Source organism: Notamacropus eugenii, chromosome 3, assembly GCF_028372415.1.
Source record: "Notamacropus eugenii isolate mMacEug1 chromosome 3, mMacEug1.pri_v2, whole genome shotgun sequence".
In the NCBI taxonomy this organism is placed as follows: domain Eukaryota; kingdom Metazoa; phylum Chordata; class Mammalia; order Diprotodontia; family Macropodidae; genus Notamacropus; species Notamacropus eugenii.
In genome coordinates, this window is record NC_092874.1 from 44,234,997 (window position 1) to 45,176,062 (window position 941,066).

The 941,066-nt window shown below is 39.1% G+C and overlaps 3 protein-coding genes, 2 long non-coding RNA genes, 1 other non-coding gene and 2 pseudogenes across 22 annotated transcripts; 3 read left to right on the forward strand and 5 right to left on the reverse strand.

Moving 5' to 3' along the window:
• Window positions 1-9,452: 9,452 nt before the first annotated feature.
• LOC140532674 (uncharacterized) lies at window positions 9,453-44,702 on the forward strand. The gene is made up of 3 exons (XR_011976616.1): window positions 9,453-9,638; window positions 18,686-18,787; window positions 44,623-44,702. It is a non-coding gene; the product is annotated as an uncharacterized lncRNA (long non-coding RNA).
• LOC140532673 (uncharacterized) lies at window positions 43,344-68,206 on the reverse strand. Its single transcript, XR_011976615.1, has 2 exons — window positions 68,126-68,206; window positions 43,344-44,769 (listed from the first exon to the last, which is right to left on the reverse strand). It is a non-coding gene; the product is annotated as an uncharacterized lncRNA (long non-coding RNA).
• Window positions 68,207-107,993: 39,787 nt separating this feature from the next.
• On the forward strand, window positions 107,994-154,143 carry CTNNB1 (catenin beta 1). Of its 4 annotated transcripts, XM_072651437.1 has the most exons (17): window positions 109,927-110,205; window positions 143,059-143,119; window positions 143,228-143,363; window positions 143,570-143,797; window positions 143,992-144,245; window positions 144,388-144,626; window positions 144,710-144,911; window positions 145,455-145,599; window positions 147,286-147,389; window positions 147,471-147,809; window positions 148,513-148,671; window positions 150,488-150,607; window positions 150,698-150,848; window positions 150,938-151,059; window positions 151,632-151,692; window positions 152,876-153,096; window positions 153,366-154,143. In XM_072651437.1, the coding sequence occupies exons 4-16, from the start codon at window positions 143,578-143,580 to the stop codon at window positions 153,082-153,084; spliced, it is 2,325 nt and encodes a 774-aa protein (XP_072507538.1). In that variant the 5' UTR covers window positions 109,927-110,205; window positions 143,059-143,119; window positions 143,228-143,363; window positions 143,570-143,577; the 3' UTR covers window positions 153,085-153,096; window positions 153,366-154,143. The 4 variants fall into 4 exon arrangements, with proteins under 4 accessions (XP_072507536.1, XP_072507535.1, XP_072507537.1 ...); XM_072651435.1 differs by lacking the exons at window positions 109,927-110,205; window positions 143,228-143,363 and adding an exon at window positions 107,994-108,108; XM_072651434.1 differs by lacking the exon at window positions 143,228-143,363 and having other exon boundaries at window positions 109,759-110,205.
• Window positions 118,711-120,020, reverse strand: LOC140532677 (actin, cytoplasmic 1). The gene has a single exon (XM_072651438.1). It carries the CDS (start codon window positions 119,902-119,904, stop codon window positions 118,777-118,779), a length of 1,128 nt encoding a protein of 375 aa, XP_072507539.1. The 5' UTR covers window positions 119,905-120,020; the 3' UTR covers window positions 118,711-118,776.
• A 5,616-nt stretch (window positions 154,144-159,759) lies between the features above and the next one.
• ULK4 (unc-51 like kinase 4) lies at window positions 159,760-833,953 on the reverse strand. 14 transcript variants are annotated; one of them, XM_072651418.1, is made up of 39 exons: window positions 833,401-833,945; window positions 828,688-828,867; window positions 823,675-823,774; window positions 818,350-818,489; window positions 812,542-812,701; window positions 809,720-809,821; window positions 808,127-808,210; window positions 802,367-802,442; window positions 799,345-799,440; window positions 788,205-788,320; window positions 787,970-788,042; window positions 786,278-786,365; window positions 783,045-783,149; window positions 781,132-781,192; window positions 774,214-774,395; window positions 770,879-770,925; window positions 767,969-768,047; window positions 715,981-716,088; window positions 715,131-715,211; window positions 689,009-689,092; window positions 672,291-672,452; window positions 666,486-666,668; window positions 646,749-646,876; window positions 618,035-618,168; window positions 616,156-616,277; window positions 615,908-615,964; window positions 602,045-602,096; window positions 601,847-601,941; window positions 576,845-576,896; window positions 576,602-576,746; window positions 548,559-548,651; window positions 479,124-479,172; window positions 456,804-456,839; window positions 426,783-426,888; window positions 383,856-384,022; window positions 373,562-373,660; window positions 319,081-319,266; window positions 162,918-163,006; window positions 159,760-160,102 (listed from the first exon to the last, which is right to left on the reverse strand). In XM_072651418.1, the coding sequence occupies exons 2-39, from the start codon at window positions 828,823-828,825 to the stop codon at window positions 160,036-160,038; spliced, it is 3,942 nt and encodes a 1,313-aa protein (XP_072507519.1). In that variant the 5' UTR covers window positions 828,826-828,867; window positions 833,401-833,945; the 3' UTR covers window positions 159,760-160,035. The 14 variants fall into 14 exon arrangements, with proteins under 14 accessions (XP_072507519.1, XP_072507521.1, XP_072507520.1 ...); XM_072651420.1 differs by lacking the exon at window positions 833,401-833,945 and adding an exon at window positions 833,180-833,268; XM_072651419.1 differs by lacking the exon at window positions 833,401-833,945 and adding an exon at window positions 832,906-833,163.
• Window positions 297,106-297,209, reverse strand: LOC140497901 (U6 spliceosomal RNA). The gene has a single exon (XR_011964907.1). It is a non-coding gene; the product is annotated as a U6 spliceosomal RNA (small nuclear RNA).
• LOC140531003 (ataxin-3-like) lies at window positions 609,808-610,606 on the forward strand (annotated as a pseudogene).
• LOC140531004 (E3 ubiquitin-protein ligase RNF126-like) lies at window positions 818,506-822,464 on the reverse strand (annotated as a pseudogene).
• Window positions 833,954-941,066: the final 107,113 nt, after the last annotated feature.

Sequence of the window (941,066 nt, forward strand, 5' to 3'; positions counted from 1 at the left end):
AAATTAATACAAGATATGTCCAAAAATATTTACACATTTATCTACATATGTATAAAAATATTATGGAAACTGAAGGGATGCTCATCAGTTGGGGACGGCTAAACAAATTGTGGTATATGAATTCTACAGAATATTATTGTGCTGCAAGCAATAATAAAAGAGATGGTTTCAGAAAAAACCCGGTAAGACTTGGAAGAACTGATACAAAGTGAAGTAAGCAGAACCAAGAGAACACTTTATACAGCAATGTCAATATTGAAAGATAATCAATTATGAAAAACACATAATTCTGATGAACACAATGACCCACCACAATGCCAAAGGACTAATGATGAAACCTGCTATCCATCTCCAAATAGAGAATTGATGAACTTAGAGTGCAGATTGAAACATATTTTGTTTCTTGCTTTATTTTCTTGTTGTTATTTTTTCTGGAACATGATTAATGTGGAAATTTTTTTACATGAATCTAAACATATTTGTAATGGGTTTTGTTTTTCTTCTCATTGGGTAGGGGAAGGTGTAAAGGTAGGGAGAGAATTTGAACTTAAAAAAATTAAATGTCTCCATGTTTTAAATATAATATAATATGCTATATATGTGTGAGTATAGAAAATATATGTATAATTTATTACATGTTTATATTTTATATATAAACATATTATAATATATAAATATGATATAATATATAAATGTTATAAATTACATATAAATACATATAAATGTCTGCCACCTCCCCATATGCTGCAACCCAGGTAACTGTCTTCTTTACTCGCTTCTTGGTCTGTGCTCTACTCACACCATATCTACTCAGAGGGTAGGTCAGCATTAGTCTGTACTAAAGATTAAGCCACTTGGAGGAAGCTGACTTAGTTTAACAAGGTTTAAATCATGCCCAGTGGCAAACTCCTCAGATGTAGGGGGGTTTTTTTCATTATTTCATGATTATCTAGTACAGTGACTGGATCATAGTAGGTGCTTAATAGTTTTTTTAATTGGTTGGCTGGCTGAAGGGATGGGAAAAGTAAGGATTACTTCAATTCAACAAGACCAGTCACCACTAAACTAGAGGGAAAGGTCCTTCTTGTACCAAAATGGTCATATGATAGTGGGACATTCGGCAGTACTGTTTGGCCAGTGCCCTGTCTTATTGCTAAAGGGCATTATGCATCCTGGTACTATTCAGTTAAGTCATTCTTCAGAAATGCTTAAAGTCCATTGTGTCCTTCATCTTAAAGGAACACAAGGCAGCACTTGGGTTCCGTCTTCTCAACTATATGCAGGCAAAGCTCCCAGGAGAATCATTGAAAGCTCTGCCTGTGTTAATATGACCCTGAGTCAAATCAATGCAGAAAATTGAATTTCTTTTTTTTTTTTTACCCTTCAGGATGTCAAAACCTGCTGCTTTCTCACTCTTTCAGCAGAGTCTGCCAAATGGAGGAGTTGGGAATCTTACATTCTAGACTTTCTAATTTCCCACTGACTTGTGACATGTCCTTGCTCCAGTCAAGATCTCTGGCCAACCTCTCAATCTCTGAAAGGTAAAAGAAAGAAAAATAGCAGCTGACACCTCACAACCTTAAAAGTGAGAAAATGGATTTCAGAAGCATCTTCTTCCTGTCATGCTGTGTACACTCCACATGGCATCCTGCAGAAACATACACTTCCAATATGTAGAGGATAGACAAGAGAGGAAGAGAAAAATGTCATCTCTCTGCCTCTCAGAATTTAGCACTGGCTTAGGAGATGTCCACATCCACAGCATATATATATATATATATATATATATATATATATATATATATATATATATATATATATATATATATATATATGTGCTACATATGTATGTATATGTACATATGTGTGTGTAAATGTGTATACATAAAATATGTAAACACACACAGACACACACACACACATATATATATACACACACATAAGGGAAACAAGGACTCCATGAGGTCCAGGTAAGGAGGGAGTGCATTTCAAGGATGGGAGACATGTGAAAGATATGGAGAGGGGATAAGTGTCCTCTATGAAGAATAGACATGTATAGACAAACATATACAAATCCACTCCCAAAGGAAGAAGACCTACCACCTGTCAGTATGTTCCAAAGAATGTGCTACTGGGTTTGAAAGGGGAATCTATATATCATATATGTATATCATATTTAAGGTATTCTAAAAGTCTTAGTATAGTCTTAAACTATTAAAGCTTAAAAGTGAACTAAGACTGTGCTTGTGTGTGTACATATAGATATATGTGTGTGTGTGTCTTCTGTCCCATTGGTAGTGGATATAAAAATAGAGCATATATAGACCTACATATAACTAGATTCCATATAATTTTAAAGTGATAAGCCCACTTTTAAAACAAATCTGTAAGTCTAAATCCTCCACTGAAGTCCTTCTCTGATATTTCTTCATGATGTGGAGATGATCATGGGTTTTTGGAGGCTATATCAGTGGAGCACAAGCCAAGTAAACAATCTTTTATTAAGCACCTACTGTGTGCCATGTACTGCACTAAGGGCTAGGCATAAAGAGAAATGCAAAAGCAGTTCCTACCCTCAAGGAATTTACAGTCTAATTGGGAAGGGTCAACATGCAAAACACTGTGTACATACAAGGTATATACAAGATAAATCAGAGTTCATTGAAGAAGGAAACTCTATAGGTCCTTCCACACTGGGAAGGCTTTCAATGGCTTAGTAGCAGGTTGCTGAATAGCAGGTTATCTAAATTTGGAGAGACCCATCATTGGAAACTTGGCTGCTGTTGAGGAATTCTTTTGGTCAAAGTAATTCATACAAGGAATCAGTTAAGACAAAGGAAAGTCCAGATGCATATCCATTCAAGGAATATTCATCCCAATTAAAAAAAATTTTTTTAATTTTGGTAATATTGACGTTTACCTCCAACGGAGTATTTTCCTTCAAAGTGATCTGCTTTAGGAGGTCAGATACAGGTTCCAACAAGCATGCAATTACTCATAATATTTTTGGAATCCTCTTTTAGAGTTGCCTCCATCTTCAGTTTATGAGGCACATGAGAAAGTCTATCTCTTTACTTTACATGTCATTTATGACCCAAAGCTGTGTTCTCTGGCTTGATCACCTACCATGGACACAGACACTTAGTTCTAAATAACTTTTGGCTATTTCTTCCAAAAAAATAGACTCTTGAAGGATGAAAACTTGCCATCTACCAGTATGTTCCAAAGAATGATACAGCTGTTTCAGCAATTAATAGACTTAGGGCTCTGGCTTTATGGTTCAAGGTCATATTCTTCAGACATTTTTTCCCATATCATTTTGGTTTTTAGCTATTCATTTTGATTAATGTCCACATAAACAAGTTTGGGATTTTACTTTAAGTCTAACCTGAGTTGAATCAGCAATAATGTCATGGGGGTGGGGAGAAGAAGAAGAAGAAGAATTTGTTGTTGTTGAATCATTTCAGTTATGTCTGACTCTCCATGACCCCATTTGGAGTTTTCTTGGCAAAGATACTGGAGTGATTGACCACTTTCTTCTCTAGCTCATTTTACAGATGAAGAAACCAAAGCAAGTAGAATTAAGTGACTTGCCCAGCGTCACACAGCTAGTAAGTGTCTAATGTCAGATTTGAACTCAGGTCCTCCTGACTCCTGGGCCAGCTCTATCCCTTCTGCTACCTAAGTTCCATAATAATAACAATATATTATCGCCAACATTTTTGTAGCACCTACTATGACCAGGCACAAGGGTAAGTGCTTTGCAAATATTATCTCACTTGATCCTCATGATATCCCTGCAAGGTTGGTACCATTTTACAGTTGAGTAAAACTAAGCAAACAGAAGTTAAGTGATTTGCTCAGAGTCACACAGCTAGTAAGTGTCTGAGGCTGGATTTGAACTCAGCTCTTCCTGACTCCATGCCCAGCAATCTATCCATAACTACATCAGGTGCACCTGGATTGTATATTATGGTATTAACACTAGTGATATTACTGTTCATTATTGGCTGATATTATATTTAAAGAGGAAAAGGGAATGCTGCCTTCAGATTCAGAACTCTGATGGCCAAAGAACTGTCAACTTGCAGGATAGGCTAGCCAGCTGAGCTAAAGCAACAAGGTAACCTGAGGGACAAATAAGAGATGGTATGAACCATGTGGGTCAAACTATTTATACTCAACTACTCTGGAGACAGGCCTCAACCTTGAGCTCAAGAAATTTGGGAATAAGGATGCCTCTAAGACTACCAACCCTTCTTCTAAACAATGAAGTCATCATCAAAGAGAGCAACCCTTGTTGAGAATGTAATTACCATTCTTCCCACTATCAACATCAGTCATTGCCCTCAACAGCTAGGTAAGCTGAAGAGTCTAGCACAGAGCAGAGTTCCACAAACCACTGACCCATTTTCTAGCTCAGTACCCACCTCCGATTGTCCAGGAGAATAATCCCTGGGGAGAAGGAGCCATCCCTCCCAACCAGTGCTGACCAATTGCTACCAATGCACCAGGCAAGCAAACCTAATTGAAGCATCAAAGTCCCCTGAGAGAGGGGCAGGAAGCAGCATGGGCCACCATCCCAGGAATCAACCCTTGTGGGACCAGGCAACTGCTCCTGTAGGTACTGTGATCCCAACCTCCTCAGCCATCATAGGTACTGAAACCTAGGAAAAGAAAATCCTTTATACCCATGTTTTATCATTGTGAAACAGCATTAAAGAAGATTATTGCCATCTGCTCTGTGCCTGCCCCCTAGGGCAGGACCATGAGGCCTTTCCATCTGACTTGCATCTGAAGCCTTCTGCACGTGCTGCATTCCTCATTAGAATGTGAATTATTTGCAAGAATCTACTGTGTTGTTTTTTTCTTTGTGTCCAAAGTGTTCCGCATATAATAAGCACTTAATAAATGCTTTTTAAAAATTCATTCATCCTTAAAACCCAAAATATAATTAGTTTTTAAAATAGAAGATAGTACTAAGGAAACCCTCTCTGTTCTTTATGAGTTTGAACATTCGCCAAACTCTGTGGTTAACATTAAAAGTAGTCTGTTTAGACTCTAGACATTATAAGAAATATTTTATGTGATCTTTCATCTACCTAAAACCTCACAACATATACTTTACTCTTTTCACGAACAAAGAAGTTCATGGAAATAGAAAGACAATATGATATTTTAGACTCTGCTTTGGAACCTCCCTGGGTGCTGATGGGTGAGCTCTCACCTTATCGTGTCTGGAATCAGGCCTTCACATCACTCCCCAGGCAATATCTCCACATTCTACTACTGTCCTTCCCTATATGGTGAGATTTTCCTTTGTGTGTCATCTCCCCTTTCTCTTAGAATTTAAATCTGATAAAAGCGGGAGCTTGCTTGTCTTTATTATATTTGCACTCCTAATTCTTAGAATCATGCCTGCTATAAGAGACATTCCAAAAGTCTGTGCAATTTTAAATTTTAGTGGTCTACATTAGCTTCAATAGGTTAAAACTATCTCTGTCTCTGTCTCTGTCTCTCTCTCTCTTACACACACACACGCCCCTATCTACCTTACTTATCAGCTTATCCACTTCAAAATAGCTTTACTATATTTTTACCTCAGTAATTTTGTCACAATCTAGTACAAAACAGAATTTCTAAAGACTTGAAATTGAATCTAACTCAACCTATATCTTAAAAGCAGTCATAACAATAAGTACTGTATTTAATTCCAGAACCAGTGAAAAAATCAAACTTTAGGCAAGTAAATTAAAAAGGAAAAAAGAAAGAAACCCATGACAATGGTAAAGCACTTCAAGTCTATGCCATATGAAGACTGGTTGGAAGGGCTAGAGATGTTTAGCCTGGAACCGAAAAGACTCAAGGGGGAACATGATTACTGTCTTCAAGTATCTGGCATGTGGAAGAAGGGTTAGCCTTGTTCTGGTTGGGCCTAGAGGGCAGAACTGTTGATGGGTGGTACTTACAAAGAGTCAAATTTAGGCATGGTATGAAGAAAAACTTCCTAATATTTAGAGCCACCCAGGAATAGTATGATTGCCTTGGAAAGCAGTAGGTTTACTTGAGGAACTTACACAAAAACCAGGTGACTAAATGTCACGTACATTATAGACAAGCACCTTTTTCAAGTATAAATTGGACAAGGTACCTGAGGTCCTTTCTTACTTTAATTTCCAAGATAATCTCTTATTAGCACTGTTTTTCTTTAGATTCTGAGGATGAGGAACAGGATGTCCCTTCCCCATTTCCTAGCATATTATTTAGCACAAAATAGGTGTTCATTGAATGAATTGATAAAAAGATATTCTCCTTTACATATAAAGACAACTCATCTAAGTTAATATTTTAAAAGTGAATACATTTTAGTAACTTTGGGGCATAATTAGGAATTGTTTTTCTGGAATGATTTGACTATGCATATTTGTTACTAGGGTTTTGTTTTTCTTTTCTTTCTCCAATGGGAAAACGGGTATTCATTTTAAGTTCCTTTCCAGTTGAGATGATTTACTACAGATCCATTCACTGTTCCTGTTAACCCAAATCACCCATTTGAGATAGCTGTGACCATAAACTAAAGGGAAACAAAACTACCCCTTATCAGAACTGGCAACTCTAAAGTCCGCAATAGTGACATCAATAGATCATCTCTACCTTTTCAGTCAAATCAACCACTTTCTAGCAGATTTCAGAGTGTACATTGAAGTAGATTCAGGGGACTATAATAATGGCCAGCTAGGAATCAGCTAGGAATGCAAATGGTTTCAACGAAGCAAGATGATTTCTTTTAAAAATCTTTGCCCATTTCAATAAGTTCATAGTTATTTTATACATGCCTTTAATAAATAAATACGAATTGAATCAAAATGACCCAAGATGCTTTTTACTCTTAGTCTAGATGCTATTAGAAAGATATGGGGAAGGTTTTTCAGGACAGTGTACTTTGGGGACATACCTACATATCTATTTTATACTTATTTTTTCCTCTTATTTTCTTGGATCATTGTAAAAATTGGTTCTATTTTTTTCTTCTATTTCATCACTGATTCCTGTCCTCAATTTTATATTTTATTACTCATTCCACAGAATCCACTAATTGGATTTAAAGCCAGCAGCAACTTCAACTCCTTCATTTTAGGGGGTAAGGAGATCAAAGCTCAGGGAGATCACATATGGCAAAGTCAAAAATCCAACTTCTGTCCTCTGACTTTTGCTTTTCCCACTTTGCCATACAATCTTCTCAGCTTTTCTTCTCAGATTCTTTTCCCCAGTATGCTCTATGCCCTCCTTTTCTGTATTTAGCATTTGTCTATTTTCAATGCATTAAATTTTTTTTTACTCTTCACATTCATTCTAAAACCTTTAATAGGCAATGTTTTATTCTAATTCTTGACCTCAAGTAACAGAAATGCACTCATATCTACTTCTAATCTGTGGGGTTTATTGATGGCATGCACATTATTGAGGAAACACCCCCAAAATTGGCCACAAAGATGTGTGTTTCCTCCTTTGCCAAACTGACAATAAAATTCTTTCTAAAATTTTTTAAGTTTTGTTCTCCACCAGCACTCCACATTGTCACTTTTGGGTCCTAATCTTTGTGTAGTTCTGACAAATGTTCCAAGGTAGAAAGAGTTTGTATGGTTTTATGTTAAAGGACTCCCTCCTCTGTATCATCAATTATCTATATCTATATATATATCTGATCATACATGTAGAGATGGAAAGAACCATAAAAACTACCCTCTTTGCAGGTGAAGAAACTGAGGCAAAGAGAGGTAATGTGATTTGTTTGGGGTTATATAGCTAGGAAGGGTCCAAGGCTATTTTTGAACTCAGGTCACCTTGAGTCCAAGTCCAGTCAATCAATCCATAAGCATTTAGTAAGTGCCTACTATGCGTCAGATACTGTGACAGGTACTCAAGTACAAAGAGGGAAATATTCCCTCTTCTTAAGAAGCTTATATTCTGTGTCCTGTCCACTACACTGAGCTGGGTCTCACATCATATCCCTTCCCCTTCTCCTCAGAATACTGTAAGAACCTCAATGTCAGGCATTATTATTTTGTCTTTGTGTGTTTTGTGCCTAGTACAGTGCCATACACGTAATAGACTTGCTAAACTGAACTGAATTTTTTATACTAACTACATGTCCTGTTCTCAGTGTAATATAGGTCATGTTGAATTTCAACAAACTCAAGAAGAACTTTCCAAATTCTGTAGTCAAACTGGGATTTTGTTTCTATTGAATATTGCTTCAAATAAGTAGGCCATCAACCAGACTTTCAAAATCTTTGACTCTTCCTTCTTTACTGCCCAGATTCAATAAATCACCAAGTCCTGATAGTTCTATTTCATCTCACATTGATTTCTGCCTTTTCTTTCCATTCCCACAGCTACTACTCTATCTCAGATTCTTCTCATCTCAGACACAGGTAAAAATGATAGCTGGTGTTTCCTTGAGATGACGGTTTACAATCCCCTTCCCTTACAATAATTTTATGATACAAGATATGCAAGTATTTTGTAAGTGAGGAAACTGAATTTCAAAGAGCTAAAGTGACTTGACTATGGTCACATAGCTACTCAGTATCAGAATCAGGACTCGAATCCAAGTTTTCTGTGTCCAGAGCACTTTTCATTATACTGTCCAGTCTGGATATTTATTTAAATTTTTATTTATTTTATTTATTTATAGTTTCCCTGCCATTCTCCCCCATTCATGCCATCTCTTAAACTACCACCAGAATAATCATCCTATTTAATCAGCATTCTGATCATGGCACTCTCTCTCTTAAAAACCTTCAATGATTCCCCAGTGTCTACACACTGAGGTCCACAATCCTTGTTCTGGCATTCCAGTCTTCCATCATCTGGCCCAAGCTGAGACTCCACCACTTCATGGTGCAAGCCCTTTACTTCGGCCATTCTTCCCTAAGGTCTCCTTTGCAGATTCTTGTACCTCAGCTCCAGCCATCGCCCCTGCCTAAAATGCAGAGAAGATCAAACTAGAGCATTTGAAGCCAGTGTCAGTCAAAACTCATATGGAAATGAAGGTAAAGAACATTTGAAATTGACTCAACATTCAATGGGAAAATTGGAAGACACATAGAGGCTTATATAACATATAAATCACCTCTGAAATAATCTTACTAATGTACAACTGTGATCACATCACTCCTTCACTCAAAAAAATTTCAAGCCTCCTATTACACATTTTTAAATGTTTTTTATTGTCAACATCACAATCATCAATAAAAAATAAACATTGTAATATACAAAAAAACAATAAAGGGGATTGTTATAAGGAACTGGAAATTTTTGTTATGTTACTTTAAAAAAGAACAAACTTAGTTGAATATCCCACAGAGACGATAGGTACTGTTACTGTTATTGTTATTTGTTAGAATCTTGAGAGACAGGAATTCTAACTGTAATTCTGTAGTGTTACTGTCTATGGCTCAAGGGAGACTGAACGAGACACAGAAGAAAGGATAAAGAGAACTTCTATCCTGAAAGAACCATTTTAATTCTTATAAGGAAACATGAAGAAGAAAAAAACTTATTTGGTGATGTGAGAGAATTGAATGGTAGGACTATGTTTCCAGAACTGAGAAGTCAACAATTTTAATGTAAAGGTGACTTTGCTTGTGATCTTTCTCATAGCTGATTTATTGTGTCTATGTCTTTATTGGTGTTCGTTTCACTGTTAATAAATAGTCTAGTCATAGAAATATGAGCAAATAATTAGTAGAAAAAAAGTTTTTCTAGTTAATTAAATGAATAATATTTAATAAACTGGGTTATGAGAAACTGGTTGATATAGTAGATAGAATGCAGCACCTAGAGTCCAGAAGACCTGAGTTCAAATTCAGCCTCAGACACTTACTAGCTGGGTGGCCCTTGGCAAGTCATTTATCCTATTTGCCTCAGTTTCCTAATCTGTAAAATGAGCTAGAGAAGGAAAAGGCAAACTACTACAGTATCTTTGCCAAGAAAATGCCAAAAGGGTCACAAAGAATCAAACATGGCTACAGCAACTGAACAACAACAAAATAAACTGGGGGGGAGGGCTCAAAGATAATTTATTTTATTAATGAGAAAGATGTTACAATTTTGATAATAAAGTAGAACTGTCCAAATATCCTCCTTCATTTCCTTGGTCCATGGGATGAGAATGAAAAAAAAATGTGCCAGCAGAAAGAAGAATGATCACTCCACCTTGGTTCACATGTGAAACTAGTAACAATAAACCTTTACTACAAAAGTATATGCAGACATATTAATTTTAATAAGGAAGTAACAAAATTGCTCTATTTGTTTGATCTTTTGTATTTCTTTTTATATTCCACTGAATGAAGTATAATTGCTGATCTTGATAGTCAAGACCCTCTATAATTTAATTACAATCTATCTTTCCAGCTCTATCTCCCATCTTTTTTTCTTTTGCCAAGCTAGATTACTTTCCACCTCCTCCATTCTCAACCTGTCCTCTCCTATCTCAGTGCTTCTGCTTATGCCCTTCCATAGAACCACAGAATTTCAGAAATGAGATTTCCTCCCTTCTTTGCATTTCAGATTTGAAAAAGATCTCAAAGGAAATTTAATTCAACCCACACTTGAACATGAATCCCCTTGACAACATCCTGGAAAAAATGATTTATCAGCCTCTGCTTGAAAACTATTCCAGAAGCAACTTATTCCACTTTCAGAGAGCCCTAATTGTTAGAAAGCTTTTCCTTTTCTCATTGAGTTAGAATATGCCTCATTATCAGCCCTATGGTCCATCTCTTTTCCTTCAAGGCCAACTCATGTGCCACCTCCTCCATGATGACTATCCTGTTCTCCCCATCCCCCAAATGGTCATAATCTTTCTCTTCTACAATTTTCCATGCTACTTTATCTAGACTTCTCTTCCTCACTCATCTTACTTTCCCTTGGACCATAGTTACTTGTACTCATGCTTGTTTACTACATGAATATTTATTATTTGAAGTCAAAAGAGGAGAGACTATCCAAGTATAAGCAGTGTTCAACAATGTCTAGTCATAGAAAGGTGAAAAAGAAAAAAAGATCAGGGCTGAGTCAATACTTTAGCGAAGTAAAATAATTATGAACCATACAGAGAGATGTTTCTATCCAGGATTTGAGTTGCAACTCAGATAGCAAGGAACTACAAAATGTGCAGATGGTACAGAGATGAAGGTATCCAATGTAGAGTACTCATCCCAAGAATTTAGCAGGAAGGAAAAGTAGACAATAGTTTGAGGGGAAGGAGGGATCCAGTGATGGCCTTTTAAGGATAAGAGGGATCTGATCATGTTTGTAGGAAGGTAGGAGGGGAAAACAGTAGATAAAGCCTGAAGATAAGAGGGTGATTGATAAAAATAAATTCATTGAGGAAATGGGTGATGGGATTAATAGTAGTAGAGGGGTTAACCTTGGAAAGAAAACAGAAGTCCTCATTCTCTGCAACTGGCACCCAAATGTTGGCAACCATGAGATTTCAGGGGAAATTGATAGAAGTTTTCAGCATTTTGGGTGAGTCCCTTGGAGCCACACAATGCTGGCAGGCATGGATAGTTTGCTACTTCCACTTTGGAGCGAATGTTCAAATCAATGAGATAACAGATTTATTTAAGTATTGAGCATCTGAGAGTGTACATATTGAGTATCATAGCAGGAACTAAGCTCTTTAAGGGCTTATGTTCTATTTTATTTGAATATCTGTTGCCTAGCACTTACATATCACAATAGACAGATGAAGGGTCTATTCACCAATTCAGACTGCAGCCCTCTATAACTTTGCAGGTAAATTCTTCCAGAAAAGGGTTCTTAACATGGGACTTATGACCTTTAAAAAAATTTTGATAAGTACATGTCGATATATTTGATTTCCTTTATAATCTTATATATTTTATTTTATGCTTTCAAAAATGTTTTGAGAAGGGGATTCATAGGCTTCATCAGACTGCCAGAAAAGAGCATGACATGAAAAAAGGTTAAGAACCCCTGGAATATGAAGCCTCCTGAGGTACAGAGACTTATTTATGGTCAGTAGATGCTTAGTGTCAACCATGGGTTTGAAGAGCCTAGGTCTTCATGATCCTAAATCCAGCACTCTACTCACTAAGCCCTGTTTGCTTCAAACTTTGCCATGACAGTTACTTAATAAATATTCATTGAATTGATTTGAATTAATCCATTATCACCTATATTCATATAGCAAAGAGCAAAGTCCTGAGGGAATGAGACACAAGACTAAATTTTGATGTGTCTAACAGGAAGAGGGGGAGGAAGAAAGTGGGAGTTGAAGCTAGGATGTTATTTGATGAACCTAAAGAGCATATGGTATTGAGGGTTCTTACAGAATCAGAGGCCAACATGAGAGCATATGATGTCTTATAGTATTAGATGGAGGTCAGTGCAAGACCTGCTTCATCTGTTTCACAATTCCACTGGCCTTGATGGCTGGATTGTTTTGTCCACTTGAGGGAGAGGGAAAGGGAGAAAGGGGGAGGAGGAAGAGAGAAGAGGGAGGGAGGGAGGGAGGGAGGGAGAGAGAGAGAGAGAGAGAGTCACCAATGAGGAGAGGAGGGCTCTAGGACAGAGGCTTTTCTAGGATGGCTATGTGCCAAGGGAGGAGAATGAGGTAGAGTTCGGAAAAAGTTAAGAGTTCCAGTAATTTCCAAGGTGACTCAGGTTTGAGTCCCCAGGGTCTACATCTCTAAGCTGCATAGTTTAATATCCTACAGTATTCTAGCATAGCCTGGGCAGCTCCCCAAATTTAACACCTGAATGAGCAAGAAAGAAAGGGGAAAAGGAAGGAAGAAAAGAAAGAAAAAATCTTCTAGCCCCATCCAAAATAGTAAATGAAATCCGTATCTCTGATGGTTGGCCCAGGGATATTTTATTTTCACTCATTTGTACCAGGCCTTCAGAGACATGAATTCTCAATCTTTATCTCCTCACAAATATTAAGTGGGAATTAAACTGCTGGTGTGAATGATGGTGATTGTTTTCTCTGAGAAAGGGACGATCTCATTTGGAGAAAGGACAGACCAGGCTTAGTGCATAGCTGACTGCCATGGTCCATAGAGAAGAGATTAGCTCCTGGGGCTGCCTGTATGGCAATTTTGTCTCCTTTCTGAGTTGACCCTTCGCAGTTTGATGGTTTCTCCTTCTGATTTCCCCATGGGAATGTTTTTCCTTTGGGAGGTCTGTTCCATTATGAAATCTGGACCTCTGTGATAATGTTACTCCCCTCACCCACTCCACTTATATTTAAGAAAGCAAGGCTAACAGATAAAGAACCAGAGTTCTCAGGGTCTCTTTATTTATGAACCAAACTACTTTGAAGTGATAAATAGAATCCTCTGGGAATGGTCAATCCATCAACAAGCATATATTAAGCACCTACTATATACTAGGCATTGTGGAAGGCACTTGGGATACAAAAACAAAAGAGAACAGTCCCATGCTCGATTGGGCTAGAAGTCTTTAAACATTATTTGAGGTTTTAGCTTAGCATTTAAACTACGTACTCTGGAAGAATAAACATAGTATATGTGCAAGGTGAATGCTGCCTGCTTAAATTCAGCTCCTAGGAGGCATTGATAAATATCTCTGGAATCTTGTCCATCCCTTTCCAAGGGAAATTTGGAATCCTGCCTTGAGAGAAACAAAAGAAGGGGTCATAAGGTTCGTCAATCTGTTCACCTCTGAGAGAGGGGGTACCAGACTAGAATTATATCTATCTGTCCCCCCAAAAGTATTGTAATCTAAGAGCACAATTGGTTCAGAACAAAATTCTGTTTTTCTGATTATTCTTAAGGAGGGGAAGACAGTACACCCACAAGCTTGGATCCTTCCTCCAAACACTGGTTATAAAAAAAGACCATCATAAATAGCAAATAGAGAGTAAGCCCATTTTTCCAAGCACATAGCAAATAGAAATCAGAGAAGTCAAATACATTAGCATATAGGAGACAATATAGAAAAGTGAACGAACTTTCCCCTCTGGGAGTGAAATTTCTCAGTTCAACGAAGAGAAAGGCTCTTGATCTTATCCAAGGGGAAATTCCCTGAAGTCTTCAAGGAGGCATGCTTGAAATCAGGGACATGTTGAGGAGCCAAATTCACCTACATGTCTGAGAGATTTTTTTTTCTTTTTCCTCCCTGGAGTCAGTCCTAAACAGTCTGGAACCATCTGTGTCTCTCAAAGAAGCAATGAAAAATCTTTCTCCTTTCCAAAGCTCCCACATCTCACTCAAACACACAGCTTTGGTGCATCAATGCTCCTTCCACCAATTAGAAGACTCTCATGCAAAATGATCCAGACTTCAGCATTAATTAAGCACTTACTATGTGCCAGGCACAATGCTGGAGATACAAAAATAAGCAACCAAGTCCATTGCCTGACTTTAAGGTGCTTACATTTTAATAGGGGAGGCAAGATGCAAACAAATATGTGCAAAACAAGCTATGTACGGATAAATAGGAAATAATCAAAAGAGGGAAAACAATGGAATTAAGAGGGATTGGAGAATGTTTCTTGCAAATGATGGGATTTTAGCTGAGACTTAAAAGAAATCAGAAAGATCAATGGCAGAGCAGAGGAGGGAGAGCACTCTAGGCCTGGGGAACAGCCAGGAAAAATATCTGGAGCCAAAAGATGGGGTTTCTTGTTGGTGGAGATTGGTATCACTGAATCAAAGAGTATGTATAGGGGAGTAAGGTATAAGAAGAGAGGAAAGGTAGAAGAGGGCTAGGTTATGAAAAGCTTTGAATGCCAAACAGGGAATTTTGTATTTGATCCTGGGGGGTTTGAATAGGGAGCTGACATAATCAGATGTGTGTTTTAGAAAAATCACCTTAATGGCTGAATGGAGGGAGAGACTTGGGGCAGACAGATCCTCCAACAGGCTAGTACAATAACCCAGATATGAGGTGATGAGAGTCTGCACTAGAGTTGTGGCTATGTTAGGGGACAAAAGGAGGTGAATGAGAGACATATTGCAAAGGTGAAATTGGCAATAGCTTGGCAATAGATATGGTAGGGCATGGGCAGGGTGGGGTGGAGCAGTGAGGAGTCCTGGATTGACCAGTAAATTGCTCTGTACTGTACATCTTATTTGAATGTTAACAGGCATTTATTAAACATCTAATATGTTCCAAGCACTGTGTTAGGTGCTGAAGCTAGAGACAAAAACAGGACAGTGCCTCACCTTAATGAGCTTATATTCTGTACTATGGAGATTATAAGAATATGGAATATGCACTTCTTACCTCAAGGAGATTAAAATATAAAAGGGAAGGGGAGCAGTACTTGAAAAATGTCCAAAGGTGTAGACTAAGGGTTTGAGAGTCCAGAGAAGGGTGGTTATCAAGGAAATCAAAATAAAGAGAGTGGCATTTCATAACAGCTAGTGCGTATAGTACCTACTATGTGGTAGACACTTTTACAAATATTATCACACTTGATCCTCACAACAATCCTTAGAGGCAGGTACTATTATGATCCCCATTTTATAATTGAGGAAACTGAGGCAAACAGAGGTTAAATGACTTGCCCAAAGTTACACAGCTCAATATCTGAGATCATATATAAACTTTGGACTTCCTGGCTCCAGACTCTGCCCACTGCATCCCCAGCTGCCATAGCATTGGGTCTTGAAAGCTGGATAATAAAATCATTGTGTCATAGATCGCTACAACTGGTAGAGATCATTTTGCCCAACTCTCTCATTTTACAGATGAGAAAACTGAGGTCCAGAGAAGTGTGGTGGTTTTCTATCTGTGATTTTAAGAAAGTAACAACTTCTCTGGGCCTCAGTTTCATCTATAAAATGGGGAAATTAGATGAAATGTTCTCTAAAATGTCTGCCAGCTCTCAGTCTTGTAACCTGCAGCTAAGGTGGATTGTATTTATTTACACATATTCTTGGTCTGTTTCCTTATGCCTTTTTTAGTCCAGTTTCTCCTACTCCTCCTTCCCCAGTTAGATCATAACTTCCTCCAAGGCAGATGCTGTGTTTTCTATTTCTTTTGTATATCCCCAAAATACTTAGCACACAATGAGAGCTCAATAAATGCTGACTCATTGCCTGACTTCCTAACTTCAATATTTAAGGACTAAGGCCATTTTTTTCAGGTCTATAGTTGGGGGGGAGGGGAGGGGAGTTTTCTCAAATTACCAAGTAAATGAAGTCTTAGCTGCACAAACCAATCCCTACCCCACACCTGATGAAAGCAGCCAAACTGCAAGTTCTGTCACTGGGGACTAGTGCCTGAGAATGAGTGATTGGGACCCACTTTGGGCCTAATAGGTAAAGATAAAGGGAAAAAATACAGTGAAAGATCTCTGCCATTATGCTTCTTTTTAGCTGTGTGATCTAGAATAAGTCACTTTACCTATTTAGGTCTTAGTCTTTATATTTGTCAAAAATGAAGGGATGGGACTAAATGACCTCTAAGAACCCTTCTAAATCTAATTATGGAACAAGTTTTTTTTAAAAAAATCTACAATTACTATTATTGGAGACTCTCTATGGGCATGTCTGTACCTTGGTTTCCCCTTTTTTTGTTAAAGCCTCCTAATCCTTCTTATGAAAAGGACTCCAAAACAATATTATACTGGTATTATACTAGTTAGAAAGTAGAGTTATGTACAGATGATTATTTAGAAGTATTTAAAAGCTTGCAAGGTTTCATGGACCTCCAGGCCTTTTTCAAGTGCTCTGTGCCTTGCCTTATAGCATGAAGGTCATTCTCCAAATAATATTTACAATAGATAAGTAAACACAAGAATTTGAAGAGGGAGAAACCACCAAAAGCTAGGTGATCATCAAAGGCTTCCAGAGGGACAAATACCTGAGTTGAGGCTCAAAGGAAGTTAAGGATTCTCAGAGGTAGAGGGGAAAATGGAATGTTTTCCGTGCATGGGGTGCAAAAGCACAGAGGTAGAAGGTAAAATACCAAGCTCAGGAAACTACCAATGTATTTGTTGGACTAGAATGTAGTGTCTGAAGGAGAATAATGTAAAGTAAATCTGGAAAAATAGTAATGTAGCAGCCTCTTGACTTTTACTTCTGACATGAATTAGTAATTATCCTATGATATTTAAAGAAAAGCTGACACCTCTCCAATGGTGTCACATTAAAATCAACTAATTATTTAGCAGAGCCTACTTTGGGGAAGTTGGTACTAGATTGAGAGGGGGAAGATATAGGCTTAATAGGGAGATAGAGAGGTGGAATACACAATCTTTGCCCTCAAGGAGTTTACAGACACCTTCTTAGATCGATCTTGGATCACTGCCCCTCATTAACTCACATTCCAACCACACTGATCTACTCACTGCTTCTCATATGTAACATTCCTTCTCCTACCTCTGTGCCTTTGTAATGCCTGGAATAATTTCCTTCCTCACTGCTGCCTCTTGTAAACCTACTTTTTCTTTAAGATTTAGTGAAGTTTGCCTGGTATGTGAGCTCTCTTCGAGATCCCCTATTGTGAATACCCTTCTACCTCCTCCAAATATTTTGTGTTTATATGTGTATACTTTATAGAGGGCACATGCAGTGATGGATAGAAATCTGCCCTAGGAGACAAGAAAGACTTGAGTTCAAGTTCCACCTCTGACACATACTAGCTGTATGACTCTGGGCAAAATCAAACAACCTCCCAGTGTTCTAGGCAACTCTCTAAGACTAAAAGCTGCTCGCCTGCATTGGCAGAGAGAGTTGTCTCATCTGGGAGTCCTCAACAGCTATGAAATCACAGGTCTGGTCTCTTGTACTTCGGATTTATTCATTTGTGTACATTTCTGTCTCCCAGTAGAAGATAAGCCCCTCGAGGACAGAGACAATTTCATTTTTGTCTGTTTCATTTTCACCCTTGTCCTTCCAGGACTTAGATTAATGTCTGACACATAGTAGGTACTTAATAAATGCTTGTTGGCTAAAAGAGGTTTCCTGTCATTTCTCTCACCTCATTTCTTCAGTTCAAATACCCTTGCTAAACTCTCCTTCCTTTCCCCTCCACAGACTAGGATTCACCCAAGAAGCATATAAATCGTATATAAACGTGTATGTACATATATATGTACGTGTGGATATACACTCCCCTCTATGTAAATATACATGTATGTAAATAAACATATACACATGTATGTAGAGAAGGAGAAAAAAGGGCAGAGGAAAAGGGAGAGCCCCAAATGTGGAGTCAGAAGACTTAAATTACCGCCCCATCTTTCTCTTTTTTCTGTCCCTGTATATGTATTCATATTTATATGTATATACACACAGACAGACATACACATATGTTTTATATGTGTATTATATATACATGTACACGTATACACACATACATATGAATATCATTGCTTTATTCCAACTGGACATTTCAGAGACTGGCAAGTAGAATCCTGCCTTCCAGTCTATGAAAAGAAAAGGATATGTTCACACAGGTCTGTTAGAAAGAATTGTCTTAGGTAATCATCATTCCCACTTGTTAATTACATGCAAGGTTTACATTAGTGTTACTGGTCGAGATGGGCATGGTGCTGCCAAGGAAATAAAAACTAACTCCAGTTTTTGCCTAAGCCTTGAGCCAAGTCTGAATTTCCACGAAGATTGTAACCATTTTTTTTCATTCTTCATTTTCACTTTTTTTTTGTTTTTAGTGTTTTACCTTATAGTATCAGCAATGGCTAAAGATGGAAGTATGAGACTGAAAACTGTTCCCAGATACTGACCAGGGGCCAAGATGAACCAAGCTTCCTAAGGTGATAGTTAAAATGTTCTCTGCTACACTAAGTGGGGTATCCTGCCAAGCTAGGTAGGCCCTTTACAGGTCCCCCAGGACAGGAGGTTTCATATAACTATGAAAAAATGACATCATTGATGACTAGCCCCTATGAACAGAACACTGGACAAAAAGGAATCATCATAGCATCCAGATCCTGAAGGGGCCCTAATCGATCATTGAGTCCAATCCTTTCATTTTACCAAGGAAATATCTCAGACTCAGAGAGGTGAAAATACTTGTCCAAGGTCACATAGCTAATAAAGCTAGTGAGTAGCAAAAATATGAATCTAAGCTGAGTCTTTTGATTCAAAATTCAGTGGTCTTTCTCTATTTTATTTATTGTAGTAAATAAAAAGAACAAAAGAGGAAGGGAGGGAGGGAGGGAAGGAAAAGAAGGAGGGAGGAAGGAAGAAAAGGAGGGAAGGAGAAAGAAGGAGGGGAGGAGAGAGAAGAAAAGAGAAGGGAGGAAAGGAAGAGAGAAAAGAGTTATCCTTAGTAGAGTGGTGAGATCATTGGACCCAAATGAAGCAGTTGAACTAGATGATCTCCTAAGGTTTTATAATAACAGGTTTTAATCTCATGAAAGGAAAAAGAGGACATGGAAAGAAGATTGATGTGTGTTCAGGTGGCTGAGGTACAGCGGACAGTGGAATGTGGGGACCCCAGACTTAAGTGAACGAGAAAAGATGAGAGGAGGCTCCCTTCCCTCTGTAGGCAAGAAAGGATTCGGTAGAAAGGCTGGTTTAGTATAATTTCTAAATTTAAAGGTAAAGTAAGGGAAGAGATTTAGCAGAAGAGGACCTAATTTAGAGATGGAGGTGAAGCTTGGCAGCTCCTGGGCAGGTAGGGATAGGAATCATAGTGCAAACAAGCCAATTTCACTTAAGTTAAATATTTATAGGCTCATGAAAAGACCTTAGAGATTGCTTAAGTCCAACCCCCTCATTTCACAGAGGAGGAAATTGAGGACTAGTGGAGAAGTGACTGGACGCAAAGCTCAAAGGGCAGACATGGGACTTGAACCCAAGACTCTGATGGGTCTTTGTACCACAGAATAAAGTTAAGTATCTATTGTGTGTAAGACACTGGAAACAAAAGGAAGGGGAGGGAGATGTGAGATTGGGAGGTGCACCAATAAATATGATATGAAGTAAAATGCAGTAGGGACAAAGGAGAGACCCAACATAGACTCATAGGACCATAGATTTAGAATTAGAAGAGATTACAGAGGCTCTCTAGGTCAGGAGTGGGAACCTACAACCTCGAGGCCACATGTAGCTTTCTAGGTCCTCAAGTGTGTCCTTTTGACTGAATCCAAACTTCACAGAACAAATCCCTGTAATAAAAGGATTTGTTCTGTAAAGGTTGTTAGTCAAAAGACCACACCTGAGGACCTAGAAGGCCACATGTGACCCCAAGGTCACAGGTTCCGCACCTCGATCTAAGCCAACTTCCTCAAATGAGGAAACTGAGGCCCAATTGCACAGGCAGTCAGTGACAAAGACAGTATTCGAACCCAAGAGCTTCTGATTTCAAATTTAATGTTCTGTGTACTCCGCTATGCTGAATAAAAGTCACCTGTAGTCAGGGAAAAAGGACAGACTTAATGGAGTAGGTGGCACCTGAGCAATACAGGTAGAGAGGATAAAGTTACAGAAGCAGGAAAGTCCTAGATCAGATCATGAAACAGAACGAGCATGGAAGGAATCATGGAATTCAGAAATGGAAGACAATTAAGATACATTCTAGTCTGACCCTTTCATTGTACTGTTAAGGGAACTGAGATCCCAAGAAGCGAAATGACTTACCTAAAGGTGGGATATGAACCGAGGTCTTCCAATTCCAGACCCACAGATCCCACAATACCGTACCACCTCCGTAATCCTGCCGATCAAACAAACTGAGGTACACAGCTAGCTAAGAGCCAAGTGTAGTGAGGAAAGCCCTGAGCTAGAGATCAAGAAAACTGGATACTTGTCCTAGTTCTGCCACAGTTAAGCAGTGTGACCTTGGGCAAATCACTTTCCTTCGGGTTTTAGTTGCCTAAACTGTAGAAATGAGAAATGACGAGAAGGTGGGACTGGGGAGAGGCAGTATGGTATGGGAAAGGCAGTTTAGTATAGCAGAATCAGACCAGGTGGTGGAGTCAGAAAAGCTGAACAAATTGATTGACCTCTTTGGGCCCCACATTCCTCATCTACAAAATGAAAGTACAGGACTATTTCCCCTAAAAAGTCCCGTCCGGCTCTAGACCAGTGATCCTATGAGCTCTAAGGTCTTTTCCAGCTGCCAGAATATTCTACAGTTTAGTGTCTCTTGTTTAGCACTAAAAAGAAAGGAAGGGAGGAAAAAAGGAAGGAAGGAAGGAAGGAAGGAAGGAAGGAAGGAAGGAAGGAAGGAAGGAAGGAAGGAAGGAAGGAAGGAAGGAAGGAAGGAAAGAAATAAAAAGGAAGGAAGGAAGGGAGAAAGAAAGAGAGAGAAAGAGAGAGAGAGAGAGAGACTCACTAGAGTCTGGTTTATTTTGCAATTAACAAAGGATAAGAGGGAAATGGAGGGAGGAAAGCTGGAGAGAAACTTTGACTTTTGGGATCTTGGCCTGGGGGCCAGAACACAGAGCACCATACCCAGGAAACATTCTGCAAGCCCCTCTTGTATCTATCCCATGAGCAATCCTCCCAGAGCCTGTTAAAACCAGTCCCTTTCATCTCCTGAATGCCTTTCCAGCTTGTGCAGCAAAAGCCCACCCCTGCTGGGATGAGAGGGTCGGATGAGAGGTGCAGGAGCCCTCAGACTCCAAAGAAATAGCTTTGCTCCTAGAGCTGCGGGGGAATCTCAAATGAGCAAGACTGGGCTCTGCTGGCATCTCTGCCTGCAAAGCAGGCTTTCCTGAACCACCCAGGCTCCAAGCTGGCCAAGCCACTTGTAAGTAAATCGAATACACTCTGACAAGCCAAGTTAGTCCAACCCAATCTCCAAGGCAGCTTTGAAAACAGTCCCCAATCCCCTGCCCCATCCCCAGGGAAGGGCTGCTGACTTCATTCAGTGTGCAGCCAGTGGAGTGGGCTGCTCCTGCAGGAGGGGGAGTTTGTGGGGGGAAGAATAATAATAAACATATGTGGGATAACTATTGGTTAGTTATTTACAAGCTTGTGCCAATGAACAATCCATTTTTTTCCCCCGAGGGAGGAGTAAGGTCCATTAAGTGGCTTGCTGGCTTCTAGAAGTGACTTGGAGTTTAGTATAAGTAAATGATGAGGAGGAGGAGGATTTACATGTTGCTTTAAGGTTTCCAAAGTGCTTTGCAATCTTCATCTCATCTAGTCTTCACAAGCCTACAATGCAGGTACTATTATTATCCCTGCTTTACAGATAAAGAAACTGAGGCTGGGTAAAGTTATGTGACTTACTCAGGGTCACAAAAGTGATTGTAATCACAATCATAAAAGTTGCTGTTTATTTATATGGTGCTATAAGGCTTGCAAAGACTTTGTCTGCAATATCGCATTTGAGCTAAAGAGCATTTTGGTGATGTCAGTACTCAAGCTGGCAAAATGGAGAAAGTTCAGGACTTGGAAAGAGGAAGACCTGAGTGTGAATTCTATACTTAACAGCTGTGTCATCCTGGACATGTCATTTAACCTTGTGGAGCCGTTAACCTCTCTGATCTTTAGTTTGCCCATCTGTAAAATGGGGATAGTAGTAATAGTTTCTGTTGTAGGAAGGGGAAAGTGCAGTGGATTTGGAATCAGAGGTCACCTCCAGCTCTAGACTCCATAAAATGAGGTGATGTAAACAAAGTACATGTAGGTGGTGCACAAGAGTGAGACCTAAGTTTGAATCCTACCTCAGATACTTACTAACTGTGGGATCCCAGACAAATCATAACGTCTCCGTGCCTCAGTTCCCTTATTTGTAAAATAGGGATAATAGTAACACCTATTTCAAGAGTTGTTCCCAGGGCTAAATCAATTAACATGTATAAAGCACTTTGTAAACCTTAGAGTGCTATGTAAATGCTAGCTATCACTATTATTATTAAAACAAAATATCAACATACATCATGACTGGTGAACCTTTTCTGGGGCAAGTGGGTAGCACAGTTGCTAGAGCACTGGGTTTAGAATCAGAAAAACTTCTCTTCATCAATTCAAATCTGGCCTCAGACACTTATTAACTGGGTGGCCCTGGACAAATCACTTAACCCTTTTTGCCTCAGTTTCCTCATCTGTAAAATGAGCTGAAAAAGGAAATGACAAACCGCTCCAATATCTTTGCCAAGAAAAACTGAAACAATACAACAACAACTCTTTTTCCACAGATGAGAAAAGAGGTTAGATGACTCCCCGATGGTTGTATAGACAGCAAATGTCAGATCCAAAATTAGGAGCTGGGGTTAGGGTCAACATTATAATTTCTACAAGATAGTCTGTTTTGAAGCAGCAGATAGATATGGGATAGCTAGTTGGCACAAAAAAAGGTATGGCCTGCTGGACTTGATACTTCAGGTTAGTACCTGGTTATGCCCAGGTATCCTTCGGAAGGAAATAGAGGAAGGAATAAAAATGCATAGAATAATAATGATGAATGGCAATTACATGAAAGATAATCACACATGATGCATTTTAAGGTTGACAGAGCACTTTTTAACCAATTAATAACCAATCAGCAAGTGTATTAATGTGCTAAGTATTATGCTAAGGTTGGGATACAAATGAGAAGCAAATCCAGTGCCTGTCTCAAGGAGTTTACATTCTGATGGTAGAGAAAAGATGCCAGTAAAACAGACAACTCGGGTGTTATCATTCTCATTTTACGGATGAGGAAACTGATGTTCAGAGAACAAAACTGTGCAACTTGCCCATGGTCACACAGTTAATCGATATAAATCACTATTATAGGTTCACACTTGGAACTTATTCCAAAAGTTCCCATCATCCATGATATTGTCCTGATTCAGAAACAGGAATCCAGTCTGAGTCTGTTCAGTCATTTTTCAGTCACATCAGACTCTTTGTCACTCCATTTGGGGTTTTCTTGGCAAAGATACTGGAATGTTTTTGTCATTTCCTTCTCGAGCTCATTTTACAGATTAGGAAACTGAGGCTGAAAGGGTTAAGTGACTTGCCCAGGGTCACACAGCTAACAAGTGTCTGAGGCTGAATTTGAATTCACAACACTGTCCTCCTGACTCCAGGCTCTATTCACTGTATCCCCTAGCTGCCCTGGTTTGAGTCTGTTTACGAGTCTTGTTTTTGTTGTTTAAAATACCTATTTTTAATTAATTTATTTTTAGTTTTCAACTTTCATTTCCACAAGATTTTGAGTTCCAAATTTTCTCCCCATCTCTCCCCTCCCCCTACCCTAAGACTGTACATTCTGATTACCCCTTCCCCCAATCCACCCTCCCTTCTATTACCCCCACCGCTTTTCTTATCCCCTTTCCCTTCTATTTGCCTGTAGGGAAAGATGGATTTCTACATCCCATTACCTGTATATCTTATTTCTCAGTTGTATGTAAAGACAATTTTTAATATTTGTTTTTAAAATTTTGAATTTCAAATTCCCTCCCTCCCTCCCCACCCACCCTCATTGAGAAGGCAAGTAATTTAATATAGGTTATACATGTGGTCATGCAAAACACTTTCATAATAGTCATGTTATGAAAGACTATATTTTCCTTCATCCTGTCTCACCCCCCATTTATTCTGTTCTCTCTATTCACCCTGTCTGTCCTCAAAAGTGCTTGCTTCTGATATCTCCCTCCTCCAATCTGTCCTCCATCATTGCCCTCTCTCATCCCCTTACCCTCTACTTTCCTGTAGGGTAAGATAGACTTCCATACCCAATTGAGTGTGTATGCTATTCCCTTCTTAAGCCAAATGCAATGAGAGTAAGGTTCACTCTTCCCCTCTACTATAAAAGCTTTTTCTTGCCTCTTTTAAGTAATATAATTTACCTCATTCTATTTCTCCCTTTCTCCCTCTCTTAGTATATTCCTTTCTTAATCACTTAATTTTATTTTTTTACATAACATCCCTTCATGTTCAACTCACCCTGTGCCCTCCAACTACTCTAATACTTAGAAAGGTCTCATGAGTTACAAATACCATCTTTCCATGTAGGAATGTAAACAGTTAAATTTTAGTAAGTCCCTAATGATTTCTCTTTCCTGTTTACCTTTTCATGTTTCTTTTGAGTGCTGTATTTGAAATTCAAATTTTCTATTCAGCTCTGGTCTTTCCAGCAAGAATGCTTGAAAGTCCTCTATCTCATTGAATAACCATCTTTTCCCCTGAAGTATTATACTCAGTTTTGCTGGGTAGGTGATTCTTGGTTTTAATCCTAGCTCCTTTGACTTCCAGAATATCATATTCTAAGCCCTCTGGTCCTTTAATGGAGAAGCTGATAAATCTTGTGTTATCCTGATTGTGTTTTCACAATACTTGAATTGTTTCTTTCTGGCTACCTGCAATATTTTCTCCTTGACCTGGAAATTCTGGAATTTGACTACAATACTCCTAGGAGTTTTCCTTTTGGGATCTCTTTCAGTAAGTGATCAATGGACTCCCTCAATTTCTATTTTACCCTCTGATTCCAGAACATCAGGACAGTTTTCCTTGATAATTTCTTGCAAAAATGATGTACGGGCTCTTTTTTTGATCATAGTCATCAGGTACTCTAATAATTTTCAAATTATCCTTCCTGGATCTATTTTCCAGGTCAGATGTTCTTCCATTGAGATATTTCACATTGTCTTTTATTCTTTCATTTTTTAAAGGTGTATTTATTTTTAGTTTTCAACATTCATTCCCACAAGATTTTGAGTTCCAAATTTTCTCCCCATCTCTCCCCTTCCCCCACCAAAACACCATGCATTGTGATTACCCCTTCCCCCAATCTGTCCTCCCTTCTATCACATCCCACCCTTCCCTTATTCCCATCTTCTCTCTTTTCTTGTAGAGCAAGATAGATTTCTATATCTCATTACCTGTATTTGTTATTTCCCAGTTGCATGCAAAAACAATTCTCAACATTTGTTCCTAAAACTTTGAGTTCCAACTTCTCTCCCTTCCTCCCTCCCCACCCATCCCCAATGAGAAGGCAAGCAATTCAATATGGGCTATACATGTGTAGCTTTGCAAAAGACTTCCATAATAGTCATGTTGTGAAAGACTTAACTATATTTCCCTCCTTCCTATCCTGGACCCCATTTATTCTATTCTCTCTTTTGACCTTGTCCTTCCCCTAAAGTGTTTACTTCTAATTAGTCTCTCCTCCCATTTGCCCTCCCTTGTATCATTGCCCCACACCCCCCATCCCCTTTCTCCCCTACTTTCCTGTAGTGTAAGACAGATTTTCATACCAAATTGAGGATGCATATTATTCCCTTCTTAAGCCAAATGTGATAAGAGTAAGCTTCACTTTTCCCCTCTCACCTCCCCCCTTTTCCCCTTCAGTGAAAAAGCTTTTTCTTGCTTCTTTTATGAGAGATAATTTGCCCCATTCTATTTCTCCCTTCCTCATTCTAATATATTCCTCTCTCATCCTTTAATTTTATTTTTTTAGATATCATCCCTTCCTATTCAGCTCACCCTGTGCTCTCTGTCTATATATATACACACACACCTATATATATATATATATATATATATATATATATATATATATATATAGGTGTGTGTGTGTGTGTGTGTGTGTGTGTGTGTGTGTGTGTAATCCCTCCAACTACCCAAATACTGAGAAGAGTTTCAAGAGTCACAAAATGGTTTTTTCCATGTAGGAATGTAAACAGTTCAACTTTAGTAACTCCCTTATGATTTCTCCTTCCTGTTTACCTTTTAATGCTTCTTTTGATTCTTGTGTTTGAAAGTCAAATTTTCTGCTCAGCTCTGGTCTTTTCATCAAGAATGCTTGAAAGCCCTCTATCTCATTGAATGGTCATCTTTTCCCCTGAAGTATTATACTCAGTTTTGCTGGGTAGGTAATTTTTGGTTTTAATCCTAGCTCCTTTGACTTCTGGAATATCATATGCCAAGCCTTTTGATCTCTTAGTGCTGAAGCTGCTAGATCTTTTGTCATCCTGATTGAATTCCCACAATACTCAAATTGTTTCTTTCTGACTGCTTGCAATATTTTCTCCTTGACCTGGGAACTCTGGAATTTGGCTATAATATTCCTAGGAGTTTTTCTTTTCAGATCTCTTTCAGTAGGTGATCGACATACTCCTTCAATTTCTATTTTACCCTCTGGTTCCAGAACATCAGGACAGTTTTCCTTGATAATTTCATGAAAGATGATGTCTAGGCCCTTTTATTCATCATGGCTTTCAGGTAGTCCTATAATTTTTAAATTGTCTCTCCTGGATCTATTTTCCAGGTCAGTTGTTTTTCCAATGAGATATTTCACATTGTCTTCGATTTTTTCATTCTTTTGGGGTTTTTTGTAATTTCTTAGTTTCTCATAAAGTCATTAGCTTCCATCTGCTCCATTCTAATTTTTAAAGAACTATTTTTTTCAGTGAGCTTTTGGACCTTCTTTTCCATTTGGCTAATTTTGCTTTTTAAAACATTATTCTCCTCATTGACTTTTTGGACCTCTTTTGCCATTTGATTTAGTCTATTTTGAAAGGTGCTATTTTCTTCAGCATTTTTTGGGTCTCCTTTAGCAAGCTGTTGATGCACTTTTCATGATTTTCTTGGCATCACTATCATTTCTCTTCCCAATTTTTCCTCCACCTCTCTTACCTGACTTTCAAAATCCTTTTTGAATTCTTCCATGGCCCAAGACCTTTGCATATTTATTTTGGAGTTTTTGGATGCAGAGGCCTTGACTTTTATGTCTTCTTCTGATGGTATGTATTGTTCTTCCTCATCTGAAAGGATGGAAGAAAATACCTGTTCACCAAGAAAGTAACCTTGTATAGTCTTATTTTTTTTCCCTTTTTTGGGCATTTTCTCAGTCAGTTACTTTACTTTTGAGTCATTTGTCAAGTGGAGGGGTAATATTCTAGGGACCTGTAAGTTCTCAGTTCCTCCAAGGTGGCACAATCAAAGGTGCTCTGGTCTGGGAGCAACCACAAGCTTTTCTGCCCAGGATCTGTGAGTAGAAGTCCCTCTCCAGAGCCTCTACCAGATCCACCAGGCCAGTGCTCCTCCTCATCCCAGGACTGCCACTCAGAACTGAGACTCAGATCAGCTGCTCAATTCCCCCAGGGTCTTTAGCCCGAGGGCTCCAAAAATGAATGCTGCTGCCTCCCTGGGGCCAGGGCCAGACAGCATTCCTTTCTCTCCAGGTGAAAGCGCTTTCTCACTTACCTTTGAAGCTATCTTTGGCATTTGTGGGGTGAGAAATCTGGGAATTGCAGCTACTACCCATGATTCCACACCCTGCTCTGGTCCCCTCCATGTAGTGCTGTGTGGCCAAGGTTGTGCTGCACTTTGCTCTGAGCCCAATGCAATAGACCTTTCTTGTCAGCCTTCCAGGCTGTCTTGGGCTGGAAATCTTACTCTGCCTTTTTGTGGCTTCTGCTGTTCTAGATTTTTTTAGAGTCACTTTTTACAGGTATTTTATGGGCTATGGGAGGAGAGCTTCTACAAGTCTGTTCTTCTACTCTGCCATCTTGGCTCTGCCCCCTATTTTTTCATTCTTTGGGTTCTGTTTTATAATTTCTTGATTTCTCATAGCTTCCATTAGCTTCCATTTGCTCCATTCTAATTTTTAAGGAATTATTTTCTTCAGTGAGCTTTTGGACCTCCTTTTCCATCTGGCTAATTCTGCTTTTTAAGATATTCACCTCAGTAGCTTTTTGGATCTCTTTTGCCATTTGGGTTAGTCTATTTTAAAGGTGTTATTTTCTTTAGTATTTTTGGGCTCTCCTTTAGTAAGCTGTTGGCTTGTTTTTCATAACTTTCTTGCATTACTCTTGCTTCTCTACCCAATTTTTCCTCTACTTCTCTTACTTGATTTTCAAAATTCTTTTTGAACTTTTCTATGGTCTGAGACCAATTCATAGTTTTCTTAGAAGTTTTGGATATAGGAGCTTTGACTTTGTTGTCTTCTTCTGGTTGTATATTTTGATCTTTGTCACCAAAATAAGATGCCATAGTCTGAGTTTTTCTCCTGATATTTTCTCATTTTCCCAGCCAATTACTTGACTTTTTAGCAATTTCTTAAGATAGGATCTTGCTTCCAGTGTGGAGGGTATACTGTCCCAGTCTTCAGGGATTTTGTGCACCTGTTTTCAGAGATACTTCTAGGGATCCACAAATTTTCAGCTCTTCCAAGGTTGTATGATCAAAGAGGAGGTGTTTGCTCCTTTCCTGGCCTGTGCTCTGGTCTGTGAGTGACCACAAGCACTCTTCTGTGTTGGAAGTGTGAGAAAAATTCCTTCTCCATTTCCACCACAAATTCTGCCAAGCCAGTGCTCCTCCTCACCCCAGGACCACCACTCAGGACTTTTACCCAGATCCAAGCAGGGCAAAACAAGAGAACCCTGCCTCAGCACCAGCAAAGAGATCCCTGCAATTCACCTGTCACCAGCTGCTCTGATCCCTACGTCATCTGTGGGCCGGGAGCAGTTGCTGCTGCTGCCACCACCACCTTGCTTTTCTCTCATCTGAGCCCTAGAGACCTTTCCCATCGACCTTCTAAATTGTCTTTGGAGTTTCTGGGTTGAGAAGTCTGAAAACCACCTTAGCTGTGGGTGATCCAGTGCCCTGAGGCCTGTTCCACACTGGACTGCACTCTGCTCCCAGCCTTGCACAACAGACTTTTCCTGTTAACCTTCCAGGCTGTCTTGGGCTGGAAATTTATTTCACTGGAAATTTTGTGGGTTCTGCTGCTCTAATATTTTAGTCATTTTTACAGGTGTTTGGAGGGGTTTGAGGGAGAGCTCAAGGAACTCCCTGCTTTTATTCCACTATCCTGGCCCTATTCCCTTGAAATGCCTGGTTGTAGGTCTTAAAGAATAAGTGAGTAAACCAGGGCCTGGGCAGGTAATCTTCTGTCCAAGTGCTTCCCAATCTTACCTTTCCTTCCTTCCCATCAGGCTCAAGCCCTCCTTTCTCCTTGCTGGGCTTTTCAGTGTGCCCCAAACTTGCTCTTGGCAATAACTCCCTCTTCTGACCTCCTATTGTCCTTCCAGTGGCTATCCTGTTGCATGCTTAATGCCTGTTACTTTGTGTTAGCTCCTGGGTTTTTATGTAGACATTTTCTCTCTTAGCCTTCATGGTCAAGCACTTCAGAGATTGGGACTGTGTCCTCCTGTGCCCCCAAGGTCTAGTCCAGTCTCCTCTGCCCTGGACTCTCTCAATAAGTGTTTGTTGATTGTGTTACTGAAATGATAGCTCAACATCCTTTGTCAGGCCGGGCTGATGAGTTGATATGTCTTCCTTGATGTTGCTTATTTGTTACAAGAAGGGGCTTCTATTTGGAGTAAAGAGGGAGTTTGTGAATAGTGAAAGGGACAGAAAAAAAGGAGAAAGTCAAGAGTTAAAGAAACATTTGAAACACACATATACAAACCTCACATTTAAACAGCATTTATCATTGCAAAGTGATGATGATGTCAGTCAATGAGGATTTATATATTTTTTAAGATCTTACTAAATGCTGGGTTCTAGGGGGCTGGAAAGACAGACAACTGAATGTTTTACACGTGTTTCATTTAAGTCCTGGGAGATCGCAACTCCACATTTGATTATATCCCCATTTCACAGATGAAGAAACCCGGGCTCAGAGTAGTTAAGTGACTTGCCCAGGATTGCACAGGCAATAAGTGTCAGGGGCAGGACTGGCCTCCAGGTTTATTTGTGCCTATTTTATCAATGAGCTGTTATATGTGAGCTGTGACAAGTGTGACAAAGCCAATAAGTACGTGACCTGGGGCTTGTCTTTGGTGTGCAGAAAACAGCACTTAGGAGACAGCCAGAGATTGTCTTTGGCAGCACCCATGGGCCCTCACATGATACCCTTCTAACCCCACAGAGCCTTCATTTAGATTTGCTGTCCCTGAGCAGTCCTCAGGCCCAGGGCTTGTCCCAGCCTTCCACCTACTTCCATTATCTGTTTAGCTGTTTCTCAGTGTGACGTTAATCTGATAGCATTCCCTCTCTTGTCTGTTCTCATCCCTCTTTCTTCTCTCCCCTACCCATTCCTTTTCTATCAATTCCTCTCCCCTCTTCTCTTATCCCCTCCTCCATCCCTTCTCCTCTCCTCTCTTCTCCATTCCCTCTCCCACCCCTCTTTCATTTCTTCTCCCCTGCCCCCTCACCTTGCTTCTCCTCTCCCTTCTTTTCCCTTCCTCTCCTTTCCCTTCTTTTCTTTTCCCTCCCTCCATCGCCTCTCTTCTCCATCCTCCTCTCTTCTCCTCTCCTCTTTTCTCCATTCTCTCTCCCCTCCCTTATTCTCCTCCTTCACTTCCCTTCCTCTGTTTTCCTCTTTTCTCCTCTCCACCCTCTTCTCTTCTCCCCTCCCCTTTCCCTCCCCCCTCCATCTTCATATTTGTGATGCTGCTGATGAGGACAGAAAGGACATAGACAAGTCTTCAATGGAAATATTAGGGGCAAGTGAACCCTTCAGGCACCCCTCACTTAACAGTCTGGGGGAGGGGCTATTTGATCCCCTGGGGCACAGAGAAAGCCCAGCAGCTAGGCACTGCCACTATGAACTAAGCCCAGCCTGAGCTTCCTGCCCTTTCCTCCAACATCTCTGTAGTTTGATGGTTTAAAACCTGGCATAGATGAAACTCAGGTCAAGGTTTTAACCCTCACTTAGGCCAGAGAGCTTCCCACTGTTGCATGAACACAGACTCTACTCTCCAGCCAACCAACTGATATTACCAAAATCCTTTGTTCACTGAGAGAAAAGCTCCATTTTGGGCCCTTTCTTCATGTACAATAGGTGGAATTTCCTCTTTTTCAGGTCAATAAAAGTAGAGTAAAAAAAGAAATCAACAAACCAAGCCCTGAAATGACAGAGTTTAGCTGGAATGAACTTGAAAACCTGAGGCAGGATTGGGCCATGGGAAGACCACTGGGCATTAGGAAAGGGGGGTGACCAGTTAAAGGGCTTCCAGGTTGGGGAAGCCTTGGGCTTTCTCTCACACCCAGAGCCAGCTGAAAGTGTGTGCTTTTGGATATCTCTGTTGTGGTCATTCCTTCCGATTTTAGATGGCTATAACATTGTGAGTTTCAAAAGGTCCTGAGAGGGAGCCATTAAGAAGTACAGAAGGGAGGCCATACACGGTTTAGTAACCAGGCAGGGGAGCTTCAGGGCAGTTAGGTGGCACAGTGGATGGAGTGCCAGGCCTGGAGGCAGGAAGACTCATCTTTCTGATACCAAATCTGGCCTCACCAGCTATGTGACTCTGGGCAAGTCACTGCCCCTATTTGCCTCAGTTTCTTCATCTGTAAAATGAGGATAATAATAGCACTGATCTCTCAGGGTTGGGGGGAATCACATGAGATTTTATCATCATCATTATTGTTACCTGCCTGCCTCCTACTTAGGGGGAAAGTGGAGATCAGAAGATTGAGCGGCAGTGTGATAAGACAGATGGAGTTCATTTGGAGTTAGGAAGTTAGGTCCAAATCCTTTATTTGATACTTATTAGCTGTGTGAGGCTAGACAAATCCCTTCATCTTTCTCAGTCTCAATTTCCTCTTCTTAAAAAAAAAAAAAGTGAATATCATGGGAGCCAAGATGGTGGAATGATCCATAATTGCTATCTCCCTCCCCTTGTTGACTTTGATGAGCCCAGAGAATATCTCCCAGGGAAAATCCCTGGAACAGTGGGAGCAGCAGAAGGGGGAAACAGTCTCTTAGCCCAGGAGGTTAGGAAGATTGCTAAGGAGTGTCCCTCTTGCTGTGCCTGAAGGGGACCAGGGCAGGACCAGTGCAGGACTGGAGCTGTCCCAGAAAGCCCCACCTCAGCAAATGAGGAGGAGAGTCTGAGCTCCAGGGGGGTGGAGCCCCACAATCATCAACACCAGGACCCCAGACTTGCCTCCACACCCCAGGGGAATGGGGAAGACAATAGCACAGATGCAATCACCAAATAAGGGATTTCCAGACCTTCCTGATGAAAAGGCCAGGGTTCAATAGAAAATTTGATCTTTAAACACAGGTCTCAAGAGAGGCAAAAAAAGGTAAACAGGAGAAAAAAACTTGTTATCCAATATGGGCAAACTGTTTACATCCCTATAAGGGAAGATGATACTTGTTAATCTTGAGAACTGTATATGTATCATGAAATATAAAAGGGATATACATAAATAGAGGGAACAGTATAAAGTAAATGATGTCATGATAAAAATGTGATTTAAGAGTGTGAAGGGATTCTAATGGAAGATGTGAAAAGGAGGAGTCAGAAAAAGGTAAATTCCATCACGGAGAGGCACAAAAATATATTACACTAGAGAGAAAGAGGGGAGGGAAATGAGCATTGTTTGAGAGGTACTCTCGTCTGATTGGGTTCAAGGAGGGAACAACAAAGTTAAGTATAGAAATACAACTAGCTCTATAGGCAGAAGGAGGAGAAGGGGGAAAGAAAAGGGAGGGGAGCCTAAAAGGGAGGGAAGAAGTAGTAAGGGAAAAGGGGATTAAAAGGGAGGGAGGATGAAAGAAGGGAGGGAAGACTGAGGGAGCTGTGCTCAAAAATTAAAACTCTATTGTGGAGGGGAAGGAGAAATAAAAGCATAAACAGGGGAGGGGGGAACGAGGATGGAGGGAAAGACACAGACACTAATCATAATTGTGAATATGAATGGGATGAACTCTTCCATAAAACAGAGATGGATAGCAGAATGAATTAAAAATCATAATCCAACAATATGTGGTTTATAAAAAACACATTTGATACAGGAGCATACACACAGGGTAAAGATAAAAGGTTGGAGCAGAATATATTGTGCTTCAACTGATCTAAAAAAAGTAGGGGTAGCAATTCTAATCTTAGACAAAGCAAAAACAGAAATAGATATAATCAAAAGAGATAAGGAAGGAAACTATATTCTGCTAAAAGGCACCACAGACAATGAAGCAATTTCATTACTAAACATATATGCTCCAAGTGGTATAGCATCTAGATTCTTAGAGAAAAAGTTAAGGGAGTTACAGGAAGAAATACACAGCAAAACTATACCAGTAGGGGACCTCAACCTCCCCCTCTCTTAATTTGATAAATCTAACCTCAAAATAAACAACAAAGAAATTAAGGAGGTGAATGAAACTATGGATAAGGTAGATATGATAGATCTTTGGAGAAAACTTAATGGGGATAGAAAGGAATATACCTTTTTCTCAGTGGTATATGGCACAAATACAAAACTTGACTATGTACTAGACCATAAAAACCTCACAATCCAGTGTAGAAAGGCAGAGATAGTCAATGAATCCTTCTCAGATCACAATGCAATAAAAATTATATTAATCAAAGGCCATGGAAATATAAACCAAAAATTAATTGGAAATTAAACAATCTAATCCTAAAGAATGAGTGAGTTAAACAACAAATTATAGAAATAATTAACAACTTCATTCAAGAGAATGACAATAATGAAACAACCTACCAAATTTTATGGGATACTGCAAAAGCAGTTCTTAGGGGAAGGTTTATATCTTTGAATGTCTACATGAATAAAATAGAGAAAGAGGAGATCAATGAATTGGGCAAGCAGCTGAAAAAGAACAAATTGAAAATCTCCAAGTAAACGCCAAATTAGAAATACTGAAAACCAAAGGAGAGATTAATAAAATTGAAATTAAGAAAACTATTGAACTAATAAATAAAACCAAGAGTGAGTTTTATGAAAAAAACAATAAAATTGATAAATCTTTGGTCAATTTGATTTAAAAAAAGAAAGAAGAAAACCAAATTATCAATATCAAAAATGAAAAGGGTAAACTAACCTCCAGTGAGGAAGAAATTAAAGCAATAATTAGAAATTACTTTGCCCAAATGTATGCCCATAAATTTGACAATCTAAATGAGATGGACGATTATTTTTAAAAAATATAAATTGCCCAGATTAACAGAAGAGGAAGTTGAATACTTAAATAAACCCATCTCAGAAAAAGAAATCGAACAAGCCATCAATGAACTCCATAGGAAAAACTCTCCAGGGCCAGAGGGATTTACAAGTGAATTCTATCAAACATTTAAAGAACAATTAATTCCAACACTATATAGACTATTTGGGAAAATTAGCAAAGAAGGAGTCCTACCAAATTCTTTTTATATATGGTTCTGATACCTAAATGAGGAAGAGCCAAAACAGATAAAGAAAATTATAGACCAATTTCTCTAATGAATATAGGTGCAATAAGTTTAAATAAGATATTAACAAAAAGAATACAGCAACTTATCACAAGAATAATACACTTTGATCAGGTAGGATTTATACCAGGAATGCAGGGCTGGTTCAATATTAGGAAAACTATTAGCATTATTGATCATATCAACAACAATACTAACAGAAATCACATGATTATCTCAATAGATGCAGAAAAAGCTTTTGACAATTTGACAAGGTTTTTCCTATTGAAAACACTGGAAAGCCTAGGAATAAATGGAACCTTCCATAAAATAATAAGTAGTATCTACCTAAAACCATCAGCAAGCATTATATGCAATGGGGACAAGCAAGATGCATTTCCAATAAGAACAGGGGTGAAACAAGGATGTCCATTATTACCACTGTTATTCAATATGGTATTAGAAATGCTAGCTGTAGCAATAAGAGAAGAAAAAGAAATTGAAGGAATTAGAATAAGCAAAGAAGAAACTAAGTTAGCACTCTTTGCAAATGATATGATGATATACTTAAAGAATCCCAGAGAATCAAGTAAAAAACTATTTAAAATAATAAAAAACTTTGGCAAAGTCACAGGTTACAAAATAAACCCATATAAATCATCTGCACTTCTATATATTACTAACAAAGCCCAGCAGCAAGAGATAGAAAGAAAATTCCCATTTAAAGCTATAGTAGTCACTATAAAATATCTGGGAGTCTACTGCCAAAACAAACCCGGGGACTATATGAACACAATTACAAAACACTTCACACAAATAAACTCAAATCTAAGCAAGTGGAAAAACATTAGCTGCTCATAGGTAGGCCAAGCTAATATAATAAAAATAATTCTACCTAAATTACCTAAATTAATTTACTTATTCAGTGCCATACCAATAAAACTATCAGATAATTATTTTCTAGAACTAGAAAAAATAATATCAAACATCAAGATTCATCTGGAAAAACAAAAGGTCCAGAATATCAAGGCAATTAATGAAAAGAAATGCTAGGGAAGGTGGCCTAGTTCTACCAGATCTCAAATTGCGTTATAAAGCAGAAATCATCAAAACCAGTTGGTACAGGCTAAGAAACAGAGGGGTAGACCAGTGGAATAGGTTAGGCACTCAAGACACAGTAGTCAATGAATATAGTAATCTACTGTTTGGTAAATTCAAGGACCCCAGCTTTGGGATAACAACTCACTGTTTAACAAAAATTGCTGGGAAAACTAGATAATAGCGTGACAGAAACTGGACATAGACCCATGCCTGACACGTTATACAAGAATAAAGTCCAAATGGATACATGATATAGGTATAAAGATTGATACTATAAACAAATTAGGGGAGCAAGGAATAGTGTATTTGTCAGATTTATGGGGAATGGAGAAATTTATGACCAAACAAGAGACAGAGCACATTATGAAGTGCAAAATGGATAATTTTTATTACATTAAATTGAAAAGTTTTTGCACAAACAAACCCAGTGCAACCAAGATTAGGAGGGAAGCAGAAAACTAGGAAAGAATTTTTGCAACTAATGTCTGTGATAAAGGATTCATTTCTAAAATATAGAGAGAACTGAGGCAAATGTACAAGAATACAAGTCATTCCCCAATTGACAAATGGTCAAAGGATATGAACAGGCAGTTTTCAGAGGAAGAAAATAAAGCTATCTATAATCATATGAAAAAATACTCTAAATCACTATTGATTAGACACATGCAAATCAAAACAACTCTGAGGTACCACATCACACCTATCAGATTGGCTAACATGACAAAACAGGAAGATGATAATGTTGGAGCAGATGTGGGAGAGTTGGAACACTAATTCATAGTTGGTGGAGCTGTGAGTTGATCCAACCATTCTGGAGAGCAATTTGGAACTATGCCCAATGGGCTACAAAACTGTACATATCCTTTGACCCAGCAATATCACTTCTGGGACTCTATCCCAAAAAGATCATAGAAGTGGGAAAGGGTCCCACACGCACAAAAATATTTATAGCAGCTCTCTTTGTGGTGGCCAAAAACTGGAAATCAGGGGAATGCCCATCAATTGGAGAATGGCTGAACAAGTAGTGGTATATGAATGTAATGGAACATTATATTGCTATGAGAAATGATGAACAGGAAGACTTCAGAGAAGCCTAGAAAGACTTATATGAACTGATGCTGAGTGAAAGGGGCAGAACCAGGAGAACTGTGTACACAGCAACAACCACAGTGCATGAGTAATTTTTCTGGTAGACTTAGTACTTCATTACAACATAACAACTTTAAAAATTTCCAATGGACTCTTGAGGCAAAATACCTTCCACATCCAGAAAAAGAACTATGGAATTAGATCATAGATAGAAGCAGACCATTTTCTTTTGTATTATGTTTTGTTTTGTTTTATGATTTCTCCCATTCATTTTAATTCTTCTATACAACATGTATTTAATAGGAATGTATGTGTAGAACCTATATAAGATTGAATGCTGTCTCAGGAAGGGAGTGGGGAGGGAGGGGATGAGGAGGAGGAAGAAGGGGAAAAAAATCTAAGACATATGGAAGTGATTGTCAAACAGTGAAAACAAATAAAATAATTTAATTTTTTGAAAAAAGCAAATATCAACAGAACTTACATCATAAGGTTGGTATGAGAATCAAATGAAATAATGTATGTCTATTTTGAAAACTTTAAATAAATATTAGCCCCAAGCTTAACACATTCAAAGAAGAGGCTGTCTTTGAACTCCTCAGAGTCTGAAGTAAAAGTGGTTTAGGAATTTAAGGGGTCAAGTTCAAATCTTAGCTCTGTAATTTACTACCTGTATGACCTTGGCAAATCATTTAACAATGAGATGGAGGATAGAGCACTGGGTCTGGAGTCAGAAAGATGGGTTCAAATTTGACCTCAGACACTTATTGACTTGTGACTCTGGGAAAGTCACTTAACTTCTGTTTTCCTCAGTTTTCTCATCTGCAAAATGGGGATAATAATAGTACTTACCTCCAAGACTTGTTATGGAGTTTAAATGAGATATCTGTAAAGCACTTAACATAGTGACGAACTCATGTTCCTTTGTTCTCCTCTCCCTTGTAAAATGAAGGCTAGATGACCTGGGAGTTCCTTTCTAGCTCTGAATTGGTGATTTCATAATTCTACAATGCTTAGCCACACATACTGAATCAGGTTGCAGTGTTAAACAGCCGGGCTTGTTTCTGTTCTGCACTGTCCCTCCCACTTAATTTGTTTTCTGACAAGAGGAAACAACCAATAAAAGAAATTATCCCTTGGTTTTTATTGTTTCCTTACTCCTCAAGTGTTGTGTTTGCTTTGTCTGCTACAGAGAGAGGTGAAAGAAGGGGGATGGGAGAAGAGAAACTTAACATTTTATAGAGTCTCCCAAAAATTCCTTTGGGGCTCAGCAGAAGAGATCAAGGACCTGACGAAAACTTCAGCTACAGGGCCGTTGGAGTCATAGAATGTCAGGGCTGGCCGGAACCTTCAAGGCCATTGGGTCAAAGCATTTATTTTATAGATAAAGGCACTGAGGACTTGAAAAGCTAAATGGTCAGTCCAAAGTCACATAGGTGCAGAGCTATGACTATAGCTCTAGACTATAGACTATAAACCCCAAACCTCCTGTCTTCCTGTGCAGAGTTCTTTCCACAATGCAATGACTTTGGTTTGTCAATAATAGTAAAGATGAGACTGAAAATAAACAGGGAATCTGCTTTATGTGTTTACAAAGTACATTCCTCATAAAAATCCCATGGTGCCCGATTTGAGGAAGTAACTGTCCAGACAGTAACAATTAGAGAGACTTCAGAGGAAGATAGTCAAGATGCGATGGGACTAAGATCATTCCACATGAAGATCACTTGAAGAGATGAGACATTTAGCCTGAAGAAGAGAAGGCTTAGGAAGGGTAGGAAAAATATCTTCAAGTATTTGGAGAGCTGTCCTATGGAAGTGGAATTGCTCTTACTTGACTTGGTCCTGTTGGACAGAGACAGCAAGAACATGCAAAAGCTTCATAAATTCCTAAGGATACTTGTCTGATACTTGTCCTGAGGATACTTGCCTCAAAATGTAGTGGGACACCCTTCCCCCATTAGAGGTCTTCAAACAAAGGCAGTTTTGTGCTATGTGACCATTTGTGATTCATGTCAAAAGGACCTTGACAGATGAGACAATTGGGCTGAATATAATATAATGAATTTCCATAGGGATAGAGTTAAAGTCTTAGACTTGGGTACAAAAAATCAATTTCACAAGCACATAATGAAGAACGTATGGTTAAGTAGAAGTTGTTCTGAAAAAGAATTTGAGGGTTTTAGTGGACTACAAGCTCAATATGAGTTAACATATTGACCACTAAGTTGGTGGTCAAAAAAACTGTTGTGATCTTAGACTAAATTTGGAAGCAGAGAACCTGAGCTCAAATCCCAGCTCTGCTACTTTGTGCCCTTAGGCAAATCACTTAGCCTTTCTGGGCTTCAATTTCCTCATCCATAAAATGATACATACTATGTAACACTGGGGAAGTCACTTAACCCTGTTTGCCTCAGTTTCTTCATCTATAAAAGGAGCTGGAGAAGGAAATGGGAAACCATTCCAAGATCTTTGCCAAGAAAATCCCAAATCAGGTCATAGAGTCGGACACAACTGAACAACAAAATGATAGTTATACTGTATAGCCTCTGAGGTCCCATTCTATCTCTAAATCTATAATCTCATGAAGTTGTAAGGAGATTTCTGTTTAGTGTGAAGAACAACTTCCTGTTAGAGATATTAAAAATGGTGTGGGCTGCATCTGGACACAGTGGTCTAACACCCACATGACTGGTAAATGAGGAAGTTCAAGCTTAAACCCAAATTTCCTTCCAAATGCAGGGCTGCTTTTCACTATCCCAGGCTGTATGTCACTGATCACTAGATCTGTGCTGGGAGGATTTAGGTAGAAGATATAAATGAAGGTGATGGATGTCCCTGAAGATGAAAACCACTAACTGACTTCTAGTTTCTTCACCAATTCATTGTCGGACTTCAAGTATATTGTTTAACCTTCTTTTCCATCTGTAAAATGGGGTGATGTCTATTCCTTCTTCCTAGAAATATTATTTTGGGGAGTTCCCAGGAACAAAAGTATTGTGTTGGGGCTAAGGGGAGGGGACTTAAAAAGATTAGGTCACTTGTGGAAGATTATACAACGAACAAGTGATAGAATCTGGAATAAAATCTGGGTCTCCTGAAGCCTAATTCAGAGTTTTTCTACTGAAGCACTGTACCACCTAAGAACTCTCCACTGCTTCTTGTATTTTTCCCCAAGCAGAAAAGAATCCCAGAATATTAAAATCCATCAGTTTAAATAACCAGCCATACTCAAGTGAACAGTTTTTGAAAATTTAGGAGATTTATCTGTGAAAGGTCCCCTCAATGTATGTACATAAAGCATTTTACAGATCCTTAAAAAAATCTCTTACAATGCCATGTGTGTCACTTCTGTTCAATGAGTAGAGCTGTTGAGATCCAAAGCTCACTATCATCATTTTTGGCCTGGGTCTTTCATTTTCTTTTGTTTACAGTTTTGTTTTGAGGAAATGGGGGCTAAGTGATTTGTCCAGGGTCACACAGCTAGTCAGTATCTGAATCCAGATTTGAACTCAGGTTCTCCTGACTCCAGGGCCCTTGCTCTATCCACCACTGTGTCATCTAGCTGCCCCATGGGCTCTCAGTCTCAGAGGGTGGTTTGTATGCTTATGATCAACACCTATCTCAATATTAGCATTGGCAGTGATGGTCCTTTCAGTACAGGTTCACTGCTCTGAGAGTTGGCTGAAATGATACCAGGAGACGTGCATCAGAGACCCATGGAGAGTTTTTCTCTTTGGTTGGGTTTTTGAAGCATGAGTCTTCTTGGCAAGATTTAAGAACCTGAGTTCTGACACACAGTTGGATGGTAATAATTGCTTACTGTTTTAAAATATTTTAATTGGCATGTTTTTTAACAGTACCTTTATCTCCCAATGTGTCCCTTCTTCTTTCCCCTCCTGGAGAGCTTTCTTTTATAAAGAAACATAAAAAAGAGGGGGAAAGCTAATTCAGCAAAAACAAATAGATTTCGAAAAGTCTGACATTATATAAAGTTCTTCATACCCAAAAATAGGGTAGGAGGGCTTCTCTTATTTGGAAAGTCCCCAAAGCTTCACTTTACTCCCTATTCTCTGAATGTCTCCCCCACAGCCATGGAGAAACTTCTGCTATGGGGTCCCATTGTCTTGACTAATGACTGACTTTCCTGGACCACAGTTTCAGGAAAGCCCCAGGCACCATGTTTCACGTCACTCCCTATTTTCCAGTCATGTCCTCCACAGCCTCAATGTTCTGCAACATGTACCCTCCCCTCCCTCTTTTCCATTCCAATTCTTGAACCATGAACCATGATCAAGTAAACACTACCAATGTTCCTAGATGGGGTGTATTAATCTATTTTATAGCCCCATTAACCATATCTGTAATATCCTGGGTCAAACTGCCCCTTCTTCCTTCCTATTTCCCTTTGTATGTAGTATCTCCCACCAAAATGTAACCTTCTTGAAAGGAGGGGACTGTTCACTTTTATATTAATATCTCCAGAAGCACAGTGCTTGGCACACAGTTAACACTTAATAAATGCTCTTGGGTGGGGTAAACATGTGTATATGATTTAGCAGTACTCATTTCCAACTGTTTTGTTGTTCTTGTATCTTACGTTGTTATAGTCATATGTATATTGCTTTCCTGATTGTTCTCTTTGCTTCACATCAGTTCATATCAATCTTCCCATGCTTCTCTATATTCATCATATTGGTCAATTATTGGATTAGAACTCAAGAGCACTGCATTGTCAATGCAGTGAAGTGACACTATCTATATGAGGTTCTTGGTATTCACCTTGATAAAAGACTCAAGAAACAAGAATCCTAGGGAATAGAGAACCCAGGTTCTTGAGTGATCAATTCTTGACACTCCCCTCCTCCCCCACCTATACCATTGAGGGCCACATATTGGTGGGACAGAGACATTGAAACCACAGTTCCCACACTTGGAATGGTAAAGGCTAATGGCATTCCCCTCACCCAAAAGCTTAGCACAGTTCAACCTTGCGCCTGCCTACCACCATTACCATGAACAATGTCATTCCACCCCCACCCCCTAATGGAAGTTATGGGTAAGACTTTGGGTATGGAACAGCAGCACTCTCCCATGAACATGGTTGAAAAGTCTGACACTAGCCCAACTCCATCCCAGGAAGGGGAATGATTCTAACCCTAACCCTAAATGACAGTCTGCTACAAGACTGAAAGGTCCTTGTAAGAATTTAGAAAAAGAGCACACAGTATTTCAGGCTGTAACCCTGCTTAGCATGTCCCATAGAGCTTCTAGCAAGATGATGGCTCTTAATTGAGCTTTGTAGAGAAAGACAGTAAAAATGGCACAATAAAACTTTTCTAGCTCATGATAGCATTTTACCACCACTCTGCAGAATAGAAATAGTTGACATTTATACTGCATGTTAAGACTTGTTAAATACTTTCCATTCATTAATCCTTGCAATTATTAACCCCATTTTAGAGATGAGAAAACGGAGGTTTAAATGACTTGTGAAATTTCCTACAGGGTCAGAGATGGGATTCAAATTTAGGTCTCAACCCCCAAACTTAATGCTCTTTCCACTAACCCACACTGCCTCCCTGTTTCCACAGCTTCCTAGAGCCAAGGTGTCCATAAGGCAAAACACCTAGTAGACACTTCTCAGATATTTAAGGATTGCTTGATCTATAGCAAAAAAAAAGAAATGTTTTCCATTTAAAATAGCCAAAGGTGTACATGAAAGTGGTTTATACTAGAAGTGGTCATGATGCCCCAGGACCTATCCATTCTCCAAAGTTCATGCTTCACCCAGCCTTCCTCACCCATGAATATGAAAAGAATGATGTAAAAATATTGATACAGTTCATGGAAGTGGTGGTATGCCTTTTCCTCTGACAATGACTCAATTCTGAGTCTATCAGTGGGGAGTGTCTCATTTCAATATGGTGCTGACTAAAGCCAGGGTTTCTTCTAAAACTACACTTCAGTTTTACTTCATTCTATTGCACTGTCAGATCCTTCATTATTACCAGTAAAGTAAAATCTGGTCAACTTGTCCTATTCCTGTTCCATACAGGTTATAGAAACCTCTGGAATAAGCTAGATTTTTGTTAGCTCATTTATTCAATCATTCATTCAATAAATATTAATGCCCACTGTGTACAAAGCACAGTGCTGGGTATTGGGTTGGAGGAGGAGATACAAAGAAGCAAGAGATGAAATCCCCACCCTTCAAAAGTTTACAATCTAGCAGAGAAGTCACAACATACATCTCATGGTTCAATGGTAATGTTAGGTGGTATCAATAAATGAATCAATCAACAAGCATTTATTCAGGTTATATTATATGCTAATCATTGAATATGATTACATGCCCCCAAAAGCAAGAGAGGACATAATGTAGGAATTGAATTTGGGCTTCCTAGAGGAAGTGAGTCTTGAAATAAGTTGGCAGAAGGCAGAAATGAGCAGGTAGTGAAATCTAATGGTATGGAGCAACGTGAGCAAAGGTCGAGAGTCAGAAATGAAAATAACATGGGGAAATAAGTCTGATACCATGAAGGGTTCACATAGAGGATTTACTAATCTGACACCATTGAAGATTCACATGGAAGATCTCTGGAGATTAACTGGAAAAATGGGTCAAGGCCAAATTATAAAAAGTCTTGAATTCCAAAATGATGAATTAAGACGTTATCCTATAGGCAATGAGTTGTTGAAGGCCTGTGAGTGGAGGGACCACATAAGAAAAGAGGCACTTGGGGAATGCCTTTCCTATTTAACCCACTACTCTTGATGATGACTTTCCCCTCAAAATTCACATGGCACTTTGTTTTGTAACTTTATAATGCATTTATTATACGTCCTTACATTTAATCTGTATATGCCCCATTAGATAATAATAGTAATAATAGCTAAAATTCATATATTTATGTATACTGGGGGAATTGGTCAATGGGATTCCCATCCTTTGAGAATGTAGAGTATTCTGCCTGATGCATACCTATATGGAGGCTAGGTAAGCCTGCTCCCAGGCATGAGTAATGGAAAGACCCTGTTCTTAGGCTGTAGAGTGTTTTACAGATATTCCATGACTGTTTCTGAAAGTATTGGGCACATGGTAAAGACACTTTTGATTGGCTGCTGAGTTGGAAGTGGGTCAGCATACAAAAGACTCCAGTGGGGAGGCCAGATTCACTCTCCTTCTTGACTATGTTCAAGTGAAAAGTCAAGGATTGCTATAGGTCTGTAATTCTCTCCACTGCTGTAACTATGGAGAGAGATTGGCTCTAGTACCTATTCCCTCCACCCTAAGCAACATGAAGCCATAAGCACTTGATTGTTTTTGCTCATGGCCCTGTTTTGTCTTTCCATTACTGCCTTAGGTAAAGGAGTATTGGAGATGGACTGAGAAGGCTGTCGGCTTGTGAGCTTTGAAAGATCAGTACTGAATCCTGCTGGCATCTTCTATGTTCTTCATTATTTCAGGTACAGGCACACATCTGAGACATTGCAGGTTCCATTCCAGACTACTGCAATAAAGTGAGTCACATAAACTTTTTAGTTTCCATTTACATATAAAAATGTGTACACTAGTCTATAAAGTGCACAATCATATTAGGTCTAAAAAATATAAACATACTTTAATTAAAAATATTTCATTGCTGCAAAATGCTAACCATCATCAGAGCATTCAGCTGAGTCAGAAATGAGAACAACATGGGGAAATAAGTCTGATACCATGAAGGGTTCACATGGAGGATTTACTAATCTGACACCATTGAAGATTCACATGGAAGATCTCTGGAGATTTAACTGGAAAAATGGGTCAAGGCCAAATTATAAAAAGTCTCGATGTTGATGGCTGTTCACTGATCAGGGTGGTGGTTGCTGAAGATTAGGGTAGTTGTGGCAATTTTTTAAAAGAAGATAACAATGAAATTTGCTGAGTGTGTTGACTCTTCCTTTTACTTGAACCCTTAGAGGCTATTGTAGGGTTATTAATTTGGCCTTATTTCAATATTGTTGTGCCCCAGGGAATAGAGAGGCCCAAGCTGAGGGAGAAAGAAGGGGAATGTCAGGTCAGCGGAGCTGTCAGGACACATATAACATTTATCGATTAAGTTTACGGTCTTGTATGGATGGTACATGGAGCCCCAAAACAATTACAATTGTACCATCAAAGATCACTGATCACAGATCATCATAACAGATATAATAATCATGAAAAAAGTTTGAAATATTGGGATAATTACCAAAATATCACACATAGACATGATGTGAGCACATGGTGTTGGAAAAAATGGTGCCGGTAAATTAGCTCAATTCAGGGTTGCCACAAACCTTCAATTTGCAAAAAACACAATATCTGTGAAGCACAATAAAATGAGGTATATCAGTATTTAACTTTGGTTATTTTCCCTCAGGAAACTTTACTTTTCCTTTCTGAAAATCACATTTTGTTTTGTACTTTTTTTTCCTCCCATAGTAGACAGATTTTTTTTAAAGCACAGATAATTTTGTTCCCTTTCTATCTGTATCTTAGAATTGTTTCCCAAGAGACATATCAGAGAAGCCCTGGTTATTTACACTTTTGTGTTTTTCTTTTCCATTTCTTAATTTTTGGAAGTGTGAAGTGCTTATCTACATTGGCCTGGTTTCATTCCCTACTTGACACTTTTATTATGAAAATATTGTCACAACTTGTCCTCTGATGAATCATATTGCCAAAATATGCCTAAGAAAGTTTTGAATGCTGTCATGTGCATGATTGATTACTATATGTTAATACATGAAAAAGTCATTGGCAATTTCCATGAATTGAATTCATGTGTATTGTTGACATTTTTTTGTTTAAGCACAGTTTAATCCTATAGAGCATTTTTGTTATATTACAATTTATTGTTTATATTAACATTTGTGTGTTGATATGGGGATACCTAGAAAAATCTCTTTAAAAAAGGTGAGATTTGAGGTAATTGAATGGTTTCATTGCATATTTACAATTGAAAAGCATGGAAGTCTCTTAATGTTAGCGGTAGACTCAGACCTGAAGAATAAGGACATTTTAGGAATATTTCACATTTAGAAATATGAAAGACTTGGACCAATTAAAACCCTAAATGTTAAGGCAGAAGAGACAACTCAAAGTCTTTCTAGTCCTACCTGAGAAATCTGACCATGGGAAGGGAAGAAGGAAGTGATTAAGAATTAAATGCCTACTACGGTACAGCCAAGAGCTGTACTAAATATTTTGTAAATATCTCATTTGATGATGGAGACCTCCCTGAAAAATTGAAAGAAAGGGAACAGTACTTGGGGACTATATCTCAATCTACCGCTTGAGGAAGAGTAACTAGAAAAACAGCGGGCCACACTAGGCAAAGAAGAGCTGAATGTTGCAAGGAAATACAGAATAGTCATCCATCAATGAGTCAGCTGTGACTGTGGTGCTTCCTGTGGGAGATACACACCACAGATTCACAGCCAATAGTTTTCTGGTTGTGTACAATGTCTCTGGAAGGCTTGGGTCAGAAAGGTAATAAAGGGTCTATGACAATAGAAGATGCCCAGAGATACAGAAAGGAATGAGATCAACAAATAATATGAAGACAGCCTTGGTAGATGTGAATAATTTCATTGGTACACAGTCAAATATCACTTCTATGAATGCTCACAAACATTTCGTGTATCATATCATCTGATCCTTGCAACCACTTTATGAAGTAGCTGTTATTATTACCCTTGTTTTTAGAGATGGAGAAACTGAGGCCAAGAGACCTTCATAATTTGTGCAGAATCACACAGGTAAGTGTCAGAGGCAGGACAATTTAAACCCAGGTCCTCCTAACTCCAAACTCAATTCTTTCCATTGTACAAAATTGACTGTGAGTATCCTATGGGCAGAGCCTGAAACTTATCTAATTTGTATACTTAACTTACTGTTTAGCACAGGATTCTACATACAGTCGGGGAATGATAATTTTTAATAATTGCTTCAATAAATTTAAAATTAATCTGTCAGAAGCATATAGGATAAAAAAAAAGGACACAGGGTGATTTGGAGCCAAGAGACTGGGACACCTTCTAGGAAGCTGTTCCAGTAATCTAAGTATGATAATCTGATCCCTGTTTATGAATATCTGGGCTAAGTTAGCAGAGCAGGTGATGGAGGGAGGTTTCTTGTCTTAGACACTCCCATGAGAGTAATCTAACAAAGCAAAGAGAGCTGGGTAAGTGACCAAGTTTGATTCCATTATAACTCACTTTTATATAGCACTTTATTATCTCACTAGAGTTTTACAGCTCTGAGAAGAAGGTTCCATCTTTGTTGTTGTTCGCCCTTTGTTTTTGAAAAGGACAAGTGATATCATGGGGTGATGTCTTGACTTGTATGTGAATTAGATTTAAGGGAGACAGAGTTGTACCAAGTCATCAGCCTCACTTTCTCTTCCAGAGTCATTGAAGTTCAGTACTAAGATGACTGGCAGTGGTCCAGGAGAAAACTAGGCTCAGCTGTCTTTCTCTATCTCCTTTTATTTCACCAAAACAAAGTTTGCAAAGGCTGAATATGCCTTTCAGGTGTTATAGACTGGACCCTTTATGTTCAAGTAATATGAGTTCCCACTTTTATAGATGAGAAAACTGAGGCTCAGAGAGTTATAATGATTTGACTAAGATTACCCAATCAGTAAATGGTAGAGCCTGGATCCAAACTCATGTCTCCTGACCTGTGAGCCAATGGTTTTTTTCCTGTACTCTCCTATAGTTGCCTCCATGACAGACTTCTGAAAACAAAGATTTGTCAGAAAGATGGACAGACCACTCTCCTGGTTCTACAACCCAGTTCAGTCCTACTTGGGGAAAGTGTAGGTCTTGCTTCACTGGTTTAATCTCATCCAATCCAGTCCTCACTATTAAGATGGAATACTCAAATATAAGAGGAGGATGGCAGTAGAAGGTAAAAATCAAGAGACCCTGGGGGAAGGAAGTCATCATTGCCCCAAAGTTAGAACCGCCCTCTGTTCACAAGATAAAAATCCAAGCTGATGAGTAGGAAATTCAAGCTATCAACTTGAGCAAGATAAAAAGAAATGTTCAGCATCTTTCCAGGGTTTTATCATAGAGAAAAAAGAAGGTGAGGGAAGTTGACTGGTTCAAAGATTGTTGTTTAATGATTTGATTTCATGGTCTTTGTGTTATTTAAGTACCATTCATCTTCCTCCAAATCTCCAGCGGGAGTTTCATTTGGGTTGGCAGCTCTATTTTCTATCGACCTACCAGATCAGGCAAAAGGTCTATCTGACCACTTGTCTAGAGGAAGCACAGAAGAGCCATTACAGCTAGAACCACCAGGTCTCTGTATATCTCTTTCCCTAGAAGAATTATGATACTCACTGGAGCTGATTTTACATCCCAAACACTTGTCATATTCATTCAGGGAATAACCCCTGTATTGATTTTCTCCACATTTAGGTCTGTTTCATTCTCTCTTGGGATAACTTTGCCATGCGGCCAAGGAAGACTTCATTAAAGTGATGAGGGTATTTGACTTGTGCATTGACCTTACATGACAAACAAGACCATGCACAAAATCCCACACACAGCCATCCTGTTTATCATTAATACCTACCCCAACCCCCCTTCCACTCATTATCTGTTGCATTAATGTACCTTTACTAAGTGCAGCATTCTAGCACAGGTAGTCTTACAAAGCTAATCACTCTAAGCTTAGGTGGATATAGTCCCACCAAGTGCTTCTTGACCACTCTTAGAGTTACTAGAGAAAATTTCCAAATATGTTCTTCATGTACATGTAGTTTTATTCTCAAATGAGAGATAGTCATTTCACTCTTAATAAAGAGGAAAAATAAAAAAATCCAGGGAATTATATGGTCAATCAATAAACACTTGTTAAGTACCTGCTATGTTCCAGACACTGTTAAATACTAGGGATACAAAAAGAGGCAAAAGATAGTCCCTGACTTCAAGGAGCTTATGTTCTAATGGGAGAGACAACATGCAATCAATTATATACAAAGTAAGTTATGTACAGGATAAATAAGAAATAATTAAAAGACAGAAAGCAGTGAAATTACCAGGGGTTGGGAAAGGCTTCCTGCAGCAGGTAGCATTTTAAGAGGGACTTGAAGGAAGCCAAGGAAGTCAATAGTCAGAGGAGAGAGTGTTCCAAGCTTGGCAGACAACCAGAGAAAATACCCCAAGCCAAGAGATGATCTTGCTTGTCAAACACCCAGGAGGGCAACTTCATTTGACTGAAGAATATGTGTTGGGGAGCAAAGTGTAAGAAGATTAGAAAGGTAGGAGAAGGCTTTGAAGCCTTTGAATGCCAAACAGAGCATCTTGTATTTGTTCCTGTAAACAATAGGTAGCCATTTGTTATTGAGTAGGGAGGGTGACATGGTCAGACCTGCATTTTAGGAAAATCACTTTAGGGGTTGAATGGAGAATGGATTGGAGTGGGGACAGACTTGAGACAAGTATACATACGAACAGGCTACTGTAGTAACCAAGGTGTGAGAAGATGAGTGTCAGAGGAGAGAAAGGAGTATTCTAGAGACTTTACAAAGATGAAATCAGCAGGTTTTGGCAACAGCTTGGATATATGTATGAGTGTGTGATTATATAAGGATGGAGGGAGGGAGAGAGACTCCTAGGTTTTGAGCTTGAGGGATTGGGTCAGAATTGTGAATGATGTAAAACAGAGACACCTTACTAAAACACTAAGCCAAAGCATTGTGCTCAAGAACCCTGACTGCTATAGGAATGGACCAAGTGACAAGGCCCTAGAAGATGTACCAAAAAGTTCTTAGAGTCATAAGGTCACAGATTTAGAGCTGTAAACAAATCAACAGTCATTAGTTAGCAATGCCAAACATCGTGCAAGGTGCTAGTAATGCAATGACAAAAATAAAACTGTTCCTGCCCTCAAAAAGCTTACCTACTGAGTGCTGGTTTGTCAGAACAGTGCTGGCTTGTCGGAACTGGAGGCGAGGTGGTTATGGAGAGGAAACTCAGAAGTCAAGTAACTGGCTGGGAAAATGCCCAAAAAAGGGGAAAAAATAAGACCATAGAAGGTTACTTTCTTAGGGAACAGGTGTCTCCCCCCATCCTTTTGGATGAGGAAGAACAAGGCATACTATCAGAGGAAGTCAAGACCCCTGCCTCCAGGGCCTCCAAAGGGCACTTAAACTGAGCTCGGGCAATAGAAGAGCTTGAAAAACAAGCTAGCAGCTTACTAAAGGAGAACCAAAAAAATGCTGAGGAAAATAACAGCTTTAAAAAGAGGCTAACTCAATTGGAAAAAGAGGTCCAAAAAGTCAATGAGGAGAAGGAGGCTTTAAAAAGCAGAATTAGCCAAATGGAGGAGAAGTTTCAAAAGCTCACTGAACAAAATAATTCATTGAAAGAGAGAATTGAGTTCAGGGAAATGAATGACTATGAGATAAACCAAGCAGTTAGAAAACAAAACCAAAAGTTTGAAAAAATAGAAGAGAATGTGAAACATCTCATTGGAAAAACAACTGACCTGGAAAACAGATCTAGGAGAAACAATTTAAAAATTATGGGACTACCTAAAAGCCATGATCAAAAAAGAGCCTAGACATTATTTTCCATGAAATTATCAAGGAAAACTGCCTTGATATTCTAGAACCAGAAGGCAAAATAAATATTGAGAGAATCCACCAATCACCTCCAAGAAACTCCTAGGAATATTGTGGCCAAATTTCAGAGTTCCCAGATCAAGGAGAAAATACATGACAAACAAGACCATGCACAAAATCCCACACGCAGCCATCCTGTTTATCATTAATACCTACCCCAACCCCCCTTCCACTCATTATCTGTTGCATTAATGTACCAAGCAGCTAGAAAGAAACAATTTGAGTATTGTGGAAATACAATCAGGATAACACAAGATCTGGCAGTTTCAATATTAAGGGATTGAAGGGCTTGGAATGGGATATTCCAAAGGTCAAAGGAACTGGGACTGAAACCAAGAATCACCTCCCCAGCAAATGTGAGTATAATACTTCAAGGGAATAAATGGTCATTCAACGATATAGAGGACTTTCAATGATTCATATTGAGGAAAAGACCAGATCTGTATAGAAAATTGACTTTACAATGCAAGAATCAAGAAAAGAAAGAAAAGGTAAACAGGAAAGAAAAATCATAAAAGACTTTCTAAAGCTGAACTGTTTACATTACTACATGGAAAGAAAATATTTATAACTCTAGAATCTTTTCTCAGTATTTGGGTAGATGGAGAGATTGTACATACATACATATACATACACACACACACATACACACACATAAAGAATACAGGGTGTGTTGAATCAGAAGAGATGATATCCACACACACAAAAAATAAAATAAAATAAAATAAAAATTAAGGGCTGAGAGAGGAAAATATCGGGAGGAGAAAGGGAGAAATGGAACAGGGCAGGCTATGACTCATAAAAGAGATAAGAAAAATCTTGTTCAATGGAGAAGAAAAGGGAGAAGGGGAGAGGGGAAAAGTGAAGCTACTCTCTCCACATGTGGCTGAAGGAGGGAATAACATGCTCACTAAATTTGATATGCAAATCTATCGTGCACCACAGGAAAGTAGGGGAAGAGGCAACAAGTGGGGTGAGGGGAATGATAGAAGGGAGGGCAACAGGGAGAAGGGAGTTACTAGAAATAAACACTTTCAAGAAGGGACAAGGTCGATTGAGGGGGGAAAAATAAGAGGGGATGGAGTAGGACAGAGCGAAATATAGCTGATATTGCACAACATGATTATCATGGAAGTCTTTTGCAAAATGACATATATTTAGTCTGTGTTGAATTACTTGCCTTCTCAGTGGGCTTGGGGGTGGGGGGGAAGGGAGAGAAGTTGGAATTCAAAGTATTAGCAACAAATGTTGAGAATTTTTATTGCATATAATCGGGAAATAAGAACTAGAGGGAATGGGATATAGAAATTTATCTTGCCCTACAAGAAAAAAGAGAAGATGGGGATAAGGGAAGGATGGGGTGTGATAGAAGGGAGGGTACATTGAGAGAAAGAGTAATCAGAATGCAAGGTATTAGGAAGCAGGGGGAGGGGAGTGATGGGGACAAAAATTGGACATGTTACAAAGTGAGGTGAAAGCAGTTAGTATTAAAACAATTGACTGAATTAATTACTGAGAATAAATCAATGACATCCTTAGTTTGGGGAAAAGAAATTTAGTCTAAATTTCCTAGAGGAAGGTAACCTCAGGTAAAATTTGGCATTGATGGAAAAGTTAAGGTTCTAATGGTAAATTTGATTTTATGATTGATATTTAATCAGGGACTAGCACATGTATAGAAAGACACACAAGCCACTTAAGACTTGCCTCAAAAGATATTCCTTAGCTAAAGTGAAATTATAATCACATTTGAAACCTGGTTATTGGAACTTGCTATTTTTAGATGCTATGGGACTATTAAGTGACTGTTCTTCTGAGTCTAACTTCAGGTATAGATAGCAAGAAAGGTGGTCTGAGCCTCCAATCCATGATGCTAGTAAGACTGAGAGATGCTGGTTGAACTGCAAAAGGTGATCTCATGGGAAGGGTGGGAGAGCAGCTGTTCAGCCTGGGCTGAGATAGGATTCTCCTGACTCAATTTCCCCACTGACACCTGGCAGACTGTAAGCCTGACTGAATGCAAGTTGACAGTCTACTCCTGCTTGGAACTGACATGAAGTTGGGGAGATATTGTTTCCCTGAAATGTCCCTACTCTTGGTGGCAATTTCCTATAGGCAAAAGGTTTGTAAGCTTCATACAAGATCTATTAAATTATAGATTGGTAAGGGAACATCCGAGGTTAAGTCTAAAATTAAGCTATTAGGCATAGGACTTTAGACCAACAACAATAAGTTAGGGTCCTTTAATTCTTAGTAATACTGTGGAGACAATTAAGTCAAGAGCTTGTAAAGTTAGCAAACAAATATTATTTGTGTCTCAGTTGGTTAATGTTTAAAAAAAATTCTTTTGTGGTCCATATTGTAAATGCTTTAAAAAGAAGTATCACCTGACCAAAAGTTTGAATTGTTTTATCTGTTATAAACTGTTAAAAATCAAAAATAAAATTTAAAAAAAAATCTTGCATACTGTCCAAAAGAATCTTAGATGTCACCTGGTCCAACTGCCTCGTTTTGTAAATGAGGAAATGAGGTTCATAAAGATAAAGTGACTTACCCTAGGAGGTTTAGGTAGAAAGTAGCAAAGATAGAGATTGTTCAGTTTGAATTTTCAAGTGGATCAGCAGGTAGCCACACTCTTCTTTCTATTACTCCCCATCCCCCAACAGAGAAAAGAATGTTAAAGAAAAACTACAGAATGAGTTGGTCTCATGATACTTCCCTAGAAAGAGTTTTCTTCCAAAGTTTTCTTCCCTCTTATTGCTTTCATTTTAAAACTAAGGGAAAAGGCAAAATGGAAGATTACATTTGGGGAGGAAGTAATGGTGGCAGATCAAGACATGTCTAACATGAATGCAAAAGGCACCAAAGAAACTTTTAAAAAAGCAATAAAGAAATACAAAAATAAAACTAAGGGAACAGAGTGAAAACTTTAGAATTCTATGTTGAGCAAAGACTTTCCATAATGAGATTCTTCTTTAATGAAGATGAACATGAGGTGTTGCAAAATGCCTTTGGAATGCTTGACAGGAATGGAAATTATTGGATGGGGTTCGAAGGTCTTGTGGCATAAACCATGGCCCCATCATGTCTTTTCTAGGGAGCTTTCTCCAGCAGTAACAGAAATTGCTAAGGTGCTGATTCAGAGAGGGTCCTCCAGTGTCGTGGAGATGATGGTCACATGGTGAGCCCATCTTAAAAATCAGTATGTGGCAATTAAAGGTATTTTCCCAAGAAAGGATTTTTTTTCATGGGCCCTCATTTCAGCATACACTAAGGTTGCATTATGTTTTACTTTGGTTTTTTTTTAAATAGAAAATCACCATCAGAACCATTTCTCTACCATAGTATAGCTTAGGGACTACAGCACATAATAGGGAAAGTTGTGGTAAGTGGCTAGCTAAAATAAAGCCTGTTGTAGGAAAAGGCACACTAATACACTCCTTAGTGTGACTGAGTTGGCTCAGTATTCCTGGAAATTAATTTGGAACTACATAAGAAGAATTACTTAACAGTACATCTGATTTTACAGGCTATCTCACAGCTAGATATATAATCCAACCAAGACAAAGTGGAAAAAATGACAGTTTCATATATACCAGAATATTAATAATGCTTTTTTTAAAGTAGGAAAAAAATCTTGGAACAAAGTAGGTCCCCGTTGATTGGGCTGAATTGAATGACTGAACATAGAGTGGTATATGGATATGTTAGAATGATATTATATTAGGAGCAATGAATGTGAGGAATTCAAAGAAATTAAAAATAACCTGTATGAGCCCCTACTGAATGAAGATAGCACAGTCAGATCAATATACAGTAGATATTATGACTACAATAATGTAGCGGAGCAGTAGATACAGCAGGCCTGGAGTCAGGAAGACTGCTCTTCTAGAGTTTAAATTTGAACAGTAAAAGACAACAGAAGTCAAATAAATTGTACTGATTAACATTTGTTGTAGATTTCTAATGTTGGAATATACTTCCTCTATGAGAAGATAATAGGATCTTTTGAGCTTATAGTCTATAGGAACTTCAGAAGTCATCTAGTCCTAAAGTGGTGGTGGCCTAAGGTACAACATACTGTATACTCAGTTGGAAGTAGTAACTGTATCAGACAGTTTTACTTAACTGTTTTTATTGTTGTAGTAAGAAAAGAGTACAATGGCGCAGGAGGAGCCTGTTGGGAAGGGATTATGGTGCAAAAAACAAAAATGCTTTAATAAAGTCTAAAAGTCTTCTGACAGTTGGTGCTGGCAGAGGATTTTTGCATTCTAGAATCCTGGAAGGCTTTGCAAATGAAGTTTCTTTTTTAGATAAAAGGGACCTTAATGGAGGTTAGTAAAAGGAAGGGCCTCACCAATCTAATATGGTGCAACTGGAAGGATTTTGGTTCAGAGACAAATTATCCTACCTGACCTCTAAGGTCCCCTCCTAAATCTGAAATTCTATGAAATTTTTGTGGATTCATAGAAGGCATCCCTACGTTGCAAAAACTTATAATTTTATCATTAGATATTCACTTCTTTGGGCCAGTTAGGTAGCACAGTGGATACAGTGGGCGTGGAGTCAGGAAAACTCCTCTTTCTGTGTTCAAATCCAGCCTCAGACACTTACCCTGAGCAAGTCACCTACCCCTGTTTGCCTCAGTTTTCTCATCTGTCAAACGAGCTGGAGAAAGAAATGGCAAACCACTTCAGTATTTTTGCCAAGAAAACCCCAAACAGGGTCCCAAAGAGTCAGATGTGACTTAACATTCATTCTTTCAATCTTTCTTGAATAAATATTTTTTTAATCTAAAAGGGTCTCCTATCAATATGGACATCTTCTAGAGAACCCATTAAGTTGTTACCAATGAGGATTCATTCACTGGGGACCACTTTCTAGCCGGGATGACTGAATGAGAACATGTGGAAGACAGACTTGAACTTACTTTACTTTCTCTAGGTGCTGTTTTTGCTTTATTTCTCATTCTTCTGAACCTTGCCATTAGGGAAGAGTTCGGGAAGTTACTCCAGAACATCCCCCCGCCATAAGTCACAAACACTATGCACTCACATCAGCCTTATTTAGTAAGCCAGTGTAACACAGTACATAGGGACCTGGAGTAGGACATAGGACATTAGGAGATAGTTCAAATCCTCCCTCAGATATGAATTAGCCATAAGGCTCTTGGGTAAACCCTCAATCTCTTGGTCTCAGTCACCTCATCTGTAAAATGGGAATAACAGAGATTTGTTAGGATAAAGTGATATAATACACAGAGAAATACGTAAACAACACCTTTGCATGACTTTTCGTTCTCTTAAGCCTCTTCATGATGTTCCTGATCCCAAAATTACATGTAAAATTTAGAAATGATCTGCTTGGCAAAGTGTTGTAAAATTTTAAGTCTTTTTATAAGTCTTAAATACAAGCTACTATTATTGTTACAATGTCCGCACTTCCATACTCTCAACTAAAATTCCATGACTATGTCTTACTTTCTTACCCAAGGTAGGGAATAATCCAACAGCAAATCTATCCAAATGGAATATATAGATATGCTCATGGCCATGAATGATAATATAAGAGTCAGAACACCAGGTTTATGTATAGATTCCTGAATTCTAATCTTTATTTGAAAAAAAAAAGCAAAAATTAATTCAGGCAATTGCCATTTTATAGTTGGGTCATATCTAGGTTGTTCCCTCTGTAGGCATTAGGGAAAACACTGTTCAATTGAATGAAAATATATCCTGGCACCTGATCTGTCTTAAGAGAAGTTTGATTTAATGAGCTTCTTTCTTAGGTGCTCCCACAAGTTGCCAATACCACACCAGTCGGTGAAACTTAACCTTTCCCAATGAGCCATCATTTTCCATTTGAAGTAATATGCCCACAAAATTGCAGTTAAAGTATCCAACTCCTCCCTCTGACAAGCATTTATTGAGCACCTGCTGTATGCACCAGCAGCGTTCAGTTCCATATTTGACCTGCCTCATGTAATAATATTGGGAGCAGCTAGGTGGCTTCATAGCACCCAGAGCACAGGACCTGGCGTCAGGAAGACCCGAGTGCTAATCTCATCTCAGACACTTAATAACTATGTAAATCTGAGCAAGTTACTTAACCTCTGTTTGCCTCAGTTTCCCTATCTACAAAACGGAGATAATAATAGCACCTGCTTCCCAGGGTAGTTGTAAAGATCAAATGAGATAATACTTGTAAAGTGTTTAACACATTGCCTGGTTCGTAATAAATGTACTATATAAATACCAGTTGTTTTTATGGTGATGACGATGACTAGGCACTCCCAGAAGAGTGTGGGAATTCTTATTAGTCATTGACTCCATGTCAATCTATACTGTAGGTGGAAATACCCCCACTGATGAAACAATTACATCTAACACACAGGAAGAGCTTATTAATGTTGGTTGATTCCAGATACACCGATATACTGGGGTACAGAATGGTAGAATCTTGTGATCTAAGAACCTCAGGAGTCATCTAATCTGACCCTTTACCAAAGGCAGAAGCTCCAGTATATACAACATTCCTGGTACATTGGCATGCGACTCCTGTTTGAACACCTCCAGTGACAGGGAACTCATTACTTAATAAGACAACTCATTCCATTTTGGAACAACTCTCATTGTTCAGAACTTTTGCCTTATATTGAACTCAGATCTACTGGCATTTATTTCTCACTCTATTTCTCTATTCTGGGGTCCAGCAAAATATATTTAATCCCTCTTCTGGTGAGATAACCCTTCAAATATTTGAATGGAGATATGAAACAACCCCTAAAATTATGTTTGGGGCTCTCTCCTCCCACCTTCATACATCTTTTCAGTTCCTTTGCCAATTGAAAACCAATTATTTTGGATTCAGTCCTGGAATTGAACTAATTTGCATTTCCAGCTTTTAAGTAGAAAGGTCAAAAGAACTGACCAAGAAGCATTTATTATGTGTCTGTGGATAAGGGTTATAGACAGACTGAGAACACATATTTACCCATATAGGAATATATACTTCAGGTTTTATTTAAATCTGCTTTTACTTTTCAATTAATTAACAAACATTTATTAAGTTCTTGGTATGCACAAGTACAATGCTAGAGACTAGGTATACCATGACAAAAATGAAACAGTCCCTACCCTGAAGGAATATACATATTGTTGTCCATCCATGTAGTATTGGAGAAGTCTGGAAGAAGTAGAAATCTAAGAAGGCATTGGGTCAATCATGAATCGCGATGAAGATCTAGATTCATGAATCTAGATCTAGATCCTACCACACTCCTTGGGGTGGCCCAAACCAGATTAAAATGTAGTTTCCATATGATTTTAATGTGTTGACACTTTTTTTTTAAAGAAATGTATAAACATGTGGTTTTCTAAGTCAATATCAGGGCCTCAGAGGTCCTTATGTATGACCCCATTTCTACTTGAATTTGACACGACTGATCTAGAGAATTCTCATGTCCTAAAAAGTTCACTTTAAAATCCTTTTAGAGCAACGAGAATCTAACTTATTCTCGAAGGCGGTGCAACAAAGGATAGAAGGCAGAAAAATGTATAGCTCATCTCTTCCAACCACTCCAACACCTTGATTGGAGTTGGTTCATGCTTTCAGTTCAAAACTAGTCAAATTGGAGTTTATCCCAATTCAAAGGAACTTTTGAGGAACCTAGAAACATAACTCTATTGATATTGCAAGGAACCTCAAAGGTCATGTAAGAAAGTAGAAACCCTCCTTTAATCTCTGTATCCTAGATGCAGAGGATACAAAAATGAAAAACAATAGTCTCTCTGCCCTTAGGGATTTTATCATACCTTAGCGTGAAAATGACTGACACCAATGTGTATCATAAAGATTAGAATGTAATAAATACATAAAAAAATCAAACAGACAAATGAAAGGTTGGAGAGGGGATGATCATGACAAGCTAGGGGCACCAAGGAAGCTATGCTAGGAAATGGAGATTATGTAGGAAGATAAGGCTAACATTTTTATTATAAACATCTATCAACAAACACAAATATTTAAGTATTATACAAAAGAGAACAAGAAAAAAGATTTCAAACAGAAATATAAAAAGGAGAGAGGAACTGCAAAAGCCAGAGAGATGTGAGTCCATTCTAGATGCAAGAAAGTAGTACAGATGTGGGGGGATATGAATGGAAAGGAGAAGGGAGGAGCATTTGAAAAAAGTTCAACTTGATTGGAAATAGAGTGATGTGTAGATTAAAGTTTGATTGTCAAAGGCCTTAAATACCAGGTTACACAGTTGGCATTTTATCTGGTAGGATATAGAAGATTGATCAAGGTCACTGAGCAGATGTATGAATTGTTCAGATTCACATATTAAGAATATGATTTTACCCTTGCAGGCAAGAATGTCTTTGGCCTTTCTTTGTAATCCCAATTTTGCCATCCCAAAGTACTACGCCTGGCACACTATAGGCACTTAATAAATGCTTATTGACTGACTGATGTTGGCAATGGTATGAAGGCTAGATGAGAGAAGTGGGATCAGTTAGGAGACTAACAAAACATTTCAATGAGATGAAACAAGGGTCTGAAATAAGGCAGTAGAGCTCTATATGTGAAAAAGATCCCTGTCAAAAGTTACTTAGCCTCTCTGAGACTTTGTTTTCTTTGTTTTCAGTGAGAGGAGAGTTTCAGTAGGTCAAAAGGAAGTATGGATGAATGGATAGATGGATGGATGGATGAATGAGTGCAGCAGAGTGTAGGCAGCATGGCTAGGAGATGACCTGAAAGAGTAGTCTGGTGGGATGGAACCCAAGGCTTCCAAGATCCCTTTTAGATCTACTATTCTATGGTTTCATGAACAGGATGGGTGGAAGCCCATCGTCACTGCTGGAACAACAATTGCAAGGAACTTCCCTTTTGCCAATGAATCATTAACTAACTTTTCCTACAAAGACAAGAACTTTGCACTTTCACTCTTGATTCCTTTCCAGATGGTCTCAGGCTAAAACAACTGACTTCTCTTACTCCTTGGTTCATAATTACAAACTTGAGGAAGGTTCACCATAACTGAAATTGTAAAGCAGGATAAAGTTCACATTCCTTGTTTCTCCTCTGTGACCCTCTACCTCACTTCCCTACTCTTTCTGGCCACCTTTCCTCAAATTCCCACTGCTGGATTTTAATAATGGCATTCAATACCACAACCCAAAAAGCAAATCAAACCAAATATTGGTGCCCAGTATTGCTGATAGTAGTCTAATATATAAGATAACTATGAATGTCTATCCTCTGTATAAGGCCAAGAGCTATTGCCTAAGGTGATTGGTCAAAGAATCTGAATAATTTTCAAAAAAGAATAGCGAACAATCAACAACCACATGAAAGACAGCTCTAAATCAGTATTAAGAGAAACACACATTTAAAACAACTCTGAAGTTTCATCTTCACATCGAACAAACTGGCAAAGATGGTTTTTTAAGAAGGAAACAGTTGCTGTTGGAAGGGCTATGAGAAGACATGTGACAAATTAACACTATTAGTAGAGCTGTGAAATGGTCCTACCATCCTGGGAAGCAATTTAGAATTATGCAAGAAAAGTAACTGAATTGTTTATAACCTTTGACTTAGATCTCACTACTGGGTCTATATATCAAAGACACAAATAAAGATGCCATATAGATCAATATAGGGGCAGGTAGGTGGTACAGCGGCTAGAGTGGCAGGCCTGGTATCAGGAAGACTTGGATTCAAATCTGGTCTCAGATAGTTGCCAGCTGTATCACCCTGGGCAAGTCACTTAACTCTGTTAGCCTCAGTTTTCTCATCCGTAAAATGAGCTGGCGAAGGACATGGCAAACCACCCAAAGGAGTCATGAAGAATCAGACAGAACTCAAATGACTGAAAATCAATAATATACCAATATATACACACATATATGTCAGTATAAATAAATCGATGTGGTATGTGAATGTAATGAAATAATATTATACAGCATTAATAATTATACTAGCTAGCATGCATATATTGCTTTAAGATTTGGGAAGCTCTTTACATATGTCAATTCATTTGATGCTTACTATAACTGTGAAGTAGGTGCTATTATCTCCATTTTACAGATTAGGAAACTGAGGAAGAAAGAGGTTAATTGACTTGTCCCAGGTCACAAAGTTAATGCCCGAGTTAAAGATTTGAACTCAGGTCTTCTGACTACATGCCCTGTGCTAGATAGAATATCTGTCTAATAGATAAAAGACTACAAAGAATTTAGAGAAACAGGGGAAAGAAATTCTGTTTGAATGAATGCAGAATGAAATGAAATGCAGAATGAAGAGAAACGAGAAGCAAGAGAACAAGATTCCCAATGACTAGGCAACCCATAAAAGGCAAGAAGACATAGTCAAACTCTAATTATAATGACCTTGGTCCCAAAAAGCAAATAATGAAATATACTTCCCTTTATATTGTAGAGAAGAGGGGTACTTTGGAATGGAGCTGTCTCCTCCCATTCCCATTTAGACTTCCACTCTCAGAGAGATGCTACAATGGAAAGGAATTCATAAAGTAATTCACACTGTTTGTTACCTCTTTAGAAGCAATTGTACTTTGCAGAACCCTGTTCATAGCAAAAGAATAAATCTCTAACAGTGATATTTCAGTGTGACAGGAAAATGGAGGAGAAATTACAGAGGGATTCGACGTTTGGGAATAACAGGACATTTCATACATGTGTGTATACATATATACATATATATGAATATATATAGGTGTTCGTAATCACAAAAAAATTATACATATTAGAAGTTACCCTAAAAGTCCAACACTACTTTTTTTCTAGATGAGGATACTAAGAGGTAAAGAAACTTTCCCATTTTAAACCCAGATTGGACATGGCCTCTGACTCCAAGGCCTGGGCCTTCTTCATTTTCCAAGATCGAATAATCCACATGCTGGTATTTGAGGAAGCTTTATTTTCCTGAGAGCCTGATGGCTGAATCTCTTATTAGGGTTTAGAGAAAGGTGTGCAAGGAGAGAAGCATATTCATTCCTCAAACCCAAGTCAGACGCTGAATGACAATGTGGTTATTTTTTGAGTGGGCACAGCTTTTCTTCTGACTATTTATAATTCTAGTCTGTCCAAGGATTTTTTTTAAATAGTTTGAAATAATGTGCTTCTTTTTTCTCTTTTTAAAGAGAATTAAATGGTAATATTAGAGGATGGGAAAGAACTGTTAGCAATTTACATATTTTAGAAAATCACAATCTTTCCCCCCCCCACCCCAACTTAGAAAGACTTATCTGTAAACAAAATTCATTTATGCCCATTATTTCTCTTCCATTGAACTGTAACAAGGCTTTTCAGAAAAGATTCATTTTCTCTTTCAACAGAAGTTAGTTTACTTTTTTAAATCCTGGTGTTTGCTTTCATCTAGTTTATGGTGAAATATTTTTAAAGCTAAATTGTCTTTTTTAAAAGTTACATCCAATTATCCAGGCAAGACACTGAAAAGGTCACTATGAAGAAACAAATGCTCTTCCACCACTGCCAGACCCACTTTCTTCCCAGCCCCCAAACATTTCAAATTAATCTTTAGTACAAGATTTTAAGAAAAAATTGGAAAGTTTATAAGGTAGCATTTTTTTTTAAAGTCCAGGCCCACACATACCCTCTGTAGGCAATAGAATTAAGGTGGGAATCAGAATTAGTAAAGCTAGGAAAAAAACATCAGGAGTCTAGCTAAGCAGTACATCTTCCTAAAGAGACGGATGTGCTAGTAAGAGTTTAACAACAAACTCTGGGAAGAAATAGCCACCCAATAGCTAACAGTTAAATTTAACATTTTCTCTTTCACTTTCTTAAGCCTATACAACAACAACAAAAAAAGGAAAAACAATAAAAAGGAAAAAAAACCAAATCAATCCTGATTTGCACCATTTACAGATTTCTGAGGTATAAATGCCCACACAGAAAAGTTAACCTTCAGCTTGCTTAACTCTAGCCTGGGCTTGAAGCAGCTTGGGACAGTGGAAAAACACCCCCTTTAAAGCAGAAGACAGGGATTCAAATCCCACTTCTCATAATATTGATATGACAATGTCTGTAGGTCTCAGTTTCCTCATCTGTCGAATGAAGAGGGTAGATAGCCTCTAAGCTCCTTTCCAGCTCTAAATTGGTGGACAAGACCTACTTTCAAACACCTCCTTTGACACCCAATGGTGGTGTAGTAACAGGCAAATTAAGCTCACCCCTTTGAAAGTTTGTTTCGTCATCTATAAAATAGTGGTAATGATATTCCTGTTAAGTAGCTTACAGGGTGGTTGTGAGACTCAACTAAAATATTGCTTGTAAAGTGCTTTGTATTTAAAGTGCCAAATCAATGTCTGTTTATTATCATGAGCAGCAAAACCTAGAAAATACATAGAGAATTCCTTTAGGAGAGGAGACTTTGTTTTGTTACCTTTATAGTCAACATATTATGGCAAAGAATCATGAATATTGTGCTAGAACTGGAAAGAGTTAAAGAGGTCTTTTTTTCCAAGTCCATCATCTGCACGTGGAAGAAGCCAGTCTCCAGAGATTCAGAGACATGCCCCAAATCACACAGAGCTGGGTAAGTGGCTGTAAGGACTGGAATCTGAGTTTTCCAAGTTCAACACTCTTTCCATTAATAACAGTAGTGAACGAGGGTGGCAGCAGCCTAGCACAGTAGGTAGAAGGCTGACCCAAGAGTCGGCTAAACCTAGGGTCAAATTCTGCCTCTGACATTCTAGCCGAGTGATCCTGGACAAGTCATTTCAATCTGTAGTGCAGCCAGCAACTCTCTAAGATTTTCAGTTCCAGGAATGTTTCCATTCTGCATTGCTGGAGAGAGTTTGACCACCACAAGTTCTCCATACTGATGAAAATACAGGTTCAAACTAAAATAATAATAGCCAGTATTTATATGGGGTAGCTAGATGGATCCTGGAGTCAGAAAACTCCTCTTCCTGTGTTCAAATCTGGCCTCAGACACTTACTAGCTGGTTGAACCTGGACAAATCACTTAACCCTGTTTGTCTCAGTTTTCTAGACTGAAAAATGAGCTGGACAAGGAAATGGCAAACTACTCCAGTATCTTTGCCAAGAAAACCCCAAATGAGGTCACAAAGAGTTGCACGTGACTAAAAAAAATGACTGAGCAAGGTACTTAATAAATGTGTATTGATTGATATCTGCCCAATAACCCAGTGAGGCAGGTGCTATTATTATCCTTATTTTATGTACGATAAAAACAGAGAGGTTAAATTCAGTACAACCTGATGAACATTTATTAAGTACCTATGCTGTGCCATATAGTTCATTAGAAAATAGTCCTTATCCTCAAGAAGCTTATAATCTGATGGTGTTGGAGAGACAACACACAAAAAGAGGCAGAAAAAATGGGTCCCAATACCTGCCAAAAGCCATTTTGTTCCAAGGAGTTTAAAACAAGAAGACCAGCACTTTCAGAATGAAGTGATCTGAGAGTCCAGGTTCTGCCCCTAAAGAAGAAAGATATTGAGAGGAGTTTGATACATTACCCTCCAATCAGAAAGGAGAGGAGGTTTAGGGAGGTGATGTTAATCAAGGCTTGAATAGGCAGCCTGGTGATTGAGATTAGAACTGATGAGTTTAAGCTGGAACAAACATCTTGTTTCATGGAGTTGAAACCAAACAAAGCTGTGGATGCTCAGTGATTTCCTTATTGTCATTCAGTTGGCAAGTGATAGAACCAGGATTTTCTTATTCCAAGACCTGTGTACTTTTCATTACACTACACCAAGCTTCAACTAATTCAATTTTAAAAAAAGAAACCCCAAACATTTAATTATCTAGTGAGTCTAAGGCACTACACTAGGCTTTGGGGATAAATTGCCATTGCCTCTAGGATAAAATATAAACTCCTGTGCCTGACATTTAAAAGCTCTTTGCATTCTGGCTCCAGTCTGTATCTCCAGGCTGATTTCCCATTACACCCCCTGACACACACTATACACTCCAGTCAGACCAGTCTTCTCGCTGTTCACTTTACACAACATTTCCTGCTTTCATGCTTTTGCTCAGGCTGTACCTCATGGCTAGAAAGCTTTCTCTCCTTTCCCCTGCCTCTCGAAAGTCCTAGCATCCTTCGGGGCTCAACTCAAGAGACCTTTCTTGCTTAATTGTCCCACTTGCTAGGTCCTATACCCCCTGCCCAGATCCCCATATACAGGAGTTCCCTATACCAATTAAACCACAGATCTGGTCCCTATTCCCTTTCATAGAGACAATGGGGATATACCCTTGCTTCAGGCCTATCACTTCAACTTCTATGCAAAGGATAGACCTAAGTAGAGAGAAACTTGAAACTAGGTTTCTGTGACTATCACAGGCACCTGATTTTCCCTAATGGTTTCAGATAATGTTTTGTTTGTTTTGATTGGGAAGCAGATAATAATATTTTTAAAAGAACCCTCCCACCCAAATCCTCCCTGGGTTTGGGAGTTTCCCCAGCCTGGCTGGGGCCAGAGTAAGTGAACTATAATTAAGTTGCTAAGATTGTTCCCGGTTATGCTAATGTTTCGTTGAGAAGAGCTCATGATCTGGAGCTGAAGGTCTGTAGTGATGACTTTTCATCTGAAGTGAAGAGGTTCCAAAAGAGTGGAGATTGGGTAATGAAGTTTGGGATGCTGAAGGGAGAAAGGAGATTTGGAAATTGGCAAAATGGGAAGAACCTCATGGCTGTTCGATGTTCAGGCAATTAGGTGAATAAGGAGGATGGAGTTTTATACAAGGAAGGAAATGAGGAGGTTTAACCCGGAAATGAGAAAATTTAGGAGGTACATGATTACCACCTTCAAATACCTGGGCTACTCTCATGTGAAATTGAACTTGGTCTGCATAGCCACTGAGGACAGAATTAAGAGGATTTGGGAAGAAGTTAGGGAGATTTAGGTTGGATGTAAGGAAAAACTTCTTAATCATTATTAAGAAATTATCCGGAAACTGGAATGGGCAGTATTGAAAAGAAATTAATCCCCCTCTCACCAAGTGTCTTTAAGTAAAGTCTGGATTTTCACATATTGGGGATGTTTCAGAAGGGATTCTTGGACCATTATATGTTGGAGAAAAAGGGTCTTGGGGAGATTATGTGATTCTCTCATTCTATAAACTCTTATGAAAGAGGGGGAATGAAGAAAATGAAGAATGGAGCAGGTAGGTGCATTTTGGAATTTAGGGGACAAGGCAATGTCTCTCTTTGAGTCTGATAAAGCAAGAGAAATCTGGTTAGGGTTAGGGTTGTCCAAGAGGAAAATGCTATAAGGGTCTCTTGCATAAAGAAGAATATAAGCAGAAGTGTCCTCTGAGATACAGAGCCTATGGGATTGAATTTCTTTTCATCCAGAAGCATTTTTATTGTAATGATCCATACTTTCCAGAGGGCTGGTAGAATCACATAAAGAACCCTGAAGTTGGGCAGGAATCTATGGACCTATCCTACCTCTGATATTGACTAACTGGGTGACCATGAGCAAATCGTTCAATGTCTTAGCTTTGGTTTCTTTATCTGGAAAATGGTGATAATCATACTTTCAGCACCTGCCTCATAAGATTGTTGTGAAGAAAACACTCTAAGGATTTTTAAAATTCATCTGTCCTTTCTAGTACCCTTTCATTCAAGGAGCAAAGTTTTAAAAATTAAATAAAACAAAGCTCTCAGGGACATAGCTTCATACTCTGGCAAAACAAATTCCCACATTAGCCATGTCCAAAAATGTACTCTCCTCCTGCATTTTAAGCTCATCACCTTACTTTCGGGAGGTGAGCTGAATGTTTCATCCTCAGTCTTTTGAACTTGTGGCTTGTCATTGCATTGACCACAGTTCTGAAATCTTCCAAAGTTGTTTTTCTCTATGTTGTTCTCATTGTATAAATTGGTCTAGTTCTGTTTACTTTCCTCTGCATCAGTTCACTGAGGTCTTCCCAGCATCCTCTGAAATTGTCTTTTTCATCATTTCTTATTTATTATTGTTGCTGAGTTATTTTTCAGTCATGCCCAACAATTTGTGACCCTATTTGGGTTTTTCTTGGCAGAGATACTGGAGTGGTTTGCCATTTCCTTCTCCAGCTCATCTGACAAACGAGGAAACTAAGTTAAACAGGGTTAAACAACTTGCCCAGGTTTACACAGTTAGCTAGTAAGACCAGATTTGAACCCAAGCAGATGTCTTCCTAACTCCAGGCCCAATACTCTAACACTACACCACCTAGCAGCCCTTTCATTTCTTATGGGATGGTAATATTCCTTTACATATGACACAATCTGTTTAGCCATTCTCTAATAAGAGGATATCCCTTTAATTTCCAATTTTTGGTTACCACCAAAAGTGTTTCTGTGAATATTTTATCACATGTAGCTGAATTTACTTTTTTCTTTGATTTCTTTGGGGGTATAGGCAGGGGTGTCCCGGAGTCAACTTTTACAGGCTCTCAAGAACTAATTGTTAATTTTCAGTGTTCAGCATTTTGCACCTTGGTAACAGGCAAGTGCTACAAAACAGGGCTTGATTTATTTTTCTGTTGATTTTCTAGACATAAGAAAGTGATGGAGGAGATTCAATATTAATACAGATTAAACTTAAAAATGTCCTGCATCCTATTTTTTTTTTGAGAGCAAGTTGTTAAATATTTACTAGCATGCCCCTGGGTATAGTCCCAATAGTGGCATAAGTGGGTCAGTGGGTACAAGCAGTTTGGTAAATTTCTCAGCATAGTTTCAGTTGCTAGAAAAGCACTTTGTAAACCTTAAAATTATTACTAACTTGGGAAGAATTTCTGATTTGTCTGCAAGGGAATTTGGCAATTCCCTCCACCAATCCCACATGTAAGTGTTTACCTGTCTATGACTTTGCAGATAAAACCTTAGGCGTTGCCCAAGACCTGGAGAAATCATATTACTTGCCCAGGATGATGTAGCTAGTATATGCAGTAGGATAGGAGCCCAGGACTTTCTAACTCCAAGCCCAATAATTTCTCTGCTGCGCCAGATCACCTCTATAAACTTGGTATTCCCCTAGTAGAGAGATTTTACTGCCTTTGAGTCATTTTCCCAGGTGTAGTGATGGGCTTCCCTCAACTATCCACCCCCTCCTATATCCTACCCCGCCCCCCATCATCCAAAAACGGGTAACAGGTAAAGTGGGCCAAACTCTTAAATAAAAGCTAAATACCTTCTCTAATTAGCAGCTTTCCTCAGGGGCTAAGGGAACCTCATAACTGACCAAGATGTTTGTGTTCTAAACTGAACAGAGGAAGCCTCATTAATATGACCTTTCCCACATTCCACATTTAAAGGAAACCAGTCAGGCTTTGGCTCTCGCCGCAATCTGCTGTCCATTTTCTAACTCTGAAAATGCACTCAAGCCGTGAGACGATAGATTTGAGATCCTATGGAAAAACTCTGATTTCTTGATGCACAAACCTCTGGGAGATTTGCAAAGATCTTTTCTAAGAATGGGCCCCAAAGAGACTGATCTGTGAGAGCTAGAAAAAAATAATGCTATTAAGAGCTGCCATTTTGGAAATAGCAAGTGTGCAAGGGTAGGAGATTGGCTAACAAGAGTGGTTCACCTCAGAAGAAATGCTGGTCATTCTTTCATCAAGAAGTGGGAAATGGGGGCTATTGCAGTCACCCTTATTTAAAATTGCCATATTAGCCCCTCTTTGGGCATTACACTCATTTTTCTTGGGCTCTGGGAGAATCTTTAACAGAGAATCTTATCTCAAGATACTTGTAAACTAATTGTAAACAGGCCTATGGACTCACTGTCTTGTCTGGGCAGACGTTATTCAGTTCCTTGGCCAGAGAAGGCTTCTAAAAAAACAACTTGAGAGCTCCCTTAAAATCAGTGTGGAGACCTCATTAAAAGTGGCAAACCCATCTGTGCCTGTAAGCCCAGGTAAGAATCGGAGCCACAGAGACACAGCTCTCTGGGGAGTCCTCACATTCATTGTAGTTATTCTCCTGAGGATTCTGAGGCTGGCTGTGATTTCTCTCCAAAGGCAATGTATCCTCTACACAAGATTTGCCTCCAAATGTACAGAGAGGGGTGGGGAGGATACAATCCCCAAGGAATCTAAGTCAGGAGGAAAAGAAGGGCTGGGGGAGTATGGTGGCTTTGTAACTCTCACTGCAGTCCTCTGAGCTAGGCCTCACTTCTCTCCCCCAGGAGCAGCTGGCCCTCCTCATAATCTCCAGTCATTTTTATCTCCTTTCAATTCTCCAGAGGCAGCTGAATCTTGAGATCTAGCATGAATCCTCTGGAAAATCTCAGGAGGATAGGCAAACCCAAAGTTAGGCTGTAGAAGCAGTATTTCTAAAGTAGAGATCTTTTCTCAATTAAAAGATTACTAAAGTGGATTTTCTGCAGCAATGTAAAGTGGAGAGTTCAACTGAACTTGGAATCAGGAAAGTCTGTCACCCAGACATACCAACTGTATGATCATGGCACTAATCTCTCAATTCCCTCAGACAACACCCTAAGACTACCAATTGCAGTTAAATTTCTAATCTGCATCACTGAAGAGACTAGCTGCATTTAGATTTCCCTATAAGAGGTTCTTAATCTGCAAACTTGGGTTTAAAAAATTTTTTATATCTCTATTTCAATGTAATTGATTTACTTTGTATATTTTATGTACTCATAAAACATTCTTCTGAGAAAGACTCCATACACTACCAAAGGGATCTATGTCACTGACAAAAATTTAAGAACTACGCTACGTGGATGAAATCATATCCTTCCTCCCCCAATCATTTTTCTCTCTCTTTTAAAAGCATGTTTATTTTTACTGTCTTCTCTATAGAAGTGAAAAATTATGAATTGCATAAAATCTAAGTATATTAAGTTAAAATCAGCCTGACACTAGAAAGAAATATACAATATTTAGGTGGGAGAAAAATTTCAATGCAACAAGCCTTTACTAACTACCTACTATGAGCAAGGTGGTATATTAGGCTCTAATGTAGATGGTGACCATATAAGTGAAGAGGGGACAGATTCCAGAGATGTTATGGAAATAGAATGAATAAAATTTGGCAACTGATGTTGGGTGGTGAGGGAGATGGAAGAGTCAAAGATTGACGAAGGTTATGAACCTTGATGACTGCAAAGATTGTGTTGCCTTCGACAGGGATGTGCCTTTATAAGAAATGAGCAATATGAAGAATTCAGAGAAACTTGGGAAGGTTTATATGAACTGAAGGACAGCAAAGTAAGCAGACCCAGGAGAACTCTTTATACAATGTCCACAATAAGGTAAAGGGGGAAATGTTTTGGAACTTTAAAATTCTGATCCGTGCTAAGACAAGGACTTATGATGAAAAATGAAAGAACTGATGGAGTCTGAATGTACATTGGAGCATACTTTGTTTTAAACTTTATTTCTCTCTTTTGGGGGGGTGTTTTCTTTTACAACATAATTAACATGGAAATATGTTTTGCATGACTGCATATGTAAAACCTATATCAAATTGCTTGGCTTTTCAAGGAGGGGAGATATACAAGAAAGAAGGAGAGAATTTGGAACTCAAAATTTAAAAAAATGTTAAAATTGCTTTTACATGTCATTGGGGAGAAAATAAAATATTAAAGATTATTTTTAAAATTCTGATTATTACAACCATCAATTTTGACTTTACTTTCATAGAACTAATAGCAAAACATCCCTCTCTTTAGCTGGAAGAGAGGTGAAACATCACATGTGCAGAATGAGGCACGCATTGTCAGACTTGGCCAACGTAGCTACTTGTTTCCCTTAACTAGACTTTGTTCCAAGGAAGGACTCTTTGATACAAAATGGAGGGAGCAGAAGGAATCATTAGGAAGTCTTGGTAATATTAACCTCAAAAAAGCATCAACGAAACATTTTTGGAAAATGGGGAATAGAGATTTTTTTTTTCTTTTGCCTAATGATCTGAGGCAAGGACGGAGACACTTGTAGGAGTTTGGAGATTACTGAATCTTAAGCAAGATGCTTTTGGCATCATCGTCTCCAACACCAATACAAAAAAAGATATCCATTCTCATCCCCCTCACAGGAGATGTAAGGAGAAGCTAGGGCAGTGCATCTTGTCCAAGAGAAATCTTTAGAGAGAAATGTTACAGAAAGAGGTTGTATTCAGTCTAAACACATGCATATGGAAGCATCTATTTTCATATTTCCCAGGGCTGCCTTATTCCTGAAAACAAACTAAAAAAGTCTAGCAAACTGCTTTACTCATCTTTCCAGCTGCTCTATATCTCTTGTTCTGTTTTTAAGGTCAGGGAAAAAGCACAACAGTGGTTATTTAGGGAGTACCTCTGAAGAGATAGGTGCCATTTTTCAAAGCAGTTACAGCAAATTCAACATGTGTAATTTTGCTCTCACAATGAAACACATACGAGCTACACTTGAGGATTCAGGCGGCAAGCGATTTGAAACTATTTGGCAGGCAATGTCTATTAGGTGGGATGGCTGCTTCTGGCATTCCACAAAAGAATGTGATCCCTCAAGACCTGGAAACTAAATCTTATGTTTCAAGGGTTTCAGCTGAAAAGCCAGGAGGTCCAAATATGAATAGCCATTAAAAATGTCATTGCTTTTCATTTATTTTTATTTTTTAAGAATTCAGATTTTTATTCAACATGTGACAAAAGATAGCAAAAAAAACCCCCAAACAAACAATGTCTATGTCATTGGTTAACTCCTTGAATTCTTCTTTCTGTACATTTTCTTTCTTCTCCTGGGTGAGGGCAGGTATACCAGTAACAGCAGTACCAGTTACTGGGGCAGATCTACCAATTCCTATATCAAAAGTGAGGTTTCCAGTATTTGCACTGGAAAAGGTCTTTACAAACAAATCAGGCCAGAAAAGTTCAGCATATACACCTGCTACTTTAATAAGCCCATTAATTTTATCATCCCTGTGACCATGACATCATCATTATGAAGGATAAGGGTGGAGGAGATGCAAGTGAGCTCTGAGATGCCAATTTCACAAGCTGAGGGGAGCAATGGTTACTTAAAGCAGAGTTTGAAGTGAGGCTTCACCCAAACTCCTGCAAGGAAGGACTGAGCACCTTATAGGCAACTGAAGAGTACACATAGTTTTTAAAAGACCCACCCTGTCCAATTTTTTTTTTCTGAGCTTCAAGTTTTCTGAGTTTTCAAGCATGGTGACCTACCATGAAAACACTCCAGAGTATACGGGAATAACTGATGATGGGCAAATAGATGAACTTGGGATCATCTTCCTGGGTCAGTTCTTTGTATCCTGCAGATAATTTAAACTGGCCAAAATCTTATATTCAATATATATACTATCCCTATGTCCCTAAGGTTTAATTCCTGAGTTGAGTGAAAATCATATTCTGCTTTCTGAATACATAGATCCTCTCATTCATTCTGTCAGTCCTATAATCCAAAAAAATCATGATGAATCATGATCACTATTTATATAGAAATAATTTTCATTAATTCATCCAAAAATCATGAAAATAAAGGGCAAGCATAGCATAATGGAAAATCTGGAAGTTAGAAGATCTGGTTTAAAAGTCTGACTTTGGGAACTAAGAAAATTGTAGAAACTTCCAAAAGTGACTTGACCTCTTATGAATTTCAGTTTCCTTTCCAATAAGTGGGGATTATAATATGTACCCTATAATATGTACACCTCATAAGGTACACCTACCAGCTAAGGCATATCATAAGCCAAGAGCATTCATAGGTGAAATTCATATATGAAATATATTTTTACATTAAAAAGGCCTTGCTTTATAGATTTTTATAGCACAAATGAGCATAGAACTTTGTCAGACATTTTCTACATCTATTAATATAATCATATGATTTTTGCTTTGTTTCAATGATTCTGTTTTCCTAATATTGAACCATTCTTGTATCCTTCCTTCCTTCCTTTTTCAGTAGGTGGAGAAAAATTTAATGCTTACAGTTTAAAAAAAAATGTTTTAAGTAAAAGAAATGGAGGGCAAAAATGCCTAAGAAGATAATGAAATCCTGATTGCTAGAGATCTGTAAATATTGGTTGGATGACCATTTTTGGAGTATATTGGAGAGAGGATGTTTGTTTAGGTATGGGTTGGAATAGATAGCCTTTGCAGTCTCTCAATTCTGAAATGCTGTGATTTTATAATGATCTACCCATATAGCAAAGGCATCCTTGATGAAAATCTGAGAAGAATACATCTGGTTTCAAAATTTCACTGTTCCACTGTTGACCAAAAGGTTTGAGGAATACAAGATCTTGCTGTATTTATATTTCTTGATTACAAGAAAGAATTTGCATTGGTAAAATGAGACACAGCCTCTAACATTCTCCTCCAGTGGAAGCCTCTCCTCGATATGTTAATTTTAATGTAATTGTTTAAGATCATATAAGATTTCTTGAGAAAACGCAACCACAGACATAGCTATTCAAGGACCCTCTGATAATTTACATCAAGGCATTCATAAAGCAGGAAGATGCATGCCTGATAATAGTATTTTTCCTTTCACAGTGGATATCCCAGGCATAGTTGAAATAAAAAAGGAATTCTTCATAGCTGTTGAAGCCTCCCAGATGGTTCTGTTTGTAGATGAGAATGTGCTGATTGCGTCAAGTCCCAGAATATTACAAGGTGTCCACAATAAAAGAATTTGCTCTATAAAGTCATATCGAGGGAGATGAATGGAAAAATTCCTAATGTCTGTAGACTATGACATTAACTTGAAAGATCGATAGTGTGTACAAAGACACTGTACATACTATACATAGAGTGGGGAAAGGGCATTCCTCACAGAATGAACAAAGGGAAATGAGCATGAGTGTGTTGAAAGGACAATGAAGGAGACTAGCCTGACCCTAGGCATGCATAAAGGGTGAGGAAACATAAGCCCAGAGAATACACACCCAGCTCACCGTTTGTGGATGCTCATGAGCATGGCTGACATGGGGGAATCCACATGGGTGAGTGATAGGAGATACTGTTATCCCAGTACCTGATACACATTAATTTTTTGTCAAATGAATTAATGATAAGATGGGGACCAACTGTTTCTTTGAAGTAAAGAATTGGTATTTTGTCTTCTAGGCAACCAGGAACTACTAGAGGTTAAACATGGTATTTTAAGAACATGCCTGGTATGTGAGATGGATTAGAAAGAAAAAAAAAGACTGGAGAATTAGAAGACCATTTAAAAGTCTATAGTTATTGCCAAATATGAGGTAATGATTGCTTAGACTAGATGAATTGCTATGGGAATTTAGAGAAGGGTTATTTCAAGCAACATTTCAAAGGGGAAAAAAAAAAATCAAAGACCTCAGTTTTCTTATCTATAAAGTGGGAATAATAAAAGAACTTACTTGACAAGACTGCGGTGAGGATCAAATGAGATAAAATAGGTGAAGTATTTTATGAACCTTAAAGCATTATGTGAATGCCAGCTGTTATAATAATAGCACCTACTTCAAAGAGTTGTTGTGAGGACCAAATGAGTTAACCCTAAAATGCTTCGCAAACCTTGAAGCACTTCACAAATGCTAATTGTCGCCATTATTATCATTGCAGCAATTATTCTTGAAAGAACAGGAGATCTGGCATCCAAATGCCTGGGCGCAATCTATGATTCCACTACTGACTTCCTATGTGTCCTTAAACACATTGTTTAACCTCACTGAAATTCAATTTCTTCATACATAAAAATGAAAGGGGTAGATGCATCTCTCCCTAAATCCCATAATTCTTCACTTTCTAGGTTGAGTAACTAGAAGAATGTTTCTATCACTGATGACCGGGGCAAGAAGGTTATGTCAATTTCGGACAAATTGAAATTGACATGATAGCAGCCATAAGAGTCCTGCATTTGAAATCAGAGATCTTGGGTTTGAAAACTTTACTCCGTTACTTCCTACCTATGTGGTCTTGATCAATCCTGTGGGCCTCAGTTTCCTCATATGCACAATGAGGAGACTGGACTAGATCACCTCTTAGGCTCCTCCCAGCTCTAAATCTGGGATCCTATCCACATCACATAGTTAAGGGGAGATTATTAGAGCATAGATTTAGAACTGGAATGGACCTTACAGGCTGTTAAATCCAATCCATTCATTTTATAGATAAGAAAACTGAGGACCATAAAAGTTAAGTGACTTGTACAGGTTCACACAGGTAAGCCAAGGGTAGAGGTGGGATTTGATCCTAGGTCCTCCTGACTCAAAGTCCAAAGGTCAGAACCAGATGAACGTGAATGAATGAACAAGCGTGTATTAATTGCTTATTATATGTCAGTCATTAGCTTAAGATCAAATGTCATAGTAGAGTAGAAAGAATGCTGAACCTGAAATCAGGAAGGTGACTAGTATCTGGAAATTGATTTATACTTATTACATTATCTCCAAAGCATAATTACTAATAGTTCATATTCACAAAGGGCTATATGCTTTTCAAAGTACACAATAGACAACAGTGTATTTGGTCCTCACAACAGCTCTACACCAAAGATAGTGAAAGCATTATTGTACCCATTTCTAAATGAGTAAACATATATTTATTATATTAAATATATCAATATGTTTATTAATATTAGTAATGGAGCAATAATCCATAATTGAGCATATACTATATTTCTAATGTAATTTAATATATTATTATGTTTATCCAAGATAATGCAGCTAGTCAGTAGCAGAGCCAGAATCTGAACCCAGGTCTTCTGATTCTAAATCCATGTCCTTTCTAAAATACCTCAGTTTACTTCACAGAGTCTTGATTGACATTTTGTAGGCACAAGTTCTTATCCCAGCTCTCCCACTAATTGTTCTTGGTCAAATCATTTTATAACTCAAGGTCTCAATGTATTCATTCATAAAAGGGGGGATGGAATGATCCACTCCCAGCTCCAGTATTCTGGGATATTAGATGATGCTATGAGACAAGATTTCTCTTTGTGAAGAGAAAGAACACAAAGTCAAGTACTTAGTTCTGAAGAATGCCCCCACTTAAGAGGTAGAAAAGGGAAGCAAGAGAAAGAGCATCAGAGAAGGAGTGGAAGAAAATGCAGCATCACAGAAACTACGAAAAGTGTTTCAAGGAATGACTGGTTAAATAGTTGAGAATTCAAGGAAAAGGTAATGGAGAACAAGGACTAGGCATGAAGTCATTGGTTTTGAAAAGTAGGGTAGGTGATGATCTTTGAAAGATCTCAGATGGTGAAAAGAGTAGGAAGAAAAGTAGGAAGTATAGACAGGGGTGGGGAACCTGTAGCCTTAAGGCCATATATGACCCCCTAGGTCCTTAAGTGTGGCCTTTGGACCAAATCCAAATTTTACAGAACAAATCCGATTTTACAAAACAAATCTACCAGGGTTCCCCCCTCCTTTTGTAGCACAGGTTTAAACTGCTTTTCCCCTTAAAGGGAACTTAATTGACCCAAGGACCTAAGGTTCAAGTTATGGGTCTCTTGATATAGCTTTCAAGTTGCCTCTGGCCATACGGACCTAGTGTTTTGGCCACCTAAAGGCATAAAAGAGGTACAGTCCCGTGGAGTCAGGTTCCTCAGACTTGTCAGATGTCCCAGGGCTGAGCAAATTGCCACACCCTGTCCTGCTGCCCTGATATGTTTCCATAGTGCTACGTATCTACCCAAACTAAGTGCTGGAAAATCCTTGTTGAATATTCTTTCTATGCTACAGCTAACGTTTGTTAACCATTGAATGACCCATGAGAACCTCATTTTATTCCAATATTAAACCTGAACTTGAGTCAGACCCACCCCTAATACCTTGGTTATACAGGTTGTAAGTGAAAAGATCAAGAGACAAATTCATATCCTTGGTCTCCATGTTCAACTCTTGTTCTGGTTTCGTGACCCTCAACTTGTTCAGTTGTCCCTATATCTATAGAAATCACTTAGCAATCTCCCAGTTGTCCCTATAGGCTGAAAAAATGAAGGGCGCTGCCTTCCAGCTGTGTCTGGGCCTAGGAGAGTTATCAGTGTTCTCCTTTCACACCCCTATCTGGCTTACCTTTTGTTCCTCACCTTGAAACTGAGATAATCAATTTCCCTGGAAGTGGGGCAGGGGGTGGGAGGGACTTTCCAGGGTATGATAGCAGCCCTGGGTATGACTCAGAGAAAAAAGGAAGTGCTTTACCTGAGGTAATTCAGTGATCCTTTGCCTGGGCTTTATAAGTGTTGTAAATAGTTACTCCCATGTATGCTTAGGAAAGGTTTGTCATACATCCACTCAGACCATTGCTTAGTTCAGTTTCTCTCCTCTAGGGATCACTTTTCCTGGATAGCAGGAAGAGGTGGGAAACATTCCCATTGTCCCTAGGTTTGTCTAGAACAGGTTGAAAAGTAATCAGTGACAGCAGTATCCCTGGTAACTCATTTTCATTTTTACTTGCTACAATCCTATCTTTCCTTTTAAATAAATTATAATTAATTATAAATAATAATCTTGTATTCACATATGCTTTAAGGTTTACAAAGTATTTTATGCATATTATCTTGCCTGATTTTTTTTTGAACAAGCCTAGGAAGTAGAGGTTGTAACTAGTCCCAGTTTAAAGATGAGAGGACTAAGGCTCATTGAAGTTCTGTGATCTTCCCAGAGCCATACAGTAAGTACCTGAGGTGGGATTTGAACTCAGATCTTTCTGACTCCAGGTCCAGCATTCTACTCACTGAACTAACTTACCTACAGTTTCTTAATTGTTTTTTTCTTGTTTGTTTGGGTTTGGGGATTTTTAGCATGAATCCTTTGGTGGTCTGGCAAAGTCTATGGACCCCTTCTCACAATAATGTTCTTAAATGCATAAAATAAGATATATAGGATTATAAAAAAATCAGTCATATTGTTATAGTTATCTGAATTTTTAAAAAATAAGTTCACTTTCCTCAGGTTAAGAACTTTTGCTCTAGATTAATCAGAAACAAGGGCAAAATGTTATTAATAAATGATCCTATATGGTATAATCACATATATGGTATAGATGATATAGCTACATGATACATATATATGGTATATGTGGGGTGCATGTATGTATACACACACACACATATACCAAAATATATGGTATAATCCATTCAAACTAATTTCTAATAATCAAGAGCATAAATTTTTTTTTAGTTAAGTTGTTTTTTTTTTAACATCACATTGTAGATAGCAACCTTTGTAGAGGAATTATCAAAGGAAACTCAGCCTGTTTAGCCTGAACTTTTCCCCCTTTATTATTTTGGTAACACTGTTTTTAAACCTCTTTATAAATAGACTGGAAGCTGGCATAAAAATTATTCGCATTCAGATCTTTTGCGTGGAAATAGACTTATTGTGCCAGATACGATACATATGTGGGACCTGCTTAGCAGTAGCAATTTGACAGTTAGAATTTCTTCCAGACTCCTGGAGAACATCACATATATTCTCAGTCATAGATTTAAGACTGAACTGGATGTTACAGGCCATTCAATCCCTTCACTTTTAGATGACGTTAACTGAGGCCCTGAGAAGTAAAATGACTTGTTGGACATCACACAGCATATCACAAAGCTGAGATTCAAACCCAGGCCCTCCAACTTCAAATCCAGCATCCAAATATGTAATTTAAGGGCTATGTTTGCAATGAGCATTATGGGTTAGTGAAGAGAACACAGGATTTTGGAGCTAGTTCAATTTTTTTTTTCAGTCATCTCTGATTCTTTGTGATCCCATTTGGGGTTTTCTTGGCAAAGACGCTGGAATGGTTTGTCATTTCCTTCTCCAATTCATTTTACAAATAAGGAAACTGAGGAGAACATAGTCAAGTGACTTGCCCAGGATCACACAGCTAGAAAGCATCTGAGGCCAGATTTGAACTCATGAAGGCAAGTCTTTCTAACTCCAGGCCCAGCACTCTGTGCATTACAGCACCCCATAGCTGCCCCATTTGGAGACAGAAGACTTGGGTTTGAGTTCAAGCTATGATGGTTACTAGGATGATGAACTGGAAAGAGACTGGGAGTCAGGATATTGAAATCTAACCCTCACCTTCCCACTTTACCTTGGCCAATTCACTTACATCTTGGTTTCCTTATTACCAAAATGCAGGGTTTGGAAGAGTTGCCTTCTAAGATCCCTTCCAAATCTAACAATCTACAGGCCTGTGAACTGTCTTGGCATGGTTCCTGTTGTGTTGGGTATCCGTAATAGGCAAGGGACAAGCAGACCTCCAATATAACTGAGATTTATCACTACAGAAAGTCCTCTTTCCAAAACTCCAGCCTATAATCACACTGTGGTCTTTAAATAAATTCCTTCAAGAACCTTCAAAAGGTTCAAAGAACTTCAAAATTAGAATGGATCAAAAGGATTGTATTGCTTTACAGTTCCCCTAGAGGTATATAAGCATCCCTACCTCCTCAGCTTGCAATCTTTTAACCACAAACATATACCCCTTTCTGAAGCCATCTCTGTGTTGTGCTAGTGGGTAGAGAAATACAAGGTGGTCCTGCTCCAGCAAGTGGGCTGGCTAGGGAAGGCTCTTGCTTCCTTCACTTTGTGGCTCTGATGAATTGTTATGAGGCATAGACAAAAGATCAATGCCTCTTGACTCTAGAGGGGAGATGACTGGTAGTTCTGCTGTCGCTCGGTCAACTGGGTGTAATGTCTTTTAGCTTAAAGCAGAGGAGATACAGGGGAGGATGTGACAACTGTTTTCAGGTATTTGAAGAATTAAGATTAGACTTGTTTTGCTTAGTCCCATGGGCAAAACTGGGAGCAACTGGAAGATGTTGAAAGGAGGCAGATTTAGGCTTGATGCTCAGGAGAAAAAACAACTCTTAAGAATTAGGGCTATCCAGAAAGGCTACCATAGGAAATGATGGGTTCCCTCTCTGTTAAAGTCTTCAAATAGTCAGGCATGATGGTGCATGCCTCTAATCTCTATTACTGGGGAGGCTAGGGCTGGTGGATTGCTTGAGCTCAGGAGCTCTGAACTACAGTAGGAATAAACTTAATTGGGAGTCCGCATTAAGTCTGGCACCAATAGGGTGAGTGCCCAGGAACAGCAGGTCACTGGAATGCCTAAAGGGAAAACTGATCTGGGTTGGAAAGAGAACAGGACAAAGCTCTTGTGTCAATTAGTAGTGGGATTAGGCCCGCTCATCCATTAGGCTTGCCCATCCAGTCTGTGGAAGAGGATGAAAGAGAAAAAAGTAGAAGAAAGAAAAAATAAAGGAAAGAAATAAGAAACTTCGAAGAAAAAGAAGAGGCTGGATTTATTGTATATGTTTATTGTATATGTTATAAAGGGAAATTTTTATTTATATTTGGATTAAACTGGATGGGGTTTCTTTAATCTCCAAGATTCTGTATGACACGTAGGCCCACCTATACTCTAGATATTGTAAGACATGACCCTGATGACCTCAGTTACTGTAGCAGGAAACCTAAGTTGGTCTAGCTCCATAATTAATAGCAAAAACTGACTCATAATGATGAGCAAAGAGCAGATGTAGACAGAGTTACATCTAGGTTACGTTCCTGTTTGTCTTGTAAGTATTTCTGTAAAGTCCAGATGAGTATGGTCAAAGTCAGTTTTGAGCTCTTAGTAGTTCAAGTAGGACTGGCTCATATCATTGAATATATTGACTTACACTTTGAGTAATGTTGGCCGGTGTTGGCATCCTTAGAAATCTGTGATGATGATGATAAATTGCTGGCTTTTACATAGTACCTTGAGGTTTGCAAAGTGCTTTCAAAATATTCCTTCATTTTATCCTTACAACAACCCCAGGGGGTTAGGTATCATGGTTAATATACCCATTTTATAAATGAAGAAACTGAGGCACAGAAAAGTTTAGTGGCTTGTCCCAAGGTGACATAGTTAGTAAGTGTCTGAGACTGTCATTGAACTTAGATCTTCCTGAATCTAGGTGTAGAGCTCTATGCCCTGTACTACCTTTGAGCTTGACCATTTTAATGTTTATAAGGTATGATTATAACAGCATTAATTGTTTTGCTGCCTGCAAATTCTTGAAACTCCACTAAGCTTAATATAGACTTATTGTCAGAAATTAGGTTGTCTGGTAATCTACATGTTTGTAAATAAATGACACTGAGCTGTGATTGACGGAGCAGGGAGTTACAATGAAACTAGAAATATTGAGAGTCATTTCAAGAAACCTACCAAAATCAAGAAGTTCTTTCCTTGACCTGGTCCAAGAAAATCTGTATGTATTCTTGGTCATTTCCTAGAGAAGATTTGATGCCTTTGGCAGTTTCTAATGAATAGCCTAGCATATTCAATATTCCTTAACAGTCTCATCAATAGCAAAGCCATTTCCAGGGTATTGGATGTAGCCTCTGGATAATAGTTTCCAGTACATAATTTTGAATGAGCTATATATAATATGGTCACAATAATATAATGATAAACTGCTTTATATACCCAATGAGAAGCACAGTGACTGCAACATGATAAGCATTTAATAAATATTTGTTAATTAATAACATGATTTCTCTATAAAGGGTATTCTTTGTGGGCAGATAACTCAAGATGAGTGTTTCTGGGTAAATTAAACTGCTCAGGCAGCTTCTGAACTGGCTCCTCCTTCCACACCCAAATCAAGATCCAGTCCAACCCGAGATCCCACAGGAAAAATGGCAATTTTATTAGTCTAGGTGGATCAGGAGATTTTTTCCATCATTAGAACTTACAGTTGAGGTGGCAGAGAATAAAACACAGACTACAGTGGCAGGTTGTCAGGACCTCGGCTTTCAAAGATACTTTTAGAGTCTGTGAAGGAAAAAGTTGAGAATGTGGCCAACATGCTAACCTCTTACTCAAATGGAATTGGTGAGCATACCACAGTCAATGGCAGTGAACAACTCACCCTTCTCATGATTCCAACTATAACTTGCTCCTTTCGACTTTGGTCTAGATTTTCACTACACTTCATTCTTGTCCTCCCTATTTGGTTTGTTTGTTTCAGCTTGGCCCCATGCTCCTGGTTGTTGCATCAACTTGTATGTGCTTCCTAGTTATGTTATTTATGGCCTTTTCAGTTTGGCCTTTCTTGTAGAAGTCATGCTCTCTTCTCCTGGAATAAGTCATCTGTCTCTTGGTCAATTTATGTATGTTCCCCTATGTCTGTGGCATGACCCTTAATAATAAGCAACTGGTTGGTATATTCTATGAATTTTATGGTGCTCCAGTGCCATCTGCCATTTTGCAACTAAACACAGCTCCATCACCATAAGAGGAAGACTCTTATGTCTGTGTCTAGAGTCTGTGGAAAAACTATAATTTATGTTGGTCATAATGATTCATAAGTTACTAACAGCTTTACATTCCAGAAACTACCCTTATACTAGTGAGTCTAACAGCCATGTAATACCCTTTCCCAGAAGGAAATGAAATGGATCAGCCATAGTTGTTTTGTGTAGGTGTATGCGTGTGTGTATGTTTGTGTATTGCATATGTGTGTAGGTGTGTGTATACTTAAAAAAACTGGTAAAAATAAAACATTTCTTGAAAAGATTCTGAATTTTCATTTTGGTTTTGAAGTAGGTGTTTTACCAATCACATGTACTTGGTGGGGTATATATCAGGATCATTGATGTGGTAGCCTCAAAATGTTCACAGAATCATAGGATCATTAGGCAGCTAGGTAGTTTAGTGGTGAGAGTGCTGGGCTTGGAGCTAGGAAGACCTGTGTCCAGCTATGTCCTCAGACACCTACTAGCTATTTGTCCCTGAGCAAGTCACTTAGCTTCCACTTGCATTAATATCCTCAAGAACGAAAAGGCAAACCACTCCTGGATCCTGCTAAAATAATCCTATGGACAGTATTGTGCTAACGGTCCACAGGGTCACAAAGAATTAGATACAACTGAACAACAACAGATCTAGAATTAATTTCTCAAGCAATGAAACTAGGAGCTCCCTGAGGATGGAGACTGTTTTGTTTTTGTATCCTTAGCCATTAGCACAGTACCTGACACATAGTAGGTGCTTAAATATTTATTGATTATGTGACATCTTGTTCAACTCCCTTATTTTAATAGATAGTAATAGTTAAAATCTGCATAATGCTTCTTTGCAAAGAAGCTCATTTGAGCCTCGTAACAAGTGTATAAAGTAGGTACTAATATTATCCTCATTTTAACAGATATGGAAACTGAGACCTAAGGAGGCTCAGTGATTTGCCCAGGGTATTGCCCCACACTTATTAAGAAGCAGAGTTGCAATTCAGACCTAGGTAATTTGACTCCAAATCCTGTGCTCTTGGCACCATGCCACACTACCTTCTATGTGGTGAAACGATGTCTTTCTTAAATCTCTCATCAGTTCCTCTTCAACTGAGATCTGTCTATGAATACATCCTTTGTTGAGCTCTTGATTGGGATGTCCTCCAAACAGAGTACCTGTAATCCTAGGAAGGGCTCTCCATGCCCTCAGAATTTTCCAATTCTTCAACAAATTCTGAACTGGAGGCACTAAAAATAGAATGTTCCTCAGTGTTTATGTGGCCGTCTTCAGAATCATCATCGGCAATCAGCCAGTGATAAGTCTGAGCAAGGTCAGGTGTAGCAAAGACCTCTCCCTCCAGCAAGAACAGCAAGGAGCTGATTGACTGCAGACACTGCATGCGGATGTTGCTTAACGGCAGTCTCTATCCCCTGCATCTTTGAAATGGTCCGCCAAACATCAATGTAACCCTTTGCAGTCTAAGCAGCCATGTGCAGATATTACGAAGCACATGGCATTTCCTGTGTTCTGCTGACCCTGATGGCAAGAGCTCTGTGCCTGTGTGTTACAAACAGCATTGCTATTAGAAGCCCTTCCTTTCATTTCTGGGACATGTAGTGATGTCTTACTGGCTACGTCCTTGCCTTGTATCCTTATAAATGTCAAATTTGGTTCAGTTAAGGGGCACAACAGGAGGGCTTCATCAAAAACTCCACATACAAGGTAATTCAGTGACATGTCATCTAAGAAATTCCCCCAAATTGCAGTGTGGAGACAAATGGCACAGCTCTGTAATGATACCCCACAGTGCCCTTACCAGGCTGTGACATTTACATCTCCAAACAATGACATGGTACTGGTAAGAAACAGCCGTTTCAAAAACTCCAGGAACTCATCAGATGTGTTGGTCTTGGGTGGTGATGATGGTGGGGATGGTGGTGGGTCTTATTAAGGGTATATATCTGAGCTCTTTTGACTGGCAGGAACATAACATTTAGGGTCCACAATCCTATCTATTTCAAGAAAGAGAGTCTTTCTACGTAACAATTTTAGGAAACAGGTTAATTGACCTGAAACACCTCAGTGCCCCCAAAGAAATCTTTTTAGGGACTGGGCAGCTAAGGATACATACTTATTTATGAGAAGTATTTAAGACTAGAGTTACACTGCCTGTTATAATGCAACTTAGACAGGATCCCTAGTTCTCCATCTGCAAGTATTGGTAGGTTTTGGTTACGAAGGATGAGCTAACTGAACACAATAGAATTTTATCACTGTAAAAGTTCTTCTTTGTGAGACCTGATTTTGGAATCACACTATTATCTTCAGTGTAGTGATATTTCCCAAACTAACTTGTCATAGTACTCTTTAGGCCTTAAATTCAAGGGCAGAATCCAAAAACGCTAGTCTGATTTGGAGGAAGTACTAGGGATGTAGAAAATCTTTGAAAATGAAGCAAGGTAGGAAAAACTGTGGCACAAAATTGAGGACATTTAGCCCCTTTTCATACTGAAAACTGTTTTATCTAAGTATTTTATACAAACATAACTTTATATTTAATAGTTAAGAAAGGAAAATAGTATTAAAATCATGAAATCTTTGTTCCCATTGTGCAGAATGCCTGGGTTCAGCAGAACACAGCTTTGAAAACACCAAACTATTTTAACTACTGAAGATTTTTTTAAAATAACATCATTGCTATGATATACCACAGTACATTCTGGCATTTATAACTAATATATTCCTAGTGAGAAGTAATGCTAAAATTTACAGTAATAAGTGATTATAGTAACCTTGTGTATGAGAGAAGTAAATATTTAAGCTTTGGAGACAAGAATACACTACTTGGTAACATTTTGGGGGAAGACTAGAAAACAGTCTGACAGAAATTGGGTATTGATCAATATCTTACACCATTTACCAAGATATGGTTAAAATGAATGGATGACCTAGATATAAAGGGAGATCTCATAAGAAAACCAAAAGAACATGGAACCCATTACCTATTAGACTAACAAATAGAAGAATTTATGAATAAACAAGAGCTAGAAAGCATTGCAAGATGTAAAATGGATAAAGATATGACCATAACCTGAAACATTTATTAAGCGCCCAGCACAGAGAGCCTGGCACATAGTAAACATTTGGTAAACATTTGTTGGCTGATTTGTTGAGGAGAAATGATGTGGAAGAAAGCAGCTGGGGGCTGGAGTAACAGAAGATGTAGGAATGGAGTGGAAAGGCCAGTGGAATTCCCACCATCTATTGAGGGCAATAAAAAAGGGATTCATTTAAAAAATATTTTTATTGGTTGTTTACTACATACTACTGGGTGCTGTTCCAAAGGTTACAAAGACACAAGACATGATCCTTGCCCACACTGAGTTTGCTACCCAGTCAATGGAAATGCCACTAAGCCACGTAAGTTGTTAGGGAAGTTAAAGCTTCTTTGACTCTCCAGCCATCTCTACCCCTGTGAACTTGGAGGAGGGAAAGATCACTATAGTTTAGACTTTAGGGTTCTCAGTTTTTTGCTTATGTAGAATCTCTCTACATAATAATTCTAGGACATGGGCTGACTGACATCAAACACCTAAATATCCCAAGTAACTATTTTATAAATGGATCAGCTGTCCAGAAAGAAAGGCTTCACCAAGGAGGTAGAACTTCAGCTGTGTCCTTCATAAAACTGAGTCAGATTAGGGATTGGAGAGTAGGTCTTCTGCTTAAGAATGGTTCAAAAAATACACATCTAACAGGACAGCTAAGTGGTGCAGTGGATGGAGTGCTGGAACTGGAGTCAAGAAGACTCATCCTCTTGAGTTAGTGGTGTGACCCTGGGCAAGTCATTTAACCCTGTTTGCCTCAGCTTCCTGATCTGTAAAATGATCTGGAAAAGGAAATGGCAAACCATTCTAGCATCTCTGCCAAGAAAACCCCAAATGGGGTCCCAGAGAGTTGGATACTACTGAAAAAAACTGAACAACAACTACACGTTTTTGGAAGATTTTAGTATAATCTAACTGGCACTCTCCTTTATGCCGATAATCTTTGAAGGGACACATTGAGATTCATTAAGAATTTAGCAAGGATAAGGTTCACATAAGAATGCATCCCTTGCTAGTACCCATTCACAAAGAAGTGGAAAATGCTGCATACTGGCAAAGTATCTTTATATTATGCCCAGAATCATGAGGACAAGACCAAAAGGGGTCCTGGCCTGAGATAGGGTAGCAGAAAAGAAAAGGGTACCTGGTATGCACACCTCTATGATAATAGCCAACATTTATGTAGTGTTTACTATATGCTAGGCACTGTGTTAAGTGCTTTGCTAATATATAACAATATGTAATATTGTTACAAATATAACCGTACAAAACATATAGCAATCCTATAGGGAAGTGGTGTCAAACTCAAAGATATATGGTGCCACTGACCATAAGTATCTGTCTGAGTCACATATTGACTTAAAAAAAACACATAATAACATTATCTATGAGGTACATTTTTATTTATTTTGTTAAATATTTTACAATTGCATTTTAATATAGTTCGAGTCCTAATCAAGAGTATTGCTGCCACATTGGCCCATGTTTGACACTTCAGTTTGGGGATGCAATTATTAGTTTCATTTCACCTCAATGGTCTTGGGAAGAAACTCTAATGGGCAGTAAATTCAAAGGAACAATATGGCCACCATACACCTGGGTACAGGACTCTTAAAGAGATCTCTTATTTGTAACATTTAATATATTTAAGATCTCTCATTATAATCATTGTTATAAGAATGTCTGATAATCCCACAGCTGATTCCATTAGGTGGTACATCCATTACAGAATGCAGTGGAGAAAGAATCTTGTTCTAAGGAGGGTGGAGCCAAGAGTAGAAGCAGAGATCTGCTGCAGCTCTCCCCCCAAACCCCTCAATAAACCTACAAAAACCAGAAGCCACAAAATGACAGACTGAAGCAAATTTCCAGCCCAAGACAATCTGGAAGGTCGACCAGAAGGATTTTTTGCACCATTCTGGGAATGGAGTGCAGTTCAGCATGGACCACACTGGGGCAGACTGAGAGGGAGCAGGCCTTAGGGGATTGGATCTCTGGTGGCTGCTGTGGATTCCAGACTTCTCAATCCACAAATGCTAAAGACAGCTTCAAAGGTCAGTGGGAAGGGACTTTCACCTGGCTGAGAGGAGAGAGCGGTCCCCACCCCAGCCCAGGTCCCTGTCCCAATCCCAGAGCAGCTGTAGCTACTGCTGAAGTGGAGGCTGCTTCTGGAGTCCTCCACTTAACAAAGCTCAAAAGTCAAGTAATTGGCTGGAGAAATGAGCAAATGGGAAAAAGAAACAGATTATATAGATTTTTACTTTCTCAGTGAGGAGGTATTCTCTTACATCATTGGTGACAAGGAAGATCAAAACATACAGCCAGAAGAAGACAACAAAGTCAAAGCTCCTCTATTCAAAGCCTCCAAGGAAAATATGAATTGGTCTCAGGCCATAGAAGAGCTCAGAAAGGATTTTGAAAATCAAGTAAGAGAAGTAGAGGAAAAATTGGGAAGAGAAATGAGAGTGATGCAAGAAAATCATGAAAAACAAGTCAATAGCTTGCTAAAGAAAACCAAAACAAAATGCTGAAGAAAATAACACTTTTAAAATTGGACCAACCCAAATAGCAAAAGAGGTCCAAAATGCCAAAGAGGAGAAGAATGCTTTAAAGAGTAGAATGAGCCAAATGGAAAAAAGAGGTCCAAAAGCTCACTGAAGAGAATAATTCTTTAAAAATTAGAATGAAACAAATGGAAGCTAATGACTTTATGAGAAATCAAGAAGTTATAAAACAAAACAAAAAGAATGAAAAAATAGAAGACAATGTGAAGTATCTCAATGGAAAAACAACTGACCTGGAAAATGGATCCAGAAGAGATCTTTAAAATTATTGGATTACCTGAAAAAAGAGCCTAGACATCATCTTTCAAGAAATTATCAAGGAAAATAGAAATGAAAAGAATCCACCAATCACTTCCTGAAAGAGGTCCCAAAAGGAAAACTCCTAGGAATGTTGCAGCCAAATCCCAGAGTTCCCAGATCAAGGAGAAAATATTACAAGCAGTCAGAAAGAAGTAATTCAAGTATTGTAGAAGCACAATCAGGATAACACAGGACTCGGCTTCTACACTAAGGGATCAGAGGTTTTGGAATATGATATTCCAGAGGTCAAAGGAGATAGGATTCAAACCAAGAATCACCTACTCAGCAAAACTGAGTATAATACTTTAGGGGAAAAAATGGAATTTCAATGAAATAGAGGACTTTCAAGCACTCTTGTTGAAAAGACAAGAGCTGAATAGAAATTTTGACTTTTAAATATGAGAATGAAGAGAAGCATGAAAAGGTAAACAGGAAAGAAAAATCATAAGGGACTTATTAAAGTTAAACTGTTTACCCTCCTACATGGAAAGATGATATGTGTAACTCATGAGGCCTTTCTCAGTATTAGGATAGTTGATATGTGTGTGTGTGTATATATATACACATATATGTATGTATATACACACATATATGTACATATATATGTATGTGCATATATATATATATATATATGAGAGACAAAGGGCACGGGGTGAGTTGAATATGAAGGGAGGATATCTGAAAAAGAAAATTAAGGTTTTAGAGAAATGTAATATAGTAAATCATCTCACATAAAAGAGGCAAGAAGAAAACTTTTATGCTGGAGGTGAAGAAGGGGAAAGTGAGAGGGAATAAGTGAGCCTTCCTTTCATCAGATTTGGCTTCAGGAGGGAATAACATACACACTCAATTGGGTGTGAAAGTTTATCTTACCCCAGAGGAAAGGAGGGGGGAAGGGGATAAGAGATGGGGGATAACAGAAAGGGTAATCAGAAGCAAGCACTTTGGTCAAAGGAGAGAATTAAATAAATGGAACAGGATAGAGGGAAATATAGTTAATCTTTCACAACATCACTGTTATGGATATGTTTTGCATGACCACACATGTATAACCTTTATCGAACTGCTAACCTTCTCAAAGAGGATAGGTGGAGATGGAGGAAAGGAGAGAACGTGGAACTCAAAGCTTTAAAAATGAATATTAGAGGTTGTTTTTACATGCAACCAGGAAATAAGATACATAAGCAATGGGGTATAGAAATCTGTCTTACCCTACAGGAAAATAGAAGGGAAGGGTATGGGGGTGGCGGAGAGATAGAAGGGAGGACAGATTGAAGGAAAGGGCAATCAGAATACATGCTGTCCTAGGTAAGGGTAGGGGAGAGATGGAGAGAAAATTTGAAATTCGAAATTTTATGGAAGTGAATGTTGAAAGCTGAAAATAAATTTATATGAAAAAAATAAGAATCTTGTTCTAGGTGCATAAGATACCTGAATTTGATTGATCACAAAAATTCATCCAGAGAAATATAACAAAGAGAGAAAAGTTAGTGTTTTCTTCTTTTCGTTGCCTTGTAGAATTTTTTTTAAATTCAATGAGCTAACATATAAAGTGCTTGTAAATTCCAAAGTGCTATACAAGATGTCCCAAAAGTTGTAGTACAGTTGACTTTTTGGACACCTGTATAAATGATAGCTATTATTATTTTATTAAGAGATAGTTCTTAAGTGCCTACAGTGCATAAGGCATTGTGTTAAGTGCTCTTCCATATTTAGCAGTTGGGGATTAACTTCACAGGGCAGCTAGGTGTTGTAGCAGATAGAATGTTGGGTCTGGAGACAGGATGACCTGAGTTCAAATTTGGCTTCAGATACTTACTGGGCAAGTGACTTAGCCCTGTTTGCCTCACTTCCTCATCTGTAAATTAAGCTGGAGAAGAAAATGATAAACCACTACAGTATCTTTGCCAAGAAAACCTCAAATAGGTCACAGAGATACAGACATGACTGAAATGACTAACAGCCACAAAAAAGGTGTTTTTTACAAAGAGTAGTCAAATGCCCTGTTAGTTACATAAGGAACTCTAGCACCTTACCTATAAAATACTACTATTATCATCATTACTATAATAGTTTTCCATAATCCAACAGCAAGAAGCAGGCACAAGTGAGGGTAACTAAAATTTACAGGACCAGTCAGAAAACTCTGTAGAAATGAAGAGCTATCAGAAAAGTCCCCAAGCATCTCCATTTACCAAGGGAATACATGACATCAGAGTGCAATTCCAACTGCCCATTCCAGCATTGTCTGACTCAAGAGAAAAGCAGAACAAATAAGGAGGAAAAGGTCCTGTTGACCTAGTCTGGCTGCCTTAATGCATCTGCCCTCTGTTTCCTACTTCCAATAGAAAGATGAAGTCAGATGTTTACATGACTTTTGACTTCCTGAGCTGTTCCAAACTAGACAGGGCAGTGGGTGGGGTCCGGGTTCCTCTTCCTGATCACTGATCAGCATGCTAAGCCCCTGAAATCATGGTATATCCCCAAAACCAGTCTTTGCAAAGGAAAAGAAAGTCATTCTTTTCAACAGTGGTTCAAATCTTGAGTTTCCTTTTAAAAAAAACCCAACCTTTCATTCTTAGAGGTGAGAAGGCCAGGTGACTCCTACAATGAATAATGAAATGTTTTTCAGAAATAAATTGGTGAGGTTATCAGAGGATTTCTTTATTACCAAACTTTCCCCCACCCACCTAATTCTTCCAATGAAATGGATAGAAATGAGAAAAAGGAGTGTTTTCAACAGAGGTTTATCCAGGCAATTAAGCACAATTCTCTGCAAGTAATTTTACTTTATACAAATAAGTGGATGCCCTTTACAGACGTAATCAGGTGCTGGAAGTAAACGTTGACTTGAGAAAGTCTCTCAAAGGAACCTAACAGGATAAGAATAATGCAGGGAAAGGAATACATTTACTGAACATCACATAGTCCCCATTAGGAGATGTCTATGATCACATTATTACGTGCTTTGTCTTCAAACAGAGACTTCTCTGCCTTTTCCACCTATAAGCAGAAAAAGTACTCTCTATCCTCATTATCAGTCTCTTAGCTCAGATTCTCCCTCTGATGCGCCGCTGCTCCTTTTCTTTGGCGGTCCCACTATTTTAAGATCTATCACTGTCACCTTTGTTGTAATAATGTCTTATAATCCCGCTGCTGGTTGACACTAAAGAAGAGTATTCTGATGAGGTGGGTGGAGTGTACCTGGGAAATTTCTTCGTATATAATATATACGAGTCCCTATTGTCTGAATCCCAAACTAGGAACGTAAAGTTTACAAAGATCAATTCATTTGTAAAGCCTATTTGAGAGGACACTTTATTTTCTTGAAATTGGAAATATCCTCGAAAATTCAGTACTTTTGGTCCAGAAAGACAAGAGATGTGCTGCCCCAGTTTTGAGCCTTAGGGCAGATAGAATAAATAAGAAGATTGGAAGGATGAGGAAGGGGCCCAGTCACATCACTCCATTTGTTTCTCTTGACCCAGGCCTCTTCCTGAGAAGGCCAAAGAGGTGAGGAGCTCAAGACAAAGATAATGAACTACTCTGAAAGGCTCTGGCTGTGACTTGTTACCATGGTCTACTTCTGGGTGCAGGAGGGAGGGAAATGGCAATATTTTGAGGACAGGAAAAATATCATGAGGATAGATGACTGTATACAGTAAAAAAAGAATTCCATTCTTTTCAAAGGGTATTTCAAAATTGATATGATTACATTTTAATAACTTTCGCTTATTGAAAAATTGAAATTGAAAAGTTACTGAAAAATTGAACATTGAGGAATTACTATTTTTATCAGGAACATAATCATCAATAAACATGCACATCTCAATATATGATGCACAATAGAAAGTATTGCATAAGAAACTCTCAACTTTTGTCACTTTTTTTTAAAAGATTACAAATTAAAGTTAGTAACCAAAATGCATTGTTTTATTCCCAGGCTCATACAATCATGGTTGTAAGGCTGGAAGGAACCTAAGAGGCCATCTAGACAATCTTTTCATTTTGTGTATAAGGTACCTGGGGCCAAGAGAGGTTAAGGGATTTGCTCAAGGTCACGTAGGCATTAAGTGTTATGAGTCTAGATCTGGACCCTTTCTGAACTTCTTTTTATATCTTGTATATTTTTACAATGTTTTATTGGTGCTCTAATTTATTATTTTTGGGAAACCATTAATTCTCATTGAAGGGAAAATTAGAGGTAACTAGGGAGAAGGGGGATTGTGGGTAGGATGGGAGAAAAATGAGAGATAAATGTTGTTTGTGTTTCGTGCAAGATTAATTTTAAATGTCTCTAAAAGTGGGATTCTTGCTGGCTTCCCCTTCTCAGATTTGGCAGACCTGTAGTTTTTTGGAGGGACACTTAACTAGACCTAATAGAACTTTGACCACCTTTAGGTTCTACCTGTTTCTAGATCCACTTTCTAACAGGAGTCTGTATCTCAAATATAAGGGTTCTTAACTTGTAGGTGTTGTCAGTGCCTCTGGCAAACTGGCAAAGCCCATGGACAAATTTTCAGAATAATGTTTTAAGCAATTGAAGGAAACAATAGATTTCAGTTAGCAGTTAACAAAAATAAAGAAGTAATTTTTTCCTGTGCATGTTCATGTGCCCCCTGAAATCTATCCATGGACCACAGATGAAAAACCGTTGCTCCAATAGAAAGAGCTAAAGATAGTGCCAAGGTTTAGACCATGGAGTATAAAGTGATCTCAGAAGCCAAGAAAAAAAGGATCTAGAATGAAAGGGTAGTTCATAAGTGTCAAATACTGCAAAAAATTCTAAGTAGGAGAAAGATGGAAAGAAGCCATGAGGCTTGATGAGACAAACCACTTGAGAGAGCAGTTTTAAATAAACTGGTAGGATTTTGTGGAGTAGTGGGGACTGAACAAAGTACAAGAACAGGTGAGTGGACAGGAAGTTAAAAAGTAGAGATATCAATCAGAAACTACCTTTCCAAAAGTTTGGTGGTGGAAGAGTGATGAGATTTTTTTTTAGTGGTATAGAAGCTTTGAGAGAATGGTTTGAGGGTTTGTCTTTGTTTTTGTTTCTAAGGTTTAGTGATACCTGACTATGTTGTAATGGGTAAAAATGGCCAGTGACTGAGAGATTGAAGATGTGAGGGAGCTAACCAGGAGGAGTCAGGGATTAAGGTAGATATGGTAGCATTAGCCTTGCCCATGAGGTAGGGACAGCTTTTCTTCTGAACCAGAAAGGATGTAGAAGAGAATGGGTCAAGATACTGAGAAGTATGGAATGAACAGTTGAGGGAATCTCCTGACTAATGACTGCAATATTTTTTAGTGAACTAGGAGTAAATTTTTCAACTCATTGCCTGGCATTCAAGACCCTTTCCCATGCAAATGCCGCCATCGCTTTCAAGTCTGATGTATGCTATGTAACAATGTGTACAATAAGTCAGCAATGACTTCTTTATACTTTATAGAGCTTCTCATTGGTCTCTTGTGCACATAACGCGTATATATTTTCTATTATAGTCATTTCTACGTGTCATAACTCCTTACTAGAATCTAAGTGTCATGAGGATAGGGTCTATGTCTTATCTAAACTCTGTACTGCACCTAGCACCTTGGAAAGAGGTTTTAGCACCCAGCATGTCCTTTAAAGCCATGTTGGCTTTAAATTGCAATTGTACGTCACAAGGGTTGTGATTTTAGGTTTGAGGGTAGGGGGCAGGTGTGTGACGTTGGCTATAGGGAGCGAGAGGAAATGGAAAAGAGTGGGGTAGGACGGCTAAGTTGCAGTGATTTATTTATATACAATTTTATATGTACTTATATATAATTTATATATTTATATAATTTATATATAAAAATTACATGTAATTTATATATACATGTAAATTTGTGATGGGTGAAATCTTTTTTTTTTTTAACTATCTCCAAGCACACTCAGAGTCTGGGAGAAGAAACAGAGAAATCAGATGGAAATCAGGTGACATAGTGGATAGAGTCCTGGATTTGGAATCTGGAAGACCCAAGGTTCAAATCCATGTTGGAATATCTTGCCTTAGACACTTAGCTGTATGGCCCTGGGGAAGTCACTTAACTCTACTCAACTTCCTCCTCAATGGAGACAAGATCATCTACTTCACAGAGTTGTTGGAAGGATCAAATGAGATACTATATGTAAAGGATTTTGTAACCCTTAATAAGCTATAAAAATGCTAGTTATTGTGTTGTTGTCACTACCGTTAGCAAGGATTGATGACTTACAGGTTTAGAATGTGGTAAATTTAGGGAAGCAAGAGATTTTTTGGGTAATATCCAGCAAGTTATAAAAATGCCTGCCCCTATGGTCAAGAATAAGTATGAAGGCAAGAGACAGCAGGGAGGGGGAGATGGACTGGGAAAATACGAATGGGTCAGAGAATCAGAGAGCAAAACAAGATGCAGTATGAGTGAGGAGGTGGGAGAAAAAGAAGGTTAAGAGGTTGTGGTCAGAGAATTGAATTTCAAAATTCAAGATGACCAACTTCATGAAAAGGTAAAGTCAAAGTGTGGTCTTAGATTCTACTTTCTACTTATCAGTATTTGCCTGAAATTGGGAGGGGGGGATGCAGCGGAATATGGAGCTAGAGGTCTTTGGGATTGAGGAAGTGGAAGAACTATTTGGTTGGAGTCCAACAACATGATACTAAAAATCCATGGATGAGGAATATGGAACAGTAACCTCGTTGTTGTCCTTCATTCTCGAAGAGGACCAAAATGACATCACCATGATAAAGTGAAGTTTCAGTATGTCTGACTATGGCTGATCAGACCAATATGAGCTCAGAATGCTCTACCACAGGTTGGGCACAGATAGTCCAGGTGAACATTTGGGGTGGATACTCCAAATTTGCACATCCTATGTTTACTTTGTGCTGTCTCAATTCAGCTTTGCTCATACAGCACAAGACCCTTTCTGATGTGGGTACACCATTCTGAGCAGTCCTGTGCCTGTGTCTTTCATGTCGCACAGTCAAATCTAAAGTTCTTGAAAGAGACCTTGAGAGTGTCCTTGTATCACTTCTTCTGACCACCATGAGATCACCTCCCCATGTGAGTTCTCCACAAAACAGTCTTTTTGGCAAGCGTACATTTTGCATTTGAACAACATGGACAGCCCATCAGAGTTGTGCTCTCTGAGACATAGTCTGAATGCTTGGCAGTTTAGTTCGAGCAAGGACCTCAGTGTCTGGTACCTTATCCTTCCAGGTGATCCTCAGAATCTTCCTAAGACAATTCAAATGGAAATGATTCAGTTTCCTGGCATGGTGTTGGTAGACTGTCCATGTTTCACATGCATATAGCAATGAGGTCAGCACAACAGCTCTGTAGACCTTCAGTTTGGTAGTCAGCCTAATACCTCTTCTCTCCCAGACTTTTCTTTGGAGCCTCCCAAACACTGAGCTAGCTCTGGCAATGCGTGCGTCAGTCTCATTGTCAATGTGTACATCCCTGGAAAGTATACTACCAAGGTAAGTGAACTTATCCATAGCATTCAAAATTTTTCTCCATTTGTTGTAACCTATGGATAGGCAGAGGGTAGCAACAAGGATGGGTGAGCATGAGATCATACAGTTTTATTAGAAAAATGTGATGTCAGGAGGACAGCAGAATGGTCTGGAAGCAGCAAAGGGAAGCAAGTAATCTCCTAGTCCTGGGAGTGAGGAAGAGTGAATGATGAGTGAGCTCCCAGTGGAGGTTTTCAGGGATATCATATCTTCTGGGAGAGGGCCCAGAGTTAGAAAGACTCATCTTCCTGAGTTCATACTTGGCCTCAGACACTTCCTTGCTGTATGACCTTTAGCAAGTCACTTAACCCTGGTTACCTCAGTTTTCTCATCTGTAAAATAAGTTGGAGAAGGAAATGGCAAACCACTCCAGTATCTCTGGCAAGAAAACCCCAAATGGGGTTACAGGAGAGTTAGATATGATTGAAAATGACTCAACAAAAAATCTTCTGCAAAAAGAAGTTTCATTCAGAATGAGGAGCTGAAAGAAGCTTTTTGAAGAAAGATTTTAGGACCTAAGGGGTTTTTTTAAAAATAGATTGAGGTCATGTTTCTGATACATATTGACTGTGTGGCTTTGGATAAATCATTTAACCCTTCATGCTCTAGGCAACTCTTACATAAGTGGCAGAACAGTTGCTGATTTGCATCAGTAGAGAGAACTTCTTCTTTTAGGAGCTTCCTACACAGATAAAAATCACAGGTCTGGACTTCTATACCCTGTAAAATTACAGATTGTAGTTACAAAGGGCACTCTTGAATGGGCCAGATGAAGAGCAGGTGGGATTGCAGCAGGCCTGGGGAAAAGCAGAATTGACTTGAATAGGAATAACCCTTTGGAAAGGGGTTTTAAGGGCAGCTTGAATCTATGCAAATGTTAGAAATGTTGGGGATGTTCTTGGTTGAGTCTTCCAATGCTTAATAAATTATCTATCCAAAAGAGATAAAGTTACAAAGATTGATTGGCAAGTGATGGAACCACCAATCTGCAAATAGGCAGACTAGCATAGATTGAAAGGCATTTTCTATCTTGAAAAAAAAGATCCACGACTTTCACTGAGTTCTTATGAAGTGAGTTAAAAGCAATTACAAAATGATAAAGTATGGGTTAATAGTTTTACTACAAACTAATAAAAACTTATCGAATTAAAGAGAAGTGAAACTTTCATGAAATTAGTTGTTTAAACTGCTTTTTTTAATTCTTTTTTTGTGTTTTTTAAGCCCTGAATCTAATTTCCACAACTTCAAGGCAGTCATTATCTGACAGTGGACTGGTCCTACATGGGAGCCTCAACATACATTCCTGCTATCATCTGAAAGAAAAGGGACATGACAGCTTATCCTTTTGTCTGGATCTTGCCCAAATTGATTTGGCAGGAGAGCTTGAGGTTTATTTTTCTAAAGGATTTGCTAATGGTCAACAAATAGAATGTACCTATTCCCTTTAAAAGAGAGAAATGTAAAGCTCTGCATTTCAGTTTTGAAAAAATCAATTAATTGCACATGTCAAGTATTGAGGAAGCTTGGCTTTTAAAGCAGTTTGTTCGACAAAGACTCGTTTATTCCCATTGACCAAAACCCTAATAATGGAACAGCACCACGTGGAAACTGGCTGCTGAAATAGTTAACATAATCTAGTTCCACCGTTCTCTGCAATTATCAGGCACACTTGGAATGCTATGCTCAGTTTAGGACACTGCATTTTAAGAAAGATATTGAGAAACCAGAATGCATCTAGAGGAGGGCATTCAAGTTAGTTATGCTGTTAAAACTTGCCTTAAATTAGGAATAATTGAAGGACTTGCAGATATTTAACTTAGAATACCAAAGGGAGACCTTTACTGGACTTTGTGAGATGGCTGTGGTTCAGAGGTAAGAGCACTGGATCGGAAGTCAAGCAAATGTGTTCAGATGCTGGCTCTAACATTTATGTGCTGGGTCAGTCTTGGAGAAATGATTTACCTGCTCTGGGCATCAGTTTGGTTGTTTGGTTTTTAATCTGAAAACTGAGGGAGCTACACTACTAACATGCATATGTATAAATATACGTATGTGTGTGTGCATTATATGCTCTCTCTTTCTGTCTCTCTGTCTGTCTCTCTGTCTCCTCCTTTCTCAAACTCCCTTTCAGCTCTAATTTCTCTAATCTTGCATCTGTCTTAAATATTTGAAAAGCTGCCATATGAAAGAAGTTGCTGTATGTTGATCCAGAAGGTAGACCAATGGGTAGAAATGACAGGGAGGCAAATTTTGGCTTTTTTATATAACATGGCTGTCTCAATGTGGTTCACAGGCAGGCAAGAATAGACTTTTATTACCTTTCCTTCCTCCCCCCTCTTCCCAGTCCTTTCCAAAGGAAATTTCATTCCTGTCTGAAGAGAAAGCAAGAGGGTAAGAGACCGGCTACTCTGCTCTCCTCAGACAGAAGGGGGGACCTGTGCTAGAATTTTATCTGTCTAGTTGCCTTAAATATTATCATTCTAGGGAAAGTGTTAGATTCAGATTAAAATCTTGATTGCTACTGCTTAATGGGAAAGGATGCAGGGCTAAGCTCTATGTCCAAGACTTGACCCTTTCCCCACCAAATGTCAATTTCCCAGTAAATATACATAGCAAATAGCAAACACAAACAAACAAAAACAACCTCATTTAGCTAAGTCAGTAACAAAAGAGATATTAAAGAAAATATACAGACGAGAATATATTCTAGACAACACAGAGTGAAGGGGCCCTCCCATTAGGTGTAAGATAGCTCAGCTCAACCAAGAGAGAGATTTCTAGATCTCACTCAAGGGGAAATTCCCAAAAGTCTCTAGAGTAGTAAGCTGAAGATAAAGATATAATGGAGATTTCCAGATCCTCTCATGTTGGCTTCTTCTCAGATTCCTTCTCTCCCTTCCGTGACCTGAAGAGAGGTTGAAAGGAGTCTCTTTTTCTCCTGAAGCTAGAAGGTAGAAGAACCCAGGATCTTCTTTCCCATTCTCACTAACCCTGGCCTATTCAGACTGATTGAGTAATCAGTCTCCACCAATAAGGAGAAAGTCCTGTACAATGGGCCCTTTGAGCTAAGGGTTACATGAATTAAGGAAAAAATCCTATCGATTACAAGTGTCCGAAGAAGAATGCTGCATCTAGAGTTAGAAAAGACTAGACTGGCTTGAATTCGATCTCTAACACTAGCAGTTGGGTGACCCTGGGTAAGTAATTTTTTTTCTCTAAGGCTCATAAAATTGGGAGAATACCACCTGTCTTATTTACTTCACTGGGTTGTTTTTTGTTTATTTGTTTCTTTTTAATATCTTATTTTTTAATTACATTAATAACATTCTTTTTAAAAACTTTGAGTTCCAAATTCCTTCCTTTCTGCCTCTCCCACCTCCTTGAAAAGGCAAAAACAAATTTACCTGGATTATACATGTGCAGTCACACAAAACAAATGTCCACATTAGTCATTTTTTTTAAAGAAAATGCAGACCAAAAAAAAGCCTATTAAAAAAATAAAGAAAATTAAAAATATTATGCTTTGATCTGAATTCAAATTCCATCAGTTCTTTCTCTGGAGGTGGGTAGCATTTTTCTTCATGAGTCTTTTGGATTTGTCTTGGATCATTGCATTGCTAAGTCACTCACAGCTGATCACCGAAAACTATTCCTATTACTGTGTATGATGTTCTCTTGGTTCTGCTTACTTCATTATGTATCAGTTCATGTAAGTCTTTCTAGGTTTTCTGAAATCATCTTGCTCATCTTTTTCTTTTCTTTTCTCTTCTTTTCTTTTCTTTTGCTTTTTTGTAAATTGTTAAATGGTATTTATTTAGTTTTTTATTTCCCCTCAGTTACATGTAAACACAATTTTTAACATTCTTTTTTAGAACATTGAGTTCCAAATTCTCTCCTTTCCTCTCTCCCTACCATTCCCCACCCCATGGAGAAGGCAAGAAATTTGATATAGATTATGCAAGTGTGGTCATGCAAAATATATCCATAATCTCACTGGGTTATTTGGAGGAACAAATGAACAAAAGTGTGTATCTTAATCACAGAATTCCCAGGATTGGAAGGGATCTCAGAGGTCCTAACTTGCACATGAAAAATAGTTCCCTACAATATATGTGGCCAGAGATCATCCAACCTCTTTTTAACAACTTCCAAAGCAGGTGAACCCACTACCTCCCAAGGCAATCCATTTCACTTCGGGATAGTTCCAATGCTTAGGAAGTTTTTCATTACATCAGTGTTTTGTAAACTTTGAAGTTGGACATAAATGTCAACTGTCATGATAATCTTTTGACAAGTAAAAATAACAACAATAAACCCCTCCAATCATAAGGAGGCAGCGTAGTACAATGGAAAAAAGCTCTTGATTTGTGGTCAGAGGACCTTGGTTCAAATCCAGGCTCTAATGTTTACTAACTGCACAATCTCAGGTGAGTCGTTTCATCTGTCTCCTCATCTTTGGAAAGAGAAAGTTGAACTAGATGACATTTAAGGCAGTTCCTCTCTGGTGCCCATTTTCCTCATCTGTAAAATGATGGGTTTGGACTAGATGATCTCTCAGGTCCTTTCTTGTTTGAAATTTATAATCCTTTGTATTCATATCTGTTTTGGTTGTTTAAGAAGGGATTCTTACTTTTGGTGGAATGTTGGGCTGTTTGACCCCTGCGGTCCCTTCTAACACTAAGATTCTATGATCTAGTTGATTCTTAACACACAAGTATATGTAGCTGTTATATTAAAGCTGAATTACAGTTTTAGATATCTCTTCATCATTGCTCTTTTTATGAACCTTTTTTGTCTTTATATTTTCCTGGAACATAACCTGTGATAACTTTTCTTAATTTACAACCATAGGAATATGATAAGAAATATTCACCTTTTATTAGTGGCTGTGAACATCCTGAAATCAATCAATCAATCAATCAATCTATCTATCTATCTATCTGTTTATCTTTCTATCTCTCTATCTCTCTATCTTTCATTTCTCTCTATAATCTCTCTCTCTCTCCATATAGATATACACACACATGGGTCAGATACATTTGTAATCCATGTGTGTTCAGGTACAGATTTATATTTTATATGGATAAGTGTACATATACATGAAAAGATGTCAGAACCATTGTTTGTGTTTATTGTTCTGAATGGTTTTGATATAGCTTTTAGTGTAAAATTTGCTGGGGGGAAGGGAAAATATTTTGAACAGCAATGACTGAAACTCCACAAATGAAAGTATGTTCTCTTTTCCCCTACAAATTCCTCTTGCTCATGAACCTATGTGTTTTTAGTGAGCTGAGGGATAATCTTTCATTTGTATGGGACAGCATAATCAACTGTCATGAAAATTACTGACAAATCTCAAAGGAGTTGTAGGTAGTGGGAGATGTGTAAATTATATAGTTGTCAACTTTTTCCATTTTTATCAGTCTACTGTATTTTAGTGAAAAACAATGTGGTCTTTCTTTATTTCATTCTTTTTTTTTAATTCCAGAGTTTCCTCGTTATAAATTTTGAAATATGAGCAGGCTTAAAAATGGGTTATGAGGAGAAAGCTTCAGTGTAAACAAAAGGAAGATGGAGTAGCATTCTTGTCAGTCACGCAGTGAGAACTCAGCACAAACAAATCTACATTGCATCTACACATAGAAACATGGGCTGACTTGGAAGTCTTTGTCATTAGCTTAAAAGATATTTAGGAGATGAAAAAAATCCCTGCAGAGGATGCACACACACACACATACACACATACTCTTACACACACAAACACATATGTATATGTGTATATATGTTTATATACACACATGTACATAATATACATATATGGTATATGCATACCCAGGTGTCTATGTCTGTATGTGTGTGTATATGTATATATATATATATATATATATATATATATATATATATATACGTATTCACATATACATTTAAATTTATTATGCATTTTACTTTGTGGCACTGGTATAGCATGGGATGGGTTCCACATAATTGACCATCCCCTTCTAGAACTCTGGAAAATCAGAGCAAAGAGTTAACAAAATTGGCATCGTGCTGGCAATGACATTTGTCTTTTCTTTGAAAGTCTAGTCTGAGGACTTCCTTCCTCACCCTCCACCTCAGAGAAGTTTGAAAAACCATGAAAAATAGAATGGTCAATGATGGATTTCATTATTTTCAGTCACACTTAGGAGAATCAATAATTAACCACCAATCAAACCCAACCATAGCTCATGGAGCTACAATGAAAACTATTGTGATTTTTCCCTTGATAGAATCAAGAATGTTCACTGGGAAAAATCGGCTGGGGATGTAATCTAAATTTGGGAGTCCTTCCTTCAGAAGTATTTCGGGGGAAAAACTGGTATGCTCTTTCCCTTTTTTAAAAAAATAGGCTCAAAGTTATTTTTACCAAGGATGCAAAATGGACAGTTGCTTCTAGGCACTTTGGCTCCTTTCTTCAGTCTTCTACCCTTGTTATCTTGCTGCAATGTGTTCCTGGCATCTACTTGCAAGGTAGTCATCGACCACTTTTCCATAAGCAGTAGCATTTGTCAGCAGGTGAGAATAAAATTCTCTTCACCTCAAGGAAGATGGCTAAACTGTAAATACATCTTCCCTCTCCTTCTGGCATAAAATGAACAGATGATCCCCAAATCTATGAATGATAGTGACTGCTTAGCATTTCTGGATTTTCTTTTTATTCTTTAGCTAAACACATGAACACTTAAGAGCATCTACATTTTTTTTTAATCAGCAGAGCTCTTCAAAACAATAGGCTAGTTTCTTTGAAATAACTGTCACATATGAATATTCCAGTTAGGACATCTCATAAAGCCTCCATATGTTAAAAAAAATTCTATACATTTCTATCATGGATATACAACCTTGATTCCATACATATGTGCTAATGGCTAAACCATTCTTTTGGGGGGGGGTGGTGGAAGAGAGTAATGAAGGTAGAGGTAAGGAAGAGGGGATGCTTTTTGGACAATAGGCATGTAGAATACTGACAATAACAGGACATCTTGTTTTTTATTTTGTTTTAGCATGTGGGGGGAATAATAATTGTATTCAGTCTTTAAATGGCTTGGGTTATGCAGTTCAGAGCACAAGCACCTGCAGCAAATTAATTTGTTGTAGCACATTAATTATCTCATAGCTTCTATTTAGGCTGCAGCTGTTGCTATTATGTTAATAATATTTTTTTATCACCACTGTATACAACAGGTTATGGCAATAATAGAAATATCTCTGGGGGGGGGGGATTTTTTTCCTCCCTTGTTTTCAGTCTTTTAGTATCAGTAGAGAAAACTGAAATTTAGGCAAACAAGTCCCGAAGTGCCTTCTAATTTTGTATTTCTTAACTGATTTGTAAGAGAATGGGCAACTGAAATTAGAAAAGAATAAGCCCACATCAAGATGGCGCGTGCAGAATTTGTGAAAGCGAAAAAAGAAGAAGAAGAAGAAGAAAAAGAAGCCCACGGAACACCGCAGTGCTGGGGTGGTGAGTGTTCAGATGGGGGCGGGGAAAATGCTGCAGTTTTCATGAAATAATAAGGTGGAAAAAAAAGGCATACAAAGAGTAGGTTTTTCATTGTTTGTAAAATATAAACACAGATGAATTCTGTCTTTGGTTTGTTCATGCTTTTCACTCTGCACAGCAGGGATGTTCTTAAGAAGTTGCCCTCTGCGAAATTTCACTAAATGGGAACCGTGGACCCTGCATGATGTGATTATGATCACACCAGCCACCCCTTTTACATAATTTTTTGTTTAAGATCCAGTAAGACTCCTTGTTTTTAAAATATAGAGACAAATAGCCATATAGATATATGTGTATGTGTCGATTAGACTATGTGGTTTTTGTGTCCCTACAGTCAAGTGTGAGCTGAGACTAAAACCAGTGATATCTCATCTACAAATCTCAATGGACTCAAAAAACAATATGAAAATTTTTAGCTGACAAGAACATGTCTGCTGCCTGCAGTCACTGCAATAGCTCACCATGTTGCCTACTAACCGAAAGATCAAAAATTATCGATTTCATGGCGCTGCGTGCTCGGGATAGAAAGGCTACTTTAAAATTTGCATTGTTTAAGAAATGAATTAAAAGAAAAGGATCATGTTTTTGGAACACTTTGGAATCTAAAAATGGCTTGATGTTTTAATCTTATCAATGATTTACTATAATTCTATTATTTTTGGCAGCTGGAGTCCAGAAATGATTTTTTTCCGATGAATTTAGGATTTTGCCGCAGTATACATCTGCAGTCCCAGAATCCTCCGGTAAGATAATCCTTCTTGCGATGGGGAAACGCCTTTAACCTTTTCGTGAATGAAAAAATCTGCAACCATTTTGAAATAAAAAGGGGGCCAGAATCATGATTTCTAAGGGATGGGATGATATTTATCTGGCACTTTACAGATACTCAAAAATCCTCACCATTTTGTGTTTTATATATCTTAGGCGATGTATCCATTGCTCATCCTCTACTGTCAGTGGTGGTCATAAATATTTACTCGTTGGGTCTGACTAGGACTGTTGTTTCACTTTGCTGAAGAACTAGGGGCATGAAGCAATGAAATGTGCTGTGTTTTCTTTGTATGGTTATAGAACTGCCATTGCTGTTGCCGCCATTACTGCCATCCCAGTTACCATCACCACCACTAGGATTCTTTCTCCCTACGGTGAAGACCAAACACAAGTTTTCACTGTAACTCCTCATTGAATTTGTCCAGTGGATTCTTAGATTACTCCTGTGTATGAGTGTAGTCAACAGTCTAGTTTGATAAAGGGTATTTACAACTACTTAGTCTGCTCAGCTGGAAATAAATCAAAAGATTAAACTGAGCCCTGAGATGATGTATTGCAAATCAAAACTCATGATCCATACGTAGCCCAGTTGGTGATATGTTCAACGAAAAGCTTATCCTGATGGTTGCTTAATGTTTTCAGTTTTGCCATAAAGCAAGGACAAGGGCAGTTTCAACAAGGAAACTTGGCCTTCTATTCCATGCAGGCTCAAGTGTTTATTGGCAAAGCCAGGATATGGTCTTACTTTTGCATTGAATCTTAGTATTCTTAGCCTTCTTCATTTAGACATTAGGGTTGGAGTGCTGCCCATAGGTAAGGACCTGGGGAAGACAGGCGAGAAGGAGGTCACGCCTTGGTTGCTGGTGTTATTGATTTCTGACTTGATAATTCTTTCCTCTGTAAGTCTGACTAAATACTGGAAATATGCACTGACTTAAGGTATACAATGTAAAGAATTAGATGTCTTTTTAAAATATAGATAGATAGATAGATAGATAGATAGATAGATAGATAGATAGATAGGATGTTTATTTCTATGAGATTTAACTGTCCAGGCTCAAAACGGGTCTTTTGCTCATAATGTTGGCTGAATTAATGTTTATTTCTTTTATTTACAAAACATTCTGGTTATTCATTTGCCTACTGGTGATTAAAAGACACATGTTTTAGAAACAGAAAGCTTTACACTCATGTTCCACTATAACTACTGCTTGATAAGCCAATAATCAGATATTACGATGACTAATGCCTCCATGGTGAAATCAGCTGGAGACATTTTTGGTTTCTATAAACACACCCTGAAATTCAGAACTTAACGGCTGCTGAAGATTCACAAATTGAATTAATTTATGTCAAATACAAGGGACTGACTCTAGAACAGAAAAGTGAGTAAAAAATGAGAGTCATGTGTATTTCTGAAACAAATGTGCATAGTCAATAACAATAACATTTTAGTATCACTTATTTGACTGACTAATCTTATATTTTGATCCCTGATATTCTCCCTACCATGATAACAATATCTATCTTCATTCCACACGCTATTCATCTCATATTTTCAAGGAAATAATTGGAACTGCTACTGTCAAATTCAACTAACTTGTTTTACTGTGATCATGAACAATGGTTCTTTCATAATTGGAGTTTGATTGAGACAAATAATCACTTACTGTGTCACTGCAATGTTTCTGATTTATATTAAAAATCAGTGTTTATTTAGGCTCAAGAATTGAAAACCATATTTCTGCAGTTGGACTAAAATACTCAACTTGCAGAAGCAGACCATCCATTTGTGCACCTCTTTGGAGAACAAAGTGTAAGTGTGTGGGTTTTTTAGCTTTTAAATGGCAATAAAAGGAAAGAAAGCCATTTCTTTCAATGTAATAGCTTGCTGCATTTAAAAAATGATAAACATGTGAATGGCATCATTTCTTTTAAAAATCATTTGGTATTTATTCAGTAGTTTTAAAAAATTAAATCATAATTAAGCAAATTAATCATAATGTGTATATTTAGCCTGGGATTTAGGATCAAAGATTTGAGAACAGGATGTTTGATTTGTCTTAAATTGTCAGGAACTTTGCTACTTTAAAAAATTTTAAAGGAGTAGCTATATTTTATATTTTGCTCCACTGGAATTATGACCAATTAAGTTTACCTTAATCTATGATTTATGCTTATCTGTTCTTTAGCATCTGTGATATTATGAGAAGAATCTATAGAACTCCCTGCAAAGTCACACAGACAAACAGGGAGAATATTGTTCTAAGCAAGGGATTTAAGTCATTATCTGAATATCATCTTTGTAGTTAGGCTTTCTCCATTGCAGAAACATACATATATTTGTCTGAATGGTATTTGACATAAAAAAAAGAGAATGTGGCAAAATTGTCTTTAGTGCAGTCACAAAACAGATTTATTTAAAGAACAAATCAGCTCTGAAAGACTGTGAAACTACAAAAACTATACCATGAATTCATCCCGGGAAAGTGAATAACTAGATTTCCAGAGTAATACCTATACGCAAAGGCCCATTCTTTGTGAATGCATTAATTACAGCTATTCTATATAGCCACTAAGATAACCTTTGTTGCTTGTCTCTGTGTTAAATGAGGAAAAAAGCTCAAGACAAAAGAAAAGTCATTCTATCATATGATCAAGCTTTGACAAATACATTGTTAGATTACTAATGCATCTCCATTTTTTTTCCTTGAAAATGCCCCTAATTTCAGCCTGTCAGAACAAATTAGAGAAGATAGGTCTTTTGGAGGGTGTGTGTATGTGAGGGGATTAGTAGATTTTGTTTGAAAATAAGTAGAGATTGCATATTAGGCGGGGATATTTGTAAACTACATACTTGAACTTCTTAGACAAAAGGCACTACAAAAATTCACACACACACACACACATACACACCCCTAAACCCACAAATAAAGCCATAGACATGACAACACATTTCTCAGCACAGTTGAACTAAAGTAAAAAATGGAATTTTGTGAATGATTTTTAGGAAAGCAAATGTAATTCAAAGATTATTTTAAGTTAATCCATAATCCTAAATTATACTTCGATAGTTGCTATCAGTAAAGACATAGTGAACTAGGACTTCTTGATTATTTAAATAATAACTCATGTCTCTAAAGTAGGAATGGAAAATGGTTATTATTTTGAAGGTGTGCCTCACCAAATTATACATATCTGCAGAAAAAGAATACTTGTCTTATCCAATCTGTGTTCCAGAGGCTGAAAGATGAAGTACTTTTCCCTCATTCTTATAGATAACTGGTAGTCTGTGGGAACAGAATATTGTATTGTATTCTGTATTACAGGTCAGACATGATGCCCTATGGGTTTGTTGAACTTGGATTTGACTTAAAAGTTGTTTTTTTTCTTTTTGGTTAAAATGGAGGGTTCTTGGGGGGGTATTGGAAAAATAACAGTGGGATAGAAAATATCAATAAACCGTTACAAAAAGAACATCTTATAAAATCAGCTTCAGGATGAAGGGGCCTCCGCAGGATTTTCCCAAGATAGTCTTTTTTTTTTTGTCAGGGAACATTACATAGGCACAATTATATCATTTATATGTAATATATAATTATTACATGTGTGGATATTTTTACACATATATGTAATAATTAGATTAAATTGTGTTTGAGTAATCACTTGGTAAATTAGATCAGTATGGGCTTCTCAAGTGGCGCAATTTTTTTTTAAAGAAATTCTTTGGGAGTTATCTATCTTGGCAGTCTACACCGATACATTTCCCTAAAGGCGAAAGTTATCTTTTGCATTGTGCTGTGGAGAAACACCCTAAATCACACCTGAAGGACCCAAATCGAGAAACCAGTTGCCCTTGAACAAGTGTTAGCCAGACCTTGAGAGGCTGGTGCCCACCTGGCTCGGCCAAGCGGGGAGGGGGCGTGAGGCCCCAGCCCTTCTTTGTCCGGATATGCAGCTCTCGCCTTCCCAGTCCCACGGGAGGGAAGGAGGAACCCAACTTCCCTCCAAGCACCTTCCGCGTTCCAGCGCCTCCCAGGGCAGGTAGAAGCCGCCTTCCTCCCCTCTGCCTGGCCTGCTGCGGAGGCTGGCTGGGGTATGTGCGCACTGGTGGCAGAACGCCGGCTGAGGACGCAGGGTACGAATTCAGCCTAGACGCTCCTTTTGTCGGCCTCCTTGGAGTCCGGAGCGCTGCCCTCGGACGCTCCTTCCCCTCGTCCACCGAATTAGGATTCACTAGAAGGGGAAGCGGGGGGAGCAAAGCCTGCCCGGCGGCCGCGGAGCCTGCAAACCCCGGGAGAAGGCAAGAGGGGCGTCGGGGGTCGGGTTCTCCGTCTAACCTGGCTCCCTCGGCCCAAAGCGAGCAGAAGTAGCCGGGGGAGGGCATGGGGCATGTACCCCCACCCCGGCCAAGCCTGGCATCCTTGGCACAGCGAGAGCTGAAGCAGCAGGGCGCGGGCCGGAGCCTGGAGACAGCCCTCGCGCCCCGCAAGTCTCTCTGCTCACTCCCAGATACCCAAACATTTTTTCCATCAAGCAGTCTGGCGGGTGGGGCGGGGTGGTGGAAAGTGCACTTTGGGGAGGTCACATCTTGTTCGGCCAAGAAAAAGAGGGTCGCCTGTGGGACTCGCAAGAGAGATGGAGCAGGGGCGCAGGGAAAAGTGAAGGATGCTAAGCAGTTGTCTACGGAGAAATGTCTGATTGGATGAAAAGAAAGAAAGAGAGAAAGAAAGAAAGAGAGAGAGAAGAGAAAGAAGAGAGAAAGAGAAAGAAAAGACTTGAGAGACGGAGAAAGAAAAGAAAGCTTAAAAGGAGAGGAAGATAGGAAGGAAGTTGAAAAGGAAAGGAAGACTTAGGAAGAGAAAGAAAAAAGCTTTAAAAGAGAGGAAAAGGAATGAAGGAGGGTAGAAAGTTTAAAGGAAAGGGAGACTGGAATAAAGGACGAAAGGAAGGAAAAGCTTCAAAGGAGAGGATGAGAGGAATAAAGGGGGGAAGGCAGGAAAAGAAGAGGGTCGTGGCCCCCGAGGCATCCCCGAAAGCGCAGGAGGGCTGGAGGGGGTCGCTGGCACCCCCGCCTCCGGGCCTCCCCTGCGCTCCGGCGGCTCAACTTCCCAGAGCATCTGAGGGGGCCTGGCGCTAGCGGGGACCCCCATTAGCGCCCCCGTCCGTGGAGCCCTCCTCCTCCCGCTCCCCCGGCTTTCCCCCTCGCGCCCCCGGGCTCCTCGGGATGGGGCGCGGGGAGTGCAGCGCGCGCTAGGCTCCGGCGCCGGGCGCGCCCCTGGGCCCCGGGGTTAAAGTAGTATTTTCCCCACCCCAGAACCCCGGGGGCGCGGAGTGCCCCGCGGACCCCGCGCGGCCCGAGCCTCCCGCTCCCATTGGGTGGAAGGCCCGAGGATGGCGGGTGCGTTTATTTCTTCTTAAAGTTAGACCTTGCAGGGAAAAGGGGACGGGCCGGGGCCAGGAAGGCCCGACAGTGTGGAGGGGGGCAGCTGGGGAGGGATTGGGTTTCCATTGTGTGCCGGGGTCCGCGCGGGTTGGGGGGGTAGAGAAGGAGAAGGCGAGTGTGCATGGGAGGGGGGGCCGCAGTCACGCCACCGCTGCCCCTTTAAGGCCGCCCTCCCCCTGCTGCCCCTCCCCCTCCTCCCAAGAACTAGTCTCGGGCTCCCACCTCGGGAAGAGGAGGCTCCGGGCCTCATCACACCCCCGCCCCTTCCCCAGATCACTGCACCCCCACGCTGTGGCTACGCTTGGCGGGGCCGCGGCCTCCGCCCGCCCCTCCCGCCGCCGCTCGGGGCCCGGGGGTGTGGGCAGCGCCGAGGCGGCAGTCCCCGGCCCCCGCGGGCGTCCTCTCGGCCGCCTCCCGGCTGGCTCTGCCGCGGCAGGGCGTGGGGACTATTTTCCCCGTCTTCCATCCCGCCCCTCCCCCTCCTTCGCTCCCTCCCCCGCGCGGTGGAACGCTCCGCGCGGCGCCGGCGGCTGCTGCGGCCTCGGCGGCAGGATACACGGGGTCCTGCGCGCCGTATAAGAGCTCCGTGTGCGGCGCCATTTTAAGCCTCTCGGCCCGTGGCAGGAGGAGGATCCCGTGGAAGGGAGCCGGCGGAGGCGGAAGGCGGAGGGCGCTGGCGCTGAGGCGGCTCTGGGCGACGTCGAGCGAGCGGAGCGGAGCGCGGCGGGGCAGCAGCCGGAGTGCGGAGGCGAAGGGACCCCGGCGGCGGGCGGCGGCCGTTCCCCTGAGGTGCTTGTGCGCTCGCTCTCCGGGGCGAAACTTCCTCGGAGGCGCGAGCCCCGAGTGGGAGGGAGGGACGGGCGGCGGGGCGGGGTGGCGTGGCTGGCGGGCCCGGCCCGACCCGGCTCGGTTCGGCCCGGCCCGGCTCGGAAGGCTGCGGCGGGCCCGGCCCCGGCCCGGCGAGGGGCGCATGGATGGGGCTGCCCGCCTCCGGGAAGGGGGGTCGAGGGGCCGCGGCCCGCCGGGAGGGAGCCCCGGGGCCGGGTCGGGGGCGGGCAGCCTCCCCTCGGTGGTGGACCAGGCGCGCTACGGGGAGGGGGAGGGGGCAGGGACCTCTGGAAGAGAGGGAGGGGTATCCTGGGCGGCAGGGGCTTCTGGAGGAGATGGGGGGCGCGCTCTGCGGGGGGCAGAGTCCCGATGTTCCTGAGAAGTGGGAGCGTCGGGGATCGTGCGGGGGCTTTCTTACTTTGGGGTGGGGGTGCCGCCTCTGGATCCAGCCTCAGCTTTTGCAGAGCTCGGCGGGGAACGTGGAGGTTCCGCTCCCCCAGAAGGGTTCGTAGTTCTGAGAACCGTGGACTTTGCGGGCCAGTTTGAGGGGTTCCTATTTGCTAGCAATCCGTGGGGAAGGGGGAAAGTCTGGTCCTCTTGGTCAGGGCTGGGATGTGAGAAGTGATTTTTCGCTTCAGATCTGTGTTTTCTTTACGGAACCGAGAGAAAGGTTTCATATGTGTATATACATATACGTACATGTTTTTTATTTTAAAAAGAATAATATTGTGTTTGTGGCATTTCACTACTATGTGGATTTGAGCAGCACTCCTACCGGAGATGCTTTTTCTGCTACATCTGGCACTGGAACATGAAAACCAAGCAACTTTTAATCTGAGCCAAACTCAGGAACAGCAGAGATTTTAGGGTTTGCTTACTTGGGTGCTACCCGACTGGTTTGAATCAAATAGAATCTGATATCTATCTACCATTAGGCTTCGTGTCTTTATTTTGTTTCCTAACTGATTTAGGAATATTTGTGTCGTTACAGTAACTCCTAACTTTTAAAGCTTTTTGTGGTGAGTTGAGTTTCTTTTTCTTTTCGCTACTAAATTGACCAAGTGAAACTTGATACAAGGCAACTTCTCTCAATGTTTTGTCTAGGGTAGAGACTGTTTCGAAAGGGATTTGGGAAGGAAGTTCCCACAACAGGCTCTGTGTTATCAACTATATACTTAACATTTTTCTCCAGCTTGAAACGCTTCGCATTTCTGTGTAATGGTTTTCTTCGTTTTCTTCTCTCTCGAAATATGCATTGTTCCCTACTTTGTATTTTACAGACATCTGTCTCCCCTCCCCCAAAGTATGTGAGTGGTGCATGGAGTGAGAGGCTCGCTGCTGGTATGCGGAGGTCGGCAAAAGGAAATCTAGGAGTGGTTTTAGTGAAATGAGAGCTTTGTAGACTAGACATAAACTTGGATACTCGAAGGTTTCTTTGAGACAGGTTTTAGTCAGAAGCAACGAGTTTTCAGATTTTAGTTCAGTGAAGTTATATCTTTTATATGTAGTCTTATGATTTAAGATATCACTCAATTATTCTGGTTCAGTCAGTCTTGGGTAGGTTTGATGATTTCCAAGTGTCTTCAAGTTTTTTGCTTCAACTTCACTGAAAAAGCTTATTGGATATCTTGTGATGTTAATGGTGCAGTCTACTGGTTGCTTGAATTAAGGAATTAATTCCATTTGTACTTTAATGAGACTTAATTTTTACTTTGGAATAATAAATCTTTTGATACATTATTTTAAAGCAAAAATTGCCACTCACAGGTGACTGGTGTTTTCTGTTCCTGTTTCTTTTATACTTTCTTCATAACAAATTAGATCAGGATTTCTTAATTTTTGAGTGTATCATGGATCTCTTTGGCAGTTTGTTGAATCCTATGGATCGCCTTTCAGAATGTTTTTAAATGCACAAAGTATATAAGATGACATAGGAAACTAGTTGTTAAAATATACTTATAAGAATACTGCCAAAAAAAGTTTATAGACCCTAGGTTAAGAATATCTGCATTAGACTATTTATTTCTGAGGTGAGTGATTGATCAATGTTGCAGAATAAAAGATTCAAGGCTATTATGGCAATAGTCTCATTGAGGAACTTTTAAAAGTTTGAAATTAAATGTATTTTCTGAAAGTTAACTGTAGAAACTACTTAAATATGAAAGTTTTGAGAAGTAAGTTTAGCATTTGAAATCCTCATAAAACCCACTAAAAACTGCCTTGACTATCCATTTTACTACTAGGAGATCAGCTCAGGTTCTTAATGAGGCTTAATTAAGGGACTAAGAGGGTTCAACAAAGCTGTTACTAATATTTGAGAGCCTCGGGTATATACATAAATACTTTGTACAAAAATGATTTTTTAAAAAGTTGTGACTTCATTGTTGTGGGAACTCGACAGATTGTAAACCCCCTTCTGTATGTATGGATTGCTATTGCTTCCCTTTTCTTCTCCCTGGCCTTCCCCCCACTTCGGAGAAATTTACCTGGTCACTGTCTGATGATTTAACTCCTAAGAATTAAAGATCTTGCCCTTCTTACTTGGTGCCCTCCAAGTCACAGTGAGCCAAATCATTAGTGAGCCTTAAGTGGAAGCTACCAACATGAATCTGTTAAGGTTTACTTCGTAGTTCCTCTTCTCACTTCAGCTTTTGGTCTTGTTCACTATACTTGGGAATGCCTCCAGTTGTACAATCTCCTGCTTAATATACACCGGCTGTGTTTCAGGACTTAATCCCACAAACACTGAACAGGTATCCTGTGTAGAATATGCAGAGAATGGGATATGATGAGAATGTCCCTGCCTTCAAGGAGCTTACATTGAGGTAGAGACCTAGTCGAAATATGTTTTCCAAGATATACAGTTAAGATTTTGTAAGCACTGTCTTTATGCAGTACCCTACCGTATTAGATTGTTGAAGGTATTTCATGCCATTTTATAGTTTAAGAAACTTGAAACTCAGACAGGTCCAAGGTTGCACGGGTGTCAGAAGCCGAATTGAAACCAGGTTTCTCCTGACTTAAAAGTTCACAACTCACTGTCCTTAAAATGAAGTCCAAGACACTTCTGTTATTTGGAGCTGCCTCTCTGGACCCTGATTCCCATCTGCCCTTTACGCCGTGCTCAGCACTTTGAGGTGATAGTTTTGTCCCTTAAACCTTTTTCTTAGGTCCACAATCTGTTTTGTATTTGGGTGTGTCATACCCATTAGACCTTGAGAGCACTGTTCTATTTAGTTTGTTTCTCCCTAGTATCTGCCACTTAGTAGGTACTTAATTTTTGAATGAATATTTTGTTGAAATCATGAAAGCCCAGCTCCTACTGCTAAACAGCTGTTACTGGTGTTAGTAATGGGAGTAATAAACTGTGGGACCTCCTCAAACATTCATGCTCCTGTCTGTAATCCAGTGGTGACTTAAGATGAATTAGGAAGCTAGGAGAAGAAGGCTAATGGTAACAAATTTGTAGGGGTTTAAGAATTAAAAACATTTGAGAATGACCATTATTATACAGTTGGCAAATTTAAAGCTCCCAGATAGCACAACCTAATGAATTTAAGAATAAGTATGGGCACTTATGCTACATTTAGGAATATAACTGTGCTAGTATAATTTAAAAAAAAATTTTTTTGAATACCAATCAGGGCATATTGAAACCCAGTAACACATTTGTTAAAATTTGTCTTATATTCCATCAGTATGTTTGCTGTTATTCATTAGAAGAGTAAAATTAAATTTGTGTTTTGTATATTTGACTACAGAAGGGAGAAGACTACTCTACTCACAAGCTAATGGAGCCCAACTAAGTTGCTTTCTGAATTTCATTTTAAATTAAATATGAGCTTGGTAAAATGTGAACCTAAGAAGCTTTTTTGGAAGACAAGAATATCAGGTTTAAGGAACTTTCTGCAATAACTAATAGTAAAAATTGACACTTGTAACAAGATGTAATTGTATATAGAAGTCAAATGACCCCCAATAAAATACTAGCCACCTGTCTTGTAGCAGACAACTGTAACAGTTTTTTAATTCAGTTGTATTTACATAGTTGTTTTCCTGAAATCTCTTGGCTGCTTCTAAAGTTGGAGATGTAAATATGGGCAAAGTAACTTGTTACTAATTATTTGCTTAAACGACTTTCTATTCCTTTGTATTTCCTTCTATGGGAAAGGGTTGATCTGAAACTTTTAATGTTTAAATTATTCATTATTTGAATTCTGAGAATAACTTAATTGAACTGGAATACATTTATCTGGTACTTCGTTTTGAACAAAGCTTTTTCTTAGCTCAGACCTGCAGGAATGATTTTAAAGCTTTGCCTCCGCCCCCTGTTCTCAATTTCAATTATGAAATTGAGAACAAGCATCATAGTTGTCACTACATTTAGGAATATAAATGTCTATTACAAAGGAAATTTTTTTGTTGCTTAACAGGCCAGACTGCATTAGAGTTTTTATAGTCCTTGGAGACTTAATACCATTTCATCTGTCATCTTTGTTTTACTGTTTATCCTCATCCTTTAAGAAGAGGGGGAAATGTTGGGGAGATTAATTTTATTAGGACCATAGTCTCTTAGGAGGGATAGAAATTTCAGTGTCAGGTCCTTTAAGCATATTTATTTCAAGTAGGCTAATTGTATATGTTGGAATTTTTATGGCCTTATGTGAGGGCCCTTATCCTTTCCTCTCGTTCAGGTTGCTGTAAAGTTGAAAGTATTATGCTTATTTGTCAATGTGGGTGCCCTCCAGTGGCCAGAATAATATGTATTTTTAAGAAGGTAGGTGTTTAATAAGCTGGTTTGTCATGAACCTTTGTACCATTGAGGTCCTATCAACAAACTAAATTGAAATCTGTAAAAGCTACTCACTAAAATCTGATTTTTAAGCATTTTAATTTTTATTCTGTGGTAGTAGCTGTTACTTTTCCTTAGACCAAAATGTTAGCTGTGAAACTTAATACTCTAAATATTTCCATGTGTTATAAGTTCCTGGTAGCTGAAATGTTAATACTCATTTAGACACTCTCAAGTATTGCTTCTCTTGGAAAAAGAAGATCTAAGGTAAGAATTAGGAAGTTTTTACCCAGATTACTCAATAAAATAGACAACTTTACTTTAGTAGAGCTTAGTCTTCAACTCTAATTCTCTTATTTTAGTAAAGAAAAAACTTGTAAACTGCTTGAATTAATTACACATATAATACTAAAATATTCTCAAAAGCTAATAAGTTAATTTCTACAAAATCAGTTGCACATTAGGATACTCAGCATGATTAAAAACCAAAAAAAAGCTCGAGTAAAATTACATTTGACTAAAAAAAAATTGCAAAATGCCTGTTAAGAAGTAGGCAAGATACCCAAAACAGTATGAATAAGCTATGGCACCTCAGTTCCTAATACTGTGGGAAATGATACTATATGCTTGTTTTATTTTGGTTATATTTTATTTTAAAGTCAAAAAATTTTAAAATATTTCTCTAGTTTCTTATGTAAGATTTCATGCGGTTCCTAGTAAATGTTTTATTTTTATATTCAAAACAGAATCATTAGCTAGCAAAATTAAAGGTTTGTTTAAATTAACCTGCTTTTTTTTTTTTGGTTTAGAAATATATCAGATTTCCACATTGTGAAATAATTAAACAGCAAAGTCTAGATTGTGGAGAGTCATTTAAATTTAAACCATCCTACTTGATGAACAATTTGACTGTAATAGTGTATGTCCATATGTAAGGTATGACTAAAATAAGACTGCTTTTACAAACCATGCCAAATAGATGTTATTTTTTTATAGGCATAGATAGTTATTTGCTAGTGCTGATTAACTTGTGTTATGTTTTTCAGTATAACTTTTTGTGTGTGCTGTAAGAAGAAGACAGAGTTAAGATGATGTAGGAACCTTATAAATAAGAGATATAGCAGTTCTTGTTGGCAGACTGAAATCTAGGTTCATAGTGAACATGAAGTGATCAACTTGATATTTTCTTTAGGTTGGATTGTGGTAGTCTAGGAGGATAGGTGGAAAGAAAGAGAAATTAAATCCTTTTCTCACCAGTCATGTTTTTGAAAGTGGTGTGGCTTGGTGCTATCCTTGCTATTCTTGTGTTATCCTTGAAGCCAAATAGAGGTTGGTTAAAATCCTGCCTCTGGCACAAAATGGACATGTGACCACAGGGCAGTTTTAAGCTTGTAAATTGCAGAGCCTTTGACCTGTATTGGTAGAATGAGTTGAAAGATTTGTAGAAAACATTCTGAAGTTGTGCTATATTGCTTTTGTACAGCCTTTGAAGAAATAATGCTGCTCCCACGTTGAGTTTCTTTTAGTCCGTAATTTGTATCTGGCCTATTATTATATAACCAAAATGTTTACTACTGTAGCAATTGTGTATTATAGGAATAGGGACTGTACCTGTGATTTCATTGGTGTAGGGTACTCTGATGAGGAAACTTAGACCAAGGCTGTGTCTGCACCTTCTCTGCAGTATAGTCTTAGTTCACCCTGTACATTGAGAGACTGAATGTCTTCCAACTCCACCTTCCTAGCTTTGAAGTGTATTCTACCCCACTACACTGCCTCTCATAAGTCTCTTAAATTTGTGTGCTGAACCTTAATTATAAGACCTTAGTTATAAGAAATGTCTTTGTACTTGAATTGGGCTTATATTAACATTACTTATTGGAGACTTAGATTTCTTATGAGAATTTGTTATAGTGTTTTCCTAAATAGAAGGAGCTGTTCAGTCAACAAGTATTTGTTTTTATATACATCATAGCACTTATTTGCTTCTCAGCTGCGGCAGTCTTTTTTGCATAGCAGTATAGTTCCATATGATAATTTATCTTGATCTAATGGTATAGAGCATATAATTTACCGTTTGATTCAGGAATAAGGGAGAAGATAACTTGGGGTGGAACTTGCTGTGAGCTTTCTTTTAAACCTGTTCTAAAATTCTACTTATATTCCCAATATTTTCCAAAAACAATTTCAAGACTATATGAGCCACTTGAATTTTAGTTTTTGATGTGAGCACAGATTATGTGAAAGACACTTAAAATGGTTACTACTCGGTGTGTTTTATAGAATTCCAATAAGTCATTAGGCTAGCAAACATTTTAAACTACCCTTTCCTGAGATTTGCCATGGATCTTGCCAATTTTTACCAAGACTATCTCCTTAATTTCTCCCCATACCATTTGTTTTTCTTTCTTCAAAATTTAAGAAATTCATAATGTAAACAATATTACTGGAAAGTATTTTATGCTATGTTTCTCAGGTATTTTTATCAACATTAATTTGCCTGCCAGCCATTTTGCTAATTGAAGATGGATTTAATAAGGATTGGAGCTGGAATGGACCCAAAGAGGTGAAACATTGGCCAGATAGTGACCCATGGCAGAATGTTAGAAACCATGGACTGTATGTGACCTATACACTCCAAAATGCAACCCAAATCAAATTAAAATGTAATTGGGAAGTATTTAACAAAATAAGATTATAATAAAACATAGATTAATTTTATATTTTAAAGCTATGTGATCCACAGGGACCCTTATGTATTCGTTTAGTGGCATGGCACCTGTTTCTATTTGAGTTTGACACCACTGGCCTAGAGTACCTCTGTGTGGCAACCCATCACAGTAGTTTAAAAATATAACCAATTACACACAATTTTTTTTTTTCTGGGTCTACTATGTACAAGGCACAGTGATGCTTTAAGAATTGTTTGTAACCTGCCAAACTGTCCTTATTCTGAATTAGTAAGGCTGCAGTGTACTACATAAGCTGATATGTCCCCAGAATTTATAGTTGAAATCTTAAGTATAAGGTGTTGGAAATATTAGCCCTGCTGCTTACCTTATTTTTTTTTTTTTTTTTTTCTTTAACGTGTGCACTTTTATTTGAACTGGTCTTAAGTCAGTGTACAGGTAAAGCTCCTCCCCTCCCCCAAGTACTGGCACCAATCTCATAAAACTCGCAGGGAGACTGTGAAGTCTTGTCTTCATTCACATCTATGTTGGGGGCAGGGAGGGAATTTAGGGGGCCATTCAATATGGCTGACAATTTAAAAAAAAAAAAGGAACAAGTATTAAGGCGGAAGATACAAAAAGTTTTTTTTAAAGGATTACATTAATTTACATGTAAAGCAATACTAGTACCTTCCCCCTCCCCCCCTCCCCATCTGGATTTGTTACTCAGCTCATTACAGAGCTAATTTCTCTGTAACAATGCATTATACAATATTTGGAATGACTATTAAAAAAAAAACATAAATGTACAATCAAGAGTCCTGAAGACGCACTGTAGAACTTTGGGGATGTTTGCCTCCAACATACTTAGACTGCTCATCACCTTCACCGTTCCAGTTTTTAAATCCTGAGTCAAGCGCCAAAAAAAAAAAACAAAACAAAACAAAACAAAAAAAAAAAAACAAATAAAGCCATGCCAATCTCATCTCTTTTTTTGGGCAATTATCATGTCACACCCTTTTGACAAAAAAAAAAAAATCAAAAAAAAAAATCAAAAAACACACAGTCCATTTAGAAGCATTTGCGGTGGACAATGGAGGGCCCAGATTCATCATACTCCTGTTTGCTGATCCACATCTGCTGGAAGGTGGAAAGAGACGCCAGGATGGAGCCTCCAATCCAGACAGAATATTTGCGCTCAGGTGGGGCAATGATCTTGATTTTCATTGTGCTGGGAGCTAGGGCTGTAATCTCCTTCTGCATCCTGTCGGCAATGCCTGGGTACATGGTGGTACCACCAGACAATACGGTATTGGCATACAAATCCTTACGGATGTCAACATCACACTTCATGATAGAGTTGAAGGTAGTTTCGTGGATTCCACAGGATTCCATACCTAAGAAAGATGGCTGGAAAAGAGCTTCTGGGCACCGGAACCTCTCGTTGCCAATGGTGATAACCTGACCATCAGGGAGCTCGTAGCTCTTTTCCAGAGAAGAGCTAGATGCAGCAGTAGCCATCTCCTGCTCAAAGTCTAGGGCGACGTAACACAGCTTCTCCTTGATGTCACGCACGATTTCCCTCTCAGCTGTGGTAGTGAAACTGTACCCTCTCTCGGTCAGGATCTTCATGAGGTAGTCCGTCAGATCACGGCCAGCCAGATCCAGACGGAGGATGGCATGGGGAAGGGCATAACCTTCATAGATGGGCACAGTGTGGGTCACACCATCACCGGAGTCCATCACAATACCAGTGGTACGACCAGAGGCATACAGGGACAGAACAGCCTGGATGGCAACGTACATGGCTGGGGTGTTGAAGGTCTCAAACATAATCTGAGTCATCTTCTCTCTGTTGGCTTTGGGGTTCAGGGGGGCTTCTGTGAGTAGCACAGGGTGCTCCTCAGGGGCCACACGGAGCTCATTGTAGAAAGTATGATGCCAGATCTTCTCCATGTCATCCCAGTTGGTGACAATACCATGTTCGATGGGGTACTTCAGGGTCAGAATACCTCTCTTGCTCTGAGCCTCATCCCCCACGTAGCTGTCTTTCTGGCCCATACCCACCATCACACCCTGATGTCTGGGGCGCCCAACAATGGAGGGGAAGACGGCCCGAGGGGCATCGTCTCCGGCAAAGCCAGCTTTGCACATGCCAGAGCCATTGTCAACAACGAGAGCAGCAATGTCATCATCCATGGCGAACTTGGAAGTGGCAAGTTTAAACCCTTAAGAGAGAGAGGAGGTGGTGCCGCACCTGGAGGCAGGGGAGGGCGAGTGCACGCTGGGTGGGAGAGCTCACAGCTCTGCTTACCTTATTTTTTAAACAACTTTTTTGGGGAGCGGGGTAAGAATTCCTACAAGGGAAAGTAACACATGAACAAGTTGCTTTCATTTTAATTTCTCTTTCTGTTCTAAAAGCAGCTAAGAATAGCAGACAACTGATAAAGTAACAAGGAACCTTCGTAGACTTTGGATATTTTAGTTTAACTTGGGAAACTTTGAAGATAGTTATCTATTTCAGTCAATTTAGTGAACTTGCTTACTATAATATTAGTGATACCACTTGTGTATTTTAAGAAGTAGTGTAAAAATATCGTAACTTTATGTCTTCACAAAACAGTAGCAGCTTTTCTGGAAAATAAAAATGTAGCTTTCTTGTTACTCATTTTTAATGATCTACGCTGCCCTTTCTCATCACAACATAGAAGATAATATAAATACTACTGCTGAGGATGATTTGCGAACTCTAGGGCACATGGGTTGTTTTATTACATACAATAGAAGATTGTGGACATTATCATTGTGAACCAGGCATTGTCAGGTGAAATTATCTTAGCTTAATTTTATAGTAACATTGTGTATTCTATACTTAACAAATCATAAAAGCTTTGTAATTGGAATTGAACATTAAAATTTTTTGAGAAACTAATTTTTATACCTTTAAAGGTAGATTTATTTCAAGAGATCAATGAATCTCAAAATCATAGATTCACAAAATTTTAGAAGTGAACATAATTTTAGTGATCTAATCTACTTGCCTCATTTTTATATATCCCAAATCTGAAGTCCAGAGTTGTGAAGTCATTTACTTAAAATCTAGTTACCAGCAAAGCTGAGACTGGACACCAGGGTTCCTGATTGTTCTGTTATTTTATATCTACTATTTTGTTAGAAGTTTTTGATTTATAACAATTAACTGATGTTTAAGCATTTCAGAGAGATTGTTTGGTCCTATACTAACTGGAGTTTGGTGCGATTTTAAACAGATATTTATAAAAAGTAATATTTTATGAAACCGTAAGCTTTTTTTTTTTTTTCCAAAGGTCTTGAACATAGTGAGTAGTGTCTAAAATAACCTGTTCAAGATATAGACCAAGAAGTAACCATCACACTGGCTTCTGTGAACATTCTTCACAGATTAATTTGTGGAGGAATAATTTCACATATTTTTGGAGTTGTGAAAGACTGATAACCCAATATTTTAAAGATGCTATCCTTCAGCAAAAGGACAAGAGAAAGACTTCATTTGCAAATAGCATGAACAGTTTTTAGATATAAAAATCAGAATCACAAAGTTCAGTCACTTGGGAAAGATACTATTTAAGTTTTAACTTGAGTGATTTTAAATATCAAATTAATAAATCTGTACAAAAGGATTTTTAAAGAAGGGATTGATAGAACTTATTTTCTGTAGCCCTTTCTATGTATCTTAACATTTTTCTCTTTTTAAAAATTGGTTTAAAGCATTTTAGACTAACAGGTAACATGAAATTATTTAAAACCTAATGTGATAAACCTCTTTTATTTAAGGCTCATACCTGCCCTACTTCTAAGAAAGATTTAAGACTTACTTATTAAAATAATAAAATTGGAAGAACTACCAGATGGAAGCAGCTTAAGGAGTTTTTAAATGCATTTTAATTGGTATATATTATTTACATTTCACAATGTATCCTTTCCTCCACCTTTCCCAGAGATTTATTCCTTATAACAGGGAACAAAAAAGAAAGGAAATCTCAATTTAACAAAATTAATTTACAATATATGCTGTTCCCCATTTATATTCCCCTTCTTCTGCAAAGAAGGGTATAGGGTGACTTCTCAAAGCCCTTCTTTGGGGCTTTGGAAGAAAATGTTTATTAAACATATGTCATGTGCTGTGCTGCTAAGTATGTGACAGATATCTCATTTGGTCCTTATAACAACCCTGGAAGATAGGTGTTGTTGTGTTATTCGCATTTCTAAGATTTTTTTAAATGCCTTTCCCAGGGTCATATAGATAGTAAATATCGGAGGCCAGATTTTAACTTGGGTCTTCCTGACTTCAGGCCTAACAGTCTCTCCACTGCATCACTTAGCTTGCCTTAAGCTTAGTCATTGTTATTTCATAGCTTTCAGGTTTGATCCTCCTGTTTTCATCATTGTGTGCATTGTTTTCCTAGTTCTGCTTGCTTTGTATATATGCTTTCCCATGTTTTTCTTGAGTCTTTTTTTTTTTTAAACAGTACAGTAGTATTCCATTACATTCATGGATCACAACTTGTTTAACTGCTTCTTAGTTGATGGGCATCTACTTTGTTTCTAATACTTCCCTACCATAGAAAGTGCAGTTGTAGTTTTATATCAGGGCTAATTAAAAGAGAGGAAACAAATAGAGTCATAGAAAAACAGCAATATGCTGAGAGAGGCATGTGGGCACATAGTAACATTACCAGCTCATGCATGGCCCTTGGTTATTTATTCAAACCTTTGATTATGTGTTCTATGTGTCTATCATTTGAGAGGCAGTCAGTGTCACACAATGACTGGGGCTGATCTGAAAGATCAGAAGTCCTGCTTCTGGAAAGAACCTTGATTTCTCTGGACAACTCTCAAGCTATAAGTTGCAGAACAGGTACTGAACCTTTCTTTCAAGGAGTTCCTGATAACAGTGAAATCACAGGTTCAATACCTGTCTTCATGCTTATGATCTCAAAAATGGAATTTCACACTCTCTTACGGTTTCCCTTGTGTGCCTAATGAAATTAAGTCACAGGCTAATTTCAATGTCTCTGCCCTAAAGCAGTCGTCATTATTTTATTTCCTACGTTGTACTTTTTAAAAAATGAATTTGGCTTTAAAAACTTTAATGACACTTAATATTAGGTTATAGAAATAGTTTGTGTTTTATCAGATTTTGTTTCATAAAAGGTGACTACAAATGAATAAAATTTGATCCATAATGCATAACCTAAAATTAATATGATTTCTTTATAAGTCATAATGTGTACATTTTTAGGCTTTGGAAAATACTCTTTTTTATTTTGAATGGTGATTTCCCTTTTCCTCCCTCTCCTCTGTTTCTCCCTCCTTCCCATATAAAAGAAAAGCCACAACAGCTCAAGTCAGTTACATACCTTTTCATGATTCATGATTCAAACTGGTAGTTGAAAATATTTTAACTTAAGATATTATTTTCCAAAGTTTAAGCGAACCTTATAGTTAATGAAATAGAAGGAATTAAATTCCTCAAACAAAAGTCTTTCTGATTCCTAAAGTATAGGTCAGTGAATGTTTTTTCTTTTCCTTTTTATCTCTACCATATAGCACAATGTCTGGCACAAGGTAAGTGCTTAATAAGTTTTTGCTGATTGGGTATTTTAGGTTTAAGATCATACAAAAAATTATTTGCTTATTTGTGATTAAGTGTATTACTGGTTGGTGTATAAAAGAAATTGTAGCAACATAGCACCCTCTGTGAATTTGGCAGAATGAGGATTAGGTGTATCAAAGGGTATATGTTTTTTATATATATTTTAGGGCTGTCATACAAACTGTCTTTGAATCAGAGGAGCTAGTGTCACTGTATGTTAGAGGAGGTGGTTAGACTACTTTACATTAGACCTAAAGGTGAACTGAAATGAAGGCGTAAGAACTGAGCTAGAAGCAAGTAGGTTGAGAAGTCACTTATCCCAGGGTCCTGAGCAAGATAAGGGTACCTATTTTCTGCTCCGTAGTTTAGCCTTTGGAGGGAGGCTGAGAAGCAGTCCTCCAAAGTGTTTAGTATACTTAATCAGTCTTTGTAAGTCTTGAAAGCAGTCACATTTAAATTTAAATACAGTTAGAATAGGTGGGCTATATAACTGAACAAGAGTCACAAAAACAGGAGTTTTTGAGGACCAGAAGTCTTGGGCAAGGTATTACCCAGTAGGTATTAAATAAGACTCTTCCTAAGGGAGCTAGCCATTCAGAAATGGATTGTACTTTTGGGCCAAGGCAGTTCTCAGCTTTTGCCTCTCCAGTCCAGTTTTGAACTCTTTGAAATTAGACTAATTTCTGCCTCTATCTTTCTATCTCCTGCATCAAGCATAGTGAGGAATACTAGCAAAAACAAGTGTTTTGTAGATTTGATTTATTGAACTCGATGTAAACTTAGTTCTCTCTTTTCCTAGAAACTGAAAGAATAATCTAAGGGAATAGGGACAACAGAATGATCTGGTGGTAAACAATGTTTCAACTGTGTTTATGTACAATTAGAGTTGTCCCAACACAATTTTTACTTTGGTAGAGCAAAGTAAATTTCTCAGGGAAGGAATGGATTCACATCTTTCATTCATCACATGCAAAGTACCATTTGATATGGTAGAGAAACTGTGTGTTTGAGTTTTTGAGAAGCTTAAAGTAATTTAAAGAATTAGGGTATTGCTAGCCTTACCTCTTAGGTAGAATAGAAGATTCATTTAGCATTGGCAACTAATCGTTGATCAGTAGGAGAGGCCTAATGAAGTTTATTGTCCGTGTAAATCCAAGATTTAAATGTTCTGAGAGTACTTTTGCTAAGTCTGTTGAACAGTATACAAAATTGGAGTTCAGGCAAGAGGTGAAACGGGTGAAGAAAGCATTCAGATTAGGTTTTAATAAACTCCTTTGAAATGTATGTTAACACCTCTTTTAATATTATGAGCCATGGAAGAATGTTGAACCTTATACTATCTGTGTATAAATATTAGGTGATTAACATTGTAGTGAAGCTTGCTAGAAATGTCAGTTGATGTTCTTTTTTTATTAAAGACATAATTGTCGCAGACTGCCCAAAGGTTTATTTAATACCAAGTAAACTGGTTCAGAATTGTAACTGGTTTTAAACTGTACCCATGCGTTAAAGGGATAGGAGTTAGAATGTAATCCAGTGGTTTGAGGAGGTAAGGGTGTAGTAAAACCACTTGTCTTTGAAGTTTTCTTCATATGAATTCCATATGTATAAGGGAGGAGGCACTGGAGTGTTGGAGAAAATTAACTGCAGACTTCCAAATGGAGTTCCATTTCACTGCAGTGTAGAAAAGTGCTGATATAGGCAACTGTCTTTCACAGTCCCTGAAAGAATGCAGTCAATGTGTAACTTATACAACAGTTTAGAAATAAAGCTAGAAACTTTAAAAATAAATTCTATTCAGTTATTCTGAGCAAGAGATCATGCCTGGAAAGTTAGGCTTTTTTGCAGTTTCTTTTTTATTATTATGGTGGTTGTTTCTTAATTATTGAAATTGAAACTTAGCTCTCTTGCTCTGTAAACTTTATCTAGAATCACTTTTCTGTAGGAGTGATGGCATACAAAGTTAAAAATAATGCTCAAGTTAGTTTATATCCATTCTTATTTTTGCTATTAAGGATCATAAAATTTATCTTGTCAGTATTGTGGAGGCTTATGTAATTTGGAGACTATTGAGTCTCCAAATGTGGAGACTATTGGGTCATACAGAATGATAGACTCTGAAAAAGAGTAAAAAAATAGGAAATATACAGGCATGGAAAAAAACAGCCTTAAAATAGTAGAATCATAGGGCCACTGGTTATATTGTGATAGGATTGAGTGTATAAGTTACCATGAGACTGAGAAAGTTGGTAGGTGTCACTTGGAAGGTAATTCAGATTAAATGTAGCCCAAAAGACTTCATTTGCATGCTATATGAATGGGATGTTACTAGGAATTGACTACTAACCAAGCAACCATTATAGTACTTGTGGACTACCCATGATACATGAAAGGAGGGTGTCTTGAGAGGAGTTTTTATAATAAATAGCACTAAAGTCAAGTCTCTACGGTATTTTGGTTTGTGTGGTCAGTTTTTCCTGAAAAATTGTACAAAAACTAGAATATTTTGTAGAAGATATTTCTGCAAAATAAAGGATTCTTTTGCAATGTGATAAATATTTTATTTTTTAAAAGTTTTGTAAGTACCTTTTTAATATGAAATTCAGTTCCTGATATCCTTCCTTATAATGAAACAGGCAACCTAACCTAACAAAATACCTGGGTTTTGCAACATATACAACTTTATGCCCTTGCAGGCCCCTACTTCTCTACTTAGAGAAGGAAAATGTTTCATCAATAATCTTTTAATTTATCTTTGCTAAATTAAGAAAGCTCAGTTATATAAGGTGCAAATAAGACACATTTCTATAATGAGATTTCCTGGCACCTAAGTCATGCCCTATTTTATTGAGCAAATTCCTTGGACTTCTTTATGAGAACAACCTAGGGAAATCATAGCTCCTTTTTGAAAGCAAGAAGCTTCTTAGCTTACTGTAATTGTCTTAAGTAAAAATGTGTTATTTTTTTTTACAAACAAAAAGGATTTATATTGAGCCTTATTTTTTATTTTTGAAGTATTGTGAGTCTAGTGAACTAATGTGTAGACCATTACCTATTAAAGAAATGTTAGAAGTTGGGGTAAATGGGAGAAGGGTACTAATTTATATAGAGCAGTAAACACCATTTATCATTAGGAGAGTCAAGTGATCTGCATATATGCCAGTCAGGAGTGTCAGTCGGGGAAGGGGGTCTTCATCTACCCTGCTGTAACATCACCCCATCCTTTTTTTTCCAGAGTAGATTCCATTCAACAAATACTTTCAAACCCCTTTGAGATTACCTCCCATCTACTCTGTATGTGTAACTTCGTAGTTATTTATATGTCTCCCCCATTAGAATGTGAGTCCCTTTAGGGCAGGAACTTTCTTTACTTAACTAAGTGCTTAATAAATGCTTTTTGATTGATATAAGAACATTTCCATTTTATATAGGTTATTTGGAATCATGGGAGTTATCAAAATTAGAGTATATCTAAATGAAACGAGTTATAGAGCAAACTGAATGAGCTTTCAGGGAAACTTGAAAGTATCTAAGGGGACAGGAGTACATGACTTGATTTTTCTAGAACTTGGACACAGAAGGATGTGGCTATCTTTACTGGAGAAAAACTGCCCCTAAACTAGCCTACGTAACACAGTATTTTTGAAATGTCAAAGAATTCAATATTTGTCCTCACCGTTTTCAGGGAACTTGACCACATACAAGCTATCTAATGTAATTACTTGGAAAATTTGGTCATTGAGATCATAATATTGTAAGAGAGCATCTAGATGATAGTTGTCATAGTTAATACTTGCAGGTTCCTAGTTCCCTAAAGTGTTTTTATCTCAAATATCTGGTCTCGATGGGTCCTGAAAATAAATTGAACCCTTTTTTTCTCATTCAGATCTCTGAGGATAGAGCTAATGTAGCAGTTTTTTTAAAAAAAAACAAACCTTTCTGGATAGTGCTTCTTATATACTAAGTAGTATATTTTACCACTTGTTGGTAAAAGTTGGTAGCCCAAATTTTGAAGTTAAAAAGTGCTTGAGAATTTTTGAGTGTTATAGTGTCATGCTACTCATGGTGCATACATCATATATTGCTTTATTAGCAATATGAATGTTTATTGCTGTGAATTATCTGGTTGGGTTCACTTTCTAAATCTTTAGTATACCATCCATAAACTAAAGAATTACAAACAAGTTTCTGTTTTGTTAATGTGATTTCATCATGTAGGCACTCCCTCTGCTGACAAAGATCTTGTAATTCCTCCACACATGTGCTGTACTTTTTCATTCTTTTCTATAAGTCTACTCAATAGAAGATTCATCCCAGAGCATAGGAAGCTTTCTTGGGATCTCAAGGATTTAAAGCTGGAAGAACCCTTTGGGATCCTGTAGGCTTTCCCTCCCCTCCATATTTTGTAAATGAATCTCAGGAAAGGTAAAGTGACCTGTCACACAACTAATAAGTGGCAGAGCTGGAAGTGAAACCCACGTTTCCTGATGCCAAATCAGTATTCTTTCTATAATACTACCATACATTTTTTTCTCTATCTCAGAGGTTCTGGTGTGCTACTCCACTTGTCTCTAATACTTGGTATGTGACCAGCCTATTGCCATTTTCAGAAATATGCAGTCATATAGAAGGGAGCTCTGTATATCAATAAATTTCTGATTTTAAAATTAAGCATTAATTCTTTACATTGAAACAGAGGTAATTTTTAGCTGACAACATATTCTTAATACGTAGAAAATGAATTTGATATATTGTACCCAGTAGACCACAGTATTAGAAAACATGTATAAACTAACTGCCTCAATGATAACCCAGTTTGAAGACAAATTTGATTGAGTAAAAACATGGTGTTAAGTGAAATGACATTCCACAGAGACTGTTAGCTTGGTCTCTTTCCTGGGTATTTGCCAAATGTTATTATATAGGGTTTGTTAGATTTTTGTGGAGATGTCATGTACTAAGAATGTAATATGATGGTTAGGGCTGCATATAAACTAGTGTGTATAATGAAAATAGTTCAGAGCTGTGCCTTAAAATTTGCAAACTGCTTTCTTTATAATAGCATATTTGTTTAGGCCTAACAACAATCCTTCTAGATTGGGATTGCAGGTATTACTCCTATTTTATAGATAAAGACCCTGAGGCCCCTGGAGGTTGCTGAAGTTTTACCAGGCCCCACATAGCTTTTCATTTAAGGTCATCTTCCGTTAGTTAATATCCTGAAATCTTGTATTGCTGTTCTAAAAACAAATAAAAAGCCCCTACATCTATGCCTGTTTTTTTAAAATCCTTTTTATTGATACATTTTGTTTTTCCTCAACAGATATTTTCCAATAACTCTCCTCCCTTCCCTCTCCTCCCCCCAAAAAGAGAAAGTTATATCCTGGACTAATAATACCACTTACTTTCTGCTCTTCATAGTTTATTGATTTAAGTTAAAGTATGTGTGCTTTACCTTTAATAGTATGATGCCCACATTGTCTGTTGTATTTGCCCCATGTTTTGTCTTTTACTATTTTTCTTTATATTAAAGCAAAGGCTTTAAATTGAATTTCTTAAATAAATTTCCTAAATTTATGATTTACATAACTGGATCCATATATAATAAATATAGAATATTGTCACTTTAATAGAAAAATATAAATGAAAGAAGAAAGCTTAGTTATAGAATGAACAAAAACCTTGCAATCTAGTTGGTTTGTTTTTTTGGTTTGTAATAGACAAGTTTAAAAATTAATTTGAAACAATTTGAAATTTACAGTTGTGGGCAAAATCTGTAGTTCTGAGTAAAGTTAATTTCCATGCATAGATTTGGTGATATCTTTTGACTTTTTTTGGATTCCTTTTTTGATTCCTTGTTTTTGTCTGTATTCTGGTTAGTTGACTTGTTATGGCGCTGTTTTTGCTATATACTGCAGTTGCATCCTGGATTAAGTAGGCTTTTATGGACCCATCTTTAGACGTGGACCATTTTGTTATTACTTTGGTGTATCTGTAATCTAAAATATGGGGCTTTTTCTTCCATCAGTATGAATTCTAACTCTCATCCTTCCCTCTGTGGTTTTGTTCATATTCTCCCTAGGATATCTACCCAATGTGCAAGATATCTTCCTCTTGTTCTTTTTACTTGTACTCTTGAGAGTTCCGGGTCAGCATTCAGGCTTTGTATCTGTTATCTTTTGCTCTCTCTATGTGAACAGCCTACCTTCTTTTTTAATCATACATTTCCTAAATAGTATTTTTTATTCCATTTCTTGGTGGCTTAGGTCACATTGAAATAGTGTCACAGCCTACATGTGTCTGCTTTGTGTTTTTCCATTGACTTTTAGGTCACTTTCAGCTTTGATTGTGATCTTTTTAAGATTTGTAACCATCCAGTATCAACTGGAGAACATTTGTGTTTTACATGGGCTTTTTGTGTCAAGGAACAGGTTGGGATAGCTAAAAGAATTACACGTTTCTCCAAATGTATCCTTCCTGCTTTTTTTCTCCTTTTCTGTTCCGAATGCAACTCATCAGCTTACCAAATAGATACTCTGTGTGTGTACTTACGTGTATGTACATGTGCTTGTGTACACATATGTACACAACTATTTGTACATATAGGGTCCCTGGATAGAATATTAGCCACTTGAGCTCCTGTTTCATTTTTGGCTTTGGAACCCCCAGACCTACAATGGTGTCTTGTAGGGCCTTATGTAAGCACTGAAGAAATGCTTATTGAATGAATAGATTTTGTTCTAATAGTTAAGTTCTAAGCTGTATTAATAAAGCAAAGCTATTTTAATAGGATATATTTACTCATTCACTAGATAGTTACTTAACTACATTATGTTATTGATGGTAAAAGATTATTCCAAACTCCTAACTATATTTTACAATAAGTTTATTCCTAAATTTTAAAAGGTTTATAGTATAGGAGAAATAAAAACTACGATAAAACCTCGCTGGGTTTAATTAAAGAATGTGTGGAGAGTCTGAGATGTAGAGTATATTTAAAGAAATGTAGTTAAATCCCAAATATTTTCAGCAACTTGAACTAGGCTAAGTGCATTACCTTCTAAATTCTACTTAATACTCTGGTGACCAAAGGGATACCCAACTCCAGTCGCTTGCCACTTAACTGTTCATGTAACTCTTACCACCTCACTTAAGGCCTTCTATCACTTGAATTTTGTAGGCTCTCCATTCTCTTTCCTCTCCAGTCTTTTTTGACACAGTGTTGCTAAAGTAATCTTCCCAAGATAACAGGTCTGACCATGTGACACATTTGCTCAGGTAACCTTATTAAAGACGTTATGATAAGATAGAAAACTGAGCCCTCCTTGGGAAAACCTCCATAATCTGGAACTAACCTCCTTTCCAAATCTCACGTCTTTTTTCCTGCCAGACCAAACAGTATTAGGTATGCCTTAAAAAACTAAAAAATGTATCTGTTAATCTCTTCATTATCACAAATCTTCCCCCTGCCTTGAATCATTTTGTTTTTATCTCTGCCTTTCAGATCCTTGATCTTCTTACAAGGCTCAGCAGAAGTGTTGCACCTTCCTGACCTGTTAGTGCTCTTTCCTTCCTAAAATTCCTTTTATGATAATGGTGTTAATTGGCATTTATGTAGCAAGCACTCTGAAGTTTGCCGGGTGCTTTATATTGATTATTTGAGCCTCAAAACAGGTCCTACGGGTATTAATTATTTTCATTTTACAGATTGGAAAGGTGAGGTTTAGAAAGATTACGTGGTTTACCCCTAAGGCCATGCTACTAGCAAATGTCAGAGGCATGATTTTAAGCCCTCTTTGGCTCCAAGTCCAGCATCTATTATCTATTACACCACGATAATCTAAACTTCTGGAGGGCAAATAAGGACTGGTTTTGTTTTGGTTTGCCCTCACAGCCAATTACTGTGTTGTACAGATAGGCATTTAATGTTGACTTGTAATTAAGTTCCACAGTGTCATGATACTGAATACCATTTCCATAGCTCAGCCTACCCTGCTTTAAGTTAGTTATGTTACCAATTAGTGGGGGCAAAAATGAAGCTTGACTGAATCATCAGCAGTAATGTGGAAGGAGTTGGTGGCGGCAACATCTCTACCATTATTTCATTGATGTGAAAATACAGACTTTCCTCATAGATATATCATTTTACAATTATGTCATTAAGGTAATTAACCCTACCATAAAGTTAGAAATTTGCTTGAGTCCAAGCAAGGTTCCCCAGTTGCCCTAAGCAGCTCTATAGCCTTGCTTGATTTATTATTCTCTTATCCCTACTTCTCTTCTTTTCCTATTCAGGTGGCTCTGGCTAGTGGTTTTGTCTTCCAGCCTTGTTCCTGTGGTCCCATCTTTCCCTGTTCTCCAGACAAACATTGTGTAATGTTTTACTTTTTCAGACCTTAAAAAAACACCTTTCAGTTGTTGGCCCAACCTTTTAGCAACCTTCCTCCTTAAAAAACAGAATTGATTGTGGGTTTTTATGTTACAAAGGAGTAAGAGCTTACTGGGCATATTGACCCACATAGTAGTGTAAATTTTTCTTATTAATACTTGAATTTGTATTGAATTCTAAGAACTTTTAAAAAACCTATATACTATTTGTTACTAGCGTTTCATTACTCATTCCAACAGTTTTAACATATAAATGTCAGATGAAAATATAATGTTAACTTGCTAGTTGAGATGGTATTATGCATCGCTAACTAATCAGAATTGTTGTTGGCCTGCTTAGAGAATAAAACCTTTTAAAAGTTAACTTTTAGAGAGGCAGATCATTTAAATTTCTCACAGAATTAAGATAATTGCTAAGGCAGTTAGTACTAAAACATGGCTAAACCACCATTAGTTTTGATTTTTGTCACCCCACCCCCCATTATGCAAGCTGTTGCTGCCAAGACCTTTGCAATATCTCCCAAATACAGCTCCTTCCATCCTCTGACACTGCTTCCACCCTGGTGAGGGCTTTTATTACCTCACAACTAAACTGTTGCAATAGCCTGGTGCTGGTTCTGCCTGCTTTAAGTTTCTCCCCAGTCTAATACACCCTTCATTTCAACCACTTACGTGATTTTCCTAAAGCACAGGTCTGACCATGTTACCCGCTTCTCAAACTCCTGGAGCTTCCCATCTGATGTTAGAACCAAAAAAATGTTCTGCTTGGCATTCAAACCCTTCATACCGCCCCCCACCCCACCCCACCCCGACTTTTCTAATCTTCTTTCACCTTGTGCCCAACCTGTACTCTTTGATCGAGTGACACTGGCCTCCTGGCCGTTCTAACCAACAAGACCTCCATCCTTTCGCTCCAGGCATTTTCTCTGGCTGCCCTCAATGCCTTCTGTTGTGCCTGCTGACCTCTCTGACTTTCTTTAAGTCCCAACTAAAATCTACCTTCTACTAGAAGCTTCTCCAACATCTCTTAAATCCAGTACCTTCCTTTTTTGTTAATTATTTCCTATTCATCCTGTATATAACTTGCTTTATATATATGTGTTTGCATATTGTTTGCCCCGTTAGATTGTCAGCTCCTTGAGGGTAGGGACTGTCTTTTGCTTCTTTTTGTGCAAAGTAGGTGTTTAATAAATGTTTGTTGATTTGATTTTAACTTAAGCTATAAGAAATTGTGATATCATGATCTGTAGTTTGTGTGCAAGAAATGCAAAGTTTTAATTCATTCTAATTTCAGTGAACTAGGATATGATATATTAACTGTGTAAAAAATCTTAGTGTTTGATAAATCTAAGAACATAAATTAATGGAAGAACTCCCTATATGTTAAGAGCTACTGGCAAAATTGGAAAGTTAATTGGCAGAAATTAGGTTTAGGCTAGCATGACATACTGTGTGCCACAATAGAATTTTGTAACATGAATATAAATGGGTCACTTCAAAAAAAATTAGTATTAAGAGATACATTTCACAACTATTCCTGGAAGGGAAGAGGATTCTTAATGGAACAATAGAAAGAGCTGGTGATGAAAGACAAAGGGCTTTTTGAATTAGTTAAAATGAAGTCTTACCAAAACAAAATTCAATGAAGATAGAATAATAGGAGATTTTTCGAGGGGGATTCAGATATTTGCCTCATATATGCTACTAATCTAATATCCAAGATGTTCAGAAAATTGACATATGTAAAACTTTGCAGGAGTCATTCTCCCAGTAGGTAGATTAATAGTTTTCAAAAGAATGGCAAATTCTCAGATCATATGAAATCATGCTCCAAATCACTAGTGATGAAGAAATTAAAATTAAAACAACCTTTGAGGCTTCACTATATACCCATCAAATTAGAAAAGATGAAGATGGCACTCAAAAAATGGAACCTTTTTGGTGGGACCTTGAGAAGACATTAAAACATCTTGCATTCTTCCAGCCTTCTAAAAACCAAAGTTGTTCATATCTTTTCACTCAGCAACCCTATATAGTCTTAAAAGTCCATAGACAGCAACAAAGAGTCAACATGTTCAAAAAAAATTCATAATGGTGTGTGGGATGGCTCAGGTCCCTACATAAATCAATTACTCAGAGGCCTCTCAAAGTGATGACAGAAAAGAGATTTATTCGATTCTCGAGAATCTGGACAATCCTACAGCAGTTCACCTGGAGTAGGAAAGCCGAAGACAAAGAAAAGGCAGTGATTTATATAGAGTCTAACGCAAGTCCCACCCCACCCCCCACTGACCATTATTCTCATTAGCTGAGAATATGATCTTATATTCTAGACATGAAATCTAACCAATCCCTTTTGAAATGAAGACATTGAAGAATTAGGTAAACTTTATCCAATCATTGAGACCCTAATGTACTACACAGTTTTATATCCTTATATGGAATTATTCTGTTCTAAAAATATAGTAACCCTGAGCCTCTCAGTCTTACCTCACCCCTGGGAGAAGAACTACAATCTGAGAAGTCTTCACTAAACCTATCCCACTCAATGGCATTTTTAATTTTAACAAAGTGGGGTACCCATTGATTAGAAAAATGACCAAACAAACTGGTGTGTGAGTGTAATGGAAACAACATGAGCAATTCACATAAACCAGGAATTTGTGAAAACTGAGAGTCAAGCAGAACATGAAGAACCATAAACACAATAATTACAATAATGTAAATAAAGATTGCTTAAAGGAATTCAGACTAAGTAATTGTAATAACCAATCTTAGAGTAGATACAATATATTCTCTCTTAGCAGAAAGGTGGGAGACCATTCAGAGTTAGAATGCTGCCATATATTGTGGGCTACAGTCACTATATAGCTTGTTTTTATTTAATGCTAGTTGTAAGAAGGAAGGATCCAGTTCTGGTGGTAGAGGGGTATGACTGCAATAAGAGAACGAGGCATCCATGAGCCTTATGGACCAAAAAAAATTCTTTTTTAAAATCTGTTTTTTATAATGATAAAATGCTGCATAGTAGATGGTGATTTTTCCCTAGGATACGTTATAATTAAGAGTTTTGTTTTGAAGACTTACTGACTTTGTATCAGATGAATCATGGATATAATCAACACTTTTCAGACAAAAATAAACACGTTAACAGAATACCTACATAGTTTACTAATAAAAGATTGTTTAGTGTCCAGCAAATTGAGCAAAATTTAGTGGATATAAGGGGTACCTTTGTGCTACATGTACACCAGTAAAGTACACAGGTTAAATTTCTCGTAGTTGGTTTTTTAATATAATACTGCATAGTTTATATGCATAATATGCATAGTTTAATATAATACTGCATAGGTGGAATACATATTATAAAAGGATAGATAGTTGTATGGCAAAGTCTGGCCCCCAGGGGCCTTTTTGATTGGTTTGCCATGTCACACAGCTAGTTTGTATCTGATGTAGAACTTGAGCTCCATTCTTTCTAATTCATATGCCAGTCCCCATCTACAGGTGTAGTGTATTGAAAAACAATGCTGTTGTGTCATAAATTTGATCAAAATTGCATCTGGCATGTAGGCTTACATGTCTAAATAAATTCTCACTGAATTAAAATGCTAGTTATACTAATTTAAAAAATTATTGGTTTTATATTTAGAAACACTTTTGTGTGATATGAATTTGCCAAGGGATCTTTATATAATAAAGGAAGTCTAAGGAAGTTTGAACTGATTCCTTTTCCCATTAATAAACAAAAGCATTCTGTTAATCATTCTTATCTGCAGTAAACTTCATCATCTAAATCAGGAATCGTAACCCTTTTTTATGTCATGGACGCATTCTGTGAAGTCCTGAGAAATAGGATATTTCAAGTCCCTTGAAATTGTTCCAAACACCTTATATTCAGAATAATAGACATTTCAGTAAAATAGCTTATTGATATCTTTTGGACTTATTTTTGTCTGCCCCAAATCTTTACCTTTAAGTAAAAACTGGAACTGAATTTAATTTTAACTTAAACCATAAAAATTTGTGAGATCAGTATCTGTGTTTTAGGTGTAAGAAATGCAATGTTTTAATGCATTCTAATTCCAGTGATGGAATATGATATATTAAATACTTTCTAAAGTCTAGTGAAGTCTGTGAACCCATTCTCAATTATATTTTTAGGTGCATAAAGTAAAATATATATGATTATAAAAGAAATTGGAATAGAGGCAGCAAGGGCCTCAGTGGATAAGAGTACTGGACTCAGGAAGACCTGAGTTTAACTACATAGACATTTACTGTCTGTATGGACCTGGGTAAGACACTTAACCTGTTTACCTCAGTTTCCTTTTCTGCAAAAGGAGGATAACAATAACACCTACCTTGTAGGGTTGTTGTGAGGATCAAATGAGATAGTTACAAAGTGCTCAGCACATAAAATGTTACCTATAATTATATAATGACCAGTACATTAGGAAAAACATGTTTATAGATGCTACGCTTAAGACTTTATCATCTGAATATTTGAAGGGCATCACTGAAAGCTTTAGTTGTAAGAGTTGAGAGAGCAGAGGCTCTGGTACTTTTGTTTGATCTTTTCTTTCCCTATCTTTCCCCCTCCTCCATCTCCTTCAACCTCCCAGGGGCAGGCATGAGCACACATGGAATCAGGAAGAGCAGAGTTGCAATCCAGCTTCAGGGATTTATTTGCAGTGTGACATTAACTTCCTGTGCCTCAGTTTCCTTCATAATGTTAGGATAATGATAACATCAGCGATTAACAATATCATTTTAAGGTGACAGAACACTTTTCACACAGATTATATTTAACTCTCAGCAATCCTAAGAGGCAGGTGATATAATTTATGGGCAGGAAAACTGATGCTAAGAAGTTAAATGGCTTGTTTGACCGTGATAATACAGTAAATGGCCGGACCAGGTCTCCCCACACTAGTCTTAAGTTTAGTGTTCTTTCCTTTGCTGTACTATTTGCTTCTTTTAGCATAGGTTTGTGGCTTCACTTAAAATAGAAGAAGAGATATGATAAAGTGACCTTTGTTTTTTATATGAAAAGTTAAAACAAAACCTGATGTAATTAATTGTGACAATCTGATATTATGATCTATTGACTGACATATCTAGCATTTATTGACCATGGGCTGTAGTAACATTTGTAACATAGTAACATTTGTAACATAGTAACATGGGCTATAGTAGCATTTGTAATGTAGTAATATTAGTAACAATTCATGAGAACTACAGGGAGGAGGAGCTAGGTTAAAAATCCATTCTAGAGGTTAGACATGTAAAGCTATCTTGCAATGTTAAAAAAAAGAGTTTGCAGAATTCTCAACAAAGATCAAGTTGTCTTAATAACTGCAAGTTGCCTTGAGGGCTAGTGTCTTGTCTTTTGGCAGACTGACTAGTAAATACGGAAGTATAAGAAAAATAACAACTTAGTTGGCAGGAATTTTCCGTCCTACACAGTATAATCAGTCATCAATGAAATTAGAGACAACTTTCCACTTGGTGAGAGGTGTTCATTTTTATTGTTCTCTTCCTCCCCTTCAACCTCTTAATTTAGGTAACACAGAATTTGCAGTTGTTTGAGAATGGTGGGTTTGAGTGCTTAATTATATTAAGTGGTGTGTGTGTGTGTGTGTGTGTGTGTGTATATATATATACATATATATTATTCCATTAATAATGTAGACAAGGAAATATTTAATGAGAAAGAAATGCTTCAGCATTTGTGTTTAAAGGGGTCTCTGAACTGATTTTTAAAAAATTTGATAGTTATATTTTTATAATTGGTTTCCTTTGTAATACAGTGCATTTTATCTTGTGCATTTGATATACTGCATATGTTATTTATATTGGTGTATTCAGGGACTCTGTACAAAGTACTATCCCTTTTATATATGTATATTCTGTCTAGGTGACCTCATCAGATCTCATTGGGTTCAGTTATGATCTCGGTAGATGATTCTCAGATCTATATTCATTTACAGTTTGCCACCTGAACTGCTTGCACCACCAGCTGTCCTTTGGATTTTGAACTGAATGTCTCTGAGGCTTCTCAAACTCATCATGTCCAGACTAGATCTGATCTCTTTCAATAAAACAAAACAAAAACCTTGCTCTCCTCCACCCCCCTTGCAGTTTCTTCATTTACATCAAAGACCCACTACCATTTTTCTCGTCATCAAGTTTACAGTCCGGTAGGCCTCCTTAATTCCCCACTCTCTCCATATAACCAATCATTTACCAGAATTTATTTCTTCTCCCTCTGCCCCTGCACAACCTGCCACCATCCTAGTACAGATTTTGATCGCCTCTTGCCTGAATACTTGTTGTAAATTCCTAATTGGTCTCCCTGCCTTCAGGGATTTTCTATCGCCAAGCCATCTTCTAAACACAGCTTCTAAAGTGATAGTTTAAGGTGTAGGTCTGACCATGTTGCATCCTTTTCCAATAAATTTCAGTAATTCCTTGTTAGATCTAGAATCAAACTGTTCTGGCATTTAAAGTTCTTTACAATATAGCTCTAACTTATCTTTCCAGTGTTATTCCTATATTCTTAACATTCCCCCAAACTGACCTATTTTTGCTGTTCCTCCTGCCCAGCATGTTAGTGCTTTTACATTCCTAGAATGTGCTGTCTTCTCACATGCTGCTTAAAATTCTTATTTTTCTTCAAAACTTAGCTCAAAAGCTGGCATCTGTATGAGGCCTTCCCTCAAACTATCACTCATCCCCCCACACACACATTGTGTGTGTGTGTGTGTGTGTGTGTGTGTGTGTGTGTGTGTAACCCTTTTGGAAATATAATGCTTTAACGATTCCTTATAATAACATTTTAAATACATAAAATATATAGGATAACAAAGGACACCAATTCCTGAAATATAATTACCAAAATAACCCAGCTTAAAAACCTCTTCTTACAGAATATAAGCTTCCTGAGGGCAGAGACTTTTTTTTGTCTCTACATAATAGTGCCTGATGTATGATGAACGCTTAAGAAATACTTGTTGATTGAGTTGATCCATCAGCATGTTAATAAATTTCTGTTTCCCCCATATATAGTTGACAAGCGTTTCAGTATATTAGTTTACTTTTGTTGCCACTAAGTGAATACAAGACACTGAGCAAATCACTTTGGGTCATAGTTTCTAATTCTGTAAAATTAGGTCTGTGAGCATAGAGATCAGTCTGGTCCCAAACCCTCATTTATTATGATCTGTACTTGTATTTTTATTCTTGATCTGATAGTTTAAGTAACAACTGATGCTTTTGCTTTCTTAAGTTTGCTGGAATAATTGGCTTATTCTTTTGTTGCTAGCGTTAACAAGCACTTCCAAAGGATATTTGTTAAAACTAAGCCCCCTAAAACAAGAAATCTAAGTTCTTGAGTTGAGAGCACCAGTTTGAAGTACTCATTTTATGGTGATGGACAGTTTTTGCAGTGTTCTTATCCTCTTCCAAACTTAATTTTCTGTCGTTCTATCATTTCTGTCAAATCACAATTATTTTTTTTCTAGGTCTTATCTCCCCTGCTACGGTTTACATACTTTTTGAAGGCAAGAAACCAAATTCTTTGTATCCTGACCTGGCTTTAATTTAAATGTTTAATTGGTTTAGCTAGAGGATGAAAATTCAACAAACATTTATTTAGCACCTGCTGTACTGAGCTGTGCTGAGAAACTGGAAATGATCAGCAGTTTAGATAAGATATTATTCCTGATCGCAGAAAGTTTATTAATCCATTTGGATCAGTTACCCAACACCATTATAAGAAAAATAAATTGGAAGAGCAAAAGTAAAATGACTGGAGGTTCTCGTTTTGGTAGCATGCTGTTAGCATGACGATAATGGGCTATCTGATGGAATTTGTAGGAAATATTTCAAGGTTATCTAGGTTTACTGTCTAAGAAAACTCAGAGAAATAGTTCTTGTTGCCTTTGTCACCTAAAATAACTTTTCTTTTGTGAGGGTATTTTAGTTAGCATGATCACCTAGAAAGCTTCAATTTCATAAAATAAATGGAATTGCAAAGGAAACCGATGATGTTAAAATATAGTTATCAGAATTTTTTTTAAGTTCACATAATCCAGATTAAGAACCCTTGATCATTTCTGAAGTCCTGCATTCTTGAGTATGTAAAGGTAGTAGGCCCATGCTAATGATATAAAAGATAGTCTGACCTGGCCTTTATGAATTAAAAAATAAGAGAATTCTACCAATGATAAGAATATCTTCAAAATCATTGCATTCCATTGACGGAGGGGAGAATGCCCTGTACAATGAAACTTTTTTTTGCCTTTTCTAAAAAGAAACTGAGTGACCCATGAACCACCCATCCCTTATTAGTAGATAATGCTTTCTCTTTAACTGATAACCAGTATACATATGGCTCTAATGTAAATGTCATGAAGATGAAATTTAATGAGTAGAGGTTTCATTTCTGGAACAGGGTATATTGATACAATTTTTAGTCTGTTCTATTATTACTATGTTCTTCTGATTCCCCAGTCTGAGCCTTGCAGTTAATTTTATTTTTATTTTAAATTCATATTGATATATTTTGTTTTGACTCAATATGCATCACACATTTGTGCTTCTTCCCCACCTTGCCAGTAAGCCATCCCTTGTATAAAGAGAGAGAGAGAGAGAGAAAACAGGTCAGAAAGACTAACCAGCACATAACTGACAATACATGCAGTTACATACACTATAGTTATCTGTGTCTCTAATTTTAACACTGCTTAATTTAGTACTGATTTGTTGACTTTATCCTAAGTAGCAATACAGAGATAGTTGAATTGTCAGTATGTAATCTGGAAATAAGTTGTAGTATGGTTTTGAAATAGTTTAAAATGCTAAAAATGATTTATACTGAGGATGTGAAAGTTTTTTCCATTGCAATTACATAATTTAATTTATCTGTCTTCATTTTCATGGGAATTTATTCATAGGGAGATATTGTGAAGTAGCATTCTATTTTCGGCATGGTGTCCTGAACCTCTTCTCCACCATTTTTGTACAGAATTAAATCCAGGTCTTGGGTAAATTAGTCCATGCGGCAATCCAGTTGACAACATGAAAAGTTTACCCAATGATTTGGAGTAAAGTTACTACCAGATAGATAGAAAATCAGAACAACAAAGAAAATCAGTACAGGGTTGGGTATAGATAAGAAGAGAAAATGTTAGTCTATTAGAAATTTACCAGATTTCTTTGCTTACCTGAATAAAAGGGTATTTGGCAAAAAGTCAAATTTGAAATAAAAAATTAGCAGGATAGACAAAATTGTCCCAAGAGAGGTTGTATAGCAGTATAAAGGTTACTTCTCCAGCATCTAGGGCAGGATGTAGGACTTCGGAACACTTGAATTCAAATTTCACCTCAATATTTATTTAGTTGAGTAAACAAATGATGGGTTTTTTTCTCCCAGTCTGTTTCCTCATCTGAAAAATAGCAATAATACCTATAGAATCTACCTCATGTGATTCTTGTGAGACTGCAAATGCTACCCAACTGTCAGTCAACAAGCATTTATTAAGCATCTACAATATATATCAGGCACTGTGCCAAGTGCTGTTGGTGTTAAAGATGGGGGGGGGGGGGTATGGAGATGTCAGTGTTCTAGTGTGTCTCTTGAACATGGTGAATATGAGGTTTCAGAAAGTGATGGATATGTTAATTAGGTTGTTAATTAAAAACCAAATACTAAGTTTATGAATTGGAAGTTTTTTCTATTGAATGATATTTATATATTAATCTGTTTAGATTCAGGTAGAAGTATCTAGGTTTCCTCAAATTTTTATGAAATTTAAAATAGGATAAATATATTAACAAGGTAGCTTTGTTGGGTAGAGTGAGGAAAACACTCATTAAAACAATCATTGAACCCAGAAAATGGAAAGTGACATGAGTTGAATCCGCCCTATTAGGCAGTTTTGCTTAATTGTTTCTAAGGGGGTTAGGGAGTAATGCTTGAGGTGTTTGGAAGTAGCTTTTGGGTTTATGTAAATAGCGGTTCTGTTTTTAAAAGTTGCTGTTTTGGAAATTACAAAATGTTTTTATACCTATTTGACTTTTTAAAATATTTTTGCAATAGCATAAAGGTGGAACTGTAAAAATCTCCAGTGAATCTAGCTTTGAGAGTAGTTCTTTTTAATACTAAGTTTGAGTTAGGTTAGTCATGCTTAATTATACTTTATTATTGAGCATATTTATTATATAAAAGATATTTGTGCTGAAGTTGAGAATGAAGGAAAAATAGTATAAAAGTAATTTAAGTTGAAAACCATGTAGTCAAAGGAACTTTAAACTGCCTAGTTGTGTTCCTGCACCTTCATAACTTAATCTTTCCCTGGATTCTCAATTTTAATTTGTGGATTCTATTTAAGTGTCTTGACAGGAGGATTTTTTTAAAGCCAAATCAAAATTGATTTAAACATTAAAAAAAAAAAAAAGCTAGATTTTGTGGTATATATTTTCACCTGGAAAAGAGAGCAGAAAACTCCACTCACCAAACTGGAGAATTGCATGCTGCATGGAAAAAAGACTGAAAAGTTGGACGTAATCTGGGGAAAGGAACTAATAAGCTATTAGGAATAGAAACACTTGATAACTATTTCAGGTATTCATTGATGAACTTGATAAATCATCATTAATCTATTGTTCACTGTGGGTAGAAATAGTTATGAATGGCTCCCAACTTGTGACTTGGGGTCTCATTGGACACACACACACACACACACACTCTCTCTCTCTCTCTCTCTCTCTGCAAATGAGGAAGCCAAGGCCTGGAAAGGTGAAGTACATTGTAGAGGTTCAGAGGCTCGCAATAACAAAACTGGGTGCCGATCTCAGCCCTGTGATCCTCAAGTGCAGTGTTCTTTCCGCTATGCCACACTGACTCCCAGTTAGTTCTAAAAATCAATTTATACTGTAGTGAAGAAGGAAAGGAGGAATAATGTCACCTCCTGGTGAGATCATGAGATTTACCTTTTCCTTCGCTTATCCCTGAGGTCAGAGTATAAAGACTTTGAGGGCAGAATTGTTGGGTTTTTTGGGTTACTTCCCCAGCACCTAGAGCAGTGCCTCCTACATGGTAGACACTTGATGGCAAATACTTGTTGCTTGAATTAAAGTCTGAAAAAAACAGGATATTTTGAGTTAATTTCATGAGCAGTTTTTGTGGAGGGACTAAAAGGGGTCATTATCACTTATATTTATTTAATTTATTATACTAATTTATTATAAATACATTTCAAGTTAAATTTACACCATAATTGCTTTTGGCAAACATTTCTAATGGCATTTAATTAACTTTTTAGGGTCTGTGACGTAGAATAGGCCAGGATTCTGAGAACACTGCAAGGACGATGGCCACTCAAGGTTTGTGTCATGAGTCTTCAGTCACTCTGTTTGGGGCTCTGCTTTGTTGCCATTAACCCAGTCTGGCTCAGATCCCCTTGCTTTCCTCTCTCCCTGCTTACTTGTCAGGCTGCCTTTTGCTCCATTTTCTGCTGACCAGTACTAATGGCTTGGTGAAATAGCAAACAAACAAGCCACCAGCAGGAATACAGTCTGGATGACTGCTTCTGGAGCCTGGATGCAGTGCCATTCTTCCATTGATTCAGTGAGTAATTGTTAGGTGGTCCCCCAAGGACTTAACACGTCATCACTGAGCTGATCCTGGCTATTACTCTGTTCTCCTTGGCTGTCTTTCAGATCAGACTTTATTTCTGAAAAAAATTTCAATGGGCCATATCACAAATATTTTCTGTATTTGAAGTAAACTGTTTTAAGTGATTGTAATATTCCTTATTATTTCATTTCTTATAGCTGACTTGATGGAATTAGACATGGCGATGGAGCCAGATAGAAAAGCAGCTGTTAGCCACTGGCAACAACAGTCTTACCTTGATTCTGGAATCCATTCTGGTGCCACAACAACAGCTCCCTCCCTGAGTGGCAAAGGAAATCCTGAGGAGGAAGATGTAGATACTACCCAAGTTTTATATGAATGGGAACAGGGATTTTCTCAGTCCTTCACACAGGAACAGGTAGCTGGTAAGTAAAGCACAAGTCATTTTGTGAAAGGCATGAGATTTGTTCTGTTAAAGGTGGAGGGTGTGATAGTTTCAGTGCTTTAAATTTTGGGATTAGGAAAAGGGGATTATATTCTGTTGGGACTTGAACTTCACAGTCAATCAGATGGAATTTTTAGTAGTGAATGGTGACTTTTGACTTGATGTATTTTTCAGATATTGATGGCCAGTACGCCATGACCAGAGCGCAGAGAGTACGAGCTGCCATGTTCCCTGAAACACTGGATGAGGGAATGCAGATCCCATCCACTCAGTTTGATGCAGCTCACCCAACAAATGTTCAGCGTTTGGCCGAACCTTCTCAGATGCTAAAGCATGCTGTGGTGAATTTGATCAACTACCAGGATGATGCAGAGCTAGCTACTCGTGCAATTCCTGAATTGACCAAACTGCTAAATGATGAGGATCAGGTAAAAGAAAATACAGGGCAATATAATTCTGAGATTAACTCACTATACTTAATTAAGAATCAGGTGACTCATTCCAAAGTTTACTTTACTGCTTGTCAGAATATTTGAGGACCAAAGCGATTTCTTTTGCACTTTGTTGTAGGTGGTAGTTAATAAGGCTGCAGTTATGGTTCACCAACTGTCTAAGAAAGAAGCCTCCAGACACGCCATTATGCGCTCTCCTCAGATGGTATCTGCTATTGTGCGCACCATGCAAAATACAAATGATGTAGAAACAGCACGTTGTACTGCTGGAACACTGCACAATCTTTCCCATCACCGTGAAGGCTTACTGGCTATCTTTAAGTCTGGTGGCATTCCTGCCCTTGTGAAAATGCTTGGGTAAGACAGCCTGGGAAGCACATACTTGTAAATGGAAATGCAAAGAATTATAGGAATACTGATAGATTTTGTTTTCTTCCCAGCTCCCCAGTGGACTCTGTGTTGTTTTATGCCATTACGACTCTCCACAACCTTTTATTACATCAAGAAGGAGCCAAAATGGCGGTGCGTCTTGCTGGTGGGCTGCAGAAAATGGTTGCTTTGCTCAACAAAACAAATGTTAAATTCCTGGCTATCACAACAGACTGTCTTCAAATTTTGGCTTATGGCAATCAAGAAAGCAAGGTAAATCCAAATTTAGTGCTTCATATGGGAAAATTTGGGCTATAAAGATTGTAGAAGGGAAGGCTGTGCAAAAAGCCCCTAGACTAGGTAGGAGCCATAGCAGATAATATTGATAGAATTTGGTGATGCATGGGAAGGATCACATCACCACATCAGTACCACGTACCTGTGTGTGATTATTGTATTTACCTTAATGAACTGAAAGTGCCACTGACCTAGGGGGTGAGAGTATCGTGCATGTGTGTAAAAGAAAACATAGTTTTGATTTTTCTTTCCCCTTATAATGAATCCTGGTCAGTGTTGTGATATATTTCTGGACCTAAGTAAGATGGTTTACTGTTGTGTGATGTGAAGAAAATAGAATTCCAGAAGCAACTGATTTAGTCGAGGTGAGAGAAGGCCATGGCAAAAAGATAGCACCCTTATTTGGATAAAATCACAAGATAGCCTTCAGCTCTATATGGTCACACAGGGGGGCTGATCTTGACTCTTTCTTATACTTATTAGGCTTCTGCAATTAAAAATACAACTTTGTCTTCCTAGCTGATCATTCTGGCTAGTGGTGGGCCCCAGGCTCTGGTAAATATAATGAGGACTTACACCTATGAAAAACTCCTGTGGACCACAAGTAGAGTACTGAAGGTTTTGTCAGTCTGCTCTAGTAACAAACCAGCTATTGTGGAAGCTGGTAAGTATATTACAACCCATCTGGGCAGGGTTTCTGCAACTTGTTTTAAACGTGTAATTGTTGGGTTTTGTTCTTATATCCCCACCTTATATCTCCCTTTTGAATCCTTGCTTGTAACAAAAGTAAAACATTTAGACTAAATCAGTTGACGCAGTTGGTGTCACTTCCTACATCTGGCAGTACGTATCCTGACCCTCACCTCTACCTTGAGAGGTGGCTTTTCTTTTTTTGTTCTCCAGGACAGATTATTCATGATGATTTGTCAATTTGGTCACCTCTTAGGGTTGTCGTTCCTATCATTGTAATCATCATGGGCTTTGTTCTCGTGGTTCTCCCTTTACTATTTCCCATCACACAAGTCTTGTCCTCGCCTTTTCCCTCACTGTGATGCTGTTCTTATCTGATTCATATTATCAGTGTATTTGTCCATTCCTCATTTTCCAGGAACATTTTGTTTCTCACTTTTTCTGTTATAAGGAGTGTTGCTGTGACTTTTGTTATACATATAGAACCTTTCTGTCGTTGATCTTCTTAGGGAGTATGTTCAGTAGTAATATCACTGGCCAAAGAATATGAGGAGTTAAATGACTTTTCCTTGCATAATTCCAAGTTATTTTCTAGACAGGTTGAACCAATTCACAGCTCTGACACCATTCTTTCAGGGTGTTCTAAAGTTATTGTTCTTACAGTAATTCAAGTAGCACTTGACCTCAATGGATGAAAAACAAGATTTTTGTTAAAATTGCATCATTTCTGTTCGCTACCTTTAGATTTTTGTAGGTTAGTGAGAGTAAAGTTCTTGATCATTCATTATAAAGTGACACTTGAAACCACTAAAATTATTTGAACTCTTAATTTTTCATTCATTTAACAAATTTATCAAGTGCCAGCTACATGAAGATCACAGGTGCTGCTAAAAAGTTTTGGCAGTTGAATTTAAGGAAAATATTTTTAACCTGCTTTATGATGTAGTTTTAAAAGATACATTTATATTCTTTTCTAACCATATTACTTGTAAGGTTCATTGTGGTTTGGGGTGTTGTTTAGGAATTTTCTAGCACCTTTATTGTGTGAAGTTTGAATTAAATTGCAAAGAGAATTCTGTTAGCAAAAAGTATATTGATGGTAGAGGTACCCAGAAAAACACTTAGAGAAGCAGGGAGAAAAGACCAAGTTTTTTTTTTTCCTCATCTCAACCTTCTACTTGAAACTGAGAAGGAAAAAAAAAAAAGAGGGTACCAGGTGAGCCAGGTCTGAGAGTTTTCTGGTACAAAAGTAATGGCTTTGAGATAAAGGGTCCTGTCCTGTGGCCCCATGCAAAATATTCCTGTGTTGTTTGTCTGTAAGGTTCCTGCTTTGTTTTTCTTGGGCCTCTTTATTCTTGACCACAAATAAAATAGGAAGGACTTTTGAATGTTTCCAAAAACATACAAGAAGCCAGAGAGTGAACCACTCACTGAAGAAAAGTATTTTAGCATAGAGATAACAGGGCTAAATGAAGAAATGACTTTCTGAAGGAGGTGGGAACAGATAAGACATCACCCTTTTCTGAGATAATGGAGTTGGGACTTTTGGAGGGTGATTTGCTCAAAGGAAGACTGCTAGTTTAGTCACTCAGATCCTCTACTAACATTCAGCAGGGAAAATAATCAATTCTGAAACTAGCAATTTATTTTTGTTTTCAAGGTGGAATGCAAGCTTTAGGACTTCACCTTACAGATCCAAGTCAGCGTCTTGTACAGAATTGTCTCTGGACTCTTAGGAATCTCTCAGATGCTGCGACTAAGCAGGTAAACCCTTTGCTGGACAGCAGTAGAGTTGTGGCTTCTTGATTGATGAAGACTAAATGTCTCCATTTTTTATTTCCATAGGAAGGAATGGAAGGTCTTCTAGGGACTCTGGTTCAGCTTTTAGGCTCAGATGATATAAATGTTGTCACCTGTGCTGCTGGCATCCTTTCTAATCTCACCTGCAATAACTACAAGAACAAGATGATGGTGTGCCAAGTTGGTGGAATCGAAGCTCTTGTTCGCACCGTTCTTCGCGCTGGTGATAGGGAGGATATCACTGAACCTGCCATCTGTGCTCTTCGTCATTTGACTAGTAGACACCAGGAGGCTGAGATGGCACAGAATGCTGTCCGCCTCCATTATGGACTCCCAGTGGTGGTTAAGCTCTTACATCCACCATCTCATTGGCCTCTAATAAAGGTAAGTGATAATGATGTAGCAACACAAACCGCTGCAACAGTAAGGACTGCTGTTGTATTGGTCAACTGAATTGTAAGTGGTAGCATAGTACATGATGGTATATTAGAGGCTCCCAAGACCTCATTTCTAGTCCTGGCTGTACTGTGTCTAACCCTGACCCTTTTTTGTCATTTATAATGTAGCCTGTTCTGCCTGCCTAATAGGGCTGTGAGAATCAAATAACAAGGTTGTCAGAGAGGAGGTGTGTTTTCTAGTCTTAGGTGCAGTACTTCCTGTGTGGCCAGGGGCGAGTTACTTATTTACTCTTGAGTCTTAATCTCCTTGTCAGTAAAATGAAGATAAGGTTTTTACTACCTACCTCCCTAGCTCTTGAGAAATAATGCCTTTTCCAAAATGCATAGAAATGAGCTGTTACGTCTACAGATTTACTTTTACAGATGTAAGAGTTTATGAATCTTCATAGTTTCCAGTATAAGCTATTTAGGTTGACTGGTACCGTTAGGCCTCAGAGAAACTTTGAATAACAGACATTTCTTAGACGACAGAGTCTTTAGATTGTTGTTTGGAAACATGCAATTGTTTAGCTTGCCTGTTTTATTTTTTACTGGTTCTACTAAGTCTTGGAGGTAGCAAGGAACTTAAGGATAAGCATATATAGAGAGAGCTAATTTGTTCGTTAATTCTGTAATCTCCTTTCTTGCAGGCTACTGTTGGTCTCATCCGAAATCTTGCCCTTTGCCCAGCAAATCATGCACCTTTACGTGAGCAAGGTGCCATTCCTCGGTTAGTTCAGTTGTTGGTGAGAGCACATCAGGACACCCAGCGCCGGACTTCAATGGGTGGGACACAGCAGCAGTTTGTGGTATGTAAATTTTAAACTTAAGCCAAAAAAAAAAAAGATGCTTAAATATTACAATAAGTTTCGACAAAACAAAGAATAAAATCCCAGATACAATGTTAAAATTCATATTTCTTATGTTTTTCCAAAGGTGAAAAATCATCATGCATAGTCACACTTTTTACCTGATGAATAGCTTTGTGGTGAAAGTGGGGAAAATGCTGAGAGAGCCTAGGTTCAAATCACAGCTTGCCTTATTACTACTTAGTGTGACCTTAGACAAATAATTGAAACTCTGTGCTTCAGTTTCTCCTCTGTAAAGTTGAGGGTATTGGACTAGACTGTTTTCAGCCTGCAGACATCTGTCTTAGTGGAAACCATAGTACTCAGTCTTCTTTAGCCATTGGCTTTACTTTCTTTGCTGTCTCTTCTTCAGGAAGACTAATGACTAAGAACATTTGTGTTATCACTCTCCAAAGGAGAAGCAAATGAGCAATAAAATGGCCTTGAATGTTGGGCACAGTAAGAAGGGCAAAGGTCATTCTTGAATAATTGAGTAACTATAAATTAAGATAATTTTATTCTTCTATGTTTTTATTCCCTGAGCTTCACTCTGTGCTATCTGAAAAGCATTCTCCATCTTGGGTCTTTGAGGGGTTGTAAATAATCTTCATAGAAGAACATTAAAAAAAATCAGAGCATAATTGGACCTAAATGGAGAACCATGTAGAGCACTCTATTCTACACCTAGGCCTTTGCTGTCAAGTGTGAGGTCTTTATACACGCTCAGATGGGCCTTTGCCTCTGATTTAATTCCGAGATTGAACTTCCAGTTTCCACCAGCGTTCTTAACTTTTTAATAAGGATGTAAGTCTGTTTCCTGGCTCGGTTTCATCTGAAAACAAATGTGCTATCCCTAGGAAGCATTTAGGGAACATAGGTTGCAAGTTCTTAATTTAGATGATATTTTACTAGAATAAAGATGATATTTTACTAGAATGTTAAGTTTACTTGGAGCTTTGTTGATTCATCTGTGGTGTTGAGGATACCAGGGTTTAGAGTTTGTCTCTGTGATGTTTTTATTTTTACTACCTGGATGATCCCTGGCAAGTCTTATCTGGAAATTGGACCAGATGACCTCTAAAGTCTCTTTCAGCTCTAAACCTAGGATTCTATAGTCCTTTTAACAGATGCTGCTAAAAAGTTACAACAATAAAATAGATTGCTAACCCTTTTTTGCTAATGAAATACATAAAATTCCAGAGGTTTGGGGCAGTAGGGAAGCAAAGGGGGTCTGATAGAGAACAAACTCTAGAATATAGTGTTATTGGTCATGCAGTCAGTTTAGTAATGACTAAGGTATATTATTGGCAGATTTAATTTTTCCTGTCTGAAATGGAGAATCCCAAAATGGGTGTAATGTTTGGAAGAATTGAAACAGTTTGAGAAAGGGCTACTTTGTTCATAAGATTTCTTGTCTGCATTTTTTTCTCTACTGTCTTATGGGAGAGGACTCCAATCATTCTAGAAGTATCTTATCTACAATCTCTTTATCAGAGGCCATACATATTGGCCAACACTATCTCTGGTATGTCCAACTTGTAAGAGTAGAGAAGAGTATTGGAATGTGTGCGGAAGTAGGTTGCTTTTGGATACAATGACCTTGTCTTTTGATTAATTTCTGAGTTAGGAGAACTTGATTCTGTACATTATGGTTCAGACTGTCTCCAAGAATAAATGCTGAAGAATTGGCTCCTTTTCATTTGAAGGGTGTCAGTCTACCAAGTTATTGCCAATCTTTTAGTGAGGAACAAACAAGCTTTTCTGCACTCTTTCCTAGGAGGGAGTTCGTATGGAAGAAATCGTGGAAGGTTGCACTGGAGCCCTTCATATCCTTGCCCGCGATGTCCACAACCGAATCGTCATCAGGGGTCTAAATACCATTCCACTGTTCGTGCAGGTAGGTTGACGTGCAGTGAAGCACCATCACTCTCTTCCTCCATCTCCCTCGTCGAGTACTAATAACAGAGTTGTACATTTCCACCCATAGTTGCTGTATTCCCCTATTGAGAACATCCAGAGAGTGGCTGCAGGGGTGCTTTGTGAACTGGCTCAGGACAAGGAAGCCGCAGAAGCGATTGAGGCTGAGGGAGCCACTGCTCCTCTGACCGAATTACTGCATTCGAGAAATGAGGGTGTGGGTAAGTGCAGGAGTGACTGACTGGGAGGAGAAGTCTTCTCTCCAGGTCAGACCAGACTCTGACTGATGATCCGTGTTCCTCACCCCCAGCTACATATGCAGCTGCTGTGTTGTTCCGGATGTCTGAGGACAAGCCACAGGACTACAAGAAGCGTCTTTCTGTCGAACTAACCAGCTCACTCTTCAGAACTGAACCAATGACTTGGAATGAGGTAGCACAGCTCAGCAAGTAGCTTTGGTATCTCCATACCACAGACACAAAAATGAGCAGTCCCTGCTTCTGTGGGCACTTAAGTGCATACAGATTAATATAGTAAAAGGTGATTTTGAGGCTAGGGAGAGCACTAACCACTGAGGCTCAGGAAAAGGCCTTAAGAGGTGGTATCGTGGCATTTGAGCTAGAGCCTTAGAGGCTGAGGGGAGCAGAGGGATGCATGCCAGGCTTGGAAGAAGGGGGTGGCAGTGAATTTGAATGTCAGTTGATGCCTGACTCCACCAGTATTCTAGCTTTATTTACTTATTCATTCATCTGTTTATTTATTTGTTTTGATGTAGTCCTTAAAGAAACTGTTTTGAAAAAGACTTGTGGTTTAGAAACTGCTTTGAAAAGTTCTAACACTCAGATTTTTAATATTAAGCCTCTTTAGAACCATTACACAGAAATACTAGTGCTATAGTGCTAGTTGGACGTCTTAAAATTCACTAGGCAGTGTACCTTTTCTATTTTCTAACATGGTTTATTTGACTTTGTAGTAAGAGTTTTATTTTTCTTCTCTTGCTTTAGACTGCTGATCTTGGACTTGATATTGGTGCCCAAGGAGAACCCCTTGGTTATCGTCAGGATGGTATGTGTGTGTATTACTCTGCAAATTTCAAATCAAGCTAAATTCCCAATCCTTAAACCAAAAGGAACCATTTCGGCAGCTTGGGAAACTTAACTCCCCTACCCCATCATCATATCTGGTAGCTAAAGTACTTTTAAATCTTTGGGGTTACGAGCTGATAAAATCTTTCCAGTCCAGGAGTCTCTGAGCTAGCCACATTTCATTTGAGTGAGAGAATAGCAAATTAAGCATATGTTGATTACCTGCTGCTTTGCTAGGCAGCATTTTGGCAGCAGGGTATTACTATTCTGTCCACTGCTAGTTTGCCTCATTTTGTTGCACTGTGCCCCCTTTTACTACAAGCACATTGGAAAGGGAGAAGTAGAAAAAAAAAAGGGCTACAGTGTTCGGATATTCTAGATGATTGGATATATTCTTGGTGGCCTTGACCTTGGTTTCCGTTTAAAAATATCAGTTACTTGATAGTGGAGTGGGGGAGTACATTGACATTATAAAAGAGGTAAAATTACTGTTCTTCATTTCATTCTTTCTGAAAGTTTAAATAGTGAGTTAAATCACATGAGAATTTGTCAGGTTAAATGTATCCTTTATCTCTAAAGAAACCTTATGAGAGGAATAAAAGATTAGAGTACCTTATTTGAGTAGTGTTTCTGTATGCATTGTTCTGCTTTTAGGGAATAGGATGGCATTTGGAAACCTTCTTCCTCTCCCAAAAAAAAAAAGACCTCAGTATGTAGCCATGAAGCTTTATCTGGTAGTTCAGGAGGGCCGGCCAGTGGCCAGTCCCAGGTTCTTCTCAGCAGCTTTTAGGGATTCCCCCCAGTAAGATGGTGAGAGTTCTCTCTAATAACTTGTGCCATAATTGGTTCTCTGTACCTTTCTTCCTCCTCCCCCACCACCCACATGGGAAATTAAGTCACTGTTCAGAACCTGTCTGGGCCCTTGGGGTACAGACTGATGACTGGGGTGCTCCTGACAATACGAGGCTTGTCTGCACAACCAAACAAGACTGTCCCATTCAGAACACTGGAACAGCTGCTTAAAATCAGTCCCCACAGTGCTGCTTGGCTGAGCTACAAACTAGGTGGCTCAAAATACTGTCTCACTTCCTGATACTTGCACCCTGTGGATATCACTCACTTGGGCATGAACATTTGTTGGTTTTTTTCTTCTGCTTTCTTAGATCCTAGCTATCGTTCTTTCCACTCTGGAGGCTATGGCCAGGATGCCTTGGGGATGGACCCCATGATGGAACATGAAATGGGTGGCCACCACCCAGGGGCTGATTACCCAGTTGATGGGCTTCCAGATCTGGGACATGCCCAGGACCTTATGGATGGGTTGCCTCCAGGTGACAGTAATCAGTTGGCTTGGTTCGATACTGACCTGTAAATCATCCTTTAGGTAAGACGTTATACATTTGGGTAAAATACTGTCCCTACAGACCCCTCTGTGTGGATTCAGTTGGTAGGGAGGGAGCAGTTTCAGTATATTTGTGACTGCTGCAGTAGCAGAGGAGTAGAGTATCTTGAAGGGCCTGTCTTTGAGTGTTCTCAGTTTTCTGGTCATTCCATGGTCCTTCAGTGTCTTGTACCACAGCATTTTGCAATGGACTCTCATGGGTAACATTTGCTGTTTTAAACATTAATAGCAGCCTCTCTCTCTCTACACAGCTGTCTTGTCTGAGTGAGCTTGCATTGTGCTTGGCCTGTAGAGTTGCTGAGAGGGCTCGAGGGGTGGGCTGGCATCTCAGAAAGTGCCTGACACACTAACCACGCTGAGTTTCCTATGGGAACACTTGAAGTAAGCTTTTTGTTTTGGTCCTTTTTGGTCGAGGAGTAAGAATTACCAATGGATTTTGGGAGTGACTCAAGAAATGAAGATGCACAAGAATGGATCACGAGATGGAATTTATCAAACCCTAGCCTTGCTTGTTAAAATTATTTTTTTTAATCAATGTAATGGTACTGACTTTGCTTGCTTTGACAGTAGCTTTTCCTTTTTTCCTTTTTTTTGGGCAGTAACTGTTAGTTTTTTAAGTCTCGTAGTGTTAAGTTATAGTGGATACTGCTACAGCAATTTCTGATTTTTAAGGATCGAGTAATGGTGTAGAACACTAACTAATTCATAATCACTCTAATTGTATTCTGAATAAAGTGTAACATTGTGTAGCCTTTTTGTATAAAATAGACAAATAGAAATGGTCCGATTAGTTTCCTTTTTAATATGCTTAAAATAAGCAGGTGGATCTATTTCATGTTTTTGATCAAAAATTTTATCTGGGATATGTCTGGGTAGGGGCCAGTAAGAACTGTTATTCGAAACCTTGTATTGGACAGTTTACCAGTTGCCTTTTATCCCAAAGTTGTTGTAACCTGCTGTGATACAGATGCTTCCAAGACAAAATGCAGTTATATTAATGGTTCAGAATTAAAGAAAACTTTTAATTCATTCTACTGTGTCACGTTGTTTCTTTAGCTCACATACATCACTTTTCAACCTGTCAGAATGGTTTATGTAAGTGATAAGTACGCCTTTTTTATTTGAAGGAAAACACAAATGTGCTTCAGAGAATGGTTTGTCCAAAACTTAGTTGTAATTAAAATGATGTCAAACAACAGTTTGAGTGTGGAACTGGAGAGCCCAGAGTGGATTATATCAGTGCACATATATGCCATACATGCGTTGTTATGGGTGAGAGCAAAAGGGGTTTTATGTGAAAGTCTTCATGGGATCTCTTCTCCCTCCAAAAGAATACCTCTGAATGGATTCAGTGCTAGTGATCAGGGTATAATGCTGCCACGATTTTAGCCTGCCAACATGATCCAGTAATTTGCACAAGCCCACCCAAATGACATGAAGCTTCTCTGTATTTAGAGACATCTGGGTGTAAGTGCATGTAGCTTTCAAAAGTGAGATGGTTATAAAGCTGAAAGCTAGTTTTTTTTTTTTTTTTAATCACATGACTCCATTCTATTAGCTAACACAGCTACAACAGCTTGGAATTCAGCTTCTGGAGCCCCCCCATACTTTATTGGGGGAGGGGAGCAGTGATACTTGGAAGCTAGCCCTTAATCTTTTGCAACATGATTAGTGATATGTCTAAATAGTATATTAAAGAACAGATGTCTTCCTCTTTTTTTTTTTTTTTTGATAAAACCACTAATTGTAGAATTTGCCAACTATGTCAAATACAAGAAATCAAGAGGATTAGATGCTATAGCCATAGGGATTTTAATTTTGTAAAATAAGGGTCATAGTGATGGAAATGGCTTTAGTAGCTCAAGTTTTCTGTAATGCTTTAAGGCTTGAGCAAGTCTTTATTACATATGATCTGCACAATAAACCTCCAGATTGTTGCAGATGTTATCCCCATTTCACAAAATGGACAAATTAACTTAAGGAAGTGACTTGCCTAAGGTGACAGTAATAGACTATTAAAACATTAACAAGAGACAGCTTGTTATAACATCAAAGTGGCTGTGGTTCAAATCAGAGGAGGTTCTCAAAATACATCATATATGTGCTTTACATTTATAACGTCCTAGCTACCTGGCTTCCTCCACAAAAGGCCTACTTGCTATTCCCCATTGTGGAATGAAGGAGACACTGAGTCTTCAAAGTTGTGCTGGCGGAAGAGACACTCCAGCTGGGGATTCCAAGCAGGAAATGTTTCTGGGACAGGCCTAGCAACTTATCTTGAGGACCAGACTAGCTTCAGTTTTGGAGATATTCATTTCCCTGAAGGATTGCCCCCAAGCAACATAATGAAATTTATTGATGGATCCTCAAATACAGGAATGCACCTGGTCAAATCTATTTCTATTTTGGAGTTAATACTATTAAGTAGTAAGTATATAACGCAAACTTCCCCATGTTTTCCATATTGTACTTGAAGCTGCTTTGATCAGTGTACTGTTATTGGTTAATAGGACTATTTATTTTCTAGGCCTTGTCTAGATAATTTCAGTGTCCTGTTTGCAAAACAAGGGAAGACATTTTTTAAAAAGCCCTTCAATGCTACACAGAAACATTAAGATGGTTGGTGAGGGGGAGGATGTGATTCTTCTCCACTCCCCTTTCTCTTACTCTTCCTTCCTTCCCCACTCCCTACAAGTCTTGAATTTAGCAAATGGGAGGCAGCCCAGGTTTTGCTGGGATGGGACAGTGCTTACCAGAGCCTTTCTGGCTGTGAGTTACTGTGCTGACCTCTCAGTCATGAGCCAAGCTGAACAATAAGTAGTCTGTGTAGTATGTGCTTTTCTGTAATGAACAGACTAGAGATCTAAGACAGCACTCAAATAGCAAGACAGGATTGAGAGCCACAGGAGTGAAATTTTTCTGCTTGTTAAGGGACTGTCAGTTGGCATGTTCTGTATGTGTCTGTGACCTCTCTGGCGGTAATAGGTATTTTAAAGAGAAAATGATGGGTAAGATTTGGAAAGCATGGTCGTGATCCTGCTTTACAAATACACAAAACCTTATTGAGGCCTCTGAGAGTCCCAGCTCTAGTCTGATTACTTTAGGTCTTTGAAATGAAGACAAAAGAGAATTTCTTATCCAGCCTAATACTTTTTTTACAAGTTGTGACTGAATGTTTTTGGGCTTTGGACTGTGAACAGAGTACAGTGATGAAAGTTGGTCCAGTAGCAAAACTGACTTTTCAAACTAGCTCAAATCCCATTATAACTTCACAAAGAAGCCATATTTGGTGCCCTAGGAACATGGGTAGAACTGATATTTTAGCAGTCACCTTCCTAGTGTGCAGGAGCCTGCAGAAAAATCACTGTTTCCAGCCTGTCACATTGGCAAGTGAGGAGAATGAAATGCCAAGTGCAGCCAAGGCCTTGCCTTAAGGGAGGGATGGTCATGGACAGTAGATTCTGAAGAGCTGTTTTCTCATGTGGGCAAAGGAGCAGCTGATGAGGTAGACTCCTGGGTAAAGCCAAGGTAGGTTTTAAGAGCATGACTTGAAATCCATTTCTCATGATTTCCACAGTGAAGGTCAAATTGCCACATTGACTTGTTTGGGGGTGAGAGAAGAAAGACCATGGATCACCGGACCCTAGATTTTTGAGCTGTAAGGGAGCATGGAGGCCATGTAATCCAATTTATTAATTTTTTACACAGAAGAAAGGGGTGACTAAGTGGAAGAGAAGGGATTTGAATCCAGGCTCTCTAGCCCCCAGACCCAGCACATTCCACTGCACCACACTGCTTCTTTGTGGGGTAGTGAAAAGAACTCTATTTGGAGGCAGAAAGACTTGAGTTGGAATCTGTCACCATGGATTGATCCCTCAGAATCAGAATTTGAGAAAAGGATCTTAGCACTCAGAAGATCACGGGTCTAGAACTGGAAAGGACCTTAAAGATCCTCAAGTCCAACCTCATTTTACAGATGGGCAAACTGAGCCCCATCATAGTCACATGGCTAGTGAGCATCTGAGACTAGATTGAACCCAAGCCCTCCCAATGCTCCCATAGCCACACTGCCTTTGGTTGGAGGATTGGCTAAAAAAGTCCTTAACTTTCCTAAAGCAAGTGGACTGAGCCAAGATTAGATGCAGATGCCAGTACAGGCCGCTTCCCTCATCTGTGAAATGGACATTGTATCGGTAAAGCACTATTACCAGCAAGATGAGATCAGTGCAGAGAGAATTTGTCAAAAGCAGGAAGAATGTACCTGCCCAAGGTCACAGAGCATCTGAAGGCAGGACTCTTCTTTGGGTCCATGCTAATGTAGTAGTATTAACTGTTACAGCCTCTGAAATGCCTGTGGCAGAAATGGTGTGTATGGGTGTTGACTAGAGGGGTAGCCAAGTGCGACCTACAGTGGGGGAGGACAAGGACTGTGGAAGTCAAAACCTTCCTGAGACCTTGGACAATTGTTTAATGCCCTTGAGCCTATCTATAAAATGGATCAGTGAAAATAGGTGGCCCACTCACCTCCAACTTTAGAACTATGGTTCTTTAAGAGGAGCGTGAGAGGAAAGTGTGTTACACTTTTAAAATCAATTTTCCTGCATGCTTAATTCTTATTTTCTTCCTTTATACCTTCACCCATACAAGGTACTTTCGTTCAGACTCTTCCACCCAGTGCACAAGGCCTCCGCCTCTGAGACAAAGCCCAAGGTAGAAGACTCCTCTTTCCCCCGCTAAGGTTAGGAGGGATCCTACTTTTTGGCACCAGTTTCATTCCTTCACCATGGTCTCACGTTCTTCTCCATCACATTTGTGGGGGAAGTCCCTGACCACAATGTGTTTAGTACAAAGTCATTCTTTGGTGTTCTCTAGACAAGGGATTGGGTTAGAAGGGAGAGGGGAAAGCATAGTTTATGAAAGAATGGGGCTGGTAAGTATATGTAGCTTTATTTTTGTCATTTCAGGCAACTCCTGGGAAGCCCAGTAAGTCCATCAGTCTCGACAGGACTACACCCAAGCCCTTTTTGAACAACATTGTTTACTCCTCCCCCCCCCCCTTCAAAATATCCAAGGAAAGGGAGCTTACTGCCTCCTATGGAAATAGGTTCCAAGCCATAGCCCCTAACACATAGAAAGTTCTTCCAAATGTTGCTCTCAACTCTCTTGTGGCTGTGGAGAAGTGCTCACTGTTATGGGCATATTAGGTCCCTTGGCATATTTTAAAAGTGGTGTTTTTTCCAGCTTCCTTCTCCTTCCTAATCTTACCATCTTCAACCCAAGCAACTCCAAACCGTTTGGCTAGTTTTCCTGAATTTGAAGTCTAATCCCTTCCCACCTCCAGCTCCTGGTTCCTGGGAAGACTGCACCATGGGCACAAGGCCCTAGGATCAGGAAAGGGAGAAGGCAGAAAGTAGACAAGCAAGGAGAGACAATCTGAGAAAAGGGATGAGGAAAGTGGCAGAATGTGTTGCTGGTCACATGACAAGTTACTCAGACCCTCTTTGTACCTCTCTAATCCTCTTCATTATTTTGACTCTTTCCCAAGCTCTCCATATTGTATCCAAGTTGCTGAGCCCCACCCTTGCCGAGTTGTAAGGAAAGCCCAGAAATGGCCAAGCCTTAGTGCCTATGAGAAACATGGCATCATCCTAAACATGGTGATGTTGGCTTTTTATTAGAACCAGGATCACCACAAAGAAAATCTGCTCCAGGAGGAAACTGGCAACAGTGAAGCTGTCCAGCTCCACCTAGTCAGTATTTCTCTCAATTCATTTCAGAATCTGGTCTCTGCCTTGTGTCCACACATGCTAGCAAAAACTCTGGCTCAATTCAAAAATTAGTAAGATTATTTTCTCTTCATCAACGAAGCTTCCTCTCCAGTGCAACCGCAAAGTCTCCCTTAACACCATTCTTTGAAGGCCTCCAATCCCAGACACCCCAGGATCACCAGCTAGCTGCCCAAGCAACAGGTCTTTTGTAGGGAAATTAGTGTTAGGTTCTGCATTTCCTCCCCAATGAAAGGCCAGGTACTGACCTCTGAACCCTTCCAGCATCACCCTGCTCACAAGTTGCCACTGCTGTGAATGGAATGTTTGAAGCCTGCAGGTGGTAGGAGGCGGGGTTTAATATGCGATACTATCTGGTTTAGCCAAAGACAGTATTTTCAAGTTTAGATAAAAAGTTCCAAACATCTCCCTCTTTTATGAAAGCTTATGATCTAACTTAAAACTAGGAAGTACCATAATGATCATTTAGCACAACATTTTACCTTTACAGATGCCCCTCAGTGACAGACAGGAGGAACCCAGACCCAGGCCTCTCCAGTACCATTACCTGCGCCTGAGTGAGTGAGCACTCGCTATTTAAGCTGATACTTCCGGGCAGAACAAAGCCAGCAGACCTTGCTCTGGCATTTGCTTTGCTTTAGGCAGACGTGTATCTGTCTTTGCATTTCAGTGGAGTTTAACACACTCCTCAGAATTCATGGAATCCCTTTATCCCAGAAAAGAAAAACGAAGTGGGCAAGTGAAATGGGGGAAAGATGAGAGGCTCCAACAGATTTAAAGTCCTGCTGAGGAGCTGCTGCTGCCTGATCTGCTGTTGCACCTGTCCCCAAGGAAGGAAGGAAGATCTCAGACACTGTGCTGGGGATGCCACTGTAGCAGGCCGACTTTATTTGCTTATAGGATTCATGGGTATAGGAGGCCAAAGTGGCCCTCTATGTAGACGACTGCACTTTCCCTTAAAAAATGAGCAAAACACTTTCTGAATCCATTCTGGATGGCCCAGAGGCAGAGATGACCCCTGAAACCAGGTGCTGGTGAATTCAGGGAAATACAGCCCAACATCAGAGGGGTAGGTCCTTGTCCTCCAGGTACATCAGGCCAGGCTGGCCCTGCTGGATGACCCTCTTGGCTGCCTTCATTTTTGGTGTCCAACTATTTCGAGGATTTCTTTAGCCAGGGAAACAACAGTGTTGTCATGGGGGCTGGAGGAGGAAAAAAAAGGCTTATTAAGCATATTCCAAGTCAGTCAAGTCTGGTTCTCCTGCTTTCCATGTTCAGTCTTGTCCACGGCACCTGAGGGGCTGGCTGACTGATTCCAAGGGCCTCCCTCACATGCAGCGGCAGATCAGAAATGTCTTGGGCAGAAAGGAGAGGGTGTGTGAGAACACAACTCACCATCCTTCTTTGCTGCTGGCTGTGTGAGGCTGACCACAGGGCCCCCAGCACTCCTGCCTGGCAAAGGCTCTGAAGCTGCCTGACACCTGTGCTTTCATTTAGATGGTGAATCCTGAGAGCTCAGGAAGTGCCCAACCAATTCTGCCTTTGTAAAAACCCAACCAAAGGCACCTCCTCCCCTCGCCCCCATTTGCTGGAGGGCTGGCTCCTGTGACTTTCTGACTGAGTCTCTCCAGAGTCTGGGGCCTCTCCTCTCCTCTTGGAGGTGTGGATTTGCGATTAGCAGTTTAAAATGGAAACTTCGTTATTTGAGCACATTGTTTGAAGCAGATTCAAACCCATGCCTTGACAACTGCTATCAAAGAAAGGATGAAGATCAAATGGCCCTAACTCTTGAAGTATAAAATTAGGCCGGGGCCCCCAGCTAGTCAGAAATAGCGCTGTGAGCCCAGCACCAAAGGCCCCCTGGCAACGCCAGGGCTCTGGCTCTGCAGTGAAGGGGACGGCAGAAGAAAAGGCAGCTGGCATTCTTGCTGCACTTATCAAAGTTCCTGAGAGACAGCAGGAATGCATTTGAACATGGCTTACAGTCCAGTTTAAACAAGACATTTGGTAGGAAGCCTGCTGGGGAAGTCAGGCCTAGTCTTGCTGCTACCATTCAGCCAGGAGCTCCAGAGGTGCAGACCCATCTAGAACCCTTGGAAAGACAAATGAGCATTACATGTCTAGCCTCGTGCCTCTTCAGGGTCACCTGCCTTCCAATCTCTGTCCACCACTGCCCTCCACATAATTTCCCTAAAGTACTACTTTCACTCAATCGTTGCCGTACTCAAAATCTCCCTTAGCCTAGCATTCAAGGACCTCATGATTTGTCTTCCTTCTGCCTCTTCCCTTACTTTGGAAGAACAAAACGAAAAAATTCCTATTTTATTATAAATTTTATCGTATCATTCCATTTCAGTGTGAACGTCCACACTTCTTCCCCCATACTGCACTTCACTAGCCTGGCCTATGTGCCCCGCACCTCTTGTCAAGGCTCCCTTCAGACAGAGCCTGCACCTCACACCTTGATTCCCTCTCCATCCTCCCAGCTCATGGCTCAGCCTAGTTCAGGTATGCAGGACTTCTCTGACCTGCTAGATTGTCAGGACGGGGCCCCAATACCCAAACAAAATCATGTGTGTATGTGAAGCGCTTGGTGATCTTCAAACTGTCATACAAGTGTCATGGTGGGTGTGGGGGGGCGGTAAAGCAATAGCAGTTGTATCATCTTTCATCCCTCTCAGCCCCCCTGCACCCAGTGACCAGCACATCATGTCTGCCCACGTTTTTCTTGCATCTGTCTGGAAAGTGGTTTGCCATTACCTGGTAAGAAGCTGCACTCAACTGGATACAATAAAAATATTTCCTTCACATCACTGTTCTTTTCATAAAGAAAAATTCATTGGAAGGTGCATTTAATAGGATAATCCAGGATTTTAAATAAACTTCCTCAACATATAACTACCAAGCAGATGTTGAGTCAGCTGAGAGGAGCAAGCAAGGCCTGACAGGGGAGGAATGCCGTCCCGGGGAGCCAGAAGAGCTGAGAGCAGGTGGCTTCAGTCTCATTCAAGGAACATCTAGTGAGGGCCTGCCCTCTGCCAAGCTGTGCTAAACCCTGCCCTCAAAGACCTTACATTCCACTGGTAAAGAAACTGCGCTGCTCAGAACCAAATACTTCCCAATACACCAGCCACAGAAAGAATCCAGAAAGGCCTCTGGAGGAGGGGACATATGAAGGGCAAGGGCTGGGACCAAAGTAGGAGGGCATTCCAAGCATGGAGAATGTCTTGTACAAAGGAACAAGATATTAAAGGAAGTACTTGCCAAATCTGTCTTCCCTGTTGCCCAGGGATCAAGAGCTCAAGTCTAAATGCTACAATACTCTGAGATCTAGCCCCTACCCCCACCTGCACCCCCTACCCCTACCTGCACCCCCTCTCCCAAGCATGATCCAGAATTTGGGGGGAGGAAAAGGCCCGATTACCAGGCACCACAGAAACATTCAGGCTATGCACTTCAGTGAGCCCTGGAGATGTCGGACAAAGTTTCAGAGCCCAATGAAGGTACTGGATGTGCTGCTACTGTACCAGGTTCAGGAAGCACAAAGCCATCACAAAGGACATAGCTCTACAACACGCCCAGTTTGTTTAGGCCGTGTGTGCAGCTTGGTGAGGAGCCCATAGAAACCCACTCCCTCACATGCGTGCCCTCATTTCCATTTTACCGCTGCCAAAGCAAAGAACCACCAGCCAGTAAACCCCTCACCAGAACTCAATGAGAAGGGAGACCCTTAGAAAGACCCTTTCACCAGCCTGGCAGCCGAAGCAGAGCTTGTGCAGGCCGAGGGCTGGGCCTGTGACATTCAGGGCACAGACAATAGGGCCCGGATTAGGTTAGATTCTCTCCTCTCCCCACTGGCCTCCCTCATTCCTGCCCTGGAAGATCAAAGTCCCCAGTAGGAGCTACAACAAAAGCTGGATTGCTCAGGAGAGATGGGGAGGCTGCTTCGGAGGGCTGGGGCACCCCGGGGATGCAGCCTGAGCACCTGGAAATTCCGGAAAGCCTCAGGGGCCTCACCTGCTGGGTGGGGCTATGGTCTCCAGCAAGAGGATGAGAGCAGCACCATCCTTCTTCATGCTCTCCAAGTGCTTCTCGTTTGAAGTGATCTGGAAAGAAAAGAAAAGGTTTTCACAAGGGGAGCTTGGGTGAGGGAGAGAGGAAAACAGGTCCCAGCAGTGCGTGGTTTTGATCTGCTTGTGAATATGAAAAGAACTGAGGTTTGTGAATAGCCAGGTGGGCTACTCCACCCCAGGTCCTGACCCACAGCCCCCAAGAAAAGCTCCTCCTGTAGCCCTGTGGACTGCGGAACCCCCGCTGGGGTGAACAGCAGGAGTGGTCCCCAAAGAATCCCAGGACCCTCTCTCATCTCCCCAAGGATCGGTAGGGTCTATTTTGTACATGTTGTCTCCCCCAGCTAGACTATAAGATCCTCAAGGCCAGAGACTGGATTTCCCCTCCCTACCCACCTGCCCCCACCTAGCCCAGGGTCTGCCATATAGCAGTAGGAACTTAAATGATTGTGGATTCTCGTTGACCCTTGTGGGCTCCAACATGGGACTTGATGTTCCTTAGTTCTTGCCTCCCAGACTGTTTGGTGCTCGCTGCTCTTAAAGAGACATGAGGTATTAGTTATACTTGATGACAAATAACTCAATTTGGCCACAAAGATGGATAAAGGGAAGGAAGAGAGGAGGGGAAGGTAAAAAGAGAAAGGAGGAAAGACAGGAAAGGAAAGGAGGGCAGGAACATCACCTTCTCCTTTCTGAAGCCACCAGCTTTGCTGACAGCCTTGCAGCAGATCAAGCTCTCTCTTTTATTGGTAATAAATAGGCAGATAAGATGGTTTCTTTGACTTGGATTTGAAGTCCTGGGATAATCTTAGGATCAAGTTACTTCCACAGGAGAAAAAAAATATTCAGTCTCATCCAAAATGGATCATTTTAGCGTCTAACTGACTGCCGGATATGAGTAGATGAAGAGAGGTCCATGTGAACTACAAGTGTTAGTCCTTGTCGGGGTCCAGGACCTGGAACCTTAGGGGCTCCTGGGCCTGGGCACCTCATTTCTTCCCCATTTTTGTTGCTGTTGTGTTCGTCCTTTATCGCTACCAGAGAAAGGGTGATATGACTTGCAGTTGACTTTGTTTTGAGTGAGGGAGGGCTGTGCAAGGCTAGGTTTGTGGTGATTCCCCTTAGGCTATTATAATCACGGGGTGATAAAGGGGGGGATGGTTTAAAAGGAATGCGGGAGAGGACACAGATCTTTCTGTCCCAGGGTCCCCTCTGACAGCTCTTGCTTTTCTACTGTGAGAACCTTCCATTAGACGCTGCAGCTTCTGTGGCTTCGTGGGTTGAACTTGTGGTTTGAACACTGAGCTTCAGAAGCCGCAGGATCAAAGGCCAAGTCTGAGTGGGGCCTCCTTCACTCTCAGTCAGACAAACAGAGCTCCCCATAATGGCTCCTGCCGAGAGGGAGGGAAAGCAGGCTTCGAGAAGGGGCTGCCAGGTAATAGCTTTAAAACACCTTCTTCCATGGATTTTTTAAAGGTTTAATCTAAGTCCTCCTAGGAAACATCGTTCTGTTGGGGCACGTGGTAGATGAACCAGCAGCCAGACCTCATGGGTCTGAAAGGCAAAGAGTGGGCAGGGTCTGTTTCTCAACTTCACACCCATAACAAGCGTGTGCGTGTGTATGTTATTTCCCACAAGAGAATTGGATCAATGGATGGCATTTATCCTATCTGTAGAGGTTTACAGCAGAACCTCTAGACTGGGTGACTGCTAAGAGATGAATGGTAATGATGATAAAAAAGTATGTCAACAACTTATATTTGTTATAACATTTTGTAGTTGACAAAACACTTTCACTCTCACTTGATAAAAAGGAAAACGCAGCATGGAGAATCAGCCTCTGTCACCTATGGGCTGTATAACCCTGGGCAAGTCACTCAACAACCTCACTCGGCCTCAGTTTCTCTATCAGTAAAATAAAGATTATAATCTTTATACATCTCACAGGGTTGTGGTGAGAATCAAATGAAATTAATATAAAATACATTTTAAAACCATAAAGCTTTATGAAAATAAGTTACCATCATCATCTCGGTGACATCATATTTAAGGCATTCATTGATCAATTTTTAAGATATATTAAGTGGTGAAGATTCTGAGAAAATGGAAATCATTGCAGATGGCGCTAGTCCCTCCAAGGGTTCACTGAGAGCCGCCAGCCCAGTCTATCCTTCTTAGCTCTTCTCCTGTCTGTGTGACGATGGTCTCCACCTGCCTCAAGGGTACTGGTGAAAACCCCAGAAGGCAGCTGGCAGGAGATGCAGATAATAACCTCCAGCAAGTCACATCACAGCCACATAACTGAGTGGGGTACTACAGAATATAAGGTCCCACGTGTTTACTGGTGTTGATTACAAAAGTATTTGACCTGGTCAAGCAAAACTTGGTCTTGACCCTACCCCACCTCATGCTTATGTCAACATCATGGTTTGCACAATAAACACACACAGAGATCATTATATCTGAGTGCCAATATCAGATGAGGCCTAAAGGAGGGAGACAGATGTTTGCCAGCAATGTTCTTCACTGGCAGGGAGGAGATCCTCAGAGAGGGGAGCTCTCCTTCACCTGGAAGCACCTGTTTGTGGATGACATGGTGGATGACATCCTCCTCCTGGAGGAGCCGCTAGCAGATCACATGGGGAAAGCAAGGGATGGGCAGTGCACAGAAGTCAGTGGCACTTCTGTCTTCAAAAAATGCCACAGAACAGCAACAGTAGGCCCCGAATTGAGTGGGAGGAAGGAGGAAGGTTAGATCACAATTAGGACACTGCAGTGCTTTCAGTTATCCTAAATTCCTTCTTGCCCCAAAGACATGGCTACCACTTCCTCCCCTCCCCCGTGCCTACATCCAGGAGGGGCCAAGTTTTGTGAGGTCAGGCACTGTTTTTGTCTTCATTTCCTCCATACCTCGCATGATGCCTCACATACGGAACATGACTGTATACCTAAATTTAACTTTCACATCACTTCTCCCCCCAGGAAAGCTATACATGGATAAGAGCAATGAAATACAACAGTCTCAGGACAATAGAACTATAGGCAGCCCAAAGGGCACTGAATGGAAAGATACATGGGCTAGGTGGAACTAAGATGGAAGAGTAATAGGAAGCAATACAGTAAGTTTCGCCTCTCATCTCAAAAAATCTCTTCCAAAGAGATCTAGAAAATGACTAAATCTTGATGGGAAAATCCAAGGAAAAAAAATCACAGTCATTTTCCAGCCCAGGTTGGCATAGGGAAACAGATAACAAGGTCTGTGGACACTGGGGACAGGGTGTGGCCTGGAGTGGCTATATAGAGTACTCTAGTACTCAGGAAAAGGCTTTTGCACTAGGGCAAGAGGAGGTCCCAAACCCATCCCAGGGCACCCTCAGACTAACAGTGGAGCACTGTGACAGGAATGGTTGTGATTTGGAAGCTTTGCTGCCTACTCCCCAGTCCTGGGGCATAGATCCAGGCAGATCTGTACCCAGGGGCAGCGTTCCAGGATAAGGAGAAAGAAGCAAGTCTAGGAGCAAACAACAGCAGTGTGGCTCACACCCCCAGGAGCAAAGCAGGGTCTCAGTTCCAAATTCTAACCTAGTTGGAAGCCTACAGAGGAATAACCAGGGCAGGAATCCAGACCAAAGGGAAACTTAAAAGTTCTGTTCCTCTGAGTCAGCAGAGCTTCCCAGCTGACTGATAGCAATGCAGTCTAGCAGCATCTACTGCTTCTCAGAGTCAAAACGAGATCAGACACTTGAAGAGTTCAGACAAGGGTAGGGGACAACAGTGAGGCTTTGGCCTGGATCAGAACACTTTGGGAGTACTGAAAGCTTGCAGGTTCCTAGCCTGAGCTGTCCCTGAGACTGTAGAATAACACATCACTCCAAGAAAGCAGCAACAAGAATAACTCAGACCATCCTTCCAGGGGTACACAGAGCCCTATCCTAATATCAAGTCCAAAATTAGGAAGCAGCCTATAAAAACTAGTAAGTAAAAAGAAGAATCCCACCATAAAAAAGCTTTTATGACAGGGACACTCAAGACACAAACCCAGAAGAGAGAGAATGACTTCAAAATATCTAAAAACAAAGTCTCAAAGGAAAACATAGCTTGATCCTATATTCAACTAGAATTTCTGGAGGAGATGAAGCAAGAGTTTGGGTTTTTTTTTTTACTGTTTTTTTTTTATCAATGAGCACTAAAAGAAAACATTGGATAAGAAATGAGAGCTACAGAAGAAAGAAATAGAAAAGAAATTAACAGCTTGGCACAAAACCTTGCCCAGGAAACAAACTCCCTGAAAATTAGAATGGTCCAAATAGAAGCCAGTATGGGACAACTGTGGGACAACAAGAAATATTAAAGCAAAGCCAAAAGACTGAAAAAGAAACAGAAGAAAATGTAAGGTAAGATACTACATAGCAAAACAATTGACCTAGAAAACAGATAGAGAAGAAAAAAATTAAATTAGTGGACTATCTGAATGCTATAACCAAAAAAAAAAAAGAAAAAGAAATCTTAGAACGTTCCCAAGGTACATTAGAATTAGTGAGCAAAGTGGAAATAGAAATAATTCACTGGTCATCTCCTGAAAGAAAACCTCAAATTAAAACTCTCAGGAACACTGTAACCAAAATCCTGAGCTTCCAGGTCAAAGAAAAGATACTGCAGGTAATAAGAAGGAAAGAATTTAAGAACCAAGGAGCTAGTAAGAGTCACTCACCATTTAGTATCCACTATCATAAAGGAGTGAAGAGCTTGGAATATGATATTTCATAAAGCAAAGGATATATAGGTTTACAGCCAAGAATAACTAACTCAGAAAAACTTAGTATAATGCTACAGGACAAAAAAAATGTACCTTTAATACAATAAAGGTTTTCCAAAGATTCTTTATGAAAAGATCAGATGTGTGTAGAAACCTTGAAGTTCAAATGAAGAAATTAAGAGAAATATAAATAGGTAAACATTAATGAACAGTCCTAAGAGACTAAACAAGGATAACCTGTTTACATGCAAATATGCACAGATAATACGTGTTCCCTTTGAACCCTGTCATCATCTGGGGGCCAGATGATGGGAGTCTAATTAGACGAGCCCTAGAAGTGGTTCTGTTATATTTTGATAAACAAAGAGAAAGGAACAGGAAGAGGAAGGAATGTACTAGGGCGAAAAAAGGAAAGGAAGATGAGGGAAAATGACAACATAACCAGGGTGCAAAAGTAGATATTTATACACATACAGAGGAGGGCATGGGGGGGGGGGGAGCAGCTGACGGCTGAACCTCACTCTCATTTGAACTGATCAAAAGAGGAGAGAATACATACATACAGAGGTGAGTACAGACACACATCTCACTCAAGAGATAAATAGAGGGGAAAGGGGAGAAAGGGAAACTAGAGGGAGGACAGATTACAAGAGGAATTAAGCTGAAGCAAAATAAATTCTACCTAAGGATGTTTAAAAGTATTTAGAGCTGTTCTTATGGCAAAGAATGGGAATTTGAGGGGGTACCTGTCAATTTTGGAATGGTTAAATAAGTTTTGGTATATAAAACTAATGTGCTGCTGTTGTTAGTCATTCATTTTTGAAGAGGACTGGTGACATCACGGAGCAATGATCTGTGGGTAAACTGGATTGAAGTGAGGCAGTGTTGCACAGAGTCTTCAGCCTTGCTCTCTTCCAGAGACACTGAAATTCAGAAAGTAATGAAAGAAGTTGGTGTCAGAGAAACCTGGAAAGATCTGTATGAATGGATGCAGAATGAAGTGAACACAGTCAAGAGAACAATTTATACAGTGACACCAGTATGATACATGGCACCCTTCTCCTCAGAGAGATGGTGAGGAGGGCTCAGAGTACAGAAGTAATAAATAGATATATCTGTATTTGTGTGTGTGTGTGTGTGTACATTATTATCTAGAAGACACACTTAAGACTGACATTTTTTAGTTCCCCATAAATTCTTTTGCAGTACTGCCTGGGAAAAAAAGGCTTAGGAATTTATTTTTGGTTCTTGTACTGATTTTTCTCATATTAAGTTTCAATCTTGTTTATTTCCTTAGTTGTACTTGTCAGAAAGTTCCCCACAAGTAGGAGGCATACAGTAAACATTTGCTGAATGAATGAAGGAATGAAAAACCACCTGAGATCATTAGACCTACATAGGACATCAGAATTAAGGGCAGACATTATACTCAGGATAACCAGACCGCATTACCTTGGGCATGCTCAGCAGGAAGCATTGGCATCATTAACTTCTTGCTCCATTTTGGAGTGCCAGTGAATGATAAAGATGATGGAAGTATTCGTCCAAGCGAACAAATTCCCCATTATCTTTGGGTTCCAGACTGGAATTTACTTAAGCTTGAATTTGCTGACCATCAACAAAACTAGAATAATAAATAACTAGAAGGTTACATAGTGGGCCTGGGGTCAACAATCCTACCCTCCTGATAAGTAATTCTCCCATTCTGGAATCTCCTGTGAACCACTCAACTTTCCTGGGACTCATTTTCCCTAGTTAAGAAATTATACTAAATGGCATCACAAAAAATGAAATGGATGATATATCTAAGAGACCAGAAATGACTGCTTTGGCACAAAACAGCTGGAGTGGGAGTTATTTCTAAATCAGCTTTTCATTTAAAATCAGACCACTGACTTCTTCAACAAAGATCAAAATCAGTATTGAATTAAAAGAAAAAGGCATGCAATTGAAACGTTCTAACCTGCCCCTTTTTAAACAAGCTATTGGTACCCCAAACTGGCTTAAAAGAACAGATACTGACACTAGTACATTCTCCTAAGGAATATCCAGCTATCTCCAGTCATCCTGATTCAGATGGCTCTGGAGGAGAAGTGAGTATGGTGACCTGCACAGCTATCCCTCCCTCAAATCAAAGTCATGTCATCATTACTCTGATGGCCTGGTCTTCGGCAATCAAGGACGAACACAACAAGTGGTCAGTGCTAGCTGCAAATGATCTCTTGTTCAAATGTACCAGTTCTATTCATTTTATCAGTGATCTGGTCTAGTTTATATCTCCCTTAGTTTGCAGGAGAGGCTGAACATTTCTCAACCATCCACTCAAGTTGATGGGAAGGTCACAAGGATAATTAAACTACACTGGTTACTCTGTCGTGCATAGGAATGTGCTTGCACCTTGTTTGGAACCTAACCCATCTCTCTGAGTGTGCAGGTGACCAACCTCCAGTTCAACTAATGCCAGTGTGATTTCTGCAGAGATTTGCATTTTAACAAGCTAGAAGCCAAATTTGTTCTGAAATTATACCCAACTCAGAGAGTTCAAAGGGCTGACATCTGAAGATGCCAGTGGCAATTGTATTCCAGTCTTCCTGAAGGTGCACTCCCCAAATCAGGAACCATCTCCTCTGGGCTTTGACTTCTGAAGCTTTTGACAATATCAACCATCACTTCATCCTGGCCATTCTTTCTTCTCTTGACTTTCATGACCCTGCTCTCATTTGGTTCTTCCAGTCTGATTGCTTTTTCTTGGTAATCTCCTTCGCATAATCCATATTTTAATAAAAGTACTGCAAGATCCATCCTGGACCCTCTTTTCTTCTCTCTCTACACCTTTTCTTGGTGATCTCATCAATTTTCATCTCCATGTAGATGATTTATATCCAGCCCTAACCTCCTTCCTGAACTCCAGTCTTGAATCACCATTTCTAAAACTATTTGTTTCTCAGACATCTCAAATTCAACATGTCCAGAACAGAAGTCCCCTAAAGCTGCTCATTTCCAAACTTCCTTATTTCTGTTGAGGGCACTTCCATCCTCCTAGTCACCTAGTTTGGCAAATTCTGGCATCTTTGACTCTTCACTCTCCCACATCCCATATACACTAAGTTAAGTCTTCTTGAGCGACTCACAGTCACTTTTCAGTCAACTGTGACTGTTGGTTTAGTCTGTCATAGAAAAACATCTTGGACAATCTGGCCACTCTTTCCTCTGTTTTCATTAAGGGTGTTCCCAATGCCTGCACTACTCATAGTGTCAGAGATCATCAAAGATGGCGAAGCCCCAAGGCCATAGTGTACATAATGTTCCTTCTTGAACAGACACTTCTTTTAGAATGTACCTGACAATTCATTCTCCAGCCTTTGCTAAAAAAAAAAATCTTGAGTGAGGGGGAGTATGCAGCTACCCCTAGGCCAGTCCATTCTATGTTTGGATAGCCCTGTTGTTTAGGAACCTTTTCCGTGCACAGAGCTGAAATCTGCTACTTGGAAATTTCTACCTGTTAATGCTAGTACTACCCTCTGAGGCCTGGGAGACAAATCCAATCCCTTTGCAACACAGAGCCCTTTCAATATTTGAAGACAGCTATGTCTAATCCAGGCTAAATAATCTCTAATTCTCTCCCTACGTCTTTCCCTTCTTCTGGCTAAATATTCCTTGCTCTTTCAATTCAGTTTCAAAGTTTTTTCCCATCCCAGCTGGCCACCTCTGGATACTCTCCAGTTTAATGATGTCCTTCTTACAATATGGCATTTGCAACTGAACACCATATTCCAGATTTAATCTGGCTAGGGCAGAAGACAGAAGAACTGTCTCCTTATAGTCCTGAATACTATCTGGCCTAAAATTGCATTAACTTTTTTGGTTGCATATAACGCTAACTTACCTTTTAAAATGAAAATATTATTTAGCCAGATCTTTAGTTCATTATTTAATCATTTTTTTCAGTCATGTCCAACTCTTTCTGAGGCCTTATTTGGGATTTTTTTGGTAAAGATTTGCCATTTCCTTGTCTGGCTCATTTTACAGATGAGGAAACTAAAGCAAATAAGGTTAAGTGACTTGTCCAGGGTCACCCAGCTAGTGTGTGTCTGAAGCCGGATTTGAACTCAGGAAGAGTAGTTTTTTGCTGACTCCAGGCCCAGTGCTCTATACACTATGCCATCTAGCTACTCTTTAGTTTAGAGGCAACTATGTGGTGTAGTGGATAGAGTGCTGGATCTGGAGTCAGGAAGACTTAGGTCTTCCTTAAGCTTAGGCTTAAGTCAAGCCTCAGACAGTTCCAAATGTGTGATCCTAGGCAAATCACCTAATCTTTTGACCTCAGTTTCCTCAACTGAAAAATGAGGAAAAAAACAGAGCCTACCTTTCAGAGTTATTGTGAGGATTAAATAAGGTATCTGTAGAGTACTTAGCACAGTGCCAGGCATACAGTAGATGCTTCATGAGTGCTTATTTCCTTCCTTCTTTACTTTTCCACCTTTTTCTTGGAAAGTTGGTAGTCTACATTTCTAATAAGTTTCATTTCTTTAGATTCATCTCAAAATTCATTCCAGTCTGTCAAGACTTTTTAGATTCTGACTCTGTCATACAAGAGATTCCCTTTATTTCATCTAAGAATTTGATAAGTATGCCAACTATGCCTTTGTCCATATCACAGATTGCAGAGATTCCCTGATGATTCCCCTAGAGATGGTCTGGTTGTTTGATGAACAAAGCAGTTGCTCCTTTTAGGGTCCAGCCATATCAGATCCAAATATACCTGGGCACATGCTAATCTATGATGGGGTGCTTGTGCCTGGACTCCAATTCTGAGATCACACTTCTCCCTAGCTTCAAAACACTATCCCTGACAGTTTTCTCCCCAGCCCAAGGACACTATGCCTAGCAATAACTCATGAGTGGGTCCCAGTAAGACAAACTATCTTTCCCCACAATTACTCATAAGTAGGCCCCAGTAAAACAAACTATCTTTCCCCATCACAAGAACAAGCTGACCTCTGAAAAAATTCTCTTGTAAAACAAGACTATCTTGTAACCACAGAATTATTAAGTATTGATTTCCAAAGTTATCATAGTCAATCCAGAGGTCAAGCTATAGACATCAATTCTCAAAGCTATCTTACTACAGACATAACAGACCAAAACACGCCTGAGAAATCCCTTCCCCTGGTTTCCAATAGTGAGTGACACCTGTGACCAAGGCTGTAAATTATCACCTGATTAGCATACCTGCCAGATAATCCACTACTTTTCCTGTATAAGTTTTAGCATCATTCCTGTTAAGTTGCAAGTTCCTTAGGGAATGCAGGTTCTAAGGCGTTCTACCCACCATATTATTACAATTTACATTTATTGCAATAAAGGTTTGCCACTTGGACTTAAAGAATGTTCCAGCCCATGAATTCATTCCAGACAACTCTCTCCAGTACTCCAGTCCATGAGGGGTCCATGAACTCACACCCTCTTCAAACCTTATCAGTCTAGTTGATGCTTCTTTACACTCTCCATGAGGACAGCATGAGAAGCCTTGTTAAATGCTTTGCTGAGATCTATGTAAACTATCCCTGCAGCATTTCTCTGATTTACCAATCTCATAACCTTGTAAAGAAAAGAGGAAATGAGGTGAATTTGCCATGACTTACTCTTGATGAACCCATGCTGGCTCTTTCTTACCTCAGTTTCCTTTTCTAGACTAATTATCCCTTTAGTACATTCTAGAATTTTGCCAGCAATCTAAGGCAAGCCCACTGGTATCATTTCCAGACTCCAGTCTCTTAAGTTTTTCAAAATCAGAACATCTGTTCCTCTTAAGTCTTATACTACCTTTCCCATTCTCCATAATCTTTCCAAGGTAATTTATAGTGGCTCAGCAAACACATCTGCCAGTTCTCCTAGTCCTTTGGTATCTAGTTCATTTGGACCTGGCAACCTGAACTATCAAGAGTAGCTAGGTCCTCTCTTAATATCTCCCTTTTTATTTAGGATCTAAAATTCTCATGACCATTTTTTTCTGCTATCCTTTCCCATCTACATATTCTGCTCATTGACAGAGAAAGATACAGTAAAAGTTCTCTGCTGTCAATTACTTTGCTGCCATCCTCTCCACCCCAAGAAGGGGTTCTAGCTCATCTTTAAGCCTCCCTTTCCCCAACAGAGCTTAAAAAAAAACAATAAAACTCTTGGGTCCTGAGGTCGTGGTGTTCATTTTCTCTGAGATGTCAAAGAGTTAGCCAATCACTTGCAGTTATCCATCTTCTAGAAGATGTTTTCTATTTGGTGTGTCTCATTTTATTGGTCACAACACAATCTGCCTCACTTGGGAGTGGCATGGGACAGTGAAAAGAGCTTTGACTCCAAGACTTGACTCCACAGTCTGAACTCCTGAGTCCTGTTCTCTCTGATACTACCTGTGTGACCTTGGGCAAGTTACCTGACCTCTTCAAGTTCAGACGTACCATCTGTAAAATAGGAGGACTGAACTAATTTATTAACCTCTGTGGTCTTTCCCTGTTCTTGACCAACAGAGACTTAGAGAGTCTGACATTCTGAACTTTTTGTGACGAAACTTTTACAGAAGTGAAACAAGTAATCAGAACTATGAGGTTTTATTCACATCGATTCAGTGTCTTCACCTAAAAGGAAATGATGACATTTTCTGAGTGACTATAAAAATCGTAGCCCAAACACAAAGGCAGAAAGACCACATTCCTTTCCGAGAGTTACCTGTCCACTGCCGACCCAAACCGCACACACAATTTAATCTGCATTTAGGTTTCCCAAGGCAAACATGTCTCACTGTAAGCTAACTGATAAGGACACAGGAAGAACACTCCCAAACTCACAGTCAGTTTATGCTTTAACTGGATAAGCAGAAGCCAAAGGGTTGAATCTTCTCTTCTGACCACCCATCCCAACCCACGGAATGTTGGTCTACTTTGGTTGGAGACAACAACCACATATTCGGTGACATCATCAGGAGCTCTTCTTTTAATTAAAAATGGAAGTAGATCTCAGTTTAGTTGTACATTCGTGGAAATTTAATAAGAATTTCAAAAAAGTAGGTTTTTTTTTCCAGGAAGTTAATAACTGCACAATCGATTTCGCTTGTTCATCAGTTCTGCTTAGCTGGTATAAGTTATAAAGGACAGCATAACTTATATGCAAATATCATTACTTAAAACAGAGACTCACTGCTCAGGTAATAAGGGGGGGGGCATGGCCAATCCACTAAAGTGGGGGGGAACCCCCAGAAGGTGAACCAGTCCCAGAGACCATTGTATTTCAGAGCAAAAGAGCTTCCTGAGGTTGGAGATGGCATTGAAGGAAAATTCAGGCTTCCTCCTTTGATGCTTAGGATGCTATGACACAAAATTTGCTCTAAGTCCTTTCTGAAAAGACAATGGTCTGAATTTGTAGGACCGAATTCTTCAGTGCTGGGAATCCCAAACAGTTTTCCACAATTAGTCACAGCCTGTGGATTTTTAAATTTTCAAGCGGCTTTGAAATCAATGAACCTGAGAAGTGAATTACTCTCTCATCCCCTGGAGGGTCGGGTTTCTTCCCACCCTATTAAGGGTTCTGTAAAGAGATGGAAATGCACCTTCCAGGGAGGAACACCCAACTACATCCAAGATAATGTGATTTTTCTTGAACTCAATACTTATGTTGTTCCGATTCTCAAAGTTCAGACTCTCTTTATGCTGGTACCTGCATGAAATTAGAATCACTGCATTTATTTTCTTTGGAGCTAATCTGTTTCAGGGTATGTTTTTGTCATGTTTTCATGTGTTTTGCTTTTTATTCCAATGTCATTACCTGACATACTGCTGCAATCCTATTAAACCTTCCCTTGGAACTAAAGGGAAATCATTAAGCAAAGCAGATGGACCATTGAGTGTATCTGACAACCTGATGCCCCCACCTCTGTTCTCTGAGACGAAGATGGGATACTAACATTTGTATAGAAACAGTGAACGTTATTCTTAACGTCCTGAATGGGTGAATATTAATTCATAGCTAAGTGACATTTGGAGAACTTTCTCTGACTTGTTACAAAACCAGAAAGGATTACAATATTGTCACATGGTTACTATCTTGAAACAGGATGAGCTACCAGTAAGGAATTCAAACCTGTCCTTGCCACCTTATAATTAGTAAGAATGTTACTAGTAATCAGTTAGTTTCTATTTACCCAGGAGGAGAAGGTTTGACTTCGTTTGGCAGTAAGTTAAAGCTTAGATTTCAGGATCCTATATTGTCTGATGGGACATCTCCACCCGCAATCCCATTAGCATCTCAAACTTGGCATGTTCAAACCATGGCTGCCCCCAGCCCTCCTCCCAATCTCCCTATTCCTTCTATTGAGGTCCTCTTCCCAGTCCTACAGGACTGGAACCTTTAATAGCCTCTCCTTCAGTCTTACCTCTACTACCTGTCTTATACCTGACCTCTTATCTCCTCCCACAGCATGAACACCTTTGCTCAGGTCCTTACCAAATCCAAGACCACAGGAGAAGCCCTTCTTGTGGCCTCCCTCCTTCTAGTCTTTCCCTTCTTCTAACCATCCTACTCACATTGAACTGCCAAAAATCCTCCTCCTAATGCACACATCTGTGCCCCCCCGATGGCTTTCCATAGACTATGATCAAACACAGACTCTTCAGCCTGGCACTTCAGGTTCTTCATTGCATAGCACAAATCCATCTTTCTAGATTGACCTCGCTATATTCCCCTTTGGATGCCCTATCTTCCACCCACATCGTCCTTACTGTTCCTTGAATTTGGCATTAAATCTTGCCACCATCACTGTACAAACTGTCCCCTATTCCTAGAATGCATTCTCTCCTCAAGTCTTCAGCCTTGACTGGATCTTCAGGCACATGCACAGAGACTTTGTCTTGCTTTCTGGGAAAGTCATGAGTGGGAAGTATGTGGGCGAGACTATGGAGTACCTGTGGGTGCTGTAACTGGCTCTGATGGGCTGACCACTTGGAAAAGAGCAGGTTCTCTGGGTGTGGGGGCACTCAAAGGGCCAGGCAGCTTGGATCACCTCCTCGGCAGCAGCTATCTCTGGGGACTCCCTTGCATGTGGCAGCTACTGAGAGGAGGGGAGCCCATACCCACAAGCTGGCAGGCACTGCCTTAGCATCCCTGCGCTCAAGTCTAACTTGGCAGTCAGTGCAATATCAATGGCCCCTGGAGCACGAAGTGACATTTGTGAGTGATCTTTGACACACTGGCCCAGTAGAATCCTTGGTAGTGAACTTGGTGGGACTGATGCTATGTAGGAGCTGAGCTAAAATGAACCTACTCTCTGAAGAGACAAAGATGATGTGGGGGAGGGTATGTCCTGGAAGTACTGGGGGAAATGGCTGCACTTTATTCTTATTACATCTTTGAAGTAAATATTCCCTTGGAAAAGCTCATTGATTTGAAGTGCTTAAATGTATTTGAGGCACTTGGAAATGACCCCTAACAATGAGGAAGAGAGGACCACAGCTGGGAGTGCAGGAATTTGAGCTGCTGGAGGTTGAGAAAGACATCCAACCAACCTGTCAGGGCAGAAGGGCAGTTAAGAGTAGCTTGGTTCCCAGAGAGTGGGCCAGAATGTACCCTCTACATTTCTTAAGTTCAGATGCCACCTCCTTGGTGAAACTTTCCCCGTTCCTCCAAGTTGCTATGTCTCTTTCCCTCTTCAAATTACCTCAGACGATACATTTACTTATCTGCATATACGTTGTGTTCTCCTTCCCCCTCCCCCACTCCACCCCACTGTGAAATGTGAGCTGTTCAATTTTTGAATGTATCCCAGTGCCTAGCACAGTGTCTTGAAAACAACAGACAGGTGCTTATTAAATGTTTGTTGGATTAAATTGAATTGTTTAGTTGCAAGATAAATTCTTTTTCAAATTGGTTGAAAATGTCTGCGCATATCAAAAATACACACTGCAGCAAAACATTGTTTTCCAACTTCCTAGATTCTCTTTCTCTGCTACCTGAGTACTTTCCCAGGATGCACTGGGTGCTATCTCTATAAGTAGCATGTAGGACATGGTTATGTTGCCTAGCACACGACTGACGAAGGCTAGATCTCTGGTGAATCATACTGGTGGAGAATTTGTTGTTCACTCAGATCTCTCCTCATGCATGGGTATTCATCAGCAGCAAGTGTAATCATTTCTTTTAAAAAAAGGCAGGCAGTACTTGTATAGAATTCTATGATTCATGCTTCCTCTGGTTACCTCAGGCCATGGAAAGGATCCTAGAAAGCCTTCCCCTTCCATCACACTAATTCAGTATCTCAGTGGGTGAGGAAGACCACAGCTCTAAACTTTAAGCTCCATATTGTATCCAATGCAAACTTCGGATTTTACAGGTGCAAACCAGCAGTTAACGATCTTGGTGTCCCCTTTCTGCAAAACTGAGCTATGCCCCGGCATCCCATCATTTTTAAAGCAGAAAAGGATGTTTCAAATCATCCAATCCAGTCGCCGCATTTTACGGATATGGAAACTGAGACTCAGGGAAGGTGTGTGATGTGTGTCTACAGTTCTTTAGGGAGTCAGGGGCAGGGGCTCAGTTCTCTTTCTGCTAATTCTTAAGTTGGAAATTCTTAAAGTCAGAAAATTAATATATTTAATAGAAAGAAATTTAGTTTAAAGAAAACAATATATCATAATTTACTGAAGCAGTTTCTAGGACTTCCATCTTTTGACTTGGGAACCTTGTGAAATTCTTCCTTCTAAGTCTGCATATTTATTAATTTTCTGTCTTTTGGTTGAGGCTGGTCTACTTGGGTGCATGTGTGTGTGTGTGTGTGTGTGTGTGTGTGTCTAAGCACACATGTATGTGTGTGGCAAAAGAAGATGAGCCAGTGTTATGCTTCTCCCACCATAAGCTCTTCCCATCAGGTGTGGGTAGCATCACCAGACTTGACAAACAAGATGAGACTGCCAGCGGCTGGCTGGGGCGTTCCAGGTGCTCACGGGCACGTGTCGTTACAGACATGGAGCTCATACACAGCAGGCTTAATTCAACTCAATGGCCTTTAGATCTCATAAAGGCATGTAAAGACAAGCAGGTCACCATGACAACAGATCTACTTCTGAGAGTTTACATTTCAAGAACTAACCCTACCCATCCAGTCCCTCTGTTTTGCTTTCCTACTGTATACTTTGTCTCCTCTTCAGTTGGTTGGTTTTTGTTTTGTTTTTAATTTTATTATGTTTACTGTTAGTTCAAAGCAATTTCAACCAGCAGCTTAGTGAGACATGCCATCTCCCCTCAATGTTAACAGTCAGACTAGACTCCAGATGGTTGTGATGGGATCACTGTATCGCACCTGTGTTTGCTACCCACTGTTGGAAGTGTTCTTTCCAGGTGGCATGCCTCCCCATGACAGAACCAAGATATTGAGAGGTAGACAGGGTAAGACATGACTTTACATCTTTCTATTTGGGCCCAGACAGGTTTCCTTGATGAACAAATCACTCTTTTCCTTTGTGTATGTTGACACAGATGCCTTTTGGCCTGGATAGAGTCATTAGAGATGTTGGAGAAGCCCCATAGGAGTCCAGCTCATCCATCCCACACTGTTTTTAGTCCTTTGTTTACAGTGAATTCATAGGATAAGGAGATTTACAATGGCAAGGAACTGTAGAGATAATCTAGCCCCAGGGGTTTATGGAACCTCAAGAGGTCAATAGATATAATTTGGGGATTCACGGACTTGGATGGGGGAAAGAGCATCTTTATTTTCAGTAACCTCTAAGGAAAATTTAGCATTTTGTTCCATTATGCACAGGGGCAACAAATACAGTTTTGAGAAAGGGTCAATAGTCTCACCAGACTGCCATAATACAAGAAAGTTTAAGAGCCCCTGACCTAGCCTAAGACCCTCATTGAATAGATGAGGAACCTGAGACTTAAGGAGGTGACTTACCCAAGGTCACTCAATGAGTTGCGTAGTCTGGATTTGTCTGACTCTAAATCCAATGTTCTTGTCACATTTCTGAAATTCATTTTCCCCTTTCTTATATCCTTACTTGTCAAGAAGCCTCCTACTCCCAGATCAAGTGCTCCCTCCTTTTCCATAAAGCCTTTCCCAATTTCCTCCAGGCCAGGAAGGGCCTGTCTCCTAGACCTCACCTGATGACTCTTCTCTATCATTGAGAATCCTTCAATGGCTTCTGACTGCCCACTAGGAAAAGCACTACTGAGTCAGTCCAAGGATCAATATCTTCTTTAAGGCAGGCTGTGGGGTCAACCTACCCTTCCAAACTTATTCATACTCTTTCTTTCAGTGTGCTCCTTCCTGTCCCCTATACACATCTTGTGCTTTTGCTTATGTTGGAGCTTTTTCTTGAATTTCAGACCCTTTCCCTTCCCATGAAGCTTTTAAAAACCATCTCGAATGGAACTTCTGCTGGGGAGCATTCATTGATTGCCCTCATCAGTAATGACCTTTCCCTCCTCAGACCTCACTTAGCCCCTTTGCTCATGCTTCTCTTGAGCCCTTATGCATCATCTTGTACATCACAGTGGATTATAAAGTGTGAGTGCATATCTGTGCCTTATCAAAATTTTATATATCTCTTAGCACCTAAGGAAGGAAGGAAGGAAGGAAGGAAGGAAGGAAGGAAGGAAGGAAGGAAGGAAGGAAGGCAGGTTTATTAAATACCTATTTTTGTGCCAGGCACTGTTCTCAGCATTTTATAAATATTTCCTTTGATCCTCACAACAACCTTGGGAGGTCAGTGTTATCTCCATCTTACAGTTCAGGAAACTGAAGCAGAGGTGTGAGGTGGGGGTGGTTAAACGAGTCACACAGCCAGTAAACATCTGAGGCAAGATGTGAATTCAGGGCTTCTTAACTCCAGGCATTGCGCTCTATCCACTATGCCACTTAGTTTCCCCAATAGGTTCAACACACAGTAGGCACTTGATAAATATTTGTGGAATAGAATTGAAATGCACTAAATTATCATTTATCATAGCAGTTATTTGTATGTGGGTCATATCATTCTATATGTAAGCTCCATGAAGGCAGGGACTGTGTGATATCTGATGTTTCCCAGCATAAACAGCAGACACGTGACATGTTTGTGCTCATCCACTTCTGTTTTGGGGATCCGCTTGTCCCTTTCTTTCTTTCCTCCTTTCCCTCCACTCCTGCCCAGTTCTCTGCCCCTGTGCCCATGGGTACACTGTGCATGGTCCCTGGAAAAGGCACATAGAGAGGGTTTAATGGGTATGGTTGCTTAGAAGCATCCAAAACAAGCACTTATAGAGTGGAAAAAAGAGTTCTAGCTTCTCCTCCTTTGTTTCAAACTTTCCAATGCTCTCAGCTCTCTGCAGGGCAGTGCAGAGATCCTTATTGCCCTGAAGGTGTTAACCACTACAGCCATTCCTAATCATTCTATCCAGTTTCAGAGTGTTGAATATAACAGAGCTGGTTTGGGAAATCTCCTTTGGCCTCTTCTAACCAACTGGCTGTGATAACTGAGTCCACAGTAAGTGTGGAAAAAAAATTCTTAACTGGCCAGAGGCTCCAGCTGAGTGTCTCCTGAGGGAAGCATCAACCCCCTGAAATAGACATGCAGTGCGGTGCAGTAGATCCCACCATGGCATGGACACCACTCAGAGTGTTTGAGAAGAAGATGATGTTGAAGGCAGACTGATGGAAGCAAAGAACAGAAGAGGATGTGCTAAAAGAGCATGTGGGGGCTGATTAAAGAATACCAGCTGGACAGATGATTCAGATTATTACTAATGTTTAAGAAAAAATAGGTGGGGGGGGGCAGCCTTTGGCACTTAAGAAAATGAGGCAACAAGAGTGGTGTGAACAGATGCTTAGTAAGTTCCCCCCATTCACTATCAGTCAATCCTTGCATATGACAACATTGATACACAGTGCAAGACTGAGGTGCCCAACCTAAGGTTCTGTGGCTATTGAGCATTTTGTGGCAAGGGATCTGGCTCAGAGCTGCTTGGCCTTTCTGAAGAATCATTGAGACTACAGCTACATGAACTAGCAATTATTCTTTAGGGACACAGAAGTACTACGAAAAGCAATGGGCTTCTTGGGCTGGATAACAGCACACTGGAATAGATTAAGAATTAATTGAATCACCTGGCTTACCAAGTTTTGATGTGGATGATAATCTCTAGTAATAAAAGCAAAAATAAGAATACTGGTAATGGTTACACCTCTAGATTATTATTACAGTGTGCCAGCACTGTGCTAATGCTTTAAATTGTTATCTCACTTGATCCTCTGGGAGACAGGTGCTATTATTATCCCCATTTTACAGATGAGGAAATTGAGGTAGACAGAGGTTAAGTGACTTGTCCAAAGTCACACAGCTAGTAAGTGTCTGAAGCCAGATTTGAACTAAGGTCTTTTTAGTGCAGTGGAGAGAGTACACGATTTGGAGTCAGAAGACTCATCTTCCAGAGTTCAAATCTGGCCTCAGCATTTACTAGTTATGTGACCCTAGGCAAGTCACTTAACACTGTTTGCCTCAGTTTCCCCCTCTCTAAAAAGAGCTCAAGAAGAAAATGGCAAACTACTCCTGTATCTTTCTTTGGCAAGAAAACCCTGAATAAAGTCATGCAGAGTCAGACATGACTGAACAACAAAAACTTCTTGTGTTCAGGCCCAGTGTTCTATCTCCTCACCACCTAATGACCTGGATAATCTCTAGTGGAGTACCTGTTCAGGTTAACATTTTGATCAGTTCCTGGATGAGGGACATGAGTAACCTGACTCCTTCCTCTTAGCAATTCTCATCCATTTAAAAAATGTCTATAAGACAGGAAAGTATGTGGAAGAGTTAACACATAAGGTGACAAAATAAGGATTTCACAGGATTATTTGAGGGCTCAAATTGAGGAATATAAAATTATTAGTAATAAAAGTAAATTCTTAAATTCAGATGAAAAAATCAATGGCACAAATATCTAATAGCGAAGATAAAGCCAATGAAAAATTCATGTGAAAAAGACATAAGGGTTTAAGTGGACTGTAATTCAATATAAGTCAATCTAAGAGTGGAGCGTAACTCAATATAAGTCAATATAACGGACACAGCAGCCACAACTGAGAATGCAATTTTAGGTTGAATAAACTAAAGGAGGGAGGTCATAGTCCTGCTGTACATGAACCTAGTTCAATCGTATCTAGACAACTGTGTGGAGTACTGGATTAGTATGCTTTAGCTCAATTTAGTGAACATTGATTGATTGCATTTATCTTTGTTGGAAATGACATTGATAAGCTCACCTCGAAGGGTAAACCATGCTAGTGAAGGGATTAAAAAGTGTTGGTAGAAGAATATGAGGATCCTTGGACTGAAGAAGAGAATATTTATGGGGAAAGTTATCTGTCCCCAATGGGGAACCCACTACTGTCAAAGTGGCCAAATCTAATTTTGGACAGCAAAAATAGCAAAGAAAGCCTCTAGCGTCTTCTCTGACTAACCCTCCTCTCTGAAGCCAGGTGAAGTAAGCCCGTTACCCATGACAGTTGGCATTTATTGAGCACCCACAATAGGATCTCTGCTTCTTCCATTAACATCATGACCTCATTCTCTCCTGTCTTTTTTTCCTGTTCCACCAGTCCTCCCACTTCTTAGCTTCTTCAACAAAACAAAATTAAGATGATCATCTCTCATTCTCCTTTCTCAACCCATGTGGAGGCAAGATGGGGGAGGGGCCAATGGAGGAAAAGAACTGGTTTCAAAGGACAAAAAAAGCTGGCTAGTTATTGTCCCGTGAATAAATATATAATGTTTAAACATACTGGGAAGAAGCAAGAAAGAAATGAGTGCAATTCCCTCCTTATCACATTTTAGAACAGAACTTTGTAACAAAAGATTTTTTTTTAATCAGGCACAAAATATTCAGAGAGGCATTTAGAAGGATGGAAAGATAGACAGACAGATGCCCAAAGATTCCTTTAGTACCAGTATTCTTCCATGGACACTATTGGGCAGGAAGATAGAGAATGTCATGATCTTGGGAGGATCAAAATTCAAAGTAACCCCAAGGTTCCTTGGTGGGGAAAAGGTTACTTGATGGGAAAGTGCATAGTGGGTGTGTGGAGTGTGCCCAAGAGGTGGAAAAGGACAACGGCTGGAAAAGAAAGTGAACTCTTCATCAGCGATCAACAAGCATGCAGTAAGCATCTATTATATGCTCCAGGCACTGTGGTCAGGATTGGAGATACAAAGACAAAAGCTAGACAGTCCTTGCACTATGTGAGTACTTGGAGATTTTAAAAGCATCAGAAAGTCAAGAAGCATTGTCCACATTCAGGCAATTTTCGCTGTCAAAAATCAGTCAATCAGTGCTTACTCCCTGCCAGGCCCTGTGCTCAGGGGAGGGTCTGGTGTATCAGGAAAAGTTTTCTGCAGAAGAGTCTATGGAAGGACAGGGACACAACCATGTTGGACGAGAAGGCAGAGCAGGGGCTTCACATCTGCCCCAACTGAAAAGACAGATCCATCAAAATGGGAATTTATAGACAGCTTTACAAATATCATCTCACCTGATCCTCATAACAATCCTGGGAGGAAGGAGCTGTTAGTGTCCCAATTTTACAGATGAGGAAACTAAGGCTTGGAGAGGTTGGAGATCTTGCCCAGGGTCACCCAGTGTATAAGCTATCTAAGGCAGAAATTAAATGCAATCTGCCAGTCTATAGGGGAATCTGGGCGCGCACTTAGAGACAGAAATAGGAATTTCTCTTGGCATACCAGGTTCCTATAAAATTAGAAAGATAGGCAGGTAGCAAGCATTTACTACACATTGTATGAGTGTATGTATGAATGGATGGATGGATGTACTATATACGTATGTATAATGTCTTCTATTCTAGGCCCCATGCTAAGTGCTGCAGATACATATACAAGCAAACAGAAGGCATCCCTGCACTCACTGAAGAAGATAAGCCATGAAAGGAGCTGACATGGGGGATAGTAAAGGTGCCCAGAAGGAGGCACAGAAGGCAGAGTCAGAAGCATGGTCGGCCTAGGCCCTTCCCAAAATGGAGGCCCCAGGAAGAAGTCACCAATGGGGCTGGCCAGGAGGGAGGACGTTCCAGAGTGGGAAGGCCCCAGGCACTGAGGGAAGAACCAGGGAAAGAAGGGGAGGACAAGGAAAGGGGACGCACATTTATTAAGCATCTACTGTATGCCAGGCTCTGTGCTAAGTGCTTTTTACCAAGGTATCTCATTTGATCCTCACAACAACCATAGGAGGTAGGTATGATCATTGTCCCCATTTACAGTTATGGGAAGTGGGGCAGACTGAAGTGAAGTGACTTGTCCAGGTTCACACAACTAGTAATTATCTGACGCCAAATCTGAACTCAGGCTTTCCCGAGGCCAGGACCAGTGCTCTCTCAACTTATGCCACCGAACAGCTGAGACATGATGGTCAAGTCCAAAGACTACGGATAACACTACGTAAGAGAAAGAAATTCCAAAAGCCAAAGAAAAAAAATGACTTCATTTTACATAAGAGGGGTCTGACTCAGAGATTCAAAGGATCAGAGTTAACGCAGACCTAGAAAATCATCCCCTTTGATAGACTGGGAAACTGAGGCCCAGAGGGGTGAACTCCACCTTCTCAGTCTCATGACCACCTGGTGCTACTCTGTGCTTTTTATAGAGGTTTTTATTTTGATTTTCACTGGCATCGTTTGTGTTTTCAGCTCTTAATTTCCTAATATTTATCTTCTGCATGTATACACATATACACACAAAAATACACATGTACACATATGTAAATAAAACATAATTACCTGTATGCAGAGATATGTGTAATATGTCTACACCTATACATAATACCCAGAGTCATTTCTCATAACAAAGAAAATAACAGAAAGCAGAAAAAAGCAGTTCAGTCAAACTAACCAGCATCAATCCAACCAGACAGTATCTGCATGGATGCTGTGTTCCGTACCCGTAGTTCCCCCTCCTCCCTGACAAGAAGAAAGGCCATGTTCTCAGGTCTTTTCTTTGGGACGGGGTGCAGCCATCACAATCGCATGGCACAGCAGGAGGGTCTTTCCATTCGCACTGTTGTAGTTGGGTATGTTACATCCTGGTTCTGTTCCCTTCCATGGCATCAGTTCATACAAGGCTTGCTTCCCCTCATGCTGCTCCTTTGAAACCTTGCCTGTACCTAAGACCACCCCCAGAGCTCCCTTCATCAGATGATGGAGTACAAGAGCCAGCTTGTGGGTTGCTAGAAATTAAAAATATGTTCCAGGGACTAGTCCAGAAACACAAACTCATAAGTTTCTTGTCATAGGGTCTGAGTGCTACCTTTACCTCCTGGCTGGCCCCCAGAATTCAGATTAAATGTATTTCTATGACTCACTAATGATAAAATAGATATCTTAGAAACCCTTTTCCAATGAATATATCTAGGATAAACAAAATCATCCAAAGTGAATCATACAAACGCACACAACTCCCATGAAGATACAGCTTGAAGGAATCCTCAATAGTCTTTGGTCCAACTTTCTAATGAGGACAAAGTGAGGCCTCCACAGGGGGGCAGAGTTCCCCAGGGTCACAGAGGCCAGGGAGGTGAAGTTGGCCTAACTAGCAGCTCTCTAGATTCCTGGTCCACTGATCTTCTAGCCATGTGGCTGTATCAGTCACTAGGACAGTCACTGGCCTATCCCAGTGCAGTGGCCACCATCAGTCATCCTCTGGTGGAAGAGCAGGACCAGTATGGTGTCCCTGGATTTGAGTTTGTTCCGGAAGAGAACCACTCAGGGAGGATGAATTTCCAAGTGAATGAGGATGGTCCCAGCCTACCCTTAGATACTTCCCTGTCTTTGGAGTTTGGAAATGTAACTTCTTCAGGGTATAGAACTTCTAGAACTCCCTACACTGAAGCAAGTGGCACAGTGGACAAAGTGCTGGACCTGGAATCAGATCTGAGTTCAAATCCAGCCTCAGACATTCACTAGCCCTGGACACATCATTTCACCTTTGTCTGCTTTAGTTTCCTCATCTGTAAAATAGGAATAACAACACCATCCATCTCTCAGGGTTGTTGTGAGGATCAAATCAGATGCCTGTGAAGCTCTTTCAGATCTCTTCATTCCTCTTTAAACGGCCTAAGGCTGCCTCTCCCCGGCCCTCTCAGATGAGAGCCTTGCTTTGTCTTACTGAATAAATAAAGGCCATTTGCCAAGAGCTCTGTCTTCTCCACTCCTCCTCATTTCACATGTCCCAGATCCCTTCTGCCACTAGCTCCTCCTTCATGCCAGTCTCCCATCATGAGGTGGCCGTTCTTGCCAAGGCTAAGAGCACAAACCATCCCGGTTCATGTCATCTTCCCCCAAGAGAATTCCCCTTGTATCACCCCCACTCTCCTGCTGATCTTCAGTCTCTCCCTGTGTGCTGGCGGCTTCCCTACTGCCAATAAACAAGTTCACGTCTCTCCCATCCTTAAAAACCTCTCATTTGACCATCCATCCCCACCAGCTGTCATTCCATGTTTCTTGTCTCCTTATGAAGGCAGGCTCTAACAGGCGCCTTCCCCTCCTTTCCTCTCACTCTCTTCTTGGCTTCCCATCTCATCATTCAATCGAACCGACTCTCCCATGATTTCTTAACTGCCCATTCTAATGGCCTTTCTCAGGCTTCATCCTTCTTGACTTCTCTGTGGCCTTTGACAGTGTGGATCACATTCACCTTCATTTTGGGTTGGGGGCCCCTACTCCTTCCTGGTTAGGTTGTTGTTCAGTCTCGTCTGACTGTGTGACCCCATTGGGGGCTTTCTTGGCAAAAATACTGGAATGGTTGTGCTGTTCATCTCCAGCTCATTTTATAGATGAGGAAACTGAGGGAAACTGGGTGAAGTGACTTGTCTGAGCCCACATTGGAGCTCATGTCTTCCGGACTCCAGGCCCTGCACTCTATCCACTGTACCCTAACTGCCTTGGTTATCCTCCTCCTTAACTGGTTGCTCCTCCTCAGTCTCCTTGGCTTTGTCCAGGTCATGGACACGGCCCAAGAGTGTTTCCAGGGCTGGGTCCTGGGCCCTCCTCCCTTCTCCTCTATCCTACTGTACATGGTGATCTCACCAGCTCCCACTGATTCCATTATCATGTCCAGCTCTGCTGACCCCCAGTCTTACATCTCCAATTGTTTTTTGGACATCTCAGACTGGATGTCCTACAGATATGTTAAATTAAACACATCCAGAAAGGAATTACCCATGACCCTTTTTTCTCCTCCTGAATTCTCTATTATTGTTTTTAATGTAATGTTTTATTTTTCTCCACTTACATATTACAACAAATTTCTAGCATTTTAAAAAAAGTTGTGAGTTCCACATTGTATCCTTGCCTTCTCCCCTCCCTGAGATGGCAAGCAATCCAATATAGTTTATACACGTGCCATCATGTAAAACATTTCCAGGTTCTTCTCTATTCTCACTGAGAGTCCCACCATCCTCCCAGTCCTTGACTCACCATGTAGGTGTTATCCTGGGCTCATCACTCTCACCAACCCTCCTCTATCTCCACATCTAATCTCTTGCCAAAGCCTGTCAACTGCCCCTTGACAACACCTCTTACACATGCCCCTTTCTCATCTCTGCCACTACCACTGCCACCACCTTGGCACAGGCTCTCATCATGTCACATTTGCACTATTCAAACAGCAACTGTAGGGGTCTCCACCACAGGTCTCTCCCACCCCAGTCCAGCCTCCACCCAGATCTGATCGTGACAAAACCCCCTGCCTCTCCCCAACTCCCCCTTCCCAATTAACTCCATGATTCTCTATCACCTCCAGGACCAAACATAAAATTCTACATTTGGTACCTGTCAGTCCTAGACCTATACCCCATCCCCCACATCCCTGCAGTGACCCTGAATAAGACACTCCATTTCTCAAGACCTCATCACCTCCTCCTGGCTTCTTTCAAGTCCCACCCTCTTCAGGAAGACTTTCCCTAATTCAAATGCCTTCTCCCTGTTGATTCTTCCAGTTCATCTCGTATGTGACTTGCTTGAACATTGTTATTCTCATGGTGTCTCCCACCATTACACTCTGAGCATCCTTGGCTCTATGTCCCTGAAACAAAGTAAGTGCTAAATAAATGTTTGCTGACTGACCAGTGAACTTTATGTACCCTAAAGCCTGACATAGAAACTAGCTATTAGAATGATCACTTAGAGAGCTGTTGGGGGCACTAAGAGATTCTAGGATTGACCTGTAAGGAACAAGACTAAATAGCATCTGGGGGGGCCCCCAAAGCTAGCCCTCTTTTCACCATACAAGGCTGCTTCTCAAATATAGTTATAATTTTTCTGGCTGGATTTGATTTGCAAAATGTCGATTCTGGAAGTAAAAAGAATCCTGAATTCTTACTTTCATGTGAGAGAGATTTCACTGCACTACAGATATCAGCTAGACTCCTGAAAGGGCAGGGACACAGTGCTCTGGAGGGCCCAGGAGGGACTGTTAACACCTCATCACTGGTGCTTGCTGAACTGTCTCATACAATCCAGACAAATCCAGAAATGCCAGCCTGGATGGACGGTCCTTCCCCAACGTGGCAGTGGCATTTCTGATCCTCTTAGTTGAGTTAAACTCTGTGGAAGCCAGTCCCCCACGTGTCCTGATGTCTTAGTGACTGACAGGGACGGCTGGGTTTATGACTTAATGATCACATTTGCTACCTCTCCAGCCTACGTTCTCACTGCCTACAATCCAGGACAATTCGAACAGACCTGGACTGGCTTGTCCAACCTCTTCTCATTGGCTGAGTTTGGGTCTCAGAGGGTTGTCTGCCAACCTGCTGCTGTCCTCTTCTTTACCAAGCACAATTCCAGGCACGGATGAACACACAAACCACTGAGATTCTATGCTGCAAGTACACGAACAAAGGAGTTCAAAGCTAAGGTTAAAATAATATAAAATCATGAAGGGTGAGAACAGTGGATGGGACAGATCCCTCCTCATCACGGGCACGGCACGATTCTATCATGTCTCATGAACACATCCGTCAAGCCAAGAGTGGACAGGTCAGGCCCTCAGACCAGAAGCTATCTGTAAACCAGGGGAAAGGGCAAAGGATGTGCATATGTGCATGCCTGTGGGTTGGAAAAGCAAACTGTTATTATAGGAGGGGCCATGCAGAATATTCTACCTGTACAGCAATATATGCATATATGTATACATGTACGTGCCTGTGTGTTTGAAATGCAATCTGGTATCGGAGTGGCCATTTAGAATATTCTACCTGCATACATACATGCATGTATATATGTAGATATATACATGCATGTGTGTTTGAAATACAAGCTGCTATAACTGGAGGGGCCATACAGAATATTCTACATGCATAAACACACGTGAATATATGAGCCTGTATATTTGAAATGCAAGCTGCTATTATAAGAGGGGCTAAATATATTATTATACACATGTACGCATATATATACATATATATGTTTGAAATGCAAGCTGTGATTATGGGAGGAACCATATATGACATATTTATGTGTATATATGACATTTATATGTATTTATACACGCATGTGTCTATATTTGTACATGTGAGTATAAGTAAGATAGTGGGACTCCAAACTGAAAAGTTGTCTGTCCCAAGTTGGAAGACGATGGAATGTCCATGACTAATAAGATAAAATCTGGAACGATGACACCTTGTTTCCTGTAAAGACAAAGTCCAGTATGTGACATTTTCTATTGACTGGGTAGAAAGGGCATCCCCTCTATTAAACTTGGTCTGTGTAACTATGGGAAGGGCAGAGAAGGCAGGGAACTCTGGGTATTCGCTCCTTGTCTGCTTCCTGCTGGCAGCAGAAAAGGGGAGACAAGGGAAAGAAACAAGAAGTTAGCCTCCTGCCTCTGGCCCTGCAGGGCTCCCCCTCCTCCCTGTTTGCTGTGTTCCTTGGTCTGGAAACTCCTTACTTCTCTCTTTAGACAGCAGTAACAACATGGAATTTACGGAATAAGACTTATTTTTAAAGTTGGTTTTGTCCAATGGAGGGTATGCAGAGGTCAGTCAGTCAGTGAATAATCATTTATTCAGCACCTACTATGTGCCAGGCCCCGTGCTAAGTGCAGGGGATACAAAAAGAGGCCAAAACCAGTCTCTGCTCCCTGGAAGCTCACAATCTAAGGGGGAGACAATATGCTGATGATATATACATGCTAATATGTATACCATGCTAACGTTATATACCAAGTGAGCTCCATACCGGATCAACAGGAAATATTTAGGAGGGGAAGAAAGAGCAGAGAAATAAGAGCATTGGTTTTCCTTTGATTCTGAGTATTTCTCTTCACTCCTGTGGCTGCTTTTGTAATGACCAGTTATGTTTCAATATGTTCATACCCTGGAGCCTTTCACGCACAAGGTAAGCAGTTTCTCCCAAGAAAATAAATATATCCTAACATGCAGTGCCCATTCTGTGACTCAGCAGAGTGGAGAGCTGCCTATGACTGGCACAGGGGGTTGATGGGAGGAACAGACACTTATTGGGTTTTGCATTGGAAGCCTTGGGATCCCCTCTTGGCAAACCTCAGTTTCTTCTCTAGTAAAATGACCACATGGTATGCAGAGAACTGACAAAGCCCCTAGGGCAGAGGGTGGACTCTCTGTGGGGAATTTATGGGAGGAGGGTCCAGAGTTGTACAGGATAAGCAAGCCATAGAGGTGTTGCAATGTCTATTTTTGGAAGGAAACCTCACAATAACAAGATCACAAATCTGTGGAGCACTGGAGCATATGTGCCTAGTTTTATAGGGCTGCCAGGGAGAGGAAAATGCACTATATAAAAATGCAAGTTGTTATCATATGGGCCCTACAAGGGAGCCCTGGTTCCCAAACACCTGTTCCCACCGGCTCACTCCAGTGAAAAGCCTGGGTTTAAGGCACTGAAGGATGGAAGAGAATGGGAAAGCTACCTTAGAGAGTCACCAGAGAACAGGACTCCAAAGGGGTTTGGATGGGGACAGGAAGGTCAGCAAAGGTCTGGAGAGCAGGCCCAGACAAAGCCTATATCTGGACTCCTAGGCAGACTGGGGATTGGTTGGGGGGGGGGGGAGGGAAGGGAAGCAGTGGGGTGTGCCCACTTCACATGTTCTCCTAGGGCTGGTCTATAAAGATGCATTCTTTATGAGTAGAGAGCTATCTGATCATTAGCAGTGGCCAATTAACCTGTGGCCTATTATGAATTAGCAGTGTCATTAAATTAAGAAACTGTCTTTGAGGAGCATGTCTGTACAACAAGCTCCCAGTACAGGTTAAAGATATAAAAAAGGTCAGGTTAGCTCATTGTCCCAAGTAGTCACTTGGGCAAGACGTAGGGCAAAGCATGAAAGAGGGAGGGCAATGAAGCAGAGGAGGGAGAAAGAAGTTTGGTTTGGTGCACAGGGGGGCAACTATTTCACCTCTCTGTCTTCTCAGTTAAATAAGGAGAGGGGTTCCGTGTCAATCACTCAAAAATAGCAGACTTGGATAGGTAAACTTTCTCGGGCTTCAGGGCTGGCCCTGGGCAAAACTGCATGGGCAAAGCTTGGTTTACCTTGTCCCTTTGTCAACTGCCTTGCAACTCTGACTTCTCATTTAACCTCCCAAGCCCCACTTATGCTGTAAAAGCTTTTTCCTAGAGTCTCCTAAGAAAAGACTCCATTTAGACAGGTATATCTAAGTGGTATGCCGCATTCCAGACTTATTCTTGGCCCCTATTCCCCAGTCCATCAGTGAAAGGTACTCCACTCAAGAGCTAATGGGTGACATCTAATTACCCCTCCCAGTAAAACATCTGCCATTTAGCAAAAAGATCCCTCTCCTCCCTCTACTTCTTGCTTCAGTCCATAGGGATGTCTAACAGGCAAGTCTCTGACTTTCAAGTGGACAGTGGAGACAATTCTGATTCTTAGTTTTCTTCTCTCAGGAGAGGTGCATGCCCGAGCTAGAACTGGGTTAATAACAAGGCAGAGAAGCAGAGCTGTAGACAGGAGGAAGCGAAGGTGAGCAGGCAGAGTGGCTGCAGTCTTGGTAAGCAGTGAATGTCTTCCTTATTCCAATGGCTTGATGACCTCTCAGAGGACCTGTTCAACTTCCCATGTGATTCTTGCCCATGAGCTCCACAGAGGATCTATACCCAGTGGCTTGGCAAGACTCATCATAAGCCTTCCTTGGGGTTACGGTACCCTCTTGTGCTTGTGGACCATTTGGCCTTTCTCCCTCCCACTGGAGGGCTCCCTCACCTCCTTTTTCAAAGCACACATCTTCCTTGGCAACTCTTGGGTGTAGATCAGACTTGCCCCCTGCTTATCCCTCTCAGTTATCTCTCCACTGCTCTGGGTCTCATCTAGCACTTTAGTGATGAATGCTTCTCAAAATGGCAACCATACAACATCACTGGGAAAATATGCATTAAAAGAAGATTTGTTTTTGTTCCAAAGAGCACTTTGGGATCACTGAAAACACTGCTATCCTCCAAATGCAATCCAACAAACTCTTCCTTATTAAATTTCGGGTCCAAATCATATAGCCAACCAGCAAACAAACATTTATTAAGTGCTTACTTAATAAATCAGGCACTATACTAAGCACTGAGAATAGAAAGGCGGGTGAAAACATACCCTGCCCTCAAGGAGTCCACAGTCTAATGGGAAATATGTGTCTACACACACACACACACACATATACAGATATCTTTTTTCTTTTCTATTTTACGGAAAGGTTCACATCTGTCAAATTCATAATTTAGAAGAAAGGTCAAAATAAGAAAGTAGGCAGTGATCGCTGTTCTCCCAACTGCCCTGCTGAGTAACAGCATAATTGGTGATTGTTTTTTCCTATTAAAAAAATCATCCCCTCCTTGAGCTGAGCTCTAATGGAGTTCCTTTGTCCTCTCATGACTGTGCTGTTTCCAGCAGGTAACCTCCTTGGCTGCTCATCTAGACATCATCTTCAAGTGTGTCATTTCAACATCCTCATCAGAGATCCAAGTGTTAAGTATACAAATGGAGTAGTTCTGCTCTCACTGATGATGAAGATAGATTGTTAGAGAAACACACAGATCGGCTCCATTTTTCTGTTGTCCTGCCAGTCCAATCTGTACATCAAGAGCTAGACCAGTCTGTTCCTGTGTTTTCCCTTATAGTGCTCTGACTCGCTTACCCCTGACTTGATGAAATTTATTTGTCTGTACTGTGTACTACTGATTAGTAGTAAGTCTTGCTCCCTAGAATTTCACACAGCACCGAGCACCATACGCTATCATGCGTTATTTTATATGGTAGTTATATGTTTGCATTACATCTTTTTTTTTTAATTGTAAATTCCACAAGGAGATCTGAACTTTGGCTGTCCCCAGCACTTCTGTACACCGTGAAGCAATACCCACAAATGTGGAATTGGATTGAATTGAATTCATAAGTAACTTACTTTGGTCTAGTGCTGGATTCGTGTTTTCATCAATATGAGCACAACTCCACATATGCAGACTGTATTCATCATTAAGGATTTGTATAACAGGAAGAGAAGGCAGGCCTGTCATACAGGGAAATTGAGGGACTACAGATAGTCCATGGGCTCCATTGACAGATACCCTTGGTATTGACAAGATCCAGAGGAAGACCTCCAGCACATTGGGTGACTCCTTTATGAAGGATTTATGAAAGGCAAGGACAAGAATAAGACAAGAAGAAAAGGGGGTCAATAGTTGCTTCGCAGTAAATCTCCTTTAAATGCCTAAGAGGTCTGTGTGCTATCATGGAGAGCAGAAGAAGGGGTAAAGTGAAGAAGCCCTGTATTCTCCTTCTCTAAGGCAAACTGGGGCTTGGGACTCCAGGTAAATAATTCAAATCAATAAATGTTTATTAAAAATCCCTGCTTTATGTAAGATGCAGTAAGATGTAAAAAAACAATATGGCCCCATCATTGTGGAGAAACGTTGGCAACCTGAAACCTAAAGGGAATAAGCCAGAACCTGGACTTACTGGTGGGAGAAAACAGTAGCATTTCAAGGGCAGGAGGTCTGCTGTATCTTTTGGCAACATGAGATGCTACAGCTCAAAATCAGAAACATAGACTCTGGAAGGAACCTCAGAGTTTGCTGCTGTTTTTCAACTGTTTTTTCAGCCATGTCCAATTCTTTGTGATCCTATTTGAGGTTTTCTTGGCAGAGATACTACAGTAGTTTGCCATTTTCTTCTCCAGCTCATTTTACAGATGAGAAAACTGAGGCAAACAAGGTTAAGTGACTTGCCCAGGGTCACACAACTAGTAAGTGTCTAAGGTTAGATTTGAACTCAGGAAAATGAGTCTTTCTGACTCTAGGTTCCACATTCTACTGCGTCACCAAGCTGATACAATTCTCTATTTTACAAGTGAGGACACTCAGACACTGCCATGTGGTTTTGAATGCGTAGCTAGAAGTTTTTCACTAAATGAATGAAGAAAATAACCTAAGAAGGAGCTTTCAAATAGCAATGATGCTACATGGTCTTTCCAAAATGGCATCTCCTGCCGCCTTCCTACCCAGCACCTCTGGAGCAAGTCTACGTGGGAGGGTGAGGGAGGATCCTGCTTTTGAGCCCTCTAGGGGAAGGGGAATTTGAGTTTTGGGTTTATTGACACCTAGGGGCTATTGAATACATAGGGTTCTTTCCTATTTTGAACTTATACATTCTCTTCCTCTTCCCAAAGAAAAGTGGGAGGTAGGAGAGAGAATGGAACGGATGTCTAAATCCGACCTCTGAAGGAGTAAGTCTAAACACCACTAAATCTCTAGGGACTTTATGTTCCTAATTTGACAATTGCCATGGAGATACAGCTCTGAATCGCTGTCCCATGGAGAAAGAATGAAAGGGTCTTACAGGTAGATTGGGCTCAGTCAGTGTGAAAGAGTTTGTAAAATGGGAGTCCAGCTGCTGCAGCTTTTGGTTCCAGGCTTTGTGATACCTTTTTATGACTTTTTGGGGCTGTCAAATGCTTGCTGAGACATGCTAAACTGCATTCCCACAGTAGACAGTGATGTCTTTCTTCAGAAGGTAACTCAGTTTTTTTCTTTCAGCTGTGATATCCTGGAGTACTTTTCCTCCCCACCTACAGTTCTTACAAAGCATTTTCCCTGTCGAGTATGTTAGTTCTTCCTTAACTCACCTACTTTTTCTTCTTGGTGGGTGAATTTACTGGTCCTAAAGGAGAGACCCCTGAAGCTACGTACTGACTTGGTCACTCTGCGAGGAGGATCCAATTAAATTTCTGCATGGAATTCTACCAATCCTCTTCATTTTCTATATACAGCCTGGCTTAAATTAAGAAATGGGTGAGATAAGGCTGTGGAGATGTGGCTCAGCCCAAAGATCTGTGTCTCAAAAAATGGCCAGTGAAACGTTAGCTCTTGGAGGGAAGGGGTGGTTTTGTTTTTGTATTTGTGGTACAAGCTCCTGGCAAACGGTAGACACTTAATAATTGCTTGTTGAATTGGACCGACTAGTCCCCTACTCCTCTGACCTCTGATAGAAATTGTCATTTACATCACTAAGTGATTTTATATACTGATCCACTGGGACTTCTGCCTTGCCAAACATTTTCCTGTTCATGACCCATTTGAGTCAGAAATGCAAGCAAGGTTTATTATCTTCCTGTAAAAATAGTTCTGCACAGGTTTAAGAGTAGATTGTGATTCTGAAGACATTTTTGATGAGCACATTACCTCCTTATTTGGTGTTTAGAGTACAGTCACCACAGACAGGGTGTTCCCTGGAAACAGGTGATTTCATCCACCTTCACAAACTTCATTAATAATTTAAGGCAAACATGAACCTCATCAGAAAAAAAAAAGGCAGCAGATGATACAGTCACTTCTTTATGCACATCCCTTGAATGAAAAGTGATTGTCTGGTCTAGGTGCTTAGATGGTGGGAAGCAGCTAGATAGTGAAGTAGGCAGAATATCTGGCCTGCAGTCATCTTAGGGAGATCAAATCCGGACTCACTTACTAGCTGGGTGACCCTGGGAAAGTCACTTAATGCTGTTTGCCTCAGTTTCCTCATCTGTAAAATGAGTTGGAGAAGGAAATCTTTGCCAAGGAAACCCCAAATGGGGTCACAAAGAATCAGACACGACTAACCAACATATGAAGGAAAAACCTGTCCTAGGAGATTTTGGTGGAATTCAACAAGAAGGGCCTAGTACGTATATAGCACTGTGTTTGATCAGGTGTAATTCTGCTCAAATGGCACATACTATGTCAGATATTAACTGGTACTGTGCCAACCAATATGGCTCAAGACAAAAGCCTTCCTCTGAAATAGGAATAGAGCTCTTCAGCTTTTTGCATCAGGACCACACCTACTCCCTTTTGGTAAACCGGGGAAGTCTATGGATCCTTTCTCAGATTAAAGTTTTTAAATGCATAAAATAAAATAATAGTGAAATAGAGCAGGAAGGCTAGAAATGCTTCATATATTTAAAGCTAGAAGCATCTGCCCATTAGCCACCACAATGGTCTTACCATCAACACTTGAGTTGCCAAGCACATCACAGATCCTAAACTGGACTAGGACTTTCTATCAGACTAGCCTAGCTAGGAGAGATATAGGCAAGGATAGAATATAGGCTAGGACAGATATAGCCTAGGATCTAGGCTAAAAAATTGGTGGACTTATGCATGGGTGTTGGGGGTGTAAGCTCAGTTCCATGTGGACAGTCTCGGGCAGGTAAAAGTGAGGACTTCTAAACCTTAGAGTTCTCATGAGGCCCCCCAGGGAACAGCAGGGAATTGAGGTGTGAGACTGGGCTATCTCGTGCATTTCCGCCTCTTCCCGTGGGAAAAGTGCTGGGAAAGAGCATCCCCGCCCTCGAGATTGGCCCGAGGTCTGAGCACACCTATTGTTGTTTAACAGGCACGGTATTCAGGTGCAAATTATGCGGCAGGAGAGCTTAAGTAGGGTCAGGAAAGCCTGAAGGCGCTCTTAGCGCTGAGGGGCCCTTAGAGGACAGAAGGCCCCTCTTCCCTCTCTCCTCTCTTCTCTCTTCCCTCTCCCCTCTCTCCCTCTTCCACTTCCGCTTCCATTCTCTTACTGTAAGATCTTTGCCTCCTTGGGAGATTTCTCTCTCCTCAGGAAGAGTTCCCCCTGCACATGTAACTAAGACCCTGAATAAAGCCTAACCCTTGTTCGACTCTGGAAAGTCTCTTCTCTCATACGTTTATCGGGTTTGGCCAGCCGAAGACCTGAGATAGGTAAGGTAAGACTCGGGTAGCCCTTAGGCCTCTAGGCCTGACACATGGGACCTAGAATCCTTTGGTATTACTAAAAACTCATAGTAATGAGTCTTGGAGGTCTGGACCAACTTCAGTTTTCAACTGTGATACATGTGAACTGTATTCCTAAATGCAGGAGGTTCTGACAGTTTTGGTGTAGTGTAAAGGCTTCCTGTAGCACTTCTGCTTTTGGAATACCCAGTTTAAAGCTTTTCTCTCACTTAATGCTCCATGTGTCTGTGAGACAGAAGGATGGCAGGGGAAAGGGACTTGGAAAATGGATAAGGAAACAAGCAGAGGAGCTTTGGGATTCAAACTGAAGCTGCCCAGCTGGTGGCTGCCAGTATTCCTGGGGCACACTGACATCCCCAAATACAATGGCACTGATGGGCACAGAGTTGCTTCTTAACCACTGTGCACCAAAACAACCTGTTTGTTTCCATGAGTGTACAAGGCAATGTACATGTACATGTACAAGACGGAATAATCATGGAGTCCCATGTTGGAGAATGGCAAGAAAATGGTAGCTGGCAACACTGGTTGATAAATGGCTAATGTGGTAGTGATGAGACATCTCATTTCCTCCTCAAAAGAACATTAGAATCCTTTCAAAGACAGTTGCTGATACTTCATTTGCAGTTTAAATGATGTCTGTGATCTTGTCAAGTCTATGATCCTCTTCTGTGGAGTTAAGATACCTACAAGGCTTTGCCTCTTCACCCCAGCGGGTCAGAAACAATTTGCTACATAAAAGAGCAATTTTAAAGCATTTTCTTGGGATGCAATAAATAAATAAATAAATCCAACTTTGGTATGCATTTTGCTTTTAAGGTATTTGTCTTATTTGACCTAATATTTAGATACCTTTGTGGTAAATGATCAAGCATATGGAAGCAAAGTATTAAATCACAAGATCAAACTTAAAGAGATTACCTAGAAGATCAAAGCTCCTCCTTCCTCTGTTCTTATTGCAGAAGTGTCTGGCAGAGGGGGAAATCACTTCTTTCAAGAAATACCTTTTTCAAAGAAAGATTAAAATAACGCTCTTAAGAGAAGTCCCAAAGACTGGGAGGGTGAAGGGTGGGGAAAAATCATGAAAGGATTCAGAGTGCCTTTTTTCTGCCAGCCCAGGCAAGTTATTACTACCGGATGGATACAAACATCTTAAAGTTGAAAATACAATAAAACAAATGGCAGCTTTCAATTAAATTCCATTTCGGAGGGACAGACACCTAATATCTACAGACACTGATGGACTTATTTAGCATGAACTTTCCTGACATGTCTAAGGTTGAGAGGGATGGCGCCAATTATGGAAACCTGAGGTGCTTTCCCCTGACCTCTATTCTCCAAGCTCCACTTGACTATTGCTAGCCACTCTCATCAGGGCCCTACTCTGGCTGAAGCCTTTGGTGGCTTTATTGTTGGCCATCATAGTTAACTGTGGCTATCCCTTCATCAGCACAGAATTTATTTGTAACATTAGTATTAACTGAAAAAGGCCAAGACTAAGATCTCATACACTAACTATAAACAAAGGACCAGAGACATATGATGTCCAACTCTTAAGGCTCAGATTCTTTTCTTTATTAAAAGACCATGCAATAGACTTCTAGGTCATGTAAGCAATGAGATGGAGGACTATGTATTTTCTCTGATCCCTGCAAACCTTCATGGGTCTCTCAAAAGAATAAGATAGGACAAGAAAAATTAACACCATAATGCAGAGAATAACAGAGAGAGAACTTAGCAAAACCTGTGAACATAGGAAATGAAATGCTGATGGAAACAATTCACAGATCACCTCCAGAAGAGAAACCCAAGGCTGGACACTCAAAGACACGTAGCGATTAAATTTAACAATTCAACTCAGAAAAAAGAGGTTCTATAAGAGATAAAAAAAAAAAAACCTTTCAAATATAAAGGAAATGGGAATGACCCAAGACTATGGTGCACCCACCAGAAAACATAGGAAGCAATGGAATGTGTTCTGTAGAACAGTGGAGCTCAGGATACAGTCTGGGGTGACCTCTCTGGATAATCTGAGCTTAATCATATATGAAAAAAACTCAATAACAAAAAGGCAGTTGATACATTTTTAGAAAGAAAACCAAACCTGAAGAGGTTATTTGCTTCTGGAATTACCCTAAACAATAGAAATTCAGGAGGAGAAGAAAAAATGCAACAGCCAAGGATAGCAACAGCAATAGAGTGATGGCAGAGAGACTAGCAAAAAACTTTTTTCTAAATGTACAAAAAGAGACAGGGGTAAAGGTGGGGAAGTCTGGTGGAGGTAACAATGAAGAGGTGGGCATAGGGTATTATGCACAGAACCTGATGATATCCTGCTTAGAGCTGAATCAATGTGTGTGTGTGTGTGTGTGTGTGTGTGTGTGTGTGTGTGTGTGTGTGACTGCATTACAACATGGGAAGGTACGTAAAAAGGAAGGCAAGGGAGCAAAGGATAGAGAGGAATATGTGATGTGCTGGGGTCAAACCAAGGGATAGCAATGGAGAGAAGGTGACCTTTGTGGTCTCAGAAAGAGAAGACTTTACAGGAAAATGAGTAAGGAGGAAGGGGGGAAAGAAGGAAGGAGACCTTATTTTAATGGTAGGAGTGGATTCCCTAGATGGATGAAAACTGCTCATTTATACTAGAGGGCAAAGTGAAAATAGAAGGAATCTACTTATCACCTCCTCAAAGAATCCCCCAAAAGAAAAGTCCAAGCAATGTCATAGCCAAAATCCAGAGCCTCCAGGTCAATAAAATAAATGACACTGCAAGAAATGAAGAGTTCAGGCAACAAGGAACTACAGTGAGGATCCCACAAGATTTGGTAGCAACTATCATAAAGAAGAGAAAATATTGATATATGATATTGCTAAAAGATAAACGAAGAACAACTTATTGACCAAGGCTGAATATAATCTTACAAGGGGAGAAAAATGACCCTTTAATAGAATAGGAGACCTTCAGACATTCCTGATAGAAAGATCAGAGATGAGTAGAAACTTTGAAATGCAAAAGCAGGAGACAACTGAACCTAGAAAGGCAAATACATTTGAGCAATTAGAAGGGCCTAAACTATGATGAAGTACTTAAAATATAATAGGGGAAGAAGAGAGAAATGTCTCCTTAGAAAACTTATATGTTCCAGAGTCACAAAAGGAGTTGAGAAAAAGAGAGCTTGGGGATAATTTGGGTCTGTTTGGGTGATTTGAATAAAGGAAATAAAAGAAAAAAATGATATACTAGGGAAATAATTAAGAAGGGGATGAGACTTTTTTTATACAAATATGCAAACAAAGAAGGAGGAGTGGAGGAAGGGGACAGTATAGCAATCTCACTCTTATCTGAATTGGACAAAGAAGGGTTTGGATACAGACACATCCATACATACTCACACACAGAGTTTGTATAAAAAATATGTCAAACTTAATAGGGAAATAGGCAGAGACAGGAAGATGGGAGGAGAGGGCTTGAAAAGGGAGGAGAGAATGGGGTGGGAATAATCAGGCTGTAGTTTGTCTTTCCTTCAAGAAGAGGACCATGATATCAGGCAGATGATGCCATGACTTGCAGCTGAATCAGATTTGAGTGAAGGAGGGCTGTGCAAAGTTACCAGCCTCACTTTCTACTCCAGAGTCATCTGGGGAAGGCAGGGATTAAAAGGTAAGAAAGAAAAGATAATGAATAGTGAACTGGGTCTGAGAAAGGGGACGAAAGGGTGACAGAAGAATAGAAATAGATCTTATCAACTATATAACATCAGTGTTAAACACATTCCTTCTCTTTCACTATCTTCTCCATCAACAGGCTAGCAAAAAGAGTAAGAAAAAGTACAAAAGTATAGAATAAAGGGTAATGTACAAACTGACAATCATTATTACGCATACAAATGGGCTAAAGTCACCCATAAAATGGAAGAGAATGGCAGAATGGATGAGAAGTCAGAATTCCCCTAATACATTGTTTACAAGACACACTGGCAAAATAAAGATTCACAGAAGGTTAAAATAAAGGACCAGAGCAGAACTTTTTTGTAATTCAGAACAACTCAAAGAAACAGGGTAATCAATCATGACTTCAGGCAAGGCAATAGTGAAAATAAGAAACTGTTAAATAAACAGTGAAGCTACATTATACTAAAGTCACTACAGACAGAAGAAGAAAACATAATATCCCTAACTGAGATATTTGTACTGCATGGCATAGTACTGAATTACTTAAAGGAGCAGTTAACTGATTTGCAAGGAGTAATGGGCAGTAAAGTTATAATGGCTGGAGAAATTAATGTATTGCAGTCAGACCTAGACAAATCATAAGTTAAATTAGAGAAATTAAGAATTTGAATAGAAATTTTAAAAAGTTAGCTCTCTGGTTATTACTGGATGGGAAAAAAAGATGTTTCTTAGTTTTTGTATGCTATCTTTACAGAAGCTGACCACGTATTAGGACATGAAAAGCTCATAAACAAATGTAAAAAAAAGAAGCAGAAATATCCAAAACAATCCTTTTTGTCCACAATATAATACAAATCACAATCAATAAAGGGCCTTTGAAGAAAGGATTCGAATTTAAATGGTGACTAAATAATTAAAACTAAAGAATTGGTAAGTCAAAGAACAAATCAGAGAAATAATAGAAAATTTCATCAAAGAAAATGACAAGACAGTGGAACAAAACTTTCTGAATGTAGCCAAAGTCATGTATAGGGGAGACTTTGTGATTTTTAACATCACCTTCATAAACAAAAGAAAGAACAGATGACTAAATGGAGCAGACAGCTAAAAAACTCTAATAAAAAGCAACAAACACCTAAAAATAGAATTTTGAAAATCAAAGAATTTTAAGATAATTGAAAAAAAAACCTCACTAAATAGATAAAACAATTAGGAACTTTTTTATGGGGCGGGGAGGGGGCAGGGAGAGATGCCAAATCCAATAGCTGATCTGATTTCAAAAAAAGGAAAACCAAAATGTCAACATAAAAACTTTCAAAGAAGAGTTCACAACAAAGAAAAAAGAAAATTATTTAAAATTTTACTGAATTAGATAACAATAAAGTAGATAACTTAAATAAAACACATGAATACTACAAAAACATAAGGCCCATTTTAACAGAACCAAAAATTGATAATGAACAAACCATTAATGAACTTCTCCACAAACAAAACAAAACAAAATAACAATTCAGGACTAGATAGATGGATAAGCCAACTATATTAAATCCTCAAAAAACAATTAATTTCAATGTCGTATTTCCAACAACGACAAAAAAAAAAAGGAAAATAAGAGGCCATATAAAATCCCTTCTGTAATATAAAGAAGGTCTTAATTCCTAGATCAAGAAGAAACAAACTAGAGAAAGAAAAGTATTGGCCTAAATATGGATAATAAATGTTGATCTAAAATGTAAAATTAACTATTATCAAAGAAAAAACATGTTAAAAAGATTATATACCATGACCAGTTTGGATTTATGGCAGGAATTAGTGGCTGTTTCAATATTAGGAAAACCATCAGCATAAATGACATTATTAATAACGAAAATGAAAATCACACGATTATAACAATTGCAGAAAAAGCTTTTGACAAAATACATCCATTTCTAGTTTAAAAAAATTGTTGAAAAGCATAAGAATAAATGGACTTTTCCTTGATGAGATAAACTGTAATTATCTAAAACAAAGAGCCAGTATTACATGTAAGAGAAAAAGATCTGCTGCCTTTCCAATCAGATCAGAGGTAAAGACAACTGTCATTACTAGTATTATTTGATATACTTCTAGAAATGTTATCAATAGCAACAACAAAAAAGAAATTTTCTTCTCAAGAAAAGGAAATTGAAGAAATAAGTGCAGACAAAGAGGAAGTACAATGATTACTCTGTGAAGATATTATAATGGGCTAGTTAAAGTCCCACAGCTTCAACTAAAAAAATCAACTGAACAGTTAATAGTGTTGGAAAAGTAGCAAGATATAAATCTACAACAAACATTAGCCTTTTTAATATCACAAGTTAAGTCTAGTCAAGAAGCACTTATTAGGTGAGTGCCAGGCTTTGAGCTACATGCAGAGAATACAAATCCAAAAAGTAAGAAAGATAATCCCTGCCCTAAAGGGGTTTATACTCTGGCTGAGGAAAATGACACATAAAAGGAAGCTAAAAAGTGGGGGGTGAGGGAGTCCTCCATGGGGGAGGGGGGTGAAGCATGTTGGAGAAACAAGTTTGGAGAGTCAGACTCAGAGTCCAGAGAGCAAAAAATGAGTGAACATGGTGGGCTGTGGGCACTTCTTTTGAAAAGGAGGCTCTGGAAAGAGGTGACCAGTTGGAAGCAGGGGCTACTTCCAGAGTGAGAAGGCCACAAAGGTTGAGGGATCTCCCAGGGTAAGAAGGCTACTTACTGGACATAATGGAGAGAGTTGGGGAGTTCTGAGAATCAGTAGAACTTGGAGAGAAACATTACCATCAAAATGTTGCAGGACAAGATAGAAAGAAATTCTATCCAAAATACACAGAGAGTTTACAATAAAATTAAGAGCCTACCTATCAAGACAAAAACAGGAATTGTATGAAGACAACAATAAAATAATCTTTACAGAACTAAAGAAAGACATACTTAAATGGAGGGACAGTAATTGTCCATTTATTTGGAGAAACAAAAGATTTTTTAAAAACCCTTAAGGGAAATAATTTAAAAAATGGAAAAGAGGACCCCATAGGATCAAATCCCAAACTATATTGCAAAGTGATAATCATTGATATTATTTGGTACTAAATAGAAAAAAACCTCAGAAAAGTTGATTGGTGGGATAGATCAGATGCACAGCATCCAGAAAGAAAAAACCCACAGAAGCATATTGTTTGATAAACTTAAGGATAACAGCTACTGGGGTAAAGACTCAGAATTTGACAAATACTTCTGAGAAAACTAGTGGAAATTAGGTATAGATGAACATCTCACTACTTAGTGAGTAGTGAGTACTCACCACCATGTACTATACCAAGCTCCCAATGGATACACATCCTACATATAAAAGGTCAGTCACATCAAAAATTAGAGCAAGATGGAAATATACACCTTTTAAAGACAGGGCATGAATTCTTGATGAAACAAAGGATAGAAGAAATGATAGGAAATAAAATGGGTCATTTCAATTACATTGAATTGAAACACTTTTGCATAAACAAAATCAATGAAATTAATCTTAGAAAGAAAACACCTGGGGAAAAATCTTTGCAGCAAATTTCTCTGATGAAAATCCAATATCCAACATATATAGGGTACTGATGCAAATATATAAGAACAAATGCCATTTCCCAATAGAGAAATGGTCAAAAGATATAAAGTAATTCTCAGAAAGATGAAAAGCAAGCTTTTAAAGATATTTTCAAGAAAATTTCAAATTTTCAATGTTTCAAAAAACTACAAATGAAAACTGCCCACCTCTATTAGAACCAGAGGGCAGAATAAAGACAGTCTCTACCAATCACCTCCTGAAGGGAATATAAAAGTCCTACACAATGACAATGTCAAAATCCAGAGCTCCTATATCTAGCATTCAGAAAGAAGCAGTTCAAACACCAAGGAACTACCCATCAGGTTCCTTGCAGGTCTATTATAAATGAGGAGAGCTTGGAATATGTTATTCTAACAGGTAAAAGACATAGACTTACAACCAAGAATAACTTATCTTGCAAAGCTGATTATAATCAAAGAGTGGGGGGAAATGGATCCTTAATGGAGTAGAGAACTATTAAGCATGTCTGGTGAAAAAACTAGAACTGAGCAAGAATTTTGAAATACAAACACAAGAGTATGGAGAAACTGAAAATTAAATTTGTCTGAGGAATTGAATGATGACATAGTACTAATATTCAACTGGGTAAGAAGAAATAATTGTACTTTCAGAACCTTAATATCTTCAAAGTGTACAAAGAGAGTTAAATAAGAAAACCAGAGGTTCTGGAGGGTAGACTGGTTTTGTTCTCAGAGTTTAAGAGGGGAAAGAGAAAGGAATGTAAAAGGAGTAATACAATAGTGTAGAAGTGATGAAGAAGGGGGTGGAACTTGCTATTTCTTATAGCTGAATTAAGATACATGAGAAAAAGAATATATAAATATGGAGGAAGGGATGAGGGGAGTGGGAATAAGATGAACCTCACTCTTACCTAAGATGAAGGAAGGCTGAAGATGCACAACTACATGTGCACATGCACACACACACAGAGTATGGTATAGAAATACATCAAATTCAATAAGAAAACAAGTAGGGATGGGGAGGGTATTAAAAAGGGAGGTTAACACTGGGGAGGGAACAGTCAAAAACAAAATAAATTTCTTGATCCTGAGGGGTAATTAAAAACTGGGGGACAGGATGGTGGTGGGGAAAAAAAGCAAAGAACTAGAATATAAGAGGGGGTACTTTAGATTGCCTCAGATAAGTGGCTAAACGAATTGTGGTATATGAATAGAATGGAATATTATTGTCCTGTAAGAAATTATGAAATAGATTATTTCAAAGAATCCTGTATAGTATGAATTGAGATAGAACAAAGTGAGGAGGAATCAGGAGAAAAATTTATATAAGGAGACCAATATGATAAAGAAAACTAATTTTAAAAACTTATGAACTTTGACCAATGCAATCTTCAACCATGCTTCTAGGGGACCTGTAATAAAATACTCACCCCCTTACAGAATGGTGAAGGACACAAGGTGCAGAAAATACATTTTTGACATGGACACGGCATAGATTGGTTTTGCTTGGATTATTTGTGACAAGGGTTCTTTCTCTGGGTTTTCATTTTGGGCATGGGGTTGGGGAAGAATTAGCAACAGTAGCGCTCCCTTCAAAAAAAGGGGGGTTTGCCATAACATTTTAAAAATGCATAGAAGAGTACAGAAAGGAAATCTGGAAGTACAGACAAATTTTTGTCTGTAAGCAAGACAGTTTTGAAAGTGACGTGTAAACTTATTGTACACCCTTTTTTTAAAAAAAAAAATCAAGTAATATGAATATAGCGGATTCTATGTGAAACTGTGAATCTTTTTTTATATTCTGTTGTATGTATGGAAATGATGCTTTTTCATTTTTGTTTTTGGTGGTTAAGTTCAGAATGAAAAAAAAAAACATGAAAAAAATGTTCCAAAACACTGGAAATAAGAAAAAGGCAAATTAAAACAACTCTGAGGTTCGACTTCACACCCATCAGACTGACCAATAAAAAACGTTAAATAGACAATTCTTGGTGGGGTGGTGGGAAAACAGATGTACTCATACACTACTGAAGGAACAGTAAATTGATTCAGTCATTTTTGGAAAGCAACTTGGAACGTTCTTCAAAAAGTTGCTTTAACTGCTCGTACTCTTTGACCCAATGATACTGCTACCAGGCAAATACCTGAAAGAGATCGAAGACAGAAAAGGCTTACAGATACAAAAGTACTCATAAAAGCTCTTTTTGCTATAGCAAAAGAACTAGAAACTAGAAAGATGTCACCTGAAGAGTTGAATGGTTGAGCAAATTATGATATATATGAATATTATGAAATGTTACTGAGCTCCAAGAAATAATGAAAGGGATAGATTCAGGAATACCTGAGATTTGCACGAACTGATGTACAGTGAGCAGAGCCAGAACAATGTAAGCAATGACTACACTGAGGTGAAGAACAACCTTGAAAGACTTCAGATTGTGGATCTATGCAACGATCAATTCCTTCCATGCTTCCAAAACACTTCCTGATAGGTAATGGATGCAACTATTATGCAAATTTGGTGTATTTGACTATGCTTATTTGTTACAAGGGAGGGACAGGGAGAGTGGTGATAGTAATGCAAAAAGAAGAAGGAGAAGAAGGGAAAATGGAGAAGGAGGAGGAGGAAGAGGAGGAGAAGAAGGAGGAGGAGGAAGAAAAAGGAGAAGGAGGTGGGGAAGAAAGGGGAGGAGAGGAAGAAGGAGGAGGAGAAGGAGGAGGAGGAAGAGGAGAAGGAGAAGAAGAAGAGAGCTCCCATAAAACATTTTTTAAATGCAAAGAGAACAGAAGGAAGTTTAGAGGGAGACATAAAAAAACAACAGACGTTTAGAACTGATGTGTTGAACTAACTATATGCTTTTAGACAACAAGCTGTGCCTCACAGAGAATTATGGATCCATATGCAATTCTCTTTTCTCTCTATATAGAAATGTTCCAGTTTGTCCGTCTGTCAAGTTCAAAATTACAGAAAAAACAATTTTAAAAACCAGTCTGCCTAGGAGTATACCAGATAAATGAATTGAAGGGCAAGCCTCCCAGCTGAAGAGTTCTTGAACTGAGTCTTTGTTTTAAGAGCTCTTTTATTTTGTTAAAACAAGATATAATGAAAAATTGACAGCCAAATGATTCTCTTTGATATTCAAAGAAAAGATGTCTTAAACCCTTACCTCACCCATTATCCCTAGCCCCACCCAGGACCTCCTATTTAAGGTGAGGGATGATAGATTTAGAGTCACAAGAGAACCTAGAAATCTCTTGGTCCAGCTCCTTGATTTTACAGATGCAGAGGTTGATGTCCTTGCCCAAAGTCACCAAGGTGCTAATCAGCATGACCAGGGTTTGAACTCAAGTCCTCTGACTTCCCATCTTCTGGTCATGCTGAAATGGCAATGTTTCTTGAATTCCACTACAGTAAACCTTGACAAACAAAAGTGCTGGGTCAGGAGTCAGAAGATCAGGCTTCCTTCCTGTTCCAGGTTCCATGGCTGTGTGAGTTCAGGCAGCGTCTTAGACTTGAGTAAGCCTTGGATTTTTCATGTGTAAAAGACAGGGTTGTACTAAATGAACCCTAGCATTACTTCCAGAGTTAAATTTAGGACTTTGGGTTATTATGACAAGACAGAATGACATGCTCTCTATTTGCTTTGACATCAGGTACTTTGTATGTAGGCCGCGCGCGCGCGCGCGCGCGTGTGTGTGTGTGTGTGTGTGTGTGTGTGTGTGTATGTGGACTGGCACCAGGCTGTGCTGAGAGCCATCCCACATGGAGCACATGTGGGTGTTATTTCTGGTCTGCTTTCCCAGTAAAGAGGAGGAGCCTTCCAACTGAGCACCAATGTACACCTGGGAACAGATGACTTTGGACTTTTTCCTGCCTAACCAAAAATGAAGGAGGACAGATAATCTCAGTCTCTCCATCTGTGGTCATGAACATGAGCCTCTTTGGTCTCTTTGGGTTCATTTCTTCCTGCTCTTAAGGCAAAGATCAGGATGGGGTTGCTTCCTTGTGAGTTTAAAGAGATTGGGAGAGTAAGCCAGTGGTGTGGAGCCAAGATGGTGGAATATCCCAACATTCCCCTCCAAATAACTTTTAAATAACACCTCAAATCAAATTTTGGAGTGGCAGAGCCAACAGAGACTTTTGTCACAGGGAGACATTTTTCTAGCCTAAGAAAACTTAGGAGGTTCTGCAGGACAGGTCTGTAATACCAAGGTGGGCACAGGCCTGGAGCATGGCAGAAGCACTAGCAATAGGCATTGGAGATGACCACAATGACAGCAGCAACAGCAGCAGCTTCAAGAGCTTTGTTGGCATTGGGTGCACCTGGCACTAAATGGCAACTTTACTGACCACAAACAGTTCTGAGTCCCAGTTCTAAGGTGGAGAGAAGAGCTTGTGATGGATCACAATGGAGCAGAGACCTTGGTCATAGTTACAGGGCCGAGAGGAACACCAGCACTTATGACTGCAGGGGAGCAGGGGCCCCTCCTGGGTAAAGACCAGAGCACAAACCAGGAGAGAGGAAGTAGTGATCATGATCTCAGACAAAGCAAAAGCAAAAAATTTGCTAATTGAAAGAGTAATATCAAATTTTCTTACAGCAAGTTTCTCTGATAAAGGATTCATTTCTCAAATATATAAGGAACTGAGTCAAATTTGTAAAAACAAGAGCCATTTCACAATTCATAAGTGATCAAAAGATATGAACAGGCAGTTTTCCAAAGAAGAAATCAAAGCTATCTATAGTCACATCAAAGAGAAAGGCACATTAAAACAACTCTGAAGTACTGCCTCATACCTATTAGAAATGACAAATGCTGGAGTGGATGAAAGAAAACAGGTATATTGATGAACTGTTAGTGAAGTAGTGAAGTGATTCAGCCATTCTGGAGAACAATCTGGAACTAAGACCAAAGGGCTATAAAACTGTATACACTTTGATCCAGCAACATCACTAGTAGGTCTGTACCCCCCAAGGGATCAAAGAAGGGAAAAGGACTTACATGTACAAAAATATTTATATTAGCTCTTGTAGCAAATCTTCCAAGATTTGGAAATTGAGGTGCTGCTCCTCAGGTGGGGAATGCCTGAACAAGCTGTGATATATGATTGTGATGGGATGCTGCTATGCTAGAAGAAATGGTGAGGGGGCATGGTTTCAGACCAAGATGAACTGAGGTAAAGGGAAGTGAGAAGAACCAGGAGATCATTGTGCACAGTAATAATAACGTTGGAATGATGATTCACTGGGAAAGATATGGCTTTCTGATCAATACAATGATCTAAGAAAATTCCAAAGGATTCATAACGAAAAAAAGAACGGATGAACTGAGTGCAAATTGAAGTATATTTTTTTTGCCTTTTTTTTTGATATGGCTAATCATGTTTTACATTGTTTCACATATAACTGATATACTGATATTGTTATATATTGATAGCATAGTGTTTGCGTTCTTGTGGTTAAAGGAGGGATAGGAGGTTGAAAGGGAGAGAATATGAAACTCAAAATTGGAAAAGAAACAAAAGGTTAAAAATAAATAATAATTTTTTTTAAAAAAAAGAAGAATAAGCCACCAGTAGTCTAGGAGATGGTGTCGAAGTCAGATTTTACAGAGTTGAGCCCAGTGAAGAATGAAGCCCTGAGTGACCCGCTTGACCCAGTGAATCAAAGGCAGTCAAGAGTGAACACAGTAACTCCCCCACTGGTTATGCTGCCTTTGAAAGTGAAGTTGGCAATGTGAGTGCTTTGTAGCAACTGCTTTAAGGCTGTACCCATGTCCCCCAGGGATTGAGCTAGCATGGGGGAAGGTGTTATGGGAAAATGTTTTACAACTTCTATCCTTGCTATATCTTCTCAGTAAATATCCCTCTATAAAAGCTAACTGATTCAGTGATCCTGTGGTGCTAACACTGGGGAAGGAGGTATTAACTGTAATTGGTGCTTAATAAAAAGAACATACCAGACTTTGAACTGTGGCTAATAACATTACAGAAAGAAGCTCCAATCCCTCATGGGCATGCCTAGTGCTCCGAGAAGGAGATTTGGTAGCCAGTCTTCTGGGGTCAGTGTGAGTGTGAGTTGGGAAAAGTATCCACATAACACGCATGGGCTATATGTATAAGCAAAGCTAATAAGTTCTAACCTGGTATTTCAGACATTTTCTGGGCAGAATGAGGATCTTTCCATGGTAAGATCTGGCACAACAGTCACAGAGAGCACTTCAGTGTTCAGAGAATGTAAATACTCCCTGCATGAGGAATGGGGAAAGGGAGTCTGGGGAGTAAAACAAAGATAGAAGGATGAAGGAAACAGGGAAGGATGTGAAATGAACTCCCTAGAGAAGCATCCAAATACCAGGACCAGCCATTTGCCTGACAGCCTTTCTATGCAGCCCTGTTTATGGGATCTTTATGAGCCCCTTTGACTTGCAAGGACAGATTGAGAAACACAAATTTTGATTGTTGTGGAGGTGAACAGGAAGGAGGGGAAAAAAGAATAAAATACACGAAATGCAGCAAAGGGCAATGCGAGACAAGCAGTCATGGCGAATCAAAGGGAAAGAAGAAGAAAGGAAGGTGAGTCTCCAGTGAATGGCAGGTAGGAGTGGAATGAGAATTTGCATATTTGCTGTTTCTGCTCTCCTAAGTAAGGATCCTAACGTCCCCTGGGCACTTGGTGTGATTCTGGGGTCTGAACCCACCTCCCCCTCCGTGTTCTGATTCTCCATGTCTTCAAGGTCTTCTGGATAAGCTACAATGCCAACGTTCTTGTCAGGACTTCATCTCCGAATGCTTTCAATTAGAGGGACCCGTCCCTTCTGGCTCCCAATCCTGAAAACTTTTTGCTTTCCAAAGGAGAGTCTGACACAATGGAATTTGATTTGATTACAATACACACCTCATGAAACACGATGGTGATAAGATGGAGATAGGTATGAAATATTCCAGTAGTAAATGCAACTAAAGGAGGCCAAAATGATAATTTTGTTTGAATTAGTAAATGTAAGATCATAGGATTTTGATCTAGAAGAGATTTTGAAAGTCATCCTGTCCAGCCTCTTCCATTTTCACAAATGAGAAAAATGAGCTTCTAAGAGATATAGAGACAGTAAGCAACAAAGCTGGGATTTGAACCCAGTTCCTCTGGTTCCACATCCCATGACCTTTGCCCCCATAGCATGAGAAGAAAGAAAAGATAGGATGCTGAGCTGAATTTCATAAAGAATGAGATAGGAAAAACGAGTGAGGGGGTGGGGAGTGGGAAAGAGGGCAGAAAATGAGAGATGTGGTTCAGTGAAGCAGCAATGAAAGGAAAAAAGATGAAGGAGAGGAAAACACTTTTCTTTCTGTGAAAAGATGAATAAAAGACATAGTGTCTAGCATACTTGGCTTTGTTATTCTTTTGAACTCAAAGACAGAGAAAAAAAGACTGGCCAGTGAGAGGAAGGGAGGCTGTGATAGCCAAGAGGGATACAATTTCCTTCTGGCTCCAGAACTTAAACGATGTGATGAGAAACAATATGATATTTTGTTTTGTTTCCCTGTCCTGGGTATGATGCAGGCTGTGTGTGCTGTAGGAATGATGTTTATCTCTATATAGATTTTTCTTGGTCCAAAAATCAGATGCAAATTAAGACCATGTCAGGTCCCAAGGAGAGAAATTTTGTGGTTGTAGCTTCACCAAGCAGAATATGACCTATCTGTGACTGAAGGAAAATATATTTTAAATTTTAGATTCGCCTCTGGTGCTTCATTTTCTGAAGACATTCAAATTCTCTTGGGAAGCAAGAGAAAGAATTCTTGAAACTGCTGATTTCTAAGCAGGAGACTTGGGCCTCATGCATCTGAACTATTCTCTTAACCGAGTACTTTTTTGATAAGAGTCCCTGGCTCTACTGGGATTATATTAAACCCTACCTAGATCCAAACTTGTTAATCCAAAGTCATACAATCATTGAATCAGAGAATTTCAGAGCTGGAAAGGACCTTGGAGATCTCGGGGGAAAGTTCCACATTGCGGGTTAAATCATTCTTATTCGACATACTTGTAGCTTTCCCCCCTCATTGTACAGTGTGTGTGTGTGTGTGTGTGTGTGTGTGTGCATCTACACACATAAATATATGTATATAGGTATACACACATATGTATGTTACATATGTATGTATTTAAACCATGGTCACAGGATACACTGATAATAGTAAAAACTAGATCAGGGCTGGGGAACCAATGGCCTCAAGACCACATATGGCCCTTTAGGTCCTCAAGTTCAACCCTATGTGGCCTTGAAGCTGCAGGTTCCTTACCCCTGCTCTAAATGCTCAGGACAGATACTAGGGGGCAAATTTTCTACTTTTATTAAATTTTGTTAAATGTTTCCAACTGGATTTCTTTTAACTCTGGCTAAATTTCTTGCAGACCTTGACTTTAAAGGCCTACATTAATTTGTTTGCTTGGACTAAAAGTCTTAGAGCAGAGGTTCTTAACCTGGGGTCCAGAGATTGTCTGTGTATACATGTTTTGGGGGAGGAGTCCATGAACTTGGATGGGAAAAATGACACCATTATTTCAATAAATGTTGTTTCTATTGTGATTTTATATACTTTATTTTATGCATTTAAAACACTGCCTTGAGAAGGGGTCCATAGACTTCACCAAACTGCCAGAAGAGTCTATGATTCAAAAAAGATGGGGAACAGTCACCTTAGTGGATATTTCTGGATATTCCTCGTTGAATCTCACTTAAACTAGTTACAAGAATCTCCTAAAGAGCCGCTGTGCCTCTAGTCTTTCCCCTCTCCAGTCCATCTTCCACACAGCTGCCAAAATAATCTTCCTAAGAGATGGATCTCAGTCCCTTGCTCACAAACAATCAGTGATTCTCTATTGCCCCTTGGATAAAAACACATACCTAAGACTCTTTAAAGCCCGGCACTGAAGGGCCTCTACAAGGTGGCTCACCCCTACCTTTTAGTCTCATTCCATACTGCCTCCATTTGTGCAACCCATGTTCCAGTCAACCTGGACTAGCAGCTACTTGTGACCTTGACATGTTGTTTTCCATCTATGCACATGCAAACAGGCTGCCCCCCCATGCCCAGGATGCCTTCCTGCCCCTAACTCCACTAGTCAGCCTGCTTCTCTTCCTTCAGGGGTCAGTTCACATTCCACGTCTTCCATGAACCCTTCTCTATTTCTCGTGCTCTCTGCCCCCTCAGATAATCTTGCATTTTTCTTATCTGTGCACAGATTCCATACCCCCAGTAGAATATAAGCTCCTGAGGACAGGAATAGTGTCGTTTTGTTTTTGTTTCCCCACCTAGCACATTGCTTGGCACAGAGTAGGCATTAATAAGGGTTGGATTGAATTGAATTGCTCTAGTCTGAGTCAGTATGATTTCATAGAGAGAAAATTTCTCATGTGTGAACTCACAGACTGTGATCTATGATAAAAGGCCATTTTCCTTACATAGCCTGAAAATTAGATTCATAAGATCTAGTGCTGGAAGGGAGTGCAAAAGCAGTCTAGTTTAATCCTTTCCTTTTACAAGGAGGAAACCAAGTCCTAGGGAGGTTAGGTTACTTGTCCAAGGTCAGACTTGAGCCTAAACTGTCCTTGGCAAAAGGCCCCGCGCAAAAATTCAGTTTTAGGATGAATTCACAGACAGATGTGAAACAGCACTATTCTTTTTTTTTTTTTTTATTTTCCTATTGAGTATATTTTCACTATAGTCATGCTATGTAGTCAGACTAAGATAAATGAAAGAAATCGTATAACAAATCAGAACATGATACACAAACACATACACATACACAAACATGATCAAACAGCACTACTCTTAAATGGTTTGTCGACCCAGTTTGTCAACACTCGGCCCAAGAGAAAGGACTGGACAATGTGTTCGATGGATTCCCTGAGCCACAGTCTGTTCTTGAAAAGGCAATCTTCCTTTGAATAATGTTGTCCAGCTCATCTAACTCATGAAGATATGAAAATAGTGAGGAGAGAGAAATGAGGCAAAGATCCCTTTGGGTAGCTCATCCATCCCAGTTCTCAGGAGTGCAAGGCCTCTGTCTAGTTTTGGTAGTGCCTACCTAAAACATCGGTGGGCTGTCACTGAATTAAAAATTCCTTCCTTCCTTTCCTTTATTCTTTGTCTTCCTTCCTTCCTTCCTTCCTTCCTTCCTTCCTTCCTTCCTTCCTTCCTTCCTTCCTTCCTTCCTTCCTCCCTCCCTCCCTACCTATCCATTTGGTTAGCCTGAGCTATTATTCTGCTATGTGGTGACTTTGATAAGTCAAGTTACTTGCAGTTGGATGCATCAACTGTCCCCCATCCTGTGATAACAACCTCCAGGTGAGTGAACAGAACATTTGAAAATTATGACCATTACTTACTGCTTTTATAGTTTCAGGTATTTAGCAAGGAAAAGCACACAATGCACTAGAGTAAATGTTCAGACCCTAGGAGGGATAGTACTGTGTATTCTCAATTAAATTTTCAAAAATATTTGAGCCCTATGTTCTTGAAAAAAAAATTGTCTCCATGAGTTTCCCTCAGAGAATTTTCTCTCTTGAAGATAATAACAAAATAAAAAGTAACTTATTGTTTGGCACCTGAGTACGTTGAAAAAATGCTCAGGCTAAAGAAGAGCTTCCTGACTGAAGTAGCTTAAAAAAAAAGAACAAGGCCCAGAAGAGCCTTCTTGAAAAGGTTGTGGAGGGCTCTTAGAACAGAATCAAGAACCACAGCTGATCTCATACAGAGGCCAGACTCAATGGAGAGGCTATGCCAAACTGACGACCCTCCACTTTTAAGATGAGGAGATTTTCTGATATTCTGATGACCTGATGGTTAAACTTCTCTGGGCAACAGAGAGGAAACAAGTCCTTTGTATATTCTTTCCAGGAATGGCTGTCTCTTATGGGACATAAGAGAAATAATAAAAAAAAAGTACTAACAGACATTCATGTAAGTGATCTAAAGTGGGTAAAATGTTTTATACAGGCTGTCCCAAAAGTCTCAGTGAAATTTTGAGCTATTAAAGCTTGTTTGTTCAGTCACCTCCGACTTTTTGTGTCCCCATTTGGGGTTTTCTTGGCAAAGATACTGCAGTAGTTTGCCATTTCCTTCTCCAATTCATTTGACAGATGAGGAAACTGAGGCAAAAGGGTTAAGTGACTTGACCAAGATCATATAGCTAATAAGTGCCTGAGACCAAACTGGAACTCAGACCTTCTGACTCAAGGCTATGCACTCTATCCATTGTCCTACCTAGTAGCCCTTAAAACCCTACATAGCTTATTTCATTTTAGCCTTATAACAAAGCTGTGAAATTAACTGTAGGTATTATCATCTCCCTTTTACAGATGAGGAAATTGAGTTTCCAAATAAATGTCAGAGGTGGAATTAAAACCCAAGCCTTTGCAATTCCACATCTAGCATGTTAGTCACCACTCCACGCTGTCTTTCACCCCAAAAACACTGTAGGGAAACCAGTTTGGGAATAAATGAAAACAGTTGCAAACCTCTTTTGCACAGATAGAGCTTAGGATATGAATTTGGAAATCCCAAACATTAAATCAAATTCAATCATTAGGGAACTGGGTGACTTTGGGAAAATGTGAGTTTCTTTGAATTTAACTTCTCCCAACTGAAAAAAGGAGGATAACATTCTTTTTATTATTCTCTGTGTCACAAGGACACTGGTAAGTTTCATTAGCTGGTGACTTGAGATCTTGCAGTCAACAGCATTTCATAAATGCTCATGAAGACAAATTCACATGCAGTATTAGTATAGACCAGAGTAAATACTATGTCATCTGCCTTTTTACTGAAATGATTGCAGAGCTCCAAGAGAAGTCTCCTATGTTTGTCTTCCTATGGTATGAAGACCTCTTCATTTGTTGAGAGAGAATAGTTTACTTAATTTTATAGAACCTCAGTTTATTCATATGTCAAGTGGAGTTAATAAGCCCCTTCCCAAAATCTATCCACTTCCCAGAGGTGGCTATGCCAGGTATGGAAATTCTCTAAGCAAACTGGTAGTTGTGGCTCAGTCTGCCTGGGAACAAAGCAGGAAGAGTTTGGAAGTAACTAATGGGCATTGGTCATGTCCGGGCAGAAAAGAGTAAAATGTCTGATTGATTTTAGAAAAAAAAAAAAACTTAGAGATGAAAATGGTCATTTCTGATTGGATTTTAGAGTGATACCTTAAGCAGGGGAAGGCTTAGAGAGTACCTAGGTATGAGCTGTAGGCTAGAGAGACAGTCTAATTCCAGAAATCAGAAACCAGGGAGAGAAGAATGTAAATGGAAGCCAAACTATGACTTGAGGAAGGCTAGAACCAAGCCTCTCCCTCAGATTCTTCATCCAGAGCATCAAGAGTCACCGAAGACCCAAAGGATGGCTGCCACCCACCAAGAATGTGGCTCGGGAGAACCTGAAAGCTCACAACACATTTCTAGGTTTATTTGTTTCAGCCCTCCCTATTCTCTCTTAGTCTGTCATGCCTTAAAACATTGCCAATGGCCATTATCAGGAAAAGCCTCTGATGCACGAGAGGCAGGTATAATACAGTAGAAAAAGATGAACATAGCTATGTATGTGAATTATAGCTTATGAAGGTGTGCATCTAGGAAGTTTATTTTTAAGGGGAACATTTATTAAATACTCAGTTGTAAAGAATATTTTTATTCGTTATACTAAAGAAACTACAACAACTGAATTTAATTTTCTTAAAATTAACAACTAAACTTTACTTAGAAATGTAAACTTAAAAAGTGAGACACACTGCCAATTTTTTTTTTTGCGTTGGTGATAACCAGCTGTTTAAAGATACAATTTTCATCGTCTTTATCTTTAACCAGATAATGAACATCATAACCTAAACAGACTAAAACAGAATACGATTTCTCCATCTTTTTGTCTTGGAGAATGAACCCCCACTCATCAGCTCTATGAGGGGAGTCTTGAGGGCTAAGGAGATAAGATTATTATTTATACTGATTCCTTGGAGGGGCCATGGGTCAGGCTGAGCAGTCTGAGACCCAGAGAGAAGACAGTGTAACTAACAACAGCTCTTCACTTTGGGGTGAGGCTCAATGGAGGAATAACACTGGTGCTTCCCACCATGGGCAGTTATTTGAAGAGTATGTTGATGAGACATCATTTGGTTCCTCTAGACCAAACAATCAAGTTGATGAGAAAAGTAGAGAATGAGGATGGTCCATCATCAATCTAGGTAATCATGCTACATTGTAGTGAATGTATGACCTCATTAGTCCCTAAGGATGATGCAAATACTTCTGCTCAGTGATGATCCTCAGACCAATCTGTGTTCTCCTTAGATCAGTCTGGAATCATCCCATGTGGGCATTTGCAAACAGATGATCCTGGTCTTCTCCCCCCATTATTTGAGGAAAAGAAACCTCAGTAAAAGTAAAATGCCATATCTTCTGTGGTGTGTATTCTAACCACTTCTCCTTTTTGTACCAATTGGCTTAGAAATGTCTTTGATGAGACCCTATTTTATTTCTAGGAAACATGCTCAGTGTAGGCTGATAAGGACCTTTAGATGACAGAAACTGCTAAGCTAACACATTTTGGGGAATATCTGCTATCAGGTCATCAGGCTGAATGCTTGAAGAAGAACTACACCACCCTGAACAAAGAGATGCAGAAACTGCTTCTGGTAGTCATTACTGTTTATTGCACATAACAGAAATGAAAAATGGCATATCTTCATTTAAGTTCTTACCTGAGGAACTGAAAGTATTTATCCTATTATCAACATAATGATTCTAAGTGTTTGTTTACTTATTTGTATGTTGAGTAAATTTCTACTCTCCCTTTCAGGGAGACCCTACACACGAGTCAAAACTAAGCCTTGAGTGACCCTTCTCCCCAGTAGTCCTTCCCCCTTTCCAGGGTCATAGCTTCCTAAGTCAAAAAGTAAAAGAAACAGGAACCTAAACTCTCTTAGAGGCCAGTATCCCCAAGGACTGTACCTGGCCTGGACCATGGGCAAAGATCCAGAGTAGATGGGCCCTTTAATGGAAGGGAGAGATCAGTGACCCCACCTACTGAGGACTAGCAGTGATTCTTTATTGTTAGATATGTAAACTACTTTGTGAGCCTTAAAATATTACATACATGTCAACTGTTATTATTTTTACTCAATTCTAGAAAGAATTGGATTGAGGTTGAGGGGTATTTCTTTTGAGTCTTTGGGGGAAATTTTTTTAAATAAGATGTTTTGCTAGTTTTACAAGTTTAGAAGAGATTCATCATTTAGCCAGAAGATCAAGGCCTCATCAAATCACAGACTAAGAGCTGTACAGGACCTCCGAGATGCATTATGTGATACTGATCATAAAAAGGAAAGGCAATACAATGAGGTTAAGTAATATCTGTACTCCCATAGGGCAAAAAGAATGAAAAATGTGCTAACTATAGAAGCAGATCCCTGACCACACAAAGCAATAGCCTTTGAAGACTTAATAAAGAGGGCTGATCCAGCTGGGAAAGGGCAGAAAAATTATACACGCGTAAAGAATCTGGATATTTCATGTAAAAGACAGGGATTAAATGTTCCTACTTCCTAATATGACTAATAAAAGAAAATCTACTTATGAGTGTAACAGATCCCCCATCCCATCAACTTGGAGTATAGGTCAATATTCTTTGCCCAAGGGTCTCCAGGGGACCAGGCAAAACCTTGAGCACGCACCACTATTGTCTGCCTGCTTCTGGCTACATATGATATGGCTGTGTCGAGTCCCACCCCCCCTCCCCATTGGCTAATGAATTGGAAAAGCCGATTCATCGGCCAATGGGGGGACTCCGTCCAGCAACGGTTCATCCAGTCACTGTCCTAGTTAAGCAAATCTAAATAGTATGAAAATAAAGCAATGGAAATTTGCTTTTCTGAGTATGAAATTTTGTAGATTGTGATTAACTTTGCAAAGTCAGGGAATATGTGACTAGAGAACTAGACCCTTTCTACAATCCCCATTCTCAAAATCCCCTAAAAGAGGAATAATGTGGCAAAGACAGAGCAACTACAGCTGAATTCTCAAGAAAGTGAGAAGCCTGACAAAGTAAGAAAGAGCCTAATGAATTAGTCTGAGAAGATAATCCTCCATTTACTCAATCAGCTCTCCTGTCCCCATTCCCCACTAGCCTCCACACTCCAGCAAGGAACACAAACTAACCCATGTGCTTGTGTCCAGGAATTACTACACAGAGTCTCTGCCAGCACCCTCTACCTCTTCCTCATTGAAACATACTCCATTGAAACAAGCAACAGGCAATGATTTTGCCCAGCAATGTGAGGAGGAAAGCAGGGAAATAAGACTTTTACTGTGCTATAAGAAAGGATAAATAAGATGAATACAGAGAAACAGAGAAGGATTCATCTGATGCAAATGAAGTACACAGACTCAGGAAAAAATACTTATGATAACGGCGACGTAAGTGGAAAGAAAAATCAAAGCAAAATAACCGAAATGGAATTTTGAGGAATTATGATGGTCAAGCTTGACCCCAAAGGGGAGACAGGAGATAACACCTATGTCCCCACTCTTGCCAAAGTAGAGGTTCATAGGAATGGAATATTGCATAAGACATCGCATTTTTTCAGAGTATTTATTGGTTCTGCTGATTTTTTTCACTCTAAAAAAATCATTAAAAGCGATAGTTGGATTCTAAGGTACAACCTCAAGCCCATTAGAGTGGCTAATATGACAAAAAAGAAAATAATGGATGTTGGAGGGGATGTGGGAAAACTGGGACACTAATATGTCATTGGTGGAGTTGGGAACTGGAGAATAATTTGGAACTATGACCAAAGGACTATATAACTGTGCACACCCTTTGATCCAGCAATATCACTAATGTCCATATCCCCCAAGAGATCAACAAAAAAGGAAAAGGCCCTCTCTGTGCAAAAATGTAGTGGCTAAGAATTGGAAATCAAAGGGATGTTCATCAGTTGCAGAATGGCTAAACAAGCTGTGGTATATGACTGTAATGGAATATTATTGTGCTATAAGAAATGACAAGCAGGATGATTTCAGAAAAACCTGGAAAGACTTACATGAACTGATACAAAGTGAAGTGAGCAGAACCAGGAGAGCACTGTACACATTAATAGCAATACTGTTTGATAAAGAACTGTGAATACTTAGCTGTTCTCAGCAATACAATTATCCAAGACAACTCCAAAGGACTAATATATACCTCTGAGAAAGAACTGATATTGACTGAATACAGACTGAAGTAGGCTACTTTTTACTTCCTTTCTTTCATTTTTTTAGTTTAAGTCTTCTTGTACAAATGACTAATGTGGAATTGTTTTACATAATTGCACATGTACAACCTATATCTGATTGCTTACTAACTCAGGGGGGTAGAAGGGGAAAGAAGGACAAGAGGAGGGGAAGAAGAGAAGGAAGGATAGAATTTGGAACTCAAACTTTTAAATAAAAATGTTTAAAAATTAAAGAAAAAGGTGATAGCTGGGTGGAATGCAACAACATGAGGAAAATACAGAAAATGTAAAAAAAATAATAAAAATCTATTTTAAAAAAGGTAAGCAAGTTTGGGAAGGAAACATGGAGGCTAAGCAAATGTGATTTAAGGATTAGATGACAAAAAGATTATGTAAGGTAGGTAATTTAAGGGGAAGAAGAAACCCTCTATCTAGCATGACTGGGTTCAGTGGATTTTGATAAGAAGTAAAGTGAACAGGAATAATGCAAGACAATTTCAGGAAAGCAATCAGTTGGTGAAGACACTCTAGAGGAGGCTGGTAACAAGAGAAAAAAAGAAGAAGGGGAAATGATATAACGATAGATTAATAAACAAAAGCGAGTTAGCTGTGCAGAGAGAAGGTCCAAGGGAGAACAGGCATAAAAAGCAAGGTTTACTTAGAGATGTCATTGAAATGAGTCAGCTTATGGCAGGAAGGAAGATTTGCTCCAATGGTGAACATTCAATAAACAGGATTTGTGTTCTTAGACTTGTATTCAAACAAAAGAAGATTAAGGAAGGCAATGGGAGAATGCTTTGGAGTTCCTTCTAACATAGCTTTGGGAGAGAAATAAAGGAGGGAAAGTGTATGGAGGAACGGATCTGAATCTGTGAAGTAGAAGCATAAAGGAGAAAATAAGCTTAAGAAGTCATGGAAGGTAGAAATACCATAGCTCATCCAAATGAGAAACTTTTGGTTAAGGGACATGTCAATTACTGGGATGCTGAGATCTAGACCTGAGAATGAAGGAGAGGCTGATTATGGAACAAACGCCTTTTGGGAGTAGTTACTGGGAAATAAAGGAATGGCCACTGAATGGGTGCTGGGTAACAGGAAAGGTTCTCTGGAATTAAAAGGCAAGGATAGGACTATAAATGACCCCGCTATGGGGAATTAAAGCATATAGGGACAGCCATAATATGAACAATTTACAAATAAGAAATCATAAAAGGATTGATGAAAAATATTCAGGACAAAGAAAATTCTCATTAAGTAGGAAGGAAAATGGAGACTCGAGAAGTTAAAGAAGGGGCTAGAACAACCACTATTTTCATGATTATTATTCAGCACTTGCTAAAATGTGGCATGTAAATATGAATAGAACTTTACTAAAAAAGGAAATTATCAAAAGACTGGTTCTGCTGAAGTAGAGAATACGTTGTTATAAATAATGAAATTTTCCATTTTTTGAGGAGTCCTCTATTTGTACAAAGCCTCAGGGGAAAAAAGCCTCATTTGAAAGAAAAAGCCCTTCAACCCACACGAATTAGTGAAATGTCCACAAAGCACTCAGAGTTCCTACAGATGATCACAAATACATACATATGAATACAATTAATTACTATTAGTCTCAGCCAGGTCTTTCAGGCTCCAGTGTCGTTTGCTGGTCCTGCTTTCAAGAGTGCTGCCTTTGCCTCTTTTGGAGGCAAACCCCAACCACTGACAGATACGAGAGCTAAGTGATGTGTAAGACAGAGGTCACTGGCAAGAAAGCAAGCAACGGGGAGCAAGGCAAACTGGTTTGGCCCAAGTCAGTCTCCAGAGAACCCCAAAGTGATAGGAATCTCTCCTCAATGATGGCAATCTATTGACAGAAACCTATTATGAGAAGGGAAACATTTCTCAAAGGTGTAGTATCTACCACCTTTATCATTTGTTAATGGTTTATTGGAGCACTGACTATTTTTTCCTCCTGGTCCAATGAAAATGCTATTAGGAATGGATTTTTTAATGGTGTTGAAAGAAAAGTGCATAAAGGCACTTGCTAAGAGCTGTACCATCTGGAAATAGCACAGACCATGGCAGTTTGCTACAAGATGTGTTGAGCCCAAAATTCATAGTTTCTTTTCTCTCTCTTTCCTTCCTCTCTTTTTTCTCTTTCTTTCCCTCCCTCCCTTCCTCCCTCCCCCCTTTCCTCCCTCCTTTTCTTTCTTTCAACTGGAACAGAAAGAGAAAAATGTTCAATATCTACCTATGCTCCAAAGCATGGTCTTTGTGTGTATATGGAAAGAAATGGAAGGAGATAAAAGAGAAATGACAGACCTGGAATAGGATGGCACCTTGCCATGTGCAGAAACTCCATTAAACGTTAAAAGGTAGATGGAAGAGAACAGATGCAAGGTGTGACAAGGTTGGAGATACATAAATACAGCGAAAAAATTTTAAAAGTATTCATGGGAATCGATGAGCATTCAATTGTCCACATGCATCGCTACTCTGCCTATGCTATTTCCCTGCCAGGTTTCTTTTTGTGAACCCCTCCCCAACCTCAGTTTTCTAACTCTTCTCTTGGGAGAAAAATCAAATCAATATTGCTATGTATTCTGGGAAGATGCATCATCCAACTGCCCTGTGTCTCCATTCATTATCTCCAGTCACGACCTTGCACCCTAGTAAGTGTTCTATCTCTCTTTTAGAAAGTAAACTCATTGAAAACCAAAGAGATATATATATTTTCTCTCTCTCTCTCTCTCTCATATTTTTTACTCCTAGAGCTTAGCACAGTGCCTTATATGTAGTTGTTGTTGTGTTTGTCTTTCGTTTTCAAAGAAGACCATGACATCAGAGAAATGATGACATGACTTGCACTTGACTTTGTTTTGAGTGAGGGAGGGCTGTGCCAGGTCACCAGCCTCATTTCCTCCTCCTGAGTCATCTGGATCCTTACATACAGTAAGCACTTACTGAATGGCTTTACAAAATTCATTAATAACACTGGTGAACAGAAATACTGAACCATAGTAGTTACTGTATATAGCAGGCATATACTGTTTGATGGGATGGGCTTTGAAAACATCCAATCAGCCAATGATTTTTAATTATCAAACTGTCAACAGTAAATTGACAAAGTTTTTCTTCCAAAACAGAAAATCCAAAATGTATCTCTGGGGCAGGCAGGCTTGAGAGGGACTGATAACAGGTAGTCTTAGAAATACTTTAGCATTCTGGTCACACTTGGCTGAAGTTGGATACATCACAGAGGACATCCTGGAAGGAACCAGGGATGGTCCTGTCAGAACTCTGTGTGCGCAAAAGTTAAGATGAATGAACAATTTTGTAATCTGATTAAATTAAAAATGTATCAGAGAAATGAAAACCAAATTGGGTAAAAAATAGGCAAATGGAAATTCTTCCACAGCAAAGGTTTTGTCTGTCTATTGTTCTGTTCTGTAAAATCACAGGTCACCAATGACAAGGTAGAGGAAGTTAAAAAATGGAGAGAAAATCGTGGACAGGCATTTATTCATGCCAATCTCCTCCATCCTGGTATATCTCCTCTCCTCTCTGCCTATTCAAATCCTACTCACATTTTAAGTAATTCCTCCACAACTCTGGTCCATGATATTGCCTAACTTTTTAACCTGTTGTAACAACAACATGCACTTATAAATCAGTTTGAGGTTTGCAAAGTCCTTCACATATGTTAACTTCATTTGATCCTCAAAGTCTAACCTGGAAAGTAGGTGTTATTATGCCCATGTTACAATTGAGGAAACTGAGGCTAAGGGAGGTTCAGTGACTTGCCTAGGGTCACCAAGATACTAAATGTTTGAAAATGGATTTGAATTCAGGTCTTCCTGACTCCAAGTCGACCTAGTTTCCTCTTACCAGTCATGATCCTTCCCTAGTTCCATTTCACTAAGTGAATTGTTGGTGTGGCATGGGGAAAGACTACTATATTTAAGGTCAGGAGACTTTCAGAAGACTTAGCTTCACATGTTTACTAGTTATGCAATCCTGGACAAGTCTCATAACCATGTAGAGCCTCAGTTTCCTTATTTGTAAAATGGGACATCAGGAGATGGGGAAAGGGAAGATAATACTTATACTCCCACCTCTCATCAGGGTTGTTGCAAGAAAGTGTTTTGCAAAATTGAGGGCGCTATATAAATGTGAATTATTATTATTTTTGTGCTTCAACTGGATTTAAATTCCTAAAGGGCAGGGGTCACTGCTTAGATTTACTCCTGTCTTCCACAGTATGCAGCAAAGTGATTAGCTTGTGGGAGGAGCTCAGTTGCTGTGTTCCTGTGTGAGGACCTAGTCAAGGTCACAGCCATGGGACTGAGATGGTATGCCTGAGGCCAGCTTGCACACAACATCAGCAGCAGCATCACTCTTGCTATTCTTATCATGAAGATGCAAAGATATCCTAGCAGGGCTGCCCAACGGTGCCAAGGAGCTCCTACGAGGATTCTTGTGTTAAAGAATGACAAACCACCACTGATGGCAGATCACCAAAGAATCTCTTGTCCTTTCCATCTATTTCTTTTAGGGGAAAGGCATAAGCATAGACAGTTAACATGGACCTACTATATAGTGACATCAGACCTCCATAGGCTCCATATGGAGACATAAGCTCTTTACACATGGAGGTTCACTGTATGATGGGATATGTAAGTGGGGCCTATGTGTGTAGATGAACGGGTCATCTAGATAGGATTCCAGTTTTATTTGTAGATACAAAAAAAGCTTAAGGGAAATCTTTTTTTTTTTTATTTAACTTTTAACATTTATTTTCACAACATTTTGGGTTACAAATTTTCTCCCCTTTTATCCCCTCCCCCCCCCAACCCAAGCATTCTAATTGCCCCTGTGACCAATCTGCTCTCTCTTCTATCCTCCCTCTCTGCCCTTGTCTCCGTCTTCTCTTTTGTCCTGTAGGGCCAGATAGCTTTCTTGACCCCTTAACCTGTATTTCTTATTTCCCAGTGGTAAGAACATTACATTTGATCCTAACACTTTGAGTTCCCACTTCTTTAGCTCCCTCCCTCCCTACCCCTTCCCTTTGGAAGGCAAGCAATTCAATACAGGCCAAATCTGTGTAGTTTTGCAAAAGATTTCCATACTAGTTGTGTTGTATAGGACTAATTATATTTCTCTCCATCCTATCCTGACCCCCATTACTTCTATTCTCTTATGATCCTTTCCCTCCCCATGAGTGTCGACCTCGGATTGCATTCTCCTCCCCATGCCCTCCCCTCCATCCTCCCCCCCACCCTGCTTGTGCCCCTGTCCCCCACTCTCCTGTATTATGAGACAGGTTTTCCTATCAAAATGAGTGTGCATTTTATTCTTTCCTTTAGTGGAATGTGATGAGAGTAGACCTCATGTTTTTCTCTTGCCTCCCCTCTTTATCCCTCCACTAATAAGTCTTTTGCTTGCCTCTTTTATGAGAGATAATTTGCCCCATATAACTTCTCCCTTTCTCCTCCCAATATTTCTCTCTCACTGCTTGATTTCATTTTTTTTTTAAGGGGGGGCGGAGCCAAGATGGCGGAGTAGAAAGACGCACATACACATAGCTCCGAACCCACAACCCACAGAACGGCTAGAGGGGACCAACCCACGGTGAATTCTGCACCCAGACGCCACGGAATATTGGAGCGAGGGAGATTTCTGTTCTGGAGAGACCTGCAAACCTCTCGCGGGGGGGTCCTTCGCGCTGTGGACTGGGCGCCGGGACTGGGAGCTGAGTGCAACCCTGCAGCGGCCGCGACACCGTGAGGAAAAGATCCAAACGGGCTATGGGCACGAGATATCCTGCGGCCATGTGGGTCCCTCCACCCACAGAGGGACCTGCAAACCTCTCGCAAAAGGTCCTGCAGCCGGGACATGCGGCGGACGCGGCTCCGAGAGGTACAGATCCGAGCAGGCTTTAGGGACGGGATCTCCAGCGGCGGCACAAGCCCCCCCACCCACAGGTGACGAGGGTCGGTGAGAGAGTCTCTTTGGCGGGTCGAGAGGGGAGTGGGGTGCCCCCATGGCTCGGGCCCCCCCAGGAGATAGAAGCTGAGAGGCGGCTGCAGACAGGGGCTCCCCAAGCGGGCGGGAGCCTAGATCCATTGTGGAAGGTCTGTGCATAAACCCCCTGAGGGAACTGGGCCTGAGAGGTGGCCCTGCCCCGACCTGACCATCTGAACTTAATTCTCACACTGAATAGCAGCCCTGCCCCTGCCAAAAGCCCTAAGGCAGGAAGCAGCACTTGAATCTCAGTCCCCAAACGCTGGCTGGGAGGACCAGGAGGCGAGGTGGGTGTGAGGAGAATATTCAGAGGTCAAGCCACTGGCTGGGGAGAATGCCAAGAAAAGGGAAAAGAAATAAAACTATTGAAGGGTACTTTCTCCGAGAAAAGACACCTCCTCCCTTCCTTTCTGATGAGGAAGAACAATGCTTACCATCAGGCAAAGACACAGAAATCAAGGATTCTGTGTCCCAGCCCACCCAATGGGCTCAGGCCATGGAAGAACTCAAAAAGAATTTTGAAAGTCAAGTTGGAGAGGTGGAGGAAAAACTGGGAAGAGAAATGAGAGGGATGAAAGAGAAGCATAAAAGGCAGATCAGCTCCCTGCTAAAGGAGAACCAAAAAAATGTTGAAGAAATTAACACCTTTAAAACTAGCCTAACTCAATTGGCAAAAGAGGTTCAAAAGGCCAATGAGGAGAAGAATGCTTTCAAAAGCAGAATTAGCCAAATGGAAAAGGAGATTCAAAAGCTCACTGAAGAAAATAGATCTTTCAAAACTGGAATGGTACAGATGGACGCTAAGGACTTTATGAGAAAGACAGATATCACAGAACATAGCGTGAAGATTCGAAAAATGGAAGATAATGTGAAATATCTTATTGGAAAAGCAACTGACCTGGAAAATAGAATCAGGAGAGACAATGTAAAAATTCTGGGACTACCTGAAAACCATGATCAAGAGAAGAGCCTAGACATCATCTTCCATGAAATTATCAAGGAAAACTGCCCTGAGATTCTAGAACCAGAGGGCAAAATAAATATTCAAGGAATCCGCAGAACACTGCATGAAAGAGATCCAAAAAGAGAAACTCCTAGGAACATTGTGGCCAAATTCCAGAACTCCCAGGTGAAAGAGAAAATATTGCAAGCAGCTAGAAAGAAACAATTCAAGTATTGTGGAAATACAATCAGGAGAACACAAGATCTAGCACCCTCTACGTTAAGGGATCGAAGGGAATGGAATAGGATATTCCAGAAGTCAAAGGAACTAGGACTAAAACCAAGAATCACCTACCCAGCAAAACTGAGTATAATACTTCAGGAGAAAAAAATGGTCTTTCAATGAAATAGAGGATTTTCAAATTTTCTTGATGAAAAGACCAGAGCTGAAAAGAAAATCTGACTTTCTAACACAAGAATGAAGAGAACCATGAAAAGTTGAACAGCAAAGAGAAGTCATAAGGGACTTACTAAAGTTGAACTGTTTACATTCCTACATGGAAAGACAATATTTGTAACTCTTGAAACATTTCAGTATCTGGGTACTGGGTGGGAGTACACACACACACACACATGCACACACGCACACATACATAGAGACAGAGTGCACAGAGTGAATTGAAGAGGATGGGATCATAGCTTAAGGGAAATTTTGAACATTCAGCAAAGGCCTTTATAGAAACCTCACTCATATTTTCCTTGGTTCTCTTCTTGACTGTTCCTAATCCTACCCTAGACTGCTGCCCAGGCTCTTATGAGCATTAATCAGAACCTTTGGGGATCCTCTCTTTGACTACACTGATGGACTGGAAGCCCTTGCCTGTTCACGGTGTCAGAGCAGAAGACAAATGACTTCTGTCCTAGGATCAGCGGTCACAGCCATGCTGCTATTCTTACTCCCATCGGTTCCTTTCTTTGCTGATCTACCTGGACATGGTGTCCATTGTTCCCCTCAATCTTTGCGTACCTCCTAGACTCTGACCTCTGTATTCCTACCTACATCCTGGGTACATTAGAATCACCCATTTCTCCTTAAACTCACCAAGCTTGTGGTTCTGATCTGCTCTTGGTCTAGACCTATCTATTTATGTACCAAGACCTCTATCCCTGTCATCCCTTGGTCTGAAATGTTCTCTTGCTGCCCATAATCCTAGCATGACAACTAAATCTCCTCTGGTTATAGATGGTGGAGTGATGGAACTGGGTGTGTTGGGAGGAGAAAGACTGTCTTAGGTATTGCTCTGAAATTTATCACTGTATTTGTTGAGGGGGAAAAGGAAGTCTGAGTCATGTATGGTAGGTGACTTGGACTGGATTAGGGTCCCATCAACCTGTGAAGAATGACAACGAAGTGTGTCTCATATGATCTCATATTCCTGAAAACGAATCCTAGAAAGATCCAATAAATGTAACCCTCTCAGGGAATACGTCTGACCCAGTAAGCTCAGAGAAAGGCGCCACCATCTTATCTGACTCCTTTAAAGCACCATCCTAGCACAAGGCCACCTCTAGTCATCCTGATCTATATCAGGCCACTGGACCCAGATGGGTCCAGAGGAGAAAATGAGGCTGGTGACTCTGCACAGCCTTCCCTCACTTAAATCCAATTCACTTGCATGTCCTGGCGTCACATCCCTGATGTCATGGTCCTCTTGGAGAATGAAGGACAAATAACAGCATCTCCATAGGACAGTTCTCTATCTTTTTTGGCTTTGGGGAGTGAGCAGCTACTGATCTGAAAGAGGGTGACCTTGCTAGCACAGACACAGGCCAAGAGAGGTAAAGGCTGGCAAGGCTTTGGAGAATGAAGTTTTCAGATAACCTCTTGACTCATCCCAATAAATAAAAGCATAAAAGTCAGTTTATTGTAAGCACACGACCCTGAGGAGCATGGGCTGGGCAAAGGAACAATGCCTTACACCAACATTGTAAGTGCCAGAATGTCAAAGCCCCAAAGTGCCATTACTACGAGTCAATAAATTCGAAGGTTACAATTCGTTCCAAAGCACTTTGCTTTAGGTATTTATATTGACTAAAAAAGTTACCCAGCACTATGAAGGGCAGAGACCAGCATCTATCATATAACACTGCTAATGAATGTAAGAATTAGGTATCCAGAAAATGCATTTATTACATAACTGATACAAACCAACTAGGATGCAGTTTGAAAGGCACACGACTGAACTGAGCACAGGAGGAAAATAAACTTGTAACACTAGCATACACACGCCAGTCCAAACTATTGAGACAAAAGATAAAACACAGGGCTACGTGGACGTGCATTCACAAAAAAGACTTGCCTTTCGAATTTCCCAAGAGATGTACTAGTTTGCATTTTTGCTGATAAGAAGAGTCAGAATGGGAACTATGAGAAGGAAGACATAAACTTTTTTTTGCAGAACCTGGAGATATTCACATTTTATTCAACCATAAACTAGTCAGGTACCACAGAGAGACTTTCATCCCCCATTGAGCTTGTTCTCCACAGTGACTGAGTTTTTCTGTCTTTAAATACCAAAGCAAACAAATTAATGAGCTGAATAGGGAGGGTGCTCTGTGGACATGTGGGGCTCTCCCATTTCTAGACACAAATGCACAATTTGAGTAAGACTAAGTAAGGTATTCTGGAGTACACATCCCAGCTGTGACACTCACGCCCTCTGTTGTTCAAGATGACACCATTTTCATTGAGTACCTCTGCTTTCCTGTTCCCAACTGGTGATTAGGAAAGAGAGAACTCCAGGGAGGTTGTGAAAAGTAATACACATCAGTGGAAATTCCTTTGAGAGTGGAGCATTCGTGTTAGAATACAGGAACTCTCAAGCCTTACTTAGTTGCCTTGAGAGGCAGACAACTCTGTGAAACACTGTACAGCTGATCCAGAGGGTATCGGGGGTGGATCTCTTGGAAAAGCCAACAGAAGCCAGAGGGAGTCCTCTGCCCCATGAGGATAGTACAGGTTCCAGAGCCAAAGAGGACATGCTTTGGGTAGCATTTGCTGCATTTCTCTGCCTAGGTGAAAGCCTCGGGTAAGTTCTGCATTTAGATACAGCACAGTCAGAATGACTGGGGTTCACACCGTCTCTGCAAAATGGCAGGAAGTCTGACTCTGGGCCTCAAGTTTCATTGTCTGCAAAATGGGGTAAAAAAATCGCACCGTGGGAGAGTTTAATTGCACTCCCCAGATTGTGGGAGCCACTGGAGTTGTGGAACATGGAAGTCACAGTCCTCACAGGACTCCTAAGGCTCAAATGAGACAATGGATGGAAGGCATGTGGCTAATATTTAAAGCACTACGTAAAGGCCAGCTGTTATTGACTTCTGAAAGGGAGAAGGGCTCTGGCAATCTTACATGCTGCTATAGGACTTGTTATAGAAATACCCACATCTGATCTGCATGGCAATACATGCTGGGTATTTGTTTTACTAGGACTTGTTTTTAAGGAGAGTAGTAAATATTATTGCAAACACAAGATCTAAACGTGGAGAAATTTTCCCTCAATGTTTATTTGTGGGAGGTAGCATTTAATGTAATTGTATTGGCTTATGAGAGATTGGATAATAATAAATTGCTGACAATGCCAAACAGGATAGAGCTTGACAATAATTTGCACCTATTTCTGAACTGAAATGGTGCTTTAACTGCCATTTACTCTGTGAATAATACAGATTAAAAACAAGGGTTGCTTTGACTATCACAAATAAAACTTCCTCAGCTACACATGCAAAACCCAAACTGGAAGTTAGAGGCCGGAAGTAACACTCAGTGACTCAGGGACAAAAGGCAGCAGATAGGATGTAAGGTTATAAAACAGAAAGGGTCACTGCAGTGATGAGAGAATACAGGAGCTGCCATCTTGGTCCTTCACTTCCATTCAAACCCTGGCTTACAAGGTTGCTCAGCAGTGCTGGGGTCAACCTCCTTACTTGTAGTCTTGGGCTCATCTCTTTTTGCTTTCTTCAGGGGCTTGCCTCTTTGATTCCACCCCCTTGTTCTCCTCTATTTTCCCTCTAGATTAAAAACAACAACAACAACAAAAAAAAAAACCCCAAACAAAAAACAGCTCAGTCTGGCACTGAAACCCCTTCATAGTCTGGCTTTGGCCTATCTCCTTTAGAGGCTCACCACACAGACTTTGTGTTGCAGGTAAACTTGCCTATTTGCTCTTCCCAGAACCTGGTGTTCAATCTCCTGCCTCTAGGCTTAGCCTCAGTTTCCTCATATATAAGATAGGGATAATAGATTTCCGTCTACTAACAGGCCTGTTGGAAGGATCAAATAAAGTTATATAAAATATGCTTCTCAGAGCTAAAAAATTATATAAATTCTAGTTATTAACAATGGAATCTTTAGCTTCCTTAATGCAAAGTATCACTTCTCAGAAGAAGACCCTTCATGGTCACTGCCTTCTCCTTCTTCAGATCATCTACAAACTTATTTCAGCATTGTATCCATCTAAGAACATAAGGTTCCAGAGGGCAGGAGCCATTCTAAATGTTGGTTTTATGAGCTCAACACTTAGCACAGTAGGTGCTTAATTGATGCTTGTTTTATTGAACTCCTGAATATGTGAGCCAAGAAAAGGGATGTTTATTTAAATTTAAGAGTAACAGTAACCTGGGAGCAGTTACAGGAATGCAAGCAAAAGGTCACCAGTTCCTTTCTGCCCTTCCAAGGGTTAAGTGAAAAAACATGGTGCTGGTCTTAGCTCTGGTTAAATTTATTGAACCTAATTTAAATATTGAGAGGGCTTGTGGGAGTCCCGATGAAGGGTGTTGCTGGGGATGGGTACAAAACCTTTGATTTCCATGGTGAAGGGATCTTATCACAAAGAAAGGACTCTTCTCTGGAAGACTTCTCCTGACTAGGGTCTGACAAAGAGCTGAAAAATGTGTTAACTGATTGGCCCAGGGCAGGTTTTGACCAGGGGACTCTCATAAAAGCCTGGAGAAGAAAGCTGGATGCAGCAGCCTCAAGAAGCAGCAGCAGCATTCGACATAGACAGGAGCAGCATCTCTACAGGGTAAAGGTCAACAAGGGAAGACAGAGAAAATGGAGAAGCAGCCAAGAGAGGGACAACAGTGAGGCATTATGGTTTTCTGGGAATCTGTGCAAGTCTCTGCTTCTCTGCATATGGAGGATTTTTTGCCTTATTTGCTTAGGTAGTCTGCTTAATTGTCTCCCCTATCCCCTTTTGGCATTCTTGGCTTAGTTCAGCACAAAGTAATACAACTGTTGGGGCTCAGAGATATGAAAATGAATAGATCCTCCTAGTACCTGGGAACCTGAGTGTAGGTGAAGTGGGAGTAAAGGGCTACATAAAATTAAACAATGAATTGTTAAATAATAATAAAGAACAGTGAACTGGGTGAGACCATCAAGGAAAAGATGGAAATATGTACTACTACCATATTTTTTTTAAAAAAAGAATTAATAACAATGGTAAATAATACTATTAGAAAAAGCTAAAATCTGCCTGCCATGCACTGAATATCATGTTTGCCTCAGAGCACTGTCCTAGAGGAATGATAAACATTTAAACTCATAAATCCTGGGCTTATCCCTAAAGAACGAATGGTGTGAGAAAACAACAGAGCTTGGTGGATAATGTATCAAGAATTGTTGACAGCATATTTAATCTAAGAACTGGAAAAAGCAGTTCAGTTGGGTGACAAGTGAATGAGATGGCCTTTTACCAATAGAAAGTACAGTCAACAGAGAAGTGGTAAATGGATATGAACATACAGTTTTCCAAAGAAGTTTTTTAAACTAATAGTGACCACATGAAAATATATTCCAAGTCACTAATACTAAGAGAGAAACAAATCGAAACAGCTTGCAAAACTGGAAAGGACCAGACAAAAACCAGAAATAGTCACTGTTGGAGGGGCTGTGGGAAGCTAGGCACTTTAATGTTTTTCATGAAACTGAATTGACCCAACCTTTCTGGATATCAGTTTGGATTTATGTAATGTAAGAGCCTAAATGCTTTATCTCCTTTGCTTCAGTGACCTCCAAGGAGGCCAAAGAAAAGAGCAAAAGTTCAACATATACCAAAATGTTTATGACAATGCTTTCTGTCATAGCAAAACACTAGAAGCAAAATGGGTATCAATCAATTGGGAAATGACAGAGAAAAAAAACACTGTGGTATTTGATTATGATGGAGTATTCCTAAATAATAAATAAGAGGAATTCAGAGACATGTAGGAAGATGTATATATACCAATGCAGAATGGAATAGCAAAACTAAAAATAGATAATACAATGTAAATCACTAAAAGGCATGTGAATTCTTGAGTGATTAAAGAATCAATGAGAGGTCCAAAAAACAGATAATGAAGCTTATTTTCCTCTTCATTGCCTAGAGTCAGGGGACTGTTAGGGACAACTAGTGTATACACTTGTCAAACCTGTACAACCCGAACAATGTATAAGGATTTTAAAATTTTAAATGGTCTACTTTGTTTCAAGAGAGGGATCAATTTGAATTTTGTATCAGCCAAACTGCTTCACATGTTCCCTAGTAACTTTTACTAAGCAAGGTATAATTTATGTTCTTAGGTTTTATCCTTTTCTAGTCTGTTCTACTGGTCAACTTTTCTATTTTTTAACTAGAATCAAAGAGTTTTTAAGGTTTTAGTTTTACAGTACAGTTTGACTTTCAGAAGTGCTTTATTCCTAGCTTTTTCATTATTTCTTTGAGATTCTAGATATTTTGTTCCTCCAAATAAATTCTGTCATGTTTTGTCTGGCTCTACAAAGTAAACCCTTGGTAGTTTAACTGGTAAGCACCCAAACTCTAAGTTAATCTCACTAGTACTGTCATTTCATTACATTGGCATGTCACTGACTACAAGGAAGGTCCAGTATGGAAGAGGGATGGAGATTTGCTTTCAAAGGGGAGGGTAAAAATAACTGGGATGTAAAGACATTAGTAAGAGGTATTTTTGTAAGGAAAATGCAAATACTGTTGGAATATTTATTGTGAGGTATGATAGAGATAGTTGCAGCATTTGGGGTTTATAAGTCAGCCTTCTACAGGCAGAAAGCCACAAACTTCAGCAAAGTTGTTTTAAATACTTTATTTATATAGAGGTGAGAAGCAGTCTGGCAGAATAGACCAAGAGCAGCCTCTCTTTGTGACCCTGGACAAGACCTCATCTCTGAGGGCGTTGGGGAGCTCTCTAAGACTACTAAGTTCCTGAACAGTTAGTTACTGATGTCCATTGGTAGCTGGTTTCCCCAATGAGAGTTCCTTATACTAATAATAACATAGTGCTGGTCCCAAACAGAACAGTTAGGTGGTGCAGTGAATTGAGTGCCAGCCCTGGAGTCATTTAGACTTGAGTTCAAATCCAAACTCAGTCTCACTTCCTAGCTGTGTGACCCTGGGCAAGTCACTTAACCCTGTTTTCCCCAGTTTACTCATCTGTAAAATCAGCTGGAGAAGGAAATGGCAAGCCTCTCCAGTATCTTTACCAAGAGAACCCTAAATGGGGCCAGGAAGATTCAGACGCAACCGAAATGAATGAACGACAACAATGGACAGAAGTCAGGAGAGAGCTGTATTCAAATGTCAGCTCTGATACTATATTAATATCCCTGTGACCCTGGACAAGTCACTTGAGGTTCCCTGTGTGTAAAAATTCCAAATCTTCTGTTTTGCAATACTTGAAATTCTCATCACAAATATGGACCCCAGTCATTCAAACTCTAAGTCTTGGCAAAGGAATCTTTTGAAGAGGATTCAGGCACTCAGGCTGAAGGGTTGCCAAGGTTGTAAATTGTGAAGTGCTATGGAGATGGGAGTTCTCATTTTAGTAGCAAGGCTACATTTCAGCATAAAGACAGAATACAGTAAGTAAGCTCATTCTCTCAACAAACCTTTCATAAGCATCTACTTTGAACAAGATACTCTGCTAGGTTCTGGGGGAAAAAAATAACTCATAAATAAGAAAATAACTCATAAATAACTCCCTACCCTAAAGAGGTTTGTAATAGAGTAGAAGGACAAGTACATGTACACAGATAACTATAAAACAAATGATAATATATATGCATATGAGGAGTTATAAGGTACAAAAATATCTGATGCTCAGAACAGAAGCACTCCTTAGGTTTAATTTAGGAAAAATAATCTACTCTAACACACTTCTATGGTAACTTCATTAAACTGTAAGTAGCCTAAAAGAATTAATACAACTTTCAAATTTTCTAAATATGAAATAGGGTAGGCATTGAAAGAATCGGGTTATTGGCTTACGTTATTCTGTACAGAAGCATCCTCTACTTGGTACTTACTAAGCACATTTACAAAAGGGACACATTTCAGGAAATATATTCTTATTTAAATATATTTAGAAGACATCAGTGCAGTTGGATGGAGGCACATTAAACAAAACTCTAGCCATTGAGCACTGAATGCCATATTTGTTATGATACCTCTCCGATATGATACGACATCACCAAACAAGAAGGGAGAGAGGAAAGAGTTTGAGAAGCGCAATGTAGAGGGAAGGGCCTTGAACCTGGGTTTGAATGCTGCCTCCCCTATTTACTACCACCTATGTGACCACAGGTCAGGAACTGTATTTCTCTGGGTCTCACTTTTCTCATTGCAAAAAGAGACAACCTTGGGGGCAGTTAGGTGGTGCAGTGGATAGAGTACCAGTCCTGGAGTCAGGAGGACCTGAGTTCAAATCTCACCTCAGACACTTGACGCTTACTGACTGTGTAATCACTTAACCCTAAGGCCTCACCAAAAAACAGAAGGAAAAAAAGATGCCAACCAGCTCTATGTACTATGATCCCCATAAAAATTAATGTATTTCCAAGTATTTCTAAAGAGGAGATCTGTTGCAGAAGGGCTGGTTGGGTTTGCTCTGGTTCCAGTTAATCAAGGTTCTGTTGCAGAGTTAACTTTTAAACCAATAGTGTACTATATGATTGACGATCCTGGTTGTGTAATTAATAAATCTTTTAGTAATGATCCTAATAAATCTGACATATCCAATTTAGACAGACACTACTCAAGACACAGCTAGAGCTGATGGTGATCAGTCAATCATACTGAGATTATTAGAAGATCTGGGAGAGAAAACGTGATAGCATTGAGTTATCTAAAGAGTGTGTAAGATCTTGGGTTAAATCTTTCTATGAAAAACTGTTTGGGGTGGTGAACTGATAGAACATCAACCACAACAATGTTAGTAGACTCACATCCTGACTGAAGAAGTCATCTGGGCATCTTTATGTGTGATGTTTGTCCATATATTTTGAATATGAGAATAATCAATGTAAGGTAATGGCTCCTTAGATAAAAGGGGACTCAGCCATCTGGACGTCTAAATGGGTGGGCAGCATTTGCAAGTAAGTATTGCATGGATGCCACGAAGGAGGCACTCACTTTGTTGATCAGACTGAGAGTTTGTTTCAGTAAAGGGGACAAGTGATGATGATTTCAAGAACTGCCAAACAGAGGATTGGTCTGAGCAACATCAAACAGAACTGATACAGCTCTGAAGTCATATGTTCTTCTCAAATGTTCCTAAGTTTTTAGATCAAAATTTGCCCTTCGAAAAGTGCTCTAGCTACCAACAGGAAGGCCACAGGTGATAACAAGTCCCGGGAATCGTTTCAAAAATAATAAAAATGCAGGGGGAGGAATCCCAGAGTTTTGTGAATGATGGAAAAATTTGGTGGCAAGGAAATGAATATTATGCTAGAACGAATGCTCCTTTCTTGATGTAAGTATGAGACATAAAATGGCAAAAAATGAAGCAATCATCTTTGGTAGCAAAGAAAAAAATCTGGCATGAATATCTACAGTGTTATAAGGGATACAATCGTTTAGCACCTCAGAAATGCACTGACGATGTTTCTACAAGAAAACAGAATTTAGAGCTGGCAGGGAACCTACGAGGTCATCTAATCCAATTTTCTCATGGAATGAGGAAACAAGCCCAGCAAGGTTAAACTCAAAGGCAATGAGGTAGTGGTGCCAGAGTAAGAATTCAAACTGAGGTCTTCCACCTTCAAGAAGCAACATTTTGGAAAGTTTTTTAAAGTTATTTTTAAAATAATAAATAAAATCCAAATGACTTCTCTCTGACTAAAGTAACATAGGAAAAATTCAGAATCTTTAAGATTATCTAAAAGATTTTTCTTGAAACTGGAATATAATGAGACAATCTCCACCAAAGGAATAGGAGAAGACTAAGTCAGAGAGAAAAAGAAAAATCCTATTGAGAAGTCTCAACACATTTAAACAAAAATGAACAATGTTATGATTGTTCAGTGAGTCATTATAATTTTAAAAATTATACTAGTGACTCTGATGATAATAACCTGGCTTATTAACTGATTCTGGCATTGTCTTATACCCAAGTTTTGCGTAGAAAGACCTTCCTGCCTCTAAGCACATCAGAGGAGTAGGTGACTAAAGGACTTTTAAAGAACGTCATGCTTCTGAGCATGAATTGGGATATTTCACTTTGCTTAAAACTGATGAGATCATTGAAGGAGGCAAAACTCTAGGGAGGCTATTAACAATTTAGCATTTCCAGTTCATGCTGGAATGTTAATTCTACTTACTAAAGGGAAAGAGAGAAATGGTGTTCATTAAGATTAAGATCTTGTAACTGCAGAAATGTGTAACTATGAAATTTATAGTATGGCACATTTACTCTAAGATACAAATGTCTCAGCAGAGTCAATCAGGTTATTTAGGTCTCAGCTGGGTTCCTTTAACTTATTACTTTGCAAAGAAATGCAGTCAGCATCTTATTATTCACTAATGAAAGAGAACATTGGCTTGAGTATCATAAAATGGTGGACAAGCTGCAGGGCCCTCCTTTCACAGTAGTACCTGAAGCAAAAGTGTCCCAAGAACAAAGATCCAAAGAGGTATGGATCTAGGAAGGGATCTCAGGGAATAATCTAGGATTTTAGGAGGTAGTAACAAAGGGACTAGAGAGTGCTGGTCTAACAAACAGTAAAATAACACTTTCTAATGTTCACAGGCTACGGTTGTCATTCATCACACAAATGATGGGAATATGCTGATAGTTTTCCTAATATTGAACCAGTCTTGCATTCCTGGCATAAATCTCACCTGGTCATAGTCTATAATTCCTGTGACATATTGCTGTAATCTCTTTGCTAGTACAAACAAGCTGTGGGATGTGATTGTAAAGAAATATTATTGTGCTATAAGAAATGACAAACAGGACGATTTCAGAAAAGCCTGGAGAGACTTGCATGAGCTGATACAAAGTGAAGCAAGCAGAACCAGGAGAACGTTGTACACGGTAACAGAAATACTGTTTGATAAAGAACTGTGAATGACTTAGCTATTCTCAGCAATACAATGATTCAAGACAACTCCGAAGGACAAATATATACCTCCAGAGAAAGAACTGATATTGTTTGAATAGAGACTGAAGCATATGCTATTTTTCATCTTCTTTCTTTCATTCGTTTACTTTTACTCCAGTCTTTTTGTACAAAATGATTAATATGGAAATGTTTTACATGACTGCAAATGTATAACTTATATCTGATTACTTACTCTTGGGGAGGGGGCAGGCAAGAGATGGAGGAAGGGACAGAATTTGGAATTCAAAACTTTAAAAAAATGTTTAAATTGTTTTAATATGTAATTGGGGAAAAATAAAAATAAACATACATACACATATAAAGAAGTGATAGAAATAGAGTAGAAGGAGGGAAGCATTTGAAAGAATGATGCAGTGAAAAAGAAGTAACAAAACAAGTAAAGGCAGAAAGGGAAATCAGCTGGAAAGCAGAATAAATGCAGCAGGGAGATACTGTGATCACTAGCTACGAAACCCCCAGTTACCCAAATACTTGGGAAGTGTCGCTAGGTGCCAGTTCTCAAGGGTGAGCACTGTGTTTCTAAATAGAAGCTCCTTATGGCTATTTCCACATCCTCTCCTTTGATGTTCTCAGTGACCTGACACTGTAAAAAATAAGTAACACTTGGAAAATACAAATTGACTTTCTCTGACCTTGGAAAGGGAATTTCAATTTCCTCTCATGGTGAGCTCCACCATAGTGGTTTCTAACCTACCTCCCATCTATTCAAATTCAGGCCCATTTCTTTGGAACATAGGCTTGAGAATACCAAGCCATTTGGCATGCGCTTCCATTTTTCACATCAGGTGACACACACATACACACAGCTGATTAAGATGATAAATAAGCAGCCTGGAGGATTGACTAAACTCCCACCATAGACAAGTGGCCCTGGCCCAGACTCACTGTTCTTCTCCCTGGTGTATGTAAATTAACCAAACTGCAGCAACCAATTTTCTCCAGTCAAGTCCTCCATTCCCCTAAACAACAAATTACTGATTTTATTACAGTGTGAACATCAGAATAAATGACTGACTGAACGGGGCGGCAATACTGAAGGAGAAAATTTAATAAAATCTTTTAGTAGGTGTTTTGATTTATCTGGCAGCACAATGCCGACCAACCTACATACTGGTGCTCTGCAACATGCCAAAATGAATTCCAATTACTGCAGACTTCGAAGGAAGATTTATTTTCAGGTTCTAAAGTTGGAAAAGTGGATATCAGCTCTTCCTCTTTTCTATCTGTTTACAGTAATCTTACTGTAATGGAAGGAAATGAGTTCCAACATTCAATTTCCCTCCCTCACCCCTCCTGTGGGTAGGGGGCCACTGCAGTTTCTGTTGCTTTGCCCACCGTGCCAGCTATCACAGGACTAAGGGGGAATTATTCATAAATTCAAAGGGAAACAGCAGCTCTCAACTTCTTTTTCTTGCCCCTTGAGGGATTCCTAATGGGAGACAGAGAGGTAATGGAAGACCACATGCCGAAATGCAATGATCCTTGAGCTATGCCTTTCTTTTGGTTATTGCCAGGCATGATGGAAGGGGAGGAGGGGGAAGGGAGCATGGTTAGTCTGGGACAACTTTTATTTTTATTTGATTGGGGCTTAATATAAATGACTCACAGTTTGCAAAATACTCTAAAGCTCTGATCCAGTGAGTTGCTTATGCTTTGAACTGGCTCATTTTTTAACTGGTTGTTTGAAGGTCAGTAAAAAGCTATCTGGGCTTAGTTTGGGAATCTACAATGTAGCAGGATTATCCTTTTTTAGTTCATTGTTCACTTTACTTCAATCCCTTTTGCTAAGTTGATGATGATGGGGATGATACATAGTAAAAGGAAAATAAAGAACACAAAATATTTTGTGTAAGCATTATCATCTCGAAACATTTGCATAGAGACTACTGTGTTCTTGACCTAAAATCTAATGGCTGACTCCCTGACTCCCCATACAAGCAACAGTCAGCATGCACCCAAGGGGGAAGGTGTGTGATGTCTTAGGGAGTATAGAAAAACAACTTGGACAACATTGATTGACAGGTTTATTCAACCACAAAAAAATGGTGCTTATTAGCATGGGTATGTAAAGAGAATGTGGCAGCATCTGGGGTGAAAAGGTCTTCAAGGAATGGCATTCTGGCCAATTCTATAAGATTACAAGGGAAACTCAATTTCCTTTCACTTTACCACAAATTGATTTTATGTAGGAAGAAAGGTAGATGTAATATTGCTACTATCCAAAATGGAGTCAGGCTGCCCAAACTAACAAACTTATTTTCATAAAATGTACCAAAGGGGTGCTGCTTTCTATTTTCACTGCTATCAGGAGCGTATGGACTTTATCAATGAAACAACCAGCCCAGGGGATAAACATCCAAGATCACCTTTGTGGGCTCTTCTTATAAAATCAAGTGTCAGAAGTAGGAGGGACCTTAGAGGTCACCTACTCCTACTCTCTTATTTTAGTGATGGTGAGATAGGTGATCATTTATAGATGAAGGATAAAAGAGCGGACATGATTTGCCCAAGGTCATACAGCTAGGAAATAAAAAGCCTGGATTTTAAGCCACCCAAGCACTCGGATTCCAAATTCAGTGCTCTATTTTACATTCTGTAGTCTAGCTTTAGAATTCACCCAATCCAAACAATCAAGAACCACATTGCACCTTAAATGGAAAGCATCACCTAATAAATTTAGTTATTAAAAGCCGGTCTATAATAGTTCCTATCATGGCAAAGTGAAAGACTTCTAACTTCGAAAGCCCAACATAATGGGCCTATGTCTGCTGCAAGGAATCTGTTCTTAGTGAGACAGCTATCTCACATAGTATCTATGTTTAAGGTGGTGCTTAGCTTGAGATCTGGTCTGATAACAACAGGCAGCAAGTCTAAGCTATGCTTTCCTAGCTAGATGCTGCCATTTTCCCCACTGGGCAAGTCACTTGTTTTAAGTTTTCCTGGAGAAGAGCCATTTTCAATGTTAGGGATCTAGTCCACATCTGTTCACAGATAGCTCATCCTCTGACCAAGCTATCTAGGCCCAATCCGCTCTTGAACTACTTTTAGGATTTACTTCTCCAATATAACTATTTTTTTTTTACAGCCTTCTCTTTCTTTTTTTTTAAACATCTTGAAATTTTCCATGGACTTTAATTGATCTCCCTCCTTGCCTCCTGTTTCTTCTTTTTTTCCTCTGGTATTGTAAGCTTGCACACCAGGAGCATTTTTCCCCAAGCTCTCACAGTTCCATTAACTACCCCATGGGTTCCTTTCAAAGAAGAAGAGAGGTGTTAATTAGGGTGGTAATGGCCACAGAAACACCTTTTCTCATCTCTGGAAGAATCAGAGACTGCTGGAAACTCGGCATTAGTGTGAAAAGAGGTTGGCAGCATAAAAAATTCAACAAACAAACTCTCTTAAATAAAAGCTTTCCTTCTTTACAAATTTCACTTGTAAATGGTCTTGGCTACGACAAGCAAGACCAGATTCAAATGGCCTTGGTTCCGAGTTTCTGATTTTCTCCATTGGTTCTTAGACTCAGAACACTTTCTGTTTCCTTCTTTCTTTTCTTAAGTAAGGTCTTTGCCCTCAATTTGAGGGGGTAGTGGTGTTTTTTAAAGTGAAATCCCTAATGTAATTGGAGACAGAGACTAGGACAATTGAGTCTTAATATCTTTAACTAACCATTTATTATACACAATTCTCGATGTCTATGAGTTTCTGAAACATGATTTGCGAAACTATATTCAGAGTTTTTGCTTGACTCAGACAAAGTTAAACTAGAAAGAAATCAGAACCAAAAAAATGTCTGAAAATGGCACTATTTGGGAAATAGTAATTGAAAAAAAGTAGCACAGCCAGCCTGTTCAGTAGAACGTAAGCTCCCCAGGACCAATGATGAAGCAAGCTACCCCTGTTGTGACAGAAAGGTGATGGACTCAAGATGAAAATGAGACATAGAGTTTTGGACTTGGCCAACTCAGGAATTTGTTTTTCTTGACTATATAAATATTTATTATAAAGATTTTGTTTTTATCTTTTTTGTCCACTGAAGGGAGGGAGGTGGGAAGGAGAGAAAATAGCTTTCTATTAATTGAAAAAAATTTTTTTTAATTGAAAAGAATGTAAGCTCCTTGAAAGCAGGTATTTTTATTTTGGTCTTTGTATCCTGCAGCTCTGAGAACAGTTCTTTGAACTCTTGGCAGAGATCTAATATATTTTTTTAATCTGAATTGGTTGAATATCTCTGTACTGAAGGTGGAGGACACTTAAATACACAGGTATGGTGAAATTAATTTTTTCCTCTTCTCCTCTGCCCAATTTGGGGGAACATTTATTATTAACTATCTGTTAGGTGTCCAAAATGTTCTAAGCACTGTCACAAAGGAGCAAAGTGAAATCCTTACCACCTCGTAATGACTTCACATCCAAACTATATAGAGTTTGGTGTGGAGACTTGCATACATGTAAACCCAGCGGGGCCACACACACACACACACACACACACACACACACACAGATGGATGTGTGTGCATGCCCTTCCTAATTTTATGCTATTCTCTCCTGATTAACACTGAAGATTTAAAGAAGGGGAAGTGGTGAGAGAAGTAGAAAAGGGTTTTTGACACTGCGTGAACAGCCTTGGTCCAATGAAACACTAAGCTGGACGTTGACTTATCCAGGTCATTCATCTGTTATGTGACAGTTTAGTGTCTGGACTTTCCCAGTAATCGCTTTAAAAATATTCACCATTGTGCTATTACTGCTAATGAAATTTACTCTTGTTTTTTGCAATTCTTCAATAATGTGACTGATTCTCTTGGTGCAGAAAGAAATGGACTGTGTATGGAGAGGCTGAGAAGATCATGTGGCTACCCTCCCAAACACAAGTGGGACACAAACTAGAGAGAAGGGCATGAATTGAATCCATTGTGTGAATCAGGAATTAATCCAGAATTGACAGTTTTCTGGTCAAGTTAAAATTCTCTGTCTCCCAGGATCTAGGCAGTGGATCTCCTCATCAAGTGATACTGCCCTCCACAGGAAAGGAAGTTTTTCCTTTAAATTTATCAGCCTTTCTTTCAACATTTGGTCATCACTCAGTACTTCTGAACTAGACCATGGCAACAACTTCTCAAATGGGCTGGGACTTTGGACTCTCCCCTTTCCAGACCACCCTTCAAACTGTTGCCAAGGTAGTTTTCTTAATGTACACATCCCTTCCCTTCTCAAAGGCTTTCCATGGCTCCTGGTTCCCTTTGCACTGGCTTTCTTTCTTCATGTCCTCCTTCAAGATGCAGCTCAAGAACCATCTTGTACATCAAGCTTTTCCTCATCCACATTAGGAGCTGTCCTTCATCCAGTACAATCTTGAATCTAACGATTTGTGTTTGTTTTTATTACATTTATTCTGAACGTGCTTGTATTCTGGGTGTTCCAAAAGTCAGAGGGAAGTTTAGTTCCTGAAGCTTAAAGTTCTTGTTGCTTTTCCCCAAAGAATGTAAAGCTCCCTGCTGGGAAGGATGGTTTCACTCACCGTAGTTATATTCCCAGTGCTTACCACAGTGACTCCCACATAGTGGGAGCTTAACAAATGTTTGCTGATCAATAAGAAAAGAACAGAAATCTTTCTCTTGAGAGTCATGGCCCTTGACAATCTGGCTCCCACCAACCTCCCCAGCTTTCCTTCACACCACTCCCTTGGCATGGCCTGTTTCAGACTCAATGCACTTAGCTGCTCCCCAATCCTATCCAGCCTCCACGGCTCTGCTGGAACCCTTCTTTCTGTCCAGGTCCAGCTTCAGCCCACAGACCAATTCTACCCCAAAGACCTTTCTGACTCCTCACTCCAGAAGGGCTGCCTCCCTTGCTCCTGAGTCTCCTACCTCTTGTTGAGACTTCTGCATCTTTTGGAGAATCACAGGGTCACAGAATCCTAAGAGCCTAGAATCTCACGGGCCCACTGGCAGCTGGGATCTCAGAAGTCATCTAGTTTAGTGGACACAAGACTGAGAACACCTTCTACTACATCAGAGGCTCACAGAGCTAGAGCTGGAAAGGCTGGAGAGGTCATCTAGCCCAAGGCCACAGTGAGGAATGGCTTGCCCAAGGTCACCCAGATCATGAGTAGAATGTCACATTCAGGTCCTAGGATATCAAATTCAGCATTCTTCTACTGCACCCTACTGTCTCAACAATCTTTAATTAAGGATCTCAAACGAGGAGGGAACCATCGTTTCCTGAGGTTGCCCAGTCCACTTCCAGAAAGCTCTAATTCTTAGGAAGCTTTTCCTCATTTAAGTCTAAATCTACTTTTTCTGGAACTCAGACTTACAGAGCTCTTTGTTCTACTTTCTAGAGTCAAACAGAACAAGATAGTCATCCTTCTTCCACATTTCATACTTTTAAACACTTGGAGACAGCAAGTATTGCTTCCAAGCCTTCTCTTTGAGGGGCTAAACACCCCAAATTCCTCATGTGGAATGATCCTGAGGCCCTTTACCATTCTGGTTATCCTCCACTGACCCTTTCCAACTCATCAATTTCCCTCAGATATGAAGCTGAAGACAATACTTCAGCTGAGATGTGACCAAGGCCAAGTAGGACGGTACTCCCCATCCGCCATTTGGCATACAGTGCTTCTATCATTTAGCACAAGAGCACATGAGTGCATTTCTCCTTGTGTTCTGAGCTAGGAAGCCTTGGTTTCCAGTGCCACCTCTGGCAAGTGATGGCCATGTGACCTTGGGCCAATTACCCTCTCGCTGTTGGGTCTAAGCCAATCTTTAAGGTGATCGGGTGCAGAGAAAGCACCTACCTACGTGGGTAGAGGGAGTTTCCACACAGAGAGTTCCCCACATTGATCAAGCCACAGGTCTAGGCAGCTGCAGAATCACAGATTTACAGTCCGAAGGCACTTGAGGAGCCAAGGAGGTCAATCCCCTGATTTGATAATAAGAAAACTGAGGCACTGAGGTTGTTCTGCTAGTAAGTACGTAGCAGGAGTAGGATGTGCAAAGTTTTCCTCCATCACTTACCTCTGCGCTGCCTTCCCTGCTGGGTCCCTAACTTCTAGAGGTGTGCATTGCACACAACAGTTACTTAATCACTGTTTATAACCTGCGCAGCATGGGTGTTAAATACTACCAGGGCATGTTCTGCCCTTGCTACTGGGTACCTGACCCAGGAATGTTGTTCCTAAGGCTCTACTGTGGCCCCTTGGTCATGGCACCAGACAGGCACCTGCAGATATTTTGCTCACTTGAAGAAGGGCTGCACTTTACAATTCTGAGTTGAAAAGACATCAGGCACAGAAGAATAAAAACAAATGATCCTCTATCCAAAGGAGACAATTACTCAGCCAGGTGAAAATCTCTGCATAGATATAAGGAGAAAGCTAGGAATCAGTGAAGCTTGCCACAGTTCCATTAATGTTCGTGATTTTTTCGAACCATAACCTACAATTTTCTGACAGTTTAAATGATATGTTTTTCATTAAGGTACAGCTTGCCAATGTGCTCCCAGCCCCTGGTGAATAGGGATGGGTTTAAATTTAGCTACTGTGCTAATAGACTATTCTGGAAAATTCCTACATTCAGGCCTTTTCTGAAGAACAAACAAACACCAGCTTGGTAACTTAAGGAAGTGTTCCATTTGGGACTCCTAGAGACTGTGGCTAAGTTTTTAGCTTCAACTCATAGTAAGGTAGAAATATCTAGAAGGAGCATGGGGAATTTCAGAAGTAAAGATGATCCCCAGGAGGGCTATGGGGCGTAGAAACAACTTTTTCAAAACTGAAATAGAAATGCTTCAATGGTCTTTTAGAGAAAAAAAAAAGAGTTTGACTCTGAAATGAAATACAAAAGAGGAGAACAGATTTCAAATTATTATGCAAACCAGACACTTTCAATGCAAATCCAACTCCAGGTATTACATTTATAAACTGAATTTTTAAAAATTATGTTGATATCTTGATAGAAAATGGCTTCCAGTGAATGTCACACTAAATTTACATGTAAAAATTACATGTAAAAAGAGGAAATGCTGGCACAGGGGAGTGGACTTATTGGTAAGAAAGGGGACTGAAACCTTTAAAAAATGTTTTCTAATAGAAAACAAAGACTAGGTGTTTGACCCAGGTGGTTCAGCCTGCATAGTAATAACCTGATGTGGCCACATTCTGAATCCCTTAGCAGTCTGGAGTAAATAAAATCCAAAGCATTCTGAGCATGAGAAACAGCACTATACTTACAAATTAATAGAGACAACTCTTCAAATTAGGTTCTTGAACACAGCTTTGCAACTAATTCCTGCAAGAATTTCATTATTAACTGAAGTAAGCTTTCGACTCCCTGACTGAAACGCCTGGCTGCTAAAATTCCCAATTCTCTTCCTCAACTGCATTAGTAACCCTTTGTTATAAACCTTATTACCTTTAATTTGGGGACAGGAGGGGGGGGCTAGAGAAAAGTTGAATCTGCAACCTTGTACAAACAAGGACACACACACAGAATCAATGTTCTTATTCTAGCTTATCATTACCAGGGAATCAAGAAGATAGGAAAGTTTCAAGAGGGGTTTCAGATCTATTCCTAGTTGACATCGCAAATGTTTAGGAAAATCACTGTGAAAGAAAAAGCTTAATGCAGGTTAAAATGTCAGTGGTCATCTGGAGAATAGTCTTCATAAATATTTTCAGTTGTTTTCCAATGAGACTTTCTGGAAAACATAATGGGGGTTCTCCCCACTTTTCTCTCTTTACCTAAACTATCCTTGCTTCTGGAGAAGGCGAGAAATCATTTCTGGCTGAAAAAGTCTTACAAGTTAGAGGACACTAAAATCAATGAATGTGAAATGGCTATAGTGTAGTATTTGAGAAATTTGAGCTTTAAGAAAAAAAAATCCTAATGATCATCTATTCTTCATTCCCATACTCATCTCTACTCTGTTATTTTCTCTGAGTTGAAGTCTGTGACCTAGGCTGGAGCTCCAGTTTGATGTCTCTTTTGAGTAAGTTCATAGAAAAAAGAGTTTGGGAATGGACATGGAGATGCTTTGGGGAAATCGGGCCTAACCTTCCTTCCCCCTTTCCATACTCTCTTTCAATATTTTCCCTTGTTCCTTTGTCCTTTTCTTACCAATAAAACCATCTTTACTCCCCCCACAACCTGATACAATTCTAAAACAGATACTTGTTGGAGGGAGAGATGGGGCAGTTTACAGAAGAGTAAATCCTAGTTCCTGGTTTATTTGCTAATTGATATTTTCATTTTTCTCAGCACAATGCTAGAAGTGTATTCTTCAAGAGGCCTAAAAACGGCTTCAGTAAGTATTTTTTACCTCACTATTGATCACTAGCTTTTCTTCCCATTCCATCTTATCCCAGACTTTCATTTCCTGGTGTACTCTTTTGTCCAGAGAGAGGCCTCTCACTCCCAGGCATCCTCAGAAGTCTGAAGTTTGTGCAATTCTCTGCATCCCGGCACATGTGTCCTTTTCATTGAGGGAAGCTGTTACCATTTTCCTGATTAGCATGGTAATTAACACCTTTTTCATATTGGAACAAGCTAGTAGACACCTTTCAAGTACAGCAATTAAGGAAATAAGAAGCGGCTGTTTAGTCATTCTACAACAACCACACACCTTTAGGGTGCTACAAGGCAAGAGGCCAAGAGGCCTAAGCCAGCTTGGGTGCAGGGATGACATAACCCTTATGATGATGGACCATATTTACAGGGCGCCATCCTGCCCTGGCATCCTGAGAGGACACCAGGGCTTGGGAGAAAAGTGAAGGCACTTTCAGCTCAAGAAAGTAGGGTTCACTGCTCATCATAGCTGGAAGAAGCCTGAATAAAAATATTTTCACAAAGGAGAAAATGTGAAGAGGAAACCCCAAGAGTATTTCCCTCTCTGGTAGTGAGACTATTAAGGGGAGTCTAATGGGACCAGAAGGAATCTGCTGTAGATACTGGTCCCCCTCTTCCAAGTTCTTAGAAGAAAAGCATGTATATGAGCTCAGTAGGGCTAGAAAGTTGAGAACTCAGCCAGCTTTCAATCCCTTTAAGACTTTTACATGTTAAAGTGAATAACCCATAAGCACACTGGAATGAGTTTTTCAGACTCCAAACCCAGTGCCCCATCCATTTGACCAAACTGTTTCCCATGTTAGTGTTTTCATGCCTGGAATGTGGTTCAATTTGGCAAACATTATAATGTTCTATACTAGATGTAGACGATAGAATGACAAAAATTAAATGGTTCCCTGCCCTCAAAGGGCTTATGTTCTACCAGAGAAAACTAGAAGGGAGCATAGGGATAGATGGTCTAGAGGAGAGCTCAGGGACAGAACACAGACACAGTATAGACAGTAGGGGAATGAATACTCACCCTATCCAGGCTGATTACTAAAATCCTTCAAGGATCCATTCAAATGTTCTGCGCTTCATGAAGTCTTTTCTGCGCTCGTCAGTCAAATTATAGGATTCAGGGTTGGAAGGTTTATTAAAGATCCCTGATTCCCATGCCATCATTAAAAAAACAATCTAAATTTTTCTTTTTTCAATTAACATGCATTTTTTTCCCTCTCACATCCTTCTCCAAATCCAACGTGTCCCATTCATTTTAAATATGAGGGCCTTGAAGTTTAGGAGGATGAAACAGCTTGTTCTAGGTCACAGGTGCAGTAAATAGCTGAGTCAGAATTGGAGTTTACATCCTGTGACTTTAGGGCCAACATGCTTTCTTTTCTCCTTTTCTTTTTCTCTAGCAACTCTTTCTACTACTTCATACTAGTGGAAGTGATCTTTCTTTCTTTGGATCTTACGTACCTCCTGACACTTTTCTCATTTAATAGTCTGCATTTTTGTTATTCTACAGTTATTGTATATCAACGAGCAGAGTAGACATTGTAAAAATACCAAGTGAACGCACCAATGAACATTTTAAAATGGGGGCAGTTCCTCTGTTTTTCCTCATAGGAGTCAAGGATAAAAATCAGACAGTGCAATGATGAGACTGTATTCTTCAGTTTTAAAATAGCAAACATCAGTGATGGGAAGGAAGAGTTTTATTTTGGGGGGAATGATGAAGTTAAAGAATCTGACTCATCTGACCCAGCAGATGAAGGCTTTTCCCCTGAGTCTGTCAATTCTCCAATTGTTTAATTATGATATTTCAGTTTCATCTCAAAGACCCATAAAGCTTGAAGGAATGTAGGGTGTTTTCAAGGCTACCTTCCCTACCCCTCTTTATTCATTTAGGTGGGAACAGGATGGCTATAGTATATGTACCCAGTTCAGAATAAGTAACATTTCAGGCCTCTGATGAGTTCTGGATTATTTAAATAACAACTATGACTCTTCAGAAGGAAAAGCCTTGATTTAATAAAAGGGAACATATGCAAGCCTTGGTCGATAGTATCCATTAAGGTGTGAAAGTAAAGAAAAAGACAAAGTTAAAATATATAAGCCGGTAAAGGCCCATTAAAAGACAAATGCCTAAACCCCTGCTCCTGAGCTTGTACTAACACGAAGATGTTTTAGATGAATATCACACTAATTGGCCTTCCCTACATAAGCTCTGTGGTTGTGTCCAGACAGCTCCATGTCTCTCTCCCCTGCAGCTAAGATATATCTCTGACTACACTTCTGCCTCTGAGTCCTCTTATCTCCTTGGCACCCAAAGGTCAAGCTAGAGAGAAAATGGTGAATTTAGCCTAAATGGTTGTCACATTCTATATTTCTTTAGCTCTTTGACTATAATCTTTTTAGGAGGTGCAGTGGATAAAGCGCTGGGGGAAGACTTGAGTTTAAACCTAGCCTCTGTGTGACTCTGGGCAAGTCACTTCACCTCTGCCTGTCTCAGTTTAGCACCGACCTCCCAGGGTTGTTGTGGGGATCCCACGAGTCAATATGTGTTAAGTGCTTTGCCAACCTTAAAGTGCCAGATACATGTCAGCTATTCTGCCAAATTGTTCTTGGCTCAATAAATAAAAAATCTCAGAAAACCTGAGTTCAAATTCTAGTTCTTCTACTTAATGCCCATACAAGCAAATCATTCAACATCTCAGTTTCCTCATTTGTAAGATGAAGGAGTTGGGCCAGATGACCCCTTAGGCCTGATCCTGATAGTCAATCCTATGATCCTCTGATACCTCTCTTTCTTTCCCTTTAGTTTTTCAGTCAACTCCTCCCAGTCTAATGAAAGGTGGCGAAGCACAAGGCACAAGGGTGCTGGACTTGGAATCGGATGGCCTGGTCACTGGGCCATGCTATTTACAAACTTCACCACCTTGGACAAAATTAACTTAGCCTGTCTGGACTCCCAATACCACATTTGTAAAATGAGGGCACTGGAAAAGACAACCATCTCAAGCTCCATGCAGTTCTAAATCTACGATCCTTCACTGCTCCTATGGCCAAAATAATTGGCTCACAATTAAAACGACTATTTGATTGCTTCCTGATATGAGAATAAAGACTACCCGACCGTCTCTCAGAACCTAGCTTCCCAATTTAAAATAAAAAACCTTTTCTTGGCTGCACAATCTCTGCTGGCAACATGCAGCTATGCTATGCTCATCTGCACCCTATTGTTGTTATACATTCAACAGGCACTCCATGGTCATATTTAAGAGCGATGGTTCAGGCAACCCAGTATAGTAATGGAATGCAGAATTAGAGAAGAAACTGAATGAGGCTGTAATGATGTTTGCATTGCCAGAAATGAGGTAAGGATTCATTCAGGGGCCGAAGCTGTTGCATCACATGGGACCAAAAAAACCTACAGAAGCGAGTGATGACGGCAGAGGAGCTGATGAAATCAGACCAAAAATAAACTTCTCTACAGGGGACATATGCCCTATACACTTGCATATGCATGCATCTGCCTTCCCTTGAACAACCATAATTTCCTCGAAGGCAAAGAGTGTTTCATTTCTGCCTTTGTATCCCCAGGGTCCAGCTCAGTCCTTGACATGTATCAATCAATGAGCCTGCTCCATGCCTTGCTCCTCTCTGGCCTTTCTCCATCCCCTGCAGACCCCGAGTGGTGGTTTCTTCCCAGAAACTCTATTTTGGGGACAGCGCTCAGGCCAGCTACATCTCCCTTCCTCTCCCACTCCATGTCTACCTCTCTGAACTTCATTCAAAGAATGAAGCAATCCCTGTTTGTAAGGGGCTTATTATTATTTGTACCGGGGGAAGTCACAAGAGCATTTGAAAGCAGAGACAATATAAATATAACGTTGATAAACACAAATATATATTAGAGGGAGGGTAGTAGAAGAGGTTGGTGCTTGAGCAAAAGAAGGACTTGATGAGGCAGAGTAAGTCAGGAGCATATGACAAACATGAAGGCATGAGGAGGGAGATGGAGTCTGCTGGCTGACTACCAGAGAGAAGACCAGTTTGGCCAGATTACAGTGTGGGAGGGAGACTAGAAAGGTAGGTTTGGGGCAAGAGTGTATAGGGTTTTAAGAGCTAAACAGAGGAGTTCTCATTTTACTCTAGAGGCAACAGGAAGCCATTGGTACTTGATTGATTAGGGAAGTCACAGAGTTTTAGCATTTAGGAAAATGACTTTGGCAGCAGTGTGTAGGATGGCCTGGAGAGGGGAGAGACCTGAAGCCAGGAGAACAATGACAAGGCTATCTGGGTCCGATGTCATTGGGGCCTGTTCTAAGGCCATGGCTGTGTCAGTGAAGGGGATCATACAAGAAGTGTTGGGAAAGTAAAAATGATAGGGTTTGACAACCAATTTCAATATCTGGGGTGAGTGCAAGAGAGTAGTTGAGACTGAGAGTCTGGTGACTAGGAAGCTGGAGGTATCCTTGACAGTAATAGCAAAGTTAGGAAGGGAGAATTTGTAGGAAAGCTGGATTCTGTTTAGGTCATGTTGAGCTGGAGATATTTCTGAGACATCCAGTCTGAGATGTTCAAAAGGCAGCTGGTGAAATGGAACTGGAGCTCAGGAGAGACTAGGGAATAATCTGCCAGAGCGCCAAAAGATTGTGAGGGTTCAGTTGAGAACAGATTAACATGCACTTGGGGGTTAGTCAGCTGCAGTCAGTAGTTCCTGAGTAGGAGTGGGGGAGGGGCATGACCAGAGTACTCCAGGACCGAGATTAGTGAGGAATGAGTAGTGAAAGGACAAAGTGAAGTGACTAACTATAGGACTGGGATTGGAAAGGGAGGAAAGTGATATCAGAACAGGAGCAGTGAACTGAGGAAAGTCCTGAGGGATGAAGGGACTAGAGGTGCCTAAGAGGGAGAATGGATGCAGGAGAGGTAATTGACAACCAATAACTATTTAGCAAGTACCTATCGTATATGCCAGATACTATGCTAAGCACCAGGGATACAAAAGGAGGCAAAGACAGTACCTATCTTCAGGGAGCTTACAGTCTATTGGGTGAAGCAAGATGTAGACAACACAAGCAATCCTCATCTTTCCTGTTCCTAGAAAACTAAGGAAAAGTCAAAAATTTGAATGCTGATACAGTGAACCTATGGGAAACAGGGTGTTAGATTCCTATAACCAACCAAAATTATAATCTTTCTCTAGAGACTGCTGAAAATAGACTTTTCTGCATACAATTCTTTATAACAAAACATTAATTCTGATAAAATGCACTTTTCCTAACACAGTAACTATGAAAGAATTCATAAAATGCAGTATCACTGGAGTTTATTGAGTGGGGGGCTAGGGGGTGATGAGATCAGACCTGTGCTTTAGTACAATCACTTTAGTGACTGGCGGATAGATTGGAGTAGGGAGAGACTTGAAGCAGGCTGTTGAAACAGTCCAGGCATGAGGCGATGAAGGTCTGCACCAGGGTTCTGGCAGCATCAGAGGAGAGAAGAGGGTGGATTCAGGAGATGCTGCAGAGGTGAAATCAACAAGCCTTGGCAGCAGCATGGATATGGCAAGTGAGGGATAGGGAGGAGTCCAGAATGATCCCTAGGTTGTGAGCTTGAGGGACAGGTAGGGTGAGGTAGCCATCTACAGTAACAGGAAAGGTGGGAGGTGAAGTTTTGAATGAATTCTGTTTTGGACACACTGAGTTTCAGATGTCAACTGGACATTCAGCTTGAGAGTCTGAAAGGCAGTTAGAGATGCAAGATCTGAGGTCAGCAGAGAAACTGGGGCAGGATTGATACAGTAGAGAATCATTCATATAGAGAGGGTAATTAAATCAATGGGAACTGATGAGATCACCAAGTGAAGTAGTATAGAGGGAAAAGAGTGCCCAGGCCAGAACTCTGAGGGATGTCTAAGAGGGCAAGATCTGGATGAAGATCCAGAAAATGAGACAGAGAAGGAGCAGTCAGATGGATAGGAGGAAAACCAGGAGAGAGCAGTGTCCTGATTACCTAAAGAGAAGAAAATATCGAGGAGGAAAGAGTGACCAACAGGGCCAAAGGCTGCAGAGAGGTCAAGGAGAAGGAAGATTGAGAAAAGGTCACTGGATTTGGCAACTAGGAGATCATTACTAACTTTGGAGATGGCATTTTCCCTGGGATGATAAGGTTGGAAGCCAAATTGCAGGAGGTTAAGAAGAGAGTGAGAGGTGATAAGAAGTTATGATCAGCCAGAGGTTTTAATTAGGGAATTGGAACACTTGGGAGTAACAGTGAGATCTGGTATGAAACCATCCTTATGTGTGGCTGAGATAGTGTGAAGGAGCAGGCTGTGATTTAAGGAGGCTGAGGAATTGGGAGATCTAGGTGAATATTCACATCTCCTAGTATAAGGGCAGGAAGTAAGAAGGAGAGGAAGACAGTGAGCCAGTGGCTAAATTCCTCTATTACACTGTATTTACTTAATACTTGTTGATTGAGTGATTAAACCCTAACATTGCTCAAAGAAATGGAAGTCAGAGGTGGGCCAAGTGCAAAGGAACAAGGGCAGGATTTGGCCCTATCAGGCAGGCTGAGGAGAGAAGCTACCTCTTGTGAAATGCACAGGTTCACTAACACAAGTATGGCAGCGATAGCGAAGTAACAGGATGCAGAGAATCATTAGTCTTCTGAATAGAGTCTGCTTATTTAATATCTTAAGTCAGGTCTAATAATATCGAAGAGGAGTTTCAGCTCATGACTGTCAAGGTCATTAATAAGTTCTTGAAAAACCCATCTTAGTGACTAGGTAATTCAGACAAAAGCAAAGATTTTCTACCTTAAAATTACCCAGCAAATTTTACTTCTGTAGATCTGACCAGTACATAGCAAAAGCAATAAGTGATTTGTAAGGCCTGTTATCAAACCCATCTGGAGAGCTGGGGTTCAGGATGCTCTTTTAGGATAATCACTGAAGAATATGGCTGTGAAAATGGAAAAGACTCAAAGATAGCACATGATAGTAAAGTAAAATCATAACGGAGATAGATAGACACTGTGGCTTTTTACAGCAAACCTACTCTACCTTCAGAAAATGGAGGCTGCTTGGTATAAAAATACTTGTTTATCGTGGCATAAAAATGAGTGTTTCATATTAATATTAATAATTATTAATATTCTGTGCTTTAGGTCTTTGGGAAAAAGTAAAAGATAAGAATAAAAATGATTTCTATAATATCTTTGTATGCTTGTTTCCCTACATGTGGTTGACGGAAATGATACCAATGTGAGTGAATTCATCTAGCCGCCCTCAATGAGTTTGAAGCAGATGAACTGCATCTTGGGATACTAAAATAACTTCTGGATGACTGCTGATCCACTGTGATCTTTGAGGAATCATGGAAAATAAGTTTTATAGACAGTACCAAGATTTTAAAAAAAAGGAAAGAAAAATTTTGTTTGTGTTTTTCCTCAGACTATGGCTTGATGTTAAATTCCTGGAAAAATATTCGAGCACATTATTTAAGAAGTGGTTTGTAAGTACCCAGAAAGGGCAGAGATGCTTATTTTGAGCTGGCATGGGTAATTACATAGAAATCAGAGAAGACTAACTTTCCTTTTTCTGACAGAATAACTAGATCAGTATCCATGAAGGATTTCACAATCACAGTATACTTAGATTTTAGATAGACACCCAATAAAATTCCATAAGGTAGCCCTGTAAATAAAATGGAGAGGTGATATGATATAATATGATTAATAGTACACTTAAGTGGATATGGTGCTAGGTGACTGACCAAACTAAAGACTAGTAATTAATACATCCAGGCCAACTTGGAGAGAAATCTCAGTATTCACGTCTGTATCCTAGGCAACATTCCATTAAATTTTTTTTTTATCAATGATACGGATGAAGACATAGATGGGCATGTTGATCAAACATGTAGATGACAGAGCTGAGGGAGACAGCCAGTCTACTGGATGGCAGAATGGGGACCCAGTACTGTTTGAGCAGCTTGGAACTCAGGGTTGAAGTGGCCAGAAAACAGTTCAAGGAAAACAAATCTTGGGGGTTTCAGTGGATTTTGAGTTTGATGTGAATTAACCTTCAGCCTCATTAATAGCAGCATCCAGAATAAGAAACAATGGATATAAAAAACAACCAACATATAATGATACTAATGACAAAAACAGATGCAACAGAGTCAGCCCCCATAGCCTCTCCTGGACCACCTGACAGTTTGTACCTCCTTCTCCTACCTCTCATTGGGCCTGCAGACCTTCACAACCACAATAAGTAACTGGAACAATTCTCATTCCCTCTGCTCTTTTTCCTGTTGTTTAAGGCACCTCCCTTCACCTTGCAGATTACAGATGTGCCGTTCCAAAATCAGTATTAGCTGGGTGTCCAGGTATTAACATTCATAATAGCACCAATCTGCTAATTCATACATGGCTCTAAGCTGTCATGATCAGCCACAATCTATCATCATAAAAATGTTTTGCTGAAATATCTCCAACTCCCTGATTATTTGCCACCTCTTCTGCCTGCCTGTCTATTTACTGAGTTGCTGAGAGGCTCTAGCACCAGAGTACATATCTATAGGATAATAATAATGATAATAACAAAATAGTTACACAAGAATTTTCACTAGGTCAGAATGTCTTAGATGCCAAATCTCAAAATTCATAGAGAAAATAGGAACATGGACTCCCCTCTATCCACTCCTCTCCCCCACCCCAAAAAAGCTACTGAGTCTGTTGCAAAATCCACATTTAACACCTCTGGACAATCTTATGGTTGTGGTCAGGCAGCAGACTACACAGAATATCTAAAGCACAAGCAGGAAAAAATATTTCTAGTCATTTTATCATGAATTCCTGAAATGATTTCCTCCATGTACTCTATCTTGCATTGAAAATCAGAAGGCAAGGAAACATATATCTGGGTAACTTCTGCTCAGCAGAGATAAAAATACACTATCTCCAAAAAAAAATCTTTCCTGAAGGGAATGTATAAGATAATATCAGAGACAGAACAAACTTGGAGGAATATATAGAGATATTTCATGCAATGAATGCCACAGAATAGAGAATCACTTAGTTAAGTGTGACTAAGACATTCCCAAATAATCTCTAGTTAACACAAAACCCCAGCCCCTGGCTTTTTGATAAACTCCAGTGGCTCCCTATTACTTCCAGAATCAAACGGAAAATCCTCTCTTGGGTTTTTAAAACCCTTTACAGCCTGGCCTCTTCCTGTTTTTCCAGTCTTCTTAAATCTCCCTCCCCTCTACATGCTCTGATCCAGTGGCTCTGACTTCCTTCATGTTCCTTGCAGAAGATACTCCCTCTCCTGACCACCTGCATTTTCACTGGCTATGTGCTACACCTGGGCCTCTCTCCTTTCTTCTCGCTTCTTCACTTCCTGGGCTGCCTTCAAGTTCCTGCTAAAAATCTCACTTTCCAGAACAGAGGTGGGGAACCTGAGACCTCGAGGCCACATGTGGCCCTCAAGGTTCTCAACTGTGGCCTTTTGACTGTATGAGGCCCTCTAGGTCCTCAAGTGCAGCCCTTGATTGATCCCCACACTTGAGGACCTAGAGGGCCCCATTTAGCCAAAGGGACGCACTTGAGGGCCACATATGGCCTTGAGGCTGCAGGTTCCTCACTCCTGTTCTGGAAGAAGCCTTTTCTTCTCCTCCTTAATATCAATCCCTTCCTTTTGTGATCATCTCCAATACAGTCTGTGTATCTTTTTTTTGTACTTAGCTGTACATTTGCACATTGTCTCTTCATCAGACTGTGAGTTCCTTGAGAGCAGGGACTATTTTTGCCTTACTTTTTATCCCCAGTGCTTAGCATAGTGCCTGGTATATAGTAAGTGCTTAATAAATGTTTGATATCTTGACTTTTCTGGGAAGATCTAAATTCTTTTTTTGGCGGGGGTTGGGGGGAGGCGAGTACCTCTAGTTCCCCTCCCCCTCCTAAAGCTATCCCCCCCACGAATAAAAACAATTTTTAAACAGACAATAGCATAATCAGGCAAAATAAATCCACATATTTGCTGTGTTCAAATTGTATCTCACTCTGCTCCTTGAACTCACCTCTTTGTCAGGAACTGGAATTTTTTTTCTTCAGTGAATAAAAGTCTATTTTGTCTTATCTCTTATCCTTCACCAAGGAAAAAGGAAAGAAGGTAAAAACCTCATGACAAATGTGCTTAGTCAAGTAGAACAAATTCTTGCACTGGTCATATAAAAAAAAAAAATGTTTCATCCCATACCCTAAATCCATCCCCTTGCAGTCAGGAGGTGGGTAGCGTGCTTTATGTTCTGGACTCCTGGGTGGCCATGACACTGATTAGCATTCTTAGGTCTTTCAAAGTTATTCTGTTTTTACAATGTGTTGTTAATGTACAAATTGTGCTCCTGGTACAGCTAACCTAATTCTGCATCAGTTCACACAAGTCTTCTGGGGCTTTTCTGAAACCAATTTTTTTCCTCATAATACATGCATAATAAATTTCAACACAACAATGTTCTACTACATTCACATGCCATAATGTAGCCATTCTCCAACTGATGAGAGCCCCATTAGTTACTACTTGGTTTTTTTTGCCACCACAGGAAGAGTTATTGTAAACATTTTTGTATGTATACGTTCTTTTCCCTTTTTTTGATTTCTTTGGGTGTACAGCCATAATAACGGTATATAAACATTAGTGACTTCTAGGGCTTAGTTCCAAATTGCTTTTCAGAACAGCTGGACCAATTCACAGATCTACCAGCAGTGCACCAATGTGCTTCCTTCCCATGGCCACTGCAACAACTGTAATTCTTTTTTATTATTTTTGCCAATTTGATAATTGTGAAGTGGAACCCTAGAGTTTTAAAAATGTGCTTCCCTCTTATTTTTCATGATTTGGAGTATTTTCTCCCATTCTTTTTGAAAGATTGGATTATTTTCCCTTGAGATCTGACTGTTCATATCCTTTGACCATTTATTTTTGAGGGAATAGCTATTATTCTTATATATTTGATTCATTTCCTTAGAAATCACAGGTACTAAAACTTCATTAAGGAAACTTGATATCAAGACTTCCCCCTCACTTCCCACCCCTACTCCAGTTAACTGTTTATCTTCTAATTTTAACAGCTTTGGCTTTGTGAAAAATTTTTGCAATTTTATGGTAATGAAAATTGTCCATTTTATCTTCTGATTCCCTATGTCCCTTACTTTATCATGAACTCTTTCCTTACCTTATAGTTGTGAAAAATGTTTGCTTCCATGCTCTTTTAATTCACTTAGAATGTGACCTTATATGTCTCAATCATACTTCCAGTTGGAGTTTAGGTCCAACATTTCTGTCTAAATCTTATTCCTATCCTTTCTGGGGATGATGTGAATTAAGTGCTTTAGAGATTTCACACCATCACAGAAATGTGAGCAAATTCTTACAACATGACATTATTAGCCATTTGGGAGAAACAGAAGCTTTCAAGATTAAAAGTAAACTGAAAAAGGTGTGTTTATAGCATTGGTACATAATAAGTTCTTTATAAACCAAGGAAGTTTCATAATTAAGCCACTAATAACACTTTTAGGTATGTTCATTAAGGGTGGAGTTTCAAATGAACTTAATTTGAATCGGGAGCCAAAGCCCCAAGTGGTGTCATGTTGACTAATGACGACTTCATCGCAAAGGTGGTTTAAGCAAAAAAGAAGCAGAGTTCATGGCGGGGTGTTTGGAGAGTGATCGCAGGGATTATCAGCTACTCATGATGCATTTGCAATATATTACTCTTTATTTTCAAGAGTTATTTACTAAACCCCTAGTGATGTGGATAAGACTCTCCCCATCTTAATATCATCATCAACTAATTAGAATCTACTTAAGAAGACATTTAAAGATAGCCTGATGTTACTAGGCAATTGGCTGGCAGTACGAGAGCAACAAAGCAAATCTATGGAAAAATGACATTACATACTGAGCTCTCATTATCCATAACCATACTTTACCCCCAACAACCAATCCTAATGATACACAATGGAGGTCCCTTAAATCTTATAATCATGTTAAGTATTTGTTAAGAAAAATCACAAAGGACCTGGAATAACCCCAGAATACAGATCTTCCCCTCCTACTTCTCCTCTCTTCCTCCTCCTTCTTTGTTTAAAGCATCTATCCCAAAGTTTCTGAAGACATATGAATTTTGAAAGACTTCTATTGCAGTAGCCAAAACATAAAAATACACCATTTTTTCTATGGTATAACAAAGCCACAGAGAAAATAACTACACTTGAGGAGCACCTTAATGTCATTATAACAGGGAACTTACAGCCTTTTGTACTTGCTATCTCATTTAGCTTCCCATGGAAAAAAGAAGAGGGTAAGTGGGAGAGAGATGACAGAACATATTTGGAAGGAATCTTGAACAAGAGAGTCGAGAGACCCGAGTTCTATCCCTGGCTTTGCCACTAATCAGAGGAATGGCTTTTGACAAGTCCCTCTAAATCTGATTCTCAGTCTTCTCATCTGTAAAGTGAAAAGTCTAAGTTTGATGGCCTTCAGCCTCCATTCCATGTCTGATGCAGTATGATCTGAATGGAAAAAGGCAAACAACCAAATAAAGTTAAGTGACTTACTAATGTCTCTTCAACTTTCAAGTGGTCATTAGTGCAAAATAAATCTCCCTCAATCATGTTTTTCTATAAAAAAAATATTAAAACAACAGCAAAATCCCTTAGATATTTATCCAACAGTATACAAGTCCTATTATGCAAAAAAAAAGAATTATTACTTCTTTGATGTTGAGGGCCTTATTCCATGATATTGAGCTATTTCAACCCTACATACCTATCTCTTCATTATCTTTCATGATTTTTATGCTACCTAATGTCACTATGTTATTTAACCTGTAAGTAATGTGTTTGGAATTCACCTATTAGACTATAAAGATTTTGATATAGTTGTAAAAGTAATATAATTTCAAACGTATATTTTATGTTTTTACTTTTCCTTCCCCAACGCTTCACTCCTAAATCTACTATAATAGCACTAGCTTCTAAATCAGCATCCAAAAAGTGAATGATTATATATATCCCATGGGGCCCCCAATTTGTGTATTTTTCTTAATTAGGACATACTGATGTAATGGGAATAAGTATGGTGACCTTTCGAGATGGTGCCATCATCAGCCTACTGGTCCTGGCATATTGAGAAAGGCATAGAAATAGTCTAAAAATCCACTTATTCATGTCTACTTGCTATCAATCATCTCTCTTCGCAAACATCCCATAATTTGCTCCTTTCCTTGGCAATGGTTTTCTTTTTTTGTAGCAGGCCAGGCACTGACTCATTTGTATAAGGACTCTCTAGAGACTTTTTTGTAGGTCAACCTCAATGGAGTTCTGACTTGACTTTGGTGGGTCTTGGTGTGGCTCCTCCTTCTGTGGTGCAGGCTGCTACCCTTCTATGTTTTCTCACCCTGGGAAATCCTCATTTATATTCTGTCACAAATTGTCTACCCACTTTCCATCCTCTCGCTTTGTTAATATTTAGAAGGTGCTTGTGTAACCTTCTGGCTTTTTATCTGTTCACGCTCCTTCTTGATTAAATACTGGCTGACTCTCTTTTTCCAGGCACACCTTAGACCCCTTTTGATGTTTCTTATGCTGTTGCTTGCATATAAGACTTCCCTGGGAATGCCCTGGGCCTGGTGTCCACCACCACTCACCCCTCTTTCCGTTGCTCTTGGGTCACTTGAAATTTTTGCTCTTTTTTTGAGCCTGTGGTACCTCATGATTTCATCACATATTATATATCACAACATTAGCACTGAGAAAATAGGCTTCTGCAGTAAAGTGAGCATATAAGAGAGGCAATGTGGTGTGTAGCAGAGTGAATGCCAACCTGAGAGACAGGAACACCTGAATTCAAGTCTTCCCTCCAATAAGCAGTGGATCTGTAATTCTAAGGAGGCACAGTGCATAGAGTGCCTGGCCTGGAGTCAGGAAGACCTGAGTTCAAATCTGGCCTCAGATACTTACTAGCTATGTGACCTTGGGCAAGTCACTTCACCTTGTTTGCCTCAGTTTCCTCACAAACCACTCCAGTATCTCTGCCAAGAAAACCCCCCAATGGGGTCATGAAGAGTCAGACAGGACTGAAATGACTGAACAATAACAGCCACAACCCTAAGCAAGTCAATGAACTTCTTGGGGTCCTAAGCAACTCTCTAGGACTAAAGTCACAAAACAGCTGTTTATCTCATCAGTCAGAGAAGTTTCTTCATAGAAAGTTCCTCATACCAATGAAACTTCAAGTCTGGATCAAAGAATACAAACATTATCAGCTCTTACACAAACAGGATAGAAGACACCTCATTGGGGAAGCATTTTGTTCTTCTGAGGCAGATACTTTAAAACACAGATGCCAAATGAAGATAAAAATGATATCAAATTCTCCTGATGTCAAACTCTCTGTCCCCACAGAGAGCAATTATGAAATGAAGACATAACAATTTCTTTTCCAAGAAAAATGAACAGATGGCGGGATCTCACGTTCTTAGTAACTGAGTTTCATGACCATGATCTATTGTAGAAGACAACCTACAGAAACTTGTCTGTCTGCGTCTTATGTTTTCATCAAGGGTACCATCAGTGAGTGCATAGACCACTGTCCGATTTTAAGGAAATGAAAAAGTAGGCAGTTATCATTAGTTGTTAACGTATTCTTAGATTATAAGCTTTATAACACAAAACCAAAACACGTTCTGCAGGTATTTTTCATTCTTTTAGAATCCTTCCATCTTTGACATACCCTGATAACAAATTCCTGAATATGTTTAAAATTTTGTCACCCAGCACAGACGTCTTCAGCGTGAGTCTGTTCAGGCTCAGTCACCATTCCCAACTTCATCACAATAAGTACAAAACTGCTTCCTCACATCATGTACCAAGTACTCAAGTGGCAGAGTTCAGATATAGCAGTTCCACCAACATCACAAAAGAAACCCTAGAAACTTTGTGCCATTTCAAGTCTGTTTTTCAGTCTTTCATCAGGTTTCTTCTGTAATGCTCCCAGGAGAACCTTTCTTAGCCAAATCTCATACTAAATTCTCTGTCAGCCATTTTTCCTTTAGTTACTTTTTGCTGTTTTTGAGGAAATATTTCCTGCTCATATCCTCCTTCCTGATATTTTGTAAGTTTGTATTCTAAACTTGTATTCCTTTTGACTGTCATATTTTTCTGCTTAGCAAAGAGATGTTATTTATTTCCTTCTATACACCTCTCAAAAGATACCATATATTTAATTAAAACAATTAAATTATGTTAAATATTTCTTTTAGTGCCATTGGAAAACTAGGAATAAGATTTATTTATAGGAAGGAGATGGAGTATGAGTTAATGTTCCAATGCCCCTACCATTGTTGTTACTGTCCAGAATGGGAAGCAACAGGAGAGGAAGGTGTCTTGGTGTGTGAACAACTTGTCTTGGTTTTGGCCTCTACCAGTCTTGGAAAGTTGTCTGATTTCATATCACTGACAAAAAGTAATTTAAAAACTACTAATATCTGGAGGAAAACACAAAAAAAGACATCCACAGAAAGTGTTTTTATTATGAAATGTCTCAGAGTATCTGAAAGAAAAAAACCCAGTTACTAAGAAACCAAGGATCATGCTAATCTAGAATTAGGACCAAAAATCTGGTGTTCTGGTTTTCTGGTGTTCTAGAGGCAAAGAAAAAGTGGTTTTTAAGCTTAGTAACTCTACAGAAATATAATCATAGCTAAGTACATGTAGATGTACTAAAAGCTGATACCTGGAATTGTTAAGATGATGAGGAAAAAAGAGGATTGATAGCCATTAAACAATGATAACTATTGCATCCACAAAGCCCAAAGAAAAAAGAGGACAACTTCATCCAACTTCATTGTTACACAGATGTCAAATGAAGATAATTATGATAGCAAGTTCTCCTAAGGCCAAACTCTCTGTTCCCACAGAGAGAAATTATAAAATGGAAACATACCAATTTCTTCTCCAAAAAAGTTCCCACATTCACCTTCAAAATATCATCACTATTTTCCCCAAAAGGCTAAAATGTAATACATACTCTTCAAAGAAGAGAAGTAAGGAAGGGGCCCAGATTCCCAAAGAGGAAGGCACAAAGGCCTCTCTAGCTCAACATCTCTGGTCCTGCCTTAGGGCAGGAAAAGAATATCTTCCTAGACAACACAATCTCCTGATAATCAGTTTCCTGGTACCTTGTCAACAATATTTCCTGTGGGGGGTATAGGACATTAGGTACAGGGTTTCCCCTAAACTTGGCTCTAATCATGTCACTGGTCTGCTTGATGAATTCTAATGGTCCCCTCTTGTCTACAGCAGGAAATAGAAATACCTGCTCAGCTTTTAAAACCTTTTACCACTTATCTTTTCAGCCTTGTTTTATATATGACTTCTCTCTTGTATTTGGTGATCAAGTCATACTATCTTTCTCTCTATGGCTCACCCAGCTCTGCCATCTCTCCCAGTAACTCTGTGCTGGCTGTGCCCCAGGGCTGGGATGAGCTGCCCCTGCTCCACCTCACAGCATCAAAGCTTTTTGTTCCTTGAGGAAGCATCTCAAGCCCCACCCTCCAGGTAAAGCCTGCTCTGCTACCTAGGCCAGCCTGCTAGCACCCGTGTTCCCAAATTTTCTTCCCTTAAAGACCCTGTACTTATGTTGTATCTACTGTGGATGTATGTGCTGTGTGTGTATATTATATATATACACATATAAAATATACACGTATCCACATGTATATGTATATATGTGTGTGAGCGCACACATGTATATATACATATGCACACACACAAAAGTGTGTATATAATACATGGCCTATACACACATGTACACATATGTATACATGTGCACATATACATATATATGTATGTACATATATACACATACATACATGTATGCATAGTCTCTCCCAATAGAATGTAAATCCTTGAAAACTGGATTTATTCTCTGTGCATACACAGTGGGTACTTAATCAAGACTTGACTGATGGATTCAGCTGGTGTGCTGGCACTACCAGCTTGGTGAGCTTTGGCTCACTGACTCACAGAGCTGGGAAACCCTGACTGTTTGCTTCCCTACTGGATGTGGGGATGATATGACTGACCCTAGGCAAGTCCATCTTAAACTTAGTTCTGCCTGGGAAGCTTTCCTACCTTTGCCAAATCTTCCACTAAACTGATTTTCCCTGGAGTATTTTTGCTGCTTTATGTTTACAAATATGAAAAGCCAACAGGTGTTCCCAAGGGGAATGGCAATGTTCAGGAAGAAAAAACAACAGTTTTTGGAGGACCAGAGAGGGGAACAATGTTCTCCAGCCTTCACATACAGGTGGGGGCAGCACAGTAGGTGGACAGAAAGTTGGCCATGAGCTTAAACTGTGTCTCTGATGGCCTGGAGAAGGGGAGAGCTTCTTAGACTAATGAAATGACAGGTCCAGTCTTTATCATCTCTGTTATATGTGAGCTTGAGCAAGATGCTTCACCTCCCTTGGCCTCAGTTTCCTTACCTGTTAAATAAACCTGTTAAATAAACCTGTAAAACCTGTTAAAGGACTAGACCAGATGGATTAGTTACATTCCTACATTTCCTCATCTTCTTGACTAAACTCTATGAGAAACCTGTCGATGCTCACCGTCTTTACTTCTCCCCTTAGGAAATTCTAAACCCTCTGAAATCTGGCTTCTGACCTCCTCTTCCCAAAGTTATCAATGATCTCTTAATTGCCAAATCTAATGGCTTTTAGAGTGCTAGCTTTGGAATCTGGATAGACCTGGGTTAGAATCCTGCTTTGGACACTAGCTATGTGACCCTGCAACAGATCACTTAACCCCTCTCAGCCTCAGTTTCCTCATCTGTAAAATGGGGAGAATAACAGCTCCTGCCTAACAGGTAGTTTGTTTCCAGGATCAAGCGAGATGAACCGTTATTGACCTCTGGAAAACCTTTGCCTCCACTGATCACCTTCTCCTGGATATTCTCTCCTTTCTAGGTTTTCATGACAACGTTTTCTCCCAATTCTCCTCACATTTGTTGGACAGCTGTTTCTCACCCTCCTTTGCTAGATCTTCATCTAGGAAACCCCAAGGCTCTGTTCTAGGCCCTCTTTTCTCTTCCCTTTACCCTATCTTACTCAGTGATCTCATCAGCTCTCATGAATTTGATTGCCACTTTGTGGAAGTGGCTTAATCTTTCTCCTGACATCCAGTCTGTCACTCATCACCAGCTGCCTTTTGGACATTCCAACTCCACGTCCTGCAGTTATCTCGAACTTAGGATATTCAAAACACAACTCATCATCTTCTCACTTCCCTCCCCCAAGCCCTTCCCTCTTCCAAATTCTCAGTTAACCTGTGAATATTCACTGAGAGGGATAACACCATTATGTCATTATCTGTTATTAATTCAAGCTGAATTAGTCCAAGGGATTAGCTAGCCAATTGCAAAATGGAAGGAACAATGTAAATTTTGATGGGGGGAAGGTCGGGAAAGGGCTGAAAAATGTGCCAGCATGGGTGCTGGGCCGTCTGGGGAGGGAATCCTTGGAGGAACTCTGGGAAACATGAGGGCACTGAGCCATAGGGTTGGTGGAGGTGGGCACTAAAAAAGGAGAAGGATGAAATAGGCAATCAAATGAAGGGCTTGCCTTGCTGGCCAATTAGGTCCCATCCAGTTCAAGGAGGCTACATTCCTAAGATGCAGCAATACTAAAGACAAACACTACCTGTTCTGCTCCTTGGCCATGAGCTCTGGAGTAGGGGGTAGGAATGGGGCAATCCAGCGGACGTCAGAAAGGCTCTCCCAGGATGCTCAGTAGACAAATGTAGCTTTTAAAGGCAGCTACTGAGTTTACTGCATACTTTCTACTTTTTGGTAGGTCAAATTAGTCTTAATGGTCAGAAGGGTTGAGAAAAGTTGCTCGCTAGCTTTTGCCACATTGGTAAACATAATTTTAATAAATTTATAGGGGCATTTACCTCAAAAAAGTAGTCTCCACCCAATTAATGCATGAAAATTGACATAATATTCACCAAGAAATAAAAATTAAAAAGAGAAATGCCATTCACAATTTTAGCTAAACCATCTTCACACTTTCTCTTTAACATTGTTCCATGCTTGCTTATACCAATTTGCATAATTAAATTGCTAGGAGCATGTGTTTTAATTGGGATGGAAAGTACACATTATTTCTACTGTGTTAAAATTATTTGATGTTTGATTGAGTTTTTAATGTTCAATGTTCAAATTATTGAGGAGTGAAGTCATTTTGTTTCTCCCCCCCTTCTTTTTTCAGTCCATTGGATGACAAGACTTTTAGATGTTGTTCCAACTCAAAAGGTAGAGAAGCGAATAAGAACAGTAGTAGAGTCCACTGATCTTGCTGGCAAAATTGACACAGATGTCCATTTCCAGGGCCACGCCCTATTTTGTGCCTCAGTTCCTATCACAGTAACAGGCTGGGAAAGGGAAGCTTCATGGGGCATGCCTGAGGTGGCATCCTTTGGGTGAGGAGCCACCACACAATCAGTGCTCTATGGGGGAAAGGGTAAGAAACAGCAAGGATTCTCAAGAACCGATCGATTGGAGGATCACCAAATACAAACACGAAGCTGTCTTTGGGGAGAGGAGCATGTAAGGGAGTGGTCTACTAACAAATAAATTCCAAGACATTAATTAGCAAAGGATCCTTTGGCAGCTGAGCTCACAGGAAGGCAGTGGGAGACTACAGAAACTGGAAGCTGCAAGCCAAGAGTAATCATTATGCTCCCCCTTCCACACACAAACGTTGTTCTGAACCTCAGGGAACTCTATCAGTCACAAATCCCCCTTTTCTGTCATCTCTGGGGCCGTTCTTGATGCCTCGCAGTTGTCGGTGTCTGCCTCTACAGTATTTCATATTTCTTTGTGCTGACCCTGCATTTATGTGTTTGTGAAGCCCCCAGTAGAGTGTATGCTTCCTGAAGGCAGGAGAGCCTGGTATCTTTGAATCCCTACTGCCCAGCACTGTGCCTTGAGTACATGAGGTGACTAATGAAGTTTTGTTGATTAACTGAGGCTCAGAAAGACAAAACAAGTGGCAGACGCATTCCCCTCTTAGGACTCAAACTACAAGGCCCTTTTCACAGTCTTATGTTACCTGTACAATTTAGAGGGAGGGGGGCAGGGGAATTTAAAAGACTCAAGGAAGCTGCTATAATAGTTGAAGAGGGCGATAAGTAGAAGCTTCTTAAATAAAAGTTGAATAGGATTAATGTGGTGGCAGCATGCAGAGAGCAGGGCACAGACAGGGGAGATGTTTCATGGAGAGAACACAAAGGTAAGACTTTGGTCCAGGTCAGGATCTGTGGTTATTCTCATGGGAGACAGGGTGAATGGTGGTGGTTAGTTAGTAAACATTTATTAAGCACCTACTATGTGCCAGGCACTGTGCTAAGGCTGAGTGTACAAAGAAAGGCAAAAAAAGTCCTTGACCCTCAAGGATCTCACGTTCTGATGGAAGAGACAACGTGCAAACAACCATCTACAAATAAAGTAGTTACAGGATAGAGTGAAGGAACTAGCATTGAGGGTGAAAATGCAAAGCTCTTTGTGGAAGGATTTTAGCTGAAACCAGGTAAGCCAGGAGAGGGAATTTCAGGAATGGAGAGAGAGTCAGTGAAAATGCCCAGACAGAAACAATGGGGTCAAGAGGAGAAACAGTTTTAAGGAAAAAGCTAATTAAATTTGGTTTTTGAGTTTTGGGTACAATTGGTAGAGGCCCTCCAGTTGGAGGAGGTCTCTCACCCTCAACTCCTCTCCTACCACCAACAGCCTTCACTCCTACGACTGTAATGCTTCATTACGTTCTGCCCTCAAATCTTTTTTTGCTACTTCACCCTTGACTTTCCACCACAAAGACCCAGGAGTCTTCATTAAACCTATCACTTGATGTCACTCTGATTGCAGAGTCACTGAGTTTTACTGGGGGTGAATTCTGAAAATGACCAGACTTCACTCACTACCAGTTTTTAATATAACCTCAGCTGTGCTCCCATCTCTTGGTGGCTCAGCAATCTCTCTACTCTTATCTCCTCTTTATCCCATTTCCCACAGCATCTGTCCAAAGCATTTCTTCTCTACTCTTCACTCCCCCTCCCTCTGCATTCCTCACCCCACTCTCATCTGCCTCTGTCTCTCTCTCTGTTTCTCTCTCTTTCAAACACACACACACACACACACACACACACACACACACACACAGTACTGCATTGGTGTCTAAAGACCTGGGTTTGGAACCTGGCTATAATAAAGACTTTCTTTTTGCCAAACTTTTTGCCAAACTCATAAAATGAGTTTGGATCAGGTGACCTTTCAATTCTCCACTAACTCCCCATCTCCACAGGTTTTCCTTTCTTTTGCTATAAGTAGCAGGGCAGTACAAAAAGCAGGCGCCCACTCATAATCTCTTGCTTTTGCTTCCAGATGGGCCCACCTCCTTTTTCTGATCAGACATTTCCTGGGTGATATCAAGCTATTTCCTCCACACACCCCCTCATCAGTAGTATGCTACAGCTTTCTTATGCCCACCACAGGGTCTCTCTCCATTGCTCTTTGGGTCACATGAAATTTTGATTCTTTGGAGCCCATGGTGTAGGGGCTTCAGTGCTTATGTCTTGGAGAAAATTTAAGGATGTGTGATTCCCTCTATCAACAGATTCCACCTAATCTACATGTTAGAAGGATCTTTTTGTCCAACAATTACTGCAGCTGAAAAGCTCATGAGTGCAGTGTGCCTGGAGGGGAGCCTCTCCACACTGAACCAGATCAGCCCTGGGAGGGCATGCAGAATGTCCACCCTAGGTTCATGCCCAAAGCTTTTCCAGCTTGGCAGCACTCATCAGAGCTTGTTCTCCATTGTCATGGCTTTGGAAAAGCCAAGGGCATCTCTATATTACAACAAAGTACACAGAGATTTCCCTTTTCCCTGGAATATAATGATACTAAAGTCATGGGTTTTTGTGTTGGAAGCAGCTTGACAACTAACTGTTATGAAAAAAAAAGATCAAGAGAAGTCTCTAACTTTGGGGAATTAAAAAAAAAGGCATGGGGGAGAGGCAGATAGCCAGGCTTCTATACAACCTGGTAAGCACTGCAACATAACTAGCCATGGCAGCACAAAGTCATAGAGAAAGAGGCCGAATGTGATGCTTGAGGAAAGGAGATGGATGAGACAAGGCATCCTGGCAGGACTGAAGAAGCTAGACTTCTTAGAGTACTTGGAGAACAATGAGCCACTGGATAAAAGGACCTGCTCCATCCCTCTGGGGGATGCCATGCACCCTATGTCTAGAAGCAATCAATCACCAAAAGAACTTATTAAGTGCCTACTGTGTGCCAGGCACTGTGCTAGGGGCTGGGGATATAAGTACAAAGAATGAATAGTTTCTACTTGCAAGAAGCTTACATTCTGATGGGGTGGGGGAACAAGTATATATTTAAGTACATATTGTAAAAACATAATGCAAATAAATACAAATAAATACAAAGTAGTTCAACAGAAGGTAGTTTGGGACACAGGGGACTAGCAATTGGGGGTATTAGAAAGTGACTCACACAGAAGATGCTGTTTAAGCAGAATCTTAAAGGATGAGAGACCTGAGACAGAGATAAGGAAGGAGGGCATTCCAGGCACATGGGACAGTCAGTTTAAAAGGCACGGAGGGGAGATGGGGCCTCTCGGAGAACCTGTCTTCTCACAAATGTCTTCCAATTTGCTAACGCCTTCTCTGGTATATGGTGGGAGGGAGGGAACTTTCCCACTTTATTTCATGTCACTACTCCACGTGCTCTGTTCTAGTCAAACTGCACAAATTGTGCTTTCTCCCCAAACCTGTCCCCTCTCACCTCTGTTCATCCCTTTGGTAGCTTGCCATGTCTGGAGAACATTACTACCTCACCCACCTGCTGAAATTCTTCTTTCTTCATATTCCATCTCAAGTGCCTCCTCTGTCTTCCTAGAGCCCTCTGAGATCTCTCCAGTTGAAATGGATATTTCTTCATCAAATTTTCCTAAAGGAGTCTCTCTGTTTCTCTTTGGCCCTAATCTCATTCAATTTGTTGTCTACCCATCTATATGCTCCTTCCTTTTATATATTAAACTCCTTGAGAGCAGGGCAATGTCATTTTACATCTGAATCCCCTGTGTCCAAAACAATACTTTAAACACTGAATAAAAGCTTGTTTACATTTAGGTGATCAAATGGAGGGAACTGAAGGGATGGGGAGGGCTGGATCCTGGAGAATTCTACAGGAAGTACAATTTGGGTTCCTGAATGAATACCAGGTCTGGAAAATCACACCCATGGGCATTCCTCCTACCATCTCCTTACTCTGTCTCCTTTGCTCTGTCTTTCTTCAGGTCATGACTCATAATCATGGGTGTCCCAAAGGGCTCTATCCTGGGCCCTCCTCTCCTCTCCCTCTATACTATTTCAACTGGTGATCTCGTTAGCTCCCACAGATTCAATGATCATCTCTGTGCTGACTTCTAGTCTCTTATCTCCAACTGACTAACGGACATCTCAAAGGAATATTCCATAGATATCTCAAACTCAATACCTCATTATCATTTCAGAACTTCCCTACCATTTCCAGGGTACCACAGCCTCTCAGTCAACCAAGGCAGTAACCTAAATATTATCTTTGACTTATTCTCTTATTCTATAGATCCAATTTTTGGGCAAGTTTTGTCCATTATATCTTTTTCTATCTCTTGCTGAGTGTTCTCTTTGCCTCTAGTCTCTCTCTCTCCACATCAGTCTTTCCTCTACTCAACTGCCAAAGGAATCTGCCTAAAGCACAGGATCATGTCACACACAGTTCCCGCCACCCCCAATTCAATAGACTCTAGTGGCTTGCCATCACCTTGAGAATCAAATGGAAAATCCTTTGCTTAGCATTCAAAGTCCTTCATAATGTAGTCCCCTCCTACCTTTCCAGTCTTCTTATACCTTACACCCTACCATCTACTCCGTGGATAGAACACTGGTATTGGAATCAGGAAGATCTGAGTTCAAATTTGGCTTCAGATACTTACTAGCTTTGTGATTCTGGACAAGTCACTTAATTTCTGTTTTCCTCAGTTTCCTCAGCTGTAAAATGGAGACGATAATAGATCTACCTCTTGGGGTTACTGTGAAGATCAAATGAGATAATACTTATCAAGTGCTTAGCACAGTGCCTGGTATATAGTAGGCACTAAATAAATGCTCATTCTTTTCTCTTCCTTTTCCCTACTCAGTGATCTAGTGACATAGGTCTCCTTGCTATTCCTTATACAAGATACCTCTTCTCCTGATTTTTCATGAGCTGTTCCCTGTGCTTGGAGTTTGGAATTCTTTCCTTTCTCACCTCTGCCTACTGGTTTCCTTCAAATCCCAGCTAAAATCCCACTTCTGGCTCTCACTGATTGGCCAACAATAGGTCCCATCCCAAGCCTCACTTGGTCATTTTTTGGGCTCTGATGGCTCAGAGTGCGTGTAAATAGCAATTGTTTCTGTTTTGGCCAGAAACCCTGAGGGTCTTCACCTCCAAGATTGATTTTTTTTTTTGACTAGCCTTTTCTTACCTACCCTTAATCTGGGCATTGTCTCAGTAAAACTGTGAGCTATTAAAGACCTTAGTTTTAAAATGCCAAGGTTTCCCACTGCATCCTGGGACATCTCCAGTCATCCTGATCTGTATCTTACCACTCTGGAGGAAAGACTGAGGCTGGTAACTTTGCACAGACCACCCTCACTTAAGTTCATCTGCAAGTCATGGCAACACCTTCCTGATGTCATGGTCCTCTTCAAGAATGAAGGACAAACAACAAAATCCCACGTCCTGGAAAAAGCTTTTCGAGACTCCCCTAAATTCTTATTGACTGACCATGCCAGTAGTCACTTTGTCCTTGTTAAGGACCATGTTTATACCACAAATAATCCAACACATAAGTAATAGTTTAATGGAAGGAATAAATGTGTTTTGAGGATTAGCTTCATATTATTTTTGGAAATGAAGTAGAATCCAAAGCTTTTGTAAATTAGAATCATAAATCAGAAAGTGGTTTCCTGAACTAATTATAAAAAAAATTTTACCCTATACTAAAAACCAGGGAAGTATAACATTTTAGCAGATGTGATAAATTAAGCATTTGTTAGGATGCATTTTCAAAACTTCGATTATTTCTACTACACCTATTCCACTGAGACTTGGAACAGTTTTTGCCAATGTGGCAAAATCTCAGAAGAAATGAGTGGATACGATGGTGTGCCCACTCCACAGTTCTCAGTGAGTCATAGAGGTGGACATTGAAAGAGACCAGACATAAATGAGTAAGGGCTATAAATTAATCTCCTCCATTCTTGTTTGCACATTTATTCTTCCTAGTCAGCTCATGTACAAACAGCATGCGATCACAAGACAATATGGACTGGGGAGACTGGGAGGTTAATCCTGCACTCTAATCTCACATCCTCATCATGAGCCACCATTGAACCTGAAGCTTCTAATGGATTTCTTTTGTATGTTTTGCAATCAAAGCTGATTTTGAGGTTTCTAATAATTGGGATGTTGCTACTGTTATTAGAGTTAAAATCATATAAAAAAAGTACACAAGCAGCGATTGCCTAATAAAGAGCCCTATGAACAAAAAGAAAACTGCTGACAAGCTTTAGTCTTGTTTTAATTTGAATTCTCATGAGTTCCCATCACATTTTAATTGTACATAACAATAAATAAGCCCCTGTCACTGGAAGCTTCTCAAATAGCCTAATGCTAATTATCATTCTATTTTCAACCACATGCCTTATGAAAAGATTACTGACAGGGACATAAACTGAAAATAACGAGCTCTGCGAGCACCATGGATGGCGGGATGCCGTATGTGTTCTTCCATTTGGTTTTACGCAGTGGATACCAAAGGCATTATCACCCATTTAAGATGACACTTTTAAAATCACAGGATTCTATCCATTACAGTCCAAGTTTGATAAGATTATGTAAACACACACACACACACACACACACACACACACTCTCCACTGATTTCATTTCAGGATTCTCTAATATGTCAGCATCTTTGGAAGGCAAGGTTTACTATAAAAGACAGACTAACTGGACTTGGAGTAAGGAATGTCTGAGTTGAAATCCTGCTTCTGGTACTTACTAGTTGTGTGACTTTGGGCAAATCACTTCACTTGACTCAGTCTCAGTTTCCTCATCTGTACAAAGGGGGTACTAATAGCAAGTACTTCCCCAGGTAATATCTGTGAAATGCTTTGAAAACTTTAAAGTTCTATATGAATGTTAGGTGATGATGATGATGATGGTGGTGAGGAAGAAGATGACAATGACAATGATAAAGATGAACCTGCTTCTCCTTGACTCATTTGCAAGTAAATATAAACGGAATTGCTACATAGGGACCCAGTACCAAGTAATGATTCCTAGCTATACAGACCCCAATGGAAGGACGACGGGTCATTTGGATGGCTCTGGCTCTTTTTAAGCCTGACCTGGCCTAGCCTGTCAGGCCCTGACCTTCACATCCAAAGAGCTTTTACCATTCATGTGGATGACCCCTCTATTAACAAGACTCCAGATAATACTTACTTCCATGACTGGTCTGTCAAGCAAGGCACACGCCATGTATCTTTCATTCTTACTTGGGACACATGGCATCTGAATTCACAACATGGTTTTCTGTCTCCAGGGCCGTATTCTCTGCTGTGGCCTCTTGCCTGTATTACTCTCTCAGGGGGCTCTTTCTTGACATTTGGGACTTCAAACTTACCTGTTTCTCAAAAGCTATGACATCTCTCCCTCCTATATTCGCCTTTACAGCAAAACTGGAATTCACTTTGGATACTTTCCATGTGTTTTTGTTTTGTAATACAATGAATTTTCTTTTCCCATCTCTGTCAAGTGTAATGAAACCCTCTCCCCTCCAGGAAAGGCCCAACCTCAGGTGGGGAAGCGTGGGTGGTGGTGGGGAGTAGGAGTTTACAGACATTATCACTGGAACTGAAGCAAAGTCCCATCAGTACAGAGGCCAAGTATTAACAAGGGGAAGGGCTTTAAAACAGTCCTTTAGGGATAGGAGACTTTCTTCTCTTGGGGGAGCGGTGTCTGTTTACTTGGAAATAGTTCAAGATAAGGGTGTGTGCATTAAATTAGGATTTAGATGAGAAGTCATAGATCAGTAGCATTTCAGCCCTGTTACTTGCCTCTTGTTTGACTCTGAGTGAGCTTTCACTCAGTTTCCTCATCTGTAAAATGAGGGAGTTAAACTACATGACCTTGAAGGTCCCTTCCACTTCTAAAGCTAGGATCTTAGACTCTGCAGAAAAGGGGATCAAAGGGCAAAGTTGATTGGGGTCAGGGATCCTGGCTGCCAAGGGCCCCTTCAGAGCTCCCAAAGCTGCTCTGATAATTGATGGCAAGCATACCAAAAAGGTCACCAGTTTTCCCCACTCTTACTAAAGAACCAGGGATACTGCCTAGAAGGGGGATGCCATTATCGCCACATTGAAACCATTTAGTGAAAACAGGGCCCAGGGAAAGGCTAAAATAGGGTGGACGTATGTGGCAGAGTTTTTCCTTGGACGAGGGGGCAGCTTAGGCTCCCAGTTCATTTTTTTTCAGGCTCTGAGACTGTATTAATTAACTTGCATACTTTTCACAATTACTGAAATAAGAAGAATAAAAACTTAATAGAAGAATAAAAGAATAAATAAAAATAAAAACTTAAAGGGCACATAACTTGGGCAGGGAAAATATTTTCAATTTAAAAATAGAAGAAATATGCCCATCAACACTAAATCAATCAGGCACTCTAAACTCTTTGCTACTCAGAACACTTATTTTCAAAGACACTCTCCCATTTTCTTCTCCAATGGAGAACTCTGACTTCCCTGAAAGGGTGTGAGCCAGTGATTTGGGTCAGAAATATGAAGGATAAGAACTGTGTCAAATATACCCATGTAAATATAGTGCTGCTTTGTATGAGCTTCAAACTTTAAACTGAACATGCATAATAATTCAAGAGTTTGTATTCTGGACTTATCTTCAAAGAACTCCAATTAGAGCTTTCAGTAATTAAAATTCAATGTTATTTTTTTCTAAAAAAAAAAAAAAGATGAAATATTTAGAAAAGGCCCATCCATGATTCAAAAGTAAGGATTTATTCCTCCTTCTGAATAAACAGGCAGTAAATCCAAATGCCATTATGACTGCTGTTTTGAGTTCAAAGAGAGTTCCCATAACTTTAAAGTTTATCTAAAGAATAATGATTTGTTAAACATAACAAGTTAACTCAGTTTTACAAATGAATAATGCTTTCAAGTCTTCAGTGACCAGAATATACATGTGCATATTAACCATTTTATAAAAATGATCATGACACCAGTGTGGTTATTTGTTGCTGAATCCTCTCCATGACCCCATTTGGGGTTTTCCAGACAAAGGTATTGGCACGGGTTTGTCATTTCCTTCTCCAGCTCATTTTATAGATGAGGAAACGGAGGCAGAGTTAAGTGATTTGCCCAGAGTCACACAGCTAGGAAGTGTCTGATGAGTCTTCCTGATTCCAAGCCCAGTGCTCCACCCACTGTGCCCCATGAAACCATAAAGTCTTCTATTTTAAACAATTTATGTAAAAATCTCATATTCTAAAAAAGTGACATCAGTACACATAGGGCCTTCTAGAAAAACAAACAAAAAAAAAAACCAAGAAACTCTTATATTCCATGGAGAATCAGAGAGTTTTACAATTAAATAGCAAGGCTTCTAGAAGTAGAAAACAGTGAAATCATCACCCATGGTGATCTAAAAGTAGCTGTCTATTGTGAGAGGCTTCCAGACTCCTTCCCCTTCAGAGTGTGACAATTTTATTGGGAAAAAACTTGCTGAGGTATGAAGGGAGGTGAGAAATAGCTGAGACAAAAGATAAGAGGATGACTAGAAACCTGCTGGGAGAGGCAATAGAAAGGAAAGGTCACATGAAAGGCAAGATCCTGGAAAGAAGGACGAGCCAAGGAAGAGGGAGAAGAGTGGATTTAATTAATTTAAAAAGAAAACACAATGGAGAAGGGAATTTAAAAAGAGGAGCAGATGCAAGAAATAAACTAAAAGGAGATGGTTTCTTCAGGAGGGAGTTAAACCTTCATCTCTAAGATACATATTTTCATTTGCAATACTCTTGGGGCTACATAGAGCAGTGCAGCAACCATGATTTCTGCTCCTAGAAACTTGGATTCTAAGAAAGACAACGCTCATATACTTAGCAGATTGATGCATTTAAAAGCGAGCATACAAAACCCAAATAACAAAAAAAGAAATAATGTATAAGTTTTTTAAAAATGTGATTCTCCAACAGATTTCCTTCCTTCCTTCCTTCCTTCCTTCCTTCCTTCCTTCCTTCCTTCCTTCCTTCCTCCCTTCCTTACTTCCTTCCCCTCCTTGGCCTTCTTCCTCCTCCTTCCTCTTCTTCTTCTTCTCTCTCTCTTACACACAGCCACACATGAAATACAAAAGGAATTATCCCTTTACTATTAGCCTATGGACTCTGTAGTGGTGCATCACCTGTCAATTGCCTCTTTTCCTCTGTCCCTTACCTCCCCTCTCCCCATTCAAACAACTTCCCACCTATTAGTCCTTCCAAGAACAGATAATTGACTCATGTACAGGGGTCAGAAGATGGTAATGAGGGTCTGACCCATGTGAAAAATACTTAAGCATTTCCTTACACAGAAATGCCCAAGAGTCTATGGAGAATACGTGGCATTTTCTAATGGGTTTCATCAGCTAACAACAAGGTAAAGGGGAGGTTCTTTGATTGGCCGTGTACCTCTCAATTCTGGGCACTTCCTCATAGCCTCAGTCCTCTTGGGGAAGCTCAGCGATTTCTCCCCTTCTGACCAGCGAAGGTTGTAAAGCATTCTACCTTGTAAATTCAGAAGGTCCCCAACAGAGTCTCTGTCTCCCAGAATTTCAGAGTTTGGTTTTGTGACCAGCACAGCACTGATGTTCCCAAGATATAAAGGGAGCAAAGCATGTAATGTCCCAACATTTCAGAATCAGGGTTTGTGGAAAGAAGCGACCTTTGGGACCCAACTCAGTGGCAGCTGAGAGAAGGAGGTTCTTCTAGTCATGATGCCACTTTTAGGTGTAAACCTGATGGGACTAATGCTGTGTGGGAAATGATCTGAGTTGAATCTACTCTACCTAAAGACTAAGGTGTAGGGAAACCATGCCCCTGACTGAGGTAGTGGGGCAAATGTTTATTATACTTCATCCTTGCTACATCTTCAAAGTAAATATCCCCTTGCTAAGGGGTTACATGAAACAGGAGTGCTAGTCTCTGGCACCTAACAATGGGATGAAGGAAGCGGCAAGACAAAGTCGGGGAGGGGAGGTACACAAGGGAATGCCAACTGAAAAAAGAGCAAAACCTCAGCGTTGGGAACTCTGGAAAGCTGAGTGGAGATGTGAGAGGTGGATCTGCAAGAGGGAGCCAGAGCCCATTGGTCACGCAACTCTTCCACTTTTGCTTATTCTGATTCTGATTCTTCTCTTAAATCTTCAATCCCCTAGGTATTTTTTTACTGTTTGTCAGCCCTTCTTTGTACTTAACCCTTACAGATCAGTCTTACTCTCTCTTATTCTTTCCCTGATAACTATACTCATTCACTTTTCTTATGCTTCAGTTTTTGGGATATTTACAAGTTGGATGATCTTTTCACCTTTGGGGTTTTTTTTTTTTTACCTTTCAGGAATATTTCAAATGCCTCTTTTATTAAATGTCCATCATCTTTTACTGATAATTAGGCCATATTTTGTAGGATATGACATTTTGTGATGCAACTGGAGCTCTTTTCCTTTTCTGGGATGTCTTAATACATCCTCTTCAGCATTTTTTTGTGGATACAGAGTAATGATAAGTTATGCAAATTGCCTTTGCTTTATGCTGGAAGGTCTCTTTCTTGGTTGCTTGCAAAATTTATTTGTTAATGCAACTGCTAAATTTAACTACTAAATTCCTTTGGAGTTTGTAGCACGGTTTCTTTTTTTCCCTAATAATAATTCTTCGAATTTCCCCATATTTTGTAGTCCATATTCAGAAGCTCTGGAATATATTCTTAAATAATTTCCTCCATCAGGGAATCCATGTGTTTTGCTTTTTTACATTCTTGTGGGAGACCTATGATCCTTAAGTTACTTCTGTGCATCCTGTCTTCAAGGTAAGGAGCTTTGGCTGGTGTAGAATCCCTGTGGTCTTTTAACTTTATTGCATTTTGTGTGTCTTCTGCCAAACTTTCCTCCAATTCAGTTTTTTGAGCTCCTAATTTGTTTCTTTCTCTCAGAGTTCTCTTTGGTAAAATTCTTCATAATATAATTTAATTTTTCCTATTCTTTTATTTGTTTTTTCAAATTCTGTTTTAGGAGCTCTGATTTCTGTCCTAAATTCATTACTAATATTTTTTTTGAAGAAAAAATCTTTTGAACCCTTTTGGACTTGCTTCTTGTTGTCCTATGATCTCCAGAGGGTACACAGGATTCCCTCTTTCCTCAGATAATACTGGCTTATTTTCCTTCATGATAATATTTGTTCAATATACTTTGTTTTGTTATTTTTCTACTCTTTCATGGTGTATTCATATTCTTTTCTGTTGGTTTATCTGGTTTTTATTCAGGTTTTCCCCCTTGATTTTTCTGTATTTTAGTTATTCTCTTGTTTTCTGGTGCTAGTTTTTGGATTTTATCTTTTTTCTTTCCCTTTTTCCATTTACTTCTACTCCAACATGCCCCCCGCCCCCCCTCATTAGACCTCCTTTCCCTGGGCCAGGCTGGGGAGCTGGGCAACCTTGACTGCTTTATAATTAAGAAAAATGGGAATTGGCCATTGCTGAATTCCTGCTCCAAGTAATTTCTGGAAGGAATTTGCGTTTCTAGTCCATTTTCCCTCTGATGCTCAGTTCTATAACCTGTGGTTCTGAGCAACATGCTGGACAGAATCAATGTCCATCCTTTCTTGAGGAGTTAGAAAGAGTCACTGCTACAGGGCATCCCTACACCTGGACATTGAGAAACAAGGCTGCAGTCCTGCTTGTGCATACTGAAGGGGGCATGTAGAGACAGCTGTAGGTAGGGATAGTGAATGAGAGCCCTAAGCATCAAAGACTTCTATGGTAATTCCTCAAGCTTTCCCTTCATGTGGATGGACAGGATGGGGACAGTCTGGATTTTTTGTTTGTTTGTTTGTTTTTAATCTTGGATTCAGCTGTAATTGTTCTACATGGGACGCATAAGAGAGGCTGGAGAAGTTTATTAGAAGCACTTATTGAGCATTGCTTGTCCATGAGTGAGCTTTCTTAAAATATGATGTCAGTGACTATGTAGTAGCCACCTATAAGGAAAGTCCCCCCTTACCCATCCATTCTCAAACAAATAGTTCACAAGCTACTGAAAGGCTGTTCCCCTTCAAGTTTTGTACAGAATGAGAATACGGCCCTGAATTCAAATATCCTATTTTTCCTACTTCCAAGGTCTCTGACCTTGGGATTCAGGTCACATCATCTCATTGTCTGAACTTATCCTTAATGGTTTATACTATCCCAGTGAAAGTTCATGGCTCAAAAGGCCATATACCTTTATTTCAATATCTTTCAAGAAAAATAATTTTTCTTTAAATAATCATACTTTTCTCCTATAACTAAAAGAAATTTCATTATAGTTTTACTGCCAAGGCTATACTTATCTTTTTGAAAAATGAGATATAGATTATTTTGGCCATCTTGCCATTATTAAGTATGGAAATAAATTGTATTTGCCATTCTATGGATATATTCCCATTTATACTGTAAATATATAAATTTTGTATAATTTAATACTTTGATAAATGAGAATGGTAAAATCATTTCTTCTTGAACACATATCATTTCCATATTTCAAGCACAGTTGCTATTGATCATATATAACTTTCCCATGTTTGAGTTTAGAAGATGAAGTATAAACTTTAGTACACGCAGGGGAAGAAATTTCATTCAGTCATAGCTTTCTGGCCTCTGTCTTCCTTACAACAGTAATATCTATGGTTCTGGAATTATCTCAGGTTTGAAAAAGTCTTCCTCTTAGGCCAGACTTTCCTTCTACTTGGGAGGCTGTGGTCAGAACAGGACAGGCTGGCCCCTGCAGCCAAAGCCTGGTCCTTAGCTTAGGTTCTTGCTTTGAACAAAGCTTCCCAGGGCAGAGGACTGTCCAGCTTCCACAGTTTGGTGATCATCTAAGCCCAGGCCAGGATGAGCTTAAGAGGAGACACAAGGTCCACTGCCTCATCCAGACCTTTGTCTGCATTTCAGCTCCCAGTTCTTTCTTCATGACTCAACTCTGGTGACTCATTTCTGCTTAACCCCAAGAGGAGACCCCTCCCTACACCTGATGACTGACTCTTAATTGACCTTTGGTTTCTCTAGAAAGGGACGTAGTAAACAAGAAAGTCTGATGACACCCAGGGGTCAAACTGTAATTCCCATCATCTCCCTTCCAGAAAGACAAATACAGACGCAGGAAAGGTGATTCTAGACTAGTTAAGGAAAATAAATTCTGAGCATTCTGGGAATCTGGCTTGATGTTTTCAGAGAAACCAGAAATTACACAGAAAGAGGAAGACTATGAACAATGTGAAGAAAGAATGCTGTCCAATGGAAAATCATCTCAGGAGTATTATTGAATACTAATAACGTAATCACAGAATGATTATTTAATAATATTCTGGCTGTGTACTATATTAACACAAAACCAAAGTTTTACTCTGACTTACAATATGAATAAGAAAAGAGTGATATTCCAATTTTGAACAGAAGTCTCTGGACAGTAGCACTAGATCAATAGATGTGGATCAGAGAGGACAGCTCGGTTCCAGCCACTTTAGAAGCTATCTGTTTCTAGAAGAGAGCGTCCCAAAGGGAAGGGTCTGGCCACGAGCCACACAAATGCTCCTGAACGAAAATTCATGTTGTGACTCCAGCCATTCCTTTGATGCTCTTCTCAACAGCTCACATAAGTAAATGCTCCCCTTACCCAATTAACCCACGTAACAGGCAAGCTGTAAGAAGCTCTGTTGTATCAAGTCAGAGGCAAAAGCTTGGCTACCCCTTTCTCCAGGATGTCATTTGATATTAGTATCTTGCATAAGAAGTGTGTTCCATATCCATCACCCTAATTAGATGATTTTTCCTCTTCCTCCTCCTGAGTTCCAGAATCAATCAAATATGTAAACCAGGTATGAAGAATGTCTAGATCTATCTATTGAATCAACCAACCATCAAGGTAACCATCTAGCTAAGACTGAAGTGCTTGAAGTCACTGGATGAAGTCAGATGATGGAGATATACTGGGATTGGCTGACATAATTAGATACACTCCCTACAAAACTCTCAAGGTAGTTGTGAGCATCGAATGAGATTATTTGTGACAGGCTTAGCACAGTGCCTGGGCAAATAGTAGAATCATTATCTAGAGCCCGGAGGGGCCTCAGAGACTGAGCTTTTAATTTTTACCGATGAGGAAACGCAGGCCCCGTGACATGTCCAAGGTCACAAAGGGATTAAAAGTCAGGGGGTCAGAGTGTTTAATCTTCCAGTAGATGGGTATTTTCACAGAGGACCACTCCTAAGTATCAATCACCAAACACTATGCCAGGCACTGTGCAAAGGAGGTGGGATGCACAGGCTTTACCTTCAAGGAGCTGACATACTATTAGGACAGACACCATGTAACTATATACACCAGGAAGTATATGCAGAGTAAATACAGGGTGAGTATTTGGGGGAAAGGCAGTAACATGGCAGTAGGGTAGGGGTCAAAATAGACTTCATTTTGAAGGGATCACTAGAGTAGAATTTTGAAGGAAATGACAAGAGAATAAGCATTTATAGGGTGCCTACTATGTGCCCAGGCACCAGACTAAGCATGTCACAAAGGATCTCATTTGATCCTCAACCTTGAGAGCTATGTGTTTATTATCCCCATTTTACAATGGGGTAAACTGAGGCAAATAGAGATTTCTTTTTTTTAAAGTAACTTGCCAAGGGTCACACAGTTATCAAGGGTCTAACTTGAATTCAGGTCTTTCTGACTTCAGGCCCAGTGCTTTATCCTCTCTTCCAAATTGGGGAGTCAGCCCATGCAAGAGGGTGGTGACAGGAAACAGAGGTTATGTGTGAGGAGCAACAGGGAGGCTGGCCTATACAATATGGGAAAGAAAGTCATCTATCACGAGTGTACTGGAGGTGTGGATGCTGGAGTCAAGCTGTGATGAGCTTTATCTGATTCTACAAGAAATGTGGAACTAGTAAGGCTTATGGAGCAGAGGAGAGATTGGAGAGAAAGGAGATGAGGCAGGGAGACCAATCTGGAGATGACCACAACTGTCCTGGTGAGAAGCATTTAGAGTCTGAATAGGGATGATGTTTGCAGAGAGAAGGAGATAGAGACAAGAGATATCATGAAGGAAGAAATAATATGATTAAGCAATTGATCAGATGTGTGGGGGAATGAGAATGAGTCAAGGATAAGAGTGAGGTAGCAAATGGTGAGGCTCTTGACAGAAATAAAGAAGTTTGGAAGAAGGATAGGTTTGGGGGAAAGATAACGAGTTCCACATTGAGATGCCTACAGAATACCTAGTTTGAAATAGCCAATCAGCTCCTGTAAATGAACAACTGGAGCTCAGTAGAGAGATAGGACTTGAAAACCTGGATTGGGGACACACATCATAGATCCTTGGGAGCTGATAAGGTCACTGAGTGAGAAAGTTTAGAGGTGACACACAAGAGGATCCATCATTGAGCCTCTGAAGTGGAGTGCATCTAAAGTTAGGGGCTTTGATGCACATGGTAATCTAGCAAATGAAACTGAGAAAGAATGGTCAGTGGTAAAAGTAAGGGAGGAGAGAGCCAAGAAAAAGGAGTGTTATGAAAGTTCAAGAAGAAGGAGTATTTAGGAGAGGGAGATCAACAGTGACAAATAAAGAGAAGAGAGGACTGAGAAAAGGCAGCCATACCTGGCAAGGGAAAGATCACTTACAGCTCTGAAAGAAAAGTTTTAGTTGAATGATGAGTGGAAGCCAGAGTGCAAAAGGGTGAGAAGTGAGAGGAGAGAAGTAGAAGTGAATGGAGTATATCGCGTTTTCTAGGAGTGTGGTTGCAAAGGGAATGAATGACACAGGATAATACCCTGAGGGCGTGGTGGGGTCTACTGGGGATTTTCAGGATGAGGGACACTTAGATGTGCTTGCCGAGTGCAGGGAAAGAGCTAGCTGGCAGGAAGAAAATGAAGATTGAAGCAATGTATTGTTCATGTTAGAATCCCGTAACATTGGCTGGATGGAGGACAGGGATTTGGGGAGCAATTACACCTTCTTATTACTGGATATAATAATACCTGATACTTATATATCACTTTTTGAATCATTTTACCTGCATCATCTCAGAGCCTGACAACAACCTTATGAAGTAGTTACTACTGCTCCTATTTTTGCAAATGAGGAAACTGGGGTTCAGAGGGTGTGGTCACCATGGTCAAATAGCTACTTAGGGTTGAGATAGGATTTGAGCTAAGAATGTTCTGACTCTAAGCCCAGTACCCTCTCCACTACCAGACGGCCACTCTCCCTGCTTAAGACTGCCCTTGGACAGAAGTATAAAAACCCTGCTTTGAGTCTCAACACCATGTCATTCAATGATACCTTAAAGGTATCACTTTTTTTTAAAGGCTACCCTCTAGAGGAGAGAAATGTAACTTTTCATGGGGCAAATTTTCTGTGCAGCATTCACAGTTATTCTGCTCTTCTCAACAATCAAGTACATTGCTATTTGCTAGGATTCTTGTTCAGAAAACATACTTTGTGAGTTGTCAAGTCAAGCTGTATGATCAGTGTAGTGCTTGTATGCAAATAGGAAGATATATTCTTATACAGCATCATAGAAACTAATCAGCTAGGCATTACAACTCAGAGAAAGCATCTGCCATCTGAAATTTAGGACAATAATTCACAGCCCATAGAACAGTACATTGCCCAAGATTAAATTTGCTATAAATTTATAATGATTTCATATAAAAACATTGCATTTTCACAGTTTCAAGAAGTGACAGGATTGGGCTTCTATAATGTGTAACTATCATTGCCTCATAATTCAGATTTTTTTTCACTTCATTACTGAAAGTGCTAAACAAAACACTGAGATTAAAATGTCAACAAACTTGGAACAGAAGTTAGGAACAGACATTGCTTGCCAACCCATTCTAACTGGAGGGTAACTCCATTACACATTCTGACGCCTCATCATCTTCACTCTCAGGTAAGATTTCTTGATGCTGAATCCAAATTTCTTATGTTCCATTTTAAACTATTTTTTAATTGCTCTGGCCTTAGGGGAAGGGTGGAAGAGGAAGGGGAGAAACAGGGCACCATCCTCCATATCTGCTCATCTTATTTATTCAACAAGGAACAAAAACCAACCTTGGGAAAACCACTTTACTTCATTGGGCCTCAACTTACTTGTCTGTAAAATGAGATAGCCAAACCAGCTGGCCTCTCAGATCTTTTATAGCTCCATCTGTGATCCTTATCTCTTCTGAAATTTCTGTTCTGGGGTCCCAAATTCAACTGTGTGCTTGAAAACCAATACTGAAATTTCACTTGGATGACTATTTACCGGGCTTTTAACAGTCATACTGTCCCCAACCACATCCTTATCTGTGGCCAGCTGCCCTGTAAAACCCTCACCCCTCTAAGCCTGGGCTGAATCATCCACCAAGGAATACTGAAATAGTGAAAGATGTGAGGTAACCCCACAGGAAGGCAGACAGGCCTATTCATGCAGAGATCCAGAACTTTCTTTTTCCTGCTTTATCTCATTTTTCCCTCTGGTTTTGGTCGTTCCTTCTTAAGGAGGGTTCTTGATTGCTGAATTAGGATTGCCATATTTAAAGTCTGGAAATTTGGGCCCCTCACACAGAAGATTCAGAATGGATAGTCTTGGTTTTTGTTATTTGTGGAATAAATAGATTCAAAGCCACTTGTATTTGCATAGGCAAGGTATCACTCTTGCTCTGAATCCAGATTACTTTCTATTTCCTTTTGTACTTTTCTAAATTGGATCGGAGCCATGTGAAGAATTAACTTTTAATAAGATGAATAGTTAAACTTTGCAACTGGGGCTCTCCTGAAAGTTTGGAGGGTTACTGCATATTTTGTGGCATTTTCAAAGTCTCTGATAACAATCTACTAAGATCCCTCACGGACACAAGGATCCAATCAAGCCACTCTGATTTCCAAACTGGGCTTCTAATTCAGTTTCTGGGCCTCCAAGGGTCACCTGAGTGTAGCTACCATGTATGATTTGGGGGAATTCCTTTCCCTGAGCTTGAACACATTCTCAGCTCAAGAGAATCCTGAGAAATGAATATAAATAATTGGAGAGCTGAAAGCTAAAAGGAATATAGTGAAAGGCTTCTCAATCAAAACAAGATGATGCAGTGAGGAGCTTTTTTTCTTGCTGAACTGCACTGCAGTGAAATGTTTTCAAACAAAAAAAAAATCAATACACTAAGCTTCATGAGATAAAATGTGAATTAGATCTTTTGTCCACTTCTTTGCAAGATTTTCCTGTATCACAAGGGCACAAAGCCCTTGGCTTCTAAAACCTGAGGCCTCTAACTCCTTCTTATAGCCTGTAGTCAAAGAAAAAATTAGATGCGACTGACCTAAGATGAAAGGATGGGGGTGAACGAATCCACCCCGCAGAGGAAATGAAGGATTGGAATATATTCAAAAACCACCTCTGATGACTTCCGGTTGCACTTCCAATATGCTCATGGTAGAGATCAGGGAGCTGTATTCGTCAGTCTTCAACTTTGGAACAGCATGCTAATAACTTCAAGTCTAAAAAACTAAAAATGAAGTTGAGGAAGAATGCAGAAGATCCTAATCCCAGCTCTGGTTCCGTGGCTGACTAGTTGCAACTCTCTTCATCTCTCTGGGGTTCAGTTTCCTCATAGTGAAAATGAAAGTATTAGTCCAGATGGTCCTCTAATATCTTTTCTTGGTTTTACCATTTTACATGTCAATGTGCTCATTCACAAGTACTATTTTCATTCTGTGTCAGTAGAATATAAGAGTTGTTTTGTTGTAGCTTTTAAAAAAAGTACTTTTTTGTGTTTTATTAATTTGTTTGAGAAGTCTTGGGGCAGAATTACACACAAAAGAGTAATCAATTAGGAAATGATTAATAATTAACACGGGAGTCATTCTTGAATCGCCTGTCTGTGTCTAGTCAGACTTGGTGGAGTAAAGATCAAAATTAATGTAGAACTAGAAGAAAATAAAAATAAAAAAAAGACATGGAATGCAACATGAAGGTGATCTGTTTAAATAAGTTATTGATGCCACTAAAAGGGAAACGGATGGAGGAATGGATATCAACACTGATTACAACCACGGCAACCGTTCAGAAGAATATAACTTCACTATAAAATTTTGTGAAGAATGACGAAATATTATGAGCAGTATCACCTGCAATGAAACATCAGAAGGAAAAACATGTTTAAGGAAAGTGTGGTGACAGATCCTATTAAGCAAATGAATGTCAAGGGCCTTTGAGGATGAAATTGTAAGGAAGACAACGTTAACTGATGAAGAATGGAAAATATTTACAAAAGCTTTTATGAAAAGCATTTCCTTTTACAATGAATAATGGAAACATCACATTTAGAATCTAACATCACAATCCTAAATGTGTAGTCTCAGGAAAAACCGCAGAAGAAAAAAATGGGAAGAGCAGCTAGATGAGACCAAACATACACAGAGGAAGCCCATGCTGGAGGTCACTCTATGATAGACTCTCAAGGCATCTTAAAGAGAAGAAAATACAAAAGGCATGGGGGAAGACCCAACTGAAAGAATATAAATTACTCCTGGAATGTATACCTACCCTGCCATTTAAGCATTTTTTTTTTGTTAGAATATTTTACAAATGCACTGAAGGTACAAAAAGATGAAAGTGTTAGGATTACAGATTTAGAGCCAGTAGGGATCAACAGACAGGCTTTCTTGAATGATATTCCACAATAGACAGAATCTCTCAAATCAGTCTACTGATGGAAACATAGGAAAAAATACAAGATCCTCCTTTTTTTGCCTTATAGACTATTAAAAAACCCACAAACATTTGATGCAGTGGCTACAAGGCTTCCTTACTGACTCTCCTCCAAAAAGGTGTCTCCAGGCATATACCCAAAATCCCATCAGCTTGAAAACAAGGACAATAGAGTCAGCTTTGCTAGATGATTCTTGTTGTTAGATTAAAATCAAGTATAGCACAAAATAAGAGAAGGGAGATCACCAAAGGTGTTCGCTACCATCATGGAGAGGATCTGTTACAGAGTTCAGATCAATGAAGACTCTCCATACAGGGAGAGGTCCTCTGGATTTCCCATTTCAGAACAACACTGTACTAGCTGCTCAGACTCCAGAACACTGCAGGGCCTTACATATAAGCTACATAAACATTCAAAAGTTAGGCCTAATTACCCAGACAGGAAAAAACAAATGAAGAACACAGACTGATAGACTGTTGGACAGATCACCTATAAAGCTCATCCATCAATTCAGGTGTCTTATACAAACACTGAAAACAGTCAATGAATTGGGACAAAGATTGAAGGGAAGGAAGAGAGCAATGAGATGGACTGACTTTGGGAAATTGTTCTCATTCTTTTAATCTCTTGAAGCTACCCCTTGAAATAAATGTCCATCTTTTAAACACTGACATACTTCTGATGGTGATGTAATTTGGTTAAAAATCACAGAATGCCATGGATTCCAAAAAATTGAAGCTAAAGATGACCCCAAAGATACTGGAGAGGTCCATGGTGGGTGTGAGCTTTCTGTAACACACTGCAAATGAGGAATGAGGCAAGTAAGGCAGTGTAGAGGATTCAAAAGATAAACATATGATTATAGGGGGAAAGGATGAATTAATCATATAGTCAGTGAGGGATGACTTATGAACTGCCTTATGATCCACCAGTAAGCACCGGAGAGAATGAGCTCAGGGTTCCCAGCACAGCAGGTGGACTCTTGGAAAGAAAGAAAGATAGGATAGCCAAGCATGGATGGGATGGGATCTGCATTGCTAGAAGGAATACCCACATGTATGAGGCCATAGTTCATTTGTATTAAGAGCATAATTGGCTTTAGTTCTATTTTGTTAAAATGTGTAGCACAATATATTTAATGTTTGTATATGATTTTATTTCTTACTTTCCTTTATGTGATTATTTTCATTGATCATTTTATTATTAAGTTTAGAATGAATTTTTAAAAAGAAGAGTATATTGTATTACCTCTTTCTCTGATATCAGTGTCTCATCAGAAGCCTTAAACTATGAGATTGTAGTTCAGGCATCAGCTCCCACCTGGCAAGAGCTTGCTCAAACTGTAAGGAGAAAGTGAAGAGCTGGACTTGTAAACCCAAACCCATCAAGTCCAACATTCCAAAGATGCCATCTTGACCTGGTGGAGTTTGAACCCCACTTATACTCATCTGGTTTCTTTCCTAGCAATTCTTCAAATTTTTACCATTTCCTTGACTTCCTTGTTCTTTCCTCTATTTCACCCAGACCAGGAGTCTTAATTTCCTCCTCCTCCTCTCATCTCAACAGTTCTCCCAGCCACAGTACTCTAACATCATCATCATCACCATCACCACCACCAGCAGCCACCATTCCGCAGCCCCATTCTCCAAGTCAGTTCCTTTTCCTGTCCCTGCCTCCCTCTGCCCCATCTCACTAGGCACATATCTGTCATGTCCTCTCACCCCCTCACTGCACTTTCATCCCTTCCTTATGGTTCTCCTCTCACACACCTGGGTTCTCTTCACTGCTTTCATCTATTATTTAGCTCAATCCTTCGGTGCCCTCCTGATTGTCTCTTATTTCCCTGTTGCCTGACAATTACTCCTGATTTGTCATAAAATTAGCATCTTTAAAATGCACATTTGCATTCATGTGTGGAAGGCACCTTTTTATCTATGGAGAACATATTACAGGTGAAATGGACATGTGACTTCAGGAGGGTGATATTTCCTGGCAGAGCCATCAAAGTGAAGCAGGAGCAGCTACTTTCAGGTGCTTTGATCCTGGTCTGAACATTTCCCAATGCTCTGTGACACGTGGCTTCTTTGACTATCATGGGAAGCAAGAGTGGACAACAGAGAGCAGGAAAGAAAGTTCAAGGAGTGGAGCCAGGAAAATTAGAATAACATATTTCAGGCCTACAAGAGCCCTTAATAACTATCCATTCCCACTCTTTCATTTTGCAAATGAGGAAAGTGAGGACCGGGGTGGTTTGTGAATTGCTCTGCAAATCAGTGGCACAACTGTAGTCCATCGGCCCCAAAGAGCACCATCCGAAAGGAGGAGCTGAGTGGCATTCACTCACCACGTCATTCAACAAATATTTGTGAAACACCTACTCTATGCAAGATTCTGAGGGAGATAAAAATAAGAAGATGTGGTGTTGGTGGCAAACAGAAGGCTAAGGTAGAATGGTGAGACTTCAAAAAAAAAAAAAAAGAAACAGACAGACCAGTCTGGGAGGGATGGGTGTTTCTCCACTATTTCAGGAGGAAACAGGGCAATCTGATATAATAGTAAGAAAAACTGTTCCAGAATTACCAGCAGGTCTTGTACAACCAATCGCTATCCCGTGTGGTCAAGCACGAGAAGATTTAAGGAGGGAGGGCTTAGGATGCAATCCCATCTGCCTATCAGTACTTGTTTGCCATGTTTAGGACAAAGTACTGGGAGGGGACTGGGGAGTACAGATGAGGAGAGCTCTAGTGAAAGGGCGAATCAGAGATGAGAACTCCAGGGAAGGAAGGAAGTTCAGAGATGATCTAATCTCACCTCTTCCCACCCCATAAACACACCTTGGGGTACCCCACTCTTAGCTCGGCACCCCACCTAGGGCCCAGCAGAAAAGTTCAATTCTTCTTCCACTATTTAACCATTTGAAGGTTGAATCACATCACACCCCCTTAGTCTACAGTATTTTCTTCTTCCAAAGTCGAGTTGTTGATAAATGCTTCTAAATTTTATATCAGAGGAAGAACAAGACAATTTGGTGGTGCTATGGATAGAGAGCACTGGGCCTGAAGTTGGGATGACCCGAGTTCAAATCCTGCCTCAGACACTTCCTTCTTGTGTGACCTGGGGCTGGTCATTTCACCTCTGACTGCCTCAGTTTCCTTATCTGTGAAATAGGAATACCAACAGTACTTAGTCCCCAGGGTTTCTGTGAAACATTTGTAAGACATTTTGTAAATCCTAAAGCGCTATATCAACGTTTTTATCATTAGTATTACATACTAAGTAGAGAAATGCCTAGAGTTTAGTTTCCCCTTTGATACAGTTGATAAATAACCCTCATCTTTTAGTCTAAAATGCTTTGTCACAACTTCTCAATGTTAATACTTAATTTAGAACGACTAATTAACAATTTTGTAGACTCCTACCTTATCAGATGAGTAGTTACCTTTTGATAACACTGGGTTCCTTCTCAGCATCTTGGCCAAGATTCCTTAGATTCCTTCCTTCCCTCATCAATCTCCAAACACTCCCTTCTTCCTGTCATTCCTCCTTTTTGCTTTTTGCAAAGGAAGGAAGGAAGCATTTATTAAGCACCCACGATATGCCAGGTATTGTGCTAAGTACTTTATAAATATTCTCTCATTTGATCCTCCCAACAACCTGGGAGTTAGGTACTACTATTATCTTCATTTTAGAGATGAGAAAATGGAAATAGACAAAGGTGAAGTGAGTGTCTGAAGCAAGATTTGAACTTAGGTCATCCTACCTCCAGGTCCAATGCTCTATCTACAGTGCCAAGGGCACAGCTATCCTGCCAATGACCCCTCAGTCTCCCTCACCCCACATATCCAGTCAACTGCCAGGTCCTGCTGACTCTACCTCTATGACATCTGTCTGCCGGTCCCCTTGTCCCCACTCATGCAACCACCATCATGGTTCAGCTCCTCGTCCCCCTGCACCCAGACTTCTGCTCTTGCTGTCTCCACTCTCTTTCCTTTCCAGTCCCTTCTCCTTCATTTCTCAGGTTGCCCAAGTGATTTCCCTACAGCTTAGGTCTGATCGTGTCATTGTCCTGCTCACAAAACTTCATCTCTCTCTACTATCTCTGCCTGACCTTCCCAGGCCCAGGCCTCCTACACCATAGCAGCTCTCCAAATAGAGATCAACTACATCATAGACTTCCTCAAAGTCTAGATCTGAGTTCTGACAAACTATTGGCTTTGCCTGCTTGTCTCAGTATAACTGAGACCTGTTAAAGACTTTAGCTTGAAAAGGCTAAGGTCTCCCACCGTAGGCAGGACCATCTCTAGTTGTCTTGATCTATATCTCACCTGTGGACCCAGATGGCTCCCGAGGAAAGAGTGAGGCTAGTGACTTTACCAGCCTGCCTCACTTAAATCCAAATCATTTCCAAATCATGACATCATCTCCCTGATGTCATGGTCCTCTTTGAGGACAAAGGACAAACAACAGCGACACAGCACAGTTCTCTAGGATGGGCTTTGTCTGAGTCTCCCTCTGTGGTGACAGGGGTGGTGTCCTTCTCCACATCTAAAATGTAATGAGAGGCAGCAAGATGGAGTGCCAGACAGTGGGCTTCAGAGTTGGACAGACCTGGATTCAAGTCCCACCACTGACATCTAGTAGCCATATAGCCCCCACCTCAAATGGCTTAACCCAGGCGTGGGGAACCTGATACCTCCTTTTATTAAGGCGATTTGTTCTGTGAAGTTTGGATTCAGTCCAAGAGCCGCACTTGAGAGCCTGGAGTGCCACATATGGCCTTGAGGCTTCAAGTTCCCCATTCCTAACTTAACCTCTTAGTGCCCCAGGCAACTCTTAAATTGCTGATTTGTATTGGTAGAAGGAGTTTCCTAATAACAGTGGAAGTAAAATGAACTTTCAGTGGCTTAATTATTCTTATTTGCCCTTCATTCTCCAAGAGACAAGCGGCTTAATCATTTGAACCTTTAAATGGCTTTGTTGTATATTAAAAAACAGTCACATTAATGAATGAAAATTGATCATTAGCAATGAATTGTCAAATACTTTCATTTACTAAAGAAGGAGGTCATTTTTTTTTAAAAAAAGACTGCTCTGAGAAAACTTTTGAGGGCTTAAAGAGTCATCTGATCCTTGATTTGTGAATATTTTATAACAGGGCTACGATGTAGATTCAAGGCTTTGAAAACCAGTAGCCTGGGTAATGCCTGGATACCGCAGACTGGCCTAGAAGGTCAGTTGAAAGGGACCTAACGGATCATCTAATCTAGAAAGGTTCTTAACCTGGAATCCACAAACTTAAAAAAAATACTTTGATAACTCTATTTCAATATGATTGGTGCCCTTTGTACCTATGTATTTTAGTTTTCTATATTTTAAAAGCATTATTCTGAGAAAGGACTACCAAAGGATTCTGCAATACAAAAAAGGTTAAGAACTCTCTAAGATCTAGTTCAATCTCCATCTTTTACAGGTGAGGAATACTACTAATTGGTTGCTGAGACTTTTAATGACACCATTTCCAAGTGTTCTTACATGTCACTGTGGCCTTGATGGGCAGCCCAGTTCCTTTCAGGCCAATGTAATGGTAATGGAGTAGGCCACCCTCCACCAGGCTTCAGTTCCCTTCCATCAAGATGCCAGGCAACAGAAGCCTAAGAGCCCTGCTCCAGGTAACCACAAAGTCCTAGAGTCACTGATGAGACTGATACCTGAGGCTCCTGTTCTCTTCGGTCAAGTAATTAAGCCTAACAAGACAGCAGAAGCTCCTTGGGGAAATGGAGAGATACCTCCAGTAATTGGCAAACAGGCACCTGACTCCCCAGAGAATGGGGATTATGTGCTGGCAGCAACGAAGGAGTTAGGAAAGGGTCAAGAGACTTAGGGAGGCCAGATGGGATAACCTATTTTCATGCATAAATCATGAGCAGCTCTATTTACTGTTTGGCTCAGGGTTGACTGAGATACAAAAAGGCTGATCCATGGTTTTTGGGGATGCCAGCCGACAGAGCTCCTTTTGTGTTTAGGAGAAATGTTGCTGAGTCAAGGCTTGTTTATCCATTTTATACTCTGGTTCAAATAAAGCTGACGAGATTTTTGAATCCTATCAGAAAAACTATGAAAAATATACATAATGTACAGTACATGCTCCTTTTTCCCTTCACCTAGCACTAAGCTAGAAGGGCCTTATGACAATTGTCTTTTTGTCTGTATATCATCCAGACAAAGGGAGATGACAGAAAAAGAGAGAAGTGCTTGGGAGAAACACACTGGCATGGACTTTCTATCTAGTCTGTTTCTAGTATTTCTCCTTTTCAGTATTGCTAAGGATGTATTTAGGTTTCTCAGTTTTTCCTTTTGTGACCTGTATACTGGTTAAACTAAGACCCATTACCAAAATGTTGGAAAAAGAAGGGTTATTAAAAACTACTGCTTAAAAAAATTCTGACTATTGAATCATTAACAAATCTAAGCATGATAAAAACAAAAAAGTATTCCAAAACTTTAAGCAAATGTTCCTTTGTCCTATTTTTAAAAGTCAGCAGCAGGCCTTCCAGAAGCAAATGCAGCAGAGAACACTAATTGGAGTGATACTTCCCTTTCAGGATGTTGCACACCACACCAGGCCCACTGAGCACAAGTGAACACATTCTATGTTAGAGACACAGTGGATTCTGGAGACAGAACGTGAGAGACCCAAAGTCCTTGGGAGACCAAGAAACAAAGGAAGAGTCACGGCTCAGAGTTAGCTCCCTGACATACTTATGTTCTACTTAGAAGCTGGACAAAGAGCTGTCCTAAAGAAAGGGAAAGAAGAAAAACTCTGAGGATATCTTGACAGTATGTGGCAGCCTGTCATGAGCTTAGACACCAACACAAAAGGAAAAGGAGGCAAATGGTACAGACAGCATTCTGGCTAAGGCCTTCATTCCTCAGGTGCCCCATGAGTCCGGACCACCACGCCAAAGCTCTTCTTGAAATGGATATGGAAGCTAGCAATCTAATCATACTACCTAAAGAAAAAAAGAGGAACATTTTTTAATCTGATTTATTCCTTTTCCCTGTGGCATTTTTGGGAAGAAAAGAAAAAGGAAACAGAATAACTCACAGGACTTTCATTCCTCAGGGACAGAGGAATGAAAGGAAAGACCTGGGCTGAATTTGCTGGTTCTCTTTTTTGGCCCAGAAGCTCAGAGAAAGGGGGTGAGCCAGAGTCCGTCAATTTTCATTTCCTTTTGCTATCACTGCTGAGTCCAGTTACTTTGAAAACTGGGTGACAAAAATGTTCCATAGGAATCTAACTCTCTAATGCCATTCATGGTTCACTGATGTAATATTGAAGAAAAAGAGGGGTATATTTGATCCAGCACAATTAGGCTTAATCTAAATATTGAAGCTCTGTTTTCTGTTACCCAAAGGAAAATAATGCCTTGTTGTGGATCCTCAAGAACTACATCTCCAATACATCAAAGGCTGTGAACAAACAAGTCTCAAAAGGAGAGCTGCAAATTATTTTTTTTAAATGACCTAAGTATTTGACATTGATCACTTGGAAAGGTTGGGAAACAGGGAAAAAATATGGTAAGCTTCACAAAATTGCATCCCATCCTTGTGCAGGGTCCACACTAATCTCTGTAACATCCTAATTTTATTATATGAGCTGCTGAAGGGTGGACAAGAGGAAGAAACTATTAACAATCATAGGAAGGACTGCTCCAAATCACTAAAAAGAGAAATGCAAATTGAAACCATTTGGGGTTCACCTCACAGCCAGCAAATTGGTAAAGGTGACAAAAGATGGGACAGACTCTAATATTCTGCTGCTGGAACTGTGTATTGACCTAACAGTTTGGGAAAACAACTGGAATTGTGCTTTAAAAAGAGACTAAAATGCCCATCATCTCTGACCCAGAGAATGCATTGCTAAGCACATTCCTCAAGAGTTCCAAAGTCAGAAAGACAAGTCCTCGCTAAACACCAAAATATTCATAGAAACACTTTTTGTCATACCAAAGAACTGAAAACCAAGCAGGGTTTTCTCAACTGGGGAATGGCTAAGGAAATTGTGATATATGAAAGTAATGGAATATTCTGCTCTATTAGAAAATGAGAATTTGGATGAACGTGGGAAGACTTAATCTGAAGTGATGCAGAGAACAATGAAGCCAAACCAGGAAAGTAATATACCCAATGTAAAGAGCAACAAAACAAAACTGTAATACAACGATAATAACAAAGTTTGAACCTGAAGAAGAGACGAGAAAGTATCTGTCCCTTTTAACTGGGGGGGGAGGGGAAGGGGCACGATGTCGCATCTTCTGTTTGGTTTGCTGATTAAAAAGAAATAAAACTTCTCACTGTTACAAGGAAAAGCTCTTTACACAGGGAGAACATGCATAAATGAATGTGATATAAAAACAAAACACATCAAAAAAACCAACAAAATAAGAAATCTAGAATCTCAGCTTACTACAGTACGAGAAATAAGAATACAAGGGGAAAAATTATGTTCTTTGTAGGCCCTTATAGTCTAGGCTTGTTATCAATTAGATTAAGAACTCAAGAAGCCTCTTAAAATGAAGGCCTTTCCTTCAATATCACAAACTTTAAGCAAGACTGTCTCCTAGTTGGACCCTGATAGTCTTTATCCTAAACCTCTTGGTCCTTTGCAGTTGCTATGCACAGCAATATCAAATTCTTTGACAGAAAGTTTATATTAGTTCAGATTTTTAATGATAATTTTTTCAAACATTAAAAAATTTATATAAACATACTTTTAATTAAGGTACAGTGAAGTCTACACATTAAAAACTGAGGACTTTATTCTGGAATATGAATACCTTTTAATTCTATAATACTTCATATACATGTATATGTGAAGGGGTATGTATGTATATATGTGTGTGTATATACATATACACACACATATATACATATACACACATACATACACATATACATATGGTTGTTTGTCCTTCATTTTTGAAGAGAACCAGTGACGTCATAGGTGATGCCTGGCATTGTGGGTGAGGCAGAGTTGCACAAAATCGTCAGCTTTACCCTCTCTCCCAGAGTCATCAAAGTCCAGGGGCAGGACAAAAGCTGAGACACCTGGTGATGGCCCCAAGATGCAGTGAAGGCCTCGGTGTCTTTGACGTCTGACAGTGACTGTTTCAGCTGTTGGAACAAATTGTTCTCATTCACCTATTCTGCCAACAAAAGTCTTCACGTGTTTGGGGTAGACATCCACCAAACTTACCAATGGGTATGAGGTCTGCTAGTTACCCTCAACCTGGTTTAGTCCATTTGCTGAGATGGTTTACCAGGGTGTGGCCTCTGTGCATGCTACAGCTTCTTGGAGCCACAGATGAGAGTTGATGCCAGATGGATGCCAAAGGATGCCAAAGGTGGATGAGCAGCCCTCACACCAGAGGTGCCAGAATGAGAGAGAGAGAAAAAGGGGAGGAAAGAGTGAGAAGGAGAGGGGAAAGAGAGAAGGAGAGAGAGAAATATATCTTATATTTTACCTAAATATAGTAGGGAGAGGAATAGGGAGTAGAACTCTTGATTCCACTGGTATGGAGAAGTCTTAGGTGAAGAAACTTTCAGGAGAGGAAAGTACAAATAGATGTGAGCCCCCCTCTCTCTTCATCCCCCAAATCTTTAGCTGAATGGTTTTAGAAAGTTGTCTAGAACACTGAGAGAACTGAATTGATCCAGGGCACATAAACAGTTCACCTTTCTAGCCACTACCCCACACTGTCTGTTGATCCTTAGAAAAAGTATATAAAGCTGTCATAGGCACAGGGACCAGCTGGCTATAAGGACCTCCAATAAAAATGTCTGAAACTATCAACTATCACACGTTTGAGAAGAAAAATTTATTTGCTTAAAAAATTTAAAATACTTAAGGATTCAAAGTTACATATTTATTTTATTAAAATAGCATGTTTATGGTTGAAGTTGAAACTTATGCTTACTGTGTAGCTAAATGAAGCAATTTAAAATATTGGTTCTTTTTCTATGATGTTTATTAAATAACCTAATACCGCTTCCAAAAATATTCTTCAAATAACCCTGATTAGCTTTCTGAATACAAGATACTTCCCAATAATATCATATATAATTCCTCCAATTATTAAAAAAAATAAAATTATTCAGTTTTTTGATGTCACAAAATTGACCTGAAAATAACATTAAAATAAAGCACGACTTTAAAATATAGAGCAAGTGCCTTCTACAAATGAAACTCACATCTAACTTTAAGTAGTGAAGAAAATGTATCATGGCTGTATCAAGTAAGAATGTGCTTCTCTGAAGGAAAAAAATGAGCAAAAGTGAATCTTTCTGATGAGTGATTTTAATCAGTTTTCTTTCAGTCATGTTTGCGGTACTTTAGAGATATAAGATGTTTTCCATGGAGGTATTTATGTCCCTTTGTTTATATTACCTGCAGTTTGATAAAACAAGACATTGAATCCTTTGCCCCTTTTTCTTTCCCAGAGGGCCTCATCCCGGGAGGCCACCACCACTCTTCAGCCTACCACCCCAGCTCCCTGGGCCTCTCGGGCTCCACAGTCACCTGCTTTCCTATCACGGTGCCCACAGGGACCATTTCTAAGCTTCCCATTCTTCCTCAGGTTCACAACTTCATCCCTACCTCTCTTCCTCTTGAGGTTATTCATTGAGCCTCTGGCTCTCCTTTGAGTTCTAGCCCTGACTCTCCAACAGCCTCAGAGATACCTTCATCTGGAGGTCACCCTGCAACTCCAAACTATGTGAGCTGAACCTTCCCCCCACCAAAACCCCTGACACTTTTCTCGCTAAATTGTTTTGATGGTTTCACTCTCTTCCTAGTAACTTAATCGGGGCTCAAAGTCTTAGAACCTTCTAAGACTTATTCCTCTGCCCCACATCCCATTCTCCCAATTCCATCCCCGTAATGGCTCCCAGATCTCTCCTCTCACCTCTCAGCTGAACAACTGTAACAGTCACCTAATGGTTACCCTGCCTCAAGTCTCTCCTCTCTGTAATTGGTCTTTCACACTAAAATAATAAAATGTTAAAATAATTGTGTGTGTGTGTATACATATATATATGTCTAAGTATGCCATTTCCCTGCTCAAAAATCTGTAGGTAAGAAAAGATCTCAAATTATGCTATAAAGTGGTAATATCAAAATGATCTGGTACTCAATAAAAAGAGAAGAAATGGAACAGAAATAGCAATTTAGAAAGAAAAGTAAGGCATTAAATGTTTCACAATATCCTACAATAAATTCCAAATGTATCAGTGATTGAAATAGAAAACATATATATGAAAAGTGATACCATTTATAACAATAATGGAAAGTAGAATAATGTTTATCTATTGAACATATGGAAGAAGTTTAGAAGACTAAAGAGATAGACTTGATTATATAAAAATGATGAGGTTTTATACAGCAAAAAAGTACTTAACTAAAAGGAAAGAAATAGATTAGGAACAGAATATATGTGGTAAATGTAGCTGATAAGATCTGGCATCCAAAGTCTATGAAGAGCTGACAGAAATTTTATAAGTGTATGATCTACTTACAGAAGGTTAAATGGTCAAAGCATATGGACTGGTAGGTTTTGAAGAATTACCATTTGCCTAAAAACAAATCTGAAAAGGCTTAAATTTCCTAATAAATATAAAAATTAAAAGACCTCTTGAGATATATCCATTAGCAAACACAGTTTAAGGTGATAATGTTCAATGTTGCTGGGACTACAGAGAAACAAATACACTCACAGCTCTAGAAGAAAGAGCTATGAATAGAGATGATTATTTTGGAAGTAAATCTGTCAAAATACAAACAAAGCTACAAAGCTGATCAGACCCTTTGACATAATGATCCTGCTGTTAGAACTGAGTCTTGAAGATGTTAATAAATGGAAAAGAGACTACACAAAAATATTAACATGAGTTTTATTTGTAATAAACTATAAATGATGCATATTGTAGTGCTTGAGGAATGGCTAGAGTGCATTAATAATATCAACATAATGGAATATTACGGTGCCATGAAGAATATGAAGAATATAAAGAAATATGGAACTATGTAAAATGACAGAACTGGGAAAGGAGAATTAGACCAATATACACACCAGATATATGAGAAGTGCACTGTAAACTTTAATGCTCTGTATCAGTCACAACTATTATAATTACAACTTGCAAGAAAAATATCAGAAAAAGATCTGGAAATAAACGTCGCTATGATCTTGTGAAAGATAATGCATGCATTTCTTACTTGAATAAACTATAAATGAAGATAGTTTTATATTATAATATTTAGCTTATTTATTATACTTAATTTTGATGGTGATTACCAAATTTGTAATAAAAACATTTTTTTAAAGAAAGATTTATGTTTGAGTCAGAATTTTGAGGACTTTTAAAAACCTAGAAGTAGTGGGGAAATATGGAATGTTTTTGAGGAAGTCATGGTCATACCTGTGAGTTAGGATGAATATTTTTGCAATGGGGTGAAGGCTGGATTGGAGAAGAGAGAAACTCCCATCGGGTCACAGCCTAACAAAATCCCTCCCTTCCTCCAAAGCCCAGCTTGGGAACCATCTCTTCCATCACACCTTCTCTGCTCTTCCCCCTCTCCTCTCCTTATTTTCCTAGGGCACTTTGCCAGACTCCCTTCTTTCCTTTATTCCAAGTCTATCTTGTAACACACTTATTGGAGCTCAGGCTACAGACCCCATAATTCAATTATAATTTCCTCAAGGGGAAGCATGTTTTTACATATCAGCCCTTAGCATACAACATCTGGCATACAGTTCGGTGCTTAATCAATATTGACTCGGCTTCACTTAGATTTTGGTTTCTATTGGCTCAGCTCAGTGAATTGCACACAGCACACACCATTAATTGAAGTGCATGGAATATCTCAAAATGAAGCATTTATGAAACATTTGGTTGGTCTGACTGTAGTCAAATGGTGATTAATTACATGATCACAAAGAGGGCAGGGACAAAGACTTCCACAGTCCTCTGTGTATGATAGGTGTTTAAATGCTTGGGGAATGGGAATGAATACTGATTCAAAAGAGATGAGATGGGCACACAATGAAAAAGAACATTAGTTCCACTGGGACAGCATCAGGAAATAGAAGAAACAGCTACCAACGTCTGGGGCCAATGGCTAATGCTATGTCGAACAGCAAGGCTTACCTACAATTCAGTGTGCCCTAAAAGTCTTAGGGAAGTCTGAAGTCTTCACAGCTTTAAACTACCCTGAGATTTTTGGGACACGCTGTTGTAGCACATGTCATAGGATCACAGATCTATGGAGCTGAAAAGAGATCTCAGAGGTCACTTTGTCTGATATTTTCATTTTACAAATGAATAAACTGAAGACCAGGGACGATAACTTGCCCAATATTGTAGGGTAGTGTGAGGAACGAGATTTGAAAACAGATCTTCTGACTCCAGGGGCAATGCTTCCTTCACTCTTCCAGGCTACCCCTCTTCATACAGGTTCAACTCTACTTCCTAAATTCCTGACATAAGGTACAATTTCTGCTTGTACATTTTCAGAGACAAGGAACTCACTCCTTACAAGACAGTACATTCATTCCATTTTTGAACAGTCATAATTACTAAAAATCTTCCTTCTATTGAGCCAAAATCTGACTCCCTGAAACTACTTGGGCAGCTAGGTAACACAGCGGATGGAGAACCAGGCCTGGAGTCAGTAAGACCTGAGTTCATATGCCCAATGGTATATCAAATATAAATGCACATAAAAACATGCATACCGTTTGACCTAGCAATACTAATAGGTCTATATTTTAGAGAGAGAAAAACAAAAAGGTAAAGAATCAATATGTGCTAAAATATCTATAAAAGCTCTTTTTTATGGTGGCAAAGAATTGGAAATACAGGGTGCCCATCAACTGGGGAATGACTGAATAAGTTGTGGCAAAGGATTGTGATGGAATATTATTGTGTTTTAAGAAATGATGAGCAAGATGCTCCAGAAAAACCTGGAAAGACACGAACTGATGCCCAGTGAAATAGGCAGAAACAAGGAGAACATTGTACATGGTAACAGCAATACTGCATGATGATCAACTGCGTATGACAGCTATTCTCAGCAAAATAATGAACTAAGAAAATTTTAAAGGACTCATGATGAAAAACGCTATCCATGATCTTCAGGGAAAAAACTGATGGAGTCCAAATAAAGATCAAATCACGTTTTAAAAATTGTTCCTCTCTTTCTTTTTTTTTTAGGTCTGTTTTCTTACACAACATGAATGTTTTGAGTGACCATACACATATAACCTACATCAAACTGCTTGGCTTCTCAATTAGGGGGGAGGGAAGGGAGAGAGAGAATTTGGAACTCAAAACCAAAAAAAAAAAAATGAATGTTAAAAATTATTTTTACCTGTAGTTGAGAAAAAATAAAAAATTAAATAAAAAGGAATACCTGAGTTCAAATCTGACCTGAGACACTTACCAGCTGTGTGACCCTGGGGCAAATCACTTAACCTTGTTTGCCTCAGTTTCCTCACCTGTACAATGAACTGGAGAAAGAAATGGCAATCTGCTCCAGTATCTTTGCCAAGAAAACCCCAAATGGGGTCATGACGAGTCAATTATGACTAAAATGACTGAACAACAACAAGAAGAAGGAATAGTGTGTGAATTTAAAAAAAAAAAAACAACAACCACATTTTGATAATAGTACTTCAGTACAGTTGGTTTCTTTATGTATTTAAAAATAGTATTCTGAGAAGGACTCCACAGGTTTCATCAGACTGCCAGAGGGCCCCATCATATGACAGAGGCTAAGAAGCCCTGTTCTAGAGCTATCTAGAGTAAGTCTTCATCCACATGGCAGTCCTTCAAGGATATGAAAACAATTTTGATATCACTCTAAGATTTATCTTCTCCATACTCAATCTCTCTACCTCTCCCTTTTCTTCTCCCTCTCCCTACCCATCACCCCCCATCATTCTCTCTCTTTTAATCTGTCTACTACTGTCATGACTTACAGACCCTTCACCAAACTGGTCACCCTTAGCCTGTCAACACATCTCTTAAAATGTGGTACCTTGAATTAAATCCAATCCTCTGCAGAACTAGTGCAGAGAACAGTGGGAATCTTATCTTGTCTCAGCTTGACAGGAACTTCTTTTCCATTAGCCTAAGTTGACGTCAGCCTTTTTTGTCAGCTCTACAGCCCATTTTTGGTTTAGCCTAAGCCTGCCCGCCCAGCAGGTTATTTCACATCCACTACTGTTCGAACAGGTCTTCTGAGTCCCTGCCGATGGCTCTTTGAAGCTAAGAGCAGACTTTTACATTTGTCCCCATTAAATGTAATAGTGTTAGTTTGGGCCTATTGCCACAGGTTACTGAGGTATTTTAAAATCTCGATTGTGTGATCCAATACATTAGTTATCCTCCCAAACTTCATCATCTGCAGCTCTGACCAGCTCTCCACTATACTCCATCTAGATCACTGATACAAATGTTGTGTAGGTTAAGGGAAACGACAGAGTCATCCAACAATATCCCATCCAGGCCCAAGGCCTCTGGGGTCTCTGACCTTCAGTTCCCTCATCTGTATAATTGGGATCATGATACTTACAGTACCCATTTTACAGGGTTATGATGATGAGACAGAGACAATGCAGGCAATACTTTCTGTAAAACATGAGCCACAATATGTTAACTACTTTATTATTTTTACTGTTGTTCTTAACCAGACCATCATCCAGCCTGTATTTGTCTAGTCCTACTCATAGGGACATCACACGAAACTCTGTCCTGTGCCTTGATGAAAACAAGATACACTAGGCCAGCAGTGTTCCCTGTCCTGACAACCACTTTTGTACTTCCATCAAAAAACGAAATTAGATCATTTAGTATAACACTGCTTCCTTTTCTAAGTTTAGTACTAAAGATATATACGGGCAACTAGGGGGTGCAGTGGACAGAGCACTGAGCCTCGAGTCAGGCAGATTCCTCTTTGTGAGTTCAAATCCAGCCTCAAACACTTACTCACTGTGTGACCCTTGGCAAGTCACTTAACTCCTCTGCCTCAGTTACCTCATCTGTAAAATGAGTTGGAGAAGGAAATGTCAAACTCCTTCAGGATCTCTGCCAAGAAAACCCCAAATGCGGTCATGATTGAAAACGACAACAAATATGCACATACATACATATGTACACAGTCATACACTACAGAGTGGTGTCATTGACATCAAACTCACTGATCAATGATGGCGATCCAAATTGACCTCGCCTCTTAAACTTTTAAAAAATTAGAATATTTGCCTGGTTCCAGTCTTCTCACACTCGTTCTGTTCTCTGTGTTTTCTCATATATTACCAATGATTCCACAACCATATCTACAACTCTCTTTGGCATCTTGGGATAAAATTCGCTCAGGTCTTAAGACCTAAAGTCATTTAAAGGGGATGTTATTATTAGCTTCTCATGTTTGTTTATGTTTATTACCTGCACCATATGTTCACATTTGGAAACAATTTTTATTGACAGAGAAGATGAAAGCAAATAAGAGTTTAGTCATTTTGCTTTCCTTTTGTCATCTGTTGACATGTACTTGCCCCAAGCAATGAGTCTCTCTCTCTTATTTTTTTGTTTTATTTTTCATTCTGAACTTAAAACACAAAATAAAGGCATTTTCATACATACAGCACAACCCCAAAAGAGGATTAAATACGAAACCCTGAAGTTCTATTTCATGCACCTTTTTTTAAAAAAAAGAGCACATAATAAATTCCACCCTTTAATTGCCAAACTGTCCTGCTCATATGTACTTCTCTCTGAACTCTTTCCTGTTCTCTTCCAGGCATTTCTGGAAATGTTTCAAAGGCAATTTTTTGTTGGCATCTCCACTGCTAACCTCTTTGTCCCCTCCCTCCACACATCTCCTCAATAAAAAAACTAAAAGTTTGCGTGTGGGAACCTTGTAAAGCATAAATATAGCCAAGCAGAAGGAATTGACAAAGGGGTCATGTCAAAAATGCATCTGTCTTTCTACACTTTAAGTCCGTCACCTTGGTTAGAAGACAGGCAACATGCTTTAGCCATCAATCAGCCTTAGGTGACATTGGTGGTCAGTGAGTGGATCAAATTTCTCAGGTCTTTCAATATAATTTTTCCCATGGTTCTGCTCATTTTACTCTGCATCAGTTCATACTACCCAGCATCCTTTGAAATTGTTTTTTGTCATTTCAATTCAATTCAATAAGCACTTATTAAGCACCTACTATGTGTCAGCCTCTGCACTAAGATCTGGGGATACAAAGAGAGGCAAAAGATAATCCCTGCCCTCAAGAAGCTCACCATCTAATGGGGGAGACTATTACTTCTGGTGCAACTGAATAGCACTGCATTTATACACCTCACTTTGCTCTGTCATTTTCCAAAGGATAAGTATCCCTTCATTATTAAATGTACCACAAAAAAACAAAACCACATTTCTTTTAAGATATTGTATAATTTAGGATTTTTACTAAGTTAGATTGGCCTTCCTAGTTAATGCAAATTAGTAGGGTTTTACTGGGGGGAGGGGAAGGGGAGGTCAGACCTGTGACCTCATCTGTTTAGGGAATTCCAGGTATGGAAACTCTCTCCATCAGTGCACATCAGCTATTCTGTAAAAGTCTTAGAAAGCTGTGAACAAAACCTATGAGTGAGTAGCAGCTCTCCTCCTGCTCTTCCTCCTCCTCCTTGTGTTCCACCCTCAAAAGCTGCCTTTTTTCCCTCTGGGTTTACTGGCTACATTTCTTGCTCAAAGATCAAGCCTTAAACCCAATTCACTGTGGAGCTCATAGACTGGACAACAAGTTCCAACCCCACCCCCACACCCCCACCAGAGAATGAATGTAATTACTAAATAGTAGTTGTTTCTCTTTTACCTAGGAACCCTGAGAGTCTTCCCCTCCCAGTTTGATTTTTTTTTTTAACTAAAGGGGCCATCCCTTGAGCAACTACTTAAAGAAGTCAATTTAATGAATGGGTGTATCTAGCTCAAAGTGAGAATGCTCTAAGAACTTAGCCTAAAAGGAGCAGGGTCTCATGTTGCATTCTGGGCCATCTCCAGTCATCCTGATGAATAGCAGGCCACTGAACCCAGATGGCTCAGGAGAAGAAAGTGAGGTTGGTGACCTTGCATAGCCCTCCCTCACTCAAATCAAAGTCAACTGCAAGTCATGTCATCACCTTGATGCCATGGTCCTCTTTGGGAACAAAATACAAACACAAGAAAGTTGTCAAGGCCAAGGACATCAAGCTCAAATAGAAACAGGGGTCACTAAACCATATATAAGGATCCCACTGGGCCACATACTGACTTAAGTTCTAAAATGTAATATTATTTTTATTTTATTGTTTTGTTTTATTTTTATATATTTTGTTAAATATTTACCTTTCAGAAGTCCTTGGGAGTGCTGTGGCCTGGGGGACTGATAAACTGAGTGTTGGCCGATGTCATGGTCATTATGTGTCACACACAAGATTTGAACCCATGTCTTTCTGAGTCCATGGGAAAAACTGTTCTTCATACTCCACTTCTATTCAAATTCAATTTTACTATAACATTAAAATAATAAACTTCACATTCCTTTAAAGTGTCACGAGGAAATGCCACAAGACACAAAATATCATATTAACTGCTAGTGAATAAACAAGTTCTGTTGGATTTGATTTTTGACATGCTGGGGGCTGTTTGTGTTATGTTAATCATTTCTCCTCATGATACTGACAATCCATATTTCAAAAGGAATTATTTCCATATCACCATCATCATTATCATTGCTGTTGTCATCACCATCACCACACCTTGAGATCTGCTTCATCTTGTCACTTGATGCATTTATAAAACAGTACTTTATTTTAAGCAGTGGATTAAAATTAGTCCAAGCTATGAAATGAGCAGACAAAAATCTATTTCCCCACCCAAACTCTCAGGGAGTACAGCCTTTAGGAAGGGATTATTTCCATTACATTTTCATTAGGTACTGGCCAAAGAGCAGTAGATCATGTTATTACAGAGACTGGAAATGCAATGGTTTGAGGTTGCTAAGCAACACGACAATGTTAAAGGCCTCTGTATCTGTGATCTCTGGAGACTCTCAAATTTCATTAAAACCTGTCCCTAACGATTATACAAAAGACCCTTGTGAAGTTCATAAACAGGCAGAGTGAAGGGATGAAAAAAAGACATGTCATTAAAACTTTGTAGTTACAACTAAATATTTTTGAGTAATCGGTTAGTGATACACACACCATTTCTACACAGTATATACTGATATATTTTACACACATGATACATACATGTGTACACACCTATATACATACATGTATATCTGTGTGTGTATATGCAAATATGTATGTGTGTCTGTGTGGGGAGAGAGAGAGAATCAAATAGTGTGTGTGTGTGTGTGTGTGTGTGTGTGTGTGTGTGTGTGTGTGTAGCCCTCTGTCCACACAAGCCTTATCTTCTGGATGGTCAGCCCTGTGCTGCATGCTATGTAGACAGAGGGAGACATGACTCTTAAATGGTGTGAAAAGTGCTAAGCCAAATGCTGCCCACCTACCATAAGTGTAAGTGGGTTGCAGACACTCTTTGGGAGAGAGACAAGGAGAAAGGAACTCCACAGAGACAGGAGAGAAAGAAAGGCTTTGAATGGTTGACTGCAACTCTCTGAGTCACAGACATGTATGGGAGCCAGTCTCACACGTTTCTTAACTTCCCGGGTCTATAATTCTAGACACAGCTGAGAGCACATCTCCCCTGCATGAGGCTGAGGTTTCACCTCCCTCCCAGATGAAGACTCCCCTACTATTGGGCATTTTCTGTATCTTCTAATCTATAACACACTCTCCAACTTCTGTTTGCCACTTTGCTTGTTATATACACAGGGGTTTTCTTCCTGCTGACTCTGTCTTCTCTGGGATAACTGCTTTTGTTGGGGAGGGTCTAAGCTAAGGGTTAACTTTATCACCCATCAGGGTGACCGGGGAAGGACCTTTCCTTGGGACTGCTTGCTTAGGGCCTCCCTTCCCCAGTTAGGTCCTCCTCTGACTCCCTGACAAATGCACATGTTCCTAAGTCATCTATTCAGTCTATCCAGGAACCACTTGAATATATTTTGGTAATCCACACAAACAGAATATTATGTGTGGGCACATAGGTAACACACTGAGCATACTAAGTGAAGTTCTATTACTGCAGATAGCCAGGAATCAATCAGTGTGTAATTATTGAGTGCCTGCTCTATGCTGGGTACTGATAAGGCACTGGGAAGACAAAGACCAAACAGTACTGTCCTCAAGAAGCTTATGTTCTATCATGAAAAAGAAGAGGAAGAGGAAGGATGAAGATGTTTTTCACATGAAACAGTGCAGGGAATTACAACGAAGAATACAAGTGGTTTTGAATGAGGATCTTGGCCATTCCTTGAATGAAAGATGCTACTGAAATGGCAGAGGGAAAGGGAAGGCAATAAGCATTTACATAGCACCTACTATGTGCTAGGTATGGTACTAAGTACTTCCCGCACATTTCCTTGGGCTGTGAAGTGAATAGAGCACTGAGCTTAGAATAAGGACGACTCATCATCCTAAGTTCAAACCTGAATGAGCTGGAGAAGGAGATGGCAAAACCCCAAATGGGGTCACAGAGAGTCGGATACTACTGAAACGACTGAACAACAACAACAAATTCTCACAACAACTCTGAAAGGATGGTGCTATTATCCCCATTTTACAGATGAGAAAACTGAGGCAGACAGAGGTTAGGTGACTTACCCAAAGTGTCTGAGGTCAGATTTAATTCATGTTTTCTTGACCCCAGACCCAAAGCTCAATCAAATGTGCCACTTAGCTTCCTCTAGCATTTTTTTTCCATGAAAATCAGTACACACATTTTTGTGGGTTATGATACTTTGACAGAATATTTCTGGGGGAAAGTCTAGCCATAATGTCAATATCAATAGAAAAATTAATTGAGGAAACAGAAGATGAAAGAGGAATTCTATCCAAGAGGCACATCGACAATTTGCTCCTGGAAGGGCTAACGTTTAGTCAACGATGCTTCTGAGGCCAAGGTCACAGCTGCGAACTTTCTATAGGTTACCTTTCCGTTCTGGGGTCCTGAACTGACCTCCTAGTCCTAGTTAATTTTTCTGTAACAACCGCTGATGGTCCTAAAGGGAGACTGGGTCTTTAGGGTGTGGGTGTCTCAACATAAGCCTTTTCCTTGGATAGAAGAAAGAGCAAGTCAAATTTTATACTCTAGTTATATTTTTATATCTAAGGAGAACTCAAGAGGAAAATATTGCCTGGTATATGACATCAGTGACCTACTAGGAACTACTGAAACAGTGACTAAGGTACTTGGAGTCTGCCAGGCAGTGCAATGGATAGAGTCCTGTGCCTGCAGGTGGAAGACCTAAGTTCAGTTCTGGCCTCTGATACTCCCTAGCTAAATGACTCCTGTACAATTCATTTAACCTTTGCTTGCCTCAGTTTCCTCAACTGTAAAATGGGGAGATAATAGGAGCATCTACATTCTAGAGTTGTTGTGAGGATCAAATGAAATAGAAAATTGTCAAGTTCTTCCTAAACCTTATTATTGTTATTACTAACTAAAACAAAAAGGTAGAATTATGTAACTGAATTACAGCATGAGAAGATTTCCAGCTGGAAAGGGACGCTCTGACCGTCGAGTCTACGTCTCCCTCCATTCTGCAGATAAAGAAACTGAAGCACAGACAGGTGAAGTGCCTTGCCCAGAGCTCCACAATCAGGTGCTTCTTACCTCACAATACCCCCTGCTGCCTGTCTCTTTATCATCATCCTGCCTGAACCCAAAACTTTAGGTTGGAAAATAAAAGAGGTCAGATTGCATCTTGAAATGTAGGCTGTCTAACAGCATGAAATTGAAAACCACTCTCAGATAAATATTTTAAAATTGCAAAGGAAATATCCATTTTTTCATCTCTAGTTTTGTTGACTAGTCAGAAAATGTAGATCCTAAAAATAAACAAGCAAAACTATTTGAAATATTAAGTCTGCCAAAACTGATAACAAGCTTCACTAAGCAAACCACCTACAAGGTATTCATTTCCTTCAACAGAATTAAGGGTTTAAAACTATTTTTGAAAAATAAAAGTAGAAAAGATTTAATTCAAGTGTTTACTAGGTTAGAGACCAAAAAGCAATTTGGGGGATCATTCTTCACATTTTGAGGAATGGTTTTAAAACTACCTTTTCCTTTATATTTAACAATACTTTGAATATTAGTAATTTTTAAAGAAAAAAACACTTCCATGAATGATACACCATTAATGAGACCCCCCCCCCCCCATCATCAAGTAGATCTGCATTCTAAACACTAGGGGCTGCACAGAGATGCTCATGATCTTGCCATAGGGGTAGACCATCACTAATAATACAAGGAAACTAGCTGGATTCATCTTAAACAGACTTTACTGCATTCCGGTGACCTGCAATTACTATCATTTGGACAGGATGATAACCCCCGATGAATGGGGATTTTCAAAGTTTATCATAAATATCTGGGTCGCTCTTAAGTGAGCTGCAAAAGGTGCTTTTGATTTCTGTGGGAGTAGGCTGAAGAGTCATGAAGCTAATTCTAGAGATCTTAGCATATGGTTAGCATCCTTACTGGGTTAGGCTCTCACTGGAGTGAAGCTGTATCAGGAGGGAGAAAGCATTCTAGCAGAGGCCTCTTCTTTCCTGGGGGCAGGGACACTGGGGCTGTATTGACTCCTTAGATCATCTTCGCCACCATGATCACCACCATCATTATAGCTAACATTTACGTAGGTCTTTAGGTGCTATTGTTATCCTCATTTTACAGGTGAAGAAACTGAGGTAGAGATGGATTAAATGACCTGACCAGAGTCACACAGCTAGTAAGTGTCTGAGGCAGGATTCTGGATTAAAGTCTTCTTGACTTCAATGCTCTATCAATGGCACACCCCTGATCTAAAGATCAGTTCCTTTAACAATTTACAACACAAAAATTTATTGGAATGTCTGGGAAAATACTTCCTAGCTTCTAATGTCAGGGATATATCTGCCAAAGTTCAGTGTTTCTAACCTGATGCTCCTTTATGCCCTACAGGCTCATTCTTCACAGTAACAGGTCCTACTCTTTTCCATTATTAAAATTTAGGCTTTTGTTTTCCTTTTTTGCTTAAAAACTCACAACACTCATCAACTTCAAAAAAGAAGTAGCACAGATGTTTCACAGGATAAACTTTCTGGAGAAGCATTAAGTAGAGAAAGAATGAGAGTCAGTTCTTCCAGTGGCTGATTAACAGCCCTAAGCCTGTGTTATTTTACTTCATGTACAGGCTCTTACAACAAGATGTCTCCCATTCATACATCAAGAAAATTTAATATTTCTTGGAAGATATAACAGAAATAACCTTACTCCATACTCCCTTCCAAGCACTCTCCAATTTGTCAAATCTGGCCCAATTTATGTCTCTCATTCTTTTATGCATCTTTGCACTGCCTGTCCACTATGCCTAGAATTTTGTCTCCTCACCTCCTACATCAGGAGAGTCACTTTTCACTGTCAAGGAGGACATCCAATTCAGAGTCTAGTTCAGGGAGGTTTCACCTTGGATGGTGAGGCCCTTCAGATGTTTTGTTGACAGATGACATTATGCTAGGAGCACAACACCCCAAAGATATGGGAAAGCCTACTGGAAGAGGTTTGGAAACATTCAAGGGAGTTTTTGGCCTGTCCATCCATACTGGAAAGGGCAAGTGGATGAAGAATCTACATTGCCCAGATTTCAACATGCACTTCCAACTGAGTGTATTTCTGAGACAGAAAGTCCAGACAGAAAATCATTTGGATTCAGAGTTGGACAGGAGGAGAACACCATGGAACCCTTTACAGAGATTATAAAGCTCCTTTTCTGACCTCAAGACTCCCCCAAAGAAAAGAGCCCTCTTTTCAATAATAATGTTTTATAGGTGCTGCCACTATGGCAGTGAGATATGGAGCACCACTGCATCTGAAGGACAAAAGACTAGTTATCACACAGAGAGTCATGGAATTGTGCATGGTGTGAGTGAACATGACACCACATGGCAGGCTTGACACTAGTACTTTCTTAGTTCAGGCTCAGTATCAGAACTCTCACAAGTCACTGAAGTGTGACCAAAAGGAAATTTCCTTTGCCCTAACAAGAATCCTGATGTGCAACAAGGCCCCAGTGGCCCTTGGCTTCTCCGAATGGCCCCATTCCTCTCTCCCCCCAATATCCATATGGAAATGACTCTGGTCAGGAGGGCCGCTGGAGTGGTCTTCCAAAGTCTACCAAGTTAGAGGGATCCTGACTCCATTGGCTGGGATGTTTCATGCCCCTTAGGGGACCAGGAAGCTGTGTTAAGGGAGGAAGAGCCAAACAAGTCCCAGGAATGGCTTTGTTGCCTTCTAGGGAAAATAGACTGCTTTATAGGGAACCCGGGAGAAGCTGAATCCTATTAAAAAACATATAATCAGTAAGGAACTCAAAGAACAAGAGTAAAGGGGATAATCAAACGGACTGCATAGCAGGAAGAGAAGATGGGCTGGTCACAAGTGAGGAAAAATGGGTAGACAGTCAGAGTACTCCCCTGGGGTCCTTACAGTGTCAGGAGAAATGGAGGAAGGCCCTTCCAGCACCTTGGGGGACCCCTTGGGATGAGCTTTTGGGAGATGGGTAGGCATCTCTGATGAGATCCCAGATATATTTGAGTATTTGAAGATAACCAAGCATTTATATAGTCATAGTTGAAAAATGAGCGTGAGTCTGGTCAGTCCATCAATAACCCTCTCTTCTGTATTAACTCAAGAAACAGCGCTTTGACCTTCCAAGAATGGCCTTCAAATGCAGGTAAAAGGGATGGCTGGGAAAGCCCTCGTTCACATGGAGTTCATCCCATTCTTTCATGTTTTATAGGCTTTCTACCCTGAAGACAGGTGAAGACTTGCTCCACCTTGGCATCCTTCTTCTAGGGGAAAAAAGTCAAGTTGGAATGCCTTTAGGAGAAAGTTAATATATCAACTTAGCTAAGTTGTGAACCAATCTTTAGGAGAAATGAAAGATGTGGTGAGATTTGCTGACAGTCAAAAGCTGTGTGGTGTGGAGAGGCCTGAAATCACAGACGAATCTTTAATGCTGACCTGCTCCTGACAGGCAGTGGCTCCCGCTCCAAGCCCGGTGTTAGCTTCTGACACAGAGGAAAGGGGAGGTTGTCCACGTTGATGACCTCTCATTGACCGAAGCCGAAGAGGTGGCATGATTCTTGTTCAGGATGGTTCCATGTTTGAATCTGTCTCCCATGAAGCCTTCTTTAGCTCCATAGGATACAGATGTTCAAGCCCAAAACAAGTTAGATCCATAGAGAATCAACTTTAAGCTGCTGAGCAGCTAATTCTGATTAAATTCCCCATTGTTACTCAGGGAAAAATGCATATTCATGACAAAAGGTCTTACGTTGAGGTTCTTTGGGAAACTTGGAGATCATTAACAAGTGTTCTGTTATATTGTTAAAGGCAGAATATCATAGTTAGAGCACAAGACCAGTCAAGAAGGATATTATATAAAACATATCTTTCTCATATTGATGATCAAAGTTGGAAGACCTATTTTTCTTGTAATTATCAGCAAAAAAAAAATGCAGTGTCTGAAATTTCTTTTTTGGGGGGGTAGGGAGAAGAGATTTGCAATTTTAATAGAAGGAATACATTATTTTTTGTAGTGAAATATAAGGCCAACAAATCATGGAACTTTCATCACCTTAACTGAAAGTGATCTTTTTAAATGACATGACTGTAATGACTCATCAAGCCTAATTCCTCCTAGGGCAGTTGGGTGGTGCAATAGATGGAGCCCCAGGACTGGAAGACAGGAAGACTTAATCTTCCTCAGTTCATATCTGAACTAGACACTTACTAGCTGTGTTTCCTCATCTATAAAATGGGCTGGAGAAGGAAATGGCAAAATTGCTCCAGTATCTTTGTCAAGAAAACCCCAAATGGGGTCACAAAAAAGTTGGACATGACTGAAATGACTCAACAACAAAACAGGTCTGTTCGGGACCACTGAGGCCCAGGTAAAGAGGAGGAAGTCTTTGACCCCACTGAAAATTTCCAAGAAGCCAGCATAACTTCCAATCCAGAAATGCATGTAAATGACCTTTCTCTCTCCATTTATTATCTTTCCTTCTTACTGACATATGTTAAAAAAATTTTTAAAGAAAAAGAAAACTCTTGTAACGTACAAAGTCCAGTCAAACCAATCCCACGCTGCTCTTGCCTTGTCCTGCGTCTTAAGCTCACCGGCTCTCTGGCAGGAGGTGAAAACCATGTTTGGCCTTTGGTTCTCTGGCCTCGGGTCTTCCCCCAACTCCTTCACCTGAGTTCTGCTGTCCTCAAAGCTGCTTTCCTCTGTAGTACTGCTATCGTTGTGTCCCCTGTTCTCCGAGCTCTGCTCACGAGGAGTAGGGTGTTCCTGGTGGCAGCGCCTGCTTGGACACACTGGCGCAATACCTCGTGGAGCCAACTTTCTTTCTCCAGCCTTGCGCGACTTGGAGCTGTAGGTGTGACACGACTGCTTAACTGGGAAAACGCTCCCATAAGGTGCCGATGCCTGCTCTCACCTTCTGGCCTTTCAAAGCAATGAAGGGCTTGATTTTTCACTTGGCCATGTTCATGTCAAAGAGTTATCTCGGACGGGGGATCTTAGACTCTTCACTTTTACATCCTGCATCTCAAATTCTGAGATCTTGTTAGTCAACTACCAAAAAAAGGCTGCGTACTTAGTAATAAAGCAGATTCTACTTAGCATTCTCCTTACCTCTCATCAGGAATTGGGAGGATGGATACCCTTATTTTCTGCCTGATTAGTTTTAATTTACCTTGTTGAGATACTACTGCTATACAGCCCAAGTTATGATCTTGCATATTTAGCTTAAAATTTAGGAGACTCACGCACTTCTGTGTTAGTGAGGCAAGTGATAACTACAAGTATATATTATTCAATTAATAATACCTATGAACAAAAATTTAGAGAGAGAGGGATTCTCTATTTATCATTAGGGGTGGCAAATGGAATTTACTATGAATTGACTGAGATTTGTCTGCCATTTTGTTTAAATGGTTGCAAAGCTCAGTTTTGAAAGAAGTTTGAAGAAAGGTAAATCATAGTGTCGTGGGTGTCTGATGCTTGTGTAGACACCATTAGTTTGCTAAGATGGCATTATCCATTGGAAGGCTCTAGGGAGCTGCTTCCAAGAGAACCATGAATATTGGAGCATGTATAAATATTCTACACTGGTTTACTCCTTTACTAGAAAGAGCCTTTTCTGCCCTGGCTATATAGCTGGATTTGTATATGTCTTTAAACTTATCAGCACCAACTGGGTCTTTTGATGCATTTCCATTTGGGGGAGCAAGGCCCTTCACTCACTCATGAATGGTGAGACCATATGGTAAAGGATTGGGCTGCGGAAGAGGCTAGGGCCTCCTTGTCTGCTCTTCTTACACTAGATTATCTGTCTCCTGAGAAACAGATCTAGGTTCTTTGCCTTTTCATTCGCTCTTTTCCATCTAGGTTCTCTAATTCAAGAGTTTCTATTTTAAAAGAGTTTCAAAGACTAGGCCTGCAAGTCACAGAGATCTGGGAATCCAGCAGTCTAGGTCAGGTGTTGTGGTCATCTTAACATCAATGCTCTAAGAAGCAAGGTATAGGGACTTCAGTTCTGCAGAAGCTAGCAGGAATTCTGGATTTGCATGTGAACTTGGTGGAACCACTGTTATGTATCAACTTAGCTAAGTTGTGAGCCTAAATATGATCCAACTCTTTCCCACAGAGAGCTGGCATAGGGTGGGTATTATGTCTCTGATAGGTTGAGAAAATGTTTACACTCTGTTCTGGTAATATCTTTTAAGCAAATTCCCTTGGTATAAGCTATTTATGTTAAAGAGTAAGAAGGACCTTGAGATGCTAGACTATTGATGCTGGGCTGGCAGCAACGCTCAGAATCCTGGGTCTTGATAACTCACCCTCCCAGACTGTGAAAGAGCTAAGGCTGGCGATTCTACTCCCTGCACCCAGAAGATAATGAGCGAAAAGCTCTAGGAGGCAGATCTATTTCTTTGGGGCCATGTGACCTCAGCAGGGAGGAAGAAGGAGATCCTAAAGTCTGACCTGCAGGTGAATGAAGATTTCTCTCCTAGATAAGAATGTAGCACAAACCCCATCTGCTGCTGGCTCATGTTGTTTAAAGACACTAAAAGTTCCCACTATTCAACCAATGGAAGAAAGGTCCTCCCAACCATGAGGTAGGTTAATGCAAACTGTCCATGCATGCTCCAGCTCTCTGGAGTCTTCCACATGGCTGACGCCATCTTACCAAACTGCTGGTTTCTGCAATGCACTAGACACTCATTACAACTGGACCACACACTTCAGAGCCAGAAGGAATCATGTAGTCCAATATCCTTATTCATAGGAGATGGAATTGAGGCCAAGGCAGTAGAAGTGACTCACTGAAGGTCACCCAGATAGGAAGCTGCAGATACAAACCTAGGTCCTTTGACTTTGAACCCAGAACACTTTCTCTTACACCAGGCTGTCTCCCCAAAGATGCCACAATCAAAATGCTGCTATTCATGAATCTAAGTGTGACTTGGAGGGCAGATGTGTGACTGAGAACACAGTCACAGCAGGGAGCCACAGAAGGTTTATGAGAAGGATTGCAGTGTCTCATCCTCTCTCCAATGACCACAGTCCAGTTGGCACTGCTGTTCCTGCTGTGGTGCTGTCTTACTCAGAGTGGGATATCCCACCATCACTGCATCCCTGGGTGGGCAGAGCCTAAACTCCAACACTGCCACTGACGGCTGCATTTGTTTAGCTTTACTGTTCCTTCCTAGCAGTACACTACAATGCTGGAAATAATGATTCCAAATGTAATCAAAGCTGCCCCTATGGCCACTGGGCAGTTAGCCACACACCTATCCAGGTAACCTGCTCAGTCATGGCCAGCCTCACAGAGCACAGATAATGAACTGACTGCACTTCCTAATCTCACTACTGCTGATCCAGTCATGTTGTTATGAATGGTATATAGACAATGCTCATGAAACAAACAGAAAATCTTATTTACTAGTGGTTGTAAAAATGTTAAAATACTGAAAAAAAAAAAAAAGAATTTCCAAGCGTTTACCACAGATAGTTGATTTGTCACTATTACAGGTATTCTTCAGATGACTAACCCAGGCATTAGAGGGCCAAAGTGACTTGTGTGTACCGCATGGGGTGGTGCTAGGACAGCAATTGGAACCAAAGTCTTCTGACTCTAGAGCCAGGGTTCTATCTAGATAAGCTTATCAAACAAACAGGTGATTCCAAACTCATATTAAAGGAAATTCCGTTTTGCAACATAAGGCTACACAAATACAGGCACTGAAAGGATCTGTCCTTGACTTACCAGCCTTTTGATGACTCTCAGTAGCAGCTTTTGTTCCTTGGGATCCTTCTTGGACTTCAATAACTCAGCAAAGCTGTCCATATTTTCTGGAGACATACTGTCGGCATTGTCTCCTCCGTACAGCTGCACTAACACAGACAAGCACCTCGATGAAACCTCAAATACCTCAGGATCTTCACTGGGAAGCTGAAAAGAGAAAACAAAAGCCATGTTTAAATTTCGTGTAAGATCCAGGCCTTGAGATTCCATAGGAAATGCACTGACTTGAATTGATGGTGGGCGGGGCAGGGAGGAAGCAGAATACGGATGAGGGGAAGGCCAAGCAGAATTACAGCAAAGCGTTTTTGAATATTTTAAAATATGAGTTTCTTTTTAATCTAGGAAGGCCAGGCTAAATACATACTAGCAAGTTAAATCCTGAACTGGCCCACTGAATAAGGTGGAATGAGATCATTTATGGTAGCACATCAATTCTACATAGATACCTCTTCAAGTGTATTTCACATTATTTACCTTCCTGCCTTTTCCTCTGCTACCCCAACAGACTACTTACAGGACATTCCTTTTTTACCCTCAGTGAATTTCTCTTGACCACAAAGCCTGAGTTTCTTCCAAGGCCCAGTTCAGGTACCAGATTCTCTGTGTCGCTTGTCTTCCCTCCTCAAAGGATCGTGTATTTACTTATCTTTGTACATGTCACACATGCCAGTGGTAATGGTAATAAATAAAAACAGCTGATATTCATAAAGTGTGTTTTGTCCTGGGGGAGGGATCTTCCACATGATACAGCAGACCCTTGGAACCCCACAGGATGAGGGAAAGCCATTTTTACCATGCAAAGTGGAGGAGCAATTGAGACTGACTCTCCTCAGCCTTCTCTGATCTCTTAACAGTGACCCACAATTAAATGTGGGCCCCAAAGAAGGAAGTTCCTTGGGGTGGGAGGCATCCCTCGTCCCGCAGGGAGGGTCTTTGTACTTCTTGCCTCAAGGCCCCACACCTGTGCGTACAATTGGTTTGTGAATCATTTTACATACACCATCTCATTTTACCCTCACCACAACCCTGTGAGACAGGTGCTATGATGATCTCAACTTCACACATGATAATGATGACAATAGCTGGTGTTTATATATAGTTTGGGAAGCATTCTATAAGCATTACCCTATTTAATCCTCAAAATAGCAGTGACCTAGGGGATGTTATTATCCCCACTTTTACAGAAGAGGAAACAGGCTAAGGGAAGTGAAATGATTTGTCCAGGGTCACAAAGCTACTAAGAGCTGGGAATTCAAAGGCTGAAAATTGGGGATTCCAGCCGAGCTAAGTCAAGAGCTTTATCAACTGTTCCACAGTTATACTTGAGAGCAAGGCACTGAATATCCAGGACTTAGACATAGGTGATGGACACAATTAAAAAAAGTTAAGTTGAATAAAAAGGCATGGAAACCATTTGTTCTGCTACAAACACATTTTCTTATAGTCTTGTGGACCTCACATTTGTTTAGAAAAACCTTTTCCTAGCTGGTGCAAAAATACATTTCAAAAATACATTTCATGTCCAAATTAACACCAATCTGGATGTGATTGTGTTAGAATAAGAAATTATAAAGAAAGGATATGTTTTAGCCACATTGAATCAAATTGAATACACATAACCAAGATTATGGAGAAAAGGTTAACTGCTTATCATCTGAGATATGACTATAAAAGTAGTGAGACTGGTGATTTAATAAACAAACTGGAATTTCCATATCCAATGACTAATGTCCTTCAGAGTAGCCACCATGCGAAACTAACACTTATTCTCATGATGACAGTACTCAACACATTTCTGTAACATCAGATATCACAGTCTTTCTCAAATGCCTTAGTAGTGATCTACTTATTTTGTAAGAGTGAATTTAGAGGCGGAGCCAAGATGGCGGAGTAGAAAGACGCACATACACATAGCTCTGAACCCACAACCCACAGAACGGCTAGAGGGGACCAATTCATGGTGAATTCTGCACCCAGAGGCCACGGAATATTGGAGCGAGGGAGATTTCTGTTCCGGAGAGACCTGCAAACCTCTCACGGGGGGTCCTTCGAGCTGCGGACTCGGCGCCGGGACTGGAAGCAGAGGGCAGCCCTGCAGCGGCCACGACACCGTGGGGAAAAGATCCGAGCGGGCTATGGGGACGGGATCTCCAGCGGCCACACGGGTCCCTCCACCCACAGAGGGACCTGCAAACCTCTCGCAAAAGGTCCGTCGCGCTCGCAGAGCCCAGCCCAGACCTGCGGCGGCTGCGGCACCGAGAGGTACAGATCCGAGCAGGCTTCAGGGACGGGATCTCCAGTGGCGGCACAAGCCCCTCCACCCACAGGTGACGGGGGTCAGTGAGAGAGTCTCTTTGGCGGGTCGAGAGGGGAGTGGGGTGCCCCCATGGCTCGGGCCCCCCCGGGAGATAGAAGCTGAGAGGCGGCTGCAGACAGGGGCTCCCCAAGCGGGCGGGAGCCTGGATCCATTGTGGAAGGTCTGTACATAAACCCCCTGAGGGAACTGAGCCTGAGAGGCGGCCCTGCCCCGACCTCAGCACCTGAACTTAATTCTCACACTGAATAGCAGCCCTGCCCCTGCCAAAAGCCCTAAGGCTGGAAGCAGCATTTGAATCTCAGTCCCCAAACGCTGGCTGGGAGGACCAGGAGGAGAGGTGGGTGTGAGGAGAATATTCAGAGGTCAAGTCACTGGCTGGGGAGAATGCCCAGAAAAGGGAAAAGAAATAAAACTATTGAAGGCTACTTTCTTGGAGAACAGACATTTCCTCCCTTCCTTTCTGATGAGGAAGAACAATGCTTACCATCAGGCAAAGACACAGAAATCAAGGATTCTGTGTCCCAGCCCACCCAATGGGCTCAGGCCATGGAAGAGCTCAAAAAGAATTTTGAAAATCAAGTTAGAGAGGTGGAGGAAAAACTGGGAAGAGAAATGAGAGGGATGAAAGAGAAGCATGAACAGCAGATCAGCTCCCTGCTAAAGGAGAACCAAAAAAATGTTGAAGAAATTAACACCTTGAAAACTAGCCTAACTCAATTGGCAAAAGAGGTTCAAAAAGCCAATGAGGAGAAGAATGCTTTCAAAAGCAGAATTAGCCAAATGGAAAAGGAGATTCAAAAGCTCACTGAAGAAAATAGTTCTTTCAAAACTAGAATGGCACAGATGGACGCTAAGGACTTTGTGAGAAAGACAGATATCACAGAACATAGCGAGAAGATTGGAAAAATGGAAGATAATGTGAAATATCTTATTGGAAAAACAACTGACCTGGAAAATAGATTCAGGAGAGACAATGTAAAAATTCTGGGACTACCTGAAAACCATGATCAAAAGAAGAGCCTAGACATCATCTTCCATGAAATTATCAAGGAAAACTGCCCTGAGATTCTAGAACCAGAGGGCAAAATAAATATTCAAGGAATCCACAGAACACCGCATGAAAGAGATCCAAAAAGAGAAACTCCTAGGAACATTGTGGCCAAATTCCAGAGTTCCCAGGTCAAGGAGAAAATATTGCAAGCAGCTAGAAAGAAACAATTCAAGTATTGTGGAAATACAATCAGGATAACACAAGATCTAGCAGCCTCTACATTAAGGGATCGAAGGGAATGGAATAGGATATTCCAGATGTCAAAGGAACTAGGACTAAAACCAAGAATCACCTACCCAGCAAAACTGAGTATAATACTTCAGGAGAAAAAATGGTCTTTCAACAAAATAGAGGATTTTCAAATTCTCTTGATGAAAAGACCAGAGCTGAAAAGAAAATTTGACTTTCAAACACAAGAATGAACAGAACCATGAAAAGGTGAACAGCAAAGAGAAGTCATAAGGGACTTACTAAAGTTGAACTGTTTACATTCCTACATGGAAAGACAATATTTGTAACTCTTGAAACATTTCAGTATCTGGGTACTGGGTGGGAGTACACATACACACATGCACACACGCACACATACATAGAGACAGAGTGCACAGAGTGAACTGAAGAGGATGGGATCATATCTTAAAAAAAAAAATTGAAATCAAGCAGTGAGAGAGAAATATTGGGAGGAGAAAGGGAGAAATTGAATGGGGCAAATTATCTCTCATAAAAGAGGCAAGCAAAAGACTCATTAGTGGAGGGATAAAGAGGGGAGGTGAGAGAAAAACATGAGGTCTACTCTCATCACATTCCACTAAAAGAAAGAATAAAATGCACACTCATTTTGGTATGAAAACCTATCTCACAATACAGGAAAGTGGGGGATAAGGGCACAAGCAGGGTGCGGGGGAGGATAGAGGGGAGGGCATGGGGAGGAGAATGCAATCCGAGGTCGACACTCATGGGGAGGGAAAGGATCATAAGAGAATAGAAGCAATGGGGGACAGGATAGGATGGAGGGAAATATAGTTAGTCCTATACAACACAACTAGTATGGAAATCTTTTGCAAAACTACACAGATTTGGCCTATATTGAATTGCTTGCCTTCCAAAGGGAAGGGGTAGGGAGGGAGGGAGCTAAAGAAGTGGGAACTCAAAGTGTTAGGATCAAATGTAATGTTCTTACCACTGCGAAATAAGAAATACAGGTTAAGGGGTCAAGAAAGCTATCTGGCCCTACAGGACAAAAGAGAAGACGGAGACAAGGGCAGAGAGGGAGGATAGAAGAGAGAGCAGATTGGTCACAGGGGCAATTAGAATGCTTGGGTTGGGGGGGGGGAGGGGATAAAAGGGGAGAAAATTTGTAACCCAAAATTTTGTGAAAATAAATGTTAAAAGTTAAATTAAAAAAGAAAAAAGAGTGAATTTAGAATCCAAGTCATTAGTCAGGTCATGTGAGTAAAAAAGGGATAATCAAGCTGATTAACACTGTCTTGCATTAAAAACATGTGTAGTTTGTAGGGAAAGGTCAAACACATTTCTTCCAAGGCCCTTCTTCCACATCTCCCCTTCTGCCTTCACTGTACTTTCTTTGGTAACTGCCCAACAACCAGTAGAAGCTAGTCAGATCCCTGACATTTCTCCAATCACCCACCTCCATCCAGCTGCCCAGGACAATTTGTTAAACTGGTTTCAAGGGACTCTAAATTCCCATTTGTCTGGCCTACTTATTTTGGAGAAGAACTATAAGCTGGTACAAAATAATATTTCAAAATTCAGTTTTTGAGAACAGAGAAAAACTAATGATGACTGCAGATGCATGGACCAATTCAGATTTTTTAAAAGACCCATTGTGAAGACAGAAGTAAAGGCAAGGAATGAAGAGTGAATAGCAAAGAGTGACCTGGTCTTCTGAGAGTGGTATCTGGGTGCAGATGTGTTGAACAAGCTATGGCTGGTGAAGAATGTTAAGGATTAAAAAGGGATTTTCTTTTTTTTTTTAAAGCCACATGGAAGGTCCAAAGAAAAGAATCAAAGAAGATATAGGACCTCTGCTCAGTGAGGATGGGATAAATAAGGAGAGATCACAGCAAAAAGGCAGAACTTCCTGGGCATTTTCAAGCCTCCTGGCCTCCTCCTTCTCCCATTCCCACCAGAATTCAGACCCATATCCCTGGGACCCAGATTTTGATGGATGAGCTTTCTCCTTATCTTACCTGGTCCCAGGACCACCACTCTACTTCCCAGCCATCTTCAAAACCATGCTTTCCTCACCTGCTTTCCTTGCTTCCCACCTCGTGCTTCTCCTTTAAAATAAGCTCCTTGAGGGCATACTCTGGTTTGCTGCTATTTATTATTTCCAGCACTCCAGGCAGCACTTGGCACACAGTAATGAGTTTCCATTTCATTTCATTACTCAACTCTTATTTTAAAAAATGCCAACAGAGGATAGAAGAAAAATGGCTAACAAGAACTGAAAGCCAAGGTAAATGGGAAGAAAAGAGAATGCCTCAGGGCCCACAATGACTCTGAATCATTGCATTTCAGGACACTGGAAGAACTGGCAGATGTGATCACCAGGTCACTGGCCATATCCTGGGACAGATTATGAGGAATGATAAAGGCATTGGAGGGCTGACAAAGGGCAAATTTTTTCATTTTTTAACAAGAGAATGACTTTCATTCCTAGAAAAAAAGTCTAGAATGTATTAAAGCTCTGATGAATACCTTGAAAAGGAGGCAGTGATTCCTAAGAGCTAGAAAAGGCCAAGCTAGACAAACTTCTTTTTTTTTTTGACAGAGTAATGTGACTGGTACATCCAAGAAAAACTAAGGATACAATATCCTTAAATTTTGATAAAGCTTTTGTCATGATTTATTGATGGGGGCAATACAGACAGATTTTGGTAGTATAAGAGGTAAATTCGGAAATGGTTGAATGACCAGAACTCAACAACTGGCTAAAGTCTACTTAGAGGGAGGTCTTTAGGGATTTTGTCTTGGCCTGTGAAGGTCAACATTTTCATCAACTGCTGAGACTGAGGCATGGGAGGAGTTACAAAAACGTGCTGGATAAACAGTGAGAATCCATAAAGATTTGGATAGGCCAAATCCAGTAAGATGAAGCTTAGTAAGAAATTTAAAGTTCAATACTTGGCTTCCAAAAATCAACATCATGAAAACAGAATGGGTGAGGCCTGGCTATACCGGGGCTCATGTAAAACATTTCTGGGCCTGTTTGAGGCCTGCCATGGGAACAGAGCCAGCTGCCCGGCTCCTTGTTGCTCCTCACACACAACTCTTCACTTCAATCCATCCCCGACTCAACTGCCAAAGTGGTTTTCCTACATCTGACACATCACCTCCTCCTTCTCTACTCCCTTTTCTTACTAAACAGACCCCAGGGCTTCCTGGTGCCACCAGGATCAAATATAAAACCCTTTGCTTGACAGAAGAAGCCCTTTTCAATCCTTTCCTCCCTTTCCAATCTTCTCACATTTGATGAGTCTCCATAGACTCCTACAATCCAGTTACACTAGCCCACTGGCTACAGGTCTTGATCGGGTGCCTTTGGGTCAGCTCTCCCTCCTGTCTGGAACACCTCCCCATCTCTGATTCCCAGATGGACTTCTTGGCTTCCTCTCAAATCCCCCCTTCCGTAAGAGGCCTTTGTTGGTTCTGCCCTGTACCACCCCTCCCCCAGCACCTGCCCACACACATATAAGGCATACACATAGTTATTTGCATGCTGTTTCCTCCACTAGAATGAAGGCAGGGCCTGTTTTTGCCTTTCTTTGCATCCTGGTTGCTTGACGCCAGGGGCATGCTAGAGCCAGCTCTGACCCATGTAAGAAAGATTATTAACTTTTCAGTCTGAGAATTTATAATTCAAGGTTTGTTTTATTGTTTTGTTCATTGTCCAGACTTAGAAAGTATTAATTATTCAGATTAAACTTAAAAGTGTATGTACATACATTTTTCTTTCAGAGAGCCCCAGGTGTGAACATTTACCAGTACACTTCTGATCGGCACAATGTCTGGCACACAGTAAATGCTTAATAAAGGCTTTTGGACTCACTGGTTTAGAGGACAAAAAAGTGAAAGCTCTCTTAAATGATATTAACAGAGGAAGACTGTCCCATCACCCCATCAGGAGCCAGCATCTTTGGAGCCTGAAATGGACAGAGGAAGAAGCTGCTCTTCTGCTCCTTGCACCTATCTCCTGGCTTGGTCTGTTCCTGCCCACTCCCTCCACTGGTCCCCTGGCCTGACTGCCATTCCACTGGCTCCTGCCTAAGCAGCCTAAGATTCTAAGAGGATTCCACTCTAAGGTCAAACCCCCAAGAGCACTGATAATGGACCTGAACTCATTGCTCAGTGATTAACACACCCACTGAAGTCACTGAACCCCTGGCTGCCCCACTGACCACTGCCTTATTCCTATCCCCCTTAATTCACCAACCTCCCTTTCTAAAGCCACCCTCCCTTGTCCTGTGCTCTCTGGAACCTCCCTTTCACCTTAAATCTCTCCCCATCTCCCTCCTTCCATCTTCTGGCTATCACCAAGGCCTGGCTCTTTCCTCACAGCATAGCTTCTATGCCCATTTTTTCCACAAGTGATAGAACTTTCCCTCATACTGGTTGGGGTGACCGAGTTGGAATACTCCTTGCTTCCCACTGTTACTCCCGAGTCCAATTTCTATCCCCATCACTCAGCAGCCTCTCCCCCTTTGAGATTCACTCAAACCACAGCAACAACCCAATCAAGATTCTGGTGGTTGTTGTGTACCAGCCTCTAAATGACTTCAGTGTCTGGTTCACGAACTTTCTCTCCTCCCTGACTCTGCCCTCATTCTAGAGGATTTCAGCACACATACTGGTACTCCCTCAAACACTCAGACTTCATAGTTCCTCACTATTTTCCTATTGACCTATTTCTCCGCTCCACCCCAGCTTCACAAAGACATGTTGCCATCACTTGCAAATGCACCATTTTCATGTTCATGAACTCTGAAATTGCTTTATCTTTTCACAATCTGTTGTCATTCCACCCCTCCCTGTGCCTTGCAACACCAAAAGACTTGTAACACAGGTATTATTCCCAATCTTCCTTTTCAACACATTTCCCACCCCAGTTCTGTCCATTTTACCTTCATAACAATTTCTTGTAAATGCCTCCTTTTCTTCTCTGACGCTGCTACCACTCTGGTGTAGATCCTTAACACCTCAGACCAGAATTATCTTAATAGCCTGCTGACTGGTGTCTAACCTCAAGTTTTCCCCACACCAGTTCACTCAGTTATCAAACTGATCTTCCTAATGCTCAACTCTGATCATGTCACCCCTTGATTTAATAAACTCCAAAGGTACTCCCCTCATCAAATGTAAAATCCTCCAGGCCTTTCTTACATTTTAGACATTCTTGCAACATACTCTCCTCCATGAACTCTACATTCCTCTGCCATTGGATCTACATGACATTCTTATCACTTACTTCCAAGCTTTTTCATTGGCTGGTTCCCATGCCTAGAATTCTTTTCTTTCTGACCTCTAGTCTGTTTCTTCCTGGTTTTCCTTAGGTACCAGCTAAAATTTCACCTTCCACTGAGAGTCTTTCCCAATTCCCCTCAATGCTAGTTCCCTCCTTCTGTTAATGACTGCCACTTTATCCGGCTGAGTATTTTGTTTGTAGATGGTTGTTTGTATGTTGTCTGTCCCTTAGACTGTGACAGGAACTGCCTTTTTTCTTTCCCCAATACTTGGCACAGTACCTGGCACACAGCAGACCCTTAAGAAATTCTCACTGACCATCTGAGGGATGTGGATTCTTAGTCAGATTTGGGTTGAGTTACACAGCCTTTGAAGTCCCTTCCAACTCTATGATTTTGTGGCTGTGAAAAATATAATTTATCAAGGGAATAGAATCAGACTGAGGAAAACTGTTTGCCATGCTTGGAGGGGTTTGTTTCTTTCTTCTAAAACATTTCTCTTTTATGTGCCCTCTGATGGGGTAATTCTTGGGTTCTCAGATCATCTAGAAGGTTAGGAGCACAGGAGCAGCATAGGGAAGGACAGAGAGAAAAGAACTGATGTCTGTTTTGGGGGACAACAGAATTCCAGTGCAGCGAGGTTTTTAATCATATCTAGCTGATCAGTCTGCAGTCTTTTCCTTGGCGTTCTTCTAATCCTTTTTGTTTTCCACAGACAAAAATAGGTGAGCAACAACGTGAATTTTATAAGTTCAGAAAGCTGGCATCTTACGGTGGGCAACGTGTTGTGAGAGCTGGTGAGTGCATACACATGACATCATTTCCTGTCACAGGTTTTCAGAAACACGGATGGCTTCAAGCACCACTTGACCTATACTGTCTAAGCCAAAGAGCGAAAGCTGGGAATGTTGATTCAGTCCTAACATTTAATTTCCTGACTTTTATCTATTTAAGACAAAACTGCTTTGTTAGTTGAACATCTGCTGGGTGTAAATTTCCTTCCTTTGTGTTTGTTTAGAAATTAAAAGTAAGAATTTGAAATATTGCCTGTTTTGAAAATCCTTATAAGGTCCCTTTGGGAACCTATGAATACAAGTTAAACTTTCTCTTTCTAACTACAGGTCACACACACACACGGACAGAGAGAGAGAGAGAGAGGTATATGTCTATACGTGAGTATATGTAAACATACATATGTTATACACACATGTGTGTATACGTGTATATGTATGTATGCACATATTTTAAATAAAGACTAAGCTGACATGAATGAAGTTTTGGCTACCCCTCACAGAGCTGTACAAAACCCTGAAGGTCAGGGACCACACGTGGCTGTCCCATGAAACTGTGCAGTGCACAAGCCTGGTCTTGTCATTCCAACTGGTTTTATTCCAACAGGACCATCATTTGTGCTCTTAATAACCAATTCCCTCTCAGTTTTGTCCTTCAGTTCTTCTACATAAATGCTTTGTGGGACCAAGAAAGGTAACAACCTGGAAAGAAAATGTCTCTGAAAAGAACCTGTGCCCTGTGTTCAGTTTCTGTCATGTGACTCTCCTATTCAAAGCCACTCCAGGGGCTTTCTATTGCCTCTAGGATCAAATAAAACCTCTTCTGTCTAGCTTTTAAAGTCCTTCATAACCTGGTACAGTGGATAAAGTTAGGAAGACTCACCTCCTGCCTCAGACTCTTCCTAGCTGTGTGACTCTGGGCAAGTCACTTAACCCTCTTTGCCTCAGTTTCCTCATCTGTCAAATGAACTGGAGAAGGAAATGGCAAACCATTCTAGTATCTCTGCCAAGAAAATCCCAAATGGGGGCATGAAGAGTTGGACATGACTAAAAATGATACCACCACCACCATAGCCTGGTCTCATCTGACCTTTCATCCTCACCACCTATATCCCTCCCACTCTGGCACTCTGCCTTCTGGTCAGACGGAACTTCTCTCTGGGCCTCATCTATCTCCTATCACTTTGCATTGACCATCTTCCCATTCACAAAGAACTTTCCTTTCTTTGCCGTGCAGCTCTGGTCCCATGTTCTGCAGGAAGCCTTCCTGACCCTCCCAACTCTTACTGCCCTCCCTCTTTTAATCACTTCCTTTTGCTTTCTATTTATGCTGCACTTTCTATGTATTATACAAACCCTTGTCTTCTCTACCACTACAGAGTAAGCTCTTTGTAAGCAGGCAACATTTCTTTCTTTTTTTTTGGACTTGCATCCTCAGTGCCTGCCACACAGTTGGTGCTTCATAAACCCTTGATTGATTGATACCTCTTACTTCCCTGGCCATTCCTTCTTTGTTTCCATTTCCATCATTCTGTCTCTATAAACGTTTCCTAACTTGGAAGGCATGGCCATCTGTTTGGCTGTTCTTAAAAATGCACCCTTCTCATGGCTTTATTACTTTGCTGAAGATGACTTCCAAATCTACATCTCAAGGCTCAGTCTCTTTTCTGAACGTGAGTCCTACAGATCTTACTGCATGCTAGACGTACTGCTGTGGAAGATCAACTATTGCCTTAAACTGAGCTGACCATCTTTGCCTCTCCACTAGCTTCCACTGGGGCCTTCCTGATTTCAGTCAATGACACATACGGTCCATCTTCTAGCCCTGAGAATTTGCTGTTATCTTTTATTCCCATTCATAGTCTATAGGATATCAAAGGGTCATAGATCCAACATCCTTATTTTACAGATGAGGAAATTGGGGCCCAAAAAGGCAAAGTGACTTGGGGGGCAAACAGGGTCACAGAGCTGATAACCATCTGAGGAAGGATTTGAACCCAGGTCTTACTAACTCTAGGTCTAGTCATCTTTCTACTACACCATTCCTGCACTGGATAAATCAAATATAGGGGAGTGTTCTGATAGACTTCAGATGCATGACAGAAGTAGCCTTGGTTGAGCCTATACTGTGTTCCTCAAGATTTAATTGGTGAAACAGTATGTCTCGAGAGGTATTCAAACAAAAGATCTTGATCAAGGCTATCTCCTCAAGCAATAGCAAAGACCACAGTGGAGAGCAGGTGGTTTCATGTTTCTTTAATGAACACTGTGGAAAATATTTGTCCACTGGGAGGCGATGTGAATCCAGTGACCTCCAATACTGCTTTTTTCTGTAGGATTCTGATGTTCCTTTCCACACAGTGCACCCTTACTCAAAAGCCTTTAATAATTTCCCATTGACTTTGGATAGTTAGCTGAAAACCTCTTCTTGGCATTTAAAGTACTCTCCAATGATGATCCCATCTCCTCCCATCTTGCCTCCCACGATTCACCTGTGTTAACAGCTTGGGCCTGGCTGTTCATTGTCCCCTCAAGACACCATTCACAATGGGGGGCAGGATAGGATGGAGGGAAATATAGTTAGTCTTACACAACACGACTATCATGGAAGTCATTTGCAAAGCTACACAGATATGGCCTATATTGAATTGCTTGCCTTCCAAAGGGAAGGGGTGGGGAGGGAGGGATGAAGAGAAGTTAGAACTCAAAGTTTTAGGAACAACTGTCGAGTTCTGTTCTTGCTACTAGGAAATAAGAAATACAGGTAAAGGGGTATAGAAAGTTATCTGGCCCTACAGGACAAAAGAGAAGATGGGGACAAGGGAACGAAGGGATGATAGAAGAGAGGGCAGATTGGTGACGGGGCAATCAGAATGCTCGGTGTTTTGGGGTGGGGGAGGGGAGAAATGAGGAGAAAATTTGGAACCCAAAATTTTGTGAAAATGAATGTTAAAAGCTAAATAAATAAATTTAAAATAAAAAAAAAAGGTACCATTCACAGTCCAAAATCTGGACCACCTGTTACCCATTCTTAAAAGCTCAGCTGAAGGCTTGACTCTTGTGAAATCTTTCTCCATCACACCTCCCTTCAATGGCAATTTCCCCCTGGACTTCTTCAGTAATGATTGTACGCATCACTTACATTTCCCTTAGTGTGCACTGTTATTTACGTTGGTTTAATTTAATTTAAGCTCCCCAGTTCCCACCTCTTTCCCCTCACACCCCACATGAGACAGAAAGGTCCTGTAACACAAGATCTCAACAGCTTGGAAACTCATCTAGCTCAATTCCCCCATTTTACAGATGAGGAAACTGGGGCCCAGAGAAGTTAGGTAGCTTGCTAGAGGTCACACAGCTGGTGAGTATACTCAATAAATATTTATGGATGATGAAATGAGGGTTCACAGTACAGCTACATTTCATGGGTAATAACAAAGAAATGTCTGCTATGAGGAGGGAGAACACGAAAATGGAGGAAAGGATCGGTCAAGACATCTGGACTTGAAATGAGCACAGGGCACAAAACGTGTCCTCCTCCTCATTAGCTCAGAACTGGTCTAGCATGTATGTGTGTCTGCTTACATCAGGGAAAGTCTATAGAAAGCCAACTAATTTCTTGAGAAAGAAGTCAGCACAATATCCAACAGATAAAGCAAAAACGTAAGAATGAATCAAAGAAGCCTATGAGAGAAGATAAGCATAATGTTATCAATGTTCTGCACCAAACCAAATATTTTTATGATTATAAATTTCAAACATAATAGTTCACATTGATATAGCGCCTTTTATAATACTTCTCTTATAACAATGAAGTATATGTGCTTATATTTCACAAGGTATCTTGGGGTTTGGAAGCTGGATTTTTTTCTTCCCTATTTATCCATTCTATCATTTTTTTTCCTTTGAAAACCTGGGACAATTAACTCTTTTGTCTTGTGTAGTTTTCATTTATGATTTCTCTAACGACAGCTCTGGTAAAGCAGGCTTTGATAAAAACCCACTGGGATTCAAAGGGAGCTACTTGACTGTGCCAAGTCACTCTGGCTCTCACTGGTTCCAGCCCAAGCCTCATTTGCTACTTGTTCAGGTTTTGATGGCTCAGAGTGAGTGCAAACAGCAATCGTTTCTGTCCTGGCCAGAAATCCTGAGGTTTCTCCTCCCAGACTGATTCTTTTGAGAAGGCAAACTAGGCCACCCTTTGTTTCAATTCTTACCTAGCCTTTAATCACTGAATGGGCGTTGTCTCAGACAAACTCAAACCAAGACCTGGGAAAAACCTCAACTTAAAAAGGCCAGGATCCCCTACTGCACCCCGGCCATCTCCATTCATCCGGACCTATATCTTGCTATTGGACTCCAATGACTCTGGAGAGAGTGAAGCTGATCATTTTGTGCAGCTCTGCTTCACTTAAATCCAATTCACTTGAAAGTGAAGATACCCTCCTCCCGTCATTGGTTCTTTCTGAGAATGAGTAACTAACAACAAACAACAATCTTACCACAGCCTCGTGAGAAAGGTGATGCAAATGTTATTATCTTCAGTTTACACAGAAGGAAACTGAGGCCCAAATAAATTAAGTAATTTTTTTCTACATGATGCCTTTCCTGACCCTTGTAGCTGCTAATGTTCCGCCTCCAACTAACCTAGTAGTTACTCTGAAAATACTTATGCAAGGTTTTCTCTCTCATTAGTATGTAAACTTCTTGAGGGCACAGACTATTTTATTTTTGTCCCATGTGCACATCATGGAGGAGGTGCTTAACAAATAACTGATCTAATTAGTAAGGTCAAAGGGCTACTTAGTAGTAGGGTCAAGACCTGAACCCAGGTCTTCTGATTCCAGTTCTAGGTCTCTCTGCCTATGCTTTGTCACTTCAGACCAGGCACCTGAATAGCTTCTGCAAGTGTCCGATATTGAGAAGTGTCTTCATACAGAATTGATATTAAGTCTAACAAAACTACCGGGCCAAGAGGCGGGATTGGAGCAGGACGACTGAGCAGCAGTAAGGTGGCCCATGTAGGACAGCTGCCACAAGAGTGCGCAGAAGAAATGCTAGGTGAGCTCAGGGGAGCCACCCTTCAAATACAGATATGGGAGTCTACAAACCCCTGGCTTCTGAGAGGCCTGCAAAGTGTGAAGAACCAGCAGCTGGGGGGACCAGACGCTCTGCAAAGGCAGAGAGTGGGCAACCTTGTCACAAGGCAGCGGTGTAAATGGTTAAAGACCACAGCAAGAGCAGTAAATCAAAGGATATTTGTCACAAAGATGCAATGTGTCAGAAACTGCTGATTTGCTCTCAATTGTTTCAGCAAAACCCCTTACTACACAAGGAGATGAGGAGTTTGGGGACTAATTATTTGCTTAATGGGTCTAAAAGCACAGAATGTCTGAATTGGATCATGCAGGTCAACCTCTTCACTGTACAGATGAGGAAGAGGAAGGCTAGAGAGACAATGGAATTCTTCAAGGTAATCCAGCTGGTTAGCACAGAGGCCAAGATGAGAGAAGCCACGTAATCTGTCTGGTTTAAAAGGCAAAGTGTGGTCTAGTGGATAGACAGCTCAATTGAAGAGCCAAAAAGAGCCAAGATTAGAGGCTTGCCTCTGACCCATACTAGAGGCCCACATGTCTGAGGCTCTATGTAGCAGTACAGTAGCTGATCCATACATAGTGCTAAATGGAATTACCTTGCTGGAAGTTCCCTAAACTAATGAAATCTCCCCCCATAAAGAAGTCCTAGTTATCAAAGCACCAGTCTTCTAGGCCAAACTGAATGTCTTCAGAATTCTAAATCCTAAATATAACAAACCCTTACATTGATTTACAGCTTTACAGTTTACAAAGCACCCTTCTCACAGGAATCCTGTGAGGGAGTTAGAAATGTTACTCTCTTGGCTTAGCAAGGTCACGAGCCTTTTTTAAGGTTCTATGGCTAGAGAGGTAAATGGTCTTCTAAACTCTGGTCTTCCCATCCAACACTTTCATTCTGCCCCTATAGTCCCTTCTAAGAAAAGGTGTCCAGTAAGTAATTCAGGCTGTTCTCTGACATGAAGCTTGGATCCTGCACTGGTCAGTTTTGTTGTCTCTCTGGGTCACTTTCCCTTATATAATAGGTGGTTGCTGTATGAATGGTTCTCTTGGAGTTGCTTATTTCATTCTGCTCTGTAGGCTCATCACTGAGATACTCTAATCCAACTCTCTCATTTTACAAACGAAGAAACCTAGGTTCACAGAACCTGTTCGAGTTCATCCAAATCTTTCCAAATTTCTCTGAATTCTTTCCTCTACCTATTTTTAGAGTTCAGCAATGTGCTATTAAATTCATACTGCAGAGTTTCTTCTGCCATTTCCTAACTGATGGGAACCCATTTTGTTGCCCTTTTGCTGCCATCAAAGGGCTGCTATAAATGTTTTGTATTTATAGGATTTTTCCCTTTGCCTTTGACCTCCTTAGGACATATGTCCAGGAGTCAGGCTACTGGGCAGATAAGAGTTTAGTGACTTTTCTAGGACTGTTATTGTTTTGATTGTTTTCACTGAATCTCTGGAATTCACATTATCATTTGAAAATCAGGCAAAATTTGCCTCCTCTTTTACTTATTCTTAAATTCTCAATTTCTTTTTCCTCTCTTACTGCTTTAGGCAGTATTTCTGTAACCATATCAGATGACAGGGGTGGCAGTGAGCATCTTATTAGAAAGGCTTTTAGTGTTTCTCCATTACAAGCTGGATTTTGGATACATATTGTTTATTGTACAAAGCAAAGGTCCATGTATTATTAGGCTTTTTAGTGTGTGTATATTTGAAAAAAAATCATGAGTGGAGAGGTATATTTTGTTGAAGGCTCTTAAATTGACATAATCATGCACTTGCTATTGCTTTGTTATTAATCTGATCTATATTCATAGTTTTTCTAACACTGAAGTATCCCTGCAACCATATATAAGTATATCCTGGTAGTAGTAGTAGTAGTAATAATAATTAATAATAATAACTAACATTTATATAGTGCCTTCTCTATGCCAGCACTCTACCAAACACTTTGACAAATATCCTCATAACCACCTGGGAGGTAAGGGAGATTATTACCCCGGTTTTAAAGATGAGGAAATTGAGGAAGGCAGAGGTGAAATAGCTAGTGAGTATCTACAGCTGGAAGCGAACTTGGTTTTCCTAAGACTCTTTTACTAAACTGTCATTCATTATTCATTATTGATATTCATTCGTGAACTCATGCTCTTAATTTCTTTGTTTCAGTATGTTGTAGAGCTGATCTGTTATCCTGATCAGCTTTGTTATTTTTTAAGCAGTAAGAAATAGTTTTCATTCTGGTTTTGTAACATAGTGTGGAATCTGATACTTCCCTCTCCCCTTTTCTCCCACAGTTTTTTTTTTATTTTTCCTTTGAGATTTTTGATCTTTTCTTCTTCCAGACGAATTTAATTGCTATTATTGTAACTATCTTTGTCTTTAAAGGATCAGCAGATAGACTGGTGTAATACTGTACAAATAAATTAATTTAGGTACTACGGTCACTTTCGCCATATTGGCATGGCTTCCATGATGATGAAGATGAAGATAGCTAGCGTTTATATGTACTTTAAGGTTTGCAAAGACTTTAAAATAATATCTCATTTTGTCCTGACAACACTCCTGCCCTGTAAGATAGGTGTTGTGATCATCATCCTCATTTTCCAGATGAGGAAAGTGAAGCTTACAGAGGTTAGGTGACTTGCCCAGGGTCACACAGTAAGTGTCTGAGGTCACTAGCCCAGAGTTCTATCCATTAGGCTGCCTTCCAATGCTCCTTCTACCACAGTAGCCATGCTATATAATCATCTTTTATTAAAAAAAAAAGAAATGTCATCTCCCTCTGTCAAAAATCCAACACCCTCCTTTCAAAACTGTCTTAACTCGTTACTTAAAGAAAAAACTCAAGACATAATCTTTTACATAGTTCTCAGTAAAGTTAAGACTAAATTAATAACCACACCATTACAAAATCAAATAACAATTTAACGTTAATTTAATTTAAGAATCTTTCCCACATGGCTACTATCCAAGGCTATCTATGAAGCCACAGAGGGGAGCTTAGTGTGTGTCAAAGGAGGAAACATCCAAAGCTGATGAAATGATATGTACTTGAAGGATTTTAAAATCATACAATTGTAATTCATAACTCTTACAATGGAAAGTATCTATTTCTCTACTCTGATAATTAACTCTTTTCCCCCTTCATCAGAATGGGAGTTAGTATGCATTCTCTTTATATGGATTCTGAATATACTTATATTTATATGTCTCCTTAGTTAGAATATAAGCTGCTTGTGAGTGGGGATTCTACCATTCTATCATTAGGGATATCTATCCCTAATACCAAGTATCTTGCATATAGTCGATACTTACTTGTTGATTGATCACCGGCTTAACTGGGGGAATAACTGGGTGAACTAGTAATAAGTAACTTAACAGGGTAAATAACTGTCCCATGGACACACAGCTAGTATGTGTTAGAGGCAGTATGTGACCAAAGGCTTTCCTGTTTCCAAGGCTAACCCTTTGTCCCTTTTAACCCCATTGTTTCTCATGTTTTTGTTGTTAATGCTTAGTTGTTGCAGTTGTGTCTGACTCTGTGACCCCATTTGGAGTTTCCTTGGCAAAGACATTGGAGAGGTTTGCCATTTCCTTCTCCAGCTCATTTTACAGATGAGGAAACTGAGGCAAACAGGGTTAAATGTGTCATACATATGTCATTTGAGAATTAGAAGAGAATGAAAAGCAATGAGAGAGAATAAGGCACTTAAACTTGTGAATTACTGAAATCGATATTGATTTGAATAAAAAGCTTGTAAAGAAAACGAAACATGTCTTTACAAGATATTATGAAAACTCCTTTCTAGAATATATTCAAGTATATGATAAGTATCAGTAAGTGTGAACTAAGATAGGAAAAATCTATCTGGAATGAGGCTACATCTAAATATTTAGCATCTAACATCTAAAATCCTTTTAAGGACAACTCCCCTTGTTATCACATTACTGTTAAGTTAGAGGTTATTTAAAAAACAAAAAATAAATTACAATAAAATAAAATGTCTAATTTCTGAGAAGCAACTCAGTTAATTATGTAGATATTTATGGCCAGTAAACTGGCCACTTGTTTATGACTTCTCTGGCATTGATGGTACATGTATCAAAGAAAATTACAAATGGCTACCATTCCTGGTTCCCTTTCATTTATTCATTGAAGATACCAGCATGGAATAAAAGAGGGTAGAGGGTTCTAAGAACCACATATTTTTAGATTAACCAAAAACATTAACTCAGTTGTTGATATTCTAAAGGTGAGATGCTATCCCAATGATCTATTGGTAGACACCCTTTTAGAGGATCTGAATCATATAACTTTTGACATTCTTACAATGAAAACAGAAGACAAAAGAGTTGTACAGAGCTAAGTGAAAACAATGAATGACTGCTTCTCCACAGGGAGGCAAATAAGTTGGTGAAATTGGTTTTATTATGAGTCCAAAGGCAAAAAGAAACATCATTTCATTTGATATTTTATCATCTTGCCATTAAGTATTCATGACAAGTATGTGTAAAAGGACCCTATGAAAATAACTAGAGTTTATGTGTCAACAAGTGTTGTAGAATGAGAAGGTAAAGAAAGTCTATGAAGAACTTTACAAGATCCATATTAAATCAACATATACTTTGATACTCAGTGACTTAATTCAGATGTAGATATAGTGAAAAATAGGTTGGAAAACATGATTTGGGTGTTAGGAATGAGAGAAGTCAAATGGTTACAGATTACAAAGAAACCTCACTTACACATCATGAATAATTTCTTTTGAGAAAAGACTTGAGGTGATAGGCAAGGCAAGATTTGAATAACATCACAAAAATGAAATTATTTTTATTTTAAAAAATAGGAGATGACTTATTACTGATACAAGAGTCCTTCCTTAATCAATTATATGTGTATAATCAGACCATCAACTTGTTAGAGCAAAGATTAAAATTAATGCAAAACTAGGAGAATAAAAATGAGGAAAAAATGTTTCATCACACCATTAAACCAAAGTCAACCGAATCTATTTAAGCAAGCTAATGGCACTTTGAAAAAAGTGAACTAAATTCAGAAAAGGCTATTAATACCACTTAAAACAATTCCCTCAAGAAGTTTTGCTGATTACAAATCCAGTGCCCTAGCAAGAAGACTCAAAGAGCCCAGAAACTGCCACTGCTTGCGAACCCTTCCTCTCTAACAAGAGACTGATGACTGATCAGGGCAAAAGTAGATTAGAATCTAAACTCTTTTGTGAGATCTCCTAGAGAAGGGCAGCATAAGCACTATCACCTCATAAAATACTGAAAAATGAAAGAAAGAGAAAGAAATAGAAGGAGCACTTCATGAGAGCCAAGTCATCCATCCTCGTTGCTCCTCTTCATTTGTTCAGTCATGTCTGACTCTTGGTGACCCTATGGACCATAGTACTCCGGGCTCTTCTATCCGCCAATACTTCCCAAGTCTGTCCAAGCTCATGTTCATTGCTTCTATCCATCTCACCCTCTGCCATCCCCTTTTCCTTTTGCCTTCAATCTTTTCCAACATCAGGGTCTTTTCCAATGAGTTCCATCTTTTCATTATGTGGCCAAGGTATTTAAGCTTCAGGATTTGTCCTTCCAATGAGTAGTCTGAGTATTGACTGATTTGATCTCCATGCTGTCCAAAGGACTCTCAAGTCTTTTCCAGAGCTACAGTTTGAGAGAACTGATTCTGTCGTACTTAGCCTTCCTTACAGTACAACTCTCACAGACATACATTGCTCCTGGAAAAACTAAAGCTTCGACTATGTTGACTATATATATATGTGTGTATATATGTGTGTGTGTGTGTGTATGTATTATTTGACTGTAAGTGTATGCTACAACCAGTGATGCTGAAGAAGCCAAAGCTGATCAGTTCTAAGAAGATCTACAACATCTAGAAATAACATTAAAAAAGATGTCACATTCATCATAAAGTATTATAATGCTAAAGTAAGAAATAAAAAAGATAGTTGGAATAATAGACAAGTTTGGCCTTGGAGTACAAAATGAACCTCAGCAGAGACTACTAGAGTTTTGTCAAGATAACTTTCTGATCACAGCAAACACTCTTTTTCAAACAACCAAAAGGCAACACTACAAATGGATATCACCAGAGAGTCAATATCAAAATCAGATTGATTATGTACTTTGCAGGCCAAGGGGCAGGAGCTCTAGATAGTCAGAACAAGACCTAATGCTGACTGTGACTCAGAGCATGAGTTTCTTATTGAAAAATTCAGACTTACAATTGAAGTAGGGAAAACCATCAGACCATACTGATATGATCTAAATATACATCCCTTATGAATATGAAGTAAAAGTGATGAACAGATTTAAGAGATTAGATCTGGTATAGATAGAGTGCCTGAAGGACCACAGACAGAGGTTCACAATACTGTATAGGAGGCAGCAACAAAAAAAAAATAATCCATCCTAAAGGCGTTTAAAAATGTAATTGAAAGAGGACAACAAAGAATGGAAAATTTCTGAAATGATTTTCACCCTCAAAGACTGAAAAGCTACCACATTTCAACTCTTAAAATTACAGTCCCAGATGTGTTCCTGAGGGAAAAAGGAATTGGGACTAAAGAAAAGAAAGATGGGAAAAGTAACAGGAGGAGACTGAAAATATACAGAGCAGGCTCATCCCCTGAGAGAGGATACAATTTTGAAGGAACTAAAGGAATTGATTTACAAGCTATATAGAATGTACTAAAGGCATGGGAAAAGTCTTGGACCTTATCATTAGCCACAAAAAGGTGACAGAATATTAATAACCATCCACCCACATAACTATTTTTTCATTTATACAAAATTTTAATCAAGATAATTTATGTATCGAGGGTATACTTGATAAGGATACTAGAAGGAAAAAGGTAAGCTTTTATAAACAATATTTCATAGTAGTCCACATCTTTAAAGAAACACAACTGATTGAAAAGCATGAAGAATATAAGACCCCTACTCTGCTTATTGTTTGTTAAACATAAAGAAAGCATTTGCTCTAGCAGATAAAAGACTCTGTAACAAGGCATCTCCAAAACGTATATGAAAATTTCATAGTATTCCTTGAAAGATATAACAAAATAAATAAATAACATTCAGATGATTAGTATCAAGTGAGGCATAATTCAGGGAGATGGAAGCCAAACATTTATGACGTTGCCAAGGAGAAAGTCTCTCAAAGCCTCAGCTAATGAGGAATTCCTCGTAGATGGTAAAGCCCACCACATGTTCCTGTTTGTAGATGGCATGGAGCTGACTGAATCAAGGTCAAGAACATTGCAGAGACTCCCAAAGGAGATCCATAAGTCCTCAAGAGTTTGGCCTATCTACCTAGGAAAAAACAAAGTGGATGAAGAACGCCTATTATCCAGACTGTGATAAGGACTACTATAAAGCTTATCCATCAGTAAATATATCTGGAGTCAGAATTTGCAAATGAACAATAAGTTGGGCCCAAAATGAAAAATGAGGAAAAAGCAGGCTGTGTTACTTTGAAGAAGCTTCTCTGTAGTGACCCCAAACTTTTCCCTGAGACAACAATTCATCTTTGCAATATCAATATCCTTCTGGTGATATTGTATGCCAATGACTGCGTCATGAAATGTGAAAATCTCTGAAGAACTATAGTTTAGGGTAATCTAAAAGGCAAGGGAGAGTTGCATAATGGATGCGAGTAGACTCTATCACATTATAAACAAGGAAATAATCAGGAAAAGTAAAGTAAAGCATGTCATCAGCTAAATGTAGGACTGGGGGAAAAACTGGCTAGCCACATAGTGAGATTAAAGGATAATGAACAGGACACATCCTGTATTTAATATTTCCACAATATTAAGAAAAAGCAAGCAAGGTTTTCAGCATGTTTGGGTAGATGCTTTGTGGTAAATTTATGGGAAGACATGGATAAGAAGTGAACAGGATGAGCAGGCATGGTGGATGGTGTGTGCATTCAAAAATTCTTTACAATACTAAAAAAAAATTTGTTAACATCGAATTTTCCTTTTATCATTTTTATGTCTGTTTATCATAATAAAGTATGTGAAAATCATTTTCATTTACTGTAAGTTGGTGAAAAGCACTAGTTACCTCCAAAGAAAAGAATGAGCTAGCTAAAATATTTTTAAAAGATGAGACATTATGCAATTTTATAAAATATTGGTCCAATATATGCTGCCTAACAGCCTCTCTTTCTGAAAGTTTTCTTTTATATTGCTGGAATACATTTAACAAGATGCAATATCTTCAAATTAGACTGCCAATCACCACTCCCCTGTATTGGCTCACATTACTCTTCCTAAAACTCAGCTAAAAAGGCACCAAGAAAATGGCATTAATGTGTCATAAGCTGATAAATGGTGCTGCTTCTGGACAATCTGGCTGAATAAAGTACTTGATCACCCACAGCCTTGACATTGACCTCTTCCCCTGAGAAATAAGGATTCACTTCTGTCTCAAGTGACCCTCAGGCAGAGAATGTTCTTAAATGTGGGGATTTTGAAGGAAGAAAAATGGTCACTACCTTTATCGATCTCAATACAGCCTATCAGTCACAGACTCCCAGCACCTCGAGGATTAAAAGATTAGAAAAAGTGAAAGTCATTGGGAGGATGAAGCTGATCTTGACACCACTTCTGGGAAGCCCTGGATGGTTCTGACTCACTTTCCTAATGGGCCTGGGACACTATTAGCTGCAGGGAAAAAACCCAACTTTGCAGCATCAACAAAAAACTGCAAGTCAAGAGGCTCACATACTAGGCTTCACCAATCCATTTGTTAATGACCTTAGAATTCATTAATGGTGTTTTCCCAGCGGTGGTGGCAGAAACATCATCGAATGTGTTTTTCTTAGCAAAAGACAGGAGCAAAGCACGTATTTAAAAAATCCTTTGTCAGTCAATATGGAATGAACTAGAAAAAAGAATCTACTGAAGTCACTAACTTACAGTGCTTTTTAGAGGGCAAATTTGCCAACTCTGAAAACAAAAACATTGAGTTTTGTGGAGAAGGCAATTTCTTCTTGTTTCTGATGTCAAAGTTTAGACCTGACCATCTGTCAGCAATGGCTAAACAATTCTGAGCTCTTTTTCAATCCTCCTTGTGTTCAGGTGGAGTTAATTGATACTGGATGGCAAAGGCCTGTTTACTAAAGCTGATGTGAAGGAACTAATGCCTCCTCATAAAGGTGCCCCATTAGTGAGTGGAGGAGAGGAAAAGTTGTCTAGATCAGTAGTGACTACAAGGGGGCCATATTTTGTGCAAGAGGGGCAATCCTGAATTTTTATATATCAAGTCCTATTTCTGCACTGACTGACTGACATTACAAAATCTGATCATTTGTCTCTCTGGGGAAAATGTGTGCCTGAGAGCTAATCATTTAGTCAGTCAGCAAACATTTATGAAGCAATTACTATATGTCAGGCACAGGGCTAAGGACTTGGGATAGAAAGAAAGGCAAAAAGACATCCTCTGCTTTCAAAGATCTTATTTTCTAATGAGGGAGGCAGCATGCAAACAGATAGATAGATACAAGATGTGTCCAGAGTAAGTGTATCAGATCAATAGGGGAAGGCATTAGCAGGTGGGAGAATTTGGAAAGGTCTCCTGGAATAACTCAGATTTGAGTGGAGATTGGAAGGAAAATTAGCGAAATTAAGAAGTGCGGGGGTAGAGCATTTTGGGCTGGGGAGTTGGGATGGAGAATGTCATATTCTAGGAATTGTAAGCAGGCTACTGAAGCTGGATCACAGAATATGTGTCTGACTTACTGTGCAGAAGAGTATGGTAGCCGAGTACAATGCCAATTTTTAAAAGCACCTATTATATAAGTACTTAAATAAATGTTCATTGATTATAAGGTCGTAAAAAGAAAGACAGTGAAACATTGCAAGTATCAATTCATAAAACAAAGAATGGAGGGTAAAGAAATAAATATTGGCAAGGGATTCCATTAAGCAAAGTCATCCCAAGGGCACTTAAGTATGACTTTAGAGGGAAGACAACAGATGAAAGATGGAAATGATCCACAAATATTTTTATAACAAATTTTTCACCATTAAGGAAAGGGGAGAAGGCAAACAGCGACTCTAATATCAGAAGTGATTATTTTCATTATTAGTATCACATTTGATAATGTACTAGGTCCATCATATAACATAATGGTACATAACAAGAGTTTCCGTTATGAAAAAATGTATAAGCAGCAAAAACTCTTAAATACAGGGTTTGATGATTAATTGGATGTATGAGAAAAGGAGAACAAATAGGAGAGGATAACTGTAAACTGTGCAGATTGGAAAGATGGTGGAAGGAAATTCAGAAGGTAGGTAGATATGAGAGGCGGGAGAGATGATGTGTTGTATTTTAGACATGTTGAGGTTGAAACGTTTCTGAGATATGCAGTTTGAAATGCCCAAGAGGCAACTGGTAAGGCAGGACTGGAGCTGGATCTATGGACTTGGGAGTGAACGTATTTGATGATTAAACCCATAGAGGTTAATAAAGTTATAAAATAGAGAAAAGCAAAGAGGGCTTAGAATAGAGCCTTGGAATTCACAGGGCATACTATAGAGATGAGGACCTCCCAAAGCAGACTGAGGAGTGATTTGACAGATATAAGAAAAACCAGGAGAAAGTAATGTCATGAAAACCCACAAAGAACAGCATATTCAGAAGGCGAGAGTAGTCAACAGGGTCAAATACTCAAGAGATAATGAAGAATGAGAACTGAGAAAAGACGTCAGATTTGGTATTTGAGATCACTATTAATTCTGGACAGAGAAATTTCAAGTGAGCGATGATGCTGGAAGCCAGATTTCAAAGGGTTAAGAAGGGAGAGAGGAGAAAGTTTAGACAAATGAGTAAAGTGGGGTTTTTTTCCTAAAAGTCTGAGACAATGAGGAGAACTGAAGGTCTCCTGAAGGGTTTTCAAAGTTGGGAGAGTAAGGCATTTTGTTAGGCAGGAAGGATGGAAGAAGGAGACAGGAAGAGACTGAAGATGAGGGGTGGGGAAACAATCTGATAGGGAAGGTGAGAGGGGATGGACTCAAGGGACATTAAAAGGGGTGGTTTTGCAAAGAGAAGGGTCACCTTGTTATTAGAGAAAAGAATATAGAGAGGACAAGTAGGGCACATGATGTTAATGGGTTTTAAGATTTAAAGAGCAGGAAAAGAAAGAGCTCTCAGCTTATGGTCTTGATTTGCTCATAAAAGTAGGAGATGAGGTCCTTCCTCATCTGAGTGGGGTGGGGACAGAGAGATGTGTGGGAAATTTGAGAGGTGAAGAGAAGTTTGGGCAGAGCTTCTGTGGGGAGAGAAAGAGAATCAATTCGGGGAGCGAATGGGTCTTCGAGCTGCTATGAAGGCCTGAGTGAGGTTCAATAACATTACTCTGTACTGGACAGAGGCAGTTCTGTCATCTGATCTCCTGCAGCTCCATTCCACTGCCTGCAAGGGGCATGGAGGACATTGTTGGCAGCATTACAGAGAGCCAAAGAAAATGATTAGGAACCATGAAATGAAGGAAGTGGACTTCATCAGGGGACCCTTGCCCATTGACCTGCTGCTCATTGACCTGCTTTGTATTCTCAGGAATGTTTGTACCTGTGTTATAATCTCCACAACAGCACTCAAGCTCTTTTAGAATAGGAAGAATAAGTTACTCCTTTCTACACAGCATGCAAAAAGCTACATGGGCATATAGGTGATAGTGCAGCCTGTTATTCAGTCATTTTTCAGTCATGTCTCACTCTTCGTGACCCCATTTGGGATTTTCTTGGCAAAGATACTGGAGTGGTTTGCCATTTCCTTCTCTAGTTCATTTTACAGATGAGGAAACTGAGGCAAACAGGGTGAAAAGACTTGCTCAGGGTTACAGAGCTAGTAAAGTATCTGGACTTTAGGAAGATGAGTCTTCTTCACTCTAGGACAAGCACTCCATGCACTATGGCACTGCCAAGCTGCCCTTTGACAGTACATACCTCTTTTGGAAAGAATTAATGAATGAAAGGTTTAAAGAAGCACCAAAATTAGGAGAGAGATAAAGAACTCAGATTAGGCAAACAGCACAACCAACCTGGGCATGCTTTCCAGTTATTTTTTATAAAGGGAAGGCAGGCCCTAACTTAAGAAAAAGTATTGACTTAAAAAACCATCAAAAATAAATTATTTATTCAGGTTATAAAATGGTTCACAGTAGGGTTTCTTTACCTAGCAAAATCTCTTCATCCAAGGTGCAGGGCATGACAAGGAGATACATGTATACACACATGTGTGTGTATATAAATGTGTAGTTGCATGTGTGTATATATTACATATATGAACAAACGTGTGCATATACATGCATGTCGCAGTTGTATGGGTATATATTGTATGAAAACACATATACACATATGTATGGGGGGGGAGACAGAGAAAGGTCCTGGTTAGTGCAACAATCTCATGAAATAGTTGTGTTATTTGAATTCACAGTGCATATTGGCCTGGAACGAATTACCATATTTTACATAACTATAATTTCAAACAGCACAAATCCAAATACATGCAAGTACTTCATGGGGCTCATTATTCTCACTAACAGGACGTACATAGCTGTACACAGAAATAAATATATACAAATACATGTTTTATATACTGTAGGGTTAAATAAAAAGAGCTTTCTACATACTCTACCCTCTTACTTCAGATGAAAAAGGCACCATAGACAACAAAGCAATATCATTAATAAACATATATACTCCAAGTGGTACAGCATCCAAATTCTTAGAGAAGAAATTAAGGGAGTTACTGCAAGAAATGGACAGCAAATTATACTAGCGGTGGGACCTCAACCTCCCCCTCTCTGAATTTGATAAATCTAACCTCAAAATAAACTAGAAAGAAGTTAAGGAGGTGAATAAAACTCTGGATAAGGTAGATATGGTAGACCTCTGGAGAAAACTGAATGGGGATAGAAAGGAAATATCTTTTTCCTCAGCGATACATGGTACAGACACAAAAACTGACCATGTACTAGGGCATAAAAACTTCACAGTTCAGTGCAGAAGGGCAGACATAGTAAATGCATCCATCTCAGATTATAATGCAATAAAAATTATATGTAATAAAAGTCCATGGAAAGATAAACCAAAAATTAACTGGAAACTAAATAATCTAATCCTAAAGAATGAGTGAGTTAAAGAACAAATCATAGAAACAATCAACAGCTTCACTCAGGGGAATGACAGTAATGAGACAACCTACCAAAACTTATGAGACACTGAAAAGCAGTTCTTAGGGGAAGTTTTATATCATTGAATGCCAACATGAATAAAATAGGAAATCAATGAATTGGGCATGCAGCTTGAAAAAGCTAGGAAAAAAACAAATTGAAAATCCCCAAGCAAATACCAAATTACAAATACTGAAAACCAAAGGAGAGATTAATAAAACTGAAATTAAGAGAACTATTGAACTAATAAATAAAATTAAGAGTTAGTCTTATGAAAAAAGCAATAAAATTGATAAACCTTTGGTCAATGTGATTGGAAAAAAAAAGAAGAAAACCAAATTACCAATATCAAAAAATAAAAAGGGTGAACTCACCTTCAACAAGGAGGAAATTAAAGCAATAATTAGAAATTACCCAACTGTATGTCCATAAATTTAACAATCTAAATGAGATGGATGAATATGTAAAAATATATAAATTGTCCAGATTAATAGAAGAGGAAGTTGAATACTTAAATAACCCCATCTCAGAAAAAGAAACTGAACAAGTCATCAATGAACTCCCTAGGAAAAAGGACGAGGGCCAGATGGATTTACAAGTGAATTTTATCAAACATTTTAAGAACAGTTAATTTGAATACCATATAGGCTATTTGGGAAAACTGGTGAAGAAGGAGTCCTACCAAATGCTTTCTATGATACAAATATGGTTCTGATACCTAAACGAGGAAGAGCCAAAACAGATAAAGAAAATTATAGACCAATTTCCCTAGTGAAGATAGATGCAAAAATTTTAAATAAGATATTAGCAAAAAGACTACAGCAACTTATCATGAGAATAATACATTATGATCAGATAGGATTAATACCAGTAATACAGGACTGGTTCAATATTAAGAAAACTATCAGCATTATTGATTATATTAATAGATGCAGAAAAAGCTTTTGACAAAATACAACACCCATTCCTACTGAAAACACTGGAGAGCATAAGAATAAATGCAGCCTTCCACAAAATAATAAGCAGGATCTATCTAAAACCATCAGCAAACGTTATATGTAACAGGGATAAGCTAGATGTATTTCCAATAAGATCAGGGGTGAAACAAGGATATGCATTATCACCACTGTTATTCAATATGGTACTAGAAATGTTAGCTTTAACAATAAAAAGAAAAGGAAATTGAAGGAAGTAGAATAGGCAAAGAAGAAACTAAGTTATCACTCTCTGCAGATGATATGATGTTATACTTACAGAATCCCATAGAGTCAAGTAAAAAACTACGTGAAATAATAAACAACTTTGGCAAAGTTGCAGGTTACAAAACAAACCCAGATAAATCATCTGCATTTCTATATATTACTAACAAAGCCCAACAACAAGAGATAGAAAGAAAAATCCCATTTAAAGCTACAGTAGACACTAAAATACCTGAGTGTTTACCTGCCAAAACAAACCCAGCGACTATATGAACACAATTACAAAACACTTTTGACACAAATAAAGTCAGATCTAAGTAAGTGGAAAAACATCAGTTACTCGTGGGAGGACCAAGATAATATAATGAAAATTACAATCCTATCTAAATTAATTTACTTATTCAGTGCCATACCAAACTACCAGATAATTATTTTCTAGAGCTAGAAAAAATAATATCAAAATTCATCTGGAAGAACAAAAGGTCCAGAATATCAAGGGAACTAATGAAAAGAAATGCTAGGGAAGGTGGCCTAGCCCTACTAGATCTCAAATTATATTATAAAGCAGCAATCATCAAAACCACTTGACACTGGCTAAGAAATAGAGGGGTAGACCAGTGGAATAGGTTAGGTACTCAAGACACAGTAGTCAATGAATATAGCAATCTATTGTTTGATAAATCTAAGGACCCCAGCTTCTGGGATAAGAACTCACTCATTGACAAAAAATGCTGGGAAAACTGGAGAAGAGTGTGGTGGAAACTGGGCATAGACCCATGCCTGACACCATACACAAGAATAAAGTCCAAATGGGTACATGACCTAGGTATAGATATTGATACTATAAACAAATTAGGGGAGCAAGGAATGGTGTATTTGCCAGATTTATAGAGAATGGAGAAATTTTTGACCAAACAAGAGATAGAGAACATTATGAAGTGCAAAATGGATAGTTCTGATTACATCAAATTGAAAAGTTTTTGCACAAACAAACCCAGTGCAACCAAGATTAAGAGTGAAGCAGAAGACTGAGAAAGAATTTTTGCAACTAGTATCTGTGATAAAGGTCTCATTTCTTAAATACACAGAGAACTAAGTCAAACGTACAAGAATACAAGTCATTCCCCAATTGATAAATGGCCAAAGAATATGAACAGAAGAAATTAAAGCTATCTATAATCATATGAAAAAATGCTCTAAATCATTATTGATTAGAGAGATACATATCAAAACAACTCTGAGGTAGAATATCATACCTATCAGATAGGTTTACACAACAAAACAGGAGAATAATAAACACTGGAGAAGATGTGGGAGAGTTGGAACACTTATTCATTGTTGGAACTGTGAGATGATCCAACCATTTTGGAGAACAATTTGGAACTTTGCCCAAAGGGCTACAAAAATGTGCATACCCTTTGACCCAGCAATACTGCTTCTAGGACTGTATCCCAAAGAGATCAAAGAAATGGGAAAGGGTCCCACATGTACAAAAATATTCACAGCAGCACTCTTTGTGGTAGCCAAGAATTGGAAATTGAGGGGATGCCCATCAATGGAATGGCTGAATAAATTGTGGTATATGAATGTAATGGAATACTATTGTGCTATAAGAAATGATGAACAAAAAAGACTTCAGAGAGTCTTGGAAGGATTTATATGAACTGATGCTGAGTGAAAGGAGCAGAAGCAGGAGAACTTTGTACATAATCACAACCGTAGTGTGCAAGGAATTTTTCTGGTAGACTTAGCCCTTCATAGCAATGCAAGGACCTGAAAAATTCCCAATGGACTCTTGGGGCAAAATGTCTTCCAAATGCAGAGAAAGAACTATGGAATTGGACTGCAGAATGAAGCAGACCATTTTGTTTTGTGTTATGTTTTGTTTTGTTTTCATGGTTTCTCCCTTTCATTTTAACTCTTCTATGCAACATGACTAAGATGAAAATGTATTTAATAAGAGTGTATGTATAGAAACAATATAAGATTGCATGCCATTTTGGGGGCGGAGCGTGGAGGGGGGGGAAGAAATCTAAGATATATGGAAGTGATTGTAGAAAACTGCAAACAAATTAATTAATAAAGAAAGAAAAAAGGAGGGTCTGAGCACTGGGAGGTAGAACTACAGGAGTGTCATGGCAACCTAGGAAGGGGAGATCATCAAAAAAGGAAGGGGTTGGGTCAATATTAGAAATATAGTAGAAAAGGTACAGAAAATGGTGACTGAGGAAAGGCTGTTGACTTAAGCAACTGAATCATCTACTGGAGACTAATATAATGAGAAGTGACGGATGAGCAGCCAACAGTCATACTCAATGTTCAAGCTTCGCCAAAACAACATACAGAAGAATAAGGAAAATCAGGTGGGTCAAGCAAGGAACTGTGAAAGAAACCATGGAGAAGGAGAGTCCAAACTTGAACTGAAGTGACCACAGTGAGATAATGAGAAGACTAGACTAAAATTAAGACAACAGAAGAAAGCAGAATAGGGAAACCAAGGCTCTAAACACAAAAACAGCCCAACCCAGAGGATTCTATCCAAAGTTGGGTCACTGGAGAGATAAATTTTTAAGTCAGGAGGACTTTGTCTCTTTTTAATGAGATGCCAGGCTGTGATGACCATGTATAACCTGATGTCTTCAAGGACCAATTGCTAAGTAAGCTGGAATCCTGACATTAACAATGATTCAAAAATTATTCAAAATTTCACAATTATTTATATTTTACAATCAATTAGCTTTATTACTTACTATGTAAATGATAAAGTATCCTATAGTGTCATTTTGAACAATACAGGAAAGTTATTTCAAGATAAGAAAATTCCTTTTTCGAGGAATGCATAAATAACATTAATCAAAAGTACAGCATACAAGGGAAAGAAAATGGAAAATGAGAAATTTTAGAGTATGGAGGGTTTTCAAATTCTGAAACAGACAAAATATTTTATAATATGTTCCATGATGATGAAACAATAATAATACTGATAACAAGCATTTGGATAGCACTTTAAGGTGTGCAAGAGCTACATGTATTTCCATTTAATCCTCATAACAATGCTGTGATGCTGTAGGTGTCATTATTATCATCCCCATTTGACAGATGAGGAAACTGAGGTTGAATGAGGTTAAGCAACTTGCACAGGATCACAAAGCTAGTTAGGGCCTGATGCAGGATTTAAACTAAGGCTTTTCCTGATTTCAAGGTCAACGTTGTTCACTATGCTAAATAGTTTAAATAATTCAAAACCTATTAGGAAACAAAATCATACTAAACTAAGAAAATCTTTATTTCTAATTTGGAACTAGGAAATACCTGACATCACAAAGGTTAACACAAAACTAATTTAAGGCTTTACTTCAACAGAATAAGAAATCAGGAGAGTTTCTTCCAGTGACTATAGATTGTCGTCACCAATTACTATAATTGGAAAAAATTAAAAAAAAAAAAAGATTGCCTGGGGTTCAGCTCTTTCCTGATGAGCTGCTTCAAACTTCGGGAGATTTGGTCCTCAGAAAACAGATACAGTCCATCATGGGATCCCAGTTTGAAGGTCTTCCTTCTTGGCAGGGTCTGCTATAGAGCTTGTCCTCTGCTAGCATAACCTTGACAACCCTGGATCACCTCTATGCCCTGATTGTGACCAGGGCTCTGGTGTAAATTTAATCAGCAAGAACTTCATCTCCTGAAGATTCATGACGCAACATCTTCATTAGAATAAATTAATACTTGTCACTCACTCACTCCAACTGATAACATGGTTAATAGAAAAAGTGGAGTGTTTCTCTTAAGTCATCCATCTTCAGTAATTTCTTAACCCCAAAGTACTTTATTTTTTCTTCATTCCATGTAATGTTCATGAATAGAAAGGCACTGCAGGGAATGGGATCATGTGAGCTGAAGTGGCAGTTTTCACAGTGATAGAGTCATTAGGACATCTAATTTTGAAGCTCCAATGAAATTGTCTGAATGGCCCCAAGAGTGCATTATTTCAACACATTAATGAGGTTATACATAAAGGGAGTTTATTACAGTAAGAGATGGATGTTCATTAGATCAGTAATATGATTACCAAACATGCTGTACAGGCAAAGCCTCTGGGAGCCATTGATGAGATAATTTTACAAACACTAAACAAAACAAAAAAGCAAAACAGCATTCTCAAAACTGCCAACTTTACTGCAAGATAGTGATCAGTAAATATCCACACTATTAGAAGAGACTTTTAAAAAAATGGCACATTGCAATATTTCGGGCTTTTAAGGCAAAAAATCCAGACAGGTTTGCTGCCCGTTTTCATGGCCTTGAGAAGTACCCAACAGTCTAATTTGTCTATCTGATATTTGGGATAATGTTTTCCCCCATGGAGCCTCTATACTATTAGACTGATGGGAAGAATGCAGGAAACTAATAGAGTTAAAAGCACAAGGCATCCAGATGCCTGCTGCTGCAGGGATGTCAATAAATGAAACATGGGGTGATTGAAACTAGACTCATTCCTTTGCTAACCTGGCACACACAATGCACAGAATTAACAAGTGACCATTTATGTTGGAGGCGCTGTGCTTTTGTTGCTGCTGTTGTACTTAGGATCTTTCCTATCTATGTTCTATTGCTTACCAACTGATGCTTCCCAGGCTGACACCTCTGATGATCTCCAAAGTAACACAATTTCACATATTTTTCTTCTGGCTCACACTTAGGAGGCAGACATACTAAACAACAGAATTTACAAGCTAAAATTAGATCAATGTGACCTTGAAGTTTAAAAGAAAGGAAAGGCACACACTCTGTTTTTCTTCAACATTTCAGTTCTAAAGGGATGACTTTTTCCCACTCCAGAAGAACCTGTATGTAGAAATCAAGATATATCCTGATCTGATTTGCTACCAATAAACAAATGAAGAACAACAACAAAACCTGTAAGAGGACAGAGGGACAATCACTCCTTCCTGAAAAAGTTTCCTTCTTGGAAGACTCTAGCTATTGAAAAAAAAGCCTGTTCTACCCAAATTATTGCAGAAATGAGGCTTCTTCATGACAAGTAGAACTTTCTCAACATAGCCCCCATTCCTACAGCGGGCATGGATCAGAAGAGCACCATTTTCCTAAATTCAGTTTTACTAAAAACAAATCAAGATGCTAATCAAGGAAATGGCATTTGCATAAAGGAAGCTTATGAGGCTTTCTCACTGGCTAGCACCCAAGACCATGTAATAATCAGAGCTCCAAAGGTTAATTTTGGCCCACATACCAGCTATGAAGCCAAGTTCACATCGCATTTGGCATTTGACTTTTTCCCCAAGCACAAAGTGTCTTCCCAACAACAAAAGAGATGGACAGAAAATGAAAAACCCAGTCATTCCAGGAGCCACTTCTCCAGAAGCAGGTACACAGCACTACACACTCAAAACGTCTGGATGTCTGTTAGGATTTGTGGCTTTTCACCTAGCACTTTGGGCAAAACACCAAGGTCTATATTTAGCCCCTGTGTGTTTGCTGAGTATTTAAGGACAAAGTGCTGTAAGTGGAATTGGTTATTAAACTACTTGTCAAAAAAGAATCTAGCATAAAATGCTCAATTATTCTCTGAAAGATAAATGAAGGGAAGTGCTGATCACTGGATTAAATATTGAATTTTCTGTATTTGCAATGTTTCCGCATGATGGATTTTGTAATTATCTCTACCTTCACGTTCTAACAGCTTTGTAGTTTCATTTACATACAATTTGAGTTTCTTATACTTGCCTCAAGTGTGTCTTGAGTCATGAGCTAAACTGCAATTATCAAAAAGTCATTAGCTTATTTATATTTTTTCTTGAATTTTCCTCATCAGAAAGAGAGATAAGAATTTGTCATTCAGTTGTGTACAATTCTTCATGACCCTGTGGACCACAGTAGGCCAACGATGTTCATGGGGTTTGCTTGGCAAAGACACTGAGTGGTTTTCCATTTCCTTGTCCAGTGGATTAAGGCAAACAGAAGTTAAGTGACTTCCCCCAGCGTTATGTAGCTAGTTGAACTCAAGCCCGGTGAGATAAAAATAAGTTAGTCAAATAATGTTTAGTAAGACAATATCCATATTATCCTTCTTAAAAATGGCCACCTCATCTGTTGCCTTTGAAAGCACATGACCAAATGAGTGAAATGCATGTTTGTGGCTACCATGCCCTCGCTGTTGCCAGAATACCATTTCTTCTCCTCAGACATCTGTGTAACAAACTGTTCTCCTTAGCACTTGGGTCAGTCATGAAAGTCTTGGGTTCTACAGGGTCACATGGAGTCCTTTAGCTCAGCCTCAGGTAGGACAGAGGCTGAATTCACATTAGTGCATTCCATGAGAACCACAGATTCAAGAAACATGGTATACTTAAAAAAAAAGAAAAGAAAAGTTATTGATCCTCATTCTTTTGCTGCTCTGTGTGTGAGAGCTCAGAATCCCAAAGTGGGCAAATAACAAAGCCCTCAATGTGGAATTCAGGATCAGAATGTGAGAGTTGGAAGAAGCCTTCAGAAGTCAACAAGTTCATCTGACAGATGCGGGTATGAAGGTAGCTAGGTAAAGCATAGGTCATGAGTGGTAAGCAGCAGAGTCCAGAATGGAGCTCAGGCCCCTTCTTGGGTTTGACTTCCTCCTCTGCAAAATGGGGGGGCTTGGGTTTGATGGTCTCCAAAGTCCACCAGGCTCTGAATCTCTCTGAGTCTATATGCAGAAGATCTCCCAGCTGTAACCCCACAGGATGCAGAGACTTCAAACCTGGTGCTTATTCCACTGTACCACACTGCCTTGTCTTAATTTCAACAGCAACGAGGAAGGAAGGAGAGAGTGGAGCAAGGCACATGCTCACGGAGTCTCAACTGCTTGGCAAAAGCAGACTAAAGCTCCTTCTTAGTCCCCACTTAACATTACTGTCTACTGACCTTTAGCTGAAGAATGGAAAAATGATGACTCTGTGATTAATGATTTAAGGTCCCTTCCAACTCTGAATCCAGAGAGCCCATGACCATGAGCTTGCCACACACTGAGCAAAGGATGGGGAATTCTGAACTGGGAAGGATCTAGAATGAGTAGGGGTATGAGAGATCACCTCATCTGACTCTCTCCCTCACACATCTTGAAGAAGGGAAACTGAGGCCCAGAGAGGTTAAGTGACCTGCCCAAAGTCACAATGCTTGTCCATGGGGGAACCTAAATCCAAACTCACATCTTCTGACCCCACACCTACTAGTCTTTCTTCTCCACCATGCTGTTTTATCCCTTTGTAGTTACCATGGTATCTTCAACATTAAATGAAGTAAGAAATACATATGAAATTCTGTTATCTTGATGAGTCTCAGGGCTTAGAACCCTTAAATTTTAGATTAGATATCTTTGTTATATATTTCTTGCTATCTCTGAATGTGCTCAAAATATAGAGACTGATCCACCTCCACTTTCATTTTCTCATCTACTACCCTAGTGCAGAGCACAATTAGACACACAATCATTCATTCCCCAAGAGGCCCCTTGGCTGGTTCCTTTGTGTCTCTCTTGGAACACAATTTGCCCATACACCGAGGAAGACAAACCACAATGGCAGCCCAAGCTCCTCCTTTGGTCCTATTTCCTCACACTCACAACTAATGTCTACCTACTTTTAGCCTCCAAGGCTGTATCAAGACAGGAAAAGATTTCATAACACCAATTACACTTTGGATAAAATTCACAGTCAATGTTGTTGACTCTCCTAAGTATAAATTTGGGAGAGCAGGCACTGATTTCCTATCAATGAAATTAACCCAATATTCAGGGAAGAGTGGTAGCAGGTGGTGGGGGAGGGCTGAGATCATCTTCACTTAAGTAGAGCACTTGGAGATCTGGTTAAAAGTACAAAGCACTTTAGATAGACTATCTTTGGGGATCTGTAACCAGGAAGAACTGAATTTAAATCCAGCCTCAGACACTTATTAGGTGAATGATCTTGGACAAATCACTTAAACTTTGTCTGCCTCAATTTCCTCTTTTGTAAAAGGTGGATAATAATAGCACTTAACTCCTAGGGTTACTATGAGGATAAAAATGAAGCAATATTTGTAAAGTTTTTAACATGGTATCTGGCACATATTAGGTGATTAAGAAATCTTGTTAAATTTAAATCTAAAAAACAAAAAAATACCAAGACCTTCCCTGTACCTATCTCTTAATCATAACACCTTCCCCATGTTTCTGTCCAAAGATTCCCACATACAGATATTGAATGTACTTTCCCTTTTCTGTAACACGACCTCTTCACTGAGTTTTTTCTCCCTTTCCTTAAAATTATAGGTAAGATATGACTCCTTTGTTGTCCCATCTTCAGGGAAGGCAATCCCTAGGCTTACTGTCTACAATTTCAGCTGCCCAGAAGGATCCCTTAGGCTAGGAGAGAGATGCTCACAACAGGACTTCTAGGATGATACCCTAGAGATGAAGTACAGGAGCTGGACACACATAGGGGTACAGGAGAGAAGGTGAGGCCAGAAGAAAACAGCAGAAATGGAAACACAAGAGTGAGAGCGACGTGGCTGCTACAAGCAGGCATGGAGAGCTTCACAGGGAAAAGGAACAAAAGGAAAGGGGGGTGGAGAGGGTAATTAGATTTACCCAAGTGGAACCTATTTGGTAATTGAATTCTGTTGGATACCTTCAGGCATGGCACAACACAGCACCCCTCGCTTGCATTAAGCCTTGGGAGGAATGTACTCATTATTAATTAAAGAGTCTCTTCCCATTGTCAGAAAGTCCACCAGAACTGAAGTGAGCCTTCCTCCAGAGCCCTCAATAGAGCTTCCTGAGGTGGAAAGGTGTGGGAAAGCACAGTGAGCCATGCTGTGACACTGAGGGGTTACCAGAGAGAGCAACAGAAGACTGAGGCTCCTAAGCCACGTGAGGACCAAGGGCAAGAAGAACTTTGTGATGAGCTGCAGACAATGGGCAATCAGGGTCCAATGTGCCAGGGCCAAATACTAGCTGTGCACACTCAAAAGGCAATGTGATTTCTGGGCTACAGGAAGAGACAGGAGAAACCATTTTTACTTTTTAGATGGTCATAGAGAATGACATAAGGGCTGCTATGTGATGCCATAGTGCACAGAGCCCTGGGCCTGGAGGCAGGAAGACACCAAGTCTGGAAGATTCCCTTGACTTTTTTTGAGAATTGAGACATTTGATCTTCTCCTGACCTGTAGCCTCTCTGCCATCCTCTGAGTACAAACTGCCCTGACTGCAAATCTGGCCTCAGATATTTCCCAGCTGTGTGACCCTGGGCAAGTCACTCTACCCTGTTTGCCTCAGTTTCCTCACCTATCAAATGAGCTGGAGAAGGAAATGGTACACCACTCCAGGATCTCTGCTGAGAAAACCCCAAATGGGGTCATGAAGAGTCAGCCATTGACTGAAACAACTGAACAACACATACGTGTATTTGTCTCCCCCATGAAAATATAGAGATGATTTCATTCTTTGAAAACATGTCTCTAGTGCCTAGCAAATAGTAGATACTTAATAAGTGCTTTTTACTGGCTGATGATGATGATGATGATAATGATGAAGTAACAGGAGATATCAGGAAAAAACGGTTCACATTGATATTGCTTATAGACACTGGAAAACCAACAAAGTGAGAGGAGGAAAACTAAAAAACGTGTTTGGGCCGTACAAAAGTAACAGTAACTGCAGGCGCTTCTGTGGACCACGACTGTTTGCGCCTAATCACTACATAGCTCAATGATCATTAGTACATCATGAAGTGTCAGAGTGGCTGCTATCATTTTTATTTGATTACAGTTGTAAACTCTACACATGTGTATTCGGCCTTTGCAATTTGGTGCTAATGGAGCTGGTCTCACAACTTTACAATATTCAGGAGGGCACTGGATGGCATCCTTCAGGATGAGCACTAGTAGGTTCTGTCCCTTCTTTGTGATGGCACCAATGAAGATGATCCTTCTGGAGCATCTCAGAAATCGGTCACATCAAAACAGGACAAGAGCAGCCCCAGACCTGCTGCTGACCCTGGGATTCTTCTGCTCCTCACTGGGTTCTCTAGTTTAGCAACCAGAGTGAGCTACCATGGGCCTCTGAACATAGGAGAAGATAGCTGGGAACAGCAACGACCAGCAAGAGCTCTATGCCTGGATTAACTATGAGAGTGGGCCTTGAGACTACAGGATCACAGGTCTTGAGTTTACATGTGCTTAGAGACCAATAATCCAAGTCCCCCATTTTAGACATGAGGATGTAGAGGTGCAAGGAGGTCAATGAACTGATCAAGGTCACACATCCAGCAAGGGGCAGGGGCGGGGCCTTACGTCAGTTTCTCTGACTCAAAATCCAGTGGGTTTTGTCATGTTACTTCAGAGAAAGATCTGGTTCAAATTTGATTTGAAAAAGTTTTTAACAGTAAGCAAAACTTTCTTGCTGATGAATGTCTCTCTGGATTAGAGGAGGATGAGTGAATGTGGGTGAGTCCAGGGACACTCTTCAAAAGCCCACACCTCCTCTAACCAATGGTACCCTCTTTAATTTCCAGACTGATGACTGTGTATTTTGTATGACCCTACCGTATCTCATCTCTGGTCTCAAAGAGGGTGTGGCCCTATTCCTAGCTGTTACCAATTGCTCATTTATGGATCTTGCTCCATCAAGGAGAAGAGCAAGGGGAAGGAAATAAACATTTATACAATACTTACTATGCACTAGGCACTGGACTAACTTTACAAATCTCTTATTTGTTCTTTGTAACAACTTTGGGATGTAGGTAATATTATTATCTCCATTTTAGAGAGAGAAAATTGAGGTAAATGGAAGTTAAGTGACCTGTCCAGGTTCATCCAGCTAGTAAGTATATGAGGCTGAATTTGAATTCAGGTCTTCCTGACTTTAGGGCTGGCACTCTATCTTCAAGTTGCCCAAAGAACATGAAAACACGGTTTGGAGTTGTAAGACAGAGGGAAAGGTGGAATATTAAGAAATCTGTAATCAGAGGAATCTTAGGGTCCAAGAATATGGAAGGAGAACATCTGTGGATGATGACAGGGTCAAGGTATATTGATAATCTCTGTATGTTACTGAAGCTGAGTGGGGAGTAGGAAATGAGTAAATTAAGAAATTGAGAGGTTAGAGGATATGTATGTTGAAATCCATTAGTAAGAAGAGGGCAAGAACGGAGAAAAAAGACTTTTAGCCAGGCTCTGAATTCATTGAGGAAGGATGGAGAGTGCCCTGGAGACTGGCAGACAACAGCCATCAGAATCTTGATTGAATGAGAAAAATGAAGTGAAGGACAGGTTACTGAGTGATGGCGGTAGGAGAGTCTGGATTTGGCAGTGGGACACAAAACATATTCCAACTCCTCCACTGACAGTGAGTCAGGGCTGCAAAGGCTGACCAAGGAGGCTGGGTCATCAGGAAGATCCAGGTTTCAGGGGTGTGAGAAGATGAAGGGAGCAGGAAATGAAAAGATTTAAGAAAAAAGCAAGTTTGTTACCAATGGAGGAAGCATTCAAGACAGCACAGTGGAAGGGATGGGTAGCTTTAGAGAGGGATGTTGGTAGGACTGGGTTGAGGAGCGCAGGGGTAGAACAACGGCAGCCGAAGTTTCAGAATCACTGCAATGGGGAGCATAGGATGATGTGAGTGTCAGTCATTGAGGAATGATCTCTGATAAATTAACATTGCCTATAGGGGTTAATTCTTGGGATGGAGTTATCCCAGGGTATCTAATAGCTGTATTTACCTGGGACACAGACAAGAGAGAGGTTGGGGGAGCAAAAAGGATGCTTGGGCATCAGGAACACATCAAGGCTGGAGGAGGCTGAAAAGGGTAATTGAAGCACAATCAAGCAGAGACCAGGAAGCCCTCTTGGACAGGCACAGAAGGACTTCCCATTTCAGGACTCTTTCCAACAAACTACTATAGTTTTCAATGGCTCTCTCCAACTTAACCCAAACCTTCCTTCAACTCCCACTCTCCTCTTTTCAATTCATGCTAGTTTCTGAAGATGGCAGGTTAGTAGTCCTTAACTGAAACTAGGTTCTAATGTTCTGATCTCCTCCAGAGAGACTCATAGGTAGAAAAGTCATCATTTGGGGAAGTGTACAGACATCAATTACTAAGAGAAAGATAACGTATTTGTTTAATCATTTGCCAAACTGCATACTGAAGGGGCCAGAATGCTCAGTAACTCTCTATGCTTCTGTCATGGTACATGTGAGGACCCCATGGCAAGAGAGGAGGCCATAAAAGTTACCTTGTCAACAGTTCTTGGCAGTAAAAGACATTGCTCTCAGAAAGTTTGAGGAAGGATAGCTCTTGAAGAAGCTTCAATATTGCTTTATCCTTGAGTCTAGCTCACTAATTTCATAGATGTTTCTATGAGTTTACTTGGTAAAACAAATCATGGTGCAAAAAAGCAGGTATTTGTACAGAGTTTCACCATTAATAATAAAGGTTTTCACATGACTTAAGAGGAAGGTTCCAGCTCGGTAGTAAATCCCTGATGTTATTCTGAGATATGAGGAGTAGGAAGAACATTGTCATTTTACTCATAAACTAAACAAATTTGTTCTGTGCATCAAAACAGAAAGACATAACTGGATTGAGTTCTACACAATTTTAAAGTTACTTTTGTAGCCAAAGTCACACCTTATTGGTCAAGTCCTTAAAGTTAAGAAAAATTCCATATTTTTATATAACGATGAAGAGTGACAGGTCAATGTATGCATTGGCTGTCTCGCTCTAGGGTCATGCTCTCTAATCAGTATGCAGCAAGCAAATACTCTGGAACTCTGCTATTTTATAATACCTATGGCTTATGCTATTGGGTGTCTGAAAGTGTATAACTACACAACTGATCATCCAGAAAGCCTCCTAAAAGCTTCTCTGTAAGAAAAATGTCAAGAAGACTGGATAGAAAATGGCTGAACTAGGGGAATTCTGCAACAGCATCAGGAGGAAGGGTAGAGTAGGTCTACAGCTTTCTGGATGGAAAAGAAGAGCAGTACTTTATTACAGCAGTCCAGGGGATCAGAAGAAGCCAAAGATGCAGCAGAGATTACTAATATTTTCTCTTTTAAAAATTTATTTGTTTTCAACATTCATTTCCACAAAATTTTGAGTTCTAAATTTTCTCCCCATCTCTCCCCTCCCCTCACCTCAAAATGTCTTGCATTCTGATTGCCCCTTCCACCAATGTGCCCTCCCTTCTAACACACTCCTCCCTTCCTTTATCCCCATCTTCTCTCTTGTCCTGTAGGGCAAGATAAATTTCTATACCCCATTACCTGTATTTCTTATTTCCCAGTTGTATGCAAAAACAATTCTCAACATTTGTTCCTAAAACTTTGAGTTTCAACTTCTCTTCCTTCCTCCCTCCCCACTCATCCCCACTGAGAAGGCAAGCAATTCAATATAGGCTATGTATGTGTAGTTTTGCATATGACTTCCATAAAAGTCATGTTGTGTAAGACTAACTATATTTCCCTCTATCCTATCCTGCCCCCCCCATTTCTTCTATTCTCTTTTTTGACCTTGTCCCTCCCCAAGAGTGTTTACTTCTAATTGTTCCCTCCTCCCATTTACCCTCCCTTCTATCATCTCCCCCCACCCTGCTTATCTCCTTCTCCCCTACTTTCCTGTAGTGTAAGATAGATTTTCATACCAAACTGAGTGTACATGTTATTCCTTCCTTGAGCCAAATGTGATGACAGTAAGCTTCACTTTTTCCCTCTGAACTCCCCCCTTTTCTCCTCCATTGGAAAAGCTTTTTCTTGCCTCTTCTATGGGAGATAATTTGCCCCATTCTATTTCTCCCTTTCTCTTCCTAATATATTCCTCTCTCACCCCTTAATTTTATTTTTTTTAGATACTATCCCTTCCTATCCAACTCACCCTGTGCTCTCTGTCTCTGTCTGTGTGTGTGTGTGTGTGTGTGTGTGTGTGTGTGTGTATAATCTCTCCAACTATCCAGATACTGAGAAAAGTTTCAAGAATTACAAATATTATCTTTCCATGCAGGAATGCAAACAGTTCAATTTTGGTAAAAACCCCTTATGATTTCTCTTTCCTGTTTATGTTTTCATGCTTCTCTTGATTCTTGTGTTTGAAAGTCAAATTTTCTGCTCAGCTCTGGTCTTTTCATTAAGAATGCCTGAAAGTCCTTTATTTTATTGAAAGACCATTTTTTCCCCTGAAGTATTATACTCAGTTTTGCTGGGTAGATGATTCTTGGTTTTAATCCTAGTTCCTTTCACATCTGGAATATCCTATTCCAAGCCCTTCAATCCCTTAATGTAGAAGCTGCTAGATCTTGTGTTATCCTGATTTTATTTCCACAGTACTCAAATTGTTTCTTTCTAACTGCTTGCAATATTTTCTCCTTGACCTGGGAACTCTGGAATTTGGCTACAGTATTCCTAGGAGTTTTTCTTTTTGGATCTCTTTCAGGAGGTGATCGGTGGATTCTTTCAATATTTATTTTGCCCTCTGGTTCTGGAATATCAGGGCAGTTTTCCTTGATAATTTCATGAAAGATAATGTCTAGGCTCTTTTGTTGATCATGGCTTTCAGGTAGTCCCCTAATTTTTAAATTGTCTCTCCCTGGACCTATTTTCCAGGTCAGTTGCTTTTCCAATGTCATATTTTCACATTATCTTCAATTTTTTCATTCTTTTGGTTTTGTTTTTTAATTTCTTGGTTTCTCATAAAGTCATTAGTTTCCATCTGTTCCATTCTAATTTTTAAAGAACTATTTTCTTCAGTGAGCTTTTGAACCTCTTTTTCCATTTGGCTAATTCTGATTTTTAAAGCATTCTTCTCCTCATTGACTTTTTGGACCTCTTTTGCCAATTGAGTCAGCCTATTTTTAAAGGTGTTTTCTTCAACATTTTTTGGGGTCTCCTTTAGCAAGGTGTTGACCTGCTTTTTGTGATTTTCTTGCATCTCTCTCATTTCTCTTCCCAATTTTTCCTCCAATTCTCTTACTTGATTTTCAAAGCCCTTTTTGAGTTCTTCCATGGCCTGGGACCATTGCATATTTATTTTGGAGGTTTTGTATGCAGAAGCCTTGACTTTTACGTCTTCCCCTGATGGTAAACATTGTTCTTCCTTATCCAAAAGGATGGAAGAGAATACTTGTTCACCAAGAAAGTAACCTTCTATAGTCTTATTTTTTTCCCTTTTTTTCGCATTTTCCCAACCAGTTACTTAACTTTTGGGTCCTTTGTCAAGAGTAAGGGTATACTCTGGGGACCTGTAAGTTCTCAGTTCCGCAAGGTGGCACAATCAAGAGAGAGGAGTTACTCCCTCACCTGGTTAGTGGCTGAGTTTCAGATTAGCTGCTGAATTCCCCCCAGGGGCTTTAAGCTGAGGCTCCACCAATGCCTGCAGTGGACACTGCTGTACTGCTGCTGCTGCCTGGGACCAGGGCTAGGGGAGGACCCTGCTCCCTTGTCACAGAAGTGAAGAAGCTCTCTCACTGATCTTTGAAGTTGCCTCTGGCATTTGTGGGTTGAAGTATCTACGAACCTCCACTGCTGCCTGCTCTGGTCCTTACGGTGTGGCACAGCCAAGACTGGGCTGTGCTCCGCTCTGCTTCCAGTGCAACAGACCTTCCTGTCAGCCTTCCGGGTCACCCTGAGCTGGAAATCTCCTCCACTCTGTCATTCTGTGGCTTCTGCTGCTCTAGAATTTGTTAAGAATCTTTCTTTGCAAGTATCTTATGGGCTATGAGGGAAGATCTAGAGTATGTGCATCTTTCTACTCCACCATCTTGGCTCTGCCCCCTGATTATTAATATTTTCTAAACAGATGAGTGAAAAGCACTAAATTCTGGGACAAGTATTTATGAAGCTAAATGAGGATAAACCAATACAGGAGAGTCAAAGCCAAGAAAGCAGAGTGGCAGGAGGAGGCAGGGGAGCTGAGCTCCTGCCTATAACTCCTGACCTGCTGGGTTCCTGATTGGGAGAGCCAAGAAAAACATCACAGGGAGCCATTTTTCTAGCCTGAATCAGCATGAAGAGACAGAGAGAGGTCTCTGAGGTCTACAAACAACACGTGGACCATTCCCACAGAGAAACTGAAAAAGGATCAAGGTGCTACAACAGGGAAAGAAGAGCTCCCAGATCCAAAGAGAGGAATCTGACCTTATGCGGAATGTAAAAATGTTGAGACACTAAGCAAACCAATCTGGGAGCACTGAAGCCTGCAGACTAGACCAAGCTGTCTCTGAGAGTCTGGAATGACATAATGCTCAACACTCCATCAAAGTAGCAAGAGAAACCAAGAGGACACATGCTCAGCCCTGACTTCCTCTAGAAGGGCACAGATCCAAGAAGTAGGCTGGAAAATAATCAAAGTCTCCGATCAAAAGAGTAATAATAGTGGCAGGGATGCTCAAGAACTAGTCTTAGAGGGAAAGAGTGCCTCCAAACATTGACAAGCAAAGTTTCAAAGGAAAATATAACCTGTGCACAATAGAACTCCTAGAAACTCATTTCATAGAAGAGGAAACTGAGATAGAAATGGTGATGTTTAAGTCATGGCAGTAGTAAGTGACAGAACCAGGGCCCTCTGGTTCCATTCAAATTCCTCTTTCCAATGCATAATTTTCCCACCAAGACTAAGAAAACATAGTTCAGATAAATTGCACAAACCTAGTAAGGCCAAAGAGAGCTTGGCTTCCCAAATGGGCCAGGTAGTTTGCTTCTTTTCCATGACCCAAAACTTAGGGATGTGTGTCATCCATCAGATGGGGTAACAGGCACCTGGATGCTTCCGTTAATGGCTGCCCAAATCAAAGCACATGATGAAGGAAGCTGTGATATCATTTTCATAGTCCTAGGATATCACATTTCTGAAATGATTTGAGAAAAAGCCATTATTTAGTGGCCCTGAACCCGAATAACTCACCTTCTTAGGAAAATAAAGTACTTAGCAAACACTACTTAGAATGTGTGGGAGAAAGTACCTCTTTTCACAGAAAAAGCTCCAACCCTCTTCTAAACTAATTTTGCTCTAAAATAGATTCAATCTCAGGTTATCCAGTAGGATGCAATCATTGATAAAGGCCAAACAGGAGTGAGTCAATGGAGAACTGATGAGAAGAGGAGTAGTTTAGTTACCTGGACTAAGTAGGAGTTAACATTTAAGTACACATTCCGGAGACTAGTACTGCACAGATTAGGAAGAGGAGTGGGGTGAGGTCTTTTTTTTTTTTTTTTTTTAAGAAAGAGTAAATGAACAAAATAACAAAATATGAGTGATCAAAACTAAAAGAGAAAGACAAACTAAACAGACTAAATAATATCCTTGGACACAAATCTTCAAAAATGAAAGCAAAGAGTGATGTAAGAAGACTTTCCTGGGTTGCAAAACAGTAGAATCAAGGCAGGGTGACCAGTTTAGAATTTTCTTTGAGAGGTAAATTCACTTCAGCTTTTGCACAAACTGACAGGAAGTAGGAGTTTTCTCATGGTAGGATTTGAAGTAGGTCACTTCATCTGCCTGGGCCTTGGCTTCCTTATCTGTGGCTCCTCATGATTACTAAGGTCTCTTCTGGCACTCACAATCTGTGGGTCCTGGGACAGCTATCACTATAGGATGTAAAAAACAAAATCCCTCTTCACTTGTTTTTTTATTTTTACCATCAGTTCATTTTTTACTTGTATCCCCAATGACAAGCACAGGGCCTGACACATATCAGATGCTTAATAAATGCTTGTCTGATTAATTGTAGTCATTAATAATAATAAAAAAAAACTTTTTAGCAAACCTCAAAGGGGACAGCTTATGAGCGTACTCTGGCATAGTAGAAAAGGTGGAGAAATTGAAATGGTTTCACTCTGCCATGGGCCACGACACAGAGGAGCTTAAGTACTTAGTCTTTCCTGGAAATATGAGAACAATTCTCTTTTCTTTTTTCCTTCCTTCCTTTCTTCTTTTTTGGGGGGAAATGAGTGGAAAGTGGGTTATAATTCACCTCTTGAAATGCATTAATTATCTGGTAATAAAATAACACCCCAGTGGTATAGGTTTGACTCTCCCTTAGAGAGCTCAAGGAAATGTAATATTTAAGTCAAAACAATTACCTTGGCGTATCTTTTCTTCAGGGGCCATGGTCAACCTATTTACTCTAAATTTGTCAGGTCTTGCACAAATGTCTTAACATAAAACACATTGTGTGTATTATAAATACAGCTAATAATTTGTGAGTAAATAGATTTCAATTTTTTTTTCAGAATAATCATTTCTACTTTCATAGAATCATATCCCTAGAAGAATTCTTAAGAGTCTAACTAGTTCCTTCCTCTTCCCTTAGGCAGGATTCCACCAAATCATCCTAGATAAATGAAAATGAAGGATTGTCTTTCCCTTTCCTCCTCTACCCCGTCCCCGTAGGGAAGGAAATTCCACCTTCACACTGTAGCTCTTCTAGTTTTTGACAATCTTTGTAAAATTTATCTTTTGTATGTATGTGCCCTAGTTAGGCTCCCAATAGGCTTATTACAATTTTTCTTTAACACAGATGTAGCCATAAATATTTGGCATTCTGTGCACTAGAAGAAGTATACCAAAGTTCTCTCTCTTGATCATTTAAAAGCCTAATTAATTCAACTATGATACATAATGCAACCCAGATTACTCAAATGAGGTATTTTGTGAAGCCACTTGAATCCTAATACAAGAAATGATCTGCAAAGGGGTACATCCTGGAGATGCATTTTCTCTAAGTATCAGGTGGTCTTATTAGGTTATCTCTCCTATAACATGGGTCTACTAATATGAACATTAGAGATAATATCGTAATGAGATTTCAGAGGGAATGCTCAGTAGAACAGGTGGATTATCAGTACATTTTGAAGGGAAAAGGTAATAAAGGAATGAGGATGGACATTATGGGAATACAACCCGAACCAGGTTAAGTGGCTGACAATCCTGGCTCTGACAAAGACTAACCATCTGACTAGGAACCATCTGTTTAACTTCTCAGGCCCTCAGTCTTCTCATCTGTGAAATGAGAATGGTAACATTAGTACTGCCTACATCACAGTGCTGTGTTGTGCAGGAAGAACTTTGTAAACCTTAACTTACTATACAAAATGCCTTGCATCTGCTTTCCAAGAAAAGCAGTGCAGCACAGAGGAAATTTACAGAGCACTTGTTAACTGGGCCCAGAGTTGGGCCCATATTTGAATAAAACGACAAGAATGGGCAGACTACATTTGGAGAAAAATGCAATTTTTTTTAAGGACCACAAACATCCTCCTAAAACAAAGGCCCATCATTTTACAACCAATATTTTTCAGGTGATGTTGTAGGAATTCAAGTTAAGGGTCACTCAAACAACAATGGAAAGGCACAGGGTAGATTGAGCAGGCTGCAATAAATTGTTTCATTTTTTCGGTCATATCTGACTCTTCATGACCCCATTTGGAGTTTTCTTCGTGAGATACTGGAGTTGGCCAATTCCTTAACCAGCTCATCTGATAGATGAGAAAACTGAAGTAAACAGGGTCAAGTGACTTGCCTAGGGGCACACAGCTACTAATGGTCTGAGACCAGATTTGAATTCAGAAAGATGAGTCTTCCTGAGCTGCCCTTGCAATACATTACAAACAAGGAACTGTGAAGGAAGAGTGGTGTGAAGGAAGTCCACAAAGATATGTATGACAAAGAAAGATGATGTCCTGTGGCAACAGCTAGGGATAACTAATGGACAGCTGGGGTACTCTATTGGTATGTTCAGGATGTCAGAATTTGAGAAAGATCCCTAGAACATTAAATGGATGTTCAGTAGCAAACAAATGAGAAGACAGAGAATCCAATTCAATGCCAAATCTTGTCACTTTTGCCTTCACAATACATCTCCTGTGTGTCACTTTCTCTCTACTCATACCACTGTCACCTTGGTGCAAGTTCTCATCACCTCCTGCCTGGGCTATTACAATAGCCTACTCTGGTCTCCTTATCACACAGCTTCCAAGGGAATCTTTCTAAAGTGCAGGTCTGAACATGTCACTCTCCTTCTCAATAAACTGTGGTTCCCTATTACTATGATCAAATAGAAAATTTTCTGCATGGCTTTTAAAATCATTTACTACCTGGTTCCTTCCTCTACTCTTCTTTCTCCTTATTCCCCTACACACACTCTATGACCCAGTGACACCAGTCTTCTTGCTCCTAGTTCCTACCCCCCTGACTCCAAACATTCCCCATGGCTGTCCCTCATGCCTGGCATTCTCTTATTCTTCATCTCTGCCTTCTGGGTTCCTTGGCTTCCTTCAATACTCAGCTCAAATTGCACCTTCCGCAAGAGGCTCGTTCTAGTTTGCTCTCCCTCCTATGAGCCTGTTTCCCACCCACCTTGACTAGTGCCTCCCCTCTGAGATTCTCTCTCATTTACACTATGTTTATGTATCCCAAAGTTTTAACGCAGTTTTAAGCTTTAATAAAATTAAAACTACACTACGATATTTGGGATATAATAAAGGTATCTTGTAATGACACAATTCTCTGCATGTTGCCTATCACATTAGAATGGGAACTGCTTGAGGTCAGGAGCCATGTTTTTCCCTTTCTTCACCAACACTTAGCACAATGTCTGGCACACAACAAGTGTTTAATAAATGCAGCTTCATTGACTGACAAAACGCATTAGCATAAATAAGTTCCAATTTGCATGGCAGGAAGAAGTACCCATAGTTAAGAGATCACAGACCCACTTGAGTATCTGGGTATCAGTGTTGAGAGTAATGATGGTTTTCTCACTTCAGAAGAACACAGAATAAATTATCAAGGGAAGAACCCAAAGACCTACATGGAAAGGGCAAAGTGACAAGAGGTTGGGTTGGAAAAAAGCCTTATTGCAAAGGAGAACCTTGACTGAAGGTGTTATTGGAAGGTAAGCAGAGCACCTCCTGGGCAGATAGGGCAGGAGAAAGCACATGAAAAACATGATTTGTTTTATGAAGGGAAGTGGGAAGACCCATAGTTCTGCAACTTGAGCCACATGGACAGAGGGCCCCAAAGGGTGCAGGAAAGCTCCTGAAGGGCCTCACTGGCTTTGGTATTGAAATGCTTAGGAGGGACAAATATAAAGGCATGATGAAACATGGCCTTTGTCTTCAAGGAGCACAGAGACTCACAGAATATAATGTAATGTCCCAATACATAAATTATGTCTAGAAGTGCTGTGGGTCATAAGATCCAATTCTATCTAGTTCAGTAAACATCTCAATGCCAGCTATGTACCAGACACCATGCTAGGTGCTGAAGACACCAAGATAAAACTGGTGCCACTCTCCTAAAGGGTTAGGATCAGGAACCTGCTTAAAGGGATTCAAACTTCTCATTTTTCAGATGAGGAAACTGAGGCCCAGCAAAGAGGAATGACTTTTGCAAAAGGAGCCAGGACCTGAATCCAGCACCTTCTCCACTGACTCTCACTGCCACACGTGAAAGAGTCATATGCAATTCCAGAACCTTGGATCTCACAGCTTTGGTAATGGAAATAAATGGCAAAGGAGGGAAACGAATGAAAAAGCATTTATTAAGTGGGCACTTAGGCACCGTGCCAAGCAATAATGATACAAAAACAAAAAGAGAGTTCAGGAACTCACATTCAAAAGGCGGAGACCACCAAAAGGGGAGAGACACTTTGTTCAGGAAAATGGTCAGGATGCTTAGTGGACCCAAGAGGAATAGGCTGGCATGGTTCCCGAACTGGAGGAGGTAGGCTTAGGAAGAAAGGTTACGTGCTACTATTGCAGCCAGCTGGGAAGGAACAGAGTGAAGGCTGGCTGCTGGGCTGTCCTGAAATGGTGGTCCAAACAGGAGGAGGCCCAAGGGAGAATGACCTGCCAGGGCAGGGGTCTGGTGACAGAATTCAGGGAGTTGGTGAACTTGGATGGGGAAAAATGCACATTTTAATTTCACTCTAACTGAAAGTTAGGATTTCTTTCAATTATAAAATATATATATATATAAAATTCTGAGAAAGGAATAGGCTTCCCTATATTGACAGAGGGGTCCATGACACAAAACAAAGTTAAGAAACCCTGCTCTAGGGCAAAGTCTCTGGTGTAGAAACCCAGGTGGTTTGTGAGACAATGAAAAGGCTCCACTGAGCTCCACTGGTCCAAATCCTCAGGAGACACCTCCAGGTAAAAACGGCTCCATCAAGCCCCTCCATGTTCCCTGAGAGCCCACGGAAAATGTTATGGAGGGGCTTGGAACCCTGTAGTTTTGTAGCCATAAGGAAGACAGTGTGATGTCAGAGAAAGAACCCTGATAGTCTATTAGGAGTCCACTAAAGTGGGAGCTCCTTAAGGGTGGGGATGGGTGAGACTCTGCCTTTGTGTCCCTTGCATAAGGACTTGAGTGTTTGTTGAAATGAATTGAATAAGGAAGGTGGAAGTGCTGGGAGAGTGTTTTTAATTGTCAGTTGGGTCAGGCATGAGTCCATTTTGCATATTTTGTTAAATTAAATAAGACCAGTCTTATTAGAAAATGAAAGAATAAAAAATCATTAGCAAGGGACTTAAGAGAAGTAGACTAGTCCTAGCTCTGATAACAATCAGTTCTATGAACTTTAAGAAGTATGAGCAACAAATTGAAGTCAAAAGACCTGAGTTCTAATCCTGCCTCCATCATTTAAAACTGATGTGACCTTTGGGCAATTTATCCAAACCCCTCTGAATCCTGGTTTCTTCATCTCTGAAATGATTAGACTGGACAATCTTCAAGTTCTTTTCTTGCTCTAAATACAAGAGCCAAAGCCACCTCAGCCCTCTGAGCCTCAGTTTCTTGTCTGTAAAAGGTAAGTGGCCTGGATGATTTCCAAAGTCTCCTCCAGATCTCAAATGTGATGGGATCTCTCCCGTGTCTGGATGTGAGCAAAGCAGGGGTTTACGGCCCTGGGTAGTCTGACAATGAGGTCAGGTGAATGCTTGATGGTCTGTGATACCAAATGGGAGGCAAAATGAGCTTTGGAAGAGAAATGTAAAGATTAAATTGTACGTGCTTGCTCATGACCTGAAGACACCGCCCTCTTTGACCCAACCACCTCGAAACCACGCAGGACGATTTCCAGCTCTGCACTTTAGGGGAACATCCGTGCCTGCTTAACAAACAAGCCTCTCCTGCAGAGACATGCCCATCTGCTCCAGGCTCCCAGAAAATACCAGCCTCGTGTCTCTGTTCTCCCTCTACTTCAGAACCATCAAGCCGCCTCCCAAGGCAGCACATGTTCTGCTCCAGGGTAGAGAATCCAATCTCCATTTCAGGTGCCCTGGGTTGCTCTGCCGCCAGATTTTTTCCCATTAATGGTCTGTCACGGTTGTTAGGCTTACTGAGAAAGACACTTACTCAACAAGCAATTCTGAAAGACTCTGATTCTCTGCTGCTGCTGCTGCCACTGCGGAGAAAAGAGAGGGCCAGCCAACTCCCTCCCAGCCTCGGTCCAATCACTTGAAGGATGTAATTAAACAGGGTAATCAGGGTAACTATTACAAACACTGTAATCAAACCTAGGTTCATCAAAGCCAGTTTATGCCGCAGATCCTGGCATAATGGAGGCATGTCTTAATCAGTTATATCTCTTAATTAAGTCTCTTAAGAAATTGAATATAACTATATAAAAGGAGGAAATAAAATAACTCCTTCCCTTCCCCTTCTTGAAATGGAAAAGCTGTGTAAAGCACATGTGGAGGTGGTTCTTTTTTTTTAAGAGATGGTTTAATTTTGTCCTTGAGACAAGAGGGAAAAAGCCCTTCATTCAGGGTTGATCCTTAAAGCTGGCTGCTGTGTGTGCACGCCTCGGCTCTGCCTCCAAGGAAGTGATTGCAATTTATCCATCTCAAACCCTTCCCTTTGGCGAGAGCATTTCAAGAGCTGGGGGATGCATACAAGGCAGCAAGTAGCTCTTTCAGCTCAATACCATGTCAGGCAGAAGCGGAGATCAGTTCTACATTTTTCTACTTTTTCCTCAGTCAGTCATCAGTGAAAGAGACCCTCCAATGTGGGCATCATGGAACAAGAACTTACCTACTAAACTAAATGCCACAGTCACTATAACTCAGGTCATCATGATGAGCCCTGATGGAGAATTCCATCGGGAGGGGAAGTAGAGAATGTGTTGACCACAAAAGTGATTGTGAGGTCAACTTGAAGCTAAATTATATTTTTAAAAAGCCACCAACAGAGGATAGCTTCATTTGGTTTACAGTCTGTGTAAATAAAGATGAAGGTTTTTTTTTTAATTAGATACGTTTCTGCAAAGAGAGGCAGTAGAGTGCAGTGGGGGTAGCAAGCCAGTTTCAGGGTCAGAAAGTCCAGGGTTCGAGTCCCTCCCATGATACAGACAGACTAGCTGAGGGGCCCTGGGCCAATCTCGGTGCCCCAGGAAACTTACTGAGAATACCAGTTGCAACACAATTGTGTGTCTACATTGGCTGAAGGGGTTTCTTCACCAGGATCACCATAAAACAACAAAAACACAGGTCCAGATCAAAAAACACACATTTTACTCTAAAGTATCTTGTTTGAAAGTCACTAGAATCTTCTTTCTAGATACATAGCTAGCCAACTCTTCTTCTCACAGTCATTAGATATGGCTATCGCTCTGGGGAGGGGCCCAGGGTGGCCCCTCTTAATTCTCCTCCTGGCTGACTTCAACATGATGCCCCCCACCTCTTCTGCATGTGTCCACTTCTCCCATTTGAGTGGCAGCTTCCTGGGGGCAGGGACAGTTTTTCTTTTGTGTGTTTGTACCTCCAGCATTCAGCACAATTCTGGCACCCAGGAAATGCTTCATCAATGCCTGTTACTTAGCAAGCAGAACAGGATATGAGACACTCTCTGATTCAAAACTTATTTCTATGATGATAATCTCTGTGGTTTTAAAATATTGCAGAATTTTAGGCTTTGCTGAGTCGAATTTCAGAGAGTGCCCAAGAGCCCACAAGCCCTGCCTTCTGCCCTGCTGCTGCTCTCTAGACAAGAAAACCTCTCCATCCAAGAGGTAGCTATGCTGAGAGCAGGGACTCTCTCGCTTTTCTTTTCTATCACCAACACTTAGCATAGTGCTTGGCACATAGGAAGCACTTAATAAATGCTTTTTTATTCTTTTATTTATTCATCAACACGAAGTAACAAAGAACTTGGTTTTGGCTAAAGTCTGAAAGAAAAAAAAACCCCAACACTGAAGCCTGTGAAATGAAAAATATGAACAAATAATATTCCCAAAGGCTGGGGGTATGGGGGAGTTCTTACCAGCTGAATAAGCAAGCTAATTAGGTCTGTCAGAGGTTTATTAAGGAGCAAAAGATCTTCAGCAGCCTGAGTGTCCCCTCCTGTACCGTTCTTCTGAGCCTTTAATGAGAGAGAGAAAAAGAATGGTCACCTTGCTGCATGCTCGGCTTTTAGATACAAGTCAGGTACATTGGGTGGTACAAACTGGAATGGGAACAAAGAACTCAAAAGGATGACATTCATTCTTAGGAGCAAGCAAACAGAGGTTATAGGTGAAATGTTGTTGTCCACCGTACCCATGAGAATGAGGAAAAGAAAATTTAAGTATTTTCATCTAAATATAATGCAAACCAAATACGTATATCTTATTGAATATACCCTTTCTGTACACGCAAACACACTGGAGTAATGGGCTGAATAAAATCCAAAAGTTATGTTTTACACATATACATTATACATACTATTTTATGTGTATACATTTACACACAAATACATACACATACATGTAGGTGTGTATATGTATACATATATATAAATACACACGCATATATATACACACACCCACACACACACATAAATATTGCTGTCCTGATTAACTTCAAACACATATCAGTTTACCTTTAGTAGGACGGACAAACGAACAAGAAAATCAAAAGTAAAGGGCATTTATTTTATCTCCATTCTCATTGAAATGTTATAGTAAATACACAAAACTCATGGGGGCTTTTGATTTCTGAACCTGAATTGAGACAGAAGAAACATTTACGTATTCAGCATGTAATTCTTAGTGATTATACATTCCATTCACATTCTCTAACCATGTTTTCATTTTCTCTCAGAAAAGATCAATCCATGTTGGAGCACGTAAGGCAGCCATCAGGGGGCACTGTCTCAGCTCAGCAGCTGGGACTAGAGGTGCCCTCTCTGCAAAGCTGATGGGTTCACTGCTTCAGGCTGAATGACAGCATTTCTAGTGTCCATTTTCCTTGATTAAAGATACTCAATTAAGAATTAATTTTCATGGAAACAAAGTAGATGCCCATGAACTGAAGGATGGCTAAACTAATTGAGGTCCATGTTTTAAAACACCGTAAAAATAATTAACATAAAGAGTTCACAGATGCATGGGAAGACTGATATGAACAGACGCAGAGAACATGATGAAGAACCAGGAAAACAAAATATACACTAACAGCAATGGAACAATTGAAAGTGAATGCTAACTATGACAGCCTAGTCTGGCTCCTTGACAAGAGGGATATTGCATGAACTCTGTGCCATGATTGTTGTGTTACTTCATTTTGCTGAACTGCTTTTGTTTCATCTCCTTCTTCTTGGTCACAACAGATGACCCACTGGGGAGGGGAGGGGAGAGAGCATCAATCAACAGAAGTGACGTAAAAACAAACCAAAAAAGCAGTTCACCTGATAAAAGAAAATACGTCTTCTAATTTGGAACCAAATGAACTGATGATACCTATTAGTCCTCAACGTCTATCTATATTTTCCATTGGCCTATTAGCTTATGTCTGAAATGACATCAGAAAGGCAGAGATTTCTTACAGAAAAGACTGTGCAGTACTAACCTAATTCAAATCTGATCAAATCTGATGATCAAATACTTTTAAGTATGGATAGCTGGTCAATCTAGGCATTTCCTTTCTGAGGATATGAGTATGCAGAAAAAAGCCCAGGGTGCAAAAGTGTGAAAAGGACTCACCAATCCTTCCAAATCATTGCCCTACAGTCTGTGCAGAACTGACAGTTGACTCATAAAGCCAACATAAAAACTGACTGCCTGTGCATCTGCTCCAAAAAGTTTTCCATCCTGTCAAGTGAGCTCAGTTACTGGTAGGGGTTTGGTCACCCACCCACTCCATGCATGACAATTAAGAAGAGTCTGGGGGGCACAAAGATGCTTGGAGGTAAGCAAGCCCCTGTTGTGTTCAGGGCAGAACACAATTGGGCTCATTAATCTAAAGAAAAAAGACTACATGACAGAAGGAGAGGAAATGTTTGAGACCCACCATTTCAAAAGGCTCCTTCTAGAGACTCAGGCTCAGTCAGTGTCTCAGAATGCACTGACATCATCTATCCCTGCCCTGATTTGGAGGAGAGGGGGGCCTTTTCAGGATCCCCTTTCTGTCTTCCTACTTATGTTGCTTTTCTTTATCAACGGGAAACATGAATGAAAGTAGGGGAATGAAGAAAGAAACCGTAAGGACACAAACATCACCTGAAGTTCTTGACCTAATTATCAGAGCTAGAGTTCTAAGAACTGTAACCTGAATTGGCTCCCTCCAAGATACACAAGAAAGGATCTGCAAAGAGATTGTGATTCAGGTTGTGAAATCAGTGGGACATCATAGATTCATGGTAGTCCTGATGATGAAGGCTGTGGACTGTCCAATACTTAGGGAACTCTCCCTGGGGCCACTGTTAAGGAAAGAACTCTGGGCCTGGAGTCCAACATGCAAATGCCATTGCTTGTTTTCTTGAAGAACTGGACCCAAATCACTTCCTCTTTGGGGAACTGAGATTGCACAGAGCCTCGATCACAGGAGAAGCCTACCAGAGCCTGACTCTCCTCTCCTGATTGCAGATACAAGTCATGCCTAGCCAGCCTCATGCTCAGGGGAAGCTTGTCCTGGGCTGCTTCCACTTTCTCAGCTTCATACTTGGAGCAGTCGAAAACCTTGTTCTTCCCTCTAATCCCTAGTATCTTGTTCACTGAATTCTGTGTCACCATTTGTAGATCTAACCCTCAGGACCCTCCTTCACAGCCAAGACATGGTGAGTGTAGGAAGGATTTCTTTGTTAGGAAAGACTAAAGAGGCAAGGAAAGGGAGGGAAATACTTAGAATACTGAAAAGTTCTCTACCTAAGCCATAACTGGGGAGCACTTAAGCTTCATTATCTCCCTAGGCCTTCCTGGACAAGCTGGCCTAAGGCCTAAGGTCTCATTCTCCCAGGAATGTTCTAATCTCCAATTTTGGAGTGTATCCTCTCCTCTCCTCTCTTGTGGTTTAATCTCAAATAATGCTTTTTCTTTCCAGAACCTTCTATCTAGGTAATTTAGTTCACTGGGAGCTTTAAAAATATTCACATATAGCCTAGGCAACAAGGAAATCTATCAGTGCCTCAACGGCCCTCAATGCTCTTCCATCTCCAAAAGGAAAGTTTATTTCCAATAACTCACCAACAAAAACAAGGAGGCTGTGCAATATAATGAAGATAGCTCTTGACTTGGAGTTGGAAGGATTAGATTCAAGCCCTGGGTCTATCAGTGGTAATGTAGGTCAATCATTCAATCTCTTTGGCTTTGACTTTCTCCATCTATATTATAGGAATGGCATGACTGATACAACCTATCTCTTAGGATTGTTAGGAGAGAAGCACTTTGTAAACTTTAGGTGTTATACATACATACATACATTCACATACATATATATGTATATGTATGAGTTATTCTTTATCACTTCCAAAAATAAAGTCTCTTCATGGCACAGGGGTCCCTACTGTTGGACAAAGAGTTCAGGGAAGTTGAAAATAAAAAGAAAGGTCTGATCTCATTTATAACAAATTATTCATGGCAATAGCGCACACACGTGTGTGTGTGTGTGTGTGTGTGTGTGTGTGTGTGTGTGTGTTTTAGCAAAGAACTAGAAACAAAATGGAGGGTCCATTGATTGGAAAATCTTTGTAGTTGTGATACAACAACATAATGGAATACCACTGCCTCAAGAAATCATAAATGATTAATTCAGAAGAACATGAAAAGATTTGCATGAACTAAGTAAAAAGAATAAAACAATATACACAATGGTGTTAGATGGCACAGTAGGAGGAATGCTGGGCCTGGGATCAGGAAGACTCAATTCCCTGAGTTCAGATCTGGCTTCAGATACTTCCTAGCTGTGTGAACCTGGGAAAGTCACTTAATCCTATTTGCCTCAGTTTTCACATTTGTCAAATGAGCTGGAGAAGGAAATGGAAAACTATTCCAGTGTCTTTGCCAGGAAAACCTCAAATGAGGTCACAAAGAGTTGAACACAACACACAATAATGACAATCATTAAATGAAAAGAACCACAAACCACAAACTTTTCTCCCTGGAAAGATGAAAGACAATGGGTGGACCAGGCCAGACTCAAGGCCGTCAGATGTGGCTGACAGGTCAGGTAAAATTAACGTACAATTCTCTCTCTCTATTTCTGTCTCTATCTTGGTCTCTCTCTGTCTCTGTATCTGTCTTTCTCTCTCTCAAAAGGAAGGGTTCACAGGGCAGTGAAAGAATATATGAAGAAATGACCAATGTAAAAACGAAGGTCATCATTAAGACAAAAAAAAAAAAACCTCCCCTTTTCCCTCTGGTGCAACCTTTTAACCTGCTGAGACAGTTTCCGAATCCTGACTCAGTCACATCCGGTGCATGAACTTCTGCTTCCAGCTCTGTGTCTTCCACATGTTGGAGCAAGCCATCCCAGTTTTTAATCAAAGTCACTGCCATAGAGTTAGAAATCTTTGGACTCAAGCCATTAACAAGCACATGAAAGAATGTTCCAAATCACTGCTCATGAGGTTATTTGAGATGTTACTTGTAAAGGCATTAGTTCAGTGCCTGTCACACAGTAGGTTCTATGTAAGCCCATCTCCATCCCCCTTTCCCTAATAAGGAAAACGCAAACAAAAAACAAAAACAAAAATTCTGTATAAATTAGCAAAGATGACAAAAGACAGAAATAGTTGATACTGCAAGTTTTGCTTCAGAAGCAAAAGCAAAATGCTCTGTTTGGCATTCAGACCTTTATAACTTACGCATTTTTAAAAGAAATGTTCACTTGTTGACTGCAGATAGGCACAGAGGTACGTATTTTAGAGGACTTTGGAATTAGTATAACCATTTTGGAAAGCAAATTGGAATTATACAAATAAAATGACTAAAATGTTCATACCCACTAACCCAAAGGAGGTCAATAATAAAAAGAAAGTTTCCAGATTCACCAGACTATTTATAGCAGTACTCTTTGGTGAAAGCAAATAACTGGAAACAAAATAGGTGCCCATCAGTTGGGGAACGGCTAACCAAAAAGTGGGGTTTCAATATAACTCAATACTACTGTGCTATAAGAAATGACAAAGATCTGTACAAACTGAGGTTGAGTGAGACAACAAAACTCAAAAATAAAGTATGCACAAGGACAGGACAGAAAAAAAGAACCCCTCCCCCCATCAAAATGAGCATTTACATAGACCTACATGTGCCAGGCACTGTGCTAAGCACTTTACAAATATTATCTCTTTAGATCTTCATAAATTCCCATTTTACAGATTAGGAAACCGAGGTAAAAAAAATCAAAGGTGAATGTAGTAAAATTATAAAAAGTATGGATAGAAAGCAGAGCTATGAGAAGACAAATTTACCTCACCCTTTCAAAGACGAGAAAGTCCACAAGTATGTTACACATTGTATATATTTTTAAGACTTTTTTGATGTATTAATCATTTGGACTGATTTTTTTTCTTTGTTTTGTCTTTTAAAAATATTCTTTGGGGAGACTTGGAAAGGATACTGGGGAAAACCATGGGGATATAAAAAACAAAAGATATCAATAAAAACATTTTTTTAAAAAGCCATAGGCCATGGAAAGATTATACTAACACCCTCTCCCCTAAGTTGACACCAACCCATTAGTCATCCCCACTCTCTCATTAATCTTCAATCTCTCCCTGTCTCCTGGCTGCTTCTCTATCGCTGGGAAATATGCCCATGTCCCCCCCATCCTCAAAAAACTCTCCCATGATCCATCCAACTCTAATGGCTGTCATCCTGCACCTCTTCTAGCTTTCGTACCTAAACCACCAGAGATCATCTCAAACCAGTGCCTCTGCTTCCTTTTTCTTCTGAAATCTGGTTTCTGACCTAATCATTCATCTGAAACAGTTCTACACAGTTCCCAAGGAGTTCTCACCTGGCAGTCTGATGGCCTTTTCTCAGTCTTCCTCCTTGAGCTCTCAGCAGCCTTGGACAATGCTGTACCTTGTTTCCTCTTTGATACTCTCCCCTCTCTGGGTTTTCCTGACATTGTTCTCTCCTGGCTTTCCTCCTCCCTGACTGCTCCATCAAAGTTGACTCTGCTGGATTTCTGTCTAGGCTATCCCTACTAGCCTTGGGTGTCCCCCAAAGTTCTGCACTGGTCCTCTTCTCTCTTCCCTCCATGTTATTTCTCTTGATGGATCTCATTAGCACCTGCAGATGAGTCATCTTCTCTATGCAGATAATTGTCCAGTCCTAACATCTCTCCTAATCATTGATATCACATATGCACAGGAACATCTTGAAATGGAGGTCCCACAAATCTCAAATTCAACATGTCCAAAAGTGAACCCATCATGTTCACCTCCAAACCCTCCTCCCTTCCCCTTCCTAACTCTTCTACTACTGTCCAGGGCACTGGACTCCTGGTTCACTTTCACCTCCTGTATCCAATCTATCCCTAAGTCCTGTCATTTCCACCTTTATAACACATGGCTCCTTGATTCCTATGACACTTTCACCCTGGTACCAATTACCTGATCACCCCATTTCTAGATCATTTTAACAGCCCTTCTTGTGGGAATCCTTTCCTTGAGCCTTTCTCCTGCTCTAGGTCATCTACCACTCAGCTATCAAATCAATCTTCTTGAGGAGCAGATCAAACCATATTGCTTCCCTATCCATAAACTCTAGTGGCAACTTATGACCACCAGGATCAAATATAAAGCCCTTCAAATTCTGGCCCCTTCCTACCTTTCCAGTCTTTTTATACCTTATTCCTCTGAGATCAGGGCAGGTAGGTAGTATGATAGATAGAGCACCAGACCTATAATTAGGAAGATTCATCTTCCTGAGTTCAAATTCAGCCTCAGACATTTCCTACCTGTGTGACCCTGGGCAAGTCACTTAACCCTATCTGCCTCAATTTCTTCATTCCTAAAATGAGCTGCAGAAGGAAATAGCAAACCAGTACCTTTACAAAGAAAACCTCAAATGGGGTCATGAAGAGTCAGATGTAACTGAAATGACTGGACAACAACAAACCTCTGAGATCCAGTGACCCTGGTCACTGACTGTCCCCCATGCCTGGAATGTTCACCCTGCTCTCCTCTCTCTGTCTTCCTTGACTTTCTTCAGATCCCAGAAAAACTCCCTCCTTCTACCTTAATGAGAACACCTTCCTTCTAAGATGGTGTCTCCAAGTTATCCCTTGCATATTTTCTTTGTACATTGTTGTTTGTGTGTTGTCTCCCCCCACGTAACAATAAGTACCCCAATATACACAGGAGGACCTCCTATCACAGGTTCTTAGATCTGCATTCATAAAAAGAAAGGCAACTTTTGAGGGGTTAACAATCACTTCAATCAAGCACATGTATCAATCCTTTAACTTTTATCAAGCACATATATGATTCACCTAATTCAGGGGAGTTAGCACCTCAAACTTCAAAGAAAATACAGAGAAATTAAAGATCAACCGACATGATTTCCTCTGCCTGAATTCAAGAGACAGTTGGACCCCAATTGTCTGATCATAGTTACCAGAGAGGGAAGCACAACAGCGACTTCCCAGAGTCCTCCTCTGGCCAAACAAACACTCTTACAAAAACTAAGCCCCAAAGTAAAACCTCATCCTCAGAGTCTTTATAAACTTTTTAGAGCCAGAGGGCATCACATCCTTAGAGAACCAGTGCCTCATTAACAAAAAGTGAACCTTCTTACAAATCTTCCCAGGCCTAACAATGGATGGGAAAGCTCCTCCTTAATCACATTCAAATGGAGGCATTATACTTCTTGATTATACTAAAACAAAAACAGCAAATGATCCTACTTTACTTGACATTACACCCCAGCAGACTGTGAGATCCTGGAGATCAGAGACTGATTTGTTTTTTTGCCCTTCTTTGTATCCCTAGAACAGTGCCTGGAACACAAAAGGCACCACAGAAAGGCTTGTTGATTGACTGACTGGAAAGATGACCCACCCCACCCCACCCCACCCCCTTCCAATGTAGATTGGAAACTCCTCCGTAACAGCAGCACTGAGAAGGTAAGGGTCAGAGATAGGATTTGAAAAAAATTGTAGGTGCTTAATAAATGCTTGCTGACTTGCTTTAAAAAAAAAAATCATTATTTTTTGAGATTCACAACATGCTATGGTGAAGAGTGCTGAACCTGATCAGTCAGAACCTGACACTTACAAGTTGTATGAGTTTAGAAAAATCACTTAACCCTCCCAATTCTCAATTTCTTCATTTGTAAAATAAGACTAATGCCACTTATACTACTGACCTCACTGCACTGTTTCAAGGAAAGTGCTTCCTAAAGCAGCAAATTAATATGCATCATAACTTTGATCATAATTGCAAATGTTTTGATCCTATATAAATGTTTGGTAACGTGACTGTGAAAGCTGGTTTCTCCTGCTCCTAGGCTTCTTCTATCCTTGGAATGGTTATTTTTTCAAAGCAAATGTAGGTTACATTAAGGAAAATCTTAGCTCTGGGTCTTAAAGAAAGATGAAGAGGAGACATGGTTTTAAAAGCATTTGCAGTTCACTATTTCAGGGGAATGTGTCTTGGACGCACACTCCATCTATTTCCCCAGCTACCATTCCTCATAATTCAGTCTTAAGTATTTATCTTGGTTTCTTTCAGGGCTGGCACCAGGTATCATGGTTTCTAATGGAGATCAAAGGCAGCTGTCAGGGACATCAAGCGGAGTATACAATAAACATGATGAGGGGGGATTCAGAAAGGTAATTAATAGCACTGCATTCTGTAATTGAGTTAAGGAGAATGAAACATGATTAATTCATTACCAAATTTTTATGAATAAATAAAAAGGAGCATTTTTGATGAAGGCAGGAAAAAGATATTCATGAGTGTCTTCCTAATCATTTACACAAGGAGATTTCCATTGTTCTGAGGTCCTTCGGTTTCTGATCCTTTTCATCTACAATCTACCTGACAATCTTTCATTAGGAACATCAAAGCCATTTTTGAGAGGAACTATCTACTGTATCACAAAGAATTTACAACCTCCACAATGGGATCAGATACAAGAAATGATGTACTTTAAGAAAAAGAAATATCTCATTGTGCTAGTGTGACAGGTAGTGGAAAAAAAAAGCCAGCAGAAATCTAAGTGTTCATGAGTACCTGAAAATTTTTATACAGTTTACTTAAAATTAATGTAGAGATGTGTGAAAGGGAAAGTTGGGTCATTTTCATCAGTCTCTTTTTAAAAAATAAATGATTGTCAAATATTCAGCATCTATAAATCTACCTTTCCTCCCCTCCCTCCCCTGGAATTAGGGACCTTAGGTGGAGTTGCTTACTGTATTATGTTATGCAAGGAAGTTACCAGGTCCAAATTAGCTATGGTAGGAACTATTTTTCTTAATGGGGACCACTGTAGACTAAACAAATATCCTACATATCTAGTGTTAGCTCTGCTATTGTGAGACTTGGAAAAGTATTTGATCAATCTGCTTTTGCTTCTGAATCTAAAAAAAAAACACAAGAAACCTGTTGTTTGTCATTTGCTACTTCAACAGGAAATTATAAGGAAAAATGAATTAAAGTTCTAAATTCTAAATGACCAAAACATGGCAAATGGTTTTTAAAAAATAATATCATTTGGCAATTACTGTTGTCAGTCTGAGCATGGAAGTCTAGTCTAGTTAATCACTGAAAATTTGATCATATGTTGTTAATTGTCAAAGGTTACAGTGTTGATCCCCCAAATGGGCCAATCATTTCTGTTTCATAGCCAGACTGCCCTAATCTCTAAATCAAAATTTCATGCCTATGGTCACAAGAGGAAACAAGTGAGAGAGTATATAGATTAATCAATGGCAAACTATTGCTACTAGCAAATCAACTCTGAGTGCACATCGTATGTGTAGGAGGTCAATGGGGCAATATCTGTGTGGAAAGGACAGGGAGGCAAATACTCCCATTCCTCCCAGAGGCTCCTCCAAGACAGTCCTGAGCTGGAGGTAAGGTGGCTGCTCTGTCCCAGCGTGGGATCATTAGGGGCTAATGGTCAACCATGGTCAGCAGGTCTCCCTACCCTTCTGCTTCCTTCACTTCCCTTCAAAATGATACAATCAGGTATTCTCCTGACGGTGGCTATCCAATAGAAGCCTATTCTTTCTTTCGCTTTAGAGTCATCTATTCTCCTTTCAAATAAGTACATTTCAAAAGAAGATCCAAAAAGGAGAACAAGAAAAGAAGAAACAGTATTGTACCGCACTCCTCACTGGCTGGTTACCTGGAGCGCCATCCGAACCACACCAGACGTGTAGACGAGCATGCAGTGCAGAATGTCAAGCAGGGAAAACAGCAAAGCACTGGCCGTCTTGATGTTGTTTTTATTATCCATGTCCAGGTACAAGGCTGAGGTTTCAATTAAAAGGGTGCGTATATGACGGACCAACCCTGAGGGGAAAAACAACAGGAAAATTAACTAGATATAGACATGTCACCCCTGCAGAATGAGGCCAAAGACGCCATGGAGAGGATGTCACCAGAGAGCTACCCACTCGGAATTTGAAAGGGCAAAGGCAGAAACATGAGGTGCATTTGGGGGAAAATGTGTTAAGTGAGGAATTACACTAGGGAAAGTTAAGAGGTAAGATTAGTGAAGTAAGTGGGGAGGCAGCTTGTGACAGAAAGGCCTTGAAATGCAGACTTCCAGATTTTATTGTTTTAGCAACAAAAAGATATTTTTTAAGTTTGAAAACAGAGGAATGTAGCATGGCAAAACCAGGATTTGATAAAGATTGCTAGATGAATAGAAGCAGGGAATAGGAAACTGAGGATAAGGAGATAAGCTAGGAGTCCACTGAAATTGTCGTGACCTATTGAGGGTGTATGTTAGGGCAATGTGGCATTCAGAAACTCCATGGTGGCTTTGATGAGTAAAGCAGCAAGTGCAAAGCAAGATGGGCAAAAGCAAACAGTCTTCATTTTCTGTCCATCTCCAAGTTCACGAGCACACTAGGATTAATCTGGTGACTGAAAAGCTCAAAGACAATGCATTATTAATGAAAGGAATTAGTATTAACAAGGAAAGAAAAGAAGGTAAGGAGGGCATGGGGGAACGGGAGGAAGGGGGGTAGAAGGAAGCAGAAATCATACTTTGTTAATCCCCCCCAAAATTTCAAGGATTATTTTCTTTTCCTATTCAACTAAATCTCCACATACAATCACATACAAAAACAGTTATTTTGAAATAGTTTTGATGGGCTCCAGGAAAAGCAAAATGTTAATAATGTGTACAGGTGCTTCTCAGTTCTAGCTCCTGTGCCATACTATACTAGCTGTTTCTTAAAATGAGTATACAGATCCCATGGAAAGTTATCCTTAGAGACACCATAATTCTTAACATATCAGATGTTTATCTAGTCATTAGTGAACTAGATAAAATAGGATAAAGTTAGGTTATACAGCAGACAGAACACAGGATTCAGAATCAGGAAAACCAGAATTCTGATCCTGCCTTAGACACTCACTAGCTGTGTGACCCTGGGCAAGTCACCTGCTCTCAGCCTCAGTTTCATCTGTAAAATGGGTTAACGATAGCCCCTATCTCGGAGGTTTGTCATGAGAATCAAATGAGATAATGTCTGTAAAGCACTTCGTGAACCCTAAATGATGGCTATTATCATCATCACCATTAGTATTCATGTGATTGTAACTGATGATACTGACATGGTGTATATTTATGTAATGCTACTAGGAAGAAATACTTCTCCCACTGCCAGTAATAATTGCGGGTCTAACAAAAACCAAGTCGATGACCATTTCACCAGAATAAATTTTAATAAACCTAGCTATGTAGTACAATAAAGGGAAGACTATCATTACTAACAGCCTGAAAAAATCTATGTTGTCCAAAATTTTTTTTTTAATTAAATTTATTTATTTAACTTTTAACATTCATTTTCACAAAATTTGGGGTTACAAATTTTCTCCCCTTTTATCCCCTCCCCCCCTCAAACACCAAGCATTCTAATTGCCCCTATGACCAATCTGCTCTCTCTTCTATCATCCCTCTCTGCCCTTGTCTCCGTCTTCTCTTTTGTCCTGTAGGGCCAGATAGCTTTCTATACCCTTTACCTGTATTTCTTATTTCTTAGTGGCAAGAACATTACTCAACAGTTGTTCCTAACACTTTGAGTTCCAACTTCTTTACCTCCCTCCCTCTCCACCCCTTCCCTTTGGAAGGTAAGCAATTCAATATAGGCCAAATCTGTGTAGTTTTGCAAATGACTTCCATAATAGTTGTGTTGTATAGGACTGACTATATTTCCCTCCATCCTATCCTGTCCTCCATTACTTCTATTCTCTTTTGATCCTATCCCTCCCCATGAGTGTCGATCTCAAATTGCTCCCTCCTCCCCATGCCCTCCCTTCTATCATCCCCCCCACCCTGCTTTTCCCCTTATCCCCCACTTTCCTGTATTGTGAGATAGGTTTTCATACCAAAATGAGTGTGCATTTTATTCTTTCCTTTAGTGGAATGTGATGAGAGTAGATTTCATGTTTTTCTCTCACCTCCCCTCTTTATCCCTCCACTAATGAGTCTTTTGCTTGCCTCTTTTATGAGAGATAATTTGCCCCATTCAATTTCTCCCTTTCTCCTCCCAATATATTTCTCTCTCACTGCTTGATTTCATTTTTTTTTTAAGATATGATCCCATACTCTTCAATTCACTCTGTGCACTCTGTCTCTATGTATGTGTGCGTGTGTGCATGTGTGTGTGTGTAATCCCACCCAGTACCCAGATACTGAAATGTTTCAAGAGTTACAAATATTGTCTTTCCATGTAGGAATGTAAACAGTTCAACTTTAGTAAGTCCCTTATGACTTCTCTTTGCTGTTCACCTTTTCATGCTTCTCTTCATTCTTGTGTTTGAAAGTCAGATTTTCTTTTCAGCTCTGGTCTTTTCATCAAGAATGCTTGAAAATCCTCTATTTCATTGAAAGACCAATTTTTCCCCTGAAGTATTATACTCAGTTTTGCTGGGTAGGTGATTCTTGGTTTTAGTCCTAGTTCCTTTGACTTCTGGAATATCCTATTCCAAGCCCTTCGGTCCCTTAATGTAGAGGCTGCTAGATCTTGTGTTATCCTGATTGTATTTCCACAATACTTGAATTGTTTCTTTCTAGCTGCTTGCAATATTTTCTCCTTGACCTGGGAACTCTGGAATTTGGCCACAATGTTCCTAGGAGTTTCTCTTTTTGGATCTCTTTCATGCGGTGTTCTGTGGATTCCTTGAATATTTATTTTGCCCTCTGGTTCTAGAATCTCAGGGCAGTTTTCCTTGATAATTTCATGAAAGATGATGTCTAGGCTCTTCTTTTGATCATGGCTTTCAGGTAGTCCCATAATTTTTAAATTGTCTCTCCTGGATCTATTTTCCAGGTCAGTTGTTTTTCCAATGAGATATTTCACATTGTCTTCCATTTTTCCATTCTTCTCACTTTGTTCTGTGATTTCTTGCTTTCTCATAAAGTCCTTAGCCTCCATCTGTGCCATTCCAATTTTGAAAGAACTATTTTCTTCAGTGAGCTTTTGAATCTCCTTTTCCATTTGGCTAATTCTGCTTTTGAAAGCATTCTTCTCCTCATTGGCTTTTTGAACCTCTTTTGCCAATTGAGTTAGGCTAGTTTTCAAGGTGTTAATTTCTTCAACATTTTTTTGGGTCTCCCTTAGCAGGGAGCTGATCTGCTGTTCATGCTTTGACTTCATGTCTCTCATTTCTCTTCCCAGCTTTTCCTCCACCTCTCTAACTTGATTTTCAAAATTCTTTTTGAGCTCTTCCATGGCCTGAGCCCATTGGGTGGGCTGGGACACAGAAGCCTTGATTTCTGTGTCTTTGCCTGATGGTAAGCATTGTTCTTCCTCATCAGAAAGGAAGGGAGGAAATGCCTGTTCACCAAGAAAGTAACCTTCTATAGTCTTATTTCTTTTTCCTTTTCTGGGCATTCTCCCCAGCCAGTGACTTGACCTCTGAATATTCTCCTCACACCCACCTCGCCTCCTGATCCTCCCAGCCAGTGTTTGGGGTCTGAGATTCAAATGCTGCTTCCAGCCTTAGGGCTTCTGGCAGGGGCAGGGCTGCTATTCAGTGTGAGATTATGTTCAGGTGCTGAGGTCGGGGCAGGGCCACCTCTCAGGCTCAGTTCCCTCAGGGGGTTTATGCACAGACCTTCCACAATGGATCCAGGCTCCTGCCCCCTTGGGGAGCCCCGGTCTGCAGCTGCCTCTCAGCTTCTACCTCCTGGGGGGGCCTGAGTTATGGGGGCACCCCACTCCCCTCTCGACCCGCCAAAGAGACTCTCTCACTGACCCCCGTCACCTCTGGGTGGAGGGACTTGTGTGGCCACTGGAGATCCCGTCCCTGAAGCCTGCTTGGATCTGTACCTCTCGGTGCCGCGGCCTTGGCAGGTCTGGGCTGGGCTCCGCGTCTGCAGCGCGACAGACCTTTTGCGAGAGGTTTGCAGGTCCCTCTGTGGGTGGAGGGACCCGCGTGGCCACTGGAGATCCCGTCCCTGAAGCCCACTCGGATCTTTTCCTCTCGGTGCCGCGACCGCGGCAGGGCTGCACTCAACTCCCAGTCCCGGCACCCAGTCCGCAGCGCGAAGGACCCCCTGCGAGAGGTTTGCAGGTCTCTCCGGAACAGAAATCTCCCTCGCTCCAATGTTCTGTGGCCTCTGGGTGCAGAATTCGCCGTGAGTTACTTCCCTGTAGCCGTTCTATGGGTTGTGGGTTCGGAGCTATGTGTATGTGCGTCTTTCTACTCCGCCATCTTGGCTCCACCCCCCTATGTTGTCCAAAATTTAACCACTAACACCTGTCATATCAAGTTGAATGAGTCAGTCTATGTGTTTTTCTAATGATAATCAACCAAAATCTGGATATGAAATTTACCAGCACTGAGAAGATAAAAGTGGCAAAGCCTCTCTTGAATAAACATATGGAGAAGGTGACAGGAAAGTGACTGACAACTGACTCAACCTAGAACTCTCCTCCTCTGTTCAAGGGTTAATAAAGAGCTATCTACAAATTTAAAAAAAAAAAAAGATTAAATGAGAAAAAGTAGATAAATGGGTTTTGAACTAGGCATGGAAGACAGTCCACAATGGCAGGTGATTTTACATGTCACTAGCCAGACACACAGACATCACTAGACATACCCATCTGGAGCAATCTATTGGAAGGATCACCTTTAGGAAAAACAGAATCAAAAGGCTGGAGCAGAGCTTCAGAGGTCACCCTCTTTTTCTTTGTAGTTTCAGGAAGTCTAGGACCATTCCTCCTTACCGAAGCACAAGCCAGGCATGAACCAGGGAGTTATAGAGAAGGGCTTTTGTGCCAACCTACAGTTGGAAGCTGTCTGCAAAGTAACACTCAACACACATCGAAAATGTCCTTCAGTGAAACTGTGGGTTCTTGGAAGACTGAAATAATCCTCATGTGACCTACTGCACTGAGCTGTTATAAGGGTGAGAGTCCTAGCCTACCATGACTTACTAACATTATTGTAGTGATACTGAACAGCTGGCACACCAGACTTCTGTATCAGTTATCAATTGGCATTAGTCAGTTAACAAGCATTTATTAAGCACCTATGGTGTGCCTCAGGCACTGTGCTAAGCAGAGAGGATACAAAGAAAGGAGAAATCTCCATCCCTGAGCTCAAGGAACACATATCTAATGGTGTAGACAACAATGTCAAAAACTATCTATACAAGACAACACACCACAGTGTAAACAGAAAGTCATCTCAGAAGCAGGGCACTAGTGTACAGTCAGGAAAGGTATGAAAAAAAGCCAGGAGAGGAATGTTTAGAACCAGGAAATCCCTGCTTCTAGCAGCAAACTATAATCCAGGGATCAAAATGGGAACCTGGAATCACAGATTCTGAAAATTTTCTTTCCATGTTAAAAGATATACATTTTGTTTTTATATAAGGGGAATGATGAGGAGAATCTGGGTTGGTTTAGAAGGAAGGTGGGAGTGGAAAAGGCCTGGTTTTGCTTCCATAGGCCCAGTTACTCAGGACTGGTGAAACGTATCTTCATCTGGTATGAAAGGAATGGAACAGGATACCAGATGCCTTTGTTTTCTCACACTGAACCAAGGATGGAGATTTGTGCAGGGTAAGAATAATATACCGAATTTATTTTTTGTACTTGGGAGATGAGCTCCAAGAAAACTATCCTTCATTTAAAGAAAATAAAAACAAAAATGGGAAGGAGGCTTATCTGAGGCTCAAGCTGCAATCAATCAACAAGCATTTAGTAAGTGCTTACTATGTGCCAAGCATTCTTCTGGGCATTGAGGAGATAAAGACCAAAAAAAAACCCCAAAATGAAACAATCTTTTCTCACTAGAAGCTTGTCTGTTATACTACCATCACAAAAATGTTGGCTGTAGCTTTTGAGTTGGGAGAGAACTCAGAGGTCATCTGGTCGATGTCCCTCATTTTATAGATGAGAAAACCAAGGCCAAGAGGGATAAAGTGACTTGTTTGCTATCAGATGGGTAGTAAGCTGCAAAGCAGGGTTTGGACCCAAGTCCTCTGACTCAAGTCTTTACTTTCCCTAATGAACAATATGTACTTTCTTAAGAAGAAAAACAAAATTTGGAGACACATGGCTCAAATATTCTTCAAAGGGGGAAAAGTATACAATGGTACTACTAAGAGGTTATAAAACTGAATCTAGATGATGTTTTTAATACTGTAGACTTATCACAGGACCACAGAATTAAGAACAGAGAGGGCCAAGTCATCCAGAATGTATCCCACATCCATCCCCTTAGGCTGCCATCACTTCTTGTCTGGATTTGCAATGGCTTCCCGCTGTCTCTCCTGTCTAAGCCATCCTCCACACAGCTGCCAGCTTACTGGCATGGGCCAATCCTGTCACTCTTCTTCAAGAAGCTCTGATATTCATTCCCTCTTGCCACTAAGACAAAATACCCACTTTTCTATTTGGCTATTAAAGCCTTTAGTTACTGGCTCCAACCCATCTTTGCAGGGTGATTCTCCATCATGAGCTCTAAAGTCCGGCTCAACTGGCCAGCTTGCCCCTCCTCTGCCCTCTGTGTGTTTGCTTCGAGCATCCCTGCTTCCCTCCACCTCACAGAATCTCAAGCTTCTTTCTAAGCTCAGAGTCTAGCTTTTCTGAAGGTTAAACTCAAGTCCCATCTGCCATGGGAGGCCCTTAGTTGTTAGCCTTCCCCATTCTCAACTTATTTTGCATTTCCTTACCTGTCTACACATTATGTGCCCTTTGCAGAAAATAAGGTCCTTGAGGGTAAGAGTTACTTTTCCTTTTCCTTTTATCCCCACAATGGTATAATGTCTTTTACATAGTAAGAACTATTTGTTAAAATGAATCACCAAAATGTTTGTAATTCCTGGTGCTAAGTCCAAATGTGAGGAAAGCAAGTAGATTGCAGACCTGGAATTTCCTAAACATGAAAGAAGTTTATGTTTTATTTTATAGAGCAGCTTTTTTTTCCTATTCCTATCCCCCCCCAAAATTTGAATTTAAGCATGTAGATCAAAACACATCCTTTTGCACGAATGTCCTGAGAAAGCTTAGTACATATATATATATTCATATATGCATATATGTACATGTATACACACTTACAAGCACATACATACAGCACAGTCAAAATGCATGACCAAAATGGTGCCTGGGTTCTTACATGATTAACACAAAATTGGATAATCACCTAGGTCCAGAGAGAAAAGAAAATAATCACTCTGACCTTTTCCAAGTATATAATTTATATCAGATACCTTCTCTTGAAAGTTATAATGTCCTTATCTGGCTAAAAGGAAATGAAATGGGGAGCCCTTGAATTCCAGTCATGCAAACATGTTTTTTTGCACGTGCCCAAAGACAAGCTCAGGTATCATACTTCAAGAGATAAAAACTTTGGATAAAATCAATTCAAAGGCAGAATTCTGAAAGATAACCACGAGAAGAAGAATAGATTACTATATACTGAGGATACCAACATAACCCAGAGGTAACTAGAGGAGAGTAGTTTAGAATTGTTACATACACAAATCTTAAACAACATTATCACTGAGAATCCTAGTGAGAAGGGGTGGATGTTGATTTAGGAAATAAAAATTTTGAGGAAACATTACTTTTCTGCTTACCTAAAAGATAAATTTCATGCCTTTCATTTTGATCTATGATTTTAATCAGCAATATTAAAAGCAGTGGCTAGCAATATCTTGAAATGTCACTTCCTGGGAAGTCGATAGTACAGGATAAAGAGAGTGAAGATACAGGAAAGCAAAAAAAAAAAAAAAAAATGTAACAGCATATCCTTAACCCTGACATCAACTACCTCATCTGGGGCAGGCTGGCTGATTCCCAGTCCATATATCCGCTGCTTCCCAGTCAGTGGTACATAGAGCTTGGTGGGGAGCCTTTATTCTTTTATGTTTCATTCAACAAATGTTTATAGAACATCTAATGTAACTGAAATCAAGCCCATTGGCCTAGATGAAAATTTCTTTTCTTTTTTGAAAAGAAGAATAATTAGTATTTTAAGGTTTGCAAAGTATTTTACAAACATATTTCATCTGATCCTCATAGTACCCCTGAGAGGTAGGTGTTTTTATTTTCCCACCTTCACATTTGAGGATACAGACATACAGTAGTTAAGTGACTTGTCCAGGGACACATAGCTAATGTCTAACATTTTCCCTTCTTAATTCTTGTAGAATTGCTTGCATTTTTCAGGATCTTTCAAACATCACTGACAGTGGCTAAGCAATCACATCCACTAGCTTTTTTTAGTACCTGAAGATAGTCATATGGATCAGGTGGCCTGAATTCAATAAGAGGGAAAACAGATGTCTGTCCTACAGCACATAGGTGGTGCACTGGATAGAGGATCTCTCCTGGAGTCTAGAAGACCCAAGTTCAAGATGGGCATCAGATATTTGGTAACTGTGTGACCCTGGGCTGTCACTGAAGCTTTGTTTGCCTCAGTTTCCTCAACTGTAAAAGGGAGGAAATAATGGTCCCTACTTCCCAGGGTTGTTGTGCCTGGCACAGCAGGAACTTAAAAGACACTTTTTCCCTTCCCTATGATCTTACTTCTCCTGGGCATCAACTTCTGATTAATCATTTTTTCTGTTGTCATTCCAATGTGAAGGTCAGTCTCCTTTGCAAAGAAAAGAGAAACCAAAGGAGGACTGAGCAGATCAGACTCCTCTCTGTTGGCAATTATCAACACTCTATCCACTCCAAGCAAAAGTCCTTGCCTTTCTTAGATCCGTTTCCTTCCAACGGAGCCAAGAAAAGCTCCCTTTCTCTTGACCTCTGCTTCCCTCTCCGGCCTCAGCTCATTCTGAGCATCAGTGCTGCTGGTCCCATTTCTTGTAGGACCATTCCACACTGTTCCATTCATCTACTATTGTCTGGCCTTGCTTCTATCTTCTCGATGTGCCTTCTTAAAGAGGTTAGGTGGATAAGATGTCATCGAGTTAAAAAGAATCTCAAATGCTAGTTAAAGAGTTTGGAGGTTATCCACTTTATAGCCACAATCAAAGTTTCCCATGCTCAGGGATTTCATTCAATATGAGGAGCAACAAGGGACAGCAGGATAGGCAGCTTGGGAAAATACATAAAAAACAAAACAAAACATTGGTCTTTAAGTAAAAAAGACATAGATTTTAATTCCTAGGCTTTTAATTCCTAATACTGGCTAGCTGCATGACCCTAAGCAAATCATTTAATCTTCCTTCTCTTATATGAAAAAAAGTTGCATTAGTTATGAAATGAGAGGTAATCTAGTGCTGAAAATGGAGGTCTGGCCTTGCAGTCATGAAGATTTAAATTTAATTCCTGCCTCTGACACATACTGGGCATCTGTCTCTACAGTCTAGAAGTTACAGAAGAAATGCCCATGGACTGGCAAAGAGAGTTTGCACACTGGGAGTAAGCCCCAATGATGGAGCCAAACCAAACCAAAAAACAAAAAAGCTCAACTTTACAAGTGTATTGGGTAGAAAGATCTTTGGAAACCTTAATGTTCTAGATAAATACGAGTTAATGACAATTCCAAGACTCATGATGGAAAATACTGTCCACATCCAGAAAAAGAACCATGGAATCTGAATGAAGATTGAAGCAGACTATTTGTTCTCTTTCTTTTGTTCATTTGTTTGTTTCTTCTTCCTCGTGGTTCCTCCCATTGGTTCAAATTCTTTTTTATAACACGACTAACGTGAAAATATGCTTAACATGAAAATAGAGGGAGAGCCTATATAAGTTTGAACACTGTCTTGGGGGGGGGGGGGAATTTGGAACTCAAAATCTTATAGAAGTGAATGTTGAAAACTAAAAATAAATTTAAAAAAATAAAAAAGGACCATCAAAAATAAATACGTATAAGTTAATGTTATTATGAAAAAGGCTCTGTTCTAGGTAGTACAGAAGATAGAAAGAAATGTAAACGCCCATGCATAGAGCCTGGCACACAGTAAGAGCTTAACTGAATTAAAAACAATCCAATCCTGGCTATTAAAGTCTGCTTAGGAGATAAGAAATGCACATAAGAAATTGTAATTCAAGGTAGTATTTGACAAGCACTCCCTAGGTTATGCAGACAGTAAGTGCTACAGGAGTCCTGGCCATACCCCGCTCAGATGATCAGGAAACATGTCATGGAAGGGACAAGATTCCTTTGGTGAGCCCTGCATACCTCAGCCCCACCTACTCTTCTGGTCTTTGACCACCTCACAGCCCCCATGGTGCTGCCGGCTCCAGTGGTCCTGGCTCCCTGGCTGTATCTTAGACAAGAACCTCCACCACTTAGCGCTGGGCATTTTCTCTGACCATGTGTATGCCTGGAATGAACTTCCTCCCCATCTCCATATCCTGGCTTCCCTGGTTACCTTCAAGTCACAACTAAAATTCCACCTTTTTCAGGAAGCCTGTCCCAAGCCCTCTAAACTTTAGCACCTTCCCTTTGTTGATTATTTTCTACTTATCTGGTACATCATTTGTTTACACTTGGTTGTTTGAATGTTCTTTCTCCTATTAGATTGAGAGCTCCTTGAAGACAGGGACTGTCTTTTGTCCTTGTTTTTGTATGGCCAGACAGTGCCTGGCACATAATAGGTGTTTTATAAGTGCTTACTGAGTGAGTGAATAGGGAACATTTCATAGGACCATTGGATCACAGCACTATAGCTAGAAGGTGTGGGTCACAACCCCATTTGGGGTCATGAAAAATTTAGCAGCAGTAAAAGGTTTCTGAATGCACAACTATGAAAAGTTAACTAAAAATCAAATGTGTATTAAATCCAAGGTGTTTCTGACAGCCCTTTAGGGGCCCTCAAACGTCTCCAAAACACGAAAAAATTTAAGAAGTCCTGCTCTAGTCCACCCCTTTCATTTTAGTGATGAGAAAATAGACTCAGAGGTGTCAAAAAGCTAGTAGGCAAGTATCAAAGTATCAAAGGCAGGAGTTGAACACAGCCCTTTCTACTCCAAGTCTAGTACTCCCTCCACACTATGACACAGCAATGGGAAGGCTGGGAGGGGAGGTGACTCATGCAGAGAGGAGACCCTGAGCAAAGGTGTAAAAGGTGAGGTATACTGGTGAGACTGGAGTGGAGAACAATTGAATCTTAGAGTTGGAAGGGCCCTTGGAAATCACTGAGTTGTGCCAAGGGAAGAAGGCAGATCCTAAAGAACAAGTTATCAGAACTATGTAAAAGACAGCAACATAAAACAGCAATAAAACTCTGGCTAAACACCACTGAGGACGCTGGCACTGCCCAGTTAAAGTGACAACACAGCTTGCCTTTCTTCGGACAAATGTGAGATCACCAAAAGCTGACTTACAGCTACTATTTGTTGTAAGCCCTTAGGGTTTGTGTGTTTCTCTGTAGCTACAAACAAGGCTCTTCAATGACAAAGAAATGACTGAATCTAAATACAGAAAGGCAAAGCTGGCATTACTGGAGTCTTCCAGAAGAAAACTGGCAGAGTAACATGGGATTAGATTCTAAGATATGGTCTGTCTTAGACATGATCACAATCATATCCTTAGACTGTAAGCTTTGGGGGGACAGGGGATGTTGGTCTCTTTTTGTATCCTCTCCATTTTAGCATAGTGCCTGGCACATAGTAGGCACTTAATAAATGTTTATTGATTGATTGACAGCAACAATAATATTAATATCTATTATTTATATACCAAGCTAGTCTGAAAAATCATTTACAAACACATTATTGCATTTCTTCATCACAACAACTCTGGGAGGTTAAGAGCTACTATTATCCCCATTTTATAGATGAGGGAGGTAGAGGTTAAAATGAGTAGCCCAGGGTCACATAGTTAGTAAGTGTCCGAGACCACATTGGATCTCCAATCTTCCTGACCCCAGGTCCAGCATTGTAGCACTCAACTTTTTTTCAAAATGGACAAAACTTCCACTCCAACAATTGTGCCTTCTTTTCTGTTGCAAAAATAACAAAAGACGGTTCCATATGATAAGAAAAATGAGACCTGAGCCAAGAAGCTTCTCTGTGTGTCCAAACTTGCACGCTGTCATGCCCTGTAACTCTAATTTAACAGATCTGGAGATGGCATTATAAATAATAGAGTATATTTCCTGCTCATGCTATTGCTAATATTTTCTTTAAAATGGAGATTATAACTTGTCTCCCAGGAACACTGAAAGGCTTTAATGAAGGTTAATGAAATGTTTTGATATTCTTGGAGAAAAGTTTCATGCAGAAGCCTGGATGATAAAGATGGTAATGGGCTATTATTGCGCATGTCACTTTGGAAGCCGACAATATGGGCCTAAATGAAGAAAGGACTTTTTCATGGCCAAGTGATTTCTGTCCAGTCAAGGGAGCAAAGTTCTTGGGATTTCACTGTTATTTTCTTAGTTTACTCTAAGAGGTGCCATCACTGGGAGTGCCATCACAGGAGGCAGGTTGTGCTATATTGAGATCACCCCAAATGGCTCCACCAATTTGACTGGCAAGTGAATTGAACCACGACTGGAAAGGTAACAGGGTGGTGAGGAGTATTCAGGCAGAAGTAGTTACAACATGCAGAGCTGTTCCTTGCGAGCCTGCCACTCTGATAGGGGGTCCTGACCTCTAGAGGTCTTTTACCCTCAGGTTGTCCAAGATGACATCGATGGTCAGTACTGCTGTCAGAGCAGCACCATTGGCTGGACTCCTTCCTTCAGAGAGACCTGGAGTTCACCAGGACCACCCTAGACTTAAGCTCCAGATAAATGTTTCACTGGGGGCAAAGGTCAAGGGCCCAGATGTTTCCCCTAAGGCTTTGTTTGTAGTATTGGGGTGAAGGGAGTCTGTTTTCCAAGAGCTTCAGACAAAACAATCAAGTTCTGCCCCTCAGGGTCCTTATCCTGCCCAGTAACAAACCCCTCCACCTCACTTCAGGGCCACTGCCACTCCAGCCATCATCTCTACCTCCTCTCCACTGGAACCTTGAACTCAGACCATGGAACCATCCAACCCAGGTTCAGAGAGCTATCTACTTTGGCCTTACCTTTTTCAGAATCAGGCCTTAACTTTATTTCCCATTCACTAGCTCCCCTCAAAACTCCCCTCCAACCTCTCCTCCCTGTAGTGGAAGCAACACTGGGCCTGAAGTCTGGAAGACCTGAGTTCAACTCTAACCTCAGAAACTTACTAGTTGTGTGGCCCTGGGCAAGTGCCCTCAACCCGTTTGCCTCAGTTTCCTCATCTGTAAAATGAGCTGGAGAAGAAAATGGTAAAAACCACTTCAGTACCGTTGCCAACAAAAACCCCAAAGGGGGTCACAAAGAGTCAGACATGATTGAAAAGACAAAACAACAATGGGCCTGTGGAAGTATTTGGTAAATGCTTTGGTTTTAAACTCCTCAAAAGCAAGGACTATCTTTTGCCTCTTTTAGCATCATGCCTAGAACACAGTAGGTACTTAATAAAAATTTACTGATTATCTTACCTACCTGCCAAGCCTCTGATAGTCACTTCCTGATACATGTCTAAAGTGTCATCTTTACCTCCTCTGTCACTGAAGGGGCAATTCCTCCATTAACACAATCTGACAAATGAGGAGATCTGGCAGTCAGCTGATGATCAGGATTGTCAACACTGGTGAACCTGACCGATACCAAAAAGTCTATTGTGTACAAGTTTGCCCACATGCACGCATGCACACACACACGCACACATATACGTCAGTAGGACAACCACTTTTCCCTAACTCTTGCTCTGACTGTGCTCTGCTTACTGGTACCATGATTGACAACACTGAAATTGGGACCTGTGAGCCCTGGCTTATCTTCCCAGCTCTGCCACTAACTAGATGTCAAGTGATTTAACCTTGCGGCTCCTCAGTTCCCTCATTTGTAAAATGAGGGGAATCAGAAAATTGTTCATTCATTCAATTAGAATTTCTTATGATCCTGAAGGTCTCTTATCCTTTGAAGGTCCTATAATTTTATGATTCTCACAGACATTTCATTGGATCATGGGATTTAGATGAGACTTCAAATATAATATGGGTCTTTGAATGCATCTTAGAGATGAGGAAACTGAGGTCCCAAGAGGTTAAGAAGGAAGCAGGATTCAATCAGGTCCTCTGACTTTGAACCCAAAGCTCCTATTACATCATAGCTGCCAAACACTAAAGTAGGCCTGAGGGAGATGTGGGGGGCAGCGTGTCCTGCCGGCAGCCATCAAACTGTACAGAACTGGGAACTGCAGCCAGTGCTCAGGGCTGGAGGAGGTGGTGAGGGAACGCTTGGATCAGAAGCTGGGAAGCAAGTGGACCTCACTCAGATCATCTTCTTCCTGTCTTGGCAAGATGAGGGGAGGGTAGAGAAGGCCACCCTGGCAATGTTGGGCAGAAGGAGCAATCCCAGCAGCACCTGTGCTGGGGGAGAAGCTTTCTACTCCTTTTCTCCTTTTCAGAGGCAGGGGAAACATGGGTATAAGAAAAATGCCTGGTTGCAGAAATTACAAAACCAATGTCGCTACAATGGTCCCAATACAAAATTTAGGGTTTCCAGAAAAGCGATTAAAAAAAATAAATCATAGAGGCTGTTGAGTTAGCATGGTTGTGTCACAGGGCACACTTCACCCTGGAACAAACTGGCTTCTGCTTATCCAATGTTCACAAATCAGAACCCGCCACCAGAACCAAACAGCCTGTAGCTTAAAAGGCCTCCATGTAAAGCATAAAAATAGTAGATTATCCTGATTCTTTTTAAAAAATAATATTCCCAGGGACAAGCTGCTTGGTAATTTCAGCTAAACATAAGAAATTGCAGGATTCACCTAGAATGAAAAATCCTAGAGTGGGAACCTGGTGAATCAGGGTCAAAAATCCAATAAGTCTTTGAGTATTATCTCATCCATGTGAGATTAGGAAACTCTGTCATCAACACTTTCAGAAAACCACTTAAACTTAGAGAAGTAGGAAGATTCCAAAAATGACAGCGTGAGGCTTTCCAGTGCAAGTTTGGAGCCTTCATTTAAAGTCAGCATTTCCTCTAAAGAAAATGACATTTTAATGCCATAATACAGAATATAATCCTTCATTATCTGCCAAAAAAATTAAAACACATTTCTACCTTTGCCTCACCTTCCTTTTAGCTGAATCTGTGAAAGGCCAGATTTAAAATCGCGGCTTCTGCTCTTAACTCACCCTCGCCCCCACCTTTCAAAAATGTATTAAATTCAGATCTAAGTAGCTCTAGCCTTTGGAAACTCTGCTGAATACTGGTCACCAACTGTCACTTTTTGCAGTTCAGTGCAGAGTGGTTTAAATGGCCTTAAGGCAAGTTCCCAGAGCTAATTGTTCCATTCTGTAGCTCAGGAATCTTTGGGTTGAAAATAATGACTGAGAAATCTCAAGTTTTAGAATAACCCTCAGTGACTTTAAGATAGTCTTGTGTGGCAAAAATAATAACAATAAGTGTCAGCAATCACCCATAAAATATTACCAATATCACATTTAAATATTTTATGGTTACAACTGTTTCTTATTTTTCACAATAATCCTGTGATGCAGGCAGTGAAAGCATTATTATTCCCATGAAACAGATGAGGAAACTGAGACCCAGAGAGGTTTAAGTGATGGTTCCATGGTTACAGAGTATGGTTACCCAACTGGAACCTGAATCCAGGGTTCTTGGGTTCCAAATCCATTGCTCCCTATGCACCATGCTGCCACACTAGAAAATGACGGTGGAAAAAGTAAAGTTTAGTATTCATACACATTTCTGTTTCACAAAGGATGTTTATGTCCTTTAAAAAATGTCATACATTCTCTCTTAAGAGAGAAGAAGAGAATTTTGTTTTCCAATTCTAGACCAGTTCGAAAAATCTGGATCAGTTCCACAAATGACCACCACAAATCAGTCAGACATTTCATTTTTAGAGCATCATTCCTCAGGAGCTATTACAGTCTTTGCACAGCTGGGGATGATCTGATATTTTAATAAGTATAGTCTGGACAAGCCAACGAAATTGACAAATGGTAACTTGCTTTTCAGTCATAAGGGTGAAGCCTTCATATTCTCTTTGAGCCTTTCATTTCTTCTTACATCCAATCAGAAAATCCTCTCCACTCTACCACCTCCTTGCATTTACCCCATCCCACATTCCTCCTGCCACCACCCTGTCACGGGCCTCTATTAATATATCCCTGGACCACGGCAATGGTTTTCTAGCTGACTCTTCTGCCTCTGTTCTGTTCCTCTCTCATCCATTCACCATGAAGCCACCAGACTCACCTTCCTTATTCACATTTTGGTCAGATCACTTGTCTATTGAGATATCTGGAATGGCTCCTACTTCCTATCCTCTGCCTGGCATGCCCAACCCTTCAGAATCTGTAACCATTTCCTTTTTCTGGCCTTATTTTCCAAACCTTTTCTCCACACAGGTCATGCTTCAGTCAGCCTGGACTGTCCCTGTCCCCTCCACATACCATGTACTTTTTACTCTCTGTACCTTTTGATCATGGGCTGCCCATAACTCACTCACTGAATTTTTAGCCATTCCTTAAAATCTACCTCCAAAGCCACCTCCTCCAGACAGTGGTCTGGGATCCCTGCTGCATCATTAGGAAGAAGGAGCAGCCCATGACCAAAAGACTGAGAATAAAAGGGACATGATGTGTTGAGGAACAGCATAGGCCAGTCTGGCTGAGGCATACAGTGTGTGGAAGGCAGTCAATCATTTGGCAAAATAAAATAAAAACCAGTCTCCTAAGATACTACAGAACGGGGGAAAATGAGCTAAGTACAACAAGCTCAGAAAATGCAACCTGGGGGCACTGAAGGACAAATGAAGAGAATCCAAGTAACGAGAGGGGAGATCAGAGGAGACAGTAAAGTCATCACAACATAGGAGATGAGTACCTTTACCCATTTACTTGTTTTACCCAGTAGCTTGGCACATAGTCGGTGCTTAATAGATGTTTGCTGATTGACTGAAATGGCACAGAGTGAGGAGAAAAGAAAATGACAAAATACTGTCATAGTACCCAGGCCTTCTTGGGAAGAATATATGTGTGTATACACACACACACATACGTATACACATTTACGTGTGTGTGTGTATATATACACACACACAAATATATGTCTATTTCTGCTTCACCAGCATCTTATTTTACAAACTCTATTTTAGCAATTATTCACAGCAGGACAATTATCTGTGACAATCTTCTATTTCAGCAACATCTTACAGCATTAGTTAATTAACGTGCCATTCACAGGATGTGTGCATTTCAACTGACATTACTGAAGATGCAGTGGCATATTATAAATGCAACCCAAGGACTGCCAAGTGAATGACAAAAATCAGTAGGGAATACATTTCATTTTTAGTTTTACAGTGGAAAAACAAACATATATTGGAAAGTTAGGAAAGAACTGATAAGCTAGTTCCACATATTAAGTGACTGCCTGATTTGAGAAGTTACTTTTGAAATTAATTTGAGCTACAGAGGGACTACATTCAACTCACTTAAATATGAACATTAAAAGGATGACTAGAAATAAAGGAAAAGACAAAAGAGGAGATGAAGAAGATAGGCAGTTGACTAGTATAGGGTTTGAAATACAACCTTATTACTAAGAAGCATTTATTGATCTTTCCACAATCTTCAATTGAGACATGACTCTGGGCTGCTGGGTGCTTGAAAACAGGAGACATTACCAACAAATCATATACAGAGGCAATATAGTTAAAAGTTAAACCACACTGAGTACTTCTCAAGATGTGTGTTAGATACACATATTTGTGTGGATGAATATATAAAATATATGTATATTTTACATAAATATATCATGTGTAAATATATAAATACATAAATATATGTATATTCTAAATATATGAATATATTTTATACAAATATATGGATATATTATGTATGTATACATAAATATACCTGAGCATTTGGTTGACTTGGAACAGTTTTATACAATGGAAAATACTTATAAATGGAGTGGGAAATGAAAGACTTTGTTTTACTTAGCTATTCTGGAAAGGGTCCTGAACAAGATCAAGTTTGAAAGAAGTCTTGATTCAGAAATTCCAGCAGATAAAAGAGCTTTTTAGTTAGATTGGAATGTTTGGGGGTGAGATATTAAAAAACAAGGTTGAGAAAAAGAATCTGTTTCTTTAACAAGTTCATTTGGGGTGCCCTCTCACCTTTTCTTTTCTCTTTCAGTAACTATGTGCATTCTTTCACCCTTTCTTCTCTCAGTAGTAATGCTGGATTATATTCTATAAAACAGTACTATTTTATCTCTCTTATGCATATGTGTATATATATACACATATATATGTGTATGCATGTATATATATACATGTATGTATTGAAATAGATACAGAGATGATTTAGTTGTTGTTCAGTCATTTTCAGTTGTGCCCAACTTTTTGTGACTTCAACATTTGGAGTTTTCTTGGCAAAGACGCTGGAGTGGTTTGTCACTACGTTCTCCAGTTTATTTTACAGATGAGAAAATCAAGGCAAACAGGGTTAAGAGACTTGCCCAGGGTCACATAGCTAGTTGGTATCTGAGGCTCGATTTGAACTCAGGAAGATGACTTAGATATAGACATAAAAATCTGGTCTAGACTTGTGATTCCTCCTAGTGTGGAAACTGTCCCCCTCCACCAATGTATCAGCAAATCCTTTATAATTTATAGCCTTTAAACAGCTGTCTGGGAGCATCAAGAGGTTGAATGACCTGCCCATGGTCACATATGCAAAGTATCAAAGGAAAGACTTTAAAAAAATTTCAAGTTGATTGAACATAAACCTTTTTCTGCATTTTCCCCTTATAAAAAAATCAGCTATTTGTCACAACCAAGTAATGTAATAATCTTATTTTATTTTTATAAAATCATACCAATAAAGTCATATGCTAATGCTAGGCAATGTGGACAATATATTTGAAGGGCATGAGACCATCTCAGTCACAATTAGCCACAAGAGGGTAATATGTAATTCATAACAAAAATGCAGAAATATATTTCCAAATGTTAAAATCTTAGAATTTTTTTGAGTTGGCAGAAGTCAAGTTCCCATAATTTATGTCATGGGCACACCCAAGAGAAAGATTTAGAAAGATTCTGGTAAGGGCTAGATGTAGCTTGGCTGTGGTGTGGTGGGCTTGAAGTTAGGAGACCTGTATGTGACTCTCACAGTGTACATTCTCTAGTCACATAAGGTAGGGTAAATGACTCAACCCACCTCTCTGGGCTTTAGCTTCTTCATTTCTAAGATGGCCACAATAATGTTTTCACTGTCCAGTTCACAAGGTGATTATGAGGAAAATGCTTGGTAAACTAAGGGGGTAAACCACAAGTGAAACTGTGTTACATCATAATCATCTATAAGAATTTAGACTTAGGAAATCAAATGCTAGAAAGAAAATATCTCAGTTGAGGAGAGGCTTCTTGTGTTCATCCTTCATTGCCAAAGAAGACCATGCCATCAGAGAGATGATGACATGACTTGCACTTGACTTTGCTTTGAGTGAGGAAGGGCTGTGCAAAGTCACCAGCCTCACTTCTCCAGAGCCATTTGAATCCAGTGACCAGATATTCATCAGGATTACTGGAGATGACCCAGGATGCACTGGGAGACCTTGGCCCCTTGGGCCAAAGTCTTTGCAGGTACTCACTTAGGGTGAGGTAATGCCCATTCATTGAATAGGCCTGTTTAAGAAGTAGCCAGGGCATGGCCCCTTTAATGAGACCAAGAAAAAGAAAAGACATCACACTAGGAGGGAAAGAGCAACAGTTACTAGTGATAATCACTCTAAAGTCAGGATGGTCCAGAAGAGCCCTTAGGCAGGGGCCCATTGGTGTCCCAGCTTCAGAGTGCAGTAGGTTTAAGGTTTTGGGAGAGGGAGAAGAGGAGCCAATAAAAAACCCAAGTCAACTGGGCATCTTTTGGCCATTCAAATTTACCTTTCTTTGGAGAGGAGAAGGAAGGGGAGGGGGAGGCAGACAGGAGAGGAGGAGCTGAGTTACCCAGACAGCTCAGTCCCCATTCAGTCAGCTGCGTCTACTCACAGGATTGTGTTTTTCTTTTGTTGTTGAGAAGACCATGCCATCAGAGAAATGATGACATGACTTGCATTTGACTTTGTTTTGAGTGAGGGAAGGCTGTGCAAGGTCACCAGCCTCACTTCTCCTCCAGAGCCAAGATGGAAGAGTAAGGCAAAGACTTGCCTGAGCTCTCCTCAAATGCCTCTAAATTACTTTGAATAATGACTCTAAACAAATTCTAGACACAAAAAGACAGAGTGAAACAATTTTCCAGCCCAAGATAATTTAGAAGGTTGGCAGGAAAAGTCTGTTGCACCTGGGTGAGAGGGGAGCACAATCTCGCAGAAGTGCAGACTGGGCCCCAGAAAATCAGGAACAGGTCTCAGGGTGATTGAATCAGTGACAGCAGTTGTGGCTTCCAGATCTCTCAGCCCACAGATGGTAGGGGGATCAGACAACAGAGCAGAAGGAGATTGACAGAGGTCTTTCTGCTGGCACCAGGGCTAGGACTCTATTGCATCACCTAAACATGGATCAGAGTCACAGTCCTGGTGAGGCTCTTAGTCTCAGGGCGAGGCCAAGCACTAGCACAACAGAGCTTTTGAACCACAGGAGAGCAGGGACCCCGGTCACAGTTCCAGGATTGAAAAAAGTGCTTTTGGTCACTCACAAACCAATGCATGGTCCAGAAGAGTAGCAAAAAACACCACTCCCTAGACCATACCACCTTGGAAGAGCCAAAAACTAACATGTCTCCAGAATTACCTCTGAAAATAGCTGCAAAAAACCCTGAAGCTTGGGACAGTGCCCCCTCCACTTGGGAAGCAGAGACCCACTTTAACAACAAGTTAACAATCAAGAAATAAGCTGGAAAATTAGCAAACAACAGAAAAAATTCTGACCATATAAAGTTATTATGGTGACAAGGAAGATCAAAATACACTCAGAAGAAGACAACAAAGTCAAAATTCCTACATCCAAAGCCTCAAAGACAAACATGAATTGGTCTTAAGCCACAGAAGAGCTCAAAAAGGATTTTAAAAATCAAATGAGAGAAGTAGAGGAAAGATAAATGAGAGTGATGCAAGAAAAAAGAATCAGCAGCCTGGTAAAGGAGGCACAAAAAATACTGAAGAAAATAACACCTCAAAAAAACAGAATAGGCCAAATGGTAAAAGAGGCACAAAAATTTAATGAAGAGAAGAATGACTTGAGTAGCAGAATTGACCAAACAGAAAAAGATATTTAAAAAATTACTCAAGAGAAGAACTCCTTAAAAAGTAGAATTGGCCAAATGGAAAAGGAAGTACCAAAGCTCACTGAAGAAAATAATTTCTTAAAAGTTAGAATTAGGCAAGTGGAAGCTAATGACATTATGAGGCATCAAGAAACAATCAGACAAAATCAATAATGAAAAAATAGAAGAAAATGTTATTTATCTCATTAGAAAAACAATTGACCTGGAAAACAGATCCAACAGACATAATCTAAAGGTTATTGGACTACCTGAAAGTCATGATCAAAAAATGAACCCAGACATCATCTTTCAAGAAATTATCAAGATAAACTGCCCTTGTATTCTAGAACCAGAGAGTGAAACAGAAATTGAAGAATCTATCCATCACCTTTTCAAAGAGAAGCAAAAATGAAAAACAAGAATATTAGAGCAAAATTCAATAACTCCCAGGTAAAGAAGAAAATATTGTAAGCAGCAAGAAAAACAATTTAAGTATCATGGCACCACTGTCAGAATAACACATTTAGCAGGTTCTACATTTAAAGGATCTGAGGGCTTGGAGTATGATATGTCAGAAGGCAAAACAGCTAGGATTACAATCTACCCATCAAAATTGAGTATAATCCTTCAAGGAAAAAAAATGAATGTTCAATGAAATAGAGGGGGATATTTAAGCATTCCTGATAAAAAGACCATAGCTGAATAGAAAATCTGACTTTCAAATACAAGACATAAAAGCATCATTAAAAGGTAAAAAAGAAAGATAAATCATAATGGATTTGATAAGGTTATACTGTTTCTATTCCTACATGGGAAAATGATATTTATAAATCCTAAAAAACCTTCTCATTGCTAGGGCAGTTAGAAGGAGTGCAGACATAGACAGAAAGCAGAGGTATCAGTTGAATGTGATGGTATGATTATCTTAAAAAATAAAATTAAGGGATAAGAAAGAAGAATGCACTTGTAGAGGGGGAAAGAGAGAGGCAGAATGGGATAAGTTATCTGACATAAAAGAGATTTTTCAGTGGAGGGGAAAGTGAAGGAAGTGGAGAAGGGAGCATATGAACCTTACTTTCATTGGAACTGGCCCAAAGAGGGAATAACATATACACTTAGTTGGTTGTAGAAATTTATCTTGCCATGCAGCAAAGTAAGAAGAGAAGGGTATAAAAGAAGACTGGGGGCTCAGAGAAGGGAGAACAATTTAAAGGAGCTAAAAGTCAGAAGCAAAACACTTTAGAGAATGGACAGGGTGAAAGGAGAAAGAGAGTAGGATAAACAGTGGGAAAATAGGATGGAGGGGAATGTATAGTTGGTAATCAATATAGTGAAAAAAATTACACTGTGTTCTCTGATAAAGACTTCATTTCACAAACATGTAGAAAACTGAGTCAAATTTACAGAAACAAGAGCCATTCTTCAATTGAGAAGTGGTAAAAGGATATGAACAGGCAGTTTTCAAAGCTATCCATAGTCATATAAAAAATGCTCTAATTCACCACGGATGGAAGAAATGCAAATTAAAACAACTCTGAGCTACTACCTCACACACCTATAAGACTGACTCATATAACAGAAAAGTAAATGACAAATGTTGGAGGGGATGTGGGAAAATTAAAACACTAATGCACTACTGGTGAAAGTTGTATACTGATTCAAGCATTCTGGAGAGCAATTTGGAACCATGTCCAAAGGGCTATAAAACCATGCATACCCTTTGACCAAGCAATATCACCATTAGGTCTGTATCTCAAAGAGATATAAAACAAAAAAGGAAAAGGACCTACATGTACAAAAAAATATTTATAGCAGCTCTTTTAGTGGTAGCAAAGAATTGGAGGGGATGTCGATCAATTGGGGAATGGCTGAAAAGTTGTAGTATATCATTGTGATGGAGTAGTATTGTGCTTTAAGAAATGATGATCGGGAAGGTCTTAGAAAAGCATGAAAAGACTTACATGAACTGATGCAAAGTGAAACTAGCAGAATCTGGAGGACACTGTACACAGTAACAGCAATGTTGCATGATGATCTACTGTGAATAATTTAGCTATTCTCAGGAACACAATCATTTAAGACAATTATGTGGGACTTAAGATAAAAGGTGTTATCTGTCTCCAGAGAAAGAAATTGAATGCAGGCCAAAAATACTTCTTTACTTTATAAATTTTCTTTTGGGTTTTTTTTGGTCTATACTTTCTTCCACAAACTGACTTGCATGGACATGTGTTTTGCATGACTACACATGTATAACCTATGTCAAATTGCTTCTCTTCTCAATGAAGGGGGGAGGGGATGTAGGGAGAGAATTTGGAACTCAAAATTTGAGGAATAAAAAAGTGTTAAAATTGTTTTTACATGTAACTGGGAAAAATAAAATATTAAATAAGATGAACAAAAAGGAAACTATCTCAAATTTCTTGGTCCAATTGGTTGGTCTGACATGTTAGAGATGGAGCTACCATGCCTAGGAATTTGGTTAATAAATGACATCACAACAGAAAACTTAAAGATGTAGGACCAACCTTGGAGAAAAGGGTGAAAAAGCTTAATAATTAATGATCCCCCAAAATTTAGAAAATAGGTAAGATCAGTTTTTAAATGATAATTTTTGTGACAGCTCAACATTCCTTTGCTCAGAGAAAGTAATTCTAACGACTGATATTAAAATACCCTTGGAAAATTGTGAAAGATTCTAACAACAGTAAATTCTGAATCCTCGCCATGAAGAAAAAATAGAAGTTTATTTCTTCACTTTCAAATAATTTTTCATTTGAAAGCAAAAATACATTTTTATTAGAATGCATATTCTGTGGATGATTTGACATATCTTCAACCAAAGAGAAATATGATTACCATCTAAAGAAAAAAAACTGATGAATACCTACAGTGTTATTTTAAACTGAATCCCCACATCCAGCTCTAGTATCTCCTGAGCTTCAACCTGACACTGGCTGTAGGACATCTCCAAATGGATGCAGGTATTTTCAAACATAACCCATAATCTTTCCTTTTCAAACTCTTCTCTCTGTCCAACTTCCCTATTTTTTGTTTGAATCATCCTCTCTTTTTCCTTTTCCCTCATCCCTCGTATCCAATCAGCTGCCAAATAAACTAAATGCTGGAGGGCAGGGAGGAATTAGTCTGGACACATCCAGAAATGAACAGACATAGCTGTCTGAGATATACATCACCTATTAAGAATTTGGTAGTCTGCATTCTTACAACCATTAGGCAGGAAATAAATCAAAAAGGCGTCAGAGCAGCCAAAAGTTGTGAGAAAATAACATGCTCTTTACTCTACCATAACATCTTCAGTCAGAGTCCCTTACTCTTACAATCCTAACAATTGTTGATTATCTGGTTTCTGAGTCACAGATGCTGATGTAGAAAACCAGAAGAGACCAGAAGGAGCTATGCAGATAAATGAGCTGACGCATCAAAAGCTGACTGCTGGTAGTGTAATAATAAGGAAAGAGACACAAAAAACATAAAACATAAGACACCCAGTCTCAAAAAGCACAGCATACAGGCAGATGGTCTTATATACGGAAGATCCATGGAGTAAATTTCAGGATAAGGACTGATATTCACAAGACTGACCCTGGGTCATCAACTGAAGCTTACATCACATTCCATATGCTCTGTTTATGAAAACATGGGATTTATTGAATCCATTTTGGAAATATGTCCACATAAAATGGTTAAAAATAGACTACATTTTCTTGATGCTTAAAAGGTGAAAGAAAATCTTTAAGTAGAAAATTTCAATGAACTCAAAAAGTTCCCAGAAGTTCCAGATTGCTAAAGTTTTATTTTATCTATACATTTAGACATGAAGTTATCTTTCAACTTGGACTTGAACAAGTGCTGCTATTTTAAAGTTATTTTTCAGGTTATCTTTCCTTTCACACAGATATACTACCTGCCTACTTCTCTAAACAAAGATTTTATATGGTGCCTAAACACTGTAGTGATAAGCTATTGTTGATACAGGCAGTATTGTACTTTTAATCATATTCAAAAAAATTTTAACCATCTCCAACAAGCATCAGGACAAACTAAATTGGAAATGTACAACTCATTTATAAGTTTGGCATCCATTAATACAGGTATTTTAATAGGTTGTGGTATAGTAACAGGTTTCATTAGGAAAAACAATAGTTCTTCTGTCCTATTCTTCAGCCAAATGAATTAGGATGGAAGGAAGGTTGAGATGAGCTTATACACCCAGGGCATAGTGAGACACAGGTTACAGGGGGAGTGACTGTTCTATCATGATGGACATAGGTGTCCCTCATAGTGATTGCCTGACTTCTAGCAGGTTACCACCTATTCAACTTTAGAACCATGACTATAAAATAGTCTGAGTGAGAGGGAGGGAGGGAGAGAGAGAGAAAGAGAGAGAGAAAGAGAGAGAGAGAGAGAGAGAGAGAGAGAGAGAGAGAGAATGAATTACGGTATTAGTATGTTTGTATACTGGGGGGAGGAAGTTCCAAGATAAAAATGAATGCACATTTGAAATATTTATGATTCAGGTCATGAGCTCAGATCCCAATTCGTGGCTTTGCAGAAGGCCTGATGTTACCGTTCTCGCCTTCTCTCTTATGGTCTTACTTTGAGTTACTCTTTGTTGGAGCCTTTCCACCCAAGTTTTAATTGTCATTTCCTGAAATCTGCAGCTGGCATTGATCTGTCTCTTCCTTCATATTTTCCCCCATTGGTTTTCTTTCCTCCTGCATTTCTTCATTCACTTTTTTTCCCTAGCCTGTCTCTGGTACATCATTATTCTGCTTTCCTTCCTATTAAATCTTTTTTCTCTTTTTGGGTCTATTTATAATAGTTAGAAAAAAGACCAATTTAACAGAGTAAAGGCATTTTTATTTAATCCTACTTTCAAAGGAAGTTATCATTAGCAGAAAAAATATCTATTCCATAACATATCTGTTGTGAGGGAATAAACTAAAGTATGTATGAAAATTCTTTCATTTCCTCCAAGGCTTTTCAGTGCAAAGGTTCTATAAAGTTCACAATAATATAACTGTACATTGCCTTCAGTTAATAATAATGGCACTTTAATACTACAATAATGATGATGATGATGATGACAATTCACTTTTATATAGTGCTTTAAAGGTTAGTTGCCTGACTCTAAAATAGAATAATCAAGAAAGCAAAACCAAGCTCTCGGCTTGTATTAGACCTTGAGAATTAAATGACTTCTCTGGTTCTATTTTCCTTGTTATGAATATTATTGGAACCCCATAAACAAAATAAGCCAACTAACCATCTTCTTTAAAATGATCTTGAAGCTGTCTTTTTACAAGCATAAAAATGAACCCAGGGGATGTGGATGAGAATATATAATTTACAGGCCACAAGCATCAGGTCACATGATTCAAGCCCTAAAACTCTTTAGTTTGGCCAGATCTTTAAGGTTTAATTAAGAAAAAGGTGCTAATGGAAGTGGATTCTCAAGTCCTTTCCCCAATACGATTATTTCTCTCTGGTTTTCAAGTAAAGCCACTGGAAAACCACTCTGCCATCCTTGTCCTTAAAACAAATTTCAGTGATTTGATGACAACTGTATAATACTGAATTTTGACCAGATAACTTAGTTGTTTAGAGTACAGTGTCATAGGGTGACCCTGTCAGCTTGACTTTTGTCCTGTGGTGGCAGACTTGATCTACAAACATAAGTCCTCTGGGACATAAAACCCATCTCAATGAGTCCAAAGTGTGCCAGGTTAAAGTTCACACATGGACAAGTGTAAATCTCTAATTACTGGAATAGTAACCTGAAATATATACCATATTGGTGTTGCTCCATTAGGACTATCTTCATTAGGAAGAACATTGCATTGAAGTCAATGCTTTAAATGTGGAACATTTTCGTCAATATAATCTTTTTAGATAAATAATCCCATAACTGGCAAAGATAGCATCCTGGGAGATTTTTATTCATATTATGTAAATAACCTTACACACTGGAAGCCTTCCTTTCAGCCTTTGAATATTTTGAGGGAGCTAACATAGCACGTTGACTGCATATCAGCTAGCCTTTGTTCTCGATACACACACACACACACACACACACACACACACACACACACACACACACACAGCCTATCTTCTTTTCTATCTTTTATACCACTTATTACAAGCACAATCTGGTAAAGTTCTGGCACATAACTTATGCCTACCATGGTTCTCTCCACTGCCCTTTGAATCACTGAAAATTTTCAGTCTTTGGAGACTGCTGTTCAATGATTTATAGATATATAACAATATGATTGGGGTAATACGTCTTTATTCGGTTTTCTTAGCTGAGTGGTCATGCATTTCACTGAGAGGGGACCTTTACCTTTAGTTTTTGTGGGTTTGACACAAATGGCACAATGTCATCCAGAAGGTGGATCATCTGGTATTCACCATCAAAAGGGGGATGTCTCTTCACTGATTGAAGAACCTTCCCCCATGATACTGGTAAACGGTGAACACATAGTTTACCTGGTACTTTTAATCATAGGATGATCTGCTGTTGCTTGTATCAAAGACTTAACATATGGTCTCTACACACACACACACACACATACACACACACACACGTAGATCTTTTTGGAGGAAAATCTTTAAAATTGCATTTTGATTTGTCTTTTTTTTCTCAAAAAAAATCAAGAAATAGTAAAGTCAGTAGGAACATGTATTTGATCTGTTTCTCAGTTCACTGTGTGACGTGGCACACAGTGTAGATATGGTAGAGTATTGTCTATGAACCCCTTCCTGCCCCTTTCTCATGTTTTCTTCAATGACACTTTTGATACCTTCGTGGGCAAATAGCAAAAGGAATTCATGAAGATGAGAAAAGTAGAAACATGGGCCAAAACAAGTTGATGTCTTACTGTTCACCTTTTCTTGGTAATATTACCTTCTGTGATATTTTTATTCTTTTGAAATCTTCCCTTTTTTTGAGCTATCATGACAGGTGGAACATTAAGGCCTTCAAAATTCTATCACCTTCACCATAGATTTCTTCCGAGTTGACTTAGCCAAGTCCAACCATAATTCCTAAATTGTGTTTTGTGATTTTTCCATTTTCTCAATAAGATCTCTATGGTGCCTTTCAGTTCAGAATGCATGAATAACATGAATTTGTGATTTCCCCAGTATGAGGAGCACCTAATGCTTCCCCCACCAACAGCCCATCTTTGACCTGGGATATGAGCCTTAAGGGGTTGCCTGATGCACATATAGAAATTAAGTTTATCCAAGGTCAGAGTTAGTCATTCTAGGCATTGTTGTTAATATCTTAACTCAGATATTGCAATGTCTGAATGCAAACCCTGTATTCTGACTGTGAACCATGTATAGACTCCATAATGGAAAACATAGATATCATAAAACACAGACTCTGAGGTGTTAAAATCCAAATATGGCAGTCCCACTGTCACTGACAGTGAGAATCAAACACTACAGGAACAACAGCACATCTGTTCCATTTTAAATCTCTTGTTGTCCTCACAATTTCATCTCTAAGTATTCTGGGGAAATCTAGTTAAGTTGGGTCTTGTACCAAGCTCTCTTCATTTTCCCCCCTCTGTTATATTTTGTAATTTTGTGAGGCAGTACTGTCATTATACTTTGTGTATCTCTTTTGGACAAGGAATTTAAGTGTTTTTCTGTTTTCTAATGTTTTGCAGTTTTAGAAATTCCTTAAGCATCAGTGAATGATACCCTTTAGAATCTTCAGCAGGGATAGGGAAACTATAGCCATGAGGCCACATGTGGCCCTCTAGGTCCTCAAGTGCAGTCCTTTGACTAAATCCAAACTTCACAAAATAAGTCCCCTTAATAAAAGAATTTATTCCATCAAATGTAGACTCAGTCAAAAGGCTGCACCCAAGGACCTAGAAGGCCACATGTGGTCTCAAGGCCAAAGGTTCCCCACCAGTGGTCTAGGGTTTGAGAATGAAAAATTGTGGTATGTGGTAATGTTGTGGTTTTATTTACACTTTTTTTTGGTTTCTCTGTGTCTACAATTTTGTATTTATCTAGGAAATGGTGATGATCAGTACTATTAACTTTAGCTATATCTATTTCTCATTTTTCAGAGTCAACCAATTATTTAAGCAGGTCATGTTACGGTCCCTGAATTTTACACAGTAACCTTTTCATTATTCTCCTTTCTTCCATTTTGTCATCATTTTTGACCTTTACTCTAGCTAGTTAACTCACATCTCAGAGGTATCCTCTGCCCCTACAGCCCCTCCCTCCTAGAACTTGTGTGTAAAGAGGGTGCCCAGGCTGGTCATCCCTTCCTTTCCCACCAGGCCCTGTTCTGGGCATCTTCTCCTTCCCTGCTCCTTTTAGCTTCCTTGTCTGCATTTTATTCCCATTAAAATGTCAACTCCTTGAGGAGAGGGGCTGTTATCCTTTTAGCTTGTATTTGTATTCTCATAAGCATTTAATAAAAGCTTGACTGTCTGATCTGAATGCAAACAGCCAATTTAGATCTGACACCAAAGTCAGTAATCAGATATTTCCTACCTGATGAGAAATGCCAATTGATTTTCTGCAAAGGGACTTGCTAAATGTAATATTCTCCAACTCTCTCCTTGAATACGTATTGTAGTTATGTAGTTCCTCCGGAAGTATATATCACATCATAGGTCTTTGGACAAAGAGTACCAACAGTGGAATTAATGTTTACAGACAACCTAACAGGAGTTAATAACACTCATGACTTCTTCTAACATTCCTCCACAATCCCAGCAGAAACACGAGGAGTCTGCTGGCTGTTTGAGGTTATACTTTGTTCTATATTTAAAAAATTCATTGCCTAGTGGCCAACCTGTTGGGACTGGACCCTCAATCTTTAGCTAAGATGCACTTGGTCAAATAAGTGTAGTCTGGAGCCAGGACCAGACTCAGTCTTTTTTCCTGGGTTGTGTCCCATTGGTGTAGCTGTGATAACAAAGGGTCACAACAGGTTGATATCATACATAGTAGGGCTGGTGTGGAGGACAATAATCATAGTTTGTATTCGTATAATCCATCAATGAAGCAAGAAGCAATATTAAGTGGCCGATGTACTCAGCACCTGCTAAGAATACAAATGCATACCTAAAACAATCCAGGCTCTCAAGGAGGTAACATTCTATGGAATATATGCCTTATGAATATAAAGTACTTTTGCATTCACCATGTCAAGAGAATGATTTGGAGTCAGGAGTCCTGGGTCCAAGGCTGACTCTTGACACTTACTAGCTGAGTGACCCTAGGCAAGTCATCCGTCTTGTTTCAATGCCAATTTCTGTAGGTATAAAATAGAGATAAAAATACCTGCACTCAATCACTTACAGGAATGCTGTGTGCAAAGAGCTGTGTGCCTAATAAAACCTTACACAAATGAAGGATTATTATTTATTTTGTTCACATAACCACATTATGGTCAGTGGTTCAGGGTGTTTGTTATAGGCTTTGGTGGGGAGCGCGGGGTGGGGGAGCGGGGGGGGCTTACCAGCAAATGAGACTGAGCAAGGAGAGCCATGGGAGATTTCAGTGCAGAGGAGCAAGGTTTTCTTGCAGAGGAGATTCAGGAACTCTTGGAAGGGAATTGTAGCCAAGAGGTCAGACGAGGAATGATCAGATGATTGACAATTCTGTTCCTGAGCAGGATTTCTATACTCTATGAGTCATGGCTCTCAGGCTGTTTTTATAGGTCAGCATCAGCCCCAGTCTATCTGTACCTCTGTCATTCCCAACCATACATGTTAGTATCGTGGCCTGGCAATTATTATCCCTCCATCATAGTTAAGAAACACAATCTGAGGGAAGCAATGCAGTCCAGCTAGGCCATGGAGTTAAGAAAATCTGGAGTTGGGTCAGGAGTTCTTACCTTCTGACTACAGGCCAGCAGTACTTCAGCTATCCCAGGCGGCCCACTTAGAGGCATCAGAGCATGTATTACGATGCATTGGTCAAACACAGTAAATATGGGGGAGGGGAAGAAAAGGAGAGAAATTTGGTTCATTGTCTCTTCAATCTGTGCATTATACCATGCACATTATGGCAGTGGAGTTCTTAGAGGAAAGAGTAGGAGGGAGTCTGAGGTAGAATGAGAATCAATTATGGTGAAAACTGCTGTTAACAAAATGGGAGGTAACTGGTAGAGGATTTACTCAATTTGCAGTTATGAAATAGGATGACTCTGAGAGAAAGGAACTCTTAAAAGTACTGGAGAGCATCCAATACTGGGGGCTCATACAGATCAAAATTCATTTTATATTTTAACAATCACTATATTATATATCTGTAAGAGGAGAAGACTAACAGAGCCTTTTTTTATTAAAAATGTTCATATAAGATTGTTAGTCTTGGGGGACTCACTTTTTAAGTGTGGAAGACTCAACAATATGACATACATAAAGACTTTTGAAATCTAATTAATCTCTTGACATTTGACTAAAAGTCAAAGCAATGGACCGCTAGATGAACACGACACCTCACCCGTGAAGGTTGACTATTACCTTTCTTTCATGATCCGCAAATGAACGATTAAGCTCCTTCTGCAAAGTTTTATTGCTACTCTTCTCGTTTTAATAACTAACCTCAATTTAAATATTCCAGTATTTCCTTAATATGGTGGGGGAAGGACTGTAGTAATCCCTACCAGACATCATTCGTTGTTTTTCCTCTAAAATAGAGAATATAAAAGAGGCTTTGGGTGATTTTGGGCTGCACAGATTTAACTACTTAAGGAAAAAAAAGGAATCCAGATGTTAGCTGTCTATCTCCCTAGGTTGTACAACCTGCCTGCTTCTTCATTTCCATCTTTAGATCCTGAGTGTCAGCAGTCTAGACATAAGGGAATAAAAGTGAATGCATGTTTCAACATGTTGTGGAAGTACTTTCAGAGAAAACAATCTACATCCGAACAGCTTTCTTCCACTACATTAACTTTTCTCCATGGCTCCAATTCTGGTGATTGCAGGGTATTCACACACTCTGGCAAATACAAAAGAAACCAAAAGCAAAAACACAGAATCTTAGAGTCGGATGGGACCTGAGAAATGACTAGTTCAAACTCTCTTCTGCAACATTACTAAAGGGTGGTCTATTTGGTGGGGATATTAGTCTATCTTGCATTCTCAAGGATAGCGTCAATGTCATTTCCATGTCTGCATCTTCGATATCTAATGTAATGTTTTGTACATAGTGGACACGTAACAAATGTTTGTTGAATTTGAATCTTATTGTGAAAAGAATGACAAGATGAATAAATAAAAGTATATTATCCTCATTGTGGAGAAGGAATTCTGCTTAAACACTAAGAGTAATGGGAATAGTCTGTTTTATTGTTTCCTATCTTGGTATAGGGGCACTAGGTTGTATAATGGATAGAGCGCTGGGCCTGGAGTCAGGAAGACTCCTTTTTCTGAGTTTAAATCTGGCCCTGTGTGGGCAAGTCATATAACCCTGTCTCAATTTCCTCATCTGTAAAATGAGCTGGAGAAGGAAATGGCAAACCATTTATTCCAGTATCTTTGCTGAGAAAATCTCAAATAGGGTCATGAAGAGTCAGACATGACTGAAAAACGATTGAACAACTTGTAAGGAAGAGATTGTGGGATTTAGCTTTTTGTATCCTATCTCTTTTTCATTTTGTTGGATTTGTTTAATCCATTTAAAGAGATGAGTTAGGTTTGTACTTTCCTCCTTTTGTCTGTTATACATTTTTTCAAAATAAGAGTTTTTCCCCTTCGTCCCCTGGAATCATAGTAGTACTTCTCTTCAGTTATTTTACTTTAATCTATCTTGAGGCAGTCCTAGTCCCACTGGCTTTTTTCCCTTCACCCTCATGCTTTGTTCTTACCCCTTCTTCCTGTTTTATACTTTTGCTTATTCTTTTTTTCCTCTTCTCCTCACCCCTTTCTTGGTTAAGTAGCCAAGTAGAATCCCCTTTCCAATTCTCCTTTTTTTTTTTGGTTTTAAAATGTTCATTTCCTGTGTCTTCTTTCTCTCATTCTCTTCATTATCTGTATTCACCTTCTGTCTATTGTAGACTTTTCTTTTTTGGCTAATGGTCCATAAGATTATTTAACCCTTCTTTAAACCTTGCATTCCTCATGGAATTTTCCTCCAAACACTTTTTTTTGTTACTTAAATTTTGCCGGAAGGCCCCTTTTTTTGGTTGTACTTCACACCAATTCTGCTGATAAAAGAGGACACTGTCCTACGGAGAAAATTTAGCTGTGCTCCTGATTATATTACTCATTATTTAACTGTACTCTCCACATTGTTATTTTTTTCCTATGTGCCTTGAAATCTCTTCCCTGGGTCTATGTCCCACTCTTCTGGGGAACAGTTGCCCCCAGGAGCTCTACTGAGTGGTTTCCCTAAGTGACAAATCCCTCAACATCATACCTATTGTATGGTTCCAGTCTCTTTTCCCATAGGAGCATTCATCAGTGGGGCTCCCTCTCAACACTGAAACAAGGTTTCCTCCCTTTCTTTCCCCCTCTTTTCAGTTTCTGCTTTGGCATCCTTATCCATCCTCCTGTGGTCTTTCTTCTTCCAGACAGACTACAGCAGTTATTTCTCACCTGTCTAGTATTTTACTTTACTAGAGTACATCCCATATTCCCTCTATCTTCCTCCTGTTCCCTGCTTCTCCTGAGCCTCCTCCCCCTGCCCCTAGTTCCACAGAAGAACACTAGATCACCTCTAGGCAGGCTGTGGTGTTTTGTACATGACGTTTCAGGCCCGTTTTCTTCACCACCACATCTGATTAACAATATTTATTTATGAATACTTCTTTTACCCTTACCTCCTCATGTATGTTGAGGAAGAAATCTCTGGATAGTATCACAGTTGTTCTTTTGTTGCTGTCTGTCCTTATTTATCATTTGTATATTTCTGTTATTTCAGGTGTTTGAGAAGGAAATACTTTCTTCAGGCATGTCTGATTTTAAACACCTATTGAATTGAAAGTTCACGGTTTTTTCATTCGATTGGGCTCAGATTTTCAGGGCAGTTCACCTTGGATTGTATCTTAAGTTCCTTTGCTCTTAGAAACATATTCCATTTTCTCTTGCAGTTTCTAGTGGATACAGAATAGTCTTGTGGTATTTAAATTTCCTTTCCTCTGTATCCAAAGTTCCTTCTCTTGGCTGCATATAGAATCTGTTGTTTCTCAGTGGAATTGCTTTGAGCACAGTCTCTGCTGGAGGTGAGCTATGAATACTTTCAGTTAGCACTTTGTTTTCTGTGTCCAAAGGTACTAGGCAGTTTTCTTTTATTATTTCTTTAATGATGGCATTCAGATTGCATTCAGATTCATCAGGGAGACTATAATTCTTAAGTTATCTTTACAGTTCTGGCTTCAAGGTCAATGTTAGCCTCCATGGAGTTCAAGTTTTCTTACAATGTTATTGATTTTTGTTTCTCTATTCAATTCATTTCCATGTATTTTCAATTCCAATTTGTTATTCTTTCCTTTTATTTCTTTGGAGAGACTTCTCATTGTGAATTCAAGTTTTTCCCATTCTGCCAATTATTTCTACTTTGCAGGCCATAAATTTTGCTTTCATAATTCTATTTCTCTTTTAAACCATTTGGGAACATGCAATTGTGGTTCCATGCTTTCCTGGCAATCTATAGGTTCATCAGCCTCATTAGGTATTGATTCATTTTTCGTTGTCTTAACAATACTTATCCATAGACGCCTGGACTCTTTTCTCTGATCTGCAGGCCAGATTTCTTTTTGCTATTATTATGTTCCCTGTTTGTTTATCTGCTTATATTCAAGGCCTTTAATTGAATCTTCTTTCTGAGATCTCTGGTAATTATAGTGTTTTTTTCTTTATTTTTCCTTATTGCTCACTTTATGATTCTCTCACATCCAATGGTGTTTTCCTTGGAGGTTGAATCTTAAAGAACTTTAGTCACCTCCCACAATGTAAAATTCATGGTTCACCAGACTCAGTTTTTGCCCAAAGTGACTTCTTGGGGGACAGATCTGACTCCAGATGGATCTGAGGCTCTATCTGCCAGGCTTAGTAGAGTACTATGGTCACCATTTCCCTCTGCTCCTTCCCTATGTTGCTGAGTTCTGTGGCAACAGAGAACTGTCATGCTGATATCTGAGCTTGAGCATATTTCTGCTGGTATTTTTTGGGGGGGAATGGATGTTGGGGTGTATAGCTGTAATTTTTTTTACAAGTTTGTGTGTCAGCTTATGTATTCCTGTTGATTTGGGGAACGGGGTTCTAAGAGACTGCATTAGAAGTCAGGCATTCTTTTCTGTCATCAATTCATTTGACTTTTACTTCGGATGGGTTCTTGGTATCCTAGATCATAGGGACAGCTGAAAGTGGCTTATTTCTTGAATATAATTGCTATTTCAGAGATGTTTAAGAGATTCTCAGGATCTCTCTAGTGCTCTAACTTGTTTCTTATGTGACCTGGAAGTGACTAAAGAAACTGCCTTCAGAAGGGTGGGGGATGGGGATGATTAGGGAAGGATTCATGAAGGAAGTACACTAGAGTTGGACCTTGAAGGTAGAGAAGGATTTCAGAAGTCAACAATAAAGAGGAAATTCATTCCAGGGAAGAGAAAAATCACCCTATGAATTTATGAAAGTAGGAAAGGGAAGGACTAGATGGGGGAATAGTTAATAACAGTTAAGTTTGTATGGAATGTAGAGTGTACAATGTGAAGTACAATCAATAAGGCTGGGAAAAAGATATTGGAGCCAAACTGCAGAGTACAAAAGAATATATATTTTCTTGCAAGCATATTCATGATGTTAGCTCATTGTGGAGTCTGTGGTTAATCAAAGGTTAGAGATCTTTTTGACATGAACCTCATTGAATATGAACTTTTCTCCTCATCTTATTATTACATAAGCCCAATGAATCTCCCCTTCATTTCCTTGCCCCAGAATGAGAGAGAGAGAGAGAGAGAGAGAGAGAGAGAGAGAGAGAGAGAGAATTTGTATTCAGGTACAAGTCAGATTACATAATGTCAGGTACCCCTTCTATGGCTGAAATTATGTGGCACAATACAGTTAGGGAGTGCTAGATTGATTTGTAGGTACACAGATGAGTAACTGGAAGGGACCCCAGAGACCATTTAGTCCAGTTCTTAACTTGAGGTCTATGAACTTTTTAAAAAAAATCTAGATTTTGATAACTATTTCAATATAATTAGTTTTCTTTGTATATACTATGTATTTTAATCTATGCCTTTTTAAAGCATTATTCTGAGAAAGAGATCATAGGCTTCATAAGATTGTCAAAGGGGTCTATGACTCAAAAAAAGGGTTGAGAATTCCTAATCTCCTCCAATTATATCTCATTTTACATATGAGGGAATGAGGGACCTGCCCAAACTCATATAATAAGTGACACTGCCAGGATCTGAAGTGAAGTCTTTTGACTCTCAATCCCTTGCTTTCCCCACTACAACATGCTGCTCTTTGGATTTTTTTTCCTGAAGGACTCCATCTCCTGCTTCCTAATGGCAGCACATGGGGGCATCACCAGTTTCCCTGCAAGGCTCTGATCAGTGCAAGAAAAGTGAAGCAATTGCAGCATCTTCCACCTGAGCCTCTAAAGTCTTCAGTTTCATGATCTTTGGGGGTGAAGCAGATGATTGTTAGGATATCCATTTCACAAGCTGGTAGGTCTTCACCACATGAAACCTGCCAGATGTTGGTGGCATTAAGTGCTGTCGAGTCACTGAGTCACCTAAGTATGCAGTGGTTAATGTGACCACAAGAGAAGCAACAGAAATAAATCAAGTAATCAACTTGAATTTATGGTGACATAAAATTCAATAAATGACATTCTTTGCTGATGCCACAGGATATTTCTTCAAAGATAAAAGAGTCATCTTTTTGAAAGAAATATATTGGAAAATTGCTTAAATTAATCACTTTTGTCCTCAATTCATGCATAGCACTGGGTTGTTTTTTTGTTTGTTTGTTTGTTTTGGATAATAGGGGAAAGAGGAGGAAGGGAAGAAGAAAGAGAATGCAAAGATAGGAGTAAAAGAAACAACTTGAAAAGAACTGACTTATTCCATCTCACCCTGTATGGCAGTAACAATCTCTGAAACTTTAAACCAATGAAGACTGCAAAATCCAGCTACCATATCATTATCTTAATGAGTAACTCCATATGAAAGTGCAGACAGGTCTATGCTACATTTTTTCTCAGATGTCTTATTTTGACTGTGTTGCTCAAGGCTTCAGTTTGTTCTTTGAATAGGCAAGCAGGATACTATGGACATATTTTATAACAATTACGGCCGAGTCGATAATCACTATCAATTTCCATTTTCATTGCATGTTGATTCAAGTTCAAAAACTTTGAGTTGAAATGATTTCCTGCCCCTCCCATTTAAATAATCTTCAGAAGCATGCAGAAGAATAAATATTGCAATTGAATTATACAGTACCTTGCTAATATTTAATTGATTTGAGAGGAAACAACTTCAACTACTGAATAAAATCAAGAGCTTTTAAAAAATATGACTCGAATCCTATCATTTTAAATTGGTCACCAGAGTATATGTGTCAAATTTGTAAGTGTTCCTTTAAATTTCTTTAATTGTCCCTTTTATATGAACATTTGGGATCATACTTCAACAACTGTTCCTCCAAAAAAAGGACTTTGATATTATTAAATACATAAAAGTAGAAAATATGCCTGTGCCATCTTGGGACATGTAGAATAATCAGCCCTTGAAGGAATAAAAGAACCTCACCAAATCCTGGCCCCAGGCACCAGTTCTACTCTAGAATAAATCTTTACCTAAAGATAAACACCCCAAAGTAGATAAAATGAAATTACATTGAGAGGTTGGAAAAGGTGTCTAGAAAACGTGAGAGGGTTCTGGTGGCCCTAAGTTGAAACAGGTCAGTTTTCATTAGCCACAAAGACCTGGATCTCTCACGCCTTTCGCTCTCCCATGGGCTCTTGAAATCAGAGTCGGCAGTCACAATGACAAGTGCCCTTTCTTTCTTTCCTTTCTTTAAGATTAGCTTTTTATCTCTCCTCCCAGACTTGGTCCTCTCAACAGTGACCTGGACCTCTGTGACTGGTGAACTGGATTACTACAATGCATTTTGCCTCATTAACTTTGGAAACTCATGCTCCATATATAGTCTTGTGAACTTTGGAGTCTTTGTGGAAAGAAGCACCAAATGTCTACACTGGTAGTCTGCTTTAGCATCCTCTTTTCTCCTAGTGGTCATGGAAGGGTGAACTTTAACCTGTAAAGTCTTCGGTGGGTTTTAGGATCTATTTAATTTAAATCTATTCAATTTCCTATTCTCTCTTAAGTTGGAAGATAGATCATGTGAGGTCTTTCCTATTCCTGGCTATCCATTTAGATTTCTTGAGATACAAGAAGATTTCATTTCAAAAAACTATGTTAGACACTGGGACTATAAAGAATAAATGCCTTAAAAGAGTTTGTAATTTAGAAGGGGGAAAAGATTTGCAGCAAAGCACCTGCAATACAAGTGAGAACACGTGTAGGATCTGGCATGAGAGATTCAAGGTGGAAGGTCAACTTCTAAACAGTTAGCTCAAGAAGAAATCATGGAGGAAGTGGTATCCATAGTAGCTGGTACCTGAAGGATTTCAATTGATAGAAGTAGTGAGCTAGAAATGGAAGAGACTGGGGACAGTTGGAATGGAGAAGAGGGGCCATCCTGGATTTGTGGGACACTCTGGGCAGTGCTCAGGAAAGGCCCCAATTTACTGGCCCAATGTCCTCACAAGAGGTGTGCTTGCTGTGTTTTCAAGGCCTTTGTTAAGGTCCTTCCTTTGGTACAAGATGTTCTAAAAAGTGCCAACTGTAACATCACCTCAATGAAATTCTTTAAGACCTGCTGGATCAGAAATTACCTAAGGACGAGGATTATGCCCACAAGTAACTAAATTATCCCTAGGAATAATAAAAAGGAAAAATGACATTCCATAATCTCACTCACCAAACTGTTCATTAGAAAGGTAAACAATAAGTAAAATGAGCAGCCAACGAAAACAAGAGAAGAGAAGAGATAAAATGTCCATAAACTATAATGGAGAGCGCACTAAATGAAATCAAGGCAGAATTACAGAATTATAGATTTAGGACTAGAAGGGAAATTAGAAGCCATTTAGCCCAAGTCCCTCATTTAAAGATGGGGCAACTGAGGCCCATAAAACTTACAGAGGATTTAAAGGAAAAGCATTATCCAAAGTCAAAAGATTACATTATTATATTTTTAAATGAGAAATAAGCCTTTTTTATTGACCCTCACCATAAATTGATTAAATACCATTTTAGACTGTTAATTGACTGGGCTTTTAGAGTCTGCTCTGATTCTTCCAACCCTTAAAAGGGTTATTTTAAAGTATCTTCAAAGATTTTGCTCTGTAAAATATTCTCCAAATAAATTTAGACCATAGATCTGAATTCTGTGTAGCCATGGAAGGCTTAAGTAGGTCCTCCGGGTACAAATTACAAGGAGGCAGGTTTTCATTTAATATGAGATTTGCCTTTGCTAATACTTAGAGTCATCTAAAAACTAAACAGAGAAGTTTTGATTGGAGGTTGGAATGACCATCAACTAGGGATGCTACAAAGGAATTCCTAACTTGAATGAAAAGCTGGATGATGATCTCTAAGGTGCATTTATTTTACAAGGCTTTTTTCCTTAGAATTGTTTCAGTTTCTACTGGTCCTATACTGTGAAAACATACATCAACTCTTAAGATTTTAAAGAAATACCAGATTTACATATATAAAGTTCCTGCTACCTCTTGACATATATTGCCATTTAATAGCATTATCCTGCAAACACCTTGACTTAAAAAAGTATATTACATAGACAATCGCCTGGGACTTAGTAAAGACTATTTGGAATTTTATTTTTAAGATACAAAGATTTTCTGAAAGCTGCTGAATGTATGTTACTGATCCATAAAGCCAAAGCATCTACCCAAGTGATTTTCCGGTCTCCTGGGTAAATACCGACTTAGGCAGTTTTGTAATAAAACCTCTTGAGAAATGGGAATTTCTTTTTAGAGACATCATGAGCTGTTGAGGATATACATAATTTCTTTAAATTCTTCTTTGGAACTGCTGTAGTTTATTGGATGATTGCAGTTTGCCAGGTAAATCCATCATTCATACTGTCATGCCAGTAATATAGAAACTTGTATTAATATCCATTATGTAAAGGTCAATGCATATACACTAGCCAGCAGCCAGTTTTTAAATGGTAATAATTCAGTTATTTTTTTAAACATATAAACAAAAGAAAAGGTTGTCTGATGTTATGAATTCTTTCCCTGATAAGAGTAAAAATGTTTGAAACCAAGAAAAATATGTGCTGAATTGAACTCAAAAACAGCTTCAGAGTAGAGGAGTTTCACAGTAATAAATGTATATGAGCATAACAGAAAGAGACAAAACACGCAGAATACTAAGAGCAGTTAGTTCTTAGCAGTTCACATATGAATCATGTGACATTTTGATCCCAAACTGGCTTTGATTCACTGGCTTATGGTTCTTTCCCATCATTTTCAGTTGCTGTGTGTGCTGGGAAAGCAAAGCTATTTTATGCTGAGGGAAACATGCTTATGGACAGTGCTCCAAAGTTTTGCTTATTGTGAGTCATGCCTTATCTCCATTAGGATGAATAAGTGAGAGTTGATTATGAAACTAACTTCTAAAACTGTTTTCAAATAAATGGGGGAAAAAAGCTTCAATGGAAGAATCACTTGAGTATTTTATAATATGGAATTTGAAACCAGAAAAGTTCCTAAACAAAACTCTCTCTTTGTATGAACTGAAACAACCACGTGAAATAATGAATGAATGAAAAGTATGCAGCACTTTCTAACATGGATGTCTTGGAAGACTTAGCTCAAACTACCTAATGAAAGTAAGATATTCAAAGGTAATTAAGCACTGAAAATCCTTCTAGCTTGGCAGTCCCAGTAAAAGTCTGGGTTTCTCTAGCATTCTGTTGGGAAATGAGTCTTATGCCCCTCTCCCAATGAGTCTGTGAGGAAGACTTGAATGAAGAATATTGAAACGTGTTCAGTCTTCTTTCAGACTCTTCTTCGTTCTCACTATTTATGAGTAAATATCAGTGTCTTTGGAAAGCAACTAATTAGACCTTGGTGAATGTGCTCTGATCCTTTGATCAGGCCTAAGTTCAGCTGAAGGAAATCTGTAAATGGAGAAGGGACCAGGAATAAAGTGATGCATATGACGAAAGTTGTAGAAAAGAAAGTAGTGAAAAGAATTAGAACTCTTCAGCCTGGAGGAGAAAAAGTTGAGAAACTGACTTAGTAAAACCCCATTCTTGACATTTACGAAGTATCTGTAGAAGAAGAACATGTCCAGCTTCTGCTCCTCTCCACAAATGAGAGCTCAGGAGGTATGAAAGTTAATGAGGAGAGCAGGAAAATAAAGCTGGACATGAAGCATACCTTATTAGGGAGCTAGTCAAATGTGGGTTCCTAGAGATGTTTAAAAGATCCAAAGATCTTTTGAGAAACTAGATTTTTTTGTAGGTATTTAACCTGATTTCTAGATAGAGTGAGGCCTAAAGACATGGTGGTAGATGCCTAGAGATGGACTCTACCTCCACAGACTAAGGACTGGTTTAGTTTAGCACAGGCAGGCTCATCCCAGACAGGGTGGACACGAGGTGGATCAGGGAGGGAAAGACAGACAGAGATGTGACATCCAAGAAGCCATGGAGTGAGAGGAAGGAGCAGGGCGGGACAAAGCTGGGAGGAGCACTGGCCAACTAGGGGGCCTATTGAGAAAAAGAAGCAGCAAACTTCATGACAGCTTCCTGTTTAACACTCACTAGGCCAGGAGCGATGCAACCTCCTATCTAACAAACTATTCTTGATATCTAGGGGCTAAATTCAGCTATGCTTTCTAAGTATCAGTGCCCTAGGACAAAAGCCACCCGCATCTTAAGCCTAATTATAGCTCAACAGTTAATGATTTTCAGTGCCAAGCTAATGTGCTTATTTTTAATCATTGCCTTTTAAATCAGAGCAATTCATGAAACTATTTATGAAAGTGCAGAAACGACTTGCGATCTATTGTAGAGGAAGGGGTACCCACACCACTGAAATGAATAAATGAAAAGTATTTATGTAATAGTGAGTTCTCTATTATAGCCATAAAAACATGAAATCTTAGCATCAGTGAAATGATGACTGTATTAAATGGTAGATATTAGTTTTGTAAACAAAACCTAACCAGCTCATTCCCAACAGCATTATAGTCAGAACTTGGCTCCAAGAAAACCCTTACCTTGTTCATAGAGCAGCTTCATATTCGACTCTTTGGAGGCCACCAAATTGTTGAGCAGGGCGATGACACTCTGCATGGTGTTCCCCAAAATGCTTCCCTGGTGTTCCTGCAACAAACATTCATTGCCGTCATAATAATACCCACAGACAGTCATGGCACTAATAAAGACAAATGAGCAAATGATCATCCCCAACGTCCTTCCGCAAGGTTTAATGATTATCTTTGGGAGCTTAATGAAGCAAATTCTCCTCAGAGCCTAAGACATTCCTTGGTAGTAAGTCAGCTGTTCTGGAAAGCCCATTAACTCATTTCAATGAACCAAACAGTAACCTCATGGTTCAAAAAAAAAATGTGCTGGGAAGATGACAAATGAGCCAGAAATAAGTGGATTCCAATATGTGACTGTAGGATGTTTAGATGATGGCACTTCAAATAGACCTCCAAAAAGAACAAAGACAAGGAACAATGGAAAATGAGCCTAATAAAGGACCATAGGCTAATGGATTGAAAATTGGAAGAGGATCTAGAAGTCCCTGAGTGCAGCCACTTATTTTATAGATGAGGAACTGAGGTCTTGGGAGATTCCATGACCTAGCCAAGGTGACACAGATAGTAAGCAGCAGAACCAGGATCTGAACCCATCTCCTTAGCAGCTCTTCTACTGAACCCTCCTGAGCATGAAGGGGGCAAAGAATGAGCAATCACTCAAAACTCCTTAACTTCTCTTTTGCCCAAAAGATCTATGCTTCCCTGGCCTGGGCACATGCTCCAGCAAAGCAGATTCTGTGCCTTAGGAAATGGTCTTGTGGGCTGCAATAGCATTATCAGTCAATCTCCTGGTAGCCCACCTTCTAATAAACAACAATAATAAATAGGCATTTCTGTAATGCTTTAAGGCTTGCCAAGTACTTTACACATGTAATCTCATTTGATCTTCACCACAGCGCCGTGAGGTGGGTGTTATTATTATTTCCATTTTATAGATAAGAAACTGGGATGAAGAGAGGTGAAGTATCTTGTCCAGGGTCTTCCTGGTTCCCCTACCTAACTTGGATGGCAGCCTCAGCTGAATCATATTGGTAGAACTGCTCTGCTGACCTGGTTCTCTAGAACCCAGGGAGTTCACCATCTTTCATGATAAATCACTGTAGTAGAACTTTAGTGGAGGGGTTCCTTATTACAGAGGCAGAAGCTTGGAAATGTAGTCTCCTCCTCTCATATTTGAATCAGTTTTCAGTGTATTCTGAAATTTAGCCTTACTTTCTAATAGGAAAGGCAATAAGATATGGACAATATGTCAGGAGATGTCCATTTGAGTTCTAGCTCGATGAGTTGTGTGTGAGAAAGACTTGGGATAAGTCACAATCTTTGGACCCTTTGTTTCCTCATTTGTAAAATGAGAGATTAAACATGATGATCTGCAAGGCCTTTCTGGCTCTAATATTCAATAGCATGATTTCTTAATGTCTTACTTCAGTAAAAACTATCCAAAAGAATTCATGTTCTAATCCCACCTGCTCAAATGACCACTGTGGATGGTTTCTTTCTCAAGAATTTTCATTGCATTAGCTTCTATTTATAAAATACATTAGATATAATTATTTTATAGTCTTGAAAAATATGCTACTATGAGTTACTGTGGTTATCACAGAACTATCAAGAAATTTTTATAGTTTTAATATCCTATTAAAGTTCAAATGATAATTATTTTTGTCCTAATGCTGTCATTCCAAATTGCTCTATTATGCCAACAGTTTTGTGACCTCCATGATGCAGGTATTTCCTCCAGTCCATGCTGATCACAATTCATCTATGCACAACCATCCCATGCAACTCTTGTCAACTCTTAGGGTCTATCCATCATGCAAGGAGCATTTCCCATGTACTCTAGATGTTGCATGAATACCAAGTATAATGCATACTATATATGACCAGCCCATCCTCTTTCTTTGTATTTGGTGAAATTCTTCTATAACACACCACTTGCACAATTCCTTGTCTTGTGTTGAACTCTGTTCCCATCCACTACCCACCTCTTCATTGTCTTTAGATGATTCTCAGCTTCAATTCTTTGAAAACTGTCATGTTTCACGATTTGCAGATATACAACATCACTAGAATGTTTTTTGGATTACACCTGTGATTTCTTTGATACAAAAAAAGGTCTAATGACAAAACTCCCCCTCATCAACTTACACTTCAGTCTTAGAGAATTATATAGGGACATTGAGAATTTAAGGTCACACAGACAATTGTGTGTGTGTGTTCGTCCTTTGTTGCCGAAGAAGACCATGCCATCAGAGAAATAATGATATGACTTGCACTTGACTTTTGTTTTGAGTGAGGGAGGGCTGTGCAGGTCACCAGCCTCACTTCTCCTCCAGAACCATCTGAATCCAGTGACCAGATATTCATCAGGATGACTGGAGATGACCCAAGATGAGGCAATTGGGGTTAAGTGACTTGCCCAAGGTCACACAGCTAGTGAGTGTCCAGTGTCTGAGGTGAGATTTGAACTCAGGTCCTCCTGACTCCTGCACTGGTGCTCTATCCACTGCATCACCTAGCTGCCCTACACAGATAATATATGTCAGAAGAAGTACTTGAACCCAGGTCTTCCTAACTCTGTGCTTAGCTTTCTATCAGTTATGTCTGTCAGAAGATACTAGTGTTAAAAGAAAAAGGCCTCCATTCCTTGGAGAAATGGAGTCATTAAAAGAACTTTGGATTTCCCAAAGGCCAGTCAGCTTCCCTTTTACTATTCAATTCTGAGCCCAGCAAATTATCTATTCACTGTAGTGTCTATTTAAAGTGTATACATATGTGTACACACACACAGAAAGAGAAAGCAGACAAAAAGGAAAGATGGATAGACAGACAGACAGACAGAATTTATAAATACTCCATTTAACTGCATATCATAGTTTGGACAATAGGCTTTGTTTATCTACTTGCTTTTCCTGTATGGATGAAAATCTTTTTGATTTGATCATACATATCCTTTAGGAGACTGCAATGTGACCAAGCCTGATGCAATCAGCACAATGTACTCCACAACCAAGAAGTTTTGGAAGATGTTATCATCTATTGAGAATGCCTTCTGTAAGTTTTGCTCTATATTGGATCTTCTGTATGACTTTAGCAAAAAGTTTTAGCAAGCACTTCTACATCTTTCATGCTAATAAAAGTAATCAATCAATGTTATTTGTGTCATTATATCTCTTGAAGAATTTCTTGCACAATTTTTACATAAAAACACCTTGCTATAAAAAAGCCTTTCAAGCAGTTTTCTCTTTACCAAATCAAACGAAAAGCACAGTGAGATCTTATATTCTCTACATGTTTCAGTTCATTATGTTATGATGAAGTGGTCTAGTATAGAATATCACTTGTAAAGTTGGTGTATTACCTTCCAATGTCCTCATAAAGAATGCTTTTGATGTATCTGGATTATTCTTATAAAATATCACATAGAGGGAAAGTAGGCATCAGAGCTGATACTTACTGATGTCTTCTGGGGGTTAGGGGGAGTGGCAACAGAGATATTAAAGTCTGAAAATTTTTACACAGCTTTAATACATCTTCCCCTCCTTCTAATACCCTATGAATTGATTTGTGAATGCCTTCACAGCTGCATCACATTTACCAAAAATCTCCTGTAACATGCTTGGTCTGGTTCAGTTGTTTTTCCATCTTTGATTTCTTTGGTACCATTAATACTTCCCCAAAAAGCTCATCTAATTTAGAAATACAGGGGGATAACATAGACAAATTAGGGGAGCATAGAAAAAAATTACCTGTCAATTCTAGAGATAAGGGAAGAGTTCCTGACCAAACAAGAGATAGAGAGGATAAGATGTAAAATAGACAATTTTGATTACATGAAATTAAAAAGGTTTTGCACAAGCAAAGCCAATGCATCCAAAATTAGAAGAAAAGGGGGAACCTGGGGAAAAAATTTACAGCAAATTGCTCTGACAAAGGTCTCATTTCTCAAGAGTATAAAGAACTGAGCCAAATTTGTAAGAGTAAGAGTCATTCCTCAATTGATAAATGGTCAAAGGATATGAACAGGTAGTTTTCAGATGAAGAAATCAAAGCCAGCAATAGTCATTGGGAAAAAATACTCTAAATCACTAATGATCAGGGAAATGAAAATTAAAACAACTCTGAGATACCACCTCCAACCCATCAGATTGGTCAATAAGAGAAAAGGAAAATAACAAATGCTGGAGAGGATGAAGGAAAAAGTAAACTAATGCACTGCTGGTTCAGCTGTGAACTGGTTTGACCACTCTGAAGAACAATTTGGAACTATGCCCAAAGAGCTATAAAACTGTACATACCGTTTGACCTACTACTAAGTGTGTATCCCAAAGAGAAAGAAGAAAAATGGAAAGACCAATATGTGCAAGAACATTTATAGCAGCTCTTTTTTGTGATGGCAAAAAAAAAAAAAAACAAAAACGGAAATTGAGAGGATGCCCATGATTTGGGGAATGTCTGAACAAGTTGTGTATGTGATTATGATGGAATACAATTGTGCTGTAAAGAAATTATCAAGTTGATGGTTTCAGAAAAACCTGGAAAAACCTTATATGAACTGACGCAAAGTGAACAAAACTGGAATAACATTGTATACAGTAACAGCAAGATTCTAATGGTGATCAACTGTGAAAGACTTGGCTACTGCTATCAATACAGTGTTGTACATCAATTCCAAAGAGAGAGAAATAACAAATTCTGAGTGCAGAATGGAGCATATTTTCATTCATTTTCTTTATTTTTCTTGTTTTTTTTTTTTAATTCACCACAAGGCTACATGACTTCAAATGTATGAGGAAAAGGTTCATCTAGTATTGCAACATGACAGTTCTGCTGTGCAATGATAAAAAGTTTTTTATAAACATCTTCACAGATCTTTCCCACATTTGGGGCCGGGGGAAGGGGATTGGGGCAGTTGTAAAGATTCCAGTTTCATCTTCAAATGCTTTTAGGCTAATTGCTTACTCAGGTACCTCTACAAGCTTTCTTGAAACTTCAATTTGTTTTTACTGTTGCTCTTTCTTTTATGAAGTGATACTGTTTATGGTCTTCCACAAACTAATTCACATTTTAAACTTGTGTTGCCTTGACTGCTATATCTTTCCCCTTGTCAAGGCAATCAAAGTCTTTTCTCATTCCTTACTCTTGAATAACATTTTCCAATATATTTTCACCACCTTCATTTGTTTCCATGTTTCCACTGATGTCACCAAGTAATAAAATATATGTTGATTTAATTTTAACATAGATTTTCTTTATCTTCTTATCCTTTACAATGAATGCTGGTGCCTAAGTTGTAATTATTTTCACAGTGTTTCTTCAAAAAAGATATTCATCATGAGTACTGACATACAAAATGATGTCTGGACAACACTTAGCATAGGTGTCTGGAACACAGTATGTGCTTAATAAATGCTTATTTATTTGACTTTGAACACACAACAAAGCCAGCTATACCAATTCCTTTATTTACCTCACCAAGGAGAACCTGCGGGTTTATCCTAGTATTTAGCCACCACTATCTTTGGTTATTATCAAGACTGAAGGGGGGCGGAGCCAAGATGGCGGAGTAGAAAGACGCACATACACATAACTCCGAACCCACAACCTATAGACCGGCTACAGGGAAGTAACTCACGGCGAATTCTGCACCCAGAGGCCACGGAACATTGGAGCGAGGGAGATTTCTGTTCCGGAGAGACCTGCAAACTTCTCGCAGGGGGTCCTTCGCCCTGCGGACTGGGTGCCAGGACTGGGAGCTGAGTGCAGCCCTGCCGTGGGTCGCGGCACCGAGAGGTACAGATCCGAGCAGGCTTCAGGGACAGGATCTCCAGCGGCCACACAAGTCCCTCCACCCACAGGTGACAGAGGTCGGTGAGAGAGTCTCTTTGGCGGGTCGAGAGGGGAGTGGGGTGCCCCCATAACTCAGGCCCCCCCGGGAGGTAGAAGCTGAGAGGCAGCTGCAGACAGGGGCTCCCCAAGGGGGCAGGAGCCTGGATCCATTGTGGAAGGTCTGTGCATAAACCCCCTGAGGGAACTGAGCCTGAGAGGTGGCCCTGCCCTGACCTCAGCACCTGAACTTAATTCTCACACTGAATAGCAGCCCTGCCCCTGCCAAAAGCCCTAAGGCTGGAAGCAGCATTTGAATCTCAGACCCCAAACACTGGCTGGGAGGATCAGGAGGCGAGGTGGGTGTGAGGAGAATATTCAGAGGTCAAGTCACTGGCTGGGAAAATGCCCAGAAAAGGGAAAAGAAATAAGACTATAGAAGGTTACTTTCTTGGTGAACAGGCATTTCCTCCCTTCCTTTATGATGAGGAAGAACAATGCTTACCATCAGGCAAAGACACAGAAATCAAGGCTTCTGTGTCCCAGCCCACCCAATGGGCTCAGGCCATGGAAGAGCTTAAAAAGAATTTTGAAAATCAAGTTAGAGAGGTAGAGGAAAAGCTGGGAAGAGAAATGAGAGACATGAAGTCAAAGCATGAACAGCAGATCAGCTCCCTGCTAAAGGAGACCCAGAAAAATGTTGAAGAAAATAACACCTTGAAAACTAGCCTAACTCAATTGGCAAAAGAGGTTCAAAAAGCCAATGAGGAGAAGAATGCTTTCAAAAGTAGAATTAGCCAGATGGAAAAGGAGATTCGAAAGCTCACTGAAGAAAATAGTTCTTTCAAAATTGGAATGGCACAGATGGAGGCTAAGGACTTTATGAGAAAGCAAGAAATCACAGAACAAAGTGAGAAGAATGGAAAAATGGAAGACAAGGTGAAATATCTCATTGGAAAAACAACTGACCTGGAAAATAGATCCAGGAGAGACAATTTAAAAATTATGGGACTACCTGAAAGCCATGATCAAAAGAAGAGCCTAGACATCATCTTTCATGAAATTATCAAGGAAAACTGCCCTGAGATTCTAGAACCAGAGGGCAAAATAAATATTCAAGGAATCCACAGAACACCGCATGAAAGAGATCCAAAAAGAGAAACTCCTAGGAACATTGTGGCCAAATTCCAGAGTTCCCAGGTCAAGGAGAAAATATTGCAAGCAGCTAGAAAGAAACAATTCAAGTATTGTGGAAATACAATCAGGATAACACAAGATCTAGCAGCCTCTACATTAAGGGATCGAAGGGCATGGAACAGGATATTCCAGAAGTCAAAGGAACTAGGACTAAAACCAAGAATCACCTACCCAGCAAAACTGAGTATAATACTTCAGGGGAAAAATTGGTCTTTCAATGAAATAGAGGACTTTCAAGCATTCTTGATGAAAAGACCAGAACTGAAAAGAAAATTTGACTTTCAAACACAAGAATGAAGAGAAGCATGAAAAGGTGAACAGCAAAGAGAAGTCATAAGGGACTTACTAAAGTTGAACTGTTTACATTCCTACATGGAAAGACAATATTTGTAACTCTTGAAACATTTCAGTATCTGGGTACTGGGTGGGATTACACACACACACATGCACACATGCACACATACATAGAGACAGAGTGCACAGAGTGAATTGAAGAGTATGGGATCATATCTTAAAAAAAAAATGAAATCAAGCAGTGAGAGAGAAATATATTGGGAGGAGAAAGGGAGAAATTGAATGGGGCAAATTATCTCTCATAAAAGAGGCAAGCAAAAGACTCATTAGTGGAGGGATAAAGAGGGGAGGTGAGAGAAAAACATGAAGTCTACTCTCATCACATTCCACTAAAGGAAAGAATAAAATGCACACTCATTTTGGTATGAAAACCTATCTCACAATACAGGAAAGTGGGGGATAAGGGGAAAAGCAGGGTGGGGGGGATGATAGAAGGGAGGGCATGGGGAGGAGGGAGCAATTTGAGATCGACACTCATGGGGAGGGACAGGATCAAAAGAGAATAGAAGTAATGGGGGACAGGATAGGATGGAGGGAAATATAGTTAGTCTTATACAACACAACTATTATGGAAGTCATTTGCAAAACTACACAGATTTGGCCTATATTGAATTGCTTGCCTTCCAGAGGGAAGGGGTGGGGAGGGAGGGAGGTAAAGAAGTTGGAACTCAAAGTGTTAGGAACAACTGTTGAGTAATGTTCTTGCCACTAGGAAATAAGAAATACAGGCAAAGGGGTATAGAAAGCTATCTGGCCCTACAGGACAAAAGAGAAGACGGAGACAAGGGCAGAGAGGGATGATAGAAGAGAGAGCAGATTGGTCATAGGGGCAATTAGAATGCTTGGTGTTTGGGGGGGGAGGGGATAAAAGGGGAGAAAATTTGTAACCCAAAATTTTGTGAAAATGAATGTTAAAAGTTAAATAAATAAATTTAATTAAAAAAAAAAGACTGAAGCAATTTAGTTTCTCCGACATTATGTTCTCTTGTTGAGTACTGTATGAACATTTCAAGTTTAGAATGCCAACAGCTAAGTTCTATAGAGAGAAAGTCTAAAACCAGTGATTCTAGGTACCAACTTCCCCCTTTCTCATTCCCTACCACTTAGCTCTGCAGAAAGAGAAGGGGGTCACAAGAAGGCAATTTCCCACTTTTTTTTGTTTCATGAATGACCACAGACAAAGATCTCATCACCAAATGGCCCACTATTGATGTTAAGCCTTTAGTCCTCAGCAAGACTTCTCCTGTAAGAGTGCATCAGGAAGGGCAGGATCTGGAAAGTGTCAAATAACACCTCACAAAAATGAATCTGATTGTATTCTAACGATCAATGTGGAAGCCATCCCTGCCTCAGACACCACCTATTGCCAGGACCATTAAGCTAGTAGAAGAAGCCAGAGCTTAGGATCTGTTGCATTGGCCTTGGAGAGCCCAGTGACAGTTGTAGGCCCTAATGAAGCATTGTATTAGGATTTTGTGGGGACATTTCAATCTGTAATAGTGAAAACCCCAAGATTAACCGTGAAGCCTAATAACAAATCAGCATAGCTAAAAGGAAATGTTGCATTAGTTTAAAAACATGATCAACTCATGGCAGGATTGCACCTCAAAATTTTGATCCTCAAACAAAAACATATGCAAAACTTCAGCCTGTGTTTGCCCTGTAATTGCCCTCAGCTTTGAGACCTCTCATTTTCATCAGTATTAACAGAATTTTATATACATGTCTGAACATTGTGTGTGTGTGTGTATGTGTGTGTGTGTGTGTGTGTGTGTGCGCATAAGCACACATAATTATGGGTATAATTTGGTCTCTTATGGACTTAACCTCTGTCCTTCTGCTGTAATCCTAAGAAGGGGTTTGCTTGGCAAGTTTAAAAACAGAAAAATCTTCCCAGTCCCAAAGACCTTGAATTAGCAGTCATTATAGGTGAGTCTGAGGTTTGAGGATGTATACTCTATGATACTAGGTGAAAAAAGATAAATGTGAAAGTGATGATCTGTCACTAGGGTAATTTAATTATTCTTCTTAAGACTGGCTTGAAGGGAGAGTTGATTAATAAGTACCAAGATGACAGTCCGTGTTAGTCATGACAAGGTAACTAATGATACATAAGGAAACTATTTTTGTGAAAAACAGGAATGTGCAGACAATAAATCTCTTTTTTCTTTTGGTAAAATGACATATGACACTCCTTGTACAAAGACCTGCCAGGGAATAAAAATTCTTATTGCAAAGAAATCCATCATTCTCTGATATAAACATTTTTATGACCAAATTCACCTTTTCTATTATACCCTCACAGTCATAAAGCTGCTAGTTATAAAACATCTCATTCTTCTACCATATAAGGTGAATGTGGTTTAAGCGATATTGATAATTCTTTTAATAAAAATCGCAGATGATATAGTCTTCAATTGTATATGCCAGCTAACGAAAGATGCCAAAAGAAGCCAATGGGACCCTGGAACCCTGGGATACCATGAAGCAAACAGGATGTAGATGGTCTCTGCTGCACTCTTCCCACTGTCCCCCAGCCCCAATCCCTCACCAACCACAGGGGAAATTCATTCTTTTTTTTTTTTTTGCAAGCTATAGAGCAGTCAAGATTTCCAGGTTATCAGAGACCTCATTTGGTCTCCACGCCTTGAGGGCTGCATCAGAAACGGTTTGGAATGCAAATTCAGGTGAGGCCAAGTGAACTGAGAGAAACATTGCCTTTTCCATTTGCTAGTTTAATGTTAGAATATTTTCCTGCCTCTTCCTACAGCAGTCTCAGAGTTTCTAAAGGGCAGGGCCATTTACAAAGGGTCATTAGGTTGATGTATTTACTCAAATAATAGATAATGTGCTGAAGGAAGAAACAGGAAAGGAGGAGGATGAACTGCTCCTGCTAAAGTGGCTGCCAATGCTCGCTGGGGGAACTGTCAGAGGGTTCCATAGAGTTGCAAACAATGTCCCCCAGAAGAATCTCTCAAGAAAGCCTGTGTAACTGCAATTGAAAAGCGATGAACGCTGGGTAAAGTGTTATCAAAGGCAGTCATTCAGGCTGTTATCAAGCCTACAGAGGAGTTACTGTTTTTTGCTGACAAAAACAAGCAGCCTAAAACAATGCCCACATAAAAACACAACATGTTCACTCCTTACAATGGTGGTGGGAAATGGATAACGGAAGAAAACAATGAAGGAAATCTGATTTATACAGAGAGAGCTGAATACACCACTATGTTGTCAAACACACAATTTTATACTTCAGTAAGTGATGCTGCAGAACTGCAGGAAGAAACAACTCCTCGAATGGGAAAGCTGAAAGAATCAACCAAATTCTAGCGGTTCATTGTCAGTAACTGAGCACTGCCCTCAGACAATTGCTGAGAGACAGGAAGCCAGGCTTGGCCAATGTGTGTGTCTTCTACCTACACCACCAGGTCGGGGATGGCTGGTGCACAACATTTTAAAGGTTTATGAAGAGAATACTTAACTTCTACATAATCCATCAATGAGCAAAGCCGATCTAATTTGTGTGCACGAAACCACAGACTGTGGACATTTAATGAACAGTGCACTTGACAGCTCTAATAAAACATAGCATTCACCAACAGAGATAATTAGAATTGAAGCAGCAAAATTCTAGTGTTTGGCAACAGAGATGAAACAACTTCATTAAAATGTACAGCTTCAGCAAATGAAAGGCAGGGAAGCACTGGACCCTGAAGAATCAGCCTTCTCAAAACTAATTGCTTCAGTGCTTACACAGGACAGCTATGGAATACCAAGGGCATAACAAGGAAATATCAGTCAAAAAAAAAAATCAGCTTTTTCAAAGAGACTTTACAGTATATAGGCCATAACACTTTTAGTCTAATTTGGAAGGGTTGTATGCTGATGAAAGACATCGCTTAGATTTAGGCTTTGATAAGTTCTATAGCCAGTCTGAATTATCAAGGTATGAAATGGGATTAGGCACAGCATGGTGCTAAGCGAACCACAGTAATACTGGACTCTCTTCTACATGTGGTTTGTCAATCCTGCATTAGCTAACTGTTGGCTAGGCAATAAATAGAATCAAGCTGGCTTCCACAGGAAGTTGAAGAGCACTGGCAGATTGGAAGCAGATCCACGTGTTATACATGTCCTCTGCACACACGTATTTGAATACATTTGTGCACCATGAACACTGTTGTTATCCAGTAGTTTTTCAGTTATGTCAGACTCTCTGTGACCCCATTTGGGGTTTTCTTGGCAAAGATACTGGAATGGTTTGCCATTTCCTTCTCCAGCTCATTTTACAGATGAGAAAACAGAGGCAGACAGGGTTAAGTGACCTGTCTAAGGTCACACAGCTGGTGCCTGAGATTGGACTCAGGTCTTCATGACACTAGATCCCACACTCTATCAAGTGCACCACCTAGCTGGCCCACAATGAACATTACATACCTTTCAACTTTTCATTTGGAGGCATTTCTGAGAAACAACAAAATGTCCCTCTATAAATTTTTTGACCTACTGTATAAGCAGGCCTGCAAGATCATACTATTAAAGGATTTTGTTTTATTTAGTGCTACTTTTAGGGCAAATCCATGTTCTTTTACTTACCTCACATACTCTTTTATATGTAGGGTTCCCTTTAAAATAACTAGTGATCTCTGGGAAAAATCTATGGATGGTTATGATTAGCATAAGGGGAGTACAACACACAGACACTTCACAGAGCACACAAGCCCCCCAAATAATAGCTGCAGAGAGGAATCTTGAATGTGACTGACAATTTAGCCTTATTTAATGGGGCTAGGAGGAGATAAAAATGGGAAGCTCTTTCCTTTAGATCAATACAAAGGAATAGGTGACATTGCTGAAGTGTATGGCAGAGTGGAGGAGGAAGAGGAAAGAGGCCGCTTTCCTTAAAGTTACTGTGGTTAATGGATTAATAGGAAGATCTTCCCTACCCATTAAAAGGCCAGTGTGACCACATGTGCGCAATCACTGATGTCTTGTTTCTTTGAGCTCCAACCCAGCTGTGGTTCACTTGGAGCCCATTTGGGGAGGAACTTGCCTAAGGAGGAACTTGCTTTGGGAGGCTTGTTCGTAGGAAAGCTTTCACACCTTTAGGGACTAAGCAGATTAGGCAATGAGTCAGGAGGGTTGTGATGCCTTCTGGCTTTGGGCCTATTAGCCAAAAGGGTATATAAATTCTGAGGTGAGATTTTCCTTTGGGAGTTCACTTATGAGAAGGTCCTTTTTGATTCCTTGGATGGGACTCTAAATAGCCATTTATTAAGAGCCCTCTGACTGCTCTCCCAGTTCAGAGTGATATGTAGGTGGCTGTATTACTTTGTTCAGACAGTAGGAGCCCTGTCTGTTGAATCTCTGGCTAATTTCTCTTCCTATGTTTTCTACTTATCTGTAATTAAAGTGAGATTTTTGACCGCTTTAAAAGTTGTCTTTCCTTTAGCAAAGGAGATCAAAGAACCTGTGCTAGCAGGCCATCCTGGGCATGTGAGGGCACTTGTTATTACAGTCACCTACATAAGTTGTACTAGTAAGGAAGGATGTTTGATGGAAGGGTGGGGCATCCAGAAGAGGCTGGGAGGTGACAGACTCACAAGGAAAGAGTTAATGGTTTTAAGAACTACAAACTAAATTGATGAGTTCTCAGATACTGTTTCAATATTGGACTTAAAGGAATTTTTTGAAAATTAGTCAAAACTTATAGTAACACATCATTTTTGGGCCCTTAGCCCCACATCATCCTGTCAGTACTGGGTCTCAAGAGCAAACATTATTGGTCAGAAGAGGAAGCTATGCCCAAAAGCAAGAGAGACCCACCAGCAGGAAGGCAAGAAATTTGGGAAAGACTGTCATGTAATGAAGACTTCCTTCTAGTCCTCCATAACAAGAAGGAATTTAAAAGACCAGTGAATTGTCAAGAAAGTTTGGCGCAGGAAACTAGGAAGAGGTCCACACAGGAAATACTCAGAGAGGGGGACAGCCAAAGGAGGACAACTGGTGGGTGTGTTGATAGGGTGGCATAGGAGTTTGTGACTAGAATTTGAGGCTGGCAGCAGCAAACAGCAGAAGTCCGGAGAAGGAGTTGGAAGTCTGGGGGAAGGCTTTTATGAACAGGGAGTGCTTAGAAGGACTGGGGGAACAAAGCAGAGCTCCTAGAAAATGGGGCTAGAGAGTAGAGCAAAGTAGCATGGTTGGGCTTTGGGAATGCAGAAGACAGAGGCACAATTACTGGAACTTGAGGCACGAGAACCCAATTGTTAGAGATAGGAGAGGTAACCGTGGGAGATGGCCACTCCTGAAGTCAGGAAGATGTCATTCAAGTCCTACTTCTGACATAAGGCCCTCAAATAACTCCCTGATACTCTTAGTTACAAAGGAGTTGCTTGTCTCCAGGTATAGACTCCAGGGACTCTACACTAACAAAATGCCAGGTTGAGACAAAAAGCTAAGCATGGTCAAGAGAGCTCTGCCTGTAGCCTTCCCTATGGGTCTACTGCTAGAAGTGCAGCCTCAAAGTGGGCATAACTGGTATGTGCTAGGGTGGGTGGAGAGGAGGGTAGCACAGCCACATACAAATTAGGGGCAGGGGAGATTGTGCCAACTGCAAGACAGATGATGATATGGCTACCGATGGGCCCTTTGATATATAGCAACTTAACAAAGATGTGTAGGCTATACGAAAGGAATCAGGAAAAATACGAATGAGGCCAAAGCAAATACTGTCCTCTCCTCTCTGTAACCACAAGGATACATGACTAGCTGGACATTCTGCTGGATTTGAAGTGAAAAGTTAACTCTAGTCTTTTATTCAAGTGTGTCACTCTTTGAAAGATGTTTTTGCTTCCAGTTTCATCATTATTATAATCACATTATAACCATTATAATTATTATTAGTGATACAGTCCCAGTTGGTATATAAAGAACAATTTCTACCAAGTATGCCAATCATAATGCTGGGCTCTCCTTTAGAATACCATCCATCTTATAACACGTTAGATTGTTTACTGGTATCCTTTTGACAAGATAATTTTACCACTTGAATTCCCCATTCCTGTCCTTTCACATTATTTAGTACTCTAGCAAGAAACTACACTTTCTCTTGGCTCCTCTTTAGGCACAAACCCAACAGTGCTCCACTATGAAGCAGCTGTCCAGAGAGCTTAAGACTAATGGGGTCAGGCCCCTGTCCACAGAGATTGAAGTCATTTCTTGCATGCAACTGTCCTAGATGGAGAAAGACAAGCTAATCTATCCAGAAAACATCCTGGGTCTGTGCGTCTGTACTACTGGACCAACCCAAAGATGGGAGAACAAGCAAGACATTTTCGTTACTTATATGCTCAAGTAAAAACTATATTTAAAAGAGACAAATTCTACAATCCAATTGGCTGAAGAAGCTCTCCCTCAGTGGGATTCTATCTCAACAAACTAATTCCTTGGGGCCTTGAAAGCATCTTAAGTCAACCAACTGAATATGTATTGAGCTCTTGCTATTTACCCAAGAAAGTGCTAATTGCAGTACCTGCTCTCAAAGAGCTTACAATATTATTTTACCCTGAGATGCTCAGATAGTCATTATTTTTAAAATGTTTACATTATTCAGTTGCTTTCAATTTAAAGAAAATACATATCATTTCCCTACTGCTCAATGTCCGCTAAGTGTCAGGACCTGCATACAAAAGTTCCCCACATAGCCACCTTCTCTCATAATATTTAACTATTTCTTTTTTTGGCAAGGCAGTTGGGGTTAAGTGACTTACGCAGGGTCACACAGTGTCAAGTGTCTGGGACCAGATTTGAATTCTGGTCCTCTTGACTTCACGGCCAGTGTTCTATCCGCTGTGCTACCTAACTGCCCTCTGTTTTCTCTTCTAAGGGAAATAACATAATAGGAGAAGAACACACAAATTTACCTAAAAGGAAGGCAGCTCTGTATTTAATATAACTTAATATAAAGCTCACACATGAAACATTTACATTGCATGACTATAATCAATATACAAGTACATAAACTTTTCACTTACTGATTAATCTATTTTGCTTAGGCTTTAAAACAGCCACCTTTCCATCTTATCACAAGTTTTCATATTAATTGTTTTCATGATTTCAGCACACACAACTTTGCCTCCCTTTTCCTGATCCATTTCCTTTATTTATACTTTATGGGGTAAGGAACGCTGAAGCCAGGCTTTATAAGCTGAGGCTTGCTACACAAGCCAAAGATAATGAAAGGGCTGAAAAAAAAAAAGGCACGTCATATATATGAGATTAAAATTTACACTGGAACATTTCTTTTCAGCTTTCAATATATCCCCTTTTGTATTCATGCCTTTTACATGATTTGTTATTTTACAATTTATGTGTAAAATTTAAGGAGACATAAAACTGCTGAAAGTCACAATGAAATTCTTGGAACTGCTCTACAATACTTAAAAATGGAATAAGAAAAACAGTAATGGTCATTTCATTTTTTTTCCCTGACTGCTTAGATTAGAAAGTCTAAATAATGATGCTTAGTGTGAGTTTAGGTAAAGCCTGGATGTTTTAGTTAAACTATATGGGATAAACCATTTATCTTCAACATTATTTGTTCTAAACACATTTTCCTTACCATCTCTTTTCAAAATCCCTGCTTCTTCTCTTTGTACAGGGATAACTTAGTGGAGGGCATCAAATGGTTCTATGAAAGCAGAAAAGTTGAACAATGTAGATCTTAAGGCTCAGGCTTGGTCTGAGATCACCACTAAGCATCAGCTCACCGAATGAATTTCACAATGAGACTCTAGGATTTAGTTATGTTAATGATCCCATTGGGGTTCCTTGATTGGTTGTTGTCCATCTTCAACAAAGAGGACCAAAATGACATCACCATTGTAAAGTGAAATTTCAGTGTGTCTGACTGGTTGATCAGACCAATATGAGCATGGAATGCTCTACCACAGTTGGGCACAGATAGTTCATGTGAATATTTGGGGTGGATTTTCCAAATTTGCGCATCCTGTATTTCCTTTGTGCTATCTCAATTCTGCTTTGCTCAAAGAGCACAGTACCCTTTCTGATGTGGGCAGACCATGCTGAGCCATGTGTCTCCCATGTTGCACAGTCAAATCCAAAGTTCTTGAGAGAGACCTTGAGAGTGTCTTCTTCTCTTCTTCTTCTGACCAACATGTGATCACCTGTCCCATGCAAGTTCTCCATAAAATAGTCTTTTTGGTAAGCGTACATTTGGCATTCGAACAATGTGGCCAGCCCATCAGAGGTGCACTCTGAAGTATAGTTTGAATACCTGGCAGTTCAGCTCAAGCAAGGACTTCAGTGTCTGGTACCTTATCCTGCTAGGTGATCCTCAGAATCTTCCTAAGACAATTCAAATGGAAGCGATTCAGTTTCCTGGCATTGCGCTGGTAGACTGTCCATGTTTCACAAGCATATAACAATGAGGTCAGAACAATGGCACTGTAGACCTTCAGTTTGGTAGTCAGTCTAATACCTCTTCTCTCCGAAACCTTTCTTCAGAGCCTCCCAAACATTGAGCTAGCTCTGGCAATGCGTGCATCAACCTCATTGTCAATGTGTACTTCCCTGGAAAGTACATTACCAAGGTAAGTGAACTTATGCACAGCATTCAAAACTTCCCCATTTGTTGTAACTGATGGTTCCAAGTGTGGATGGTATGGTGGTATCTGATGGAGCACCTGTGTTTTCTTGGTGTTAATAATTAGGTCAAAATGAGCACAGGCAGCAGAGAATTGATCCATACTTTGTTGCATCACAACTTCAGAGGCTGCACTGAGTGAACAATCATCCACATACAGAAAATCATGCACCAACACTCCCTCCACTTTGGTCTTGGCTTGTAGCCTTTTCAAATTGAAGAACTTATCATCAGTGTTGCTGTAGTTGACCTTGATGCTGTATTCATCCTCATTGAAAGCATTTGTCAACATGGCTGAAAACATCATGCTAAAAAGCATGGGAGCAAGCACACAGCCCTGCTTCACTCTGCTGGTAACTGGGAAGGCAGAAGAGCATTGGTCACTATCCAGAATCCAGGCAAACATGCCATCATGAAATTGATGTACAATATTGATGAACTTCTCCGGGCAACCAAATTTTGACATAATTTTCCATAAGCCCTCATGACTAGCAGTGTCAAAGGCCTTGGTCAGATCTACATTGCCATTCATCAGGGCAATGTTATATAACATTTTGTGTAAATAGATATGTAGAGACTTGGTCCCCTAAACTATAAAAATGCTTCAACAATTATAAAGACAATCATATTGTCCCATAATTATTTATTCTATTTTTGTTATATATTTTTCATGGGTTTATTATATTTTCTCCATTAAATTACAGCCTTCATTAGGTAATATATTATGTCTAAAGCACTCTTTCTAAATGTCCACTGTGTCCAGCAGGCTCTCAATAAATACTGACTCAATAAAAAGAGAGGTCATTTATAGTCATTATTATTTATTTTGTATTTATGCTGACTTGACTACTCCAATCAACTCTCCACTTAACTGTCAAAGTGATCTTCCTACAATGCAGGTATAACAGCATCACCCCTTTCCCCCAAATCACTAACCCCTAGTGGCTTCCTGTTACCTACAGGCTCAAATGTAACATTCTACGATTTTTAAAACTTTTCGTAAATTAGCCCCTTTCCACATTTTCACTTTTTTTTACACTCTAGTACTCTCCATCTACTCTGCAATCCAGTGACACTGGCCTCCTCTGCTGCTCCTTGCATGTGACATTCCATTTCCCAACCTGGGCATTTCAACCAGCTGTCTCTGTCTTTCTCTTCTCATCTCCACCTCCTAGCTTCCTTGAAGCTACAATACTATCTTCTACAAGAAGTCTTTGCTTATCTCCCTTAATGCTAGAACCTTCCCTCCAAGATTACTTCCAATTTATCTTTTCTATATCTTGTTTGTACTTAGTTGGTTTCATCTTGTCTCCCTCATTAGACTATGAGCTCCCTGAGAGCAGGGCCTTCTTTTTATATCCCCAAATGCTTAGCACAGTGCCTGGCACATAGTGGGTGTTTAATGAAAACTGACAACTGTCTTTACAGTAGAAGGGTCAACAGAGCAATAACTAGGGTGGGGCAACTGGAATTTCTTCCCAGGGCCTCCAAATTTAAAGGATCCCTTGAGAGTACTTGTATTCTTTTAGTAAGGAGAAACAAATCAGAATCTAGCTGACAAGAACAGTGAATCTTCCTTCATTTTAGTGTGTTTCCTCTAAGACTGGCCCCAATTTATACTGCATCTATCTTCTTTGTACCAAGTTGTTTATACGTAGTCTCCCCCATTAGGCTGAGTTCCTGTAGAGAGTAGGGAATGTTCCCTGGCTTTCTTTGCATCTCTTAGCTTAGTACAGCACCTGGTACATAGCAGGCACTTAAATGAATACTAGCTGACTAATGTTCTTCTCTCAAAAACACTTGAGATGATTTCAACGTAATATACAATTAAAATAGAGCAAAAGAAAATCAAAGGGAAGGGAGAAACAAACAGTGCAGCAAGGTGCCTGGGGTGGCTGCTCACAGTAACTGAGCACTGAGTGTAGTGCCAAGGTTCCTGGGAGCCACGATAAAAAGGGAAGTACTGAGCTAAATAGTTCTATTGCCTGACTTAACAACTATAACACACAGGTGACTCCGTTTGAAAAGATTTTTTTTTCCTTTTGGTATGCAGTGCAAGAAGGAATTGATCATGTTTATGATTTCAAAAACATGGAGACGTCTACTTGGTACTGATGGCACAATGCTACACAAACTTATTAAATGCACTTCTGTGCGGGAGCTGACATAATATCCAAGAATACTGCTTCATAATCTAACTTAGTACACAGAGAATTTAGAGAACGCATAGGGATGAAGGGTCCCTTACCGAGGCTTTGGAAGTATCAGGTTCCTCACATAAGCCTTTGACAAAGGTGCTGTCATTGATTCCCGGTTGAATTTATTGACAAGATGCCCACAATCTGTGCTGTTGATTGCAGAAGGATCCACATGCTTTATGTACCACATGTACAAGTTAAAAGGTTGCCAGTCTGTTATTAATGTTTAGAGACCTTATTTATATTCTTAACCAGCCTTAAGGCATGAAGAAATAGCTCACAGTGTGTGTGTATGTGTGCGCATGTGTGTGTATGTGTGTGTGTGTGTGTGTGTGTATTTTCCTTAAAAAAAAAAAAAGCTTTGAATCTGTTCAAGTCCCTGGACAAACACTCGGTTGAGGCCTCCATGCTACGACTGAGTGCTGTGGAACAAGGACATAACAAGTGCTATTCAGCCTGAACAATATGAAGGACAAGTGACAGTCATTGACTCCCTTTATTCTAAAATCACTGAAATGTTGAAGGAGAATCACATCCTGAGGGTACTCAAGGATGAGTTTGCGGCAAAGCCCTTATTAGTAAATGTAGAAGAAAAGTCCCACTTTGGCAGAACCTTCATTTCTACAGTATGGATGCCCCTTTATTGTTACACTACAGCATCCACTGACGCTGATCACAGCCTCTCTACACCTACACCTCATCACCTAAAATTCTTGTCTATGTTCTTCCATAAATCTGCCAATGGGGATATACCCAATGCACTGAAAATCATTCCTTTGTATATTAGGGGTAAAAATACACTATTAAGGTAGCTTTTACTCATTCCTACTGGGTGATCCACACTCCTCACTTTCTGGTCATACATACCCTCAAGATTGTCTTCTAGTGTTCACTTCTCACATGCAAATTATTTCTAGTAACACACTGAAGCTTGCTTCTGCCCACCACACATCTTTCTATTCTTTTTTGAGCTATTTTGTTATTTTAATTCTTCAGAGATCATTGTGTTCCATGATTTGCCAGGAAAAGATGGGCTTTGGCATCAGTGAGCAGTTTGGAACCACTGAAAGCAATGATGTTTTCCAAATGCATGCTCGACCAGTTTCCTCCCTCTAGTAATTTCTGACTCCAACTCTTATATACTAATCTATTTCCAAAGCAGTATTCAAGGATGCCAGGAAACCTATCAAGAAACTGAAAAAAAAAAAAAACCAGAAGATAAACCTAAAGATAGTTTTGTATAAAACATTACTAAGACAGGTAATTATATGAGTATTTACAGAGGAAAATGGAAGATCAACAAATACATATGAAATATAATACATTTATGGTGGTACTTTTTTTTATAATGAAATGATCTATTGGGAAAAAACGTGGCATCACTACATTTGGTCTCTACCATCTCTGCACCCAGTGGACAATATGAAGAAGTGACAAGTAACAGTTAAGAATTCATTAAGTGTGATGGGACCTCATCAAATTCATACACAAGAAATCTAAGTTAAAGGTACAGTTTTAAAGGCTCACTGGAATTTATTTTTAAGATCTTCAAAAAGGTGAACATTTTAAAATAGTGAAAAAAATATCTTAGAGGGTGTTTTACTCAAATACTTGAATAAGAATCAGAAACTACTGATCTATATACATGGTTTCTCATTTCTCTAAAGTCTTATGAAAGCCTATGCATGTACTGAGGATGTCCTTGATGATAACATGATATGGCAAGAGCAACTTTTCTATAAAACATCACATCTACACAGTTATTCTAACTAAAAGCTGAAAAAAAATACAAGACCCCATTGTACTTATTAACTGACTTAGAGAAAATATTGGATTCAGCAATGAAAAGGCGTCCTTGAAGGCTCTCATCAAACAAGAAGGCTCCCACATCCATTTCAAAACCATCCAAGGCTATCATAGCAACACCTACAGCAATAACTTCACTCATTCCTATTTAAATGACCCGATCACACTATGAAAGCACCGTCCGGCCCACTTAACTGCAAACGCCATGAAAAGGCCCAGGTCAGACCCCCACGCCTTGCTTGGGAGCGCGACACAGCAGATGAGCAAGAAGAGCGACAAGGAGGACTCTGAAGACTTTCAAACCATCCTCCCTCCATGGATTATTAAAGAAAAGCTGACTCGTACTGAAATGCAGGACAGTGAGAGGGAGCGGAGGGCCCAGCTGTGTTCCCAGCTGTAAAGTAAGAGGATAACCTTCAAGAACTTTCCTCTTCCTAAATCTCTGTCATTATGATAAAGTTGATCACAGTCAATAATTGACTCTCAAATTCTTAACTGGTTTTCATGTTTATGAATCCACACTGAATGAATAAAAAACATTTACACATTTACCTTCCACATCACAGGGGGTAGGGGCAGCAGCGACCCTACAATCTGGAAAATCTGGGTAAAATTCTTTGGCCCTCGTTTTGAACCAGAGAAGTCTGAATTATTATGGTATTAAATGATAAAATGTGCTGATATTATACAATACTGTACATATGTTTTATGTATTTCTGCATTTCTAAACTTTTTCTGCATCATCTATGGTTTCCATAAAACTCCCCCAAAATGCCCATTTAACTTCGGCCAACCCATGATATATTAAAATTGAAAATTGTGATGGGGAAGGGATAATTGTATTAAGCATTTACTAGGTTAAATATATATATATGTATACATACAGACATATACATACACACATTGTATATCTATACATATATTATATACATATGCAGACATATGCAAAAGTAATACAGTCCCTGTCCTTGAGGAACTTATATCCTAGTAGGAGGAAATGATACATATAAAGGAGTTGTGCCCAGGAAGGATGGGGTTATGATGCAGGATGTCACAAGGATGATGAGTAAAGCCATAGGAAATCAACCAACAAGTCCTTCCAGAAACAACAGAACAATGGTGACAGTAATTTAATTTCTATTTTCCAATCAAGAGGTATAGAACAGAGGCACACATGGATGTTAAGGGGATATTAAGGGGGGAATAATGAGTCCACTACAACAGTGCCTTGTACCAAGACGATGCCCAATAAATGTTCAATGAATTAAAACTTTAGGTCTCCCTATCACAGGACTTGTAGGGATTCCCACAAGGTAGAGGTAGTACAGACCACAGCCACCAGCCACATCTCTATCAGTGCCCCTCCCAGTAACCCTTGCCAGGAACCATCAGACTGAACACATCAAAAGGAGTTTTCTCTCAGGAAAAAGTTGAAGACACGTAGTGTAAAACAGAAGTTTTCATATCAAGACCAATAGCACAGTATTATTCTACTGCTCAGCTGATACCATGGGGAGGAAATTTTCTTCACAGAAGTATATTTTTATTTTTAAATGGCATTGCAGCATTTGAGTTGTTCCACTCAACCTACTGGGACACCAGGAAATGCTCTCTTTTCTCCCCAGATTTAGAGAAATAGTGCAGTGCTGTGGGAAAAGCGCTAGCTGCAGTTAGAGGTCCTGCCTGCTTGTCCTGCCTCAGATGCGTAAGTCACGGAGTGAACTTAGGCTAGAGGAAGCCATCATGGTGTTTGCACCTTAATGCCAGTATAATCTTTAAAACGGCCACTGCCCTAATCATTCCGAGTGACTCACAACACGCACTTGCTTCTACTTCCACCTGCAGAAGTACACTGGGAAAAAAAAGAAATTAAGGGTCTATGACATTTATGAGGATATGCAGATAATATTTACCACTTTTCTGCAGTTATTATAAGCCTCTCCTCTACTTGAAATGCAGAATATATAAACTAAGTTGGACTCAAAAATTCATATCAATTACTCCACTCCCAAAAAATTCTTATCCCTTGAAAAATGTCCACAAAATAAGATCTCTGCTGAAAGCGGTATTTACTGAAAGTTCTCATTTTAATAGAATGAAACAGAAATGTCAAAGTTAGAAGGGATCTTAGAGACTCTCTGGCTCAACCCTTTCTGCATAAGGATCATTTCCACAACAATGCACCTCTCCTAAGACCCCAGCCATGGGCAGCCCATTTCACTTTTGGAGAATCCTAATTAAGAACATTTTCTTCACATTTACCCAAAGTCTACTTTTGGAGTTCATTTCTGCAGAAAGCATTTAGAATAAAATTCTCCACAAATTTTACTACTTGTCAATATTTAAACATATTAACAGTGGTGCAGGTGAGCTCTGTCACTCCTTTCTGGGGACAGAATACTAAGAATCTACATCTCACAAAGTCACTATTGATGATGCCACCCACATCTTGTGTCTCAGGAAAGTGCCTGGAAAGACTGATGCACAATTTGCTGTCTTCTGCATTTGGGGCAAGAAGAGAATATCCTGACTATTAACCAAAATGGGCCACTGCCACTAACTGCAGCCACAGATGTGTCCATTTCTTTGCTATAGGAGTATACAAAACCAGTTTATTCCCATCACAGGCCCTAAGGAAAACACTGAAAATTTGGGGCTTGCACCAAGCCCCAAATTTACCACCATATTTATAGGAGTATGAATGGATATCCACTTTTCATCTGAATTGTCTCCATGAATGTAAAGGTGATTACAGTTTAGTAAAAAGAACATCAGATAGAATCACAGAATCCCTAGATTTGTAGAATCTAAAAATTTAGAAGAGATCTTAGAGGTTATCTAGTCAGAAGATCTGGGTTCGAAATCTAACTGTCCCAATTAGCCCTCTGACCTTGGCCAAATCACATGTTCTACGTTAAGGATTTATCATTTGTCAAAAGAGGTTAACAGAATTTGCATCTGACTGTCTTGAAAAGGGTTGTTGGGAGAATCAAATGACATTACACATAACACCACTTTGGAAACTTAAAAACATACAACCAATAGACATGTTATCATTATTATTAATGGGTTGATATGGTGAGACTCTACATTTAATGTGCTGATGGGGTTTCAATTTTTCAATAAGTATTTTATTCTGGAGAGGTTAAAAAGGCAGTGCAAAGAATTAGATAGTAGCAATTCAATTGTATTTAATAGACATATCACAAGTGAATCCCATTATCCTTCAATTTATTGTTAGTGTTGGGGATTTTATCATTGGCTTTGCTTGGGAATAAAACTATCTTATTTCACATTTGACAATGACTAGCCCTGAGATCTTGGACCAAGTCACTTACTCTCTCTACTCTTCAGTTCCGTCATCTATAAAAATGTGAATAATCATATCCACAAGGTTGTTATGATGTTCAAATGAGTTAATGCTGTTATTATAAAATGATTAGCCCATCCTATTATTAAGAGTGGTAAAAACAACACTGAATTTTCAGGCAGAGACCTGGCCTCAAATCCATGCATGATCTCAGGCAAGTTATTTCTCTTCCCTGGGCCTTAGTTTCCTCATCTGAAAAATTTGGGAGATAAGACAAAATGATCTCTAAAATCCTTCAAATTCTTCATCCTATGACCACTCAAATATCAGGTTCAAATATGCTCTACTATCCTCTACTATCTGTTTCTTATTTTAAAATTTCATTGAAAGCAAAGAAATGTTTCATTTACTGAATTTTACAAAGGAACACGGACCACACATACTAAGTAGTTATTTTTAATAATTAATTATATGGAAAGATTTTCAATTAGATAGAATTCAGCTCATTATAAATGAATGAAAAGAATAAATTCTAAACTGAAGCCTACTACCTTTAAAAAATTACACTAAGTTCCTTTTACCTAGAGCACTGGGATACTGGGCCATCCTGTTCCCTACAGCTGTATTTCTGTTTAAACTCAAAGTCTCCTCTAGTTAGGTTACACTTAGTCTCCTCTAACTTAGTCTTTTCTAGTTAGGTCTGCTCATCCTTCTGAATGTCAAGTGGTGGAGTGAGCTGCTCCTGGGAAAACAGGAAAACTTCAGCAGAGAACATGCTGAGCCCTCGGATCCAAATCTTTCTGAATCTAATGGGAATGGATCAGCTTGTTTCTATAGCAGAGGGGAGGCTTCTGAAAACACTCTGGGCTATACAGCTGAGCTCACTGACAGATTTCCAAGGACAAGTCAATCACAGTTTAAGTTTATAAAAGGGAACATATTTTTCCCTATAAATGATTCTGATCATGTAACAATCTAGGCAATTGTGTTACTGGAAGGATGTATGTGGTATATTTAAAAATCAATGGCACAAGGTAGCCTTGATCTTTAAAACTCACCCTGAAATTTACTCCACTGTAAAATGTGTTTTATGTAAGACTGCATGCCCCTCCAATTTGATATTTCCATAAATGAGGACAATTTAGTGTTCTTTTCTTGGAATCTAGCTTGGTTATACCAGTTAAAAATATGATATTCACAAAAAATAAAATAAAATAAATAACTAATCAATTAGTTTAAATTTTTTTTAAAGTACAATATTCACAAATTCCCTTTTTTGCCATGCAACAATAGAGACATCTGATAATCTTGAAGAAACATACTGGAAATTTAGTCCAGTAAGTAATGGTAAGGGTAAGGGTAAGATGATTTGATAGTAATTAATTAATTGAGCCTATTGTTACTGAAATGCATGCCAGGTTTTGTTGTTTTAATACTAACACCAAATCTGGCTTTTAAAAAAATGAATCTAATTTTAGTGAAATTAAAAACCAGTCAGCCACTACTTACTGAATCCCCAGTCTCTCCACAGTATGCTGTTATATCTTTCTTGGCCAGGGAAAATGTACATAAAGACAAGACCTCTTGTCCCTCCGTATGTGGCATTTACATCCAAGAGCAATTATTGTATTTACATTTCAGTTGCAGTTTAAAGTGCACAGGTCACTTTCCTCACAAAAACCCTGTGAGACAGCAAGTAAAAATATTCTTATCCTCCTGTCACCACATGGAACCACCAAAGAGGTTAAGGGATTTGCCCGCTGCCAGCCATCGAAGTGATTAGCAGGACCATGTCTACTTACAACAGAGATGAAGATGAAGGGTGGGCACAGCGCTTCCTATCACTATTCTTTTTGCCATTGGTGTCAGAGCCAGTGAAAGGTGAGGTGTGAACTCAATTGGGCTTTCTCTCTTGGCCCTCTACCCCAGCCCACTGACTGGTGGAGAAAGGGGACCACTAAGGCACATTGACTTCATGCTGAAGGCCTTCCCTGGAGCTTTTGGAGTTCAAGAAGATCCATGAGGCAACGTGCACAGGCCTGTAAGGGAATCCTGGCCCACGATGCATAATAGCACATCAAGGTGACTCTGTTTGCGTATGGGTGTAGCAGTATGGGGGTGAGGGAAAGAGCCTCCTGAACTTCTAGGACTGATCTTATTATTCCCATGATGCTCTATTTGATCATGTAATCAAATTCTCAATCATATGTTCGCTGATGTAATCATTTTCAGTCAAAAGTAGTCAACTACAAAGCAAACACAATAGAAGCAAGGACTACATTATTTGAACTAACATCTCACCCCCTCAAATTTGGAGAATCAGAGGATATACCGCATCCTCCTAAATAAAGTTCTCTTTAGAAAAAGCCCTGTTGTTTCTTGTGCATGGAACTTGAGAATCAATAGCAAGAGAGACTCTTCTGCATTGACATAAGAGTGAAAAAAGGCACAGTCTAGAATAGCTAGTGTCCAAATCCCTTAAAGGCTTAAAACTTTATAAGTAAAAGATACTCCGAAGCAAACAAACTAGCATATACATTAAGTATAAGTAACAATATCAATAACGACAATCACAAAACATGATCCAACAGGCAGATTTATACAGCAGACATATGCTTTCCTTCATAAACTATGAGACAACAAATCCCTGAAATAAAAATATTAACTCTAAGGTATTCTTAGAATTTATCAAATAAACTACACTGGAATTTGAAGCTAAAATTATTGCTTAAAACTACTCAGACATAATATTGATAAATAAAAATTTAATAATGTCTTAACAGATGGCACCATATTGAATAATTTTAATTCCAAACTATTTAGAATTTTTTTCCCTAAATTTAGAGACATAGTAGAAGAAAGCAAAATTATGTGAGAACAGGATGAAGTACACACCATCTCTATTGTCTTCTCTGCTACTAGACTAGTCTCAAATGCACTTTCAGTGAGTCCACAGAAGATGAGCTTATGTACCAAGACTTTTATTCAATAACGTAAAGCAATTTTATCCACCTGCACAACAGTTTGCAGAAAGTTAAATATAACAGAATAATAATATAGTCTATTTTTGCTGTTGCCTTGTCTAAGATCATGACTGATGGTTCAATTTTATTAAGAAGTTGAGCCATAATAGATTTTGCTTCTAAGGGTCTTTAGGTTTTAACTGAGCTTCTTATAAAGTCAGAGATAATTGGTGCTAGGTCTGCAGTGTTCAAATCCAGTCTCAAACACTACCTGTGTGACTCTGATGAGGCTACTTACCCTCTCTTTGGCTCAGTTTCCTCAACTGTAAAATGGGTAACAGTACCTACCTCACAAGACCGTGGTGAGGATCAAATGAGATAATAGCACAGTGCCTGCCACATAGTAGGTGCTATATAAATGCTTCTTTCCCCTCCCCTCTACCAAAGAGTAAATTATTAGATTCTGCTTTCTAACCTATTCAGCTATCCTCTTCCATTTTATGGGTGAGTTCTTCCCATTCACATACAAAGTTTATTTGTTTATTTGTTTGCTTTTTAAAAACACCTGATTTATCTGAAAAAAGATCTGGGAGTTTTGATGGATTCCCAGTTTTATAAGAACTAATTCTGTGATATGCTAGCCAAAAAAGTTAATGGAATCTTAGACTACATTAAAATAAATGTAGTTTCCAAATATAAAGTTATAATCCTACCATTCTTTGACTTAGACCTCATTTAGAGTGCTGTGCTCAATTCTGGGCACTACATTCTATTTTATTTCTAAAATAGTTTAGTTGATGCCTTCTGCTTTAAAACTGCTTCATTTCTAGAGGGGAAAAAGAAAACCTTGTCCCTTCCCCTAGACTGAATATTGCCTTGGAACAAAGAAAAATCAGTAAATCAATGTATCCAATAAAGTGCCCCCACCTGAAGATTGCATTGTAGGGAAAAAAAATATTGATAAGCTGGAGAACACTGGAGGTGAGGCTAGGGGCAGGGAGAGCAATCATGATGGTGAAGGGCCCAGAATTCATGACATATAAAAAAAATCAGTTGAAAGAACTCAGGCTACAAAAGAACTGACTTAGGGAAAACAAAATAGCTGTCTTCAAATATAGCAAAGGTTTCCATGTAAAAGAGAGATAAGTTGTGTTCTGCTCAGCCAAAAAGGATAAAACAAGGAGCAATGAGTGGAAACGAAAGAGACAAAATTGTGTTTGATGTTAAAACGCAACACAAAACAAACAAAAAATCCTTCCTAAATGTTGCAATGGTATAATGAGATATTTCAGTTGATGGAAAGTTTCTCCCACTTAAGGTCTTCAAGAAAAAGCTCAGTGACCAATCCAATTCAAGCCAACTTATTAAATGCCTACTGTGAACAAGGCAAGGAACACTGAAGTAAAGTAGATACAGGGCTGGCTGTGCGTGTATTCAGAAAGACTTGGTCTCAAACAATTGCTAGCTGTGTGACTTTGGGCAAATTACTTAATCTCTTGGTGCCTCAAGCACGTGGATACCACACTGTATCATGGGAAAGGGTTTCCAAACTACACTAATGAAATCACTGGTCTGAACCCTTTGCAAAGGACGATGTTAAGTCACAAAAACGAAGAGTAATCATTTTGGCATTTGAGTTTAGAGCTGGAAGTGATCTTGAGAGCAACAGAGTTCAATTGCCTTATTTTAGAGATGAGAAAACTGAGGACGAGAGTTAAAAGACCTATCCAAGGACCCAAAGTGGGTGCCTGAGACAGAATTTGAACCAAGGTCTTCCTAAGGGATCTGGGAGGCAGAGCAAATAGAGCAACAGACTTGGAATCCCCTAAGAAGTTCATGCTGTCCTGAGGGAGACAACATGCAAACAGATATGTGCATACATGACATTCTGAAGAGCTAATGAACACTCACAACTAAGGGAACCAACAAAAGTTTCCCATAGGAGGTGGCACACCAGCTAAGTCTTGAGAGCAAATTAGGTATTCTAGAGAGATAAGTTCTTCAATGACTCAGTCAATGAGCATTCATTAAGCACTGACTGTATGCCAGGCACTGTGCTCAGTTCTTGGGATGCACAGACAGAAGGTAAGGGAGAAGTCAACTCCTCACATAGGAGACTCCTCTGCAAAGACAGAAACTTGAGACCAGAAAGGAGGCTAGTTTGGCTGGAGTATTGTGTGAGAAGTAGGAAAACACTCTCTGGTATGTTGGGCAGGGGATCTTTTTCAGGTACAGTTTAGAGTAGATGGATTATGGGCTCCCTCCCTACTCTGAAGTTTTGTGATTTTTGCAATTCTCACATATCTCTTAGATAATGGCTCTAAAAATATCAAATTTTATTTCAGCACCAAAATGGGCTCAATTGCTTTTTTGATGTTAGACATAAAATACAATCCATATACAGTAGAATGATTATAGTTTAGTATTGTATTTAATGAGCCAAAAGTACCTGGATTTATTATGGCACACGTGGAAGACATTTAGTAACTTCCCATAGTTTCAGAGAATGAGAATCTTTGCCCTAAGGTTTTAAGGTCTAAATTGGCAGAGTAATAAAATTCAGACATGAAAGACAATAGATGAGGTCTCCAAAGGAATATATTCTTTCATTTAAAATAAAAAGTCAAAGAATCTTCCACCCAGGCTTTTACTCACCTTCACCCTAGCCAAGGAGATAGTCAATCCTGTTCTCTGAAACACAAAATACCAAATTGTTTATTCTGCAAAGGCACTAGTAACATTAGCATGCAGAGTGAGTCCTCAGTAAATATTAATTAATGATGATGAATTGAACTTGACCTGAATGACTTCAGGAACAACTCTAGTGAACAATACCATTTTCTGCCTGAAGAAAATGTTTAAAAAGCCATTTCAGGAAGTGTAGACTGTGAGAGATGACAGCAAAGGCAAGGTGGTCAACTTAGAATCATATTTATGCTCAATGATGGCCAGCTTTCTGTGACCTGAGAAATGATGCCGAGCCTTCAGCTGCTCTGGGTTACTTTCAGCGTGTATCCCAAAACCGAAAAGCCATTTCACTTCTAGAATGCTCAGGAAAATTCCTCCATGATTCTGCTATCACTGACAAAGATTATTCCCTAGTAGGAGGGTTTCTCCTTTCTCTGGACCCTGGATATCTCCAATTCTAGATGTTCAACTTGAAATATGGCTAGAACTCTAGGTGAATTTCCTTCCCCTCCATCTGATCTCATATATCTTTGCCTGCCTCTCTTTTGTCTGCTAAAACTTTAGCCATCTTTCAAGATTCAGCTCAAATACCATTTTCTCCAGGAAGCCTTTGCTGATCCCACAATCAGAAATGAACTGGTACTGTATCTGTTCCTCTCTTCCTAGAGTAGAAACTCCTTGAGAGCAGGAACAATGTGTCATTTTTCTTTGAATTTCGTTTCCTCCTCCAGGGCCAAACATAATGCTTAGTAGGTTATGAATAAATTTTAGTAGTTAATGAATAAATATCAAATTGAATTTGTCCAAATGTCCAAGTGTATTACATTTACAGTGTGTTAGAAAGAGAATCAAATTGTTTATGTTGCTATAAATGTGACTGATGGAAGTGGGATTTTCCAATACAATAAAATTATAGATAGCTCTTACTTAGTCATGGGAGGAAGTCATGGATTATAAATTTGTCCAGATAATGGACAGAAATTTTACATTAGGTACCAAATGCAACCTCTTTACTAAAATTTCCACTGAATTATTAAGCTGTTAATAGGCATGACCAAATTGAAAGGAAAGATTCCCTGCATCTGTGTTGGTCTTGCCTGCTGCAACCACCTCAAAAAGTGAAGTGAGTTGTTCTCTTTGTGAACTCCTTCCTTGGGAAAGCATCTTGACTTCCTATCTACTCAGCAACTTCTTCAAGAGAGAGAAAGTAGCAGCAGCATGGAGACCCTAACTAGAGTTCATGACATTTTACTACAATGGGAGGAATTTTAGGATGCAAACAATACAGAAGGTGGCAACTTACATGTACTCAGTGTAATGACAAAAGACAAGTTTTCAGAACAAAGTTGGGTTTCTCTTCTTGTTATTAGAGCCCATCTACAATATTGCCCTCTGGAGCTCTGTATTATGCTCGTACTTGTGCTATGAACCCTCTTTCTCAATATCTTTGTCTCTATCTCATTTTCTTTTTCCCACCTAGATTTTGTGAAGAAAAAGGCCATCTTTGGCTAGTTCTCCAGGTGTAATCTACAGTATCACACTCAAGCTTTTCTTGCTGACCTTTCACTGATGCCCCAAGACCACCAGATTCACACATTTCAACACTACTCTTTACTAAGTGACCAGCCAAAGTAACTCCTCAATATGGTATCATTTGGCTCCTCCCCTGTCAGTTGATAGTCTTCCCTTCACCCCTTGCCTCTCTCCTCATTCTTCAGTGATAGATTTCCATCTGCAACTGATATTGGCACAATCCCTAAAATAACAGCTAGCGTTTAAAGTTTACAAAATGTTTTATGTATTTTTTTTTCATTTTGTCTTCACAACCATCCAGTGAGCTAAGTGCTATCATCCTAATTTTTCAGATGAGAGAACAGACCGAGAGAGTCCAAGTTATTCAGCCAAGGTCATACGGTTATAAAGTCTGTATGTCTTACCATAAAGCAGTGGCACTGCTAGGTAAAGATATTAACTGGTTGAGAGCATTCTGAATCATTCAATCAATAAACATTATTAAGCTCCCACTATGTGCCAGGCACTGTAACGTGTTCTAGGGATACAACAAATGTCAAACAATTCTTGACCTTGGGAAATTTACAGTGGGGAGACAATGTGCACACATCTGTCATATGCAGTACAAATACAGAGCAGATGCCGGGTACCTTGGTGGGGGTGCGAGGACTGGCATCTGGACAATGAGGGAAGGCCTCTTGCAGGAGGCACATGAGCTGAGGATTCTAAGGCTGTGGGGGAGGAAGTGAACCAGGTCCAGGCGACAGTCAGTGCAAAGGGACAAAAAATGGAGATGAGGCACCACGTGAGGACAGTGTGAGAAAGTTCAGTTGGGCTAAACAATAAAGTATTTGGAAAAGAGTAATTTGTGAAAGGCCTGGAAAGGTAAGATGGAAGAGCTTTAGATATTAAACAGAGAAGTTTACATTTGATCCCACAGGTATTATAGAAGCAGAGGAATTTAAGGGGGTGACATCATCAGACATGCACTTCAGGAAAATCTCTAAGGCATGGATTGGATTGAGCTGAGTCTTGAGGCAGGGAGAAGAAACAGGAAAGAGGCTATTATAACAATCCAGGCAGGATGCAACAAGACCCTGAACTGAGGGAGAAACAACAAGATCTGGCAACATGTTTGATATGTAGGGTGAAGTTTTTTCTGAAATTTAAAGTTTCAAAGATGGGGTTGTTGCTCTAGGACTAAAAATGGATGGGGAGGCAAACTACAGGACATAGGAGCAGCAGAAAAGGGAATGAGGAATCATGTAGAGTGGCACTGCCACAGTATCCCCAAATCAAGGCAGCCTGACAGGATCATGATGTCTCCCAGAGTCAAGATTGGGGCTAAAGTAGCCTCTAGTTTGCACTAATCCTTACTGGCATCATTCCAATTCCCCTATTGGGTTATTCTCTGGTTCCATGACCCATGTATCTGTGTTGTCTTATATGGAATTTTTATCATATCCATTTCATGTACATAATTGTCCCTTAGGCCCTTCCAGACAACACTGGTCTGAAATTATACATGGGTATTTGCCACTTGTTGAAAATTCTGCTGACTTCTGTGTATCACAGATTTGATGAGTGTTGGAAACCAGGGGATGACTTCATAGGGCAAGTAAGATTTGAGCAGAGGAAAATATTTGGGCATGATAGTCCCAAGAAAGGAATACATGGGAAAAGAGACAAAAGCCTGAACAAAAGTATCCTAACAGGAGAGCTAGAATGGAGAGTCTGTGTGGAGAGACAGTAGGAGAAGATGGAGGAAGTTGGTGCCAGATCGCAGAGGGTGCTGGATGCTACCCTAAAGGCTTTGGAATCCTTATTGAATCTCAGTTTTAAAATAACTGCTTAACACAGGGATTCTTAAGTGTCTTGTGTCATGGACCCTTTGGTGGTCTGATGAAGCCTGTGTATAAATCTCTCCTCAGAACAATGCTTTTATATGTATTAAATAAAATACAGAGAAAATTAAAGTGAAAATAATTTTCTTCCCATCCAATTTCCTTTTGTTCATTCATTTAGTCATGTCTGACTCTTCATGTCCCCACAGACCACTGTCTCTGATGTGTGTCTAAGATCATGTTCATTGTTTCCATGACACTCTCTATCTATCCTCTGCTGTCCCTTCTCCATTTGCCTTCAAACTTTCACAAACCTCCATTTAAAAACTCCTGGCTTAAATGCAATCAACGAATATTAAGTGACTACCATGGACCACTTACTACGCTTCTCTTGGCTTCAATGGAGCTAAGAAGAAAACAAAACAGGTCAGCTTTTGAATCAGTGTTGATTGGCCATTTCTTGGCTGGATTCAGCATACACAGGTTTACTAGCTGGCTTAGCTGGGCCTGAAGGACCTGTGGGCCTGTGGACTCTATAATGATATTTTTCTTTGGATGTTTCACCAAACTTCCCTGCCTCTTCTTTCCTTGGATCTTGGTCTCTATTCTTGACTTTGACTAACTCAGGGTGGGGAACCTGCGGCCTGGAGGCCACATGTGGCCCTCTAGGTCCTCAAGTGCAGCCCTTTGATGAATCTGTGAAGTTTGGATTCAGTCAGAGGGCCACCCTTGAGGACTTAAGAGGCCACAGGCTCTCCATCCATGGACTAACCATTTTTTCTTGGCATTTTTTAGCCAGCTCCAGTAGGAAGAACAACAGAAATCATACCCATTTTATTCTCTGATATCTTTTCAGGGCTTCTCCTTAGCCACAACTGGGACCCCAGTTAACCCTGCTAGAGAAAAGGCAAGAGCCTCTTTCCCTGGCACAAAGATAAAACTGTGGTGGGAATCGGTTCCGCAGCTCCTTGGGTTCCGAACAGAAGGAGGTTTGGTTTTGTCTTAAGGTAGATGGCTGAACTAGTTGACCTCTTAAAGTTCCTTCTAGTCACAGGCTGCCATGAAGGTTCATTTTCATTTTCATCTTTTGAATCAAACTTTTGTGATTGCTTATACTTAATAGTATTTACAGCTCTAAGAAAAGATGTGGGGAGAAAGGAAAGTTTCTGAAACACTGGGTATGAATCAGTTGCAACAAATAGTAAAAATGAAAGGGGAGCATATTATTAGCTATTTTTGTTTCCTAATGGAACTCATAACTTTCAATATCCTCTACTGGAAAGTGGTTCTGAACAGCTCTGTGGCAGGGAGCCCAAATGAGGTCTCAGAAAAGATAATGCAGCTTTAATGATTGAAATAGTAAGGAAATTAAATCTAATCATGTTCCATTAAGTATACTCAAGCTTCCATTTTTATTAAATTATTCTATTTTTGCTAGTACCTAGTGAAATAACCTTTCATAGCAATTTGATTCTCTACCATAAACAAGTTTCATTTTTCACAATGGAGCTCCCTGGGATTAACAAGAAGAGATGGGTTATCTAAAATCCTGTCCATCCTGTAGCCGTAAAGGTGACCATTCAAAGAGATGCAGACTTTAGTACTATATTCTGGGTAGAGATCATTAAAGTATCATAAGAATCTTATTCACTAGCAACTGAGCATCTCTTATGGAGACAATATTCAACTAATCCACATCTTCTGCACCAGCTTTTAATAGGAATAATCCCAACTTAATTCTCTGAAGAACCTTCCATTAAATGGACTGAAGCATTAACCATCTCTTCTGTCCTAGGCCCCCATTCTCTCCCTCCTCCTCCCCCTCTTCTAATGGAATTTTATTCAAGCCTAGAGTGTTTTCACAGACTCCATTGTTATCGACCAAACTGCTAGTCTGTTTGCTTTCAGCAATATGCTCTTGCAATGTCATCCAGATGTGACTCCTAAAGACAGCTGTGTGTAGTGAATTTAAAAACAATAAGGAAACCTGACATAGGGCACAGAAATGTGAAACACTGTAAAAAGGGAAATGGGTTATCTACAGAATAACCTCTGGATATATGAAGGAACTGATGGATTTCCCCCACCCTTTCCTGTCTCTCCCTCTCCTTATATACATATACATGTGTGTATGTATGTATATATGTGTGTGTGTATATATGTGTGTACATATATGTACATACATACACATACACATACACATACATATATTTCAGGAAAAAGTTAAGACAGAAGTACTGCTCATTAACTGGGATCAAAGTTTACCATACAAACAACTCTAATTTCTTGCCTCTGCATCAAATCCTAATTTGGCATACATAAGGCAATAAGGTAACTGTATTGGAAAACAGAGAATTAAGAATTGTTATCTAACTATAAATGCCACATAAAGATATAGGCTACATTTTGTAGCATTTGTAGATTTCTGCTGCTTATTACAAATTTTATCTTGTTTATTTTATAATTCATATTTTTAATTTAAAAGATGAGGAAAGGAAAATTCTTGGAATACTGCAGATTCTTGTGAAAGTTATAACAAATAGCAAAGATGAAAGGATGATATATTATTTGTTGTTTTTGTTTCCTAATGAAACTTACAATTTTCAGTGTCCTCTCCTAGAAAATGACTTTGAAAAGTCCTGAGTAGGCAGAAAATCACTTAACAGAGAATGGATTTGCAATGAAACAACTATCTAAGAATTACAGAATTTAAGAAAAAGCGAACTCTAACAGTAAGACATATGTGTGCCCAAGGTAGTCCATGCTGTCATGGAGAACGTCCAACACTGTCCAAGCAGAAGAAGTATTTTCTAGGTACTGGGGTTCCTGTAGATCATGGAGTACAGACTGCATCGAGTCCAAAAAAAAGCCCAACTTCTCTCCAATGAGATTCACGACCCTTTACAAGAGAATGGCCTAGCTATTTACAAGGGAACAACTCAATGGATGAAGAATGCCTATTTCCCAAATGATGATGTTGCCACAGACACATAGGCCACTGAGTTGGTATATCGGTGCATAAGCTTTGAGCATGTACTACATCTCCAGTCATCCTGATGAATATCTGGTCACTGGATTCAGATGGCTCTGGAGGAGAAGTGAGGCTGGTGACCTGCACAGCCCTTCCTCAATCAAAACAAAGTCAAATGCAAGTCATGTCATCATTTCTCTGACGGCACGGTCTTCTTCAGCAACGAAGGATGAACACACACACACACACGCACATACACACACACACAGATGGAGTAATTTGCATTGATCAATAAGTCTATGCTCCTTGAAGACAGTCTCTCTGTAATTTTTGGTAGGAGTGACCTGACCCAGAATTACTATCATCATCCCCTTTCATTTCTCTAAACAAAACTGCTTGACTCATTCATGTCTCCAATCTATCCTTATTGACATGCTGTTGGTTGAGTTCATGTGCATGTGGACCAAGATTCCACTCTTAGATCTCAGCTGTTCTATATGCTCCATCCAGAAATAAATCACCTGTGGTTATATTTGACAAACCACATGTTATACACCTGTTATCAGCCTTTACTACTATTCTGTGAAATGAGTTCTATTTTTTCCAAAAGTATTTCTATAAATTTCTAAGCTATTCATCACATTCCTTGAGAATATCTATCAATTCTCTCCCACTTTTTTGATGAGGCAACTGTGTTGAGATGATGAGCTCTGTGGGGCTTTTAAAAATTACTATTACAGAAAAGCTTCTCATAATATTTGATGGACTTAAGAAACAATCCTGGGACAAACTGCTTTCATCCTACTTTTTATAGTTCATATTCTACAGACTCATTGGTAGATAAGATGACTATTTTCATAATGAAACAAAAGTTTACAGGTTGTAAGTTTATCTTCCATAGGCATCCTCAACTCTAGGACAACTCCAGTAACAAATGGAAAGATAGGTATCTTGTCCTGTTTCTGCATGCTTTGACCTCTCCAAGCTCTCTGCATTGGAAAGCTCTCTGTTCCTAAGTATTTGGCAATGGTTCATAAATCTTATCAGTGAGCATTGCACTCTGGTGATCTTCAGCCACATGGATTATTTGATCCATGGTAATGCTCTGGTTTCAGGATAGTTTGCTGATTTGGTTCTTTAGGATATTTTGAGGTTTGTAGGTGAAGTATGGAAATTTGTCATCTGTCAGTCCATGAAAGGAAGAAAGCTTCTGCTGTAGAGTTCTAGACACTATTTCACGTCTTACTAGGTATTCAGCAGGCACTAATTTTTTGCAGCCTTCTTGTGACACTTTGTGCACTTTCTACTGTTTATTTGCATAGCCTATCTTGATCTCTCAGTCTAGGCTCCTCCAGGATAATTCCTCTGAAATTTCTAGTACCAATGACCTAGTTCTGAATTGCCATCATGAACCTCTCATTTCCAAAACCAAAACTAAAAATCTCAGTCATAGGTTTGATGCTTCTTTGCCAACAAAATGTCGGTTGAGTTTATGCTGATAGACCTAAGAAATCCATTTCACTCCCCTCTGGAATCAAAGCCATTTCATAGATTTCATCCAGAGGTAAACTGCTTTCACATACATTCAACAAACTCAACATGTACTTCTGTCAGCAGCTTTTATCACTGCCTGGTAAATTTCTGTTAGCTTGTTGCAAAATTATTTCTGTGGAGCCTTTTTACCTTTCTGTCAAGAAGTCTGACATCATGTCTCCTAATTATATTTATATTTATAGGATCACATGTAGCTTTACAGCACATTTGTCATCTCATTTAATATTTGCAATACTGGAACGTATGTGTTACATCATTCCATTTTACAGATGAGAAAAATGAGACTGAGGGAGGTTAAATGACTTTCCTGGGGTCAGAGGGTTTGAGAGGAGATTGGGACTCAAGTCTTCCTGACTCCAAGTCTAGCATTTTTCTAAACTGTTTCATCTAGCTATTCTGTTCTGAGAGGAACCTGGGGCTGGTGGGTGGAAGTTTTGTTAAGATTATTTGTATTTTTGTAAAGATACTTTCCAAACACATCATAATCCAGATGAAAGTATACGTTAAGTTTGAAAGTGTACATTAAAACTGCAATTACTTAGACGTTAATTGCTTTAAACGTGTTTTTCCCACTTAGCTTTGGGTTCAGGAAGCCTGTAAGTCTTTTTGGCATATACAGACAGAGCATTCTCTTTATTTATTTAGGCTTGATGTGCTTTGCCTAGAGGAGACCAAGGTATCTGTAAGTATCACTTTCATCCAATAATTCCATGTGATCTCCAGATTCAAACCCAAAACTTTTAGTATCTATCTTTTCCATAGGTTAAGAATTTTACTCTTGAGTCCAAATGACATTTCTACATAACTGAGAAAAGAATGAACAACAAGAAGAAGCTGTTAACTGTATTATTCAGTGCAAGCATTAAGTTTAATGTCATCCAAGTACGTCATGTAATTAATAAGACATTTGGGTCAGACTCTCTCTTTCACTTAGAAGTTATATTTAGTTCTACTTAGGAGAAACGACAGTAGATAGAAGGCCATGCAGAAACACAATGAGCTTAAGTTATTTCCCTGGAAAAATCAGGATTTATAATAATTGCACTTGACATTAGTTTGTTGATGGCACATTTGAAACAGAAAACAACTGTTATTTTCCATTTGGACATCAAGTGATCTATAGTCCCAACTATGTTCGGATCTATTTTACACATTTTCAGTATATGATTAAACCATGAGCGCAGAACTGAGTCACAGGTTTAGGGATAATCAAAAATGGTAGGATAAATATCACAGTACTTTGGGACAACTTGTACAATAATTAGTGAATTTATAATAAATTGCTATTTACATTCATGAGACTGTGTTGCATTCCTTTTCTTCCTCAGCCAAAATGTTGTTTTCATATATATATTCATAAATTTTTTTCCATTTTGTTGTTGTTTAGTTGTTATGGTCATGGCTGACTCAGTGATCCCTTTTGGGATTTTCTTGGCAAAGAAACAGAAGTGGGTTGCCATTTCCTTCTCCAGCTCATTGTAGAGATAAGGAAAACTGAGGCAAAAAGGGTTAAGTGACTTGCCTAGGATCACACAGCTAGCAAATGTCTGAGACCAGATGTGAACTCAGGAAGAAGAGTTTTCCTGATTCAACGCCCAGGCTCTGTCCACTGAACCACCTAGCTGTCCCAGTGATACAAGCTGTGAATGTTTTGTATAAAGTACACAAACAAAGAATTGGCCTTTATTTAGAAGGATCACTGGTATTCTCACTTTTTGGTAAGTAGGTAATGATTTCTCTTAAAGAAGGGTAAGATCATTGGCCAATGTGGCTATTTTTGTTGCTTGTTTCCCATTTGGAGGTGGGTGAGGGTGGGAGATCTTCAAGCAAAGGAAGAATGAACAGTGACTGGCTAAGGTAGAGTGGTGATTGGCCAATGAAGTCCCTTCCAACTCTCAAATTCTGTGATTCTGTGATAATCTATCATTTTATTAAAATTACAACTAAAATTTTTTTTTATAGAATTTAGAAAACCTACAACTACCCTAAAATAATGCCACTAACTGAACCAGGTAGTATCATAGGAACCTTGGCTTAGATGAATAAATATCAGAACAATCACTTTTCCTTCTTAAGTCAAATCAACTCAACAAATATTTATTGAGCTCCTACTACTTCCAGAAGACTGAACCAGGCACCGGAAGAGATAATATATTTAGACAAGACATGTATGTACAAGATAGTAGAGAGAGAAGAGTAGAAAGAGGCTCTGGAGAGACACCAAGTGCAAGCTCATCAGTGTTACTAACCACTTAAACTTCTGACTTTATTTTCTTCATATTTCAAATTGGGGGCACAAGGGGTGGACTTAGATGGTTTATAAAATCCTCCTATCTTTTCATCTATGAGCTTATGAGTATCATTCCCTTATGAAGTTCACAGTATTGTCCTGAGAGAAGATACCTGCACAAAACAGATAATGTAAAAAATTCTGATAAATAATGATCTCTGTTCTCAAGGAATTTACATTATGTTAAAGAGATAAATATAAAATATAAACAACGTAATTCCCATGAGGGAAGGCACTATCAACTGGAGGAACTGAGACAGAGCCTGTGCAGGAAGTATGCATGATTCAAGCTGAGCCTTGTGGAAGCAGGAAAGGGTTTCTGGGGGTGGGAACATTTAAGATGGACTTTTAGGGAAAGGTGTAGGGAGCTGAGGAAGGACATTCTAGGCAGAGAGAAGAGAGTAAGCAAAGCTACAAAATCAGGAAATTATGACAGATATATGGGGACAGCGAGTAGTCAGCTTTGGTGGGGAGAATAAGTGAAGTGATGGTAAAGGGAGCAGAAAGATCAAGTTTTGGGGAAAAGATAATGATCTTAGTTTGGGATCTGCTGAGTTTGAAATGGCCTTGGGACATCTAGATGAGGATGGGGAAGAAGTTAGAGCTAGAGATACAGACTTGGGAGTCCTGTTTGGAGAGGTAACAACTAGAATTGAACAATTCCCAAAGAAGGTGTAGTAGGGAGAAGTGAACCTACCTGAGAATAAAACTTTTGGCATATATTAACCCCGAAAGGTAGGAAAGATAGTGAGGAGCTACTGAAGAGAAGGAAAAGGAATAGTTAAAGAAAGAGAAGAACCAAGGAAGGAGAGTTTATGAAGAAGAAAAAGGCAGTCAATGATGTCAAAGAATACAGAGAAATTGAGAATGAAGAGGACTGAAAAACAGGTCACTGAATTTGGTGATTTGAGGTCGCTGGTGAGCTTTGAGACAGCAGTTTTACTCCAGTGGGGAGGATAAAAGCAGGATTGCAAGGAGACTAAGAAGAAAGAAGGTGGTGACGAAATGAGGCATCTGCCATATGCTATTTTAATAGTAAATCATTTCTCTGAGGCAGCAATTCTAGCTATTTTCTCTCAATTTCTAAAAGGATAGCATCTGAAAAAAATAGTAACATGCAAGTGTGGAAATTCTAAATGAAAACTAATTGCTTTCAGTATTTTTAAAAACCCCAGGCCAAGTAAAAAACACTTTTTCCTAATATGTTCAAATCAACCTTCCAAATATTTATGTAAAACATACAAAAAACAAATAACCTACAATCCATAAAATTGACATCATAATGCAACAATATTGTTCATGTAGTGCAGAAAAAAATACCACTAGAAAACAGAGAGCATGATATTGTGGAAATACATGCAGTATATTCACAATGAAAGCAAAGACTAAACCAAAATACAAATAAGAATATGGAATTATTTGTGTTGCTATCCAGAATAAACATCATGGTATCATTACAACCTCTATGATAAAAGATAAGATGCAATATCCTCTTTCCCTAATGGAAGCAAAAGGGATATTTCATTGTCCTCTTCTCCATCTCCCAGCAAAATGAGTTACTAGATGAGTGATCCTAACAACTGACATGCAAACAACAGGGACAAGAAACACAAACTTGTAAGTGAAATAAATGAAAGTTTGAGATAACTCTCTTCTCTAACAGGAGAGGGGAATGAGAAAGTTCCATGTCACATTTAGCAAAAATGGGTCTAAAGAATTCTTTTGTAAGTTCTCACATGCCTTACAAGCCTAATGATGAACTACTGGCTTCTTTCTCTCTTTCTCTGCACCAGGCCAGATCTATCTATTCAAGAGTGCCGCCAGGGAGGAACTTCCTCTCCAAAGCACGTCAACACCTTTTCTGCAACTTAAATCTTAGTTTCCTAGGATAGAAGCGACTTGCTCAGGGTTGTGCAGGCCAGACTTGAACTCAGGTTGTCTTGACTTCCAGACTGGCTTTCCATCTACTTCATTAGACTGCTTACTACTAATTAGTTTTTTAAAGTACTGGTTAGACGTAAAATGTAAAATGCTTGGAAGTCTACTTGCCAACACAAACAGGAATTACATGAACACAATTACAAAACACTTTATACAAATAAAGACACATCAAAATCCTTGGAGAAATATTAATTGCTCACAGGGAGGCCAAGCCAACAAAATAACAAAGATAATACGACCTGAATTAACTTACTTATTCAGTGACAAACTAATCAAATTGCCAAAGAATTACTTTAGAGAGCTAGAAAAAAATAACTAATTTCATCTGAAAGAAAAAAAGGCTAATAATATCAAGGAAATTAATGAAAAAAGTGGAAAGGAATAGAACCAAGCAGTAACAGATCTCAAACTAGATCTCAAACTATACCACAAAACAATCTGATACTACGTAAGAAATGGAGAGGTTGATCATCTATTAGGTACATGTTACACAGAAGCAAACCAACACAGTAGCCAAGTGTTTGGTAAACTCAAAGATTCCAGGTGTTGGGGCAAGAACTCACTATTCAACAAAAACTGCTGGGAAAACTGGAAAGCAGTCTGGCACTCACTGAACATGAAGCAACATCTCATAACAATACTCAGACAAGATCCAAATGAGTACATGATTTATACATAAAGAAGGAAATCATAAACAAATTAGAGGGGCAAATGAGAAATTCCCTGTCAGGGCTATGGATATGGGAGGATCATATGATCAACAAGAGAGAGAGAGATTCAAAATTCTTTTTTTGATTATATAAGATTAAAAAGTTTTTCTACAAAAAATACCAATGCAGTTAAAATGAGAGGAAAAGCCCTAAATTGGAGGAGAAATTCTTTGTGGAACATTTCTTTGATAAAGTTCTCATTTCTAAGACATAAAAGGAACTAATTCAAATTTAAAATATGAGTCATCCCCCAACAGATAAATGGTCAGAGGATATAAACACGTAGTTTTCAAAGGAAGAAAGCCAAGTTTATCAACAATAGCCATGCAAAAATGCTCTAAATCACTAATAATTAGAGAAACACAAATTAAAACAACTCTGGGGTATCACTTCACACCCATAAGATTAATTAAGACAATAAAAAAGAAAAATTACAAATGCTGGAGGGGCTATGGGAAAACAGGTACACTAATGCATTGTTGGTGGAGCTATGAATTGAATCCAGCTATTCTGGAAAGGAACTGTGCATACTGTGCATATTCTTTGACCCAGCAACACTGCTACTAGGTCTTTATGCCAAAAAGATCAAGGAAAGAGGGAAACGATTTATGGCAGCTCTTTTTGTGGTGGCGAAGATTTAGAAAAAGGGAGTATCCAACAATTGAGGAATAGCTGAACATCTGACATATGAAAATAATGGAATCCTATACTGTGCTATAAGAAATCATGAAGAGGATGGCTTCAGAGAAACCTAGAAAGATTTGTATGAACTGATACAAAGTGAAGTGAGCAGAAGGAGAATTATAAAATATCAATTTTGAAGGACATAGGTGCCCTGGTCTACATAACAAGTAACCACAATTCTAGAGGACTTGTGATGAAACACGCTACTAACCTCCTGAAAGAGAGGCAATATATAAAATGCAAAACATATCCGTGGTTTTTGGACATGGTCAATGCCAGAATTTGTTTTCCTTAAATGTATATCTTTAACTGCAGTTTTGTTAATCTTGCTTTCTCAATTGGAAGGAGGAATTATTAGAGAAAGTAGTCAGATTTTCCAATGACAAAAATAAAATTTAATTAAAAAAATATAAATACAGAAAGTAAAAGGAAGTTCAAAAGAGGACAGAGACAACACAGGACAGTGATGGAAACATCATGGTAAATATAAAGTATAAAAAACCCAAACCGTACGCAGTGTACATTTGTGGTTGCACAAAGTCCTTATTTTCTCTTTTTCATAAACAGAAATGTTTATATTTGTTGATGTTTCTCAATTTCATAATGAAAAGGAACTTTTATAATTAAAAAAAAAAAGGAAAAACAAACAAAAAATCCCCACAAATTAACTAGGAAAGAGCTACCTATTTGATAAGAATTGCTGGAAAAACTGGAAATCATTTTAGCAGAAACTAGTCAACAGTTCAGAGTGTGTGTGTGTGTGTGTGTGTGTGTGTGTGTGTGTGTGTGTGTGTGTGTGTGTAGGGGATAGAGTTTTATAGGAGGAAAGGGGAGAAGATATATGACTGTAAGAATGAAATCAAAGGTATCAATAAAACTCATTTAAGAAAGAATTCAAAACTCTTTACAATACATAGATGAGATAGATAGTTTGAGTATTCTTATCCTCACCTGCTTCACAAGTGAGGAAATGGAAGTTCAACTAGAATCGATGACTTTCCCCCAGTCACAAGGCTAGCATGTGTTACACCAAGACAAGCCTCCAGGTCTTCTGAGCTGCTCCTGCTATGTCAGAACTCACATCTCTGCTCTGGTCTACCATCCTTGTTCTTCTATGACTGGAAACTGGGTTGCCTTGACAGAGTCCTTCACTGAACAACATACTGTTTATTTGAATGAAGTGTAGCATACTAAAGGTTGATGGGGAACATTTTTTAAAATTCAAGGAAAGGATGTTGGAAAGGGCCTTAGATTTAAAGGGGATGAGAGTTGGAAGAATGTGAAGAGACTGTACAGAACCTTCAAAACAGACTGTTTCTTTTGACTGGTTTAAGGTACTAGTGACTGAGTTTACAAGAAGTTCTGAGGCCTATACTTACACAGATAGTCTTGTACACTCTTAAACTAACTTTTTGTCATACAGCCTACATGCAATTTTAACAATCATTTATGACCCATTGCCACCATACTGCCAACCCCTTTAATCTAGCTAACCAGGTATGCAACTACTATCTCTTTTTAATTTGACTTCCTAATACAATTCTGTAATAATTTTTAAAAATACCTACCTAGAGCTATGGGGGGAAAACCGTGTAAAACATTGAGGAGTGATGTAAAAAGGCCACTTCCTTCCAACAGATATAGGATATTGCAGAAGAAGAGACAGACAGAGAGACATATGTGAGTAATCTTCTAAAGTGCATGGGTAATACATTTCAAAGGAAAACCTGCCACCAATAACAAAATGAATCATTTTTACAACTAAGCATAGAAGTTATCAGAGTAACTAAACACAGGAAGATGCAGTAGAAAGGACTATTGACTTGTGAATAGCACAGAAGCCCCATTACAATAAAAACAAAAGAACAACATTCCTGTTTTGACTAATTTCAGCAAAGGACCATAACATGAACTTTAATCTACGCAAACATCAAACGCACATGGATATTTTTAGTGCACACTGCACTGACATTAGCCACAAAAAGAATAAACCAGATTTCGCGTTTAATCTCATTGGCTGCTTCTGCACAGAGTGTCTTGTACTGCCTATTCATGATCTTGTGCTTGGCATGCTGCTGCTCATTATAAAAGTTGTAAAAAGAAAAAATGCAAATTCTGAAATTTATCACCAACAAAGTCAAGGGGAAAGTCTGTAAACATACAAAAAGACTGACCAGAAAAAAATTATGTGTGCCTGTATACATACATACACACATGTGTATGCATATTTTGTAGTAGGAAATTTAACGGAAGAGGTCTATTGCAACCTGACTGTAATCTACAGAGCTGAGTTATCTACCTAGTCATATATTCTAAAACACATCCCTTACAATAGCACAAAAATATATCACTTCCTTGAGACACAACACACACAAACACACACACACACACACACACACATGCATACACACCTTGATTCAGCTTTTGCTTCTTAAACTTCTTAAAATAGTGGGTTCCTAGGAACAAAAAGGCTATTAGGAAAAACAGCTAAGATAGAATATAGGAAATTAACAATCCTCTGGACAGATCAAGGGCAAAATCAATCATGTCATACTGGAATTTTTACAAAACTTTTTACCATTTTGTAAGCCTTCAAATTCTCAGAGCAAGTCCCAGAGTGACCGTCTCCCACCTTTGAGTCTTTGGCTCTACAGGAAGGCTCTCAGAGGGATGAGATCAGAATCCCACCTCTGATTCACACTTTTTATGTGACCCTGGGCATCGCCCCAACCCCTAGCCTCTATGTTCTCATCTGTAAAACGAGGGGCTTGGATAAGAAGGCCTCTGAGGTCTTTTTTAGCTCTAGGTCATTGGTCCCAAGATTCAAATGATTCTCTCCATTGGAGTAGCCTGTTGAACTGCATCACCCCACTACTCAATAACCTTTATGGGGAGTTCACTGATAAACTTGGGGATATTATCTCCCATGAAATGGTGACAGAAGCCAGCTTACAAAGGGTCAAAGAGCAAAATCGGGGAGGGGCAAAGAAATGGGGGCAACAAGTCTAGCCTCTTCTTTCAAACAGTCTCATGGAGAAGAAGAGGCAGAGGATGCCAGCTTATGGGATTTAGCTGTGTTGAGGGAAAGGATTGTATTTAGGATAAAGAAGAATTTAGCATGTTTGCTATGGAAGGGAGGAAGGAGTGAGGGCACTGGGAAATTCTAAAAAGTCTAGCACCAGAAAATTCTGAAAAATTTTAAGTGTCACTAAAAGGAGTGCTCAATATTCCAAATGATGTCATTCCAGGAAATTATAAAATCACGCTTACCCAAAGAGAATTATCAAGAAAATACTGAAATGCTCAGTTATTCTTATTGCATTTCATACTGCTACTTTAATCCACTTTAATAAAAGAAACAGAATTAAGAAAGCAAAATAAAATATCCACTGGGTAGGCAGATGAAAGCGGTCATGAAGAATACACGCGAATCCTCACCCAGGGACCTCTGAAATGCAGACCCATTATCTCCAAGTCCTTACAAAACATCCTGACTAGCATTTAAAGCTCAACCAAGTCCTTTCCCCCTAAATTTGCTTCTCCTTATGATTATACCATTTAGTTTCCTAAAGAATTACCATTTGCTTAGGGCAGTCAGGTGGTACAGCAGATAATGTGCTGGGCCTGGAGGGAGAAAGATTCATCCTTCTGAGTTCAGATCTGGCCTATGACACTAGTTATGGTGACCCTCGGCAAATCACTTAACCTTGTTTGCCTCAGTTTCTTCATCTGTAAGATGAGCTGGAAAAGAAAATGGTAAACCACTCCGGCACCTTTGCCCAAACAGGGTTTACAAAGAGTTGGACATGACTGAAAATGACTGAACACAACATCAACATGCCATTTACTTATTAAATCCACATTCCAAACCTTGGGGTTGAATCTGACTCTTTTTCTCCAATCAGTTACAAAATCATGGTGATTTGACCTCTACAGCTCTTGAATCTCTCTTCTTCTCTATTTACACTGTCATTATCTCACTACAAGAGACTCCCATTACCATTCACTGTAATACTATTAGTGTAATAGCTAGAAGGTCTTGCGTCTAATCTCCCCATTCCCTTCATCTTAGAATAATCTTGCTCATCCATGTTTATAGTCATGTCACTCATGTTCAAATATGTCCCGCGGTTTCTGACTGCCTACGAATTCCATTCCCTTCTCCTCTTGTAGAGGTACATGTAGACTGTGAGCCATGGTTCCCTTCCCTAGCATGCATATACACATCACTCAGACTTAGGAATATGCCCATTCTCCAGGGTCCAGGAATACGCTGCATACCAAGACAGTGGGTGACTTGCTCATTAATAAAATAGCTCCAGGGAAGGGCTACTGTCCTACAAAAGAAAATGTATTTAAAACACCTACCTCCTAGGAGGTAATAGGCCGGACTTTCTGATCAGCCAGTAGAAAGTAGTGATGGCCTATGAACTAAGCAGTCTCTGTTCACTTGCTACACAGATTCTGAAAGAACTAGATGATCCTGATGATGGCAGAATTGGTACTGAAACCCTCCGAGAAGCCATGGGACTCAATCAAATATATTCTATCCAAAGGGCACTCTCAGTGTACACTAGGGAGAAATTAGCTCCTGCTTAACCCAATCCTTTGGTGTCCTTATTGGACTCTGAAATAAGTCAACAAGCATTTATTTAGTACCTGCCATGTGCCACCTTCTACAAGAAGCATTTTGCACTAGCATTAATGGGACTGCCAAAAGGTGGTAATTGAGGTGGACGTGGAGGAATTAGAAGGTGAGGATCAGGGCAATGTAGAAGATGAGGATCAGGGCAATGACTGGCTCTTATCTACACTCTTCTCCTTCACATCCTATTCTGTACCCAGTGTTCATTTTATAAAAGTCTGCTCAAGGATCCTACAAGTTACTTAAGTTTGGTGCTGTCTTGCCAAAAGTATGTCCCTTATTCAAGTTCTTGACCATTGGCTCTAGGCAGTGGGTCACAATGAGGACTCAGATTTACGTATACAGATGGATGAAAGAAGCCAGCCTAACAAACAATATTTTAGAACAGAATTAAGATTCAGTATCTTCATTGTGATACTATTTTCTTGTTGGGCTTCCAGTGAAAGATGCTGCTTAGTTTGCACATTCCAAAATAATATATGATAATCATCTCTGTCCTTTGTCCTTCACTATCCTCTCTGCAGTTTTCTTTCTTTTTCAAATTTGGTACTTCTAATAAATTTTCAACTCAATTTCCCCTGCTAGAAATATGAAAAGGTCCCTTTTACTTAAATATTAAAATTTTTTCCCCGTAATTCAGTAAACTGAATTCAGTGTGTCAGGTTTCCAGGCACAATGTGAGAAATCATTCACAGCTCTGGATAAGTGCATGCTTAGCCAAGAAAACTAAAGCAGCAGCAGCAGAGATCTATGCTCAGAGACTCTTGCTTAATTTAATCAAAACCAGTAGCCTTCTACTGACACTCCAAGTCCTATAAATAGCAAGTGTCCTGAATTCTTTGTTTAAGAATAAATGTTATGGTTAGTGGTTAAGGGATGGGTAAAAGGAATCATTGACTTTAATGTCAGTTCCAACAGTAATTTTTTACATCTGCCTTGAGATGTGGGAACCATGAGTGAGGACAAAAGTAAAGCTGGCCTAGAACACAGAAGTTGAATTTTACTGTCAGCTCAAACAATCAGAACAAATTTTTGCAGGGGTTGTTGGAGATGCTCGGCTCCTCCAATACTAAGACAAAAATTAGATTCAACACAAAAACCATTTACAACACAACTCTTTTATAAAAGGCATTGCCCTAGACAATGACGTAGAACAGGAAGTAGAAGCAATAGCCTAGAGATGAACATGAGTTAAGCTAATATCATGTCACTTGCTTATATTGGTCAATACAAGCTTTATGGAGAGGCCAGTTAGTGCAGAGTCAGTGGATCCATGATTTATCAATGAGGGTATTTCCTCCATTAAAGTAGATTGCATTAGCTCTTTATCTTAGCTGACTGACCTCAGGAATTCTTATGGCCAAAAATACTTATTGTCTGGTAGCCAAACTTCTCATGCTTTGCTTCTATGGATTTATCTAGGCTGGTCCCTGGGATGATGGAAATGTAGCTCACGGCTAGATCTGAAATATTAAGGCTCTCCAATATGGTGGGATCCATCAGAGCCTGTATTATACTGGAAAGTTTGATAATTCCGTCACTTCTAAGGCATGAAGAGGCATCAGAGTTGGACTGTAGTTTCAATGTATACAATATAAAAAAAGCAAGGAAGTACAAAGGTGCCAAAATAAAGACTTCAAGTGATTCAAGAATTAGACATTTTTCCTAGCAGACAATTTTTCACTTTTCTAAACTCTCTCTTCCTGCTTTCTGTTACATTGTATTTATTGTCTTAAATATTTATTTTTCCTTGACAGTTAACACCTATTGGTCACTCATGAGCTAGAATTATGTGCAAGATTTAGCTTTCAATTATTCCTTATAAAATTAAATTTCCAACTAGTCTGTCATTTGGATTGCTGCTCTCTGGACCTCTTGATTTTTACTGGGATAATTTTCTTAGGTAAATGTCTTTCTGAGAATTCTTTCTTTTTTTAAACACGTGTTTTGCCTTCTGTTGTTCTTGGGTTTTTTTTAAACTGTAATTGCCCTTAATCTTCTAGCATCCTTTTCCAAGAGCTTGTTTCCAAATGTGTTTTTTTCTAAATAACTATTGCTCTTGACTCTCAGGTCTCTTTGCTTGTCAGGTAGGGCAGGTGTTTGCTGACAATGGTGGTCTGGGGTTCTTTTGGTCTCCTCACAAGGACAACTGAATTACATTAATTAGTTGAATGTCCATATGAAATGTAATTGGTGTTGATGTTCTCTCCTACACCCTGTTCCTATTTTCCTATTTGAATAATTATTTTAATAGGTCAGGGCTTAATTTCATACCACATATTTTTCTCATTTTAATCCATTTTTTTCTAACTTTCTATTAATTTTGATTTTTTGCTCTAACAAGCTGTTTGTATGACCTTATGCTGATGGCAGATTCAGGAATGACTCATAGAGGAGTAATAAAGTTGTTTCCTGTCAAAATATAATTAAGTTCATTTTTGTTATATTATTTGGTGCTCACCTTTTCCAGGGCCCTCCAATTCTTTTCTCAAAGGAAAAATTTATAGTGTACAATCCTGGGGCCTCTGTGTAGTCTGCAACTCTTTGACTTCTCTCATTCCTTACTCTTGAACCGTAACTGCCAACATATGTTTCTACCAACCTCACCTCTGACCATTTTTGTAGCCATCAAATAGCAAAGCTTATGTTGATCTAATTCTCAGCAACTTACTGAACTCCTCTCAGGGCTTTTCCACCTCTTCATTCACTGCTATAGATGTTGGCATAGAAACTGCAATTATTTCCATGGTCATCTTTTTGTAAGTATTTAGCACAAGCACTGAAACACATGAAGGCCAAACGTCCCATGAAATGAAATTTCTTGTTGTCTTTGAACACAAGCTAAAATCAGCTGAGCCAATCCCTTTATTTGCTTCTCCAAGGAGAATCTGTGAGCCATCTTTTCACTGACTTGCAACTTCCTTTTTTCTTCTGACTTTGAGTATAGCAAGAATGTCAAGACTGATATGGTTCAGTTGCTCCACTCTATGTTCACTCCTTGGTCACTGGGGAAGATGCTCTTTTTTTGTCTATCAATACCCAAGTTCATGTTTCTAAGTGACCTAAAAGTCATCTGATTCTAAGCACCTTACGTCCCCTTTCCTGACACTCTCCCCATCAGTACAAAAGCAGAAGAAGGCTGCACAGGACTGAGAGACATTTAACATGTTCTTTGTTTTATAACTTCCATGGCCAAAGAAAATCCATCACTGAGAGGTCAGCCAGAACTGCTGACAAACCTCTCCACACTTAGCTTGTCTGGTCTTTAGAAGCAGGTGCAATCTTTTGCTAGGGCCAGTGCTTAGAGTCTTTCCAACATGATAGAATGGGCTTTCATTCCACTGAAACAGTACGTAGTAGGCACTTAATAAATTCCTGGTGATTAACTGCCTAATGCCATAGTCTTCAAGAACCTCTTAACCCATGGTAAGATTCTGAGAAGTATCATTTTAACCGTAATAACTCAAAAATAATACCTTACATTTACAAGGTGCCTTCACCAAGATAATAAAGTAACATAGTAGTACAAGTATTTTTTTCTATTTTTTAGAGGCAAGGAAACTGAGGCTCAGAGAGATTACTAGGTAAAGTTACCCAACATTATGCATCTAAGAGGGTGGACGGTCAGGCCTCCTAGCCAAGGGTGCTGACTCAGAGTCCAGAGCTCTCTGAACTCCACTAAGTGATCACTCTAACAACAGATCTTAAAGTTCTTCTAGCCCAGGAATTCTTGCCTTTTTGTATGTCACACACCACTTCTCAGAATAATAGCTTGTTGCCTTCACTCATAATTGAAAGAAATGTTAAATTTCAGTTAGAAGTTAGTGTAAATAAAGATGATATATTCCCCATCCACATTCACAGAACCCCAGAAATCTATCCATGGATATCTTGGAGGGCTAGTGAACCTCAAACTCAGAAGTCTGGTTTTAGTCCAACCTCTTGAGTTTGGAGATGAAGCCACTAAAGCACAGCCAGGTTAAATGACTTGACTAAAGTTATGGAAAACATTAGTGAAAGAACTCAGGCTAAAACCAAGGTCTCTGGATTCTTAGTAAAATGCTGTTTTTTGTGTACCATACATCATTTTTTTTATTCCATTCATTTGACTTTCAAATATTCATTTCATGTCTTACCAGAATTACTTCAAAAAGAACTGGGATCAGTTTGCTTTCTTCAACAAGGCTGTAAAAGAAGAAAAAGAAGAATTTACATATGACAATGATTGATACTTAAACCACTGCATTTAAATATGGAATAGTGCAGTTCCAATTTTGTATTATTAGAAAAATCTGGGCCCAAGAAACACAGCCTTGGACTAAATGTTCACTTTAATACACTCACTGAATCCATTAAACACAAGAAATATGGGGCTTCTTTGCAAGTGACTTACTAGCTCTACCTTACTGATATGAAGTAAGTGAGTGGAACTCTTAAGTAGATTAATATTTTTAAAATGGGGAAAATTAATTAAAATGCAGAAATACTAGAAAGACTATCAAATAGGTAATGTAGACTGTGAAATAATTTGAACTAACAATTCACACTGCACAGTTAAATTATAAGCACGCCACACTGCAATTTTTTATGTATGCCTCATTAGTTATCTCTTCTGCATTAACGAATTAATGTACAATGTATTTTCATCATCTTTGTTTCTAAAAAACTTCGGCACCAATCAGCCATTAGATTCTAGGCAAGTCCTCCCCACCAAAATTGGATATAAATCGCCATCTACTGTAACAGGAGAGTTTTTTCAATCAGTAAGTCACAAAGGGCCTCAAACCTCAACTATTTTAACAAAGATTAAGATTTTAAGATAACATAAGATTTTATTGAGCAAGTTGTTACAATCTCCAAAAAGTTTTTCAGTCTAAGACTCAAATTCCTCTTGTAACTGAGTCATCCCAGTCATGGAAACAGGTACCCACTACCCACCATGACCTAAAATAGGAGCGGATCAGGTGGCCTAACCAAAAATGGATTGAAGTTAAAATGACAACATTCCTATAGATACAGGTGCCTTTAAAAGAGCAAAGGGAGTCAAAAACAAATGAAAAGTAAATAGAGTCACTTCAAGTCACTGATTTAAATAACAATGATCTTGTTTTATATCGTATTCAGTATACTCTTTATTAAGTCAGGAAGGATATAAAACATTTTAACGATATTTCTATCAAGATCTGGCAAAAATAAAGTTTCCATTATTAGCAGGTTAAACTTCAGTTACCCAGAAAATTCACTTAACCCCAATGATACCAAGAAAATGAGGCATTACCACATAATGTTCTAATAACATGATACGCTTGATTGAAAAGTACTATGAAACCTTTAAAAAAAAGCCTATTTTATTTTGCTAAATAATGTACTTATAGAAGATGATAAATGAACACTGCTAAAAACTAAGGGTTTTTCATAGATCTATAACATCAGATGGGTTCCTTACTAGGAAATGAGACCATTTTAAAGAAATGCCAATGGAAATACTCTGTCATCACTGAATTACACACTGAGAAGTTATCATTATTACTCTTTCCCTCCTTCCACACCACCTTCCTCCATACTTTCTCCAATTACTCTCTTAGACCTCACCCAACACACTTGTTGAGATCTTGAGGTGGAGCCAAACACAACCAGACCTGATCTCAGCTCTATTCTAGAACAGCCCTACAGACATACTTTAAAAGAAACTCAGGAGGAAATACTCCCACAGAAAGCAAAATGAAGGCTATATTATATAAGGGTTTCTACATCTGATCATAAAATTCACATTGGGATGGAAGAGAGATCCAGGCAGGTTGTGCCTCACACTCAAATGACTTAGGTCCAACCTACCTTGACTTTGAGCTACTGAGAGCTCTAAGACTGAATCCAAGAACTTATAACAAATGGCCATTACTACTCTAATGATTTGCAGTGACATAATGATCTCATATAACTACGAAATATAGAAAATCTGTGGAATTTTATGTAACTTAAGATAGCCATTTGGAGAATGAAAAATAATTATCTATATTACTTTATTAATGTACTGAGTCTTTTGAAAACATAAAGCATGATAGATTTTGCTCTCTCTCATTTCCCTGTTCTATCCTTTGGAGATCTCATTCATTCTCATGATTTCAATTGTAATTTTCAGATGACTCTCAAATCATTATCTCCAATATTCACTTCTTTAAGAGACTCTCATCCCATCTCTCCAACTACCTGCTGGAAGTTTACCCTTTGATGGCTCAACCTCAGCTAAAATTCAACACATTCAAATCAAAATCACCCTCTACCTCAAAGCAACTCCCTGTTACTTAAACTGCAATGATTGGTTATCTAGAAAACTTTTCTCTCACTTTCCACACCTTCCTTCTCATCCCAGCACAACAGACCAACGGTGATTAAATCCTGTCAATTATTTCTTCGTATTTTCTTTCAGCTACCTCTTCCTTGTCATACCTGGACTATTCTAAGAGTAATGTTAGGTCTCCCTGCTTCCAGTTTCCTGTTCCTCCGAATTATTCTACGTAATACTAATCTTCAAACAGGACTTTCTATGCTATTTCCCTGCTCAGACACCTTTAAATGGCTCCACAGGCCCAACCAGGATAAAGCTGAAACACCTGATGCAGGCACTCAAGGCATTCCACTAACTGGCTCCAGGTTCGCTTTCTACCTTTATCTCCCACTCCCATACAAGAGGGGAAGCAGTTCTTAAAATAAATTGGCTTTCCAAAACAGGTCTTTTTACCTACCAGTCCTTGACTAAGATACTCTCACAGACCTCTCCTCTATAAATTATTGTTCAAGAAGAGACTTGAATCCTACTTTCTAGTAATCCTTTCCTACTTATTCCAGTGATTTCTTCCTCCTTTGAATTCTTATTGGTATAATCCTTCAGAATACCTTCTGGGTCCCCTTGAAACTTACGCCTTTCCCTATAAAGTTAGCTTCCCTCGAATCTGTATGTATTTCCTATGTATTTATTTATTTACATGTTTGCTCTTCCATTATACTATAAGCTTCTTGAGGGCAGGGCCAAGTTTTGTGGTTTTGACTTTCTTTTTATCCTCCAAGCTTATCACAGTTCCTGGCATACAGTAAATACTTAATAAATAATGCCTGATAAAGTGATTCTCATATACTTCCTTATGTTCTCTGCTATTTTTTCCTGTATATGTTTTATTTCCCCAATTACACTGTAAGGTACTTGAGAGACTAAGTCTTTGTATCTTCTCCTGTGCCTCACAAAATATCTTATGCCAAATTTTAATTGCTATTGCTTGATTTTAAAATTTAAATTGTATGAAATTTTGAAAGACTCCAGAAAAAGACGATTTCCATTTAATTCATTGCAACTAATTAATTAGCAATTATCAAGTACTTATTAAATTCCTAGTAGGTGGCAATATGAAGAAAAAAAATGAAACACTTCCTGCTTACAAAGAGCTTCTATTCCATGAAGGAAAACACATACATACAATATACTAACAGTTGGAAGAGACAGTTGAGACCTCATATAGGAGATAACATTTGAGTTAAACTTTGAAGAAAGCCAAGGATTTTTTCAAAAGGCCTTTTCTTCTCTCTTCCATCAATCGTCCATCTTCTTTACCAGATATGTGTTATTTCCTCAGAGCCCACTCAACCCCTTGAGTATGATTTTAGTATCCCAGAATCTCTCAAAATGCATCAGTGACCTCCATCATATCACCATATTTAATGGTCTTTTCCCCCCAACCTAATCCTTTATGTCCTACTTATAGCAACTGACCATCCTCTCCTACTAGATATGTTTTCCTCCCTTGACTTTTTACAGCAAACTATGCTCTCCAGTTTCCAGACTTACTTCTTTAGACACTCTGTTTCCTTTACTGACACTTTAACTCTTCATCCTCTTTTTTTTTTCAAAATACTTTTTCAACTTCATAACAATGTAACTTTATTACATTTAATATACGCAAGTACTAATACTGTGCTATCCCCTAGGTATTCAAATACAGAAATGAAATAATCTCTCCCTTCCAGCAGTTCACCTTTTTTTTTTTAATTAATTTATGTCTTTTCAGTTTTCAACAATCACTTCCATATGTTTCAAATTTTTCCCCCTCATTCCCCAAGCCTGAATGCAGTCCTATATGGGTTCTACGTATACATTGTTATTAAACACATTTTCACATTGTCATGTTGCATAGAAGAATTAAAACGAATGGGAGAAACTATGAGAAAAAACAACCAAAACAAAACATAACAAAAGAGAAAACAGTCAGCTTCATTCTGGTCAGACTCGATAGTTCTTTCTCTGGATGTGGACTGCATTTTGCATCAACAGTCCTTTGGGAATGTTTTAGGTCCTTGCATTGCTGTGAAGGGTTAAGTCTATCAGAAACAGTCCTCACACACTGTGGCTGTTACTGTGTATAAAGTTCTTCTGGTTCTGTTCATTTCACTCTACATCAATTCATACAAATCTTTCCAGGTTTTTCTGAAATCCACCTGTTCGTATCTTATAGCACAATAGTATGCCCAGTTTCCACCACACTATTATCCAGTTTTCCCATCAGTTTTTGACAAAGAGTGAGTTCTTTTCCCATAAGCCAGGATCTCCATCCTCTTTTTGAGTCTTTTTGACTTCGTCATTTACATGTTCTCAAAGTGAGAATCTTTGATTCTGTCTTCTTTTTTCTATACACTCCTCTGGCAATAACATTATTTCTCCTCTCCATCTCTACCTGTGTGTGTGTGTGTGTGTGTGTGTGACTCCCAAGTATTTATCTTTAGTTTTGACCTTTTGAGTACCAAACCCTTATTTACAACTACCCATTAGATATCTTTCCCTGAATAACCCACCAGCATTACAAATTCAAAATGTCTAAAACTGAGACTTTTACCTTTCCCCCTATATGTTTCTCCTCTTCCTAACCTCACTTCATTTATCTATATGTGACACCACCATTTGTCTGTCTTTCTATATTCTAAACCTTATGATGATCTTTGATTTTTTTCCTCTTCACTTATTACATTTAATTGGTTACCAAGGACTTTAAATTCTATTTTATCCATCACCATCATTATCAAAACTAGCATTTATATAGAACCTTATGGTTTGCATGGCATTTCAAGCATATTATCTCATTTCATCCTTGCAACAATTCTGGGGGGTGAGGTTTGAGTGTTATTATTATCCCCATTTTACGGATGAGGAAACTGAGGCAAAGGGCAATTAAGAGACTTACCCAGGGTCCCAGAATTAGAAAGTATCTGAGGCTGGACATGAATTCTGGTCTTCCTATAATGTCATGTTTAGTATTCTATCTGCTGTATCATCTAGTTGTCCGTATCTCAATATCTCTCATAAGCAGTTTTGCTTTTCTCTCCATATTATCATCATCTTAATGTATACCCTCATTACTACATGTCTAAACTATTGCAATAATCTCCTAACAGTTTTTACTATTCATTGCCTACCCTTCATTTTGTTCATACCTGTAATTGCACTTTTCCTTTGCCAAAGCAGATCCACAGATGATCTGCAACTTTGTCTTAGAAAGTTAAATGGGACACTGAGAAATAAACTGACTTGATTAGTGTCACACAGACAGCACGGATCAAAAGAAGGATGTGGAACTAGGTATTCCAGTCACCTCAGCTCTATATTTCCTATAACTTGCTGCCCTGATGATTTTTTTTTAATCAATAACCCAAATCTCTTGGAAACAAGACTGTAAATATGATCAATGATCAAGCTGAATGATATTATACTGAATAAAAAATGAGATGCACATACATACACGTATATATACATATATGTGTGTGTATTCACACATTACATATACAAGAAATGAAACATTTTCTTGTGTGACCTAGCTCTGAAGGAAACTTTTTGTGAAAAAAAAAGTTTTTTGAGTAACAGTAGCATTGCTGAAATATGGGCATCCCAAGCCGACAACTCTGAAAGATGACACCCTTTTGGGTCTTGTAAGTTTTATTTTTAAAACCCGTCTAACTTCACAGACACATTTATTATGAAACCAGGTTCTGTCGGGAGTCCTTTTTCCATTTAAAGACTTTAACAAAAGAAAGTTCATACTTTTTTCATGCGGCAATGTAAACCAGAATTTCGTTTTGAAAAACTTTTAAGGAGAAGTGAACCTTTTTTGAGGAACTTAAGGCTTACTTTTTGAGTAAACTCACATTTTTAAATGATTTTCAACAGTTCAGTTTCATTCATATACACCAAGTATATCCAGGGACAATGAATAATTAGGTCAGTTAAACAGGGTGTTACAAAGTCTAGTGTACAAAATGGTGTTATTCTTTGTATAATATAAAATATTAGGTACAGGGTTCATTTCATGTTTTATCCTCTAGAAATGCTTCATTCCCCCCCGCTATGAAGCACTATTGTGCAAAGCTTCTAACTATTTAAACACTAAGAATGAATTCTGCACCAAGAGTACCCAAAGTAACAACTATAGGTCATTTCCAGTACTTCTACATTTGGGAAGTTTTTATTTTCCTGCACTGTTCATCCATTACATTTTCCAGCAAATTTTTATGACTGTTAAATGCAAAGAAAATCTTTAGATTTTCATTTTTCATTTCATTTTTCAGCAGAACGAAGTTGGTCTCTTTGAAATGTTCATTAATCTTTCCAGTCCTCCCATATCTCCAAAACAGAAATGGCTTCTTGCTCTTCAGATCAGAGTACTTGGTTTTCACCTTTATTTTGCATTTATCAAACACAAATTTGCATTACATTTACTTGTGAAGGTCTAAGCTCTACCATTAGAATGTAAGCTCTTTGAAGGTATGGTCTAAAATATCACTTTTCACCTTTGTATCTCTGTCCAGTAGCTCTCACTGCACACAGTAAGTATGCATAGCTTTTTTTTTTCTTTTATTTTTCATTTAATAAACATAAACCTTTTCCATATCTACAGTATGGAGGCAGAGTGGTAGAATAAATAGAAAACCCATCTTGAAGGCAAGGAGGCCTGGGTTCAAGTCACACCTCTGACTCATCCATGTTGTATAACCTCTGATAAATCATTTAATCTCTCAGTGCCCACAGAAAACTTATTAAGACTCTACTGATATCAAACTGCTTGCTTTCTCAAGATGGGAAAAGCAGTGGAAGAAAGAGGATGAATCTGGAACTCATTTTTTAAATTGATTTTTTAAAAAACTTTTTTAAAGGACTGTTGCAATCTTTTTACATGTAATTGAGAAATATTTAATGAAATAAACAAAAATAAAGTAAATAAATAAATAAAATAAGTAAATAAAAACTAAAAACAAAAGATTAAATTTAGAGCAGCTGTGGATTTACTTTGACAGGAGTTCCCTCACTGGGCATTCCCTACACCAAGAAATCACAAGTCTGTATACAAAACAAACAAACAAACAAACCACACATACATAATTATATAGATATTATTACTGATTTATACTCATAAATATCTTTTATTTTACAAGGTTCATGTCATGCTTCCTTTATTCCAAAATAGAAATTTTATGGTTTATAGCTTACAGGTATTAAAGACAAGAAATGAGATTCACCAGAACATTTTTAATTGTAAACAAACTTGAGCTACCCAGCAACCCCCACCTCCAAATTACATTAAGAGATTAACTAGAGTAGGGTCTAACCAATTCACCCAATTTTCTATCTACATATTAATCAGAAAAATAAGGGCTTTCTGTTAGTGTCATTCTAGAAAGACAAAGCGTGATGCACAGGGCAGCCAACATGATCCTAGCACTTCAATGTTGGTTTGCAGTAGCACAAGGCTGTGGGTGAAAGGATTTTCTTTGTGAGGTCTTGATTTTGCTGATGCATGAGTTTTTTACATCTCTGGTTACTTTCTTAAACAGTAATAAAACAAAAACAAACCAGAGGACTCTGGATTGTTAGGCTTAAAAGAAAATCTAGTTTACAACCTTGGTGTCATTCTCAACTCCTCTCTCTCATTCTCCCCTCTCATCCCACAAATCCAATAAGCTTGCTAGCTAGTGTTGTAACTACTTTCTCTACAATACTTCCTTCAAATATTCTATTCTCTCAACCCCCATAGCAACCAACCTAGTTCAGGTCCTCATTACCTCTCACTTAGACTCCTACAGTATCAGCCTTTTAATTGGATTCTCTTCCTCAAGTTTCTACTCACTCACAACACTCCAAACTTTCCTCCACATAGCTGCCAAAGTGATTTTCTTAAAACATAGTTCTGACTAAATCACTCTCCTGCTCAATAAGCCCAGTAACTCCCCATTACCTTCAGGATCAAACAAAGACTCTTCTGTTTGGTATGTAAAGCTCTTGGCAACATGGCCACTTCCAATTTTTCCAGTTTTAAAAAACATACTACTCCCTTCCACATCCTCTGCAGCACAGCCACATTGGCCTATTTACTCTTACTCTCAAAGGACACTGCATCTCTCATTTTTAGGTCTGTGTACTGACTGTCTCCTCTAACCGGAATGCCCTCCTTCTTCTCCTACTTCCTGTAATATTCATCTCAAGGACCATCTCCTTCAGGAGGCTAGCCTCTCAAAGGCTACATTTCATGTAGTCTGGATTTATCTTGGATGTACTGATTCATGGATATGCTGTTTCCCTCATTAGAGGGGAATCAATGTAAAAGATTAACACCAGGTCTCGAAATGACAAATGTCATTCATCTTGAAGACACAATACATAGGGTCAACTTAAGCTCATAGGTCTCCCAAAAGAACATGACAGATGAAAACAACCTGAATACCAAAATGTAGGAAATCATATTAAAAAATTACACAGAACACCTTAGTATGTAAAAAAAAAAGTTCCAGTTGAAATAATTCACAGATAGGCTTCCCAAACAAACAAACCCAGGCTGCAAACTCCAAGGTTAAATTTAACAGTTCCAATGACACACATGAAAGTCTTCCAGCAACCAAGAGGAAGACATTCAAATATAAAGGAAACAGAATTTGAATAACACAAGACTAGTCTGTAATCACCAGTAGTAACAGAAATAGAATACATAATTTGAAAAGCAAACTACTTCAAGGTACAATCTAAAATGGCACACTCAGCAACCATGAGCCTACTCATCAATGAAAAAAGATCACCATTACAAAACACAAAGTGTCAGCAAATTATATAATTTAGAAAAAGCCAAAGAAAGATAAAGAAAAATAACTTCCCAAGAAAGGATAAGTAAAGAAACAAGCTTTCCAATCTTTAAAAAGATACTTAAAAGAAAAACAGGAGAAAAACTCCTATTAGATAAAAAAACAACAGTAACGAGAATCCTATTGATAGATTTCTTTTTAAAAGTACACAAGGGAATAAAGATGAAAGTGACATTTAAAGAAACAGAAGTGGTGGTTGTGGAGCAGGCCTCAAAAACCATTAAGTGAAACCTACAACTCTTTATTTAATATAAATTGCAGTGATTCAGTATATTCTGCGGCAGAATGTGAGGGGGCAAAAAGAGGAAATGGAAGGTATAGGATCAATGGGAATATGAAATATGCCCTAATCAAATCCACTGGTGAACAAAGACAGAAGGAAAACTCATATAGTCTCTCAGCAAAAGCAGAGCTATAGGAGAAAAGGAAAAGAGGCAAAGTGAGGAACCGAAGGAAGTCAGAGGAAGAGGGGAGGCTCAGCCTGATGTGGGGAGCGGGTCCCCATCAAGGGCATTCACACAGTAGGAGAGGTATACTCTGTAATGCAACATGGGTCTAACCAGCAGGACTGGGGTGTATAGTGAGTGGTATGCTCTCATGGACAGTACTCTGTCTCAGGAGAAGGGAAATCAGATCTGTCGAGCACCACAGCCATCCAAAAAAGGGAGGATGACATGGAGCCAGAGAGGGAATGGATGCACCAGAAATGAGAAAGAGAATGATGAAGAGGAGGGCAGGGGGCAGAATTGGACATGATTTGAGACACAAGGAAATTTATACTATGGGGCAATGCTTCTATTTTCACTGATTCCCTCAAGAATCTTCCAAAAGAATTACAACAGAAAAAAAGTAATAAGGGATCAAGATTTACAAAAGCAATAAGAATAAAACTCAATAAAAGAGGAAACTCAGACAGCATTTCAGAAGCATAAATTATAATTCCATGAATATACAAAGTCCCTAAATAGAATATAAATTTACATGCAGAACATGAATCAAAGAATAAAATTCAAAATAAACAAAAAAGAAGTAAATTAATGAAGGGAACAAGGTAAAGAAATCATTCACAGAAAAAGGCAAAGAAGAAAAGAAAATTAATGGACAAAAGAAGTTGGAGAGGAGGAAAGGAGAAAGGATTTTGATTTGGCCACTCTGCTAAAAGAAGGAAAAGGAAGGGGGAAAAGATAGGAAGAATTAGATTAAAACATTTTTAAAGAAATCAGTAAGTTAAATAAAATTCCAAAATTAGGGAAAAGGTTAACAGAAAGGAGGGGCAATGAGGGTAGGAAGGAATAAAGCTTTGTAAATATGGCTACATTAAAGTGGATTAATGAAACATTTTATAAATAGACTACTGACTTCAAAGTGAAGGGGAAACAAAAAATACTGAAAGACAAAATGCTCAAGACATAAATGGAGGAAAACATAAATATATAACTTTAAATGTAGATAAACTGAATAAGGCAAGGAAATGAAAGCATGACAGAGTGGATAAGAAAACAAAACCTCAAAAAACTATTACACATATGAATCAAAGACATATAAAGAATAAACATGGGGGACAAAATTTACTAGACTTCAAATGCATACAAAGGAGCAAGAGTGGTAATCACATTATCAGACAAAGCAAAGTAAAAATTCACAATACAGAAAGAGATAAACATGGAAATTACCGTACGTTTAAATGAATCTGAGACAACAAACCAATATTGATATCGAGTGTTCCAAATGGCGTAGGACCTAAATTAATAAAGGAAAAAAAGTTCACTGAATTCCAAGAACATATTTGGAGCAAAAGAAAAATAGGACACTTTAATGTTCTTTTCTTAGATTTAGCAAATCTAAGAGAAAGATAAAGAAAAGGGAAAACAAAGAATTGAACAAAGTATTAAGAGAAATTACTAAGAGACTTATGATAATTAATAAAGAAAAATATTTTTTCTTAGAAGCATATGAAATGGAAACTGATGGGTGACTGAAAAAGTTATGGTATATAAGTATAATAGAATACTATTGTGATGTAAGAAATGAAGGGGATGAAGTAAACAGTACCACAAGAACAATTTACACAATAACAACAATATTGTACAGACAACTTTAAATGATTTTAGAATTCTGATCACTGCAATGACAAACTATGATTACAGTAGATTCATAATGAAGCTCAGTGGTCACCTCCTAGGAAAACGTGATAGACTCAAAGCAGGAATTTGTTTTTGCTTACATATAGTTATGTGTATTGTCTTTTTTTTTGCTATATGGAAAAAATTATCTTTATCACTAGTACAGAAATGCAAATCAAAACAATCCACAGATTTCAGTTCATATATAAGAAATTGGCAAAATGGCAATTGCCAGTGTTGGAATGGGGGTGGAAACAGACACACGCGCGCGCGCACACACACACTAATGCATTGATGTTGTTGCTGTAAATTTTTCAACTATTCTGGAAAGCAATACGGAATCAGACAACGTGGCTAAAATGTCCATACCCTCAACCCAGTGAATCCATACTAGGCTTGTGCCTCAAGGCAGGCCAATGACAAGAAGAAAACCCCACGTACACTAAAGTATTTGTAGCATCACTTTTTTTGCAGTGGCAATGAAGTGAAGAAAAAAAAAACGATGTCTGCCAACTAGAGAATGACCAAATAAATGTTAATAGTACAAGAATGCAATGGAACATTACTGTGATGCAAGAAAGGATTAACATGACAAATGCAGGAGCATGGAAGGACTGAAACAAACTGATGAGACACAAATTAAATATGAGCCAGAGAAACAATATACACAACATCTATAAGAATGTAAATGGACAGAACCAAACTACAAACAATGGAAGTGAACATGGCCACATTATAAAGAACAAGCTTGACACCAAGGAATCTGTATGAGAAGACACTTCCCCTGACGCTCTGCAGAGGTGGAGGTTTCACACTATGAAACATTGTATAAAAATCAGATTTTTGGAAAATGTACTGATTGGCTTGGATATAGTTTTTTTTAAGTTTCTTTCTGTTTTTAAAAAAATTCTTTTTTATAAGGATGGGCTCTCTGGGAAGCATTCTGGGGAGGGAATAAGGGAAATGAGTACTCAATAAAGTTCTATTTTTTTTTTAAATTTAAGCTCCTTGAGGGTAGAGACTGTTTTGGATTTTTCTTTGTAATATTCAATACAGAGCAAGATACTAGTAGATGCTAAGAACTAAATGATAACTGATTGATTGATTTTAGAATGCCTCATTTAACTTTCAATATATTACCTCTCTCTAAAGTTTTGTCCATATTATTAGAAAACCCAATTTGTCAATATCTAATCCATTTTTCTATTTCTCTTTAGAGTCTCTTAAGTATTGAATTTTGGTTCCAAAAACTTCTATGGCAAAAAGACATTTCTTTAGGAAAATATAAGTACAATCTACTCTTCTAAAGGACTACATTATATACAAGTACTATGATTTACAATAAATATAATTAAGACACTTTAAAAAGTAATGGGCTTGAACTTATTGATAAGAAAGGAAATAACTACTTCTTTTATGAAGCTGAATTAGCTCTTTCAAGATATTAGGTGCTGCTCTAGTGACTGATGACACTCTGGTGGTCTGTGTTTTAAAACTCATAAAAAGTAAATAATTTTTTTCTATTTCTCAATAGGATTTTATTATTTCTGCAAGTCAGTTGCTAATATAAATCATAACATGGATTAAATCTAGCAAAACTTAGATTTGAAAGGTCAATTATTAGTGTGGTTAGGGGAAAAAAGGGGAAATAGTGTTCACCTTGAAACTTATTGATTGACTGAAAAACATAAAAGGTATATCATGGAGGTTGATTCCATTTCAATAAGCTTCAAAGAACTGTCCAAATTCTTAGAATGAAGAAGGTGCATTAAATGCAACTTAAAATAAGCTGGTCTTTGGATGGAGTTTGGAAATAAATCAGTTAAAAAGAAATTTTTGTGATAATTTATTTTCTTGTTTTCACATTCTCTATATTTCAACCCAACTGGATAATATATCCCCTTCTTTTTTATCTCAGAGTCTTTGCTCTCCCTGTTCCTTACCCCTGAATTAGCTCTCCTCTGTTCAATTTCTATCTGTTTATGTACAACTCAGACTTCAAGTGTTCATCCCAAATTCCACCTCTTTCATGAAACCGTTCCCAATTCCCCCAAATGAAAATTATTTCTCCCCTCACCCATAGCACTTTGTCTTTATCTTACAAAATTGTGCAAAAATATTATTACATTTCTTTGCAACATGTCATCAATATCCTTTCTAAACCACAAGCACCTTGAGAACAAGGGTCATGTCTTACTTATTTCTGCATGTTCCACTAGTATCTGTCAGAATTTAATGAATTGAACAAATGAAATAAACCCAACCCTGGCTACCAGGGAAAATAAGCATTTCACTCACAAAGATTATGCTGTAGTTTGTGTTCAATACAAAGGCCTACCCAACAATGGAATTTAGTAAAGTATCCTATGTCTTGGTCAAGGCACTCTTTGGACAGGTTAGATAATTGGGGGCTGCTTGCTGTATTCAGATAACTTGAAGAAATCAGTGTCCTAGAGAGGCTTAAATCATGACAGGGTAGTGACTTAGGCATGAATAAAAATCCAAATCGTTAAATAATAAGCACTGATAACATTTTTCATATTAATATAAGATGCCTATAAATTATGTAAATATATTAAAATGGGCAAATCTAATCTAATTAAAATGACATGCCTTTGATATTTGTTATTCAGCCTGACCAGAAGCAAGGGCCTGAACTAGCTCAACCCTCAAGATTCATCCTAGTTCTATGATCTATGATTTAATTATCAACATTTTCCAGTGAGATGATGCTGGTATTTGTAAGAGCTGCTTGTTCATGATGACGTTTCACAGTTAAAAAGATGAACCAGAAGTTCTAGACCTTTCAATCTATAGCCAGATTGCAGATAGCATATACTGTTCCCTCTCAATCAGATTTCTAGGCCCAAGCTAAAAGTCAGATGACTTCAAGTAACAATCAAAATAACTGAATTCTAATACAACAAAAAACTTTGGATAATTTCCTTAGAGTGCACAGTAACTGATTAAATAATCTCCCACAAAGTCTTCTCTGATATGTATGAGTAAGATTTATCTTTACACCTTACACATAATAGGTGCTCAGTAATTAATTGACTTAAAGTGTAGTAAACTGAACTTGCAAGGAACGCTTGGCAGGATTTTTAGTTATCCTATTTACTCAGTGACCATTTAGAACACAGAACTGAACACAAGATTTTTTCAGTTTCTTCCTACTTACATAATTCACCAGCCACGTCAGTAAATGACAGTCATTTTAAATTCAGATTCTGTAGAATCAAGCTGGATTTCAAATTGCTGGATTAGTGAGGTAGTTTTGAAAAAATATTACTTTCATAATATTTAGTTATGGTCTAACATTATTTCTCCTGTGAAAGCAGTAATGCTTTTGTATTCAATAATTTTTGCAACATTTCTCCTTAAAATGCTTATGCTGACCCACACTGTGTACTAATTCACTTACACAGAGTTGCAAAATTCTGACTGATAACCGTTTATACAAAGATATTTTTCTTCACATAAAATGTGGGGCTTGAATATCAAATTGTCTGAAGGCATTTGGAATACAGATTTTAAAATTTAGTGCTGGGGATAAGCAAGAAGACATTTTCCAAACAAGAAAAGAAAGGAATACAATTACCCACTTAGCTCAGCAGACTAACAGACCTAGGATTTGTGGTGGTTTTCAACACAATGCTATTTCACGACCTGTGAATTTATGGAGGACAGGGAGTCAAGGTGTCTCTGTCTTTGCATAGTGCAATGTCTTACATATTACAGAGATTTCCTAAGTCTTTGGTTGGTTGCATGACTGAATGAACAGATTAAAAAAAATGCAAGTCTCCTCTCCCTCGAGGACATTTTGCTTCTTGCAATAAAAATAGCCCTAGAAGTAAGTACCCTCTACAAACATCAGCTGGAAAGAAGCAATGTAGAGGAGGAGGAGGGAGGGCCTCAGAGGCCATCAGGTACAGGCCTCTCATTTTACAGGGGAGGAAACTGAGTCTCAGGTTAAGTGATGTTCAACATCACCAAGGCATATCAGAAGCAGGATTTGAATCCATGTCCTCTGACTCCAAAGCTAAAGCTTTTTCCATCACATCTGTCATTTCCATCTGTCCTTTCTGGCAAAGTTTCATAGTTTCTAAGAGAGGCCCATAAATTTTATGATTCACTTCTTTTTAATAAAGAAGCCTTCTAAGTATAATTTAAAACTCTGAAACTAAATGGGGTTCTCTTATATCCATTTAGTAGTCATTATATTATGGCTTGCCATTGTCATTTGCCCATTAAGACAATACAGATCATTCTTACAATGTGCCGAAAATCTATTAGTAAAGGTTAGGCAGTCAATATCAACGAGTTAAAAAAATTATTCTGTATTTGTTTTGTTCCCAGAACCCTGCTGTGCCCTTTGGGGATTAGTGAAGTAAAATATATAGTCCCTGTATAGGAGGACTATAAGACAAGGTGTACATTATTGTGTGTGTGTGAACGTGTACACACACTTAAAACTAAGGGGAAGTATAACATTAACAAATGTCAATATAATTCTACAGGTCAAAAGAGAATACTGTAAAAATTGAGAGATGGGAAAGAAGTCAATGAAGCATTTATTAAATGCCTATCTTGTGCAAATAGAAATGAAATGGAGTTCCTGTCCTCAAAAAGCTGACAATCTGGTATGGCAGATAAGGTGTAGAGGCAATACCTAGAATACCAAACAGAACACATGTATGTAAGAAATGGGAACAAAATGCTCTGAGAATACTGAGGAAGGAACACTGAAATCCCACCAGAAGGTTCCAGAAAGTCCTCATGGAGGAGGTGAAATTTAAGCTGTCAGAGAAGATGAGAAGGAATGGGGGTGGAGGTTGGAGAATCCCAGCCACATGAAACATGAACAAAGGCAGAAGAGAGGGACATATCTGGAAGAATCCAAGACAAGGAATCTAGTGTGCCTGGAGCCCAGGGCACATGAAGGAGATTACTACAAGATGAGGCTGAAGAGATGGTTGGAGCAGGTTGTGAAGGCTCTTGAATGTCAAGCCCAAGATGCCAGAATGTTTGAAGGGTATAATTGTATATATTGAATTGCCCAGATATGATAACATGCATTTGGGATAGAAAGCCAGGTACATGAGACTTTGAAAAAGGAAGAAGGAATATGAATACTGACACTACTGGTGAAGTCTTCTGAAAGTCACAATCACTTCCACACCATAAGGCGTTGGAGTATGAGTCTAGTGAAAAGTCTGAAGGATCTCAGAACAAGGATAAAAACACTCTTTATGAACTGCTGAAGAATGAAGGAGCAAAACTGGTGAAAATGGAAGACATGGGTGGAACCAATCGTCTTGATGATAATGATGATACAATGAATCTTTAAAGAGAAATGGAGTCTTCATATACTGCAAAATAATTGATTTTTCATTCTCTTCCATCATTCATGTTTTTTGTTACCATTCTACTTTTTTATAAATGATACTTGCATTGGACCAAAGTTATTTTGTATCCCTGATCTCATTTCAGGGGTGATCTAGGCAGAATCAATGATGTGGTATGGAAGATAAAAATACTGAGGGATGATGCTAAGAATTACTAGACAAAATGTTAAGAGCTGCTACCCAAAGGGAAAATAAGAAGAGCTTTGAGAATGTTTAACAGATGGAAATCTGTTCAGTTAGTCCAGGACTATTGGAAAATCTGAAGAAACACAATATAATCTTTCCTTAAAGTTTGGCTATTCTCTGCTTATTATACAAACAACTGAACTAGGCAAAATTCATGTCTCCATACTAAGTGGAGAAATGCACTACAAAAATGTAATGATACCATCTAAGACTGCCCAAGTGTATTAAAAAGAGCTGGCATTTTTAACTCAATAAAAATCATGATTAGTCTACAGTGCTGTCTGGTCTTTTTTCTTTTCTTCTTCTGCATAATGTGCCACTGAGAGAAAAGCTAAATGTTAACACATGTTGGGGATTGTAATAAAGTTTTGCCAAGGAAGTCATGGAACACTATTTGAAATTCAGGCTACTGTTTAGTCCGGTCCTCTTATTACACAACACAAACACCCCCATCTGCAGGACAAACTCTACAATAAATCCTGAACAATAACTGACATCAAGCAAAATCACAGGGTTCAAGATAAGAAAGATTTGGCATGGAGATCTTGATGAATGACTCGGAGTCTATGCCCTAGGTATCAGCTGACACTCACTTGTCATTGGCTGAGCTCTCCTTTTGTTCTGCAGAGCTACAGGTGCATCAAAGTACTTAGAGACAACTTCAGAATCCAGGTGTGAAAGGTGGATCCAAAGAACAAGCTGACAGAGTAAAGAGGACCCTTCGTGAGAGCAGAAAACTGCTCAGCTTGCTAGACTTTCTGAAGGGAAAAGTGGGAAAATCAAAACAGTTTTACTATCTCATAATGTATCAACTGTATCCATTTGACCTCATTGGTTTAGAGCTGTCATATTGGAGGGCATATGTAGCTCATAGCAAGAGCCCTTGTTTGGCTACAGATTCTCCAGTCAGGCTTTAAAGCTGCATGCCTTGGGTCATGAGAACATGTCAAATGACAAGTAATTACTCTGAGTTCAGCCTACGTAGATAGACTCAAGGAATGCCATTTGTAAAGAAACCAAACACCTGAATAGAAATTCTCCCCACCCCCAAAAGAAAAGTCCTATTTTTAAAAGCTTTACTGCAAGGGCATCTACATTTTCTTCTTCTTTTGAAGAAAAGCTCTGTGACAGTTTCACAGCTGCTGACAGGGATTTCAATGCAGAAGATTTTAACATCATCAAAAGAAAGTCACTTTCGTCACACTACAGAAAATGACCAAAGGGTAGTTGCAGACATGTTAAAAAATCACAAAGGAACCAAAAGGAAAACTCTAATTTAAGAAAGGAGCGCCAGTTTAAAAAAAAAAGACAACATAAACGAATCTAGTACGTGACAATTTATGACCACTATCATCATCATCACATTTTCTCTAGCAAACCACAATAAAATGAAAGACTGATCTGAAATTAAATTAAAAAGAGAATAAAAGTATGGGAAAAGGGGAAACCTTGAGCATGAAAAGAGAAAGGTGCTCAGAGAAGCCAAAAAGAAGAATGGATAAACATTGGTTTTTGACACGACTCTGAACTTTATGTCCTACCTGTCTGAGCCTTGTACCTGCTAGGAAAAGGTGTAACATCCATTTCCCCAGTACATTTCTGGATTTAGAAGGGGAGAATATATAAACATTTTATGAATATCCACAATGACATCAGGCTAGAAGGATCATTTTGTTGACATCAATGTGAGAATTTAAATTAAGAATGAAATCAAAGTTCCACAAAAATCAGAACAAACCTTAAACATACTGGGACCCATCCATCCGGTCCCTCGTTTTTCCTGTATATTCATAACAGGTCAATGGGTTCTGAAAGAAGGACTAACACTGTTTTGTGGAGTAAAACGAACAAAATTTGTAAATTATTCCTTAGTAGGACATGCTACGGAGGAATGTGGAGCAGCCATGTGCATTAATTTAATGAAGAAAACTTCCTTGGGCCTGCTGGATATGCCCACTGCTGTACTCCCTTTTAAACTTGCTTGACTTTTACTGAGGAATATTGGGGGAGTGATTCTCTACTCTCAAATTTCCTTTGAAAGAGAGAAATAGAGATACTAAGGTCAAACATCAGTAATTAAATACACCTATTTTAGACCTTTCCTTTCCTAAAACCTTGTTAGTTCTAGGTTCATTTGTGATCCCTCAGCTTAGACACATATTGATCTTGACTACCACCTCTGAAGTCAGTGGCTTAGTCAGAAACTGAATAGAAGAGGATTCTTCTACATGTCCAGGGTCTTCCCCAACAACTGAACTTTTGACCAGGCTCTGACACATTTTCACAGTGCCCTCTTCTAGACACCACCAATTATGTTGGCTTTGGGGTTGACCTTAGCAGTGGACAACAGAATATCCCAAATTAGCTGCAGTGGATGGATAGAGGCAGTAGACTTTCAGGTCCTGTACCATAGATCAAATACCTTCCAGTCAAGTAGGTACCAACAAACCTAATTCCATGTTATTTAGAGGCTTAGAGCTGAATTTATGTTAAGGGTGATATTTGATGGTAGAAAAGGAAGTGGAACTTGATTCTAGAAAAATCAAGTTTTTAAGTGACAAGATTGATCAGTTTAAAGTAGGGGCCCCAAGAAAGTGATTTTTCAGTTTTTGAGGTGGTTGGGTAAATCACAGGTGCTAAGGAGAAGTAATACTATATCCCTAACCTGCAGGGATTCCCACAAGGGCCATCATTTGTTAACTACATAGGAATCCTTGGCTTATGGGAGAATTCTTATTACCTGTTTAGAGTTCCTTAAGGTAGCCATTCAGAGTTGAAATGGAAACAGAGAAGTGGAGACTGGACAATACCATTATGGCTTAAAATAATATTTCAAATAAAAAGAAACATTTTGAGTAGATGAGGGCATTAGGGATTCAAGAGAGGAGGAAAATGCAGTGTTCAACTGGTTCACTAAGGGGTCAAGAAGCAGAGAAGAAAAGAGAGTGGTTAATGCCAGGGAGATGACCTGGGAGAGAATTGAGGGGTCAAGGGATTAGAGGTCATGGTACAAAAGTAGAGTGGAATTTTATAAAGGAAGGAAGAGGGAGAGAGGGAAAACCAATAGATTATGGTCAGATAAGGGGAACTGGGAATCTTTGGACATGGAGGTGGTGCATACACACACACACACACTGACACACACACACACATACACACACATATATACACACACACATATACGTATGGGTGATAGCAAGATAAAAGGATATATATATCTACCTGTGTGTGGCTGAGGTGGGGTGGAAGAACAGCTCATGGAAAGTGAGTAGGTTAAAGAGTGGTTAAAGTGAGTGCTTAAGGTGTCTGAGGGAGAGTCAATATGTAATGTTGAAGTGTCTTGGGGAGGAGAGAAATTGTGAGTCATGTGCCAAGCTCATTAAGGAGAGAGTGATCTGGGGGGTCTGTAGACAATAACTACCAGAATTTTTATCAGGTGGTAGATATGAATAGTGTTAATCTTAAGAGAGGAGAGGTTACTGAGTGATGGAGGTAGGCCTGGCTGTTCGCCTTATGCTTTCCATCTCCTGCTGGATGGAGCATATCTCCTGTGAAAAAGGCAGCAAGGGGATAGGAGGGAGCTGGGTATCCTCTATTTGCCTCAAAGGACATCCCCCTGCAGAATGGCTAGAACCTGTGGGTGACAGTGTATTGCCTAAGTGGAGCAACATCAATGTGTATGGCCACATCTTCACTGGAATATGTTCATCAATTTCTTTCTTTTTTTCTGATATGAACCATGTTACCTGGCCATCACTTCTCCTAGTTTTAATTTGGTATAGATCACAGTTGACCACAACTGGTCCAGAAGAGCAGAAACTATTGGAAGTAGATACTAGTTCTGGATGTTAAAGGCTTCGAGAGTCCAGAAACCTCTACATAACTATAGCTCTTTTCTTTTTCAGCAAAACTTTAGTTATATTCCTGAACCAGAGTCACAAGAAGAAATAAAGGGAACTGGTAGGAATATGGCTGGAGAAGATGTCCAAACTACACAAGGGAGCCCAGGAGGAAGGCTTATTCAACCAAACCTGGATTATACTAGAGAATCCCTCTATTAGACACTAAAGCAACCTTTCTCCTATTCCTGGTCCCATCCTGGAAACCCTCTCCGTACTTTAAAAGGCTTTTGCTATTGTGTTTTCCTCTGTCTGCCACGTCACTGAGTTGGTAGGGCTATTTCCTGTGGGTGCTAGAAGGTTTAGCCAGAGATCAGCTAGGCAGAAACCTCTAAAGTTCAGGGTTCCTGGTAGTCATATTCCTGTCCTTAAGTTGGGGATATACTTCCAGTAATAGAGCTTCTCAACAAGGGACATGATACTCTACAAATCACTGGAGTCCATTTCCCAAACAGACTGTGTTGCTATACTGAAAAATGTAAAAAAAGAAAAAATGCTAGGCAGCAACTTGAAGAGTCCTAGTAACAAGTCAGAAACCATTTTTCTTCCCATGATGCAATCAATATCTGGGATACTTTGTAAAGCTACACTTTTTGGAAAACCTTAATAGAAATTTTAGTTGGCCAGAAAAAGTAACCAAAATGATAAAGAGAACAATGAGGTAGCCTAAAATGATTAATAAAACTTCAATCTGAAAAGATGACCAACTCCAAATCATATCATCATATAAATGCAGAGAGACAGCTTTTTCCAAGAATTTTTTAAAAATGAAAATACAAGGCTTACAGAGGGGCTTGAAAGAGTTTCAGGGGAAGAAGTTGAACATATATTTCCATCTAAACCATACATCAATAAATAAATGTTAAGTGTGTGAGGAACGTAAGACCACTGTTGCAAAGAAATGATATAATAAAACCTACTTATGACAGTTCAAGTTTTTAATTCTTCCCTTTAACAATTTTGAATCACAGATCAGCAGGATAAGCAGGATAAATTTTTTAAATCCTGAGAAATATGGATAGAATGATTATAGATATGGCCACTAAATTATCATATAAAGGAATTTCTTAGTTTCACAATGTGGGCAGAAAACTTACCAAATATATTGGTAACATAACCTAAAACTAAATAGATGTTCAAAAAATACTTAAATGAATGAATGGTGGCAATTTAGAGAATTATTAAGGAAAACCACTATTTAGGGGTAGGTCCTTAAACCTTTGAATATGATATCAAAGAGGGTGACCAAGCCTTTTCATTAATATTTGATTTGGTGCCACTAACAAAAACAGAATTTTGAGCAAGGTGGTCTCAATTCAACCTTGGTGCAATGTGAGAAGTTCTCAGAGGGACAAGTTCATGTTTAAAAATCTGTTATAGCATACCCACTGTGCATCTCCAAAGAGATATTTAATGGTAGTACCTGGAAGACAAATGACTTCAATATTTCCACTGGTCTGAATTCTCATCAATTATGGGTATTTGCTCCAGTGGGGCAGATGGCAGGTCAAGTAGACCTTCTAATCCCAGACAGTTGTTGTTCATATCCATCTATAAATTGTTCACAAGGAGGCCACCCAATATACAGCAGGTTTCTCCACGGTCTTAAGAATGTCAGTAGTAATGTGATTAAGTTCCTCCATTTGTATTTCAATTAATCAGTCACTGACCGAGAATCTTACATTATAGCACCAAGAGTTAAATTAATATTTGTAGCCCCAATAACCCCTTTTCCATTACTGTGTTGAAATCACTGAAGAAGCATAGAGGGCAAAAGATACTTGATCTTCTTGCTCCCTTATTTACCATTATTTACTAAAGGATTTCTCACCTGACCATCAGCTTGCAGAGGATGACCCTCCCACACTTAGCAGGTGCCATCCTTAGGCAGCAGATGACCTGTTTCCAGTCTGTACCTGAAGCCTTCCCAGCATGGTAGAAGTTTCCAGGGCTTAGAACTTACTCCCATTGCCTTTCAGACTCCATGGTCATCTCTGCGCCATGATAAGGAATCTCAAGACAGCTTTTTCCAAGGATTTTAAAAATGAAAATGCAGAACTTACAGAGGGACTTGAAAGAGTTCCAGGGGAAGAATTTGAACACTACTGTTAAATTTCCATCTAAACCATACATTAAGAAATAAAGGGTGACTGTAATAAGGAATGTAGATCAATGTTGCAAAGAAATGTTACATAATAAATCTCACTTATGGCAGTTCAAGTTTTAATTCTGCCCTTTAACAATTTTGAATCAAAAGGTCCTTTTACCTTCCTAGGAGATGTCCTTTCATTACAATACTTGTATTGATTTTAAGTCCACTATAACTGTCACTTGCTACCTGTCTGACCTCAAAAAGTCTCTTAACTTTCTAAGGCTCAATTTCCTCATGTACAATAAAGCAAGAGAGATGGGTTAGAAGATCTTTAAAATCCCTCCCAGTTACACATCTATGCTCTTAATAAGCTGGCCAAATTTTTACTTAAGGATCTCAAAAACCAAGAAAAACAAATTTGTAAGGCAAAAATCAGTTCTCCTCTTTATAAGGACAGGGGAAAACCAAAGAACTAAGAATTCACTGAAAGGCATAAAAAGCCCTGATGCAGTCACAAGCCAGATTTAGAATCACTCTACAATGTGCCACTGAAGAACCAATATTTGCGAATGTGCTCAATAAACTCCAAATGGCTTCCCTGTAAATTTCACCCCAAGGAGGTAACCTGAAACTACCAGTCCTTCTGCCACTGTACAAGCTGAATAAGCATTAATGTGACCCTGAACTAACAACTGTATCAAAAGAAAACATTGAGAGCATGTTATTATGCTGAAATAACTATACTGGCTAAGCTCCATCACACATAAACTTGTTTTGTTGGGAAAGAACAAAAATGAACAGATCACACAATATTTTGTTTTCTCAGATACAAATCAAAGAATTCCCCCAAACACCCATTCTTTGAGATGAAAATATGTGGCTGCTCTATAAACACATATATAAATTCTGAGTTTCTCCAGAATCAAAGCATAGGGCATAAAAGAAATGTTCTCATTGAAGGATCTGACCTATTGCAGAAGAAACTTGCTGCTGGACAGTCAAAGAACAGTTAAAAAGGTCAACAACCACTTGAGAGCTTTCATTTGGCTTTCAGAGCATATGGGAGGCAGGGAGGGAAGGATCTGAAATGCACTCATGTTTTATTGAAAGATGTCACTGAAGTAAGAGTAGACAACAAGCTTCAGCAAATTCAATGATTGGGAACCATTTTTATTTTCATTTCCACCTACTTTTGAAGACCATTTTATTTCACCTTTGAAATAACACCTGGCCATGTCCTTAGTTCATTTTTATAGCTATGATTTCTTATGGTTTGGCTGCACTAAAATGAAACATTTGGCTAAACTGCAATTCACAAAAAATTCTTTGGTTAATATTCTTTCAAATACTAAGTGGCAGCGCCCATTTCTCTTATTTCAACGAATCATTCTGTTCTTTTTTTCTGAATGAAAGTGTTCATAAGATTTCATATTACATTTAATAATAGTTTAGCTGTTACAATGAGTTTTCTGAACACATGGCTTGGCATCTGAATTTGTTGGATTTAGATACAAGAAAGGGGCTGTGGCTCCTGGAAGAGACCTATGCAGGGAGGCCCAGTTCACTAAACAGCATTTGTGTCACCCTCCAAGCCCTCTTTTTAAAATTTTTAAAAATTTTAGTTTATTTTAATCTATGGAATAAAGTATTTCCATAACATAGTATAACAAAAAAGATGATTGCACATGAAGCTGTAAATCTACTGTCTCCAACCTGCTATTCCTTTTAAACATATAGTAGTTACCACGTAAATTTTTTTCCTTTTTGCTTCCCTCTCTCCCTCTTCCCTCTACTATTAGATATGTAAAATCACTGTACACATACTTCCATTTATCAGCTCTTTATCATCTTCCTTCGTGTGTTCTTCACCGTTACTGGGGGATTTATAAGAGTCAAAGTCATTCCTAAAACAATGTGGCTGCTATTGTATACAGTGTTGTCTTGGTTCGGCTCATTTGGCTCTTAATGACTCCATGCAAACTGTCCGTGTTTCTCTAAGACCAGGAAGCCAGCTTTTCTGCATAACTAAGACCTGCTCGGAGCAGCTCCCTCTGGCTTTTCATTCCCACTCTTTGGCATCACACCCTCCAGCCTCTCACAAAGAGGGAAATGGTGAAGAGGGATCCGTCATTCACCGTGCAAAGAGCAGTGGACTTAGAGTCAGGAGACCAGAGAGCCCTTCTCTGCAGTGGGCACATCACTTCACATCTCCTCCTGAGGCTCATTTTCCTCAGTCATTAAATGGCTCCCACCTACCTTACTGCACAGATGTGAGGGTTATCGATCAATCAAGCAATAAGCATTAAGTTATTAGTATATGCCTGATGTAGTCAAAAGAGCTGGGGAGAAAATGAAAAAAATATATTCCCGGTCTTCAAGCAATCTACATTCTAATGGGAAAGACAATATGTAAGGACAGAAGGAAGGCAACATTTGGAAGACACAGCCTACTGGGAAAAGCCTCTTGTAGAAGGTAGTTTCAAAGGAAGTCAAGGGTTCTAAGAAGTAAAGGCAGGAGGGGAACTTTCCATGCTTGGGGGAGGGGGGAAGGAAGGAAATGCAAAAGTATGGGAGCACAGATGGAGAATCATGTATGAGGATCAACCAACAAGCCAGAATGGTTGGACTTGAGAGTTCAGTGAAGCAAATAATGTGTAAAAAGACTGAAAATTGTAGCAAAGAGCTTTCTCTAAGTTTATGTATGATTCTAGAGGCAGCAGGACACTATAGTATATTGCATAGATAGACGACATGGTCAGTCAGATCCGCCCTTTAAGAAAATCACTTTGGCAGCTGGGTGGAATGGGGAGAGAACCAAGACATGGACACTATTGCTACTGCCTAGGTGAGAAGGCAGGTTGTGGCAGGAAAGAGAAGGAGATGCGAGAGATTTTATATAGAAAGCAATAAGATTTGGCAACCAATTGGACATGCAGGGTAACAGTGAAGAGAGGAAGATGCCATTGAGTTTACAAACCTCATTGTCTTAAAGGATAACCATTTCATCTAGATAGTGAGGAAATTCAGAAAAGGGGTGGGTTTGAGGAGAAAGCTAATGAATTCTGTTTGGAGCATGCTGAGTTTGAGATGTCTAATGATACACCCAGGTTCATAATATTGAATAAGCATTTGACTAGAGTTCAGAAGAGGGACTAGGGACACATCTGTTAGTTCTGGAATTACCTATATAAAAATGATCATTAAACCCATGGGAACTGATGAGATCATCAAGTGAGGAAATATTGAGAGAAAAAAAGTTGAGAACAGATTACAGCCTTAGGGTACACCCACAGTTAGTGTAAGTGACTTGGATAAAGATCCAGCCAGTGAGTCTAAGGAAGGATCAAAGATGTAGGAGGAGAATGGACACAGAGAAGTGCCATGAAAACCTAGTAGAGATAGGAACCATGAAGACTAGGTGAATAAATGCTGCAAAGAGGGCAGAAAGGATGAGGTCTGAGATAATGTTTGAAAAACACCACGTTAATACATTTCAAGGATCTCTATTTCTTTTGGCCTCCAAGAGATGCTCTCACTAAAATACTCATTACCATGGATCAACCTGGCAATAAACTCTGAGAATTTAACAAGGCAATAGAGAGAACTCATCACTAGGTGCTTACTAAACCCTTTTGAGCTTAGTGGGCCTTGGAGACCATGTGCTCACTGCCTTCAAGAACTCAGTGTCACTTCTATGCCAACACAAGGCATTAAAGTGTGATTTTGTTGAAAGTGACATAAATATAATTTAAGCTCCCAGAATTGCATTATTATAGAGGGATCAGATTAGGGCTCCAAAAGAAGCAAAAGAAATGCTGCTCTCATTGCTTTTGTTTTAAAACAGTGTCTGGTACAAAGGAACCCTGATTTTGTAGTGGTGGTTGCTTGCCATGGCAATGGCTTGCTTGAAAGGGATATTTCTGGAACTGGAGGGTCCAAGCTGAAGTAAGAGGTAGGGATCTATTTCTCTGTGTTCTTGCTAATATTATCTAGTAGTGACAGATGGGGAATGAGGCTAAGAAGGTGGGAATTGGTTTTTCTTCTGAGGTAAACAAAATAGTTATTTTCTAATGTGAATGTAAGTAGACCTAGTTCTAAGATCTACTACCATCACCCTCAATAAAAGCAGTTTATTAGCTTCTCTAGGCTCATGTACAAAATCTTTTATATGCAAGTCAACCATCTCTCAATTCATATTCTGATTAGCACCTTGGTGATGGGAAACATTTAGTTACCTTTAAGATATGCAGTAATCAGGAAGCTATTTATTTTTACATCTTAAAGGTCATTGTTTTAAAATTTCAAATCTCAAGTTGTACAGCTTTATCTTACTTCTATTTGTACATTTTCCCAAATAAAATGCTGCATTGTGATCACATTTAAGCCAGTATGAATAATCACTGAAATTTACATTTATATATGTTTTTAAGAAGTACTTTAACATTCATTATCTTGAGAAAATTTATGTGATTGTTTTTGACACAAAGTAACAGGTAAACAAAAATTTTAAGGGCAAACCTTTAACAATTGGGTTAATTCATTTCAAAAAATGTCATAGGTGGAAAGGGCGCCTGATAACTGTCTAGATAAATAGTTTCTAGTGTCATCAGGGCTAGGAACTGACCCATACCAAGGGGTATGTGATCAGAAAAAAACAGAGGCATCATATCCCACACTCACATCCATAATCCATCGTGAAGCTTGACACCAACACAATCACACCAACCCCGTTCCTCAACACTCCTTCACTCTCCTTCCATCCCTCCCCTCTGCCTTCAATCTCTCCCTCTCTAAGCTGTTTAGGCCTCTTGAGACCTCAGGGCAGTGACATCCCATAACTTTTATGGGACAGCCAGCTGCTGTGCAGGCACAGTTACCTCTTGGGGTCTCTTGGCTGTAGCCCACACCCTTAGAAGTGTGGCCTCTGTACTACAGGAGAGAGACCATGAGGACAAGCCCTGGTTCTTCCTTTTTAGCTTTTTGGTAAGATGGAATGACTAAGCATGGCTGTGATCTTCAGCAGATCTCATCACATGACCTTTCCTCCAATCCCACCCTCCTACAAATTTCCTGATCACTATCTAGGGCACCACCCTCCTTCCAGCCACCACAGTTCCCAACCTCAGTGTCATCTTTGACTTTTCATGCTCCTTCAACCCGCACATCCAGTCTGTTGACAAATCTTGCCTTTTCTATTTCCATATCCATTATCTCTCCCATTCACCACCTTCTTTCTAATTCAAATAGTCATTATTCTTGTTCAGTCCCTTACCACCTCTTTTCTTGTTGTTGCAGCTGTTGCTGAGTCATTTTTCAGTCATATCCAACTCTCTGTGACCCCATTTGGAGTTTTCTTGGCAAAGATCCTAGAGTAGTTTGCCATTTCCTTCTCCAGTTGATTTTATAGATAGGAAAACTGAGGCAAACAGGGTGAAGTGACTTGCCTAGGGTCACATGGCTAGTAAGTGTTTAAAGCCAGATTTGAATTTAGGAAGATAAGTCTCCCTGACTCCTGGTCCAGGACTCTATCTACTGCCACCTAGCTGCCCAAGCCTCTTCTTGCAATTACAATAACCATCTAAGTGGTTACTATTACAATAACCACCTAAGTGATCCTGCCTCACGTCTCTCCCTTCTCCAACCCTCTCTCCACATAGCTGACAAAATCTCTTATTCAGTAATCTCTAGGAACCTCTCCCACTGACTCTAGAATCAAATATTTTATCTTTAACTTATCTTTTCTGAATTTTGTGTGTGTGTGTGTATGTGTAATGTACAAAATCAATAGAACAACAGCACATGCATATAATTTATAAAGAAAAAATATGCACATGGTGGGGCGTGGGTGCTTCCCACCCCCCTTTTTTTTAACTATGCAGTACATAATTTTTAAGATTGATGAGCTCTGATTTAGACCAACCTACCTCATTTTAGATATCAGGAAACTGCGTTCCACAGAGAGGAAAATGATTTGGATTCATAAATCCCAGCACTAGTTCTCAGTCTGCCAATCATTAGATGATATGCTTATGGTGAAAGAAGGGAAAGGGAAAAGAAGGGAAAAGAAAAGGAGGGAAAAGAAGAGGAGAAAGCAGAAGAAGAGAGGAAGGGAAAGAAGGTGATGGGAGGAAAAGGAAGGGGAGGAGAAGGGAAGACAAGGGAAATGAGGAGAGGAAGGGAAGGGAATCCTAGAGTATATGGCCTAGGATTTACAAATATTTTCAATCAAAGAAACACCCACAGATACAATGAGTACTATATATTCTGATCCTTTTAAAAAAGCACTATCCCTTTTAAAAATTAATTTACTTTCTAATGGAGAAAGAACTTATGACCCCACATAAAGTAGCAGAGGATCACAGAAATGGAAAGGCCTTTAGACTTTCCTCATCTCATCCAACCTACTCAATTTCTGATTAAGAAAATTCAGGCCCAAAGAGTCCGTAAAGCAACTTGCCTAAAGTTATTTAGTGGTAAGTGGCAGAATCAAAACTTGAACCTCTGGTCCCACATGGAGTGCCCATTCCCCTATGCCGTACTAAAAGCAAAGGATAAGACAAAAAGTCTATCCAAAAAGAGCTATAGGACCCTATTCTGTGTCTAATATTCTTGGCTGCCAAGTGGGCAAAAAGGTCAGGAGAGGGTCAGTACTGTGCAAAAACTGGAAGCACCGAGCCCATTTGGGCAGATTTTCCCCCCACTCAATTTTGAAGAGAAACCTCAGAACTGAGTACTGTCTGTTGGCATACACAGGTCACCTTTTATCTACTTCCAGCTGTTCTGGCAGACCTGATAATGGAAGAATATCTCCACAAATGATCAAGGAGCAAAGAGGCAGGAAGGATCCTCACAGGTGGAGTCAGAACAATTTCTGGAAAGAGGGGAAATTGCTCCTGATTGCTGGCTCCCCTTAGGGTTAATCAGGAGCTGCTGCTGGATAAAGGAGGAACAGAGAGGAAGCTCCTGAATGAGTTGATGGGAAACAAAGATAAGTAAAAGATGACACAAGGTCCTGAGTCAATCCAAAAAGACAGAAGACTCCAAGAAAAGGTTAAAAGGAAAAGTTGTTCAACATACAGTTTTTAAAAAAGTTGAATCTCACAATGGAAGTTGATCATATTTTGCTTGTGTTCTGGAGGTTTGCCTTCCTCTTGCTGGCTCTCTCCTCATCAGTCACAATAAAGGTTAAGGACAGAAGGGTATTTTTGGATATAACTTGGCCCAGGTGATCCTGGCATAGTACCCCCAGTGAGACTACCTGGAAGAGGTACAGACCAGAAGGTTCAACACATTCTTGGCTTCACCTTAGAAAATGTGCCCAAGGGGACATGCAGGTTTTATCTAGTTTCTGTAGGTGACAGTCTCTTAAAGAGGAAACATCTGCATTCTCTTACAATAGCTAAAGAAGTTATAATTGTTGCATATAATGCAAAGGACAGATTTATTTCTGATGGTATATAATGCAAATAGTAATTATCCTGTACATTTTAGTAAAACTCTCCTTGGTATCTGCAGATACAAAGCCATGACCATCAGGGTAGAGCCAAGATGGCAGAGTGAGAGCAACTACTCACCTAAGCTCTTAGACAAACTCCTTCAGATACCTCTAAAAATAGAATCTGACCAGATTTTGGAGGGGCAGAATCCAATAGGAGACAGACTGTGGCAGATTCACAGCCCAGGACACACTAGAAGGTCAACAGGAAGAATCTGTTCTGGGAAGCTAGAGGAGCACACAGTACACAGGCTGTACCAGCACATCCTCGCCATGGCAGGGCCAAGCAGGAAGCCCCGGGCAGTCTGAGGCAGTGGCTGCACTACAGAATCTCAGGCATATCATCCCAGAATGGGAGTCTGGTGGAACTGAGCGAGTGAGAGCTGTAGAGCCCCAGGTATCTGCAGCGGCTGCTCCTGAGACTATCAGCTGGCGGATTAAATGTCTGTAAGTCACCTACTTGAACTTCCAGGAGCCAAAATGGTAGAGTGATCAGTAAATGCTCTCTCTCCCTCCACTTCCTGACCTTAAAAGAACCATAAAATATTTCCCCAGAAAAATCCTGAAACAGTGGGATCAGCAGAAGGGGCAAACAGTCTCTTAGCACATGAGGCTAGGAAAATCACTAAGGAGGGTCCCTCTTGTATGGTGGAAGGGGATCAGGGCAGAACCAGAGCTGTCCTAGACAGCCCACCTCAGCAAACAGGGAGAAGATCCAGAGCCCCAGGGGGGTGGAGCCCCACAACCACCAACACCAGGACCCCAGGTGTGCCTCAGCACTCCAAGGAAATTGGGAAGACACTAGGTCAACCTGGATCACCAACCGTTGAGCTTGTCTATGCTCTAGCTCATCAGAGGAGACCTCCTGCGGCCAGACCACCTCTCCCCCACATTTAACAAGCTAGCTCCAGGGTAAATCTGGAGAAACACAAAAAGACTTCACCTGGCCTCTGCTTTCTCACACCAGTCAGCTCAGCACCAGGTAAACTGCAGCACTTTAGCTTCTAGCTGAAAGAACAAGAGGCCACAACACACAAAGCCTCAAGTTTAAGGTACAAGAACTGTGGGATAGAGTCCCTTGTACCCTAAAAGCAGAGATCTACTTTAAAAGCCAGTAAAAGGGTGATTATCATCATCATGAGCAAGAAGCAAAGCAGGGAAAAAAAAGACCATAGAATCTTTCTATTGGGACAAGGACCAAAACACAAATACCAAAGAGGTCTGAAACTTCAGAAGGGACTGTGAACTGGTCACAAGCACAAAGAGCACTCTTGGAAAAGCTGAAGAAGGATTTTAAAAGCCAAATTAGAGAAGCAGAAGAAAAACTGGCCAATGATTTTAAAAGTATGAAAAAAGAATTCACTAAAGAGAACAACTCCTTAAAAAGGAAAATTGGACAAATGGAAAAAGAAGCACAAACCTAACTGGGAAAATTGGACAAATGGAAAAGGAAGCATAAAACCTAACTGGGAAAATTGGGCAAATGAAAAAGTACAAAAACTAACTGGAGAAAATAGCTCCTTAAAAGGAATAACTGGATAGATGGAAAAGGAGATGCAAAAGTTAACAGAACAAAGCAATGATCATCTAAAATGTGTCAATCAAACTTAAAAAGAAGCATGTACTTATCTCTTAGCAATACTGTTGACATCTAGCAAATTTTGCAACTAAGTCTGGGTTCAAAAAACTGGGGGAAATAATCCATTTATATGAAGAAATGTACTTAGCAATTATCTGTGTGAACTCTATCCATGACTTACTTGGAGTCACAAGTGACCTCTCAACATAAATCATCTTGTTTAGAAAACTCTCATCAAGCAAGAGGTTAACTGTTGACAAAATTTATCTCCATGTCTCACAAATATGGAGAAACAAACCCCCAAAGCAAAGATTTGACTTCACCCAACTTCTAAATCTTTCCTTTTCCATCCAAGTTCCAAAACACTACTTAATTTATGTCTAGAAAGCCTAGAGTTTAAGAGCTGTCACAAATGATGCAGATCAAAGTCTGGCAAACTATGTCCCCAGAGCATTCTAAAACATTTCCTAAAGGCAATTTTGTTGTTGGAGCTTAAGGACATACTTGACTCTTTGATGTTTGGGCCAGAATGAGCCTGTATATTTTTTCAGCACTAGGATCTAATGTGTGTGGCACACTAACAATGTTTCAACAAAATTGAAGGAGTAGCTATTCAAAGATCACTATCAACTTGAAAGTCATTTTACTCTAAGAAAAGTTAGATTGTTTTATGGTAGTGTGTAAGCAATGAGAAATGAAATATTTAATAGGCAAAGAAATGCTAGGCCATCCTGGATTTCAAAGTTTCCCAGAGTTACATCTTTCTCCTCAAAGGAAACAAGATATATAATCATAGAATCATCTAATTTTAGAACCGAAAGTCTCCATAAATATCTAGCCCAACCCCTTCATTTTAAACATGAGGAAACAAGGGTTCACAGAAAATAACTGGTTTGCTCAAGATACCTCCCCTAGATTCAATTTTAGCTCATATTATATCGACATTAAGTGTTTCCAAGCCTACAATTGTTACCATTATGCATAAGGTATGCATCCTATGCTTAAGTAAAGTATATTAAAAATTTTATGAGTCTCTCCTCATTATATTCCTATAAAGTACCATCTTCACTGCCCCCTCTGCACATGAAGAAAAGTTAAGGAAGACTAGAGTTATTTAACTCTGGTTTCAAAGACCACACATTAAGTTCACAGAAGAACCTGGATTAGAATGTAAAGATCCTGAGTTTCTGGTTTATATTTAGTCTAGGAAAATTTATTTGTCTCAGAAGTCAGGAATCTGAGCTTTTTTCCTAAATTGTCATGAAATGTTAGGTAAAATTATTTAACCCTATCCTGTGATATATTTTCCCTATGAATAAGTGAGGTTAATCCTTTTTGAGATCAATGTAAGGGGAAAAAAAGATACAGAAAAATGTAGTCAAAATCTCTTCTCCCTAGAAATCCAGCCAATGAGTAGAGTAGAACATTACAGATGGGTAAGTTCACTTGCTTTGCATTCTGGGTTATTTTTAACTTTTTAAAAAGCCAGTTCTTTCTAAAATGCACCATCTACCTACTTGTCTTATTTATAATAGTTTACTGAAAAATTTTCCGCTTTTAAGAACTTAGCACAGTACCTGGCAAGTGATGGGTGCTTAATAAATGTTTGTTGACTGGCTGGTATTTCTTGATGATTCAGTCATCCTTACAAAGATAAGTTATGAAAATACATTCTATTCAGATAGAGCACTATAATTCACAAAACGTCTTCACACATAAATAAGTACATTCTCACTCACACATATACATATAGTTGAGCCTCACGACCATATAAAATAAATGAATCAGGTGTTGGCTCCATTTTGCAGACAGAAAAATGAGAATCAGTAAGGTTGAGTAACTTGCTCAAAGTCAAGAGGGTAATGGACAATGGAGCTAGGATGTGACACTTTACTGCAAGTAAATTGTTCTTTTCATTAAGCTATATTTATTATTATTGACTTCTACTATTTTGAAATGATGAAGGAGAGAGAGGTAGAAAGCCTGTATATCAAGTAAGGACAATGTAGAATTGCTTCAGATACAGGAGAATGTAAATTCCTGGATGCTGGGACCATTTTTATTTTTGTCTTTGAATCACTAGAGTTTTGCATGGCCTTACTAAGTTGAACTGAATTGAATGTAGATTATGAATGAGAGAGCTGCAAGCATACTTTCAGGGGACACTGTTTTCCTCCCAATTTTCCCTGTCTGCTCTCTGCTCCCCAGCTCCCTTATACACATTGAGTAGAGTTCACATGTCTTTAAACACTAAAATGGTATATGACCAGCCAGTATTTGACATGCATCTTTCTCCCCACACATGCCCAATATATAACCCTTTAACATATCTCTTGCCTTCCAGATCTCTCTCTCTCTCTCTCTCTCTCTCTCTCTCTCTCTCTCTCTCTCTCTCTCCCTCTCTCTCTCTCTCTCTCTCTGTCACACACACACACACACACACACACACACGCACACACACGCACACACACACACACTAGCTTTCAACTGATTTTGTTGAGTAAAGCTCGGCCCTTAATATCACGTGGCTTACTTTTTCTCTAGACTAATTCAATAGCACAGTTAACATATTAAGGAGTTAGTGAAATGTAAATCCTTAAAAATGATGTGGTTTTCCTATTTTGGAAGCTTCAGTATAATGAATTCTCCTATTTTAATGTTATTAATAAGTCTTATTTAAGAGAATTTTAAAATACAAATTTTTTTGGCTGGACAGGTTTCCTTGTCTACTGCCTTCTTCCTTACTGCCTACAAACATCATCATGTCTCCCCCATTCTCAAAAAACCTTCATTTGAACCTACTGTCCTATATCTGTCCTGATCTTTGTGGATAACCTTGAAAAGTCCTCCAACCAACAACACTGAAACTGTTCTCTGTAAAGTTATCAACATTTAATTGTCAAATCCAATGACTTTCTCTCAGCATTCATTTTTCTCTACCCCCTCCATAGTGATATAAATTCTGTGTCAAATTTGACACTCTATTCTCCTTGACATTCTCTTCTCTTAGGTTTTCAGACACGTGCTCTCCTGGTTCTCCTCCTTCTCTTCTGTCTCCTTTTGCTTATCAATTGTTCCTTCTCAGTCTCCTTTGCAAGATCCTCTGCTAGATCATGCTTCTAACTTTAAATATCTGACAGGGCTCTTTTCCTGGGCCCTCTCTTCCTTTCCATCTCTACTGCTTCACTTGGTGATATCATCAGCTTCCAAGGATTTAATTACCACATCTTTAATTACCATTTAATTATCACATCTTTGGTGATGGTTTTCAGATCCACCTATTCTGCCTTCACATCTTTGTTGACTTCCAATCTCACATCTCCAACAGTCTTTCAGACATCTCAAAATGGATGTCCAGCAGACATCTTAAACTAAACAAATAGATCTTTCCCCAAACACTCCTTCCCCAACTTTCCTAATATTATCATTCTCCCAGCCCCTCAGATTCACAACCATTCTTCATTCCTCACTATCTTTGATCCCCCATATCTGATCTATTGCCAAGGCCTGTTGATTTCACCTTTGCAGCATCTCTCAAATACACCTCCTTCTCTCCTCTGATACTGCCAATCCTCAGGTGCAGGCCTTCATTACGTCATGCTTGGACTATTGCTATGGCCTGCTGATGACCTGCCTGCTTCATGTCTCTCCTTGCTTCAATCCTAAAACATAGGTCTGACCAAGTCACACCCCAGACTGCCCCCCATTCTCAATAAACTACAGGGGCCCGCTAATACCACCAGGATTAAGAACAATCCTCTGTTTGGCATTCAAGGCCCTCCAGAATTGACTCCTCCAACTCACCTTTTCAGTCTTCTTACCTCTTGCTCTCTACCAAGTACTCTTCAACCCAGTGGTGCTAGTCTCCTTGTATTTCCACAAAGAAGACATTCTTATCTCTGGATTCTGGACATCTCTGTACATCCACCATGCTCTCCTTCCTCATCTCTGCCTTTCGTTTCCTTGCTTCCTTCAAACCCAACCAAAATTGCCTTTCCTAGTCTTTCTCAATTCCAGTGCCTGCCCTCTGTTAATTATTTTCTACTTATCCTCTATATAGTTTGTTTGTAAATAATCATTTGTTTGTTATTTCCCCATTGGACTATGAGCTCCTTAAGGGCAGGGACTGCCTTTGCCTCTTTTTGTATCCTCAAAGGAAAAACAATCCATTTTCTACTACAACTATTCCTTCTTTTTCAAGTCTAGTAACATTTGTTAATTATTAGGCCAAGCTCTATTAGCATAGTGGTGTTTTACATGTCACTTAAGAAGATGATGAAAATTTTAACATATCACTGTTCGTACATGATGTACACCAACTAATGAACTTTGTTTCCAAGGTGCATGCCTTTAGAAAGACTTTATGCCAGTAAAAAAAAAATCTTACAAACTGCAAAGAATATACAAAATATACAAATATACAAAAACACTGAGACTATTCACTCAAACAAGAAAGGCTTCAGGCACCAATGGGGCTGTTTGGATTTTGTTAACTGTAGAATCACAGTATCTCAGAGTTGGGAACAAGTTTGGAGATCATCCAGTCCAACCCAAACCTGAACCAGAATCTTCTCTATATCATGTGTGACAAGTGGTCATTCTCTTAAAGACCTCCAGTGATAATAGGGGAGCAAGCAACTCCTATTTTAGGTAGCTCTAAAGAGAGATATTAAATTCAGATACCATTTTCTCTCCTAAGGTCCTACTTTTTAAGATGCTTAACTGATAAATAAGTTCAATTGGTTTGAAGCATTTTTATTGCTGTAATCTCCCTGATAGTTCAAGACTTAAGACAGCCATAACCACAGCTATCAAAGCACATTCACTAAGGGCCTCAGTTTGACATTTAGTACTCACAAATAACAAAATTTACTTCAGAAATCATTTTATTAGTTGTTACAATGGGAAAGGTTGCCACTTAATCAACTGAGTAATTAATCTAATGTTTACTTGAATATTTGAAGAGCGCCACCTTTCTTTTCACTTAAAAAGAGCCAGGGTAAGACCAGACAATGACTTTGCCACAGTGGAATGGATCTTGAAATGTCTTTACACATTTACTAAAATTCATGCCTAACTGACTTTAGATTCTTTCTCCTATTTCTGCTAAACCAGCTGAGTAAGAGTATAATATCTTGTTGAATAGCAACATATGAGATTTTGTACATAATCACAGAATTTTGCAACTGAAAGAGAACTTGGTGCTTATTTAGTACAACTTCTGACCCAATAAAAATCCACAAGAATCACTTACAGATAATGCCTAACAGATGATTGTTCTGCCTTTGCTTCAATACTTTTGGGGACAGGAAGTTCACAACTTACTAAGGCAGCCTATTCCATAGTTACATAGCTCTTATTAAAAGATACTTCTGTCTTATGATCTACCATCATCACTCACTATCAGCAAACATTTACAGATATCCACTTTGCAGAGTATGCTGTCACCAAACATGCTCCCCAGAAACTTTCCATTTTAAAAAATTAGATAAAGCATACGATACTTGGGAATCTACTTGCCAAAACACATACAGGAACCATATAACTACAACTACACTCTTGAAATTAAATTAATTAATTTAATTAATTAAAACAGGTATAAATAACTGAAAAAATATTAGTTGCTCATAGGTAGGCTGAGCCTATAAAATAAAATAAATATGACAATACTAATGAAATTAATTTACTTATTCTGTGCTACACTAATCAAACTACCAAAAACTACTTTATAAGGCTTAGTAAAAATAACAAAATTCATCTGAAAGAACAAACTAGAATATCAAGAATATCAAGGGAATAAATTTTAAAAAGTGAAAAGTATTACCAGATTTCAAAATATGTTACAAAGCAGTAAATCATCAAAACAATTTGGTGCTGGGTAAGAAAGGAAGTTGATCAGAGGAATAGATTAGGTTTACAATAAACTGAAGCAAATGAGCATAGTACTAGCCAAGTATTTGATAAACCCAAAGATCCTAGATACTAAGATAAGAACTCATCATTTAATTTAAAAAAAAAAAACACCTTCTGAGAAAATTAGAAAGTAGTGTGGCAGAAACTAGGCAGAGGCAAATATCTCATACCATATCCTAAGATAAGTTTCAAACAAGTAAATAACTTAGACATCAAAAGTGATATAAACAAATGAGAGAAACAAGGTCTAAAGAAAAGGAAGGAGAGGTAAGACAGATAGATAAGATCCAGAAGGAAAAGGGAACAATTCTTATTTCGAAAACAAAACCAATGCAACTAAAATTAGAAAAGAAGCAGTTAACCTGTTCCTATTTGTATCCCTGCTTGCCTACGTTCAGCTCTCTTTTGACTAGTTTGGATGAAGTGAAGTTCAGGTAACATCTGCTCCCTTTCCTTCCTTTATATTGTCATCGAGTTCTAATTACACAACCAAGTATGTGTTTTAACAAGTTCTCTCATCTCTTCTCAATTTTCTCTTTCCTCTACCCACTTTTATTCCTTTTTTTTTTTTTAACACAGTTTATAACAGATAAAGCAATTCAAACTTTTGGTCAGGTGAAACTTCTTTTTAAAGCATTTACAATATGGACCAAAAAGAATTTTTTTTTAAACATTAACCAACTGAGACAAATAATATTTATGTTGCTAACTTCACAAGCTCTTGACCTAATTGTCTCCACAGTATTACTAAGAATTAAAGGACCCTAACTTAATGTTGTTGGTCTAAAGTCCTATGCCTAACAGCTTAATTTTAGGCAGCCTCAGATGTTCCCCTAGCCTTAATCTATAATTGAATAGATCTCGTATTAAGCTTACAAACCTTTTGACTATAAGAAATTGCCACCAATAGTAAGGACATTGCAGGGATACAATATCTCCCCAACTTCATGTCAATTCCAGGCAGGATTAGATTATCTACTTGCATTCACTCAGGCTTAAAGTCTGCCAGGTGTCAGTGGGGAAATGGAGTCAGGAGAATCCCACCTCAGCCCATGCTGAACAGCTGCTCTCCCACCCTTCCCTTGAGATCACCTATGCAGTTCATACCAGCATCTCATCAGCTAGTAAGCATCATGTATTGGAGTCTCAGATCACCTTTCTTGCTACCCATACCTGGAGTCAGACTCAGAAGAACAGTCACTTAATAGTCCCATAGCATCTAAAAATGGCAAGTTCCTATAACCAGGTTTAAAATATGATTATAGTTTCACTTTGGCTAAGGAACATCTTTTGAGGCAAGTCTTAAGTGGTTTACATGCCTTTCTATACATGTTCTAGTTCCTGATTAAATAGCAATCATAAAATCAAATTTACCATTAAAACTTTGACTTTTCCATCAATGCCAAATTTTACCCAAGGTTACCTTCCTCTTGGAAAGTTAGACTGAAATTCTTTTCCCCAAAGTAAAGATGTCATTGATTTAATCTCAGTAATTAATTCAGTCAATTGTTTTAATAGGTAATTGCTTTTACCTCACTTTGTAACATGTCCAATTTTTCTCCCCATCACTCCCCTCCCCTCCACTTCCTAATACCTTGCATTCTGATTACTCCTTCCCTCAATGTACCCTCCCCTCAATCACACCCCACCCCTCTCCTATCCCCATCTTCTCTCTTTTCTTGCAGGGCAAGATAAGTTTCCATACCCCTATCCCTGTAGTTCTTATTTCCCAATTATGTGCAATAAAAATTCTCAACATTCATTTCTACTACTTTGAATTCCAACTTCTCTCCCTCCCCTCCTCCCTCCCCAACCCATTGAGAAGAGATGCAACTCAATACGGACTAAATATGTGTTGTTTTGCAAAAGACTTCCATAGTAATCATGCTGTGTAATACTAATTATATTGCCCTCTGACCTGCCCTATCCCCCTTTATTTTTCCCCCCTACAACTGACCTTGTCCCTTCTCAAAAGTGTTTATTTCTAGTGACTCCCTTCTCCCATTTGCCCTCCCTTCTAACATTCCCCTCGCTCCACTTGTCGCCTCTTCTCCTACTTTCCTGTGGGGTATATAAATTTTCATATCAAATTTATTGAGCATGCTATTCCCTCCTTCAGCCACACATAGGGAGAGTAGCTTTATTTTTCCCCCTCTCCCCTTCTCCCTTATCTCCTTCATTGAATAAGACTTTTCTTATCTCTTTTATGAGTTATAGCCTGCCCCATTCCATTACTCCCTTTCTCTTCCCTGAATTTTCCTCGTTCACCCCTTAATTTTTATTTTATTGTGTATGTGTGTGTGTGTGTGTGTGTGTGTATGTGTGGATATCATCTCTTCTGATATAACACACCCTGTACTCTGTATCTATCTATGTGTATGTGGGTGTGTGTGTGTATATGTACAATCTCTCTAACTACCCAAATATTGAGAAAAGATTCAGGAGTTAAAAATATTTTCTTTCCATGTAGTAATGTAAACAGTTCAGCTTTAGAGAGTCTTTTATCATTTTTCTTTTCTGTTTACCTTTTCATGCTTCTCTTGATTCTGGTCTTGGGAAGTCAAATTTTTAAATACAGGTCTAGTCTTTTCCTCAACATGAAATCTTCAAATTTGACTATATCACTGAATGTCTATTTTTTCCCTTGAAATATTATATTCAGATTTGCTGGGTAGGTGATTCTTGGCTTCAATCCCAGTTCCTTTGACTTCTGAAATATCCCACTCCAAGCCCTTCGATTCCTTAATGTTGAAGCTGCCAGATCCTGTGTTATCCTGATTGTATTTCCACAGTACTCCAATTGTTTCTTTCTAGCTGCTTGCAGTATTTTCTCCTTGATCTGGGAACTCTGAAATTTGAACACAATATTCCTAGGAGTTTCTCTGTTCAGGTTTCTTTCAGGAGGTGATCGATGAATTCTTTAATACCCATTCTGCCCTCTGATTCCATAACATTAGGGCAGTTTTCCTTGATAATTTTATGGAAGATAATGTCTAGGATCTTTTTTTGATCATGGCTTTCAGGTAGTCCAATAATTTTTAAATTATTTCTCCTGGATCTATTTTCCAGGTCAGTTGTTTTTCCAATGAGTTGTTTCACATTATCTTCTATTTTTTCAAATTTTTGGTTTTGTTTACTAACTTCTTGGTTTAACTCATAGTCATTTGTCTCCCTGAACTCAATTCTCTCTTTCAATGAATTATTTTGTTCAGTGAGCTTTTGAACCTTCTCCTCCATTTGGCTAATTCTGCTTTTTAAAACCTCCTTCTCCTTGTTGGCTTTTTGGACCTTTTTTCCCAATTGAGTTAGCCTCTTTTTAAAACTGTTATTTTCCTCAGCATTTTTTTGGTTCTCCTTTAGTAAGCTGCTAACTTGTTTTTTTAAGGTCTTCTATTGCTGGAACCCATTTTAAGTTCCCTTTGGAGGCAGAGGCCTTGTTCTTCCTCATCTGAAAGGATGGAGGGAGACACCTGTTCCCCAAGAAAGTAACCTTCTATGGTCTTATTTTTTTCCCCCTCTTTTGGGCATTTTCCCAGCTTTTCTTGACTTCAAAGTTTCCTCTCCACACCCACCTCACCTCCAGTTCTGCCCATCCAGCACTTGGTGGCTGAGATTCAAAAGAGCTTCTCCCAAGCCTCCAGGGCTTTTGGTGGGGGCAGAGCTGCTATTCTGTGTGAGATTAAGTTCAGCTGCTCAGGTGGGGGAAGGGCCGCTACACTGGGTTCAGTTCCCTCAAGGGGTTTATGAGGAGACCTTCAACAATGGATTCGAGCTCCTGCCTGCTTTGGGAGCCCTTGTCCACTACCGCCTCCTCTGCCGCCTCTGCTGCTGTCTCCTGAGGGGGCCTGAGTTATGGGGACACTCCACTCCCTTATCAGCCAGCCAAAAAGACTCTCTCACTGACCTTTGGTGCCTGTGGGTTGAGGGACCTGCGCTGCTGCTGGAGATTCTGTCCCTGAAGCCTGTGTGGCCAAGGCAGGGCTGGGTTCTGCTCCATGTCCTGTGCGCAACAGACCTTTCCCAGCAGTCTTTCAGGTCTCTCTGAGACAGAAATCTCCTCCACTCCATTGTTCTGTGGCTTCTGCTGCTCTAGAATTTGTTGGGAGTTCTTCTTTACAGGTATTTTATGGGCTGTGGGGTAAGAGCTAAGCATCTGTGTATCTTTCTACTCCGCCATCTTCCCCACTTTTATTCTTACAACATCTTCAAGACATAACAAAACTATTAATAGTCTTTCTTCATTGACTCCTTATGACCCCTTGTGACAACAGCATTCTAAAAGAAATTTTAACATCTTTCCTCTCCATTAGCTTTTTTAACAGTTTATCCTTATAAAATCCCTTCTGATTGATTGTTCACTTGTTATCCCTTCTGATTGTTCACTTGCTATTTTTTTATTGCTCTCTTGACTTCCATATTTCTATTTCAAGGTCCTTTTCAGCTCTAGTTTTTTTCATCAGGAATATTTGAAAATCATTTATTTCACTGAAGATCCATTTTTTAATTTCCATTTTAGATGGTTCTTAGTTTTGCTCGCTAAAATTGTAGACCTTTGTCTTTTAGAGTATCTCTTTACATGTTTATTGCTCCTTTAAAGTGATAACTGCTAAAATCCTCATCTTTTGAAAAAAGACTAATTCTCTCTATTTTGCCCAGGCCAAAACGGCAGTCTACGCATAGGTCCAGTTTCATTCTGACTAGCACTAAAGTTTGACCTATTGTTCTTGACCGAGGTTGGTTCATCTCTCCTTGGCCAAACTGTTGCACACCTGACCTCCGCCCCAAATTGGGCTAGACAGGGGCCAACCAATATTGATACGGAAGGCACCAATCAACTTAGCTCACAGTGGTTCAACAGTCCACAGCTCAAGAGATCTCTCTGGCATTCTTCCTAGATTGTTGCTGGAGGACTTATAGGGGAAGCTGGGCTACACTACTTCCTCTTAATATTTAGAAAATGTTGGACTCAGCTTGGACCTGACCTGGTTTTTTTCCAGTTTTTAAACATTTTTATTTAACATTTTGAATTCTAAATTCTACCCCTCCTTCTCCCCCTGGATACCTTAAGGATAATTAACATATATTTATATAATTATTTAAAGTTTATAAAATTCTCTCCTCATTGCTCTGTGAGGTAGATAATGCAAATATTGTTACCCTCATTTAAAAGGAGGAAATTGAAGCTTAGAGAGGAACTAAGTCACAAGTCTGTGTGAGAACTGAGATTCAAGATCAGAGTTCTCCTGAATTCAAGTTCCTTGGAATCTACCATTACTCTGTGTGTGTGGTGTGTATGTAGTGTGTGTGTGTGTGTGTGTGTGTGTGTGTGTGTGTTCAAGGCCAATGATTTCACAGGTAGGGAATTCCCAGTGGAAAAAAAATCTCTTCCAATACAGATGGGAAACTTCTGTAATATATAATCTTAGAGATTTGCCTGGGGTGTTAAAAGGTTAAATGATTAGCTCAGGGTCACATAACCAATATGTGGCACAAAAAGGAATTCAATCCAGATTTTCTAGACTTTCCCCACTGACAAGAACAGAAGAGAAAGCTAGAGGAAAGGAAGGAGAGAGGGAGGAAGAAAGAGATGGAGATGGAGATGGAGATGGAGATGGAGATGGAGATGGAGATGGAGAGAGAGAGAGAGAGAGAGAAAGAGAAAGAGAGAAAGAGAGAGAGAGAGGTTTTAGTGTGAGTGAGAAGGGTGAACACCAAGAAACAATGACAGAGAAGGAAGGCCTAACATTTTCTGTTCTTTGTTTTTCAGGATTTATCCTTCTACCACTGCAGATCTTAAGTCTGAATGGTCAACATGCGTAGTGGTAATCATACTCCAGGATCACCATCCAAACTAGCAAGATATTCAGTTTAACAGTTTATAATAAGAAATGACACAAGTAATCAATGCAAACCAACATTACACTGACTATATATTCTTTTCTTGATTGGGAAAAAAAGAAGTCTACTTGGCAAACTGGACGAAGATATGGAGACATTTCCTGGGGGGAATATGTAACCAGAACCAGAGAGAGACTGCCAGATATGAACCTTCCCGAGAAGATCAGGGGGAGCTCTTGGTCACCAGAGGTCAGTGGGTCTGAATAGCTGTTTCTGCTCAGTTGGGTCCCAAATTAATTTTTTTTAAAAAAGGTCAAAGCTTCCTTTCCAGAATCTATGATGAAAATGTTCTTGATTACATGTGGCACAAACGCCTCTTTAATAATCTTAAGGGCTTCTGATCTTTTCAATTTAGGACAGGATGGCTCTGCCAATCAACAAGCATTTTGGAAGCATCTACCATGTACCAAACACTGTGAGAAGCAAAAAGTTAAATAGCACTTGCCCCTGAGAAACTGACGTTCCATTGCAGGAGATGGCATGAACAGAAATAGGTATATTCAGGACACATAAATTATAACTGGAAGGGGGGAGGTAGAAACAGGTGGGGCCACAAGGAAAGGACTCATGTAAAACGTGATTTTTGAGCCGTGTCTTTAAGAATATTAAAGGTTCTAAGAGCTGGAGGGGAGAAAGGAGTGGATTCAAGGGCAGGGGATAGCCAGAGCAAAGGCAGGGAGATGGCAGAGAGAGGGTTTAATTGTTCTCTAAATAATTCTACCATGTATAAAAATTTCCCACATCCTATAAAAATGAAGACATACAATGTTGAGATATTTTGGAGTCTTAGCAATGTGAGTTACTACTTCTCATTAGAGAATAATATGTGTACAGTTGACAAATGTATTCTGATGTACCTGTTCTCTGTATACACAGGGGATTAAAGTAAGACACAAGTATGAGAGGAGTAAAGGTTCCTCTACCACTTTATGAGAGTAAACCACTTGAGAAACCATCCTTCAGAAACCCATTAGTAACAGAATTGTACTCATTACAGTCAAAAGCACATGTCGATTATGATGACTTCAAAATATCATAGAAGAGGCATGATTAACCTTTTTATATAGCATGTTTCCCTTTGATGTCTGGACAAGTATACGGACTCCTTAGAATAATGTTTTTAGATGCATAAAATAAAATACATGGAATTACAAAGGAAAAATATTACAGTGAAATATAATTAGCAAAAGATAAAGAAAAAAGGTCACAGCCTCCAGGTCGAAAACCTATGCTCCAGAAAAACCAAGGAAACCTCAATATGTGGCATGTTTAAAATCATAGGACGTTATTTATAATTATAATTATTATGATAACCAAATTCTGAATAATTATAAGCAAATAAAGAGCAAAGAGAATATATTTCCTTTAAATAACAGTTAAAGAACTTGGCAAAATCACACATCACCTCTAGATTATTCACTACAATTCACTGTAGCCATCATAGGAAATGTGTAAAAGGACAAAGAAAAATATCTATTCGTATATTACATTTTTAGACAATTCTGCCTGAACAAATACAACTCCCATATTAAATTTAATTATCAGACAAAACATAAAATATCTAATTATGTTGCTCTTGAGGCAAAAGAGACCCAACAGGTGAAATCAGATCCACTTTCTGCTACTCCTCTCTTTACTTCTAGTATAAGTTCAGGAGTTCGGTTTCTCTAGCAATTTCTTAAACAAGTACAATCTCTCAAAAATAATTAAAAAGGGAGAACATTCAATCCAAATACAATATTTCAATTGTCCAGAGATTAATTTCATTAGCTCAAGATTTCTTTTCTTGTTGTATTCTACTTTAATTACCAATCTCAATATAGTACAGAGCAAATTATTTTAATTAACATTCAACATGTTTATAACCAAGACTTGCCCTACCATAAATATATTATAAACTGCTTTAAGCAAACCAGTATATCCTGCTACTTAAATTGTGATACAGTTTAATCCTTAGAGAAGTGATATAATCACCACTGCCTCAGGAAAGTGTATTAACTTTCCCTTTGTTAATGTTGGCTGAGTATTCACAGGGTCCAGGACTCAGGTAATCAGCAGCCAAACTGTGAGTTTACTGATCTGTGAGTTACAGCAGATAGCAGATATGCTAAGAGGTATTTATGGGAATGAAAAACAGTGAGGTAGAGGGGAAAGATCATTGAATTTAGAATAAAAAGACATATTCAAACGCTAACCCTACCACTTGCTACCTATGGCAAATCATTTAACCTCCCATGTACATCAGTGTCTTCATTTACAAAAATAAGTGGTTTGACTAGATGATCTCTAAGGTCCTCTGAGTTCCTCTAAACTGGCCTCTGAATGCTCTGAAAGAGCCACAGTGTCACCCCCAACTTGCTTGGTCATCAATTTTTAAAAACTTATTTATTTAATTTTAGTTAGCAACATTCATTTCCACAAGATTTTGAGTTCCAAATTTTCTCCCCATCTCTCCTCTCCACCCCCAAGACACCAGGCATTTTGATTACCCCTTCCCCCAATCTACTCTCCCTTCTATCACACCTCTCCCTTACCTTATTCCCATCTCCTCACTTTTTCTTGTAGGGCAAGATAGATTTCTATACCCCATTACCAATATTTCTTATTTCCCAGTTGCATGTAAAAACAACTTTTAAGATTTGTTTTTAAAACTTTGAGTTCCTACTTCTCTCTCTTCCTCCCTCTCAACTGAGAAGTCAAGCAATTCAATATAGGTTATATGTGCATAGTTGGGCAAAAGACTTCCAGAAAAATCATGTTGTGAAAGACTAACTATATTTCCCTCCATCCTATCTTGCCTTCCATTGATTCTATTCTCTCTTTTGACCTTGTCCCTCCCCAAAACTATTTACTTCTAATTACTCCCTCCTCCTATTTGCTCTCCCTTCTATGATGCCCTCCATACCCCACTTATCGTATTCTCCCCTACTTTTCTGTAGTGTAAGACAGATTTTGATAGCAAATTGAGTGTGCATGCTATTCCCTTCTTAAGCCAAATATGATGAGAGTAAGTTACACTTTTTGCCTCTCACCTTCCCCTTTTCCCCTCCACTGAAAAAGCTGTTTCTCGCCGCTTTTGTGAGAAATAATTTGCCCCATTCCATTTCTCCATTTCTCCTCCCAATATATTCCTCTCTCGCCCCTTAATTTTATTTTTTTATATATCATTGCTTCCTACTCAACTCAACCTGTGCCCTTTGTCTATATGTATATAATCCCTCCAACTTCACAAATACTGAGAAAAGCCTCAAGAGTGGCAAATATGTTTCCATACAGGAATGTAAACAGTTCGACTTCAGTAAGTGTCTTATGATTTCCCTTTCCTGTTTACATTTTCATGCTTCACTGATACTTGCGTGTAAAATGTAAATTTTCTATTCAGGTTTGGTCTTTTCATCAAAGAATGCTTGAAAGTCCTCTATTTCATTGAATGACAACTTTTTCACCTTAAGTATGATACTCAGTTTTGCTAGGTAGGTGATTCTAGGTTTTAATCCTAGGTCCTTTGACTTCCAGAATATCATATTCCAAGCCCTCTGATCCCTTAATGTAGAAGCTGCTAGATCTTGTGCTATCTTGACTATATTTCCACAATACTCAAATTGTCTGTTACTGTCTGCTTGCAGTATTTTCTACTTGATCTAGGAACTCTGGAATTTGGCTACAATGCTCCTAGGAGTTTCTCTTTTTGGATCTCTTTCAGGAGGTGATAAGAGGATTTTTAGAATATCTTTTTATCGTCAGATTCTAGAGTATCAGGGCAGTTTTCCTTGATAATTTAATGAAATGAATTTAATGAAAGATAATGTCTTTTATTGATCATGACTTTCAGGTAGTGCCATAAATTTAAAATTGTCTCTTCCTGTTTCTATTTTCAATGTCAGTTGTTTTTCCAATGAGATGTTACACATTGTCTTCTATTTTTTCATTGTTTTGGACTTCTTTTCTAATTTCTTGTTTTCTCATAAAGTCATTAGCTTCCATCTACTCCATTCTAATTTTTAAAGAACTATTTCTTGAGTAAGCTTTTGAACCTTGTTTTCCATATGGTTAACTCTGCTTTTTAAAGCATTCTTCTCCTCATTGGCTTTTTGGACCTCTTTTGCCATTTGGGTTAATCTATTTTTAAAGATGTTATTTTCTTCAGCATTTTTGGGGTCTCCTTTAGCAAATTGTTGACTTGCTTTTCATGATTTTCTTCCATGACTCTCATTTCTCTTCCCAATTTGTCCTCCACCTCTCTTACTTGATTTTCAAAATCCTTTTTGAGCTCTTCCATGGCCTGAGACCACTGCATATTAATTTTGAAGGTTTTGGATGCAGAAACTTTGACTTTTATGTCTTCCTCTAATGTTATACATTGTCCTTCCTCATCCAAAAGGATGGAAGAAAATACCTGTTCACCAAGAAAGTAGCTTTCTATAGTCTTATTTTTTTTTCCTTTTTTGGGGGGCATTTTCCCAGCCTGTTTCTTGACTTTTGAGTCTTTTATCAAGTGGAGGATATACTCTAGGGACCTCCAACATGGCACAATCAAGGGAAAGAAGTTTACTCCTCTGCTGGCCTGCTTTCTGCTCTGGGAGCAACCACAAGCTTTTCTGCCCAGGATCTGTGAGTAGGGTTGCCTTCCGAGAGCCTCCATGAGCTCGATCATGGCACTGCTCCTCCTCACCCCAGGATCACCACTCAGAACTGAGATCCGACACAGCCCACAAAATACCTGTAGAGAGGGACTCTCAACAAATTCTGGAGCAGCAGAAGTGGAGAACAACAGAGTGGAGGAGATTTCCAGCCCACGGTGACCTGAAAGGCCCACAGAAACATTGGTTGCGCAGGACTCAGAGCCGAGGACACAGCCCAGCCCAGCCTTGGCCAAGCGGCACCACGCGACGAGACTCTGGGAGGAAGACACGTTGGGGCGGAATCTCCAGTCGCAGCACCAGGGCCTCAGATCCCTCAACACACAGGCACCAAAGGTCAGTGAAGGGGTTTTATCAGCTGTCCAGGAAGGGAGAAGGGCCTTCCCATAGCTCCTGCAGCAGGCAGCAGCCACAGAGGGTGCACAGCAGCCCATACAGACCGCTCCTTGTTGGAGCATAAAAACCCCTGGGGGCACTGAAGAGCTGACTCTTACCTCACCCTTTAGTGGAGGCCCTAGCTGAGCTGGTCTTTGTCTCACACTGAATGGCGGCACTGCCTATCCAGCTTATCTGAAAATCAATCCCCAGTGCTGACTTGGCGGAAATAGAGGCTAGGTGTCTGTGAAGAGGTAATTGCTAAGATTCTGGACATAAAAATCCCTCTCTGCATCCAGACTAGTACATGCTTGATCGTATCACCTTGGAGGAACTGAGATCTCACAGATTCCCAGAGTGTACCCTATTCTTGACAAAGGACCCAAAAGTCAAGTAACTGGTTGGGAAAATGCCCAAAAAAAGGGGAAAAAAATAAGACCATAGAAGGTTACTTTCTTGGTGAACAGATATCTTCTCCCATCCTTTCAGATGAGGAAGAACAATGCTTACCATCAGGGAAAGACATAGAAGTCAAGGCTTCTCTATCCCAAACACTCAAAATAAATATTCAGTGGGCTCAGGCCATGGAAGAGCTTAAAAAGGATTTTGAAAATCAAGTAAGAGAGGTGGAGGAAAAACTGGGAAGAGAAATGAGAGAGACGCAAGAAAATCACAAAAAGCAGGTCAACACCTTGCTAAAGGAGACCCAAAAAAATGCTGAAGAAAATAACACCTTGAAAAATAGGCTAACTCAATTGGCAAAAGAGGTTCAAAAAGCCAATGAGGAGAAGAATGCTTTCAAAACCAGAATTAGCCAAATGGAAAAGGAGGTTCAAAAGCTCACTGAAGAAAATAGTTCTTTCAAAATTAGAATGGAACAGATGGAGGCTAATGACTTTAGGAGAAACCAAGAAATCACAAAACAAAACCAAAAGAATGAAAAAATGGAAGATCATGTGAAATATCTCATTGGAAAAACAACTGACCTGGAAAATAGATCCAGGAGAGACAAGTTAAAAATTAGGGGACTACCTGAAAGCCATGATCAAAAAAAAGAGCCTAGACATCATTTTTCATGAAATTATCAAGGAAAACTGCCCTGAGATTCTAGAACCAGAGGGCAAAATAAGTATTCAAGGAATCCACAGATCACCACCTGAAAGAGATCCAAAAAGAGAAACTCCTAGGAACATTGTGGCCAAATTCCAGAGTTCCCTAGTCAAGGAGAAAATATTGCAAGCACCTAGAAAGAAACAATTGAAGTATTGTGGAAATACAATCAGGAGAACACAAGATCTAGCAGCTTCTACATTAAGGGATCAAAGGGCCTGGAATAGGATATTCCAGAAGTCAAAGGAACTAGGACTAAAACCAAGAATCACCTACCCAGCAAAACTGAGTATAATACTTCGGTGGGAAAAATGGTCTTTCAATGAAATAGAGGACTTGCAAGCATTCCTGATGAAAAGACCAGAGCTGAAAAGAAAATTTGACTTTCAAACACAAGAATGAAGAGAAGCATGAAAAAGTTGACAGCAAAGAGAAGTCATAAGGGACTTTACAAAAGTTGAACTGTTTACATTCCTACATGGAAAGACAATATTTGTAACTCTTGAGACTTTTCAGTATTTGGGTAGTTGGTAGGATTACACATACACAAGCACACACACACACACACACACACACAGAGCAGAGTGAATTGAATAGGATGGGATCATATCTTAAAAAATGAAATTAAGCAGTGAGAGAGAAATATATTGGGAGGAGAAAGGGAGAAATGGAATGGGGCAAATTATCTCTCACAAAAGAGGCAAGCAAAAGACTTTTTAGTGGAGAGAAAAAGAGGGGAGGTGAGAGAAAAACATGAAGTTTACTCTCATCACATTTGACTAGAGGAAGGAATAAAATGCACACTCATTTTGGTATGAAAACCTATTTTACAATACAGAAAAGTGGGGGAGAAGGGGATAAGCAGAGTGGGGGGGATGATGGAAGGGAGGGCAATGGGAGGAGCGAGCAATTTGAAGTCAACACTCTTGGGGAGGGACAGGATCAAAAGAGAGAACAGAAGCAATGGGGGGCAGGATAGGATGAAGGGAAAGTCATTTGCAAAACAACACAGATATGGCCTATATTGAATTGCTTGCCTTCCCAAAGGGAATGGGTGGGGAGGGAGTGATGAAGAGAAGTTGGAAGTCAAAGCTTTAGGAACAACTGTCGAGTACTGTTCTTGCTACTAGGAAATAAGAAATACAGGCAATGGGGTATAGAAAGTTATCTGGCCCTACAGGACAAAAGAGAAGATGGGGACAAGGGAAGGGAGGGATGATAGAAGAGAGGGCAGACTGGTGACAGGGCGATTAGAATGCTTGGTGTTTTGGGGTGGGGGAAGGGGACAAATGGGGAGAAAATTTGTAACCCAAAATTTTGTGAAAATGAATGTTAAAAGTTAAATAAATTTAAATTAAAAAAAATAAAATGCATTTTTTAAAAAAGTAACTCACTGTCTCATCCATATACACCAGTCTTGAAGGACCCTGGATGTGATCTGAAGACTTGGTCACTCTACTCAAGTCCTCTTGTCACTCACCCAAAAATGTCAAATTTTCAAGAGATTTTATCATTACACATATGTGAATTACAAAGAAAATGTTGACAGTGCCATATGCATTTTTAATTAAATTATTTTATTTGTTTTCAGTGCTCTACTATAACTTCCATATATCTTAGATTTTTTTCCCTTCCCTCTCCACTCCATCCCTGAGACTGCATATAATTGTACAGAGGTTCTACACAAACATTCCTATTAAATACATTTTCACCTTAGTCATGTGGCATAGAAGAATTAAAATGAATGAGAGAAATAAAACAAAACAAAACATAATACAAAAGAAAATGATCTGCTTCATTCTGCAATCAAATTCCATAGTTCTTCCTCTGGATGTGGAAGGCATTTTGCCTCAAGACTCTATCGGGAATTTTTTAAGTCCTTCCATTGCAATGAAAGACTAAGTCTACCCGAAAAATTCCTCGCACACTATGGTTGTTGCTGTGTACAAAGTTCTTCTATTTCTTCTCCTTTCACTCAGCATCAGTTCATATAGGTCCTTCCAGGTCTCTCTGAAGTCTTCCTGTTTATTATTTCTTATAGCACAATAGTATTCCATTACATTCATATACCACAATTTATTCAGCCATTCCCCATTGATGGGCCACCTCTTGATTGCCAGTTTTTGGCCACCACAAAGAGAACTGCTATAAATATTTTTGTGCATGTGGGACCCTTTCCCATTTCTATGATCCTTTGGTGATACAGTCATTGAAGCAGTATTGCCAGGTCAAAGGGTATGCACATTTTTGTAACCCTTTGGGCCTACCTTCAAATTGCTCTCTAGAATGGCTGGATCAGCTCACAGTTCCACCAGCAATGAATAAGTATTCCAACTCTCCCACACCATCTCTAACGTTTATCATCCTGTTTTGTCATGTTAACAAATCTGAGAGGTGTGATGTGATACCTCAGAGTTGTTTTCATGTGAATCTCTCTAATCAACAGTGATTTAGGCCATTTTTTCATGTGACTACACACAGCTTTAATTTCTTCCTCTGCAAACTGCCTATTCATATCCCCTGATTATTTATCAATTGGGGAATGATTTGTATTCTTGTACATTTGACTCAGTTCTCTATATATTTCAGAAACAAGGCCTTTATCACAGACAGTAGTTGCAAAAATTCTTTCCCAGTTTTCTCCTTACCTCCAAATCTTGGTTGCATTAGGTTTTTTTGTGCAAAAACTTTTCAATTTAATGTAATCAAAATTATCCATTTTGCACTTTATAATGTTTTCTATCTCTTGTTTAGTGAAAAATTTCTCCATTCTTCATAACTCTGATAAATACATTATTTCTTGCTCCACTAATTTCTTTATAGTATCAATCTTTATACCTAGGTCATGTATCCATTTGGACTTTATTCCTGTATGTGGTGTCGGGCATTGGTTTACGCCCAGTTTGTGCCACACTGTTAACCAGTTTTCCCAGCAATTTTTGTCAAACAGTGAGTTCTTATCCCAGAAGCTGGGGTCCTTGGGTTTATCAAACAGTAGATTGCTATATTCATTGACTACTATGTCTTGAGTACCTAACTTATTCCACTGGTCTACCCCTCTGTTTCATAGCCAGTGCCAAGTGGTTTTGATGACTGCTGCTTTATAATACAATTTGAGATCTGGTAGAGGTAGGCCACCTTCCCGAGCATTTCTTTTTATTAATTCTCTTGATATTCTGGACCTTTTGTTCTTCCAGATGAATTTTGATATTTTTTCTAGCTCTACAAAATAATTATCTGATAGTATGATTGGGATGGCACTGAAATAGTAAATTAATTTAGGTAGAATTGTCAGTTTTATTATATTGACTTGGCCTACCCATGAGCAGCTGGTGTTTTTCCACTTACTTAGATATGACATTATTTGTGCAAAAAGTGTTTTGTAATTGTGTTCATATAGTCTCTCAGTTTATTTTGGCAGGGAGACTCCCAGATATTTTATGTCTGTCTTAGCTTTGAATGGGATTTCTCTTTCAATCTATTGCTATTGGGTTTTGTTGGGGCAGCTAGGTGGTACGTTGGATAGAGCATCAGTGCAGGAGTCAGGAGGACCTGAGTTCAAATCTCCCCTCAGACACTTGACACTCACTAGCTGTGTGACTTTGGGCAAGTCACTCAACCCCAATTGCCTCATCCTGGGTCATCTCCAGTCATCCTTATGAATATCTGGTGACTGGATTCAGATGGCTCTGGAGAAGAAGTGAGGCTGGTGACCTGCACAACCCTCCCTCACTCAAAACAAAGTCAAGTGCAAGTCATGTCATTATTTCTCTGATGGCATGGTCTTCTTTGGCAATGAAGGATGAACACAAAAGTTGGGCTTTGTTAGTAACATACAGAAATGCAGATGATTTATCTGGGTTTATTTTGTAACCTGCAACTTTGCCGAAGTTGTTTATTATTTCAAGTAGTTTTTTACTTCTCTGAGATTCTCTAAGTATATCATATCATCTGCAAAGAGTGATAACTTAGTTTCTTCTTTGCCTATTCTAATTCCTTCAATTTCTTTTTCTTCTCTTATTGCTACAGCTAATACTTCTAGTACAGTGGTGATAATGGACATCCTTGTTTCACCCCTGAGCTCACTGGAAATGCATCTAGCTTATTCTCATTGCATATTATGCTTGCTGAAGGTTTTAGGTAGACACTGATTATTGTTTTATAGAAAATTTCATTTATTCCTATGCTCTCCAAGGTTTTCAATAGAAATGAGCTTTTCAATAGAAAAACTTTTTTTGTATCTACTAAGATAATCATCTGGTTTCTGTTAGTTTAGTTGTTGATATGATCAATAATGCTAATAATTTTCCTGATATTGAACAAGTCCTGAATTCCTGGTATAAATCCAACCTGCTCATAATGTATTATTCTTGTAATAAGTTGCTGTATTTTTTTTATAAAATCTTATTTAAAATTTTTCAATCTATATTCATTAGACAAATTGGTTTATAATTTTCTTTCTCTGTATTGGCTCATTTTGGTTTAGACATCAGAACAATATTTGTATCATAAAAAGAATTTTGGAGGACTCCTTCTTCTCCAATTTCCCGAAATAGTATATATAGTATTGGAATTAACTGTTCTTGAAATGTTTGATGGAAATCACTTATAAATCCATTCGGCCCTGGAAATTTTTTCCTAAGGAGTTCAGTGATGGTTTGTTCAATTTCTTTTACTGAAATGGGGTTAAGTATTCAAATTCCTCTTCTGTTAATCTGGGCAATTTATATTTTTTAAAATAATCATCCATCTCATTTAGATTGTTGAATTTATGAGCATACAGTTGGGCAAAGTAAATTCTAATTACTGTTTTAATTTCTTCTTCATTGGAGAATAGTTCACCCTTTTCATTTTTTATATTGGTAACTGAATTTTCTTCTTTTTTCAATCAAATTGGCCAAAGATTTATCAATTTTATTGGCTTTTTTTTTCATAAAACCAACTCTTAGTTTTATTAGTTCAATAGTTTTCTTAATTTCAATTTTATTAATTTATCCTTTTATTTTCAATATTTCTAATTTGGTATTTACTTGAGGATTTTCAATTTCTTCTTTTTCTAGCCTTTTCAGCAGCATACCCAAGGCACTGATCTCCTCTTTTATTTTCAAGTAGGTATTCAAAGAGATGAAACATCCCCTAAGAACTGTTTTTGCAGTATCCCATAAGATTTGGTAGGTTGTCTCATTATTGTCATTCTCTTGAATAAAGTTGGTGATTGTTTCTATAACTTGTTATTTAACCCACTCATTCTTCAGGATTAGATTATTTAGTTTCCAATTAATCACTGGTCTATCTTTCCATGGTCTTTTATTACATATAATTTTTATTGCATTATGATCTGAGAAGGATTCATTGACTATCTCTGCCATTCTGCACTGGATTGTGAGGATTTTATGCCCCAGTATAGGGTCAATTTTTGTATATGTGCCAAATAATGCTGAGAAAAAGATATTTCTTTCTATCCCCATTCAATTTTCTCCAGAGATCTATCATATCTACCTTATCCAGAGTTTTATTCGCCTCCTTATCTTCTTTCTTGTTTGTTTTGAGGTTAGATTTATCAAGTTGAGAGAGGAGGAGGTTGAGGTCCCCCACTAGTATAGTTCTGCTGTCTATGTCTTCCTGTAACTCCCTAAACTTTTTCTCTAAGAATTTGGATGTTATACCACTTGGAGCATAATTTTATTAATGATACTGCTTCATTGTCTATGGTGCCTTTTAGCAAGATATACTTTCCTTCTTTAACTCTTTTGATTAGATCTATTTCTCCTTTTGCTTTGTCTGAGATTAGGATTGCTACCCCTGCTCTTTTTACATCAGTTGAAGCACAATATATTCTACTCCAATCTTTTACCTTTACCCTTTGTGTATCCCCCTGTTTCAAATGTGTTTCTTGTAAACAACATATTGTTGGATTGTGGTTTTTAATCCATTCTGCTATCCATCTCCGTTTTATAGGACAGCTCATCCCATTCACAGTTATGATTACTACCTGTGTCTTTCCCTCCATCCCCTTTCCCCCCATTTGTGCTTTTGGTTTTCCTTCTCCCTTCCCCTCCACAAGTTTTAATTTTTGACCACTGCTTCCCTCAGTATTCCCTTCCTTCTTTCAGTCACCCTCCCTTTTACTCCCCTTTACCCTTATGACTTTTTCCCTCCCTTTTAGCTTCCCCTCCCTTTTCTTTCTCCCTTCCCCTCCTACTGCCTACAGAGGTAGTTAGATTTCTATACTTAACTCAGTTTGTTGTTCCCTCCTTGAATTAAATCAGATGAGAGTAAACAAATGGTGGTATATGAATGTAATAGAATACTATTGTGCTATAAGAAATGATGGACAGGAGGGCTGGAAGGACTTATATGAACTGATGCCGAGTGAAATGGGCAGAATGAGGAGAACACCGTACACAGTATCACCAACTGTGTTTCTGGCAGACCTAACCCTTCACAGCAATGCAGAAACCTAAAACATTCCCAAAGAACTGTTGACTCAAAATGAAATCCACATCCAAAGAAAGAACTATGGAATCAGAACACAGAATGAAGCTGACTATTTTCTCTTGTTCTATGTTTTGTTTTGTTTTTTCTCATGGTTTCTCCCATTCATTTTAATTGTTCTATGCAACATGACTAATGTGAAAATGTGGTTAATAAGAATGTACGTGTAGAACACTAATAAAATTGCATGCTATCTTGGGGACAGAGGGAGAGAAAATCTAAGACTTATGGAAGTGAATATAAAAAGCTGAAAACAAATTAATTTTTTTTAAAAAAGGAGTCAAGCCTGTTTTATAAAAAAAAAATTAAACTGCGAGGGGAAGACCCTCAGAGTTGCTGACCAAAAGAGAAACTGTTATTATTTAGGTTCACTCAGAGCCAGGAGGGACAAATATATGGAAGCCACAATTTTTAAAAATGTATTTAGGATATGAGACGCAACAAAATACAGTATAATTTGTATCAGTTTAAAAAAAAGTTTACACTGACCAAGACCATGACATTTTAATATCAATGGAGAAAGAGTCCATGAAACAGAGGATCCATTTAATACATTTTGGTGTATTCATATAATAATAATGATTAATACTTATATGCCACTTACTATATGTCAGGCACTGTGATAAGCACTTTACAATTATTACCACATTTGACCCTCACAACAACCCTAGGAGATAGGTGCTGTTCTTATCTTTGATATCATCATTGTAGTGATTAAAAAGATGTTTTTGATATGACTCCCTAAATTCTGGAAACCATACTTAGTTCTAGTTGGAGAAATGATAATGCATTTAAAGTAGGCAGAACCACTAGAGGCCTAAATTGTCTCCATGGAAGACAGCATAATTTATTAAAATTGTCTTAATAGCATTGTGTTGATGGTATATTTGATACTTTTTGTTAATAAATTTGACATTAAACTTACTCAGTAAAGGAAAATGGCGATGTATCACTAACAGATTCATGTGAAATTGAAAAAAAATGTTAAGCATTTTTGTTGAAAGTTATGGCTCTTAGAAGACCCTACCATTTTAGAAATTTTTTATGGAAGTTCCCTTGTTATGCATCATATTTACAGTGTCTAAGCTTTCTCTTTTGTGTCTGATCCAATTTTTGGTTTTTCTGTATTGAAATTCTTTGGGACTACCCAGAAGACTGGAAAATTTTTACATTCTCTGTTTAGGGATTCTCTCTCCTCTGATTTCTTTGCTTCTCTGACCCCTATAATAAGCTTTTTGAATGATACTGAACTGTTGATTTTGTTCTTTGCGTTGCTTTGACTCCTTTAATCATAAGCCTTGTTTTCCTTTCAACAGATGATTAAAGGCATCTAGTAGTTCTAATATATGCTTGTTTTCTTGATTCCTTTCTAGATATATAATTACTGTCATTTCACATAGTAACCTTTATGGATCCTCAAATCCAGGGTTCCTTACTCAATAAACATTTCTTAAGCACCCAATATGCACTAGATACTGTGCTAAGTGCTGGTAAAGCAGTTCCTTCAAGACAACCCTTCTGTGATTGCTTGAGGTGATGTTCTGATCCTGGATTGCCATCTGAAATTCTTCTATTTCCACAAATAAATCTGCATGATGGCAACTTATTTTGACATTTCTTTGTGAACATGTTGTTGATATAGTTAACATGCAGGTAATTTTTTGATTCCACTCTTAGATTCTATTGTAGTTGGGCAATATTGAATTCGAATTTTATACTGTGTATGTCAGTTAAATATTGTTGTACCCTTTCAACGCCTTTCTTCAGGTCTTCAATACCTTTCTCCAGGTAATTCTGCAATGGTGGTGTCTAATACTTATCCTAGAAGCATTTCTTGGTAGCACCAACATTCTGGTTCATAGCATGACAATGGCTACCACATACTGTGTGTATCCTGAAATGTTTCTAAATGTTTTAACAATTATTATAGGAAAACTTGTTCCTAATGGCTTATTTTAATTAATTTAATTTAGTTAACTTATTTTAACTAATAATTTGAAATGGTTGATCCAATTAGATTCATAGCATCAAACTAAAAAGCTTTTTGAAATGAGTGTCTATATACCCCAAATTACATGAGATATAAGTATTTCTTTTGCATTTGTTTCATAATTAGGCATAATTTCTGGTGTATCATGCCTTGTTATAGACACAAAACACTAAGGAATGCCATTTGCTCCACTATTAACATCCTCCATGTTAAGCTCATCATCATGATGGTTTTGAATAGGACTACCTTGCAACTGTAGCTACCCTATTTCCATAATGGAGGAGGAGTTGTATTACACTGACTAGGGTGCTAACCTAATCAGTGAAATCTTCAGAATCCAGGTTCTCATTTTTTTTTGTCATTTTTGTCATGAGATACTGTTATTGCTGTTTGTCCTTCATGATTGAAAAGGACCAAAATGACATCACAATGTCAGCATCAATGTACAGTGTGTTCCAGCTATGGCTGATCGGACCAATATGACCCCAGAAGACTCTATAGCAGGCAGGGCACAAAAAATCCACCTGATCGTATGGGAGGGTGATGTCTCTAAATTTGTGCATTTCATGTTTCTTTTAAGCTAACATAATTTGGTTTTGCTCATAGAGCAAACCTTCTTTGATGAAGGTATGCCATACTGGAAAATCCTGTGCCAGTGTCTCCCATGTCACAAAACTGATTCCAACGTTCTTTAGAGAGACCTTGAGTATGTCTTTGTATTGCTTCTTCTGACCATCCTGAGTGTCTGACTTATGTGAGTTCTCATAAAATAGTATTTTAGGCAAACATGTTTGGCATTTGAACCACATGGCTCTCTGCAAGAGTTGTGCCCTCTGCAGTAGAGTTTGAATACTTGAGTTCAGCTTGAAAAAGGATCTCATTGTCTGGTACCTTACCTTGCTAGGTGATTTTTAGAATATTCCTAAGACAATTCAAATGGAAGCAGTTCAGTTTGCTGGCATGGTGTTGGTATACTGTCCAGGTTTCATAGGCATATGGTGAGGTAGACCTTCAATTTCACAGGAAGTTTAACACTTCTTCTCTCCCATACTTTCCTTCAGAGTCTCTCAAACACTGAGCTAGTTCTGGCAATGTGTGTATCAACTTCCTCATCTATGTGTACATTCCCAATGTGCTGTCAAGGTAAATGAACTTATCCATACCATTCAAAATTTCTCCATTTGCTGTAACTGATGGTTCAACATATACACAGTGTGGTGCTGGCTGGTGGAGAATTTTATTTCTTGGTGTTACCTGTCAAGCCAAAATTGGCACAAGTGGCAGAGAAAAGATTCATACTTTGTTATATCTCAGGCTCAAAAGCTGCATTAGGTACACAAAAAAGCCATGCACCAACTCTCCCTCCACTTCAATCTTGGCTTGTACCGTTTCAAATTAAATAATTCAGCACCAGTTCAGTAGTTAACCTTGATGTTGTTTTAGTACTCATTACAAGCATCTGACAACATTGATAAAAATATCATGCTAAAAAGAGTAAGAAGAAACACACTGTTCACTCCAGTGGTGACTGGGAAAGTGCAAGAGCATTGTCCATTATCTAGAACCTATGCAAGCACGCCATCATGGAACTAAAATGGCATGAGTATTCTTTTGGATAACAGAGAAATATGTGCATGCTCAGAAAAAACTCAATATTTATTAAAGGTTGGTATTTGTATTATTTTATACAACAGTTATTTATGAACATCATTTATATCGACCCAAATATATGGATCCTAGGGATGAGGACATTTCAAATCACTGTACCATACTCAGTGTTTAACAGTGTCACTTAATAATAATAATAATGTTTCTTAATCATAAAACCATTTTTAAAAGCTAATTGTTAATTAGCCTTGTATATTTGGGGAAGATTTAAATGAAAGTAATAAAAATGACAAATAATCATTTATATCAAATAAAAATAACCATAAGATAAAGGACATGTTGTTTGTCATGATTTACACTTAGAAAATGTTGCCTCTATGAGTAGGGGATTTTCAATAGGATTTTTTTTAGCCAAGATGTTTGATGCAGGAAGAAATTAAAATAAAGTACTATATGTATTTTTTCTAAATAGAGCTAAATATGGATTAATTGTGATGATTAAATAAGTGAATTATTATACTCAAGAAAATGTGAATCTGGAAGATGGTGGAGTAGAAGGACAGACCTGTAAAAGCTCTCCCCCATAGCCCATAAATTACCTGTAAAAAATGACTCTAAACAAATTCTAGAGCAGCAGAAGTCACAAAATGACAGAGCAAAAGAGATTTCCAGTCCAAGGCAGCCTGGAATGCTGAAAGGAAAGGTCTATCACACAGGTCTTGGAGCAGAGCACAGCCCATGGAGCCCAGTCCAGCCTTGGCTGTGTGGCACCAGCAGGGACAGGACTGGAGCAGGTCTCAGGGCATGGAATTCCCAGCAGCAGCTGTAGTTCCCAGATTGCTCAACCCACAAAATCAAAAGGCAGCTCCAAAGGTCAGTGAGAAAGCTCTTTCACCTGGGTGAGAAGGGAATGCTGTCGGGCCCCGGTGGCCCCAAGATGGCAATGGTTGCAATAGCACAGTGTCTGATTTAAGAGCCCTCAGCCTAAAGACCCTAGAGGAACTGAGCAGCCAATTTAGGTCACAGACCTGAATGACGGCCCTGGGGTGAGGAAGAGCGCTGGTGTGGTGGAGCTGTTAGAGGCTCTAGAGAAGGAATTCTACTCACAGATCCTAGGCAGAAAAGAGTGCGTGTGGTTGCTCCCAGACCAGAGTGCAGGCCAAGAGAGGAGCAAACTCCTCTCCCTTGATTGTGCCACCTTGGAGACTCTGAGAACTTACAGGTCCCTAGAATATAACCAACACCTGACAAAAGACTCAAAAGTCAAGTAACAGGCTGGTAAATGTCCCCAAAAAAGGAAAAAAAAAAATAAGACTATAGAAGGCTACTTTCTTGGTGAACAGGTATTTTCTTCCATCCTTTTGGATGAGGAAGGACAATGTATAACATTAGAGGAAGACATAAAAGTCAAAGTTTCTGCATCCAAAACCTTCAAAATTAAGATGCAATGGTCTCAGGCCATGGAAGAGCTCAAAAAGGATTTTGAAAATCAAGTAAGAGAGGTGGAGGAAAAATTGGGAAGAGAAATGAGAGTGATGCAAGAAAATCATGAAAAGCAAGTCAACACCTTGCTAAAGGAGACCCCAAAAAATGCTGAAGAAAATAACACCCTTAAAAATAGACTAACTCAAATGGCAAAAGAGGTTCAAAAAGCCAATGAGGAAAAGAATGCTTTAAAAAGCAGAATTAGTCAAATGGAAAAGGAGATTCAAAAGCTCACTGAAGAAAATAGTTCTTTAAAAATTAGAATGGAGCAGATGGAAACTGATGACTTTACGAGAAACCAAGAAATTAGAAAAGAAGTCCAAAACAATGAAAAAATAGAAGACAATGTGAAATATCTCATTGGAAAAACAACTGACCTGGAAAACAGATTCAGGAGAGACAATTTAAAAATTATGGGATTACCTGAAAGCCATGTTAAAAAAAGAGCCTAGACATCATCTTTCATGAAATTATCAAGGAAAATTGCCCTGATATTCTAGAATCAGAGGATAAATAAAAATTGAAAGAATCCACTGACCACTTCCTGAAAGAAATCCAAAAAAGAAAAACTGCTAGAAATATTTTAGCCAAATTCCAGAGTTACCAGGTCAAGGAGAAAATATTGCAAGCAGCTAGAAAGAAGAAATTTCAGTATTGTGAAAATACAATCAGGATAACACAAGATCTAGTAGCTCCTACATTAAGGGAGTGAAGGGCTTGGAATATGATATTCTAGAAGTCAAAGGAATTAGGATTAAAACCAAGAATCACCTACCCAGCCAAACTGCTAGAATATTTTAGCCAAATTTCAGAGTTCTCAGGTCAAGGAGAAAATATTGCAAGCAGCTAGAAAGAAACAATTTGAGTATTGTGGAAATACAATCAGGATAACACAAGATCTAGTAGCTCCTACATTAAGGGAATGAAGGACTTAGAATGGTGAGTTGATTAAGAAGGGATGGTATCCAAAAAAATAAAATTATGGAATGAGAGAGATTTATATTGGGAGGAGAAAGGGAGAAATGGAATGGGGCAAACAATCTCTCATAAAAGAGGCAAGAAAAAGCTTTTTCAATGGATGGGAAAATGGAGGAGGTGAGAGGGAAAAAGTGAAGCTTACTTTCATCACATTTGGCTTAAGAAGGGAATAGCATGCACACTCAATGTGGCATCAAAATCTATCTTACACTACATGAAAGTAGGGAAGAAAGGGACAAGTGGGGTGGGGAGGATGACAGAAGGGAGGGCAAATGGGAAGAGGAAGTAATTAGAAGTAAACACTTTGGGGAAGGGACAAGGTCAAAAGAGAGAATAGAATAAATGAAAGGCAATTAATAGAGTTAGTCTTACACAACATGACTATTATGGAAGTCTTTTGCAAAGCTACACATATATGGCCTATATTGAATTGCTCGCCTTCTCAGTGGGGATGGGTGGGGAGGAAGGAAGAGAGAGAAGGTGGAACTCAAAGTTTTAGAAACGAATGTTGAGAATTGTTTTTGCATGTAATTGGGAAATAAGAAATACAGGTAAGGGAGTATGGAAATTTATCTTGCCCTACAAGGAAAAAGTGAAGATGGGGATAAGGAAAGGGAGGGGTGTGATAGATGCAAGGGCAGATTTGGAGAAGGGGTAATCAGAATGCACGGTGGTTTGGAGTGGGGGAGCGAAGAGATGGGGAGAAAATTTGGAACTTAAAATCTCATGGAAATGAATGTTGAAAACTAAAAATAAATTTTTAAAAAATTAATTACTTAAAAAGAAAGGAAAAAAGAAAATATGAATCTAGCAGATTTTGCATCACAGACCTATTTTTATTTTTAAATGTGACACCATCTTGAATCCAAATGAAGACTTTGCTAGGTAGCAGTTAAGAAGAAACAAAAGTCATATGGTTTTAGAACTGAAAAAGGATTTTAGAGATCATTTTATAAATGAAAAAAAAAAACCCTATACAATAAATTTTATGTGACCTGACCTTAGTTAAAGAGCTCAATCTAATTTGTACCACAATTTTCCCTGTCTTCTCTAAAATAAAAATACAACTTTCAGGTTTTCTAAGGATTTTTTTTTTCGGCTAGTGCATGTAGGGAAACAGGGAGATGTGAAATAATGGCCAAAGAGTCAACATTACAAGATTATCTAGAGATTTTAACTATCAATAGGAGGGAGAAGAGCAGCGTTTTCAATGTGATGTGTATAGGATGGGACTAATCATTTAGTTCCTTTCTCCCCATACAGACTTTTGTTTTCTTGGGGAAAAAAAAAACTCCATCAAAACACCTATGTTACTTTTTATTCCCTGTGGCTGATAGTCTAGGATTTAAACCTTTCTTTTGATAGGTATTCTCTACAACAACAATCTTCTTCTCCAGTAAGTAGATATTAAAAGGCAACCACTGAAGAGAAAAATGTTCAAGTAACATCCATTTATCTCTCAGAGAAAAGTTTTGATTATTACTCAGTCTCTCTCTGCTTCTCCCCCAAAAAGTTAAATGTCACTTCCTCACAAACTACACATTATTTTGATGTACTCAATTTTGTTGTTTCCAATATTGGATCCAACATCCCAACTGTGAGGCTGGGGGCGGAGCCAAGATGGGGGCAGAGCCAAGATGGTGGAGTAGAAAGACACATATATGCAGGCTCTCCCCACACAGCCAATAAAATACCTGTAGAGAGGGACTCTCAACAAATTCTGGAGCAGCAGAAGTGGAGAACAACAGAGTGGAGGAGATTTCCAGCCCAGGGTGACCTGAAAGGCCCACAGGAAACATCTGTTGCACCAGACGCAGAGCGGAGCCCAGCCCAGCCTTGGCCTCGCAGCATGGAGCAGCTCTGGGAGGAGGACACCTTGGGGGTGGAATCTCCAGTCACAGCAGCAGCATCAGTGGGTCCACAGATCCCTCAACCCACAGGCATCAAAGGTCAGTGACAGGGTTTTTTCAGCTGGCCAGGAAGGGAGAAGGGCTTTCCCACAGCTCCGGCCTCAGGCAGCGGCCACAGAGGCCACATTGGGCAGGTGGCAGCAGTTCCCACAGCAGCCCCTACAGCAGCCCGCATCCGTTGTTAGATCGTAAAAACCTTGGGGGTACTGAGGAGCTGATTATTACCTCAGCCCAGTGTAGAGACCCTGAGGGAGCTGATCTTTATCTCACACTGAATGGCGGCCCTGCCTCCACAGCTTATCTGAAAATCAGTCACTGGTGCTGGCTTGGTGGAACTGGAGGCCAGGTGGCTGTGGAGAGGTAACTGCTAAGCTTCTGGACACAAAAATCTATCCCTACTCCCAGACCAGTGTACACACCTGATTGTGCCACCTTGGAGGAACTGAGATCTTACAGATTCCCAGAGTATACCCTAGTCTTGACAAAGAACCCAATAGTCAAGTAAGTGGTTGGGAAAATGCCCAAAAAAGGGAAAAAAAATAAGGCTATAGAAGGTTACTTTCTTGGTGAACAGATATCTTCTCCCATCCTTTCAGATGAGGAAGAACAATGCTTACCATCAGGGAAAGACATAAAAGACAACTGTGAGGCTGGATGGTTAGGTAGGTAGAGTGTGAGAGTGTGAGCCAGAAAGACTAGGTTTTCAGACTATAAATTACGTAGTAGATGCCAAACCACATTGGGAGTTAAGGTTTCCACACTAGGAATTTCCTATACTAATGAAATCATAGGTCTGGATTTAAATATGCGTGTATGTAGAGAGAGAGAGAGAGAGAGAGAGAGAGAGAGAGAGAGAGATAAATATAGATACATATGGATATATGTATGTATAGCTTTGCTCTGCAGTGATTTATTTTTATTTTTTAATATTATTATTAATAGAATTTTATTTTTTCCAATTACAGGTAGAGATAGTTTTTAACATTCATTTTTATAAGATTTTGAGTTACAAATTTTTTCCCTTCCTCCTCCCCAAGATGGCAAGCAATCTGATATAAATTATACATATGCAATTGTGTTAGATATATTTCTACATTAGTCATGTTGTGAAAGAAGAAACAGAACAAAAGGGAAAAACCACAAAGACAAAAAAGTGAAAATAGTATGTTTCAGTCTGCATTCAGACTCCATAGTTCTTTCTCTGGATGTAGAGAATTTTCCATCATGAGTCTTTTGGAATTGTTTTGGATCATCATATTGCTGAGAAAATCTAAGTCTATCAAAGTTGGTCATCACACAGTGTTGCTATTACTATGTAAAACATTTTCCTTGTTCTGTTCACCTCACTCAGCATCAGTTCACATAAGATTGTCTAGGTTTTGCTGAAGTCCGTTTATTTGTCATTTTTTATAGCACGATAGCACTCCTTTACATTCATATCCCACAACTTTTTCAGTCATTGCCCAATCAATGGGCATTCCCTCACTTTCCAGTTCTTGGCCACCAAAAAAGAGCTGCTATAATTATTTTCACATACATGTGGGTCCTTTCCCTTTTCTATGATCTCTTTGGGATACAGCCCTTGGAGAGGTATGCAGTGATCTTTTTAACAGCTTACAACAAAATCAGAAGGAGCTAGCTGGCATGGTGGATAGATATAGCACAATGCCTGAAGTTGGAAAGAGCCAAGTTCCAGTCCTGTGTCCATGCATGTGTACACACACACACACACACACACACACACACGATGGGAAATTTATTCCACAAGGCCCCTCCTTGACTGACTCCTCCTCAGATACACTTCCCTCCTATCACCTAACCCTGCCCAAAAGCCCATGCTCTTATAATTTCTTCATAATAAAGACAGGAACATTTTTGTTGATGGGTCTGATATATTTTGAAGAGACAGTATATAACATGTGGAAATGTAACATACATGTGATCTATGCATACACTATACACAGATATTTGTGCAGAAATACACATATTTGTGTTGTTTGTGTTTGCCCATTTCACATATGCATGGATACAGATACACACATACACATCTCCAAGTATGATGAGTAGCAATGCATACGTTACTAGTAAATACTAACTTTAAAAAAATCAAAGTTCGCCTTCCTTATTGATGCAACCTCCTAAAATAAAGGAATCAACATTAAATGGGCAATGTGGATGGGCTGGCAGTCATAGGAACAAGGCCTGCCTCTGGTGCAGACAGATGTATGGCCATGAGGAAGCCCATGATTTCCTTCACTCCTCTCTCCTCAGGGCTTTCTCTGCCATGCCCAGGTGCTTAGGACCTTCACCCCAGTCCACTCCAAGCACAATCTGATGTGTTGTCTTCCCCCACTGTCTTCATTGAGGGCAGGGAATGCCTTTCTTTCTGCTTATATTTGTATTCTCACAGCTTTGCTCTAGTCCTTGGTACATAAAAGCACTTAATAAATGCTTGTTGAAAGTCATTCCCCAATTGATAAATGGTCAAAGGATATGAACAGGCAATTTTCAGAGGAAGAAATTAAAGCTATCTATAATCATATGAAAAAATGCTCTAAATCACTATTGGTTAGAGAGATGCAAATCAAAACAACTCTGAGGTACCACATCACACCTATAAGATTGGCAAACATGACAGAACAAGAAAATGATAAATGCTGGAGAGGATGTGGGAGAGTTGGAACACTAATTCATTGTTGGTGGAGCTGTGAGCGCATCCAACCATTCTGGAGAGCAATTTGGAACTATGCCCAAAGGGCTACAAAAATGTGCATACCCTTTGACCCAGCAATATCGCTACTAGGACTATATCCCCAAGAGATCATAAAAATGGGAAAGGGTCCCACATGTACAAAAATATTTATAGCAGCACTCTATGTAGTTGCCAAAAACTGGAAGTCAAGGGGATGTCCATCAATTGGGGAATGCTGAATAAATTATGGTATATGAATGTAATGGAGTACTATTGTGCCATAAGAAATGATGAACAAGAAGACTTCAGAGAGGCCTGGAAGGACTTATATGACCTGATGCTGAGTGAAAGGAGCAGAACCAGGAGAACTTTATGCACAGCAACAACCACAGTGTGTGAGAGTTTTTTCTGGTAGACTTAGATTTTTGTAATAACACAAGAACTTCTGAAAAAAAAAAAAAATCCCAATGGTGGACCTCAAGGCAAAAAGCCTTCCACACTCAGAGAGAGAAATATGGAAGTCACTCACATAATGTAGCAGATCATGTATGTGTATGTGTATCTGTTTGTGTATCATGTTCTGATTTGTTATACGGATTCTTTCATTTATCTTAGTCTGACTACATAGCATGACGATAGTGAAAATATACTCAATAGGAAAGTATATGTAGAATCTATACAGAATTGTATGCAGTCGTGGGGAGGGAGGGAGGTAGTGGGGGGTGGGTGGGGAGGGATAAAATCGCAATTGTATGGCAGTGATTGTTAAACATTAAAAAAAATAAAAAAATTAATAAAAAAAAAAATAAATGCTTGTTGACTGACTGACTGACTTATTACCCTTTTGTTATTCCCAGACAACAAACAATAGACAAGTGCAGTGTGTATATACATGTGACATACATGTGTACTGTATGTATTTATATGTATAGATGAATGAATACATGTACAAACTGAGGAAGGAAAGGGGAGGGAGAAAGAGACATATCTTCTAAAGACTTACTCCAATGTCTCACCTTTGGAATGAATGAATGAATATACAAAGTGGTGAGGATACAAATAAAAAAGCAAGTCAGCCCCTGCTCTCAAAGTATTTACCTTCCACTGTGGCTTCCCCAAACAAGCACCTTCTCTAAAGGCATGATGGGCTGCCTGCTCTGCTGATGGAAAAAGGATTGATGCTAATGAAGTCCACACACGTATATCCACGCAAACATACATGGAAGCACAGGAGCAATGTGGATAAGACAGCCCCCTGTTCTTCCCACATTAGGGCTGGGTCCATCACATGGGCCAACCCCCCAGACAAGAGGAAGCTTTCTCTCTTCCTTGCTATTTTCCCCATATGAGGCCAAAGCAATCAGTTAAAGCACCAAACAACTGACTGAGGGTAGAGACCAATATTCCCTCTTTTATTTAATTAATCAAGAAACACTGATTCACCATCTCCTCAATCCTCTACAGCTGCAAAGCAACAGAACGTAGAGAGAAGTGTACAAAACTGAATCTCTATGCTCAAGAAATTCAGGGACTAGTTAGCAAGATCAGGCTCACACAAAACAGAAGACAGTGAAGTACAGTAAAATGACTCTAGTTCTAAAACAAAGGTCAGAGATAAGAGTTTCAGAGGTCAGAAGAAGGAGAGAGCAACCGACATATATCAGAGAAGTCAAAAAAGCAGAGGAAGAGGAATTCTTTCAGCTAAAGGGTAGTGAGTTTGACTGTGATTCCTGGGAAAGTTCTCAAAAGCATTTTTAAGGAGTAAGCTCACATAAAGGGAAATGATGATGACTAAGAGTTTTATTATTTGCAGGTAATAAGATGACTTTTACATGGAACTGGAGATATTCTTGGTCTTTAGCAGTTCTAATGAAAAACTGCGCAGACCACATCTCTCCTCCACTGAAGGAGGCCCCACAGCCAAGAACAAAGATCTCTTCTTCCCCTTCCTTTTGAGCCTGTGGCACTTGAGGCACTTGCCCCTGCCCTTACATGGACTTTTGTTTTTCCTATGGCCTGGTCAGCCACTACTGTTCCATCAACAGATGGATGTTATCAGAGAGCTGCCTCAAATTAAGAACTGGAAAGTATTCTTACCTCATGTGGAAGGCTGCTGAACCCTCCACAAACCAGCAATCACCAAAATAAGTCACCTCAGACAATGGATATCCCATAAATACAGGACAAAGGCTCTAAATATTACTGGCATTTGGTGTATTATTTGACCCTTTGGAAATCAATGGTAACTTCTTAAAGAGCCTACCATTTTGACAGCTGTACACGCCTCCTCCTTATATTTGGCAAATACAAATAAGAGACAAAAACATAAAAGTAGGAGCCAAAGTAGCCTAAATGATAGCTATTACAAAGCATGAAATGTGAAAAATGACTACTTTTATTGTTTCAACATCAGACTTCAGAACCGTATCATTTTTAGTAGCACGCACAGATTTTACTTTATGGATGAGCAAGTCAATAAAAGGGAAATGCTAAAGATTTCTGCTAGCAAAGGGTATCTGAAGTTGCAGTACCTGGTAAAAACTGGATTATGTTCAGTCATAGCTACTAGCAGTTTCAGAGCGTAGGCTGGTACTGGGTCAGGTTCCATAAGAACATGCTCATACCTTGAATAAAAGAAAAACATTTAACACAATTTAAAATGCAGAAGTCTAAAATTATAAGAAATAGCAATACATCCATCAGATATAAAGTTTAAAAGGCCAACAATCTTTCAAAAAACTAGAATGCAAAAGAATTATAATCTAGGTTTCAATATTGCTAATACTGAAGTGCTCCTGAAGGCAGGGTTTTCTGGTAACCTACCCCTCCAAAACCATCATCAAGAATCTGGAATCAATGTCAAAAGACCTAGAACCCCTTCAAATAGATGCCTTTCAGTTGATGCATTTTATTCATAAGTTCTTAGAACCAACTGGTTTTGATTCATGCACAATTTCAATAGACTGATTCTTTTATTTCCAAGGCAACAGCAGATAAGAAGCAGTAGATTAGAAGAGTGAGGGCAAATGGTTACTGCAGACAGGAGCTAATAACAATGAGCACTGACAGCTGATAGTCTAATGGCAATAGAAGAGATTGGGGAAAAAAATCACTATCAAGTCGCACAGAAATCTCAGAAAGCTGAAAAATCTGGGAAAATGTCAAGTAGACACCAAGGACCTACACACAATTAGTAGGTCATGAAGGCATCACTGTATCATAGCATTCTATAATAATGATATGCAAATAAGAGAAAAATTGAGGAATTACTTAAATATGAAGTTAAAAAATCAGAAAGCACTGAAAACCTACACTTAAAGCAAAATCCAGAAGTGCTACTTACTACTGAAATAATGCACATGAATCAAATGATTCTGAAGAAGAAAGGGGCACACTCAAAATGAAATTTTGAAGTCTTCTTTGAGTTTGATTTGACAAATCCAACTTACAGACCATAAAAAAAAGCTGGCATCTGCCTTAACCATGTTAAATGAATACATTCTCAGGAAACACAGACAGACTAATTTCAAGGCCTTGAACATGATAGTAGATGCTGTAGTTACTTATGTTCTAGGACCAAAAAGGTGGAAGTACTTAAAACTAATCCTAAGAGGAGGCATTAAATACCAGGAAAGAATAAATAACTTGAGAAAGTTATAAAGAATTGTGGAAAGGTATTGGAGGATGCATCAATATCTAATGGGTACAACACAGTGGAAAACATGAAAACCACATCAATTAAAAGAAAAAAGAAGGAAGGAAGGAAGAAGGAAAGGAACTTGTGGAATGGAATGAGGCAAATTAAAGTCTGTTCGAAATTTTTGATCTCCTTAATCCACAACTGAAAGTGAAAGCTGAAAAGTTAAGGCAATGTGGGGAGTCAAAACAATACTAAGAATAAAATTAAAATTCCAATATAATTAACTGCTATAGAGGCTTGAGAAAGAAAATAATTAGAGGAAAAAGAACCCCTTAATTAGGAGGATATGGAAAATTTCTGGTAACATATTGCTATAAGAAGTCTAATATAATAAAAATGCAAATTGAACCAACTTCAAAAGAAAAAATTTGCATTAATGTAAAGAACAAAGGAAAAGTTATGTCAAGAAAGGCAGCTGAAGCCCTAACATCCTAGTGAAACTAGAAAGTGCCAGGTCCAAAGAAACTCCTTAATTATCGACTCAACTGCTTTCTGGTGGTTCATCAGGTATTAGCAAAGCACTCTACCAACTCTCGCCCATGCAGGTCTGACTCATCTTTCCTAAGAGAAGGCAACACTTCCCCACTGCCAAATAATGAGAAAACGTTGAACCCTCCAAATACAGGCCAATTATGAGTCTGAGTATTTTGTACTATTCAAAACAACTCTTTGAGAAAACAACATATTGGCTGAGGAGTAAAAAGAGCATGCCAGAAAGCCTCAGAGGAATAAAGGGCATTGACTTGCTCTTGACATGGCTGTCCAAAGGGACTGCCATATTTACCCAGCCTTTACAATGGCAAAGGCTCTGCCACAGTCCACATTCATAGTTTCTGTGTGTACTGTCCAATATGTAAAACAGATCCAAGTACAAGAGAACACTAGTGAATCTGATGCTCACATGAAAATCTGTTCTCTTTTTAAAGCACATCACCAATACATCATCAACAATAACTATTGTAAAATGTGGCCTCTTCTCGAGAGACCATTTAAGCCTATTCTGGTGCTGTCTCCTATTGAACCATTATTATCACTCTTGAAAGCTTATGGCTTTCAAGTCAATGAGGAAGTAGAATCACTTGGTATCCATGGATGGCATCAACTTAACTAACAATATGCTGGAAAAGATATCAATTAAATGGCTGGATTTGTTTATAGAAATGTAGGCCACTTATAATAATAAAGGATTAGGAGATTTCTACCAAAAATTAGAGAAATGTTATTTTTAAGACTGATGCAGTTTATGCAATGGTGGAAACTGCATAACCTATTACTGCATGTTGTAAAACTGTCGTGTTGTTGTTGAGTTGTTTTTCTATTGTGTCCAATTCTTTGTGACCCCATTTGGAGTTCTGTTGGCAAAGATACTGGAATGTTTGCCGTTTCCTCCTCTAGCTCATCTTACAGATTAGGAAAATGAGGCAAACATGATTAAGTGATTTGCCCAGGGTCACGCAGCTAGTAAGTGTCTGAGGCCAGATTTGAACTCAGAAGAGAAATCTTCCTGATTACAGACCCAGTACTCTATTCACTGCATCACCTATCTGCTTTGTAAAGTTTTAGCATCTACTAGATATTTTAAAAGATAAGGTTAGATAGTGAGAATTATACATCAGATATTTGCTATGTTACATAAGCTAAGACAAAAAAAATATCCATACCAAAAAATACAAATCCTTAAATATCTTGAGAATTATACAAACAAATGGTACTGGAACTAGACTTTTTACATACAGAAATGTTACCTATAGTAGTCTGGAAAAAACATCAAAAAATAAAAAATTAAGAACAAAATCTTTAAATTCATATCACTATGTTCAACAGTCTATCTCCAAATTATATTAATGAAAAGTTTTGAAAAATATAGAGCTCCTAGCAGAAGAAATTAAAACCATGCAGGAAAAGGACAAGGTACATATAATCTATCACCTGGTCTACTAGAGTTACTTGTCCAGGTGAAATTTCAGTGAGTTCATGAAAGATGAGCTTCCATTCCAATTCTCTTATTCAATTACAAAATGCAGTCCCTTTATCCACCTGTACAGTAGCTCCCAGAACATTCATTATAAAGAATAATGGCAGGATACAACCTGTCCTATCTGAACTCTGGCCAAAAAGCTCCAAAAATGAGCTAACAATGAACAAAAACACTTACATAGTATTTTAGAGTTTTTAAAAATGTCATACCTGACAACGAGTCATATGATAGTTCAAATACTATCAACTCTATTTTATAAATAGGAAAACTGAGGCTCAGACAAGTTAGGTGGCTAGTCCATTATTATACAGTTTCAATTCAATTCAACAAGTATTTATTACATGCCTACTGTGTGCCAGAATTGCACTATGGTGCTAAGGTTACAAAAAGAAATGTGAAATAGTCCCCAAGGTAAGATTATAGACAAATTGGGCAAAACAACATGTACACAGATAAGTAAATACAGAATAAATATAAAATTGTTTAGGTGGGCTAGAAACTGAGGGAATCAGGGGAGGTTTCTTGAATCAAGCGGCCCTTGGGCTGTCTTAAAAGGATCTAGGGGTTCCAAAAGGTACAGATAAAGAGAGGAAACATTCCAAGTATACAGTAAAGCCTAAACAAGGCTGGGCAACTGACCAGATATGATAGGTTGAGAGTCAAGAGAGAGGATTCCAAAGCTGCAAACCCAGGAACTAGAAGAATGTAATTACTCTGTAAAGAAATGGTCTTAGGAGGAGGAGTGGATTTAGGGAGGAAAGATAATAATTAGTTGTGAATATGATGAGAGAGAGAGAGAGAGAGAGAGAGAGAGAGAGAGAGAGAGAGAGAGAGAGAGAGAGAGAGAGAAAGGAGGAGAACAAGAAAAAGAAGATAGAGATGATGATGATGATGATGAACAAAGCCATGTGATACACATAGGGTATGAGATACGAATACAAAGGAAACTGAAGATGATTGGTCAAAAAAGGAAGAAGAAAATCAAGAAATCATGGTGTCAAAAGCCCAAAGAGAGAAGAATGTCCAGGTCAGTAGTGTCAAATGCTACAGAGAGAACAAGATGACAAGAATTGAAAGGATATAACAGGGAACTGACAAAAATGTAAAGAAAATGCAATAAGAGTAAGCTGCTACTTTCGAGAGCCCCCAGTTACCTGAAAACAACTTTTAGAGATTCTATACTGCACTGCCTGTGGATTCTCTCAGAGCACCCAGTACAGTGCACACAGAAAGGCTGCAATAGAGAATAACTGATTTTAGACCCCTGTGAGAGTATTGACTTTAGTTTTGTACTAAAAAAATGGCTAAATAAATGAAGAGAACAATTATAATGTTTAAAGGGGAAGACTAGAAGGAAGATAGACTGATTACCAATTCAAGATGTTACAAGGAATCATACAATTAAAGAGACACTTTGGGGTCATCTAGTCAAGTTCCTTTATATTACAAGTGAGGAAACTGAGACCTAGAGAATAAAGTGAAATCTAATTCTAAAATACATTCTCTGGATGGTAAGCATGAAAATAGAAACCATACAACAACTCTGACCAGATCCTTAAAAAACAAAAAGCCAGTAATTAAGAAGTGTTACAACACCAAAGAGTAGGAAAGTCAACAAGAATCATGAAAGGGGATTTACAGAGGCAGAAAGTACAACACATTTTATAGTAAAAAAAAAGAAATATTGACTTTGGAATCAAAGGATCTTGGTTCAGATATGGCATCTATCTGCCTCTTGTTACCTATGTGGTCTGAGGAATATAATTTTAACTCTCTGAGACTCCATTTCCTCACTTGTAAAATGAAGAAATTGGATCAGATGTTCTCTAAGGTCCCTTTCTGCACTAAATCTATTACCCTATGATCATCATGAAGCCATCAAAGAAGAAGAACTAATGACTTCAAAAACAGTCAAAAATACTAAAAAAAAAAAAAAAGTTAAATTTATAAATGTTATAAAAGGACTAAAAACATCATCAACATTTAAATATAATGGGAGTAATCCTACAGAATTTTTAAAATTCAAACAGAAATATACCATCATCACAAATCCACATCACAGCTAAATTACAGACTGAGATGAAACAAGAGAAACTAATGGACCTAGAAAATAGATCTGGGTGGAGTCAAGATGGTAGAGTAGAAAGATGTACATACTCTAGCTCTTCCCCCACAGCCCACAAAATACCTGTAAAAAAGGACTTTAAGCAAAGTCTAGAGCAGCAGAAACCACAAAATGACAGAGTGAAAGAGATTTCCAGCCCAAGGTAGCCTGGAAAGCTGACAGGAAAGGGTTATCACACTGGGGATGAAGCAGAGCGCAACCCACAGAGCCCAGCTCAGTCTTGGCCTCTGGGCATCAGCAGGAACAGGACCAGAACAGGCTTCAGGGGTGGAATTCCCAGCAGCAGCATCGGTTCTTAGATCCCTCAACCCACAAGGGCCAAAGAAAGCTTCAAAGGTCAGTGAGAAAGCTTTCTCATCTCAGAAAGGAAACACGGTCTGGCCCCACCAACATAAGTCACTGCAGCAGCAGCAGCACCCATTGTTGGAGCCCTTCACCTAAAAAGCCCTTAGGAGAAGAGCAGCTGATCTGAATCTCAGTCCTGAGTGTCAGCCCTGCCCTCCACCTAAAGCCCCTGAGGGAACTGAGCAACTGATCTGCATCTCAGCCCTGCACCAGCCCTGGGGTGAGGAAGAGGAATGTTGGAAGAGCTGGAAACAGTTGTGGAGAGGGAATTCTACTACTCACAGATTCTGGGCAGAAAAGTTTTTGGTTGCTCCCAGACCAGGGCACGGACCAGGAAAGGAGTAAACTCCTCTCCCTTGATTGTGCCACCATGGAGGAACTGAGAACTTTCTGGTCCCCAGAGTATATCCTCCTCTTGACAAAGGATTCAAAAGTCAAGTAATTGGCTGGGAAAATGCCCCCAAAATGGAAAAAAATAAGACTATACAAGGTTACTTTCTTGGTGAACAGGTATTTTTTTTTCCATCCTTTCAGATGAGGAACAACAATACATACTGTCAGAGGAAGTCAAGGCTTCTGCATCCAGTACTTCCAAAATAAAAATATAATGGTCTCAGGACATGGAAGAGCTTGAAAAGTGAGTAAACAGCTTGCTAAAGGAGACCCAAAAAGAATGCTGAAGAAAATAACAACTTTAAAAATAGGCTAACTCAATTGGCAAAAGAGGTGCAAAGAATCAATGAGGAGAAGAATGCTTTAAAAAGCAGAATTAGCCAAATGGAAAAGGAGGTTCAAAAGTTCACCGAAGAAAATAGCTCTTTAAAAATTAGAATGGAACAGTTGGAAGCTAATAACTTTATGAGAAACCAAGAAATTACAAAACAAAACCAAAAGAATGAAAAAATTGAAGATAATGTGAAATATCTCATTGGAAAAACAACTCACCTGGAAAACAGATCCAGGAGAGACAATTTAAAAATTATGGGACTACCTGAAAGCCATGATCAAAAAAAGATCCTAGACATCATCTTTCATGAAATTATCAAGGAAAACTGCCCTGATATCCTAGAACCAGAGGGCAAAATAAATATTGAAAGAACCCACTGATCACCTCCTGAAAGAGATCCAAAAAGAGAAACCCCTACGAATATTTTAGCCAAATTTTTTTAGCCAAATATTTCGCCAGGTCAAGGAGAAAATTTTGCAAGCAGCTAGAAAGAAGCAATTCGAGTATTATGGAAATACAATTAGGATAACACAGGATCTGGCAGCTTCTACATTAAGGGACTGAAGCCCTTGGAATAGGATATTCCAGAAGCCAAAGGAACTGGGATTAAAACCAAGAATCACCTACCCAGCCAAACTGAGTATAATACTTCAGGGGGAAAAATGGTCATTCAATGAAATAGAGGATTTCCAAGCATTCTTGATGAAAAGACCAGAACTGAATAGAAAATCTGACTTTCAAACACAAGAATCAAGAGAAGCATGAAAAGGTAAATAGGAAAGAGAAATCATGAGGGACTTTCTAAAGTTGAACTGTTTACATTCCTACATGGAAAGATAATATTTGTAACTCTTGAGACTTTTCTCAACATCTGGGTAGTTGGGGGGATGATATACATACACACCCGTATGTGTGTGTGTGCGTGTGTGTGTGTGTATATGTATATTATATATTACATCATATATATATATATATGTATATAGAAGGACAGAGAGCACAGGGTGAACTGAATAACAAGGGATGATATTAAAAAATAAAATTAAGGGGTGAAAGAGGAATATAGTGGAAGGAGAAAGGGAGAAATGGCATGGGTCAAATTATCTCTCATAATGAAAGAAGCAAGAAAAAGCTTTTTCAATGGAGGAGAAAAGGGAGGAGGTGAGAGGGAAATAGTGAAGCTTACTCTCTTCACATTTGGCTTAAGGAAGGAATAACATGCTCACTCAATTTGGTATGAAAATCTATCTTACACTACATGAAAGTAAGGGAGAAGGGGAGAAGTGGGGTGGGGGGATGACAAAAGGAAGGGCAGATGGGAGGAGGGATTAATTAGAATTAAACACTTTTGGGGAGGGAGAAGGTCAAAAGAGAGAATGGAATAAATGGGGGGGCAGGATAAGATGGCGGGAAATATAGTTAGTCTTACACAACATGACTATAATGGAAGTCTTTTGCAAAGCTACAGCTACATAGCCTATATTGAGTTACCTGTCTTCTCAGTGGGGATGGGGAGGGAGGGAGGGAGGGAGGGAGATAAGTTGGAACTCAAAGTTTTAGGAATGAATGTTGAGAACTGTTTTCGCACACAATTGGGAAATAAGAAATATGGGTAATGGGATATAGAAATCAATCTTACCCTACAAGATAAGAAAGAAGATGAGGATAATGGAAGGGAGGGGTGTGATAGAAGGGAGGGCATACTGAGGGAAGGGGTAATCAGAATGCCAGGTGTTATGGGGTGGGGAGAGGGGAGAGATAGGGAAAAAATTTGGAACTCAAAATTTTGTGGAAATGAATGTTAAAAACTAAAAATAAATAAACGGTAAAAAAAAAATAGATCAAGGAAATCCAACCTTCAGCAAGGGTAACATAAAAAAAAAGAAGGCTAATAATGTGGAAAACGTAGTCAAGCAAATTAAACAGCTGTTTAAAACCATTAACAATGCATGCATGTAAGGCTGGAACATAGGAGCTTACTTATTACGCCAAAGTAATCCTCAAAGAAAGACCTCAGATGCATTTATGACAGGTCCTTAAACTTTCAAAATGACAATCAGAGTTTATAAACTTCAAAAATAAAAATGATAATGTTCAAAATGATTTTGGAAGTGTTCCTCAGAGTGAAGGGACTGGCTTAGGAAAAACTCTATACAAAGTGAAGATAAAGTGAGTTATCACTATAGGTAGAATACTATGAAAAACTTGACTTTTTTTTCCTTTGAAAGTGGAAAGAGAATATTTCAAAACACAGTCAATCCAATATCAATATCTCAACAAGGTCCCACAACTCTAAAGATCATTACATAATGTGAGAGACATCTGAAAGCAAGTGAAAGACATACAAAAGTAGATTTGAGTCACCAAACTCCAAGACTAAGAATAAACAAAAAATCACATCATATACGGTAAGAGCTCAAAGCATAAATTTAGAATTTCACAAGAGGTGTCCACTGCTGAGACATAGGATAGAAGAATGTTCAGGAGTGGGACAGGGATAATCCAAAACTTATACTCTCAACTGTAGGACACGTAATGTTCACTTAATTAATAGACTAATGGAAGAAAATATAAAATAAAAACAGCTGTGTTAAAATAGAAAAGAATGATACTGAATCCTATGTAACATTAAATAAAAATGGGTTGCAGTTCCCTATAAAAAGGTCACTGACTATTTAAAAAACCCTCTACCACCTATCATCAAGGAAAAGGCATAAGAATCTTATGGTTAGGGACTGGTCTATCACGACAATGTAAATATAAAAAGAAGAAAGTATGATTAGCATTAGATGAAATAGATTTTAAAAGTGAAATTAATTAAGAAATAATAAACATGACAAGTATATAATTGAAAGAGATATTAAATAATGAAAGCCTAGTAATACGGAATTCAAGTTCACAAACAAAATAGTGGGGTTTTTTTTTTAAAAAAACAAGAGAAATGCAAGAAAGGGATGCCTAACTAAAACTGCTATCCCTACCATTTGTCTATCAGAATGACAAAGTAAATAATTAATTTTAAAAATTAAAAGAAAGACTGAAAAATATAATAATTTAGGTAGAAGCAACCACTATCTGTAAAGCATTTGACAGGAGGGCAATACTTTCTTTACAAAAACTAGGCCTTCTTTCCAAACTTACATGATTTATTCCGGAGAGCAATTTGGAATTTGCCCAAAGGGCTATAAAACTGTGCATACCCTTTGATCCAGCAATACCACACTAGGCCCATATCCCAAAAGATCAAAGGAAAAGGAAAAATACAAAAATATTTAGAGCAGCTTTTTTTGTGGTAGCAAAGAATGGAAATCATGGAGATACTATCCGCCGGGGAACAGGTAAATAAGTTATGGCATATAATTGTAATGGAATATTAATGTGATATAAGAAATGATGAAATGGTTTCCAAGAAACCTAGGAAGACTCATATATGAACTGAAGCAAAGTGAAATTAGCAGAACCAGGAGAATACTGTACACAATAACAATAATATTGTAACAATGATCAACTGTGAAAAACTTAGCTACTCTCATCAATAAAATGATTTAAGGCTGTAGGTGGAGAGCAGGATTTTGGAGGTAGCACAATACTGGCAATGGTGGGGTCAAAAGCAGGACCAGGAGAGCCCACAGCCACAGTAAGCTTAGAAATGATGAGAAAAATGAGGGACTGTGACAATCAATATAAATGAAAAGAATCGTCAAATATTACAAAGCTTTCGGCAACAAACTAAAGCTCATTAGGAAACAGTCTGCATTTTCTTCAGGGATGTTCAACTAAAGACATGAAATGCGAAGGGAAACAAATGATTTAGGACATCAACAAGTAGCTAAGAAACTGCAATCTGAGAAAGACATCAGGATTTATGGAGCAATGCCATTAAAATACAGAAATGCCTGGCTCACTGCCATGGAGCAGGTGAAGCTAAGAAAGGCTGGTAAGAGTCTATTTGCCTGGTGTCTTGCAAATATAATCTACACTGAAGAGACTGGATCAGGGAATATAAATTGCCTTCACATACCTACCAAGCTCGGGAACATGGAGACAGCTATGATGAAGGAAGAATAGTAGCTGAAACACCCAGAGGGTGATAGGAAATAAAATTCAAGACAGGAACCAATAATAAAATCCATGGCCTCACACATCTAAACACAAATGTTCCAAGGATGGACGATAAGCAAGGCAAAATGAAAGCCTCAATGCAAAAAAGCAAATTGAGCTTCATAGGTATTACTAAGACTTGGGAAAAAATACAAAACTCAAATATGGTTCTAGATGGTTATACTTTCCTTGAAAGAAAAAGAGTAGACTAAGATGAGGAAGTACTATATATTAAGAAGGCAGGTGCACAGGAGAAAATTGAGAAAATAGTGGGGGAACAGTATTTGGGGAATGGTCAATGGACACAGAAGTAATCTTGTCACCAGGACATACCACAAACCACCTGAACAAAATTAAGACTTTAGGAACCAAGTCACACATCTGCCACTAGAGTATACTGTGTAAAGGGTAACCTCCATAATCCAAGCATTTGCATTAGTTTTCTCTATGGCAGAATCAGAATAACTGATTTCTTTATGTGCCTTAAAGGTTCTTTCCCACTTTAAAAAGTAAGAGCCAACAATGGATAATTCTGTTATGGATCTGATCCTCACTAATAAGGAAGAACCAGTTGTTGGGATAAAAATTATGGGAACCTTAGAGGGAGGTGACCCCCACCCTCCTTGAGTGTGTGATAGAAAAGGAAAGGAAAGTCAGGTCTAGCTTCACGAAGAACAGGTATCAAAAGGAAGGCTATAGAGGGTACAACTGACTAAGATTCCACAAGGGAAGTGAAGAGGGGTGGCATGGGGCGGCGAGTGGGGCGGAAAGAGCAAAGAGAAAAATGTTCAAAGATAAAATTCTGAAGACCTAAAGAGAAACAATTTTGATGAAGAGGAAAAAATGAACTCTAGGCTTGATGTCAAGGGAAAAAAGTCCTGAGAAGTTCACCTTATCATAAGTGGAATGTGCTGTTCTGGAAGGTGTTGAGTTCAGACTAAAGTAAGTCTTTAAGCAAAATCTGGATGTAATAGAAATAAGATAGGTTAAGGATAGATTACTGTTGAGGTTCCTTCCCAATCAAAATTTCTGTGACTTGAAAACTAGAGTCCTTGAGTATGATAGAGGAGAATAAGCTGAAGACCATGAATCATATCCAGAAGTCATTGGGTAAGATGGCCCAATAGCCTACACAAATATGTGGAAGCAAAAAAAATCAGTTACACTGTATACCTTCAGGACACATAGCTTGGAAATACAAAGTAAAGAAGAGATTCTGTTTATAATAGCAAGAAAATAATTAAATGTATGCATATCAATTTAATCTGGGAGAAATACGGTTTATTTAAAGGAAATGAGAAAGTTGTAATAGGAAAAATAAAAGAGGACGTGAATAAATGGAGACACCTTGCCCTTGGCAAAGAAGACTGAACGCAGCCAAGACAACAGTGCTCTCAAGTTAGCAGATATATTTACTGCAATACCAACTGGAGATATTTAAAAGACCTTTCCAAGTAGATAGTGAAATTACATGCAAGAGTAAGCGGGCCAGAATTCAGAGAAGTATTTAAAACAACAAAAGTGGTCCTGGACTTCCCTTATTAAATGTAAAACATACTTAAAAGTGACAATTATCAATGTTAAAATATTGGTTTAAGAACCATGAATAGAAAGAATAGAACAGAGATTCTCAAAACAGATTCAAACTACTATAAAAACTTAATATGTAATCATAAGATTACACATTTGCAGCTAAGATCTTAAAGGTTATCAATTTCCATCCCATCATTTTATAGAAGAGGAAACTGAGGATGAGAGGTTAGGTGATTTTCCCAGTATGCCTTGGCTAGTAAACATCTGGGATTAGGTTTTCCTGAATCCAAACCGAGCACTTTATTCACTGCTGTCTGGTTGTCTGATGAATCATAAGGAGTTTAAAAATGGAGAAAAACGCTGTTAAATATATTTTATAGTTAAAACTATACATCAAAATGGAGAAGAATTAACTTAGATACAAGTGTACTACTATGTAAATTCTAGCTATTATTATAATAACCTGCAAAAATTCCAGATGGGTAAAAGATTTGCAAACAGAATAGAATACTTATTCCATCTATGAACAGGAGATAAATTTTTGAGTACTGAAGAAATAAAGGATACAATCTAAAATAAGATGTGTATTCATAAATGTGTATAAAATATTAAAATCTCTGTATTAAGATATTAAAATATATATAAAGTAAAATAAAAGACTGTCAAGAACACAGGCCAAATAAAACTGATAAAAGTTTCCTTTCCAAATATACAAAGAACTGATACAAAAGTATGTGGTAAATGCCCAAATTTCACTATATACTACGTGATCAAAGAAATTTAAAAACAACTAACATAAGAAGAAATAAATTCAGTAAGGTCTTTATATGCAAAAATTCAGTCCTACCAGCAATTAAAGACATGCAAACTAGAACAAATTTAAGGTAATGTATTGCAGAACGATCTCTGTATACATACTGGTACCATTACATACTTATTAAACCAGTGAAAATAAATTAAAATTCTAACATTCACTGTTGGCAGGGTTCTGGGTCAACAAGTACATTCATACTTTGCTGGTGGCAATAAAAATTGGTTCAATATTTCTGGAAAGCAGTTTGACCACATGTAACAAGAGCTCTAAGAACTGTTCCCTACCCTTTGGCTCAATGATTCCACTTTGGGGATTTAACCCCAAGGAAATAATTCAAAAGAAAAAGAGAAAGTAATTTACAGAAAGATGTTCACAGCAACTCTATCTGTAATAGCAAAAATCTGGAAAGAGCCCAAATGCTCAACAACTTGAGAATGACTAAGGAAACTGCAGCAGAATGATATAATGGAACTATATTTCTAAAAAATAACAAGTATGTGGAATATATCAATACAAAGAAAAAATATGCCCACATACATACATACATACATAAATGTATAAAATAATAATAGATAGGCACACATTACACCTATGTCAATTAGCACTACAGGGATCAAGAGCTTTCAGAAATGAACATGGAGCGACACAAATAGGATTTAAAGTTCATCAGGATGTTCCCTTTAAAAATACAACTGCTGAACTCCATAAATGGATGATAAATGACTAATGCTCCTCCCCTCCACCTGTGAAAATCACAATTTCCTTTTGATGCCTCATCTCTTGCCATTCTTCTCCATGCCTTTCTATCAACTGTCCACAGAGCACCTCCCTACCCCCACCAGCTGAGAATCCTCCTCCTGCTTCTGTTCCTATTTCTGGGGTGGCAGGGCAGCACTCAGGCTGTCAGTGTGGGGTCCCTCACACACCTTCTTTGGAAGAGATCTCAGCAGGCTTGTAATTCTACAAACACCCAAAAAGGTATCCTATGAGACTTCTCTAATCAGCGGGCACCACTCCACTCTCAGGTCACCCAGTCCACTCTGGGAATTGTTAAAAGGTTTTTCCTTTCATTAAACCTACATCTGCGCTCTCTGCAATTTTTACTCACTACTCCAAGTTGTCTGGGAACAAATAAAACAGGTCTCAATGCTTTTTCACATGACAGTCATTCAGACATTTTAAGACCACCATTATGTCCCCAGTCTTCTCTGGGCAGTCAGGTGGTACACAGTGCATAGAGCACCTGTCCTGCAGTCAGGAAGATTCATCTTCATAAGCTCAAGTCTCTTCTTAGACACTTACTACCTGGGTGATCCTGGGCAAGTCACCTAACCCCGTTTGCCTCAGTTTCTTCATCTGTCAAATGAGCTGGAGAAAGAAATGGCAAACCGCTCCAGTGTCTTTGTCAAGAAAACCCCAAATGGGGTCATAGAGTCAGACATGACCAAATGACTTAATAACAATGAGTCTTCTCTTCTCCTGAGGTCCTTCACCATCCCAGTTGTACTCCTCTGGATGCTCTCCAGCTTGTTAATGTGAACCTTCCCAAAAATGTGTCATCAGGAACTGAACACAATATTACTGATGTGGGCTGTCTAGGACAGAGGACACTGGGACCATCACCTCCTTCATAATGCCTTTTAAAACACTTCTCTTACATAAGTTATTGCAATCCATTTAAGATTATACAACTCCAGCAGAAGTGACCAAAGAGATCATCTGGTCGAATGAATGTTGTTGTTGTGTTCGTCCTCCGTTGTCAAAGAAGACCATGCCATCAGAGACATGATGACATGACTTGCACTTGACTTTGTTTTGAGTGAGGCTGGGTTGGGCATGGTAACTAGTCTTACTTCTCCTCCAGAGCCATCTGAATCCAGAGACCATATATTTATCAGGATAACTGGAGATGACCCAGGATGCTCTGGGGGACTTTGGCCTTCTTCGGGCACTCACTTAGGATGAGGAAATGCCCATTCATTGAATAGGCCTGTTTAAGAAGTAGCCTGGGGATGGCCCCTTTAATGAGGCAAAGAAAAAGAAAGACATCAGGCTGGGAGGGAGACAGCAACAGTTACTACTGATAATCATTCTTAAGCCAGAAGGGTCCAGAAGAGGGTCTTCAGGCAGGGGCCTAGTGTTATCCAATGTATGAGCTTTAGAGTGCAGTAGGTTTAAGGTTTTGGGAAAACCTTAAGGTAAATTTGGATGGTCAGAAGATGGCCAATTAACTTGGGTTTTACTGGCAAGATTCCTTTCCTTTTTCCTTTTCCTCTTCCCTTTCCTTTCCCTTCCCCAAACCTCAAATCTACTGTACTCTAAAGCTCAAATGAACGAATGAATGAATGAATGTAAAACAGATGATGCCCTTACTATGTGCTAGGCAAGATGAGGAAACAGGGCCAGAAAGGCTAAGTTACTTTTCCAAAGCTACAGAGGTAGCAAGATACAGGGCCAGGATTTGGACCCAGTTGTGGGACCCCAAATCCAGCATTCTTTCATCATATCACCCTGCTTCCCCTCTTATTCCAGGGATGCCTATTTCTTACAACTGGAGTATGCATTATTCACAGCCATGTAGCACAACTGTAAGAATATTGGTGGTTAAAAAGTAAATTTTTGTAGCAGCAAGCATCTTGACTCCTTCAATTAAATCTAACATGTCTTGAGAGCCTACTGTGTGTCAAGCACTGTGCTGGCTCCTGTGAATGCAAAGAGAAAAGTGAAACTGTAGCTCCCCTCAAGGAACTTCCAACCTATAAGGCAAAACAGCATATCCTAAGACTCTTCCCTAGAAGATGTAAGAATCACTTGATTCTGATCAGTACGTTTCAATCATGATAAACAAGGAAAGACAAGGGAACAAGATAAGGCATCCAGCTGATCTCCTCTGCACATCCAGATATTTATGACAGCCACTCATCTTCAACAATGGTAGAGAAATGGCTCCAAATGAAATCAACTTCTCTTTTCATTCTGAAGTAACAACCAGTTTAGCATCTCTGCAACACCCACCAGAGCAAGCTGAAGTCATTTCTCCATTCACACCTCCTGGACAGGACTCAGTGAATGATGCTCCCCTGAATCATTGGGGTGTTTGCTAGTTCTTCCAACAAAGAACTAAAGCCCCAAATGTACAGCTTTTGTCTCCTATTATTCCTATGGTGTCCGGAACCTCCTAGAAGTAATGGGAACTATAAATTTCAATTTCTAAAAGGAAATACTTTCTCATTTGTAATGAATGTATTTCACTCTCACAAACCAAAAAGCCTTAATAATTTACTAAGTCATTAAGACCCTGGTGGCTTTACAGGTCATACTGAAGGCATACACTGAAAAGCAGTAATTATTTTTCCTAGGGAAAACATGCTGAATGCTGCACTGACATAGACAACAAATGGCCATGAGAATATTTATAACAGTATAATCTTTCCAGGAAGAAAATGCCACTCAAAGTTAAAGAAAAAAATATTAAAAGCTAAAACCTCAGAAACTGGTTCTCTAACAACAACCCTGTGGCACAACAGAACTACAGTTGGGCTGGGAGTGGAGAGGAGTATATGTAGCAAAACTGGAAAGAGAGAAAGGGACTTGATGTCAAGAGTTGTAAATGCCAAATGGAGGCTTTCCCATTTTGATCCAGGAGGTCATGGGGAGCCACCAGACTTTACTGAATAAGGGGGGTTATATGGTCAAACTTGTGCATTAGGAAAATCAATTTGGCAGCCATGTAGAAGATGGATTGGAGTGGGAAGAGACTTGAGGCATGGAGATCAATTAAGAGCCAGCGCAATAGTCCAAACATACCTCCCATACTAATGATTCCTATCTCTCTATCTCTTTCCTGAACTCTAGTCAGAAGACTCCAGATACTTACTGAACACTTCCACTCAAATGATCTCCTGTTACCTCCTAATCAACATGTCCCAAATGAACTTGTCCTCACTCCAAACATATTCCATCTCCTGATTTAGCTCTTTCCACAAATGGTTACAGAGGCAGCATGGTGGGCAGAGTAGTAGACCTTGGAGTCATTGAGAGCTGAGTGCAAATCTGTTCACAGACACGAGCTATGTGACTTTAGTTAAAACCTTTAAGATCTTTGTGATGGTTACCACTTCTGTACAATGGGGATGATAACAGCACCTACATCACAGTGCTGTGTGTTGTGTTGTCTACATGAAGTGCTTTGTAAATATTACAGGGTTATGAGGTAGTAGCTATTGCTGTTGTAGCTGTTACTATTTTGGGTTCCTAGTTCCAAAAATGGTGGCTACCTTTGACTCTGTCTTCTATTCCCAGTATATCACATTGATTCTAATTTTTATCTTTCTCCTATCACCGTCTTATTTCTCTTCCCTAATTCGAGTTCTTAGCTATAAACTACAGCAACAAATTCAAAATTGGTCTTCCTGCTTTCAGTGCCTTCCTGATTCAATACATTCCACAAACCAGAAAATTAATTTTCCCAAATGAATCATTTTGATCAAGTTGCTCCCTTGTTTGTTGAGGCCATGCTCCCCACTGCCTAGAGAATATGGTGCAACCTCAGGAAGTGTTAGTCCAGATCCTCCACGATTTCTAACATGATCTTTGATGACCTATAAGCACAAAGCCTCTTGTTCAAATTGAGCTGATCAACCAATGATCCCTCTGCTTTTTCATCCCTTCACTTGCTTGCACTCTGTTCCCTGCCTGGAATATCTACACTCCCCTTCTCCACCAGTCCAAATCCTGCCCATCCTCTGAGGCTCGAACCAAGTCACAGCATGTCTCTAAAGGACATATTTTTCTGCCTCTTTCTCACCAGCTGGTACATTCTGTACATAATAAACAGAATTTGATGACTTGGCAATCTCCCTACAGTGCCTAATATAGCACAGTATACACAAAAGGTGATCAACAAATGCTTGACTGATTGGTTTGAAGAACTTTGTAAACTGTAAAGTACCAAAAACAGGCATGACTTTGCTAGTCAACATGAATTCAGATCAACCTAATTCGAAGAATTGAGGCAGTAGGATTCTATGACATAAGTATGGTAGCTGAAATGTTTTGCATTCCATTTTACTTTTGCTTTTAATTGAAGACCAGCGATGACAATGCATTGCTACTTAGACATATTCACGGAATACTATCCTTTATTTTAAAAATATGTTATACTCAATTTTTTCAATGTCTTGGGTGTTTTTTATAGGTCATTGTATAGGTCATTGGTGTCGCAAAGAAAAATTGTTTGATGTTGTTTAACACCAAATGACACAGCAAATAATCTGTCAACACATGTAACAGATGGTATCGAGAGACCTTCCCCACCCACCCACCCACCTACCAACCAGAGAAGGGAAGACTGTTGCATTATTTGTCCTTTGGAATCAAGACTGGCCATTACATTCAATCTGAGATCAGCTGCCAGTTAATGTTGTTTGCATTTAAATGGACATAGCCATCCTTAGAGATTCTTTAATCAACAAGCCTTTGTTAAGTACCTATTGTATTCCAGTCAATGTGCTAGGAGCTTCTCATGTCATGACTGACCAGTCTAGCTTGTTGGTCACACTTCTACCTGATAATATTCTTTACGATACTTTTGCTGCGAAATTTTTCATTGATACCATGTATATACTATGCCTGCTCGTATCCATGATGTCTCTCTCCATTCAATCTTTAAGGAGATAGTGTATGTCATCACTCTCAATGACACATCAGAAGAATTTTGATGTTAAAATATGCCTTTGTTTCAAGGAGAAACTAGTATAATTAAAAACACTGTGCAATTGCCCAAAGGTTATAGGTAATGTGACCATCAAGATGGAGGATTAGACAATTTCTCCAGTCCCCAAATAGGAATTCTATATAAGAGTAAACCAATTGTAGCTAACTCTGAAGGCCAAGACACCAAGAAGACTGTTGTTCATCCTCCATACTTGAAGAGAACCAATGACATCACAAGGCTGGGGTCAAAATACAGCGTTTGACTGTAGTGGAGCAGCCCAATATGAACTCTGAAGGCTCCACCACAAATTGGGCTGAAATAGTCCATTTTAACACAGGATGGAGATGTCTCTAGATCTGTGTATCTCAAATTTGTCACTGTGTAACTGTGATTCTGCTTTGCTCTTGGAGCACAGTACCTTCTTTGACGCAGAATGCCAAGCTGGGTGGGCCTGTGCCAGTCTCTCCCATATCTCACAATCAACACTAAAATTCTTCAGACAGACCTTGAGAGGTACCACTTCTTCTGACCTCCATGTGAGTATTTGCCTTCTACAAGTTCTTTGTAAAATAATCTTTTAGGTAAGCATATGCTTGGCCTTTGGCCATACCACTGGAGTTGCACTCTCTGCAGCACAGTCTGATTGCCTGGCAGTTCAGCTGAAGAAGGGATCTGATACTCTATGACAAAATAAAGGTGATCCTCAGAATCTTCCTGAGACAATTCAAATGAAGTGCCTCAATTTCTGGCGCAGCAATGGTACACTGTGCAAGTTTCATAGTCACACAACAATGAGGTCAGCGCAATGGTTTTGTAGATTTTCAGTTTGGTAGTCAGCCAAATAAGTCTTCCCTCTCACATTTTCTTTCAGTCTTCCACTGAGATAGCTCTGGCAATGAATGTATCAACCTTATCATCTTAGTGGATATACCCATAAAGCATACTGCCAAGGTAAGTGAACTTTTACTGATTATATAGCAAGAGGAGGTTATAATCCCCAGGAGATCGTGGATGCCTCCATTTTCCATCTCTACAATGTGAAAGGAAACAGGTGGTCCAGTGACAATCACAGGGGGATTTCTCTCTTTGTCACTGCTGGCAAGATTCTTGCCAGAGTCCTCCTTAACAGGCTGATCCTTCATCTACCTGAGGGCCAGCGTAGCTTCAAGAAGGGCTAAGGAATGGTCAACATGGTGTTTCTTACATGACAACTCCAGGAGAAATGTCATAAGCAGAACAGATGTACACAACATTTGTCAATCCGATCAAGGCCTTTGATACAATCATATGCCCCAATTTGTTCAGCCCTTCCCCAATTGATGGATGTTCCCTCAATTTCCAATTCTTTGCCACTACAAGAAGAGCTGATATAAATATTTTGAGTAGTAATAGGTCCATTTCCTTTTTCAAAAAAAATCTCTTTGGGATACAAAGCTAGTAATGACATTTCCAAGCCAACCCTTTGGGCTGCGTTCTAAATTTCTCTCCAGAATGGTTGAATCAGTTCACAATTCCACCAACAGTGCATTAGTGTCCCAATTTTCCCACATTCCCTCCAACATTTGCCATCTTCCTTTTCCTTCATATTAGCCAAACTGAGAGGTTGTGAGAGGTGGTACCTCACAATTGTTTTAACTTGTATTTCTCTAACTAATAGAGATTTAGAGCATTCTTTTTAATATGACTATAGATAGCTTTGATTCTTTGTCTGAAAACTGCCTTTTCATATCCTTTCAGCATTTGTCAACTAGGGAATTAATATACAGATCACAGGACAGGATGCACAGAAACAACTTTATGATCACAGATCTTTCAGAGGAACCTAAGAAAAAAAAAAGCTGAACACTAAAATGCATGAAATAATACAAGAAAACTGTTCAAAAGTTCCAAACATAGAAAATAAAACACCAATCAAAATAATTCAAGGACAAGCCTACACTATGAACTCCAAGACACATAATGTCCAAATTTGACAATTTAGATGATAACATGATTTATAATTGACCAGAAGGAACATCTTCAAATATAAAGGAAAGGAAAATTTGAATAATGCCAGATAATCCTATAACCATGAAATGGAATGGAAATAACATATTTTGAAAAGCAAAAGAGTTCAAGACAAAACCCAGACTCAGATACTCTGCAAACTTGAGCCCAATCATCAATGAAAAAAAGATGAACAGTCAATAAAAAACAAGTATTTGAATTATTCCTACATGCATCTAAAGGCAACGTAGCCTGTTCTTCCTCTCCTACTCAGTTTTAGACAACATGAGAAACTAATATTAAAACAGAGTCCAAATGTGACCGTTCCAGAATTAATGATGAAAACAAGTTAGTAAAATCATCATAGATCTTTTTATGTTTTATCAATTTGTTGTTCTTCCAGGCTCATTCTTAAATTCTCTCAAACTCATCTGCCTTAATTGAGTCTCTTGCCAAGCTTTCTACATGCCGATCTTTCCCTTCACTTACTTCTTACCTGTTTTATGAAATAGCTCTACCATCTTTCTCCATAAGATTTCACAAATGAGTTTGTATTCAAAACTGCTGTTGCCCTTGGCTGCCAAATCTCTCCTCCAGCCAAGCACATGAGATGTCTGCTGGCTTTGGCTCTTTTTGTCTCCTGATTGTGATGGTTTATTTGCAACAGTAAAACTTCTTTGGAAAATGGTGGTAGTCTAAGTTACTGTCTGTTCTCTTATTCATTTCCTGTTCTTTGGAATCAGTATTTTGTATAAATCATGCTGAAACTGTTGGTCACAACTGTACATCATATCTTCTCATTTTATTCTTTTGTCTAATATAGCATTGGTTTTCAACTTTCCTGTAACAATTTGGTGTTCTTATTGCACACAGCTGCTTGACAAATAACTCACACAGTGGTGACAAGTCATTTCCTGACTCTTAAAATATAACCAATTTCATTTGTGTGTCATTATTTGATTGTTTGATGGATTCAATACTTACTAACTTCCTTGTTTTTTAAAAACTGATATATTTTATTTTGCCAACACTATCCCCTTTCAATAAATAATTACATTTTCTTAAAAAAAAAACAGTTAAGGAAATCAGTCTAACAATGATTGGCACATTTAACTTTCTGCTCCAACAATTTTATATTTCTTAATAAGAAAGAAGAAATGATGTTTAAACATCAGTCATCTAGAAACAAAACTGGTTGTTCTATTTGATGTCCCGTGGGTCCAATTACTATCTCTATGCAGATGATAGATATTTTTGTTCCAGAAATATTTTTTCTCTAAGTGGTACATTAGCTGCACTACATAAATTTTGATAAGTTACTTATCACTTTTGTCATTCTCTTCCACATAATTATTTATCACTTCTTTGATTTGTTCTTTAACAGAGCCATTATTCAGGATATTGCTCGTTAATCTATATTTACGTCTGTATCTTTTGTTCATATCTTCATTATTAGGTACTACTTTTATTGTGTTATAGTCCAAAAGCCCAACCTATGATATGTAACTAGCTGTGGGACCTTGAACAAGTCATTTAATACTCTTAGTACTCAAGTTAATTCTCTAAGACTCTAAATTGTAAGGACTCTGTCATTCTTCATTGCTAAATTTTTCTTACCTGGGATTTGCCTCTGCCAACAGAATCACAGAACTAGTCCCTATCATCATATTTCCAGTCTGTAAAAGAGGCAGTAAGTGTAGTAGTAGTCCACGGGGCACAGTGTAAGAAAGGCTTAGGTTCATGCACTGTTCCTGAAACTCACACCCTCATAGTTTGAGTTCTCAATGTTGAATTTTTGGTGAAGTTTTCCTTGTGGTGAAGTCTTTCCCATACCCTTTGTTGTTTGCTGTTCATTTATTGTTTTCAACTACTGAGGTAATGGAAGGGAGCTAGATTTAGACACAACATCCTCATGCATCTTGTCGTGCTGTTTTTTCTATTTTAAAATTAAATGGTGAGGAGCCAAGATGGCGGAGTAGAAAGACACACATATGCTAGCTCCTAACCCACAGCCCATAAAATACCCGTAAAGAAGAACTCCCAACAATTTCTGGAGCAGCAGAAGCCACAGAACAACAGAGTGGAGGACATTTCTGTTCCAGAGAGACCTGAAGAACCAACACCAAAGGTCTGTCATGCACCGGACCTAGAGCAGAGCCCAGCCTGCTGTGGCCACATGGCACCAAGGAGAGCAGATCCAAGCAGGCTTCAGGGACAGAATCTCTAGCAGCAGCGCAGGTCCCTCCACCCACAGGTGCCAAAGATCAGTGAGAGGGTCTTTTCAGCTCGTTGAGAGGGGCTTGGGGTGTCCCCATGACTCAGGCCCCCTCGAGAAGCAGCAGCGGACAGGGGCTCCCAAAGCAGGCAGGAGCTCAGATCCATTGTTGAAGGTCTCCACATAAACCTCCAGAGGGAACTGAGCCCCCTGCGGCAGCCCTGCCCCCACCCCAGCACCTGAACTTAATCTCACACTGAATAGCAGCCCCACCCCTGCCAAAAGCCCTGAGGCTGGGAAGCAGCATTTGAATCTCAGACCCCAAGAGCTAGCTGGGTGGATCTGGAGGCAAGGTGGGTGTAGAGAGGAAACTCAGAAGTCAAGTAACTGGCTGGGGAAAATGCCCAGAAAAGAGGGAAAAAAATAAGACCATAGAAGGTTACTTTCTTAGGGAACAGGTGTCTCCCCCCATCCCTTCGGATGAGGAAGAACAAGGCATACTGTCAGAGGAAGTCAAAAGCCCTCCCTCCAAAGGGGACTTAAACTTGGCTCAGGCAATAGAAGACCTTAAATATCAAGTTAGCAGCTTACTAAAGGAGAACCAAAAAAAATGCTGAGGAAAATAGCAGCTTTAAAAAAAGGCTAACTCAATTGGAAAAAGAGGTCCAAAAAGCCAATGAGGAGAAGGAGATTTTAAAAAGCAGAACTAGCCAAATGGAGGAGAAGGTTCAAAAGCTCACCGAACAAAATAATTCACTGAAAGAGAGAATTGAGTCCAGAGAAAAGAATGACTATGAGTTAAACGAAGAAGTTAAACAAAACCAAAAATTTAAAAAAATAAAAGATGATGTGAAAGAACTCATTGGAAAAACAGCTGACCTGGAAAATAGATCCAGGAGAAAAATTTAAAAATTATTGGGCTACCTGAAAGCCATGATCAAAAAAAGAGCCTAGACATATCTTCCATGAAATTATCAAGGAAAACTGCCCTGATGTTCTAGAATCAGAGGGCAAATGGATATTGAAAAAATTCATCGATCACCCCCTGAAAGAAACCCAAGCAGAGAAACTTCTAGGAATTTTGTGGCCAAATTTCAGAGTTTCCAGATCAAGGAGAAAATACCGCAAGCAGCTATAAAGAAACAATTGGAGTACTGTGGAAATACAATCAGGATAACACAGGATCTGGCAGCTTCAACATTAAATGAATGAAGGGCTTGGAGTAGGATATTTCTGAAGTCAAAGGAACTGGGATTGAAGCCAAGAATCACCTACCCAGCATATCTGAATATAATACTTCAAGGGAAAAAATGGACATTCAGTGATAGAGACGAATTTGAAGATGTCATGTTGAGGAAAAGGCCAGATTTGTATTTAAAAATGTGACTTCCCAAGACAAGAATCAAGAGAAGCATGAAAAGGTAAACAGGGGAAAAAAAATCATAAAAGACTCTCTAAAGCTGAACTGTCTACATTACTACATGGAAAAAAAATATTTCTAACTCTTGAATCTTTTCTCAGTATTTGGGTAGTTGGAGAGATTGTACACACACACTCACACATACACATAGATAGATAGAGAGTACAGAGTGTGTTATATCAGAAGAGATGACATCCACATACACACACACGCACAAAATAAAATAAAATAAAATAAAAATTAAGGGGTGAAGGAGGAAAATCCCAGGAAGAGAAAGGGAGTAATGAAACAGGGCAGGCTATAACTCATAAAAGAGATAAGAAAAATCTTATTCAATAGAGGAGATAAGGGAGAAGGGGAGGGGCGGGGGGAATAAAGCTGCTCTCCCCACATGTAGCTGAAGGAAGGAATAACATGCTCACTAAATTTGACATGAAAATTTATATCACACCACAGGAAAGTAGGAGAGAAGGCAACAAGTGGAGTGAAGGGAAGGTTAGAAGGGAGGGCAAATGGGAGAAGGGAATCACTAGAAATAAACACTTTCGAGAAGAGACAAGGTCAATTGTAGGGGGAAAAATAAGGAGGATAGGGCAGGTCAGAGGGCAATATAATTAGTATTACACAGCATGATTACTATGGAAGTCTTTTGCAAAACAACACATGTTTAGTCTGTATTGAATTGCTTCCCTTCTTAGTGGGGCTGGGGAGGAGGGGGAGGAAGAGAAGTTGGAATTCAAAGTAGTAGAAACAAATGTTGAGAATTTTTACTCCATATAATCGGGAAATAAGAACTACTGGGATAGGGGTATGGAAATTTATCTTGCCCTGCAAGAAAAGAGAGAAGATGGGGATAGGAGAGGGGTGGGGTGTGATTGAGGGGAGGGTATATTGAGGGAAGGAGTAATCAGAATGCAAGTTATTAGGAAGCAGGGGGAGGGGAGTGATGGGGAGATAAATTGGACATGTTACAAAGTGAGGTAAAAGCAATTACCTGTTAAAACAATTGACTGAATTAATTACTGAGATTAAATCAATGACATCTTTAGTTTGGAGAAAAGAATTTCAGTCTAACTTTCCAAGAGGAAGGTAACCTCTGATAAAATTTGGCATTGATGGAAAAGTCAAGGTTTTAATGGTAAATGAGATTTTATGATTGCCACTTAATCAGGAACTAGAACATGTATAGAAAGACATGTAAGCTACTTAAGACTTGCCTAAAATATGTTCTTTAGCCAAAGTGAAACTATAATCATATTTTAAACCTGGTTATAGGAACTTGCCATTTTTAGATGCTATGGGACTACTAAGTGACTGTTCTTCTGAGTCTAACTCCAGGTATGGGAAGCAAGAAAGGTGATCTAAGCCTCCATTGCATGATGCCAGTAAGCTCATGAGATGCTGGTATGAACTGCATAGGTGATCTCAAGGGAAGAGTGGGAGAGCAGCTGTTCAGCATGGGCTGAGGTGGGATTCTCCTGACTCCATTTCCCCACTGACACCTGGCAGACTTTAAGCCTGACTGAATGCAAGTGAACAATCTACTCCTGCCTGGAATAGACATGAAGTTGGGGAAATATTGTTTTCCTGCAACGTCCCTACTCTTGGTGGCAATTTCCTATAGTCAAAAGGTTTGTAAGCTTAATACCAGATCTATTCAATTATAGATTATGGGTAGAGGAACATCTGAGGCTGTCTAAAATTAAGCTATTAGGCATAGGACTTCAGACCAACAACATTAAGTTAGGGTCCTTTTATTCTTAGTAATATTGTGGAGACAATTAGATCAAGAGATTGTGAAGTTAGCAACATAAATATTATTTGTGTCTCAGTTGGCTTATGTTTAAAAAAAAAAAATTCTTTTGTGGTCCATGTTGTAAATGCTTTAAAAAGATTTATCACCTGACCAAAAATTTGAATTGCTTTATCTGTTATAAACTGTGTTAAAAATAAAATTTAAAAAAAATTAATTGATATTTTTAAATCATCAAATATCCACCTTCTCTCCCCTTGATTCTTTCCCTGCCCCAGCTGATAACAAGTGAAACATAAAGTCCTTCCTACAAACCAGTAGAGTGAAGAAAACCAATTTTCACATTAATCACGTATGTACATACCTGTGTGCATGTAAATAGGCACATCCACATATATGCTGCATTTACATAATCATTCTGCACTCTACCAACTCCTCCACTGTCTCTCAAAAGGGAATTCGTGGCCCATTCTCCTATTTGCCTGAAATAATAACCTTTAATCTTCTGATTTCATTGAAAAAAGAGAATATCAAGCTTTCGTAGGTCTGCTTTTAGGTCAGTAAAGAAGGATTTCTCACTTTGAATCCAACAGCTAAATGTTGGTGGACAGTTCAGAGACTGTATGAACCTTAGCATCCTCTGTTCCCTCTTCCATCACTCTACCAGTATCACTGTAGATGCATATGGGGCCACATAAGACAGAGGTCCATTTTGCATTTTTATTTTATGAGTTTTCATGGCCCTTGTAATGATGAGCCTCTCATTACTGAGCTAGGATGGTCCATTGAAAGCAGACTTGGTCTACTGTCAAGACTCTCACTTAAAGCCTTTTCAGCTTGATGGTGCCTTCAGAGCTTGTACTCTGTTGGCACAGCCTTCAAGAACCCAAGGGCACTTCCAAGTCATGTGGAGGCACCAGGGAACTTGGTGCTCCTTCAGCGCTTTCTCCAAAGTTTTTCAAGTAGCTGACCATAATCTCAGTACAGCTATTATAGAGATTCCAAAACCAGTGACATCTGATAAGACATTTAAGCTGTCTGGTCATACATAGAACTCTTCTATTTAAGATAATGAAGGGACAGAAAGGACTCATATTTGAGCTCATAGAAAATCCAGAGCCTGGGCCTTAGTGACAAACCTCAGCTAGACAAGGTCAGCAGCTTCTCTTCTCCACTCTCTTCTTCTCTCACTCCTTACCTGGGGTGCTCTGCCCAGGGGATGGTACACTTTGATGGCCAAAAGCTGCCTCTTTTCCTATGAGTTTACTGGTTAGATTTCTTACTCAAAAACCAAGCCTTAAACCTAATTCACGCTGGAGCTCACAGATTGGACAATAGATCCCTGCCCTCCTAAAACAGAGTGAATGTAAATACTAAATAATAACTGTTTCTCTTTTGGTAGGAATACTGAGGGTCTTCCCCTCCCAGTCAGATTTTTTTTTTTAATAAAGGGGCCATCCCTTGAGTAACTATTTAGAGGCCTATTCCCTGAATAGACTTTATCTCACTCAAAGTGAGAATCTGAAAAGACCTTAGCCTAAAAGGGCCATTTCCAGTTGACCTGAAGAATGTCTGGCCACTGGACCCAGATGGCTCTGGAGGAGAAAAGGAGGCTGGTGACCGTGCATAGCCCTCCCTCACTCAAATCAAAGTCAACTGCAAGTCATATCATCATCTCCCTTATGTCATGAACCTCTTCGAGAACGAAGGACAAACACAACAGCAACAGCAACAAGACAAAGTCATGAATATATTTAGAATGATTTTGCCCCCTACTGCTGCAACTCTTGCAGACAAGAGAGATAAAAACTATACCCTTCAGAAGAAACACAGTCAAACCAGAGAGTTTCCTTTTGGACCTGCAAAGAGCAAGGTTGGTTATCATCTTAATTTCCAACAATATCTTATAAAACATGGATGCAAAGGTCCTAGGTCAATGTGACCGTAAGGGGTCATGACACCATTTCTGGACCTCTTTCCTCACCAGTGAAATGGAAAAGCAAGACTGGATATAGATTCCTGGTTCCCTTTCAGCACTGACATACTAACATTCTGTTACTGTTATCATTATTTGTCTTTTATCTACACTGTTTGATTTAATCAAGAAGATATTTGAACAGAAATGCATTGGCCATCTCCAGCACAGCAAGATGGTGGGACTTACTGGGGAAGCAGGACATCTCGAATCAGAGACAGAAGCTTGGTGTTGGAATCTTGGTCCTCCTCCTTCTCCTCCACCACAACCTCAAGGCTGACAAGCAACGACGTGGTTTCTGACAACAACCGCAAACTGAAGAGTCTCCACTCCACTTGAAAGAAAATGTGCCAAAAATGTGACCATACTGACATCTAATGAATACAAAAATGTGAACTTTAGGAAAATTTTGGTTGATGTGGCTCTACTTACCATTCTGACTCTGAACCAAAGAGACCAAAGGTGGGAGGATATAGTCCACAACCTAAAAGATAGTGAGATAAAGACTGGCTCAGATCATTCCAGGGAAAAAAAATGAAACCCACCGAAACCATGATCTGTACTCACTCTACCTCAACACTTCAGAGAAGTGCTGGCCTGTCTGAGAAATTCTTCTAGACTGAGACTCTGTTTAGATTCCCACTAGTACAATCAACTTTGTTTATCATCAGATAAGCCACTCAGGCACAGAGGACAGTGGAAATAAAAATGCTAGCAGCAATAGCTAATATTTATTAAGCAGTCAAGAAAGTTTACCACCAAGTTCACGTATTATCCACTTTAATCACCCAACAACTTGTGAGTTAGGTGTTATTTTCCCTATTTTACAAAAACAAAACAAAAAACAAACAAACCAATAACTGAGGCAAGAAGAGATTAAGTAACTGTCCAGGGTCATATAAGAAAGTAAGTACCTGAGGCAAGATTCAAACCCAGGTCTTCTTAACTCCAAGTAAGCACTCTGTTATTCACTATGCCACCTAATTTGTCACCTATGTAGTTTATACCAAGAACATAAGCATTTAATGCACATTCTGAACCTTGAAATAAAATATTAAACAATGTGGGTTTATAGTTTTGCTTCAGCTTGGAAGGTAACCAATGACCAACCTGATGTGGGGAAAGCACGCAATCCATAGGAGACTGAGCACAGGAGAATGAGAGCTGGCTTGGACATTAGAGGACCTAGGTTGAAGTCCTATTTTCTCCACTAACTATCTGCATGACATTGGGCCTCTATGCATTTCATTTTCCCGTCTATAAAGTAAAAGAATTGGAACTACATGGCCCAAAAGATTCCTTCCAGGCCTAAACCTATGATCCCAGTGTTTGAACAAGCATTATCACAAAGCAAACATATTTGCTCTGAGACAGTGATGTAGGTTGTTTTAGAAACAGAATTCCAGACAACTTAAGGAAACCTACCATACAGCCATTCTCCTAAACACCATGACCAGGGGATAATTAATTTTGATTGGAAGTCTTTTCAGGAAAAGCTAAGAGTTCCCTAAAATGCTAAATAATTACACACAACTTGTAAGTCAATGCCACAAGGAAATTTTAAAGCATATTATTTACCATGGTGAGCTACTTTTGTGGCAATAAACCTGTAGTTCTTATTTAAATCATTGCTAATCTTAAGGTATTGAGGAATTAACATCACAAACATGGACAGGTTCAAACTGGACCCGGAAAGCACATTAAATATCTAGATCAGTGATGACCCAGACTCTGTCTGAAAAACTCCACGAAGGGGAAATCTACCATCTTTTGCCATCCATACAGATAACTCTATTACACTGAATATCAGCTATCTTTTCAAAATTACTACAGAAACTATCCTTGAACTGGTTCACTTGGCAAGCTGAAGCACTATGAAAAGAACACTGTATGACTGAATACTATTATTCCATAAGAAATGACAAGCAGGGTGGTTTCAGAAAAACCAGGGAAGATGTATATGAACTGATACAAAGTGAAGCAAGTAGAATGAGGGAAATAAGCTACACAGTTCCCCACAATATTATAAAGAGAATCACTTGTCAAAAATCTACGATGATCTACATAATTCCAAAAGAGTCATTATGTAAAATGCTATCCACATCCACACAGAAATGATAGTCTCACAGCTCACAATGAAGCATATTTTTCCCTCTCTTATTTTTCTTGCTTTTTTTTTTAGAACACGACTAAAGAGGAAATATGTTTTGCACAACTTCATATAAATAATGGGTATCATATTTTTGCCTTCTCATTGAGTGGGGGAAGGAACAGAGGGAGGGAAAGAATTTAGATCTAGAATTAAAAATTAAATTAAATTTTATAAAACTGAGGACACGGTTATGAATTTCTTCTCCATAAAAAAAAAAAACTATCTTGTATTTCAGTATATCATCCCTAATTTCAATCAAATGTTTTACAAATGAGTGCCATTGTAAAAACCAAGTGCTCGAAATAATGTGGACAGTAGCACACATTTGTTACAATTGCCAAGAAAAGAAGCCAGAATGACACACTGCCTTACCTAAAAATAGCTAGGGTCACATTCAGATGTGAAGAATGGTGCCTTACTAACTGTGTGACCTTCAGCAAGTCACTGATCTCTCTAATCCTATTTCCTGATCTGTAAAATAGAGATAATAACATTATTGCTGTGAACTTTCTCCATTTGCTACGAGGATCGAACAAGAAGAACAATTATGACAAACAGCCTTCAGATAAAAAACAGAAGGAATGTGGGATGTTTAGCCTAGAGAAGAGTAAAGTCTTCGTGGGCAGAGAGAAGAACACTGTGGGTCAGGCCACATTAGGCTAGTCCACCAAGTTTGAAAAGACTGAGAAGTCCAACTTTTTCTTAACATCAGAGCAAGAAAAACAAATGTGCCTGATTTAAAATTGTGAAAAATTAGAGATTGAAGTATTGAATAACTCCTTTTCAAATAGTTGTGAAAGACCTTAGTACAATGAAAATAAATATACAGATGATGAGGAAAGCAAAACTAGGAAGGTTCAAGGTATAGAACACTTAGCAACTTAAATATGCTTAAATCAGAAGGAGCTGATATAATGCTCCCATAAATACCAAAGGAATAATAAACAACTATATGGGAATACTAATAATTATCATAAACCTCAGGGAGGACAGAGAAAAATGGGAGAGGGTGAACATCTATTTTTGGTAAGGCTTGAATATAAGCCAACGTAAATCAGTAATGTTATGTTTTCATCTCTGCAGATCTGTGTTAGTGAATCCATGAGATGAATTTATGAGAAGAAAATTTATACCTCTCTTAAAAGAACATCTCGTTGAAAATATTTCTGCCAAAATCCTTCACACTGTCAAATAATAATTAATTTGCAAAGACAAATTCTAGAATACCTTGGCAACTAAGCTACTGCTAAGCTTGGAACAGAAGCAATAATACAGCACAGAATGGATGCTGTTGTTGTTCAGTCATGTACAAGTCTTTGTGACCCCACTGGCAGGAATACTAGAGTGCTTTGCCATTTCCTTCTCCAGCTCATTTTACAGATGAGGAAACTGAGGCAAACAGGATTAAGTGACTTGCCCAGGGTCACACAGCTAGCAAGTGTCTGAGGCCAGATTTGAACACAGGAAGATGAGTCTTCCTGATTCCAGGCTCAGCCCTCTGTCTACTGCACCCTGAGCTGCCTATACAACGGATAAATTGAGATAATATCTGAAAAGTACTTTGCAAACTTTACAGCATTAAAAATGCAAGGTTTTTATTATTATCATTATTGTTGTTATTCCGAATTCTCATTTTGTAAGTGAACTGTTTCCATGAGATATATCGGGCAATAGCTGTGAAAGTTAAGAATTGGGGAGTGGCTGAAAAAAAAATTAAAAATGGAAAAGCAGTTCAGGCTTTATTCATCCCCCACCTCAAAGATCAGGGCTGAACTCCTAAATGGTATCCTGCCCGCATTCTTTTCCCTCTTCCAATCATCCTGCAGAAAACTGCCATGTAGCACTGACATGACCATGCCTTCCCACTCTTCAAAACTTGTCAATGACTCCCTATTACCTCTAGAATATAAATATGAAACCTCTGGCCTGGCTTTCAAGGCCCTAGATAGGCATACCTCAGGCATTGTGGGTTTGGTGCCAGACCATGACAATAAAGCAGTCACATAAATTTCTTTTGGTTTCCCAGGGCATGTAAAAGTTAAAAAAATAGACTATGCTGGAGTCTACTAAGTGTGCAAAAGTATTATGTTTGGGCAGCAAGTCACTTAACCCTGTTTGCCTCAGTTTCCTCATCTATAAAATGAGCTGGAGAAGGAAAATGGTAAATCACTTCAGTATCTTTGCCAACAAAACCCCAAATTGGGTTACAAAGTTAGACACAACTGAAAACTGACTGACATGAATTATGTCTTTACAAAAAAAAAAAATCCAAAGTATATACCTTAATTAAAAAATACTTCATTGGAGAAGAATTCTGGGAACATAGTACAATAACACAGGAAATTACCTGATTCTCCTAAATTCCCCCACTAACAAAATAAAATATTGCCTCAAAGAGGACTTTGAGAGGCAGAAATAACTTAAAGTGGGGGTAAAGCAGCTGTGCTCCTAAGACAACTTGAAAGGAGCCCATTAGAGACCCTACTTCAGAGGCAGAGGCTCTGCCCAAATGAAGAGCAAACACCTCCAGGGAGACCACTGGAAGACAGTTGGGTCTGGCTAGAACCTCAGCTCGAGGCTTCAGAAGCTTTCATTTTCATAGAGGATCAGGGGAAGATTATAGGGCCTTCCATAGACACTGGATACGAAGTCCTGGTAAAAGACACAGTCAGGGCTATGACTGTGAGTGAGAAGGAGCAAGCAGGCCACTGAGTGGGGTCAGAGAGGGTGGGGACCCTGCTGCCTACGGGCAAACACAGGAGAATGGAGTCCATGGTTTTGGTTCCAGGGCAGAAGGGTGAGCTGAAGTTGGCAGTCACAATAGGAACCATAGGAAACAAGAGGATTTGGGGTGATAGTGAGCGAGCGGCTCTTGCAATAGCTCAGGGAAGAAAAGCAGTGCAGAGGCTGGGCCCCCAGACAGCGCTTAGAAAATTACAAAAACCCTGAAGCCCAAGGCATTAACCCTGACTCTAACACAAAGTTGATAAGAAATAAACACCTATAAAAAATAATGAGTAAGCAACAGAGGAAGAATTCAACCATCATTAACTACTAGAGTGATAGATAAAATCTGGGTTCAAAATCAGAAGAAAATAACAAAATTAAAATAGCTACTTCTATCTTAAAAAAAAAAAAAAGTTGTCACCAGCCCCAAAAAGAGTTTTTAGAAGATCTTAAAAAGGACTTCAAAAATTAAATAAGAGAACTTGAAGAAAAATAAGGAAAAAAAATAAGAGTATTGCAAGAAAATCAAGAGGGGGAAAGTTAACCAACTGGAAAAGGAAATTCAAAAATTTACAGAAGAATATTAACTCCTTAAAAATTAGAATAGGCAGAGGGAATCTAATGACTTCATAAAAAACTAAGAAATAATAAAACCAAATCAAAGAATGAAAAATTAGAAAAGAATGTGAAACATCTTATTAGAAAAACAACCGTCCTGAAGAAGAGAGATAGTACACGAATTGTTGGACTGCCTGAAAGTTATGATCAAAAAAAGAATCTAGTCACCATATTACAAGAGATGATTAAGTAAAACTGGCTTGAAGTTACAGAACAAAAGGGTAAAACAGAAACAGAAAAACACCACCGATGACCTCCTGAAAGAGATCCCAAAATGAAAACTCAAAGGAACATTATAGCTAAATTTTCTCATTGGTTCATGGTAACTTTACAAAAACAGACATATATTAAGGCATAAAAATAATTTAGTCAAATACAGAAAAGCAGAAATATTAAGTTCATTCTTTTGAAATCATAATGCAATAAGAATTACATTTAACATGGGACCATGGGAACAGAGAATAAAAAATAAGTGGAAACTAAATAACCTAATCTTAAAGAATGAGTGAGTTAAAGAACAAGTCATAGAAACAATAAATAATTTTATAAAGGAGAATGATAATAATGAAACAATGAATCAAAATGTATGGAAGACAGCAAAAGCAAGTAATCAGTGGAAAATTTATATCTCTAAATGCCTGAATCAATAAAATAAAGAGCAGACCAATGAATTGGTTATGCAATTTTTAAAAACTAAATAAAAGAGTACATTAAAAATTCTCAATTAAATATCAAAGTGAAAATCCTAAAAATTTAATTAATTTTAAATTTTTTTAAATTCAATTTTAAATATTAAATTTAATTAATTAAAATTTAGTTAATGAAATCAAATTTAAGGAAACCACTGAATTAATAAATAAAACTGGAAATTGGTTTTATGAAAAAACCAATAAAACAGATTAAACCTTTGGTTTATTTGATGAAAAGAGAGAGAAAAAAACCTCAAAATATTAGTATCAAAAACAAAAAGGATAACAATATATCAATAATGAAGATGAAATCAAAGCAATTACTGCTCAATTATAGGCCAATAAATTTAACCAATCTAGGTGAAATGGAAGAATATTTACTAAAATATAAATTTCCTAGACTAATAGAAGAGGAAACAGAACATCTACATAAATCTATTTTAGAAAAAGAAATTGAACAGGCCAGAAAAAAGCACCAGGACTAGATGGATTTATAAGCAAATTCTACCACACATTTAAAGATCAACTAATTCCAATGTTTAATAATTATTTGGAATAATAGGCAAAGAAGGAATCCTACCAAATACCTATTATGAAACAAATATGGTACTGATACCTATACCAGGAGGAGCAAAAACAGAGAAAGAAAATTATAGACCAATTTTATTTATTTTTTTTTTGTATTTATTTAAATTTATTTATTTAAGTTTTCAACATTCATTTCCACAAAATTTTGGGTTCCAGATTTTCTCCCCATTTCTTCCCTCCCCCCACCCCAAAACACCAAGCATTCTAATTGTCCCTATCACCAATCTGCCCTCCCTTCTGACATTCCTCCCTCCCCTTATCCCCATCTTCTCTTTTGTCCTGTAGGGCAAGATAGCTTTCTATACCCCATTACCTGTATTTCTCATTTCCTAGTTGTATGCAAGAACAACACTCAACAGTTATTCCTAAAACTTTGAGTTCCAACTTCTCTTCCTCCCTCCCTCCCCACCCATCCCCATTGGGAAGGCAAGCAATTCAATACAGGACATATCTGTGTAGTTTTGCAAATGACTTCCATAATAGTCATGTTGTGCAAGACTAACTATATTTCCCTCATCCTATCCTGCCCCTCATTGCTTCTGCTCTCTCTTTTGACCCTGTCCCTCCCCAAGAGTGTTGACTTCTAATTGCTCCCTCCTCCCATTGCCCTCCCTTCCATCCTCCCCCCTACCCTGCTTATCCCCTTCTCCCCCACTTTCCTGTATTGTAAGATAGGTTTTCATACCAAAATGAGTGTGCATTTTATTCCTTCCTTTAGTCGAACGTGAGGAGAGTAAGCTTCATGTTTTTTCTCTCACCTCCCTGCTTTTTCCCTCCACTGAAAAGTCTTTTACTTGCCTCTTTTATGAAAGATGATTTGCTGCATTCCATTTCTCCCATTCTTCTCCCAATATATTTCTCTCTCACCCCTTAATTTCATTTTTTTAAAGATATAATCCCATCCTATTCAATTCACCCCGTGCTCTCTCTCTATGTGTGTATGTGTGTGTGAATGTAAGTGTGTGTGTGTATGTGTGTGTGTGTGTGTGTGTGTGTGTGTGTGTGTGTGTGTGTGTGTAATCCCACCAACTACCCAGATACTGAAAAAAGTTTCAAGAGTTACAAATATTGTCTTTCCATGTAGGAATGTAAACAGTTCAACTTTAGAAAGTCCCTTATGATTTCTCTTTGCTGTTTACCTTTTCATGCTTCTCTTGATTCTTGTGTTTTAAAGTCAAATTTTCTTTTCAGCTCTGGTTATAGACCAATTTTATTATGAATATGGGTATGAAAATTCTAAATAAAATATTAGCCAGTAGATTATAACAAAATATCCCAAAGGTTATAGATGGTGAGCAAGTGGGATTTATACCAAGAATGCAGGGATGGTTTAACATAAGAAAAACTATTAGCATAATTTATTATATCAATAACAAAAGTAACAAAAATCACATGACTATATCAAGAGATTCAAAAAAAGCTTTTGCAAAATACAACACTCATTCCTATTAAAAACACTCAAAAGTATAGGTACAAATGGATTTTTCCTTAAAATGATAAGAAGCATCTATCGAAAGCCATCAGCAACCATTATTTGTGATGGGGTAAGGTAGAAGCCTTTCCAATAACATCAGGAGTGAAACAAGGATGCCCATGATCACCAATATTATTGAATATTATATTAGAAATGCTGGCAATAAGAGAAGAAAAAAATTAAAGGAATCAATCAGAATGGCCAATGAGGTAATAAACTATCTCTCTGGGGAAGATATGATGATTTATTTGGAAAATCCTAAAGATTCAACTAAAAAGTTTGTGGAAACAATCATTTTAACAAAATAGCAGGACATAAAATAAACTCATATAAATTATCAGTATTTTTATATATTACTGACAAACCCTGCAATAAAAGATACCCCACTTAAAATAACCACAGACTATATAAAATACCTGGGAGTATACCTGCCAAGACAAATCTATGAACTACATGAACATAATTATAAAACATTTTTACACCACAAACACAAGTAAAGTCAGATTTAAATAATTGGAGAAATATTCTCTGTTACAGGCAGGTAGGACCAATAGAATAATAATGACAATTACACCTAAATTAATCTATTTGTTTAGAGTCATCCCAATTAAACTACTGAGATAGAAAAAAATAATATTAATTCATTTGCAAGAACAAAAGGCTGAGAATATCAAAGGAATTAATGAAAAATGTAAAGGAAGGAAGTTTAGCAGTATCAGATCTTAAATTATATTATAAGGCAGTAACTATCAAAACTATCTGGTACTGACTAAGGAATAGAAAGGTGGATCAGTGGGACAGAGAGGAGATACAATACGTAGCAGTAAATTATTATAGGAACCTTGTGTTTTACAAATTAAAGATTTAAGCTTTTGAGATAAGAATAACCTATTAGGTAAAAATTACTGGGAAACTTGGAAAGCAGTGTGGCAGATACTGGGTACAGATCAATACCTTATACCACTTACCAAGATATGGTCAAAATGCATTCATGACCTAGACATAAAGGGAGATACCATAAAAAAACTAGAAGAACATGGAACACATTGCACCTATCAGACTTATGGATAGGAAAATAATTTATGAATAGATATAGAGAGCACTGTGAGACATAAAATAGATAATTTTGATTACATTAGATCAAAAGGACTTTATACAAATAAAATGTAGCCAAGATTAAAAGGAAAGCAGTAAATTGCAGGGAAATTTTTATAGACAGGTGTTCGAATAAACATCTCGTATCTCAAACATATAGAGAACTTTGTCAGGTTTATAAGACCATGAGTCATTCCCCAATTGATAAATGCTTAAAGGATATGAACAGGCAGATTTTTGATGAAGAAATCAAAACTACATGTAAACATATAAAAATGTTCTAAATCATTATAGATTAGGGAAATACAAATTAAAACAAGTGAGATATCATGTCATGCCTATCAAACTGGCCAAAACGATAGAAGGGGAAAATGACAAATGTTGGAGGGGATGTTGAAAAATTGTAATTTTAATATGCTGTTGGTGGAATTGTGATCCAACCATTTTAGAGAGCAATCTGGAATTATGCCCAAAGAGTTATAAAACTGCGTGTACCCTTTGACCCACCAATGCCACTATTCGGTCTGTTTCCCAAGGTGATCAGGGAAAGAGGAAAAGAATCTATTTGTTCTAAAATATTTATAACAGCTTTCTTCGTGGTGGCATGGAACTGGAAATTGAAAGGATACCTGTTAATTGAGGAATGGCTAAACAAATTGTGGTATATGATTGTGATGGAATATTACTGTGGTATAAGAAATGATTGGCTGGTTAATTTTAGAAAAACAGGGAAAGACTTGCATAAAATAAAGTGAAATGAGAAGAACCAAAAAAATGTCGTATACGGTAACAGCAATATTGTTCAGAGAACAACCGTGAACAATCAAGTTATTCTGAGTGTTATAAATACTCAAATCAATATAAAGGACGTATGAAGGAAGATGCTATCCACCTCCAGAGAAAGAAATGATGAATAGAAGTATGCATAATATGGTTTTACACACACACACACACACACACACACACACACACACAAATCCATGTTATAAAAATCCATGTTAAATGGTGGCCTTTTCTAATATGGGGTGGGGAGGAAGACAATTCAGAACTTAAAAAGTAACAAAAAGAATAAACTTTAAAACTTTATTGCTAAAAAAATAAAAATGCTAACCACCATCTGAGCCTGAAGTGAAAGTTGTAATCTTCTGGCTGGTGGAAGGGTCTTGCTTTGATGATGATGGCTGCTGACTGATCAGGGTAGAAATTGCTAAAATTTGGGGTGGTTGTGGCAATTTCTTAAAACATGATGACAAAATTGACTCTTCCTTTCACTTGAACACCGAGAGATCACTGTAGGGTTATTAACTGGCCTAATTTCAACACTGCTGTGTCTCACAGAAAAGAGACATCCAAGGAGAGGGAGATAGATGAGTCAGTGGAACAGTCAGAACACATATAATATTTATCGGTTATTTTTGCTGTTTTATATGGGCATGGCTCATGGCACCTCAGAGCAATTATAATTACAACATCAAAGATCACTGATCACAGATCACCATAACATATAATAATAATGAATAAGTTAGAAGTATTTCAAGAATTACTAAAATGTGACAAAAAGACAAGATGTGAGCACAAGCTATTGGAAAAGTGGCACCAATAGATCTGTGTTCAATGCAGGATTGCCACAAAGCTTCACTTCAAAAAAAAAAGAAGAGAAAAGAAAAGAGAGCAGAAAAGAAAAAAGAGAAAAGAAACCCACAACATCTGTGAAGCGCAATAAAACAAAGTGCAATAAAACTAGGTATGCCTATGTAATCTGCCTCCCTCATTTTCCAGTCATTTCCTATTCCTCCCTTTCACATTCTCCAGATTCTCATCTACCGAACCTGCTAGATCTTTCCTGTATATCGTGTCACATCTTCTGTTCTCTTGCCTTCCCCCACCGTGGTCCCTCCCTATCTGGAATGCATCCTCCTCCTCACCTTGACTTCTCAGAATCCCTAGTTTCCTTCAAAGCACAGCTCATGTGCCACTTCTCACACCAGGTCTTTCCCAATTCTGCCCCTGTTCTTAGTGTGTGCACTCATTCTCTGTCTTCCTCTTGTCCTCCCTCCATTAATTTGAATATATCCTATATTTATTAATCTGTGTGTGTTACATTTCCCCAATAGACCATAAACTCCCTGAGGGCAGAGATGGTTTTGTTGTCATTTTGTATCCCCAACACCTAAAATAGTGTCTGGTCTATGGTAGACATTTAGTAACATTTACTGAATTGAAATTAATTTAACAATAATTGAACATTCTACCCACCTATGCATAAGTACCTAGTTTCCTCAGTCTACTTAAGCTTACTGCTATGAGACAGACCATTACCCTGACAATCCTGAGTGTGACGAGAGCTGAGAAAAGTCTGCAGGCAAACAAGAGGTTTGATAGTGTAGAAATGTCCTTCTTAACGATTACAAGCATTCATGCTATAGATTATAGCTGTTGTGCTAATTCTGGTTCCTCATTGAAAGGGATAAGAGCAAGTTAGGAATCTCTTTACCTCTTTTGGAGTTTAAGGATATACAGTATAATTCTTTTACAATGCTGACAAGAGGAAAAGGACTAATTCTCACCTTAAAAGTGAACCATTTTCAATGAGGCTTTTACATAGTCAGTTGTAATGTTTTGCAGGACACAATCTGACTTATGGTATATCTGATTCTGCCACAACATGTTGTCATAAACATGTTTCTACTTCTATAGTTTTGACGGTAACTATTAACTTTACTGAAAAGATCATAATGAAACAAAAAAAAAAATGAGTAAGAATTGGGCTGAAAAGCCCTTTGGACTCAGCTATTTTTAGTTTATCATTATGTTAAGGAGTCATTAACTTGAAAGAGGCCTGATACTATATAGCATGAAGAAAGAGGGAAGGCTTTCAAAGGCATCTAATCAATGTGTCTCTGCCCACCAACTCAGTTTACTTTGTAAAGAAACAGGATGTGCATGCAATCCACAAAGAAAGTGATCCAAGGATATATTTTGGGAATATAAATTGCATGATTCACTCTTCAATGCTTTGCCCTTACAAATCTTTCACAGAATTTACGATTAATATACATTCTATTACGATAGAATTCCACTGTGACCCTTATGAATCTTCTATGTACATGCACTGATGAGTTCTTTGTTCCATAAAACACCCTCATTCATTGGCCATATCTCGGTTGGTTTAGTAATATACTGACATAAATCAATCCCAAGGGATTTTAATCTCAAATACAAAAGTGGCCATGGTTTTCCAAATAAAAGGGTCAAAGAAAATGAAAAGATCAGCAGCTTCAAAGTTCATTCAAGGACATGTCCTAAATATAATTCATCTTGAACCCTGTATTTAAAGAGTCTTGAAATAGAGTGATTTTATGTGGGTTTTTTTTTCATTCAAACCTTGGTCTCTAGAAATAAATGTAAATCTTATAGCTAAGGTGCAACAAATGTTAGAATCGTCCTGCTGCTATTGCATATTACTTGTAACTAATATAATAAGAGTGATTAGCTGAGGGATACTGACAATAATAGCTTTGGTCATATAATATAGGACAGATATTAGGGAGTGCCTTTGAAACTCATTTGCATTAATTTAATCTGTCAGATATGAATTAAATATACAAATGAAATGTCTCCAACTTAATGAATTTGTTCTTGTGCAAAATCTTTTTATAACCTAAAACATAAGATGACAGGGTCTAAAGAAAAAAACCAACTCTGAATGACTTTAGAACTTTGATTAATACAATGATAAATCACAATATCTGGGGAATGACTTTTGTGAGCCAAGGTTCCCTCTGGAGGTCTGGCTAGGGATTATGAATCTAGGGATTCCTCATCAGAATTATGTTTTAAGATAACTGAAGGAAATGTTAAATTTCAGTTAGAGGTTTGTGTGTGTATGGGGGGATATTTTTTTTTCTTCTCATACAAATTCATGGACCCCCTAAAAGCTATCCTAGAACTACCCCTACTGGATCCATGCATACCAGATTAAAAATAACAGCCTAGCAAAGTTCACAGAGTAGGCACTTGATAAATGATTACTGAAATGGGTTTAATGGTATCCATCAGTAGTCTCATTATACCTTGTGTTCACCATACAGCACTAGGGAGGTAAGACCCATCCTGAACTTGGAAAGTCAAAAATACACCTATATCTACATCCATAAAAGCCAAGTTTGCCCTGAACAAGACTTCATATTCAATATCCCACCTAATTCCTGGTCTCTGCCAAAATATTCCATTAATGCTATTAACAGATAATGGATCATGGACCAAGAAAATAAAAGAAGCAAACTCTAAGAAATAAAGATAGCAACATGAAATGAAGTGCTAGAATGTATAATGGAATTGAACATGAGTAGAAAGAAAAAGACAAACCTTTGAAGTACAGAAAAATAACTCATTTTCAAATCGGTAAAAGAAAATTATAAACCCCTCTCCCCATCTCTCAGGTCACTGCTTTGTTGTGACAGAGGAGCTTGTACAGCTCAATGAAACTATAAGCTATATCATTCATCCCCAAGGTCATAGTGGAGAACTCTGAAAAAAGGTCACAGGGCATTAGAACGCTAAAGTAGGATATCAAAGGACAATTGGAATAACAGGAAAGTTTGGCCTTGGAATACAAAATGAAGCAGACTAATAGTTTTGTCAAGATAACTCAATGGTCATAACAAACACTTTTTTTTCAACAACCCAAACAACTGAAAAGGTGACCCTACACACAGACATCACCAGGGATTCAATATCAAAATCAGATTAATTATATACGTTCCAGTCAAAGGCACTGAAGCTCTAAACAGTCAGTTAAAACAAGAACTGGAACTGACTGTGGATCAGAGCATAATCTTCTTATTACAAAATCCAGACCTAAATTGAAGAAAGTAGTGAAAACAATCAGACCAAATAGGTATGATCTAAATAACATCCCTTATGAATATGACATGTTAGTGATGAATAAATTTAAGGGATTAGATCTAGTAGAGAGAATGCCTGAAGAACTATGGACAGAGGTTCATAATGTTATACAGGCAGCAAAACCAAAAACAAAAAACAAAAACATTCCAAAGGAAAAGAGCAAGAAAGCAAAATGGCTATCTGATGAGATTTTATAAACAGCTGAAGAAGGAAAGGGAAAGGAAAGGAGAAAGAGAGAGATGTACCCAGCTGAACGCAGAGCTCCAGAGAATAGCAAAGAGAGATAAGGTTTTCTTAAATAAGAAATTCAAAGAAATAGAAGAAAATCATAGAATGGGAAAGACAAGAGACCTCTTCAAGAAAATTAGAGATATCAAGCAATATTTTCACACAAAAATGGGAAAGATAAAAGACATAAATGGTAGGGATTTGACAGAAACAGAAGAGATCAAGAAGTGACAAGAATACAGAAAAGAACTATACAAGAAAGATCTTCACATTGCCGATAACCACAATGGCACAGTTTCTGATCTAAAGTCACACATTCTGGAAAATGAAGCCAAGGGAGCTTTAGAAGTACTGCTAGCCTTAGGGCTATGGAGGCAACAGAATTCCAGCTGAGCTATGCTATTAAAGCACTGCATTCAATATGTCAGCAATCTGGAAAAGTCAACAGTGGTCACCAGATTGGGAAAGATCACTTCGTGTCCCAATCCTAAAGAAGGGCAACATCGAAATTACCAAAGAACTGGGTTCACTTCACATGCTAGCAAGGTTATTCCTAAGATTCTGCAACTTAGACTTCATTACTATGTGACCTAAGAATTACTGGACAGGCAGGTTGGTTTTCAAAGAGGCAGAGGAAATAGAGACTAAATTGCCAACATTTGCTGGCAAAATGAGAGAAAACAAGGAACTTCCAAAAACATCTACTTCTGCTTCATTTACTACACTTTGCCTATGTGGATCACAATAAAATAGGCAAGTTTTCAAAGAGATGGGAGTACCAGATCATCTTATTTGTCACTTGAGAAACCATGTGGGCCACAAAACAACATTTAGAACCAAACATGGAACAACTAATTGGTTTAAGATTGGAAAAGGAGTATGACAAGGCTGTAGACTGTCACCTTATTTAATTTATATGCAAAGTACATCATCTGAAATGCCAGGCTGGATGAATCAAAAGCTAGAATTAAGATTGCCAGGAGAAATATCAACAGTCTCAGATATGAAGACAAACCATTCAGATGGAAGAAAATGAAGAAGAATTAAGAAGCCTCTTGATAAGTGTTAAATAAGAAAAGTGTAAAAGCTAACTTGAAGATTAACATTAACAAAAATAAGATCTTGACAACTGGTCCCATCACTTTCTGGCAAAGAGAGGGAGAAAAAATGGAAGTGCTGTCAGATTTGATATTCCTGGGCTCAAAGATCACTGAGGATGGTGACTACAGCCATGAAATTAAAAGATGCTTGCTCCTTGGAGGGGAGCTTTGGCAAATCTGAACAGCATACTAAAAAGCAGAGATATCACCTTGCCAACAAAGGTCCATAAAGTCAAAGTTATGGTTTTTCCATTAGTAATATATGGCTGTGAATTAGACAATAATTAAAGCTGAGCACCACAGAATGGATGCATTCAAACTGTGGTGCTGGAGAAGATTTTTGAGAGTCCCTTGGACAACAAAGAGGTCCAATAAGTCAATACTTAAAGAAATTAATTTGGGCTGTTTGGAGGAATGTCAAATGCTCAAGCGGAAACTTAAATACTTTGGCCACATAATGAGAAAATGGGACTCATTAGAAAAGACCCTGATGTTGGGCAGAGGATGAGATGGATAGATAGTGTCATGGAACCAACAAACATGAACCTGGACAGACTTCAAAAGACAGTGGAGGACAGAAGGGCCTAGAATGTTGTGGTAACGAAGAGTCAGACACAAGTGAACAACAAACAACAAGAAAAACAATGAGCAAAAGAATACAGGCTTGGGAATCTAAAGGGTTATGTTCTTCCACTAACTACTTGAGTAATTTTGAGCATGCCACTTAAACATTTTGTGCCTAAATTCCCCAAGCAAAAAAAAATGATAAAGTGGGACTCTGCCTCGCTGTGGTTCCATTTTGACCTACAATTCGATGTCTCTATGATGCAAAATTATACAAATGTCAACAAAGACATGCAAAACAGATGTAGAATTTAGTCTTCTATGACAATGTCAACATCTCATAGCTTTTACCAAATACACATACAATTCTTTTATTTTTAATGTAGAGATAAGGACACACAGGGGTGGGAGAGAAATGAAATTAAATGCTGTGAAGGTGTTCACCTAAACTTGTCTGAAAGGAAAATATTTCAGAAAACTGTTTGTCAATGACCAACAAACTTTTAATTGATTTTTGAGCCCTAAATCTGAGTGAGTCTACCATGCATACAGAATAGCACAATTTTAAACTTGTTAAAATGACATCTTTTAAAAATTTTACACTCAGTAGTCATTTGAATTTTTTTATTATCTTAGTGGAATAAATCATTGTGAGGAAGCAAAACTAATCAATTCTAGTACTCCTATACTTAGAGCTTTGATGTTACCATATACAGCAAATAATGAGAAGTACTTACGAAAGACAAACATACAGACTACACAAAACAGGTAAATCAGTAGCAAATTACATATTTCCAAAGTCTGATACAAGATATCATCTATCGTCTAGGTCTTATACCGATGATTAAGACTTTGCTTACCTACCACATAACATCCCAGGTGGCTATTTTGGGAGACAGCAACAGTAAGAGCTCTCCAGCTGAAAGGGCTGGAGGTGAGGCTAAAGCAGGGCCTGGGCTGGAGGGCTCAGTGGACAGCGCATCTGGGACTGGGAGGCTGCTTAGCTCAGATTCCTGGGAGGCTGCTTAGCTCAGATTCCTGGGAGGCTTCAGTGTGAGCCTCAGAGCTCATCTCTTACAAAGCTCTTCAAGGGCCTTGTGGTTGCATTCCTGACTTCTATCCTGATCCAATTCGGATGCCACCTCACACTTCTGACACTGCCCCTCCCTTTCATTACTTTTCCTATGTGAAAATTTTTATCTTTTTCAAATTACACATAAAAAGCATTTTAACTTCTGCTTTTTAAAATTTTGAATTCCAAATTTTCATTCTTTCATTTCCTTCCCTCTCACTGAGATAATAAGCAATTAGATAGAAATTATAAATGTGCAGTCATGCAAAACATATTACTTTACCATATTGGTGCAAAAGCAAACACAGACCAAAATAAAGAAAAATGTTTAAAAAACCACGCTTCAATCTGCATTCAGATTCCATCAGTTCCTGCTCTGGAGGTAGACAGCCTTTTTCATCATAAATCCTTCAGAACTGTCTTAGATCACTGTCATTACTGAGGATAGTTAAGTCATTCACAGATGATCATATCGCTTTTACTGCATACAATGTTCTTCTGGTTCTTTTTGTACTTTTGCATCAATTCATTAAAATCTTTCCAACAACCCTATTAATTGTACGCAGAGTTCTAGTCCTATTGTGTTTCTAGTTTCTATCTGCATAAGAATTCAAGTTTTTCCTTCCTCTCACTCCCTCAAAAAAAACCAGGAAGTGTTCATCCATCACCTGCTCAGATGCTGTCCTGACCTAGACAGGATTCTGGACAAGGATTGGGAAGGAATAAGGAGGAAAGTAAGATGATAAGTTTTAATCATTTCTCAAATTTTTTGTTTTTTGTTTGTCAAGTTAAAGAATATGGGAAAGATCTAAGAGAGCTGAGCAATGTAACTTCCAGCTGATGTGTCCTTGTGAAAATTCACAAAGAGGGTTGGAGCCAAGATGGCAGAGTAGAAAAACACACATGTGCTGGCTCTCCCCACACAGCCCATAAAACACCTGTAGAGAGGGACTCTCAACAAATTCTAGAGTAGCAGAAGTGGAGAACAACAGAGTGGAGGAGATTTCCAGCCCAGTGTCACCTGAAACACCAGCAGCAAACGTCTGTTGCACCAGACGTGGAGCAGAGCCCAGCCTGGCCTTGGCCAAGCCATGGCAGCACATGGCTCGCAAACAGCTCTTGGGGGCAGAATCTCCACTCGCAGCAGCAGCAGCAGCAGGTCCACAGACCCCTTAAGCCACAGGCACCAAAAGTCAATGACAGGGTTTTTTCAACTGACCGGGAAGGGAGAAGGGCCTTCCCATAGCTCTGGCCATAGGCAGAGGCCACAGAGGCCACATCGGGCAGGGGGCAGCAGTTCCCACAGCAGCCCCTACAGCAGCCCACAACCCCTAAGGGCACTGAGCAGCCCATTCTTACCTCAGCCCTGTGTAGAGGCCGTGCAGCAGCTGATCTTTATCTCATATTGAATGGCGGCCCTGCCCCTGCAGCTTATCTGGATCTCAGCCCCCAGTGCTGGCTTGGCAGAACTGGAAGCCAGGTGGCTGGGGAGAGGAAACTGCTAAGATTCTGGGCACAAAAATCTCTTTCTGTGCCCAAACCAGTGTACATACCTAATTGTGCCACCTTGGGAGAACTGAGATCTTACAGATTCCCCGAGTATACCCTACTCTTCACAAAGCACCCAAAAGTCAAGTAACTGGTTGGGAAAATGCCCAAAAAAGGGGCAAAAAAAAGACTACAGAAGGTTACTTTCTTGGTGAACAGATATCTTCTCCCATCCTTTCAGATGAGGAAGAACAATGCTTACCATCAGGGAAAGACATAAAAGTCAAGGCTTCTGTATCCCAAACATCCAAAATAAATATTCAATGGGCTCAGGCCACGGAAGAGCTCAAAAAGGATTTTGAAAATCAAGTAAGAGAAGTAGAGGAAAAATTGGGAAGAGAAATGAGAGAGATACAAGAAAATCATGAAAAGCGAATCAACACCTTGCTAAAGGAGACCCAAAAAAATGCTGAAGAAAATAATACCTTTAAAAATAGGCTAACTCAATTGGCAAAAGAGGTCCAAAAAGTCAATGAGAAGAAGAATGCTTTAAAAAAGCAGAATTAGCCAAATGGAAAAGGAGGTTCAAAAGCTCACTGAAGAAAATAGTTCTTTCAAAATTAGAATGGAACAGATGGAGGCTAATGACTTTAGGAGAAACCAAGAAATCACAAAACAAAACCAAAAGAATGAAAAAATGGAAGATAATGTGAAATATCGCATTGGAAAAACAACTGATCTGGAAAATAGATGCAGAAGAGACAATTTAAAAATTGTGGGACTACCTGAAAGCCATGATCAAAAAAAGAGCCTAGACATCATCTTTCATGAAATTATCAAGGAAAACTGTCCTGATACTCTAGAACCAGGGGGCAAAATAAATATTGAAAGAATCCACCGATCACCTCCTGAAAGAGATCCAAAAAGAGAAACTCCTAGGAACATTGTGGCCAAATTCCAGAGTTCCCTGGTCAAGGAGAAAATATTGCAAGCAGCTACAAAGAAACAATTCATGTATTGTGGAAATACAATCAGGAGAACACAAGATCTAGCAGCTTTTACATTAAGGGATCAAAGGTCATGGAATATGATATTCCAGAAGTCAAAGGAATTAGAACTAAAACCAAGAATCACCTACCCAGCAAAACTGAGTATAATGCATCAAGGAAAAAAATGGTCATTCAATGAAATAGAGGACTTGCAAACATTCTTGATGAAAAGACCAGAGTTAAATAGAAAATTTGACTTTCAAACATAAGAATCAAGAGAAGCATGAAAAGGTAAACAGGAAAGAAAAATCATAAGGGACTCACTAAAGTTGAACTGTTTACATTCCAACATGGTAAGATATTATTTGTAACTCTTGAAACTTTTCAGTATCTGGGTACTGAGTGGGATTATACACACACATACACACACACACACACACACACACACACATACACACATAGAGAGACAGACAGAGAGCACAGGGTGAATTGAATAGGATGGGATCATATCTTAAAAAAATGAAATTAAGGGGTGAGAGAGAAATATATTGGGTGAAGAAAGGGAAATATGTTATGGGGCAAATCATCTTTCATAAAAGAGGCAAGTAAAAGACTTTTCAGTGGAGGGAAAAAGCAGGGAGGTGAGAGAAAAAACATGAAGCTTACTCTCCTCACATTCGACTAAAGGAAGGGATAAAATGCACACTCATTTTGGTATGAAAACCTATCTTACAATACAGGAAAGTGGGGGAGAAGGGGATAAGCAGGGTGGGGAGGATGATGGAAGGGAGGGCAATGGGAGGAGGGAGCAATTACAAGTCAACACTCTTGGGGAGGGACAGGGTCAAAAGAGAGAGCAGAAGCAATGGGGGGCAGGATAGGATGAGGGAAATATAGTTAGTCTTGCACAACACGACTATTATGGAAGTCATTTGCAAAACTACACAGATATGGCCTATATTGAATTGCTTGCCTTCCCAATGGGGATGGGTGGGGAGGGAGGGAGGAAGAGAAGTTGGAACTCAAAGTTTTAGGAATAACTGTTGAGTGTTGTTCTTGCATACAACTAGGAAATGAGAAATATAGGTAATGGGGTATAGAAAGCTATCTTGCCCTACAGGACAAAAGAGAAGATGGGGATAAGGGGAGGGAGGAATGTTAGAAGGGAGGGCAGATTGGTGATAGGGGCAATTAGAATGCTTGGTGTTTTGGGGGAGGGGGAGGGGAGAAATGGGGAGAAAATCTGGAACCCAAAATATTGTGGAAATGAATGTTGAAAACTTAAATAAATAAATTTAAATAAATACAAAAAATAAAGAAATAAAATTGGTCTATAATTTTCTTTCTCTGTTTTTGCTCCTCCTGGTATAGGTATCAGTACCATATTTGTTTCATAATAGGTATTTGGTAGGATTCCTTCTTTGCCTATTATTCCAGATAATTATTAAACATTGGAATTAGTTGATCTTTAAATGTGTGGTAGAATTTGCTTATAAATCCATCTAGTCCTGGTGCTTTTGTCTGGCCTGTTCAATTTCTTTTTCTAAAATAGATTTATGTAGATGTTCTGTTTCCTCTTCTATTAGTCTAGGAAATTTATATTTTAGTAAATATTCTTCCATTTCACCTAAATTGTTTAAATTTATTGGTCATAAATAAATAAATAAGTTTATTTATTTAAATTTATTTTAAAAAATTTAAAAAAATTCACAAAGAGAAAGCTCTTAAGTTAAGCATAAACTGCAAAAGCTTATGTACAGAGAAAAGAAAAAAGAATCCATTTAAAAACAAACATAAGAAGAATAATGATCAAAAAAACACTGGTTTGGAAATCAGAAGACTTAGGTTCTTGATTCATGGCTTCTTAAGTGGAAGTACCCTCATTTATAAGTAAAAAGGCAATGTTTAGATTGGCACAATTCAAATTACCAAATGCCAAATGGAACAATTTATCAAATCATAAAATACAGCTTAAATAAATGTTTGACTTCTGAAATAGCTATTAATCATGTCTTAAAATATAAACTTTTAATGTCACAAAGAAAATGTTTACACACTATATATGACAAGACTCAAATGGATCACCTGCTACAGTCCTGTTCTTCTAATGCCTTCCTTAAAACAATAATAAATTTCTTTTGAGTTTCTTTTGAGACTATTAATAACACTGATGGAATCATTTTAGAAGAGTCTCCTTCAATTGTATGACTTGAATTTGACAAAAATAAATATCCAGAACAAGCCCAGTTCTAACCAATTTAGTTTTGATAATCAATCTACTCAGTGTTTCCTAGGACCAGGTGCTCAGTTTCAAAACCTACAAAAGGATGAGATTTTGATTATGTCCATAACATAAGCAGGAGTTATATTTTAAAAATTTCTAAGTTGTTTATTTAAAATTTGATTGCATTTTCTCATGGAAATAGCATTAACACAGGGTGTATGTCAAAAAAAGCCAATATAATTGTTCATACAGATCTGAAATGTGGTACTGGCTCTGTCCCTAATTAAGTGCATGACTTTCGGTAAATCATTTAATTGTGTGGGCCTCCATATTCTGATTTATAAAGGAGAGGGTGGGCATGTAGTTAGACTACAATAAATTCAGGTCAAGAAATAATTATTAAGCACCTTCAATTTGCAGAGCATAGGATTACTGCCCTCATGGAATTTAAAAGCCTGATTATCACTAAAGTCATACCCAGCTCTAAAATCCTGTGATCCATGATCAACTCTACCAAAAACCACTATAGAACACAGGCATCAAGTTACTACTAGAAAATGAGTTTAGAATTCCAACTTAGGAGGTCAGGAGCCTATCTCCTCCCACAGCAATAGGATTTGGACCTCTCCCATGACAATAGATCCCATGGCGAGAAGGGAGTACAAGCAAAGGTGTAGCTTGCTATTTACAATTTTTCCCCCCATAAGCCACAAGGATTGAACTGTGTCCCTTCCTATTGCCTTTTGCTTCACCCACCATCATGCCCAACCCAAGCCTAGAAACTAAATAGTGGGGTTCTAGGTGATAATATCAAAAGGTAAAACAGATGCCCTCCAAATTCTTTCTGTTGTTTGCCCTCACCAGAAAGGACTTTAAATTTAAAGATCATTCAATTCGATAATAAATTCAAAATAAATAAATAATAATAATAAATATTGAATAATTATTAATCAATTAATTTGAATAATAAATTCAAATCCATATAAATATATTAATGGTAGGCCTTTACAGAGAAAAGACTGAAGGGAAATGAAGTTGTATATAAAAGGAAATTCAGGTTCAAGCCTGGTTTGTCCACCACTACCAGTGCTCAGATGACTGCTAGAAGGCGAAGAGTAAAACAGAGAGAAGAGATAGGCCTCAGAAGGGAAGTCTAGAGGACAAAATCAAGGCTGAAGGCTGGAGGTCAGGGCCGAATGATAGGGAAAACATTTGTATGTAAGGGGGACGTCAGTCATAGTACAATCTTGATGTTACTACGTACAGTGTTCTCCTGGTTCTCCTTATTTCACTTTGCATCAGTTCACATAAGTCTTTTCAGCAGCCCTATTACTTGTACACAGAGTTGTAGTCCAACTTTATTTCTATTTTCCATCTACATAAGAATTTAGGTGTCTCCCTCCTTCTAGTTCCTCAAAAAAAAAAACCAGGAAGGATTTAGTCATTACCTATTCCATTGCTACCCTGACCTAGACAGGATTTGGGACAAGGATTGGGCAGGAGTAAAGAGGAAAGTATGATGACAAGTTTTAATCATTTCTCAAGTCAAGTCAAGCATACATAAAATTGGGGAATGTGTACAAATTAATAAATATTTCAATGACATATAATAAAGATCCTATCCCTTTGCTGTGAAACTGAAAACATGGCATAAGGAAATATCCAATGGTAGACTGATTGTCAAAAACCAAATTCCTCAGGAGTAGGTAATAAATATATCAATTTTTGGACTTAGTTAATTTTTCAGCTATTGTAGAAATACATTTTTTAAGGATTAATTTGTCCAACTCTCCTAATATGGAAATCACTTTTTTCTTTTTTTTTTCAAACTAACAGCCATCCTAGAAAAATTTTTCACTAAAAAAAACAACAGTTTGATACTTTTCACTGCTCTTTAAAACATACAAATTGTTACCAGCTTTATATAATTAAACTATCCTGAAAACTGGGACGATTCTGAGAGAACACTTCTGGTCAAAATGAAGGATATCTTTCTATATAATGAAGTATTTCTTTGGATCCTTTAATATGGTTAACATTAACTTTTCAAATGGCACTTACTATATCCCTATATCCACTAGAGTGTATTTATATTCATGGATTCCAGTCATGCTCCCAAAGAGGTAATTAGACGATATCCCATGAGTTGCAACATTCTAAAAATATTTTGTATGCATCATGTAAGATGAAGCAACAGTTTTCTCCACAATAATGCAGGCTGTATATCAAATAATTAGTATGCCAGAGTCTCTTCATCTGGTAATAAACTAATTAAGCTTCAAGTTAAATGGAAGACAGTTAGTGAAAGATCTTCCAACTTAACTCATTAAATTCAGGACATTTTTCATTATGGAAGCAGATTTAAGATGATAACTGCGCAATTAAAGATTCACTGGAAAAAAAGAAGAAAGGATTGCTATGGAAATGATCAAGGAAGGTGGGTGATAATTTTCCACATTCCAAAAATAGCTCTTCCTAATTACAAAAGTAAGGTTAGGCATTGGACTTTGCTTTCACTGGCAGAAGGAAATACCAGGTGAAGAAGCTCCTTTTACCAATGTACAGTCACCGGTGTATCCCTTCTTTCCAAAATCAGTCTTAGAGAGATTTCCCTGGTGATCCAAACCTTTACAGGACATTCCCATGGTCAAAGAGCTAGCATGTGTCAAAAAAGACTCGGGCCCCAGGTCTTTCTGTAGGAGAGGCCTGCTCTCTCTATTCACTATACCTGTCATGAAAATATATTAATTAAATAAACTGGGGAAGAAAAGCCCAGTTGATAATACTCCCAATGTATAAGCATATGTGCTACTTTAAAGATTACCATGAGCTTTCTTCATTTTAAAACCTCACATGGATGGCAATGAAAATGTCACAACTTCCAATCTGAAGAAGTAAAACGCATGACCCCAGGAAGGGCAGTGACATACCCCAATAAGGCAATAGTTCAGAGGAAAGAAAAGAGAAGAAACTGCTTAAGAAGGTACCATATAAAGAAAGGGGTGTGGTGCTTAAAGTAAGAATTGACCTGAGTCATGGATCCAACTTAAATCTAATTTGGATGCAAAAGGTTTTGAGTCAAAAATCATCTTATTTTATACCCTCCATTTCCCGATTCTGTAAATCTCAGCTGGAACCAGACAGAGAAACAGAAAAGCTAAAGAAACCAAAGACATGTTCCAGTCATTCCAGCAGAAGAGCGTCTCTTCACAGGCTTTATGGAGGGAAGGAAGCTCTAAGAGATGCCCAAGGATTCTATAAGCTGCCTGAGGTGGTGTGCATGTCTTACTTTTATCTCACCTAGTTCCTAGTACAGTGTCTTAGTAGAGACTCAATAAATGTTTGTAGAAGTAAATCTAAAAGTTCTATCATGAGTTCCAGCATGACCCTGAACACTCAAACATTTATTGTTTAGGAACAACACTAATTTATAATCATATTACTTGAAAGCCCTGCACTATGAGGAACTTACTCAACGAATAGACTAATGACTTTTTAAAAAAACTGTTAGAACTGACCGTAGAGCGGAATTGTGTCAGCAAGCCTGGATGTTGTGTTACTGCTTCAAAAGCTAACAAAGTAATTTTGATCAATTCTTCTGATGCTGTTGGACCTGGAAATAAAATAATCATTACATGGCTCTGTTATTATGACACAAAATACAATGTCAAAATACTTTAAGTAAAGAGGTAAAAATGCCCTTATGAAATACTGACCTATTGCCCCATCTATATTGGTCTCTCCTGAGTCTATGGAGTTAATATGATTCTGTAAAAAAAAAAGAGAGAGAGAAAAAGAAAAGTTGAAATAAACATGAATTCCAAAACAAGTGATTATTGTGCTGCATAAAGAACCACTGTTCTTCTTTATTAAACAATTCACTGACAACAATAAGTACTATCCATACGTATATAGATACATATACACAAGTACATATATGTACACATATACACACGCATATATGTCTGTATATGTGTGTACATACATGTTATGTGCATGTATATATGTATACATATATACATACTATTCAGGACCACATGCATATATAAAATATTAAAGTAGACAGTCTGAGTACAAGGTAAGTGTAAAGCTAAAAAAACCCTCAAAAGTAACAAATGTAAGAATATTTACATAATATAAAAGTCTAACTTACTGATTAGCTATTAAACTATGTAGCATATGGCTCCACTCATATAAAAGACAGACTTCTGACCAGCAAAACTCCCTAGCACATACAGAGAACTGTGAATCTCTAAGTGAAGGGAACATGCATACGAGAAGAAGTCATAAATGAAGATTAAAGCCAATCTACTCCAAGACAGCATCAGGCAGAGGCAAGAATACATTTGCAACTCCATTTCTCAAAATCAGTCCATTCAGTCAATGTGTACTGAAGGTCCACTACACGCAGACTTGAGCATTAGGTGCTATAAGGAGGGAGGAATGGGTAGGACAAAAACGTTATACATAACGAAGAAATCATATACTTTGAAACTAATGAGGCTAGAGAGAATGGTGAACAGTGCCCCAAAAGACTCGGGAACCAATGTACAAGAGACTAAGTGCAGGCAGGCTGTCCTACTCAAGGAGGAGGAAGGGAAATGTCAGGGCAGAGAACTGCAGAAATCATCCTAGGTTTGGAATGGGAGGCAGGAATCACAAACAGAGGTTTGCTTGAATGGAAGGAATACCAAAACAAAGGACTAACAATGAGAATAGTTACGTGGAAGTTGTGATTCTCTTTAAAAGGAAAAAAGGATCAGCAGAATATGGGGAAGATGCCGCAGCAGAATGTGTCTCAGGCTGCACACCAAAGGGAGGGATGTAGGGCTGACGATAGGACAGAAGGTGTAGAGTACCAGGAAGGCTGTTCTAACTGCACCACTGACAATAAATAGCCTGAGAAGCAAGTACCAAAGCTCCCATCTGATGCTCTCACTCTTCACTTTAAACAGGATCATCAAAAAATAGACAAAAAACAAAGAACAATCTTTGGCATTCCCACAAGGAAGTTGCCCAAAGGAAGGAGATAGAGTGACTATTCCCACAAACTTAGGAGGAGCTTCCAAAGTGACACAGTATTATGCCCCAGGTAGCAAAAGAGTCTTCAAAGGCCCCACTGAGAAGCTGGAAGAATGAAATATTAATGATTTAGCATGAGTAAATGCCAAACTGTTCTTCCCAATGCTCCTCTGTCCTTTAATTTATTTCCATTCTTCTGATTTCACTTTTATGTCAGGATGTGGCTTTCATAAGTGATACAAAGGACACACTACTGATTTCTAGTTGCCAATAAGGGAGCAATCGTCTCCACAATTTGTTTTATCATCCATTATATTTCATGAAGTTAAAGTTTAGGAGCATACTCCTCTTAAGAGTATGCTGTAAATAATGCTGGGAGTTTATACCTGATATTTTCAGGCCTTATTTTTTTCTGATTTGACAAACTGATAAAGTAGTCATTAAATGTTATGGACTAATACAATCATTGGTCCAACAGAGCAAAAACATTTTTCATGACCATATGGTGATATTGTGAGTTACTCTGTAGTTCAATTTATTTATTTTTTTGAATAAGCTTATTTATTCCTATGCACATCATACCAGCATACCAGATACAATAAAGAGCACATGTTGAAGTCAAGAAGGTTTGGCTTTAATTCCCACCTATGACGTTGTGGGCACCCAGACAGTTCACAGGGGTAGAGAGGCACAGATAGTTGTCAGAGGGAATGAGACTGGACAGCCCCTGGAATTTTGGCATACTACCTGTGGTATACGCTGCAGGAATATTAGGGCAGAGGTTGATTGACAAGTTTTCCCGCATATTCCTAGCATCTAGCATGGTGTCCTGGACAAAGTGGGTGCTTAATAAATTCTGCGAACCTAGTGGTTACAGATGGCATGTTTACATTGTGGTAGCCAGTTTCCCCTGTAACAACCAAACTCCCAATATATACTGAAACACTGCCATGCTACACTTAGAGGTTCTCATGCTCAAGCTGGTGCTTGTCTATGTCTCTGCTACTTTTGCCACATTCTCTACTTTTTCTGTCCTGCTATATCAGTCAAGAGAAGGAAGAAAGCTCTGGAACCTTCCAGAATCTAGAACTTCAATCACACTTTTAGGTTTCAATTACATCTTTAGTTTCTGCTGTTGGCTACTGGTGCTGTATTTAACAGAACTCATGAGTTCCAAGATGGTGGGGCTTTAAGTTGCATCATTCACTGGGACAGTCACAGTAGCTTCTGTCAGCCTCCCCCACTGGAGCAAAATAGTTCAGGAAAAACCATGTTGTCACACGCAGTCAGGGCCAGGCCACAGCTAAATTGTGAAGATGGTGAAACTTCCCATAGGCAGCCCTTCACCTCCACTTCCTTGCTGGCATCTGATGACTTCATGACTCCCTAGGACCTCACTGTAAAAGCCCCTCCACATCTGCTGCCCTAGACCCAAATGTCTCCTCTTCATCACAACATGTTCTCCACTAGCCTTCACACAAGAGAGTGTCTCACAAATTAGTTTACACTCAAGTATCAATCCCTAACATGGCACCACTATAGTGATAATAACAAAATTATTTGTGTAGCTCATTGAAGGTTCCCAGAATGCTTTTTTCACATCTTTGGGAAGTAAATAATAAAAGCAGTTGTCCTTCCATTTTACAAAGAGGAAGCCAGAAGACTCACCCAGCATCCCTGAGCTGGTCAGTATAGAAGCCAGGACTCAAGATATAGGATTTCCAAGTGGCTTCAAGACCAGGGCTTTAAAAAACTCACTAAGGGTAAAACTTCCAGCCTCACTTCCAAGTTGCTAGGAGCAAGACTTGACAGTCCATCATACAACTCATGCAGCAGGTTGGCAGCAATGACTCAGTCTATAAACTAAGATGACTATGCAAGAAGATAGTGTGTGCCCTCACATGTTCCAGTGGTGAAGGAAACAGGAATATTAACAATAGCTAACACTCACAAAGGTTCAAGTTTGACAAGTGCTCTCTTCCAACAAATCCATGAGGTAGGCACTCTAAGTAACATCCTATCCATTTTACAGATGAGGAAACTGACACTTGCAGAGTTAAGTGACTTGCTCAGCATCCTATAACCAAGAAATGTCAGAGCTCAAAAAAAAAAGTGCGGTCTCCCTGATTTCAAGTCCAGCAGTAGACTTTTCACTAAACCACACATCCCACCTCTAGATAAAAAAGTACTTTCACTCCCCATCTATTTATTATGGCTGCTTTCCCCTATTACATTGTAGGCTCCTCATAATCAAGGATCAAGATGTATCTATCCATGGGACATGCTCAACAGATATGTGCTAAAAGAAGAAAGAGATTCATTAAAGATTAGAGACAAAAAGAAAGTTTGACACTACCTGCCCCAATAAATAGGGCAGCCTCTTTACTTCACCAGTCATCGAAATCTATAGCAATAGTAGCACTTGGAACAGCATTTCAATTGTTGCTGCTAATATTAATTACTTGCATTTACAATCATCATTTACAAGGATCTATCATGCGACTTGTATCCATGAAAGTTATATGAAGCTATAAGAATGCTTTTTTCTTTTTTTTGATTTAAAAGTTACTCCTTCTGATTAGAGTTAGGAATTCCATTTTTCCTCAAAACATAAATAATGTTGAATTTTTCTGATGCGACCAAGTAAAAACCACAAGTTAATTTTCCATCAGCTATCACCTGCTTGTGAAGTAATCAAAACACAAGGTGAAGTACAAAAAACCTAAAGGGGTCTTCTCCAGCTCATTAATCAAGCAACATTGTGAAAAAGTCAGTTACGATGAACATGATGTAGCACAACACTGTGTCCCCAAAATATGTCCACAATATCAAAATCTCTTATTATCCAACATCAGCTAATTCAAGACCCTGAGAATCATATGTATTTACGCATATGACATGCCTTCTAATATTTTATTGTACAATTGTCAATTAAATGAAACTAAACAAACATTTACTAAGTACCTACTATGTGCCAGGCACAGTGCTAGGTACTAAGAATTCAAGGACTAAAAACAAAAATGCAAGCTCAAGGAACTTACATTCTCCAAGGCATAAATGAAATGACTGTAATTTAAAGGAGAGATAGTACAATCTTAGGGAATCTGTAATGGCTCTGCACAGATGATGCCCTAGCTGGTTCATGACAGGTATGGGAGAAACCTTTTGGAGGGCAGAGGCAAAGACAGAGCATGGGCTCAGGAAACAGCCATCATTAGGCCAGTCTGGCTGTAATGTGGAGTGTGTGAAAAAGGTCAATGAATATGTTAAATGAAAAGCAAAGGAGTGTATGTTTTATCCTAAAAGCAATGGAAAATTGGATCCTGCAGTATGAAAAGATTCATCTTTGGAGAGTCAGGCATCTGGACTGAGAGCCTTTAACTGGAGGGGAACACCTGTGTAAGGATTATAGCAAAAAGGAAAAAAAGTCACCATGTTGGAAGTATAATTCCTGTTCCTCCTTCCCTGACCACAGGGCTTGGTAAGAGTAGCTGAAGAGGGACAATGCCAGGTTACTTTTAAAAATCATTTGAAATCACTTTTACTTATTTTGTTAAATATTTCTCAATTAGATTTTTAAAATTTATACCTTTTTTTTAAATTTTGAGTTCCAAATTCTCTCTCTCTCCAGCCTTGTCCCTGTCCTTGAAGACGCAAATGGACAGACTGCCAGGTTGGGAGTCAGGCTCCTCTTCCTGAGTTCAAATCTGGCCTCAATCTTATTAGCTATGTAACCCTGGGCAATTTGCTTAACCTTGCTTGCCTCAGTTTCCTCATCTGTAAAATGAGCTGGAGAAAGAAATGGCAAACCACTCCAGTATCTTTGCCAAGAAAACCCTAGACAGAGTTGCAAAGAATCAGACATGACTGAAATTGCAAAACACAAATACATGTGAAGTCATGTAAAATATCTTCATGTTGGAAATGTTGTGAAAGAAAACCCCAATGAAAACAATAAAAATAAAGTTTAAAAAATGTTTCAATCTGCATTCAGAGTTCATCAGTTCTCTCTCTCTCTCTTGAGATGGAGAGCACTTTTTATCATAGGTCCTATGGAACTGCCTTGGAACATTGTCCAGATCAGAGTAGTCAAGTGTTTCACATCATCCCTGCAATATTGCTGCTGCTGTGACTGTACAAGGTTCTACTGGTTCTGCTCATTTCATTTGGCAGTAGTTCATCTAAGTGTTCCCAGGTTTTTCTGAAACTATCCTGTTCCTTATTTCTTATACTACAAAAGTACCCTATCACAATCATACACACCTTGCTCAGCCATTCTGCAACCGATGGGCATCCTCTCAATGTCTAATTCTTTGCCACCATAAAAAGAGCTGCTGTGAATATTTTTATACAAATAGGCCCTTTTCTCTTTGCTTTGAGCTCTTTGGGATACAGGCCCAGCAGTGGTATTGATGAGTCAAAGGGTATGCACAGTTTTCTAGTCCTTCTGGCATAGTTCCAAAGCATTCTCCAGAATGGCTGGACTAGTTCATAACTTCAGCAACAATGCATTACTGTCTGCATTTGCATCTTTCCACACAACAATGACTTAGAGCACTTTCTATGTGATTACTGATAGTTTTTATTTCTTCTTCTGGAAATTGCCTGTTTATATCATTTGACTATCAACTGGGAAATGGCTATTAATTTTAAAAACTTGGCTTAGTTCCCCATGTACTTGAGAAATAAGGACTTTATCAGAGAAATTTGCTGTAAAATTTCCCCCAGTTTCCTGTTGTCCTTCTAATTTGGGCTGCATTAGTTTTGTTTGAGAAAACTTTTTAATTTTACTAATTCAAAGTTATTCAAAGTTACTTCTTATAATCCTCTATATTTCTTGTCTCGTAATAAACTCTTCCTTTATCCATAGATCTGAGATGTATATTTTGCCATGCTCTCCTAATTCACTTATAATATCACTCTTTATGTCTTTTTTTACCTTATCTTGGTAAACAGTGTAAGATGTTACTCTATGCCCAGTTTTCGTCAAACTGTTTTCTAGTTTTCCCAGCAATTTTTGTCAAATGTTGAGTTCTTACTCCAAAAACTTGGATGTTTGGGTTTATCAAATACTAGATTCCTATGGTCATTTACTACTGTGTACGGTGTAACAAATCTATTCCACAGGATCACCATTCTGTGCCAGATTGTTTGGATGATTTCCTTTTTTGCAATGCACTTTGAGATCTGGTACTGATGGGCCACATTCCATAACAATTTTTCTCCCTAGTTATTGTTGACCTTTTGTTATTCCAAATGAATTCTGTTATTATTTTTTCTAGTTCTATAAAATAATTTTTGATAATTTGATTAGTATTGCATTAAATAAGTAAATTAACTTATATAGAATTGTCCTTTTTGTTATACTGGCTGAGCCTACCCATGAGCAATTAATATTTGTGCATTTGTCTGAAAATTTGTTTTGTAATTGTGTTTCGATAATCTTTGAGTTTGTCTTGGCAGTTTATATTGTCTGCAGTTATTATAAATGGAATTTCTCTATGTCTTCCTGTTGTTTTTTGTTGGTAGTGTATGGAAATGCTAATGATTTGTGTGGGTTTATTTTATATCTTGCAACTTTGCTAAAATTGCTAGTTATTTCAACTAGTTTTTAGTTGATTCTCTAGGATTCTCTAAGCAGATCATCATAGCATCTGCAAAAAGTGATAATTGAGTTTTCTCATTGAATATTTTTATTCTTTTAATTTCTTTTCCCTGTCTTATTGCTAGAGCTAGTATTTCTAGTGTAACATTGAATACTAGTGATAATGGACATCCCAGCTTCACTCCTGATCTTACTGAGAAGGCTTCAAGTTTATTCTCATTACAGATAATGCTTGCCCTTAATTTTAGATAGATACTACTCAGCATTTTAAGGAAAGTTCCCTTTATTTCTGTGCTCTCTAGTGTTTTTAATAGGAGTGAGTATGGTATTTTGTCAAAGTTTTTATCTCTCTATTGAGATAATCATATGATTTCTGTTGGTTTTGATATTTATGTGGCAAGTTACACACTGACAGTTTCCTAACATAAAACTAGCTCTGCATTGCTGGTCTAAAGCTTACCTGATATAGTGCTGTAATCTACTAGCTAATATTTTATTTAAAATTTTTGCATCAGTATTCATTATGGAAATTGGTCTACAGTTTCCTTTCTTTGTTTTTGCTCTCCATGGATTAAGTATCAAAACCATGTTTGTGTCATAAAAGGAATTTGATAGGACTACTTCTTTATCTATTTTTCCAAATAGTTGATATAGTATTAGAATTAATTGTTCCTTAAATATTTGGTAGAATTCACTTGCAGATAAATAAACATGGAGCCCACCTTCCACGAGAAACAAGAAGGCTCACGCTGTGCTCAACACTGCTTGAATGATCAATTGCAAGGGGAATAATTTAGCCCTGTGGAATTATCCTCTACTGCTCATCAGCTAGAGGAAGATGAGAGGATGAGGATGGCAGAGGGAGGAGTCACTAGTGACAACTATAGAACATTTTTACAGCAACCTTCAGGAAATACGGATGACGGTGTTTTCTTCTCTACTCAAGTAATGGCTACTGCTGGAGGCAGGATACGGAACTGGATGGATCAATGGTCTGATCCAGTTACAAGCAAGGCCTTGAAAGTTTGGGGTTTAGAGCTAATCCTCTTCAACAGCCCAGAGTATCAGAGGCTCGGGATCGATCCTATAAATGAAAGATCATTTACATGCAATTTTAAGGAACATTGGTTTAAGGTTTGAAAATTAGGAAAACAGTAGTTTAACCTCAACTCTCTCTTGACGGGTCCAGAATTAATCTTGGATACTTACCTTGCACTTTTCTTGGCTCAGTTACAACAGGAAGGGTGACCTACCAGACTGTGAAGCTGACCAGTTCCTGCAGATGACTGGGGTACAACAAATGCATGGACCAAAACTCACTGGAGAAGAATGAGCCCAACGAAAAGATCAAAGAGTACAGAAAACAGACCTAGAGTATTCTTTAGAAGTAAGTAATTCATACGATGGAACAGGAATGTTAGATGAAGATGAAGAGAATCTACAAAGAGCTCTAGCACTAAGCTGACAGGAAACTGATATGGAAGATGAAGAAACATCTGCATAAGGCAATTCAACTTAGCATGCAAGGTGGTTCCAGAAATAATATTTCAGAAGACATTCCACAGCCATCAGGTACAAATTCACCAACATCTCTTACTTCAGAAGAATACGAAAGGGAAGAGAAGGCTACTTTGAAAAGCAAAGTAGTTGATACTGAATTAAAACTTGCATATTTAAAATCTGTTTTGTGATTTTTGTAATGTGCCTATTTCTAAACGTACAACTTTGACACACAAACAGAAAGTAAAAATATTTTCACTTAAAAAAAAAAAGAATTCACTTGCAAATTCATCCGGTCCTGGGGCATTTTTCTTAGGGAACTCATTTATGATTTGTTTAAATTCTTTTTCTAAGATGAGGTTATTTAAGTATTCTATTTCCTCTTCTGTTAATCTGAGCAGTTTATATTTTTGTAGATATTCATCCATTTCACTTAGATTGTCTGTTTTACTGGTATATAATTGGGCAAAATTACTATTAATAACTGCTTTAATTTTATTTTCATTGGCAGTATATTTACCGTTTTCATTTTTGATATTGGTAATTTGGTTTTCTTCTTTCTTTTTTTTAATCAATTTATCCATTGGTTTATCTACTTTATTTTTTATCCATAAAACCAGTTCCTAATTGTATTTATTAGTTCAATGAGTCTTTTTTTACTTAAAATTTTATTAATCTCTCCTTTGATTTTCAGGATTTTCATTTCAGTGTTTAACTGGGGATTTTCAATTCGTTGCTTTTGTAGTGGTTTTTACTTGCATGCCCAATTCATTGATCTGCTCTTTCTCTCTTTTATTGATATACAAATTCAGAGATATCAATTTTTCCCTAAGACCTACTTTCCATGCATCTCACAAATTTGGGGATGTTGTCTCATGAAATGTAAAAATACTGATTGTTTCTATGACTTGTTCTATGATACATTCATTTTTTATTTTATTTTTTTTACTTTACAATTTTTGTGAAGGCGTTATGTACAGCTGAGAAAAAAGTATATTCCTTTTTATTCCCATTCAGTTTTCTCCAGAGATCCATCATATCAATTTTTTCCAAGACTCTATTCATATCTTTAACTTCTATGTATATTTTTGTAGCCCTTTGGGCACAGAGATAGAGAACATTATGAAGTACAAAATGGATCATTTTGATTACATTAAACTGAAAAGTTTTTTCATAAACAAACCCAATTCAACCAAGATTAGGAGGGAAGCAAAAAAATATGAAAAGAATTTTTGCAACTAGTGTCTGTGATAAAGACCTCATTTCTAAAATATATAGAGAACTGAGTCAAATGTACAAGAACACAAATCATTCCCCAGTTGATAAATGGTCAAAGGATATGAACAGGCAGTTTTTAGAGGAAGAAATTAAACTAAATCTATCTATAGTAATATAAAAAAATGCTCTAAATCACTATTGACTAGAAAGATGCAAATCAAAACACCTCTGAGGTAACACAACACATCCATGAGACTGGCTAACATGACAAAACAGGAAGGTGATAACTGGATAACTGGAGAAGATGTGGGAGTGTTGGAACACTAATTCATTGCTGGTGGAACTATGAGCTGATCCAATCATTCTGGAGACATTCTGGAGAGCAATTTGGAACTATGCCCAAAGGGCTACAAAAATGTGCATATCCTTTGACCCAGCAATACTGCTTAAAGAACTGTATCTCAAGAGATCATAAAAATGGGAAAAGTTCCCACATATACAAAAATATTTATAGCAGCTTTCTTTGTGGTAGCCAAGAACTGGAAATCAAGGGGATGCCCATCAATTGGTGAATGGCTGAACAAGCTGTGGTAAATGAATGTAATGGAATACTATTGTGTTATAAGAAATGATGAACAGGATGACTTCAGAGAGACCTGGAAGGACTTATTTGAACTGATGCTGAGTCAAAGGAGCAGAACCAGGAGAACACTGTACAGATCAGTGAGTGTTTGTACCTATTTTTTCTATTTGGTCAATTCTGGTTTTTAAGGTATTATTTTCTTCCATATTCTTTGTACCTCTTTAACCAAGCTGTTAATTGTCTTTTCATAGTTTTTATTTTCCTTTGCTTTCATTTCTTTATCTAAGTTTCCCTCTACCACTTTGATTCTGAAATTCTTTTTTAATCTATTCCAGGGATTCTTGCTAGGCTTGCATCCAATTCACTTTTTTTTCCTTGAAGGCTTCGCTTGTAGCTGTTTTGACTTCATTATCTTCTTCTGAGTTTTTGTCTTGATCTTTCCCGCCACCATAATAGCTTTTTTGTTCAGGTTCTTTTTTTGCAGTGTGCTCATTTTCCCACCCTATTTCGTGATTTGGAACTTTATGTTAATGTTAGGCTCTGTTCCTGGGTGGGGAGAGAGGAGGGCAAGAGGGAGTATCTCGAGTTTTAGGCTTTTTTGCACTGCTGTTTTCAAGCTAGTTCTGGTGGTTTGAAAGTTTTCAACGTTTTCAAGGTGATGTAATCCGGGGAGAAGTGTAGTCAATGCTCTCTTGGTCTTCATTCTGGTCCTTATCCAGGAAGGGCCTCTGTCTCTTGTGACTGTAATCAAAACTATTCTTTGGGGACCCTCCTTCCTTGGGAGAAGAAATAATATTGTTCCCTAGGGTCCCTGATCTGGAAGCAACATTACCCCTCAGGGCTTCCATTCCCTCTTAACCAAAAGTACTCCTTTCTGTCCCTGAACTATGACCCAGAAGTGGATATAGGTAAAAGAGCTGCCAAATAGTCTGGTCCTGAATCCAGTGCTAACATAGGGGTCCTCTATAATCTCTTTCTGACCAGTGGCCAGGTCCACTTACTGTCTCTGGCTTCAGAGCCCCCAAAGCTGTTGTTGCTCCTCTTAACATCACCAAGTCTTACCACTGGCTCTGGGCCAGCATTCTCCCTCATGTCACAGATGTTTCTTTCTGACTTCTTATGTGGTCCCAGGTTAGAAGAGTGTCTCATTCTGACCTTCTGTTGGTTCCAGCACTCCAGAATTTACTTTGAGGTATTATTTTAAAATTGTTTGGAGGTGAATGCTGGGAGAGCTCTGCTAAATTCTGCCACCATGGTTACATTCTAATTAATGTGATAAGTTACTGTTATACGTCTCTATACAGTATCCACAGAAGCTTGCTACACTAAAAAAAATCATTTACTTTTTAGGTCTCAATCAATCAATAACAAGTATAAATTTAGTACTAGTGCTAAACACTGTGGTAGGAGCAGGAAATATCAAGGCAAAAGGGAAAACAACTCTTGTCCTCAAGGAGTTTATAGTCTAATCTGGTGTGTGTGCATGTACACCCACACATATGTGTGCATGCATATGTGTACACACATATACATGTATGCACACACGTTTGTACATGTATAGATTAATATAAATCACATCATGCAATATATCATTATATTATAATATTACAATAAATGGCAACTGAGCAACTATATAGATAACTATTCTATGATGTCATGAGCTAAGATGCTTTCAATTTATCAGAGGGGGTATACTGCACCCTAATATCTGGTCAGGTATTAAAAGTATTTACTTCTTTTATATTTAGTCTGGCTATTTCTACTACTATTGACAGAATTTTAAGAATTTGCTTTTCATTCCTCTAGAAAAGAGAAAAAGAAGTAAGTTTCTTCCAGGGGTAAAAACAACAAAACAGTATATTCCATCTGTCCCCTAGGCTTAACAGAAATGGGAACAAAGTGGATGAGAAAACCAGAAAACCAATTCAAAGGAACCAGAAAACCAATTCAAAAGCATTATTGCTACAATCAACTACGTAAAAGAAAAGCCAGCTATTAGAAAAACAAGTAAATGATGTTTGCCAAAAAAGTAAAGTTAATTTCTCCCCTTCAAACAAATGGCAGGAACAGGAAATATCGAGCATCTACTTATTACACATATGTATATCCTGTTCCAAACTGTTATAAAAATGAAAAAGGTTAAAACCATGACAGTCCTATAATAGTAGCCCAAAAGCAGATGAAGTTATAAGGAAAAAAAGTCCTAGCTCTTCTTCTCAACTTGAAAACAGGGAACACACAAAGATTTGGTGAAAATATTTCAAACAGATTATTCATTTATCAAGTCATCCCATTATTTAAATTTTGGTTCACTCCAATATTTTCCTTCCAGATTTTTCAAAAATAAGGCAAATAGGCCAAATGTCCTCCAAAATGGGTGACAAGAATTGTGTGAATAACCATAAGTCACCAGTAGTCGAGTCCCCTGATTAGACCATGGCAGCAAAAGCCATTTACAGATTCCAAGAATGTTGGAACTAGGAAAGCCCTAGGGATGATCTAATCCCAACTCCTCATTTAACAGAAAAGTTACATTTCAGGGTAAAGTGATTTGATAAAGGCAGGTGGTAAAGTAAGAACTAGAATCCAGGTTTCCTGATTTGTAGACAAGTGGTCTTCATACCTTTCAGTAGACTTCTATGTGATAGCTACACCAAAATTATCTCCAAGTTACAAATAAAAGCCACTCCCCTGAGATTCAGAATAAGAAAGTTTCTAAAAGGTTGCAGTTTCATGCATAAGCAAAGAAGTTTAATTTGGCACTCTAGAGGAATGTAATTACAAGAAACTGGAAAATACAGAACAACTTATACTACATTCCTTGAATACATAGATTTTTTTACAGTTAATGACCTAAAAGGAACATTTATACTTCAAAACATCCTCCCTCTCCCTGAAGCATAACTTCTCAAAACAGTCCTTCTCTTGTGAGTGACAATCTTTTTAACAATCTGAACTAACAATACAAAGGTAAATTACTACCTTATTTTAAATACAGAGATTCATAGCCTATTTGAAAGTCTATATTGTTAATATCAAAGTAAGATTGCAGATGCCAAAATTGACAAATATCTTAGTTTTCTCTGTTATACGGCTCAGCATTTCATCAACTCAAAAGAAGGAATTAACTCACAAGGAGAAAAAGATAACATAATTGCTGAGATGTGTACTCTTACACCAGGAAATAGTCAAGGACTGAAGTGAGATAATGCATTGCTGCTCATAATTTCAAGATTAAATTTAAAAATCAGTCCATATAATCTAAAGACATGATCATTTAAACAATTAAAAATGCATTATTAGACAATGCAAGAAAGCACAGATACTAATTATAAAGTATTCTCTAAATTCTGTTTTCAGTCACTTTGTCATTTTAGGAATTTTCATGATATTTAATATCACAATCTGTAATCACGTTTCTATGGAGAAGTTCACCCTATTTATGGCTGTCAACTGAACAAATACATTATTGCAAAGGAATTCATTTTCTTCCAAATGTCAAATTTTATTACAGTCAAGGGATTAAAAAAAGGTCACTTCCCTGGAGAAAACTGAATACCACTTGGATTTTTAAATTACCCCATTGACACACAATCCCAGAGACAGCAGAGGCACCAAATAAGAAATTGAAAAATCAAAGGCGTTACTTACAAGCAAAGTCCCACAATTGAAAAGAAACTCCTCAGTTACAACTTGAGGGCGGAATACCTGTAGGAGGAGAGGATAGGCAGACTGAACGCTTAAGCATATGGAAAATTTTATTTCAAGTAATGTATAAAAATTGAAAATTCTGAGTTGACTTTTCTAATGCTAGCATAAAGCCAATGCATATGGTCAACTGACAAATGAATGAGTCAAATTTGGGTTCCATTTTTTTTGTTCAGAAAAGTGAATTCTACCTGTGACGTAACAAGGTGAAGCACTACAGGCATCATTGGAAGACAGATCTTCAGCTGTTTAACCTGTACCGTCGATGGATGTTTACGTCCAGAAACATTAGCCAACGCACTGAGAACATCACCTGCAAATCATGACATGGAACACCACAAAGGTACACACTCAAGTACTGTCCACAGTTTAGCATCACTGGGGGATTCGGGTGGGGAGGGCAGGAACAACAGAGCACATTCATGAAAACAGTCAGAGGTAGAGAGGAGTACATGGGATGTGACCCATGATGGTGACAAAGAGTAAGAACATGGAAGAATCATTTTACAATGGAGGCATACTAGCCAACCCCTCAGTGGGAATAAGACAATGAGTCTTAAAATAATTCTTTACATGGGAAATAGCTCATTGAGTCCTGAAATAATTCTTCACATGAGAAATAGGTCCCTTATCAAACACTGAGGTTGAGTTAGGTATGTAATAAGGAGTTAATCCTCAGGAACCACTGTTTTCTATAGAAATTAAAATTAGCATCCAATTAGCAAAACTGTGTCTTTAATTTGTATGCAAGGAAAAGTTATGCAGAAAAATAAAGACTAAATCAACATTTTGATCATTATCATCAATATGAATTTTCTCAATAAGAAGGTAAGAAATCTCCAAATATCCTAAGGAGGTGAGGGAAGAAGGAAAGAAGTATGGGAAGATATTTTTATCAACATGACTAAATATCCTGAGTTTCCCAGTCTAATAATATTTTAATATAGACTAATAAAACTAATTTCAAATGTTTAGTATTTCTGGTTTATAGCTACATCTGCTGGAAAAGCATGGGAGTAGAACAGACTTAGCTAATAAAAGAGTAAATTGTCAAAAATATGTACATTTTAAAACTGTTAATGCAATTTCTAATAACTGGTACAGAACAATGAAAAAGCATAATTCTGATGAATTAGTAGCATCTTATTTTTAAAATTAAATGTTTTTAATAGTTAAAATAATAGACTTCCAATTGTCCACCTTCATAATAAGCACTTATTAAATTTTTGTTAAATTGAATTGGACTTGATAATTACAAGTCTCTTTGCCTTACTCTTTTTTTTAAAAATGTGTATTTAATATTTTATTTTTTCACTAATCTTTTCCTTATTCTGGAATATAATAATATTTCACAATAATATGGCATGTTAAATTTTATTAGCCACTTTTCTCCACATTAAGACTGATGATGTAAGAATCAATATCCCCATTTTACAGATGAAGAAACAGGCTCAGAGAGGCCCAAAGGTGAGAACTGTTTTCAAATCCCAGCCTTTTGACTCAAGGTCCAGTGCTCTCTCTAATGCATCAATCTATGCCTGTAAAACATAGAACATTTCAAGAAGACAAAATTGCCTTCCAGAATTAGAAGGAAAGGTCATGGAAAAATATCACTAAAAAAAGAATTATACAGGTCATACTCTCAGGCTCCAAAATCAACCTTCGCCCTTTAAATATTTTCCAAAGTTGTCATTTTTTAAGGTCTACCATGAGCATCCAGGAATCTCTTCCCTTCAGTCAGTCAACAAATCCTTTGTTAAGCACTATGTTTCAGACCTAAGCATTGGGATAAAAATCAACCAATACTTTGATCTAGCTCTGAAAAATAATTTTCCTCATGAAAAATTACAACTGATAAGATAGATTTGGAGGTCAACACTATTTTTTAGCTAGCTTATTCTTAACTCCAAGGGAAGATGGATTTTTCTGTCACTACACACAGGAAATGAAGACAGTACAAGGAGCAAGTCCACATTTTCTACAAGGTACATACTCCCCAGTAAGGGCAAAGTAAGAAAAAGCAGAAATTGAGGAAGAGACTCCACGTCACAGATGCTTGGCTCCATTTACCCAGAATTCCTGGCAGTTCCTGCACAATGTGATAGATGAGAAGATCCAGGCATTTTGACAGGTATTCATGGCTGCTTTGCTTTTCCTTTCCTGGCGTGGCCTTTCTGCTGTCTCTTTCAATGTACATCACCAATCTACACACAAGCAAGTGAAAAAGATTACCTCTCATGGCAAAAATAACATAGAGCATCTGTCCAAAAATACCACCAAGGCATGCGTTTCCTAGAGGCACAGTCAAAATCAGGATGACATTGAGATATGGTAGCAAGAAGCATTCCATTTTTGCATTAGAAAACAAAAAAAATTATTTTTAAAAGAAAATAAGCTTTTAATTTCCCTATCAATTAATTACACAACAGCAGTTTACACTAAAATCTTATATGACTTAGATGTCCTCAGTCGATTTAAAAAAATAAGTCATACATTCACAAAGTAACAAATAAAAGACAGAATGTGATTTAGTGTTTCAGAGCTTAACCTGAAAGTATTCTTGATCTACACCTTTGGTTGTTAGTCTGGCTGGAACCTCAATCCAAGTACATATACGTATGTATCTCTAAACTCTAATTGCAGTCGTTTTATTCTACTATACGTTTCAATAAAATCTGGGTCAAGGAAAAAAACATTAGTTTGGCACCAGATTATCTGAACTCAATCATTAAATGTTTCAATTTCTCAATTCAATTTCTCAAAGTGCTCCCATTCACCAATTTTATACATCTTTATATTTTATACATATGATATAATTACAAATTTGGAAAATGGAGAACTATTAGAGAAGAATTTCATTTATATAAACATATTGATGCCTAATAAACGTACCAAGTGGAAAAACACTAATTGCTTATGGGTAGGTTGAGCCAACATAACAAAAATGATACTACCTAAATTAATTTACTTATTCAGTGCTATATGAACCAAACTCCCAAAAGACTATTTTATAGACCTAGGGAGAAAATGAAAAAAAAATCATATAGGGGAAAAAAAGATCAAGAATCTCTAAAGTAATAATTTTTTTTTTAAAACTTGTAAGGAAAGAAGTCTGGGTCTGTCAGTACCGGATCTCAAACTATATTCCTAAGTGGTCCTCATGAAAACAATCTAGTTTCGATTTAAAAGAAAGAGAAAAACATCAGTGGAACTGATCATATATACAATACACAAAAGCAAATAAGCATGGCTATACGTGTATATGTGTGTGTATATATATATGTATATATATATATATACACACATTATTTTTATGTATGTATATGTGTGTATATATGTGTGTATATATGTGTGTACGTGTGTATCTATCTATAGATACACACACATACACACACACATATATAAAATTTGATAAATCTCCCTATGTTGTGAGTCCGTGTGATTCCTTTTAGACTAAAGTCTATGTCATTGGTACAAGGGGAAGTAAGTCTTTCAGTAAGAGATCACAACATCACTGCTGGGAATTATCTCAATGGCCAATTTTTGTTGGTGTTCAGTTGTTTCAGTCATATCTCACTCTCCATGACCCCAACTGGGGTTTTCTTGGCAAAGATATTAGAGTGGTTTGCTCTTTCCTTCTCCAGCTCATTTTACAGATGAGGAAACTGAGGCAAACAGGATTAAGGGATTTACCCAGGGTCACACAGCTAGTAAGTGTCTGAGGGCATACTGGATCTCAGGAAGATGAGTCTTCCTAACTTCAGGCCTAGCACTCTACTTACTGCACCACCGAGCTGCCCCATCTGGCCCAAAGCTTCCCTAAAAAAGACTCCTCTATCATTATAACTAACCAGTGGCTACCTAGGCCTCTGCTTCTTCCTGGAAGCCAAGACTCTTAAGCAGCCTAAGATCACAGTAGTGTTTTTGGAAACCAATTATATTACTGATAATATTTACTGATTAGTAGCCTTCAGTCTACTAAAACCTCAAGATCTTTGTCAGACAAACTGCCACCTAAGTATGCCCCTCCCCACTGTGTACTTGCAAAGTTGATTTTTAAAACCTTCATTTAAGACTTCCCATTTCTCTCTATCAAACTTTAGCTTGATTTAGAGTCCAGTACCCAGAGTCTCTCCTGACCTAACCTGTCACCCAGTAGGCCAGGTATCCCAGCTTTGTGAAACTGTGCTGTCTGTGATGTCTATACCAAAAACTAAGTCGCTGAAAACAAATACTAAACAGCACAGGGACAAACACAGATCCTTGGGGCTCTCCAAAGGAAATATCCAACCTGACACAGAGCCATTAATGACTCTTCTGGCCTCAGGCATTTAACCAGCACATTCATCTAAATGTACTACCAACCGGGACTTAGCACCAGGCCCAGTATGTAGTTAGTACTTAATAAATATTTATTGACTTCTAGCTCACATCGCATCATTTTTATATGAGAATAGAATGAGACATTTTATCAAATACCTAATTTAAGAAAACAATGTCAGAGCATGACATAATAGAAAGAGCATTGGTCTTGGAGCCTAAAGGACCTGGGTTCAAATCTGTCTCTAATACTCACTAGCTGTGTGATCCTGGGCAAGTGTCTTCACCTTTCTGAGACTCAATGAACTCATCTAATGACATGGAGACAATAATAATACCACTCTCATGGATCTGTTGTGAGGATAAAATTTAACAGAATGTGGTGAAATGCTTTTTGAACATATAAATGTTTAAATGTTGCTCTTTCCTTAGGCGGTAAAATTATACAATTCCTCTGATTTGTCAGTATAATAGTCCTGTAAAAAAAAGTACATAAGGACATGCCAGAATGACCTGTTCTTAATGAAACCACGTTGGTTCTTTGTGCGATTACTTTTCTTTCTAGATGTAAATTAACCTTCCCTACAATAATATGTTCTAGATTTTTCCAGTAATCAAAGTCAAGCTCAGTGGCCTATACTATGCTTTGCAGATTCTAATTTCTTCTCCTGCCCTCCCTTTCTTGGAAAACTGGGACATTTACCTTTCTCTAACTCACAATATCGCCCCCATTTTCTAATTTATAAGATTACCATTATTTCTACCTTCATAGCTCATTTCCAAAATAAAATTTCCTATTTTTGTCCCTCTACCTTTTGAAGGAAGAAATAATCATTAACACAAATCGAGAAATTATTGACCACTGTGCTTTTGACAGAAAGGGGCTTTCTAGCCATCGTCCAGACAATACAAACCCATTTCCAGCACATCACACTTCTATACCAGGCTCACGACACCACGTCATAAACTCATCTACTTTATTCTGTCCAGAGGGTCCTCTGATAATGCTGTTGTTCATGCCCCCACATGTGACATCACGCTTTCCCCTCTGACTCCAGAATTTCCTCACATAAATACTTGTTAATGAATAAATTTATCCTTCTCTCATCTCACTTTTACCAACGTTATTGCTTTTGAATAAGGTATAGCTCTCCAGAGCCATAATCTGATCATACATTTCATCCCAACAAAATTGGCTTTGTTGCTTTTGGACCTCTACCTCATCTTGCTTGTTTAGCCTGACTCTGTGCACACTTTGTGGGTCTTCCAGGGTTTAGACCAGAGCCTGGCACAGAACTAAAGCTTGGCAATTCATTGATTTTGACCTTCACATCCCTAGGAAAGCAGAATTCTGGCCATAAACTGATCTTTCTTGTAGTCTCTGCTAGTGGATGATAAAAGTTGACCTCAGGTTGTTCTACAGACCTAAGTCTGGCAACGTATTTCTGAGGCTACATCTGTGCTGAAGCTCGATGGAACAAACAGAGCAGATTTGTTGTCACTGTCATTGCTGTCGAGTGGTTCAGTCCTATCTGTCTCCTCATGACCCCATGAAATACAGCATGCCAATACTGTCTGTGAGATTTTCTTGGGAAAGATGTTGGTGTGATTTGCCATTTCTTTCTCCAGTTAAGGCAAAGAAAAATTAAGTGTCTTGCCTGGAGTCACACAGCTAATAAGTGTCTAGGTAGATTTGAACATGGGTCTTCCTAACCCCAGGACCAGAGCTCTATCCACTGAGCCACCTAGCTGCCTCCAATAGGGAAGATGCCTTCATACAAATCACTAGAGGATCACAGGAAATCCAGTTGACTTCTCCTTTCTATTTATTTGTAAGATTCTACCTGAATCCAAAGGGAGGAAAGATAGGCCTGAGAAATATTTCAATTTAAAAATCTCACTTCTAATGATGAGAAGTCATTAAATGACTTGTGTTTTGTGGATAAGATATTACTTTCTAATTAGTCATGAATTATTTGGTTCACTTGATGTAATCAGTCTGCTAGAATTCAAATAACCTAACAAAGTGAATGAGCTTCCAAAACAACACAGATTTGCAGTATAGTAAAAACACATTTCAACTTCATCATAGGCTGTGTGGGATGATACTTATCATTTTAATGACCAAATAATGCCTGTTAAGAATCTACCAGTGCATGACACTATATTAAGCACTTTCTGAGTAAACTTATCCTAGTCCCTGACCTCATAACCTAAAACAAATGCACATTTTAAGTATGTCTTTGGGATTTCTATGCATTGCATACAACTGTATCTAGAGTGCTGAACTTGCAATCAGGAAGACCTAAGCATAAATCCTGACTCAGACACTTAGCTATATGACCTGTCAGCCTCAGTTTTTACATCTGTAAAATGGCACCTGCCTCACAAGGCTGCCATGAGAATCAAATGAGATAATATATTTAAAGGATCACACAAATCTAAAAGTGTTACAGAAATGCTAAACATCATCATTATTTTTATTACTATCATTCACAGCATTTGTCCTATAGTCAAGCAATGAATGAAATAGGACTTGCCATTAGTAAGACCTAAGTCTGAATTTTGCCTCAAAGACTGACTAGCTACAAAGTCTCAGTTACCTCCTCTATAAAATAAGGGTCTTGGACTCAATGGCTCCTATACTGCCTGCCACTTCTAAATATATAATCTATGAGCTGATGACTCGAAGTCTGAAAAAAACATTCATTACACATTCAGTAAGGACCAGCAATGAAATCTAGCCAGTCTTTACTGACTGAACATTGCCCAAATGTTTGGTAACAGGTCTAATAACACATCTCTCCCCCAAAACAATTCCAAGTACCAAGCAATAAACGAGTGACTAACAACTTTTTAATGAAATTTTAAAAAGCAGGATTGAAAGGTTTGGACCTGTCTGATCAAGTTACCTTAAAATCCAAAGAAAAAAGAAAAAGTTACTTTTCCTCAGAAACTGAACACTTTTGGCTTAAAGTTTTCTATATTTCTATATATAAAGTTTTTTATATTTCCTGGTAAAATGCAGTTAAAATATCACATAAATCCAAAATTAAATTTTCAAGTGCCAAACTGAAATTCCTGGAAGTTACATCAAAATGGCAGACTTAAAGGAATCTATTACTAGTAGATTCAAGTAAGCTAACTGCCGGTAAATGACATAGTGGGAAATCTACAGAAACAATGAATAGCTTTAAAATAATGCTTTAGAAGCAACTTAAGTGATTCCACATTGCACAACATGTCATGGCCTGGAAGTTTCAATGGACCAAATGAAAGAGTTGGGGAATGTGTTAGATTTCTCTACGAGATTAAGTGACAAGTATACCTCTCAACTGGGTAACTAATGAGGATTTTCTGGATGTGCCTATATATCTCTTTCAAACCCTAAATCTATATATATATATACCTGGATAAAACAAACATGAGTAGAAGTTCCCCAAATTACTTAGAACATTCTTAGAGATGACCTAACTTTTCCACAACATTCTAGGTGGACCAAGTAGAAAAGAAGACTAGTCTCAAATACTGGTGATCAATATGCTGAGAACACCATTTTTAAAGGCTGATGAAGTTTTTACAACAAAAAAATTTTTTTAATACTTGAGTCCTCTCTGTGATTATGTTTTCTTTTAAAAAAGGCTAGCTTAATAACAGTTACAGAGGGGGTTCCTATCAAGCACAGTTTGACTAAATGACTTCAGAGGGTCCTTCCAATGGCAAGATTCTAAGAGTCTATGAATTCACACAGTTGGCTACCCTGAGTCCAGACCCTCATCATCTTTTACCTAAATTACTAGAAGGATGCTCTTAACTAATATCCCTGCCTCCAGCCTCTCCCTATTCCAGTCTACCTTTCATGCTACTTATGGTCTAAGTGATTTCCCTTAGGTGCACATCTGACCATGTCACTCCCTTACTCAATCAATGCCAATTGTTCCCTATGTCCTCTAAGATCAAAGATAAATTTCTATTTAGCTTTGAAAGCCCTTCACCACCTGGCACCAATATTATCTTTCCAGCCTCACTATCCATGACACCCCAATCCAGCCAAAATGGCCTTCAATCTCTTCCTAAGACTTGACCCTCCTTCTCTCCCAGTACCATGCCTCTGTGTTGGCTGTGCCCCATGCTTGGCATGCCCTCTTTCCTTGCTTCTGCCTCACTGAATCCTCCCCTTCATTCATGAGCCAGCTCAATCACCACCTTCTACATGAAGCCTTTTTGGATACTTCCAGTTGTTAGGACTCTCCCTCCAAAACTACCTTGCATTTAACTGGCTTTTGGTTACTTTCTCTATATTTATTCTATATATTATTGCTGTCTTAACCACAGAATGTAGCTCGTGGAGAGCAGAGATTGTTTCATTCATTGCATTTGTACCCCTAGGGTCTTGCACCAGGCCTGGTAATACAGTAGGCATTTAATAAATAATAATCATAGCAAACATTGATATAGCACTTTAAGGCTCACAAAGCATTTTACATATGCTATCTAGTTTGATCCTTATAACAGCCTTGGAAAGTAGATGCCATTTTTGCCCCCATTTTACAGATGAGGTAAATGAGAGTAACATAGCTAGTAATTCCCTGAGATAGGATTTGAATTCAGGTCTTCCTGACTCCAAGTCTAACATTTTACCCTGCACCATTTAGCTACCCCCAAGTTAAATACTTGTTGATTGAGTGAAAGGCTGTCCCACTCAGCACCATCTACTTAGCTTTGTTCACACTAAGTCCCATGCTCAGAATGGGCGCCTGCCTCTGCCATCCCCACAAAGCCCAAAGGGCTTGGGCACCTCTGTGCATTTCCAAATCTTCTGTGGATTTACTTTGGTCCTCACCCCAAGAAGTATTCCTAATACTTTACCTTTAACTCTCCCAAAAAGTTCTTGTCCTAGCTCTGCAATTATTCTGGATACATGTCTTTCTCCCTGCCTTGCCTTTCCCATAACAGATGAGAAGCACCTTGAAGACAGGTGCTTTTTACCTTTCTGTGCATTTCTGCCAGTACTAATAAAGTACCTTACATAAGTTTGTACATTATAAGTGTTTGTTAAATCAAGTTAAATTAAATTGACTACCTAAAGTAACAGAGGTTTTCAGAGTCCATGGTCCTCATCTCTCTGAGAGGGAGGGCTCAGAATTTCTCCTCATCAGACTTCTCTAAGTGACTCACACCCCCCTCCACTGCAGCCACATAGTGGGCAGGGGGTGGAGGAGGGGAGGCAGTAGGGATCTGTCAGAGGCACAAAACCAAATCCTGCTCCACTCCTGGACCACCAGGATCAGAGAACTAGGAACCTGCAATCCTTCTGAGGAAGCTGTGGGAGAAGGCACTCAGTCTTCAGTGGAAACCTGTCAGACAAGGACTCATGGGAATATAATGCAATGTGGACAATGACATTTTTATGCAAGTGATTTTACTTGAAAAGAAATATTTCAGTCTTCTATGGGAGAAATAGGATTCAGATGCTAACACCCTCCCCAGAGAAGTAGCTATCTCCATTGGCTGACATGTTTCCTTTTAACTAGGAGATCCAGTTATTATGTAGACAAGGTGAGAGGGACTTTCAGGAAATCTGGTCCATCTACTTAGTTCAAAAAAATAAAATGTTAGCTGGCATGAGTTGCTCATTAGGAAGAAGATGTCCTGAGAAGAGAGACTATTAATAGAACCCTTTAGGACACTAACCTCTGGTCTGCCTAGGATTCAGTTTCATTACAGGCTGACTCTTCCCAAAAAATGATTTAAAAATTTTATAATGTAACATTCTGAATAGGTTCAAGTATCCATTTGGGTAGTGTATGTTATTGTGATCTGCAGCTTTCACAGGTGAAAAAATTACCAATTAGACTATGAGGTACATCAGCCAAAACTACAAGCTGCAGTAATAAATTATATTAATGCATTTCAGAAAATGTCCATATCAGCAGACAAAATGCATGCTCAACACAGGGAGAAATTTCTGTGCTACATCCTGGCTCAAGAGGCATTAAAGGCTTCAGAACTTTTCATGAAAAGAATTTAATTTTAAAGTAAAAGTTGACTAAGTTCTTCTTATACTTCACAGGTGTTCTAATAAATTAAACTAATTAAGATGCAAGAAAAATTCTGACAAAATAGGCTACATTACGCTGCGATAAGTCTCCTACACCAGTGTTTCGTGGATTAACATATGAATCCATTTCCATTATAAATGCAATTATTCATTATTCTAATTTAAGATAGAAACAAGAGAGGAGGCTGTCTAAACTGGATCATGGAGCAGATGTTACTTTCTCATTTCTGATTTATAAATCCCTACACCACAGTTAAACATTTTCTTTCTTTTTAAAATTTATTTTTCTAATTTATTATTTTTTTAGCATTCTTTTCTTTTTAAATTTTGAGTTCTGGATTCTCTCTCTCCCTCCTACACCTCCCCCACTCACTGAGGAGACAATATGATATCAATTATACATGCGAAATTATGCAAAACATATTTGCATATTACCATATCACAAAAAAGTGAGAAAATTATACTTCCATTTGCACTCAGAGTTTATCTGTTCCCTCTCTGGAAGAGCATAACATTTTGTCATCATAAGCCTTTTGGAATCATACTTAGTTGAGCTGAGTAGCCAGGTCTCACAGTTGATCATCACTGAAACCTTGTGCTATTGCGCACAATGATCTCACACTCCTTCTCACTTCACTTTCCATCAGTTCACACAGGTCTTACCATGTTTTTTTTTCTGAAAAAAAAAAACATTTCCTCCAGCACAATAACATTCCACCATAATCATACGCCACAACTTGTTCAGTCATTCTCCAAATGATGGGCATTTCTTCAATTTCCAATTCTTGGCCACCACAAAAATTTTTGTACATATAGGTCCTTTTCCTTTTTCTTTGGGATCCTCTTTGGGATGCAGACCTAGTAATGGCATTGCTGGGTCAAAGGGTAGGCACAGTTTTTATAGCTCTTTGGGTATAGTTTCGGATTGTTCTCCAGAATGGCTGCACCACTTCACTAACCCACCAACAGTTCATTAATGTACCCATTTACCCTCATTCCCTTCTGCAATTTCTGATAGGTGTGAGGTGGTACCATAGAGCTGTTTTAATCAATAAGGGATCTGAAGCATTTTTTCATATGGTTATAGATAACTTTAATTTCTTCTTTTGAAAACTGCCTGTTTATATCCTTTGATCATTAATCCACTGAGGAATGGCTCAGTTTTTCAGACATTTGACTCAGTTCCCTATATATTTGAGCAATGAGGCCTTCATCAAGAAACCTGCTGTAAAATTTTTAACATCACTTCATTGTCTATGGTACCTTTCAGCTAAACGCATTTTCCCTAAATATCTCTTTCCATTGGGTATAATTTTGCTTTTGCTTTCTCTGAGATCATGACTGTCACCCCTGCCTCTTCATTTCAGCTGAAGCATAGCATTCTCTCAGCCTTTGCCTCTCACTCTGTCTTTCTGTTCCAAGTGTATCTCTTCTACACAACACATTGTTGGATTCTTGTTTCCAATTCATTCTTCCTTCTGCTTCTGCTCTATGGATTGACTTATCCCACTCTCATTCACAGATATGATCGCTAACCATGCATGTCTCTTCATCCCTTTTTTTTCTGTTTATCTCTCTTTTCTTATTCTGTCCCTCCTCAAAAGTCTGTCTTGCTTCTGACCATAGCTTCCCCTTATCTGCCCTCCCCGTTATCATTCCCCAATCCTCCCTCTTGGCATCCCCGGCTTTCCTGCAGCCACAAGTGCTAGCGCTCCTCTTGGCCCTGTACCTGTGACCAAGGCCTCTGCTTCCTTGTGACAGATCACAAGTGCCCCTCTCTTCCCTGGAACCATGACTCAGAACTGTTTATGGGGAACACAGTTGCCCATCAATGCTGGCTGCAGCCCGTGTCAGCAAACAGTCCCCTGTCATCTCTTTCTGATCAGTTGTCTGGCCCCCTCCCCCTATGATGTCTGGGCTGAGGGCTCTCAAAGTTACTGCTGCTGCTGTCTGTATGACCACCTCCAAGGCCCACTAATGGTGCTCCTGTCATGCTCTGAGCCTGCACCCACTACAGCGTTGCAGACCTCTCCCATGGACCTCCTAAGTTGCCTCAGGCTGGAAAAATGTCTCCCTTAGACCTTCTGTTACCTCTACCAAGCCAAAATTTGATTTGAGATCTATTTTAAAGTTGTTTGGAGGATATGGGGAGAGTTCAGCTGGGTCCTGGCCTACACGCCACCATCTTCCAGTCAGATATTTTCATAGCAAAACTCCTTTGTATTTATCCGTCCTTGGCAGTGTCTCCAAAAATGAAAGCAGTCTGCCCATAGACATATTTTTTCTATTTCTAGATTCTACCACTTTGTGTGAATAGTGCTTCCCACAACCCTGCAGGATCTCAGTCTGTTTTCTCTTGAGGTAAATAGGTTTACATAATATCACAGGATCAGACATCTAGAGCCTAGAGCATCCTTCCCAAGTATCTAATTCAATCACCTCCTTTACAAGTGAGGAAACAGAAGCTCAAGGAATGGGTAAGTAATTTGCCCAAGGTCACACAGGCACTAAGCACCATGGTCACTCACCTCAGTTCTGTAAGGTAGGGAAAAGTAAGGGTTATCATTCCCATTGTGCAGACAGGGACTAAGCTCAGAAAGATGAGATATCTCACAAAATAATTGCATTAGTTGAAAATTTGAAAAGGTAGGTGTAGGTCAAGTGAAATTCCTTTCAACTAAAGCCTAATGCAAAATAAGATTATTGAAAGATCATGAAATCCTTAAAAAGAGTTAAAAATATCTTTCCTAAGATTCTCTAGGTCATCAAACTGCCCAGGTCCAATAGGTGATACTCATATGAAAAAGACTCATGGCTCTTCACAGTTCTGGGTTCCACACTTCTGCACTCTTCCCATCATATCACTATTCTCCCTGAAATGTGCTGCTCCAGATGGAGTCTGACAAACAGGACAATGAGGCCTCCTTCCTGCTGGATGCTATGGCCCTTAGGGCTGCTCAAGATTTGTTGGCTATTTTGGCTGTTGTATCATATTACTGACTCATGTCAAGCCTGCAGTCCAGTGAAACACAGTTTTCAGACAGTTATCTCACTATGCCTTCCCCGACTTAGTATTTGAGAAACAGAGTCTTTGAATCCAAGTGTATAATTCTGCATTTATTCCTATTCAATTTCATCTTATTACATTTAGCAGAGTTCTCGTCTCTCAAGGACTTTTTAGGTCTTTACTCTGTCTCTCACCCACTGTATTATCTATACATCGTCTTGAATTTGATAAATATGTCCTCTACAGAATGATATAGATCAGTAACAAAAAGAGCAGGGCCCAGCACCAGTTCCTAGGGCCTTACATGGAAGTAATCCTATGAAGCTGGCATTGTGCCATTAGCATCTGCTCTTTCAGTCTAGTCATTCGACCAGCTCCAAATACATTTCATTGTCTAGCCCATATCTCTCCATCTTTTCACAAAAAGAGTAACACATACTTTTATCACATGATTTGTTAAAATCAAGTCAAACTATACAACAGCATTATACTGATACAATTTAGAAACCATGTCAAAAGAGAAAGGTTCAGCATCACTTATTTTTGGTGATGCCACAAAGGCTCTTGGGAATCACCATTTGGATTCATGTTCACCCGTCATCCCTTTAATGACCCATTTGAGACTTTTTCCCTAAAAACAAAAGTCAAACTAAGTGGCCTACAGTTTTGTAGGCCCCATTCTCTCCCCTTTTTCTGAAAACCAGCCCAGTGACACCTCCAGCCATTCTCTGCGCCCTTTCCAATAGCACTGGCAGGGGGCTCAGCAATCCCATCTCTTGTTCCTTTCACAGTGGAGCAGAATTATTATGGCATTTTCCAGGTGACTGACTTCGCAAAATAGTATTAATGGATAGAACGTATCTTCTTTTTGGAATAGATTTCTGATATCAGATACATTGAACTCCCTCTATCCGGGAAGATCAGTGATTAATAGTCTTATCAAGTGGCCTGGTGCAGGGGCGGGGGAAGAACAATCATGGAGAAGTTGTGACACTGGAGGGACCCAAGTCCAGGTCTTCCTGACTATGAGGTCAGCTGTCTACACCATGCTGCTTCTGGTCGAGCACGAAATATCCTGGACTTTTTGGAGATGGGACATAGTATCAAAAGAGCCAACATGGTTTACTTAAGAACTGAATATACCAAACTACCCTTATTTCTCTTTTTTTTTGGCAGATTTACTAGACTGGTAACTTTGAGAAATACAATATTATTGTTTACTGAAATATCAGCCAAGATCTTGCAAAAATCTCTCATGCTAAGATGGAAAGACAATAAATTCACTTACGTAGATTTGGAACTGTTATTTCCAATAAATCAATATGCATTTATTAAACACTTACTATATGCCAACCTCTGTGTTAAGTGCTGGGGATGAGTTCCTCAAGGAACTCATTTTCTTTTTTTGTTCACCTTTAACATCTTATTTTTTCTCAGTTACATGTGAAAACAATTTTTAACATATTTGTTAAGCTTTGAGTTCCAAATTCTCTCCCTCTCACCATAACCCTCTTTATTGAGAAGGCAAGCAATGTGACATAGGTTATACATGTAAAGTCATGCAAAACACATTTCAATATTAGTCATGATGTACAAGAAAACACAGACAAAAAATGAACAAGTTTTTTAAACTATGTTTTGATATGCATTCAGATTCCATCAGTTCTTTTTCTGGAGATGGATAGCACTTTTCATCATAATTCTTAGGAACTGAAATCATTGTATTGCTGAGAACTGCTAAATCATTCATCATTGAACACTGTACAATATTGCTGGTACTGTGTACAATGTTCTGGTTCTGTTCACTTCACTTTGCATCAGTTCCTGCAAGCTGAGGTTTTTCTGAAAGGATCCTGTTCATCATTTCTTATAGCACAATAGTATATTCTATCATAATCATATACCACAACTTGTTCAACTATTCCCCAATTGATGGACATCCCCTAAATTTCCAATTCTTTGCCATCACAAAAATAAATGCTATAAATAATCTTGTACAAATAGGTCCTTTTCCTTTTTTTTGGTCTCTTTGTAATGATATTGTTGAATCAAAAGGTATGCACAGTTTTATAACCCTTTGGGCCAAGTTCCAAATTGTTCTCCAGAATGGGTGGTTCACAACTCTACTAACAATGCATTGATGTTCCAATTTTCCCACATTCCCTCCAACATCTGTCATTTTCACTTTCTATTATATTAGCCAATCTGAGATGTGTGAGGTGGTATCTCAAGAGTTGTTTTAATTTGTACTTCTCTAATCAATAGAGATTTGGAGTATTTTTTGATATGGTGCTGCTGGGCTAGTCATAAAAAAAAAAACAAAACATAAGTAATGAGAGCTGAAAACATCTTGGCCATTACTGTTACCAAAAAGGTGAATAATAAAATTTTAGTAACTACTGACCCATAAGCCTACTTTCCTATATCCACAAAATTTTATGAGAATAATCTCTACACACAATAGAGATCATCCTGATAAATATACATGAAGATAATGGGAAGGTTTTTGTAAATGATGCTAATAATAAATCATACCTTTACAACAGCACAACTGTCTGAAATATGTATGTTACAAAATTATATGGTGCTAATTTTTTTTTTTTTTACTAAAAAAACATTTAATTTGGCAAAGCAAAGGGATTTAGTTAAATAAATTCAACAGGGGTAAATGTGAACTCTTACACACTGATTCAAAAAATCATCGATACAAGAGATGTGGTTAGACAACAGTTGTTCTAAAAAAAATCTGGTAGTCTTAGTGTAACTTAAGCTCAATGTGAGCAGACAGTGTGATATAGTAGCTAATGTGATCTCATTTGTTTACAATTCTAGAAGTGGTATATCTGGGTTAAAAAGCATGTATTTTTTTTAGTAATTTTTTTTTTGTGTACAATTCTAAATTGCTTACCAGAATAGTTGTACTGATTCAGAAACCAACAGTGCATCTATGTGCCTGTTTTCTCACAGCCCCTCCAACATGTATAATTTTCTTTTTTGTCATTCTTATGAATCTGATGAGGCAGAATCATAAGAAAAGGTCCTTTATGTGCAAAAAACATTTATAGCAGCTATTTTTGTCATGGCCAAAATTTAAAAAAAAAGAAAATTAAAGGCAATTGTTAATTAAAGAGTGGCTGAATAAATTGTGATACTGACATGGAAAGACATTTATGAACTGATGAAGAATGAGGTAAGCAGAACCAAGAGAACAATTTGTATCATAAGGTTAATATTATAAAAATGAAAAACTCTGAAGACTTTTACAAACTAATGAAGAATGAAATGGGCAGCTAATTCCTACAATAACAACACTACAATAGCAGCTTTGAAAGCTGTGAGAACTATGATGATTGTAAGAACTGTTCATGGTTCTAGAAGACATATGGTGCAACATACTGTCCACTTCCTGACATAAAAGTGATATATATATATATGTATATATATATATATATATATATATATATATATATATATATATATATATATATACACATATAGATAGATAGATGTATCTATATAGATATAGACACAGAGAGAGAGAGAAAGAGAAAGAGAGAGAGAGAGAGAGAGAGAGAGAGAGAGAGAGAGAGAGAGAGAGAGAGAGAGAGAGAATGGGAGATTGCTTGACAATGCCTATTGGTTGGAAGGAATTTGTTTTTCTTTTCTCTCTTTTTTTAGTGAAGAGGCGGGTGAGAGGGTGAGAAATTGATCTCTGTTAATTAAAAAAAAACACTTTATAAAAATAGAAACAAGAATGCGGCATGCACTTTCAGATGAGGTCTCCATAGTGGTTTGGTTTTATTGTCTTACATTTTTATAAATTATAGGTAGCCTAGAAATATTTTTAATGTAAAAATAAAACATGATAATAAAAACTTACAAACAAAAACAAACCAAAAGCTACCATGACCTTGGGTTGCATTAAAGAAAGCAAAGCTTCCTGTAATGTTCCAGGACAGCTAGGTAGCACAGTGGATAGAACACTTAGCCTGGAATCAGGAAGACTCATCTTTATGAGTTCAAATCCAGTCTCAGACACTTACTAGCTGGGTGACCTTGGGCAAATCACTTAACCCTGTTTGCCTCAGTTTCCTCATCTGTCAAATGAGCTAGAAAAGGAAATGGCAAACCACTCCAGTACCTTTGCCAAGAAAACCCCAAATGGGGTCACAAAGATTCATATACTACTGAAATAACTGAACAACCTGCTCTCTCATCAGGCCTTATCTGGAGAACTGAGCTCAGTTTTGGGCACCACAGTTTAAGAAGGACACTAAAATGCTACAGTGCCTAGAGAGGGTAACTAGAATAGTGAAGGGAGAGGAAACTATGCCTTTGGAGGACTGGGTGAAAGAATGGCACATTTTTCCTCCAGAGAAAGGAAAGGGACTGAGGGAGGGGAGGGGTATGATTGCCATCTCAAAAGCACCAGACAGTACATCATGGCGATGGTAAGCAGCCTGGTTCTATCTGGCTTCAGAAAGAAGAAAAATTAGCAATGTGTAGTAGTTACAAAGAAGTTAGTTTGGAATTGATGGAAAAATTTCCTAATAATTTGAGCTATCCAAAAATAGAATGGGTTGACCTGAGACATCTTTAAACAGAGGCTAGATGGCCCCTTGTCTCAATTACATTGTAGAAGGGATGCCTTTCATATCAAGAGTGGACTAGGAGGCTGCTGAGGTATCCTTCCACCATCAAATCTCTAAAGCTGTCTTAAAGACTCTCCTCCAAAAAGGTATCTCTAGTATGTATGTGTGCATGCATGCATGTATGTATATGCATGTGTGTGTATGCACACATACATACATATATACACGTGTGTGTGCATATATAAAATACACATATTGAAGTTGTATTAGACTCCTCAAAGATTAAACAAGAGATAATTTGTCCAGTGTTTCTGACTAATATCAAATGAAGCAAAAAGAGAAATACGCATGTTTGCTAAAGGTCTTGGCCATTGCCAAGAAGAGATCCAGTGGAAAGTCCCAGTGGAAGAAGTACCTCAAAAAATTAAGATCCTCTTTGATCCTATTTCACTGAATGGATAAAAAAACATTTATTAAGCACTTACTATATGCCATGATAATACCAATAAAGAAAGAGAGACAGTTTGAGACGATATAGGCAGAGGAGTGGTGGCCAGAGAGATCTTTTCATTTGCAAATTTACAGGGATAGCAAATAGAAACATAAGGCAGTAGACCTGACACTTTCTAGGAAGAAAGACAGCTGATTTGATTGAGTTTAGACAGAAAGAAGGGAGTAACACGTGGTAGTCATTATTTTTTAAATGATATTGTACTGATTATATCAATCCTGTAGCAGAGCTATCTAAATGAGATCCCTAACAGAATAAAGCTCAGTCTAACTCTCCAAACTAGTAAAACTAAGTGAATGAAGAATGCCTAATCATCAGTAACATGGGTTTCCATTTAATCCAGATACAATCCACAGACTTGATCAATCAGTATATGTATTTTGGAAAGACACTGGAAACAGAAAATGAGCTGGGCCCAGAATTTTGTGGAAAGAATGAACTGGATTGTCTTTGGGAAGTCACAAACTGTTTTTTAATGACCCCCCTGCCCAAGTTTCCTCTTGAAACAAAGGTTCATTTCTTTAGCAACAATATTCTTCTAGTAATGTAGTAAGACTATAAGTTACTAAAGACCAGTCTCCAAATAATTATTAAAAAACAAAAATTGCAGTGATAATATTGGAGAGTTGTGTGTGATCAGAAAAGATGGATGGATCATTCAGTAAGAGGGAGCCAATGGAGACAGCACATGTTCTGCCAGTACACGTAAAACATCAGGAAAACTAGAGAAAGACCCCAAAATAATGAATGGATGCCATGTACAAAGTTTGTACTATCATTCACAAGAGTCACACAGGATAAGACACTTGTGGATACATTTCAGTCTGCACTGATGGAGAAAATACCTACGTTGATGACATTACAAATCCACCAAAGTGATAAAGGAAGGTATTAATACGTCAAGATATGATCTAATTAAAAAATTATTATGTTATTTCAGAATAAATTAAAATGCACTATCTATACTTCAAATGCTCTGGACTAATAATGCTGCTCTTTTAAATATCTGGCTAGGGGTCAAGTGGCACCACAAAAGCTTTAAAAGTGCCATCTGCATCACTGTTAACCGAGAATATCTCTCAAATACCTACATGAAGAAGCTAGAGCTTGTACCAGTGGCCTCTTCCATTCCTTTTCTCTAGTCTTGGCTCCAATTTAATAGTGACAAGGGAGGAAAAATCACTGATTGCAAAACTCTTGACTTGTTGAGGCTGATAAGTAAGTATCTGTCTGTTAGTTCAAAACACCATCTCAGATCAAATATTTATGTAGTCTACTGTCACATACCATCTCTAAAAGAGACTGGAAGTGAGATTCCCACCGAGGGAGACAGAAGAACTTCAGAACTGTTTCTACATGCACAGTCAAAATGAGGGCTCAGCTCACTAAAATTAAAAGGGAAAAGCAACAGAACCTTGATTTTTCTCTCTCCTTAATTTTTCAAGTGAAAAATACAAAATCTTTTAAACATATGTTGCACTGGCATGGTTCTTAATTCACAATAAGTCATAGAAATGAGTTCCTGTCATCCCTTTTCAGGATGTTAGCACTTTTTTCCATTTTTTATGCAAGATTCTTCCTCATCATCATTCTTCATCTTCATTTTTCCTCTACCCACAATAACTGGAATTCCTTCATTGTCCTGCTCTGCCCAGTCCCACCAACAGCATACAAAATGTAACTGGAAATAAAACTAGAGCATAAGAGTCATTTTAGTTTGCCATATTTTCTGATCCTCTTCAGCAAAAGTCATGAACTAACACTGAGTGTGCATTTGAGAGACAAGTAATAAATGGGTTTTTTAAATTTACTCTTCCATTTAGTCTAGCAGCTAACATGGACATTTAGCAAATCTTTTATCTCCTGAAGTCCAGTATCAAGAAAATGAGTACAAACTTCATGAATGAAATGTGAACAGGCAAAGCTACCTGGATGGAGTCGTCAGATTCTTGAGTAACCTCTCTTTCAGTTTTTCTTTCTTCTCTATGGAATGGCCTTCCCAGCTCTCCAAAGGGAAGGCATAAGGCACTCTCAATATGCAATAGTTACACCAAAAGATACTTCTTCCTCAGTCCCTAAAGAAGACTGAGACAGAAAACATCAAACTCTTAAAGAAGAGTCTGAAAAACATTAGCCCTATTTCCACTCTATGCCTAAAAATTATATAGTCCACACTTGCACAACTCTAATCACACAGAAAAGAATCAAAATCAAATATTAAGGACATATGAGGAGAATATGTCCTTAGTACCTTTTGAAATCTATTTCCAAAATACACTCTTTGTAATCAAACTAATGATACTGATGTAAGTTAAGAGCTGGATATCATGAAGAAATGATGTAATAAGTCATATCCTTCATCCTGCTGTTCAAAGAGATGATCATTTTCTCCAAAATACCCAAATCATAGCAATAATCAACATAAATCAGATAATATTTGCTTTGTATTCCAAGAGACCAGCATGTCAACACTTACCTCTCTATCTACATGCAAAATTATCTATAGTGGTTATCAAGTTATAGGCTGCCAGTCAATTACTAACATTGATTTTGCTAAATGTATCTGAAAAATGTAAGGAGTAGTTACTTCTCTCTGCCAAGTACAATTTTAACTATAAAGTCAAAATTTGGGAAGAACAAAACATCAAATAACCATTTGTTTATGAAATATGACTTTGGGAAAAACAAACAGATGGGGAGGAAAGCAGGGAGCATATCAACAGTCACAATGCTTAACTCCCTAAGTGGAAAGTCTAAGGCTTTTAGACACAAGGACTACAAGAACAAATGAAGAGCCGGGAAGATGTCTTTCCCAATATTTTTTTTTTGGTCTTTGGGCTGCATCTGACTGCAAAGGCCCTGGGTCCAAATTCCAGCTCTGCTATTTATTATCTCTGTGTTCCTGGACAAGGAGTTCAACCATTCTGTGCCTCGGTTTCCTTAACTATTAAATAAGGAGAGAGATTGAAGTATGGGGTCCCTTTAAACTCTAGATCTATGATTCTTTGATTCTAAAACTTAAATTTTAACTCTAAATGTTATCCCTAGGAAGAGAAAAGAAATAAAAAATGAGTAACAATATGGTTCCCCATCAAAAGGCTAGAAAAAAATTAAAATGAATGGAAAGGACTTGTACCTTGAAAATGTTTCTACTCAAGAGTGATGGTTAATACAGGCCAAAGCATCAACTTCTGCTTAAAAACCATCTTTAAAATATCTAAATATGACAAAGGGATTTTATAACTAGCCCTTAGGATTCCATCTTCTTCTACTTTTTCATTAAAAAAAAATTAAGGAGATGGGGACAAAGGACCCAACAATTCCCAGAAAAATTTGAAGATTCTCTCTTTGGCCTTGTATCACATTTATAAATCACCTCAGTAGATGGAATTAGAAAAAAGAGTCTAAATGAAGACAATAGAACTAAAGGAAGTTTCTATAAGAATCAGATCAATTCATTCTATCAAATCCAAGGAACAGTCAGAACAGGCTAGTGTCATTTTAAAATAGTAGTAATGCAACTACTGGGAGAAGGATTGGGAATGGTAATTGATTACAGAAAGTTCTAAAAAGAGGATCCCAGCCCCAGTGACAAATTGGTGTCAGGAAGATTACATTGTAGGAAAAAGTCTCGTTCTCAGTTACACAGGAAGTTCTCGAGCACCATATGCTGATTGAATAGTTTAAATTTAATCACTATTTTTCGAACAGGCTCTCAGTCAATTGTGAAATAGTTTCTGAAAGGCTTTAAAATGTAACAAGTAAGCTACAACACCTTTAATGGTTCTCTTTTCCCCTTCCACTTTTTTTATTCTACTCTCCATCTGAAATTCTGCTCCTTTCCAACTCCTGAACAGGAGGCCCCTCCCAGGATAAGTTTATCACTTCAGATCTCGTAACCTGCAGTGAACTCAAGGCTTGGAGGGCTAGATGGCAGAGTACCAAACTCCTCCTAAAGCCGTGCTTTATAGAGACCAAAAACTGGACTCAGCGCACCTCATTTTGCATCTGCTGTGTGTCTTCCAGGACAAGTTCATCCCTTCCTAAATTCACCACCATGATGCTAAGGCAAGCCTTGACTGACACGATTCCCTCAGCCTCCTTTGCCCTCTGATTGGAGAGTTGGAGGGTGAAGTATCAAATTTCTCCCAAGTATTCTTTTATAGGGGGAAGAACCTGAACTCTAAGGTCACCCCACTTTGCATCTGCTTCTCTGCCTGGTTTCAACTCTGGAAAAAGATGCCCCCACAATGGATCCCTTCTCATGTCCTTCCTCACCCCCCCACCTTAGTTCCTTTTCTGGACTGTCTCCTTCTCTTAGATGCTAAGCTCCTTGAGGGCAGATCCTGGACTGTAAGCTCCTGGAGAGATTTTTCTTATTTGTATCCCCACTGATTAGCACAGTGACTGGCACATAATAGGCATTTAATGTTTACTGACTTGAATTTTTCACAATGCACACAAAGTAAATTGAAGACTTCTGAAAAGTACCAATCAGAGATGCTGAGAGACTTGTTGGAACACTTTTAAGAACAGTTACAATAAAACAAGCTTTTATTTATCGAACAATTAAACAAGCATTTATTTATCCCTCAGAAGGAAGGGAAGCAGAAAGATTGGCTACAACATGGTCTCTGCCTTCAAAGAGATTACAGTTTGTTAAGGATATCACAACATACACAGTTATAATACAATGACAAAATTACATGATAACTGTGCTGTAGTTAAAACCCCCAAAGTGAGATATGAGGTTGGGGGTTAGGGAGAGGAAGGCCATTACCAACTGGAAAGGATTAAGAGAAACTTCTGGGAGAAGGTGGCATTTTAGATAGCTTGAAGACACCGAACAAGTAAAGAGAAAAGGGGCAGTTAGCACAAGACAAAAGAACCTGAGAAAAGACATTGGTTATAAGAGTACAAGCTTACTTTTGGGAGGCACAGAATGGTTCTGTTTGGGAGCAACGTGAGATAAGGTTGAAATAGAAGGGTAGTGCCAGGTTGGCAGGAGGACCCTGGATGCCAAGTTACAGAGGAAGATACTATGCTGATGATCTTAATGTAGGAAATTAATAACAAATAAATTACCATGTCTATAAAGTATACTGATCCCCTTGAGCAAAGTTCAATAAATACACACATATGGTTCTGCCGTGGGCATCTAAGCTCAAGTGCTTAGCTTAGCACTTGGCACACAGTAGGTATTTAATAAATGCTTATTCCCTTTCCCTTAAAAGAAATCAAACAACCAAAAAAATCTCCAATATCCAGATGGTCAAACAGAAGGTGAGAATACATCATGGTATAACATTTTAGGGTATATCATGAATCGGAGAGGAAAATGAGACGACTACCCAAAGAGAGAGAGCTCACACTTTTCACACATTTCTCTATGGCATTACAAAGGGAAGGCTGAGATGAGCTGGTAACATTCCCATTCCTAACCACAGGATGACATATTCCTCCTCTCATTACCTACCCCTATCCTTTACCAAATCACCCATTTCCTATCAATGGACACATCTTTATGTATTTTATCATCTCTTACTTTCTCTGCTTCAAAAATATCAAATATTCATGGTGTTAATGGTTAGAAAAATTGTACCACATTCACTGTCCTCCTGGTTCAGCAAAGCGTACACAAATTCTAGTTCCTTCTCTGCATGAAAATCATACTTTGTCCTTTATCCTTTTTCCTCTGGAAGGAGACTGGAGCTTCTTGTACATCATTTGACTTCAGCCCTGAGTTTACTTCACACTCACAGATATGTACTATAATTTTTTAGAGAACTGTAAAATTGTAAAATTGCAACAGCAATTCACTTAGAGTTTCACAGAGGTATTAATCCTGATACCTTGGTTAAAATAAAAACCCTGTCCAAATTCCAACAGAACAACATTTATCTTGAGAATGGCCATCTATGCAGCCCTGTCTTGGGTCAGTTATTATTTGGCTACCGCTTCATCTGATACAATAAATTCTGGCTGAACTCTTTCCTGCTATTGATTGTCTTTCATCAGATATCACAGGGCAAAGGCAATATAATTTTTTCAGTACATATTGACTGTTCATTTTTTCTTGCTTCAACAAAATATTACTAAAGAGAAACTTTACAGAGTATAAAACAGCAATTTACACTAAGATTTTTATAAGTTTATTCCAACATCAAGGCAAATAAATTTGTATCTAGAAATCTAAGTTATCTATTTTAAAGCTACTCAGGGTATTACTTAATTTCAATACTGCTGAACAATTTTGGTAGCTTTTCCTCAAGGCAAGAAATACTCTTTCATAGCTAAAGACACCACTGCAGACCTGTTAACACATGAGAAAACAAGCATTTTTTCTGCTGGGATAAAGAGGCCTCTGGGGTACATAATACTATAAAAGTGGCGAGATCCCGGTATAATGTCCCATTTCTTCATGCTCTCCCTCCCACTGTCCCCACTTTACATAATGAGTTCCAGTGAGCTATGTTAGTAGAAACCAACTTTACTGACAATGAAAACATTAGTTACTAAAAGAATTCACATGCTGAGCAAGAAAATTATAATAATATGTGGAGAGAAACATTTGGTTGCAGCTTCTCTTCCATAAAGAATTTAAAACTGCTCTAAGACAAAAATGAAAATGACATTCCTCTGTACTATGGGACTGTGTCCGATTACAAATGTCGTAACTAAAACTACATAATGAACTCCCGTGGTTCCCTCTGCCCCATCAGGCCTGAAACTTCTCGGGGTCTTCCTGAACTCCAACCCTCACCTGTTCCCCTTATGATTCCTTCTTGCCCATCTGGACTGCTTCGGCTCATGGGATTCCTTATGGCCCTGCTCTCTCATTCATCTACTACACATTCCTTCTTTCAGTGTGTCCTACAGAACCCCTGCTCTTCATCTTTATCCCTCTAGGACCCAGCACGTAGTAAGAACTTAATATATTTTTACTGAAGGCAATAATCTTGAATCTATTTCTCAACTCTTCAATTCAACTCCATTAATCAACACATTTTGAGTGCCTACAATCAGCAAAGCACTTCTAAGTGACACAAATAAATACAAGATATGTTGGGTTTTTTTGTTCAGTCATTTCTGCCAGACTGTTATGTGATCTCATATGGAGTTTTCTTGTCAGAGATGCTGGAGTGGTTTGCCATTTCCCCCTCCAGTTCATTTTAAAGAGGAGGAAACTAATGCAAAGAGTTAACTGACTTGCCCAGGTTCACACAGCTAGGAAGCGTCTGAGGGCACATTTGAACTCATGAAGATGAGTTTTCTTGATTCCAAGCCCAGTGCTCTATCTACTGTATAAGAAATACATAATCTAGTTGGGGAGATTAAAAATTATACATATGAAAGCCAATAATCCAGCAAATCCCTCTCTACACTCCCTCCCTCTAATGGTTCTCCCATTATCACGACTTCAACTATCACTTCAATGTGACTGACTAGAAAATCTCTATCTCCAGCCCTGGCCTCTCACTGGTTTCTCAATCCTCCATTTCCTATCACCTATAAAACATGAATGTCTCACCATTATCTCAAACATACTCACTCTTCATCTGTCCCATGTCCATGAGTGACATGATTATCACTCATTATGTAACTTTCACCTGAATTCATGGAGAATCTGTCACTAAGTCCAATTGTTTCTTCATTTGGAAAGTTTGGGACCTATCCATTCTTTTTGATTGCCCCAGTCATAGCTCACTCCTAGAAGACAACTTCCCTATTGGTCTTCCTGCCTCCATGTCCTCTTCCCCAATTTTCTATGCCAGTCAGACTAATCCTGCTTCTCCTTTACTCAAGAATGTGCAGTGATCCTCCACTGATTGCATTAAATGCAAGTTCTTTTGTATGGCCTGGGATCCCACCTTTTTTTGGAGTATACCTCAACACAAACTCTCTGACTCTGGTCAATCATCTTACTGTTCACATCAGTGGATTCCTTCTTCTGTGTCTCTGATTGGGTTGTTTCTCCATGCCATCCCCAATCCTGCCCCATCTTTCCAGCCCTTGGGCCCAAGTCTCATTTTTTCCATGAGCCTTCCCCAACTACTCCAGTCCACCATTTATTTCTATACTCCTACTGTGCTTAGGAATACCAATCAAGATTTCTGATTTCCCTGATCTAAAGAGTTCATGGGGAAGAAAAGTTCTTCTACCAATGCAAGTTGCTTCTTCTTAGAGAATTAGTGAAAGCACTGAGAAGTTAGGGCATCTTCACAAGGGCACAGAGCTAGACTAGGTCTGAGGTGGAAATGGAAAATAGGTTGTGCTGGTTCCAAAGGCATTCTCCATCAATTACACCATACAGCCCTTCACAACTAGCCCTTAAATGTTTCACTGCATTAATTTTGTCACATAATCAAAACTATAAGCTCTTTGAGAAAAGAGAATATATAAGATGCTTTTGTCAATTCCCACATGGTTATCATACTGTTTGACACCCAGTACTTACTCAATAGATTATTGCTATCCGAGTCTATCTGGCAAAAATCTTCCCAGGATTCAGTTTTTACTTGCAGCACTATCATCATTGTTTAAAGTAGGGTGGGACAGTCTTATATGTCTTCCTTTGAAGGATTAAAATGATCTTTCCATAGATTAAAACTAACTCTGATTATTATGGTGTGCTCAAGGAAATCTCTTTAAGTTCAAAATGGAAACAATTTTGATGAGCTGAAAGAACATAAGAAATACCTATTTAACTTCAACTGCACTGACTCCAGTGAAACCCTTTTTCAAAATGACAAATGTTGCTTCTCCAACCATTTCCCACAAACAATTCTTGAGCAAATGCCCTTCTTTGATCAAAGACAAACTTGTCCTATCACTGAAGCCCACAAGGGTGGTAATGCTGAAGATCCCAAGAGAGTACAGGGGTGATTGTCAGGCACTCCATTTCAGTTTCTAAAAAAACTCACACAGGGAACTCTGATGGTTCATCCACTGAAAGGACAATTGTATGTAGTGAGCCAGAAGGCCCTATTTTATCACCTGTCATGTTCAATGTATGGATGAAGTCATTTAGAGAAATAGTCAGGCATTTGAGGGCAATCATCTCTTTTTTAATCTGACTCTGACAGCTCAATCTCACCACCTGTCCACTGCCTGACAGATTTGGGGGCCGTGATCACACAAAACTGGTTGAGATTCAACCCGTAAAAGGCAAAAGTGATGCTGGTAGACAGGAAGCAATATGTGCATAATGAGGCATGGTTTATCTCTAGTCCAACATTGGAGGCTTCACCTCTCACACAGCCTTGCAGTTCTCTGAGATTCCCAGCTGCTTCTGGAGTTTTCAGAGGCAGGAAGAGAAGAGCATTTTTATATATGCTTAATCACAGACTGTGGCACCTTTTTCCAATAGGAATGTCACCACTTTTCTAAATGCCTTTCTCTCTAGCCTCCAGGTGGGATATCCACAAAGCACTTGCAATGCAGCAGCCCTAAAACCAGGCAGGTTATGATGAAAAACCCAACTTCACAGGCAGCATAATGTACTGGTTTTCCGTTGTTTGCACTGTGCTATTTAACATTTGCTTCTGAATATGACTCCATGTGTGAACCTGAATTTATAAAGGCAAATAAAACAATAACAAAGCCACAGATCCATGCCCATTTCTCTTGTGTGCATGTGTGTGTGTTCTCTTAATGATAATTATTGTACTCCTATTCAAATTTCCTGGGTTTTCAATTTAGGGATGTAAAGAAAAAGTACTTTCTACAGAGAACCAAATCTCTGACACCTGAATAGTCCAAAGGTCTAGATTTTGGTTATTTTATGTGATGGTAGAAGATCTTTCTGATTGAGCTGCCATACCTCACTGAAGCAAGGTGATGGGAATAGAGTTATGCAGCTTCCTTAAGTCTTAATCATCAGGGCTGCAAAATTTTCAGTAATGCTTCAGCTAATGTGATATTTAACACAGCCTCAAGGTATAAGTATAAAAAACATTGCATTTCTTCTAGAAATGCAAATGATTTAATCTCCACAGCAGAGAAGAATAACTCAAAATTCCCTATCTATTCTTAAATATAACCCTCAATGACAAGTGATTGGTTCAGAATAATATTATTACATTTCATTAAATGTTAAGAATAGGGCCTTGAACATAATCTATCAGCACCTCCCTGCTTTTCACATCTCCCATTTCCCAAACTCTTAGGTGAGTTTCCCTGACTCTCCTTGATCCTAGACTCCACCCAGATCCCCACAGACCTTCTTAGCCCCACTTATTCTCCCTGATCACTCCATGTGCTCTACTTAACATACTCTTCTCTCTCAGCCCTGAATTATCCTATACCACAAGCATTTGATAGAAGGTCCACACCTTTTGTTAATTAATGAGGTAATGGGTCACAAGGGTCATGATGCTCTCTGGCTCTGAAAAGTGCATATATACTCTGTGATGAGGTTTTGCTTTGGGAGCTTGGAAGAAAGTTCATGTGCCAGATAAGACTCTGGGTAGCCATTAAGGAGCACCCCCACCCCACTGTCCCACTCCCCTGCACTTTGAAAACCCAGATGTTGGTGATTCTCTCTCTGGTAGCTATGTATGTCTGTAATGATCAGACAGCTGGATCTGTCTGTTGATCTGTGATGTATGTATTGCTTATATTCAGACAGTTAGAAGCTCTGTCTGTTGGTCTTTATTTCTCTGTTTGTATTTTCTCTGTTGGTATATGTGATTAAAGAATATTGTTGACCCCCTCAAAAGTTGCTTTCCTTTCAGAAAAGAAGTTCTAAGAAGCTGTGCTAGCAGGCCACCCTGGATGTGTCAGGGTGCTTGCTGCTATAATGGTATGGTATTAATATATGACATGGTAGTTTCAACAAATTTGGTTGATGACACAAAGCTATCAGGGATAGCTAAGACACTGAATAAGAGAGTCAGGATCCAAAAGGATTTTGACAGGATAAAGCACAGGACTCAACCTAAAGAGATAAAATTCAATGTAAAGTCTTGAACTTGGATACAAAAAAACTTACCTTCATCAATATAATATGGGAGTGGTACAGATAGATAGAAGCTGTTTTGAAAAGGATCTGGGGGAGGGGGCTGGATGGATAACATGGATAACAAGGTCAATATAAAGCTAACGTGATTGTGGATTACATTGCTCCCAGGAATAGGAAGGTAACAGGCCTGCAGTTCTCTATGCTCATAATATCCCATTTGGAGAACTGTGCCTAGTTCTGGGCAACGTGGTTGAAGAAGGTGTTGATATGATGTGCTAGAGAGTACTTAGAGGAAAGCATCAAGATGGCGACAGGGCTTGGGCCCACGACATATAAGGACTGGTTCAAGGACCTGGTCATGGTGAGCATGGAGAAGAAAAGCCATGATAGCCATCTTCAAGTATCTGAAGGGATGCCATTGGAAGAGAAAATCAATTTGTTCTGTTTGGCCTCAGGAAAAAGAAAAAGTAGCAATGAGTACGAGTTGGAAAGAAATAAAGTATGGCTTGATATCAAAAAACTTTTCCTAATAACTAGAGTTTGCAAAAAGTGGAGTAGGAGGCAGTGAAAGGTGATAGTTCTCCTTATAGTTCTGGACAAGCACTCGTCTAGTACAGCACAGTGGTGATTCCTCTGGTGGTCGGGTTGGAATGGATGGTTGCTGAAGCACAATTCTCAAGTTCTTTATATAAGTCTCATGTTTTTATACACTTTATCAATATACAATGAGCATCTTAGTGTTCTTGGCCTATATTCTCCAAATCTAAGGTAATTTCAGGGTGTTGGGGGAGGGGGACTTCTAACAATATATCTAAAGCAAGTACTCAGATACCATCCAAGACACTGAGTCAAGGTCAAGACTCCTAGGATGCATCCACCGGAGTTTTTATGTTCTAAGCCATAAGATGTACAATCTAGACTTTTAGTTGGCAGTCATCATAATAAATTGAGTACATGTAAAAGTGGCCGCCAGTGCAATGAGTCTCCTCAAATCTTACTAACAATAACATTGTTCAGCCTCTTATTGCTGTCCCCAAGGCTCACTCCAGGAGTTCACCACATCTGCCATTTCCCAAGCCTTTCCCCAGTGCCAAAGGAGCTAACATGATCTCAACACATTATATTACAGTGGATGTCTAGAAAAAACTGATTTTCTAGCACCATGTGCATTATCTGAAGGTTCTAAATTCTGTGGAAAAACTCAATCCCAAGGCCCACCCTAAAAAATAGATAACAAATCATCAACGCCAAATGTCACGATTGCTACAATGATTGTCACAACTACCAACTGAAACTTACTGAAGCAATTCTTGAGGGGGAAAAGTCTTACCTTGCTTGGCAACTGAGAAGCAACATCTCTCGGTTATGGAGCAGAACATATAAAAGTACCAGAAAAGCTTTAGCTCGAATGGAAGTTGAAGGACTATCAAACAGACGGATAATGGTAGTAACAAAGTCCTAAAGAAGAAAGATGAAAATTATGAAGAAAACAAGAAATCAATATTCTTTCAGTAGAAATAGTGTTGATTATCAAGAAAAAAGATTCCAGAGGAGTGAAATTCAAATGTCACTAGGTTCAAATTTATCACTACAGCCACAGAATGAAATCTTTGGGCAAAATAGATGATGCTCTCCTTTAAGCAAGGCCTTTCCTTGGAGCTGGAGAAATGGAGTGAAAAATAGTGACATGCAAAATACCTTGCAGAGATGACTACACTGAAGGGCACCTCACTTGTTCCATTGGAGTGACTGCCTAACGCAGGGTGATAACAGTGCTACTCTCCCTTGAAACAAATGCATTTTGAGAGTTCTACATATTCAACCCTCAAAAATCTATCTTCCTTACTGTTTTTATGAAGTTCTTATGCAAACTTTTCTTTATTTGTTTTTTGGGAGGAAGCACAATTAAGATAAAGAGAAAGATTTTAAAGAAGTTCCTAGCCCATCTGAAATCAAAATCTATGTCTAGATCTAGGAAAGTTATTTTCAATGATCTCATAAGCCCAGTCCACTGGGCACTCACTGACAAACAGATCTAAGATGCAATATTTTGAAAACTCACACGTGAGGAACAGCAAAGAGGCCAGTGCTGCCGGATCATGATACAGGTGGAAGGAAATGAAACACAAGAAAACTACAAAAGTAGGAAGGGGCCAGGTTGAGAAGAGCCTCAATATATGCCAAACAAAAGCTTTATATTTGATATTGGAGGGAACAGGGAGCTTTCGGAGTTTGTTGAGTAAGGGGGAGGTGACAAGCCAAATACTGATGTTGCCAGGATTTCTCCGTATGGTGACACATACAAACTAGAGGGATTTTACAAAACATTCCTCCAAATTGTACCTACAACTATGGCGTTAGGCATTAAAACCCAACTGACATAAAGACAACACTGGTATTACACTTATCCGTGAAATAAAAGGAGTAAAGATAAGACCAGGGTAGACACAGGGACCCAATCTGTTTTCTTCACACAAAAAAAGTTACTGAATGACAGTATTTTAAAAGAGGGTTTGTTTTGTTTTTTTTTAAATATAGTCTAAGATGTTAAGGTACATTTGAAATTTCCTCAGAGGGACATGATCTTCACATTGTGAAAGAATCTTATACAGTACACTATTAAAGTGTCAAGCAGCATTATGGAAAAACAATCAGAATTGACAACTACAGCAATCTTATCACAGAAATTCGTAAGTTTCTAGAAATCCCAAAATCACCACAGCAAGGAGAAAAGTTGGGACACCATGAGGGTTTTTTTAAGCAAGAAATAAAAACTATTGTAGCCAACACTAGAATCCCCCCCAAAAAGATTTCCTAGACTAAAAATACTGTCACTCAATCTAGAATAAGTATTTAATTATATTTAGTTCTTTCTACATTAATTCATATTGTATCTCCTGAGAGATATTACAGAGTAAACAAGCTACTTACTGGGACTATACCTGACTCTATAGTGCACTAGGTTCTTTTTAATGCAGCAGCACCCACCAATGCAGAGAATCTTTATAATCTTGAAAGAGACAATGAGTTTTTTTCAAGTATTTAATTTTCAAGTGCTAGAATACTTTGAACTGAAAGAGCAAAATGCAGCTATGAAAGCACTCTTCTAACACCACATCTCATGTATAAGTCAACATAGAGCAAAATTTCTGGATAGAGACAATTACAGATAACTTTGTTCAACAATCCTCTGATTATCATTATTGTATAAGGCATAAAACAGGGAAATATATGCTCACCACCAGCATCTGTGTCTATTATGGAGGATGACTTCTGAAAAGTTCAAGGGGAAGAGAAATACCCTATAGCCACTGGGAAGCTTTCTAAATGTTCCTGTTTCTGGATGATATGTGCTGATCATTTTAGAGCCCTTCAATAACACACGTCTTCCTCAGAAACACCCACAAACCCTCAAAAGGGAGAAATCAAGTAAACAGAAGGTGAATGGTGCTCACATTAAGACACGTACTCGGAAAAACAGCAATGAACGAGCACATCCAAACCCCTGTCTTGGATGGGTCCTGTATGGACAATGAACTGGGCCTAGAATTAAATCAACTGCAGGCTTCCAAGGATCACAAGCTGTGCCCTCCTGCAGAAAGTTTATCTTTTTATGATAATATAAATGCCACAGAGGTGCTAATATTGGAATGATCAATCAATCAATATTCCTTTATTAAGTGCCTCCTATATGCCAGGCACTCTGCTAGGCTGGGGATACAAACACAAAAGAAATAGGCCCTGCCTCTAAGGGTCTCACATTCCACTCTAGCATCATCTCCAGAGAATCCACTCTAAGTAACTCAAAGGACAATGGAAAGACACATGGTCCTTTCAGGGAAACTTAGCATATTCCCAATAATGAAATGCATGCAAGAAGTGCTATATAAAACATACAGGAGGATGCATAAGCCTGGAAAATGAAGCAGTGTGGTCATTTTCCAAGGGCAAGGAATAACAAATGGATAGCCTGAAACCTTTGAAAAAAGGCCTTAAATGTGTTGGATGATTACTCTAGAGAAATGATGGAAGAATTTGCCCAAAAACACAGAATGAAAAGGGATTTGTGGATTGCCATTTGTAATATAAGAGGGAATATGCATATCCAGGAGGTTGTAGATCCCATGAACTAACAAAATAATACTCATACTATCTGTGAGGGTCAAATGGATAACCATATGCAAAGTGTTCTGTAAGCCCTACATGAAAGAGATGGGCTATGAGGCTGATTTCTTTTTTTTTTTTGCTTTTGCATAAGAAGAATAAGAGTCACTTCTACTTTTCTGCAAACTTACAGTGAGTCCAAAAGGAAAAAGTTAACCTATCAGATGTGTGCTGTTTACTCCACAGCATCAAGAGCTTTCTACTGGGACACCAGAGTACAGAAACTGGGATATTCTTTACTTAATCTGCTTCATGTCTATGAATTAGAAGATCATAATATAAGATCATAAAATTATAAATAAGACCTGATGTGGCAGCCACTCGGCTTGCAACACTCCTACCAACTTCAATGAAGTTAGGACAACTTTGTTTTTCTCTCAAACATTCGTATTTACAGCCTGTTTAAAAGCTCTATAAATAAGGAGTTTAGGGAAAGAGGTGATAATTCCACTAAAATGTGCTATATTGGGCAAAGCTTTTTGGAAGGACAGATCTGGCAAGAATATTTATAGTAAAAACAAACTCAACTTTCTTTGTGCGTTTTGTGGCCTATGTTCTCTAAGTTCTACTTGATCTAACCTAAAAATAATGTTATTTCAGGGTGCCAAAGAAAATGAGAGACTCACAGTGTCAAGGAAACTGAGTTAAGGAAAAAAGAGGAGAGATTCTTTGTTGTATAAAAATTTTTGCATGCCTTCTTTTAAAAAAAAAAATTCTGGAAGTGATGGCACATGCCTATAAATGCTGCTATTGGGAAGGGGGAGACTGGAAGATCTCACAAGTCTAGGAGTTCTGAGCTGCAAAAGGGCTCAGACGCCTTTCGGGCATCTCCACTTATTTCAGCATGATTTCTGGCCCAGTGTGCCCTGGGTGGGGATTTCAGGAGGAACCAGGGGGCCACCTGGCTGCCTAAGAAGGGGAAGAGGGAAAAAACAGGTCAAAGCTTCTACCTTGACCTGTATTATGATCATTTGCTTTCAGCCTTAGCAAAGTCAAGATCCAGTCTCAAAAAAAAACAAAAACCACATTAATATACATGCCTCAGAGTCATAAAGAAAACCAGATTCCCCCTTCATAAAAAGCCAGGCTCTTGTTATCAGCAGTAAGGTCTTCTCCTTGGTTCACACCATATAATCCATTGGAAAAAATGGACAGTGAGAAATAAATATATTCTTCAGAGCAGGTACTATTTTGTTTTTGTCTTTATTTCCTATATATTTCACATGACCAGGGTTAATATTTATTTGCTAAAATAAACCCAACTGCTAGTAGTAGCAGTAGTAAATAATAATAATTCACATTTATATGACATTTTAAAGTTTAGTGTTTTACATGTATTATCTCATTTGATCTTCTAAATAAAACTGTAAAGTAGGAACTATTATCATTATCCCCAATTTGCGATGAGAAAAGTAAAGACAAGATTGGTTCAATGACTTGCCAAGGGCCATACAGTTAAGCAAGTACCTTGAGATGGGATCTGAACTCACATCTTCCTGATCCAAGTTCAGCACTCTTACGTGCTGTGCCACCTAGCCTGAACTTCTATAATGAATGAGTGCAGCTCATCCAGATAGCTAGAACTTTTCAGAAGAAGGAAGGAACGGAGGGAAGGAGGAAGCACTGTAGGGAGGGATGAAATTGTTTTCACTGGAGAAAAAGTGAATGAACATTTCATTGTTCATTTCCAAACAACTACAGAATTTATAGTCAGAAGGCAGAAGTCATTTAGCCAAAGTCATACCAGAAAAGGAATCCCCACTACAAGATATTAGACAAATGGTCATCTGGCCTCTGCTTAAAGATCCCCAATGAGGGGGAACAGCCATCTCCAGAGATGGGCATTCTTAAGGACAGCTCTAATTGTTAGTTCTTCCCAACATTCAACCTATATTTTATCCTCTTTGTACCTCCCACCAATTATTGCTAGGTGTGATCTCTGAGGACAAACAGAATAAGTCTAATTCCTCTTCTAAAGTTTCTCCTCTCTTTCTTCTCTTCAACAAATCTTATGGAAAGAACACAAGGCCCTTCACCATCCTGACTGGCTTCTTCTAAAACATTCTCCAACGTATTGACATCCAGCCCAAACCACAGCGCCAAGAACTAAGAACAATGCTAGAGCTCTACTCATCTTCCCTTTTAAGATGATACTATTCTACTTTTCTTTAAAAAAAAAAAAAGGTAAGGCAAATTAATTTCAGAAAAATAATTTAAATCCTTTAAATTACACAACTCATAAAGATTTAAAGACAGAAGAGATCTGAGTTCTGATCTTCTAGTTTAACTCAATAATCTTAACAATGAGGTAAAAAGAACATTCCAAGACTGTACAGCAGAATACACTGGCGGATCTAAGACTCAAATCTGGGTTTTCGGACTCCTGGACCAGCATTCTTTCCAGTAAAGAAATTAACAACTAATCAATAAGTACAGGCATATATGTAATCAGGAATGTGTGCTGCTATCCTACTAACTATTGAACGTTCCTATTTTTCTAAAATAGTTTTTTTAATTTAATTTTACTTTTTAAAATTAACAAAAATCTGTTATCCCACTACTTCTCCATGTCCCTATGTTTCTATACAAGAAAAACAAAATTATTTTGACAAATGTACATTGTCAAGCAAAACAAATTCTCATATCAGCATGTCCAAAAGTGTATGCCTCAATCTACATATTAGCCCATCCTCTTCCTCTGTCAGGAGGTGGGTAGCATTCTTCATCATCAGTGCTCTGGCATCAAGATGGAGCATTCTATTGATCAGAGTTGTGAAGGCTTTCTAAGCTGCTTATATTTCCAATGTTGATACTATAATATAAATTGTCCTCCGAGCTCTGCTCACTTAATTCTGCAATTCAAGTCTTCCTCTCTGAAACCATGTCCTTCTTCACTTCATACACCACAACAATTCCACTACATTCATATACTATAATTTCCTTACATGTTCCCTAAATGATGGTTATCCTCTTAGTTTCCGGTTCTTCACTAACAATTTTAAAAAACCCAGCTGCTACAAATAATTTTAAAAGTGTGGATCTTTTTCTTTTTCCTCTGCTCTTATTGGGGGGTCTAGGCCTACTAGTGATATGACTGGGTCAAAGGGTACACACAATCAATAACTTTTGGAGAATTGCTTTAACCAACAGCATATGAATATGCCCATTTTCCCACAGCCCACCTAATGTTTTTTATTTTCCTTTTTTGTCCATTCTGTCAATCCAATGGGTATGAGGTAGAACCTCAGAGTTGTTTCAATTTGCATTTTCTTTGATTATTAATGATCTGGAGCATTTTATTTTGGATTTTCTCCTCTGAAAACTTCCTGTTCCTATTCTTTGAACATTTATCAATAGGGGAATCACTGTCATCATTAAAAATTTTAATCAGTTTCCTAAATATTTTGGAAATTAGACATTTAGACCTACAAGTACAAAAAAATTTATAGCAGCTCTTTCTCTAGCAGCAAAGAACTGGAAATTGAGGAGATGACCATCAATTAGGGAATGGCTGAACAAGTTGTGGTATATGAATGCAATGGAATACTATTGTGCTTTAAGAAATAATGAACAGGCCAATTTCAGAAAAACCTGGTAAGACTTACATGAACTGATGCTGAGTGAAGTGAGGAGAACCAGGAGAACACTATACACAGTAACAGCAACACTGTGTGATAATCAACTGTGACAGACTTGGCTCTCTCAGCAATACAATGATACAAGACAATTTCAAAAGATTCTTGATGGAAAATGTTATCCACATTCAGAAAAGAACTGTGGAGTCGGAATGCACATTGAAGCATACTATTTTCACTTTCCTTTTTTCATTCTCATGGTTTTTTATTCCCTTTTGTTCTGATTCTTCTTTCATAACATGACTAATGTGGAAATATGATTTACATGTATAATCTATATTGAATTGCTTGCTGTTTTGGAGAGGGGAGAAGGGAGGGAAGGAGAGAGAAAAATTTAGAACTCAAAATCTTATAAAAGTGAATGCTCAAAACTATCTTTACATGGAATTGGAAAGAAAAATAAAATACTATTAAGTGGGGACGGAAGAAATCAGATCTTTATCAGAGAAACTTGATACAAAGTTTTTTCCCCTTCTAATTTTTGCTGCATTTATTTTGTTTGTACAAAACCTTTATAATATTATATTATCAATATTGTCCTTTTTATTTTCAGTGATCCTCTCTAGCCTTTATTTGGTCAAGAACTCATATTATCTATAGCTCTGAAAGGTAATTTCTTACTTGCCCCTCTAATTTGTTTATGCTGTCACCCTTTATGTCTAAGTCACGTCCATTTGGAGTTTAACCTGGCATATGGTGGGTGATGTTGAAGCTTCTATTCCTATGTATGGATTTTATTATTATACTTTCTAACTCTAAGTGAGCATTTTCTAAATAAGTAAATCAGTTTGGATAGTATCGTCATTCTTGTATATCTGTTCAGCCTATCAACAAGTAATTAATATTTCTACAATTATTTAGGTCTGTCTTTATTTGAATAAAGAGTATTTTATAACTATATATAGTCCCTGCTGATAATATTTAATATCATTTTTAGTCTTTAATAAGGGTCAGAGCTTGAATTAAGAAGAGCCTGGACCCGTCTCTTTGTTCTCTGAAGTAAACTCAGAGAATACCTCTTCCTATGTCAACAAGGCCAGATGGGGCTGACTTAGCATTCCTTATGACACTCTGAACCTGAGACACTATTTTAAATAGTGAGACTTTTTTTATTATCTTGTGGACATATACTATGATATGACATATTAGTGATAAAGAAAAAGCAGATATTCTGAATTGTAATTTCTATCAACACCTTGTCCACTCTCTGATCTTATTCTATTTACCACCTATCCAATTAAGAAATTTCTTTCTCATGGCATAGTTAATCATTCATGGAGACTATAAATCTGAAGGATACAGACAACCTTGGATTGTCCTAAACAGATTTAAACATGATCATTCTTGTATTAAGGCAGTCAGAAGTTTTTATGGCTCCATGATCATGTAACTGCTAGCCCTAAGAGAATAAACAATATGCATTTAGCCTGTTTGCCTTTTTTAACCAAACTTCCAGGTCAACACTGCATACATCTTGGCAGATAGACTCCCTACTATTTTATGGATTCTATACTTATTTTAAAAATTGTTTGTTTAAAACAATTTGTATGTTGATTTTTTACAGGTATATCTATAGGAATCACTAAAATAAAGCATGACACTAAAACAAGTAAATGAAAGCTATAATGAATTGATATATAATATTCTATATTTGTAAATATCTTCTGAGAGATTAAATGATTATCCTCTGGAAGGGTTATCTACTTGTTTTTTTGTAAGGAAACAAAAATGAAAGATAGAGTGAGGAAAACATACTCAGCTTCATCCATCAGCTAACACCAGGCCTGTAGCTTTGTTAACAAACTGTTTCTGCTTGTGTATGCTACTTAGACCCTGAGGGAACTTTTTGGTTAGTTGATTTAAATAACATTCAATTACGTTATTTTTGCCAAAATATTTCCTTTTCTGAAACTAGATTGTCTCAGGAAACATAATGTAACATACATTCTCAAATTACGACCCTTTCTCTAATATTTTATTCTACTACAAGGTCTCCACTGGCTTCCTTCTTCCCCAATGTTTGTTTTGACATTATTAAGTCTCATGCAATTTTGTCCTTCATATTTGCAAATGTGCAGTTATATTCATTAAATTATTGAAGTTTAAAAAAACAAGCATTTAAAAGTAATGTCCATAAATACACCCAATTCCATACAGTTTTGATAAATATTATATATCTATATTATGCCCAACTAGCAAAGTAATAAAAAAAAAAGGCAAAAATCATTAGACTCTGCTTTCAGGCATTACGAGAAGCTACAATACTCAGGCATTCTTTTACTATTTTCTGTCACAATGATTGAAAATCAATGTAAACCCTAACAGTGGCTGCATTTGCTGATTTCCTCGTTGTGCTCTGAAATTGTTTTGTGGAAAATTGAAATGTATTTAAAAGATAATTCACAAAGAAAATCCAAATCCAATTTGTTAACAGTTTATGTTAAATCCATTACCATTGTTTCATTCCTTAACTTTAGACTTTAACAATGATACACATTTCAATGATACACAGTGGTATTAAGAATGGCAATAAGAGTCATTCTCTTTAGAGATAATAAAAATCTTCATTTTACATACCTAAATAAAAACCTTTAAGCCACAGATGTTCTGTATAAATTAAAGTTACCCATGTATTTGTTAGAAGTACACACAGACATTAACTAAGCGCATGGAGATGGTCATAAGAGACTTTCTGCCTCATACTGGGAGAGAGCTGATGAACCAATTCAGTAGTTCCTGTTTGCTACTGCACTGATGAATCATCTTATATAGCAAAGTCAAATAGAGTAACCCATCAAAGGGCAATTCAGACTGGAAAATTCATTCACAGAAAGTATCAGAAAGTTGCATTGGCTCACTTATTTTTATAGGATGGTTAAAACTGCTAAAAGGTTTAAGGATTTCCTGGTGGTCTATCACTTGTATCATGGCAATGCCAAGCAGGAGATCTAAACTTTTATTCCAATTTCTCATTCCAGTTTCAGAAAAATCAGGATGAGCCTGTGATGGCAAATGACAGGCAGTATGGATGAATGAACCTTCCATCATCACTTTCTAGATATTTAAATACTGTTAACTTTAGAACTGCTCAAATAGATTCAAGAGGTGTCCACTTCAGGAATCACTCTGACTTAGAAGGAACTAAAAAAAAGATTTATGAGACTAAAAGCAAGAAAATATGTGCAAATCTGCTTGGCATGGTCCTGCAAATGCAGGAGACAAGAGTTTAATATATATGATCCTGAGGATATATATCAATCTGAATGAGAAAAAAATGATCTAAATTGAAGATCCTGCCATCAAGAATTATATCATCCAATGACTAAAATATATGTTACATTGATATCTGAAACAGAATGTCTAACTAAAACTGAACACTAGGTAAAATGCAGAGCATTTAAAAAGCTCATCTCCAACTACTAAGCCTATAAATGCTATGTAAATTATATTTACTAGTGCAAAGTAAATAAGAGTGAACCTGTGTGTGCAGCTCTCTGAATGCTGATGAGAGATTAAGATTTTGTAATTCACTTTGCAAATGAGGATCTTCCTAAATATAGAACCCAATAGGTCTGTTTTGTGTTAAAAATAGAGTCTACATAAATGTCCAATAGGATGAGAAAAGCATCTTCACGGAATAAAGCAAGCAGCAGCACATTCTAAGCTCCAATTTTGGGTCCCAGACAAATTTCTTCTATCTTAAATAGAATCTATTTTGATTAGATTCTGAGGGAAGAAAATGATCAGAACAGCTCCTCTGACATACACACTCCAAATAGCTGATGGACAATGGCAGCAGCAAAGGAAAGAAGAACTATGTCTCATTTTCTACCAAGAAGGTCTTTCTATATTGAGAGCATTATCCCCCAGGGTTGCACACTTAACACAGTTGCAGTACACTATGCACCGTGAGCTTCTGAACTCTCCACCTACAGAGCTTAGACGGTATCAGCGGAAACCTGGTACAACCACCACATTATCAAAATTTTTAGAAAAGGGAGTTCTTAACCTGGGATCCACGGCCATTTTAAAAAATATTTTTATAAATGTATTCTAATATAATTAGCTTCTTCTGTAATCTTAGGTGTTTTATTTATTGCATTTAAAAATATTTTTCTAAGATAGGGTGCATAGGCTTTCCCAGGTAGATACTGTCAAAAGGGCTCTAGCACATGGAAAAGGTTAAGAATCTCTGCTTTAGAGAATGCCAATACATACCCTCAGTCCACTTGAATCAATCTTCTGTGTGTTCAGTTTTGATTTAAACTCTATTTTTTTCCTGCCAATTTTTAGTGTATCTAATCTATGCCCATACTCAGATCATGCAGAAGACCCTAGTCTTTCATTCCACAGGGTACAGTACTTCAAAGTATTTCTGTCTGACAGCTGGTTTCAAGACGGAAAGATGCTCCAATCTGAATCTTTACTAGCCTTATAGGAGGCATTTTAGTCACTTCTTTGCATTATTAGTTCCTATCATCCAATGTAAAAAGGATGACTACAGAATATTACAGATACTACTAATTTACATATATCCAAAAGATAATCAGTTTCCAACACAACTAGTTTTTACAACAACAAAAAAGAGTATTTCAATCTCAGAAAGGGGCCAATTGATAAAAAATATCCCTCCAGTCAATATGTTTTAAAAGAAAAAGAACTCCAAATTGATCCCTTGCAAATCTCAAGAGGTCCAATTGATCTGCTTCTGACTTGCTGGCACAGCTAAAATTCAATGAGCTCAGTCTGGCCATCAACTGATAATGGCCCCAAGGAAAAACAAGGAGAAATGCATGAGGACAACTACTTTGACATAGTTCCTGTAGACACTTAAAAGGGAAAATCATGAATGTCCTGATTGAATATAAAAATGTACTTAGGTTACACTTTCCTTAAAGAACCTTGGTCCAATCTGTAAGTAAAGCGTCTGCTGCAGAAGATATCCTCTTATTCATTCAGACTTCTAAAACAATCGGAACATAAAGCTACAGAATCTGATTTGGTTTATATAATTTAATTTCCTTCTTTCAGGTACATGATAAACAAACGTATATTTTTATCCATCCAATGATTTCATAGAAATACTAAGTTTCATGCTAACGTTTAAATCTATGACATTGCACCTATGCCAGTGACTTTCATTTGCACGTTAAATATAAATGCTACTAAATATTTTTGATAAGAGTTTTTTAATTGCTCAGAAAAATTCAAAAAAAGACTGCCAGACATTACTTAAATTGGCTTTGTGCAGGGTTGTGGCTCGGAAACTTAAACCAATGATCATAGAGAAGAAATATGGATAGAAGCTCCCTGTGGATCTCTGCACTAGATTTCCACATGCTGAAAGTAACAGATCCTTCCAAAATACCAGCTCAAAAAGTCTCCATGGCCTAGCAGTTCCAGATAATGACGTTGGTGGACTGGTATTATTAAAAGCTTCAGATAATTTACAATTCCTGCAAATAATCCACAAAAGCCCATGGCATCAACACCTTTTATCAAAGATTGTACAAAAGTAACAGATCTCTGCCCTCAGAACACTTTTTTCCACCTGTAAAGTAAATTGTGTTAAACTACAATGGTCAAAGTTCTTATTGAGAGTTGCTATATAATTGTGTGAATTTCTTAGAACAGCATCTTCTAAATCCTATGCGGGGGGACGGGGAGAGAGGAGGAAAGAAGCACCGATTGGAGTATTTTTACCAAAAAAAATGAAAAAAAGCTATTTTTCTAAGTCTTTTTACTTTTTTTTCCTAAGTCTTATTTCTCAATAATAGGTTGTCCAATTAACTTCAAACTTTCTCCTTCAAAATCCTCTTTTGCCTCAGGCCAAGCACAAGGAGCTTTAACTTGAACGGAGCTCCCATGGATGAAACATTTTATGAATATTAGGAAAAGGTCAAAAAAGGTCTCATAAAAGGAATCTCCTTCCAGGCTTTATTCCAAAAAAATTACAACTTATAGAAAGGGAATACTGACCCAGAAGAACAACATGGAGACCTCATTCACACTCAGAATATGTATAACCCATCAATTACACAGGTCTTTTTTACTTCCTTACTCTCTCAACTATAAAATAGTATGCTGTTATTGCCAAAATATTTCCTTTTTAAAAAATTTATGTGATAATGTTCAACATTAGCTATTCCTATATTCTATTCCAATTCTGTGGGTAATTCCTAAGAAATACTTACTTGATGATTCTTTCCATTAACTCAACTCATGTTAGTTCTTTCAGTCTTATAGACTTGCTAAATGTCAATTCCATTAGCTTAAAAAAAAAATCGCATTGACAAATGTAAGACCATAGGCAACTGCTTTTTTCTTTCACTTGACATTCTGAATGAATGAACCTGGACCCAAAACATGGTGCTGGATTATCTGACCCCACCGCAAACCCCCAGGTACTCCCTAGAAGATAAGCTATACAGGACTGCACAGACTCTCTCCATCAGATATTCAATGTTTGTATGTGTGGGAGTACTAGGAACCAAACCAGAAGCCCTAAGGGAGATAAGCAAACCCACCCAGCCCCCATGACAAAGCAAGGAAGGAAAATGCATGGCTAGTTCTGCACCTCCAAGTTTCCAGGATGGATTCACTGCTTTCATATGCAAATGCACAGCTCATCCCAACCAAAGACTCTCTTATTAGACTTCTGTCACTTTCCACACCCAAGCCAGCTTCACCTTTCTCAGTAAAACGATTTCTCTACTTCCACACAAGACTCACATGCCACCACCCCAGTCATTCTCAGCAGCCCTGGAAGCTGGGAAAAGAATCTTTCAAAATGCCCTCTCTCTACCTACCAGTCCTTTAATAGGTGCTCCTGACAAAAATGTGATGCTGAAATTTACCCAGAGATCAACATTTTGAAATGAGCTAAAGAAAGAATACACAAGAAATGAACCCAAAAAGGCAGAAAAGATGATCCCTTTCACAGATATATAATGCTTTTCTCTTTACCAGAACTATATATGTGTGGCATACAAATGTGTCCACAAAGGCATTTTCCACCAAAACTTCTGATTTCAATCATGGGGTAGGATACTGAAAATTTTCTCAGAAATCAACTTATAGCTCAGCATTCTTAAAATGAGGTAAGGATATTATAAGACAGATGATAATATGATCACCAAAAAGAAGAAAAAAAAAGATCCCTCTTAATGCTATCATGTTGTTCTCGTTAATACAAATCCGTGTGTTTGTACATGTGTCAAATTCCCTCCAAAATCTTTAGCTTCAGGGGTCAAAGCTGCACTCTGGCCCAACTCTTAGACCAAACCTCAACTTCAGGAAGCTGTAATTTGCAATAATCTCTAAAAATAACTTACTGCGGTCCTCTGACCTGAAAAAAATAAGAGGACAAAGAGAAATATATAAATTTGCTAGTGATTTCAAAGGTCTTTTCTGTCTGTCTATAAAGATATTGTATATTATATATATAAAAGTTAAAAGAGATTAGATTTACACAGGAAGTAATGATGGGGTTGTGACCATGCATTTAATAAATACAACTCTAAGCCATGGTACTTTGGGCACACATGGTTTTTAATAGATCTATTTCAATTTGAAAACACTGATAAAACCAGGGTATTATATACTAACTGCAAAAAAAAAAAAAAAAATTCCCGTAAAAGCTACTTCAAAATAAATTATCTTATGATGATAACCTATACAGGGTAATAATATAGTTTAAGCAAACTTATATTGTACTAAGTCTTTTGGAACACCTCATATTATCATAATCCAATATATATTTGCTAAAGACCCTTCCCAGTAGGTTGATGACAACACTGCTGAATATAATAACACAGCGTCCATTTATATATCATTTTAAGGTGTGCAATGAGCTTTACATATTTTACTTAATGTGATACTCAAACCCTTTTTAGTGCCTGATATAGGTATTATTGTTCCCATTGTATAGTTGGGAAAATAAAAGTTCAGAGAGGTTAATGACTTGCTCAAGGTCACACAGATAATACATAGTAAGTCTGGCTGCTCAGGCTTAAACGGCAGACCATAAAATATACTGTATTAAACCACTACATCTGCTGCTTTGGCATATCTGAAAAATACCTGGTATTTTTCAAAGCCCAGCTTAGGGGCTGCCTCCCGCGTGAAGCCTCTTCCTGATCACTCCGGCTGCCAGCGCCCTGCCACGAAAATTACCTAATATTCATCTTATTTACATTGCTATAGAGGACACTGACTAAACGTATGACGTCAGTCATACGGGAAACGTTTTCTCCAGCAATGCCAGTTTTCATCTTCTTTACAACTTACCCTCTTAAAAAGTCGCCTTGGGACATATGTGTATGCGTATGGCAGGCACTGTGGGATCATGATTTGAGAGTTGGCAGGCAAAGTACTCCAGCAGACAGAAGGACCCCAAGGAACTTGCAGATCAGTGGCAGAACAGACTGTCCCTACCAAAGACAACATGTTGGAAAGAGAGTAGTGGGCCCAAAGGTCAGAAGAGAGAGGGATTCTGGGTTATCACGGGTGGAGGTGGAGATGGTTAGGAGAATATCGGGGACCTGGTAGGAATGAACCAATGGGGATGGGTTTGGGGAAGTGAAAGATTTACAGCTCCCCAAAAGGACAGCTCCTGGTGGTAGTCTATCACTAGGTTACTCATTGGCTTTGAGATGCCACTACTTTATGATAACTCAAGTTTTTAAAAAGTTTTTTAAAATATTTCTTCTTGTCTAATGAATTCATTGCCTTCTATTTGATCCATTCCAATTACCATGAAGTCTGTTGCTTGGGCAAGGCTTTGAACTTCCTGTAAAAAGTTAATTCCCTTTGCAATTCCTTGTTCTATCTTTTCCAAATTTTTCTTCTAGCACTTCATTTATAAAAAATATTTTATGCTTTTTTTTTCCAACTCCTGCTTCATCTCTTCCAGGAATTCAACCTGAACTTGTGCACAGGCTGTGTTTCTCTTTGAGCTTGGCTTATAAAAGTTTTGGAGTCATTCCCTTCCTCTGAATTTGTGTCTTGAAGGTCTCTGTTCCCATAAGAGCCTTTTCAGGGTGGGATTCTGTTTTTGTTCACTCAGTCTCCCAGCCTACCTCCTGAATCTGTTGTTAGGGCTGGGCTCTATTGCACTTCTGGAGGAAAGGTCTAAACTGATCCTGTGATTGCTTTTGAGGGTTGCTGGGGGTTGTTATGGGTGGCTAGGTGGTGCCAGAGTGCACAGAGTGCTGAGTCTGGAGTCAGGAAGACTCATCTTCCTGGGTTCAAATCTGCCCTCAGACACTTACTAGCTGTGTGACCTTGGGCAAGTCACTTAATCCTGTTTGCCTCAGTTTCTTCATCTGTAAAATGAGCTAGAGAAGGAAGTGGCAAAGCACTCCAGTATCTTTGCCAAGAAAACTCCAAATGGGGTCAGGAAGTGTTGGATACAACTGAAAAACAACTGAACGACAATGACAGAGTGCTGTTATTCCAGACTCTCAGAAACAGCTCAGTGTAGGGACCTGCAAGCTTTTAGTGATCCCAAAGTGGTTCAGTCTGGAGCAGGTATGATCAATGACTCCCCTCTTTTGAACTCTGCAATTTTCTGACCTTGGTTTCGGTCTAAGGAATAGATCAATGGGTTTGTACTCGGTATACTGCTGTACAATTCAGCTCCTACTATCCAACTGGAAAGACTGGTTGTTTTGCCTACAAAACTGTCTATTCCTAACATTTAGCCCAAGCTATTAAGTTCTCTTTCTTAATTATAGTCCTATATAATATGAGCTTGAGGAATAATTGCGCTAACATATGAAAATTAAACAGCATCTAGTCTGTTAAAAAGTGAATTCATAACATGTCCCTTAGTGTCTAGACCATGCCACGCAGCTGGAAGGAATGGCCATCCTCCATCAGTATATATATTTGTGGCAGAAAAGACAATAAGCCGGGGCCAGGATTGAATAGGAAGGAAACAGTTTGCTGGATTGCATTTCTAAACTGTCTAGAACTGTCAATAATCCAGAGCTATTCCCTAAAAGTTAAAAATTGGACTTGATAACAATATTATCCTGACAATATCACACAGCACCAGAATCTGCCAAGAATCAAAGTTTTAGGCAACTCCAAGAACACTGAAGGTACACATGTCAGGCAAAAGTATATCGTCAAATGTGACTCACATGAAAGAGATCAGCCAGGAAATGTATAACCATAAGCAAAGTCAGAGAGCAGACTTATCAGAAGTCCCCAAAAGGGAACCTACAAGTAAGAGTAAGATCCCAAGTGCTACACTGGTGCTCACAACATGCAAAAGGGCCCAGAGTAGGGGCTCCTAACCTCTGTAGCATGGAGTTTTGGGCAATTCCTTCTCAGAATAATATCCTTAGATGCACAAAATAAAAGAAATAGGATTACAAATAGTATTGAAATGTAGTTTGCAAAATATCGTCTAAAAAATAAATTCAAAAACATTCTCAGGTAAAAAATGTCCAACCTAAAACAAAGCAACTAGATCACTAAGTAGACCCTCAAAAAAGAACTGATGAGAGGCCACAGACCAAAACAGCATCAGGTGAGAAGGCAAAGACAGATGTCCTCCCATTAATGAGATCCCAGAGGCATAGTGGGACTGAAGCGCCAAAGCTGGTTATTGTCATCAAGTCTTTCTTTTTCTTGGCCTCATTAAAGGGACCATGCCCTGGCTACTTCTTAAACAGGTCTATTCAATGAATGGGCGTTACCTCACCCTAAGTGAGTCTTTGCAAAAACCTTGAACCAAAGGGCCCAAGGTCTCCCAGTGCATCCTGGGTCATCTCCAGTCATCCTGATGAATATCTGGTCACCGGATTTAGATGGCTCTGGAGAAGAAGTGAGGCTGGTGACCTGCACAGCCCTCCCTCACTCAAAACAAAGTCAAGTGCAAGTCATGTCATCATTTCTCTGATAGCATGGTCTACTTTGGCAACAAAGGACAAACACAAACAATAGTCACCAAAGAAAAGCCACCAACCCTAACAATGTCAAGGCAGAGGACACTTGAAAATATTGCTACTAATAAAAAATAAAAGTGACAAGCTTATTGTCATGCATCAATTGTACATTTTGTTCCCCTAAAAACATACATAAGTTTACTTACCAATAATAAAGAACAAACAAAAATGTACACTAATTTCATTTTTTTCTTCTCTCAGTAAGATATAAAATTGTGAATGGATCTGATCCTGGTCTGTGTTGAAAGTGGGCAAAGGGGGAACATATAGCAGAGACTTTACTTTCCCTTTCCAAAGATAGCTGATCATAAAAGAAGTGTTACTTTTTCTAGTGCTGCAAGAATGATAATAAGGGACTTAGAAGCATTTTGGTTACAAAATACATGTAGATGACTGAGGAATTAACTCTTCAGTATACTTCATATAATTAAGTCTATTTAACAAGCAAATTCACAAGGGATTAATCCCATTCTGTGACTTTTCCATAGACTCTACAAATAATACATTACAACAGAGAAAGCTGGGAATTATTTATGATAGTGGAACACATTAGTTCAGGAATGCAATGATGAGGTATGTGACTGTACTTCAGCTCAAAAACAAACATTACTCAACAATTTAATTGAAATAAAGAAGAGCAGAAAAGGTTAGGTTTTAAATGCTAGCACTGTATTTGTATCTATATTACAGAATCAGAGAAAGTTAGCATCACTTACTCTTGCCCCCTCCTTTCAAACCACCATGGCCCTGAGACAACAAAGGATGGGTTCGGCTTCCGTGGTCGGCTAGCTTGGGGCAGAGCAAGAAACCCAAGTTTCCTCCCTTTCTCTTCGGTGCTTATCCACTCTGACAAAGTACCAGGTCCATGCTGCAGTGCTCAGAAATGTTACACCAAACGGGGTATGAGAGAGACAGCAGAACGACAGACCAGGCTGGCCCAGGAAAAACCCAGGCTCACACGCTCCCTGTGATCACTATGAGCAAATCCTTTCCTGTCTCTGAGCCTGTGTCCTCCTCTGTAAGAAGGGGCTGATAACTCCTGCTTTAAAACCAAATGGGCACCAATAGAGGAAGGACATTACAAATGTCCAGGCACCATTTCAATGTTCATGGCTACTGCTGTTTGGTGGTGGTCCTTCCAGGGGAATCAAAGACATCAAGAGGTTGATGTCTTGATTTGCAAGTGAACTGGATTTGAGTGAAGCAGAGTGGTTTTTATTATCATTGTCATTATTATTATAAAACCAGCCTCACTCTCTTCCAGGGCCATCAGAGTCCAGTGGCAAGACATAGGTCAGGACAACTGGCCCAGGATGCAGTGGAAGAAAGCTAAGGTCTTTTCCAGGTTATTATGAGACTATCAGAGAGGGTTAGGGCAGCAGCAAGGCTTTCCAAGGAGAGGTGAGAAAAGGGCATAAAAACCTATAGGGGGAGGGGGGGAAGTTTGCAGGTAGGTGGCATAGTGAATACAGCACCAGCCCTGCAGTCAGGAGGACCCGAGTTCAATTTGGCCTCCGACGTTTACCAGCCGTGTGATCCTGCGTGAGTCACCTAACCCCAATTACTTAAAAAAAAAAATCCCAAACAAACAAAAACTATGTGAGTGGCCAGGAACTACTGGTCAGAGGGGAAAGCAGAAAACACATAGCAGGAGCACTAGGGACAATACTACTACTGTCTAAACATTCCCTTCCCAAACTGGGTGTATGGAATAAAAAGAGCTTCATTTAATAAATACATTTTAAACTAGGTGATCAGTAGGGCTCAGCTCTCTTCTGTCTTCAAAACTGTACGCTTCCTATAATCAAAGGATTTAAATTATTTTTTTGAAATTAATTTGTCTTGCCTTTTTTAGAAAAGTGGAATAGTATGATCTTAAAAGGGAAGATAATATTGTTTCCAATCCTTGGTACCATGGTTTGGGCTGAATGTTGTTAAGATAGAGAATGTTCTAGAGGAGGCCAATGAGGATGTAAAGGGTCTTTGTTCTTTACATATGATTTGTTGAATGAACTGGGGGTGTTTAATTGAAAGAAGAGAAAGTTGAGGAGAAACATGGTAGCTGTCTACAGTTTTCTAAAAGGTTATCATGAAGGAAAGTAGAATTAGGCTTATTTTGTTTGTCTGCAGAGGTCTCACCAGTAATAACTGGTGGGAGTGGCAAAGATGCTAAAATATAGGTTGAATGCTAAGAAGATGCTGACCTCTTATGACCGGGTAAAAGTAAAACTCAAAAGGAAAAAGAAAGGGGAAAAAAAACAAACAAAGCCTGAACCCAATTTGCAAGACAGATCAAGTGAAAAATCCAACCTTTTCTTGAATGAGTCTCTGAAGGTGAATTCCACACGACAACATAGCAGTGAACAAGGTCAGCATGTACTGCTGCACTTTGCAGATGGCAGATGCCAAGGAGTTGATGACTGAAGTCAGGCCCACCTTTTCAATCACATTCTGGAAAGCATTAGGGGAATGGCGCGTGATTCTGCACAGAGCCTGGGCAGACAGAAAAGCAGCTTTATTAGATAATCCATTTGTATTACCATGTTCCCCAAGTGAAATTTATCTTGGGTAAGCAGCAACTGTTGCCATATTTTGCTCCTCTTCTCTTCCCTTTATTATAAAAGGAAGATGGAAGAAATTAATGAATTTTATGTGGAGCAATAACTCAGCTCGCAAATTAGAAAATATAGATTTTGCATTCAATTTTTTTGATTTATTAACTAAATATGTTATATACCATTTCAACTTTGTATTAAGACAAATAGCTAATTCACAAACCTTCTGTACTGGGAAAAATCTAAACTTTGAGTGAATTATTTATAGTTTTATTAAAACATTTATTATAATAAACATGTGGAATATTCCTCCTGCAATTTAAACTGCAATCCCAATTTATAATCAAAAGTTATTTAAATGTAAAAGTGGATATTAAAAAAGCTAATATTCTGATTGAGATAAAGCCAACAATAAGAAGGGGAAATAAGAGGCTTTTCTAGAGAAACAAGTCTCCAAATGATGATGTTTCAGATTGGGGTAACTGTCATAGACAGTTTTTCCCCAAAAAGGTGCACATTAACTACCAGCAATGAGGCAGTTAGGGAAAATTTGAAAGCAGGGGACAGCTGCTGAAGGAAATTTCTCCAAATAAAGAATATACAATTTAGAAAGGGAGATTTACTAAGGGAAGGGCTGGGAAGAATTCAAAGAACAGACCTGCCAGACTGCAGTTCAGGTGGAACAATTTTGAGTGAAATCTGCCAACCAAGTGCCACCCACAAGACAGGTGAGCCAACCTAGGTGAAGCCATCAAGGCACCTGGAGGGAAAGACAGCGGGGAGCATGTGGCAGGCCAAGCAAACCACTACCACAACCTCAATCATCACCTTGTCTCTGACCTGAATGGAGACAGCCCAGAAATCTGAGCCCAAGAGTCCAGCAGCCTAACATTTCCCCCATCTACCTGTCCTCAGCAGTCAGCATCTAGGGAATCAATCCTGGTGGAAATGCCAGACTGGCAACTGCCTCTCCAGGTGCCATGACACCCACCTCCTTAGCAGCTACAGCTACTGAAGGCTCAGAGAAAAGAGCTCTAGCTACCAAAGACTCTGGCACTGTCAAATGACTCAGCATTAGAAATGAAACATCAGTGAAGATAACCCTAAATAGGCATTAGCATCTGCTTTGCCACCCACTGCACCCTAAGACCCATGGCACCTTTCTACCTGATCTGCAGATCAAACCTCCTCTGTGTGTTTTTGTCTCCCCCATCCAAACAGGAGCTCCCTGAGAACAGACTGCTTTGCTTTTCTATGTAGAGGTATCTACCTCATTTTAGCATGCTTCACTTGATTGCACTTTACGGATACTGCTTTAAAAAAAAAACTGAAGGTTTGTGGCAACCCCTGGTGTGCTGAGCAAGTCTGTTGGCACCATTTTTCCCAACAGTGTGTGCCACTTACGTAGTGTCTCTGGGTCACATTCTGGTAATTTTTGCAATACTTCAAACTTGGTCATTAGTATTATTTTATCTTTTACAGTAATCTGCAATCAGTGGTCATTGATATGACAGTCATAATTGTTTTAGGGCACTATGACCTGCACCCACACAAGACACTGAACTTAATCAATAAATGTTAGGTGTGTTCTAACCGCTCCACCAGTCATACCCTACCCCTCCCTCTCCTCTGGCCTCTCTATTCCCTGAGACACAACAATACTGAAATTAGGCCAATTAATAACCCTAAAACAGGCTCTAAGTGTTCAAGTGAAAGGAAGAGTCGATTCACATGGCAAACTTCCTTGTCTTCTTTTAAGACATTGCCACAGCCAAACCAAACTTCAGCCTTCATCACCACCCTGATCAGTGAGCAGCCATCAGCATTGAGGAAAGACCCTCCACCAGTAAAAAAAAAAAATTATGACTTTTACTGATGGCTCAGTTGATGGTTAGCAATATTTAACAATAAAATATTTGTTAATTATGGTATGTACATGGTTTTCTTTAGATAGAGTACTGTTGCACACTTAATAGGCTACAGTAGAGCATAAACTGGGAAACCAAAACTTTCATGTGACTTCCTTCACTGGGATATTCATTTTACTATGATAGTATGGAACCAAACTCACAATGTCTCTCAAGTATGCCTGTATACCCTAAGTGCTTAGCACTGTTCTATGCACTTAATAAATGCTTTTTCATTCATTCTTATTTGAAAGGAAGGACTGATAGAAGCACCTATAAAACCCTGATGGTGTCCTGAAATCAATTAGTCAACAAAGAGCTACCATGAGCTCAGCACTGTTCTAGAGCCTAGAGATACACTGAAAAAATGAAATAGCCCCTATGCTCAACTTCCATGGAGAAACATGTACACACATATAAGTAAGTACAAAATACATGCAAGGCAACTTCTGGGGGTAGAGGGTGGTGGGAAGAGAGGAGAGGACCTAGGGGCCTCCCATAGGAGGATAGGCTGGAGTTGTACTTCAAAAACTGTCAGGGATTCTAAGAAGGGGAAGTGACAAGGGAAGGCCTTCTAGTCTGGGAGACATGGAAACAGGAAAGAGAATGTAAGGTGTGAGACACAGCCAAAAGATCAGTTTGGCTGGAATGGGAAGTGCACAAAGGTGAACAAGTGAGAAAGCTTGGATTGAGTAAGTTACCTGTGTACCTATAGTACCACCTCGCAGAATAAAAATAGTTCATATTGAAAGAAAGCTTTATGCTGACAAAGTCCTGTGAGGTGAATAGCATATTATCATGCTCATTTTTTTGTTTCCTGTTGTTTCTTTTTTTTTCTTAATAGTATTTTATTTTTTCTAATTCCATGCAAAGATAGTTTTCAACATTCATTTTTGTAAAATTTTGAGTTCCATGTTTTTCTCCTTCCCTTCCTCCTCTCCCCCCTCCCCAAGACAGCAAGCAATCCAATGGAGATTATCCATATACAATCACGTTAAACATATTTCCGCATTAGTTATATTGTGAAAGAAGAATCAAAACCAAATGGGAAAGCCACGAGAAAGAAAAACAAAGCGAAAATAGTCCACTTCGATCTGCACTCAGACTCCACAGCTCTTTCTCAGGATGTGCGCAGCATTCTCCATGACGGATCTGTTGGAACTGTCTTGGATCGCTGTATCATCATGGTGCTCATTTTACATATAAGGAATCTGAGGTCACATGGTCACCATCAGAGAGCTAGTGTCAGAAGCAGGATTCACACTTAGGTCTAATGGCTCAAAGTCAAATTTGGTTCCTACTATATGTCACAATAGCATAGAAATGAAATTTGCTCACACTGGGAATATGCTATACAGTCACAAAGGTTGTGCAAGCATTGGTTGTATGAAGTACCCATTAATGAAAAAGACAGCACACAAAACACACAACACAATACAATGCACTGCAGTGTAACACAATACAACAGAAAGGCCCAAGTTCCAAAACTGCAATCTTTAGAGAAGAAATGGCGGTAAGGCATTTGGCCATAGCTTCATCTCAGAAGGCAGTAAAGACACAAGTTCCACAGAACAGGTTAGAAAGAGACAGAAATAAGGATCTGGAAACTAAAATTAAAATTAGTGTTACTTCTAGTAGAGAGAACTCTAATATGAAGAGAGAGGAAAAAGGAACTTGCTAAATAAGATCTGATTACAGAAAGCTGTCTTTAATTAGGGCATTTGAAAAGTTTCAAAAATGGAGTTTGTAATGAATCTAAGAAAACAATCCTCTGTGAAACCAAAAGAGAATTGTTTAATTATTTTTTAACCCAAGGACAAAAAAGAATGAAGGAGCATTTTAAATGGATTCCCTCCGGATCACACCACAATCAGAATGTTTTCAAATAAATTAAGAGTTCTCCCAACAGTGACTTCGACACAGAGAAACAATCAGTCTCATTAGCATTGTAAAGATTCTTGGAGCAGTTGGCACAGCAAAACTTGACTTTCTATTGATACAATATCCCTATCCAATTAAAATGGAGGAACTTCTTGGTAAAAAGGTTTCTCTAGACTAGCTATGAAGAGTATTCAAAGCCATATTAAGATCGACTAAAATGCCTCCTCTTTAGAATATTGCTTGAAAGTCCAATACACTTTCCATTTAGAAAAACATAGAATGTTAAGATGTAATGGAAAATAACCTCTCAAAAGAATTTTGAGTCTTGGTTTCAGCATTTATGGAAGGCTTCTACACAATTGAGGGTATGTGGAGTCTGAAAAGCACGTTGAGTGTTTTTATTTTCTTAATTAAAAGACACATGAAAAAATGCTCTAAATCACTATTGATTAGAGAGTTGCAAATAAAAACAACTCTGAGGTACCACATCACATCTATCAGATTGGCTAATATGACAAAACAGAAAAATGATAAATGTTGGAGAAGATGTGGGAAAGTTGGAATACCACACTAATGGCATTGTTGGTGGAGTTGTGAACTGATCCAACCATTCTAGAGAGCAACTTGGAACTATGCCCCAAAGGGCAATACCATGCCTACCTTTTGACCCAGCAATACTGCTTCTAGGGTTGTATCCCAAAGAGATCATATAAATGGGGAAAGGACCCACATGTACAAAAACATTTATAGTATTTCTTTTCATGGTGGCCAAGAACTGAAAATTGAGGGAATGCCCATCAGTTGGGGAATGGCTAAACAAATTGTGGTATATGAATGTAACAGAATATTATTGTGTTCCATGAAATGATAAACAAATGGACTTCAGAAAAACCTGGAAAGACTTATATGAACTGATGCTGAGTGAAGTGAGCCGAACCAGGAGAACATTGTACACGGTAGCAGTCACAGCGTATGATGACTGATCTTGATAGACTTAGCCCTTCTCGGCAATGCAAGGACCTAACACAATTCCAAAGGACTCATGAAGGAAAATGCTATCCACATCCAGACAAAGAACTATGGAGTCTGAATGCAGAACCAAAAAAACTATTTTCTTTTTTTGTTTAGCTTTTTCTTCTTTCTCATGGTTTCTCCCATTTGCTATAATGCTTTTATGCAACATAACTAATGTGAAAATGTGTTTAATAGGAATATATGTAGAACCTATTTCAGACTGCATGCTGTCTTAGGAAGCAAGAGGGAAGGGAGAGAAAATGTAAAACTTAAGGAAGTGAATGTTGAAAACTAAAAATAAATAAATTAACTAACAAAAAAAAAGAAAAAAATGTCAAGGAGGATGCTCTCAGAAAACCCTCGACTTACATGAACTGATGCAAAGTGAAATAAGCAGAACCAAAACATTGTTCATAGTAATAACAATACAGTATAATGACCAACTATGAAAGACTGAACTATTTTCAGCAATGCAACGATCCAAGACAGTTCCTAAGGACTTATGATGAAAAGTTCTGCATCTCCAGAGAAAGTACTAATGCAGTATGAATGCATATTGATATTCCTTTTTTTACTTTTAAAATTTTTCTTGCATGTTTTCTTTCACAACATGACTAATATGGAAACATGTTTTACATGACTGCACGTATATAAGCTATGTCAAATTGCTTGCCCCTCCCTTCTGTTACCACAAGATTCACTTAGTGTGAATTCATATTAATGAACCCAAGAAAATGGGAATGCAGGTGCAGTCTCACCGATATAGCCGTGATCCTTAGAGAGTCTATAGTGGAATGTTTGAAGAGATACCATAAAACTGGTCCAATTTCTCCTGTGATAAAGCCCTGGGCTTGGACAGAAAAGGTAGTACAGACGTTCTCAATAATCTTGGCTGCCATATGATTCACAACACGTTCTTCCTAGAGAGGTAACAGGAGAAAAAGGAAAATATGATTTTATATCAGAAATATATTCATGATTTCATAATTCACAGAGACTCATAATTCAAGAAAAATCCCAGAAAATACGAGTAAGCTCCTTCTACGGTGTGAGTTTGCTATTTTGAGAAGAATGTTAATTCTTTTGGGTTACTGGGGAACTATAACACCTTATAAGTAACTCATTTGGCCACTGGTTCTATCCTAAGAAATGACTGTAATAAATTTCACTCATCCTCCTGAAATACAAAAACCAAGCCTAAGAAAAAAATCACAGAAAAATGAAGCAAGTCAGATAAGATTTGGAAGATAACTGTAAAATAATGAAAGTGCTCTTTTGGTGTGGATTTCCAAAGTGGAGGAAGGCCCCCAGAAGTGACCGCAGATTGCCAGATTCAGTAGCAGTCTTCCCTGGGCTAGCCAGTCAGTCCTCCATAATGGCTGGGATGCACAGAAATGTACTACCTAAGAGTAAACCCTAAGATGTTTCATCTTTTGTCAAGTTAAACCTGCACTGTGACTCCTGAGAAGTTACAAGAAATCATGGGGACAAAGGAATGTTAACAATATCAAAAATATTTGGAGCAAAAATGTCCAACAGGGCAAAATAGACATGCGTGGCCATGCAAACCATGGTCACTCAATCATATCTAACCACAGGACCTTGAAAAATGTTGAAAAGGAGAGGGACTGTGCACATTTGTGATTAAGCAAGAGAAATGCTTTCCATCCTCACCTCCTGCCTGTGGCTTCTTGGGCTTCGGCTAAGACTCCTCTCAAACTGCCACCTTGTACAAGGGATCAATTGTTTCTGGTGCCCCTCTCCCATCCCTTCCCAGGTACTGGAGGCTTTCCCTCCAAAGTGATATCTTTCTATTCGGCATGTATCTGTATGCTCCTGTTTTTCCACATCAAGGGACAGTGATTATTTTTGACTTCCTTGAGTTCTTGGAATCCATGCCAAGGGTCTGGGAAGTCCCCCTGAGCACAGAAGGTCTTATGCAACCAGGGATGAATTGCACATGTCAAGTGCTAAAAGAGATTTGTCACCAGCAGTAAAAGAATTTTTTTCAGTTCCAGCAACTGTAACACCCTCTGATATGATACCAGAGACATTACAACCCATTAGTAGAGTAAATAAGCATACCAAAGACATCCTGGCCCTCCAAAGTGCTAAAGCATGTCTATCATAAGTCCAAGAATCACTTTCAGATCAAAGAAATTTAGAATTTTTTTAAAAAATATACACAAAGTCGACTTGTAGCAAATTGGCCTGGCCCCCATGACATGTACAAAAAAATAAGTAATTTTAAAAGTGATATATGAGGATCCCTATAACTCCACTGCTCTCAGTGGAGTGAACAGGGTTTTACCACTCGACGTAGCTTGTGTCTAAGCAGAAGGAACAAGGCAGAGATCTGTAGAAGTCACACTGGCCCCCCACTTATTCCTGTAACATTATCCCTCTTTTACCCTAAGGGGCCAAAGCTATTAGGGACACCAGTACGTAATCCTGAATGCATTCTATTACAAAGTCGTGGGTGTGCATAATATTCCCCACTGAAAAGCAAACCCGTCATGATCAAATGATGCTACAAGATGTACGTGGTGTACAATGTTTAGTCTTACATCAGTAAAAATGTCTTTATCTTTCCGGATACCAGGACTTTAATGTGCTTGTATAAAAAGCTGGGAATAGATATGCTAACTCTAAATCCATGGCATTGTAAGTAGAAAGGCAAATATTTGTTTGTTGAGAGATGACTGCTAATATGCTACCCAAAAGCATATTTGATCTGGTGCTGTTGAACAAGCATTTTTATTTTCTCATTCCTTACATTCTATTACCTTCACAAAACAGAAGGGCTAGACTTGAAAGTCGCGACATATCTTGACAAGAATTACGCTTTATGTTATGTCCAAGACAGTTTTCACTTTTTAAAAAATTCTATGACTTAATACAACTGCTGAATATGATGTGACTGTCTTTGAGTGCCATATCTCTAGGGAAAAAATTATTCCCTTCTACTAATTGAAAGCTAACACTAAAGTAATTATAACTATGGGATGACATTGTTGATAAGCAGTTTGAAAGTTTGTGAGATGGAAATCTGAAATGGAATATCTCTGCAATATTCACTCCTAAAATCCTCAGCAGTGGGACGTTCTCTTTGCAGCCACAATGGCAGATGTACAATGTCCTCCTCGACTGATTCCCATGCCACTCATAACTTGGATGGCAATTTAATAAGGGAAAAAGAAAGACATGCACTCCAGGGACTTGGTCTGTCAGCTCTGTAACACACTTTTTACACTAAGAATGTCTCATAATGGTCAAATTTAATTGATTTTTCCTTTAGGTTCCCCCCCTCAAAAAAAAGTGCAAGTATCTCTGGAATTACTGGAATTACTGTTCAGTGTCATGGCTATCTACTACTGAAAGAAACAGCAATGCATATGTTCACAAACTATTATGCACAACACAGAAGCTAAATGCTCGGTAAGCGAACATAAATGGAAAAGCAGTCACATAAAGGACAATCTACTTGTTATTAAGAATGTGCGTAATCTTCCATACCTTCTCTCTTGCCTCTACATGAAAAAGGGAGGAGATATTCAATGCTGAAGTACTTCAACATATAAAATTACACAGATCCATGGAAAGATATTAGGATTACATGGGAAGACTCTACTGTAAAATCTGCTGTCTTCCTTAGAATATAAGCAAGCAGGTGAGCTGGTGGTTTCTTGAAGGTATTGTCCTGGAGGCAGGCTCATGGGCCCCTGATGTAACCACCACCAACTTTGCTGATGGCCAGCTGTGAAGAATCCCCTTCACATTTAACAAAATGTGCCCCTTTACTGCATGTTGTTAAGGAAAAGAAATAAAATCTCTTCCCATCAAAGCAAAGCCAAACAAGCTTTTCTTTTGGGCATCAGCCTGTACCCCAAAGGTGCAATCAGAGTTCTCTGACACTATTTTGGGATGCACAAAGATGGTGCAGTTGCTAGCCCACTGTGAAGATAATGTGAAATTTTAATTGATTTTCCCAGTTGTGGGGACTGCTTTGGACCTACTGAAGTCCCTAACCCAGGTAGCCCTAAAAGGTCAAAATTACACATATATATGTATGTAACTGCTTAAACTGTTTAGCTACCTAATAGCGACCTTACTAAGACCACAATCTATGCAATTAAGTTGATCAAGTTTTCAGAGGACATAAATGTTTGCTTTAAGGAATGTTCTTATACAAATTACCTACATTTAATGTAATCACATCTGCCATATTCAAGATGTCCCAAAAGTCTTAGTGCCTTTGGGCTGTACCTGCCTCTTAAACTATTAAATCTATTTTAAGTTATTAAAGCTTTAAACTGCACTAAGACTTTTGGATACCCTGTGCATTTGTGTGTATGTACATATTCACCATTCTGATACCAGTATACTGCAAATCAAATAATGCATTTAATAAATATACTTTTATTAAATAAACAAGTAATAATAAAACTTTCTTTTGGTATGGAACATTTAGATGAAATGCGTCATTTCTACTGCCAGAGAACCAATCACTTCACTGCCTTAGCTAAAAGGGGGGGCAGGGGGGCAGCATTTATTGTCACAGTGCTCTATAAACTCAATGAGGCTGTCATACTAATTCAATTTACTGCCATCTGAGATCAGCTATCTTAGTCCCTCTGGGATCTAAGTATATAAACATCAAGACTTGTACCATTTTCTGGTTAATTAATTCTGTGGAAGGAGAGACTGAGCTAAACTTTATTTAGCCCTTTAAGGGAAGGTGCCATATTGCCATGTTATAGGAACCAAGAACATGAGAGTTGGGGAGGGGGAAGAATGGGTCTAATGGACTAAGACGCTTTCAAACACAGATTAACTTCAAATCTGTTAGCACCATTATGTCCGTGAAAGAATTATATAGTATTTAAAATAAGTCTCTAATAAAAAGAAAAACTTCCTGCTTTCAGTTAGTTTTTTTTTTTTTTAAGATTTAAATGAGAAGAGAGTAAACATTAACTTGGAAGAAGGCTGAATATACCTTCACTGAGCACAGAAGCTTCCTACAGAAAAATAATATGTTTTAAAGAGATTATATATTTCTAACACATGGTAGAATCACATCTTGAAAATCAGATTTACTGTAATTATATTGAAACCTGTCTAGAACAAGTGTAAATTTAGAAATATAAAAAAGTGAACATTTTAAACTATGGGAATCGGTGTTTTTATAATGCACGAAGACTGAAAATTAAGACTTTCATTTAAAATTTTAGGTGACCCCATTTTGCATATCTGTTATTACTGGATTTATAAGTTTTACTCTGAAGAGCCAGGGTGTATCAAAACTAGAAACCTGCCAAGATGGAAATTGTATCTTTGAAAACAAAACCAGTAGGACCAGCATGACAAGGGAGGAAAAGAGAGACAGAAATGCATAGAAGCGATTTGAATGAGAAATGACAAAACTGATGAACTTTAAGATTCTCCATGACAAACTGGGTCGTTTTTCAAGATTTTCATTTATCTAGTTTCATTTGGAGATGTATCTGTCTGCAGAGGATGCTTCCCACCTTTAAAACTCTGCTCCAGCTTTCCAATTCTGGGACATACCTCTCTAGGACTATTGGGATAGTTTCCTCAAGAAAAAATCCTTAGTATTTTCTAATAAGTATTTTGATTTATCCAATCACATTGAAAAACCAAAGCTAGCAGGCCAGACTGGCTCTGGTCCAGGAAGGATCCCTACAGGAGCAGAGGACTTTCAGTTCAGAATATTAAGTATCACTTTTGAATTCTTACAAATTCATTAGTATGAAAAATTCTAAAGAAACAATTCAAGTCTTGACTTTCATACATTTGTCCTTTATAGGGACAGAAGTAAGACAAAAAACAAAAAACAAAAAAACAGAAGAGACCAGGAGAAGAAGGGAGATTTTCCTTCTTGCCATCTTTAAGATGTCCAAGGTGACCTGTCAATTTCCGCTCCGTAACTCCATCCCAACCCTGTTGAAAAAGAGCAGGCTAGGAAGTGTATAGCTGCAGGGAAGTAGCCTAGCCCCGCCACTGCCCACAAAAATGCAGCCTGACCCATGAGCAAATGGTTATTGTTGTTCTTGTTGGTAAGATCACACTGACCATAAAAATAAATCGAAAAAGAAAATCTGACAAGTGTCCATGACATGATATTACATTTAGCTGACCTAATAAACTAAGAAAATGTAATTATCTATTCTCACACGCAGATAGCAGGCCTCTGGAACATTTAATAGAGAGCACTACCACCTCTTAAAACAGGTTGCATAACCAGTGTAATTTCAAATTTCAAAATTCAAGTACTCTTGCAACAGTTTTTTTAAAAGACATGAGATACCACTTGGTTCCCAGGGGAAAAGAAATAAAGATGTCCTCATGAAAAATGGAAATGGAGGCTGCCTTTTAAAGTCTAGATAATTTATCAAAACCCTAACCTAGGCTACAGTTTGAAGAAGAGTTATCAGAAACAGCAGCTTATTTTTTGTAACCTCGCATTTCAAAATTCACCCTATGCCAGGTGTCAGTTCAGCATCTGATAATTATACAGCCTATTATGCAGGCTATAAAAGAGATGTAGCTGATTAGATACAGTGGCATACATTAATCTGCTCGTCTAAATGTGGTAATTCTCAATGGGCTCTTTTCAGAAGAAAATGTATGCAGCCTTCCGGGGCACTCAGGTCTTATAATTATGGTTCTGTAGAGGGCTCGGATAGCCAGGTAAAAAGACCTGAAAAAAAAAAAAATCAAACTTGTTTTGTGTTCTGGTGTTCAGAATAGAGAACGTATTAGAGCTCACTGCAAAATACTTCTCAGAGTCTGTACATGCTAACCCCCAATGGGGAAGAAAGAATATCTCATAAAATCACATTGGCTGGACCAGCGTTGGGGTTTTTGTTTTGTTTTGCTTTAAAAGAACTTGAAGAATTGGAGAATTTTCTGACCAGCCAGGATTTTCTGTTTGATCTCAGGGGTAGAAGAAGGAGCAATGAGGTGGGGATGTGGAGACAGATTTGGGCTCAATGTAAGGAAAACACTGCTAACCACTGATTCCCTCCCCAAGTATAATGAATGAGCTGTCTCTTCACTGCAAATCTATAAGCACATGACCATTTGTCAAAGACATCATGGAAAGAATTCCTGTTGAGGTACAGACTGAACTAAATGCTATTTTGAGGTTCCTTCAGACTTTGAGATTCTGTGACCCCAATCTATCCATTGTTTTACAAAAGAGGAAAGGAAGGCTCAGAGAAAAAAATGAGTGGCCAGGATGCCACAGACAGATGGTGGCTAAGCTGAGCTAGAACTCAGGCCTACTAATAAAAGATCCTTGAGGATAAGAACTACTTCTTATACAAACTGTACTTCTCCTAGGCCTATCATATAGCATCCTGCACATAACAGGAATAGGTGTTTGTTTACTGATTGTCTCTTCATTCCTTGAGAAGTAATGAAATAATATCTGAAAAACCCTGAAAAGAAAATTCAGCCACTGTGACTCCTACTATAGCAGAGGCTATGTTGTATAATGGATGAATAGAAAGCTGACATCAGAGTCAAGAAAGCCTGGCTTCAGGAGATCTGGGTTCACATCTCTGACAGATAATGTCTATGTGACTGGTCAGGGCCCCAGACAACTTCAGAAGACTATCAGTTGAAGAGAAGGTACTCATCTAGATTGGTTGATGGAGTTCCCTTCCCCACCAAAATTCCCTCCCAGCTTTGCTTCCAACTCTGTGGTCTTTGCAAACATGATTCAGCTGCCTTCTCCCCCTGGAACTTCCCTCAATGTGTGGGGCCTTCTGGCCTTTCAACATACCTCTGCCATGTTGGCCTTCCACTCCCATTGGTGAGTTCCTTTCAAGGCCTCCATTTTGGGAACTGACCTAGCCATGTTTCATTTGCCTCATAGCTATGCTTCAAAATCCAAGAAATCTGCTACCATACCCCACCCCCTTTCTCACAGCCATCCCTAATCCTCCGCCCTGCTCCTTCCTTCTTATGTTGTAATGGAAGCTCCTGGAAGACAGGGACAGGCCTTCTTTTTACTTACATTTAATAACCCCATGCCTTAGCACAGTGCCTGGTACAGAGTAAGCACTTAATAAATGCTTGCTACCTATTCCTTTTTATGTCTGTAAAACAGAATTAAACTACCTGGCACAAGTACCTTCATCACAGTTAATGAGATTTTGTGTATAAGGTCTCCTACACTGCTAGAGAATTAATGTTATTCATATATGCTAATGAAACAAAAAGCCTAGGGAAAAGTCTTTTTGAATCTTCAATATTATTTAATTCAATTCAAAAAGCATTAAGCCCTACTATACACAAGATATTGGGCTAGGAAGAAACAAAGGCAAAGCCTCTGCCCTGGAAAAGCCTGCTGGGGGGTGGGGAAGAGGGAGGCAACATGGATGGATATAGGAATACCAAAACAAAAACAAAAACAAGATACAGAGGGAAGAAGGAGGTCTTAGCCCTGGGAGGATCAGAAAAGCCTTCCTGGAGAAAATGCCCCTTTGGGTAAGTCTTGAGAGAAACTAGGGATGCTAATAAGTGGAGGTGAGGAGGGAGGACTTTCCATGGAAAACCAGACTAGATGGGAAATACTGCAGCAAGCATGAGGAACTGCAAGGAAGCTGACTGAGTAGTGCCCCAGGAGCATGACAAAGTCAGATGACACAGGCTGGAAAGGTAGCTTATGACTACCTTGTAAAATGACTTAAATGCCAAACAGAGGTGTAAGGGAGCCAAGGGAGTTGATGCAATAGGGGAGTGACATGCTCACTGCAGGAAGATCATTTTAGTAGCTATGTGGAAGACAGATTAGACTGGGGTGGGGAACCTGTGGCCTTGAGGCCACACATGCCCCTCTAGGTCCTCAGGTGTAGCCCTTTGACTGAATCCAAACTTCACAGAACAAATCCTCTTAATAGAAAAGTTTGTTCTATAAAACATGGACTCAGTCAAAAGGCTACAAGGAAGTAGAAGGTCACGTGTGGCCTCCAGGTCCCAGGTTTCCCTGGGTTTTCCTGGATGACAATTTCTTTGCGCCAAATGCTGTGCTAAGTACTGGTGATATAAAGCAAGTCCAAAACACAGTCCCCACTCTCAAGGAAATTCCCTTCTAATGAGGCTGACAAATCTATCCCTATTTGCTGATAACAAAAATAATTTGTAATAGCTAACATTTATATACTACCTACTATGGGCCAATCATTATGCTAAGCATTTTATAAATGTTATTTCATTTCATCTTCACAATAGCCTTATGAGGTAAGTATTTTTATTATCCTCATTTTACAGATGAGGAAACTGACAAGCATAGGGTAAATGACTTGTCCAGGGTCACACAGCTAGTAAATGAATGAGGCTGGATTTGAACTCAGGTCTTCCTGACTTTAGGCCCAGTTCTCTGTCTCCTGCAGCACTTCACTACCCACTTAGATAACTGAATGACTTAAATAACTAGAGGAATATTCAATACTTATGCCGGAGGTGTGCCAATATAATATAAATAATACAATATTAATTAATTTAGATTTAGTGCTACTCACTAAATATTCTATATTTATTATATTCTATTCTATATTATAGAATATTATATTCTATATTCTATATTCTGCTATTCACAGAGGACACTTTATAGAACTAGATGAAATAATCACAAAAATTAATTTGAAGGTACAAAACATCTAGAATTGAAAATCATTGACAAAAAGCAGGAATCAAAGGTGCATCACATTTGCAGACCTCGACTTCTACAAAAAGTCAGTAATTATCAAACCTACTTGGTCTTGGAGCTATAGGTGATCTCCAAACAGAAGGTCTCAAGCAGGTGCCTCTGCTGAGCTCTCTCACCCAGCACTCAGCACATCCCCTTATGCCTCCACGGCTCCTTCCCCTTTGATAACACACTACTGCTATCACTTTTCTTTCTTCCCTTTTCCAGAAGCTTTTACGTGTGAGATTACTTTCTACACCTCTGTTGGCCCTTGGCTATCATGCCTCTCTCCCAAAGGAGAAAAGCGAGTGTTTGCAAAGAATGTTTCTAGAACATTTTAGCACCGTTGTTGTGACAAAAGATTACATCCTTGGAAAACAGCAACAGTCAGTGTTGGTGTCTTTATCTATTCCCCAGTTTTCAAATGCCAGCAGCTTATATGAACACCACAGAGTGGAGCGCCTTAACTGCAAGCCGTATCTTCTCATTTGTACTTTCTTCTCTAGTTATGGATGGAGTTTGATCTTTGCTCTAACAAGTGCAGAGATGACAGATGGCTCTGGAAAGTAACTGGGAATTATGCTAAGAAAGTGACTAAACAGTATTTTCTCCAGAGATCTCACCGATACACATCTACACTGAGGAAGTGACCGACAAAAAGAAAGATACCACATACACCAAAGTACAAGGTATTCTAAAGAAGTAGAAACAAACTAAATCACCACCAAGCAGGGAATGGCAAAGCAAACTTACCTATGTGGGTGGGATGGAATATTATTGTACCGTGAGAAATGCATATGATAAGGACAAAGGGTGTGGAAGGGCTGCAAATGCAGAAAACACAAGAGGGAAAACAATATGCACAATCTGTATATTGTAAAATAAACTATAAATTAAAAGAACAAGCATAATAAAATTATTAAAACTGAACAGTATGAATTACATTTATCATGCCAGGCCTCAAAGAGGAAAGATGAAAAAGTACCTCCTTCCTTTCTTTGCATATACGGTAATAAAACACTGAGTACAACCTCAAATTTCGTTGATGCATTGGTTATGTTTGCTTCACCATTTTCCTACTCTCTTTTATTCTTTGTTAAAAGGGATGAAACTCACATTAGTTGTTTGACCTTGGGCAAATTAAGTAAGGCTGGTCTTCAGCAACAGACACAGTCTACTTCTTCCAAATTAAAACTATTCAAAATTTTAATGGAATCCAAAGGCTTAATTATATAAGTCCATTTTTTTGCTCATATTCCAACTGGAGCAAAGTCTCCTAATTTATATCCAAAGCCCAAAAGAAAAATATGATTTGGTCTCAGGCCATGAAAGAATTCAAAAAGAATGTTAAAAATCAAATAAGAGAAACAAAGAAGAAATGGAAAGAGAAATGAGAGTGATACAAGAAAATCATGAACAAAAAAGTCAACAGCTTGGTAAAGGAGACGCAAAAAACTGAAGAAAATAACACCTTAAAAAACAGAATAAGCCAAACGAAAAAAGAGGTGCAAAAATTCACTAAAGAGTAACATGTCTTGAAAGGTAGAACCGGCCAAATGGAAAAGGAGCTACAAAAGCTCATTGAAGAAAATAATTTCTTAAAAGTTAGAATTGGGGAAGTGGAAGCTAATGATTACATGAGATATTAAGAAACAATCAAACAGAATCAAAAGAATGAAAAAACAGAAGAAAATGTGAAATATCTCATTCAAAAAACAACTGGCCTGGAAAACAGATCCAGGAGAGATAATTTAAGAATTACTGGACTACCAAAAAGCCATGATCAAACAAAGAGCCGAGATATTATCTTTCATGAAGTAATCAAGAAAAATTGCCCTGATATTCTAGAACCAGAGGGTAAAATAGAAATTGAAAGAATCCACCAATTACCTCCTGAAAGAGATCCAAAAGTGAAAACTCCTAGAAATATCATAACCAAATTCCAGACCTTCCAAATCAAGAAGAAAATACTGGAAGCAGCCAAAGAGAAACAATTCAAATATCATGAGCCTTACTCTCATCAGAACTGACTCAAAGAGGGAATAATGAACATACTCAGTTGGGTGTAGAAATCTTTCTTATCATAAGAGAATGTAGGAAGGGAAGGAGATAAAAGAAGGGATTGGGGGTGAAGCTGATAGAAGGGAAGGCAGTTTGGTAGAGGTAAAAGTCAGAAGCAAAACACTTTTGAGAATGGATAGGGTAAATGGGTGAGAGGGAGAGTAGGATAAACAGGGGAAATAGGATGGAGGTAAATACATAGTTGGTAATCATTGCTGTGAAAAAAAATTTTACAGTGAGTTTCTCTGATAAAGACCTCATTTCTCAAACATAGAAAACTGAGTCAAATTTATAGAAATAAGAGTCATTCCTCAATTGATCAATGGTCAAAGGATATGGACAGGTAATTTATAGACAAATTAATCAGAGATATCTGTAGTCATATGAAAAAAATGCTCTAAATCACTATTGATAAGAGAAACGCAAATTAAAACAACTTTGAGCTACTACCTCACACCTATCAGATTAGCTGATATGACAGAAAAGTAAATGACAAATGTTGGGGATGTGGAAAAATTAAAACACTAACGTACTACTGGTGAAGTTGTATTCTGGAGAGCAATTTGGAATTGTATCCAAAGGGGTAGAAAACTATGCATACCCTGTAACCAAGCAATACCACTACTAGGTCTGTATCCCAAAAGAGATAAAAAACAAAAAGGAAAATGACCTATATGTACAAAAATATTTATAGCAGCTCTTCTAGAGATGACAAAGAATTGGAAATGGAAAGGATATCCATCAATTGCAGAATGGTTGAAAAAGCTGTGGCATACGATTGTGACGCAATACTATTATTATACTTTAGGAAATGATGAGCAGAATGCTCTCAGAAAAACATGGAAAGACATGAACTGATGCAAAGTGAGACGAGCAGAACCAGAACACTATACACAGTACCAGTAATATTGTATGATGATCTATGAATAGTTTAGCTATTCTCAGCAATGCCTTGATCCAAGACAATTCTATAGGACTTATGATGAAAGGTGCTGTCCAGCTCCAGAGAAGGAACTGGCAGAGCCTGAATGCAGATCAAAGATACTTTTTCTTTACTCTGCTTATTTTTCTTGTTTTTTTTTTCATCTGTGTTTTCTTTCACAGAATGACTTACGTGGAAATGTGTTTTGATGGCTACACACGCATAACTTATATCAAATTGCTTGCCTTCTCAATGAAGGGGAAAAGAGGGAGGGAGAAAACTTGGAGCCCAAAATTTGGAAAAAAAAGAATGTTAAAATTGCTTTTACACGTAATTGGGAAAAACAAAATATTAAATAAAATAACTGCCATTTTATAATACAAAAAAATTATTTTGTAATCCAAATGTTTAAGAGGGAATTATTCCATAGAGGTTAGATTAACCTTTAATTTAATGTCATCACAAGGAACCCTCTAAAGAGGCTGGGATGTTTGTGGATTTTCCCTCAAGAGCCTTGAGATATTTTAGAAAACTGGAAATAAATAATGGTTCTAAATAATCAAAGACAGGTTTAACGTAAAAAGCAAACCAGAAAGACTCACTTTAATCTACATTACAGAGAAGTGGGTTCTAAGAGAATAAAGACATGTTATGGGAGTTGGACAGATTTTTGCCAGATTCAGAGAAGGTCTAAAGGGAATGGACCCAAGGACAAGAAGTTATTTCCAGGCTTCAGCACAAATCCACCTTGCTCCTTGATTAAAGGAAGAGGACATTTCCATAATGAATCTTTGAGCAAATGGCTAACCTGCTCTGACAGGAAACAAAAGTGGGGAGCCCGAAATACTCCAGAGAGTAAAACAAAACAATAATCTGGGGGGAAAAAAAGACCTTGAGTTTTGTGATTGGTAAAACTATGAGGAGGTTTTTAATAAGCTGAGTAGGAACAGAAAAGGGAATAGATAGATCCTGAATGGGAGGATGTAGAGAAAAAGAAACATGAACAATACCAATATGGAGAGATACAGCATACATCTGGCAATTTTAATGGGTTTTTATTAATTCTGTTCTCAAATCTATTTTAAATTAAAAAATAATTTCAGCCAGAGCAACAAGAAAGTCCAAATGCAGGTAAGCCTTCTTTGCCTTTCTCTCCTTTATTAATACACTAGAAAACAATGGTGAGCTTGTCTCCACTGAAGTTTCCCAACAACTGGTCTCCTAAAAGAACTTCTGAGACTGATACATATGATCCTATGAAGTCCACCCAATACTCCAGATGATACCTGACTGCCATAGAACTGTCTCCTCCCATGATCCGAACACTCTGACTGCCTTAATGCAATTTAACATCACAGAAGCTTTTTCCTTGCCATGTTGCACTAATCCGTACTGATCTTGCATTTCATTAAAACTCCCAAATCTTTTTTTTTTCTGATGAGCTGCTACACCTCCCCCATCTTATATTTGTGAAATTGCTTGGTTTTTTTGGTTTGGTTTTGTTTTTTCCTAACACTGGGCTCTGTTAAATTTCACCTCATTAAACCCAGTTCAATATTTAAGCCTTTGGAGATGTTTTTGGAGACAGCCTTGAGCACCCAATGGGCTCGCTATCCCTCCCAGCTTTGTTCCATCTACAAATTTTGATATCTGGATCCTCTAAGTCTTAATCCAAGTTATTGATACAAACATTATATTCCATTATAGTCTTCCTACTTGCCCAGTTTTCCTCTACCTCAGGCTCCTCCCAGGACTCTGCAGGCTGGTGATACTGGCCTCCTAAGCCCTTCAGTGGCTGTGTCCCATGTCTGGAAGGCTCTTCTTCCTCATCTCTGCTTCCTCACTTCCCTGGCATCCTTTAAGTCTCAGCTTACATGCCACATTCCACAAGAAGCTTTTCCTGGTCTGTCTCAATGTTAATATTTTAAACCTGTTTTCTGGGCTTATTTTTAAAGAACAAAAAGTAAGGGTTGGTAGACATCACCCTCAAAGAAGGCCTCACCTGAACAGAGCCATAAGATAATGGGCAATATTAACTTGATCAGGTCTCTCTGGGAAAAGCAGCAGCAGTGTCCCAATACTCTGGAGGCCTGGTTCTCCCATGGCACCTTCCGAAAGACTTAATATTCTCTACACTATTCATTCTTATTTACAGAAAACCACAGGAACAGATGGTGCAAAGCAAGTCACCAAAAGGCTAGGTCTCTGTCCTAAAGAGTTAATGATCTAACTTCAGATTGTGGAAAAAATCAATCAAATGCTAGAAAATGTCAAGATATCACTGGTGAGGTCAACATGGAGAAGCCTCATAAAGAAAATAGGTGTGTGGCTTTTTAAAGAATTTATACTTATACATTCAACAATAAGAAGATGATTGTTACTCAAAGAAATAGTATTTAGAGGAACTATGCACAGAATTTCACATAGCTAATCTCTTAGAAAGGGAAAAAAAACCCCTGCAGATTGAAAATGGAAAGTACCATACCTCAGACTAAATGTGTCCTAATAATGGAGTTTAGATCTGCTAAAGAGAAGTAATTACTAATTGTTAAGTTGCCTGTGCTATAGAAATGTTTAAAGTTATAATAGGATATCCTCTAAGTGGGCAGACATATTACTTCTATCCTTTTCTCCTTTGTGGCCTGTTCTTTGATCTTCTGACAGGCTAGGTCAGTCCTCCCCCATGCCTCAACAAATCTTATCTTCTTCTTGGTTTTTCTTTGAGGACCTTCTTCTACTTTTTAGTACAACACTGAATTCTCCCTGATAATCTGGTCCATATAGAGGGACTTGGAGGACACCATCTTCCCAGCTAGTCACCATAGACCTTGTAGCCTCTCCTAGCAAACCCCTATGGGACAGCTATTGGCAGTCTTCCACTTGACAATTTTCTCTATTATTTCTCAGCCTGGTTAACATCTCATCTCCTTAGCACCTTAATGCACATATTCAACTTCCTTTTCCTTGTCTTTCCAACTTCCTTCTCCTTCTTTCTCTTGATCCTCTTAAATGTTCTCCTACAAGCCAAGTCTTTCCCCGGACATCCCTCTCCTCCAGTCCTCTTTGGGAAATTCCATTTTCTTTTAATATCATGCTCTCCAGCTCTCTCATTTTTTCCCTCCCCAAATTTCAATCTATGGCTTTCTTCACAATCTCAGAACATTTCAAATCTACATTTTTTATGGGTCTTTCTCCTTCAGATCAAGTCATTCCTGGGTTCATGGCAGGATGGTTTACTTAATTTTTTAAGTGCTAATAATAACTTAAAGGTAAAATTTATAAATGAGGTCAGCCTGGGGATCTTCCCAGTCACTAGGAAGAGAGAGGGCTAGCTCATTGGAAAGAGCACTGAATTTGGAGTCAGAGGAAGTGGGTTTGAATACAATGGTATTTACTAGTTATGTGATTTTGGATAAGTCACCTCCTCACAGGATCAGGGAAGATAACCTCTATGGTCCCTTATAGCTCTAAATCCTATAACCCATGACTACTTAAGTCAGCAAAAAAAATAAAACTCTTTCAGCTGCAAAATATATTAGAAGCTGTTTCATGATCAGCTACATACAGTTACAACCAGCTTATTCAATCAGTTTTTACAACAAAATAAAATAAATCTAACTTCTATAAACTAGAATATATGGACAGTGATACTAAGCTATTATGCTTCTTCCAATTTCCACAGAAAAATACTACAAAGGACAGCAGCTCCAGCATAAGTCAGCAACAGCCAGCCTTTGGCTAACATGAAGTTAATTTCAAGCATATATGGGTACATGTGCCTTAGCTGATGGCTGGGAATTCTGGGAGCCTTTTCTTATTTTAACATACTCTCTAAACTTCCCATTGCTTTTTAAAGTGTCATTTCCTGCGCTCACTCACATCTCAGGATGACATCTTACTACCATTTGTTACAAGTAGTAGAAAAGGGCCCAAACTGCACATAAACTGTATGTATTTACATGATCGCTAGGGGGAACAGAAGAGGAAAGTCATTTGGGGAGGGGGGAGCCTGAGCACCCGGAAAATTATTCCATTAACTAGCACAGCAAGTAACGAACTCAAAAGGAAGATGTTTATCTTGATATTTTTCTTTCATTCTGCAAGGAATGTTTTTCGCCTTTGGCATTGCCTTGGGTGAAATAATGTCAAGTGGTCTCAGGCAAACAGTGAATGCCAACCTTTTAGCTTGTTCTGCTCATAGCCTTTTTATTTTTCCGAGAGGGAACCACAGGTCTGTGTTGGTTGGTTGGGCTATTTTCAATCTGCCAACAAAGCGGTAAGAAAAGGGGAAGGAAAGTGAATGGAAAAACCAAATTGCACAATAAACTTACTATTAAAAGAGATGGATTTCCTTGAACAGGAATGTTTCGAGTTTACCCCTTCTGCATCTCAAAAGGGTTTCCACAGCCTGACAAGATGATCAGGAGATGCTGGAAGCTATTAGTACCTTTGTCAAAGTTGTACACAAAGTAAACCTAAATTACTGAACTAGCTGTCTTAAAAATCATTGGAAGAAATTGAAAAGGGATAGGATGTTAAAAGCTGATTAATCAAGCTAATTGTTATTTAGTATTTATACATGCTGAGTGATAGAGAAAACAAGTTCCTCCTGCTTTCTGCTGCTGTGCAGGTCAGGGTCTTGTCATGATTATTTAAATTCAGGAGCAATCCTGGGTTGACAAGATACTGCAGCGCTGCAGGCTACAATCCGCATCCAGTGCCCGAAGGCTTATTACAATGGAGAGTTTCTAAGGAGGACAAGAAAAGAGCCTTACCCCTTCCCGAAGGCATCTCATTAGCACTGTGTAAGCAGCCAAGGGAACGACCCAGGATTCTCTAGGGTGCTCTTTTTTTTCTTCCTGAAATGAAGTGGAAGGAAAGGCAATGAAGCTAACAGCACAACTGATATTAACCCTTTCAAGCAAAATTCATAATATCAAACTCCTAAAGCATCCAAAACATTAAAAAAAAATTCCAGAATACTACTATCCATCTGCCTGAATCTTGGAACCAGTTTTTATTTTTTAATTACAGCACTTTTAGCATATACTATAGAAAACTTGTTTTTCTTACAATATCACATGCATTATACTGATATAAGGCTTTTTCATAATAGGTTTTATTTCTCTGAAGACTATGTTAATTAAATTCATTTTTGCTAGCATAATTTTCATATAAAGAGACTGGGGCACCATCTTTATCAACAACTAATACACTGATAAGTGGCTATCTCTACTTAAGAATATATTATCAAAAATTCATGGAAAACACAACAAATCTGGTTTTCAACACGAAACATTTAAAAGTTCTTTACTGGTCCTCCACACTTAGTCCCTTCTTGTTTGCTTGATACTGAGTCTCCCTAACTTGACTAGGGTAGAACTGCAGTGACTCCCACTCCTGATCAGGATGCTTGGTTTCTGATTAGGTAGGACGAGTTCATCCCTCCCTCGGTAGCCTGGTGGCCTCCTCTCTCTACTTGAGTTGTTGTTCATCCTTCACTTTTTCAAAGAGAACCGATGATATCATGGGGTGATGTCTTAACTTGAGGATAAGATGGATTTAAGTGAGGCAGAACTACACACAGTCATCAACCTCATTCTCTCTTTTCCAGACTCACTTACCATATTGGTCACAAACTGAGTAGAGATGATGTATTGGCTTTAGCCCCACCAAAGATCTAGATTTACTGTGGACCTATCAAAATCAACATGCCAATAACAAAATTAATGACCTCTCCTCCCCCACTCAAACCTCTTCCAAACTCAGATCCAAAACTGGAGTGAACCTAACAGATCAGGCACATGAATGTAACTCCCCTATTTCTGCTGGGGGAACCATCATTCTTTCCATCTCCCAGTTTCACAACCCAAGCATCCTCCTCAATTCTTTCCTTTCCTTCCTTCTCCATATCCAGTCAGTTGCCAAACCTTGTCAATTCCACCCCCACAATATCTCTTCTCTCCACTCATATGGTCACTACTCTAGCTCAGGCCCTCCTCATCTCTCTCCTAGAACATCCTAACAGCTTCCTAATTGGTCCCCTGACTTGTAGGCCTTCCTCTCTGTAATGAATCCTCCACAAAGCTGCTCAAATAATCCCTGAAAGCACAGACCTGACCATGCCACTCCCCAGCTTAAGAATCTTTAGTGGCATTTATAACTTATATTGAATTGCTTGCCTTCTCAATGAGGGAGGAAGGGAGAGAATCTGGAACTCAAAGTTTTAAAAACAAATATTAAAAAAATGCTTTTATATGTAACTGAGGAAAAATGAAATACTAAGTACAAAAAACAGAAAAAGAACAGAGCTAAAGAGAGAGAGACAGAGAGACAGACAGAGAGAACAGAGACAGAGACAGAGACAGAATCTTTAGTGACTCTCTGACACTACCAGGATAAAATACATATTCCTCAACCTGACATCTAGACTCACAATTTGACTCCAGCCTTCCCTTCCTTCTTTTCTTTTAATTTAATTTTTTTGTTGTTTGGAACTTTTAAGTTCCAAATTATTTCCTTCTCTTCCTTCCCACCTGGCACTAGAGAAGGCTATTATTCAATGCCTATTGAAAAATAGATGTAAAACCATACTATGTATATTTCTATTTATCAGTTCTTTCTCTGGAGATGGATATCATCTTCTTTCATAAGTCCTTTATGGATGACCTGAGTATTTACAGTACTCAGAATAACTTGGTTGCTCCCAATTTTTCTTCAAACAACACTGCAGTTACTGTACACAATGTTCTCTTGGATCTCCTCGATTCACTTTTCATTATTTCATGCAAGTCTTTTCAAAATCATTGAGCTCCTCATTTTTTACAGCACAGTAGTCCATCATGATCATATATCACAACTGGTTAAACCATTTCCCAATTGACAGGCCTCCCCTTAATTTCTAGATCTTTGCCACCACAATCAGAGAAGCTATAAATATTTTAGAACACAGAGGTTCTTCACTTTTTCTCTGATCATCTTGCAAAACAGATGCAATAGTGGTATTGCTGGATCAAAAGATTCAGTCGATCTTTCAAGCGTTATTATATATTACTCCGTTTCATGAAGCTGTATTCCAACTAAACAGACCTACTTACTTTCTCAAATTCCTATTTCTTCTCCCACCACCACTTCCCACAGCCTTTCCCACATACCTAGAATACACCATCTTCTCACCTCTCCTCTAGAATCCCTAGCTTCCTTCAAGGCTCAACTCAGTGTCACCTTCTAAAGGAAGCTTTTCCCGATCAGCCCACTTGCTTTTGTGTATTTTTTGTTATTGTTGCTATATCCTTCCAACAGAATGTAAATTCCCTGAGGACAGGAACAATTTTTGTTTTTGTCTTTATATTCCTGGATCTAGCACAATACCCTGCAGGCTTACTTAATTTTTGGATCGAAGAGCCAGAAAAACCCCCAAGTTTTGTCAATGAGAGACTAGGTGGTGCCGAGATTTAAGGGGAAAGATTTTCCAAATTTAATTACAAACATATTTGTCTCTTCCTGAGCTAAATAAGTTTTGTTCCTAAGAAAAATGTTCCTTTCAGGCATTCAAACTAATATGCTAAGTCCATTAACTTTGTTCAGGTGTGTACTTTATGACTTAGCTGAAAATAGGAAGGCAATCTTTAAAATGATGCTCCTATTTACTACCAATCAATTAATCAATCACTATTTATGAAATACTGACTGGATTCAGATGGCTCCGGAGGAGAAGTGAGGCTGGTGACCTGCACAGCCCTCCCTCACTCAAAACAAAGTCAAGTACAAGGCTTGTCTTCATTTCTCTGATGGCGTGGTCTTCTTCGGCAACAAAAGACAAACACAATCCTGTGAGTAGACACAGTTGGCTGAATGGGGACTCAGCTAGCTCCTCCTCTCCTGTCTGCCTCCTCCTCCCCTTCCTTCTCCTCTCCAAAGGAGGGTAAATTTGGATGGCCAAAAGAAGTCCAGTTGACTGGGTTTTACTGGCTAGTTCCTCTCCTCTCTTCTTCTCTCCCAAAACCTTAAACCTACTGAACTCTGAAACTCGGACGCCAATGGGCCCCTGCCTGAGGGCTCCTCCGGACCCTCCTGGCTTTAGAGTGATTATCAATAGTAACTGTTGCTGTTTCCCTCACAGCCTGACCTCTTTCTTTTTCTCGGCCTCATTAAAGGGACCATGCTCTGGCTACTTCTTAAACAAGCCTATTCAATGAATGGGCGTTGTCTCACCCTAATTGAGTACCTGCAAAGACCTTGGCCTTGAGGGGCCAAGGTCTCCCAGTATATCCTGGATCATCTCCGGTCATTCTGATGAATATTTGGTCACTAGATTCAGATGGCACTGGAGGAGAAGTGAGGCTGGTGACCTGCACAGCCCTCCCTCACTCAAAACAAAGTCAAGTGCAAGTCATGTCATCATTTCTCTGATGGCACAGTCTTCTTCAGCAACGAAGGACAAACACAATGAACTACCTACTTTGTTCTGGGCGCTGTGCTAAGTGCTGGATTTTCAAATAAAAAATAAAAATCTCTACTAGCAAATAGCTTACATTCCATGGGGAAACAACATGTATTCATGTGAGGCTATACGGAATAAATATACAGAGTATAAATACAAAAGAAGTACACGTTAATTAAGTACAAGGTAGTGACACAGGTCAGAAATGCCCTTGTAGCAAGTGGTGCTTGAGCAGAATCTTGAAAATAGAGGGAAGGGGGTACGGTGCTATGAACAGAAGTAAGGAGGGAGTGCATCCCTCAGGTAAGCATAGAATGCCCAATCTACAGATCATCTGATCTCACCTTCCCTTATATTTTGCAGATCAAAAAAAAATGAGGCCTGGAGGTGATCTAAGCAAGGTCACACAGTCTTCTGGTCACAAACCACAAAATCTAAGTTGGTAGGAACCTTGATAGAAGACATCTTGCCCAAATTGTACTCTGGAGCAGAACTAAGGCTTTCTTTTAGTTTGGACCCTCATGATTCTTCAGCTCTTCCCATTCCAATCCACCTTCCACACAGAGGTTAACATAACTGTCCTGACACACAGATCTGACTACATCATTCTCATAGCCAGTCATCTCCAGTGACTCCCTCTTACCTCAAGGGTCAGATGATACTTCTTTGTTTGGCATTTAAAGCTCTGACAATCTGGACCCCTGCTGCTACTTTTCCAGTCTTCTTGAACATTTCTAGTAAGGGATTTGGTTCACATGGCTTTGTGTAATCAGTAAACGGCACAGGAGCCAACAAAGCTGCTGAGTCTGGGTAGTCTTGCTGAGACCATGGTTCTGTTGGCACCCCACTGGGCCACAGCCAGAGCCCCTTCTGCCTCCTTCCATTCTCCTATTCCAATGGCAGCCCTACACTAAACTTATTACACCAGACAATGGCTTGGGCACACACTGGCTGGACTATTTCTTTAGGGGAAGAGTGGCTGCTCTGGTCTCTTAGCCCTTAAAATATAAAACGCCTAGCAAAAGGAGAACAGTTAGCCCAAGCTATTTCTGAGCCCCAACTCCCTGAAGGTCCCTTCCTGAGTTGCTGTCTTGGTGACCTCATTAAGCAGCAAGTAGTCATTTATCTCCTTTTAACTTTGAAGTATGCTTTTAACTTCTAACTAGCAGAGTGGTTTTACAAATTTTTTTTTATGCTATATAAGTACTTCATTATATTTTAATTCTTATAACTCAATCACTGTGCTGGTCAAGTTTAGGCAAGGGTCTGGATAACATCATTTTCCTTTAGGCACTCCATAACCCCACTACACTGGTCTCCCTCATAGTCTTTGCCTGGGCTGTTCCCCCTGCTCTGAATGCTCTGCCTCCTCAATCCTGAATCCTGGGGTTCCTTCAAGGCTCAGATCCAATGCCACCTCTCTTCTCAGGTTGCCTTCCATCTACTCACATCTTATTCATACCTACATAGAACGTGAACTCCTTAAAGACGGGGATGATCTTTGTTTTCCTTTTAATCCTTCCATAGTAAGTGCTTAATAAATGTTTGTCTGATGATTAGTCTATAGACTTAATGTTATACCAAATTATGAAGGGAATACTTTATAGAACTAGATGAAATTATAACAATTCATTTAGAGGAATAACTGACCTAGAATCTCATGGGAAAGAGCAAACAAACAAACAGGTACAGAGGGCATACAGCATTACCAGACATCAAACTACTATAAAACAAGAGTAAACAAAACTATTTGATACAGAACAGGGCAGGAAAAGAAAGGAAAGAGGAAAAAGGGAAAAGGAAAAAGGGAAGGGAAAGGAAGGGGAAGGGAGGGGAAGAAAAAAAGAGTGGAGGGAAGGGAAGGAAATAAACAAGAACCTGAAACCATCAAAAACAATAACTCAATGTGTAATAAACTCAAAATCATAAATTCTGGGGAAAGGACTCCCTATCTGACTAGAACTGCCGAAAAAATTAGAAAGCAATTTGGCAAAAATTAGACTTAGATGAGCACCCTATACCATTTATCACAGTATGCAGAAGTAAATATTTGGTCTGACTATAAAAAAAATTACAAAACAAGATTATAAGATAATTTATAGGACAAAATTATAGGATAATGGAAGGAGGTACTTTTTGTAATTATAGGAAGAATTCTTAACCAAATAAAAAATAAAAATGATAATAAAGGATAAAATATATTTCAATTATAAAGTTTTAAAATTTTTACATAAAAAATAAAAAATAGAATAAAAAGTAAAACTGTCAAGAGGGAAAATATTTGTATCAAAAATCATTGAAAAAAGTCTGATACCTAAGACATCTCAATAATTGACGTGAATATATAAGACAAAGATTCATTCCACAATAAATTCTCAAAGCATGTGAGGTTTTATTTTATTATTATTGATATCCTTTGCTTTTACATATTTCAAAATATATCACTCTTCTGTCCCTCTCCATCAAACCATCCCTTGTAAAAAGGAAGATGAAAGATTAGAAATGGCAGTTCAGCAAAACCAAACAACAGAGCAATGATGTCTGACGATATGCAATATTCCACACCCACAATCTCCTACCTCTTCAAGAAGGGAGGAATTTTCTCAATACTCTCCTGGGGACAAGCCTGGTCATTAAAATTACACAGTATCCAGTTTCTCTTCATGGAGAGAAAATGGAACTATTAGGATGGAATGTGGCATGCACTGTCAGACACAATCACCTTTTGGTTGCTTTGGCTAATTTATCTTTCTTTGTTGCAAAAGAACCTTTGGGTTGGAAGGAAAAAAGGAGGTTATTTCCAAAAATGTCTTTATGGGATGGCAACAGTCTTCAGTAAAGCATGTTTAAAGAATTTTTATTTTCACAAGAAGAGTTAAAGATATCACTGTACCGTGACACCTTTTTGGTATCACGATTATCATTACACATATCAAGCCTCATGCCATTTTCCTGAAATACAGGGTTATTCCACAGCACTGCCTGAGGTGGAGCAGACTACTTATTACTCTCCCATACCAGAGGAACGCATTCTTGAATCCCCTTGCCAGGTTTTTTATAAATTTTCTGTTTCTTCTTTTTCTGTCACATGTTACTGCTATTAGCATACCTGCCTCTAACAAATTTCTTCTAATTAACTATTCACAAAAATTCAAATCTCTTTTAATTAACTACATACAAAAACTAGAGAAAATGATCATAATACCTCCAAGTTACAAGAACCTCAAAAATGACCAGACTCATTTCAATAATGGCTATAACAAGAGTAAAGGGTTCTATGAACGACATTCCAAAAGATTCTGACAGTTTTGCTGTTAAATTAGGTCTTACCAAAGTAACCTCATTTCCTTTTTTGACAGGATCATCATACTTATTGATCAGGGGACTGAAATAGATGTAGTATGTCTGAATTCAACAAGCATTTGACGAATTTTCTCATACATGTAATGTTTTCAGCCATGACAGGGAGCTGTGGACAATACAGAAAGATGGATTTGGAAATGGCTGAATGACTGGAAGGTTCCCCACTAATGGCTAACTGTTCCAATGGACAGAAGTCTCTAGGGCACCACAGCAGAGACCCATATTCAGCTTTCTACAGTCCCATATTTTTATTTACATTAATGACAGAAGTTATTGAGAAGCAGATTTATATTCAATGTAAGCAAAGACTTCCTAACAATCTTGCAAAAGAAGGCTCAGCTGGTAGTAGCTTCCCCTCATTAGAAATATTCAAGCAAAACCTGCATATTGTGGGATGTTGTAGGGGGGTATTCTTGATAAATTAAGGTTGATATTACTAATCTCTGAGGTCCCATCCAATTCTGAGACTTTGTGAATCTACATGATTAAAGTAGATAAATCTTACTTCATGGACTTCCTGACACCTATTTTTTTTTTTTTGACAGATGACATTCTTACTTTGCAATTGTTTCATATAGTAGAGATTTTTTCGTAAAAGGCCATCCTTGGATTAAGGGGATAATCACAGAGTTAAACAAAACAAGAAAGTAGGGCAGGGGGTGGGACACAGAGAGAAAGAGACACAGAGAAGACAGGAAGAGAGGGGAGAGGGGGGACAATCAGGAAAGGTTTCCTAGACTTTAAAAGACAGCTAAGGATTCAAGAGGTATAGACTTTCAGTTATCTGGAAAATTCAATTATAAAAAACAACTCAATTATCTGATAATGTTGGATAAATGAAAAAAAAATGTTGACTATTCTCTTTTAAATAAAGGATAAATGTTTATGTGTGGAATAAGAGATAGACAGATCAACCAACAATAGTATTCAGTCTTTCTGGGTACCCAACTAATCTTAAATATTTTCTATACAAATGTTATCATCTATTAGTGGGAAATTATAGATAATAAAATAAAAAAACATAATAAATATTTTAATCCATTTCATGAATGGTAGGCTCTATTAATGTATAAAGAAGATACACATAGTATATGTCACTGCTGCTTCTAATAGTATACCTATTAAAGGTAGTTTTATGATACTCCAGAAGACAAGTTCACTTTAATAAAAGAATAGTAAAAACAGAAATCTTACACAAGTATTCCACTTAACACAAGTGAAAATGCTCTATCCCTAATAATTTCTTTCCTTTTAAATACTCCCCAAAATATTTTACATATAACAATATAAACTAGGAGTCTTCAAAATATTAGCTGAAAGATTTTGAGAAAAAGTGATTTAGAGTTACATAAAAAAGTCACATTATTTCAGCTTATATAAACTTTGTAATACAAAGAACGAAATTTTAAGAAGAATCATCCTAGTACTAGTTGTTTCTCACTGCCTCCCTCTAATCCCAGGCACTTAATTAGTGATCCAGTCTTTAACATTTAATTTTGATTTCCAAGATAAAATTATTACAGTTGGTATCAATGTCATTTCTGTTGTCCATTTCCTATTTTTTATTTTCAATCACTTGCTCAAAAAGTCAGGGTTGTTTCAACTGTACATTACATATAAAAATATACATATACTTATCCATAGCATTATTATAAGTGATGACCAAATAGCCCAAGAAATTAGCTTTATTATTGCTTCTGGGCACACAATAAAATAGACTCTACTAATTCCCTTCTTTGACTCCCAAAGGAGGACCTGCAAGTTACTCTTCCATTTAACTGCAACTTTCTTCTAGTCTTATTTCAGCACAAATACCAAGATTAATAAGATTCAGCATCATAAGGAATATGGACATTTGTTGATAACTGGACAAGGATCTCACACTTGTGGCTTTAAATAAAGTTAACTGATGGTTTAAAAATCCTAAAATTCTCAGTGCACACAGTGCCCTTTCCCACCACCCTTGTCACTGTCACTACAGAGGTAGAAGGGGGCCAGTGAAGAACAGGCCATTTTAATTTTTTTTTCATTTCATACTTCACTTTCATTGTGAATGGCTAGTCAACTGTGAAGCTGCTGAGGGACATACAAGATGTCTGGAGAAAGGGAAAACAATAAACACATGGAAAAAATATTGGGCCTTATTAATAATGAACATAGTAGCAGTCATATCCCTTCTTTTATCTACTTTTTCACAATATGTTGTTTCAAGCCTTCTTTCTTCCTTAGCACCACTGTGACATCAGTCTTACAGACTATGACATACTCATGAAGTCATCCTTAACTGCTTGTTCTTACTTACAACTTCTCTGGAAGTTTATTTTATTTTTGAAAATTTAACACTTTTTGTTCTGGAACAAGTACTTTCTAAAAAATACCAAACATACTCCCTGAAAAAATTCTTATGTAGAATTTTATGCCCTAGGATCCTACATATACTTTTTCTAAACCCTTGGACATGTGCTCTCCAAAAACCTAAGGAACATGTCAGACTAAGCCTGACTCTCCTCTCCTCTCCTCTATCCTACATTCTAAGATGAAGTGATCGTTTCCCTCAAAGTTTCCATCATTTCCACCTTGACAATTAGTTTATTCTTACTGGTCAAAGTCAAGTTTATAAGAAGAATTACCTTTCTTACTTCTTCCATCTCTTAAATGATAAAATTATCATTAAAGCAAGACAATAAATCATTAGCTCCTCTACTTCTGATAAAGAGAAAGTTATAATTGAAATTCCTTTTCCACCACCACCACCCCCACGTTAGCTTCTGTTCCAGGCTAATGATCTATGTCCTGAACTCATCTCTTCCCTTCTTGTCTCTAAATGGTGTGTACTATTCCATTTCTGCTTCTATGGATCTCCACCAAATGTTCTCCACCACACCCCTTCTGGTCCCTGGATTTCTTCAGATGAGTGTATCTTCTTAATAATGTTACTGTGTTTCCCCAAACTTTCTAGCCCTTACCTTTTTTTGCCTATCCTATTCCCTCTGAAAAAGACATACATTTCCAGAGCCATATGCCAATTATGAATTCCACACCAGGTCTCAGTGACATGAGATCAAATTAGCCTCCTTTCATTAAAAGCCCTATTTCATCTTGCTTCTTTGCCATACTTTGTGCATAATGGTATAGAACATGGAGGGAAAGGATTTTATTACTAATTCCTTTCTTAGATTTTCTCTTCTGTAAATTTCTGGGTATTTCCACTCTTATTCTTCTTATATAACAGAATCCTTATCAACTTAATGAGTATAAATAGTCAGTTTTCTGCCTGCCTTTTGATCAGATTACAAGACTACAGACAAGTACAATTTTGCCAGTCCATGCTGGGTGCACACTATCCATGAGCAAAAGACTGCCATTCCTGTTCTATAAGTCCTGCAATAGGAAGCCCATTCCTAGATATTATCATCTTAATCAACTGTTCATTTCCCAAGTATTTCCTTCTGCTCTAAAGCCCTCCCCTTCAATCCACAGTGGTGATAAATAGAAGACTTGATGTTTTGTAATCTTTAACAATACTTCCTAGATTTCCTCTGGCCATATCATTTATGCCACTATTTGACTCTGTTCCAAAAGTATAATTATTCTCAATTTCAATCAGAAATTGGAAATCTGGATACATAGTCCTTAATTAAAGACCTTAGTCTAGTTATGCTGTGGGTAGTAGAATACAACATCTTTAGACCACAGATACAGATCTTGTTTACAAATTTTCAACCCTAGACTCCAAATAAAATTTCTAATATGCTTGTAATATCATAATTAAATTTAATATATCAGCTACTTTTGAGATTTTATTAGGTGTCCAAAACTGTTTTCTATTATTCATCAGTGGACCTTTAATTTAGTCTGTAAATTAGAGACACATAAGCATCCCATCCATTCTGTCAGATCCCTTCAAAATAAGTTAATCTTCTATAAAAAATTTTCTTATTTGTCAAGTTGTGTACTGCTGGAAAGAGTTACCTGGATAGTACAATTATGTGACAGATTTTAGCTCCAAATTATAAGTGATGATCTTTACAAACCTATAAGATTTTTCTGGTTAAGTCAAAAAATGTTTAAATAATTATGAATCAATCATGATGGGTTAAAAGATCAAGACTTTCAACAACCAAGCTTGGACTTAGTCTAAGTACATAGGCAAGTCTTCTTCTAAGTGTTTAAAAAGAGTATATAGTTTATCTCTTGATGTACAAAAGTAATCCCAAAAGTTCACAGTTGTTGTTTTTGCTTTCAAATGAAATAATTATCATAAATTGGTTCAAATGGTTAAAGATGTTTCTCCATGCCTCTCTGACCCAGAAAATGCTTTCAAAATGTTCTTAAAGGAACCACTGACCAATTAGCCCTAGGCCCTAGAATACAAGGGAGTTTCAAAATTTGATAGACAATGAAGAATCCTATTTGATTTCCACTTGCCCAAAACATTTCTCCTCCTTTGAATGAGGAGTTGTCTCTTTTGGACAGATTGCAAGGTGCTAGTTATAACTGCATTTTATGCTGGGAAAGATCAAAGTTAGAAAGGAGTTCTGAGATACATATCTAATACAAAACTCACCTGAAGCATAAGTCAGTTCTGAAATGTTCCCCCAAAATGATCATCCAGCTTCCACTAGAGGACTTCCATGACATTTTAGGGCAGTTCTAACTGTTACAAAGTTGTTCTTTATAGTGACCTGAACTCTATCTTCCTATAGCTTTTATTTATTGGTTTGATTTCTAATATCTGGGACGTAGCAGATAAAGTCTATATGACATGCCTTTAAATATTTAAATACCATAAGAATGCCCACCTAATCAAATCTTCTCTTTTCCCAGCTAAATATTTATAACTCATTTAACTATCATTATGAAATGGTTTCAAGTATCTTGGTTGCCCACCTGTACATGCTTCAATATTTCAATGTCCTTCCTTACATATGATATCCAGAAATCAATGTGACCTTTGGATGTTGTCTGATGACACCCAGTACAGTGGAATGAGCTCATCCTTCACTGTTGTCTTTCCCCCAACAATGGAGTGTAACAGCTGACCAACTTTTCTAAAAGCCGTGACACACTGGTGAGTCACCATAGTCCACCAAAACACTCAGTTCTTTTTGCCATGAGATCTTGTCTTCATGACTCTGTGTTTGTTTGCTTGCTTACTTTTTGCACTGAAGTACAGGATTGTGTATTCTTCCCAACTGGAGTTTATCTCGTTAGATTCAGAACAAACTTTTGAGATCTCTTTAGATGCCAATTCTGTCATCCAAAAATCTGAAGAGCCTGCCACGTACGTCTTCATTAACGTCATTGATAAAAATATCGAGCAGACCAAGATCAAGCACAAAACTGTGTCACACACTATTAAAAATATCCTTCTAGGCTGAGATCTACCATTAATCACCACTCTCTGGGTCTGGTCATTCAATCAGCTCTCAGTCTACAGCTGTGTCATTTTCATGCACATTAGAAAGTGGGAAGGAAAGGGGCCCAGAGTTAGCATTCTGCCCATGATAAAATGGCACTGCTTTGAGCTGAATGTTTGCATGAATTCAGTAGTATTACAGAAGCAGCAAATTCTCTTCTTCACACTGTTTTCCCAACCTTTCTCTAAGGACACCCAATGGCTTTCAACTCAAAGTTAATAAACTTTAGATAATGTTTTCTTTTCCTACCTTGACCTTGGAGTTGGCTCCTTGCTAACTGTTGGAGGCCTGCTCTGAACTTAAACTATATTACCATGTGATTTGCAAATTACCTTATATTAGTATTGTTGTCGGACTATGCATCAACAAATTACGTCCTGGCTGAGGCATCGCTGTTGCTAATCTCTGGCATATGTCCACCCCTCCCCGCCGTTCCACAGGATCCAGCAGTACACTCAACACATCTGCTCATCTTGTTCGCAAGGATGTTTGCAGAGATCTGTCAAAGGCCTTACTGAAATTCATATAGGACAGAAACTATGATTTCCCTGCAACAAGAAACTCTCAAGTAGAGTAACTAACTCTCCCAATCAAGGTCAGCACTTTGTCTGCATCTAGTCTGAGAGCTGCCCAGGGCACTGAAAGATTTAGTGACTTCTCCACAGTCACACAGACAGCATGTATAAGAGGCAGGACTGGAACCCAGGGCTTTCTGGCTCCAAGGATACCCCTCAGTCATCCCACCATACTATCTCTCAAGATTATTAGGATTTCTTTGATCTTTCAATCTAGGAAACCCATAAAGAGTAAGATAAAGTTAGTATGGCATGATATCCACAATAAAACCAAACATCTACATAATGGTCAACATTTTCCTTCATACATGCTCACAAACGATATTTAACTGCAGAATTTTTATTTTTCCCTAATTAAACTCACTCTTTTTTTCACTGACAGGTACAAGAATTCAAATACATAAAAAAGAATATAAAGGAAAAGAACATAACAAAAAAAAATAATTATAAATGACTGCCATCCAACTGCTCAAGAAGCAGTAGTAGCTTCCTGTTTTGCTGCTAGGAAAAAATACAAAAGGCCCTGTTTGGTGCTTCAGGCCTTGTGTCATCTGGCTCTAAATCACCTTTCTGTCCCTCAAACAGTCTGTCTTCTGACCAAACTGGTCCACTTGTTTCTTTAACCTGCCTTAGCATATCATCTCCTGCTCCCACATTCAGCTGCCAGAGCGCCTCCATCCTCATCTTTTAGTCCTAGGGTCACAGACTGAAAGCTGGGAGAGACTTCAGAGGTCACAGAGCCCAACCCCAACTTGATGAAGGAAAATCAGTGATCTCTCAAAGGTCACACAGATCCAAGACTGGAAATCAGCTTAGAATTTCTCAGAATTCCTTGCTGCCTTCAAAGCTCAACTCCAGAGTCACCTTCCTTCCACATGTAGTCTTTCCTGATCTCTTCAGTTGTTAGTGAAATAATTTTGCAATTATTTCATGTATCCTGTCTCTTTACACATCTGTACACATCTTTTCAGTACCAGGAGTAGAATCTAAGTTTTTTGATAGCAAGGGTTTATTGCATTTTTTGACATGGATTTCACAATACTTAGAATGGTGCCAAAAACAGTCAATGATAATAAATCTGTTTAAATTAAATGGAGTTATACATGTGAACTTCTGCTACTTAGGGAATTGTAAAAGTAAGTGTATATTAACCTTCATAAGGCTATAACAAAATTGTTTTGCTTGTTTCCATAACAACTTCTGAACTTTTCCACGTATTTTCCCTGAGATTTGTTGCTATTTCTGTAGTCATGATTTATACACTTATAGTCGGCACGCACATTACCCTACTGTTTGTCCTTCCATCTGCATTGCCTCATATGCTTTCCCACATTTCTCTGTAGTCTGTTCTATTGATGTGATCGGAACACCATCACATTTCCATATCGTAATTTGTTCAGTCATTTCCTAGCCTCTGGACGTACTGTTTCCAGTTCTTACCATCACAAATAGTACTTCCAGGAAAATTTTGTAGAGAGAGGGCATTTACTCCCTGTCAATAATTATTGGAAAGCAGTAGGAACACTGGGTGAAAGGATGTCAACTTTTGCACCTCTTCTTATACGAATTCATATTGCTTTCCAAACATATTAAGCCAGTTCACAGCCCTTCCAGAGTATGTGTGGTGCCTATTTTTTCAAAGTCTGGCCAGCATTGTGTGTTTTTTTTAAACTAGGATTGGCAATCTGATGCATGTCAGGTGGTAGAGGGAATGGGGTAAAAAAGAGATCAAGTTGGGAATCTGAGTCAAAAAGAACTGGGTCCTAATCCAAATGAAACACCTACTAGGTGTTACATTGTTACAACGCTGATTACAACACATGTAATCTCTCGTGAGCTTCAGGAAGCTTCCTATAGCCTGGCATACATAAGTGTGATCTGCATGAGTGGGGGGGTGGGGGAATCCCACGCTTGTATTTCCCTACACTGATGAGGATAGCTTACGTGTTCCCACAAGGCAGTATACAGCTTAACTGTTTAACATTCTAGATATGGGAATAAATTCACAAGAATCTTCCCTTTTGGAAATCAGACATAAAATAGTCTTATCTATAGTCTAACATTACTTATCCATTCTCCGTGATTCCTAAGGGATCATGAACAGGGCTTCAGGAATTGTGCACACACAATTTTTAAAATTTTTTAAAGTGTAGTAATTCAGCCAGCCCTCTTCCTTCTCACTGGTTTCAGCTTCCTGTGGGTGAGCTAACATTGTCCAGGACTTAGAGGAGGGAGGGGTAACAGGACCAGGCAACAGAGGCGAGGCCTGACAGTGAAGGAACGAACACAGTACTGTGAGTGAGTAGTGTGTGGGACCTGGAGTCAGGAAGACCTGAATCCAAACCTTCCCACAGAAATTTCTGTTGGCCATGGGCTAATCTCTTATGCTCAGGATCTCAGTATCCTCATCTGTAAAATGGAGATAATAATCTCTACAGTGTTTAACTCACAAAATTGTTGCACATTTGAATACTGCTGTGGAAACACTAAAGCAGTAAATACATTTAAAGTGTTACCATTTTGCTACAGAGTCCTCAGATAAAGTGGGGAAAGATGATGGAGGGGACAGGTGATGCTGAGATGGGACCCATAAGGACGGGAGACTCAGACTGCAGAGACCTCAGATGATAGATGCATCAGGGAAACTGTCTTCTTTCTGGTAAAAAATGATTTTTTACCCATCTGATGGGTACGGGGTGATGTCTCACAGTTCTTAATTTGTACAAAGTGGCTCTGATTTTCAGGGAATATGAACATTTTATCAAGACATTAGTAATAATCTGTATAGTTGCTTCTCTTTGAAAAAGTGTTACAAAAATAGGGTTCTACAAACTATTCTTACTTAAAGGCCTTGCACAGGAAGAGAATTCTTAGAGTAAAGGAAGTAGATCCAGAGCAATAACATACACAATGACTATAACGACATAACTGAAGAAAATATTGTTGGGAGGAAATATTGTTGGGATCTTTAGGTTGATTACAACAGATGGCACCGATGCCACTTCCTCAAAACTCAAGAGCAGAGCTTCCTTTCCACAAAAAATAAATGACAAACATGACCAAGTTACACACACCATAGCAATAAATGCTTTTGGTTGTTTGGCTTCACTATTTTCTGGATGTATAACATTATTAGCTGTGTTAAAACAAAATTTACCATTTATAAAAATGAAAAATCCTAATTCTTCTGGGATGCTCTAAAATTTTCTAACCAATGTGGAGTTTGAGTTTTTTGGGTCATATTTTGGGTCATCTGAAATGGTTTTGCTTTTCTCTATATCCCTTTATATCCCTAGCGCTTATCATGGTGTCTCATCCATAGTAAATGCTTAACAAACTCTTGGTGACTGACAATTCCATTAAGCTGGCTGAACAACTATTCCATTACATACAGTCTAGAGGTGTCAACTGAACTGAGAGATCTAGTGATGTGCCCAATATCATACAAGTCACAAGGCATCAGGGGCAGGGCTTGAAGCCAGGTCTTACAGACTCCAGGACCAGATGCCTTGTCTCCACCACATTAACATACTCAATTTATTTTTTCAGTCTCTATTGTTGGACATTTAATTTGCTTCCAATTTTGTTTTGGTTTTGCAGTTGCAAATTATGCTGCAAGAGAATCTTTGAACAAATAGTTTTTTTTTTTAGTAACACTTTCAACATATATTCCTAAAAACAAAATTATTAGGTCAAAGAGCAAATTTTTTCAAAGCTTTTACTATATACTTTCACATTGTAAAAACCAAATTCTACAAATTTACAATTCTACCAGCAATGGAAGAATGTGCCTCTTTCTTTACCAACACTGAGGTTTGAGGTTTTAAACTTATTATTTTTTTAACCAATTTGATGGGCGTGGGAGAATATCTCATAGTTATTTTAATTTGCATAAAGTAGCTCTGAGATAATGGATGACTTAAATAACTGGAGGGACAGTCAAGTTCCACAGATAGGTTACATTAATGAAATTCTCTCCAGATTCACTTACATAGTAGCTAAATTACCAAGGGTTCTCTTTATCAAAGTGTATTTAGTAATACTGAAATTTATACAAAAATCAAAAGTTGAAGGTAAAGGTGGCTTTGCACCTTTAGATGTTAAAGCATATGTTTATCTTTTAAAGTATATGGGGGAGCTGAGCCAAGATGGCGGACTAGAAAGATACACTTACACAGGGTCTTCCCCACAGTCCATAAAATACTTGTAGAGAGGGACTCTCAACAAATTCTGGAGCAGCAGAAGTGAAGAACAACACAGTGGAGGAGATTTCCAGCCCACGGTGACCCGAAAGGCCCACAGAAACGTCGGTTGCACCCAATGCGGAGCCGAGCACAGAGCCCAGCCCAGCGTTGGCCAAGCAGCAGTGTGGCGTGACAAGACTCTGGGAGGAGGACACCTCGGGGGTGGAATCTCCAGTCACAGTAGGGGGCCTCACATCCCTCGGCCCACACACACCAAAAGTCAGTGACGGGGTTTAATCAGCAGGCCAGGAAGGGAGAAGGGCTTTCCCATAACTCCAGCAGCAGGCAGTGGCCACAGAACCTGCACAGCAGCCTGTACATTGTTGGAGTGTAAAAACCCCTGGGGGCATTAAAGAGCTGAGTCTTGCCTCCGCCCTGGTTGGAGGCCCTGGCTGAGCTGGTCTTTGTCTCACACTGAATGGTGGCCCTGCCCATCCAGCTTATCTGAAAACCAGTCCCCAGTACTGACTTAGCAGAATTGGAGGCCAGGTGGCTGAGAAGAGGTATCTGCTAAGATTCGGGACATAAAAATCCCTCTCTGTGTCCAGACCAGTACACGCTTGATTGTGCCACCTTGGAGGAACTAAGATCTCACAGATTCCCAGAGTATACCCTACTCTTGACAAAGGACCCAAAAGTCAAGTAACTGGTTGGGAAAATGCCCAAAAAAGGGAAAAAAATACGACTACAGAACGTTACTTTCTTGGTGAACAGATATCTCCTCCCATCCTTTCAGATGAGGAAGAACAATGCTTACCATCAGGGAAAGACACAGAAGTCAAGGCTTCTGTATCCCAAACATCCAAAATAAATATTCAATGGGCTCAGGCCATGGAAGAGCTCAAAAAGGATTTTGAAAATCAAGTTAGAGAGGTGGAGGAAAAACTGGGAAGAGAAATAAGAGAGATGCAAGTAAAGTATGAAAAGCAGGTCAACACCCTGCTAAAGCAGAACCAAAAAAATGCTGAAGAAAATAACACCTTGAAAAATAAGCTAACTCAATTGGCAAAAGAGGTTCAAAAAGCCAATGAGGAGAAGAATGCTTTAAAAAGCAGAATTAGCCAAATGAAAAAGGAGGTCCAAAAGCTCACTGAAGAAAATAGTACTTTAAAAATTAGAATGGAACAGATGGAGGCTAATGACTTTAGGAGAAACCAAGATATCACAAAACAAAACCAAAAGAATGAAAAAATGGAAGATAATGTGAAATATATCACTGGAAAAACAACTGACCTGGCAAACAGACCCAGGAGAGACAATTTAAAAATTATGGGACTACCTGAAAGCCATGATCAAAAAAAGAGCCTAGACATCATCTTTCATGAAATTATCAAGGAAAACTGCCCTGATGTTCTAGAACCAGAGGGCAAAATAAATATTGAAAGAATCCACTGATCCCCTCCTGAAAGAGATCCAAAAAGAGAAACTCCTAGGAACATTGTGGCCAAATTTCAGAGGTCCCAGGTCAAGGAGAAAATATTGCAAGCAGCTAGAAAGAAACAATTCAAGCAAAACTGAGTATAATACTTCAGAGGAAAAAAATAGTCTTTCAATGAAATAGAGGACTTTCAAGCATTCTTGATGAAAAGACCAGAGCTGAAAAGAAAATTTGACTTTCAAACACAAGAATGAAGAGAAGCATGAAAAGGTGAACAGCAAAGAGAAGTCATAAGGGACTTACTGAAGTTGAACTGTTTACATTCCTACATGGAAAGACAATATTTGTAACTCTTGAAACTTTTCAGTATCTGGGTAGTGGGTGGGATTACACACACACACATGCACATGCACACACACACAGAGACAGAATGCACAGAATGAATCGAAGAGGATGGGATCATATCTTAAAAAAATGAAATTAAGCAGTGAGAGAGAAATATATTGGGAGGAGAAAGGGAGAAATGGAATGGGGCAAATTATCTCTCATAAAAGAGGCAGGCAAAAGACTTTTTAGTGGAGGGAAAAAGAGGGGAGGTGAGAGAAAAACATGAAGTTTACTCTCATCACATTCCACTAAAGGAAGGAATAAAATGCACACTCATTTTGGTATGAAAACCTATCTTACAATACAGGAAAGTGGGGGAGAAGGGGATAGGCAGGGTGGGGGGGATGATGGAAGGGAGGGCAATGGGAGGAGGGAGCAATTAGAAGTCAACACTCTTGGGGAGGGACAGGATCCAAAGAGAGAATAGAAGCAATGGGGGGCAGGATAGGATGAAGGGAAATATAGTTAGTCTTACACACACGACTATCATGGAAGTCATTTGCAAAATTACACAGATATGGCCTATATTGAATTGCTTGCCTTCCCAATGGGGATGGGTGGGGAGGGAGGGATGAAGAGAAGTTGGAAGTCAAAGTTTTAGGAACAACTGTCGAGTACTGTTCTTGCTACTGGGAAATAAGAAATACAGGCAAGGGGGTATAGAAAGTTATCTGGCCCTACAGGTCAAAAGATAAGATGGGGACAAGGGAAGGGAGAGATGTTAGAAGACAGGGCAGATTGGCGATAGGGGCAATTAGAATTCTCGGTGTTTTGGGGTGGGGGAAGGGGAGAAATGGGGAGAAAATTTGGAACCCAAAATTTTGTGAAAATGAATGTTAAAAGTTAAATACATAAATTTAAAAAATAAAATAAAATAAAGTATATGCTACTGAGAAAGAGAGAGAGAGAGAGAGAGAACAGCAGAATAGAATAGATAACCCTGACATCCAATCAAATCTATACAAAAGATGAGTTTTTCATAAACCCACAGAGAGCAAAAACTAGCAGAAGGATTTATTATTTAATAAATAAACTTCTCTGTTGGACATTTAAAGATTTTTACAACATGGCTTCAATCTAACTTTTCAGTCTTAAGGCATCACAGAAGTATCGTGCAGGTTTAAGTGTAAATAGCTTTAACTAAAGCTTCAGTAGCTCAGATCTGCACAGACTGGTGGGAGGCCCTTCACGTTCCCTCTCATTGAGCCACACTGCTCAGCTTGCTAGTCTTCATGTGACCTTCCATAACTTGACCAGGTTGGCCCTTCTGCCTGGAATGCCCTCCCTCCTCACTCCCTACCCCGCCAGATCCTTAGTTTACTCTAAAGCTCAGCCCAAGCTCATACTTGTATATGAGGTTTATCTTGGCATCTGAACCTCTCAGCTCCTGGGGAAACCCCTACAACGTCACCTCATGTCTATTCTGGGCATGTTTGGTTTAATAGAGGGCCCCAGCCATCAAGCATGTGCACACATTGGCTGCCTACTGATGATCCAAGAACCAAAACGTCTGAAACTCCCCCTTTTCTCACCCCTCCCATCTTTGGGGGTTCCCTCCTAATGAGATCACTCCTCTTAACACCCTTTCCAACAGTGACTATACTTTCTCTCATTCTTCCAATTCCCTGTTCAAGATAAAGAAGGCAGACTTCTCCTTGCTCCCCAAGGCCACTTCCAGACTCTTCTCCCCACATCACTCAAAAACCCCTCCTTCTTTCAGGTTAAGACTCCCTAAATTTATCACCCCAATCCAAATCCCGTTGGCTATTATCTAATTGCCTCCAGACATTTCCTTCATTCCTCAATTAATTCAGCACCTGACACACAAGATTTCTCTCTCTCCATCTTCTGCCCTCATTCGAGGACCTACATATATCTTAACTATTTCTCAATGTACTCATTTCTCATGTCTCACCTTAGCTATATTCATAGAAGCTCATACTCTTGATCAGGGGTGGAGAACCTGCAGCCTTGAGTTCACATGTAGCGCTCCAGGTCCTTAAGTGTGGCCCTAAAGTGAAGTTTGCATTCAAAGGGCTGCACTTACCTAGAGGGCCAATTACCTCAAGGCTGCAAGTTCCCTACCCCCACTCTTCATCATACACACTACTCACAAGTGTTCCACTTTCATGTCTACAAATTCCTCTACACCATCCTAATCTTTTTTCATTCCATCTTTCCCAGTGCCTTACTACTCCTAGCCTCGTTCTGTTTTCATTGTGATCTCCCCTCAGTCTCCCCATAGTTCTCTCCCAGGCCATTATAAACCTGCACTGAGGCCCCAGGCTGGTCAGGTTTCCTTGCCCTCCTGTTTCTCCTCTTGACTTTCTGAACTTCCAAACCTTGTGCCTTCATCTCTCTCTCCCCTTCCCCCAACCCTTTCCCTGCTGTATGCTGTCTTCTCCCACGAAAACAAAAGCTCCTTGAGGGAACTGTCTTTCTCTTTGCTTGTATTTCTATCTCCAGCTCTTAGCCCTGGCCCTGGCACACAATACCCGCATAATAAATGGTTATTCCCTTCCTTTGCTTCTTTTCTTCCAGCACTGACCATACTCTCTCTTCCTTTCCTTATCTCTAGCCCTCGGTGACCAACTCAATTCCATACTAGCACCTATTATCAAAACTTGTGCTTTCTGGCTTTATCCCCAATCAGCTTCTGCCAGACCCCGGCCCTAAACTGCACCCAACTTCTGCCTCCTTCTCTCCTCTTCGTGTTTGAACAGAGTTCAGGAAATCACAGATTGGTCCCTCAATGCAGCAAGAAAAAGATTATATCCCTCCCTAGTTAATCAACTACCCCTTTACACGGCTGCCATTCCAACCCTTCTTCCATGTCATTGCTGCCCTGACCCCTCTTGGCTGACGATCTTTCCCCACAGTCCATTAAAAAAAAAATATGAAGGCCTTTTACCAGGAGCTCCCACGTTTTCTGTCCTCTTCATCTCTAGCATTCAGATAGATTCTCCCAGTTTCAGATAAAGATATGGTCCTTCTGGCACAAAGCCATTCCTCTACATCAACTCTTGATTCTAGGCCCTCTTATATTCCCCAGTAAATTGTCCCCACTATTACTGCCATTTTCTCTCTTATTTTCTGCCTCTCTCCATCTCCTGGCGACTTCCCTACTACCAACAAATACGGCCACATCATCTCCATTTTTGGAAAATCCTCACCTGATCCAACCTTCCCCCAAAGCTATAGTCCTTTATCTCTCCTTCCCTTTTCACTGAAACTCTTTGACAAAGCTACCTACACTAAGTACCTACATGTAGAGTCAGCTAGGGGGCACAGGGACCAAATAAAGTACTGGGCCTGGGGTCAGGAAGCCCTGAGTTCAAATCTAGCCTCAGATTTGACTGAACAAATCACTTCACTTCTGTCTACCTCGATTTCCTCAAATGTAAAATGAGGATACTATTAGTACCTACATCCCAGAGCTGTTGTGAGGATCAAACAAGATAATATTTGTGAAGCACCTAGTCCAATGTCTGGCACACAGTATGTGCTTAGTAAATATTTGCTTCCTTCCTGCCTTTGTCCTCCCTCTACTTTCACTGCTCTCCCATTCTCCTGATCTCATCACGTCCTGCATACTCTCTTCTCTCTATACTTGGTCAGTCTTCTCTCGGTTCTTCTCCTAAGGGTCTATCCACCCTTCCTCAATTTCCTCTGCTGGCTGTTCTTACCTGTCATACCCACTAACTCTGGGTGAACTACAAGCTCTGTCCTATGTCTTCCTTTCTTGTCCCTCCACACGATCTCGCTTGGTGATAAACAAATGAGTAAATGAGAAAAAGCATTTATTAATTGCTTACAAAGGAATCTCATCAGGTCCCATGTGTTTAATTATCACAACTATATAGATGATTTGCAGCAGATATAGATAGACCTACACACATTCACACACACACATTCACACACACACACACGCACACCCTCTAATCCTAGGCGCTCCCCTGGAATAAAGTCTTGTATCATCAACTACCTTTTGGATATATCAAACTGAATATTCCAAAAAATGTGACACAGAAGGAAAGAGGAACTTTATAACTCAAAAAAAAAAAAAAGGTACACAAGTCTAGAGGAGCGGAGAGGACAGGAGAGGACAGGAGAGGAGAGGAAAGAGATTAGGGAGGAATGGTTAAGAGAAAGGATAATAACAAGGGAAGGAATAGTTGCAATCAAAACAATCTTCCTGACCCTAAAGGCGAAATGCAAAAACAAAAGAAGAAAAGAACTGGAAACTAAAGCGGTGCCCACTGCTAAGAAAATGTCTGAACAACTCATGGTACATAAATATAAAAGGATATTATTACACTGTAAGAAATGATAAAAATTATTTCAGAAAATCCTGTTAAATATAAAATTATGCAGATTGAGCTCAAGAAAATCAGAAGGACAATTTATATAAGAATAACAACACATTAAAGACAAAGAACTTTGGAAGACTTAAGACCTCTGACCAATGAATGCAATAACCAACCAAAGGACGTACCCATCTCCTGACAGGGGTGACAGACCCAAGATGGAAGAAAAGACTTAAAGTTTTGGACAGTGCCATTGCTGATCTTATTTTCATTGTTACATTTACTTGTTACAGGGTTTTTTTTGTTTTGCTTTGCCCTCTGATGTTAAAGGATAGAGAGAGAGAAGGAGGGTTTGCCATAGTGATGCCAATATATATACATATATTTGCATATATGTATGGAAAGAGAAAAAAATTTCTAATGTACAGAAGAAAACAGGCAAATTTAGAAGGAAGTACAATCAAGCAGGGCAGTTTTGAAAACATATTAAACTTATGCACTTTTTTTAAAAAAGCAAACAGTATGAAATGAAGATCCCCAATTCCATATTCAACCCTTTCTTTTTTTCCAGTGAAATGCTCATTTTTCCCCAGTGTTTAAGATCCTAAGGATAAAATAAGCAAAGCTCCAACAGAAGCAACAGATATGTTGGTAATTGTTTTATCCTGATGAACATTTACTCTACAAAGACTCTATTACCTCATCTCCCCCTCCTGGAATCTCTAATAGGCTTCAAGGTTCAGCTCCAGGACCACCTTGAACACAAGATTTCCTGCTGATCCCTCAGTATCAAACTTCAATTACTTGGCACATGTTTTATGTTTATCATCTGTATATATTTTATTTCCCCCAAGGACTATTTCATTTTTGTCTTCATATTCCTAGCACTATGCACAATGTCTGCCATGTATAATAATTGTTTAATAAATAGCTACTGAATTACACAGAGGGATTCATGACCTCATAGGTTTAGAGTCAGAAAATACTTTAGAATTCATCAAGTCTAAACCCTTCAATTTACTCAGATGGAGAAGGAGGAGGAGAAGGAGAGGGAGCAACAGCAGCATTTATACCATGCCTATTATGGTCCAGGCACTGCGCTAAGGGCATTATGGATATTATCTGTGTGGGGATATGATCCCCACAACCACTCTGGGAGGTAGGTGCTGCTATTTTTCTCCATTTTACAGATGAAGGAACTGAGGTAGACAGGGGCTAAATGCCTTGCCCAAGGTCACACAGCCAGTAAATTTCTGAGGCCAGATTTGAACAGAGGTCTTCCTGAGTCCAGGACTGGCACCCTACCCACTGCACCCACTTGTCCATGGTCATATAGCTGCTAAACACAACAGAGAGAATTCCAACTCTGATTTGAGTTGTCTTTTCTACTGTGCCATGCTGCCTCACTACCAGAGCTTCCCTGCAGAGAGGAAAGCAGACATTCAGATATTTGTATATTCTATTTATGGTTCATAATTGGATCATGCTAACATAATAAACATGATGTTAAAACAATCAACTTTTATAGAACAAGAAAAATAAGATTCATTTGAATGAACAAAAGTTTTAGATTGTTAAAGAATAACAAGGGGAAGAATGGGAATGAATGGCACTTAGGACCACTAAACCTAAAAATATATCATAAAGCAGTAATCACCAAAATGACTTGGAAATGAAAGTAAATCAGCAGAGTAGACTACAAAAGCGAGGCCTAAAAGGAAACAAGCATAGCAGCACACTGTTTAATGAACTGAACTCTAGCAAGTACAGGGAGAAGGACTCCCTCCCTTTCATGCTCAGAAACACTGTAGACAACAGTGTATTAGAAAGTATACAGGGTTTCCCAAAAGTCTCAGCCCAGTTTTAAGATATTAAAGTTATTGAAGCCTAAATTTGCACTGAGACTTTTATTATGTTTCTTCCTTGAAAAATTTTGTTCATATCCACTAACCAATTATCTATTGGGAAATGACTCAATTATTTCTGTCAATTCTCTTTATCAATCTATTATTAGATTTTTATCTGAGATGTTTGTACCAAGAATTGTTCATAATCAACAAACCTTCTTATTGTTCAAATTATATTGATTTTGTAAAAAAAAAAAAAAAAAAGTTGTTTCATTTTATATAATCAAAATTTTCTGCTTTGTTTTTGTCCTTAATGGGACATCCTGTATTTAGAACAGACTCTTTTCACCATATAATCTAATAAGTGGTAAATGGATAAATGACCTAAATTAAAAAGTCACATCACAAACAAATTAACATAAAATAGAAGGAAGTCCCTTTAACAATTAGAGACAACTTGAGTCAGGAGGGTAATTCATAACCAAACAAGAAATTGAAGGGTACACAATAGATAAAAAAGAAAAATTTGATTACATAAATTGAATGGCTGTTTTTTACAAAATCAATATAATCTGGACAAATAAGATAAAACTTTAGACTGAGAACAATCCTTACTGCACATATCTCAGATAAAAATCTGATAGCTGAGCTATAATGGGAATTGACACAAATCTATAATTAGGAGCCATTTCCTACCAAATAATTGGTCAAAAGATATGATTTTCCAAGGAAGAAATACAATAAACAACAATGGGAAAAAATATCCTAAGTCACTAATGATAAAGGAAATGCAAATTAAATCAAGAATACAGTGTTGGAGGGGCTGGAGGAAGACAGGCAGTATGAAGCACAGTTGCTCATTAATTAACTGGTCAAAGCACACTGGAAAACAATTTGGAAGGATGTGAGAAAAGTTACAAAACCGTTTTGTACCCTTTGTCTTCCTGATCTTTCTTCTGGGCTTAAGACACAAAGAACAGCTCTAAAACACAAAAATGTCCACAGCAGCACTCTCTGTGGTAGCAGAAATTGGAAAACAAAGTGGGTGCCTAGCAATGAGAAAATGGGTGAAATAATCTATATATAGATTATATATATGATATATATGATGAAATATTGTTTTAAATGACACTATTAAGAATTAATTAAATTAATATTAATAAATTAATTTAATTATAATTAATTAGATATATGAATATATATCTAATTAATTAATATTAATAAATTAAACAAGAAATAAACTATTAATAATATGGTGATATTGATATAATATCAATCATTAAGAAGTGATAACATTAAGAATAATAAAATAACAAATGCAAAAAAATCCAAAGCAACTTCAGGAGGTTTACATTAATTAGATGCAAAACCTTGAATGTTCTGGCAGAGCTAGAGTAACACAACGACAATATTATAAACCAAAATACCACCAAGGCACATCAGGATTCAGGTTAAATAAGTGTCAGTCCCAAAGGCAGACAGAACATATTAGCAGCGTCTTCTCTCACAGGAGGGAATCCAAGATGGCAGCGTCTAGAGCATATGGTGGGGCTTTCAGGTCGTCAGTTCCAATATTTAACCTGAGAATGTCCCATACTTAAAGTGATAGCACTAGGGAGTCTCTCAGTCAGCACGTGTCTTGAAGGGTAACCTTCCCAGTCAGGCTCCCTAGGCATGCTCTGAGGGCACAAAGCCAAAACATTTTCATAGAGTAATTATTACTCTACTAAAAAAAAATCAGGACATTTTACCCAGAGTTATAAAGTTAATCAGGCACTCTTACCTGACTAGCTACGAGGTAGATGAGCTCCCCAAGAGTCGGTAAAAGGCACTGTTTCAATTTGCTGTTCCTGAAGTTTTCCCTGATTAGTTCAGTTAAGAGAGTAACTGCCTGAGGAGAGGAAAAAGTAAACAGAATATGTTATCACATTTGCTCTAGCCTTCAATCCATGCATAAAAGGTAACTCACTCTGCGTGGTTTGCCTTCTCTTTTGTGAACTAATTTAAAAGCAAAGCCAGGACAGGTGCCATACTCTAGAATGAAATGTAAATGCATCTGTGTGGGAAAAATTATCTAGTGAAATGATGCACTGTTTTCCCATGGTATTCTCTTATCACCAAAGCTAAAGCATTCAGCAATGGTAGCACCAACAGTGCTCCAAGTTCCTTCAGTTTCCCAAAGTTCAGGAGCCACCATCACATCGGGCACTGAATCACCTGGAGCAGAGGTCTCGGGGGACATGCTCCACAACACCAGCGCTGCAAGCAGAACTTGGGGCCTGTTCATTGACAGGTTCTTCTACATCGTAAATTCTGACTATTCAATACTCTGCCTCCCTATGCTAACAAAGTCCACTTCACCTTCCTAGTTCCCAATTAACCCTCACTGACAACAACTATATGCCCCTATCTACTCATCATCAAGTATTACTTTATACCTACTATGTGCCAAAGCAGTGGAAAGGGCTCAGAATACAAAGATACAATACAATCCTTAAATGCACAGAGATTATGTGGGAACGGAGAAGACAGAAGGTATATGTGTGCGTGTATATATATATGTGTGTATATATATATATATATGCGTGTGTGTATGTATGTATATATGTATAGAGAATAAAGGGAATAAATACAAAAAAATGCAAATTAAGTATAAGGCCATTTGGGAGGGAAGCAATTAGCTGCTGTGAGGATCAGGAAAAGACTTCAGATAGCAGATTTGACCTATGTCTTGGAGATAAAGGGGAATTCTGGTGGGTGAAGGTGATGAGAGAAGGCACCCCCAGCTTAGAGGACAACCTGTACAAGAGCATAGACTCAAGAAATGTTTTACAAAGGAACAGAGCGAAGGCTAGTTTGACTGAATCACAGAACACAGGAGAGGGAACAATGGCCAAAAAGGCTGGAAAAATAGGTTGAGACCAGGTTGTTAAGGGCATTAAAAGCTAGACAGGACCTGGTATCTCATCCCAGAAAGAAAGCTCCAGGAGTTGGGCCAGTGAGGGAGTCACCTGGTCAGATCTTTGCTTAACCCCTTTGGTCCTCCCTACTTTGAAGTAGGGAAAGACTCAAGGAAGGAAGGCCAATTGGGAAACTTGTAATAATGCCGGTGAGAGGTATTCAGAGGATGAACTAAAGTGGGAGCTGGCTAAGCAGAGAAGAGGGGTCAGATTTGAGAGAGAGCGCAGAGGTGGAAATGGCCAGGGTTGTCCACAGATTGAATATGTGGGGTGAGAGAGAGAGCATGAAGTCAAAGGTAGCTCCTGCATTACAAGGCTGGGAGATGGGAAGGTTGATGGTGCCTTCTAGAGAAATAAACAAGTTTGGAAGAAAGGAAGTTCTGTGGGGAAGAAAATGAGTTCAATTTCAGATACAATGAGTTTGAGATGTGCCCAGGAGATCCAATATGAACTGTTTAAAACATAACAGTGGGCATGAATAAGCAGCAGCACATTACTCACAAGCACTTATACTGGGGAAGCAGAGTAAAGAATAGCACTTTAGAGATGCCTATCTAAAGAAGCAGACAGGTCAGCCAGGTAAAGAGAACAAGGCATAGACTGATGGACACATGCAAGGCCAAGAGATGGAGCGAAGGCTGGCAGCACCCAGGGAAAATGGATGAGGACAAGGACAGCTCTTCCTTGTGCCTCTGCATCCCCAGACTATGCCTTACACACAGCAGACACCTAACAAAAGCATACAAAATTAAGCTGAATTGAATTAGGTAGATATCCTGTGAAAGACTTATGGGGAGACCCGGACAGAAGTGACAAAGAACATTACAGCATGGAGAGGTTGCAAACATCTTTCTTGAAGACCTCACTGAGACATCTAACAACAGAAGGGTGGCTACAAAGCCTTTTCCAAGTGGTAAAATTACTCTGGAGAAGTCAAAACCAAGAAACAATTCAAAGAATGCACACACAGAAATATTTTAAAGGAACTTTTGTCCCATGCAGGCTTTTTCTTTTCTGTCCCTCATATTTCTGCAAATGAGTTCATTGATATTTATTTATGTAATGTTGCCGTATCCTATGCAATGCTAGGTAACACAAGTTTGAACACAACAATACAAGACTACACAATTACACAGAGAAGCAGCATGACTTAGTGGTTAAAAAGCTGACCTCAGAAGCACAAAGCTGTGGGTTCACCTGCCCCGGACACCTACTGGCTAAAATACCCTGGGCCACTCCTTTCATCTCTCGATGACCCCTAACCTCATTCTAAGATCAGAAGTTGCAGGGTAGTTGTAGATCTGCTTTGGTAGAGGAAATTTCCTCACAGAGAGCTCCCTAAACTGATGAAATCCTAGTTTTAGACAATGCAAAAAATGCAGAATGAAAAAGAAAAAGTCTTAATAGAAATCACAGATTCCTGTCATTAATAATAAACTTTAAAATGACTTTATACCAACAGTGAATTCAGCTCTGTATAAAATGTAGACATTATCAGAAACCATCCTCAGAGTCAATGTGAAATCCTTCAACCTTGAACAGAAGAACAAGAACATCAGGGTACTTAGGGGAACTCCTCAAAGAATTCACTAACGGAAAGATATCTCCTAACAACGATTGTTTAAAAATTCTGTGTATTGCATAGACTGCTGCTCAAACCTCCAATATAATTCAAATTAAAGAAAATATACAAATTAATGCCCAGGGATACAATAAACTTTTCTTGGGAAAAACTTATTTCTTGCCAAACAAATTATTTAATTCTTTTCCAAGAGCCTGAGGATAGTATGCACTTAAATGTCTTACTAATATTTTTATTAGACCTGTACTTTCATTGGCATAGAGAACTACCAATGAGAAAGCTCTTTCTACTCTTGTGTACATCAACTACTCTGCAAGAAACAGTCTTAGAAAACCATCCAGGTCAATAAGAAGCTATGATGTTTCCAATGGCACACAGCTAGCATGTACCAGATGTAGGATTTGAAACCAGGTCCTCCAGACTCCAAGTTGACTCTGGGTCCTCTCTATCAAGCTCTCTCTCTCTACAATTAAATGATTTTGAAAAATTGTATTCAAACATCTTTAAAGATCACAAAGTGTGGGGCACAGCCAAGATGGTGGAGTAGAAAGATGCATAATACTCTAGCGCTTCCCCCACAGCCCACAAAATACCTGTAAAAAATGACTCTCAATAATTCTAGAGCAGCAGAAGCCACAGAACAACAGTGAAAGAGGTTTTCAGTCAAAGGTAACCTGGAAGGCCAACAGGAAAGGTCTAAAGGTCTATCTCACAGGACCCTAAGTAGAGCGGAGCCCAGCCCTGGCCTCGTGGCACTGGAACGAACAGGACCTGAACAGACCTCCAGGATGGAATTCCCAGCAGGGAGGGTCCCAGATCCCTCAATCCACAAGCAACAAAGAAAACTCCAAAGGTCAATGTGGGAGGGCTTTCCCAGTGGGGCGAGAGGGGAATGGGGTTCCCACAGCACTGGCCCCCAGGCAGTGGCAGCAGCAGGAGGTGGGCAGCTACTGTGGCCCAGGAAGCAGCCTGGGTCCATTGTCTAGGCAGCTCAGTCTAAAGCCTCTGGCAGAATTGAGCAGCTGATCTGAATCTCAGCCTTGTACTGGGGAGAGGTGAAGCATTAGGACACTCCTCTCGACAAATGATTCAGAAGTCAAGTAACTGGCTGGGAAAATGCCCAAAAAAGGGGAAAAAAATAAGACCATAGAAGGTTACTTTCTTGGTGAACAGGTGTCTCCTTCCATCCTTTCAGATGAGGAAGAACAAGGCATACTATCAGAGGAAGGCAAGGCCTCTGCCTCCAGTACCCCCAAAATGAATATGAAATGGGCTCAGGCCACTGAAGAGCTTGAAAAACATGTCAGCAGCCTGCTGAAGGAGAACAAAAAAAAAAAATGCTGAGGAAAATAACACCTTTAAAAAGAGGTTAACTCAATTGGAAAAAGAGGTCCAACAAGCCAATGAGGAGAAAGAGGCTTTAAAAAGCAGAATTAGCCAAATGGAAAACAAGGTTCAAAAGCTCACTGAACAAAATAGTTCTTTAAAAGAGATAATCCAGTTCAGGTAAGCTAATTACTATGAAATAAACCAAGCAGTAAGAAAACAAAACCAAAAGTTTGAAAATAAATTTGAAAAAAGTTTGAAACATCTCATAGGAAAAACAACTCACCTGGAAAATAGATCCAGGAGACACAATTTAAAAACTATGAGACTACCTGAAAGCCATGATCAAAAAAATAGTCTGGACATTATCTTCCATGAAACTATCAAGGAAAACTGCCCTGATATTCTAGAACCAGAGGGCAAAATAAATATTGAAAGAATCCACTGATCATCTCCTGAAAGAGACCCGAACAGAGAAACTCCTAGTAATATTGTGGCCAAATTTCAGAGTTGCCAGGTCAAGGAGAAAATACTGCAAGCAGCTAGAAAGAGACAATTAGGATAACACAGGATCTGGCAGCTTCTATATTAAGGATCAAAGAGCTTGGAATATGATATTCCAGAAGTCAAAGGAACTGGGATTAAAACCAATTATCACCTACCCAGCAAAACTGAGTATAATACTTCAAGGGAATAAATGGTCATTCGATGATATAGAGGACTTTCAAGCATTCATGATGAAAAGACCAGACTGAATAGAAAGTTTGGCTTTAAAACACAAGAATCAAGAGAAGCATGAAAAGGTAAACAGGAAATAGATATCATAAAAGACTTTCTAAAGCTCAACTCTTTACATTCCTACATGGAAAGATAATATTTGCAACTTTTGAGACTTTTCTCAGTATTTGGGTAGGTAGGGGGATTATACACACACACACACACACACACACACACACACACACACACACACACACACACACACACATAGACAGAGAGTACAGGTTGAGTTGAATCAGAAGAGATGATATTCATAAAAAAATAATAAAATAAAAATTAAGGAGTAAGGGAAGAAAATACTGGGAGGAGAAAGGGAGAAATGGAATGGGGCAAGCTATAATTCATAAAAGAGATAAGAAAAATTCTGTTCAGTGGAGGAGAAAAGGGAGAAGATGAGAGGGGAAAAGTGAAGCTTACTCTCTTCACATATGGCTTAAGGAGGGAATAACATGCTCACTAAATTTGGTATGAAAATCTATCTTACACTACAGGAAAGTAGGGGAGGAGGGGATAAGTGGAGTGAGGGAGATGATAGAAGGGAGTGCTATGGTTATGGCATAGCTTACCAAGAGGAGCAAGTCTTATGCCTGGCCAGCAGGCTGCTCATCCTCCTGTGGAGCTCGCGAGTAAGAGAATGATGCGGGAGAGCGAGTCAGTAAGCAACTCCTTAAAAATGTTTTTGAAAGAAAAAGTTGTGAAACTGCAAGTGGAAGTGAGGGAGACTCTGGAACAAAGTCCAGTGGCGCCAAGTCTCCTCCTTTTCACCTGGGAGTTTCAAAGCCTTATCCCTGAGGTGTCTTTTCTCTTTCTTCAGTAGGTTTCTCAATTTATCAGTTAGCTCTTTAACACTGTCCTGCAAATTCTGCACCATCTGTCTGTTCTTCCATCTCTCTTCTGAGTTTAGATATATGAGTGCTGGCTGCCTTTCTGGGCTATTGTCCCTTGTACTACTCTGACTCTGACGGGGCTGTCTGTGAGGATGTGATGAATGTTCTCATTTGCACTGCCTTGCCACCGTCTTCTATGAACACATTCTTCAGCATGTTATAAAGAAAGAATGTGTACTGACCCTGACTCAACTTTTGTGAGCTTTGCCCCATTTCAATCACTCACGGTTACACCTCATCCCACCGAGCTGAATTGTGCACATCTTCTCCTACGTCTGCTTCTCGGATCAGCTTTCCGGAGGACTCGGCGAGGCAGACAGACTACCGTCTCCTGTCGCGCTCAGGTATCGGCCTTTGACCCTGTCCTGATAGCTCCTGTACATTGTCTAGGCTTCTGGAGAGCCTGACTCACTCAGGGGGAGGGGGGGGGGGGGGACTGAGGGACCTGATTCCCTCAGCTGAGATTCCTGAGGGACCTAATTTCCCTGGGCTGAGTTTCTTAAGGGACCTAATCTCCCTTGGGTGAGTTTCTTAAGGGACCTAATTTCCCTTGGCTGAGCTTCCTGCTCCTTCTCCCCTGCTTGTGGCCCCAGTTTGGGCGCCAAGTTGCTATGGTTACGGCATAGCTTACCCAGAGGAGCAAGTCTTATGCCTGGCCAGCAGGCTGCTCATCCTCCTGTGGAGCTCGCGAGTAAGAGGATGAGAGGGGAGAGCGGGTCAGTGAAGCAACTCCAATTTATTCAAGCAAGCACTCTGATTATATAGTCTTTGCCAGCTAGCCCAGTGAACCATGGTAACACACCTAAACAAACCCGAAACTATAGAAATGAACACAAACTGGAACTATAGTGACAACAACAAACCAGGGGTGGGGCCATCCCTTCCAGCGCCATCTTGTTCACCCTTCCCTGCTCCGGACTCAGTTTACCTGATGTCCGTCAGTGTGGCGTCCCAGATGGTGTGGCGGTCAGCGCCCCTTACAAGGGAGGGCAAATGGGAGAAGGGAGTAACTAGAAGTAAACACTTTTGGGAAGGAACAAGGTCAAATGAGAGAATAGAGTAAAGGGGGGACAGAGTAGGATGGAGGGAAATATAGTTGGTATTACACAACATGATTATTATGGAAGTCTTTTGCAAAATGACACATATATAGCTGGTATTGAATTGCTTGCCTTCTCAGTGGGGATAGGTAGGGAGGGAGGGAGGGAGGGAGAGAAGTTAGAATTCAAAATATTAGAAACGAATGTTGAGAATTATTATTGCATATAACTGGGAAATAAAAAAACACAGTTAATGGGGTATAGAAATTTATCTTGCCCCAGAAGAAAAGAGAGAAGATGAGGATAAGGGAAGGGTGGGGTATGATAGAAGGGAGGGTACATTGAGGGAAGGAGTATCAGAATGCAAGGTATTATGGGGAGGGGGGAGGGGAGAGATGGGGAGAAAAATTGGAACTCAAAATTTTGTGGAAATGAATGTTAGAATCTAAAAATAAATTAATTTTAAAAAAAAGCAAAAAATAAAAAAGATTACAAATGTTTTCCTCACAACTACTCAGAATGGAAGATAAAAAAGAATGGGCTTGAGGTATGGCACAGGTGATGAGGAAGCCCATACTCAATGGCCTCTTTCTCCATTGAGTAAATTAGAGGCCCTGCTAAGGAGACATGAGAGGAGATACCATAAATACAGGAGGAGGGCTGTAATAGCCACTACTGAGTATGTGAGAGAAAACAGGGGAAAATAGTTAAAAACACAAGAATTCCACATGCCTTTTAGAACTTGAAGGTGGTTAATTCTATGAGATACTAATCTTAAAGCATGCCATTCCAAGTTACCTCTTGCCATATTGGTTGCCCATTCCTATTAATTTTGACCCAATTAACTCCTTCTGAAACATTTTTTTTTAATTTTCTTGAAGATATTTTTGTTTCTTTATTTTAAACATGGTCACTTCCTAATGACTTCTCCATTCTCTCACAGGACTCTCTTAGAACAAATAAATACAAACAAGCAAAACAAACTGATGCACTGACCATGTATGAAAATGTACGCTTTATAATGTACTCATAATCTACCTCCTCAATGCCAGGCAAGCTTTCCATCAGTCCTCTGAAGTAGTGATGAGTTATTACATGGATAAGTGTTTTCTTTCCATGTTGTTTCCCTTCACAGTGTTGGAGTCATCATGTAAACTGTTCTGATTCTGCTTAATTCCCTTTAGATCAGTACAAATCTTAGGCTTTTCTTAGTTCTTCATAGTCATCACTTCTTGTACTGCAATATTATATCATATCCATATTTAACTCCATAAGCTGTTCCGCTATTCCTTGGCTTATGAGCACCTGATTTCCTTCTAATTCTTTGCTACTACAAAAAGGACTGCTATAAATATCTTTAAATTTATTTGACCCATCTCTCTCTCTTTAACCTTGTAAATATTCCATCATAGCATTTGGGGTCAAAGGTTATATATAGTTTAGTGACTATTATTTTTAGAAAATTCCAAAATTGTTTCCCAGAACTAGATCAGAGAAGTGGATTTTTTAGGACATATTACAAGGGAAAAGAGAATAAAACAGATTATTAATAACATACCAGAGTAATCAAAAGTGAGGGAAAAAATCACCCACTCCCTGAATTGTCATATCAAACTCTAAGTTATTCTCTGTAATTAATAGTTTCCTGTACTTAGCTTAGACTATTACTGTGCTCCCCCAAAAACCCCTGAAAGGCACCACAAGAGAAAAGCATCTTCTCCAGAGGGGTTCTGATCAAGGGTGCTGTTGTGTTCCCTCTCAGATGAGACAGAAGCATCTTGATGACAAAGCACATCTGGGGGAACTCTTCCCATATTCTTAATGAAGAACTTAATGTCTTATTTCCCCTCAGCAAGTGAATGAGATGAATGTGAGGACCCAGAGGTTCAAGGTCTGAGACCCAGAACAGGAAGAGAAGTCAGAGGCCACTTAACCTGATCCTCCCTCCTGATTTCAGCCAGGAGAAAACTGAGGCCTGGAGGGGCAATTTACCCAAAATTATCTGGGCAGTGAGCAGCAGGCCAAGGTGGACTGACTTTAAATCCGGCATTCTTTCTACTGCATTTCTTCTCGATGACAAATTTAAATCAGGAATAGATAGCAGTAGGCACTTAGTAAAGATTTATCAATTGACTGATTATTCTTAACATCTCAAAATCAGAATAATTTATTGTGACAGAGTTCACATCTATAATAGTACTTAGCAGGACAGAGCTGGAGAGGCAGAAAGGCTGTGTGGAAAACTCACTTGCTTTGAAGTCAGACAAAATGAGTGAATCCTGCCTCTGTCTCATCCTCTTATACCTGAGCCCTGCCCAGGGTCTTCATCTGGAAAATGAGGTGCCTGGATGAAATGACCTCCCAGTGCTTTCCTTGTCTACATCTATGGCCCTGTGATAAAAACTTTGAACCTAGGTTCAAAGAGACCTGGGGTAGTTCAGAAACCCTCACGGCTCCTTGCTCTGGGGCACAGACACCCCAAGGCACCCCAAGAATCCTGAAGCCTGATGTCTGTCCTGCTGATGCATCCTCAGGACTGCCACACTTTCCCATGCGCAGTGTAGCTTAACCACCCTCCATGTGCTGACTCCCCCAGGCTGAGTGTAAGCTCTTTGGGAATCAGAACTATCTTTCACTTGTATGTCCAACACTTGGCACAGTTTGGGGTACAGAGTAAACATTTAATAAGTGCTTCTTCACTCATTCACTCTGGTTCTAGCTGTGCTACTAATCATAAACTATATGTATAAATATCTCAGGTCTCCATTTATTCAACAAAAGAGTTGAAGAAGATGACCAGTACTTAGGTCCCATGTCTATGATGAGCAGACTTTTTTATGACCTGAGGGCTGATGTGACTGCTACTGTTCACCAAATTATCCAAGGTGCCACTACTATACAAATTCCTGAGAGTACAAATAAGACAGTGATGAACCAAGCCACTATGTGGGACTATATCCATTTATTGAAAATTTTATACAGAAAATTCACTAAAACACACATTTTGGGAGATTCCCTTCCTCAGCAGAAGAAAAATATATTAAATGTAGCACACTATAACCCTTCTTGCTTTCATTTTAAGTTTCAATTTTTTGTCAAAATATACAACAATTATTTGTAAACTCTCCATTTGCCTGTCCAAAACACAACTTTGTTTTTCCCCTTTTGCAACTTTCGTGAAAAGCCTTACTGTGAAGGCTTTGCCTCCCCACTCTAAAATAAGGGTGGCCTGTTCAAAATCATTCTCAAGCTAATTATATTAACCCACACTAGGCCCTTTGATCAATTAATCAATCAATATTTATTAAGTGCCTCAATATGTGCCAAGCACTGGTCTAAGCCTAGAGGACAAAAAAAAAAAAAAAAAGACAAAAGACAGTCCTGGCCCTCTAGCAATTTATAATCTAAGTTACCTCCCCTCCCAAGTTTATTGAATGTGTCCCAATGCTGAGCTGCTGAAATACTAATCATGAATTCAAAGATTTTACTACAGCTTGGCCATCTAACCCTAATCAATTACCTCCTCCCTTCCCCATACCCTAATCTTCAAGGTCATATCAACAGGGATACTTTAATGACAAAGTATGTTAGAAATTATGAAGTTTTTTTCTCTCTATTTGAGCAAGAATAATCTAACTTCATGTCATACTACTGATGAAAATTAATCAATTGCCTACCCTCCACATAAATGACACCTTACTCCAGCACTCATCCATTATCTTGGGACCTGGCCAGTTATATCCTTCAACAAATCCATTTGGATCGTAAAATAAGCACTGACTTCTGCTTCTGCTTTTTAGTGAGGAAAAAGGAGGTACTGCCACGTATCTCTCCATTTAGAGGGCATTTACTGTTAAATATTGGTGGCTAGAAGGCAAAGACTGATCACCACTACAGACTCTTGAGATTAACCTCCCTTTTTTAGGGGGTTAATGAATTAAAAAGCACTTATTAAATGTTTACCTTGTGCCAAAAGGGGGCATGCCCCTTTATACAAGACTAAATGAAGCTTTGGTAAGGAAATTTCTAAAAAAGAATTATTAACTAGTTTCATTGTATTTTAGATTGGATTAAACAGCCTAACTCAGAAACAGAAGTAGTAATCAAAGAGAAGACACAGAAGAAATGAAGCCATGTTCATCCTTCATTAATTACCAATTTCTTTTGATAGAGGAGAAAAGAGTCACAGGACTAAGCAGAGGCATGTGAACTCTATTTTCTCTCCATTTTGACAAAGTAAGATAAGTTAGAGAGTTATAATCAGGAAAGTTTTTGTTCACCCCATGGTAGAGCCACTGATCTGGCTGAAATAGCAGACAGGTCCTAATTAGAAAATAAGGTTTAAGAATCACCAACAGAGATAAACTCTGACCTGCTGTCTCTATTAGATAAGAATGCAGAAAATCTGTAACGAGCTGAAAATTTTAATAAATCTTCAAGGGAACTATTAATTAAACCTGAAGAACACTAGTGTCTAATTGTAGTTCATAAAATTAAAGAAATTGAAAACGGCTAGTTTTAAAAGGGTCTGTTGCATATAGAACTTAACCAAGATTTAATTATGTAAGTGGATCTTAATAATAGAGTATACAAACAAGCTCATTTAAAACTGGTTGAATGAAGATGTCTCTGAATGGAAAACCCATGTATATGGGGACCAGTACTGCAGGTTACTACTCCCCAAAACAGGCAAGGCGGCTCTTTAGGTGGTGTCAGTTCAAACTTCAGACTCAGATTTACAATCCCCAGGTCTTACAAAAAGTGTGAAGAGATGCATTAAAGGTATCAAGAGCCCAGTAAAATGTCAGAAGGCCAATGAAGCTGCTTGCAAAAAAAAATTATGATGACAGACTGGTAATGAAGTAACACATAATAATTTTTGGCAACATTATTAAAAACTACCTCTGTGAAAATGTCTGGTTTCTTATACTGATGATTTTAAAAACAGATAAAGCACATGCTCAGACACATATGTGAGATATTACTCAATACACAGCAGATGTCAAAGCCTCCATCATGGAGCCATTTTACTGTAGGTATACAATATATCATTCTTAATTAAGATGCTTCAATTTTTACTTTTTGAAATAGAGGGTAATAAAAATTTTTTCAGAAAACTTAATTCAAATCTTCCTTTCACATAAATCAAGGGCACTGAAAAGACAGAAATTATCGATACCATTTTATCAAAGGCGTTCATTGCCAAAATCCCATTTGACAGAAGAAATGACCTGCTATTTTCCAAGAGGAGGATGTGCAGCAATTACAAAGAATAATGAGCCTAGAAGAATTTTCAACAATCTGAGTCACCTGAAGGCTTAAAATTCACATTCCTAAACTTGTATTCAAAAAGTTAATACTGGAAAAATCCCTAAAAGGATAACAAAATAAAATAAGACATAAAAGTTAGTTTCCCATTTGATCACTAGGCTTAGAACTATTACCTTTTGCCAGTTGACCTCCTTTCACTAATATCTCTTTGCTGCTCCCCTCCCTCCAACCAAAATAATTAAATCAGCATGAAAGTTTTGCTTAAAATCATCTGACCTTCAAATATCTGAGGGATGGGGAGACCATATGATCCTTTATTTACAGAAGTATCTCACAGAACAGAGAAACATGTTCAGAATAACTTCTTTGTTCTCGTACTCCTGAATTCTCTTGAAGGGTGTGCCAAGAGCAACAGGAATTAAGGAAATAAATGCCTCAGTGACAACAATCCTCTGAACTCCCTACAAAGAGCAGAATTGCTTATCTTAGTGCTTGCTTCCACACAATGTCAGAGATGAACAAATCACTGGAGATGCTGAGAATTTAGTACCATTATATAATCATTATAAAATATGCTAATAGGCAAGTACACTAGATTTTTCTTTCACCACATATCTTAGGGTGAATGGAGAGGGGAATGCTGAAACAACACATTTTATGAGTCTTAAAGTCACATATTCATAGTTGCGTAAAATTGGTTCTGACTTGCTCAAATGTTCCAGCGTGTCATTTCCTTTGTTTTTAATAAATCTTAAGTGTATTGAATCCATAGTTCAGAAGGACAGCTTGTGTCCTCGTGTCTTTTGACTCCTTTCTCAGGTTTCAGAAAACAACCTAGAGATTGCCATCCTACTAGCATCACACTTCTCGTTAGATCAAGCAAAGTGATCCACACCAAGGCTCTGAGACCTTATATAGAAATACACTCTATAAAACATCTGCTTCGAAGACTAGGAAGTAAAGCCTTCTGTGTCCTTTCAGATTTGTTCAATTAACAAATGCATTAAAAAGTAGAATCTTACAGCTGAAAGAGACCTTTAAGAACATTCACTCATTTTATAGATTAGGAAAATAAGTCCAACAAAGGTCAACTGATTTATCCAGGGCTACAATAACACAGGCAATAATGGACACAGAACTGAGTGGACACTAAATGAGGATGGAGAGCAGCCTGTTTACATCACTCAAATCCTAATAGAGGAAACAGGAATTCTCAGCTAGTCCAGGCAACTTCTCCCATTTCTATGCAGGTGGTCAATTCCCTACTTACTAACAAGGCTTTACTGGGCACCTCTTCTATACCAGTCATTTGTGCCCATGGTTGTAGATACAAAACAAATCAGGCGGTTGCTTCCTGCTCTCAATGAGTTTGAATTCTACCAAAACAGGGAAGGCAGCCTCTGAACTGAACTTTGAAGGGAGAGAGAGTATTGATTGTGCATATGCATGTATATTGTTCAACTTGCTTAACTGAATGGGTGATGTAGCCATAGCAAAGGCTTCCTTTTTGTCTCTGTGTTCCCAGCACCAAGCTCAGTCCCAGGGACAGGAGAGAGGCTTAATAAACGCTTGTTGGATTGAAAAGCCATCAGAGAACCAACAGATAGCCTGAAGACAATCAGCTGTTTTTATAAAGTTGCTTTTAAATAACTGTCACATCATTGAGCAAACAGACATAGAGAGATGCTAACAAAATAAATGTAAAGTAATTGGAAGGGAGCGTTAATGAGGAGGAACCTGGAAAGGCTTCTCTTGGCCAGACCATCAAAGGGGAGGTAAGAGTTACAAGAGGAGGATGTGGAGAAGGGGAGGATTCCAGACATGAGAGATAGTGTGGTCTGTGCAAAGAAACTGAGGAGGGAGAAGGAATGTCACATCCAGAGAAGGGCAAGTTGGCCAGTTGGGTTAGAGCTTCAAGGGCATGCTGAAGAGGAATGTGTCAACAAGCACGGAAAAAGGAGCTGGAGCCAGACTGTAAGGGATGCAAATGCTGGAGGAGTTTGTCTTCTATCCTGGAGACAGACAGGACTCACTGAAGCCTCTTGTACAGGGGAGCAACATGGTCAGGCCAACGCTTTGAAAAGATCAGTTTGGCGGCTTGGTGGAGAGTGCATTGGAGAGGAGCGAGGCTGGACTTCCTGCACATATAGCTGGCTGCCGCAGGAAGGAAGAGGCCTAAATTCTGTGTCTCCCTCAAAGCCTTGAAGATGTTCTGCACAGAGAAGATGCTTACTCTACTCAATTTTCATTGAATGAATAAATGACTGAATGGGGCAGGAGAATATGTGTTGGGGAAGGGGGAAGACCAGTGTTCTGTCCCAGACCTCGGGCCCCCTCCGTCCCCTCCACCTGAATGTAATTATCATAAGAGAAGCCCAGTGGAGACTCACCAGGAAGAATAAAAGAAAAATGAAAACTGAGCTGAATCAGAAAAGTCTAGTACAAAGCAGGTCAGGGGTGGAGAATTCAAAGGTTTGTGGTTGTTGTTAAGACAAAGGTAAGTTTAGTAAATTAAAGGTTTGTGCAGGATGATAACATTGTGTCTGGAAAAAAGATATGAGCCTGGCTCTATTTATATACCTACCAATGAATAGCAGTGACCATTTTCATTATGACACTTCTTAAAAATTTAGCCTCCTAATCTGTGGTCCTTCCTGCCTATTTCCTTATTGCTACTAACAAGACATTTAAAAAAATTAATCAGCTGTAGGTAACTTCAAAAAGACTAATGTACTTGTTTCTGGGACAACAGGGTTGGGAACAGTGGTTTTATTCTACAGTGGGCCAGAGGAGAACCACCTGGGCTGAAGCAAAATAGCTAGCGTAAATGAAACGAAGATGAAGAAATTGCACAAAAAAGTTGGAAGAAAAGAGCAAAAATGACCCAAGAACCAGCCCAAAGACAGAGGAGTATCACCAGAATAAATATTATTATTCCTGTTATTATGTTATATTAACATTATACATGTTAGGAAACCACAGATGAAGACAGAAATTTTTAGTAAATTTTAGTGTTTTTTATTGACTTAAGTGTGGGAATTTATTCCTAGCCAAAAAAAAAAAAAAGTCCAGACATCTGGAAAGAATTCATCAAAAGTAAATTAGGTATGATTAAGTCCTTATATCAATTTGTAAGGATCATAGGGACTTAGATCATTGAATGAAAGAAGGTGACACCACACAGCAAATATCCTATGAGAGGTTGAAGAAAATCAATCAAATTCTATGGGGTTATGGGTAAAACAGTAGCCAGTCTGTGAGTTTGGCCCATACAGCAACTGACCACTCCAGCCAAGACAATGAGAGGGAACTACTTGGGGAGAGAAAAGAATCTCTGTCTTTGTCTCTCTTTCTACTCTCTCTCTGTCTCTCTCTCTCTGTATCTCTGTCTATCTCTCTCTCTCTCTCTCTCTCTCTCTCTCTCTCTCTCTCTCTCTCTCTCTCTCTCTCTCTCTCTCTCTCCCTCCCTCCCTCCCTCCCCTTCTCATCCCCCTACAACCAAATTAATTTAGGGGAACCTGAAGTCCAGTCAGAGCACTGAGTATGGACTAGTGTTGGTAACAGAGTTCAGCAGAACAGGTAGCAGAAGTCGCAAGAGTTGAGAGGTGACAAAGCAGCAGCCTTGAAATGGATGTGCCATGGGACCAATCCTCAGAGACTCTCCAAGGGACACCCCTAATAGAATTCTATGAGCCCTCCACAAAAGATGGAAACAATTCCTGGATTGTAAGTTGGTCCTTTGGCCGTACGTGTTCTCTACACATGTCTCATTACTTTTGTACTTTCAAGTTTGAGCCTAATCTCCAGGGCAGCATGGGTCACAATGGCCAAAGAAGTTATCCCTAAGTGTCCCTCCCACTGATGATGGCTGATCCATAGAAGGCAGACAAAAGCTGCCCCTGGGACCTTATTTCAAAATTTTCCAGCATGACAGAATCTACCAGAAGTCTGACAGAAAAACACAGAGTCATCTCACACCACAATGAAACATCACAGAAGCACTTTAGTGGCAATGTACTTTTACATGAAAAAATACTCAGAAGATACTAAGAAATATATGAGATAATTTTGTCCCATGGTCCCCAATAATTGATGTCAAGATCAACATAAAACCTGTAAGAATACTCTTACCAAAAATACTGGACACTATCATGAGGGACACCTAGTGCAGGGTATCCTCCAGATTAGATGGCCCTCCTGTTTATGGATGGCATGTCCTGGTAGCAGCAAGTTCTAGGGCACTTCAGAACCTCCCAGAGGAGATCCACAATCACTCACAAGAATCTGAGCCAAAGACCCAAACAGGAAAAACACAAGTGGGAAGAGAAGATCTCTTTCCCAAGACTTTGCTACGCAGTTTGAGGGACAGACTAGAGAGCTAGTTGACAAGAACATCTACCTTGGGCAGGGACTGCAAACAAATAATGAACTGATCCCAGAACTAAAGAGGAATAAGAGAAAAGGCTAGAATACATGTAAAAAAATGAATAAGACTTTTATTAACCCAAAGCTTCTCCCTGAAACCTATCATTCTGACATCCAATATTCTCTTAGGGATGTTATGTGGCTGCATATCATGGAATAACTGCAGCTGGCATTCATATGGTGATTTAACATTTATGGAGCACTTTGCAAAGATTATTTCATCTAAGCCTCACAACAAACCTCTGAGAGAGGTTCTACAGAAATGATTATTCCCATTTTACAGATGAGGAAACCAAGGTGCTGAGTGGATTCCAATGAAACACATATCTAGTAAATGCCACAAACAAGACTGGAACCATAATTCTCTCTCTAAAGAATCAGCCTTGTGGCTCACCCAAAAGGCAATGGAGATGAATGAGGGGTATAAAGAGGTAGCAGTACATTATCAACACAGAATCAGGCATAAGTGGAGGCATAAAAGATAGTGGAAAGAGGGATGACTGGAAAAGGTCAGCTGGTGATATAGCCAAAACCAGATCTAACTGTGGAGCAGACGTCTGGTGGAAGACTTATGGGAAACAGGGACAAGAGCAGTAATAAGGTGGCACAGACGGGTTGCAATCCATGCCCCACTGGAGGTGGTACTCATATTGATAAGAAAATTTGGACTGAGCCAAGCATCTGATTCTGAATTCTGTTAAAATAACCAAATCTCAGAATGCATCATAAAGGTTTCTGTAATTTCTGCATTTCTGAAGTCACCCTCATCTTCTATTCATAAGAAAACCAATGAGGTTGGTGGTAGGTTTATGACACTTTTTAATCCACTAATGTTAGCAGCCAGTATTACTGGGAATTAAACCACATTTTTAATGCTGCAGACCCTTAAGAGATATAAAACTGTCTGTGCCTCCGGCATAACAGAAATTGCTTTATAGTTCAGGCTTGTAAGCAGCCACATATCATGTCATGGGTGTTGGTGATGCCAAAACAACTGTACATTTCTTTGAATAAAGCATTCTCACTTGGCTGCAAAAGTAAACTGCACATATTTTCAGCCCTAAACAGACTAGTCTTTCTCAAGTAATGACATCTGTATAGATTATGTATTTCTTACTTTTTAATAAGCATATAAAATACATGGTAATATTAAAAAGAAAAGCTAGAAAAGGGAATGGGCAAACATAACATATAAATAACATATACCAAGGGGGGGGAGCCTTACTCTGTCCAAGATAAAATAGCACTTGAAAATGCCAACACTAAATGGAAGAAGAAAAGGAAAAAAAATGTTATAAAGACTTTAAATCACATTATTATGATGTCTATCATAATATCATAAGTTCCTGGAGGCGTTTCCACATAAAAGCAAACATCTATTCTAGTTCTGAGATCATTTGAATGTAAAAAACAAGAAATATTTAAGAATGGAGTTTTTATAAAATCTAATCAAAGGAAATCAAGTATTTTTAATGTTCCTAAAGTATTGTTTGTAGAGCAGAATGCAGACCCACAGCTTTAATAAATAAGAGGGAACTATACTTGTATATGCACTAGGAGAAGCTGTCTGTGATATTTTTACTCTTGAAATGTATTGGTTCATAAAGTAATGCGATTAATTATTTAAGATAGTACTGGAACTCTCCAAACTGAATGGGATCTGCTTCTTTCAAATCAAAACTCATTTCCTATGAGGTTCCACAGGATAAAAATCATGTTTTCTCTAGCTTCATCTAGACTCATAATTTTCTACTTTAAAAGGTCAAATGTGATTCAATCTCAGATGTGCCAGCCTAAGCCTGATTAGAGTCTGAAGAGATGACAATATTGAATCAGTTCTACGGTCTACTTTAGAAAAGTCATGAGGACCTGAAATTACAGACATTTCTACAGTTAGGAAAGGCCACTGTTCTGATATTTGCACAGCCTTAATTTGCTTTCCCTGTGTGGGGCTGGATCTTTTAAAATGTAGGTATAAATGAATGTAAACGTTAGGTTTACAAACACAGAACGAAATTCCACAGCTAGGACATTTCTGAAATTTTTGCCTATCGCCATAGCCTCTTCCAAATTCCAACCTCTATTGCTCTCCAGGCTCTACTCCAGACCTTTCAGACTTTCTCATCCCTTTTCGGCGTCATCTTCCTCAGTTAGAATATAAGCCCCTTGAAGCAGGGCTTACTTTTATCTGGACTTGTATTTGTCTCCCCAGTCCATACCAAAGTGCCTGACTCACACTAAATGCTAAATTCATGCTTTTTGGGTTGAGGACTTTCAACTTGGTTCCTACTAAGAAAAAAAGCAATAATCATACACAACCCATCCTCATTAAGCTCATAACCTCTTTTCGGAAGACAAATTTTTATTAGAAGTCCTCACTGAAACCAAGAGTAGGAGAGAAGCAGAAAAATGGGAAAGAATTTTTGCAACTAGTATCTGTGATAAAGGCCTCATTTCTAAAACATATGCAGAACTGAGTCAAATGTACAAGAATACAAGTCATTTCCCAATTGATAAATGGTCAAAGGATATGAACAGGTAGTTTTCAGAGGAAGAAATTAAAGCTATCTATAGTCTTATGAAAAAATGTTCTAAATCACTATTGATTAGAGAGATGCAAATCAAAACAACTCTGAGACACCACATCACACCTGTCAGATTGGCTAACATGACAAAACAGGAAGATGAGAAATGTTGGAGAAAATGCGGGAGAGCTGGAACACTAATTCATTGTTGGTGGAGCTGTGAGATGATTCAACCATTCTGGAGAGCAATTTGGAACTATGCCCAAAGGGCTACAAAAATGTGCATACCCTTTGACCCAGCAATACCGCTTCTAGGACTGTATCCTCAAGAGATTGTAAAAATGGGAAAGGGTCCCACATGTACAAAAATATTTATAGCAGCTCTCTTTGTGGTGGCCAAAAACTGGAAATCAAGAGGATGCCCATCAATTGAGGAATGGCTGAATAAACTGTGGCATATGAACGTAATGGAATACTATTGTGCTATAAGAAATGATGAACAGGAAGACTTCAGAGAGGCCAGGAAAGACTTACATGATCTGATGCTGAGTGAAAGGAGCAGAACCAGGAAAACTCTGTACACAGCAACAACCACAGTATGCGAGGATTTTTTCTGGTAGGCTTAGAACTTCATTTCAATGCAAGGACTTAAAAAAATTTCCAATGGTCTTTTAAGGCAAAATGCCTTCCACATCCAGAAAAAGAAAGATGGAATTCAATCACAGAATGTAGCAGATCATTTTCTTTTGTACTACATTTTGGTTTGTTTTATGATTTCTCCCATTCATTTTGATTCTTCCATGCAACATGACCAAGGTGAAAATGTATTTAATAGGAATGCATGTGTAGAACCTATATAAAATTGTATGCCTCCTCAGGGAAGGAGGTGACAGGTAGGGGGAAGGGGGAGGAGGGAAGGAAAAAAATCTAAGTTATATGGAAGTGATTGTAGAACACTGAAAATAAATAAAATAATAAAAAAAAAGAAGTCCTCACTGAGTTCCATCTTACCAAACTAAGGCTAGAATTTTAAAATTAGAAATTGCTTCCTAAGGTTTTTACTTCCTATAATCCAATGCCATAAATATTTATTAAAGGACAGAGAATACAAGGATTTTTAAAGGACCATCGAGAAGCCTGCATTAAACTAGGAGAACATGACATGTACACAGCTAAGTCTAATACTAGGCTGGGAGGGATGGGGACAAAGGAAAGACCCATGCAAAGTAGCCTAAGGAAGTCTGAGAGCACACTTTCAGTCTTCACAGAAGGCTTCATTAATGTTAGTAGCTGAATGGAGCCTTAAAGAATAGGGATGCTGGTAAGTAGCAGTGAGGAAAAGGGACACCTGAGTGAATGCACTGAGGCAGAAGACAATGAGTTACTGCACCACCATTCTGGCTAGAAGAAAGGACTGCATAAAAAGAATACCAAGAAATAGGAAGAAAAGCTAGGCAGGAGCTAGTGAAGAATCATCTTAAGTGCCAATTAAAGGAATCTGGATTTTGCCCTAGGGGCAGTAAGATTTCTTTTCTCCCCCTCCCCCCAACTTTATTTGGCTATATTTTTACTTTATTTATATATTCCTTGCTCTTTTAGAGTGAAGGTGGGAAGCTGTCCACTTGATCCTTCTAAAACACAGGTCTATATCACCTTACTATTCAATAAACTCTAATGTACTGAATACACTCCAACGTACTGAATGCACTCCCAATTGCCTCCAGAATCAAGTACAAAATTCTCCATTTGGTTTTTAAAGCTAGGAAGAGGAGAGAGCTTGAAGAGGAAGACAATGAGTTCAGTTGCGGACACACTATCTCCTCTGCACCTAACACAGTGCTTTGTACACGGCAGAAGTTTAATAAGTGTTTACTGCACTGAATTCTTCATGCTTGTGGCATCTTTCTGCCTTATGCTTCTAGTACTGAAAACAAGCTGGAAGCCAGTGGGACTCCATAACCAATAGCAGCTGAAGGATAGAAGGTGGAGGCCCTGCAGTGGGAGGTCATTAGAAATTTTAAAGACTTTTTATGGTAGAAATATAGTGATCTCTTCACCTTCTCCCCTCACCCCCTCAGCACCCTGACCTGGGCCTAGGCCCAGTTGCTGCCATCACAACCTTTGAGGGGCAAGAAAAGAAGCCCTCATTATCTCAAAAGATCAAAACTGCAGAAGAAGGAGGTCTCTTTCCTGCAGCATGAACAAGTTATTAAAAGAGCATCTCTCATCCTCATGAATGATCCTGTAGGTGACAGACAGTGGGCCAGTGTTTGACAGGCCAGGGAAACTGCAATTAAAGAACACGTGAAGATGAGTCTAGTGTAAATGTAAGGCAAAGAGGAGAAAAGCCAAAAAAAAAAAAAAAAGTGGCTCTTTGGAAAGAAGGAATGAAAGGACCAAAGACTTATGTACTACTCAGAACCCTCATGCCTGCATTTTACAAATATTTTCTTCGATTAGAGAGTCAGAGATCACTAGACATGCACAGCATCAAACACCAAGACAAAAAAATGAAATGGACTCAGCTTAAGAGACAGGAAACAACTGGTTGCCAACACAGAAGTCATTTCCTAATCAGTTATGTGAAGACAGACCATCTGTCTTTGTAGTTTGATCAAAGGTCAAAATCAACATCAAACAAAGTGGTTAAAAGCTAAGAAAAGAATCATAAAATTATATCTCCAACACAACATAAACAAGCTATAGATACTGGAAAATGAGGAGTGGAAAATACACTGACATGGGTTATAACTCTTTCCTAGAGAAGAAATGTAAAACAATGAGCACAATACATCGACAGAGACTATAATCTTTTCCTAGAGAAGCAGTGTAAAACAGTGATCACAAGAAAACTAAAATAGTTCAGAAATCAACTTAGCCAACAAACACTTGCTGTTCCTTGAAAAGCAAGGAGATGGATCAGCCAAAGATGACATCAATAATCACTGCAAAATTTTGGGAAAGAATGGTGGAAGATGAGGAACAATACTGTCTCATAAAATAGGGATGAGAGGTACAGGAGAAAATGAATTTGCAGAAAGTTTGATGTGAGACTCAGGTAAGCAGATTAGCACTTATAGATGAACCTAAAGTGACCACAAGGAAATGAAAACAGAGAGTCAGGGTTTCTATCCCAATCTACTTTCTTCATGGATGCCAGGAGAATTGCCATATTTATACTCTAACATCTCAGTCCCTGAAGTAAGGAAACAAAAGTAGGACTAAAGAGAATGAAAACAGAAGGTACCGTGGAACTAGCCCAATTACATATAAAAGAAATCGGTGCTGAAAGCGACACAATTTTGGAAGCCTTTAGAGCTCAATTTTCAAGATATCTGAGAGAGAGGAAGATGACAGGTGATTTGAAAAACCCATAGATTGTGTTACTGCCCCCCAAAAGGCAAGTGAATGCATATTCCTAATGACCAATCCATATGCCTGTGTTCTCATCTCTATAGAATCTCTAGTCAAATTCCTCTGCAATGGTATCAAGGATAAGCTTGATATAAAAAAAATTATCAGAATGAAACAGGCAGGGTTTGACAAATGATTTTCTATTGCACACCACATTTTCAGTTATACAAATGACTGAAAAGCATAGGAAAAGCAGGGCCCACCCCACCTCTCACCCAGATTACTGCAGCACCTTCATAATTGGTCTTCCTGCCTCAACTCTCTCCTTACACGGCAGCCAAAGTAATTTTTCATAAGCACAGACCTGACAGTGTGATTTCCCTACTCGATCAAGTCCAACAGCTCCCTATGGTCTCTAGGATAAAATATAAGCCCCATTGTGTGTGTGTGTATACATATATATATATGTATACACACATACACATACATATATGTGCATGTGTGTATATGTGTGTACATATATGTATACATGTGTGCATGTATTTTTTTTTTTCCAAAGCTCTCCAAGACCTGGCCCCAATTGCTCTTCCAAGGCTCCTTGGACTGTACTCTCCCACCCTCACCCTGAGGTACAGTGAGGATGGTCTCTCTGCTTCTGACCCTCTCTTCACTACACCCCTGAGCTGCCTCAGAAAGAGAATTACCCGAACCCCAACGATTTTGGGAGAGCTTAACAATCCTGTTTATAGGTTTTATTGTAAGGGGGAGGGACACTCTTTCCCATTTCTCTGTAATTCAGTTTCTGATTCTACCCATCACATTTCCTAAGGCCCTGAACTGCAGCAAGCCCCCTTCCAGATTATGGGTAAAAAGTATTTTAAATGAAAATTGGTGGCTACTTGGGAAGTAGCCTTTATCAAATAGGTGAACAGCCAGTTCCCTTCCTCCCTCTGATAGCTCCTATTCATGACAGCGGTAAAAATAAATGGTGCTTGACCACTTAGCTCCTTACCAATCATCCTTTTGCAATTTGGTTTCAGCCCTCATCACTTAGCTGAAATTGCTCTCAAAATAGAAGTGAGTTTGGAGAGAAAAACATAATGAATTCTCTTTTGGGTGTGTTGCATTTGAGATGCCTATGGGATATGCAGTTTGAAATGTCCAAAAGTGATACAGGACTGGAGCTCAGGAGAAAAGATTAAGGCTAGACACATAGATCTGGGAGTCTTTGGGATGGAGGTGATCCATTAAACCCATGGGAACTGATGAAGTCACCAAGGGAGTGAAGATAAGGGAGCATAGAACAGAGCCTTAGGGAATACCAACATCAATATCAAGAGGGCATGACATGGCCATGATACAATAAGAGTCTGAGAAGGAGTGGACAGAGAAAGAACAGCCATAAAAATTCAGGGAAAGGTTGCCAAAACATCAAGAAGGACAAGAACTGAGAAAGGGCAAGTAGATTTGGTCATTAAGAGATGGCCAGTAACTTTGAAGACAGTAAAACCCTTACATGCATCATGTCATTTGGTCCTTACAAAAACCCTGTAAAGTAAGGATTATGATTATCCTAATTTAACAGATGAGAAAGCTGAGAGAGAGCAAGTGACTTACTCCAAAAGTCACGGAGTATCTGAGACAGGATTCACACTTATGGAAGGTCTTACAAGTCAGTACTCTGTCCTCTACAAAACACTGTAATTAAATATACCATTATAAATAGAACTCAGGCTTTATACAAGCCAGAAAAGGGGGAAAGAAATTTGTCTTTTATTTGAACCAATATGAAATTTTCTTCCAGGTTAGCTTCTTAAGTAGCTTACTTCATGTGTTCTGCTCTAAATTCGATTAAGTCAGAATCAGAGGACAATAAATTTAAAGCTAGATGAGGCACAAGGTGATTTAGTGACTTGCACTGAGTTTCCCCAGTCAGTCTGAAACAAAGCTAGGGCTCCAGGGTTCTTTGCATTCCACCACGCTGTCCTGGGCCACAAGGACAGTCCTGAAACAGAACCACTTCATGTCAATATTAACATGACATTCAGATCCAGAAATCACAATACACAGTTACCATAGCTTACACATACATTAAAAGAAGTTCCCTACATTTCTAAAGAAGGATCATTCCCTTGACTCCCTGGTATTTGTCAAGACAACAGAAAATGCAGCACAGTAGTAAAGTGTGCAAGGTGATCCAGGTGGAGTTCTATCTTCTAAAGCTGCCCTCAACAAAAAAACTATCTCAAGAAGTTCAACTTATTACAAAGGAAATTAAGTTGGATTTGTTCCCTGCAGGTTAGTGAAATGAAAATCTCTGCTAAAAAAGTGTTCTTAAAAGGGAATATCTAATTGGCAAAAAATATGACTTAAACATTTTGGCTTTAAAAGTGGCTTTCTCTCACCCAATACCTAATTTCTCCATTTTCAACAGCTATCACTTTTAGAGAATTTTACTGTTATTCTAGCAACAAAGAGCATACATATAAACAAGTTATTACATAGAAAATTAAAAAACACAAAAGAGAAAAGTTTAGATCTTATTTGCAATATAAAGGATAGTGATAAACCATGTTGTCTTCTGACCTTCTTGCTGGACAATAGCCAGTCTGCAAGACAGAAGACCCCAGAATCACCCTGGGTAACCACAGTAAAGCCAAAGGAGGGAAGGCTGGACCCCAACTTAGCAAGGAGATACTTTATAGAACTAGACAAATGTAGAACAAAATTCATACAGAAGAAGGAAAGGTCAAGTACCCCAAGGGAGCAATGGAAAAAACAAAACTGGCAGACCTCCAACTTTTTATTTTGCAGCAGGACTCCCCAAAACTATCTAGTGCTGGTTACAAAAGCAGAAAAGTAGAGCAGTGGAACAAACTAGACAAGCAAAAACCAAAACTGATTAAAAACTTGAGCCTTGTGTTTGATAAATTCAAGAACGGAAGTTGCTGGGAAAAGGATTCCCTAGTATCTTACAGCCTTTCCCATCTTAAGCCACATCCCACTCATATCTCTGAGTCAGTCAGCACCTAGCCCAGTGTTTTACACACAGTAGGCACTTCACTTTAAATAAAAACGCATGAATCCAGAGCTTATCCCACTTAACAGAATAAGTGAACAACAAATAATTGTTTTTAAATACTATCCTGAAAAATATGTTTATATAACATTAACTTAAGTTTTTTTTTCTAATTTCACTATGAAAGGAATGATTTTAAATCTGGGGACCTGGCTTAGAATGCATGTATCTCAATACATATCCCTCTCCCTCTCCCTCTCTCTCTTTCTCCCCTTCCCTCCCTCCTGTTGTGCACTTATAATACTCTGGTCTGTGCTATATTTACTATGGGAGGCAATATATAGTGAAGTGGAAATAGCACCAGAGTCAAAGGATTTAGGTTCTAATCTGCCACTAATGTATACTCTTTGTGTGACCTTGGCCAAGTCATTTAACTTTCTTGGGCCTCAGTTTCTTCATGCAAAAAATAGTGGGGTGGAGCTAGATGGTCTCTGAGGTTCTTTTCAGCTCTAAATCAATGACCCTATGATCTTCCCCTAGTTAAATTTAACAGAAGGGGTAGGTCTTATTCAAACTTGTATCTCCCTTCACACTGACACACATACTGATAGTATGCTTAATAAATGTTTATTAAATGAATGAACTCTTGAAAAATGTTCTATGGCATCGCTAAATTGTATGGACCAAAAATGGAGAAAAAAAATAGCAGTCCTGAACATAATGAGAATATGGCCTTGTTTTATTTGGAGTGATGCGTTACCTTTAAAATTACTGAAATGGTATTATACAGAAACCTATGATCAATCTGTAGTCCGACATAGATGACAAAGATTAATAATTAGCCACACATGCAGAGTTCACTCATTTTGTTTTTGTCTCTGGGCACAGTCTTAACCAGAGTGGAAGAAACAGCTCTGGTCAGGTACAGCTGAGTCAGAAGGTTCCAAATTAATCCCGGAGTTCTGAGGGTGGCTGTGAATCCAAGCATGAGATGGGGACTCCAGAGGTAGGACTGCCAACTCTCCAAATTCTTCCAGTGAATAGGAATTAGTCAGCGATACCCCAAAGTTAGTCACTTCCTCTTCCCATGTGCTGCCAGGGACTTTGCCCCCTTAGAAAGAAAGCTCAGACCCTTGGTGGGCCTGATCCAAAGGACCTGCAGAACAGCTGTATCTTGGTACCCTACTGTCATGGGCCACCCCTGCCACAAGCTTTCATGCCTTCCCCCTGGGCATGGGGACTCCTTTCTGCCACCATCTACCCACCCAACAGTGGGAGTAAGACCATTCTGCAGAGTAGTTAGAGCACCAGAGTTAAGAAGACCTAAGTGTAAATCCATCCCCACATACCTACTAGGTACAAGACCCTACACAGGTCACTTAACCTCTGTATAATACTTCAGTTTCCTCACTTATAAAATGAGGGATAATAGGAAATACTTCCCTGAGGGGTTTTAAGGACCAAATGTTTCAGTCACTTCAATGATGCCCAACTCTTCATGACCCCATTTGGGATTTCTTGGCAGAGATACTGGAGTGGTTTGCCATTTCCTTCTCCAATTCATTTTACAGATGAGGAACAGAGGGCTGAAGGGACTCATCCAGGGTCACACAGCTAGTTAAATATCTGAAGCCAGATTTGAACTCAGGTTTTCCTGACTCTAGGCCCAGTCCTCTTTCTACTGTACCACCAAGGTGCCCTAAGAATCAAATCAGATAATATTTAAAAAGCATTTTGGAAACCACTACAGCACTATATAAATGCAACTTAATATTATTATTATTATCTTACTTACAGGTCAGCGGATAAGCATCCGCTCCTACCACCTTCTTGCCTCAGCAGAGGGACCAGGCCCTTTGCTACCTCCTGCCTGATGCCAATCTTTGCCCACCATAAGTGGGGCAGTGGATAGAGTGTTGAGCCTGGAGTCAAGAATATTCATCCTCATGAATTCAAATATGGCTTAAAATACTTACTAACTGTGTCACCCTGGGTAAGTCATTGAAAACATTGCCTGTTTGCCTTGGTTTCTATAAAATGAGCTAGAGAAGGTAATGATAAACTACTCCAATATTTACCAAAAACAAAAATCCCAAATGGCATCACAAAAAGGGAGACAAGGCTGAAATGAGTGAATAGTTCCCAATATTGGGGAGAGGGAGAAATGGTTATTAGCTACTGTACCTGCATACAGATGGTAGTGCCACAGGGAAGGTGATGCTGGTGAAGTTGGGTTCAGAAAGGTGTTGAGTCCTATTGTCCTACACTTCTCCTCCCTTTTACAACCAAAAGTGACCACCATATTCCTCCCTTCAACCTCCTCTTACATATGGCTTCTGACCTTACCAGTCAACTCAAACCTTTTTCTAACAAGAATCTCTCTTAGTTTCTCAATCCGATAGCCTTTTTCAGTCTTCTTATTTCTGGGCCTCTCTGCAGCTATTTGAAGTCACTACTGATGCTCTCCTGCCTGGGGATACTCTCTCCTCCTTCAATTTCCCTGATATTACTCCTGCTTCTCCTCCTCCTCCTCTTGACCACCCCTACTCTCACAAGGGTTCCCAAAGTAGGTCATACAACCCCTGGAGAGGTGCTGGGATGATCCTGGGGGCTATAGCAGCCTATGGTGCAGTTGGGGGCATTGGAAAAAAATAAGGGGGCAAGGGAAGCATAAGGAAAGAAGAGAAGAAAATTTTGAAAAACCATTTGTAAAGGGTTCATCTGTTGTGTAACAAAATTAAGTCATAGTAATTATATTATTTTCCAAATAAACACACAAAATGCAAGGTGTAACGGACCAGTGTCTGTTACACTGATAGGTCCAGCAAGAACACTTACAGGTGAGCATGTAGCCCATTGTCATGAAGTCCAGCATGCATTGGGCAAGAATATGTGCATGTAATGACTTGTTTACAATACAATACTATGTGGTTATATGACTCAACACTACCTCATCAAAATTTCAACGCAGAAGAAACTCTGCAAATTCACAATAAATTATTAAATTTAAGATGTGTCATTTTTCAAAAAAAAAATTTATTTATTTTGAGATGATGAAAACTTTAAAAAAATATATTAAAGGGCTAGAGAAAGTAGATTTCCAGGGGAGTGCTGAGTATTTTTCTTTAAAGGGGGAGGTAGGCCAAATAAGTTTGGGAGCCTCTGCTCTACAGTACCTTGTGAATCATCATTCACATTCCACTCCCTAAGTGGGTATCCTGAAAGGCATCTTGGGGTCTCATCATTTCCCTCTACCCCTTTTCTCTTGGTAAGCTCATCAGCTTCCATGGGTTCAATTATCTCTTTACTGATAAAGTGGGCAGCACATGGAGGCAGAGGACCTGACAATGACTACAGGGATGATTTGGGGCAAGTCATTTAATTTCTCTGAGACTCAACTGTCTGTATTTATAAAATAAAAAGGATTGGATTAGATGGCCTATAAGTTCCCTTTCAACTCTAATTATGAATTCCATAACCCCCAGAGTCATATATCCAGTTATAATCTCCCTCCTGATCTGTACACCTGCATCTGCAATGAAATGTCAATGAGGCATAGCCATCTCAACTCATTCTGATCCTTGATGTTTTTTGTTTCATGTAGTATCTCCCAGTGCTTAGCATAGTGCTTTGCACACAGCAGATGCTTACTAAGTGTTAACTGGAAAGATCTATAATCTCAAAGGAAACAATGAAAAAAGGAAGAATTAAGGGGAGGAATATCATGTCTCTCCCTCAAATTATGACATGAAGCAGCAATCATAATGAATTTTGTATTAATTTAAAAAATTTTAAAGAATATAAGTAGAGGGGAGGAGCCAAGATGGCGGAGTAGAAAGATACACATATGCTAGCTCCAAACCCACAGCCCATAAAATACCTGTAAAGAAGAACTCCCAACAAATTCTGGAACAGCAGAAGCCACAGAACAATGGAGTGGAGGAGATTTCTGTTCCAGAGAGACCTGAAAAACTGACCCAAAAGATCCATCACACACCAGACCCAGAGCAGAGCCCAGCCCTGCCTCGGCCGCGCGGCACCTAGAGGAGCAGATCTGAACAGACTTCAGGGACAGAATCTCCAGCAGCAGCTCAGGTCCCTCCACCCACAGGTGCCAAAGGTCAGTGAGAGAGGGTCTTTTCAGCTTGCCGAGAGGGGAGCGGGGTATCTCCATAACTCAGGCCCCCTCGGGAGGCAGCAGCAGAGGTGGCAGCAGACAAGGGCTCCCAAGGCAGGCAGGAGCTCAGATCCATTGTTGAAGGTCTCTGCACAAACCCCTGAGGGAACTGAGCCCCTGTGGCAGCCCTGCCCCCACCTGAGCACCTGAACTTAATCTCACCCTGAATAGCAGCCCCACCCCCACCAAAAGCGCTGAGGCTGGAAAGCAGAATTTGAATCTCAGCCCCCAAGCACTAGCTGGGTGGATCTGGTGGCGAGGTAGGTGTGGAAAGGAAACTCAGAAGTCAAGTAACTGGCTGGGAAAATGCCCAAAAAAGGGAAAAAAAATAAGACCACAGAAGGTTACTTTCTTGGTGAACAAATATCTCCTCCCATCCTTTCAGATGAGGAAGAACAATGCTTACCATCAGGGAAAGACATAGAAATCAAGGCTTCTGTATCCCAAACATCCAAAATAAATATTCAATGGGCTCAGGCCATGGAAGAGCTCAAAAAGGATTTTGAAAATCAAGTTAGAGAGGTGGAGGAAAAACTGGGAAGAGAAACAAGAGAGACGCAAGTAAAGTATGAAAAGCAGGTCAACACCTTGCTAAAGGAGACCCAAAAAAATGCTGAAGAAAATAACACCTTGAAAAATAGGCTAACTCAATTGGCAAAAGAGGTTCAAAAAGCCAATGAGGAGAAGAATGCTTTCAAAAGCAGAATTAGCCAAATGGAAAAGGAGGTCCAAAAGCTCACTGAAGAAAATAGTTCTTTCAAAATTAGAATGGAACAGATGGAGGCTAATGACTTTATGAGAAACCAAGAAATCACAAAACAAAACCAAAAGAATGAAAAAAATAGAAGATCATGTGAAATATCTCATTGGTAAAACAACTGACCTGGAAAATAGATCCAGGAGAGACAATTTAAAAATTATGGGTCTACCTGAAAGCCTAGACATCATCTTTCATGAAATTATCAAGAAAAACTGCCCTGATATTCTAGAACCAGAAGGTAAAATAAGTATTCAAGGAATCCACAGATCACCGCCTGAAAGAGATCCAAAAAGAGAAACTCCTAGGAACATTGTGGACAAATTCCAGAGTTCCCTGGTCAAGGAGAAAATATTGCAAGCAGCTAGAAAGAAACAATTCAAGTATGTGGAAATACAATCAGGAGAACACAAGATCTAGCAGCTTCGACATTAAGGGATCGAAGGGCGTGGAATAGGATATTCCAGAAGTCAAAGGAACTAGGACTAAAACCAAGAATCACCTACCCAGCAAAACTGACTATAATACTTCAGGGGAAAAAATGGTCTTTCAATGAAACAGGGGACTTTCAAGCATTCTTGATGAAAAGACCAGAGCTGAAAAGAAAATTTGACTTTCAAACACAAGAATGAAGAGAAGCATGGAAAGGTAAACAGCAAAGAGAAGTCATAAGGAACTTTACTAAAGTTGAACTATTTACATTCCTACATGGAAAGACAATATTTGTAACTCTTGAAACTTTTTAGTATCTGGGTAGTTGGTGGGAATACATACATACATACATACACACACACACACACACAGAGCACAGAGTGAATGGAATAGGATGGGATCATATCTTAAAAAAATGAAATTAAGCAGTGAGAGAGAAATATATTGGGAGGAGAAAGGGAGAAATGGAATGGGGCAAATTATCTCTCATAAAAGAGGCAGGCAAAAGACTTTTTAGTGGAGGGAAAAAGAGGGGAGGTGAGAGAAAAACACGAAGTTTACTCTCATCACATTCCACTAAAGGAAGGAATAAAATGCACACTCATTTTGGTATGAAAACCTATCTTACAATACAGGAAAGTGGGGGAGAAGGGGATAGGCAGGGTGGGGGGGATGATGGAAAGGAGGGCAATGGGAGGAGGGAGCAATTAGAAGTCAACACTCTTGGGGAGGGACAGGATCCAAAGAGAAAATAGAAGCAATGGGGGGGCAGGATAGGATGAAGGGAAATATAGTTAGTCTTACACACACGACTATCATGGAAGTCATTTGCAAAATTACACAGATATGGCCTATATTGAATTGCTTGCCTTCCCAATGGGGATGGGTGGGGAGGGAGGGATGAAGAGAAGTTGGAAGTCAAAGTTTTAGGAACAACTGTCGAGTTCTGTTCTTGCTACTGGGAAATAAGAAATACAGGTAAAGGGGTATAGAAAGTTATCTGGCCCTACAGGACAAAAGAGAAGATGGGGACAAGGGAAGGGAGGGATGTTAGAAGAGAGGGCAGATTGGTGATAGGGCCAATTAGAATGCTCGGCGTTTTGGGGTGGGTGGAGGGGAGAAATGGGGAGAAAATTTGGAACCTAAAATTTTGTGGAAATGAATGTTAAAAGTTAAATAAATTTTTAAAAAAAGAATATAAGTAGAACAGATCATATAAGGAAGAATAAGAAACAACTGACTCAATAACTCGGTGTTCTATAAACACAAGAACATAAATCAGTTGAGGAAAAACTCCCTCTCTGACTAGAAAACTAAAAGGATGTTTGCTAAAAATGAGGTTTAGGATATCTTACAAAACACTACAGTAAACTCAAAATGCATATGCAATGTGAATAATAAAGGTTATGCTATGAAAAAACTAAGGGAGAACCAGATCATGCACCATTCATGGTTATTCTTAATCAAATAGGATAGAAATAATCACAGAAAAAACCCAGATAATTTTGATGACTCAAAATCGAAAAGCTTTTACATGAAAAAAAAATCAGTGCAACAAGAAAAGGCTGTTGATAAGAGGGGGAAAATGTTGGCCTTAAACATCTCTGCTAAGTGCCTGCAATCCAAAATATGTAAGGAATCAACACAAATATGTATGAGACCAGGCACAGCCACCCTCCAAAGTGGTCAAAGGATACAAATAAACAGTTCTCAAAAGAATTACAAACTATAAAGAGCATATAATAGATTGTTCCAAATAAGTAATGAGAAATATGTACTAGAAAAATTCTGATGTTTTATTTCATATCCAACATACTGGCAAAGATGACAAAAATGAGAATTTTCAGTGTTGGAAGGGGTGTGGCAAAACAGGCATACCAATACATAATTGGTGGAGCTATGAATTGGTTCAACCATTCTGGAAAACAATTTGGAATTATGCTAAGAGTGCAACTCAAATATCCATACCGTTATAGAAATCTATCTTACCCTACAAGAAAATAGGGAGGAAAGAAATAGGAGGGGGAGATGGATGACAGAAGGGAGGGCAGACTGGGGGTAGGGGTAATCAAAATGCATGCCACCTTGGGGTTGGGGAGGGGAGAGAAGGGGTGAAAATTTGGAACTCAAAATCTTGTGGAAATGAATGCTGAAAACTAAAAATAATTTTTTTTTTTAAAATCCATACCCTTTGACCCAAAGATCCCTCTATTAGGTGTACACCCCAGGGAGGTCAAAGATAGAAAGATACTACGGGCTCCGATATATTTACAGGAGCACTTTTGTAGCAGCACAGAACTAAACACTGAATAGAGGAATGTAGAGCACTACAGTGATGATGATTGGGAAGAGGGCAGGAAACCATGTAAACTTCTATGAACTGGTACAAAGTGAATGAAGCAAGCAGAACCAGGAAAACAATATACACGGTAACGACATAAAAGAAAAGAATGCAAAAAACGAAACTAAATACTCTGAAGCTGTAATAGTCAAACCTGATCTTGAAGGAAAAAAAGGAGATAATGCCTCCCTTCTTTCTATGTACATGTGGGATGTCAGAGGTAAGGAATAATGCATATAATTTCAGTCTTGATAGATCGTTTCTGTTTGTTAGGCTACTTTTTTTTTCCCCTTTGTCCTTTTTATTCTTTGTTACAGGGATAGTTATCTAAGTTGGGAAGGGGGAAGAGAAATATTTTAAAATTAAGGTGATACAAAAGCAAAAAAAAAGTTGTACTGAAATAAACACTTGGGAGTATATTGGATTGAAAGATTATCTAATCTATCTAATCTATTATCTAATGATGATATACAGGAGTGAACTACTCCACCCCTCAGGCTAGTGTTTGAACATTTCTGTCCTCCCACCCCAAAAGCTGATGGTGTCTTTCCTGCCTCCTGCCTCCTGCCCCAGGGGCCAAATTTCCAGAATATGACTTGGCCTAGACATAAGATTCTAACCTGCTCATTACCTGACTAACTTTCATTTCCTCCTGGATACTTCTTTAACTAAGATCATGAAACAAGCTGGATTTAAAAAAAAAAATTTAATATTTACATTTTTGGTCAATGCTCTAGAACATTATTTCAGCAACTTATGACGAAAGTTTCCCTTTTAGAAGATACTAATAGTACTAACAAATATAAATAAAAACTAATACATATAAACTGATAAACTTACCTTTCGGAATGCCTAGTTATGTTATTATGTAAGAACTGTTCAAAACTCAATTCCTTCAGCCAATTTTGATTAGCTCTACCTAACAATAATCAGTGCACTAATCTATACCCCCTTAGCACTAATTAATCTATATGTCCTCTGCTAGAGTCCTAGTTTCATGTCTTACTGCAGCTGTGGCCTGGACGGGATGCAGAATTTTCGAAGGCTAGGCTAAGCTTGAACGAGTCCAAGGCACACTGGAAAGGCTTTGAGGACAGGTCAGTTGGCAGACTGTCCACCAGCTGTCTGAGAAACAACCTGCCTATTTTGGAAAAGTCTGTCATCAGGTAAATCATAGGACATGATTTTTTAACCATAGCATTTCTCAAAGACCATCACCAAAGAGTTGCAATTTGCAACACCAAAAGGAATTCCTTAAATTCGTTAAAACATCAAAGAAGAAATTACCCTTATTGCTCTACATTATAGTCTTCTTCATTTGTCAATACTGTATAAGTAACTAAATCATAAGTTTCTCCAGGTCAGAGACATTGACTCCAATTTCCCTGGAACTCCTTAAGACCACTTAAACTATTATAGTAGACTCAGTGGGCACTTAAACCAGATGAACCTTCAACAGGCTAACAATACTACCTTTTGACTTCATTAAGATGATGAACTTTAATTTTCATTGATTTCACTAAATATTTCAATGTGTGTGACATTTTTAAAGCAATTTTTGAAATTAAACTTCTTCCCTACAAGACAGAAACACCATTTAGCTGATGCCTGTCATATTTATAATAATACCCTTTTCACTTTTTTTAAAGACTTTTAAAAATAGAGAATTCCTGATTGCCAAATAGCTTATTATTCAGGTTGATGTTTTCCTGGTCCTTTGTTCCTTCTCCCTTCTGCCACAAAGTATGTGGCTATTTAGCTTCTCAGTCTTTCCTCTCAAAGACACAACGAGGTAAAGCTTCATAAGTATTTAGCAGCAATAGTAAAACTTTTGATGATAATAGAAACTGAAATTAATAACTAAAATACAACTGTTAAATTTCATTAATAATTATAAACAGATGCTCCCCATCTACTGGATTTCTGAATGTCCACAAGCAGCATCAACTGAGCTTCTGTACCAATCAAATAGTCAAATGGATGATGTACATATTTCCTCCAAGAATAGAGGAGTAGCTCCACCATGCTTGTTCCACCTGTTCAGCTCTTCTGCATATACTCTGATAAGTGCACCACAGGAATCTACTCAGTGTCCTGGGAGCTTTCCTCACTTTCTTCTGCTATCATGAGGATAGCTCTCAATGCAGTATATGGGCAGGCCAGATCTTATTCCTCGTTCTGGCCCTGGCATCAGTCCATCCTTTTTTTTCCCCACTCACTCATTTGATGATAAAACTCACGGCACTTCTTCCTCATTCCTTATTTATAAGGCATACCCAACAATGCCTCTCCATTATCCTTTGGGTGAACTTCAATTTCAAACTTTCAGAGACCAGAGTGTTCCATGTTCCATGACTACAAGTCATGGATTACCATGAGATGATGAACAGTATGCAAAAGTTGGACCTTTGTTTCAGGACAAACTTGGAATCATTAAAGCAATTTTATAAATTCCAAAAGGCCATTGAGCACACTTTACCTATTCAATTCTAAGCCCAAATTATTCATTCACCATGTTGACTCAAGAAATATATAATGACAGATAATACCAACAGGTCATCCATTCAACTCTAAGTTATCACCTGGACAAAAGGCAGCCTTGGTCCACTTACAGAATTAGGCCAAACTCTTTAAGCCTCTGAAGGATCTCATCATCCATAGGACATCCCTCTTCACCTTGGATTCTGTACTGGATCTTCTCTATGACAAGAGTACTGGATGAGTGCACATTTCCCTGTTTTATGCCCTCTTTGATATTAAGAATCAGGGCACTGTTAAACAAGGTTATACTCCATCCTAGCTTTCAAAGGATTCTGTATAGTTTTGAGACATACACATAGGCTTCTATAACATTACTATGACAAGTCAGGCATGATTTCAAACTAACTACTTATCTGGTTTCTTAAACAGAAATGGCATAGAGCCAACTGTACTCTACATGGGGGATCAAGAAGGTGACCTCAAGTCCTCCATATAGCACTTATTGGGAAAATCACTTGACCTCTCTGACCCTCAGTATCTCCCTCTGTGAAGCTGAACAATACTTTCAAATATTAATACTTTCATAGGGATAGTTCAACTCACCACTCCTGTGAGACCTCTGAGATCTTAAAATCTTTGTCTACATGTATTATCTCCCTACATGTATTACTGTGATATACATATATACATATATATTCCCTACATATATTATTATGTGAATCAGCAACAAGATCCCTTAAGGCAAAGATGATTTTGCGAAAGTCAGTTAGTCAATACACATTTATTAAGTGCCTCAGCTGTGCTAAACACTGGCACAAAATAATCATTAACGAATACTTTTTCATTCATTCATTCAAGATCTATCCCTCCAGGCTGTTATGGAGCCTTAAAACACTATACAAATGTAAGTTGTTATTATTATTATTAAACAAAGGAATCTCCTCTTAACCCACCTAGGTTTATGTCACAATTTCTCATTTTAGGATGAATTAATTCTACACTCCTGAAAGCCCATCTGGCTTTCAAGGGCCATGGGGGTGGGAAATAAAAAGAACTGAGAGTAGTCTGCTTCTTCCAAACAGAAAAACAAGAAAAGAGAGAAAGTGTAGAGGGGCTATCTCCCTATTAGGAAGAACAGAACCTGAAATGTTCTACAATTATGATCAAGGACCTCAAGAGTAATAGAGCTCTTTCATTAACCAGCTGCGAATCATTTGTTATGACACAGGAAGAACTGAGGGAGAAAAAAGTAAGCCAGAATCTTCAAGTGAAGACAACTGGCTCCGTCTCCCACACTCTCAAAGAGGCGACCATTATGTCACACGATGTAATTTCCTGAAAACACAGTTAATACGGAAAATGTCATTACAGTGAAAACTCGTCTACGCAGAAATATTCTCTGGTGTCCAGAATGGCTTTGAGCCTAAAAGGAAAAAAATAGAAGTTGTCTTCATTGACAAAGAAATAATCTTTGGACAGAAATAAAAATGGGCAAATAGAATCCAAGAAATGTCTGCGATTGTGCTTGATGTACTATGACCGTCAGCTTCAATCTAATTCAACTGAACAATCATTTATTAAGCATCTGCTATATGCGAAGCAGTGAAATGTGTACTGAGAATACTAAAACAAACCAAAAAAAGGTTCCTGCCCTCAAGAAACTTATATTCTCCTTTCACAAAGGAGGAGAGGAAGGAAGGAAGGAAGGAAGGAAGGAAGGAAGGAAGGAAGGAAGGAAGGAAGGAAGGAAGGAAGGAAGGAAGGAAGGAAGGAAGGAAGGAAGGGAGGGAGGGAGGGAGGGAGGAAGGAAGGGAGGAAGGAAGGGAGGAAGGAAGGGAGGGAGGGAGGGAGGAAGGAAGGGAGGGAGGGAGGGAGGGAGGGAGAGAAAGAAGGAAGGCAGAGTTATATTTCAACAATTAAGTCTATAAAAGTCCAGCTTTTTGCTGGGAAAGCCAAGAATAGAAGGATAAGAGAGGAGAGGGAAAAGATGTGGAGAGCAGCAGAGTGAGCTCCATGGGATCCAGTAGAGATTAGAAATAGTAATGAGCTTGTGAAAAACAAGGACTGGGAGCATAAAAGTAAGTTACTGAGGAAAAAAGAATAAAATAGAACCACTCTTGAAGGAAAAGGGGAAGAGGCATGGCAAATAGCCACTGGTAGCTCCAGAGTCCCTAAGGTTACTGAGGTATTACATTGTAGGTGTGCTGACCACCATTTGGCCATTACTCTCCATCAATTAATTACTCTCTAGTGTAATGTTGTGAGAACCAAATAAGAATATTTGTAAGGCACTCAGCACCAGGCTAGGCACATAGTAGACACTATATGTGTCTTCTCCTTCTTTTCCTTTCCCCTTCTCCAGAATCCATCTAATACTCTAATATACTTGCTAGCTATTTACAAAATTAAATAAATGAATATTTATTGGAGGGAAAAGTGACCCTGACATGTAATTTTTTAAAATTACAAAACAGATTTTCAATATCTTACTCAATATTATGATCCTAATAGAGGTTTCCTCTTATGCCAGTATCACATTCATCACTTTTCCAGAGATACAAAGAATTTGGGACAAAACTGGAAGGATGTTAATTTATAATTCTACAATAACACACTTGGGTCTAATATGACAGTAAGTCTTTTTGCATAACTGAAAAGAATGCTGGAGCTGGAGACAAGAAGACCTCGGTTCAAGTCCAACCATTCCATTTACTAGCCTTGTGACCTTGAGAAAGTTACTTAACCCATTCTTCAATTTCCTCACCTATCAAATAGGAATGATAGAAGCACTGATCTCACAGGCTGAGTGAGGCTCATGTAAAATAATACATGAAAACAACTTTGCAAACTTCAAAGAGCTATTTAAATGTTGCAGTCACTACTATTATCCAACTCTACTTCTATCAGCTTCTTTACTTTTTTTCTTTTATAATGTGACAAGGGCTTTCGTCCACACACAGCATGGGGGAATCATTGTATGGCTTGAAGGGAAGGGAAAAGACATCTCTACTCTCCTCCCTCTCCCCTTCACCAAGGGAGGCTTTCTTTCATCCCTGCCAGAAGGGCGAGCAGGAAGTCAGGGCCAGCATCTAGTCCACTCTTCTCTCCTCAGAGAGGAAGAACACCAGGCCAGAATTCTATCTACCTGCTCCCTTAAATAAGGTTACTCTGGGGATGTGATTTTCAGGTTCAATCTAACTTCTGATTGGTGTTTCATTAACGGGGAGAAAACAGGACCCCAAGTTCTCTATCCAAAGCTTGACTGCCTTCCCAACAAACACCAGTTCCACTAAGAACACACAAAGCAATTCTCAATGAAACCCATTTATCCAAGTCCATAGAAGAAAACAAACAAACAAAAAACCAGAAATCCGATTAAGCATACTTCTATCTTCTCTCTCAAAGCTGGGTATCAGCAGGGCCCTGAGCAATTGCAGAACCTGAAGAGAATGGAAGAGGCTCAAAGTGACCCAGGAGTTTTCTGTTCTCCCCTCACCAGGTGCAGGGCATTAATCTCCACAAATGAGGAGAGAGTCCCTTTGAGACTCAGGTTACATCCCAAATAAGCCAATATCAAGTAATGCTCCCAGATATACCAAAAATCTTAACTGAAAGGTTCCCTCAAACAAGTGTTGGTCTTCATACTTCCCAAAACTTAGAGGGTAAAAAGTAGGGCTACATATAAAATGACTATTCAAGATTTAGATCTTTTCATCTATTCTAGTGGTAATAGCTTGACATCACTCATCACCTAGGATGGCAGAGGGGGTGGTACTGTGGCATTGCCTAATACGTAGGACTTTTTAATGGAAAAGTATTCTACTTTGTCTTTTAAAAAGGGAGGGAATAGCCTAGAAAATGGCTTTTGATTTGAAATCCCCCCCAATGCTTTGATTCATTTAATGTCAGTATTAAAAGGTACAAATATATAAACCTACAACCAAATGTTTCAATTTTTCATATAACCATTATTTAATTTAAAATAAGATTGAGTTCTCAAACTGATATATTTATAAACCAAGCATCTCATGCCATAAGAATGACTGGTATGATTAAGTACCTCATTAAAATATTTTGTTACCCTGAGCAAACACAACTTGAGCTTATGCCTCCTCTATGGGAATAAAAGAACTGGTAAAAATAGAATTGATCTATATCAATGGTGTCAAACTTCAACAGAAAGGGATCCCTGTAGGCTACAGCCTGACTTAGAAAACCACAAACTAACATTATCTCTAGCATACTGTATCTTTTATCTATTTTGCTTGACATCTCCCAATGACTTTGTGATCTGGGGCAGCCACACTTGCAGGTTTGCAGGCCATATAAGGCCAAGTCTGACACATCTGAATTCCACATCATTGCTACATGAAAGTATGAGGAATCAGAAGCAATTTCAACAGTAATAACACTGATACGTGAGTTAAATGGTCTGAAAAGAGCCAACTATCCAAACTTTTCAAAATGAAAGAACTATTTAATGACATTTAATGTTAATGAATATATTGTTTAACACCTTCTGAGACATCTGAAAGTGTGAAACTACTTTATTTTAACAAGGCTAAAAATAAGAATATCTTTCAGGGTGGTTATAACCCATTACATCTGCAATAATTGTGTTTTTATTATGTGCTTAACACATCAGTTAATGTGACATTCAAAATGGTTTCAAGCATTATTGCATAAAAATAGCTCTGAAGAGAAAAAAGTGTTGCTGAATTGCTTTGTTAGCTGGCAGGCAATTTGATGTTTTTGTCCCTCTATCTCCTTAATTCTGCTGCATCTCAGAGTAATGGAGAGTGTTCAAACTGCAAGCAGTTTTTACTTAGATGCTCCAAAAGACAAATACATGTAAATTTATTTTTCAAAAGAGGAGGGATCTAAAACTATAATTACATCAACTGGAGAGCTTATGTGCAAACTGCTTCCACCAATGCAGAGCATCAATTTCTCTGAAATTTCTGGCCTCTAAGATCCTGGAGGGCGCTGAGAGGAGAAATGGCTTGTTCAGGATCACACAGAGGCCTGAGGCCACCACTGGCCATCTATATACTGCATCATGCTGCCTCTCAAATACAATTAGTAAAGACAGATGATCTCCAATTTCCATATATTTTTATAATTACTTTATTATCAAAAAAACAGTTCTGCAACTTTACCAGTTCTGAATTGAAAAAGACAAGAACAGAACCTAGTGACTGGACCTTCACCCTTTAGCCCCAGGGGTAAATGAAGTCCATATTGCCATTGCCACTGAAGGGGCTGTGTCACGCTCTCCCTTATGGCTCCATTCTCCATCCCGCCCTCAGCACAGTGTTTGGAACATGGTAATCACTGAATACGTGGGTGTTCATGCCTTCACATAAGTCCCATCTTCTCCAGAAGGTTGCCCTCAGAGTCCTTCCCTCTTTAATCTTCAATCTCTCCCTATCTGGCTCTTCCTCTACTTCCTATAAATACAGACAAGTTTCCAGCTGATCCTTAAAAAACTCTCACTTGACCCTGAAACTCTCGTCCTATGGTCTCCTTCCTTTCACAGAATTCTATAAAAGGATGTCTGTTCCCTTGGCCTCCTCACTTCACTAAAACCAACACCTCCAAAGTTACCAATTCTCTCTCAGTCTTCATCTTCCATCACCTCTCTGACGCATCTGGCACCACTCAATCCCCTCTCCTCCTAGATTTCTTTCCTCTCTAGGAAGTACCTGAGAAGGCAATGGTGCCTACTATGTGTCAGGTACTGTACTAAGTGCTGTTACCAATATTATCTCATGTGATCTATGATGATAATGAAACCTTTGGGAGCTAATGAAGATTAATGCGAGAATGTATAGAGGGAAACCCATCGGGAACTAATGAAGTTAATGAGCCACTTTGTCAAGAGAAGAGAACCCAGGACAGAGAGCTTTATGTACACACATAATTAAGGAAACAAAACATCAATCATAAACCTTTAAAAGAGGAGACTAAGAAAAACTGGTCATGCAAATAGGAGAAAAACTAAAAGAACCCAATGCCACAAAAGTCTAGAGATGAAGAACTGATGATGAAGAAGGCAATTAGGAGTCAAATGACTTGCCCAGGGTCAGACAGCTAGTCAGTATCTGAGACTGGATTTGAACTCAGATCTTCCTGATTCCAAGCCCAGCGCTCTATCTACTATGCCACCTAAAGTCTGATAAACCCAAAGATTCAAGTCTTTGGGATAAGAACTCATTATCTGACAAAAATTGCTGGGGAAACTGGAAGGCAGTTTGGCAAAACCTAGGCATGGACCAATATCTCATAACATATACCAAGATAAGGTCAAAATAGATAAATGATTTAGACAAAAGGGATGAAATAATAATAAATTAGGGGAGTACTGAAAAATTTACTGGTCAGATCATTGTTATTCATAGATCTCATCAGTAAATTTTTTTATCTTATTTTATCATTAAGAGTTTATGAACAAACAAGAGACAGAGAGGATCATGAAAAGCAAAATGCATAATTTCAAATACATGAAATTAAAAAGCTTTTGCACAAACAAAACAGTCAAAATTAGAAAGAAAACAGGAAATTGGGGGGGAAATTTTACAGCAAGTTTCTCTGATAAAGACCTCATTTCTCAAGGGAACTGAGCCAAATTTATAATACTATGAGCCATTCCCAAGTTGATAAATGGTCAAAGAACATGAATAGGTAGTTTCAGAGGCATAAATCATGGCTATCATCACATGAAAAAATAAATCACTGTTGATTAGAGAAATGCAAAATTTAAACAACTCTCAAGTGCCATCTCCTACCTATCAGATTGGCTAACATCTCAGAAAAGGAAGATGACAAACACTGGAAACGATCTGGAAAAACTGGGATACTAATGCACTGTCGGTAAAGTTGTGAACTAGTCTGACAATTCTGGAGAACAATTTGGAGCTACACCCAAAAGGCTATAAAACTGTGCATACCCTTTGACCCAGCGATACCACTGCTAGGTCTGTATCCCAAAGAGATCAAGGAGAAATGAACCTATTTATACAAATATTTATAGCTACTCTTTTCATGATGGCAAAGAACTGGAAACCAAGGGGATACCCATCAAGCGAGGAATGACAGAACAAGCTGTGTTACATGATTGTGATGGAATACTGTTATGGTATAAGAAATGACGAGCAGGATGATTTCAGAAAAACCTGGGAACTGGTAAGAATTGATGCAAAGTGGAGTGAACAGAATCAAAGAACACTGTACACAGTGACAACAATATCATAACGATGATCAGCTGTGAACGCCTTAGCAACTCTCCTCATAATAATGATCCAAGGCAATTCCAAAGGAGCCACGATGAAAAATACTATCTACTTCCAGAGAGAACTGATAAACAGCTCAGATTAAAGCATACTCTTTTCATTCTCTTTTTTTGCCTTCTTTCTTACAGTGTGTATGTGTTTTCTTTTGCAAAATATGTAAAATATTATGGTTAATATGTAAATATGTTTTGCATGATGTCACATGTATAATCAATATCATACCGCTTGCCTTCTCAGGAGGTGTGGAACAGGTAGGAAGGAGGGAGAAAATTTTGAACTCAAATTTTAAAAAATAAAACGTTGAAAAAAAATTACATGTGATTGCAAAATAGTTAATGAAATAAGTAAAAAAATTAAAAAGTAACTTTAGAAATCAGGATTCCTCTCATATTTCAGATAATTTTAATTGACTCACCGCTAAAGGGTTATGGGCCATTGCTCAAAATTGTTAACATTTTGCTTGATAAGAACCTTTTCAGAGGTCAGGTGCTGAAACTCCAGTGGAATAACAGTACTTTCCAAACAGCCAAAACATTTGTTGTGATTAAAATTAAGGTAAATTGAGGCACAAAGATCTGAGCAATACAATTTACTTGTGGGGCTAGCAATTACTAATAAATGGGATCTCTTGACTCTTCAATCAGTCAAAAGACCCCAAGACTCACCAACCTTCATGTGGTTTGGGGAAACACAAGAGAACAAATGGGAAATACCAAACAACATGATTGGTTACATAGTCTGAAGTGTCACAGATAGTAGGAAATAATACGACTGAAAAAAAATTTTAAAAAAACATGACTGGATGGAAGTCAGGAATGCAGGCTAGCAACAACCCCTCCTGCCATCTTGTTCCTATGGAAAACTCATTGGTGGTGTCCCCCTACATGACTAACAGTTCAGACTTTCATGAAGGGCAGCCAGCACTGCAGAGATAACAGACTTCCTGGTACCCATCTGCATCTTGCAAGACTTGTTAGAGAGATAAGAGTTCTCCCTTAATTGTACATGGGCAGTAAGATGTGTTGAAACAATATATTCCTTTGAATTAAGATGATTTACTGGACAACTTAGCTCAGAGAGCAAAGCGGAACTTCTGAACTTAACTCAAATATAAAGAAACATGGCTTAGGCAATTTTACAACATGTTGGGGGTGATACCGAAAAGAATCAATTACAAAATGGAATCAGAATCAATTTGATTTTTTCACATCAGTTTCCAGCAGTAAGAAAGTTCCAGACATGGTTACATATATGCCCTGAGCTTTTTCCCTCCTTTCCCCAACTACATCTCTATTTCTATCTAAAGTTCAAAGTGAATCTTTTCACTTACAATGCTTTGCTTCAGTGTTTGAATGACCTCTGGTGGCTGCTGGAATCATCACAAATCAACTGGAGGGTGTTAGAATTTAAGGTTAACTGAAGGATATCTTGAGAATTTACAATTAACATGTTAGAGAAAAGATCACCTGAACAAGAGTTAAAGAAAATTCACTTAATTAACTTCAGATTAGCTAAGTTTTAATTTCATTTACACAATCACTCAAATTATGTTGTCAGGGCCTCAGTTCTATGTTACTACTCAATAAATGTTTTCCTAAGAACCTCTGCTGTTGTTTTTCAGTTGTGTCCAATTTAAAATGACCCTGCAGACAAAACTTGGCAAAGGCACAAGAGTAGTTTGCCATTTCCTTCTCCAGTATGTCTCCATTTTATAGATGAGGTAAGGAGGAGCTAAGGGACTTAACACAGCTAGTAAGGCTCTGAGACCAGATCTGAACTCTGATTCTTAGCTCACTGTAATTCACTACTTCCTAGCACAGGAGAAATACTCTGCACACATGTAGTCAATCCCCCGAAAATCACACAAGTGATACTCTAAGCCCCTAAAATAACACTCTAAACAATCAATTCTTTTTAAAAATCACTCCACAGGAAACAAAATATTACTGCACCAAAGCTATCAAAATCATCAACTATTCCCCTGCAAGAGCTACTTATTTAGCTTCCAAAAGACCTAGGAAGACATATTCCATTTTGAGGTATATCTGAGAGGATATGTCTTAGAGACCAAGCTAGTTGATTAGATTTCTGGGGAATTAAAACAAACCAAATTCACTGTAAATGCAAAATCAATTATGGGCTAGCAGTTCGTCTCAATAAAAACATTTGCCATCTTCTGCAAGTCTAACAGCGGGAGTCTCTAACCCCACCCAATTAATATAATCACAGAAGGTCCAAACTTTCTCAACTGAATCAATCAAAAGCATAAATTAGGTACAAACAAGTCCTTAACAATTTGAGAGGAATAAACTGCTTTGATCATTGGACAAAAGCAAATGGCCCCAGACCAAAAATAAAAATTCTTGCATCTGGCTGACAGCATCAGAAACAGCTCTGGGCCTATGTATAACACAGTTAAAACCCATTCTGAAGGAGGACTAGTTATCACCCTCTAAGGACTTCACTCAAGAGAGAAGCAGACAACTAGGCCCAAAATGGAGATGCTCCAGAAGAATTAGCTCATTTTCTAAATATCAATGAAATTCATATCAACCACATTAAGTGATTCACACTTAGGAAAGCTAAACTAACTACTTTTATCTAGAAAAGACACGGCACATTAATAAAATGAAGAATTCAAAGAGCAAGGAATTTTAGCCCCTGGCGCAGCCATCTCAATGTTTCAGTAAGCAAACCATCTGACTCTTTAGGGACTGCAAATTCCCAAGCTTTCATGTGAATGTAAGATTATGGAAGACCCAAGTCATTACTAAAAATGCCTCTTAGGGAGATCGGCTGTCCAACAAGGAGGAAGTGATTTCACTTAAAGAATTCCCCTGGGGCAGAGCCAAGATGGCGGAGTAGAAAGACGCACATACACATAGCTCCGAACTCACAACCCATAGAACATCTGTAAATAGCAACTCACTGCGAATTCTGCAGGACCAGAGGCCACAGAACATTGGAGCGAAGGAGATTTCTGTTCTGGAGGGACCTGCAAACCTCTCGCAAAAGGTCCTCTGCGCAGCAGACTGGGCGCCACAGACTGGGAGCCACAGACTGGGAGCCAAGTACAGCCCTGCCTCGGCTGTGGCACCGAGAGGAGCAGATCCGAGCAGGCTTCAGGGACAGGATCTCCAGCAGCCGCGCGGGTCCCTCCACCCACAGGTGACAGGGGTCTGTGAGAGGGTCTCTTTGGTGGGTCGAGAGGGGAGTGGGGTGCCCCCATAACTCAGGCCCCCTCGGGAGGCAGAAGCAGAGGTGGGAGCAGACAGGGGCTCCCAAAGCAGGCAGGAGCCTGGATCCATTGTTGAAGGTCTCTGCATAAACCCCCTGAGGGAACTGAGCCCATGAGGCGGCCTTGCCCCCACCTGAGCACCTGAACTTAATCTCACACTGAATAGCAGCCCTGCCCCCGCCAAAAGCCCTGAGGCTGGAAAGCAGCATTTGAATCTCAGACCCCAAGCGCTGGCTGGGAGGATCCGGAGGCGAAGTGGGTGTGAAGAGAATATTCAGAAGTCAAGTCACTGGCTGGGAAAATGCCCAGAAAATGGAAAAGAAATAAGACTATAGAAGGTTACTTTCTGGGAGAACAGACATTTCCTCCCTTCCTTTCTGATGAGGAAGAACAATGCTTACCATCAGGCAAGACAGAGAAGTCAAGGCTTCTATATCCCAGCCCACTCAATGGGCTCAGGCCATGGAAGAGCTCAAAAAGGATTTTGAAAATCAAGTTAGAGAGGTGGAGGAAAAGCTGGGAAGAGAAATGAAAGACATGCAGTCAAAGCATGAACAGCAGGTCAGCACCCTGCTAAAGGAGACCCAAAAAAACGCTGAAGAAAATAACACCTTGAAAACTAGCCTAACTCAATTGGCAAAAGAGGTTCAAAAAGCCAATGAGGAGAAGAATGCTTTCAAAAGCAGAATTAGCCAAATGGAAAAGGAGATTCAAAAGCTCACTGAAGAAAATAGTTCTTTCAAAATTAGAATGGAACAGATGGAGGCTAATGACTTTAGGAGAAACCAAGAAATCACAAAACAAAACCAAAAGAATGAAAAAATGGAAGATCATGTGAAATATCTTATTGGAAAAACAACTGACCTGGAAAATAGATCCAGGAGAGACAATTTAAAAATTAGGGGACTACCTGAAAGCCATGATCAAAAAAAGAGCCTAGACATCATCTTTCATGAAATTATCAAGGAAAACTGCCCTGAGATTCTAGAACCAGAGGGCAAAATAAATATTCAAGGAATCCACAGAACACCGCCTGAAAGAGATCCAAAAAGAGAAACTCCTAGGAACATTGTGGACAAATTTCAGAGTTCCCAGGTCAAGGAGAAAATATTGCAAGCAGCTAGAAAGAAACAATTCAAGTATTGTGGAAATACAATCAGGATAACACAAGATCTAGCAGCTTCTACATTAAGGGATCGAAGGGCATGGAATAGGATATTCCAGAAGTCAAAGGAACTAGGACTAAAACCAAGAATCACCTACCCAGCAAAACTGAGTATAATACTTCAGGGGAAAAATTGGTCTTTCAATGAAATAGAGGACTTTCAAGCATTCTTGATGAAAAGACCAGAGCTGAAAAGAAAATCTGACTTTCAAACACAAGAATGAAGAGAAGCATGAAAAGGTGAACAGCAAAGAGAAGTCATAAGGGACTTACTAAAGTTGAACTGTTTACATTCCTACATGGAAAGACAATATTTGTAACTCTTGAAACATTTCAGTATCTGGGTACTGGGTGGGATTACACACACACACATGCACACACGCACACATACATAGAGACAGAGTGCACAGAGTAAATTGAAGAGGATGGGATCATATCTTTAAAAAATGAAATCAAGCAGTGAGAGAGAAATATATTGGGAGGAGAAAGGGAGAAATGGAATGGGGCAAATTATCTCTCATAAAAGAGGCAAGCAAAAGACTTATTAGTGGAGGGATAAAGAGAGCAGGTGAGAGAAAAACATGAAGCTTACTCTCATCACATTCCACTAAAAGAAGGAATAAAATGCACACTCATTTTGGTATGAAAACCTATCTTACAATACAGGAAAGTGGGGGATAAGGGGATAAGCAGGGTGGGGGGGATGATGGAAGGGAGGACATGGGGAGGAGGGAGCAATTTGAGGTCGACACTCATGGGGAGGGACAGGATCAAAAGAGAATAGAAGTAATGGGGGACAGGATAGGATGGAGGGAAATATAGTTAGTCTTATACAACACAACTATTATGGAAGTCATTTGCAAAACTACACAGATTTGGCCTATATTGAATTGCTTGCCTTCCAAAGAGAAGGGGTGGGGAGGGAGGGAGGTAAAGAAGTTGGAACTCAAAGTGTTAGGAACAACTGCTGAGTAATGTTCTTGCCACTAGGAAATAAGAAATACAGGTAAAGGGGTATAGAAAGTTATCTGGCCCTACAGGACAAAAGAGAAGATGGAGACAAGGGCAGAGAGGGATGATAGAAGAGAGAGCAGATTGGTCATAGGGGCAATTAGAATGCTTGGTGTTTGGTGGGGGAGGGGACAAAAAGGGAAAAAATTTGGAAACCAAAAATTTTGTTAAAATGAATGTTAAAAGTTAAATAAATTAATTTAAAAAAAAAAAAAGAACCTTTGATATCCTTAACCAAGAAAGATAAATAAATAAATAAACTTAGGGCTCCTGACTAAAAAAAAAAAAAGAAAAAAAAAAAAAGAATTCCCCTACCCAAATGGTAAACAACTTCTATAGAACAAACAAAAAATTCCACAGACACAATTCTACTCATCCAAAAAGATATTTGTTAATGGTGATAATATGCTTTGAGCTACATATAATGTTGATCACTAGAACTATCAGGTATCTTAAAAAAAACACTCATCAGAAGTTTTAGTAATCCATGATCCCACCAAACTGGAACCACAACACTTTTATATTCAGTGTGCTTAAACATGTTTACATCATTCAAAGTAATTTCGTTCTTACCCTCCGAGCCACAAAGCATATGCCTGCAGTACCAAGATAAACTTCAGTTGAACAAATGTAACAAATAATCAGCAAATGATGAAGTGCTTCATTACGGGGGGACAGATTAAATCTAATCACAATAAAAGTCTGCTAATGATCGGTGCCCATGCTAAGGTAAGAACAGTCATAAATTTCTTCTAATAACTTGAGTTGCTTTTTTTCTCAAGGGGTAGAGGCTGTAAGTAAAATTGATTCACCATCATCCACCAATGGGAAAACAAAGAAATTATCCTATTTGTTTTCTTACATTTTGAACAAGTTCATGGTTATTTATTGACCTATGTGCAAAGCACAGTGTATTTTTTAAAAAGTCTCCAAAAAAGGCCACCTTAGGATACAAGCTCCCTAAGAGACAGAAGCCTGCTTTACCTTGGGGCTTTTTATTTTTATTTTTTATGTGTAGTGCTTAACACTTTTTGAATGAATTATGACATAAAGGGATAGGAAAACTTCAAGATGATGAGACTCCACCTTCCAATGCAGATTAGCACCTTCTCTGCAATTTCTAGTCTGAAGAGTTACCTGGATCACTGAAAGGTAAAGGGATTTCCCTAAATCACAAAGTGAGACTGTCTCAGAGGCAGACTTTGATCCCTGGTTTTCCTGGCTCTAAGGCCAGGTGTCTATTCTTCAGATGCCATGCTGCCTCTCTTTAATACTTACATGTGATAAATAGAAATCTATGCCTAAAAACAAAAATGAGAGGTAGAAAACTCTCACGCGCATGCCCCACAATATTCAATTCTACCCTCTCACAGAAAGATTTAGACTCTTCCTTTCATTATCCAAGAGAGTCATGAAATGCTCATCTAATGAGGCACCCTACAATTGTCCCTACTCTCCACGAATACAGTCTAAAAAGGGGGAAAAGTATATGCTTTGATACTCTCCCCAATAGTGCAGATCATAACAAAATAATGTTCATAAATATGATTAAATGATGATTCAATAAACAAAATTGACTTTCTATGTATGTGAGAATTTGGCTAGAGAGAAAATTTTACATCTTCTACATTTATTAGTGGAAAGCAAAGAAGTAAATACAATTTGTGAAGGCTCTTAAGCAGTAGTATTTATGGTGCATTGACTATGGGCAGGCAGTGAGCAAGACACTAACACAAATATACTAGTCCTAAATCTAGTTTGTTTTAAACCTGGGTGTAGTCTACAATCAGTATTGTTTTTCAGAATACTTAAACAGACCAATGATCTCAACAATGTGGATGGTTGTTCCAAAAGAGCTCAAACTCATTTGGATTTTCTCATTCATCCTGTGCAATTCTTATCCATGACTTACCAATATCCTTCACAGGGAATCTGACCAACAAATGGGATGCCTTGATCTGGGTCTTTTTTCTATTCCATGCATAAGAATGTTAACACTCAGGTGGTCTACCTAGCTACTATGGGTACATCACCAGCCCACTCCTTTTCCAAGCCTACATCTCCTCAGTATTTCTTCTGCCACTTTCTGTTCTCCTATTATTACTGGCAATACCACAGACTACGCAGATCTACCATGTGCCTTTCCATTGACTTTTGCTATTATAGAGTCAGTCACTTACAAAGAACTACATGATACAACTAAGGCACTTAGTCCCTCTCTAAGCCTATGCTTCTCTGTCCACAAAATGGCGGTACTTGATGTAGAAAGAGCCTCACAGGGTTTTTGTGAGGATCAAATGAGAAGGTGCATAAAGCCACACTTTGGAAACATTTTAGCGTTATATAAATTTCAATTGTTATTATTTTCTCATTCTCATCTTTTTCTGACAGCCCACTGTGACGGGCACACTTGGTCTGGCCCAACTGCTTTTCCTGTCTGACTTCTTAAGAAGCATTTCTGCTTGCTCATTGTTGCATATGAGGTCCACTGCCATTGATAATTAAAATAAACCTTTACAGAAATGCTGACAAATCTGGTCCATTTCTTGTTTGTTTGCTGTCCAAATGCCCTTTAGATGAGCTGACACCAAGTTTTGGGCGGATGTGTTTTTCCCTTTACTGCATTTAACTGCTGTGCGACCTGATATTTCTCCTAATCTTCCACTATCCTCCTTCATAATGTTATTCAAATAAGCTTATATTTTACACCTGCATTGGTCTTTGCTTCCAGTGTCTCCATGTGGCCACTGATAAAACAGACAAAACAGGTAGCTCCCCGTTCTTTACTCTAACCCAGGAAGGTTAGAACTCTGGGCTTAATTCCACTAGATGAGAGCTCTATAGAATGTTCTTCTCTCCTTTCTCCACATTCACGCCTAAACTCCCTTTCACTAAATGTTATTTCCATCCTTTAGTTATCTTTTGAATTCAACTTTGGGTTCCTTTTTTCACCCAATTCCCTGACCCTCTCCCAGCCCAGAGGATGTACGTATCTGCCACCAATCAGCATATACAAATAAGTCACATACTAAGAATGAAAGAATATATTATCTCCAGGAATGTTCAAACAAGTAATACAGTGGGGAGGTTTTATTCACACCATCTGAAATGACTGGTTAGTCATTCCATCAATTAAGAAATATTTTTCTGTATCAATACACAAAATAACCGGTAGTAATTAGATGATATTTTCAATACATATAATTCGATTAACTGGGTAAGTGACAATTCTCCTTACATTACTACTATGAACCTAGCTAACAAAGAAACTTTTGGTGATTGTTCTACTTCAAGCATTTATTGTGAGGTAAAATGCTACCTTCCTGAAGCAGAAAAATCAGCAAGAATTCAAATGAAAATCCCTTTGGATTTTCACTTAGGAATAAACTGTCTGTTCTCACCAGTTTTTAATTACTTGTTAGCAAGGACCATAGTAGTGACATAAGGATAACTGTTAACATTACCTTCATCACAGCAGACAAACCCTGTTACTCTTCTATAACTTACTCTTAACAATGGTGGTAACGCCAACGCAGATTGGTATGGGTCAAATTATTGGTTTATTAGTGTTTCATTATAAATCCATTTTTTACAACAACTTGAAGAAAAATCTAAGTAGAAGTTAATAAAAACTGTGTAAATTTCAGTTAGTTAATAAATCAATATGCTTATTAACCTTTCACAATAAGAAAGTAAGAAAAGAAAAATTACCTCGGTGACAGGCACATTTTCTTCCAGTTCAGTTGTATGAGATGCCAGCAATCCAATCACCCGGACAACCTTGGCCCGTCTGTGAATTGACAGAGATTAGTTGGCCTCTGAAGAAAAAACTGAAAAGAAGCTTAAGTATCTAAGAATTTATTAGTTGCACTGGATGAATATCAACCAATGAATAATGTTCATTATGAATTACTGTATACAACCATCCTGATTTGAGAGAACCACAGAGCATTTGTGTAACACTAACATACAACGTTTTGCCAATCTCAGTTATAAACGTTCTCTCCAGAATATGAATAACTGAAATAAAGGTGATAAAAGGGCCAAGGATCCTTAGCCTTCTATGATGACTCATAGACAGGGCATTTGCCTCAATCATGTCTCCTCAAAACCAAGCCAAAAAGAAGTTATAAGATCAAGGGGGAAAAAGGTAGTAGTTCCAAACTCTTAGGATTTTCAAGTTCATGTTATCTTTACAAACAAATGCTATAAAAACAGTATAATTCAATTTAACTCTACAAGCATTTATTCGTTTTCTCCCTCCTATGTGCCCAGCCCCTTACAAAGGCACTAGAGAGACAACAAAGACAGAAATGAGTGTTTCTCCTCAAAAGAAGCTCACATTCAATCAGAGGACACAGCATTCAGGTGAATAAGGATATATAAAATCAATGCAAGTTTAAGCTGTGGAAGGGAGGGCACTAGGAGCTGGGGGCAGGAGATGGAGAGGACAAGGCTTTCTGGCAGAAGGTAGTACTCAGAGCCAGAGGTGAGGAAGGTGGAGTATCATGAGTGAAGGTCATTTGGGCTACACTGTGGAAGGATGGTGGGGGTCTCGATATAAAGGAGGGGGTCTAGGGAAGAGGCATGGATTCACAGGGAAAGGTAAGAAACACTCTTAGATAAGCTGAGTTTCAGAGGCCTGGAAGGTCTGAGAGGTCCAAAAGGCAGCTGGTGAAACAAGACTGGGGCCCAGGAGATAGAATATCTAAGAAGGCATTTTTGTATTTATTGTTTTTTATTTAGCATACTGAATACATTCATAAAGTATTAAATGCTCAGAAAATGACTTTCCAAACCATGTAATTGCTTTCTAATTTAGGGTTTTAGGTTGGAACAGTAAACACTGCAAGAAATACGCACAAAATTAAGTAATCTACTCAACCTGTATTTACCAAGGCCCAGCAAATGCTAGGAGAAATCATGTTCATACTTTACATTTGTGGATCGCTTTATCGCTTTCAAATCACCTTCCCATACGCTTTCTTACATGATTCTAAAAAAGCACCAAGTGATGCTCAAAGGAAAGCATTATTTAACTACATTTTTAACAAGTGTGAAAATTGAGACTGAAAGGAGGTGAACTGCCTGAGTGTCTCACAATAGTTTTCGTCTGCCATTACATAATGTTGAATCAGGGTCCACTAAAATCCCCAGATCTTTTTTCAAATAAATTGCTGTCCAATTATGTCTTCTCCATCTTATTCAAAATTCATTTTTTAACCCAAGTGTAACATTTTATAACTACCTCCGGCTTACCACCATGCTTGGGGCCACTCTCATGCCTCAAACAAGGCTTGCAGCTCCAGTGCAGCTCCATCCCCCACTGATTAATGAGTTCTTCCTCACTAGCATGGTCCCAACTCCCACCCTCATGCTGTTGTATCTCTCCTTCCTGTGTCCCATGTGTCCCTTGTAAGTCCCTCCTCTCCCCACCTCCTTCCCACATCTAGCTTTGGGAACAGTAACCAAACTGGCATTGCCTTTCCTGGAAAGGACATGTCAATCAGCTGCTCTATGGCTTCACTGGAGATCCCTGTGACTTTCCAGTGAAAACTTCCCTCCTTAGCCGCCAATATGTCTTGTTTCCCCTTATTAGAGCGCAGTCTTCTTGAGGGCACTATTTGTATTCTCAGTGTTAGCACAGTGCCTGGAACATCATAAAGGCTCATTCATCCTACATTAAATTTCATCTGAGACAGCTTTTAAGGAGAAAAATGGAAGGAAACAAGCAAAAAGGAAATGGACAAGATCTGCAAAGATGGTCACCACACATGTGCCCCCACTTGGACTCTACTAGCAGAGTCCCAGATGTACTTATAGAGGAGAGAACAATGATTCGAAGGAGAACAAAGAGTCTATAAGACAACTGCCCAAGCAAGTTATAGGCTCAATAAAACATCCGAGACGCTGGGGGATGAAAGCAATCACATGGAGGGATTTAGCTGCTCCTCTGATGTAATAAGTCGCTAATCTCATTCTGTTTACAATTACTGGGACCTGAGATGGACCTTACTATTAAAGGGATAGAGTGACATAGCAAAACCATTTAAAACAAATATTATGTCTGACTTGCTATCATATATTTTTGGCTCCTGTGTAGCCCATGTAAATTCAGAGTGACTTTTTTCCCAATTCCCATTCTCACTTAAAAGTGGCAGAGCCCTACAGCTTAACTATGTCTCACCTTCAAGGATTCAATGGGACTCCCAAGGGTTGGATTATGTAGTTCATTTTGTTCAACCCCTTAAACATGTGTCCATCCCTCAACATAATCAGTTATGAATTTTTGAGGCATCCAGCTTTCAGCAGCTTTTAGAAAAGAGTATTTAATAAGGTGATACACTAAGAAAAGTTGGGGCACATGCCCGCATGAACTGTGACATATTGTTCCTCAAATACATACAGAGTTTAGAGGAAAGTGTACTCAATGTGGAGATAGGAGATCTGTGCAATGAAGGTTGGTATAAATCTTTTTAAAAAATTAAAGAGAACATGTTTCTCACAGTGCCTAATGTTCTTTGAGGCATCTACCATGCTGTGAATGTACAGTCAATAGAAGGCAATAAACATGGTAACACAGTGAGAAATAATTCTTAAGAAAATAAAAATGTTACTTACATATCCCAATTTGGAGCTGCTCGGAGCTGCTGAATTAGCAACGGCAACTAAGATGAAAAGTCAAAATACATTTTATAAGACAAGATGAAGTACACATGTGAACAGTGTCAAGTTTTACACTTGATATCTCTATTTTCAATTAAAACATGAACTTCTCCATAAAACAATATGGGGACTTAAAGATTACATAAAAATAGAAAATTAGGAATAAGAGAGTTTTAGTCCCCTCTTATACATTAAAATTTTCTACCCACTAAAAAAAGAACTGAAATAATAGTATTCTGAGAGTGAATAAACAGATATTCTTTCTGTCCAATACCCAAATTGATCTGACTCCAGTTCCCGCAAGGATCTCTCAGAATAACTGGAAGAAGCTTTGGCTGAGCCATAATGCCACAGGTATGCCAAGTGACAGGAGACAAACTAAGAATTATCACTCCCAAACTATGCAGGGCTTTAGAAAAAAAAATCTACCTGCAAGAAGACTTACTAGTCGAGGTAGAAAACAGAAACATTACAAACCAAAACTTAACAGAGAAAATAACTGAATTGAGCAAAGTTTCAGAATAAAAGATTAGTCCATAAAATCTTTTCATTATTGCTTAATATTAACGAAGGTTTTCTTTTAAAAAAAGAAGCTTCTCTCACAACAACAAAAGTCATAAAATATTTGAGAATTAACCTAACAAGGAATACACAGGAACTAAATGAGAACTGCAGAACTGTGATGACCACGATGAAAGAAGGCCTACATGACCACAGTAGGGTCCTTCAGTGTTGATGGACATGATGGACAGGTTGAATTAATATTAGAAAAAAGACAAAACTTCCCAAGATAATTTACACATTTAATATAATACACATCAAAATACCAAAGTTTTTTATTTAGAACTAAATACAAATCATAACAACCTTATCTGGAAAAACAATAGGCAGGAATTAAAGGTCACATTAAAAAGAAAAGCTGACTGATGAAGGGAGGTTGGCACCCCCAAACTACAAAGGGGTTGATATTAAAGCTCTGACACTGAAGAAAAAATAGAGAAGTTGATCAATGGAACAGAACAGATCCACTCAGCACCAAATCTATTCAAAAATTAGTGTATGACAAACTTTTAAAAAATAACAACTAGGGAAAGGACCAGTATTCAATATGTACTTTGGCAAAAGCGGTTGATAATTTGAAGAAAAAGGGATTGGAACCCTCATGTTATGTCATACGCTGGCTGCAGCAAATGTCAGGTGAATGAAACCCTTAAACGTAAAAAAGAATTCTTGAAAAGAGAGAAGAAAAACAAGATGAAGTATTTATCTCAACAGTGGAACAGATTCTTTGTTCACTTATTTTTATTAATTTATTCCTTTTTTCAATTTAACAAGTGGAAGTAATAACTTCTAATAAAATGGCTATTCTAGATTACATTAGAATAAAAAATATCATATAAGAAAAAATATAATTAAAAAATATTTGTAGGAAATATAACTAAAACTTGATGTCCCAAACATATACAGAACTTCTGAAAAGTCCCAGTTATAACCCCCAGTCCACAATACAAAAATTTCTAACTCATATGAAGAGTTTTTAAAAGAGCAAACTTAAATTTTAATAATCACTTTAAAAAAAAACCCAACTTCACTAATAACCAGAGTCTTTAATTAAAATGCAAATTAAAACAACATTGAGGGGGACAGAGCCAAGATGAAGGAGTAAAGGCAGGAATCACCTCAACTCTCCCAAATTCCCATCTAAACAACTTTTTTTAAAAAATACCTCAAAACAGTGCCTGGAGCAGCAGAACCACCAAATATACAGTGAAACAGTTTTCCAGCCCAAGACCACTCAGAAGGTCCATGTAACAGGAGTAAGAGGGGACCCCATCCAGCACCAGCAGCATCCAACAAGCCAGCAGCAGCCCTGGGGAGCAACTGAATCTACAGGGACAGTTTCTGGAGCTCTCAGTCCACAGACCATAAGGGAGTCAAACCACTGGTCAGGAGATTACAGGGGACCTTTGGCTGCCACTGGGTGCAGGACTCTCTTACACTGCCTGTACACAGTTCTGGGTCGCAATTCCAGTCATAGTCAAAAGGTGGAAAAGAGTGCTTGTGGTCACTCACAGACCAGAGCACAGGTCAGAAGAATATTGACCACACCGTTCCTTGGATCGTAGTACCTATGATGAAAAATGCTATCCACCTCCAGGGAAAGAACTGAGGGAATCTGAATGCAGATTGAAGCATATATTCTTTTAAACTTTTTAAATTTTTCTTAGGGTTTTTTTGTCTGTGTTTTCCTTTGTAACATGACTAATATGGAAATGTGTTTTGCATGACTGCACATATATAACTTAGAGCAAATTGTTTGCCTTCTCAAAGAGGAAGGATGGAAGAGAAAAGAGAGAATTTGAAACTCAACATTTTAAAAAATAGAATATTAAAACTGTTTTTACATGTAACTGGAATAATATTTCCAAATTAATTAATTAATTAATTAAAGAAAAAAACAACTTTGAGGTACTAGCTTAAACCTATCACACTGGCAAAATCATTAAAAGCCATGAAACTCAGTATCAGCTGGCTTTTGGAAAAACAGATGTACTCACTCACTGCTGATAGAATTGCAAATTTGTTTAATTTTTTTGTCCAGCAATCTGGCAAAACATAGTACAAGTTACAAAAACAGTCACACTCTTCTACTCAATAATTACATTGTCAGCAACATATCTTGAAATATGTTATCCAAAGCGAAAATACACAAACAAAAAAACTCCTCGCTATTCAAAGTTCTTGATTGCAGTGTTACATGTTATTACAAAAAAAATGGAAGCAACCTAAGGGTCCAATAATAGTGGAGTGATAGTGGAATGGTTTTTAAACTCACCGAAATGTAATATAATAATGCAATTAAGATAAAAGAGATATGGGGATACATAAATCTGAAAATACCTTAAAAAGTACAACTAGAAGGCAGTCTAGATTAACTACAATAAATGAGAATAAATGAACAAAGAATCTTACTGGTAACTGAGAGGAAGGAACTTTATGCACTAAAACAGGTGATAACAGTAGTGTTACATATGGAATATTGTATGGATCTATGCATACATACACATTTGTACATAGTAAATAAACCTTGATGCTTGCTCTACTCTCTGATTGATGATTTTTCATCAGTGACAGAACTTTCACACGTGGACAGAGTCCAGTCGAAGCTCTGCTCTGCCTTCCCTTCAGTTTCTAAAGGGGACTTTTATGGCAAGGGCCCCTAACCGACAGACAGGGTGCTTCTGCTGGATGACAACGTGGCTGGGGCTCTCCCCTGACCCGACCCTTACCAGCTGCGAGTGGATCAGCTTCGTGGCTACCTCCTTGTGGCTGGAGACAGAGCACAGGTAGTGAAGCAGATTGAGTTTGGCTCGTGAGGCCGCCGTGCTCTTCTCACTGGTGTCCAGCTGAGAGCAGACTTGTTGCAAAAACTCATGCCAATCTTGTTCCTTTAAAAATAGTAATTTCTCAGCTGGGAAAAAAAAGCAAATAGCTCTTTAGCAAGCACACAATGTTTCATAATGAAAAGTAATTTCATAAAAGTGAAGGAAAGTGACTGACTTCAGAACCTTTTGTGTTTCACAGTACTCACTTTTTAAAAACATTCAAAGCAAAAGCTCCACAGACTTAGCATATTAGTAAGCAAAGATTAGCTGGAAATATTCAGAGGCAAACAGAAGAGGACCTGATAAATCAATAACTAATACACAAATAAAAGCGTCTGAGCCTCACACAGTCACAGGCCAAAAATAAAAGTGTGGAGCACTTCAAAGTTAGCTATATTGATGTCATAATTGTAACAACCCTGGGCAAGCTTACTTAACCTCTCTCAGCCTCAGTTTCCCAATATGTAAAATGAAGATAACGGCACCTACTTCACAGGGTTGTTGAGAGGATGCAATGAGATAGTATAAATAAAGTTCTTGACAAACTTTAAAGAGATTAAATGTGAGTTATTAATACTATTATTTTAATTCTCTTTAAATACTTTGTCATTTTTTTACTTAAAGATCTTTCATTCACTTCATCGGAATTCAGTACATAAAAGAGAAAGGTAGATGTCTAAAGGACATTATCCTAGGTGGTGCAGCAGATAAAGCACAGAACCTGGAGCTAAGAAGACTTGACTTCTTCTCAAATTCATACACCCAGGAAATTGAGGCAGACAGAGGTTAAGTGACTTACCCAGGGTCACATAACTAGTAATGGTTGTGTGATTATATTATAATTACAAAATAATTATTATTATCCTAAAATGTAATAAGGATTATTATTATCCTTAAACCTAAAATAATTCTGAATACTAAGTTTTAAAAAAAGCACATTAATAGCAGAACAGTCTACAGCTTGGAAGAGTAAATATCCACTGGTGACACAATCAAACTTGAAATATTGACCTAGGAAATAGCTAAGGACAAAACACATCTCATTCATTCAAGAGCAATTCTAAAATTTTCTTTTACTTTTTTCCTTCCATTGAGAAACTCTCACTGAAAGAAAATTTTGGAATAATTAAAGCTATGTATCATCATCCATAATCCACTTAAATTGCAAGTGTTCATCAAATGTGATCTTTCAGATTTCAGTAAAGTGCCTGGTACATAGTTGCTGTTTGTCCTACATTTTCAGTGAGGGCCAATGACGTCACAGGGTGATGTCTTGACTCCTGTGTCAATTGGATTTAAGTGAGGCAGTTGCACAAAATCATCAGCCTCACTCTCTATTCCAGAGTCCTCGAAGTCCAGTGACAAAAATAAAAGTCAGTGGTCTAGGATGCAGTGGATGACCTTGACATCTTCCATGTCTGACTGGACTGAAAGTGCTCCACAGCACCAATTTCAGCCACCTTCATGGCTGTTAGAACAAACCGTCCTTATCCACCCATTCTGCCAAGAGAAGTCTTCACATCTCCCTAATTCACTGAAGGGTTTGTGGTCCGTCATTCACCCTCAACCTGGTTTAGCCCATCTGCTGAGATGGTTTACCAGGGTGTGTGGCCACTGTATGCAACAGCTGATTGGAGCCTCCGGTAACATTTGGGTGAGTCAAGTAGACAGCAAAGGTGGATAAGCATCTCTGAAAAAGGCTCAGCAGGCGCTCACACTAGAGGTGCCAGTCCTCCTTGAACACCCCATACACCACTGGCGCACAGTAGGTACTTAATGCTGACTTGTTAACTTGTTGACTTTATAAGAAAAGAAGTAAACTGTGCTTTGAAAGTCATCAGGAGCAGCAAAAAGATATTAGGAGCCCAGTAACATTATTATAGGGGTACAGGGTGATGAGGAATGCTATCTAGCTCCTAACAGAGAAGTAATGGATTGAAAAACAGGCAGAATGAGATGCATGTCTGTACGTAGCTAATATGGGGATCTGTTTTGCTTGATTATAAATATTTGTTGTTTTATTTTCCATTTTTCCCATTGGTAAGAATGAGAGGAAGAAAAAACAAATTCTTGACAATTTCAAAAAAGCAAAATTATTAAATTATTTAAATTATTAAAATAAAAAACTGAGTACAAACAGAGCAGGCAGACTGCCCGTTCCCTCATTCTTGGGAAAAGACCAGAATGCAGAGCTGGAGAACAATAACCACACTTCTTGCAGAACAATACCTTGAACGCACCAAAAACTTGCAGATGCTCAGAACTAGCTCTGAAAACAGCAGCACACAAAAGCCTGAAGCTTGGCAAAGTGCCTCCCCATCCCAACCAAATGGTAGCTTTTTGGAGACAATATTGTGAAAACAACTTTAAAAGCAAAGCCTCAAAGAAAAATCTTAATTGGACTCAAGGCCAACAAGAATTCCTGAAAGAGTAAAAGAAATAAAACAGAGTTCTAGAGGAAAAATTCAGAAAAGAAATGAGAGTACTGCAAAAAAATCATGAAAAAATAATTAACAATTTTGTAAAAGAGGCACAAAAAATAATGAAGAAAATATCACCTTAAAAAACAGAATTGGCTTAATGGGAAGAGGCACAAAAATTCACTGAAGAAAAGCACTCCTTAAAAATTAGAATTGTGCAACTGGAAGCTAATGATTCCATGAGACATGCAGAAACAATAAAACAAAGCCAAAAGAATGAAAAAAGAAAGAAGAAAATATGAAATACTTCATTAGAAAAACATCTGACCTATATGTAAGTATATATGTATGTATGTATACGTATGTGTTTATATGTATGTGCATATCAGCTCTTTTGTGGTGACAAAGAATAGGAAATTGAGGGAATGCCCATCAACTGGGAAATGGCTGAATAAGTTGTGGCATATAATTGTGATGGAGTACAACTGTGCTACAAGAAATGAGGAGGGGGTAGTTTCAAAAGCACATGGCAAGATCTATGTGAATTGATGCAAAGTGAAGTGAGAAGAACCAGGAATTTGTTGTGCATAGTAACAATAATGTTGATGATGATAAACTATGAAAGACTTGACTACTCTGATCAAAAGAGTGATCTAAGACAAATGATGACAGGGCTCATGATGAAAAAAATGCCATCTACTTCCAGAAAGAGAACTGATGAACCCTAAGTGCAAACTGAGATATAATTTTCTCACTTTCTTTTTTTTTTGCAATCTGGTTAAAATGGAAATATGTTTTGCTGGATTTCACATGTATAACTGATGTCATAATGTCTGCCTTCTCACTAAGTGGGGGAGGAATAGGAGGGAGAAAATCTGGAACTCAAAATCTAAAAAGAACGTTAAAAATAAATAAATATTAAAAAATTTAAAAAGAGAAAGACAAGACAAAGACATTTTGGTCTTACTTAGGATGATAGGACTTAACTTTTGAAAGAACCTTAGAAATTATCTCATCTAACTCTTCCCCCCCACTTCCCCCAAGGTTGAGTGACGTGTCCCTGGGCACCCACAGAGGCAGGATCTTTGCAGAGGTTCCCCTACTCAAGTCCCACACCCCTTCCACTCCCCCAGGTAACTCTCAAAAAAAAAAAAAAAAGCAAAACCCAATACTTGAAAAGAAATCCAGTGCTAGTAGTCAAAAAGAATAGAAATAAAAGCTAATAAACCTTTAAAATCTCTGACCTTTTCAGGGATAAACAACACTTGAAAACTCCAGCCATGTGCTGAAAGGGCCCTCAGCCCTGCCCTCATCACAAGGCTTTGTTTGAATAAAAAGCAATGAGACAGCAGACCCTCTAAACAGTCTAAACTTAGACCTGAGGAAATGAGAGATACTGCTTAATTCCGAAATGAATCCATAGCTGGCTGACCTCCATCTTCAAGCATAGAAAATTCCAACAATAACACCTTAGTTTCAAAAAAAAATAAGGCCAGGGTGGAGCTAAAAGAAAGACATTTTTTCCTTTTGACAAACTTCCCTTTTGTTCTTATAAATAGCAGCTCTGCTTTGTGCCTATAAAAAGTGTGGCCTGTGTGAGATTCCCTGCCCCCTCCCCAGAGAGCTTTGATCCTCCAGTAAGGGAGCTGATCTGCAGGTACATCTCACAATTCCAGTTTTCACTCACTACCTCATCAGATCTTGGATTTCACTGGATGATTCTAGTCTCTACTGGCCCCAATTGTCCTCCACAGAGCTAAGCAGAGGTCCAACCACGGTACCAGGTGCCTCAAACACCTCCCATAGTTCCCTATTGTCTTTAGTAAAAATCTGGAACTCCCACATCTAGTGTTTAAAGCCTTTCACCCCTAGCTCCCCAGATGGATTACGTCATTCCCCTTTACACACTCTCTGGTCCAGCCAAACAGGCCTAATTGTTGAAACACTCACACACTATATCCGTCTCTCATCTCCCTACCTTTGCACAGGCTGGTACCTATACCAGCAATGCACTCTCTGCTCATTTCTACATCTTAGAATTCTTCCCTCCCTTCACAGTTCACTCCAAATACTGCCTCCCACATAGGGCCTTTACTAATCTGCCATGGGATAGTGAATCCCTACCCCCATCCCCATTTAACTGGTATTAAATTTGCATGCATTTTGTACTTGCTAATGTGAATTTTGTATCCTCAGTACCTAATATAACACCTGCCACATAGTAGATGGTTAATAAATGCTTGTCCTTGGAAAACTGAAGAGCTTTCCCCACTCTGCTATACTTGGTATATCATAGAAGGCAGTCAAATTCAGTAATAAACCATGGAGTGCATAAGCTCAGGGGTTTTGAGGCCCCAGGGAGACGATGGATGTAAGGTGCTTTGGAAACTGTAAAGCGCTATCTAAATGCCACTTGTTGCTGTTATCATAATTGTTAGCCTGCAGTCCCCAGGCCTCCCATCTGTTGATGACTTCATTGCCTGAGCCTTCTCCTGCCAAGCTCAAGTCATGCTTATAGAGCAAGACAGGGGTATGCTGATAAATGTTTAACAACTGGGCTCTCCCCGAAAAGAACATGTATGCACACACACTTTCGGGTTCAATCTTCATTGTTAACACCTCCTTAAGTCTAGAGTGACAGTCCAAGAAAACAGTAACTCAAGCCCTCCTTTGTGGCGATGACTGTTTTCTAAGGTGTAAATGATCACACTGAAAATGTCAGAGCTGGCTCCAGCTCACCCCAGTCTACCCACAGGCCACTCAGGTCTTGCTCTGACCCTGGAGCAGGTGACCCTGGGTTCCAGAAAGCTGACAAGTTCTGGTGGATCCTACCAAGTTGGGAAGGCCTTGAGTATGAGCTCAGGACAAGTGCTCCTCAAACATGATACTCCATCTCCCACCTCCACGCCTACGTCCTAGCTGTTATGCCAGGAGCCCTCTCCCTCCTCGCCTCTTGTCTCTTAGCTTCCCTAACTTCCTCCGAGACTCCCTTCAAATGCCATTTTCTTCAGGTGTGCTCTCTCCCCTTCCCTCTGTGATCACCTTCCATTGGGTCTGTATACACAGACTGTATGTTTGTATGTGTCTCCCCCATTAGATAGTGAGATTCTTGAGGGCAGGGAACATGTTTTTGCCTTTCCTCATATCTCCAGCACTTAGCACAGTGCCTGGGACATAGTAAGAACCACATAAATGCCTGCTGACCAGTGACTGACAATCAAGGACCAGCCTTGGTAATCTACGATGATTATTTTTTTGTAACAATAGTACAGGAAGCCATCTGCTAAGGAATGGAAGAACTTCTATTTGCATCCATGGAGAAAGTGCCTAATCAATGAAATGACAGATCTTTTCAAGCACTAAAATAAAATGCACCAAGCTTCCTCACAAGCCACACAGAAACAGCTGGGGAGGAAGCTCTGGCCCTCAGGCCACACTGGGCCAAGCCCTCCTCTAGAGTTCCCATTGTGAAGATCATTTTTAAATTCTTAGCGCATTCTCTCCAGTCTTCTATTTGTGTCCAACCGAGCTTTTGTTGCAAGTTTTGTTTGTAGCTGCTGTGAAGCAACTCTTCTGAGTCTGTGCCTTGGATGTCCCTAGATCCATAATAATTCTCTGCCATTGGGATCTTTTTGTTTGTTTGTTTACTCATTTTTCCAGCCTTCCTTCCTGAATTAGGAATTTAAGTCAGTTCCAAGCTTATACACACATTTGGAGGAAATGTTGAGGCTTTGTTTGGTCCCCACCCATGTTATCTATGGCTTGCTGTTATAGTTTTCTTTGGGCAATGAGCACTGTGCTCAAGGCTCTGAGGGGTGGCTCAGGCCAGGGAGCTACACACTTTCAGTGCCCTAAGCTGTCTGGTCTGGGGTACGTTCTACTCCTTGCCTTCTCGGTTTGAGCTCTGTGGACGCCCATCCCTTTGCAGACTCAAGGCCACAATGTGGCAGGTTTTGGTATCCTGAGCAAAAAAACAAAAACTTATGATCTCATAATAAGTATCAGGGTTAGGATTCGAAAGCAGACATCCTGCCAAGCCCACTGCTCCATCTAATACTACATTGATCCATGCCCTAGGAGGATTTAGCCTAGCCTGCTTCCAGAACAAGAGCCATTCTCTGCTCCATGTAGGGATTACCCTCTTGTAGGGGACAGAAATAGACTGAGTCAGTTAGCTGGTCTGGTATGATGATCAGGATGGTTTTAAAAGGAAATTGAATATTCTTCATATGTGCTATTTTTCCCCAGTAACCCATAACATGGATGATCAAGCAATCAGGGTTTGGATGCCCACGATCATGATCAGCAAAAGAAGGAGGATCCTTGATCAGAGAGAAAACGGTTCCATGTTAAAACGTCCCTGAAAGGACTTTGGCTGTTTGGTAGCAACTCAGGAACATACCTGTATATGCTGGTAAATGTAGCATTTTCACATCAAATCTAACAGGTGGATGTTTCATTATCTGTGATAAAAAAAAAGTTTCATTCAAAATTTTATGTGCACTTAATATCATATCAAGTAGATAATAATGTAAAACATTCATTACAAATAAAAACAAATATTTTATATATTGATTGAAATAATTAAATAATTGATAAATTTGATAGAATATGAGCTCCTTAAGAGCAAGAACTCTTCCACTTTTGTCTCTGTATATCCAGTGCCCAAGACTAGGCCTCATACATGTCATGTGATTAACAAATGCTTGCTGATTAGCTGACTAATTCAATAACTTTTTATTAAAGACCTACTACGTGCAATATAACATTTGGGGTAATTTGGAAGACACAGAGAAGACCCAGCAGATGTCATCAAGGAGGTTAAAATCTTGCCTACAGTTGAAACTGGGCTCACAAACCACAGGACATTCATTTAGAGGCAGAAGAGACCTCGGAGGCCCCCCAAATCCAATTCTCTAATTTTTCAGATGCGGAAATTGGGGCCTAGAAAGGTTATGATTTTCAACTATATCAAACAAGGTTATCTCTACTGGTACAGCTTCAAGCAATCTTCAAATATGCATATGGAACAATCCAAAGGAAACAGACAGTAAAGGCAGTATCTGCTCTACCAAATCAAATGCTTTTTAAAAAATAATCAGATAATAAGAACAATGGGATCGTGTGTTCTCTACATCTTTCAGTCAGCTGTGTTATGATAAACATGCTTTCTGCTATTGAATATGGCTTGGGAAAACCTGCCTCTTCTTGTCTAATGACAGGACAAGGGGGCAAGGGATTCATGGTGTCCTCGAGTTTTCTCTTTTGTTCTCTTTAAAAATGTTTTATAGAATACACAAGAGTTTTGGTTGGTAAATAAGAACTGAAAAAACTAAATGATTGTGTAATCTCATAAGGCTACACAATGACTCAAAAGTCATTGTTACAGGAGCTTCTCAGGTTCACAAAGGGAAAAAGCAAAGGTGGACAAGAATGCTAATCCACCATATTTGCAGACACTGTATTTTACAGTGAATCGAGGGCTTCAAAGCTCTTTTCCTCACAACTGCCCTCTGAGGAACATGATCCAACTAGGACAACAAGAGCAGCAGCTGCAACAATAACACTTGTTTACAGATGAGGAGACTGAGGCTTTGGGAGGTTCAGTGACTTGCTCCTGGTCACATGGCTCCTCAGTGTGTGTGAGACAAGAATTTGAACCCATCTCTCCTGATTCCAATACTTTCACTTCTTCTACTACACCAGGCAGAGGGGGAAGAGAGATAAGTAAAAACTTCATGGAACTGGAAATGGAGCTAAAAAAAAAATCTTGAAAAAATAAGGAGCAGAGAGACAGGGAAAAAAGCAATGAAAAAAATTAAGTCCAGATGAAGAAGAAAAAAAAAGACAGGAGGTAAACAGGAAGAGACGACAGAGAGAAAGTAGAGACCATAGGAGCTAGACTTGGAGAGGAACAAAGATGTGTGTGGCACATAGTAGGTGTTCAACAAATGCCTGTTAACTGACTGAGGGATCTGAACAAAGAGACTGTGATATATAGACTGGAAAGACAGAAAAGATAAAGGTAAAAAACAGAGGAAGGAAAATTCACTAGAAAAATAATGAGGGGTAAAAAATATCAGAAAGATAAAGCATACGAAAAGATGATCAGACAAGACATTTGGAGGAGAAAAGACAGGAACCAAATCAGGAGGGAAGGAAGAGATGGGATTAGAGGCAAAAATCAAGGCAATGGGAGAAAAGCACAAGGAAAATGCCACAGAAGGCTGTTCGTACATAAGTCAAAATACATTTTGCCCAAAAGTGTATTGCAGGTTTCATAACTCCCACAATGATTTTTACATTCTTTCATACCTTTGGATTATCAATTATCGGGGTCACAATGAGGTCAGCATCAGTATAGATGAGCTCCTTCATTCTAGACTCTATGTCCTGCTGAGATAAACATGGATTTTTCACCTAGAAAAAAGAACCAATACTCAGTTATCTTTTCTTTGACAAATCATTCAAATGGTCAAGTGAATCTGTGATCTCACTGCTTTGGGAGTTCCCTCTAATTTGACAAATTAAAAGCTTTTTAAAAGACGTCCACAAGAATGTCACTTAAAGCAAAATTATATTAATGCAAGTTTATAACAAACAAAATAAATAGTTTTTCCACTTTCTGCAAACACCATGAAGCAATGTTCTCCTTCTTTGGTATCACAGCACGCTGAGAAGATAAAGAAGATAAAGGCAAAGCACTGATGGAGCGGACCCATCCCTAAATCCACTTCAAAGGCCTATACAGAAAGTTGGGTTTTCCACTGTTGGAACACTTAGCCAGCTAGACTCTTCTCAGTCAGCTCCTTCCCTGCTAACTTTAAGTCACAAATGAGGTTAACAATTTCAAAATTAGCCAAAATGCTAACCCCAATGCCATGAAGGACCCCAAAAGAAAGCTACTAGTACTAGCCCTAAGAAGAAGAGCTGGTTTCTGGCTCTAGCTTTGCACTACCTGTGGCAAATCCCAAGATGCTTCCCCTCTCTGATCTCAGCTCACTCTTCTTCAAATGAGGAGAGACTAAATGACCTCCAAGGTTTTTTCAAGTGCTAATATTCTATGACCATATCACACAAATGTCTGAATATGCTCCAGTGACTTGAAGTTTTGTTTTCTTTATTATTCCCTGATTTAAAATAAAGGACTTTGTCTTTGAGAACCTGGGCTGTTATTGTTCAGTTAGACATTATCTCCACTACAGAAGTGATCTCATATGCTTCCTCACTGATTCCAACATGCTACACTGAAGAAGGGAAGGTTGTAAATTTCCTATTACCATCTGGTAGAATGGATTCAACTACTGAATACAAGAATAATTTTCTATTATTATGATGTATCTTATTTTGGAGATCATACTAATATGGCTACATGTGATAACTTATTTCAATGATACCGAGTTGATTTAAGTAAAGTAGATTTTACTCCATTTTTTTAATGAGTTATTTTTTAAAATCCATTTTATGAGTTACCAAATTTTTAATACGAAAAAAATTAACAACTTTCCATAACTGATATTGTTAATAATTATAACTATAATTATGAAATAAAGATACAATTACCTACTACTTTGAAAAAAGGCACATCCATTCTTTTTCTATGGATATCTGAATTAACTCATTAAGCTTTTGCAGCTAAACATTTATGAAGGTGGTCTAGCCCTATCAGATCTCAAATTGTATTATAAAGCAGCAATCATCAAAACCAGTTGGTACTGGCTAAGAAATAGAGGGGCAGACCAGTGCAATAGGTTAGGCACTCAAGACACAGCAGGCAATGAATATAGCAATCTACTGTTTGATAAACCTAAGGACCCCAACTTCTAGGATAAGAACTCACTGTCTGACAAAAATTGCTGGGAAAACTGAATAACAGTGTGGTGGAAACCGGCCATAGACCAATGCCTGACACCGTACACAAGAATAAAGTCCAAACAGGTACATGATCTAGGTATGAAGATTGATACTATAAGCAAATTAGTGGAGCAAGGAATAGTGTATTTATCAGATTTATGGAGAATGGAAGAATTTTTGACTAAACAGGAGATAGAAAACATTATGAAGTGCAAAATGCCTAATTTTGATTACATTAAATTGAAACGTTTTTGTACAACCAAACCCAATGCAACCAAGATTAGGAGGGAAGCAGAAAACTGGGAAAGAATTTTTGCAACTAGTGTCTGTGATAAAGGCCTCATTTCTGAAATATATAGAGAACTGAGTCAAATTTACAAGAATACAAGTCATTCCCCAATTGATAAATGGTCAAAGGATATGAACAGGAAGTTTTCAGAGGAAGAAATTAAAGCTATCTGTAATCATATGAAAAAATGCTCTAAATCACTCTTGATTAGAGAGATGCAAATCAAAACAACTCTGAGGTACCACATAACACCTATCAGACAAAACAGGAAGATGAGAAATGTTGGAGAAGATGTGAGAGAGTTAGAACACTAATTCATTGCTGGTGGAGCTGTGAGCTCATCCAACCATTCTGGAGAGCAATTTGGAACTATGCCCAAAGGGCTACAAAAATGCGCAAACCCTTTGACCCAGCAATACCACTTCTAGGACTGTATCCCTAAGAGATCATAAAAATGGGAAAGGTTATATGATTTCTTCCATTTATTTTAGTTTGACTACATAGCATGACTACAGTGAAAATGAACTCAATAGGAAAGTATATGTAGAACCTATACAGAATTGTATGCAGTCGTGGGGAGGGAGGGGGGTAGTGGAGGGTAGGTGTGAGGGGGATGAAATCTTAATTTTATGGCAGTGATTGTTAAACATTAAAAGATAATAATAATAAAATAAAATTTTTAAAAAAATAAAAAAATAATAAAAAAATAAAAATGGGAAAGGGACTCACATGTACAAAAATACTTACAGCAGCTCTCTTTGTGGTGGCCAAAAACTGGAAATCAAGGGAATGCCCACCAATTGGGGAATGGCTGAATAAATTGTGGTACATGAATGTAATGGAATACTATTGTGCTATAAGAAATGATGAACAGGAAGACTTCAGAGAGGCCTGGAAAGACCTATATGAACTGATGCTGAGTGACAGGAGAAGAACCAGGAGAACTTTGTACGTGGCAACAACTACAGTGTGAGAGGAATTTTTCTGGTAGACTTAGTACTTCATTGCGATGCAAGGACTTAAAAAACTCCCAATGATCTTTTAAGGCAAAATACCTTCCACGACCAGATAAAGAACTAAAGAATTCGATCATAGAATGAAGCAGACCATTTTCTTTTGTATTATGTTTTATTTTGTTTTATGATTTCTCTCATTCATTTTAATTCTTCCATGCAACATGACTAAGGTGAAAATGTATTTAATAGGAACATATGTGTAGAACCTATATAAAATTGTATGCAGTTTCAGGGAGGGAGTGGGGAGGTAGAAGGAAAGGAGAAGGAAAAGAGGGGGAAAAAATTTAAGATATATGGAAGTGATTATAGAACACTGAAAACAAAATTTGAAAAAAATAAAGATTTTGTGTCTCTGAAAAAAAAAGGTTCTTTCTCTTATTTATACTCACTTCTGTTGCAGAAGTCTGCAGGGATGGTTTATGGGTGACATCAGAATGACCCCCCACTGCAGTGCTTGTTCTAGGAGTAGGGCGAGAACTGAAAAGGACACACCAATACCAACCACTAAGTCAGATTTCATAACACTGGCATTCTATTTTTAAAACAGTTCAGAACCTAAAATTCATAAAAGATCATTCTCTAGGTCATTAGACTTCAACCCTAGGACAAAGCTAATTTATAAGCTTTCTGAATGGCATATCTTTATTTGTTCCAATCTGTTGGTCTGTGTTACTAACTGGTTATACCTTCTATGTACGTGGTATACAAACACACACACACACACACACACACACACACACACACACACACACAGCAAACTAAAGACAGTGAGAATCAACAATACATCAAGCCTCTTTAATTTCATTAGTGCAGTTTTATCCAATATGTTGCCAAAGCCTGTCACTTTTACCTTTGGAACACCTTACACACACCAGAGTAGTCACAAAATCACAGGCCCTCTGAGAATCTCCCTACATCTTGCCTAAGAAGTGGTCACCCAGCCTCTGCTTGGAGAGCTCTGGGGAGGAGGTCCACAAGCCTCCCATGGCAGCTGTAGCCACCTCACTCTAAACCATGCCTGTTCTTCTTAACACCCCCACTTCTGATGAAATCATTAAGCCCAAACAATCCTCTTTACCACTTCTGCCCCCTGTTCCTAGTTCTGTCCTCTAAGGTCAATCAGAACAAGCTGAATGTCCCTTTCCAACATCAGTCCTTCAATGCTTGAAGGACTCTTCTATCCTCCCCAGCAAAACTCATCTCTAGGTTAATCTTCGCACTTCACAGGTTTGCTCATATTAACTCCCCTTCTAAAAGCCCTTGGTGGCTCTCCATTCCTTATCCAACAACATGCAGAAACCCAAGCCTCACATTCAGCATCTTCTTTGCCCTGGTCCTGTCCCACTAAGCCAATATTATTTCACTCACCTTCACCTACACCTTGCTGAAGCAAAACTATCTGCTTCCAACTAGTTTTGAGCCTTTGTGAACTACAAAATAGATAAGGATGCTTTGAGTAATTCTATAATTCATCTCTAAAGGCCTTTCTTGGTGACACTAGGTAGAAGTGATATTTCAGGACGTTTGCGGGTTCTCTCTTATGCCTTTAGTGATTTCCTTGCTTACATTATGGAGAGGTGTGCACCACTACATCAGTAGACAGCATCACTCTCTTTCTAGACTACAACGCTCTTAAAGGCAAGAACTGTCTGCTGTTTTTCACCTTTGTCATGAACTAGCAGGTGAATGTTTGTGAGCTGAAGGATAAAGACAAAATTAAACCTCACAATACTCCTTGGCCATATAAAGAAATATAAGCCAACATATGCAAAAACCCACACTTAAGTCTTCCATATATGGCCCAAGTCCATAGAAAAGCAACTTTTGAAGCCTTAAATCGGTGTCTTACAAATAGGGAGAATGATTTTATTTGACAAAAAAAAAAAGAAGTATATGTTTCAATTAGTGTTTACTTATAATTCTGAATGTACAATTACAAGCACAGGAATTAAGTTCATGTGTAAACCTCCAAATACTTTTTATAATAATAAGAACTATATAGAGTACTTCAAAACTGTGAGTCATAAATAAGAATATTTTATTTGCCATTCAATTCTTTTCTGCCTTTTCATTTTACATACCTGAGAAGAAATATAGATTCATTCAACTGACCACTCCCAAGAGTACTCTTGGGCCTCAACTCAGCTGGATTTTCTGCAACAAGAAAACAACCTGTTACAAACGCCCATAAAGGAACAACAACCACAAAATCGTGAAGAAAGCACATTGCTGTAACTTCAAGGCCATCTTACCTTGGAAATGAGACACAATTTGCAATAGCAATCTTAGAGGAGTTCACTCACATAAAAATCTTACCTAACTTAAAAGACTTGTTAAATTGTTGGCTGATATTCAGACCTGTAGTCTGCACATTCTCATTGCTTTTCAACAGCTCTTCACATTCTTCAGGTAAGGAACATTCCGTGATTTTTCTGCTTGTCAATAAAAGAAAGCAGCTTATAATTCATAGTAAAACTATTTTCAAAACTGTCTATATAGAGAACCAGTTTGGGAGAGCTGCCTATCCATGAGCAAGTCCCATCCCTTCTCTGAGCCTTGGTTTCTTCATCTACACAATGAAAAGTTTTGGTCTTGAACATGTCAAGAAATTCCTAAGGTCTAACGTTCTGTGAGTCTATATGATTATACTCAATATCTTAGCAAAGTGATGCAATTGGGGGGGAACCTTGTTAAAGGACTTAGAGAAAGTATTTTAATTGAAGAAAGTTACTATGTGTGTATTTGTGTACATATGTGTATATGTCTCGGTTGGCTGTTCATCCTTTGTTTTCAAAGACGACCAATGATCTCAAGAGGGTGATGTCTTGACTTGCACATGAATTAGATTTAAGTGAGGCAGTGCTGCACCAAGTCATCAGCCTCATTCTTTCCTCCAGTCATATGTGCATATATAGACATGGCAACCATAGAGAGAGAGATGTTGAGATACATGTATGTATATGTGTGTGTGTGGTGTGGATAAACACACAACACATACACATATACACATACCACACACATACATAACTCACTTTCTCTCTCTCTCTCTCTCTGTTTCTCTCTCTGTCTCTCTCTCCAACATCAATAATTTGGCACCAATGGAAAGTTCTAAATATCTCTTTAAGAAATCACAAATAATATAATCATTAGAAGATTCTTTCTTTTTTTTTTTTAATTTAACTTTTAACATTTATTTTCACAAAGTTTTGGGTTACAAATTTTCTCCCCTTTTATCCTCTCCCCCCCCCCAAACCCAAGCATTCTAATTGCCCCTGTGACCAATCTGCTCTCTCTTCTATCCTCCCTCTCCGCCCTTGTCTCCATCTTCTCTTTTGTCCTGTAGGGCCAGATAGCTTTCTTTACCCCTTAACCTGTATTTCTTATTTCCTAGTGGTAAGAACATTACAGTTGATCCTAACACTTTGAGTTCCAACTTCTTTAGCTCCCTCCCTCTCCACCCCTTCCCTTTGGAGGACAAGCAATTCAATATAGGCCAAATCTGTGTAGTTTTGCAAATGATTTCCATACTAGTTGTGTTGTATAGGACTAACTATATTTCCCTCCATCCTATCCTGTCCCCCATTACTTCTATTCTCTTATGATCCTTTCCCTCCCCATGAGTGTCGACCTCAGATTGCATTCTCCTCCCCATGCCCTCCCCTCTATCCTCCCCCCCACCCTGCTTGTGCCCTTGTCCCCCACTCTCCTGTATTGTGAGATAGATTTTCCTATCAAAATGAGTGTGCATTTTGTTCTTTCCTTTAGTGGAATGTGATGAGAGTTGACCTCATGATTTTCTCTCGCCTCCCCTCTTTATCCCTCCACTAATAAGTCTTTGCTTGCCTCTTTTATGAGAGATAATTTGCCTCATTCAATTTCTCCCTTTCTCCTCCCAATATTTCTCTCTCACTGCTTGATTTCATTTTTTTTTTTAAGATATGATCCCATCCTCTTCAATTCACTCTGTGCTCTCTGTCTCTATGTATGTGTGCGTGTGTGCCTGTGTGTGTGTGTACTCCCACCCAGTACCCAGATACTGAAATGTTTCAAGAGTTACAAATATTGTCTTTCCATGTAGGAATGTAAACAGTTCAACTTTAGTAAGTCCCTTATGACTTCTCTTTGCTGTTCACCTTTCCATGCTTCTCTTCATTCTTGTGTTTGAAAGTCAAATTTTCTTTTCAGCTCTGGTCTTTTCATCAAGAAAACCTGAAAATCCTCCATTTCATTGAAAGACCATTTTTTCTCCTGAAGTATTATACTCAGTTTTGCTGGGTAGGTGATTCTTGGTTTTAGTCCTAGTTCCTTTGACTTCTGGAATATCCTATTCTATTCCCTTCGATCCCTTAATGTAGAGGGTGCTAGATCTTGTGTTATCCTGATTGTATTTCCACAATATTTCTTTCTAGCTGCTTGCAATATTTTCTCTTTCACCTGGGAATTCTGGAATTTGGCCACAATGTTCCTAGGAGTTTCTCTTTTTGGATCTCTTTCAGGCGGTGTTCTGTGGATTCATTGAATATTTATTTTGCCCTCTGGTTCTAGAATCTCAGGGCAGTTTTCCTTGATAATTTCATGGAAGATGATGTCTAGGCTCTTCTTTTGATCATGGTTGTCAGGTAGTCCCAGAATTTTTACATTGTCTCTCCTGAATCTATTTTCCAGGTCAGTTGTTTTTCCAATAAGATATTTCACATTATCTTCCATTTTTCCAATCTTCTCGCTATGTTCTGTGATATCTGTCTTTCTCACAAAGTCCTTAGCGTCCATCTGTGCCATTCTAGTTTTGAAAGAACTATTTTCTTCAGTGAGCTTTTGAATCTCCTTTTCCATTTGGCTAATTCTGCTTTTGAAAGCATTCTTCTCCTCATTGGCTTTTTGAACCTCTTTTGCCAATTGAGTTAGGCTAGTTTTCAAGGTGTTAATTTCTTCAACATTTTTTTGGTTCTCCTTTAGCAGGGAGCTGATCTGCTTTTCATGCTTCTCTTTCATCCCTCTCATTTCTCTTCCCAGTTTTTCCTCCACCTCTCTAACTTGATTTTCAAAATTCTTTTTGAACTCTTCCATGGCCTGAGCCCATTGGGTGGGCTGGGACACAGAATCCTTGATTTCTGTGTCTTTGTCTGATGGTAAGCATGTTCTTCCTCATCAGAAAGGAAGGGAGGAAATGTCTGTTCTCCCAGAAAGTAGCCATCAATAGTTTTATTTCTTTTCCCTTTTCTGGGCATTCTCCCCAGCCAGTGACTTGACCTCTGAATATTCTCCTCACACCCACCTCGCCTCCTGGTCCTCCCAGCCAGCATTTGGGGACTGAGATTCAAATGCTGCTTCCCGCCTTAGGGCTTTTGGCGGGGGCAGGGCTGCTATTCAGTGTGAGAATTAAGTTCAGATGGTCAGGTCGGGGCAGGGCCACCTCTCAGGCTCAGTTCCCTCAGGGGGTTTATGTACAGACCTTCCACAATGGATCCAGGCTCCCGCCCGCTTGGGGAGCCCCTGTCTGCAGCTGCCTCTCAGCTTCTATCTCCCGGGGGGGCCCGAGCCATGGGGGCACCCCACTCCCCTCTCGACCCACCAAAGAGACTCTCTCACCGACCCCCGTCACCTGTGGGTGGAGGGGCTTGTGCCGCCGCTGGAGATCCCGTCCCTGAAGCCTGCTCGGATCTGTACCTCTCCGTGCCGTGGCCGCCGCAGGTCCAGGCTGGGCTCCGCGTCTGCAGCGCGACAGACCTTTTGCGAGAGGTTTGCAGGTCCCTCTGTGGGTGGAGGGACCCGCGTGGCCGCTGGAGATCCCGTCCCCGTAGCCCGCTCGGATCTTTTCCTCACGGTGTCGCGGCCACTGCAGGGCTGCACTCAGCTCCCAGTCCCGGCGCCCAGTCCGCAGCGCGAAGGACCCCCCGCGAGAGGTTTGCAGGTCTCTCCGGAACAGAAATCTCCCTCGCTCCAATATTCCGTGGCCTCTGGGTGCAGAATTCACCGTGAGTTGGTCCCCTCTAGCCGTTCTGTGGGTTGTGGGTTCGGAGCTATGTGTATGTGCGTCTTTCTACTCCGCCATCTTGGCTCCACCCCAGAAGATTCTTTCTTACAAGGCACTCAAATGTCAAAGGATCATGGACCACAGTTTGAGCAAGAAAGGGCCTCTGTAGCCATCTACTCAGAGGTTATATGATTTGGCCAAAGTCCACACAGCTAGTAAGCAGCCAAATAAAGCAATGATTCTTCTTTACATCCTATTTTAAAAAATCAAGTCTCAATAATAACAAATACAAAAATTACTTAAATTCACAACGGGATAAAAGCAAGGCTAAAATAGCTCCTAGTATTTAGTTCTAACCACAATGAATGTTCTAACCACATTGAAAAAATATGAAACCAATTAAATATGGAATACTTTTAACATGGAAAAGTAAAAATAAATCTCACTGACAGCTCATGTCAGAATATTCTTAAATATAAGAGATTTCAATCTCCAGTTACATCAAAGAAATCCTTCCACAAATGTTGAATATTTTTAAAAATCTCCATCATCCTAAACTCTAACCTTACATATTCCTTACCCTAAATTATCTTTACACCAAACTACATGTAAGCTAAAAGGAGTCTTCTTAACTTGCTCTTCCCTTTTTTCTTCTCTCCTAACATGGTCAGTACATTCATAAGGTAAGACAAGGTCTAACAGCCACAGGCAATGTTATGGTAGTCTCAATTACACAACTATCTAATTTAGAAAAACCAAGATACATACACAATAGTGACAAGATAGTTTGTGGCAGGTCACAAAAAAAAGACATTTTAATAATAGCTTTCATAAGAAAGCAAAATAATTGTAGCTACCATCACACCCCTCGTGACACCCACAGACAAAAATACAGTTGCACTGATTTCCAAAGTTATTACATTAATGCACTCACAAGACCCCCTATTGTGCTAAAAAGTTAAATTGTTAATCAATAGGTACAGTAAATTTTTAATACCCGAGCAAATGTTAGTTTAAAGCCTACCTAAAGATATAAGGCATGATTCCTAAATTCTAATCAGTTTAACTGGTACAATGCAGACTTAAAAAATGTAAACAAAAAATATTGAGACAAAATTCTTCATTATAACTTAATAATAAACACTTGTGGTGAAACTTGTCCTATCAAATCCCATGTTCTAACTCGGGCATGAGCCCTCATTTATAAGTACAGAACACTAAATTCACACATTCACTCACTCAATACTCCGTTCCTGAGCAGTGACATGGAGCCTTTATTCTAAATGCTACTGGCACAAAGAGTTAACAAAGGAATTATTACTAATGTCAAAGAGTTTAGAATATAATTCAGGAGACAAGGGTACTGAAAAAATTAGAAAACATAAGCATGTGCATGATGGTATATAATAACGTAAATGTCCCTCCTCAGGGACACACAAAATGAGTCTAGGGCAGGCTGTTCTGAGAGAAGATCTCAGGGAGCAGAGTTTTTAAACTTTTTAAATCAAGTAATGACTTTAGCAACAAAGGAGATGGGAGAGGGTTTCAAACAGAAGCGACAGCAAGGAGACATGGATCATGAGGCCACATTTAGATGGCATTAAGAGGATGCATTAGTACAGCAGGAGGGCTACACTGGGAAATGATGAATGAGTTTGTGACAGTAGGAATAAGTCAAACCAAAAGCAGCCAATTCTCTAAATGGTCATGCTAATAAAAGGAAGTAATGATATTGCTAACCAATCCCCAAAAGTGTAAACTGTCTACCACTACCACTCCTCCTCCCAAAAAAAGTTCACTCGTGCCTTTGGATTATGCAATGTGATTTTTTTTTTTTGATAGAAGGTTTTAAAGTAGAATCTCATTTCTAGAAGACTATCTAGCCCTTCCTTTCCATTCTCACGTTCACCACGTTAGGCCTTCTCTTGCCAAATCTACTATAGTATCTGCCGTCACCAATCTCCCTGCCTCTGTGTTCCCCTTCTGCCAACACATTCCACAGAACATTGCCAGATTAATTTTCCTGAAGCATAACATAAAGTGCTATTACTCCCAAACCATCAGTGGCTCCCACTGTCCAACAAATCAAGTACAAACTCCTCAGCCTATCTTCAAGATCCTTCATGTTTTGTTCCAATCTACTACCTTCTAGCCAAATCTGGCCACTGTTCCCCAAACACACCCTGTGATCCTACATCTTTGTTCACAGTGGTGGAGCATAGACATCACTGGATTTGGAGTCAGGAGAGACTTAGAAATCTCACCTTACTCACTCACTAGAACTATGACCCGGATAGATAAAACAAATGGCAGATCTTTGAGGAAACCCTCTCTACCAATGAAGATGAGATGACTGTCTGGCCCCTTGTAGACTCAAAGAGTTATCCGGGACATTGAGAAGTCAAAAGGTTTGCCCAGAGTCACACAGCCAGAATGGGTCAGAGATGGGACTGTATCAGTAAGCACCCCAACATACACAGGAGGGTCTGCTATCACAGCTTCTTCAATCTACATTCATAAAAGGAAAGTCAACTTTTGAGGGATTAACAATCACTTTAATCAAACACATGTATCATTCAGTTAGTTCAAAGGAAAAAACCAGCATTCTGAACTTCAAAGAAAAGATAGAGAAACCAAAAGACAGAGCTTCCAAAACTGTCTGACCATTACATACATACACAGGGTTCTGTTTTGGTTTTTTGAGAGTCTCTCTGGCCAAAGAAATAGTTCCAGTCAGTAAGTCCCAAAGTAAAACCTCACCCTCAGAGTATTTATACACTTTTCAGAGTCAGAGGGCATAACCCTCTGACCCAATGCCTCAATAGAAAAAACAAAAGGTGCTAGGGACCCTCCAACAAAACAACTCCCCTAATCAAGCTTCCCTCAATGGGCAGGCCCATCAATGGGTGGGGAATAATATGATTAATTATTCAATCAGAGGCACTTTAGTAAAACCATCACAGGTTGCCATCACAAGGACTCAAACCAAGATCTTCATCATCCTGATAGCTGCTGTGGAATCATTAGGCCCTCCTGCCTATCCAGACAAACATTTTCTTGAACTTCATAGGATACATTCTATCCCTAAAAAGGGCCCACTCCTATATATTAACTTGTGGTCCAGAAATCTCAATCCCAGTCTGAGATGCTACTTTCTTAGCCAGATGTTCCCTTCCCATGACCTCCTCTGATAAAAACAAACCCTTTATCCCCTAAGTATCTATTTCACTCTCTGCATTCCTTCTGGCACCATCACTGGTCCCCTCCTGAGTTATTTATCTGTATCCCCCACAGTACCTTGCATATAAGAGACCTCAGTAAGAATTTGACGAAGAAGACAAAGCGGCAATAAGAACTCTAAACGTCAGGCTCTGGTATCAGGAAACCAAACCGCAAATGCAAAAGCCTCCTCTCTAAGCAGAGCATTTGTGTGCATGTCTGTGTGTATGCGTGTGTATGTGTGTGCATATGTGTGAGTATGGGTGTGTGCATAGGGGTATGTGCGTGGAGGGGGGTGTGCATGTGGGTGCGGGCATGGGTGGGCACGTGTACATGTGTGGGGGGGGTGTAGGTGTGAACATCTATACCACATTTCTAAACATGTGGAATCTCATCATTGTGCATGCTCCCTCTCCCAATACAGGTTCATCAAGTGGGGTCCATCGCCAGGTATTTCTGTCAATTTCCCATAAAGGATCTATCCAATGCACTAGAGGCTTTTTACTCCTATTCTTTTAATATTCTGTCAATACCAATGCGGCACTCGGGCTGTCCTCCTGTTGTTCCTTCAGGGTTAGATTCTTCCCCAGTTCAACTGAAGCCCCCGTGTCACTCTGTGCCAGGGTCTATTGGTTCCCTCACCCAACTTCCTGCCACAGCCTCCAGTCATCCCTCTGTAGACCATGAGGTTCCCTGCTTATGAAAGTATCTCCTCTCTCAAGCCTATGGCCCAGGAACCCCACACTGTGCCATGAGGAGAGACTCTCCTCCTGGTACCTGCTCAGTCTCCCCACAGTCTAAGGGAAACCAAAGCATTCCTGAAGGAAAGAAGGGATTTTTAATAGCTCCAGATTCCAATTAACTTTGCCATCAGTTAATTTCTTTCTTTTAAAATGGGAAATAAAAATCCAGACTATAACACCTTCTTTCCTTCTCTCCATTTATTTAAAAATAAAAATACTCAGAGAAAACTTGTAAGCTAATATAATAATTTTAAGATATTAAGAATCTAAATCTCATGCTAAGTACTCCTATATACTTACTGTTTAGATTTCTCTATTGACTGTAAGGTTAACCTGTATTGTTAATCAGAATTCTACTAAACTCAATATGTATCTTGAACCAGGCAACCTAGGTGAGGCACTCATGGTCCTTCATAAAACCATTATAATGTACATGAAACATCTTGTAAGCTTTTAAAATGCCTATAAACCTCAGCTATTTTAAGCTATAAGCTATTTTGAACAAATACAGACATTAAATTAAATATCTAAGTTTATTGGACCAACAATTTGGTTTTGTCCCCACTGATGCTAATGGACAAGATACTCTCTGAAGCATCTGATGGTGAAATTAACATGCAGAATTGTTTTCTCCTTTCTGTTCTAAATTCCAATGGCAGTTAAGTTATTGCTAACAGTAACAATGCTCAAATGCACAAAGCTCTTTTCAGTTGAACATGAACTTTCCCTCACAAATACCCTGTGAGGATAGCAGGGCAGTTACCAAGTATTTTACATATATTGTCTCATGCTATACTCTCACACAGGGGTGGGGAACCTGCGGCCTCGAGGCCAAATGTGTGGGTCACACTGAAGGACCTAGCAGACCACATGTGGCCTCAAGGCTGCAGGTTCCCTACCTCTGTAGTCTAACATAAGAAGCATAAATAGGCACAAAAGGAAGGATTGAATGAATGAGTATTTATTAAGGTTTTACTATGTGCCAGGTACTTAACCAAGCACTGGGGATAAAAAAAAATTTTTTAAACAAAGCAAAACATGCAAACAAGTCAAATCCCTGCCCTCAGAGAGTTCCCATTCTAATGGGAGAACACCAACACAATACATTGAGGGATAGCTAGACTACAGAGTGGAGATGGAGAGTGGCAGCTCAGCTTGGAAATGGGTCAGGGCAAGACAAGGCAGAAGCCCACCTCGGGGGCCCAGGAGCAGAACACAGGCTCTGTGGGATGAGGCAGAATCATTGTAAGTAGAAGTTGCTCAACGTCAACCCATGACTAGGTATTAAAGCCAACAATCAGACCCTGATTTCTGTCTCCAAGTCTCCAAGTCCAGCTCACCTTCTGCCTTTTCACAGCTCTGGGATTTTAAAGCCCTCACCAAATAATCATCTCTCTTTCTGATGCTTACTTCTCCCTCTCTTGGCACAGTCACCATCAATGTCCAACCTCCTTACAGAAGCCCAGTCTTGAAAAATGCTACCAAATATATGCGAGCACAGCCAGGTGCAAATAAAGCATTTTCTCTCTGTTTTTAATGAGACATGGAATATCTTTAAACATTATCCTCTGGCATGTGGATGTCACTCAGAATGATTCAGAATGGGCACAGAGCCAAGCACAAACAGTATGGGCACAGAACACAGTCTGCTTCAAATTCCTCAAACTCTCACTTTCAAGTTGATTTCTCAGGGCGATTGTTTTCTCTCAATGGCAATGACAGAAAGGCTGGCTTCTGGCCATGCCTTGGTCACTACTGAATCCAAAGCCAACCTAGCATAAATTAGAATGAAGAATATACAGTAAGTGAATGCCACCTTTAGAATCCTGTAAAGCATTTCTTCACATATCCTAAGGAGGACTGCAAGGCATCTGCTGGATGTGCAACTTGGGTCTTTTTTAACTGTATTGCTGATGTAGTGTGCATCCGTTAATCCCATGGAGAATCCAACCAATTCCATCAAACTTCCCTTTTTGTAATTTACTCTGAAGGAAAAATCTTAATCTTTACTTTATGCATAATGAAATGGCTGATCAGGAAAGAACTCTGAATGCTTCTAGAAGCAGGAGGTAACAGTGCAGTATAGTGCAAAGAACACTCACAGGCTCTGGAGTCAGAGGGTTCAAACCCTGCTTTATGCCACTTAACTAACCCACTGCCCAGGAAGCCTCACTGAACCTTGAGTGGCTGAAGGAGGTCGGCTTCTAAGGATTTTTCCAGTTTCAGATCCATGGAGGAGAGAAGTTGAAAAGAGGGAAGGGGAAAAGAAGAGAGGCCAGTTCTGCAACATGACCTTTTTTACCCTGGGGCATTATTCCCCATTTCTTTTGAACTTGAACAAATGATAATCCTACCAGAAATACAATAAGAAAGGGGAAATAAAATGTACATAAGGTACAGCTCATTTTAATTTCAGGGACTGACAGCTAAGTGATCAGACCTAGTAGTACGGCACGCACAACATTAATAAACAGCAAACTAAACACGGAAACCCTGCAGAGGTGATCAGATGAGCCATTTCCAATATGTCTGCAGACTCTTAAGCATCATATTAGCAGGTGATTTCTGTCTTACAAATTTACTGCTAGACTCCTGTCTCCCAAAATTAGGAACAGTTGTGTAAACCCAGCAATAATATTTTCTCTTTATAAAATACTTCTGAGCGTCCAAAATGTTTTCACATACATCATCTCCTTTGATCCTGCTCACCAACCTCTAAAGGGAGAAAAGTAAGACAGGGATCACTTCCCTTATTTTATAAATGAGGAAACAGTGACAAACAGAGGCTGGGATTTAGAAATCAAGGTAACGACAGACAGCTCTCCTGATCCCTAGTTCAGGGCTCTTTTTGCAACATCAGAGTGTCTCAGACAGACTGCAAGTGACCACATCTTGTGTTTCTTTTGCATCCCTACAATCGTCAGCACATTGATGGACACAGGGGATACTCCAGAAGTCCTCACTGAGGGCAGACTATTCTGATGTATGAGAAAACAAAAGTATTAAAAATATCATAGCTAAACCTGCTACAAATGTGTATGTATATATGTGTAGACAGAGACAGATATGTAGATGTAGACATATCTACATCTGTATGTGCACATACACACGCAAACATACATCACATACATTACACATGCATACATATGTGCACACAAACACATAATAAAGATTTAGGTACATCTATGCCTACAAACATACATGCATTCATATATGCATGCATATACATATGCATACACACATTATACGCATACATCTCTGTCACATAAACATGCATGAACACATGTATATGCACAGATATCTACATGTATACATGTGCACATGCATTATATATGTGCGTATATATACATATAAATAACTGAGACTTCCCTATTAGCAGAGGAATATAAATTCATGTTCACATTACTGAGTTAGACAAAAATGTCTTAATATGGAGCACAATGGTGATTCCTGTATTCACAACTACACTTCACGCAAAGATTCTAATTTATAAAGCCTCCTAAGCAATGAACTTACTTACCTAAAGCTGGCATCTTGGGTGTTTGGAGAGGCACAGTCTTTTCTATTGAAAGCTTCCTTCCAAAACGAATGCTTTAATACACCTGCCCAAGTCAATCTGGAAAATGAGAACAAAGACTCAAATTGGTACCAAATGGCACTGATCATTCCCAGAACATTTCCTAAATACTTAACACAAGTTATAAATTATATCATCAGTTGTAACTTCTTCAAAAGACCCGTGACTACTCGTGTGGATGCTTATGCAGACCGTCACACTCTCTGTCTTATTGGGTGGATTCACAAAGTCCTGGGACCGTAAAAATGTGTCCCAAATGATCAACTTTCTAGGAATGAAACTCCAAAGCAAAGACACAGAGGCCATCACTAGGGCAAGAAGGCCCCTCTAGTTTGGTGGATACTCCTAGAACTAGCCCTCACCACAAACATCAGGGGAGAACTGCAATGGAAGAATTTATAAATTATGTCCCCTTAAATATAAATCTGAAATTTAAAAAAATCTTTCAATCTAATCTCTTTTTAAGATGCTACACATGCTCAATAAACACCCATAAACAAAATACCCAGAAGCCTCAGCTGGTACAGAAAGGGGCAGTTTATGATATGCTACAATCCCAGAGATCAAATCAGATCAGGGCTGATGGGCTACTAGTGACCTATTCCAAGTTCAGTTCACAATCTCAACTCCAGTCATTAGAGAATAATTATAAATTAATGTGAATGATTTTTAAATTAGCAATTATGTGTCCAGGATTGAAATATTAGAAAGTATTTGTTCAAATATGTATCACCCTTCAAGGCAGTCACATGAAAAGCCATTCATTTACCCCACAGCATTGGCAATGCTCAGAATGTTTCGAGATCCCCTCTTTTGGGAATCACCTTGAGCATCATCTTAGGAGACATAGGAGAGAACTAGTCTCACTTCCTCAGAGTCACCCCTCTACTTCTGAATCCAGTTCGATCACTGACATTATTTATAAAATGTGACTCTGAAAACATTTCTTTTCACATATGCCAGAATATTTACAGCAACACATTTCGTGGTGGCACAAAACTAGAAACAAAGTTGGGGAATAACTGAAAAGTCACGGTGACAGATGAAACAACAAAGGAAGATTCAGAGAAGCCTGGGAAAACATGTACAAACTGATGCAGAGAGAACTAAGTAGAACCAAAAGAATACACACATGATGACAATAACACAGGCAAAAATATGGCAAGACAAATAAACCCTGAATAACTACAATGATGGAGCACATCTGCCTCCTCTCTGGAGGGATTAGTAGGGCTTCAAAGCAGAATGTTGCGTGTGCTGGTAGACACTTGCAATTCTTTCCCTGGAGTCAGTGAACTTTTCTTTACTATTATTTTAATAACTGTTTTCATTGTAATTAGTGTCCTTAGTAATCATTCTGTATTTCATTCTATGCATTTAAAAACATTATTCTGAGAAGGAATCCATAAGCTTCACCAGCCTGCTAAAAGGGCCCAGAACACAAAAATGTTAAGTTAAGAACTGATTTAGAGGGAAAACTTTTAGCTGATAGAAAAGCAGTTTGCCTTCTGGAGAAAATTGATGATGAGATTAATCCTCTGCTATCTTTTATTAAGAAAAATTCTATTAATTTTATGCTTTTTAATGTTCTTTAAAGAATGTTGGATTAATAAAAAAAAGTCCACAATAACTCTAGGCTTCATTAATAGAATCCCTCTGACAAAAGAAAATGGGATTATGAATTCTCAGACCATAACTCTACCTACTACTGACGCTACCTCCATACATAAAAAAAACACAGTTTTACAACAGGATAAGTTATGCTTTGATGAGGAAAATGACATTCTAATTATTCAGTTAGCAAGTCTGTCTATTTATGTACTACAATAAAACAGCTGGATTGTATAGAACTGATATCCACTTAAATTATCCCTTTAGGATGAGAATCAGTCATTTTAATAGCACTCCCTCGTAGGCACAGGATGGTCAACACTAGAACTTCGACAACAACCAAACTCTTCTTTCTACAGTTTTTCTTATATATTAGAGAGCTCCATAACGGATTCATTTATATTATGGTTCAATGACATCCCCCACCTACAAAGATTCATATCATCATAATTCTGGAGCTGGACAGAACTTTAAAATAATTAGGATATAATTAATAATAAGTGATTCAAATCACTTGCTTTCCACATGAGATAAGAGGGGCTCAAAGATATTCAGGGCTTTGTTCTAGGTCACTCAGCAAAACGGGAAGAATGAGGCCTAGCACCCAGCTCCGACTCCCAAACCAATGACATTCCGCCATTATTTATGGTATACAGCTCTCACTACAAGATGAAGAATGAGTAATTCAGGCACTGTTTTTATCCCTGAGCACTAACATTACAACATATTTATGTCCATTCTCTTTTGCACTAATGAGCACTATAGTTATGCATGTTTTGTATCACACATATGACATACGCACATGAGGACAGGAACCATGTCTTTTTTCTTAATCACCCAGCTTACTCCCCTTTGGGTCCACCCCCATAGGACACAATAACATTCACTGAAGTGAAATGAATTAAGATATTTTCCAGTTAACATTTTATTGCAATACATATTTAGGTTTTCATATAGATGTGTTTTCCCCACAAAGATAGCAATCCTTTTGAAGGTTTGAACCCAATTCAACATTCGACATTCATCTGGCCTGACCTTGAGAATGAAAGGGAAATACACAACCCAGGTTCAGGAGCTGTAACTTATTTATTCCACTGGGGTCTGACATGATATGTAAAGACAAAATAATTTACTTTAAATTACTACGGCCAAAAATACTCCTAAAAAGTAAGGAAATTCATTCTCTTCTCAGAGCTAAGAAAAAATCTCTTAAAAAGAATTGAGTCACAGAAGAAAAATTCTGCATCAAGTACATCACTATTACAAACAAAGGGAAGGGCGAGGCAGATGGGATAATGTGAAATACACCCCCCCCCAAAAAAAACCATTATGAGCTGGTAACAAAGTACTCTACCTTTTGTGAGGCTCTTTTTGCAGTAATCCCTCAAGTAAATTAACAAATTCAGAAGATGCTTCAGGAAGACTACCATCTATAGGAAAAGTAAAATTTCAGACGTCAAAAAATTAAAATGAATAAAAACAAAGTTTAAATGACACACATGTCAACATTTCTAACAGGAAAAACTTAAACAGTATTTATTTGTATATCAATCGATTAAAATCACATCATTCCTTTTTAAAAGAAGAAAAAAGTAATAAAACACTTTGCTCAAGGCCCTACAGCAATGTAGTTCTTGGGCTAGGAAGAAAACTCCCAAATGAATTATTTATATTTCCCTTAACAATGTAATGATCTCTCCATTAATCATCTGCCTTACAAACACATAGCTCTCTCTTAACTACCAAGTACTTTTTACCCTTTCTTGTACTTTCTTTAACTTACTTTCTTGTATAATTAGATAAGATTCAAATATCTGTAGTCATTTTCTCCAAATTTTATTTATTTATAAAATATATAACCATTAATTCTATACCATCTGTGTCTAGAAAAATTGTTCATGCATTGTCTTCCCAGAACCAGATTTATGGTTTGACCATTGAGCTGTTTATCATAGACGAGAGAGTAGGCAATTTTCCTTTACTTCATGCTCCCTATGTGTGTAATTAGGCCAAACACTTCTGAGTGATCACAAATCTCATTTAGGATGTTCTGCAATTTTCCAAGATTTGATAGGATGACGACAATGCCACATGCAAACAAGACTATCTCATGGTGACCTCCCCACCTATATGAGAACCCTCTTCCAACTGGATACTGCACTGCATATGGATGGACATCCTCCCTAACAGTACCAGTCATCCTTAGTGGGCCTTCATTTCTCTATTTTATTCCCTGCCTATCAAAATGAAGAATAGGAGGAGGAAAATACACTGACTGATCTTGGAAATGGAATAGTGTTTTAGTGACTCCAAGCTCTCCCCAGAACAAAGTACATCTTCTTAAAAACAATATTCTGCAAGTGTCAAAGTTATAGATCACTCCAAAGGTGAAACGAAGGTACATGGTGGGGTAGAGCAGGCTGCAACCTATAAATGATTAATATCTGCATTAGAAAAGTGGCATAAGAGACAGGTTCAGAGATCCATGACTTGGAACAAAGGTGGCTGATAATGTGCCAGAGGCAAAGGAGAAGGGACAGAGAGCCCATGCATTCAATAAGCACACAAGGAAAGACAAGAGAGCTGGAGGGAAGCCTCTAGAATGCTGGACACACCTCCTATGGAGGTTTTATGGGAAAACACAGACAATAGCTACATGTGATGAGAAGGCAAAGGGGGCTGCAATCTGCACTGCTGGCAGGAGAACCCACACTGAGGAGGTCACAGGTCCATCATGAAATGCAGTACCACAGCAGAATTTCTCAAACTGTGTTGCACTACAAGCAGTGGTTCTGCAATGTACTCGGTATGATTCCACTAAGAAAACATTTATAGTCATCTCTTTGTTGGTCTTATTGGCTGCACATAAATCTGTGCACTTTGCCAAGGTGCAGAACCACTGGAAATTAGGATAGATAGACAGATAGACAGACAGACAGATAGATTCACAACTGAAACACTGATTTCTTGATGCAGGAGAGGATCACAGTGTCATAAACTTACAAAGTCTGACAATCACCAAATTTCAGAATTGGGAGGAATTACAGCCCACCAATCGTGGTCAACAGTTCAACCACAACCTGAAAAAAAAGAATCTTCACCACACATACACATCCAGTGGTCAGCCCACTTTTGCTTGAAGTTTCCCATTTAGAGAGGAACTCCCTACCTCCTGAAGCAGCCCACACTCCTCCTGGATCCTTCTGTTAGAAAAATGGGCCTTCCACCAAGTCTCCCCCTTGCTCTCTGCATCCTCCACCCATCTGTTCCTAGTGCTGTCCTCAGAGGTCAAACAGAAGCTGATCCATTATCCACAGGGAAGCCCATCAGATACCTAAAGGCAGTCATGTCTTCTCTGCAGACTAAACGACCCCAGGCCCTTTAACTAGTGAGGTCCTTTGCCATCCTGAGAATCCTCCTCTTCTGCTTTTCAGCTCATCAGTTTCCTCCTCATTTTCAAGACCCTTGACCTGGGTGAAGAAAGTCCTCAGATATAGGGACTGAGGATGGGGGTGGAGGGGAGATGAGGAAGGTAACAACGTGGGCATATGATTTGCTCAGTAAAATAGGAGATCAGGTCATCTGCTCAAAGACAAGGGAGGAGCCGTATCACCAGGGTTTTGAAGGAAGTTTAAAGGGTTTGAAACCGGGCCTATAGAAGAATCAGTAAAAGATGAAGGAAACTGCTGCTGTGCAGCGATGAGGGTGCCTCTAAGGGAGAAGAAGAGGGGAGGGCCAGGTGTTCCCTAACCTGACAATGACACCAAACAGGTGGTGATGAAAGGAGTTCACAATCTTCACCAACAGAAGGAGGCGAAGCCACCGGAAGGAGAGAAGCATTTTTACATTTGCAAAAGAAGGTTCTTGGAGCAAAACTTGATAGCCTGCCATGCTTATGCTCTGCCACTTTCTCTCAGCCTTTTTTTCCCTAAAAGATTCAATTCAGTAGGAAAGTGCTTTTGACTGACGCACATGTGGGAAGCAGGTGTTCCAACCATCAATCCCAGCCTTAGTGGGGGCCCCTGCCTCAGACCTGGGTCACAGTGCCCCAGGGAAGCTGTGACTGTGGCCACAACCCTTCCCCTGTTGAGGCCTCTCAGGGCGCACAGCAGGGGCAAAGGGGCAAGAGCAGCCAGGCACTGCCCCACAACTCCTTGATGGGGCCCAGAACTGAAGAACAAATCTGGCCCAGTTCAGCTAAGGAAGACAAGGAGGTCCGGGGACACTGAGGTCCAAGTGCAAAGCCTGGGCCGGTAGGCAGAGAGGGACTGCCGCTGACTCCTGAAACCCCAGAGGGGCAAGTTCACAGGGGGTCAGGATCCTGCAAACATCAGCCTGCTTTGGAAGTACTGAAAGCCTTCAGGGCCCCTATGAATGCAGCAACAGGCCCAGCCCCGGGCCCAGTCCTGATGCCGTCCGAAATCAGGAAGCAGGCCTCAAGAATGAATAGACAAATAAACAAACAAAAAGAATCCCAGTACACCAAAGAAGAAAACTGCTCTAAAAGATCTAGAGGCAAAGCCTCAAGTTAAAATACAGGTGGAGCACAAGTTCACTTGGAATTCCTGGAATATTTAAAGCAATCGTTTTCTTGGGAAGAGTTTTAAGACATTTTTATAAATGAAGATGCTACACGAAAAAAATGAAAAAGAAATTGGATTTATGGAAGAAAGAACTGGAAAAGTACAACGCAATTATCACTGATTTTGTTTTGGACAGCAAATTTTTAAAGTAAAAATGTTGGTCTTAGCACAAGAGATATAAAACCTTACCTAAGCAACATATTCACCAATATTAAAATTAACCAAACAGAAGCTAATGACTCCGTGAAATAATAAGAGTAAACTCAAGTCCATCACCAGGAGCTATAATAGGAACTCATTACAACTGGAGGTGGTCTTAACCATGGAGAAGGTGAAGTTCCATGATCCAGCCTTCTAGTGTTCTCAGCTTCAGCCTCAGAAGGAGAGAAGGAGGCACTGGAGATAAGGGAGGAGAATAAGGAGATGTCCCAGCCTCTGTGAAAGAAGAGGATCATTCATATGGCCCAACAGGCAGAAGGGTAGAAAGAGACAATGAAGACTACGATGAAAAAACCCCGAACTTTGCCTTAACTATGCTGTGAGTTATGCACATGGGGCCAAGCTGATGTCAAGAGAAACGCCTCTCCAGTAACCCCTTCCCAGAAGGTCCATACCAGAAAAAGGCAGTAAGAGTCCAAGGCACTATACAGGAGCCAAGGAGGAATATAACTGCATCCTTTATTTATGGCTAATATGAATAATGAAAACCGTAACCCTGAATGCTATTTTTTACCTACATATAATTCCATTCAATTTTCACCCACATATAACTCAATTCAATGAACACTTATTAAACACCTACTATGTGTGAGACACTGTGATGGTTACATAAAGACAAATATGAGACAGTCTATCCTACAAGGGATTATATTTTTTCTAGTTCTATATCAATAGTCCTATATAAATGCATTCTGCTAAAGAAACATTTGAAAAGAACTAGGCACAAACAATATTTGGACATTCCCGGAGGAAACTGGGGGCAAAATTAGTCAGAGATATGATGTAGGAAGTAGCTCCCCAAGACTGAATTTGGTCTATATTGGCCCAGTGTTTGGAACTCTGGGCAGGGGCGTTGGAAGGTTCTGGGCTCAGATTCCACTGGTGAATAGAATTACTCATGAACAAACTCCTTCTACCAAGGCAAAGCAGCAATCGCCCTGAAACTAACCTGCTAAGAGATTAGCCTGGAGCACTGACAGACTCAATGACTTTTCCAGGGTCATAAAGTCAGCATGTGTCAGAGGAGGGTCCTGGATCCTGGTCTTCAGGACCTTAGGGCTGGCTTCTATTTAATACGCCATGCTGAATTTCATGAGCTTTAACTAAGCCATGGAATATAACTACATAAAGAAAGCCATAATTAGCTTTTTGAATTTATATCGATAAACATATTTAAGCCCAGCCACAAACAACAGTAAGTCTCCTCCACAAAACTGATCTAAGAAAGATATGACAGGGATTAATATGCTAACAAGTGGGCATCCTCACTGTTTCCTAGAATACCACAGAAGGAGAGGATGAGATGACCAAGGGACTGGTAAACTTCTTCAAGGACAATAGGCATGGATACCTTTGACCCTGCCCTCCCAGTCTGCAGGCAGAGAAGATTCATGGTGGTTTGCTTATGAGAGGTCCTGAAATCCTCTCAATCTACAATCCTTACATCGTTCAAGAAAGTGTTGCAAAGCTGGGCTGAGATATCAATGAGGTGTGATGAAAGGACAAAAAATGGCTGTGTTCTACAAAGAAGATCCAGCAGACCTCCAATGCCAGCTTCCCTTCAAATAACAGAACATGGAGCTCAATGGTCTGCTGATGCCTGGGAGCCATCCAATGCAGTATATTAACATGTACAATCACCCCTTCATTTCTAGTTGTCAGACTTGGGCTTCTTAATGCATTATCCTACAGTGTTCTGTTTACTATCATATAGACCTTACAGAAAAAACTCCATGTCTCTATCTTGACTTTGCATAGCACCATGAGCAAGTAGATCCTCGGCATACACCAGTTGATGGTGATGATGGCTAAATTACAAGGAAGAACCTTCAACACCTCAAGAAAGAATGAGGCTGCATACAGATAAATCTATATTGAACAATCTATGAGCTTGACAAATTTCCCTATTTGCCACTATTCTAATTCAGCTTGGAAATGCTTACACTGGAATTGAACACAGATTCACAGAAATGTCTTAGTAATACATCAGTGTTAAAACTTACATTTTTAACATCATTTTGGTTATAAGAAGATCAAATATTTTCTGCAGTTTTCAGCCAGTGACAAAAAAAAAACCCACAACTGTTAAAAAAAAAAACAAACCCTATTAAAATAAACTTTCCCTATTTCACTACCTTAGAATATTAGAGAGACTTGTAATGGTCCCCAAGGATTCCAGCAAATATACTGAATAAAAAGGAACTATAGTGAAAATAAGTATTTTTCAAATTGTGAAACTAAGTAAGAATTAGAATGAAGGTATAAGAAGCAAAGAAATAGTAAGTAAGCACATGTGACATGAGATAATTTACCTTTTGGTGTAGGTGGCAAAAGATCTTGATATAAAATCTGTTCAACTAAGTCAGAAAAACTTTCTGAGAAGAAGGGTGGTCTTCCTAAAAATGACAAATTCATTTATAAAATTAGGTAATATTTTGGTATCAACAAACTTTCCAAACCAATCTTATACCAGAATTATTTGTATTAGAACTAACCAATATATGTTGAGATAGAGACCAACATTTTTACTTTAAAAGTTTAATGTCCAAAATATAATAAATGATAGTTTCACTGTACTTCTCCCAACAGATTGCAAGCTGCTTGGGGGCAAGAACCATCTTGTTTGTTCAAACTTGGATTTGTATCCCCAGAGCTTGGCACAGTGGGTGCTTAATAAATTTTTTTTTAATGACTGCCTGCCTACCCTGATTAGATTACTTCTAAAGTACCCCATTACCTTCTGGGGGCCACATTTTAAGATGAGTATCAACAAGCTGATGCTCATCCCATAAAAAGCACCCACCATTAATGGGAAAACTGGAATCCACACAAGGATCAGTGGGAGAAATCAGAGAAGTTCAGTGTGGAGAAGAGAAAATATGGTTTAGGAGAGGAAAGATTAGGGGTTGCTTTAAAAGCTGTCCTCGACAATGGGAAAAGGAAAACAAATCACATTGGTTTTGCTTGGCCCCAAAGGACAAAACAAAGAAGAAGGAGAGAACGTTAAAAAGAGGCAGATTTCAACTCAAAATAAGGAATAACTTCCTAAGTGATATAGTCATACAGAGATGGAATAAGCTGCCTTTGGAAGACATGAGTTACGAGGGATGCCAGGGGTAAATTCATGCGTCAGGACCAGATGACCTCTAAAGAAAGCCCCTGGCAACTCTAACATTGAAGGATGATGATCCTGTCTCTCCAGCCACATCCTTATTTACTCCTCTGTAACTTCAAAATTAGCTATTTTATATAAAGTTGTTAAAACTTAAACAACCTTATTTTTTCTCTCTATCATGAAAACAGCGTTTATTTTAAGACATTTGTATTTCAAAATGTACTTCCTAAAAAAAATTATAAATTTCTCCATGGGCCAAAAATTCATTATTTGCAAGCCACATACACCATGGAATAATACAACTAGACTATACTAGAGGAGAAAAGAAAAGAGGAAGCAAGCAGAGGAGGAGAGGATGAGAGGGAAAAGGAGAAGGAAGACAGTTGAAAAAAAGGGGAGGGAAAGAGGTAGAGAGGAGGGAAGAGAGGAAGAGAAAAAGGAAGAAAAAAGGAGAGGGAAAGAGGGACAGAAAGAGAGGGAAGAGGGGGAGGAAAAGGAACAGGAAGGGGAGGAAAAGGAAAGTGAGGAGAAGGAAGGGGAGGAGAAAGGAGAACCTCTAAATGCACCTCTACATACTAAACTGTCCCACCAATTTAATCAAATTCAATTAGTTCAAATAAAAAGTCAGTCAAACCAATTATTACCTTAAAGGTAGGACATTTGGACAAATATCAGATTTTATTAAATGGTCTTTCAACTTAGCAGTTCCTCAACAAAAAAATTAACATTAAAATAAACATTAAGTATATACTAGTAATCTTAAGTACAAATGTAAAGAAAAATGAATTACCTGAAAACATTTCATAGAGTAGACAACCCAAAGACCACATATCGCTCTCCATGGAGAAGTCCATCCCCTTCATAACTTCCGGGGCAGTGTAGATGGGAGAGCCTAAGTTCCAAGCACAAAGAGCAACACAAGAGTATCAAACACAAACTTTCCTGGGAGTCCCAAAGCAATTTATTTGGGAGACAATGAGACTAATAAAAAGTGAATAAAGGAGACGAATGATGAAGCCTTCACTGTCCAGCTAGAGACATTTAATGTTACATTTATTCTAACTGGAAAGTTTGATTTTTTTCAAAATAATTAGAAAACAAACTTTGGGATAGCTGTATGTAATTAAGGGGTACCACACATTTAGATATATCCTTTCTTAGTGTCAAGACCACAAAATCTAAAACTATACCTACAGACATCCCAAAAGAATACATACATCCATTTTCTCTAGGAAGTATGCAATAAAACTACTTTTTGGAGGGAAATCCAAACAGCACCAGTAGACTTCTAGCACACTGTATCATTAGTGACCCTCCTGGCCCAGCCTGATCTTCAAAGACAGAGAGAGCGCCAGAAAACCATTTTCTCAGCTTCCTGGTTCTGAAGTTCTACTCTATCTGACACTTGTTGCATAGTTGACCCCAAATCACATGAACATTAAGGACATCATATAAATTGTTATATAAACTCAAATGGTATTTGGTCATTAGTCCAGGAAGACCAAAAAAATTAATGCTATGTGAAGTTACAAAATGAACAATTTTTAGCAAATAATTTATGTATGTTTTCTTTCTCCACTTCCTATCTATCCAGATGTTCATTAAAGGTTTACTGCTGCAGCTGAAATGAGTCAATAAATCTGTCCTCCCAAAATATAACTGCTCCATTTGCTGGCCTCACTGTTGCCATTCTAATTCTTTCATAAGAGAGATAGCATATAATGGAAGTGGCTAAAACCTACCACACTTTTTTCTGAAACAATTACTAAGGTACATATGTCTGCCTTAGGAAAATGAGAATTTGACAGATAATTACACCCTATAAAAATGTAAATAAGCCTATCAAACCAAAACACACCAGAACTGAGGAAAGTTCTAAGAAACCTGTGCAAAGACTTTCCTTATGTTCCATGGAATAAATACATATATTAAATCCTAAATGTTTGTTATATAGTAAAACCTTATTTTTATACAAATTGTTTCTATGAAAAAGCCTATGAAAAAAAATAAGTGAACACAAATATCAAAATGATGCTTATGCACTTTAATGTCACTTTGGATTTTAACAGCTTAATGGTAGTTAAACTAATCATATAGAAAAAAGAAAATACTGGGATGCTTTAACTTCCATAATTACTCAAATATGTTTTTTAATAAAACTCTTACAGCAATTTAGCAAATTTTATTTCAAAACAACTTTATTAAAAAATCTTAAGAGCTGATTTTTAACCTAACACATTCCATATTAATCAAGTGCCTAATTTAGGTTCTTTCGATTTATTTTCTCTATCCAAAAATGACCACTTCCCTGTTTGCACCCGCAGGTCCTTGGCAGACAAAGGTTTGGCATGATGAGCACCTGAACTAGGTTGGTGTCTCTATGAACGTAGAAAAGGGCATGTGCGGAAGAGATTTTGTTAAAGTAGAAACAATGAGATTTGGCACTGATAAGTATAATCTGAACGACACAAGGTTGCGGGCCTCGGAATCCTGCAACAATAACTGTAACCTCAACAATAATAGAGAAGTTTAGAAGAAGGACTGGGGGAAAACATGATGAATTCTATTTTGGACATAACGAGTTTGAGATACCCATGAAAAATCTAGTTTGCTACATCCAAAGACAGCTGGTAATGTGGAGCTGTAGCTCACAAGAGAGACGAGGACTGGATGTATGGATCTGGGAATCATCTGAACAGACAGGATGAAAACTGAACCGATGGGCCCTAATTGGATCATCAAGTGAGAGAGGAGAGATGGAAAAGGCAGAGCCTCGGGGAGACATTTGTGGTTGGTGGACATGGCCTGAATGAAGAACCAGCAAAGGAAAATCAGAAAGATTGATCAGACAGACAGAAGAATCAGGAGAAAGCATCATTTTACAAATCTCCACAGGGGAGAGCATCCAGGAGAAGAGGGCTACTGATTGATGGGGCCAAATGCTGCAGAAAGTTCAGGACTCAGAAACAGCCATTTGTTTTGGCAATGTGTTTTCAACTGAAAGATGAGGTTGGAAACCAGACTGGAAAGACTTCAGAAGGAAGAGGGAGGAGAGGAAGTACAGATGATTTTCTCAAGGACTTTAGTCAAGAAGGTAAGAAGCAATACAAAACAAAAGCCAATGGGGATGGGAGGATCAGATAAGATGGTTTTTTTTTTTTAAAGATGCGAGAAATATGTGAAAAGAAAAAGAAAACAAAAAAGACACAGCTAAATTGAGAAAGGCAGGAGCAAAGGGAATGGGGAGGAAAGATGTATTTGTTGATCTTAAGGGAAATCAATGGGCACAATGTTAGGAAGTGTTCCGGGACTAGAGGAAATCACTCTGATGGCTAGACATAGTCCACAGCCCCCAAAGTTTCCTAAGCTTGTTATACTATTATATCCAACATCAAGACTAGGTAGTAAACTTAATGTCTGGTGCTCAAAATCATACTTTTAAGTTAATTAGGTTAGTCATGAAAGTTGTTAATAATATGAAAGCTTAAAAAAACAACTGACAAAACAAAACAACAAAAATATTTAAAACAAAAAAAAGATGCATTTTATTCCACAGACAATCTTGGTGGCCTGCGACTGGTGTTAATTATTCAGCAATTTCTATCAACATACCTTTGACTCTGCTTCTCATACTCCTTTTCTGTATGTTCTCACCATCCCCTCCTCCTTCTTCTGATGCCACCAAAGCAAAGAACTCTTCCAAATTTTCACCTTCTGCTTTGGCCAAGCTAAAATTACTATATTTCAATGTGCCGGGTCCTTCCAAAAGGATCTATGGAGATTTAGAAATATGGACTTGAAAAAAATCTAATTTTACCAGGACTTCCTCTATAAATATGCTACCTCATTCAAGGAATATTCTAAATAATTTAAATTTGTATCACTGACGAACTGACTTTCCAAGTAAGTGTATAGGAAAGGCACTTAAGATATTTTCAGCATTTACTGTGCAATTTTAGTACAATATTAAAAACTAAATAATTACATTAAAACTACTTCAAAATGAAAAAAGGAAACCAGAGGCAGAGTAAAATAAATTCAGTAGTTTTTAAAACTCAGTACAAAATGACTAACTGTTCAGTTAGCTCATTACCCTACACCCCACACTGGAAGCTATAGCAGCACAGATGAAAGTATTTCTCAGGTTTTCTTAAGGATGGACTGAGGTCCCACTCCCACCCTGCCCATGTGAGCAGCAGGGACATGTGCTCTTCTACATGACACCAGGTATCACTTTCTTCTGTCTCCCAGAGTTAGAATACAGAAACTGACTCAACAAAGTCACTAGAACCAGACAACAACATTTACAAAGTGTCCATCATACACCCAGAAGTTCATAGTATTGCTATCTCATACACATTAAAATTATGGGCATATTAAAGCATCAATATATTGCCTATTTAAAGAATTTCCCCTCAGTTAAAAAGTTATACACAATCAAATTTTAAATAGTTTATAACAGCTAAAGGATGTCCAAATCAGGGAATTTTTGTTGTTGTGGAATTGTTTCAGCCATGTCTGACTCTTCATGACCCCTTTTGGGATGTTCCTGGCAAAGATACTGGAGTGGTTTGACATTGCTTTCTCCACTCATTTTACAGATGGGGAAACTAAGGCAAATAAAATTAAGCAATTTGCCCAGGATCACACAGCTCTTAAGTGTGTTAGGCCAGATTTGAACAGGAAGATGAGTCTTCCTGACCCTAGGCTTTGCACTCTATGCACCATACCACTGCCAAAATCAGGAAATAAGAACTCCAAATTAATCAATTAGGATTCCTTCTATATTTCATAATAAAAGGGCTAGCAAACCTAGGAACTTATATTTAATGCCTCAAAAAAGAATTTTAAACATCTAAGGAAGTGCTTTGCCTATAGTTGGTACTCAAATAGTTACTGAACATTTGCCACCATATAAAATACCTGTTAAATCCAGGTGCTCATGGGGACTAACAATTTTATGAGAGGTACCTTTTGTTTCCAGTGAAGTGATCTCTTTAGACAAGGAAAACATAAGCAGGATTTTAAAATCATAAATCTGTTACCCTTCTCCCATGGGGTGGCCTGATTAAGTCAATCAGAGGCTTGCAGTTTTAAACTTCAACACATATTTCATAACTTACAGTGCCCAAAATTCTAATAACTCAGCTATTCAAGTGAACCTATCCACTGGGCTCTCCATCACCCAATAAAAACATTCTGACTTCCATAAAAAGCATCCTAAGATATCCAAGCTCTTTCTTTAAAATATTCACCAAGGCTTGAAATTGTAAATTATCAATTATCAATTCCTCTGAAGATAACTCCCTAATGGCTTTTTATTCTGAGTTCAATTCTTATCATTAGTCACTTAGCAAATCTCTGCCTGTATAAGGCAAATCTCTGCCTTGGTACCTACATACATACAAACTGTTATCCAGGGACTGGTTATCCACATTTCACTGCTTTAAATCAAGTAGACTACAGGGTAGGAAGGTTTTTACTGCACTGGAAATCATTTTGTCCTTCTATATCAATCGGTTTTTTTAGGTCTGCTCAAAAGCTCACAGAAGTTAAAATATAATATTCATAATCTTCATTTGCTGATATGTTAATTCCAATGTGGAATTAGACATTGAATTCTTTACAACAAATATAATTTTTGTAGATAGAAATTGCTGAGAAAGCCAAACCGGCAGATTAAGGACAGCCTCCCAGCTGGGCTCTCCCAACATTCCCTTCCAAACAACTTGAAAATAATGCCTCTAATCAAATTTTGGAATGGTACAGCTAGCAAAAAGTTGGGGTGAAATGTTTTCTGGCATAAGGAAACAAGAGACTGCAGGAGAAGTCTGCAAAACCAAGGTGGAAGTCTGATGGAGATCTGTCTGGAGTCCATACCCGCAGTGGTGGCAACAGTAGCATCTTCAGGACTTCTCAGCCCAGATACGGGAAAGTGGTTGGATAACTGCTCAGAAAAATGTCACAGAAGATCATTTGCTGGCACTGGGTACAGCTGGAGCTGACTGGCAACTCTACTGCCCATATGGAACTATGGGTCACAGTTCCAGGGTGAGGAGCAGGGACCCTAGTCACAGTACCAAAGCAGAGAGGATCACTAGCATATGCATCTGCAAGAGACCAGGGACCCTTCCTTGGTAAAGACCACCACACAGACCAGGAGAACAGTGACCAAACCTCTCCCATAACAATATCATCTTGGAAGCACCAAAAACTTGCAGGCTCCCAGAATTAGCACTGAAAACAGCACAAAAGGGCTTGAAGCTTAGGACAGTGTCTGTCCACCCCAAGGTGAACAGAGCCCAAGTTTAACATGAAGTTTAAAGTCCTGAAATAGGCTGGAAAAATGAGCAAACAACAAAAAATGAATTTGACCATATAAAACTACTATGGTGGCAGGAAAGACCAAGACATAAACTCAGACGAAGACAACAATGTGAAAACAGCTACCAAGGAAGCTGGCAGAATAAGACAGGAAAGACCAAGTTTTCCAAATTTCTCCCACAAACAAGACAAAGTACGGCCTCAAAGTGAACTCTGAGCTGTAGAAATCATTCAAAGTAGGGGTAGAGCGGTCATTCTGCTAAGACAACAGGGGAGGACCTCAGGAAAGACCCCACCTCCAGGGGCAGAGGTTTAGCCTAGCTGAAGGGAGACTCTGGGAGCTGGGTCAGGAGCAGCCTCAGCTTTAGGAACTTTTGCCTCACAGACAGTATGGGGAGTCAAACAGTGGATAGGGGAAGGTTAAAGGACCCTCTGCTGTCATGAAAAGCCAGGCCCAGTTGTGTTGACCAGACTCAGTCCTGGGCTACAGCTGTAGGTGAGAAGGAGTGAGCTCACACCTGGGGAGTGTAAGTTCTAGTTGCCCAATTCTAGTTTTTAAGAAATTATTTTTTTCAGTGAGCTTTTATACCTCCCACCCCACCCCACCCTAGAGAAGGCTACCATTAGACACAAAGCATGTATACACACACATATATATGTATATGTGTGTATGTGTATGTGTAGACAGGTAGATAGACATGATATAGATAGATACATAGATAGAACCATACCATACATACTTGTGTTTATCAGTTCTTTTTCTGCATATGGACAGCATCTTCCTTCATAGGTCCTTTGTAGTTGATGCGAGTATTTATAATACTCAAAATGACTGTCATTCAGAATTGTTCTCAGAAGAAGACTGCTGTTACCATCTACAACATTCTCTCTTTTCTGCTCACTTCACTTTGTATCGGTTCATACATCTTTCCAGGTTTTTCTGAGAGCATCCTGCTTGCCATTTCTTACAGCACAATAGTAGTCTATCACAATCATATGCCACAACTTGTTCATCCATTTCCCAGTTGATGGGCATCCCCTCAATTTCCAGTTCTTTGCCACCACAAAAAGGGTTGCTAGAGATATTTTGGAACATATCAGTTATTCTCCTTTCTCCCTAATTATCTTCCAAGCTCATAATTGTCTGATAAGCCACAGTCAGACACACTGTACTTTGACTCCTCTTTGAAAATGAAGGACAACAACCAATCAACTTGATGAAGGATGAAAATGGCTTACTTTGTAAAGAAATAATAACTCTGACCAAAAACATGTCCAATTCCTCTTAATACATTATATGTAATAATAGACACATAATTTTAAACCAACACTGAAAAAATGCCATAAAACAGACACCAGTATTTTAGTAACCAAAATTCTTCTTTTTTATTGAATAATTCAGCCAATCATTCATGCCCTAATTTAAAAGGACAAATGATAAACCCAAAGACAGAAATTAGGGTAAGAATTCACTATTTGACAAAAATTGCTGGGAAAACTGGAAAACAGTCAGGCAGAAACTAGGCATAGATCAATGTCTCACACCATACTCCAAGATAAGCTTAAAATAGGTACATGATTTAAATATAAAGCATGATAGCATAAGTAAATTAAAGAAGTGGGGAAGAAATGACCTGTTAAATCTATGGCAAGGGAAAAAGTCTATGACCAAATAAGAGATAAGCTCACAGGAGGTAAAGTGGATAATTTTGATTACATCAAATTAAAAAAGTTTTTCCCAAACAAAACCAATGTGGTCAAAATTAGAAGTAAAAAATTGAAAAAAAAAATCTTTGCAGTAAGTTTCTCTAATAAGGTCTCATTTCTCATATAGGGAACTGAACTGTTTATAAGAATAAGGGCCATTCCCCAACTGATAAATGATCAAGGGATTGGAACAGGCAGCTTTCAGAGGAAGAAATCAAAGCTATCAAAAGTAATATTAAACAGTGCTCTAAATCAATGATTACAGAAATGCCAATTAAAACAGCTCTGAAGTACCACCTCACACCTACCAGACTGACTAAAATGGCAGAAAAAGAAAATGACAAGTGCTAGAGGGGATGTGGGGAAATAGGTACACTAATAAACTGGTGGAATCCTGAACTAGTCTAGCCATTGTGGAGAACAATTTGGAGCTATGCCCAAGGGGCTATAAAACTGTATACCCTCTGACCCAGTAATACCACTCCTAGGTCTTTATCTTCAAGAAAGAAAGAAAAAGGAAAAGAACTCACACATATGAAAATATTCATAGAAGCTCTTCTTGTAGTGGCAAAGAAGTGGAAATTGAGGGGATGCCCATCACCTGGGGAATGTCTGAACAAGCTGTGGTGCATGACTGTGAGGGGACACTAGTGTGCTGTAAGAAATAATAAAGTGGGTGGTTTCAAAATAAACCTGATAAGACTTACATGAACTGATGCAAAGTGAAAAGAGTAGAACCAGGAGAACAATGTATACAATGACAGCAATATTATAAAGATAAGCAACTGTGAAGGACTTGGTAACTCTGCTGACTATAATCATCCACCACAATCCCAAAGATCTCACACACACAAACAAAAAAATGCTATCCACCTCCAGAAAGAGAACTTATGGACTCAGTGTAAATTGAAGCATATTTTTTTCCTCTTTATTTTTCTTATTTGTTTGCGTTTTTCCCCAGAACATGATTAATGCAGAAATATGTTTTGTATCATATGTATAATGGGCACTGTAGTTCTTGCCTTCTCAAGAGCTGGCAGGGGAGGGGAGGGAATTTGAAACTGAAAATAAAAATAAAATTTAAATTAAAAAAAGTTACGAGTAACTACAAAAGGATTTCTGAAAGGTAGAAGGATTTCCTTCAGGTTTTAATAGCAATCTGAATGGGGAGCTAATAATATACAGCACTGTATTTAATTTTAGATTCCTTTAATCCAAAGGAAATTTTAAAATATTGTAGAATTTTTCTACATCCTATTATATTCTATATCCCCTATAGAAAGAACTTAAGATACCAAATTTTAGCCTAAATTAACAAAATATCCTTGAAAGATGATTAGACAGTACATATTAACTCAAAAGTAATAAAGCAGACAATGTTTTGATTACCTTCCCAGGACAAAGATCACAGAAGAGAATTCCAAGTTTATGCATATGATGTAGCCCAGTTACCAAGTCAATTCCAAATTCTCTCACTACATCCTCAGGAAGGTGTTCGTCTTGAGCAATAACCAGTTCTAAGGAACCACCTACAATACATTTATAAGGATCATTCCTAGCAAATAATCAAGTAGAATGGAAGAATCATGACTTTCACTTGTGGGTTCTCAAGGCAGTTCACATAAAAAAAACAGGTTACAAAATACTAAATAATGGAAATGTACTATATTAATATTAATATGCTATATTAATTCTATGTGATAACAAATGCATTTACATTATTTCAAAGTGTTTATGGAAGAATAAAAAGTTATCTTTCCCTACAGGAATCACAAGAGTAATCCATAAATATATAATCTCTGTAAATATCATGAGGCTCCACTATATGGAATTGTTAAGGAAGGGTTCAGTCACCCACTAGTACTGAATACGAAGAATTCTTTTATCTACAGTATTATGCTCTAGAGGATGTATTCTTAACCTAGGGACCATGAACCCCTGGAGGTAAAGGAGGATAAATAAACTTAGATAAGAAAAAAATACATCTTTATTCCAGTGTAATTGATACCCTTTGTAATGCTGTGTATTTTGTTTTATAGGTTTAAAAACATTATTCTGACAAGGGACACATAGGCTTTGCCATTCGGCCACAGGGCACAAAAACAGTTAAGAACCCCTCTTCAACAGCAACTGTTTCCAAGCAGTGAGCCAAAGTCCAGGAAAGCTGGTACAAATTGGGTGGCTGGGTACAAATTGGAAACACCCAGAATACTCCATATACATGCCTCAGAATGTGGAGAACTAATGGGTGGTAAACAAGTAAACAAGAGTCACACAGGACAGCTAGGGATGGATGCATGGAATCTACATCGTTGGAAGAAATACCCTTGTCAATAAAGTCAAGATCCATTTAAGTATTTGAGTAATACCAGCCATGATTTTTCCCCCAGACTATAGAATTCTTCCTTTCTTTTAAGATCTTTAGATGATCAATCCCTTTAATCCTCTAAAAATGAAGTTGCCACAAGCATGGACCATCTAGGAGCTTTTTCTTTGTCTTGCCCAGTTGCTCTTAACATCTTTGTTTTCTCTAGTGTCACTTCCACTTCCTGGTGTAGTATGTTAAGTACAGTCCTGATCAAGTCCAAGTGTAGTGAACATCCTCCATGAAAGTGTCAAATATCTCCTTGTTTGGAAAAAATGTCTCCTTGGGCATCACTCAATATTAATCATCAGTGGATCAAAGTTCTCTATGGTTGAGTTTATCAAGGAAATTTGTATAAATCTTAACATGTATATGCATTTATGTGTGCATGTGTGTGGCTATGGGTTTGGGTGGGTAGGTGGATCACAGACTTGGTAGAGGAAAGTCCTTGGAAATGCATTTTGTTCTGACAAATCAAATGCTGTCCTCCTCTATACCCAACTTTCCACTATAAACTATGATGAAAGTTGTTTGTTAAATAAAGGTTGACAGATTCTTTTCATTATTCTTCTGAATGCTATTCTCCTTCCACATTAATTCTTAAATGGTCTTAGGGTAATATGGCTTAATTGAGTCTCAATTCCATCTTTATTTAAACTTGCTTTCTTGGTATTTATTAGGAGTCAGTAATATACATAATGTTGCACCACTTTCTTCTATAAAATTTTACAAGAGTTTATCTATTAAACTGGTGTTTTCCCTGACTCACACACTCTCTATGCTTAGAAAGAAAATCAAGTAATTTTAAGTTATGTTAGTTTCCAGGCTCTTTTGGTTTCATTGTGATAAGTGACCTTCATGAGTTAAATTTTCTTAGGAAATGATAATCACTAGGCTGATATCCATTCTTCTATCCACTGCCTATTTTTCAGTGTTAATCATTTGTTTAAATAGGTCAGGTTAGAGCTGAATTAACTTCAAACCATATCTAGTTCAATTTTAAGAAACTAACTGCATTTCTTGTCTTTCATCTTTATCCTTCTAATTTAATGTTGTTTTGATCTTTGCTCCAACAAGTCAAGTGTTCCCTTGTACATAGAAAGCTGATTCAGAAATGATTCTCACATCAACAATTGTCTACTGGAATATAAATAATTTCATTTTTGTGATGTTATTTCAGTGTTTCTGATGTCTAACACGTTCTGCCCCTCTTCTTGAAGAAAGTATTCATGACGTACAGGCCTGTGGCCTTAGGCCTTCTTTGTTTCCTAACACTTGCCCATATTTTCTAGCATATTTTTTCACTGTCTTCCTCTATGCCTACACCTTTGTATGACTTGTCATTTTCTGAGTTAATTGTGGAAGGGAAAGATCTTATAAAGTTCTTTTATAGAACGTCTCTATATCATCATCCTCTTTAATGGATATTGACCCATCAGCTATTGATATCTTCAGGGTGGTCTTTTTTGTGTTTTCATTTTGAAGTAGCTGTATTTTTAAATAGCTTTCAAGATACACATTTCTTTCTTTCTGTAAGAGCAACTGACCACTAGGGCAGTTTCTTTTTGCTGGTCCTTGCTGTGGTCCCAGTCCCAGAGCTCCACATAATTGTGAGCTCATCCAAGCAGCAAGGCAGGAGAGTAGGGGAAAAGGGGAAGAGATGACTGGTGAGCAGGAGAGATGTCAGAGAGAGGAGGTTGTGAGGAGGTTAAATGCCAGACCCATATGGGTTCTTGGCTTTGTTCCTAAGAGCCAGGCATGGTGGAGGCTGGGGAGTGACAGCCTCTTGGGCTAGCAGCCGACAACCAGGCTGCACTTGCCCTAGGAGAGTCTTATCCTGTTTTCCACAAATCATGCATCACCTCTTGTTGAGCTAAAATGTCCATTTATTAAATAGCAGTAATAATTTAAAATTATAAAAACCCTTTGTGTTGTTGAGCATTAGAGGGTAAGGTTAAAAAGACTGACAGGATGATGGGGGACAGGACAGCTTAAGGGGGAGTGGACAGTTCACATGTTGGATGGTAATGAAACAGCCACACTCCACCAGACTTCCCACGTGAGAGCATTGTCTATGCTCCCTCTGAGGGGGTTACAAAGGTTAGGGGGGCTCTGTTGGGGAGAAGAGGAAAATGAAAAGTATCTCACATCCACAACCATAGAGACGGCCTAGCCACCTCCATCCTTCATTTCAAACAACCTGGGACCTGCTAGGATCCAGACTGATGAAACACAGTTAATGTGATCTGGGGGCTTTGGGAGCCAGCACGGGGTGGCCATCAATGGGCAGGAGAGACAGAGCTTCCCTAGTTCCATCAGATGAATTGGGGACTGGCAGGGGGGGTGGGGGGGAGGGGGCAGGAAGTCTAAAGACCTTTGGTGCTTCCAAAGTTTGTTAAAAGAAAAAGGGGGGGCCTTAGAGTCTCTCCCACTCCGACCCCCTTCCCCCCACTCTGTCTCCCGGGTTCAATATAGGGTGGGAGAAGATTATTTGCTCCCTCCAACCAGGAAGCAGACAGGCAATGGACAGGGTAGGTTTGAGTGCAAAGGGGAAAGAGGGAAGAAGGTCTGGGGTGACTGGTTGGACTGGCTGGTGGTAAGATTCACAAGTTGTTTGTTGAGTTTTCATTACTTGGTGAACTGCAGGAGAAGGAAGAGGAATTCATTCCTGTCAGTCCCAGGAGGGTTTGTGGCAGTGTTCTGTCCACTTAAGCTCTTCCAACACACTGGGCAGGTATCATGCTGTTCAGCCAGGGGACTATGCAGCCATCATGGAATAAGTGATTGCAAGGTAACCGCCAGACATTCTCACCCAGCCTATCTTTGCATACAGGACATTCTGACCCTGAACCCACATGTTCCTCTGTGACTTGTATGGTGGGAAGGGCTTGTATTTTCTCTTTGTCTGCTGGTGGGGGGACCGGTGTTTGCAAACTGATTAAGGAGTTGTGTAATGATCACATCCAGGCCATTAGCTCCCCAGCAGAGTCCACTGGAGTTGAATGCCAAACACCCAAGCGTCCAATCTCAGGTTTGGTATTGTTGCGGGTGCAATAATTCCATTGACCAACTGCTGAATAATCCTCAAATGGTTGTCTATTCTGATCCATGGGAGCTGTAGCAGAGCTGGAACTATTCTTCAATAAAACCAGACTCACACCTTGGGCAGATATAATCCGGCAGCCGTGGGGAGATCTCAGCTGAACAGCAGTGCAGGCTGCCGCGAAGCCTCTGCCATTTCCCTCCCCCGCCTTGGTGGTCTTTTTATTTATATTTATTAGGAGCAACGAAAGGCAAGATGACCAAATGACCTATTAAGTGATGTTTCTTATTGTCTTTAAATACACAACAAAACTAGCTTTTCCATCTCCTTCATGTGTCTATCCTAGGAGGATATGTAAATCAACCACCCATAAATCAACCCCCATTTATTTATAACTTCCTCAATCTTCTGTTTTTATTTATGGTGAGATATCCATATTGATATAAATTAGCTCCTCCTACACCATACTGACTCATTGGCCATTAGACAAGGATATTGCGTTTAAACTACAAACAGCTGAGTTGCTGTTTCTAGGCAACCTAAAAAATACACGATTCTCAGTATCCTTTCCCCTTTTTCTGTGAACCTAAAATTACTGTCACAGAAGGTCACATAGAACCGAAGGTCACGTTGCATGGTTGTCAGTTTCACGGATTGTCATGGCCAGCCATCTCATTACATGATGATGATCATACATATTGGTGGTAAGGCTCTCCATCCCTATTTCTCAAACAATAAACACAATTTGCCAGACAACTATAACAAAAGCGAACCTTTCCAGGATTCTGGAGTCTACCATGGCTTCCACTCTCATGGCACAACTGTCAAGAATTGAGGCTCACCTGTAGCAGTGAGGGTCACTCAGTAGACTGAGGTCTACATCATGATAAAACTTAGAAGTAGGACCTTTATGAGGGTACCAATCTTTAAATCAATTGAAGGGCTTTCCCAAATAACAGTATATCAACATTTGTTTCTCTAGACTTTTCACGCTCTTTGGATAAATTAATACTTGGAAGAAGTAAGAGAAAACACATGATGATCCACTACTCTCATCCAAGCATTAGGAACCTAAAGCTATAGAATATAGCATGCAGTCTCAAATTACTGGTGTCAGTTTCCCTTAAATGTTTATCTTAGTCAAAAAGGAATATTCCTGGTGCAGGGAGTGGAACTATTAGAAACTGCGGAAACACAAAAGGCAAAAGGCATCAGTAAAACTTTAAAAAGAAAACAAATGTAAAACAAATACTTTTTCAAATGCTCAAGAGGTCTGCATTAGCAACACTTGCTCCATACTCCTTACCTGTGCACAGCTCTACTACAAGCCAGAGATGATTACTTGTTTCATACCATTCATGGAAAGTGACTATATTCTTGTGTTTAATTTCATGGGTAAGGCGAACCTATAAAAAATATGATGTTAAGATATTATATTTTGAGAAAAATCATTTTTAAAACCTTGTCATTTAAGAGCAACATTCCCCTTTCCTTAAACTATATTATTCAATTACTATTTTAATACCTGCTTCAGACTCAGGATCATAAAATTTTGACCTGGGAGGAATGTTAGGGATTCTCCAATTCAAATGCCTCCTTCTACAGGTGGGGAAAAGACCTATAGAAGCTAAGTGACTTGGCCAAGGTCACACAGCCAAGAAGAGGCAGAGCCAGGACTCAAACCAAAACCCTCTCATGCCAGGTTCCTTCTGAGGTGTAAAACTTATGGTACACAGAAGGCCCAAAAAACTCCTGAGTGCAGCTCAAACCAGATTAAAATATAATTGGGAAACATTTAAAAAATATAAAAAATACTATACACCATTGATAATGTTGATTTGTGGTTTTCTTTGTTAATATGTGGCCCATCAGGATGCATTTCTACGTGAGTTTGACATCACTGTACTACATCATTTCCCCACTACCTAAAGCACCTTAATGATCAACTGATACATAGGAAGGCATTTTATTATTAAGGCATTTTAATATGTATTAAATAAAAATAAACATGTATTATTAGTCATAATCACACAAAACCAAAAAGGAAAAAAGCCAAGTCTCCAAACTTACCTAATGATGTAGTAATGCTGAAGGTTTAAAATTACTCTAATTTAAGAAAACTATATTACACAGTTTCAAGTACCTGTTTTTTACCTTAAATTCAAATTAAATTTTTAAATGTTGCATGTGCTAGTTTTTAGATATACTTTTAAATAACATCTCACATGCCAACTGAGTGCAAAATCCAAATAAACATATAGCTTTAAAAACTATAGTTAAAATCATCACGCCCCCCACCCCCAAACACATTAACTCACTTGTATGGCAATTTTCAGGTTTACAAAAAACTTTTCTCTCTATAACTCTGTCAGGCAGACAGTGTATCTCTGTCTCTGCCTGTCTGTCTGTATCTGTCTGTCTCTCTCTCTCTCCCCCTACCCTAGACAGAGAAGGAAGCTGAGACTCAGAAAAATCTAAAGAACTATTAAGTGTCAGAGCCAAACCTCTGGCCCCGGTTTTTCGACTCTAGTTCCAGATCTACAATCTTCTATGAGGGAAAAAGAAATTCATCACAATAACTAAAAACCCTTAGCAGTTCCCCACTGCCTTAACAGCAGGGCTTCTTAACCGTTTTTTCTGCCATGACACTTCTAGCAGTCTGGTGTAGCTGAGCCCCTTCTCAGAACAATGATTTTAAATAACTCAAGGAAATGATGAATTTCAGTGGGTGATTAGTAAAAAAAAAAAAAAAAAAAGATTTCATTTCCCTCCCTTCAATGTTCACTAACCACTAACCCCTGGAACTTAACCATGGCCAAAAGGGATCCAGAGAATTCAGGTTGAGAACCTCTGCTTAGAGTAAGTAAGGCAGGAAGGTGTCATGGAAGGAACACTGGACTTAGAAGCCTTGCCCAGATTCAAGTCCTGTCTAACACTTAATAACCATGTGGCCACAGGCAAGTCCCCTGCCCACTTTATGCCTCAGCTTCTTCTTCAGTAAAATGAAGATAATAATACCTTTAATAGTTACATCACAAGTTTTTAGTAAGGATCAAATGAAATCATTGCTACTCTGCATGTGATTCTGATTTTAAAAACTATACAAATAAAAGAGAAATGAGAGAAGCAGGGACCATGCTATCAAAGAACGAATGCTTCCAGAAATAATTTGGCATACACCTTTCATTCTAAGTTAAAGGATTTACAAGAAAAAAATGGAAATATAAATGAAAAAAAGATGGTTGATGCCACTTAACTTTACCCATGGAAAGGACAAATAACAACTATGCTGTTTTCCCATGCAAAACAAAGTATTATTTAGCTATTGTAAATAATGTCTTCCACAGAAAAGGCACTTGAATGTTTTCTGAATGAAATTTATGCCTAGAATTGTGAAAAATGTAGAAGAAACTCTAGTCTTTGACAATACCATAAAAATCCACCAGGTGGCGATGCTATCCTACTATACAATAGAGATTATAATTTGATTCACTGTAAGGAAAATAAGAGGGGGAATCAAAAATATACATCATTAAATTATTCAGTTTTATAAAAGATAAATCTACGTAAATTTTTACAACAAACATGTCAACAACTCACAAGAAGGTAATTTTAAGAATAATTTTACTGAAATAAAAAAAGTAGAAAATACGACAAAATTTGGCTAAAGGAAAGTTAGACTTTGGAAAAGTCTAACCTAGAGTTAGGAAGACCTGAGTTCAAATCTAGCCTCAGACAACTTTAAAAGTTGTATGACCCAAGACAGTCAATTATCGTCTGCCTCAGTTTCCTTATCTCTTGTATATCCAAGCAGTTATCAACAAGTCATATCAGTTCTCTCCACCGCCACTGCCACCAGCCTGGTGCAGGTCCTTCTCAGCCAACACCTGCACTATTGAAATAGTGTAACTGGTTGGTTTTCCGGTCTTCAGTCTTCCTCAACTCAGCAGTCAAACATCTTCCTAAGCACAAGTCTAATTATATCAACTGCTCCCCCCAACTCAATCAATTCCTTAGTTCTCTATCACTTCTAGGATCAAATATAAACTCCTTCGTTCGCCTCCTGAAGCCCCTCATAACCTGGCCCTCTCCCACTTTTCCAGTATTCTTACCTATTACTGGCCTCCATATACCCTGCAGTCCAGTGACTTTGGCCTCCTTGTTCTTTCTCGAACATAATATACCATCTTCCAACTCCAAGACTCTTCACTGGTTGTCCTCCAAGCCTACAATGCTCCTCCTCATCTCTGCCCCTAGGCTTCGCTGGCTTCCTCCAGGTCCCTGCTAAAATCCCACCTTCAGCAAGAACCCTTTCCCAGGTCTCCTTAAAGTCAGTGCCTTCCCTCTAACACTAGCCTCAATTAATCCTGTATCTATCTTTTTGTCCACAAGTGTTTGCACGTTGTCTCTCCCATTAAGCGTGAGAACCTTGAGAACAGGGCTTGGTTTTTGCCTTCCTTTGTACCCCCAGTACTCGGTACATAGTAAGCACTTAAAAAAATTCTTGTTCATTGACTAAGGGCTATTATGACAATAAAATAAGATAATATTTGTAAAGGGTTTTGCAAACTTTAACATGCTACGTAAATGCTAGCTAATATTATTATTAAAATCAAAGATATTATCAGAAGAAAAGTTCTTTTTTAAAAAAATAGTTCAAGTGAAGAAAACCAAAAGATCCACAAAGTACAGCAGTTAATTCCTGAGGAATTAGAGGACAGAGAACAAGAAGGAACCTGAATAACTAGATACCAGGCATGGGAAAAAAAGGATGACTTTCCAACTATTAACCATTCTGCAAATGCCACAAAAAGATAAAACATCTACAATCGTCTAGAACACCAGCGCCAAACTCCAACGGAAACAGATCCTATAGGCTACATCCTGACTTAGAAAACCACAAATTAACATATGCTAAATGGCAGTTTTATTTATTTTGTAATCATTTCTCAATTACATTTTAATCTGGTTCAGGCCACTGGGAAGCATGGCACTTCTAATTTAGACTATCTCAAAACCACTGTACATTAATTGTACACTGAGGAGTGGTGCCCTCAGGAAAAGAGATCTAACAGTAGAAATGCAGGACTCTACCCTGGTGAGACTCCATCTGGAGTAGTGTTGAGTGCTGGGGACTCTAGGACTCTAAGATAAGGACACTACAGCACAAGCATGCCCAAAGAAGGGTGACCAGGACAGGATGGTGAGGCAACTAGGACCCACACTATTCACAGATCAGCAAAAGGAGCTTATTTGTTCATCCTAGGGGGAGAAGGTTTAGGAGGCACAACAGTCTTCAAATATGTAAAGGAAAAAGAATGAGATTTGTTCTGTGTGGCCCGGGAAAATAGGATTATGAGCAAAGGAATACAAGTTGCAGAGATTTAGGTTCAACATAAAGCAAAATTTCCCCCACACTGGAACTATTCAAAAGAGAAGGAGGCCACCCCAAGAGACAGAGGGCTCCTGCCTCCTCAGGGCCTTCACTAGGGGTCATGAAGGAGAAACAGAATGACTTTGTCCAGGATATCAAAGAAGAGACTGCTGAGCAGGCCCAGGTTATACTACAGGATGGCTGAGCTCTTTTCCAGTTCTAAAATTCTGTTACAATCAGGGCTGCCTTAAATGGGCAGAATCTGTCCAAAAACTGAGTTCTGAGGAACCAGAAATCTGCCCACGCAAATCCACGGGAGGACACAGTGTCTAACACATGCCTTGCTCTCAACAGATGCTTTCTGTAGGTTCTGAATAAAAGACTGAAGTAAAAGAGATGCAATATGGGATGGGTAGAGGATGTTGGCTGTCTTCTTGTCACACTTTCTAGTCTTCCTCCCTGGATGTATCCATCTCCCTTTCATTTCCTAGCCCTGAACATCTCTCTCTTTCTCTCCTACCCCTCAACGTTCCTATCACTACAATATGAAAATTGAATACAATATGAAAATGAAGTATACTTGCATTAATGGTTATGCCAATTTTATAAAATGTAACATTCTACTGGAAGGATTTCCCAACTCAATGAGATCATTGATCCATGTGAGTAATGTCCTATGATCTAATTTAAAAAGTAATGAAGTAGATAAATATCTCTCCCTTTTAAAAAAACCAATTTACTATTAATTACCTAACTTACTGATTCTCACTTGATTTTTTTCCGAAAGCCAAGTGCCCCTCAACAAACTGTATATCCCTATCCCTATAAAGTACAGTCTGATTAAATTCAATGACATCAATTTAATTGGAAATTATTAATTCTATCTTTGCATCATAATTTACAACTGTACATTTACAAGAAGGCAGACTAAGATGCTTTACTCACCCAGTTAGTTATTTCAGGTCTTTTGCATTTATCAGTGCAAAGAATGGCTACAAAATTTATTGTTCCTTTCCTTCGTCCTTTATAAACAACAGTCTTGCTTCCTCTTCCGATCTCTTCATAAAGAATGAAGTTCTCCATCTTAAAGGTGAGCTATATCCTCCTCAATTTCATTTCTGTTGACTAAAAAATGAAAAAGAAACCATATATAATTTTCCAAATTCATAAAGTTCACAATCACATTTAATATACAAAAGAAACCTCCATTCTTTAAAAAAAAAAAAAAAGCCTTCAGATGTTAAACAATAAGGCCTTTCTTTTGAGAAATCAACATTAGGCTTTCTGAATGCAATTCATCAAGTCTTAAAATAAATTGTCTAAGTAACAATCTTAGTTTCAGTCATCCCATGTAACCAATGTCCTTTAGACCAGTGGTCTCCAGATTTTTTGGATCACATACTTATCAACCTAAAAAATTGTACCCCAAAAATACCTAAAAATGTTCTGAGCCTATGCCACCAACATCTGTATAGTTCCAGAATATATATATATATATATATATATATATGAACATTACAAATATTTGTGAGTGAGGAATCAAAGAGAACCCTGAGTTTGGAAGAACTGGGATAACTAGAACAGCGGTATCCCTCTCTACTTTCAGAACCCAACCCAACAAAGTCGTTCCCAATCTCCACGCAGTCAGTTCCCTCCCTCCCAAACCAGTTTGTATTTAGTAATTTTGTACTGATTTCCATGTATCCTCTGAGTATTTTTTCTGTGTAGCCTTATATAAGCGTACCACAAGTTTTAGTTCAGTTTCAAGCTCCTAAAGTTTATGTACTTTTGTCTTCTTTGGAGTATAAGCTTTTGCAAGAAGAGACTGCAAAACTAATTGATTTGCACTCCCAGAGTCTAGCACAGACCATGATATGTGTTAGTAGAATGCTTAACTGGCAGTCATCAGGAAGTGTGGACAAGCGATGGCCTGGGAGAAAGGTTAGGTAACGATGTTTGCGAGGCAGATCATAATCCATCCCTGCCTGCTCATCCAGAGAGGGATTTCAATCAGCGTCACTTCCTAAACTACCCCAATCCAATCCCTGCCCCTCAGACACTCAAACCTGACCTTCCCAGGTTCCAAAAACTGCTGCCACACCTTAAGGATCATTAGAGGCCTTTCCACCAGTCCTGCCACTGAACTCTTCTATATGTTTTTCCCTTGATTAATTTCAACTCTGAGGTCACTGAAAGCAGGAGCTTCCCCCTTTTCTATCTGCATGCTTAACAAGTGTTTAGCAAAGTATCTGGCATACAGGAAGCACTTCATAAATGACATTCTATTCCATTCTGTCCCCAAATGTAATTTTCTGGGGCACAAGGGACAAACGATGAAAATGAATGAGTTGGGAGGAATGTCTTATTTGAGAAAGAGCAAGGAAGGCATTGTCACAGGACTGCATGGTGGGAGGAAGAGGGTAAGGTACAAGAAGCCTAAAAAGGTGGAAGGGGGTGGGTTAGGAAAAGCTTTAAGAGTCCAACAGAGGGTTTAAGATTTCACCCCAGAGGTGACTGGGAGATGCTAATTGACTTAAGGGGTGGAGCTGACTTGGTTGCTCAGATCTGTGCTTTTCACTCAGGTGGCTGAGTGGAGGATGGACTGGAGGGAGGGGAGTCTTGTGATAGGCAGATCACCATTACCACCACCACCCCCAGCAGCTATTGCAATAATCCAGGTATGAAGCGATGAGGGCCTGCATCAGGAGGTGGCAGTGTCAGGAGAGAATTCCAGAGAGCTGTTACAAGAGTAGATGTGATAGAATCTGGCAACAAATTGGATAGGGAGAGAGGGTGACAGAGGGGAAGCAGCTAAGGATGATACCTAGATTTGAAGCCAGGGTAGCTAGGAGCATGGTGGTGCCTTCAACAGTTATAAGGAGGTTAGGAACAGGGAAAGATACAGGGAAAAAATAAGTCCATTTTTGAACATGTTGAGTTTAACATGTCTAGGGGACATCCAGTTCAAGACACCCAAGAGGCAATGGAAAAGTGAGACTAGAAATCAGAAGAGAGGTTAGGGCTGGATAAAGAAATCGAAGAAGCATCGACATAAAGATAACAATTCATGGGAGCTGATAATCTCACCAAGAAAGAGTACTACAGAGGGAGAAAGAAGAGGACCCAGGGCAAAGACTTGAAGGACACCTATGTTTAGCAAGTATTACCTAGATGACAATCTGACAAAAGAGACTGAGAAGGAGTAGTCAGACAAAGAGAAGAACCAAAGAGAACAACGTCACAAAAATCTAGAGAGAAGAGAGTATCCAGGAAAAGAGGGTGATTGAGTGTCAAAGGGCACAGAGAGGTCAAGAAGTATGAGGACTGGGCAAAGGCCACCAGATTCAGCAATTAACAGATCACCGGGAACTTTACAGAGAGAAGTTTCAGCTGAATGATGAACTCAGCAGCCAGACTGAGAAGAGTTAGGAAGAAAATTTATAACTGATCCAACCGTTCTGGAGAGCAATTTGGAACTATGTCCAAAGGGCTCTAAAACCGTGCATACCCTGGGACCCAGCAATAACAGTACTAGGTTTGGATCCCAAAGAGATCAAAGAAAAGGGAAAGGGCCTATTTGTACAAAAATATTTCTAGCAGCTCTTTTTTGTGGTGGTGAAGAATCGGAAATTGAAGGGATGCCCATCAATTGGGGAATGGCTGAACAAGCTGTGGTATATTATTGTGATGGAATACTATTGTGTTATAAGAAATGGTGAACAGGATGCTCTCAGAAAAACCTAGGCTTATACGAACTGATACAGAGTGAAGTGTGCAGAACCAGGAGAACGTTACACACGGTAACAGCAATATTGTACAACGATCACCTGTGCATGACTTAGCCATTCTCAGCAATACAATGATCCAAGACAGTTCCGAAGGACTGATGATGAAAAATGCTATGCACCTCCAGAGAAAGAACTGCAGATGAATCATACTGTGTAACTTTATTTTTCTTGGGTTTTCTGGGTTTGTTTTTTTTTGAATTGTTTGGTTTTTTGGTCTGTGTCTTCTTTTGCAACATGGATAATGTGTAAACATTTTGCATGACAACATATATAATCTATATCAAACTGCTTGCCTACTTAGGGAGTGGGGAGAGGATGGAGGGAGGGAGAGAATTAAAATTTTTTAAAATGTTAAAAACTGTTTTTACATGTAAAAAATAAAACATAAGAATAAAAGGTTTTTAAAAAGAAGAGTTCATAGAAAGAAAGTGAAGGCACCTATTATAGATGACCTTCTCAAGGAGTTTAGCCACAAGAGGGAAGATAGTTTGCTAGATAGCTGGGAGTAAGGACTCCTTCAGCGAGTAAAGAGAGATTGAAAAGTGAGAAAGTCCTTCCAGCTACTAGTGCCTCTACCAAGAAGTCAGCTTGTATTCATTTTGAACATATTTATGTGTACCTATCTCCCTCTGTAGAATGTAAATCCTTAGGGACAGGGATTGCTTCCTTTGTATCAGATGCCTGATATCTGGAAGGTGCTTAACGAACGACTGAATTAGCTGAAACTTTTATTTCCTGAGAAACTATGCAATTTCTCTGTGCAGCTGCCCCTTAACACAACGCATCCTTTTTTAACATCAACATAACTCCAAGGGATTCTATACACCTGCAAATATCTCACAAGTCAAAGACATGGTGGATATCCCCAACTCATGGCAGGCTGACGTAGCCTGCAACAAATTACCAAGGGTGATTTTCAAAGAAAAATAGCATGAAAAGCATCATCTAGGCAAAGTATTAAGAAGAAACTGGCCAATTCTGCAGCATTAATGAAAATAATAATAATGAAGCAAATATGCAAGAATCTAGTTCAAGCCTCAAAATTCCAACGAGAAAATAAACGTCAGTGTGACAATAAAACCAAGAAGCCCAGGTGGAGATAGGCAGGACTGAAGAAAGGGCAAAATACCTTGCTACTGTTTTTTAAATAATTCTATTGTTTCAACAAGGCTCCCAAAGCATTTCTAGACAATGTGAATTTAAAAAACAACTCTTTCAAAATACAGAAGTAAAACTATGACTGGAAAGTTCCTGAAGAGGAAATCCAAACTGTTATAAAGCAGCTACCAGATACACTGATACAGCCTGTATTTTGCCCAATTATAAAACCCCAATCAATAGCGGGGGGACGGCCATCGGAACTGGAATTCAGTACCTGCTCTGCCACTGACTAATCAATGAGTCCTAGTGAGGGATCAATGAACCAGGAAAGGAGAGCTTATTTAATATAAACGACTGCTGGGGGGCATCTGTCTGCCAGGACACGAATGACATCCCGAGAAGGAGGAGACGTTCTTGGAAAAGAGCTCTGAAAGAAAATACACCAGAGACCTTCCCAGGACCCTTAGGGAGGTAAAGGCTGGGAGGCTGGAGATTAGGCAGGACAGCAGCTGGAGGAGGGGCGCGGGGCCGGGGAGGAAAGGACCCACCCGAGGGAAGAAGGGCGGCGGCCGCGCCGGAGCCGGAAGGACGCGCCCCGCGCGGGGGAGGAAGGGCGGGGGCGCCGGGGTGCGCACGACACGCCTGGCGCACGCGGCGCCGCGGGCGGTTGGCCGAGGCGCGCGGGAGGCAGCGGCGGAAACGGCCGGCTTCCGCCTCCCGCCTTCACGGCCCCCCAGCCCCGACGCTCCGTAGAGGCGGAGAAACGAACCCGAGCCCGCCGTCTGCCCCGCTGGCTTCGTCAGGAGAACCGCCGGGCCTTGAGCGCGGCGCCCGGCACGCAGAAGCCCCGCGTTCTGGAAATTCGTGGCGGCCTCGCCTTACGGCGACCCCCGGCGCTCTTCAGGCCGATCCACTGCCCTAGGGAAGCGGGGGGAGACACGGAGAGATTCCGCGGCTCTGTTTTTTTTTAGCTTATGAACTCTAGGTCTCGCTGCTCTCCCCCCCTCCGCGATTGGAGTCGTCCGGCCCGTCGCCTAGGTAGCACGCTGAACGCCGGAAGCAGGCCCGAGCGCTCATTGGGCCAGCAGTCTCGTTTCTCATTGGCTGGGGCCGGAAGGCGGTGTCGCGCCGTCGCTCCTGGCAACCGGGGACGCTGCGACCTGTTCTCGCAGTGAGAATCCTAGCTAGGGGTGGAAACCCTGCTTGGCAGCAACAGAGGTTCAAACTGGTCACTACCTGAGTGGCCTCAGCCTGGTAACAACCTCCCTTGGCCTCCGCAGAATTTGGGGTTTGAACTAGATGACCCCTAAAAGTCCCTTCAAGCTCCCACTCTGTACCTCGCCCCCACGCGAGAAAGAAACCTCTGTGTTCTTGTCTCACTGGAAGGGGCAACAAGACCAGTCCGAGACCAGTGTACATCCTTGTAGGCAGGAGTTCAGCAAACGTCTATTCGGCACCGAACAGGAGCCACTCCTTGGTGCCCTGGGTGCAAAGACGGAACCTCAATTTGGGGGGTCGGGGGGAAGCAATATTCACACAACTTAGAGAGTTTCGTACTTGGGAGAAGAAAGTCTTCCTGGGGGCAAAGTCTTCACCCGGTCAGATGGATACTGTAATCAGCAAGCCCCGCCCCTCAATGAAATCTGCCCGGGGGAGCAGGGTTCATGACCTTGATTAACCATGGACTGTTAGTGATAATTATTGATTAACTAGTGAGGGGAGGAAGAAGCCTGGGAAATAACGCTGAACGAAGCACCCGAGAGTAAAGCATCAGAGAAATACCTTTCTTGAAATTTTATCTATTTTATTCTGAAGTTAGGAAATAAAACAAGTATTTCCATAACATAGTAGAATAGGAAGAAAAAGGTGATTGCGCAGGAAACTGCGAATCTATTAGGTACAACTTGCTGTTTCTTTTAAATATATGATAAAGTTGTTTTCTTTTTTTCCCTTTTGTCTACCCTCCTTCCCCCACGTGGCTACCATTAGACCCAGTGTGTGTGTGTGTAAACTCTCATTCTGTCATGCTTCTAGTTATTAGTTCTTTTTCTGGATACAGAAAGCATCTTCCTTCATAGGCCCTTTGAGTTCATTTGGTTATTTATAATAGTCCAAATGACATAGTTGCTCAAAGTTGTTAAAACAATATTGCTCCTACTATATACGCTATATACATTGTATATATCTTGGTTCTGCCCATTTAACTCTTCATTATTTCCTGCAAGCCTATCCATGTTTTTTTAAGATCATCCTAGAATTCCATCATGCTCATATACCACAACTTGTTCAGCCATTCTCCATTTGATGGGCGTCCCCGCAATTTCCCATTCTTTTCCACCAGAAGAGAGCTCCTATAAATTTAGGACATATAGGTTCTTTCCCTTTTTCCCCAATCATCTTTGGAAACAGACCTGATAGTGGGTCAAAGGGCATAGGCAGTTTAATAACTCTTTGGGCATAATTCCAGATTGCTCTCCAAAATGGTTGGATCAGTTCACAGTTCCACCAATGGTGAATGTGTCCCAATTTTTCCACATTTCCTTCAATACTTGTTATTTTCCCCTTCAATCATTTTAGCCAACTTGATAGGTGTAAAAATGATATCTCAAGGTTGTTTTATTTTTGCATTTCTCTAATAAATAATGATTTAGAGCATTTTTTCATATGACTACAAATTGTTTTGATTTCTTCATTGGAAAACTGCCTGCTCAAATCCTTTGGCTATCGTTTGAGGAAATGATGCATATTCTTATAGATTTTATGAATTTGAGATATGATACCCTTATCTGAGAAACTAAGACATTTTCCCTAATTTTCTGCTTTTCTTCTGATCTTAGCTACATTTGTTTTATTTGTACAAAGCCTTCTTAATTTAATGAAAATTATCCATTTTACACCTGACCCTGTTCTCTGTCTCTTGTTTATTCATAAATTGTCTGCCTGTCCATAGGTCTAATAGGTATTATGTTCCATCTTCTTCAAATTTTCTTGCAATTTCTCTCTACGTATCTAGGTCATGTGTCCATTTTGGCCTTATCTATGTAAATGGTGTACAGTGTTAGTCTGTGCCCAATTTCTGCCAGACTGCTTACCAACTTTCCCAGCAATTTTTACCAAATAATGAATTCTTATCCCCAAAACTTAAGTCTTTACACTTTTCAAACACAAGGTTACTATGGTCATTTGCTGCTGTAAATTGCATGTCTACTCTGTTCCACTGATCTACCTTACTGTTTCTTGTCTACTACCAGATCGTTTTGGTAATTACTGCCTTATGATATAGTTTAAGATCTGGTACTGCTAAACCTCCTTCCTTTACATTTTTTCATTAGTTCCCTTGATATTCTTCACCTTCTGTTCTTCCAAATGAGTTTTGTTATTATTTTTTCTAACTCAGTTAATAATTTGGTAATTTAATTGGGATGGCATTGAATATATACATTGGTTTAGGTTAAATTATCATTTTTATTATATTGGCCCTGTCTACCCATGAACAATTAACATTTCTCCAGTTATTTAAATCTGACTTTATTTGTATAAAAATTTTTTATAATATTGTTCATATAATACTTGAGTTTGTTTTAGCAGGTATACTCTCAGGTATTTTACACTGTCTAGAGTTATTCTAAAAGGGGCAACTCTTCCTATCTCTTTTTGCAGGATTTTGTTTGCGATATGTAGGAATGCTGATGAGTTATATGGATTTACTTCATATTGTTCTATTTTGCTAAAATTATTAACTGCTTGAACTAACTTTTTAGTTGAGTCTTTGGGATTTTCCACGTATACCTATTATCTATAAAAAGAGAGAGTTTTGCTGCCTCGTTTCCTATTCTGATTCCTTCTAGTTCTTTTTCTTCTCTTACTACTGTTGCTAGGATTTCCAATACAGTATTGAATAATACTGGACAGTTTGCATACTTGCTTTATATTTAAATTTACTGGAAAGGCTTCTAGCATATCGCCATTCAAAATAACGCTTGCTGATGGTTTTAGCTAAATGCTTTTTTGTCAGTTCAAGAAAAAAATCCACTTATACTTTCAAGTGTTTTTAATAGAAATGAGTATTGTGCTTTATCACAAGATTTCTCTGCATCTAGTGATACCTACCTCAGCCATTAGCTGTGTGACTGTGGGCCAGTCACTTAACCTTTCCCTCAGTTTCTTCATCTGTAAAATAGGAATAACTAACACCTGCCTCAAGGCTGTTGTAAGGACAAAATGAAATAGCACATGTAAAGCACTTTACAAACCTTAAAGTGCTTTATAAATGTGACCTATTATTGCTTTAAAACTTTGTGGTAACTCACATTTCTATAGCACCATGAGCTCAACCCTGTGAAATAGGGATTGCAAGCATTATTGATCCTAAAGACTTAGAACTGGAAGGAAACTTTGAAATCTAAAATCCATTTTCCAGATTAAGTGGTACCCAAACTTAAAAGCTAAGGAATGAAGTGTTGCCACCTACACTGTCCCCCATGCCGGTAATGGCCTCTGCCATTCCTGCCTCTCTCTTCTGCCTTCCCTGGCTTTCTTCATGTCCCAACTAAAATCTCATCTTCTACAGGGAGCCTTCGCCATCCCTCTGAATTCTAGTGCCGACCCTCTGTTCATTATTTCCTCTTTATCCTGTCCATAGCTGGTTTATATGTATGTGTTTGCTGCTTGTCTCCCATTAGATTGTGAGCTCATGCAGGCAGGCAGTGTCTTTGTCTTTCTTTGGAAGCCCAGTGCTTGGCACAGCGCCTGCTGCAGAATAGATGCTAAACACGTTACCAACTGACGGACAGTCCTGCGTTATCTCGTTTTCCTCTTTTCTTCCCTTCTCCTACTTCTCCACCCTTCTTCTTTCCCTCTCTTTCTTCAACAGTTCAGCTGAACTGTATAATAAATCTGCTCCAAGCTCAGGCTTTTCTGGCCTTAAATACACCAAAAAGTCTGGTACTTTTCCTACCCATTAAGTGGGGGGTGTATTATTATCCCTTCTTTCATAGTTGACTAAGGCAGTGGTTCTCAAAGTGTAGTCTGGGGGTCCACAAGACCTTTTCAAGGAGTCTGCAAGGTCAAGACTATATAATAATAATGTTTCAATTTCTAATATGGTGAAGAGTAATAGCTATAACACATAAATGCTCTGGAGGGGAGAGTGGGTCCTTATTAATTTTTAAGACTGTAAAAGGGTCTGGAGACCAAAATGTTTGAGATCTGCTACACTAAGTGCAAATGAGTTCAGACAGCCATTGTTGGGTTACAAGGAGCCATCCCCTGATTTCTTGTCTAGTGATCATAATCAACCTTGTTTGTAGTCACTTAGTCCTTCATCACTTGCTAGGGTTGGAAGCTCAATTCCAGGTGGACAGTCTCGGGTGGGTAAAGGTGGGAACCTCTAAATCTTAGAGTTCTCATGAGGCCCCCCCCAGGAAACGGCTGGGAATCAAGGTGAACCGAGCTATCTCGTGTATTTCCGCCTCTTCCCATGAGAAACGTGATGGGAGAGAGCTCTCCCCGCCCTCGAGATTGTCCCGGATTGGAGCACACTTAGTTACCTAACAAGCACGGTATTCAGATGCAAACTATGCCGCTGCAGAGCTTAAGTAGGATCAGGAAAGCCTGAAAGCTCTCTTGGGCGGAGGGGCGCGGAGCGGACAGGACAACAAGGCTCCGCTTTTCCTCTCTCTTCTCTCCCCTCCCTCTCTCTCCCCGCTTGTACTTCTACTTCCAATCTCTTACTGTAAGATCTTTGCCTCCTTGGGAGATCCTTCTCTCTCTCCCTCCTAAGGAAGAATCCCCTGCACTTGTAACCGAGACCCTGAAATAAAGCTCAACCCTTGTTCGACTCTGGAACGTCCTTTCTCTCATACGAGCATCCGGTTTGGCCAACCGAAGACCTCGGGAGGTGAGGTAAGAAGACTCGGGTAGCCCACAGGCCTCTAGGCCTGGCAATCACTTTTACAAAATGGGAACCAATTTCTTAAAATAGGAAAATGTATGCATCTCATTTACAGTAAAACATTCAGGAAGCATTTCAGTAAAGGTATCTTTTGAGACTGGTATATACCAATCCAGAAAAAGAACATAGAAGCTATGGAATAGTCTCCCTAATTTGATCATGACCAATTCCACTTCCAGATCATCAGGGTGTTGCTGCATTTAAACTATAACCACCCCAAAATGAACTGGCCTGGACCATAATCCTTATTAAATAGCAACAATCAGTGTCTAATATGGGCAGAGAAATGTTCTAGCAGAGGTCCAGGTAAGAAATCCTACCCTTAGTAATAGATAGTTGATATTTGCTTAGTGCTTTGAATTATATTGAGTGTCTTCTACACATTTCATTTGGTCTTGCCTCTAAGGTAGATGCTATGGGTATTATTATCCCTGTTGTTCAAAATGGAGAACTTAAGTAAGAACAAGAAATTGAGAGGGAAACAAACATTCTGTCTGCACTCTCAATGGAAAAGGTGCTTGAGCAGAAGGTTCTGGAATCTCTAGATGTCGTTAGAATACAAATGATTGAATAGACATGCAGAGTAGAATTCAGACCTGTTTATAATTCTGAAGGTTTCAGACCCAATAGAGACAAACTGTCCATTCAACGTCAGTTCCTCACTTTTTTTTTAAGCCTTTCTCATTTCCAAACCTGTTTTTGAGTTTTCAAGGTTTTGGAAGCAAGGTTATATTAATCTAATGCAAGGATCCTCAAATATTTGTGGTCAATGGAATGAAAGTTCTCACAGATCACAAACCAACTCTTTGCCTGCACACGCACACACGCGCGCACACGCACATACACACACCAGCCCCATAATTAATGGGAAGCAATACTCTGCTTTTTATGATATTTCAATTTCAAAAGGATAAGACAGCTATTAATCCATTCCAGAAAGAAGAGTATATAAGGAATTCTGAAAAGTCCAATCTATTAGTATATTCTTTACACATATCATATCAATTATTGTCAAAATCAGAATTCCCTCCACAACTGTCCTAACTGCCACAACAGCATATATGAAGGCTACTTGTGTAGTCCATAGACTAAACTTTGAGAACTACTTATACGGTAAATTAAAAATAAAAATAGGCCCATGAGCAGTTTTTGGAATTAGGAACAGAGATGGAAGCTAATACTCCAAATGTTGGATTGCTATGAAATGTCTGTGCCTTTTCAGAGTGGCATTTGATTTCATTAAACCCTTAGTCTTAGTGGATGTCAGCTAAGACTTGTAAATAATATTTACACCTTAAAACAATCCTCTGTCATCTTTAACGGTCATGTTGAAATGTTTATGTCACTGACATAAAGATGTCATTAAAACAGCCATGACACAAATGAAGACCCATGCCCTTTTCACTTCTGCCCCTCGAAAAATACTTTTAAAAATAGTAGCAGCAACTGTTTTCTAGGTGGTTTAAAAATGTACTAGCCCAGAAGCAAGTGGCTAAACAAGATCCAGAGCTTAGCATAGTACCTGGCACATAGTAGGCACTATATACACATCCACATATGATGTATACACATATGTTATATATGTACATATATGGTGTGTGTGTGTGTGTTGATCTTAAGGATTCTGTCCACTTTGAAAATTTGTTACTTTCCACCACCATGCCTCACCCAGGAACTTCCCTCTGCCCTTGGGACCTCTTTACCTAGGAACATTCATCTTTCTCGGTGGCCTTCTCACCCAGAAATGTCCTTGTGCTAGGCTGGCCTCCTCCCATTGGTGAGCTCTTCCTGGGGCCTCCATGTTTTGGAGTGAGGCTGGCTGGCTTCATTCTCCTCCTGGCTCCACTTCTGACTTTCCAACACCATACTTCCTGACTTCCCTCCTCCACTCATTTCTCAGTCCTCCAGACACTTTTCAGTTGTCTTTCCTTCTACTAGGGTCTAAGCTTCTTGAGGGCAAGAACTGTTTCCGTTTTTGGTTGTATTTGTATCATCGGTACTTGGCATAATGCTTGGCACATAACAAACACTTAATAAATCTTTGTTATCTTATTGCCTCTAAAAGATCTACAAAAGTCTTACATTTTGCCTGACTCTCTAATTATTATCATTATTACCTGGCTTCCACCCAAGGCCAAAGGGTTTTATTGATGGGCAGTCCTATGCTATGTGGAGGAAGACATGGCTGGTTTCTGATTGGCTAAGGAAATGCCAGGCTAGCTATGCCTGCCATAAGAGATTTACTTCAGTTGGTTCCAGACACTCTCTTAGAGAGACGTGAAGAAAACAGCTCTTGGGAGGCAGCATTTTGAATGGTGGACTGTGGCTCTCCAAGCTGTAGACAGATATGGGAACTGGACCCATCAAGTTCTTGACTTCTAAGACTCATGTAGAGAATGCTGACAGAGGACCTCCTCTGACTGAGACTGATTGTTCTCCTTACATGAACTGAAATCTTCTCTTATTCCCAGATGCAAAATTCATTTACTCTTCCACATTTCCTTGCATATTCCAATCTGTAGAATTGCTATTTCTATTTCCTATTTTTCTTGGATAAATGGGTTTATTCACTATGTGCTATTTGTGATGGTTTTTTGTGCAACTAGTGTTTAGTGGGAAAGGAACTAATTAGGCAAGTATAAGCTAAGGGCTTCCCTACCCTTTAAAAGCATTCAAGTGGCTTTCCTTGTGAACCTAGAATCATACTCCTAGACCAGGAGGAATTGAGGAGTGGAAGTTAGATGTAATTTTTGCCAGATACCCCTCTTGAAGACTGTAGGAGAGTGCCTCAACTCAGCAGTTCCACACTTTGCCTCCCCCAGCTTACGTACCAGCTGCACACACAACACTCTCTTACTCTTCAATGAGTAGAACAGATCTCAAATCACATCTTAGCACCTGCCACCTGTGAACTGGCTCACACACACAAATATACCCACACAAAACACACACACTGTATCATCAAATCTGTCCCTCAAAAAGGCAATATAAGGGACCCTAAAAGGCAGTCTGGCATACTAGATAGAGAGCAGTCTCTGGAGCCAGGAGATGTGCCTTTGATGACTATGTGACAGTGGATAAGTCAGTGTCCAAGGCAGCTAAGATTATAACCCACAGAGAAGGTACTGGTCTGCATTGATAGAGGGAATTCCTCACCAGGAGTTTCCTATATTCATAAAATTACAGGTTTCCATTTTTTTATTTATGAAAAATGTAGAATAATATTTAAATTCTTCCCAGTCCTTCATATTACACAACTAAATTATATGCCAGTACTTCCACTTTTTATTTGCAACATCATTCACATGTACTTTAAATCTAAGCTGAACAATTATCATTTTTGGCATTCTCCATATACTGTACAATTTCTAACAGAGTCCTATAGTCTCTGTCCCATGGAAACCTAAAAAGATAGAAGACTCGGAAGATGTCAAGGACAGAGCTGTCACATTATTAAAACATAATTATCAATCTATTAGTATTCTTTATCCTCAAGACTTCAGGAAGCTCACAGCATGGTCTAGCACACAGTATTCCCCAGGAACACTCATGTAGGGAAAGTCATCCCAGAATTCCATAAAGGGGATCACTCATCTGCCTCTTCTATGTAGTTCTATGAGGTCAACCTCCTATCAGCTAAGAATTATACTTCCCCCAGATTTTTTATAGCAACTCCAAGAAATCTCAGTATATGGAAATTGTTAGTCCCCTTATTGGGACTTTTGGCATCAATTTTGGCTAAACAGAACCATTCCCCAAATGATAATCAGTTGGAGGGGCATCTCCAGTTACCTTGATCTATATCTTTCCACTGGACCCAAATGCCTGTGGAGGAGAAAGTGAGGCTGGTGACTGTGCACAGCCTTGCCTCACTTAAATCCAATTCACTTGCAAGTCATGGCATCACCTTTTTGACGTCATGGTCCTCTTTGAGAACAAAGGACAAGCAACAGCAATGACTATGGTCAAAGAATATGAATAGGCAGTTTTCAGAGGAAATCAAATCTATAGTCATAAAAAGTGCTCTAAATCGCTATTGACTATAGAAATGCAAATTAAAACAACTTTGAAATACTACTTCACACCTGTCAGAAATAACAAATACTGGAGGGAATGTGGGAAAATAGGCATGCTAATGAATTGTTGGTGGAATAATGAACAACTGGTCCAAACATTCTGGAGAACAATCTGAAACTATACCCAAAGGGCTGTAAAACTGTGCTCACCCTTTGACCCTGTAATACTACTATTTGGTCCGTATCCCAAAGAGATAAACAGAAAAGGACCTATACACACAAAAATATTTATAACAGCTCTTTATGGGTGACAATTGAAAATCAAGGGGATGCTCATCAATTGGGAAATGGCTAAGCAAGATGTGGCATATGACTATGCTATTAGAAATAACGAAGGGATGGTTTCAGAAAAACCACAGGCAAGCCCTATATGAACAGATGCAAAATGAAGTGAAAAGAACCGGGAGATCAATGTGCACAGGAACAGCAATGTTGTGCTGATGATCAACTGCAAAGGACTTGGCTCCTCTGATTGATATGGTGATCCAAGACAATTCCAAAGGGCTCACAATGAGAAAATTCTATTCACTTCCAGAGAGAGAAGTGATAAACTCTGAGTGCAAATTGAAGTATAATTTTCTCACTTTTTTCTTTCTTTTTTTTGCAATATGGCTCATATAAAAATATATTTTGCATGATTTCATATGTATAGTTGATATCAGATTGCTTGCCTTCTCAGTGGGTGAGGGAGGGTGTAGGAGGGAAAGAGAGAATTTGGAACTCAAAAATTCAGAAGAAAAGAGTGTTAAAAATAACTAATTTTTCAAAAGAAAAAACAAGTAGAACAGGGTTTTTAAATAATGTTAATTTTTACATTTTGAAATAACATTGGTCAGGACAACATTATGTAGGGTATTCCCAGATTTCTAGGTCAAATTATTACAGTAGTGCTATGGTGACAGCATAGCTTACCGAGAGGAGCAAGTCTTATGCCTGGCCAGCAGGCTGCTCCTCCTCCTGTGGAGCTCGCGAGTAAAAGAATGAGGCGGGAGAGCGGGTCATGAAGCAACTCCGATTTATTCAAGCAAGCACTCTGATTATATAGTCTTTGCCAGCTAGCCCAGTGAACCATGGTAACACACACAAACAAACCCGAAGGTATAGTAATGAACACAAGCTAGAACTATAGTGACAAAAACAAATCAGGGATGGGGCCGTCCCTTCCAGCACCATCTTGTTCACCCTTCCCTGCACCGGACTCAGTTTACCTGATGTCCGTCAGTGTGGCGTCCCAGATGGTGTGGTGGTCAGCGCCCCTTACACAGTAGCTAAATAATCATTTCTAATGCTATTACCTTTCTTGCTTATCACTTTGACCACCTAATAACTCCCCTTAGAAAAACGTAGTAATATTCATTGCCCTAAAGTGATAATGCTATATATCCTCATCTTTAAGGCTTACTATCTAAATCCAGTGAAGAACAACAACAGCAAATATGAGGGAATAAATCACATTAGCAAGATAAGGGAATTTAAAAGGAATCTATAAAAATCAACAGCTCTCTTTAGAAACTAGGAAAAATTCATAGAGAAATACCATTTATAATAATAACAAACTAGAAAAATACATGGGCACCAAGTTGTTTGATACACATAAGATCTATATAAAGATGCCTATAAAACAATTTTGTCAGGGAAAAACTAAATAATTGGATACATTATTCACACAATTATGTCTAAATACATTCATATAACTACATCTAAAAATTTTAGGAAAAGTATCAGCAGTACTCAAGTTCATAGATTTAATCATGTGCTATTCAAATTACCAAATGGACTACTTGATAGTATTATATTAGATATTAAAATCTACAGAGAAAATAAGGCAAGAAAAAAAACAAAGGAAACCATGAAAAAAATGAGAGAAGAATACTTGCATGGCCCTATCTCATATTATACTATACAGCAGGAATTTTCAAAATATCTGATACTGTGGGGAACACAAAACTATAATGGAATTGTTGTGTCCAATAATTTGCAAGTGATTGAATAAATTTTGGCATACCAATATAAGACATTATGCCATAACTGTGACAGATGTAAAGAACACAAAGAAATATGGAAGAAATGATGCCCAGTTGAAGAAAACAGAAGTAGAGTAACACTTCCAATAACTTCAATTATATTAAAATGATAGTCAAAAAAGGGCTCAGTAGGGGACATGGAAACAACTCAATCATTATAATTTTGTTAAAATTGATGATTTTTTTTCCTTTTTAACAAATGGAAAGTAGATAAAAATGAATGATTTTAAAAATTTGTTTATTTATATGATGATTTTGGAGTAAACTAAAACCTAGGCAAATATTACAATTCATTATAATATGAAAGCAACCTGGGTGCTCAAGGGTTATGATAGTCCAACATAATCTCTGGCAGGTCTTACCAACAGAAAAGTCAAGGTGTACGGACCCAGTGGAACATCTGTCATCTGTTGCCAAAGCACCGGGTGAGATAAGTTTAGGGAAGTCCATTGGAAGGCCATTGGAAATAGACTAGTGCCTTTTTCTACCACAATCAGAGAGCTTATCAGTTAAACCAACTTTTATAAATGGCCTACTATGTGCAAGTCCAATGTTTACATAGTATTTCAAGATTTACAAAGTTCTGGGTAAAACATCTCATTTGACCTTTGTAACAGCCCCATGAGCTTGGTACTACAGGTATTATCGATCCACTTTAAACAGATGAGGAAACTGAGACTATGAGATGGACAGTATCAGGAAGGTAGTGTCAGAGATGGAACTCAAACCCATTTCTTTCTTGACTTTTCTACTACTCTGCTTCCTAGTTTATAATCTAGTAGGGCATAAAGAAAAAGAAGCATCGTACAAACAGAATCCATATAAAAGCTGTAGACAACCTTGCACCTCATAGTGGCAAATTGGGTCCCCAGAGCATGGTTACTGCTCCCCCAACTTCAAGGTTCTAGGAGTAATCATGAGGGCTATGGTGTATCTTTCTAATGGTATACAACCAACAACAACCACAGTCGCACAAGCTCCCTCCATAGAGTGGATTTCTCCAAATATAATTTCTCCATATCAGTTGATCAATTGATCAATATCTCCTTGATATTAATTAGCTAATTAATATCAATTACAATTGACAAAGGGATATTTATTAAGAAAATACAGCAAGATCTGAAGTGCAAAAACCTCCCAAAATCTTCTATCCCCTCAGTCCCTGGAGAAAATGGGTTCATACTGGAAGTAGTTGCTGTAAACATTCCACTAAATTCCTTCCTGGGTGTGTCTTGGTCCCTTTGTTTTATTCACTTGGTATATTAGCTGACACCAGTAAGGAAAGCTAAAGACCCAAAACAAGTCTTTTTAAGGGCAGAAAGGAGAGGATTCTTTAATGGTAATGGTAATGGTAATTCTTTAATGGGGTAAAACCACTTTTGTCGTGCATGATAAAGGACAACAAAGAACTAAGGCAACGTGATGGCAAGCCAAATAGGATCTTTTGCTGTTTTTTTTGTTTTAGTATAATCAAGTCCCTCTGATTGAATCTTGCTTTATCGGTGAGAGTCTTTATTAGGAGTAAAGTGCAGAAATCAGAGTTTCTTTAACCAGAAACATTACATGTGTTTGTATTGTTAATTATTTTAATGTGATTAAAAATCTTGCCCACCCATTAGTGGCCTGCCCATTATGGGGAGTTTGGTTAAGGATGATTTGTGGGAAGGCCCATGCCTTTTGTTAATGAGGCACTAGTTTTCAAGGTTTGTGATGCTTTCTGACTCTAAAAAAGGTATAAATACTCTGAGTTGATGTTTTACCTTAGGGCTTACCAACTGGAAGTATTTGTTTGGCCCAACGATGAGGACTCTGGGAAGCTGCTAAAGGAGCCTTCCGGCTTTGAAAACCCAGATGTTGGTACTTCCCTCTCTGGTAACTATGGTCAGACAGTTGGACCTGTCTGTTGAATTCAGGCAGAGGAAGCCAAGTCTGTTGACTTTTGCTTTCTCTGTATTTTCTTTGAAGTTCAGGGTGCTGACTCCCCTGAACTAGGTGAATGATATATGTTCTTGGTTAAAGGAATGATACATGTGCTTAATTAAAATGATTGTTAACCCCCCAAAAGGTGCTTTCCTTTCGTGAATATAGGTCTAAGAACCTGTGATAGCAGGCCCCTCTATATATGTTGGAGTGCTTAATGATATAGGCAACCTGAAAACTCTTATGTTGTTTCTCTTTTCTCTTCTAAGGAGAAGAAGAATGCTGTTCCTTTCCATGTCTTTCCATCAATCCTCCATACAGGATTCAGCCAGAAAAATGGAGTCCTGCCTCTGATTGTTTTAAGGTCTCAAAGATGAAAAATATTTTTCTAAAATTCTGTAATGTTCCATTATAATAGTACACTAAATTATACTCAGGTAAGGCATGGTAACATCTGGTTATAGAGACACATAAGTTAATTGTTATCAGTGTTCAACCTCCAAATCTAATTTGAAAGGTTCATAAAATCATAGACTCTTACAGCTAGGAAGGACCTTAGTCATCTCTTAAATATTGATAAATCATTACTTTAAGACACCTCTGCCAAGATTGATGAGGAAGAGTGTTACCCCCTTCCTTACAGAGAAGTGATAGACTTGACATGAAGAAGGCAATATGTTTTTGGACATGGTCAACACAGGAATTTATTTGCTTGTCTTTATATGTTAGTCATAAAGGTCTGTTTTTTCTTTTTTTCAAGTGGGTGACATAGTGGGAGAGAGCAAAAGCAAATGCTTGTAAACTAAAATATAAGTTTTAAAAAGAAAGGAAATAAAGCATCTCTTCTTTCATTTGGTTATATTTGTTACATATGAATAAGAAAACATCTCTACAAGGTAGTTAGGGTACAGGGTTTACTCCAAAGTACTAGTATTTATTCTTTAAAGCCTTATTCCTAAACTTGGGTGGATGTTATTGAAAATATGACCATAAGCCAAAATCTTTTTGCTTTCAAGAGGTATAAAATGAGCAGAATTATAAACCAATAGAATTTAAGTTGCAAAGACATGAGTGAAATAGAACTGAATGAATTTTGGTGCTTGGGCTACATATAAGAACCAGTGTAAACAACAGAAAAGAAGGGGTTAGGAAACCTCATGTTCTTTATCAGCCATAGACTACTTCTTCTCTAGGTAAAGCTCAACTACAAAGTTCAGATTCCTGATGGAACTGGCCAAACATTTTTTTTCTGGAAGAAAGAAAGAAATCTTCTGGTAAGCAAAGCCTTATACAGCCTGGTTTCAGGAGTAAAAGTAAAGCCCAAAGCATGTATGAGTATTAAAAGATGGTGGAGGACTATACCAATGGAATACAGAAAAGAAAGGAAAGAATATTTATTAAGTGCCTGCTATGTGCCAACAACTGTGTTAAGGACTTAAAAATATTATCTCATTTTATCTTCACAAAAATCCAGAGAGATTGGTGCCATTATTATCCCCTTTATAACAGTTGAGGAAACAGAGGCAGGCAGAAGGTCCAGGGTCACATAGCTAGTAAATACGTGAAGCTGGATTTAAACTCCAGTCTTTGTGACTCCAGGCCCAGTCTTCCATCCACAGCACTACCTTGTTGAATATAGGCTCTGGTGAGCCCTGCCATCAATAAACAATCATTTATTAATCAGTGTCCTATGTGCCAGGTACTGTGTTAGGCACAGGTGACTTAGGTATAGAAAACAAAACAATCCTTGCTCACAAAGATCTTATCTTCTAGAGGGAAAGACAACAAGAATACATACACATATGTGTGTAACATGCATATACACACATATACACATGTATAGATATGTTTATTGTGTGTATATGTGCACATATATTGACAACATAAAGTAAATAAATATAAATATATTCAAAATAGTTCAATACAAGGTAGTTTGGGAGCCAGGGCTTTAAGTAGTTCAGGACAATCAGGAAAGATTTCATGCAGGAGATAGTGCCTAAACTATGTCTCCAGAAGGAGTCGATAGGGACAAGGTAAGGGGTGGGGGGACATTCCAGGCAGGACAGCTGGTTCAAAGACTCAGAGATGAAGAACAGAGGGAAGGTTAATTGAGCTGAATTGCCATGTGCAAGAGAGGGAGTAATGTCCAATGAGGCTGGGAAGATAGTTTGGGGCCAGGCTGTGTAAGACTTTAAAAGCTAAACTGAGTTAATTTATAATCCTAGAGGCAATTAGAAACCACTGGAACTGGGGAGTCACATGGTCAGATCTGTGCTTAAGGAAAATTACTGTGGCAACAGCTTATATGATAAGTGAAGTGGGTAACTGAGGTAAGGAAATGGATGAGGGGGCTGTTTCAGTAATCTAGTCACAAGGTGATGAGGGCTTAAATTAAGATGGTGGACAAGTGGATTGAATGGAGAGAAGTGTTGTGAAGGTAGAAATGTCAAGATTGGCCAAGTAAATTAAAACCAAGAATCACCTACCCAGCAAAACTGAGTATAATGCATCAAGGAAAAAAATGGTCATTCAATGAAATAGAGGACTTGCAAGCATTCTTGATGAAAAGACCAGAGTTAAATAGAAAATTTGACTTTCAAACACAAGAATCAAGAGAAGCATGAAAAGGTAAACAGGAAAGAAAAATCATAAGGGACTCACTAAAGTTGAACTGTTTACATTCCTACATGGTAAGATATTATTTGTAACTCTTGAAACTTTTCTCAGTATTTGGTTAGTTGGAGGGATCATACAAATATGTGTGTGTGTGTGTGTGTGTGTGTGTGTGTGTGTAGACAGAGGGCACAGAGTGAGTTGAATAGAAAGGGATGGTATCTAAAAAAATAAAATTAAGGGGTGAGAGATGAATATGATGGGAGGAGAAAGGGAGGAGTGCAATTGGGCAAATGATCCCTCATAAAAAAAGGCAAGAAAAAGCTTTTTTCAATGGAGGGGAAAAGAGGGAGGTGAGAGGGAAAAAGTGAAGCTTATTCTCATCACATTTGGCTTAAGGAGGGAATAACATGCACACTCAATTTGGTATGAAAATCTATCTTATACTACAGGAAAGTAGGGGAGAAGGGGATAAGTGGAGTGGAGGGGGATGATAGAAGGGAGGGCAAATGAAAGGAGGGGGTAATCAGAAGTAAACACTTTTGGGGAAGGATATACTCATAAGAGAGAATAGAATAAATGGGAGGCAGGATAGGATGGAGGAAAATATAGGTAGTCTTTCACAACATGACTATTATGGAAGCCTTTAGCAAAGCTACACATATATAGCCTATATTGACTTGCTTGCCTTCTCAGTAGGGATGAGTAGGGAGGGAGGGAGGGAGAGAAGTTGGAACTCAAAGTTTTAGGAATGAATGTTGAAAATTGTTTTTGCATGTAACTGGAAAATAAGAAATACAGGTAATGCAGTATAGAAATCTGTCTTGCCCTACAAGAAAAGAGAGAAGCTGGGGATAAGGGAAGGAAAGGGTGCGATAGAAGGGAAGGTAGATTGGGGGAAGGGGTAATCAGAATGCAAAGTGTTTTGGGATGGGGGGAGGAGAGAGACGGGGAGAAAATTTGAAACTCAAAATCTTGTGGAAATGAATGTTGAAAACTAAAAATAAATAAATAAATTGGGGTAAAAAAAAAAGACTGGCCATGTGAGGGATGGTGGAGTCAAGGAAGGGCTTTCAGTTCATGTCCTGCTGTCCTCAGGCCATATTCCTGTCATTCGGGGACTAGTTTAGCTGGGTTCAGAGATGTCCATCACCATGAAGACAAATGTACTGGGGGAAAAAAATGGTGGAGTTCATAAAGGCCAGGTACAACTATGATGGCATGGAAGATGATGCCTCAAAATTCCTCATTTTATGATATCACTTCTTTCTCTGACTGTTCTTCTTCCCTCCTTTCCCATCACCTCAAATCTCTTTATTTCCCCTCTATGTTATTCTCCTTTCTTTCCCTCACTAATTTCCTTATCCAAGAAAGTCTCTGCCATCATTTACTCAGTAGGTTCAAATCCAATTGGAAAGCATTTTTAAAGCACCTACTGTGTGCAAGGCACAAACACAGGAGAAAGGCAAAAAACACTCCCTGCTCAAAAGGAGCTCACAGTCTAATATGAAAAACACATGCAAACAACTATGTACAAATGAGATTTATAGAGAAAAAAAATTGGAGAAAACCTCAGAGGAAAGGCACTAGCATTAAGAGAAATCAAGAAAGCCTTACTGGAGGAGTATAGGACAGATAAACACAGCACACAGGAGGGCAGCTAGCACAGGTTCACTTTTTATTTGGTCAGACAAGAAACACACTAAGAAGGGGTTAATAATCTTACTTTAGTCTAGTTTTCTCAGAAGAGGATTGCTGATAACAGGAGCACAAACTCTTACAGTATCCCCTAATCACCCTTGTCGCAGGCCTCTGCAAGAAGGGGGAACAACCACCCCTACGTCTCAATGGGGTCAGTTGAGACAGGCACAATTTGGGCTTCCCCTAAATTATCTCAAGTCTCCATGGGGGCCGGTTGAGGCAAAGACAGATTCCCCTCAAGCTTTGATGGGGGGCGATAAATGCACACACAGCACTTGTGCATTCAACCCTAAGGTTCTCCCTAAGGTTTCCCCATTCACTGACCATTACCACCTGCTTTATAGGGCATCAGACAAGGAAGGCATATTGCCTGCAATGACCTAACAAGTTTACATCATCCTGAATGTTTGTGTTATTTACTATTCTATAACTCTGCGCAAGCGTGGCAGAGATGTTTTGAACCATAACTGGGGAAACATATCTAATACCTAAGAACAAGAAATCGTTATGGCTATGGATCCTGGGAAACTGAACTCGTAAGAAATAATAACAAAAATCCACTTTACTTACTTACGGTAAAATTCACCATACATACAAGGAGGTAGAATTTTAGCTGAGATGTAATTAAAATTAGGAAATTAGGAAACCTAGACCCTTTCCTTCCCTTCTCTTCTCTTCCCTTCCCTTTCTTTCCTTTCCCTTAAAGAGGGAGAGAATTCCAGGTATGGCGGACAGTCACAGAAAATGCCTGGAGTCTAGACATGGTGTGTTTTATTCAAAGAACATCGAGAATGAAAGGACCACTGGTACCCAGGATAAGAAGACTGAAAAATAGGAAACAGTCAGGTCAGGAAGGGCTTCAGAAAACAAAGAGAATTTTACATGTGATCCTGGAGGTAATAGGAGCCAAGGAAGTGCTTATTGAATGGTGAGGTCAGACCTGCACTTTAGGAAGATGGGTTTGATGGACTGGAGTTGAAGAGGTTCAGAGGTGAGGGGGACCCCAAAATACCGACAGTCCAGGTTGTGCTCAAATGAATTTGACTCAAGCCTTCTTAAAGCCAAAGAAAACAAAGTTTATTAAAGATTCGCCAAATTGGGTTGCCTCTTAAGGAGCCTAAGCATTTGTGACACGTATTCACAAGCAGGCCAGACAGAGTCCCAGCTAGACAGAGTCTGAGCTGGATTGGATCTGGGCGCCTTCATGGAGGCAGGATGGGATTTAAATACAGAGAAGAGTATAGGAGGGATCTGGGGAGTGGTCCGGTAGTTGAGGGTGATGGGAGGAGGGGTCTTGAGGAGAAGTCCAAGTAGGGTCAAAGGCTGAAAACAGCTGGAGACTATCAGGAGATATCAGACTAGGGGGCGCCTAGGTGGGAAGCAGGTGGGGCAATGGAGAGCTAACAGACAATGGCCACAGATTTGAGTATGAAAAGCCAGATTCTGTGGGGAGATTCAAGGGGAGCTCAATTTGAGTATGACAAGTCGGGTTAAGTGAGGAGATTCCAGGGGAGCTCAAGGAAGTTCCCAGAGTCTGAACCTCATCATTCCCCCCTCAAACAGATTGAACCCAAATTCTTTTGGGGTAAAGGGCGAAGGTCTTAGCTTCTGAAACTGCTTCCTGCTGGCAAGGGGCATAGAGCTGTCCCTGCCTTGATGGGTCCGTTCAAGGGTTTAGAACCTGGGTGGTGCCAGGTCCAGTGGGTTGGAGACCTTGGATTCAGACGGAGGTTGGTATACAGCGTGCGCTGTCATCTGGAAGTTGATGGCTCGCACTCTAGAAAAGACAAACCTAGCAAGGAGGTTAGGCAAACACACACCAAGAAAGTACAAAAGGAGTATAAAGAAAAGACAATTTCCCTGGCATAAAAGATAATTTCTCTGGAGAGAATTAAAGATGACTGTGGCAAGGCCAAAACATAGAAGGGCATGTTTGATAGGGGAGTTTTTTTCTGTCAGATATCCCCTTTCTTTCCAGATTGCTCCATGGGTAAGTAGAACAAAGAAAGCATATTTTGAGTAAATAAAAACATCAACTGGCCTGGGGTCAGGTCCTAAGGAATGGGTTAAGACTCCCAAAGCCTGTCCTCTCCTTTCATCAACATACAAAGTGAAAGGTTTTCCCAGATTGGGTAGGTCTATGATGGGGTGGTGGTCAATTTAGTTTTTTCAGAGTCTCAAAAACTTTAGCCTGGTCTGAGTAAGGGCCCAGAGCAGGGTCATAAAGGGGTTTAACAATAAAACCAAAATTAGGAATCCAGAGTCTACAAAATCCAGTCATGCCTAAAAACACTCGAACTTGTTTCTTAGTGGCTGGAACAGGGATAGACAGGATTGTCCTTTTTCTCTCAGAGGCTAAGGAGAGAGAGATGGGCTTAAGTTCATGGCCCAGACAGTTTATGGACTGGCATGCTATCTGGACTTTGTTCAAAGAGACCCTATAGCCTCGAATGTCTAAGAAATAAAGGGCTTCTGTGGCAGCGGCCAAAGAACCTGCCTGGGTGGAGCTACAAATAAGACTATCATGCACATACTGGGATTCTTAAGGCGAACAATAACTGTTATTAAAGACTCCAAAGGCCATCTCCAGTAACTGGGCCTGAGGTGTTTGGGGTCCCATTGCCAATTTCTGCAGTTTCCTCCGAATATCTGGGACAGACTGATTAATAAAATACATGCTAAGGATTGCTGCCCCTTCTATGGAGTCAGGATCCAAATTTGTGTGCTTTTTAATAGCTTCTACTAGCCGGTTTTGAAAAAGGGCAGGGTTTTTCTTTTCTCCCTGAGTAATTTCCCTAATTTTTTGAAAATTTACTTGTTTTTGAAATGCAGTTTTTAGGCCTTCTAACAGGCAAATTACCATAAGGTCTCTCTTTCCCCTGGCCTCACTCTTTTGATAGTCCCATCTGGGGTCACTCATGGGAACAGCAGCTGCTCCTGGGGGGTATTTTATGCGATTATTGCTAGCCATACGATCCCCAAACTTTTGGGCATGTTCCCAAATTCTCCCCTTCTCCTCAAAGGTACAACAGACAGAGAAAACAATATGCAGATTCTTCCAAGAAAGTTCAAATTGTAGGGATATGTCCCTAAAACCCTCAGTGAACCTAGTGGGGCCTTCCGAGTATCTCCCCAGTTTCTCTTTAATCTGAGTGAGATCTGAAAGAGAGAATGGAACATGCACCCTAGTTGTCCCACTGGGTGGGGTAGGCACTTCTCTCAAGGGAAACAGCCCTGACAGCCCAGTGGGGACAGGGGCTTGTGGAGGAAGATAGGAAGTCCCACTTCTTGTGAGGGAGGGGCTGGGGAATGCCTGCTGAACTGGATTAGGCTGCAGGGCCAGGGGATCTGGCTGGCAAGGGGAAAGATCCGCTGGTACCTGAGGAAGAGTAGGGATCAAAGGAGATGCCCCAGAGAATGCCACAGGAGCGGGGCCTAAGGCCTGAGTGAATACTGCCCCAGCAAGAGGGGCTGCAGAGGGAGGCACCCCAGCAAGGCCCGTAGTTGGGGCCTGAGGTAAAGTCCCCAAGGAGGGGTGGGTTACAGGGAGTAATACTGTACAGACTGCCGTGGGGGTGAGGCCTGAGGTCTGAGTGAATGTTGCCCCAGTGAGAGGGGCTGCAGAGGGAGGCACCTCAGCAAGCCTAGTGGCTGGGAATTGATTGGGGGTTACGGGGGCGGGGCGGGGCACAGGAGGAGATACAGGATAGGCAAATGAGGCAGGAATTGAGGGGGTTTGGGGTAAAGGAAATGTTGGGGTACAGGTGGCTGAGGGGGAGGTGGAAGGACTCAGGGGAGGAAGGGGAGCAGTAGGAGTTTGGGGAGCTGGAGAAAGGCTCAGGAAGGATTGAGGAGGAGGAGGGGGTTGGAATGGCGGTAACGGAGGTAGAGAAGGAGGTGAGGTCGAGACCCTAGGAGCCATAAACAGGGGGTCATCCAAAACATCCAATTCACTCCCATTTCCCTTTTGTGGGATGGCTCTAGCTATAAGCATCTTACAATCTGTTCTGAGAATGGGGTCCTGAGAGAGTTTGACAAAGGCCCTTATGTAAGGTATTTCTATCCATTTTTCCTTTTGGAGACAATATAATTCTAACTGTAAAAGGGTACTACATTGTAAAGTCCCAAACATGGGCCACACTTCGTTGTCCTCCAGGTGATGCTGAGGCCAAAGTGTGTTGCAAAAGAATACCAACTTTTTCTTTTTAAGTCCTTTAGAGAAGCTAAATTTTTTCCAATTTTGTAAAAGACAGCCCACAGGCGAATTCCTTGGAATTGATGAATTTTGACCCTTTTTTTTTTGCTGTGGGGCTGGAAGTCCCCCCCTCCTTAAAGGAGGACATGGAAGTAAGCCTTGAGAAAAAAAAAAAAAACAACAAGAGGACAAAAATAATTGAGTTCTCCCTGATTTACTTGCGCCCAGGAAATCCAGAGAATTGGGTACCCACTTTTAGAGGGAATGCCCACGTCCACTGCCCCAAACACAACCAATGGACTGACAACCTGAGTCTCTAACTCTAGCACCCAGAAAGTTCAGACTTTGCCTGACACTGGGACCTGAAGCCAGGTCTGAATCTGCTTCCAAGGTGCTTGGAGAGCAAGTAGGGGATAAGGAGAGGGGGAGGCTTACATACCTTCCAGTTTTAGCAGAAGAACTTGAGATGAGCAGCTTTTCCAGGTCGGGGAACCATAAATGACGTGGTTTAGGGGTGATAAGAGACCCCAAAATACCGACAGTCCGGGTTGTGCTCAAATGAATTTGACTCAAGCCTTCTTAAAGCCAAAGAAAACAAAGTTTATTAAAGATTCACCATCTTGGGTTGCCTCTTAAGGAACCTAAGCATTTGTAATGCTTGTATTCACAAGCAGGCCAGATAGAACCCAGCTAGACAGAGTCTGAGCTGGATTGAATCTGGGCACCTTCATGGAGGCAGGATGGAATTTAAATACAGAGAAGAGTATAGGAGGGATGGGGGGTGGAGGGGGGAGGCCTGGTAGTCTATAGTGATAGGAGAAGAAGTTCAAGAAGGGACTCCAAGAAGGATCAAAGGCTGGAAACAGCTGGAGGCTATCAGCAAATATCAGACATGGGGGGGCCTAGGTGGGAAGCAGGAGGGGCAATCAAGAGGTAACAGACAATGGTCACAGATTTGAGTATGAAAAGCCAGATTCTGTGAGGAAATACAGGGAGAGCTCAATGTGAGTAGGAAAAGCCAGGTTAAGTGAGGAGATTCCAGGGGAGCTCAAGGAAGTTCCCAGAGTCTGAACCCCATCAGCACAGTTTCAAAGTCCAGAAAGTCGGGAGCAGTGCTAGGAAAAGAATATAGTTTGGCTGGCCTGAAACCCTCCACAAAATGCAGGCCCCAAGAGCAACTCACCAAGGGGAGCAAGGCCCGAGCCTGGCAGAGGATATGGTGTGTTCCAAGGCAAGGAGGTCGTAGATTACTAAGGGATATTCTAGGATGAGAATACTTGAGGCATGATGTTGGTGTCCAGAAGGTTGGGATTAGGGATGGGGAGGGAGGTAGGTTAGGTCCTGGTGACTGGAATACCTGTCATATTCCTGACCACGCGGCAAATGAAAGGCCAGGTTCCTCTTTATAGCATCCACATAACATGGCTCTCTGCTCCAAAAAAACCCTCCATCCTGCTAGTCCCCTGATGCCGTCATGGAATTCCGGCTCCATTCTTTTCACCTAGCTGGGTCTAGAGCAGGGCTCTGCACGTTGTAGATTGTTAAATGTTCATTAAATTGATTTGAATTAGATAGGAGGCTAGCTCCTTCCAGAGGAAACTAAAACCTCAGAATTCACCTTACCTCCTGGGGAATGGATTGATCACATCCCAAAGAAAGGAAAAACAAGTCTTGATGGTTAAGAAATTCATTAACATCAAAAGGAAAGGCAGAAATTGCTCTCACTAAATGTGGTGAAAATTTCAAGCCACATGGGGCGCCTGAGGCAAGGGTAGGAAACCACAAAGGAGAAAGGAAAACATTAAAAACTTGGGGTCAAATTAAACCTATCCACTGTGCCTCAGCTAACTCCCTCATAATAACATGCTAACTTTTATGAGGTTTACAAAGATGTCTACATACATGTGCACATATATGTATATATATGAATACGTACTCCCCACACACATATATTCTCATTTGATCCTCACAGCATCCCTATGGGATAAGTGCTATTAGTATCCCCATTTTATAGAAGAGGAAACTGAGGAACAGAAGAAGTTAAGTGACTTCTCCAGGGTTACCCCGCTAGTGTTTGCAGCAGGATTCAAACTCAGGTCTTTTTGAATCTAAGTGTGGTACTCCCTCAGCTACTTGATTTCAAATATGAAACCCCATGATCATCAGCTTATTAGAAGGGGAAAAAAACACATACTTTTTACAGAGGAGGTTGGAATGGCCTAAAGCTATTATTCCTTGAGAACAGTGAAAAACTAGTAAAGGTTTACCTCTCTTTGCCCTTCCCCTCTGCTGGTAGCTTAGACCCATTTTCTGCCTGATTTATCTATTTCTTTAAGCTATTTCTAATTTCTGATTCCTTCTCTTAATGCTCCGTGAATTGTGTCCATTAAGTGGCCATTAGCGACAGCCAGGTGGTGCAGTGGATAAAGCTCTGGATCTGTAGTTAAGAGGACCTGAGTTCAAATGTAACCTCAGACACTAGCTATATGACCCTGAGCAAATCACTTAACCCCAATGGCCTCAAAAAAAAAAAAAAAAAAGGGCAGTTAGAGGGTGTGAGAGGCAGCTAGTGGACGGAGGGCTGCACCTGGAGTCAGGCAATCATGAGTTTCTATCTGGCCTTAGACATTTACTATCTGTGCAAGTCACAACCTCTGCCTGCCTTGGTGTTCTCATTTATAAAATGGGAATAGTAATAGTACTGATATCACAAAGTTTTGGAGATGAAATGAGATAATATATATGAAGCATTTTGCAAACCTTGAAGTATTATATCAGTAATATTATTATTAACTGAATATAGAGGTATTGCAATAGAATAATGTGAAAGTACATAGGACAGAAGCTTGAACCTTATTCCAAAATGCCAATGCCGTGGTGGGGAACCTGTGGCTGTGAGACCACAAGTAGTCCTCCAGGTCCTCCAGTGCAGCCTCACTTGAGGTCCTAGAGGGATACTTGTGGCCTCGAGGCTGCAGGTTCACCACCCCTGTTAGGTGTTCATTCCCTACCTAGCAGCTGAGCTGAATAAAAGAGAATTGTATAGCTTTGGTTTATTAATAATTCTTATGAACTGCTCGATATCAGATATAAATGCGCCAATCCAAAAGAATACTCTTTGTCATGTAACCAGCAGATCAGGACCTCACACAATGCTTCCATGTGTCCTAAACCTTTCCAAGGCCCTTCCATTCCATGCCATCCTGTCTCTTTGGAAGCTGACCTCCCAGCCTCTCTCATACATGGTATGGGATCACCTGAGCATCAAGATGCCTGCTCCTCAGCTCCCATTACGTATCCATTATACTACATTGTTCCAATATTCTGCTGCTTTTCTCTGTCTCAGTCTCCATCTCTCTGTCTCTGGCTTTCTGTTTCTGTCTCTGCCTTTCTGTCTATCTCTCTCCACCTTTATGTTATGTGGGAGACTAGCATAGGGTTTCCATATAGCCTATGTATAGACACCGCCTCCATTAAAGTATATTTTTAAATCCTCACTGGCTTATCCTTGGGAAGAGAAAGGGAGAGGATTTAGCAGGAAGGGCCCTGGACTCAAGCCAAGCTATGAGAAAAAGACAAAGGAGAAAATGATTCTAGTATTGTTTTTGTGTGTTTCTTTTAGGCACTGAGGCTATCCCTTAGCTCATTTCCTCCCTAGCTTTAATCACTCAATGGGAGTTACCTCAGTCAAACTGTGAGCTATTAAAGACCTTAGCTTAAAAAGGTCGAGGTTTCCCACTGCATCCAGGGTCATCTCTGGTCTTCCCAATCTATATATTGCCACCAGACCCAGATGGCTCCAGAGGAGAAAGTGAGGCTGGTGACTGTGCACAGCCCTGCCTCACTCAACTCCAATTCACTTGCAAGTTGTGGTGTCACCTTCCTGATGTCATGGTCCACTTTGAGAACAAAGGGCAAACACCAACAAAGTCGTGGTGACAATCAGATTATTGTCACAAAGGGCAAGTGCTAACATGGTGGTCACAAGAAGCACTCTCAAGGTCTCTCTTAAGGACTTTGGAATTGATTGTATGACATGGGAGACGCTGGCACAGGACACTGGTGTGCCCTCAACAGAGAAGGTGCTGTGCTCTCTGGGCAAAGCAGAATAGCAGTAGCTCAAAAGAAACACAAGGTGTACAAATTTAGAGAATCCACCCTAAATGTTCACGTAGACTATTTGTGCCTAAGCATTCCGGAACTTGTATTGATCTGATCAGTCACGGTCAGACACCGATGTCATTTTGGTCCTCTTCCAGAATGAAGGACAACCAACCAACTAACTGGTTAATCGTTGTCAGGGGGACTCCCTCAAACACCCTTCCTCCTAAACTGTTTTAGCTAATAGACTTTTCATTTGTCTTTCCATTCTAGCTGGCCTCTCCATTTTTCTTAATCTTCTAGAACTGCCATATTCTCAGTTTCTGACATCATAGGAGCACAGAATGGAACAAGATAAACACTGAAGTAATTTTACTGCATAATTTAGCACATTTTGTAAATTAGCAGAAATTCTCTTCAATTCCCATCAGCACCTGCTCTCTAGCTTATTGTCTGGGGATGCTGAAAGGTTAAATGACTTGTCCATAATTACGTAACCAGGATTTCCAGATGCTGAAGCTAGCTGGTTCCATATCCACTGCCCTTCACTAACTCTATTATCTAGTATCAATGGGCAACGCATACTGATTCAGTGATTCACCTTTATATTGTCTTTATTATTTCAAAGCCTTTGGCCATAGCTGTACTAATGGCTTCATCATTTATCACAAATATATCAAATAGCTCTAACATAGTGAGAGTGTTAAAACATGTCACCAACACAAGAATGTCAAAAAAACTATAATGATATTTTTAAAAGACCTCGATAAAGACTTTTTTTGGAGGAAGTAAAAGGGAAGGTGGGCGCTGTGATACATGCCTATTGTTCCTGTGGTGAGGCTGAAACTGGTGGATTGCTTGATCTGAGGAGTTCTGAGCTCCAATAAGGCTAAAGAGATCAGGTATCTGCTCTGACTCTCCACTATTTTGGTAAGGCCCCAAGAGAGCAGAAGGTAATGAGGCTGTCTAAAGAAGTTAAAAATGGCTTAGGTCAGATGGAGTCAGTCAAAGCTTCTGGATTAATTAGTGGGATCTACCAACTGAAAGAAAGGAAGGGAGGAAAGAAGGAGTATAACTTGACCTTGAGGGACTTTTGAGCATGCATGCCCATTTCACCTAGCATGGAGCCCACTGCCTTCCCTACCATGTGGATGGGGTAGCTAGTCTTTTTTTTTTTGAACAAAAAATGTTTTTGACATATTGTATAGCTCTCTGGGAAGAGGAGGTTGGGAAGGGGATGAACATATCTGGAAATCTAAGAAGAGACAGCAATAAAAATTTATTTATAAAAAGAAATTACAGGACCATTAAAAGAAGGATACGATCATTCCATCTTAAAATTCGTGATATTTGTTGTTTACCGAAATCCTTGGAAGTGATGATTTCAAAGAATTCAGATCTCAGAGATGCAATAGGTAGGATCCTAAGACCTGGAATTTTATATTGCAAAAGGAATGGGAGGTTCTAAAGAGTGAAATTCTGATAATACAGACACAGATGATCCTGAAAAGGCAGAAAATGGCTTGGATATGCAAGGAACAGAGATTTTTAGAACACTAGTCTAGTAGAGAAATGCAAGGGCAGATAAAGGAGGATTAATACCAAAAAATGGGGCATCCTTTCATAAGTAACATTAAGTGTCAGGAATGTAAAACTCAGAATGAGCTGGTGTTGGTGATGGATGATAATGACACACAAAAAAGGGGTTCTTTTTTATCTTTGGTGGGAAGCAAGGGGGAAATCAAGGAAGAAGACGTAGTTTAACAAAGAAAAATACGAAGGACTATGATTGAGTTTTAAAGAAATGAACCGTGTAAGTACTCTGATTTCCCACATGAATGGTTTATTTTTTCTAATCTTTTTCTAATTTTTTCTAATCTTTGAAAACACACTATACAATTTTCCCATCCCCATGTTTTTACTCATTCCATTCCATCAGCCTTGGATGCCTCACTCTACCTCTGTCTGTTTCTCTGTCAATTTAACAAGCATTTCTTAAGCGCTAAGATATGCATTTTTTTTATAGATCTTTGTATTTTGGGATATGGAGACAAATATGACATAGACCCTTATCTCAAAGAGTTTGCAATCTAATAGGGGGAAGAGATATGCACAAATAACTATGATAAAGGGAGGAGTATGATAAATGAAAAAGAGAATTACAGACAAGAAGTCATGGGAAATTTGAGAAGGAAGAGATCATTTTCAGCTGGGGAAGCAGGGAAAGCATTAAGGCAAGAGTGGCATATAAATTGAGTCTTAAAGTAATGTAGAGATTTCTCTAAATCTGTGCAAACTAGACAGACATAATGTGGGATATGAAAGAGAAGAATCTATTTGAAACATGGCTTGAGCAAAAGCATAGAGATGGGAGAAGGGAAGATGAGAATTGGGTTGCTTAGAGGGAAAATGGAATTCATGAAGAGGAAAGTCTTCAATACCAGGATAATAAGTCAATTTTATTTGAAAGGTTGGGAATAGAGAGATGGAGATAGATTTTTTAAAATATTGTGTAAACAGGTCTTAGCAATTGATTGAATGAGCAAGATAAGGAAGAGGAAAGAATCAAAAATGGAATAAAGTGAATGAGTACTTATCAAGTCCTTACTATGTATTAAGCTCTATGCAAAGTACTGGAAACATACATAAAGATGCAAGATAGTTCCTCATCTCAAAAAGATCACATTCTTTTTTTAAAAATACATTTAAATTGATGTATTTTGTTTTTACATTTCCTGAATTTCCTCTTATCTCTTTTGGCTTCCCAGAGAACCACCCCATATAACCAAAAAAAATTTTTTTAACACAGAAGAAAATAGGAAGAGAAAATTATCAGCAAAACCAATCAATGCATAAGGAAATCCAAAAATATATGATGTTTTGCACCCAGGAACCTCCCATCTCTGCAAAGAGATCGTGGAAAGTATATTTCATATCTCTTCTTTTGGAGTCAGCCTTGTTCTTGGTAATTTTGCTACATTCACCTTTGATTGTTTTGTGGTTGTTTGCTCAAGTCACTCTGTTGTAGATCCTCGCTTTATGTCAGATCATGTTTTTCATGCTTCTCTGAGTTTTTCATATTTATCATTTTTTTGTAGCACAGTACTATTCCATGGACCATAATTTATTTAGTCATTCCTCGATCAATATGCATCAGCTTTGTTTCTAGTTCTTCACCACCACAAAAAGCAAAGGTTTTTAAATAGTTCTAACTAGAGGAGATGATACCAATAGGAAAGTTCATCTTTAGGATAGATGGAGTGGCAGGATGGTGCTCAGGTCTAAGTGGCAGGGAAGATGTTCTTAACATCTTACCAGAAGGCTTACAGTTTTTGACTCCCTGCTTATTAAAGGGATGTGAGTGGACATGTCTGTCTAGGAGATAAGGGTCTGACAGAGGTCTGGACCAAAGATTGTGGAGAAAAGGAGCTCTAGGAGAAAGGGGTCTGACAGAGATCTGGAGCCATGACTGTTGAGAAGGGGAGATCCTAGTGACATCTGAGTTGGCTAGGGCTGTTGGGGCTAAGGACCCTTCATTGTTTCCACAGGATGACATTGAGGTTTTGAGCTGAGATGAGTGATGATATCGAATAGGCTGCAGGAGGTGATTAATCAGGTGAACTTCTGGAAGGTTTGGGAGAAATGGAAGGTTGTTTTGGACATACTGAATATGAGTTCCTAGTATGGATGGAAATATTTGATAGGCAATTAGAAATTTGTGCCTGGAGTTCTTAGGAAGTTTTGGGTTGTGAGACAGATTTGGTAGTCATATGGATAGATATGAAAAATGAAGTGAATTAGAGTGAAGAAAGAAGAGAATAAATAGGGAGAAAAAAGGTAAAAGAAAGGGTCTATGAGGATATTGACATTTAAGGTATGGGATGAAGATTTAGAGTCAGAAAAAGGAAAGAGAAACAGTCAGAAAGATAGGAGACTCATGAGAATACAATATCACCAAGGTCAGTAGAGGAAAATGTATGAAAAGGACCAGGTGGTCAATAGTGTCTAATCTTTCCGAGAGTTCAGGAGGGATGAGGTCATTGTATTTAATAATAAGACAGTCATTGTATCCTTAAGCCAAGCATAGTACCTGCTTCATAAAAGCCATGCAATATTGTTTGTTGATTGATTTTCTCATTGATTGAGTTATCTTGGTGAAAGTTATATCAGTAGTGTGATTGGGACAAAAGTCAGATGGTAGGAAGTTAAGAGGTCAGTGGGTAGTGTGTAAGCAGAAGAGTAAGTATGATGATGGTGGTGATAATTATAATAATGAACATTTACAAAGCATTTTAAAGTCTGTATGTATATATCTCAAGTGATTTGATCATCATAATAACCCTGTAAGGCAGGTACTATTATTATCCCCATTTTACAGATGAGGAAGTTAAGGCTGACAGAAGTTAAGCTACCTAGGGTCACTCATCTACTATTTTAGGAGAGATCTGAATGCATGTCTTTCTAATTCCAAATCCACTGCTCTATCCACTTTGTAACCCTCTCTACTCCTATATGAACTACTCATTCTAGAATTTTAGTACTAAAGAGGAGGAAGGAGATATGACAGCTTGAGGAGATGGCCAAATTAAGTGAAGTTGGTTTTTTATTTATTTGTTTTTGGTTTTTTCAGGATATAAGAGTTGGGAACATGTTTGTAGGCTGAGAGGAAGTAGATAATGGAGGGGCTGAGGAAGAAGTTATTCGAATCCTACCCATCTTTCAAGATTTAATTCAAGTTCTATCTCCCCCATCCAACTTTCCTTGACAATCCCAATGTGAAATGATCTTTCCTCTGTCCCTCTTCCTAAATTCGTATAACAATTTGAAGGATTCACTTAGTAAGTAATTATGTACTGCATTGCAACTTCTGTATTGTTTTTGTGGCTGATGTTGGTGTTGTCTGGACCTGCTGTTTAAATCTTTTAACATTTTCATTTATTTTTGACTTCTTTCTACTTAGATTGTAAACTCCATGAGAGCAGAGACTAAGTTTTCTTGGTATGTCTCCTAGTACTGAGAAGAATGTTATTTGCATAGAAGGTTCTCAATAATTTTTTATTTGATTTAATTATACAAAAAGGATGATAAGAATGCAATGGATCCATAGAGAAAGGAGACCAGAGTGGCCACTGACCCAGAAAACACTGGAGGCAGTGACCTGAACATAATTTTTGGCTAGAGCTGTTAGTTGTCAGGGCAATTATCATGATGGAAAATACCAGGTCTCTACTTTCCTTCAGGCTCCCCTCTGGCCCTTCATTCAAACAGCAGCAGGTCCCCTGCAGTTTGAAAATAATGGTCAAGTTGGAACATGGTATCCAGGAGCTCTGCCTACCACCTGCTCTAATAATGCTGGAAGTGGAAGAGGGAACTACAGCTTTTCCAAGGTGGAGAGGGAGGGAGGGAGGGAGGAAGGGAGAGAGAGAGAGAGAGAGAGAGAGAGGGAACACCCTCCTGCTTGCCTGCCATTGGTGGGAACCAGAGGCAGGGTAGGGCCTTGCTCTCATTGAGTTTGGAGCTCTCCAAAGGAGAATGAGCTGTCTCTTCCCATTATGTCATCTAATGAAGGCTAGATGGCAACTAGTGGGAATATATTGTAGGACAATGTGTTTTCCATTAAGTTATGAGTTGGTTTACATGGCCTCTGAGGTTCCTTCTAAACCTAAAAGTTTGTAATTCTGTGAAAACTTGGTGGTTGCAAAATTGCTAATTTAAGATAAATGAATGAATTCAAAATATCCATTTATAATCAAATATTTTTCCCTGAGAAGCTGTGGTCTCATATCACATTGTTCTATTAGCTATAACGAACATTGAATTTAAAGTCAGAAGACCTGGGTTCAAATCCTAATCTGATACTTTCTACCTTGGATAAGGAGTATAATTTCTCATGTGTAAAATGAAGGTGTTAATCTATCTCAAAACTCATCATCCAGTGAAGAATTTACTGGAGAATCCTAAGACAAGAAGGAACTTGAAAGGCAATTTGGACTAATTCCATTCTGATAAAGGTCAGGACTTGGGTTAAATTAGTAGAGTGAACTCCCAGGTGAAGAAGAAATTCCCTGCATATCATCTGGTTGTTGTTGTTGTTGTTGTGTTTGTCCTTCGTTCTCGAAGAGGACCATGACATCTAGATGATGACACGACTTGCAGTTGACTTTGATTTGAGTGAGGTAGGGCTGTGCAAGGTCACCAACCTCACTTTCTCTCCAGAGCCATCTGGATCCAGTGACCTGATATTCATCAGGATAGCTGGAGATGGCCCAGGATGCAGTGGGAGACCCAGGCCCTTTCAGGCTATGGTCTTACAGCATTCTCACTTTGAGTGAGACACACCCATTCAATGAATAGGCTTCTTTAAATAGTTACTCAAGGGATGGCCCCTCTAATAAAAAAAAAAAAAATCAAACTGGGAGAGGAAGATGCTCAGGGTTCCTGGGTAAAAGAGAAACAATTACTATTTAGCAGTTACATTCGCTCTGTGCTAGTTGAATGGGAACTTTTGTCCAGTCAATGTAAATTGATTTTAAGGCTTGATCTTTGAGCAAGAAATGTAGCAAGTAAACCCAAAGGAAAAAAGGTGTTTTTTGACCATGGAGTGTACTTTCCCCTGGGTAGAACACCAGAGGACAGGAATGGAGAGGAGAGGAGAAGAGAGGAGAGGAAATCAGCACCTTCTCTGCAAATTAGAGTCTAATTGCCTAGACCAGGGGTGGGGAAACTTTGGCCTTGATACCAGGTCTTGGCAAGGGCCACACTTGAGGACCTAGAGGGCCATATGTGGTCTCAAGGCCCCAGGTTCCCCAGCCCTGGCTAGAGCAGTGAGAGGTTAACCAACTTGCCCAGAATCACACAGCCAGTAGATGCTACAGGAAGGAATTGTACCTAGTTTTTTCTTGCTTTGAGGTTGCTGATCTTCCTGCTTCTGATAGACCCTTTTTCCAATACCTCCCTGTCAGTTTAGGTCTACCCTAAATCCATGATGGGATAAGTCAGACATCTTCCTCACAATAGCCCTTTTGAATAGTGTTGCCCTTACTTGACAAGTGAGAAAATTGAAATTAAGAGAGTAGAATGCCTTATCCAAGACCACATCTGTAGATTATAGAACTTGAAGCTAGGACGGACCTTAGGTATAATCTAATTCAGCTTCTTCATTTTCATATGGGAAAACAATGACCCATAAAGTTGTGACTTGCTGACATCATTAATAAGTAGAAGAGGTAGGATTCAAAACCAAGTATTTTGAGTCTAAATCCAACGTAGATCCATTGTGCCATGCTGCCTTTTGAGTACAAGATCACGTGTCCAAATAGGAATCTGAACCCAAGCCTTTGAGGCCAATTGGGCTGATAGTGCTTTATTGCATTGCTGCACACACTCCTTTGTTCTTTTCCTTTCATTTTTTTCCTGTTCAACTTTGTTTTATTTTCAGATCAACAATCTTTCTTTCCTTCTACCTATTCCCCCTTGAGAAAGTAAGAAGAGCACAACTTGTTACAAACATGAATATTCAAATAAAGCTAATTCACACATTGGCCATGTACAAATTTATGTTTGTGTGTATATAGAAGTGGTAGCCTGCTTTATCAAGAATGCTCGGGAATTGTGGTTCATTGTTGTTTTGAGCAGAGTTTCTAAATTTTTTGAAGTAATTTGTCCTTATGACTTCATTATTGTTGTATAAATTGTTTTCCTGGTTCTACTAATTTCACTTTATATCAGTTCCTGCAAGTCCTCTCAGGTTTCTCCAGAACATCCCTTTCATCATTTCTTACAACACAATAGTATCCCATTACATACATGTACATAACTTGTTCAGCCACCATCAAATGATACAAACCCTTCTCAATTTCCAATTCTTTACCACCCCAAAAAGAGCTATTAGAAACATTTTTGTATATATGGATCCTTTTCTGTTTTCTTTGATCTCTTTGGGATATAGACCTAGTAGTGCTATTGCTGGGTCAAAGAGCACATACAGTTTAATGGCTTTTTGGGCATAGCTCCAATTTCTTTTCTAGAATGACTGGCGCAGTTCATAGTTCCATCAACAGAGCATTAATGTAGCTGTTTTCCTTTCGCCCCTCCAGCATTTGTCATTTTCCATTTTTTTTTTTGCCTGTTTTGCCAATCTGATGACAGTCATTTTTTTCTTCATTGGCCCACAGCCAAGACAGAAAAACAACACGCCTTTATTGAAGGATTACTCTGTGCCAGGCACTATGCTAAGCATTGAAGATACAAAGAAAGGTAATAACATGATCCTTACCCTCAAGGGACTTACTTTCTAATGGAAGAGACAACATGTAAATAATGAAGTACGTTCAAGATGGATAAAGAATTGTTGAAAAGCAATCTCAGAGTGAAAGACAGTGGCATCTGGGGGGACAGTGAAAGGCTTCCTGCAGAAGAGGGAATGTGACATGAGTCTTAAAGGAATCCAGGGAAATTAAGTGATAGAGGGAGAGGGAGAGAGCATTCCAGGCATAGAGTAGAGCCAGGGAAAGGTATGGAAACAGAAGGTGAAACAACAGCAAATAGGTCAATGTGGCGCAACCATCCAGTGCATGGAGGGGAAGAGGAATAGGAACTGAAAAGGGTAGAAAGGGACCAGCTTACGAAGAACTTTAAATTCCAAACAGAGGATTTTATATTTGATCCTGGAGGTAAGATGGAGCCATTGGAGTGTGTGTGTGTGTGTGTGTGTGTGTGTGTGTGTGTCAGACAGAGAGAGAGAGAAGGAGAGAGAGAAAGAAATGGTCAGATTTACTCTTTTTTTTTTTGATTTATGATTTTTTTATTTAGTTGAGCTAACTTTCTTCAATTTTTTTTGTTTTTTTTCTTTTTTAAAAAAATTTATATATTTAACTTTTAACATTCATTCTCACAAAATTTTGGGTTCCAAATTTTCTCCCCATTTGTCCCCTCCCCCCACCCCAAAACACCGAGCATTCTAATTGCCTCTATCACCAATCTGCCCTCTCTTCTATCATCTCTTCCTTCCCTTGTCCCCATCCTCTCTTTTGTCCTGTAGGGCAAGATAACTGTCTATACCCCTTTACCTGTATTTCTTATTTCCTAGTAGCAAGAACAGAACTCGACAGTTGTTCCTAAAACTTTGAGTTCCAACTTCTCTTCATCCCTCCATCCCCACCCCTTCCCTTTGGAAGGCAAGCAATTCAATATAGGCCAAATCTGTGTAGTTTTGCAAATGACTTCCATAATAGTCGTGTTGTATAAGACTAACTATATTTCCCTGCATCCTATCCTGCCCCCCATTGCTTCTATTCTCTCTTTTGATCCTGTCCCTCCCCATGAGTGTTGACCTCAAATTGCTCCCTCCTCCCAATGCCCTCCCTTCCATCATCCCCCCCACTCTGCTTATCCCCTTCTCCCCCACCTTCCTGTATTGTAAGATAGGTTTTCATACCAAAATGAGTGTACATTTTATTCCTTCCTTTAGTGGAATGTGATGAGAGTAAACTTCATGTTTTTCTCTCACCTCCCCTCTTTTTCCCTCCACTAAAAAGTCTTTTGCTTGCCTCTTTTACGAGAGATAATTTACCCCATTCCATTTCTCCCTTTTTCCTCCCAATATATTTCTCTCTCACTGCTTAATTTCATTGTTTTAAGATATGATCCCATCCTCTTCGATTCATTCTGTGCATTCTGTCTGTGTGTGTGTGCATGTGCGTGTGTGCTGTAATCCCACCAACTACCCAGATACTGAAAAGTTTCAAGAGTTACAAATATTGTCTTTTCATGTAGGAATGTAAACAATTCAACTTTAGTAAGTCCCTTATGACTTCTCTTTGCTGTTTACCTTTTCATGCTTTTCTTCATTCTTGTGTTTGAAAGTCAAATTTTCTTTCCAGCTCTGGTCTTTTCATCAAGAATGCTTGAAAGTCCTCAATTTCTTTGAAAGACCATTTTTTCCCCTGAAGTATTATACTCAGTTTTGCTGGGTAGGTGATTCTTGGTTTTAGTCCTAGTTCCTTTGACTTCTGAAATATCATATTCCATGCCCTTCGATCCCTTAATGTAGAAGCTGCTAGATCTTGTATTATCCTGGTTGTATTTCTACAATACTTGAATTGTTTCTTTCTAGCTGCTTGCAATATTTTCTCCTTGACCTGGGAACTCTGGAATTTGGCCACAATATTCCTAGGAGTTTCTCTTTTTGGATCTCTTTCAGGAGGTGATCGGTGGATTCCTTTTATGCTTATTTTGCCCTCTGGTTCTAGAATCTCAGGGCAGTTTTCCTTGATAATTTCATGAAAGATGATGTCTAGGCTCTTTTTTTGATCATGGCTTTCAGGTAGACCCATAATTTTTAAATTGTCTCTCCTGGATCTATTTTCCAGGTCAGTTGTTTTTCCAATGAGATATTTCACATGATCTTCCATTTTTTCATTCTTTTGGTTTTGTTTTGTGATTTCTTGGTTTCTCATAAAGTCATTAGCCTCCATCTGTTCCATTCTAATTTTGAAAGAACTATTTTCTTCAGTGAGCTTTTGAACCTCCTTTTCCATTTGGCTAATTCTGCTTTTGAAAGCATTCTTCTCCTCATTGGCTTTCTGAACCTCTTTTTCCAATTGAGTTAGCTTATTTTTCAAGGTGTTGTTTTCTTCAGCATTTTTTTGGGTCTCCTTTAGCAAGATGTTGACCTGCTTTTCATACTTTACTTGCATCTCTCTCATTTCTCTTCCCAGTTTTTCCTCCACCTCTCTAACTTGATTTTCAAAATCCTTTTTGAGCTCTTCCATGGCCTGAGCCCATTGGGTGGGCTGGGATACAGAAGCCTTGACTTCTGTGTCTTTCCCTGATGGTAAGCATTGTTCTTCCTCATCGGAAAGGAAGGGAGGAAATACCTGTTCACCAAGAAAGTAACCTTCTATAGTCTTATTTTTTTTTTCCCTTTTCTGGGCATTTTCCCAGCCAGTGACTTGACTTCTGAATATTCTCTTCACACCCGCTTTGCCTCCAGATCTGCCCAGCCAGCACTTGGTGTCTGAGATTCAAATGCTGCTTCCCAGCCTCAGGGCTTTGGTCAGGGGCAGGGCTGCTATTCAGTGTGAGATTAAGTTCAGGTGCTCAGGTGGGGGCAGGGCTGCCACAGGGGCTCAGTTCCCTCAGGGGGTTTGTGCAGAGACCTTCAACAATGGATCTGAGCTCCTGCCTGCTTGGGGAGCCCCTGTCCGTTGCCACCCCTGCTGCTGCCTCCTGAGGGGGCCTGAGTTATGGAGACATCCCGCTCCCTCCCGGCAAGCCAAAAAGACTCTCTTACTCACCCCTGGTGCCCATGGGTGGAGGGACCTGAGCTGCTGCTGGAGATTCTGTCCCTGAAGCCTGCTTGGATCTGCTCCTCTCTGTGCCACGAGGCCAAGGCAGGGCTGGGCTCCAGTCTGGGGTGCAACAGACCTTTTGTCAGTTTTTCAGGGCTCTCTGAAACAGAAAGCTCCTCCACTCTGTTGTTCTGTGGCTTCTGCTGCTCCCTCAGATTTACTCTTTTGAAAAATTGCTTTGACAACTGAGGACAGAATAGATTGGAACAGGGAGATACTTGAGGCAGGGAATCCAGTTAGAATACTGTTGCAGTAGTCCAGGGGAAGAGGAAGGGGAAGGGAAAGGACAAATGTTTAATAAGTGCCTACTATGTTCTAGGTACTGTGTTAGGTACTTTTATCCTCAAATATGAATCCACTTATTTGGCCCCAACCTCTCTGCTGGCACCCAATCTTACATCTCCAGCTGCTTTTTAGACACTTCAAAGTGGAAGCGAGACGTATCCAAAACAGAACTCATTTTCTTTCCTCTCTACACCGACGACGCTTTCTCTGTTACTATGGGGGGCAACATCCTCCTCCTAGCTTCTCAGGCTCGCAGCCTGGGCTCTTCTCTCTCATGTCCCAAGTCCATTCTATTGCAGAGGTCTGTCAGTTTCACCTTTGCAACATCTCAGAATCCCCCTTCCCCCTTCTTTCCTTTGAGAGCAGCCCCATCTAGTGCAGACCATCATCACCTCAGTCTGTATTTTTGCAAAAGCTGCTGCTGCTGGTGGTGGTGGTGGGGGTCTACTTGCCTCAAATCTCTCCCCATTCCAATCCATTTTCCATTAAGCCCCTAAAGTAATTTGCCTAAAAGCACAGATCTGACCTTGTCACCCCCCTCTTAATATCCCTTGCCTTTAATTCAATAAACTCCAGGAACTTCCTATTGCCTACAGGATCAGATACAAATTGCTTTGTTTGGCCTTCAAAATCTACCCCCTCCTACCTTTCCAGGCTTATACCTTCGGCTCCCTGATTGGTACTCTTCAATCCAATGACACTGGTTTTCTGGCTGTTCTATAAACAAGACTCTCCATCTTTGGACTCTGGACATTCTCTCTGGCTGTCCCCCAGGTCTGGAAGGCTCTCCCTCCTCTCCTCTGACTACTGACCTCCCTTGCCTTCCTTTAAGTCCCAACTAAAATACTATCTTCTGCAGGAAGCTTTTCCCAACTCCTCTTCATTCTAATGCCTTCCCTCTATCAATTTTTTTTCTCTTTGTCTTGTATATAGCTTGTTTGTACATATTTGTTTGCTTGTAATTGTGAAAGATGAGCCCACCCAACAATCCCTCAACTGTGAGAAACATGCTTACCTTAAACAAACAACAGTATTTGTTGTGAAATCAGGAAAGCTTTTATTAACCTTTGAGTTCATTCTCCCTGAATGAATGGGTAGCTTCCAAGTAAGACTACAGGAAGACTACAATCTGTTCAGATGAATGCAAGCCCTTTTATACTGTTCCAAATTTTGGACTTCCCTCCATACTATTCATTGGTCATGTGACTTCATGTTCTCCTCTGTCATAGGCTTTCCCTCAAACAGCTCGTGAAGCCTTCTCACAGGTTTCTGACCTTTAATCTGACCTTGGCAGGTCACAACTCTGATCACTTAAAGTTGGGAGTTTTAACGTGTAGAAACAGAACTCCTCCCTCTTTTCCCACATTATCTCCCCCATTAGACTGTAAGTTCCGTTAGGGCAAGAACAGTCATGCCTCTTCTTGTATATTCAGAACTCAGTAAGTACCCAGCACAGAGTAGATACAATAAATGTTTATTGATTATCTCATTTGAATTCCACAGTAACCCAGCAACACAGATGCTATTATCATCCTCCTTTTACAGTTGAGAAAACTGAGATAGGCATCAGTTAAATGACTCAGCCAAGGCCACACAGCTAGCATCTGAGGTCACATCTGAACTCTGATCTTCTTGATTCTAGCCTCAGTGCTATATCTGCTGCACCACCTAGTTTGCCAATAATGGAGGTTTGAGCTAGGGTGCTGGTCCTGTGGATGGAAAGACGTGGACAAGATGATGTGACAGCTATTGTGGTTGGTTGGGTCAAGTGAGGGTTTGTTTGTTTTAAAGAACAAGTGTGTGTCTTTAGACATGGAGCCAGTACGTAAGAAGAGAATAAAGTTAAAAAAGAGAGGTTAGATGATGGAAGGAACTCTCTGTTGGAAAAGAGTGAAGGTGATAGAATCAAGGAAGCACACAGAGACAAGGATAAAGACCATCTCTTCATCTGAGACACGGGTGAAGTTAATGAGGAAAGATGTTTCTTTCATATGAAAGAAGGACTATGGGAAAAAGATCACAGTGAATGACCTTAATTTTTGGGTGACGTCTGAGTTTGGGTCCTCTGCTGGGAGGGTGAGGTGAGGGGCTACCATCGGAGGCCTAGGGAAAACACTAGAAGATTTGGAACAGTCACTGTGAAGAGTGAGAGAGTAAACGAAGTAGATAGCCTTGCTGCCGTGAGGGCCCAGTTGAGATCAGACATCTTACATTTGTAGTGGACCAAACTGTCATTGCTGATTTTTTTCAGCTCTGTTCTGTAGCAATGGAGGAGGCAGAAAGTGATTTGCCATCCTCTTTTGTGAATCGACTTCACTTATAGGATCAGAGATGTAGGGTTGGAAGGGACCTTAGAGTTCATCTATTTCAATCCTCTCATTTTACAGGTTCAGAAACTGAGGCTTAGAGAAATTGTAGCAAGTTACCTTTTAACATTTCCCTTATTATAAAGTTCCAGTTCTTATAACCTTTTTTTAGATTCTCATCCTTTAATCACTTTTGTGGTGATTCTCCAAGCCTGCTCTAAGTACTCTGCATCCTGTTTAGGACAGTGCTTTAGCCTCAGGGGATTTTGAATATGGATACAGCCAAAAATAATATTTGGTGGAAGGAGTAGCAAATTATTTACTTAGAGAACTCTGAATACCTTATTTTAAAATTACCATAAAGGATTTACTAGGGCAATACAGAGTTTTCCTTTGTCTCTTACCTACAGATACATCTGTATTTTTTGGACTCTGTTTTGTGGTGATTTTTTTTAAATCAGTGTTTCCCCTTTAACAGACTATTCTCTATTTGGGGAATTAAGCAAATCTCTTATCTCAGAGGCAGATATATTTTTCATTGATTCTTTCCTTGTTTTCCAGTACCACTTAAGAGATAAGGCCTTGCTCTATGTGTGTGTGTGTGTGTGGGGGGGGGTATGGAGAAGAGGGGAGGAAAAGAGAGAGGGAAAGAGATTTTACTTGTTGTTCCCTATAAAAAAACATCACTGGGACAGAGTCATTCCTTTCCTTAATGGTGGGGGCAAAGGTTTTCTGATTCTACATGAAAATGTAAACCCTTCATTTCAAACACTTCCACTTGCTAGACAAATATCTAAATCCATAATTCTATTTTTTTTTCCTGACCTGGGTATGAGTTCATTAGTGTACGGAACTTCTTGGTGTGGAAATTCTCTCTACCAATGTAGATCAAACAACTCAAAGTCTTAGAAATCAAGTGATGTGCTCAGAATCACAGTTAAGATTTGTCAGAGGCAGAACTTGTACCCATCTTTTCTACACGAATTTTATTAATTCGAAAAATGACTTTAAGTAACCAAGGCCTTGGGAGGTGATATGAATTGTAGGTGTTACTAGGCCTATTAGGGCTTGAATTCTTGAGCTAATCAGCATGTCAAATCCAAGGTCTGCAGGGATAACACCATAGAATGGGACTGGTCAGGGGGAACTTGTTTGGTCATTCCAAGAGGAAGCGTTTATAAGCACTAAGTGCTAGCCACTATATTGAGTGCTGGGACAAAACACAACCAACCAACTAACCAGTTCAGTCCCTGCTTTCAAGGAGTTTACATTCTACTGTAGCTGCTGGTGGAGGAGAAACTATGTATCTTTGAACAAATCCCTCAGGATCATAAAGCTAGAGCTGGTGCTCATTTTTATACACGTGGCAGCTGAGACCTGGGGAAATTACATTTATTGCACAAGGAAAGCCAAGGTCCCAGTGTTCTTCTCATTGAGCTACAGTGACCCCTACGTTTCTCTAGGTCTCAGTTTCCTTACCTATGTAAAATGAATCAGTGGGACTGCATCAGAAGCTCTTAATTTTTGTGTGTGTCTGTGACGTAGACCCCCAATCTGGTGAAGCCTATGGACTCCGCAGAATGTTTTTAAATGCATAAAATGAGATGCATAGGATTACAAAGCAAAGCAAAGGTCAGTGAAAATAAAGATGGATTCTTTTCCCATCCAGCTTCACGGACCCCATCTTTATGGACCCATTTGCCTGGCATGGGCCCGCTGACTTGCCCCTCAGAAATCTATCCACCAATGGTCCCAGGTGAAGAATTCCCGGACCTGGTGATCCTCTAGGTCCCTTCTAGCAGGACCATTCTTTCTTTTCTCCCACAACATCCATGCCTTGGGTCCAAGAACTAGGTGCAAATCCCGCGGTCAGGCTGGTGGGTGAGTGGGTGACGTCAGGGCGGGCCGGGAGGCCTGGTGGCTGGAGGGGATGGGAGGGGTAAGAAAGGGAGGAAGGGGGAGGGAACTCGGAGCGTCAATGAATGACGGCATCTGAATGAGGAACCAGCCCAGGGCCGGGGCCTGAGAAAGCGATGGCGAGAGGGGTTCCTGGGGCGCGGGCGGCGGCAGCGGCAGCTACAGGCCGCCGGGGGCTTCCTCTGTGCGCTCCGCAGCGCCTGCGTGCCTAACTCCGGCCAAGTCTTGGCAGCTGAGCCTCTCGCCAGCCTAGGCCGGCTGGAGCAGCAGCCCGGCACCGAAGAGGCGGAGAGAGCCCGCGGCCGGCGGGGATCCGGGACCGCGGGAGCCGCAGCATCCCCGGGAGCACCAGCCGGAGTCCGGGGGCACCAGCCAGCGCCGGGGACCCCCTGCTGCTGCCGTCGCAGGCACCCGCGCCGGAGAGCTGCTCTCCCGCGGCGGGGCGCATCGCCCTGTGCCCTCCAGGGAGCGGGCAACTCCCCCCACCCCCGCTACGCTCTCTGGCCACGGTGCCCTCTCCCCCGGCTGCGGGGCCGGAGCGCCCAGCGGCGGGCTCCGGGAGTAGCCCAGAGCAGCCAGGGTCGGGGCGGCGTAGTCCTTCGCCGCCCATGTGCGCAAACCCATCGCGCAGAGAGGGGGATCCGTTACCAGTCGCCGAGCGACCGGGCCAGGCTAGCCATCGGAGCTCCGGGCTGTGCCAGCCCCCGGCCCCACGCCAGTCCCACAGCCGCCACGGAGGGCATTTAGAGGCTGGGGCCGCAGAGATTGGAAGCTACGTCCCGCTCGTCCCCCGCGTTCTGCTTAGCTGGAGACAGCCTGCGCCCGGGTGAGTTGTTCCGGCCGAACAGACGGACGTGGGGGGCTGGAGATTCGGGGCGCGGGAAGCCACGGGAGGACTTTGCCGCCATATGTTACCCAGTGGTAACGTTTGCTGCTTGTTTTGGTGTCTACGGGTTTTTTTCCCCCCTTATCCAACCCTCTTCTCCTCCCCACTGTCCCCCCATTACTAAAAAAAAAAAATCTCTAGTCTCTGGGTGTGTGGGGAGAAAGACACACACACGCGCACAGAAACACACACATACACAGACAGACAGAGACAGAGACACACAGAGAGAGAGACAGAGACAGAGACAGAGAGACACACACAGAGGGAGAGAGACAGAGAGAGACAGAGACAGAGAGACAGAGAGACAGAGAGAGACAGAGACAGAGAGACAGAGAGAGCTGTTTTATAGTTCACTTGGCATTCCCCCTTGGAAATTGCTGGTACGGCATTAATAACTTTCCTGTCCTAGCTGTCTGTGTGCCTGGGTCGACCGAGAAGGCTATGTTATCTGCATAACCTAAAATGTACAGATGCCATGACAGCAGGGGAGGAGGGGGAGAAGGGGAGCGAGAGGGTGTTGTGTGGATTCTGGAAACAGCAGCCGCCACTAGAACCTAGTTTACAGACACCCCATTCCACATGAGGGGAACAGATTGGGACGCCCTCCCTGAGCTCCGGCACCTTCACACTGCCCTGGTGCATGACACTGAGACGACCTTCAAGGAGACAAGCTGAAGAAAGGCTGAGTGCCCAGGCTTCCTTGGCTTGGATTTCTTCTCACTCTTAGCGAGAGAGGCATTCAATTACATTTCAGCTTTTTCACTTATCTCAAAAACAGAAATTTCTTGAAACAATAGGTTGATATTAAAAAGCAGTTTTCTCCCGGCATTTGGTGTTTCTAGGCTTCTTCGTTCCCTTGGAGCTCCCCAAATTCCATGATCCCGTTAGACTCCTTTCCAGACGTCTCCCCAGCCATTGGAGCCTTGCCTGCCCTTCTAGGTTACCCTCCTTCTCCTCCGTTTGTGCTTTTACATTCATGCTGTCACCCCTTTAGAATGTCAACTCCTCGGGAGCTGGTTCTGTTTTTGTAGTTTTGCCTCACTCTGTTTTCCCATGCTTAGCCCCTGTAGTAAGTACTTAATAAATGCCTGAGGATTGGTTCTTTAGAATGGCTGGATCCTTGAGGCTAGGGACATACTGAGTTCAACTTCGTTTATCCATCCTGGGACTAGTACGATGCCTTGCACATCTAAGGTGGAATGTTTGGGCATTTTATTGATTTTTATTCGACAAAGGGCAGTTTTACAAACAATACATAATTTTTTTAAAAGGCCTGGATACCTGATGACAGTATCTTGTCAATCAAGCCCTCAAGTTTTAGATTAGTAGGTGATCCAGTGGTCTATATTATGCATATATCCACGTATCATATATATGTATATACACACATATGTGTGTATGTGTGCATACACACATATATATGTATATACTACTGTTACAAATGCATTCCTTTTTGCAGTGGGAGCTCAGAGGTCTCTTAAAAAACAACAACTATGATTAGCTGATACTATATTCACATATTTAAAGTTCTCATTTTCCTATGCCAACTGCATTTTCACATATTCTATTCATTTATTCCCTTCTGGTTCTGGCCTTGCAGGGGTTTTCTAGAGCTCCTTCTCTAGATTATCTATGAATACATAGTACAGTTCAACCAAAAAGATTCCCCCAAACTTCATTTTAACTAATAGGTTCAACTTCTTTTTCACGTTGATTGCTTTTTAAGCAGGAAGTGATGAGACACTTCATGAACTGACCAACCTGTTAGTAGTAGAAGGAAGGAAGCATTGAAAGGCCTAGATTATCAGTAAAATAATAGGATCCAGCAATTCAGTGCATTTATAAAGTCTGTGTGCAGAGACAGATTTGATTTCCAGACAGCGCTGAGATTGTCACCCCCTTTGTAAAATGCAGGGATCTGACATGTTGGCTGTTTTCTGAGGGTCCTAACAGAGTTAACGTTCTGTTTTTCTGACCTTGAGTAGTGATTTGTAGCCAAAACTGCTGACTCTGCTGCTGTATAAAGGTGGACTTTGGGCTGACAAAACCAACTTCATTATGAAAATAACAAACCTTTTGTAACTCTAAGCTAATTTCATTGGAGCTGAAAACAGAGGTGTAAATTGAGGGGCCATGAATGTCACTAACCCTGGTGAGTCTTGTTCATAGACTGCAGCTGGATTTTGGCAGAGTTGAGATTTTCATCTGGCCCTAGAATGAATGATACTCCAGGGAAATAGAGGATTTGGTTTCTTCTCTCAAACAAGAGTTGGAGAGATATTGGCTAATAAGAGACACTGTGTTTCTAATTCTCTTTTTGGGGGAGAAAAAAGGAGTGGACCAGGTTCTAGCTCTAAACTATGAGGTTGGGCAAACCACTAAATCTGTTTTCTTAACTGCAAAATGGAGAAGAGACAAGGTAGCATAGCAGATAGAGATTAGTTTTAGATTCAGGAGAATTTGGGTTTGTAGCTGGACTCACCTATATGGATTGTATGATCCAGGGCACACTATTAAAGTTTTCTGTGCCCTTTAACTTGGTAACTCTCTAATTTGATAAATCAGAGATAAATTGCCCCTAGGAATTGTTAGGCAGAATCTCTATCCCCTGGGAGTTCCCCACACTGATAAAATCTTGAATTCTGCACCAAAGGAAATGGAAATAATTCCTTATTTTATCTTCCCCTTCTTTGAAGATCCAACTTGGAAATTTATGAAATCATCATGGTACTTATATAAATATTTACTGTTTCATTGATGTGAATACCTTACACTTTACATGTTGTATATGTCTTGGTAGCAAGGCTTTGTGGGTAGCTCTGACCAAAAGAGTTTTGACCTTGTAGCCAGTCTGGTGATAAGTCTCTTCATTATTGCATGTTTTCCCTTTAGGACCAAGCAGATCAAGCTCAGAAAGACAAAACGCCATAAGCGCATGATAGCATCTCCCATCTAATTTCCTCTTGTGCACCTTTGGTTCAATTCAATTAACCAAGCATTTTGATTAATGAATCAACAAAGGTTTATGAAGTGCCTACTCTGTGTCAGACTCTGTGCTAGACTGGGGATGCAGAGACAAAAACACAATACTCTTTTCCCCAAGGACTTTAAATTCTACTGTGATTAATACAGGTAAGAGTCTCCAAATTTAGCAAGGTTGACCCTTGGACATCAGGTTTACAGTCTGTTGCTGGACTGATCCTTGAGGCATCCCCAGCTTGGTGGATTCTGTACCAGTTTACACTTGGCTGGCATAGCCTTTGAGAACTCTGGTGTCACCTCTAACAGGTGAGACACTGGAAGTCTGATAAGATCCGTTATTTCTTCCTTTCCAAACCCAATTCTTGCTGCTTTTTGTGAATGAATGAATGAGAAAAAGCTTGTTTAGGTGCTACAAGCTGGGGAAACAAATGCAAAAATGAGACAGTTCTTACCTTCAAAAAGCTTCCATTCTTTGCAAGTAGGAGAAAACAACAGTTATAAGGGAATAGTTGCCAGGGACTGGAGTTTTGACTGTGGAGAGTCACAGAAGTGGTGTGTACTTAGATCCATAGGGCAGCTGTAGCCAATAATAGACTGTTTTAAAAGTAATGGTAATATAATATTTTTGATTACTCTGTTGGGGGCGGGGAAGAGAGAGAGGAGAACTATAACTGATCACTAATTATACATATTCTCACAACAGTATGACTTTATTCCTTCATTAACTATTTTCCATTGGAGAGCAAACTTGGAAAAACATGGCTATAGGAAGGTAGGCCATTGCCAAGATCCCTTCAGACACATAAAGACAGTCATTTTTTTCCTTCCACCTTAAATGAAATGAGAATTGTTGAGAGGTCTTAAGATTTTAATTTCTTTTTAAGGCAGAAGATGCAAAGATTTTTTTTTTAAGGGTTTATATCATTTACGTGTAAAGCAATATTAGAACCTCCCCTTCTGTTCCTCCTCTGCCTGGTCCGGATTTATCCTAAATAACTCCTTTTTGTAAAGCATAACAGCCTTACGAAAGATGAGTAGCTCTCTGTAACAAGGCACTATGCAATTTTTGGAATGATTATGGCATGCCAGTCTCGTGTTTGATTGGGGTTCTAGGTCACACTCTTTGACTAGAAAAAAACGACAACCAAAAAACCATACGCAGAACATTCAGAAGCATTTGTGGTGGACGGTGGAGGGCCCAGATTCAACTTGCTGATCCACATCTGTTGGAAGGTGGAGAGAGGCCAGGATGGAGCCTACAAAGCAGACAGGGCATTTGTGCTCTAGGACTTTGTTATAACAGACACTGATATATTCAAATTCAGTTCAACTCGAATGTTTATTAAGCACTCACTATGTGTTAGGCATTATAATAAGCCTCGTCTGCTGAAATGCAAAGCTCTACGTAGTGTGGAAAATAAACTTTGGCCAGTCTCAGTTTTCTGTTAGTAAAGTTTCAAGTCTCCAACAGTAGAAATCAGTTTCAACGCTGAAAAAGAAATGAGCCAGTTTGCCACTATTCAACATTACCTTAAATGAGTCTCAGCTCTATCAACGACAGCTGCAAATTTTGTCCAGAGGAGAGAGCAATGTTATTTTAGAATACTATTAGAGGGCTGAGAATGTGCATAGGCAACATTTACTACCTGTAGTAAGCCACCTTAGTCAAGCCCCTTAAACTTTCTAAGCCTTAGTTTCCTCATTTGTGAAAGAAGAGGGTTTGGATTCTGAAGTCCTTTCCATCTATATCTCTCTTAGCCTATGATGGGTTAAGGTCAAAGCACAGAAATCAACTGGTTCTTCCCAAGGCTGCTGCAACTACTGACCCAGTTTAAACTGATCTGAATTGCTGAAGGATATGTATGGAATGGGACGGGGGAGAGGATGTGCCATGCGTTGACTTGCTCGGTGAACTTGTGGTATCAGGAGAGTACCTGCCCCATTGGACTATTGTTACATAAAACAGGGTTCACTGAAATATGCTGTTGAAATACAGCATAAACCAGCCTGCCTTTTCCTCCCATTCCCTTCCCCGATTTGCGACTAGTATATTTGTAGGAAGGTCGGGGGTTGGAGGGAAATGGGTACCAGTCCATGTTCTCAATTTTAAAAAATGTTTTATTGATGCTTTAGGATTACCTTCCAACTCCAAGAGAACCCTCTCTTAAAAATTATTAAGCAAAGCAAAGCAGAAACCCTCCCTCTGACTGACAAGACATGCAGCAATCTGCAGTTATTGTCTACCACATCTTTGCTAAGAGGAGGTCATCCTAGAATGTTTTCAAAGGGATTCGGTCTTACTGTTTTGGATCGTTCAGTATAGTAACCCCAGGAAGTTAGTTGCTAAGTGTTTCCTGGCCTGTCTTGCTTTAATGAATAGCTAGGCAGTCTGTGTAAAGAGTGGCAGCCTAAGCACACAAGCAATCAGTGTCTAAAGTCTTTGATATATTTGTTTTTGCCTAACGTTATTCATTTGCTGAATGTCAATTTACCTTCCTTTCTTTATAGGCTACAGTGTTCCAACCCAACCCAGAGAAAGTCATCACTTATTTTTGCTATTTGTTTATTTAAGCTATTTCTTAAAGTTTTTTTTACCTAAGTAAAACTTATCTGTATCCTTGGTAAAGAATAGATAGATACATCAAAAGACGTTTGGGTAAATAGGTTGGCATCTGGACTGGACATGTAATAGCAGATGCTGCATTTGCCTCACGGGAGCTCATTTGGCCTTTTAACACTTGAAAAGAAACCGGGCTCAGGAAAAATTCACATTGGATCAAGTTAGGAGAAATCAGTCACATAATAAAAAAGGCTTGATTTTTTTGGGGGGAGTTTAATAAATTAAGTAAGTCATAGTGGAAATTAACTTGGTTCTAATAAGAATCAAGTTTCTTTATGGAAGAGTCAACTTGTGATTATGGATGGCTTTAAGCTTCATCTATAGATCAAGCCACCTGAAGAGATTTATTAGAGTCCTTCTAAATATGTCTTATGAAGTGGAGTGTGGTGACATTTCTCCAATGAGAAAAGAAGTTCACGTAATTGTTTGTTTGTTAAATGTAGCTCCTGAGGCTGGAGAAGAGTTGAATGACCAGTTTTGAAAATACTAGCTTAGCTTTCTTTTTAGTCTTTCTTGGAATGATTGCTTCCAGGCCTGGAAAATTGGAACTCTGTCTGTCTTCTATCTATCTATCTGTCTATCTATTTGTCTGTCTCTCTGTCTGTCTGTCTATCTGTCTATCTATCTATCTGTCCGTCTGTCTGTCTATCTGTCTATCTGTCTGTCTGTGTCTGTCTATCTGTCTGTCTCTCTGTCTGGCTTTCTATCTATCTGTCTGTCTGTCTGGCCTTCTATCTATCTGTCTGTCTGTCTATCTATCTATCTGTCTATCGCTACAGTACCAATCACTTAATTGTGATGACTTGTTTTTATTCTTCGTTAAAAAAACCTAGCATTTGTCATATGGGATGACTCTCGGGGAGGGGGAGGGGAAGGGAAGAAATCCAAGGGATACTATGGTGATGTAACAAACAAAACATGCCAAGAAAACCTTATTTTTTTTTTTAAGTGGGGGCAGGTAGGTGGTGCAGTGGATAGAGCACCAGTGCAGGAGTCAGGAAGACCTGAGTTCAAATCCACCTGAGACACTTGACACTCACTAGCTGTGTGACTTTGGGCAAGTCACTTAACCCCAATTGCCTCATCCTGGGTCATCTCCAGTCATCCTGATGAATATCTGGTCACTGGATTCAGATGGCAATGGAGGAGAAGTGAGGCTGGTGACCTGCACAGCCCTCCCTCACTCAAAACAAAGTCAAGTGCAAGTCATGTCATCATTTCTCTGATGGCATGGTCTTCTTCAGCAATGAAGGATGAGTACACACACAGCTGTACATGCACACACATATATAACATTCACATTTACACACACACACATATAATAAAGTGCATATTTTCATATACCTATGTATACATATATGTGTAACAGTCAAATAAACATTTATTGAGTGCTTGCTAGGCAGTGTGCTAAGCCCTAAAGATACAAATATAAAAAAGAAAGCCCTGCCAACAAGGACCTTACAGTCTAGTTAAAAAGAAGGGAAGAAGAAGGGGATGAGGCAAGGAATGATAGAGGATTGCAGCTGGTGAGCAATGAAGAGCAGAGATGGCTGGCTGCACACCCTCTTTAAACAGAGATTTGGAGAGGAGCTGTTTGCTCTAGTCTCCAGACTGAGGACTCCCAGCACAGAGGATACTGATGAAGTGTGATGTGAGCACCAAGGCTGAGGCAATCTTTCAGGAAGATGTGGTTCTTGGTGATGACATAATACATAATATGATAATAATATTAAAGATCAATTTCAGCCCTTTGGCAAATTCTGGAAATTGGAGCAGCAGGGAAGGTTCAGAGGAACATGGAACCAGGAGACCTGGGATCTTCTCTGGGTCATAACTAGCAGTATGAACCTGGGCAAGTCATTTGCCACTTTAGGCCATCATTTTCTTATTTGTAGGTTCCTAGGTCAAGACTTTAGACTCCATCTAGTCTACCTCTCCCCACTCTTATTTTACCGATGAGGAAATTGAGGCTCAGAATGGTTCAGTGACTTTCCTAAGGTCACATAGGTAATGATGGAGTGAAAGAGCCAGGATTCAAATTGAGGTCCTCCGACTTTGTCCTATGATCTTTCCCTTTCCCCACCCTTCTAAATGCTGTTCCAGCTCTAGCATTTTGTAATTCTTTTGGTCATTAGAAGATAAGAATGTCTCTACTAGAGGACAGCTGGGTGGCCTACTGGAGAGAGCTCTGGGCCTGCAGTTAGGAAAATTCCTCTTCCTGAGCTCAAATCTGGCTTCAGACACTTACTAACTGTGTGACCCTGGGCAAGTCACTTAACCTTGTTTGCCTCAATTTCCTTATCTGTCAATGAGCTGAAGAAGGAAATGGCCAACCACTCAAGTATCTCTGCTAAGAAAACCCCAAATGGGGTCATGAAGAATTGGGCTGGACTGAAATGACTGAACAACAACTTGGGTATAAGGACCCATTCTGTGGATGGGTCTCAGAGGGTCTATGAACCTGAATGTGAAAAAAAATTACATCTTTATATTCATTAACATCGAATTGAAATTTAACATTTTCTTCAGTTATGAATTAAAAAAGAAAATATTATTCTGAGGAGTCCTATAGGCTTTGTTAATCTACCAGGATCTGTGATGCTAGAGAGGTGAAAAAATGCTACACTACTTGTCCTCCCCCTACCAACTACTCCCAAACTCATCTCTCCATATTGTAGTGGTATGGACATTTTTTTTTCCATTCTCTAAGTTTCTTCACTTATTTAGTTATTTATAACTTATTGAATAGTAATTTGTATGCTTTTTCACATGACATGGCAATTCTGCCCATTTTACAGGTGAGGAAAAGGAGGTTATGACTTGGCCATGATTACATAACTAATTAGTGGGTGAGGGATACTTGTCCTCCCAATTCCCATTTCAATGTTCTCAGAATATTAGAGTCATTACGCATTTGAAAATGTGCTCTTTCTGGTAAGACACATAGGTGGACAACTTTTTCTAGTATTCCTTTTTTGTCTTCATATCCCAAGTATCTAAGAAAAATGACTTGCATGGTTGGCTCAAAATAAATACTTCTTGAATTGAATGATCTTAGTTTTAAATCTCTTGCCTGTTTCTCAGAAACCCTAATTTTCTTCAAGGCTCAGCCCAAGTACTTCCTTTCACACAAAAATCCTGCCTACACCCCACCTGAGTGGTTAGGGTATTCCCTCTCCTGACATTTCTTTGGGTAGGCCTTGTATGTGTTTATCTGGGTACATGCTCTGTCCATTCCACTTTCCCCGCACCCTGTATGATGGAAGCTACTTGAATTCAATGATTGCTTCATTTTTCAGTGTTTAGAACAGTGCCTTATGACTGCTTAGTAAATGCTTGCTGAATTTGGTTGAAGAAACAAGTTTTTAATCTGGGAGTGTGGCTGTAAATTCTAAGGTAGGCTTCATCATTGTAGGAGATGTAGTTTGGCCTGGACTCTTGTTGTGGGTGACTGACCCATTTGGATCATGAATGTGCATGAAAAATGAATGAGCAGTGAACTCCCCAAATCATCAACCTAATTGATGTCCTTGCTGGCACCACTAGCCAACATCTCTTCCAGGTGGAGTGGTCTTTTGATGCAGCAGGGTAATTTAGTCTGCTGTCTGTCCTTGTCATGATGAGGGAGAATGGGGACAGGAGGTGGGGTGAGCAGTTAGACCCTTGTGATTTGGTTTAGCTATTCAGGTTGAGCGGCAGCTAAGTGATGCAGTAGATAGAGTGCCAGCCCTGGAGTTAGGAGGACCCCAGCTCAAATCCACTCAAAGATATTTACTTAGCTTTGTGACCCTGAGCAAGTTACTTCACCCTGTTTGCCTCGGTTTCCTCATCCGTAAAATGAGCTGGAGAAGGAAATGGTCATCCACTGAAGTATCTTTGCTGAACTGGATGTTCATTTTATCTCATTGATACATTGTGTGCATTTGTCCTTTGTTGCCGAAGACGACCATGCCGTCAGAGAAATGATGACATGACTTGTACTTGACTTTGTCTTGAGTAAGAGAGGGCTGTGCAGGTCACCAGCCTCACTTCTCCAGAGCCATCTGAATCCAGTGACCAGATATTCATCAGGATGACTGGAGATGACCCAGGATGAGGCAGTTGGGGTTAAGTGACTTGCCCAAGGTCACACAGCTAGTGAGTGTCAAGTATCTGAGGTGAAATTTGAACTCAGGTCCTCCTGACTCCTGCACTGGTGCTCTATCCACTGCACCACCCAGCTGCCCCAACTTTAGTAGTAAACTGTTGATAAAGTAAACTCTTGATGAGTCATTCATTTTGTATTTACTGAACAGATCAACAAAGATGTACCTGCTATGTATACGATGTCAAATGGGCTGTTTCACTTTTTACATCAAGCATTTGACATTGGTACATTACAACTGGGGAGAAGGAAATGGCAAACCACTCCAGTATCTTTGCCAAGAAAACCCCAAATGGCGTCACAAAGAGTCAGACATGACCGAAGGACAACAAAAAAGTTGATCAAAATTGATAGAAGACTCCCTTTTCCTCCCTTCTCTCTCTTTTTCTTTCTCTATTTCTCTTTTTTAGTAAAAATACCAAGGAATAAAAAAAAGGAAGCAAAATCATCCTAGAAGGTCACAGTTTCTGTTGTGTGACTCTCTGGCCTGAGAACAGGTATTGAAAGGAGTGTCTCTCACTGCCCTGTTTTGTGCTGATCTATGAAATCTGGGAAGACTTTAGAACCGCGTCTCCAAGTCAGGGACTATTTGGTGGTAGAGGAGGTGTCTGTTTACCGTTACTCTGTGTAATTAATTAATTCTGTTACTCTGTGTCTTATTCCTTGCATCTGAGCCACTCTTTAGGAGCTCTTTGGGCGGGAGGTGAGGTGTCAGGGGGATTTTTGTGATGTCAGTTGGTTGGAATCCATAAGGGTGGGGTTCAAAAAATTGTTTTAAATTTCCAGAGGAAATATGTAGGATAATTATTAAAAGGAAAGGCTTGGCGGTGGGGGGAGAGGAAAATGAGCAGTTTCATTCTGTGACTCACAGGTAACACAGCTGTCTGTTTTTTTCAGATCCAAGGTTCCTAAGGCAGTTGATAAAATGAATTTCATATAAGGAAAAGTAGTTTAGGCCAAATACTCCACAGACCCCTTTCTAAGTTTTTGTCTCACCTTTCTAGCTGTGGTTAGTCTTTTGATGCAAAATGCTGAAAACTAACGGGAATCACACATTTTACCTAGAATTATATTTTTAAAAAAGCATTACAGACTTAGCCATGAATGTCTATAAAAAGTAGATTGCATCTATTTCATGAGTTAGAGGCTCAAGGACCCACTGTAGTCATCTGGTCCAGCCTCCTGTGTTTTACAGATCAGGGAACTGAGGGCCATGAAGCCTAAATAACTGTCTAAGGTTACCCAGGTATTAAGTAGCCGATGGAGGGCATCCTCCCCCAAATGCAGAGTGTGTTTTACTACAACTTGCGGTTTATTGGTAGTCGTCTAAGGTTTTCTACTTCTGCTTCTACGCAGTCAGAGGTTTTGAATGTGGGTGAGTAATTCCTAGTGGTGGGATGTTGTTGCCGAAACATAACTTTTTAATAGGGTGCTGTGTTCCCTGTCATGATACCGGGTGTCCCAAGAGTCTTAGTGCAGTTTTCACCTTTAATAGCTTAAAAGTTTGTTGTTGTTTTTTGGGGAGGCAGAATCGAATACCTTTGTCTCTTCTTTGGCCTAGCCCTAGTATTTCTTCCTTGCTCAACTAAATTGTTGTTACTGGCTTGATAGATATAGAGAGGGAAATGATGAACATGGACTTGCTAGGAAATCCTGGTTGCTTCTCTGTAAAAATAAATTATATTTGTATTATGTTAGGTGTAACGTATAATTTCAGGTTTGGACTGGGAACCAGCTGGAAGTGAGGAAATCCAAGTCATCTTGAAGGGGGTCTCAGAATTTCACCCTTCCTCTTAAGAGAGGTATGTGCATAGGAATAGACCTTTTCAAACATGCAGATAATTCCAAGGTGGTCAATACCCTGTCCTATAGTTGGGACTTAAGAGTTTTCATTTTGAGCTCCCAAAATCAGATCCATGAAAGAAAATCTAAATGAAATGACTAATTTTCTTTATTTCTTTCCATATCTTAAAAAGTCACCTTGATTTCAGTTTTAAGCTATATTAAACTAATTATTTGTTGATCATTCATTTTAGTCATATGACCCCATTGGGGATTTTCTCATCAAAGATACTGGAATGGTTTGGCATTTCTTTCTCCAGCTCATTTTACGGATGAGGAAACTGAGACAAACAGGATTACGTGACTTGCCCAGGGTCGCACAGCTAGTTAGTGTCTGAGGCCAGATTTGAACTTAGTGAGATGAGTCTTCCTGACTCCAGGCCTGACACTCTATCCACTGTACCACTTAAACTTGAATATTATTCCCTAATATTATTATATTCAAAATTATTAATATCATTATATTTTATATTATTTATATTACTATATTTAACACTATTATTAATATTAATATGTTTAATGTTCTTCCGTAATATTAAACTTTAATAGCTTAAAACTAAATGAAGACTTTTGGGATACTCTGAGTAAAAGTTCAATGACAAACAAAACTCTTTATTCTGGCCTTTATTTTGTTTTTATTTATACGTAGTTATTTTTAAAAGTTTTGTTGATGCCTGTTCCTGTACCAGTCATTTCTTGACAGATTTCCCTAGACCCATTTTGAATCCTATCTTGTAACAAAGACCTCCCCTCTCTCCCCACTTCTCTCTGGAGAGGAGGGAGGCATGTTTTGTCAGATATTTTTATGGCCCCAGATTGGTCATGGTGATGAATGATTTCATCTGCCTTCCAGTGTGGATTTCTTCATAGAAACTTCAGTCCAACCCAGATAAAAATTGTCACAGATATTTATTAAGACTTATAGTTACTTACTATAAGTAACTTACTTACAGTTCAGTTATATTTAAAATATTTCTTTGAGTTTTTTGACTAATGCAGTCATTGTGACATTGTCCTAGGCTTGTTTCCTGCACTGCATCAGTTAATTTAAATCTTTCCATGTTTCTCTGAGTTCATCTGGTCATTCTTTAGGGCATAATCATATTATAACACACCCCTATACCCTAATTTGATCAGCTCTTCCTTAGCCAACATGCTTTATCTGCTTTATTTGCAGGTCTTTCTTTTTCTTTTCTTTGTCTTTTCTTGGCTTTTGGCTTCTGGTCTCTTATTGAACTACATCTTCAGATACCAGAGATTTTTTTTGGCTTATGGTCCCTTGCTGCACTACATGTTCAGATGCCAGAGACATGGGTGAGCAAGCCAGATTTTTCTATGTGTTCCTGTTCGACTGATGACAAACATTAATTTTTTTAAGGTGACATAGGGTTTGCCCAATGAAAGGTCCCAAAGACCAACTAGCATCAAAACATTTAAAGACACTTCTGTGCTGGATGAAATGGAAATTGAGTGATAAATATTTGAGTAACTATATTTTTTCATTCAAAGAAAGATGACTGAATATCCATGTAAGGGAAGGAATTTCCACGTTAGTGGAAATTTGCACAGTGGCTAAAATGACCAGGAAATTATATTGTACTTCTTTAGAAGAAAAGATCAGTAGAATTATGTATATGCATAATATAATATGTATATATTATATACATGTACACACATATATTATAACATTCTCTGTCCATATAGTGATATATATTATAAACAGGTAACTATATCTCTGTATGTCTATATCTAGATCTATCTATCTGTCTGTCTGTATATCTATCTAGATATCACAGTTGTTATTCCTTGAGAGCAGGGCCTCTGTTCTGCATTGTTCCCCTTTGCTTAAGGACTCAGAAACACTGAAGTTGTAGAGGGAGTCTGATAGAGGTGGCGCTAGATGGCCCCTGAGATCCCTACAGACTGACATTTTGAGTGCTTGATACATGTTTGAACACCTGTCAGGAGTTATCTGCTGACCTTTTATAAGGTATAATTGGAGGGTTAATAATAAAAGCTGAAGTTTACATAATAATGAAATTTACAAAGCACTTTACATGCATTCTGATTTGAGCTTCACAGCAACCCTGTAAAGCTTGGTAACAGGGTAATTTCTCCTTCCTTTTATAAATGAGGAAATGGAGACTAAGAGATTATATGACTTGCCTGTGGTCACAGAGTTTGTGTCAGTGGTGGGATCTGAACTCAGATCTTTCCTGACATGTAGTCCAGGGCTCCTTTCCTTTATACTAGGATGGGCGGTGGGAGGGGCAGATGAATCATAGAAAATAAGGGGTTCTTATGCTATATCACATTTATTTCAATATAACTCACACCTGTGCATTGGTGTTTTTCTGAATTAAAACTTGGGTACTGAACCACATTGCCAAAGAGGAAAGGTGAAAATACCCTGATTTATCTTGCTATGAAAAATAAAATATTTTAATATACTGCCTTAAGGGGGTAGGACTATTGATATTAACTATTATTGGGAATGAATGGGAAGTATCTATTGGGCAGAAATTTTGGAGAGGCAGATTTAGGTTTGATAAAAATTTCTCAACATTAGATCAGTCCCAAAGATAAATGGGTTGATTGCCTTGGGAGGCAATGCCTTCCCCTTTCATTGGACTTCTTCAAGCAATAGCTTGGTGACCACTTGTATAGTATATTGTAAAAAGGGAATTCCTTTTTGGGTATGGGTTATAAGATGACTACTGAGGTCCTTGCCAATTCTGAAATTTGATGAGTCATCTCATGAGAAGAGTGCTGGATTTAGAGTCAAAGATCCTGAGGTTGAAACTTCTTTCTGTTACTTATTTCCTCTGTGACCTTGGGTCAGCCTCCATTTTCTTCGGGTCTCACTTTCCTTATTTAAAAAATAAAGATCTAGAATCATATGATCTTTAAGGTCCCTGGTAACTCTGGGTCTTTCTGTTTTTTTGAAGGGTGGAGACATTAAATTGTGAAGACTGTCTCCTAAGCTCTAGAAATCTGGGTCGGTGGGGGCAGTACCCACACCAATAAAATCGATAGTTAAACTGCTAAAGTGTTTTGGGAAGTCATGGTGGTTTTTTTTTTATGTTAAAACTAGAAAGTACTTACAGTCATTTCCATCTCAATGAAGAGACTTGGCTGGGAAGCTGAGGATATCTGGGTGGTGAATCCCCTATGAGAGAATTAGCTCTAGCCTAGCTCCTCAGGTCTCTTAGAGTCTCCGGTGGTAGGCCAGGAGGAAGTGGGCCTGGCCATATCCTCATTCATAAAATGTGCCCTTTGGAAGCATGATTGACTTGTGGGTCAGAGGACATGGGGTCCAGATTCTGACTTTGCTCCTTCACCCTAGTGGTGACCTTGGGCAAGCCACTTAATGTCTGTAAAATAAGACAATTTAAAGGCTGTTTCAGCTTGGAAATTCTATGATTCTTGTCATGATAGTGTAGTTAATTTATACTAGTTCAGGACAAATTGCGTGGGGTGAATTGTGTTACTAGAAAGTTTATAAAATGTATGGGAATAGTAAGGTCCCGGATATTGTGTAACAGTGGAGAAAGATTGGAGGCCTTTAAGACCAACATTGCAACACTTTTGCATCTACTCTTTCACTTTGTGAATTGCAGAGAAGGTGCTGATCTTCACTGGTGGAATTTCCTCACCTGGGAGTTCTCTATACAAATGAACTCGCAGCTGGGGTCCCTATCACTTTCTCGATTGCTATCTCTATACAAGATGATCCAGGATTCTTAATTAAAGCTTAACACTGCCCTAAGACTTTTGGGACAGCCTATATTTCCTATGTGGTAGCAGTCAGAAATCTTGGGAATTCTAGTAGTACTGTAAGTGGGATTTATCATTCTTGTTCTTAAATGCTAGACAGATTCTTCTTCAGGGTTCTTAGCCTGGAGTCTGTAAACTTTTAAAAAAATATTCTTGTAACTATTTCAGTATAATTGCTTTCCTTTGTAATCCTATGTATTTTATTTTGTTCTTTGAAAACCTGTTCTAAGAAGGCTTTATTGGACTTTCAAAGCGAAAGTCTATAAGTACAAAAAAATTTTTCAGAAGCTTTACTTGAGGTGCTTTACTTTTCAAAAATACTTTTTTGCCATTTTGTTACAAACTTATATTTGTACATGTCATCAACCCTTAGAGAATATAAGCTCCTTGAAGTCAGAGACTGTCTCTTTTCTTCATTTCCCTGCTGCTTACTTCAGGTGGTTATTAATAAAGTTTGTTAGTTGCATGATTAATGGATGAAAAAAACATTTGGTAGCTATTCATGATAAAGTTGGGTAATTCTTTAGAACAGTCCTGCCCCCGTGGTGGGGCTTAAGGTTTTAGGGAACTTCATAGATTTAGGGATGCTTCCAGTGACCCAAGAAGAGGCCCTGCTGTTGGAAAAAACAGTGGGGTTACAAAATGTAATTGGCCTCCAGGTGTCTTTTACTGGTTTTCTAACCACTTGTAATATAACCTTATTCACTAAAGCGATAAAGAGGCCACTGTGCCTGAGGTTGAATCACTTCCTATGCCTTAACATTTTTTCCCCATCCTTCTTTCTTCCTCTTTTCAGTCCCTTTGACACACATTGTCCTGTATTGCCCTTGCTGGCTCATCTGCCAAGTTTGTAGCAATGTTGTTCTAAGAGTGGATGCCCAGGGGCACCAATCTGGAGGCAGTCCAACATCCTGGATATTTGGGATATTTACAAAGGCTTGTGGAGCTATTCAGTCTCTTTAGCTTCACCATTAAATTTGCCCAAAGGGTAGACACACCAGTGTGGAAGAGTGTATTGCTGCCAGGGTTGTGGCCCTATCTGTCCTCCAAAACACAAGGTGGATGAAAATTGACCTGAATGCATGACCTCACAAACTGAAAGAATGACCATCTGCCCAGTGAACCTTTAGATAGTTATGAATTCATTTTCTTTTTTCTTAACTCCTGGATGTGCTGTGAATTTAAAATTAGGCCTGTGGGCATATTAAAAGAAAAGAAAAAGAAAAAAAGCCCAAACAATCCAAGAAAAACAAAGAGACTATTGTGTAAAAGTACTCAAAATACCTCCTTTTTTTTTGTTTGATTCTTTTAAGAAACCTTGCCTACTTTTTGTAGATGTCAGTTTTTGACCTAGCTGGTAATGAGAGTGACCTTCTATTCTGCATTGTGGTCCTAAGTAAAAACAGAAACGTGTGAAGTCTTGATTATCTTAATTATAGGAATAAAATAAAGTATAATAAACTACCTTGTAGTATTTAACTGTTTTACATCAGTAGAATAAGTTAATTTTTGGCTCATTTTTGGCTAGTCATATGAATGGGGTTAATGGGAATTAGCGTGTTTTAAAGGGTAATTGCAGGAGTTCAGTCTAGTAATTTTCATATCTTAAACTTGCATGTTTAAAAATGAGGCATGAATGCATCCCTATCATGTATTACCAGGTGTTTTGGGAATATGTGTCTTGCACTCTTTCTCTGCCCCCTGCCCCCAATTTCTCTTCCTGATCACCCACAAAGCACCTAGTTGACACTCTGTGGCAGGCAGTGGACTGTGACTGTCTTCTGGATGCCTTTGTTTCTCTACAGACTGCTATGGATACCACTGTGTTCCTGCCAAGAGTTGTCTCTTCTTAAAACTTTCTGTAACCACAGCCCCCCAAAAGCAGCTGTTACTTCCTCTTGCTAAGAAGCTGTCAATTCTCTGACCAGGATACAGAGAATATTTATAAAAGTGCTATGATAAGAATTAACTCTCTCCCACTGATTTTTTTTTCTGCAAGGTGAAACTGGAGAGGTTGCAAACCCCTCCTCCCCACAAATAGATCAGACTTGCCTTGTTTGTTCGTTCCCCTGCTTTCTGTGCTTCTGCTATGTGTGGTTTCCTTTTAGCAACATCTGATGGCTAATGGGAAATTCTTTCTAAAAATCTAGCTGTACAAAGACTTTCAGAGTCAGACAATGATTCATCAATGTCTCAGGCAAGTCTATGCTAAGACCCTTCTCTTTCATTTTTTTTCCTTCTATTAAGTAGTTATTTCAATACCAGCTGCCTGATCATAGCAGTGAGGCTGGGATGTGGGATTACGCTTCTGACATGTACCCTCTGGGAGGCTACAGCATATAGGCAGAAGTTGAAATACAATTCTTTTGCTGTTATTGGACTTTCCTAAAGCCTGTTGAGGTCTTGAGACTTTTGGAGGAAGTTGGTAGCCTAGTCAGAGCCACCTTAGAGTAAATATGCTTCTGTCCTTAAAAGCTGGATTGAAATTGCTGCAGAGTTGAAAATCTCTTTTGGTACTAAGAGAGGAGGGTCAATGAATGACTTCTTGGACTTTGCCACTTGTAACCATCCCTTTCCCTGTTTGGATGGACCTGCTTCCCCTGGGAGGTTGAGGCTGAGCTGAAGCCACGTGGGGCCCTGGTGAGATCATTAGACTGGGGACACCAGCTGTGCTATTATTAGGGGTTTTACTGGCTGTGGCAGATGTTCCCAGGCTTTTTTCCAGCTTTGTTCACTTCCCACATTTGGCATAATACAGTACATGGAAATAGAGGTACTCTTTGACAGATAGCTTTTCCATGACAAAAACCAGTGTTTTCTCATACTTTAAAAAAAAAAAGGCCCTTGCTAACCCTGCTTAGATCGAAGCAAACAGCCCCCCACCCCACCCCACAACAGAATCAACAACTCACAGACACAAAACAAAACATGTCCCTTTAAAAATAAAAGAGGGGGAGGGGAGGAGGGGGAGAGAGAGCAATATTGAGGTCAGTGCCTGGCATAGAGTCAGAACTGGATAAATATCACAGTATGTGGTCCCTAATAAGTGCTTCATAAATGCTGGTTGATTGCTTGATAGATGAGCTAAATAGTTTTATACACCTTAGACTTTGGAGGTGGGCAGAAAAAGAACTATTTCCCAGGTTCTTACTGTCTTTGATTTAAGTGGAAAAACTCTTGTAGGAGTAGAAGCAATTTTTATTTTCCCTGTAGAGTATGCCTTTGGAATTGCCATATTTAGAGTTTAACAGATGTAACTAGCTTTTAATGGTAATGATTGGAATCTTAAGTCAGGAAGACTGAATTTTCCTAGAAATATAGCTTGTGTTACAGTTTTATAGTAATAATAGAAGTTCTATTGCTTTCAAAGCATTTTTACATTTGTAATCTTATTTGATCATAATAGCTCTGTGAAATAGGTAATAAAAGTAATATCTTCATTTTACAGATGAGAAAACTGAGGCTTGCAAAGACAGTAACTCATTGGAGACCCTGGTTCTAATACTTGTCTTTTAATAACATTGATAGCAATAACTAGCATTTAGATAGTGGCTATTATGTGCCAGGCACAGTTCCAAATGTTTTTTAAAATAAATATGAACTCATTTTGTCCTCACAACAACCCTGGGAGGTTGGTGCTATTATTATCCCCATTCTACAGTCAAGAAAACTGTGGTGAACAGAAGTTGTGACTTGCCTAGGGTCACACAGCCAATGTGTATTTGAGTCTGGATTTGATTCTAGGTCCAGTGTTTTGCCATCTATCTGTTAACTTTAAATCACAGGATTGGTTATAGGAAGCTGGTAGATTTTAGTACATCCCATATTCATTGAGAATAAGTGATTTTAATATTTTTAGGTTCATTTTATAGCTGCATCAGAAAATTTATTGGTTTGATCATCAAAATGAACTTATCCCATTGACAGTTCAGCCAGGTAATGTTAACTCATATCAGAGTTAACAATAAACAGCATTAAAAAGCTAATCTTTGAATTGCTTCAACTAAAATAAACTTATGTGATCTAGGTTTGTTTCCTCAAAAATGCCTACAAATATTTAAACAAAATAAGTAAACTTCTGCCTATTTTTAGCTGTTTTAGTTATGTGAATTTTAAATACTAAAATTAGATTCAGCCACTGTTAGATTTAGAGTGGTTTATAAAGTTTGTTATTATACTCCAACACCCAAATGCATCTGTGAATTCCTTGATGTGAGCACACCCTTCAGTGATGCAGAATGAAATCCATTCTGGGCATCCATGTCTTCCCACAAATTTACTAGGGGGATCCACCCAATATGGTGCGGAATCTTCCTTCCTTGGAGCACATGGGTTGCCCATTGGTTATCCTTCACTCTGTCATCTTTCATTCTTGCTACTCATTAATTTCTTAATTGACTTAATGACTTAAAAGCTCATCAATAACTATCTGTTTGTTAAATGCCTCCATATTAGCTCCAAAAGTTATTACAGTATTTATTCCAGAGAGTCAAAGGCTAGATTGTTATTAATTGCCATGTCTGAGGGCCTTCTCTCTGTCTTCATCCCTCTTCACCTCTCTGCTCTATTTAACAATATTGGTCACTCTTTCATCCTGGATACTCTTCTCTATCTGAGTTTTTATGACAACACTTTCTTGGTTCTTCTCCTACCTGTCTGGCCACTCCTAAGTCACTTCCCCTTAGCTATGGGTATTCTTCATGACTCTGACCTGGTATCTCTTCTATTCATTCTCCTTCCTCTTCCACCCCTTCCTTTTTTTCCCCTCTAGCTTTCCCTTTCCATCCATGTGATATCTTGGCTCTGAATCTTCTTTCTGGCCCTTATCACCTGCTAGATTAATGCCACAGCTTCTTAATTGTTCCCTTCCTCTCAGGTCTTTCTTCCACCCACCTGCCCTTACTGATAAACTCCCTTGGCTCCTTTGCATCTAGGTTACGATAGAAACCCCTCTATTTAGCTTTTAAAACCTTTCACAATCTGACCCCAGCCTCACTACTCTTCCATCCACACACCCTGATTCTTGTAGACCAGCCCTTTGACCCTCCATGTCACTTCCTCTTCTATCTCTGGTCTCTGTACCTTTGGACTGACTGTCTCTCATGGCTAGAATACACTCCTTTCTTACTTTTCTCTCATAGAATCCCTCTCTTCCTTCAGGACACAGTTCAGGTGTCACCTTATTCATGAAATTTTTTCTGATTCCCCTTCCTCCCCAAATGGTAGTGCCAAACTTCCCTTACTACCTTGTATTTAACAGAACATGGTTCAAGTCCATCCATTCACCACCTACTTAGACCATCTCACCATTTGCCTGCTGCTGCTGACCTGTCCCTTCCCTACTGGACCAATAGCCTCCACTCTGGACCTCCAACATCAGGTCTTCCAGAATCTATATCCCCAGTCTCTGGGAAGCATCATCTTTGGAGTGTCATTCATCTATAGACCCAAACCAGATGATTGATTGTTGATTGAGTGCATGTAAAATACTCCACTTAGTTCATCATAAATCTGTGGGCTGTCTCTAGACACCTGACCATACTCTTTATTGAATCTAGTTATTTACCCAGGCTATCTGACAGATCATCTGTCTATGGTTTCAAGAATGCACATTTCCCCAAACCCCTTTTACCTCAGAACATAACTTCCTTCCCTGGTTATCACTACCCTTTATGCCTTATCTTCTACCAGAATGTAAGCGTTTTGAGGGCAGAGGTTTTTTGTTTTCAAAATATTGTATCATCAGTGCTTACTTATAATGTCCGGCACTTAGTAAATACTTAACAAATGCCTATTCATTCTTTATTTGTGTATACACATACACACATATATATACATATACACATGTTTCTATCTATATATCCATATGTATAGATATTTTTATGTATATGTATGTACATACATACACACATATATGTATATACACTTCTCTCTGCTATTAGGATGTAAATTCCTTATAAATAGGATTATTCATATCCCCAATATGCACCCAAGTAGCATCATAAGTGGTACATGATAGGTACTTAATACAGACTTACTGATTATTTGTTGCTAAATCTTGTTACTATTCACATGAAAATAAACTAATATTTTGAAACATATTCAAATTTGGTTTATCCCTTCTCTTACTAAGCAAAATATTTGGCATTAGTTAGGAATGACTAGTTTGCTAGGGCTAAGGTTTTTTTCTCAAATTAAAAAAAAAGTAGTAATATGTGATAATCCAAAACATTATGTCAGACTTTGGAATGAAGAAAAAGATTAATTGGGGAGTTTCTAAACACATTGTGGTATATTAATAAAATGCAATATTACTTTGCCAATAACAAAAGATCAATGTGAAGCATTCAGCTAATCATGGGATGACTTGTATGAGTTGTTGCAGAGTGAGTTAAGTAGAATCAGGAAAACAAAATGTACATCACCTAAAACAATGTAAATAGAAATAGGCAAAAAAAAAAAAAAAAAAGAAAACTCAAAGCTGTGTAATTAAAGCTTAGCTTCTGAGAAGAGTTGAGACAAATTGCTTCCTGGAATTATGGATATGAAACATTGCATATACTATCAGACACTATTGATCTGTTGGATTTTAAAAAAATACTTTATTATATTTTATTTTCAGTTCTGAATGATTTTCCTCCTATCTCCCCCTCCCTTGTTCATTGAGGAGAAAAGAAAAATAAAACCCATTGTAAATATGTACAGTCAAGCAAAACAAATTCCCACATTAGTCTTGTCTAAAAAGAAAATAAGGAAAATAAACTTCAGTATGCATTCTTATGTTATCAGCTCTCTGAAAGAGGTGGGTGATAGATTTCATCTTGAGTCCTTTGAAATTGTGGTTGGTCATTTGTTGTTGAGAATTTCTGAGTTTTCCAGAGTTGATTACCTTTGCAATATTATTGTAATTATATAAATTATTCCCCTGTTTCTGTTTCATTACACTTTGCATCAGTTCATAGGACTCTTTCCAGGTGTCTTGGAAATCATCCCATTCATTATTTCTTATAGCAAAATAGTGTTCCAACCATTCCCTATATAGCATAACTTGTTTATCCATTACCCAGTGATGAGCATCCCTCAGTTTCCAATTCTTTGCTAATACAAAAATAGCTGCTGTAAATATTTTTGTTCATATGCATCTTTTTCCTTTTCTTAGATTTCTTTAGCGTATAGACCAAGTAGTGGCATCTCATGGCCAAGGACACCGTTTAATAGCTTTTTGGCCATAGTCCCAAATTGCTTTTCAGAATGGTTGCATTGATTGCTTTTGCTAAGCTGCCTGCTCACCACTCCCTTTCTTTTATAATTTTTGCTATGAATGATTATTTGGCTTGGGATCAGAAAGAAGATATTATGAAATGAATGTGATGTTAAAACAAAAGATAGTAATAAAAGTAAGATTTTTAAAAGAGTAGAGAAAGAAATAACAAAGTAACATTTTTCCCCCCTAATGATTGAACAGTGATTTATTGGTACATTAACAGGCTCTAAATTTGAAAGAGCCCCATATGCGTTTATCCCCACATTAATGCCTTGATGAAATAATGGGACTGAGCATATCATAGGTAGAGAAGAATGGGCCCCAGAATACAATAATAAAAATTCACTCAGGTACCAAAGTGAGTTCCTGCAAGAGAGAACTCCATCTGCCTTTTATATAGATGTGAGCATTTTAGAAAACACCTCTCAAAATGTTTCAATAATATTTTCTCAGCCTGTATATATTACGCCTTTGCTGAATATGTTTCTGATCATGATGTCTAGTGCATTGTCACTACAGTCATTCACTGACAAATTGCAGTGAGATTGCTTTTGCCTTATCTCCCTCTTACCTCAACCATGAAATGAATTATGTTATTTTTTTCTAACTGAAACGAACCCAATGAGATATTAAAGACCTGACCTGGGAGACTTGGAAAAGATGAAAAGACCTGTCTGTCAAGGCTTTTCCTTTAAGCAAAAAGATGGTTAACACTTCTCTTTTAAAGCTGTTAGAGAAGAGTCAAATTAATTAAGTCAGCAAGCACCTACTATGTGCACTTTACTAAGTACTGGGAGAGAGGGATAACTTCAATTTGCTAAAGGTTCCTTTTGGGAGTTACATCCAGCTTTGATCTGTAGAGATGGCTGGGGGCATTGTAAGAGTGGCCTAAAATGTTCCTTCTACAAGGAATACTTGAAATACATTCCTACTTGAAGTCCCTCCTAAATAGAGATCCAAATGGATGGGTGATATTGGAAAGACTTCTAAGGTTATTTTTTCTTGTAATATAAAATACTTCCTCTGTGTTTCAAGAATCTGGTTATTCCTTTGACAAGTATATATACCTCTCAGAGTTTGACAACTAAACTCATATGACATTGCAATGACCAATCTTGGTCTTAGAGAAATACTAATGAAACCAGTTTCTTCTCTTCTAGGCAGAGAGTTGGGAGACTATAGGTGTGGAATATTGCATGTATGGGCAGATAAGGTTTGTAAATTGATTTTGCTTAGCTACTTTGCAATGATATAAGGTCACAAAATGACTGTGATATAAAATAAAGATGTACCAAACACCATCTTTCCTTTATTATTTAGGAATTTAAGGGACACAATGGATAGTGCTCAGGACTTAAGAGTCCTGAGTTCAGATCCTGCCTCAGATGCTTATTAGCTGTGTAAGTCATTTAACTTCTCTGTGCCTGAGTTTCCTCATCTGTAAAAGGGGATTAATAATAGCACTTACCTCATTCTTTTGTTATAAAGATCTGATGAGTGGTAATATAAATGTAAGGCATTTCACAAGCCTTAAAGCGCCATATAAATACTAGCTATCATTATTCTTATATTCCACTGCATTTTGTCTTATTACAAGACAACTTCCGCTTCTTTGTTCCATGCTAATTTTTGTCCGACTTTAGCTGTTTTGAGATTAAATGTATTCACTAAAAAAGATTACTTGTGGAATGATGGTTGCCCAAAATTAATCTTAATTTGTGGAAAGGACCTCAAAAGGCATTGGCTCCAACCAGGACTTGAGCAACAGTTGCCCCTGTGGCATTCTCCAATTGGCAGTCTAGTTTGCAATGAGGGGGAAATCACTACTTTCTCAGGCATCCTCGTTACCTTGAGTCTAAACCACCCTCTTCAGTTTCCACCTAGTATTCCTAATTCAGGCTTCTGATGCCAAAACTTTCTCAAACTTGAACCTAAGCCATCCCTTGCCCAGGTTTAACTTACCCTTAGCTTATTCCCTTGGCAACCCTAGTACCATGAATCATTTATAAGACTTTTGACTTATGAACTTAGCGTGAGAAAAAAATTTCATTCATTTTTATGACTTCTCTTTATGGGAGAGGATGAGCTCTTAAAAAATAAGTTAAAAAGTGGATAGCCCATTTAATTGAAGAAAGCTATTTAAAATGATATCCTTAAGGACTTTTGGTGTCATGAGGATGAACTATACAGTCTATGGATATTTCATTGTATTATGAAAGTATGAATTAGGTAGGGCATAGATACAATGCATCTGGCATTACAAGACATGGTCACTGTCTTCAGTTGACACCTGTGAGGGATGGATTCTTTTTAGTCTTAAAGGGCAATGCTAAGACAAATGGAGAGAAGTTACAGGAAGGTTGATTCCACCTTGCCCAAGGACAGACTTCCTAACAGAGCCGTTGAAGAATATAGTAGGTTTTCTGAGCAAGTAGTTGAGTCCTTTTTCTCTTTGGGTATCAAAATGAATACTGGATGACTACTTGACAGGAGATCATAGAGGAGATTCATGCTTTGGACTTAGTTATTAATCAGTGATCAATTATTAAATATCTTTCTGTGGCAGGCACTGTGCTAATGCTGGAAATTCAGAGACAAAAAATGGAACAGTCCCTGTTCTTGGTACCTTCCAAAATTTTTCCTCAAACTCTTAAGATTCTTAATGACCCTTTAATTTGAATTCTTCAACATTAAAGGGACATTTATGAAGTGTTTATTGTGTTAGATACCAGGAATACAAAGATTTAAAAAAAACAAACAACCCAAATACGAAAGTCTATAAAGAGGGATGCCCCCTTTATGCAAGTTTTGGTACAAAGTAGAATGTGACTAAGATAAAGGAATGACTCAGACTAAGTGCTCCAGGAAAATTTAAGTGTAGGAAGAGTTCACTCACTTAATGTGTCTGGGTCTCAGTTTTCTCATCTCTAATCTGAAGGAGTTGTAGCTGATGATGCCTAAGATCTGGTCTAGCTCTAAGTCTATGATCCTACCATTTTTAGGTTTGGAGGAATGGATGGTGGTGGTGAGATCAGAGAAGAACTTTGTAGAAGAAATGGTTCCTGATTTAGACTTTAAAGCTAGAGATGGATTTCAGCAAGCAGAGAAAAGAATGGATTGTGTCCCTGGCTTAGGGGGAGGTCTGTGACAATGCAGGGTGTCTTTTTTGATAAGAGTCCTGGAATTGGAGTGTCAAAGACCTGGATTCTAATCCTGCCTCAGACATATATTAGCTGTGTGAACCTGAATAAGTCCTTTAATCTCTTTAAGCCTCTATTTTTTCATCTGTAAAATGGAGCTGTTAATAGCATCGGACTCCCAGAGCTGTGGTAAGCATCAAATGAAATGGTGAGTTGCATGCATTTTGCAAACCTTAAAATATTGTGTAAATGTCAGAAGTGGTTGCTATTATTGCAAAGAGTTTGGAAAGAAGAGGTCAAGATTAGGGAAATAGAAATTGTGCTATTTGATTGGAATGAAGATTGTCCAAGAGGAGAGATAGCAAATATGAATGGAGAGGTGATTTAGAGTCAGATTAAGGAGGGTTTTTGTTACCTAAGGAGTTTATGTATCATCCAGTAGGACTTAGGGAGTTAATGAAGATTTCAGAACAAGAGAATGGCATAGTCAGACGTAGGCATTAGGAAGCTATTTGGGGGGAGTATATGAAAAATGGACTTCAGATGGGAGAGTCCAGAAGTAGAGAACTGGTTAAGAGACTATTTCAGTAGTCCTGGTGAGAGGTGCTGAGGGCTCTGAACAAGGGTGTTTAAGCATTATGACTAGAGGAGAGGAAAAGACTTGACAGGAGACATCCTAGGGGGATCTTTAGCAGCGCTCCCTCCATCTCTTCCAAAAATGAAATCCCTCAAATTTTTAGAAGTCCTTTAAAAACTAGTATTCAGATACACTTGTTTGCTGATTGTTCATGCATCAGGCTTGACTGAGCAAAATCCCTGGCTCTTTTTAATAGGCCCCTGATAATTACTGTTGCCTCCAAATTAATAAGTACAATGAGCTATTCAAGACTGACAACTTTCTCCTCATTACAGAGCAATGGGCCGGTAACTTCTCTTCTTTCCTGGAGATGATCTGAGATATAATTAGAATGCTCTCATGCTATCAGGGTGTAGGATTGTGGTACTGCCAGCGAGTTTATAGGGGAATAAATGATTACCAGAGCATGAATAATGCAATCTAGCTTGTCTCACTGAACATAGAAGTAGAAACTAGCAGAAAAGCTGCCTGCTTAGAATTTTTTTTTTAAAGATGCCTGGAAAGTGAAAGCATCTGTGGGATATTAAAATAGAACTCATAATGTTGGGGGAGGGGGCGACAGACATCATTAGGGGGCCTATAGTCCATCTAAGGAGAAGTGTTTTAATCAGAGTGCCATCCAGTTGTCAGGAGCAGATTTGTACTGGGAAGGTGGAGAGAAAAGGGAGTAGGAGGGTGTAATAGTTTCATCCCTAACTACATTTGCTTCCTTACTGAGTTGAGCATACTGTGGGTATACCTTATGAAGGATAAATGGGTACTTCAGGAGAGGCAGCTGGATGAGGTCAGAAACAGAGCAGGTCAAAGCTTCTTTGAAGGTCCAGAGTGGAGATAAACCTTGTGTCACTGCTGTACTTCCAGCCTGGATGAGACAGAGACCCTGTCTTAAAAACAAACAGGAAGAAAGTGATGAATTTGGATTTCCTTTTTGTCCCCTTTTGCTTGCTCATAGAAGGTTCTCAAGACAAGTGATAACAACAGATATTTCTATGGCATGTTAAGTTTTGCAAAGTGTTTCATGTATATTATCTCATTTGATTCTTGCAACAACCCTGAGATACATGTGCCAATTAATATCGCCATTTTACCAATAAGGAAACTGAGCTAAAAAAAAAGAATGCAGCTGGATGATCTCTGTACCTCAGTTTCCAAATCTGTTAAATAAAGATAGCTGTGTTTTTTAGTCTAGAATCCATGGTTAAATTTTAGGAATCTCTGCACTTAGTTGAGAAAAGTGACAACTTTATTTTCACTCACCTTTGGTTTCCTTTATAATCTATTATTGTATATTTTTAAAAACATTCTTCTGAGAAGGGATTCATGATTTCATCAGACTGCCAAAGTCATCTGTGATACAAAAAAATTAAGAACCTTTGCATTACAGGGTTATTGTGAAAGTTGAATGAGAGATACTAAAATTCTTGGAAAGACATACCTACATCTCCAAGTGCAAGTTACTTCCACTGTTTTCCACCAACTGAATAATTTCTTTCTTGCATCTTGAGAGATGACTATGTGACCTTCCCCAATTTAGTCATATTACTATCTTGGCTGATGCTTGGACGTGAGAAGTTAGCTCATTTTCCTCATTTGTGAAACGATGGGGGATATTAACTGGCACTTATATGTCAGGGTTGTTGGAAAAATCAAGTAAGATAATTTACATGAAGTACTTTGTATTATATAAATATTCATTGTGATCAGTGAGGAGGTCATTGGGAAGTGACCGGAAAAAGTCAAAACTTGGTCTCAGATTTAAAAAGAAAATAGAAAGTGCTGGTTGATACTAATTATAGTACAACTGAGCATTATCTCCTCGAAGATCAACTTAGAAATGTTTTTGTTTCATTTCGTCCTAGACACAGTATCGAAGTGACGAATCTGAGTAACAATTTGAGTGTTTCAATGATTTTGTTGTTTGCTTTGACCACTTACAAAAACCCAGAGCTTCCAGGGGAGCTGGTCCCAACTTGTCCTTGAGCTGGTTCACTTTAAAATTTATAGCCTGGAAAGTGGTGAAAGATCAGGTGTTATCAGTGGGTGGCACTTAATTCATTTACGTGGTCAGGAGATATGGGGAGAGGAAAAGGAATGAAATATTTGAGGTGCAAGCCTAAGGCTTATAGAAGGCAGATTTCCCTTCAGACTCCGTATTTTGTTTCTGAAGAACTCTGGAGCAGGTAATCTTATTTCTGTGCCTTACTATTTTCTTGTGGCTGCTTAATCCCATGATGATATAAGGGTTATGTATCAGTGGAGAGCTAAAATATTTACTGATTTATTTGTTTATTAGCAGATATTTAAACATTCAAGTACTCCTTACCTTCTGCTGCAAGATTATAATTAAGATTTTGTCCCTGGGGGGGGGGGGGGGGGAACATCCAGTAGGTGCAATGTTTCTACAGGGCATTCTTTCTATCCCCTGCTCTTGGTTCCCACGCCTTCTGTAGGGACTGCCCCTTTGGGACTAGCTGGGAGGGTCCCCATCCCTCATCTCTCTTTCTCTTGGGTCTGTCATTCATCGGCTTTAACATCCCAGTTTACAGCCTGACGTCATCCTGCTGTTTCCAGAGACTTCTAAAGCCTCTTCCTTTGCCACTTGTCTGATAACTAACCCCATGGGAAAATGGTCCTTCTTCTGTGAGATCTCTTTGTGAGTATTGACTCTTAGAGGAAGAGTTTCCCATTAGGCTGCTCTCCCCTGGGCCTCTTCTTTGTGGGTGTCTGGTACTCCGACAGGCTTTGGGCAGAACCAGCAGAGGAGTACCTTTTAAGTCAGTTTCTTCAAGTACAGCAGAGTCTGAAAGAACCTGCCAGTGAACGGCTGGATTTACACAGTGCTCTAGAGAAAAAAAAAGAAAGCCATTAGGTAAGACTGATAGGAATGTCTTTTCTTTTGTCTCCCATACCAGTGGTTTCAGTTTTCCTTCCTACCCCTCTTAAAAATCCCACGTTGCTGTTTTGTCCAAACTGAAATGACCTAAAAGTTGTGAAATGTTGAATACATCTGCCTTTTGTCTCTTACCTTCAATTAGTTTTTGTTAGTGTTTCCATAAACTCGATTAAGAGAAATAAGGGCTGGTCCAGTGATCAGATACTTTTTCCCCCCACTTGCTGGAGTGAGTAAAGAATAGTTGGAATGTCTTAGACTTTAGTTGCTCACATCAAGACTCCTACCTTTCTTACGCAAGGAGTTTGATTTCATATTTGATGATCTATCTGCTATTTGGACTTTAGAACTTTCATGCGTATCATATCCTCTTTTAATCATACTTCGCTGATGTTTCAAAATCTAGTTTCTTTCTCCTCTTTTCCATCTGTTATTTTTTTAAAATAAGAAAAATGACCATTTGAATGTGGTCTGTGGTAATGAGAGAGATTTCTGTATGTGTTTGTTTGTGGCTTATTTGGGCTTTGGGGCTAGTTGTGTAGGAGGGAGATTTTTCTACAAAAAAGGATCTCTAAACTGGGTTGTATAGCTCAGAGCTTTTTGCTTCATTTTGATGAGCTGTACAGAAGTCTTTTATTCAATTATACCAGGATGATAGGAATGACCTCCAGCAGTCTCTGCTGGTCTGCCCCCTGCTCTCTGACCCCTCTGTACAATCTTAGAAGTTTAAAGCTACATGAGTACCTTAAAGGTCCTTCTAGTCCACTCTCCCACCCATTTTACAGATTAAAAAAAACTGAGGCCAAGAGAAATTAAGTGGTTTGCCCAAGATCACACAACTCAGCTATGGCTCAATCAGTTTCCTGTGCCTCCATCACTCAGATGCCATTTCTCAGTGATTCTGACTAGAAATAGTGATGATACAATTGTCCAACTCTAGCATACACACATATATATATCTTATATCCAATTTACATGTAAGTTATATGCATATGATCAAATATAAATTGTACAGCTAAATAATTATATACGTACACTTATACATAAGTAATATATATTATATATAAGTACACATATATAATAAGTCATTGATGTTGTTGAGACATTTCAGTCCTGCTTGACACTTGGAAACATCATTTGGGGTTTTCTTGGCAAAGATACCAGAGTGGTTTGCCATTTCTTTCTCCAGCTCATTTGACAGATGAGGAAACTGAGGCAAACAGGGTGAAGTGACTTGCCCAGGGTCAGTAAGTATCTGAGGCTGGATTTGAATTCAGGTTTTCCTGACTCTAGGCCTTGTGTTCTATCCACTGTGCCACCTAGCTACATCTATAACTAATTAAATATACCTATATAAAAATACGTAAGTAATTATATATAAATTTCTGTATGTATATGGAATATAGAACTAATTCTATATACATTACACTTGCACACATACTGCTGTGTATGAGAAGCACTGTGGGGTAATGGTAGGGAGACAACGTCAGAGTCAGCAGGAACTGATTTCAGGTCCTACCTCTGACATAAAAAGGCCTTGTGACTCTGGGGAGATGACTTGACCTCTCTGAACTCTACTCAGCCCACCAGGCTTCTAAGCTGCAGAACGGTTGATGATCTGCATTGGGCAGAGGGAGTTTCTAATTAACAATTTCCTTCATCATAGGTCCCGTAGATCTGTACCATAACTCCCCAAATGATTGGTGATGTAGAAAACAAATTTATTCGAAGAAAAGAAGTTAGCCATTATGACTGACATTTACATAAAGAAATATATTTTATATGTATCAGTTCACTTGAGTCTCTCACAAACAACCTGGTGAGGCAGGGCATCATCTCTGTTTAGAAAATGAAAAACCCAGGTAGGAAGTATTTGATGCTTCATTTGAACTCAGGTCCTCTTGACTCCAAGTCCAGCACTCTGTCCTCTGTGCCACAAATTGTTGGATGCTGGGATTTCCAGCTTCTAGGAGCATTTATTGGGGTCGTGACTTAGGAATGTGGTTGCAGTGGCAACATCGCTACAATTTCTCCTCATCTGCTTAGCTCCAGCGTAAGTAGGGAGCGATTTCCTGCATGGCAACTTCATCTGCCCCACCTGCTACTTGTTAGCATTCTTTCCCTCTTGAGATTGCTGTATATATGTTCATATTTTCTTACCTGTGGTTGTCTTTTTTTTCTCAGTAGAATATAAGCTCCTCGAGGACAAGGGACTTGTATCTACAGGTACCTCAGATATAGCAGTTGCATAACAAATGCTTATTTAATTGAATTGATTGACTAAGTTGGAGTTTAAAATTATATCCCCAGTAAGATGAGCTAATAATCTCTTGAAGGATGGATGCCAAGGCAATTTGGAGCTGGAATTAAAAAGAAACAAACCATTCACAGCCCCACTAAGTTTTAACTGTGCTTTGGGAAAGCATTGAATGAGTATATAATTCTACCTTCTTCCCTCCTCCCCTTTTCTCCTTCCCTGTCCTTCCTTCCTTCCTCCCTCCCTTCTTCCTTCCTTCCTGTAGAAAATAAAACGCCTTAATGTGGTCGAATCAGGGAGCTATGTCAGGATTTAAACTGTTGAGATTTTTGGAGACTCTAAATTGAGCCTTTGAATGTTGCTGTGGTAACTGGTATTCATAGAATCATAGCTTTTGAGATGGAAGGGACATTCATAGTCACCTCGCTCTACTCCTGTTGGTTCATCTTAAGTGAGTTTTTGGCATGCTGAATTCTCAATGGTTTCTTGAATCTGGCTTAAAAACAAAACAATTTGGGGTTTTTTCTGAGGCTTACTGAAGCTGATATAACAGCGGGCAGAGTGGGCAGGCTGATGTAATACCTGATTGAATCTTGCCTTTATCAATCAAGAGTCTTTACTAGGAGTACAGCACCTAAACCAATGTGTGTGTGTGTGTGTGTGTGTGTGTGTGTGTGTGTGTGTGTGTCCCACAGCTTTTGTTAATGAAGCACTGGTTCTCAAAGGTTGGGATGCCTCTGGCTCTAAAAAAGGTATAAATACTTTGAAGGTGAGGATTTACTTTGGGGCTGACTTTTTATAAGAAGGTTTGAGTGCCAGATGAGGACTCTGGGAAGCCCACTAAGGAGCTTGCCCTGACTTTGAGAACCCCAATGTGTCTCCCTCTCTGGTAATTATGGTCAGACAGCTGTACCTGTCTGTTGAATTATGGTCAGGCAGAGGAAGTCATGTCTATTGATTACTTTGGAGCTTACTGACTGGAAGTGTTTGGCCAGAGGAAGCCTAAAGAAGCCTGGCTTTAAGAACCCGGATGTCATGCTTCCTTCTCTGGTAACTATGGTCAGATAGTTGGGGGTCCAACTGTCTGTTGAATTCAGGCATAGGAAGCCATGTCTGTTGACTTTTAATTTCCCTGTATTTTCTTTGAAGTTCAGAGTGCTGACTCCCCTGAAACAGGTGAATGATATATGTGCTTCGTTAAAGGAGTGATACATGTACTTGATTAAAGTGATTGTTAATCCCTCAAAAGTTGCCTTTCCTTTTATAAATGCAGATCTAAGAACCTGTGATAGCAGACCCCCCTGTGTATGTTGGGGTGCTTACTGTTACAGCTGATCTCCAGACTTATTATTATTATTTAGAGAAAGGATGTGGGAAAGTAGGGGTGTGGTGGGGTGAGGGGGGACTTATATCAAGCTACTACTAGTTAGACATTCTTGACTGATCAACATGAAAGTGTTGCACTTAGGACACATTATCCCTGTCTTATTGCTCAGATGATGATTTGTGGTCCTTTAGAGAGCTTCAAAATAAGCAACCAGCCATCCTGGAGCTCTGAAATTATTTTGTCACTGGCAGGATTTACTTTAATTTCTCCAATTAAGCTCAGAGGATCATGGAGGCATATCTCATTCTTTAGTAGAGTCTCAGATAATCATGGAATTCTGGAATTCATCCCTTCAATACTGGGTAAGGCACTACTTTTTTTCCTAAGCGCATACTGGTTGTAGTTTGCTTTTTTATTTACACTACTGGGGACAGGGAGAACGGGACTAGAACTTCTTAAAATCTGGGGGGTTTGGAAAGCAAAAACTATTAGCTGGTACCTAAGTAGTTAGAAAGTTGGAGTTTTCCTATTTTGGTTCTTTCTTGGTATAGGTGCTGATGAGCTGAAGCAGGAAGAAAGTTAGTCAAGTTGGACAAAGGAAAAGCCAAGTAACTGTGTAGAGTGAATAATTATTCTGTCAATAAAAGAAGAGTGTTTTAAGATTGAATGAAAAAGTGAATGTAGACCAAAGAATCCTTTCTCCTATCCCTGTTCCTGTTAAAGAATGAGGGTCATCCAAGTGTAGCTGTTTGGTTTTGTTTTTTATTCCTCTTTCTTAAAAAAAAAAATCCTGTTCCCATCAGGCAGAAGGCCAAGCAGCTGGATTTAGAGCCCAGGGACCAGGAAGATGACCTAGGGCCAATAATCTTCAATTTGTTGAAACTGCTCTCTGACCTTGCTCTGGGAAATCATTTCTTGGCTATATTAGAATTCCTGAAAGGACAGGCAGGTAACTTCAAGGGAGCTGACTGTGAGTGTGGTGGAGGAGTAGAAGACACTGGCCAAAGTGAGAGCTCTTTGGGAATTTAGAGGGATAGTGGACTCTTTTAATTGAGGGATAAAAATGACTTCCCCCAAACTCTGTCTATAGGAGGCAGGCGGGAGGGCTGCTGATTGTGGCCTTTTATGGATGGAACTCAGTGACATGTCAATGATGCCTTAGGTTGCTTTGAGGGGATCACTAGATCCAAAAGAGATCAGGAAGGACGTCTTGGAATAGCCGATGGCATTTGAACTGGGCTTTGAAGAAGCAAAGGATTCTAGGAGGTAAAGATGAGGAGGGCTGGTGAATGCTAGGTGTGGAAGACAGCCCAAGGTTGAATGATTTTTAATAATATTAATAAAAGCAATAAAAATTATAACCCTAATATGGATTGAATATGTGATCATAGGGAGTTCCTTTTCTCTGTGAAATGGGCTAGATGGGTAATAAGGTCTCTTCCCACTTAGTAATCTCTCATTTCTGTGAATAATCTCTTTAATTAAATTTTAATCCCCCCCAATAACAAGCATCTATTTTCTCCCCCCCCCCCACTAGTGGAAAAGAAAAAGAAAAACTATAAGTATAGTTAAGCAAAAATAAATTCCCAGATTGGACATGTGGAGAATGTATGTCTCATTCTACATCTCGGGTCCCTCTCCTCCCTCCCTCCCTCCCTCTTTCCCTTCCTCTTTCTCTCTCTCTCTCTCTCTCTCCCTCCCTTCCCCCCCCCCATCTGTAGTACTTTTAGCACATAACCTTCTAAGTTTACAAAACTCCTTCCTTCCAACAAATGCAACAGGGCAGATATTATTATACCATGTTATAGGTGAGAAAACTTGAGGCACCCAGATAACCGTGACTGGAGTCACGTAGCTAGTAGGTGCCTCGCTTGGATTCCCTCTCAGGTCTTGTAAATGGAAGGTCAACGAATCTCTCCCCTTTTTTGCCTCTCAATGCCCAGAAGGAGATTTTCTTTTATTCTAACCCCAAATGAAATGGACATTCTTTTGGCTCTGCAAAGCATCCCCGTCCCCTTCCACGTCCCCCTGTCGATAAAAACACAAAAGGAACTCAAAGAGCGCCTTCTGACCTGAACCACTTCATTACCATTTAGACTCCCCTTACCACACACACTGTCTCAATGTTGCTTTTTCATGAGCAGCAGGAATAATGCTGTCTAATGCTCCTCCTCCAAACAATGCTGCTTTTATCCATTTTCTTCTAGGCTGTATCCCATACAATGCAATTTTGTCTTTTTCATAGGTTGAAGCCTGAGAATGTTATGAATATTGCCAGGCTGGCTTTTACTTGACATTTCAAATCTGCATGTTGGTTCTTTATTCTGTGGTTGGCTTAGTCTCAGTATTTAAGATGTTAGGGGTGGTGTGTGTGTGTGTGTGTGTGTGTGTGTGTGTGTGTGTGTGTGTGTGTAGAAATGGGGTGAGTGACTTTTTAGAACCCTCTCAAGAACAGAAACAAAGCTTTTCAACCCAATTCAACCCCTTATTACCATGGACAATCTCTCATTCTTAGAATTTGCTAGGCTTCCTTCCCTTAAAATCCCCTTATTGTCACTAGTTAGTGTGTGAGAGGGAATACAAAAGATGACAACCCCTCCCCCCGAAAAAAAATTAGATCTGAAGTGGGGAATGGGTCAGTAAGAATTTATGTGAGGAAAGAACTAAGGGACTTCTATGGGTGTCTCTCCCGTTCTGAACAACCTGGAGAAGTCCTGGTGGAAACAGGAGGTTTCAGTAGTACAGCTAACCATCTTTAGTAGCAGGAACAAGAGGAAATAGTGTCCCACTCCCTTCCTTTCTCCCTCAGCTTTTTTTTTTTTTTCTGATTCCTGGGAACTGGAACTAGAAGACTAAGGGAAAAAAAGCTGGAATGTGCTTGACTTGGGTCCCCAGTGGCTCCCTCTGAACTAACTCCAAATTTGCCTTTTATTTGGATGAGCCCCAGCCAGAGCATGGCAGATTGGCTCTGAAGTAGTTGAGCTTGCTGGAGTCAAGGGGATGTCCGTGGTTGTCATGATACTATTAGTAATTCCTCATATACAGTTTTACATCCCCCACCTCTGGATCTTTGCCTAGGTGGTTAACCTGATGTTGGGAATACATTTGCTTTTTTCCCCTCTACTTCTTAAAATTTCTAACTTCCTTTAAAGAAAAAAATGACTTGGAAAACCCCTGAGTATCAGCAATAATTCATCTATAATTTAGGTTTTTAGGGACATGCTGGGGACACTGAGAGGATGAGTGATTTGCCCAGGGTCATACAGTCAGGATATGTCAATATCAGGACTTGAACCCAGGTCTCCCTGACTCCAGACTCTCTATCCACTACTCTATACTTTTCCCAAAGTGTCCATCAAAACATCCTTCAAATACTACTTCCTATAGGAAGCCTTTATTGTCTCTACACTTGTTAAACTGCTGTGTATAACTATGTATGTATGATCTGTATACATTTCGTTTACCTTTCCAGATTCCTAAAGTCAGGGACTGTGGTGTTTTTGTTTTGGGCTTTTCTTGTAATAATTGCTTAATAAATGTTCGTTAAATGGAATTTTGCTGAATATTTTACTCTGTGCTTGTTGTGTTTCATAGAGGAAAATGATACCATTAAATCATTCCTGGAAGGCAATGCTTCAGGGGTTTTTTCTAACTGGATTTGCGTAGGGCTATCCACAGTTTCTCCCTTCCTTCTTTGAAGGGCATTTGTTTACAAGACAGATGGGTGTATGGATGTGTGTGGCGGGGGTTGTGTGGCGGGGGTTAGCTTGGGAAGATGGGGTGTAGTCTCTTGTGCACAGAACAGATGGGATCCTGTGAACTTGGACTCATTAGTGCACAGACCTAATTGCCTTCACCAGTGGTAGATGAATAAAACTGACCTTACTTGTACTGATCATCATGAACATTTTTGTTGATTTAAGTAGAAGATTTAAATAGAAGTATTTTTTTTGTTGATCTGAATTGAAGTGTTACTGTTGTTCCAGCTACCTGGAACAGAAAAAGGAAAAATCCTGCTTAGATCCCTGGAGAGTGAGCTTGATATAATGGAAAGAATATTGGTCTTGAACAAGATGGAAGATTTGGGCTTCCATCCCCTGATTACTTACTAGCTCTGTGACATTGGGTAAATTACTTAGCCATCTTTAGTTTCCCCCTCTGGAAAGTGAAGGTGATAATATTTGTGCTGCCTGCACAGACACTTGGTTGTCATGAGGATAAAATGAGATAATGGTCAAAGACCACAAATCCTTCAGTGGCTTTAAGATCTTTTCTTTAAGATTACCCCTGCAAAGATGCAGATTGAAGCCTACTCAGGTCTTTTCATTCCAGGTAACTCTTCCTTCATGGAAATTTAAGTGGCAAAATGGTGACCAGAAAGCAAAACAACTGTGGTAGTTTTGTTCTAGTATCCTCCAGTCTTCTTCTTTGGACCCAGATGGTGCTTGGAGTCTGGGTTACTATATATTGCTTTGTATTGTTTATCAATTATCTCATCTTCATTTGTCCTAGCCTTGACTAGAATTCTTGGTCTGAGGTCTGTGAACTTGTTTGTTTATTTTTTTAAGAAAATCAGTAGTTTTATATCAATAAAATTGGCTTTCCTTGTAATCCTCTGTGTTTTATTTAAAGACATTATCCAGAGGAGTCCATAGGCTTCAGCAGACTGCCAGAGGGGTCTACAACACAGAATCCTTCCTCAAGGAGATTCAGTGTATCTATTGTTGTACAGGCACTGCTGTAGGTACAGTTTTCAATCCAACAGTGTCTTCTCATTGTTCCCAGTCCTTGTCCTTGACTTTCCATAATTCCCTCCTAGATGTGTTACTCAATGCATTCCCTGTCTTTTAAGATCTTCTACCAATAAGTATGAAATTGGGGTTGTTTATCTTTGACTTTTCAGGCTAATCCCTTTTGAGTGTCCATGGATTTCACTGAGCAAGCTTTATAGTGTTCCAGGGTTCCATGCACACAGCCCAGTGTCCTCCCTGAAAGGATTTTGGGATCACCGACATAGCTACACTGTTTCCCAAATGCCATTTTTCCTGTTCTCTTCTTCCTATTCAATTCTGGATCCAGCTCCATTTCTATATGTAGTGGCTGTCCAAGTCATGAGTACTGGTAGGCTTACCCAATGGGTTGCTCCTCCATCAGCATGTCATTGTCATTGTGTTAGCACTGTGCTGTTTTATTGTTTACAAGAAAAGTTTCAATCCATGGAATAAAATGTAGCCTTAAAGACTCTCTTCCAACAAGGCATTTCCTGTACATATGCTAAGATCATGCAAGATTCCTTTCTGGATACAGCCTTCATCCAGCCTCAGAGATAATTTGTTTCAGTGATCCTGAGTGTCAGTATCACAGAAGATACCAAACAGAGAGACATATGCTCACCACAGGTGCTTGACATTGTCATGGCAAATGTCCTGTCCAAAGTCCAAATAGAAGAAATGTTCCTTATAGATGCTGAGGTTTTTGGTTTTTTTTTTTCCACAGATACTCCTGCTTGTAAGTGACATTATACCAATTGCATAGAACATTGGAACACTACAGGGGGTTCTTCAGTGAGACTCATGGGTCCCCAAAAGAGATTAGTCTTATCTATGCACATGGGAAAAACCAAATGGATGAATGGTAATTCCATATTCTTAATGAATTGACCCAGATGTAACTTACATTTTTAGAAAATATTTATGTTGTGTTTTAAAGCTATGATTCTTATTTGAGATGAGTTTTAATTTTTTTTTTTACAACTATAGTAGAAAGCTCATTTGTTTAATTTACAGAAATAATTGAAGCAGATACTTGTGAAGTAATTAAATAGGGTCATCTTCAATCCAACATGTTAAGTATGATATTTGGGAAATACTTATGTATTTTATCATGTATAGCTCAAAGTGATTCATATTTAAGAATTCTTTTTAGAAAAATATTCTACTCTTTTTTCACAACAAATGCATATATTTTCTAGCAAACCCAGTGTTTAAAAATTTTTAATGTTCATATGCTTAACAAAAATTAATGATACTATTTCAGAGAAGTTATTGTCAGAAATTTAAGTTGTTGGGCTTTCCAGCTTACTTAATCTTCATCTTCCTTCCTGGTTTGTTTATCAACTGGAAACGAGAGCAAAGCTTTCTTGATTTTGAGTATTGTCTCCAATAGTCTAAAATGAGCAGGTTTCTCTTGTCACATGATATTATTTGTGAACTTTAATGGATCTTAAATTAAAATGCTTAGGATAGTTTTTTTTAAAGGACTAAAAATGTAAAATGCAATTTAATATTTTTAAAAAAAGCAATTTTGAGGCTGAGAAAACCACTTTTCTTCTTCCATCCTACCTTAGGTTGTCATTATATATTTAGACTTTTCTGGTTCTTCTACAGTTGAAGATAAAAAGTTGGAAGTGGAGTGGGAGAGAGTGATTTAAATGTCAAAACTGTCCTGGGTAAAGGAGCCACATTTACATGGATAGAAACCAACTTGTAATTTGATCCAGGTACAGTAGCTATTAATGGAACAGAGGATGTGTGAAGGACAGTCCTTTCATTCCAGGCCATGCTGACTTCATACATATCAAGTGAAATTTCAGTCAAATGAAGATCATTAAAGACAGGGATGTTATCAGCAATAAGGTTTATGTTACAAGGATTTTTCCTTAAAAGTCCCATACACCATTAAGCTGACTTCCTCACTTTACAGGCACGGGAAGGGTGCCCAGCAAGTGAGCAAACCCAAGGTTAATGTGACTATTGAGAGAGCACGACACCTTGTACCCGAGGGACCATTGATCTTGTCCAAAATTCTACAAGAAAATATGGGATTGTACTATGGTCAGAGGACTTAGATATATCAAAAATGTGGGTACTCTGTCCCTCACACAAAATGCAATGAATCAGTACAGTAGATAGTTTTCAGAGTCGCTGTGGGCCAGAAAGATTTATCACCCTCAGACAACATAGTATCAGCTTTTTTGTTTTTAGCCAGTGTCTGCTTGTCATAAAGTAGATGTATAACTTGTCATTGGGTTTGCCATCAAAGACTTTTTAGGTAGGTGTAGTGAGTTCAAGTCCATCCTTACACACCTATGACCATGGGCAAGTCACTTAGCCCTGTTTGCCTCAGTTTTCTCATCTGTAAAATGAGCTGGAGTAGGAAATGGCAAACCACGCCAATATCTTTGCCAAGGAAACCCCAAATGGGTTCACAGAGAGTCAGTCTGAAATGACTGAACAACAACAATAACAGAAAAAACAACCCGTCAGAGCTTTGCTTCACTGGCATAGGATCTGAGATCCCAGGGTGCCCTCCTTGCCAGACTGAGACACCTGAGAAGGGCCTTAGTGGAGGGAACATACTCAGTATTTCCTTAAAGTATAAAAACATCTTAAGTTACAGAACCTGTGCAAAAGTTAACACAGCATGAAGAGTGTAACAATTGTTTTATTGCAAATATGGTCTAATCAAACTAGATGATTAGCTATTCTCTGACATGCAAGTTCATCCCCCTGGCTTTGTCCTCAGAAACCCTCCCTCATGTCTAGAATGCGAGCCTCTGTCATCTCTCCTATTCCTTCTGTGTTCAGTTCAGGTAGCCCATCATCCGTGACGCTTTCCTTCTATTCTTTGTAGAAACTGTTGTCTCTGAAATTTGTCCTGGAGCCCTTAGCTGGATCTCTTCTTTGTAGCATCCTTAGGTATCCTCAATGAGCTCTTTGAGGGGTTAGGAAAGGCCTCCCCCTCAATCATTTTATCCTGGTGCCATGCCTTGAGCATAATAGGTACTTAATGTTTGTTAAATTGAAGATTGAGATGCCTTTGTGTGTGTGTGTGTGTGTGTGTGTGTGTGTGTGTGTGTGTGTGTGTGTGTGGTCTCATTGTTGACCTCATTTAACCTTCTGTAAAGATCACAGGGCCCCAGAATATTACAGTTGGAAGGGACCTCAGATGCGATCTAGCCTAACCTTCTCCTTTGACTAACGCAGCCAGGGAGTGGCCAAGTAAGTAGCTCTGGATCTTTGTTCCTTTACTTCCTTCTTGCTGCCTCCTTTCAAAATGCCTTTCAGTGGGGGGCAGGGTTTGGGCAGCTCTTGCCTTATGTTTGTTTGTGGCATGTTGCCAGAGTTTTGACAGACCCCAGAGCCAGCAGCTGGGGCCTGGCTGTTGTATTTGGAACCCTGAAGTCAGGGTACTCACCATGCTCTCTCCTTCCCTATCTCACGGGATCTGACTGCCAGATTTTGTTGTTCGGTTGTTTCAGTCCTGTCCAACTCTCTGTGACCCCATTTGAAGCTTTCTTGGCAAAGCTATTGGAGGGGTTTGCCATTTCCTTCTCCAGCTCATTTTACAGAGGAGGAAACTGAGGCAAATAGGATTGAATAATTTGCCCAGAGTCACACAGCTAGTAAGTGTCTGAGGCCAGATTTGAACTCCAGAAGATGAGTCTTTCTGACTCCAGGCCCAGCACTCTGTTCACTGTGCCAGCTAACTGCCACATTCAATTTTATTAGTGATTGTTAGGTCTCTAAGACAAAGTTAGATGAGTTTAAGAACTGAGAGAACTTTTCTTTTTTAAAGGACTGAGAGGTTCATCAGGGATTATCTGATATGAGATTAGGTAGATAATTTCTTCAGGCTACTTAAATATGTCACATAGCAAATACTAATAAATCCTAAGAAATAATAAAACTATTTAAGGAATAACCATCTAAATGCAACCCTAATATTTGAACTACTTACTTGTTGTTTAAAAAGAAAAACTATTACGTCAAACCATCTATTACAGTCAAGTAAAACAAAAATTCATGTGACATGGTCTTTTCCTTCTAATTTAGTCTATGTGCATCTATGAAATTTGTCTTCGCATTTTTAAATTAAAGCAATTTGTATTCCCTCAGAGAAGTCTTTCCGCAAATTCCTCTTATTCTCTGAATTTTTTAGTTTTTACATTAAAATACTATTCTATTAGATTAACATGCATTTCTATTCCAACTGTGATTTCCTTGGAGTAGGGAATGCCCAGTGAGCAAACTCCTTTTATTAATGTATATTGGCACCTCTTAGAGATTGCCTGAATCACTGGGAGGTTCATTGACTTGCTTTGAGTAACACAACCTATATACATGATAAAATTGCTGTATACAGTAATATATTATAATACAGTGCATCAACGAGCAGCTAGGTAGCACAGGGATCTGAAATCAGTGAGACCTGAGTTCAAATTGGCCTTAGATCCTGAGCCTTAAATTTCGCTTAACTTCTGTCTGCCTCAGTTTCCTCATCTGCAAGATGAGGACAGTAATAGCACCAGCTGTGAGGGTTGTTATGAGGATCAAATGAGATACTATTTGTAAAGAGCTTTACAAACCATAAAGTGTTGTGTAAATGAGAGTTATTGTTATACCATAATCTTTCTAACCATTTTATAATTGGACATGCAAATTGTTTTTAGTTTTTCACTATTACATATAAAGCATTTATGAATATGTTTAATGTTAAAAGTTCCTTTTTTTCCTTTAATGATATTTTTAGGATAAAATCCAAGCAGGGCCATTACTGCTCAGTTTTATGACTTTTATTATTTCTCGACAGGTTGTTCACATAAGTCCATTGTTCTCCCAGCAGTACCAGTTTCTCTGCAGGTCTACCCACATTGAGTTTTTATTTTTGCCCCCACAGTTGCCTCATTTCTTTTCACTATTTTGGATGGAGATCTAAGCAAGACCTTTACCTTCATGAGGTCTTTTGTGGTTTCTTCCTCCTGGGTACTGTTAATTACTCTCTCTTTTAAATTGCTTTGAAGTCATTTGTGTCTATTTTGTATTTAATTACTTGAACATATGTTGTGCCATTTAATTGGACTGTAAGATCCTTGAGGACAGGGGCCATTTTCTTTTCCAGCTTTTCAAGCACTTACTGTTGAAATCCTTATCCCCATAATTGCAGTCCTTGATTTTATTGATCAATGTGGCATTGATGTTGAATTGCTTCTGGGTTGTGTCTACCTAATCTGTTCCATTGATTGATTTTTTTTTCATTTTAAAAAATAATTTTTAATGATTACTGCTTTATAACATAATGGAGTTGAAAAGACTCATCTTCCTGATTTCAACTCTGGCCTCAGATACCTACTAGCTTTGCAACCCTGGGCAAGTCATTTAACCTGTTAGCAAACCATTCTAGTATGTTGGCCAAGAAAACCCCAAATGAGATCATGAAGAGTTGGACAGTAGTACAGTATGAGGTCTGATAATCCTAGGTCCCCTCCCTTCTTAATTTTTTTTCTTTATTTTTATTATTATTTTTTTCTATTTCTGTTATTCTTTTCCCTTAATTCCTCCAGATGAATTTTGTTATAATTTTGTCTAGTTTTGTAAAGTAACCCTTTGGTAGTTTGATATGGTACTGAATCTATAAATTAAATCAGGCAATATTCCTATTTTCATTATTTTGGCGTGACCCAAAATGATTTATTTCTAGCTACTTAGATTTATCTTCATTTTTGTAAAGAGTATTTTAGAGTTGTATCCATATACTTGCTTACTGGGCTCCCAGATATTTTATACATTCGGCAGTTATTTTTGAAAGAATTTCTCTTTGTAACCCTAGGTTGAGTTTATTTTCTCTTAAAATGAGGGACTTAGATTTGATGATCTCTGAGATCCCTTTCAACTCCATGATTCTTTGCACAATCTCTCTTGACACATTGATTGCAAATGAGATTTAGAATAGCCTCTGTCTGTAGGGGTCTGTAGCAGCATGGTGTCCTGGATTGACTTCAAGTGAGGAAGACCTAGATTCAAATCCACCCTCAATCCCTTACTAGCTGTGGGACACTATAAGCCACTTGACTACTCTGTGTCTCAGTTTCCTCATCATTAAAAGCAGGGGACGGAACTCAGTAACCTCTGAGGTCCCTTCTAGCTCTAAGTCAGTGATTTTATGCTTAGATCTTTTGGGAACTGAAGAATTGAGAGAAACTCAGTGAAGGGATGTTTTTGTTTTTAGTTGCTTTGCAACCCTGAGTAATGCGTAAATGTCAACTTCATCCTTGGGGGAATTAAGTGCATGCATTCAGATTTTTACTGTACATTCATATAATTTAAATCGTTTATAGTTTTTTTTAAAGTTATTGTGTCATTGTCTAAATTTGTTTTCCCAGTACTGCTTACTTCGCTATTCATCAGTTCATAAAAATTCTTCTGTGTTTCTCTGAATCCATCCTTTTCGTCATGTCTTATGGTGCAATAACTTTCTCTTACATCTATTTTCCAGCCATTCCCAAATTGACGGGTACCTACTTTGTTTCTAGTTCTTTGATAGAATAAAGAAAATGCTGCTTTAATATCTTTATACACAGTGTTAATTTCCATTTTTCCTCAGTAAATTTTAAGATATATAACTAAAGATTTGGAGATTTATTTACTGTGTTAGTATATCAGTAAGTAAACTGAACATCTCTTGTAACTATTTGTAACTAAATTTTCAGATTAAGTTTATAGTAGTGTTTACTCCAATAACATTTTAAAATTTTATAGCAAAGACTATAAAAATTAGCCCTAAATGTTGTGTCCAGAATTCCTGGTACCCTTGTCTCATTGTTGACCAGTACCAATCAAGATAAGCCCTTGCCTGGTGCTTCTGGAGTTCTGCTGTTACTCTGACTACAGATCAGAGATTGGTTTTAGATTTGAAAATTTGGGATGTTTCAGGTCTTTTACTTTTATATCCTTGCCTCTTTGTGCAACTCTATAATCATCATCCCACAAGAAAACACATAAATTCACACCTTGCCAATTTTCTGTATTGTGGGTTACTGCCAAAATGGCATCAAAAAGAGAAAGTTAGTGTTTTCTGATTCAACTTCAAGCTTTTACTTTCTGTAAGAATATATGTATTCTGTGTAACCTATGTCAAACTGCTTTCTTTCTCAATGTAGGGGTGGAGAAAAGGGGAGGGAATTTGAAACTCAAACATTTTTAAAAACATGTTTGTTTTTCAGTGTAATTAGGGAAAATAATATTAAATTAAAAAATAATATGTGTCCTAAGCTATGGTATATGAATGTGATGGACTTAACTCTAGGTTCTAAGACAATTCCAAAAGACCCATGATGGAAAATACTATCCACTTCCAGAGAAAGAACTGTGGAATCTGAATACAGATGGAAGCAACTCTCTTTTTCTTTTGTTGTGTTTTGTTTCTGCTTCCCTGTGGCTACTCCCATTGGTGCTAAATCTTCTTTATATCATTACTAATGTGAGAATATATTTAATGTGAATGTATAAGTAGAGCCTATATCAGATTGTATGCTATTTTAGGGGGGTGGTAAGGAGTGGGAGGGGAGAAAATTTGAAACTCAAAACCTTATGGAAGTGAATGTTGAAAACAAAAAATCAATAATTTAATTATTTTTAAAAAGGTGGGGATATATTTTACATGATTTCCAAATATATAAAGGGTATCATATTTTTTGACTTCTCAGTGGGTGAGGTAGGGGCTAAAGGGAGGAGAATTTGGACCTCAAAATGTTAAAAAAAAAAAAAGAATATTAAATTAGAGAGGGTGCCCAGTTGTAATGAAACGTCACTGTTTCATGTGCAATTCTCTTTCTGTTCTTTCCATATGGAAATTTTCATATTAATTTTCATATTAATTTAAATTAATTTCAAATTAAATTTCATATTAATTTTCATATTTGTCAAATATAGAACAGTAAAGTTTTTTATTTAAAGCTTACCAAAAAAGATAATATATGCACACTGTTCTGCTCTGCAGGAAGGCTCAGTAAGCATGGGTTATTGGAGTCTGTTGATATTGTGAATTTCCCACTGCACTCCATAACTGATCATTCCATTATGGGTCAATTAGAAGCCTTTAGGCTCTTTATAAGTAGTGTTCTCTGGCCAAAGTGTTGTTACCTATACATTTGGAGTAGTGGAGCTGGGGAAACTTTCAAAATTGAGTACAGTTTATGTAACTTTAAGTGACAGAGAGAACTGCTTGTTCTTTCTCCATGAATGACTTCACTCAGGAACCTTGGGTTTATATTTTCAGCCTGCCATCAGGAAATAGTCTTAATGATAACACAGAGCATTTCTATAATGATTGCAAAGTGGCTTGCAGTCCCCCTGGTAGTTGGCATCATCAACCCCATTTCACAGCAGCAGAAACTGAGACAGGGATATTAAATGATTGTGGGCAGCTGCTCTGTGTGTAAGCTGGGATTAGGCCCTCCAGATACTCTGTTGGGGAGTGTGCAGAAGACTTGTAAAGAATGCCATGTATTTGGCAAGGGAGCAGCTTTATTATTTGACAGCAGTCAAATGTGAACTATCACCACTGCACTTGTCTAGGACCCGGGAGAGAAGCTGTAGCTGGGTGAGCTCTCTGCAAGGCAGCAGCTATAGACAAGGCAGAGTCAGCTGCTGGAGGAGAAGCTCCCAATAACTTGTGACCTCTTTGCCACTTGAACTTTATTTAGTAGAAGATTGTCCAGAGAGGCTTAATATAGACATCACAAGGATCACATGCAAATTCCAGTTCTCACAGAGAATATGAGGGAATTCAGGCATGTTGATTTTAGTCTCCTTTGTGTGTAATTCATCTTTTTGGGTTTTTTCGTTGATGGCTTGTTTGTTGTTCAGTCTTTTCAATCGTATCCTAGTCTTTGTAACTCCATTTAGGGTTTTCTTGGCAAAGATACTGGAGTGGTTTGCCATTTCCTTCTCCAGCACCTTTTACAGATGAGGAAACTGAGGCAAATAGGGTTACATGACTTGCGTAGGGTCACACGGTTAGTAAGTATCTTTGTTCAGATTTGAATTCAAGTCTTTTTGACTTTGTTCACTGAGTCACCTAGCTGCCTTCTAATGGCTCATCGGATTGTTGATTTAGAGCTACAATGAACTGAAGGGTCATGTAGTCCAACTTCTTTATTTTGTATATGAGCAAACTGAGTTGTCTAAGAACTTATAGAGGTAGTGAGTGACAAAGTCAGGATTCAAACTCAGGTCTTCAGCTTCAAATCCATACCATTCTCTTCACCACTCCAAGCTGCCTCCCTTAGTAACACTTTATGTTCATTTGAGCAGTTGTGTCAATGTCTACCTGCCTACTGGTCAGTGAAGCCTAGGAAACACTTCTACCCACTGATCTTTATTTCATATTTACCAGCATTTTATTTCTCTGGAAGGAATCCATGTTGCTTCTCAGCCTCTAGGCATGTGGTCCAAGCAATGAAGCAGACGCTGCTCATGCTGATGACAAGGATGGAGCCAACACCTCCTCCCAGTATGTGACTGATGCCATCCCTCTAGAATGTGGCTGCCTCTTAGATGATGCCTGCTAGACAGCTGTCTCTGACCCATTCTGCCCAGCTGTGGTGGGATAACTTAGATAACTAAGAAACGACTTTGACTTAAAGCCAGTGTGGGAAGTGGGAGCCAATCACATAAGACTATATTGGATGGAGGGTCATGAGATCTGGGGGCTAGCTTTGAGTCTAAGTTTTGTGATAATGTTGTTACTGTTGGCTTGTGTCCAACCTCTTCATGACCCCATTTGGGGTCAAAGATACTGGAGTGGTTTGCTATTTTCTTCTCCAGCTCATTTTACAGATGAGGAAACTGAGGCAAGCAGAGTTAAATAACTTGCCCTTGGTCATATAGCTAGTAAGTGTCTAGGGCTAGGTACCAGTGATACTTGGCATTTCATTGGAGCCTCACCTCAAACCTTGTAGGTTATATTATCTCCATTTTATAGATGAGGAAACTGAGGTCAAAAGGTTGACTTGCTGATGATCACACAGCCAGTGAGTATCAGAGCTGTGATTTGAATCCAGGTCTTCTCACTATATCCGGCTTTTAATCCAATTGGCCAGAACCAGAAATAATAATAGTGATAAAATAATACCAAATCCAAAGCAAGTATGCTACTGGCCTATGTAAAGAGTAAGTGATAAAATGATTCTGTTGTTATATCTGGTGTTGGTTTAGGTCTTGTGGAGTAGCATTCAGGTCATATAGCGTGAGAAGAATCTAGAAGATTCTAGTGAACAAAAATTAAACTAAGAGTTGTGTCTTACTGATAGTGAGGTTTGGTAGTCATTTATTCTGGGGGGGTGAGGGAGGTAGAGAATATTTCTGCTGCCCCATGTGAACTCCTGCTGACGGAAATTCAAATCTCAGAGAAGGAGACCTATCTTAGAGTCTCTAGCCAGATTCCTGTTTGTCTCTTTTTTATATCCACAAACCACCAGGACTTAAGATTTTCTGCCTTTTCTTGTACCTGGCTTCCTCTCAGGTCTCCCTCCCTCTGTAAAGGGAGTCAGATTTCCCACTTGCCTGGTACAAAGAGCTAGTATTTACATAGCACTCTAAGGTGGTATGCAAAATGTGTTGCATATATTATATCGTTGGCTTCTCACAACATTCCAATGAAGTGAGGGCTTTTATTTTCTGTATTTTATTAATGAGGAAGCTGGGGATGAGAAAGGTCAAATGATTTGCTCAAGATCATGGAGCTAGTGTATATTTGAGGTGGAATTTGAACCTTGGTTTTTCTGACTCTACATCTACTCTGTCTGTTGTGCCAGACTGCCTCTAAAGTAAGGAACCAAATCTCTTTAGTTTTTTTCAAAGGATTTTAACTATTAATAATTACAGAGAAACTAGAGGCTTGAAGTAAACAAAAGAGATGTTCTCTCCTCTGGAATAAATGAGGTCCTTTACAGCTCTAGATTTTTGAGCTATGATCCTATTAGCCCATGTAGGACTTTGTTGTAATTTCTCTGATCCTCTAGGAATGTGTTTATTTGTAAATCTTCCTTCTCTTCCTTCTAGATTGTTAACTCCATGGAGAGAGGGAACATGTCTTTATTGTCTTTGTAGCTATGCCAGTATCTAGCACAGTAGTTTCCAAAATGGAGACCATGGTCTTGACTTCATGGTGTTTGTAAACAAACAGAGAGTAGAAAGATTGGGTGTATCCCATCCTTTCCAAAATAGTCACTTGTGAGACTGATCTCCCCTCCATCACCTGTGCTGGGCAGGCTGTATCAGTCCCTCAGGCAGTTAATCTTGCCTTGGGAGCCATAGAGCTTGCTATTCAGGTGCCAGTGTCTCATGCCCCTAAGATCACTCCCCCATTCGATTGAATTCCATGAGGGCAAAGACTATCTTTTGCCTCCACACAGTGTTGAGCACATAGTAGGTGTTTGTTGTTCTTCGTTAGTTTCAGTCATGTCCAACTCTTCATGACCCTATTTGGGGTTTCCTTGGCAAAGATGCTGGAGTGGTTTGCCATTTCCTTCTCCAGTTTATTTTACATATGAGGAAACTAAGGCAAATAGGGTTAAGTAACTCATCTAGGGTCATGCAGCTAGTAAGGGTCTGAGACCAGATTGGAGCTCATGAAGATGAGTCTTCTTGACTCCAGTCTGGCCCTCTGTCTGCTTCAATATCTAGCTGCCTCTCTTGGTACAGAATAAATGCTTGTTGACTGTCTGGGTTAGTGACCAGGGAGTAATAACACCATCTCCCCACTTTTCGCTTTGCACAGGGTGAGTTGACATGGGTGGGTTATGATCTTCATAAATCTTAATACGTTCTCTTTCCCCACATTCTTTCCTGTTGCTGTTGAGGACACCACCATCCTTCCAGTCACCTAGCTTTATATCCTTGGTGTCGTAAATCATTCAAATGCAAGCATAAACACTTATTGCAAAGGCAAATATGAATGTTTTATCAACTAGACCACCGCTTTTCATCATCCTTTGTAGTCTATTTCGTTGAGACAGTGTGGAGTAGTTGATAGAGTGCTGGACTTGGAAGTCAGGAAGACCTGGGTTCAGATCCTTCCCTCTGACACTTATTAGATGTATAAACCTAAGCAAATTATCCACCCTATCTATCCCTCAGTTTCCTCATCTGTAAAATGAGGAAATTGGACTGGATGGTCTCCAAAGTTCTTTCCAGTTCTAAATTTATGTTCTTATGACTTAATGGAAATATGGAATATTAACTTGACTGAGGATTGACATGCGATGATGCTAGACAAGTCAGTAGGAATAGAATGTGCTTTATCATGAAGATATTCTGGAAGAACAAGCAGATAATGTTTATTTTAGGCAGCTGCGGGAAGTGTTTCACTGAGTTTAAAATATTTGAGAGTAAAGACTCGTGAGAAAGAAACTATTTTTCCAAAATATTTCAGAATTTACTTTTTGCTCTCTTTACTAAGGATGGATTCCCGAGTCCTTCCCAGGGTAGAACTTTTCAGGATGATTCCTCTTCAATTTGATAGTCTTTGATCCTAATCAGAGGTCCTGGAATTTCAGGATAGTCTGAAAGCATGTGACTATCTGCAGTCCTAAGCTCATGCTGTTTGTTTTTAGCTACTGCATACCAGAATTCTAAAGTTCCTGAATCCAAGGCCATGAAATCATCTCATGCTCTAGCGATTTACTTAATGTAACCCTTTCTCTTATCTCAGATAGGAAAGGAACATGATCTTTCACCAAATTTTTCCATCGGACTGGAAACTCCTTGAGAGCAGCGACTGGGTTTTTTTTGCCTTTCCTTGTATCCTGAGTGCTCAGCATAGTGCCTGCTGCATATTCATTGTATGAGCATAGTAGGCTTGTCGATTACCCCTGCAGGCTATTCAGAGTTCGGGTTTTTTGATGGATGAGGGAAAAGAGCCCAAAACAGGGAGGAATGCAAAATGTTCCTTACATGACCCTGGTGTTTCTGATTAGCCTATTTGGCTAGCAAGGTTGACTTTCAGAGCCCAGTTTGTGAGCCTGATGTCAGCTTGTTAACAAAAAAGGACTTCACGCCTTAAGGAATGAAATCTACAGATCCTAACTCGGCTGTGGGTGGAAGAAAAGATAGGGGTGTCATTTGTGGGGGAAGAGCAAACACTTTCTCAGTAAGAGTTCTGCCCCTGGCCTTTGCCTTTTGAAGACAACCTTCTCTTTCTCTTTTGTTAGCTTCTAAATTTGTGTAATCTTTCTTCAGCCTTCAGGGATTGGTGCTTTCTTTGGTCTGGGTATTCTCTCTCCTGACAGTTTGTGGCAAAGCCTTTAGGTCTTAATAGATACACTTTTATGGGTTATTGGTTATAGTGTAGTGGATACAGTAAATAGAAGTTTCCTGAGGGCAGAGACGGATTCATTTTCATCTTCTTATCAGTGGTTCCGAGCCTCTGGGATGGATGCTATAAAAATGAAATTGAATTTGTACCAGGGTTTCAATCTTGGCTCTGTTACTTATTTATTGCCTACCTACACGATCCAACAGTGGGTAGAGTGCTGGGTCTAGTCAGGAAGACTCATTTTCCCAAATTCAAATCCAGCTGTAGGCACTTACTAGCTGTGTGACCCTGGGCAAGTCACTTAATCCCCTTTGCCTCAGTTTCTTCATTTGTAAAATGAACCCGAAAAGGAAGTGGAAATCATTCCAGTGTTTTTTCCAAGAAAACCCCAAAAATGAGTCATGAAGAATCAGACATGTCTGAAAACAACTGACCAACAGCAGCAACAAGCATGGTGCAGGGAAAGTCACTTAACGTTTCTTGGACAATGCTTAATGAACTCTGTTACAAATAAAGCCACTACAGATATGTTTATCTATAGAAAGCCCTATTCCTCTGTAAATGGCTTCCTTCGCTTTGGTGATGGAGGCTGTAGGTGAAAGGACATAAATCCTTACTCCATAACCAAATGGTTCTCCAGGAAGATTGCACAAATTCCCAACTCCACCAACGTAGAAATAATAATGTGCTGATTCTCTTGTAGCCCAGCCAACACTAAATTCTCTTTGTTTTTAAACTATTCTTGCCAGTTTGATAAGAATAAGGTAGTTTGTGAAAGTTGTTTTGATTTGCTTTTTTCAGAATAATTGAATAATTAATAATTGAATAATCAGAATAATTTTTCAAGTGATTATTAACAACTGATACTTCCTTCTTAGAAAATTATCTCTTCATATTTTTGACAAATTTATTGATGAAGGAATGACATTTCTTATATTCAGAGGGAGAATTCTTTTAAATTGTTTTAAGTTTTTCACATATTGTTATTTTTAATATTAAAATGTTTTGCTTTTTTTATTTGATAGTATTTTGTTTTTTCCAATTAACATGTAAAGATAGTTTTCAACATTCATCTTTGTTAGATTTTGAGCTCCACATTTTTCTCCCTCGCTCTCCTCCCCTTCCCCAACATGAAGAGAAATCTGAAATCTGAAATAGAATAGAAATCATGTTAAACATATTTCCACATTAGCTGTGTTGTGAAAGAAGAATCAGAACAAAAGGGAAAAACCACAAGGAAAAAAAAGTGAAAATAGTGTCCTTCAATTTGCATTCAGATTCTATAGTTCTTTCTCTGGATGTGGATAGTGTTTTCTATCATGAATCTTCTGTACTTATCTGAGATCATTGTATTGCTGAGAAGAACTAGTGTAATTGGTCATTGCCTAATGTTGCTGTTAGCTGTGTACAATGTTTTCCTGGTTCTGCTCACTTCACTCAGCATCAGTTCATGTAATGTCTTTCAGGTTTTTCTGAAGTCCACATTCTCATCATTTCTTATAGCAAAATAGTATTCTACTACATTCATATACCACAACTTGTTCACCCATTCCCCAATGGAAGGGTATTCCTTTAATTTCTAATTCTTTGCCATCACAAAAAGAAATGCTATAAATATTTTTGTACACGTGGATCTTTTCCTCTTCTTTATGATCTCTTTGGGATACAGTTGCATCCCTAGTAGTTGTATTTCTAGATCAAAGGGATCATAGTTTCACAGCCCTTTGGGCACAGTTCCAAATTGCTCTCTAGAATGATTGGCTCAGTTCACAACTCTTCCAACAATGTATTGGTGTTCTGATTTTCTCACATCTTCTCCAACATTTATCATTTTCCTTTTCTGTCATATTAAATTCTCATAGCAGTCCTTTTGAGATTTCAAAGGTTAAAGATTTATACAAACATGTATTACAAAGATTTTATTTCTTATTTTTCTTTTTATTACAGATACATTACTTTTGGTTGTATAAACCCTTCTATTTTTTTTTTTTTACAAAACTAAATGCACCATTTTATCTAAAATAATAAGAATTTTTCTCTTCTCCATAATTTTTTTCAGTTAAAAAAAGACAAATTAGAATTTTAGTGCAATTTACATTTAGTTGGCTATTTATTGCTTTGTAATATAGTAGTATATTTTGAAATCTAGCAGTGTGACCTTGGGTTCCTTCCTCTCCCCCAAGTCACTTTTTAAAGTTTTCCTTAAAATTCTTGTGTGTTTCTCCTGCTCCCAAATGTTAATTTTATAGTTTTATATAATTCTATGAAGTTGATCCTGAATGTTTTCATTAGCATGGCACTGAAAATTTAATTAATTTGTGAAGTTTGTATGTATGATGGATCCCTCCAATTAATTCTTTATTTCTGTGAAAATAAGTTTGTTCTTTATATGCCTTTTGTTAGTGCATAAATATTTCATATAGGTTGTTGCTTTAAATGGTATTTATCAGTTTTTTCTATTGAATATAGACCATTTTATATAGATTAATTTTATATTCTGCTATCTTGCAAAAATAGCAGATTTTTTTGGTTGTTTCTTGGCTGTTCTAATTATAATATGACATTTTGACTCCTCCCTTTTCTAAAATTTTTTTGGGCCTTGTTTCTTTGTTGTTTGGTTATTTTCAGCCATGTCTGACTCTTCATGATCCCATTTGGGGTTTTCTTGGTAAAGATATTGGAGTGGTTTGCCATATAAGTGACTTGCCCAGGGTGAACAGCTAGTAAAATGTCTGAAGGCAGATTTGAACTCAGAAGGTTGAGTCTTCCAGAGTTCAGGCTCACTCCTCTATATACTGTACCATCTAATTACCTGGGATAATGAATAGAGATCTTAAATGTTACTCCAATAGATGATGATTTAGAAGTTCCTTCCAGTGATGTGGATTGTAACACATCCGCGCATGTATAGCCTGTGTGATTTGTCCATTTTCTACCATTAATTTACCACAGCAGTTCTACCCATTTTGCCTTCTGCTCACATCTTGAGGGTACCACTCTAGAGCACTCTAGCCAGCTGTCTGTCCTCCCATCCTTTTGCCTCATCACCACCTCATCTTTTATTTCTCTCAACTTTTCTTAGTGGTTCCTTGCTGGCTATATGTTGTAGTTTGCTTATCCCTACCATGCATCCTTCCCTTGCCCTCTGTGTGATTATCATTTTTATTTCTTTGGAGATTCTTGGAAGCTGTATTTTCTGCCATATTACAATACCTATGGATTGCTGGTATTAATGAGATAGGACTTTGTATTGAACTTTATGATTTTCTGAAAGCAATCTAGGCTACTCTCTTTCTTCTGTCCAATTCTGGGTCCGAATGATTGTCTCTTCATGTCTTTCTCTGATGTACATGCTGATGGACATAAGTTTTTCACCTAAATATATATTATAATCTCAGCAATAGATATTCTTCATCTGCTTAGTCTTTCCTGTCTGGATGGTCAGGCCAAACTCTTGAGTGGTTACGTGTCTCTTCCAGGAGACTCAGTAATGTTTGTGTTTTTTTTTTAAGTTTTTCTTTTTTTTTATTGTGAATTTAACAAACATAAACATTGCAGTGGACAAAGAAGAATGGAAAAGAGTATTATATGTAAAATTGTTAGCTTTTTATATGTAATTTTTAAAAAAGCATATATTAAATTTGACAGGGTATTAGCATAAACCTTTGGGGCTGGCCCCTTGTGGATTTCCTCTTGTTCTCTACTGGGGCTTTGATGTAACAGATATCATGTCATCTGTTAGAAGGAGCATCCACAAAGAATCCCTGTTCCATCTGAGGTCCTTCATTATGGTTGTGAACACATATGTGTTGTCCTCCCTGTCCATCTCCCTGTTTTATGTCTATCTTCCTGTTTTATGTCCATCTCCCTGTTTTATGCCTCACCTAGTGTTAATGTTCAGAAGGCCATTGAATAAGATTATTTCTGGTATTGCATCATTCTAGGAATTTTGAATGATTTTGAGATATAGACTTTGTAAAGAGACTTTAAAATGCCATTTTGCTATACTGAATCAAATGCTTTTTCATAAAATTAACAAAATAAAAAATCAGTGTAATGGGAATTTAGGGTCTCTATATTTGTCCATTTTTAAATAGGAAAGATATGGTCCATCACTGAATACTGCTGGCAAGAGCTTGCTTGTTCCCTTAGAATTCTCTCATCAAAAATACTCTATATTTCTGTATGACTGAGTTTCATAAAGATTAGGCATATAATTTTTTAGGCAATGGTAATTTTTTATGTTTTCTTGGTCAACTCTTTTTTTTTTTTTTTTTTTGGTATTCATGAAGTCCAAGGTTTTATCTATGGCTTTGATATTTTCCCCTCCTTGAGATAATTTGTGTGTTAATCTCACAATGCTCTCACAATTATGCTTCCCAGGTCTCTTCTCTATATAGTATTCTAATAGTCCATTCCATTAATTTTTCCTTTCTTTATTCTCTTTAGTGCTAATACAAATAATTCTAAGTTGAAGTTTTGAGCTAGTCTGTGGCCATTAGGTTACACTCCTTTATCTTTTCAAAATGTATGGAGTAATTGACAGTGGGATCTTTTACAGATGGCACTGGCTCTTCACATTGTATAAAACCATTATCTGTAATGGAAAATAAAATGTAAGTGCATTAACTGAAATCCCCTTAGATTTTAGCCTCTTGGAAATGAATATGACGTCTAGAAGATTAGGAAACAGGCATGTAGGTCATTAGAAGGTAGTGACTAAGTTTATACTTAAGTGAATGACATGAGGGAGAAAAAGGCTAGTAAGAGGGATGGAAAGAAGGTATAGAGCTATTTTTAATTCATCTCTATGCCAGCCCCTGAGAATTAACGGCCCTTCTCTGGCATTTCCTCTAGAATGTTGCCGAAGTATAGTGATATTATTCCAGACTCGAGGGCTATTCCTTTGAGATGCTGAACATTTCTTGATCCTTCTCCTGTCAATTCTAAATTTTCCCTGCTAATGGCCTGCAAATTATGCCTAATAGAACAGAGACCATCCCTATTTGATCTGTGTACAGGCATATAGCTTCAGTACACAGAGAGGGAAACATTTTTACACACTTTCCTCATCTATTACTCTGTTTTTTAATCTAGTTTGTATTCCAGAGCCCGAGGGCCCAAGAGAGCTGAGTGAAGAAAGGAGGTCGTGTATAATTGCAGACAATTGAAAGTTAATGAAATTCATTTTCCTCAGTCTAATCTTTTTCAGAATTGCAATTCAGGGATTTATAACAGATGACTGTGGTGGGAAAAACTACAAAGTTGAGGGAGAAGAGATGTACAGATATTGATAAGATAAGGATGAGGCACTGAGGAAGTGATTAGGGATGAGACATAAAGGAAACTAGAAATAGGGGTGATTACAAAGAGTTGCCCACAAGTGACTGTAGACCCAAAAGATAGAGCCGTTGTCTTTACTTTTCAGATCCATCAAAATTGATAGGAAACTATAACCAATTACAGTACAGTTATAATGCCCTGCTAATCTGGCTTGAGCTCCCAACCATCTCAGGTGGGATGGGAAATGCAGTGGAGTAAAAGACTGTTAACAGTGGAATCATCCTCATAATTGAAAGTAATTTATAAATATATTTATTTCTACATGATATTCTACTGAATGTTAGCCATATAGAGTTACAGAGACTCAGTCCTTGCCTTCAAGGAGCTTAAAAACCAAAGAGGTACGTGGAATTCTCTTTCAGATTTTATCATGAAGTCTCTTTTTGAGGGCAACTAGAATTCTGGTTTTTTTCTAATACATATATTCATGACCACTTGAGAGATAATGGCTCAACAGTCCACCCAGGAAAAGCGAAATGGATGACTAATGAACATCTTGGACAAACATGCAGATGGACAGTGGATTGGGCAAAAAGTTATTAGGAAGAAAAGTAGATTGGATTATATTTAGGAAACTTCATGATACACACACATATTAAGACCTTTATTTTTCTGGTGATGCTATATTGCTTCAAATTATGGAAAACCATATTTTGCAAAGAATCAAAAATGTGGTTCATAAAAAGGTTGTAGTGAAATTTCTGGTGAACATACATAGGTTGTGGCATATTACCAGTGATGACTTCTGTACAAGACGTGTCCTGATGGGGTTGTGAACTTTTACAACCATTCTGAAGAACAGTTTGGAACTGTGCCCAAAGGGTATAACACTGTGCATCCCCTTTGACCCAGCAATACTGTTACTAGGTCTGTCTCCCAAAGAGATCAAATCAAAGAAAAGAGAAAAGGACCTATGTGCACAAAAACTTATAGCTGCTCTTTTTGTGGTGGCAAAGAATTAAGGGAATACTCATCAATTGGGGATTGACTGAACAAACTGTGGTATATGCTTGTGATGGAATACTGTTGTGCAATAAGAAACGTTGAGCAGGATGGTCTCAAAAAACCTGAGAAGACATATATGAAGTGATGTAAAGTGAAGTAAGCAGAACCAGGAGAATATTGTACACAGTAATGGCAATAACGTATGGATGATCAACTGTTAAAGCTTTAGGTGTTCTGATCAATACCATGATCCAGGACAATTCCAAAGAACCCATGATGAAAAATGCAATCCCCCTCCAAGGAGAGAACTGATCAACTCTGAGTGCAGATGGGAACTTTTTTTAAACCTTTCTTCATATATTTCTTTCTTTCTTTTGCAAAGTGGCTTATGTGGAAATGTGTTTTTCACAAGTTCACATGTATGATGGATATTTTATTGCTTGCCTTCTCAATAGGTAGGGGAAGAACTGGAAGAAGGGAAAGAATTTGGAACTCAAAATTTTAAAAAGTGAATGTTAGAAATAAATAAATGATTCAACGTCTGTTTAAAAAGTGTTCTAAATTACATTAACTAGGGAATGTGTGATTAGGAAAGGGTCGTGTAGAGATAATAGAGGGGATGACCTGTGTAGGGATAATAGAGGGGATGACCTATCATAATGCCCTGTTATCTACTCAGAATATTCAAATGCTTCAAAGGGTCCATAATTTAATCAATTTGGGAGTTTCCTTCACTGAGAGAGTTTAACTCACCCATACATGTCCATCTCATGTGACTCATCCATATATTCCCTTACCGTATTAGAGGCTTTCCTTGATTCCTCCTGGCATTGAGAGGTTTGAGATTGCCTTCCATTGGAGCGGTCTGAGTATTCACCATTGATTGGCTTTACCATGGGACTAGGCCATTTTTTCTTCCCTTCGTAAGTTCCTTAATGATGTATTTTTGTTTTGATGAGATCTTTTACTCCTGTTCTTCAAAGTTTATTATTGGTTATAACTTACAGCCTGTTTCCTCTGACCATACGCTTTACCATTGTTTCTGTGTGATGTTCCTTTTTTAGTTCTTTGGAGACTTTGTAAAACTGGTTTTATCCTCGACTGCTTCTCTTTGCTTTATGAAGTGATGGTGTTCCCAATCATAAAATATCTTATGTAAGATTCTACAAATGAGTTTATGTTCTAAACCAGTACAGTCTTTGGCTACCATCTTTCTCTGTTTGGCAAGTGGCTTAAATGTTTGCTGATTAAAGGTGCCATCTGGGCTCTTTTGGTCTTCTTATGACAATAAATTTACAGTGGTTAAATTCTGACATGAAGTTATAATAGGGGTTAATCATTTGTTGTCCATTTCTCATTTGAATTGCTTATTCAATTCAGGAATGACCTCCTTTGATTGTAAGCTATATCTGTTCTCATCATTTTTATTAATTATCTTTACCCTGATGAGTTGTTGGTCTCATTGCACATAAACAGTTATTCAGGGATAACAAATCTTTTCGTTAAGATAGAAGGTTTCTTTTTCTTTTTTTGGTGATGTTACTCAGTATTTGCCACATCCAGGGTTTATGTGTTGATAGAAAGTCATAAGACCTCTGTATAGTTTTGAAGTTCCTATGTTTTCCCATATATTTGTCTTCATCTTTTCACGCCTTTGTGTTGTCACCAAGTCACCAAACTATCAAAATGGATGTTGATTTCATTTAGATAGCCTTGGTGGGTTATTTATAGAATTTCTCTGCCACCTCATCTGTCAACCAATGTTGATGCCTAAACTGGTACCCATAGCATGTTCAAATCTATTGGGGAAAGTCCTTAGCAAGTTAGGTATAGGATTTATGAGAACACGTAGGATAAAAGGGCATGGATGGGTTGTGAGCTATAATGTTGTAGAGATTTCATAGAGCAATGCTGTTGATTGACTCTCTGGGAGAACTCTTCTTTTTCCTAAGATGTGAAGAGTTGAGGTTACATTTAGCACTAATACTACCTTATGTTTTATTGTAAAGCACTGTGCCAAAAATACTCTCACATATTCCTCTGGAATCTTTATAGTAATGTATGAGGTACAAGTTGGGGGTGGGGTGGGGCATGTATTTTTACTCTGATTTTACGTGTAAATTGAGTCTTTGAGAGGCTCTTTTGCCCAAGATTATACTGCTATTAAATGGCAAAAGTAGGATCTAGAATCTTCTGATTCTTTTTTTTCCCTCTAGTTCAGCTGTTTTTCAGTTGTGTACAACTCTTCATGACCCCATTTGGGGTTTTCTTGGCAGAGATACAGGAGGGGTTTTCTATTTCCTTCTGCAGCTCATTTTACAGATGAGGAAACTGAGGCCAACAAAGTTAAGTGACTTGCCCAGGGTCACACAGCTAGTTAGTGTCAGAGGGCACATTTGAACTCAGGTCTTCCCAATGTCAGTTCTGGCACTTTACCTGCTTTGTCACCTAACTGCTTTTTTCTGCTCTATCACAAAATACACATTGTAAATTTTTGTTATCCTTGGATGTCTGGAAAAGTACAATGAAGACTGGTTTTTGTGACTGAGTATTTGAGTAGTCTAGGTGTAGGTCATGGTGGTTTTTATTTTTCTTTGATGTGCATAGAATCAGAGGATTTGTGAATGTATAAAAACTTGGAGATCATTAAATCCAGTTCTTTGCTTTTAAAAATGAGAAAACTGAGGTCCAGAGAAGAGAAATAATTTACATAAAGTCACATACGTTATAAGTAAGATTTGGGATTAGATCCTAGGGCTTTGACTCCAAATTTAATGCTTTTTCCATTGTACCACATTCATCTTGTGTTTAAGTATTCTAACATTTGTATTTAGACTTAGGTTCACTGGTCTCCTACATCTCAATATCCCAGAAATTTTGGAAGGAATCCCAGGAATACGGAGAAGGGAGATCAATAGGCTTTAAAATCTACACAAAATGTAGTAAAATCTTGATTAATTAGTATTTTTCCTCCAGAATAAAAATAATAGTAAGGGAGAACTGAAGCTTCTGATGAAAAGACCAGAATTCAGCATTTAGAAGCTTCTTTCCTGAAGCTTTTAAGACAAAAGAAAATGACTTCTGAAATCACTTTGAAAACCTTTGTGCTTATTGTTGCATCCATCAAGGACCTCAAAAGATGAAAATTTTGTATTTTTAGAGACTCTCTCAGACGTATAGTTTCCCTGAGGATTATTTAATTTGATAGAAAACTTTTAATTGTATTTTTCTTAATACATTTTTTTACATTGCTTTACTTTCCCATTATCTTCTTACCTCCCAATCATCCCTAAGAACAAAGAATTATAAAAAGAGAACAACGAAGTTCAGCAAAAGTAGACAACACATCAATTAAGATCCACCTTGTCGTGTTCCGTACTCATAGTCCCTCACCTATCCAAAAAGAGATACATTCCCACGTCCTTTATCCCAGCCTGTGCTCCGTCATTATCTTTGAATGTTGTTCATTTTTTTGTTCTTTCCATTTGTGTTATTGTCATTGCATATAGTGTTTTCTTGGTTCTGTTTTGCAAATCTGAACCCTGTTTATCTCAAATCTTTATGTTCATCGTTTCTTACAGAACATTATATGGTCCATTATATTCACGTACCACAATTTGTTTGGCCATCCACGATAAACTGCTTGATTTCCAGTTCTTCATCCCTATGAAAAGTCCTGCTTTAAAAATATTTGTATTTACGGAGTCTTTCTTTCTATCTTTCTACCTTTGGATCTTTGGGTCAAATGGAAGAACTAGTTTTTAAAAATCCCAACAGACTGGGAAAAGGAGGGGAAAAGGTACCATTGAATTCATCTGATTATATTTTGAGATTAGAGGAAATACAATTCCATCCTTTGATGTTTGCAAAAATTCTGGAGAGTATTGTAATGTATTACTGATCTTCTAGGTTTCTTTTTTAAATGAAATTATCAACTTCTTTAACCTCTCTGTCTCTCTTTACACACACATAATCCATATACATGTGTAAGTATATATGTGTTTATATACATGTATATGGATACATGTGACGAGGTTTAGGGGTGATAGGGGACCCTAAAATACCGACAGTCCGGGTTGTGCTCAAATGAATTTGACTCAAGCCTTCTTAAAGCCAAAGAAAACAAAGTTTATTAAAGATTCACCATCTTGGGTTGCCTCTTAAGGAACCTAAGCATTTGTAATGCTTGTATTCACAAGCAGGCCAGATAGAACCCAGCTAGACAGAGTCTGAACTGGATTGGATCTGAGCACCTTCATGGAGGCAAGATGGAACTTAAATACAGAAAAGAGTATAGGAGGGATCTGGGGGGTGGTCTGGTAGTCCAGGGTGATGGGAGGAGGGGTTTAGGAATGGTCTTGAGGAGAAGTCCAAGGAGGGAATCCTAGGAGGATCAAAGGCTGGAAACAGCTTGAGGCTATCAGGAGATATCAGACTAGGGGGTGCCTAGGTGGGAAGCAGGTGGGGCGATCAAGAGGTAACAGACCATGGCCACAGACTTGAGTATGAAAAGCCAGATTCTGTGAGGAGATTCCGGGGGAGCTCAAGGAAGTTCCCAGAGTCTGAACCCCATCATATGCACATATTGACAGGCAATTTTATAAGAAGTGCTAGAAATCTACCTTTGTGTTGAAAACATAAGCATTTGTTAAATTTATCTGTTACTTCTTTTCAGCAGAGGAAAAATTCCTCGTTTTCTGCTTTGGAAAGGTGGGGTTGACAGAACTTTGTAAATTAAAAGATTTGCTTTGATAAGGAAACATCTCCATCTTGTGAACTGTTATGACTGCAAATACCATTTTTGCCATGTTGCATTTTTCACAATGGCATATATAAGTTGTTCACGGGTCAGAATGTGTTTCTCAAACATTCTCAATAATCAAAAGTTTTGTGTTGTGTAGTTCATTTGCCTAAGGAAAGCAAAGTGAGTGATGAACTGATTTGTTAAGATTTGAATGCCTTATTCTTGGGTTAATTCACAATTTAACAAAAACCACCACCAAATTGTTTTATAATGACTGAATCTTTTCTTAAACGTTTTTATTGATAAAAATGTTTTCTCATTAAAAACATTTAGAGAGAATCTCCTTGCAGTGGGAGGTCTTTTGTAATAGAGTAAAACAATTTAGCAAAACTCACAATATAGTCTCATTTGAAAGTGTATACAACATTCCACACCTGTCCTATGCTCCCATTTCTCTATTTACAAAATAGAGAATTGAACAGAATTGTCCTTGTTTGCCCTTCATTCTCAAAGAGGATCATGACTTCAGGAAGATGATACCATGACTTCCAAGTGGACTGGATTTAAGTGAAGGAGAGCTGTGCAAAGTCACCAGCCTCACTTTCTCCTCTGGAGCCATCTGGGTCCAGTGGCGAAATATAAATCAGGATGACTGGAGATGGCCCCCAGCAGGATCCAATGGGTGGGAGAAAGAAGGAGATAAATTAGAATTCTGTTTCCTCACCTGGGAGTTCTTTGTAGTAGTGAAATCTCTGGTCTAATTCCTACTTTTTTTCTTCTAGCACTAAGATCAGTGTGGTGCCTTGCAAAAAATAGCTGCTTAAAAAATATTTATGGAATTGGAATTTCATAGTTAATGGGAAAGACACACTAAAGCCTTCCTACTTTTATTTGGGGGATTATAGAGATTTTTCCACTTTAGAAACCATATGGAGATTTTCCTATTTGGAAAATTTTCTATTTCCTATTTGCCCTTTTGCTGGAGGAGAGGTGGGGCCTGAATCTTTTAACTCTGCGTGCCAAGGTTTTAGGAAGAGTAAGGAAAACATAACGGAAAAAGAAATAGATAGTCCAGTTTGGCAAAGGGGGATGATAATTATTTGCCTTTGAGAAAGGTCAAATGATCAAATTGAAAGTGAATTCCTGGAGACAAGTGTTTGAGTTTGTGCTGGGAATTCCAGATCTTGTGCCTTGGCTGCTTCTCATGCGCCTATGGGTGTTCAGGCCTCCATGAGAAGGAGGCTGTTCTTGACCTTGTTTTAAAACTAATACAGTAGGCCAATAGGCAATGGAGCAGACTTGAGCAGGCCAAATCATATTACAAAGGAGGAACCATGAAGAGGAGAGGCAGAAAGGGTATCATCAGAGAAATGTATTACTGATGGTCTCCTTATGGGTCTGCCCCTGGCTCACAGTCAAAGGTTGGAGCCCCTGGGGCATGGCTACTCCTAAAGCTATGGCATGAGAGCTACAATTAATATATATGATCACATAATCATAATAAAATTACTAATAGTAATGATAACTACCATTTAAATGGCACTTACTAAGTATCAGGTACTGTGCTAAGTGCTCTACAATTATTCTATAACTGGACCCTCACAACAAATCTTCATGACCCCATTTATGGTTTTCTTGGCAGAGGTACTGCAGTGATTTGCCATTTCCTTCTTGAGCTCATTGTGCAGATGAGGAAACTGAGGCAAACAAGTGAAGTGACTTGCTCAGGGTTATACAGCTAGTAAGTATCTGAGGCTGATTTTGAACTCATCACTCTGTGCATTCTGTCACCTCATTGCCTTAACAATTAGCCAGAGAACACAGTTCACAGCAAAGGTGTTTGCTAAGATGGTGTAGTAAGACCAATGGTGACAAAACCTATTCCCCTTCAACCTGGGAACATTCAAAGACAAACGGTATCATTGGGAAGATTGAGGATGCTTAGAAAGTACACTATAGAAAAGCACAAACATGGGCAGCTGGTACCTCTGGCATCTCAAGGTGGTCAGTGTCTTTTTCTCTTCTTCTAGTGTCCTCATGTTGTTTCCTCTAGGCAGGCACCTCTTTTTTTTTTGGAAGGTTGCTTAGCTGGGCTACTCTTCTTGACTCCCCTCTTTTCATTTTTTTAAATAATAGAATTTTTTTATTAAATTATTTTTATTTGTTTACAGTGTTCTACAATTACTTCCATCTATCTTAGATGTTTTCCCCTCCCTTCCCTTCCTTCCCCCCTCCTTTCCCACTCCCTCCCTGAGATGGCATACAATCTTATATAGGTTGTACACATACATTCTTATTAAATACATTTTCACCTTAGTCATGTGTGCATAGAAGAATTAAAATGAATTGGAGAAACTGTAAACAAAACAAAACATAATACAAAAGAAAATGGTCTGCCTTATTCTGCAATCCAATTCCATAGTTCTTTCCCTGGATGTGGAAGGCATTTTGCCTCAAGAGACCACTGGGAATTATTTAAGTCCTTACATTGCAATGAAGTACTAAGTCTACCAGAAAAATTCCTCGCACACTGGGGTTGGTGCTGTGTACAAAGTTCTCCTGGTTCTGCTCCTTTCACTCAGCGTCAGTTCATATATGTCTTTCCAGGCCTCTCTGAAGTCTGCCTGTTCATCATGTCTTATAGCACAGTAGTATTCCATTACATTTATATACCATAACTTGTTCAGCCATTCCCTAATTGATAGGCATCCCCTTGATTTCCAGTTCTTGGCCACCACAAAGAGAGCTGCTATAAATATTTTTGTACATGTGGGACCTTTTCCCTTTTCTATGATCTCTTTGGGATAGAGTCCCAGAAGTGATATAGCTGGGCTTGACTTCCTCTTACCAGGACTTATGGTCAATTGTCTCTGCCACTGGATTTCCTGGGCCTGTTCTTTACAGGGTATGAGATTTCCTACTGCTGCAAGGTCCTGTCATAGTCACTGAGGTGTGAAGAGAGGAATTTCACCTCTTGCCTTCTTCCCTTCTGCCAGGAACGTAGAACTACTAACTATCAAGAGCTGGGTTCTAGCTCTCAATCTTCAAAGTGATTTCTTGTCTTGATTCACGAGAGAGAGAGAGAGAGAGAGAGAGGGA

Coding starts and splice junctions, on each gene's coding strand:
- LOC140532677 (XM_072651438.1), bottom strand. CDS start 119,904: ATGGATGATGACATTGCTGCTCTCGTTGTTGACAATGGCTCTGGCATG.
- ULK4 (XM_072651418.1), bottom strand. CDS start 828,825: ATGGAGAACTTCATTCTTTATGAAGAGATCGGAAGAGGAAGCAAGACT. Junction 576,897..601,846: donor TGACACAATTCCGCTCTACG/GTCAGTTCTAAC, acceptor ACTATCTTTTAG/GTTGTGGACTATATCCTCCC. Junction 456,840..479,123: donor TTCTTTTTGAAGTAATTCTG/GTAAGACATGAA, acceptor TTTGTGTTTCAG/AGAACAGGATTGACTATCTC.
- CTNNB1 (XM_072651435.1), top strand. Junction 147,810..148,512: donor CTCATTGGCCTCTAATAAAG/GTAAGTGATAAT, acceptor CCTTTCTTGCAG/GCTACTGTTGGTCTCATCCG. Junction 151,060..151,631: donor AACCAATGACTTGGAATGAG/GTAGCACAGCTC, acceptor CTCTTGCTTTAG/ACTGCTGATCTTGGACTTGA.